This window comes from Pleurodeles waltl, chromosome 1_2, assembly GCF_031143425.1.
Source record: "Pleurodeles waltl isolate 20211129_DDA chromosome 1_2, aPleWal1.hap1.20221129, whole genome shotgun sequence".
NCBI classification, from domain to species: domain Eukaryota; kingdom Metazoa; phylum Chordata; class Amphibia; order Caudata; family Salamandridae; genus Pleurodeles; species Pleurodeles waltl.
This window is the reverse complement of record NC_090437.1, coordinates 663111270-664264702: the sequence shown is the minus strand read 5'-3', so window position 1 is coordinate 664264702 and position 1153433 is coordinate 663111270. Positions and strand designations below refer to the sequence as shown.

Here is a 1153433-nt window from a genome sequence, read left to right as displayed (position 1 = left end):
TATATGCAAATTAAGTGTACCTGTTAGGGTCCACTTTCATGCTTTAGATGGGAAACACCCGGAACAACAACTCTGAAACCACGAAGTCGTGAAAAACAAAAGCGAAACAATGCTTTCGTTTTCCATGACTTCCTGGTTTTGTTACCTTAACCATGCATGTCTGAACCACGTACATGCGTGGTTAAGGTACAGAAAAAGGGAGTCGGAGTCGACGCAGTGAAGGAGGAGGTAAGTTGGGCTGGGACTGGGGCTGTTTGTTTTTAGAGGGTGGGGTGGGGGCACGGGGTGATTAGGGTTTGGGGGATTCAGTGTTTAGGTTTAAGGGGTGGGTTGGGGTGTTTAGGTTTTAGGGGCGGGGTGGGGACTCAGGGTATTTTTAGTTTTTGGGGTGGGGTGGGGGGCTGGGTGTGATTAGGGTTTCAGGGGGGTGGGGGTTCAGGGTTTAGGTTTAAGGGGTAGGTTGAGGGGTTGGGGTGTTTAGGTTTTAGTGAGGGGGTTGGGGTTGTGGTAATTTTGGGGGTGGGGGTTGGGGTAGTTGTGGGGATGGGGGGGGTCGCTGTAATTTTTGGGGGTGGGGGCTAAAGGGGAAGCATGCTGGAACCATGCATGCTGATCACTAATGTCTTTACCAGGAATGCGTTTACAATGGAAAATCGTTGTAAGCGCATTCGTAGTAAAGGCATTAGTGATAAGAACGAGGTCGTTGTTCCGACCTCGTTGTTGAGCCATGGGTGCTTGAAGCACTCGTGGTTCCAACATATTACTGCTTTAGATGGCTCTCCCTCTCTTGGAATTTTTGGGAAACAATGTTGATTACCTGTAATAAAATAACAAGGTTGATCCTCCTAGAGTATTTATAACTATCCCCACTGTGACACTAGATTGATCCCAAGTCACCTCAACTAATGCCTACCTAAATGTTCTTGATGTTCCCTTGATACCTTGCTTGATTAACCTTGTTGAGATTTCCCAAGATGCTGACTCGTTTGATTTAATAGATATTTAAATAGATGACAAATAATGACATCAAATTCTCAGGTAATTAGGGTTTGCAGACATTCATGGGTTAGTTACGGCACTGTACTTAAAATTCAAAGGAACACAGTTTGGTGTTTTTGATCACACTGAAAACATAGGGTTAATATCAAAAGATCAAGGTGCAAAGTTTGCATCTCATTGGCAACATAGGGTTAATATCAAAAGATCACAGTGCAATGTTTGCATCACTCTAGGAACATAGGGTTAATTTCAAAAGATCACAGTGCAATGTTTGCATTGCTCTGGGAACATGGGGTTAATGTTAAAACAAGAGATCAGTTCTATCACTGTTACATTACAGCGTAAGTTGAGCATAGCAATGACAAACTTTCAGGCTGTACACAGAATGCGCCGTATCACCAGCATCAATTTAGAATTATGCAAATGTCATATTAACAAACATATTCACAATACATTGTTTTTATAATAATTGCATGAAACAATTTCCTTTCTGCAATATATAGAAAGTAATAACGATAAGCGTTACTATGCGACAAGCGGCGAGCATCCCAGTGACCTGAAACGCCTATGATGTGCCTTCTTAGGCACACCGTGCTCTGAAACATCCGACAGTCGAATATCAAGTCAGCAAATGTCAGATTTTCATAAGTAAATGCCTTTCAAGCATGCGCAGCGCTACCACCTTTTTAGTAGTTAATTCTCTTCCTCTCCCAAGAAGCGGCATCCAAGATACAGGACTGAACATGAGGATCAAATCTGAAGAAGCAGAGACTCCTTCTCTGCAGCTGGTGACCTTTACAGCAAGCAATTCACTCAGGCTGGGTGTGGTTTAAATACCACTTGAGCTGCTTGAGCAACATGTGTCCTAAACAACCATTGGTCTTAAACAAGCATTGGCCCCAAACAAGCATTGGTTCTAACAAGCATTGGTCTCTGTAAACAATCATTGGTCTCTGTAAAACATTCTTATGGTGTTACAACAAACATGGCTGCCTGCAAAGGCAGATGATTGGCTTAAGAGTTCTACTGGAGCAAATCCAGGTTTGCAGGCCAGACAGTACACCCCTCCTAAGGCCATCCCAATTGGTTTTGGCTTGTTGGGGTATCGATGGTGGAACTGAAGAACCAGTCAGAAAGCATGCACATGTCCTGCTGGCTCCCATGAACGATCCTCCGGCCCATAACCTTTCCAATACAACAAGTAGTAAAGTTTATTACATACTCGTTTGGAGTCTAATATGGCCATGACCTTATACTCCGATTGATTATGCACTCGGATTGGAAGAGGTCTTTTGGGCAGTGCATAGAGTCTGCTACCTTTTTAATAAGAAAACGTGGAACACTTGGTGAATCGGTAGAGAAGTTGAAATTCTAGCTTCACTGCCACCTCGCTGATCTTTTTGATGATGGTAAAAAGACCCACAAACCTTGGATAAAAGTTTAAAATGTAAGGCCCTCATGATGAACACGGCGGGAAAGACCGAACTGCCGGCAGTGGCGCTAACTAGCGCCAACAGGCCGGCGGTCTGGACCGCCAAATAAAGAAGCACATGAAAAACAGGCAGCCTGAAAACCACTCACCGCCAGCAGAGGAGTGCCGACAACGATGGAAGAGGCCGCCCACAGGCAACGGAAAGGCCCTACCCGCCCAACAAATAATGAAGCACAAGACCACCTTCAGTTCCGGGGCGGGAACAACTGCCACGCAAAGCCTGGCGGAAACTAACCAAATAAAAGGAAACACTCACCGGAGGCACACACAACACATCAAAGCAGACATGGAGAGAGAATTGGAAATCATGCCAGTCCTGCTCCTTGCCATATAGCTCCACGACCGTGACTGCTGACGAAGACGACGACGACAGTAAGTACCACAACCTACTAAACAAGGGAAGAAAGGGCACAGTTACATACCCACCCAGCCCGCAACTCACCCCCAACCCCTCACAACATCACAAGCCCTGCACACCTGAGTCAAAGGTACTTACCCAACACAAGGCCAAAACACCCTGCCCAAAGAACACACATGTGCGCAACATCCCCCCACAATGAATTGATGAACCACAAATCCAGAGTGTGCCAACACCAACACCGGGCACACAAACTTTATTAGAGAAGTCATAGCGGATTGTCCAAATGAGGCCAATGGCCAGTCCTACAGAAGAAGGCTGATGGGCCCAATTGGCCCGAACTTGACTCCAGGTGCACATGGTACTCCACCATAAGTGGACATCAATGGGGCAGCCAGTCACCTCAGGGAGCAGGGGCAGGGGTTGGCGGGGTGGGGACTTACGTCTGGGAGGGGGGGCTTGGGCTTACGTTTGGGAGGTGGAGGGAGTTTGGGTTTAGCCTTGGAAGGTGGGGGAGCGGGCTTGGAATGGGGGGTGGCAGATAGACCAGGGCCAGCACCGGGCTTCTTGCTCACTGGGGAAGGGGCACAGGAATGAGAAGGGCAGACAGGGGTGGACTTGGACGTAGAAGGAGTGGACAGGGCAAGGAGGTGGGCACGTTTAGGGACGAGACGGGGTGGGCCAGTGGGTTCGAAAAGGTCAACAAGGGGCAGTCGGGGTGGACATGGAGGAAGGTGTGGGAGTGGAGGTAGAGGGAGTGGTTGTAACAGGTGTAGGTGTGCTTGACGTGGATGCAGGTGCCTGTAAAGTATGCTGAGGTGTGGTGGATGTGTGTTGGGTGGGTGTCTGGGAACGTTTGAGTGTCTTGGGAGGAATGGGGGTGGACACAGTGGGACAAGTCAGACTGCCAGTGTAAATGGATGTTGCCTGGGTGTCTGCAAGTTTGGTGAGTGTGCTGCAAGTGTCACTCACAGTCATTGTGGTGAGTGCAGGTGTGGTGTCTGGGGTGCATGACTGGATGTCTGATGTTGTGGTGACTGCAAGGATGGGGCCAGCAACAGTGACTGAGGGTGCAGTGCATGTGAGTGTGCATGTAGAGGTGACAGACAGGGAGGCGGGAGAGGTGGACACACTGGGGGAAGTGGATGTTGCCGTGTGTGCCTTTGTATGTTGGCTGTGTGTATGCCTGTGGTGCTTGTGTTTCTCTGTATGTTTGTTGTGTGTTGAGGTGTGTGCATGGCTGTCTGAACGTGTGCTTGGGATGGGTGAAGGGAGTGCGGTGCTGGAAGGGGTAGCGGTGGTTGAAGGGGGGACGGAAAGACCAGGGACACTGGCTGCCATCAAAGAGGAGGCCAGAGCCTGAAAAGATCTCTGTAGGCTAGACATGGCACTGTGAATGCCTTCCAGCTATGCATTGCACTGCTGCATCTGGGATGCTAGCCCCTGGATGGCATTCATGATGGTTGTCTGCCCTACAGAGATGGTCCTCAGAGGGTCAATAGCCTCCTCAGTGAGGACAGCAGGGCTGACTGGGGCTGGGGATGAGGTGCCTGGGCCGAAGGAGACTCCCACCCTTCTGGGTGAGCGGGCACAGGCAACTGGGTGGGGAGCAACTGGGAGGGTGGTGATGGTATGGGGGTGGCAGAAGATGTCAAAGATTGGATGGACCCACTAGGAGGAGTTATCAGAGTCACTACCTCCAGTGGTAGTAGCCTGCCTGTAATACTCCCCTCACCCTCCAACCCACTGGTCCCCTTGGCATCGATCTACTCTGCCTCTTGGAACCGTGGGTCGCTGCATCCCCACTTGCAGGTGCTACTGCGCCCTCGCCAGATGCTGCTGATATACACAGACAACGCAAGAGTACAGGGTAGGGGAGACAAAACAGGAGAGAAATATGTTAACACCTGATTGGATGTACATATTTGGTTCATTCATACTCCCACCCAGCTAATATACCAACACGCAGCACCTACACGTATAGTCATGCCTATGCCTCTGACTAGTGGCCACAACCCTAGCATACAACCATCTCCCACATTACAGAAGGACCTGAGGAACTGCAGACCTGCCCCATATCATCTAATTGCCCATGGTGGCCGTATTGCTGTAAGACACCAGTCACTGCCAACAGACAGCATACATACTACAGCACCCTCAGACATCCATCAAGGAGGCATAAAATGGTCTTGGTACTCACCCCCTTGTGTCTGCTGTGCAGCCTTTAAGCGCCCATCCAAGTCTGGATATGCCACCGCCAGAATGTGGTGCATTAGGGGGGTCAGGGCCCAACGGGCACCTCTTCCTTGTTGGGAGGACTTCCCTAGCTGGGCCTCTCAGATCTTCCTGGCCCAGCGCCATAGGTCCTCCCACCGCTTCCTGCAATGGGTGCTCTGCCAGTTGTAGAACCCCAGGGTCCTCAACTCCCTGGCGATGGCCAGCCAGAGTCCCATCTTCTGATGGGCGCTGACCTATAGGGGACACACAGAAAAGTAACACAGAGGTCAGACAATGCCCATTTGATACCGCTAGCTATACGTTCCCTATGGGTCGGACACTTAACAACATCATTCGACAACCTCACTCACGCTGATTGTCAAACATTCAATGCCTGTGCAGATACAAATCGTGCACACATGCATACAGGCATCCACCACCATCACACACATCCATGCACGCCATCCGCCTACTCACCTGCACCTCTGGTCGCCCATATAACTTGGCATACAGGGGTAGGACCCCATCCACCAGCTTCTCATGCTCCTCCTTGGTAAAGGCCAGGCCCTTTCCCCTGTGACTCTTGCCATTTGTGTAACCAGAGCCAGGACACAGCAGCACACTCAGTGGAGTACTTCCCTGCACGGAATCCGGGAGTCAAGTGAACCTGGGGTGGCGAAATGGCGTACGCTCCACGGCGGTGTGCACAGTCACCGCCGGCAGCGATCATGATAGGCCCATATTCCCCATTGACAACCATGTTAACCAATAAATGGGTGCACGGCGGTGAACACCGCATTACAGCATTACAACAACCGCTAGCGGTATGAGGTCACTTCCACTGCTACCTATTTGGATGGCAGGGGGCTATTGACCCCAGCCCTCATTTGCATGCCCAGATGACTATTTACTGCCCACAACAGTCCAGATGTATCAGTTCAAACATGTCACTCCAGTTGTACATCCTACAATGCTTGTGTGTAACCTACATGTTGTACAGCAGTGTTTTATACACAACAGGTTGTGCAAATGAATGTGCGTCCCTCACATGTGTTCTCCACTCCTCCTACGTCCCCATGTGGTGAGGGAGGGCCCCATCTATGTACAGACCTCTTGTTGATTTGGAGACCATGGTGGAACGTCACATCATTATCAACTACAGACTCACTTGTGCTACTATTCAGGAACTTTGTGCATTACTGGATCCTGTACTGAGACCAGCAAATTAGAATCAGCATGCCATCCCTACTGAAGTGCAAATGCTCTCTGTACTCCATTTCCTGGCCAGAGGCTCATTTCAGGTGACAGTCGGCATGGGTGCAGGGTTCTCACAGCCAATGCTTAGCCTTAGCCTGTCCAAATTCCTGGATGCATTTGCACTATACCTGCAGACATATGAGAAGCTTCCCCAAGGGGCGGAACTACCTGCCATCAAGTCAGACATTAATGCCTGTGCCAACATTCCCCATGTGATAGGTGCCATTGATGGCACCCACATAGCTCTCATCCCCCAAGAGTAAGTGAACAGGTGTACAGAAACAGGAAGAACTTCCACTCAATTACAACATACAATTGGTGTGTACTGCAGACCAGTACATTTCACATGTGAATGTCATGTTCCCTGGATCAGTCCATGATTCATTTGTCCTGAGGAACAGCAGTACGCCACACATGATGGAACAACTACAAGGGGACAGAGGATGGCTCATAGGTGAGTGTGTTTGATACTTTTTCTGTACATAGCTGACAGCCAGGCTGTCTGCAACTGATGGTAGTTTGTTACAGTCCTATTTCGACCACTTTTCCAGGTGATTCTGGCTACCCCAACATGCATTGGCTCCAGACACCAGTGAGGAATCCTAGGACAGATGCAGAGAGGAATTACAATGAGGCAGATGAGAGTGATGGTGATGATGAAGAGGGGGAAAATGTTCACTCCAGGAACCAACTGATCCAACTATACTTCCAGTGACTATAAAGTACTGTTCACTGATGATGATGTCTGCACTGCATATTGTCAGTCTGACTTATTCACTATGGGGATGTGGGGTTTGTAGTCATTAACACTGTTACATGAATTTAAGGTGCCATGTGCCATGATTACCAACATGGTGCACATTTCAGTTTACTCCACACAATGTTGTGCGTGCGGTGACATTCCTGCAATAAAGGTCAGATTATTGAATTTAACTGGCAAATGCATTCACACTTACATTTGATTCAACATATTTACAGGGGACATAGGAATTGGTGTACATGTGTGTTATTTGTTGTCAGGATTGCATTGGTGTGCATTACAGTGATAGGGAGTGGGCTGGTGGTGGATGTCTATACTGGGTACACGGGATGGGCGAGTGGTGGCAGTGGGTGTAGGTCCATATGTACCTTGCAAGTTGTTGAGTTGCAATTGGCCGGTGAGGATGGTAGCACAGTGGCACACTTGAGAGACAGTTCATGTCAAAGTCACTTCTTTAAGGATGCCTTGGTCTTGACAGGTGTTCCATTGCCATATCTGGGTCTGAGGGACCGTTTGAGTGTCTGGTGCTGGGCTGTACGGGTAGGGGTGCTGGTCTCCTGTATGTCGTTAGAAGGTGCCACCAATCCAGTTGCTGCTGCTGAGGTGATGGCTGATCTGTGTCCTGGTCAGTGGTAGGGGCATGCTGGTTTGTGGGGGTCTCAGGCTGGGTTGGGTGGTGGTGCTTCAGCACCCCTGCAATAGTGGCCATGGTGGCATTGAGTTGTTTCCACTGCTCTTGATGTTGTTTCCATGGTCTCTTGATGTTGGGCAGCCTTTGAATCTGCTCCAGGGTGGCTAGGATCTGGCCCATCCTGTCTTGGGTATGGTGATATGCTCCCAGGACCTCAGAGATCACCTCCTGGACTGCAGCATCCGTCCTTTGGACTCCCCACTGATATTCTCCTACTGGGCCTAGCCCCCTGTGGCTCTGTCCCCTGCACAGGTCTGGTGGTACCACTTGTACTGGGGCCATTGTCATCCTGCCTGTTGGTAGGTAGAGACTGTGGCCTCTGTACTTGTGTTCCACCAGTCTGTTACCTGGATACACTGGTGTGGGGTCGTTTGGCATGTGTAGATGTTGGTGTCTGGGTGGTAGGGGTGTCAGTGGTGTTCTGGGTGGAGCTGCTGGAGGGTGACAGTCCAGGACTGTGTGACAGGCCAGGGTATTCCTCAGTTTCCACAATTCTCCTCTCCAGTATCGTGAGTGGTGCCTCTATCTCCATGTGGGGCGCTGGCACTCCTTGGCCTTTCCGTCAGGTTGGCATGGGTGATGGTGCCTGTGGGGAAGAATGGACATGTATGTTACATTTACTCATTTGGATGAGGATGGACAGCTCTGCCCTGTTTTATGCAGTTTTTTCCCCTGTTGGGCCATGCAGGTGCCTTTGGTGGGGGTACCATTGCATTTTTCATGGGATGTGGTGGTGCATTGTTGGTGGTGAAGTGCCATTGTGATACCTTGCATGGGTGGGTGGCTGTGCACAGGGGAAGGGATGTGGGCCTTTTGGTGGATTTGTGGGCATGCAAGGTGCCTGGATGTGGTGATTGGGGCCTGGGTGGGGTGTGATGCTGGTGGTAGTTAGAGGTGTGGGGTGGTGCATGCATTACAGGTATGGTGGATATGGGGTAATTGTAGATGACTTACCCAAGTCCATTCCTCCAGTGAGGCCCTCAGGGTGCAGGATGGCCAGTACCTTTTCCTCCCAGTTGGTGTAGTCGGGGTGTAGGTGGGCGTCCTCCCCCAGTCTTCTGGACCACTATGTTGTGCCTCGATGCCATTGACTTCACCTTCCAGCGCAGGTCGTTCCATCTCTTGCGGATGTCGTCCCTCGTGCGTGGATGGTTTCCCACTGCGTTGACCTTGTTCACTATAGTCTGCCATAGCTCCATCGTCCTGGCGATGGGTGTGTGCTGGACCTCTGCCCCGAAGATTTGTGGATCGACCTTGAGTATCTCATCCACCATTGTTCTTAGCTCCCTTTCGGTGAATCGTGGGTGCTTAGGGGGTGCCATGGTGTGTGTTGTGGGTGGTGTGTTGTGTGGATATTGGTGAGGGTGCTGTTGTGTGGTTGGGTGTTTGAGTTGTGTGACGTTGCGTTCAGTGTCTGTGTGTAGTGTTTTCAGTCTTGCTTCTCCTATAGCCAATTCAAAGGACTGTGGGGTGTGTCTGTGCGTGTTTTATAGTGTTGTGGATGTGTATCAGGTGTGTGGGTTTCAAACTTGCCAATGTGTGCTTTTCTTGCAGTTGGGTCCCATTGCTGGCCGTGGCGGTCTGTACCGACAATGGTCGTTTGGCATCCACTAACCGCCACAGTGATTTGTGCATCATTATTTGGAGGACGGGGGTTTGTGTGCTTGGTGGTGGTAGGGTGGAATGTGCAGCCTTTCCGCCAACAAGGCCCTGACGGTGGCTGGTGGTAGCAGAAATTTTGGCAGATTCAGTTTTTGGCATCTTTATATGCTGGGTTTCTGTTCACTGCCACTGGCGGGTTTCTGTTCACCGTTGCCACGGCAGCCGACGGTGTTTACCGCCATGTTCATAATGACCCCCTAAGTGTTTGATTGGTAACCAAACCTTTTGTCCAACTTCATAATTTGGCCCCTGACATCTTTTTTGTCTACTTATATTTTGAATGTCTGTTTTGCTAATTTTACGTTGTCTTGTGCATTTTTTGAATGTCGTTGAATTGTTGTAAAATGTCTTGTACTGCGGGAGTGGTTAACTGAGGTACTACACTCAATTATAACATTCGAGGATGATACCCATAATTACAATAAAAAGGTGAATATTCAGTGGCCACATGGATTACATTGTTATACACAAAATTGGCTGCTCACAAGCCCTCAGCCCAATCCATTTCTGAATTTAGGAAATAACAATGCAAATATTGCTCCATACACTGGTTAACTATTTTGGTTTGCCCATATGATTGTGGGTGGTGACTTGATGGCAAGTGGACATCCATATCCAATTCCTGACAAAGGCATTTCTAAAATATGGACACAAACTGCGTTCCTCAGTCAGACAGGACCACTGAAGGAAGGCCATGTAGATGGACTATTGATTGTAGGAATACATGGGCTAATTGTATAGCTGAGGGTAAAGCTTTTAGAGGAATAAAATGTGCCATTTTGGTCAAATGATCTACCACTACTAGAACAGGGGTGAATCCCACCTGCGATGTTGGTAATTCTATCACAAAGTCTAAAGATACGGTGTGCCAAGGCACAGGTTGTGTAGGCAAAGGCTGTAAAAGACCATCGGGGCTTGATCTGAGCTCTTCCCTTGTGTGCAGATTACACAACTGGCTACAAAGGCCTTTGCATCTTTGAATATTGATGGCCACCAAAAGTGTCATTGAAGGATCTCTATAGTCTGATCCTCCCCAGTGTGACCAGCAAGTTTACCAACATGGCACCACTCACAGGCTTTGTCTTGTAGTGTTTTTGTGGGTAGGTATAACTTTTGTGCTACATACTTCAACCCCACAAGACTAGTAATGTCAGTAGTGCGATATTGTGGAGTTTCTATGGCCATCGTATTTTCTTTCTCTCGTTGTATCTCTTGCAAGAAATCCAAATCAAAGGTAGTGGCCCCAACTATCTTGTCTGATGAAATATTAAAAGGTGATTCTTCCACTTGTTCAGTAATGGTGTGAGCCAACCTAGAAAGGGTGCCCGCTTTTCCATTCTTACAACCTGGTTGGAACTGGATAATGAAGTCATAATCATTAAAGAATTGGGACCACCTCAACTGTTGTGTAGACAAAGTGTGTGAGGATTTTAGGAAATGCAAGTTCTATGATCTGTTAAAATGGTAACAGTATGTAAACCCCCTCGGAGATAATGCCTCAGTTTCTCAAAAGCCCATTTTATTGCTAGTCATTCTCGATCTGCTACTGCATAGTTGGTTTCGGCTGGGTTCAATTTGTGGGAAAAGCAAGCTACTTGATAGAGTTCACATGTTCCTGGATCGAGTTGAGACCAGACACCACCTACCGCTAATTGAGAGGCATCTGCCTCTACCACAAATAGTTGTGTAGGATCCGGGTGTCGTAAAATAGGTGTGGTACTAAACTTGTCTTTCAATTGGTAAAAGGCCTTATCTACCTCTTCCCCCCACTGAAACTTAATTCCCTTTGAGGTAACTTTGCGATGGGACCTATCATGGTGGAAAAGAGATCAATAAGACGTCTATAAAAATTGGCAAAGTTTTGTACTTCTTTGACACTTTCTGGAGCTTTCCACTGAGCAATAGCTTTGACTTTCATAGAGTACAATTGTTCATTTGGAGTTAGGATCTACCAGCGGAGTTTCACTTCTTGAACATGGAAACTGCACTTTTCTAGCTCCGCTAAGAGGTCATGTTGTCATAAGGTTTGTAGAATGGCCTTGACATATGCGACATGTTCTTCATAGGTGTAGGAATAGATCAAAATATTGTCAATATAGACAACAGCACACTGATCAATAAAATCATGTAGTGCCTTGTTGATAAAATATTGGAAATCAGCAGGGGCACTACGTAGTCCAAAAGGCATGACAAGGTACTCATATGAACCAAATTTGGTCAAGACGGCTGTCTCCCCCTCATCACCCTCCCGGACTCTCACAAGATGGTACAGCCCCCGCAAATCCAATTTCGTGTACATGTGTGCATTTTCAACCTGATCTATAATAGTTGAGATCAAAGGTAACGGATCTATTTTTGATTGTAATCTTGTTTAGGGCTCTATAGTCAATGCAAGGCCTAAGTTCCCCTCCTTTCTCAGGATAGAAAAATAGTGGTGATGAAGTTGGGGACCAAGAAGGTCTTATAAATCCCATGGTCAGCGTGTCATCCAAATATTGTCGCAAATGTAAATTCTCCCTTTCTGTTAGAGTGTAAATTCTACTGCAGGGAACTTACGAGCCTGGCTGTAAATCCATCCGACAGTCAAAGGGGCGACGTGGTGGTAACGTAGTGGCCTTCTCCTTGTTGAAGACATCTGCGAAATCTTGGTATACTGGAGGAAACTCAGATTCTTCTTTCTCTGCATTCCCTACAATCAAAGCTATACCTTTCTCTGGTTGGGTCTCCGCCCAACAGTGATCTTTACAGAACTGAGGCTGCAAGGTAACACTTTGAGTAGTCCAGTTTATAGTGGGATTATGCTTTTGTAGCTATGGGATTCCTAATATCCTTTTGAATTGGGGGGCACATATCAGATCTAATTGTATGATTTCGCGATGATTAGAGTATAAGCACACTACTAACTCACAGGCAGTTTTGATGACAGCGCCAGAGCACAAAGGGCTACCATTGATAGTTTTAATTACTTCAGGACTAGATTTAGGCAGAAGCTGTATCCCAAGTTGTTTTGCAAAGGTGATATCCATGAAATTCGTGGATATTGCTACACACACATCAGGGGCTGAAGATGTGGTTCTCCTGCCTCCAGCAGCATTTTCCTGTGCGAACATGGAAGGCAGCACAGCTCTGAGAAGGGCCTTTTGGCTTTTCAGTTCAGCAACAATGTCACAGTGGAAGGCACTCATTATTGTAATATAGGAGTCCTGCTTCCGCTCCATTTATTGAAGGATGTTATGTATAGTCTCCAGCTGGGTGGCAACCTCACTGGTGTCACATTGGCAGGGCGGTTGGTGTTGCCTCTCCCTCATGACACCAGCAATGTCATCCAGTGATTGTTTCCGTCTCTGGAGCAGAGTATAGGTGCCTGTAATTGCATTACAGGTGTCCTTATTGGGATTGAAGCACCTACGGACACCCTTTAGGGTACCCGTAATGTTCTCCATCACCGGCCACACCATATCCAACATCTGTCACTGGACTACTGCCACTTGGCATTGAAATACAACCTGTGGGTCCTCAGAGTTCATAGCCGGCCTGGGACTTGCTGAAGGGGTAGGTTGGGTCATAGGTGGTTCCTTGGAGACCTGATGATGCTGTCAAGCCTTCCCACTCCCGGAGAAGGTAAGACAATGTAATTCAGCATTTGCTGGACGGTCTCCTCTTCTATGGGGGACATAATGTTATTGGCAGCAGGTTGGTCTTTCTGGGCAGGCAGCTGGTCAGAAGGAGTCGTTTCTCCCTCTGCAATAAAATAGATATATGGCAAAGTTTATCAATGCTAGTTGTTGACAGTAAACTGGCTGACATGCAGCATTTACCCTCCTTCACTTTCAACGCAACATAGATGTGTGGTACCTGTGCATTGTTCACATGCCAGTGTGGCAAGGGTGTTTGTTGTGCCATACCACTCATTACACTGCAGTTACACAGCTTGCTGGCCTGCCCTGCCAGTGCAGATATGTTTAGTTAAGGTACACATCCAGCTTAGTGTTTGGCACTTCTTTTCATATTGGCTATGTCTAACATGTTTTCATGTATTCACAGCACTACTGTGCACATTGCATCAATATTGTCCAAAGTCACCAGTGTACCGAGCATTCACTATGGCCACTACCCAGGCCACACCTCCTGTGAAAGTGAACAGTGTTTGTTGAAATATTCAATGTGATCCCACCGTCAGCGTTACACACTCTACATCATGGCAGTCTGCCTTTTTGTCCTGCCTGGCATGCACACTGCACATTCATGTAGCTAAGGTTCCTATTAGTCATGTATCCACACTACTCTACACAGCTAGCAACCTGCTACACTGCTGGAATGTGTAAGTGCATCTACTTACCATGGGTGTGCAATCTGTCTAATCAGTGGCCAGTGTGTGCAAACTCTGAAGGGATATACACATACAAACTAGGTAGACTGCTTGCACTGATGCTCAGCCCATTTCAACATTGCCAGAGTTGATTATCTGCTGAGTATCACACATTGTTAGACTCATTCCCACGCACTTGAAAATGTTCATGACTCCTCTGGCAATCTTCGTCTAGGCTCAGTAACTCCTCTTACTGTCACAATCAGATGGACGTCTTATCATATATTGACTCATATGTGGTGCCAAAGCCTACATTTACATTCAAAACTTCCAACTGCCTAACATGACTGTGTGTATTTGTGAACTATGTATCAGACTGGACACGCACAAACTACTATTTTTGATAATTCATGACATGTACCTACTCTGGTTTGCCACACAACTTCATCCATACTTCACAACCTGAAACCACCACAGATTCATACCCTTAGTTATGGCAACCTAACTCATCCTGTTGCTTCTGAATTTACTGTTTGCTATCCTCTTGCTTTTGACATATGTATTGTGGTATGATTTTTCTTCTTCCATCCCCCTCCTGGCATGTGCTACATCATCCTCTGAGTGCACATCACATGTTGGATGTAGTACACCTATGCCCTCATATGTCAGTCCTTACCAGCTGCAACAGATGTATGACACTATCAAACACAGCAATGTGTGTGTATAGCTCAGGCTACCTTGCATTATGCACACCACTCTTAACCTCCTTGCTAGGCAAAGTGCTTCCAATCAAACACAGTGACAGTTCAATGTGCTCAGCTACATTAAAAAGCACCACCAGAGAACAACCTGTCTCATACACCATCCATCCTTTGTCAAAACACGCAGATCACTGTTTAATGCATAACTTAATTCAGCACCCCCAGAGATTTTTTACATACCGGGATTGACAGAGTTGGCTACCATGGCAGGCTACACCTGTGTGCTTACACCCCATACATCAGTGCATCTGTGTGCAATGTAGCTTAATACTAGGGACCGAGGGGCATATTTACGAGCCTCATGCACTTACATTGCAACTCTTTTGTTGACACACCAGCGGTGCAGATGACACACCCATATGTATGACGCCATGCAAAAGGCTATTTTCCTGCCTTTGGATGGCCTCATAGATGTGTAGCAAGGCAAGGCATTGAAAAATGGCTGCATTTCCTTAGTCAGCATCAGGGGGTCAGTACATGGGGGTTGTGGTGGGTTTTCCGATGCAACCCCCATGCCTTTTGACTCATTCCCAGATTTTCAAAAACGGGAAAACCTGAAAATGCATAAAAAACATATGCCTACACAGGGCATACTTAACAAGGAGAAATAACGTTTCTGCATTCTGATGCACAGTAAATGCCTCCATGTATTGCTATTTTGCAGGAATGTATGCCTTTCTGCACAGACAGTACTGCATGCAATACAGGCACCCTTACAACATGTTGCACTTGTGCCTGCTTTGATGCTAGGCAGCAATGAGGGTGTCTCTGTGTTGCAGGGCAGCACAGCATGGTCACTTGCTGTGCTGTCCTGGGCCAGTATTGTTGTACTTATGCCCTTCAAGACAGGGCTCTGCGCATGGCCCTATGTGGTGGTACTTTACATGCCCAACACCTGACTGTCCTCTCAGGTGAGGAATTCATCCTCTCACAGCCACAGTCCAATCCATTGCTTTGCAATCCAGATCTGGCTGCATGGCTCCAGGAGAAACCCACTAGCCTCATGGTGCAAGGGTGCATGCATTATCCAAGTCAGGGCGGTTAGGACTCCTGTGTCCTGCCATGTTGTGGTGTTCCAGTCCAGATCTGTTGCTTGGTATTGTGGGACTTGTAGTCCTGGACACTGATGTTATACTGTGACAGGTAAGTAAAAATGGATACGTAAGTAGTTAAAATATGTTTAAGGCATTTTATTTTCTTGTTCAATGAATGTCTCTCTTAATCCTTTTCCACTTTGGTTGTACGTCTATGGGATGCATCCTTCCTTTCCTTTTTTCCAGTTCGTCATATATCTTCTGTTTCAGGTTGAGATATCCGAGGGCTCCAGAAGATCATCCACACCATGAGAGGGAGAGAAAAAAAATAAGAAGCCCTATTTAAGAGGTAAGTTTGAATAAAGCCAGGTTTTCTCTTTCTTCTCTTTCAGGCTATTCTTTTCTCTGTTTCTTACAATTTTTCCTTTGATCTTCTCTGTGCCCCTTCGTTATTAGTGATTCAGGGGGTCATTCCGACCCTGGCGGTCCATGACCGCCAGGGCCGGGGACCGCGGAAGCACCGCCAACAGGCTGGCGGTGCTTCCAGGGCCATTCTGACCGCAGCGGTAAAGCCGCGGTCAGAAAAGGGCAACCAGCGGTTTCCCGCCGGTTTACCCCTGGCCCAAGGAATCCGCCATGGCGGCGCTGCTAGCAGCACCGCCATGGGGATTCCGACCCCCTTCCCGCCATCCTGGTCCTGGCGGTAAATACCGCTAGGAACAGGATGGCGGGAACGGGTGTCGTGGGGCCCCTGGGGGCCCCTGCACTGCCCATGCCACTGGCATGGGCAGTGCAGGGGCCCCCTCACAGGGCCCCATAATGATTTTCACGGGTGCCACTGCACCCGTCGCACACCAGCAACTCCGCCGGCTCCATTCGGAGCCGGCTTCATCGTTGCTGGGGCTTTCCCGCTGGGCCGGCGGGCGGCCTTTTGGCAGTCGCCCGCCGGCCCAGCAGGAAAGCCAGAATGGCCGCCGCGCGGTCATTCGGCGGTAACCGCATGGCGGGCGGCTACCGCCACCCGCCGCGGTTGGAATGACCGCCTCAATGCCTTGGTTAATACCTACTTTACTTTCTTTTTACTTTTCTTTTGTTATTCTTGTCACTCTGTTTGTGTCAGCGAGACCGGATCCTCGGGGTTTGCACCTATTCCAAAAATGTCCACCTCTTGGCAGCTCCAAACTCTACTAGCTATCATAGCACAGAGTTAAAGAATGGCCAAGCGGGGGATGGATTTTAGGTTGGGAACAGCGGGGAAGGGGACCTGTGGAAGCAAGAGTTAAGAACACAATAGCACGATTATTCACATTAATATTGATGAACTTTGTTTTAATTCTTTATGGTCTAATAACATGAGAGATAACTCAAATTAGGAATGGAGCACACCTAAACAAGTAAAAGGGATTACAATTTCTAGCTTAATACATGGAATCCATAATACTGTTGAAAAATTTGATAGATGGACATATTGTAATTTAGGAGAAAAGTAGACCTACACTGTAAAGCAATGGTGTATGATGTGTCCAAGACTGTATTGTTACAATATTTTTAATACCAAACATATCAATTAAATGTGCATGTATACAACAAATAATTTGTGAAAAACCACAAAAAAATATATAATGAAGCCAAGTCAAAGGTAAACAAAAAAAGGACCACACATTTGTCCCAAGACCTATGACTTAATCACAGCCTGGTGTTGACTTTTTTGGCAATGTTCAAGACTCATGTTGCAATAAGTTCATCATTAACCGAATAATGTCCAATTCATTGGTTCGTTGCACTGAAAGTTCTTGTCATCCAATATGGAAGATCCACATGTAATTTACTGATCCATTACAGATCGATGTAGAGAATAAATCTGTAGATCAACAATCCAATTCAGCCATAATCCAATTCAGCCGACACGTGTTTCGTCCCAAGCGGGACTTTATCAAGGCTGATAAAACAAATCATATCATTTCTTAATAACATTTTATTTCCATAAATACTTTGACCAATCTACCATCTTGCACCAAAAAGTGAATTTTAAAATCCAATGTGATACCACACACCAACTACGTGTGAACACATCTAGGCACCTAAAAAGTGTAATAAGAAAAGAACCTCTACATCAAAACACCAGTCAACATGCCAATAAAATTCTATGTATTCAAAGTAGTATGAGACTTACACAATATATCTAGAACAGTAGCTTTTGTATTAATAGAAATACCAAAAAGAAAACAATAATTATCAAGTAGAAAGAGGGAAGAGAGAAGTGCATGCGATGTTCATGCAAGTAGATGTTAGTTATTGTCCCAAGTGGATTAGCAACAAGATATCCTGTCACCATGTGTTCAAATAAAGGAAATATCTATTCTGACCATGAATATACGGCTCTAATAGAGAGCTAAGTGGTGTAAAATGTGAAATTAGATATTTATATCAAGTACCTTGCTTTCCTGTATTCTTGGTAAATGAAATGTCCTGTTGCAGATTGGATGAATCAATTTAAGTGCAGCAGCACTGTGGAGCTACAAGAAGACAAGGTCAGTAAACCATGTCAAATGAAGATAGCAAAAAAGGTATCCCGAAGTCAATAAGCCCAAGAGTGTCACTAACCTGTAATTATTTAAGCAATAAGATCCGAATGTGTAGTTCACAGGTATAGGTGATTTGTACACTGCGTAACCTGTAATAAGTTATGCAAACAAAAAACTTAACGGACAACAACAATGATTTTAACATCAACATGACATATGAACACAGTAGAGATCGAATTAATTTTCTTGACTTAGAAATATTTATAGAGAACAACTGTGTACATACTAATTTACATCGCAAATCGACTGCCTGTAATGCATTGCTACATGCCAGGAGTGCTCATCCTATTACACAGATCAAAGCCATTCCTTTTGGGGAAATGGTTCGGGTGAAGAGAAATTGCAGCAATGACAGACTCTGTGAACTAGAACTAAACAGATTAGTCACCAGATTTACTCATAGAGGCTATTCTAGTACTATTTTGAACAGTGCAAGAACCAAACTCAACAAGCTACCTAGATCAGTGCTGTTGAGAAATAGGAGAATAAAGGAAGCCAAATCAGAAAAAACAGTATCGTTCTGTACCTCGTTCAGCCAAAATAGTCAGGACATATATAGAATCCTGCTTAAACATTGGAATGTTCTTCATACCGATAACACCTTAAAATACATTCTATCGAGGAAGCCCCACATGATTCACAAAAAAGGCATTACAATCAGGGATCTGACATGTAAGAGCTTTTTACCACCTTTCAAGGAGAAATCATCAACTTGGCTACCTGAAAAACCTAAAGGATTTTTCAATTGTAGCAGATGTAACATATGTCACCTTGCTCTACACAAGACACATACCTTTAATTTCAATGGCAGTAAATCATACAAGATCCAAGATTTTATTAATTGTAATACAAGATATGTTGTATATGTCTTGGTATGTGAATGCATGAAGATATATGTAGGGAGTACTATTCGACCTCTTAAGGAGAGGATTCAGGAACATGTACGGGCCTTGAGGAATAATGACACAGCCTCTCCAATAGTACGCCATGTGACTAACGAACACTCCCGTATGGAGACTCCTGCTTTTAAGTACATGGGTCAGAATAGATATTTCCTTTATTTGAACACATGGTGGACAGGATATCTTGTTGCTAATCCACTTGGGACAATAACTAACATCTACTTGCATGAACATCGCATGCACTTCTCTCTTCCCTCTTTCTACTTGATAATTATTGTTTTCTTTTTGGTATTTCTATTAATACAAAAGCTACTGTTCTAGATATATTGTGTAAGTCTCATACTACTTTGAATACATAGAATTTTATTGGCATGTTGACTGGTGTTTTGATGTAGAGGTTCTTTTCTTATTACACTTTTTAGGTGCCTAGATGTGTTCACACGTAGTTGGTGTGTGGTATCACATTGGATTTTAAAATTCACTTTTTGGTGCAAGATGGTAGATTGGTCAAAGTATTTATGGAAATAAAATGTTATTAAGAAATGATATGATTTGTTTTATCAGCCTTGATAAAGTCCCGCTTGGGACGAAACACGTGTCAGCTGAATTGGATTATGGCTGAATTGGATTGTTGATCTACAGATTTATTCTCTACATCGATCTGTAATGGATCAGTAAATTACATGTGGATCTTCCATATTGGATGACAAGAACTTTCAGTGCAACGAACCAATGAATTGGACATTATTCGGTTAATGATGAACTTATTGCAACATGAGTCTTGAACATTGCCAAAAAAGTCAACACCAGGCTGTGATTAAGTCATAGGTCTTGGGACAAATGTGTGGTCCTTTTTTTGTTTACCTTTGACTTGGCTTCATTATATATTTTTTTGTGGTTTTTCACAAATTATTTGTTGTATACATGCACATTTAATTGATATGTTTGGTATTAAAAATATTGTAACAATACAGTCTTGGACACATCATACACCATTGCTTTACAGTGTAGGTCTACTTTTCTCCTAAATTACAATATGTCCATCTATCAAATTTTTCAACAGTATTATGGATTCCATGTATTAAGCTAGAAATTGTAATCCCTTTTACTTGTTTAGGTGTGCTCCATTCCTAATTTGAGTTATAAGTTGTTGGGACAAGTTCTCTTGTTCCAGAATACATGTTTGACAACAGGCATGTTCAGAATGTATTGAGCACCACTACTACACTCTACACTAATGGGAATGTGAGGCCATAGAACAAGGTTTTCTGTTGTCATGTTAGCTAATTAATAACATGAGAGATCAAGAACTTTTCAATAACGTGACCATTTTATAATCATACAGGGGGTCATTACAACATTGGCGGTAAAAGCCGCTTACCGCCGTGCAGAAGACCGCCAACACACTGCGGCGGTAGCAGAATTCCACCACAGTCATTATGACCCACTGCTCGGAATCCGCCAAAATTGAGACACCCACACAAGTCCGCCACACCAAAGGTCAGTGATAAACTGGCGAAAACAAAACCTCCACCGTCACGTCAACAGGAATACGCCCACACTATCACGACCCACGAATCCATGCGGCGGTCTTTCAACCGCGGTATTCCATTGGCGGTACACACCGCTGTGCTCAAAATACACACACTCTTACAAAACACAACCACATTCGACAATTCCAAATATACACACCTGATACACATACACACACCACTCCCACACACCCTATAAAATATACAACACACACCCACATCACCCACAAACCCCTACTACCAAAAATTCCAAAAGAAGGCCAGAGAGAGACACCACAATCTTCAAACAAGCATCCACAGGCACTCAACACCATTACTCACACAACATCCACGCACCTCACACAACACACCACTAAATATCACCCCACACATCACAACACACACCACCCCACACATCACCCACACCACCCTATGGCACGGCAAAGACACCCCAGGTTCTCTGAGGAGGAGCTCAGGGTCATGGTGGAGGAAATCATCCGAGTAGAGCCACAGCTATTCGGATCACAGGTGCAGCACACCTCCATAGCTAGGAAGATGGAGCTATGGTGAAGAATCGTGGACAGGGTCAACGCAGTGGGACAACGCCCAAGAAATAGGGATGACATCAGGAAGAGGTGGAACGACCTACGGGGGAAGGTGCGTTCCGTGGTCTCAAGACACCATATTGTGGTTCAGAGGACTGGCGGCGGACCCCTACCTCCTCCCCCACAACTAACAACATGGGAGGAGCAAGTCATGGCTATTCTGCATCCCGAGGGCCTCGCAGGAGTAGCTGGAAGAATGGACTCTGGTAAGTCAAATCTTAACTATTACAGCCCCCACCCTACCTGCATGCTATCACATACCCCCACCCCCACCCTCGCCCTCACCCCCATCACTCCAACTCCTCACAAATGTCCCAATATCACAAACCACACATCCCAACACCACCCTGCATGCAACACCAAAGCATGGACACCCATCACCAAAGCATGGCCACTGCACATACCCATACACCCCCGCAACCATCATCACATAAGGTCCCACACAGGAATGCAAGCTCTGGGTACACGGTCACCCATCCATTGCACACCATGGCACACACAGATGCAATAATCATGCTTTTACACCCCTGCAGGACCCCTACCCAATGTCACCGGAAAGGAGGGTCCAGACTTGTCCACACCACCAACAGAAGAGGCCCACAGTGATGACAGCAGCTCTGTCCAACTGGATCTAGACGACCAGCCCGGCCCATCTGGGACCTCTGGACAGTCGGTTCCCCTCACACAGTCACAGGCCACTACAGAGCTTCCTCCCCTCTGGAAACACCAGCACAGCACCCACCCAGCGGGCCCAAACCTCTGTCCCCAGGACACGTCAATCAGCAGTGTGTCCACCACAACAGGGAACCCAGGCTAACCCACCACCCCAACAACAATAGGGACCTGGGGGCAGGGAAAGTGGGCACACGGTTCAGGGGACAGAGGCAGAGGGAAACAGGGGAAGTGGGAGGCCTGCTGTGCGACAGGGGGAGGACAGGCCCAGGGAACCCACTCTCCATGAGGCCCTCTCCAACATCATGGGAGCCTACCATCATTCCCAGGAGACGATGGCAACGGTTCTGGCCAAGTTTCAGGAGACCCAGCGGCTGCAGGAGGATCAGTATTTGGGCTTCAGGGAGGAACTCAGATCCATCAATTCCACCCTGGGCACCATCGTAGGGGTGCTGAAGGAAGTCCTCAACACCAGGAAGGACACTGTGACACAACAAGGGGCCCCTGACACTAGCCTGGACGATGAACTGCCTACCACCTCTGCCGGCGCTAGTGGACAGGAGGCACCACCACAGGACCACCACACCAGCACCCACCCCCTGCAGATGGAGAACCACCCCGCAAACGGTCACTGAGATCCAGGAAAAAGACAGAGAACGATGCCAAGACCCCCGCCAAGAAGTGAGACCACCCTGATTGTCATCCTTTTGTCCCACCTTGTCACCCTGTCCATCCTCAAACTGCCCCAGCTCCACTTCCTATGCCCCTTTGGACAATGCACCTGTGAGACTAATAGCTTGGACTCTGCCATGGACATTCCTCCACAATCACCCCTCACCATTTAACAACCCCCTCCAATATCGAGCACTTAAATAAACACCCTTAAAGCACAAAACAATCTGGAGTCTGTCTGTGATTTCGAATTACTGTATTAGCAATTACAGTGACAAAATGCTCTTTCAATGTCAATGTCAACATACCTACGACACACAGCTCTACTCCATGAGGAAACAAAGCAGATGTCACACAGTGGGACCCACATCTGTGAAATCGTAAGAGAAAGTGAAAACTCAGTGACCATACACTGGGTGAAAAGGACAGACAGTAGAGAGGTAGTAGTGTTAAAGTACATGTAGTAGGCAGGTTTGTCTTCTTACCTGTGTCTCACTGGAAGTATTGCAGGATCACAGAGTTCCTGTTGTCGATGTCCTCTTCTTCTGCTTCCTCGTCTTCACTGTCCACAGGCTCCACAGCTGCCACAACACCTCCATCTGGACCATCGCCCTGCAGAAAAGGCACCTGTCGTCGCAAAGCCAAGTTGTGAAGCATACAGCAGGCCACGATGATCTGGCACACCTTCTTTGGTGAGTAGAATAGGGAACCACCTGTCATATGGAGGCACCGTAACCTGGCCTTCAGGAGGCCGAAGGTCCGCTCTATAATCCTCCTAGTTCACCCATGGGCCTCATTGTAGCGTTCCTCTGCCCTTGTCCTGGGATTCCTCACTGGGGTCAGTAGCCATGACAGGTTGGGGTAACCAGAGTCACCTGCAAATGGCGAGGGACAACTGTTAGACACACACTAACTGTTAGGGATATCCCCAGACCCAGACAACTATTCCCACTGATTTGGTTCCAGGTGCTCACCTAGTAGCCACACACGGTGCCTCTGTAGTTGCCCCATCACATAAGGGATGCTGCTATTCCGCAGGATGTAAGCGTCATGCACTGAGCCAGGGAATTTGGCATTGACATGGGAGATGTACTGGTCTGCCAAACACACCATCTGCACATTCATCGAATGGTAACTCTTCCGGTTTCTGTACACCTGTTAACTCCTGCGGGGGGACGAAGGCCACATGTGTCCCATCAATGGCACCTATGATGTTGGGGATGTGTCCCAGGGCATAGAAGTCACCTTTCACTGTTGGCAAATCGTCCACCTGAGGGAAAACGATGTAGCTCCGCATATGTTTCAGCAGGGCAGACAACACTCTGGACAACATGTTGGAAAACATAGGCTGGGACATCCCTGATGCTATGGCCACTGTTGTTTGAAAAGACCCACTTGCAAGGAAATGGAGTACTGACAGCACCTGCACTTGAGGGGGGATTCCTGTGGGATGGTGGATAGCTGACATCAGGTCTGACTCCAACTGGGCACACAGTTCCAGGATTGTGGCACGATCAAGCCTGTAGGTGATGATTACATGTCTTTCCTCCATTGTTGACAGGTCCACCAGCGGTCTGTACACCGGAGGATGCCGCCATCTCCTCACACGTCCCAGCGGACGGTGCCTATGGAGGACAACAGCGAGCACAGAGTCAACCAACTTAGAGGTACGTAAACACAGCTTACTCAGAAAACTATTCATAACCAGAAATTTGCCTGTATGAGTGTTGAGCCAAGGCCTAGGTATGTGTGACACAGTTAAAAATAAAGCCATGTGGCCCCCTGAAATGGAGGCTGCCTGACCTGCAAAGTGGGACAATGGGATATGAGGTAACTGCGCTGGCGTTGTACACCGTCGCGGTAGGCGGTCGAAGACCGCGGGGCAATTCTGCATTGGTTAACATTGGACCCTATGGGTCCCAGGAGCCAATGCCGATGTACGCCGGCGGTGACGGTACGCACCGCCGCGGACGTGACCGCCATTTTCTATCAGTTCAATCACTCGATACCTGATCTTCGACAGGAGAGGACCTACATTGCAAGTGCTGCTGTGACCTCAGTCTGGAAGAGACAATGGCTCGTGCGTCTGGGGAAAGGGCCCCTGCCTTCAGCACAGAGGAGTTGGAGAAACTCGTGGATGGGGTCCTCCCCCAGTACACGCTACTCTACGGTCCTCCAGACAAACAGGTAAGTACACTGTGAGCATGCTGTATGGGCAATGCCTATTTGGAGTGGGGTGGATGAAAGATGGGGGGGGGAGAATGAGGCGTGCATGAAACGACGGTGAGTGCATGTGCCACATGGCAAGGGTAGGGATGCGGGCCAATGACTGTGACGGTGCAGTTGGTAATAACTTTTCTTTTTACCCTGTACAATTTGTGTAGGTCAGCGCCTACCAGAAGAAGGATGTTTGGCGTGCCATCGCCAAGGACGTCCGGACCCTGGGGGTCTACCACAGACGGAGCACCCACTGCCATAAAAGATTGGAGGACATTTACCGCTGGAGCAAGAAGTCAGCGGAGGCCCAGCTGGGGATGGCCTCCCAACGTGGGAGGGGTGCCTGTCGCACCATGACCCCCCCTGATGTTCAGGATCCTGGCGGTGGCATATCCAGAGTTGAATGGGCGCTTGAGGGCATCACAGCAGCAACAAGGGGATGAGTACACTCTCATTCTGCTGATTCAGCGTGCAGTGGAGGTGTCTGGGTGGTGGAGGTGGGCTGTGGGTTCCCCTAGGCCAGGGCATGTGTGCTAGTTAAGTCCCCTTTTTCAGGCAGACCCTATGGCACCCCACCCCACCTTGGTACAGTGCCAACAACACCTAGTCAGGCTCCTGTGACATCCATGTGTGCAGACATCGGCCATAGCCTTGTAGGCCATGTCCCAGGGATTGAATAGTGGACCCCAAGTGTGCGGCGTAGTGCAGGGGCCTTCTGTGTCTGTCATGTCCGCCAAAGGTAGCGGTAATGCATGCACTCAACATGTCTTTCTTCTGTCTTCCCCCTCCCTTTTTGTGGTCTCCCTGTACTTGTGTGCATTAGCATCATCAGGCGGAGGAGCAGTGGTACAGGAGCAGGAGGGAGCTGCATCCCACATGGCCCTGGCGGGCGAGACTACGGACTCCGATTTCACCAGTGGGACGGAGGGCGAGGGGAGCTCCACGGCGGGGACAGGAGCGGACACCAGTGATACGGACTCGTCCTCTGATGGGAGCTCCCTTGCGGTGGCGGGCCCATCTGTGCCCCCCACATCTACAGGTACAGCCGCCACCACCCCCTCCAGCACTGCCCTCCCAGCAGCCCCTCAGCCTTTCCCCCGTGCCCACTCACCCAGGAGGGTGGGCATCACCTTCGCCCCAGGCACCTCAGCCCCTGCCCCAGTCACCCCTGCTGCCCTCAGTGAGGAGGCCATTGACCTCCTCAGGTCCCTCACTGTTGGGCAGTCTACCATTTTGAATGCCATCCAGGGTGTAGAGAGGCAGTTGCAACAAACAAATGCATTCCTGGAGGGCATTCATTCTGGTCAGGCGGCCCTTCAGCAAGCTTTTCAGACTCTGGCCTCAGGACTGATGGCAGCCATTGTCCCTGTCTCTAGCCTCCCCCTTCCAACTTCCTCCACCCAGACCCAATCCCCTGTACCTCAGCCTATCCCAAGCACACCTACAGACCAGTATGCACACACCTCAACACACAAGGGAAGCTCAGGCAAACATAAGCACCACTCATCCCACAGGCACTCACGCAAGCATCACACACATGCAGACATACCAACATCCACTGTCTCCACTGTGTCCCCTCCTCCTCGTCTCCCTCATCCCTCCCAGTCTCGTCTCCACTCACACCTGCATGCACTACATCTTCAGCCACTACGTCCATCACCAGCACACCCACCACCACACTCCGCTCACGTGCAGTCACCACCCCCACTACAATTCACACATCCTCTGTATCCTCTCCCAGTGTGTCTGTGAGCCCACCTCCCAAGGTACACAAACGCAGCCACACACCCACCCAACAGCCATCCACCTCACGACAGCCTCCAGCCCATGCACCTTCACCCAAAGTCAGCAAACGTACACCTCCTACGACCACTACCTCTTCCTCCACTCTCAAACCCCCTCCATCTACCCGTCCCAGTGTTCCTAAGAAACTTTTCCTGGCCAGCCTTGACCTCTTTCCCTCACCTCCCCCACCCCTTCAGTCTCCTAGGGCGCGACTCTCCAGGTCCCAACCTAGCACCTCAGCCACAGCATCGGCGGGACCAGTGGTGCCAGTAGTCACCGGATTATGGAGTGCACCAGGCAGCAGGGCAGGCAGTGTTGCAAGGAGCCACAGCACGGACAGTCCCTCACCTGTCAAGCATCAAAAGTTGGCCAGTGCCCGGTGGGAGAGGGGGAAGACACCAGCCACCAAAGCCGCTCCCAGGGGTACAGGTGGGAGTGTGGAGTCAGCTGCGACACCTTCCAAGGTGGGGAAGGGGCATAAGAAAACCGGCAAGTCTGGGAAGATCAGCACGGCGGAGAAGACCGCCGTCAGCCCCGCTGCCAAGGAGCCGACCGCCAGCAGCCCCACTGCCCCAGACAGGACCGCCATCAGCCCCGCTGCCAAGGAGCCGGCCAGCAGCAGCCCCGCTGCCCAAGACAGGACCGCCAGCAGCAGCCCCGCTGCCCAAGACAGGACCGCCAACAGCAGCCCCGCTGCCAAGGAGCAAGCCAGCAGCAACCCCGCTGCCCAAGACAGGAACGCCAGCAGCTGAATCGCTGCGAAAGACACCGCCGCCACAAGCACCGCTGCCAAAGACACCGCCCCCACAAGCACCGCTGCCAAAGACACCATCGCCACAAGCACCGCTGTCAAAGACACCGCCGCCACAAGCACCGCTGCCAAGGACACTGCCACCACAAGCACCGCTGCCAAGGACACCGCCGCAACAAGCACCGCAGGCCCATGAGCGCCAAAAGCTCTGATGCTACTGAGGCCGCCATGAGCAGGATGAAGCACTATGGGCACAAGGCCCCCTCCGGAACCAGTGGAGAAAGACATCCACTACCTCAGTCCTTGGCAGGATGAAGCACTCTGGGCACAAGGCCCCCTCCAGAACCAGTGGAGAGATACATCCAGTACCTCAGTCCTTGGCAGGATGAAGCACTCTGGGCACAAGGCCCCCTCCAGAACCAGTGGAGATTGACATCCACTTGAGAGACTGTGGCTTTGCACTCCCCAGGATTGCACAGTGGGCAAACCACCCACTGTAGAGACTTGAGAGACTGTGGCTTTGCACTCCCCAGGATTGAACAGTGGGCAAACCACCCACTGTAGAGAGTTGAGAGACTGTGGCTTTGCACTCCCCAGGATTGAACAGTGGGCATGGGGCCCCCTCATGGATTTGGCGTCGTGCACTCAACCGGCTGAGGTGCCCACCCTTCCCCTTCCCCCTGAGGTGCCTGTTTTATTTCTATCTGATGCCCCTGCAGTGTTCTCTCCGTCTTGTTCAGGTATCTTGTGTGGGCCTCGCCCATGCATTTTGGGCCAAGTGGTCCACTGACTTTAATGGTGGAATACCTTGGACTAATATTATTGGTGTATATATTTGTAAATAGTGTATGTACATTTTTTTAATACTGAATTGCAATATATTACAATCGTTCACCTCATTTCCTTTTGTCTTTGCATTCTTTCAGGAGGTTTGGGGGTGTAACTGTAATGTATCATGCTGTATTAGTGTGTGTGTTGTCGTGAGTGAGGGTGGGGGTGGGGGTGTTGCGTGTTGCGTGTGTGTGTCACTGTTTTTTACCTCCCCTGTGTCATAGGTGCAGTACTCACCGTGGTCTTCGCCGCCGGCGTTCATGCTCCTGGTAGAGGAGCAAGAAGATAAAGGCTGGAAAAATGTGGAGCTCTGGTTCCATGGCGTCCTGGTTCCTCGTGGGGTATGCAGAGGTGAGCATTTTCCTTTCAAAGTCCTGTTTCTGCAGTGTTTTTGTTCGCAGTGAATCTGCCCCGGAAAAGGTGGCAGATTGGTAGGTTGTAATTCTGTGGGCGGTACATTGTCCTCCGCCTGTCTGTTGGCGGTGACCGCCGCTGTGTTTGTTTGTCCCGCCGTGGCGGTCGGAGTGTTAAAGTGGCTGTCTATGTTGGCGGTTTCTGACACAGTCGTAATTCCATTTTTTTTACCGCCGGCCTGTTGGCGGTCTTACCGCCACTTTAACACCGACCGCCAGGGTTGTAATGACCACCATAATCTGAACATTGAACTCTCTCAAGTTAATCCTTAGAATAGCAATTACATCACAACAAGAGTCAATGAGTATATTCGTTCCCAAAGAAGTAACTGCTATAGGATTCATGAATGATACTGTAGAATAGGCAAACTGACTAAACTTGTTTTGTCTAGAAAGATCACACTCTGTTTGATCTAAGTTTCAAGATTCAATTGCCCAGAAATTATTGCGCACCTTATTGCCAGACTGCGCATTAAGACTCAAGTACCTGGAATGATCGCGCACTCTGCCGATCTGAACTGCAAGGGTTAAATGCCAAGAATGAATCGTGCACACTGTTGCCGATGCAACCATCAAGATTCAAATGCCTTGAAATGATCGCGCACTCTGCAATCTGGACTGCAAGGGTTAATTGCCAAGAGTAAATTGCACACACTGTAAATCACAAAGCCAAAAACTCAAATGTTTCTAGAAAACAGAGTCGAGGCCTGTCCCGAATTCTGCCTTACCGCCCTGCTTGAAGATCAGCAAGATAATGAGGACAGGGCCAGGAAATCTCCAAATAGGCCTCCGGAACAGGAGCCCTGGAAAATGCTGCTGCTCTGCACCGGGACCTCTGAATAGTGAGCATGTGGAGCTGGGCTGGGTTCCTTAAATAGACCCAAGCCCCGCCCGCCTGCCACACCCAGCCAAGCTGAGGAAAGGCTTGAAAATGAACAAGCTTGAAAATAAACAATACATTATAAACATCATTAATGACATTTCAAGATAAATACCTGCAATGCAAAAAGTTAATATGCAATATCAACACACAATGCATGAATTATTACATTGCTTAAGATTTGTCATTTTGCATTATGTTGCCCGTAGAGCGCGCACTGTCCTGGTGTTGACAGTTTGCTCTGTGCTGTTTTAGCTTTTCTCTTTTTTAGTATACTTTCTCTTTTGTTAGTCTGGTCACTGGTTACTTTGTGCACCACCCGGTTTCCCATCACCCAGTGCCTTTTCCTTTCTTTTTGTATAAGGTATACGTTTATTTAAAAAAAAAAACAGTGCTCCCCACTTCCATGACTCCCCCCTCCCTTTCCCCGGCTTTTTGCACGTAACTGGTTGGGCCACGCTCCGCCTGGAACATGGCCGGCTTCTACATGTATCACTCTCCCTCTCAGTCTTCTTGAGGCGGTCTCCTCGTTGGTTTTCCGCGACGTCCATTTTCGGGTCCCGTCTCCCTGGTTTCGACGTCCTGTGTCTCTTCCTCCGCTTGGCTCCTTTGGGTTCCTCCGTCTTCTTCCTGCTCCTTGCGATTCTTCTTCTCACCCATCTGCCTCTCCTCCCGGCGTCTTCCGGTTATTTCAGGCCCGCCTCCTGCATTGTGGAGCCGTCGTGACGTAGGAGTTAGAATTCCACTGTGGCACCCTGAGCAGTGCCCCCGGGGTATGTGATGTCCAGCCTTGATCCCCTTGCCCTGGCACATTCACTCTCCCATGCGGGTGGCTGTGGGAGCCACAAGTTGGTAGGTTATCGAGACAGAAAGTCAACATTGGAGAGCAAGGATCCCGGTGAATGTTTCACCTGAAACAGAACAAGTTGTAACAATAAGAACAACCTGAGCACTCAGGAATTAGTGTGCTTATGTTTAGATAGCCAGGTCAGCAGGGCGTGGTCCGTGAGGAGCGTAAATGACCTCCCTACGCGGTAATATCGAAGTGATTTGATGGCCCATTGTTTTAGCGAGACACTCCTTCTCCACCGTAGGGTAATGCTTTTCTCTAGGTAGAAGCTTTCTACTGATGTACACAATTGGATGGTACTGGGCATCTTCCCCTTCCTGGGACAACACTGCTCCCAATCCCTGATCGGAAGCATCGGTTTGTAACTGAAAAGGTTTTTGAAAATCAGGACAATGTAAGATAGGCGCGGTGGTCAGTAGGGACTTTAGATAGAGAAACCGTTGATATTCTAGTTCAGACAATTGGGATAGATGATGTGGTCATCTCTTCTCCAATAGAGCCGTAAGAGGAGTAGCTATGTCAGAAAAATGTGGAATGAATCGTCTATAATAACCAACTATACCTAGGAAGGCCCTTATATCTTTTTTATTCTTTGAGATGGGTATTTGTGTGATGGCTTCCGCTTTCTCTACCAGTGGTTTGATAGTTCCATTTTCTATCACATCACCCAAATAGTTGATCGAACTCTGAGCTATTTTACATTTCTCCAGATTAGCAGTTAGTCCAGCCTGTTGGGGGGCTTGTAGTATGTCTGACAAGTGTTTTAAATGTTCCTCCCAGGTGGTACTGTATATTACAATATCATCTAGGTATGCTGCTGCATACTCCTAATAAGGGCGCAACACAATATCAATTAATCTCTGAAAGGTTGCAGGTGCCTCATGCAACCCAAAAGACAAAATTGTGAACTGATATAACCCAGAGGGGGTTGCAAAGGCTGTTTTTCCCTATCTGATTCTTGTAGGGGAATCTGCCAATAGCCTTTAGTTAAATCCAATGTAGTGAGGCAGTTTGCATGTCCCAGTCGTTCTATTAGATCATCTATGCGTGGCATGGGATAGGTGTTGAAGTGTAATAAGGAATTAAGTTGTCGAAAGTCTATACAGAACCGAATAGAACCATCGAGTTTGGGAACCAATACTATAGGGGAACACCGGGGGCTGGAGGAAGGTTCAATAATACCTGCTTGTATCATTTCCATGATTTCTTTTTCTACTATTTGCTTTCTAGCCTCCGGTATGCGGTATGGTCTTTGTCAGGATACTCTTCCATCTATGGTGCGTATGCGGTGCTTTATGAGGTGCGTTCTACCAGGTTTTTTCAAAATACCCTATTGTGGTTATGTACTGTCTCCTCTAATTGATGGCGTTGGGATGGTGTGAGGTCAGTACCAAAATATAGCTCTTCTACTTGATCGGATTCCAGAGGGGTAGAGAATACCGGTATATCTGACTCTGGACTTGTAATAATACAGAGATTTAAATCATTGTCATCCTTCTCTGTCACAGCGCCCTTTCCTCGGGATCTGCACGTCGCTGAACAAGGGGCTCACCTCCCGGCAACACCAACTCAGAATGCTGTTATAGCTCTGAGTTTTGGAGGCGCCAGGTGAGGGAAAGGGAAGTTAGGAAGGGGGACTGCATGGAAGGAGTTCTGAAAAAACAAGAAGGTTAAAACAATTCAAACATAACCAAGTTAGAATAGCAATTGTCACACTCCAGGATGAAGTGTCTTAGTATCAGCAAAGATTAGACCTTTTATGTGAGAAGAGACTCCAAAGTCTTGATTCTGAATGGTGCGAGTAAACTTAGGCAAACATGACATCACACTGCCTAAAAAGCGATTGGCAGATGACTTGGAATGCATCAACAACGACTCACTCGATATCACCAGATTATGTCTATTGTGACTCCCAACAAAGAAAGATACCAGGCACAAGATCCTATAAACCTAGGCATACGTCTCACTCATATGTATAGCGTTCTAAATCAAAAGATTATCTCCCAAGAATTATTAAACACGCGCTGTCTCTTTCTCGTAATGTTGAGCGTTCTCACTCATGTGCAACAAAGTTCTAAATGGCAACCGAAATTATCATTGTTACATTGTTCAATGATTTGTAGCGTTAGCCTTTCAACTTCAAATATGCCACAATGTCTGAACTTTCAACTGTATCCACTGCAGTACCATTTGAATACACAAAGAAAAAAGAAACCGGTAATTGACCTTACCACTACGAGTACGATGTATTCATTTACTTTTGTATCTGAAGGCACCCAGAGTGTTCAGAACAAGGACGTTTCGGCTCCTCCTCGGTTGAAGTCCTCAGAATAGTGAGCACGCTTGTTAGGGTATGGCTGGTATTTATAGGCCTGTCACACCCCAAGATGGCCACCCATGAGATGCTGGAATTTGTAGTTTCCTCATGAAACTTTGTTTCTACAGAGTGTATGACAATGATAATTACAGCGTGTCCACCAATGTCCTGACCCCGCAGCCACATGAGCCCTGCCACAAGGGCGATGTCGAGAACGTGCCTTAGAGCATGAGGGAACAATTAAAGGAGGCACCAAAAAGGCACTGCAGACACGCAAAGCAGTGGTGGAAGCAATGGTAGGGGTGGGCCCTAGACCGCGCGATCCCCTACACCTGACATTCTCATTCCACATCTTCAACAAGTTAATGTGGTAAAGTTGACTTTTATTAGACCCTACGGGTATTTTGATCATAAATGTTACCGGAGTTACTTTCTCTAGGACTGTATAGGGTCCCTGCCAGCGGGCCGACAATTTGTTTTCGGTTCTAGATAGGAGCACTAATACTTTTTGGCCTATGGTTAGTTCCTGGTTCTTACTTCCAGTGTCGTAATGAGTCTTCTGTCTCATCTGGGTCTCTTTTAGTTGGGTGTGTACGTCCTCCCACACTGCATGTAATGTTTCTTTTAACTCTCTAGTATATGTGAGAATGTCTTTTATCTCCTCCTCTGTTTTCTCCCACTGTTCAGCCATCATATCTAATATCGTGCTAGGTTGTTTTCTTAAAAGAAGTTCAAAAGGACTATGACCAGTGGAAGGCTGTATATGCGTACGTATGGCATACAGCACCAAAGGCAGCTTTTTATCCCAGTTCCTACCGGTATCGTTTATGGTTTTCTTTAAGGGATTCTTGATGGTTTTGTTGTAACGTTCTACAAGGCCATCTGTTTGTGGATGGTAAACCGACATCCGTATTTGTTGGACTCCCTTATTATGACATATTTCGGACTTTAAACAAGACATGAAAGGCATTCCCTGGTCGGTCAGGAGTTCCTTAGGAAATCCGACATGTGAAAAAAATTCTATCATGTCCTGAGCCACACTTTTTGTCGTCATACTCGACAAAGGTATGACCTCGGGATATCTAGTTGTGTAGTCCACTAGAACTAAGATATATTGGTGACCTTTAGATGATGGCACCAACGGGTCCACCAAGTCCATACCTACCTGCGTGAACGGGGTCTGTATAATAGGTAAAGGAAGGAGGGGAGCCTTGGGATCCAAGGAGGGATTAATCAATTGAAATTTTGGACATTGTTGGCAATGTTTCCGTATGTCCCCATATATACCCGGCCAATAAAACCACCTTGTTATGTACACTTCAGTCTTTTCACTTCCCTCTTTTGAAACTAGCAGTTGTGGTTTTCTGTTCCCTTGCTGGGTGACCACTCGATACAGTAAATCATTTCTAATGTGGAAATAAGGGCCTACCGTAGGATTGCTTTTGGTGAGGGCAGTACGCCAGGCCTGCTTTAAAGTAGGGTCATCTCGTTGAGACGGTCGAAAATCCCCTGCAACCAAAAATATATGCTTCATGGGATTAGGGTTATGTCCGTTATTATCATTATTCTCCCTGTGGTTTGTTTTCTTTTGGTTTCGCTTTTATGTCTTAGACAGTCTCTCCCTTGGTATAGTCTTTTCTATTTCTATTTTTAAAAAGGGTGCTTCGGCCCACCAGGACGCTGTCAGATTAGTAAAGAAAGTAGATACAAGTTATAAAAATTTGTGACTAGGCTGTCTAAGAGCTCTGGAAATGCCACATAATCAGTTCCTATAATGAGTTCTTCCATCAGGTCTGGGATGGCTCCTACAACTGGTTCTTCTTTTTCCCACCACTTCACCTGTATGATAGCCACTGGGTATGTTTTACTATCACAGTGTACACACATGATGACCCATTTAGCCATTGTTCTGCACGTACATATTTGTGGTTTATGACACTTTGACTACACTCCGAGTCTACTAAGGTCCTTCTTATTTCTTGATTTACTTGTAGAGATGTGGTATATTGAGTAGTGGTATTACCCAACCACAATACTCTTCCTTTGGCAATCCATATTTCCATTGGGTCTCCCTGGTTCCATTTTTGTTGACAATATCGTGCAATATGGCCTCTTTCCGCATAGTTATAACACTGGGGGTTCGACATGGGCTCCTTTAGTGGGGCTCGATAAAGAAGGGGTTTTTCCATATTTAGTCCTATTAGAGGCTCTATAGGGAAGGTCTGGGGAGATGGTTTAGGAAGCGGAGAATTTGTTTTTGTAACAGTGCCCCGGAAGTCTGGAGACCTATGATAAGCGCAGGCTAGTTCAACCATAGAGAAGTTGTCCAAGCCGGTATGTTTTCTAATCCAATTCCGAGTGGATGTAGGTAGGGCTTCTAAGTACTGTTCCAGTACTACAGCTTGGAACATTTCTTCGTTGGTAGTGTCTGTACGGGATAGCCATTTACCAGCTTCATGGTGAACCCTATAATAAAGAGTACATGTATTCTCGGTACTCATCCATTTAGTACGTCGAAAGCGTAACCGGTAACTTTCTTGGTCTAATCCCTCTCGTTCTAGGATAGCCTTTTTAGTGTCTTTATAGGGGGTTATTTCACCCAGGTTCACCGCTTGATGGGCAGCCTGTAGCAGTCCAGTAAGTAAAGGAGCAATATACTGGCCCCAGCGCTCTTGTGGCCAGTTATCCAAACTTGCTACTCTTTCAAAGTTTATGAAAAATGCATCTGGGTCATCATTTTCCTGATACTTCTGTAATACTGTGCTAGGGACGTTCGGGTGTACTCTGGTTGTACCTATTGTCTCTGTGAGTTTCCCTAATGCAGTTTAGTGTACAAGTTGATTATTGGCTCTGATCGAAGCTTGGCTTTTCAGGGCAGTCAGTAAAGCATCTCGTTCTGACAATTGGGCTATCATGTCCGCCAGTCTTGGCTTCTACCCCATTTTACTTTTCCTGTCTGGGAGGATGTTTTATCCCACTTCTGACACCACTGTGACAGGTAAGTAAAAAAGGATACGTAAGTAGAGAAAATACGTTTAAGGCTTTTTATTTTCTTATTCAATGAATGTCTCTCTTAATCCTTTTCTACTTTGCATTGTACGTCTACAGGATGTATCCTTCCTTTCCTTTTTTCCAGTTCCTCATATATCTTCTCGTTCTGTTTCAGGTTGAGATGTCCCAGGGCTCCAGAAGATCATCCACACCATGAGAGGGAGAGGAAAAAAATAAGAAGCCCTTTTTAAGAGGTAAGTTTGAATGAAACCAGGTTTTCTCTTTCTTCTCTTTCAGGTTATTCTTTCCTCTGTTTTTTACTATTTTTCCTTTGATCTTCTCTGTGCCCCTCCGTTATTAGTTATTTAGGGCTCCATTTACCAAAGTTTGGTTTTGCGACTCGCAAATTGCGAGTCGCAAAACCTTCTGTTGCATAGTGTCAATGACACTATTTGCGATTCGCAAGGGGGTTGCAAATGCCCACCTCATGAATATTCATGAGGTAGGTCGCAATTTGCGACCCCCTTGGGAATGGCGGTCCTCACAGGGATGGTGGCCTGCTGGAGACAGCAGACCACCATGTCCGTGACCGCTTTTGCAAGATGCATTTCAAAAACAAAAAATGAAACGTTTTTGTTTCATTTTTTCAGAGCAGGCTGCCTGCTCTGAACAATATGTTTTTACTGACATTCACAAAGGGGGAGGGGTCCCGTGGGGACCCCTGGCCTTCTGCGAATGGGTTAGCACCAGTGTGACACTGGTGCTAACTGCAATTGTTTTACAACCGCATTCGCGGTCACAAAACAATCATACATGGGACTGTGAGTAGCAATTAGGAAGGGAACACCCCTTCATAATTGCGACACACAATCCCTTTTTGCGATTCGGTAAATAGTTTACCGAATCGCAAAAATGGGTTGGAATATGTCAAAGTGCATTTTGCACTTCGCAAACGGCCTGATTCGCTGTTTGCGATGTGCAAACTGCTTCGTACATGTAGCCCTTAGTGCCTTGGTTAATACCTAGTTTACCTTCTTTTTACTTTTCTTTTGCTATTCTTGTCACTCTGTTTGCTCTGTGCTCTTTTAGCTTTTCTCCTTTTTAGTATACTTTCTCTTTTGTTAGTCTGGTCACTGTTTACTTTGTGCACCACCTGGTTTCCCGTCACCCAGTGCCTTTAACTTTCTTTTTGTTTCAGTGTTTTTTAAGGTATACGTTTATTTTTAAACAAAACAAAAAAACAACCAGTGCTCCCCGCTTCCGTGATTTCCCCCTCCTTTTCCCCGGCTCGTTGCATGTACCTGGTTGGGCCACACTCTACCTGGAACCTGGCCGGATTCTACATGTGTCGCTCTCCATCTCAGACTTCTTGAGGCGGTGTCCTCATTGGTTTTCCGCGACGTCTGTTATCCGGTCCCTTCTCACTGGTTTTGTCATCCCGTGTCTCTTCCTTTGCTTGGCTCCTTTGGGTTCCTACGTCTTCTTCATGCTCCTCGCGATTCTTCTTCTCACCCATCTGCCTCTCCTCCCAGTGTCTTCCGGGTATTTCAGGCCCCGTCTCCTGCGTCGTGGAGCCGCGGTGACATAGGAGTTGGAATTCCACTGTGGCACCCTGAGCTGTGCCCCCGGGGTATGTGATGTCCGGCCCGATCCTCGTGCCCTGTCACATATACATTGCCCAAATATTCTAAAGACCCAACTGTAAAGCTGGACTGGTGCAGCACAACACACATGGACCAAACACACATGACTAAGCACAGTGCAGTGCAGAAAGGTAGCATGCTGCTCTGCTGAATCTGACATATTTGTTGATTTTGTCCCTTGTTGCCACTTGCCCTGTGTGTCGTATTGGTCCTCATAGGCTGCACTGTCATGTCCTTCCACTACTGCCAACAACCCGGCTGAGATGACTGATGTCACCTGCTCCACCAATGATGTAGCTCCTCCTGAACCTCAGGACATCCTCCTCCTCTGGTGCGCATGGCTGCTTTCAAGTTGCTGGCCAGTTTTTCCTTTGTCCTATGCTTGTAGTCATGCCAGCATATTTTTCAGTCTGTCAATGCAGCCACATCTCTTTGAGCCACACCTCCGAACTCCACTGGACCGACCATCACTGCGTCCACTTCACCTTCAAGAAAAACACCGAACACCACCGCATCCCTCTACCGCCTCACCGCCACTGGGGAAAAGTCACCGAAGACCAACTAACCAGCACACTCGCCAAATACCCACCACCCGAACCCACCGACCCGAGCACCGCCGCCATCAACCTCCATCAATGGATCCTCAACTGCGCCAACACCTTAGCCCCACTCAAGAAACCCACCGCCAACCAAGAAAAGAAAAAACCAGCCTGGTTCACAGACGAACTGACCACCTCCAAACGCACCTGCCAGAAACTCAAGAAGAAATGGATCCTCGAGCGCACACCCGACAACCTTGCTACCCTCAAGGACGCCAACCGTGAACACCAACAACGGATCCGACTCGCCAAGCGCGCCCACTTCACAGAACGCCTCAACAACAACGCCCACGACTGCAAAGAACTCTTCTGCATCGTGAAGGAACTCTCCAACCCTAACGCCAACGTCAACGACCTCCCTCCCTTCCAGAAACTCTGCGACGATCTCTCCACCTTCTTCCACCAGAAAATCGCAGCCATCCACGACAGCTTCAACACCGCACCTCCACCAGACCCCACCCCGACGACTCCTCCCACGCCTGCCGCCTCACCACCTGGACCCAAGTAGACGACGCCGAAACCCTAACAACCATGAATTCCATCCACTCAGGCTCTCCCACGGACCCGTGCCCACATCACGTATTCAACAAAGCCGACGCCACCATCGCCCCCAAACTCCGCAAGATCATCAACCTCTCCTTCAACACCGCCACCTTCCCGGACAGCTGGAAGCACGCAGAAATCCAACCCCTCCTCAAGAAACCCAAGGCTGACCCCAACGATCTCAAAAACTTCCGACCGATCTCTCTCCTCCCTTTTCCAGCGAAAGTCATCGAGAAGATCGTCAACGCACAGCTCGCCCACTTCCTAGAAGACAACTCCATCCTAGACCCCTCACAATCTGGATTCAGACGAAACCACGCACTGAGACCGCACTCCTCGCCGCCACAGATGACATCAGACAACAAATGGACAACGGCGAAACCTCAGCCCTCATCCTCCTCGACCTATCAGCCGCTTTCGACACAGTCTGCCACCGCATCCTGCTAACCCGTCTCCACGAAGCCGGCATCCAAGACAAAGCCCTCAACTGGATCTCATCCTTCCTCTCCGACAGAACCCAGAGAGTCCGACTCTCACCCTTCCGCTCCAAAGCCACCAACCTCATCTGCGGCGTCCCCCAAGGCTCCTCTCTTAGCCCAACGTTGTTCAACGTCTACATGGCCCCCCTCGCACAACTGGCCCGTCAACACAACCTTAGCATCATCTCCTACGCCGACGACACCCAGCTCGTCCTCTCCCTGACCAAAGATCCGCTCACCGCCAAAACCAACCTCCACGAGGGACTAAAATCCATCGCCGAGTGGATGAGCAACAGCCGCCTGAAGCTCAACTCCGACAAGACGGAAGTCCTCATACTCGGACGCACCCCCTCGGCCTGGAACGACTCCTGGTGGCCCACCGCCCTCGTACCCCCACCCACCCCAGCAAGCCACGCACGAAACCTCGGCTTCGTCCTCGACTCTGCTCTCACCATGTCCAAACAGATCAACGCCGTCTCCTCTTCTTGTTTCAACACCCTCCGCATGCTCCGCAGGATCTTCAAGTGGATTCCACCAGGAAGACGGTGACTCAAGCCCTCGTCAGTAGCAGACTTGACTACTACAACGCACTCTACACAGGCATCCCAACGAAAGACATCAAACGACTCCAACGCATCCAGAATGCATCCGCCCGCCTGATCCTCGACATACCCCGCCGATGTCACATCTCCCCCCACCTGAAGGACCTCCACTGGCTCCCTGTGGAAAAAAGGATCACCTTCAAACTCCTCACCCACGCACACAAGGCACTACACAACACCGGACCCACCTACCTGAACACCAGACTCAACTTCTACATCCCCACACGTCAACTCCGCTCTGCCAACCTCGCCCTCGCCATCGTCCCCCGAATCCAGCGCAAGACCTCTGGCGGCAGATCCTTCTCCTTCCTCGCCGCCAAGACCTGGAACTCTCTCCCCACCTCACTACGCCAGACCCAGGACCTCCTCACCTTCAGGAGACTCCTCAAGACATGGCTCTTCGAACACTAGCAGCACCCCCCCCCCCCTCCCCAGCGCCTCGAAACCCTGTCAGGTACATAGCGCGCTTTATAAATTCACTGATTGATTGATTGATTGAATGTCCCTTTTACTTGCCCTACGCTGTTGATTTATCCACTATGGACTTCCATAGGGTCTCTTTCTTCCCTAATGTCAATTTTGAGGTGACAAAGAGTTGATGTTCATGCTTTGCCACCTCTGTTACTAGTATTTGATTCTCCTCCTCAATACAATTCATCATCTTCTTCCTCTTCCCCTGGGACTCCGCATGGACATCCTGGCTGGTGCAGGGGCTGTTGGGGTTGTTACCCTTGCTGCTGCTGTCTGCTCTATATTTTTCTTTCTGTGAATGGGAAAATGTTTTTTTTGGAGATGCAGCACTTTTTGAAGGTTTTCTAATGCAATACGCACTCAAAAGTGATGTAAGGCTGATTTACCTTGCTTTACATGCCACAAAGCAGCCACACATCACTTTTGCAGCACATGGTTCAGTTTTCCTTCTGACATCCCTCTCACGAGGCAGCCTGGGACCTTACCCCATGGTGCGCCATGTTGTAAATACAATGCATCCATGGTGTAAGAAACTGTTGCACCAAAGCGTAAGTTATTTGAATGCATTGCTACCTCAACCCAGTGATGCAACTTTTCTTGTAAACATTCCCCTGTGTGACAAACATAGGGGCATATTTCCAAGCCCCGTTCACGGCCAGTGTTTCACTTTTTGTGACACACCAGCAGTGCAGTGCAGGCTAAAAATCTACAAGGCCACGCAAATCAACTTTGTGTTGCTTGTCATTGTAGGAAAGTACCATCTTGCCTGGCATGTTACCCCCATATTTCACTGTATATATGTTGTTTTAGTCTATGTGTCACTGGGACCCTGCCAGGCAGGGCCACAGTGCTCATAAGTATGTGCCCTGTATGTGTTCCCTGTGTGATGCCTAACTGTCTCACTGAGGCTCTGCTACCCAGAATCTCTCTCTGCTTTCCAAATTTGTCACTAACAGGCTAGTGACTAAATTCACCAATTCACATTGGCATACTGGTACACCCATACAGTTCCCTAGTATATGGTACTGAGGTACCCAGGGTATTGGGGTTCCAGGAGATCCCGATGGGCTGCAGCATTTCTTTTGCCACCCATAGGGAGCTCTGACAATTCTTACACAGGCCTGCCAGTGCAGCCTGACTGAAATAATGTCCACGTTATTTCACAGCCATTTACCACTGCACTTAAGTAACTTATAAGTCACCTACATGTCTAACCTTCACCTGGTGAAAGTTAGGTGCAAAGTTACTTAATGAGTGGGCACCCTGGCACTAGCCAAGGTGCCCCCACATCGTTCAGGGCAAATTCCCCGGACTTTGTGAGTGCGTGGACAGCATTACACGCGTGCACTGCACATAGGTCACTACCTATGTACAGCGTCACATCGGTAACTCCGAGCATGGACATGTAACATGTCTAAGATCATGGAATTGTCACCCCAATGCCAGACAATTCAATGATCCCCCGGGTCTCTAGCACAGAACCTGGGTACTGTCAAACTGCCTTTCCGGGGTCTCCACTGCAGCTGCTCCTGCTGCCAACCCCTCAGACAGGTTTCTGCCCTCCTGGGGTCCAGGCAGCCCTGGCCCAGGAAGGCAGAACAAAGGATTTCCTCTGAGAGAGGGTGTAACACCCTCTCCCTTTGGAAATAGGTGTGAAGGCTGGGGAGGAGTAGCCTCTCCCCTGCCTCTGGAAATGCTTTGATGGGCACATATGGTGCCCATCTCTGCATAAGCCAGTCTACACCGGTTTAGGGATCCCCCAGCCATGCTCTGGTGCGAAACTGGACAAAGGAAAGGGGAGTGACCACTCCCCTGACCTGCACCTCCCAGGGGAGGTGCCCAGAGCTCCTCCAGTGTGTCCCAGACCTCTGCCATCTTGGAAACAGAGGTGTCTGTGGCACACTGGACTGCTCTGAGTGGCCAGTGCCAGCAGGTGACGTCAGAGGCTCCTTCTGATAGGCTCTTACCTCTCTTGGAAGCCAATCCTCCTTCCTAGGTAGCCAAACCTCCTTTTCTGGCTATTTAGGGTCTCTGCTTTGGGGATCTCACCAGATAACAAATGCAAGAGCTCATCAGAGTTCCTCTGCATCTCCCTCTTCACCTTCTACCAAAGGATCGACTGCTGACTGCTCAGGACGCCTTCAAAACCGCAACAAAGTAGCAAGACGACTACTAGCAACCTTGTATTGCTTCATCCTGCCGGTTTTCTCGACTGTTTCCAGGTGGTGCATGCTCTGCGGGTAGCCTGCTTCCTCTCTGCACCAGGAGCTCTGAAGAAATCTCCCGTGGGTCGACGGAATCTTCCCCCTGCAACCGCAGGCACCAAAAGACTGCATCACCGGTCCTCTGGGTCCCCTCTCAGCACAACAAGCGTGGTCCCTGGAACTCAGCAACACTGTCCAAGTGACTCCCACAGTCCAGTGACTCTTCAGTCCAAGTTTGGTGGAGGTAAGTCCTTGCCTCCCCACGCTAGACTGCATTGCTGGGTGCCACGTGATTTGCAGCTGCTCCGGCTCCTGTGCACTCTTCCAGGATTTCCTTCATGCACAGCCAAGCCTGGGTCCCCGACACTCTAACCTGCAGTGCACAACCTTCTGAGTTGTCCTCCGGCATCATGGGACTCCCTTTTGTGACTTTGGGTGGACTCCAGTTCAATTTTCTTCTAAGTGCCTCTTCAGGTACTTCTGCGGATGCTGCCTGCTTCTGTGAGGGCTCCCTGCGTTGCTGGGCGCCCCCTCTGTCTTCTCATCCAAGTGGCGATATCCTGGTCCCTCCTGGGCCACAGCAGCACCCAAAAACCTCTAGTGCAACCCTTGCAGCTAGCAAGGCTTGTTTGCAGTCTTTCTGCATGGGAATACCTATGCAAGATTCATCGCGACGTGGGACATCCATCCTCCAAAGGAGAAGTTCCTAGTCCTCTCCTTTCTTGCAGAACTCCAAGCTTCTTCCAACAGGTGGCAGCTTCCTTGCACCCTCAGCTGGCATTTCCTGGGCTCCTGCCCACTCTTGACACTGTCGCAACTATTGGACTTGGTCCCCTTGTCTTACAGGTACCCAGGTCCGGAAATCCACTATTGTTGCATTGCTGGTGTTTGTTCATCCTGCAGAATCCCCCTATCACGGCTTCTGTGCTCTCTGGGGGTAGTAGGTGCACTTTACACCTGCCTTTCAGGGTCTTGGTGTGGGCTATTTTTCTAACCCTCACTGTTTTCTTACAGTCCCAGCTACCCTCTACAAGCTCACATAGGTTTGGGGTCCATTTGTGGTTCGCATTCCACTTTTGGAGTATATGGTTTGTGTTGCCCCTATACCTATGTGCTCCTATTGCAATCTATTGTAACTTTACACTGCTTGCATTACTTTTCTTGCTATTACCTGCATAATTTTGGTTTGTGTACATATATCTTGTGTATATATCTTATCCTCATACTGAGGGTACTCACTGAGATACTTTTGGCATATTGTCATAAAAATAAAGTACCTTTATTTTTAGAACTTCTGTGTATTGTGTTTTCTTGATGATATTGTGCCTATGACACCAGTGGTATAGTAGGAGCTTTACATGTCTCCTAGTTCAGCCTAAGCTGCTTTGCCATAGCTACCTTCTATCAGCCAAAGCTGCTAGAAACACCTCTTCTACACTAATAAGGGATAACTGGACCTGGCACAAGGTGTAAGTACCTCTGGTACCCACTACAAGCCAGGCCAGCCTCCCACATTGGTTGTGCAGCGGTGGGATAAGTACTTGTAACTACTTACCACTTTGTCATTGTGTACTTTTCATAAGAGAATAATATACAAAACAAGTTCAGTGTATGTACACCTAACCAAAAAGTTTTGCTTTTCTCCTCTTAAACTTTTTACAAAGTTCTGAAAAGTTTTATAAAACTTCAAAAAGTTTTCTAAAGTTAGAAAAAGTTTTTTTCTCTGTTCTTTAAAAAGTTCTGAAACTTTTTGTTCCTTCTCACTGTCTCTAAACCTTTTGCCATCATGACTGTGGTAGACTCTACTCTTAAAATGGTCAATGCTACTTATGACAATTTGAACTACAAGAGCCTAGGGAGTCTCTGCTTAGATAGAGGTTTAGTGATAGGAAAGAACCCTACAAAAGAGTTTCTATATAACATGCTTATTGTGAATGATGAGTCCCAAGTAGGCACTTCATATGAGAGGTTAATAGAAGGCTCCATTCTGACTCAGGGAATCTCTTTGAGGGAGGGGGGGAGGGTTCTGTTCCAAATCTGCCCTCTGGCAGGACATAGTAATGTTGGTAGTAATGGAGTTTCCCATCATAGCAGGGAAGTCTTTATTCCTAAAGGCCAAGTTGCTAGGGTTCAGTCAGTTAGGGACAGATCTCCCTCTGTTGTTTCCAATTTATCTTCTGTGTCCAAGCATTCCCAACCCACCCACCCTGAAAACAATATGTTAGAAAGGGAACTCAAAAAGTTGAGAGTTGAAGAGACCAGGCTGAAGCTTAAACAGCAACAGCTGGCCTTAGATAGGGAATCCTTAGACCTGGAAAAGGAGAGACAGAGATTGGGGTTAGGACCCCATGGTGGCAGCAACAGCAGTATTCCTGATAGTAATCCTGTTAGAGAGCATGATTCCAGGAATCTGCACAAGATAGTCCCCACTTAAAAGGAGGGGGATGACATCAACAAGCGGGTTGCTGCACTTGAAAGGGCCTGTATGGTACAGGGGGTCCCTCAAAGGCAGTGGGCTGCTATATTGTGGCTATCTTTCACTGGAAAAGGTAGGGATAGGCTCCTTACTGTTAGAGAAAGTGATGCTAACAATTTTGCAGTTTTGAAGGATGCACTCTTGGATGGATTTGGCTTAACCACTGAACAATACAGGATTAAGTTCAGAGACACCAGAAGAGTCCTTACAAGACTGGATAGACTTTGTTGACTGTTCAGTGAAGCCGTGGAGGGGTGGTTACATGACAGTAAAGTTTCTGACTATGAAAGCCTGTATAATCTTATTCTGAGAGAGCATATTCTGAATAACTGTGTGTCTGATTTGTTACACCAATATCTAGTGGACTCAGATCTGACCTCTCCCCAAGAATTGGGAAAGAAGGCAGACAAATGGGTCAGAACAAGAGTGAACAGAAACGTTCATACAGGGGGTGACAAGGATGGCAAGAAGAAGGATGGTAAGTCTTCTGACAAGGGTGGGGACAAAAGTAAAACTGAGTCTTCATCAGGCCCACAAAAATCCTCTGGTGGGGGTGGTGGGTCCAAATCCTCTTCCAATAATCAAGTTAAAAAGCCTTGGCGTTATTTGTGTAAAGTCAAAGGCCATTGGACAACTGATGCCAGTTGTCCAAAGAAAAACACCAAACCTCCCACTACCACAACCCCTACTGCAAATTCTAGTGCCCCTAGTAATAGCAGTGGTGGTGGGAGCAAACCTACTAATAGCGAATCCAAGGGAGTAGTTGGGCTCACTTTTGGTAATTTAGTTGGGGTTGGTCTTGTTAGGGAGACCACAGAGTCTGTGTTAGTCTCTGAAGGTGCCATTGATTTGGCCACCTTGGTTGCTTGTCCCCTTAATATGGATAAGTACAAGCAACTTCCCCTAATAAATGGCGTTGAGGTTCAGCCCTACAGGGACACAGGTGCCAGTGTTACCATGGTAATAGAGAAACTGGTACACCCTGAACAACACCTACTTGGTCACCAGTGCCAAGTGACAGACGCTCATAACAACACTCTTAGCCACCCCATGGCTGTTGTGAATCTCAACTGGGGGGGGTGGTTACTGGTCCAAAGAAAGTTGTGGTTGCCTCAGATTTACCTGTAGACTGTCTACTAGGAAATGATTTAGAGACCTCAGCTTGGCCAGAAGTGGAGTTGGAGGCTCATGCAGCAATGCTGGGCATTCCTGGGCATATTATTGCTTTGACAAGGGCTCAGGCCAAAAAGCAAAAAGGACAGGGTAACTTGGGTCCTGGAACAATGGACCAAGTGCTCCCTAAAGATAGGGGTAGGAAGGGTAAATCCCTACCCACTATCCCTCCCTCTACAGATGATTCTCCTTCTGAGGAAGAAGTATTTCCTCCCTGTGCAGAACCTTCACCAGATGAGCTGGCAGCAGACACTGCTGAGCTTTTGGGTGAAGGGGGGCCTGCCAGGGAAGAGCCGAGTGTGGCACAGCAAACCTGTCCCACATTAGAGGGTCTCAGACAGAAAGCTGTCAAACAGCAAAATGGGGATGTCAGTGACTCACATAGAGTTTACTGGGAGGACAACCTCTTGTACACAGAGGCAAGGGACCCAAAACCTGGAGCAGCCAGGAGATTGGTCATTCCCCTGCAGTACAGAGAGTTCCTCCTAACTCTGGCACATGACATTCCTTTGGCTGGGCATTTGGGCCAGATCAAAACATGGGAAAGGCTTGTCCCCCTGTTTCACTGACCTAGGATGTCATAGGACACTAAAAAAAATTGCAAGTCTTGTGTGACCTGCCAAGCCAGTGGCAAGACTGGTGGCACACCAAAGGCTCCCCTTATTCCACTACCTGTGGTTGGGGTCCCCTTTGAAAGGGTAGGGGTTGACATAGTTGCCCCCCTTGCCCCTCCTACTGCTTCAGGCAATAGGTTTATTCTGGTGGTTGTGGACCATGCCTCCAGATATCCTGAAGCAATTCCTCGAAGGACCACTACAGCACCTGCAGTGGCAAAAGCCCTCCTGGGAATCTTTTCCAGGGTGGGTTTCCCAAAAGTGGTTGTATCAGACAGGGGTAGCAACTTTATGTCTGCATAATTGAAGGCTATGTGGAAGGAATGTGGTGTAACATACAAATTCAGCACTCCTTATCATCCACAGACTAATGGACTGGTAGAGAGGTTTAATAAAACTCTCAAAGGAATGATAATGGGACTCCCTGAAACACTCAGGAGGTGATGGGATGTCCTGTTACCTTGCCTCCTTTTTGCTTACAGAGAGGTACTCCAGAAAGGAGTGGGCTTCAGCCCCTTTGAACTCCTCTTTGGACACCCTGTAAGAGGTCCACTAACACTTGTGAGGGAGGGTTGGGAACAACCTTTAAAAGCTCCCAAACAGGACATAGTGGACTATGTACTTGGCCTAAGGTCCAGAATGGCCGAGTTCATGAAAAAGGCCAGTAAAAACCTTCAGGCCAGCCAAGAGCTCCAGAAGCAATGGCATGACCAGAAGGCTGTTCTGATCCAGTACCAACCAGGACAGAAGGTGTGGGTATTGGAGCCTGTGGCCCCAAGAGCACTCCAGGACAAATGGAGTGGACCCCATCTAATTGTTGAGAAAAAGGGTGAGGTTACCTATCTGGTAGACCTGGGCACTGCCAGGAGTCCCCTTAGGGTGATTCATGTCAACCGCCTAAAACCCTACTATGACAGGGCTGATCTCACCCTGCTCATGGCAATAGATGAAGGACAGGAAGAAGAGAGTGACCCTCTCCCTGATCTCTTCTCCTCCACTGAAGAGGATGCTTTAGTGGAGGGAGTAGTTTGGCAGACTGTCTTACTGCAGAACAGAAAGACAACTGCATAAATCTCCTTGGACAATTCTCTGAACTCTTTTCAACTGTGCCAGGCACCACATCTTGGTGTGAACACACAATTGATACTGGAGACAGCTTGCCTGTCAAAAGTAAAATCTATAGGCAGCCTGACCATGTCAGGGACTGCATAAAACAAGAGGTTCAGACAGTGCTTGATCTAGGAGTGGTTGAACCTTCTGAAAGCCCATGGGCGAGTCCTGTGGTGCTTCTACCAAAGCCTCACTCAAAAGATGGAAAAAGGGAGATTAGGTTTTGTGTAGACTACAGAGGTCTCAATCAGGTAACAAAAACTGATGCTCATCCTATACCCTGGGCAGATGAGCTCATAGATACACTGGCATCTGCCAAGTATCTAAGCACCTTTGATTTGACTGCAGGGTATTGGCAGATCAAATTGGCTGAGCTGAGGATGCTAAACCTAAAACTGCATTTTCAAGTATAGGAGGGCACTACCAATTTACAGTGATGCCCTTTGGTTTGAAAAATGCACCTGCCACTTTTCAGAGGTTGGTGAACACAGTCCTGCAAGGGTTGGAGGCTTTTAGTGCAGCATATCTAGATGATATAGCTGTCTTTAGCTCCACCTGGGATGAGCACCTTGTCCACCTTTGGAAAGTTTTAGGGACCCTGCAAAAGGCAGGCCTCACTATCAAGGCCTCAAAGTGCCAGATAGGGCAGGGAAAGGTGGTTTATCTGGGACACCTGGTAGGTGGAGAACAAATTGCACCTCTTCAGGTTTCCCCTACAACACAGACCCAGGTGAGAGCCTTCTTAGGCCTCACTGGGTATTACAGGAGATTCATTAAAAACTATGGCTCCATAGCAGCCCCACTTAATGATCTCACAAGAAAGAAGATGCCTAAAAAGGTATTGTGGACAGCTAGCTGTCAGAAAGCTTTTGAGGAGCTCAAACAGGCTATGTGCTCTGCACCTGTCCTAAAAAGCCCATGTTACTCCAAGAAATGTATTGTTCAAACTGATGCATCTGAATTAGGGGTAGGGGCAGTGTTATCACAACTGAATTCTGAGGGCCAGGATCAACCAGTTGCTTTTATTAGCAGAAGGTTGACCCCTAGAGAAAAGCATTGGTCTGCCATTGAGAGGGAGGCCTTTGCTGTGGTCTGGGCACTGAAAAAGTTGAGGCCATAGCTGTTTGGCACTCACTTTATTGTTCAGACAGACCACACACCTCTACTTTGGCTAAAACAAATGAAAGGTGAAAACCCTAAATTGTTGAGGTGGTCCATATCTCTACAGGGAATGGACTATACAGTGGAACATAGACCTGGGAGTACCCACTCCAATGCAGATGGACTCTCCAGATATTTCCACTTAGACAATGAAGACTCATCAGGTCATGGCTAGTCTTATTCTCCTTCGTTTGGGGGGTGGTTGTGTAGGAAAGTACCATCTTGCCTGGCATGTTACCCCCATATTTCACTGTATATATGTTGGTTTAGTCTATGTGTCACTGGGACCCTGCCAGACAGGGCCCCAGTGCTCATAAGTATGTGCCCTGTATGTGTTCCCTGTGTGATACCTAACTGTCTCACTGAGGCTCTGCTAACCAGAACCTCAGTGGTTATGCTCTCTCTGCTTTCCAGATTTGTCACTAACAGGCTAGTGACTAAATTCACCAATTCACATTGGCATACTGGTACGCCCACATAATTCCCTAATATATGGTACTGAGGTACCCAGGGTATTGGGGTTCCAGGAGATCCCTATGGGCTGCAGCATTTCTTTTGCCACCCATTGGGAGCTCTGACAATGCTTACACAGGCCTGCCAGTGCAGCCTGAGTGAAATAATGTCCACGTTATTTCACAGCCATTTACCACTGCACTTAAGTAACTTATAAGTCACCTATATGTCTAACCTTCACCTGGTGAAGGTTGGGTGCAAAGTTACTTAGTGTGTGGGCACCCTGGCAGTAGCCAAGGTGCCCCCACATCGTTCAGGGCAAATCCCCCGGACTTTGTGAGTGCGGGGACACAATTACACGCCTGCACTGCACATAGGTCACTACCTATGTACAGGGTCACAATGGTAACTCCAAACATGGCCATTTAACATGTCTAAGATCATGGAATTGTCACCCCAATGCCATTCTGGCATTGGGAGGACAATTCCATGATCACCCGGGTCTCTAGCGCAGAACCCGGGTACTGCCAAACTGCCTTTCCGGGGTCTCCACTGCAGCTGCTGCTGCTGCCAACCCCTCAGACAGGTTTCTTCCCTCCTGGGGTCCAGGCAGCCCTGGCCCAGGAAGGCAGAACAAAGGATTTCCTCTGAGAGAGGGTGTAACACCCTCTCCCTTTGGAAAAAGGTGTGAAGGCTGGGGAAGAGTAGCCTCCCCCAACCTCTGGAAATGCTTTGATGGGCACAGATGGTGCCCACCTCTGCATAAGCCAGTCTACACCGGTTCAGGGATCCCTCAGCCCTGCTCTGGCACAAAACTGGACAAAGGGAAGGGGAGTGACCACTCCCCTGACCTGCACCTCCCAGGGTAGGTGCCCAGAGCTCCTCCAGTGTGTCCCAGACCTCTGCCATCTTGGAAACAGAGGTCTCTGTGGCACACTGGACTGCTCTGAGTGGCCAGTGCCAGCAGGTGACGTCAGAGGCTCATTCTGATAGGCTCTTACCTCTCTTGGTAGCCAATCCTCCTTCCTAGGTAGCCAAACCTCCTTTTCTGGCTATTTAGGGTCTCTGCTTTGGGGATCTCACCAGATAACGAATGCAAGAGCTCATCAGAGTTCCTCTGCATCTCCCTCTTCACCTTCTACAAAAGGATCGACCGCTGACTGCTCAGGACGCCTGCAAAACCGCAACAAAGTAGCAAGACGACTACTAGCAACCTTGTATCGCTTCATCCTGCCGGCTTTCTTGACTATTTCCAGGTGGTGAATGCTCTGGGGGTAGCCTGTCTCCTCTCTGCACCAGGAGCTCTGAAGAAATCTCCCTTGGGTTGACGGAATCTTCCCCCTGCAACCGCAGGCACCAAAAGACTGCATCACCGGTCCTCTGGGTCCCCTCTCAGCACGACGAGCGTGGTCCCTGGAACTCAGCAACTCTGTCCAAGTGACTCCAACAGTCCAGTGACTCTTCAGTCCAAGTTTGGTGGAGTTAAGTTATTGCCTCCCCACGCTAGACTGCATTGCTGGGTACCGCGTGATTTGCAGCTGCTCCCGCTCCTGTGCACTCTTCCAGGATTTCCTTCATGCACAGCCAAGCCTGGGTCCCCGACACGCTAACCTGCAGAGCACAACCTTCTGAGTTGTCCTCCGGCGTTGTGGGACTCCCTTTTGTGACTTTGGGTGGACTCTGGTTCACTTTTCTTCTAAGTGCCTGTTCAGGTACTTCTGCGGGTGCTGCCTGCTTCTGTGAGTGCTCCCTACGTTGCTGGGCACCCCCTCTGTCTCCTCATCCAAATGGCGACATCCTGGTCTCTCCTGGGCCACAGCAGCACCCAAAAACCTCTACTGCAATCCTTGCAGCTAGCAAGGCTTGTTTGTAGTCTTTCTGCGTGGGAACACCTCTGCAAGCTTCAACGCGACGTGGAACATCCATCCTCCAAAGGAGAAGTTCCTAGTCCTCTTCTTTCTTGCAGAACTCCAAGCTTCTTTCAACAGGTGGCAGCTTCCTTGCACCCTCAGCTGGCATTTCCTGGGCTCCTGCCCACTCTCGACACTGTCACGACTATTGGACTTGGTCCCCTTGTCTTACAGGTACTCAGGTCCGGAAATCCTCTGTTGTTGCATTGCTGGTGTTTGTTCTTCCTGCAGAATCCCCCTATCACGACTTCTGTGCTCTCTGGGGGTAGTAGGTGCACTTTACACCTACCTTTCAGGGTCTTGGGGTGGGCTATTTTTCTAACCCTCACTGTTTTCTCACAGTCCCAGCAACCCTCTACAAGCTCACATAGGTTTGGGGTCCATTCGTGGTTCACATTCCATTTTTGGGGTATATGGTTTGTGTTGCCCCTATACCTATGTGCTCCTATTGCAATCTATTGTAACTTTACACTGCTTGCATTACTTTTCTTGCTATTACCTGCATAATTTTGGTTTGTGTACATATATCTTGTGTATATATCTTATCCTCATACTGAGGGTACTCACTGAGATACTTTTGGCATATTGTCATAAAAATAAAGTACCTTTATTGTTAGTACTTCTGTGTATTGTGTTTTCTTATGATATTGTGCATATGACACCAGTGGTATAGTAGGAGCTTTACATGTCTCCTAGTTCAGCCTAAGCTGCTTTGCCATAGCTACCTTCTATCAGCCTAAGCTGCTAGAAACACCACTTCTACACTAATAAGGGATAACTGGACCTGGCACAAGGTGTAAGTACCTCTGGTACCCACTACAAGCCAGGCCAGCCTCCTACATTCATTACCTTGTAGAAATGGTGTAAGGCAATGCAGTGCAAGTCACTGTGTTGCCTTAGACTGCTTCACGGAAGCATTCGATGAGCATTGCGGTGGGTCTTCCCACGCAAAACCTATGGGTTGTGATGCATTCCCAAGTTGACAAGAAGCTGTAAACCTGGGAATGCATCAAAACTGTATGCCTCCCCAGGGAGGTGCAACAAGGAGAAACATCTTTATTTCTCCTCTTTGTTTCCTTTTTCTATGAGTGCTGCATCACACATAGAATGAGGAAAATGCTTCCCAGGATTGTTTTGTGCAGGACGGTGTCCCTTCCTGCACAAAAACATTCCTGCTAACAATGCAGACACTCTTGGATCATGGTGCAAGGGTGCCTGCGTTGGTGCTAGGCAGCAATTAGTGCACTAGCACAGGGGGAAAGGACAGAAATGCACTGTATCTTATAGAACCCAGGACACATTAATGTTTTTACATATGCTGTTAAGCAGATGGAGATAAGATATGGAAAGGTTTTAACTAATTTTCCATGAAGCAAAATGAAGGTGAAAGTATAGAGGATTATGGGCCAGATGTACGAGTTTCCGAGTCGCAATATCGGATGCAGAATGGTGTCTCAGACACTGTCTGCGACTCGCTATGGCGTCGCAAAGACCCACCTCATAAATATTAATAGCGAGTCCCTGCACTCACAGGGATGATGGCCTGCTGAAGTCAGCAGACATCCATGTCTGTGACTTCTTTTTAAATAAAGCTGTTTTTTATTTTTATTTTGCAGCCCGTTTTCCTTAAAGGAAAACGAGTTGCAAAATAAAAAAAATAACGAAACCATTTGGTTTCGTTTTTTCAGAGCAGGCAGTGGTCCATTGGACATCAAAAACAAATGGCAACTCATTAGTTGAAATCAATGCACATTCGAATTATGTAAGAAGAAACTTATGGGTGCTCATACACTGAAACACATCGTTGCCCTGATGTGTAAAACCGAGTTTCTAAGTAAACCCGTTCTAATACTACAAAAACAAACCAGTGGTGCACACCAAGCAAAACAATATCTCTACTTAAGAGATAGTCAAATATCTTGAAGAAACCAATTAACATATCATAATAAATTCCCCTAGAATGCTTGTTTGGTCCTCTCTCTTCCTTAAATGAACTAAACATTCATAAATCTGACCAGAACATACTGTAAACAAATATACAACTAACCAAAAGATGAATATGTCCATGCGAATATATTTCTATTCTTTTTGTTTACTCTCCAAGCCCGTCTGCTGATAAATCTCGGCAAAGAAACGTCGAGGGAAGTATGTGCCTCCTGTAAGTCTTCTGTGGGCCCGAAAATCAATATGAGCCCTTCGCCGGCATTAGTGCATGCCGCGTTTTTTCTTCAAAACGCGATCATATATAGCAATGACGGAGGGAATCGTGTGCCCTCCGTTAGTCCTCTGGGTATATTCTTTGCCGAGATTTATCAGCAGACGGGCTTGGAGAGTAAACAAAAAGAATAGAAAGAGGGGTGAATAGTTGACTCACCAATAGACGAAACTAGCAATGTCCAGTATTTAAATTGATTATGAAGAAGGAAAAGATGTGATTGATTGTGGTTTTGAAACAGAGTATGGTAGATGTGATATGAATATAACGGACATAGAAGTGAGCAAAGCCTTGAAGAAGTCCAGTCAGGACGAAACACGTGTCGGCTGATGGCTATTCATTTATTTTCTTCATGTTTTGTATATATATGTATATGTTTATGTATTTAAGAAGATTTTCCCTTTTTGTATTAAAACTTATATTCGCATGGACATATTCATCTTTTGGTTAGTTGTATATTTGTTTACAGTATGTTCTGGTCAGATTTATGAATGTTTAGTTCATTTAAGGAAGAGAGAGGACCAAACAAGCATTCTAGGGGAATTTATTATGATATGTTAATTGGTTTCTTCAAGATATTTGACTATCTCTTAAGTAGAGATATTGTTTTGCTTGGTGTGCACCACTGGTTTGTTTTTGTAGTGGTCCATTGGACCACTGCCTGCTCTGAAAAAACCTTTTGGGCAACATTCACAAAGGGGAAGGGGTCCCATGGGGACCCCTTCCCTTTTGCAAATGAGTTACCACCAGTGTGACACTGGTGGTAACTGTGAATTGCTTTGCGACCGCATTCGCGATCACAAAGCAATTCTGCATTGCGATGCAAGTCGCAAATAGGAAGGGAACACCCCTTCCTATTTGCGAGTCGCATTCACAATTTGCGAGTCGGTACCGACTCGCAAATTGTGAATGAGCATCGCATAAGGCTGTTTGCATGGCGCAAACTGCGATTTTCGCAGTTTGCACCATGCAAACGGCTTCCTACATCTGGCCCTATGTCGCTGATTTCAGATCTCTAGCAAAAATATGTGATTCCAAACATATCAATTATGATACGTTTTTTATGACCAAATTTTCATGTGGACGAACAGTAAGAAATTCCAAGGACCCCTTTGTGTGGATGCTGATTAAACTTTAAGGGTCACATGTACTAACATTTGGAATTGCGATTTCCTAATTGCGATTCTATGTGAATTGCAATAAGGAAATTTCAATTCCAGATGTAAAAAACTCCATTGAGTTTCTTTTGTGATTCCTGGTGGCTGGCAAATACACCTACCTCAATAAAATGAATGAGGTAGGCTGCAATTTTCGACCCACTGGGAATAGCACAATTCACAGGGATGGTGGTCTGCTGGGATTGCTTTTAAATAAAGAAATCTTTTTTTTTTTAAATGCAATTTGTGAAAGTAAAACGGAATGTGTTTAAAAAGAAAACAACAAAACATTACATTTTCATTTTTTATAGGTAGGCAGTGGCCCGATTGCCCACTGCCTGCTCTTAAAATACGTCTTTGCATGCTTTCATAAAGGGGACCCCTTCCCCTTTGTCAATGGGTCAACACATAATTACCGAATCACAATGTCGGCTTTCTACATCCCAAAAAAGCATATTTCTAGTCACAAACATGTGGGCCTAAATGCTGTAATCCATATTGCCCACATTTTGTTCCATAAAATAGAGGTGATGGTGGCACCAATATAAATATTGTCATCTGGAAATATAAAAGTGAAAGTTTTTTTAAAAGGTCAGAAGGCAAAGAGATCAAAGAAATTAGTAGGCAAAAATCTAATGTTCTTTGTTACTGCTGTGGGAAACATGTCGTAAACTTAAAAGGGCGTCCAGCTGAAAATAAATGTTGCTTAAAGTGTAAAAACTTTTTATAATAAGGCCTGTTTCGGCCATGTATGTAAGAGTAGTAAGAATGTAAATCCTGCGTTGGAAGGGGGATAAGGGTCCCATTTGATGAATCCTAATATGGTTCTCGCAATGTCTGACAGAGTGAACAGGAGGGAAGGTTTGACTATGCGGAGTACTAAAATGGGAAGAATGTTTCCCTAATAACAGATTCCTGTACATGGTATACCATCCTAGGGAAGTCTCTGCTGGACGTAGGTATTGGGTATTGTATATGCTAGATGTGCAAAGTTGAGTGTACATTGACCACATAATTTTTCTGTTGGGTTACTTTTGGGGTGAAATAAAATTCCAAGGTGTAGGTACTGGAATAGCATTTTCAAATTAACCAAAATTGGCTGCAAGTAGAAATGTCCATATAAAAAAGAAATTTATTAATCTGTTGACTGCAACTTCTTTTTGTCTCATTATATATCTCAAAGGTCCATCACCTGGAGTCCAGTAACAGTGAGGAAATGTAATATTATTATTTATGAGGTGACTTCCGCGCTTCAGCTGTACCAGAGGTATATTTTGTTGGTCACATCAGGAAGAGATGGGGATAAGATTAGATTTATGGTCTGATCCTCCAGTGATTGTGGTCAAGCTTAGTCTGAATACTAACACCTTGCACTTGAAAGTTCTTGGTGTGTCTGAGGGAATAAGTTATGAATTTTACAAAGTTTTCATGTGTTTTCAGTGACACACGGGGTGAGTATTTGAAATTCAAGTACTGCATCATCCTGAAACAAAATGCTGTCCTTCTCAGACAAAAAGTGCCTATGAATAACAGAGAGAAACTCAAAATGATTTTTAATGATTTGTGTAAAAGGGAGATTTTACACTATGCTTTATGTCATGAGGGCATTCCTTAAGATATTGTATTCAACAATGGTCAACAATTTGCACGTGGAATTATGCATGCACACCTTTCTAAGTGAGGTGTTGGGCACAAGATAATTGTGATAGAGTAACTAAAGCCAACAGTCAGGTTAAAAGATTTTATAAAGTGGTCAATGATTCGAGTTGGCTTGCTGTCAAGGGTGGACTCAAATAGAGGAAGGCCCTCCAAGCAGCAATGTTTTCCTTCAGGACTTCTACAATTGAGGGCACATGTGTTTTGAGTTACTAAGAAGGGGCAAGCTACACTGTAGTCTAGTTCCTTGGTGTTGAATTATCTGTCAGTCTTTGAGGGATAACAGAAGCAGTTAATGCATACAAAAGTAGTCAGGTGTGAATAAAAAAAGAGGGAAAAGTAACACAAAGACTGTGTTGGTGATTTTGGTAGAGTCAAAGTGCCTGTTCAATTGGGAAAAGGGTCATCACAATGGTCTGATCTGGTAAGTTTTACTCCAGTTCATAGAAATGTTGTGAAAATGGAAGGAGCGAAGGTGTGCAATTTGTTTAGAGTGCCAGTTTTCAAAGGTGTGGTTGTCTTACATGCCCAACATCATAATTTCCAAGGTATCTGGTGCCAACAATGTTTCTTTAATGTTGCACTGAAGGAAGTGAAATTTGGTCCTAGTGTGATTTCTCCTCCCTCTGGGAGATCAAATAAGTATGAATCAGGTGTGTCAGGCATTGGTCGCAAACAATGTTGAAGTTGTTTTTGAATCGGTTGCTGGATGACCTTCATTGAGACATGTGAACCACAACAGGCATTTGCCTATATGTTTGCATGATTTTGCTATGCAGTAAATTTAGTAGTCTGGTGTTTTCACATTCTTGACAGTGGGGAGTGGAAAGTGTATATTTGAGTGGTGGAATGTTTGGTGAGGTTATTGTGGGTACAATTAGGCAGAAGTCCACCCTCGGCTTCGGCTTTTACATTTATTGCTTTTCCTATTGCCTTTAAAATTGTTATTTTGCTATAAATGCCTACTCTATTTCCTGGTTTTGTTACACTGTCATTTTTTAAATGTATTTTCTTCAAGAATTATTCTTTCCGCATTCCCAATTCTTAATGGAAGGCAGTTCAATTGCCACTGTTTGAGTCTGTGCTGTCACGCAGAGAAGCAGAGAGTTTAATGAACTTTGGTAGCAACTTTGGTAGCATTACGATCTTGACTAGTGCAGCACATGGTCCATACTGTGTATGAACAATTTTACTCAACCTCTTGCTTAATAGGACAGAGATGCATAATGAAAGATACCTCAGAAAAAGATGTTTTTTTTCTAAAACATGCATGTGGTAAATGCACAATCAATGAGAGGCTGTGTGCAATGCTGTCACAAGAAAAAGCTGTGTCTCTTATTGTACTTGGTGGAACCAGTATACCGAACCCTGAGTAAAGAGGCTTTGTACATCACACCGGCCATTTACATGGCTGTAATTAGACTCAAATGTTTACATAGCACAGGAGATCACTTACAGAGCACCTGCCATGGACAAATTAATTTAATTGTGCTGTCGAATTTTTCTACTTTACATTAATATTCAATGATTAATAATTATTTCATTACTATGCAGCGATCCGCTGATCTCTAATGGTAAAGTATAGGGAAAAATAAAAAAGTTTATTTAACTCAAAAATAAACATTAAAAATAGTTGTATGTTAAATATTAATGTAAAATCTTATACATATATATTAACTTTAAATGTAAAATAAAATCAAAAATACTAAAGCACTATTACACTACTTTTGAATTAGAATGTTAAATATTGGAAAAAATTGAATTAAAATTATTTAAGTTCACACAAAAATATATTCCCACCAAAAGAAAAAAATATTTTTAATGTGCATTTATTTGCATAAATAACTATTATATATAGAATCAATTTAGCTATTTTTCCTGCAAAATATTGTTACATTGTTTTTACAATTCAAAATAGGTTATTTAAATATTTTATATTAAACAATAAATGTTTAATATTTGTATATCTTTTGAACAATAATGTATATTTGTTTATATTTTTAACTATTTTAAATCATTTATGTTGGAAAATGGTCCTCTCTGAATGGTCACCCCAAACTTTTGCCTTCCTCCTCCCATTTTTCTGACCTAATTTTTGTTGGCTTTACGTCTCTGGACACTTTACCACTGCTAACCAGTGCTAAAGTGCATGTGCTCTCTCCCTAAAAACAGGTAACATTGGTTCCTACCCAATTGGCATATTCAATGTACCTGTAAGTCCCTAGTAAGGTGTCCTACATGTGCCCAGGGCCTGTAAATTAAATGCTACTAGTAGGTCTGCAGCACTGATTCTGCCACCCACACAAGTAGCCCTTTAACCATGTCTCATGCCTGTCATGCATGGCCTGTGTGTACATTGTCACTGCCACTTTGACTTGGCATTTAAAACTACTTGCCAGGCCAGGCCTAAACTCCCTTTTTTCTACATGTAAGTCACCCTTAATGTAGGTCCTATGTAACCCGTAGGGAAGGATGCTATGTAAGTAAATGGCAAGACATGTACTTATGTGTTTTAAATGTCCTGGTAGTGAAACACTCACAAATTCGTTTTCCTCTACTGTGAGGCCTGCTCCTCTCATAGACTAGCAGTAGAACTACCGTCATATACTTTTAAGTGGTAGATTCTGACCAATCAATTCAATCAATCAATCAATCAATCAAAAACATGTATAAAGCGCGCTACTCACCCGTGAGGGTCTCAAGGCGCTAGGGGAGGGGGGTTACTGCTGCTCGAAGAGCCAGGTTTTGAGCTGCCTCCGGAATGCGAGGTGGTCCTGGGTGGTCCTGAGGTTGGCGGGGAGGGAGTTCCATGTCTTGGCCGCCAGGTAGGAGAAGGATTTTCCACCTGCCGTAGTGTGGCGAATGCGAGGGGCGGCGGAGACTGCGAGGCTGGCGGAGCGAAGTTGATGAGTGGTTGTGTAGAAACTGAGGCGACGGTTGAGGTATTCGGGTCCTTTGTTGTGGAGGGCTTTGTGTGCGTGGGTGAGGAGCCGGAAGGTGATCCTTTTGTTGACGGGAAGCCGGTGCAGGTGTCTCAGGTGGGCGGAGATGTGGCTGTTGCGGGGTATGTCAAGGATGAGGCGGGCGGAGGCGTTTTGTATTCGCTGAAGACGTTTTTGGAGTTTAGTGGTGGTTCCTGCGTATAGGGTATTTCCGTAGTCCAGGCGGCTTGTGACGAGGGCGTGGGTCACAGTTTTTCTGGTGTCAGCGGGGATCCAGCGGAAGATCTTTCGGAGCATGCGGAAAGTGAGGAAGCAGGAAGATGATACAGCATTGACTTGTTTGGTCATGGTGAGAAGTGGGTCCTGGATGGATCCGAGGTTGCATGCGTGGTCTGAGGGGGTTGGTGCGGAGCCAAGGGCCGTGGGCCACCAAGAGTTGTCCCAGGAGGACGGGGTGTTTCCGAGGATGAGGACTTCCGTTTTGTCTGAGTTCAGTTTCAGACGGCTGAGTTTCATCCATTCTGCGACGTCTTTCATTCCATCTTGCAGGTTGGTCTTGGCGCTGGTGGGGTCCTTGGTGAGGGAAAGTATCAGCTGAGTGTCGTCGGCGTAGGAGGTGATGTTGATGTTGTGTTTGCGTACGATGTCGGCGAGGGGGCTCATGTAGACATTGAAGAGAGTCGGGCTGAGCGAGGAGCCTTGTGGGACGCCGCAGATGATCTCGGTGGGGTCTGAGCGGAATGGAGGGAGGTAGACTCTTTGGGAGCGGTTAGAGAGGAAAGAAGTGATCCAGTCCAGGGCCTGTCCTTGGATACCGGAGGAGCGGAGGCGGGATATTAGGGTTCGGTGGCAGACAGTGTCGAAGGCAGCAGAGAGGTCGAGGAGGATGAGGGCGACTGTTTCTCCGTTGTCCATCAGAGTTCTGATGTCATCTGTGACTGCGATGAGGGCGGTTTCTGTGCTGTGGTTGGCTCGGAATCCGGACTGGGAGGGGTCAAGTAGGTTGTTGTCTTCAAGGAAATTGGTCAGTTGCTTGTTGACGGTCTTCTCGATGACTTTGGCAGGGAAGGGGAGGAGCAAGATGGGGCGGAAGTTCTTCAGGTCGCTGGGGTCCGCCGTAGGTTTCTTCAGGAGGCCGTTGACTTCCGCGTGTTTCCAGCTCTCGGGGAAGGTGGCAGAAGCAAACGAACTGTTGATGATGGTCTGGAGATGAGGGGCGATGATGTCGTCGGCTTTGTTGAAGATGAAGTGGGAGCAGAGGTGCGAGGGGGCACCGGAGTGGATGGTGTTCATGGTAGCTTTGGTCTCCTCCGTGCTGATGTGAGTCCAGGCGTTGAGGGTGATGGCTGGGGTTGTAGGTTCTGTGGTGGTTGGCTGGGTCTGGTGACCGAAGCTGTCGTGTAGCTCGGTGATCTTTCGATGGAAGAAGGTAGCGAGGGAGTTGCAGAGATCTTGTGAGGGCGTGATGGAGTTGGAGTTGGCGTTAGGATTGGAGAGCTCTTTCACGATGTTGAAGAGTTCTTTGCTGTTGTGAGTGTTCTTGTCCAGTCTGTCTGTGAAGGAAGTTCTTTTGGTGGCGCGGATCAGCTGATGGTGTTCGCGGGTGGCGTTTTTGAGGGCAGACATGTTTTCTACGGTGTGGTCTTTGCACCAGGCTTTCTCGAGGGTACGGCAGTTTTTTTTGGATTCCTTGAGGGTGTCTGTGAACCATTTAGGTTTCCTGGTGTTGGTCTGTCTTGGGAGGCGTCTGAGGGGTGCGAGGTTGTCTGCGCAGTTGGTGATCCAATGAGTGAGGCTGAGGGCTGCGTTGTTGGGGTCGGTGGAGAAGGTGGGTTGGTTGTTGCTGAGAGTAGCTGTTCTGTGGGGATTTTGTTCCAATGTCTGCGTGGGATGGGTTGTGTGCGGAGGTGGAGAGTCTTGCGTCTGAAGGTGAAGTGGACACATCTATGGTCGGTCCAGTGTATTACGGATGAGTGGCTGAAGGATACGTGGTTGCTGGCGGAGAAGATGGGGTCAAGCGTGTGTCCGGCGATGTGGGTGGGGGTGTTCACCAGTTGCTTGAGACCGAGGTTGGTGAGGTTGTCGAGCAGGGTGGTGGTGTTGGGGTCGTTGTTCTGTTCCAGGTGGAAGTTGAGGTCTCCGAGGAGGATATAGTCCGGCGAGGCTAGGGCGTGCGGGGAGATGAAGTCAGCAATGGATTCGCTGAAGAGGGTGTGTGGTCCAGGGGGTCTGTAGATGAGAGTTCCTCTGAGGGTAGTCCTGGGGTCGGTGTGGATCTGGAGGTGCATGTGTTCGGCGGCGAGGGGGGTGTCTTCGGTGGAAGTGGTGACGTTGATGGAGTCCTTGAATACGATGCCGATTCCTCCTCCGACTTCGTTGGTGCGGTCTCTCCTGGTGATCTTGTAGCCGTCGGGGATGGCTATGGTGATGTCGGGGGCCGAGGAGGTGTTCATCCAGGTCTCAGTGATGAAGGCGGCGTACGGTGCGGTGGAGTCCAACAGGTCCCATAGTTCAATGGCGTGCTTGTGGACGGAGCGTGCGTTGATGAGGATGCATTTGAGATGGTTATTGGCGCGTGGGCTGGAGGGCGGGGTGCAGTCGCGGTGGAAGGTGTGTTTGCAGGTAAGGCATGCGAAGGGTCCATGAGTGCGTTTCAGGTTGGCTTGGAAGCAGGTTCTGGAGCGTCCCGGGTTGAGTGCATGGAGGGAGGTGGGGTCGTAGTGGTGCTGCGGGGTTTGGGAGTGCTGGGGGCCAGGGGTCGTGGCGATGGGTGCGGTCCAGGCGCAGACGGGCTTGCCTTTGGCACGCCTTCGGCACGTCAGCGGCACGCCCGCTGCACGCGGCCGCGCAGCTGCCGCCATAAGAGGGAGGAGGGGGGAGGAGGGGTCAGCTGGGGGCGGGAGGCGGGACGGGGGGCACCGAATGGGAGCAAGGGGGTGCGGGGCCGAGCGGGTGGTGGCGGCGGGAAAGCAGAGGGCAGGGGGGTCAGATAGAGGGGAAGGGAAAGAAGATAGGGAAGGGAGCAGATGGATTACAGAGGAGGAGAGGAGTCAGAACTAAAGAAGAGAGGAATAGAAGAAGACAAGAGAAGAACCCAGAAGAAGAGGAGAGAAGAGTACAGAAGAAGAAGAGAAGACCACAGAAGAAGAGGAGAGAAGAGTACAGAAGAAGAGAAGACCACAGAAGAAGAGAAGGACACAGAAGAACACAGAAGAAGAGAAGAACACGCAGGATGGGGTGCAGAGGAGGAGAAGAACACAGAAGAACACAGAAGAACACAGAAGAAGAAAAGAACACTCATGATGGGGTGCAGAGGAGGAGAATAACACAGAAGAAGAAAAGAACACGCAGGATGGGGTGCAGAGGAGGAGAAGAACACAGAAGAAGAAAAGAACACGCAGGATGGGGTGCAGAGGAACAGAAGAACACAGAAGAAGAAAGGAACACGTAGGATGGGGTGCAGAGGAGGATAAGGACACAGAGGAAGAGCAGAGCACGAGGAAAATGCGGTGAGGACGAAGAGAAGAGAAGAACACAGAGGAAGAGCAGAGCAGGAAGAAAATGCGGTGATGAAGAAGAGAAAAGAAGAGAAGAACACATAGGAAGAGCAGAGCATGAGGAAAATGCGGTGAGGATGAAGAGAAGAGAAGAGAAGAGAAGAGAAGAGAAGAGAAGAACACAGAGGAAGAGCAGAGCAGGAAGAAAATGCGGTGAGGAAGAGGAGCGGGACACAGGAGAAGAGCAGAACACTCAGCAAGTGGGCTGCAGAAGAGGAGCAGAAAAACGGAGGAAGATGGCTACCAGAGGGAGGAGCAGAAAGTGAAGGGAAATGGACAGAGAGAGGACAGCAGAGGTGCGAAGAAAAGTTGGAGGAGAGAGCAGAAGACAGAAGTTCAGGAAACAGAGGTGAGTAGCGAGGGGCTGGGCGGGGGAGTACTTACGTTTTTTCTGGGAGGTGGCAGGAGCCAGGGCAGGTAGAGTTGCAGCGGCGGGGGAAGCGACCTACCCTAGGGTCAAGGGTCACTGTCTCTGCCTCGCAGCGGCCGCCATAAGAGGGAGGAGGGGTCAGCTGGGGGCGGGAGGCAGGAGGGGGGGCGACGAGTGGGAGCAGGGGGGCGGGGCCGAGCGGGTGGTGGTGGCAGGAAAGCAGAGGGCGGGGGGTCAGATAGAGGGGAAGGGAAAGAAGATAGGGAAGGGAGGAGATGGATTACAGAGGAGGAGAGGAGTCAGAAGAAAAGAAGAGAGGAATAGAAGAAGAGAAGAGAAGAACCCAGAAGAAGAGGAGAGAAGAGTACAAAAGAAGAAGAGAAGACCACAGAAGAAGAGGAGAGAAGAGTACAGAAGAAGAGAAGACCACAGAAGAAGAGAAGGACACAGAAGAACACAGAAGAAGAGAAGAACACGCAGGATGGGGTGCAGAGGAGGAGAAGAACACAGAAGAACACAGAAGAAGAAAAGAACACGCAGGATGGGGTGCAGAGGAGGAGAAGAACACAGAAGAAGAAAAGAACACGCAGGATGGGGTGCAGAGGAGGAGAAGAACACAGAAGAAGAAAAGAACACGCAAGATGGGGTGCAGAGGAACAGAAGAACACAGAAGAAGAAAGGAACACGCAGGATGAGGTGCAGAGGAGGAGAAGAACACAGAGGAAGAGCAGAGCAGGAAGAAAATGCGGTGAGGAAGAAGAGAAGAGAAAAGAAGAACACAGAGGAAGAGCAGAGCACGAGGAAAATGCAGTGAGGACGAAGAGAAGAGAAGAACACAGAGGAAGAGCAGAGCAGGAAGAAAATGCAGTGAGGAAGAGGAGCGGGACACAGAGGAAGAGCAGAACACGAGGAAAGTGCAGTGAGGAGGAAGAGAAGGACACAGGAGAAGAGCAGAACACGCAGCAAGTGGGCTGCAGAAGAGGAGCAGAAAAACGGAGGAAGATGGCTACCAGAGGGAGGAGCAGAAAGCGAAGGGAAATGGACAGAGAGAGGACAGCAGTGATGCGAAGAAAAGTTGGAGGAGAGAGCAGAAGACAGATGTTCAGGAAACAGAGGTGAGTAGCGAGGGGCTGGGCGAGGGGCTGGGCGGGGGGAGTACTTATGGTTTTGCTGGGAGGTGGCAGGAGCCTGGGCAGGTGGAGCTGCAGCGGCGGGAGAAGCGACCTACCCTAGGGTCAAGGGTCGCTGTCTCTGCCAGGCAGCGGGCGCCATAAGAGGGAGGAGGGGTCAGCTGGGGGCGGGAGGTGGGAGGGGGGGGCGACGAATGGGAGCAGGGGGGGGCGGGGCCGAGCGGGTGGTGCCGGCGGGAAAGGAGAGGGTGGGGGGGTCAGATAGAGGGGAAGGGAAAGAAGATAGGGAAGGGAGGAGATGGGTTACAGAGGAGGAGAGGAGTCAGAAGAAAAGAAGAGAGGAATAAAAGAAGAGAAGAGAAGAACCCAGAAGAAGAGGAGAGAAGAGTACAGAAGAAGAAGAGAAGACCACAGAAGAAGAGGAGAGAAGAGTACAGAAGAAGAGGAGAAGACCACAGAAGAAGAGGAGAGAAGAGTACAGAAGAAGAGGAGAAGACCACAGAAGAAGAGGAGAGAAGAGTACAGAAGAAGAAGAGAAGACCACAGAAGAAGAGGAGAGAAGAGTACAGAAGAAGAGAAGACCACAGAAGAAGAGAAGGACACAGAAGAACACAGAAGAAGAGAAGAATACACAGGATGGGGTGCAGAGGAGGAGAAGAACATAGAAGAACACAGAAGAAGAAAAGAACACGCAGGATGGGGTGCAGAGGAGGAGAAGAACACAGAAGAAGAAAAGAACATGCAGGATGGGGTGCAGAGGAGGAGAAGAACACAGAAGAAGAAAAGAACACGCAGGATGGGGTGCAGAGGAACAGAAGAACACAGAAGAAGAAAGGAACACGCAGGATGGGGTGCAGAGGAGGAGAAGAACACAGAGGAAGAGCAGAGCAGGAAGAAAATGCAGTGAGGAAGAAGAGATGAGAAGAACACAGAGGAAGAGCAGAGCATGAGGAAAATGCGGTGAGGACGAAGAGAAGAGAAGAGAAGAACACAGAGGAAGAGCAGAGCAGGAAGAAAATGTGGTGATGAAGAAGAGAAAAGAAGAGAAGAACACAGAGGAAGAGCAGAGCACAAGGAAAATGCGGTGAGGACGAAGAGAAGAGAAGAACACAGAGGAAGAGCAGAGCAGGAAGAAAATGCGGTGAGGAAGAGGAGCGGGAGACAGAGGAAGAGCAGAACACGAGGAAAGTGCGGTGAGGAGGAAGAGAAGGACACAGGAGAAGAGCAGAACATGCAGCAAGTGGGCTGCAGAAGAGGAGCAGAAAAACGGAGGAAGATGGCTACCAAAGGGAGGAGCAGAAAGCGAAGGGAAATAGACAGAGAGAGGACAGCAGAGGTGCGAAGAAAAGTTGGAGGAGAGAGCAGAAGACAGAAGTTCAGGAAACAGAGGTGAGTAGCGAGGGGCTGGGCGAGGGGCTGGGCGGGGGGAGTACTTACGGTTTTGCTGGTTTTGCTGGGAGGTGGCAGGAGCCTGGGCAGGTGGAGCTGCTGCGGCGGGGGAAGCGACCTACCCTAGGTCAATGGTCGCTGTCTCTGCCGCACATAAGAGGGAGGATGGTGGAGGAGGGGTCAGCTGGGGTCGGGAGGCGGGAGGGGGGCGACGAATGGGAGCAAGGGGGGGCGGGGCCGAGCGGGTGGTGGCGGCGGGAAAGCAGAAAAACATAGCCCTGTCATGTTTAGTATTGCCAGAATGGGAATAGAAAATCCTGTTTACTGGTGAAGTTGGACTTAATATTACAATATTAGAAATGCCACTTTTAGAAAGTGGGCATTTCTCTGCACTTACTGCCATCTGTGCCTTACAGTGTGTCTCCAATCCACATGTGGTCTGTGCTGGTTGACAGCTCCCCTTGTGGATTCCACCCAGACAGCCATAAACACAGGACACTCAGTCACATCTGCATTCATCTGCATACGGAATGGGTCTCCGTGGGCAGGAAGGGTGGAGGAGCTCTCTCTTACACTTCAAAGGCCAGTGGCCTGCCCTCACACAAAAGACTGATAACCGCCCACAGGGATACTGGCAGACAGGACTGGGCTGAAAGGGTAACTTCAAAACCAATCTTTGAAGTTTCTCCCACTTCAAAGGCAGTTTGGGGTATGTATACTGGGTCTCTGACCCCACCAAATCAGATACATCTGGATATACACCTGGACTCTGACAGAGGGACTGTCTGGCTGCCCAAAGGACTCATCGGGACTCCTTTTCTGAGAAGGACTGCTACCCTGCTTGTTGCCCTACTGCCTGCTGGCCTCTGGCTCCGCTGGAAGGACTCTGCCTTCCCCACAAGTGCTCTCCATCCAAGGGCTTGGATTGAGCTTGCCTCCTGTTCGGAAGACTCAGGGCCACAAAGGCTTCACCCCAGAGAAGAAAATCCCTGTGCGATGGAAAATTAACACAACACCTATGGAAATCGATGCAGGGCCTGTCTCGCGGCTGAAAATTTGCTGCATCGCCTACCAGATTGATGCAATGCCTGCTCCTTCTTACCAGCACGTCAAGGATTTTCAACACATTGTCCCTGGGCATCAAAGTATCCCAGCATCATAATGAGGAACCAAGGCTGCGCTCCTGGAAACCAATGCATCACCTTGCACCATGGAAAGAAATGACGCATCATCTGTGCGGCACCAGAAAATCTGACGCAGCACCTCACTTTTCAATGCATCTCCACCTCTTTGGCCACCATGCATCATTATTTTTTACGCATCCACGGTACTGTGTGTTACAAGGATATAACCACTGATTCTTAAGGACTGAGACTCATTTAAACCTTTAAAAAGTGATATCTCGAATTGTGCATATTGGATTTTTGGGCGTTTTGTTCTTATTGTATTCAGATAAATATTATCCATTTTTCTAAACTGGTGTGGAGTACTGTTGTAGTGTTTTTACTGAGTTACTATATGGGTTATTGCACAAATACTTTACACATTGCCTTCTAAGTTAAGCTTGCCTACTCTGTGCCAAGCTACCAGAGTGTGAGCACAGATCATTTGGATTGTGTTGTGATCCCTACTTGGACAAGGGTGTATACCGCTGCCAACTAGAGACCAAATTTTAACAGTTTAATTTTATTTACCATTATGTCTCATGGGGTTTTATTTTAAGTCTCTACTTCCATTATTTTCCTTGGGAGGGTATTGTAATACCAGCAGTTGGCCATGTATAGTGCTGGACGTACTACTGTTTTTCTTTTCTTTTGGTAACTTATTCTAGGAGTTTGTGAATCCTGAAAGGTAATGAAACCAACTCAAAAGTGTATGTTATTTTGTGAATCAGGCCCTAAATATTTAAACACATGTATGACGTGCTGCTTACTAATCTCAATCACAAATATGATAGTCTGTCATCAACTCTATTCATATGTAAATGTCAGTATGTTTTTTAGAATCAATTGAAAGTGAATAATGTACTACACCACTGGCTGATTGCTGATAACACAGTCTCTCAGGATCAGGGAGGAAACAAAGATTACTAGATCACACATGTTTGTATAATGTGAAATTATTAGATGGTAGAATGTTTAGAGTAAGGAGGGAGCCAGGCAGAGACCATCAAGGGGCAATTTTTTTAGTGGTATTGGAATGCACCTTAATTATTTTTTATAACAAAAGAGGACCAGATGCTATCGAATGGGGTATCTTGTTCCAGTAGACAATATATGATTTGTTCATTAGATGCAGCAATTGCCATTCCACATACCCAATCATCATAAGAAGGGGGTTTCATTGTTTATCTTGACATAGGATAGGCATTGTTGCCACAGCTAGTGCAGTACTGACCCATCTTTTAGGGTGTTGGGTCATGTCTGGGGTGGTGAGATTATCATGCAAGAAGATGAGTTTGGCTAATGGGAGCAGATTTCAGTCATTAGTAGAGGTCATGTTGGCAATTATCTTGCTCCTTGTTGCAGAGAAGGAAATGATCATATCAAGTACATAATATCTCCATCTGGGTGGCCACATCTCTAACAGTTAGACAAATTGATGAGATTTGCCTATCACAGCTTCAGAGGAGTCCGGTGCTAGTCATTTATAGTTTATAGAAAAGAAACTTCAACCTAGCCGCCATTCTATCCTGCCTCTCCAAGAGCTCTTACCAGTCAAGTAAGAGTGTATTTTTCCCTCTTTATATTGTCATTTTTCCTTCAGAAGTAGTCAGAGTGTTTGGGAATGGTGTTGCTCTAATAAAGCTTTGTACAGACCTGCAATTACTCGTTATTATGAGCTCTAGATTTTTAAGATAGTCAGGGACTGTTGATTTGGAAAGAAAGTTGGGAAGTTGTGAGTGTTTGTTGTAAGCAAAGTTTCTGTTGGAACTATTTCCATTGTTGTTTCTTTTTTCTATCTGGAGTTGGGTTATAGCTCCTCAAAGGTTTTTAGTGCTCCATCTTGTAGCAGTTGTCCTAGAGAAAGAATACCCTTGTCAATCTATTCTTTCCAGGTAAGTGGTTATTTGTTGATTTGGATTGCTTTATTAGACCAAAAAGGAGTGTTCTCATGCAAATAGGGTGGACACTAAGGCCCTCATTGTGATCTTGGTGGTAAATCCCACTTACCGCCATGCTAAGTGCTGCCAACATACCGCCGCCGCAGCGGATTACCGCCACCCATATTATGACCCACACATAACAATCCGTCACTATACAGCCACACACACAATGCCGCCACACCAAAGGTCAGTGATAAACTGGTGGTACCAAAACCCACACCGTTACGCCCACAGCATTGTGACCCACGAATCACAGCGGCGGACATTTAATGGCGCTAAACCATTGGCGGTACATACTGCCATGCTCAAAATACACATACACGCTAACAAAACAACACCACATTGGACAATTCAAACTACACACACCTGACACATATACACACACACACCACACCCACACCCACACACCACTATAAAACACATACCCACATTACCACAACCCTTTACCATTACAAACAAGTGCCACAAGAGAGATAGCAAGACCAAAGACAAGACCACAGACACACACCACCATCACCTATACACCATCCACGCACCCCACATCACACACCCCAACACAGCAACTCACACACCCTCACCCACACCACTCACACTACACCATTGGCACCGCAACAACACCCCAGGTTCTCTGAGGAGGAGCTAAGGGTCATTGTGGAGGAAATCATCCAGATAGAGCCACAGCTATTCAGATGACAGGTGCAGCAGACGTCCATTGCAAGGAAGATGGAGCTATGGCGGAGAATCGTAGACAGGGTCAACATTGTGGGACAGCACCCCAGAACAAGGGATGACATCAGGAAAGGTGGAACGAGCTACGGGGGAAGGTACATTCCACAGCAGCAAGACACCAAATAGCTGTACAGAGGACTGGAAGTGGACCCCCACTTCCCCTATACAACTAACAACATGGGAGGAGCAAGTCTTGGCGATCATGCATCCTGAGGGCCTGGCAGGAGTAGGAGGAGGACTGGACTCTGGTGAGTCAAATTTCTATTACTATCACCCCACTACCTCCATGCCATCACAAACCCCCACCCCTACCCTCACTCCCATCACTTCACCACCTCCCACATACCCCACCATCAAAACCCACTCATCCCAATACCAAGCCCTGCATGTAACACCAGTGCATGGACACCACTCACAGACCTGCATGGACACCCATCACTAAAGCATGTACATTAGAGAGAATCATCTAGCCCACAAAATAACTACTCACACAAGGCAAAGCTGAAAGGGCAATAACAACCATACAGGTCCTCCACACAACGTCACCGGAGAGAAGGTGCCAGCAACTTCCAGTCCACCCCCAGAAGAGGCCCACAGTGATGACAGCAGCTCTGGACGTCTAGATCTGGATGACCAACCTGGCCCATCATGGATCTCTGGACAGTCAGTTACCCAGACACAGTCCCATACCACCACAGAGCCTCCCCCCTCAGGAAACACCAGCACAGTACCCACCCAGGGAAACCATACCTCTGTCCCCAGGACACGTCACTCAGCAGTGTGTCCACCAATGTCAATGGTGGTGGGCACACGCTTCAGGGGGCAAAGGCACAGGATAACAGGGAAGCTGGGAGTACCACTGTGCGACGGGGGGAGGACAGGCCCAGGGAACTGACTCTCCAGGAAGCACTTACCAACATCCTAGGAGCATACCACCATTTCCAGGAGACGATGGGCCACATACTGGACAAGTTGCAGGAGACCCAGCATCTGCAGGAGGGACAGTACCTGGGGATCAGGGAGGACTTGAAGGACATCAACACCACCCTGGTCACCATAGCAGGGGTGCTGGCTGAAATGGCCAACACCAGGAGGGAGGCAGTGGCACACCACCGGGCCCCTGGCACTAGCCAAACTGATGAACAGCTTTCCACCTCCACTGCCGCTAGTAGACAGGAGGCCCCGCAACAGGACCAACATTCCACCAGCACCCCACCCCCTGCAGAAGGAGAACCACTCGCAAACAGTCCCTGCGATCCAGGCAGAAGCCAGAGAACATTGCCAAGACCCCCGCCAGGAAATAGGACTCTCCTGAATGTCACCCTTGTGTCCCACTCTGTCACCCTGTCCGCCTTGAACTGCCATTGCTTCCCTTCCCATGCCCCCTTGGACAATGCACCTGTGATACAAATAGACTGGACTCCATCCTGGACTTTCCTCCATCATCAACCCAGCCCATTGCACATCCCCCTCTAATCATTAGCACTTAAATAAACACCATTTGGAATAAATACATGTATGGAGTCTGTCAAATTATTTAACCATGTATTCGTTTAACAAGCTTTTAACACTGCAATATAACTGTACAGTATTGTATACATAGGAATGACCTGTAGTTGGCTGCAGTCAACACACCAGGAGCGATAGTGGAACACAAACACCTGAAAATAGAGATGCCAAAGGGTACAGTAAGTGGGCATAGAATTTTGAAAATTATCCAGCCAGTGACCATGTCAAATACAAAACTGTTAATGTAAAGTGTAATTAAAGTGTCTTACCTTTGTGTCATTGGACGTACTGTCTTATGATGGCACTTCTGTTGTCCTCATCCTCATCCTCTGCCTCCTCATCTTCACTGTCCACAGGGTCCACTGCTGCCACACACCCATCTCCAGCCTCATCCTCCTGCAGAAAAGGCACCTGGCAATGTAAGGCAAGGTTGTGCAACTTAGACCATGCCACGATGATCTGGCACACCTTCTTGGGTGAGTAGTACAGGGATCCACCTGTTAGATGGAGGCAACGAAACCTGTCCTTCAGGAGGCCGAATGTCCTTTCAATTATTCTTCTTGTTCACCCATGTGCCTCATTGTAAAGTTCATCTGCCCTTGTCCTGGGATTTCTCATAAGACTCAGTAGCCATAAGAGGTTGGGGTAACCAGAGTCACCTGAAAATATCGAGGGATAACTGTTAGACGCACACTAACCCTTAGGGCCCACACCATACCAATACACCAACATGCACTGGGTGGGAACCAGGGCTCACCTATTAGCCACACCTTGTGCCTCTGGAGTTGAGCCATCACATATGGGATGTTGCTATTCCTTAGGATAAAGGCATCATGTACAGACCCAGGATACTTTGCATTGACATAGGAGATGTACTGACTGGTCCGTCAGGTACACTATCTGCACATTCATGGAGTGAAAGCTCTTTCGAATTCTGAACACCTGTTCATTTCTCCGGTGGGGGGACAAATGCAATATGTGTACTATCAACAGCCCAATAATGTTAAGGATATGTCCCATTGCATAGAAATCAGCTTTCACTGTGGCTAAATGCTCCCCCTCGATGTGTGCGCATGTGTTTAATCAGGGCAGACAACACTCTGGTCAGCAGTATTGAGAACATTGGCTGAGACATTCCTGCTGCCAAGCCCACTGTCACTTGAAAGGAGCCACTTTCCAGGAAATGGAGCACAGATAGGACTTGCACAAAAGAGGGGATCCCGGTGGGCTGATGGATAGGTCAGGGTCCAATTGGGCACACAGCTCTGTGATTGTGGCCCTGTCCAGTTTATAGGTGAGTATAATGTGCCTGTCCTCCACTCTTGCCAAGTCCACCAGGGACCTGTACACGGGGGGACGTCTCCATCTCCGATTCATCCGCAGCAGCTGTAATCTAGGGGGCAAACGGTGAGTAGCTGGTCAGTATCCCATATTTCAAAACACTACACTGCATTGCATGTTGTGACTGTAACACAAGATTGTTGTATAGGCCCAAATGGTGTATATGTGTACTGTGACGCAGTTAGGTGCCATGGCCTGCCCTCCCCCTGAAATGGCGTCTGCCTGTCCTGTATGGAGTGACATGTGGAAATGAGGTAATTCCGCTGACGTTGTGCGCCATTGAGGGAGGCAGTCGAAAACTGCTGTGCAACTCCTCATTGGATCCCATTGGGCCCTATGGTGTACAGTGGCCAATGGTGATGTAGCCCGGCGGTGACGGTATGCACCGCCGCGGACGTGACCGCCATTTTCTATCTGTTCACCGACTTGCTACCTGACCTTCAACAGGAGAGGACCTACACTGCAAGCGCTGCTGTGACCTGTGTCTGGAACCGGCCATGGGTCGTGTTACTGGGGAAAGGGCCCCTGTTTTCACTGCTGCTGAGTTGGAGAGACTGGTGGATGGGGTCCTACCTCAGTACAAAATGCTGTATGGGCGTCCAGACCAACAGTTGAGTACACTGTGAGCACGATGCATGGGGAATGAATGCATGGAGTGCTGTGTGTGAGGGCCTCATGTAAGGGGGGTGTTGGTGGAATGGTCCTAGGCAGCGTGCTGCATGTATGGTGGGCAATGTCTATGCGTTAGGGGATGGGAGGGCTATGGTGGGACATGAGTGTAACAGGCTGGACGGTCTGACTTATACCTTTTTTCTATGTGTATTTTTCTGCTGGTCAGCGCCCATCAGAAAAAAGGTATATGGCGTGCCATCACCAAGGACGTGCGGACCCTTGGAGTCTACGGCAGGCGGAGCACCCACTGTCGGAAACAGTGGGAGGACCTGAGACGCTGGGCAAGGAAGACGGCGGAGGCTCAGCTGAGGATGGCCTCCCCAACGAGGAAGGGGTGCCCGTCAAACCCTGACCCCCCGATGGCCTGCATACTGGCGGTGGCCAATCCCGAGCTGGATGGGTGCTTGAGGGCATCACAGCAGTCACAAGGGGGTGAGTACAGTTTCCAAATATACTACTTGCGTGTGATGTGGGCCTGTGGGTGCCCCTACGTCAGGCCGGACATTGCAGGGTAGGTCCCATGTTGGACAGGATATGATGTGAACCACCTCCAACCAAGCTAGTAGGCGTCCACTACTGGGCAGGGGTCTATGGGTCTCTGGTATGCTGTTAGTAGCGTTAGGTATACTGTCCATGGGCTGGTGACTAGCATTGTGACTGGTAGTACATTGCCTAATGCGTAGGGCTGTTCCCTGTGTGTGTGTGTGTGTGTGTCATGTACGCCAACGGTGGTGTTGGGGCAGCTATTGACCCAGTGTATCCTCTGTCTCTTCCTCCCCTTTTTCTTTTGTCACCCTGTCCTTCTGTGCGTTAGCATCATCTGGCAGAGGAGCAGAGGCACCGGCGACGGAGGGAGCTGCATCCCAAGGGGCCCAGGAGGCCGAATCCACTGACGGTGAGGGCACCAGTAGGACAGAGGGCGAAGCGAGCACCACGGCGGAGACAGGAGGGGACAGTTCGGACAGTGATACCTCCTCCGATGGAAGCTCCCTGATGGTGGCAGACACCTCTGTGGCCACCCCAACTACAGGTATAACCGCCACCCCCTGTACCAGCACCGACCTCCAAGCAGCCCCTCAGTGATTTTCCCGTGCCCGCTCACCCAGCAGGGTGGGCATCTCCTTCGCCCCAGGCACCTCAGGCCCTGCCCCAGTTAGCCCTGCTGCCCTGAGTGAGGAGGCTATTGACCTCCTGCGATCCATCTGTGTTGGGCAGTCAACCATTGTGAATGCCATCCAGGGGCTAGCAGGCCATTTGCAACAAACAAATCAATTCCTGGAGGGCATTCACTCTGGCATGGTGGCCCAACAGAGATCAATCCAGGCTCTGGCCTTCTCTCTGATGGCAGCCATTGTCCCTGTTTCTAGCCTCCCCCCTCCAACTTCCTCTACTCAGTCCCATTCCCCTCAACCCCAACTTATCCCAAGTACACAGGCAAACCAGCATGCACCCAGGACAACACACAGGAGTGGTTCAGGCAAACACAAGGACCACACATCATCCCACAAGCACTCACACAAACACCATCCAGATGCAGACATACCAACATCCACTGCCTCCACTGTGTCCCCTCCTCCTCGTCGTCCACTTCCCTCCCAGTCGCGTCTACACTCACACCTGCATGCACTACATCCTCACCCACTACCTCCATCACAATCACACCTATCACTACACAACCTCTCACTGGCAGTCACCACCCCCACATCCATGCACATGTCCCATGTCTCCCAAAGTACACAAACGCAAGCACTCAGACACCGAACAGCCATCCATCTCACAACGGCTTCCAGCCCATGCACCTACACCCAAACACAGCAGACAGACACCTCCTACAACCACTTCCTCTTCCTCCACTCTCAAACCTTCACCCTCTTCCTGCCCCAATGTTCCTAAGAAGCTTTTCCTCTCCACCGTTGACCTCTTTCCTACCCCTCCCCCCCACGACCACAGTAGTGTCAACAGCTACTGCAGGTGGGAGAGGATCCCGGGAACCAGCCAGCAGTACTGGAAGTGTGCATGCACCATGTGCATCAAGGAAGGGCTAGGAGGCACCACCAGCTGCCAAAGTGAAGAGCATGGAGTCACCACCAGCTGCCAAAGGGAAGGGCAAGGAGGCACCACCAGCTGCCAAAGTGAAGGGCAAGGAGGCACCACCATCTGCCAAAGGGAAGGGCAAGGAGGCACCACCAGCTGCAAAAGGGAAGGGCAAGGGGGCAGCACCAGCAGGCAGGAAGTACAGGAGGCCTGGTGCAGGGACTCATTCAGAGCCCCACCACCAACCATGCCTCCCCCCCCACTGTCAGCCCGCCAGCAGCACCACTGCCAGCATTGCCAGCAGCACTGCCTGGAGCACCGCCACCTGCACCGCCACCAGCAGCAGCAGCCCCAGTGGGCAGCCATCCGAGGCTGCAGGGGAAGAGATGGAGCCTCCCCCCACCACTGCCTGCACTGCCACCAGCACCGCCAGCAACAACACTGCCAGCAGCAGCCCCAGTGGGCAGCCGTCTGAGGCTGCAGGGGAAGGGCTGGAGCCCCCCCACCACCACTGCCAGCACCGACACCAGACCCACCACTGCCAGCAGCAGCCCCAGTGGGCAGCAATCCAAGGCTGCAGGGGAAGGGCTGGAGCCTCCCCCCACCACTGCCAGCCCCGACACCAGACCCGCCACTGCCACTACTGAGCAGCCCTCACTGCCGGCGGACAGTGTGTAGTCCTGCCTCCAAAGGCTTTAGTGCATCCTGGACCCTGCAAATCCTGTAGGTGTGACACCCAGATGAGAGACTGTGACCTTGCACTCCCCAAGATCTGCATCACAGGGCACAATGCCCCCTCCAGAACCAGTGGAAGAAACCATCCACTCATCCCATCCTTCCCAGGATGAAGCACACTGGGCACAAGGCCTCCTCCAGAACCAGCGAGAAGCCATCCACTCACCCCATCCTACCTTGGACATCGTGCAGGGCATGTAGCCCCCTCCAGGACCAGTGGCGTTGTACCATCTTCCGGCTGAGGTGCCCCCCATTCCCCGTCCCCGTGAGGTGTCTATGTGTTTTTGACCTGATGCCCCTGCAGTGTTGCTGAAGGAGTGAGGTGGGCCCTTGGCCTATGTGTTGTGGCCCTGTGGCCCACGGACATTGAGGACTGGGCAGTATCCCTCCATTTGTAAATATGAAAATACATTTGTAATTTGATGCACTTGTTCAGGTTATTTTATCGTATTACACTCACTTTCTTCCAATCTTTGTTTCATTGCAATATTACTGAGGGGTAGGGGATGAATATGTAATGTTACTACATCTGGTTGTGTGTATGTTGTTGGGGGGTGGGGGTGTTGCGTGTTGCGTGTTGCATGTGTGAGTCACTCTCTTTTTCCTCCCCCCTCCCTTGTGTGCTCGGCGGCAGTACCCACCATGGTCGTCTTCGCCAGCGTTGCTACTCATAATGCAGGAAGAGGTAGACAAGCATGGGGAAAATGTGTAACTCGAGCTCCATGGCATCGTGGTTGTTCCCTGAGTGTCCAGAGGTGAGTCCTTTGACTTCTGTGTTCTGTTTCTGCCGTGTTTTTGATGTCGTTGGTACTGCCCCGGAAAAGGTGGAGGACAGGCCTGTTGTAATACTGTGGGCTGTACATTGTCTTCCGCCTGGCTGTTGGCGGTTACTGCCATGGTGCTTGTTGCTACTGTTGTGGCGGTCGGAGTGTCAAAGTGGCTGTCTGAGCCGTTTCAGTCGTGGTCATAATTCCATTATTTTTACTGCCGGCTTGTTGGCGGTACTACCGCCGCTTTATCACCGACCGCCAGGGTTGTAATGAGGGCCTAAGCTACTTATGAGTTGAGATCCAAAATTGTAATATTTTTCCAGGATTACTGAGTTGTACTTACATTTTGGTGATGTTTTGGGGTCATATAGAATACAGCAATTAGCCCTCTAACCCACGAGATAGTGCTCTATTGTCAACCAATCATTTTTTTCCAAATCCTTTGAGAAGACATAGGTCATGTGTGTCCAGCAGTGCGCCTTGTAATAGAGTGCCATGTCCACTCTATTTGGTGTCTGCTTGTAGTTTAAGTTTAAGAAAATGTTTTTGTCCATCTCAAACGTAATCCTTGATCAACTTGTTTTGGTTAAAGAGCAAAGAGCTTATTTACAAGGAGTCTGCACAGCCGTTGTGTCTTTTCTATTTACGCATCAGCAGCGCTGTGCTAGCTCCATATTTACAAAGTGGCGCATTTGGCCAAATGTGTCATTTTTTCTGGCCCTGCATCCAAAAAAAAAGAAAAACGGCACGGGATACAGCTGCGTCATGTACATTTTAATATATGCAGAGTGGGCGTTCCATCAGAAAAAGTTTCTTACAACTGATGCAGTGATACTTACAAGGATTTCTTCGATTGACGCTTCTTCAAGATGCGTCACGCATAGCCTGCAATGTTTCAGAATTCCCACGCCACTAAAACCTAGGCGTAAGGGCTGATGTTGTGGCATTAAAATGGGAATCTGGCCATTTGAAGTCAATTCATACCCTTGAAGGGACATGTTTTGCACCTCCACACTGGTTGTAGTAGGTCTACATGTGTGCCTATCATGTTGCAGGACCCCTTGACCAACCTGGGCCCATGGCACCTATGATACCATCACCCAGGGCAGCAAAGCTATGTGACATTGTTTCCTATTTGCAAGGGACAGGCCAGGATTGTCACTTCTCCATAGGGGGAAGAGGTCCCCAAGACCAGGTCTGCATAATCCAAAGGACAACAGGTAAGTACACACGTAAGGTAGGTAATACATGCATTGCCACTTCACCTTCCAGCATATACTTGTATTCACTTACATTACACTGTCACTCATTATGTAACACATACTCAGGTCTCTACATACACATGAGCAGACTACACGCACTGTAATATGACACATAACCAAACTGCACACATTACCTCTTACATCCAGGGCCAATGTAAACCTGTAGAAGGTGATATTCCACAATGTTACAGTCTTTTACATTGGTCCTCACACATTAGGCTCCTCAATCTGAACTGATACATCGCCTCAGAATTTTGATGCATTGTTGAAGTTGCATCAGTTCTGACACCAACTTCAGCAATGCACCAGTTTTTGAGTGGGTGAATTGCGGCATTCTTCTCTCGAATGCATCAGTATTTCTGACACACCCTGGGACCCTACACCATGAAGTGCTGTATTGTAAATACTGCGCATCCATGGAATTGTATACTTATTTACCACAGCACAAGTATTTCTGACGCATCACTGCCACAATGCAATGATGCATCAGTTCTTGTAAATGAGGCCCTCAGTATTTTGGAAAGCTGGTGGGTATCATCCCAAACAAGTAACTGAAACAGAGTGCCATCACCTTTTATTTACCATTTGTTTTCGTCCCAATGGCAAAAGTCACAACGGGGACCATTTAGCAAAATCAAACTTTGTTTTTGCTATCAATTCTTTCGCATTTTTACTTGTGGACGATGTCAGGTTGCTTCCGATATGGATACTCACATATTTTATCGTAGTGGTAGATGATTCTAGTGTGGGCCTTCTATGATAGAGGGAGCTGTCATGTTGTTTAGAGGTAAGGCTTCACTGTCACTCCAATCAACGTTAGAGCCAAAGATGTGCCCGAAATAGTTAACAGTCCAAAGAACTTGAAACAATTAGGTTTCTGCATTAGGGAGCCTCAATAGAATATCCTTCGAACAGAGGAGTAGTTTTATTTCTCCCACGGCAAGGGTATGCTCTTTTGTGTCCTTAAAGATCTGATTTTGTTGCCAAAGGGTCTAAAGCCAACAGGAAGTGAAGCAGTGGCAATGGACAGCCTTATCCAGTTCCCCTTGATATTGGAAACTCTCTGACTGAACACCATTGCAGATCACTGTCACTGCAGGAGCATTGCAAAGCATCTGTGGGAGTTGTGGTATTCAGAATGCTAGTTTGTCAAAGATGGAATGTAGAATGTTTAATCTCTTGCCAGGATTTTAATGAATGACTTCTTTTGGATGTGTTAAAAAGGGAATATATCTCTTCAGCCTTGTTGCCAAGACGTTTGTCAGGATTTTAATGACTGTCTTAATCATTGAAATTGGTCAATAGCTGCCACATTGGCATGGACCCTTCTGGAGCCTTGGTGGAAGTATTATTGAGGCCATATTGAATTCTAGACAGAGTGAATTTGTGTCTCTCATTTCTATGAAGACCTTGTATATAATTGGAGTCAGAAGCTGCATATTCATTTTGTAGTATTAAATGAGGAAGTCATCTTCTCCTGGGGCTTTCCCTGATCAATCAATCAATCAATCAGTGAATTTGTAAAGCACACTACTCACCCGTGAGGGTCTCAAGGCGCTGGGGGGAGGGGCTGCGGAGACGTTGAAGAGGGTTGGGCTGAGGTACGAACCCTGGGGTACGCCACAGATGATTTTGGTGGCTTCAGAGCGGAATGGAGGGAGGTGGGCTCTCTGAGTTCTGCCGGTGAGAAAGGAAGTGATCCAGTCCAGGGCCTGCGTCGCTGAGGCGTGAGTGTAGGGTGTGGTGACAGACGATGTCGAACACGGCTGGGAGGTCCAGGAGGATGAGGGCAGTGGTTTTGCCGCTGTCCAGTATGGTTCTGATGTCATCGGTGGCGGCGATGAGGGCAGTTTTGGTGCTGTGGTTGTTGCGGAATCCGGATTGGGATGGGTCCAGAGTGCTGTTCTCCTTGAGGAAACGGGTCAGTTGTTTGTTGACAATTTTCTCTATGACTTTTGACAGGAAGGGGAGCAGGGAGATGGGCTGGAAGTTCTTGAGGTCCTTTGGGTCTGCCTTAAGTTTCTTGAGGAGGGCGTTGATCTCGGCGTGTTTCAAGCTCTCCAGGAAGGTGGCAGATCAAATAATTAACATTAAGTGTCCAGGGTACGAAGCTCTGGAACAACCTCAACCCTCTGCTCCAGGGTGGCGGCACACCTTTTATGGATTTCTGTATTTCTTCTATTGTAATTTCACCTCCAAGTGCATTTACAGATTCTTCAGTGAGATGGGGGAAATCAAGGCAGTCAACTTGTAGAGCTTCAGCATCCTCACCTGAAGAGTAAAGTTTTCTATACAAAGGACCTTTGTTATCACTGTTGGATTTGTGAACAATCTCATTGATTTTGTATTTCTGGAATGAACACTATGTTTTTGCGAGCTTTAATTGCAGAGTTGTCATTGGTATTGATCTGGTATGTGCTCTCACGTTTACCTTTCTTAATGCATCTCTCTACAGTGCAGGCCAGAATCTTTCATCAGTCTTTCATCAGATGTATGAATGCTTTACATGCTGCCAACAGTTTTTTGCAGACAGTTGACTGATCAATTGTTAATCAACAAGCATGCAGCTTTTTTTAGCATGCATGTGGTCCTTATATTTCCAAACTGGCATTCTCTAGGCTCCGTCTGTGTCTATTCCGTCGGTGTTCAAGTCTATGTCTATGTTCACCAGTATGAGGGGAATGGTCCGATAATCCATTGTCATTGATTTCACAGGATGAGGGATAAAAGATAATGCTCTGAAGACCAGGAAATAATCAATCTGTGTTTCCATGTTCTGTGGGTGAGAGGAGAATGTCTATTGCTTATCCAAGGGATATATGAGGCACCACGGATCAAACAAAGCATGTTCTTTTTGAAGTTGTTGCTGTGCCATCCTGTCTCTGTTCTGGCCCTGTTCTGGTAATCCAGACCGGACTAAAATGGGATCTTGAGAAATATCCCTATCACGTTTTGCCAGGATCTTAATTTTGACCACATTCCAGCAATAGCCTGTTTAGCCTGTAAAAGTAGAAGGTTTTGAATTTGTTTGGTTCATGTTGAAGGACTGTATGTTAAGTTTTGTGAAATGATAGTCTTGTTCCAGGCCTACTTAGGTTATGAAGCAGACTGGCCATATCTCCCTTTCTATATTGTAGACCCTTTGCAAATGACTTTACCCACCCAATATATTTCCAATTTGATTGATTCATCAGCATTCGTGTATGTCTCTAGAGCTACATTTGGATTCTTGGATTGGATGCTAGGTATGTCAATATTTTCTTACACTTTATGTAACTGTTGACCCTCCAGACATTCAAGGGATACAACCCTCAGGCTTTTGGTAGTCATCTTGGGAGATGGGGGAGTGTATGATTCCTCGACAAGCATACATTTAGGATAGAGTGATCTGTGGTTAGTTTTGTTCAGAGATTTAAATTCAAATAAGTTGATCAGTATGTTTTTTGTGGGCATCAAGGTACATTATACTTGACAGATCATGATGAGAATCATTAGTGGTAAGACAGTGAACACTCAGGTAGGTTACCTCCATTACAAGGCAGTACAGGACCACATATTTTACAGGCATCTGGGGCACCCCCTTAAACCGTGGGCACAGCTCTTCCCCCCACCTATGGCACACCATCCCGCTCCCTCGCATACCCATCATCACTATCTGCAGTCTCCACATCTACAATTGGTCTCAAGAATGTACCACACACTGCCACCAATGCCACATCATCCTCTAGTTTCTCACCCTTCTGACTTTGCTTCATATGCACCTCTTCAGCCAGTACCCATTCCCGCACATCCCTATACCACTGGTCAACTACAGGTGCACGCTGCCCCATCTATGAAGTTGATCAATATTAAATAGTGAATCAAAACTTGGTGGAGGCATGGTTTTTCAAAATGTTCAAAAACTAAAACAATGGGGGTGTGGTTTTTGCTGATTCAAGATGGCTACATAGTCAAACCCTCTCCATTATCAGGAGATCACCTGACAATTTGACCCCACATATGGAGGTCAATTCAGCTGTTGAAGGGAATCTCCTTCCCTTCTCAAATGATGCACTAATTGTTTCGCTGTTGTAATTGGTAATGGTTGCATGGAACCCAGGATGGCTTGATAACTGAGGTCAGGCACTCAACATGGCCTCTGGGATTTGAAAGATGTATCTTGTCTCCCAGTTTTATTGCCCTTGGTAAGCTAGAGGCAGTTAATTTACCTTTGGCTTCCCAACATCAAAATCCCCTCTATATTATCTGCAAAAATGAATCAGGATATGGTACGAGGTGTCTTTGTATTTGAGGCTCAGTCAACTACTCTGCAGGCAAGATGTCCAAGGCTCTGTGTTTCACTAATTTCAGGTGCCAAAATCTAATTAGTCCAAGACTACACCAAAGAGACAATCATACGAAGAAAATACTTCATTGCTCTAAGACATCAACTCAGGATCTTACCCACCCCACGCTTTTTTGTGGTTCCATCACAATTTAAGATCATATTCAATAATAAACCCAGATTCTTCAACTATTGTTCAATGATTCAGAGGACCTTCAGCCATTTTTTGCAGATAAAAAAACTGTCCGTATTTCTGCTTCATAAGCTACCTGTACTCCACCTGTGTCTACCTGTGGGGGTGATCTTGCCCTTCTTGTGACTGAAGTGGTGATCCTCCAAGGCACGTTCCCTCCTCTCACATCATCTTATGTTTATTGCTACCCTGAGTTCATATATATCTGTAAATACATTCAAGTACACTGTTCCGTGGTTTCTAATCCTTACTACCAATCAGGAGAAGGAGGAGGTCAGCTAAAGCAATTGTTTAGTAGGAGCAGGTACCTTCACCCACCGATAGGTGGCATGTTCCACCATCAGGCCTGCTCCTCGGTAGGCTCGTGCTGCAACGTCCACTGGGCCCTCAAAGGGGCTCTTTGCTGGAGATCTTTTGGACATGTGCCAAACTGATACTGGAAAAAATCATATCTCAGTATATAGCGAATTGAAAGATTGGAAAAATGATGAACGTTAAAATTGACTATGGGTAATATATTATCATGGTTGCTAGTACCGATGTTAAGATTAAAAACAGGGGGGGGGGGGTGATTCTAGAATTAATGTTCCGAACTTCTCCTTCTCCTCTGGGACGTATGACCGCATTTATCGAATATATGTGCAATACTGCTAGAGCTGCAGTATCTACGATAACCCAGGAGGCCCTGTTCTTACTATAGGAGGGTTACCCCATACAGAAGTACAGACACTAGTGTGAGTTACATTAGTTTATATGAGCTCTTCCCGTGAGAGCACTCTTGCTCTGTCTCAATGAGGATTAAGTTATATATATAGTTATATTTTGGTCCTGATGAAACACCACCAGATCCGTTTGGACTCGGTGTAAAACATGTCAAGCTACATACTGTAGTGTTTATAATTAGGCACATAGGATTACACTAAGGAGACGTTTGGAACATTAATTCCAGTATCTTCTGCCCTTGCTTTTAATCTAAGTTATACTTGCAGTTTCAATAGTAAACTCTCTGCATAGGTTATTTCAGTTCTTCTCAACAGCAGGTACAATTAAGGGATCGGCAGCTAATGCTACGATAGTAGTGATCTCGAAATAAGGGAAAGATCCATTAGATGTAAAGTATTATCAAACTATTTACCTCGTAAACATTCACTATAAAACATACGGCAAGATTTTTGCATCCAGATTTGCTTTCTTAAAGGAAGATTAGCAAGTGATAATATAAGATTACTGTGTCGTGCTACAGAAAAGGCCAGATTACTTGATTATCTGGATGCTGCCATTGCTTTAGACACAGAAAAAGCCTTTGATAAAGCATCGTGGTCTTTTTTGAGAGCCTCCTTACAAAAATCTGTTTTATGACAGAACTTCATTAGAATGGCATTCGCATTATATTCTAATCCAAAGGCAACGGTCAGAGTTAATGGATATATATTACAATCTCTCACTGAAGCAAGGCACAAGACAAGACTGTCCCCTGTCTCCACTCATATTTGTTCTTTTTATTGAACCTCTCCTTCAATTGATTCATCCCAATTATGATTGTACACTATCCCCTTCACTGTTACAACCACTCACCTGAAAACCAGGTTTTCTGCATGGGGGGGTGACGCACTCAGGCCTATATTTATTATTTTTTAGCGCCGCTTTTTTATGCAAAAGCGGCGCAAACTTCCAAAATACAATTGTATTTTGGAAGTTTGCGCCACTTTTGCGTCCAAAAATTACGCAAATGCGGCACTGAAAAAGTATAAATATGGGCTCAATCTCCTGGAACACCTCTCAAAACTCCCACGGGTCAGGAGTCCTGGCAGCTGTCCCAAAAGGGAAGGTCAAATGGGAAGAAAGAAAGACCCTGCACTCCCAGGTCCTAGCGCTCTTCTTGGCATGTGAGAACTGTGGCCCGTATTTATACTTTTTGACACTAAACTGCGCTAACGCAGTTTAGCGTCAAAAAGTTTAGCGCCGGCTAACGCCATTCTGAAGCGCCATGCGGGCGCCGTATTTATTGAATGGCGTTAGCCGGCGCTAGCAGACCGGCGCTGCCTGGTGTGCGTGGAAAAAAACCACGCACACCAGGCAGCGCCGCCGTTGGGGAAAATGGCGTTAGGGCGTCTTAAAATGGGGCAAGTCAGGTTGAGGCAAAAAAATCGCCTCCACCCGATTTGCGCCATTTTTAACGACGCCCAGACGCCATTTACATGACTCCTGTCTTAGTAAGGACAGGAGTCATGCCCCCTTGCCCAATGGCCATGCCCAGGGGACTTCTGTCCCCTGGGCATGGTCATTGGGCATTGTGGCATGTAGGGGGGCACAAATCAGGCCCCCCTATGCCAAAAAAATAAATAAAATAAAAAAAAATTAGACTTACCTGAACTTACCTGAATGTCCCTGGGATGGGTCCCTCCATCCTTGGGTGTTCTCCTGGGGTGGGCAAGGGTGGCAGGGGGGTCCCTGGGGGCATGGGAGGGCAGCTGTGGGCTCATTTTGAGCCCACAGGTCCCTTAACGCCTGCCCTGACCCAGGCGTTAAAAAGAGGCGCAAATGCGGGGTTTTTTGCCCCGCCCACTCCCGGGCGTCATTTTTGCCCAGGAGTATAAATACGACGCATTTGCGTCGCAGTCATTTTTTTAGACGGGAACGCCTACCTTGCATCTCATTAACGCAAGGAAGGCGTTCACGCAAAAAAATGACGCTCATTCCTCATACTTTGGCGCTAGACGCGTCTAACGCCAAAGTATAAATATGGCGTTAGTTTTGCGCCGAATTTGCGTCGAAAAAAACGACGCAAATTCGGCGCAAACGGAGTATAAATATGCCCCTGTATCACTCCTGTGGTTTAACATCCGAGGGAGAGACTCATTCTCTGTGACTGGTTCAGTTATCTGGGAAGAGGAACACAGTTGTGAGCAGATACTTTTCAGACGTTCCTCATTAAATCACATTTGCAACACCGCAAAATCAATCAAGAGGGGCATTCCCCTTGCACATTCGTTCAACTTCAGCTATTGCGGTTTCTTCCCAATCTCTCTGTAGCACAATATTGATATTGGGATTGAGGGGCATATTTATACTCCGTTTGCGCCGGAATTGCGTCGTTTTTTTTGACGCAATTTCGACGCAAAACTAACTCCAGATTTATACTTTGGCGTTAGACGCGTCTAGCGCCAAAGTCCATGGAGTTAGCGTCATTTTTTAGCGTGGACACCTACTTTGCGTTAATTATATGCAAGGTAGGCGTTCCCGTCTAAAAAATCGACTCCGAGACATGTGCGTCGGATTTATACTCCCGGGCAAAAATCACGCCCGGGAGTGGGCGGGTCAAAAAAAATGACGTACGGCCGCTTTTGCGCCGTTTTTTAGCGCCTGCAAAAGGCAGGCGTTAAGGGACCTGTGGGCTCTGAAGGAGCCCAGAGGTGCCCTCCCATGCCCCCAGGGACACCCCCTGTCACCCTTGGCCACCCCAGGAGGACACCCAAGGCTGGAGGGACCCATCCCAGGGACATTAAGGTAAGTTCAGGTAAGTGTTTTTTTTTATTTTTCATTGTGGCATAGGGGGGCCTGATTTGTGCCCCCCTACATGCCACTATGCCCAATGGCCATGCCCAGGGGACATAAGTCCCCTGGGCATGGCCATTGGGCAAGGGGGCATGACTCCTGTCTTTGCTAAGACAGGAGTAATTTCTATGGGGGTTGGGAGTGAAAAAAAATGGCGCAAATCGGGTTGAGGCGAAAAAATTGCCTCAACCTGACTTGCCCCATTTCTTCACGCCCAAGCTCCATTTTCCCCTACGCCGGCGCTGCCTGGTGTACGTCGTTTTTTTTAACGCACACCAGACGGCGCCGGCGGCTAACGCCGGCTAACGTCATTCAATAAATACGGCGCCCGCATGGCGCTTCAGAATGGCGTTAGCCGGCGCTAATTTTTTTGACGCAAAACTGCGTTAGCGCAGTTTTGCGTCAAAAAGTATAAATATGGGCCTGAGTGTTCACAATGCGTTAGTGCATGACGATTGTCCCATATAACTAACTGTTCTCTTCACAGTTCTCTACAATGTCCTAGGGTGACCTTTGAGAATAGCGTTAGTTCTTGGTACTCTCTAGTCTTTGGTAAACTGTTTCGCTTTTTCATTGAAAGTCTGCAATAATCGAAATTAAAAGGACTTTTGAGATCAAACACAAAATTCACTCACTTGAATCCATCACTTGTGTGCTGGGGACGGGCGCGCAGTCTAATGCTTGCCAGGAGTTATGTGTTTTCTAACTTGGGTCAAATCGGGATGCAGGAACAGTTAAGTGGATAACAGCCGAACTAGTGTGAAATAAGAATGCTGAATGAGGGCGTAGGTATGGGGAAATCACCAAGCACGCTGTCGTCTTGGGCGAATGACAAAGCCAAGCACAGGGCGGCGGGTAGGATATGGTTTTTATACCCATCTCAGACGAGACGGCCGCCTAGTCAAATTATTTTCCCAATTCTCGCAACATCTCGCTGACACTGTGCAAGAGTTTGCAAATTAGCATTGAACATGTTGCCTCATAGGAAATGAGAACCGGGTCCCCCAGTCCATGCTCAATAACGAAAGCCTTAACAGGGATGGTAATGAAAAGTGCTTCTATAGTCTAGTGAAAAGAAATGGGGGTTGTGGAGGCCCACAGGAATTGCATGGTTTAGCATAGAACACAGAGACTACAGGGTTCAGCAGAGGGACCCAGGGTAAATGGCAAATTACACATTGTGTGGCGTGATCTCTGATATTCACATTTGGAACACAAAAAGTTGCAGCGTACACGGATGATGTAATGATATTTACTGAAACAGCGGACTGGTCCATTTCAAGCATATTAAAAACAACTGGGGTTTATGCAAACGTTTCAGATTACCTCCTTAACAAAGAAAAAACTGAGGTTGTCCTATTAAATGTACATTGTCTGCCTTCTACTATCAATCAATCAATCGGTATTTGTAAAGCGCGGCTACTCACCCGTGAGGGTCTTAAGGTACTGGGGGGGGAGGAGCCTCATCTGAAGAGCCACGTCTTGAGGTTCTTCCTGAAGATGGAGAGGTTGTCTGAGGTTCTGAGGTGCAGGGGGAGGTTGTTCCAGCTCTTTGTTGCAGTGTAGGTGAAAGATCGTCCTCCAGCGGTGGTTTAGCGGATGTGAGGGACGGTGGCCAGGGCATTCTACTAACTGCAGTATAGGCCTTCAATGGCAAAACACATCTCTAAAATACCTAGACGACTGGCTTGGGAGGGATATAATAGAAACCTTAATGTTGAAAGAAAACAAGATAATCTCTAAAGTTAAGGAACTTCTCACTTATTGGTCCCCAAAATTTAGCACATGGTGGGGCAGCCTAGAAGCAATCAAAATGATGATAACCCCTATAATCACTTTTCCTATGGGTATGCTCCCTTTCCAATCCCAGTATTCACAACAGGAGTCACCCATAAACCTAAAAAGGAGTGGGGTATAACTTATATCAAAATCAATGTCCTAAAGGTATAATTCATAAATCTTATAATATATTAAGTATCCATACTATAAAAGGCATTTTATGTTTCCAGAGATGGGCCAAAAAGGACAGTAGATATATGGCCAAGAACTGTCAGGAAAAAATCACATACATTTAATGACAATTGAAATTGAGCAGCATCAAAGATACATCCCAAATGAGATCTTCCCAAAGTACAATGTGCATGAAAGTGCTCAGAATTGTGCAGGTAATGCAGATTCCTTCATATCCAAAGATGCAAAGTTGCTTTTGGACACAGGGTCAATTCCCCACCAGGCTTCATTTCTCATGACAGGCCACCTCTGAATCTGGTCTCCAACTGCCTCAAGCAGACGCCTTGTTACTATTTCCTGATTGCAAAAACCAATTCACAAACCCCAGTATCGATCGTACAGCAATACATTTTGGGTGTTCCTCTAAAAATGTTGTCCTAATGATGCCTTCTGAATTATAACAGGTCGAAACACCATTGACATTACACCGGCTGAAAAAGATATGGTCTAATATATACTTTTATGAGCAATGGAATAATTTTGAATTATCTACTTTTCCATGCACATTAGTGAAATTGTTACTTCTTTTCTCCATTTTGCCTTTCTTTGTTTAGCAATTTTCGTCACCTGTACACTTCTGAGCACTTTTATGCACATTACACTTTGGGCACTTCTCACTTGTTATCTATCTTTGATGCTGCTCAATAATTATCTTACTAAGCACACAAATAAAAAAATAAACATATAAAATCAAACACAGTACAATAAAATACATACAAAATAACCCAAATTATATTAAATACAACAATATCTCCTAAATCTATTTTTGTACAACAATATTACAAACATAACTTTTTTATATCTATCCAGGCAAAAGATATTACTCTGACAGATTTGCTTACAGCTGATGAGTGCTATAGGTACAAAACCGAATCTCTCTGAATGGAACAGTTCTTCTAAGGTATCTTATTAGACATGGTGGGTATGACTGTATTTTGTTAGAAGGACAGGTCAGTGCTTCCACAAATCACATACTATATCTTCTTGCCGGAAACTATGGGATGCTTTTGATACGTACCTTCTGAAAAACAAACCTCCTTAAACATTCCATATATGCCCACTTCTGCCTATTTAAATTTTTACAAGTACCTACAGACTGCGTACTCTGAAGAAGATTAACTTTCTTATTTTATATACTAACAAGAACGTGCCACCGTTTTTCCTTTCCTTCCCCTCTCTCTTCTTTCATTATTGTCCTTGTATATATACCCTGTGCTATTACATTGCAAATGTGAACAAAACAAGGGTATTAATAGTAAATTGAATGCCCTTCCTATGTGTGCCCAACAGTAAAACAAACTTATTTATGTATTCATACAAGTGGTGCTAAGTGGTCACCTGCCTTACTACCCTAAGGCAAAAATATGTTTTCAATAGGACACATGACATACAAGTACCGAACTCTAACCACAGCAGTCAGTCTTAATCACAATAGATGTAGTTTAAATGTCTTTGAAGTCATAAAAAGTTCAGACCAATCTTTCCTGAACAACAAATTCTTCTTTATTGTAAGCTTGCGATACCAGCAATTTCATTTGTGTTAAAACAGTCTTTCGTATCAATTTGCTCATCGACAACCAGCACGTGTTTTGTCCCTAATGTGACTTTCTCAAGGCATCAAAGCATAGTATGATGCAACCCCTCTATGATATAGTTTGTTCATTCATAGGCAAACTGTGCCTGGTAATCAATGTTAACAAGAATAAGTCCGAAGAAATCCATGATAAGTCCTAAGCCATAAGGAGGATAACAGAGCTGAGTCTCCACGTCGTCATGGTCCCATGAAACGTTACTAATAATTCAGCTACATACTTTTATTAATTTACCTGCCTCCTTGACATTTCTGAAAGGAAGATAGTGCATGGATTTCTTCTGACTTATTCTTGTGTGATGCTATTAATTTTGTTTGACCAATGACTTTGTGTTTCACCACTGTGCATATTAGTTGCTCAATGTTCACCAGTAGCACAATATATGTTTTGTTCAGTTTAGCTGCCTATTGGCTTTGACATGGCATTAGCCATTACATTATGTATTCAGTTTAGCTGCCTATTGGCTTTGACATGGCATTAGCCATTACATTCTGTATTCAGTTTAGCTGCCTATTGGCTTTAACATGGAGTTAGCCATTACATTCTGTATTCAGGTCAGTTGCCTATTGGCTTTGACATGGCATTAGATATTCAGTTTATCTGCCTATTGGCTCTGACATGACATTAGACATTACATTTTATATTTAGGTTAGCTGCCTATTGGCTTTAACGTGGGGTTAGACATTGCAGTTGAGACATTGGAGATGAACTGTGTTTTTCCAAGCTGTGTTTTTCCACAAGATGGACCAAGCTGTTTTCTTCACACCAGACCATAGCTGATAAGAGCACGTAGATTTTGTGTTTACCTCACAATCCAGTCTGAGAGTGAGGGAGCTCGGGAGAATTGGCCACTCTCCAGGGTTCTTTGGTTCTCACACTGAGTTTGCTTTTAAGGCTGACTCTGGGCTACAGCAGGGGTAGATTGAATCTGCTTGACTTCAGACAGGAACGTAGACGTCAGTTGCCTGTCTCCCGTTTGGGTAGAAATTCTCTTACTCGCAGTTGACCGGAGTCATCAACTTGCAGACCCCAGAAAGATGAAGCTGGGCTATAGGCCCTACGGTGATGAATTTTGACTTTTATGCTTTGCTTTGAAGTTATGCTATATTATAATCACGTATTTGCTGTGTACATTGCAACTGAGAAGTACTTTGATACATTTTGCTTTCATTGCTGCGACTACTTTTGAACGTGTGCTTCTGATCTAATAATTCCGTCTCTCAAGAACCTTGCAGTGAAGAAATAATAACAATAAATGCCTTCTTTAAACTCAGAAGTGCATTCCATAGAGGTTCTGTAAGCTCAGTTCTGAGATAAGGGCAGGAAAGCAGAACATCTTGGTAACATTGAGTGCTATGCACAGTTTCCCTATGTTGAAGCAGATATGCTAATTAAGAAAATATTAATGATGTATATGTGTTTACTAATGAGAAATGCGTAGAGAAATTAGTCATAGAGAAAATAATGTGCACGTTTAAAAATGTGCCCTCGGGGTGTGATCACCATGTGTACTAATATAACTGAAACTGCATGAAATAATTAAAATATATGAGAAAAAATGTAATAATATGTCTTAATGAGAGGTATAATCTATGTTCTGCATTAATTTGTAGTGCTAAGTTAGCTGAACCAAAGACCTAGTCGCCTTAGGCCTCTCGCACACAGAGAGCTGAATCATTGAGTGCTTTGCAAAGGACTGGAAGAACGCACTGACCATGACCCTCTCAATGTCAAAGTTACTTAGCTAGAATTTTCTGCAATGTACCGGCGGACAGGAGATGATGAAGACAATTTGATACAATTATGTGTAGAGCAGGCTAAATGTACTTTCCCAGGACTTGAAAAATAGAGGCACTGACTGAAGAGGAACATGCAACAATTTCGATACCTGATGAGGCGGACGATGAGAACATCCACATCTTGTGAACAGACTTATATGAAAATTAGTAGATTCGGTAAACAAATACTATAGGTTAAAGTGATATCTGATGACTGACTGACCAATTAGCAATTAGGGGGATGGACTGGGAGACACTAATAAAAAGTCATGACAAGGGGCTGAAATGAGGAGTTGCGAGAGGAGAATTGATGACGTCAGGAGACACTGTCCGAGGTGCTGATCTTGGGCTCAAAATCTGTGAGCCTGATTCGTAGCTGACTAATTGATGACCTGAAGACGAAGACTGACTTGTTGCTGATCCATCCTGGATAGGAAACTATGAGATTGTGACTGATGATTTTTATGCCTTTTCTTCCAGGTACCAACTGCGCTGATTATAGAAATTCTCATTTAGGTAGATTTTTCCAAATTAATGTTTTTCTCCAAATTGTGTTTCGCATGAAGTCCCACATGCTGATGCTAATCTTGGTTAGGCAGGCTGTTAAGGGTGACGTTGACAGTAACAAATGACTGACAAACTTATTTGCTGAACTTTGCTATTGATGCTGGTATTTTTAGTTTAAGAAATTGCATTGTCGCATATGTTTTCTTCAAGTGATGATGTTCTATTAATAAATTAATAAATCGGGTGGATTGAATAAAGATTGAAATAACAGGATGATTGAGAGTTGTAATCAATAGGGAAATAAAAATTGTTAACCCTTACTGATTTGTGGTTATTCATGAGTAGATGGTTTTAAGGTGTTTTTCTATAAAATGTTTTCTTGGTTATTGATTTGATTATTAGTTCAGTAGTCACTGAACGGCTAGGATACTCCATGCAATTTAAATGATTCATCGACCTATACGCGTCCCCTTGTAAGTTTACTTACTAACGACCAGGCGCGCTTGCACCTATGAATGAACAAACTATATCATAGACGCTTTGCATCACACTACGCTTTGATTGACACTGAGTGCTGAGGTTAGATTTCGGCCACTGCTATTACAATTGTCCTTTTTATTCTCCCATTTTTATTCTGAAATGTTAGCAGAAGGCTCGGTACGCAATTCCATTTACTGTTTTGATCTGTTTAAACTGTCTTGGTGAAGACCAACTATGCTATAATGTTATTGATACACATTTGTAAGTGTGCTTCACTGCCTACAAATACTTTCATCCATTCTCTTTTCTTTTTAAACCCAGGGAATTACGTCATGTATGTAAACTGTTGTATATCTTATAAATTTTAACTTATCACATTTTTTTATTCTGATATCATTGTGTACCAAGACATCTTATTGGTGTTCAAAAATCCCAAAAAATCTTTTAAACTGGAGAACTAAAACTTGGTCGGAGACTTTGGCTCAGACTGAGTTTCTGATTTCAACACTGGATGTGTATTTGATGTAGGTCTCATGACTCTTGCAGCTGTGGTTTAAAGATGACCTTGATTTATGACGTTTTTTCATGTTTTAGGTTTGGTGTTGTTGTTGTTGTTGCCCTTTGTGAGAAATAGGTGTTGCGAGACCTTTGTTAGTCACTGAATTGCTTACTTAGTATGTATGGTCCCACTGCTCTGTAGAAAGGCATGCTTTGGTTCAATGTGAACTGGTGGCTGTGTCCTTGCCTCGGATGTTGTCAGATTCCAGAAATTGTTTCACGATGGTGGCTCTATAAATCCCTTGGTGTGACTGTTGATTGTTATTACCATTGTTGCAGGGTCCACCAGTCCATATCTTATTTCTCTTTCTCTAAGGCTTGGAACAAGGCAAGGAATGTCTTCTTAATAATGGTCGTTTTCAATGAGAGATGAGTCATTATGCTTATTCTGTGGCTGTTATATTGGTAGGGGCATGTTGTCTGAAAAAATGAAGAATAGTTCTCACTTCGGTGTATCAGAGTAAGAAGAACATTATTAGTCTAGGCATTTCCAGCGCTAATTCTCACAGCATGTTGGACCACTAGAATTTCAGTGGTTGGTCAAATTTCGTTTGTAGAATTTGTCATGTCCAAGTAGTCAAAATTATCTGATCTCAGCGCCTTCTTCTTTTCCTGGGAAGTTGTAGTTATTTCTTTTACTAGTACAGAAGGTATTTCTCCTGCTGTCATAGAGAAAGAATGCTTCACATTCATGTGCATTAGAACACTGAATGTTGAACATGTGCTACAGGTTAAACCTGAATTCCAGCTGCCATCAGATAGTCTTTTTTTCTGTATGCTTTAATTCTCATAATCAAAACCACAAATTCACATTTGGAAAGATGTTGGCTGTACAGACACAAATGAAGCACAGAAACCAAGTAGAAGCATGAGTCTTTACTTTCCACCAGAGCACAGAACCCTTTCACAAATTTACACCAGAGTCTTGAACATTAGTAGTGCTGTAGCACTGGGATATGGGTTCACAATTTACAGTTTATGAGAAAGTCTTACCAAACTCATCAAGGTAGCATTCCAGACACTAGGCCTGTGTATCTTTGACGTTAGATAAGATTAACCGAAAGCTGTACTTGTTCTATGATCATCACAGTTTCAACTACATTCTCAGTCAATAATGAAAGTTGGTCTGGGTTTAAAGGCTTTATTAATCAGTCTTTTTGATGCTCATCTTTATTGAGTCATCATCAATATCATCAATATAAATCATCAGTTAGTCGATTAAAATAAACAATCAATGATTCATAGTCAGTGCTAAAAGCGTGTTCCATAAACAAAAAAAATCCCTATTCTAAGAATGAGGATGGTTAAAGAGAATGGGGCAAAAAGATATGGGTGTCAGCCAGAACCCATAAAGAGTTCTAAATTGAGAGAACAAAGCCTAAAGCTTCAAAATAAAATATCAGAACCAATCAAAGCAGAACTTTCCATAAAGAGTAGTTCAAGGAATGCTGTAGAATCTCAGAGAAAGTAAACATTGAGAGTCAGCAATAGGGCAATGGATCTGTAAGGTACTCTAGGAACACATACTATAATAAACAGCATAATCTTAAGCTTTTGCAACATGTTTGTTCTTCATTCTTCAGTCAGCCAAACAGCTTTCGGTGTCTTCATGGTAACGGAATACTCCTTCATCTCCTTTCCGGGACACAATAATGTAAATGGCAACATCTATTGACTGCAGCCATTTCGTATCACTAAGGCCCTCATTATTACATTGGCGGTCAGTCCCACTTACCACCATGCTGACTGCTGCCAAAATACCGCTGGTGCGGCGGTTTACCACTACCCATATTATGACACACACATAGCAATCCATCAACATACAGCCACACATACAAGTCCCCCAGCCCAAAGGTCAGTGATAAACTGGCGGTACCAAAACCCACACCGTTATGCCAACAGAAAACGCCCATAGCATTATGACCAACAAATCACAGCGGCGGACATACAACCGCGGTAAACCATTGGCAGTACATACCGCCACGCTCAAATACACACAAACATACAAAACAGCACCACATTGGACAATTCCAACTACACACACGTGACACACATACACACAGCACACCCACACCACTATAAAACACACACACACACTACCCACAATCCTTTACGACTAAATAAATTGACAACAGAGAGAGAGAGAGAGACACCAAGAGCACCTACAGAACCAGAGCCACAGAATGCCATCACCCATACACCATCCAAGCCCATTTCAGCACACACCCCAACACATCACCCCCACACACCCTCACACACACCACACACACTACACCCATGGCAACACAAAGACACCACAGGTTCTCAGAGGAGGAGCTAAGGGTCATAGTGGAGGAAATCATCCGGGTAGATCCACAACTATTCGGATCACAGGTGCAGCAGACATCCATTGCTAGGAAGATGGAGCTATGGCGGAGAATCGTGGACAGGGTCAACGCCGTGGAACAGCACCCCAGAACAAGGGATGACATCAGGAAAAGGTGGAACGACCGACGGGGGAAGGTGCGTTCCACAGCAGCAAGAAACCAGATAGCAGTACAAAGCACTGGTGGTGGACCCCCACCTCCTCCCCCACAACTAACTACATGGGAGGAGCAACTCTTGGAAATCATGCATCCTAAGGGCCTGGCAGGAGTAGCAGGAGGACTGGACTCTGGTAAGTCAACTCTTTACTACTTTCACCCCCCTACCTGCATGCCATCACATGCCCCCACCCCTACCCTCAGTCCCATCACTCCACCACCTCACATACACCCCACCATCACAACCCACCCGTCCCAATGCCAAGCCCTGCACGTAACACCAATGCATGGACCCCCATCACAGACCTGCATGGACACACATAACTAAAGCATGCACATTAGAGAGAATCACCTAGCCCACAAAATCACTACTCACACAAGGCAAAGCTGACAGGGCAATCACAACCATAGAGGGTAAAACACCCATGTACAAGATGTCAAACACAGAAACAATAACAGTGCATTTACATCCCCACAGGTCCCCCACACAATGTCACAGGAGAGGAAGTGCCAGCAACTTCCAGTCCACCCCCAGAAAAGGCTCACAGTGATGACAGCAGCTCTGGATGCCTGGATCTGGATGACCAACCTGGCCCATCAGAGATCTCCGGACAGTCGGTTACCCAGGCACAGTCCCATACCACCATAGAGCCTTCCCCCTCAGGAAACACCAGCACAGTACCCACCCAGCGGGCCCATACCTCTGTCCCCAGGAAACGTCAATCAGCAGTGTGTCCACCAGTAGAGGGACCCCAGGCCACCCCACAAACACTGGACGATCAGGGACCTGGGGTCAGTGGCAGTGGGCACACGGTTCAGGGGACAGAGGCACAGGACAACAGGGAAGCTGGGAGGACAGCTGTGCAACAGGGGGAGGAAAGGCCCAGGGTACAGACTCTCCAGGAGGCACTCACCAACATCCTGGGAGCATACCACCATTCCCAGGAGACGATGGGCCAGATACTGGACAAGTTGCCGGAGACCCAGCGGCTGCAGAAGGGACAGTACCTGGGGATCATGGAGGACCTGAAGGACATCCACATCACCATGGTCACCACTGCAGGGGTGCTGGCAGACATGGCCAACACCATGAGGGAGGGAGTGGCACACCACCGGGCTCCTGACACTAGCCACACCGATGAACAGCCCACCACCTCTGCTGCCACTAGTGGACAGGAGGCCTCGCCACAGGACCAACAGGCCACCAGCACCCCTCACCCTGCAGAAGGAGCACCACCACGCAAACGGTCCCTGTGATCGAGGCAGAAGACAAAGAACATTGCCAGAACCCCCGCCAGGAAATGGGACTCCCTTGTGTCCCACTTTGTAACCCTGGTCACCTTGAACTGCCATTGCTCCCCTTCCTATGCCCCCTTGGACAATGCACCTATGATACGAATAGACTAGACTCTATCCTGGACTTTCCTCCACCATCAACCTAGCCCATTCTACTACAACGTCTACTTCTTAGCACTAAAATAAACACCAGTGAAAAAATACAAATATGGATTCTGGTAAATGATTGAACTATGTATTCGTTTAACAAGCTTGAAACACTGCAATACAACTGTACATGAATAAATACATAGGAATGACCTGTAGTAGGCTGCAGTCAACACACCAGGTGCCAGAGTGTCTTACCTGTGTGTCACTGGAAGTACTGTTGTATTATTGCTGTTCCGTTGTCCTCATCCTCTGCCTCCTCATCTTCACTGTCCACAGGGTCCACTGCTGCCATATGCCCATCTCCAGCCTCATCAGCCTGCAGAAAAGGCACCTGGCGTCTCAAGGCAAGGTTATGCAACATGCAGCAGGCCACGACTATCTGGCAGACCTTCTTGGTTGAGTAGTACAGGGATCCACCAGTTAGATGGAGGCAGCAAAACCTGGCCTTCAGGAGGCCGAATGTCCTTTCTATTATTATTCTTGTTCGCCCATGTGCCTCATTGTAAAGTTCTTCTGCCCTTGTCCTGGGATTCCTCACAGGGGTCAGTAGCCATGAGAGGTTGGGATACCCAGAGTCACCTGCAAATATCGAGGGACAACTGTTAGACACACACTAACCCTTAGGGCCAACACCATACCCATACACCAACTTCCACTGGGAGGGAGCCAGGGCTCACCTATTAGCCACACCCGGTGCCTCTGGAGTTGAGCCATCACATTTGGGATGCTGCTATTCCTCAGGATAAAAGCATCATGCACAGACCCAGGATACTTTGCATTGACGTGGGAGATGTACTGGTCCACCAGGCATACCATCTGCACATTAATTGAGTGTAAGCTCTTTCGATTTCTGTACACCTGTTCATTTCTCCAGGGGGGGAACAAATGCAATATGTGTTCCATCGATTGCCCCAATGATGTTGGGGATATTGTATAGAAGTCAGCTTTCACTGTGGCCAAATCCTCCAACCAGGGGAAAACGATGTAGCTGCGCATGTGTTTAATCAGGGCAGACAACACTCTGGTCAGAACTATTGAGAACATTGGCTGTGACATTCCTTCCAAGCCCACTGTCACTTGGAAGGAGCCAGTTGCCAAAGAATGGAGCACAGATAGTATTTGCACAAGAGGGGGGATCCCAGTGGGGTGACGGATAGCAGATATCAGGTCAGGCTCCAATTGGGCGCACAGCTCTGTAATTGTGGCCCTGTCCAGTCTATAGGTGAGGATAATGTGCCTGTCCTCCATTGTCGCCAAGTCCACCAGGGGTCTGTACACGGGAGGATGTCTCCATCTCCTATTCATCTGCAGCGATTGTAATCTAGGGGGAAAAACGGTGAGCAGCTGGTCAGTATTCCAAATTTCCTAACACTTCACTGCATTGCATGTTGTGACTGTAGCAGTATATTGTTGGATAGGCCCAAATGGTGCCTGTGTGTACTGTGACACAGTTAGGTGCCATGGCCTGCCCACCCTTGAAATGGCATCCGCCTGTCCTGTGTGGATGGACATGTGGAAATGAGGTAATGCCACTGATGCTGTGCGCTGTTGCGGGAGGCGGTCGAGTACCGCCATGCAACTCCACATTGGTTGTCATTGGGCCCTATGGGTTGCAGTGGCCAATGGTGATGTACACCAGCAGTGACGGTATGCACCGCTGCGGACGTGACCGCCATTTTCTATCTGTTCACTCACTTGCTACCTGACCTTCAACAGGAGAGGACCTACACTGCAAGTGCTGCTGTGACCTGTGTCTGGAACCTACCATGGCTCGTGTCACTGGGGAAAGGGCCCCTGCCTTCACCGCTGTGGAGTTGGAGAGACTGGTGGATGGGGTCCTACCCCAGTACCAAATGCTGTATGGGCCTCCAGACCAACAGGTGAGTACACTGTGAGTACGATGTATGGGGAATGAATGTATGGAGTGCTGTGTGTGAGGGCCTCATGTAGGGGGGTTGGTAGAAGGTTTCTGGGCAGCGTGATGCATGTATGGTGGGCAATGTCTGTGCGTAAGGGAATGGGAGGGCTATTGTGGGACATGAGTGTAACAGGCCAGACGGTCTGACTGATACCTTTTTTAATGTGTATTTTTCTGCAGGTCAGCGCCCATCAGAAAAAGGGTATATGGCGGGCCATCGCCAAGGATGTGCGGACCCTGGGGGTCTATGGCAGGTGGAGCACCCACTGTCGCAAACGTTGGGAGGACCTGAGACGCTGGGCAAGGAAGATGGCAGAGGCCCACCTGGGGATGGGTTTCCAATGAGGAAGGGGTGCCCGTTGAACCCTAACCCCCCTGATGGCCCACATACTGGCAGTGGCTTATCTGGAGCTGGATGGGCACTTGAGGGCATCGCAGCAGCCACAAGGGGGTGAGTACGGTTTCCCAATATACTTTTTGTGCGTGGTGGGGTGGTCTCTGGGTGGGTGATGTGGGCCTGTGGGTGTCCCTAGGCCAGGGCGGACCTTGCAGGGTAGGTTCCATGTTGGGCAGGGGCTGATGAACACCACCTCCTACCAAGCTGGTAGGTATCCACTACTGGGCAGGGGTCTGTGGGTGTCAGGTGTACTGCTATTGGGGGTTAGGTATTCCTGTCCATGGCCTGGTGACTTGCATTGCTACTGTTTGTGAATTGCCTAGTGCGTAGGGCTGTTCCCTGTGTATGTGTGTGTCGTGTACGCCAACGGTGGTGTTGCTGGCGCCGTTTACCAAGTGAATCCTTTGTCTCCCCCCCCTTTTTGTTTTGTCACCCTGTCCTTATGTGCATTAGCATAATCTGGCAGAAGAGCAGAGGCACCGGCGACAGAGGGAGCTGCATCCCACAGGGCCCTGGAGGCCAAATCCAGTGAGGATGAGGGCACCAGTGGGATGGAGGGCGAGTAGAGCACCACGGCGGGGACAGGAAGGGACAGTTCTGACAGTGATACCTCCTCCGATGGAAGCTCCCTGGTGGTGGCGGACACCTCTGTGCCCACCCAAACTACAGGTACAGCCGACAACCCCCATACCAGCACTGCCCTCCTAGCAGCCCCTCAGCGTGTTTCCTGTGCCCGCTCACCCAGGAGGGTGGGCATCTCCTTTGACCCAGGCACCTCAGGCCCTGCCCCAGTTAGCCCTGCTGCCCTGAGTGAGGAGGCTATTGACCTCCTGAGATCCATCTCTGTCAGGCAGTCAGCCATACTGAATGCCATCCAGGGGCTGTCAGCCCATTTGCAACAAACAAATGCAAACCTGGAGGGCATTCACTCTGGCATGGCGGCCCAACAGAGATCAATCCAGGCTCTGGCCTCCTCCCTGATGGCAGCCTTTGTCCATGTTTCTAGCCTCCCCCCTCCAACTTCCTCTACCCGTCCCATTCCCCTCAACCCCAACCTATCCCAAGCACACAGGCAGACCAGCATGCACACAAGAAAACATACATGAATGGCTCAGGCAAACACAAGCACCACACATCATCCCACAGGCACTCACACAAACACCATCCAGATGCAGACATACCAACATCCACTGCCTCCACTGTCTCCCCCTCCTCCTCGTCCTCCACCTCCCTCCCAGTAGCGTCTCCACTCACACTTGCATGCACTACATCCTCATCCATTACCACCATCACACGTATCAGTACACACCCCTCACTGGCAGTCACCACCCCCACATCCATGCACGCGTCCCCTGTGTCCTCTCCCACTGTGTCTGTGCCCCCTCCTTCCAAAGTACACAAACGCAAGCACTCAGACACCCAATAGCCGTCCACCTCACAACAGCACCCAGCCCATGGACCTGCACCCAAAATCAGCAAACAGAAACCTCCTACAACCACTTCCTCTTCCTCCACTCCCAAACCTTCACCCTCTTCCCACCCCAATGTCCCTAAGAAGCTTTTCCTCTCCACCGTTGACTTCTTCCCTACCCCTACCCCCATCCTGCACTTCATGCCAGGGTGGTCTGAACCCAGGCGAGCACCTCAGTCACCCAGTCCACGGCCACAGTAGTGTTGACAGCTACTGCAGGTGGGAGAGGCTCCAGGGAACCAGACAGTTGGTGCCTGCACCAACTGCCAAAGGGAAGGGCAAAGAGACACCACCAGCTGGCAAAGTGAAGGGCAAGGAGGCACCACCAGCTGGCAAAGCAAAGGGTAAGGGGGCACCACCAGCTGGCAAAGGGAAGGGAAAGGAGGCACCACCAGCTGCCAAAGGGAAGGGAAAGGAGGCACTACCAGCTGCCAAAGGGAAGGGCAAGGAGGCACCACCAGCTGCCAAAGGGACGGGCAGGGAGGCACCACCAGCTACCAAAGGGACGTGCAAGGGGCTTGCAGCAGCCGGCAGGAAGGATAGGAGGACTGGTGCTGGGACTGATTCTGAGCCCCTACCACCAACCATGGCGGTTCAGCTGTCCGAGGCTGCAGGGGAAGGGCTTGAGCCTCCCCCCACCACTGCCTGCACCGCCACCAGCATCGCCGCTGGGCTGTAGTGCTTCCTGGACCCTGCAAATCCTGTAGGTGTGACACCCAGGTGAGAGACTGTGACCTTGCACTCCCCAAGATCTGCATCACAGGGCGCAAGGCCCCCTCCAGAACCAGTGGAAGAAGCCATCCACTCACCCTATCCTTGCCAGGATGAAGCATACTGGGCACAAGGCCGCCTCCAGAACCAGTGGAAGAAGCAATCCACTCACCCCTTCCTTGCCAGGATGAAGCACACTGGGGACAAGGCCCCCTCCAGAATAAGTGGAAGAAGCCATCCACTACAGAGACTGTGGCCTTGCACTCCCCAGGACCAAGCAGTGGGCAATCCACCCACTAGAGAGACTGTGGCCTTGCACTCCCCAGGACCAAGCAATGGGCAAACCACCCACCAGAGAGACTGTAGCCTTGCACTCCCCAGGACCAAGCAGTGGGCATGTAGCCCCCTCTAGGACCAATGGCGTTGTACCATCTTCCGGCTGGGGTGCCCCCCCATTCCCCTTCCCCCTGAGGTGCCTGTGTATTTTTGATCTGATGCCCCTGCAGTGTTCTCTCCATGTTGTTGCAGGAGTGAGGTGGGGCCTTGGCCTATGTGTAGTGGTCCTGTGGCCCACGGACATGGAGGACTGGGCAATGTCCCTCCATTTGTAAATAAGTATATACTTTTTGATTTTGAAGCACATATTTATACTATTTTATCTTATTACACTCACTTTAATCAATTCCTTTTGTTCTTGCTTTATTCCTGAGAGGTACGGGGGGATATGTAATGTTGTTGCATGTGGTTGTGTGTATAGTGTTGGGTGTGGGGGTGTTGCGTGTGTGTGTCACTCTCTATTTCCTCCCCCCTCAACTGTGTGCTAGGCGACAGTACTCACATTGGTCGTCTTCGCCTGCGTTGATGTTCGTAATGCAGGAAGAGGTATAGCAGCATGGGGAACATGTGCAACTCAGGCTTCATGGCGTTGCGGTTGTTCCCTGAGTCTCCAGAGGTGAGTCCTTTGCCTTCTGTGTTCTGTTTCCACCGTGCGTTTGTTGTTGTTGGTACCACCCCAGAAAAGGTGGCGGATAGGCCTGTCTTAATACAGTGGGCGGAACATTGTCTTCTGCCTGGCTGTTGGTGGTTACCCGTGTGGTGCTTGTTGCTACCACCGTGGCGGTCGGTGTGTTAAAGTGGCTGTCTGTCTGGGCGGTTTCCGCCATGGTCATAATTCCTTTTTTGTACCACCGGCCTGTTGGCGGTATTTACCGCAGCTTTATCACCGACCACCAGGGTTGTAATGCGGGCCTAAGAGTCCATATTTTTCACTTTGTATGATTCAATCTTTTATTCAGAAAAATAAGTTTTGCCTATGGGAACACTCATGTTTAATCTTCTAAATAACTACTCTTGGGTGTACATTGCAGGTTTGCCGGTCCCAGGACCGCCATGTTTGTGGCGGCGGTAGCACCGCTGACAGTCCGGTGGTGAAGACCGCTAAATTATGACCATGGCAGTGCTCCCAACAGAACAGAGCCGAACAGAGCCGAACTACCGCCAGTACCGCCAGTACCGCCAGTGCAGTCAGGCCACTGCAGACAACATTAGGCACCTTGAGACCAGCGGGGACCATGTTTCCGCCAGACAGATTACTAGGCTGCACACCGCCAAGGTTTTCCCCCACAGTCGCACCGCCACCAAAACCCTGGCGGAAACAAACTCAATAAAAGGAGACACTCACCTTTAGGACCACAGACACGTCCAGAACCGCCATGGGAACCAGAACTCGAAGTCCTCCCACTGCTCCTGTTCACACTACGACTCCGGAACCAGTGATGGCAACGACGAAGACAGCAACTATAAGTACATCCACCTAGCACACACTGGAGGGAAAGCCATTAGAACACACGCACACACAACACACACAGCTGGGATGGCCAGCAACGGCCAAACACACACACGGGGAACCACACACCTATTCCAACACACACACAAACCACACACACGCACACCAAAATTACACATACCACGGCCAACACACATGTGCCAACCACACACCACTCCGCATACACACATCTCCGCCACTGCTAATACATACAAATACAACACCACCAAGTCACACAACAACAACACAACCGCAACTGCACGAATGCATTGGCAAGCCATTGCACTGCACAGCTACTTATGACAACACATACTGACAACAACCCTGAATGACAACTCACAACCAACACCATCACACACCCATACAAGATAACAAATGTCACACCACGCCCACACAACACACAACTCAAATGACATAGCTATCACCACACATTGATGCACATACAACAACCACACAATGGCACACAACACCATCAAAACACATTGCACCACGAACAATGCACAATATAGCTACAGACATGCATGTAGCTACACAATCACAACACAACACCCATCACAGCGGGACTGATGGCAGGGCCTCACACACACATGCAGTCCATGAACAACAGCATGTACAACCAACACACACACATGTCACACACACACAAACTAAGGACCACAAACACAAATCCGACATGGAGAAAGAAAGGTAGGACAAGTAGTGTTCAATGGATGCCAACATCTTGTTGGCCCAGGTGTATTAAATTGTGATTATAAATAATAAATACGAACTATGTACAATACTAGGCCATAGGCCGTTCCAATGTCAGAGGTGTCAAAGGCATATTAGGCACCTCACTGTGCCCCAACTTGACTCCTGGTTGCAAAATTACCTCCACAGGGTAGGGGCATCAAGGGGGCAGGCAGGCACCTCCGTGATGAGGGGGGCTTGGAAGGGGATTTAGGCTTGGGAGGGGGGGTCCTTGGGTTTGGGTTTGGGCTTGGGAGAGGGGTCCTTGGGTTTGGGTTTGGGCGGGGGAACCTTGGGTCTGAGCGTGGGAGGGGGGTCATTGGCCTGGGGAAGCGACTTTTTGGCAGGAGGAGGGGCATGGGCACTAGCAAGGGTGGCAGGGGAGGACTTGGGGGTGGAAGGGCTAGACTTAGGGAGGAACACAGAACGCTCCGGGATCTCATGGGGTGGGATAGGGGTAGGGAACAGGGTATACAGAGGAAACGTTTCATAGGCAAACAGGGGCGGTCATGGGAGAAGGGTTTGGGAGTGGAGGAGACATTTTAAAACAAGATTTTGTAGCATTTCATTATTATGAACAAATGGGAAATGACATGTTTGAACGAAAACCTCACCTATATGCTTAAGCGTGTGATAATGGCTTACAAGTGATGCTAGTCAGAAGGTATTAATGCTAGAAATGTTTTCTGCCAGTGATGTAGTTCACATTCAGTTTATGGCTTGCATTAAGAAATACAGGAGGAGTAAAACAATATTGTATTTTAAACCGTTTTGTCTGTTTTTAATTAACCTGGCATTTTATGATTGTGGAATACACCAGGGAAACCTTTAAATCAGGGTAATATGTAGCATATGTAGTTTGGCTCCTCTGTGTTGTTTTGTGTTTATTTGCGGCACTGTATTCTCCTCTTCCAACAAATGCTTAACTTTTCATGCATTTAAAAAGAGAAATGTAATGTTTCTATTGTATCATCACCTTATTTAAATTGTAGATAGGAAATAAAATGGAAATGTAGCTGTTAGTGAATGTTGTACTATTAAATAATTGTGTGTTTAAGAGGCTCTTAACTTCAACCTCAGGGGCGTCTTTAGGCCAGTAATACTGATGCGGCCCACAGGGCGCTGACCTGGAGCGGGGCATTGACCTCAGGAATAGGGTGACCACCTGGCATAGAGGCAAATTCTGGACAGGACTGTAAAAAATTCAGGAAGGAGGGTCGAAATTCAGGACAAAAATTCAGGACGAAGGATCAAAATTCAGCACAAAAATTCAAGAACAAACATCACTTTTACAGACACACTCAAGAGAGGTCATCCCCCATTACGTCATCAGTGCATTTATTTACTCTTTTTTTAACATAGCATTATTTATTCACTGTCGTCTTTTTGTGATTGCCTCCTGGTATGCTACATTCAGTTGTCAAATTACGTCCTTGTTCAGTAGTAAATGAATGCCCTTCAGCAGTGTATCAAGGCCATCACCCCTACCCAAATCTACCCAATCTTTTTTGGAGAGAAAGCAGCAGCAACATTTTGATTATGTTTCTAAACTTTTTAAAACCTATGGCAACAGTTTGGGAAACATTAAGGTAAGTAACCTTATGTTACTTTAAGCAGGTTGAACAAGAACATCAGGCTCACCTTAACCTCCAATGGACTTTCAACCCAAAAACTTTTTAATGAGACAGAGCAGATGGTGTGTGTGACAGTCTCACACCTAATGTCACGATGTGAGTTACCCACAACTTGTCTGTGGTCTCACAGCACTCAAGTGTACATCCGGGACTCTACGTTTATCCCAGAACTGGGAGCCCGGACTACCAATCAAGCGTAATAAAAGAGGAGGATGAAGTAAAGATCAAATGGGAGATCCATTGCAACTGATTCAAAGGGTTGTTGCTAGGAACTGGATAAATAAGGAATAGAAGAACAAGGTGGGACAATTCCTAAAATCAGACAAGATGTGTTCACAAAGAAGGTATTGCGTACCTGGGGAGTTATCTCTACAGACAGGAGAGAAACAGAAGAAGCACTGTCAAGTAGTTGAACAAGCAGCACCAACCCACCCTGGCAAACTTTTCTGGTTCAATGATCCGCTGTTCCTGCTTGTGAAGGGTGAGCAGGGGCCAGACCCCTGCAAGGTTGTGCAAGGCAATTGCCCGCTTTGTCCATGTCTTAAAATGGTTTTGCAATTAAGCAAAAGTCAAACCAGTGATGTGGGTTATCCCTAAGTGTCAAGTACACATAGAAGCTTCAAAATATGTGAGATATAAATTGCACAAACAGAATGTAAGAACATGAGAAAGATTTTAAAATGTAATTGGTGTTTCTTTAACATATGGTATTGTTTTCCCCCTTATATACAATTAGACCTCAGATTGAACTGGGAACCAGTTACCTTTTGATACCTAGTGATTAATATCTTCCATTTCCCCACTGATTTGCAGGATGGAAATCTCAGCAGACCCTCATGGTCCTTCTGACCTTTTGGTCTTCTCTTCTGCTTTCTGTAGTGGGCCACATGGCACTAGTAAATATGGTGTGCTACCCTAATGATAGTATTATTTTGCAAACCTTCCCCTGCTCGCCCTTCATTCCTTCTTCATATACGCAATACATCTGCTTTGGTCGCTGGGGTGCCTTTGAGTAGCTGTTTCCACTTTAAAGCTATCCATGTCTGCGGTTGGATTAAGTCTTCTGAACGTAGAACACTATTATTTAGCTGCACGTGTCCAATGAGTGGCTCACTAGCTATCTGCCCGCCCCCTGCATGAGATAGGGTTTATCTGTAAAATACTTTTAAGGTGGGCTTACTGCACTGCTCATTGTTTCCTACTGACCATTCTATGGAACACCATCCAGGGTTATCATGCACAGCTTTCTCTTGCCTTGCTAGAACCTGTAAACTCACTGACACTAAGAAAACCTGTGTTCCTGCACTACCTTTACTAGGCCTTCCCACTCCATGGGACGGCTGTGCTCAGAACAACTCCATCAGTGGCATGCTGCAGGTGTCTTAAAATTGGGGGATCTGTTTCTGGATGGCAAGCTACTACATTTCCAAACCCCTGTGGCAGACTACCATCTTAACCCCGGTCAACTCCTTACTTACAACCTCCTTAAGGAATCATTAAATGCCCTATTTCAGTTCTGCCACCTAGCACTAACCCTACATGAGGTGTGCCAGAAGCTCTACACCATAGGGACAGGTGGTAAACTGATAAGATGGGTGTACATACCATTCCTGCAGCATGGAGACCACTCCAGGTCTTCTCGTCATACTACCTAGGTGATTGATGTGGCCAAACCTCTGCAAGATGCAGTCTGGACTAAAATACTGTTCTTTCCCCACAACGTATCCCACAGCTGTCACTTTAAGTACATTCAAGGAGCTTCCCTGGGAATGCATTCCCATTCCACCCGTTGCTTTGCCATTATTGGCTTTGTAACTCACATTTTGTTGCTTTCAATTTGCTGGCTTCATTTGTTTTAGGCTATCTAGCTTGAGTTTGTCCCTTCCCTTGCCCAAACCTTATTTACAGTATCTTTCCGATTGCTCCCTTTCTGTAAACAGGCCTGTAAATCTAGTTCTTAGCTCATCACACCTGCTGTGCTTTCAAAGAACAATCTTCGTTGGGAACTTAGTGTTCACTTTTCTTTCTCTGACTTCAAAGTGAGAGGTTTTAAGCTATAATCTTGCTGGATCCTGGGGTAGGAAAGAGTTTATTTCTATTGCATGACAACATTTAAATAAACTGTGCAAGCATTTCAGAATATCTCAGAATCAGAAGTACAAATGAAGCACTTTTTTGTTAATTCTGAACTGTGCTGGAAACAAATACCTTTATATGATTAAAACAAATCATTACATTGGGTGATGCAATTTCCACACCTCATCGTCTGTGCACTGTATAGTTTTATTTGAAAAACTGTATGTCTGAGCAAATGTAATGGTAATTTCAATCAAAAACGTGTTGTTACCACACCATGCATACTCCACTCTGCTCTACATTGCACCACTCCACTTTACACCACTCCATGCCACTGCGGGACACAGCACTCTTCTCCACTCTTCTCCACTCCACTCTATGCCCCTGCACTCTATGCTACTTCACACTACGTCTCTCTACTGTACTCTGTATCACTCTACTCTATGCCAATGCGCTTTATACCTCTCTAAAACACTGCGCTCTGCACCTCTGCATGCTATACTAGTCTAGGCAACACCAATCTACTCTGCACAACTCCACTCTACTCCACTCTGAAACACTGCACTGCATGCCACTGCACTCCATGCCAATACACTCTATGCTTATGCACTTTACTCTGTACCACTGCACTCTATGCCACTACACTCTACATCAATACACAGTATGTCACTCTCATCTACTCTGCCCCACTGCACTCCATGCCACGGCACTCTACACTACTTTACTCTATGCCATCACACTCTATGCCACTCTACGCAACTCCACTCTACCCTGCACCTCTCCACTCTACGCCACCTCATTCTACTGTGAAACAATCTACTTTACACCACTGCACTCTGTGCAACTGCATTCTATGCCACTGCACTCTACCCTGCACCTCTCCACTATATGCCACTGCACTCTACCCTGAAACAATCTACTCTGCGCCACTGCAATCTATGCCACTCTGCCCCACTGCACTCTCAACCACTGCACTCTACTTCAATGCACTCTACAACAGTATGCTCTAAACACCTGCACTCTACGTCACTGCACTCTACTTTGCACCACTGTACTCTATGCCACTGCTCTATGTGTCTCTACTCCACCATACACCACAGGACTTTATGGCACTCTACTCCGTAACACTGCACTCACCACCACTATACTCTAAAACCACTGTACTCTGTACTACTGCATTCTGCACCAATACACTCTATGTCACTGCACTCTATACCACTCTACTCTGTATAACTCCAATCTATGCCACCGCACTGTACACCACTCTACTCTGCACAGAACTACTCTACACTACTCCACTCTGCACCACTCTACACCGCTGCATTCTATGCCACTCAAGTATACTCTGCACTCTATGCCACTGCACCAATCTGCACTACTACACGCTCTGCCACTCTATTGTACACCACTCTACTCCATGCCACTCTACTCTGCCCCATGTCACTACACTCTAAACCACTACACTCTACACCAATGCACTCTATACAACTGCACTGTACTCCACTGCACTTTAGACTGCACCACTGTTATCTATGCCACTACTCTCTATGCCACTCTACTCCACACCACTGCACTGACACTCAACTCTGCAACATTGCACTCTGAGCCACTGTATTCTACACCACTCTACTCTGTACTACTGCATTTTACTCCAGTACACTCTACATCACTGCACTCTATGCTACTGCACTCTATGCCACTCTACTCTGCATCACTCCACACTACACCACTGCACTCTACAGCACTATACTCTACCCTGTACTACACCACTCTACACTACTCCACTCTGCACCACTCTTCACCACTGCACTCTATGCCGCTCGAATCTACTCTGCACTCTATGCCACTGCACCACTCTATGCTACTGCACTCTCTGCCACTCTATTGTATGCCACTCTACTCCACTGCACTCTATGCCACTCTACTCTGCCCCACGCCACTCCATGCCACTGCACTCTAAACCACTGCACTCTACACCAGTGCACTCTAAACAACTGCATTGTACCCCACTGCACTCTACTTTGAACTACTGTACTCTACACCACTGCTCCTATGCCACTCTACTCCACGCTACACCACTGCACTGACACTCTACTCTGCAACATTGCACTCTCCGCCACTGTACTCTAAACCACTCTACTCTGTATTACTGCATTCTCTGCCAATACACTCTACACCACTGCATTCTATGCCACTTTACTCTGAATCACTCCACTCTACACCACTGCAGTCTACAGCACTCTACTCTACTCTGCAGTGCACCACTCTACGCTATTCTACTGTGCACCACTCTACACCACTGCATTTTATGCCACTCAAGTCTATGCTGCGCTCTAAGTTACTGCACTATACACCTCGCTACACTACTGCACACTCTGCCACTCTATTGTACGCCACTCTACTCTACACTGCTGCACCCTATACCACTCTTCTCTGCACCACTCCACATTGCACCCCTACACTTTACTGTGCACCACTCTAATCTATGCCTCTGCATTCTATGACACTACACTGTGTGCTGCTGAATTCTATGCCACTGCATTCAATGCCACTTCACTCTATACCAATATATTCTGCAACCCTCTACATCAGTCAACTCCACTGCATACCACCCCACTACATGCCACTATACGCGACTCCACAGTGTGCCACTCCTATACACGACACTCTCTGCCACTCCACTCTACAACACTCTACTCCACTCTTTGCCATTCCACTCTGCAACACTTTGCGACACTGTCCCCTATGCCACTAACTTTTAGCCATGCTGAACAGCAGCCACTTTGCTGTTAAAATGGCTAAAACACATTGGCAATGACAATAACTCTTGCCTAGACGATACCTATTGGCTTTGCCAATGTTTGTTAGTACTATGAAGCGCTGAGGTCCCTGAAAGCACTGTGAATGTGTAAGTCCTTATTTTAAACATGCATTACACACATCATAATATAGGCTGCTACAAAATGCGCAAATACATTTAGGTTAAATAAAAAAAGTCCTTTTAAAATACAAATTTCAATAATATACAGATTATACCTAGTGCAAACATTTTTATAACAGTCCATTAAACCACACACTCCACAGCTCAACTTGGAACACCCTAACCGTACCTCTCTAAAAGAAAATCAGAAAGCTTCAAGTGACTCCTTTCATTAAAGTCAATACAGGTTTCCAAGCCCTTTGCATTTGCAGATCTTCCAGTTTCACACATTTGAATTTCTTTAGGAAAGGAGACCCCATGGCAAGAAGGCCAATTTCTTATCTGCCTGCCCCTCCCTCACTCAGAGCACAGGAGACTCCCTGCCTTTCAATCAAGCTAGGGAAACTGATCTGTTCTGATTACATTTAGGGCCTCATTCTGACCCTGGCGGACGGCGGAGGCCGTCCGCCAGGGTACCGCCGCTGAATGACCGCACCGCGGTCAAAAGACCGCGGCGGCCATTCAGACATTTCCTCTGGGCCGGCGGGCGCTCTCCAAAAGAGCGCCCGCCGGACCAGAGGAAATGCCCCTGCAATGGGGACGCCGGCTCAGAATTGAGCCGGCGTAGTTGCAGGGGTGCGACGGGTGCAGTTGCACCCGTCGCGTATTTCAGTGTCTGCTTAGCAGACACTGAAATACTTTTCGGGGCCCTCTTACGGGGCCCCTGCCGTGCCCATGCCATTGGCATGGGCACGGCAGGGGCCCCCAGGGGCCCCGCGGCACCCCCTACCGCCATCCTGTTCCTGGCGGGCGAACCGCCAGGAACAGGATGGCGGTAGGGGGTGTCAGAATCCCCCAAGGCGGCGCAGCAAGCTGCGCCGCCATGGGGGATTCTAAGAGCAGCGGTAAACCGGCGGGAGACCGCCGGTTTGCCTCTTCTGACCGCGGCCGAACCGCCGCGGTCAGAATGCCCTGCGGGGCACCGCCGGCCTGTCGGCGGTGCTCCCGCCGACCCTGGCCCCGGCGGTCTTAGGCCTTTATGCGAAAGGCTTTATGTGAAAGGCTAAAATTACAGAAAAATACTGTCTGTTAAGCCTTTCATCACGGACAACGGACGGTAGAGCTAAATTACGGGCAGTCTGTGAAAATTACGTTACGGGCAGTCTGTGAAAATTACGGAGGGGTGGTCACCATACTCAGGGAGGGCACTATATTTAGCAATAACTTACAATTTATAAGCACCAGCTGTAGGTTCCCTGTGTGCCCATCTTTCAGGAGCAATAGAAATGTCAGGATAACTTTTGTTATTAATGCTCTTGCTAGAGAGAGATTGGATTTTTGTCTTATGGCAGCTTTGACTCACCATAAAGTAGCACAGAGGGTTAATTTGCATGCTGCAAAGAACTTATCTTTATTTTATGTGGATAGTTGCATGTATTAGTAAAGTTAGCCTTTACCATCGCTTTAAAACAAATGAAATGTATTTGAGAGAGGGGCTATGGAGGGATGAGGGGCACTTTTACCAGATGGCAGTGAGGGAATTCGAAGGGGAGATCATCGGAGGGGGCACCAAAAAATTTTGTTCACAGGGCCTCAGTGCTAAAGCCAACCCTGTTAAGCAACGTCAGTTATTGTAATACCAGAATTAAGGTTATATGACATCACTACCTCGGAGGATTCAGTAACAAAGCTCATGTGATATCTCTTCTTGTGATGTTTTTGGGTCGCGGGTGGTTATTGATGCCATGTCTGCTACCCCTAGTAATGTGGTGGGTTGACGGCCATGCCGTAGGACCGCTGGTTGGTGGGAGAATTAAAGCAATGATCAGTTCACTGAGTTCCTTCGGCCTCTGGACTCTGTTCTCCACAAAGCGGGGGATTTTACATTAACATTCAGCCCCAGTCTGGTGTTGCTGTGCACACCCTAATGCTTTTGGAAATAACAACACGCGCTGCTAAGTAGGCTAATCCTTACAACATGATGTAATGTGGATGGATCAAGCTCTTTGCATTCTGAAGTTCATTGTGTACTAATTGAGCATGTTTAAAAGAAGTAATGCTACCCAAACACAGATCACAACTGACAGAACCTCCGCGGCTTGCGATACGGTCTCCCTAGAGCGATCATGATGTAATGGGCGGAAAACCAGAGATTATAATGCACTCTCAGAATATTTAATGTAATATTTGGCATACCAAAAGAAAATAATTGATATTTCTTTGTCCTTAAACAAACGTGTAATACACTTTTTTTCTGATGCTTATCACAATAATATTTTGAATGTATCCTCCAGTGACACAAGAAGCTTCCCTCAGGGGTGTGTCATTTAGAACCATGCCTGTGTTTATTCAGTAGTCTCGTTTCCATCAGCCAGTCCAGCTGTGCTCCACCAAAACCCCACACACTCATCTCGAGGGATGCAGCCGGAAGATGCGGCCCTGCACTTGAAGACTATTAGGAGGCCACGAGTTTCTTCCAAGTCTTGTGCAGTTTTTTTCATTTAAGGAATGGGAGAGCCAAGTGACTCTTCGAACCTTGGGCTTAGACTGAAAACCAATATCATCAGGTCTCTCTTCCCACAGCTGAGAAACGCCGAGGTTGAATCCCATAGGTCGCCGGTCAAACCTGCGCCAAGTGGTGTGAAAGGGCGAGGAAGTCCCCGCTCTAGACTGTGAAGGTCACCTTCAGTAGATCAACACCAGGGAACCCAGGCCTGAGTGTCTGCAGCTGCCGCCGTCTGAGAGGCACATGCAGAAGTAATTACCACTGATAAGCGTGTGAGAGTCTCATGCTCCAGTATAGGCCTATTGACGCACAGCCAAGTAGCTGCTCATGTGGGGTTTGTCACATTCCATATTACAAAAAAAAAAGCAAAATAAAAGTCTTTTTTTCATAAAGCTGCAAACAAACTGTGGTGTTTTGGCTCCTCGAGGCCTGCGATACTTTGTTGAAATGTTGAGATATGAACTGGCCTCAAGGTTCTAAGCGGTCAGTTGGAAGCTGTGGGTGAGGCGTTTCCATGGAATAAATCTGTCTCCTGAAAAGGCTTACTTCCTACTGACGTCTTACCGCCATGGGTCCAGCTTTTCATGCAAAAGGACTATTTTGACAGTAAAAGCATGAATTGCTTGTCACAAACTGACAAGCAATTAACAGAACCTTAATATGTAGTTTTATTCATACTTGATGGTGGGAAACAACCTTTTAATAACATGTGGAAAGCTATAATTTTATGCTCATTGGTAGAAATGCAAAAAGGGCCAATAGAGGGCTTTAGGAAAGGGGATTACCAGCTACGTGAGTGACTAGATTGGAATAGTATTTGCAAAAGTAGGCTGTAGCAGTGCCTAATCTGAGTCAGTGGTTGCAGGTGGGGCCCTTCAGCACTCGTGTTAAGGGACTGGTCAGTGGCCTAACACAAAATGACAGGTCCTCCCTACATAATGTGATGAGTGGCTCGAGTTTCCTGTATCTTGCAGATATTCATTGGGATTTGGATAACCAGAAGGCTCCACTGAAGGGTTGTGGGCCACCTGGAGGGTGGGGTCAGTGACCTGTTTTACGCCCTTGTGACTTATTTTTCCTGATTAGACCCAGAGCAAGAGAGAGAAAAACACACAAGGGGGGAAGAAGCATGGATGTCATTTAGGGGTCATCAGGGTTGTAGCTAAAACCCCTACCTTGCAACACCTGGCATTGCCTTTGCGACCTTTGGCCTCAGGTGTGGTATAATCAGTGCCAGGAACACAGTGACAGCTCATCCTTATGGAGGTAAGTTGTGGCTCCATTCTGTTTTCTGTCAATTTTTTAATTATACTAAAAGTTAATCATATTACATGATTCACCATAAGTGAAATATAACATAGATCACAATTAGCTGGGACATGATTTTCCCTGCCAGTTGAAGTATATAAAAATGCTTTTAAATGCGGATTATGCACATCGTTGCAGGTAAGATTGTGTTTACATGAGAGAGAGTGTCTAATTGTCAGTGTATGTGTATGTGTGCAGTGAAAGTGAAGGACAAAGGATGTGTGAAGCGGCAGCTCCTCCGTGATGGCGGAGGAGCATCACCCCATGCTCAAAGCCAGCAGATGAAAAATAAAATGATAATAAAACAATTTAATTATCATTTTATTTTTCACTGACAGCCGATGCAAGTCTAGGGAGGTGCGGGGCTGGGTCATCCTCTTGTACAGCAGCAGGGAGGAGGAGTGGTGGGCATGTGTTGGTGCCCATGTCACTTTGCCCGGGTGGAAAAAAGGCACAGGCTCCCTGTTCCTAAGTGAGCATCAAACTAGTTTTCTCAGGCCAATCCTGATGCTTTTCTCATGTTCGGTCTGGATTGGGTGGGGACCCTGGAAGCCTGTGCTGTGTGGCTCCTGGACTTTCAGGAGCAGAGACGCACAGAGGAGACTGGCAGGTAAGTCCATTTTTTATTATTAGCCCACCCCATCCTTGCCCCACCACTTTTTATTTGCAGTAACTGCCACTGGGCGTGTGATGTCACTTTGGATACCCCTGGCATTTTGGTGAATTGACGTCCATGGAAAGAAGGATGAAGACAAAGATGGAAAAACTGTGATGAAGGTAGTACAGAGATGAAAAAGAATCTGCAAGAATGAGAAAAAGAGGCAGAGAATGTCTGGTGGTTGATTATAGGGGCGAGACATGGAATAAAGACCACACAGCCTTGGTATTTCACATGCTGAATTTTGGGTACTGGCACTTATTCTTTTACAAAGTAAGGACATCATTTAAAAGAAGCTGACGCATCGTCATTGTTGTGTCAGATTTCCTGCGCCTGCCGCACATCCGCTCATGACGCCATGGATGCGCTGTATTTACAATACAGAGCTCCATGGCTCACGTTTTCACAGATGCATCAGAACTTCTGATGCATCTGTTGCCACTAAACTGAAGAATTACTGGAGTTGCGTGGCTAAACTAATGCAACTGCAGCAGTGCGAGGAGAGTCCCATAGGAAAAAGCCCTGCGTCCATTTTATGCCTGCTCTGAGCAGGTTCTATAATTTTGCCACAGAGAAGTCATAGAATGATGCAGTGAAAATTTGTAAATTTCACTGCGTCAGTTCTACATGTTTTTTTCCAAGTGAACGCCTACCCTGCATACACTATACTTGGCGCAGGTAAAATGTGACACAGGGCTTTACAAAACTGACACACGGAGGCCAATGTGTCAATTTGCAAATGTGGAGCAGTGTAGTGCATTGTGAGCGCCCCCACTGCGTCTAGAGAAATAACATAGCGTGGAGCAAAGGGTTTATAAATGAGGCCCTAAGCACTGAGCTCAAGGACATTCTGAAGAAGGTATTTGTGATTTTCAACTTGGGGAATCATCTAGGTGCTCCACAGCCCACAGCAGTGGATGGGAAATGGTCCAGAATGCCCACAGGGTCACTGCCTGGCTATAAAAAGTGCTTTCCACTAACTCTGATACTATAAGATGAACTGATCTTTTGCGACCCATCACTATCACATTAATGCTAATTATGATTGTAAAAGTTTGATTCAGATACTGTTCCCCTCTCCCACTCGCCAGATCTCACTGCTTTATGCAACTGCCTTGTATTTGTTCTATGTACCACCTTTGCTAACTATTGTGCAGCTTTTTTGAGCCAAGGTGCTCATTTCATTGTGGGTGTTAATCCCATTTTGGATCCAAACTGGTAACTGCGGCCAAATTAGGAATAAAAATTAAGTGCAAATCACAGATAACAAGGTTTTGTGCATGCAAAGTTGTGCCAGCTGAAATCTAGCACAAATCCTCGGCAAATAGCCCAGAATCCCTGTTTCTAGGTCTGCAACTTTGAATGGTGGGCAGATTGTTTCACTTCTAGATAACTATCTTACTCCACATAGTACTGTGTGTCTGAGTTGCACGTAGAACAGTATGAACATTGGCCGTAGACGTGGTGGCAGCTATCAGCATTTTGCAAGTCAAACTTGGGTGTCTGGTATGGTTGGAAAAATTCAGACAGATGTACTGCTGTGCAGCTGTATAGTATACTGTGTACAGCATATACCCATTTGTAAGTAGGACCCTGCCTGGTCAAAGTGTATGGCTGATATCCAGGCCAGGCCCAACTGCATGCCCTCCCACATGTAGGACTAATTCCCTCCACGCGTAAAAACCTGGCACACATATCACAGAGAAATGGAATAAAGGTATGAGAATACAAATCCCTTGATTACAGTGTTCATAGCCATGAAACGTGTCACAAATATTCTGATAGTAATGTGTCACAAAAGTGCAATTGATGTTGATGTCAATGTAAGGAATGTGCATTAATATACAGTTGTACACTATGGCCCTCATTCCGAGCCTGGCGGGCGGCGGAGGCCGCCCGCCAGGCTTCCCCCCTCCGAAATACCGCTCCGCGGTCGTAAGACCGCGGAGGGTATTCCGAGTTTTCCCCTGGGCTGGCGGGCGGTCTTCACAAGACCGCCCGCCAGCCCAGGGGAAAACTCCCTACCCACGATGACGCCGGCTCGTAATAGAGCCGGCGGAGTGGGAAGGTGCGACGGGTGCAGTTGCACCCGTCGCGTATTTCAGTGTCTGCTTTGCAGACACTGAAATACTTTTAGGGGCCCTCTTACGGGGGCCCCTGCCGTGCCCATGCCATAGGCATGGGCACGGCAGGGGCCCCCAGGGGCCCCGCGACTCCCCCTCCCGCCATCCGGTTCCCGGCGGGAGAACCGCCAGGAACTGGATGGCGGGAGGGGGAGTCGGAATCCCCATGCCGGCGCAGCATGCTGCGCCGGCTTGGAGGATTCCTTTGGGGCAGCGGGAAACCGGCGGGAGACCGCCGGTTTCCCTTCTCTGAGCCGCCGCGGTCAGAATGCCCCGCGGGGCACCGCCAGCCTGTCGGCGGTGCCACCGCGTCCCACGGCCCTGGCGGACTTGTTCCGCCAGGGTCGTAATGACCCCCTATGTCTGTGATGTATTATCACTCCACATCGTTAAACGTTCTCTTTGTGGCTAGGTGGAAACACAACCTCTAGATGTTGCCATAACACAGACCACACCCATGCAATGTAGGAATGATGTAAATAGTATGATATTTCTGGATGGAATTACTAATGCACCATCTCATCTAACAAATGATAGCATACATTATGGAAATATTATTTCAATTACAGACACCTCTGCACCACCCAAATATACACTACCAAAACTGAGTCTGTCATGGTTTCACTTGATAATGAAGATACAATTCTACAGTTTGACAAGAAGATCAAAGAGTGCAAGATCCATCTTTTTTATGGAAATTGGCATGAATGGCTGTCAGCAATTCATGCCAATCACCAAGACATCAAAACAAAGGTGCAGCACCTGAGTTCTATGAGAAAGCAGTGAAACCTCATGGGCAGCTTCTTGGTGGGCACACATGACAAGAGGAGGCCATTTTGGATATTCTTCCTGAAGACCATCAGTGCAATATCTGTGATCAATTGGTCAATGATGCTAGGGTAAACTATCCAATAAAGTATAAAAATGCACAAAGGCACAGAGGTGGAAAAATTGCTATCTTAGAAGGGCTAGCCACCAGTTGCAGTTTGGTGCATGCACTGACACAGCCAGGTGGACACTGATTCACAGAAACATTCAGATGTACACTGATGTACACACTGAGACACCCAGGCACAGAGAGATGGATAGAGTGCCACTCACAGACCTAGGAGCACAATGATGTATACACTACACCACACAGGCTCACACCAACGCATATACTGATACCATCAGGCAAATAAATAGATATACTGAGACACTTAGGTGTACAGTGGTATAGAGGTATACCAGTAGGTACACACTAATACATACACTGACACACCTAGGGACATATTGATGCATACACTAAGACAGGTAGCTACACACTAATGGATAGACTGACACACTCAGGTATACAGCTATGCAGATGCCGATATACCCAGTCATATGGTGATGTATACACTGATGCACCCAGACCTGAATATTGACAGACATCTTGAGAGAGAATTATACATACAGTAAGAGATTAGGCGAGGCACATATGCACAGAGTGGCACATGTGGGAGGACATTAATCCATATAGAAAGGCTTTGAAGAAGATAGTGATACATATAGTGAAGTGAACAAGGTAACAGTTATGAATATGGTAACACAGGTAAACACACAGTGTTACATTGACTGGTACATGTAGGAGAAAGTCTTGTGTTCACTGATGCACTAACACACAATCTACAATATTTTCTCACAGATACATGGAAACAGTGATGTAGTGTATGTTTGTAGATTTAGTATGAAGTAAACTTTGTATTAGAAAATGTTGTTAACTTTTTTTTCATATGTGTGAATGTTTTCTTCATTTGGTTTTTAGGTATTGATTTCTACTTAAGTAAGAAGATTGAGAATGCCCGACAAAAGAGAAACAAGGAACAAAATGAAAAAACTGTACTACCTGCTCAAAACAGACAATAAAAAACAAAATAATATGGAAGATATTTAGAAGAAGAAAAGAGATACTGGTATGAGTACTAAGGGTTTCTTTTAAAAAATGTGCCGCAAAATGCAAAACGATAGGAAGACGTTAATTAAAAGTGGAAATTTGGAATGTAGTGATGAACTGCAACAAATGGATGTTATAAGAATTAGGAAATCCAGTAAGAAGCCACAGGCTTTCAGACAGCAACAATTTAAGGAGTTAAGATTAAAAATGTTTTGAAACAGAGTATTTCAAAATTTGTGGAAGAAGATGAAGATGTTTGAGGAGAAGTGCTATTATAAAACAAAAACATCATATTGAGAATGTAATTGACAAAGCATTTGTAGTAAAGCTGAAACTTTTTATTTTATTTTTGAATTGAATGAAGACACTGGATAAAACAGTCATGTCCATGAGGAAGAGAAGTTTAAGAAAGAGAATTATTAACAAAAGTCATTTTTGCCAATTTTTTAAAGGTGAATGGATGCATACATCTAGTACAGAACAGTTTTTTAATGAAGAGAATTACTTCCAGGAGAGTGCATTAGTACATGCAGTTGACACAACTAGTTGTTGTTATAAAGGGAAAGATGGTAATTCTGTAGAAAAAGAAGAGATTGTTGCTAGGAATGTAGAAGAAATGATAGCTGACGAACTCCAAGGAAGACATAAAGAGGCTCCTGTGTATAACTGGAAGTGTAGTAGTATTTGTAGTATCCGTCAGGAGTCAATTAATAAATTGAAAAAAAACTTAAGAGAATTTTCATGGAGCAGTTTACAACAAAAAAATAAAGTGCTTCAAGCATTAGATTCTTGCAAAGTTAGAAAATATACTTGGCATATCTTTCAAAAAAAGTGTGTCAAATACATTTTCATCATTTTAGAATGCTAGCTGTGCATCATTCAAGAATCTGAAATTTGGTAAGGAGACTATGGGGGTTAAAATGACCCTCACTAGACCACCAGGGTTATGGTGGCAGTCGGACTGCTGCAGTCGAGGCGGTCGGAACGCCACATTATGACCGTGGCAGAACCACCACGGTCCAACCGCCAACACCACCAGGCTGACGCTTTATGTTTAGCACGTTTGAATAGAGCTCTCTTACACTGTACTATAGCAGAGGTTGAGAAAGTTGCTGATGAAATTCAGTTCTGTTTCTTTGGCCCTGAAGAAGAGAATAGGGAAAATGACCACCTACTGATTGAAGCTATAGAGGAAATAGACACAGAAATTGATATTGAAAAATTTAGAAAAGAAATAGACAAATTCAATTCAGTGTCTGCTGAGAAACCAGAGCATATTTGTGTCTCTTCTCGACATACTCACTACAAAAACCAAACTCGTTATGTAGATGTATTTTCCAAAACTGAAGAAGACGATAATGATAAGTGGAAAAGATTTGGTGCATATCTATTTGTAGAAGAAAGCTTTGATTTAGCCACAAAGCAAACAATATATAAGTATTGTTATGATGAGTTACAAGAAAATAAAATGCCAGCTAGAGCAATTCATAACAAATTGGAGTTGGTACTTATGCCAGATTAACTTAATTAATTAAACATGTATGAATCAATTTTAATATAAACTGAACATCCATTTCAAGCAATTGTTTGAATGCAGCCAAAAACAGGGAAACACCACAAACAGAACTTCAAAAAGATCTGAAGGGAAGAGTAGTATATTTACCTTTAGATTTAAAATAAAAATGCTGATACTGTGGGTGTTGAAAAAGACTAAAAATTAACCACTGATTATTCTAGTAAATGGAGTTCCCACGAAAAGTCAAAAATCTGGCAAGAATTTGTAGATGTCAATAAAGTGAAAAAAGCTACAATTTATTTGAATGAAAATAAAAAATTTTATACTAATGTTGATATTACTGGAGATGTAACCTGTGTTAAAGATGAAGTAGTACAATCTAGTGAACAGATTGAAAAAATGGAGAAGCAGAAGTCATAAGAAATATATGAACACTATAGTGTTCATCCACTACATTCCAAAGATGTTGTAGGGGATCCTATAGATTTGTTTCAAATGAAACAAGCTGGAGGAGCTCCACTGAGTGTCTGGGAAAAAAAAGTTTAGAGGCTTGTTGCTTTCCACATCTATTTCCTACAGGAATAGGTGGCCATTATGATGGCCTACCTGTACAAATACCAGCAGCTGAATACAGGTCAACAAGACTATATTCAGAGGATCCTAGGTTTCGAGAATGTATTCCTTATATATTCCATCTGTTATGCGAGAGTGATTTGTTTGGAGTCTCATATTCTATTAACCATATTCTTAAAACGGGGGTTAATCTCCAAAATCCTTCTGCAAGATATTTTGCAGATAAGATACAAGGAAAAGATGAAAATCTAGAGGACAACTTAGTCAATTTGATGGCTTGTCAATGGGGCACTAAGAATACTGGCACCGTCATCAAGGAGAAGTTAAATGTATGCTATGCAATCTAGGTCCTCCTACTCGGTTTGTTACACTTGGTTGTGCAGAGTATGCATGGGATGATTTACTAACATTGCTAAGAGTAGCAAAGTCTAACATAAAGGATATCCATTTGAAGACAGCAGGAGAACTTTGCTCTTTGGATCCTGCTAATGTTTGTAGATATTTCAATGACAAGTTTCAAGCTATGCTGGCTTTCAGAAGCAATGAAACAAATCCTCCTCTTGGAGAAGTTACAGATTTTTTGGGAGAAAAGAATACCAAGCAAGAGGAGCCCCTCATATACACATGTTGTTATGGATAAAGGGTGCCCCAAAATTTGGAACTGACTGTCTTTTATACAGCAGTATGTTACATGTGCCATTCCAGATGACAATCAAAACAAACATTTAAGACAGTAAGTTCTATGTTTCCAAACACATAAGCATATCAAATATTTGTTGTCAAAGATATAGATGCACAGGAAAATTTTATACTAGATGTAATTTTGAATTTCCAAGGCCTATCCTCTCTAAGGGAAGAGTAAACAGCTTTCTGTCTGCACTAAGGCACACACTCACCAGACAATCACCAAATAATACATATAATCTGAGAAGAGCAGAGGCTTCCAAATAAACTAATGATTATAATCCTGGCATCCTCAAATTATGGAATACAAATATGGACATACAATTTGTTGCTGGCAATTCTATTGCTTTTGCTTGGCATATCACTTCATACATCACTAAGTCAGAAAAAACAGAGATGGAGGAAACATGGGAGGACATTTCTGCAGAAAAGTCTTTATCAAAGAAATTGTACAGTTTCAGCTTGGAAATGCTGTCACACAGAGAGATATGTTCATATGAGGGTTGCGGCAGGTTGAGTTCAGCTAGCTTGTTCTCAAAGCCTAGAGGAATTGTTTGGGTTAGCATAGGCCTTGTGAACACAGGAAGCAGAGTTTTGAAATATTTTCCAGAAATTCAGTACTTAGCAGAATTTGATCCAGATAGTATAGATATTGTAAAAACAAATATGTTAGACACATACTATCCGAAAAGGAGTGTACACCTTGAAAATATGTGTCTTTATGAAATTCTATAACACTATAGGTATAGAAGTAATGTTTCAGAAAACACTGATGAAAGCAAATTTAGTGTAGCAGGTTGTGGTGGCTGTTTAGTTAGGCATCCAAAGGGTAACTTAATTAACCATAGAAAACTTACTTGTCAAACTGCTGAAAACAGAGAATTTGTCTACTTAGCACGTCTTCAGCTATTCAAAACTTAGTGATCTGAAACAGAGTTACTTGGACAATTTGACTGCTATGAAGACTCTTTCAATGCTATGAAAGACACTATTCAGTGTGCAATATTTCCAAGCTAAATGAAAATGTTAAATGGGGACATTGAACAAGAAGAAACAATAGCTACTGAGATTGCACAGGAAAGTTCACAAAACAGCCAAAGTTCTGCACCTCTTAGTCGAGAACCTCTTGGACAGCCAGTAATAGAAAATGTCTAACAACATATCTACAGAAGACTTTATACTCCATTGTATTGCGTGTAGTAATAGCTCCTACTGGATTAGCTGCACACAATATCAAAGGAATTACCTTGCATCGTCTACTAATGCTCCCGGTAGAACAAAACAATACATTTGAATACCAAAAGTTATCTGGTGAAACTTGCCATGAAGTTTCCAGAGTTTTGAAGAAACTAAAGCTTTTAATTATTGATGAGGTGAGCATGTTTTCAAACTTAATGCTTGCCTTTGCCCATTTGATAACGGAACAGATATTAAAGACTGACTATGATGTGCTTGGGATTGTTTTTGGTGATTTAGTCCACTTATCCCTTTGAAAGAACAACCTATATTTAAGACGCTAGCACATGAAGAAACTCATAGTTCTTTAGAAAGCAATGTAAATGTAAATATTTGGTTACATTTTCAATTCAAGGAACTGATTACAAACATGCGTTAAGCATCCGATAAGCAATATGGAAGTATTTTGAAGGATATTAGAGTTGGAATACCATCAAAAGAAGGAAAACGTTGTCTGGAAACAAGACTTATAAAGAATATATTTCCTTCGAAAAAATGTGCAGCAGAGCTAATGTTTGAATGTATTCAACAAGAAAAGTAAATTCTGTGCTTAATGCCTACCATTGAAGAATGTACAGATTTTAATGAACAATTACTACCCCTACAGAACAAGCAAATATTAGAGTTGATATCAATTGATAAAATGGAACACCTAGAAGTAACAATACTATTGAATGAAACTTACAGTAAAAACTGGATTATTTGGAAAAATCTGTTTCCAAATCTGTGGGATTTGAAAAGTGCGTGTTTGTAAGAACTGCAGAGTAATTTTGCTGCATAATTTAAATGTTGAAGAAGGATTAGTTAATGGAGCTATTAGAAAAATAATAGATTTTATTCTGTATACAAACAGAAATGAAGTTCAGTGTCTAGCAATTAAATTTGATGATCTTGAAGATGTAAAACAGATAACAACATCTGTTGCACGTCTCTTACTTGTGAAAGACCTGTATGTACATTGAAAGTAGTTTCCAATATCTTTAGCATCTGCTGAAACAGTACATAAGTCTCAAGGTTTAGGTGTAAAAGCAGCTTTTATTAATAATGGTAACACTGTATTTAAGGAAGGTTTGTCTTATGTAGCATTATCACACATAAGAGGTTTGTCTGGTTTATATCTAATAGACTTTGATGACAGTAAAGTAAATGCTGATTCCAGTTGTGTATTAGAGTTCAACCATTTGAGAACCCTGTATGCTCCCCATATAAAGCAGTATCCAGTTTACAAAAATCCTACTATCTTACCAAAGCGAAAAAATTTAAAAGATCAAACTGATGATCCAAAGAAAAAGAAGAAAAAAGAAAAGAAAGAAGTATCAGAGAAAAACAAGTGTAAAAGTGATGGTGAAATTGTAGGTTACGAGCTGACCATTTATCTGGGGTCAACTGCTACGCTAATGTAGTTGTTAATGCACTGTTCTCCTTACTTACTCTGGTCCATGAACTCAAAGAGAAAAGGGAAAAACAATTATGCTCTGCACTCTGCATCCTGTATTAGAGATATTACAGATGTCAATCAATCAATCAATCAAAAAATGTATAAAGCGCGCTTCTCACCCGTGAGGGTCTCAAGGCGCTTGGGGGGGGGAGGGCAGGAGGTTCACTGCTCGAACAACCATGTTTTGAGGTTCTTTCTGAAGAGCAGGAGGTCTTTGGTTTTGCGGAAGTTGGTGGGGAGGGAGTTCCAGGTTTTGGGGGCGAGGTAGGAGAAGGACCTGCCTCCTGTGGTGGTGCGTTGGATGCGGGAGACTGTGGCTAGGGTGAGGTTCGCTGATCGGAGGTTGCGGGTGGGAGTGTGAAAGTTCACTCTTTCGTTGAGGTATGTCGGGCCGGTGTTGTGGAGGGATTGGTGTGCGTGGATGAGGATCTTGAATGTGATTCTCTTGTTTATGGGGAGCCAGTGAAGGGTTTTGAGGTGTGGTGAGATTCGTTTGTGGCGGGGGAGGCCAAGGATGAGGCGCGCAGCTGTGTTCTGGATTCTCTGGAGTTTGCGTGTGAGTTTGAGTGTGGTGCCGGCGTAGAGTGCGTTACCGTAGTCTAGTCTGCTGCTGATGAGTGCATGGGTGACTGTCTTCCTGGTCTCTGGGGGAATCCATTTGAAGGATTTTTTTAGAGTGCGGAGTGTGAGGAAGCAGGAGGAGGTAAGAGCGTTGATTTGCTGTGTCATGGAGAGAAAGGGGTCCAGGATGATGCCGAGGTTGCGTGCGTGGTTTGTAGGGGTGGGTGTGGGTCCTAGGGCGGTGGGCCACCAGGAGTCGTCCCATACGGTTTTGTTGGGGCAGAAGATGATGGAGTTAAGCTTGAGGTTGTTAGTTGTCATCCAGTTGGCGGTGTCGAGGAGAGCTGCGTGTAGGTTGATTTTGGCAGTGGTGGGGTTGCGGGTGAGGGAGAGGATGAGTTGGGTGTCATCTGCGTAGGAGAGGATAGGGATTCCATGTGATCGGCGGAGTTTGGCTAGGGGGATCATGTAAATGTTGAAGAGTGTGGGGCTGAGAGAGGACCCTTGGGGGACTCCGCAGATGATCTTGGTGGTGGTGGAGTGGAAAGGTGGGAGGCGGACTCTCTGGGTCCGGTCAGTGAGGAAGGAGGTGAGCCAGTCTAAGGCTTTGTGGCAAATTCCTATGTTGTGGAGGCGTGTGCGGAGTGTGTGGTGGCAAAGGCTGCGGAGAGGTCTAGGAGGATGAGTGCGACAGTCTCGCCTTTGTCGACTTTGGTCCTAATGTCGTCAGTGCATGCGATGAGGGCAGTTTCCGTGCTGTGGTTCTTGCTGAACCCGGATTGTGAGGGGTCAAGAGTGTTGTTTTCTTCGAGGTAGTGGGATAGGCGGGTGTTGACTAGTTTCTCGGCGACCTTGGCGGGGAAGGGGAGGAGGGAGATGGGGCGATAGTTGGAGAGGATCTCTGGGTCGGCTTTGTTTTTTTTTAGGAGAGCAGTGATTTCTACGTGCTTCCAGGGGTCTGGGTAGGTGGCGGAGTCGAAGGAGGAGTTGATTATGTCGCGGAGTATGGAGGCGATGGTTAGGCTGGCTTTGTTGTAGATGCGATGTGGACAGGGGTCGGAGGGGGATCCGGAGCAGATGGAGTTCATGATTTTTTCAGTTTCTTCGTGTGCGGTGGGGGCCCAGGTGGTGAGTGTGGTGGGGGGGATCATGAGTGGGGGTTGAGTTGGGTGAGTGAGGGGTGTGTGTGGTGGGTGTGTGTGGTATGAAGCTGTTGTGGATGTCCAGGATTTTGTGGTGGAAGTGGTTGGAGAGGGCGTCACATAGGGGCTGTGTGTGTGAAGGGTCTATGTTGCTGGCTTTGGCTAGTTCATTAATGATGGTGAAGAGTTCTTTGCTGTTTTGAGAGTTGTTGTCAAGGCGTGTCTTGTAGTGGTCTCTTTTGGCGGTGCGCATGAGTTAGTGATGGGTGCGAATGGTGGCTTTGAGGGTGGAGAAGCTGGTTGTAGAGGGTTCTTTTTGCCATATTTTCTCCGCTTTGCGGCATTTGCGCTTGGAGTCTTGGAGTCTTGGAGTTCGGGGGTGAACCATGGGGCGTTCTTGATGTTGCGGGTGGCGATGTGTTTTCTGAGGGGGGCTAGTGTGTCTGCACAGGTGGTGATCCATTTTGAGAGGTTGTGGGCTCCTGTGTTGGGGTCGTTGGTGTGGGGGGAGTTGTGAGCCAGTTGGGGGTTCAGGCATTCTGTGGAGATCTTGTCCCACATGCGGTAGGGTGTGGTGTGTTGATGGTGGTGTGTGGGGGGTTCGGCGAAGGAGAAGTGGATGCAGTGGTGGTCAGTCCAGAGGAGTTCGGTGGTGTGGGTGTAGGCTATGTGTTGGCTTGAGGTGAAAATTGTGTCGAGCGTGTGTCCTGCTGAGTGGGTGGGTGCGGTGACCAGTTGTTTGAGTCCGAGGTTGGTGAGGTTGTCTATGAGGGATGTAGAGTCGTGATCTTGTAGGTTCTCCAAGTGAAAGTTGAAATCACCGAGAAGGATGTAGTCTGTGGAGGTGAGGGTGTGCGAGCTGATGGTGTCGGCGATGGTGTCGCAGAAGGCGGGGCGTGGTCCTGGTGGTCTGTATATATGTGCACTGGATCTGTACACTTTAGACAAAATACTCAAGAAGATGCACAGGAATTTGTTTATGGAAATACAAACAAATTTAGAATAAGAGATGGTCCCTATTGGTAAACTGTTTGGACTAGGTTACTAATGGCAGCATGACTATGAAAATTGTTCCTTTTTTTCAACAACAGAAATAGATTCAGAACAATGTATCTACCTAAATCTACCAGATTCAAAAGTTTTTTTAAATTGTTTAAAGATGCTTCACAAAATAATGCACGAAGTGCAACTCAGACATCCTTTCAAGTTTGAGCATAATGAAAACTGGGAAATATATAATCTTGATGCTACAGCAATGCAAAGCAAATGGAACTAAATTAGAAACTCAAATCACACATTGTAAAGCAGGACAAATCTCAAATTCTGGTAAAACATATATCTGCACAGCTTTTATTTTCCATGAGGGAGTTAGTGTTACATCTGGTCATTACACTATTTACATAAAGAATACAACTTGATGAACAGATTGTAATGATAATAAGCTTACATTTAAGCTGGGATTACCTTATAAATTTCCAAATTCTTACCTTCTGTTTCTTGAACCAAAGTTCTAAGGAAGAATACTACTGGAGGAATGGAACAATAAATCTATGGGACTTTTAAAAGTGAAATATAAAGCATTGTTTGGCCTATCAAGGGTGATGTCTTTCTAAGAGATTTTAAATGTAGAAATATTATTTGTATTGGATGGAGATTAGACACATACTACTAAACTGAAAATGGACATTATAATCGGTGAACTACAATATACATCTATTGAAGATACAAAAAAACAATGACATACTATAGTCCTCTGTAATGGATGAGTGGACTTTGTGACATCATGTGGTGTGATGTTTTAAGACACTTTAAACTACTAGTGTGATTCATACACATTAATTGCATTAAAAACCTGTAATATTCTTTATATAATTTGACAACTATAGGTGAAAGAGTTTGGTTAATATTGGTAGTGAACACCACACATAATAATGCTAACTTGAAATAACTTGCTATGAACTTAAGTTTTTTTTAAAAGTCTTTATGACTATTTCCTCACCCCACTCCCACTGTTCAAGGATAAATATGAGTACCTATGTCACTTATTGTGTAGTGCGAAAGAATAGAAGCTGAGAACAATGGATAAGGAAATGTAACATGTTATAATACTATTTGTAGAGTTGTATATAGTGGTGAATATTTGTCATGTGTTAAAATTTGCTATATTATTTTCATTACAGATTGAAAACTTCGAATGGATAACTCAATAGAATGAACGTTTAACATATATTTATGTTTTTTTTTTATAGACATAAAAAGATGATTTTACTGCAGTAATGTAGGTAAATACATCTGTCTCTATCCATAAATATACACAACTACAGACAGGTAATCATAGTACTAGAGCAATACACTAATGTACATACAGGTGTTGATGTATCTGTATATACTAACACACTCACAAAACGGTGATGTTTAACCTTGGAAAGTTTGACAAAGATTATCACATAGACTGATATATTGAAGCATACACAGAAATAGACTTTCAAACATCTAGTCACACACTGATGCATTTATTTAGACACACAGGTGCACTGTCATGTATACACTAAGACACCCAGGGACACTATTATGCATAGAATGATACACACAGGTACACAATGATCCTCAGAATGACACACCTGGGTACAGTCTCATGCACATAGTGACACACCCAGGCACACACTTATGCATAAACTAACACAGCTAGGTAGATTGTCACATGTACACTGACAAACCCAGGTTCATACTAATGCATACACTAACACACCCAGCCAGAGAATTATGTATACACTAACACACCCATGTAAACTGCCCAGCACACGTTGACACCCGCAGATACTCTTATACATGCATTTATACACAAAGGCACACATTGATCCATACAGTAACACACCCAGATACACTCTCATACAGATAGACACTTATGCATATACTAATACACTCAGGTACACTCTCATTCATGCACTGACACTTCCAGGTAAACACTGATGCATATACTGAACCCAGCCATACACTTATGTATACAGTGACACATCCAGGTACACTCCGTAGCACACAGTAACACAACCAGGGACACTCTTACACATACACTAATACACAAAGGTACACAATAATCTATAATCTGACACACAGGTACACTGTCATTCACATAATGACCCACTCAGACACACACTTATGCGTATACTAACACAGCTAGTTAGATTGTCATTTGTACATTGACCCACCCAGGTATATACTGATGCATACACTAACACATCTAGCCAGAGATTTATGCATACACTAACACATCCACGTAGATTGCTCAGCACAAATTGACACACTTAGTGACACTCTTATACATACACTAATACACAAAGGCAAACAATGATCCATACACTAACACACCAGGTCCACTCTCGTGCAGATAGAGAGACACCCAGGCAGACACATATGCATATACTAACATGCCCAGGTACACTCTCATTCATACACTGACACTTCCAGGTACACACTGATGCATATACTAACATACCCGGCCACACACGTATGCATACAGTGACACACCCAGGTACACTCTGTAGCGTACAGTAAAACACCCAGAGACACTCTTACACATACACTAATACACAAAGGTACACAATAATATATAAACTGACACATCCAGGTACACTCTCATTCACATAATGACACACTCAGACACACACTTATGCATATACTAACACACACCAGGTACAGTTTCATTCATACAGTGACACACCCAGGCGCACATCATTGCATACACTGCCACACCCACGTGGATACTGATGTATACACAGATATATCCAGACACATATGAATATATACACTGACACACCCAAGCATACACTGACACATCCAGGCAGAAACTCATGCATACACTAAGACACCCAGGTACAAACATATGCATACACTCATACAGCCATACAGATACTACTGCATACACTGATAAACCCAAATGCAAAGTCATGCATGCACTTACACACCCAGGCCCACATGATTGTGTACACTTAAACACTAATGTATAGAATAATAAATCCAAAGACACATTAATACATACACTAACACATCCAGATACATGCTGATCCATACACTGAGAGACCCAGGCAGACACTAATGTATAAAACATTAGTGATATAGTAATGCTTCCGTTCAAACACCCAGGTACACACTATCATAAACACTGGCACACCCAGGATCAGACGTACACATACACTAATACACACAGGGACAAGGTTATGCATAGATTGAGACATCTAGACAGAAACTGATGAATAAACTTCTACATGGAAATGAAAAGTTGTACATGCACTCACACAGGTATGGAAATACTGATGAATAACAAAGACTCAAACACAGCTCCTTGATTGATTCAGTGGTGTTTCTTAGAAGAACCGTTTTTTTGTAGTTTTTTATGGAACAATTTTTTATTTTTTTTATTTTTATTTTTTTCCAGAGAATGTATTGGAAACTTGGGAAAACTGAAATGCAAAACCTTAGCATTATAAAAGCACAACAGTGTGCAATAACAGCTTCTTTGAAGAAAAACATTGTGATTTTTTTTTTAGCAATAGTAGTTTTTCACCTGCAAAAAGAAATCATTGACATCTTTATAACTTTTGCAACCACAAGATTATGGCAGATGCTGCAGGATGTTACCATTCAACCTAATTCGATGCATGTGGCTGGCATACTGATGTTCTGAGCAGTAGCTTGGCTAGATGATGATGTACCAGGTTCAGCATCGAAATGCGTCAGTTCTTTTTCCCTTATCATTCTTCAATATGCGCATTCAAGAATTGTGCACAGCATCTTCCACACGACTTTCCGTGGCTGTATTTCTGTGATGTACCACGATACAGCACTTTTCCACAGAGGTTGCATTTCACAATTCCTGCACTGACTTTTATTTCTCCATTAGTTATGGTAAAAAATTGCCATACATCACTCTCCTTTCTAGATGAAGAAGCCACCTGTTGAGTATCATCTTCTTCAGGAATATCTTGAGACTGTGCAGGTGGTGGTGGAGCACTCTCTTCAGCCACTCTGGAAACTCCTGTAGCGGGAAGATCACAGCTAAGATGCATCTCCCCTCTTTAATGTAATAAAACATCCTCCTACACCAGTAAGCAGCATTTCTCACTACCATTACAACCATACCAAACATGCTTTCTCCACCCCTCATAGATCAGCCAATACCACTGTTGACATATGTTAGGGCATTTCTAATCCAATCCTATGAAAGAGGCAGCATTCACAGTAGTGAGAAACTAGAAAGGTTGTTTGTCACTACCAGGACATGTAGTACATAAAGACATAAGTCCTACCTTTTACATACACAGCACCCTGCCCATAGGGTTGGCTGGGGCCTACCTTAGGGGTGACTTATATGCAGTAAAAGGGGAATTCCTGGCCTGACAAGTAAATTTAGATGCCAGGTTGCTGTGGCATTAGACTGTGCATGCAGGCTCTGTAGTTGCAGGCCTGAGATAGGTTTGAAAGGCTACTTCTGTGGGTGGCGCAAGCGGCGCTGCAGGCCCCCTAAGTAGCATTTTATTTACAAGCCTTGGATATAGGGATACCACTGTACATGGGACTTACAGGTAAATTAAATGTGCCAATCAGGTGTAAGCCAGTCATGCCAAGTTTAGAAGAGAGAGCACATACACTTTAGCACTGATCAGCAGTGGTAAAATGCACAGAGTCCTAACGTCAACAAAAAGGTTCTGAAAAAATAGGAGGAGGAAGGCAAAAGCTTTGAGGAGTAAAGCAGAACGTTAAAGCTAAAATTGTCTCTCACCATTGTGCTCCAGTTGAAGACTTAAGTTTTAGGGATGAAAGCTCAGAAAGAGACACAGTTAGATTTCTTAGCAGCCAAACCTGCTTCAGACTAATGATGGATTCTTTGCCTCCCCACAGCTCAAAGTCCTTCATTTAAACTTACAGGGTTGTTAATTGTTTCGCCGGATCCCAAACCCCTCACCAGTGTAGCGGAGGTTGTAACATCCTGCACCTTATTTACAGGTCTCTGCCTGCCTTCAAAAGAGCTGCCACCATGGTGACACCTCTAAAGCTACTGCAAGTTTGCTGAAGCCTCTCAGCATGCATTTTTTTCTTTCAACAAACAACAATTGTCCTGACACATGGGAGTGTGGAGGTAATTTTTAATTATTTTCTATTCGGGACGGCCAGGCCTTTCCTGGTAGTTTTGAACAAAAAAAAGTATATCAGAACATCCGGCCAAAACAGGGCAGGCGTTCAATTACTTAGGCCAACAGGGGGATCCCCATGGCGTAGTTGGTCTAAGGTTTTGCCAGTGGAAACATGGTCGTTTGTCCAACTAGATATAGAGCAGGCAGGCCATCTGTTTGACATACAGGGTATTCCATCAAGTTTATGGCAGAATACCTTGTCCATCAAACATGAAATAATCCCCTTTGTCATTTTTTTTAGTTCTTGTTTTCCTTCAGTGGGACAAGGCAGGAGGTTGTGGCCCATGAAAGCTAAAAGGAATCAGATGCAATTTGTGGTGGCTTTGAATGCAGCAAGAAAAATCTCTGTGCAGGACAGTTGAGGATTTTTTTGCCAGCTCTGTTACACCTTTCTAGGGAAGCTTTAGTGCTCTGCCCCACACCTCTAGAAGTCATACAACGCCTAAGTCCCAAAAGCTTCTTGATACTGAAAATGTTATTCCTGCTTTCTCTTATATCTGTAGGTCCTCATAGTAAACTTTGAGGCACCAGGTCTCTCTCCAGCCGGAGCTCCTGCAAGATCCACCGCCGTCCATTCACATCTAGGCAGCTGCATCTTTTTGTGTCCCTGTAACAGTGAGCAGTAAGCTAGCCAGATGACCCTTAAAGGACTGAAGCAGTCATGAGTGCCACTTGAGATCAAGCATCCTTTAGTCATCTTTGCCCAGCAGTCAGATGGAATTTTCTATCTTCTTCAAGTGTATTTTCAGGCTCAGAGATTCTGAGGAGGTGTCTTTTTTATTAGCCAGTGACTTAACTATTTCCTACACCCTAGCCTAGCACAAAATACCATAAAAAAAACCTCACTCACCAGCACGTCAATATCTTACTGTAAACTGTTCCGAAGTTCCTCATTAAAAATGCCTGGCCATAATCCCTTGCAGGACCCTCTCAGACCCACCTCTATGAAACTAAGGGAAACCCCCATTCCTGTTCAGGAGCAGACGTTCTTCTTGCTTAGAGCCCTTTGGGGCTGGATAGAGTTCTGTCATTTAATCCCTATTTGGGACTTCCAATTGAAAGAGAAGGCCATTTTGGCACCTGTTTATACTACCGTGGTCCCTTTACCTACTCACATGCTCATCCAAACTAAGTGGTCAGCTGTTGATAATAAATCAGCCTTTCTGCTCTTATAAATGGTTGAATTATATTTTAGGAGACAAACATTGTGGACAAATGGTCTCATAAACCTTGAATCATTTTACACTATGTTCTGGTGCCAGCAAGGCAGATTATGTATAACCTTGCAAGGCAGATGTAGCACAACATATATTATTGAAGTTGGTAGCTTAGAGTACTTTGTACGAATGCGTGTCAGTGAGAGAACCAATCAGTGGATTCAAAAATAGGATCTGTAATTCATATACCAGAAAATCCCCCTTAGACAGGAACGTGTTCTCTTCTTGGTTGGATGCAGGTTCAGGCAGGTTCTGGGTTTTCGAGTTAGCAGACTAAAATCTGTCTACTTAGATCAAATGAATATGGCATTCTTACTTTCTTTGCAAAACCTGAAAGTATGAAACAACATAGATTAGTTTGGATTTACTAACATGAGAGAAAGAGCACATGACTCCAGATTTAATCAACTAAAAGGAATAGCTGATGTTGTATTTCCCCTGTGGCAGACTTCATGGCCTCCTGCGCCACAACGATAAACACCCCTCAGGCCCCATGGTCCCACTACACTTAACCCCTTGGCAGGTCCTTTCCCAGACCATTAGAACATTCTGATACAATTATTCAATTTGTTTTTTGATTTGCACTCTTGTGAGGAATAGACATGGGTTTTTTGTTTATTGGTTCCAACTGCCATGACCTATTGACTCCACCTGTTAATGTTAATTGATATCACCTGCTTCTGTTTTCTGGTTCGAAATTCCATGACCTATTGACTTAACCTGCTAATGTTCATTGATTGCACCTGCTTGCATTAAAGGTCAAAACCAGTCGGCTGACAGGTTTTATCTCCCAGGGCCCATTGGAACTGTCCTGTGTCCCATGTGAGCCACATGCCTTTCAGGAGTCAGCCACACCCATAAAGTATTTAAACTTCACCCAAATCTCGAGTCGGTTCTTGGCCCCATTTCTGTCATGAGCTAGAATCATCCCTGCACTAATCCCTCCTGAGTTGACTGGATTTCTCCAGAGCTTTAGTCATCCTCAGCCCAAGCCTCCCTACAGATCCTGTGATCCTGATGCCGTCAATGCTTCTGTTGTCTTTGCTTCCAGTGTGGTGATTCTTCTTTGGCTCCATGCACTACAGCTACAAAGACTTCTTCCGAATTCAAGTTTTAAGTAGGAGCGACAAGGCAAAGTAATTGACCACAGGTTAGTGCACACTAATCCTTAGATACGTTTGAGGCCCTCATTACAACTTCGGAGGGAAACCGCTGCAGCCAGCAGACTGCCATATTAGGAGTCGTTGGAGGACTTACACCCATTTATGGGCAGAAGTCTGACTCCAAAAAGGTAGGTACATCGGCAATACCGCCATGCCAGCAAGACTCCACCCACCATATTACAAGCTGTAAACCAGCTTGGAGGAGTCTTGCTGGCATGGTGGTGCTGGCAGTGCAAAACCACCAGGACCCATCCCCTCCCAGAGGACCAGCTCGCCGGATAAGGTAAGGTGATCACCTGAAATGGCGGGGTGTTGGGTGCATGTGCGTGCCATGTGCGTGTATGTGTGCGAATGGGGGTGTATAAGTGCATGTTTGTGAGCAAGTGAGTGGGGGTGTCTGTGTGCAAGTCCGTGAGTGAGTGGGGGTGCATGTGTTTGTGTAAGTGGACAGGGAGTGGTGCGTGTTTGTATGAGTGAATGGGGAGAGCGGGTGAGTGTATGTATGCAGTGCAGGGGGTGAGTGTATATATGTGGTGGAGGGGGGAGGGTGGGTGGGGGTGTTTGGATGGATGTGTATGGTTGGGGGGTGTATGGAAGTGTGTGGACGGGTGGGGGTACATGGAGGTGTGGGGACATGTGTGGATGTGTGTGCCGGCGACAGGAATGAGGATTCCTGTTGCTCGGGACAGTACTGCCAGGGTTTTTGTGGCGGGGTCCACAGAAGTAAGACCACCACAGCGAGGCTGGCAGTCTGATGACTCGTAATGAGGGCCTGAGTTTTGAATAGAGAAAGCTTGCATTCCAGAAATCGGACACTACCTTTGTTTCAATAGCTTTAGCGCTCTGAACTCATTTAGAGAGTGGGTGCTTCAGACTTGAATTATATCAGAACTGAAATAAGCCCACAAGTAATTTAACAAATTGTTGTAAGAAGAACGAGAGAGGTCTTATTAGAGCGCAATATATATGTATACAAACTTGTACAGAGAACTGAATGTAAAATGATTTTCGGGGGTGCCAAAAACTCCAGCCTTAAATTTTGGCTTGTACCTGCTCTCATGCAGTACTTGTGATGAAGCCTGAAAGTGTACAATATTGTGAATAACAATGTAATCTTTGTATTCTGACAACTGTTGGTAAACTATTCTTCTTGTTATTTCGAGTGTACTGCATCCACACCAACACAAAAGGTCCAGGTAGTGCAGAAGCTCTAATGCAGTAATGCAAGGCAGCAGAGCAGGACCTGTGTTGCAAGTCTATCTTTTCTTATTTTGTACCAACCCTCCTACCCCTCGAGGGCATGTGTGATTTAAGGGTTTGGGGTTCCTTGACTGTGGGCTGCTCTCCGGGGGGAAAAAGAGGTCCAGCATCACCTCCATGGTCAGAACCAGGTGAATGTGTGACACCATCAATGTCTAGTTCATAGTGGATCATTGGGGGATGTTTATCAATATCTTGTTCAAATATCCAGGGAGTGCACATGATGCCTTCCTCTTCTGCCACAGCTATTGGAATGGCCCACTCATTGCTAAGCAAAGCACAAATATATATCATACTAACTAAGAAGTTGTAATGTATGTCATAATACCGATCTCTTTTTTGTCTATGGAGCTTGTGTCATGTGCATATAGTGGGAATAATTTACATAACCATGTAGACAATGACGTACCATTGTACCATTCCCTCACTAATCCTGCAATGTTAGTATCAAAATAACAACAATGTGAAGTATGTATTGTGCCATCTCACACTGTGTTGGTGGACAGTACCACGTATTCTGCACTGGTTAACAAATAAATACACAAATCATGTGGTACACAAGTAAAGTCAATATGAGTACAAAAGGTACATATTAGCTATGTGTGAGATAAGTTTATGTTCAATGGTATACTTGGTCTGTGTATTAGTTAAAGTTCCACTAAAATAATATTTTTTGAACGCATCTTGTGTTCTTAAGTAAATGTGTCACACATGGGAGTAAACTTGTATGTTGACCAAAGTATCACGAGCACTAATGGAAGAAGTAGTTGTAAATTCCATTTGTGATATGCACTGTAAGTGTAGGCCCAATTCATGTGTAAATATTAATTCCAACTACATATGTGATACCAACAGTATAAAGTACACATATGTCTCAGCCATATTTACAGGCTAGGTCTAAACATATGCATGGTCATCAACCCACATCATTGTATCTGAGTGCATCAATGTAAAACGCACTAAGGCAATCAATATTCTGTCAAACACGCCATACACCAGTAACTAACATAGAATAAAATGCAACCTGGGTAAAGTACCACAGTGTACTCGGGACAGGGGTGGATGCTTTTTAGAGCACCAGGGTGTTGCCCCCCCTGTTTATGTTACTGCCCTATTTATGTTGCCCCCCAGCCCCAGTGTTAAATCTTTGCACATTTATATAATATATTTTTTTTTGCCGCATCTGTGCTTTTTTATTGCCGCAGGACAGGTTCAGGCATGAGTGAGGAGGGCAGAGTATAAGGGCATAAAATGATTGCCAGTACAACAGGGCAGCTCATATATGGGTTGCGACACGCTTCAAAGTGTGCAGGCCAAGATGAATGGCTTCTTTTCAGCGACCAGCCCGACGTGCACACTAAGGGGGTCATTCCGACCCTGGCGGTCCATGACCGCCAGGGCCGGGGACCGCGGAAGCACCGCCAACAAGCTGGCGGTGCTTCCAGGGCCATTCTGACCGCCGCGGTCAGAAAAGGGCAACCGGCGGTTTCCCGCCGGTTTACCCCTGGCCCAAGGAATCCGACCCCCTTCCCGCCATCCTGGTCCTGGCGGTAAATACCGCCAGGAACAGGATGGCAGGAACGGGTGTCGTGGGGGCCCCTGCACTGCCCATGCCACAGGCATGGGCAGTGCAGGGGCCCCCTAACAGGGCCCCATAAAGATTTTCAGTGTCTGCTGTGCAGACACTGAAAATCGCGACGGGTGCCACTGCACCCGTCGCACCCCTTCAAATCCGCCGGCTCCATTAGGAGCCGGCTTCATTGTTGAAGGGGCTTTCCCGCTGGGCCGGCGGCCAGCGGGAAAGTCAGAATGACCGCCACGGTCATTTGACCGCGGTACGGTCTTTTGGCGGTTCCCGCCGGGGTCGGAATGACCCCCTAAATGTGTCTCCCCATCTGCACAATTTGTGAGCCAGTGTCATAAAAGCCGCAGCCTCCTAGGCTCCTAATGAGTGTTCGGTTCAGCTGCCCAGTCCAATCCTGGCACTGCTTTCAAGCTGTATCCAAACAGCAAGAAAGCAGTGTCTGGATAGGCCCAGGACACACCATTAGGCCTCTGCTCCTCCAGTAGTCGGAAACTAATTATGGGCCTGATTCTAACTTTGGAGGACGGTGTTAAACCGTCCCAAAAGTGGCGGATATACCACCTACCGTATTACGAGTTCCATAGGATATAATGGACTCGTAATACGGTAGGTGGTATATCCGCCACTTTTGGGACGGTTTAACACCGTCCTCCAAAGTTAGAATCAGGCCCTATATGTTTTGAAACAGGCGGGCGTCTTTATCTACCAAAAAGAGATTATGACAGTTCTATGACAAGTATGGCACTAGAGGTTTAGAAAAACATGGTTGTGCTGAGATAATGTAAAAAGAGAAATGATTTGTATTCTGGCTTGATGTAGAATTAATAACCATAGCCAAAGCTGCCGACTTTGGAGCTGGGGAATCGGTTTCAAGTCTTGGAGGTGCCTCAACATCCTATGATTCAGGGCAAATCATTTCATCTCCCCGTGCCTACCAATAATGAATGTGTCGTTGTGTAACATATCTGGCGCTCATGTACAGCGATTCAATACTTTGCGTCGAATTCATGCTCTATTAAAAAAAATGGAACTCAGGACATTTGACCATATCTCTTGTCATGAAGCTGACGCACATACCAGATGGGGGCAAGGGCGCCTGATTTGTATTTAATACTGTTAAGAAGAGCATCTGTTTTAAATGTGCAAACTCTGGAAATTTATTAAAATAGTCTGCAGCGTTTTGGATGGATTAAAGCAGTTATTGGCAGGGATGTTTGCAACTCACCAGTGTTAGAAATGGGGTCTCTAGCTGGCAGTCAGTTAGCACCCTGTCCAAGTAGGGACCCTCACTCTAGTCAGGATAAGTTAGAGACCCGATCAGATAACCCCTGCTCACCCCCTTGGTAGCTTGGCACGAGCAGTCAGGCTTATCTCAGAAGCAATGTGTAAAGCATTTGCACGTAACATACAGTAGTAAGTGAAAACACTACAAAAGGTCACCACACTAGTTTTAGAAAAATAGCCAATATTTCCATTCATAATCTGTGTAAAACAAGACCAAAAGGAAAAAAATCTAACATATAGGGGGTCATTACAACCCTGGCGGACGGTGTTAAAGCGGCGGTAAGACCGCCAACAGGCTGGCGGTCTTTTTTTTTGTATTATGACCATGGCGGTTACCGCCATGGTCATCCGCCACTTCACCGTTCCGCCCGCCAGGGCAGAGACGACCGCTGGGCTGGGGAGCTGGGTCTCCAGCCCGGCGGCCGTCACAATACCGCCGCCGGTATTTCAACCCGGCTTACCGCCGTGGTTTTCCAGTGGTAGGAACCGCCATGAAATCCATGGCGGTAAGCCCTATCAGTGCCAGGGAATTCCTTCCCTGGCACTGATAGGGTTCTCCTCCACCCCCCACCCCGACTCCCTCCCCTACACCCCCCCACCACCCCTGCCACCCCCCAAAGGTGGCAGGGCCCCCCTCCCCACCCCGACCCCCAACATCACATAACTCACACACACACGACACGCACGCAGGCACCACCAACACACATACACGCACACACACCAACATACATGTCTACATCCACACACTCAGTCAGACACGCACACCCATATACAGACATACACGCACACATCCATACAGACATACATACAGACATACACGCACTCACACCCCCCCTCTACATACACAGACGCACACCCCCATGCACCCACACAACACCTAACAGGTAACAGACTTACCTTGTCCGTCGATCCTCCGGGAGGGTGTGGTAAATAATTTAAAATACCTCTGAATTTGCCTTGTAAGTTAAATAAATAATAAAAAAAGGAACGAGACGGGGTCCGAGACGTAGAGAATAATCGGGATTTATTCAATAACTCGAGTTAAGGGAGAGCTCCTTCACCAAGCCGGTTAGGGACTAGTCTGTCTTACTTCGCGCAGCATAGAGCTTTTATATATTTTTCTACTACATGCAAACAAATGGCAGAGGTTCAATCATTTTCCACTAGTTAGGTATAAAAACATTTGTATGCCTCAGGGGAGAGGAGTGGGAGATTGCTTACAAACAAAAAAAGTGCAAACAGCTGAAGCGTATAATAGTGTGTAGTAAATGGCAGGTATGACCTTGTTCTAATTGCAGGTTATTCCGTGGAAATTAGTTTTTCTCAAAATTGGCTTAACCGCAGGTATGTGGCCGGTCTGGTATTCGGCCTTAGGCATATTACACGATGTAGCTGCTTTCAAGCTACATCTTTTTCTGCCTATTTCCTCTGCGACGGGGTGTTTAAAACACTCACAAAATGGATGCCATATTCAATATGGTTGTCCTGATATCAAATGAACAGTGGTTGCATGTAGGGTGAGAAACTATTTTCCCACATTCCCTCCTTGCACCAGAGTGCAACCATTGTCCTCTATCTCGATGGCCATAAGATCATCAATATGATCTTGGAGCATAATCTTAACATTTTCTTTTTTCTGGATGTGTGGTTTAGGAATGCACATGGTAGCACACAATCCACAGAGTGGCGGGCCGCACTGGATGCACAGGCAGCATCCCATCAATGTAAACAATGCTATGCCAATAGCAGAAATCAATTTCCAGCCCCATGTGGAGACTAGTTCCCAAAACCATCCTGACCAGGTCCAGTTGCCAGGATCCTGGTGTAAGCTGGACGCAATTTTGTGCAATCTAGAAATAGCCTCATAGACAGAGGGGGCATTATCAGGTATGAAAACACAGCAGCTCGACCCGATAATTTTACACGCTCCGCCCTTCTCTGCTAGTATGACATCAAGAACAAGACGATTTTGAAGCGCTACCATTCTGATAGCGGATTGTTCCTGTGTCAAATTTCCCAGAGCAGCTATAGTCTGATTTACAACTGCTTCTACTGTTCGAGTAAGCCTACGGATAAGCTTACTATTCTGAATCGGTCCAATAAAGAAGAAGAAACCTCTATTGAAGTCTGTATACTGTTCCAGGGTAGTCTCTGTTTGGTCTATCCCCGAAGTATCTATAGATCTCTTATGCCTCTCATTAGGGAGTAGGCGATCCTTATGATACATCGGAGGGGCAAGGAAAACGGGAGGCAATAAGAAAGATATATAGCATCTTCCTCCCCATCCGAGGGGAAGACGTATATAGGCTATCTCTCCACAGACAAAATATGTATGTCTAGACGCTGGAAACGTTGATTGGCCTTTATGCTCGAAACTCACAGTAATATTACATTCACTGTGTCCTACCTGGATTATACCAGTCTTCTGGACACACAGCTGTCCTTTCATTTTGGAAACAGATATGGAGGTTGGTTCGCCTTTCTTTTTAGGCTTGGTATTTACCAATTTGGAAGACCAATACTCCTGTTTATACTCTTCACTTTCGAATATAGTCCCCTTAGCCTGTGGTATTCCATTATCGTCGGGATAACAGACTTGATTAAGGACGGTATTCAGATCTCCCCATGGCTACCCATTCTTACATATCCGAGCATCTCCTTCAGGGCATGCGGAATTGGAGGTAATGTACGCTGTTATTAAGGCAAACCAAGCCTCACAGGTACCATTATATGAAAATGGAAAAGGTACCAGTGGCATCCCTCCGTCATTCTGATGAGGGGGAATCTGTCCGCATATCCAGCAATCGGTAGTATTGGCAACCTGGTGAGTATAGTGCAACATCCGTACAAAGGAGTTATTTTGCATAGCTAATCTGTGGGCCCGTTCATGAGATGTAAGATCATAATAGGTATGTTCTTGTGTACTGTTGGGTGAGAATATAGGGAGTTGACTAGATGGAAAAATTAAATGTAAAACCCAACCTAAACATATTGCTGCTGCCAGAAACAACATTAACACCATTATACAAAAATTTCTTTCCGCACACATTTTCTTTCTGTATTTGTCTCTCAACATCTTTTGCTTCACTGTCTCCGTCATCATTTTTGTCAGGTATACTTCTCAGAGCCCCTGCCGTTTCACCAACAAGTAGAGCTTGTTTGGACTTAATTGACCTGGGCTCGAGTAGATGACCTGAGTTTAGATCTATAAGTCTGCTGGAGACTTTCTTCTGTGGGTAATGTCAATTGTTCTGCGTTCTGTTGTGTCTGAAGTGGCGATGTCTGTCCGCTTTTTTCTTTGGGAAAATGTTTCTTACAGTGACTGGCATGGAGCCATCCTTTACGACCTTCGACTTTTACAGCTGTCGTGGTAACCAGTAGAACGAGCTTCGGTTCCTTCCATCGAGGCTCAAGAGGTGTTGTTCGATCAAAATTGCGAATATAAACCCAATCGCCTGGTTTGATCTGGTGCTCTTTGGGCTCAGTATTATCAGGAAATGCGGCTGCAACCTGTGAACGACAAGATTGAAGTGCAGACATCAAGGAAGCCAGGTAATCAGTCAGTACAGGTATTTCAATATCTGTTATAGACTTAGCTCGAGGTATCCCCCATATGTTAGGTGGTCTTCCAAAAACTATCTCGTATGGAGCTAATCCTATCCTGGAATGGGGAACCATTCTCATATAGAACAGTGCTACAGGTAAAGCAGTTATCCAATCAATTTTCTTATCTGCACATATTTTTGACAATTTGTTTTTTAAAATCTGGTTATGTCGCTCAACCAGGCCTGCTGCCTGTGGATGACGCACACAGTGAAATTTCCACTGGTATCCCAACAGGAGCGATATCTTTTTCATTAATTCAGACGAGAATGGTTGACCATTATCAGAATATATAACTCGGGGCAGACTGAACCTAGGGAAATACTCCTTAATCAATTGTTTAGCTGTGGTGCTGGCAGTATAGTCAGGTACAGGATAAGCTTCGGTTCATCGTGTTAATGTACATACTACTACGAGTACATACTTCTGTCCTCTACATCTTTCCATTTGTATATAGTCCATCTGTATAACTTCAAAAGGGTGTTCAGGAGGATGAAATCCTCCTGCCCCTACTGTTGTGCCTTTTCCAATATTATACTGACAACATATCATACATGTTTGGACTCTTTGTTTGGCTGCTGCCCTAAGATGTTTACTGTCCCATATATGTTGTATTGCGTCTAGCATAGCTTTTTCCCCAAGGTGGGCTGGTCCATGTATTGTATCTATAATAATCTGCACCATGGCATCGGGAAGATACCAGACTGCTTTATGTGGTGTCATCCATCCTTGATCAGTTAGTATCCCTCCTTCCTCTTTCCATTTTTCTTTTTCCTCATTTGTGGCGTGACTCTGTATGTCTTGGATGTCCATAGTTATATCTTGTGTGACCTGCATATGCATAAATTCGGGACCGTGATGCAGCGTACTCTCTACGTCTTTCTGTGTCATGTCTTGAGCTGTTTGATCTGCTAATGCATTTCCTAATATAACATGATCTGTCCCCTTTGTGTGTGCTTTACATTTTATTATAGCTATTTGTTCTGGTAGATGTATATCATCTAACAATTGTGTTATCAAGTCTGCATGTTGTATTTTTGATCCATGCGATGTCATGAATCCTCTTTCTCTCCATAATGTTCCAAAATTGTGTACTACTCTGAAGGCGTACTGTGAATCAGTATAAATATATATTTTTTTTCCTTTACCCAATCGACAGGCCCTGCTCAATGCTATCAACTCGGCCGCTTGTGCTGAGAGAATGGGTATCTGTTTGCTTTCTAAAATTTGAGTATTTGTGGTAACAGCGTAGGCGGCCCTTATCTCCCCCTTTTCTGTTCTTTTACAAGAACCATCCACGTAAATATTTTCTTCTGCATCTGGTAATGGAGTGTCTTTTAAATCTGTTCGTGGTTTTGTCACTTGTTCAATCACTTCCATACAATCATGTACCTCATCTATGTTCTCGTCAATGGGTAAAAGTGTGGCAGGGTTCAGGGTATTGCATCTTAAGATCTGTATGTGAGGTTGAAAAAGTGTCAGTTCATACCCTGACAGTCTTGCTATTGTTAGATGTTGCGTCTGTGTTCTGTTAAGTAATAGTTCTACTGCATGGGGAACTCGTACTATCAAAGGGTGTCCCAATACTATAGCATCGCTTTGTCTAATAGCTTGAGCTGTTGCTGCTACAGCCTTCAGGCATGCGGGAAGAGCTTGTGCTACAGGATCTAAGGTGGATGAAAAATATCCACATGGTCTTTGTTTTCCAGCTTGCTCTTGTGTCAGGACCGATAGAGCGGTCCCATTCTTTTCAGTGACGAATAGTGTCAAATCTTTATGATAATCAGGGGTGGCCAACACCGGGGCCTGACACATCGCCTCTTTCAATGTTTTGAAAGCGAGAGTGTGTTCCTCTGTCCAGGGAAGCTGGGGTGACGTGCTGGCTTCTGATGTCGTCAATTTTACAAGTGGTTTTGATATTAGTGCAAATTGGGGTATCCATTGTCTGCAGTAGGATGTTAGTCCTATGAATTTGCGTACCTGTCTCTGTGTTTTTGGCTGTGGTATATTTTGTATCAATTGTATTCTCTCCTTTGTTAGCTGCCTTCCCTCCTTTGACAGCAAGTGCCCTAAGTAGGTCACTTGCTGTTGACAGAATTGCAATTTCTTTGGCGACACTTTGTGGCCATTTTCAGCCAAGAATGTTAATACCAATAATGAAGCTTCGACACATGACTGCTCAGATCTGGCCGTAAAGAGAATATCATCGACATACTGCAGAAGAGCTGTTTGATCAGGCATTTGTATGGTGTCTAGCTGTCTTTTTAGTGCTTGGCTATAAATGCTCGGGCTGTCAGTAAATCCTTGAGGAGCTCGGGTAAACCGGAAACTCCTTCCGGATAATGAGAACCCAAACAAATATTGACTGTCTTCATGTATTGGTACACTGAAAAACGCGTTTTTGAGATCGATAACGGTAAAATGTGTGGCTTCACAATCAATTGTTGTTAAAAGGGTAGATATGTCTGGTACGACAGGATGTTGTGCCACAACACATTTATTTAATTCCCGTAAGTCTACCACAAGTCTATAGTTGGTATTTTCTCCTTGTTGTACTCTATTTGACACAGGTAATACGGGTGAATTCACGGTATTTGATGGTACTTCGATCACCACCCCACTAGTGATGAGGTCCTCTATAATGGAAGTAAGGTCTTTCTCAGCTTGTGGAGGCATTTTATATTGCCGGAGTCGTGGTAGTATGGCTCCCTCCTTTAAAATGATCTTGTGGGGCGTAATGACCATCCGCCCGACCGATGTGGGACTGGTGGCCCACAACTCGGCTGGGAGGTGGGCCAATCGAGGATCTAAATCTCTGACTGTATAATGGCCCTTGAAGTCTCGAAGGAACAGACGCACATCCTGGGGGGAGCACACTATTATGGCTCCTAATTCTTTCAATTGTTTTATTCCTAATAGATTCTCGGGGCAAGCATCAGTCAAGAGAAGATCTGTTGTAGTGGTAAGGGGGCCAATTTGTAAGGGTAGTGGCTCTGATGTATTACTTGTAATGGGTTGACCAGAGAAACCCAGTGAAATATTTGTATTCCCGGAGAGTGGAGCTTGCGGAAGCTCGTTATGATCTATCGTTGTCTTACTTGCCCCTGTATCCAATAGGAATTTCTTGTCTTGTCCCAGGAGGTGAACGTCTACAGATGGACCAGTTTGATCCACAGGTATAGGGATAAGGGGCAATTTATCCTCAACCCCCCCTGGGCAGCCTCATAAAAAACTGGGAAAATTGGCTTATCCAGTATTTTCATCAGATATGTACATTTGCATTGTGTTTGGTATTCCCTGATTATGTTCTTGGGGCGTTCCTTCTTGAGGTCTGTACTGATCTCGAGGAACATGTATTCTGGGTGTAGTTTTCCCAGTGGCCACATTATGTTTTAGAACTGGGCACGTAACGTTCCCTTGTAAATCTTTAACATAATGTCCTGGTTTTTTACAATAGTTACAAACACCTTTAGAGTTATTACCCTTTCTTTGTACCTGAGGTTGTGGCCCTGATTTGGGCATCACTGTTTGTGCCACCAGTGCTCTTAACTTAGTCTCCTTTACCCTAACCTTTTCGCTTTCTTCTTTCCCCTTATCCTGTTTTGGTGGTATTGTAATATTCGTAGGACTTGGGAAGGACTTTGTGCTTGCCATGAGCTCTCTACCTTCTGAACTCTTTCCCTTAACTTCGGGAGGCTGTTTTCCACCAATTTGGATACAAAAAGATGTGCATATGAATCACTTTCTAATTTAAGACCACTATTGGCAGTGAAACATTTCTCTAATCTCGTATAATAATCCCCTATATCTTCACCTGGCTTTTGTTTACAGGCGGAGATAGCATCCCAATCCTCTTTCCTTGTGGTAAGAAGTTGGGGCAACACTTTAAGAATGAGGGTCGGTGCTAATTTCACATCATCTGGTATGTCGGCTCCAGCTGCCCTGGCGTTGTCATTTGTCTCTAAGGCGGCCCAATTCAAATTAGCGTTATCCACCAACCAGTCTTGTCCCCTTAATTTCTCATAAATACCTGGGGGCAGCAAATTTTTTTGTATAATTGTTAGATCTGTTAAGGTATATATTCCCATAGTAAGGACGTCTGTGAGTTCCTTAAAAAACCCAACAGGATCCTTAGAATGCGGTGGTACCATTTCTTTCATTTTCATTATTTCTAATTTAGTAAGAGGCGTATACACAAAAACTGTTACGACTCGGTCGTCCCATTTCCAGGGGGCGCTGTAAGGGGACTGTCAGAAGCCTGGGAATCACCTTGAACACCTATCTAGAGTCCCTTGCTGACTCCTGTTTGTTTCTCTTTTCTCCATGGTACACTTGTGTAGGACTACTTTTGCTTCTTGAGACTGCAAATCCCATAATGCACAGCTTGGTAGTCAGGAAAACCCGGATTCTGTTTCCCATTGTTTTCAATGGGAGAAGTCCAGTTGCTCCTTTTCACTGGATCCTCTCCTCCAGGACTTGCAAGTGTCCGAAACCACACACACCTGAAACCTCTCCTGTGCAGCCCAGCTTGGAACTGCTTATAAGCAGCCATTTCCTGGTGTTCCAGTTTTGTTCCTGTTCTGTTCCAGCCTGATCCTGTTTCTCTGCCCTGCTCCTGATTGTTCCAGCCAGAGTCTGCTCCCTACTTCTTAGCCTTGTACCTGTTTGTTTCTTCCAAAGCCTGCTCCCTGTTTCTCTGCCCTGCTCCTGCCTTGTTTCAGCCTGAACCTTCTCTCTGATTCCCAGTCCTGTTTACTGCTCATTTCCTACTCCCTGTATTCCAGTCCTGTCCTTGCCTGTTCCAGCCAGAGCCTGTTCTCAGTTTCCCAGTCCTGTCTCTGTCTGTCCCAGCCAGAAGTTTGCGCCCTGTTTTCAAGTCCTAGACCCGCCTTTGCTTCAGCCTGAGCCTGTTCCTAGTTCTTGCCTCTGCCTCTTTGTTTGTTCCCTTCTGTTTCTGTTTCTTCTTGGTTCTTTGTGTCTGGTAAGTGTTCTATCAGTCTTCACCAGTGTATACGTGTCCTCCTGTGTACTGGGGTTGGCTCCTGGTTTCCAGGAGGCAATTCCAGCCCCCATCCTTGTCCAGTGTTATACGTTGTATTTCGTGCCTAACAGTGACAGTGTGCTATTGCTGTTTTCTCAGGAATCGCCACTGTGTTTCGAGCTGGACCCACAAGAGCGTGTCCTGTGTATGTAAGTACTATCTTTGTTTGTGCTCTAGGGTCCAGAGACAGAATCACTTCTGCTGCCTCCTTTCTATGGGGCTGGCAGGGTGACTATCTGTAAGAGCAAACTGCACAGAGGCATTGAGATTCCCTGTCACTGTGGGAGGTTCTGTGCCTTACTCTGTGTACAACCCCAGCGTGTTTGTCCACTGGTAATCCGTTTCCTGTTTGTTCACACAAGGGTTGCTCTGCTTTCACTTTCCTGTTTCCTGTGCCTATCCATAGCGGTCCTTTCCGTGTATGCCTTTAGCTGCTCCTCTGCCCCAGTGTAGTACCTCTTTAGGATATTCAGTGACCTCAAGGGGTGTCCCAACCAAAGTCCTGATCAGACCCGCCCGAAACCGTGACAGAATGCACGAACCAAAAATGTCAAGCTCTCCAGGCAGTAAAGGCACACACAGACCTAAAATGCTTTCCTGTCATGTTAAGACACCCCTTTCTAAACCTAGACATTCTCTGAAGACCTCTAAAAAAGGCCTTAGTTTAAAGGATAGGCTTGTTAAAGAAAATCAGAGATTGCAAATGCAGTACTACATTGCGTGGCTTGCTGATCCATCAATGTTCAACTATTATAATATCTGTGATTATGACCCCCAATCCCTGTCTGTAGAAGAATTACAAAGTAATAATGAGTTTTTGGAGGTTCTATTACCTCAAACAGAGGAAAATGTTCCTAACAGTGAAAGTGCTTTTGCTACTTCTGCACAAGACATTTACTCTCAAGAAAACCTGGTTAATTCCTTGCCTCATGCTAGTGCATCCCAGATTCACTTCCAGCACTCTGCCAAAACAAAGAACCCTGACACTGTTCAAGAAGCCACACTACCGATTCCCTTGTTTTCTGTTGAGTGCTTCAGCCCATCTAGGCCAGTTTCTCAGAATTCAAAGTGCAGTGCTGACTCTTATAAAGACCTATCAGTCCCTCAGAGTTTTCAAGTCAGCAGGCTAGACCCTGTATCTAAGGGATCAGTAAAAACTGTGGGATTCCTTAGTTCAACTCAAATGGCTTGTGCTCCTCCCAAATTGGATGAAAGTACATCAGTCTCAATTCCTAAGTGTTGTGCTGACTCGTGTAAAGATCTACCAGTCCCTCAGTGCTTTCAAGTGAGCAGGATAGAACCTGTATCAAAGGGATCAGTAAAGACTGTGGGATTCCTTAGTTCAATTCAAAAAGCTTGTGCTCTTCCCAAACTGGATGATAATATACCAGTCTCAATCCCTAAAAGCTCTGCTAAACCCTTTTCTATTCTGAGTGGGTTTGATAACAATATGGACATACACACACTAAAAGAGCAGTTTTGGCAGATTAAAAGGCAGATATCAGACTTCTATGATGAATATGTTGTAACGTACACAAGAAATCGTGCACGTGGGCTCTTCTCATCAATGCATATTTCACTGTTGGCAGAACCAGACATTCTGTTTATCTGTAAGGTAGAAGTAACCGAGCAGCTGATGGAAACTACTGCAAGGCAATTTGAAAACCTGAAAAAAGAAAATGATCACCAGCTTTCGCTTAAAGAACAGTATGCTACCTCATGTGCCTCTCCAAAGACTGCTATAAAGCAGATTTTCCCTGCTATGAATGAATGTCAAGAGACTGCTCCAGTTATAAATATATCAGCCTCTTCTTCAGACTCTCTCTCAGCTTGTAGTTTTCCAGAGAATATCCCTGTGCAGTTGACTGAATCTCTGAGAGATTTGACACCTCTTGATTCAAAGGATAGATCAGAGTCTTCAGAAGGAAGTGTCTCAGCCCCTCTATCAGAACAAATAAAGCCAAAGGAAGAAGAGAGTTCTGATGCAGACTCCAATAGCTGCACCTTAAGAAACCAAGATATGACTTTACTGGAGATTAATGGCAAGTTGTGCAACAGTGTTGAAGAATCTGAATCTAGTGATGACAGTGGTTCCTGCCTTGCCGTGAACAAACCTGCAGATTGTGCTGTACAAATGGCGCACACACCAGAATTTTCAGATTGTGGGAATACTCCTGCCCTTTCAAACAATATCATAGAATTTTCAGACAATAAAGAGACAGTTCCTGTTTCAAGTGAACTAATGGATTTTTCTGACCATGAAGAAATACCCGCAATTACTAAGAATGTAATGGACTTCTCAGAAAGTTTAAAAATCTCTTCTGTATCAAAGCAAACCGTGGAGATTTCAGACAAGGAACAAAGCCAGCAATCTGAAATCAAGCAGCCTGTCCTAAGAAATGAGATCCTTCGCCTAGAACTGGACACAGTTGCAGCCTCAACCACTGATCCTGACCTGCTGATCCCTGCCAATGTGTATCCTGTTTCCAGCTCCACGATTAGTGAAGACAAGATCTCTGAGCTACCGGTATCTGATCTTGATGTAAAACCAGCCACACCAATGTCACCTGCTGTGTCCCTGAAATTAAAGACTCCTGAAAACCAGCAATCTGAAACCGAAGCTCAAGTGCTGAAAGATGTAATACTTCCCACTAAAACTAAAGACTTGAATTTGAATGTTGTATTCGAAGATCTGATGATAGGTACTGTTCTTACTGTTTTATTGCAAGAAACCATCATCAATACAAAGGCTAAAGCTGAAGATTTAGATAACAATATAGAGGCGATTTCTGAAGAGACTCCAGTTCTATTTCAATTCAAAGAACAACCTTTCAGTGTTAACAGAGCTTAAGATCAACTACCTGTAGTAGAAACACCTTGCAAAGAAACCATTTCTGATACCACGAATACACCACAGAGCACTTGCAATGAAGAAATCTCAGTCTTGTCAGAAGATCACCCTAAAGAATTAGCTTGTGGAACTTCTACATTTTCAGATGTTAATCCAGTTTCTAAAGACTTAAAAACTCTTGTTGATCCTGTGATTGATACTCCGAAGTCATCCAAAACTAAAGAAAATTCTGAATATTTCATGTTCACCTTGAGAACACCAGTTACCCATGTCTCCCAAGTTTCTATGCTTTGCAAGCCTCAGACCACAATCAATGCAAATACTGCTGCAGAAACAGACATATCCTGCTTGTCAGAAGGAGTTACAGACCTTACTAATACGCCAATTATGTCCTCCAAAGAAGACAGTACTGAACAGGAAACTAAAGTCCTAAAGAATACCGCCCATGATGCAATTCCAGATCTCCTTGCTCCTGAATCCACTTCACCAGAAACCAACTCCATGCACTCCTCCTGTATCACTCGAACAATAAAGAGGAAAGACATCGGAGCCCATATGGGTATTAATACATGCTTTGCTCATTGGATGATTCATCTGTGGCAGGACTGTAAACTTATCAACCAAGGTTGGTGTTGGATTTTCTTGCTTTGGCTTTTCCTCTTCAACTTTTTTCAGCCAAAGGATCGCCTTCTCTTCTTGAGCGGACTGGTGGGAGAGGGTATACTGTTACGACTCGGTCGTCCCATTTCCAGGGGGCGCTGTAAGGGGACTGTCAGAAGCCTGGGAATCACCTTGAACACCTATCTAGAGTCCCTTGCTGACTCCTGTTTGTTTCTCTTTTCTCCATGGTACACTTGTGTAGGACTACTTTTGCTTCTTGGGACTGCAAATCCCATAATGCACAGCTTGGTAGTCAGGAAAACCCGGATTCTGTTTCCCATTGTTTTCAATGGGAGAAGTCCAGTTGCTCCTTTTCACTGGATCCTCTCCTCCAGGACTTGCAAGTGTCCGAAACCACACACACCTGAAACCTCTCCTGTGCAGCCCAGCTTGGAACTGCTTATAAGCAGCCATTTCCTGGTGTTCCAGTTTTGTTCCTGTTCTGTTCCAGCCTGATCCTGTTTCTCTGCCCTGCTCCTGATTGTTCCAGCCAGAGTCTGCTCCCTACTTCTTAGCCTTGTACCTGTTTGTTTCTTCCAAAGCCTGCTCCCTGTTTCTCTGCCCTGCTCCTGCCTTGTTTCAGCCTGAACCTTCTCTCTGATTCCCAGTCCTGTTTACTGCTCATTTCCTACTCCCTGTATTCCAGTCCTGTCCTTGCCTGTTCCAGCCAGAGCCTGTTCTCAGTTTCCCAGTCCTGTCTCTGTCTGTCCCAGCCAGAAGTTTGCGCCCTGTTTTCAAGTCCTAGACCCGCCTTTGCTTCAGCCTGAGCCTGTTCCTAGTTCTTGCCTCTGCCTCTTTGTTTGTTCCCTTCTGTTTCTGTTTCTTCTTGGTTCTTTGTGTCTGGTAAGTGTTCTATCAGTCTTCACCAGTGTATACGTGTCCTCCTGTGTACTGGGGTTGGCTCCTGGTTTCCAGGAGGCAATTCCAGCCCCCATCCTTGTCCAGTGTTATACGTTGTATTTCGTGCCTAACAGTGACAGTGTGCTATTGCTGTTTTCTCAGGAATCGCCACTGTGTTTCGAGCTGGACCCACAAGAGCGTGTCCTGTGTATGTAAGTACTATCTTTGTTTGTGCTCTAGGGTCCAGAGACAGAATCACTTCTGCTGCCTCCTTTCTATGGGGCTGGCAGGGTGACTATCTGTAAGAGCAAACTGCACAGAGGCATTGAGATTCCCTGTCACTGTGGGAGGTTCTGCGCCTTACTCTGTGTACAACCCCAGCGTGTTTGTCCACTGGTAATCCGTTTCCTGTTTGTTCACACAAGGGTTGCTCTGCTTTCACTTTCCTGTTTCCTGTGCCTATCCATAGCGGTCCTTTCCGTGTATGCCTTTAGCTGCTCCTCTGCCCCAGTGTAGTACCTCTTTAGGATATTCAGTGACCTCAAGGGGTGTCCCAACCAAAGTCCTGATCAGACCCACCCGAAACCGTGACAAAAACTTTCTGCAATTCATTTGCGGAGTTTACTCTAGGATGGACCTCTGTGAGAGGGTATTGTCGATACATTTCTTTCTCCCCATAATCAGTATGGCGGGCCCGAAGGAGTGTCCTAGCCACTTCATCATGATATTCCTGTCGTGCATCTAAAAATATGTTAAGGAAGTGTGCAGGATCTTGCAAGAAGGCGAAGGAGGTACATTTGGATAACAAGTCTTCAAGGGCTGATTGATGGGGTCTGAAAACTCTATTCAGTGTCATCAAGTGTTGTGTCATGTACAGACTTGCTAACCTACGCTGGGTGAGGGGTAAACTAGAGTATAACTGGGCTATAATGTCCGAATTATACATTTTCGGTTGTGAAGTCCATAGGGTAGCAGTACGGACCAGTTCTTGTTCCTCGGCTGTCAATGGCGGTTCTTGTTCAAAGAACCAGTCTAGAGCTTCCTCAGTTTCCTCATATAATTCTTTGCTACTGGGAGCTTCTGGGAACGCGAGTAGGGAAGCAAACCTATCCCCTAGGGGTGGTACGCTTCGTAAAGGGTGCTGTTTACTGATTTTCCTCTCAGGAGTTACTGTTCCTTCTTTAAATTTATGTCTATGTTCCCTCATGAGATCTAATAATTTGTTTAATTTGGAATCCACTCCTTCTCCCTTATCCCCCCTTCCCTCTTCCTCCGCCACCTCTTCCATTAAATCTTCTAATTTCGCCGGATTTCTTAATCTCTTAAATTGGAAGTATCGAGCAAATAGATATAACATGAAGGTATATATATACATTTGTTGTTTTCTGTTTCTTCCTTTCAAGACATCTTGGTAGGGAGTAGAGTCGCCCCCTCTTAACATGAATTCTAGCATACCATTGATATTATTTTGTACAGCAGGGATCTTTTCTATTTTTGTCCAAATGGCAACTAGTCTTTTTCCCTCGTCCCCTAAGGCGGGGTATATCGTGGATAAGGGATCGTGCGGGCACTGTCCTTCTGGTTCTCCCCCTCCCGCTTCGTCCTTCTTATCCTCTACTGCTATAGAGAGGAATCTTGCGGCTTCGGAGAGATCCTCGACAGTTTCAGAAGAAACCAATGGTGGTAGATTATGTACGGGTAAGAGTGGTCGTGTATTGGTAGAATATGGGGGTGGCACATCTAATAAGTCTATAAGCGCCGAATCATCAGGGGGCATAGGTGCACTGGGAAGGAGAGGATTCTTTTTTGATTTATCGGGGCAGGAATTTTCACAACTTGGCAGTACGGGGTATAAACCTGTAACATTTCCTTGACTTTCCCTTATCATCCGCTCGAGAACTACCTCTTTTCCTTTCTCTTGTAGTTCCTCCTGTCTATTTTTTCCTGACATTTTCTGGGCTTTCTCAACTTTTCCTTGAGCTTTCTCTTGCCTCCGTTGGGCTTCTTTCCTCCACCATTCTATGGCCTCTAACTGGCCCTGTCTTGCTTTTCTCCTGAACAACTGTTCCTCTACTTTGAGGACATTTTATATATCAAAAGTCCCCGTACTTGGCCATTTGAATCGTTCCGCTAATTGACTAATATATTCTACCCATAGGTCCAAGAATACAATGGCGGGTATACCATGTTTGTTATACATAAACCTGGCTGGAGTGTCCTTGGGTGGGAGTGCAATCGCCCTCTCTAACAATTTTTTCTCTTTTGCCCGCTACTTGAATTTAGTAAATAATGACATTCTTAATGTATATCTGTACCGTTTCTGTTTAAACAGAAAACGTCTTGATACTTTTCAACAGTACTCACCGAGAAGCAAACTCTTTATTCTTCGATCGAATCCAGACGCTGCGCGTTTTGAGGGGTCTCGGACGTCTCGGACTCCTCTTCTCCTCGTTGTCGGACTCGGGTATGGACTTTCCGCGTCTCTCACCGCCTCATGTGTATGCCGGGCGCTGGTCCGCCCCTGGGTCTCCGAGGGAGTTCAGCGGGAAATCCCCACCGAGTGCACCTAAAGTCCGTCGCGAGAGAGAGTAGGGGAAAAACCCGCGACCGGCAAAACCGGCGCGTGTAGAGAAGGGAAAGTCCCTGTTCGGGCGCCAAAATGTGGTAAATAATTTAAAATACCTCTGAATTTGCCTTGTAAGTTAAATAAATAATAAAAAAAGGAAAGAGACGGGGTCCGAGACATAGAGAATAATCGGGATTTATTCAATAACTCGAGTTAAGGGAGAGCTCCTTCACCAAGCGGGTTAGGGAGTAGTCTGTCTTACTTCGCGCAGCATAGAGCTTTTATATATTTTTCTACTACATGCAAACAAATGGCAGAGGTTCAATCATTTTCCACTAGTTAGGTATAAAAACATTTGTATGCCTCAGGGGAGAGGAGTGGGAGATTGCTTACAAACAAAAAAAGTGCAAACAGCTGTGTGTAGTAAATGGCAGGTATGACCTTGTTCCAATTGCAGGTTATTCCATGGAAATTAGTTTTTCTCAAAATTGGCTTAACCGCAGGTATGTGGCCGGTCTGGTATTCGGCCTTAGGCATATTACACGATGTAGCTGCTTTCAAGCTACATCTTTTTCTGCCTATTTCCTCTGCGACGGGGTGTTTAAAACACTCACAAAATGGATGCCATATTCAATATGGTTGTCCTGATATCAAATGAACAGTGGTTGCACGAAGGGTGAGAAACTATTTTTCCACAAGGGGATGGGAGCCATGGGGGCTGCTCCGCCGACACCACACCGCCAACAGAACACCGCCGCGCCGAATCACAGGACGTGATTCGCTGGGCGGTGTTCTGTTGGCGTGGAGGTGGAGCAACCTTCACTTCCCCGCTGCCCGCCAGTATGGCTGTTGGCGGCTCTCCGTCGTAAAAAGGACGGAGAGCAGCCAACAGTCATAATACGCCGAGCGGCAAACCGCCACTACTGGCGGTCTTCCGCACGGCAGTCTCTCGGCGGTCTTGTTAAAAGACCGCCGAGGTTGTAATGACCCCCATAGTGTTAAAGATATGAATTTTCCAAGATTTACTCAAAAATGCAGTTTCTTGAAGTCGATAGCTCCACCTGGGGCTAATATGGTGCCGTGATCAACAAAAGCAACAGTTCAGGCCGGCCGTGGCATTGCGGGCTAGCTACGGTGTCAGGAAGACCCGCAAAACAGTACCTTTGGGATTGTAGGGCGTTGTGATCCTTGCTGTGAGCTCTGGAGAGCGGCGTCACTGGCATTGCGGTGTCGGTTCCAGAGTCGGTGCGGGGGTCATCGGGCCCTTGAAGTCACACGCATGCGGATCAAACTCCGGGCTGATGAAGTCAGGAGCGCTGGCATGGATGCCGTCGGGACTGCGGTGCGAAGTGGGAAGATGCGACATGCGGTGCCCACAGGTCACGGTGCAGGCAGCAGCTCGGTGACGGCATCCAGCGGCATCGGTGAGACCAGGGCTGCGGTGTGAAGCGGGGCGGTGCGACATGCGGTGTCACCAGGACACGGTGCAGGTAGTGGCATTGTCGTTGCTAAAGAGCTGTTGTCGGTAGGCCCAAGCCAGCGGTGCGGGACGGTGCTTTGTGACCCTCACAAGTGGTGTCCACAGTCCACGATGCAGGCAGGGATGTCTGGTGACGACAGTGAAGTCAATGGTGCTGGTGTCGGAGGGCCAGGCTGCAGTGCGGGACGGGACGATGCTTCGTGTATCTCACGAGTGGTGTCCACAGGCCACGGTGCAGGCAGCGGTGCCGGTGTCAGCAGGAGCTGTTTCGTCAGGAATGCCCAGGGTGCAGTGTGAGCAGGTGATGCCGGAGTGCGGGCCCACAGGTCGCGGTGCGAGCAGCGGCTCGGTGAAGTCGTCCAATGACGGCATCGGTGAGACCAGGTTCGCGGTGCAAAGTGGGTCAGTGCTGCTCCGTGCGGCATCAGCAGGTCACGGTGCAAGCCAGCAGTGTCATTGATGGCGTCACAGTGGTTTTTCTCCTTGAACAACACAAAACACACCCAAGGCAGACCCCGAAGACCTCAAGAACTACTGGCCCATCTCCCTCCTCCCCTTCCCAGTGAAGGTCATCGAGAAGATAGTCAACAGCCAACTATCCCACTTCCTGGAGGACAACAGCACGCTAGACATCTCCCAATCCGGCTTCCGCAAGAACCACAGCACCAAGACTGCTCTCATCGCCGCAACCGACGACATCAGGATCATGCTCAACAAAGGTGAAACCGCGGCCCTCATCCTCCTTGATCTCTCTGCAGCCTTCGACACTGTCTGTCACCACATGATGATGGGATCTGCCACAAGGCCCTGGACTGGATCACATCCTTCCTCTCCGGTAGAACTCAGAGAGTCCGACTCCCTCCATTACTGTCGAAGGTCACCAAGACCTTCTGCGTAGTCCCCCAAGGATCCTCTCTCAGCCCAACCCTTTTTAACGTCAACATGGCACCGCTCACCAGCATCGTCCGATCTCACAGCCTCAACATCGTCTCCTACGTGGACGACACCCAACTGATCCTCTCACTCACTAAGGACCCCGCCATCGCTAAGATCAATCTCTACAACAGACTGCATGCCATCACCAACTGGATGGAGATAAGCTGCCTCAAACTGAACTCAGATAAGACTGAGATACTCATCCCTGGCTCCAACCGCTCAGCATGGGACGACTCCTGGTGGCCAGCCACCCTAGGAACTGCACCAGCTCCCACCACCCAGGCACGCAACCTCGGCTTCATACTAGACTCATCGCTCACCATGACCCAGCAAGTCAACACCGTCTCATCCTCATGTTTCAACACTCTCCCCATGCTTCGCAAGACCTTCAGATGGATCCCCATCGAAACCAGAAGAACGGTCACCCACGCCCTCGTCAGCAGCAGACTGGACTACGGCAACGCACTCTACGTGGGAACAACGGCCAAGCTCCAGAGGAAACTTCAACGTATTCAGAACGCCTCCGCACACCTCATCCTCAACATCCCACGACACAAACACATCTCAGCCCACCTCAGAGACCTACACTGGCTCCCCGTCAACAAGAGGATCACCTTCAAACTCCTCATCCACGCTCACAAGGCTCTCCACGACGCAGGCCCTGCCTACTTCAACGAGCGTCTCAGCTTCCATGTACCCACCCAACAGCTCCGCTCCGCCAACCTCTCCCTCACCACCGTCCCCCGCATCCACCGTACCAAAACCGGCGGCAGATCCTTCTCCCACCTCACCAGCAAAACCTGGAACTCCCTCCCCGTCAACCTACGTCGGACAAGTACGTCTTGACCTTCAGGAAACGACTCAAGACCTGGCTATTTGTGCAGTAGCAACCCCCCGTTCCTCCCCCACCCAGCGCCTTGAGAGCCTAACGGGTGAGTAGTGCGCTTAACAAGTGATTGATTGAAAGGGAATCAGCACTTTAAGGATATTTAAAGGCAGCCCCCATGTTAACCTATGAGAGAGATAGGCCTTGCACAGTGAAAAACGAATTTGGCAGTATTTCAGTGTTAGGACATATAAAACACACTAGTATATGTCCTACATACACTGCACCCTGCTCATGGTGCTACGTAGGGCATACCTTAGGGGTGCCTTATATGTAATAAATGGGAAGGTGTAGGCCTGACAAGGGGGTACATTTGTCAAGTCGAATTGGCAGTTTAAAGCTGCACACACAGACACTGCAGGGACAGGTCTGAGCCATGTTTACAGGGCTACCAATGTGGGTGGCACAACCAGTGCTGTAGGCCCACTAGTAGCATTTGATTTACAGACCCTGGGCACGTGTAGTGCACTTCACTAGGGACTTATTAGTAAATCAAATATGCCAATCATGGATAAACCAATCCGCAGTTCAACTTATATGGGGAACACTTGCACTTTACCACTGATTAGTAGTGGTAAAGTGCGCAGAGACAATAAACCAGCAAAAACAGAGTCCAGTACACCATAAAACCAGGAGGTCAGAAGGCAAAAAGACAGGGGAGACACACCAAAAACCTGCCAGGTCTAACAACCAGCACTTTTGAAAACGTTATTGCTGGTGACATTAAGAAAACTGGAAGCTCAGGGCCGGGCACTGTGACCACACCACTGAAGTGGCTCAGTGTGGTATGTCAGGGCCATTGAAATCACTATATGAAAAAAATAAATCATAAAACTAATGCTCTACAAAATTGAATCCTGTGGTGAGTTCCTGTTTTCTCACCACTAATCATCCTGCATTTCTTATAAAAAAAACTTTGCACAACACATTTTTAGAATACGATTCATGCATGAGTTGTGAGACTGATGTTGGTTTATTACATTTGTGATATTGACTATATTTTTTCTTGGAAAGAAACAATTCCCGCTGTGTCCTTTTCTTCAATTGACAGCAGGATGGAATGAGCATTTTGAAAGATTATAACTGCCACTGACACTGTCATGACCCTTGGACAGATGAGCAGATATATGTAGGCTGATGACGTTACAATAGGTGATTACAGGCACACTTTGGAAGGCAACATTTTGACAGCTTAAGAAAGTTTCAAGAAATGCCAAATTTGACTTGTTATATGTAATTTGTTTACATCGAACAATACTAGCCCCCCCCCCTTTACTGCTTCATTTCTAATAGAAAGAAAAGTGGTCCAAACATTTCTTCTAGTCCCTCGTTGGTTCTGCTAAATTCTGTCGTTTCGGAATAGCAAGGTACCCAATTAATTCCATGAAGCCGATTACAAGTGGGGTAAAATGTCCTGAAAATACCAGTAGCACCCTCGAAATTAACAACACAGGGGCTTTTAAGTACTCTCCCATTACATGCTCACAGGGAATATCATGCGAAAATTGGTGTCTCCACACCGATTCCTTTATGCTTTTGCAAAGTATTTCTCATGGAGTTTGGGTGGAAAACTCTACACCCCAGCTGTTTCACCTTAAATTTTAATTCAGGTGGGGCCGGCAACTCCTGTTATCAGTCTTATCGGGATTACCAGGGTATTGAAAATGAGGTCATTTAACCTCTTAGCTGCTGGGCCTTCCCCCCCAACCCTCAGTGCTGAGCCCTTTTTTGGCTATTTGGGGTAGTTTGCCCTTAGGCCTTCATAACTTTTTGTCCACATAAGCTATCCATGCCAAATGTGCGTCCTTTTTTTCCAACATCCTAGGGATTCTAATGGTGCCCAGAGTTTGTGGTTTCCCCTGGAGGAGACCAAGAAATTAGCCAAAATACAGTGAAAATTCAGGTTTTTTTTTTAAAATGGGGAAAAAGTGCTGCCGAAGAAGGCTTGTGTTTTTTTCCCTGAAAATGGCATCAACAAACGGTTTCTGGTGCTAAATTCACCATCTTCCCACCTTTCAGGAACGGGCAGACTTGAATCAGAAAACCACATTTGTCAACACAATTTTGGCATTTTACTGGGACATACCCCATTTTTACTATTTTTGGTGCTTTCAGCCACCTTCCAGTTAGTGACAGGAATGGGTGTGAAACCAATGCTGGATCCTGGAAAGCTGAACATTTCTGAAAAGTAGACAACATTTTGAACTCAGCAAACGTTGTGTAGATCCTACAAGGTTTTCCTACAGAAAATAACAGCTGAAATAAAAAAATATTGAAAGTGAGCTGAAAAAAACAGCCATTTTTCTCCACGTTTTACTCTGTAACTTTTTCCTGCAATGTCAGATTTTTTAAAGCAATATACCATTACGTGTGCTGGACTCTTCCGGTTGCGAGGATATATAGGGCTTGTAGGTTCATCAAGATCCCTAGGTACCCAGAGCCAATAAATGAGGTGCACCTTGCAATGGGTTTTTATTCTATACCGGGTATACAGCAATTCATTTGCTGAAATATAAAGAGTGAAAAATAGGTATCAAGAAAACCTTTGTAGTTCCAAAATGGGCATAAGATAAGGTGTTGAGAAGCAGTGGTTATCTGCACATCTCTGAATTCCGGGATGACCATACTACCATGTGAATTACAGGCCATTTCTCAAAAAGATTTCTTTTTTACACACTGTCTTACATTTGGAAGGAAAAAATGTAGAGAAAGACTGGGGCAATAACACTTGTTTTGCTATTCTGTGTTCCCCCAAGTCTCCTGATAAAAATGGTACCTCACTTGCTTGGGTAGGCCTAATGCTCATGACAGGAAACGCGACATGGACACATCCCATTTTTACATTGAAATCTGACGTGTTTTTTGCAAAGTGCCTAGCTGTAGATTTTGGCCTCTAGCTCAGCCGGCACCCAGGGAAGCCTACCAAACCTGTGCATTCTTGAAAACTAGACACCTAGGGGAATCCAGGATGGGGTGACTTGTGGGGCTCTCACCAGATTCTGTTACCAAGAATCCTTTGCAAACCTCAAAATTTGGCAAAAAAAACACTTTTTCCTCACATTTCGGTCACAGAAAGTTCTGGAATTTGAGAGGAGCCACAAATTTCCTTCCACCCAGCGGTCCCCCAAGTCTCCCGATAAAATTGATACCTCACTTGTGTGGGTAGGCCTAGCGCCCACGACAGGAAATGCCCCAAAACACAACGTGGACACATCCCATTTTTTGACAGAAAACAGAGGTGTTTTTTTACAAAGTGCCTAGCTGTGGATTTTGGCGTCTAGCTCAGCTGGCACCTAGGGGAACCTAGCAAACCCATGCATTTTTGAAAACTAGAGAGAGACCTAGGGGAATCCAAGATGGGGTGACTTGTGGGGCTCCGACCAGGTTCTGTTACCCAGAATCCTTTGCAAACCTCAAAATGTGGCTAAAAAACACTTTTTCCTTGCATTTCGGTGACAGAAAGTTCTGGAATCTGAGAGGAGCCACAAATTTCCTTCCACCCAGCGTTCCCCCAAGTCTCCCGATAAAATTGATACCTCACTTGTGTGGGTAGGCCTAGCGCCCGTGGCAGGAAATGCCCCAAAACACAACGTGGACACATCCCATATTTTGACAGAAAACAGAGGTGTTTTTTGCAAAGTGCCTATCTGTAGATTTTGGCATCTAGCTCAGCCGGCATCTAGGAAAACCTACCAAATCTGTGCATTTTTGAAAACTAGAGACCTAGGGGAATCCAAGATGGGGTGACTTGTGGGGCTCTGACCAGGTTCTGATCCCCAGAATCCTTTGCAAACCTCAAAATGTGGCTAAATAAACACATTTTCTTCACATTTTGGTGACAGAAAGTTCTGGAATCTGAGAGGAGCCACAAATTTCCTTCCACCCAGCGTTCCCCTAAGTCTCCCAATAAAAATGGTACCTCACTTGTGTGGGTAGGCCTGGTGCCCGCGACAGGAATAGATCACACAACGGTCAATGTTGGTCCTTACATGAGGCAGCTGTTGACCCTGGGGTGATCCATTCCTGACGCAGGCACTAGGTATAGGAACTCAAGTGGGGTAGTGTTTTTATCAGGACAGGTGAGGAATCACTGGGTGGTAGGTATTTTTTGGATCCCAGCATATTCCTGTAGTTTGTGTGACAGAAATGCGAGAAAAATGGAGTTTTTATTCAACATTTCAGCTTTGCAGGGTATTCTGGGTGAGAAAACTTTGGGGAATCCACACAAGTCACACCTCTGTGGACTCCCCCGAATGTCTAGTTTCCAGAAATGTTTGGGTTTAGTATGTTTCTCTATATGGCCGCCGAACCCAGGACCAAAAACACAGGTGCCTGCCTTACAAAACCAGTTTGTTTTGTGATAGATAATTTTGATGTCTCCACAATACGATTTGGGCGGTGGAATTTGGGGCTGAACTAAATTGGGGAGCTCCCAAGAGAGCACTCTCTCTCTCTGCTTGCCGCCGCATTCACCTGCTCTCTGGGTTGGGCTAACCCACTATTACCCCGTTGCACAGACTGTGCTTGCGAAGGGACAGCAGGACTGTCCTCATCACCTCCCTCATAATTTACTGGAAGAGGAGTTATCGAATGGGACTCCTCCGACTGAAAAATCACTCCCAGAGTCGGCGCCATTGTCCTATCCCTCAGATGCTGTCTCAGTATCTGATGTCTCAGTCTCTGATCCTATGTCAGAGCTGTCCTCTATAACCCGAGTGACGGCAGCAGTCATCCATCAAGATTCCATCTCTGCTATTGTCTAAACTGTTGCTCTAAAACACTAGCCTACGTAGACAGTCACAAAATCGATGGTGTGTGTGAGATACGTGCAACAGTAGAGGCCACCTTACCTGCGCTTCTTCCCTCAATCAGCACGTTCTTTCAGACACTCAAAAAACACCTTGTCACATACCATTTGTCACAGTCTTTAGCACCTCCTGCGCCCAGTCCAACAATCATTATTGGTGCTCCCACTCCCTCCTCCTCGGATTCCCTCATTACCACCCAGCAAAAGTGCCCTTCATCTCTCCATAGCCACCCCCCACCCCGCACATACATTTCATTTGTATTAAAGCGCAGGTAATGGCTGACTTTACTAATGTACTCAGCTATTAAATACATAAAATACAGATTTGCTCTTTGCAGTAGGCATATAAACCTTCTGCGCTTCTTTATGGCACTAAAACTGCCACTAGACAAAAGTCTGATCCTTTTGTAGCAGAAACATAATCACAATACTTACTTGACTTTTTTATTGCTGCCTAAAAGCTACAGTTGAAATGCGTCAGTTGAAGTATGTGCATTGCTTTGAAGATGCAAGCTGCAACTGCAAGACAACTGGTGGCAAATATATATATATATATATATATGTATAAATATATATATATATAGATCACTTTTATATGTGGGTCTGGTTTTCCTGAGGGCCGATCGCAGCCCCCAGGGAAACCACATATGTATTGACAAAAGTGATCTATATATATATATATATATATATATATATACACATATATATATATATATATATATATATATATATAGATCTATCTCTACATAGATATATCTATCTACATAGATATCTATAGATAGATCTATATATATATATATATATATATATATAGATCTTTCTATAGATATATCCATGTAGATATATCTACATAGATATATTTATATATATAGATCTATATCTATATATAGATCTATATTTTTTTTAGCAGTTGTATGGTTTCCTTGGAGGCCAAAATGGCCCCCAGGGAAACCCTACAACTACTAAAAAAAAATATTGCCCCCACAGGGGGTCGCCCTGCCCACGGGCGACCCCCTGTCCATTTCATTTTTCTTTTTTTATAATTTATTTATTTTTTAAATAAAATTTAGCCCCTTGCGGGGGCGCGATCAAAAGAGATTGCACCCCCCAGGGGGCACCTACCTTCTTTTTAAAAAAAAATATGCCCCCGAGGGGGGGAGGGGCGGCCCGTTTTCCAAGGGGGCCGACCCCCCCAAGTGAAATCCCTGGTGTCTAGTGGTGTTTCCTGGCCCCCGATCGCAGCTGTGCTGCAATCGGAGGCCAGGAAACACTTTCAGGAAGGCCTCGTAAGAAAGGGGAGAGTCTCCCCTTTCTTACGAGGCCTTCCCGAACGTGGGGAAGGCCGTTTGGGGCCGCAAGGCCGCTTCCTGCTCCGATGGGGAAATCAACAAAGTGAGGCACGCTGACGAAAGAGAGGAGTTGAAAATGTGCAGATGATATGTGCAGAGAAAGGGCTTACATATCTAACATAAAGTGCACATAACTGAAGGGCAATACTCCTTCCACACGCCTCAATATGTAATTCACAGGCTCACAATTTCAGGATTGAAACATTTTCAGTGTTAATTATTAATAACAAATCATTGTTGTTACTGATTTATCTTAAACAGCTAACAACCATTGACAAAGCCAATCATACTGACCATTTTTAGGTGTATGTCAGTTGTTGTGTTATGTATCTGGATGCACAAACATCTCAGAGAAAAACCAAAATACCAGTCAGGTGGCACACTATGGGAATCACAGAAATGTATCTTACATGTTCCCCTTTAGAGAGCCCCCACTTTTCTCATCCCTCTTAAAAACCTGTCTGCACACATTTCTGTATGACTGATTGCAGCCAGCAGTTGTGGGTGCTTTCCGAAGACTGGTTTGAACATTTTCTTCCAAAGTTGATGCCCGCTGCAGTGCAAGACACAGGGCAACCACACACTTTAAAGGGTCTGAAGTTGTTGCACTGTACAATTTGCACATTAAAGTGAACTATTGAACATATTAATGCAGTAAGATATAACTGCATATTCCCATTGCTTTCTACACCTTGCTTTCTCACTAATTTAATTTGCTTTCAAATGCACCATGTCAATCTTTTATAAATGTTTTCCTCAGGAGGAGGACCCACCCTGGACCCCACGTTTGTCCTTAGGGTTCTGTGCTTCGCTTGTTACATTAAAGTTATACCCAACTTTTACACCCCACCACTTTCAAATGTGACCAGCCGCCACTGAGTCAGGATCCCAATCTCAACACTTTTTTGCCACATCAATGATGTCATAATCAAGGCATATAAGTACTGACTCACCTACAAGTCAAAATCACATTCACACATGTGAAATCCTAAACAGTTGTGCTAGTGCGCCTGGCCCTTAATGAGTAAACTTACAAGGGGACGCGTATAGGCCGATGAACCTTTTGGATCGCATGGAGTATCCTGATCATATAGTGACCAGTGGCATCAATAGTCAATGTAATCAATCAGCAACCATTAAGACATTAAGAGAATCATTAGTTAATCAACAATTATAACCATTATCTCATGAATAACTACAACTCAATAAGCGTTTAACAATTTTTATTTCTCTATTTATTACAATTCTAACGCATTTGGTTAACTCAAACTTTATTTAATCAGCTTAGAATTAGTTTATTAGCAACCACCAATAACACAATATAATCGAAGCTTGAGGAAGCATATGATTGAATGCTTCTACATAAGCCAATAAAGATGAATATAGCAGCATTAATAGCAGAGTTCAGCAAACCAGTCCATCAATCATTTGTCACTGTCAAGTCACCCAAAGACCCTTAACTAACCCAGATTCGTATTGGCATGTGGGACTTCATGCAAAACAATTTAGAAAACGTGAATTTGGAAACACATCTAGCTAAGAGGAAAAACTATACAACAGAGCAGTTGGTACCTAGAAGAAAAGGCACAAAGCTAGCCAGTTACATTTTCATAGCTACCTATCCACAGAATGGATCAGCAATAAAGTAAGTCTTTGTCTTCAGGTCATCAATAGATCAGCAACGCATCAGGCTCTCAAAAGCGTGAGCCCAATGACAGAATCTCGAACCGCGTCTCCTGACGTCATCAGCATCTCCTGCCTCTCCCCCTAATTCTGAATTCTTAGCCCCTTGTCATGACTTTTTATTAGAGTGTTCCATTCCATCCCCCTAATTTCTAATTGGTCAGTCAATCGGCAGATATGACTCTAACCTATAATATTAATTTTATAAATCTATGAGTTCTAATGTTTCTTCTTTCACAGTACACGGATTGGTCCACTGTACGATGTCTTCATCATTCGGCTCTTCAGGTATCAAAAATGTTGCATGTTCTTCTTCAGTCAGTGCTCCCGTTGTTCAAGCCCTGGGAAAGTACATTTAGCCTACTCTACACATAATTGTATCCAATTGACTTTATCATCTCCTGTCCGTCGGTACATTGCAGAAAATTCTAGCTAAGCAATTTTAACATGGGGTGGTTCAAGGCCGGGTTATGCACCGACTTCTCTGCAGGGCGCTAGAGATTCAGCTTCTTGTGTGAGGCCTAGATAAGACGAGGCCATAGCTTCAGCTAAGTTAATTCTACAAATTAATGCAAACATAGGTTATACATTTCAATATGACATATTACTATATTATTCTTATACAGTACACTTTCATTAGTTCACACAGTTTTTAGTTATTTTAGTACAACTTTCGAATAAGTGGCTGACATGCCCGTGGGCACATTTTCAAACGTGCACATTATTTTCTCCATGATTAATTTCCCTACAAACTTTTCGTTAATCAAAACATAGAAACATTTATTAATAATTTCTAATTAGCATATCTGCGTCAACAGTTGTGTCCAGGTGTGTGTTAGAAAGTTACTAGTATCTACATCAGTTTGTCCCATATAAAAACGTCCCTCACTGCCATACCTATGCGTCTAAGTTCACAATAACACCTTGCCAAACAAAAAGCATTAGCTGTTGTTTGACCACAAATTATATAACAATTCATATCACATGTTGGAAAGTCACTACATGGACTACTACCTGTACTAAGCAAAGAGCCACGCTAAATTAAGTGAACAAATCTAAACCTCTGCTAATGTCTTGTAGGCTACAACATCAAAGGTGTCAAAAGGACAAATATATGTGTGAGTGTCAAACCTGTCAGAACTGTCACAACTTACCTTGGGCTGAATATATGTCACCTAGAGATGTCAAGACCCTTTAACAATACCTATCATAGTAATCCACTGACTAAACCTGAAAGTCGGCGTGTAGAAATGTCCAAAGTATCAGGACATGGTCAACATTTGCAATGACAGATAAAACCTGATGATACATGTGTAAACCAATAGTCAACAGTACCTAACACATTTTGTTCAAAACTGTGAGGAATGTGTATGAGTTTGCAGCATATGTAACACACATGGACAGTATTGTCTCTGTAACAATGCAGCAATGGGTCATGACCCCATTCACCCATCCCCAGATGAAGGCTGAATAACGTTATAACAGGGCATGCAGCAGGACAAGGAATGTTGTGGAGAGGACTTTAGGAGTCATAAAGTCCAGGTTCAGATGCTTGGATTTGTCGGGGGAAGACTGTTATACTCCAGTTTATGGTCTGCAAAATATTCCTCGTCTTTGCTATATTGCACAACATCTGTGTAAAAACAACTGTCCTGTGGGACTATGAAACACTACATATGGAAGAATGGATGAGAAAGAAGACAATGAACTAGACATCCGGCATACATTGGCCAGTCAGAGGAGACTTTGCAAATTGAGTCTAATTTATTTGGCAAAACTGTATCACCTGATGGAAAAATAGAAAGAAATTATGCCAACTTATCAACAAATTAATAAATGTTTCAACTCATTCAATGTCTTGTTTCTATGTGAATGTCAATGTAAAAATCAAGCCACTCACATCTTGTCAACTAGATGTAGGCCTCAACATGTCAAAATCATGTTGTCTGAGCTGTTGATCAACATGGGGCCATAGCTCAAAAAATAATTTTAACAATGCAGCAAGCCAATGTGATCTAGTGTACTGCAAGAAAGGGACAGGGCAGGATTACCACATATCTACATATTAATGGTTCATTCCTGTTCTCACGCAATTAAGCAGTGAAATGCAGCACAGCTAGCAGTCGTGCTGGGTTCTGCAGAAAGAAAGTATGTTTCACATAGTACTCTGTGATTGTTGGAATACAAATCTCTCAAAATGACAGTACCTGAGGCAAAACCTCTCATTGTGATTTGTCTCACCAAAAAACTAGAACCCAGAATGTCAGCACTTTGTAGGAGCAAATGTCGCAGATACCATCACAGATCAAGGGTGACAGTTGTCATTAGTCTAAGGTGTAGATGTTAAAATGTCATATGTAAAGAAGGCATACATGCATGGTTCCAGAGGAATTTGATGTAAATACCACACCTGGCCACAGTTGACAAAATACACATTTACCATGCTTTGCACAGCAATACAAGCAGTATCAAAGGCCTCTAACAGAACACAATAACCAGATGAAGTAGCAATATGTGGCATTAACCAGAGAAATAAGACAAGGGAGATGTTTGCCAAACATCACATCACCTCAAGCATACAGGGATGGTAAACGTGTGAAGCGTCCATGTCAAACTTCAAGCTCAAATGTATGTGTACATACACAGTTTCACTGAATATGGTGCAATGGAGATGTAGGGTCTGAAATGACCCTTGCATGTTAAGAGTACTGTAACCCCTGCCCTGAGGGTATAAGTGCATATTTGTGTAGGTTAACAACTCTGGTATATAACCAAATGGGAACAAGGAATATGCATGTGTGCCATGACATAAGCCTGTGTTAAGGATGCAGTCTGCTTGGACCAGGATGGCTACAAAAACATCTATCCTTATAATAGATGTGTGCTACTGCCTTTGCCAGGATTAAGAAAGTGCTAAAGTGGGGTTGGCAGCATGTTGTGTAGTGAACAGTAGTAGTTCAAATTAGCATTCAAACCTTGTTCACTGCAGTGAGGCCTACTGGATCACATACCTCTTTAAAAGGTCTGTTGCTGTGTTACACTCACCCCTGCACAACAGCAGGTTGTTCAGGAAACGTGAGCATGACAAAAATGTGCAGAATTCATATGCCTGTGCAAGACATACACAACACATATTTTGAAATGTAAAACAGTGTGCACAGGGGTAATGTGTGTCTCCTGGTACTTTGTGTTGTATGTGGCACATTCTACAACAGTTCTACAGTAGTGTCGAACTAAACAGTGGTGTAGAATAATAGGTATTGTCACGCAGTGATGCAAGTCACCTTGTGGTGCTGCACTGCATGACAGGGAAATTGCAGGCATGTAGTGTATTTAAAATAACATTATGCATTCCTTCTTTTTCCCCTATGCTGGTACCATTATGGCTCCTTAGCACCAACTCAGACACCCTTGCACCACGGTGCAAGGGTGCTTGTTTTGCATGCAGGAATGCTTTTTGTGCATGGCGGGCACCGTCAAGCAAAATTTAAAATCCTAATAGGCATATTCCTTAAGCTATGTGTGCGGCTGAATGCAGCACACATTGAAAGAGAAACTAGCAAAGAAATGTACATTCATTACTTCCTGTTATGACTCTCCTGGGAAATAATATTTTTCTTGCGTATTCCCAGGTATACCAGTTCTGGGTAATCTGGGAATGAGTCTAAAACCCTGGGAGTTTCGTGGGAGCACCCACACAACGCCAATGGAACACCTCCCTAGCACAGAGTAAGGCAATGCAGCAATTTGTGCTGCATTGCTTGACCCAAGATTTTCAAGATTGCTTCAAAAATATGACTTAGGGTTTGCATCACTCTTGCACCACTTTGCGTGGTGCAAGAGCGATGTAAACCGGGTCATAAATAAGGACCCTGATTTATGCCTCCACTCAGGGCCACACAAAGTAGCCTTGTGTGCCTTCATAAATCTCTCTTAGTACTTGTGTTGCTATTGCACCACCTTGCATGGTGCAAGACCAACGCTAATCCACTTATAAATATGCCCCTAACTGTCAGGGACATGTAAGACTACAATCCACCCTGCTCCAGCACCTGGACACTGCCATCTGTGATTCTGACCCTCCAAGCAGGCCCAGCCCAGTCCAGGAACTATGGAAGCGGTCCTAAGGTGTATTATCCAGCAGAAGCCATGCTTCTACTGTAGATCCTGTTAGTTCTCCCTGTTGCATGGCTCCGAACCCATGCATCACCCCTATTGCACAACTCTGAACCTGCACATCACCCCTGTTGTACAGCTCCAAAACTAAGCATCACCTATGTTGTGTGGGTCTGAACTCACACATAGCTGCCATTGCATGGAACTAACTGTACTGCAGAAGTGCTACTGTGCAGTGTATCCATCAGGCAATGCCCATTTGTGTAGCAATGCTTCCGAAAAATCGCTGCAATTGTCAGAAGCATGCAGGACACACCCAGAAAATTATGCAATGAGTATGGCAGGCTGCGTACTAGGAAGTGTGCAGTTTAGTTTCAAATTCTCCTACAGTCTGTTAGTTTGTGCTGAGTGTTGGAGGTGTTTTTGAGAGTATCTGGTGGTTTGAATCATTTTTCGGTCTTGTCGGTGTCTGATGTGTCCCTGTCTTGCGTGATTTTTGTACCCTTTGTGTCTTTTTGTATTGTACTGTATAAATATTTGTCTCTGTATTGATGGATAGATGTCTTTTTAGCGGTTTTATAAATTAGGGGTAGGTATAGTTTTGAGTATTCTTTTTTGGAGGTGTTGCATGTCAGGGAGGAATGGGGAGGGGTAAGGATCAAAACCTTTCTGTGGGAGAGTTTGAGGTCCTCCTTTGGTACATTATACATTGACTGCCCAGGATGCTGTCTTCTGGGGGTAGGGCCAGCCATGGGTACCCACCTAAGGACAGGAAGGACAGGTAAGAGCATGTGCGCTCGCATCTAACCAAGTACTTTGGAGTGGATCTCCATCAGCCAAATCAAACATCGTTGGGCTGATGTAGTGGCATGGGAGGCTCATCTTGTGGACCTGCTTTGACTGGATTTTCAGAGACCGGAGACCCAGTAGGTATGTATGTATGAATGTACCATCTGCACGTAGTAATGTAGCTATAGCAGTCATGAAAAAAAAAACATTTAAAGGGCATAATTTGAAATGTTGCAGTTTCACATTGCATCATGTAACGTGCAATATGTGCATTGGAATGAATAATTTGAAAAGTTTGAAGCTACCTAAGGGAAACTGATGTACCTCAGAGTGGGTACATTAAGTCAGTGTAAAGCCATGCAGAGCCAATAGCTGTGTGGCCATGCCCTGGCCCAAGGGGCTGATCAGTGGGTTTTGGGTGGTTGTATACAATGAACATGGGTGGAATAATGACCATTCTCTGATTTAACATATGTAAATGATCAGAAAATGCTCTCAAAATGCCAAAGCTCCACAGTTGATGGCTAAGCAGGAAATATTTGTTCAATCTCCATTTACATAAAACATTCCATGTGTGTGGCATTGTGCAGCCCATGTACACAGATTAATTTGCTCTAAGCAAATGTAAATTTGCAGGAATGTGGGCTTACAGGACAAAACAAACCAAACTTGCTTCCACTGCATGCACCCTTGCACCAAGTTTCAAGGTTGCATCATTGCCGCTAGTTAGCACTCTGTGCACTAGTGCCATGAATACTCTGATATGGCTCTAACAATGTCACATATGGTGTAAACGTGCCCTTTCCTATCACAGCACTACTTCTTTCTGCCTAGGACCAGTGGTGTTACCCATGTGGCATGGTGCAAGGGGGTCTGACATGATGCTGACCAGCAGTACTAAAAACATCACATGCCTGAGGCATGCTTCAGGTATGTGACAATAGATACCTCTGACCTTCAACATCCAGCCAGTTCAGCCCTGCGAGCTGACCAGTGGCACCCTATAATAATGCAACGTACACATATACGTGTCAAGAGTGTTGAATATATCTTAAACACTGGGATGACATAGTATTTAATATGGAATTTTTACTGTGTGTAACTGCACTATTCACAATGCAGTGCCCAAATCTGTCTCCTAGGTGGACATCTCCAATACAACCAGGGTGAGGGCCAGAGCTTCCGGTACCCCAATGCAACCAGTAAGTGTAATAAGTGAAGTAGCTTTTTGACGTGTGTGTGATGTATGTGATTTGCAACATAGTGCTGTGTTTTGGGAGGCATAAATCACCTGCAACCAATTTACAGTTAGTGTGCCAACAGAACTTGGACACAGATTCATTTGGAATGGACAAGGAGGCATATCACTGTGAATATAGGGGCAATGTAAGCAGGCACACAGGATGTAAGCATGTTTGCATCTCTGCCGATGTTTGTATATTCTGTAGTCGTGATGCTTTTGGCACACAAACCATCATCTGGTGCATAATCTGCTGATGTTCAACACTAACAAATTTGGTGGTACCACAAATGGCACAAACATAAGAAATCATGTTTCAGATGTAGCAGCAAAGTTAAATTAATGTTGATAAGCTTGCCTGGGCAGGTTTATGTTGCATATATTCACATTTTTGATTGACACAGGTGCTGATGATGTGTAATGATAATACACACAGTTAACAAATGTGAAGAGGAAGGTATCACATAATCAGAGTAAAACAAAATGTGTGTGTCAATATGTCACATATATTCCTTCATTATGAAGCATACTATGCTCATACATGCTTCATCCATTTGACCTCCCCTGAAACATAATTCCAGCCTGAGTGACCATAGGTGTGGCTAAAGATACCTGGAATGGAACACTGAAAATATTTGTAAATGCATACCTATCGCTGTAGCTGTGTGTCCACTCAAAGCAAAATTGTAACATCATGTAGGACAGTGTCAGCAGGGTAGCTATCACAATCTAACCACTTTGACTATGATATATGCTGTGAATGTTGTTGTGACAGGGAAAAGTTTTTCTTAATCATCGTCTTGACCCATGACAGACAACAAAAAACATAGCAACATGTGTTTCTGAAAGGGTGTTAGTACATAATCCTATGGACTTAAAAAACGTACATTTCTTAACCGAGGTTTGGCTGTTGTAATCCAGCCTCGGGGTACTCTCAGGTCAACACACAGACACACTTTTACCACTAGCACATCTTGCCACCATCAATGGCGAAATCCAACCAGATGATTCCATAGGTTCTACAATGGCTACCTTATTCAATTGTTCAGATTCCAATACCCCTCTCAATGAAATAGTTACATTCTTTACTTTATGTATGCATGATACACCATACTCCTTCATTACGATGCAATGCATAATGCCTTCCATTTCTTATTTTTCCCGAAAATACCCTAGGAAATACTTTTTTGAAACTGTAGTTCCGCCATTTCACCACCTCTTACAAACAATATAGATATGGGGCTATAAGGCTCTAAAAGCATTAAGTGCTCTGAGGTCCATCCACCGAAGCATAGATGGTCCCTTAGTACCTATATATATCTTCCATTCTGCCATTTTATTTTTGAATTGTAATAACAATTTCCTGAACACTTGTAACTCAATTTTCAAGGTTTCTTTGTATTTGTTCCACCCACAACTTCAAAAACTTCTTCATTCACCCATAATACAAAACCATCATCCTTACTATCATCAAAGTCACTCATACTATTCTCCTGTACGCTAACACACTTTTATGCATTTAACTTTCCACTACACTTCACCTTGTCAATTCCAGGTCTACTCCTACACACCCTTACTAAATCACCCATAATACAACACCCCTAACATTTTTTTTAGGGCAGACCACATCTTGCTATGAGCAAAATGATCAAAGCTTCTGCATCTATAACATCAGTTATGTATGTCATTACTGTTGGACTCTGGACTTTCATCCATCTTTCTACTACCACTGGATTAATTATTTATATCCTTTTGTCTCAGAATGTGCTCCTTGCCATCTTAAACTTTCCCAATTATCAACTTCATTTACCACCACTTTTGCATACCTTCCTCTCTGTTCAGCTTTTTGTACTGTTGCAACTACATCTTTCAATGATGAATTGCCATTTACCCACAACTGGGTTTGTGTGCTTCGATTATTAGTATCACAACCTGATCCCTAAGTAAGTTCTCCTGTAGTGTACCAAAGCGGCATGACGGTTTTTTTAGTGATTCAACACAGCCATCAATTCCTTTGTTGTTCCCTTTTTTCCTTTGGTAAACAGAAAGTGGTATATTGTGACCCACACAGTCAGAGAGAAGTATGCATCTAAATCTTCCAAGCGTGTTCAAAAGTTCCCTTGTCCAGCTTGCCCAGTTTGTCTAGTATTTTTCTTCATTCTACTGTAGACCTTTAAGTCTTCAAGACCAAGTCAAGAAACCAAAATTTTCTCTTTCCTCTCAAGTCACTCTCATCAAATGTTGAAATCTTGGGCGAGCCATACAAAGCATTTTTCCAGTCGCAAATGGCCCATTGACCTCGCAGTCAGCAAATCTGCTTTGAGAAATAAAGTTGTAAGGTGCTGTAATCAGTGTTTACTCCATGGAGAGATTTTACTCTGTATCACACTGTTTGCAAGCAATGAAAATGTCAAGAGAAATATCCCACAGAATATTAAAAAAATATCTACTAAGAACAGAGTACATTCTAAGCAACAGTTATCAAAAGAGATACTATTTGCTTAAAATAACCAAGCTCTTAAGATGCCAAAGATTATACTACATGCAGCCTTCATACTGTGGTGAAAACTTTACAGATAGCCCGTCTTCTGAAGCAAAAGAAGCACCTACACATAGGTTAGTACCTGGTACTCACATTCATGTATGTTATGTAGAATGTATCATGCTGTGACGATTCTGTCTAATAACACATGCCTGCTTACAATACTTAGTATGTAGTACATAAACTTGTGTGGAACATGCTGAGGACAAGTCATCAACTGTCACCTGCACATAGAGTTACTCTTCAATGCAAAGATTTATAATGTGTTCAATACCTCTACACACATATTATGCATTAGGAACACATGTGTTTTGTAAACCCACCCATTAGCAGGATACAGTCTATACAAAACTAGATAGAAAAGTAATATGGTAGCTACATGCTACTATGTAAACTATAAATCAAACTAACATACTTATTGGATGATGTCATCATTGATATCATCAGTGACGTCATTAATGATGTCATCTGAGATGTTTTCAGTGCTGCCATAAATGATTTTATGAGTGATGTAATATGTGAGGTCATAAGCAGTGGATAGTAGGGGTGCAACTTATAGTTAGCTGTGCTAACTATAACAGTTGAATTTCTGTTTTTTTTAGTTTGAAACTTTAATATTGTCACTGGCATATTCACCTAACTGTAACGTTGCTTTAACTTTAGTTTTTTAGTGATGATATATATATATAGATATATATATATATATATATATATATATAATCTAGTGGCAGTCGCCACAAGGTAGTTATAGTTAGGACCTAGTTTCTATATAAAAAGTGTTTTTTACTTGCCTATATCTTTGGCAAAGCTTGACGAATCTTTATGAAACTTTCCCAAACAATTTGCCAGTCATGTCAGCTGCTGTCTGGAATGTTTCGGGGTGCTCTGTAAAAAAAAAAAAGTAATATAAAGAAAAGGAGGGAGGATAGAAATACTGTAATATCCTTGTGGCGGCTTCAAGAATATTTGCACATTTTGCTGTGAATTGTTCCTGCACTTGCTTTTAATTATGCCCCTGGATGGGCCAGCTGCCGGGTGCATTGTGGGAAAAATAGGAGTAGGGCGCATGGAGCCCCCTCCTTGGGCTTCTAGAAGCCCCGGGGACCACCACCTCCCCAGGGCCATGTGCTATAAATATGCGGAAAGTCTACGGTTCCCAGTGCCCCAGGGACCACCACCTCCCTGGGACTTTATTAATAATAATATAATGAACCCTAAGCCCTGGAGACTACCACCTCCCCTGGGCTATGCTCATGAGGGATGCGGTTGGGCAGCACGCCAACCCACGCCCCAGGGACCACTAACTCCATGGGGCTTAATTATTAATAATATAATGGTGGGTGTTGCGACCACCTTTCAGGGGCCAGATTGAAACGATGGAGGGGGCTGTGTGGCCCCCCTTGTGGAGCCATATATAGGTGTGTGTGTGTGTGTGTGTGTGTGTATATCTGTACATATAAATATATACATTCACTAAAAAACAAAGGTTAAAGAGACCTTATAGTTAGGTGAAAATGACAGTTAAAGCATATAATTTTAAACAAACAAAACCACTGAAATTAACCAGCTATAGTTGTCTCAAGTAACAACAAGCCGAGGCCTTACTATGCACAGTATTGTTATCAATTATGTCATTTTAGTTGTTGCAGTAATGTTATCAATGTATCAATATCATAAATGTAGTCATTAAACATGCTATGGGCGTTGTAATGTGTGAGGTAATTAGCAGTGCATCTAGAGGGCACAAGGTATATTTACTTTAGCGCACAAGTTATAGTTACTTGAAATAGCCATGACTGGTGAATTTCAGTGGTTTGGGATCCCCAGGGTATTTTAAAGGCTTGGTGATTGGGGTTGCAAGACTTCTCCCCTTTTATAACAATATCAGCCTCAGAGTATGTGATCATCAGGTCTTCTGAAGGCTCAATGAGGGTGGCTTGTATGCCCCTCTCCCCATACAAAGGCACACTCTCCCCATGGGATGGGGTCCTTGCAGCATAAAAATGGCTAGGGTTTGAAGGTTGCCGACCCCCTTCAAAAAACTTGCACCACTCCCCTAGGCCATGACACACCACGGTGAGCTTAGATTAAAAAAAGGCAGGAGCCCACCTTTTTTTTAATCGCTGACTATGGCAGGTAACAATATAAAGGGGGTGTTTTAAGTAAGGCAGACCTACTGGTTTTGTCAAAGGGCGAGAAAACCAAAATATCGAAAGAAGCAGGCCTATTTGCTTTATCGAGGGGTCAGCACATCAACATATAAAAAGCAGACCAGACCTCTTGGCTTGATCAAAAAATCTATAACTATATCCAAATGGGTATTTTCTAATTTCACATTTTGTAATGTGCAATAGCGATTGTCACAAAATATTTTCAATAAAACATGTTAAAAAAATGTTTTACTTCTCTTTGCATCTTTTTTAACCATTCTTTAGGCCACAACGTGCAGCCACAGAACAAGGCACAAGAGCTGAAGAACATAAAGCTGCAGTGCTTCGAAGTTTGAAGTGCTTTAAAAATATGATAACCTTATCTAGTGACATCAATTCAATGACCCAGAAGACTTACTGTGTATTTATTTCAAAAGTTGCTGAGGAGGGCTGCTGTGCTCCCTGCTACCCTCCGCAATGTTAAAACAAGCATTGGCAAAGACAATGGGCCTGATTCTAACTTTGGAGGACGGTGTTAAACCGTCCCAAAAGTGGCGGATATACCACCTACCGTATTACGAGTCCATTATATCCTATGGAACTCGTAATACGGTAGGTGGTATATCCGCCACTTTTGGGACGGTTTAACACCGTCCTCCAAAGTTAGAATCAGGCCCAATATGTTTCGTCTATGCAAGACCAATTGGCGATATCAACGTTTTTTACAGATGCTGTACAGCAGCATGAGCTGTTGTGCTACATGGCTCAGAGTAAACAAAAACAAAGCTCTATGATGCGGCCGGCGCTGACCAGGTCTTAGCAATTTTTTGTTTACTTTAAGTCATGTTGCACAGCAGCCTGCGCTGATCTGCAACATCTTTTTTTTTAAAAAACAGCACTCAAAGTCAAATAGCTCACCGCGAGCTATTTGGCTGTGTTAATGTTTTTTAAAGATGTTGCACAGCAGTGCCGGCTACTGTGCAACATGGCTTAAAGTAAGTAAAACCAAACCCAATGACATGGTCAGCGCCAGCCACGCCATAAAGCTTTGTTATAGGCGAAACTTATTGGTTTGTCAATGCTTGTTTTTAATGTGGAAAAGGCATTGTGTGGTAATACTAAAGGCTGTTTCCCAGACTAAACACGTTGCAGATTAGAAAGTGATGCACATGATTCTCATTTACTGTTCCCCTGAAAACTAATGTTGCTTGTTGCAAATGAATGGTTTTAAATGTTGCTCTTGCTTTCAACTTTGCTTATGATGTCAATAAAATGTTAAAATGTTGGTGTCATATTGTTAGTGCTATTGTATTTTGCTGCTTGAAGGCCAGCCAATCAACATTTGGAATACCTTATCCGGAAAATATTCAGATTCAAACCATTCTCTACTCTAAAAACATGTGTTTCGGAAACATCAATCTGAGCTCTAAAGCAGGTCTGGGGGAGATATATTTGAGATTTTTAAACCCCATATCTTGAAATAGCCCCCAGACTAAGCAAATGGGCCTAGCCCATAGATCATTTATATCTCTGGTTGGCCCCTTTTTACTTTCCAAACCAACGGTTTTGGAGTTTGACCTATTCATTGTTCTGATGCAATTTGAATCCATCACTTAACAGTGCCTTGGGCTTACCGCGAGGCAATTATCATATTGTTCCTTGAGGAAGTTCTCCCATTTAGAATTTTTCCACAGAAGCCTATCAGAATTGGTAGTTCTGCCTCCCTCGATTGTTTAATGTAACCAACACTATTACCTTGGTGCTTGGTCCCAACATCCATCCAGGGACTGTAACTTCAACGAACACCGACAAGTGTCACCTATGAAAATGTGATTTAGTGTCAGGTTGGAACAATTTTGAACCATTTATAAACCCCTTGTTTTTGTACACACACCTGACTGCATTTCCGCTTCACAGTGTGATTACTGGAACACTAACTATCATCTAAAGGTCTTTAATTGATTACATTTTTTCTTTATTTGTACATAAATCTTTCTTCTTGGGAGAGTGTGTTTTGTGTTTTTTTTTTTAATAAGTTTTGGGTCTCATGTCTTGACTTAGTATTTTTTTCAAATAATACGACTTTATTGTATTGTATTGTACTAGTATTTATATAGCGCTTACTATCCCTGACGAGTCGTCGAATCACTTTTCGGTGAGTAGCACGCTACTCTGGAACTCAACAAAAACAAGGGATGGATTAGTATCGGGAAATAATGAGTACAGTTTTAGTGTTATTATGAGTTAATTTGAGCCGCGGATATGAGAGTTTGTTAGTTAGATTGACTGGAGTAATGGAGGGGTGGAGGAGGAAAGAAATCCAGAAGTGTTAATTGGGAGTATATCCTTCATTTACTCAACCCAAAGGCTTGGGATGAGTAAAGGGGGATGGAGGAGGGAAGAGTCTGTGGAAGGGTTAGGGAGAGCATAGTAGTAGGGTGAGATAAATGAGGGAGAATTTAGTAGGGTTGTGTGGGAGGTCATGGTAGTAGAGTGAGGTTTGGTGAGTTAGATGTGGAAGCGGAGGGAAGAGCTTAGGCAGAGTTATTAAAGTAGTAGAAAGGATTTGGGATGAGTCAGATTGGGAATGGAGGATAGTTTGATAGAGACATGACATATGATGATGGGTAGATAAGTGTGATAAGATGAGAGCAGGAATTCATAGATATCTAGTGTAACAACCCACCCAGGAGCCATGCAATGACCCACGAACATGCCAAGCACAGAAACAACATATACACATACATACATATATATATACATACACACATACACACACACATACAAACACACATGAATACACACACATATGCACATACAATACATAATTAGAACCATGGGTAAATATACTTAGTCAAACAGGTTTAAAGAGTGTGTGTGTATTTTATTGTTATGACAAAGTAGCGATACATATTTTCTAAAGAACTATACATAACTAGAAATATACACATAATCAGAAAAAAATATTTATCAACATAGGCATATGCAGTCCATAGTTGTTTGAATATGGTCGTTATGAAGGAAAGAGCCAACTCTTGAGTAGTTTTCTGAAGAGAAGAAAGTTATCTGTGGCTCTTATAGTTGGGGGTAATGAATTCCATAGTTTGGCTGCTTGAACGGAGAAGGATGTACCACCTATAGTCTTTTTCTTGTATGGTGGTGTTCTAAGGCGGGGTGCACTGTTGTGTTGATCTATGTATGGCTCAGGCTTCAAGGACTGCTTTTGTTATGTCTTCAGAGGCAGTAAAAACGTCAACTGACTCACAGATCTAGACATTGGATCATGGAAGCACCGTTCAGTGATGCTATATTTTCTCCTGTGTGTTGTGTTGAGGACTTCTTCTCCTGTTGTCCTTGGATCTGTGATGGGTTTGAACAGCCATAGCTTGAAGGCGTAACCCTGGTAATCAATTTTGGGGAACTGAGCACAGATTACGCATGTCGGATTTGATCTGCCATCTACTGTGAGTTTTCTCATGGCCACCTACATACGTGCAAGGAATGCAGATAGAGCACTTCATGATATGTCACTGACTTTGGCAAATGTGCTGCAGAAGGTACGTGATGCCAGTAAATGTACTCCCAATAGTAGTGTAATATGAGGTGGTAATGAAAGCAGCCTAAATGCAGGTGGCTCAAGAACGGGTGCACTTTGTTGAACAAGTCCCATATATCACCACTGCTTAGTTTATAGCTTTCTCTTTTTCAGGTTTCTCAAACAGTGCCATCCTCACTTTGTAGATTTTTCAACTGTACATCCTTCTGCTGTGGTAATTCATGCCCAATTGCCGCAGTCAGTGTATTACTGTTTCCACTGTGACATCTCTGGTGCTGCATGTACCTTATGTTCTTTAAATATTTCTGCGAAATGTTTGCACCTGTTTTCATTCTGCACTCTTCCCACCCCATAACATCCTTTTGTATGCATTATTCTATATTCCACAAAATGGGGCACAATGCATTTGGCATTGCTCTTGTGCCTACTTTCAGTAAAAAAAGTGTTTTGCACCTGAAAGTTGATCAAAGTCATGTTCTCTGTCGTGCCTGTGCCCATAATACACCACAGTAAATCTCGGCCAGAGTGTTCTGAATTTGACCCTTTACTTGATGGAAGCCATTAAAAAGCCTTCCTAGGAGGAATGACACGCTTAAAATGAGTGATGCATGTCAAATTTGAGGAAGGCTGGACAGTTTTGAGCTCTTTGCATTTGAATGATCTTAACTGAACATTCTGTGGTCCTATTACTACACAGCCACTGTTCAAGCGAAAGAAAGTGGTATGAGCAGATAGGGGTGTGCTCTTCTTAGAATTACGCCTAGGCGGAACTCGCAGAATTTCACTCAGCGGAATTCTGTGGCATTACAAAAAACTCTGCAAGATTCCACGAGTTCGGTGAACAGGTGAAAAAAGAATCTTACTGCTTGCCCTGAGTTTTAGCTCTAGTAGTGTATTCCAGGATGAAAAATCAGCACAAACGGCACCATGCAGTGCACACACTGCATGGGCATTTAGTTTTTTCACTGCTTTGGCCTAGCTTCTCCTGTCTACTATCTTTTTCAACTCAATCCTACCTAGTCCACTCCCATCTGATCACCCAAGTCCCAATCCAGCCTTTTATTTACTTATTTTCATTACTGTCTGTATTTACATTTCTCTGTGTGTTTTTTGTGACTTTTTATACTTTGCTTTTTTGTTTTCCCTTCCTGACCTGTTCTCCTGTTTCCTTTTTCCTTCTCAAGTTCCCATCTCAGTCCGACTCCCTCTCACCCCAACCAGTCCAGTCTACTCCATTTACTTCACAAGTGCCACCCGCACGCAGTGGTACAGCCCCATCCCATTTTCAATTAGGTGGACTAATCCTTTGGGTCCGCACCCCCTCCCCTGCATCTTGGCAGCAGGCAGCAGGGCCAGTAAGGGTTACGCCCTGCTGTAACATCGGCTGCTCTGGGGGTGAGTGCAGCATTGAGTGTGCCACAGCACAGGAATCCAGCACACCTAGCAGCAGCTGATGCACCTCTGGGCCGAAATCATAGACAAGGAACAGGACCTGCTCGGCCTGCTTCATGTCAAGGTTGCGGTGATCAGTGAGTAATACTTTTGGTTTCTAAAAATTCAATTTTTTTTAAGCAGCACGATTACACTCAAAGATAAGTTACGTTTATGTGACAATTTATATATATTTAAATATATGTACACATGTATATAACACACATACAGATATATATATATATATATATATATATATATATATATATATATATCTTTCAAAATGATGACATTCCACTCGTCATACAGCTGCACCATAGCTAAAATCAACAGCTACTGTCATTAACAGGAAAGATAGCTGATGTTCGTATTTGTCAATGATCGTGTCTATTACTGTCAAAGTGTCAAGGCGTTTCAGCTGATGCCTTATACTGGACACGTATATATATTATATATAATTATATATAGCTATATCTTTGCAACAATTACTGTGGGCACATGTGCCCTCTGGTGCAAAAAGGACATTTTATTTATGAGCGTGGTACCATGCTTATGCAAATGGTTGTTTTATGTCAGTGTATGCCACTCAGAAAATAAATGCACTTTTAGCATCTTCTGCAAGACATGGACAAGTGATGTAATACGCCAGGGTTTATCTGCACACTTTGTGTAGTGCATCACGGACTAGAGTTATCAACATTTCACTCAGCGCAGAGCACCAAGACAACTTGCTGTGCTTCATCAAAAGGAGAAGTCAGGGATCAAGATAAGTTGCATTGCTGCTCTCTCCATGCACTGTGAAATTTTGCCACCTAGAACTTCAGTATGATTTAATTCAGCATTGCAGTGTAGGTGGTGAAATGTGCATTTGCTTCAGATAACAGCATGGCATTACAAAGTTTTCAATGCATACAAACCAAACACATGGTCTGTGTCAACTCAGTCACATACTACTAGTATGTCACTTCATCTTTCTTTCCTTCTGTCCCAGCCAACCAAAATGTGAAATTTCCATTCAAGCATGTGCCACATTTTTCTGCCGAAAGTGATACTCTGTGACAAACATGACAAATAAAGTATATCCTGTTTGTTGTACTACAGTGCATCATGGACGTCGATTCACCAAAATGCCACGGATAGCAGAAGTGACATCACCTGCCCTTGGCCCTCCACTTTCACTCACAGACACATACTTACACATGCACACAAATTCACACTTACACACACACTCTCACATAAACACACTCACACCCGCAAGCAATCGTACACCATACATTTAAAAGCATTTTTACTTTCCTGAGCTGCCATGGAAGGGCATATTCAAGCTCATTGCCTCCTTTTTATCACACTTATAGTGAATAATATTTTATTATTCACTATTAGTGTAATAAAAATTGACAGAAAACAAAGAGAGCGAGTCCCACCTGACACCCATAAGGACGAGATGTCACCATGTTCCTGGCACTGAATCTGCCACCTCTGAAGCCAGGGGTCACAAAGGCAGTGCCAGGGATCGCAAAGGGCAAGCCAGGGGTTGCAGCTGTGACCCCTGGCGACCCCTAAAGATGTCCATGCAGTGCATCTTTTATAATCTGTGCACTGTCTACTTACAGTGGGCGGGATATCTGTTGTAGGTCACACGTGTGACAAACTTCATCATTCTTTCCTTCTGTTCCATCCAACAAAAAAATGAAATTCCATCTCAGCATGTGCCACATTTTTCTGCCGGAAGTGATACTCTGTGACAAATGTGCCAAATAAAACATACCCTGTTCTCTGTACAACAGTGCATAGTTAATAATCTGTGCACTATCTAATTATGGTGGGCGGGATATCTCTTATAAATCACATGTGTGACAGACTGTCCAATCTGCCCTAAGTTTACAGTCAGGGCAAAATTTAAGAGGCAGTCAGAGAAAACCAGGGCCATTGGAATAAATTATAATAGGTTAATAAATTATCATGCCATTGAAGGTGCCCCAAAAACATGTTGCAGAGTAGCAGACCCGCCATCATGCCTTCATTAATGTTGCTCATATACTATAGTCGAGGTTACCATTAATTGTTAATGTGGATGTTAAGAAATTTTATAGCGCAAATAATGCCTGAGAGCGTCTTGGCGCTAACAGACTGCAGATGAGAAAGCTTGAAATAAAAGGAAAATTTTAGGAACGACTACAGATTGCGCTGCAATAGCCAAGTCTTAAGTCATTTTCTAAAGGTCAGTAGTTTGATTCATTACTCAGCTGGAAAGGCAATTGGTTCCATAGTTTGCTAGCCGCATAGATGAAGCTTTTGTTATCCCAGGATATTGTTTGAATACTGGGAGTGGCTAGTTTTAGGCTGGCTGATCTAAGACTCCTACCTGGGAGATACCAGGAGAACTTCTTCCTGAGATACTCCGGACCTATTCTACATAAAGCTTTATGAGTTAGCCATGAGCCCTTGAAGGATACTCTCTTTTTTATAGGAAGCCAATGGAGGTCCTCAAGGGCTTTTGAGACCGAATCAACTTCTTTATTTGTTTGATTAACCAGGCTGCTGCATTTTCGACTCCCTGATGCTTTTTTAGAAATATCTGCTGTAAGCCCGATTATCAGGCATTGTAGTAGTCCAGCCTCAATAACACCACAGAGATCACCACAGTTTTCTTAAGACCCATTAAAAGGCAGGCTTTTTTTAGCAACTTTAACTGGAAGAAGCAGCTTGAGATGAGATTATTAGTTTGGTCCACAAAGGAGAGTTTAGAATCAAATATTACTCCAAGTGTTCTCACTTTTGTGACTGGCGTAGGAAGGGCTCCAAGATGCTGCAGCCACCATGAGGCATTCCAAAAGGATTTGTCTTGTGTTTTCCACAGAGCAGCACCTCAGTCTTATTGAAGTTTAATTTATCACAGAGATTCCCCATCCAGGTAACAAGTGCTTGCATACAGTTATGAAACCTGCTAGCTGCTTCCTCAGTGTTACAGCTAACAGATACCATAATTTGTGTGTCATCCACATATGAAATTGTAGCCAACTAAAATGATCTTATGAGCTTCGCAAGGGAAGCAATGTACATATAAAACAACCCTTGTGTGTCCCCGCACTGTAAGGAGAAGGGGTTAGAAGTAAACTCCCCTAGAGCTACCAATTGCTCTCTACCTACTAGGAAGGAACATAAAAGATCATGGGCAGAACCACCCATTGCTATTTCGGCCAGTCGTTCCTTCAAAACTGAATTACCAATGATGTCAAAGGCTGCTGATAAGTCCAATAGGATCACCGCATCCTTGCAACCCCTATCCATGATGTGCCTTATTTCTTCGGCTGTGACTAACCCGGCAGATTCGGTGCTATTGGTTTTCCTAAAACCTAATTGGTTAATGTCCAAAATATCATTCTGATTGTTGTAGTTGGACTCTTGATCCTAGGCGAGACTGCTGGTTTAGGGATGACAGCACTTTTGTTTTTAGGTGACTAAGTCACTCCAACAACAAGTCAGAACAGTTGGCCCAACCCTCCAGGCTCCCAAGCAGTATCTCACCAAAACCCAAACATTAAAAGGTGAAGTCTGGCAGCCTTATGCATGGACTCTAGTTTGCAACATCTCAGGGAAGTTGTGGTGGAACGGAAGTTACCCTTTTCTCACATTAGCACTAAGTCTCAGTCATACACAGGCAATGAAGGAGATGCAGGCGAGTTTTCAATAGGTTTATTGAAAAGACTGCAATCTATGCTAAAATAAATGAGCTGCAATGATTAGGATAATGGACAGTAAAAGAAGCATAATTGTGAAGATGATAGTTATGAATAAAAAAATCCCCACCATCTTACAATAAACATGAGATATAAAATCTCTAGCAAAGAGAACCTAATTGCTACCCTAATGGGAGTTAGGTATGATAAACCTAATCTGCTAGTACCATGTCCTTGAGAAGTACCCCCAAACCTTGTTACCGTGGAATGGCGTCGCTAGGCCAGACTCCGTGGTGACACAAAGGCTGAGTTCTGAAGGTGACGTGCAGTGTAGATGGCATCTGGAAGGAATCCCTCTAATGACCTTGTCTGTGTGAGATGTATTTATATAGAGCATGTAGGACCCCTGAGTCAGGTATGTTCCCAAACAATTGAGACAGACTTGTGGTGATGATTATATAAACAATCCCCAACAAGTGTACATTATGTTCCTGTCACATGTAAATGAGAAAGGGACATGATGTTAATACCTACGTACATCACTGATCATGAGGCTGATAATGACACCTTCACAGAGTGGCACTGATAATGCAAATCAAAACATTTCTATAACTATAAATGATGGCAACCATCTTAAAAGAAATAGTAAAAGAAATGGACTAAAACAGAGCAAACTAAGTAGGTTTAAAGTCACTAGTTGACAAGAGCAGAGGCCTGCAAGCCAAAGGGCTAAGCTAGACACCTGAGTCCCAATAAAAACTAAATTGGATTCACCCCGTCTCCATTGCCGAAACAAGGATGCTAACTCGCTATTGAGGTTGCATGAGTCCAAGCTAAAATTCTCTGAGCTAAAACCATCTAAAATCTAATTAAAAAGTAAGCTAAAGAGATAAAATGTCAATCATGACAAGCACAGCAGGCCAAATGAGAGCCAAATTCATAAACCAATTTGGTGTTAAAACTTTATCCACTGGCTCGACAGAAGAATGTTCAGGAAGTTAATTACCATTTTTCAAGAGAAAGAAAACAGTTACAAAACCAATCCATAACAGAAAGGCAAGCAATTGTCAGAAATATCCACAGATAATACCATGGATAAACCAAATACCTTTTTTTAGGCCATATGTACAGCTTACGTGAGTTTGAAACCGTTTCAGTTGCAGACGAAGTTGAAGAAAAGTCATCAAGGTCGATGAAACAACCAGAAGCAGTCTCTGTGAACACAGGAGCCGGTGCATTGCTGGTGGATGGATACACTTCACGTTGAGATTCATAGTAGATGATGTCGTCAGTTTGAATTGCATTTGAGTAAAAAACAGCCACATCTTGGACAGTTCTTGTTGGTGAAATGGTAACAGGAATAAGCAAAAGCTCATTCTCCGCCCTCCCCAAGCTTGAGGAGGCACATTTAGCAATGTTGCACATGCTGGTATATTCAGAAATGTTGTTTTTTCTTTGAAGAGGTATATCCTGTTAGGTAGTGACAGGGGACCGGGTACTACCCAAGGGACTTCGGGGTTTACTGTGTAGTATCGGCCACATGGTGCAATTTGATGTCAATGGAGACAAATCTGTTCCCTTTGGAACCTGGCAGTGGTGGTAGAATGACAGTTCTGGTGCCTTGGATCCCCAGGACGGGAACCTGCACTGTTTAAGATGGGCCCACTTCCTTTTTTACAGCAATCTTCTCACAAACCAACCAGATCTCTAACTTTATAAATCCAGCCTGTAAAGGTTGTTGGCAGATCCCTTATTCCTTAGGTGGCAGCACTGGTGGATGAGTTATCATGAAATTGCTGAAGCTACAGTACGACAGTGAGATATTCATTTACACCGCACCACTGACTTTTAAATTGTAAATCTGGAGTGCTGGAGCGACTGCTTTACTCTGTGAGACATGATGTCCCCTCAAAATGGGACCTACTATTTGTTTATGCTTTAGGGTTGCTTTATCTACATGTTTTCTCCAGGTCATCACCGCCGTTAGCTTGATTCTTAGGTAGTCAAAGGCTTCAAGTTTGACTCCCATCAAAAACATCTTCCCTTTATACGATTTGTGCTAGTTGATAGCTATATATTTTGTCTTGGCTGCATTTATCCCTAGGCCACATTCATGGCAAAATGTTTCAAAGTGGTTAAGCAGGAATTGCAGCCCTTTTGGTGTTTTTGACACTAATAAGGTGTCATCTACAAAGAAGAGTGTTGATATTTTTGCCTTAGCCAGAGCAGGAGCGTCAGCAGGAACAGAGGAAAGGTAATACACAACTTCATCTGGGTAAAGTGAGAACAACATGGGGGCAAGTAGGCACCCTTGCCGAACACCCTTTTTAACAGGGATTGGGTTTGTGAGCTGGCCCTGATTTGTCCAGCGAATTCTGCCACTACCCTCGTGAAGGCGTACTAGTATTGATAGAAAGTGGAAAGGGATCACCATAGCCTGCAATACTTGCCACAGCTTCTGCTGGGGCACTAGATCAAATGCTGATTTCAAGTTGAAAAGGCCACATATAAGGGGCCCTTGCCGATCAGCATCATTTTTCAGTACAGTAGCAAGAAGCAAAAGACCTAATCTACTGTACTTGTCTTTTTCCTAAACTCTCCTTGGTATGGGGAGAGAATATTTTCTTCTGCAATCCACCCTTGGATATTTCTAGAGCCACTTAACAGAAAACCTTCTGAATGGAGTCTATTAACTTTAGTGGTCTATAATTTGTGGGTAGGTTACGATCTCCCTTTTTATCAACCGTAAACACTTTCACTACTCTCAAGGAACTAGGGAGGGGTGCCCCCTTTGCAATATCCTTAATCAGGATTAAAATATATTTGGCCCAGAATTGCTGTTCAGGAATAAAAATGTGTCCCCTGGTATGCCATCAGGCCGTGGCACTTTCCCATGAACAATGGTTTTTTATTGCATTTTACACCGCACTCAAGGCAGCCTTCAATTCACTTTGTGGTAGGTCATTAGAGGTGAATTGTGCTTCCTGGCCTCGGACACTTATCACTTCTACAATGCCTCAAAGAGTTTCTCACACTCTAGGGGCAAGATGTGACTTAAAGGTTGTGGCACTACTCTATTCTTGCTCCAAATTACCTGGGACCAGAATTTATTTTCTCGGCACAAGATTCTAAGAGATTGTGCCATGTTTTCTCCTCCCATTCCCTTTTAGCCTTCTTCTGTGCTTGTTTATATGTCTTCCTTTAAAGTGCTCACTTGGTCTAGGCCCTTCTTCTTGATAGATGTTGCTAGTTCACTACTTGCCTTTTTGCACTCCTTATTAAAACATGTATTAGTTTTAGTGGTGTTCTTCCATTTGTAAGTAGTTGGTGCTAAAAATTAAAAAGAGATCAAGTGCTCAAAAAAGATGCATGGATATTTATTACTTTTGGCATTCCATTGTTGGTATCCATTGCTGCTTCAAACCTCAGTAGGATGCTAGCTAGATCTGTGCTTATTAGGGGTAAGACATCTTTGTTAGTCGATATATGTTACGATTTTAAATAACACTGATTATTAGCTGTCTGGGCATCTTCTGTTAAACAGCCTGAAGATTTTTCGAAAGGCAGTTTATCCCAGTATGGTAACACATAGAGGCATAAACTGTTGTGATTACTCTCAACCCTCTCCTCAACAGCAATATCCTCTATGTATTTTCATTTCCTAAAGTCAATCAATACATAATCAATCCGGCTCCCATGATTAGGTTTATTGAAAGTATCGGCACCACTGACGTCTGATGAATTGCCATTCACTGCCCTATGCCCATACTCTAGTGTAAGGGCTTTCATCTGAAGGGCAGCTTGAGTTCACTTTTTACTAGGCGTAAATCGTGCTAGGGAATGGCCCATTGCTTATCTCCTTCACTAGTCAAGCTGACATCTTCAAATATCCAAGAGTTCCAACGTGGTATTAAAGTCCTCTGCCAGTATTATGTGTGGTTTTTAGCTCCTCTTTTCCCAATAGTTTTCTCGAATTTGCATGGGTCCTGATGATTTGCCTCCCTGGGCTCCTCTCACATAGATGTTGTATATTTCCACATTGGGATTCCCAAGATAGCTTAGCAGCATCTATATCCAGGGACTCGAAATTTCACAATTAAGAGATGTTCGTATCCATGTTGTCAACCCCTCTGAAGGCCGCCCACAGTGATTTGTTTTTGCTGGGATCTGATAGTTTGTGTAGCCCACCCTGAACACTGGGTCAGTGCACCAAGGAACCTGAAATAGGCCGATATTGCTCTTTCCAACAAAGTTGTTCCAGTCAGGTAGGTGCAACTCTGACTTTAACCCTGCCATATTCCAAGAAATTATGGAGACCTTTTAGCACTTGTTGCTACTTGACTTTCTCTTAACTGTGCTGCATGATTGGGATAGGCGGAAAAGGTGCTTTCCTTAGCTTTTTGCATCCTCTTATTCTCAAGTTCGATTGGTATGTCTTTAGAGCCTGAGGGTACTCAACCATTATTTGGACTAAGATCCATTACAGTAGCTAGCTAAGTACTCTCGTTATCCCTTTCTAATGTATCTGATGTTCCCTGAAATACCACAGGGCAGGGAGCAGTCACCCTGCAGAGTCAGTCGTGTTCCCCCACGATGAAGCTTCTGTCTCTGCATGTCGGCAAGCTTCAGCCCATACACCTATATTTAAATTGTTTATTTAAGCCTCTGGGGGGCTAGTTCGTGCATCTAGCTGCCTGCTATCATACTGCTATTCAGGGTTGTTTTAATGCAGTCATAATTACAGCCAGGTTCATGTTGTCTTTTGGAGCTTCTAATGTCTTCCCTGATACCGATTTGCAATCCCTAGCATGTCGAATCCAATGAATGACCTTTTTTTTAAAGAATTCTCACACTCGTAGCTGGTGGGATGCTGGAGTTTAAGGACAGTTATCATGTACATTTGGGGTGATAGCATGGTGTCGGTCTCAGAATTACATATTACTGTATCCCTGTGCTTATGTATTGGTTCTAATCCCCATCTTCTTAGCCCTCAAAACAGTACAACCCAGCCTAGGAGACTGCTGTTCTGCCATCACACCCAAATGCCTATGATTTCTTTTAGCCACGTGCGGTCGCATAGTCTGAATAGGGCCCCTCGCCAATTTCTCTACTGGTCCCTCATCTGGTACTAAATTTACAGGTTTCATCTGTAGCATTGAGGAGCCCCCAAGTTCACTTTTCTGTTGGTTGCAGTTTCTGTTACTGTTGAATTCTGTTGATGTTGAGATCAATTGCCTCACCATACCAACTAATCATGGTACCACATTCTTAAGGCCTCCCACCTCAACTCTCATTTCTTCAATCAGTTCTACAATATAATCAGGAATGGTTGGGAACTGATTGCTGGCTGCCCTTTGCCTAGCTGGCTTAGCTGTTTATTCTGGGGTCTCAGCTGCAGTTTGGAAGGGTAGAAATTGATTGCTGCAAACCATGGTAGGCTCAATGTGTGGTTCCCTCTTTGTGTCTAGTCGGGATATATTAACTGGGAAATTTGCTAAGGTTTAATCAACTGTGAGTACATCTTTTAGCGTAATCGCTCTTGATTCCTTCTTCTTAACCCCTTCGGTGCCATAGACGTAATGGTTATCTCCTCGGCTGCAGCGCTGCTGTGCTGAGGACGTAACCATTATGTTCTGCACCAGGCCCACGGGAGTGCTAGCACTCCCCCCTTGGGCCAATCACCCTTCTCCCCTGGGCAGGGATGGCAGGGGAAGCAGTTCTCCTGCCACCCGATCCTCCCTGAGCCCCCCAAGGGACGTCTGATGACATCAGTGCGCAATCGTGAGCTGACCTCATCAGAGGTCGCCCCCATCGCACTGGAAGCATGGCTTCCAGCATGACTGAGGAGAAACTGATTAGTTTCTCCTCGGTACGGGGCAGGGGAGGTCAGAGAGGCATGAAAAGGAAAGGCTTTTCCTTTCATTTTTATGTCTCTCTGAGCATTCCTGCAGCACAATCGCATAGCGATCATGCTGCAGGACTGCCACTAGACACCAGGGATTTTGTTGTTGTTGTTGACAAATAAGGGGAGCAGCCCCTTGGGCAAGTGTCGCTCCCCAGGGGGGCAATTATGCTTTAGGCCATTTCTGCCCCCATTGGGGGCAGATCGACCTAGTTTAATTAGGCAGATCTGCCCTAAAGGAGGGCAGAAGCCACTAGACACCAGGGATAATTTTTTTTTTTTTTTTTTACAGGAGGGAAGCGGCCCCTTAGGCAAGGGTCACTCCCTTGGGGACTGTTTGTTTTCGACCATGTCCGCCCCCCTTGGGGGCAAATCAGCCTATTTGTATTAGGCCAAAACCACTAGACACCAGGGAGGTTTTTTTTTAACAGTTTTACATAAGGGGAGCAACCCCTTAGGCAAGGGGCGCTCCCCGGTGGGGGCATATTATAGTAGGCCATTTCTGCCCGCTTGGGGCCAGATCGGCCTACTTGTGTTAGGTTAATCTGCCCCCAAGGAGGGCTGAAACCACTAGACACCAGGGATTTTTTTTTTAAAATTACACAAGAGGAGCAACCCCTTAGGAAAGGGTCGCTCCCCAGGGGGCATATTATATTAGGCCATTTCTGCCCCCTATTTCTATCAGGCCCATCAGCCCCCAAGGGGGCAGAGACCTCTTAGGCACCAGGGATTTTTGTGTGTGTGTGTGTGTTTTGTTTGGGGCCAGCCCCTTGGGCAAGGGTCGCTCCCCATGGGGGCACATTAGTGTTGGCCATTTCCGATCCCCTTGGGGGAAGATCAGCCTATTTTTATTAGGCCCTTCTGCCCCAAGGGGGGGCAGAAAGCTCACAGGACATCAGGGAAGATTTGTTTTAAAAAAAAGAGGTTGGGCGTATGGCCATACCCCCACCCCAAATAAATGGGGGCAAAGTTGTTCTGCCCACCAGTGGGTAGATGGGGCAATTACCCCCGATCCACTCCCCGAGGGGGGCAGAAAGCCTACTAGATGCCAGTGAATTGGAAAACAAATATGGGGGTGGGAGCTACCAACCAGTATGGGCATGGTTATACCCCCCACCCCAACAGAAGCTATTAACAGTCTTTCAGCCCCCACCCCCTGCTAACTAAAGGATCTTATCCCAATGGCAAGCAAGAGGACATTTGATTATTGTGGATTTTGGTTTTACATTTGGGCCAAGGGAGCATGGCTAACTCTGAATATCGTCCCACTTGGAATGGTGAGCAGCTGCACTTTTCAGACTTTGGGACGCCGCCATCTAGAAAAATTGACGAGACCTACGCACATCTGAAAACTAAACATCTGGGTGAGTCCAGGGTGGTGTGCTTCACATGCACCCCATACCATTTTCTTTCCCACAATGCCCTGCAAACCTCCAACTTTGCTTGAAATCATGCATTTTCACTACTTTTTTGTGATGGAACTTTCCGGAATCTGCAGGAATCCACAAAATTCCTACCACCCAGCATTGCCGCATCTATACCGATAAAAATTCTACCCCACTTGTCAGCCTAAACATTTTGTTTTCAAACTGCCCTTTTGAACCCGCTTTGGTTCCCTCTCAATTTTGACATGTTTTTGGCTCTTCCCTGTCACAGGCACTTGGCCCACCTACACAAGTGAGGCATCATTTTTATCGGGAGACTTAGGGGAACGTTGGGTGGTAGGAGATTTGTGGCGGTGCGGTGATCCCACACATAAATGTGAGGAAAATTTGCTTCTTTTTCCTAAATTTGATGTTTTCTGAGGATTCTGGGTAAGAAAACACTGGGGGACCCATCCAAGTCACATCTCCCTTAACTCCCTCAGGTGTCTAGTTTGCAGAAATGTCTGGGTTTGGTAGGTTTCCCTAGATTGCTGCTGAGCACAGGAACAGAAACACAGGTGCCCCCTTGCTAAAACAGGTAGTTTTGTAATAGATAATTTTGACATGTCCATGTTGTGTTTTGGGGCATTTCCTGTCGCGGGCACTAGGCCTACCCACACAAGTGAGGTACCATTTTTATAAAAGAGATTTGGAGGAATGCTGGGTTGAAGGAAATGTGTGGCTCCTCTCAGATTCCAGAACTTTCTATCACCGAAATGTGAGGAAAAAGTGTTTTTTTTTTTACAGGAGGGAAGCGGCCCCTTAGGCAAGGGTCACTCCCTTGGGGACTGTTTGTTTTCGACCATGTCCGCCCCCCTTGGGGGCAAATCAGCCTATTTGTATTAGGCCAAAACCACTAGACACCAGGGAGGTTTTTTTTTAACAGTTTTACATAAGGGGAGCAACCCCTTAGGCAAGGGGCGCTCCCCGGTGGGGGAATAATATATTAGGCCATTTCTGCCCGCTTGGGGCCAGATCGGCCTACTTGTGTTAGGCTAATCTGCCCCCAAGGAGGGCTGAAACCACTAGACACCAGGGATTTTTAAAAAAAAATTACACAAGAGGAGCAACCCCTTAGGAAAGGGTCGCTCCCCAGGGGGCATATTATATTAGGCCATTTCTGCCCCCTATTTCTATCAGGCCCATCAGCCCCCAAGGGGGCAGAGACCTCTTAGGCACCAGGGATTTTTGTGTGTGTGTGTGTGTTTTGTTTGGGGCTAGCCCCTTGGGCAAGGGTCGCTCCCCATGGGGGCACATTAGTGTTGGCCATTTCCGATCCCCTTGGGGGAAGATCAGCCTATTTTTATTAGGCCCTTCTGCCCCAAGGGGGGGCAGAAAGCTCACAGGACATCAGGGAAGATTTGTTTTAAAAAAAAGAGGTTGGGCGTATGGCCATACCCCCACCCCAAATAAATGGGGACAAAGTTGTTCTGCCCACCAGTGGGTAGATGGGGCAATTACCCCCGATCCACTCCCCGAGGGGGGCAGAAAGCCTACTAGATGCCAGTGAATTGGAAAACAAATATGGGGGTGGGAGCTACCAACCAGTATGGGCATGGTTATACCCCCCACCCCAACAGAAGGTATTAACAGTCTTTCAGCCCCCACCCCCTGCTAACTAAAGGATCTTATCCCAATGGCAAGCAAGAGGACATTTGATTATTGTGGATTTTGGTTTTACATTTGGGCCAAGGGAGCATGGCTAACTCTGAATATCGTCCCACTTGGAATGGTGAGCAGCTGCACTTTTCAGACTTTGGGACGCCGCCATCTAGAAAAATTGACGAGACCTACGCACATCTGAAAACTAAACATCTGGGTGAGTCCAGGGTGGTGTGCTTCACATGCACCCCATACCATTTTCTTTCCCACAATGCACTGCAAACCTCCAACTTTGCTTGAAATCATGCATTTTCCCTACTTTTTTGTGATGGAACTTTCCGGAATCTGCAGGAATCCACAAAATTCCTACCACCCAGCATTGCCGCATCTATACCGATAAAAATTCTGCCCCACTTGTCAGCCTAAACATTTTGTTTTCAAACTGCCCTTTTGAACCCGCTTTGGTTCCCTCTCAATTTTGACATGTTTTTGGCTCTTCCCTGTCACAGGCACTTGGCCCACCTACACAAGTGAGGCATCATTTTTATCGGGAGACTTAGGGGAACGTTGGGTGGTAGGAGATTTGTGGCGGTGCGGTGATCCCACACATAAATGTGAGGAAAATTTGCTTCTTTTTGCTAAATTTGATGTTTTCTGAGGATTCTGGGTAAGAAAACACTGGGGGACCCATCCAAGTCACATCTCCCTTAACTCACTCAGGTGTCTAGTTTGCAGTAATGTCTGGGTTTGGTAGGTTTCCCTAGATTGCTGCTGAGCACAGGAACAGAAACACAGGTGCCCCCTTGCTAAAACAGGTAGTTTTGTAATAGATAATTTTGACATGTCCATGTTGTGTTTTGGGGCATTTCCTGTCGCGGGCACTAGGCCTACCCACACAAGTGAGGTACCATTTTTATAAAAGAGATTTGGAGGAATGCTGGGTGGAAGGAAATGTGTGGCTCCTCTCAGATTCCAGAACTTTCTATCACCGAAATGTGAGGAAAAAGTGTTTTTATTTTGCCAAATCTTTCGGTGTGCAAAGGATTCTGAGTAACAGAACCTGGTGAGAGCCCCACAAGTCACCCCATTCTGATTTTCCCAAGGTATCTAGTTTTCAAAGATTTATAGATTTGCTAGGTTTCCCTAGGTGCCTACTGAGAGCTAGAGGCCGAAATCCACAGCTAGGCACTTTCCAAAAAACACGTCAGATTTCAATGTAAAAATGTGATGTGTCCATGTTGCGTTTCCTGTCGCTGGCACTTGGCCTACCACACATGTGAGGTATCATTTTTATTGGTAGACTTGGGAGAACACATAATAAAAGAACAAGTGTTATTGCCCCTTATCTTTCTCTACATTGTTTCCTTCCAAATGTAAGACAGTAAAAAAGAAGTCCATTTGAGAAATGCCCCGTAATTCACATCCTAGTATGGGAACCCCAGAATTCAGAGATGTGCAAATAACCACTGCTTCTCAACACCCTATATTGTGGCCATTTTGGAAATACAAAGGTTTCCTTGATACCTATTTTCACTCTTTATATTTCACCAAATGAATTGCTGTGTACCCGGTATACAATGAAAACCCATTGCAAGGTGCAGCTCATTTATTGGCGCTGGGTACCTAGGGTTCTTGATTAACCTACAAGCCCTATATATCCCCAGATACAGAAGAGTCCAGCAGACGTAACGGTATGTTGCTTTTAAAAATCTGCCACAGCTGGGAAAAGTTACAGAAGAAAACGTGGACAGAAATGGCTGTTTTTTTTCAACTCAATTCTAATATTTTTCTATTTCAGCTGTTATTTTCTGTAGGAAAACCTTGAAGGATCTAAACAAATGACCCCTTGCTGAATTGATAATTTTGTCTTCTTTTCAGAAATGTTTAGTTGTTTGGGATTTACCATTGGTTTCATACCCTTTTCTGTCACTAACTGGAAGGAGGCTGAAAGCGCAAAAAATAGTAAAAATGGGTTATGTCCCAGTAAAATGTCAAAATTGTGTTGAAAAATGTGATTTTCTGATTCAAGTCCGCCTGTTCCTGAAAGCTGGGAAGGTGATTTTAGCACTGCAACCCCTTTGCTGATGCCATTTTCAGGGCAAAAAACACATGCTTTCTAATGCAGTACTTTTCCCCCATTTTTCTGATAAAAAAACAAAATTTTAGCTGTATTTTGGCTAATTTCTTGGTCTCCTTCATGGGTACCCACAAACTCTGAGTACCTTTAGAATCCCTAGGATGTTGGAAAAAGGACGCACATTTGGCCTGGATAGCTTATGTGGACAAAAAAAAGTTATGAGGGCCTAACCGCAAACTACCCCAAATAGCCCAAAAAAGGCTCAGCACAGGAGGGGGAAAAAGTCTGGCAGCGAAGGGGTTAAACATGGTTGGTAGTGTGAGTGGGCCAGGGTAAACATTTTTGTCCACCCCATGCTCATCTTGATTTGTGGGCTTTCATTCCATATAACTGACTCCACTTCTTCTATCAGGAGGTCTATTTCATGTAAGGTACAGCTGTTCACTGTCCTTATTGCCTTGCTCTGTTTAGAAGCTCTCTGGGGGTCCAGTTGCTTTACGTTTTCCCATTATACCACTCTAATACCGTTTGGAAGTGTAGTTTTAAGTCAAAAAGAAAATCAATAGGAATTGAAGAAAATCTTCAACCTGGCTGCAGTCAGTAGAGTCAATGAGATGTAAGTAGAAATCACAAGTTGGATTGCAAGAAGCGGACGAGATGCTTAATGCCCACTTCTCAGGCAAACCCCAAGTATTCTTTATCAATCTGTTGTTTCAGAACCTTTTACCAAATCTAAAAAGTTACAATACCTAAAGGGAGGAAAAAGAGGGGCCCAAGAAGGGTGAAGAAGGGTGGCCCAGCCCTTGTCCGGCCATGGATGGGCGCAGACAGGCCTGCTCTTGCCTCAGTCTTTGCCTTGCAAGGGCCCAGGCATGTCCTGAGCCTTGGGAAGTCCAGGGGCCTTTTGTGCAAGTTGCAGGCCACCCTCAGTCCTCAGGGGACCTGGAGGAATTAGTCCCACCCCAGTGAGAGGCCATAGATTGATGCGGGCAGAAAGTGGGAAGAAAGACATCCTTTGCTACGGGAAGAACAGATGCCATTTGTGTGTAGTCCAGCCCCTCCTCTGACGTCAGGGAATGTGGAGGATTTGGTCCCACCACAGCGGGAGGCCTTAGATTGAGGCAGGCAGAAAGCAGAAAGAAAGTACATTTAGGGTTTAGGCATTGTTTAGGACTTCCTTTTTGCAGCTGTTGGGCTGGTCCCGTGACTGTCCCAAATCGGAGTCCCCTTCCAACCCTAATAAGATAGACCTGTAGTTTTGATGAACATCAAGAACAAATTCATTTGAGCATTTTCTGTATTTTTGTTATCTAAACTGACTGGTTTCTGAAGAATATTAAACAAAAGAAGTTATTGAAAGGACTGAAGTGGGCCATGTAAAAAATATAGTGAAATGTGAAAGCAAGGCAATAATTGAGCCAGAATCATCCCTCAGTCCCCAACCAGTACAAATCAAGTTTACACATTAGTTGCAATATCCCCCCATCACCTTATGAATCATCAGTCACTCATTATATCACTCATTGGTGCATAGCTACATGTTTTAAGTGTGGTGCACTGCAAATTTGTCTATTGTATCTTCTCTTTTCCCATGGAAGCTACAAACAATGGCACTCTTGTTATATTATTAATGATTTTTACTGGCAAGCAGCCCAGCTAGGGAATGAAAAAGAATGATAAGGATACAAGGTGTTGTGTTCATGCCCTTTTAGCAAATGGGGGAGGCTTCTTCTGTGCACAAAAATGCACTCCATACATATGAATAAATGGGGTTGCAAAAGTCAGACACTGCGGGCAACATTAATGGGCTTTGTGGCACAGGGTAGCACAGCAGGTCACCTTGCTGTGCTGCCCTGCATCACAGGGAAAGGGAAGAAATGCGCAGTATTTATTCAGTATGGTGCATTCCTGTCCTTTCCCCCTGCGCTGGCACCCTTTTAGCTTCCTTTCACCAACACAGGCACAATTTCGCCATGGTGCAAGGGTGTCTGCATTCCATGCAGGATTGTTTTTGTGCAGGAAGGGACACCTCCCTGTACAAAACCAATCCTGAGAGGTGGGTTCTTCTTTCTATGTCTGCTGCAGAATGCAGTACACATAGAAAGAGGGACAAATGAGGAGAAATTAACATATTTCTCCTCGCTACACCTCCTAGGAAGGGGAATTGTTTTGGCACATTCTCAGGTTTACAAGTTCTTGTAAACGTGGGAGTGCATCAAAATCCATGGATGTTGCATGGGAACACCCATGCAATACCCATGGAAATGCCTCCCTGTCGCAGAGTAATGTAAAGCAGCGATTTGCGATACGTTACATTAGTCAAGATTTATTAAGCCACACATGGCCACGCAAGGTGGCCTTGCATGGCTTTATAAATTTAAATTAAGGTTTGCATCTCTCTTGCACCATGTAGGGTGGTGCAAGTGCGATGCAAACCAGGTCATAAATATGGCACTAGGGGCCAGATGTAGCAACCGGTTTGTATGTCGCAAACTGCAAAAAACACAGTTTGCGACATGCAAAGCGGCCATCGCGAAGCTCATGCTCAAATTGCGAGTCGGTACCGACTCGCAATTTGAGGATGCGACTCGCAAATAGGAAGGGGTGTTCCCTTCCTATTTGCGACTCGCACCGCAATGCTGAGTTGCATTGTGACCGCGAAAGCGGTCGCAAACCAACTCGCAGTTAACACCCACTTGAAGTGGGTGGTAACTCATTCGCAAACTGGAAGGGGTCCCATGGGACCCCTTCCCCTTTGTGAATGTCGCTGAAAATATCTTTTCAGAGCAGGCAGTGGTCCAATGGACCACTGCTTACTCTGAAAAAATTAAACCAAATAGTTTCATTATTTTTTGGAATTGCAACTCGTTTTCCTTTAAGGAAAACGGGCTGCAATTAAAAAAAAACTGCTTTATTAAAAAAGCAGTCACAGACATGGAGGTCTGCTGTCTTCAGCAGGCCACCATCCCTGTGAATGCATGGACTCGCTATGGGGTCGCAAAATGCGACCCACCTCATTAATATTCATGAGGTGGGTCTTGCGACCCCATAGCGAGTCGCAGAAGGTGTCTGAGACACCTTTCTGCATACAATTTTGCGAGTTGCAAATTGCGAGTCGGTATGACTCGCAATTTGCAACTCGCAAAATTGTTTTTTGCTACATCTGGCCCTAAATGTATAAACGTTCTTCGATATCCCCGCCTTTTTTTTTTTTTTTTTTGCAAAATTGTTCAATGATAATATATCAATGTTCTGTTGTGGACTGCTTAGTCAGGGAAGTAAAATTCATCCTCAAACTCAGGGTGTGCGCCCAAAAGTTTATCAGCTAACACACTTTAGTCTGATCAATTGCCCTTATCCTCCTACTGTGTTGTTTCATGAACAGTGTAATATTGTGGTATGGAGTGTTGGTTCATTTTTATCATGGTCAGTCTCTCCAGGTTTTGAGGTGAGATCCTAGTCCTTCTGACTGTGATAAGTGCAGCAGCTACACTGAGCATGAGCTCAGAGGATACACTCGCTACCGGAGAAGCCACATACTTTATTGCCAGCCTGCTGAGCTCTGGCCATTGTTGCATCTTCCCATACTAATAGTCCAATGGGTTTTGATCCAGGTAGACCTGGGTCATCTAGATAGCCTTGAACCATCCTCTGAATAGTCGTTGGTGCTTTCACTTGTTTAACTTCTGTTGCCTTGAACTCTGTACTTGACCCAAGCCCTGCCACTTGAAACCAAGACATTGTGGAGGTTGCGTCTGATTCTTCTGTTGCTAATTTTGCTGGTGTTGCTGGTGTTGATGGTGATGATGGTGATGGCTGTGAGATCACATCAAAATGAGGTGCAGTGGCTCTCAAAGGGTTTATCTTGTAGCCTCAATTCTGAAGTGTATTCAAAGATCCTAATAAGGTGAGGTGATGGTCTGTCTTGTCACATGAAGGAGAGCCCTTCTTCTGGACGAGAAAGTCTCACTATAACTGGCCCCCCGCCATGCACAGTTTTTTGTAAAAATGTTACTGCAAATATTACACTGATATTATCAATAATGTAATCGAAGATGTCATAAGTGCCATATTTTGTGGGTAATTACCAGTGCATGGTGAGGGCCCGAGTTATAGTTACATTAGGGCGCGAGAGGGTACAGTGTATATATATATATATATATATATATATATATATATATATATATATATATATATATATATATATATATAAACACAAACACACTTGGTTGATAATTGAAAAGAAACACTGTCCAAGTGAGAGGTTCTTATTCACAGGCAGAACATGACCCCCTAATGTTAGTAAGACTCCATCATAATACGACAGTGTGCTGGAAAGAAAAGCATGACATAGAGCCATCGTTGGTGGCAGTGGGCCGCTATGATAAAGAGGCACGTCAAGACCAGTGCTGAGTGATTCTATAGACCATTGATTCCAGAACCAGCACTTAGGGCCTGATTACAATTTGGTGGAGAGGGTTAAACCGTCCCAAATGTGACGGGTATCCCACCCACCATATTACGAGTTCCATAGGATATAATGGACTTGTAATACGGCGGGCAGGATATCCATCACATTTGGGACGGATTAACCCCCTCAGCCAAAGTTGTAATCAGGCCCTTAATCTTTTGTACATGCCCGACAGTCTACGCCTGCAGTAAACTCAAGCCTAAACACAAGTGTTAGCATAAGTGGGGAGAATCGTAATATTCAAACTAACCTGGAAGACACACAGAGCTAAGCACCGCACTGAGTGAAGTCCCCTGAAATGAGAGGATGAGAGGACAGTCTCATTGAGCTCATATTCATACCATATGGCAAAAAAAGATCCATAGTTCAGCCCCGGTCCCCGAAGCAAATGCGGATAATAGTACTGAAACTACACAAGAAACCCACGAAGGCAGGCATCGCATTTCACATTGTCCCCAGCGTAATATGGAAGCCTGAAACACCGTTGTGACCATGCCACATAGTAAGGGAGGAGAGTCTTTCTTTTGCCCCTCATACCCCAAGGAAAAGAGAGAGAAGACTTACTACGTCAAGAGAATGCAGTGACAGTGAACCTACGAGTCTTCAGCCCAGCTCCCAGATAAAATAGGTGAAGGTCTGGGAAGCCAGGTGGAATAGCAGCGGCACCGGCAGTGACGCCCATTGCTTCATACAGACGCAACCTTATTAAAGTTAGAAGAGATACCCATATGCAGTTAGAGGCCAAGATGATGCTTGACGGCAGGTAGTTGCATGGCCTAACCACAGGAACTTCCTTTTAAGGGGATCCCATCCAGGACCTAGGACCCCCCCATGGGATGTCATTGTTCAGGCCGTCTAAATCTGTGTGAAGCCTGTAGATCCATCTTTGTTAAGATGAGAAGGGGCACGGTCATGTCAATCCTCATTGGTGTCAGCTTCTCAAGAACGAACCATTCCATGTTGCCAATACCATGTTGTTTTTCGATAAAGGGTCTTGTAACTTTAGCAGAGTCACGTTTACACCTGATGATACTTCGGTGTTTATTGATCCTTGTCCGTACACTTATGCTTGCCATACTAATGTACAACAATCTGCACGGCCATGTTATCATATATATTACATTGGTAGAGTTACAGTTTGTCAAATTTTTGAGTTGCCATGGATACTATAACACAGATCCACCTCTTTTTTTTCCTGGTTAGCACACGCTACATCTGCCACATGGGGCATGAGCCTTGGAAGGGTGTAAATTCAAGAGAGTGGTTTGATTGGAGGCATCTCCAGATTTTTGGGAACGTGTATGTACGAAAATGTCTTATGTTCTTGGCTCGTCTAAAGGAGTACATGTTTTTTTTAAAAATCTAAACCATCAGATTGTAAATTTCTCCAGTTCTTATTTGTGATCTTCTGACAAGCATTAGAGTGTGTACTGAAAGTCGTGACACATATTAATCTATTGTATCTTTCCTTCACAAAGGTCTGCAGAAGTTGATCCCTATTTTTATTCAAGGTTCTCTTGTTAGCTCTTGCTGCCAGATGTGGAGGGTAGTTTTTTTTGCTCCGTTTTAGTGACAGCTTCCATGCATGTGACTTATAGTCTCTGGTATCAGAGCAATTGCGCCATAGCTGGAAGAATTGGCCCAAGGGTTGGTATTCTCGGAGGGACTGAGGGTGGAAACTTTCGCAGCAAAGTAAGTTGTTATGATCAGTGGGTTTGTAGAATACCTCTGTGCTTCTTCTTTTGTCATGAGATCAAGTAAAGTTAATTCCGAGCCTCCAATCGTCATGGTCAATTTTAAAAAGGGGTTCAGTACATTCAGCCACTCTGAAAAAACAAGGTCTTCTTCCTTGGCACCTGTCCAAATCAATAGGATATCACAGATATAACTTTTCCACAATTTTATTGTGTTTTGAAAGGGATTATGATAGTGTAGCACAAATTATGTCTCGAAAGAATGAACATACAAGCATGCTAAGCATGCCAAGCTTGGAGCAACTGAGCTCCCCATAGGCATCCCATGTACTTGTAAGAAAAACAATTCTTCATACCCAAAGAATTTACAAGTGAGTGCCAAGTTAGAGAGGTCAAGTACATACTCCCTAGGTATTTTGGAGGCTGCACACCTGATTGTCTGCTTTGGCCTATAACTTCCAGCTGTTCTTTTCCCAGGTCTCTCACTTGATCAAAAATACGAATCTTCTAATGTGAAACATCCCCTTCTAAAAAAGAAATAAAAGTGGCCCATATTTTCTGTTCCGTGGTTCAAGTATTGTGAACATATGTACTTTTTGGAGGACACAATATCTCTTTGCAGCATTGTATTAACAGCCAAGCAAAGGATTAAACTCTGAACCAACTCATATGCTTCTCCATTCACGCCAGCGATCTTTTTTGACACCTTTTTCAACTGGTTCTGTAGCAGACACAACAATGCTATTGTTTGGCTCATCGTACTGTCCTCCTTGCTGACTTCCTGCATGCAAACTTCAAAAGTAAGTCGCATTTGTGTCAGTCACTTGACTGGCTCTCATTTGTCCATCTCTATGGTCATGCTTTTCCCAGTTGCATCTCCTCTTCTTTGAAAGATATAGTCGGTAACCAGTCTGTGCTGCTTAAAAAGATATTGTAACATGTGGTAGGTCAAGTTCCAATGTGTTGGCACCGCCTATATGAGGGTTTTAATCCACCCTCTATTAGCATGCTGAATGATCCTCAACTGCTTCCGGGCTTTTCAAAAGAATGACTGAAATGAGTGGAGATTCTTCAGCAGGTGCCAGTATGTTGCTGACTATGGCCCTTTTCCAAAGACCGCCGAAGCAACAGGCGACGAAATAACACCAGTGCTGGCAGTCTTAAGGCCGCCATAATACGAGTGATATCTGACTTCCACCCGAATTCGGGTGGAATTCTGAGAACAGTAGTGCTGGTAGTCGGCAATGCAGAGGTGGTACCGCCATGCCAAAAAGAGACCGAACTACAAACCGTAATACGGTGTGGCGGTGTCCAGCTGGCGAGGAGCTGCCAGCAGTGGAAGCTCCAGGACCCATCCCCTCCTGGACGACCTTCACAACTGACGAGGTAAGTGAATTGTCCGATAGAGGAGGGGCTCTGTGTGTGTTTGTGAGTGCATGTGTGAATGTTGTGAATGCAGGGGTAGTGTTTGTGGGTGCATGTCTGCATGTATGAGTGATTGTGTGTGGACGCAGAGGGGGGAGTGAATGTATGTATGCGAATGGGGAGTGAAAGTATGTATGCGCATGGGGAGGGAATGTGTGCGTGAGTGTGGTGTTTGTGTATGTTTTTCAGTGTGAATGGGTTTGTATGTTGCTTTTGCGTGGGTGAGTGGGGGGGTGTTTGTGTGTAAAAGTGTGTGAGTGCATGTGTGCGGGTATGTGGACATGTGTGCGAGTGTATCCTGGCAACAGGAATGCTTATTCCTGTCGCCAGGGTGCAAGACCACCAGCTTTTTCTGGTGGTGCGACTGCCAGAAAAATGCTTGTGGTCTCCCACCTTGTGATACCACTAGCGGTATCACGCCATCCGCCGTGCTGGAGGTGCTCACCTCCAGCCCAACGGAACGCAGTAATGTGACAGGACAGGTGGAGGCTCGGTGGTTTGGCTTCGGCCGAACCGCCAAACTCCTAATTTGGCAGTATTCACCGCCGGCCCGTCAGCAGTCTTCAGACCGCCATGGTCGTCATGAGGGCCTATGTCTTATTTATTTAGAAAGTCTGCACAATCAGGTTGACGCAATGTGCCAAACACAGGACTCTGAAATATCCACCGTCTGCCCAGGCCTTGACTATATTACTGCCATTGTCCATGGCAACAAATCAAATTCTGAGACCTCTGGGTCTAAGCCATTCAAACACCTTGCTGTTAAACTGTTCCAAGATGTTTGCAGGTGTATGGGATTACTTCATGGCAAATATCGCTATTATGGCATGCTGCCAAATGCCCTTAAAACTTTCTTCAGTGCTGTGACCTGTACATAGCTGTTGCATAACCCCCACAAGGAGATCCACTATACAGTGATGCACAGGTAATCAGTTGCTTGACAACTGGTCCACATGTCTGTCCACAGTTAGATAATGTGAACAGCACTCTGTTGCATAGCTTAGCATATCAATTGCAGAACATCATTAAGGAACTTTCACTTTCAGGCAGATCACCACCACAAATTCTAAAAGTTCCACTCCTTCCACAAAATAAAAAGAGGGAGGTCCAGGGCTAACATTTTAGTGAGCTTCCTGTTGTACAAACATGCCATTGGGGGCTTGCCTTCATGGGGCCCCTCCTGCCTAATCATGCCCGTAATGGACACGTAAACATGGACACGTAACAGTAGCCACTGACACTGGCAACTTCCAGAGAGAACTAGGTGGTGGTAGACACAGTGGGGGTCATTATGACTTCGGCGTTTTTTTGCCAAGACCGCCGAGGGACCGCCGTGCGGAAGACCGCCAGTGGTGGCGGTTTGCCGCTCGGCGTATTATGACCGTTGGCAGCTCTCCGTCCTTTTTCGGACGGAGAGCCGCCAACCGCCATACTGGCGGGCGGCGGGGAAGTGGAGGTTGCTCCACCTCCACCGCCACATCAACAGAACACCGCCCACCGAATCACGTCCTGTGGTTCGGCGTGGCGGTGTTCCGTTGACGGTGTGGTGTCGGCGGAGCAGCCCCCATGGATCCCGTCCCCTCCCGGAGGATCGACGGACCAGGTAAGTCGATCGTCCATTAGGGGAGGGGGGTGGGGGGTTGTTGTGTGTTGTGTGGGTGCATGGGGGTGTGCGTGTGTGTATGTAGTGGGGGTGTGTGAGTGCGTGTATGCTTGCGGTGGTGTTGTGAGGTTGGGAATGAGTGCGTGTATGACTGTAGGTATGTCTATATGGTTGTGTGCGTGTATGTGTGAATGTGGGTGTGCGTGTATGACTATGTCTGTGGATGTTGGCATGTGTGTCGGTGTGTGTGCGTGTATGTGTGTTGGTGGTGCCTGCGTGCGTGTCGTGTGTGTATGAGTGATGTGATGTTGGGGGGTGGGGAGGGGGGTCCTGCCACCTTTGGGGGGTGGCAGAGGTGGTGGGGGTGTAGGGGAGGGGGTCGGGGTGGGGGTGGGGGAGTCCCCTATCAGTGCCAGGGAAGGAGTTCCTTGGCACTGATAGTGCTTACCGGCATGGATTTCATGGCAGTTCCAAACCGCATGAAATCCATGGCGGTCAGCCGGGTCAAAATACTGCCGGCAGTATAGTGACGACCGCTGGGCTGGTGACCCTGGTCTCCAGCCCGGCGGGCGGAACGGAGAATTGGCGGATGACCATGGCGGTAACCGCCATGGTCATAATTCAAAAAAAAAGACCGCCAGCCTGTTGGCGGTCTTACCGCCCCTTCTCCGCCTTCCACCAGGGTCGTAATGACCCCCAATGTGTGTCTTAGGGGTATCACTGTATGTGGTGGAGGTGCCTGCTCTGAGTCTTGTGCCTCTTGGAGGTTGCTGATCAGGTGATGCTGGCACACTACAGGGTACAGGGCTGCTTTGTGTAATACGGTCATCCGCTTCTTCCTCATGACCACCTTCTATCACCGTGCACTCAGCTGCTTCCCCTCTCTCATCACCACCACCCCAGCATCTATCTTTTTTAAGGTGCTCCTCCCACTGGATTGTGTGATGTTTTCTCAGATGGGACGCTTGGCCTCCAGTACCCAAGTACGAACCTGGCTTACCTCGAAGCACACTCGTGTGAAAATTGAAGCATATTGCAATGTTATCTCTTGTTTGTAAATCATGAAGGAGTCTCAAACTGGGGAGCAGAACTTTTTTAGTGTGCCACTGCCAATGCACGAACAAATGGAGATAGGTGGGTGTGTCATTTGCCTCTCTGTAGAGTGTACTTCAACTGTGGTAGTGGTGCATGCAGGTTTTCCTGCGGGTCTCACAAATATGGAAGCCGGTGGTGGTGAAACCATATCCCTCTGAGCAGATTTAATAAGATGGGTCGTACTGGGGTCCTCTGAACCACCCTCCATACTGACAATCACTGACTCATCCTCATCACTCTCACTTTCCTTAATTCTAAGGCTTTCACAAACTTTCCTTTTCCTTTGTCTCTCGGGCGGGTTTCAGACTTGGTCAGGGTCCAATTCAAATCAAGATTATCAGAAGAGGGGGCTTGAAGAAGACGATCGAGTACTGTTTCTTTTTCTTGCTGGAGATTGTGAATCCAAATTATAGAAGAGCAACATATAGTTCAGCAGGAAGCTCAACCTCTTGTTCTGCTCCCAATTCAGGAAGAACTGTTGCTGCCTGTGGCTCCTGTTGCCCACTTTCCTGTGATGATTGGGTACTAGTTTGTGGCTGAGACAAATCCAGTTCAGACTCACTGCTCGTTGCCATGACTACAGTGGCTGCATCGCTGAGAGATATGTGCTTAGGTTTAGCCTGAGGTTGGGGTGGTGCTGCTGATGATGTGGAAGTGCTGTTCCTAGCCTTTTGATGCTCAGATGAGGGTGCAGAAGGTAAAACCCTTTTTTTAGTGTTCTTCTTCTCCTCACTGGCCACTTTGTTGGCAGGAACACCCTTCTTTGGGGGCATCTTCAAGTTCTTTCTTAGCTCTGACAGTTGCCACTTAGCTGCACAAGCAGAGGCAGGGAAGGACTCAGCTGGTGTGCGTTGCTGACAGCATTCTGCCTGGCTGTACTGTGTGTGATGATTTCTCTTGTGCACCTCATAGCAAACAAACAATAATAAAATTCATTGGAATGTGGCATTTGCAGTCTGAATCTACAGACAGTATCATTTTGTGAGGTCACATCACAAATATTTAACCGTAGTGTAACCATTCCAGACCATAATACCATATTTTAATAACATACAGATTGAAAAGTTTAGTTTATACGCCTCTAAGTCCTGTGAGATGTCCATTGCAGGCCGGAGGTTCAGGGCAGGCCAGGGGAAAATGGAATAATGATTCTCAAAACAATTATTGCTGGTGTGTGCCTATTACCTAAGGTAGATGGTGGGTGCAGGCCAGGCAAAGGGAAAATGGAATAATGACCCTAAAAAACATTTGCTGCTGGTGTGCACCTCTGACAGGCAGCGGATCCAGGCCAAAGAAAAAAGGAAAATCCTTAAAAAAATTATTGCTGGTGCATGCCTAAGGCAGGCGGCGGGTGCAGACCAGGCCAGGCAAAAATTGGATAATCCTTAAAGAAATGATTGCTGGCATTAGCCTATGGCAGGCAGGCGGCAGGGAAAAATCTAATAATTGAAAAAATATTGCTGCTGTCGCCTAGAGACCATGAGAAATCCTAGCAAGGAGGCACAGAGGAAAATGGAAAAAAAATTGTAAAAAGAAAAAGCACTGCGCAAACATACTACAATCATCCCCAAGCACATTAATTTCACATCAGGAAAAAAAGAAAAAATGAACTAAAACAAAAAGACAGGCCTCTTCTGTCAATGTCCCTAGAAGATGGCTTTGAAAAGTGGAAGAAAAGGATTTACACAATGGCTACACAAAATTGTTGCTAGCTGCATGTTCAGAACAACAAACAAGAAGGCGTGGACAAAAAAGAACATATGCAGACCTCTAGCAAAAGCAAAGCACACTGACTACAAAATGGTCACCGGCCACATGCCCACCAAGGGCAGAGGAATGAACAAGCAACACATGCAGGCCTATGGCATATGCAGAGCACACTGATTACAACATGACCCCCAAGGAGAAAGGCATGGACAATAAAGAACACATGCAGGCCTATGGCAAAAGCACATTGAGTACACAAAATGTCCACCAGCAATAGGGACACCAAATGTGAAGACATGGACAACAAAGAACACATGCAAGCCTATTGCAAAAGCAAAGCACACTGACTGCACAAAACAAAATGGCCAACCTGCTGCATGGCATGGAGAACAAAAGCTAAATGGTGGCCTACGGCAAACACACATGCACACTGGCCACACAAGAAAATGGCCACTTGGAGTCATGGTAAACAAAGAAGAAAACACTACAACTAATTCAGCAATGCCAAAAACAAAAATAAATTATCTGTCAACTTAAACATTTCATCAACATTAAACATCTCAAGGAGGCATCAAACATTACCCCAGCAAAAACATATACCACACAAACATAAGTATATATATATATATATATATATACAGTATATATATATATATATATATATATCCAATGCCTAGTAATAATAGCTGACTGGCCATGGCCCATGGCATAGGCAGACTAGGCCCCACAGTAAAATGAGCAAAATAATACTGCCAAATTCCCAAACAACACGGAAGAAAATGAAGATTTTTTTTTGCAAATAGCATAAAGGTTTTAAAACTAAAAAGGTAATACAAAATAATGGTGCAGGCTCTCCATCAAAAAACAAACATTCAAAAGTTCTTTAACTAACTTGATTCCTCAAAAAAAATCTTTCAAAATCCAATTGTATATACAGCAGGGCAGGAATGCAGAAAAAGGAGAAAGTTAACTTTTCCCCTCAAAATCCAAATAAAAAGTGACCAAGGGATTGTCAAAGCATTGGGAGGAGCCTTCTGGAGAGGAAAAAGAAGTTGGAGCTTCTAGTGGCATTTCCTTCCTGTTCAACAAAAAAGTGAAGTAAACCAAAATGTGTTTAGTGCTAAAAAACTACCTGAACTGTCCGTTGGAGTAGAATAGTTACCTCCAAAAAACAATTTTGAATCGACTTTGCTGCTTCTCAAGTACAAAATTTCCTCGAGAAGCAGCCCTGTGAAAGCAACTACTTGCAACATTCCATGTTAGAAAATTACACTAGAAGGCTTCCTAGCAACGAGAAATCGCTCTAGGGGAAGCCAAATCTCACTTGTGCTACCCAGCCTGGCGTTGTTCCCCTTGTTATTGCATTCCTTGAATGGGAGCATAATTCCACCACACAGTGATTGGCAGAATGTGGCCAGAACTCCACAGTAAAGAGTAACATGGAGTGACCAAAATTCCACCAATTCCGCGAGTGGAATTACATTTTCCATCCACCCCTACTTAGAATATAATGGATTGCATTTTTAATAGTAGGGTTGGCTTGAATGAATAAGTATTTGTTTGGTGTGTACTCCTAAGTTGTAGACAACATGCATAATGTATGGGGAAAGAAGCTCACTGATGCTGCTACTTTGCAATCTTGTGTTTGAATTTTATGACAAGACCGGAGGCTCCTATTATGCAGTAGTCTTTTCTTTATTTTCAATAGCAGCTCCAGTCAAGATCAACTACAAATCCCATAAGGCAAACGACAAGTAGCCAATGGGAAAACAACAGTAGTTAAGCACTTTAATCAATAAGGAAGGCAACACATGGGGAAAGACTGGACAGTGTGAGATGCCAACTTGGTCGGCGCTCCACTGTTCCATTTGGCCTCACTATAAAATGAAGCCCGGGATGCAGACGCACAGTGCATGAGGGCAGCGGGCTAACCAAAGTGGTGTCAAAGGCAAGCTTGTCTGTGCCTATCTGTGCCCGAAGGGGCAGGGGGCCAGGAACCCTGGTCCAACGCAATCATGTAAGTTAAATGCAATTATTTGCCCATCGTAGTACACGCAAGGACAGCTGCTTGCACTCAGTTGATTTATTTAAAGTGGAAACACAGTGCAAGCATTGTTTTAAGTCCTTCTCTTGGGCTTGTGTCCCAAAGACCACGTCCACAGCCAAATCCTCCTGGTACATGTGTATAATCAATTGTAGATCTGGAGCTGGAACGTTTCTACTTTCTAGAGGAGAACAAACCTGATGTGGTCTTCTTGATGGAAACCTGGCTCCACAAGCAGCCAGGGCCTGATCTTGTCCAGGCCCTATACCCTGATTACCACATTTGCTGGAAGGACTGAGAGAACAAGAATGGTGGGGGGATTGCCATAATTCTGAAGACAGATCTCAGATGCCTCATTGAACCCCTTCTTCAGCTTCGTGAATGAGAAAGCATGACATGTGCCATCTCAATGTCCCCTAAACACACCTTCTCAGGAGCCCTCCTATACCAGCTACTTGGACCAAGCGGGAAGTTCCTGTAGACTCTCCCAGAGGCAATTGCCATTCTGGCCAGTACTAAACCTAAAATCATCACATTGGGAGACTTTAAAATCCACTTGGAAAAGCACTGCATGGCCCAAGCATCCTCGTCTCCTGCTGGACCTTTCGGCCATTCAGCTCGCCCAAATGGTTTCAGGGACCACACATGAAAAAGGGCATTTACTTGATCCCATTTTCTTTAATGATCCATTTTTAAAAGTACAATACTCATTCCAAGTAATCCGGTTGGGTCACTTCATGATCCCACTGGTCCTGGTTCTTCCTTGCACACCACCAACACCCATACCAACTACCTGGAAAGACCACACTTGGGCTAAACTACACTGCGATACATGGAAACAGCTCCTAAATAACGCAAAACCTAAATTGGGCTCAGACCCCACCGTAGCAAATAAGAAGATCTCGCAGTAGATCAAATATTCACTTGACCAAGTGATCCCCATAAAAACTCATACCAGACGTACCAAAGATAAATGTGCCCTCTGGTACACTCCGAAACTCAGTCAAGAATGCAAAAAAGCAGAGAGAATATGGAGGAAAGATTGCAGTCAAATAAGCAAATTAAAATACCTACAAGCTATCAGGCAATACCACTCCGAAATCAAAAAAGCGCACGCATTGTACTACAATGAAATAATTAATCTTGCATCTAATTCAACTAGCGAAATGTATCGAATTGTTAAAAATCTCCTTGAGTCCCCCTTAAACGTCCGACCATCAAACCCTCAATACTCCAGTGCCATGACATCTATCTAGTCTTCCAAAAGCCTGATTTAGACCCCAATCAGCCAATTAGGAATAGACTGGAAAGTGGCAATATGGTACTTACAGCTTTTCCTATCATGACGTTAGACAACCTGTCTGCTACCCTCAGTAAAGTCAAGTCAGGATCACCATTGGACTTGGCTCCACCACACATTTTAGCTAAAGCAGCAGTCCAAATCTTGCCCACTTTACTAGAAATGTTAAACCTTTCCTTGGCCAAAGGACCAGTACCAACGGCATGGAAACACGTCATGGTTAAAGCATCACTCAAAAAGTACAGCCTAGGCACTTTTAACTCAGGAAACTATAGACCAATCTCGCTGCTGCCTTAGCTGAGCAAATTACTGGAGAAACATGTCAATCAGTCCCTTTCAGAATTTCTAGAAGATCACAACATTCTTCACCCCACTCAGTCTCTCTATACTCTGTTCAGACCTAAACGTGGTACAGAGACCGTCCTTCTGGTAGTAGTGGAGGAAGCTAAAATGCTGCTTGACCAAGGAGGCTCAGCAGCCATCATTCATGTTGATCTGAGCACAGCATTTGACACTGTCAAACACAAGATTCTCACTGACAGAATATACAGTGCGGTGGTCTCGGGATGAGCCCTCTCTTGGCTCCACTCCTTCCTGAAGGATACAACCATCCATGTTTTCAAGGTGGCTGTACATTGAATACTTTCCCACTTAAATGTGGAGTATCACAGGGCTCATCATAAAGCCCTACACTATTTAACTTGTACATGCCCCCCCTGGCAGACATCATATCGTCCTTAAATTTGGGATCTCGACAATCTCATTCACGAATGACACACAGTTGGTATCCACTCTCTTTCACAACCAAGACCCCCTTTTTCCCGCCCTAGGCCCTTGCCTAGAGGAAGTAGCCAATGGAAGAAAACAGCTCCGTTCTCAAACTAAATGGGATCAAAACAGAGCTTATGATCCTTAGAAACTTTCCCAGTCTCCTTTCTAGTCTGGATTGCCATTTTTCAAGGGTTCTCCCCACCCCCAGGACTGCTATAAAGAGTCTAGGGGTATGGCTAGACAACTCCTTGACCTTAGATACCCAGACAACAAGGCTAGGGGGAACCTGCCATGGCACCTTCAGGATGCGACAAAAAATTCTATTCCTGCTCCCTTCATCCTCAAAAAGAACAGAGGTCCAGGCACTCATTCTCTCCCACCTGGACTATGGGAAGTCATTGTACCTGGGAGCACCAAAAACGGTAATCAGAAAACTGCAGGTGGTGCAGAACTCCGCAACTTGGATCCTGTACAATATTCCCAGGCACAAGTGACTTGTCAAGTATTGATCTCCCTGCACTGGCTACCAGTAGCCCAGAGAAGCTTAATCAAAGCCCTCTGTATGGCCCATAGGGCACTCCTAGACAAAGGCCACAAGATCTTGTGGCCATTGATCACTCTCCATACTCTGAACAGAACTTTGCAGTCTGCCAGTGATCACTGCGGCGTGATTCCTTCCATTAAAAGAGCCAGAATTGGAGGTCAGTCCTTTAGATACAACGTGGCCAAAATTTAGAACTCACTCCCCTACACTTTGCGGATAGCCATCAAGGAACTCCTCCTATGAAAATGTTTAAAGACATTGGGTTTTTAACAGTAGCCCCCCAACTCCACCCCCCATCATTCTGGTCACTCGGTGTTACTCTGCTCACGCTGGGATGCCTACGAGTAGCTATGGTCCCTAAAAATGCTACATAGATAGATAGTACCACATTAAATATCCCCAAGGGGGGATTTTTAGGGAAAAAAAAGAAACTGCAGCGAACTACAGGTTTTTAATGAAAAAGCAAAAGAATGAATTGACAGTCTGCAATCAAGTGAGGTACAAGCGTGCTTATTTGGAACATGCAGCAAGTGCAGTGATCACAGGAAGCCATACAGACCTAATTACCCACTATAGAACTAAGGGCACCACTATTAGGAATCCCTTCAGATTCATCACTAATTTTCATACATTGCATCACTGAGAGCATCCTAACGATTCCTCAAATGAGATTCAGAAGAGCCCCAAACCTCAAACAACTACTCTGCAGTTCAGAATTTGGAGGCTGAAGAAAAATAAATACCACTTTATTGGGCCGACTCATGACATCCAAGCAGTGGCTAAATTGTAATAGCACATATGAAATTTACATTATTCAATGTCCCTGTAAAATAAATCTACTTTGACAGCACAATCAGACTACTAAAATTAAGAATTTAGGAACACTGTCGAAATATCCACAAAACAGGCACGAGTTGCACCTTTTCAAAGACACCATTAATACAACAGGATCTTCAATCTTATCTTTTTATTTGGCACAGATCCCCCAACACTCTTGTGTCTGTAACAGGGAAAAGAAAGCCAATGAATTCTAAGATTAGAAACTGTATGCAACGTACTCCACCATGAGGCAGAGATGCACCAGTAACTGTACAGAGGAGTCATTCGCGATGATTCAGAATCACCAGAATCCTGCATATAAAAAACACACCTGAATAAGAACTAATAGGGAAATCCAGTCAGCCCTCTCATCTCTTCCCTCTACTCTTTTTAAGCAGGTCATAATCCAGTGACAAGATCTCTGACCCTTATTTTTGGCCTGCTGCCCTCAATACTTAACTATACACAATTGGGACAACACTTAAGACAGTGTTCCCAATACTGTAAGGATTTTAAACAGAATGGTGTGTTATCTAATGGTGCACAAAATGTATCTCAAATACATGGTAAAAGACACAGGTGGTCATTACAACCCTGGCGGTCGGTGTTAAAGCGGTGGTAAGACCGCCAACAGGCCGGTGGTAAAAATTTAGCAATTACGACCATGGCGGAAACCGCCAACAAAGACAGCCACTTTAACACTCCGACCGCCACGGCGGTACAAACAAACAGCGCGGTGGTCACCGCCAACAGACAGGCGGAGGACAAAGCACTGCCCAATATATCACAACCTACCAATCCGCCACCTTTTCCGGGGCGGATTCACCGCGGATAAAAACACGACGGAAACAGGATTCTGAAGGGAAAACGCTCACCTCTAGACACCCCACGAGGAACTAGGACACCATGGATCCGGAACTCCAAATTCTCCCTGCAATAGTCTTCCTGCTCCTCTACCAGGAGCACGAACGCCGGCAGTGAAGACCACGGTGAGTACTGCACCTACGACACAGGGGAGGGGGAGGGAAAAAACAGGGACACGCAACACGCAACACCCCCACCCTCACCCACTACAACACACACACTAATACATAATGATACATCACAGTTACACCTCCCAACCCCCCCGGAAGAATGCAAAGACAAAAGAAAATGAGTGTAACCATTGTAATACATTAAAATCAAGTAGGCAAATATATATATATATATACACCATTAACAAAATATACACCAAGCATAGTAGTCCAGGTAGTGCTCCAATTAAGTCCGTAGAACACTGGGCCCATACGGTATGGGCGAGGCCCACACAAGATCCCCGACCATGACGGAGAGAACACTGCAGGGGCATCAGAGAGCAAGAAAACAGGCACCTCAGGGGGAGGGAAAGGGGGGGCACCTCAGCCGGTTGAGTGCACGACGCCAAATCCACGAGAGGGCCACATGCCCACTGTTACATCCTGGGGAGTGCAAAGCCACAGTCTCTCAAGTCTCTACAGTGGGTGGGTTGCCCACTGTACAATCCTGGGGAGAGCAAAGCCACAGTCTCTCAAATCTCTACAGTGGGTGGGTTGCCCACTGTGCCACCCTGGGGAGTGCTAAGCCACAGTCTCTCAAGTCTCTACAGTGGGTGGGTTGCCCACTGTTCAATCCTGGGGAGTGCAAAGCCACAGTCTTTCAAGTCTCTACAGTGTGTGGGTTGCACACTGTTCCATCCCGGGGAGTGCAAAGCCACAGTCTCTCAAGTCTCTACAGTGGGTGGGTTGCCCACTGTTCAATCCCGGGGAGTGCAAAGCCACAGTCTCTCAAGTCTCTACAGTGGGTGGGTTGTCCACTGTTCCATCCTGGGGAGTGCAAAGCCACAGTCTCTCAAGTCTCTACAGTGGGTGGGTTGCCCACTGTTCAATCCTGGGGAGTGCAAAGCCACAGTCTCTCAAGTGGATAACAGTCTCCACTGGTTCTGGAGGAGGCATGGTGCCCAGAGTGCTTCATCCTGCTAAGGACAGAGGTAGTGGATGGATCTCTCCACTGGTTCTGGAGGGGGCATGGTGCCCAGAGTGCTTCATCCTGCTAAGGACAGAGGTAGTGGATGTAGCTCTCCACTGGTTCTGGAGGGGGCTTTGTGCCCAGAGTGCTTCATCCTGCTAAGGACAGAGGTAGTGGATGTATCTCTCCACTGGTTCTGGAGGGGGCATGGTGCCCAGAGTGCTTCATTCTGCCCGCGACGGACTCAGTAGCGTCAGTGCCCTTGGCGCACATGGGCCAGCGTTGCTTGAGTCGGCAGTGCCCTGTTCAGCGGTGCTTGAGACGGCGATGCCCTGTTCAGCGGTGCTTGAGACGGCGGTGCCCTGTTCAGCGGTGCTTGAGATGGCGGTGCCCTATTCAGCGGTGCTTGGAGCGGCGGGCTCCTTTGCAGTGACTCAGCTGCTGGCGGTCCTTCATGGCCCAGCGGGGCTTGTGCTGGCAGTCCTCTCTGTCCCAGCAGGGCTTGTGCTGGCGGCCTCTCTAGCCCAGCGGGGCTTGTGCTGGTGGTCCTCTCTGTCCTAGCGGGGCTTGTGCTGGCGGTCCTCTCTAGCCCAGCGGGGCTTGTGCTGGCAGTACTCTCTGTCCCAGCGGGGCTTGTGCTGGCGGTCCTTCATGGCCCAGCAGGGCTTGTGCTGGCGGTCCTCTTTGTCCCAGTGGGGATGACCGCTGTGGCCTCCTGGGCAGCGGGGATGATGGCGGTCGCCACCTGGACAGCTGGGCTGGTGCTGAGTGTGGCCTCCTGGGCAGCAGGGCTGGTGCTGATGGTGGCCTCCTGGGCAGTAGGGCTGGTGGCGGTGGCCTCCTGGGCAGCAGGGCTGGTGGCGCTGGCCTGCTGGGCTGGTGTTGGCGGTGGCCTTCTGGGCAGCAGGGCTGTTGGCAGTGGCCTCCTGGGCAGCTGGGCTGGAGCTGGCGGTGGTCTCCTGGGCAGCAGGGCTGGTGGCGGTGGCCTCCTGGGCAGCAGGGCTGGTGGCGGTGGCCTCCTGGGCAGCTGGGCTGGTGCTGGCGGTGGCCTCCTGGGCAGCAGGGCAGGTGGCGGTGGCCTACTGGGCAGCGGGGATGATGGCGGTCTTCTCCGCCGTGCTGCTCTTCCCAGACTTGCTGAGTTTCTTGTGCCCCTTCCCTACCTTGGAAGGTATCGCAGCTGACTCCACACTCCCACCTGTAGCCCTGGGAGCGGCTTTGGTGGCTGGAGTCTTCCCCCTCTCCCGCCGGGCACTGGCCAACTTCTGATGCTTGACAGGTGGGGGACTGTCTGTGCTGTGGCTCCGTGCCACACTGACTGCCCTGGTGGCCGGTGCACTCCAGATTCCGGTGACTACAGGCACCACTGGTCTCGGAGATGTTGTGGCTGAGGTGCTAGTTCAGGACCTAGGAGACGGACGGGGTGGGTGAGGTGTGGGAAAGAGGTCAAGGTTGGACAGGAAAAGTTTTTGGGAGACACTGGGACGGGTAGCTGGAGGGGGTTTGGGAGTGGAGGAAGAGGTTGTGGTTGTAGGAGGTGTTCGTTTGCTGACTTTGGGTGAAAGTGCATGCACTGGAGGCTGTTGTGAGGTGGATGGCTGTTGGATGGGTGTGTGCCTGCGTTTATGTATCTTGGGAGGGGGCGTCACAGACACACTGGGAGAGGACACAGGAGACGTGTGAATGGTAGTGGGGGTGGTGACTGCACGTGAGCGGGGTGTGGTGGTGTGTGTGCTGGTGATGGCAGTAGTGGCTGTAGAGGTAGTGCATGCAGGTGTGAGTGTAGACAAGAATGTGAGGGAGGGGGGAGACGAGGAGGAGGGGGACACAGTGGAGGCAGTGGATGTTGGTGTGTCTGCATGTGTGTGATGCTTGCGTGAGTGCCTGTGGGATGAGTGGTGCTTATGTTTGCCTGAGCTTCCCTAGTGTGTTGACGTGTGTGCATGCTGGTCTAGAGGTGTGCTTGGGAGAGGCTGAGGTACAGGGGATTGGGTCTGGGTGGAGGAAGTTGGAGGGGGAGGCTAGAGACAGGGACAATGGCTGCCATCAGTGCTGAGGTCAGAGTCTGAAAAGCTCGCTGAAGGGCCGCCTGACCAGAATGAATGCCCTCCAGGAATGCATTTGTTTGTTGCAACTGCCTTTCTACACCCTGGATGGCATTCAAAATGGTAGACTGCCCAACAGTGAGGGACCTGAGGAGGTCAATGGCCTCCTCACTGAGGGCAGCAGGGGTGACTGGGGCAGGGCCTGAGGTGCCTGGGGCGAAGGTGATGCCCACCCTCCAGGGTGAGCGGGCACGGGGCAAAGGCTGAGGGGCTGCTGGGAGGGCGGTGCTGGAAGGGGGGGTGGCGGCTGTACCTGTAGATGGGGGGGCACAGATGTTGCCACCACCACAAGGGAGCTCCCATCAGAGGACGAGTCTGTGTCACTGGTCTCAGCTCCTGTCCCCGCCGTGGAGCTCCCCTTGCCCTTCGTCCCACTGGTGAAGTCTGATTCCGTAGTGTGGCTCTCTATGGCCATGTGGGATGCAGCCACCTCGTGCTCCGGTGCCACTGCTCCTCCGCCTGATGATGCTAATGCACATAAGAACAGGGAGACCACAAAAAGGGGGGGGGACGACAGAAGAAAGACATGTTGAGTGCATGCATTACCGCTACCGTTGGCGGACACGACAGACACAGAAGCCCCCTGCACTACGCCGCGCTCTTGGGCTCCACTGTTCAATTCCTGGGAAATGGCCTACTAGGCTATGGACGACATCTGCAAACATGGATGACACAGGGGCATGACTAGGTGTACTTGGCACTACACAGAGGTGCGGTGGGGTGCCACATGGCCTGCCTTACGGAGGGACCTTGCCTACGGAACTCGCCCTGGCCTAGGGAAACCCACAGCCCACCTCCCCCACCCAGACCCCTCCACTGCACGCAAAATCAGCAGATTGAGAGTGTACTCACCCCCTTGTGGCTGCTGTGATGCCCTCAAGCGCCCATCCAACTCCGGGTGCGCCACCGCCATGATCCTGAACATCAGGGGGGTCATGGTGCGACGGGCACCCCTCCCACGTTGGGAGGCCATCCCCAGCTGAGCCTCTGCCGTCTTCTTGCTCCAGCGGCGAATGTCCTCCCATCTTTTCCGGCAGTGGGTGCCCCCAGGGTCCGGACGTCCTTGGCGATGGCACGCCAAATATATTTTTTCTGGTGGGCGCTGACCTACATGATTTGTACAGGGGGAAGAGAAACTTATTACCAACTGCAGTGTCACAGTCATTGGCCCCCATCCCTATCCTTGCCATGAGGCACATGCACTCCCCGTCGTTTCATGCACACCGCATTCTCCCCCTTTCCTTCTTACATCCACCCATCTCTACACAGGCATAGCCCATACAGCATGCTCCCAGCGTACTTACCTGTTTGTCTGGAGGACCGTAAAGTATTGTGTACTGGGGGAGGACCCCATCCACGAGTTTCTCCAACTCCTCCGATGTGAAGGCAGGGGCCCTTTCCCCAGACACTCAAGCCATTGTCTCTTCCAGACCGAGGTCACAGCAGCACTTGCAGTGTAGGTCCTCTCCTGTCGAAGATCAGGTATCGAGTGATTGAACAGATAGAAAATGGCGGTCACGTCCGCAGGGGTGCGTACCGTCACCGCCGGCGTAGATCGTCATTGGCTCCTGGGACCCATAGGGTCCAATGTTAACCAATGCACCATTGCGCCGCGGTCTTCGACCGCCTACCGGGACGGTGTACAACGCCAGCGCAGTTACCTCACATCCAATTGTCCCACTTTAGAGGTCAGGCAGCCGCCATTTCAGGGGCCCACATGGCTTCATTTTCAACTGCGTCACATATACCTAGACCTCGACTCAACACACATAAAGGCCACTTTTTAGATTAGGATTGGTGTTCTGTGTAAACTGTGGGTACGTACCTCTGAGTTGGTTGACTCTGTGCTCGCTGTTGTCCTTCATAGGCACCGTCCGCTGGGACATGTGAGGAGATGGCGGCATCCTCCGATGTACCGACCGTTGGTGGACCTGTCGACAATGGAGGAAAGACATGTGATCATCACATACAGGCTTGACCGTGCCACAATCCAGGAACTGTGTCCCCAGTTGGAGCCAGACCTGATGTCAGCTATCCACCATCCCACATGAATCCCCCCTCAAGTGCAGGTGCTGGCAGTGCTCCATTTCCTTGCAAGTGGGTCATTTCAAACAACAGTGGCCATAGCATCAGGGATGTCCCAGCCTATGTTTTCCAACGTGTTGTCCAGAGTGTTGTCTGCCCTGCTGAAACACATGCGGAGCTACATCGTTTTCCCTCAGGTGGAGGATTTGCCTACAGTGAAAGGTGATTTCTATGCCCTGGGACATATCCCCAACATCATAGGTGCCATTGATGGGACACATGTGGCTTTGGTACCCCCCACAGGAGTGAACAAGTGTACAGAAACCGGAAGAGTTATCATTCGATGAATGTACAGATGGTATGTTTGGCTGACCAGTACATCTCCCATGTGAATGCCAAGTTCCCTGGCTCAGTGCATGACGCCTACATCCTGCAGAATAGCAGCATCCCTTATGTGATGGGTCAACTCCAGAGGCACCGTGTGTGGCTATTAGGTGAGCACCTGGAAGCAAGACAGTGGGAATGGTTGTCTCAGTCTGGGGTTATCCCTACAGGTTAGTGTGTGTCTAACAGTTGTCCCTCGCCATTTGCAGGTGACTCTGGTCACCCCAACCTGTCATGGCTACTGACCCCAGTGAGGAATCCCAGGACAAGGGCAGAGGAAAGCTACAATGAGGCCCATGGGCGAACTAGGAGGGTGATCGAGCGTACCTTCGGCCTCCTGAAGGCCAGGTTCCGGTGCCTCCATATGACAGGTGGATCCCTATTCTACTCACCAAAGAAGGTGTGCCAGATCATCGTGGCCTGCTGTATGCTTCACAACTTGGCTTTGCGACGACAGGTGCCTTTTTGCAGGAGGATGGTCCAGATGGCGGTGTTGTTGCAGCTGTGGAGCCTGTGGACAGTGAAGACGAGGAAGCAGAAGAAGAAGACATGGACAACAGGGACTCAGTGATCCAGCAATATTTCCAGTGAAACACAGGTAAGAATATAAACCTGCCTACTACATGTACTTTAACACTACTACCTCTCTACTGTCTGTCGTTTTCACCCAGTGTATGGTCACTGAGTTGTCACTTTCCCTTACGATTTCACAGATGTGGGTCCTACAGTGTGACATCTGCTTTGTTTCCTCATGGACTAGAGCTGTGTGACATAGGTATGTTGACATTACATTTGAAAGTGCATTTTGACACTGTAATTGCTAATACACTATTTTGAAATCACAGACTGACTCCAGATTGTTTTGTGCTTTAAGGGTGTTAATTTAGCGCTCAAAATTGGAGGGGGTAGCAAAATGGTGAGGGGTGATGGCGGAGGAATGTCCATGGCAGAGTCCAGTCTATTAGTCTCACAGGTGCATTGCCCAAATGGGCATAGGAAGTGAAGCTGGGGCAGTTTATGGATGGAAAGGGTGACAAAGTGGGACAGTAGGATGACAATCAGGGTGGTCTCATTTCTTGGCGGTGGTCTTGGCATCGTTCTCTGTCTTTGTCCTGGATCTCAGGGACCGTTTGCGAGGTGGTTGACCCTCTGCAGGGGGTTGGGTGCTGGTGTGGTGGTCCTGTGGCGGTGCCTCCTGTCCACTAGCGCCGGCGGAGGTGATGGGCAGTTCATCGTCCAGGCTAGTGTCAGGGACCCCTTGTAGTGCCACAGTGTCCCTCCTAGTGTTGAGTTCTTCCTTCAGCACCCCTATGATGGTGCCCAAGGTGGAATTGATGGTTCTTAGTTTCCTCCCTGAAGCGCAAATACTGTTCCTCCTGCAGGTGCTGGGTATCCTGAAACTTGGCCAGTACCGTTGCCATTGTCTCCTGGGAGTGGTGGTATGCTCCCATTATGTTGGAGAGGGCCTCGTGGAGAGTGGGTTCCCTGGGCCTGTCCGCCCCCAGTCGCACAGCAGCCCTCCCAGTTCCCCTGTGTTCCTGAGCCTCCGTCCCCTGGACCGTGTGCCCACTACCACTGCCCCCAGGTCCCTGTTGTTGTTGGGGTGGTGGGTTAGCCTGGGTTCCCTGTAGTGGTGGACACACTGCTGATTGACGTGTCCTGGGGACGGAAGTATGGGCCCGCTGGGTGGGTGCTGTGCTGGTGTTTCCAGAGGGGGGAACCTCTGTGGTGGCCTGTGACTGGGTGAGGGGAACCGACTGTCCCGAGGTCCCTGATGGGCCGGGCTGGTCATCTAGATCCAGTTGGACAGAGGTGCTGTCATCACTGTGGGCCTCTTCTGTTGGTGGTGTGGACATGTGTGGACCCTCCTGTCCGGTGACGTTGGGTAGGGGTCCTGCAGGGGTATAAAAGTATGTTTATTATATCTGTGTGTGCCATGGTGTGCAATGGGTGGGTGACCGTGTACCACAGTGCTTGCATTCCTGTGTGGGACCTTGTGTGATGATGGTTTAGGGGGGTGTATGGGTATGTGCAGTGGCCATGCTTTAGTGATGGGTGTTCATGCTTTGTTGTTGCATGCAGGGATTGGTGTTAGGATGTGTGGTTTGTGATGTTCGGACATTTGTGAGGAGTTAGAGTGATGGGGGTGAGGGTGGGGGTATGTGCTGGCATGCAGGTAGGGTGGGGATGTAATAGTTAAGATTTGACTTACCAGAGTCCATTCCTCCACCTACTCCTGCGAGGCCCTCAGGATGCAGAATCGCCAAGACCTGCTCCGCCCATGTTGTTAGAGTTGTGGGGGAGGAGGTGGGGGTCTGCCGCCAGTCCGCTGAACTGCAAGGGGGTGTCTTGAGACTTTGGTGTGGCGGACTTGTATGGGTGTCTGAATTTTGGCGGATTCCGTGCTGTGAGTCATAATAGCTGTGGCGGTTTTCCGCAGCCGCGGCGGTGTGTTGGCGGTCTTCTGCACGGCGGTATGAGGCTTTTACCACCAATGTTGAAATGACCACCATAATATCATCTTTCTGTTAAAATAAGAGTGTCCCAAATATTACCTATCTTCAAGTGGCAAAATACAATATGGGGGTCATTTTGACCTCGGCGGTCTTTTTTAAAGACCGCAGAGGGACCGCCGTGCGGAAGACCGCCATTGTTGGCAGTTTGCCGCTCGGCCTATTATGACCGTTGGCAGCTCTCCGTCCTTTTACGGACGGAGAGCCGCCAACAGCCATACTGGCGGGAGGCGGGGAAGTGGAGGTTGCTCCACCTCCACTGCCACACCAACAGAACACCGCCCAGCGAATCACGTCCTGTGATTCGCCGTGGCGGTGTTCTGTTGGCGGTGTGGTGTCGGCAGAGCTGCCCCCATGGCTCCCGTCCCCTCCCGGAGGATCGTCGGACCAGGTAAGTCGATCGTCTGTGAGGGGAGGGGGGTGGGGGGGTGTTGTGTGTTGTGTGGGTGCATGGGGGTGTGCGTGTGTGTATGTAGAGGGGTGTGTGAGTGCGTGTATGCCTGCAGGGGTGTTGTGTGCATGGGAATGAGTGCGTGTATGTCTGTGGGTATGTCAGTATGGATGTGTGCATGTATGTTTAAATGTGGGTGTGCGTGTATGACTGTGTGTGTGGATGTAGGCATGTATGTCGGCGTGTGTGCGTGTAAGTATGTAGGTGGTGCCTGCGTGCGTGTTGTATGGGTATGGGTGAAGTGATGTTGGGGGTCGGGGTGGGGAGGGGGGCCCTGCCACCTTTGGGGGGTGGCAGGGGTAATGGGGGGGTAGGGGAGGGAGTCAGGGTGGGGGAGACCCCTATCAGTACCAGGGAAGGAATTCCCTGGCACTGATAGTGCTTACCGCCATGGATTTCATGGCGGTTCACTCCACTGGAAATCCACGGCGGTAAGCCGGGTCCAACTACCGCCGGCGGTATAGTGACGACCGCCGGGCTGGAGACCCAGGTCTCCAGGCCAGCGGTCGTCTCCGCCCTGGCGGGCGGAACGGAGAACCGGCAGATGACCATGGCGGTAACCGCCATTGTCATAATTCCACAAAGTAAGACAGACAGCCTGTTGGCGGTCTTACCGCCGGTTCTCCGCCTTCCGCCAGGGTTGTAATGACCCCCTATATTCTCAACTGTACATTTGAGCAAACTGTGAATATAAAAATTGTGGCAATTGTGCAAATTAATCTCTTAGATAAAGCGTCTGATTATGCCTTTTCCACACACCCAAGATGGCGCAACAATGCAGACATTAATTATCATGTTACCACTTCTCATGCTTTACGTATGTAGAAGAAGCAACATATGATCAGACTATGCAACTTACATTTGTAAAAATTGAAATATTTGATATGTTACCCTTAAAAGGCTGCTTGAAAATCCTCCAGTCAATATAGAATCTACTTCAACTTTCCTTTCTCTCACACCTAAACCACAAGAAAGACTTTCTTCCTGATACATTGGTGTATTTGTTGCAGTACAGAGTAAACTGCCCATCTGACCTCACCAACATGACCGACACATTAGTTGATTTTCCCTACCTGCCTCTAGTACACATTTCAGTTTTCTGCACCATGACATTCCAAGATGTCCCCATGTACCTTAGGACTACAAACTCCCCTCACAACACCCAAGATCTATTTAATCACAACTTTTCTTTTTTTAAGGAGCACTCTGAAATTCCACAGGCTGTCCTGCTACAGATGGTACTAAAGATATCCATAAAAATCTGTCATTTACACAGCTATAAGTTGTAACATCTCTTTAGGTTTTGCCTGCACAGTGCTTGCGCTGGGCTTGTGAAATCTATTGTATTCAATATAAATCTTACTAGGGGCTTACATCTGCCCTTGCTTTTCATCGGTTCCTGTGCTTGCCACTTAATTTTCCTCCGTTTCTATTGGCTGGTGATTACAATTTCCTGTTTTTCCTTGTGTGTTTGCTCTTATCAGTGTCCTGAGGCCCAATTACTGTTTTCATCTGCTTTCGGGGAACTTTTTTTAAATGTTTGCCTGTGCTTCCTTACATAATCTCCCTGTGGCTTCACGCATTTCTTTCCTTGACAGCGCAGTTCCTCAGCGTGCTTGGTTTTTCAAAGAAGAGGCACTAGGTCCGCAACAGCACAATGAGGGATGCGGCTCTGGAACATGGCAGGCCCCTTGTGATTATTGTGGTAAGACAATGCAATTCTTGTCCGTCTTCTATTTCAGTTGCCGTCTGTGGTGTGGGCCATCAGTATGCGTCAGCAGAATCGGAGGCAGAGGCCTCATACTACTCCAAGACCCATCCGGGCGCTATTCTGATGGGCGTCACTTGCAGGATGAGTATTGTTCAGCTTTTTTCCTAACTGTTACTTGTTGAAAACTGTGGCACTGCATAGCTGCTAAGACCAATTGTACCCATCGGAATGCCGATTTCTCCTTAGTTCCAAACGTACGAGATCTGAGACACCAGCTTGGTTCTTATAAGTCTTGTAAGCCCCTTAAGCCCAAAGGCTGAAACAGAACTGTGGCCAAAGCCAGGCTTAAGCCTTCATCATTTCGACCACTCAGAGGCAGCTTTAACATTAAAGCTTTTAGACAATCTGCAAGTTTAACATCTCAATTATGTAAGAAAGAGAGTATAAAACACTTAGGGCCTGATTACAACTTTGGTGGAGGGTGTTCATCCGTCCCAAATGTGACGGATATACTACCCTCCGAATTACGAGTCCATTATATCCTATGGAACTCGTAATACGGTGGGCAGGACATCCGTCACATTTGGGACGGATTAACACCCTCTGCCAAAGTTGTAATCAGGCCCTTAATCGTGTCATTTTGACTCCTTCTTGAATAACCTTTCTTCAGACTGTTTTTCCCTTCTCCCACACGATGCTCAACTTCAAACCTCTTGCGCCATAAGGCCCCTGTCCCATAAATACGTGAATCTCCTCAAAGACATCGACCATGACACTGTCCTTCCTTTACAAAATACTTGACCAATGCTGCCTATTGCAGCTCAACGCACAATGCAGCCTACAACTGTACCTGTACTGCTGAATTTGATTACACTCACTAAATGTTCCTGTTGGGTTTTCCCAGGTTCCACATCTGGGAGGCACAGTTAGAAAAGTGATACATTGTTATGGCCTAGTGTACCTACAAATCCATCACTGGCTATCAACACGTCAGGACCACTTCTGTCGACGCGCTATTAACAGCCGGTGAATGAGGTCTTTTTTTGTTTACATTCTTTGCCTCTCTTCTGTCATGCACATTTCTATGAAGCAGGCTACACCTCTTCTGTATCCCCCAGCCCCCAAATCATCATACTAGCCCTGGCACCGTTCCTTTCTCTCAGGGCACTACTCCTGCCTTTTTATCTTCTCCCTCTAGGAGCTGAAAACGCCACCTCACAGGTATGGTGATCTTCCTCTCCCATCTGCACCCCCATGAATGCTGAACTATCTGCGACATGCACTTTGTTGGGACTCCATCACTCCAGGCGTTATTTCCATTGCTAGGTATTTTTTACTTTTAACTGCACATTTAACTTTTCTGCTTATACTGGCATAAGCTTAGCTATTATCGCTGCCCCACATAGCATTTTGCTTCAGTTATCAGTGTTTATTATGTTCTGGATATAGTGTTCTAACATCATGCCTTTATTTTGTGCTGCGTGCCTACAATCCTGCCCTCTGTCGTCTTTAATGCAGCAATCGGGTTTTGTCCAGTTTTGGTATTTAGTATCCAGGCTAGCAATTTGCATAGTTTGTTCCCTCTGCCGTGTTGCCGGCAGCCTATGCCCTATCTGCCTGTGTGTGCACTTCCTCTTCTCACTGTTTTGTTCACGATTAATCCAGATGTACCTGGCCAGTTTACAATAATTGCGCTGATTCTAGTTCTTGGTCGCCCGCTGGCATGTTATATGCATAAAGTTTGCTGTCTCACAGTTTCTATCCTATTAAACATATTTAACTCCCTTCCTTGAGTGCAACAGGGAACTTGTCGAACCCCCAAACCATAACCTATTTCTTAGTGCAAGTGGACGTCTCTTTGATCGGTTTATAGATTGGGCATGGCTAGAGTCTTACTTGTTGGGCTTGCTAACACTTTACGTTTACCAGGTTTCCAGCATCTTTTTCATGGTTGCTCTAGGATAAACTTTTAGAATGGGTTTAGATTAAGCCATCCGCCATCATAGAGGTTCTGCGATGACTCTTCATCACCATCGTCTGATTTTTCACTTTTCCGGTGCTCAATATGATCTTTGTGTTGTCCTTCAAAGTCAGATGTTTCTGTGAGTTCACTCTTTTTCTTACCTACGCCATGTGCTTATTTCTTCTAACGCCACTTGCTGTTCCGCCCTAGCCTGCTCTATTGTTGGCTTATGAGAGTTAGATGTCTCTTCCCTCACAATTCTTTTATTGTTCTTGGCTCAGACCATTATAATGTTGTCCCTTATTCTCCTACAGTGTCCAACAGATAGTAGGGTATTATTATTTCCATTACATCGATTGGTGAGCATGCACACCTTTTGCATGTCACACCCTTACCTTCGGGTATTCAGGTACCTATGTTCAAATATTTGTTTACCATATCAGTTTTACACCTGCTCACCAAGCTAAAACTTACAACAGAAAAAAATAATAATCGCATAGGCAAAACCTAATGTATTTATCAATGCTTGTTTTTAATTGTGATCACATGCTTCAACGATTTTGAAAAGAAGGTGTGTCGACTAGCCATTGTTATATGGGTGAACGCATTTAAGTGTCTGAAGAATCCTAATTTAATACGTGGGGCGGGGGCTTTACCTACACACAGAAATACAATAATTTAGCAACTACTATAAACTTCACTCTCATTTTTTACATTAAAATAAATTGTCTAGCCACCTCTTCTCTTCACAGCTGTACAGGGACTGGGCAAAGGAGGGTTAGAGAAGTAGAGAGATGACACCCCTTTGAACACACCTGCTATAAAGCCAGTTGAAGCCAATGGGCGTGTGACTCATTGAAGCAATACATGAAGCCCAGTAAATTCCATATATTTATCGATACCATAAGGCTTTTATGTCAGATACATCCATTGTAGTCTTCTTTGCAATAGTTTATGGAGCAAAACCTGTTTAGATAAAATACATGCACACTCTCCTTAGGGGTTTTCGCTACATTATCGCTCCTGCAAAATCGATTTAAACCTGTGTATTAACAATAGATTTGGTTCGATTCACCACATTCTGTTCGACATGTGGTCTTTGGCCTTGTTGACCTAATACTGCAGTCACCTACTTACCTAAGTGCATTTATAGAACGAAAATTGGCAGGACGTTTGTGTTTTTCTGTTTGTGATTCTGTTGGTATAACAGTTCCCTTACTGTACTGTTGCATGAAAGCGAGCTTCTTTCTGGACTTTCCTATGACATTTATTTTCCTATATGCTTTTAGTAGCTAATAGGACTAGCATAAGTTGTCTGACAGTTCTCCAGGAGATCGCAGTGATCTGTGTTTAAGGAAAGGTCAGCGTTCTCTACATCTTGGCACTCTATAGGATACGTGCACAGGAGAAGTGATGCATTCAGCCACAGGCCTCTGCATTAGTAATGACAGTCTGCCAATTTGGCACTGGATGTAAGGAGCACATTTGGTCGCACCCTTTTGATTGAAAAAAAATCATGGACTGGGTGAAAATACAGTAACTTGTGGGCAGCTAGAGTCAGAGTAACACGATAAAACCTATCTATGATTTGTCTTTATTTTATTGGCTTGTGAAGGATTTGAAATGTGACTCGGAGGTCAGGCTTTGAGCAAAACTGTAAAAGAAACAACATTATCAAAGTTAGGAGTTATATATGCTTCTTTAACTATTCAGTTAATCAGGAGTGGATGTATTTAACTAGAACACACACAATATACAAATAGCACACAAGAGTAGACAACTTTGATTTACCATAACATGCTTCCAGAAGCCTGACATAACACAATACTATCCCACTAATGTAAAGTCACCTCAGACATTCCCCACCCCCAGACCTCTGCAATGACCTCAACACCTATTTTCACTGGAAAATTCAGGACATATACGAAGGATTAAAGAACCAAAGCTTGCCCCCATCAGCACCACCACAAACCCCACGCTGCACCAGACCCTGAACCATTGATCCCCTATCTCTACAGAAAAGACCCAGAAACTCATGAACTCCATCCACTCAGGGGCACCCTCAGACCCCTGCCCGCATCACATTTTAAACCTGGCCAGCGCCACCATCACACCGGAGCTCTGCTGGACTATTAATTGTTCCATTCAGACAGCCACCTTCCCTTCCAACTGGAAGCACGCAGAGATCAACCCGCTTTTAAAGAAACCCTCTGCCAACCCAAGGGAGTTGAAGAATTACAGACCCATCTCTCTGCTCCCCTTCCCAGCCAAGGTAATTGAAAAGGCCATTAACATGCAACTCACAGAGTTCTGTGAAACAAACCAAATCCTAGACCCCTACCAGTCCAAATTCAGGAGCAACCACAGCACCAAAATGGCCTCCCTCAGAGTCACCAATGACATCCACGCCATACTGGTCCACAGAGACACGGCTGCCCTCATCCTCCTTGATCTCTCCGCTGTGTTCAACACAGTCTCCCACTCCACCCTCTGCACCAGACTCCATGATGCTGGTATCTGGGGTAAAGCACTGGAATGGATTTCATCATTCCTCACCGGAAGAACCCAGAGTGTCTGACTCCCACCATTCACCTCAACACCAAAAGAAACATGCTGCGGAGTACCACAGGGACCATCACTAAGCCCAACCCTCTTCACATTTACATGGCCCGCTCTCTAAAATCGTTAGACAGCATGGCCTAAACATCATCTCCTATGCCCACGATACCAAACTGATCCTCTCCTTGACCAACGACCTATTAACAGCCAGGAGAAATTTCCACAACAGAATAAAAGCTTTCGCCGCCTGGATGGAAACCAGCTGCCTCAAACTCAACTTGGGCAAGACAGAAATCCTCATACTCAGCTCCACCCCCTCTGCCTGGGACAACTCCTGGTGACCAACCGCCCTAGGAAACGACCCCACCAACCACCAACGCAACCTGGGCATCATCCTGGACTCCACACTTTCCATGAACCATCAAGTCAACCCCGTCTCATCATTATGCTTCCACATCCTGCGCCTCCTTCGGAAGATATTCAAGTGGATCCCCACTGAGACAAGAAGGACGGTCACCCACACGCTTGTCAGCAGTAAACTGGACTACAGCAACACACTCTATGCCAGCATCAAAAACAAGCTTCAAACAAGACTACAGACAATCAAGAACGCACCAGTCAGACTCATCCTGGGCATCCTCTGCCACAGCCACAGCCACATCTCCGCCCACCTCAGAGATCTGCACTGGCTCCTGATCAACAAACGCATCCCTCACAAGCTACTGACACACACCTACAAGGCTCTGTACAACATCCGACCGGCCTACCTCAACCACGCCTGACCTTCTACACCCCCACCAGCAGCTCCGATCCTCCCAACTCGCCCACGCAACCTTCCCCAGAATCAGGCAAAGCACAGCTGTAGGAAGATCCTTCTCTTACCTCGCAGCCCAGACATGGAACAACCTCCCACTCAACCTCAGACATGCCACCTCGCAGAAGGAGTTCAGGAAGGATCTCAAGACAAGGATCTTAGAGTGAGCAGCACGCCCACAACAGCACCTTGAGACCCTACGGGTGGTAAGCCGAGCTTTACAAGTGACTGATTGATTGATTGACACGCGACAAAACATTTTACATACATTAAGGAGCACAGGCCATGTAGGTGGCTATAACGTTGCTTTCAATGCACTGCATCTCAGAGATACCACCTAAACTCATCACACCAAATCAAGATTCACAAACATATCTGTGAAGCACAACATCGCCACATTAACAGCACCTACCGATATGGAGACATTCATTTTATCAAATAAAAAAATTATAAAGAACATCACTCAAACTTATTACAAACACAAGGAAGCATTATTCAAAATAGTTTGCACATGTTCAATGCAGGTCAGACACACCAAATGGAAAGAAGCACAAGGGCCAGACTATCTGCAGCTACCATGTAATGTTAAGAAGTATCTGCCCTCTTCGAACAGTTCAATGCTACCAGTATCAGCAACTTCTGGGAAGGGGTAAAATATGGCACAGAAATCTTCCCAAATCATAATGGAGGATCCTGAACGTGATGTAAACCTTGAAAAGATGAGGAAAGGCACAACCAGATAGCTGGTTGAGCTACGAGGCTAAACCATTGAAAGGCTGTGTGATATAAAATGCTATAAGATGACAAGGGCTGTTGTTTGTACTATTGAGCGAGTGGTCAAAATTATATATTGAGGTGTTGTAGAGTTAAGTGGCATAGAGTGGAGTGTCGTAGAGTGGCATAGAGAATCGTGGAGTGGCATGGCATAGCATGGCGTGGAAAGGCATAAAGTGACCTTCTGTGTTGATGTAGAGTGTCGTGAAGTGGCTTTGAGTGTCCTGGAGCAGTGCAAAGTGACATGAGGTGTCCTGGAGGGAGCATAATGTTGTAGAGTGCAGTAAAGTAGAGTGGAATGGCATGGAGTGGAGTAAAGTGGTGCAAAGTGGTATATAGGGAGCTGTGTACAGTGGAGTAGAGTGGAGTAGCAGAGAGTCGAGTAGATTGTATAGAATGGATTGGAATAGAGTGGAGCAGATTGTAGAAGAGTGTAGTGGCATAGAGTGGGGTAGAGTGCTGTGGAGTGTCGTGGAAGGAGCTGAGTGTCATAGAGTAGAAAAGAGTGGAGTAGAGGGGCGTAGAGTGGCATAGAGTGGAGTGGCATAGACTGGAGTACAGTGGACTGGCATAGAGTGCTGTGGAGTGTCATGGAGTGGAGGGGTGTAGACTGTTGTGGAGTGGAGTGAAGTGGTGTAGAATGGAGTAGTATAAAGTGAAGTGGCATACAATGTAGTGGTGTAGTGTGGAGTGGCATTGAATGGAGTAGAGCACAATGGCATACAGTAGAGTGCTGTTGTGTGAAATGGAGTAGAGTGGAGGGGAGTAGCTCAGAGAGAAGTGTCAGAGTGGAGTGGCATAAAGTGGAGTAGAGGGTCGTAGAGTGGAGTAGGGTGTTGTAAAGTGTTGTGTCTTAGAGTGTTGTGTTATAGTATGGAAGGGCATAGAGTGGTGTGGTGAGTGGCATGTCATAGGCTGGAGGATTGTAAAGTGAAGGATTGTAGAATAGAGAGTTGTAAAGTGGAGTGGCATGGGGTAGAGTGGAGTGGTGTGAAGTAGAGTGGGGAAGAGTGGGTAAAGTGTCATAGGGTGGCATAGAATTGAGGGGAGTGGTGAGGTGTAGCGTGGAGTAGAATGCTGTAGAGTGGAGTGGTGCACTGTGGAGTAAACATTGTGTGGTAGCACACTGCCATTAGACAACACATTTTCATTTGAAAAGACCATTACATTTGCACACGCATGACATTTTACTGATAAACCTAAACAGCACACAAATGATAATGTGGGGAAATGGCATCCTCAAGTGTATTGATTTTCTTTGATTGTATTAAAATATTTGTTTCTGCCACCATTCAGAAATAGAAAAAAATTTGCTTCATTTCTGCCCTCCTAATTTTGATATATTCTGAAATAAATGCAGAGTTTATTTACAGGGCATTTACATTTTGTTGGAAGGGCATAGAGTGGCATGTCATAGAGTGGAGGATTGTAAAGTGGAAGGTTGTTGAGTGGAGTGAGGTACAGTGGAGTGGCGTAGAGTAGAGTGGAGTGGCGTAGAGTGGCATAGGGTGGCGTAGAGTTGAGGGGAGTGGTGAGGTGTAGGGTGGCATATAGCGAAGTAGAGTGTTTTAGAGTGGAGTGGTGTACTGTGGAATATGCAAGGTGTTGTAGCACACTGCAATTAGACCTCACATTTTCATTTGAAAAGGTCAGTACATTTGCACACACATTCCGTTTTACTGATAAAACTAAACAGCACACAAATGATAATGTGTGGAATTGCCATTATCAAGTATATTGATTTGCTTTGATTGTATTAAAATATTTGTTCCTGCCACACTTCAGGATTAGGAAAAAATGTGTTTCATTTCAGCTCTCCTAATTGTGATGAATTCTGTAATAAATGCAGAGTTTATTTACAGACATTCACATTTTGTTAGAAGGGCATAGAGTGCTGTGTAGAGTGGCATATCATAAAGTGTAGGATTGTAGAGTGGAGTGACATACAGTGGAGTGGCGTGGAGTAGAGTGGAGTGGCGCCCGTGAATTAGAATGGGGTAGAGTGGAGAAGAGTGGCATAGGGTGGCATAGAGTTGAGGGGAGTAGTGAGGTGTAAAGTGAAGTAGAGTGAAATAGAGTGTTGTAGGGTGGATTATGCGTGGAATGGTAGCACACTGCCATTAGACAGCACATTTTCATTTGAAAAGATTGTTACATATGCACACACACTCCATTTTAATGATAAAACTAAACAGCGCACAAATAATAATGTGTGGAAATGGCATCACCTACTGTGTTGATTTGCTTTGATTCTATGAAAATATGTCTTTCCATCATACTTCAGAATTTTAAAAAACTTGCTTCATTTGTGCTTTCCTAATTCTGATATATTCTGAAATATATGCAAAGTTTATTTACAGACCTTTAAATTTTTTTGTGTGCTATGAAAACCCCTTTCATTTCACAACCACAGTCAGTAAGATTGTCATATAAATCCTCTCACTTTGAAGTCAGAGAAGAAAAAGAAAGCACCAAGCACTCTTGTGGAACAAAGCCTGACATCTGTCTTCGAATGCACAGCAAATTGGACAATATAAGAACAAAATGTGAGGGTCTTTTAAATGAAAGTGAACACTTGTGGAAGAATACAAGGATCGGTAATAAACAGGCTATGCTCCACAGGAGGGACTAACTCAAGCTGGATAGCCTAAAACAAATATAGCTAGCTAGTTGAAAGCAAGCAACTGTGAGTTACGAAACACAAACTTAATGGTAAGCAATTGGTGAAATGCATTCCCACTGATGCTTTTAAAATGTCCCCATGAAGTCTTTAGCCAACCAGATAGTAGGCTTTGACCTAATAAGGCATGGAGGAGTTGAGGGGAAGCTTTTAGCATGGGCAAGCAGGGCCCATCCCCGGGGCGCCTACAGTTGGATGGGTGAAAGGATAGCTGACCTCCTGAGCTGCCTTGAGTAAATCATTCATACAAGACAACCAGTTAAGTTCATTGCCTTCAAGTTGTGTGAAAATCCTGCTTTCTTAGCCTCCTTCAGTTACCTCTCCACCCCACGTTCCTTCTCCTACAGACCCCTCCCAGGGACTCTCACCTCCAGTTTAGCAACTGAATGGGTGATTGAAGTGAGGGGACAAGGTGTAAATTTGTTTTCACAGGTCACACTTTGCTGTATGGTATTCAGCCAAGAGGTGACCTGTGAGCACAAAAGGGGCCCCCACTAGGATCACTAATAGGAGAGGGTGATTGGGGAAGGAGTAGAGGAGGATGATTAGATTGGGCACCAAATTTCGTTTCTCCCATGGAACTGTCTGAAGAAAGGCTGCCCCTGAAGGCGCTGATTGACTACAAGTACCCCAATAAGAAAATACATTTTAGGGGAGCAGTGTTTGGGCAAAAAAAACAAAAAATGATTTTTCAATAGAATTGTGGAGTATCACTCTTTAGGAATTCACATAAATGAAGGGCATCCTATATGATTTTCATCCCTAAACCTAAGACCGTCAGATAAGGTTAGGAAAAAGGTGCAGCTGAATATTTCTTTCCAACATTTTTCTCTACATGGAAAACTTTTTTCTATGCGAAAAAATCACGCCCTACATTCATACACCAATAAGGTGTTTAGTGGCCCTTTGCCACACCAACAGCAGCACTTATGTCCACTTTGTGGGGTAAAGTGTAGAACTGTGGTTAAGGTAAGACTGTGCAAATGTTTGAGAATACCCAGAAAAGTAAAATGTATTGGTGTTCCTAGCTTGTGCATTGGCCATTCACCTAACAGTCCCACAGGTTCAGGAGTCACATCCAACAATAGAAAATCCTGCCAACAAGTGGATTTTCTCTTGTAGTAAGTGCAGTTTGTGCCTACAATAATCCACACAGTCTGATTCCCTGAATCAGGATTTGCCGTTTATGAACCAGAATATACTTTGGGGCACCTATATTTTGCTAAGGTGCACAGACGTACGAAGAACACTCTACATCTTTGGTCCTGAAGTCTGGGGCTTATTTTAGTTCTCTAACTTCCTAATGCTCAAGAGAACACAAGTCATTCAAAAATAACAATTTTTTGCAGGCATGTGTCTCTTATGTATTAATCTATAGTCAGTACCACTACAATGAATCGATTTTGCAGCTGCTGCATTTTCCGCATAATGAGCAATTTTCCTCATAATCAATCATCTGCTGCATAATCTGCAGCTTTTAACAAAGAAGCATTGGCAAAGCCAATAGGTCTCATCTATGCAAGTTGGCTTTGCCAATGTGTTTCAGCCACATTCTTCACCAGCGTGGCTGATGTTCAGCATGTTTAAAAGTTAGTGGAATGGAGGAGAGTAGAGTGAAGTGCCGTAGAGAGGAACGAGGAAGATTGGAGTCAAGTGTTGTAGAGTGGAGTGGAATACAGTGTCATACACTGGAGTGGCATTAGGTAGAGTGGACTGGTGTAAAGTGCATTGGTGTAGAGTGTTGCAGAGTATAGTAGAATAAAATACAGTGGCATTGAATTCAGCAGTGTGCAATGCAGTGGCATAGAATGCAATGGCGCAGATTAGAGTTTAGCAGTTCGGGCTGGACTGTTCCCATGGGGAACAGGGTCAAGACTGATTTGCATATGGCTGGGTCCAAACTGGAATGGCATGGGCAGCAAAAAAACGATGGATTAAACCCAGATCTGTGACTGGGGGTGAATGTTTGACAATGTTCAGCATTCCGTCCATCACTTGTTGTTTTTGCATTTGTCGCCCTAAGTGGGAAGGGTATGCCCAGACGTGGGTCCCGTGCTTCCCATGCCACTGGATTCAAGCTAGCCTGGCTGATGAGGGGTGAAACCCCGAAACCGGTCCCAGGATGCTTGTTTCCAGTCCAGGGAACACCTGGCCTAGCAGTTCGGGCTGGACTGTTCCCATGGGGAACAGGGTCAAGACTGATTTGCATATGGCTGGGTCCAAACTGGAATGGCATGGGCAGCAAAAAAACGATGGATTAAACCCAGATCTGTGACTGGGGGTGAATGTTTGACAATGTTCAGCATTCCGTCCATCACTTGTTGTTTTTGCATTTGTCGCCCTAAGTGGGAAGGGTATGCCCAGACGTGGGTTCCGTGCTTCCCATGCCACTGGATTCAAGCTAGCCTGGCTGATGAGGGGTGAAACCCCGAAACCGGTCCCAGGATGCTTGATTCCAGTCCAGGGAACACCTGGCCTAGCAGTTCGGGCTGGACTGTTCCCATGGGGAACAGGGTCAAGACTGATTTGCATATGGCTGGGTCCAAACTGGAATGGCATGGGCAGCAAAAAAACGATGGATTAAACCCAGATCTGTGACTGGGGGTGAATGTTTGACAATGTTCAGCATTCCGTCCATCACTTGTTGTTTTTGCATTTGTCGCCCTAAGTGGGAAGGGTATGCCCAGACGTGGGTCCCGTGCTTCCCATGCCACTGGATTCAAGCTAGCCTGGCTGATGAGGGGTGAAACCCCGAAACCGGTCCCAGGATGCTTGTTTCCAGTCCAGGGAACACCTGGCCTAGCAGTTCGGGCTGGACTGTTCCCATGGGGAACAGGGTCAAGACTGATTTGCATATGGCTGGGTCCAAACTGGAATGGCATGGGCAGCAAAAAAACGATGGATTAAACCCAGATCTGTGACTGGGGGTGAATGTTTGACAATGTTCAGCATTCCGTCCATCACTTGTTGTTTTTGCATTTGTCGCCCTAAGTGGGAAGGGTATGCCCAGACGTGGGTCCCGTGCTTCCCATGCCACTGGATTCAAGCTAGCCTGGCTGATGAGGGGTGAAACCCCGAAACCGGTCCCAGGATGCTTGTTTCCAGTCCAGGGAACACCTGGCCTAGCAGTTCGGGCTGGACTGTTCCCATGGGGAACAGGGTCAAGACTGATTTGCATATGGCTGGGTCCAAACTGGAATGGCATGGGCAGCAAAAAAACGATGGATTAAACCCAGATCTGTGACTGGGGGTGAATGTTTGACAATGTTCAGCATTCCGTCCATCACTTGTTGTTTTTGCATTTGTCGCCCTAAGTGGGAAGGGTATGCCCAGACGTGGGTTCCGTGCTTCCCATGCCACTGGATTCAAGCTAGCCTGGCTGATGAGGGGTGAAACCCCGAAACCGGTCCCAGGATGCTTGATTCCAGTCCAGGGAACACCTGGCCTAGCAGTTCGGGCTGGACTGTTCCCATGGGGAACAGGGTCAAGACTGATTTGCATATGGCTGGGTCCAAACTGGAATGGCATGGGCAGCAAAAAAACGATGGATTAAACCCAGATCTGTGACTGGGGGTGAATGTTTGACAATGTTCAGCATTCCGTCCATCACTTGTTGTTTTTGCATTTGTCGCCCTAAGTGGGAAGGGTATGCCCAGACGTGGGTCCCGTGCTTCCCATGCCACTGGATTCAAGCTAGCCTGGCTGATGAGGGGTGAAACCCCGAAACCGGTCCCAGGATGCTTGTTTCCAGTCCAGGGAACACCTGGCCTAGCAGTTCGGGCTGGACTGTTCCCATGGGGAACAGGGTCAAGACTGATTTGCATATGGCTGGGTCCAAACTGGAATGGCATGGGCAGCAAAAAAACAATGGATTAAACCCAGATCTGTGACTGGGGGTGAATGTTTGACAATGTTCAGCATTCCGTCCATCACTTGTTGTTTTTGCATTTGTCGCCCTAAGTGGGAAGGGTATGCCCAGACGTGGGTCCCGTGCTTCCCATGCCACTGGATTCAAGCTAGCCTGGCTGATGAGGGGTGAAACCCCGAAACCGGTCCCAGGATGCTTGTTTCCAGTCCAGGGAACACCTGGCCTAGCAGTTCGGGCTGGACTGTTCCCATGGGGAACAGGGTCAAGACTGATTTGCATATGGCTGGGTCCAAACTGGAATGGCATGGGCAGCAAAAAAACGATGGATTAAACCCAGATCTGTGACTGGGGGTGAATGTTTGACAATGTTCAGCATTCCGTCCATCACTTGTTGTTTTTGCATTTGTCGCCCTAAGTGGGAAGGGTATGCCCAGACGTGGGTCCCGTGCTTCCCATGCCACTGGATTCAAGCTAGCCTGGCTGATGAGGGGTGAAACCCCAAAACCGGTCCCAGGATGCTTGTTTCCAGTCCAGGGAACACCTGGCCTAGCAGTTCGGGCTGGACTGTTCCCATGGGGAACAGGGTCAAGACTGATTTGCATATGGCTGGGTCCAAACTGGAATGGCATGGGCAGCAAAAAAACGATGGATTAAACCCAGATCTGTGACTGGGGGTGAATGTTTGACAATGTTCAGCATTCCGTCCATCACTTGTTGTTTTTGCATTTGTCGCCCTAAGTGGGAAGGGTATGCCCAGACGTGGGTCCCGTGCTTCCCATGCCACTGGATTCAAGCTAGCCTGGCTGATGAGGGGTGAAACCCCGAAACCGGTCCCAGGATGCTTGTTTCCAGTCCAGGGAACACCTGGCCTAGCAGTTCGGGCTGGACTGTTCCCATGGGGAACAGGGTCAAGACTGATTTGCATATGGCTGGGTCCAAACTGGAATGGCATGGGCAGCAAAAAAACGATGGATTAAACCCAGATCTGTGACTGGGGGTGAATGTTTGACAATGTTCAGCATTCCGTCCATCACTTGTTGTTTTTGCATTTGTCGCCCTAAGTGGGAAGGGTATGCCCAGACGTGGGTCCCGTGCTTCCCATGCCACTGGATTCAAGCTAGCCTGGCTGATGAGGGGTGAAACCCCGAAACCGGTCCCAGGATGCTTGTTTCCAGTCCAGGGAACACCTGGCCTAGCAGTTCGGGCTGGACTGTTCCCATGGGGAACAGGGTCAAGACTGATTTGCATATGGCTGGGTCCAAACTGGAATGGCATGGGCAGCAAAAAAACAATGGATTAAACCCAGATCTGTGACTGGGGGTGAATGTTTGACAATGTTCAGCATTCCGTCCATCACTTGTTGTTTTTGCATTTGTCGCCCTAAGTGGGAAGGGTATGCCCAGACGTGGGTCCCGTGCTTCCCATGCCACTGGATTCAAGCTAGCCTGGCTGATGAGGGGTGAAACCCCGAAACCGGTCCCAGGATGCTTGTTTCCAGTCCAGGGAACACCTGGCCTAGCAGTTCGGGCTGGACTGTTCCCATGGGGAACAGGGTCAAGACTGATTTGCATATGGCTGGGTCCAAACTGGAATGGCATGGGCAGCAAAAAAACGATGGATTAAACCCAGATCTGTGACTGGGGGTGAATGTTTGACAATGTTCAGCATTCCGTCCATCACTTGTTGTTTTTGCATTTGTCGCCCTAAGTGGGAAGGGTATGCCCAGACGTGGGTCCCGTGCTTCCCATGCCACTGGATTCAAGCTAGCCTGGCTGATGAGGGGTGAAACCCCGAAACCGGTCCCAGGATGCTTGTTTCCAGTCCAGGGAACACCTGGCCTAGCAGTTCGGGCTGGACTGTTCCCATGGGGAACAGGGTCAAGACTGATTTGCATATGGCTGGGTCCAAACTGGAATGGCATGGGCAGCAAAAAAACGATGGATTAAACCCAGATCTGTGACTGGGGGTGAATGTTTGACAATGTTCAGCATTCCGTCCATCACTTGTTGTTTTTGCAGATTAGAGTGGTGCACAGTAAATTGCAGTAGTGCAGAGTGCAGTGGTGCAGAGTGGAGTGGTACAGAATGGTGTGGTGAAAAGTGGAGTGGCGCAGAGTAGAGTGGCACAAAGTGGAGTGCACAGAGAGTAGTGTAGAGTAGAGAGGCATAGAGTGGAGTGGTGCAGAGAAGAGTAGAGTGGCCTGGAATGCAGTAGAGTAGAGTGGTGCAGAATGGTGCAGAGTGGAGTGGCATAGAGTTGAGTGATGCAGAGGGCAGAAGCACAGAGTAGAGCCGAGTAGCATAGAGTGCAGTGGCATAGTGTGGTGCACAGTAGAGTAGCATAGAATGGTGCTGAGTATGTATTGTGCCACAGAGTACAGTGGTGTAAAGTGGAGTAGTGCAGAGTAGAGTGGCATAAAGATCAGTGGCAGAGTGCACTGTTGAAGAGTAGAATGTCAGACTGCGGTGGTGAAGACTGAAGTACAGAGGCATAGAGTGCTGACATGCAGAGCAGAGTGCAGTGACAGAGTGCAGTTGTGTAGAGTACCTTGGCGTAGAGTGCAGTGGTTAAAAGTAGAGTGCAGTGGCATAGAGTAGATTGTGTAAGAGTAGAGTGAAGTGGCATACAGTGGAGTGGTGCAGTGTAGAGTGCAATTGCGTAGAGTGGCATAGATTGTAATGGCATAAAGTGGTGTGGAGTGCAGTGAGTGCAAAGTGGATTAGAGTGGCGTACAGTGTATTGGTGTTGAGTGCAAGAGCATATAGTTGAGTATTACAGAGTAAAGTGCATTGACGTATAATTTATTGGCATAGAGTGCAGTGGCATAGAATGATGTGTTTCAGAGTGGTGTAGAGTACAGCAGTGTACAGTGGAGCTGTGCATTGTAGATTGGTGTGGCCTAGACTGGAGTGGTGTAGAGTGCTGTGTCAAAAAGTGCACTAGTGTAGAGTAGTGAAGAGTGCATTGGCATAGAGTACAGTGGTACAGGGTAGAGTGGAGATGCACAGCGTGATGTGGCGAGGAGTGCAGTGGCGTAGAGTTGAGTGGTGCAGAGTGCAGTGGCGTGGGCTGGTGTAAAGTGGAGAGGTACAGAGTAGAGTGCAGTGGTGTGGAGTGGTGCAGAGTAGAATGGAGTGGCGTAGAGTGGAGTATTCATGGTGTGGTAGCACACTGCCATTACAGACAACACATTTTCAATTGAAATGACCATTACATTTTCACAAACATACAGTTTTACTAATAAATCTACACAATGCACAGACGAAAATGTGTGGAAATTGCATTACCTATGTTAATGATTTGTTTTGATCACACTAAAGTATTTGCTTATAACACACTTCAGAAATAACAAATTGGGTTACTAATCCTGATAAATTGTGAAATACTTACACAGTTTGGGGCCTATTTATGAGCCCCTTGCACTGCTGTTGCATCACTCATATCTATAAGGCTACACAAAGCCACTTTGCTTTCCTTTGAATGGCCTCATATATATGGAGTAAGGCAAGGCAGCGCAAATCACTGTTGCCTTAATCTGGGGAAAGGTGGCATTCCATGGGCATTGCAGTGGATGTTCTCACTCAATGCCCATGGATTCTGACGCATCCCCATATTTACAAAAGCTTGTAAACCTGGGGATGTGCCAAAACCCTACACCTCGCAAGGGGAGGATTAACAAGGAGAAATATCTTTATTGCTCCTTATTTTACCTCTTTCTATATGTGCGGTACTCTGCACCACACACAGAAAGAGGAAAAAGCCTCTCAGTATTGTTTTTGTAAAGGTAGGTGCCCCTTCCTGAACATAAACAATCCTGCCTATAATGCATGGTGGAAGGGTGCCTGCATTGGCACTAAGCTGCCACTAGGGTGCACTGGGAGAGAACAAGATTGCACTGTATTGCTTAAATACAGCACATTCCCGCCCTTTCCCTTTGGCACAGGGCAGCGCAGCAAGGTGACTTGCTGTGCTGCTCTTAGGAACTGGGTCTCTGGTTGGCAGTCACTTTGCACTCTGTCCAAGCAGGGACCCTCACTGTAGTCAGGGTAGGGAGATACACGCCTAGGATAACCCCTGCTCATCCCCGTAGTAGCTTGGCATAAGCAGTCAGGCTTAGCTCAGAGGCAATGTGTAAAGTATTTGTACCAACACACACTGTAACACAGTGAAAACATAACAAAAGGACTCCACACCAGTTTAAAAAATAGCCAATATTTTTCTAAATCAAACAAGACCAAAATGAAAAAAATCCAACATACACTAGCGAAGGTATGAATTTTTAAAGTAAAAAGAGTCTTAATCCATAGAAATCAATGGATGCGCTGTTTTAGCACAAAGTACCTGGTATGCGTCAAAAATACAGCAGCACGGGCGAGCATGCGTTGATTCCTTACTCAAAAGTGAGGCTGTTCATCGATTCTTTCTCCGCCCGGCAGGTGATGCAGCAATTCTTTCCTTGCATACGTGGAAAATCTGGATGCCCGGTAGTGATGAATCCGCTCTGAGATGGTCTTGCGTCAATTTTACCGGCGATACATTGATTTTTCAGCCTGCTGTACAGGCACTGCGTCAAATTTTTTGCTGCTCAGCTCCGGTGCGTGGATTTTCACCTCGGGGTGGCAGTGTAGAGATTTCAGCAAGAGGTCCCAAGGGCTGGCAGGTGAAGTCTTTGATAGCACTAAGACTTCAGAATGGGGGCAAGCTCAGTCCGAGGCCCTTGGTTAATCTTCACAAGCAGGATTCACAGCAAAGACCAGTCTTTGTCCTCTTTAAGGTAAAAGAGGCAACTAAAGGCCAACCCAGCAAAGCACACACAGCAAAGGGACAGTACTCCTCCTCCAGTTCTTCAGCTCTTCTCCTTGCAGAGGTTCCTCTTGATCCTGAAGTATTCTAAAAGTCTGTGGTTTTGGGTACACTTTTTATACTCATTTCTGCCTTTGAAGTAGGAAAACTTCAAAGGAAAGTCTCTGTTATTCACAGGATCCTGCCTTGCCCAGGCCTGGCCCCAGACACACTCCAGGGGGGTTGGAGACTGCATTGTGTGTGGACAGGCACATCCCTTTCAGGTGTGTCAGCTCCTCCCTCCCCACTCTAGCCCAGAAGACTCATCAGGATATGCAGGACACTCCTGAGCTCGCCTTGTGTCACTGTCTAGAAGGAATTCACAAACAGCCCAACTGTCAGTCTGAATCGGACATGGATTCCACAGGCAGGCAGAGGCACAGAATGGGTAACAAGAAAATGCCCACTTTCTAAAAGTGCCATTTTAAAACTGACAATCCAAAAGCCGACTTTACAAAAAGACGTATTTTTTAATTGTGAGTTCAGAGACTCCAAACTCCACATCTCTATCTACCCCCAATGGGAAACTGCACTTGAAAGATATTTAAAGGCAGTCCACATGTTTACCTATGGGAGGGATTGGCTTTGCAATAGTGAAAACCGAATTTGGCAGCATTTCACTATCAGAACATGTAAAACACACCAGAACATGCTCTACTATTTAAATACAGTGCACCCTGCCCATGGGGCTACGTAGGGCCTAACTAGGGGGTGACTTACATGTAGTAAAAGGGAAGGTTTGGGCCTGGCAAGTGGGTGTACTTGCCAGGTCGAATTGGCAGTGCAAGACTACACACACAGACACTGCAGTGACAGGTCTGACACATATTTACAGGGCTACTCATGTGGGTGGGACAATCAGTGCTGCAGGCCCACTAGTAGCATTTGATTTACAGGCCCTGGGCACCTCTAGTGCACTTTAATAGGGACTTACTAGTAAATCAAATATGCCAATCAGGGATAACCAATCATAATAGCAATTCACTGAGGGAGCACTTCCACTTTAGCACTGGTCAACAGTGGTAAAGTGCTCAGAGTACCAAAACCAGCAAAAACAAAGTCCAGCACACAGTCAAAAACCCAGGAAGCAGAGGCAAAAAGATAGGGGAGCTGATCTATAAGCTCATCAGATCTGGGGGCAGAGTGCGCATCAGTCTTAGTGACAGCGATGAGTCCATGATAGTCCACATAGAACCTAAGTTCTGGGGTGGCACTGGGGGCAGCAGCCTTTGGGACCAAGGACCACTGAGCTAGCCAAAGGACTGCTGGAGAACTCAATTACCACTAACACTAGCATCTTGAAAACCTCATCCTTGGTGCTGGCTCTGACCTTGTCAGTCACCCTGCAAATCTTGTGTTTCGCAGATGGACTGTCCCCAGTGTCCACATCATGGGTACACATATGTGTGACCTCTGGGGCCAAAGAAAACAAGGAGGCAAACTGTCCCAGCAACTGGCGACAGTCCCTCGGTTGTTCGGGGGTCAGTGTTGGGGAGAGGTTCACACCCTCCACAGACCCATCCTTCTCATGGGCAGACAGGAGGTCAGGAAGAGGCTCACTCTCCTCCCCCACCCCATCATCTGTTGCCAAAAGCATAGTCAGTTCAGACCTCTTGAAGTGTGGTTTGAGGCAGTTCACATATAGGACCCTCAAAGGGTTCCTGGGGGTACGCAAGTTCACCAGATAGGTGACATCACTCTTACACTCCACTGCCTCAAAAGTCCCAGTCCATTTGTCCTGGAGAGCGCGAGGCTCCACTGGGGCCATGACCCACACTTTCTGGCCAGGCTGAAACTCAACCAGAGTGGCATTCTGGTCATACAACTGTTTCATGTCCTTCTGGTTGGTTTCTAGTTTCCCCCTGAAGGTAAAAATCCCCATCAGTGCCCATCCCACCACGGGGGCTGTCACTGACCTCAGAGGGATGGCTTCTGGGTATTGGGTGGCATGGTCCACCAAGACTAGGATAAACCTGTTGCCCATGTCTGTCTTGAGGTCCAGAGGCTCCACAATGTCAATTCCCACCCACTCAGAAGGGGTGCTAACAACAGGGAATGGTTGGAAGAGAGCCTTACAATTCCCCCCACTCTTGCTACTTGCCTGGCAAGTCTGGCAAGACCTACAAAAGGTGCCAGAGTGCCTTCACATCTGGGGCCAGTAAAAGTGTGTGACAGTCCTCTCAAAAGTCTTGCACTGCCCCAAATCACCTGCCAAAGGAACATCAGGAGCCAGCCCCGGTAGGAAAGTTCTGTAGCGCTCGGGTACCACCAGCACACGTGCTGCCCCAGGTTCTGCAACCTTAGGCTCACTATACAGGAGGCAATCTTTCCAGGAAATCCAGTGTGATCCAGACTCCATGCCAGTTGCCTCATCTGCAGCCTTTCGCAACAGACCCTCAAGAGAAGGGCATGACTTCTGCACCTTTCAGAACTCCCCCCTGGTGGGACCCCCTTCCTGCTGACAATGGGTCAGCTCAGGCACATCCCCCAGTTCAGTCACTTGTTCCCCTGTAGGCTCCTGGGTGTCCTCCTCAGGTTCAGCCTCCTCCTGGACCTTGGGAACGGATGGGTGGGTTTCCCACACCCCTTGCCCTTAGTCTTCCTGACAGGCACCTGGGACAATCTTTCAGGCTCTAGAGCCTCCTGATCACCCTGACAGGCTGCCGTAGACTGGGTGGTCACGCATGCCCACTCAGGCCGACCCAACATCTCCAAGTGTGACTGGTCTTCCACCTCACTCCAAGGGGAATACTCCAGGTCATTACCTAGCAGACAATCAACAGGCATGGTGGGACTCACAGCTACCCTCAAGGCCCTCAAGGAACAACCTAAGACCCTCCCCCATTCAAAGGGAACCGGCGCTCTGAGATGTCTACAGCAACTACTTGTTGAATTGCTTTAGGGACCACTTGCCCTTCAGACACCAGGTGACACCTGACAGTAGTCACATTGGCTCCAGTGTCTCTCAGAGCCTCCACCTTTGTCCATTGATGGTCACCCACTGCCTGTACTTCTTAGTGTTCTCAGGCACAAGGGTCCTCTGGACCATCTCACTGTCCTCTAGTGAGACAAAGGGTCATCTCAGCTGGCTCCCACCCTTCTCCTGGAAACAACTTCTCCCCAAGCTCTACACTGGCCATAACCTGTGATTGTGCACCAGTGGGACACTTGGGATCCCCCTTATGTGAACCTCCTTATCACATGAATAGCACTTACGGAGACCCCTCTCTGCAGGCTTCCTTGTAGAGATCCATGGCTTCTTCTCGCCTGGGGGCTGGGAATCTTTACCCTGGAAACTTAGTTGGGGCCCTTTAGAGAACTCCTCCTGTTTACCCTTACCACCCCCACTTCTTCTGATGGGAACCCTGCCTACCATTGGCTGAGACTCCCCCATACCTTAATTGGACCCTGGTGCTCTCCACACCGGTCCGCTTCCTGGGCAATCTTCCTAGGGTCAGTCAGTCAGCTGTCAATTAGGCGCTGGAGCAGCTCTGGAAAACAAAGGCTATACAAGTGCTCCCATGCAATCAAATTATAGAGCCACTCATAATCTGTGACCTTACTGCCTGTCACCCAACCATCTAGTGCTCTGCAAAAAGAATCAACACATTCTAGCCACGTTTGAGAATCCCCCATCTTGTAAGACCTGAACTTATCTCAGTACTGCTGTCGAGTGAGACCATACCTAGTGAGCAGGGCATCCTTTATGGTAGAGTAGATGAGCCCCTAAGGATTCCCTAGGGCTGTCAAAGTGTTCTTCCCCTTTGCCTCAAAGTCTTTCCACAGACCCTCCCCCCAGTGTACCTCAGTGACCAGGTTCATGTGAAAAACGGACTCATACCTCTTAAACCACAAGTATATGTCATCCCCCCTCTTGTAATCCTTTACCAGATTTTTAGGAATGTGCAATCTTTTCTTAGGCTGCACTGGGATATTGCTGCCACCATCTGTGCTAGGCCTGCCCTTCAGATCGAGCTCCTTTAAACTCAGTTCATAAGCCAACAACTCTTTTCTCTCCTCCAATGGCCATTGCTATTTTCTTCACTTCTGCTTCTCTGTCCAGTCTAGCTAATTCTGCCTTGAGCTTCTCAAGCTCCAAATGATGCTGCCTCTCTGCCTGTCTATCCCTTGAGCTGGGCCACTGTATAACTCTCCACATTTCTCCAGCTCAAACACCACTTTTGCCACAACTGCTGATGGCTCCCCAGACAGGGACATATTTATAGACATGGTTCAATAAATGTGCAAAGCCTCAAAAGGCAGAGCGATCCCAAAAATTACAAAAAAGAAAAACAAATGAAATCCAAGGAAAAAAAAACAGAATGTGGTTGGGTAATGGTCTGCAATAAAACAGTAGTGTACACCAATCACTGTATGTAAAGTACAAATACAAGTCCTATCCTCACCGCAGGGTTAACCAATCTTAATCCCATTTTACACAGGGAGCACTTGCCCTTTAGCACTGGTCACAAGTGGTAAAGTGCCCAGAGTACCAAAAACCAGCAAAAGCAAAGTCCAGCATTCAGTTAAAAATACAGAAAGCAGAGGCAAAAAGACTAGGGAAACCACACCAAGGATGCCAAGTCTAACAGCTGCCCTGCATCAAAAGCCCAGAAATATGGGCCTTCATTTAAATATTGTTGTGTGCTAGAAAAAAGCCTCTTTCCTAGGGTAAGTATCCAGCGAGATTGTCACATGAATCCTCTTACTTTGAAGTCAGAGAAAGAAAAGTAAGCAAGCGCCCTGGGAAGACAGTGCCTGTCATTTGACCTCAGTCTTTGAATGCACAGAAAATGTAATGAGACAAGAACAAGAGCTATGAGCCTGTTTACAAAAAAGGAGCAGTCGGAAGGATACTGTAAATAAGGTTTTGGCAAGGAAAGGACTGAACTCAGGCTGGACAGCCTGAAACAAATAAAGCCAGCAAACTGAAAGCAAAGAAATGTGAGTTACAAACCACAAAACCAATGGTAAGCAACGGGCAGAATGCATTCCTAGGTGAGCTGTCTGGTAGGCTGTGACCTAAAAAGATTGTTTCTAGCTCAAATGGATACATATGTTACTAGAAGTGCAGCAACATGTGCTCCAACACACTGGAAGGTCCTTTTCAAAGCTTCAGTAGTCACCTTTCTGTTGCTCATTGCTGCATTTGGCTGTCAAACCGGTTGTAATGAGGGAGGTGAAACCTTTACCTAAGGAGTGTTACAAAAAATGAGATAATATCCTCACAAAATGCTATATTATCCTGAATAACCTACTCAATACTGCTGCATAATTTGGTTCTCCCCTGCCGCATATTTCCACTTCTAATGAACATTAATAGGGTGAGGTGACCGCCTCTGGTTCAGGGGATTTGGGGCTTTCAGCACTAAAGGAAATTCAACATGAAAAGAGGTCAGTCTTCTTCAAGTTTTTTTAAATATATTTTCTACTGTTTCTCTAGTCTCCCTTGACAGGCCACTGACAGTAAAACCCCAACACTTTAAATCAGTTATAGTGGAATGTTCTAGAGAGTGCTTAGGTAAGGGTGGGGATAAGTATAAAGGAAGGGCAGAGAAAAGGGATGCAACAATTAACAACCACCTTAGCTCGTTGGCAGCCAGCTTGCGAAAGGTGTGTGAGGTCCTGAGCATCCACAAAGACCATGCTGGGTAGGAAGTTAGGTTCTTTAAAGTTTGAGGTCAAAATAACACTAAAAAGTAGAAACTGCCATGTACGGTCATCTTGTTGAGCTGGACCAGGGTGACGTTTCGTCCCACTGAACCTTCGTAAATCCACAGCGTAGAAGCAGGTTGGTTGTCACAAATGGTGACTGTGTAGGGCGAAGATCAGGTCATCACTGGAGCTTTATGTTGACAATCATGGAGGGCTGTCACTGTTGGGGCAAGGAGCAGGTCCCTGTAGAGCTTTGTGTGGCATCATCATAGGCAGTCATTCATCACAAAGAGGTCACTTCGCAGTCGCAAGTAGCCTAAAACATCCGTATCTTCACCTTGGGTTCAGGAGGATTACACTCTGGTGCCAGTCACAGGTCTAGGACCTAGGGACCACCTCTTGGTCAGGACTTGACCTACTTTTTTAATTAACATTCACCTTGCCCTTTGAGCCTTCAGGGCCTAGCTTACGGTGACGTATAAGTATTAGAAAGGAAGGTTTAGGCCTGGCAAAATAGTTATTTTGCCAATTCGAAATGGTAGTTCAAAACTGCACTACAGACTGCAGTGGCAGGCAAGAGATATGTTTTACAGAGCTACTTTAGTGGGTGGTACAATGAGCGCTGCTGCAAACTAGTAGCACTTAAAGGACCAGAGTACATGTAGTACCATTTATTAGAGAAGTATATGTAAATTAAATGTATCAATCAGGCCAATTTTACTATGTTGCAGAAGGAGAGTGCAAGCACTTTAGCTCTGATTATCAAGTAAAGAGTTATAAAAGCCATCAGCAACGGGTTTATCAAAGGAAGGCAGAGGAAGGCAAACATCTGGGGTGACCCTGCAGAAAGGGCCAGGTCCAATATTCAGTACATATTAAAGACCACAACAAAACTGTCCAGTAGATCCTTTAATACTGCTGGATTGCCCAAGCTTAGTGTCAAAGCAAGAGAAAAAGAAATATATCAAGACATGAGCAGCCATGTAAAGTGCATCCATACACATGGAAAAAGGTATTCATCTTCATGTTCATAACTCAAAGAAGGACAAAATTCATTGTGATGTTTAGGGAAAGAGTTCACCCCCAAAGGTTTCTTAAAAGGTGTGGTGGAAATGTGGGTATTACTGCAGTAGATACCAAACAGGTGCACTAAAAAACACGTTTGGTAAAAGATCTTATTGTTGCCATTTAAGGTGGAAAAAAACATTAGCTGAAATGGCATTAAATGCATGATCAGAAACCTATAAAACGCTGAAATGATTAAACTACTGTTATCTGTGCCACCACGGTGCCTCCGCCCAATGCAATGCTCAGTACCTTACATATGGTCACATCAATTGCATCTCAAAACAGTGGCAGTGCGGGGGGCCTCAAACTCCAGGGGGCTCCCCTCAGCACAGCATCCCGGCCTGAGAGCTCCTGAGTGAGCCAGGTGGGGGATCCCTTCATGTTCTTTGCAGGGGGGCCTCTTTGTTTACCCCACTGTCTCAAAAGACAATATACAAGACATCACTTGTTACTACTTATCTGGAAACCCTCTCCCATTTTGTCCTTCTCTCTATTTGTCATGTACTCTTTCCTGGTTCCAGTATGTAGCACCAACTTTATGATTTGTTGCATTAACCGTTAAATAAAAATAAATAAAATGACAGCAAACACGGCCAGAGACATGATGGCCTCACATAAATTATATAGAAGTAGTGCAGCATTTCCACTAAACTGATGTTAACGGAGACATGCCTTGAAAATTAAAGTCTACGTTATCACTGATATCAATTAGAGGTCCTTGAAAAGATAATGCACATAAAAAGACTTGCTACAATTCTACTTTCAAATAATAGATATATTTAAAGCATTAACAGGCACTTGCATGCCAAAGATGCCACTGTAGGCAAACCAAGGTCTCTGTCGAGATTACATAGAAATTAAAAATAACCTCACACATAATCTGATTTAAGACTCATGTTGATGCAGTGGTGCTTTCTCGAACACAAAATGCTATGCACAGGCCATCTGATTTCGAGAAATATTTTAAGGCGAAAGAAAAATGAATTAATTCTACTAAAACCAAGATAATGGCGTTGATTTCATCACCTCTCCTAAGGAAGAAACCTGAAGTTAATGACCAGAACCTTTAGAGCATATCACCATTTGATTATCTAGGTATATGATTCAGTTATAAATTAATTTGGAATGCTCATATAGAAAAGGCTGCTCTTGTACTAAGGTGAACATCTAATGCGGTACCGCTCCTGAAAGACAAAATTGGTAATTAATCCCTTATATAATAGTACAAGTGTATTGCCAGAAAGCGATAGGATCAACGGTGTATGGAGCTGAATTGTGGGGTTATACCAAGGCTAGGGAATTGCAGATAATTGAAAATAATTTAAAGGTCCTTATGAATGTTAGACCCTGATACCCCTGTTAGTCCTCTTGAATATGGAAATGGGTATTATACCCGTTTCCGATATCATTTCACTAAATCCTGTGTCATACTGGCTCCTCTTTAATAAGAACCGCCATGGAGGAAATATACTTAAAAACATAGTAGAAGTATCCCTGCCCCAGGGCTAGGTCTACAATAATCTGTGGGCAGCACATGTCAAAAATTTCAAATGGATCTAGGGTTTGGCCACTTTTGGAAATATACTGCTATGATTTGTTTGGATGGAGCCAAACACATTAAAGAGGCATATTGGTCATATGAGTATGAGAGAATGGTTGAGTCTTCAGAGACATCATCAATGACTGTGTGTTATTTTTTCATAAAACAATCAAATGGACTTGAGCATTAGCTTGTATGTATTCAACCGGAAATACGTCACACTTTATATGTGAAATTTAGACTTGGGGCCTGATTTACATCTGGGTGGTCGCACTGCAAAGCCGCCTTGGCAGTGAACTCAAGAAGACTGTCAAGTCAACGGTCTTTCGCCTGCAGTATTTAGATGTTACAGACCTGCAGGCGGTGTAATTGCAGTGGTTCGTTGACAGAGGGAGGATATTGCGGGACTCAATGGGCATCATACAACGGCAGTGGCTGTAGAATAAAGGTAAGTCACATACACACACACACACTCTACCTTTGCCACATGTGACCCCCTACATCACACAACACACCGCATACACACGAGTATCCATTGCCATTCCACCCCAACAGAACACGGACATGCAGCAAACACACATTGACGAATATCCAGAACAAAACATACACACAACATTGACACTGCACCCACCCTTGACACAATCACAAGAACCAAGACAACTACACACTCATCTACACAAACACATGCGCACACACAAACGCAAATACACACATTGTGACATCCGCCACACAAAACCACTCCCCTGAATGTTGCATGCAGCAACCGAACATACACAACAACATCAATGCCATATGCAAGTGGCACACATCTTGACACAACCACTTTATCCACCCCAGTTCCATCCACCTATTCCAGCTAATCGCATCACACAAACATGCATGTTCTGACTCACACACACAACCCTAAGCACAACATGACAGGTACAGGTCCCCTGGCAATGTGCACACATGGACACAGTTGATAGGTGTGAATGCATTGTCACTGTGGTGCCAGCATTCATTTGCCAATGAATAGGGGCACCATAATTACAGTTGTTTACATGTGCAATATTTGTCACGTACCAGTGTGTCCCCACCCGTGCCTGACCCACTTGTGTCCCCGACATATGCATGTCAGTAACAGTAACTCAAAAAGTTACGGTGACATGTATATGTCTTCAGTAGTGCCGTGCTTATGTGTCCTCCCCCAACATACACAGACAATGCAGGTTTCCTACCTACGTGTCAAGCGACCGGGGGGTTGTGTTTTCTCCATGGCCCGTGGCAGCAGCGACATCGGGTGTGGCCAGCCACATCCAGTCGAAAACAAGAGTAGAATTGAGAAAAAAGGTGGGTTTTCACCCATTCCCCCACCCCGAACCTGCCAACTCAGACTTGGAGGTCGAACCGCCACTTTTTCCTTGGTGGAAAGGGAGATCCAATTCTGCTCGGCAGTAAGTGTAGCTGAAGACCCTCCATCAGCCACTATTTCCTATGGCAGCGTCAAAGGCATACGGGATTTCTTGGCAGAGTCGGTAGGACTCAGGTGGGCTTTCGCCTATGGGACTGCCAACATCTAACTCTGGCAGGCTGACCACCAAGGGGGGGGGGGAATTTTCACTCAGAAAACCGACAGCAGGACCCTTGCTGCCAAGATGTAAATCCAATCCTAGGTACTCTACCTACTGTAGTTTATGTTTCCAAGGTTTCCCAGAGACTCTGGGCCTGATTTCGATTTTGGCGGATGAGTTACTCCGTCACTATGGTGATAGATATCCCTTCAGCCGAAATCTAAATCCCATTATATCCTATGGGATTTCGATTTCAGCAGACGGGATAACCGCCACCATTGTCACAGAGAAAATCATCCGCCAATATCTAAATCAGGCCCTCTTTGTAATTGCGAATATGGGAGCTGGACACAATTTTATGCTGTTTTGCACAACGATTAGCATCACAAATGTCTAGTTTCTTCCTTCAAGTCATTTTGTATAACATCAAGTACTAATGCACTGGTAAGGATCCGATGACCTAGAAATATTTATGTCTGTCGCAACTTATATTTGGACAGTATGGATTTTTTTTTTTTTAAGCAGTAATGCGATCGCAGGTCGGGGTGCTGAGGTGTTTTTACTGCAGACAGACATTGTCTTAATACCACTGTTTTGCTTTATTATCTACGTTTTTAGAGTTTTTTTAACTGTCAAAATGTTATCAGTGTATGCATTTAAAAAATGATTGGGGTTGTATATTCAATTACCCTTTCTTTGTTATTGTTCATGCTGAAAATAATACACTTGTGTATCGTGCAGCACCGCTATCAGCAACTCATTGTTCCTGCAGAGGTTATTTAGAGAAGAAAGGCTGCCTTAACATACTAAAGTAATGAATATGCTAACATACAATAAATTGAGATGCAAAGCTTCAGTACCGTTGTTGACAAGTACATGTCCTCACAGAGATAATATACTGAAATGGATTCTATGTGTCATGTCAGCAAACAAAGTATAAAAAAAATGCATCTACTACATTGTGCCATTTGTGAAACCATATTTTGTGCCCCTAGAGTTTTAATCTGTGACATAATTAATTCTGTCATATTTATGTCATATATAAGGTCCCCTGCAGTGAACGGGTGGTATTATGGTTGTGAAGTTAACCATATCTGAATTTTCTTTCGCAATTTGCTCAAATGCAATGAGTCAGTAATGATTTAGTAACTCTTTTTAATAGAACATTTGTAGAGGTTTTTATGCTGTGTTTACTGTATGAAAATCAGGTTCAAGATCGGTACCTTACTTGTAGGGAAGTAGTAGTAGACTGTTGTTTGATAGGAAGCGTTTGACGCAGGGTGTACAGGTATATGTTCTTTTGTACAGTGGAGGGCGACATATCTCTGAATAATCTGACCACAACAGGAATTGAGATATTTTAGCTGCCACCCATGAAGCCCCCGGTAAAACTCAATTTACTATCAGATGTGCAATATAAATGTTCAGCCTCTGTGGTTTGAGAGCTGTGTTCGTATTATCCATAGTGAAGCACTGGAATTAATTTATTGAGTTAGCTGATTTGCATTTATTGGACTCGTGAATAAAGGCCACACCTCCCACATTTTTTTTCTGTTAGATTGAGAAGGTGTCAGGATGCATGGCTGAGGACATGGCTTCCTCTTTAAGACGTAGCAAGAGCGGGGAAATCATATTCCAAATCTGCTTGCACTGAGCCTATCGCAGGGAAAGAAAGGATGCTGGTCCTTTCAGAGAATTAGTGTTGTACGGAAACAGGTTTTACAAGCTTGGAGAACACACTATGCAACAGCATCGTAACAATGGATTGGGTAGGTAGAAAGTTTTTGTAGGCAATGACTAGTCTTTCACTGATCTTCTTTTTGAGATACTTTTTGGGTCCGTGGATACAAGTTCCTGTAGGTTGTGGCTTCGTTGATTAACCAGGTTTATGTAACGAAGAGCAGATCAGGGTTCGAATGTCATGGATCCTCATATGTTTCACTATGTCCCTTTTAATTGAACGTGGTTAAATATTATGCTAGCAGGTACCTAGGCCCCAGCTGTCGATTACCTGGACTGGTCCTCCAACCAGGCTAAGGTTCTTTTGGACCTGGTTTTGTGCCTCGTGGTCCCACCTCATTCTTGTGCTCTTTCTCTCTCTCAGTCCTTATGCTCTCAGTCCTCTGCCTACTTCTATGCTGCTCTCACTCTTATTACTGCCTTTCATTTTCCACTCTTTTTTGTGCCTGCCTTCTTTTACTCTTACCCTTTGACTGTTTCCCCTCTACTTTTGATGGGTGCCCATTTTTCTTCAACACTCGCTCTCACCTTTTGACCGTTTTTCTCTGATCTCACTTTTGTCTGTTTTCAGTACCCGTTCTCTGTCTCACTCGCTCTCACCCTTTTGACTGTTTTTTCTTTGCTCTCACTTTTGTGCCTGTTTTGTTCTTGTGGCTGTTCTTCCTCTTGTGCCTGTTTTGCTCGTTCCTCCTTGCTCTGCCCCAGTTCCTCATTGAGCCTTGATCTCCCCGTCTCTCTGGGGACTTGCCCACCTCTACCCCCACACTTTCTTTCCTCCTTCCTGCCCCTACTTCCACACACATGCAAACACCCTCCCTCCCACTTTCACGAACCCTTACCTGTTCTCACATGTCTTCGTCTCATGCCTTCTACTACCTTCTGCTTCCTGCCCCTTCAGAGCCCAGCCTCTGTACTTTTCCTCCTCCTAGGATCTACTTAATGGCAGCTGCCGCGCAGCCACATGGAGCAGGAGCACCAAAGGCAAGTCCGTCTGCACCCATCCGAATACCCAACACGGCTGTTACACATCCATCAACCGGCAAGCACTCAACACCGGATGCTGCCACAACAGATGCCTCTGAGCCACACCTCGTGCTAAACCCACCCACCCCACTTCACATGCATAGCCCTCAACACCAGAGGTCTCTGCAAACATGCCACAGAGGTGGGGAGCTTATTGACACACACTCGTCTGACATTCCTTTTCGCACAGAAACCCAGCTGAATCTGTGATCCATCCCAGCCATCATTATGGCTGGCCCGTCGGGCTACAAGATCTCGTTGGGCTACAACATCACTCGCTAGACGGGCCCCCCAAACCTGGATGAGGCCTTGCCATCATCCACAAGGAGGCAATCACCTGCACCACTCCTCTGACAAACACACGCCCCTTATTGGAGAACATGCACTCCAGTCTACAAGTCAGCTACGCTACCACTACCACCATCAAAAGCCCCCTCTCTTACTGACCCCCCTGGGCCACGCAACACTTTCTGCAAACCTCCTCACCAACTTCTTCACCCATATCGGCGTTAGCTCCAACAACATACTGCTCTGCATCCTCAACTTTCATCTTGATGACCCAATGGACCCCAACTCTGCTGCCCTTCTCGAGAGCCTTTACAACATTGGACTCATTCAGCTCATCCAAGGCCTGAAACACAACTCAGAACAGACTCTATCTTCACACATCATGACAGTCACTTCGATTGATCACTCCCACACCAATGCTCCCGCTCCACAATACCAAGACCAGGCAACACCTTCAGGTGTAGTTGGAACAAGATAATGGAAGTGAACCGCTTCAGCCTCAGATCCAAAAAACCTGACCTTACCAGCGGCTCACAGAACATAAGGATCTTCAGCAACTGAATCACAGGCTCTGCTGACACAATAGCCCCACTGAAGGAGGTCAGAAAAACAAGAACTAACACTCAAGCCTGCTGGTATACAGCAGGCCTGAGAGACTCCAAATGTTACTGGAAACAGCTGGAGGGAAGATGGAGAACCAGCCAACAATCTCACGCAAAGAGCACCTATAAAGCTGTGCTTAGAAGATAGCACAGCCATTTAAAAGAAGCCTGAAAAGCAGCCCTTGCACTGAGAATGGAAACCAGCTCCAACAACGGCAAAGAACTGTTCAACATCATCAGAGAATTCTTCAACACCTCAGCAGTCACCACTACCCCATTACGGGACCCCTGCAACAACTTCTCTGACATTTTTCACAGCAAAATACTCAAAATCCAATGCAAGGAACTCCAATATTAGCCTACCTGTAGGACAGTAAAGTATTATATGGTGTGAGGGTTAGTCCTCACCATGTAATACTCTCACAGTACCCCAGAGATGGTCCTAAATTCACAATAGTAAATGCGTAGCTCAGCCCTGGTAGTGCAGCAAAGAGCAGTCAGGCTTTATTTAGAGGAACATGTGTTAAGCATTTCACAGCACAAACATGGCTGATAAGTAACTGACACTACTTGAAATAAATCCGACACTAATAGAATAGAGCTTATTTTCATATAAAGTTAGACAACAAAACGAACAGAGTAGGAATAGTAGAACTGGAGATATCAATTTTAGAAGTAATAGAAAATCACTATAGGAGTGGCATTTAAATATTGCTTTGAAGTTTATGACAAAAGATCATAGATTGCAAAGCTAAACTTTAAAAGCGAGTTGCATGAAACCCTTGGGGGGGTTCAGCTAGGGCAGTCCCTGGGAACAGATCACGACAGTCTGTGCAGTTTTACCTGACCCGTGGCGTCTAGGTACAGGGTTGTCCTAGCTGTCCATGGTGCTGAATGGGACTTGCTTTGAAGTCAATGGCAGGGATGGCACTGGTAACAAACGACCACTTGAAGGTCGAGTTGCATGGAACTCTTGCAGGGTTACGGTTGTGTGGGCCTTGGGACCAGGCCACAACAGTCAGTTCACTCCTACCAGGTCTGTGGGGTTCAGATGCAGAGTTGTCCTGGCTGTCCAAGGTGCTGAATGGGCTCTATCTGGTGCTGCTTTTACCACTCGCACGACAATGCTGACAGGAGGATGCAAAATCTCAACTGGGGCTGGATTGTAGATGTTGGATGCAGGTTGCATGCTGTGTCCAGCGTTGAGTGTAGGATTCATTCACCGGGCTGGCAACCAAGAAACCTTGGTAGGGTTAAGCACAGCAAGATGCTCTGGAGACGTCTGGAGGTCTGGAGGAGTATGGTAGTGGCCTGTAACTTTGAGGAAGGCCAGAGTACGACTCCCACAATCCACTTCATCAACTGGATCCAGTCGATCCCTGAGCGGGCCTGATGGCAGGCGATTCTTTGGTTCCGGAGTGTCTTTTTACCTGCAGTATGCAGAGGACTGGTGCCACCAGTCCAAGGGAGACTGAGTGAGCTTGTGACTTCCACAGGGGTCCCTCAGGTCGGAAGTGGTGGGTTTCAGCCAAGGACAAGGGTCGTTCAAGCAGTCCCCAATCTGCTGCCTCAGGGTTAGAGTATCCCTCTTTTGCTTTGGTGCAGTGGGCAGAGTCCGGTTGTCAGTGATGCGGAGCTCCTCTGTGTGCCTCTCTGAATTTAGTCCATGAAACCTGCAATTCTGGTTTTGGGTGCCCTTTAAATCCTGGATTTAGGGTAGCCAGGGGTGTGGCGACTTAGTGGCCAATGGGCAACGAGCTCCTACAGCTAATCCGCCCCTGAGGGGACCACATCCAGTGAGACAGGTTAGCCAGAACCCTCTATTCTGCCACTCCTAAGATGACAGAAATCAACATTTAGTTCACAGACTGGGCTGCTCCCCCTAGAGGTTTGGTCAGCCTGCTGGCGGTACGCACGGTCCTGCATTTCTAATTTCACACCTGTCCCAAGCAAAGGTGCCTGGGGGCAGAGTGAGGGCTTCTTCCTCACTGGAGGACTGAACTGATGGCTATCGGGGTGGTGAAGCCTTTGAAGCTCACTGCCCTGATGGCACTATTCACTAGCCCGGACGGGGGAGGGAGGTGTGACCTCCATCTTGCCTCACCCTTTTGTTTCCCACTTATGGGAGTGCCTGGGCTGCCTGGCAGGAGGTCAGAAATCTGTCTTGGCTTCAGCAAGCACGGGTAACTCGGCCAGAGAACAAAGGAGGGTGGCAAACAGGTGGGCAACCTCTAGTGCATCACCTGGGTGCATGCCAGCTGTTCCTCGACATGAGATTCATGTTGAGGGAGAGAGGGCACGGTGTTTGACAACAATCTCCACATATCTAGGCGGTACCATAATGGAGCTAGCAGTCCTGCTCAAACAGGGCTTAAGTCCCAAGTTATCCTATGGACCGGCCTGCATTTATAGTTTACCTTAATGGAAAGGACGCTGTAGGGACATATAAGGTCTTTAAATGTAATGCATCCTGCCTCCTGGGCTGCAGATGCCTTCCTTAGTGGTGTCTGACATATATACGAGGCAGTGCATGGGACTGTGCCACTCATGGTGAGGGCACAGTCAAACTCGAGCAGTTTGCACTGCTTTGGCAGTCTGCAATGGCAGACCTGCCATCAGTGGTTTCCCTGGGTCACCGAGGGTGGCACAAACTCATGCTGCAGCCCTGGGGACCCATTTACCATCAATGCCCTGGTGTAAAGCTTTGCCAATCAGGAATTTACCTTTTTGACATGACAAGTTAGAGAGAGAACACATACACTGGGGGCTGGTCAGCAGGTCTCTCCAGCATCTACGGGGTCAAAATGCGGTATAAAGTGGGGGAGGCATCTGCAAAGAGCCCAGTCCTCTTACACTACCTATATATGGAGATTTATTAACAGAAGAATGTATTGTAGAAGTCAGAATGGCACATTAATCTCAAAATGTATATCATATATTATAATTACATCCTATTGTATTTTTAGGAATGAAAATGAATTAAAAATGTGTACTTATGCACTGAATTACGTGGAAGGGTCAGATTTGTATCACACATGCACTGTGAATATATGTATACAAGAAACCAATAGATTTAAACTTCAGACATTTCTAAGAAAGTTGATTACTAATTGGAATAGATAGGAGATCACCACAAGTAATAAGACTACAAACTTGCTAGGATAAAACAGTTTCAATAATTTAAAACTGGGCTCAACCCCATGTTAGCTATTACACAGAGCAGACAGGCTTAGCGTTTGCAAAGTATTTAGCAGAAACAATACGATTCAAATGTCTTAACACAACACAAAAATCCTACAACCAATTTAGAAAAACAGTGTAATATTTACATAGTAAAATGACACCAAAATAATAAATTAAAGAACTGGAAATATGTATTTGTAAACATGTAAGTAGTCACTCTTTGCAGTTAACCAGGACCTAGTTGTGTTTTCAAGGTGACTGCGATGAAGTGTCGGTCAAATACACCAAGAGGGTTGCTCCCAGTCAAAGATTTTACTTTCTAGCTCAATCTTTGCAACGGAAGATGAAATCCTCCAACAGGGGAAGGCTGTATTCCCCAAACTCCTCTAAAAAGCCAGGTACCCACTGGATGAGGTCCTAATACATCTTTTGGTTTTAGCTGGAAAAGTTCAGAGCATAAAAATTCACATTTTGCAGGAAACTAAAGGCATTCTGAGTGTAGCAGTCCGACGACCGCCACACTCGCAGTGATGGTCGGACAGACATACTCCATGCATTCCGACCGCCACATTACAACACTGGTGGGCAGACCCACCAGCTGACAGCCATCTCCACCAGGAAAATCAGTCCTGATGGGCTGACAGCAGTCTGAGTTGTTCTCAGCCACAGTGGTGCTGAACATGGGGGCCGCCGTGCAGGAATAAAATTCAGTCTTTTCATGGCGGGGACCTTGCCACATTCTGTCCATCATCTCTTCTTTTTGCTTTTGTTGCCCTAAGTGAGAAGGGTATGCCCAGACCTGGGTCCAGTGCTCGCTATGTCACCAGATTCAAGCTAGCCTGGTTGATGAGGGATGATACCCTGAAACCAGCCCCAGGATGCTTGTTTCTGGTCCAAGGAAAAGCTGGCCTGGCAGTTCAGGCTGGACTGTTCCCATGGTAAGCAGGGACAAGACTGATTTGCATATGGCTTGGTCCAACTGGAATGGCATGGTGAGCAAAAAAACTGATGGATTAAACCCAGATCTGTGACTGGGGGTGAATGTTTGATTTGTTCAACATTCTATCCATCATCTGATCTTTTTGCATTTGTTGTCCTAAGTAGGAAGGGTATGCCCGAAGGTGGGGGTCCTGTGCTCGCTATGCCAACAGATTCAAGCTAGTCTTATTGATGAGGGGTGATACTCTGAAACAGGTCCCAGGATGCTTGTTTCTGGTCCATGGAAGACCTGGCCTGGCAGTTCGGGCTGGACTATTCTAATGGGGAGCAGGGTCAACACTGATTTGCATTTGGCTGGGTCCAAACTGGAATGGCATGACGAGCAAAAAAAAGTGATGGATTCAATCCAGATATGTGATTGGGGGTGAATGTTTGATTTGTTCCACATTCCGTCCATCATCTGTTCTTAATACAATTTTAATAGTCAAACCCTGGTGCATGGTTAAAATCAAAATCAAATGTTCTGACCAGTGATCATGGGAGGCCAACATGTTGCATCACTAATGGAAGTTTAAGGTAATTTCATCAGCGCTAGATGACCAGGTGATCACCCATTTTGTGCACCACACTAGAAAAAAGAAGGTGAACAAATAATTATATACAGTGGTCAGAAAATAAAATACATTTTTTAATGTGAAAGAGGCATAGAAAATAAATTATTTCAACAGATCATGTGGGTTCACACTGTCTTTTACCACCTATAAACAGTTGAGGAAGTTTTTTACATTCAGAAGAGCAGATATTCAAAAATACAAAGAGAGAAAGCTCACAGTTACTCAGTCATCAGGCAATAGCCAGATACCAGGATGCACAGATAAAAAAGAATGGTGCTTTATTGGGGGATATGCTCATGCCATACTTCAAATACTAAACATGCCACACAAGAAGTGGAACATGTTTCTGTCCCAGGTCGAAACCCGATAGTGGGCGGGGACAAAACAGAAAACAAGCCCATGAACGACATCCACATCTAGCCCTTACTCCCTACCTACCAGTGGCTCCATTGTGTTAGGGAATCCACCCTGCAGCAACTGTCTCCTTGTAAATATAGATGGTTATTTCCTATGACCAAATCACTTACCGGTCAACTAGACTGCCATCTGCATCAGACGCCATGTTAGAAGTAGTCTTCAAAAAGCCCATAGCTCGGGAAGAAAATGGATGCCATTATGACCAAGTCAGTTATCCCTATCAGGTAGGGAAGACGCTTTAACTATTTGTAGCTCCCTTCAAAGTTGTTCAGTATGTACCTAAACTGGATGTCATAACGGAGTGCCACAATAAAAATCAACACATTATTAAAAAAACACTCAGCGTAGCGTGCCTGAAGACCTAAAAAAGGGAGAATAAGGTCAAATAACTAGACCTGTACAAGTCAGGATGCCATCTTGAGGGTAAAATACCAGTCTGGCTGTGATACCAGCACTCTACCGAACTGGAGGAGTACTTCACAAACATAAAATGAAGCCTCAATAAGCACAATGTTGTTTGTCTATGTATACATTGCACACATGATCAACATACCATCATTTAGATGCAAGGCAAACTTATCTGGACAGAGAAGAGGATAAAGGGAGTCAGTTAAGCCAGGTAATTAGTACACACAATTGATGAAAAAATCATTATGTGGCAACTAAATCCTTCATATAGAAGGTCTACTCTTATGCCACTCAATGAACTCTTTAGGACTATGATGGTCATTATGCTTTTGGCGATCGGTCTGCCATATTAAGACCGCGGCAGTGAACCCACTCAAACACAGCCACATCACTGCCAGTACCACCAGTGAGGTCGGAACGCTGGCCCGACGGCAGCTGTGAGACTGCCGGTGGTATAATGACCTGGCAGACCACCAGGCTTTCCATGGAGGTCGCACCGCCACAAAAACCCTGGCGGTAACGCTCAGGTGACAGGAATCTCCATTCCTGTCACCAGCACCCTCCCCCCCCCACATCCACGCACATGCATGCACCCTCCCTCCCACTTCCACGCACCTTCAAACACCCTCCCCAACTTCTACGCACATGCAAACACCCTCCCCCCACTTCCATGCACATGCAAACACCCCCACACTTCCACGCACATGCACGCACCCTCCCCACCCAACTATACATACACTCCACTCGCACTCACACATACGCACTCCCCCTCTGCAATAATGCGCCCCCCCCCTACATCCATTCATGCACTCCCCCACCGCATCCATTCACGCACTCCCTGTAAGGGGGTAGGTAGGAATAACACAGTCCTACTAAGGTTTTTCACAAGGTATTTGTCTTTATTTTACATGTCTGGGTGGTGAGAAAAGTAACTTTGTATCCTGTGTTCTTCTTGTTCCTCTGTTTAGGTCTGATCCGGCGTCCACAAGCCTTCAAAGGAGTGCTGCAGGGTATGGCACCTCTCTTGGGGTCAGAACCATGACAGATCTCCCTCGGAAGAAAGAACAGGGACTGGCATCAGGTAAGTGTTTCTAACACATACGATGGGGTTGGAGTCACCGGGGAGGTGTGAGTGGAGGTCAGTGCGGTATATATAATAAGGGTGATTCACAACTCAAAATAGTGCTTCTCATGCAAATATGTGCTCGTTTATCAGGCTTCTTCCACCAACAATCAGGTTTATTTCTTTAAGTAAGTGGCACTGCAAGTGAGCCCTAATTCCCCTTTACTGTCACTCTTTTCCCCCCCAACCCTCTCTTAACAAAGGACCTTCCCTCCTTGAAATATCGCCGTACCTTGTGCAGCCACGTCCCTCCGTGAACAGGGCGTGGCTGCCCCACAGTGAGAATATCCCCAGACCTCTCAGTTCCTGAGTCCGGCTTCTGTTTTGCTCCTTGTCTCTCCGTCTCTTGTTGATGTGCTCCTGGCCTCTCCGAGGCGGGCCCCGTGTCTTCTCTGGCTTCAGCAGCGATGGTTTCCCTTCTAGTTGCGGCTTGGTGCGAGTCTCCTCCTGGTCTCCTTCCCGCTTCTCCCGGCTCTGGCGGCCTTTTCGGGTTGTGACCCCAGAAACAATTTTCGTCCTGGGAGAAGTTTCTCCCTAAAGTGCCCCCGGGAACACGTCAGTTGTTTCCTTCCTAGTCGTGCCCCCGGGGAACTTGCCAGTGGTTTCCTCTTCTTTCGGGTCTCAGCACATTGTATCAGTGGTTCCGTTACACTCCCCCTCTCCGCATTCATGTACACACCCAGAAACCGCATCCATTCATGCACTCCCCCTCTCTGCATCCATTCACGCATTCACCCTGTCTGCAGTCATGCACCCACCCAGACTCCTCATCCATTCTCGCACCCAGACACCCCCATTCACACACATACACTCACACACACCCCCATGCACCCAACGCCCCCCCCCCCCCCCTTTTTGGACGATCAACTTACCTTTTCCAGTGAGGAAGTCTTCCGGAAGAAGATCGGTCCTGGCATTTTCCACCACCAGCACCCCACCGCCGACAGGACTCCGCCACACCGTATTACGTATTGTAATACGGCGGCAGAGTCTTGTTGGTGTGGTGCTGCTGGTGGTGGAACCGCCTCTCTTCCTCCGTCGGCCAGGCTAACGGGGCCAGATTTCCACCTGTGAACAGGCAGAAATCCTTACTCAGTCAAAATATGAGTCTTCGGACTGCCAGCACTGGTGATTTTGGAAAAAGACCTCCGAAGTCTTAATGACCACCTATGTTTATTAGTTTCCTCAGAAAAAAAATCCAGCGTGCCTCCCTTTTTGCTAGAGCTGCTTCTCCTCCATTTAGCACCTTATCCATTTTTTCCAGGACCAGCCATTCAAAATTAATTGGTCCATGCCTCATGTTTCAAGTGTCAGATCAGTTTTGTGGTAGGTTTTCCAGCTCTTAGGGTACTGACATGTTCTTGCATTCATAACTTAACCTTTCTGGTAGTCAGACCAATGTAGAAGAGGTCACATTGACACTGCAACCTGTAGATAACAAAACAAGAATTACAGTTTGCCTTCTTATTCTGGAACCATACCCTGCTACCACACAGGGCCATGTCCTTCATATGTTTGGTCAGTTTACAAACACTGCATTCACCACAGGGAAAATATCCTTTTATTGAAGGCAGATGGTTTCCAGCTTCTGTGCTGCTGGTCTGGGCCTGGTACGAACCAACTTGTACTTTGAATTTGCTGATCACTAAAAGGCAAAACATGGGCTGGGTATAGAGCTGGAGCACACGTTCAGTATGTGCCAATGTTGTCTAATGATATTCCATATGTTGGTGGTCAGCAGGTCAGAGGTCATTACTACTGTGATAAATCAGATCTGAGTTTTGGGAATTTCTTTATTAGAGCAGCTTCAAGGTATTCAGAGCTCTCTTCTTTGGCTGATTCACAACCCATCTAGGATAGGTGCTAGAGACCCTCAGCTTGTTTTACAAAATGTGGTCCTCTCTGTACAGTTACGAATATAACAAAATAATTGACCAGCTGGGAGATTATCCCTCTGTGCTTGAGAATGGAAAGAAGTGTAATTCAATAAGGTATTCATATCTGTTGGTTTTTGATGTACTGACATTAATCAGACAGGCATCAAAGGCCTCGATTTCCAGGTTTAGATATGTGATCGAGTGGCGACTATCCACATAAAATGTAAGTGTGAATTCAAATAATTAAACCCGCCCAGAAAAGAATTTAGATAAACTTCAGTTTCACTCCAAATACACAGTACATTGTCGATGTAACATTTCCATAGTCAGCTGTGATCCATATGGGTTTGAATCACTGAATATATAGTGAGACTAGAACATTCCCACATAGATACGGGCCAAAATGAGATCGCAAGTGTTGGACTTGGCCCTTTTTGCAGGGTCATTCCCAGTCTTCTTGCCTCCTTCCTCCTATTTTTTCTGACCTATTCTTGTTGGCTTTAGGACTCTGGGCACTTTACCACTGCTAAAACAGTGCTAAAGTGCATATGCTCTCTGTGTAAATTGTACTATTGATTGGTTTATTCCTGATTAGCATATTTGATTTACTAGTAAGTCCCTAGTAAAGAGCACTAGAGGTGCCTAGGGCCTGTAAATCAAATGCTACTAGTGGGCCTGCAGCACTGGTTGTGCCACCCACATGAGTAGCCCTGTAATCATGTCTCAGACCTGCCACTGCAGTGTCTGTATGTGCTGTTTTAACCTGCCAATTTGACTTGGCAAGTGTACCCACTTGCCAGGCTTAAACCTTCCCTTTTTATACATGTAAGGCACCTCTAAGGTAGGACCTAGGTATCCCCACGGGCAGGGTGCAGTGTATGTTAAATGTGGGACATATACTTATGTGTTTTACATGTCCTGACAGTGAAATACTGCTAAATTCGTTTTTCACTGCTGTTGCAAGACCTATCTCTCTCATAGGTTAACATGGGGGTTGCCTTTAAATGTTAATTAAGTGCACGTTCCCTCTGGCAGCAGATAGAAATATGGAGTTTAGGGTCTCTGAACTCACAATTTAAAAATACATCTTTTAGTAAAGTTTGTTTTTAGATTGTGTGTTTGAAAATGCCACTTTTAGAAAGTAGGCATATTCTTTCTTAAACCATTCTGTGACCCTGCCTGTTTGTGGATTCCCTGTCTTGGTCCGTTTGACAGTTGGGCTATTTGCACCTCTCTCTAGACAGTGACACAAAGGGGATTAGGGTGTAGCCAGCATGTCCTGATGAGCTATCTGTGCTGGAAGGGAGAGGAGGAGTGGTCACTCAGACCTGAGTGGGCTGTGCCTGCCCTCACACAATGCAGTCTCCAACCTCCTGGTGTGTGGCTGGGGCCTGGCCTGGACACGAAAGGCTCTTACAGACACTTGAGACTTTACTTTGAAGTTTGCCTTGATTATCCCTCTGTGCTTGAGAATGGAAAGAAGTGTAATGCAATAAGGTATTCCTATCTGTTGGTTTTTGATGTACTGACATTAATCAGACAGACATCAAAAGCCTCAATTTCCAGGTTTAGATATGTGATCGAGTGGCGACTGTCCACATAAAATGTAAGTGTGAATTCAAGTAATTAAACCCGCCTAGAAAAGAATTTAGATAAACTTCAGTTTCAGTCCAAATACACAGTACATTGTCGATGTAACATTTCCATAGTCAGCTGTGATCCATATGGGTTTGAATCACTGAATATATAGTGAGACAAGAACATTCCCACGTAGATACGGGCCAAAATGAGATCGCAAGTGTTGGACTTGGCCCTTTTTGCAGGGTCATCCCCAGTCTTCTTGCCTCCTTCCTCCTATTTTTCTGACCTATTTATGTTGGCTTTAGGACTCTGGGCACTTTACCACTGCTAAAACAGTGCTAAAGTGCATATGCTCTCTGTGTAAATTGTACTATTGATTGGTTTATTCCTGATTGGCATATTTGATTTACTAGTAAGTCCCTAGTAAAGAGCACTAAAGGTGCCTAGGGCCTGTAAATCAAATGCTACTAGTGGGCCTGCAGCACTGGTTGTGCCACCCACATGAGTAACCCTGTAATCATGTCTCAGACCTGCCACTGCAGTGTCTGTATGTGCTGTTTTAACCTGCCAATTTGACTTGGCAAGTGTACCCACTTGCCAGCCTTAAACCTTCCCTTTTTATACAAGTAAGGCACCTCTAAGGTAGGACCTAGGTATCCCCATGGGCAGGCTGCAGTGTATGTTAAAGGTGGGACATATACTTATGTGTTTTACATGTCCTGACAGTGAAATACTGCCAAATTCATTTTTCACTGTTGCAAGACCTATCTCTCTCATAGGTTAACATGGGGGTTGCCTTTAAATGTTAATTAAGTGCACATTCCCTCTGGCAGCAGATAGAAATATGGAGTTTAGGGTCTCTGAACTCACAATTTAAAAATACATCTTTTAGTAAAGTTTGTTTTTAGATTGTGTGTTTGAAAATGCCACTTTTAGAAAGTAGGCATTTTCTTGCTTAAACCATTCTGTGACTCTGCCTGTTTGTGGATTCCCTGTCTTGGTCCGTTTGACAGTTGGGCTATTTGCATCTCTCTCTAGACAGTGACACAAAGGGGGTTAGGGTGTAGCCAGCATGTCCTGATGAGCCATCTGTGCTGGAAGGGAGAGGAGGAGTGGTCACACACACCTGAGTGGGCTGTGCCTGCCCTCACACAATGCAGTCTCCAACCTCCTGGTGTGTGGCTGGGGCCTGGCCTGGAAACGAAAGGCTCTTACAGACACTTGAGACTTTACTTTGAAGTTTGCCAACTTCAAAGGCAGAAAGGGGTATAAGTATTTGACCCAAAACCCTAGACTTTAGATTACTTCAAGGATTCAAGAGGATCCTCTGCCTGGAGAAGAGCTAAAGAGCTGAGGAGAAGTGCTCCCTGGCCTGTGACTGTGCTGTGTTGGGCTATCCTGCAGTTAAAGCTTCTGCCTGTGCAAGGGGACAGAGACTGGACTTTGTTGTATTCCTGCTTGAGAAGTGACTCCAAGGGCTTGGAGTAGAGCTTGCCTACTGTTTTGAAGCCTCAGGGACAGCAAAGGCTTCACCAAACAGACCTGAGTCTACTTGCTGTGGACTCTAGTTTGCCAGAGGGTGCCATTCCAGTTCCTGGACCCCTGGAAGTGAATTCGTGGAGAAAAACCAGGCTAATGACACCGGACGACGCCCTGTGACTTCGCAAAGGACACCGCTGCCCGGAACCGTGACGCTGCTTGCCCTGAGGCCATGGACCTCGCTGAGTGTGACGAATCCGATGACCCTATGAGCTAACGCCACTACCCTGGAACCGTGCTGATGCCTGCTCTGAGGCCGTGGACCTCGTAGAAGTTCAACGACCCTGTACGCCTCACATCACTGCAGCCGCTGCTCCCGCCCGATTTCACTGACACCGGAGTGTTGTAAGTCCAATGTCCGTGATGATCCGCCGCCATCACAGCGCCTGTGGCCCTGTGACATCATCACGACCCCATGAGGTTGCCCCTGCAGCATCGTGGCTCCTCCGGACTTCGGATCTGCCAGAACCAAGGGACCATCTTTGCATCTGACACAGCTTCACCTCCACTGCCCTGCAGTGAGGTCTCGATGCCACTGCACGACCTCGCTATCCTTCTGACCCATGGCACCGCAACTGATGTCGCATCGGACCCAGAAACACCGCTTTCCCCGACTCCGTGCACCGGCCTTTTTTCTACTTGTTTCTTAAGGTACTGTTCCTGGGGGTTGAACGACTCCGGAAACTGCACCATTGGCATCGCATTGTAGGAAACAACTCCGTCACGACGCCGCATAATACCAACTTGTAGTATTTGTGCCTCAAGGCACTGTTTTCATGTTTTTAAATGCTAAATTCGTATGTTTAACCGTATATTATGGATTTTTATCATATTTGGTCTTGTTTATTTAGATAAAATAATTAGTATTTTTCTAAACCTCTGTTGTGTCATTTTGTAGTGGATCACTGTATTACTGCGTCTGCTTGTAAAAATACTTAACACATTGTCTCTGAGCTAAGCCTGCCTGCTCATGCCAAGCTACCAAGGGGGTGAGCAGGGGTTAACTGAATGTAATTCTCCTTTACCCTGACTAGAGAGAGGGTCCTTGCTTGGACAGGGGGTAACCTGACTGCAAACCAAAGACCCCATTTCTAACAGCAAGTCACCCCACTGAAGTCCCTGAGACCAGGGAAAATAACTGATCCTTGTATTGAAAAACATTCTGTGTCAATTCCGACTCAGTGCCCTGCAAAACAAAGGTCTGGGGCATGTCATAAAACCATTGTTGTGCGCCAAAGCTCTTGCTGCCGCTCCTTGAGTGGCACCATGAGGGATGTTTGCATATAAGGATTCAATGTCTAAGAACTGCTTAGTAGGGTCAAATTTAATCTCCTGCAAATGTTGCAGGACATCCATCGTTTATCCTGGAAACAATTGGTCTCCCTGGTGGATGGTGCTGGGATATATGTATTTTTGGACGGATGTAGAATGCTAGAATATGTGGACCTTCTAAGGCTCCCAGGGCTTCAGGGACAGCACTTAGGGTCCATAACTCACTCAAACATATACCAGTAGCTGGGTCCAGTAGAGTCCAGTTCCAATTGCTACTGGTTAGCTAGGCACTTCAGAAAAATAGTCTCTTTCAACTTGTTGTGTCTCAAAAGTCACACAGGAGGTCATCTAACTTACCCTTGGATTTTGCTTCTTGGTCCTGGGTATTAGTGGGAGCAGGTCCAGCCCTTCAGATTACCATACAATTCTCTAACAGCAGGTTCAGTCTTCATTTGTTCTTTTGCAGGTCAAGAGAGGTTCATTGTGTATGGTTCAGCAGCCAGTGGTTTGGAGTGACTCTTGGACACTTCCAAGGCAATGGGGGCAACCTTACCCACCTTTGAAACATATCCTTTTTGTCTTACTGAAAAGTATCCCAGAGAGCACTTTACTAGTGGAAATCAAAGATGTCACAGGCCATCTTCCCCCGCAGCAAGCCTGTGGGCCTGCCATGGGTGTGCTTAGGGATATGAGCAGTCCCATCCTTCTCAGCTTCACCAAACTGGCTCTGTGACCAACGCCCTGTCCACTGGGCTGGAACCCAACTGGCTACAAAGGACCTAAAGAGTAAAGGCCTTTCCTTCCTCATGTCTCCCCTTACATTTAATTGTGAATTGAGAGGCCTCACCCTGGTCCCTTTCCAGATAAGAAAGCTCCTGGGCCCTCCCCAGATGTCCTTCTTGAGCTGATATCTGTCACTTAACTCACCTTCAGGTTTTCCTGTGAATAGGCCTAAGTATTGTTCCTGCTCCAGGAACAATGATCACATCTCAGTAAGGTCTAACACTACCAGGGGCAGCTGGTGGCAGGCTAATACAAATTATCCTCTAGGAGTTTCAGGTGCCGCAGCATCAGTCTAAAAACATTGGGAGTAACCATGACAAAAAAGAAGCATCTTCTCACAACATTTCAATAGTTTCCATCCATATCATCTACAAAATACTACAATTTAGTGAAATAGTGAGATTGAAGAGAATCATTTCAGACTAGCAATTTCTAGACATAAAATTGGAAATTTAAGAGAAATCTCAGAAACAGGATTGCTAGCGCATCTATTATAGCTCAATATCAGCAAAGCTAAATTCCTCAAGAGAGAGGATTTATGAAAATATAGGAAACCATATGAAGAGACGAGTTTGATCTATATAATGAGGTACTCTGAACAAGTTATTAGATTAAATTAACAATGTAAAATAATTGGAAAATAATTTCAAAAGATGAGGAATTAAATAAATTGTTTCCTTTAAAAAACTACGGTGGCACACGAAGGGGGGGAAAGCATTAAGGCATTGTCAGGACTAAACAAGGTGTGCAGAGAATGTGACTTGCTATCGGAAGAAGAAACAACAGAAGCTGCATTAGAATCCCTGTGACACTGTGGCAAACCTACCTAGGGCATCTGGGATGACAGACCTGCTGGCCTGGTAGGTCAAGGGGGTGGATCTTCCAGGTCATGAGAGGCAGCAGTGCTTTTTAAACTGCTCACATCCCTTGGCAAGGTGGCTGACAACTTCTTGGGTTGTACTGGTGGCTTCACTGTCATTATCGATCGTTCACCATATTAAGCGTCCTTCACTTTTGTTATTTTGCTCCTTCTTTCGGTTCCCTCAGTTTCCTGACTGGAGTTCATCTTTTCTGATACCGGCGTCCTCCACATTGGCTTAGGTTCACTGCAGCCTACCTTTCTGAAACTGATAAGCATGTCAACAAAATTCACCACTCTTATTGCATTGCTTCTGACTGTGAACCTTGGAAAGTGTTTGCTTGGTTCTCACATTTATATGAAAAGCTTGACTTTAGCCTAAAAGAACAGTTCTGTGAGTCCCCTAAACTTTGAGAGACGCAGCCCCTTCCATCAAGAGTTTGGTTCTGCTATCCATGCTTATGCACTTTCTAGCAGTGTATGCCCTGGAGAGCAGAACAGATTTACATTAGACTCTGTCGTTCAAGTCCTGCAAATACTGACAGGCGCTTGCAACGAGATGCAATGCAGACTTTGGACTAACCTATAAAAACCAGTGTTCAGACTGTACATATGTACAAAAAGAAGATAGTGTAGGTCACTGGCAAGTGGGGAAAACAAATCTTGATACAGGATGTTGGCAAAAGTAATGTTATAGATTGTTCATCTCAGAAATGACTGTCATAATAGCCTTTCAAAATAAAAAAAAACAGTTTATAACTTGATACAAGTGCTATTTTAGTCTAGAGTACAGGAAGATATTTTTTAATAGTAACATTATTGTGATACACAAATCTTGAGTTCAGGATAAACAGTCTTGTGTTCAAGTAGCACAAGGTTCAGCCGAAATGATGTGAAGTTCAGCATATCTATCATATATGGAGTTTACACAAGATTCAGATGGTAGATCATTTTTATTCTATATTACCCACTCGGTGATTTATTTAATCTGTAGCATGTTGCTGTTCCTTACCTTGCAGAGCAGCAAACAATTGTCTTCCCGTAATATGGATTCCTGGACATCACAGTCAATGTTTTCATTAATAGTATTTTTATTTTCATTTCTCAGGTGCCAACATGAGGTTCAATGGCTTGTTCTTGCCTACAAACATATCTGCAAGGTCTACGTTTTCCCTTCTAATAGATTTAGTCGTCGTGGGATGGTGCACAAGTCATTAAGCTTGCCTCAGTGGGTCTGCAAAATATCATCACACAACATAGGTGGCCTCTGCTCCCCTTTCTCTATGCTCTCCAGTCCAAACCACTGTATTTAACCACAATGATCTTCTGGGCATCCAATCCGCTTACAAGCTTTAATAACACTCACAACACATGGAGCTGGCAGAGCTTTCCCTCCAGCTCTCTGGACAGCTTGTGTTTGGTGAATGATCCCATGCTGATCCTGGAACAGAAATAGCAGGAAATTATCTGTTATATCCCTGCTCTGCAGATGTAAGTGGATGCCAGAGCACCAGGAGTGTCTGTCTAACCTCAGGACCTGCAAAAACACTTTTGGATAATGTTCACGAGTCTGCGGAGAAGGGAGTTAATTGAAGCCGAACAGAACAATATGAACGTAGAAGTGCACAGTCTTAGCAACGTGCTTGTTAAATAAGCAGGTCTTCAGTGGCACATGTTGAAATCTCATCGCCAAGAAGCCGCTGTCTCCTCTTTAATCAAAAGGAGTGAATGGATAAGACAGCAGGCCTGGCTTGCCATGACTCCACAGTGCAAACCGGGTCTGTGGGACGAGCTCGTTCAGCTGAGCCTTGGACAGTGTCCCAGATGCCTCTACGAGTCAGGTTTGCTATTGTATTGTGAAAGAAGCGTGGATGAACTAATTAGAGTGAGTAATCTTGCATGCCGACGTCCAGGCGTTGGACATTTCCAACTTCTCAAGCCACGTTTACAGAATTTCGTGTTGCAGATTATCAAAAAAATATATAAATCTTCTATAGCCTGGCTTCGAACATCTGGTAAAAAAAAAAATATGGGTGGCTCGTGCAATTTCAGAATGAAAATCCTATTAACCCGAGAGAGTGTCAATTGGACTGAAAGTCTTGAGTGGTGGCTACGTTATTGGCCGTGGTGCAAAAACACCAGCATTCTTCTCACTTAGTGGTCAGGGGCTGAGGAACAATCCAGGTCAATCCGCGCGCACTAGCTTCCCAGTGGCCTCTTAGATGGACAGGTATAGAGAGAGGCACAGGATACCACAACTCGGGGGTCACGGACGGGAGCTTCTGGGGACAAGGCTCTCTAGATATCACAGGTGGTGTCATCCTTGCAGCCTAGTGCACTTCATTCATCCAACTCTGTTATTACCAATATATCACCAGGCCTTAGCTTGATCGACAGTAATGCTCCTACACTTTTTTTCATCCAGGTACCTTACATGGCATGTCCGTTTAGATATAAAAAAATAAAAAAAACCTGGAGAAGACAGTGCTCCGATGCCTGCTAGGGAGAGGGAACGAGAAGTAGCAAGCAAGGCACAAGATACAAGATAGTAAAGGAGGAGAGACGGAGAGAAGAAAGGTAGAAAGAGAGTGGGTGAAGAAGTGAACAAACGGTGAGGTAACTTAAGAGATGAAAGAGCGAGTGAGAGGTGGGAAAAGCGAGTGAGAGGTGGAAAGAGCTAGGGCGAGAGGAGAGGGAGGGAGAGAAATTAGCTGGAGCAGAGTGAGATAGAGAAGGTCGAGAGGCGCCATAGAGAGATGGAGAGAAAGGAGAAAGGTGAGGTAAAGAGAGGTGAGCTTCAGAGCTGTAGAGCAGATGGAGGAAATATACAGAAGTGAGATGGAAATAGAGCACCGGGGTAGAGTGAGCAGAGGGAGAGATAGACAACGAGAGGGCAAGAGAGGTGAGCGTGTAAGAGGCAAAGAGAGAGAAGTAGGATAGACATTTGAGAGGGGGAGGAAGGGGATGGACAAACGGATGAAGAAACAGATAGCTAGAGTGAGAAAAAGAGAGGTTTGGTAGGAGTGGTGAGGCGAGGTAAGGACAAAGACAGAAACATGTTTAATTTGATCGCCACTAGTGCTTTAAATGGGAAGGTACTGGTCGGTACTGAGACCCTGCACTTCTTTAATTTGAAGGGGAGAGTACCTGCACTTCTCAGCACTGTTGCCATACATTACGATGGATGAGTACCAGCACTTCTCAGGATTAAACAGGTGCTCTAAATAGACAATTCCTGGACTTGTATATTTACATCTAAAGCACTGATTGCCACCAATTACGAAAGAGCACAAGGATTACCAGTGACCAAGGCAGGCATGCTCAGCTGTCAAATTGAAAAGGAATCTGTATTTTATGAACACTATTCGCAATTTATCAGGACCTCCTAGAAAGTGGAAGCCCTAAGCGGTTTCCCACTTTTCCATGTCTGGAGTGTGTTCCATAGCTATGGCTAGCTGAAAACAAATGTAACAGAAGTTCTTCCGGCGGTCTCTTACTTGCCATAAAAAAGTATCTCTGGTTACCAGATTCTATGGTACTTTTGGCAGCCTTTAGGACATTGGATTTGGGTGGAGGGGCAGTCCAGAAGGTGGCTAGGATGAGATTTGATCCTTCGTTTTTTTCATGCAATAGAGTCATCAAGTGCCACTAAGAGGATGTAGTGGTGTGGGCATTGTTTGTGCAACAGCAGAGAGATACTAAACAGCCACGAATGAGATGTTCATTAATTAACTCCACACACTGTTGAATGAAGTCTATGAACGAGGTTTGATGAACAACCTTTTTGTAGTTTTTATGGATGTTTTTATTGTACGTTAAAGGGCTGTTGATATTGGTTTGTAGCTACTGGTGACGTTATTCTTTTTTGCATTACCTAGGGTGGCCACAGTGCTTAATTTGAAAATAAAAACGTGCCGGTACCCAAAGCCCTCCTCTTAAACATGCGGCTGCTTCAATTAAATGTGGGAACACGGAATACTGAGGTGGCGTAATCCTAAAGCCATCTCGCGCCTCTTTAATCCATTTACAGCCTCTCCCTGCCCCTTCAGCTCACTCTAGCAGCTTTCTACTTTCTCCCTTTGTGATGCCTTTTCATTTTACCCTTCCTCCATCTTTCGCATAGGTGTCTTTTGTTCGCAACAAATGCTTGAGGCAGAAGAAAAAGCCCCGGCCCTCAAAAATAAGTGCCGGTGCTCAGCACCGGAAACAACAAGCACAAATTAAGCACTGGGTGGCCATGTTCTAAACTTATAAGTTTCATGAAGGGGCATGGTTGCGCTTGTTCATGGGATTTCTTTCCAGACAGATGCCACCAGGAGAAAGATATACAGTCTTGGCACTGAGACAATCATGTGATGTAGTAACAAAGGGCCAGATGTACCAAGGGGTTTTACCCATTCTATATCTATAGAAAAATGCTTTAGTACCTATGGCCCAAAATGAATTATAAAATGAGCAGGTGTAATCTCCTTATAAACCATTAGTTGCACAACAAACCTTAAACCATAAATGCTTTTATGTTTGTCTAAATAATGCAATCTTTGACTTGATCACCTGAAGTACTGGGATTGATGTCACAGTTTGTCACTTTTCATTCTTTATTCACATTTGCATCAGAGAAACAAGTAACACCTGTTTTGATCATAGGACGTTTTCAAGGCTTTAAGGAGATTTGTATGTATGCATACCCAATATTCACTCCTTTCAGCATTGTGTCCTAGAGGTGTAGAATTCGAAGCTTTATTCTTATAAAAGTCTTAGAAAAGAAGTGTAGTTTGCCAGACACACAGATTTTAGTGTAACACAGTATGAAAATGTTCATAGCTTGAAGAAGGAGAATCGCTAGGTTGGGGGATCGATGTACAGTAGGTCCAATGCAAACAAACAGCCAACACGTGTTTCGTCACACAGTGACATTTTCAAGGCTGAGATGCTCCTTATCGCACGGAGAGCGGACTACGCGAGGATCATACATCGGAATGGGACTTATCATGATCCTATGAACATGCACAGTTTTCTCAAATATTTAAAATGTGGATTTACTTACATAGTTAATGATACGGAATTAACTACCATTGGATCACGTCTCTGGCCAGTCACACAGTTTTTAGTGTAACACAGTATAAAATGTTCATAGCTTGAAGAGGAGAATCGCTAGGTTGGGGGACATTTTATGGACTTGGAAAGAATGTGAGAGCATAGAAGGCAGCACAGGAAAGATATGTGATTTGGGGAATATTTTTTTAAACATTTGCAGAAAACAGGACTGGATTTTGTTAGACTGTTTCATAAAATGTTATGCATTTACTTTGCATTCTCTTGTTGTTTGCATGGGATAATGTTCCTACTATCACTGCAATAATTCCTTGCCATTTTTGCTACACTAAAATAGTGAACAGTTTGTTGTGTTCCTTGTCTTCTTATAAACAAATGGGTGGATCCGAGAATGGTATCTATCCTCAATATTCCACAGTCTCTTATGCTAGCTCCGTGAATGTGGGGGTAGAGGGCAAAGGTAGATGTCCTGGGATGGCCAAATCGAGGTGGAATGTGGGGCATCTCCTGCATGGACCTAGGAATTAAACAAAGTGGGAACTATAAGACTGCTTCTGAAATATCTCTAGGCAGTCCAAAAATTGAAGTAGCCCTCTTAGCTACATGACAGAGGTTCACAGCATTATCTTTCACACCACAGGGAAGCAGAGTTGCATTCATTATATCACAAATCTAGATTTCAGTAGGAAGAGACAACTTTGGTCACAACCCTTAGCTAAAAGCAGAAATAGAGGGAACTAGTGGGGAATCTCAAAATGGGAAATTCAGATCTCAGTGGGAAGGAGTGTTGCATCAGACATGCAAACTACGGCACAGTAAAATACTAAAACTACCAAACAGATAGAGGTATTCAGAAGTTTGCAATTCCTGCATTCACAGGATTAGGGGATAGCAGACAGTCAGATAGGGACTTTGATGACAGAAGGAGTGGCCCAACAGAATTCCATATTCTGTAATCATTCTAGTTTAAAAAAAAACTCCACATAAATTACAAATCTGGCAGAGGACCCATTCCTGACTGGTAAAAGAGAGAAAGGGAGTTCTGAAAACAAATAACACTTTGAACAAAAACTGGTAATTAAGAAAAAACTGTGCCAGAAAAAAGGGTTCTCCTGAGAGACGGGTCTTAGGTATTGGTATTGTTTGTCTGTGTAGAAGAAATGAGCATAGACTGTGATGAAGCAGAAAATGAAGGTTTTGATTTATTAACGCATAAACGTAGTGTGAAATAATCATGTGTGACTTTAACCGAACTAATAAAGATTGTACGGGGACAAAATGTGCCCTCAGAGTAGTTTGCCAACATTATACGCGTGCTTTATATATAACGTGGTGTATTAGAATTGCACTAATCTGACATAATCATAAACGTGTGCTTCGATTTGCTTGTTTGAACTACGTTAGCTTAGCATTACTTTAGAGGAGGCTTTGGCCTAGTGGCCTGGTCTTACGATTTAGATGTTCGTATTTTTCCAATGTGCTATTAAACGTGTATTTCTGCTTGAAGCTGTACTTTTCCACAGAAACTGTTCACATGCTTATCTTGAAGTTTCGTGCCAGCCTGGCATATTTTCTCTTTAACTCAAGGTCGACTTGCAGGTGCGGACAATGGAGGCTCTGAAAGTGAGCTAATTGGTAGACAATGTTGCGATTTGCGTACCCATCTCCAAGGATAATGTATGCTTAAGTAAAAGCTTGAGAACTGTCGTTTTTGATTGGACAATTTGAAGCTAACCTATGAACCCTCCAATGGAGACCCTACTGGACTTGAACTGTTGTCTATAAAAACCAGGTGCACGAGAAGAAGGTAGCCATTACTAGCCATTGCGCTATTAGAGGCCATTACCCGGACACTACGCCATTTTGAGAGACTTTGATGCTTTCTCTAGTCGAGAGAAAGAGACTTTAAATGATTCTGGCCCTAGAGACTTTAACTTTGATTTGATCCCTTTGCATGAAGTAGTAGTCTTACCTTGCCGCCGTGAGGCAATTGCCCCGTTCACCCCTGCCCCTTTGCCCCGTCCCATGCTGATCGAAGAACGGTACCTGTGAGACGAAGACTTCCTTGTATGCTGATCGTAATTGGTAAATATGAAAGGAAATTGTAAAATTGCATTGTGTTTCTTTTAGGTAACCAACTGCTGATTTTGATAAGAGCCCTAGCTAGGAGTTTTCTAAATTTATGTTGCTAAACTGTTTTTGCATGAAGTCCCACATGCCGATGCTAATTTGAGGTTAGATGAGGTTTCCATATATCGCACGATGCAATCTGAGATCTTGTTATGCTGACTAAATGTACGCAATTAGCCCATTACAGATTATCGTATTAGTGCTTTGCATTGCCATTATCGAATGCCTTGTGATTCAAATGCTACATAGATTACACTTGTTTCGACGTTATGGACAGCTATTAATGTTCATTTATGTTTATCATTTGGTGTTGAGACACATTTATATTGTGCTAGCTTTGTTAATATAGGGAAATAAATTCACTAACTTTGCAATAAACTGGTGTGGTTATTCCTGGCTGAGGGGTCAGGGTTCGCCGAAATGTATTCTGGATTAATTGTTAAGTGTTATGTTGATCAGGGTATTGCTTATGTACGTTATTGACTATTGATTTGATGCGACTGATCGATTAAGAGTACAGAGAGTTCCCACTTAGTCAAAAGATTCATCGGCCTAAAGAGCGTCCGAACACAGGTAAATTGTTACTATGGTTCGCTCTATCAGTAGATGGTAGCAGAGGACGGTTTCGTCTTTTGGGACCCTGTACTATTAAAATACATGGTGTTGAATTAACGGTTACGCATTTTGAGGCCTCATTCGAGAAGTTGAATTAGATTTTTCTTGGATAAAACTGATTGACAGAATGATGATGGGCTAGGTCCACCGCGACTTTCCCGGGATCTCGGAGCTTGCAAATGGAGAGAACGAAGGTGTGGAAACAGCGTTGGCGGTACTAGTGATGGTATGAGTGATGTTAGGGTTTTGCGCTTGCACAGCTTATTGCCGCAGGGTGTGTGAAAAGGTTGTGAGGGTTTTTTTCTTTTAAAGGATAGCGGAGGTGCGACTCCGAGTGTAGAAGTAGAGAAGTCGTCGAACTTCATAGAGATAGCGGAGGTGCGGCTCCGAGTGTGAGAGTAGGGAAGTCGTCGAACTTCATGTGCGTGTGGCGCTTTGTGCATAAAAAGGTCCACGTGGTTGTTGTTGAGACGGGCCCTGCGAGGTCAAGAGACTCCGGAGTATGTTGATCCATGTTGTGGTCTGGGCGGTTTAGTAGGTTGATCGGGCGTGGTCAACAAGTCGGTACGTGTGTTAGGGAGTGAAAGAAACTTCGACTTCGGGCTCTGACAAGATTCTAAGTGCACTAGAACAGATCATTGACAAGTTGAGAGTAGGTCTGCAGGTCAGATTTGCTTGCGAATGTGGGGACTGAGAAAGACGGAATAGCGGCAGAGGCTAGTGAAAGGTCCCTAAGGTCCTGAAGCGACTGTGTTACCCTTCCTGTAGTAAACCGACAGATCTGTTTTAGTTTTTGGTAGCTCGCGATACATGCAAGAAGTTGTTACGGGAGGAGCTGAGTGAAGGAAGACTAGCCGCGAGGCTTTGTCAGCCGCAGTGTGTGTGAGTGTGACGTCACTAGAAGCCGCGCTGGGATAGGTTGGTTGGAGAGAAGGGTCACGCACGGATTGGACGCAGTCCGTGGGGCTCGATTGCAAGGAGAAAGGCAGGCGAAGAGTATTCCGGGAATTAAAGTCACCTATTGATTACAAATTTTGTGGAATAAAAGTGACCTATTGATTATAAACTTTGTGAAATAAAAGGCGAGAAAATGAAATTCCTTAAAGCATTTAGGAGTGCGATGAAGGGGGAGTCTTACATCAAAGCGAGCGTAGGAGAGGAGACGCCGCCCGAGGGCACACCAGCTTACATTGTAATGGAGGAAAAAGGGGTAGCTCCGTGTCTTTGGCTAAAGCAATGGCACAAACTGACAGAGAAACATGGGAGCGTAGCGTTTCCGATACATGGGACATTCAATATAAGGGTCCTAGAGAATCTTAGATTCACGATGTATGACATGAAGGTGCCTCCAAGGCCAGCACAGTTTGAGGCTCTAGCAATCTGGGAATTAATGGCTAGACAGCAACAGAAGAATAAGTTTGAAACAAGGATGAGGAAGGTAGAAAAGACACTAGCGGATGCTAGGTGGGATAATGCACAGAAGGTGTGGAGGTCAGATGTACTGCAGGGAATAAAATTGTTTCCCGCAATTACTAAGGAAGAAGAGGAGACAGGTAAGAAAGCTACCTGTAAGACAGACAGGAAGTGTTCCAAGGATAGAGAGGACGAGGAAAAGTTGAGAAGAGAAGAGGAGTTAGAGGATGAGGAGTTGATCATGCAATTGCTGAACGACCGTCCACCACCTTATGCGGAGAATGGACAAGGTCCAAGTACCAGTTCTGCCCCTTCGGCATCGGTACAGAACAGTGAAACCCAGAGTTCAGGAGCGCCATCGGGATCTAAGGACCCGAGTTTGCTGTTCACCCCGCAGATACCGCAGGTCAGGAGAATATATCCAGATGTGCCCATAATGAAACCAGCAGAAAATTACCAACCGCAGATGCCAGGGTACTACAGCAGCGACAATAGTGGAGGAATGGTTCTAGAACAAACAGTAAGGGGAGTACAGAATGGTCACAACCCAACAATGACACAGGCTGAATCAACTCAGTTTATGATGCCTCAAAAGCAGATGCAGGGAGGAAACGCACATGCTCAGATGACGGGGAGTCAGATGGGCATGCCGACAATGATGACCCATAGTATGGGGATGAACATGCCTCAGAACATGGGATATGGACAGAACCCAGACGCGATATCACTACCCATTACTGTAGGTCCACCGGTACCTCTGTATAGTCAGCCTAACTTAGGCATGAACAGTCAGGGATCAATGCTGCAGAATGGGACAGAGAGGAGGTGCATAGAGAACACTCCAGGGATAACTCCGATAGCGGCTCAGCCAAGTGGATCTGGATCCTTGATGGAGTTTAGTCCCATATGTGCTCAGTCTACACTGGTGAGGTCGAGCCCCCATTGATAATACCTTTAACATCGAATACTGAAAAGTTGCCGCAACCATCAATGGCAGTCGATGTGAATGCTACACTGATGGGGGTAAATGCGCAACAGCTGACACAGTGGTTCAACAGCTTGAATTCCACACAAAGTTCAGACAGTGGGAAAGGAGAAGATTACTTGAATAGGATGAGGCTGAACATGGAAGCACAAGAATTGGTGGAAGGGAATATGGGTGTGAATAGGTTAGAGTCCTACACGGAAGAGGAGCTGAGGTATCTATGTCCAAAGATCACTAAAGAAGTGAACAAGGTACATAAAAGTTTGCAGGAAGTAGCGGACAGAAACGGGATTGACATAGGCAAGACGAAACACTTGAGCAGGAGCTATAGGTTGGATTTTGGGACCACAGATTTTGAACACATGAGGTCAGCAGGTATGAAGGCACACCTTAGAGAATTGTTGCAGAGTGCCCAAGTGTGGAGGTGCTTAGACAAGTGGGAAAGCAGGTGGGTAAAGAGGAAGGATAAGAGGAGGGACAGTGCTACAGAGCACAACGAGAAAAGACCGCAGAGCAGCGAAACAGTAACCATGTTACCAATGAGGGAGACAGCAGGTGGAAAATTAATACATGTACCATGGCACAGAAGTGACATTCAGTCATTTACGGATGATTTTCCCAAACTGAGAGAGAAGCCGATTGAATGGTATCAACAGACTGATAGGTTTGTGAAGCTTGCAAAATGCCTCTGGGAAGACCTGAACACTCTCTTTGAGATCGTGGTTCCGGCAGATTTGTGGGAGGATTGCAAAAGAGCTGTAGGTTGGCCGACAAGTGAACCAGAGAGAGACAGGGAGACGGGTGCACCATCACCTATGGTGATGAGTTTGTACTATAAGGTGATTGAGCATTTGAAGACGAAGGTGGCCGCGAAAAATGTGGATTGGCAGAAGATTGATCGAACTGCCCAAGAGGCTAAAGAATCGATTCATAGTTACTATGAGAGGTTGTTGAAGGCGTTCAAGAATTACAGTGGCACGGAAACAATCGAGGCGAAAGATATGCTTCATTTTGTGTTCAGATTTGTGGAAGGGCTGAGACCAGAGATAAGTCAGATGATAAAGTCGCATTTGATTTGTTGGCAGTCTAAACCGATTGAATAGGTCTTGACTTATGCGAAATACTGTAGCGACGAAATTGAGGTGAAACAGAAAAAGCTGAAAGAGAAGGTGATGATGATGCAACTTAAAGCAGCTCAGACAGGTCTGCAAGGTTTGCAAGGGATGCAAGGGTTCCAACAGCAGGTACCGCAACTGCAGCCGCAGTTGCAGGGAAACATGGCGTTTCAGCCACCGGCGAGAGGCAGAGGCAGAGGAGGTTTTGTGAATAATGGTCCGGATTTAAACACCGTTGTGACGGGTGTGCAGGCAATGAAGAGGGTGATGCCGTGTCACGTGTGCGGAATTGTAGGTCATTGGAAACGCGAGTGCCCGATGGTGGTGCAGGAAGGTGCAGGTGCAGGTGTAGGTGTTGGTCAGCAAAACAATGATGTCAATGCATTTCAGACAATGAGGGGACCGAAAATGAGAGGTCCAAACCCAAATTTTCAGACCATAAATCAATTGCAGGGATTACAACCTATGCAGCCGCAGCAGATGCAGATGCCTCGTATGCAGATGACGCAAATGCAGCCGATGCAACAGCAGTTACCCATGGTACCTAATCAGCAAATGCAAATACCTTTGGCACCAATGAGTCAGCAGCAAGTGATGGTTCCTCCACAGGTCTCGGGTCAGGTAATGAGTACAAATGGCACCGTACAACAGTTCCCATTACACAGTGAGAGTGGAATAAACAATGTATGGGAGAGTGAAAGCTCAGAAGAGGAAGGAGATTGTGTGCTTGCAGCATCCTTGGAAGTTGATCAAAAGGGTCCGTACGTAGAGGGAAAAGTAATGGGTCATCGTGTTTCATTCTTGGTTGACACAGGAGCCACACGTTCGACTGTTAAGAGTAGTGAAGTACCAAATTTGCCACTCTCAGGGAGGACAGTTCAAGTGGTGGGAGTAGCAAACAGGCACCTGACAAACCCAATAACAGATCCGGTACCAGTCAGCATCGGTAACTATCAAGGGGTGCATCAGTTTGTGATATGTGATTCAAGCCCAATAGCACTGTTAGGGAGAGACCTATTGTGCAAGCTGGGATGTTCGATCATGTGTTCGAACGAAGGAATAACGATACAGACGAGCAGTGATGGGGAAGAAGAGGACAGTGTAGAGGGGGATGAGATGGAAACGGTAGATGAAGAGTATCCTCTGATTTGTCTTTTCCCGATGATAACTGAAGAAGATATTCCAGCCGAATTACGGGAAACAGTCGGAAAGGAAGTGTGGGACATGACAGGGAAAGAGGTGGGATTGATGAAAGGAGTGGAACCAGTGAAAGTGACTGTAAAGCCCAATGCGATCTTTCCCCAGACCCCACAATACCACATGCCACAAGATACCCTCATGAAAGTTGCCCAACTCATTGACGAATTTGTAAAACAGGGGGTACTGAAAGAAGTGTTAAGCAGTCCATGTAATTCACCAATAATGGGACTAATAAAGCCAAGTGGAAAGGTCCGACTTGTGCAAGACTTGAGGAAAATAAATGACATCATAGTCAAATGCTGCCCAGTAGTACCGAATCCAGCTGTGATAATGTTTCAAATTCCTTGCGATGCCGAATGGTTCTCGGTCATCGATTTGTCACAAGCATTCTTTTCTGTGCCTCTTCATGAGGACAGCCAATTTCTCTTTTGTTTCAAATTCCTAGACAGAGTGTACAGTTGGTGTCGAATTCCTCAAGGGTTTTCTGAGTCACCGTCGATATTCAATCAGGTTCTAAAGAAAGACTTGGAAGAGTTAGAGTTGCCATTCGAGTCAACCCTAGTACAGTATATTGACGACTTACTGGTTGCATCAAAGACAGAAAGTGGCTGCACAGCCGATACCATTGCTCTGTTGAACCATTTGGGAAGGAATGGACACAAAGTGTCTCCTTCCAAATTACAGTTCTGTCAGAAGAAAGTGAAATATTTGGGTCACCAAATAGATAAAGGGTCACGGAGAATAATGAAGGAAAGAATTACAAGTGTAATTCAGATGAGTCCGCCCAAGACGAGAAAGGAGGTGAGGAAATTCTTGGGAATGGTGGGCTACTGTCGCCAGTGGATTCCCAACTTCTCGACTCTAGCGAAGCCTTTACTGAAACTGACCCAGAAGGATGCCTTGGATCAAATTGAGCTGAAAGGAGACGAGATGGATGCTTTTGTTGAACTGAAAGAATGCATGTGCAGGGCTCCAGCTTTAGGTATGCCTGACTACACAAAGCCTTTCACATTGTTTTGCCATGAACGTGATGCATGTTCTTTGTCTGTCTTGACTCAAGCCCATGGTGGCGTAAACAGACCAGTAGCGTATTTTTCAGCTACTTTGGATCCGGTCGCAGCAGCACTCCCAGGGTGTTTGCGCGCCGTAGCAGCAGTTGGTATCAGCCTCACTCAGAGTGAAGGAATAGTGATGGGACACCCAGTAACAGTCATGGTCCCTCACTCAGTTGAGATACTTCTGACCCGCTCCCGAACGCAACACATGACTGGAGCTAGACTCACAAGGTATGAAACGATAATTCTGGGCTCACCGAATGTGCAGCTGAAAAGGTGCACTACGTTGAATCCAGCAACCTTGCTTCCTGGAGAAAATGCTGAAATTGAGAACGCTGAAGACGTCGAGCATGACTGCCTTCAGGTGACTGAATTTTGCACAAAACCCCGACCGGACATTAAGGATACTAAACTTGATGAAAATGACCAAATTCTTTTTGTTGATGGTTCATGTCTAAGAGACGGGATGGGGATTTTGAAAGCAGGATACGCTGTATGCACTGTAACAGGGGTCTTGGAAGCGGGATGGCTTCAAGGAGTCTATTCTGCACAAGTAGCAGAACTTGTAGCCCTTACCAGAGCATGTCAACTGTCTGCATTGATGAAAGTCACCATTTACACTGATAGCCAATATGGGTTTGGGATTGTGCATGACTTTGGACAACTATAGTCACAGAGAGGTTTCCTGACTTCTTCAGGATCCCCAGTGAAAAACGGGGAGAGAATAAGGGAATTGTTACATGCCATTCAAGTGCCAGCTGAAGTTGCAGTGGTAAAGTGCAGTGCTCACACGAAAGGACAAGACTATGTTTCTCTGGGAAATGCATATGCAGATCAAGTCGCAAGATTTTGTGCCTTGAACTGTATATTACTGAGAGATGAATGGAACTCAATAAGTGAGCCAGAACTCGAACCAGCTGAAGCATTTGCCTTGAAGGTCGTAGATACAATAGAGGAACTAAAAGCACTACAGAATAATGTCAGGGAGGATGAAAGAGATTCCTGGATTAAATCACAATGTATAAAGAGACAAGACGAGTTATGGGTTTCACATGAGGGAAAATTTGTTTTGCCAAATAGTCTCTTATCACAGCTTGCGCGGTTCTATCATGGGCAAGCTCACCTAGGGAGAGATGCCATGATAAGATTGTTCAAAACTGATTGGTTTAACCCCAGATTTCGTCAAGCTGCAGAAGCAGTTTGCCATCGATGTGTCACTTGCCAGCAGATGAACCCAGGAAAGGGAACGGTTGTGAACGCGAGTCACATTGGTAGGGCAAGCGGTCCTTTTAGTCGAATGCAGATGGACTTCATTGAGATGCCTGTGCATGGAGGTCTGAAATATGTGTTGGTGATTGTGTGCATTTTTAGTCACTGGATTGAGGCATACCCCACACGTAGAAATGACAGCCTTACAGTTGCCAAGCTACTATTGAGAGAGTTGATACCACGTTTCGGATTCCCGATCTCTTTAGAATCAGATAGGGGAAGTCACTTCAACAACGAGGTGATAAAGTTACTTTGCGAAGCACTGAACATTGAACAGAAACTGCATTGTAGCTATCGCCCTGAAGCATCAGGACTGGTGGAGCAGATGAATGGTACACTGAAATCAAGAATGGCGAAAATATGTGCATCGACAAATTTGAAATGGCCTGACGCATTGCCCTTAGTGCTAATGTCAATGAGAAACACTCCTGATAGAAAAACTGGATTGTCCCCGCACGAAATTCTCATGGGCAGGGCTATGAGACTTCCTGCAGTTCCCGCAAACGCGCTTTTGAATATTACAGATGATATGGTGTTAGACTACTGCAAAGGTCTGGCTGACGTGGTTCGCTCTTTCTCTCACCAGGTGGAAGCAACCACCTTGCCACCGATCCAAGGTCCAGGACACGCACTGAAAGCAGGTGACTGGGTCGTGGTAAAGAAGCACGTGAGGAAGTCGTGTCTGGAACCCCGTTGGAAAGGCCCTTTCCAAGTGATCCTGACGACAACTACCGCTGTGAAGTGTGCGGGGGTTCCCAACTGGATTCACGCCAGTCACACAAAGAAGGTGTTGTGTCCCACAGATGAGGAAGTTGAAGCGCTGAAATTGCCAGTGCCTGATAAAACAGTGCCGAGTGCTGAGACAGAACAAAAGCGAACGGAAAGCGAACAAGCAGCAGCAGGAGAAAAAGAGATATTATTGGAGAACGAAGAGTCCGACTCACTTGGGGAAGACCAAGGAGAAAGTTCAGACAGCGACGAAGAAGCTGCAGGTGACAAGGAGCCTGAAGCAGCTGAGGGTAGCAAAAAGCCTGAAGCAGCTGAAGGTGACAAAGAACCTGAAGCAGCTGAAAGTGATGCAGAGCCTGACGAAAGTAACGGTGACGAAGGGCTCGAAAAAGGTGAAAAAGCAGGAGAGCCTGATCAGAAGGGGGCTTTCCCAGAAACAGACGATACAGAAAAAGAAAAAGAGAACGTGATCGATTCCCCTGAAGGAGGGGACAAGGCAGAGCAGAACGAAAAGGTCCAAACCTCTACAGAAAAGGTCGCAGGTCCATCAAATGGACACGGTGCAAAGAGGAGACTAAGTATATTACCAGTAAAACAAAAGTCTGGAGAAGGTTTGAACGACGGAGAAAGGTCAAAAGTAAAAGAGAAAAGGAAAGAAGGGTCTGTCGTGGTACCAACCTCGAGTGAAGAAAAAGACTTGACAAAAGAGGAAAGTACCAGCGAGGCAGAATCGAAAAGAGAGGCAAAATTGAAAAGGAAAAGGATACCGAACAGAAGGTATTCCGGTCCTGAATGGGCATATGCAGTCAATGACGATTGGACTGACGAGTTTGTATCTCTAAGCATCGAGAACGAAGAAGAGGAAGAGATACCAATAGAAAAGAAAAGTTTCATGGACAGTGTTGATTGAAGGGGTGATAAATGATATCGCTTGCTACAATCTAACGTGAAACAAAACAACCAGCTGAGACATTGCTAAACCGGATGAGACATTTGCTAAACCGATAAAGACTGAGTTATTGCCGAATTGAGACAAATGCTGCTAACCGATAAGTGACTGGCCTCTTGAAGAAGACGGTGTGAACATTGCGCTCGCTCAGCTTTGTAACTAAATTGCTAAATAAGTTTGATTTATAAGTGCTTCTAACTCTCTGATTCTATACAGATCATGACGCAAAACAATAGAAAGAAATATTGTAACTATGTGTGTATAGGCTTGGTAGTTACATGTGTACTAATAATAATGGCAATTGTGCTTGGAATGCATGGAAAGGGTGAGAATGAGACTATTGAGGCTTCTACTATTGCTCCTGTTACTGTCACTGAACTAACCGCATTGAAACGGCTAGCACTGGATGAGAGACTCTTGCATGAAAGGAAAGAGCTTTCGTATAATGTTTTCTATCGCTTACTAACAGAATATGTTGAGACAATGGATGCGAAAGATTGTTATGTGTGTACACAGATACCGACATCAGTGAAGGAGGGGGTGACATATCACCACATGCCTCTTACATACGGGATTACATGTAGTATAGTAATGTCTAGGTTTTATGGTCAAACTAACATACAGTATTTTTACTCAAATTATGATGTTACCTTTGCTTATGTTCCTATAATAGCGCAGCTAAGCCAGACTGCAAAAGATTGGGATGCTAAAATTATGAGGGAATTTTTCGAGCCAATGCTACCTTTTGAAACGGCTCACGCTCATAGAGAAAACCTTACCTGCTCACTCTCTGCAGTAGAAATTAGCTTTTTAGATCGCACAGATGATAGAAGGGCTCAAATGAAGGCGAAATTAGAAAAGGAGTTACATAAGAGGACTTCAGTAGATAATTATGATTTTGCTGCAATAAAGACACAGGGGAAAATTGCTTTAGATGCTTGACATGTAGGGAAGTTTTGTATATATCGAGGTGAATCTTATTATGACAACATTTTTGTAGGGGCGAGTGAATGTAAACACACGTTTATCTTTAAGGCCAAATGGACATTCATGATGGACGGACTTGACCCTGTCATTCCAGGTGTATATTACATTTGTGGGTATAATGCCTATTATCGTCTTCCAAAGGGATGGTGGGGAAGATGTTATTTGGGTATAGTGTTCCCAAAGGTTTATCAACTGGATGACCTATCGATGATTCAAAAGACATCTGGATCCCATCATATCCAGAAAAGAGAGACCGCAGCTGCTGTGGTAGGTGATATATTTGGAGCCATGATTCCTTCATTGGGAGTTGTGCTGAATTCCATCAAGATACGAAAGTTGTCTACTATAGTGGATAACATGTTGACAAAGTTTTCAGGTGCTATAATCCTGATAGATGCTGAACTTGCAGCGGAAAGAGCTATGACTCTTCAAAATAGGCTTGCTTTAGATATTCTTTTAGCAAAGGATGGTGGTGTTTGCAAAATGCTTGGTGCAAGACACTGTTGTACCTATATACCTGACAATAGTGTGAAAATTAAAACTATGCTTGCTAATCTAACAAAAGAAAGTGCAGATTTGAAGGAACTGAAAGAACCAGGAGTGTGGGAGAAGGTTGGAAAAGGACTTGCTTCAGTGGGACATTGGATTGGGGGAATTTGGAATGGAATATTGTTAAAAATAATAGAGGGAATTTTAATAGTGATAATTTGTGTATTTGGAATTTGGGGAATAAAGAGGGGAATAATAATGATTATGGAAAGAATAAAAAGAAGAAAGGAGGAGAAAATTATGAAAAGAATGGCAGAAGAATACAAAGCACAAACTAGGGGAACTAAAAGGAAAAGGGAACTGACAGAATTTTAATGGAATAAAATTTGTGGGATAAATTTGTGTGATGACAAGTAGTCATCAGAGGAGGGATTGATGAAGCAGAAAATGAAGGTTTTGATTTATTAACGCATAAACGTAGTGTGAAATAATCATGTGTGACTTTAACCGAACTAATAAAGATTGTACGGGGACAAAATGTGCCCTCAGAGTAGTTTGCCAACATTATACGCGTGCTTTATATATAACGTGGTGTATTAGAATTGCACTAATCTGACATAATCATAAACGTGTGCTTTGATTTGCTTGTTTGAACTACGTTAGCTTAGCATTACTTTAGAGGAGGCTTTGGCCTAGTGGCCTGGTCTTACGATTTAGATGTTCGTATTTTTCCAATGTGCTATTAAACGTGTATTTCTGCTTGAAGCTGTACTTTTCCACAGAAACTGTTCACATGCTTATCTTGAAGTTTCGTGCCAGCCTGGCATATTTTCTCTTTAACTCAAGGTCGACTTGCAGGTGCGGACAATGGAGGCTCTGAAAGTGAGCTAATTGGTAGACAATGTTGCGATTTGCGTACCCATCTCCAAGGATAATGTATGCTTAAGTAAAAGCTTGAGAACTGTCGTTTTTGATTGGACAATTTGAAGCTAACCTATGAACCCTCCAATGGAGACCCTACTGGACTTGAACTGTTGTCTATAAAAACCAGGTGCACGAGAAGAAGGTAGCCATTACTAGCCATTGCGCTATTAGAGGCCATTACCCGGACACTACGCCATTTTGAGAGACTTTGATGCTTTCTCTAGTCGAGAGAAAGAGACTTTAAATGATTCTGGCCCTAAAGACTTTAACTTTGATTTGATCCCTTTGCATGAAGTAGTAGTCTTACCTTGCCGCCGTGAGGCAATTGCCCCGTTCACCCCTGCCCCTTTGCCCCGTCCCATGCTGATCGAAGAACGGTACCTGTGAGACGAAGACTTCCTTGTATGCTGATCGTAATTGGTAAATATGAAAGGAAATTGTAAAATTGCATTGTGTTTCTTTTAGGTAACCAACTGCTGATTTTGATAAGAGCCCTAGCTAGGAGTTTTCTAAATTTATGTTGCTAAACTGTTTTTGCATGAAGTCCCACATGCCGATGCTAATTTGAGGTTAGATGAGGTTTCCATATATCGCACGATGCAATCTGAGATCTTGTTATGCTGACTAAATGTACGCAATTAGCCCATTACAGATTATCGTATTAGTGCTTTGCATTGCCATTATCGAATGCCTTGTGATTCAAATGCTACATAGATTACACTTGTTTCGACGTTATGGACAGCTATTAATGTTCATTTATGTTTATCATTTGGTGTTGAGACACATTTATATTGTGCTAGCTTTGTTAATATAGGGAAATAAATTCACTAACTTTGCAATAAACTGGTGTGGTTATTCCTGGCTGAGGGGTCAGGGTTCGCCAAAATGTATTCTGGATTAATTGTTAAGTGTTATGTTGATCAGGGTATTGCTTATGTACGTTATTGACTATTGATTTGATGCGACTGATCGATTAAGAGTACAGAGAGTTCCCACTTAGTCAAAAGATTCATCGGCCTAAAGAGCGTCCGAACACAGGTAAATTGTTACTACGGTTCGCTCTATCAACTGCAATGTTCTTCTGACACTTCTGATAATGATTCTGAGCACATACATTCAGGTAGAAACCCCAGATGGACATGTAAATCCACCACATTAAATCAACATAACTCAAGTCCAAATATAAGAGCAAAGAGAAAGCGCTATAAACACGGTCTTCTAGTGACATGTATCAAAGGCATATGACATAATGTTAGCTTAGGTAAAATGGCACGCACAGCTCATAATGCGTGTTCCCACAGGTAATGAAGCAATAAATGACGTATTTTCTATCTAACTGTATATAAATTAGAGCGCAAACATTCACCCTCAGGGATGTCTTTCCACTCTATGCTCCTTAGGAATTTTATTCCGGAGTGAAACCCCTAGGATTCTAACGGTTTTACCACTAAAAGATACCTGATTAAAATGTGGGACAATAACTTTAAGAAGCTCATTGGTATATAATGAGTGAAAGGAGAAACAGGACATAGAGGGATGCCAAAGATAAACATGTTATGGGTAATACAGAGTGATTTAAAAGTATTTGGTATCTTTATCGGCAGCGAGTGTACGGCGTGGCTGAGACATGATCTAATGTATGTGAACTGCAGCATTCTGAATGCACTGGAGTTTAATATGATTTTTTTCCTTTAATGCCTAAAAATGACATTACAGTAATCAATCCGAGACTGAATTAAACAATTCTTTACAGAAATTCTAAAAGCCATAGACAGAAAAAGAAAAGTGCTTCGAAGCACACCCAGGGAAATATTTGTTGGTAAGAGTTAAGAGATGTTCTTCCAAAGAGATATTAGAGCTGAGGCGGACCTCAAGATTTTTTACTCTACAAGTTCTGGGGAGATGCTTATGGAAGCATTATCTATACTTTAGGTGCATTGCAAATTAACATAGTTTCCGGTTTGATTTTAATTTGAAGTGCGACTGAATCATCAGATTTCAGACTTTTTGTATTTCTAAAGGCAACAAATCTCTATCATTATATTACCAATAACCAATGTTCACAAAGAGCTGGGTGTTGTCGGCATTAATATGAAATATGAGTAGACAAATCAAAGAGTACGCACAAGAGAGCTAAGGAACAGTTCTGAGGAACTCCCCAGGGCGCACTCCTGGCTGTAGAAGTAAGCCGACCCTGCTGAACCACTTGGGACGTATCAGGCAAGTCAGAAAAAACCCACTTTAAAACAGATCATTAATGGCAAATTCAGCCAAACAATGAGGAGTGTCCGATGATCACCGTTGTTGAAGGCTGCAGATAGATCTAACAGAATCTGGGCTCCAACATTTCCATTATCCCTCAACATTTTATATAATTTCAAGACTGAGATCAGTGCTACCTCATTGCCAAGGCAGGGGCCGAAAACAGCCTGTCAGTGATGCGTTTTGAACAAAGCACAGGAGTTAATTTCCATTCGCAAAATACAGTTTCGTTTTTCAGCTCTACTTAGGTGACTGTATTTAAACTGAGTGATTCAGCTCTGTTGCTATAAGACCCACACCAGACAGTGTCCACCCTCAGTAGTTTAGTGTTAATGCTTCAAGTAGGGGGATAAACCAAAGATGATTTTTATTTCCTTAGGCATTGGTGCATTTACTTATTATTGATGTGCCTGGTTGAATGAACCAACATTTGAGAAGTAGATTAATAGTTACTATGGGTAGCCAGGTCTTGTAGCAATACATTTTACACTGGTCTGGTACTAGCCGTAAAACAATTGTAAGCAGTGATATGCAGCCCCTGCAGCTACAATAGAAAAGGGATTTAAGCAATGGTCAGATCAAGTCACAGGGATAGTATATGTCTGATAGTAAGCTTAATCTCCAAGCGGAAAGGTATATCAATGGTATGGCAAGATGAATGTGAAAGTCCAATTCCCTTCAATGAAATAAAGCATGGTGTAAAAATGTGGGGAGGAAATGTCTTCCGCCCATACATTAAGTTCACATAAAATGACCAGTTTGTCAAATAAGGTGGAGTAATGCATATTTATTTTGTCTATCCATGGCAAAAGGTAACTGAGGAATTAGGAGAACCATATATCAAATACAACCCAACAGCACGTTTAGTAACATTGAGAAAGACAAAAACTAAACCCCAGTAAAACTGGCTTTGTTTAGCAAATCTACAGGCACAGTATACTCATAAATGAACATAGCTCCCTCGCTTTTCCTATCTGTTACTTCTTGTTTAAGTTCAATCAATCAATTTATTATTTGTATAGCTCAGCTTCTCACCTGTGGGGTCTCAAGGAACTGGTGAGGGAGTGCTGATCAATCGAAGAGCCAAGTCTTGAGGTCGTTATTGAACTGATTCAGCGAGGGGGACTGCCTGAGGTGGAGTGGCAGTATGTTCCAGGTCTTCATGGTGAGGTAGGAGAAGGATCTACCGCCTGCTGTGTTCTTCCTGGTTCTAGGATTGGCAGCAAGGGCCAGTTAAGCAGAGGAGAGTTGTCTGGAGGGGGCGTAGAAGGATAGGTGGTGGTTGAGGTAAGCTGGACTGATGTTGAGCAGGGCCTTGTAAGCGTGTCAGAAGTTTGAAGGCGATGCGTTTGTAGATGGGGAGCCAGTGCAGGTTTCTCAGGTGGGCGGAGATGTGGCATGGAGGGAGATGTCCAGGATGAGTCTGGTCACTGTGTTCTGTATTCTCTGGAGCCTTGTTTGAAGTTTCTTTGTGATGCCGACATAGAGTGCGTTGCCATAGCCAACTTTTCTGCTGACGAATGCATGGGTGACCTTACTTCTTGTTTCGATGGAGATCCACTTGAAGATCTTCTGGAGCCAGTGAGGTGTGTGGAAGTACGACAATGAGACAGCGTGTACTTGGCGGGCCATGGACAGCGAAGAGTCGAGAATAATGCCAAGGTTGCGTGCATGGTTGGTGGGGGCAGTGGCGATTTCAGGGGCTGTTAGCCACCAGGAGTCATCCCAGATGGTGGGTGTGGGGCCCAGGATAAGGATCTCTGTCTTGTCTGAGTTGAGCTTGAGGCAGTTGTCCTTCATCCAGTTGGTGACTGCTCTCATTCCATTGTGGAAGTTACTCCTGGGTGTTGATGGTTCATCGGTGAGGGACAGAATTAGCTGTGTGTCGTCAGCGGTGGAGACAATGTTGAGGCCGTGGTGTCTGACGAGCTTAGCGAGCAGAGGCATGTAGATTTTAAAGAGGGTGGGGCTCAGGGAGTAACCCTTGGGGACTCCACAGCTGGGTTCTGTTAGTTCAAAGATGAATGGTGGGAGTCTGACTATCCGAGTCAGCTGAAGAAGGAGCGGATCTACCCCACGCCTTTGCCGCGGATGCCTGCGTCGTGTAGTCAGGTGCATAAGGTGGGTGTGGGAGATGGTGTTGAAGGCGGGGGAGAGGTCGAGGAGGATGAGGGCAGCTGTTTCTCTGTGGTCTAGTAGGGTGCGGATGTCATCTGTGTCTGGGAGGAGAGCAGTTTTGGTGCTATGGTTGATCCTGAATCCGGATTGGGAGGGGTCTAGGATGTGGTTTGTCTGGAGGAACTCAGTGAGCTGGGTGTTGATAGCCTTTTAGATTACCTTGGCCGGGAAGGGAAGCAATGAGATTGGTCTGTAGTTTGTCATATCCCTTTGGTGAGCAGAGGGTTTCTTCAGTAGAGGGTTTGTTGTACAGCTATTTTAGCCATGTTTTAGACACATTGTTTTAACTAATTAGGCTTGCCGCTGTGCACTTTAATCCAGTTACATTTTATTCAGCATTGCTTTATTTTCCTAGCAGCAGCCACATTTGCTGTGCTGTTTTATTTTCTTTATCTTATTGTACTTTCGCCTAGGAAAGCATCATGTTCTTAGTAGGACATTTATTTTGCTTTGTGCTTTCTCCAAGGCTACAGTCAGATAGTGTTGCTGACAAACGTAGTATGTATGATGTGTCTCCAACATTCACAGAAAAACACACACTCATTTGTGGGGACCATTTCTTAGAATGTAACTGAGAGAAAGGGATGGGATCTGATCGACCGCGATACTCCTGAGGAGTCTTTCTTGTCATACGCCCGGTTGACACAATCATCTCGGCCAGAGATGAGGTGCTGCTAGTTAGCCAGAGAACCCGGTTTAGGCCGATAGGCGTCATGTGGTGTGGACTCACACTTAGTACCCACCATCCATGTGATCCTGTCTGCCAAATCCAGTAACCTCATTAGCGTAATGAGAACCTACGCAACATGGCACCCAACATTTGGTCAGGCACTAATATTCGGACCTTCCTCAGCATCCTTGTCTCATTTAAGGCTAAAGACACCTCAATACGGTAGACCGAAACGTCCCTGGTATTGAGGATTTCCTCCTCAGCTAAATAGATAATACCTATCTTGAGCTGTAGCTTGTTCAAGCTTGAACCTTAAAAGGACGATCCCCACTTGGTGTCCTTATCTCTGAATGTACATCCACCATTAAAATGGCGAACCCACAACGGGTAGCAATTGCAGTAAATATGCGACCACCCCTTACTGCACATTTATTGGCTAATGGCCCAGGGGGGTCCAGTCACATTTGTTGTTGAAGCTCATCCAGCCTATAGAAAATAAATTTTTTGCTCTTGGGTCACTTTTCCAGCAGTAGATGGGAACACAAATACATTTCACCACTACACACCTACAAACATACCTTCATAATACAGAGCTTATGCATATTTAGGAATACCTTTATCTTATCAACACCATAATAACATGCGTGATGGCGCCCTACCACATACAATATTACATGTAAGGTTTAGGTCCTCTAAGCAACAATTGTCCAACCTGGGCTTTATTGGCCACATATACACCACACCCTGATGGAGCAACCTTAGCGGTAGCTGAAGTTTGCCACCTATATATAGAGCTCACGACGATATACAGACTATTAGTACAGTTTGTTAAGTAAACATTAAATACTAACCCAGGACGTGCTGCCCCAGTGCAAACAACATGCAGTTACGCCAGGCATTAACCCTGCAACTATACATTCGATCATGGGTAAGGTACCCACAAGCGGGAGGAAATTCCATTTTGGTTAGCTCAAAAAATAAATGCGCGGGGAAGCAGTTTTCCCCATACGGGACCTCAGGATAAACATAGAATTCTCACTATGTGCTTGCCATTCGGGATGGTTCCCACAGTTCCTAACTGCAATACATGGGGCATGGTATTTGCCACGCTCTATACTACCACACACCACACACAGTACACCAGCATTTGCCAATCTTCTGGAGATGTTTAAAAAAAAATCAAGATTAATATGGGGCTGCCCCGGCCCTGGGTTTAGGGATGCAATTAATGGGCAATTTTGCCACAATGTCTTCAATAATATTAAGTAACATTAAAGGGGAAGCAGTTGCACTAGCAGTGCGCATGCAGCTCCACAATTTCAAGGCAGATCTAATAAAGATACTACCAAGCAAGCGCCTGAAGGTTAAAAAAAACACTGGGATAAAAAACAACAAACACCTAAAAAAGAAAGGGGAGAATCTCCGCACGCGGAGACCCCACAAAATAGGTTTAACCTTAGAAATAGGGATAATATAATAACGCCTGACAGATATTAATATACAGATACAAGCCAATCTCATTCCTTTCTGGACACTCCAGAAAAATGCAGAGAGAGAGGTGGGCGGTCAGAGCAGCAAACTGAGTGTGTGAAACTGAGAAAGGACTCACAACGCTTGTCTGAAGTTTCAGTTAAAAAAGAAGAGAAACCTCCCCAATAAAAACCCCGATTGAAAAAGAAAAAAGTGGCAGCAGTTACAACCCGACATGCCACTCAAGAAGAGGACTTTACTGAAGAACAGGAAGTGGGCACTGGTACTGCTTGACAGTGTAGCAGAAGTCACAATAGTTTGCCAGGATCTTCAAGAGCATCTGGAGGTGAAAGCAACTGATAGCCTCTTACAAGTTGAGACTGCGGGCATGAGTGTACAGAGTAACTATTCAGTTAGAAGGAGACATTGAACGTAGGATAGATGCCATCTTTTGGGACTACGTTGTTTCTATTTCTGATATTTTTCTGGCTGAAAATTATTGGCCGCCAGAACTCATCCGCAATCTCCCTTATGGAGAGGATGGATTGAAAAATCCTTCCTGCCCCTTATTCACAGAAAGCTCGTTGAAATGCATGCCATTGATTGGGCAGTGGCACAAGCTTGCATTATATCGCAATCACATAGGATGGGACAAAGATTCCCCCTACCACTTAATACCAGTAAAATCCCAACCCCAACCTCAAAACCCAATAAAATATGATGCAAAAGCACGTGTGAGGGAAATCCTCAACCAATTGGAGTACCAGGGTGTCATTGAACCCTCGGACTCATCCATGAATAATACATTATTTCCTGTCGCTAAACCCGACCACTCATGTGGAATTGTTTTAGACTACAGACATTTGAACAATCACACATTTGACATACAAAATGCACACTGCACCTATGAACAATATAATGCCCAAAAAATACAAGACGACCCTGGATATATTCAACAGGTTTTTCTGCCAAAACATAGTGCCTGAAAGTAGGGACATAACATGTTTTAGCTCCCTTGGCTCTCAGAAAAAATTCTGCTGACTCCCACAGGCGTACAAGAATAGCCCAGGACTGTTCTCAGCTCATGTAACATCTATTCTACACGACACTGGCCCTGAGGCATTGTCATATGTGGATGACATTTATCTCAAAGATGACATCATGCAAAATTTAAGACGGGTAGCCTGCATTGTTGTAGGATTTGCCCAAATCAGTTACAAATTCAACTTAAAAAAAATGAAAATAGCCTTCTTAGTGTCTTGTTTCTGGGATACAAACTGTCAGATGAAGGCAGGAGCCTGGCACCCCAATTTTTATAAACATGAGCTCAACTACAACCTTCGAACACAATAAAAAAGTTCCAGTCAGTGTTGGGCTTTTTAAACTTTGGCAGAACATATATTCCAGATTATGCACAATGCATTAAACCATTGTCTGATTCAATATGTTCTGATTTTACTAGTACATTTTGGACAGTCGAACATACACGCATTCTAAAAGCTTTGCAAAAAGACATGCTTGAAGCAAATCCTTTGCATACAAGGTACAATAAAAAACATTTGGCCATCAGAGTAATTGCTGGTGCCATTGGTTTTACCTATGTGACTTTCAATGAGGGTGAGACCATCCCAATTGCATATAAAAATCACACTTATACTCCACAGCTGAACAACACTTTTCTCCCACTGAGAAAATCCTCACCATTGTCCAGATGGTGGTCCTTAAAGAGAGACCTCTTGCCCAGGGGTAGTTCATAATTGTCATATCCCTGATTCCAGCCTTTGAGGCTGTTACCAAAGGGAGTGTTCCCAACACTAAAGCATTACATGCACGTTGGATCCAATGGGCAACGTCTCTGACAGCCACTGATGTTGATTATGTTTTTGACTCTAAATTACAGATCCAGGAATTCTTACAATATGAACTTGAATACCCAATTCCAGCAAATACATTTCCTGTTGAACAATATCATAAAATCTTGTATACTGATGGTTCAGTCCAACCAGCAATAGGAACAAAATATCAATACTCTGCTGCTTGTGTAGTCGTGAGTGGTTACATGAAGAATGGCAAGTTCTATCCACAAAGTACTTACATGCAGATTCTAGGAGATTTCACTGCACAATTTGCAGAGCTCAAGGCTCTGGTGATGGCACTGGAACATACAGATCCAGAGCAGGTGACATTGATTGTCTGTGATTCGTACTATTGTGTCCAGTCCTTCAATGAATATCTGCATTACTGGCACCAAAATGGCTTCAGAGATTCAAAAGGTAACACCGTTACACCGACTTCTCTGGAGGAAAGTAGCGGAGCTGAAAGAAACGCCACCTAATGTCCATATTGCACATATACCAGGACATCAGCGTGTTGGGATACATGTTGAAGGCAACACACTGGCTGATGAAGCAGCCAAATCAGCAGTAGCCCTGGCTTCTGTTGCTGCAGTAACTCATTCTAAGGTGAAAGTGGATGATGAAACACTGGCAGCTGTGAAAGTTTTGGCTGACAGCATGCCTTTACCTAAAGCGTATCCTGCTAAATATGCCTACCGTATGACAGGCATGTTTGATGCACAAGTAACACTACCAGGTGTGGGAGTTCGAGTAATTCCCAATAAAGACCTAAGACCTGAATTAATAAAAGCAGCACATGAGGGAGTTGCTTCTGCTCATGCCAGTGTGCTGGCTACAATTTCAATGTTACAATCACGTCATTGATGGCAAGGTCTTTACAAACAGACCAAGCAGTATGTCCTTTGTTGTGACATCTGCCAGCAAATAAAAGGGTCCACCGTGAAGCGCCCACCGCAGACACCCCTCCTAATTTCCAACAAACCTTTACAATATTTGTACTTAGACCATTATGGTGCCCTGACCCCAAATAGTGCATACAAATACATTCTAGTCGCTGTTGACTCATGCTCCAGATTTCTGTAGGTTTGTCCACAACACTCGGCTGACGCTTGAACTGTTATTAAAGATTTTCAAGTCTTTATCAGCACATTTGCTGTTGCGGCTTTCCACTCAGAACCGGGCCCTGCTTTTGCCTCAACGGCTTACAAGGACACCATGGCTTTGTTAGTTGTCCAACCGCATTTCTTGTCTCCATTTCATCCCGAGGGAAATAGTGTTGTGGAGCGACAAAACTGAGATTTAAAGCAATCCTTAACAGCTAGAGTATTGAGCATGGGTCATAGTTGGCTTACACATCTATATGGAGTCCAGAGAGCAGTTAACAATCTGCCCAGAAGGTCCTTGGGGGTGCGTACATAATATGAATGCTCCTTTAGAATTCAAATATATGTTCCAGATCTTGATGGCCCTGGCGTGGAGGAGGCAGATACACCCTTTGACATAAATGAACGGGTCACTGTCGGGCAGGACTTACAACTGTCCCTTAATGACAACGCATCTGCCAATGCTGCCTCTTCTGCAATTAGGGATGTACCAGAAACATCTACCGGCCGGATTCCTAAACTTAGGAGATCTAGTGCGTGAAAAGATTGCTCTGAAAAAGGAGTTTGGTCCTCTTATCGTGCACCGGTTCCAGTCCTGGGAATACGTGGTTCCAGAACTGTGATTCTACCACCGCTGCCTATCTCTAAAGAAAATCGCTTTGACTTCATCGACAATGTCAAGTTACACCATGTGGCTGATCCTGCACAGCAGACCTAGAGGACTCCTGGGTAGTGCCCGAATCCCTCCCAGCTTTCATTGGTTCCACTTACAGCTACTTCTACGATTAATAATGAGCAATTTCTTACAAATTCTACACAAACGGATGTCATAATTTACTATGAACCACCAAGGGAGTCTTGAGCAAGTTCTCCTCTTCAAAACACAGCCCCAGATTCTGGTTATTTTGTCGACGTTAATAACACTTTCAGTGACTCATCTGCCTCTACTGCAACAGAACTGTCAAGAGCCAGTAAGTTGACACATTGGCTTAAAATTAACTATTTCATTCATCCATGGATTTATCTATGGCTCTTATTGGCTGCAATTGCCTTCCTCCTTTGAACTGGGTTTGTTATTGTTTTCTTTCTCCTTCTGCATGGTCATTTTCTTCCTGAACACTCTACAGTTGAACTAGCAGAAAGGTCCTAAGACCACATTTTTCACCACATAAAATTCGCAGAGACTTGTCCCTAGTGAACATTACAGCCATACCAATTCCTGATAGGATTATTAGGGATAAAGTATTATTGGATATATATGGGCCTACTGAGGTCATTCAAATAACATATGTATTCAAAATCTCTATGACTGATGTAATCACACCGGAGTGGTTTCTGATGATTAGGATGTGAAAACTGTTGATGCTATGATGTCTGATATGCAGTATTATACAGTATTTGAAAATGAAGATGTGTACAAGTTTAAAAGAAATTATGTGGAGATGTTCTTTTATAATTATTATGGACTTTATTTCATTCACAGAGCAAGTACCAAAGACTATTTTTAAATATACACAATGGGAACACTGCCAGACTCCACCAGTAGGCAGTTCTAAAATGTATACTGAAAAATGTGCATATTTTTCTGGGCACAATGTTAAGAATGCTGAGTCATATTATTTTAAATTAACAGAAATGGAAAGTCAACATGTTTTATTGACAGATACAAAATGTAGTTACTCTGATTCCTTTGTTTTCCGATTGGCTAGAGAAGGCTATCAGTACTGGTTGAAGTTGATTGACTTAAAAAGTGTGTGGGGAACAAAAAAGTGGCAAAAAAAAGGAACAGAAGCTTTATTTAGAGCATGCATGATTCCTGTTCAGATGATATTTGTAAATGAAACAGTACAGCAAACAAGTTGTTTAGGCTTAGCAAACATTAAGGAATTGAAGGCGCCCAGTATTCCAGCCCCTGCTAAATTTTACAAATGGCAAAAGTATATAAATGCGTCTGAACATCAGCTCAATGAATTGGAACATTTAACACATAATTTTGCGTCCTGGTGGGTGGTTACTGAGGCCTGTAGACACCAATGGGTGCCATGCGCGTTTTGTTAACTCCTCGGGGTGTTTTAGAATGAATAGGCTGGACTCTCGCTATGTGTCCTCGGAACACTCTAGTATAGTGACAACATATAGTGTAGGGAAACTATGCCAGCAATGGTGGAAGGGTTCCTCACTGGATGCTGTCATCTTACTCTCCTGTCAAATAACACAGATTTATAGGATTTCCTATTAGGCCCCAGAAGACAACGCAGAAAACGCTTCCTATATGCTGCATATAATGAAATATGGAAGCTTTCCCAACAAGAGGAGGCCACCCACTTAATGCAAATAGATCAGGAAAATTTACATAAAGCATTAGCCTTTGTAGATAATGGGATTAACACCTTGTCCGACCGAATATACACCTTGAAAAACATTGTACCCTCTGCAATAGACATAGTACAGAGTGATGTATCATTTTTGCAACATGAACAAAGTCAGCTAAGATCCATTATGCACTTCGGTTTGGACGCTAGAAACAATGAAGGCAGGTCGTGTTCCCGGGAAACACATGAGTGCAAGGGAGACTTTTTTAAAACATTTAATTTAACATGACAACAACAAATAATGGCTAAGAAAAAAGCAACATATGTCATGCTGAATATTGAAAAGTTAGACAAGTTGCCTTTTACTGTGGCTGAAATACCATCTGCTGAATGGCTAATACATGGGGTTATAAATCTGCCCATTTCAACACTTCAATTTACAACCTGTTTGAAACACATTCCAGTGGGTAGATATGAAAGGCTGGGAAACAGTTACATACACAAGGTGTGGGAGCTTCCTTTCTCGTACAAATGTTTCAATGGCATGAAAGAGGTCTTTCTTAGTGGCAGTGAATGTAAGACTTCTGTGAACCATTCAATGGTTTGTAAACAGCTGTCCTTGCACAGGGCATGTAATGCCTCTGCTGCAAATTTGGCTTCTTATCTGAAGGGAGTCCCAGTCCCCTTGATAGACCTGCTTTCCAGGTGCTCTCAAATAGCAGCTACAGTGAGAGCTGTTGTGAAATGCGAGCGGGAATAGCTTATGTAGTTTAGATCTCCCAAATTGCTACGTGCTGCGGGAATGTCCTTTTTCCCCCTATACAGTTTCAATGAGTAGCAGACATTTGGCCTCAACTTGCTATTTCTGATGTGAATTGTGACAAGTTGAATAGACTAAAGGATTTATTGTTTCAAAAACATGTGGGGCTTACGTCTGCATCGAGAACTAGGCGCCTCAGGTTGCGAGGTCATTGTGGGAGATTCAGTTCCTTCGAACTACAAACTTTCCAAGACACTTTGGTGAACTCATGGGAGGAACATTTAATGTGTCCAGTACTACTGGAATCGCCCACTTTTTTAAGGCTGTTGGTTCTAGTTTTGTTCACACCTTCTCCTCTATATTCGATTTAATACCATCAGCCATACATTCAGTATTTTAAGCGTTTTAGGGGTATTTCCGATTACTTTGGCTATAATAGGTGGCATTTTGCTGGTGCTATTTTTATGCCCAATGGCTGTCCCATCACAGCAAGGAGTACTGAAAGCTCTACCGCCAGCACAACTGTGTAGTGAATGCATGATGCAGTATTTCGGAGCACCACTCCTGGAACAACTGGAGTGTGACTGGTCTTTGTCATTACGACCGGTTTTGGATTGTGTGCAGCCAGTGTTTCAATGCCTCTGGTGACTCTTTGAATGTGCACTGAAAGTCTGTCTTTCTAGACAGCGCTTACTTTCATTGGATGCTGATCTGTTGATGTTCTCGATGAGGGTTTATTATCAGACATGCATGTTGAAGGTGCGTTTGCTACGGGAAGCTGTTTATGAGTTGCCCTTTGTGGATTCCGCAACTCTTAACTCTATGGTGGGCATGGCACGAAATGCTGCTGCCCCAGCTGGAGCTCAGGCTTTGGAACACAAGTGCTCTGTGGTTTTTCTTGGATATGATCTAGATCTTTTACCACTTGCAGAAGTAGGATGTCTCCCAGCTTCAATTGTCCCGGATGTAATTGGTGATTTCCAATGTGACACTGACTATTGAATATGTATTTTTTCTTCACTTGTTCAAATTGTCATTTTTTTAGCCGCTGTGTCTCTCTTTTTTTTTTACTTTGTTTATTGGTATTTTCATTAAATTACAGTTTTCTGCTGGGAGCAGGGTTTCTTGATGTATAGTACATACACATGTGCATACATTGCAGCTGGGTTGCAAACATTAATATACAGTTATCGTGGTACTTCCGGGTATAATATTGGTAATTAATATACATGTAGTATATCTGTTCTCAATTGCATAGTGTTGTAGCCCTTGTCCCACTTCGGTCATTAGGAGTTCGCTATCATCAATGGTAGTACCATTTACTCTGTAAACACAACTAACTAAAAGATGTAACAATGCGCTGGAGGAACATTTCTGTGCTGTGGTGTGATTAGGGTAGTCAAGACTACCCGAGCTGTCTGGTTAGGGATGTCAGTATCTCTGCAGCAATTTCTCCTTTTGCCCTGCTGGGGGGACGGGGTCACACTGGACAATTTCGATCACAGTCCTCTATTAATCAGTGGGGGCAGTGCATATATAGTGGCGTCAGCATTGTGGCCCCAGTCTCCCACTCACAGTAGTGGTAGTATCGGGACCTCTCGCCGTTGCCCAATTTGCACTTCGTAATATCTCCGTTCCCCATCTATTCAGGCAACAGGCTGGCTTGTGCATGGCATATTCTCCCCGATTTCCTGGGTCCCATCTATCTCACGTATCTGCATTTCCGAGGCCTCCATAATGGGGAAATAGTACGTGTACAGACTCCCCGAACCTCTTCCCTACCCAGTGCGTGTAGTTCGGCCCGGGCCCAGGCTGAAACATCCCATCTCCAGTCTACCAGAGCGGGGCCCCTAGGGGACTTTCAGGCCATGGCAATCCGACATCTGAGTAGCACCAGGGCCAGGTCTAGAAACCTGCTGCCAACTTTCTTAGAGGCAGGTCTAGAATGTAGCTCCAGTAGACAGAAGGAGGGGTTTAAGTCCAGATGCATATCCAGGGTTCCCTCCAGGTCTTCTAGCGCACCCCGCCAGTACCTCTGTATCTCAGGACATTCCCACATCATGTGATCTAAGTCCGAGTCTACTGCATTGCACCTGGGGCATGTCCTGGGTTCGCCTCCATATATTACCCTAAGTCTGTGAGGGGTGAGATATGTTCTGTGTACATAATTGTATTGGATGTAACAGAGATGTGTGTTACGCGATACCCTACGGGGGTATGCCAGCACCCTCTGCCACTCTGTGTCCGTCAACTCCTTGCCATGTGCCCCCTCCCATTTTGCTCTTAGTGTCTGCAGGGACTCTAGCGTGTCCTCATTATGGGCCCTTTAGAGTCTGGTAATGAAGTGGGCGTCGTCCACTATAGTCAATAAAAGTTGGAGAATTCTATGCGTCTCTGGCTCCATGTTCAACGCAGGCAGAGTCCCCTTATAGCATGGGTCAGTGACTGGTATAAAAGGAATTGCCCTCACGGGACCCCACCCTCCACCACCAAGTTCGCGAATGGGTGCAGGACCCCATCTCGGAAGTAGTCCCCCAAGGTCGTCACACCAGCCTGGGCCCAGGCCCTCATCTGGTTCCTTGACAGGATGCGGCTCGGAGCTCCCCGGGGCGTTGCCGTCAGTTGCACTGCAGGGGAGTAGGCCACAGTCGCACCCGTATGTCTCAGGCACCTTTTCCAACAGGATAGGGCCACTGTCAGCATGACATTTTGTGCCGGCAAGGTGACCCGAGAGCTAACCATCTGCTCCAGTAGCAAGTCGCCTCTGACTTCACCCCGAGTTGTGGTCAGGTCCAGCCGGTACCCACCCGCGAACCACCTGGCAATCCATTGAAGCTGACATGACAGACAGTAAGATTCAAAATCTGGTATTCCCAGCCCACCTCTATCAGTGGGACAGCACAGAGTAGAGAGAGATGTTCCCTGTCGGCCCCCATCCCAAAGGAGCTCTCGGAGGAGCACATTTAAGTCCCTAAACCAGCTCACCAGTATATTCACTGGAAGGTTGGAGAAGTAGTATAGAAGGTGGGGTAGCATAATCATTTTGGATAAAGACACTGGAGCCATCGTGGAGAGCCGAAGGGAGCGCCAGAGCGCCACACATGATCTTAAGGACCAAAGTGTATTGCCTAGATTGCCATCTTGGAGGTCTCCTAGATCGTGGAACACTTGTATTCCCAGGTATTTGAAAGTGGAGGGGAACCATGTAATGTCAATAGGGCAGGAGGAGGGGCGTTCCTCTCCCACCGTCCATGGGAAGACGTATGTCTTTCTCCTGTTCAGTCTGAGGCCTGATGGATCGCTGAATTCCTCAAGTAAAGTGAGCATCCAGGGAGTCCCTGACATGCCACCCCGTAGGTAGATTAGTATATCATCTGCATAGAGTGATATGATATGCTCCACAGGGCCCCACATCACCCCCCTACCCCATCCCTCCAACAGGAACTGAGCTGCAAGGGGCTCGATGGCAAGAGCAAATAGCAGGGGCGAGAGAGGGCATCCCTGCCTGGTGCCTCGGAATATGGGGTAAGTAGCCGATGTTGTCCTGTCTGTTCGTACCCTCGCCAGTGGGAGATAGTACAGTACTTCGACCCCTTGCGCCCATTTCTCCCCCAGTCCCACTCAACCATTACTGCCCGTAGATAATCCCATTTTACTGAGTCGAACGCCTTCTCAAGATCCACCGAGAGGAGTACGGCACCAGGGCGTCACTCTGCCTGAGGTATGTGTAAAAGTGAGAATAGTCGTCTAAGATTCAGGGAGGTGTTACGCGCTGGTATGAAACCATTCTAGTCCTCATGTATGAGGTGAGGAACATAATAGAGCAGCCGGTTAGCCAGGGCCTTACTTAAGATCTTGAAGTCGCAGTTCAGCATGGACAGAAGTCTAAAATCAATCACTGAGGCCTTGTGTGATTTGGTCTTGTGTAAGGGAACCACCAATGCCCCCCTCAATGTCTCAGGGAGTACGCCCTGCTCGAATGCTTATTCATAAAGCTCAATCAATGTGGGTGCGATGACATCTAAATTTGTCTTATAAAACTCCATAGGGAGTCCGTCCGTGCCTGGTGTTTTACCCGGTGCCAATTGTGTAATGGCGGTCTTTACCTCTTCCAGAGTCATGGGCTCCCCAAGGGATCTCTATCTTCAAGGGGTAAAGTTCTCAATGGGAGAGAATGTAAATGAGGACCCAGTGATCGTGGTAGGTCTACCTCTGGTCTGTAGAGAGATGTATAGTATTATTTCAGACGTCGTGTATACCTGGTCCCCCTCCATCCCGCGGACACTCATGATCGGAGCACTCTCCCCATTGGGCCTCACCAGCCATGCCAGCATCCTGCCAGATCTGCCCTCCTCTGCATGCAAGGATGCCAGGTGTTTCTGGTAACTTTGGCAGCGCAGCCTTTCCAGAGTCTGGTTAACAGACTCTTTTACTCTAAGAAGCCTTTGCCGTGTAATCTGGTCTTCACTATGGTCATTGTCTCCATCATGGATTACCTTTTCCAGTGATTTTAACTCGAGCTCAAGGGTCCGTCTGATCCCTATCAATTGTCCCATACAGTAGCCTTGTGTCGCTACTTTTAGAGTTTCCTATTCTATGTGTTGTGATGTAGGGGAGCCCTTATTAATACTAATGTGTTCAAGAAGGTGAGATCTAAGTGCCTCTATGTAGGGCGGGTCATCTAGTGCCATTGGCTGGAGTCTCTACATCAGAATGGGGGTCTCAGCTCTTGCACAACACCAGGTGATAAGTTATGGGCTGTGGTCCGAGAGGGTGTGGCCAAGGTACTCAAAGTGAGTTATTTCGGGGGTTAGATTTCCAGTGCACAACACCCGGTCTATTCTAGTATGCAGCTGGTGCGGACCTGAGTAGTATGAGTAGTCTCTGTCCCCAGGGTGTTGGATCTGCCAAACGTCTTCCAGTCCCCAGTGCATGCCCACTCAATCAGACCATTCGCCGTCTTGTGCGAGATTGTCCCAGGCAAGGGAGGGAGGGAGCAGTCCATCACAGTGTCAAATACACAGTTAAAGTGCCCCTGATCAGTAACTGCCCTCCCAGAGGTTTAGTCAGGCGACCTGGGAGGGTCCATAAGAAAGGGATCTGCTCCTGATTAGGGGCATACACACAGCTCAGCACAACATGTCTTTCGTGCAATCTGCCCTCCACTATTACAAATCTACCGTCCTGGTCTATGTCTATTGATATGGCCTCAAATGGGACCCCCGCTGTGAGAAAGCAGCCTCTTTCTAGCCTTGTTACCCCCACTTTTGGCCTGTTTGTGAGTGTATGCCAGGGTGTTTTCACTGTCTCACTGGGATCCTGCTAGCCAGGGCCCAGTGCTCATAGTGAAAACCCTATGTTTTCAGTATGTTTGTTATGTGTCACTGGGACCCTGATAGTCAGGACCCCAGTGCTCATAAGTTTGTGGCCTATATGTGTGTGTCCCCTGTGTAGTGCCTAACTGTCTCACTGAGGCTCTGCTAACCAGAACCTCAGTGGTTATGCTCTCTCTTTACAAATTGTCACTAACAGGCTAGTGACCAATTTTACCAATTCACATTGGCTTACTGGAACACCCTTATAATTCCCTAGTATATGGTACTGAGGTACCCAGGGTATTGGGGTTCCAGGAGATCCCTATGGGCTGCAGCATTTCTTTTGCAACCCATAGGGAGCTCTGACAATTCTTACACAGGCCTGCCACTGCAGCCTGAGTGAAATAACGTCCACGTTATTTCACAGCCATTTTACACTGCACTTAGGTAACTTAGAAGTCACCTATATGTCTAACCTTTACCTGGTAAAGGTTAGGTGCAAAGTTACTTAGTGTGAGGGCACCCTGGCACTAGCCAAGGTGCCCCCACATTGTTCAGAGCCAATTCCCTGAACTTTGTGAGTGCGGGGACACCATTACACGCGTGCACTACATATAGGTCACTACCTATATGTAGCTTCACAATGGTAACTCCGAATATGGCCATGTAACATGTCTATGATCATGGAATTGCCCCCTCTATGCCATCCTGGCATAGTTGGCACAATCCCATGATCCCAGTGGTCTGTAGCACAGACCCTGGTACTGCCAAACTGCCCTTCCTGGGGTTTCACTGCAGCTGCTGCCAACCCCTCAGACAGGCATCTGCCCTCCCGGGGTCCAGCCAGGCCTGGCCCAGGATGGCAGAACAAAGAACTTCCTCTGAGAGAGGGTGTGACACCCTCTCCCTTTGGAAAATGGTGTGAAGGCAGGGGAGGAGTAGCCTCCCCCAGCCTCTGGAAATGCTTTGTTGGGCACAGATGTGCCCAATTCTGCATAAGCCAGTCTACACCGGTTCAGGGGACCCCTTAGCCCTGCTCTGGTGCGAAACTGGACAAAGGAAAGGGGAGTGACCACTCCCCTGACCTGCACCTCCCCTGGGAGGTGTCCAGAGCTCCTCCAGTGTGCTCCAGACCTCTGCCATCTTGGAAACAGAGGTGCTGCTGGCACACTGGACTGCTCTGAGTGGCCAGTGCCACCAGGTGACGTCAGAGACTCCTTGTGATAGGCTCCTTCAGGTGTTGCTAGCCTATCCTCTCTCCTAAGTAGCCAAACCCTCTTTTCTGGCTATTTAGGGTCTCTGTCTCTGGGGAAACTTTAGATAACGAATGCAAGAGCTCATCCGAGTTCCTCTGCATCTCTCTCTTCACCTTCTGCCAAGGAATCGACTGCTGACCGCGCTGGAAGCCTGCAAACCTGCAACATAGTAGCAAAGACGACTACTGAAACTCTGTAACGCTGATCCTGCCGCCTTCTCGACTGTTTTCCTGCTTGTGCATGCTGTGGGGGTAGTCTGCCTCCTCTCTGCACCAGAAGCTCTGAAGAAATCTCCCGTGGGTCAACGGAATCTTCCCCCTGCAACCACAGGCACCAAAAAGCTGCATTACCGGTCCCTTGGGTCTCCTCTCAGCACGACGAGCGAGGTCCCTCGAATCCAGCAACTCTGTCCAAGTGGCCCCCACAGTCCAGTGACTCTTCAGTCCAAGTTTGGTGGAGGTAAGTCCTTGCCTCACCTCGCTAGACTGCATTGCTGGGAACCGCGACTTTTGCAGCTACTCTGGCCTCCGTGCACTTCCGGCGGAAATCCTTTGTGCCCAGTCCAGCCTGGGTCCACAGCACTCTAACCTGCATTGCACGACCTCCTAAGTTGTTCTCCGGCGACGTGGGACTTCTTTGTGCGACTTCGGGTGAGCACCGTTTCACGCATCCTCGTAGTGCCTGTTTCTGGCACTTCTCCGGGTGCTACCTGCTGCTGAGAGGGCTCCTTGTCTTGCACGACGTCCCCTCTCTCTCCTGGTCCAATTTGTGACCTCCTGGTCCCGCCAGGGCCACAGCAGCGTCCAAAAACGCTAACCGCACGATTTGCAGCTAGCAAGGCTTGTTGGCGTTCTTTCTGCAGAAAAACACTTCTGCACGACTCTCCATGGCGAGTGGGATCCGTCCACCAAAGGGGAAGTCTCTATCCCTTTTCGTTCCTGCAGAAACTGCAGCTTCTTCTGTCCAGTAGAAGCTTCTTTGCACCCGCAGCTGGCATTTCCTGGGCATCTGCCCATCTCCGACTTGCTTGTGACTTTTGGACTTGGTCCCCTTGTTCCACAGGTACCCTAGATTGGAAATCCACAGTTGTTGCATTGTTGGTTTGTGTCTTTCCTGCATTATTCCTCTAACACGACTTCTTTGTCCTTAGGGGAACTTTAGTGCACTTTGCACTCACTTTTCAGGGTCTTGGGGAGGGTTATTTTTCTAACTCTCACTATTTTCTAATAGTCCCAGCGACCCTCTACAAGGTCACATAGGTTTGGGGTCCATTCGTGGTTCGCATTCCACTTTTGGAGTATATGGTTTGTGTTGCCCCTATCCCTATGTGTCCCCATTGCATCCTATTGTAACTATACATTGTTTGCACTGTTTTCTAAGACTATACTGCATATTTTTGCTATTGTGTATATATATCTTGTATATATTTCCTATCCTCTCACTGAGGGTACACTCTAAGATACTTTGGCATATTGTCATAAAAATAAAGTACCTTTATTTTTAGTATAACTGTGTATTGTGTTTTCTTATGATATTGTGCATATGACACTAAGTGGTACTGTAGTAGCTTCACACGTCTCCTAGTTCAGCCTAAGCTGCTCTGCTAAGCTACCATTATCTATCAGCCTAAGCTGCTAGACACCCTATACACTAATAAGGGATAACTGGGCCTGGTGCAAGGTGCAAGTACCCCTTGGTACTCACTACAAGCCAGTCCAGCCTCCTACACCCGCCCTCACCCATATCAGTGCACCCCGTGCAAATGCTGAGTATGTGGTGGCAACAATCTGTCCTCTCCATCTGCGTGGAAGTTTGTCTACTTCTCGGGAGGTAATGTGTGTTTCTTGGAGCAGTGCTATATGTACCCCCCCTCCTTTTTAAGTAGGTCAGGATCTTGTGGCGCTTGATCATAGTCCCCACCCCTCGGATATTCCAGGTTAACAGTTTGTAGTCCGCCATTGTATGGAGACAGTATCAGAGAGGGACATCAACCCCTCCCAACAGTAGCTACTTCTCATTTCTACCACCCAATCCCTAAGCACCAGAGTCAATCTCGAATCAGGAATACCCAATCTCCTACGCGCAACAAAAACATGGAACTTCAATCCCCAACCCCCAATCCCCAGGGCAACACTACAAATGCCGGTTGCCCAGTATATGTAAAACAAGCATAACAGTAACATTAAGTCATATAGTGTTCTCACCTTTCGTACTATGGCGGCAGAGAAACTGGCCCCATCTTCAATTAAAGACACTCGTCGTGGGGTCAGAACCTCCCGGACTAGATCAACCCAGGTCATCAGCGGTTTGAGGAGTCACTCTTGGAGCCTCATCAGAGTGACAGGAGTCTGAGGGGTTAGTATGGTGGTCAGAGTCCCTTCTACTGGCGTCCTCGGGTGGGTCTGCGTTCCGTAGTGACGCTACTGCCTCCAGGGCTGCCTTTCTGTCCGATTCATTCTGCGCTGGGGTTGGTCCGATGCTAGTACGGAGCCTATTTCGTTGTCTCTTTGCTCTCCTGCGTCCATTCTGTGCCGTCTGTCCCAGTTTGGTGTAAGGGTCCCCCCACCCGCTTTATGCAATTCCAGCCACCCCCACGCTTCCTCTGGAGTTTGAAAAAAAGGTGGTGTGCCCCTCTGTGATCACTCTCAATCTAGCTGGGAATAGGAGCGAGACTGAATACCCTCATCTCGGAGTGCTTGTTTCATCGTTGCATAGGAGGCCCGCCTGCTCTGTACCTCCACCGCGAAATCTGGGAAAAGGGTTACTGTTCCATTTTCTACGCAGATGGGCCCAACTTCTCTGGTGCACTGTAGTAGCACGTCCCTATCCCTGTAGTGCAACAGCTTAGCCACGACCACCCGTGGGGGCCGGCCCGGGGCAAGCAGTCTCGACGGCACTCAATGTGCAAAGAAGGGGGTAAGTTGCTCCGGGGCGACCTCTGATCTCAGTCATTTCTCCAAGAAGGCCACCATGTCATTTCCCTCATGAACCTCTGGAAAGCCAATGATTTGCACATTCCAGTCGTTGGACTCGATCGTTCAACTGGGGGACGGTAGCTTTAATTTTCTGATGTGCCTGTGCAAGATCTGTGAGCACGGTTTCAATGCCTAGGACCCTGTCCGCTAGCTTCTGGTGGTCAGCTCTCAAAAGGCCCAATTCCACTGACACCTGGCCAATTTCCCACTGTAGCGTTGTTTTGGATTCCTCTTTGGCTCCCAGGATCTTGTCCAGCGTGGCCTGTAAGGAGTGCGGGTCGGGGTTCGCCATGTCCATTTGGGCCATGTCACTTGCTCGACACCAGCCCTGTGCCTTAGCCCTGTTCCGGCTTTTGGTGGTCATCTGGTGCGACAGATGTTGTCTTTGGAAGCCGCCTGATGGAGATCCCCGTGTCCTTGTTCAGAGTCACTTATCTTCCCCTCGGGTCGGGGCTGATCAATGGGGGTCCGGTATCACAGCGTGCACTATCGCCGATGGGGCCCTTCTTTGTTATTCCGCTCACTCCCCACTGATATGGCGTACAAGGATGGGGGAGTGTAGGCACGACCTGTTGCCACCGATGACAAAAGGGCTGTCTAATGCCCTGCTCGGGGAGCGCCACAAACCCTTTCAATAAGTTGCGGTGATATCATAGGTCTGTCAGGGGCGAAGTCCAAAAGGTCTCCAGTCGGGCCCTGCCGTAGTCAGGGGGTTTCTATCAAGGGCCGCACCGTACTCATAGTGCCCCCCGGCCGTCCAGCATGCGCTATCACCATGCGCGCAGCTGATCACTGCCCCAGGGGCACCTCCTTCATCACTTTGCCATGGGCCAAGGGTGCCGAGAGCCACAAGCCGGCCCTCCATCCGGCGCGGGTCGCCCCCACCAGGCCCACCGCCATTTTTTGTTTCTGTTGAGGGAGGGGCCACTGCGCCCCCTCCTTGAAGCGTGGCAGGGCCCAGGAGGTTTTAGTGCTTCCCCATTGCGTGGCCCCTGCAGCCCTTCCACTTTCGGGGGGGATGCCCGAAGGCCCTCCATGCCGTGCAGGACCTTTTTTGCATGGACGTCTCCTCTGAGCGCATATCAGCCACCAGCCATTCCACGTCAGCCGCGGCTGGCGCCCCCGGTGGTCTGACCCGCACGCGGCACGTTCACGGCATCTCCAAGCTGCTCCGAGGACCTCTCAGTTGGGCCCCCGTTCCGTCCCCGTGGCCTGTGACAGTCTCCAATCCCCAGCAGGGCAATAAAAAAAGAGGATTTTTACTTGGACAGAGCAGAGCGAAGGTTTCACTCGTCCGCCATCATTGCCAGTTAGGCCACACCCCCACCTCTGTGTCTCTTAACTCGTCACTATTGACATATATGTTTTTTTTTAGCATAAGAGTTTATTACATTTCTTTTACCTTGAGCTTTTAAACCATCTTTGACCGGCAAGGTGAGGGTGTTGTATAGCTATTTTAGCAATGTTTTAGACTAACTAGGCCTGCTGCTGTGCACTTTAATCCAGTTATATTTTATTCAGCATTGCTTTATTTTCCTAGCAATACCCACATTTGCGATGCTGTTTTATTTTCTTTATCTTATTGTACTTTCGCCTAGGAAAGCGTCACGTTCTTAGTAGGACATTTATTTTACTTTGTGCTTTCTCCAAGGCTACAGTCAGATAGGGTTGCCGACAAACGTGGTATGCTGTGTCTACAAGATTCACAGAAAAACACACACTCATACGTGGGAATCATTTCTTGGGATGTCAGTTGTTTTATTATAAAAACACCCCTTTGCCTTAGACATGTTAGAGGGAGATCCCAGCCAGATGACCACGACTGTATGCTGATTGCTTCGCTGAAGCTACTTGATTAGACACCCGGACCCCTGATCCACATGGGGATGGTGTTACACTAGACTACAGGATGTTTCCTCCTGGTATGAGGGATGATGTACCCCCAGGGGGGAAACCCGAAGGGCGGATTAGGCTTATTACACTTTGCACAAACATAGTGTAGGTAGGAAAAAAATATATATATATCACTGCTAGTGACACTATGATAGGACTGTTCTTGTGGTTTACTCTGTTAGTCACCTGCTTGCTTTTATTGTGTTTTATCATCGTAGTTATTGCAATAGATGCCTTTTTTTCTAAGATGCAGTTACCTCAATAAATCTTTATTGAACTATATTCTGCTTCTGTTGTCTTTGCCTATATAAGATTTTGGGTAATTCAGAGAAAGGGATGGGATCTGATCAACCACGATTCCCCTGAAGAGTCTATCTTGTCATGCACCCAGTTGCCACAATCGTCTCGGCCAGAGATTAGGCGCTGCGTAGCCGGAGAATCCGGATTAGGCTGACAGGCATCATGTGGTGTGGAATCAAACTTAGTACCCACCATTCATGTGATCCTGTCTCCCAAATCCAGTCGCCTCATTAGTATAATGAGAACCTATGCAACAGGTTGATCTCCATGTGTTTCTAGTCATCCAGGAAGGTGGCGATCTCGATGGAGCAGTTGGTTTTCCGACACAGTTCGGGGGAGATGGTGGTGCTGGCTCGGTTAAAAAATGTGGTGTGGGCTTGGGTCCGAGGGTGTCCCTGAGTGGATAGAGCTCATGAGTTTTTGAGTGTCTTCTGTGGTGATGAGGGTCAAGTGGGTCAGGGTCGGCTGGGGGTTGGGATTCCTGGAGGTGCTGGTAGGCCGGGGACTTGGCTCTCGAATCCTTCATAAATGTCCTGGATTTTTCTGAGAAAAAAAAGGTGGCGAGCTTGTCGCAGGGGTCATGAGAAGGGGGGGTGTCTGTGGTGTCTGGATTCATGAATTCCTTAACTATGGTGAAGAGTTCCTTGCTGTTGTGTGCGTTGGTGTGCCCCTGAATGGCTGACTTTCTGGAGGATCTAATGCGCTGATGGTGTGAGGTGACTGCATTTTTGTAGGCTTTGCAATCTGTCATGCCCTTGCTGTTTCTCCACTTTTATTCTAGTCGCCTGCAGGTGCGCTTCGATTCTTGGAGATCGGACAATAACCAACGGGGTATCCTGTGTTGCCGGCAGGTTTCCTTAGGGGGTTAGGGTGATGGTGCAGTCAGCAAGCCAGCGGTGGAGGTTGCTGACCAAGGCGTTAGCAGCGTTGGTGTCTAGTGGTGGTGAATGGCTGAGTGCATTGGTGAGCTGGGCTTCGGTAACCTTGCTCCAGTTTCTGTAGGGGGCGGAGGGTGTAGTGGCATATGCTGGTCTTGGTGAATGAGAAATGGACGTGGAGGTGGTTGGTCCAGTGGTGTCTGGGTGTGTGAGAGGGAGATGGTGTTTCCTGCTGAGAAGACAGGGTCGAGGGTATGTCCTGTGGAGTGTGTGCGGAGGTTGACCAGTTGTTTGAGTCCGGGGGTGGCAAGGTTCTCCAAGAGGGATGAGGTGTTTGAGTCTTTGCGGTTGTTGGGGTAAAAGTTAAGGTCACAGAGGAGGATGTAATTTGTTGAGGTGGGGGGCGATGAGGTCGGCAATGGCTTTGCTGAACAGGGGGCGAGGTCCGGGAGGTCAGTAGATGAGGGTGCTGCAGAGGGTGGTGTTCAGATCGGTATGAATTTGGAAGTGTAGGTTTTTCGGTGGCGGAGCCCTGGGCCTGGGCATTCACGCTGGTCATGAGGCAGAGCGTGTTTTTGAAGAGGATGGCGAAAGTAACCAGGTCCTCTACTAGTGAGGCAGAGGCTACAGACCACCGATATTCTGTAATGGCTACCAAATACAGTTTATTGACTACAAAAAGTGACTTTATAGCTGTTCTATTATTTTACTGCAGACCAAGCCCAAGAATTAAGGCATCTGGGATGGTTGTTTGAGAAGGGGACTGATGTTTAGAGGCAAAATGGAAGCAAATCTTGGCATTGCAGCAAGGGAGGAGAAGATTTTCTTCCCTAAATGCCAAAATGATTGATGAGTTAAGAACATAGCTAGGGGACTGGAGTTTTGATGAGCATCATGACTGGCTCCTGGCCGTGACTACTGGCAGGGAGACATAAGTGGCCCTACTTTGAGCATACCTTTCACATGCCCAGGCACACTGAACTGTTTACAAAGTGAGAGCCAGCCCAACTCATAGTGCAACCAAGAAGAGACTAGAGCACAACAAGTGCACCTAAGGGAAAAAATAAGCAAACTGATAGCCAGAGAAAGCGCTGCTACAAGCCACACAATAACCTGGAGCAACAAGTCTGTATAAAGGAGAGTAACATTAATAAAAAAGACAAACAGCTGAGAGTATACAAGAAAATAAGCAGTTACAATGAAGGGAAAAAGAAGCACAACAAGAAACTGCTGGATAAAACACAAATATTAAAACGAGCACAGAGAGTGACAATAACTCTCCCTGAAAAGCCATGCTGGTTCGATCTATTAGGCAGCATGGAACTGGGGATTTATTTGCAAATGAATGAAAACAGGTTCCAACTCTTTATACAAAATTATACATATTGGGATCAAGGGGTAACTCCATGTACTACTCCCATAACAGACGAACCCCCTGGCTTATCCACAATACCAACTAATTTTCAGGCTAAGTGGGATGTAAAGAACATATTAACTGAGGTCCAACATCAAGCAGTGATCACTTTCAGTTACCCCTCCAATGCTCCCTCTTTCCAAGCAAATTGGGTCACATTGAGGTTAGATTACAGAAATCGTAACAGGTTCACTAGATCACATGCAGATCAGAATGGATGCAGCACAGAGCTAATGACTAATCTAGCGTGTTAAAATCCATATCTTTAAAAATGGTAAGTGGGTTCCTCAGCCAGCCTGTAGCCCCAGAAACAAATCAAAATATTTGACTGCTTTCACATTTGCAGGGTCTCAACTCGTACTCACACATTTACCGAAGGGCTATAAGAACAGTCCTGCAAGAAGACTAAGAAGTGGCATGATATATCATTTAGTTATTTGGGTGGCTTCCAGTACTGGAGGCCAGTCTGATTTTTCTACTTTTTTTACAATGAAAGCCAAACAACTCCTATTAATCAAAGTGAAGAGAGATGCAGAAGAAAGCATTGCACCTGTGCAAAAAATGCTGACAGCAGTACAAACAGCCATGATAACAGAGAGGCTATCACTCCATGGAAAAAGGATAATGATTGGGACTACAGTATGCATTTGGAAGTTACCACAATGGCTGCCCTATTTATTTCCAAAGCATGGCATCCACTCAGCAGCAGATCTTCCATTTCTGTATGACACTTCTCGCAGGAATCGAGAGTTAGCATAGTACCAATAAGCAGTAAGTAGTTGCAGCCGCTTGACATATAATGCCCTTAAAATCAGATCAAAGATGTTTTTTTACACTGAAGTGTCGGCTCAGCCAACAACAGGGACAAAACACAAATATTCTGCCGTTTGTGTAGGGAAAATTCAAAGGTGCAAATTATAAGGCACTAGAGACTACACTAACACATTTGGTGACATCACTGCCAAAATAGTGACACCTAGAAACAGACTTTTAGTCGGATTGTTTTCAGTGTATAACGTTCACTTAAAATACAGCAGCAAATCGGCTGAAGGACAGATTAAAGCTAAACCTGTATGATACAATGTAGCTCAACCTCAAATTAGTCTACTGCTAAACTCCACTGTAGCTACTACGTGAACACTGCCTCAGCAAAGATATTTGAGGTCGTTGATGACAAAACGTGTTGCACTGCCATGTTTGTCAGTTAATAAAACTGTCTTCCACTGTGACACCAATGCCTTCCCTTCTCAGGTAGGCTACCCTGACATTCGAGGTGGACTTGTTAGTTCATATATTCCCACTTCACTCTCTTATTGAATGTAAGTACATATTGTTTGCTGTCGGCTCTTGTTCAAGATTTTGATGGGTTTGATTGTAGAGCAATATGATCCTCAAAGCACTGCAAAAGAGTTGCTGCCCTTCATCACAATAGACGATATTCATCCTGTTAAAGCGGCCCTTTATGCAGGGTTATCCCCAAACTTTTTGCTTTCTTCCTCCTATTTTTTCTGATCTGTTTTTGTTGGCTCTAGGACTCTCGGCACACTGCTGGGCAGCGCTGAAGTGCAAGTGCTCTCTGTCTAAATTGTATTGGTAATTAGTTTACCCATGTTTGACATATTTGACTTACTAGTAAGTCCCTAGTATAGTGCACCAGGTGTGTCCATGGCCTGTAAATCAAATGCTACTACTGAGCCTGCAGCACTGATTGTGCCACCCACATGAGTAGCCCTGCAAACATGTCTCAGGCCTGCCACTGCAATGTCTGTGTGTGCAGTTTTGAACTGCCATTTCGACCTGGCAAATGCACCCACTTCCCAAACCCAAATTGAGCTTGCCTCCTGTTAGAAGTCTCAAAGACATCAAAGACTTCCTCTGTCAGTAACTGGGTTCTCTTGCTGTGAACCCTCACTTGCCAAGTGGTGCCAAATCCAGTTCCTGGGCACTTGAGAGTGAGTTCTGGTGTAGCCAAGAAGAAACAAACACATTGACTCCAGAGAGACTTCGGATCTGGCGCTGCTGTCTGACTATGTGCCGCTACCTGCACCAGGAGCTGTGGTCCCTGCTGAGTGCAACAACCACGACCGATGTCGCAGCCCCGACCCTGCCGCAGCACCTCTGAAGTCCTGCCACAGTGTGAGTCCTAAGTGTTGTGTTACCGGCATCCGTGACACCCGACTCCAAGTCCGCCGCAGCACCTGTGGCTCCATGGAGTAATCACGACACCGCAAAGTCAACGCCTCGCATCTTGATCTGCTGGATTCACTGACCATAAGGAACTGATTCCTGGCAACCGACGCAACATCACCTCCCCTGCAACTGTAAGGAATTCACATCTCACCTCCCCTGCTTAGCAGTAAGGAACTGACTCCTCACCCACCCGGTAGCAGAAAGGAACCAATGCTGCACCAGCTCTAGTTACCCCTCACTTCCCTGACTCCGTGCAATGTCTTTGTTTCCTCGTTTTCCAAGGTACTGTACCTGGGGTCCGTGCGACTCCGTGACCAGCCCGCACTCCCTTGTGAATGGCTTTGGACTGTTGGGAATGACTCTGTCAAGACGCCATGATAGCCCCGGTTGGAGCTATTGTGTTTCTAAGCGCTATACTAAGATTTAATCTATGAACATTTGTATCTTTGCTTGTGTATGTTGGATTTTTGTCATTTTAGTCCTGTTTTCTCAGATAAATATTGGCTATTTTTCTAAACTGATGTGGGGTACCTTTGTGGTGTTTTCACAGAGAGAGAGGAGAGGGAGAGCGGGAGGAAGAAGGGGAGAGCGGGAGAGGAGGAGAGGGGGAGAGGGAGAGAAAGAGAGAGAGAGTGTGTGTGTGTCTGTGGGTGTGTGCAAGTGTGTGTTTGTGTGGGTGTGTAAAAAAATACTTTGCACATTGCCTCTGAGATAAGCCTGACTGTTCGTGCCAAGCTACCAAGGGGGTGATAAGGGGTTATTCTAGCTGTGTGACTTCCTTACCCTGACTACATTGACATCCCTACTTGGACAGGGTGCAAACCACTGCCAACTAAAGACCCCCTTTCTAACATTGGTGGTCAGCGGTGAAGATAGGGCTTATACAGTAAGCAGTGTACTCTACTTCCATATCTGACCATTACTTACCAATATATTCATTCTTTTCTCTCAATTGGTAATTTTTCTAAAGTTACTCCTGCTTCATCTTGATCAGCTTGGAGCTCTGTGTGTTTGTTGCACCTGTCAAGCCTTGACACAATGGACTTTACATTCTGGCACCTAAACATGTATACTATAAAGGAGATGAAAGTTTTCTGCAAGGATATGGCGCTGGCTGTGAAGAGGAGATCCACAAGGCGGGATCTTGAGACAGTCCTGTATTGTTATGAGGAAACACGCTGGGTAGATAAAGATGATTCAGGGGAGGACTTTGAGGGGGAAGATCCCTCTTAAAGTGCAAAGGATGTAAGGTATTTCAGCTTCCTGGAGGATCCCAAACAAGAATTCCAAGATGGCAGTGACCCTGGGGAGAAAGGAATGGAGGGGAAAAATGATTTTGCAGAGGCTCCAGAGGAGAGAGGGGAGCCCACAGAAAGGGTCCCCCTTGCTGAATCTACTGCTAGGAGCAGTGTCTCTTCCCTGTCCCCTGAGGAAATCAAGGACAGACAGGCTGAGAGGGACCTGCAGCTGCAGATGACTCAACAAGATGCAAAGGAGAGAGGAGCTGAGGCTGACACAGCCCTAGTGGAGGAGAGGAGGGCTCAGGCGGAAAGAACCTTAGATCAGGAAAAGGAAATGTTTTTAAATCATGAGCTGAAGTTGAGAAAGCTGGAGCTGGAAGGTAGGAAGGCTGGTGAGCACAAAGAGGATGGGAATGATGTTGTGGAGGAGGAACAACGTCTGCACCTGGGATGGCTGGGGGAACCAGCATTGCCAGTGGGGCGGAGGACCAGCCTGTATGATGGAAGAGCTCCCTCCAGAGCTGGCAGCAGTGTTTCCTCTCCAGGTCTATCCCCGGAGGAACTGGAGAATAGAAAGAGAGCCAGGAAGCTCGGGTTGGAGCTGGTAAAGCTCAACTTGAAGCAGGATAGAGAAAAAGCTTTGGAGGAAATCAGACTGGTCCTTGAGGCTCATGACCTCAGTTTGAAGGAGCTGGATCTGAAAGCCAAGGGGGCTGAGTCCAGCTTAGATGGTGGCAGTGAAAGTACCATGTCCAATACTGAAGAAAAGGTCCACATACCAAGAGACTTTGGCGGTCATTCTGACACTGGCGGTCAAAGACCGCCAGGGCGGAGGACCGCGGGAGCACCGCCGACAGGCCGGCGGTGCTCCAATGGGGATTCCGACCGCGGCGGTAAAGCCGCGGTCGGACCGGCAACACTGGCGGGCTCCCGCCAGTGTACCGCCGCCCCATTGAATCCTCCAAGGCGGCGCAGCTTGCTGCGCCGCCGAGGGGATTCCGACCCCCCCTACCGCCATCCAGATCCCGGCGGTCCGACCGCCGGGATCCGGATGGCGGTAGGGGGGGTCGCGGGGCCCCTGGGGGCCCCTGCAGTGCCCATGCCACTGGCATGGGCATTGCAGGGGCCCCCGTAAGAGGGCCCCTAAATGTATATCACTGTCTGCTGCGCAGACAGTGAAATACGCGACGGGTGCAACTGCACCCGTCGCACAGCTTCCACTCCGCCGGCTCGATTCCGAGCCGGCTTCATCGTGGAAGCCTCTTTCCCGCTGGGCTGGCGGGCGGCCTGAAGGCGACCGCCCGCCAGCCCAGCGGGAAAGTCAGAATTACCGCCGCGGTCTTTCGACCGCGGAACGGTAACCTGACGGCGGGACTTTGGCGGGCGGCCTCCGCCGCCCGCCAAGGTCAGAATGAGGGCCTTTGTTTCTAAAGAGGGGGTAACATACACTAGTGGGCTCAGGCATATGAGGGAGCTCCAAGTTGTGCAGGGTCCCTTAGGTAGATTGGTGACTGGCACAAGAGTCAATTTCCTGGTGGTGGGAGGGACACTCTACTGGCTCTAGAAGGGAGTGACAGGGAGAGGTGTACCCCCTGAGAGGAAGCCCTGGTTAGGGAGTATGAAGTCTCCCCAGAGGAGGGTAGGTTGAGTTTGAAGGGCAATCAGATATTGTCTCACTAAATGGGGATGATGTGAGGTAATTTGTCAAGGCACTGGATGGTTTGGTGAGGGGCAGTATGGTTAACACATGAGAGGATCTGTACAATTTGATTGCTGGAGAGGATATGTTCAGTCACAGTTTTCCAGAGCTATGCCAACACCTGGTGGAGTGTGAGTTCTCTGACCCTAGCAAGCTTGCACTGGAGACAGACCTCTGGGTGAGTCCCAGAGTGTCTGGAATGGCTTTGAGGAGTGATCCCAAGGAGGTTGGCTCAGGGTTTCCCAATCAGAGTGAGTGGGAGGGTTGCATTGACCCAAACAAGTCCCAGTTTAGTGTGGGGGGAGTAGGGTGCCACATCCTATGCAGTAGTAGGAGAAGGGGTGGGAGTGGGCAGAGGCACAGGGTGCGCTATATTCAGCCCCAGTGGGGGGGGGGGGGGGGTTGTACTCCCCTGGAAGTCCTGGCCTGCCAGGCACATGCTCAGCCTAAGGGTACAGAACCTGGGTTGGGGGACCAGTTGCAGGATAGCTCTCTTGAACTGGTGGGAGAATTGTGCAGGACGGCTGCCGCAAGCGCCCTGACAGTTCTGGATTCTGGGGGTACTACTGCCAAAAGGAGGGTACAGAGCCCCGAGAAGGGGAGCAGTGGGGAGACAGACTCACCCCTGACTTCTGTCTGGCCTAAGGGTACAGACCCTGGGCTGGAGGAGCATTCTCAGTCCTTGAACAGGTGGGAGGGAGAGTGGACAAAGGGTGCCAGACACCTGGGACTACTGCCCCCCCACTCTTTGAAACTGCAGAGGTTAGAGACCCCGGGAAGGGCTGTGGCCTGGTTCTCAGCATTGACAGCTGTCAGTGGCCACTGTGGGTTGCTGTCTTTGTGGACAGAGTTGCCCTTGGGTGGGGGACAGGAGTCACACCCCGATGGTGGAATGGGCCACCCCACTACGTTGGCCATGGTGTTATTGTCTGCCTACTGGGGTATATCTGTGAGCAAAGTAAAGTTAGGTGCTGCACAGATGGATTCTGCAGGTGAGGAGAAGGATTCCCCATGGGCTACCTTAGTGGGCCCTGAGAAAATGGGCAGAGGAATCCAACTGGGTTCAGAAAGGTGTAGAACTGGAATGCGTCCCTGCTATTGCAGGCCAGGGTCTACATTTTATCGCCCTAAGCAGGGAAGCCCATCAAAGTATTGATTGGTCTACCCTGGCTTTAGGCTAGAAAGGGGTTGTGTTGGACCTGTTTTTGTTGGCGTTAGGAGGACTCCTAACCATTGTTAACAAGTGCTTAAGTGCATATGCTGTCTGTCTAAGATGTATTGGTAATTGGTTTCTCCATGATTGGCATATTTGATTTACTAGTAAGTTCCTAGTATAGTGCACCAGATGTTCCCAGGGCCTGTAAATCAAGTTCTACTAGTGGGCCTACAGCACTGATGTGCCACCCACATGAATAGCTCTGCAAATATTTCAGGCCTGCCACTGCAGTGTCTCTGTGTGCAGTTTTAAACTGCCATTTCGACCTGGCAAGTGCACCCTCTTGCCAGGCCCAAACCTTCCATTTTATTACCTGTAAGTTACCCCAAAGGTAGGCCCAAAGTAGCTCCACGAGCAGGGTACAGGGTATCGACTGTGTCTTTGACGGTTGACACCCCCCTGTGTTTTCTTTCTCCTGCATTGGTGTCTCCTCTTGCGTCCGGCGGCTTTCTCCATGGTCCCTTGCTTGTCTGTAAAAAACTATACTCCTCAAGTGAGGTAAATGGTAATGGGTCTTTACTAGTCATTGTGGACTGTTCATCAAGGTCCGAATAGTTCTCTGAGCCAGATTCAGAGGTCACCAACTCCTGCTGTGTCAGAACTCCCAATTTTTTGTACTGTCTGATCGTGCCATCATATCTCCTGCCAAAGGCTATGATACAAACACTGGCATAGTCCTGCTTGTCCCTTTGGAGCTTCCGTCTTTTGTTTTCCGAGATCTCCTTATTGTACTTGCTCAGCCTTTGTTCCATCTCACGTAGGAATGCCTTAACTTCCTCCTGTGCTGGATGCTCATCAAGAATCTTCTTAATTTTCTTGATCTCCTCGCAAGTCTGCTTCTATTCCAAACTGGCATATTTTGAGAGTAGCTCCAACATACTTTTACACATTTCAGCAATCAATGTTCACCGTATTCCAACAGTTTTGGGTGAGGATTTTGGTGTGATTGAGATATTTATAGGCGGGTGGGAGGAACAGCATGTATGGGTTTAAAAGAATGATGAAATAATTAAACACATAGGGCCTCATTTACATGTTCCGTGGTGCAGGGCAGTGCAGCAAGTGCCTGGCTGCACCGTCCTGCACCACAGGGAAAGGGCAGAAATGCTCTGTATCTACGAGACACAGCACATTTCTGTCCTCTCCCCCTGCGCTGGTGCACAAACTGCTGCCTAGCCACAACACAGACAGCCTTGCACCATAGTGCAAGGGTGTCTGCGTAGTGGGGATGATTGTTTTTGTGCAAAAACAATCAAAAGAGGTGTTTTCCTCTCTATATGTGTGCTGCAGAAATCAGCACACATAGAAAGAGAAAAAAAAGGGAGAGACATAAAGATATTTCTCCCGGTTGCATCACTCTTACGCCACCCTTGAGGTCATATATGAATGTGACGCATTCCCAGACTTGTAAATCTTGGAATGTGTCAGATTCCATTAGGTTCCTTGGGTGCTGTGTGGGAACACCCTAAGCAACACCAATGGAACGCCCCTTTCATGCACTGTTATAGGTAAAAGGGGTCCATATTTACAAGGCCATGAAAAGCCACACAAGGTGGCTTTGCGTGGCCTTGTAAATATGGGCAGGCATACTGCTCCACCAAGAATGAAAAACAATTATGCTCCGGTGGTACAGTGTGCCCCAAGGGTCTCATAAATGAGACCCATACTGTTTTGGACTATATATATTGATGACTTGTTTGTAATCTGGGATGGGTCCAACCGAGATTTGGATCCATTTCTTGGGCAGATTTTGAATAAAGCCCTAAACTTATGTTTCACGTACAAGTCACACCAAACTGAGATGGACTTTTTGAATGTGTGTGTAAGGAGACCAACACTATTCATACTAGTCTACATAGGAAAGAAAGCTTGGGCAATAGCATATTGCATGCTCAGAGTCATCATCCGAAGAAGCTCAAATGGAGCATTCCGTTTGGTGAGTTAGTCAGAGACAAACGTAACTGCAGCACACAACAGGTATTTGGGAAGGAAGAGAGGAAAATTATTGGGAGGTTTACGACCAGAGGATATCCCTCTAATGTACTTAGTACAGCTTGTGTGAAAATGACAGACCTTCCCAGAGAGAAACTATTGGTTCAGAACAAAAGAATGCAAGGTCAGTAAAGGAAGGTGAGGATGATCACAAACTTACAACGGTAAGTCCACTTCTATCCGACGGGCCCTCAACAAGCCCTGGCTCTTGGCAAGGTTGATCCTGTTATAGGAGATAAGGTTACCCCTTGGCCTTTGATGACATACTGTAAATCTAGGTCCGTACAGGGTATGTTGGTGAGAAGTTACATGGGGAAGAAACAGACAGGGTGACTGTGTGAGCAACGAGGAGTCCATAAATGTGGACACGTGCATGCAAATGAAGTAAGAACAGGAAAAATGATCAGCTTCCCACAGGGAAGACGGTTGACATCAAGAAGGTTATCACATGCAGTAGTAATTACTGTGTTTATGTCTTTCAGTGTCCTTGTAGCCTCCAATACCTGGGAAGCATAATCTTCCCAGTGAAGAAATTCTTTTTCAGAGCTATTAGAAATGCTGATTTCACATAATCCATGGCAAAACATTGGGGCAATTTCCTGAGAGAGATGTTGGCACTGTACCTTTTTTTGGCATTGATAGGGTGGCCTTGACCCTATGTAGGGTGACAGGGAGAAGAAGCTGAGGATTCTTGAGTCAGAGTACATCCTTCTCCTAGGCAGCAAATCTCCATATGGTTTAAACGAGGATGAAGAGATGTTTGTACATATTGGATGAGTACCTGTTTTTCTTTGTGTTTTCCTGACGTTGTGTTCTGACTTCTTCCAAATGACCAATTGATTTTGTTTTTTGATTTCTGCTTATTGGCAATTGGTTAGGGATGTTCCCATGCGTCTTTCTGTATTTCCAAAGACATACCTTGTGTAACCTGTATGTACTCCTCTGTTTTTAAACCCTTCCCTTCATGTACACAGTGCCCTGTTTGTTACAATATATCTGATTTGGATATATGTCATCCTTTTTAGTGTGCGGCATTATATTTGTTCTTTCTAAAAGACTACAATTGTTTTGCAAGGGAGAGGCAGGCATGTGTGATTAGGTCATTTGGCCTTGATTTTAAATGATTGAATTAATTTGTTTGAACGTTGGTGATTTAATGATGTGCTGATATGATCTTAGGTCACTTGACCTCAATTCTGTTTTAACCTGAGTCTTTAAAACAATGATGATTAGGCAATAGGGACATTATAAATGCCTGTTTTGTTATATGTTATTGTGACTAATTTTGTGCATCCCAAATCAACAATGTACAAATGTGAGTGCCTCTCCCTTAATGCCTTTGATCGTGAGTCTGTCTACAGGCTACGCTGTCTACGTCTATGGAGGAAATAAAATGCTGTGTCTGCTTTCCATGTTTATTATTTGTTTAAGCATTTATATGGTGAAGTGACACCTGGTGGTTTTAGGCTGTGATAAAGACCATAAGGTTGAAACGCGTTGCCAGCAAGAATAAATCTTTACTTGAGAACATGATCCTGGAGTGTGAATTTTCTTGCATTCCGGATTGGAGGCGCAAAAATTCTTTATACTAGGTAGTTATAGTTAGGACCATGTTTCCATAGAAAAAAATTTTTTTGACTTGCCTATATCTTTGCCACCATTTGATGAATCTTCACAAAATTTTACAAAAAAATAGTGTGGCAGTGATTCTTGTTGCACATGGAAAGTTTTGGGGGCATCCTTCAAGGGGGGCTGAGAAAAAGGGGGCTCAAGAAACATTGCATTTCCCATGTTAATTCCCATAAGATTCTTTAGACTCGACTACAGGCCGAACCACTAGACAGAATTACACCAAATTTGGCAGAAAGCTGGCTGTCGGTACGCAGATTACGCTTTCGCTTATTTGGTGTGAATCTGTTCAGTAGTTTTTGAGACATTAAAGAGAAAAAAAAATTGTATATCTTTGGCTGCAAATATTTCGCAGATAATTCATGAAATTTGTGAATTGTTTGCCAACACTTGCGTGAAAAGAAGCATTGCAATTAGCTGACCGCAACCTGACTACAAAGTTGCGGCTGCCATTTTATTTCATGGGACACGTCTCTGGGGGTGAAAATCCAAATTGAAAGTGGCATAAGGGGTCAGGATGAAGGTATCCTGACCCCAGGTGTGTGATATAGGAGTGCTTTAGGTGCAAATTATGGGTTTAAAATAATTTTGCGTCATCATGCGCAATATTTGTGAAAATTAGTGAATTTTCACAAAACATTCGCAATTATGGAAAATTTTGAAAGAAAAAACAGACTCATTCATACACTAATTCATTCAGTCAGACATGCACTCAGAGACTCATGCGTCCACTGACACACCCACTCAGACACTCATACACCTCCTCACACCCACTAAGACTCACACACCCGCTTTCAGACACACTCAAATGCTCACGCACCCACTCACACATCAACTAACAGAGACAAGCCCTGTGGCCAACCTGTGCTGCCCATAGCTGAAGGGCGTGTGTGGCGTGGGGTTGGGTTGGGTGGTTATAAGGGCTTGGCTACAAGGCCTGGCTGCAGGCAACCAACCCCCGTCGCAAACGGCCAAAGACCGTGTGTGGCGGGGGTTGGAATAACGTATAGTAATTAAAATTGCTTTACATTAAAAAACCATTGCAATTCACTGAAAAAAACAAAGGTTACAGGGAAGTTATACTTAGGTTCTGAATTTATTCATACAAAACCACAGAAATTCAGCTGTTATAGTTAGAGTTATTTTAAGTAACTATAACTCTCGCCCTATGGTAACTATAATTCATGCCTTCGCCGTTGCACATTTTTCTTATCAATAATTTTAATGCAAATGTTGTAGTGATAATATCAAAGATGCCATAAACAATTTCATTAATGATATAATATAAGGAGTAATTAGCTGTGCATGGCAAAGGCGTGAGTTATAGTTACCTTAGGGCACGAGTTGTAGTTACTTAAACTAACTCAAGCTATAACTGCTGAATTTCTATGTTTTTGAACGAGTAAATTCAGAACCTATCTATAACGTCAGTGTAACCGTTGTTTTTTTCAGTGATTATATATATATATATATATATATATATATATATAAACCTACTGGCAATAGCCAGTAGGTACCTATAGTTAGCATCAACATTTTGCTTAGACAGAGGTTTTTGTTTTGCTATATCTTTGGGGCAGTGCAACGAATCTTCATTAAATTTTTAAAACTAGTTTGACAATCATTTTAGTTGCTGTCTCGAAAGTTTCAGGGTGATCTGTCAAGTGGGGGCCAAGAAAAAGTGGGCGGTCCCAACGCGCTTTTCCCCCATTCTGTGTCTATGGGGATTTTGCATTCTTCTTTGGACACGGCTACAGCCTGAACCTCTGAAATGAAGTACACCAAATTTCTCAGGAAACTAGATCTTGGTCCGCAGATCGTGTTTTTGTGATTCGGTGTAAATCTATTAAGTAGTTTAGGAGTTATTAAGGGGAGACAAATATAGATATCTAGTGATGTTGATCCTTCGCAGATCCAACCGCGAAGGATCCGTAGATCCTGGAGAAAAGCAAGTCCATGATTGGCTGACCGCAACATGACAGGAAAGTTGTGGCCACGATTTTGTTTCTTGCAAAGGCGTGGGGGAAGTAAAAATTAAGTACAAAAACATACAAGGGGTCAGGATACAGGAGGAGTCCCTTAGGCACCCTCATGGGCAGAAAATTGCCCAATTTATTTTTTTCTGCTGAGCCGCGGTCTATCCCCGCTGCACACGGCCAAAGGCCATGCATGGCAGTGGTTGTATTAAACACAAATTTACTGATAAAACAAAAGGTTACATGGACGTTATAGTTAGGTTGATGTTTTACCCGTAAAAAACATAGAAATTCAGCAGTTATAGTTATATTTATAGTATTACTTATCTGAAGAAACTGTAACTCATGCCGAAAATTAACTTTTGGCTACAAGTTATAGTTTCTTAACATACGTATAATCATAAGTATAAATATAACTATGTAAAATAAGCGTTAATACATTTCCCTATAATTTTCCATAAGGAGATTTCAGCCTAGTGGTATAGATCTCTACCTATGTGTGCAAAGTTAATAGTACTAGCTTTACATTTCTTTTCGTAGGGGGCTCAACCCCTTGATTTGACGAGGTGGAGGTGTTTAAGTTTGCAGCTAGATGTAAATCTACACTTGATAATGGTGACTAGCAAAAAGTGCAGAGATACACCTAGTCAAAGCAGTAAGTAAACACTTGGAAAAATATACATGTGTATATTAACCTTCCTTAAAAGACCTCTAGGAGTCCATAATCTCCATTTACAGAGACAGCATCTCAGTGTATAAAGACTATGCAATCTTGAGTAGAAGACAACTGGCTCTTTTAAAAAGAAACACGGATATTCTGCTTCTTGGTGATACAACAATTATGGCCAATCACTGATACTGAAAGGCAGTTTATAGAGATCACTGGAGGCAAAGAACAACATTAACAGCACCTAGGGACAAAGAGCAAAAAGAAGGAATAATTTAAGTATTAAAATGTTTTAAATGTTTATTTATTTTATGTCTGTAATGTAACATGAGGTACATATCAGTAATATATACAATTTTCTGTATAGCGCATATAGGAGTAAACTTTCATTCAAATACAACACACCTGCTAATGCGGGGTAGAGAGGAAATCAACAACCATCACTCCACCACATCCATCACCAGGTGAAAATCACTACAGCATCAAATTATCACTGATCTGTGAGGAACTCTCTGGGATGTCCATGGAACCAGTAATTACTAAATAACACTTTTCACTTGATGTGATCCTTGGCATGGTTGCAGACTGGGAGTAGGAAAGGGTCATTTCACCTACGGACCGTTCCGAGGCCATTCCTTCCTGTGTCCAAATACTGGCTGAACTCCACTTCCTTGTCACTAGATCTTCCCAGAGGGTCACTAGGAAGACCAATGGCATCTCACAAACAAGCCTACCTCTGTGTTTGTGAAAAGTACTCAGATGCTTGATCAGACGACAGCACTGATTTATTGCCATGACACAATCACAGGCAGAAAGGCACTATTAGGCAATGGAATGCTAGGCTATTGCCCACTCACCTTAGGTATTAGGTGCCATTGATTTCACCCAAATCCACCCTGCCATTTCTGCAACAGGTACTACTGACATTCCATTACTGTGCATGCTGTTTGCGCTGCCAGGGGCTGCTTTACTGATGTGTAAGCAGCCTTTCCAGTGTGCAGGTGCATAAGCAACTGGTGATTTCATATTTCATCTCAGCTGCTAGCTTGGTTGCTGCATTACTGCGGTTGGTCGGTGTTGGGACAGTGATGAATAGTGAACTATTAGACCATCCGTGTATACCATTCTGAGGCACCACTATCTCACAACCATGACATCACAACTAAACTTGCAATTCTGTATTGAATATCCTTCACTTCTTTAATAGCAAAGTCCATCAGGTAACTAAATACGTCTTTTACTGAGACTCATGTTTTCCACTTACATCACTACACCCAACATGAAATGTACAGACAATGACAAAAAAACACATACATGAGTACCTTCACACATCTCAACATACACATTTGTCTACTATAGCTATTAAAAAAGGAGAATCAATTGTATTCAGCGCTGCCAGAGGGTGTCATTTAAACCTGTACCATGTTTGCCTCTTTACTTTGTTTAATTACCTACTTCTTCCAGCTAAGTGGTTAATTTATCTACCTTAGCTAGGCAGACAGAGGCCAGGAAGTAGGCTAGTCTTGAGCCAGCCAAAGACCACCACACAATACTCCTCCATCTGCTGCTCCTTTGTTAAACAAATCTCCCAAATGGCTGAGGACAAAGAAGAGAGGGCCCCCAAAATCTCAGAGACAGAATTTGAGATCTTTATGGGAAGAGGATCAACCAGACATATCCTAAGCTTTATGGGGAGCATGAACCCAGCTAGCAATGCAGTGCTTGCTGAAATCTGGCAGGACATTGCCATGCACTACAGTACACTCACACCTGTAAGGCCATGGCATCCTACATGAGCTGTGGGGGGGGGGGGGGGTCAATAAGGCACCTCTGAAAGCACAGAATGTGCTGGGGTTATCTTCCCAGCTGTGTACACTGCGCCTCAGACGCTCTGCACATTAAAGTCCCGAGAACATTTTTGCAAGACATCATGCGAGGCCCATGAGCAGCAGTAAGGGCGTAAGCTTTACAATGTAAAAAATATTCCACATGTGTTTTGAAAGTTTTCTAGTGTCATGTTTCATGTTTAATTTGTCTATTTATGGCCATGTTGTCTATACTATATGTTGTTTTTTGTATAACATGTTGGCACACAGGAAATTGTGTTTAAAATATCATCTGTGTTTTGCCTAAAATATTTAGATCACCGTTTTGAGATGGCCTATTAATTAAATGAGTGACTTACTGTAGCTAAATTAATTTAACATATGTAATTTAGGTTAATTCTGTCAAGTCGAAAACATAGCGTGAAACAAGTCTTTTTGACATTTGAACACAAATAAAATGGTCATTATCAAGTCATATGCATGCGATGTACACTTAAAAGTATTTAACACAACATGAACTCTTCTCTGCCCTCAAGATAATGCATCATATCAGAGGCAATTCATGTAAATTCCTTTATTCTCCAAATTTGATTCAACAAGAAGATAACGCAGTACCCGCTAATTAATGACTGCAAAAATATTTTAAACAATATCATTCATTCACAGTTCAACAACAAATTCATTAAACACAAAAATCATTCATAAATCCAAAAGGCTCCCACCAAAATTCTATTATAGTAAAAAGAGAAAGTCCAGAGAACTAAAAACAAGGTCCCTTTGGCATTTGTTTCCCACAACCTATGAGGTTTTGGTGTCACTAAGAAGTAACTGTCATCCCACGTCAATAGTCACACATGCTGGACCAGTCAGTCAGCAAATGTTGACATTTAATTTCGGCGCACATTTCATTTGCCAGTAAGTAAGTTAGTAAAGGCATACAGTATGGTAAGATGACAGTTATGAATGTAAATTATAGAGCAAAAAATAATGTTTAAATGGGAATTAATATGTGCTTCCGATGCAACCTCGTTAATCAGAGTCACCTGCTGTTAAAATGGCAGATGGGAATTGTAACCTAATATGGCAACGTCGAGATGAGTAAATGACAGAGTCACTCTGTCACATTTGATTTTCTAATCATGAGCAATGTATTTTATGTACATGAAGTACTGGATATATGCACTCAAGAGTATTTTCTCAGTTTCCCTTTTAAGCAGGCAGCCAAGGCAAAAGCATGTAAAAGCAGTAACAGGGCCAAAGAGTACTTTGAGCACAGGATGACGATGCCACCATTATGGAGAAAGGAGCTTCTGGCAGCAGGGATGATCACCCAGATAGTCACTAGTACCTTATCAAAGACAGATTGTGGAAACCCTCAAGGGGTAGTAGATGTGGACACCACAGGCCAGCGGGAGTCAGAATATGAGGTTAATCCAGCCTCAGAACAAGCGATAACAGTGGTATCACAGGAGCAAGCCCCTCAGTCTTGAGGGCCTGACGCCACTTTCTCCATCACTCAAGAGGTGTAAGAACAATGGTAGTTCCAGCTGCACACTGTGACCTCTCTTTCTCCTATAAGTGTGTGTCCTCAAGATCTGAAACCAAGCGTAACATTTTCCCCTGAAGCCATTGAGCCCCCACAGTCCAATCCACAAATGCCTGCATCTATGGAGCAGCCTCCTGTGGACCGTGATGTTTGGCCAAGAATGTTTGCCCTCAACCCACAGTAGCTGGTTGGATACACAATCTGAGTTGGAGAAGTACTTTAAATTTCTGTTGGATACTGGACTTTTCCTTTAGGTTAGAACTTTATTTTGATACTTTTGAACTTTGATTTAGACTACACATTTCAGGCGGTCTGTACAATTTGAATTGTCTTTGTATTATCCCCATTGGAGACTTCACGTAGGCTTGTGCCCTAATATTCCTCACATCTTTTTTTCAATTCCCACCTCCTCCAAAACTGACAATTCCTTCCTGGACTCAGGCACTATTTTGTTCTTCCCCTTCTTCCCAATGAAATTTGTTCTTAATATTCTTTTACCTAAAATAAGCATTTTGAATGCTTACCTGGAAGTGCTGTTACTCCTTTCTGAAGAGTAAGTGCAGATAAGTATGTTGCTGTAAGAGAAAAACACACTCTAGACAATACTTTGTATTATTCTCATACACCTGTCTTCATGACAAGTTAACACATATGATAACACATAGTTGAAAGGTAACAGTAAGTGATATTTACTGAAAAAAGTTTCCCAATAACTGTTTGAATATACATCCATAGTTGTAGATAAATGATTGGACAGTCAGTGAGCAGTGGGTATATTTTTCAAGAAAGTATTGGTTGCTGTCCACGCCCACTGGGGCATAGGGCTGCATTTGACTGTGTGCCAGCTATTACATAGTTTAATAGTGGACCAACATTCAAATTAAGTCAAATCAAATCAAGATTTAAATTGCAACTACTCACCAGTAAGGGTCTCAAGACGCTAGAGGGGTTTGTCCTCTGAGCTTCCATTGAAGAGCCAGGTTTTAAGCTCCTTCCTGAATTGAGTCAGCAATGGTGGCTGTCTGTGGTGCAGGGGCAAGGTGTACAGCTCTTCGCCACAAGGTAGGCGAAGGATCTTCCACCAGCCAAGGCCTTCCTATGTGGGGTACGGTGGCTGGTGCTTGTTGAGCGGAGCGGAGAGAGCTGGTGGGGGATTAGAAGGTGATGCAGTGATTGAAGTATGCGGGTCCTAGATCGCGTGGGGCCTTGTAAGTGTGGATGAGGAGCTTGAAGTTAATTATTTTCTCAGTAGGAAGCCAGTGGAGGTCTCTTACTGGGTTGGAGATATGTTCGTAGTGGGGAATGTGCAGGATGAGTTTGGCAGTGGGATTTTGGATGTGCTGTAATTTCTTCAGGTTCTTCTGGGTGGTACTGGCATAGACAACATTGCCATAGTCGAGTCTGCCGGTAACCAAGGCATGGGTTACGGTTTTGCGGCAGTCTTTTGGGATCCATTTGTAGATCTTCCAGAGAAGTTGGAGTGTGCGAAAGCAGGAGGATGAGACTGAGTTGACTTGGCGGGTCTTGGTGAGCGATGAGTCCAGGATGAAGCTGAGGATGTGTACGTGGTTTGTCTGGGCGTGGGGGGGGAGTGATGAGGGTAGATTGCTTTATAAAATTATGGGGATTAATAGTTGGCCCATATCAGGCCAAGGGTTCTTGCCACACTCCTTCCACCACCCTTTGTTCCTGAGGTCAGAGGGCCGAAACACGTACACTTTTCTCTACCTCCCTTCCTCTTTTTTCCCTCTGTACAGTCCCTTTTGATTCTGGAGCTCATTACAAATTGTATTTCACTGAAAGGGGAAGGAGCTGGGTTAGCATTGGAGACCTTCTCTTGAATCCCAGTGAAATCCTGACATGAATATAGACAGTAGTACATATATTGTGGGCACACACTCAATTGATCGACATACGGTAGAAGGCTTAATTCCTGCTTGCAGGATGGCCCGTGATGTTGTCTGATGGGGGTTGAGTGTATTGTGGACACCAGAGACTGTCCTCTGAGAAACCTATGGAGAAACACACACAGAATAAGTAAATATCCCTAAAAATATGGTATAAGAGAATGGTAATGTTGTTGCCACACAATACATAAATACCCACAGAATCCTTCCAGGATCATAGCCACTGAGATAAAGATGTCATTTTTAGGCACACATTGACATCACAAGAGACAGTGTTAATGTGACAGCAGACATGTAACTGAATGAGTGTCTGTAATGGGGGTATCAGTGAATAAAGAGGGTGACAAAAGACATAGGTATACTTACCAATGAACCAGGGCCATGAAAGGATGTGCTTTGTGTTTTGACAGAAGGAGGAGACATTAATCATAAAAGTTAAACCATTAGACATTTTACTGAGAGATGTAGGGACATCTAGACATTAATGCAATGGAATAATAACGAACATCCTGACACTTATATAAAGACAGCTGTGTTTCGACCTTTCACAATTAATGCAACTGTTGACTTACTAGGCTCTGCCTTTCATCTTGCATCTATGGCTAGTCCACATGGTGATTTTGAAAGTAGTATGGCATACCTGTGTGAGTGGTAGGGCTGCCTTTAGAAGCATGGCCTGGTTGTCAGCTGGGCAGACAAGGGGCTATTCTTGCTCCAACTTTTCTACCAATTGGTTTGATAATCAGGCTGTATAACACAAAGGCAGAGAGCATGAAGATTATTATATTGAATTTATACTAGAGAGTGGTGTAAAGCTATGTCTGACTGATATGTGTAAGATGTATGCCTATCGGGGAAAGAAGTGGGGTGTTACAGTGGAAAGACAGAGGCATTTTGGTTCTTAACAAGGTTATCATTTGGATTTCCACGAACAGGCAAGCCAAATACCACGTCAGGGTGCAATGGTGGAAAGTATATATTTAGTAAGGGACGAGATTAATGTGAGCTTTGGGTCTGCCTCTGGTCACCTGTATCCTGGAAAGCCTCTCATTCACTTGTATCCACTACCTTGCCATTTCTTTTTGAGACCCCCTCAGTTTGTGCCTACACTCCAATGCATTGACAGAGTCAACTGAGATAGCAGTCTTCTCTGTTCCACTGAAAGTGTATGGTGCCAGACCATGGGGCTTCCTGAAGTCATCTACAAGAAAGTTAACTACAAGGTCTGTCTCTTCCTCAGTGAATTCCCTCTTCATAAGTGGGGTGGGCTGCATCCTTTAGATTGAGTTGTGGAGTGCTGTCAGCAAAATCATGCAGTCTAAAAATAAGTGGGAGAGCTCAGGGTGTGGGCTCTATTTATCTCTGCATGGCTAATTTTTGTCACGTGTGTGTACTTTTGGCCAGTTGAATGTTGTTTTCCTTTTATTTTCCATTTGAACTTTACCATAGTACAGACAGAGCTCTCCATCTACAGGTGTAAGGCTGAAAAACAGGTGGCAATCATTTAACTCTTGACTGAATATGAAAATGTATGTAAAAACAGGTAAGTAAGGCACAAAATTCTCCCTGACACAAGAAAAAAGAGCCATGTCAGAACATCCAGTAGAAGCCCCAAAGGGAAATCTGGCCTAAAGGGCAAAAATTGCTGCAAGTGGACAATGCATGCAGAGAAAAATAAGGGAACCAGTGTGTTACGAAACATTCATCAGGAATGCCTCCTTTACATTTAATAGACAGGGGAATCCAATATTCAATGTGGGAACTGAGTGTGTGAATGCATGAAGAAGACAGTGTTTCACTTGGAAGCCATTTTAAAATGTGTTTAACATATGTTCAAGTTTCTGTGTTGGAAACTGCAGAGATCCATGCAATAAATGGTCAGAAGACCTGAGTTGTTAAATACTTGTCTATCCTTCTTTTTACTATACAATTAAACTTCAAAACAATGTTTCATACAAACAATGGCAGAGGCGACAAATAAGTGCAAAGGTATTATCGGCACAGCAAAGCAAGCCGTGGAATGTGAGTATATACAGGTTAAGTTGATAATAGGAAGCATTTTTCTAATGATTAACAATATGAATATTCATAGAGTATTGTAATCACAGTCTGTTGGCCTTATGGTGTCAACATTTCAACCCATAGGGGCATATTTAGGGGGACAGACCGCAGTGCAGCACAGCAAGTCCCCTTGTGTCCGATGTCAATCAGGGATGTTTTCAGTGGCCAGACAATGGGTGAAGACATTTTGGAGAAGGCTTGGAGCAGACATGGTTGGAGTTTACATTTTTAAGTGCTATCAGATGGCTCCCCAGTCACTTCACTCTCTACTCCATTTGTATGAAAGGCAGTTCAAAGAACAGAATGCAGCATTTTATTTATCACTGAGCCACACAAGACGGTCCTAGTTATGATGCGCCCACAGTCACAGCCAGATATGTCTTTTAATATTGTGACGCAAAGTCTGAGCCCCCCACCCCCAATGCCGCACATTTTTCCTCTTATCCTGAACACAACCTCCTGAAGGTATGTGCTTGCGTGATCCATGGTGCTGAGAGAGCGTAGTTTATAGAATTTATATTTACATATATGAACAATTGTGTGGTAATGCCATATAGAAGATGTATTAACCTGTTTTTGCTATAACGTGCACTTGAAATGTGACCACGGGGAGTGACCGCCAATGTATACGCGGACTAATAAAAAAATTGACTAATGCATATGAATATCCGAACTAATAAATGATTTGCGCTAATTATCAATGATTACGTTATTAAAGTTATGTTAAATAAATATTGTAGGCCTTAAGTTAGCATGAGCCGAAGCTTAGCTGCCTGGCTCTCATATTAAATGTGTTTCTCTAACGTGCAGTGTGCTGACTCGCAAAAGGACATGACCTCTTATTTTCTTCAAACTAGAAGCTGAATGTAACCATAATGGATTCGTTCTCATGAAATTCATACTGCTTGTAGAAATGTTTAGACGAAATGCAACAGTGTGGACTAATATAATGTACAAGGTCGTTTAAACCGGTGAAGACAATGGAGCTACTGACCAAAAGATGTGCAAAGAATTACAGAAGGATGAAATCATACCGGATGTGCTACCTCTGAAGACGTCAATCATATGGACCAATAAAATGTCTGTAAACTAACATGGGGTGAAAGATTAATGACATAGGGGGTCATTCCGACCCTGGCGGTCCAAGACCGCCAGGGTCGCGAATGACAGAAACACCGCCAACAGGCTGGCGGTGCTTTCAAGCCCATTCTGACCGCGGCGGTAAAGCAGCGGTCAGAAAACCCGGGCCGGCAGTTTCCCGCCGTTTTAGCCCTGGCTGGGCGAATCTGCCATGGCAGCGCTGCAAGCAGCGCTGCCATGGGGATTCTGACCCCCTTAGTGCCAGCCTGTTTCTGGCGGTTTTCACCGCTAGGAAGAGGCTGGCGGTAACGGGTGTCCTGGGGCCCCTGGGGGCCCCTGCACTGGCATGGGCAGTGCAGGGGCCCCCTAACAGGGCCCCATGAAGCTTTTCACTGTCTGCCTAGCAGACAGTGAAAAGCGCGATGGGTGCAACTGCACCCGTCGCACGCCCGCAACACCGCCGGCTCCATTCGGAGCCGGCTTCTGTGTTGCAGGCCTCCTTCCCGCTGGGCCGGCGGGCGCTAACATGGTTAGCGCCCGCCGGCCCAGCGGGAAGGTTGGAATGCCGGCAACGGTCTTTTGACTGCGTAGCGGCCAAATGGCGGTTCCTGCCTGGCGGGCGGCTACTGCCGCCCGCCAGACTTGGAATGACCGCCATAATCTGTTTTCTAATAGGGTAAAGATAGTGGGGTATAATCATGAACCAATGAGATTTTAGGGGAATGTACAATGGAAAAGGGATAAAAACCAATGACACGGGGAGCCTGAGAGAGGTGTTAGGGAATGCTATTGATTTTATCCAGAAACTCTGTCATTCTGTTTGGTGACTGATTGGTTTATAAAACCATCCTTTTCCTTAGATTGCCTATTTACACTTTACCTCCTTATGAGGGAAGTGCCCCCTTTGTCCCGGAGCTGAGTTTTGACTGATGGCGAATTAACTGATGTCCTGAAGACGAAGTCTGAACCTGACCTAAACCTTGGAAGGTAACTATGACAATGAAATTGTGATTTGTCTGTTTGCTTTTCCTTTCTAGGTACCAACTGCTTTCTTTTGACAAAGACCATAGTTAGATGTTTTCCAAATTGGTGTTCTAAATTGTTTTGCATGAAGCCCAACATGCTAATGCTAATCAGCGGTTAGGACAGGGGTTCACTAAACTGACGCAAATAGACCAACAACTGAATCTATGCTTTGTTGAACCGACGCGTTAATAATACTCTGCTAAAGTTGATCTATGTTCACGCCGTGTTATGTTTTGATGTTTGTGATCCTTGCCTTGATGAAATCTTATCAGAGTTGCCATATTGTGACTATGCTACTTTGCTTTTTGGTTTTGAGATTAATGCATTTGCTCTTAGAATTGTAACCAATAGGGAATAAAACTCACAAAAATTCTACTAAACTAGTGTGGTTATTCATGACTGTCAGGTCAGGGTGGTGTCTTGAATTGATTAATGTCTTTGACTAAAGTGAAATGCATTGTTGTGATAAATATTGATGACATTATTGACGTATTGATTGACATATTGATTAGCTATCTCGTCCTAAGGTGTCTCTCAACTGGGTCAAAAGATTCATTGGCCTAAAACGGGTCCTGATGTGTAATAAATTATCATAAAGGGACGCGTTAACAGTGCTCTTTCAGTCATGGCTCCTGCCCTCATCACTAAGGCAGGAATCTGCCCACAGATAGTGCCTCCCTGGACCACGCCTAGCACTTCACCCATCCTGTCTATGCTAGGAGCCAGCACCGATTATTCACCATCTGCTGCAGGTCCTCCACATAGAAGGCTACAGTTACAACACTTCTTCTGGGGTTAACTTGTTCTGCCAGTTCAGGTTACTTCCTACATATCTACTGAAGCTGATTAGAAAGTGACTCTTTAATATGGCTCTGCTCACACAGGAAGGAAGATTTTTTCAGGCGTATTGTGCTTTAAAAATAATTCTCACCTTTAGGTTTGCACTTCCGAATGAATGAAATGTTCAGTGGTTTCATCGTAATCCATATCTATCATCACTTCATGGTCGTCTGTGCTAAGCTCTGAGCCTTTCGGCATAAGAATTACTTGCATGATATATCAGAAGCCTAAGGTCTGGGTTGTCCATTTGTTCCACAGCAAATGTTATACAAGTCTACTTTTAAAATTATTTAGTTCCTCTTGATGGTGGCGAGGAGCTACTGTTATTTCAAATATTAAAATGCACGCACTCGGTTGTTCCGCAGCTGAATCCATTCCAGCTGAATTCCTAGCCCTCATCCTTTTTTAATCTTCCACGGTATGTATCAAATTATGGTTTTTGTTATAGACCACCCAGTCCATTATCTAATTCTGTAGAAATCCTTCCTCACTTTTTAATAAGTTATATAATGGCAGCTGATAAAACCAACCTCCTTTGAGATCACACTGTGTGGTTTGACATCCTAGAGATTCCAAACTCTAACTTTTTACAAATCCACTTGTTTCTTTTGGCTTTGAACGTTTTGTCAATGTTCTCACACACTGTAATGTCATTTTGACTAAGGGTCTTTCTGGCACGCTTTCCCCACTTTAGATTCGGCACTGGTCTGCCTTCTTATTTCTTATCTGATGTCTGAAACTGTTGATTATCTTATAAAACTGATGATCATCTATCATTCGATAATACATGTCGCTATCAATGATAAAGCTTATGGATAAATATTTAGTCGTCTCCACTCAGTATTAAAATGCTATTGTTGAATATATATATATATATATATATATATATATATATATATATATACACATATATATATATATATATATATATATATATATATATATATATATATATATAGATCCATACCATACATACAGCACTAAATGCGATGAATTAATTTCTTCAATGACGCGCTGAAAGAAACATAGAATCTTAATCTGTTTTTTATTAAAGCCCGGGGTAAATTTGAACCCTAACCCCTGCATGATGCACTGTAAACATTAGAGCTAATTACACAATCATAATATTTTATGTTAGATCAAATTATTATAGAAAAGTTTTACAGAGGTTATTTTTATAAGGAAACAGGCCAGTGTAAACATCAGGTTTAGACAAACATAAAACATACCTCCCTCCCTATGCACAATCATACATCTGACAGTATGCGGTTGAGGAGAGCTATGATTTGCATGTGTGAGTGTATAAGAAAAGAAACATATTTTGTTCACGCAGATCAACTATCATGAATATCCTCCTCTAAAACATGTAATGCGATCCTACACAAACGCCCACTGTTGTGAATGTGATTTGCGTGAGCCCATTTCACACATAAACACACAAAGATTCCTCAGATGGGCACATTCAAAACGTGTGCCTGCCTCACAGACAGATACAGACAATTCAAATATACAGAAACACACATAGATCCTGCCCCACACAGCAGATACAACCCCCTCCCACAGCAGAAAGGCACAGAAGAAATGGGCAAAATTCAAACATACAGAGACATACACATATCATGACCCACACACAGGCATATCACAATCCCCACAATAGAAAGGCACAGAAGAGATGTGTACACATTGTTATTAATTCCTGGATATCTGGATCTGTCAGTGCATGTGAGTGGGGGTCATGCACACCTCTATGCACACATACCCCCACATGACCCCCACTCACATGCACTGACAGATCCAGATATCCAGGAATTAATAACAATCAAGTAAAGAAACAAAAATCCACTTCTGTAAAATTACTGATTAGTCCTTCAGGTTATGAATTTCTTCTACATATATACAGATCTGCAAACCCAAAGATCACCCATGGTCAGATACACAAATACAACTCCAATTATCTATACACCACACATCCACATTCCAAACAAATACACACACTCTCACAGGTTCATATGTTCTCAAGTTACTGTAGGTGACTTGAAAAGAGATGATTGATTGGTCAACGTAGGAACACCGACAAAGCAAAAAACATCTCCCATTGTTCTGTATAGATAGATTTCTTTGATGGAAAACTGACTGCTAAGATGGCACCAACCACTTTGAGAGGAAGATCAAAAGCCATCACTTGTTACCGCTCAATCTCCATGCATGGAGGTGCCAGCTGTGCAGGCTCAGATGTAGGACTGGGCTCTGCACCACCTCTGAGTGTAGCCTCTGCTGGGAGATCCTCCTAAAGGGCTAGCTGGATCAGAGGACAAATACTCATGGTCAGAAGTTCCAGGTACCACACTCTCCTCACCCAGTCTGAAGTTACTAGGAAGACTTGGGTCAGGTCTCCCTTGATCTTTCTTGGGACCCTAGGCAGGAGAGGGAGGGTGAGGAAAGGGGCAGAAGGGTTCCATCCCCAAGTCACAAAGGCCTTCAACATCTGGTGAGGGTTTCAATCGGAAAGTGTCTGCGAGGGAAGACTGTTTTGCGTATACCAATACAAAAACATTTTAATGCTGCACATTCTCTGGGGTGGCGAATAGATTGAACCAGGGGTCTGCCAAGTGATGATGCCCTGCACAACTGTAACTGCCATTCATGATCTGAAAGGCAACATCAGGAGATTTAGTCTGCCCTGGCCTTAAAAGATGCTAGAGGTGCAATCTATATATATAGATCCATAACATACATACAGCGCTAAATGCGATGAATGAATTTCTTCACTGGCGCGCTGAAAGAAACATAGAATCTTAATCTGTTTTTTATTAAAGCCCGGGGTCAGGATTCCCTAGCATTCAGTCACTTCCAAAGATGCAAGGCCTCCTGGCACAGAAGCCACATTCTCAAGCTGCCCTGTTTGCTGCAATACCACATGGCAGTTGTGTTGTCTGTGAGAATCTGACTGTGTTCCTCTTTGGTGGTCGGAGGAACACTTTCAATACCAAAAAAATCACCTACAGCTCCAACAAACTGATGTGGAGGCGTGTCTCTGCCGGAGACAAGAGTTCTCTGATATCCACCTCTCCCAGATGACCTCCACAACCAAGAAAATATGCATCCTTCATGACCTTTAGTTCTAGGTGGGATAGATGGAGGGGTCTGCTGCTGCATGTCAGGCGTAGATCAGAGGCTGGAGCGGGCGGTGCTGTGCTCGAGGAAGGGGTAGACCTAGGCTGGAGGTTGAGTAGCTCGGTCAGTGGTGGGCAGGGTTCTGCTGACGGGGTCTATACTAGGAACCACCTCAGACCCTTGGAGCACAGTGGGGCACCAAATATTTTCTCAGCAGCCTCTTTCAACAGACGGAGTTCATCCGCTGTAGTAGACCGCTTGAGGGGAAGTTGGAGTGTTAACACAGCTTGAATCCGTTCAGCGGAACAGCTCTGCTGCCTGGAGGTATCCAGAGCATTGTGTGACTATGAGTGGTGGCGGTATGAGGAGCCAAGTTTCAACTTATTGTGCTTTTTGTGTGATTTCCTCGACTTACCTGAACTATATGACTTCAAAAAGGAATGTGGATTCAAGTATCCAGGTAGTGAGTGGGCATCCATGCACTTGGCCAGGACCAGAACAGCTTCTTCTTTCAGAATTCACTGACGACTAACTTGGCTTTACAGTCATGTATAGCTTTGCGATTCATTTTCAAGGAGCAAGGGCACAACTCTGTCGTGACAGTCATGGCATGGTTTAAACCCTGTCATTTTAGGTTTAAAGGGTACATTACAGTATCCCCACCTACATCCAGCAGCCGGTGAGGTAAAAAATAGAAAGGGCGAAAAACAAACTGGAACTGTGGGAGAACGGGGGAGGAGAGGTGGACAGGGGGGAACTAGGTAAGAGGGATTTTCTTGGAAGGGGAGAGGGTAAGGAAACTCAACAACATCCTTCATTGGAAAATACAAAGACTTCAAGCCCATGGCGTGGTAGCACTGTTTAGTTTGTGGCTTCCACCACACAGTCTGTTTTGGTTTCAAGCCAGGTGAGGCAAAGCACTCTTAGGTAGGTGGGGCTGGAGAGCTCCCGCAAGCCCCAGGCCAAGAAGTGTAGACATGGTCCCCAGGTTTTGTTGAAGTGTAGCAGTATGTGGTCAACCATTGCTGCCAGTTTCTCCATGCTAAGGAGCTCCCAGAATTTCTGCTGCCAGTCCAGTTTTCTGTGTTTTATCCATGCCCCATTTGGACAAGATAACCTGTTTGGTCGCACGTAGGGCAAAGGTAATAGCTCTCCCACTAAAGGAGCATAGAGGATTTGTCAGTGCATTGGGGTTAGACCTGGGTTAGATATAACTGGGAAATCAAGGTAGGTAAGTTTCATATATCTCATCAATATCTGTTAGAAAACCAGTCCAGGAGTGTTACAATTTAGGGCAGTGCCAGAGAATGTTTGTTAGTGTGCTTGGGTGTTTGCAGTGTCTCCAACACCTATCATCTCCATCCTGTTTCTACTTGGCTGACTGTACCGAGGGTATAATATCCAGTAATGGGTAATTTTCAGTAGTGTTTATTTGCCAGAGGCATTACAAGTGGACGTGCATACTCTTAGCAATATGTCAGTCCATTCGTTAGGGGTGAAAGAACGCTCACATTCCAGTTCCCACTGCTGTTGTGCTGATGATTTAGGGTTAGCTGGCAGGGCATTGAGGAATTTATCAATATCAGCTGGAAGACATCTATCTGTGTGTTGGGTGAGGGACCATTTCTCATAGGGTGTCAGGGGCCAACTGGCGTGTGGGTGGACATGTGGCTGGGTAACCCAGTGTTGTATGGAAATGTATTGCCAGTGGGTGTTTGTGCTAATGCCATAGTTAGACTGGACCTGTGCAAATTCCCTAAGGTCATTATGATCAAATAAATCCCCCACCCTTTTGCAATTGGCTGTCTGCCATTACAGGAATTCTGGCAGAAAGTCTGGATTCCCTATAATAGGTGTCTGTGGTGATATGTGAGTGGATAGTCTTTTCGTCAGCTGGACCTTGTCCCACGTTCCTACTGTCACCCTTACAACTGGGGAGATATAGACACTTAGTGGCCGGTGCGATTTGGGGAGCAATTACAGGAATTCTGGCAGAAAGTCTGGATTCCCTATAATAGGTGTCTGTGGTGATATGTGAGTGGATAGTCTTTTCGTCAGCTGGACCTTGTCCCACGTTCCTACTGTCGCCCTTACAACTGGGGAGATATAGACACTTAGTGGCCGGTGCGATTTGGGGAGCAATTGGATAGTCCAAGCCCTGTCATTTTAGGCCCTATATCTACACACTGCAAAGCTGTTTAGGAGAAAAAATATATTTTCCTGAGAAAAACTTCTGCCAAAAGGCAGGACTGCTAACCTCTAGATCTGCACTGGAAGGCACAGAAAAAAAGGAACTGACATCAGTGAGCAGATGATGTATGTATGGAAGCCCCAATGTCATATCCAGAGCAGACGGATCGGAAGTGGAACTACAAAGCGCCACCTGTTGGCACATGAAGGTATTGCTGAAAAGTTTAGAAATCCAGTCTGGCGCCTGGGAAAATTGACAAGGTGAGGAAGCTGTAGTTCAAAGTCTTTATCAGAAATGCTTTTTTTGGTTTCTCTAATATGTGTCTTTCCATTTGCAACTTTCCTCTACGCTGTAACATATTTATTTCTACATCAGCATCTACATTCTGTCCAGGGAATGACGTAGCAGGCTTTGCTTAAGCAGGTGTGACTTTGTCCTTTACAGGCATTGTCTTGATGTACACCTCTAGACAGTTTGCCTCCTTGTCCAAAGGCAAGTTTTAACTTTGTCCATGAACTGCCATAACCACAATAGACTGAGGTATGGAAATCCACAGAGAAAAGTAATGGGGCTCTATTGGGAAATCTTGCAGTTGCTGATTGATGACTCTGAGGCTGCAGTTCATAGAAACGTCTCCGCCAGATCTCCTTTTTTCTGAGACTATTTGAGGACTTGTGAAATTTATACCCGAAACAGTCTTCTAAGATATTTTTGCTGCCATAGGTGCATTGAAGCCTTCAATGTCTGATGAGGGTTTCAAGTCTCATTGGGCACTGCTTCCAAAGCTTTAGCCATGGCTCCATTGTAGTGACTGGTTGGGAGCAGGTGCTCCTGGTCTCCGCCACTAATCTCTGTATCATTGTAGAGTTCTCCAGTACTCTTGGGAGTAAGGAGGTGGTCTGTGAGATGGATCCGCAGGGGTTCATCTATTCCTGAAAGTTAAGCTTAAATGGTTGAGGTTTAAATTGCGACCTACAGAAGAAGTAGAACTGGGGATGCCACTTGAGACAGAGGATCTGTTGCCAGATGCTCATCGTCTTTTCTTGGGATCTCCAATGTGGTTGGAGGAAGTGGGACTGGAGTGGGCATACTTGCAACTACATTGGTGGCCAAGCTATGAGGGCAGACCTCCTAGACTTCAGTACTGCACTCTGTCAGGACCCAACATATCTGCCTAATTTGGCAACATCCTCAGGGGCATTGTTTTAATCATGTTCATGTAGCACTGCTGGGTTGCTTGTAATGTCAATTTACTGTCTGCATTTCAGGATAGATATTGCCAATGTTTGATATGTACTTGATGTTACCAATGCTTGTTCCATTAAATAGTTGTTTTCACCAATGCTAGTTCAACACATGTGACTGTGTCAAGTCCTCCTGCTTCTAAATGTGTCAGGATCACTTGTTTATTGGTTGCCATGCAACTACCAGGCCTCCAAAGTCTCCAGGAAGCAGCTGCTTCTTTTCAAAGACATGAGTCATGCTTGCTATAAATACTCTTGCTGTGCACATGACCCTGCTTGGCTTTCTTCCTGTCTGGCAAGGAAAGCCCTCTGCACTCTGGAATTCCCTCCAGACCCCACCCGCTGCCCTCTTTTCTCAGCTGGCAGAAAAGAACCTCAGCAGAGATCTTCAGGAAAGAACACACTCCTGTTAGCTAAGTGGAGCATGCTGGCTGGAAACTGTTTGTGTAGAATTTTATTATGGTTGGTTTGTTTTTTGGTGAAAGCTGAAAACTGAGACTGATTGCACTCTAGCCTTCTAGAGACTTTGAAAGGCCTATTCTAAGGACACAGACATGATTTATGAGTGGGGCCTTGATGAGGGTTGAATAACAGATTTAGCATGGAGGCCTTGACAACTTTGAGAACTGTGATAGAACTTCACTATCCTCCACTTGTTTAATTTTTAAATAATAGTGATTACGCAATTCAGTGCTAGGATTACTTTATGGGTGAGTTTACTTGCTTTTGGTATTGCAATTCATTTTATGTTAATAGTGATTATGCAATATAGTGCTAGGAATACTCTATATGTGAGTTTTCTTGCGTTTGGTATTGCAACTCGTTTTATGTTTTAGTTTTGCCATAGAAAATCTAATGTGAAAGTGCGGATCCATGAAAGAGACTTGCAGAACTTCCTAATTTGTTTAGAGACATTCAGATTTTGTCACCTTTTGTTTATATTAATCCAGAGAGAGAGGGCCAACTTGCTGATATTACCAGGTGAATGTGCTGTGATAACCAAATTAGATGAATAGAATGAGATCAGTGCATGCCTTTTTGAATGCTGTTTAATGAGACCAGTGCATGCTTTATTGATTTTTGTGAAACAATCTCTTAATAGCACATATCTTCACCAATAACATAATTGATCACAGAAAGGCAACTTCCAGGGGCTCCACTGACAGTCCTCCATAATCAGCAGCACCGAGAGGTGCCTCAAAAGGTCAGGAGAACAGTCATCACCCCTGCAGACAGCCTGGTTTGCAGGTGAGTGCCCTTGCCCCAACACACTCAGTACATTCAAGAAGTCTGAGCCGAGGATCAAAGACAGCATGGAGACAAAACCAGCATACGGGTCTGAAGGAAGTTAGGAGAGGCTCAGCAACTCCAGGTACAGCTGCTCCATGCTTAATGGACAAGTAAATCTGAGCTTTTCTGCCAGGAGCGAAACAGGCAGCACCACTTTTGTTGTGTCCCTTAGCACCCCCCCTACAGCCACCATGTGTGCGCCGTATTTAAAATACAGCACACCATCGCTCAGGCAATAGCGTCAACATTTTTTACGCTATTGATGTACTATTCAGGGCTAGCACCAAAATATTGGCGCTAACCCTGAACAGTACACAGGGACCCATTATAAATAATGCCTCTGCTCTGCCCAGGTGTTAAAAATGCCACAAAGTGCAAAGAAATCTTTTAGATTTTGTTGCGCCATTTTTCAGCCCCCACCCCCAATGGGGGGATGGCTCCCTTGCATACATTATGCCTGGTGCAGGCATAATGTGGTGCAAGAGGTTATAAAGTGGCGTAATGCATGCATTGCACCACATTGTAAGTCTGGTGCAGCAATTTTGGCCGTGTTGAGCCAGCTTAGCTTAAAAAAAATAAAGCTCATGTGGCGCAAGGAGGCGGTAGGCCCTCTTAAATCTGGACCTATGTTGTTTACGTTGCCAGGGTATTCCCCCTTGTACAAGCGGTGGGGAGCGACCATACAGAGGTGCAAGTGCATGATGATCCTTTCGGTGCATGTGTGACAATAAGAGACATTGTCTGAGCCCCAGCGAAGAAGCCTGTATCCCTATTATCTAAGGTGTTTACAACAATTATTTGTCACTCAGGTAGGACTTGAGTGTATTTCCATATATATTTTTTCATAAGATATGTGTTAGTACACCATTTATAAATAGAGATCCGCAGCCCTGAAGAATGCCCCAGATCTAGATAGGCTCCAAGCGAGGGCAGAAACATGTTAGCTTGTCAAAAGACGGTTTGAGCCATTATACTCGTATCTTCCGTCGACACATTTTTGATTATACCCATCAACACCATCAATAAAGATAACATTTACCAGTAGACTGTGAGGATATTTTTAAACTACCGGGGTCCATTTACTATCTGGTAACCTTTATGTAAGAACTCCCTCTAGTACGAGAGTTACCAAAAGGTTGAGTCCGCCCTGGCGGCACTGTCCTACCAGGGTGGGTAGAGGTGGTCTATGATGAAGCATGACACAACTAAGTGTGTGAGATCACCTTTTCAATAAGGAGAAACTCCCTGACAACGTAAACAACATAGTGTTTCCTCAACAATAAACATCATTGATGAATTAGCCCTAAACAAGTAGGTCGACACCTCTTGTTTTAACAACCTTTTCCCCATCACACTATCTGTGTTGACCATCCTGATATTTTTCACATCATTTCAAACTCACATTCTGCATTCACAAGAAGTTTTCAAATACTTGAGACAAAATACATTGTACGCTTAACAAACCAAATGTGAATTCCACTGGACTCAAATAAAGTTTGGGATATGTCTTATACTCCCAGGGTTTTGAAATGGATCAAGACAAGTTCCAAACCAAATTTTGAGCAGTAAGAGATTGGCCTTCACCTCAAAATCTCAAAGTCTGACAGCAATTCTTAAGATTTGCAACTTTTTCTAAGTGTTTCATCACTAATTATTCCTGAATAATTATATTATTGATCACCCTACTACAGCAGGATAAACCCTACCTTTTGACCAACACATTGCCTTTCCAGATCTAAATGAACAATTTAAAGAGGTCCAATTTTAAAACATCATAATCCTAAGGAAGATTACACTGTGGAAATGGATACATATAATAGTGCATTATATGGTGTATTATTCCAAAAAGATCCTCATATCAAACAAAACCGTTCTGTATCCTTATTGCATTGTGACACTACTTAGAAGGAGCAAAACAATCACCGTCCTCAATGATCATAAAAATTTGGGAATCCTGAAAAGTGCTAGGGCCAATAAACAAAGACAAACTAGATGGAGCCATTTCTTTTCCAGGTCTGACTTAGTGGTACCTTATAAATCAGGTTCTGAGAATTACAAGGCTTGTGCCTTATCTCATCTCTATATTGATGAGAAGAAGGAAGTAGTTAAAGGAATACGCTTTTTGCCTATTGACAACATCCTAGTGGTAGTAACGTCTTTCTTTATGGAGTTTGAAAATAACCTGCACCTCTCCTATCAAAATGTGGATTGTACAGATTTCCTGGCTATGCATTCATCCATTTTTCTGACAAAGAAGTCTACTTTCATGGACATCAAATATGTTTACTTGCAGCTGAAAACCAACATATCATGTTACAATGGGTCATGATGAAGTGACATGAGGGCATTTTTGCTCATTGAAAATTCAAATTACTCACACAATATGTATGACTGAAAAACATGAAGAAGGATGTGCAGAATTATGTTACCAGTAGCATTGTATGTGCATTCACATGATTCACACTGCCACAGGAGTATCCTCTGTTTTTGGGTCCTTGCCTATTATCTACACACAGTTCCAATTTTCATCATTCATCTTTAATACCAGACGTACAAGATCTGGTCCAGAAGACTATGTCACTGGAACCCAGAGAAGATGACAGTCAATTTTCTAATTGTTACAGAATCCCTTGTGGTTGTTTCTGGTTCCATTTGGTTATCCATATCCAATCTGAAAGTAATTTGAGAATCTCCTAAACTAAAGAGGAAATACATGGGTCCCTATCAGGCAGAGCAGAGTGTAAATCCACTTGTTGTAACATTAGTACTGTTTAGTCAACTTTGTATCCAACCTGTGTTTCTTGTCTCCTTTGTCGAACCTGTTTTAGATTTCATATTCTATTCCATAGGAGCAAATTACTTACCTTTGGTAACACTTTTTCTGGTGATACTCTAACTGCAAATTCCTCACCCGAGAATACTCCCCAAACAGGATCCAGAAACGTTTTCCAGCAGTACTTCAGTGCACTACTAGATGGTGCCATGCAGCCCTCTGCTGCCCCGAAAGTGATGGAGTGCAATGGCATATGAGCACAACCCCTGAAAGTTGATGTCAGTTTCTTACTTGTCTCTTTCCATACCCTCAGAGGTAGAGTACAAACAGTTGTCAGTACAATTGTGCACGTCTCATTTGAGACCTTTTTAGATGGTTAAAAGAGCCACTCCACAGAACCAGAAAGTTGGTTGGGGCTGTGATTAGAAAGAGTTTGTACCAGACAAAGTATTAGCAAAGGTAAGTAACTTGTTCTTCTTATAGATACTTCTAACTACAGATTACTTGCATTAGAATAGATACCAAAGCAGTGCCTGCCTAGGTAGAGGGTCTGTGGGGTTGATTCAGACCAAAAGGTCTTGTGGGACCAAGTGGGTGAAACATCCTTTCCGCTGAACCTGGCCATCAATGCAGTAGTGCTTCTTAAACATATGCACCATCACCCACTTTGTAACCTGGCAAATGTCAAGGACAGGCACTCCATGTGCCAACAGAGTGCTTCGTGGCCAGTGTGTAGCAGATCTTAATGCAGAGGATTATACATCTTGACAGATTCAACTTCTGCACAGCATTCTCCTTTTTTGCCCCAGAGAACACCACAAACTTTTTTATGTCCATGTGATTTTCCTGGTAGATCAGAATAAAAGCTTAAAACCCTTTTGGAGTCCAGTCGATTAAGCTTTTCTCCTGTTTTGAGGGGTGAGAAGAGGCAAAGACCACAGACAGGGAGATAGATTGCCCAACATGGACATGAGTAATAACATTAGGCAAGAAGGCCACCCGCATTCTCCACACAAGTTTGTATGGGAAAAAGGCAGTTTAGGGTAATTACACCGACCCTGCCTAAAGCTCACTCATGCAATCAGCTGAAGTAATCACAATGAGGAAGGTAATATTCAAAATTAGGGGACAAAGAGAGCAGTTATACATCAGCTCAAAGCCCAACACATAAAAAATGTTAATACCAAATCTCACTGTGGCATCAAAAATTGTTTGAGAGGAAACATGTTAAACCTGTAACAAACCTCATCACAGCAGGTGATTTAAACAAGGACAGATGGTCTGACAGATATAGTGAAATAATCAAATTCCCCAAAGGGAAAAGCAATCCAATCACCCCACACACTCAATCAATCAATCTCTCAAATGATCAATCTAAAAACAAAGGAATCTAAGAATGTTAATTTAATAATGCAAACCCGAATAATTAAAACCCAATATCACAATAATTACAAGACAAGAAACATCAATAAAAAGCTCATATACAAACAATAAAATCCAACCAAAGGGAGACAAAAAAAGACATCTGCAATAGTCTATAGTAGTTTAACTGTCCCAGTTATGGTAGACTTAGGCCAATCAATTTCTGTCACCAATCCTTGTTCAATTCAGGCCTACTCCTATGGGTCCAGTAATGTTATGTAGCGTCAACACATTTTGGTGGACTTTTGAATCCTTTCACCAACTTCTTCAGGACTAACTAATATGCTCCCAACACTTATTTGTGTTTTTTTATTGATGTTTCTTGTCTTGTGATTATTGTGATATTGGGTTTTAATTATTCGGGTTTGTATTATTAAATTAACATTCTTAGATTCCTTCGTTTTCAGTCTGACAGATATAAAAAGCCTGCAAAGGCAAACAAATTACCGTTAATAGTGCCCATGGCTAAGCCTTGGTGGCCTAAAGACAAAACATACCAAAAACATCAGACACCTTGACTGCAAATTGAAGACCAATCTTGCAGCTGGCACACCAGGCCATAAACAGCATGAATGAACTTTTAAGGGCAGCTAGGACGACATCCAGCACTTTAGGAGGTAAATCAAATGCAGTAAACTGCTGCTGCTGCTGCTCAGTCACCATCCATTTGAGTTGTAGATTGTGTAGATTCAGGTGCACAACTGTCCTGCTGCTGGGACAGGAAGTCTTCACAAACTAGCAGTCTGAACAGAGGACAAATAGTCATGCCCAGAAGTTCTGAATACCACACTCTCCTGGCCCAACACTGAGCCACCAGGATGAACAGGTTCCTGTTGTCCCTGACCAGTTTCAGAATTCAGGGAAGGAGAGGCAGGGGCGAGAGGGCATAAAGGAGACCTGTGTTCCATTTTCCAATGCTCTAAATCTTTGACACAGTGAATTATTAACAGTGGTGAACATATCTGGCCAAAGGTGTCCCCATTGTCAGCAGATGCCTGTGTCACCTCAGGATGTATATGCCACTGGTGATCTGCCAGACATTGCCTGCTTAGCTTATTTGCCCTGGCATTGAGGCCCGGTTTGGGTTAGCTTGTATAGCTATGTGCTATACAAGCACATTTGAATTGAACTGAATTGAAGAATCCTGCAGGGTGGTTTGTGATCAGGGAAATGCCCTAATGCTCCAAGCACATACAGAGGGGCAGAGCCTCTTGGCACAGGACTCCACTCTGCCCTGCTTGTTGCAAGGTGGTGGTGTCTGTGAGAGCCTACACCCTTGTTGACAGCAGGAAGGCCTTCAGTCAGAAATATGGCCCTCACATTGATACAGAGACAGGTGTCATTTGGAAATCGGAGTCCTCTAACCTCCACGCCGCACCCTATGTGGCTTCCCCAACCCAGTAGTAATACATCCAGACACCATCATCAGCTCTGTGTACGGAAAGGAGGGGGCCTACCACAACACCAATTGTATTCGAGCAGCCAAAATTACAAATCATGAGCTATCTCTTCCATAATTTGTATGGCATCTGATAGATTTCCTTGGTGTTTGTCTCATTGAAACCTCAGATTCCATTGCAGTGCTCGCATGTGTCACCTTGCATATTTGATCAGGAAGTTGCAGAAAACTAGGAGGCCAAGAAGCCTCAAAGGTGGTCTCACTAAGTTCCAGGACTGAGGCTGAAACATCAGGATCATAGCCCAAATGTCCTCAACTCGCTGTGGTGGAGGGAAGGGCTGGAACTTCACTGTATTCAGCATGGCTCCAATGAATGGCAGCCTCTGTGAAGGAGTTGGTGCAACTTCAGCTTATTGATGGTGAACCCCAATGATGTCAAGAGGTTCGCCATCAATTGGAGGTGGCCTACCAAGGACTGCAGCAAGCCTGCCTTCAACAACCTGTCACCGATTTAGTGGTAAACTGGTATTACTAGCCTCAGAAAATGTGCCATAACCACGATTATCACTTTTGTGAACACCCAAAGGGTGCTGGTGAGGTTGAAAGGGAGCACTATAAACTGAAAATGCTCCTGACAAACCCGTAACCATAGGTAATGTCTTTGGGACTTCAGGACAGGTATGTGGAAATATGCTCCCTGTACTCCAAATATACTATCCAGTCTCCTAAGTCCAGAGCAGTTATGATCAGGGAAAGTGTGAGTATTATGAATTTCTCCGTTCACAGGAAGACATTCAGAGGTCAAAGGTCCAATAAAGGCCGGCGGCCTTCGTTTTTTTAGACACAATAAATAGCGATCCTTCTCCTGCTTTCGAGCCTAGAACCCTCTTGTTAGCACCTTTGGAGATCAACTCTTGCACCGACTGTGACAGAATGGAGAGTCATTTCCATGAGGAGGGTTGGCACAACTATAGAACATCCTGTGGAATGCATTCACATACAGTGGTGCATGCAGCAAAAACACAGGTGTAATACACCTTTCCTAGGCAATCCAGAGAATCAAGGGCATCACAGATCACGTATTAGTCTGTGTCTTGAACAGACTGAATTCTTTGAGCCTGTCGTTTTCTGGGACTGCTGACAAGATATTGGTGTCCATGTCCCAGATGGTATACAAAAAAAGATCCAGCAACCAGAGTACATTGATTGACCTCAATGCCATACTAGCTGAGGAGAGCAATTGTTTTTCAAATGCCTCAATCCTTTTGGACTCCCCATCCGTAGTAGTTGTGGGGAACGAACTGGGGTTCAACCTAGCTGGTTGAAGCCTGAAACAACAGGCACTCTTGGGTAGTTTGTTCAATGAGAAAAGCACGGCTGCTAGACTTCCATCTGTGCTGCCTGGCCACCTGCTTAGCTACCAGTGCGAACGAACTGGGCTTTGAGTAAGAGCATATCAAGGTGTCAGTGAGGACATCATTGAAGGGAAATAATGGCTGAGACATGGGTGCTCCAGGCAGCAATATTTCTGTAAAGGCGTTAATCTTGGTCTTGACTGATGGCAAATGCAATTCCAGGACCTCAGCTGCCTGTTGAACAACTACTGCAAATGATGCACTTCTATTGGTGGCCAAAATGGCGTGGCCAACCCTGTATCTGTAAGTCTGGGCTGTAACTTCCTATGTTCTGTGACATACATCTTCACTTCTCAATCCTGGATCACCTTCGGGTGCCTAAAGGCACACTTATCGCACAACTTAGAGTCATGTCCCAAGCTCAAAAAACAAGAGGCACACCTCATATAGATATGTGATCAATATCTGTTTCCTACAGTCACACCATGGATTGAAACCTATAATTTTATGAGGGAACATCATATACATTTTATATACCTCAGTCAATCTTCTTTGGTCTCTGACAGTTGTGGCTGGCTTCCCTAGCTAGGCCTTCGTCTGTCATGTGCGACCCGAACACCTACAAATTTCTGCATGTTTTTGGTCAACTGACACTCCATGGCTGCACATAAATTGGACATTTATGGACTTTTTGAGAAATTAGTACCTGATGTACTTTTCCTTACCAAAACCTGGTTACATCAAGGCTCTGGTCCTGATGTGGTCCAAACCTTGCCCCCTGGTTACTGCATCAATAGGTTAAACCGGGTGGGCAAAGGAGGTGGTGGGATAGTGATTACAAGGAAACCCTGAAAGGCATGTCTTCCCCTCTTCAGACCCCGAACTGTGAGAGTCTGCTTTTTACTTTGACACTCAGCCCCATCTTTACCTTTTCTGGAATCTTGTTGTATAGACTGCTGGGTTCTCCTGCTAATTTTTTACAGACTTCCTGGTTTGGTTGAGTGTTTACCTATCAACAGGGCCAAATTCACCTTGCTCAGTGATTTCAACATACATACTGATGATACCAATGACGGAGCATCAAATAATCTTTTATAAGACCTTGTGTCGCTACAGCTGCTGCAGTTAGTGGAGGGGCCCCACTCATGAGAAAGGTCACACCATTGACCTGGGATTTAGTAATATGATTTATCTTCAGGTGCAGAGCCCTTTACTCCCTTAATTTGGTCAGAACACGTTCTGTTTCCTATTACTTTATCTGACCCTTCTTCTCCTATGCCCATGACGCTTGCCAGATGGCAGAAACAAAGTTGGTCCAAATTGAACCTTAAGGAATGGTTAGTTGCCATTGAGGCGACAAGACCTAACGAATCTGACCAAGTTACATTGTCCACTTGTAGTTTGTCCATTATTGAGTTTTAATGAGTGGATAACCAACCGGGTCATTCCTACAGGGTGGCATAAGAATACCCAGTGAAGCAAAAAACCTTCTTGGTTTAACGCCTACCTACTTTCCTTGAAAAATAATTGTAAGCATTTGGAGAGAAGCTGTAGAAAGTCCTATGACGAAGCTAGCAAATCTGAGTATAGGAGCACCATTAGTTTCTATCATGCAGAAATAAAGGCCTTTCAAGCAGCCTATTTTTCTTCCAAAATTGAGCTTTCTGACAACGCTCCTAAAGAGATCTTTCAGATTCCAAAAGACATCACAAAGCCAAAGCTCTTTGGCTCCGCTCTAAGCCTCAATAGAGCACAGCAATAATCTTGATTGCTTCTTTTAGAAGATAATAGACATCTACTCTTCCTTCCATGACAGCTTAAACATTGATTATTCCTCTGGTAGCATTCCAGTAAAATCAGAAGAGACTCTTACAGTCTTTACTGACTCTAAGTTGAGTCTTCTCACAGATCTCCTTAATGCAGTAAAGTACGGCTTCAATACGGTAGATCATGCCACACTCATCCATCAGATATCTAAAGTGGGTATTGACAGCCGTGCTTTGAAATGCCTTTCCTCCTTTTTGGAAAACAGAACATTCCAGGTCTCAGATCATTCCTGTTACTCTGACATCCTCCATTTGAGCTGTCGGGTGCCTCAGGGATCCTCCCTGAACCGCACTCTTTTTAATCTGAACATGCTCCCACTATCTAAAATTGTGCATGCCTATGGGTTGGCACTGGTTTCATATACTGATGACACTCAGCTGGTGATTTCAATTTACCCCAACGCCAGCTCTAGTCATCTCAGTCTGGCTCCATGTCTCCAGGAAGTAGCCAGATGGATGACTAACTTTAAAGTGAAGTTCAATGAAGACAAAACTGAGGTTCTGATATTGGGCAATAATCTCAGTAAGAAAATTTCTACCCCTGTCCCGAACTGTCTCAAGAGGCTACCCAGCCCTAAATGCATGATAAAGAGTCTCTGCGTGTGGCAGGATTCCAGCCTCCCAACAGATAACCAGGCCAAGCAGATGGCCGCTAATAGCTTTGATGTCCTGAGACTGTTAGGAAAGGTACTTAATCTCCTTCCTTTTTCAACTAGAAGTTCAATCATCTATGCCCTCATTCTATCATGCTTGGCTCCCCTCAATATGTGATCAAGAGGCTACAGGTTAGTCAGAATGCCACTGCTCAGCTCCTCATTAATCTTCCAAGGCACCAATCGAAAAAAAAGGCGTTGAAAGATTTACATTGGCTTCCTGTGAAGCAGAGAGTGCACTTTTTGGCCCTATGTATTTTGCACAGATCACTTCACAAGAAAGGCCCTCCTTTACCAAGATCACACCCCATACATTTCTGGGAGGTCACTGTGATCCTCTTCAGCTCATTTGCTCCAGGTTCCCAAGAATAAGAAATCTTTTTGGGAAGGTCGCTCACTCTCTCATCTGGCCCCCAAACACTGGAATACTCTCCCACTTGAATTGCACCAGCTGACTAACAAACTTTCTTTTTGTAAGGCCCTGAAAACCTGGCTTTTCAGCAACTAGTTTCCCCCTCAGTAGCATTCTGGATATTATGATGACTGTTCTAGGGCTGGGAGGCTTATGGGTAACCATGTGCTCTACAAGAATCACAGAATAGAATCATAGAATTTCCTAGCACACTGGATTTTATTTCTGGAGTTGTCAGGCGGCAGATGTATTTCGGAGCAAAGCTCAAGATCAGCATCAGAAAGCAAAGAAAGAAAGGAACTGACGTCAGCGAGCAAGGGTGGCACTTCTATGCAGCTCCACTACATCACCTCTGGGGTGCCACCTAGTGGCACAGAGTATTGCTGGAAAAAGTTACCAGATCCAGTCTGGCTCTGGAGGAGTAATATAAAGCGAGTGAATTCTAGATTGACTGGAAGGGATGTAGGCATGAAGACAGTTCATTGGTAAAGGAGAAAAATGTTTATGCTCCAAGATTAGTCCATGCTTATTATGCTTACAATCCCAGAATTCCAAGATCTTCTGCAGGAGGGAAAGGGATATCCTATTGGGGTTCTCACTATGCAGGTTCATTCCAACAATCCGAAAAAGCCACCTGAACCTTATCTTCATAAGCAATAATGAAGGGTAGAATGCTACTGCCATTCCGACAGAGAGGGTGGCGACACAGTCCCCTGACATATAGGACACGCTCTACGCGTACAGGTAGGCAGCTATCCTTTTATCTTCATGCAAACATAGTATAATAGGGTAGCATAAAAGGAACTTGTCTTTGCAACTTCATCAACTGGCCGGGAAACTTTGCCAACCAAGTTTTTTCTAAGACTGCAGACTTCTACTGACTGCTGCGGGACTCAGGTATTTAGTTGGACCTGTATGTTCTTTTTCTGATCGTACTTTCTTATGTAGCCTCGACATTCTAGTGGGGTTAAGCCTGTCTTCACAGTCCTTAATGATGCATGGACTGACTCTGCTAGAGTATCAATCACTTCTCGTAGATCTTGAACCCTTTTCCCTACTGCATCACAGGGAACATTACAAGCCTGATTATTTGATTCCATTGTTGGACGTTGCCACAAGGGAAAGTTAAAGTTGCACCTTTGTCAGATACCCATTAGCTCAATAAAAGAAGTGAGTTTCAGAGAGGTAATACAGGGGACATTTCAAATATCTAGTTCCTGATGGTTCTCATTTCCTTTTTAAATTCCTGGGTGTTGCTGGAGTTTGTTTCCCTACCCATATCAGGGGTCCTGCTGCTATGGACTATGTTTTAGCCACAGCAAGGGTTCCTCTTGTGAGTGAAGAGGTATTTTCTTTATATGTCTCTTGAAAGTCCTGTTCTAATCTACTAAGTACCTAGACCTCTACACAGAAATGTCCCAGGAGGGGAGGGAGAGGTGTTCTGCTATCCCAACAGCAGAAAAGTATTAGATATCACACACTGTGGCTGTGACGGTATACTGACCACCTGACTACTCTTCCTAATGACGAAATCCAACATCTCCTGCAGGATCAGTAAACTTTACTCAGTATGTTAGACAGGGACTCCTTTAAAAAAACATTACTGATGGCAGCAAGCACCATGTTATTGCACCACAAGCTGATACTAGGTGTGTGTAGACACTAGTGCTTTTAGCCTGCTGGCTGACTGGGTTTCGATTCTTGGGTATTTGGTTATATGTAATCTTACAATGTCTGCTGTGACTGGGTTTAGTTTTGGCTCGATCGGTATTCCTTTCACGTAACAGTGGATTACAGTGGGAAGTGTCTTTCAGGCTCCTGGCTGTATATAGACATTTCTGTAAGTTGTCATGCTTCAGGGAAGGGCGTTGATTGCTGTGCTGTGGTACATGTTGGTCATCAAAGAAGTATTCAGATTATGATAATTGCTAGTCTTTGATACATAATGTAGGTTTCGTAATTGGTGGGCATCTGGTACCTTTCTGATGGGAAGTGGTGTATCTTAGCGATGGCCATTCCCTGCATATTGTCATAGATGTGTGAGATGCTGAGGGGAAGGCTGCACACATAGGTGATTGGCTACACAGCTGTGCATGGCCGCTGCCTCGCAGAATTGTTTGTCTATCACAGAGTACATTTGAATTTCCAGGCATTTATTGTGGTGGTGACCATGAGTGGGCCACTTATATCGGATTACCAATGTGTTGTCATGTCAGGGACTAGAGAGTTGCCATATTCACCAGAATCTAACATCTGTCATTTCAGCTACATTTCGGGGTATATTTACTAAGTTTTTAGACAGTGTTTGCATCACAAAAGTTACACAAATCAATGCAAAGTCTTTTTTTACCTATTTACTTGACCAGCGCAAACATGTTTTGCGATGGAAAGTACTCTAAAAGTAATGCAAAGTAACGCAAAGCAGCGCGAAGCACTGCTTTACATTGCTTAGCACCAAGGGGGTATTACGTGGGTGGTACAAGGGCATTCCCATGCAACCGCTCATGCTTTTTGATGCTAAACCCTATCTACTAACATTAGTAGACAAGGTTTAGCACAAAAAATTAATGCCACTGAAAAGCAGGCGTTAAAATGAGAAATGTTTTCATTTCTCCTTTCTTTTCCGACTTTGCATATGTACTGACCTGTGCAACACTCATACAATGTGGGAAAAGTTTTAAAGTGTGTCTACACTCAGGATTTTGTACTGGAAGGGTACCCTTCCACTACAAAACCTATGCTAGACTCACACACATACCCTAGCACTATGGAGCTAAGATGTGTGTGGGACGCTTGGCAGCTAAAATCAGCGCTGGCACTAGGGAAAGGGAAGGTGAGAGACATATTTCTGTAAATATGGTGCTCTCCTGCTGCCTTCTCACGCAGCACATATTTTTTGCTACTGCGCTGTGCTGTGTGGGAATCTGGACCTTGGTTTGTTAATTGTTTTTCCTTTAACAGGGTGTTTACTGGCTGCTTGCCTCTACATTGTCTATATATTTCTTCTATGGTTTTGTTCCATCACACAAACACACAATATCCAGAGGTAGTGTTTTATGATATTTAATTTTAGTTGGGATGAAACACTCAAAGTATAATGTGAGATAGATGGTAGATCTCTTTAAAGTCATATTCCTTTTAACAAGTTCCTTTGGGCAGTAAAAATTATTTAGGTCATATAAATCAGCCTGGGAAGGAGAGGTCAGGGGTGAGGCAGTACGTTAAAATGTACTGAAGAAGTGGTAATTTTCTGCTGCAAGTTGATTTTCTTCTCTTGGACTAATTTTACTGCTAAGTATTTTTAAGACTGACATTCCTTCAGTTTGTTTATGAAAAAATGAAATGAAGGACCTAAACTGATCACCTTTTGAATCTTATTCCAGATTCTTGACATAGCTCCTTAAAAGTTGCAAGCTAAAATAGACTTTTGCTCTTTGGGAGTTACCAATCATATGAAGTTGCTGGAACAGAAGAACAAGTTACTTAACTTCCGTAACAGTGTTTCTCGTGAATGCTCTAATTGCGGTTAGAATACACCAGGCGCCAGACTGGATGTGGAAGATTTAAAACAGCTTTGTTCCTGCACTGTGATATGTGGAGTGTTGTGGATCCGCGTTGACTTCATTCCATTCCGGAAGTCACAGTGCCGCATGTAAGCACCACATTTGCGCAATCACGTCTGTTTCTTTCTTGACTATGTACTCAACGTTAGGTGTGCAGCTCAAATATTTTTTTATACATATTAATTTTAACTTTTATTCATTCACAGTCCCAACAGATGGGGAAAACCATGCCCCTAACAACAAAATTACAGTTGCTGGAGTACAGACGAGATCTACGTGAGGTCTGAGTAACAAATGTACCGTGCATATGTAGAGACACAATAGCAAAGTACATTGTTCATTTTCCAATAAATAGTTTGGGAAGTCCCCTGTCAGGACCCCACTGCAGACAGACACCAGGATAAGTAAGATCTATGACACATGCATAACTGCTCTTGTGGTGGCGAGCTACCCTGCAACATGAACCAGGCACCATTCTGGGTGCTTAAAAGGGAGGGTGGTCCTGACCCTGATGCTCTGATCTTCCCTCGAGGAGACCTTTCATCCAGTGTGGGATCTACCAAACTATGCAACAAATCAGCCCACACTACACAGCCCTCTACCTTTTCAGCAGTTTTACCTTCTCTCATTCTCTGCTTTTTCACCAACGCCCATTCCTCTGTCTTTCAACCATGCGTGCAATGATGGTCCCACATTTACTAGCCTGTGGATGGCAATGTGTAGTTCTGCAAAAAGCAACCCCAAGTGAAAAAAAATGTTTTTGCATCTTATCCTCCCCTGGGGTGGGGACAAGCCCCAAAATACACTGCTTAATTGAGGGCTCCAAGCGGGTCCTTGATATGCCCAACAGACAATCAACAACAATTCAATAGTTCACCACCTCTGGACAGCTCCAGACCATATGCAGAAAACCCACTTGTTCTACCTTGCATCTGGGGCACTCATCAGGTCTAAGGGGATAGATGTGATGCAGTCTGGTAGGTGTGAGATAAGTGTGATGAAGCACATGGAAATGCTCAAGTTTGAATCTGGTGTTCGGGGACACCTCTCTCGCCTGGACACATTCCTTTCCCCATTTACTGTATATTAGTAGTTCTTGTAGATCCTCCTCCCATTTTTGTCTTTTTGACTTTTAGGACCGCTAGGTGCCTGTCCTGTTTCAATGCTTCATAAAGACAGGAGACCTCCCTAACTCTAGAACCCCATTCCCTCCAGCAACACTTCAAGTGTTTGCTATACTGCTGGGGCTGCGGGGAGCCCCATCCATCTCTCTCTTATTGTCTTGGTCAATTTGGCAAACTGCAAAAATGTTCTCACTCGCACTCCAAAGTGCTCCTGTGCCTCTTAACAAGTTGTACAGGTGTCTCACAGAAATAGATCTCTCAATGTGGCACGCCCACCTTCCATTCAGTGCCTAATGGACAAGTCGAGGTCGAGACATATGACAGGCTTCACCCACCGAAGGGGTAGATTCCTTGAAAAAGACTGTGTATGCAACACTCTCTTCGCCACTGCTTCCAATATGCAGACCAAATATGAACAGAGATACCCGTGTGCAGATCTCTAAACTGGGACCTTTTTAGACAAAGAAGACCATTCCACAGAATGGGAAAGTGGGGGGGGGGCAGTGAGGAATCTGTGGTTAGAGTTTCTATAAGAAAGAGCAATAACAAAAGTAACAAACTTGTTGTTCTGATGGATGCTTCTAATTGTAGATTCCTCACCTTTAGAACTGATATCAAAGCAACAACCCCCTCCGGGCCCCCCAAGGTGGTGAGTTTATGGAGTGACTGAGATTGGAAAGTTCTGCAGGACCAAACAGGTAAAGTACCCTTCACTTTGCACCTGCCAAGGCAGTAGTGCTTCATGAACGTATGCACTGATGCCCACCTCCCAGCCAGATGTCAAGAACAGGCCCTCCGTGTGCCAAAGTTATGGTAGCAGCCTTTGTCCTGGCAAAATGGACTCTTAATCGTTCTGGAGGCTGCTTCTTGGCCAATGAGTAGTAGATCTTAATGCAGAGGGCTGCACCTACACAAAGTTGGTTTCTGCACTGCTTTGCCTTACATTGCCACAGAGAACCCCACAAACAGCTGATCATTCATCCAATGGTCTTTGATGCTTTTGATGTAAAAGCTTAAACCTTGTGTGGGGTCCAGCTGATTGAGTCTCTCCCCTTTTGAGAGGAGAGGTGGAGCAAATAACGATGGAAGAGTGCTGGATTGCACAATGTAAAAAGAAGTCACAACTTTTGGCAAAAAGGCTGCCCTGATACTCAACACCACTTTTTTTGGCGGAAAATGTGGTAGGCTGCTGCACCGTAAGCTTGAAGGGTGGGGGGCCAAAGTCATTGCAACCAGAAACAAGGTCTTCACCCTTTAGATGCACTGGACAGCTGTACATTGATTCGAAAAGCACACAAGAGGAGAGGGAAGACAAAATTAAGATCCCACTGTGGCATCACAAAGGGTTTGGGAGGAAACAATTGAGTCAAACCCTTTTAAAATCTCATCCGATATAAGTGGGCACTTCTATTTCTAGGCTTTACCACTGCCAAGAGAAATATAAAGCAAGCATGGAAATAACATAATGCACCCTCCTTGTCCATGTGGAAGAGGGGAATGGACTACTGTATGGGACTTGAATTATCAATGTTCGAGGCGAGGGGCAGCCCACAAAAACACTCTAAGATCTGGCAGTGGTGGGCTGACTACAGGGGCATAACATTGGCACCACCACGCAATGTCACTGCATGCTTGATGATGAAGTCAGAAATTATGGTATCATTTGATTCGGCCATGGTCATATAGTGAGCAATATAGGTCTTGCTGGGTTTGTGGTGGGATGGTGCGGGGGCAGGACGGGGGACAAAAATATGTTAATTCTCAAGTTTCTCTTTGCATTTGTTCTCTTGTATTTGCAGGCCTAAGGGCCAAAGAATGCAAAAATCAACAAAATATGTTATTAAAAAAACCCTCATCACCACAGGTGATGTGAACAAGGATGGGTAATACAGTAAACATGAAAAGACAGAAATGACCAACAAATAACCATTAACAGTGCACACTACAAGTCCTTACTGGGCCAGGGATAAAAGAAATAACAAGACATCAGACAGTTTGGTTGGTAGCAGGTCAGTATCACATGTTGCACACCAGGCCACAAACATATGTCAGCACCCAGCATAGGCAGACTCTGTAAAAGGTCGCTTGGCAGTCAAGATGATGTTGTTAGGATCATTTAGGACCCAGACTGGTCACCCCTGTTTTAGCTTAGTTTTACCGCTTATGTTTTCATTCACATTTTATACACATTTTATTTGTACTAGGAAGACTGCTTTTAGGAAAGGCTTTTACAAGTTTTATCAGTTTGCTTTATTCTATTATTATAGGCGCAGGGCTTCCAAAAGATGCAGTTTTAGGGTCTCTAATGAACTGGGGTCGTCGCAGTTGGGGCTATAATATACTGTGCATGTTACATTAGTTGCCCTCATTAAAAATGTGGATTTTAACCATCTCCCAGTGCTGCCCATAACATACTTTAAAAGTTTAATCCCAGAATCTTTTTAACCACAATGGCCACTCCTCTTGTACTACCGAGCTGCTCTCAACACATCACTTCCTGTACCCAGCCCAGCTTGCTGAAATAATCTGTACATTCTACATGCTCTAAATGAGTATCCCCACAATCTTTCAGATATTCTGCCACCAGGGCTCGTTACCTCCTAGATCTCAACCCATTCACATTCCAAGTTATTATGCTAAACCCCATTCTCTTATTCAACTACTGGATCCTGCCCCCTGCTGGATGGTTCAATTATAGGGCTTGCATCCCCAGCTTCATTTCCAAATAAGTGCCATCAACTTCTGCCAGTGTGTGTGCAGAGGACTTTTTTATGTTTACCCAAATGCTCCCCACCCAATGTGCACCCCAATACCCTGGCTGGGTAAACCCCTCCTCCCCCAATATCACTGGCATGAAATCTGCCCATTAGGGAGCCCCCGTCGGGGACGACCTCTAATATCACACAAGCTATCACATACTATCACACCTCACCCCTCCGCTTAATCTGCCTCTCAACTTTCTTCTTTCATCTCCCCAATCAAAACATCAACCTCATCAGCTTTCCTTAGATTGTACATCGTATTCCTCTACATAATTCTTTACACTGCAGGGAACCTCATATGTACTTTGGCTCCCAGCTTCTGCAACTCATCTATCTTAGCACCTAGCTCACATTGCCGTTGCTTGGTTATCTTACCCATATCAGACCATACTCAATGCGAAAAGTCCCCAAGTGTATGAGACTTCTCCTTAAGCGCACAAGTTAAGATTAATTACTTGACCGACTATGTGTGGAAGTTGACAAGGATTCTCCTTGGGAACTTACGATTTGGTGTGAGCTTGAAAGGTTCCTATCCACTTGCTGCATTTCCTTCTCCAAATAGATCCCTGGTCTATCTTGTAGGAACCCCTCACTTTAGGAGACCTATCACATAGACTTTGAGATTGTTCGCCTCTGAACCCTCTGGTGCCCTCATCAGTCTCAGATTGTTCCACATGGAATGGTTCTCCAGCCATTCAAGATCCTCCATTAACGTCTTATTTTGCAACTTAAGTCCTTGGACCTCCTGAGTGTTCGACTGAACAGCCAGGGTCATTTTTTCCAGGTTCACCTCAAGAGTGGCTGTGTGTACCACCAGATCATCAAATTTTGGTCTCAAATATTCAACATTTCCCCTGAATTTGATTTTTTTCATTATGTCCATCCAAAGACTTGAGAGAATGGCTGCTAGGGGGATATGAGCTCTGTCCAGATTAGCCTGAGCACCTTCTTCTGGCACCACATGATTCACAGCTCCACCCATATCAGCAGTCCTACCCTTTTTACTTAAGCTTACGGGGGGTCTGAGCCATCATTGCAACTCTATACCGTCTCCTCCACTGCAGCACTGAGGAACAGCTCAACCCGATTTCTCAGAGTGATTTCAGCTTCCTCCCCCTGCTCACCAGCAACACTGGGTCAAAGGTGGTTAGCCTCAGCTGGGGGGCATACGCCCAATTCCAGCCAATGTTCAGGTTCTCACACTTTTTCCATAATCTTAAAGTAAGAATTGAGAGAGGGAGTTGATTTCATAAAAAGTTCCCCTGCCTTCTTATCCTAAGGGCTACAAGTGAGGTTTCTCAATTAGTGACAGCTTGCTTAGAAGGTCCCACTTTAAGAGGGGACGTAGCCAGGCCGCGAGTCTCCCTTAAGGGGCTGGTACTAGACCTCTTCACAGACCCTGAGCAAAGAGAATATAGACTCTTGATAGCCTTGCCTGTTTGCCAGTGTAGATCCACTGACCTGCTGCCAATGGAATGGGGATAATTCCTTACCCACTCTGTGGAATACCTACTGGTTGAGGAGCTCTTATAACTACCTTCACATGCCAGCTCCTTTCTGGCCCCTAACTCATCAGGCTCAGTCTGATAATGTTTACCCCCAGCTTCCCTGATGGCTACAGAAGTAGCAGAAAAACTTGAAATTACCTGGTGTGGGGGAGGAGGGTGTTTGCACTGCTGCTCTGTCATTTGTGGGGCACCACACTTCCAAACCCTGCTTGGAGAACTTGGTATTTCACGTCTTCACTCCGCTTTAAAGAGTCTGCCTGTAGCTGCTTTGGTCTGTCCAGACCATCACAAAAGGAAAAACGCACCCTTGCGACCTGAGCGTGTTGCAGGGCAATGCACACCACGCTCCATCACCAGGGGAGCTCTTTAGCTGGTGGCATCTGAGCTCACACACTTTACCAATCAGTGAGTCATGCATGGAGAGAAATGCAAGCCTGTGGAGTCACAAATAAAGAGCAGAGACGCCAGGAGGCTTCCGAGGTTGAGAGAAGCAGGTGTTAACATTTAGCTGCTGCTGCTGCCATTCGCAGATCTACAGGAGTGCAGACATCCCACACGCCAAGATCTTCCAACCAGTGTTTGCATGCCATCATGTCCCCCACCCCCCTGCAATGATTCCAAGGGTTGTCTTGAACCCAGCATTGGCCAGATCATCAAAAGTAAAGTATGCCTATGCTCCTAAAACGCTTAAAAGGCTCAACCAGATAATCAGAGATTTGAACTTACTTGACAATTAGGCAAAAGCGGGAGGGGATGTTCAACAGTTTCACCTTCTCAATAAAAAATATGGGCATCACTCTAGAATTTAATATTTTCTTCTAGACCAGGCACTGTACAATTATGTAAATATGGTGGCTCACCTGCCAGCAATTTTATTCAATCCTTCCCCTGTGTGCTTAAAGTTAAGCATCATAGATCGGCCATAATTGAGGAGCTGGACACTAAACAGGGCTCTGTCTTGAGATGAGGCTTTTGGGATTGAATTGGTAAGGGAGACAAATGTTTTCCTTGAGCTTAATAATGGCACGGTCATCCATTCAATAATCTGGGATATATACAATTCTTATCTGAGAGGAATCATAAGCAAGTTTTTTGATGCCATAAAAGCGCTTGATCGGTTCAACCGGACCAACTGGGCCTGTTTAGAGCAATTCAGAGTTTGTATAAATCTCCAGTGGCGAGGGCATTAGTGAATGGGGAACTATCTGAAAGCTTTGGGATAATGAGAGGTACCAGACAGGGATGCCCCCTCTGATTCCTTTTGTTTAACCTATATGTGGAACCCTTGAGACAACAAATTTGGGGTGACGTTCCCATTAACCTGTTTGGCGTTCCAGGCTCGAGGTCAAGGTGGCCATAAAGGCGGACAACATGTTGTTTTACACTAACAATCCTACCCTTTCAATTCTCAAAGTGTTGCAGTGGGCAGCAGCATTCGGTGAGATATCAGGTTTTAAAATTAATGCAAAGAAAACTGAGATCACGTCCTGGGGAGTGCCTGAGGAAGAATAGCATGATAACAATCAGAAGAGATATTTGGGGATCAAATCGTCCATAAACTAAGTGACATTCCTAAGGTTAACCTAGAGAGTGAATAGGGAAATAGACACTTTATTGAGGAAATGGCATAATTTACCTCTGTCCGTTTATGAAGGGTGAACTTAGACAAAATGATGATTCCTTCTAAGGTTCCTTTCTTATTTGATGCAATACCCCTGACTTTCCTGAAGGAGGATATTTGTAAAATCCAGGGTAGTGTCAGCAGCTTCATATGGGCATATAAGGGCATTAGGCTAGTGTGGAGAAAGCTTAGGGAGAAATTGTTTGTTGGCGGGTTAGCTCTACCTGACTTCGGGCATTACTGTATGGCCTATCGGTATAAGAACTCCAGGATGGTACTGAATGAGCCAGATTTCTGGGTCAGAGGCAACATGTACAAGGCCATGTTAGAGAGTGTGGAAGCTATTATTTCTTGTTCAAGTACGGGCATTTAAATGCTTCTGGAATGTTGGGTTAAAAGTACTTATGGCGGCGCTAAAGACATGGTGGTGTTTTACATGGATACTTAATATTCCATATTATACTGCTCCTGCCCCTATCTGGGATTCAAATGGGACCCCTTAATGTTTTAAGGATGCCCTTAGCCAGCCCGTAAAACAAGCAGGTGTGAATTCCTGGTGAGATTTGAGCAATGAGGCTGGGTTAATGGACTGGGAGGAGCTGGCAGTACTTACCGGTGGTTTGATCTCGAGCTTTAAATATTACCAGTTAAGATCTTGGTGGGCATCGCAGGACTCGGGGGATGTGATGGGGTATGAATGGGCGGACCAGATAGCAAGCAATGAGGCTCTGAAAAAGAAAGTTGCAATTTGGTACTGGTGCCTCCTTGAGGCTGAAGATAAGCATCGCCCTGCGCCTTGTTCAATTTGGAAGGAGGTTCTGACTGAGGACGAAGCGGATCAGATTTGACAAGTATCGTCGAAAATACTGTATTCTGCTGTAAAACGTGCTCAACTTAAAATAAATCAAATTTTTTTTTTTTACTATCCATAGGGCCTACTGGTTTCCAGGTAAGCTGGCTAAGGTGACATGCAAAGCATTCTCATGTCTGAAGTGTTGGGCTCTGCGTGCAGAGCATCCACATATGTTTATGACCTGCCCTTCACTGTCTGCCTATTGGAACGATGCAAGCAAGATCGTTGATGGTATCTCCGGCTGCCAGCTCGAGGTAGGCCCGCAGCTGGTCTTCTTTAGCTGTAACCCTATGTTAAGGTGATCCTTATTTTCTACTTAGTTTTGTTGGCACAGCATGAGATCTGCAGTAAATGGAAGTCGGTCGATCCCCCTACCATCAGCGACCTGTTAAGATATGTTAATTACATCTCCCAAGCTGATGTAGCATGTGACCCTAGCAGTCACGAAAGGGTATGGAAGCGCTATCATGAATCGTCTTTGTCTCTCACTTAGTCCAATGATTTCCCTGGAAGGATACATTGACACAGGGTTGGTGTGCCAGCAAAGGTGCGGCAGTGGTCCTTAGGAGGGAATAACACCCTTGAGAAACCGGGGGTGCAATGAAGACTATTAAAAAAGAAAAGAGAGAAAGAAAAAAAGTTTGCCTTATTTCAGGAAAGCAAGGAACACGCTGCTCATTTAATCAGCCTTTGCACCACATACAATCAGTACTTTCTGTCCAAGGCTATGGCGCGCAGTTCACGATATGCTAACTGGTGTTGCCCACAAGAAGACAGCTTCTATCAACAAGACACAGCATTACATCAGCACTGTAGACCCAATGTAGTATGGGCTATTATATAAACTGCACACTGACCCAAGGAGGGTAGAGGACATTCCAGTCATGACGATCCTGGGACATATGCTATGTGATATGCAGCTCAGCTACAAAGAGGATTGCCATCTACATGACAGGCTGATTCCTAGCACTCTATCCAGGTATAGGGCTGGGGCTAATCCCTTAGATCGGGCTAGGCAGAGAGTTACAACCACTATGCTCTCAGCATAGACATAGGGTTGAGTAGGAATCTCTAGAACCACATACATCATGGTTGGATTATCTATCTTTTTTACCCTGATTGTAATGCTGATTGCGTTACTGGAGTGTGACGTTCAGGTTGCCATAATCACCTTTCACCCTAGTGACTTTGGAGGTTTGGGCAAGGCACTGTAAGCTAGCCAGGGGTTAGGCTGACAGCCACTAAAGTTGTGGATTGCACTCTATCGTGCTCCCGCCCTAAACACACAGTCTTATTACCAAATTAGCAACCACATAACAATGACATCCACCAACTCAGGAGAAAGGTTGAATGCAATCAACAGTTGCCACTCAATCTCCACACACGGAGGCCTCATTGGAGGACAGATGCTAATGCTCAGTATTTTTGGGTCCCAAACTCTCTTTGACCTGTCAAGGGGCCTTTAAGATTATTTAGGACTGGACGTTCAAGATCTTCTTTAGAATTTGAGCCAGGAGAGGCAGCGGCAGAAAAGGAATACAAGAGTCCCATGCTTCACTCTATCTGGAATGCATCTCGGATAGAGAGAGACAGAGGGAACTCCAGGGCACAATAGTTTTGACATTGTGCATTGTTGATGGTGGCAAAAAGATCTAGCGAGGGTTCTCCAAATTGCTGGAAGTTGTCCTGTTCCACCTTGTTGTGTAACTGCCATTCATGATCCACCACGTCCCACAGGCTGAGCTCACCCACGGCTTCTAAAGGTCCCATCTGGTGTTTTACAAAAATGGAAATGCCCTAGAACTCTAGCCAGCTCTAGAGGCAAAGTGCCCCCGGTACAGGACCCAGAACCCCACCCCACCCTTCTTATTGAAATTTCAATGTCTTTTGGAGACGACAGTGGAGATTATCTGGTTGAATTTCCCCCTCCCATTATGATGACAACAATTTGTTCATGGACCTACAAAAACCCAATGGGTTGGATATTTGGTAACCTCTCTAGTCGCCTTGTTCCACTTACAGAAGAGAGTACATCCTTTGCTGTTGTGATAAGGTGTGCAGCTAAATTTCTTGATCTACATCTCCCTCGCATGGAATTCAAAAATAATGTGCTCACAAAGGTACTTGGCATAGTTCCTCTGACCCTCTTTTACCTTTGAATGAAGCCCTCATGGATATGCTACTGGGCACTTGGGCTAAACCATGTTCTTCTCCTCCAGTGAGCAGGCAGGTTGCAAGACACCATAGACCGACGCCAGGAAATCCTGAATTTCTGAGGCAATATCCTACTCCCTAGAGTCTGGTGGCCCAGGTCTCCACCAGCAAAGTGAACCCAAATGCATTTCTGTTGACTCCACCAGAGAGAGAATCAAAGGGGAATAAGTAATTTGGAAAACGTATGTTCTTGAAGACCAGCCTTATCTTGAGGTCGGTCAATGCTAATTGTTGGTTTGGTCATTAGTCAAATGCCTTTTGAGACATGTTCAGCAAGATCTTGTGGCAATCCCTGAAGCCTTACAGACCTTTTTGGCTCAAATTATTCTAAATGGCCAGGATGCGGCCACATATGTTATACAGGCTGGCTTGGACACTACTGAGTGCTTGGACCAAGCAAATGCGACTTGCATTATGCTCCATGACCATGCTCGAATGAAATCTGTGGGCTACTCAGGAGATGTCCAGACACCCCTTACGTATGTGTCACTTGATGGCTCTGGCCTGTTTGACAGGAAAGCAGTTTCCGCTCTTAAGTGATATAAAGAAAGTAAAATCAGAGCACCTTCCTTGGCCTCTGTACGCCCTCATATTACCTTAAACATTTTGACCTATTCTGGGGTTCTCCAGAATCAAGCAGACAATGTTTTGATACCTGGGCAGTGAACTTTGCAGTTACCCACCCATGCACATCAATCTCTAAGCTGATTTAGCTTGCCATTGCTGGCACATTAGCAACCGTTTGGGGGGCAGGATCAGAAATGTCCTCCAAGGGAGGCAAAAAATAACATCCACAAGTGGGTCCTTCAGACTGTTCAACAAGGCTATGCCTTGCCATTTCTTTTTGAGTCACCACAGCTTCCATTCCCATCATAGCATCTTTTAGAGGAGTAGCTTCTTAACTGTTGCAGGCTTTTTGTATTCCAAAGGAGGCATAGAGAGGGTCCCGCCCTAGAAATAGGGACTGGCTGATACTCTTGCTATTTCCTCGTGCTGAAGGAGGACAGATGACTTCATCCTCTTTTAGGTCTTCTCCCTTTGAACACCTTCTTGAGAAAGGACCAATTCAAGATCCTCATGTTGGTCTAGATTCTGTCTGACCTGATCCAGGTGAACGGATGATGGCTTTAGACTTGCATTATGCCTATAGTAAGGTGGGCAGCAGCATTTTCAATTTGCCGTGCTCCCCTTCAGTTTCACAAGTGCCTCTCGGGTGTTTACAAAAGTGATGGTAGTGGTCTCAGCACAGATTCAGAGGTTGGGTATTCTAGTTTTTCTCTACCTCAACAACTCTCTATAGAAGGCGGGCTTGCCACAATAAGTCGTAGACTGCCTCCAAATGATGGTGAACTTCCTGACATTGGTAGGGTTCACTGTCAATGTGCCAAAGTCACATCTGACTCCTTTGCTGTGGTTCCCTTTTATTAGAGCTATCTTGGATATGGTGGAATTTCATGCCTTCCTTCCACCACTAGCTTCCTGATTTTTCATCTTTAGACCTGGGTCTCAGTGAGAGTGTCTCTGAGGCATCTGGACCTCTTCTCATCCTGCATCCTGCTCATCAATTATACCAGATGGCATATGTGGGCTCTGTAACAAAACCTGAAGCTTCAGTGAGCCCAGCACCAGGGAACCTGTTGGATTTCATCTAGGTTCTGGAGAAGACTGCAAAAGACCTGCAGTGGTAGCTCAACCACAGTTGGACTGGTGGCAGACCACTTTCCCTGCTCCACCCAGAGCTGGCGGTGGTAACACATGCATCACTGCTGGGATGGGGAGCTCATCTGGGAGAAGTGGAAACCCTGTTTGGGTGTGAGCCATTCACATGATGCTGAATATCTTCCCACCATCCATCAAAGGAAGGACTGGTTCTAGTTCTCACACACATTAGAAGTTTCACCTCAAGAGGGCTATGATCTGGAAGGGACAGGTCAGAGGCAGATGGGCCTGCAGGGCGTTGCACAGCTGAAGGAAGCGAAATAACTGGGTATTGGCCAGGGCATATTGGTCCCTCAACTGCTGGAAGGATTTCAGGTGGTCACCATCATACACATCCCCCAGTTAGGTAATCCCGATGGTGTCCTAAAGCCCTTCAGCAGGGATACCTGCTGCAACCATGTGCCCTGGCATAAGGGCGTCAGCTTAGTAAAGCTCCAGTCCCACCCCGTTAGTCGTAAGGCCGCCCCCCAGCACAGCACTGCCACCAGCGTGCAGTTGGGGACGGCCTGCGGGATTGGACCATCGTACAGCAAACCCTGCAGGCCCTTGAACACCAGGCGATAGAGGTCCAGACGATAAGCCGGGCCATCCCACCCACCAGTGAACCATTCATTGACAGGTACTAATTAAGCAGCCAGATAATATATGCAGATGTCTGGTATCCCCAGTCCACCCTCGTAGGGAGATTTCCTTTTGGAGCAAAAAGCCACTCGGTGTCGCCCTCCTGCCCATATAAAGGAGGCGAGTATGGAGGTGAGGGACCGGAACCAGGTACGAGGCTCCGAATGTGGGAAGTTTGTCAGGACATACAGATAGCGAGGGAGACAGATCATCTTGAAGAGGGAATTACGGCCTAATGGGTTCAGCAGCAGGCAATGCCAGTGAGCCAGGTCCCCGTCGAGAGCCCGAGATAGGGGCTGAAAGTTTAGCTGCCAAGCCTGATCTTGGAGCAGGGATAAGTGGATTCCCAAGTATTTAAATGTGTTCCGCGTCTTAGAGATATCTGGGCACCAGAACCTGTCCCTGCGTTTCCTCAAACCTCCACTAGTAGTGACTTCCCGAGATTCAATCTCAACCCAGAGGCCTTGCCGTATAGTGCCAGGAGCTCAAAACATTGGGGTCCGGAACTCTGGGGCTCCCCCAAGAACACCAGGATGTCATCAGCATATAGGGACACGCGATACTCATAACCGACCCCCCATCTCCAGCCACTGATGAGCGGGTCACAATGTAGAAGGCAAGCCAGTGGTTCAAAGGCAAATAGCAGAGGGGGAGGGGAATCCCTGACGCATTCCGCATTGAATCAGAAAGGGGTATGACATAACACTATTAACCCACATCTGTGCCGACAGGTCATGATAAAGGAAGTGGATCATTTTCCGAAATGTCGGGCCACAGCCCACTTGCACCAGGGCATGTTCAAGGAAGTTCCAGGCCAAGGTATCAAAAGGCTTGTGGACATCTACCAAAAGGAGTGCCAACTCACCCTCCAGTCTCTCGTTCTGCAAGAGTGCCACCTGGACCCGTCGTATACAATGACATGTACTCCTGCCCGGCATAAACCTGCACTGATCAGGATGGATCAAATGGAGCAACCAGCGGGCCGTTCAGGTCGCCAGAATTTTCGCATATATTTTTTAATCTGCATTTATCAACGAAAGAGGGCGATAGGATGAACATTGAAGAATCTCCTCATAGGCGTTCAACATATGGGGCACCCCGTGTGAGCAAAACTTCTTATAATATTGAATGGGGTACCCATCCGAGCCAGAGGGTTTCCCAGACTGAAGGCCTGAAATGGCACCTTTAACCTCCTCCTTTGTCAAAGGTAGATCCAGCACTTTAGCCAGTGTGGCTGGGACGGAGGGAAGTGGAATATCCCCCAAAATGGGGTTCTCATGTTCCTCTAGGGGTTGAGGGACCGGTGCTTAGAGATTTTTGTAATAGGAGGCTGAAACTATGAGCAATCATCTGCAGCTCCTCCTGTGTAGAACTCTTTGGTCCCTGATGAGGGAACCACCCGGGCCAAGACGTCACAGGTCGCCAACCAGTATAGCAGCTTCCCAGTCTTGTCACCTAGCTCATATACACTCTGTGTCGAGGCCTGTCAACACTGTTTAGCCTCCGCAAGGGACACCTGGTGGAACTCTGCGCGCAAGAGCACCAGCTGTCTTCCAAGTTCTCGCCTGTCTGACCGCAGACCCCTATGCTCCATGTCCGCTATCCTGCTCTCTAACTCAGTTATTAATTGGGCCTGCCGGGCTTCTTGCTGCCTGACATATCCTTTGACAATTTCTCTCAGGGAGGGTTTGCCAGTCACCCTGATGGTCACTGGCGAGGCCACTGATCTGGAGTTTTCCCTGAAGTAGTTCTTTAGCTCCTCGTCTATGAAGTCAACACACTCAGGGTCTTCCAGGTACCATGCGCTAAAGCATCACATCAGGCGCTGGGTTTGTGAGGGGGTGCCCCAGCCCATCAAAATGGGAGCATGGTCAGAGATACCATGGGCAAGAATCTGGACTGAAGTCAAGGCCAGGAGATCCACCACTGGGAGCCATATTAGATCTATCTGTGCCTCTGTGTGGTGGGCCGCAGACTGATGAGGGAACTCTCTTAGTAGCGGGTGCCAAGAACGCCATGCGTCGCATAGGCCCAGAGAGTCTGCCCATGTATCTCGGGTAGGGTCTGAACCCGTGTTAAAGTACCCCCCCTCTGCTCGTAGTACCCTGCGGAAAGGTCAACAGTAAGGTCTGCAGCTCAGTCAAAGTGGGCTGTAGCAACTGTGGAGGGACATAACAGCGTGGGTCTTGGTCACTGACATGGGCAACGACTTATGTAGAATGAGGGCTACCCCCCTCGAGCCTCTGGGGAATCCAGCATGATACATCCAGTCATAGCCAAAAGGACCCAGAAATGTACACTGGGTACCAACCAAGCAGGTCTCCTGCAGGAGAACAACACCAGGGCGATACCTTTTAATATATCGCAGAACTTCTGATCTCTTGAAGCGAAATAGCAGACTGTTAACATTCCAAGAGAGTATTGTGGGTATGGTATTAAAAGGTATATATGTGGTGGGTGCTCCATCATGCGATTGGGGGAGGTCACCCTCAGGTCTTCTTCTCCATCGGTCGCTCCACTCCAATCAGGGGGGCACCAGTAGCTGTCATCCCCTGCTGGCCCCACCGCTCATCAGGCTCCACCAGGCATCAAGCTGCTCAGAAGGAGGGGGGAAGAAAACAGGGGAGCAGCCGACACCCCCTACCAGAATAGAGGGAGGCACGTTACATCACCGCCACAGCCATGCCTGACTGCGCTCTAGGCCTCTTCCAACCACCCCCACCATCACCTCCTTCCCAGCACCGCAATGTTATTTTTCAGATGTCCTGTGGTGGGGCCCAAGCCACCAGAGCAAGGCTCGGGCCCAGGGCCACACAGTCAAAGGCCTCAGGGGAGGGGCCCGCTTCTGCCTGCCTGACTCTTAGTTTGAGGCCCTCCTCCACCCGCAGGCTCTTATCTGCGCCTCATCCCTGGTGGCCTAGTGGCCATTTGCAAGTAAGTATCCTCTGTCGCTCTCTTTAATCCTGCCTTTTACTTCTGCCTTTCTTCTTTTTCACTTTGTTTTTATTTTTCTGTCTCTTTTCCCACTTTCCTGTCCCCCAGCTGACTTGACCCCCTGCCTCCCTCTTCTTCTTATGGCGGCCGCAGCGTGGCCACGCTGCTGGCATCCCAAAGGCAAGCCGATCTGCGCCTAGCCCCACGGACCCTGGTTCTCGCCCTGTCCGCTGGTTCGACACCAGCACTCTACGCGCCTTCAACCCAGGAAGATCATCAGCCTGCCACCAAGCTGACCCCATGTACACCCATGGACCTTTTTCTTGATGCGCCTGCTCCAGCACCCCCCAAGACCCACCCTATGATCCCCAACCAAGCATGGACAGCCACCTCAAGTGCATACTCCTCAACACACGCTCCCTTGTCAAACAGGCGGAAGAAGTCTAGGACTTTCTATGTCGAAATGACATTACTTGCGGTGAAACATCCCGAGATACACCACAGCTTCATCAGCAGATGCTTTTCTGTTCAACTGTCAGATGTTAATCGGTTTGGACTAATTCTGGTCGACCAAGCAATAGAGATAACAGCCTATAAAGACACAGAATCCTGGTGGGAGACAAGGTTCAACCTCAAGGAGGGTGCTTTGAAAAGATATTATATGAGAGCTGAAAACAGAAGCGTCTTTTTGGGTCAGATAAGGGAAAAGGTTTGTAACAACAGATCATATCAGATCTTACTCAAGCAGACATACATAAGTCACAAATTGAAAATGATGACGATACTGTTACAATAGCTGTTAGTCTGATTAAAATCTGGTAAAACCCATTTGTTGGGCCACATGATCTCATTAGTCTCTCCATGGCAAAAAAGCATCTCATTGCTGAAAAGGGTATAATTTCTGATATTTCTCTTTTTCTGTTCACTTCATTACTTGGTTTTACACAAGCAAAAGTGTCACTGTAAAGGACACCCATTTGGCAGCTGAATGTCACCTATAAGTACACCAAAACCATGAACATCTCACACATAAGCAATCTGGAAACTTGGCAGCTAGTAAGAGGACTTAATTTTCCATCATCAAAGGAAATGACAAGAAAGCACCCAGCACTCCTCTCACCTCCCAGGACCTACTTAATGGCAGCTACAACACCGACACGCTCAGCGGGCATGCCATAGGTGATCCCACCTGTGTCTGGACCATGTCCAGCACCAGGAACCCTGGTCTGATCACCACCCAGCGATAGTCTGCAGCATACCTTAGGTCGCTGGACCCCAAATGCCGTTCTCCCCACCTGCGGTTGTGCCAAGCCCCACACCACTGTAAGAGGTTTCACATGCTCCTGCTGCCAGTTCTCCAGCAGTGACCCCCCCATGTAAACACTAACAATACCCTCAACACCACATCCCAACACACACAACACAAGCACCAACAATGCCTCAACCATCTACAGCAACTCGGCACACCAAACCAACCCCAGAGAACTTGTTGCTAACCTACCCACCACCAACCAAGACGGACACCTGACTGAATGGACAACCCTCACCAGAAACAACACAGCTGCACTCATGCAGACCATGCACTCAGGGGCCCTAACAGACCCATGCCCTCACTAGAACTACAACCTGGGAACTTCACCTATTAGCACCACCATGACCCACATCAACATCACCTCCATAATATCTACCACTTTTCCACAAGAACGGAAACTTGTAGAATTAAACGGCCTACTCAAGATGCCCAAAGCCAATCTGAATCAACTGAGAAACTTCCGACCCATCTCCCTGCTCCCCTACCCAGCCAAAGTGATTGAGAAGGCCATCAACAAGCAACTCAAAATCCACCTCAAACTTCACCATCTTCTAGACAACACTCCATCAGGATTCAGAAAGAACCACCTCACCGAAACAGCACTCATCACGGCCACCGACAACATTCAAAACCTCCTGGACCTAGGGGAAACAGTAGCCCTCACCCTGCTTGACCCCTCTGTGGCCTTCAACACTCTCTCCCATAACACCCTCATCAGAAGACTCCATGAGACTGGAATACAAGGATATTCTCTCAAATGGATCTGTTATTTCCTCACAGGAAGAACCCAAAGAGTCAGGTTCCCACCCTTCACATCAGGGACAAAGAGGGTGATATGTGGAGTAACACAGGAATCGCCCCTCAGCCCCACAATTCTCAACATATATATAACACCACTCACCAACATCATCCGATCACAAGACATCACCATCATCTCCTACGCTGATGACGCCAAACTCATCCTCTCCCTGCCTGACAGACATGACAACCACCAACAGGACCAACTTTACCAAATGCATGACCATGGTAGCAGACTGGATGTGAACAAACTGCCTACAGCTCAACTCCAACATGGAACGTACTCACTCAACACATCAGAGCCTCCTCCTCACTTCTTGAGCTCCTTAAGAAGCTGAAGACCTGGCTCTTTTTATACGCACCTTGGGGACCACAAACCTGCCCAACCAATTGGATACTCTTTTGGGAGATTAGTGCGCTACAGATATCACTATACCATAAAATAACCAACGGTAGGTTCCAGGCTCACATTTGGCACAGAGGGTGAATCCACTGGCAGTAACTAGATTGGAAGCATCTCCATATCCTTGGAGCTTGAAGGCATGCCAAAAATAACCAGAAGCATGCCAAAGATGTGCAGCATAGTCTCCCTAGAGGTCTTAATTTCCTATGATATCACTGATGACCCTGGAAATTCGGGTGCATGAAGACTAACTGCAGGATTGGTTCCTTGGGGGAATAGAAGTAAGACAGAGTGGCTCGTGATTTCTCTGGAGATAAAGTGAAGGGATGGGAATGAGTCCTACATCGCTTTATTATGTTTCCTTGACTCACATTTAGTCTTAAATCACGATGAGAACCTGTCACTGCATTGACTTCAATAGTGGGAATTAGTCTGCATTCTCATCTTTGACCAGGAGCTTGACTTGCATAGTTTCTCCAGTGTTTCACTATATATAGCTTTGCTTCACGTTCCTGGACTACCCTGAACCCAAACACCAAAGTGACACCTTGTGCTGGTCTGTCATAAATGTTTGTTTGCAACAGTTCCGGCAAGGTTTAAATCCTTTAGTCTTTGGAGCGGACAGGGTTACTTTGCACACTGACTGTACAATTATTTGTGTGAAAATCTTGCCAACTGATGACAAAAAAGTGGAAGCAGAGCTCCGGAAGACACTGAACCAATTTTATGTAGCTCCATTCATCGATTCAGGTGTGGAACTTAAGTCAGCATGGAGTCTCACAACACTACTTACTGGCACGCCGGAGCATCATTGCCATTTTAAATCTTTCAGATCTAGTCTGGCGCCTGAGGATATTCTAAAGGTGAGGAACCTGCGGTTGGAAGTAGTCATCAGAATTTTCTTTTATGTCTGAAATTTTGAGTTTATTTTGGAGATCTCTGGATGTCTTCCATTTCAAAGCTGACCTGAAGATGCATCACACTTTCAAATGAAGCCATTAAGTTGTGATATCACCATATTTCTAGTGCCAGAGATCATTCAGACTGGTTGTTGTTGGCAGAACTACTCTGATGGGAGTTGCTTGTGAAACAGGAAGGCCTGTTACAATAATTATCCCTTACTCTAGTCGGAAATCATTAAGACTTAGAAAACTTTTTTATAGATAATAGTTAGGGAGGACTGGTTTGATGTGAGTTATTTCAACTGACAATAAGCACTTTTGTAAGTAGCTCTGATGTGTAAGTCTAGGGTTAATTTATTGGTATCGGATTTCAGATTCCTCTGGATCATTCAGCTATTTTGGTAAGCAATCAATGATGTGGGTAATGGATGTTTTTTGGTTTAATCTTAGATAAGTCAGAGTATCATCAGCATATTGGTGGTAAGATACTCAAGGGTTTGGTGTGGAGATATATAGTGAGAAAGTAATTGAGTTTATTCATCTGGTGATGATCATTTATGTAGATATGCATTTAACACAGGATGACACCACTTTAACAGAATTTAGAAGCTGGAGAGTCCAGCAGGATTATTGTGATCCACTGTATTAAATGCAGCAGATAGGCCCAGAAGGATCAGGAGGTATGTCTTACTATTATCAAACATATGATAAGCATCTGTAATAGTAAGCATGGGAATCTTGGTACTCTGTTCAATATGGAAGCTAGCTTGGTAGTTAGCAACAGAGTTGCTAGTATTGGTTCGGTTGCTGAGCAACACACTTCTCTAAAAGTTTGTCTAGAAAAGGTATGCCTGAGATATGGTAATCATTTTTATTCGCCATCTTTTCTACTTTGGGATCTGTTTTATTTATGTGAATGTGGTGGTATGGCGATTTGGATTATGAAACAGTGTTTGACGGGTGCACATCAGCGCTGCTGTGGTGGTTTGTTTGGTCTTATGTTTTCTTTGTAAAGAGAAGTAGTTTTTCGAGTGATCTTTCGTTTTCATCAGTTGCCTCCATTTCAGCTTATCAATTGTGTGAAGTTGCTAGTATTCTCTGTCTGCGACAGTTGCTAAGCGAGCCTGACTGTGAGGCTGAGGTAATGAACAACATATCTCCTTTTGGGTGGTTACTTTGTATACAGTTAATGAGATTGCTACAAACTTATGCTGTTTGCATTAACCAAGTTGGATACTGCCAGTGAGACTGCAGTTGTCAATGCAGGGTGGAACAACCAACTTTAATATTCACATATTTGTCTCTCTATGAAGGAAATCCATTTTTCATGATGAAAAGAAACTCCAATAACACAGACATAAAAGGTTTGCAGAGTAACATGTTCCATCTACTAGGTACTGGTGAGTGCAGGTCTCAGGATGACATAAAGCTGCATATAGGCACCACCCCTGCATGCTAACATGGGTTCATTCGGTGACATTTTCTGCACCCTCAGATGCAGAGCCTGACAAACTGTGAATTAGGACAGTGTGCATGTCCTCAATTGGAACCCTATTGCTTATGAGGTCCGCTATGCAGATCACACAGAAAGGTGAGCAGTGAGGAATCAGTGGTTTCAGTATCTACCAGAAAGACTGTGAGCAAATAAAAGTTATTTGTTATTCTGATGAATACTTTGGACTGCAGATACCTCCCCATATAAATTGATACAAAAGGAGCGCACATCAAGGTTGCAAGAGTGGACAACCTCCTGGACCAAGTGGGCAATATGACACTCTATGCAGATTCAAGACTTGGTAAAGTAGTGCCTGGTAAACTTACTGACAGATGTCCAGTTTGACAGATGTCCAAAATAGGGACACCTATACTCAAGGCTATATCAGTGGCCTTCTTTGTGGTGGAAAGACCCAAAAGGCACTTAAGAGAGTGGTATCGGTGGAGTTTTGAGCCATCTTTCTTTTCTATGCACCACAGAATCCGAGAAAAAGCTGATCATCCACTCGGCACAGCTTAATCCTAAGTGCCCGAGAGATGCGGCTGAGAAAAGAACACAAGGAGCACAATGGAATAACACAAAAGAAAAACTGACACCATATTCGGAACGAAGAATGCATGTCATTCACTGATGCAACACCCTCAAATTATGACTGAAAAACACAGTCTTCAGAGTCAAGAAGCTGAAGGTACAAGTATGCAGCAGTTTAATAGGACCACAGATCAGAAAAGTAACAACCACATTGAAATCCCACAGCAGCTTAATGAAAGGAGCAGGGAGAAACATGTGAAAGGCCTTTTAAACAGTGCATACCAATGTGTTACTTGAATAAAGTGGGCCAATCAGGCAAACACAGAAAGGCCAAAAATGGTTTATGAGCATCATTTAAAAGTGGCCACAGCAAAACACCAGCATGTAAATAACAAAACGAACAGAAGATTATCAGGCAGCTTTGCCTTTATAGGGTCAACTTGCTTCTTCGTGCACCAGGAAACAAATTTAGACCAACAGCCAGAACAGATATATTGTAGAAGGCTACTCACCAGCCTTATGACATTCATCCCCATGACCCAGACAGAAGATGAAAACTTCTCAGTTGGTTCAACTCAATCTCTATGCACGGAGGTGTAGATTGTGGTGTTTCAGATGCAGGACCCTACAGCAGGAAAAACACATAGGGGGTCATTACGACCCTGGCGGTCGGAAACCACCAGGGGTAATGTAGCGTCCGTACCGCCAACAGGCTGGCGGTACGAAGGCCCTTATTATGACCGCGGCGGTAGCGCCGCGGTCGCACCGCCGTGGCCGGCGGTTTCCCGCCGTTTTAGCCCCGGCGGTGATAATCCGCCAGGGCAGCGCTGCAAGCAGCGCTGCCCTGGGGATTATGATACCCCTACCGCCAGCCTGTTTCTGGCGGTTTGCACCGCCAGGAAGAGGCTGGCGGTAAGGGGTGTCCTGGGGCCCCTGGGGGCCCCTGCACTGCCCATGCAACTGGCATGGGCAGTGCAGGGGCCCCCTAACAGGGCCCCGGCCAGCTTTTCACTGTCTGCATAGCAGACAGTGAAAAGCGCGACCGGTGCTACTGCACCCGTCGCACGGCCGCAACACCGCCGGCTCCATTAGGAGCCGGCTCCTATGTTGCGGCCTCATCCCCGCCGGCCCAGCGGGGATGTCGTAATGGGGGCTGTGGGAGTGCGGCCGCAAGGCGGTTACCGCTTGGCGGGCGGCTGGGTCGTAATGACCCCTATAATCTTGAAAAGGTAGTCGAAAGGGAGGACGTGATTAACTTCAGCTCAGATTACCAGAGCCTCTGAGGAGAATCTAAAGAATGAGCTTAGCCTGGTCCCATGTGACCCTTTATCAGGATGTGTGGGATAAGTGGCAGAGGAGGAAATATATGAAGGAGAACCAAACACACTGAAGATGCAGCTCATCTCCAAGGAAGAAACTCCACGGTGCAAAATCTGGTCAATGAGTGTTCTCAGAGGCTGCAAACAGAACAACCATGGTCACGTCCAACCAGACGAAAATGCCCTTTGGCACCTCAAGATTCAGATGCCACTTGGGATCACTAAGATGATGCCTGCTGAGTTTGCTTGCCCTGACACTTAGAGAATCTGACATGAGACTGACTGAGTGCCATCAACATCGTGTGCGGTTCTAACTTCCACCACAGTCTCAAAGCCATTAATGTGCAGGGTCCCACGCCACCTTACTTGCTTAAGTAACACGTGGTGGTGGTGTTGTCCACCAGGACTTGGAAAGACCTGACACTAATGGAAGGTAGAAAAGTCTGCCAAATTGAAACATTGATATGATGGAGCAGTTCCAACAGTGACCAGAGACCCCTGATCTCCATATAGTCCAGATAGCTCCATCATCACGAAGACGTTATGTCCATCAGTACACATCAGATAGCAATCAGTCATCAACAGCCTCATATCCTGGGCCACTTTATTTAGAATGTAGAAGCCATGTGAAAGGCATTCCCAGTGCTGGGCCAATTGAAGGCTGAGGTTCTACTAAAGAATCCATATGTGCCAACAAGCATAAGGCACCTGCAGAATGCACAATGCCAGGAGCCCAGGAAGCCGTAGAACCATCAAAGATGAAACAACTGCTTGCTCCTGAAACATCAGGATTATAGCCTCAATGTCTCAGACCTGTTGCTGGGATGGAAAGATTTTTAATGCCACCATGTCCAGAATAGCCCTTACAAAAGGAATCCTCTGCACATAATCTTTGTAAACACCTGAGAGGCAGAAAACTGAACTCAAAATGTTCTGACCTCCCAAAAAGCAGAGGTGCTTCCTGTATCACTACAGGATTGGTACATGGAAATACGATTCCTGCAAGTACAAGGACAGTATCCAATTTTGTGTGTGTAAGGCCAACATGACCTGGGTCAAGGTCATAATTGTGAACTATTCTTTTCTGAAGAGAGTGTGCAAATGCCTGAAGTCTAAGACTGGCCTCAGTTCCCTTTCCTTCTCAATGACCAGGAAGTATTGGGAGTAGCACCCAAAGAGCCTCTCCGCCTCAGGCACCCCTGTGATTCTGCCATTGCCAAGCAACATCTGATTCTCTCTGGAAGGAATATCTGCATGATCTGATGATGTTTCTCTAGAAAAGGAAGGAGTCTCCAGTCTTAGTGGATCTGTAGGACCCACTGGTTCAAAGTAATTGTGCTCCGAGCTGAAAGAGAATATTGTATCCTGCCTTTCACCTGCTTAAGTGAGTAGCTGGAACAGCATCTAAAGGGGCTCGACCTTGGCTGCAGCAGGCAGAGAAGGATGAGGACTGTTTCACACAATCTTACCTTCTTTCCCTACCTGCAACCTTGCCCTTGGAGCCACAAAGTGATTGGGATGGGTGTTGGACAGGCTGACAGGATGGCCTCTGGTAGGCAAGGTCACTTAGAGTCCTACAGGACTTGGTTGAAGTGATTCATTAATGACTGAGTTCAAGGTTATCTGAAGTTAAATTTCTTGGTCTACCTGTCCGTGGCGCAGTGGGAAATGTGGCTCCGTGGGAAACGTGGTCAAATTAACATTATTTGTACAGACTTGGACTATTAGGCTCCTTGGAGTTGGCTGCTGTGCCAAAAATATTGTAGTACCTAGTGCAGGTCTCTGTTGCTGAACAATAGGGTGACTCACTGGCTAGATCAAGCTACGTCTAGGCCTGGCTGCCATGAGGGACTCAGTCAAGGCTTTGGTAAATAGAATCAAGGGCTCTGAAGTTTAAGACCTAGGCTACAAGGCCTTGTGTTAGAAGTGGGGTTTCTGGTTGGATAGGGTATGCACCTAAGCCAGGCAGAACCCACCACTCTAGTCAGAGCAAGTCAGTTACACACCAAAGATAACATTCTCAACCATCTAGCAGCTTGGGCAGAGCAGCCAGGCTCATCATCAGAGGCAATGTGTAAAGTGATTGGCCAACACACTCACACAGCAACACAATGAATACACCACAAAAGAGACTCCACACACGATTATGTAAAAAATAGATTTCTATATTGTACATCAAACAAGACCAAAACAACATAAATACATTATATGCTTTTCACAAATATGCCTCTTTTAAGAAAGTACTCGTTATTCTGATCAACCCAGATAAAATAACCATGAAGATCACATCAGTACTGTTTAAGTATGCCAGCTCAAAGTATCCCACCAAATGCATGAGAGTAATCACAAGTACGAGGATAACAAATGATTAAGTACTTTACATGCCATGCAGCTGTGAAGTTTTATAACACAAATACATTACTGAACCAGCCCTCCAGCAGTTGCAGGCCAAAAGTACCTGCATGACTATTCAGGGTTTTGCGGTAACCTTGTGAGCTCGTGCTGATAGGATTGCCAAAGGAGCACTTGCACGCCTATTGGACACTTTATAGCAAGTTTTGTGCTTACTGCACTTGCGTTTGTAGAGACATGTTTAAAGGCTCTTTAGGTGTTGTTATGGGACAACATCATGTTTCAAATGCACTCAGAGAGCATTTAGAGCGGGCCCACCTCCCAGGACTGGGCGCTCGAGAAATATGCACCGGCCAGCAGTCAGGAATGCGCGGGCCCTGCCTCGCTCCTCACAGTATCTTGAATCAAGCACAGCCTTGCAGAGGTGTCAATGTCTTGGTTCGGGGCTGGCGTGCGGAAGTAACACAGCTGCAGTGGTACAAAGGAAGCCCCGATAGATGCCAACTTCAGCGTGTAGGGCGGCCTCAGGTGACACACATAGGGGAAGCACTTGGTCACCTAGGCAATGCTGGGGCCACGCTAGAGTCCACTGAATCTTCAGAGACAACGGGTCAAACAGCGCTGAATGAAATTGGTACTCGGAATCTCTGTGCTGGCTGTCATGCTTCCCTTTTCAGGTGAGGGGCAGCGCTAGAGAAATCCCGCATTGGTCCCTACAGTACAGTACAAGAGGCGCTGTGTGAACCACATCTTCCAGCCCAGGAAGACATGGAGATCTACTTCCAATAGACCATTGCTGTAACGAATTTTAATATCCAGGAACTCCACCTGTTGTTGGCTAATAAGGGCAGTGAATTTCATATTTTGATCACAAAGGTTAAGCCATAACAAGAATTCATTCGGATCCTTTAGTTTTCCAACCCAAATAAAAAAGATGTTATCTATGTAACGTGACCACTTGCTCACAGTCTCAAAGTAGGGAGCTATTTCATTATTGATATATTTCTTTTCAAACAGCACCATGTCGATGATAGTTACACTCGGTGATCAGGAAGCACCCATATTGACTTCCTTTGTCTGGTTATACAATTTCCAAATTCAAAGATGTTTTCCTCAAGCACGATTTGGAGACATTCCATGATTAAATCAATAGGAGCCTCTCTAAGATGTTCTTCCATAAACCATTGCACTGCTTCTAAGTCCTCCTTCTGAGGAATATTGCTGTAAAAGCGTTAATGTCTAAAGTGACCAAGGTGATATGATTTGGGCTAAATGGATGCCATTCTGCACATGTAATCATACGCCTAGTGTCCTTTATGTAAGATTCAATAAGGGGTACTTTAGGTCTTAGAAAGGAGTGTAGATATTTAAAGGTTCCGTGACTGAACCTATAGTAATCATTCATCAAGTGGCACCAAAGTTATTAGCAAAACAAAAAACTAATTTTCTATAGAAACTTGGTCCTAACTATAACTACCTAATAGCGACCCCCACTAGGTTTTATATATATATTATATTTTCACAAAGGTTACAAGGATGTTATAGTTAGGAAATAGAATGAAAAAAATAGAAATTCAATGAAAAAAACAAAGGTTACAGGGATGTTATAGTTAAGCTCACATTTCACATGTACAAAACCAGTGAAATTCAACAGTTATAGTTACCTTTTGCTAAGTAAAACTTGCGCCCCCGTAATGCACTGCTTATGACCTCACATATTACATCACTCCTGACATGGCCAGTGACATCACGGAAGACATCTCAGATGACAACACTCCGTCCACCATCCTTTTGTGTTACTAATGTTGCCCTAAGTGGGAAGGGTATGCCCAGACGTGGGTCCCTTGCTCACTGTGCCACTGGAATCAAGCTAGCCTGGCTGAAGAAGGGTGATACCCTGAAACCGGTCCCAGGATGCTTGTTTCCGGTCCAGGGAGGACCTGGCCTGGCAGTTCGGGCTGGACTGTTCCCATGAGGAACAGGGTCAAGACTGATTTGCATATGGCTGGGTCCGAACTGGGGTGGCATGGTAAGCAAAAGAACGATGGATTAAACCCAGATCTGTGACTGGGGGTGAGTGTTTGCATTGTCAGCACTCCGTCCACCATCCTTTTGTGTTGACAACACTGATGACATCATCCAGTGAGTGTAAGTTGTTGTATGGATGTGAGTGTGTGTGCTTGTATGGGTGAGTGATGGAGTGTGTTTGTAGTTTTATCAGTGAGTGAGTGGATGAGTCAAGCAGTGTGTGGGTGAGTGAGTGGATGTATCATTGCGTTTATGAATAAGTGTGTGGATGTGATAGTGACTTTATATGAGAGTGAGTGGATGTGTGAGTAGCTGTATTGGTTAGTCAGTGGGTGTGAATGTCTGCATTGGTGAGTGAGTGGGTGTGTGAGTTGCTGCATGAGTGAATGAATGGATGTGTGCGTGCTAGTACGAATGTGTGAGTGGGTGTGTTAGTGACTATCAGTGAGTGAGGAGGTGAGTAAGTGACTGTGTGGGTGACTGAATGGATGTATGAATGACTATACATATTGACAGGCTGTATGAGTGACGTATGGGAGAGTAAGTGGATGTGTGAGTAGCTGTATCAGTAAGTGAGTTGGTGTGTTAGTGCCTGCATGGGTGAGTGACTGGGTGTGTCTATGACTGTACGGGTAAGTGACTGGGTGTGATAGTTGTTGTACAGGTGAGTTACTTTGTGTGTAATTGTCTGTACTGGGGAGTGAGTGGCTGTGTTTGTGACTAGACAGCTGAATGTGTGGGTGTGTGACTGCTTGTATGGGTGAGTGAGTGGGTATATTAGTGGCTGAGTGGGAATGTTTGTAGGCAGCTGGCTCTCTATATGGTTTACAAAAAAAGATGTGCACTGTGCAGAGAGTCTGAGCAACTCCACCTTGGTTTGCAGAGGTAAAAACTAGACCACCTAATCTTATTATTTTTTGTGGTAGCTTGGTTGAGCAGTTAGGCCAATCTTGGAGAAGTGCTCAGCATTTGTTGTACTCACAGTATCAATAAATGTGGACACACACTCAAAAGAAGAACTCGAGACCACTTTATAAAAATACCTCAGATTTTTTATAACATTTTTAAGACCAAGATCATTAAAATCAGGTAAGTAGTTTTAAGTTATGATTTTTCAAAGTTTAGCAGAAATAGTATTTTTGTGTTTATTTACGTACCATAGGATTCAATGGGAGAAAAAGTAAAAAATGCATATAAAATCAAGCAATGTGTTTACCAATGTCTCCTTCTGTTTTTAGGTTCAGTTCATTGAGGTATCCTGTGGGTCAGTCTGAAAAGTTTTGGTGGTTCCCGTTTCAAGCAGTAGCATCTGCTGAAAGTCTTGGAGCTGGTGCAGGACAGGCGAGGGGGACCACTTGGAAATGGACCACACAGACAGACTTCAAGGTGAGTCCGGTGGGTCCCCCTGGACAGTAGATGTCACAAGGGGGGGGGGGACCCTTAAAGCACAGCTGGTTCTCCGATGCAGGGGCCGTGGAGTCTTGGTGCAAAGCAGATAGGTCAGCCAAGAGCTGAGCGCAAAGGTGCCCCTGGAACCAGGAGGCAGGTCACTTGGAGGGTGGATTGCAGGTCAGCAGGGCCACTCAGGGGTGATTCTCATGTGTCCTGAAGTCCCTCGACTGGTCCTTGCTTTTTTCTTCTGGGTGTCTGATGTTGGGGGTCCAGTACAGCTGACTATTGCATGGTTCAGCCACTGGAGGTCGCAGTGCTACCAAACTTGGTACACTTGCAGGGTTTGCCCTCCAGGTCTGTTGGGTGAAATTTGATCTGGCTGCTGTGTCCGGTTCCTTGGTCAGTGGCCATTCAGCTAACTGTACTTCACTGGTTTCCGCTTCTTGGTTGCAGATTGATGCCTTCACTCTGGCGGGAAGTCCATGGCAATTTTCAGAAGGTTGGAGGTGTTCTGCGGATTTGTAGAGTTCATACGATGTCCAGTTGACCCCTCAGCGGTGACGGTCTAGTCATGGGTGCAGAAGTCAGGGTTTGGCACCTTTTTCTCGGTGCAGCAGGACTTCAGTTATCAAGCCTTGGGTCTTCTTTGTTAATGGCCTTCTTGTGTCCGTCGAATCCGATCTGCATAGGGATGCCCACTAAATAAGGCATTTAGGGGCGGTAACTTGTAGTGGCCAATGGGCTATCTACCTTAGGGTGGCTACACCCAATATGGGACCACTTCCTGTAAGCAGAGGTCACGTCCCTATCCCTGATTGGCTATTTTCCTACCATGCTAGATGGGGGAAAATGAAATGGAGAGGTCAACTTGCCTGCAACACCTTGGGGGTGGTGCAGGTTAGGGGTGGCCACTCCTCCTGGTCTTTGTGCATTTTCCCGCCACTGCTCCGGCCAAAAGTGGGGTTTGCAACAGGGACAGCCATCTGCTGATAGCAGGGGGTCGAGTTTCAAGGGCAGCAAGCCATTTGAAGCTTGCAGGCAGGGCTGTGCACATACGTGGGGGAGGAGGTGTAACACCTATGCCCAGGAAAGGCTTTGTTTTTTGGTCCCAGAGATCCAAAATCTTGTCTGGTGGTGGCAGGCTGGTTAGGACCTGCTAGGAACCAGGCCAGGGTTAGTCAGCTTTTGCAGGGGTCACCTCTAAGGTGACCCCTGGGTACATTTTGCAATAAATTCAGTACTGTTACCAGTTTCAATTTATTGTTCTGAGTTGTTTGATACCAAACAACCCAGGGTTCAGAGTGGCCATCATGTAGCTGTGAAACTCGTACTGACCAGTATCCAGCACATGCATTTAACATGGCTGCTCTGTACACTTACTATGTCCGAGGTATGGCAAGGACACAGAAGGGGCATATTGCTCACGTACCTATGCCTACACATGCAGTATAGGGCACCTGCCTTAGGGCTGGAAGGCTTGCCAGAGAGGTGGTTTATTTATATTGCATGCAGTGTGTAGTGGATAGGTCACACAGGCTGTGTGCCATGTCATGTTTGCATTTTAAGATTGCACTAGGAAACTCAGCCTGCAACGGCAGAGCTGGGTGCAATTGGATGTGTGGTCCCTGAGGGTGGCACAATCTGTGCTGCAGCCCTTAGGGTCCTGCCCTTAGTACCCCATGCCCTGGGTACCTAAGTACCTTTTACGAGGGACTTATATTGGCAGCTTAAGGTGTTGCCAATTGTGGTAATGCATCACAACTGTTCTGGAAAAGAGATCTGTCCCGGGGAACCTGTTTAGCAGAGGCCCAGGGCACTACAACTATGAAACCACATCAAATACCAGGCACAAAGTGAGGGGCTTACCATGTCAAAAGAGGCCCTTTCTCACAATGTTATTTGTTTTTGTAAGTGGTTGTACAAGTGTATGAGTTGGTGTCCAAGTGACTATATGGGTGTGTGTGTAGCAAAATAGTGAGTAGCCGTGTAAGTGTACGAATAGCGGACTTAGTAATGTATGGGTGTGAGAGTTGTGTTAGTGGCTGTGTGAGTGAGTGCGTGTGTCAGTAGTCTTATGGGTCTATGAATCAGTATGTGAGTAGTTGTGTGTGTGGATGTACAATTGTTCGTATGGGGTATGAATGGGTGTTTGAGATTTTTTGTGGATGATGTCATCAGTGGTCATTTGAGATATCATCAGTGATGTCTCTGACCATGCAGGGAGTGAGGTAATATGTGAGGTCATAAGCAGTGCATTACAGGGGCGCAAGTTATAGTTCGCTGATGTAACTATAACTGCTGAATTTCACAGGTTTTGTAAGTGTGAAATGTGAGCCTAACTATAACGTCCCTGTAACCTTTGTTTTTTCAGTGAATTTCTGTTTTTTTTTATTATATTTCCTAAGTATACCTTCATTGCTATCTTTATTTTTATTTATTTTTAAATAAAATTGTATTTAATAAGTATAATGTCCATGAAAATATTTTTGGTGAATTTTAGAGGTATTTTTAGTTTTCCTTTTTAACGCTATCTCAAACATTACTATGAAATGTTTGAGATAGCGTTATGTTGGTAAATGAGTTTGTGTGGGACTGGCTGCATGGGTCTTGTATTTTGTACGGCAGTGGCAGCACGGGTCGGTGACTGCTTGAGTGAGATAGGATAGTGTTAGAATGGCAATACTTTCAACATTTAGGGCCAGATGTACGAAGCTTTTTGCATGGCGAAAACAGCGAAATTCGCTGTTCGCGCCATGCAAAAAGCACATCGCGATGCACATTCCCATTTTGCGAGTCGGGAATGTGACTCGCAAATAGGAAGGGGTGTTCTCTTTCATATTTGCGATTCGCATCACGATGTAGAATTGCGTTGTGACCGCGAACGCAGTCGCAAAGCAATTCGCAGTTAGCACCCATTTCAAATGGGTGCTAACCCATTCGCAAGAGGGAAGGGATCCCCATGGGACCCCTTCCCCTTTGTGAATGGCCCTGAAAACATTTTTTCAGAGCAGCAGTTGCCTGCTCTGAAAAAATTAAACACAAACACTTCATTTTTTCGTTTGTGTTGCAACTCGTTTTCCTTTAAGGAAAACAGGCTGCAATACAAAAAAAAAAAATGCTTTATTGAAAAGCAATCACAGACATGGTGGTCTGCTGTCTCCAGCAGGCCACCATCCCTGTGAGTGCTGCGAATCGGAAGGGGGTTGCAAATTGCGACCCACCTCATTAATATTAATGAGGTGGGTCTTTGCGACCCCCTTGCGATTTGCAGATGGTGTCAGGGACACCATCCTGCATCTGGGTTTGCGACTTGCAAACTGCGAGTCGCTCAGACTCGCAATTTGCAAGTCGCAAACTCGGAATTTCCTACATCTGGCCCATAGTTCGCTTTTTTGTATGGAGTTTACTTTGGCAGTTTCAACATGACAGTGCTTGGTAGTGTACTAAATATAGAGAAGGTGTGTTCAGAAGGTCTACATCAGGGTTGGACTGATCCAGTGTGCTGTTATTTTGGGAGATGAACCATACAGTCTGTGTCTTATGGGGAATTTTCTGTAAATGTTATGTGTTGGTATGTACACACAGACACATATATGTATATATATATAAATATATATATATATATACACACACAAGTAGAAAATCTCATTTTAGTATTTAAGTATGTATCTATTTTTTTCTATTTAGTTTAGTAGATTATTCACTTTATATTTTTTTCCTAATTTTATTTCTGAAATTGTCGCAGAATACAATGGAGTGTAAGTGCGCTTTCACTGCATTTGCGAATATAGCCTATTTAACAAAGTATTAAATACATATGCAAACATTTCATAAAGAATGTGTGTCAGAAATATAATAAATTCAGTTTTAAGTTTAAAATGTGTTCTCATTTATATTACAATGCACTTTTTGACATGACTGCACTTAATCGCGAAGATTTCGGTATTCACGATGATGTTGGCATGCTTACATTGTTCTGCCTTCGCAGATCTCGTGATAATCGTGATTACAGCGTGTTTCTAAAAAACTGTAAAACACATATGTACACATTTTGTATAAAATGTTTGCCAATAGCTGCTTATTAAGACAGTAATTCAACTTTTTATCTGTAACCGTTTTCAATTAAAACACTTTTTAATTGTATTTCGCATTTTCGCGCAATTAAGTTGGTATCCGTGAACGTCATGTGACTATGCAAAGAGTGATTTGATTGGAGAAAATGGTTTTCAGTTATGTTTATAGGAAGTCTCCACCCGTTTTTTGAGTTCCTAAAGGTTGCATTCATTTGTGGACTGTTGAAAGAAGCAGGTGTGTTTTTTGTAACTGATCTACATTATTTGTTTTTTTGCTATTTGTGAAAAGAAAATGACAACAAATTAACGTCAGCAGGACCAGCCTCAACAGCAGCCAGAACACCAGCAGCAACAGTTGGATGAAGAAGGGAATGATGATGAAGAACCTAAACCAAAAAGGAAGGGTATTGCCTGGGATTTTGTTTCAAACACAGCTGCCAGATTGGTCACGTGCAGCCTCTGTGGGAAGACCCTCTCAAGAGGTACTAATAAAAAATACTCATGAGGTACAACCTCAAAGTTGTACCATTTAAAAACGTACCATTCTAACAGCTTAAGAAGAGCAGGAGGCAAACAGAAGAAGAGGGACCTTCATCTTCTGGAAGTACACCATCTGTTCCGGGAGAGAAAGTCCCAAATGGAGTGCAGAAGCGTCACCCCAATTAGCTCCTCAGTTGAGGCGCACTGGGACATATTGCCTAGATTGTAATACTACCCCTTACAGTGGGCGAACAATCATTTGAGGGCATTGTTGACACAGCGGACAAACACAAATGTTGATTTCTTTTTTATTTCTCATATTTTTTTAACCTGTTTTCGTGTTGCTTGTTGCAACGTTTTTTCTCTTTGTTGCCATTTTGTTTGCTTAAAAATACCAAAAGAATAACATTTTACAAAATAAAAAAAATAAAAATAAATGTTCCACAAAAAAGTTTAAAAAATGGTTCTTTTCAGAACTACCTGTTACTGTTAAAAAAAGATAAATAGAATGCTGTGTGTGTGAACGAGTGCTTGAGTGGTGTAAGGGTGAATGAGGGCATGAGTGGTGTATGGATGATTGACTTAGTGCATGAGTGTGTGTATACTGGTGATCAACTGAGTGCATGAGTGTATGAATGTGCGAGTGAGTGAATGCATGAGTGGTGTTTGGGTAAATAAATGAGTGCATGCATGAGTGAGTGACTGAGTGGATGAATACATAGGGAGGCAAATGAGTGACTGCATGAGTGCTCTAGGGGTGGCTCACTGCATGGGTGAAGTTTGTGCGGTTGCATGAGTGCATATATCAGTGACTGAGTGAGTGCATGAATGATGTACGGGTGATTGAGTGACTGTATGAGTGAGTTAGCGCATAAGTGATGTATGGGTGATTTACGGAATGAGTGCATATATAAGTGACAGGGTTAGCGTATGACGACTGTATGTGTGATTGAGTGCATGAGTGGTGTACGGGTGACTGAATGAGTGCATGGCTGGTGTATGGGTGATTGACTGAGTGAATGGATAGGTGAGTGAGTGCAGGAGTGATTTAAGGGTGACTGACCGAGTGCATGTATGGGTGAGTGAGTGCATGAGTGGTGTATGGGTGACTGACTGACTGCGTGAGTGGTGTATGGGTGGTTGAGTGCATAAGTGCATGTATGAGTGAGTGAATGTTTAAGGGGTGTATGGGTGAGTGCTTGAATGTATATATGGGTGAGTGAGTGGGTGCATGAATGGCTCAATAGTGAGTGGGGCATGGGTGACTGGAAGAGTCTTTAGGTGAGTGACTGAGTGCAAGAGTACATGTATGTGTGAGTGTATGAGTGGTCTATGGGTGACTGAGTGCATGTGTGGGTAATTGACTGAGTGCATGTATGTGTAACTGGGTGCATGAGTGGTGTATGGCTGACTGAGTGCATTTGTGGGTGAGTGAATGAGTGCATGAGTGCTGTATGGGTGAGTGTATGAGTGCATGTATGGGTGAGTGATTGAGTGTATGAGTGCATGTATGGGTGAGTGATTGAGTGCATGAGTGCATGTATGGTAAGTGAGTGCATGAGTGCTGTATGGATGATTCAGAGCATTCATAGGTGACAGCATGAGGGCATGTATGGGTGATTGAGTGCATCTATAGGTGAATGACTGAGTGCATGAATAGGTGAGTGACTAACTGCATGAGCGGTGTATGGGTGATTGACTAAGTGTATGTGTGGGTGAGTGAGTGCATGTATGGGTGAGGGAGTGGGTGCATAAAGGGCTCAATAGCTGAGTGAGTGGGTCCATGAGTGGCTGTATGATTCAGTGGATGAGAACGTGAGTTGTGCATGGGTGAGTGAAAGAATGTATGAGTCTGTGTATGAATGAGTGTTTGAGTGCATATATGGGCAAGTGAGTGAGTGCACGAGTGATTTATGAGTGACTGAGTGTATGAGTGCATGTATTGGTGAGTGACTGCATGAGTGCACATATGGGTGAGTGGGTGCGCTATTAGCCTTATGGGTGAGTGGGTGCGCTATTAGCCTTATGGGTGAGTGGGCACATGAGTGGCTGTATGGGTGAGTGAGCGTGTGAATGATACATGGGTGGCTGAAAGACTGTATGAGTGTGTGTATGGGTGAGTTTGTATGTGTGATTGAATGAGTGCATGGGTGCATGTTTTGGTGAGGATGAGTGTAGGTATTAGGGAGTAAGTGAGTGACAAGTAGTGTATGGGTGAGTGAGAGTGCTGTATGGGTGAGAGACTAAGTGCATGTATTGGTAAGGAAGTGAGTGTATGAGTGGTGTATGGTTGAGTGAATATTTGGGTGAGTACATCAATGAGCATGTGCTTGAATGACTAACTTATTACGTGACTACATAAGAATTGGTTGAAAGTTTAATTAGGAAATAAGCAGAATAAACTAATGGAAACGTATAGCAAGAACAATACGTCTGTGCTTCAAGAACTGTTTTGAGACATCTGATGCTGTTCAAATGTAGTCGCTAAAAAAAGATAAAGATATGTTAGTATTTAATCTTCATGGTAACATAAATATAACAATAGTTATGTAAGTCTGTATTACAATGTAGTAAAAATATAATTTTCACTTTTTTTTTTTTTTTTTTAACTGTTCTCAACTTTCATACTTCTTCACCTATAAATGATTGTCTGTATAAAGCATCATCTTCCAACAGTGGTCAAAAACAATGAATCATTACAAATAAGTGATACTATGCACTGCACTCACTAAAACGCATTAATCAGTGGCTCTCTCTATAGTCACTACAGTAATCTAAACAAGCAGATTATAAAATTTTTCTTGAATAATTATACCTGGTACAATATCAGATGTAAATGTGAAGTACTTTTCAATGTTAAAGTTATTTCTGAAAAACATCATCCATGGTGGACCAAATGATGTCTAAAGTGTTCATAATCCATTGGTAGAAAATCCCATACATTAGATGTTTTTCCCTCAATTAGGATGTATATGTTTGGTTGGAGAAGCAAAAGAGTAGTTGTGTTTTTTTTTTAAGCTTTGAAGGAATGTTATTTATTTAACCTTGGGCTGTTGTAATTGAGGTAGTATCTTCTGGTTTCAGACTGTAATTAGAGAGTGTTGTATAGACTTGATCTGTTAACTCAATTATGGAACATTAGAAGGACTCTTGACATTTGAGCAACTTTTTTTAAAGACAATAACCTTAATAGGCTGCATAATGTCAAAAAAACAAACATATGAAGCACGTAAACACTATTATTCCTACGAAATACTGGTTCGGAAAGGGAAGGGGCGCAGGCTTTACTGGCACGCTTCGGACAGTTATCAGGATTGCGGGTCAACTGGCAAAAATCATTTTTATTCCCAATGGCGGCAGGCGCTGCACCACCGGCAGAGTTGGGCGGAGTGATATGGGAACCGCGTTGCATCACGTACTTAGGGGTGAGAATATTTCACTCCCAACCAGATATTCTAGATGACAACATCGCATGGACGATGGGGGCTCTGAGGTTGAGCTTTAGTTTTTGGGGATCGCTCCCGCTGTCGGTGGCCGCACGGGTTTCCCTCCTCAAGATGGTGGCGCTGCCCCGTCTGCTGTGAATTTTTGGGGCATTGCCTTTCTGGGTGCTGCGTGCCTTATTTAGAGAGCTGGACACGGCGATCACTGCGTTCATCTGGGGGGGCAGATCCAGGGTGGCGTTGGCGACACTGAAGAGACCCCGCGCGGGGCGGCCTGGCAGTGCCTGATTTTGAAGCTTACTATCTCGCTGCACAGTTGCAATGGTTAGCGCGATGGATGGGGGACGGCGGAGCTGGAGAAAATGTGGAGGGACTGGTGGTTCCCCTGGCTGCTGAATCTTTTTTAATGCCTCAGGGAGAGGACTGACGAAGACTATCGAACCCTCCGTCATCCGCAGGTGCTGGAGGCGATGCCACCGTAGGGCGGAACTGAACATGCCGTATTCTCCTGATGTACTGTTATCTTGGCTTCGCTGGCTACCTGGGGTGGGGATGAGGAGGGGTCTACTCACATGGATTGGGGCAGGGGTCATGCAGATAGGGGAGCTGTACAGAGGGGGCAACCTTCTACCCTTTGAGGATTCCCGGCAGGAACACGACCTCCCGCGGGGCCATTTCCTTCCACACCGTGCACTCACCCGATCCGTTGGGCGATATTGGGGAACGGGAACTACCGAACCTCCTCCACACGGCCTTAGTAACTATTTGCTGTCTCCAGGGTGCACACATAAAGCGGTCACCAGGCTCTGCCGTTTGATTGAGGAAGTAGAAGGGATTTCCCCGTTAGGACTGAAGCAGAAGTGGGAGCATGATCTGGGGCGCAGATACCTGATACAGACTGGGAACGCATATTAGAAAGAATGCCCAACGTGTCCAGAAACGCTAGGTTTCATCTCATATAGTTTTACATACGCCAAAGAGCTTATCTCACCCCACTTAGAATACAAGATCACTTTGGAATAAGAGATGCGAAATGCCCCCGCTGCGATATGGGGGTGGCAGATTTCCTCCACATGCTTTGGTCCTGCCCCCGGCTAGAAACTTACTGGGACACAGTGGTTACGGAAGTAGCCAACATCACAAAGATTGAAATCACTCGCACACCCGCTAGATGTATACTTCATTGGTTCCCTCATACACCCAGGAATAAGGCCACTAGTAGATTCAAAGACCTGTGTTTATCTTAGCTAAAAGAGAGCTGACGAGGAACTGGAAGTCCCTGGGGGCCCGCGGCTCCAGAACTGGCGAAGAGAGCTTAGGAAATGGGCTGAAAGTGAAGGAACAGCACTATACTCTGAAGTAAGAAGGGGTCTGGGGTCCCCTGAGATGAAGGACGCTTGGGATCAGATTGTACTAGTGTTGCAGAGGGAGCACTTGGACCAGGGCAGGGACGCCCCCCACACAAGCTAATACACTTGCGGACTAATGCCCCCACAGGTGTCAAACCGCACGGCACTCAACACGAATGGAGCTGGTCCCCAGGCGAACCAGTTGGGACACACTGCGTGACCGGCACGGCCAGGGTGGTTCAGGCACGACCAGGCAGGCTATATAGGCACCACAGGACACAGGCTGAGGGGGGCGTGATTAGCTACGTATTGGTTGAGCACTACACACTATCAACGGATACGCTTAGTCTAAGTTATTAGGCGCAGCCCAAATCTACCATTACTTGCACATCAACTTGTCAGTTGAACGCACTAGGCCAACCTGACCCTCATGCTGGTTGAGGAGATACAGACACTAAGGGAACCTACTAAGGTTGACGGACAATGTTATACTTAAACAAAGATGCGAACGCCAGTTTCGTTCTTAACTTCGTAAAGGAGTGAATAATTATTATTTATACTACTATGCATGGTGAGAAATCAAGGTCAATTCTGCTCGTTGATGTCTGTATTCATCATCACAACTTTTCTTTAATAAAATCTGTTTACAAAAAAAGAAATGAAGCACGTAAACACTATGGCGGTCATTCTGACTGCGGCGGTCGGCGGTCGCCGCCCGCCAAGCGGTTCCCGCCGAAAGACCGCACCGCGGTCAAAAGACCGCGGCGGCCATTCCGGCTTTCCCGCTGGGCCGGCGGGCGACCGCCGGAAGACCGCCGGCCGGCCCAGCGGGACAGCCCCTTCTACAATGAAGCCAGCTCGGAATGGAGCCGGCGGAGTTGAAGGGGTGCGACGGGTGCAGTGGCACCCGTCGCGATTTTCACTGTCTGCTAAGCAGACAGTGAAAATCTTTGTGGGGCCCCACGGCACCCGTTCCCGCCATCCTGGTTCCGGCGGTGGACACCGCCAGAAACAGGCTGGCGGTAAGGGGGTCGGAATCCCCATGGCGGTGCTGCAAGCAGCGCCGCCATGGCGGGTTCCCTGGGCCAGCGGGAAACCGGCGGGAAACCGCCGGCTCCCCTTTTCCTACCGCGGCTTTACCGCCGCGGTCAGAATCGCCAAGGAAGCACCGCCAGCCTGTTGGCGGTACTTCCGCCGCACTCCGCCATGGCGGTCATGGACCGCCAAGGTCAGAAAGACCCCCTATATGCCACTTTTGTACCCATAACCTTTCCTTAAAACTTTGGTTGAAGAAACAGAAGAACAAGTTACTAACCTTCGGTAACGATTTTTATGGTGGATACACTAGCTACCTGTGGATTCCTCACCTTATGAATTCTCCCAATGCGCCAGCACTCAACGGAAATTTTCTTCCCAGCTCTGCACGTCGACGAGGACGTCACAATTGCCCGACTCCATGCGACTCCGTCTGACGTCATCGTGGCAATAAGAGACCCTCGCCAGCGGGGAGGCGGGTGGGACTGTGAGGAATCCACAGGTAGCCAGTGTATCCACCAGAAAAATCGTTACCGAAGGTAAGTAACTTGTTCTTCTGATGGGTACAACTACCTGTGGATTCCTCACCTTATGAATAGAGTCCCAAAGCAGTACCGCACTCAGAGGTGGGTGCCTGATTGGTCACACCAAGAAATCCTGCAGCACAGATCGTGCAAAATGGCAATGCCTCCTAACTTCCGAGTCCAAGCAATAATGCTTTGTGACAGTGTGGAGGGAAGCCCAAATTGCGGCTTTACAGATGTCAGCCACTGGAACACTTCTAGCCAAGGCCGAAGTGGCAGACTTAGCCCTGGTGGAATGGGCCCTGATACCAACAGGAGGAAGCATCTTTGCCAATGAATAACAACAAATTTTAATGCAAAGAATGACCCACCTGGACAATGTTCTCTTGTGGACGGCTTTGCCTTTCCTCTTCCCCACATAGCCAATGAAGAGTTGATCGTCCACTCGAAACTCCCTTGTCCTTTCAATAAAAAAGCTTAAAGCCCTCCTTTGATCAAGGCAATGAAGTCTCTCCTCCTCTTTCGAAGGATGGGGAGGAAGGTAAAAGGACGAGAGTGTTATGGATTGCCCCATATGAAACGGAGTGACTACCTTGGGAAGGAAAGCCGCCCTGGTTCTCAGCACCACCTCGTCAGCATATAGGGATTTAAAAGGAGGTTTCACACAAAGAGCCTGAAGCTCACTCACATGCCTAGCAGACGTGATGGCTGTGAGGAAAATTGTTTTCAAAACCAAAAGCCTCAATGGGCAAGAATGCATAGGCTCAAACGGTGAACCCATAAGAAAAGTAAGAACCAAATTCAAATCCCACTGAGGCATTATAAACGGAGTGGGAGGAAACTTATTGGTAAGTCCTTTTAAAAACCTTACAACTATAGGGGACTTAAACAAAGGAGGCTGATCAGGAAGGCAAAGAAAGGCCGACAGTGCTGATAAATAGCCCTTGACAGTCGCAACTGCACAACCGTTCTGTGCCAAGTACAATGCAAACAATAGAACTTCAGAGAAATGGGCTTGCAAGGGATCAATTTGCTTCTCTCCACACCAAACAACAAATTTTGCCCATCTGCAAGCATAGATAGTCTTGGTGGAGTGTCGCCTGGCCGATAAAATAACGTCCACCACTTCTGGCGGGAGAGAAAAAGAACTCAGATTGCCCCGTTCAATCTCCAGGCATGAAAGTGCAGGCTCTGAAGGTGGGGGTGTAGAACCTGCCCCTGCGACTGCAAGAGTAGGTATGCCCTGTGAGGGAGAGGGAGCGGAGGGCACAGTAAGAGTTGGAGAAGGTCGGTGTACCACACTCTTCTCGGCCAATCCAGAGCTATTAAGATAACTTGGGCTCGGTCTTGGCGAATCTTCCTCAGAACCCGAGGAATCAAGGGTATGGAGGGAAACGCGTAAAGCAGCTGGCCGTTCTAGGACATCTGAAACGCGTCCCCCCCAAATGCTCCTTGCACCGGATACTGGAGGCTACAGAACGATGGGCAGTGCGCATTCTCCTGAGTGGCAAAGAGATCTACCTGAGGAAACCCCCACATCCGAAGATGGAAAGGATCAGGTCTGGATGGAGACGCAACTCGTGATCGGCCAAGAAGTGCCGACTGAGACTGTCCGCACGCACGTTTAGAACTCCGGCCAGATAGTTTGCTACTAAGCAAATCTGATGGTCCTGTACCCAGGACCAGAGCCGCAGAGCCTCTCTGCAGAGAAGGTACGACCCTACTCCTCCCTGCTTGTTGATGAACCACATGGCAGTAGTGTTGTCCATCAGGACTTGGACCGACTGACCGCGAAGGGAAGGGAGGAAGGCCTTCAGAGCCAGACGTATCGCCCGCAATTCTAACAGATTGATATGAAACATCTGTTCCACTGTGAAAATGGCCTTCCTTGGTAAAGGTTGTCATCCACAGCCCACCATTATAGATCTGCTGCAGCGTCTCTGGAGATCGTTATCGACTCCTCAAGATCCCCTTTGTTTTGAAACCACTGCCTGCCGAGGCACCACTGAAGAGCCCTCATGTGCCAGCGTGCATGAGTAACCAACAGAATGCAAGAAGCGAACAGACAGAGCAGACGTAGGACCTTGAGGACTGGAACAACCGCTCCATTTCGAAACATTGGAATTAACGCCTGAATGTCTTGAATCCGCTGAGGCAGAGGGATAGGCCTGATTCAATGTTGTATCCAGTACCTATGAACAGGAGGCGTTGAGAGGGCTCCAGATGAGACTCAGGCACATTTACCGAAAAGCCCAGGTCGAACAACAACTGGGTTGTCAACTGTAGGTCATGCAGCACGAGCTCTGGAGACTTGGCTTTGATCAATCAATCGTCCAGGTAAGGGAATACCGATATCCCTTTCTTCCTGAGATTTGCTGCCACCACCTTCATCACCTTCGTGAAGACTCGAGGTGCGGAAGTAAGACCAAAAGGAAGGACTGCAAACTGGTAGTGTTGTGACCCCACCACAAACCGGAGATACTTCCTGTGCGACTTCAGAATAGGGATATGAAAGTAAGCATCCTGTAAGTTGACATACACCATCCAATCCTCTTTGTTCAACGCCATAAGCACCTGTGCTAGAGTCAGCATTTTGAATTTTTCCTGTTTGAGGAACCAATACAAAACCCTCAGGGCCAGGATAGGCCTCAAACGACCATTCTTCTTGGGAATCAGGAAATATCTCAAATAACAACCCTGACCCCTTTCCTGCTCTGGAACCAACTCTACTGCACATTTCGATAAAAGGACTAGAACTTCCTGCTGCAAAAACAGGAGATGGTCTTCTGTGCAAAAGGATAGACGATGAGGGGAGGGGCGGGGAAACTCCCGAAAAGGAAGGGCATAACCTTTTCCCACAATGTTGAGGACCCAGGAGTCGGATGTGACTAACTCCCACTCGCAGAGAAAATGAAATAACCTTCCCCCTACAGGAGAAGCATGAGACACAATGGGTGGAGAACTAAGGCTGCTTTCCTTGCTGCGTCCCCCCTGAGGAAGAGGAGGAGGCAGGGTGCTGCTGGGGGGATCCTCTTGTTCTAACTCTACCACGCCCTCTAACGGACCTATAGGGCAGTCTTGAGGGTTGTTGGACTGCAGACTGGGGTCCTCCACGAAAAGAAGCTCCTCGCCAAAACCCCGTAAACCTTCTAGAAGACCTAAATGGGGTGGTAGTGGAAGCCTGCAGGCCCAAGGACTTAGCAGTAGCCCTACTTTCCTTAAAGCGCTCTAAGGCACAGTCAGCTGTAGCTCCAAATAATTTGTCCCCATCAAAAGGCAGGTCCAACAGGGACGTCTGTACGTCTGTGGAGAACCCAGAAGACCTCAACCACACATGTCTCCTGGCGACAATGGCCCGTCCACAGAGTCTGTAGTATCCAGTCCCGACTGGATGACTTGCCTAGCTGCAGCTTGAGCATCTGACAGGAATCCCTGCAAATCTGGAGGCAGATCAGGTACCACAAATTTAGCCGCGTCCATCAGGGCATAAATGTACCTGCCCAATACACAAGTTGCATTGGCAGATTTGAGGGCCATGCTGCAGGATGAAAGGGTCTTTTTGGCCGACTGCTCCATCCTCTTGGACTCCCTATCCGAAGGTGTAACAGAGAAGGAACCTGGAGCCGAACGTGACGAGCAAGAAGCCTGTACCACCAGACTCTCCAGACAGGAACCCCGGAGCCACTCTGTACCTCCTCGCAACTGATCTGCTGACAGCTGACGAAGTAACAGGCTTCTTCCAGACTTCTAGAATAGGCTCCGTAAGAGCATTGTTAAAAGGAAGTAGTGGTTCTGCAGCATATGAAGCAGGATGCAGGACCTCAGTCAAAATGTTGGTCTTAACCTCTGCAGCAGGTAGTAGGAGGTCCAGGAACTCTGCTGCCTTTCTCACAACAGAATGAAAAGAAGCCGCCTCTTCTGTGAACTCCCCTGGAAAGGCTAGATCCCACTCAAGGGAAGTGTCTAGCCCACTTGCTGAGTCAAAGCCCTGATAGTCCCTCAGGGCCTCAGCTATTTCTCCTTCCTCCAGGAGCTGCCTCTGATACTCCTGCTCCTCTAAGAGCCTCAGTGCTCTACTCCTAGACCTAAACCTGGCCTCTAACCTCAGCGTAGACATGGAACATGCCGGCATCAACGACATCGGCTTCGAGCCCGACTGACGCGGACCAGGAGACACACCCCAATCTCCGGATCCATCCGACGCCGGAACCAAATCCATCGGTGCGCCGTGGACTCTCGGGCCGCTTCACCGGCGTTGATTGAACATGGGGCGACGTCATCGGCCCCACAGGAGTCACTGGCGTCAAAGGTCTACCAGGCAACACCATTGGGATCGGCGCCGGATCAACACCCTCCGCAGGATAAAAGGGCATAAACGGCACCTGTTTCTATGGAGCCGGAGCGCCCAATGTAAAGGCCAAAGAACCTGTGGGACCAGCCGGTGCACTACCCGGTGCCATGAAACTAAAAATATTAAACATGGCATTTAGAAATGCCACCGGATCCGCTCCCGGAGTAGGGAAGGCAGGATACCGCTGTTCCTCCTGCAGTGTCGGTCCCGGATCCGGAACATCCGAGTGCGCTCCAGGTGAGAAGGGAGGACTCTCCTGAGGCCCAACCACCTCGAAGAATGATGGCGCCGGAGAACCCTGAGGCCTCTGAGGCTGTGGAGTCACCGTCGGACTATCCTCCCACGTCGCACAACGCCGGCTGGATGGAGACCTCAAGCGAGACCGACCTCTATCCGAACGATGCCGGGAATGATGCCGACGCCGTTTCTTGTGCGACTTCGAGGATTTGCCCGAAGAAGACCTCCAATGATTCCTGTGCTCCTTCTTCGCCTTGCCATAAATAGTTTGGCCTCCCTCTCCTTAAGCACCTTTGGGTTCATCTTCTGGCAGGAACCACACTCCTCGACATCCTGCTCAGAACTCAAGAACCATAGGCAGTCGTTGTATGGATCAGTCACAGACATTCGACCCCCGCACTCCCGACAAGGCTTATAACCCGGAGTTCCTAGGAGGAGACATTTAAACTACAATCAACACCTTCGACAACAGCATCCCAAGAGCTAGGAGAAAACCGTTATGCTTTGAAGGCATGGTAAAAAAGGGAACTGACGTCAGCATGACGTCAGACGGAGTCGCGTAGAGTCAGGCAATTGTGACATCCTCGTCGACGTGCAGAGCAGGGAAGAAAATGTCAGTTGAATGCTGGTGCATTGGGAGAATTCATAAGGTGAGGAATCCAAAGGTAGTTGTATCACTCAGAAGATATGAGGTTGGTAGTTTGAAAGGAAGTTTTGATTTGTATTTTAGGTTGCTTTCATTGCATTCTGTCCATCCAGTTTTGCATTTTAAATATACAGTGTAGTGTCCAGAACTTGTATTAACCCCTTTGTGAAAGATGATAGCCAAAGTAGTAAAAGTTCTTCCTGAAACTGATATGTGCCCAGGTCTGAAGTTTGTAATTTGAGTTTCCATTTTGGAACCATCTGGTCTGTATTGGTGTAGCATTACGATAAGGTATTTTCTTATTCTTTGTTCAAACAATGTAGAGATAAGGTTAGATCTGCATTTTGGGCAGGTCATATTTTGATTACAGTTTCTGTACAATTTGTCTTCGCAGTCATGGTTCCATTTGTAACTGAGTCCAAATAGATCATCAATGTTTATTTCTTCTTCTTCTGAAACTCCAAGGATGACCATAATAAATTCTTGTGCATCTTGCTGAGTGTTGATAATAAACATTATTGATCACGTACATATATCTAAAAGGTCTTGGATCCCTGAAGCAGAATATATTACAGTTCTGTCACTTATTAAACGTTGCAGCAAATGATATTGTGCAGAACAACTTCTCTTATCTAATTTTTGTTCAATTTGGTTTACGATATGTTGTAAATGGAACAGTACATTAAGAACAACATTTGAATAGCAGTTGACCCCTGATCTGTTTTCCAACTAGTGACCTAGAATTTCACAAACATTTTCCAGTTTTCTCTTCTTAGCTCTCTCTGTGGTATCCTGTTCTCCTTTCTTTTCCTGAGGGTCTAGACTGTTTTGTAATCTTCCGTTCTGGACAGAGTATCAATTTCTCATGAACAGGATACTGGCCTAAATGAAGTGAGTATAAATGTCTTAACCGATTGTACTTTCTTACACAACTTACATCAACACTAACTGTTCTCATCAAAATCAATCAAAAATAAACATGATAATGTTCTAATTTGTGACAATGCTACATATTACATTCCTTCTTTTAATATAGAACTTCCAATATTAACCAAAGCAGCATCTACACTTAAACCATGTGATTTATGGATGGTTATAGCATATGCTGAAGCGAGAGGAAATTGTTGATATCAGAAATATAAATCTTTCACAACAAAAAAAACATACAATACATCACCCAATCTTCTTCACATCATCTTTATGATCAAATTTTATATCCAATATTCTACCTCATCTCTACTGGCAAATAATGAAATAAATAACTTTACCCTTTGCACCATTTACAAAGCCTTCTTCAATATTTAAGCTGCACTGCAAAATAACCTGACATTTTTGCAGATACGCAAGCACTTTTCTAATCCTGCTGTCTTGGATGCTGATTTTTCCAAAGAATCCAATTTTGTGTGTAGTTTATTTGGCAGTATTACTCTAACTTCCTGATGTTCCATTTTATCAATAGCTGTAATTTCCAAAATATCGTCTTTCTCCAGTTGTAGTAACTTTTCATTAACGTTGGAGCACTCTTGAAGTGCTGGCATTAAACAAACTATAGATAGCTCTTTCATGAAACTGATAATTATTTCTGGTGTTGTAATGGCAGATGAGAATAGACTCTTGATATGGCAAGTTTCCAAAACACTTTTCCCCTGTTTTGCCAAGCCTCTCACTCAAATGTTTTTTAGTATATCTCTTTATTACATATAAGATGCTTGGCCCATGTTATTACTAATTCCTTATATTGAAAGTTTGACCAAATGTTCATGTTGCCAATACTTCACAGGGAATTTCTTATTTCTTCATGTAAAAGAGTTTTGAAAACAGGTTGTCCTTTTACAGGAGTAAGTTGGAATAGGTCACCAAAGACAATTAAATGCTTTCCCCCAAAGAGTGCATTATAGTTAGTTCTTAAAATCTGCTGCATCCTTGGGTGCATGAAGGCAAGCAATATGTCTGATACCATGCTTACTTCATCAATGATTATTAGCTTCATTTTTTTCAATAGGTTCACTACTTTATGACAAGCGTCACCAGATAATTTTGGATATTCTAATTTGTTGTCATGTTCAACAGGTAGCATTAGCAGTCCATGTAGATTAAAACTTTTAATATTATGTGTAGCTAATCCTGTTGGTTCTGTGGCTACACATGACAAATTTGAATATGAGCTGGTGAGGACTTTAATTAGGACGTTTTTCCCAGTACCAACTTCTCCACTGATATATAGTACTATTGGTTTATAAGAAGAACATTCACATAGTTTCTTCTCATGGAGAAATCCATACTCTGTTTTACCTTTAACTTCATTATACAATTCTCATTGTTCCTTGTTCAGTTGTTCCACTAACTGTTCAAAATCCAGTTTCCTCTCTCGCCTGTTGCATTGCACTCTCCACCTCATTCATAGCTATTACTGCTTCATTTTGAATGACTGGTTCTCCAAGAGGATCTTGACTTCCTGGTACAGAACTTTGGCTGCTTTGTGAACTCTCCCTGGCTATCTCAGCAGCAATGGTTTCTTTCTGTTCAATCTCATCTTTCAACATCTGCAAGTACGTTGGAAACACAAAACACTGAATACTGTCTTCTACAGTGTTGAATGAGTCTTCATAACAATCATACTGTCCAAGTAAATCTGATTCAGCACACCAAGGATTAAGGGGTTGCAAAAGTGATAAATAGAATGACTCTCTTCTCTCTGCAGTTTGACAAGTAAGCTTTCTGTAGTTAGATTTTCTTTGCTGAGTCTCACCAAACAACCGTCATATCCTATGACTGCAAACCTTCCTTCTTTTATATTTTCACTTGCATTACTTCTATATGCATAATGTTGAAGTACTTTACAGAGACACATGTTTTCAATATGAGGATTCATTCTTGGGCAGTATCCAGCATATATTTTTTTTAAATATCTGTACTTTTGGGATCAAATTCTGCAAGGTACTGTATTCTGGGAAATACTTCAATACTATATTACAACTGCTTGCAAGGCCTAGGCATACCCACATAATTCTTCTAGACTTGGAGAACAAACTTGCTGATTTAAAGGAAAATGCTTCTTTCTCAAATTACAATACAAAATATCTAAACATTCAAAGGTAAAAAAAACTAAAATATCAAAATACAAAAAAATAATATTTTTAAAATTTGTATTATTAATAATATTGAAAAAATAAACAATAATCTATATACACTCAACATCGGACATGGAAAAACAACCAGACTAGGACCACACATACAAGACTCAAGACAAAACACATGTATACAACAGATGAAACAGATTATGACAGACTACTAGTATTTACATCCTATATCACAAATATATCAAACTTACAAACACATTCACAATATATCAAATAAAGACATATAATTTTTCAAATAATCTATCAGATGTAAAACAATCTATGTCTAAATCTTCCTTTTTGTGTAGATATCCACTAAGTTTGTTCTTCACAGTCTTTAAATAGTCCTTCACTTATCAATGTCTTTTATTCCAATGTGCTTCCATACTCTTCAATCAGATATATAACAAAAGGTTTTTTTATCATATCAACTTCAACCTTATTGACCATTAAACATGGATAGGAATCTTCTGCCAGCCATCATATTACTTGCCGATGCGCGTTTCGGTGGATCCCAACAACTGCAGATAATTTAAGCCACCTTCCTCAGGGCTGCACAAAAACGTGCACATATAGGCTGGAATATTGTCTACAAACAAATAAATGTAATCCAATAAACCATATTTTTTAGTTAATTATTATATTTAACTATATCCTACTCATATTTTTAAACACAATTGTGCATGCCACCAAGTGGTCAGAGCTTTTGATGTGCTGGAAAACTATTATAAGCAATTAAATCAGAGTCCTCAAGATAAATTCGATTGGACATCTAAAAAGATTGTTACTTTCTCCGACACGTCAGATTCAGAAGGAGAAGGCAGCTCACACCAATTTGACACCTATGGTAATAGACACAACCAAGGTGATCATTCTTATCCTAATACCCGTTTTTAGGGAACAGGAGGAACAACTACAGCGGGAGACCCCGTTTCAATCGGGGAAACAGATTTGTAAATTCAGAAAAACCTGCTCAATTTCTACAAACCAGAAGAAATCAATACTGGCGGGATTAGAAAATATCCCAATATTTGATTTAAGCACTGAAACTCTAGATATTTCTACTAAAAAAGTTTTGACCAAAGGACTTTCATTTGTCCCTTGTTCGTATGTCAATAAATTTGAATTGTTGACAGACATACATGCTTTTTGCAGAAGATTACGTTTAATTTTTTTTTTATAACACGGCCTTCTCAAACAGATGTGAACATATCAGGCTTACGTTCCGTATCTCAATTTACTCCGGAGATAGTGACATTGGGTCCTGAAGTCAAAATTTTGGAAAAAGCTGTATTAAATAAGTTGACCCAGTTGCTTAGATTTACTCCGAAGCCACAGTATAATGTAGAAAAGGATGAGAAATTGTCCTTAAAAAGATTACAAGAAAACAAAGAGATTACCATCAAACCGTGTGACAAGGGAGGTGGGATTATTATTTTTGATACAGACCAATATATCGAAAAAATGTCTAATATGTTGCAGTGTCAAGAATTCTATACCAAGATATCTTTAAGTCCAGAAAAAAGAATTAAAAAATATGATTATGGAAAGAAATCTGAAAGCATTACAACAAGAGGTGATTTGTAGGAAAGAGTTTGATTTTCTTACCCCGAAAAACACTCGACTCCCAGTAATTTATGGTCTCCCAAAGATCCACAAGGATACCATAAATCCACCTATGAGACCGATTGTTTCTATGATAGGTTCAGCAATTGAACCATTATCTAAATATGTGGACAATTTTCTAAAACCATTAGTTTTGGAACTTCCCTCCTACATTAGAGACACCAGTCACATCATTTTGAAATTGGAAGGCAAGCAATTTAATCCTAACACTGAACATATGGTTACGATGGATTTAGAGGCATTGTATAGTAGCATCCCACAAGAGCAAGCCCTAGAATGTGTGACACATAGCCTACAAAACATGCATTCCAAACCACTTAAACAATTCATTGAAGACTGCCTTGAGACAGTTATGTACAACAATTCTTTTGAGTTTAATTCTACTATTTTCCACCAAATTAAAGGAGTCAGCATGGGAGCGGCATGTGCTCCCAGTATAGCTAACTTATATGTGGGATTGTTTGAAGAGAAATTCATCTACAATGAAGTGGCCCCGTTTTATGAGAACATTACACTTTGGTCACAATACATTGATGACATATTTTTGTCTGGAAGGGAGAGTTAGAAAAACTCGAAGAGTTTTTCACCTGGTTGAATCTATGTGACATTAATCTTAAATTCACTATGAAATATGATTGCAACCAGGTAGAATTCCTAGACATATGTATTGCTCACAAAGAGGGGGGCCTTTCTATGTCACTCTATGTTAAACCTACAGCCAGAAATGCATTATTGCATTTTGAAAGTTATCATCCTGCAAGTCAAAAGCAAAATATTCCATTCAGTCAGTTTCTGCGAGTAAGGAGAAACTGTACTAGTAGGATAGATTTCATAGAGCATTCAAACATTCTAGCTAAAAAATTCTTACTTAGAGGATATCCCCATAAATTAATTAGAGATTCTCTAAAAAGAGCTAAGTACTATGACCGTCAGGCAATGTTTAATTTTTTTTTAAAGAAAGCCAATAATAGACTTGTCTGCTCCATTCGTCACTAACTTCAATGATAAGATTAGAAAAATCATCAATTCGCAGTGGCACATTTTGAATGTGAGAATAGATCAGCAACCACTTGAAAAACCTCTGTTTGCGTTTAAGAGAAACCAAAATTTGAGAAATATTTTGGTTAAATCTGCGATGAAAACGCAAAGCAAATTGCCACAAAAATCCATTTGCGGTTCAGAACCTGTGAAAGGTAACCATAAATATGGGACATGTGGCGCATGTAAGGGACCAATAACATCAAGCACCATTACACATAACAACAAGAATATTAAATTAAGAAACATGACAAACTGTAGAACTAAAAATGTAGTTTACCTCATCACATGCCCGTGTAATTTAGGCTATGTGGGTGAAACATCGAGAGAGTTCAGATTCAGGTATTATGAACATTGTTCAGCATGTAGAACTCAGAAAGTAAATTCCCCCTTGGTCTCACATTGGCAAGAGTGTAAACATAAAGAAGAAGATGTTAAATTGACAATGCTGGAAAAAATTGGATCTAGTGAAACAGAAGACTGTGGAAAAAAAAAGGAAAAAACGAGAAGTGTTCTGGATTTTTTCTCTAGATACATGCAAAAAAGGATTAAATGTGGAAATACCATGGCAGAAGGCTATCAGTTGATGTCCTCATTCATTTGGGGTGGTAATTAGATAGTAGTTTAAACCTATTGACCTTTCTACACAGACTTGTAAATGTGTCTGAGGGTATTCGGGTATTTTCACAAGATGTTGTACAAATGTTAGCCTGACTGGATGTTGGAGTATACATTGTAAGTTTTATTACACTTCTGTGTATTAAGCAATTGTTATGTCCCAGAAGTGTTATGAGTAAGCCACGCAAACTAGACAAGATATAATTTATACATTAAAGTTATTGTTCCTTCTTTGTAAATCTGATGATTTTTTAAGCAATATGCTTGGAGACGGAGAGGTAGAAATTAGTGTGAAGTGCATTTTTTCCCCTCTTGATGCATGTTTTAAGATGGCTGCCATAAACGCGGCAGTCAGGCTCATGATTTGAGCCTAGTCCGTATTTTATTACAATGGACAATGTTAAGGAAATGGAATATAAGCGCTGCGCCGAAAAGTGTTCGGTAAGTCGGCACATCTGACATTTAGAGAAAGCGGCTGTGGACATCGGCGCATTACGTACTTCTTGACAAGATCGACAGTAAGTGTATAATATTTTGGCATAATGGCAGGCCGTTTCAGAGGCCTATGTGGGTTATGTCTTAGGGATTGTGTACATATATGTAGATTGGGTTGAGTTACGTTGTGCGGTTCATCTGTTGGTAGCAAGCCTGTTTGGTAATTCTTTTGGGCACACGTTATGAGCTTGAAATTCAGGCTCCTTTGGTGAATATAGATCGATTATCGACCACGTTGGGAAAAGCACTTTTAATTTGGAATTTTCTGCTTTCAGCCCACGTTGTTCGATATTGAGCATTTTGATTTGGAATTTTCATCAGAATTCAGACAACGATGGAAAGTGATTAAAAGAGAGGTAACATTGTTTTGCCTAAGAGGTTAACGTGTGACACTGGTGAATTTTAAGGTCGAGGAATTATGTTGAGCACTTATATGGTGTTTAGGATGAGGGTGTTTTGAGATGTTTGGTTGTCTATGTTGTTATTTTTTTATGGTGACTGTATTCTATTATTATTTTACCTTTTGAAAGACACCTCCACCACATCAAAAGCTCTGACCACTTGGTGGCATGCACAATTGTGTTTGAAAATATGAGAAGGATATGGTTAAATATAATAATTAAGTAAAATATGGTTTATTGGATTACATTTATTTGTTTGTAGACAATATTCCAGCCTATATGTGCACGTTTGTGTGCAGCCCTGAGGAAGGTGGCTTAAATTATCTGCAGTTGTTGGGATCCACCGAAACGCGCGTCAGCAAGTAATATGATGGCTAGCAGAAGATTCCTATCCATGTAAATGGTCAACCAGGTTGAAGTTGATATGATAAAAAAACTTTTTGGTATATATCTGATTGAAGAGTATGGAAGCACATTGGAATAAAAGACATTGATAAGTGAAGAACTATTTAAAGACTGTGAAGAACAAAATTAGTGGACATCTACGCAAAAAGGAAGATTTAGAAATAGATTGTTTTACATCTGATAGATTATCTGAAAAATTATATGTCTTTATTTGATATATTGTGTATGTGTTTGTAAGTTTGATATATTTGTGATATAGGATGTAAATACTAGTAGTCGGTCGTAATCTGTTTCATCTGTTGTGTACATGTGTTTTGTCTTGAGTCCTGTATGTGTGGTCCTAGTCTGGTTGTTTTTCCATGTCTGATGTTGAGTGTATATAGATTATTGTTTATTTTTTCAATATTATTCATAATAAAAATGTAAAAAATATTTTTTTGTATTTTGATATTTTAGTTTTTTTTTATCTTTGAATGTTTAGATATTTTGTATTGTAATTTGAGGGAGAAGAATTTTCCTTTAAAATAGACTTTATTCCCTGGTTCTCTCTTTATATTAGATATAGGGACCCCTTCATTTAGTTTCCTTGAACAAACTTGCTGAGCTCAACCTATCTTTGCATTCATAAGATCCATTTTCTCAGTGGGATACATTTTCAAACTAAAACTGTACAATTTCTTGGTAAGACTCTTTTCTGCAGAAATATCCTTTCAGATCTCTTTCACCTCTGTCTTTTCTGACTTTGTGATATAAGAAGTCACGTACTGAGCAACAGTAACAGAGTTATCTGCTACAAATTGTACATCCATATTTGCATTCCACATTTTCATATTAACAGGGATGTAGTCATTTATATATTTCAAAGTGTCTGCTCTTTTCAGATTGTAAGTATTTTTTAGTGATTTCCGTGTTAGAGTGTGCCTCACTGCTGACAAAAAGCTGTTCACTCTTCCGTCTGAGATGACAGGTCATGGGAATCTAAAACAACATCTTGTGTAAAATGTTGCTTTAGATCTACATTTTAGATACAGTATCTACCCCACCTGTGATTTTGAAATTGTAGAACTTGTTGTTTCAATCCTTTGTCAGCAGTTTCTGTTGGGATGTCACAGGTTACATGCTGTTCTATGAAAGACAAGACAGACTCATCAATGTCTGTTCCAAACTTTGGGGCACCTTTTACCCATAGTAGCATGTAAATATGTGGCACACCTTCAGCGTGGTAGGCTTTGCACCAAAAGAAATCAGTCACTTCGCCAAGAGCAGGATTAGTATTGTTGCAGATAAAAGCCATCATTGCTTGAAACCTGTAGCTAAAATATCAGCAAACGTTTGCTGGATCTAATGAGTAGAGCTCTCCTGGTGTCTTTAGATTGATGACTTTTATATTTGAAATTGCTTTTCTTAAGAAGTCAAGGCGGTCATCCGATGCATACTCAGCACAACTGAGTGTCAGAAACCAGGCAGGAATTCCTAGGTTTCTCAACATGCATTTAAGCTCTCCATGACGCCGATACCAATACTTGTTGGAACCACGTTGACATGCCATCAAAAATTAAGCTGTATTCCAGATTTTCATCTTTTCCATTAACATTTTTATCAAGCTCTCTTGCTGACAGATTCTGCGTATTCACCCCTGTTTTCAGAATATGATTAACTGCTTAACATACGCCAGACAAGTCACCCTCAAATAGCAAATGAAATATATTGGGAACACACTGGCGAAATCTCAGGTCCTCTGAGTAAAGTCTGGTTGATCTGTACTCTGCTACTGGTATTTGTATAGGCACTCATCATATCTATTACCTACTCCAGTAGAAAAAAGTTGTGGAAAACAGCAAGCTTTTAAGGTTCTCTCTCACACACTTAAGTGAGCACCTTTCGCTTTTTTCATCTGAAAGAGATCAACAGCATCTCTAATAATCTCTTTTGAATGTAGAGGATGAATAGTATACTGTTCATAAATGTTCTCTGACCTTATTCAATCTATCTTTTCAATTTGACCTCTTGATGAAACTGTAGCATCCACCATATGAGTAACATCATGAAGATCATCTACATTTTTGTAGTAAATATTGTTTTGCACCAGATATAATGTTGCTTTCTTTACTTTACTAACATCTACTAACACTTGCCATATCTTTGTACTCTTGGTTTGGACACCATTGACTAGAATTACAAGTCATACTTTCAATTTGTTCTGCACCCCTACAGTTTCAATATTCTGCTTGAAATCTAATGGTAAGTACACAACTCTACCTTTAAGACCTTTCTGGAGCTCAGTTTGAAGTAGGTTTCCTATCTTTGGCTCCATACAGACTATAGCTTGAAACAGATGTACACATTGTATAAGTATAGACTCAAACATTCAAATTTTGAAGCGTCGGTGGAATTGAAACATGTTCTAATTTGTTATACACTGCGCAAGCTGGCATATTATTATCCTCTAACTTATAACAATACTTGCATATAGTTTGATGTGTGAAACAATCAAACCGCTCTTCTACAAATAAATAAGCTGCAAATTCTTGCCACTTATCTCTATTCTCTTCTTCGGTTTTTGAAGACACAATAGCATAACGAGTTTGACTTTTGTAGTGTGTGTCTACAGCATATACAAACACAGACCATTTTTTTCTGAACAGACTGTTTTAAACTTTCTAATCTCTTTAGTAAAGTTATCAACAGTAGAACCGGTTTCTTGTTCTGCTACACCAGCAGATATCAAGTCTTCGTTTTCTCTACACTCCTCTTCAGGACCAAAGAAACAAAATTGTACATCATCACAAACCTTTTTTACCTATGCTACTGTACCATGCGAAAGAGCTCTATTCATTTGTTCTAAACATAGTGCAGGAGTCTTCACCTCGTAAAGCCTCCTAACTAAAGTTTGCATTTGAGGCTGATGTACTGCTAGCATTCTAAAATGATGAAAGGTGCTTTGGCACACTTTCTTTGATAGACATGCTAGTAAGTGTCCCTGCATGTTTGTATATTTCCTTATTTTGCATGAATCTAATCATTGCAAAACTGAAATTTTCTGTTTAACACTTTTGCATGGAAAGATACATAGAAAATTGCTCAGGATAAAAACTGACTGCTGTCGAACACTAAAAATACTACTACAGCTCCACTTATTTACAGGGGCATGCCTACCCCTCCTTCTACCTCTTGAGCTACGACTTCCTCTACATTTCTAGGTACCACTACCTCTTTTTCAATAGGAGGACCATATTTTACCTCATTACATCGTCCAGATTCAACAACAGCATGCATCAATGTGTTCGCTTGTGAGTAGCTCTCTTCATTAAAGAAAGGCTCAGTACTAGAAGTATGACTCCATTCACTACTGAAAACTTTCCAAAAGTTAGTTTTATTGACCAATCTTTTCTTTTGGCTTTTTCTACTCAAACTCAAGACTATTTTATCCAGTGTTTTCATTCTGTCTAGAATCAGAATAAACAGCTTCCTTTTCAGAGTAAAGGCCTTATCAAAGACATCCACAACACTTTCCTTTTAAGTGACAGTTTCTCTCCTTCTTTTATACTTCTTCACGTCTCATTAGGTTCTGAATTACGCTGCTATGAAACATTCTAACACTAATTTCCTTGAAATGCCGCTGCCTTCTAGTTAAAGTCTGTGCTTAATTGTATGATTTTTTCACTTTTCTTATCATTTACTTTTACTGCTTTCTTAGTTGATGTCAAACTTTGTTTCTTATGTACTTCATTTTTCCATCTTTCAAGTTGACCACATATTATTTTAAGAAATGTCTTTGTTCTCTTACCAGCAGTTCTTTCTTCCTTCCATGTTTCTCAGTTGTGAGGGGATAGTATTGCTGTCTTTGTTTCTTTCTTCTCTGACTTTTTAACGCCATTGTAAGTGTGCGCAGTTAGGAAGAAATTAATATCTCCAAAAAAAAAAAAAAAAATGTAGAGATATGTTTTAATTATATACTTTTACTTTAAACATTTTACTTACATAGGTACTAATGTAAACAGGTGTTTTATTATAATATTAATCGCATTGTTCTATTAGTTATAAAGTTTATATTAATGTATTTCTATCTTGACAAAGCAGTTTCAGAGGCCATCTTGAGATAGAAAGTGACAGCACATGCATGTTCTCCACTAGTACGCCTCACCCATCATTAAAGCAGTATTTATGTGTATACATAACAAGATTCTGTCAGTACTTGCCTATATATCTCAATGAATGTAGGGCCAGGAGATGTTTTATTAAATGTGCTGGTATATGACTGTCTGTTTTAGTACCTCTATGCCTCTTTAAATGTGTATATGAGAGGCTGAAGAATACCTTTGTGTCTGTGTTAAAGAATAGAGGGGTATGTATGCAATTGCATTTGATACTGCTGGATACATATTTACTTTTTGAGCATGGAAGTGAATGTAGAACTCTCTCTGTCACTCTGTGACTGGGTAAGACAGAATATTTATACTTTGGAAACATGTATGTCAGTTCCTTTATGACTAGTATACTCTATGTGGTGCTTGGCTTAGGGGTCTTCAAGTGCATGAGTAAGTTCCTAAAACTGAAAAGGAGATTTCTCAATAACTTAAGCACAAAGCACCATGCTTGATGGTAATTCTACAGCATATCTAAAACATGAGTGTAAGACTTGACAAAGGGCTTTTAGAGTCCACGTTCAGAGGGAAGTAAGAGTGTACACACAGGATCTACACCAGCAGGCCTCACACATGATTAAAGCTGTATTTGTCTGGATACATGACAAGATTATGTCACTATTGCACTAGATGTTACACTAAATATGCCAGTATGCGACTCTCTGTTTTAGTACCTCTATGGTTTTCTAAATGGGTGTATAAATGACTGAACAATAACTTAGAGCCTGTGTTAGGTAACAGAGGGGTGTGCAGCTGTGTCTCCTATTGAATTTAATACTGCTGCATACACAAGTACTTTCTGAATATATGAGTGTAGATTGACGTCTGTGTGTTGCTCTATGACTGGGTGAGAGAGAGGCTCTATGCTTTGCAAACATAGTTCCTTTATGAGTGGTATACTCTATGTAGTTCTTGGAGTCTGAAGTGCATGAGTAAGTTTCTAAAACTAAAAGGAATATCTCTTAATCACTGAAGCACAAAGCACAATGCTTGACAGCATATCTCTGAGCTAACTTATTTCTATTAAAACATGGCTTTAATACTTGATAAAGGCTTTTAAAGGCCAACCTGAGTGGGCAGTGAGAGTGCACAGACAACCCCTCAACACGTAGGTCTAATCCATGTTTAAAGGACTATTTCTCTGCATGGATGATGAGGTTGTATCACTACTTGCCTATATATCTGAGTGAATATAGGAGTCCATCTATATTAGTCCCATAAAATCTCTGAGTAAATGTGCCAGTATGGGACTGTTTTTTTTACCTCTATGGTCTCTAAATGTGTACGTAAGTGGATAGACAAATAAGTTACCGCTTGTGTTAGGGAATAGATAGGTATGTGAGTGTATCTTAAGCTGCCTTTGATACCACTACATACATAAGTACTCTCTTAGTATGTGAGGGAAGTGTCTGTGTTACAGAATCTATGCTTTGGAAACAAGTATGTGTGTTTTTTTATGAGTGGTATACTATAGGAGTCTGCAAGTGAATGAGTATGATTCTAAAACTGAAAAGGACATCTCTATTATCTAAGCATAAAGCAACATGCTTGATGGCATACCTACAGCATATCTTAGAGGTGACTTATTTCTACTAAAAATGGGTTTTAGACTTCTCAAAGGGTCTTTAGAGACAAAAGTGAATGGGCAATGAGAGTGCACACACAAGCTCTGTAATAGCAGGCCTCACACATGATTAAAGCTGCAATTCTCTGTATAAATGACAAGATTATCTCAGTACTTCTCATATTTGTAACTGAATGTAGGACAGCCCCTACAGAAGTGCTATGAGATGTTACAGTAAACGTGCCGGTATGTGACTCTCTATTCTGGTGCCTTTATGGCTTTATAAGCGGGTATGTTAGTAGCTGAACAAACAACTCGCTGCCTGTGTGAGTGAAATAGAAGGGTATGTAGCTGTCTCTCCAATTGCATTTGATATTGCTGCACACAAAAGTACATTTGAGTATATTTGTTACTCTATGACTAGGTGAGACCGAGGATCTATCCTTTAGAAACATATATGTCTGCTCCTTAATGAGAGGAATACTCTACATAGTACTTGGTTTAGGAGTTTGCAAAAAATGAGTAAAAATCTAGAATGGAAAAGTACTTTTCTTAATCACTTAACCACAATTCACTATGCTTGATGGTGTACCTACAGCCTATCGCAGTGGTGAGTTATTTGTACTAACATGTGCGTTTGAGACTTGACAAAGGGGTTTTACAGGCCAACTTTAGTTAGGCAGTGAGACAGCACGTACAGGCTCTGCATTACTAGGCCTCAAGCATGATTAAAGCAGTATTTGTCTGAATACATGACAAGATTCCATCAGTACTTGTCTATATATCTCAGTAAATGTAGGTGTACACCTATAGTAGTGCCCTGAGACATTTCAGTACATGTGCTGCTGCGTGTGTGTTTTAATACCTCTATGGGTCTGTAAATTCTACATAAGTGGCTAAACAAATGCTTTAGTGTCTGTGGTAGGAAATACAGGGGTATGTGAGTGTATCTCCAACTACCTTTAATAGTGCTGCATTTATAAGTACTTTCTGAGTATATGAGTGAATGTAGAAGTCTCTGTCGCTCTCTCACTGGCTGAGACACTGGATACATGCTTTTGGTTTTGGAACATGAATGTCAGTGCTATACTCTATGTACTGCTAGGTTGAAAGGTCTCCACCTGCATTAGTAACTTTTTAAAGTACAAACTGAAAAGTACATTTCTTAATAACTTAAGCACTTTGCAGTATGATTGATGGCATAGCTACAGGATATCGCACAAGTAAGCTACTTGCACTAAAATATGACTTTGAGACATGACAAAAAGGTTTTACAGACCAATATGAGTGACAAGTCAGAGGACACACAAGCTCTGCACTAGCAGGGTCACCCATGATTAAAGCAGTATTTGTCTGTATACATGAGAAGATTGCGCCAGTACTTCCCTATATATAAGAGTGGATTTAGCTGTCCACCTATGGTAGTCAAATGAGATGTGTTAGTACATGTGCCAGTATGATACTGCCTGTTTTAGTACCTGTACGGATATGTAAATCTGTATAAGTGGGTGAAGATTTCCCCTTTTAATTTCCAGTCTTGTAATCTTCTTTTAAAATGTAATAAATAGGACTGCAACTCCCAGATTTCAAAGGATAACATTCTTTCTGAGTAGTACATCATATACAGACATGTAAATAAATTCACATTTAGTAATTCATTGTTAAGCATAACTTTAACCCTTAGCGTACTGCTATTTTCTAGTAATTACACCATGGAATAAAGCAGCATATATATATAATATGCAGTTCCATGAACCTCTCACACACCTAGTCTGCACCTCAGAGAACTGCATCTTAGTCACCTATTAATAAATATATAAAACCTGTCACACTACCACTCATAGATCATCTCACCTACTTTGAATAATTTTCCATCCACATATACAGTATATATATATATATATATATATATATATATATTACACACTCTTTTAACAATCTCACATAGACATATGCATTTTTAATCATTTTGTGAATCAGAATTAAATAAAATTCACATACCTGAAGATTGAGTTTGTTAGTGAAATAGTTTTTTTCTCTTATTAGATAGATTCAAAAGTCTAAGGAATCTAAAAACTGAGCATAAGAATGACACACCACTCTCATGCAAAGGAACCATGAATGGCGAGTGTTTCAACTTTGCACTGTCTGATACTGTAGAAGTCAGCAAATAAAAACATACCTTTCATATTTTACTTTTGTAAGCACTCGTGGCTCACTGCACTCTGAAGCGGGAGTGGTGCGTGGGGACAAAAATAATGAATAAAAAAATAAAATAAAAACGTACCTGCTCTGCCGCTGCGCCACTCTTCTTTCCCTCATCACTTCAGGTACAGGCTCCCAGCCTGCCCTGCAGCCAATCCAGACACTGTTCAAAGCAGCGTCTGGATTGGCTGAGAGCTTCCAGCTAGGGCGTCATTGCGGAGGAGCCGCCACTGTTTATAAGTCCAGTTCTGGATGGTTAGTATGTGTTAACCGTGTCATGCACTTTTAGAAAGAAGCCCAATACGGTGGACTTTTTGTCCAAATTATTGTCTTAATCATGATGATTGCGGCAAATTCACAGAAAGAAACGGGTGGTCAAAAGTATATGTAGCTTGATATTTTTAAAACTTTAGGAGTTCAGTCACTAGGAAATTAAACACTTATTAAGCAATAATTAATACAAACACCTTCAAGTTTTATAAAGACAGAACTCTCTCTTTAACACCCTTCCCCCAATACATTCAGCACAGCCTCTATAGCAACCCACTAACACCAGAAGGTCATAAGTTCATAGAACATTCTAGAGGGGGCATACTAGTTACAAAATGAGGTGCAGCAGGTGTGGTTTATTGTGCAAATTGAAAAGCATAGCCAAGACACCATTACAATTTTTTTTATTTTTACCAGATCCAATTATAGACCAACTTAATTATCCTTTCAATTCACAATCTAATTTTATTCGCTAGCACATTCACAGCATCCAAACATATATTTTTTAAACCTGAAGTACACCTCCATTTTAATTGCCTTCCATTTTAAATCATACCTTTATCACCCCAGCCTTATCCTGTCTGCTGCTGCTTCATCACTTTAAAATGGCTAGAGTGTGGATTGTTGGACACAGCTATGTTTTTTTGGCTAGGGAAGCTTCCAGAAAGAGTGGTATTGACAGGGACTTGGGATAGGCTACTGTGGACACTAACTGGATTGGCCAGGGAGGGTTAAAGTGGCATCACTTGCTCCCTTTGGCTAACAGCATTAGAGATTACCAACCCCTGACCTCATGAATGTGCACTGTGGTGGTAATGACCTGGGCACACTGACTGAGGCAGGACTGGAAATCCTAATGAAAGATATCTTTGCACAGTTGATGACACTTATCCCTCACATTATCTTAGTGTATTCCAACATATGTCAAAGACAGAATTGGAAGTGGTCAAATCAATTCTGTCCACAGATTCACAAAGCCAGGAAACATGATAATAAAACGGTTTCTGCTTACCTCAGAGACCATAATATGGACTGTATCTACCACAACAACCTGCGCTTTCACGTGGATGGTAGCTATAGAAGTGACGGTATGCACTTCACAGACGAAGGCAACAGGGTATTTCTTTCCAACCAGAAACTATGCATCCACTCTTACATGTAGCTGTCACATACTCACAATGAACACACAGGCTCTTCTCAGGGCCACCCTACTTCCCAAAATCTTTGTTTATTTTCTTCATTACAATAGTTTTTTTTCAAATTTTTCAAATATTTATGACGACATCGCAATTGCCATGTCTAGGCAAAACAAAAAAAGCAGGCTTTCAATACACACCGGCCCATTCAAAGTGTATAACTGTATAGATATATATATATATATATATATATATAAAATAAAAAAATGCTCGGAATGAGATCTCAATCAGCCCAAAGGGGTGGTGCGAGAACCGGTACGAGCAAACCGGTAATTAATTAAGCAAAGAGAAAAATATAATACTCGCACACTCAGGTTTCAGGAACAAGAAAAATTCAGTTTAACCCACACACAACGCGTTTCGACTGACACAGCAGTCACGTGACCAAGGCTGCTGTGTCAGTCGAAACGCGTTGTGTGTGGATTAAACTGAATTTTTCTTGTTCCTGTAACCTGAGTGTGCGAGTATTATATTTTTCTCTTTGCTTAATATATATATATATATATATATATATATATATACTGTATATACATATCAAATTTTCTACAACACAGTGCATGAGTGTCTCAGTGGGTCTGTGACTGAGTGCATGAGTATCTAAGTGGGTCTGTGAGTGGGTGTATGAGTCTCTGAGTGGGTGTGTTAGTATCTGAGAGGGTCAATGAGTAGCAGAGTAGGCCTGTCAGTGGGTGCGTCAGTGTCTGACTGGATCTGGGAAAAGGTGCGTCAGTGTCTGAGTGGGACTGTGAATGAGTCTCTGAGTGGGTCTGTGAGTGGGTGCATGAGTGTCTGAGTGGGTCTTTGAGTGGGTGCGTAAGCATCTGAGAGGGTCTGCCTGTGGGTGCGTGAGTATGTGAGTGGGTCTGAGAGTGAGTGTGTCAGTGTCTGAGTGGGTCTGTGAGTGGGTGCGTGAATGTCTGAGTGGGTATATGAGTGGGTGCTTGAGTGTCTGAGAGGGTCTGTGAGTGGGTGTGTGTGAGTCTCTGACTGGATCTGTGACTGGGTGCATCAGTGTCTGAATTGGTCTGTGAGTAGATGCATGAGGGTCTGAGTAGTTCTGTGAGTGGGTGCATGAGTGTCCGAGTGGGTCTCTGAGGGTGCATGAGTGTCTGAGTGGATCTCTGAATGGGTGCACAAGTCTCCGAATGGGTCTGTGAGTGAGTGCGTGAGTCTATGAGTTGGTCTGTGAGTGAGTGTGTCAGTGTCTGAGTGGGTCTGTAAATGGGTGCAGGAGTGTCTGTGAGGGTCTGTGGGTGTGTGAGGGTCTAAGTAGGTCTATGACTGGGTGTGTGAGTGAGTGGGTGTGTGAATGGGTCACACACCCACTCTGAGGGAGTCCCTGAGTGGGTGCATGAGACTGAGTGGCTCTATGACTGAATACATGAGTCTCTGAGTGGGTCTGCGAGGCAGTGCATGAGTCTCTGAGTGGGTCTGTGAACAGGTGGATAAGGTATTAGTGGGTCTGTGAGTGAGTGCGTGAGGATGTGCGAGTGAGTGAGGGTCTGAGTGGGTCTCTGAGTGAGTATGTGAGCCTCCCAGTGTTTCTGTTAGTGAGTGTGTGAGTCTCCGAATTGGTCTGTGAGTGGATGCGTTAGTGTGTGAGTGGGAATCTAAGTGGTCGGATGAGGGTCTGACTAGCTCTGTGACTGGGTGCATCAGCTTCTGAGTGGGTCTGTGAGTGAGAATGAGAGTCTCTGAGAGGGTCTGAGTGAGTCTGTGTCTGAGTGGGTGTTTGAGAGTCTGGGTGGATCTGTGAGTGGGTGCGTGAATGTATGAGCAAGTCTGTGAGTGGGTGCATGAACATCTGAGTGCGTCTGCCTCTGGGTGCGCGAGTGTTTGAGTGGGTCTGTTAGTGGGTGTGTGAGTGTCTGAGTGGGCCTGTGACTGAGTGATGAGTCTCTGGGTCTGTCACTGGGTGCATCAGTGTCTGAATAGGTCTGTAAGTGGGTGCGTGAGTGTCTGAGTGGGCCTCTGAGTGGGTGCATGAGTCTCTGAGTAGGTCTGTGAGTGGATGCACGAGTGTCTGAGTGGGTCTCTGAATGCATGAGTGTCTGAGTGGGTCTATAAACTGGTGCATGAGTGTCTGTGAGTGGGTGTGTGAGTGTCTAAGTAATTGTGAGTGGGTGTGTGAGTATCTTAGAGGGTCTGAGAATGGGTGCACGAGTGTCTGACTGACACTATGTGCGAATAGTTTATAAATAACTACATTTTTTTCATGTTGGTGACGATATTCACAAATTTGTCGTGACAATACATAGGGGGTGTGCTGAGAGTCACAACATATTTGCAAATATCACACGCCGTGAAAAAAAGTTTTTAAGGGCATATTTTGACCCTCAAACACCCCTACATCACAGCACTGGGGTCAGAATAACTCCACCCTGACCACTTATGCTACTTATCAAATTTATTTTCAGCACTGGGGACTGTGCCCCTTAACATAAAATGGTGGCCACAACTTTCTGGTCAGGTTGCAGCCAGCTAATCACAGCATTCTTGGAAGCCTGTGCATTCGCCTATTTGCCACAATTGACGCAAAGACGTTAATGGATCCGCAGCCCTAGACATACTAGTTTATTTTTCCTTTAATATCTCAAAAACTACTGAACAGATTTACACTAAATAACCAAAAGCACAATCTACAGAAGAAAATCGAGCTTTCTGCCAGAGTTGGTGTAACTCCGTCCAGCGGTTCGGGCTGTAGTCGTGTTCAAAACTCCTATGGGAATTAACATGGGAAAGACATGTTTTTGACTTCCCCCTTTTTCTCAACCCCTACTTTACGGATCACACCGGAACTTCCCATGTACAACATGAATCAACAGCACACTTTTTGGGGAAAATTTGGTAAAGTCCTGTAAAAAGACGCTAAAGATATAGGCAAGTCAAAAATGTATTTTCTATGGAAACATGGTCTAAACTTTAACTACCTACTGGTAATATATATATATAACCTAGTGGCGATAGTGGGGTCCCAAAACACGTTTTCCCTATTCATTTTTCCACAGGGATTTTGAACAGCAATAGAGCAAAAACTACTGGACGAAATTACACCAAATTTGGCAGGAAGGTAGGCCATGTTCCAGAAAGAGAGATTTTTCGTTTTGGTGGAATTCCATTCGGTAGTTCTAGAGAAATTAAGGAAAATCCAAATTTGGATAGCTAGGGACACGAAGGATTCGCAACCCCTCCCGCTCTTGTGCAGATATCTGATAGGCTGATAACATTTCAACAACAGAAGTTTTGTCAGCCATCTTTGGACTTAGCTGAAGCCGAGACAAAAAAAAAAGTAAAAAAAAAAGTAAAGGGGCCAGGGTACGAACACCCTAACCCTTTAGCTCTGGTGGTGGGGTCCGAAAGGGACCACCCCATGGCTAAAAAGCATTTTTTTTTTTAATGTTACAAGCAGGTTCGTGGTGGATCTGTGACTACACTCATAAAATAAAATCAAAATCAAAATCAAAAAATGAAGCATGGTCTACCGCTCTTCATTAGTCTAATGCCCCCAGGTGGGCCAAGTCCCGGGGGCTTTTGGAAAAAAAAAAGTGTTGGGGGGGGGGGGGGGGGGGCTCCTGGCCCCTTCCCAATGCACCAGGCACCGCCACCTCCCAGAGGCTTTTTTTTTGTATGTGGGGTGGCCTGTGCCCCCCGCTGCCCTTCAGACCACCACCTCTCTAGGGCTTTGTTTTGACATGCAGGGGGGGACTGCTCGGATCCTTCCCCTTGCACCAGTGACCACCACCTCCCCAGGGCATTTATGTAATATAAAGGGAGGGACCTGTACCCCCACCTCCGCTGCCCACCACCCCCTGGGGCAAAATGCATTTTATTTGTGGGGACCACGCAGCCCCCTGCTGCCCCAGGGAGCACCCCTCCGGGGCAACACTGTATTCTCCATGAGGCTAAGTCCTTGTTGGAGGGGGGGCCGCGTGGCCCCCCCTCTTGGAGCCACAAAGGGCCCTGGGAACCACCACCCTCCAGGGCCGGCTCCTGCTATGTCCCGGAGTGCCCACCCCGGGACACTGCAGCCGAGCCACAGCAAACACCCTGCTGTTTGACAGCAGGACCTTTAAAGCAGATCCCGCTGTCCAACAGCAGAGCTTTCATCTCTGTCCCCTGCACAAAAAATAAATAAATAATATATGTAAAAATAAATAAACAGGGACCATGCCTCGCGGTCCCAGAAAGCCCATAAAAACACACAACCCCCTCATAGCTTAGTGTGAAGGTCACAGACCTTCACACTGAAGCTTTGGGGGTTCGAGTCCAGCTGGACTCATTTCCCTTTTTTTAATTTTTTTATAAAACATATTTTTTTTAAATAATAAATAATTCTTTTATTTAAATTGAACACAAATATCTCATTCTAAGTATATGAAATATTAAAGTCTAAAAAACTCTCTCTCTTTCCCTCTCACTTTCAATCAATTTCTCACAGAAACTTGCCCACCCACTCACAGACCTACTCAGGCACTGCACCCACTTACAGACCCACTGACACCCTCATGCACCCACTCACACACCTGCACACACACTGATACACCCAGTAAAACACTAATGTACAACCTCTCTTAATGTAGACGATCTGACAGCCACTCTCACCCCAGATATATACTCCCACACCTCTTCTCACACCCAGAAAAGCTGCAGCCAACTCCCTCTGTGCACGGCCAAAGTGCTGTGCACATCCTGGTTTTGGGTGCTAGAGGGTGTTGGCCTCAGGGTCTGGCTGCAGGCCAGGTCTTGTGCGCAACCTCCCCTGCGCAGGGGTGAAGGCTGTGCCTGGTGCAAGGTTGGGTGTTTAGAGGGGGTTGGCTTCAGGGCCTGGACAACCACCACAGCGCATGGCCGTGCGCAGCGGTGGTTGGATTAACGTTTGGTAATTAAAATGACTATATATTAAAAATAAAAATAAATAAATTCACTGAAAAACCCAAAGGCTACAGGGACGTTGTAGTTAGGAAATAGAATTTAAAAAACATAGAAATTCACTTAAAAAAAACAAAGGTTACAGGGACATTATAGTTAGGCTCACATTTTAACCATACCAAACCATAGAAATGTATCTGTTATAGTCAGAGTTAGCTCTAGTAACTATAACTTATGCCCTAAGGTAACTATAACGCCCGCCCTTGCCATGCACTGCTAATTACCCCACAAATTATGGTAAGCATGCCATCTTTCATAACATCATTGACAATATCAATATAATATTTGCAGTACATTTTTTGACGAAAAAACTCTGCATGGCGGGTTCTTCTGGGACCCTAGCACCAGAGCTAAAGGGTCAGGGTGACTCTACCCCGGTCCCTTGTCTTTTTTTTTTACACTTTTTTTTGTGGGACTTGGCTCAAGTCCCAAGACGGCCTCCAACACTTCCTAGTTTAAAGTGTTGACAGGCAATCAGAGCTGTGCATTTGCCGTGCACGACCTCTTAATCTTCACAAAGTCTTCGCAACCTCAGATATACACATTTGTTTTCCCCTTAATATCTCAAAAACTACTGAACGTATTTACACCAACTAAGCAAAAGCACAATCTGGGTACCGAAAGCTAGCTTTCTGCCAAATCTGGTGTAATTCCGTCCAATGGCCCGGCTTGTAGCCTTGTTTAAAGGTCATATGAGAATTAACATGGGAAATGCAACTTTTTTGACCCCCCCCCTTTTTCTTGGCCCCCGCTTGACAGATCACCACAAAACTTTCCATACGCAACAAGAATCACCGGGGCACTTTTTTGGGGATAATTTTGTGATGATTTGACAAATGGTGCCAAAGATATAGGCAAGTCAAAAAACACTTTTTCTATGGCAACATGGTCCTAACTGTAACTACCTGGCTAACCACCACTAGGTAATATCCATGTTGTTACTAGAGGTGCCCTCTCAAGTCCAAAGTTAAATCATCAAACTTCTATTCTTTCCCAGAGCTGCAGTTGGTCAAGGGGTTACCAGAGACAGATGAAACCCTTTTATGAAGCTGCAGTTTCACTAGTGGCTACTAGATGTCCCTGCAAAGTCAAATGAAAAAGCAAAGAAATTCATACATCAAGCTGCAGTTGTGTCCCTCAAGTCAAATGCAAATGGCGTGATATTCTTTTGTGAAGGTGCACTTCCAGAAGTCATTTCTAGGTGTTCTTCACAAATCAAATGTACAACCATTGAAATTCTTACATCAAGCCGCAGTTCCACTAGTCAACACTAGGTGTCGTCTAAAGTTGAATACAATAGCTGCATTTGCACTAGCCATTACAAGGTGTCTCTATCAAGTTAGATACAAAAGCAATGAAATTCTTATTTGGAGCTGCAGCTCCACTTACTTGGTGTTCCTCACAAGTCAACTGCAAAAGCATTGAAATATTTTCATGAACCTGCTGTTCCACTTGTTGTTAACAGAAGTCCAGCTCAAGTCAGAAGCAACTGCTTCAAATGACCAGTACCAAGCTGAAGGGGATGTGGCATTCGTATAGAAATTGGTATACACACTTTTGCTGTTTTAATAATTTCTGCTTGTTTTCCATAGGGATAATTATAGCTGTTTCATAATAGTGAGTCAAAAGTACAGATTTCAATACATTTAGTGTTTTTTTTAAAAAGTTTGTGATCACACCCTACTAATTATAGGAACTTTAATTTACTGTTAAGCCAAGCTATTTTTTATTTTGGCTGTTTATAAGGGTATAAGTACTCTTTGATTTGAGAGGAGTGTTTTTTTTTTTTTGCATGCTGATAGTGCTTTTACAGCACTTCAATAGGGTAGATGTGGTTTCACAAGTAGTTATTAGAGGGATCTCCTAAGTCAGATGCAAGTGGTTCAAACGCTAATCACAGTACTGTGGGGTTGTGGCTTCAACCTAAAAATCTGCCTATACACACTACCCTAATAACTTGCACTAAATTTAAGTAGGCTAAACATATATAGTAAAGTTGGTTTATAGTGAGTAAAGAACATTATAACTTACAATAAATGTTTTGAGATTTATGAAAATAGGTGATGTAATCATACAACGGCAGCCACTGGGAACTGCAAGTATCTAACAATTTCTATTTTTGGGGAACTGTTTTTAGGTGCATAAGTACATGTACTGGGGCATGCTGCAGTCACTCAAAATGCAGGCATCCAGTGGCTGGAGTGGGCTGGTCTGTTTATTTATAGCTTCTCCCAGGGTGGGAGGCAGTATAATTTGACCTACATGTCAACATGTCAACAGACCAATGGGAAAAATGTTGATTTGGAGCCCCTACATGTGTATGTGCGTTCTGTATGATACGTTTAGAAAACATGAGACTGGCACGACAGCAAAAGCTGTATTTAGAGGAGTTCTAAACAGGAAATGGGATGCCAAGAGCAATCCTTAACCTTCAACTGGAAAGATTGGAACTGATGTAAAATAATTTGTAAAATTGGAGGAGGGGCCCTGGAGCAATCTGTGAGCTTAAGGGTAATTTCTAAAAATGTAACCAACAGCCCCATATTTGCAGGGGCACAGATTTCGGGATGTTCTACACAGCAGGGTTCCCAATGTTTGGAAAATAGAAAAGGAAGGTGCGGTGATGCCAATTCAGAAAAAACAATACAAGAAATAATTAGCTTTACAGCACAAAAGCAAAGGCTGGATCAGAGGTAGTGCTCAACTGACTGTAAAACAATTTTTACTTGAATACCTTAACACCTGGCATTATATATATTGGCTCCTATTACCATTCAGTACGTGTATGAAGCCGACACGTAGTTGGGAGTTTATTTATATTCTACATTTAGCTCATATGAGAAACTGTAACTGAAACGTGTCATTGTGTGCGAGGGTGAGATGTGGTTTGAGATGTTCTTTTGAACATCACAAATGCAATAGTTTCAGAGGAAAATGGTGATGCAGTTTATGCCGGATACAGGCTAAGTGTATCCAACATAAAGCCTTCCCAGTGAAAGTTTTTTTTTAATTAAACTGGCCCAATCGTTTGCTCATGTGATGAGGGTTCGTATCTTTTGTTCAAAAGTGACAAAACATTAACCATGTTAAAATATGAAGCTGAATATCCATTGCGAATTACAAATATGATCAGCTGTTGCTGTGAAATTATAACAGCGTGAAGGGCGATTCTACCATGTCCAATTAATATGACGAGCCTTTCCTGGAGAATGCGTTCACACAGAAGAAGTACGTTATTACCGTAGTTTAAACACGTGCCCCAAAATATGTCGATGAAAAGCAAAGGATATTTCTGAAAAAAATCTGCATTAAAATATTAAAATATTAAAAAAAGATAAAGACATTTGATGTGGTAACATGCTTTGTATTTATTCAATGACACAAACCAAATTTCCATATTAAAACAGGACTATACATAATGCAGTTAGAATTTCAAACAACCTTTTTTTTGCAATACTTCACCTAATAGATCGATACATCATAAAATCAATGGTGGTGCATCTGGGGAATTTGCCAATCGAGCTCTCCTCAACTGGAGTATACACTTTAATTTGTCTCATGTGAGTGTCTCTTCCATTCTGGTGATTGGCCAAAACTGCAATCTGAATCATAAATGTACGTATGGGCTTCTTATTAGAGTCTGTTAAAGGCACATGAATCCACCCACTCGGTTCCACCAGTTCGAGTTGCTGCAAGAAAAAGTTAACATGCATTAAAAAAAATTGTCACAATCATTAAAACATCCAGTCAATCATAAAAATACCCTCCCCTTCATCCAAGGGCTCTAGCTCTAAAATAATGGCAAGAACACAATCGTGGACAAGTCAAGTAACAATTTATGGGCTTGGAAGTGTTTGCTTACAAAAGAATATCCTTTTGCTACTAACTACTTAAGGTAAAGCCTCTCACCTACTGTTACTCATGTTCCACCCATACTAATGAGCCAAGAAGGTTTCTAATAAGAAATTAATTTGTACCACTAGCCATGGCACTCAAGATATCAGTTATGTAAATGATCATACACTTCTTTTAGATTACATTTTCTGTTTCCAGAAGGGGCAGCTTTCGTACAACCATGATGCTATTGTGGCCAACACTGCTTAGATTAAGACACTGAGATTTGTAATCCTAAATAAAAAATGTATATTACCCAATAGGTTTGGGCATTATGGGAGCATGCAGTATTAAAGCAGCATGGGAAATCATTCGGTTTCAATTTACAGTGCTACAATAAACTTTGAGGGTGTTTCTTCAGAATTAACCCTATCTCGCTCAATCACATGCCTCCCGGATCCACACGTCTCACTCACTGGAGCCAATCAACCTATAAGCATTCCTCTAGAAAAATAACACCATGGTCGGATAACTTCACCTGGGGGTAAAACTAAAGTGACTGCCGGAGAGCTTAGACAAGGCCAAGAACTGCCAAGGAGAACAACAGCAAGACAACTGCTTTGCGAGGGACTGTACGTTGTTGCTCCCTACAAAAGAGAAGATCTGCATATACCTATAGCATGCAATATTTGCTCGTTGTGGGAATAATGGTCAGGCCACCTCTGGTGGCAATTCTCTTCAAAAGTCTAAGATGCCAATTTTAAGAACAAAAGCTATGGAAAAGTGTTTGTGTGGAGTAAAAAAATAATCCAGAGATGTAAGGCTTTCTCCATAACTAATGTAGGTGCTATTTTGTAGCATCTTGCAAAACATCCTGAGCTCAGTTTTACCACATCTGCTGCTGAACTACTACCACCCAAACTGTAGCATCTCATATAAGGATGGGTATTGGGGAGGGGGAACCGATTGTTTATGAAAGTACCTGCCTCAGTAAAAAATAAAGGAATTAATTAATGTATTTTAAAAATGACATGACCAAGTAGGTGAGAGGCCACGCTGGCGGGACATTGTGGAGCTGCTGATTATTGTTAGTTGGAGGGGTACAGAAATTACTTCTATCCAACCATCAGACCACGCATATACCAGATTAAACATTAAAGATAAAGGTGAAAATGAGATTATACTAGCCCTAGAGAACTCCAATTCAAACACAGATTTTGACTGGCAATTTAATGTCTAATATCCAGCAGTTCTCACCCCCTTTGGTCCAAACCATTGGTAGTAGAATTTATTTAGTGACTGTCTTAGTGTGGTGAGAGGTCCCATTAGGAACTGCATACATTATTGAAACCTTGATCATGAAAGGCTTAACAGGTCATTTTATTAGTTGAGGGATTTTCCCTGAGTACAGTACAACAAAATGTTATGGAAACCCTGGAAGATGACACCTATGAACATTTAGTTAAAACCCCTTCGAAAAGGCATCAATTGGACTTGGTATTGAACCTGGACCAACCGCTTATATTGAATATTTCTCTCTACTATCCTAGTCCAACTCTTGTTTTAATTCATTAACATTGTCACTATCAACTGATACTGCCACATAACGTCAGTGACTTGGGTCATTAATGTAGTACAGCTTCATTACAGGGAGAGAAACTATGGGACCGACTAAAATTGCAGTAGCACTGATGGACTGAGCAGAGATAGGGCGACACCCAATATCTTTTATAGCTTTAGATGCCACGAAAGCGTCTGACTGGGAGGAGTGGCCATTTCCGTGGTCAGCTATGTAGCACCTTGGCTTTCTAACAAAAGTAAGTGGATACATGAAACACATCAGGCTCTGGGAACAGTTGTTACTGTTTATGGCCACTCTTAAGCTACATTTAAAACTGCCTGTGGTACTTGGAAAGGGTGTCCACATTCTTCCTATATTTATGCTCTGTATATGGAACCCTTTAATGGCACCTCATTTTAGTCAACCAACTAGCCCATGAGTAATATTTCGTATAGCAGAAATCAAGGTCTTACACTGTGCCAAAAATGTTTTGATAATCACTTCTGACCCCGAACGAGTCATGTTACCCACTGAGTTGAAAGCTATCTGGCTCAATTTATGGCTATAAATTAAATAAGGAAAAAGCAAGATTCTGAACTTTAGCCAAATGTTCCCAAATGAAGTACCAAAACTGAAATATCTGGATATTTGGCTAACCACTAAATATGATATTTTGTGATCAGCACATTATACATCTGTACTCAAGGAAACTACGTAGCTACTTAACAACAGGGAACAACTTTGTGTGACTGTTAATATTCAGTAATTTGATAAAGAAAAGTGTGGTTGCTAAAACATTGTTTTGAGCCTTCCCAGTCTACTTACCATTATCCTTTTTTTTCTGAAATTAGATGAATCTAGCTCCTTTTCACAGGGAAATTAAAGACCTAGGCTTGATCTTCAGTCTGCAACTCCCTCTCAATGTTCAATTTTACCACTGGGCGGTATTCTCCACTATTTCCATTTTGTCGGGTGGGAGAGGATTATTTTGTGGCACCCCTTCATTATTCCTATTTTGGATTCTCAACCCCAAAATACACCAGATGATGTGAAAATTACATTTATTTTGGCATTATGCAAATTATAGCATGATGTCTGCATCTGTGTTAGGGCTCTGCCAAAACTATATGGTAATCTACTGTTATGGCATAACTTCCATTTACTAGAGAGGTTTCAGTTCAATAATTCATTTCTGTAGCTTAATGTTAAATCCTCACGCCAGATTAGTCCATGAGACATTACAGCCCATCTCAGAATTAGAGTTTAATACTCTTACAGCGGGTACTGAAATAGTTAGCTTGGCTAGGAGAAGAGATTAGCCAATAAATGTTTACTGATTCTATAGCTATGGGCTATTCAGCAGCATCCATAGCTGAAATGAGTATACAATATTATTGTAACTTATTTGATTTTATATTACTAAAATTGTTACGCGGAGGCCTGATCTAAGAGCCATATGCCCCAGGTGTCAGCTTCCAGAAGCTGATTGTGTACGTTTGCTAGCTGCCCTGCAATAAGGCTTTTTTGTGATTCTCTTTTCTTTAAAATCACTATGCCAGTTGATCACCCTATGAAATATAATTCACTCAACTACCATATGATGGGAACAGCCTGTGAGTTTAAAGAGGTTTTTCAGTTGATACCACTACTACAGCTTGCCTGCTACTAGAAGGACTCTATAACTTTCCAGACATTAATAACTGGGTTTAAGACGTTCTTGAGATATTGCATTTTGAAGACTGGATGTATGCTTCAAGAACTAAGAAATAGAAGTGAGTTTGGGGAAGTTTTATAGAAAGTGGTTTGTTAATAGGAGAAAGGAATAATTTGTTTTACTACTTGGGAAGGATACAAATGAGGGTAATGAGCAGATAATACAATTTTGTGGGATTTAAAGGATAAACGAGCAACTTAAGAAGGGCTATTTTATCTTTTGTATTTTATGCTACGTAATAAAAATAAAATTTAAAAAGGTTCTGAAGAGTCCATGACTATTAGGAAATAGGCTTTGGTTATCCATGAAGGTTTCCATCACATGTTATAGCTTGGAACTTTGCCAGCTTGTCAGAAGCGGAACAGATTTAACTTTTTTATGACTAACAAAGACATATTTGAAAATCTAACTATAGCTATAATACATAAGGACGCCCTACTTCTCAAAAAAGTAATACATGGTTTACAGATGAAGTAAGTTGTGAGAAGGAAATTGGGCAGAGGATGGAGCAGAGTAAATCATGACTGAGGAGGATAAAGCTGGCTGCAGAATAATGCAACATGGATGTGGAAGATAAGTGTTAGTGCAAAGATAAAGTTCCATTACTCACTGATTAAGAATGTAAATAATGGCACTTCTGGCCTCTTTAAATTGATTACAGACATTTCTTCCCAACAGCACATAAAAACCAAATTCCTCGCCTCTAATCAAGTGACTCACTACTTTTTTCATACTAGGATTGAAACAATCGGACCCACATTCTGTGTTATTTCAATGGCCTGAATGTTTTGTTGACCTTCAGTCTTTAAAGCATAACTAGATTTTAGGGTTCAGTGTGAAAACGGTGACATTGCTTCTGGTGACGCTGATGCAGTCTCTCTCTTCCCTAAATACTTAGCTTACAGCTACAAAGAAGGCTTGGCATACACTGTCAAGGGCACTCTCAAGCTTTTTAAGGAAGGAGTAATGCCCACGGACCACAAAGCATACAATGCTCATGTTACTTTAAAAGAATCCTACCTTGTCTTCCACACAGCTACTATGTTTTTAGAAAATCTTTAAGGCCTAGGCAAAGTGGCGACTTTGCCCAGGGACCCCATCTTCCAAGAGGCTCCTGGGAAAGTGAACTTTCTCTCTGTCTCACGTCTGTCTATTTCTGTATGTAAATCTTTCTCCACTCTGCCTACATGCATCTCGATGTCTATGATCATCTTAAGGATTTTTGAGGTCCTGGTCAAGGCATATTTCTTTTTGTTTTTATCAATGAATTTTATCAGTTGTAACTTACTGGCAAGAGAAATAGTTAGCATTTTCATATTTACACAGGCCCAGCAAATTTAAACAGTTTGACCCCATTTCTGCAGGTTTGCTTGGCATCATGTGGGCTTGCATTACCAGAAAATGGGTAATACAATTCAAAGGTGTTCCCAGAAGGGGTCCCCAAAATACATCTTTCCAGGGGCCAAAAACAATTCTTAAGATAACACTGTAGGATCCTAGGTTACATACACCTATTTTCAGCAATGTAATGGAAGTCTGTCAGCAGCTTCTAAAACATAGAAATAACTGACTCAAATCACCTGGGGAATGGTGGAGAAGAGGGAAGCAGATGGTTTGAGACAGAGCAGATAGGTTCTGCTTATTTTTCCTGAATCTGAAGTCATGCTCTTCTTGCACAACGGCAGGTGGCAAATTCCAGAGTCTAGAAGCCAAAAAACGAGATGCTTTGACCAAAAAAATCTCAGATAAGAGAATCTTGAGACATCCAAAATGGTGATGTTTCACAACTTCAGTTTTGTGGTCCAGGGACTGAAAAGCAGCTGCCACGAAAATCTGTGTGTGTGTTGCAGTGCAATCAGAAATCTATCCAGGCCTCCACAGGCAGCCAGTGTGGTTATGCTATTCAATGCTCCACTGCTGTGATTAAGCGGTTTCAAATAAAAAATATCTTGAATTTGTTGGAGCACTAGGCAGACAAACACAAAACGAGTTGGTGAAACAGTAGTGAGACAACGATTGCACTTAAGGACGTTTTGAGATGAAAATACAGGAAAGGTATGGGATTTCCCAGTAGGCAGTGGTAGTTGCAGGATTTAAATATCTAGTTTAAACAGGCCTTCGAGTAGATGTTGCCATGAAGCTAGGCATCAGAAACTGAAGGCTAAATGAGTTAGGCCATAGGAATAGCATATCCATTGGCTGTGGGAGGTCAAAGTGAATTATTCTGTATTTAGTGCATTAAAGTTGAGGACAGACTTATGTTTGCCTGATTTAGTTCCTTTAGGTTCCTGGTGTGTTACTATAAGGTCATACAACCTAAACATCTAGTATTTAAGCTGGAAACACTGCATGATTCCTTTTAGAAGAACATATGGTGATAAACATGAAATATTCTGGCATCAGTCCATGCTCAGGGGTGAAGTTTGCATTGTTCAACATAAAGGATCAACTTTTGTGGGGTAGAGACAGTGAGCTGCCAACTGGTATTTGTACCAGCTGCTTGCATTTGATACTGTAGACTACTCTCTTGCAGCAAGGTAGTAGGAATGTCTAACTACCAAGGCAGGATATGGTCGCTCCTACGGGGCAAAAAACAATTGGTTAAAGTGGGTCAGTGCTTTCATAGGCCTGGGAGGCAAAGGACTACAATATTCCATAGGGATCTGCCCTTTTCCGTGACACTCTGTAATGTGTAAATAAAGCTGCTGAGGAGCCCTTTAAAGGAGCATCATACAGAGTTCTAAACTAATACTGACAATACCAAACTATGTCGCAGATGAGGAGGGGAGAAGGGAAGCCATCCAAGAATGAATAATGCATATTTGTCATGGTGACCATAAAAGGCAGAAAGAAATTCTGTGTTGGGTCAAATACACCAACTCCAACACCACTCCACTGGCTTCCTCTGAGTCCTGTGCACGGACACCTTATTCCACAAAAAAAGCTTCTGTAGTTCGACTATAAATTCTTACTAATATAACAAAGTTGTTGAGGAGCTACTTTTCATCTTTCACTGCGAAATAGCAGCAGTATTTAAAGGTATGACATGTAAAAAAGTAAAGTTAAACAAGTCCTTACAGTGACTAGTACCACTCAAAACATTTTTCACTGTAGCAAGGCTGGCTGTTCCATAGGAAAACACAAGAATGCAATATTAAATACTAGCACTGTATCACAGAAATGGGACTAGCGAGAAAAATAATAAAAAAACTATTTGTAATAGTTATTAAAAATCCAATTAAATGGTGTAGTCAGATTTGTTCTAAATATTACACAAAAGTAATTTTTAGAAAGTTACATTTTGCCCTCCCTGAAGTCCCTGGAAGCCAAATCTGCATTTTACTCTCCCACTTCAACAGGCCAGTAATTAGAATTCAAACAGACATGAACCAATAGGCTGACCTGAATGGGAAGAGATGACCCATCTGAAAAGACTGTGCGGGGTGCTGGTAGCATGCTTTTTGACATTACAATATCAGGTCCTGCTTGAAGGTCACATCCTGCTTGACAGGTTTGCATGTTTTATTTTTACAGGACACTTGGGGCACATTTCTAAGAGTAGTCTCCCGTCACAGACAAATTTTATCTGACACTTAGGCAGGGCTCCTCTTTTGCCACCCTAGCCAGTCAGGTCGCAATCAGAATGGGCCTCTTTTTGACAGTACAGTGCCATAGTGTGTTTGAGAGATCTGCTGGGTTTACATATACCACTTGCGGTGCACTTCAAAGGATGGAATACAATTCTTGCGTATCCAATTTCAGGTAGCTGAAAACTCAGCTTTTTTTCTTCCAGGTATCTTTCTCAGAGGTTGTAAGGGTTCAGGGATAGCCTAAAAGTGGATTTTGGACTAGAGGACACTGGGATTTCTAAAGGACACTCCCCTCACCCAGAGAACCTTTACCCTATTGGTTAAGGCATCCACAGAGGCCATATTCACCACACTAGCTCGTGGCAGGCATAAATGTGGCATCTCTGGGCATCCACTGCAGAACACCCCTGGACTTGTGGAAGATCAGAAAAGGGCTGAGCCTGCTTTCTGAGAAGAGCCTAGAAGTCAGTCCTGGATACAAGCAGAAGAGGGAAGCAAGTTTAAAGAAGTGGACCTCGATGGTCATAAGACAGACCTCCTGTTAAAGCTACAGGTACACAACAAGCTACAAGAAGCCTTTTTCTGCAACTGTCCAGTTGGCGAGTGGCAACTGGACCTGTACTGGATCCTCCCGTTGGCCTCTGCCTCCAACCCTGTGAGTCTCCATGTGCTTACCCTAAGATTCTCTGGAACTTTAGAGTTGTACGGCTTTGGTGGATTGGGACTTAAAGGACTAGATGGTAAAATCTTTGTCCAAGATGATGCTAGTTAGTGTAATTGCGGTCAACCTAAAATTGCACCTAGGCCCTGTTTTACTGCAACCTTTACTATCATTGGCACTATTTTTTACTAAAAGCTTTAAAAATTAATATCTCTGGTTCCCCTTATTGGATATTATGTTTATTTATTTTACTCTAGTTTTGTCATTTGTTTTGGGATTTTATCATTTTGCTTTTAGACTTCATTACTGTTACTGTTTTGTAATGCATAATACACGTTACACATTTCCTCTAAGTTAAGCCTGTCAGATCTGTGCCATAGCTACCAGGGGGGTCAAGTTTAGGATTATTTGGTTCACCATGACAAGAATTGCGGTTATTACCTAATGTGTGTACCTACCACCCCTCAACTAACAGAATTTCCTACAAGTAAGTTATTGCAAAGATTTGAAAAGGAGAGATGACCTATGCCCATCAAAATAGCTTTGCTTGATGAGTGAGCATGGAGTGTAAAAAAATATCACAGCTATTCTCATAGCAGAGAAATATGTGAGGATAACTAAGTGCCATATTCAACTATTCTAAACTAGTGGACTGATGACTCAAAACCTAAGTATGTTCATAAAGCGAATGCTGTTAGCCAAAGAAGTGCACTGAAACTAATAACAGATGTTTTATTGCTGCCTTCCTCAAAAATGCAAATTTTATCAGCCTTGAAAGATTAAACGGATCTGCTAGGATTGGAACCTGTGACCACATTGCTAACCATCCCTGGAGTTGCTGTTATTAGCCCAAGGGCCCCCTGCCCCCCAAAGGGTCAAGCTTCCTTTATAGTAAATCACAAGCATAAAATCATCATCAAATAAGAAATAAAATTGACTTACATTAAAAGTCTACAAATGCATATATAATCGAAAAAAGATTTGGAAAACACATGTTCAGGAGCACTTTATTTCACTAGTTCCTGAACAGGAGAATGTTTTGATATTCACTTTTTAAGCAGACCAGGCATCCTGCTGTATAATCTACCAACATATCCAAATAAGAAGAGGGACAGAAGGGGTAGATGCAGTAACTCAACCATCCACCAATAAGGGGTTTATCCAAATGCAGCAACATCTTACTGATAAATGAAATCCAATAGTGAAGGGTTCAAAAACATCCGAAATGACAACAAACAATAATTCTCTGATGCACATAAGGTTTAACAAAATAGCCTGGCTACCGTACTTAATTTCTTGTTCACTATTTATTCTGGAGAGCAAGTTAAGGACAAACCAAAATGTATTTGTAGCAAAGCATTACACTGCGAGGGACAGAGTTTTAATGAGGTGAGGCTGAGATCCAACAAGGCAAAAACAATTAGGGCCTACAAGTAAATCAGTTTCTGTGAGAATCCCAGCTTCACACAAGCAGTAAGGTACTCCCTCAGAGAAAGCTGCATATGATAACTGAGGGATTACACAAGAAAAAAAGCCTTAAACCAACGGATTTAAATAGAAAACAATTTCACGATTAGAGTAAAACAATGATTAAGCAAATCTAGTGTAGGGACTGAGCGTTAGTTAAAATAAAAAATTGTAATCCTTTGTGCTTTCAAAGTAGTCTTTTGAAGAGATATAATTATCACACTGAACACCTAGCTGTGATTTTCAAATACAGCCAATGGAGGGTAACACTGCTTTCTTTTTTGGCCCTGAACCAAGGCCCCAAATAAACTGCTCAGAATGGGTAATAGAAAAATACTTTCCTTCATAAAACAGAATTAGTTGCATTTATTTGTGACAAATGTTCAAGTTTATAAACAGTAGATGAAAACAAATATAAAAATCTTCAAAACGTATTACAGTTCACTCTGTTCCTTGGACCTTGCACAATCTTCTTCATAGGAAAGTAAATCCACAAGATACCAGCATCTTCTCGAACAGATCCTGGAGGTTGTTAGTCTTTTAAGTAGTAAGAGGGCGGATCCTCTGACAGAGATTTTCAGAGATTCAAAAGGAAGTAGAGTCAAACACCTCAGTGCATATACAGATGGACAGAAATTCTTCCAAGAAGGTGACCTTCAGATCTTGTCACTTCTTCGCTGCACTCTGAATGTAATGTGTGCAGCATTTTATAATGTCTACTCAAGAGTGATTGGTGAAAATCTCTATGGATCCCTGGATTGTTTCTCAGCGCTGATATCTGACCAAACCAATACCATAAATTCAGGTTTCCCAGCTTTGCATGAAGGTGTCGTCTAAGTTTTCCCTCTCATCTATGCCTAGCTCACTCCAAATATAAAATCCTCTCCGCCTTTAGACAGACTCTTTCCAATCTGCAGAGCTGCAATACTTCAAAAGAGGCTAGTTCTGGGGTTTCCTTATTAATTCTGTTGTCAAAATATGTGTGGTGATAGATATAATGCAGTTTGTTGGACCTGAACCTGAAGGGTGTCAAACCTCCCTTCATAGGGTTTGCCAAAATAGAAGGCACTGCAAGCTGGAAGACGTTTGTCTTGGCACATCCTTGCTCAATGGTAGCTGCCTTTGACAGGTGGCTGGACAGGAAGGAAGTTGCAGCATAGGAAGCCTTTTGTTCTGGGAGTCTTTCATCAATGATTGTGAAACACCAATCCCATGCAAGGAAGACTGGTGAGCTGCAGAGAGGCCAGCCAAATGGAGTAGATTGATATCAGTAGACAAACTGTTATTTTCTTAGAAAAGGAGCAAACTTATTAAAGTAATTTCTGAACACACAAAATAACAGCCCATGTTAGATAATGATTTGTATTTTTACCACTTAGTTATATGTTTCATGAACAAATGTCTACTTCTTTCTAACCTAAAGACAAATATAGATAGGCTTCTGAAACTGCACATGTGTACCAAACATGTAAACTGCTACAGCCACACAATGAACACCAATAGCACACTATTACAAGTTGCACTGAAAGGTGACTGTTATGAAGGCCAATTCATTCACTTAAAATCCAAACAAACACTTCACTTTGCATGTCACCACTGAGACTAGTCCTGCAGTACCATATGACTGTTTCATAGCTCATGTGATAATTTGCTCCAGATGCGAGTGACAAAAGCCTGGCTCAAGGTTGACGTGAAATTTGACTTTTAAGCAGGTTGGTGCATACATCGGATTTATAAAAATAGTAAAAGAGGTCAATTATATAGCCAAAGGCTTATCATATGTCTAGGGAAAGCACACACAGTGAGGAGCTATCTGGCAGGTTCTCACCACCCGAGCTCCAACACTTAGCCATCCAGGTACACAAAACATTCACAAAAACATGTCAACAATTCCTGATTTCCTACAATAATGTAAAACTCAAACATAGGGGGGGGCTAGACCCCCCTACTGCAAAACTGAAAAAGGTTTCCAAAAACCTATGCTATTGTTGAATGCAAGAACAACTGGGTAGAATAGAAAATAAGATGGAACAGCTAAAAAATAGTCAGTTTGATCTAAATATTGGTTGTAAAAAGGAGAATAAAAGTTTGCTATGCTTTAGATATGTGCTTTGTTTGCTCTGTTCATATGTACTTTGTTCACAGCAATTGAAAGGATAATTATCGGCCAAGATTCTTACAGGCACTGACAACTACCGTATCACCAGGCTTCCGAATCTAACATAAGCAATGGTTTTAATACTGATGAAGTGCACATTGTGACTGGCGTCACGTTAACTATGCACATAAGTTATAAGAATTTTAAAAATCCTTTGGTCCCTTTTTAAATTTAGGCCCTTTTAAAGAAAAATAGAAGAAGCCTTCTAATCCCTGAGTACAGAGGTTAGGAGGTTTTCTGTTAGTCAAATTTTCTTGTGAATTTTTGTCTCCAGCTTTGAGTGATAGAACTGTTTTTTGTGTGTTTCTAATGTTATGGTGGACAGAAATAGTGCCTGAAGAGGGTCAAAATGTATTGTTGTCTATTGTTCAACAGTTATGTTGTGTCAGTGTTATTGTATTTTTTTCACATTAATGTGTTGTGTACAGGAAGGTCGAGGCGGTGTTAATGTTTGTTGCTTTCATTTGAGAAAAAATTAGCCAATTCTCTGAAGTGGATGACATGTTGCTTTAAGAATATTTTGCCTGGAAGTATGTATGCCATTTAAAAACATTTTAAAATAAATATGTGGTCACACTAATACATGATGTTGCGCTCAATTGCTAAATAGTATCTAATTCAGTCAGTGCATGTATTTCTTTTTTGTACTTACACAGTTGCCTAACCTCACTGATGTAAAATTGGCCCAGTCCCCATTTTTAGACTTACTTTTAGAAAATGGGCATTTTCTTACTTAACCATTCTGTGCCTCTGACTGGCTGTGGAATACACAACTGGGTCAGGACGAAAGTTGGGCTGTTTGTGAATTCACTCTAGACAGTCGCACAAAGGGAGCTGAGGTGAGTCCTGCATATCCTGATGGGTCTTCCTGGGCTAGAGTGGTGGGAAGAGCTAACATTGCACCTGAATAGGGCTGCGCCTCCCCTTACACAAAGCGGTCTCCAAACCCATGGAGTGTGTCTGAGGCCAGGTCAGAAAAGGCAGCGCCTTTGTACACTACAAAGACATTTCTTTTACGTTTGCCTACTTCAATGTAGAAATGGGTATAAGTACTGAACCATTGACCCCACAAAATTAGAACACTTTTGGACTAAAGACATTTTGCCAGGAAGAAAGGCTGGATGCTGTAGGAGGGACTGCCACTCTGCCTGTTGCGTTGTTGTGGAAGCCTGCTTCTGTCCTGGGAGTGAAAGGACTGAACTTTGCTTTCTACATCCTGCCTTCCAAGGATCTCCAAGGGCTTGAACTTAGCTTGCCTCCTGTTAAGAAGTCTCAGGGGCATCAAAGACTTCATCTGCCAGTGCCTAGGCTCTTCTTTTGAGAGTCCTGACTTGCTAAGTGGTGGCAACTCCAGTCCCTGGACCCTTGGAAATGTAAGCTGGTGATCTAAAGGAGAAAATCCACATGCCGATGTGCTGCAGCAGAAAAATCAATGCAGCGCCTGTCCTGCGGCTGGACAACCGATGCAACGCCTGTCTTGTGGCTGCAGAATCGACGTGCCTGTTTCCCCACAGCTCCATTGACACAGCACATCTGGATTTTCCACACATCGTCCCTGGGGGCATCAATTTTTCATTGACCCCACACTGCAGTAAGGAACTGCAGCTGCATCTCCGGAAATCAACGCATCACCTTTCTTGCGAGGCAACAATCAACTCATCACCTCCCCTGCCAGTAAGGAACCATAGCATCGCCTCTTCTGCGTATTAAGGAACCAACACATTCCTTTGCTTTTTGGCACCTCCCCTTCCCTGATATCCGCATTGTCTTTGTTTTTGACGCATCCCGGGTACTTTGTGCTAAAAAGATACAGTCATTGATTCTTATGGATTAAGACTCATTTCAACCTTTAAAAAGTGATATCTTTACTTGTGTATTTTGGATTTTTGTCATTTTGGTCTTCTTCTACTCAGATAAATATTGGCTATTTTTCTAAATTGATATGTAGTACTTCTGTGGTGTTTTCAATCTGTTACTGTGTGGTGTTTTCACTGTGTTTTCAGATAAATATCGGCTATTTTACTAAACTGGTGTGGAGTACTTTTGTGGCCGTTTTCACTGTCTTACTGTGTGGGTGTACAAATACATTACACATTGCCTCTGAGATAAGCCTGACTTCTCGTGCCAAGCTTCCGAGGGGGTGAGCAGAGCTGTGTGGCTCGCTTACCCTGGCTAGAGTGAGGGTCCCTACTTGGTCTGGATACACACCACTACCAACTAGAGATCCCATTTCTAACAGGGTGCAATGGTGCAGCAAAGGAGTAGGCAAAAGAAACTGCTATCCATAGAAAAGGATTCTAGTGCAACAGGAGACCTTAAGAGTGCTTCCCATTCTGTTTGACTTTGTTGGACCTTCAAGAAAGAACATCTCACACAAAGAGAAAACCGTTGTCTCCAGTAGCCTGCAGATTTAGAAACTTTCATCTCAAACATGTCACAAACTAAAACCGATCAATAAATAATAGGAAACTATGACAAACTCACAATCGACTTCAAGATAGTCCCTGGCATTTCTAGGTGTTCATTCCCTAAGAACAATCTGCTTTAAAAGCCCGCAGAGACTTCACATGATATCTTCTATAAGATTGTGAAAATATTTTTTGCAGTGGTTATCAAATATTTATTGATAAATAACACAGGGTGCCAATTTAAGGTCATGGAGTTAGGACTATTCAACCAGTCTTTCACATGTTTATCTTCTATTTCCAATAGAAGATTAGATTGATCGAGAGATGAAATAGGATCCTCCAGCCTCTCATTATTGTCCTAATATAACTTTCTCAGGGAGGAATGCACCTTGGCTTCGTTATAGGCATTAAGTAGTTATGTCTTTGAATAATAAACCACTTGCTCTGCTGTACTAGAAATGTATACAACAGTTAATGATGTCTTGTATATCACTGGAACAAGACACCATGTCATACCAAGCAGAGTTTGTTCATCCAGATCATCATCAGTGTGTACACATATATTTCATATGTTTGTATTATTCTGTCTATGCTTATAGCACCAAAATATTTGATTTAGATCCTTGGAGCCTATCTGATGCCTATAAGTCAACATTTCCAGTGCAGTTATGATACACCCTCAATAGTGAAACAGGCTGTTTTCCAACAGAAATACTTCTACAAACCCAGGGGGTTCTACTGTGCCGAGAGTAAGTTTGACGTTTGTTGGTCGGTTGTGTCCATCTCTAGCACAGGTTAGCCTCCCGTGGTCTCAACTGATCACCTACAGACTTAAAAAATGAGGGGAGGGTTTATGGGGGAGTCATGAAGGGGGGTTTCTATTGGCAGCTAGTGCTATTGGTTCTTTACTCTGCAGACAAATGATAGTCTCTGTATCAGGGTGAGTGTGGGGGTAAATGTGGCTTCTAGACTGCCTCATTTGTGCATCCAATCAGTCTCTCAATCTTTTCTGTTCTTAAACACGTCAAATGATCCCATTAGGGTAATTTTACTGAACATCAAGGGATTTAATCACTCAATTTAAAAAAGAGATTAGTCTACTGTTATAAAATTAGGGATGAAATTATTAAACTACAAGAAACAAGAATTGGTGAAGAGGAAACCTTCAGTATTTGACATAACTGGATTGAAAATTGAAAATGTTCACCAGTGAGCAGGAAGAAAATGAGGTGGTCATACTGAGCTAAAAAACAAATCAGGCATATCCATAATAGCCAGCACATGATATGGAAGGAAGGTATGTCATCACTAAAATACAAAATGACGGCCAGGATCTGTATCTGGTAAGTATCTATGCTCCAAAAGGAGATGTGCCTAATTTCTGGGTAAACCTAAACAAAACCAATTGAGATTCCCTAAAATACAGGGATTATCTTGGAGGGAGACTTCATTCTACAAAGGGATGGAACATTAGAATACCATCATGCAAATACAGAACAGATCCCAAAAGAAACATTTATGTTCCAAGCATAAACTATGTGACATATGGCAAAAACATAGCCTAATGGTAGTAACTTCACCTTTTGCTTACACGCCCTAACACATTCGCAAGGACTTACTATCTGGTGACTAACAATATGCTAATCCTCAATGCTAGACACCCGAAAACTGAATCGATAATTTCAAACCCTGACTGTATCTCCATTGACCTATACATACTTAAGGCAGACTCTGGGACAAAAATTTGGAAAATGAATGTAGAGATAATGACGTCCCAAAAAAATAATTTAAAGAGCAAATTAGCACAACCATACAAAACGTTTTCAAACTAAATGAAGACACAGTTTCGTCAAGTAATATCATTTGGGGCATCATGAAGACAATGCTAGTAGCACATACTAAGGTCTCCACTTTGCTAGATGAATTACAAAACCTTAAATAAGAGTACAGTAAAATCATCAATGAAAGAGCACACATGGGGTGACAAATAAATACAAGAAATTCTGTAAAAGAAACAGGGCCGAAAAAACACCAGCAAACTGAAGCTAAGGAAAGAACACAAAAATTAGAGAAATCAGTGATATAAGAGGATAAATTAAAACACTCACCAATTATATTTTAAACAGCTTTTAGGATTTCTATACGGAACTGTATAACCGCAATGTAAAAGCTGATCTTGAACAGTGTGAAAAGTATTTAGACAATTCACCAATCATCCATCTTGACACTAATCCTAGAGTGAACCTAAACTTTGCTATTGCCGAATATGGGATAAACAAAAGCAATAAACTCACTTAAACTGGCAAAGACCACACGTCTTGTTTTACATCGCTACTTATCCCAACTAAATCATCTGGAAATATTATTGCACCAATTCACAGGCGCTGGCTCTATCAAAGGATGGATATATTACACACCAATAGTACTTATTCACAAGGAGGGCAAAGACACATTTTAAATAAAAAACTACAGACCCAAATCGCTAATAAACATATGCATAAATGTTAGTTTCTAGGCTCGAAAAAGTATGGATAGACTGATTCACCCAACACTAAAAGGGTTTATAAAAGGAAAAATTGTGACAGTATCAGACTTCTTGAACACACAACGGATAAAGCTAAATTACTGGACACCCGATCGACAGCAATGACTTTGGATGCAGGCAAGACCTTCAATAAGGTATCATGGAACTTTCTGAGTTCAGTGCTGTGCATATTTCAACTTGGAGGCGACTTTGAACGTATGGGTATTGTTCTTTAAGCATAACCCATGGCCCAAATGGGAGTAAATGCCAGTTTGTCGGACAACTTCGCACTGACACAAGGTACCAGCCAGGGAAGTCCACTGTAAGCGTTCTTATTCTTGTTAGCAATCAAACTTCTCTTGGTGACTGAAGGATGGCTTTGCCCAATGATCTCCTGTTGATACACATTTTCTTAAGACTCTGAATTAAAAAACTACATACAATCAGAAAAGCACTAATAACCACTCCTTTCATAAATTTTGGGTCTGGCTATGTTTTACAAGATATGCAGTCAACTCCGTATACGTGGTCTAAATTAGACACCTACTTGCAAAAGAACAAGCCTCCATAACACATGACTACCACTTGCCCTACTAAGGCCCACGGGCAGGCCAGATATTACCACATGAACAAATACTATAAATGTAATGAAAAAATAGAAATATCATGGAACGCTCCATTCGTGGAATATACACAAAACCCACTTACCCACTCTACTCTACATACTATTTCACCTCGTTAGTTCCTCCTACATCTCCAATTCTCAGCACATTATGTATTCTACTAAAATAATTCGGAGTTTATACTGAATACACAGGTACAAGCTACTACAGTAACGCTGCATTTAACTGCGATTATTCCAAGTCATAATTTAACATATTTATTCTCATGCATCCAAAGTCAGAAAGTAACTTTTTGTCCTTACAATACACTCTGAGCTTAACTTGAGACTTGGGGCCCACCGGCACTCATTTTTTGGGGACCAGCACTTATTTTTCCTCAACAGAATTTGATTCAGAGCAAGAAGGAGAAAAATACAAAAGGGGTAAAGCAAGAGGACGAGAACGACAGAAAAACAGTCACAAAGTGAGAAAGCAGGGCTGAAAAAGATCAAGCAGCAGTAAAAAAAGAGGCAGCTAGTGTCTGGTAGCAGATTAAAGAGGCATGCGGTGGAATCTACACTATGTAGCCTTGGTGTTTGGCCCCTGACCTTCCATAACGCCAATGTGCAAAACTTTGGGCCCGCACTTATTTATTTATTTACATAACAAGCACTGTTGTATACTGTATTGTTTGTTCTAACTTACATCTAAATAAATTTTGTATACAATATTATATCAAATGTAACTGCATTTTTATGGAACTGCTGTGATACTACTGATGATACTAAATGAATACCAATGTTAATTCTAAATCAGTATGTTATATACAACTCATGTAATTACATACATGCAAAACCTCTTTGTCTATTTCTAAAGTACACTCAATAAAAAGATTTGAAATAAAAAAAGACTGATAACATGGTGTAATTAATACTCTAAAGAATAAGTTACTTACCTTTGGTACACCTTGTCTGCGTTCCACGCTGGCGCGGATGTGAAATGTGCAGTGACTATATAGGCCTCACCCTAGCGCACTGACTTCAGTTTCTATGTAACTCTTTCCACGTCACAAGCATGGTGCCATGCTAAGGTGCTGTGATTATTGTGTCAGAACTATGGGCCGACAAGGACCTTTGTAGGCAGAGAAGTTCACTTCGCAAAACAGGATAAATGGGAGGGTGGGTAAGGAATCTGTGGCTAGATCCAGTCTTTATCAGATAAGGCACTACCAAAGGTAAATAACTTGTTCTCCTAGATGCAGATTCCTTACCTTAGAATAGACACCTAAGCTATCTTTCCCCAGAGGTGGGTCTGCAAAATGACTCAGACCAAAAACCTCTGGTGGGCCGAACATGCAAAGTTCCTGTCATGACGGACCTGACTGTAGTAGGCAGTAGGGTTTAATAAACGCAACAGCCTGGCACGCAATAGCCAGGCAGATGAACAGGACGTTGGCTCCGCAAGCTAACGCAGTGGCTGCAACTCTGGCACAATGGGCCCACAAGCCCCCAAGAGGTTGCTTCTTGGCCAGTGCATAGCAGATCTTAATGCAGAGTACAATTCATCTGGAAACGGACTGCTTTTGTACAGCATTCCCTTTCATTGTACTAGTGAACCCCACAAAGAGCTGATTATCTACCTGATATTCTTTGGTGCAGTCGAGATAAAAAAGACAAGGCTCTTTTCGAGTCAAGATGGTTTAGTCTCTACCTCCTTGGAGGGGTGTGGCGGAGCGAATAATGCGGGCAGTGTGATGCTTTGGCCACCATGCAAGGGTGTCACCATCTTTGGTAAGAAAGAGAAATGGGTGTGGAGAACCAGCTTATCTGGGAAGAAGCTGGTGTGTGGAGGTTGAACAGACAGAGCCTGTAACCCACTGACCCTGCTAGCCAATGCAATAGCCACCAAGAAAACTGTCTTGAGTGTCAAAAGTCAAAGAGGATAATTATGCATGAGCTTTAATGGGGAACATATCAGGCAGGTTAAAACCAATTTAAGGTTACATTGGGGCATTATGAAAGGCTTGGGAGGGAACATATGTTGAAGACCTTTCAGAAAACATGTCACAAAATGTGACTTGAACAAGGGGAGAGTTGATCAAGTAACCACAAGAAAGCTGATATGACTGAAAGATACCCCTTATCTCTGCCCAGAGAAAGGCCTTACTGGGCTAAAGACAAAACAAACAACAGCATTTCAGACAAGGGTGCAGAGAGTGGCTCAATATGTTTGTCAGTGCACCAAGTCACATATTTGTTCCAACGGCAGGTGTATACGGTTTTGTTGATGGCTGCCACGATGACATCACAGACCTCAGAATGTGTCTCGAAGTGAGAGCTCCTATGGAAACTCCAAAGCGTAAAAGTGCTGATGTTGCGAGTTCTCGGCGGTTACAAATAGATATAGTTAAGGTTCTTCCCAGTCCTGAAAGAGACCTTGAGCCACCTCCAGATGCAGTCGCCAATTGCGTTCCGTGAAGCATCGACTCTTATGAAGGAGTTGAGTATGATTTTGGTATGTTGATAATGAACCCCAGTGAATGCAGGCATTCTGCTGTAGTCTGGAGTGGGTGTTGACTGCCTGGGGAAAGCCAGCCCCCCGCAGCCAGGCGTTGCGGGTGGGGGGACTTAAACCCCCTGACCTCTGCAGAATTACTGCAAACACCGCCATCGCCTTGGTGAACACTCGAATGGCACTGGTGAATCCAAAGGCAAGCATAGCTAACTGGAAATGCTCCCAACCCACCATATGTAACGCACATGGGCCTGCAGGAGAGGGATATGTAAATAGGTATCCTGCAGGTCCAGCTTTACCAACCAGTCTCCAGGGTCAAGCGCAGACAGGACCTGAGCAAGCGTGAGCTGACTGAATTTCTCCTTCCTTAGGAAGGCAATGAGAGGTAGCAGGTCAAGGATAGGGAGGTGGCTTCCACCCTTTTTGAGCACCAGAAAGCAGCGGCAATAACAACCTACCTCTGGTGGTGGCAATATCTCGAAGACTCCTTATGCCAAAAGAGCCTGCACTTCCTGGCATAATAAGTAGAGATTGTCCTCAGTCAGCTGATCTGAGGACAATGGCAAGGATGGCGGGGTTTCTGTAAATGAAAGAGTGTAACCCTGCTAGACAATTTGAAGCAACCACTTGTCTGACGTTATGGTGTGTGATTGGGGCAAGTGGTGCCTGATCCTGCTGCCAAAAGGGTGCCCATTTTGGTGTGAGGGCATACAAAAGAGGCTTGGAAGCAGGGACTGTAGGAGGTGGGTGGGGGGGTTGTGGACTAGGCAGATCTCTGCCTTTGAGTCCCACTGGATTTGCGGGAGCCACAACAGTGGCCATAAAAAGGCTGGGAAGCCTGTTGGCTGGGGCAGCTGTGTTAGAAAGGACATGACTGACAGCCCCTACCATAGCTAAAGAAGGAGAGAAAAGAAGAGTGCGTCTGGAATGGGGGCATGGAGAGCCCTAGCGACCAGGTGGTGACCCTATTTTCCTTAAAACGCTCACATGCTGAATCATCCTTGCCGCTAAACATGTGAGTGCCACCGAAGGGCACTGAAGGGCATGTCCGTAAGGGATGCCTGGACATCCCCCAAGAAGCAACCTAATCTCAACCTGCTGTGGCAACGAAGTGTCACTACTGAAGCACATGGCCCTGCCCAGCGAGTCTGTAGTGCTGCGCCCGCATTTGATGGCGAACTTGGCTGCATCCCTGCTGTCGGCAATAGTTTGGGTCAGGATGTCTTCTGCCTCCTCAAGACCATGAGTGGCAATTGAGTCCCACACTGTGTGGCTATAGCGGCCATGGAGGCACGCGGTGTTTGCCGTCCACAGAGCAAGGCTGGTGGAAAAGAAAATACTCTTCCAGAAGGTAATCAGCCTCTGGGATTTCCTAGCTGGTGGAATAGTAGGGAACGCGCAGGGTTAACCTTAGAGGTAGGGGCCTGCCCTACCATGGTCTTAGGGGAGGGGTGCTGGCTGAGTAAAGGTGGGCCCCAAGAGTGTGGCAGCGTGAGTTGTCCTGTACACAGGAGTGGCCATGCAGGGCTGGGCCCAAGCTCTGAGCAGGACATCAGGGAGGCCTACATGAAGAATGGAAGAGGTTCTGTGTGGGGCATCCAAGGCTGAAGACTCTCTGTCAAGAGATTAGTTTTGACTGCCACTGAGGGTAGCGTGAGATTGTGGGTCTCAGCCCCCTTCGGCACCACCATAGCAAAGGAGGCCCTCCCCGTACCCACACTAGGAAGAGAGACCAGGCCAGTGCCTGGTGAAGTGTCCAGACCTGAGCCATCAGTCAGGTCTTCATACAGGTTAACTTTGGCCAAAGATTTCTCCAGAGGGTCGGGTTAGCTGTAAGGAACCTCAGATCCATCTCAGTCATACCTCTCACAGGGCCAGTCAGGAAAACTGTCTCTGACCCGGAAGGTCTTGGTCCATCAGCACCACAGTGGGCATTGGATGCCACCGGCGTAGCTCTGTATCAGAGACAGGAATGACTAAGGGTTCAGCACTACCCAGTATTTGTGTCATTGTACCAAACCCTCCGAAGAGTGTGGATTTGCGACTGGAATCCGTCTGGATCCAGAGGGCTGACTGGTACCAAGAGTGAATCCGCCGGCAGTAACTAAATCGTGGTACCTCTCGAACCAGTGAGGCCCGAGGGTGCTCCAGAGGGGTGCGGCCACTCAAAGGTGAGGTGCATGGCCTCACTGAACTCCTTGAGTTGGGTGGGGCTCGCTCAATTGCAGGAAATTCAAGAAGGTGTGGAGCAGCTTAGGTTTGACGAGGGACATATCTACACTTTTGACACTGTTTCCAAAGCGGTGCTGAGTCATCCGGTGTCAATCGGTCAGGAGCTTCATCGTACACTCCCAGATCACTTTGGGATTTATTGTGCTGCAGTCAGAACAGGCCCAGGAGTCGTGGTCCGGCTCCAGGCACTACAAGCAAACCATGTGAGAGTGTCACAGACATTTGCCTGTGAGAGGCTCCACAGAGTTTAAAAACCACAGTTTTTTTAGCGAGATCCCTAAGGCACATTAGGAGCAAACAGGCTCAAAAAGGTTGACAAAACGTCCAAAATGCAGTAATAAATGACTCAGGTGGCTCTTCAGGATCCGCCTGATGGTGTAGAAAGAAAGGAACTGAGGTCAGTGTGCCTGGGTGGCACCTATATAGGCACAGCACGTCACATCTGGCACAGATGACGCCAATGCAGAGCCATTCGATGCCACCTACCAACGACCAGAGGTACTGCTCAAAAATTTCTGGATCCAGTAAGTCGCCTAAGGAAACATTGGCTAGAAGTCTTTATCAGATGACATATTTAGATTTGGCATACATTTGTTCAGTCCATTCTGTTACTGCAATTTGTACTTGGGCAAAAGCTTTGATCACCACCAAATAGACAACATCCTGTATCCTATCTGAGACGTCCTAACTATGGGTAGAATTCATTTCTACATTATAAAGGGCAAAATTAAAAAGCTGAGGCTGTGGAGTAAAATATGTCTTTTTGGAAATTTTCAAACTGATTTGGTAAACAAAAGTGCTGCAAAAGGACACTTGTGAATATTGCACGGGGAGACATTTCATAATCTATGTTAATCACGCTTTTTATGCTATTATCACAACTAATGCTGTCTGAGGCCATAACAAGTGAAATTGTCAGCTGTCACCTTTGACATCTTCTCAGAATCCCTCACCTATCTGGCAGGACCAAATCATATGACAATCATCCTGAAAGACCACCTCGCGTTGGAAGGCTTCTGTGTATATAATGCTGGCCTTCTAGGAGTAAAACAGGGAGAAAACCAGCCTCACCTGTGTACACTGCAGGCATGTCTCAGATAATTCAGTGTACTTTTTATTTACTCTGCGTGGTGTAAGGTATGTTTTGTCTAATGTACTGTATTTGATCACCTTGTGGGGATTGTAAGTGCCATCCATTTCTTTTCAGTTAAGTCACTTCCTAAATTTCAGGCCTATTTGTCTTTCAGTGGTTTTATCACCTGCATGTCCCATCATATCATTGGGATCTCTCTTCTCGGTCTCCAAAGGGTAAAATGATTATGTACCCAGTTATGTGTTTGTGGTTTCAACAATCTGCACTTGTATGTTTTACCTGACAGCTTTGAATCATGCCTAAAACGTCAAACAGGCCTTGTTTCACAAATCCCTGTCACTGTCCATGATGTTGTTTTAACCATCTTTGCTATCACTTCTAATCTACAGTAACAGCATAAACGCAATCTTAGTAAATATGCAGCCATTGTCTCAGTAAATGCGAGGAGTGTTACCAGCAATATCTTGCAGTATCTATCACCCACTGTCAAGTCCAGGTTGTTTCCTCAACAAAGTCTTCAGCATTCTTTCTCCCCCAAGTCCCTGTAAAAAAACAAGCATTTGCAATGCAAAGGGTCTCGCATTTGCTTGAGTTAGAGCTTTTGCTGTTCTAAATTCATAACTGAACTTTTCTTGCCACGTCAATTGGTCAACCCTGCCTCATAATTTGGTCTTTTCCTGCCACATAATTCCAGTTGCCCTGCAAATAACTAAGGCACTTCCATTTACCCTCTTCCTCTATCTGCAGCCAAAAATTAAAATGCTGCCATTTAGCACTCTAATTTAAATCTGCCATGCTAATTTCAATAGAATACCACTTTCACCACCCCACCATCGAAAATGCTGGCTGGCTGACACAATTCCCAAAAGAAGACAGCCACTGGGAAGTAACAAGATAAATAACCTAGAAGTGTTACATATCAAGAGTGTTCAAACAGTCAGTGTAATAAGGATGTTAAGTTTGCCTGAACCATGATCATAATTGCAATGGGGAGAGATTAATAAAACTTATATAATTAGCATAGAAACCCAATAAAAACCTTTGTCAGAACTAAATGTTTGGTATTGGACTATAACGCTCAGAATAGCCTCTAGAGGACACAGCAATGAAAATAGCATTTGTAAGGAACATGGTCATGTTATCATATAGTTAGCCTCCAGAGAGCATAACCACATGAAAAGAAAATGACTGAGGGTATTGCATTGCAACCATATATTAACCCCCTAGAGGGTATAGTACATTACATATTTTCAGGGCTAGGAGGCCTACCTCAATGACATTACAAACAAGACCCTTTAAACACAAACTACTCTAAGCTGAATAAACAAAAGTTCTAGCCATTAGAGAGGTTACAAAGACACTGAATGGAGAGAGGGATAATTATTTTGGGGTCCCCTCTAACCTAGTTTGGGGACCCAAAGATGATATAGACAAAAGGAGTACGTTGTGGTGAACGTTTTGAAGGTGGTTCCATTGTCTTAGGACCACCAGAGGGCGAGTTATGAGCAAAAATGTTTTGTAAAAGAATGCCCTGCAAAGCATTATGGGATGCAGCAAATATCATAGTATGTTGACTGTAATACTCAAAACAGCCCCTAGAGGTCACCACAATATAAATATCATTTGTAAGAAAAATGGTCATGTATCCATATAATTAGTCTCTGGAGAGCACAACCACGTGAAAATAGAATAGCACAAAGATATGTGGTGCAAACATATATTTAGCCCCTGGAGGGCGTAGTGCCTTACACATTCTCAGGCCTAGCAGGCCTACTGCAATACTAAGGCCCTAAGAACACAAACTACTCAAAGCTGTAAAACAAAAATTCCAGTCAGAATAGGGCTTAAAAAGGGACTTAATGGTTGGTGGCGTTATTATTTTGGGGTCCCCGCTAACCTAGTGTGGGGGCCCAGGGAAGACCTAAAGAGTGTGTCATGCTGAATGTTTTTGTGGGTGTCCCATTGTCCTAGGACCAGCACAGGCTGAGTAATGGGAAAATAAATTCTGGAAAAAAAATGCTTGCAAAGCATTATGGGGTGACTTTTCCCAATTGCAGTGAATATTGTAGCTTTCCCACTGTGCCAGGAGAGCCACATTGCGGATTTCTGTGTTTTTTAGTAAAGCATTTATCAATTATATGTGTTTTTGGGAAAGCTATGGAGTGAAGAGGAGAGTCAAAAGAAATGACTCTGATTAGGTAACAGTGTGAACAATTAAGTTTTGCGCTGTGGGCACTGTAAGCGATGTGAGGGCCATGGCTGCCATGGAGACCGAAGGGGAGGGACAAAAGAAAAAAATTGTTCACCCACGCTGAAGTATATTGGCAATCGTGCAATTATTCATGTAAAAGGGTCAGCCTGCAAGGTGGTAACAAAACCGCCTCAAGGCGGGACAAATGTAAAGCAATTATCAATGGCTTCAAGGGATTTTTGAAAGGTAAGCCCACGAATGAGTGAAAGTGATGGGAATGAGATGGGCGTGGTTAAAAGCCCACAATATTTAAAACAGGTCAAAGCTCTAGCGTGCTCGACCTAAAAAATATCTGCTTTTAAGGAGTGCATTTTAAAACTTTCTTAGGCAACGATAATTCATAGGTCTATGCATGCCTACAGATATAGCTTATCATGCAGAGAAGTGCCTTAAAAACTTGATGGAATCCAAGTTTTAAATAAACTATTTAAACATTAAAATAATTCACTGACCACACATGTTTCCGTGTTTCTGGTAAACTTTTTGGAAATTACTAGATCTGTGCCCCAACATGCGCGTGACACATGAAATGACTAAGCAGATGTCAGCGATAAGGATGTGGCCACAAACAACATCTTCACTCACCAAGACGTTGCAATAGCAAGGATGAAAGTGAGCATCATGTGCAATAACTGGAGCCAAGACTGAGGTCACTGTGCTGAGCAGAGAAGACCCACATCGCACAATATGGGAGATTTTGCCACTGACCACCCACCAAGTGAAGACCTTCAGGGCACTCACAAGACTGTAGCTATTCTCCGCTCCCCACGTCAGTGATCAAACAGATACATCTGAGGATCTATATTTCAGAATAGCCTCTTGCTGCACCTAATTCACAACAGGAACGGTGCTGTTGAAACCCCTCATGGTGACACAATTAGACTACTGTAAGATCATTTAAACTACGCTCCTCAAGAAACTCCTCAGCAGACTACAATGGCCCCCAAACAAGGTGGGACAGAATGTGCTTGAACCTCAGCTGGCATGAACTTGAAAATACTCAAATGTCACCTTGTTGCTGCCAGAATTAACTACATCTTGTACAAAGCCTACTGGGACAAAGGGAGCAGATAGCAGTGGATCAACAATTCCACATGCAGCACTTCATTCTTTGATGGCACACCCGCTGATCCAAGTTTTTAAATGAATGAAGTTTGAGGCACAACCCAGGACCTCATGTGAGGAATGCTTTGAACCCAACCTGTGGGCTGAACCACATGACATGCGCTCAACGAGCAACTTAAAACTGAATTGTTCTGGCTTGTCTACAACCAACTTTTAGGCAAAGAGAGAACATGAATGAAGGATTCAGGACTGTGGCTAAGTCTCCACTAAACCAGCTAACCATCCTTTCACACAAAGTACAGATTCCCAAATAAGTGCATTTCTTGGAAGTGTGTGAGAGGTGATGTGCTGCACTCAACCAAACTAATTGATACATAAACAATTAATACTAAGGAAACGCATGATCCACAATGTGACTGCGTTACCCCCCCCCCCCTTCCACCGGTTTCCATTAGAACTGTTTCAGCGGTTCAGGGTGAAACTGTAAGGGAAGGATTGAGATTCTAAAAACTGATGGTGATGAACAGGTACTAGGAAATATGTTATTCGGGTTTATGTAGCAGCTGTCACAACTGTCACTACATCATTCAGCATTCATTATATGGGCACCTGTTTTGCGCAGATCTGGGAAGGCCAACTTTGGAACTAGAGAGCATGTTTTTGGTGATTTGTTGGATATGGTTGGTAAAGAGTTTGTACGCTCTTTAGGTTTCAAATTGACCGAGTTGGTGAAAAGTAACAAGAGTGTGAAAATAATATTGTGAATGTTTCAGATAATCTTGCCTAGGTGTCAATGGCCTATTGAGCACTAATTGCCAAATAAAAATTAGAAACTGTACAGTGTTGCTTATTTTAATATAAAGTAAGTCACTAGGTCCTAGTAAAGCGTGTGTAAGGAAATGCCTCCTTGGCATGGTTGCCCCCTGACTTTTTGCCTTTGCTGATGCTATGTTTACAATTGAAAGTGTGCTGAGGCCTGCTAACCAGGCCCCAGCACCAGTGTTCTTTCCCTAACCTGTACTTTTGTATCCACAATTGGCAGACCCTGGCATCCAGATAAGTCCCTTGTAACTGGTACTTCTAGTACCAAGGGCCCTGATGCCAAGGAAGGTCTCTAAGGGCTGCAGCATGTCTTATGCCACCCTGGAGACCTCTCACTCAGCACAGACACACTGCTTGCCAGCTTGTGTGTGCTAGTAAGGACAAAACGAGTAAGTCGACATGGCACTCCCCTCAGGGTGCCATGCCAGCCTCTCACTGCCTATGCAGTATAGGTAAGACACCCCTCTAGCAGGCCTTACAGCCCTAAGGCAGGGTGCACTATACCATAGGTGAGGGTACCAGTGCATGAGCATGGTACCCCTACAGTGTCTAAACAAAACCTTAGACATTGTAAGTGCAGGGTAGCCATAAGAGTATATGGTCTGGGAGTCTGTCAAACACGAACTCCACAGCACCATAATGGCTACACTGAAAACTGGGAAGTTTGGTATCAAACTTCTCAGCACAATAAATGCACACTGATGCCAGTGTACATTTTATTGCAAAATACACCCCAGAGGGCACCTTAGAGGTTCCCCCTGAAACTTAACCGACTGTCTGTGTAGGCTGACTAGTTCCAGCAACCTGCCACACCAGAGACATGTTGCTGGCCCCATGGGGAGAGTGCCTTTGTCACTCTGAGGCCAGTAACAAAGCCTGCACTGGGTGGAGATGCTAACACCTCCCCCAGGCAGGAGCTGTGACACCTGGCGGTGAGCCTCAAAGGCTCACCCCTTTGTCACAGCCCAGCAGGGCACTCCAGCTTAGTGGAGTTGCCCGCCCCCTCCGGCCACGGCCCCCACTTTTGGCGGCAAGGCTGGAGGGAACAAAGAAAGCAACAAGGAGGAGTCACTGGCCAGTCAGGACAGCCCCTAAGGTGTCCTGAGCTGAGGTGACTCTGACTTTTAGAAATCCTCCATCTTGCAGATGGAGGATTCCCCCAATAGGGTTAGGATTGTGACCCCCTCCCCTTGGGAGGAGGCACAAAGAGGGTGTACCCACCCTCGGGGCTAGTAGCCATTGGCTACTAACCCCCCAGACCTAAACACGCCCTTAAATTTAGTATTTAAGGGCTACCCTGAACCCTAGAAAATTAGATTCCTGCAAACTACAAGAAGAAGGACTGCCTAGCTGAAAACCCCTGCAGAGGAAGACCAGAAGACGACAACTGCCTTGGCTCCAGAAACTCACCGGCCTGTCTCCTGCCTTCCAAAGATCCTGTTTCAGCGACGCCTTCCAAAGGGACCAGCGACCTCGACATCCTCTGAGGACTGCCCCTGCTTCGAAAAGACAAGAAACTCCCGAGGACAGCGGACCTGCTCCAAGAAAGGCTGCAACTTTGTTTCCAGCAGCCTTGAAAGAACCCTGCAAGCTCCCCGCAAGAAGCGTGAGACTTGCAACACTGCACCCGGCGACCCCGACTCGGCTGGTGGAGATCCAACACCTCAGGAGGGACCCCAGGACTACTCTGATACTGTGAGTACCAAAACCTGTCCCCCCTGAGCCCCCACAGCGCCGCCTGCAGAGGGAATCCAGAGGCTTCCCCTGACCGCGACTCTTTGAATCCAAAGTCCCGACGCCTGGGAGAGACCCTGCACCCGCAGCCCCCAGGACCTGAAGGACCGGACTTTCACTGGAGAAGTGACCCCCAGGAGTCCCTCTCCCTTGCCCAAGTGGAGGTTTCCCCGAGGAACCCCCCCCTTGCCTGCCTGCAGCGCTGAAGAGATCCCGAGATCTCCCATAGACTAACACTACAAACCCGACGCTTGTTTCTACACTGCACCCGGCCGCCCCCGCGCTGCTGAGGGTGAAATTTCTGTGTGGGCTTGTGTCCCCCCCGGTGCCCTACAAAACCCCTCTGGTCTGCCCTCCGAAGACGCGGGTACTTACCTGCAAGCAGACCGGAACCGGGGCACCCCCTTCTCTCCATTCTAGCCTATGCGTTTTGGGCACCACTTTGAACTCTGCACCTGACCGGCCCTGAGCTGCTGGTGTGGTGACTTTGGGGTTGCTCTGAACCCCCAACGGTGGGCTACCTTGGACCAAGAACTGAACCCTGTAAGTGTCTTACTTACCTGGTAAAACTAACAAAAACTTACCTCCCCTAGGAACTGTGAAAATTGCACTGTGTCCACTTTTAAAACAGCTATTTGTCAATAACTTGAAAAGTATACATGCAATTTTTATGATTTAAAGTTCCTAAAGTACTTACCTGCAATACCTTTCGAATGAGATATTACATGTAGAATTTGAACCTGTGGTTCTTAAAATAAACTAAGAAAAGATATTTTTCTATACAAAAACCTATTGGCTGGATTTGTCTCTGAGTGTGTGTACCTCATTTATTGTCTATGTGTATGTACAACAAATGCTTAACACTACTCCTTGGATAAGCCTACTGCTCGACCACACTACCACAAAATAGAGCATTAGTATTATCTATTTTTACCACTATTTTACCTCTAAGGGGAACCCTTGGACTCTGTGCATGCTATTCCTTACTTTGAAATAGCACATACAGAGCCAACTTCCTACATTGGTGGATCAGCGGTGGGGTACAAGACTTTGCATTTTCTGGACTACTCGGCCAATACCTGATCACACGACAAATTCCAAAATTGTCATTAGAAATTGATTTTTGCAATTTGAAAAGTTTTCTAAATTGTTAAAAGACCTGCTAGGGCCTTGTGTTAGATCCTGTTTAGCATTTCTTTTAGAGTTTAAAAGTTTGTAAAAGTTTGAATTAGATTCTAGAACCAGTTGTAGATTCTTAAAAAGTATTCCAACTTTTAGAAGCAAAATGTCTAGCACAGATGTGACTGTGGTGGAACTCGACACCACACCTTACCTCCATCTTAAGATGAGGGAGCTAAGGTCACTCTGTAAAATAAAGAAAATAACAATGGGCCCCAAACCTACCAAAATACAGCTCCAGGAGCTTTTGGCAGAGTTTGAAAAGGCCAACCCCTCTGAGGGTAGCAACTCAGAGGAAGAGGATAGTGACCAGGAGGAAAATTCCCCCCTACCAGTCCTATCTAGGGAGAACAGGGTCCCTCAAACCCTGACTCCAAAAATAATAGTCAGAGATGCTGGTTCCCTCACAGGAGAGACCAACACCTCTGAAATCACTGAGGATAACCCCAGTGAAGAGGACATCCAGTTAGCCAGGATGGCCAAAAGATTGGCTTTGGAAAGACAGATCCTAGCCATAGAGAGGGAAAGACAAGAGATGGGCCTAGGACCCATCAATGGTGGCAGCAACATAAATAGGGTCAGAGATTCTCCTGACATGTTGAAAATCCCTAAAGGGATTGTAACTAAATATGAAGATGGTGATGACATCACCAAATGGTTCACAGCTTTTGAGAGGGCTTGTGTAACCAGAAAAGTGAACAGATCTCACTGGGGTGCTCTCCTTTGGGAAATGTTCACAGGAAAGTGTAGGGATAGACTCCTCACACTCTCTGGACAAGATGCAGAATCTTATGACCTCATGAAGGGTACCCTGATTGAGGGCTTTGGATTCTCCACTGAGGAGTATAGGATTAGATTCAGGGGGGCTCAAAAATCCTCGAGCCAGACCTGGGTTGACTTTGTAGACTACTCAGTGAAAACACTAGATGGTTGGATTCAAGGCAGTGGTGTAAGTAATTATGATGGGCTGTACAATTTATTTGTGAAAGAACACCTGTTAAGTAATTGTTTCAATGATAAACTGCATCAGCATCTGGTAGACCTAGGACCAATTTCTCCCCAAGAATTGGGAAAGAAGGCGGACCATTGGGTCAAGACAAGGGTGTTCAAGACTTCAACAGGGGGTGACCAAAAGAAAGGGGTCACAAAGACTCCCCAGGGGAAGGGTGATGAGACAACCAAAACTAAAAATAGTAAAGAGTCTTCTACAGGCCCCCAAAAACCTGCACAGGAGGGTGGGCCCAGAGCCTCTTCACAAAACAATGGGTACAAGGGTAAAAACTTTGATCCCAAAAAGGCCTGGTGTCATAGCTGTAAACAGCATGGACACCAAACTGGAGACAAGGCCTGTCCCAAGAAAGGTTCCACTCCAAACTCCCATCCAGGTAACACTGGTATGGCTAGTCTCCAAGTGGGATCAACAGTGTGCCCAGAGCAAATCAGGGTCCACACTGAAGCTACTCTAGTTTCTGAGGGTGGGGTGGATTTAGCCACACTAGCTGTCTGGCCGCCTAACATGCAAAAATACAGACAGCAACTCTTAATTAATGGGACTAGAATAGAGGGCCTGAGGGATACAGGTGCCAGTGTCACCATGGTGACAGAGAAACTGGTTTCCCCTGGCCAATACCTGACTGGAAAAACTTACACAGTCACCAACGCTGACAATCAGAGAAAAGTACATCCCATGGCAATGGTTACTTTAGAATGGGGAGGGGTCAATGGCCTGAAACAGGTGGTGGTCTCCTCAAATATCCCAGTGGACTGTCTGCTTGGAAATGACCTGGAGTCCTCAGCATGGGCTGAGGTAGAACTAAAAACCCATGCAGCAATGCTGGGTATCCCTGAACTGGTGTGTGTGAAAACAAGAGCACAGTGCAAGGCACAGGGTGAACAAGTAGAGCTGGAGTCTGGAAGAATGGCCCAGCCTACCAAGAGAACAGGAAAGTCAGTTGGGAAACCAACTGCAACACAGCAAAAGAAAGGGAACCTCTCTTCTCAGGAAGAAGTTCTGCCCTCTGAGGGAACTGAGCCTTTGGAGCTTGAACCTTATCAGGTTGAGCTCTTAGGCCCAGGGGGACCCTCAAGGGAGGAGCTGTGTAAGGGACAAGAAACCTGTCCCTCTCTTGAAGGCCTTAGGCAGCAAGCTGCTGAAGAGTCCAAGGGCAAGAAAAATGGAACCCATAGGGTCTATTGGGAAGATGGACTCCTGTACACTGAGGCCAGAGACCCCAAACCTGGTGCCACTAGGAGAGTGGTAGTGCCTCAGCTGTTCAGAGAGTTCATCCTAACATTGGCCCATGACATTCCCCTTGCTGGACATTTGGGACAAACCAAGACGTGGGAGAGGCTAGTCAACCACTTCTACTGGCCCAATATGTCCAACATGGTTAAGGAGTTTTGCCTCTCCTGCCCCACCTGTCAAGCCAGTGGTAAGACAGGTGGGCACCCAAAGGCCCCCCTCATTCCACTTCCAGTGGTGGGGGTCCCCTTTGAAAGAGTGGGTGTGGACATAGTTGGTCCACTGGAACCTCCCACAGCCTCAGGAAATATGTATATCCTGGTAGTAGTGGATCATGCTACCAGGTATCCTGAAGCTATTCCCCTTAGGTCGACTACTGCCCCTGCAGTAGCCAAGGTCCTCATTGGTATCTTTACCAGAGTGGGTTTCCCTAAGGAGGTGGTGTCTGACAGAGGTACCAACTTCATGTCAGCATACCTAAAACACATGTGGAATGAGTGTGGAGTGACTTACAAATTCACTACACCATACCATCCACAAACTAATGGCTTGGTTGAGAGATTCAACAAGACATTAAAAGGCATGATCATGGGGCTCCCAGAAAAACTCAAAAGGAGATGGGATGTCCTCTTGCCATGTCTGCTTTTCGCTTACAGAGAGGTGCCACAGAAGGGAGTAGGATTCTCACCCTTTGAACTTCTGTTTGGTCATCCTGTAAGGGGACCACTTGCTCTTGTTAAAGAAGGCTGGGAGAGACCTCTCCATGAGCCTAAACAAGACATAGTGGACTATGTACTTGGCCTTCGCTCTAGAATGGCAGAGTACATGGAAAAGGCAACCAAAAACCTTGAGGCCAGCCAACAGCTCCAGAAGTTTTGGTATGACCAAAAGGCTGCACTGGTTGAGTTCCAACCAGGGCAGAAAGTCTGGGTTCTGGAGCCTGTGGCTCCCAGGGCACTCCAGGACAAATGGAGTGGCCCTTACCCAGTGCTAGAAAGGAAGAGTCAGGTCACCTACTTGGTGGACCTGGGCACAAGCAGGAGCCCCAAGAGGGTGATCCATGTGAACCGCCTTAAACTCTTCCATGACAGGGCTGATGTGAATCTGTTGATGGTAACAGATGAGGATCAGGAGGCAGAGAGTGAACCTCTCCCTGATCTTCTGTCATCAAACCCAAAAGAGGGCACAGTAGATGGAGTGATCTACTCAGACACCCTCTCTGGCCAACAGCAAGCTGATTGTAGGAGAGTCCTACAACAGTTTCCTGAACTCTTCTCCTTAACCCCTGGTCAGACACACCTGTGTCCCCATGATGTGGACACAGGAGACAGCATGCCTGTCAAAAACAAAATCTTTAGACAGTCTGACCATGTTAAGGAAAGCATCAAGGTGGAAGTCCACAAGATGCTGGAATTGGGAGTAATTGAGCGCTCTGACAGCCCCTGGGCTAGCCCAGTGGTCTTAGTCCCCAAACCTCACACCAAAGATGGAAAGAAAGAGATGAGGTTTTGTGTGGACTACAGAGGGCTCAATTCTGTCACCAAGACAGATGCTCATCCAATTCCAAGAGCTGATGAGCTCATAGACAAATTAGGTGCTGCCAAATTCTTAAGTACCTTTGACTTGACAGCAGGGTACTGGCAAATAAAAATGGCACCTGGAGCAAAAGAGAAAACAGCATTCTCCACACCTGATGGGCATTATCAGTTTACTGTTATGCCCTTTGGTTTAAAGAATGCCCCTGCCACCTTCCAAAGGTTGGTGAATCAAGTCCTTGCTGGCTTGGAGTCCTTTAGCACAGCTTATCTTTATGATATTGCTGTCTTTAGCTCCACCTGGCAGGATCACCTGGTCCACCTGAAGAAGGTTTTGAAGGCTCTGCAATCTGCAGGCCTCTCTATCAAGGCATCCAAATGCCAGATAGGGCAGGGAACTGTGGTTTACTTGGGCCACCTTGTAGGTGGAGGCCAAGTTCAGCCACTCCAACCCAAGATCCAGACTATTCTGGACTGGGTAGCTCCAAAAACCCAGACTCAAGTCAGGGCATTCCTTGGCTTGACTGGGTATTACAGGAGGTTTGTGAAGGGATATGGATCCATTGTGACAGCCCTCACTGAACTCACCTCCAAGAAAATGCCCAAGAAAGTGAACTGGACTGTGGAATGCCAACAGGCCTTTGACACCCTGAAACAAGCGATGTGCTCAGCACCAGTTCTAAAAGCTCCAGATTATTCTAAGCAGTTCATTGTGCAGACTGATGCCTCTGAACATGGGATAGGGGCAGTTTTGTCCCAAACAAATGATGATGGCCTTGACCAGCCTGTTGCTTTCATTAGCAGGAAGTTACTCCCCAGGGAGCAGCGTTGGAGTGCCATTGAGAGGGAGGCCTTTGCTGTGGTTTGGTCCCTGAAGAAGCTGAGACCATACCTCTTTGGGACTCACTTCCTAGTTCAAACTGACCACAGACCTCTCAAATGGCTGATGCAAATGAAAGGTGAAAATCCTAAACTGTTGAGGTGGTCCATCTCCCTACAGGGAATGGACTTTATAGTGGAACACAGACCTGGGACTGCCCATGCCAATGCAGATGGCCTTTCCAGGTTCTTCCACTTAGAAAATGAATACTCTCTTGGGAAAGGTTAGTCTCATCCTCTTTCGTTTGGGGGGGGGGTTGTGTAAGGAAATGCCTCCTTGGCATGGTTGCCCCCTGACTTTTTGCCTTTGCTGATGCTATGTTTACAATTGAAAGTGTGCTGAGGCCTGCTAACCAGGCCCCAGCACCAGTGTTCTTTCCCTAACCTGTACTTTTGTATCCACAATTGGCAGACCCTGGCATCCAGATAAGTCCCTTGTAACTGGTACTTCTAGTACCAAGGGCCCTGATGCCAAGGAAGGTCTCTAAGGGCTGCAGCATGTCTTATGCCACCCTGGAGACCTCTCACTCAGCACAGACACACTGCTTGCCAGCTTGTGTGTGCTAGTGAGGACAAAACGAGTAAGTCGACATGGCACTCCCCTCAGGGTGCCATGCCAGCCTCTCACTGCCTATGCAGTATAGGTAAGACACCCCTCTAGCAGGCCTTACAGCCCTAAGGCAGGGTGCACTATACCATAGGTGAGGGTACCAGTGCATGAGCATGGTACCCCTACAGTGTCTAAACAAAACCTTAGACATTGTAAGTGCAGGGTAGCCATAAGAGTATATGGTCTGGGAGTCTGTCAAACACGAACTCCACAGCACCATAATGGCTACACTGAAAACTGGGAAGTTTGGTATCAAACTTCTCAGCACAATAAATGCACACTGATGCCAGTGTACATTTTATTGCAAAATACACCCCAGAGGGCACCTTAGAGGTGCCCCCTGAAACTTAACCGACTGTCTGTGTAGGCTGACTAGTTCCAGCAACCTGCCACACCAGAGACATGTTGCTGGCCCCATGGGGAGAGTGCCTTTGTCACTCTGAGGCCAGTAACAAAGCCTGCACTGGGTGGAGATGCTAACACCTCCCCCAGGCAGGAGCTGTGACACCTGGCGGTGAGCCTCAAAGGCTCACCCCTTTGTCACAGCCCAGCAGGGCACTCCAGCTTAGTGGAGTTGCCCGCCCCCTCCGGCCACGGCCCCCACTTTTGGCGGCAAGGCTGGAGGGAACAAAGAAAGCAACAAGGAGGAGTCACTGGCCAGTCAGGACAGCCCCTAAGGTGTCCTGAGCTGAGGTGACTCTGACTTTTAGAAATCCTCCATCTTGCAGATGGAGGATTCCCCCAATAGGGTTAGGATTGTGACCCCCTCCCCTTGGGAGGAGGCACAAAGAGGGTGTACCCACCCTCAGGGCTAGTAGCCATTGGCTACTAACCCCCCAGACCTAAACACGCCCTTAAATTTAGTATTTAAGGGCTACCCTGAACCCTAGAAAATTAGATTCCTGCAAACTACAAGAAGAAGGACTGCCTAGCTGAAAACCCCTGCAGAGGAAGACCAGAAGACGACAACTGCCTTGGCTCCAGAAACTCACCGGCCTGTCTCCTGCCTTCCAAAGATCCTGCTCCAGCGACGCCTTCCAAAGGGACCAGCGACCTCGACATCCTCTGAGGACTGCCCCTGCTTCGAAAAGACAAGAAACTCCCGAGGACAGCGGACCTGCTCCAAGAAAGGCTGCAACTTTGTTTCCAGCAGCCTTGAAAGAACCCTGCAAGCTCCCCGCAAGAAGCGTGAGACTTGCAACACTGCACCCGGCGACCCCGACTCGGCTGGTGGAGATCCAACACCTCAGGAGGGACCCCAGGACTACTCTGATACTGTGAGTACCAAAACCTGTCCCCCCTGAGCCCCCACAGCGCCGCCTGCAGAGGGAATCCCGAGGCTTCCCCTGACCGCGACTCTTTGAATCCAAAGTCCCGACGCCTGGGAGAGACCCTGCACCCGCAGCCCCCAGGACCTGAAGGACCGGACTTTCACTGGAGAAGTGACCCCCAGGAGTCCCTCTCCCTTGCCCAAGTGGAGGTTTCCCCGAGGAACCCCCCCCTTGCCTGCCTGCAGCGCTGAAGAGATCCCGAGATCTCCAATAGACTAACACTACAAACCCGACGCTTGTTTCTACACTGCACCCGGCCGCCCCCGCGCTGCTGAGGGTGAAATTTCTGTGTGGGCTTGTGTCCCCCCCGGTGCCCTACAAAACCCCTCTGGTCTGCCCTCCGAAGACGCGGGTACTTACCTGCAAGCAGACCGGAACCGGGGCACCCCCTTCTCTCCATTCTAGCCTATGCGTTTTGGGCACCACTTTGAACTCTGCACCTGACCGGCCCTGAGTTGCTGGTGTGGTGACTTTGGGGTTGCTCTGAACCCCCAACGGTGGGCTACCTTGGACCAAGAACTGAACCCTGTAAGTGTCTTACTTACCTGGTAAAACTAACAAAAACTTACCTCCCCTAGGAACTGTGAAAATTGCACTGTGTCCACTTTTAAAACAGCTATTTGTCAATAACTTGAAAAGTATACATGCAATTTTTATGATTTAAAGTTCCTAAAGTACTTACCTGCAATACCTTTCGAATGAGATATTACATGTAGAATTTGAACCTGTGGTTCTTAAAATAAACTAAGAAAAGATATTTTTCTATACAAAAACCTATTGGCTGGATTTGTCTCTGAGTGTGTGTACCTCATTTATTGTCTATGTGTATGTACAACAAATGCTTAACACTACTCCTTGGATAAGCCTACTGCTCGACCACACTACCACAAAATAGAGCATTAGTATTATCTATTTTTACCACTATTTTACCTCTAAGGGGAACCCTTGGACTCTGTGCATGCTATTCCTTACTTTGAAATAGCACATACAGAGCCAACTTCCTACAGCGTGTCTTGGCAATTAATCCAATGCTCGAAGGATACAGGCCTGGTTTGTAACAGGGATCCATGCCTTACATAAATAGACAATCTGTAAAGGCAAAGGATAGAATGATCCATCTCCCACCATTCGAGGACTCATGCAGCCTCCTATCCCACTATAAAAATAAATAGTAAGACAACACAGGAATAAACAAAACTGGCAATGTCAACAGATCTGGAGTTGGCCAACAGCCATTTGGCATTTTATCAATGCTTGATTTGTCATGGTTTTTGTAAAATGTTATTGTGGGGGATCTGTGCCTATTGAAAGCCTGCTTGATAAAAGCAAACATGTTTTGATTTGAAAAAAAACACAGTGTCGTAGTAGGTTGTGGCATGGAACGGGACTATGCTGTGCTAGGATGTGCTCCTTGTGAAAGAGCAGACTGTAAAGTTCACATCACCAGTGGCTGAAGTGGGCTGGCCAATTACCCCACGCTGTAATGGGCGTAAGAAATATCTGAATGACCGCAGGAAAGACCAATGGACGAGGAGTGATGGTCCATAAACCCCCCCTTACATGTAAGTAGAATTATATAAATTATTTTGGTGAAATCACCAGGACTTCATCAATGCCTGGCCTAAAACCTAAGCTGTATGACTTCTTAAAATCACATTCAGTTTCCTAAATTGTTTCACTTCGTCAAACAGAAGACGTTTATTGCCCACAAATCCACAGCTGCCGTTAATGCCTCCAACACCTTCTGTCCGCAGCAAAACTTTGAAATATCCACCCAAACCCTTTCAACGTGTTTCCTGAAAGAGAATGTAATGAATGTTCTCAGCTTTTCTTACTTCTGGGAAGTTTTTTATTTATTTGTCATTTTCAATCAGAACACATAACAAATACAGTGCAGTGGAATATCATCCACCAGAGCAGTGTCGCATTTGAACAACAGTTTATCATTTCAAGACATATCTAGTAGCAGTGGTTTCTGTGAGCATTAGTTAGCCATTGGACCTGAAAAAGCTCAGAAGGGACAGAGCATATACAGTAAACAGCATTATACAGGTATCAACATGAATTTGTTTCAGTCAAGGTCAGCGAGGATAGCGGGAAGCGAAAATTGTGGATAAATAGTCCCTCAGTAGCTGCCAGATGTCTCTAGCCCTGCATGTAGCGGGCTGTAGTAAGGCGTACAGCTCACTGGTGGTGTCAGGGTTGAGAGGCCACCCCACAATGACTGATAAGCGATCATGCCCCTCACACCAATAGCAGCTAACATTAGGGCAGGTCCAGGACATGTGTAGAAAATCTGCAATCTGTGCCTGACATTTGGGGCAGGCTGACGAGCAGGCTGGGTCAATACAGGCCATAGCGTTACCCAGGCCATAGCGCTGAAGGTAACGTAGGATCTTCTCAGGAATTTAAAGTGGATGAGCTTGTGACGCTGATTGAGCTATCGTCGCTGGCACCTCTGGAGATATTCTATTTAGTACTGAGAATACAGTGCGCAGATTTATGCTGGTGGAGCGGTGTGGCACAAATCCAGCCTGAGCAGGCTAGATAATCTCATTCAGTAAGAGGTACAGGCGAGTGGTGATCATCTTGGCCAATATGTTATTGTCAAGGTTTAATAGAGAAAGGGGTCGGGATGACCCACAGTATAAGGGGTCTTTACCTGGTTTAGGTAAGAGTGTAATTACCGCTTCTCGCATAGTAGCAGTGAGAACCCCCGATTTTATCGCTTCAGCGTAAACTGATATGAGATGCTGACTAAGTATGTCCATGAACTTCCTGTAGAACTCCCTTGTGAACCCATCCAGCCCCGTAGCGCGCGTTCTCGGAAGAGATTCGAAGGCCTCCTCAACAGAAACGTGTTCAATGAGAAATTGCTGCTGTGGCATAGTCAGCCAGATCATGGTGATTTCATCGAGGTATGCCTGCAAGTACCTCAGAGGTACCAACTGTCATGCTGCCATCTGGCCTTTTAATTTCTAAAATGTGAGACGCACAGTAAGATGGTCCGATCAACCTGGCCAACAGCCTCCCGGGTCTATCCCCTTCACCATATCTACGGGCCTTGGTATATCTGCCCATGTACTGCATTTCCCTGTTCACCAGGGAGTTAAACTCATTAAGCAAGAGTATCTGACTGTGCAATAAAGGGGCGCTCTCAGCGTGTTCTAGATCATGGTCAGTGTCGGAGAGCTGCACCTCCACCGGTGCCAGTTCTCGGCGTATTTCTCTAAGGACACCTACGTGTGTAGAGAAGCAAAAGCCTCCTGCATATGCCTTAAAGGCGTCCCATAGTACCTCCCAAGTGTTCACAGAGCCCTCATTTAACTTGAAAAAGTCCACTATAGCCTTCCTAAGAGCTGCGCAAAACAGGGCGTCTAGTAACGCCATATTCGGAAACCTTCAGAATTTCTGGCGCCGCGGATATCCGGATATAACCATAATAAGTACAGGCGAATGGTCAGACAGTGTGTGTGACAGGTGTTCAATCGCTGTGACTCAGTGTGCAATAGTTCAGATGATCAGCCAGTAGACAATATGCGACCAGGTGCCATGCAGTGCTGAATGAAAAGTATAAGCCAGGCCTCCACCGTCGAGCAAGCGCCATGGGTTGTGAAGTGTCAGAGTGCTGCAAAGGTCCCCAAGCGCCCGCAAAGAGCGAAGTTTAGAGCTCGGAGCATGAGAAGTAGTGTCAGGTGTGGGGTCCCTTGCTAAGTTAAAATCCCCACCCATCAGGACATGCTCTACATCAACGAGCTCTATGTGTGCATGTAGATCTTGATAAAAGTCTGGAGAGTCCTTGTTGGGCGCATAGACGTTTAATAGTAGGAGCTTATGATTATCCAATAGCCCCATTACCATAACGTATCTGCCATCATTATCTGGCCATGTTGATAGTGGCTTAAACGGGACAGTTTTATGCACCAATATGCACACCCGCAGGGAGTAAGTGCTGTAGCTAGCAAAATAGAGATGAGAGCCCCATGTGGGCCCAAATGAGTGTGCAGCGCCATTGGGGTGATGAGTCTCTTTTAAAAAAGCAATCTGCACAGCAGGCCTGCAAAGGGATTGCAGCACCAATTTGCCTTTGCAGGGGTTGTTGAGACCACGTATGTTCCAGGACACGAGTCGGAGTTCTAATATGTTGTTCACCCTTTGTTACCTAGGAACAGTGTATTGCATTATTAGTAACTTTCATTGGAGGGTATACACTGGACCTTTAATCCTCCATATCCCTTGTATTTTTGATGTGTTCACCGATGGGGCATCAGCCCTCATTTGTTGAGTATGCGTGGACATGTACATGGCTGTTAGGAATATTGTTGCACTGCTAAACAAGACAACATAACACCCATCCCATAAGTGTAGAATAACCCTCCCACACCCAGCCTAAAAGTGCCAAGTGAATCCCATATGATCAATCTCGTGAACATTTACAACACAAAACAAATATTATGGTATAAAACCATGGGAGCATGACAACGCACCTGCGGATAGTTCCATGTCAGTAGCAGAAATGTCAAAGTGGAATAGGAGTAGTTGGTCTTTTTATATTATGTTTGAAAGGTTACATAGCAGAGGTGTGACTTAGCTCAGGGGTAACAGCTCGGGGATTCATTTTTAAAGCAATAAAGTAGGGAACTCTGATCAGCCAGCGCGTTTCAGTCAGTGGGGAACAGTTCCAGAAAGGCCCTGCATCTGGGCCGTGACAGTCAGGGGGAGACCCACGAGGCGATCCATTGAGGCCTGGGACCTGCTTGCAAAAGGCCATGGCATCTTTCAGGTTGTCAAAATAGTGCTGTTTACCATTCATTTCAATTCTCAGCTTGGGTGGGTAGAGCATACCGTATCGTACACCTGCGAAGCGACCATGGCGTCTACCTCAGAAAATTCCGTGAGCGCAAAGCACACACACACACAAAAGAAACAGAAGTTTGCTCGCAGTGAAACTTATCTGCAAAAGTGCAATTATCTATGTAACAGGCAAAAGTGTAATTATCCATGTAACTGGCAAAAGTGCAAATATCTATGTAACAGGGTCGATGTCATGCAAAGTGCTCGACTACTGCCTACGAAATAAAAAGAAAAAGTATTCCAGAAACCATTTGGAAAACATCGAGCCTCATATGTTTTCAGTAGTTGGTTGGTGCGCTTGAGGCAGGCTAAACACCAGAAAAGGCATGACTTATGCATGCCTTTCACTAATTAAATTAAGTAAATTTTAAAAGGCAAGCCCATGACCCAACCAAACTGATGGGCGTAAGGTGGGTGTGGTTAAAAGCCCACAGAGAGATTACAGCAGGGACAGAGCGCTTTGCGCTCGACCCTAAAAAGGGCTTTCTGGCTATTCAAGTGGATTATCCATCGTGCCACCGGTACAGGTGTGCCAATAAATAATAATCTTAATCTGAGGCACCTAATCCAACTCATGTCACTGGTAGATGACATTGTTTTAGGGCCACCCTATGGGTATTTGCCCCTCATTTTATTTCTATGTTGAGTAAAGCCAAAATCACCACCTTGACAACGTGAACTTTCGATGGGGTTTCCAATTCATCCTTACCTGTTAAGGATAAAGCTGTCAGAGCCGCCTGCCCAAGTAGCTTTCTTGATCAAAATCCCCATCCTCAACCAAATTACCATATAATTCAGAACTGTATTCAGTCACAACGCCAAGGCTCCTAGCTTGCATTCCAGCTCCAATGGTCTCTGATCACAACTTTAAACAATTCCCATTTCAGCATTCTCCCGAAAACAATTTTGTTTCTCATCATGTATGTTAAAGGACTGATGGGTAACTATTGAGAAAGCAATCATGATCAGCTGTCTTGTGACTTATGGGTAATACATTCCTTTCCATGTAAATCTAGTGGTAAGTCCTCAGGTAGAAGAATAAACCCTGGTGATGTTATGCTTCTATTATTGCAAGATGAAATCTAAAAGTGGTTCAATCGAGATGTTTTTGAGTCTCTTTAAGCAGTTGTTTGCATTAGGAATAGGATTTGCTATTAACATGGCCGCCCTTCTCCACCTTAAGGTTAATGGCTCAACACATATAATGCATAGTATGTATGCAATGTACTTGAATAAAATAGTATCATTGAGAGGACGATTCACAAAGCCATTTTGCAGGTTTGTCTTACATTCATAAATAAATGTGGTTTTTGACTTCTGACTGCAAGGAATTCCCAAAAGGTGACCTTGCAGTCGGAAACCCTTTTTACTGCTGCATAATGACAATGAAAACTGCAGGGGACAGGCAACATAACACCATGGGTGTTGACTGGTTGCTCCAAAGCATGGTTTGCCTTCAGAGTTTGTTAAGGGTAGAAGCAATTTACTTTCCAGGGTGGGATTGGGACAGAAAATGTGGGGGGTGTATGTGAAAAACGTCCTCAGCTGGGAAAATAGTTTACCAGGAGAAGGAAATAGTATCTGTGGCATTGCACAAGGATGCTGGAATTTCACAATGCACAGTTGCACAAGACATTCCAGTGTGTCCAGTTCGAATGGCAGCGGATGGAAATAGAATTCACTAAACGGCCAGTTTTATTGCTGAAAGCTGTGACTAGTGAAAGTTCTGTGACTATCATAAAATCATATTCCAATTTACATGCAAGGATATAGACTTGCAGGTTGAGACTTATGTTTTTGTTGGGCGTCAGCCCCCGAGTGTTTACCAGCCATGTACATATATAACAAATTAACATACCTTGTGAGTGTGGATTGGTGACAGTCACACTTTGACTGGAGATTGCACACCTAAGTTGAAAACTTGAATGTTTTGCCCACAAGAAATTCCAGTGTTTACTCAAATGTGTCGTGCTACCCAAACGTGCAGGACATTTTTCAGTGCATATCGGCTGTGGGGAAGAAGGTGATTCTCATTTTAATACCTGGCCCAGTATGAGGGGGATAGTGCAAAGACAGATGTGTCACAATTCAGAGGAGCTTCACACTTTAAAGTAGTCCTCCTACTGAATGCTTTATATGGCATGTGACTATATGGCATTGCATGGCATTGCGTGCTATATGCATAGAAACACTTTCAGAGGCTGTAGTGCTCAACTGATTAGGGTTCGAAGGCCGACAGGGAAAACCACAAAAAAAAACGCAGATTAGGGTGAATGGGATTTAATGCACACAATATAAGGATAGAAAGGGCAAGTGTGTTTTAATAATTACATTATGTCAGTTTCATAGAGCACGCTCCTCTGTCATTTGGGGACTGTAAGGGGAATGAATACTACATACAAGTGGGAAGGTATGTGAGGTTCAAAGGATTAAATCCGGGCCACGCTTCCTAGAGTGGTAAATGTCACAAAACGGGTGTCAATATCTTTTCAATGGATCTGATAAAGAACAGCTTTATGACTAGAGAAACTGAGCAAAAATTTGTGGGATTTCACTGCCGGTAATTGTTTGATTCTAAACATGCTGTATTGAAATTATATCTTTTCGTAGCAAACTGGAGACACGATTTCACTGATTGAGCCTGTTGGGGATATAAACGTTCTTGCAGTGGATACATCTTTGAAAAAACACATACAAGAAGGCTTTTTGGTTTCCGATGGGTCAGCCCGCAGCCAATCACAACTTAACAGTTCAAAGTAAATATTTCTGCTTACCAGTGGTGCTAGCATTACAAGATACTGAAAAAATAAGAACACCCAAGAAGAAATGAAACAGTCTGCAAGCAATTATTTAATTGTGTATGTTTGACTTTTCTGGCCTGTCACTGTACCACTTTACATTTTTAGCCACATTAGGTTAAAAAAAAGAAATAAGTCTGTAAAGTTGGAAAACAGATCCCCTTTTCTTTTTCTTTTTTAATAGCAGCCAGTCGGTAAGCTTCATGACACAGCCAGTCACACACTATTAGAAAAGTTCTTTATCTGAGATTCCGTTCTAGAAAGCAGCCTAACAAAGAAAAGCAGGCAAGCAAAATGACAAACCAACCCTACTTTTGGAAGTTTAATAAAAGCAGCCATTATTGGGCTACAGTACCCCCCTTAGGCAACAGAGTCCTGGTACCAATGCACCTGCTAGACTACTGGTTGCTACACCCACAGCTCTAGAATCTGAAGCGTTCTCATTTACCTCCTGGAACATCTTGGTCTTAAAGTACGTTTATAAAATGATGCTCTTTTTCCTATATTTATTGCAAAGCGCTTGTTATATTCTAGAACACGTATTACTTAAGTAACAATTTGTAAACGTTTAATTTATTTTTGAATAGTACTAGGCCTTTCACTCTTCTTCGTTTTCTGAGGTCTTTTCCTTACATTGCAATATAATGGGTGGTTGTTCATTGAAGGTTTCGTAGATTTTTCAGAATCACTTGTACTTTTATTACTTCTGGCGGTAAAAGGCTTTATATGTACAGTTTCTCAGCGTGAGACACATCTAAGTATTACTTGGGTGAGCAAAAGGTTTTGGGAATTGAAATAATCATAATGCTCCCATGCCTGTGTATGCAATTACAACTCCCCAACTATCGTCCCAGCTAAGACCTTTTGTAGCCACATCATTCTGCCATTACATGGAACAGTATGAGTGTAGGTCACTGTGGCATTTCTATTGTCGGCAAAGTGAACTCCCTGATAAATATACAGTGTTTGCCAGTTTCTTTTAGTACCTTGTGGAGCGCTGATGATACCCAGAACCAGAGGTATCACCGTAGTATGAAGGACTGAGATGTGAACTCGGAAAAACGTATTTGTAGTAGCACAAGAGGGACGCAGTGGCGACACAGTATACGCTATGGAAAAGGATGTGCCTCGTCCTTGCCACAGTCAGGAGGAAACAAGCACTGGCAAAGCCAGAAGGTCCAGCTTTAACCCTTTAGCTTGTGAGGCTTTCCACCACAGCTTTTCTACATAAAAGGTATCCAGGCCTGCATCGTTTATTTCCATACTGTGGGGATTCTAAAGGTAACAGGTTTAGTGGGTTCCCCTGGAGGGACTCGAACAAACAGTTTAAGTATAGCAACATTTTAGTTTTTTTGGTTAAAAAGTGCTGTGCAAGAAAATGTCTTTTGTTTTTTCTAAACATGGCATTAATATAAGGTTTCCTGTGGTGAGATCACCATCTCCTTAGCTTGTAAGAACAAGCAAAGCTGCAAAACACAATCCCCTCAGTTTTGAATTTCTGTAAATGATAGTTGATTTTTCCTATTTTTGTTGGATTCTACCGACTCGTAATTTGTGGTGGAAAAGGTGTCACATCCATGGGTAAACCCAGAAAGCCATACATTTCCTAATGGTAGATACAAATCCGAATTCAGCAAGGAGTCACTTGTTTAGCTCACTGATGGTTTTCTCGAAGAAACTAATAGTTGAATAAAAATTAAGGAAACTAAGTTGGAAAAAAAGAAAATAGGTAACAATGTTTTCACCTGGAATGTTTTCCCTTGATAGGCGTTTTACAAAAGTAATATACTACTATGTCCATCAGACCATTCTACTTGCAGTGATTTATAGTGTATGTGGGTTGTCCAAAACATGGGATACCCTGAGCCAAGTAAATTGCAACTTATAATGATTTTTTTATTGTGTAAAAATTATACATCAACTCATATGGTGAAATCTAATGAACCAAAAATGCGAATCTAGGCATTTATCAATTGTGCCCTTGATCATGAGTTTAGGAACAGTGGTTATTTGATGAACTCTAAAGTTGGGGTTATCCATACTATTGTGTTTCAGAGAGCATTTTGCAAAATATGTTCTTTTTGCACAATGGCTTACATTTGGACACCAAAAGGGGAGAGAAATGTAAATACTTTAACTAATGTTATATTATACTGTACTCCCACACGCCACCTGATAAAAACAGTACCCCACTTGTGTGGCTGAGTCTATCGCCTGCAGCAGAAAAAGCTCCATAACACAAAGCGGAGAGATCAAGATGTTATCTCAAAAATTGACCCATTTTGGCGATAAGGTATTTGGGCCTGGGAGAGTTTGCCACCGTGGAAAAGAAAATTGGTTACTTACCTGTAACTGTGGTTCTCCAGTATTGGTATCTTTCATAGATTCACATGCTTGAATCATCCCTGTCGTCGAGGTGGGAGCCTCAGGATAACTTCAAATACACATAACAGTAAGTGTAACACACTAGGCCCCAATGGCCCAAACAGGCACTGTTATAGCCTATCCACGTTCTTTTATAAAAAATAAAAAATAAAAAGAACCAAACTTGAGCTACAACCAATCAAGCGTCAGCACCCTCCCAACAGAGCCTGTTTCCCTCAGATTTTCTAGTACGAGTGTGAAGTAGAAAGTTTATGTTTAAGGGGAGCCTCTGCGGGGAGGAGGGTGGGTCGCATGTGAATCCATGAAAGATACCAATACTGGAGAACCACAGTTACAGGTAAGTAACCAATTTTCTTTTCCACAACGGCAAACTCTCCCAGGCCCAAATACCTCAGCTACCTTATCACCAAAATAGGACAATGTAACCAATTTTCTTCACCAGTATTGGATCTTTCATAGATTCACATACTTGAATTAGAGTTGCGAGCAGTAATATTGTTTAAACTAGGCATAACATCCATAATAATAGGAATAATGCTACTCCTGGCTTATATTAAATAGCAATATATTGATGCTTAAAGAAAGATAACAATAATAATAAAAAAACACAATAATTATCATAATAATAATAATAATAACAATAATTATAACAACAATAATAACAATGACCAGATTAGGGAAGCGTAGATCACATATCTTTTCAAGTGGAAGGTGGGATGACCAGAGAGGCTCACCTCAATGGAATAGATGCCTCAGCACTGCTTGCCCAACAGCCGTGTCTGTTTTGTTCATCGCATCGAGACAGTAGTGCTTTTGAATGTATGCTGGCTGGACCATGTCGCTGCACTGCAATGTGTTGCAAGGGCACTCCCCAAAGAGCGCCGCTGAAGTGGCCACTACCCTGGGCTTTAACCTTACTGTGGAGCGATTTCCCTGCTTGGGCATGAAAAAATTGTATTTTTAGACCGATCCACCTGGCAATGGCCTGCTTAGATATCGCGGAGTCCTTTCTTGCATCTCCAAAATCTACGAATAGCTGGTCCGATTTCAGGATGCTCTGTGTTCTTTGAAGATAGAATTTCAAACACCTCTTAACATCAAGCGAATGTAGTGCTTTCTCTGCTACCGTGTGCAGGTTAGGAAAAAAGGTTTTCAAAATCACTGGCTCATTCAAATGGAAGTTTGAAGGTACTTTCTGGATATACTAAGGATTTGTTCGAAGTATAACCCAATTAAGGGTGAACTGAAGAAAAGGCTCTTTGATAGTGAAGGCCTGTATGTCACTCACCCTTTTTGCTGAAGTGACAGCCAGTAAAAGTAATGCCTTCCTGGAGATGAAATTTAACTCTGACCTGTGGATTGGTTCGAAAGGGGGTTTCATGAGTTGTCCCAACACTATGTTTAGGGACCATAACAGTGGAAGTTTACGCACCAGAGGAAAAACTCTGAAAAGACCACTGAGAAATTGTTTCACAATCCTAGTAGAATATAGTGAGGAGGTGTGCTGAAAGTGGCGGTATCTTGAAATTGCTGCCACATGTACTCGAATGGAGGAGTACGAAAGCCCAGATTTTGCCAAGTGCAACAAATAAGGAAGTAATTGTTCCGGGAGCGACAAGATAGGATGGACCCCTTCGGCAGCACACCACAAACCGAAACGCTTCCATTTAAGTTTATAGGTCTTATTGGTGGTGTCCGCTCTGGCCTTGGCTAATATTGGACTACATTCTGATGAGATGTTCAAGGTGGAGTATTCATTGAATTCAGGAGCCAGGCCAATAAGTGCAGAAATGACGGATGCCTGACCTGACCCTGGTGCACGGTCAGCAGGGTTGGCGTCTGTCCGAGTAGAACATGTGGCTGTTCCGAATACATAAGGAGTTCTGTGAACCAAACCTGCCTGGGCCACCTGGGTGCTAATAGCAGGAGGAGACATCCTTCTGTCTTTATCTTGTTGATCACTCTGGGGATGAGCAGAATCGGGGGATTCCTATGGCCCATTTCCAAATGTTCTGAGCTTGTCGTGAAAGCTGCAAGGACTTTGTGCCGCCCTGTTTGTTTAGGTAAAACATACTTGTGGTATTGTCCTTTCTGATGAGAATTTTTGAGTCTCAAATTCTTGGTAAGAAAGCTTTCAGCGCAAGATCTATTGCTTCAAGCTCCAGCTGGTTTATGTGAAGCTGTTTGTCCTTTTGAGTCCAGTTGCCACTTATTCGCAGATCTTGAAGCTGGGCACCCCAACCCTCAAGGGACCCATCTGTTGTTATATATTGAGGCACCTGTTGAAGAAAGGCAAGACCCTTGGATAAGTTAATCTGCTTTGCCTACCAAAAAATGGCAGTTCGCATCACTGGTGTGATGAAAATGTGATCGTTGAAGGAGCCCTGCATTTGGAGCCACTGAGCGTCCAGTGGCTCCTGTAGAGGCCGCATGCGTAGCAGGCAATTGGGGATCAGTGGAATACATGACGAGATCATTTGCATTAATGATTTGTAAGTCCGAACTGAAACTAACTTTTTTGTCGATAGCTTCTGAGCCATGTTGGATAGCTTTCGTTTTTTTCTCTTGAGATGGGAATGCCTTGCTTTGGATAGTATCCAGAATTGCCCCCAAGAAATTCAGCTTTTGCGTGGGATGAACGTGTTACTTGCGATAATTGAAGGTAAGACCTAGAGCCTTGAGCAACCGGAGGCAAGCGGCTGTATGGTCTACCACTTGAGCTCTTGAGGATGCCTTGATGAGCCAGTCGTCTAGATATGGAAAAACTGCTGTACATCACCTGAAGACGGTGCTCCCCCTGCTGCGTCCGTCGTCGACAGTAGTGCCGAGACTGCCGTCGATGAAGCTGTTGTCGATGTGTCCCTCTTCGACAGTCACCCGTTGATGGTTTCTTCATCGATGGTTTTTCCCTCATCGACGGTTCTCTCATCGACGGTACTGTCGTTGACGATTCTCTCGTTGCTCTCGTTGATGGGTGCCTCGTCGACGTCAACGGATGTGGCAGCGGGGCTTCCGATTTATCCCTTGTCGACGATGTCTTGTCAACGGTGTCCTTTTGTATATCTTTGCTGTAATGATCGTCGTCGACGAAAGTGGCGACGATGTAACAATCATAGGGGACACTGCTGTGGTGAATGTTGAAGTCATAGTCGTCGTCATGACAGTCGATGGGGTCTTTGAGAGTGATGTCGTTGACGGACCTTTCCAGGCAGAATCCGAGGAGAAACTTCCCGGCTCTTTCCCCGGTGATAGAGACAAAGAGGCACTTTTTGGGGGTGCATTTTTTCCCAAAGGTGTGGTAGGCTTTGAGTGAGGCAGCACTCTCTTGGCCTTTTTGCTTCTCCAAAGAAAGGTATTTAGATTTTTTAGCAACTTTTCTTGGAGGTTCTGAAGGCAGTTTTTCCTCACCTCTAGTCCATTTTAGGGAGTGAGAAGTGTGCGATGAGGCTTCACTCTCCTCAGAAGAAGGGTACTCCATGGCCTTCTGCTTTTGGAGCCGCAACAAAAGTCTACCCTCTCGGTCTTTCAGGGTTTTATGACAGCAGGTGCGACAAATCTTACAATCCCTCACCTTATGGTCTGGATGTAGGCAGTAAATGCACTTCTTGAGGGGGTCATCGATATGAAGTCTTTTCCTCCCACAACTGCCACAATCTCTGAAAAGTCCTTTTTTAGTGTGCTGGGACATCTTGTCCACTGGAAAGCTGGGTTCTCTGAGAGAAAATATTCCTGTTAGAAGAAAAAACTGAGCAGAGCTCAGGGAGACTCCCTTCATACGACGTGCAGTAGAAAATCTGAGGGAAACAGCCTCTGTTGGGAGTGTTCTAGAGGGTGCGGACGCTTGATTGGTTGTAGCTCAAATTGGTTCTTTTTTTATAAAAGAACATGGATAGGCTATAACAGTGCCTGTTTGGGCCATTGGGGCATAGTGTGTTACACTTACTGCTCTGTGTATTTGAAGTTACCGTGAGGCTCCCACCTCGACGACGGGGATGATACAAGCATGTGAATCTATGAAAGATCCAATACTGGAGAACCTACCAATTCCAGACATTTCTGAAAACTAGACACTTGTGGGTGGAGTGGATTGGGGTCAAGGGGGGGAGAGAGTCAAAGATGGTGTAACATGCGTAGATTCCACCCTGTTTTCTTATCCAGAATGTCTTGCAAACCTCAAACATTGGACAAAATTACACATTTTCATAATTTCTGTGAGGTACGTTTCAGATTCTGCAAGGATCCACACAATTTCTATCTCCTACCGTTTCCACACTTCTCCCGATAAAAACAGTACCCAACTTGTGTGGCTGGGCCCATCGCCCAAAACAGGAACAGAAGAAAACTGACAATATGAAGAACAATGTACTTTTATCGTGGTCTTCACATGGCCCATGTGTTGTTCTGTTCTTTTTCGGGTAATAGGCTCAGGCACACATTCACGATTTCCTTGGTAAATTTTCATTTCTAAGTGGACCATAAGGGTCTCACTCATAAAGCCTGGTACTCTGCAATGCCCTAGTATTGGTTCCTTGATGGGGATCGTTTCTGACCCTGGCTCTAGGCACTCAGAATGTGGCCCTAAGGCCACAAACAAGACTTGATATCAACTACAAGGACTCCCGGCCCTGTACCCTCAGCAGCATACCAGCACTACAATCATTCTAGCTCCTCACTTACTACTTCTGACTCTCAGTTGCTAGGACTATTTGTTACCTTCCATAAAGGCACCCCACAAACTAATAAGCACTTTAAAAAATAATTCTATGTTGTTTTTTTATACTTGAATCACCTCTGCCTCCTTACAGTTACTCTACGTTAAGTAGGAACAAAAACCTACTCAATGGCTCCAGCACAAAGATAGATTCAGTCTACACAATCTTCAATACAACAGATATCAAAACAGCATATCACCATGCCAACCCAAAAGCAACATGTTTGACCTCATTTTCTCAGCCGCAGCCCACTGCATGGCTCTCCTATCACTGGACTAGATGGATCAATTCACCATCTTTAACTCACCCTTCATTAAGGTCAACCAAAAGGGGAAAAAGAAACATTTTGATCTTTCAAGGACCTCCTCATGAATGCCTTCAAAGAACTCATCAACCTGACACACTCCAATCAGCCCACATCTGGTATCAGTGCATTCCTCAATGTCTACAACACAATAGTGAAAAACCAAGTAGCACTTAGTGCTCTGGTGAAAACACAATCCTTCAAACTTTGATCTGTTGCACTGTCGTACACCCATTAACTCTCCAAGAACAAATGTGCAATAAGCAGACAAGAAAAGAAATAAAGCCAGACCCACATCCCAAATAAGAAAACAGCTTCCTTTATTACCATATCTAAAGCTAATAATGGAGTAACTAACTAAAACAAAGCACACTTTATACTGTCGGATATCTCCCAAATCACCCAGTAGCACAACCAATTTACCAATGCAATGCCATTAATCAATTCATCACCTAGATCAACAAAATGATATCTCACAATGACAACATGACACAGTCCTCGACTCCTTCTCTTAATGCCCATCCCTGCGCCTAAAAGAAAAATGCCTTTTATTACCTCTTACACAACACATACATAAAATAATAATCTTAAACTCATTCAAGGTTACCTCCAATCAAGACAGTATTATATTCATAAGTAAGAAGATGCCATCACACTCTTCCCTAATGCCTCTATCTGCCAGGGTCCCATTCCAGACGCCCTCAAGACAGGCCAGATCTACCCGCTGCTAAAGAAATCAAGCATACACCAAGATACTGTGCCAACTATCGCCCCACCATGCACTGACCCTCCACAGAACAAAGCACTGGAAAAAGAGATGTCCCTCCAGCTCCAAACAGCAAACGTAATTTTATAAGAATAACAGTCTGGGTTCAAAATGAAGACAGCATCTCTTGACGATGCCTCCTCCTTCATCAATAACAGAAACAACCCCTTCCTCCTGATCTCGTTTGTTTTCTGTGCAGCCTTTACCTCAGTAGACCTCCAAGCACTGACGTCTTGAAATTATGAATGGATTCTCTGACACAGTCTTGCAATGGTTCACTTCCCACCTCGCAACTGCAACCAACCTGTGCAGCTAAAATCCATAAACTACCAGAATGTCCTGTCACTCTGGTGTACCCCAAGGCTCCATCCTATCCCTCATTATCTACAGCTTCTATATAGATTCCCTTGCATCCATTCTCACTGATTACATCGAGATCCAGCAATACATCAATAGTCATCTCAAAATCTGCTCAACCTTGGCATTCAGCCACTCAAAGATGCCCTCAAATTAATCCAGAAGTGGGTGTCAAGTAGATACCTAATTCTCAGCCGAGCATAGTGAATTCCTCTTGCTCACAAAAAAAAGTAAGCACCGTTTTGGGTCTCTGACACAAACCTCCATGGCTTCACTCATCTTATCTGATAGACAACATAGAATCCCTTAGATTTAATGTTGACATAGACCTCACACTCAAAGAGTACACTGACAACAAAACCAAGAAGGCATGGTGGAGGTCTCTCTCCTGAAGAAAATGGAAACTTCCCTTCCAGATGGTAAAACCACAGTTTTAGCGGTGGTCCTCTCCCACCGGATGAAGACAACTTACATCTGTCTCACAGACACCCCACACCAATCTGGCACTCCTGAAAGGCATTTTTTACAGAAAAGCACAGTCTATTGAGTCCTTGAAAAAATACCACATCACCCCGAACTTCACAGGCCTCCCCTTTGGTCATGTACCATCTTCAAAACCAGCTACATTACATATAAGGCCATCAGACATGATATGTTAACATCCATGGCAAGTTAACTACCTCAGGGGACAGAGTCAGTCCACGAGCTAGGACATTCCCGGACTAGAGACAAAGTCACATGAGAAAGAAAAAATAAAAACTGGCCTTCTTCATACACATACTTAGGATCTGGAAAAACAATGCGAAAAAAAGAAAACATGCCTTCAACAAATATTTGCTCCTTACTAACTGCTCCCCTGCCACAAACATTCACTAGGTCTACTAGCTGCCTGTGCCTCTCTGTAACAAATGTATCTTACTGTGGGGTCTGTTCAGTGATTCATGACACCTCAGTAAGGTTTGCGCTTTACAAATACTCCTGTATACAATGTGAAACAAGGGACATGGAATAAGAGATGAGGATAATACATGAAGAGAGACAGATCAGGAGAGACAGATGCAGTATAAGGAATGAGGAGTTAGAAATAAGGAGTGATGTGTAAGAAATGTGAATCCCCCATAATGGGTGCTGAATACATGAGGTTTATGAAGTACAAAATCATGCACAAAACCAGTTTGACAAGACAGCATTCAGTGTACTGGCTCAGTGCAATTTTGAATTTACTTGGACCACACAGGGTTCAAGACAACAATGCACTGTTTATTGAGATTGCATTTACCAGAAGTTTAGTCTTTTGCTTTATGAAAAAAGTGTATATATACGTCACTAACATCAACTGTTCCAGTGCTAGCCAGAGCTAAGGTACCTGTGACGTCATAATTATAATGTTTGGGTTTCAGAAGTGCAGTGAATGAATGAACGTTGAGAGAGAGAGGTGCATATGCAAGGATTGTGTATGCCAGTGCAGAACGGCATAGGCTAGGAGCTACTTCCTTATTAGGATCCATGAAAATACCTGCAGACAGTTAGCCACATGGGTAGATCTTGATTTTAGATCACCACTCGTGGCCTCTCTTATGCCCATCATGAAAGCGTTTTAATCTTTTAAGCAGATATATTGTAATCCTGTGGTGGAAGATGATACGACTTGTAATGTTTATCTGATATATAAAATCAATTAAAAAATAAATAAAAATGAAAGCGTTTTAAGGTTCCTGATAACAGAGGACGTACAAGTGAGCCAATGTTCTATCTAACTGTAGGAGCTAATGGATGACATACAGAAGCCATGGTTCTGAGGTGAACTGTAACTACTTCACATTTAGCAGCACTGAGGAACAGAGTCCTTATTTTCTCCATGGTGTTAAAATAAGACATGAAGATATAACTGCAAAAAATAGATTGTAAAGAATGACTAGAAAACAAAGCGTTTTTGCAAAGGACCCAGAAGGAGCTTAGTCCTAATCACTAAAAGGATAGGGAAAAGTATTGACTACTCAGATAAACAACTGACACTCAAGGTATATGTGCTGTGTCAGTCACAGCAATATTTTATCTTAATAGGCCTTGAGCCAACCATGTTAACGGTACCACTTGATATATGATTTATTGGCAAGGTTTGGGCCCCTAGAGATGGAAAATATGTGATAGCAAGTCATAAGTCTTTGCCTTTTGTGCGTTACCACTCCACTCCCAAGATAACTTGATGTAAATGTTTTCTCAATTTTTATTATTGTGAATTTTATGATTAGAAATTACAATTACAGTAAATGTGATAATATAAACTGATAATAATTGTAATAGTAATTATGATTATATTAAGAACACCAAGTAAAAGTTATACATTTTTTAATGAATTTTCTTTTTCCAGAGCTGGTAGTGAATGACTGTGCAGCATCACGAAGAAGACCGAAACAAGCACATCTTGTCCCTCTGATCCTCAGTGTATAATTCATTTATGGTCAAATGTCCAACACGGAGTTACTCTGACAAGCCCGCTGGACTACTCATCATGGAAACATTTGTTATAGGCGGCTCAAGTAAGGAATCACATTCCACTGTTAGGCATTGCAAGAAATGTGGAAAGCAGCACTGTTCCCCAAATATTTTACCTAGGAAGTTCAGGAGCCTGTTTACTATGAAGAGAGATTTCAAGACTATTAAGTAAAAAGCTGAAACAAATGCCTGTGATGATGCTGGAACGAGTGAGTGCATGAGTAAACGCTTAAACAGAAGAACATCATTAAAGTCAAACGCGTATGCTGAAGAATGTATATTTTGTGGAAAAATAAAATTCTACAAGGGAACATCAACTTGTGAGAAATTAATCAGGGCCACAGAGCTTAGAGTTGGCAAAAGGCTTCGAGAGTGATCAGGGGTAAAAAAATCTACTCGACCACTCACTATGGCGAGTCCTTTGGTCGAACTATTTTTAGTTCGCCTTCTGGCGAGTTGACAAAGAATAGGTGTTCTGTTCAGTCAGAAAGTGGATGGGCAATAAAAGATGCCTTCAAATCTTGTTCTTATGTCACCTTTGCTCTGTGCTCACAGATAGAGGTCAAAAGTCAGTTTGTCTTACAATTAATTTTCCTTCTGAATGCAGAGTTCGGGACTTTGTGAGGTGAACTGTATGACCTGCTGTTTAGAGTGTAAAATAATAGGATGTAGGGTGGCAGGTTTTCCCTAACACACAACATTTAAATGACTAAGTGAACTGTACAAATATTTCAAAATAGATTTCAGTAGTTGTGAAAACCCATTTTTTTGTATTTCTTTCTGATGAAAAAAATATTTTAATAGGATGAAAACAAATCAGAATACTTTACGTGTTGATGTGCAAAGGATATGTTTTCTGAAACCCAATTTTCACAGATTGTTATTATACTATATAGTTTTATCAGTAAAGCTGCAAGTTAGTGGAAAGATTTTTGGACATTTTTTGGAAATTTACTGTATGTAGATGACAGTATGCTACCACATCATGGTTTAGTAATGAAGTTATTAAAAGTGAGTGTTTAAACAAACTGAGAAACACTCCTGCCCTAAAGCAATACTGTTAGTAAACTAAATGCAAGTCATGGGTCACGTGTTCCCTATATGTGGGCTAGATTCTTGTGATACTTGCAGCAAACTTTAGTCTACTTAATCAAACAAAACTTTTTTGTACTGCAGAAATGCTGAGCTCACATATTTGAAGGTGGAATCATATGTGAGAATGAAGAAAAAGGCAACTCTGTAAACTATTTGCCTAGGATCACACAATTTGAGACCCGTTTACGGGTCAAGTACATTACAGTTAGGTCGAGTAGGTTATTTGAGTTACTCGACCTGCAGGTCTAGTAAATTTTTTATGGTTTTTTCGAGGCCTGGTAATTCAAAGATCTTAGCCGTTTGTAGTAGGGGCATGGTGGTTGTAAAAGCCCATTATCATGCATTTTGTTATAGGAACCATACCTAGGGCTAAAGCAAAGGAAGAAGATCATGCATCTAGCATTCAAACTGATGATCACTACAAAAATGAGAGATGAAGCATATGATTAACTATTTCAGTATATTGGAACTGTGATTATTCCTAACAAAGAGGTAAACCATGTGACAACACTCACTGAGAGGCTTGAAACCCTCATGACATGCAGAGGAATATAGAGACTAGAGGAATCAATCAAGAAGCATATTAGAGGAAAACTGGACTCTGAGTTTGGTGACAGCCTCCATATATTCCCAGACAACCAACAAGCATTTTTGGCCCAGCCTGATAATGTCATGCTACAGGACGTTGTAAGAGCAAACCAGAGTTTGAAAAGAGAATTATCAGTTTTAAAGGTTAAGGCAAAAGACATGAACAAGATAACTGATCAAGCATCATTGCACATAAGAACAATGAATAAAACAAACTTGACATCAACAGCATGGCCATATCATCCATCACATGTTGATAAAGATTAATTTACGTTACCTGATTACCTGAAAAGTTTCCTATAAGAACTTCTGACTGGAGATCAAAGCCGTCCAAAAGGGTCACCTTACTTATGCAATCATTCAGTCAGAACATTATATATGCAGTCACAAATGGCCAGCAGAAATCCCCTCAAGAAACTGTTGCTCACATATGCTGTTAAAACGCTGACAAGCAATGCTGAAATCATTTGCACTCTAAACAGACGTGGCCATGGGATCTCATACTCAGAAATGGAAGAAAATGATACCGCCTTGTGTCTTCAGAAACTTGTTGCTACCTTAAATGAGCAAACTGTTCTCCCAGCCGACATTCAGCCTCATGTCTTCACTAACTTAGCATGGAATAAGATTGATAGGCTGGTAGAGACTCGTACTGGTAAGGGGACAACTCACCAAGTCAACAATATAGCTGTGCAGCTCAGGTTGTTTGGACCACAACCTTTTACAGCTCTTCTCCCAAGCACTGAGAAACAAAAGCAAAGAACATTGACCACCACAAATACTGAAGAATTATTCATATATGTTTTTGGTGAACAAGCTGGGCCTCAGCTATTGATGACAAGTACCAAAGTCATGCCGGAATAAGTTGCCCAATTGAAGTTTCATGACCCACTGAAAATGAACAAACTAAAAACCTTCACTAACATGTGCAAGAAGAAGGTATTGAACAGCAATGGCAGGACAATCACCATGAAAACAGACAAATAACTTTTTGGTTGAATCATTGTGATAACACAGAATCAGAACCTTCACATGGCAGATGTACACTCTCATCCCTTAGAACCTTTACCATGGGCTTCAAAAACTCCAGAAGGCCTGTTGCGAAAGACAAACAAAGCTGTTTTAGCAACATACTTGCAGAAAAACGTTACCCCTGCTGAGGAAATACCTGGAAATTCAGCCACGCTGATTGATGATATGGTTCTTGTTCAGAGAGTAAATGGAGAAGAATCAAACTTAGGTGAGGTGGCTATGTCTGCCTTGTCCATGGCTTTGAGGGAAGGAAATAGAAGTCAAATATTCAATCCTTTGTTTGATATGTACAATGAAACATCTATTATGAACAGTGTCAGACAATCAGAGAAGAAGAACTCGGGGCACCATTATAGAGCACCTCACCTTCCCAGACTGTCAGACAGTGGAGGAAATTCCTAAGCCATGTAAGGATAAAAAAAACTGTCATTGCATTTACTGTTAACGAATGGAGGAAACGAGAGCATTTTGTAAAACTTGAGAATAAAACACTATTCGCGAACTGTGAAGATAAATGCTACAAAATCACATCTGAAAGGAGCCACGAAGTGCCCAATCAACAGCAGACATGAAGAAGCAGATGGTTGTTTGCTGTTGCATGCCGCACACGCTGCTAATGAGGGTTATGTGGCATATTGATAAGATTAGCTGACACTCATATGTTTATTATGTGTTTGGGAATCCATGACAGAATTATGGCAAAATTGTTTCTGAAACGTTGTACTAAAATACGCATGCGAATCCTTGAAATTGGAAAAATAACTTCAACTCTTGGTGAAAATGTTTGTCGAGCTATGATAGGTCTCTATACGTTTACTGGATGTGACATGGTAAGTGCATTTGAGGTAATACAAAAAAAAAAGTACGTGCATTGAAAATCCTGTCTGCCAGCAGACATACACAGGAAACATTTTTGCAACTCTGAGACGAATGGGATCTGTCTGAGGAACTAATGGACAAATTGGAGCAATTCTTGTGCTTGCTGTATGCACCAAAATCTTTGGTTCATAACGTGAATGACTTGAGATATCACCTATTCTGCGCAAAGAAGGGTGAGATTGACAGTCATCAATTTCCACCTTGCATGGACTGTCTGAAGAAACATGCCAAAAGTGCAAATTATAGAGCAGCTATAAGCAAGAGATGTCTTCTGAATAATCCACAGACACCTAGTTCACTTGTGAGAGGCTGGAAGTTGGAAAAACATGAAGGAGCAGAGCAACCAGCAGTGGACTTTATGAAGGGGCGCCAGCACCTCAGACTTAGTTAGATCTACCAGCTTGCAACTGTATTAGGAACGGCACACTGCCAACATGTGTCTGCTATCTAAATGACCTGAAGTGCACTGACATGTGCACCTATTCAGAAGAAGATGATGATGACGAATGTGAATGATTAAATTGTCTTTCTGTTCACTCATAACATACATTGCCTATGCAAGATGTGACAACTATTATTATTTGAAGTTGTAAGTGAAAATTATGCACATAATCTATATCAACATATGAGGAATACAATGACTTTTATTGTTATTACAATTAATGATCATAATTATTTTTACATTATATTAAATTTACCAACTCTGGTGGTATTAGATTTATTTTCCACATATTATGATGAATTTCTATGCTATTTATCAAAAATATGAAAACCATTATTTTTTTCGAATATGGTTGCTAATCTAATAATATCAGACAAAAGGCAAAGAGTGACGGCTTGCTATCACATATTTTCCATCTCTAGGCATCCATACCTTGCAAAAAAATCATGTTAGAATGTACCTGAACCCCTCCCCCCCAAAATGTTACCAATGGCCTATATTTGGGGTCCTGGCTCATGGCCTAATAGGTCTGCGGAGAAAGAACATTTTGGTTAGGAATCCTACCAAATTCACTCAATGTTTAAATAATAAACCCAGGTGTGGCCCCTCCTCATCTCCCTTTTCCAAGCATGACGAGTGACTATCAGCCTAAACAAAGGTGAGGCTAACAGACACTCATTATGTACAGGTCAAGCAGCCAGGCGCTTTAAAAGCGCTAATGCACAGGCATCTGACAGCCTGAGCCAAGCTTTGCCAGGCTAAAGATTTCACGTACCAGAGGGTGTGACCTCATCAGCCTGGCAAAGTCTTGTGAGGGGTAGAATAACTGATAGACTCAGATCTGGCCACTTCAGTTTTAAGCCGTGAACAGAGTAGTGCTGACTGCTCATCAGTGACACCTTGTTAAGAGTGGGGTGGGGTCAGCAACTCACACTGACCCCCACCCTACTTTATAATGAGTTAGGAAAGATCCTCTTTTCATTGGCTGACCCCATGACAAGGTCAGCCAATGAGAGGAGGTGACAGGATCTTCTCTCAGTCCATTCCTTTCCAGAAGCTTCCAGGAACCACCTTTCTGCTTCTTGATTCAGTGTCACTGCCGTAGCCTGGTAAGGGTTTGTTGAATGATAGGTGCGTGGGTATGTATTAATGTATGCGTATTTGCACGTGTTCTTTGAATGGGTGTGTGTATATGTGCTTGTGAATCGTGGGTGTATGCGAGTGTGCTTGTGACTGGATGGTAGTGAGTAACTGTGCAAATAGATGAGTGGATGTGAATAAGTATGTGGACTTGTAATTGGGTGGGTGGAAGTGAGTGTGTGCGTTTGTGCCTGCCCCACTGCTCAGCCTATAACTTTAGTGCATTAACCATGCATTAAATGCAGAAAGCTGCAGTGCAAGATGTTAAGCTCAAATGAAAATATGGGCATTGACTCTAAATGTATGTTAAATGTATGTTAACACCAAACAGAATCATTAACCAAATATGCCATGTAGTTATGGGTTTCCAAAAATTGTAAAAAATGCGATGCTTCACGCTCAAACAGCACAACATGCGTCTCTGACAGATACATTCATGGAAAATGCCACATAAACAGCCTTAGACCTGCTGGAATGTGCCCTTAAATTAGATAGAGATTTGTTTCCATATAGTGTGAAGTAGTGGGCGAGTATGATGGAACTGATCTAGCAATAGCAGCCACTCCGCTGGCATCACTGAACCTAAAACGCAGGTCTAATAACTTCAGATCAAAGGTTAAGTCTCAGTAGAGGGAGGTGGCACGCTGGAGGCCCAGAATGTGCAAAGTCTCCTTCGTCAATGAGCTATGTCAACCTGGAAAGCAAGTAAGGACAGGAATATTTGTGTACAGATGATTGTCTGACACTTCTTTTGGTACTAAAGGGGGGCATGTTTGGAGAACCATACTCTCCAAATGAAACACTGTGAAAGCTTCAGAGGCACAAAGGGCATGCAGCTCATTTATGCGCCTAGCAGGCTACCAAAAACTGCTGCCAGGAAAGAAGTGTAATGTCAATGGAGGTCACGTGTTCAGAAGCTTTATGCATCAACCTGGCCAGAACCAGGTTCAGGTCCCCAAGGTTCAAGGGTTGCCTTATCAGGAAAAGGTGTTTAGGCTTGTCAGATGCTTTTTGACAACATTGGTATATGTCTTTATGCATGCTTCAACAACTCCAATGGCTGCTCGTAGCTCTTTCAGGTGTAAATCCGTGCTCCCATCTCAACCAGGTGAAGCGTTAAAGACCTCACATCATCCCTTGATCATGTGATAATATTATTTACCAGTGTCCAGAGACAGAACCACAACCATTGGGTCTTAGACTGGCAGGTACAGATGTCGACTGGATAGTTACTGTACTGTGCACTAGAGCTAAGCATTGTAAGGCAGGTTGGAACACTGCTCTTCCTTCCATGGGCATGTCGTCTTACTCTAGGAAAGTTGGGGTGGTCTGTCTAAAGCATTTGGAGCAGATCTGAGTTTCTCAAGCCACCAGGATGACTCAGCACCCACGACTGTCCCTGAAGTTTTGTGAGGCCTTGAGCTTTGGAGAAGGTGGCGTGGAGGGGAAGCAAGTCAAGTAAAATGTCCCAGTTTACTCTTGCATCAGACATTCCTCTGGAGATTGGGCTCCCCAGCCAATCCAAGAAAAGAACAGTTCATCGGTTGAGGGATTTGGAGGTGAGGACTGTCTATTCTGGTGTTCAGTCCATGCAATGTTGGAGCATAGCAGGAACATGGCATGTTCAATGGCAACTTCCATAAAGCCAGTGGGCAGAGCTACAGTAATTAGACAATGCCCCAGATCTGACACAAATATAAGAAGGGAAAATAGTTATTTGTAGCACAGTTGACCGATGGGTTACCCTACAAGACATGTACCTGAGAGAGCAGGAGCTGCACTGGGATTTGTGGCTGTAGAGTGGAGGGGGAGGAATTCTCTCTCTAGCCTTCAAATCTGTTCCCAAAGCATTCAGGAAGGAGTCTGATTTGCCAATGAGAACACTAAACAGGTGCAATCTGCTGCTGACTCTTATAATAGCTGAGAGAGATTTTCCAATTCCAGATCCATATGGTCCTAGTACAAAGGCTCAGGTGAATCTGAACTGTCAGCCATGGATTCCACAGTCAGCAGATGCAGCTAAGGAATAATTCACGAGGGATTGAGTCCTGAGAACACAGATCATCACTGTCATTCCAAGCTTCTGAGAGCACTGCAGGTGGGCTGGGGAAACTCATATTGACTCTTGCTTTTCTAGGAAGAGAAGAGTAGAAAAGGAGTGGGGATTAAGCACTTCTTAGTCTGGTGTGCTGTTGCAGTTGGGATGCCCTTCAAACAGGTCTGGAGTGGCTGAGTGCGTAGGGAGTTTACACAGTCCTTTTTAAGCCTCCTGTGTCCTGAAGCGTTCAAGGTGTGCCCAAACACTTGGAGAGAGGCATACCTCTGGCACTCACTGCTTACAAGCTGGGTGCTACTCTGTGTCTCAAATTCCTCCTGTACGGAGCGGGAGCTATCCTGACAGCTGGGACAAAGGAAATGTAAGGAGATATTCTGACCTGCTGGGATATCTGCCTTGATATAATTTCACTAGATGAAAGGGCACTCACAACTGTGTCCGGTGAATGCTGACAACAAAAATAAAATGAGGTTAAGTACCTTTCGCTGTCTTCCAGCGAAAAGTATCACATTCAAATCTTTAACAGTTTTCCACACAGCCATCTACTCTAGCAGACCAATCTTACAAAGGAGCACTTTAATGGAGTACAGTCAAACCACATCTAGCTTACTCTTAAAGGTTCCGGAAGCATGCTCAAAATTCAAGCTGCCCTGTTCTGGAACAGTCTTCCTGCTTAGAACTATAATGTCTCTCTTCACATTCTCTTCTGGACATTAAACTCTAGCATTAAGTGCCAAAGAAGTCTTCAAGTGTCTTCTCTTCATGCTATTGCCCCATGATTCCACTTTTAGTAGAACGCTGTGCTCTAGCCTCTACAAATAACCATAACACAAAAAGAAAGCAGATTGAGGGAAAACAGCATAAAAGGATCCCAAAAGACCCACAGATATCAGGATGAGGACTGGGTAAGAAATTTGGTGAGATTGAGATATTCAAATTCAGATACACACTATGCAGCACAAAGAGAGAACAGGTGAGGGCACGATTATCCGTAAGGAACACAGTGACACATAGCACTATATGGGGCAAGCAACAGCATGTTAAGGACTATAGAACCAGGTTATGAACCTGCCACTGGGTAGCTGGTTAAATTCAAACCCTCTGAACCACATTCTACAGATCTTAAACATCTTTGTTGGTGGGGTGAAATGTATCACCTTCATGTTTTTTCTAACAGAAGAAACAAAAAGCTGCTGTATTAAAATTATCCTTTCAGGGTATTCTTAAAAAAAGCTGTGTCAAAAAATATATTTTCACCACTATTTTATCATTTTTGTAATTGGATACAAAAAAACAAAGTTTCTGGATAGATACTGTTTTTGCTGTTTCTACATGATTGTAATTTGTGAAATAAAAATCGATAAGAAAACCATGGCTAATGCCATAAAAGTAAACATTTCTTAAAACTAGACAATTCGGAATACAACATGGGGCATTTGTGTAGGTTGTTAAAGTTTCCTAATGCAATTTTTTCATTGAATTTACAAGCTAGCCAAAATAAAAGTGAAAGACTGAATTGTTGACAATGATTGCATTGGTGCCAAATGATATATCACGAGATTCCCCAGACTCCTCCGGTCATAAACATACACAACATAACAGGTTTGTCTCAAAACATGGGTTACCTGGTGCCAAAAATCGAACCATGGCTCTGATTTTTTGCTTCTGCACAACCCATGTTTCTCTTGACGTTGCAAAATAAAATGAATTCAGTTGGGTAATACAGAAAAATAAGGCATTTTTAAATTATTCGCAGTTCTGGGAAAGGGGACATTTTTACAACCAAGGAATTTGGAATACCATACCGATATTGTGCACTTGTGAAGTAGTTTTAACACAAAGTTCTTTCTTGTCACTCCATTAAAATAGCACTGTGATAATTCTGAGAGATCAACGGAGCAAATATGATCTTCACATTGGCATTATGTTTAGTCCGTAGAGACTTTAGTATCATCGATTCTTGATAATCAAGAAAAGCAGACAAATTACTGGATTGGTCACTAATTCTATAATGTTGTTATAATGCAGCCTTTGATGTCAGGACCGTATATGAATGCATAAGACATATATGGAGTGATCCCCATTACTGTACGTGTGGGTGTGCTAGTTAATTACCTTTCAATTAAAAACAAGCATTTGCAATGCAATGGGTCTTGTGTTTAATCGAGTTCAAGCTATTTGCGTTGCAAACTCCTAACCGGACTTTTCTTGCCACATAAACTGAAAAGTAAAAGTTTCACATAAGCGAGCCGACGGCTGCCATGAGCACAGAGCAAACACACAAAAGGAAACAGAAGTTAGCTCGCAGTGAAACATATCGGCAAAAGTGCAATTATCCATCTAACCGGCAAAAGTGCAATTATCCATGTAACAGTGCCGATGTCATGCAAAACGCTCTAATACTGCCCAGCAAGATCGTGCTGCCTACGAAATAAAGAGAAAAAAAGTGCAGAAACCATACGGAAAACATGGAGCCTTGTATGTTTTCAGTAGTTGGCCGGTGCGCTCGAGGCGGGCTAAACAATGGAAAAAGCATGACCTATGTATGCCTTTCACTAATTAAATCAAGCTAGTTTTAAAAGGCAAGCCCACAAACCAACCAAATTGATGGGCTTGACATGAGCGTGGTTAAAAGCCCACAGAGAGATTACACCAGGGACAGAGTGCCTTGCGCTTGACCCTAAAAAGTAAGTGATTGCTTCTGAGTGATGACTAATTCGGCTACCGGAAGGGTGCTGATAATGGAAAACAGCCTACTGAATAGGAAAACATAGTTACCATGAAGGTAACTTTATTTGAGCCTTTTACTTTGATTCTTAATCACTTTATCTGTGGGTACATTACAGAAAAATTGAGAAATCGAAAGAAAAGAGGAGAAAGGCAATATTGGGCAGCTCACTCCTAGGCAAAGAGGTTTTGCAGACCTTCTTGGCCAAACGTGTCCCAGTCTGGATCAATTATCAAGGGCACAGTGTTGACAGAATACATGTGCAGGTAGACACATAGCTGCCCAGGACCTCTTTTCAAAAAGCACATGCCTGGAGAAGGGCACAATACTGCCTTTGTACCAAATAGAGGTCAGAGTACCAAATCTTATAAAAACCCACCAGAATCACATAGCACGCTGACATGTTCTCTGATCTTCTGAAGGACCAGTGAAATCATAGGGGTTCAGAGTAAAGCATAAAGAAATGCACCATTAAGCACAAATCAGGCTGTGCCCAATGTACCTAAAATGGAAACTTACAGCAATTCCTGCTCAGATGGCAAACACCAAGCTTTAAAGACAGTGGTGAGAACTTCCTGGAGAATTTCCCACTCACTAAATGATGAAAGACACCTGCTCAAGAGAAGAGACCTGTAATATTGTATGATTGGAATATAGCAGACCTCAGCAACTGTAGGCAATCCTTCAATCCCAATACAGTTTTGTTCAGTGATATATATTAGTACTACTAAGCAGATACAGAGATCCCTTCAGAATGCTGACCTCCACCCACACCGTGTAACAGTAGTGTTCATGAGCTATGGTTGCAGAAATTGCATCCCACCAAGAGCTTAGGAGCAGAAACCCACCATTCCAAGGCTGGTACACAAATGGACTGGTATGAGCTTCAACTGTCTACACTCAAACTGAACAAACATTCCACCACAGGAAGTTGCGAGGAATGCAGGTGGGGCTTGTCACAGGTTACCACCCCCCTACCCAAAGGAGGCCTGAAGTACCAGAAGCCATTGGAGCAACCATGATGCTATCTCCACATTGGTTAAAAAGTTACAATTGCCTGACTTATGTCTATTACCCTCAGAAGCAGGAAGGCCAGCATTTGACCCCTCCTAAATGGAAGCAAGAACAATTCAAGTTAGGTCGTTCAGAACCCAAGCTTGAAGATGATCTTAAATGTAGGGGCTAGGCCAGCCTCTGCTTTCTCTTTTGACCCTATCTTGATACTATCTAGGTACAAATGGCATTTCTTTTTAAGATATTTTATTGTTGCTTTCAACAGATTCGCACAGTCGACAGTTACGATAGTATCATGATCGAAGCAATAACAGCAGGTTTCGCAATGCACCCAGAGGCATTTCTTGTGTGCTAGAAAGAGTTTTCACTGGGGCTAGAATCTCGTTAAAGATCAAATGGGATGCACTGAGATAGAACTATAAAATCTTGTACTGTAAAGTTGCTGTCCCACATCAAACCAAGGACACTTCTAGTGCTCCTTCACAATCTATACATAAATGTGGGTATCCTGGAGGTCAACTGAGCGCATCCAAAAATTTCTCTTGACAGCTGACAAAATCTGAGCCAAAAGAGAGCATCTTGATTTTTGCAAGAAGTGAATGGCTTAGAGCATAAGGGTCTAAGATGAGTTAGAGGTGTTACCCCTTTTTCCTGTTTTTGGCATGTAAATAACAGACAATGAGAGCTAGCTTTGATTAGTCCCTTACTACAGCACGTGCATATGTAGCTAATAAACTGACCGCCGCCAATGACTCCTAATACACCTGCAGCCAAAACATCACCAGACCAGAGACTAAACAATATAAAAAGAACAAAACAAGAGAGTCCTTTTTCATCTATACACCCAGAAACCGTAGCATCCCTGCAACCATTAGAACAACCCAAACCCCCCTGCAGGTCAGGAAAGAAAGGAAAGCACACCTCTTCAAAGTAAACAGTGACTTGATGCGTTCGAACATTCACTATCTTTGTTTTGAGCTCACCAGACGCACCATTGTGTAAAGAACCACGAACTGTACTCTTGGCCTCAAACTTTGTACAACTCACTGCAGTCCCTGGCTAGGTTTACCATAAACAAATACACAGTGCATGCAATCATACATCTTTTCCATTATGTGTTAGCGCACAGTATTACAATTTTCATGTTATTTTTTTATTTGAATAAATGAATACTGATTGTAGCATTCATTCAGCCAAATCTAATGCAGATGCAATAATAAAAAGGGTGTGCTGTACAAATGTTGACTTTGTCATAGCAAAGTGCAGACGTTATGCTTCAGAGATGAAGTTTAGCCATATGATCACAACAATACAGCATCTGATGCAGGGGTCTCAAACGTTTTCTGTAAGAAGAGCTTCTTATGTTCAATCAAAATCATCATGAGCTACTAATAGCATTAGTGTTGTAATACTGATCACACCTGACAAGATTTCATTAATGGCTATCCTATGCACGTTTACCAGCAGTGATTACCTCAGTGCATCAGGCAGGGCATCCAGCAGTAATGCTAAAAACAGTTATTTCGCTTTGGCATGTCTTTGCATAGTTTATAAACCAAAGCAATTATTCTCATAGCACCAAAGTGATTGTGATAATAGAAATGAGTCTCACTAAAATCGCATTTATCACTGAAATATAAGATTTAAAAATATTTTGGAAATTCAACTATTTTTCTCGAAACATCAGGCAATGAGTTCTGACAATATACACATTTTCATCTCAAATACACACTTTCCCATTTTTGTATAAATATATTAATCCAGCCAAGCAAAAGCTTCTAATTTAGTGGGCTGGCTGCACACAGGAGAGCTACTTGCGGGTAGCTGGAGAGATACCAGTAGCTCATAAGCTACTCGTTGGCGAAGTCTGATCTGATGCTTATCAACAATAATAGTAATAGGTAAAACAAAGATAGTCTATCGTGGAATGTACAAAATACAAGTTAATGGGAATTTCCGATAGTCATGAAAAGCAACAAGTCAACTTGTCAATTAAAAAAAAAAGATCAAATCCATATTTTTTTTATTTGATACCCAACCGCCAATGCGTGCAGTTCTGCATGGGCACAGCTGCCAAGTTACGTGAAATATAACAGCTTCAGTCGATTCTGGCTAATTAGTTAGTAGAATGATAAAGGTACATTAATGGTGACCCAGTTACCCTTAATCCGTAGACGTGTTCCCATTATCAACCTGTAAGCATCCATGTCATCTACAGACATGACTGGAAACTGTTTCTACACCAGTAACAATATAGATTTTGTGCACATAAACACACCGTCGTGCCTTTATGTTACTTGTAATGAACTGAGTGTGTGTTTTGACTAATCTGTGGGAGGGTGGTGATGGGAAACAAAGTATTTTATCCTATTATTGCTACATTATTCTTTCCCATTCTGATCATGTGAGTCGATTCCACTGCAACTGAGAACAAAAAAAGGTGAGTAGAGCAAGACAGACCCTGATAGCATGTCAGGTAAAAGGGCTTCTCAAAACTTCACAGCCAAATATTGCATCGTTCTGGAAGAAGGCTTGAGCATAGGGGCATAGAGGTGTGAGAATTCCAGTGGGATAGCTCAAGGTCTCAAAGGTCACAACTAGTTAATCAACAAAACCAGGTCCCTAACTCAGACCAGAGGCACACTTCAAGTTGTACAGAAACTCCTCAGCCCAAGAAATATAGGAAGATGGAAAGCCATTAACATAATATCTCTATTGAGTCAATGCCAACAGCAACTTTGTGAATAACGGGTAAGCACAGAGAACCATCTGCTTCATGTGGAAAATGGGCAAGATCTCGGAGGGCCAAAGGGTCTGGAGCCCACCTCTGCACATAACCTGTGTTATGGCTTCTAAGAAAGGAGTATTCCATGAAAACTAATTTAGACCACAGGATATTAGCTCACATGGATTGTAAATCAGCTTGGCAAGAACCAGAATAAGGTCCCAGAGGGTTGCGGGAAGGATTAAGTGTATCAGACCAGAAAGGGTTCTCTTGACAGCGCTGTGGACCAAGGTAAAGGACCTTCCAGGCTTCTTCTGGTAGGGCCTTGTGGTCATGAGATATGTGCATCACAGTTTCATTAAAATATACTGTCATAAAAGAGTCACAACCATTTGCTTCTATACTAGGTCCTAGTGAAGGTTTGAGTGGCAGCTACCTGACATTTCAAGTTCTTGGAGGACGACCTAGATGTTGAAAGGCCAGTTTCTCAGAAACTGAACACTCAAGCTTTGTCATGGTAGGAAATGGTGTGGCACTCCCTCCAATGAAGCAGTGGGACTAATGAATAAGTTACTTGCCTTCAGTGACACCCTATCTGGTAGAGAGTATTTCTATCTGTACATTCCCCTACCTTAGCATTTCTCCAGGTGTCGGACTGGATCTAGAAGAGTTTTCATAAGCAGTACCCCTGCACACTGGTAGCTGGCATTGCTTGGCTCCATGTGCGCGTCATCAGCGTAATTCGTGCCAGAAATACCATCTGCGGCACCTATATAAGCACCACCCAGGCGCGCTGATGTCAGTTTCTTTTCACAACTTTTCACACCAGAAGCACAGAGCTATGAAGAACACTGACCACTGGTGTGGAAAACTAGGGCCCTGGAGGGGAAACAGCTCTATCCCTAGAAATCCGTCTGCTGAATGGGGAAGATGGGTGGGTCAATATGGAATCTGCAGCTGGATATAGGGCCTGATTTAGATCCTGGCAGTGGGATTACCATCCGCCGTATTACGATTTCCACAGCATATTAATGAATCATAATACAGTGGATGGTATATCCGTCACGTTTGTGATAAAGTATTCCCTGCCACTGAGATCTAAGGCAGGCCCATAGTCTCTACCAGATAAGGCGTTACCGAAGGTAAGCAATTTGTTAATCTGATAGAGACTTCTAGTTATAGGTTCCTTATCTTAGAATAGATACCCAAGCAATACCATCCCTTTGGTGGGTCTGCGGACCAATTTCAAACAAGGAAGTCCTGCAAGACCAACCGGGCAAAATGTCCATCCCTACAGACCTATCTGTCCAAGCTCTGTGAACATGTACTAACACTAAGGGGCCCACGCTGCTACCTGAAAGATATCGGGGACCAGAACTTCACATGCTTGTGACCCGGTCACAGCTTTCGATCTGGTAGAATGAGCTTGCAAGCCCTCAGAAAACTGCTTTTTGGCCAGTGCATAGCAGATTTTAAAGCAGAGTACGACCCACTTTGAAATGGTCCGCTTCTGTAAGACCTGATCTTTCTTTGCTCCAACATACCCCATGAAGAGTTAGTCGTCCATCCAGAACTCTTTTGTTCTATTAATGAAAATGGTGGAGTTGCTCCTCTTCTTTAGAAGGATGCGGAGGAGCCTAAAACGTATGCAAAGAGAAGGATTGGCCAGCATGAAATGGAGTGACCACTTTTGGAAAAAAGGATGCTTTAATGTGAAGTTAGTCAGGACAGAAAGTAAAGTAAGGAGGTTTGGATGAAAAGACCTGAAGCTGACTCACTCTTCGGGCAGATGTAATTGCCATGAGGAAGGCTGTTTTGATAGTAGAGACCTAAGGGGATCATTATGGAGAGGCTCGAAGGAGCACACATCAAGATTGTTAGCACAAGATTATGGTCCCACTGAGACATGATAAGTAGTGAAAGAGATACACAAGACCCTTGAGAAACCTATTTACAATAGGGGTCTTGAAGAAGGATGGCTGATGAGGCAACTGCAAAAAGGAAGACACAGCAGAAAGGTAGCACTTGACCTTGCCCAGTGCAGAGCTTTGCTGGGCAAGAGAAAGTATGAAAAGGAGAACCTGAGAAAGGGGGGGGGGACAGAAAGAGGTTCAACTTCTTTTCAGCACACCATGCCACATTTTTTTCCATTGGCAGACGTATACTATCTTAGTGGAGGGCTGCCTGGCCTCCAAGATGGCATTACAGACTTTGGGAGGCAGGTCAAAAGCTGTCAACTGCCGCCGCTCAATGTCCATGCAAGAAGGCGGAGACTGGATAGGTTCGGGTGGAAAATCCTCCCCTGCTGCTGCGACAGAAGATACTCCCAAAGGGGCAGCATGAGTGGAGGACTGATGGCCACACTCAGTAGCTCAGGATACTATATTCTCCTGCCCAGTCCAGAGTCACAAGAATAACGTGGGTCCAGTCATTCTTGAGCTTCTTGAGAACTGTGGGTAGGAGTGGTATGTGCGGAAAGACATACAGGGGGCCCGAGTTCCACTCAAGATGAAAAGCGTCTCAGAGCAAGAGCTGCCTTGGAAACTCCAACAAGCGTTCTCAGCTGCAGTAAACAGATCTAACCAAGGCTTTCCCCACTGCTGAAAGAGACATTCCACCACCTACGGATGGAGATACCATCTGTGATCTTCTAGGCATCTTGGCGGAGTTCATCCGCCATGGTGTTCATAGAACCTGCCATGTGTTGAACCAATAGCCCTGATGTTGCAGCCATATCCAGAGATGTAAATCCTTTTGATAAAGGGTCCACGACCCCACCCAGCCCTGTTTGTTGCAGTACCACATAGCAGTGGTGTTGTCCATGAACAGCTGCCCTAGCCTTCCCTTGATGGAGAGCAGAAAGGCTTTCAATGCCAGTCGGATCGCTCAGAGCTCCAGCAAACTAATGTGGAGAGTCCCCTGACCTCCACCTCTCAGAGATGGTCGGGCCATCCTAGGAGTGATTCATCTGTCACTGCGGTGATATCCTGTGGGGGAAGGGAGAGGGGCCTGCCGCTGATCGAATCGCAGTTTGTTAGCCACCAATACAGGTCTTTTGCAGTTCCCTCTGAGATCTGGACAGGTCAGAGAGATTCCCCTGATGCTGCTCCCACTGGAACGTCAGGTCCCACTGCAGAGCCAGCATATACCATCATGCATGTGTTAACAGCAGGCTGCGTGAGGCCATGAGTCCTAACAGCCTCAGAGTCTGTCTCACCGAAATCCAGGATACTGGCTGAAATATCAGCATCATAGCCTGAATATTCTGAACTCGCAGTTTGGGATGATAAGCCTGAAACAGCACTGTGCCCAGGACAGCTCCGATGGAAGGGTGCACCTGAGAAGGAGTCAGGTGGGACTTCAGCACATTATAGTGAGCCCCAGCAAATGCAGGAGATCCGACATAGTCTGGAGCGCACCTTCAACAGCCAGTCGTTGAGATAGGGGAAGACTGACACCCGTGATCTCAGTAGATGAACTGCAACCACCACCATCACCTTGGTGAACACTTGAGGTGCGCCGGTGAGGTCAAAACGAAGCACGGCAAACTGAAAGTACTTGTGGCCCACCATGAACCACAGGTAACGCCTGTGAGCAGGCAAAATGAGAGTATGGAAATATGCAAGTCCAATGCTATCATATGGTCTTCTGGATCCAGGGCACACAGGACCTGAACTAACATGAGCATTTTAAACTTCTCATTGAGGATAGCAGGAAGGCCTCCTTCCTTTTTCTGCACCAAAACGTAGCAGGAATATAAACCACAACCTACTTCTGGCATCAGCACCCTCTCTATAGCTCACTTGGCCAAGAGGACCGTAACTTCCTAGTGGAGAATGGAGAGATGATCTTTCCCCAGCCTGTCGGAAGGTAGTGGCATGGGGAAGGGGTGGTCATGAAGGGGATGGAGAAGCCCCTTCGGAGGATTTGCAAAACCCACCTGTCCAATGTTATGGACTGGCAGTGGGGTGGGTGATGACAAATTCTGACACCAACTGGATGCCCATGATGGTATGAGGCTAGATTAGGAGGTTTTGGAGGCTGCGGTTGCCAGGGTAGTGATGGATTGACTCGATTGCTGGCTGCCTAACCTCTGAGATCTGTGGGTACCGCACCTTCAGCCACGCAGAGGCTGTGGAGCGTGTGCGGCATAGTGGCTGGAAGGGTATTGGCTTGGCTGGAAGTCTTTTCCATAGCCATGAAAGGAGCAAAAGGCGGACTGTGGGTGCCGTGGGGCCACTGAAAAGCCCAAGGACCTGTCAGTAGCCCGACTGTCCTTAAAGCGCTCCAGCACCAAATCATCCTTGCCTCCAAAGAGATGGGAGCCACCAAAAGGCATATCCATCAAGGATGATTGGACATCACCCGAAAAACCAGTCGTCTTCAACTGGTCATGGCTCCTCAAAGCCACTGTTGATGAAACCACTCTGCCCAGTGAGTCAGTGGTATCAAATCCACAATGGATGGTGAACTTCACTGCATCCCTCCTATCTGCAACAGCCTGAGAGAGCACAGCTCAGGCCTCCTCCCAGACCGTTGGCAGCATTCACGCAACTATGTCCTACAGAGCATTGGACTAGCAGCCCAAAGACATGCAATGTTCACAGACTGCAAAGCCATGCTGGCACAAGAAAACATCTTCTTCCCCAAAGTCTCCAGCCTCTTGAATTCCCTGTCTAGCAGTGTTTTAGGAAATGTTCCAAGACGTACATGTGACTTAGAGGCCTGGACCACCAAGCTCTCTGGGGTAGGGTGTTGTGTGAGGAAGTTTAAGTCGCCCAGTGTGGGGCGGTGGCGATGGGCAATCGTCCTAATCACAGGAGACCCTGTATTGGGTTTGGACCAGGTCCCCAAAAGGACGTCAGTGAGGGTTTCATTGAATGGGAGTGGCAGTTCTGAGGGCGAACTTTCAGGGTGCGCCACGAGACATTAGTTGTGACTGCCACTAAAGGCAGTTGAAGGTCAAGGACCTCAGCTTCCCTTAGTACCAGCATTGCAAAAGAAGCGCCCTCTTCCATAGCCATGGTAGGATGAGAAAGCAAACCAGTATCTGGAGAAGTATCCAGTCCACTGGCTTCACCCAGTTCCTCACACTAGTCCATATTGTGATCTTCATAGGACTGGTATCCTTCAGGTCCCCGCGTACCCTCCCACTGCTCCCAAAATCCTAGCACATAAGAATAGGACTCAGGCTCCGACCTAGAAGGCATGGCTCCAGACAGCACCAGAAACAGAATTGATCGAAACCCCTCTGGCTCTGTATCGGAGTCGGGGATCAGATTGGGTGGGGGCCTCGTAGCGTCGGCATCAGGACTGGCACTGGGGAAGGTCAAAACAGTACGAACATTGCTGATCCAGATCTAAGAAAGGATCTTTGGGGTCCAACTGGAGTTAGGCCGGAGACACCAGCCTAGAACCAGAAGGGCCCCCTGCTGACTCTTTAGGGCCTGAAAGCGCATTGGAGGAGTCGGCCTGCCTAAAAATGAAGCGCATGGACTCATAAAACTCTTTCAAGTGGGCGGGCGCTCAGGCTCCCAGAAACTTGGGGAGGTGTGGAGTCGGCCGAGGCGCAAACTTAACTGCAGAGCCCGGCCTTGGATGCTGACGCTTCCACGTCAGCCGATGGACAAGGAGAAGTCGAAGACCTCAACAACTTCTTTTTTGTTTTGTGTCGGGACTTACTTGAATGGCCTGACGACTCGGAGAGGGACGACAACCACAGACTCCACAACTGCTCCCAGGGCCTTCCCCTCGACCGGAACCTTGAACGTTGCAGCGTCACACAACGGGTCACCATGAGTTTTAGGGACTGCTCCCTCACGGCCTTCAGATTCATTGCAGACACAATATGACTTCGGATCATGGTCGCGCTCCAGGCACCAAAGGCAAACAAGGTGAGGATCCATCATCAACATCAGACGCTACAGGGTTTGAAGCCAGCCTTCTTGGATGACATCACTGCCACACCAGGATGAAAACCTCCAAAAGAATTCAACAATGCATCGAAAAAAGCTCAGTCAAAAATTGATGGGTAGCTCTTCTCTCCAGATCAGCACACCAGCGTGCCCGGGTGGTGCCTACGTAGGTGCCTTGGAGGTCGTTTCCGGTCTGGAGAATGCTGACAATGCACGTGGAGCCGATCGACGCAACCTACCAGTGCGCAGGGATAGTGATCACAAAAAATCTTCCAGTTTGAGGCCTGAGGAACTTTTGAGGTAAGGAATCTGCAGCTCTATCAGATATCTCTATAAAATATCTCTTCACTCGTCCTGTGGGCTAGCCCACTTTGACCATCCTAAAAGGAGAATCCTCCCTACTACTTACAGAGGTTTATGGGTTGCGTAGCAGCCTGGGTGCTGGAGGCAGTGTCAACTGTGGCACATAGTCACTCTATAACGCTGGCAAGAGTCATGCTTTTTTTTTGTTATTTGCATATAGTATTAGAGGGAAGACATCAAGTGCAACACTGGCTTTAAGGCCAGCTAATCCACTGAAAAGTAATTGGACATTTTGGTGTTGGCAGAGGCTGGAGGTAGGGGCTTATTTTTCTGCTGGGAATAGACTCCTTTTCTCTTGCCTGCTTCATTAGGAATCATTGAAAGATTGGAAGGCCTTTGTCTGCTGAAATATAGGCTATCTACCAGATACCACAAGGATGGCACTCAGTGATACGGACCACGCAAGTCATGTACTGCTGGACAATTTCCTCCATTGTGGGCTCAAAAAAGTTATTTTTAAATGGAGGTTGGAGGCTTTCTCCTGGGCCTTTGGTTTCAGGTGTGAGGTCTTGAATCAAAATTGGTACTGCATGTCCAGACTGATATTTATGGCTCTCATGGCTGTGACAATGGGGCCTATACATCAGCATTTAATGCTAGGTTAAGTATAAAGCAAACATCTTTCTGGATGTAGCCAATAAGAAAGCAGCATAGTAGTCAAACTCATACTGGAGGGGGAGACTGTTGGCATTATGGAAATACCTTGCCACAGGGACACCACAAGACTGGTCCATCTTCCCACTTGTCTCGGCGAACGCAGAATGCTATTGCTTTGCCATTCACAAGGCTGCTATCACTACCAAGATAGAGCTGAGGGATTCCTAGACAAAAAGGCTGAACATTCCTCAAGGGCTTCGACCTTGATGCCCCATGGCTTTAATGTGACATGACCACAGAAAGTTTTTTTTTTTTCCTGCAATGCTATTGTCAGTGCTGTTATTAGTGGAGAATCTGTTGTGGCAACCATGGAACACATAATTATCTGGTGGGTGTTCTCGTTTCATATATCCAGTTACTGATAGGTGGGGTTCTTCATAATCACAGTGATTATCACCCCTTCCAGTGGTTCACAGATGTATGAAATCTACCTTGTCTGCATCATTACCCCATATTGTTTGCCTTTTTCTGGACCCTTTTTAGACTTGTAAGTATGATCTTGTAAGTTAGTGGATGCTTTGTTTTCTTCTTTTGTTTTTTTTGTAGAGAATAAACTTTGTGTTTTGAAAAACCTTTTTAGATGATGTCCAGGGTCTGCCTGCAGACGAGGGTCCTCAAATTAAACCTCTCAAGGGTGTATTTGAGAGGACCGGTATGGCTAAGGCCAATTTGGATGGATGATCAGCCATGGGTAAGGGCACATTTGCAAATGCTTACCATAAACAGGGGTCCACTTGGTATTACTTCCTAGGGATGCGTGTCCACTTGCAAGTATTTACCAATTACTGCGAGTACACCTGCAAGTCTTGCTATACAACACAAGTGTTTACAATAGGGTATAAGGAGGCATATGGAACAGAAGCTGACAAAAAAAAATAGCACTGGTATGTATATCTTCTTTCGATTTTACAATTTTGGAGGAGTTTACAAAAGTAGTAGAATCCATTGTATTCCTTATCACCCTAAAAGGTCATGTAAGAGGAATATATGCACAGCAATCGACTTCTATACATCACGTATGGGCCAGAGATTAACCATAGTATCCAACTGCTTCATTAATCTTAATACAAAAAAATAATAAAAAGTTAAATGAAAAAATATCCATAGAAATTATCAATTTCTTGACATGTTACCAGCAGACAAAACACTTTATGAGATGAAGTAGATAAGGAATGTAATTAAGAGTGAAGTATGAAGCTTACTTTGCTGTATCAATAGGCATTCTCATTTCTTGAAAGTCAGTTTATTATGCACTAGAGCCGTGAAATGTTTCATTTTCAATTTCAAGGCTAATGAACTGACATCCTTCCTCTACAGCTCAAGAAGACACTGAATCTATTTTTAATGTCAATCGACCCCACAGATACATCTATTGCAACAGAGCTGAACCCCAGAAAGCTTTGCCACTACCTGTCAGTGACTGTTAATCTGGCTGCGAGCCATCTCCATGGTTTCTGAAGGAAGGAAAGCTAATTTACACAAATTATGTACCATTTCCAGCAACCTCTATAAAAAGCAAGGTTATTCCAAAATAAACTTCAAAGTGCCCAAGTTAGTTAAAAGGAAGGCCACCACAAGAGTACCTTTAAATAGAATGGAAAAACAACCAAAGAAAAGCAAAAACCCAAAGAGGTGGTTCCTGAAAGTTAGCTCGTCCAGCACATTAAACAGTAATATGTCATTTATACAAACGCTGAAGGAGATGATTACATCTGCGGTCAATTGCGTATAGTAGGCGGTCCAAACTGGCTGCTCTTTGAACTAAAACAAGAGGTAAATGTCTAGATCACTAACTAATTCTTGTTATAGCCCTAGCTAACTTTAGTAACCTTGACAGAACGCTGTTGGTCAATCCACACCAAATGTACTATCTTAGAAGTCGTTGATAGCAAAAGCCATCCCTTAGTAACTTAGTATGTATACACATTGAACATACTTCAGAAGCCATTTGCCAATGAAAAAGTGAGGATGGGAATAAAAGGATGGGTGACCGAAAGCAAGGAGAGCGGGACCGGGGTAATTAGGATTAACAGAGTCGCACAATCTCTTTAGATCTTTGCGCAACCTACTATATAGCAAATATCAATCCACTACTTTTTGGCTAGGTTTGCGCTACAGTAATAGCATATACTGTATATCTACACATGAACACTGTATGAATAGATGTATTAACAGTGTAAAAGAGGCACTGTAAAATGTGGAAAAATATGAACTGATGTTAAAAGAAGACATCTAAAATCTAGAATGAGAAGGTGTACCAGCAGGTTTGGCACAAAATTGGCGGTGGTACCCGAGGAAATGCTCCAGAAGCAGCAGGAGGAACTCAACTCACGCCAGAAAGACCATATATGGCGTCGTGGAGAAGAATGAGGGCTTGTGGAGGAGCAGGTGAAGGGACACTTCTGCCAATTCCACCGGTAAAAAAAAACGCCTCTGCGCTGTGGAGGACTGACAACCCCTCGAGACACGTGGGATAGGAATAATGTGCAACTTAAAGAACATAAACAAATCTATAAATTCAAAGAAAAAAACACAGTTAGAAATTCAGGTTTGGTTGTGGTTCAACACAAAAAACAGTGAAATGCACCAAATACTGTCTGCAAAGCACACAATGAACACCATCACTCACATTGTCGGCCATGCACACAAAAAAAAAAAAAAAAAACATTTGAAAACGGCATTGTCACTCTAGTAAGAGAAAAACCCGACAGGCCATGAAGTTAAGGTGTTCAGTGTGTGCACTGCATACCATAATTGCCTAATTTCAGTGGAGTTGAGCGTTTGAGTCAGAACCCTAACTCACGTCCCTCTGAACTTTTTGAATCCTAAATTAGTGGTTATTAATTATGGAAAATCTAAAATTTGGTTGTAAACTAATTGTATTTCAAAATTATAAACCCACAATTTTGCGGTGCACCGATAGAAACAAGTAACATTGGGAAAGCACTAAACAGCATCTTGTACAGACCTGTGTTTTTTTACACATGTACAAATGAGTATTTTGAGGTATAGCAAGAAAACGTGATTTGCACTGAGGATTAAAATCACCTTTCACTCTTTGATCGTAGGCTCTTCCACTCTTGTAACCTGTGGGTGACTCTACCACTTAGTAAATGGACCAAAACTGCGTCTATTGCCATTCTTAGAGCGTGGGGTGCGCTTCAATCTGTGTTTATGTTTGACCTAGCCAGATCACTTTATTAAAACAAGCATTTTCAAAGCCAATAGATCTGACCTGAAAGGCTGGTGCAGTGGGTAATTATTTTGTTGGGAGCATGGCAGAAAAATACATGAAAAAACAAGCAACCATCTAAATGTGGACACTATAGGAATGCAATGAAAATATTTAAGATTACAAAATATTCCCTAATGTTACTGTGCGTTTTATTTTTAATTGTGATAACCGTATATAACCACTTAACCAAACATCTAAATCGCAAGCAACTATGTTAGAATGTCACTAACACTTTATAACAGCAACTAAATACCCATCTAAATGGGCACCCAAAGATTAGGCAAACTACATGGCTGGCATTAAAGTTAATATAAATAAAGTAAAACACTCTTTGTGCTATGTCTTAGAATAGTAGCAATACACGTCAGAACTGACTTTAGTGTGTAGGGAAAACACAAGTGGAGAGTACCAGCGGCAAAAACTTTCTCTTTTAGGACGAAGGCTCTCACTCACCCATAGGGTGTCATGCTTTATCATCAGGCCCTTCCTGGCACCCTCCTTATGGGTTTTTATGCGCAAGCTACTATCCATTTACTATTATAGGAAGTTTAAGAGGAATATTGTGATGAGCATGTTGCTATGTCACTCATTTTGTCTCTCAAAATATCAGGGCTGTGTGCAGAGACGATTAGAAAAGTGAGCGTTAAAACAACCTACTGGGTGGAATAAATACATTTATTAAGTCCACAGTGGTAGCCCTAAAAAATGAGGAAGGTATAGTTCAACTCACTAGCGAAGGTTGACATGTTTCTGCCATTCGACCCTTTACAGAGGTGTCAGTGGCATTCTTCAGGACTGTGATTGCCCTCTGTGCTAGAAAATAACAATGGAAATGTATAATAATAAATGATCTAACCTGCATCGGATTAAAACTCTGCTATGTCACGTACCCATTTCAGTAATCAGCAAAGTAGACACGAAGGGTGATTCAACTTCACAGCATCCCTGATAAGGGAGTAAGTACTTTGTGACTTTTATGTCTTCAGTGCTTCTATGCAATGACGTCTCCAAGCATTGACGGAAAACCATGTTGCAAATAATGGTCTAGTGAGACAGCTAAAGCGGTCTCAAAGGCTAGGCCTAAACAGATCCATTTGGCAGGATTAGCCTGAGCAATGGTTGAGTGTTCGCCGGTAGGACCTTGGCAATGGGAAAGAGCCCATGAACCAAGAGTAAGGGGTCATCACAAAGGATTTTTTTGCTATTCTTCATTCCAGGCTCTTTTCTATTGTCAACCTTTGGGCAGATTTATTGAGAACAGATAAGAGAGGAGAAGAACTGAGGTAGGAAGCCCTGAGAGTCTAGTGGTGGTAGAACATGTTTTGGCAGCCCAAGTATCAGCCCTTCATATCTCTTGCACAGTCATGCTTAGAAAATGCCACTGCCATATCCCTGACAGAGTGGGCTCTGACCGAACTGGAAGCTATTATCAAGGGTGATGCATGATGTTATCCGTCTGGAAAGGATGGAGAACACACTAGCTTTATCAGGCCTAATTACCTTGAAAGGACCCAAGTTGGTGTTTTTAACAAAGGTCTCATGTTTTGTGTAGATAAAAACACAAAGTGCTTTAGGGCATTGTCAAAAAGGAGGAAAGGCAAGAGAAAAATGGCCTTGTTCAGATGGAACTTTAACTACACTTTCAGAATGGGGAGGGATGAGTTCAGTGGACAAATCAGCCCCTGATGAACATAAAGAATGGCTCCAAGGAGGTGTGGCTGGGACACCCACGATGATAGGTGCAAGTTCCTGAGCTCAATTTAGCCCTGGGGCTCATGGGTAACAATCTGCCAATATAGAGCCATCAGCCAGCCCATCTAGGCCCTTGAGGTTATTAAAGAAGTAGGAGGACTCTTGTAGGGCTGTATCCCCTACGAGACACATTGTTCGGTACTGAAGAAGATATGAAATTAAACCATGGCCTAACATCAAGATTACGGCACCTTGGAAACAGTGATAGAAGATGCTGTGGACAGGAGGTAAATGCTGACCATAACTGCGTGTGGAACAGGAATGGTAAACGGCCAAATTTATTAACCGAAAAGAATAGAGGGAGAGAGTGGACATGCCTCTGAGACCAGATGAGAAGCAGGCCTGCCTCCAAGTGTGGCCCTGTGGTGAAAGGGAGGAAGAAAGCACCTGTAGACAATCAGAAATGGAGGAAGCATACACCCAAAGATAAAGACAAAGAGAACAGACTATGAGCCACAAGAGTGGAATAACTTTACAGGCCACAGCCATCCCTGCACATCGAAAGCATGAGTGCCGGCCAGGAAGTTCCTACTGCTCTCGTCTGAATAGGCACCCTAATAAAGATAAAGTAAACTGGAAGTTGTAAGCATTCCTGCCATAAAACAGTGGAAATCAATAAGGAAAATGACTGTGTAAGAGACATTATTACACTACTTGATGACCTATTACTTAATTAAGACAGTGGGGTTGGGTATAGAAAGGATAAGGAAACAGGCACTGTAGGAGAGGAGAACAAGAAGAAGGGGAACAGCTATATAAAGAGGAAAGCAGTAATCCCAAGTGAGGGAGATACCTCAGTGTAAAGTGCATTATCAAACAGCCAACAAGCAAGAGGTGAACCATGAGTGACTACAAGTAAACAAATTCACTCCCACAGGACAAACCCCAAAACCAAAGGGCAGTAGAGAAAACGCTGAACACCTAATGATCATGCTGCTCCCTCTTAAACTAAAAAAATTGGAAAAGGGGGCAATGTGTATGCTATCAAAGCAACCACAAGCTGTAGCACCGAACAGAGCCGAGAAACAACCTGAGATCTTAGAAAAATGTGTGAATCTGACAGCTATAACCAAAAGAGAGGCAGAGATACTGGACAACCATACTTAGCACAAACCCTGTCAGATGAGATTACTGTACATACTGCTTAGCCCAGAAAGCATGGCCCTTGTTTGCCATTGTTCCTCTGACACCCTCTCACCCAAGGATTAAAGAAAAGACAGTACTGTTAAGAAACCTTTCCCCAGTTCACCACAAACAGGGAAAAAATACAGGGTCAACAAGCTAGCAAACCACAAGCCCTCCAGAAGGACGATGGAGAAAAAGAGGCGGCGCAGCACTCATTTTAAGGCAGGAATTATGAAAACCCTCTACCACAATCTCATTGACCAAACTGAAACTTCGGCAGTGGATATTCGCAAGCATCTTCAAGAAATGAAAACAGACGTAAAGGACCTGGACAAGAAGGTTTTGCAAACTGAAGATGCACTGGATGCCAGAGAAGTGAAGGTCAAACTTCTAGGCTAGGAAATAAGTCACTACAAGAGCAAAACATCTCCTTACAAGAGAAACTTGAAGAATTTAAAAACACTTCTTGTTGCAATAATATTAGTATTAAAAGAGTTCCAAAAGGAGCTGAAGCGTTGGACACTGAATAGTATGGAAGAAAATGTTCACATTACACTAGAAACATTGAACTTGATAGGACCTCCTGAAAAGCGCATGCAAGGGAATATCAGATTTGTCCCACAAGATACTGATGGAGTTCACTGCAGTGTGCCAACAGCACCTGTAGTCTGAAAATGTGGTTGTGAGCACATGCAACAGTTAGGGTAGGTGGAAGGGGCAATTCCACCAAGGTGCTTCACATCCTTTCCCTGGAATATAATAATATGTTCTGGCCAGGACAAGTTATCAGGTATCAGGCTAGATGATCTATCATCTGGGTCATTCTTCACACAAAGGGTTTAGTCGCACCACTTCCATTTGACTTGTAAAGGTGATCTCCACAAGCGAAGGTGGGGGTCTTTGGGAGCTGCCAGGCTGCCTCCCTGGAAGAAAAACTACTATACCTGCTGGCCAAGATCAGTTACTCACCTCCTCATTCTTCTTCTTGATGATGAAATATAGGACCTTTCCAGATCAGTGCATCCTTAATGGGCATTCAAACATGGCAGCTGTAGCCATACCTTGTGGTCAGTGGTAGCATATAGAGCACAAGCATGCACCTTTTGACTATTCTCCAAGCGGGAAGAACAGAGGTAAGGTTTGTCAGGTGTGCAAGCCACCAATGGCATGACACATCTGGCTGAAAGCCGGAGAGCTGCAGCATAAGCTAACTGATCTGAATAAAGAAGGAGATTGAGGGAAAACAAGAAAGGCTAGACTTAAACAAAAATGGACTCAAGAATATGGGGTAGGTGTCCCTAAAGGAATTCACCAACCGCAAGATGCAGGCTCCAATCCACACTGACAGGCAAACAATGGGAACTGATGAGGGTAAAGAAAGGTGCGGAGATGCAGGGTACTATAGCCAAAACCAGTGAGCAAAAGCTCTGTAAATGAGCAGCTTCTGCCATCAGATGGCACAGATTCCCATAGGCTGAGAATGGTAAAGAGCCAGTATGTAAAAGGAAGAGTACATAAATAAAATGGTAGCTTCTAGTCACAAAATGAAACTTCTCAACAGTAGCAACTAACCAAATAAGAATTAAGTTGGATAATTAAAGTTAAAATAACAGGGTATAAAATAAAGGTTCGTTTAAATTCAGAAAGTGAGTGGAGCTGCGATGAAAATGACACTGGGGAAGGGGTAAAGAGTTGAAGAGTTACAAAGGAAGGCAAAGTGTATGACAGAAATAGAAAATAAAGGAAAAATACCTAGACAACTAACACATTTATACAGCGGCGGCTTCTCCGTTTTGGTAGAGGAGCGTCACCCCCCGCCAGCAGCAGCAGCTGCAAACCTTTAAAAAAAAAAAAAACAATAATAAATTATGTTTATTATCGCTTTATTTTTAAAGGGGCGAGCCATGGGGATGACAGGGATGGAGAGAGTGCGCATGTGTGTTTGGCCGGCCGGCTCGGGCCGGCTGAACACACATGCGCACTGAGCTCTCTCCAACCTGGTACTGTGTTGGCTGGTTGGAGACAGCAGTCCCAGGCTCCCAGTCTGCCTGGGAGTTGAAAGCCAGGGCACTCTGGCCAATCCTAACGCTGCTTTCATGCTGCCAGAAGCATGAGAGCAGTGTTAGGATTGGCCACAGTGTTGGCTTGGAGTCTGTGCCTGCAAGTGGAGCCAGAAGAACAGGCGCGGAGGCAGGGAGTCAGGTATTTTTATTTTTTTTAATTTAATGTTTTCCTTTGGTTTGTCCACCCACCCACACCCCCGACGCGCTGCCCCGCCCCTTTACCGCGTCAAGAGCCGCGACTGCAAGAGAAGATTTGCAGAACAAGTATACACACTATGCCATTTCACACTTTTAAAGAAAATTTTGTAAATCGGAATTTATGAGCAACACAAAGTGAGATCCAGTGCTTAATTAGTGTCGATGGCTTCGGGTGCTCAGCGCCACTGCTTATTTTACAGGGCAAGTGATCTAAATGCATTTTTCCGCGCAATCATTTTTCAAAAGAAATGTACCTTGCTGGGTGACTGTTACGTGTTCCAAGTTGTCATCAATCATCTCAATCGTCCCTGCATTTTTCCCCTGCCTGAGCCTCCTATAGGATAACCCTAGCTGGGGCATCGGTCATGGCTGAGCTGGTATGAGGCAGGCTTGTAAAGTGCAGGCCGACCTTTGCCGTGAGAGCACGTGGGGAGCAAATGAAAGTGCTGTCTTTCAGCTTGCCTTGCTTTCTGGCCCTAGTCCAGTGCCCATAAAACTGTCATTGGCGTGCACACGGCCCACTACCACTTGCATGCTCCTCAAACTGGCAGCTCAGCTGTAATCACAAACTGCAGCCTGGGCACAGAGAGGTAAGTAATCGGGTCGAGAATGAAGGGGGAGTGGGGTCCAGTCAGTGAAACATGCATGCCTTCGTGAGTAAAAAAATCAAAAGTTTTGACCTCAGACCTCCTCACTGTTGTTGCCACTGTGACCGGCTGTGGTAAGTGGGGGCGCTACTGTACGCATTTTTAAAATAAATTGAAGAACATGGAATAGATTGACTGGTTTACTATTCAAATTTCCGCATTTTCGCACAGATGCTTTTTACTACGATCCAGCATCTGTCAGGGACAGTATCTTAGCCCTCTGTTGCTGGGAGCTGCTGCTCCTAGAAGCTGGACATGGTCGGGCGCGTCATGTGCTCCCCACACAACTCACAATCGCCTGCATGCGCATATAAATGCAGCTGAAATGTGTCCCATTAAGAAGATATACAATATTTTGACTTTTGCAGGGGCTTTATTATAAATGATCTGACCTGAGTTGGGGGCTTGGCTGGTGCTTAGCCTCTTAGAGCCATGCCGTATTCTTGGCTCAGCTCTCCCTATTCATTTAGTGGCTTGCTCACCTTTAATGAGGAATCAGAATGCAAGGTAAGCGGAGCACCTATCAATACTAGATCAAAAAAGGATGGAGACACACAGAGATAACGGTCCAATCATGTATAAAAATACTCTTCAAAATACTGGATTTCTTTATAATAGGAAGCATGTCAGTTTACAATATAATAGTTTATACCACTTAATGAGTGGCAAATACTGGCAGTGATGGATTATAAACACAAATGTATAATATTCATGCCCCCAACCCACTGCACTGATGCCAATGCCAATTTCTGAACCAAAACAGAGGCAATTAAGTTGTTTTCAGCAACCCACTTGTAGCCTATGTGGCTATTATAGACACAGTAACAGTCTGTTAAACCATGTAACAGAGATCTTTTTGTACAGTCCACTTCCTGACAATGTATTGTAAGGTACTTTCATGTAATGACAAAGAAATAGGAGGTAGAGTGAAAAATGTAATTGCCTAAGATCGTACAACATAGTTAGGATGAAGCCAGGATTGATGCAAGGTTTCCTGGTTTCACGTTGTGCAATTCAGCCAGCAGAGTATGTGGTTACCTCTTTTGTTCTGTGCTGTACACCAAAACACAGTTCTTTGTGTTGAAGTATTAAAGGCACTAAAATGTGTTAAATATATACACATTACATATTAAATCAGGTTGGCACAAGAAACCTTGCTGAGAATAAAATAAGGGACGCTGGGTACACTGTTTTGGTGCCGATATTACTGGCTTCCCATAACTTAGACATGTTCTCATCAGCTCCAGTGTAGTGCAGAGTTTGGCTGAAGACAGACTCGCATGGAGCCTAAACGGAGCATGCTGCCTGCGTTTTTAGGGCCGAGCCTGCAAGTGCATGCACCAGCTCACGCGTCTTGATTGAGAGACACTGTTGTTTACAAAAGGGGCTTGGCTGCAGCATCCCTCTTCTTTGCCGTATTTGCCACTGCTGGCCTAACCTCATTTCTGATCCTTTCTGTGGAGCCGAGATCAAGCACAGATTAATCAAACTTAGTTAGTGCAGGTCCGCTGCTCTCGATGTGATGTTACTATTTCTTCCCCCTTCCCACTCGACCTGCCTTTTGCTCCCTCCATAGCACTTTTTTTTAATGTACGAATAATCTTGATCAACACACCTCCACCTCGTCATAGAATCCAATTTGGTCACTAGGAAACGCAATGCACCAACAAATCAATTGTGAGAAGGACAAGTTCCACTCCACATTCACAGCTTAGTTGAATTTTGCTCTACAATGGGAAAAAAACAGCAGAACAGATAGGAGCTACACTGCTCTGCAGAGGAGGCCAGATAGAAGCTCTGTCGCTACCGTTGTCCCCAATCTAATACTGCTGTATCCCAAACTACCCTACTCCACTGATCTACCCCACTCTACACCATATCACTCTGCCCTACTCGAAGCTTTCCCACTTGGCCATTCTACCCTCCCTCAATCTACCCCTCCACTCTACCTCAATCTATCCCACTCTACTCTACCCCAATCTACCCCATTCCACCACACTCTACCTGATTTCACACCACTCGACCCCAAACTTCCCCACTCTACTCAACCCAACTCTATCCCACTCAACTCTACCCCACTCTACCCACACCAATATACCCCAATATACCTCGCTCTACCCCCCACTTGATTCCATTTTAGGCCAATTTACCCCTCTCCATTCTACCTCCAATCTACTCCACCTGAAAGTATCCCAATCTACCACACTTCACTCAATCTACCCTGCTCCCTCTGTACAGCAATCTATCCCACCCCAATTTATCGTAATCTATCCTACTCCACTCTACCCCACTCCAATACCCCACTCCAATATACCCCAATCTTCGCCAACCCAAGCTACCCCACACCAATCCAATGCAATCTATCCTAATCTACCCCACTGCAACCTACCCCTCTTTACCCCTACTCGACCCCACTCTACCTCACTCAACTCTATCCCAACCTACCCCACTCCACCGTACCCCACTTCAATACAGTCTACATCAATCTACCTCACTCCAATCTACCCCACTCTATCCCACTTCACCCCACTACAGTCTTCATCAATTTAACTCACTCCAATCTACTCCAACCTACCCCACTACCCTCTTGCCCAATCTACCCAAGCCCAAGCTACCCCAATCTACTTCATCCCCATGCTACCCCAATCTACTGTACCTCCCCTAATCTACCCCACCCCAAATTACCCCAATCTACCCCACTCAACCCCACTACAACGCAATCTACCCCACCCTAATCTACCCCACTCCACTCAAGTCCACTCCAATCTACCCCAAATTATCCCACCCCAATTTATCCCAATCTACCCTACTCCACTTTCCTACAATCTATTCCACTGTACCCCATCTCACTCTACCCTACTTCACTCTACCCCACCAGACTCTACTCAACCTTACTCGACTCAATCCCAATCTACCCCACTTCACTCTACCCCACTGTACCGAATCTACCTCACTAAAATCTACACCAATCTACCCCACTCCACCCAAAACTACCCCACTCCAACTCTACTCCAACCGATCTCACTCTACTGCACCCCAATCTACCCCACCCCATTCTACCCAACCTACCACCACCTCACTCTATCCCACTCCAATCTACACCCCTCTAATATAACTCACTCCAGAAAAATCTACCCCACTCTACCCTATTCCACCCCACCCAATTAACGTTTAGTCATGTTGAACATCAGCCACATTGGTGAAAAACATGGCTAAAACACATTGCCAATAGTGTTCGCATAGGCAAGACCTATTGACTTTGACAATGCCATTTTAATATACCCTGTGGTCACGTCAGATATTAACCCTTACTAGAGTGCAGTGAAAGTGCTTAAGGGGTTAGCAATCGTCCGATTTCACAACAAACTGAATATAAGAATTTGCATAACAAGCCATTCCACAGTACCACACTGTTCTTAAACTTCTCTCTCATCTGTAAAGAAATCACAGGGCAGCACTTATGCTGCAAGAAGGGGCATAGGGGCTGGAAGCAGGGGTGCAGGAACCATGCTGGAGTTCAGAAGGTGAATGAGCAATAAAAATCCATTTACATTTTGGGTTTATGGTGTCACTTTTGTTGTCAGCTCAGGGACAGAGGTCACATTTTAGGCTGTATCTTCTGACAAATTGCTGCTTATTTGCAAAATGTTGTTTACTTTTATTTCTCTGACTGCAATGTGAGAGGATTTTGTTAAAGTGACCTAGTTACAATATTGCCTGGGTACAGGAAGTGAAAGGAAAAGCTGTATGTAGGCTGTCAGATTTTTGTAATACACTACAACACAAATACCAGTAAATTAACTATACACTTATTTCAAAATGAATCAGCAATTAGGAAAGAACAAATGACGTCAAGGGTGTAGCTTCAGGGGGTTGTTTGAGGTGTTACACCCCTCTAATAAACGTATTTTTTGATAAATAATTGGGTACAGGTGCTTTCATCAGTCGGGTACTGTGAGATGTCAGTCGGATTTCAGCAGGAACTTTCACAACCAGACAAAAACACACACACTCTCACTCCCTGCTTCGAATGTACTCAAAAAAGTTGGTTGTTTCACAAAATAATGTGTTTTCTCTCTTAGCATTCCTACTAATCCACATTCATCTCCCTTTCCACTGCCCCTCATGTCCCTCTCCTGCACCCTGCTTGTTGTATAATGTATTTAAGCATTACATACCAGTCTGACTGTTGAGAAATCTAAAGCTCAACCACCACGCCCACCCCCAATCTTACCGATCAAGCTACACCCCTGAATGAAGTACATCTTTTTGTAAATATGAAGAATGATGGAATCAAAAAAATTATTACAATAAAACAAATCAAGTCACTCAACTTGGAGATGTACCAATGATAAATATTGACAGGAATCTGATTAGCACACACTGGTGTTTGTGCACTATATAGTTTTACCAATAAAATGGCATGTCTGTTCAAAGTTAATGATCATTGCAAAGGAAACTGGTCTGCCTGTAAAAGACAGTGCGCTAACACACCAGTGCTCCAAATGCACCACTGGCTGCATCCTCACCACTCTCGTGCTGAATGGGCGTGGCACATTTGCTAAAAGTGTTTATTGTGTGATGCATGGATTTTTCACAATCCCTATGACTTCAGTGATATAACATTGATGGCAGCACCCCCACTTAGAAAATAGTTCCAGCACCACTGGGAAGGGGGCTGGGATGGGAGAAGACCCTTAGACAGTGAAGCTTCATTAACAATCAGTTCATTTTGGGTTTAAGGGACCAAGAGGATCTCAAACTGAGCAACAGCCAGGAATCAGAATTGATCCTTCAGTGGCTCTCCCACCTGTATTCCTCATATGCCATCACTCTTATGTTTCTTTAGTTACTTCACTTTCTACTTTTCTATCCTTTACTGCTTTTCCATGACAGGCTAACACTCTTAGGGGGTTATTACAACTTTGGAGGAGGTGTTAATCCGTTCTTAAAAGTGACGCTAAAGTGACGGATATACCACCAGCCGTATTACGAGTCCATTATATCCTATGGAACTCGTAATACGGCTGGTGGTATATCCGTCACTTTACCGTCACTTTTGGGACGGATTAACACCTCCTCCAAAGTTGTAATAACCCCCTTAATGTTTAAGTTATGTGTACACTCAGACTCTCATGTTTTAAGCTGCCTCTCCCGGATGTGGAGCACTATCTAGTTTACAACCTCAGATTGCTTTCTACAGCTTAAATCCTTAGATTCCTTGCTATCCCAGAAAGCCTTCTCCCACTATCCTCCTAAAAGCTGCATGAAAAATTGACCTAGACTTGCTTCTGCTTGACTTCTCCCCTGTCTTGATGCTGCTGTTTTTTTTTTACTGTAGAGTGTGAACTGAGGTCTGCTCACCAGACCTCAGTGCCACTGTTCTCTTTTCAAATTGTATGTTGAATTGGTTATACCCAATTGTCAAGTACTGACTTACTTATAAGTCCCTAGTATTTAGTACTGAAGGTACCAAGGGCATGTAAGGCAAAGTGTCAAACACAGGGTGGCAGAATCAGTGCTCCAGCCCTGGGTGAACAAAGTACAAAAAGGTTCCCAGCTTGCCACTGCAGACTGGAAGGGCAGTGTTTACACTGCAAGTCCAACTTTTCCATCAAACCAATGGCAAAGCCAACCCTTAACACTATGGGCCTGATTACAACTTTGGAGGAGGTGTTAATCCGTCCCAAAAGTGACGGTAAAGTGACGGATATACCACCAGCCGTATTACGAGTTCCATAGGATATAATGGACTCGTAATACGGCTGGTGGTATATCCGTCACTTTACCGTCACTTTTGGGACGGATTAACACCTCCTCCAAAGTTGTAATCAGGCCCATTATGTATGTTTCCCCTAACGAAGGCATATAGGGCCCTATGGCAGGGAACTGTATATTATTAAGTTAAACATATATTTTCCATATGTCTCAACAGCAGTACTTCCCAATTCTTGTTTTTCTATGAAAAATTTAGAATTATATTGACTAGTGCAGTGATACCAGCTGCCACTCCAGACAGGCTAACTCCTGAATGGGACTACCTAGCGACTACCTAATTGGATACTGTAAGGGACCACATTTAGAAAGTTCCAACTCTGTGACCCAGCTGATCTAGCGGCCTCACACAGGCACTGGCCAACAGACATCTTTCTGCTTGCCTGGTGAGTCATGTGAACGACTCCCAGGCTTAGGAACAGTAGTAGCACATGAAAGGGAGAGGTGTTACCTTCCCTTAGCAGGAAGCCACTCAGGGTGTTAGCTCAAAAGGCAAGCTTCAAAGTGGAACCTGTCTTTGGTGGGCAAATGGCGAAAACACTCCGAGAGGGAGAGGCTCCCTTTTGTTCAGGTAGACAGGCTGGAGATAGGGCCAGAAAGGGAAGACCAGTGTCCAAACCGGTTTTCCCAAGGGCGTGTTGCCCCAAGGTAGCCACCTAGGGTGGTTACCAAGCTCTTCAGAGTGGTGTCAAAAATAGTGTACAGTGTAACTGCCACATTCCACACTTTTCCAGAAATTCATTACCCAGAGGACCTGCTGCCCTTTGACCCGCACGAAGAGAGGCTGCCCCATGTGCTGGACTGCACCTGCTGCACTTTGAGCTAGCGGTGTTGGGACTTTGCCTGTGGCCCCTGGTGTGGGAATAAAGTTGTGCCCCAGACCAAAGCAGTGACTCCAAGGATCACTTGGCTAATCCCCTGGAACCAGCTCCAGGGACAAAAGAGCTGAAGATGCCCAAACCGGCAAGTCAGTCGCCACTGTAGAAGATCCGCAGCTACCAGCTGCCCCAAGAGACTGATCCTCAACAACCAAAAGTTGCACCTGAATCAGCCTGACCCGGGAGTGCTGTCAGAGTCCAGATTGGTCACCCAGCCTCCACCCCAATTCACCCCATCCCACTAACATTTAGCCAGCCACCACCAAAAGTTTTTCATTCCATACACTGTGTCCGAAGACCAGTAAGCCAGCAGCAGCTCTCTACTGGCTCGAAGGGGACTTCATGAGACCCCGACCTCTGCGGTCAAAGTCACGCTACCCCCAAGGACAGAGGAATCCCCCAAAAAGGCATCCCCGTGGATCACACAGCAACCAAAGCGTCCTTGAGCATATTTTCATCCTGTAGCATGAGGACCACTCCATTATAGTCTATGGAGGTCGTGCTGTAAAGTTTTGACTTGGACTGGAAACCACTCAGGTGGACAGGTAAGTGTTCCAATCTAGTCCATTGCCCCGCTCCCCCCCCCCACCAAGATCTCCATTTTGACGGATTTGGTCACCTAAGCCAGGCCGGAGTAGCCAAACTGACTTTTACAAACTTTTGAAAAGTTTCCAACCCTTTTGTTGACCAATACTGTTTGCGGTTGGATTAAAACATTATAATATCTTCAAAAATCTGTATCTCTGGAACACTCCAGTGGATTTTTCTCATCAAGGTCTCCAAAATGTAATAAAAATATAATCTATTTGTATACATTTACGCCCTGTTTCTTTCATGTTGTGTGAGTTTATTTAATTGTTTGATACTGTTAAATGCGTTACACTAAGCTCCTTTGTGCAAATCTTACTGCTCAAAAGCCAAAGCTACCTAGGTTTGTGCAAACCTGACTGGACCCAAGATAACTTTTGCGAGTGTATTCCACAGTAAGGCCCCCACAGCCACACCTATAATACATCCAAATCCTCACAGTGGTGGCAGCAGTGGGATCCAGAACTTGTGTTTAGCTGTATCAGACAATAAATAAGATCATACCCATCGAGGGAAATTACCAAGTCAATACTGCACCAAAAATTTGCAAGTTGCCAAACTCTGAAAATCCAAAGGCAACGTTTTCCAGAAGTTTAAAAGTTTAAGAAGTCTGCAAAGTTTCTTCAGGTATGAAGAACAATGGAATTGACTTGGCCACACTGAAGATCAATGACTTAAAGAAGCTGTGCAAGGACAGGAAAATATTTCCAGGAGTCACTGTCAAGAAAAGGGGGCTAGAGAAAGCCCTCAGAGACTGGTAAGAAACAAAGGTAGCTCAGGCTCAATTGGAGAAAGTGATCATCCCTGAGAGTGGGGATGAGGAGGATGGCAGTGACGCTTCTGAATCAGAGGGGGACCCTGAGAGTGTGGTTCCTACAATGTGTTCAAGGAATGACTCCCTATCTGTGAATGAGAGAAGCTCCAAAGTAGTGAGGAGGTCCAACATCTTGGATGCCCAGCTAAGCCTCCTAGAGATCCAGGAGAGGAAGCTGGCCAGTGAGGAAAGAAGATTGGCCCTTGCGGAGAAGAGGGCCATGCTAGGGATGAAACCCCAAGGACATGGCGGCGGCAGAAGAGGTGACTGCAGAGGGTGCCTATGATCCCAGGTTCCCAAAAGGCATTGTTCATAAATATGTAGGGAGAGGTCACATAAATAAATGTCTGTCATCCTGTAAGAGAGCTCTTAGGATGAGAGGTTGGGTCCCTAACACTAGGGATCCTTATTGAGGAAACTCATACCAACAGGAGGGAGAGACAGACTGCTGACACTAGAAGATGAGTTGTCACGATCTTACATTCAGATGAGGGGGGCACTCACTGAGCTATTTGGTCTTACCACAGAGGAATACAGACTTACTTAAGCTAAGAAATACACACAAGGGGGCAACACAGACATGCGTGGACTTTGTAGATGTCTCTGTGAAGTCACGGGAAGGCTGGATTAAAGGTAACAGGGTACATACCTATGAGGGGCTCTATGATTTGGTGATGACAAAGAACATACTTACAAATTGTAATGCGGAGAAGTAACACCAGCATCTGGTATATTTTAAGATATCTAGCCCTAGAGAGCTGGGGAAGATAACCGATGAATGGGTGTGTACTAGCGTACCAAAGAATTCCCAAGGTGGTGAACACAAGAAAGGGGACAGCACCACCCCCCCAGGGGAAAGATGGGGCTAAGTTTAAAAAGACAGAGAAGCTCACAGAGACTCCCAAAGATGCTGAAAGTGGGGAGCCAACAGCCACATTCCATTCAAAGGGGAGGAGATACCTGGGAAAGAATTATGACCCAATAAAGGCTGAGGTGTGCTATAACTGTAAATAGCCAGGGCACAAGAGAGGGGATTGTGCGTGCATCAAAAAGTCACCCAATGGTGGCAATCCCGAGGGTATTGCCAGTGTAGGGATTGGGGTGGGGGTTGTTGGGACATCAGGGGTTACACTGAAGCCACATTAGTCTCCATGGGTGAGGAGGAAATTGAACCCTTTGCTCCTTTGCCTGACAGTATGGTGGTCAGGAACCAATGGGAATGAAGTTCAGGCCTTGAGGGATACAGGTGACAGCATTGCCATGGTCATGGCTAAGCTGGTTTCCTCAGGTCAGATCATCCCTGATGAGGTGCATCAGATAGTCAACTCTGACAATGTAACAAGTCACATCTCATAGTTGTAGTAGACCGAGTGGGGAGGGGTTACTGGCCATAAGAAAGTAGCAGTGTCTCTTGCCATCCCAGTAGAGTGTCAGCTTGGAAACGACCTTGAAACTTCTGCCTGGCAGAGATGGAGAGAAGGGCTTATTCAGCAATGCTGGGTCTCCCTGAGTCTGTGTGTTTCTCCACTAGAGCACAAAACACCTTCAGGTAAAGTCAAAGGATTGTGGCGCCTGAAATGGTGGTCCAACTCCCTAGTATCAAGTGAAAAGGTAGGAAGTATGGCAAGACCACTTTCAAGAGTCCACAGGGCCAGAAGACACCTAACCTTCAGGGGGAGGGCCTGGTCTCTGAACAGGCGGCTGCTTCCTTCAGAGATCTGAGTGACCTGGAAGAACCCCAGGGAGCAGGTGGACTCTCCAGAGAGGACTTGAGCCTGGAACCAAAGACTTGTCCCACTCTTGAGAGCTTGAGACAGTTGGCTGTCAACCAGGAGGAAGATGATGTCACTCGTACCCATAAGTTACACTAGGAGGAGGGAATCCTGTACAGTGAGGCAAGGGACCCCAAAGCAGGGGCAACCAGGAGAGTGGTGGTTCCCCAACAGTTCAGAGAATTCCTCCTTAATCTGGCCCATGACATCCCCTTAGCTGGACATTTGGGGCAGACCAAAACCGGGTCACTTCTGTGTTACCTGGATTGACACTGCTGGTCCTGTAGACCCACCTACTGCTTCTGCCCACTGCCTCTGGCATTAGGTTTATGCTGGTGGTAGTGGACTATGCCACCGGAAGCAATTACCCTTAGAACATTCACTGTCCCAGCAGAGGATAGGGCCCTACTTGGTATCTCTACCAGGTTTGGGATCCTAAAGGAGGTTATCTCAGATGGGGGCACTAACTTCATGTCTGTCTATCTGAGAGCAATGTGGGATGGTTGTGGAGTGACTTAGAAGTTCTCTACCCAGTACCATCCCCAAGGAAATGGCATTTTTGAAAGATTTAACAAGACCATGAAGGGCATTATCCTGGGTTTACCTCAGAAACTTAGAAGGAGATGGGATATTCTCTTCCCATGCCTACTGTTTGCTTACAGGAAGGTCCCATAGAAAGGAGTGGGTTTCAGCCCTGTCAGAGGTCCTTTAAGTTTGGTAAGAGAAGACTGGGCGGGACCTCTCAAACAGCCCAAACAGGACACCCTCAGCTACTTACTAGGCCTTTGCTCCAGAATGGCTGAGTACATGAAGAAAACAGGCAAGAATCTGGAGGCTGGTCAGGAGCTTGTTAAGAAATCAGAGTCAAAGGAAGGTTCAGACATCTTGAAGGTGGCTCGTATAGTGCACCCAGGGATTGCCTAATGCCACACTGCCGGAAAAGTGTTACCAAAAGGGAGGGGACCTTGTAGCCCATTGACAAGGGACTTCGGGCACTTTCCTGGGATAAATATGGCACCCATCACACCCGGAACATCAGATCACACAGGAACTGGAACAAGGACCAAAGAAGTATTGTCCAAGACCTGCACAAATAGAGGCTACACCGTCTGCTGGACCTCACCTGCTGCACTTTGGACTAGCAAAGCTGGGACTCTGCCTGAGGCCCGTGGTGTGCACCAGCCCCAGACCAAAGCAGTGACTCCAAAGATCAGTTGGCTAACCCCTGGAACTAGCTCCACGGACAAAAGAGCTGAAGAAGCCCAAACCCACAAGTTGGCAGCCACAGCACAAGATCCACAGCTGCTGGGTGCCCCCAAGAGACCGATCCTCAATGGCCAAAATTTGCACCCGAGTCAGTCGTACCACAGTCAAAATTGGGCACACAAAAGGGACACCAGCCTCCACCAAAGGTTTTCACTCCAAGCAATGTCTCCGGAGACCAGTAACCCAGCAGCTGGTGTCCTTCTACTGGCTCAACGAGTAATCTGTGGGTCCCCGACCTCTGTGGCCAAAGTCACCCCACATGACCCGTGGACAAACAAATCACCACAATGGAACCCCCGTCGATCGCACAGCACCCACAGCATCTTTTCATCCTGCATCCCCAGCATCAAGACCGCTCCATTATAGTCTATGGCGGTTGTTCTGTTAAGTTTGGACTTGGACTGGATATCTCTCTGGTGGCCAGGTAAGTGTTCAAATCAACTCCATTGTCCTCCCCCCAGTCCTCCATCCTGTCGGATTTGGCTGCCCAACCTGGGCGGGAGTAGCAAAACTAACTTTTACAAACTTTTGATCAATGCTCATTTGCGCTTGGATAAAAAGTGATAATATCTTCAAAAATCTGTATCTCCGGATGTTCCAGTGGATGTTGCTCATGAAGGTCTCTAAAAATTCATAACACTATAATCTATTTTTATAAATTGGTGTACTGGTTCTTTCATGTTGTATGACTTTCTTATTTTGTTGTTTGGTACTGTTAAATGCTTTACACTAAGTTCCTTTGTGCAAGCCTTGGTGCTTGAAAGACATAGCTACCCAAGTTTGAGCTTAAGGTTGTTCAGATGAGCCTAACTGGACCCAAGACAGTTTTTGCAAATATATTCCACAGTAAGGCCCCACAGACACACCATACACTAGAGCCAAATCTTCACAGTAACCCTCTTCTTACCTTCCATCCTCTGCATGCCTTCTATTTTTAAGTATAGCCTACTCTCAGTCTCATGCCTATCTGCCTTAATGTCTCTTATTGTAATTCTGCAAAAGTCTGATACCTCATTTCATAGAACACAAACTCTCCTGCTCTAAAACTCTGTTCCTGCAACCTAACATTACCTAATCTCTGCCAGCCTATCTATCTCACCAACCAATTACCAGAAACCACATAGCCCTATTAAATGATTATACCTAACTGGTATTACTATAATCTATCACAAAGTAACTGGAGTAAATGCATGTATTTTTTTCTTGAAAGCACATAACTAATCGCCATAACCAACATTTAATCTCTGAACTAACCACTAACCTTATGTTCTGAAGTAGCGCGCTACTCGCTGTAAAGTGCTTCAACACCTCGTCAGGGATAGGAGAGCCATATAAATACAATTACAATGTGCATCATCCTGTTCCATTGGGTGAATGAAGCATGCAATACACTTTTCATTATTTTTCTCTGCACGCTTTACACCCTGTTCTATACTTCTCTTCTTATTTCATTGGAAACTCCTTTAATTTTCTTATTTTTTAATCACTGCACAATTTACTTAGCTATTTTTGTCACTTGTCCATTCCACTTCACAGGTGTATCTGAGGTGCCCATGCAGGCATCATTTGTGCGCTCTGCATTTGGCTTGGGAAAGTTCCTTTAAACATGTGGAGAGGGTTTGTGTAAAGGTTTTTCTCTGGTGTGTTTGTGTCAGGGGAGTCAAGTCGTCCTGACTCCTGTCTCCCCTCTTTCCAGTTTCAGTATGCAGCACTAGGTTGGAAAGAAAGTGCGCTATGATGTTTGGATGTATTTTCCCGAAGGGATTTGCAAACAAAAGCATCATCTGCTGCCAAAGCATGACTGGATATCGACGGATGGACAGCAGAACAGAGTCACACTGAACAAACTACGTACGGGTTTCACATTTGCGATTTAGTTTTTAAATACATTTTTTTTGCAGCTTTAGAAGACTCTGTATTTAGAATTCAGTATCCATTTTGACAACTATTTATTGGTTCGTGTTGCATGTTGGGTGACTGCTTCTAGAAAGGCTTACACCCTCCCCTCAAACCCCCCTTGACGAAGGCTCGCTCACTTGGCGCGCTCGCAGACGTTCCACTCATATTACACCGGGCTTGTGTCGACACCAGTAGAGGACGTGGGAAGAGTTAGTGGGTTGGGTAGAACAGGTAGAGAAAGTGGATGGGGCTAGTGGAGAAAACTGGGCACAGCCAGTGGAAGAATAGGGTGACAGAATACTAAGAAAAATCTGACACACCTGCACTTTTTTTAAAACAAATTAAGCACTGTTAAAATCGGTTTAGATATAGACGAAAAGGAAACAAAGACAAGAAAGGGATGTGGAGAGGACGAATATTTCACTGCGCTACTGCAAGGGACAGGTCATGAAATGCACCTAAAAGAGACAAACACTGGTTAAATTATCAACGGGGATCCTAAGGTCTTAAAACGCAGCGATGAACAAACGCCGCTGCAGGCCACAAACACTGGTCCCTTTATCCTGGAGGGAACTGGGGGTAAAAAATGATGTGTGAACAGCAGACGCTGATGTTCACACCACCACACTGCATAGAACCCGGCAGGCGAGATTTCTGTTTTTTTTGGATTTTGCTCTGGAAGTGTTGGCACAATGGGATCTCCATTCCATAATTGCTTATGTTTGTGCATGCCAGCCCCTGAAATAGCCGGAGGGGATATAAAAAGGCTCTTGCTTTAAATTATGCCCATCGCGAAATAAAATGTTTTTAATTCTTCGACCCCAAGGGATGCTATTTATAATCGCGACTTGGGCCGGGGAGAAGTACAAAAGGAGGCAAAATACAGAAATAACGCAGCGTTCCAACGGCTCGTTTTACAAGGACCTCACACACGGTTCTCTTTTTTATGCAACTCTTACTCGAAACAGTATTATTTGCGAAAAAAGCAGTAGCTGCCAAAAGCCATGGTCCATCTAAAGGAAACGTTTAAGATGGAAATAGAGCGTTAATGGAGGCAGAGGGCATGATCGAGCACACAAGCTGCCCTCTTTTTTATTTAAAAACTGTTGAAAGCACTTCATGGCTGCGTTTTCGGTTTCTCTTCTTTTAAAATTTTGACTGAAGCTTTGAATGTTTACAGGTGCAGGGGGTGGGACCGCTCGGAAAATAAATTTTCACTACAACACAAATAAATAACAAAGCAATCACATTTCGAACTTTTTAATTAGACCTTTCTGTTTGGGTAGGTTATTGGGAATTCAACACTACCCGTGGTTCACATGGAAGAACAATGGGAACATTTTCCGAGCGGCTGCACACGAACCCTGACAAGTGCTGAGAGCCAACTACAATACATTATATGGTAGCATAACCTGCCACCCACGTTGCTGAGAGCACAGCTTTCAAACACATGCACTGATCTGCAAAACCACAAATCCCTTATTACACATTGTCTTTCTAATGTTAGGTGAAATACACCATCTTTATTTTTTTCCATTACAAATCTCAGTAAATGTTATCATTTTTAACTCTATTTAAAAATTACAATGTGCCCTTTTCACAACGCTGGAGTGCCACCGAGGCCGCACGTTTCTTTTTGTCGAGGAAAATGTAAAAAAAAAAAAAAGGCAGGATGGCAATGAGGGTTTACACTTGTCAAGTTTCATCTATTATGCTCACTTGCCAGTTGGCTTGTAACTTCCGCTTGCCAAGGCCAGAAAAGCAGACGAATAAACCGCTTGATTTAAAAGCAATGTATACTAGAACATGTAATCACCGTGATACTTTATTTATAGTAGAAAGTTAGCAATTAGTACAGATCTCCTCTGCAGGGTGCAACGCTCTGAAATTTGAGTATATTTCCCTTTTAAGCACCCATGCGTGCTTCAGTTTTGCAACATTTTTACCCGGAAGTCGACGTTCAGAAAGATGAAATGTCACATAAACTTTTTATTCTCGCGGCCAACAAAACAGTTTACTGTGCGCCCCACACATAGTCGTGTCTAGCTATACAGCACTCGGATGCATTCTCGTAATAATGGAACTGAAATGTCCATATGCGGCCAGTGACACCGTTCAGCGGGAGCAGGAGAAGGCAGAAGGTGAAACAATGAAGCCATGAGGCCAATGATGAGCTTCACGGAAATAAAACACACGAGGCGTAAGGACGATAAGTTTTCAAGTTATAAAACCCAGCACAGCTCTGCCTGGTGTTTCTCAAAGGGAACTGCAGTACTGCACGAAAAGATCTGTCCAAACTTGCTCGTATTCCTAATGCATGCACGCATTCATGGTAATGTGCACCATAACAAGTCTTTTATCCACACCCTAAGTGCCCACCACCCACACCGAAAGAGAGAACATCCATTTGCCACTACGTTTTCAACCACAAACAGGAATCTGCAAGCCTTTATGTATACTTGCTATATTCAGAAGAGCAAGTTACCTACCTTCAGTAACGCATTTTCTCGTGGACACTAACTGCAGAATCCTTACAATGTGAATATTCCCCCAGACTGGATTGGGAAGTGTTCCTGCATTGCCAGTAAGTGGCATTGCACGGCTAAGCATTGATATTGTTCCACTCCGGAACAGATTCGCGGGTTGCGTTTAAGTGCCACACCGACATGCCGTTCACGTCAGAACCCAAAGACACATGCTTCGAGTGCCCCAAGGATCTGCACTCAGCCCGACACTAATCAACATCTACATGGCCCTGCGTACCAAGATTATCAAACAACACAGACTAAACATAGTCTCCTACACCAACGTACCCAACTGATCCTTTCCCTGTCTGAGGACTCTGCAAAGGCCAAGAGAAATTTCCACAACAGGATGAGAGCAGTCGCCCCCTGGATGGAAGCCAGCTGCCTCAAACTCAAATAGGACAAGACAGAGATCCTCATAATCAGCTCCACCCCTTCCGCCTGGAATGATTCCTGGTGGCCCACCACACTGTGAAATGCCCCGCCCCCGCAGACCACACACGCAACCTGTGCATCATCCTGGACTCCTCTCTATCCATGACCCGCCAAGTCAACGCCGTCTCCTTGTCATGCTTCCACACCCTCAGGCTCCTGCGGACATTTTTCAAGGGGATTTCCTCTGACTCGAGGAAGACAGTCACCCAAGCACTTGTCACTGGCAAAATTTACTACAGCAACTCACTCTATGCCTGCATCACCAAGAAACTTCAATCAAGACTACAAAGAATCCAGAATGCATCAGCAGGACTCATCTGGGAGCTCACCCAACACAGCCACATCTCCTCCCCCCTCAGAGACCTACACTGGCTCCCAGTCAACAAGCAAATCACATACAAACTCCTGATCCACACCTGCAAGGCACTGCACTACGGAGGACTGGCATACCTCAACCTTTTTAAGTACCCAACAGACATCTCTGTTCTTCCCAGCTCACCCTTGCAGCCTTCCCCAAGATCCAGAAAAGCACAGCAGGAGGAAGATCCTTCTCCTACCTAGTAACCCGGACATGGAACACGCTACCTCTTAAGCTCAGGCAGACCGCATCACTGAAGCAGTTCAAGAAGGACCTCAAAACCTGGCTCTTCAACTGAGCAGCATGCCCACAAACAGGGCCTTGAGACCCTATGGGTGATTAGCTGCGTGTTACAAATCTCTGATTGATTGACTGCTGATGTCAGTTGCTTTTCAAAGCTTGTCTGCAACCTCAGATGCAGAGCCCATTGACAAATTGGCTTGAACAATGTGCAGATCTCTAGTTTGGGAATTTCAGAAAAAAAAAAAAAAGAGTCCATTCCACACAACAAGGAGGTGGTAGGGTGGTGAAAAATCTGTGATTATATAGAGTGTCCACCGAAGATAATTAACTTGTTCTTCTGATGTATACTTCTAACCACAGATTCCTTACCTTGTGATTAGATAGCAAAGCAGTAACTCCCTACATGGTGGATCTATGGGATGGCTCAGATGCAAAAAGTCATGCAAATCCAAACGGGTAAAATGCCAATCTCAACAAACCTGTCCAAGAGATAGTGCTTTGTGAACAGGTGCACTGATATCCACATAGCAGCTTGACAGACATCCAGGACAGGCACTCTGGATGATAGTGTAGTAGTAGCAGCCTTGGCTCGAGTGAAATAAGCCCTTAATCCTTCAGGTGGCTGCTTCCTACCTAGGGGATAAAAGAGTTTAATGCAGAGGACTAGCCACATAGAGATGGTTCTCTACTACACCACATTACCCTTCTTCGCTACCACAAAGCTCACAAAGAGTCAATCATTCACCAGTTGATCCCTGGTACGGTCAATGTACAATCTGAGGGCCCTCTTGGGGTCCAAACAATGGAGTCTCTTCTCCTCTTTCGAGAGGTGAGGAAGGGTAAAAAAATGTCAGAAGGGTGGTAGCCTGCCTGACAGGAAAAGGTGTTACTACTTTCATCAGAAATGAAAGGCATGTTCTCAACACCATTTTCTCTAGAAAAATAGATAGAATAGGGGAATCCAATATGGGGTGACTTGTGGACCTCTCACAAGATTCTGTTACCCAGAATCCTTTGCATACCTCAACATTTGGCAAAAATAAAACACTTTTCCCTCACATTTCGGTGATAGAAAGTTCTGGAATCTTAGAGGAGCCACCAATTTCCTTCCACCCAGCATTTCCCCCAAGTCTCTCGATAAAAATGGTACCTCACTTGTGTGGGTAGGCCTAGTGCCCGCAACAGGAAATGCCCATAAACACAACGTGGACACAACATTTTCACAAAGAAAACTGACCTGTTTTTTGCAAAGTGCCTAGCTGTGGATTGTGGCCTCTAGCTCATCCAGCACCTAGGGAAACCTACCAAACCTATACATTTTTTAAAAGTATACACCTATGGGAATTTAGAAGGGGGTGACTTGTGGGGCTCTCACCAGGTTCTGTTACCCAGAATCTTCTGTAAACCTCAAAATGTGTCAAAAAAACACCTTTTCCTCACATTCGGTGATAGAAAGTGGAATCTGAGAGGAGCCACAAATTTCCTTCCACCCAGCATTATCTCCTGATAAAAATGGTACCTCAATTGTGTGGGTAGGCCTTGTGCCCGTGACAGGAAATGCCCCAAAACTCTACGTGGACATATCAAAATTATCAAATACAAAACTATCTGTTTTTGCGGGGGTGGGGGACACTTGCGTTTTTGGTCCTGGGCTTAGCAGCCATCTAGAGAAACCTACCAAACTGAAACATTTCTGAAAACTAGACACCTGAGGGAGTCCAGGGAGGTGTGACTTGCGTGGATCTCCCAGTGTTTCTTAACCAGAATCCTCAGCAAACCTCAAATTTAGCTAAAAAAAATAAAAATAAAAAAATAAAACAAAATCAAATTTTTCCCATTCCCACGTTCTGTGTGGGATCACCGCACCAGCACAAATTTCCTACCACCCAACGTTCCCCTCAATCTCCTGGTAAAAATGATACCTCACTTGTGTAGGTAGGTCAAGTGCCTGTGACAGGGAAGAGCCAAAAACATGTCGAAAATGAGGGGGAACCAAAGCGGGTCCAAAAGGGCAGTTTGAAAAAAAAATAGTTTTTAGGCTGACAAGTGGGGCAGAATTTTTATCGGTATAGATGTGACAATGCTGGGTGGTAGGAATTTTGTGGATTCCTGCAGATTCTGGAGGGTTCCATCAAAAAAATGTGGGAAAAATGTGTGATTTCAAGCAAAGTTTGAGGTTTGCAGGGCATTGTGGGTAAGTAAATGGTGCAGGATGCATGTGAAGCACACCATCATGGACTCACCCAGATGTTTAGTTTTCAGATGTGCCTAGGTCTCATAGATTTTTCTACATTTTTCTACATGGCAGTAGCTCAAAGTCCAAAAAGTACAGCCCCCACCATTCCAAGTGGGACGATTTTGAGAGTTAGACAAGCTCTCATGTGCCAAATGCAAAACCAAAACCCAAAATAATCAAATGTCCTCTTGCTTGCTGTGGGATAAAGATGTTTTAGTGTGTGGGGGGAGAGCTGAAAGACTGTTACCCCCTTCAGTTGGGGTGGGGGCATAACAATGCCCATACTGGTTGGTAGCCACCACCCCACTATTATTTTTGTTTTTTAATTCCCCGGCATCTAGTAGGCTTTCTACCACCCCAGGAGTGGATCGGGGGTAATTGCCCCATCTGCCCACCGGTGGGCAGAACAACCTTGTCCCCATTTATTTGGGGTGGGGGTATGGTCATAACCCCCCACTTAAAAAAAAAAAAAATCTTTCCTGGTCTCTGGTGGGCTTTCTGCTCCCCTTGGGGTCAGATGGGACTTACAAAAATAGGCCAGAAATGACCAACAGTAATGTGCCCCCATGGGAGCAACCCTTGCCCAAGGAGCTGCCCCACAAACAAAACACACATATACACACACACACACCCCTACGCCAAACCCTGGTGCCTAAGTGGTTTAATAGAAATAGGCCGATCTGCCCCCGAGGGGGGCAGAAATGGCCTAAAATAAATTTGCCCCCCAGGGGAGTGACCCTTGCCTAAGGGGTAGCTCCACATGCGTGAAACTGACGTTACAAAATCCCTCCCTGGTGTCTAGTGGTTTCTGCCCCCCTTGGGGGCAGATTGGCCTAAGAAAAACAGGCCGATCTGCCCCCAAGGTGGGCAGAAATGGCCTAAAATAGAATAGCCCCCCAAGGGAGCGAACTTTGCCTAAGGGGTCGCTCCCCGTCTGTAAAAAAAAAAAAAAAAAAAAAAAAAAAAAAAGAAATCCCAGGTGCCTAGTGGTATCTGCCCTCCTTGGGGGCAGATCAGCCTAATTAAAATAGGCCGACCTGCCCCCAAGGGGGGCAGAAATGCCCTAAAATAAATTTGCCCCCCCAGGGGAACGACCCTTGCCTAAAGGGTCGCGCCCCTTGCATGAAACTGACAAAAAAAAAAATCCCTGGTGTCTAGTGGTTTCCGCCCCCTTGTGTACAGGCTGGCCTAAAATGAAAAAATACGCCGATCTGCCCCCAAGGGGGACAGAAGTGGCCAAAAAACAAGTTGCCCAGAGGGGAGCAACCCTTGCCTAAGGGGTCGCTCCCCTCCGGTAAAAAAAAAAAAAAAAGAAAATGTAAACAATCCCCGCCATCTAGAGGTTTAGATCGGCCCAATTACACTAGGCCCATCTGCCCCCAGTGGAAGCAGAAAATGCCTTTAAAACAATTGCACCCTTGGGAGCTGCCCTTGCCAAAGGGGCAGCTTCCCTTATGCATAAATATAAAAAAAAAAAAAAACTCCCTGGTGTCCAGTGGGCATTACTGCAGCCCGATCGCTTCACAACGGGCTGCAGAAATGCTCAGAGAGACATCAAAGGAAAGGAAAGTCCTTTCCTGTTCTTTGATGCCTCTCCCGCCCCTAGCTGATAACCGGAAGAGAAATGCTTTTGCATTTCTCTGCCGATCCAGCGCCGTAGGAGGCGACTTCTGATGAGGCCGGGTGGAGGACGAGCTGGTCTTGTCCCCGGCACATGGGAACCGTGGCTGAGTACGAAACCAGCTCGTACCGTTCACCCAGGGGGTTAAACAAAGAATGTTGATGTGGCAACCTTACAAAAGATAAAAGAGCAAACAGCCTTTACCAGTGGGAAATGAAAGTCCTTGCTGGACCAATGATGAAACATACAGGAATTCAAAACAGCTTAGCTTGTAGCTTGAGTGCTGCACCGAGCCAGAAAGTTGTCCCAGCACCCTACATCCACCAATTTCGTGGATAGCTGCCAGAATAGCATAAATGACTTCTAGAGGAAGATCGAAGGAAACTAGCCAATGCTGCCTAACTGCCAAACATGGAGGTGCAGATTGCTGCAGCCGGGTGCAGGACTCTGCACTGCAACATTAAATCCTTCCGAAGTGGCAGCTTGACCAGAGGACAGATGATCCTGCCCAGAAGTTTTGGATCTCACACTCTCCTGGCCCAATTCAGAACCACTAGGATGACTTGAGCCTGATCAGTCTTGATTTTCTTGAGAACATGAGCCGGGATAGGTAGAGGGGGGAAGGCATACGGTATTCCCAAGCCCCATTCGAGGCACAACGTGTCTCTGAGAGACGGCGTTCTTAAGAATTCTAGAGTGCAAAAAGCACACATTGCATGTCCTTGGCAGTGGTGAAAAGATCGAGCTAGGGTTCTACTGATTGCTGGAAAATGTCCTGTGCCATTTCCAGATGTAACTGCCTTTCATGATCTATTAGACGCTGGAGACTGAATTTGCCCAACTTGAGTTGTAGAGATCTCACCAGGTTGTTCTCAAGCAGAGAAATGCCTTGACAAGTCAGCCACTTCCAGAGATGCAGAGCCTCCTAGCACAGGACCTAAAAACCCACCCCACTCTGTCCATTGCAGTACCACATGGTGTATGCGTTGTCTGTGAGTACCTGTATCAGCCTCCTTTTGATGGCTTGTAGGAAGGCCTTCAACGCCAAGCATATCACCCGCAACTCCAGCAAACTTATGTGGAGGTGGGTTTCAGCTGAAGGCCAGAGTCCTCTGATCTCCATCCCTCCCAGACAGCCTCCCCAGTCCACTAGTAAAGCCATCACTGCAGAACTACTGCAGCTTTCTCAGGAACTTGGATGAAATCCAACAGGTTCCTCTAGTCCTTTGCCCACTGGGAATTCAGACTCCACTGCAGAGCCTGTATGTTCCATCTGGCGTGCTTGACTAGCATGATGCTGGAGGCCAATAGTCCGAGCAGACTCACCACCATCCTCACTGAGATCCAGGAGAGAGGCTGAAGCATCTGGGTCATATCCTGATTGTCTTGGGCTCCCCGCTCAAGGACTTTGGGTGGCCACCTGTTAAGGCCTTTGGGTGGCCACTGGTCTTTATTCCCCTAAAAAAATTGGGATTCCTGGTTACGACGGCTGGACTTTTGGCCACAGAAACACTACACTGTCATATCTCACAAATCTAGACTATATTCAGGGCCACTGGAATTATGCGATTGTGCGGCTGCAGCATTTTTCCCATAAGTATAGATTTGCTGCATTTTCCACATAATCCACAATTTGCTGCAAAATTTGCAGATTTTAACAAAAAAAAACATTTTCTAGCTCATGCAGTTCAAAAGTTATTAAAAACACAGTGACACGTGTTGCCACGCAAGGGAAGGCCCTTTGTGAAGGTTGACTGGTCACCTTTCTGTTGCTTATTGCTATATTTGGGTGTTAAACAAGTACTAATGAGGTACAGCCAATTCTCAGACTGTGTTATGTAATAACACAAATGACAAAATTATCAACGCTATCCAGAAATATGCCACATTATGCCACAATATTCTCCATTTATTGCCACATAATTTACTAAACCCTGCCACATAATTTGCCCCTCCTTTGTCGCATAATTCCAGTGGCCCCCAACTATACTTTAGAAACACAAACAAGAGCAGTGTTTTAGAAATGACGCCCGTTGCGCGATTTTAGAATGCTTTACCTAGCCAAAGGAAGACATTGCAGATATTTCAAGTTGCCCATAGAGCTCATTTAATCTGGTTTTCTTTGCATTCCTAGACTTGTAGGTTTTCATTTATAAAGAACTGAACAAAACCGAAAGGAAAAAAAGCAAATCATAATAGCAAATCATAATACTAGGACTTGAGAAGAGTAAATATGTGCATCTGAGATATATGAGAAGGTGGCGGCGTAATGCAAAAGGTTCCATAAAACTTTATTTGTTTTCCTAGCATATAGAATTAAAAAACACGTACACGGCTACTTAAAAAAAAAATTATTATTCCTATGGAGGACATCAGGATATTATCACCTTTGGTCAGGTCCTACAAGTCCTCTTCTTCTGCAGGCTACCCGGTCAGAGTGGGAATGATGGTGATTTAGAAAACAAAAGCTGCTGGGTAGACACAGTACCTTTTAGTAGCATCAGAACATGCTCTCAGATTCAGTCTGACCCTCTTGCTACATTTTCCTCGTAGTGCCCTATAGCTTTTTTGCCTTCTGGTTATGATCCAGAGTCACTGGGAAGTCCAGTGGAAGTTCTGAAAGTCACACTTGTTTTGTTGAAAACAATAGCATGGGACAAATTCCAGGCACTATCTCATGTGTCTCATTACACTCACAATACTTTTCCCAGGAACTGGAATTATTACCTAGCGAGGATCTAAATAAATTTGGAGGTGTATCACCATTTGAGATATAGGTGCAGGGGAGGGCTGCAGGTTTTCTCATCTCCACTTGGCGAGTTCGACAATTTGCTGTGATACAAAAGCCGCACCAGCAATCTGGGTGCCAGTGGATTTTCAAATGGACCCCTAATTCTGTATCAGAGGAGGAAGGCATAAAGGCAAAAGGTGCTCATGGAGCTCCGGAAGGTGCCGCCATTCTGGAAACCACCAAGCCACTCCTGCTTAATGTTATAAGCTTATTTGCCTGAGTGCCTTTAATACGGGTGATCACTTGATCATTTTCAACACACTCCCTCCTGGGACAGAGCCTGACTGGTTTGCATCTCATCTCTCCAACCACTCATTTTCACTCTCTTTTAGTGCTCTTTTCAGTCCAGATCCATCCTAATCTGTGGGCTTCCCTCAGGGTTCTGTTCCTGGTCCCTTAGTACATTTTTTCTACAACATGTCTCAAACCATTCATTTTAAGACAAAAACCCTAAATAAAACAAGAGTTACTATTTATTTTACCTATCATATAAGGAAATTTGGGCTGCTCTTGGATTCTTCCTTGCCTGGTTCTAACTAAATGTGTGAGGTGGCATCCACATATAAACAGGAGGGAGACTGACTATTTTCATTCCTTTTTATTTCTTAAGTAAAGCAGGCAGAATCTATGTCAGGAAATGGAATGAATCTGGAAATTAAGCACTAATGGGTCTAGTAAATCCATATCCAGCAAGTTATTGGCCATTCCGGTATAAAAACTTGAACTAGCGGAATGCAGTGGAGGAATTACCAGCTTAAACAGAAGATTCCGGCCCCCAGTATTTCTTAGGTCCCTGGACTGTGCTGTGCTACTCCTGATCTGGGCCAGTGTGTCATTTCACCCCAATCTGTTTGACCTGTTTGCAATATATCTGTGCCAGAACAAGATCTCACAACGTGCCTCTTGTTTGCCATGCACCTTTCACTAAAGAAGAAAACGGCGACTGGCTCGGTATTGCATGTAAAATGTGAAAGCAAGAGATTAAAATGGACTTAGATTGCTGTTGGTGTCTCCCAGTCACAATCATTTCATTCCCTATAACGTTTACTCTGAAAAGACGGGTTCAGAGGATGAAATAGTCTGCAGGAAGAAAGGAGGCTCTAAAAAAGATGTAACATTTCTGGCACTGTAGTAACAAGGCTGGAACGATGGCTGAATTCTGCATCTAAGGATGCTGTAGCCAAAGGGCAGCACAACACTGCATAAATATCACAGTCAGAGTGACTTGAGAAGTAGCTAGGTTCTGTGGACGAGACTGGAATGTTTTTTCTATCTGGGTAGTTATGTTTGTCCAGTGAATGACAACATAGTGGAAGTTCAGGAGGGGGACAATGTTATTCTAATCTTAATTCTCTAGGGCATTTCTTATCCAAAAGGAAACTGAACAAGCTAAAACAAGCCTTGCATTGTTCCTGAGTGGAAGGGTTTAAGTGATGTTCAGACAAGCTAGGTGTACTGTATCCAAGAACACTTAAGCAGTTGTTGGTGGGCGTTTGTACATATGGGGACCTAATGGCTTCAGGCTGATGCCTTTGCAGGGCCACTATGGAGAATGTGTCTATCACAGGTTTTCCAAATTACTTCTACTTTAGCTAAGAGGGAGTTGACTGTGCTTGTCAGACTTGTGTCTAAGGTGATGTGTCTAAAATGTTTACAGTTTGATGATATTCTACTTTGCTCCATTCGAGGTCTGCTAGAATAAGGGTAATGGTGAGTATGGCTTTTTGAAAACTTCCTTTAGTTTATTGGCTTTTTTTGGTCCCACCAGAATTCAGTGGCTTTGGCTAGAATCATCACAATATATTCCATTGGACCAGACCTCTTCTGTCTGCTATCTTACAAATCACATATTTTAAACCAGGGGTGTTCTAGGTTTCTTTCTGGTCATTCCTTGGTATTGACAGCAATAATGGACCAGGCACGGTTTTCTTGCTATCAAAATTTTAGCGCGGTGGTGGGGGTAAATGAGTGGTTATACAAACCATGTAACTGTGAATAGTGACCAAATAGCTGCTAGTAGTAGTGGAGGCACACTGTTGTTACACAAGGCATCAGGGACGAGGGTTTGGAATTCCTATAGCTGGGCACCCAGGACATATTGTTTGGGGCCAAGGGCAACAAGTTTTTATATTTAGTTTTGTCCTTGGGACAAGTAGGCCTAACCTCCTGCAGCACAAGCCCTTTGTCTGCCAGTTCACAGTACCACATTATGGATCAGGTAAGGGCATTGTCTACAGTAAAGATAACATTTGTGTCCATATATTAATGCTGAACGAACTAGTATTTATGGTTCATTAATGCAAAGCGTTTATTTTTAGTGTGAGTAGGCTAAGGAAATGCTTTAAGCTCAGAGAGCCCTACTGATAGCAGTTCCAGTATAAAAACGTGTATACACGTTTGCAAAGTTTAACAATATGAGGCTATGTATAATGCTCCAAGAATGCTCTCTAATTAGATGTCAATATTTGTAGAAGCTTAAAAGAAATATTGAGGATTCTTTGCTTTCAAAATCAAAACGTTCATTAACAAATGCAACTAGGAAAAACATGTTTTTCTAAACTATTGTGAAATTTCAGGTACCATTTCTTTTAAGAATCATTTAGTAAAATGTGTTGGTGTATGCTAGTATTTGCAAAAAATATATCTATTATGGAAAAATCAGTGTAACGAGTTACAACAGGATTATGGGAAAAATGAAAATAAACAAGTAAGAAAGAAGTGAAAAACAAGAAAAAAGCCAGTAGGTTCGACCTTGGTCGTCAGCCTTTAGGTTTTGTCAATGCATGTCTTGTCTTGACATGGTTTTTGTAAAATTTTATTTTTGTGGGAACTGCCGGGCTCTCACTATTATAACAAATACTGGCAAAAAGGAAAAATATTTTTGGTCTCAAAAAGCACACATTGCCACAATAATTCCTGGCATTGAACAAAACTACTTTGTGTGCCAATATGCTCCTTTTGAAACAGCACAATGTGTCACTCATAGTGAAGCCGGCCAATAGACAAACACATCATTTTAATACAAACAAAAGGTCTTGGTTAATGGCAGACCTAATTAGTGGCATAATTCTTAAAGGAAGTCACAAAAATGCACCCAAGGTACATATTCCTGCATTAGTGCAGATTTACAACTCATGAATTACCAAAAATGTACAGAAGTATACCAGGAAATGGTACTTTTAGAAAATATTTGTGAATTGCATTTTAGGTCGAGCAAATATGTATGTGTAGATTTGCTCATGCAAAAATCTGTTGAGCATGTACAAGCTCACTTTCCCTCCAATTACTTTTTTTCCCAACTGTTAGGGATACATTTCCAAGCTTTCTCAGTATGGGAAAAGATTAGAGAAGAGCAGGCAAGTTTGTAGGCTTGCACAGACTCAAAAGGCCGTGCCAACCCTGGAACTATTGCTTACTGCTACCTACAGCCCCAGTATGTATGTCTGTGAAAAGATGACAAAATAAAGGATTTGCTAGTATTCATACCCTACTATAGTATGAGCCCTGGCATAATCAGAGAGGCTACTATCAGAGCCCTTATATCATTGGATCGCTGCCATAACATGTCACTGCACTTTATGGCACCAAAGAGACAAGTGGTCTTTGTTACAGGACAAGTAGATTGATGACCAAATCGGTCCCATGGACAAGTAGATATTTTATTAAATTCCACACCCCTGAGTGGTATAGTTGGTGAGATTAGTGGAAGGTTTTGTGGAGATATTAGGATGCCTGCCTTGCAAATGAGTGAAGTTTACACTGGAACTGGTGGAAAAAAGCCCAGGGTATTGACCAACTTGCCAGTCATTTTGTCTTGTCTGCCCACTTCACTCAAACAAATAAGGAAACTTGAGATAACAGGCAATATGTTGTGCATCAATAGGACAGGAGTTCAATGTTGATAGAGAGAGCTAAGGAAACGAATACTTGCATATATACAATATAAGCACCTATAAACCAGTAATTAAAAGGTATTTTGGGTTATTTATGACTAGGGTGCCCTCTGTATTAAGAGTTGCTAATGTCACTTTTTCAGATTTTAGCTATAATGAACAAGTGACATACGTATCTTTAGTAGTGCTTTATCTGGTAAAGACTCTGTCTAATTGCAGATTCCTCATCTTAGAATATTTCACAGGTGTCAGACTGGATCTGGAAAATCTTGAACAGTACCTCTATGCACCAGTAGGTGGCGTTAAACGTTTCCCCATCTAGAACAAAAGTGATGTGTGCAGGGCCTAAAAAGGCACCTGTGCACTAACATCAGTTTCTTTCGGAACTATACCATGCCAAACACACAGAACCACGAATGAACGAAGTATGACCTGTGTGCAGACTCTAACAAGTGCTCTTGGGTGAAGAGTCCACTTCACAGATTGGGGCAGATGAGAGTTGGTGAGGAATCTGTGGTTAGGAAGTGTCTCTACCAGAATAAGAACTATTAAAAGGTAAGAAACTTGATCTTCAGATACAGACTTCCACCAGTAGATTCCTCACCCTAGAATAGGCACCAAAACAATACCTCCACAGAGGTGGGTCTGTGAACAGGCTCAAACCAGGAAATCTTGGAGGACCAAACAGGCAAAATGCCCATCTTGATGGAACTGACAGTCCAAGCAGTAATGCTTTGTGAGTAGCAGCTTGGGAGATTTTCAGGACAGGCACCTACATGTTAATGCAGTAGTAGTCGCCTTGGTTGTGGTGGAATGGGCTTCAAATGCTTAGAATGTTGCTTTCTGTAGATCTTTGTGCAAAGTAAAATCCATTGAGAGATGGTTCTCTTCTACACAGCTGTCATTTTTTGCTCCTGTGAAGCCGATAAAGAGCTGATTGTCCACCCTTGGGTCTTTGGTATGATCAAAATAAAAAGACAGATCCTTTTGGAGATGATGGAGCCTCTCCTCTTCCTTGGAAGGGTGAGGTGGAGTGAACAATGTCTAAAACGCAATGTTTTGGCTGGCATGGAATGAAGTCATCAACTTCAGTAGGAAGGAGGCGCAAGTCTGAAGAATCAGTATGTCCAGATAGAAGCTGGTGTCCGAAGGGTTAACTGAAAGATCTTTAAGCTCAGTGACTGCCATGTCCCATGTAATGGCCACTACAAAGTCTTAAGAGTCAGAAGTCTCAGAGAATAGATATGTAGGGACTCAGATGGGGAGACCATGAGGAAACGTCAGGACCAAACTAGGGGAAATGAAGGAAGATTGACTGTTTACTTCCCTTTTAATTTCTTATGTAAACCAGGAGGAATCTGTGTGCCATAGCAGGGCAGGAATATGGAAAATTAAGCACCAATGGGCCAAGTAAATCCAGGTCAAGCATGTTTTTGGACATTCCAGTCTAAAACCTTGAACTAGCACAGTGCAGTGAAGAAATTACTAGCCTAAACTGATTACTCTGGCCCCCAGTATTTCGGACGTCTCTGGACTGCGCTGTGCTACTTCTAATCTGACCCCAGTTTGTTTTACCTCCAAAAAAAATAAATTTGATCGTCAGCTATGATAATACTGTGGTTTGCAATGTGTCTATTTCAGATTAAGATCGCACAACGTGCTTCTTGTTTGCCATTCAATGAAAAGGAAACAGGGAAGAAGGCGATTAGCTCAGACTTGCCAGAAAAAGGTGAAAGCAGGAGTTTAGGATTGACTTCAGATAGCTGCTGGTGTCTCCCAGTCACAATCATTTAATTCCTTATAACCTCTGCTCTGAAAAGCCTGGTGTGAGGATGAAAAAGGCTGCATGGAGGATGGGGCTGTTCACTGGAGCCCCCATGCAAGTTTTACCCTAGATCCCCATGAGAACATTGATGAAGGTCTCATTAAATGGGAGTAGAGGCTCCACAGATCTTACCCCCAGCTAAAGTACCTTCATCACAGAGTGCAGAGGGGTCTTGACCTTGACAGAGGATAGCTGTAGCTCAAGGGCCTCCCCTGCCCAGTGCAGAACTGTGGTGAAAGACACTCCTTCCTCTGTGGCAAGGCAAAGAGGAGTAACCTGGTTAGAGACTGGTGAGGTGTCCAGACCACTGGCGTACCCAGCTCTACATCACCCAGCTCCTCATACCAATTCTCCTGGTAGGGATCATCCTCCAGGGGGCCAGAGCCATCTTCATTATCACTCCCCTCTGAAAAGGTGGGGCTGCCCAAGAGTGGCTAGTCTAGGCTTACACAGTCCGGGCGGTACCGGTGTTGACGTTGAGCGGCATTGAGGAGGTGCAGTCTTGGAGTCAGAGAGGACTTTAGGGTCCTCTTCAAGTGGTGTTGGACAGAAACGGCTGTGGTGAACCACAGGGAGTCGGGGGCCCAAAAATGAAGGGCCTGGCATTGTAGAACTGTTTGAGTTGGGCAGGGGTAGCCCTATGGACCTCAATAAAGTGTTGAGTGGCCATCTGCCAGCACAGTGGTTGGAGTGCAGGAGCGGGGCCTGGAAGCATGGTGCTGACTAGGAGAGGCAGAAGAGTGTTTCGACTTTGCTTGTGCTTCTTTGACTTACTCGACTTTGACAACGATGACAAGGAATGGGATGACGATCATCTGAGTGATCAGCTACACCAGGGGGTCAGAGTTCTCACTCGGGATCAGGACAGGCATGTAGCCTTTTCCTCTACCCCGCCTGGAGCTTCATCACCTGCTTGTGAATCGCTTTGTGGTGCATTGACTTGCAGTCAGTACAACATTATGGTCAGAACTGATAAAGATCATCAGAACATGTGCACAAAGTACATGCTATGCAAACACAAGCGGGGTGCATGTCCTGAGGGTAACCACAGCCCTTCGCAAACATTTACTCTTGTAAGAATGATGGTTGCAAGATGCAGGATATTACCTGCACACAATAACAGCATAATCTTACAAGTCTTATCTGCTGGTCCATTTCCAGGGCTGTCTAGAGCAGGACCCGGAAGGTACTGTGTCATCTGCAGCTGGTGGAACAGCACCACCATGAGACCTTGACCCACATGGACCCTGCAGCTTTTAGTTCTTCGAGGACACAGGGAACTAAGTACCATGCTTTTCTTCTTGGGTAGTAATAAGTCTTCAGCCTAGCTGAAGACCTGCTGGTTTGTCCTGCCACTGACCTTTATAAATGGAAGCCCTCAGCTATCCCAAAGAGTCTGGAGCACACATGCCCAGTGGCAAATGAAGGCGAGATGAGATGTGAGCACATTCCCTCACTGCACCACCATTTGTTGTTTTTGTTCACCAGTTGTCCTTGTTGTTGTTGCTGGGTTAGCTTGCTAGCCAGCTAAATAGCAAGAGGTTTGTGTGGCATGAGGGAAGTCCTTTGTGTAGTTGGTCTTCTTATTTTGTGGGTCAGAGTAGTCTGCCCCCCAGTCAGGGATGTTGGTGGACCCCGAGAGAACAATCATTTATCCAGACGCTGTGGGGGCCCCCAAGAAGTGGGAGAGCCCTATTTTGGGTAATTCTATCATCTACCATAAACCCAGAAGGTAGTCTCACATTCTTGAAGCAAATAAGCACACTTTTCAAACCCTGACACACAGTCTATATGTTTTGTAGCTCCAAAGGGAAATATGTTGGGATTTCCTATTGCTTTCACTTTTTACCTGCACTGTTTTTCATCAAGCTTCTCCATCAATTAGCTTGGGAGCTACTGGTAGCTCTGCAGCTTTCTATAAGCAGCTCTCGTCTGTGCAGCCCAATCTACTAAATTGGAAGCTTTTGCTTGGCTGAATAAATATATACACCAAAATTGATATGTTTATTTGAGACGAAAATGTGTGCATTTTTAGAACTCATAAGCTGATGTTTGGAGAAAAATGACTGGAATTCCAAAATATATTTAAAGCTGAAATTTCACTAATAAATCATGAGGCACTGGGGAGAATTATTACTGATATTGTTACATACATGCCAACAATTGGAAAGAGGCAGGGAGTGAAAGAAAACAACTTGGAATTTGTTTTCCCCATTGACTAACATTGAAACAGAGTTTATTGTTATTATCAAATTTTACTGACAGTTCTGTAACTGCATTGTTGTGGCACTGTGGGCTTCGCTGCAGGATTGTTCCATTGTTCAAGATCATTTAGTAACAGTGCACAACATGAATAAATAGTGGCACACACTTTAAGACTATGGGAATGATTATGAGTTCGGCAGACGAAGTAGCCGCCATACTGGCTACTTCCCCGCTGGGTCCATTATGATTTTTCCGCTAGGCTGACCAGCGGAAACCGAGGTTTCTGCCGGTCAGCACAGTGGGAAAGTGGCAGCAGCATTGTCGCTGGCTCATACTGGAGCCGGTGGCAATTCTGCCACCCGCAGGGTGCACCAGCACCCTCCCAAAGCTCACTGTCTGTTTAGCATACAGCGAGCACTGCGAGGGTGGTGGCCCCCTGCACATGTTCTCTGCCAACCTTTTCATGGCGGTAAAACCGCCTTGAAAATGTTGGTGGAGAACCAGGTCGTAACCAGCAGGGCGGCGCTGACTCCGACCTGGACTGCCATCAGCTGAACATTGACGGTGGTCGCTTTGGCGGTCAGGACCGCCACCACGAGGCTGGCGGTCTTAAGACCGCTAGCCTCGTAATGAGGTCCTATATCCTGCAATATCACTATCACTAAATGGGTTGTCAATTTGTATGTTCTTGAGTTATAACTCTGAATGGACATGCATGTTTTCATTGCCCTTGTGATTACTTTGCGTCACCTCTCTTAAGCTAGGCCTTGATGTAGGAAGTTGGCTCTGTATGCACTATTTCAAAGTAAGGAATAGTATGCACAGAGTCCAAGGGTTCCCCTTAGAGGTAGGATAGTGGCAAAAGAGATAATTCTAATGCTCTATTTTGTGGTAGTGTGGTCGAGCAGTAGGCTTATCAGAGGAGTAGTGTTAAGCATTTGTTGTACACACACAGGCAATAAATGAGGAACACACACTCAGAGACAATTCCAGGCCAATAGCTTTTTGTATAGAAAAATATATTTTCTTAGTTTATTTTAAGAACCATAAATGACATATAGCTATTTTAAAACTAGACACAGTGCAATTTTCAACAGTTCCTGGGGGAGGTAAGTGTTTGTTAGTTTTTGCAGGTAAGTAAACCACCTACGGGGTTCCAGTTTGGGTCCAAGGCAGCCCATCGTTGGGGGTTCAGAGCAACCCCAAAGTTACCACACCAGCAGCTCGGGGCCGGTCAGGTGCAGAGGTCAAAGAGGTGCCCAAAACGCATAGGCTTCAATGGAGAAGGGGGTGCCCCGGTTCCAGTCTGCCAGCAGGTAAGTACCCGCGTCTTCGGAGGGCAGACCAGGGGGGTTTTGTAGGGCACCGGGGGGGACACAAGCCCACACAGAAAGTACACCCTCAGCGGCACGGGGGCGGCCGGGTGCAGTGTGTTAACAAGCGTTGGGTTTTCAATAGAAAGCAATGAGAGACCAAGGGGTCTCTTCAGCGATGTAGGCAGGCAAGGGGGGGGGCTCCTCGAGGTAGCCACCACCTGGGCAAGTGAGAGAGCCACCTGGGGGTCGCTCCTGCACTGGAGGTCGGATCCTTCAGGTCCTGGGGGCTGCGGATGCAGTGCCTTTACCAGGTGTCGGGTCTTTGAAGCAGGCAGTCGCGGTCAGGGGGAGCCTCGGGATTCCCTCTGCAGGCGTCGCTGTGGGAGTTCAGGGGGGTCAACTCTGGCTACTCACGGTCTCGCAGTCGCCGGGGAGTCCTCCCTGAAGTGATTGTTCTCCAATAGTCGAGCCGGGGGCGTTGGGTGCAGAGTGCCAAGTCTCACGCTTCCGGCGGGAAACGCATGTTGTTTCAAAGTTGCTTCTTTGTTGCAAAGTTGCAGTCTTTGGTGAACAGAGCCGCTGTCCTCGGGAGTTCTTGGTCCTTCTAGATGCAGGGCAGTCCTCTGAGGCTTCAGAGGTCGCTGGGCCCTGTGGAAAGCGTCGCTGGAGCAGTGTCTTTAGAAGTGGGGAGACAGGCCGGTAGAGCTGGGGCCAAAGCAGTTGGTGTCTCCGTCTTCTCTGCAGGGTTTTTCAGCTTAGCAGTCCTCTTCTTCTTAGGTTGCAGGAATCTGAGTTCCTAGGTTCTGGGGAGCCCCTAAATACTGAATTTAGGGGTGTGTTTAGGTCTGGGGGGTTAGTAGCCAATGGCTACACCCTCTTTGTGCCTCCTCCCTGAGGGGAGGGGGGCACATCCCTAATCCTATTGGGGGAATCCTCCATCTGCGAGATGGAGGATTTCTAAAAGTTAGAGTCACCTCAGCTCAGGACACCTTAGGGGCTGTCCTGACTGGCCAGTGACTACTCCTTGTTTTTCTCATAATCTCCCCCGGCCTTGCCGCCAAAAGTGGGGCCGTGGCCGGAGGGGGCGGGCAACTCCACTAGCTGTAGTGCCCTGTGGTGCTGTAACAAAGGGGGTGAGCCTTTGAGGCTCACCGCCAGGTGTTACAGTTCCTGCAGGAGGAGGTGTGAAGCACCTCCACCCAGTACAGGCTTTGTTACTAGCCACAGAGTGACAAAGGCACTCTCCCCATGTGGCCAGCAATATGTCTGGTGTGTGGCAGGCTGTAAAAACCAGTCAGCCTACACGGGTAGTCGGTTAAGGTTTCAGGGGGCACCTCTAAGGTGCCCTCTGGGGTGTATGTTACAATAAAATGTACACTGGCATCAGTGTGCATTTATTGTGCTGAGAAGTTTGATACCAAACTTCACAGTTTTCAGTGTAGCCATTATGGTGCTGTGGAGTTTGTGCATGACAGACTCCCAGACCATATACTCTTATGGCTACCCTGCACTTATAATGTCTAAGGTTTTGCTTAGACACTGTAGGGGCACAGTGCTCATGCACTGGTGCCCTCACCTATGGTATAGTGCACCCTGCCTTAGGGTTGTAAGGCCTGCTAGAGGGGTGACTTATCTATACCTGTAGGCAGTGTGAGGTTGGCATGGCACCCTGAGGGGAGTGCCATGTCGACTTAGTCGTTTTGTCCTCACTAGCACACACAAGCTGGCAAGCAGTGTGTGCTGAGTGAGGGGTCCCAGGGTGGCATAAGACATGCTGTAGCCCTTAGAGACCTTCCCTGGCATCAGGGCCCTTGGTACCAGGGGTACCAGTTACAAGGAACTTACCTGGATGCCAGGGTGTGCCAATTGTGGAAACAAAAGTACAGGTTAGGGAAAGAACACTGGTGCTGGGGCCTGGTTAGGAGGCCTCAGCACACTTTCAAATCAAAACTTAGCATCAGCAAAGGCAAAAAGTCAGGGGGTAACCATGCCAAGGAGGCATTTCCTTACACTTGACTACTCATCCACACCTACCTTGAGTGTAAAGGAAGTTTAGCAAGGTCAACCTTCCCTCCCAGACCCATTAACCAGAGCCATGGTCAGTAGGAACCCCCATCATAATCCCCTTTGGGGGTTTACCAGGCATGCTGCAACATGTCCCGGAGAAAAGGACTGACAAAACCTAACAACATGTATCCCTGTCTATGTAACAGGCATACTGTAGTAACGTGTGTTTACTTATGTTCTCACTGTATTATTTAACTAAGTGGTGTTCTATTACTATGGGGCTTCACACTTTTGTTAGCAAGACTGTCTTAGGAATGTGGAATGCCTGATGACGTAAGAAGAATCCTATTCTGTTGTCAGTTGGAGTTGGACGTCTTGCTGACAGGATGAGGCTTTGACATGTCCTACTTAACTTTCAATAAACAGACCTTTTCATAACCATTGGCGGTGAATACCTTTCATCATTACCTCACATACCTATCAGCCTACAAGATCAATGAGCAATTGGCAGTGTACTCTGGACATAAATCGAAAGACCAACAATCAGACACAAAAAGTTCACGGAATAAGACAAGTTACCTAACAAAGAATATCTCCAGAACACAATACCATAAACATCACACGCTGACTCAGACTTTGGCCTGCAATTTTAAACATGGCACTATGTGGTAAATCACTTAACAGCCAAAGGAACTACAAGATTGCACCTATGGCAAAATGTGCACTAAACAAATGACAACACATCATGATGCGATAGCCAGAAAATGTCTGCACAACAATCTTTGCTAGGCTGAAGCTCATGTTTAATAATGATATCAACTTCAGGAGCTGATATATCGCTTGGAATAAAATGGGGCATCTGTGGGGATAGAGTAATTTTTCCTTAAAAATTAGATGGGGCTAATATTGATCACTGATAGCGTTGACATTGGCAAACTCTCCTGCTGAGTTAGAGTAAAGAAGAGTATAATTTATGATGACAGTGATGTTTTGGGTAGAAATTTGATCTGCATAATCGATTTGCAAATGCATCATCAGCAATACAAATTCCATTCACATGAGCAAAAGACACACACCGTGAGGAAATGAACAATAGCATGTCTTCTAAAAATAAACAATTCCAGTGATGCTGATCCTCTTACATCCATCCACTTCATTACTAACTGTTTGGGAACCTTGACTGATGAGGAAGGCTGCAAAACCTTTTGCACGCTTTTGGGATGCTCTACCCCTGTGGTTCTTAACCTGTGGTTCGGGTACCTCTTGGGGTATAAGCCCCTTACTCAGGGGGTCTGTGACTTCTTCGAAAATTATATAGTATTAAGAGATTAATAAAGTGTACATAAATAAGAAAAGAAAGTGTAAAATTGAACTTTTTAAAACGTTCTGTAATGTGAAGGAATTTTAAATTCAAGTCTAGAAATTAAATTGGTATCTTCAGGTGGATTCATGAGAGCAGAGCAAGTGCATCAAATAGAATATAATATGGATAATGGATGGATTCAACTGAATTCAGAAAAGCTTTCACATTCCCATGCAAATTAAAATATTAGTTTTTTTTACATATGTTTGTGAATTAAATACAATATTTCATAATTTATGTGTTTGTTTTATGAACGTCTCTCCCCGGATTATTTTTGTATTGTTTTGAAGTTCAAATTACTGTAATTGGCTTGCCCGGGGTCTCTGGATTCCAATAATGACTCATTTGGGGGAATTACCTAATTCCAATAATGAGTCAGAGGGAGTCCCTGGATTCCAGCAATGATTGCGTGGGGTCCACAGAAGTTAGAAGGTTAAGAACTAGTGCTCTACACCACACATTCACTGCCACGCCTGGCCGTCTACCTCTTTTCTAACGAAATGCATGCACAAGAAAAAAGTACCTGATGTAAACTAGAGATGGCCGGAAAGTGTAAGCTATCATACAGAGGCTACAGATGATCTCTTCTTGCCTCCAAATACGTTTGGGCTGTGAGTAAAAGTCAAATGTTGATCGCCACAATAAATAACTCAATTCGAGCCATCATTCAGCCCTGGTCCCCTTACTCCACAATAAATCCAGATGTCTTTCCATTTATGCTGCACAGCAGAGGTCCAATCTGCTTATTCCAGCACCTAAGTCAGTGAGCACATACATCCTGTAGGTCTTGCATGGATTTTAGGACATGTCCATGGATCTCTACAGATGATTTCATAGTCCTGTTGTATGTCAGTTGGCCACGAAATAGAAACACAATGAAGAATGGGCCTGATGAATGATATAACACAAGACACTAGATCCAACTCTGTTATAGATTCCCTAAACATTAGAGATATATGATTTGTACAAGGTAGCCACTATACACTCACACTTTATCCAGAAAGTTGAAGTAAAGGTTAAGTCAGGTTAGCAATTAATCCTGGGGTTGTTAAGAGGATACCTCATGAGTTAAGATCTCTCAAGAATGCCTTTGGATATTTAGCTCATCTTCAAAAATGCATAAGGCATTATATTTGCTGAAATGAACAGCATTGGAAGGGTAACAACATGCCCCTATTGACTTAAATACCTGTAAAGAAAAAATATGATTTTACTACTGTGTCCCAAAATCATAAACTCTTTTAGCTCATCTGAGACTGAAAACACACATGGTGATGATGCTTGAGAAATATGTGGCATGAAATTTAACATTCTGTAGATTTTAGCAAGCTGTGGAAGGTTTCACTGTTGTTTTAGAATGGGCATAATGGCAGCTTGCATGGACAGTAGTTATATTTTATTTTTGATCAAAGGAGCTCATTACTTAAGCAAATATTTTACAGTAGTCTGAGAACTAAGGGACCATTAAAATGATTAAACAAAAACAAAGGAAAATAAATGCTTTCAAGAGAATGATCAAACATTTCGAAGTGATAGCGTAGCTCAAATATATTAGTATGTTTTCGAGTTGCTGGATAGGACTCCATCCAGGGTGAGGGAGAGTCGAGTCATTCTCTGCAATGATGACACAGGTGGTGACTAAAGGAGCTATCTACCTCAAAGACTTGCCAAAAAGATGGTTCTTTAGAGCATGCCTGAAAGCTGGACAGTTCATCTTTGAGGTCAAGGACAGGTAATGTATTTAAAAAGACTAACTTCTGGACAGGCCTAGTCTGGCATTTGAAATTATGTCTAATCGAGGAGTGTGACCCACCGACTGGCTAGTACTGCACAGACACACTCGTCCAAATTCTAAATGTGTTTACATCTAATATTCAGAGAAATTGAAGTGTGTTTTCAATACTGTAATACAGCAGCAGCTCACTAATATTACAGCAAGTAATCTCTGCTATCCTCCCATTGCTCATACTTGAGGTTATGTTTTGATCTAAAAACAGCTTTTTTCATGGATATTGCATGAGACATAAATATAACATTTCTCTGCAAACGTTCTGTGATAGACTCTCATAAGTCACCAAAATTAAAAATAAATTAAAATAAAAATGGTATTTAAAATAATCTGTTTAAAAATGATTAGAGGTCATCAGGACAAGACTCTCTACAGCAGAGCTGGCTCTATCAGGGGCCCACTGAAAAGCTTTCCCAGAGCCTACACTATGGTTCAAAAGTTACAACTTATACAGTAAAATTTGAGGCAGGTCAAGCAGGAGAGAATGCACTCTGATTATACTACCTAAATATGTTTCTGGCTATTGATTAGCATGCCATAATGATTAGGACAACTGAAATAGAATTGGAAATGCAGCATAAACTGCTTGCATGTAATTGCACAGTAGAGATGGAAATCACGTCATTTCGAGGGATGGAGACCATTTTGATTTCGTTAGTATGTAGAGTTTGTCTGAAATGACGGAGTAATGTTTAAAAAATAAAATAAAAAAATAGACTGAGAAATCTCTGGTAACTGTGCATCAGGTGTTAAGCTAGTGTGCTTAATAATGCGAGGGTTGGGTGGATTTGATGGGTAACCTTTAGTTATTTTGATGGAGAAAGCACAAAGGAGCTGCGGATATAAAACACATTACAGAAGCAGAACAACAAAGACAAATAAGTTGGAAAACTAAGCAGATCAAACAAAGACAAATAAGTTGGAAAACTAAGCAAGAACTGACAGAATGGCATATCTAAACTGGTACTTTTCTACAGGTAGACAAGCAAGAAGAACTTTTACCACCAGCAAGAAAGAGTGAGAAATAGGCTATTATATTTCTTCAGGGCATTTTGTTTATTGTACTAAGTTCTAGGTGGAAGAACAATGTGTTGGTGACGACCCTCCCATCATCACTTCCTTCTCTCAAATGCCTTGGTATTACATATAAAGGCACAAAGATGGTCATCATTTTAACAAAGGGAGTACAACTCAATGGTAATGGCCACTCTGGGTGACTTACAAAATGTACCATTGCAAATACTGCAAACAACTGATATCAAACACTTAGTAGATATGCTTGTAGCTTTTCATGTCATTGAGAGGAGAAGTTAGTTATATGTGGACTTAAACGTCCTAAGTTTGAATAAAGATCTCAGTCAAACGACTTCTATCATTTCAACCATCCACCCTTTCTTTCGACCATCCATTCTTCTTCATCCCATCCATTCGCTGACCATTGCATCATCCATCCGTTCTCACGTTCATTTTTCAACATCCGTTCATCCAATGACCATTCCGTTCATGCAATGATTCATTCTTTCTATCTTACACCCATTATTCATTTCACCCATCCATGCTTCTATATGCTCCATCTACCTCAGCATCCTTTCACCCATCTTTCCCTCCATCCTTTCACCCTTCCAGGCAGCCATAATTTCACCTTTAGAGCCATCCAACTTTGCACGCTTTCTTCCCTTGTTCATTTCACTCTTCCTTTCAACTATCCCTCCTTCCATGTTTCCTTTATTCCTTTCACTACCCTTCTTTACAACATTGCTTGCTAACTTCCTCCTTTCTAGTTCCTACCTACCCATAATCCTTTTGTTTTCCCATCTTATTTTTTTCTTCTTTACATTTCTCTCACATCGTTTTTGATGGCCTGTCTGTACCTTTTCCCCATGTTTTCATCTTCTTTGATCCCTACACGAACTTCATTTACTTATCAGCCCCTGGCTTCCACCCGTCACCCTGCCCTCGTATTATCTTAAAGCACTCTCAAGAGCTTTCTGTCTGGAGAAAGAAGAGGTCAGTATAAATCTAGTTAATGTTTTAATGTACGCCCCATAGGTTCTAACGGCGCGATCTCATCAAGCCACTTGTCACATTTAATTGGAGCAGTCCATGCAATTCTAGATGACTGTAATGTGACTAAAATAATTCCCAGTTTGCACTAGATGAGATTTGCCAACTTAACACCGTTTTTGGATTCCGACCCCTAATATTATACATTTATTCCAATTAACTCTCATGCCCCACAAATGGTCTGCAGAGTTTTCTAATACTGTTTAGTAAAACATTTCCACGAAAAATGTCAATGGGTATTACGTGGAAAAACACGATATAATCAGAGCGGTTTAGAGACTACCAGGTGGTGGTACAGTTGAAAATTCTGCAATACTTTCACATTATTAAGAGTCAGTACATGAGTTTGAAGCAGAGACCATCCAAAATAATACTCTACATGCATGCCAGCATTTGAAATACTTATTCCGCAAGAAGATTACAAGAATCATTGACAGAAAGAAATCCGCTGAAACAATTTTTCATCGGTATGAGACATAAGTCGAGTAAGTAACTCGCAAATGCCCGTGATCACATGAGAAGTGGTTGACGCCATGGGAATGCCCTTTTTGGAAACCAATGTGGAAGGGTGACTATAGCACAACAATAAAAAGTGACTTACACACGTGCCTTAAAGAAAACCCAGACCTCGGTCAATGCTAGCAAGCCCCAGCGTTTCTGAAAAAACAACCCTGTGAGCACATGGGGAAGGTCAACTACTTTCTTCTGGCAAGGTTTCTCTTTCCATAACGCCCCCAGAACAGTAACCTAGCATGCAACATTTAGGAACATACATTCACTTCTGGAAAGTGACTCAGGACAGAACTTGGTGATCATGGACCTGAAGGAGATTCAGACTTTCACGGTGAAGGGCAATACTTTCACACCTGACTTTCAATGACACTCTAGCTACGGCTGCATGTGCAGATTTCGGCTTTCCCTCAGACCCAAGTCTCTAGAAAGCAAACTACATTTTGGGAAGAGACAGTAATTTGGTTCCTTTTTAAAAAAAATCTATCATAACATTTCTATTCAAAGACGTTTGCATGCAAGCTTATGGCAAGCAGAAATTGAAATGGATTATCAATAGCCTGTAATTTCCCCTTGAGGATTTGCAGGGTTTTCAATTTATACACTGTTCACCTTAATATTTAAAGTTAGGTTCACAGGTCATCCTATAATCGTACTGAGCTAGGTCTACAGAAGAAAACGTTGTAGGACACCATATGAACACATCAGACATCTCTTTGCCATGTACTTCTCTATCAGATAAGCTAAAGGGGGAGCATGACACGCTTAACAAATGTGGCACATTTTAATAAACTCGTAACTTCCAACAGACAGAAGGAGCCTTATTTCCAATATCACTCAGTTCAAATGTACTCAAAGCAAATGTGTCAAGTATAAGAGAGTTTTTAAAAATGTATTACAGTGTAGCCCTAAAACCTAGTAAATTTGTCATTTCTTGATTTGAAGAAGTACTTATTTGTGTAGCAAAGAAAAGATAGGGTTATTCGGACCTATGGAGGTGCATACCTCTGTGAAGTATCATAGAGGTACATATCTAGCTCCACTACAGAAACTGTTTCTTACATCTTTCGAATCCTCATAACATGGCTTTGGTGAATGAAATATTGAAACTAAACTTACAAAAAGCAAAGTTTTTGTATGATTCTATGATGCAGTGGAAACCCTCTGCCACAGGAAAAATGCTAGAAAGAATAGAGTGCAACAATGCTTACATAATCCAAGACTTTCGAATGGCATTGGCTGAGATTGCTATAGACTCATAGGAAGGGCGAATTTGTATAGCATGAAGGGATGTTTTAAGGTCCTTTAGTCAAAACACTTTTATGGGTGAGCCGTACACTTTATTCTTCTGAAACAAGCCCTGTTTTATGAGAAATGAGAAGTAAAGCTATTATAAGACACAGGGGCAGTGGCTGTATCCCATGCAGACTTCGAAGACAGTATGCCAGTCCTCTTATTTGCTCACCCACCATCCAAATGACAGATAATGCGGCCAGACCTGACAATCCTGGCTCTGTCATCTAGGCAGGGTAGAGGGGATCTTACACACATTTCTGCCCATCACCCTGACAGCCAAGCTCTAAATACCAGGTTGCTCCACCAGTGGCTCAAATGTGGCATTTACTTTACAAAGTATATTGAAACTGGTTAGTTCATTTGTAACTTTGTGGCTGACCTGCATGGTCAGCCAACATATAAACATGCATATAGGAGAGACGCTGATTAATCCAATATAAAAACATCCTCCATGCTCACAAAATTGCATAATTACGTATGTTCTGCGTAATAAATATATAGATAACACCTTTTCCAGCAGAGCAATGGCCTAGACCACCCAAAGGAAAAACGTACATCCTACAGCACGACCACCCAAACACATTGAAAGATTCAACTCAAATTACGTTCACACTAATGCACACAATAACTTCAAACTAAAGAGTGCACACATTCTCTACTACCCTCACAGTCCAAAAGATCTCTGATACAATTGATGGTCTTCTCAGTTCTGCTAGACAGGGTGTCTAGTTACAGAATGTCCTACTGTAAAATGCAAATGGTACCTTGCGCTGTAAAACTGTAGTTAATATAAAATATACACATTTGCCAGGGCTTTAAGAGCTACCACCGGGCAAGGTCTCTTGATAGCACTGCTGCTAAATTCTGCAAAACATCTGAGTCCATGCCACCTGATGCCTGGCCTATTTGTTTCAATCTTTGAGCATGTAGTTTCCCCACACACCTTCCACCACATACTACGGTCTCCCAGTACACACCATACAATTTTTCAATGCAGTCACATCAGGGACAGTCTCGCTAACCACAAACTTTATTGCCTGCCTTTAGTTAAAGCATATTTAATGTTTATAAGAAAAAAGGTGGCTGTGTAAAGGAGAGAGCGCACTTTCCAAATATAAGCTATTGTTTGTTTACAAAGTCCATGATGACGTAGAACGATGGGGGGAGTGCTCGAAGTGGTATGCACCCAGCCACAGAGTGCGGAAACTGTTGCCCCAAAAGAGGGTTGCAGTTATGATATGCAAAGAAGAAAAACCACGGCACATCCCAAGCGGTTATAATGTTCCAGTTTATTCCTCGTGATGTCTTTAGATGAAACAATAATCTGTGGCCCAAGGTAACATCTTGGAGCCAGAGTCAAGAGATGACAACAGAAATCCTTTTCAAATGAACATCAGCCCAAATAGACAACAGCCGACACGTGTTTCGTCTGGGTACACTTTATCAAGGCTGTGGATATACACAAGGAAATAGAGTATCAACTACTGGAAAACAATTTAAATGAGAAAAGAAGTGTTTGTGACCAATGAAGAAAACAATTATTTGAATTAAATTAAAATAAAAATAAAAAAATAAAAAGTAGGGAAGCCCGATTGTTAGCCAAAAAACGTGGCCCGAATAGAGAGATGTCGTTATTGCTCTCCATATTCATTTAGGATGTAAGTCACCAAAAGAGTGTCAGAAAAAGAAATGTGATCTGAAGTAGGTGTATCACAAATAGAGTGCAAAGGGAAAAAAACAAAAAAAAAAACAGAGCTGGGGAATGAGAATTATTGTTTTTGAAGAGTACAGTCAAGTAAAGTTAAAAGGGAAACAAAGACAACACACACACCTACAGTATTCTAGTGATGCCATAAAGTATAAGGAAAACCATGTGTTGAGATAAAAGTGTGTCCTAGATGTTGAACCACGAAAGGGAAGACATGCATCATTGGAAACATTAGTATTATGTGCAGAAAAATGAACAAAAGGTGGATTAACTGATCCGATAATCGAAAAGACATACCTATGATGCAGATAAATAGCTCAATATTCCAAAGTACCAGAGACAAATTGATGTCTTATGTTTTGAGAAGGAGGTCGAGTAAGAAGAGGCTAGAGGACCATGGTAAGCCTGTATAGTGAGAAAGAGGGCAAAGAAACCTGGTAAGGGCGGTCCATGAAATATATATTGACCCTATTATAATGGTTATTCAAAATTAGCATGGACTAGTAGGAGTGTCGTTATTTAGAATGTGTTATTGCGAGAAGAATGACATGGTGATCATAACCCATATGGTGAATGTATAGATCGCCGAAGTAAGAATATATATAAATAGAGAGTGGCGTTTGCGTAAAACCTAATGTATCGTAGATTATATGTAATGTTTAAAACAAATAGCAGGCGATGTATAGCATCCGTGAAACTCCCATGGAGTTTCCGGGCTATATCGTTAATGAAAGTGAATGCTTAAGGCCATCGCCAGTGATGTAAAACATCCACATAAACCCCATACAGGACCTGGACTAGCGCACTGCACTATCAATTAATAAGTGTCCATACCTCAGATGTCTCCAAGCGTTTCTTTCGGCGTGGTATGGACGGCGCTGCAAATAGTAATCGCGCGCCGGTGGCGGACTCCCTCTATTTGAAGCCCAATAGGGAGTGGAAGTGGAAAAGGGACTGTAAAGCTAGAGCTGTAGCCAAGTAGGGATGGAAAACGGGCGCCACATTGAAATGTCAAAGAAGGAGATAAAACAGAGGAAAAGAGAAATATATGTGAGACACCCACTGAATAGTGGAAAAGAAAAAGAAAAAAGAAGAATATGGAGAGTTATTTCTGTAGTATAATGTCGTATAGGATCTGAAATTTGTTGAAAAAATATAATAGTAAAAATATGAAAATGGCCAAGAAATAGCATTGCATGCTAAATTATAAAATCGAGAAGGACGGAAGGGGTAATCCCATATTGTTGCATGTAACAAGTCTATTCAGATTTTCATAGGTGCTATGCATGAAAGAATGATGCAGAAATTGACAGACGCTAGAAAATAATGTAATTGACCAGTGATATAGAATAGTGAAGAAAAATAAAGAGAAACAAAACAACATTCCTGTACATGCACGGATAATACATAGAGAGAAAATATTTGCAAAACATCAGAGATCAATGAACAATATGAAAATCGACAAAAGCACATATGTACACTGCATCATGAAATCAAAGGGGATAAAGGAGATAATCCGATGTCTTTGCATCTAACATATATTTCAGAATATCATAAATACTGTACATGGAAAGGTGATGCAAATAGTGAGGGCAGATTTGGAGATGCCGAAAGTGCTAGAGAAAGACATGTAAGTCTTTGTCCGAGTTTAAACCCATCTCCACTGCTCGCAATCTTATAATCCACCTACTCTCTAATTGCCTTAGTTGAAGGGTTTTATTACCACCCCTAGGGCAGCCGCCCAGGGTGGCGATTCCAAAAGTCTGCACATTTAGCCTCTCTTGTAATGGATGTTTCTTGTTGAAATGAGCTGCAAGGGGGTAGTCAGTGTTGTTGTTTCTGATTGCCCTGATGTGCTCCTGTAATCTTTCCTTAAAGGGTCTGATGGTGCTCCCAACGTATATCTTCTTGCATGTGCAGATGATACAATATACAATGTATTTAGTGTTACAGTTCATGAACTGTTTGATAGTATATGTAACATCCGTGTTGTGCATGAACTGTTTAGTTTTGTCCTGTACATAATCACAGATATTGCAGTGTCCGCATCTATAGAAGCCTAGGGGTGGTGAGGGAAGCCAATTGCTTTTGGTGATCGTGGGCAGGAAGCTGTGACAAAGGTGGTCCCTCAAGGTGCGTCCTCTGCGATAAGTCATGTCCGGTTGTGTCCGTAGACGCTTTTCCAGTGTCGCATCGGATGTAAGAATTTTCCAATGCTTTCTTAAGATTTTAAAGATGTCGGCACTAGCGCAGCTGTAGGTAGTTATGAAAGATGGTGGCTTCCTTGTGCCAGCCTGTCTATGTTGTTTTTTGGAGAGTAATGTAGTTCTATTAGCTTTCATGATTCGATCATGTGTGTGACTAAGCAGTTTATTGGAATATCCACGTTTGGCAAAACGGTGTTCCAAAATTTTCAATTGTGTGCCAAACTCCTGGTCATCCTGGGCAATTAGAGAGTAGGTGGATTATAAGATTGCGAGCAGTGGAGATGGGTTTAAACTCGGACAAAGACTTACATGTCTTTCTCTAGCACTTTCGGCATCTCCAAATCTGCCCTCACTATTTGCATCACCTTTCCATGTACAGTATTTATGATATTCTGAAATATATGTTAGATGCAAAGACATCGGATTATCTCCTTTATCCCCTTTGATTTCATGATGCAGTGTACATATGTGCTTTTGTCGATTTTCATATTGTTCATTGATCTCTGATGTTTTGCAAATATTTTCTCTCTATGTATTATCCGTGCATGTACAGGAATGTTGTTTTGTTTCTCTTTATTTTTCTTCACTATTCTATATCACTGGTCAATTACATTATTTTCTAGCGTCTGTCAATTTCTGCATCATTCTTTCATGCATAGCACCTATGAAAATCTGAATAGACTTGTTACATGCAACAATATGGGATTACCCCTTCCGTCCTTCTCGATTTTATAATTTAGCATGCAATGCTATTTCTTGGCCATTTTCATATTTTTACTATTATATTTTTTCAACAAATTTCAGATCCTATACGACATTATACTTCAGAAATAACTCTCCATATTCTTCTTTTTTCTTTTTCTTTTCCACTATTCAGTGGGTGTCTCACATATATTTCTCTTTTCCTCTGTTTTATCTCCTTCTTTGACATTTCAATGTGGCGCCCGTTTTCCATCCCTACTTGGCTACAGCTCTAGCTTTACAGTCCCTTTTCCACTTCCACTCCCTATTGGGCTTCAAATAGAGGGAGTCCGCCACCGGCGCGCGATTACTATTTGCAGCGCCGTCCATACCACGCCGAAAGAAACGCTTGGAGACATCTGAGGTATGGACACTTATTAATTGATAGTGCAGTGCGCTAGTCCAGGTCCTGTATGGGGTTTATGTGGATGTTTTACATCACTGGCGATGGCCTTAAGCATTCACTTTCATTAACGATATAGCCCGGAAACTCCATGGGAGTTTCACGGATGCTATACATCGCCTGCTATTTGTTTTAAACATTACATATAATCTACGATACATTAGGTTTTACGCAAACGCCACTCTCTATTTATATATATTCTTACTTCGGCGATCTATACATTCACCATATGGGTTATGATCACCATGTCATTCTTCTCGCAATAACACATTCTAAATAACGACACTCCTACTAGTCCATGCTAATTTTGAATAACCATTATAATAGGGTCAATATATATTTCATGGACCGCCCTTACCAGGTTTCTTTGCCCTCTTTCTCACTATACAGGCTTACCATGGTCCTCTAGCCTCTTCTTACTCGACCTCCTTCTCAAAACATAAGACATCAATTTGTCTCTGGTACTTTGGAATATTGAGCTATTTATCTGCATCATAGGTATGTCTTTTCGATTATCGGATCAGTTAATCCACCTTTTGTTCATTTTTCTGCACATAATACTAATGTTTCCAATGATGCATGTCTTCCCTTTCGTGGTTCAACATCTAGGACACACTTTTATCTCAACACATGGTTTTCCTTATACTTTATGGCATCACTAGAATACTGTAGGTGTGTGTGTTGTCTTTGTTTCCCTTTTAACTTTACTTGACTGTACTCTTCAAAAACAATAATTCTCATTCCCCAGCTCTGTTTTTTTTTTTTTTTTTCCCTTTGCACTCTATTTGTGATACACCTACTTCAGATCACATTTCTTTTTCTGACACTCTTTTGGTGACTTACATCCTAAATGAATATGGAGAGCAATAACGACATCTCTCTATTCGGGCCACGTTTTTTGGCTAACAATCGGGCTTCCCTACTTTTTTTTTTTTTTTTTTTATTTTAATTTAATTCAAATAATTGTTTTCTTCATTGGTCACAAACACTTCTTTTCTCATTTAAATTGTTTTCCAGTAGTTGATACTCTATTTCCTTGTGTATATCCACAGCCTTGATAAAGTCTACCCAGACGAAACACGTGTCGGCTGTTGTCTATTTGGGCTGATGTTCATTTGAAAAGGATTTCTGTTGTCATCTCTTGACTCTGGCTCCAAGATGTTACCTTGGGCCACAGATTATTGTTTCATCTAAAGACATCACGAGGAATAAACTGGAACATTATAACCGCTTGGGATGTGCCGTGGTTTTTCTTCTTTGCATATTTAATGTTTGTCTACCCTCTGATGGACTACAGTCTAGAAGACAAAAGCCAACTAAAATAACAAGTAAAAATTGGTTAAATAAGAAGATAAAGACAAGAGTGTGTGGTTTAATGATATACAATTGCTGAGACGAGTAGCATGGATAGGTACTCATAGGACGATTGTGAAGGGGGACTGTGTGGTTGTACATGTACAAAAAAGAACACTCACTATTGAGCAACTTGTTTAACAGATTATTTGGGCTAGAGGTGAGCCTTAACAAATTGAAGTGGTTGGTACCTTTGGGATATTTCTATAGACCAGTGCTATCGATAGCTCCCACCTAGCTGCAAATCGTTCAAGCCATTCACAAGCATAACTAATCTGCCTACTGTCTGCCCTCTTACTAACACTTTTTCTGTGTTGCAATCTCTGAAAGAGAATGACTGACTGGTCAACGTCAATAAATCAGTAACAGCTCATTTACTATCAGAGCATTTGAAGCTGTGAACCACACCACCTGATAATAACAATGTTTAAAGAAAACCCACACAGTGAACTCTTATCAAAGAATGTCACAGGCAATTCCATAAAAGGAAACCTGGGCTACATCTGATTAACATATGGGTGGCTTTTTCCTGCAACGCCAACCCTAGTGTCATGGCCAAAGGACAGTGCTTAATGTGGGGCAACTGTTACTAAAAACCAATGTCCCAAATGTACTTGCCACACTTACATTTCGGAAATCTGTCAAGATTTTTAAAATTGTATCTAGACTACAATCTTGCCAGAAAAGGATGTTGACCTTCCGTTGTATTCGCTGGAGGCCAAGGTAGGCCACAGAGAATTGATTGCTCAAGTAACCGGCAGGCATAATCCCAATCAACCGTTGCCATAACAGTGAAAGCGATTTAAAGGGGGAAGTGTTAAAAACATTTTGAACAGAAATTTGCATAACATGGCATATCTCTATGCTAGAAATAACACAGCTGAGCTTTACCAAATAGTAAATGGCACATTTGCACATTAAGCCGCCCCTCTATAGATTCACACATTAAACCTGACAGATGGGTTAATCATTTAAGAACAATTGATAGATCTGAAGATAGTCAATCAGATGTGATTTACCGCAGGGAAGAGGATGCTTCTATTTCTTCTATTTTCTGTACATTCATTAAAATCAAGAATATGTTATAGTCCCCCAGGAAAGGCACCGACCTGATGAAATTCCTATGGATCTTTTTAAAGTAGAACCAGATTCATGGGCCCTGTTGCTAATAGGTGTACTAAATGTGGAACGTCATAGTGACATGCCAAACTCAAGGTCAAATATGGATGTATATAAAAAAATATAATGAAGGAAAGAAAAATGTGTTGTCCCTGGACATTAGCTATGAGGAGGCAGAAGTGAGGGCTGCCATTATAGAAAGCCCTTCAAATAAAGCACCGGGTCCCGATGGGATACCCATGGACCTGTATAAAGGGGAGGTATCCCTCAGGGCCCTGATCCTTACAAATGTGCTAATTGCAGCTGTCTAGGGTACAATTCCACCCTCATGGAAAGCTGCGGTGATTGTTCCCGTTTTTAAAAGGGGGGGGGGGGAATCGACAAGACCCTAGATGCTATCGCCCCATTTCTTTGCTAAATTTTGTAAAGATACTGGGGCGGGTTATTTTGCAGAGGCTAGAAGAATGGGTAATTGCAAATAACATTCTGAGACCCATCCAGTATGGCTTCAGGTAGGGGGAGGGCACCATGGAACAATGCCTGAATTTGAATCTATTAATTGGCAAATATTTGGTCTACACATGGGGGCAACTGCATCGGTTAGGTATGGAATGGGGGGGTTCAGAGGAATGCACAGACTTGTTTGACCTCCGCGTGGGGTTAGGCAGGGTTGTGTATCGGCCCCCATTGTCTTCCTATTATACATCAATGGTCTTAACCATCACATGATTAGAAATGGTAAGGACTTGCCCAAAGTTAAATCTAACTTTGTTCCTTTCCTGCTTTATGCGGATAATGCTGTTTTAATGGCCCGCACTGCAATGGGGTTCAAAGGGCTGGTAGATTAATTTTTAACCTTCATGGAGGAGCTGGGTCTAGATACAAATATTACAAAAACCCAATACATGGTGTGTGGGAAACTCAATCCCAAAACCAGGCCCATAACTGTCAAGGGTAGGGCATCCTTCTTGTATATGGGGGTCACATTTGACCAAAGTGGTAACTGGCAGCCCTGTATTTTAAATCAATGTGCCCGTTTTAGTCAGGCGTGTGGCGCCTTACTTAAATTTGCCCTTACTGTGGATAGCAAAACCGGTTTTGCTGCTATTGCAGGTGTACAAAATGAAATGCCTATGGGTGCCGACGTATGGCATCGCTGTTTGGGGGGGGGTTAGCAATTGTAGAGCTATCCAAATAGAGGAGAACCGTTTTTGTAGGAAGTTGTTGGGTGTGGGTCCCTTCATGGAGATCTTCATGAGTCATGTAAGAGAAACCAAGGAAAATGAGGCACTTACCAAACCAGGTATCCACCCCCTTCTGCTTTTGAAAACGTCAGCGGGCCCACAGCCATACCTTAGTCGCTGGGAAAGGTCACTTTTAACCAAGTTTCGGCTGGGCACAACCCGCACATGTGTATGCTTTCCCCCGGGACATTATGATTAGAACTTGATTATGGTGTGCCCCCGTGAAGGCTGTTCCCCACAGAACGTACAGCACTTTGGGTTTTTTCTGTAGATAATATGACCTTTTGCAGCACAGGTACCTACTGCCAATTTTGAGGGCCAGAGGCTTTCAAAAGTATGAGCCAGCTCTTTTGTTTTTGCAGCTATTAAAAAAGGAGGCGGTAGTATTTGCAGTGCTTTCCTTCTGGAAGGGCGTGCTGAGTAAGGACATGAATTTTAATGTATGGGGATATTTATGTTTTTATCTCACACTGAATGGATCTCCTTTTTAAGGGGGTTTATTGTATGATGGGCTCTTATTGTGTTTTAATTCTTTTATGATTATTGTTATATAAACGAATAAAGGTTTTTCATTCATTCACGGTCAAATACAACAGTGCCAGTCTTCAAGAAAGAAAATAAGGGGGGCCTGAAATGCTATTGCCAAATCTCATAGATAACATTTTACAGTTAAAATCACGGGCAGAATACTTATGGGTACAATTCAAGTTCGGAGCCGAGGAATCAAAGAGTTTAATTTAGAGGCCAAAGTACGATATCGTGAAGAGAGAGATTAGACAGAGCATGTATCATGGGGCGTTAGAGGGGGTTATGGCTTGACTCCCTTGCACTTTGCAGCCTATATCCACGGAGTGCAGGCAAATACCTTGACAGACAAACACTGGGCAAAACAAGTTGTTTTTATGAAGACGGGCTAGATTGAGAGAGGCTTGGAACTTGATAAGCCTAGTGTTAGATCTCATAATATAATTAAGACATGCTTCGGTATGGAACAGTAATTAGAGTGGCTATCATCCACATTCCAACAATTTCTTGATAAGGTTGAGAATGGAGATCATCTAATACGTTTTTTCATCACTAAAGGATAGTTTTTTTCATATATTCTAGAATGATGCCCTTGGAATGGCATGTCTGTTCAGACAGTCATATATATATATCATATATTTTTGCAACGTTTACAAAACCGCTCGCCTCAAAATTCCTTTGGTCAGTTTTGAGAAGTAATAACTTTAGGCGCTGCAGACTCGATGATCTTCTCCTTTAACAGTTAAATAGTCCACCGGCCTGTTCTCACGTAAAACAGAAAAGAAACATAAGAAAAGCAAATGGCGAATTTTTATTAAATCTTAACGATTGCTTTTTTCAAGGAATTTGTATTTTGAACTTTATACAACTACATATTACAGTTCTATTGGTATTGACTTTGATTGGAATAAACTACTTTTTCATTGATTTATTGATACTACCATCAAAGACCCTTATCAGATGCTTCATTAAATATGAAGACATTCCCACTGACCGCAGTGCTTCCACAACAGTTTTTAAAAAAGAAAGCCCCACTTTTTGGCATATATTGAATCAAATGTTTAATACAGAAATATCGCAATTGTGGGGAAAATGACAATGGATGACCCATCAAAAACACAACACACTATCAAGACTGATAGATGACTAATTGTCGTAGCTGGTCTACAACATCATAACAATCATTAGAAACACGCAGCATCTTGGGGGAAAAGAGGTACTAGCCAGAAAACCAAGTAAAGAGAAAAAGGGGATGGGTTGGAAGAGAGGATTGGGGTGGGAGGAAGAGGATTGGGGTGGGAGGAAGAGGCAGGGAGGATGTCTGATCAGTGCCCTACTGAATACCATCTTGTGTCCGTCCCCAGGGACGCCCAGTGAGCCCAGCTTGCCAGATAGGCGATGTTCCCAACATTCAGGAACTAAGGTCTAGGCCACTTGGGGAGAGGGCAGTGTATGTGCTAATGCCATACATGGAAGAACAAGGTAGGCGATGATGTGGTTGGTCATTGGTGCATCAATGGGGAGGGGCAATGCACAACAGCCTAACCAGGGAGCTCAGGCCCACATCTTAAATCGTCTTAAGTATTAGATTTTAAATATTGTATTCTGAGTGGAGAAAGGTGGCAGCCAATTTAGAACTCTTTTCAAAGTCGAATCACATATACAACTCCATGGTGTGAAAACAGGCAATCAGTAGACCTTCAAATGATAAACAATGAGGCTCAATTTAAGGGGTATTACTCTAAAGCTACACCTAAAAATAGAAAGACTACCGGGCGACTTTGAATTGGGATTTTAAAGTTATACATAAACTTCCCTATGCATAATTCCCACCATGCCTTTGACATTTACTTTAGTTTGACTTTAGATGGCGAGAAGGAGGCTTGAAGTGCACAGAGGGGATTAGAGCGTGAACTGGAATATACAGGTGTGATTATAGACACTAACCAACCTGCATGGTAGGGAAACGATTCAACTACACAAAGGCTTTTCCAGTTCGGATGCCGAGCAAATTGCTTCCTTTACTACTCCAGAGAATATCAGTAGTCCACTGTTTGTCTTCAGGTGGTTAGCTTCAGTAAATGCGTACTTCTTCTTAATGCGGGGGACTACACTGAAGAGTGGCATTGCAACATCATAAATATGAGCCTATCTTCACAGTCAGTCTTATTTGGACACTTTGCAATCTTGACCAACCTTGATGTAAGATTGGCCAAATAAAAGTTACAAATAATGGAATCGAGAACTTACCCTTAACCCCTACAGGGTCCAGCCTACAGGGAGACCCCAAGCACATTCATCTTTTTTTCCATTCGGAATACTTAAAATCAGACTCTGAGTACTTGTATGTCACTTAACTAAATGACTGAGCAGACCATGTTGCATCCAACAAGCTATGACCTTTTTCAGTAGTGTAACCCTACATGCAGGGTTTAAAACTGATACTTCCCTGAAGCAGAGAAAGAAATCATGATTTAGCCTCTGCACTTAATGTTAAATGCACTAGTGTTAGACTGAAATTAACACTCAGGTCCTGAAGAGATCCAGAGTTTTACTTGAACTTTTATCAAGAATGTTAAACAAATGTTGCAAGATTCTCGAAAAGTCCTTTGGAAGAATGGGGCTATCAACTGATGTCAAGGTAAGATGATCATTTTATGTACACATTCTCAAATTATTACCTTACAATGATTTACAATAGTTTACAATGATTCCCAGCCCTCTCTTTTTGTCTTGATAATAGGGTGGTGCATTGTGTGTTTCTGAGACACGATCTCATACCGGACTGTTTAAAAAAAAAAAAAATCTTAACACATGTTTACATAGCTTACTTTTTTTAATACAGTTGTACAAGCAAAGGTTATACTGTAATTCACGATTTCTCAACCCACTTTGTTTGTTCTTAGAAAACCTCTGGATAACAGGATCAAATCACTGTCACTGTTTTAAAAGTTAACCCTCAATGCAAAGGGTAGACTTTGTGGTGTTCATCTCCTCAGGGGCTGTAGACCGTCCATTTTCTTCAATAAAATGCTACAGCTTAAGATATCTGTTTTTGTCGGTGATCACTTTTTCACTGTTTAGAAGGGCTCCCATTTTTATTCCTGATTAACTTATGGTCAATTTGGCACAAACTGCTTTGACTAATGATCTACAGATATAAATCTAGAACTTTGAAATACTTCAGAGGCCTCTTAGCGTGCTTGTACTGTGTGCATGAAAGCCTTGCTTCCATGCTCCATCTCATACAGGACAAGCTCGAAACCCTGTGTATTCTGATGAAAGTAGATCCAACTCTACTTGGTGGATGCAATCATTCCTTTACTTGCCAGAAGGCAGGCCAGGCTTCAGCCATTTTGGTGTGTTGAAAGGATACACGTCACATGGCCTACAGCACCAGGAGGGTTCTCAAAGGTAAGAGGAATAAGTTTGCTTATCATTCAGTGGACCTAGTTCTTCTCCTGTTGTGGACGTGCTGCAGGGACTAAACATTGATAGCTGTGGACACCTTTGATCTGGCAAAAGCCACCTGCTGGTCATTTTGAAGTGGACAATCTGAATGACCTGTAGTTTAGAGCACGTGTGGGCATTTTAAGACGTAACAAATAACGTTTAAGGCTGTTCCTCAGTTTTAGAAACACTATGAGGACTAGGAAAATTTATGGAAAGTATAAATGATGGGCTCTTCTATCCTTGTGGCTTAAATATGAACGTGGCTTGCAGTCTCAATGGGGGATAAGTCAATGAGAATGTAAAATAAATTAATAAGGCCTTTTAATTCTAGAATCTATCTGCTGGCTAATGTTTTTATCTTTAGAAAGAACCCATCTATTTTGTTTTGGGGTAAATCCCTCGACAAAATAACCACAGATTGCCTACCATCTGGTTACTTGTATATCTATTTCTTATATTGTTGTGATTCAGTGTTTTCCTTGCTTATGTGTATCCTACCTTTATAACACAACAGGTCAAGATAAATGGTGAAGCGGATGTGTGCCACTCCTTTAATGCAGGCAACAAGAAACCTCAAATATGAGTTTTTTCCTTGTGTGCACCACAGAAAACCAAGATAGGACTACAATTCACTGTCACAGACAAGAGGTTTGGAGGTGAGTTTTGTCTGTCCCCCAGGCCACTTCATAAACAGGTGGCCGGACCAGAACTACAACATGGCTGGGGATTATAGGACTCTAGCCACTCATACAGTGCAGCAGCTTCCTCCACATAGCATAGGGGGCCTGACTAAAGAACAGTTTCCCAGTGCTCAAAAGCCTCACAACGTTCTCAATGTGAGCTTGCTTATTTCAAACTCAATGATGGACCAGAGGTTATATCTTAGTTGTGAACCTACAAGGTGTCCAGGGAGACTTCCTTCTTGTTCACTCTACTCTAACAAAGAGCTATTTATGACAGTTAAGATACGTGTCCCTCTTCCTGTTTGAGAAATAATAGCAATGGCAATCAAGCTTTCTGTGAAACCGTGGCATGGTTTGTTCATGCTAAAGTTGAAGATGTCTACAACCTGTTAGATTCCAATAAGATTTTGGCTTTAAAATTCCAAGATGAGGTCTCTCCTCTCTCTAACATCGATATGTTGTACTCCTTCTCTCCACTTACCACCCAGCAGGTATGAGGTCTCGTTCACTCCATTAAAGTAGGGTTCCCACTGGACCCTTGCTCACTGAAAATTATCCAGTTGGCCCTGGAGATACTAAGTGGCCACGTTACGGATATCTTTAACACAATGTTCAGTTTGGGCTACTTTCCCAAAGAATGGGAGAGCATCTATTCTTCCGTTATTAAAGAAGCCCAATCTCAAACCTCAAGACCCCAGCAGCTATTATCTCGCCTTCCTTTTCCGGTCAAAATAGTGGAAAAGGCAATTAATCAAGAACTGACCATTTCCCTAAACAAGAACCACTTACTCATAACCTCTCAATTTGGATTCAGGAGTGAGCATAACACAGAATTGACCCTGATTATTGCTCCTGAAGAGCTGAGAGCAACCCTTGACACAGGTGGTAAGGCAGTTCTTATTTTATTCGATTTTGGTTGCTTTTGGCACAGTCAATCCCGGCATGTTGACTGTGAGAAAGTAGCCTCTTTCTAGCTTTGTTACCCCCACTTTTGGCATGTTTGTGAGTGTATGTCAGGGTGTTTTCACTGTCTCACTGGGATCCTGCAAGCCAGGGCCCAGTGCTCATAGTGAAAACCCTATGTTTTCAGTATGTTTGTTATGTGTCACTGGGACCCTGCTAGTCAGGACCCCAGTGCTCATAAGTTTGTGGCCTATATGTATGTGTTCCCTGTATGGTGCCTAACTGTCTCACTGAGGCTCTGCTAACCAGAACCTCAGTGGTTATGCTCTCTCATTTCTTTCAAATTGTCACTAACAGGCTAGTGACCAATTTTACCAATTTACATTGGCTTACTGGAACACCCTTATAATTCCCTAGTATATGGTACTGAGGTACCCAGGGTATTGGGGTTCCAGGAGATCCCTATGGGCTGCAGCATTTCTTTTGCCACCCATAGGGAGCTCTGACAATTCTTACACAGGCCTGCCACTGCAGCCTGAGTGAAATAACGTCCACGTTATTTCACAGCCATTTTACACTGCACTTAAGTAACTTATAAGTCACCTATATGTCTAACCTTTACCTGGTAAAGGTTAGGTGCAAAGTTACTTAGTGTGAGGGCACCCTGGCACTAGCCAAGGTGCCCCCACATTGTTCAGGGCCAATTCCCCGGACTTTGTGAGTGCGGGGACACTATTACACGCGTGCACTACATATAGGTCACTACCTATATGTAGCTTCACAATAGTAACTCCGAATATGGCCATGTAACATGTCTATGATCATGGAATTTCCCCCTCTATGCCATCCTGGCATAGTTGGCACAATCCCATGATCCCAGTGGTCTGTAGCACAGACCCTGGTACTGCCAAACTGCCTTTTCTGGGGTTTCACTGCAGCTGCTGCTGCCAACCCCTCAGACAGGTTTCTGCCCTCCTGGGGTCAAGCCAGGCTTGTCCCAGGATGGCAGAACAAAGGACTTCCTCTGAGAGAGGGTGTTACACCCTCTCCCTTTGGAAAATGGTGTGAAGGCAGGGGAGGAGTAGCCTCCCCCAGCCTCTGGAAATGCTTTCTTGGGCACAGATGTGCCCAATTCTGCATAAGCCAGTCTACACCGGTTCAGGGGACCCCTTAGCCCTGCTCTGGCGCGAAACTGGACAAAGGAAAGGGGAGTGACCACTGGGAGGTGTCCAGAGCTCCTCCAGTGTGCTCCAGACCTCTGCCATCTTGGCACACTGGACTGCTCTGAGTGGCCAGTGCCACCAGGTGACGTCAGAGACTCCTTCTGATAGGCTCCTTCAGGTGTTGCTAGCCTATCCTCTCTCCTAAGTAGCCAACCCCTCTTTTCTGGCTATTTAGGGTCTCTGTCTCTGGGGAAACTTTAGATAACGAATGCAAGAGCTCATCCGAGTTCCTCTGCATCTCTCTCTTCACCTTCTGCCAAGGAATCGACTGCTGACCGCACTGGAAGCCTGCAAAACTGCAACATAGTAGCAAAGACGACTACTGCAACTCTGTAACGCTGATCCTGCCGCCTTCTCGACTGTTTTCCTGGTGGTGCATGCTGTGGGGGTAGTCTGCCTCCTCTCTGCACTAGAAGCTCCGAAGAAATCTCCCGTGGGACGACGGAATCTTCCCCCTGCAACCGCAGGCACCAAAAAGCTGCATTACCGGTCCCTTGGGTCTCCTCTCAGCACGACGAGCGAGGTCCCTCGAATCCAGCAACTCTGTCCAAGTGGCCCCCACAGTCCAGTGACTCTTCAGTCCAAGTTTGGTGGAGGTAAGTCCTTGCCTCACCTCGCTAGACTGCATTGCTGGGAACCACGACTTTTGCAGCTACTCCGGCCTCCGTGCACTTCCGGCGGAAATCCTTTGTGCACAGTCCAGCCTGGGTCCACGGCACTCTAACCTGCATTGCACGACCTCCTAAGTTGTTCTCCAGCGACGTGGGACTTCTTTGTGCAACTTCGGGTGAGCACCGTTTCACGCATCCTCGTAGTGCCTGTTTCTGGCACTTCTCCGGGTGCTACCTGCTGCTGAGAGGGCTCCTTGTCTTGCTCGACGTCCCCTCTCTCTCCTGGTCCAATTTGTGACCTCCTGGTCCCTCCAGGGCCACAGCAGCGTCCAAAAACGCTAACCGCACGATTTGCAGCTAGCAAGGCTTGTTGGCGTTCTTTCGGCGGGAAAACACTTCTGCACGACTCTACAAGGCGAGAGGGATCCGTCCTCCAAAGGGGAAGTCTCTAGCCCTTTGCGTTCCTGCAGAAACCGCAGCTTCTTCTGTCCAGTAGAAGCTTCTTTGCACCCGCAGCTGGCATTTCCTGGGCATCTGCCCATCTCCGACTTGCTTGTGACTTTTGGACTTGGTCCCCTTGTTCTACAGGTACCCCAGATTGGAAATCCAGCGTTGTTGCATTGTTGGTTTGTGTCTTTCCTGCATTATACCTCTAACACGACTTCTTTATCCTTAGGGGAACTTTAGTGCACTTTGCACTCACTTTTCAGGGTCTTGGGGAGGGTTATTTTTCTAACTCTCACTATTTTCTAATAGTCCCAGCGACCCTCTACAAGGTCACATAGGTTTGGGGTCCATTCGTGGTTCGCATTCCACTTTTGGAGTATATGGTTTGTGTTACCCCTATCCCTATGTTCCCCCATTGCATCCTATTGTAACTATACATTGTTTGCACTGTTTTCTAAGACTATACTGCATATTTTTGTTATTGTGTATATATATCTTGTGTATATTTCCTATCCTCTCACTGAGGGTACACTCTAAGATACTTTGGCATATTGTCATAAAAATAAAGTACCTTTATTTTTAGTATAACTGTGTATTGTGTTTTCTTATGATATTGTGCATATGACACTAAGTGGTACTGTAGTAGCTTCACACGTCTCCTAGTTCAGCCTAAGCTGCTCTGCTAAGCTACCATTATCTATCAGCCTAAGCTGCTAGACACCCTATACACTAATAAGGGATAACTGGGCCTGGTGCAAGGTGCAAGTACCCCTTGGTACTCACTACAAGCCAGTCCAGCCTCCTACATTGACTGATTGTCTTTATAACACTGGAGTAAGGGGCACGGCTCTGGCACTCTTGAAATCCTTTCTCACAGAACGAGAACAATTTATTGCCATGAACGAATTTGTCTCCGACTCCTTTTCCCTCCTTTTCGTGTGGGCTACTTCAGGGACCTTCCCAGAGTCCCACCCTGTTTAATCTATATGTTACTCCCCTGGTCAGGCTTATTAAAACATTTTGGGGCCGTATGTATGAACACATTTTCCCATAGACATAGAATTGGTAAAAACCTTTGGTACATGTGGTCCTTGGTTTTTCTGTAATATTATATACTGATGACACTCAAATTGTTGTCTCAGTGCCCAGCAAGCCAGATGACACTGCTGCCAGATTTTGCAGTTATATGCTGCAATTTGCCAGATTTTGCAGTTATATGCTGCAATTAGTAACTGGATGACCAATAAATGCCTGAAATAAACTCAGGAAAAACAGAAGTTCTTCGTTTTGTAAGTCATATCTCCTTTTGGACCCCTGTCTGGTGGCCACAAGAACTCAGCACATTACCGACTCCAATTATCAAAAGAAGAAGTTTAGGAATTATTTTTTACAACAAATTGTATTTTGAGAGTCTAATCAATGTTGTAATCTCGTCAAATTTTCTACAACTTAAAGATCATTAGGAAGGTGCTTCCTTTCATTCGCTGTGTATTACAAAAGACAATGGTCACAGCCCTTATTCATTCAAAAGTGGATTACTACAACACTCTTTATCTCAATATGTAGTAAAAACTTTCTGATAACCTTCAAATCTTGCAGAATGCAGCTGCTCGAATGCTGCTGGGAATTCTTAACACCGATCAGCATCACAGGCCTTAGTCAAACTGCATTGGTTGCCGATAAGGACGCGCACTGAGTTGAAGGCTTTATGTGCAGCCTTTAACGCTCTTCGTGATTCAGGCCCAGCTCACTTTAAGCGCAGGTTTACCTGGTGCACACATTCTAGGACAATGCGCGCCTCTACAGCCAAGAATGTCCTGGTTTCAAAGTTCAAACGGTCTTCCTGGGGCATCAGAAGTTTTATATCATGGACTGCCAAACTATGGAACTCCCCTCTCTAAAAACGTGGGTGATCCGTAATTAATTTCCGACTGTTGTTTACCTCGTTGCAGTGCCAAGACGCTTCCGGGCAATCAAGTGCTTTCTAAAACGATATCTCATTTCATTTCATTCTTGGGTAGTGTCTTCGTTCACCTATTTAGTTGATCTATGTAAATCAAGTGTTGAAGGATTCATCACTTGGTTATTTTGATGTGACACTCACATGCACCCTGTGGGTGCGAATAGCTAAGGAAAGGTCCAGGTCCTGTCAACTTCATTCATGTCAAAGCATCCTGTATCACTAACTGGACCCTACTCTATGCCACATATTCGTGACATCTCCCAACTCAACTCCTTTGTGCTGTGCAGATCTCTACCTTAATCTCAGAAGGACTTGCCATAGAAGTCCAGCTGCTAAAATAAAGTGGCTGTGGATGGATGTACTATAAGCAGAACCGCGACCTTCCAAGCTAGCTTGAGACTTTGAGGTAAAGACTGCCATCAAAAAAATATACTTTCACCAGTAGGGGCTCTCATGCACTCGTGACAAGATGAAAAAACACAGGTTTAAGTTTTGAATAGGACAATTAACAAAACATATAATGAAGCAGAGATTCACAGTATGTATGTTTTTTCAAGTGAATCTGTATTCCCCCAAAAATACACAGTTAAAAAACGAGTTATGGATCTGACTCAAAGGCACAAAATCACTGAAGTTCGCCAGTTATGGTTGGCAATCTGCAGTGCACGTAAGAGACACCAACTCACACCACCTACCATATTTTTCTGGACCATGTCCTGTGCCATTGGCAAAGTGATAACACAGCACAGTGAGCGACATGAGCTACTGCATGTGTTTTGAGAGTTGTAAACCCTATCCAACGTATTTCAGTGATTTTTGCAGTGCTTAATTTGTAAATAAAAAGGTGCTGGTGCCCAAAACCCTCCTCAAACACACAGCTGCTGCAATTAAATGTAAGAACACGGAATACTGAGGCAGCGTAATCCTGAAGCCATCTCGGGCCTCTTCAATCCATATAAAGCCACTCGCTGCCCCCTTCAGCTCACTCTTGCAGCTTTCTACTTTCTCTCTTTGTGACGCCTTCTCGTTTTTCCCTTCATCCGTCTTTCCCATATGGGTCTTTTGCTCGCAGCAAATGCTTGAGGCAGAAGAATAAGCCCCGTCCCTCAAAAATAAGTGCCGGTGCTCAGCACCGGAAACAACAAGCACAAATTAAGCACTAGATTTTTGCATATTTGAGCCAAAACCATAAACCAGTTTTTAGCTGGCTATTAACTGAATTTCTAGGGTTGCTTTCTTTATTTTTTAAATTAACAACTTTGTCAACTTCTCCTGCACACACTGGTAGCAGAGCCTGACAATACAATCAACCTGCAGTGAGGTGCCAACCTAGCAACTTCTTTGATTGTGTGCAGCATTTTTCTTCTTTATTTTTTGGTGGAAAATGTATTTCCCCATAGAGATACTTTGTGATTTTAATGATTTTCACCACAAATGGTGCCTTTTTTTGCTGAGGCCCCAAGATTATGAGTTTAATTAGAATTGCAATTTTATTACAATAAACTCCTTGTCTTTTTTTTGCCATTTTTTCATACCCCTGGGTGTCCACCCAAGACTCCCCTAGAGTCTGGCACCTCTTATAGCCCCTCCTACTCTGGGTATGAAATATCCGAGGCAGCTTGGTGTTTACTTCGATTTTTCTGTCTTCAAATTAAGAAGATTTATGTGACAATGCTGCCGGGTGCAGGGAAGGAAGAGTTTTTTTTTTAAGCATGCAACAAAATGTAAATGTCTGTAAAAGAACTGTACAAACATTTCAGAATATGTCAAAATTTGGAAAGCACAAACGAAGTACGTTTGCACTTTTAAGTAATTCGGGAGTGTGGTGGAAACAAAAATATTTGAATAGATCAAAACACCACACTAGGTAATGCCATTTCCACACATTATCATTTGTGCACTGTATAGTTTAATCAGTAAAACTGTATGTGCAAATGTAATAGTTATTTCAATTGAAATGTATTGTCTGTAATGGGAGTGTACTAACACACCATACATACTCCACTCTAAGCCACTCGCCTCTACGGTACTCTACTCCACTTTACAACACTACTACACTCTGAGACATTCAACTGTATGACACTCTACTCCAGTCCACTACAATCTACTCTGTCACTCCACAACACTCTATGCAACCCTTCGACACTGCCTGCGACGTTACTCCATTGCACGCCTCTCCACTCTGTGACATGTTACATCACTCTACGCTACACTAGTGTACATCATAGCTAAAATGCATTGCCAAAGCTAATAGCTGTTTATAGGCTAGACCTATTTCCTTTGCCAGTGCTTGTTTTTTTTTTGTTTTTTTAAATCACATCACCATGGATTGGGGTGGAGTGGATTGGATTGGTGTGGGGTGAACTGAATTGGGTGGATTGGTAGGGGGTGAGGTTCGGTGGACTTGAGTGGGGAAGATTCAATTGGAGTGGTGTGAACTGAGGTGTACTGCAAGATTATGTGTAAAAGCAGAATTTAAGAAATTACACATAAGAAATAAACAACGTTGCTTTGCAATATTTAGAACAAGATAATAGTCCTCTTTTGAGAATAGCTAGTGCCCTCGAGCAAAAAGAAAACACAAGTGCAAAGATTTGGCAAAATAAAAGAAAAGAGTTAACTATAGAAAATAAAACTTTGCAATGTTGTTTGTCCTGCTGGGCACGTTTTTGCCAGTCACATGTCTTCTGTATGCAGGGCACTAGAAGTTCATAGAAATAACAAAATAGTACCTCTATCACATCAGGAGCAGCGGACAGGCACTGATTAAGTTGAATCAATCAGCACGACTGCTGTTCAGCATGGACAAAAGTTAGTGGCGTAGAGGAGAGTAGCGTGGAGTGTCATAGAATGGAATGGCAAAGAGTGGAATACAGTGTTGTGGAGTGGCAGACAGTGTTGGGCATTGGAGTGGTAGAGTGTTGTTATTGGAGAGGGATAGTGTGAAGTTGAGCACGGTGGCATACACTGGAGTGGCACAGAGTAGAGTGGACTGCTGTAGAGTGTTTTGGCATAGAGTGTTGCAGAATATAGTGCATTGAGTGCAGTGGCACTGAAATGAGGGGCATACTATGAAGCATTGTAGAATACAGTGGCGTAGATCAGTGATGCATAGTGAAGTGGAATGGCGCAGAGTAGTGTGCAGTGGCGTGGAGTGCAGTGGTGTAAAATTGAGTGCTGCAGAGGGCAGTGGCGCAAAGCAAAGTTGAGTGGAATAGAGTGCAGAGTAGAGTTGAGTGGCGTAGAGTGCCGTGGCATAGAGTGGTGTAGACTAGAGTAGCACAGAGTGGTGAAGAGAAGAGCATAGTGTCCTAGAATGTAGTGGCACAGAGTACAGTGGCATAGAATGCTGTGGCATACATTAGAGTAGCATAGAGTGCATTGGTGTAGAGTGCACTGATGTACAGATTAGTGGTTGAGGGTAGAGTAGCATAGAGTGCAGTGGCACAGAGTGCAGTGGCGTGGAGTGGCATGGAGTGCAGTGGTCCAGAGTGGATTGTTTCAGAGAAGAGTGAAGTGGCATAGAGTGTAGTGGTGTAAGGTAGAATGCACTTGTGTAGTGGCACAGACTGTAATGGTGTAGAGTAAAGTGGTGTAGAGTGCAGTTCCATAGAGTCGTGCAGAGTAGAATAGAATGGCGTACAGTGTGTTGGCGTAGAGTGCAGGGGCATCAAGTTGAGGGTTACAGAGTAAAGTGCATTAGTGTAGAGTGTATTGGCATAGAGTGTACTGACGTAGAGTGGTGAAGAGTGCATTGGCCTAGAGTAGAGTGGTGCAGGGTAGAGCAGAGAGGGGCAAAATGCAATGGCACAGAATGGTGCAGAATGCAATGGAGTGGTGCAGAGTGCAGTGGAGTGGCGTAAAGAGGTGTGGTGTCATGGTGTGGAGTGGTGCAGAGTAGAGTGGAGTATTCATGGCGTGGTAGTGCACTGCCATTACAGACAACACATATGCAGTTGAAATGACCATTACATTTGCACAGACATACAGTTTTACTAATAAACCCATACAGTTCCCAGGTGAAAATGTGTGGAAATTTCATCATCTAGTGTAATGATTTGTTTTGATCATATTAAAGTATTTATTTCCAACATACTTTAGAAATAACAGAAAATGTGCTTCATTTGTGTTCATAATTCTGATATGTTCTGAAATACTTACACAGTTCATTTAAATGGTGTTGTGTGCTTGAAAAAACTCACTCCTACACCCAGTATCCAGCAAACTTGTCACATAAATCCTCTCACTTTGAAGTCAGAGAAAGAAAAGGAAACAAGCCCCTGGAAGACAATTCCTGACTTCTGACCTTGGTTTTTGAATGCACAGCAATTGTGATGAGATAAGCACAAGATTTACAGGCCTGCTTACAGAAAGGGAGCACTCGGAAGGATACGGTAAATAAGGTTTTGGCAAGGGAAGGACCGAACTCAAGCTGCACAGCCTAAAACAAATAAGTCCAGCAAATGTAAAGCAAGAATGGCATAGAGTAGAGTGGTACAGGGTAGAGCAGAAAGGCGTATAGTGCAGGTGTGTAGAGTGGAGTGGTGCAGAGTGGTGTAAGGTGGAGTGGCACACAGTAGAGTGCAGTGGTGTGGAGTGGTGCAGAGCAGAGTGGAGTGGCGTAAAGTGGAGTATTCATGGTGTGGTAGCACACTGCCATTATAGACAACACATTTTCAAATGAAATGACCATTACATTTGCACATACAGTTTTACTAATAAAACTATACAGTGCACAGACTAAAATGTGTGGAAGTTGCATCACCTAGTGTAATGATTCGTTTTGATCATATTAAAGTTATTTGCTACCAACTACTTCAGAAATAACACAAAATGTGCTTCATTTGTGTGTTCATAATTCTGATATACTCTGAAATACTTTCCCAGTTCATTTAAACGTTGTTGTGTGCTTGAAAAAAAAAACTCTTTCCTACTCCCCAGTATCCAGCAAGATTGTCACATAAATCCTCACTTTGAAGTCAAAGAAAGAAAAGTAAACAAGCTCCCTTGGAAGACAGCATCTGACATTTCACCTCGGTTCCTTGAATGAGATAAAAACAAGATTTAAAGGACTGTTAACAGAAGGCGAGTTTGTGGAAGGATGCAAAAAACACTGTTTAGCCAACGGGGGGCGAACTGAACCTGGAGAGCCTAAAGCAAATAAAGCCAACTAATGGAAAGCCAAAACACGTCAGTTACAAACCATGAAGCCAATGGTATTCAACAAGCGGAATGTATTCCTAGGTCAACTTTGTGAAAGTCCACAAGATGTCTTGACCTAAAAAGGAGGCCAGGCGTTTCGTTGCGGTCATTAAAAACATCAACTGCTGGTGGCGGTAGCCATTGCGTTTAAATGCCACGTTACAACTTGTTTTCGTGATGCGGTGTGAAATAAACGAAATTAAGCAAAGAAAAAACAGGCATGTGCGGCGCCTTAGAGTACACGAACAAGCAAGACTTTCAACTTGTTCCACCCTTGACTAACAAGGCATAAATAGCATGTACCGTACCCAAAAATTAGACTATTCAACAAAATAATCTTCATATCTATTCGAGTAAATACCAACAAATATTTACATATAAATTCAGAATTTTAACGTCCATATGATTTGTGTCAGTATTTTAAAAAAAAATTAATTTCGATTTAAATGAGTGGCAAGTAAACAATTTCGATGGGTTTGTTTCTGGCTATTCATCGATAAAATAAACGGCGCGAGTCTAACAGCAGTGGCCTGGTTCCCAATAAATACTGTATGAACGTTTCCAACTCAACCTACTAACACAATTCTACTTTACAAGGAACGACACAGCAACGTTCATGATGGCATGAGCTTCTTTGCCTTTCATCATCTCGAGGGGTACTACAAAAGCGAATCCACTGTGAGGTAATCATAACCTAGCACCTAAGGAGCATTGGAGATCTAGGGTTACCTACAAGCCAACATACCAAAGGCCAAATTAGAATTATTTACCATTTGAAAACGGTTCGGCAGAGTCAGAAATGTAACTCTGCAGGGCAACACCGACATCTAGTGGCTATTTCTGAAACTGACGATAAAAAAAGCGAAAAGTTTTGTTAGACAAACACCTGTTTAGCAGTGTCGATTTGTAGACTCAAAATATGCAATAAATGTAACAAACTTTGTTAGAATGAAAGGCCGCGCGGCCTCGCCTGAAATCTATGTGACATGCCTATCCTATCACATCACATCACATCACATCACATCACATCACATCACATCACATCACATCACATCACATGGTAGCAGCGCTTAACTCGGAGTCCTCTTCTGAGATATTTAGTACAACGAACTGTGCCATTTTCCTACCTAGTATGTTTCCGTGTACACATCTTGTAGACGGAATGATCTGTGCACTTCGACACCTTTAGGGAAACCTACCTCGGGTCTAAATGATTGCAAGTTGGTCAGGTACGTCTTTGAAGGGATTGACGAAATAGCCATTGTAATTGGCGCTTCACAGAAACTCACTCTTCTGAATACCAGTCTGAATTTACAGCTTTCTAATGTATGGACACATGGCACACACAGCTGCATTTTACAGTTTGATGTCCTTAGAGAATCAGGAGTAATGTACGCATTTACACATTACTTCTACTTCCATGGGCACTTTTATTTTCTGCCAGCCAACATTTTCATGAATCGGCACCCTCAGTAATAAACTAGGGTAATGTATTATGCTCTATTGGAGGAAAATAACCTAGCTTTACAAGTTGCTTTTTATATCTGTGGTCCAAACAAATGTTCCGTTACGCTAAAAACGTTTTGCAACTTTCTCCAACATGCCAAGAATGAGAGAAAAGCCTCACTGTAGCTTAGAACCTCTGGTTGTGGTTCCCGAGACGTTGGGCATGTGTCGCTTTCCCTCGGAAGTTATTGCCACTTCAGAGTTTGCTTCTCCTGGAACTTCTCCAGCAGTTCCAGATCTCAGTAGCCTGCTACAAAGATGAACAGACGATCCAAGGATCATGTGAGAGAATTGGTACTGTGAAGGAGGTTGAAAACGAACCATATTGATAATGCTAAAGTAATCAGTCAATCAATCCCTGCTTACCTTACATTACTAACTTCCTGCGAAGGTGGAAGGTGGGGACAGACCTAGCTTCAATAAGCTAGTGGTAAACAGGTTGTGAACTTGGCATCAGTTGTGACATGGCTGACACACCATGGTTCCAGAAAAGTGATCTCAGAATGCAGAGGAGGGTTAGGTAGCCGCTCTAGAAATCTACGGACAGCATATGGTCTAGGAATTGCCCAGTGTACTTTGATGCTGTCAGAAAAGTTAGTTCTTGAACGCGACATTAAGAGGTAGAAAGTATTATACAGTTTATTGGTTATAAATGGTCCAAAAAATGGAACAAAAGCACTGGAGCGAGTGAGACTATCCTCAGATACTAAACGTAGAAGCCTAAAGCCCTCTAGAAGCTGAAATTGTTAGGGGTTTGCTGACAAGTGTATGAGACTGCAGAAACAAAAACATAAACTCTCAAGTGAAGGAAAAATTAGTAAATCGGAAGGACAAGTCTAAAGACAACTGGAAAAGAAAGCACGACGCTCATTGATTTCTGATGGACCATTCCCAAGTGGGGAACATAGCTCTTAAAACGCTGAATATTGAAACTGAGACTCCCCAAGCACTGCATGATCAACATTAATATCCCCACTGTAGGCAAAGTGTTGCTAGATATTACAACTGCTCTGTGGTGGTTCTCCATCACAAAGTGTTTGCCACTTACAGATTATTCTGTGAGAATTTGTAGATATGCACAGATGTAGCATCTATCTAGAACACAACCTCCAAGTAAACCGCCTTGTGTCCCTTGTTTAAGAAATACCACTGTAATAGACCTCTGGGCAGCCTTTCCGACAAATGTTTTGGATAAAAGACAGAAGAAACATTTCTTCTTTCTCGAACAGAGTTTGGAGGGGGAAAAAATCACTGCTCGCATATTGATCGAGACCTCCCTCGGGATTTAAGTCCGCATTTAGAATAGATACGTTTTTGTTGTGTTCAGCATTAAATTCCTTACCTGTTATCAGGTGTCCGTCCTTTAGAGATATTCCGCAAGATGTTTTGGATTTCCTAACACTAGATCAGTGCAAATAGGTTGCAAATCCTGTATATTAACACATTAATGTATTCAGTGAAGCAATGTCAGACCAATAAACTTATGTTTCTTTACAAAATATGTATATGCGCCTATGTGGGAGAAACCGAGAAATCACTTTTCAGTTCGTTAACAAAAATGTGAAAAATCACAAATTTGCTCTTCTTATCTCGACCATGGAGCAGATGGGAAAGATGTTTATTGAAAACTTTGGATGTGATGGTTTGATACCAGTATATGCCTTGTAAACCTACTACAGAAGAAATATTAACACGTTTTCATACTCTTCTTGATAAAGATCAAATATCAGGTTTTAGGCACAAACATTGCCTCTGAAAGAAAGGCGAAGAAAAAATCACATTTAGCAGTTTGCAAACATCAAGGGCCTTTGCTCAATCAATGAGATACATTGTAAAAATACAATTATACTTCTACATAAAACAACATTATAAACAAAATCTCAAGATGAAGGAGCACAAAAACGTCACTGAGACAACAGACAGACCAATCTGATAACCCATAAATCAAGATGAAGAATTAGCATATGAAAAGAGGAAGTTATGGAAAGGAAAGAGCACCAATGTTAACACAGTTACAAGAAAGGTAAAGTTACCCCACATGCCAACCTGAAAAATAGTTTTTGTTTTTAGAGGTGTAATGCAAGGTTTTCACAATAACGTAGATGAAAAACGAAATGGAACTCAAAATCACCACAAATTGGTTCAGTGTGCAATACTGTTTTTCAATGTTTCAAACTAAATAGTGTAGGGGCATTTTAATAGAAATCTGAGATGACAGCACAATTATTAGGTCGAGCCTAGGCAGCGCGCATGTACTGTCTCTTGACATGCTGTAATCTAATTCTGTGGGCTTTCACCACGTCCATCACACACCCATCACTTTCATTCATTCCTTGGCCTGCCTTTCAAAATTCATTTGGTTTGTTAGGTTGGTGCTTTAGGTTTGGCCCACCTTGAGGCTGTTTTGTTACCGCCTTGGAGACTGACCCTGTTAAAATGGATTATTGCACAATCGGCCATATACCTTAGTGTCTCTGCTTCGCCACGTGGCGGTATGTTGTTTCTTCCTCTGGCATCTCTCGGTTTCTTTGTGGTGTGTGCACTTGACAAAGGCTGCAAGCTGGAGGGGCATTCTTTTTTATTTATTTATATAGCGTGAACTCCACTGGAAGACTGAAGCACGTTGCATGACCACTGTTAAATTTGCAGCCCCATTCCTGAATTCTTCCCAAGTTTATCAGTTAAAAAATATACAAACGGGTGCCTTTTAAACAGGAAAACCACAAGGGAAACTCTCAATGCAGCTCTCCCCAGCACAGCAGGAGTGCTGATACGACAATTTTCACTGCACCCAGGGAAACTTGCCCCATAATGCTTTGCAGGGCATTCCTTTTACAATACATTTTTGCCCATAACTCAGCATGTGGTGGTCCTAGGATGGTGGGACTACCACTGAAATGTTCAGCACGACATGCTCTTTCTGTCCAGCTCATCTTCTGGGTACCTATGCTAGGTGGGGGGGGGGGGGTAAAATCTTGACCTCTCCCACCATTAAACGTCTTAATAAGCTCTTGCATGGCTGGAGCTTTTGCTTTACAGCTGGGATTAGTTTGTGTTCTAAGGGCCTTCTTTGTAATATTCTAACAGGCCTAACAGGCCTGAAAATGTGTAATGCACAATGCTCTCTACGGGCTGAATATATGGTTACACTGTAATGCTCTTTGTCCTTCTCTTTGTATGTGGTTATGCCCTTTAGGGGCTGACTATATGGTTACATGGCCATATTTCTTCCAAATGCTAATTTTATTGTGGTGCCCTCTAGGGGATGTTCTGACCATTACAGTCTAATGCCAAGTGTAAAAGGGAATGCACAAACACAGTTTATCTCTGATAAAGGTTTAGTATACTACATATCTAAATACTTATAAGGTCCCACAGGCGAGACCCATTGGCGAAGCCAATGCTTGTTTCTCTTGCATTCAGCCATGGCAGGCCTTCTCAATTAGTGCCTAAGTATAGGATGGGCACATCACTCACATCATAGGTGCTTAAAGTGAATACCTGGCCCCTCCAAGCGTACATCAGTGTGCTCTGTGGAGTGCAGACGCCAACGGGATTAGAGGCATGGGTAATGTGGGTGTAGGCCACTGGCTATAGGGACAGGGGTTGACAAAAAACCAGGGGCTGACAAACAACCAGGGGCAACCCTGTTACCTAGAAACAAGGGAAAATTTCAAATATTAAACAACAAATAGGTTCCTCTGCATTCAATGTATCCCAATACTGGTTTACAGGGCCCTAGTTAGGCACTAGGGAAGCCCATCATTTGAATTAATCAACATTCAAAAGTAACTAAAATACAGACATATAATTAGGGCAAGAAAAAAATTGAAAGATAAACCACATTTATTAATAAGTGCTCCTGGTGTAGGTGCCGTGAAAGTGGAACAGCGACAAAGTGATAGTTGAACATAGTACAAATGAAAAGGATTTCAACAGGGAACCAACAACAAAATCAGCCTCAGCGTAAATTGGAAAAAAAGCTTCTGCTGAAGTACTCAAGTCTTATAAATTCTTATCAGTGCGAACCCGGTCCCTTCACTGGGCTATTGATACTAATAAACAAGAGTAACAGGATCTTTGTTACCCAAGATATGAAAGAGAATCACTGAAGTAATGGATGCCTTTCATATGTTGCAAAAATATTTATCCGTTCGTTTTTGTTCCTTACCTTGATTGTTTGTTAACAATATCGTCTGTTGACACTTATAAGCAACACATTGTTGTAAATTGAACAATTACTCAAAAAGCAGGTGGACAGAAATACATTTTGACTTTCCAAAGAGCTCACCCGCAGTTCAATTTTTGTGTGGGAATTTACACCAAATCAAAAACAGAAATACATATTCAATTTAAATTATTAAGAGTGAATGTATTTAATTTACAAATGAGTTAAACAGTACAGGGACTTGCCTGAAATTGAAGAGAGTTTAGCAATGTAAAAAGTTAATTAGTAGCACCTTGAAAATAAAAGGCGACTTATGCCTCATTTAAAAATATTTTAGGATTTGTTTTCCAAATCTACAGAGCACGTTGACTCTGGTCAACGTGAATGCCAGAACCACAAAGGGTGCTAAATTACAAAAATACTGTGGAGCCACGTAAATGGTAGAATGTGCTACACAAATTCACGTAACATTGCAGTAATATAACCAGCTTTAAAAAGCTTGAACAGTTATTTTAGAATTTGAATAACAATATATGTAAGTTGATGGTCGTCATATTGTATTGACATCCACGATCATAATTACTATTTTTGTAAGTTATTTGACTCAAAGAGTTATACAAATGTACCAGTCTTCCATAAAGAAGTTGACATCATCTGCAGACTTATCTGGAAAAAGCTTCAGTTGCAGAAATTGCATTTTACACAAATTATATCCATCTAATTTGCAATCGAAAGAGTTCCCAAGTACTCTAAAGAGTTTAGACACTGAACAGCATAGCATAGAAAAAATCATATTAATATTTAGCCTCTGGCAAATTTTCTAAATAGCGCCAAGCCCTCCCTCCAAAAAAAAACCCTAACAATGTGCGACTTTTTTCTGTAAAAACGTAGATATCATTTTTTATTGCAAAATTAAAGAAACACTGCAGCCTACAGGTGAGACACAGTCAATAAATCTAGAGAGTAATAGTTATTACCTCAGAGCCCTAAAATATTGACAAATTGCTTACTTTAGTCAGATTCAATTCTAAAATAAGCAGGTTTGACTCGTGTGGATCGCTTGAAATATAAATGAAAATGTACATGAACCTGGTCCTAATGCAACTAAGTTGCAAAGAAAAAACAATTATAAACTATATTGATATAAGTTCCCTTCACATTTAATAACAACCCACACTTGTAGACCCAATCTTGTGTAAAACACAATCCTTAAACTATAGTAACAACCGATTCATACTTAAGAGATCTAGTTGCCTCTTTTTGTCGCCAAATTGAAGGAATACGAACGATGCCAGTAGACATTCTGTGAGTGCGAGTCCAAGAGGGCTCGCAACACTAATGACACACAGTGTAAAGCAAAATGCATCTCCTGTGCCCTCTGGACTAATGAAGAACTAAGGCTGATCCAGGTGAACATTAATGTTACTGAAACCCGATTTAAGCAAAGGTGGGGCTGGCAGGTTGCTTCCAGAATGAGGCATAATGTAGCGCAGTTAAATAGCGGTGGGCAATTTTTTTTTTTTTTTTACAAGGTTGAAGTTACCACCTTTCAATATTACTCTGCAGAATGTGCACAGCACTGAAGAAATACATGTATTCTGCAGATTAACAGGCATCAATAGCTTTTAATCCAAGGGCAATCCCAGAGTCGCTCATTTACTCAGGCCTACATCCAAAAGTATCTTCAACAGACACACAACACACATAAAATACCAAGTTACCCACTGTGAACTTTTAGTACATCGTCGGTTAAATATGTGATGACATCATAAACGTGCATCGGCCTGAACCAAAGCAAAACACCATCTGTTGGGGCAATTGCTGGTCAAAGACTCAGTACCTATGTTGTACTAACTATAAGGGGCACACGCCTATCACAGAACTCCTTGTACTTGGACTGAGGCTGCACAAAACACACTAGAGCAAGTGCAATGTTTGGATTACAAATATGACTGGCAGTGCTTAATTTGTGCTTCTTGTTTCCGGTGCAGAGCACCGGCCCTTATTTTTGAGGTATTGCACTTATTGTTCTGCTTCAATCATTTACTGCGAGCAAAAGACACATATGGGAAAGACGGAGGAAGAGAAAAACTAAAAAGAGTTACGAAGAGGAAAAGCAGAAAGCTGCAAGAGAGATCTTAAGGGTCAGGGAATGGCTTTAAATGGATTGAAGAGGCCTGAGATGGGTTCAGGATTACGGTGCCTCAGTATTTCGTGCTCGGACATTTAATTGCAACAGCCAAGTGTTTAAGAAGAGGGCTTTGGGCACCGGCACGTTTTTATTCACAAATTAAGCACTGATAATTGGTACATCTGCACCGAGCTCCCACAATGTATGCTTTAAACATTTTGTAAAGGGAGGGTATGCAAAAAAAAATCTGCGCAAAAAATAACAGTAAATTCAGTAATAATGGTACCATGGAGAGGGACTAATTCATATAATCAGTGAACGGCTTGCGAAGGTTAGAAATGTGGCCTTTCTGGAAGGCAAATCAAGCTTTTCAACTTCACACACCAGACTTGCACATAAAAGTGGAGCTGTGTGGGGAAGGACACAATTGGATGCATAATTTTACTGAAGCAATATGCAGTACATTCATTTACAATCCTAGATGTAATGATCACCTTTTGGGAAGGTCGCATTTCATGCCAGAAAATTTTATCCAATCCTATGATTGGACCCTCCGTGGTGATCTAAGTGTACAGTGCTGACTCGAAGAGAGCAAAAATACTTACAAACCAACTTGTAGCTACTAAAAGAAGACAATAGGCCTCAATCTACTACCGAAGACAGGGGCATCATGGAGCCCGAGCGACAAACAGCTAGCCTGAGACTTCAGAACTGGGACCATTACGTGGAATTCTATAAAATATCTACTTGCAAAGGGGACTAGATGTTTCAGAATTAACTTTTCCCGTAAAAATCCTTTGTTCCATTTGATGTCAAGCAATGAGGAGACAATTATATCAGACCTATGATAATAGCCTCTCTGATATTGCTAGGGCTCGTACAAAGTCAGGGTTCAGATTCTAGCAAAGGTCTGATTATCAACTTTACTAAACAAAAGTTCTAGTTATTTCAAATCTTTGAAGAATCACATGCTCTGCGTTTGCACAACATCTGTTTGTGAATGCGTTGAGTTTATTTTAGCTTTCTGATCACTGTAGGGCTCTGAATATGTTAATACTTGTGTTACGTCCTGATTACAGCAGAGTTCAGGCTACTCCACTGTTCTATTTCTTACTTTAGTTTCTGCGGAAGAATCGGTGAGACTTACTCTAGCGGATTTACTTCTAAGCATTCACATAGCACAGGCTATATCTATGATCGGATATTTTCAATTTAAACTCCTGAATGTCATGTCAAAATGTTATGGGCTCTCTATGTAAACAAGTTTGCTTTACACAAGCAAATTATGATTTTTCACACATAGAAGGATTTACTAGGATGAAGATTTCATTGTGAGCAAAACTACTCACATGTGCTCTAAGTAGACAGTAAGAGGTTGTTGCAAGACTGGAGTGCCATGTAAGTTTGTGCACACTAGCAAACGTATAGGACACTTACATGTTTAAGGGGATTCAACAACGTCTCTCCAACCCCTTCCCTCCTAGGTCAGGAATTTACTTTTGACGAGGGTAGGAGTAAATCTTTATCAAGTGTGAGAAGGAAATGTCTCCACAGAGGGGTGGGGGGTTGGAGAGAGAGAGAGTGTGCGTGCGTGCTTGGGGGTGGGGGGGGGGGGGCTGCGTATGTTTGGGGAAACCACCCCTATGGAAAAATAAATAAAAGTTATAGCAGGTGCATTTGTACCTGCTCAGTAGATTATTGAATAAAAAAATATACGCATGAATATTTGATCCTGTTAAAATGGCATTCTCAGATGTTTGCTACAAGTATGTCTGGAAACGTGCAACATTCGTAGGCCTCTGTAAACTCTTGCAAATTACTAAAAGTAAAAAATCTGAACAAATTCTAGGTCACAGACTATCGTCTGTCTGTCACGTATAAATTTGCAGACGCCAGCGTTGGTCTGGCTGTTATACTGAATGCCCCACCACGCGATAATATGAGTGGTCCGCATACTTGGGGGCCGACATACATCTGTAGCGGTACAGACTGGGGTTATTCTATAACTTAAAGTATACTTACATCAGTCAAGATGATGGGAGGTAATCGTTAATCTGTATTTGCCAATCCCAGTTGGACTGGCGGGGACGCAGTGCACGTCCTGGCACATCCATGGGGTGGAATCAAATAGTCATTTTGTTGTATTATTTCTGTCCGTGGGTATATTGGGCCATTATTGGTATCTGTTGTTTCTTCTGAGTTCTTAGTTTTGCAGCTACAGAGGGGTGGAGCAGTATGGGGGGGGGAGGGGTGGGCACACAAGACCTGACTACCATATGACATGGGGGGTGATTACAAATTTTAACCTGGAATATCCGGAGACTAGGAACATACAAGAAAATGTATAGCGTCTTGTCCTTCCTTAAACATCATAACATTGAAATTGCATGCTTACAAGAAACTCGCCTAGATGACACAGGCACCACAAGATTGGCTAAAAAATGTCAAGGACAGGTGCATCACGCCTCTTTCTCTACATATGCTAGAGGCGTTTTGATATGCATGGCACCAGTCACAGGGGTCTCCAACCTTTTCTGTAGTAAAAGCTACTTATGTTGGTGAAAATCATCCAGAGATATGAATATTGCTAGAATTTTAATACTGACCACATCAGGCAAGTTTAAAATGTTTGAAGTATAAACTTTTCAGTTTTTGTAGGCTGGGCTACACACAGGAGAGCTACTGGTGGCTCACGAGCTACTCATTGGAGACCCCTGCACCAGGCGTTTTATTCGATGGAATGGCTCTCGTACTATTAAACACTTATGCCCCAGCTTTTTAACTCAGTGCAGGACCTGATGACCTAAGAGGCCCACTCACCCCTACTGTGGTTGGGGGATTTTAATAGTATGCTTGACCCACATCTAGAGAGGACTCCGACTAGAACAGGTACGAAGCCTCATATGATGACGGCACTCCCGGCGGTTATGGCTAATATCGGGTTGGTAGACGTATGGCGGATAAAACATCCCACACAGACACTGTACACTTGCTTCTCTGCAAAGCACAACACCAATAGCAGGCTGGACAGGGTGTTAGTGGCTTAGGTTCCCTAAGCTAGAGGACGTACATATAATGCATATGGCGTGCTTTCTGTCTGACCATGCACCCGTTTGTTGCTCAGTGACATGGGGGGCAGCGAGACAGGACTCCATGTATTGGCTGGTGCCCAAAGACATACTAGAAGACCCACTGGGAAGAGAGGCCCTATCTCTCTTACTGATAGGATATTTTGTGACACATTGGAGTTCTTCTGGGAGTAAATCTACAGAATGGGAGGCACCCAAAGCAGTCCTGAGGGGCACATGTATGGGGCTGACTTGTGGAGTCTGCCGACAGCTTTAAGCGGACTTAAAAACAGAGGAACTCACACTACCGATGGTGCAGACAACACATCCACCTACTTCTGCCACAACCAGAGAGGAACGTAGAGTACATGGGCACATAACAGACATTTGGGAACGGCTTGACAAGTACACCTTGAGACAATACCGGCAAAAATTACACCGGGAGGGTGACAAATATGGATGTCTCTTAGTCTGATTTTACTTAGGTAACAGACCAACCCACTCACGATGCACATATCAACTCCGGATAATACTAGAGTTACCTGCAGAGCAAGTATTACGGACCTGTTTTCTAATCATTTGTGACAAGTGTAGATGGCAGACCCGTTGATCGATGTCTGCAGGTACAATCTGTTCTTAGAGGGCCTAGACGTTTCTACTCTAGAGGCAGCAGCTTGGGAGGCATTAGACAAACAAAGCTGAAAGAGCTTAGAGCTGTACTTGGCATAGACCCCCGGCAGTGACAGGTTTCCATCCGCATTTCACCAAGTATTCTCGGCTACGCTGAGACAAGGGCTCCTAGAGGTTTTCCTAGAGTCCTGGGGTGCCAGAGTACTACCACCATCCAAGCGGGAGGGTGAGATCTGCATGCTCCTTAAACCAGGGGGCAGGCAGACAACCCTGCGGCATACAGGCCCCTCACAATGATAAAGTCTGATGTGAAGGTGCTCTGAAAACTACTAGCTAACCAGCTATCGCCCCTCATGTCATGCCTGGTTTATGAGGATCAATGCTGTTTTATATCTGGGAGGAGTACTGGCATGAACCTATGGCGGCTTACAAATGCCCCCCACAAGGTCAAATGTGGAGATGAAGAGATTACCCTGGTGGCGGTCGATCAGGCAAAAGCATTCAACACTGCACTGGGGATACTTGATTCAGGTACTGAGCATTTTGGGTCTTGGACCCCGCTTTTGCATGTGGGTTCGGCTAGTTTATACTGATCCAAGTGCTAGGGTGAGAGTGGGGTGTTACTGCTCAGAGGCATGGGCACTGACCTGTGGAACCCGACAAGGCTGCCTATTGTCACCACTCCTGTTTGCGCTTGCAAAAGAGCCACTAGTCATTTGGGCGCATATGGAGTGTGGGATTGGGGTGTAGTGATTGGAGACACTCGATATATCATTTCGCTATATGCGGATGATGCCTTATTTGATCTCTCCTCATTCCGGGCTGCGTTACCTAAATTATTAGAGTTGCTGGATGTTTTCGGAAATTTGTCTGGCCTCCGCCTTAATCGCAGTAAATCAAAGCTCTTCCCACTGGCTTCCCTTGCAGGAGTACTGGTGGACAGTCTACCTATGGATGGCCTGTGCTGGGACTCACAATAACTATGGCTGAATATAGAAAGGATCTTAGAGGCGATGAGGTCATCCGTGGCCTTTTGGAATACATTGCCACTATCCTTAATAGGAAGAATGGCAACAGCCAAAATGGTCCTACTACCTAGGATGCTGTATGCACTGCAGAAGTCGCTCTGTCCCCTTCCGCCAAACATTTTCAAACAGTTAGACACCATCCTGGTTTCTCTACTTTGGGCTGGTTGTCACTGCAGGGAGGCATTGACAACAATGACCAAACAATACGAGTCCGGACCTGTATTATTATGCGGCACACCTTCAACAGGGTCGCCGGCTTGACCCAGGTGACAATTGGGAGAAACGCCTACCAGCTGGTAGAGCCGAGGCAGAAAGATTGCTGGCACTATTAATGGAGGACACAGGGGTCTAACAGGGCCTTCCCTATATAGTTCGTCAAGCGGCTTTACTATGGCACCGATATGTGCGTTCCGCATTCAAAAGGGAGTCATTACACACAGAGAAGCCGATTTGGACACTGAAGCGGGTCAGACAGATAATGGAGCACGTCATATCAGGTATGGCAGGTGGGATGTACACTTACTTAGGTAACCTACACCCCAGGGAGACATTTATATCTTTTGAGGAGGCATGCCAGGAATTTGCCCTGGGTACTAGTCATTTTCTGCACCATGCAACCCTGATGGAAATGGCCAGAGTGGTTTGGCTGTCCTATCCTGCAGCACCCAGCCCCTCACACACACTGCCTTATAAGATGCAGGTTAAGTCGCCACATGATAACTTAGCTGTACAGAGCTATGCGTGCAGATGCAGTGGGACCTCCGCCCCGTGCGGCTTGGGACCTAGATATGGACAAACCGTTAGATGACCGGTACTGGGGGCGAGTAAATGAGATAACCCACACTGTTTCCTGTAACACCAGATTTAAATTGGTGCACTACAATTTCCTTCACAGGACATATATTACCCCTAGGAACATGCACCAAATAGACCCAACATGCTCTGACAGATGCTCGCGCTGTGGTGCCAATGGGGCAGGGTTTATGCATTTAGCTTGGCAGTGCCACTTAGTGCAGGAATTCTGGAAACTGGTGGCAGTCGACACTACTAGAACAATGAGATTGCTTATGATACTCTCTCTTCAATCCTGCCTACTCGATAACATAAAGCGGCCTAACAGTTGGAAGATACCATAAAATTCCCACAGTTGGCTCTAGGATTAGCAAGGCGGCAGGTCGCTATCCCCTGGATGGGGCAGAGGGCACCTGAGCTTACCCTGTGGCTTAAATATGTCTCAGAATGGTAGTTAGCTGACGTCATACAAATGCAGCCCCATAGACGGGACAACTGGATAAATGAAGACCTAGCTGATTGGAGGGCCCTGATTAAAATACTAATAGATCCCGACATGGCTACAACCACTACAAATAGTGATTGTACAAGTGGGGAGGGGAAGTGACACATTAACAGTGTTGTTAACACTCTGAGCGTCACCGTACCTCCATGGTACACATGTAGGATGATCCGGTTAACAATTGGGGGAAGAGGACTGTACTGTATCACTAGAATTATTTATGGCAACATTGAATTGTATCCCATGACCTATTTTTTTCATGTTGCAAATTTCTGAATGCTGCTTGTTCGTAATGGGCTGTTTTGAAAAACCTAAAATAAAAGTTATTAAAAAAAAAATTGAGGTCCAGGTATATGCTTGCATAGGTCTCTTTCAATAATATTAAGGAGGTCATGGTGCATTTGTTTCTTGGAAGATGAAGGGAATAGAGACAGGAGAAACTATAGGCATACTACCTGTAGATTTGAAAATAAACACACTGTGAAATATTAAGGATAGACTTAAAGCACTGGATGTTTCATAGGACCACATGCTTGAATCATCACCACTATCAAGCTTGGAGTCTCACCATATGTATAGAAGTGGAGTATTATGCAATGATGCTGGTTACCCTTCCCTATGTAATACTCTCACAATACCCCAAAGATGGCACTTTGATTCACAATAATACAATTTTATCTCAGTCCTGGTAGTGTGACAAAGAGCAGTCAGGCTTTGGTAGAGGAACAAGTGTTAAGCATGCCAAAGTATCAACATGGACGATAAGTAATTGGAGCGCCTCGAAAGAAATCCAACACCAATTTATACAAATAAAGCAGATTATTATTATATTAATTTAGACACAAAAACAAAGTAAATCAGATACGTATAACTGGAGTAATGGAATTTCAAGTGAAAAATAATTGAATACAGTTCAACTTCAAAATGTTACTATTGAGGTCAATGGGAAAATACCTACTGACACTCAGCCACTTGGAGGAAAGATCATGCACGTCCCAGGACCAAGCTGCGACAGTCAGACCAATTTTACCTGGCTTGTGGGGCTTGGGTGCAGAGGTGTCCTGGCTGTCCTTGGTGCTGAACCCGGAAGCCACGGGTGCTGATAAATGGGACTTATGACACACTGTCACTTGCAGGTTGTCCTGGGGAAAACGGTAGCCGGCTGTAACTTTGTGGAGAGCTGGACTACACTTCCTACAATGGACTGGACCACCTGCTTTGGGCGATCCCTCGGAGGGAATGATGGGCAGCGCATCCTTGGTTCTGGTAGGTGCTTTTTACCTGAAGTGAGCAGGGGACTAATGGCATTAGTCCAAGGGAGCCTGATCTTGCCTTTGGCTCACAAAGGGCTCCCTCTTGCTGGGGGAATTGGACTTTGGTCCAGGAAAAGTCGCTTTTGAGCAGTTCCAGAAAGGTTGCCACAGGTTCAAGGTATCTCGCCTTTGGTTTGTGCAGGATTCTGTCATCGTCAATGTAGATCTCCTGTCCTTTCTTCGCAAGTTGCTGCCGATCTGAGGTTCTGGTGGCAGGGGTATCCCCTAAATCCTAGATTTAGGGGCGTTAGGATGTGGGTTCAAGTACATGGGCTACTAGCCACAGTGGATAACCCGCCCCTGGGGTGATCACATCCAGGGGTTGTGGCACCTTTTCTATCCAGAACCCTTAATTTTGCCACTTTTAAAGATGGCAGAAGTCATTCTCACAGACCTGGTAACTCACCCTAGAGGTGCGGCTAGCTTTCTGGGGGGTGTACACCTCCTGACTAACTAATGTTCCCACCTGCCTGGGAGCAAATGTGCCTGGGGCAGGGAGATGGCTTTGTCCTCCACTGGGGGACAGCCTGCTTGCATACCATAGGAGGAGTGCCCTGTGGTGGGGTGTGGTTGTGATCTCCTTCCTGTAGGGGGGTCAGAATTCTGTTTTGGAGGCAGAAATTAGTAGCTGGAAGCCAGAGCACAGGAAAACTGAGGAAACTAGGTGGGCATCTTCTAAGGTCGCCACCTAGGTGCATGCCATATCATCCTCAACACAAGATCCATGTCAGGGGTGAAAAAGGCATGTTGTTTGATACCAAACATGACCCATTTGGGGGGGTACCATAATGGAGCTGGAGACCTCGGGGTTGCCCAGGTGCCATTGCATGTTATCCTGTGGACTGCTTTTCACTTCTAGTGGTCTTTAATAGAAAAGGCCTTTAAAGGGACATATAAACTTGCATTTATATGTCAACACCTTTAATATAATGCATTCTGCTTTCTGGGCTCAAGAGGCCGTCCTAAGAGGTGATTGACATACATTTAAGATAATGCTTTGACTGTGCCACACATGGTGTTGTCACAGTCAAGTTCGGGCAGTTTACAAGGCATCGGCAGTCTGCAAAGGCAGGCCTGCTGAAGGTAGTTTACTTGCACCACTCAGGGTGGAAAAAACTGTGCTTCAGGCACTGGTGACACCTTTAACACCCATGCCCTGGGTACAACTGGTACCATATACTAGTGACTTAAAAGGAAGGGGGGGGGGTTAAAGTCCTTGCCAATTCGGAATACCAAATCACTTATATCAATTTAGCGAGAGAGTTCGAGCACTGGGGCCTGATTGGCAGGTTCCAGTGCATTTCAGAGTCATAACCAACATCATCTGGAGCCAAAAGTGTGGGGGTGACCATCCAACTGCACCATACAATTAAAAAAGCAGTGCAATAAAAACATAGAATGGTAAGGCTTCAAATGCTGTCCTTTTTGTAAGCCACTCACTTCACTGAAAAGAAAGGGCGAAACTTACACAAATGAGGGCAGAGTTGAACCTTCACCTCTTGGCCTAGGGGCCACCATACCTCACATTGATATTGCATGTTGTGTGTGATGGGAATCTCGGAGCTCTGTTCAGTTACTTCAGATAAATCTACTTTTGGTAATTTCCGGGAAGGACCCAGAACACTAATTCTCAGGCTCAAAAAAGCTTCCAAAAGGGAGCATTCGAAGCACAGATGTCCAGAAAATGATCATGAGAGGAAAGACCACAAACCTCCAAGTGCCACCAGCCAAAATTCTCACTGTTGGGATGGAAATATCCCTTACATGGTAAACTAGTGTATTCTCCTAACCATAGTGTTCAACTGCAGGTGAATCTGACTAATTTTTGGCTCTAATTTCGCATGAAAAGACGCCTAAGAGTGTCTTTGACAACTCAAGGTCTAGGACCTGTCCTGTGACCTCAGAGGCCACATCAAATATTCCCTACAAGAAGACAATGAACTACTGTCCTTGTTCTGGGTGTCACAAATAAAGCAGTGGTTGCAGCATATCATGTTTTGTGACTCTTTAGTGTGACAATATCTTTTTAACTGTTTCAGTGAGTGTGGCCTACTAACTCTAATGTATAAAGTTCTGCTATTATGTGAAACCTAGAGCCTTGCTACTGTGTCATTGCTGAGCAGATAGCCTGATATACCCAGGGGATGCCCCTCTCAAAGAGTGCTTGAAATATTAATTAAAAAAACGAAAGACCAGCTGAGTCTGTGTCAACATCGACACTGAATACAAGACCTAATATGCAGAATATTGCTGGAAGTAGCTTCTAGGCCACGCTGAACCATATGCAATAAATGAAATAAGGTGAAAAAATAATCCAAAAATACAGTTTTTATTGCCTGAGCCCTCATTTCATGGATAATGCATCTTAAAAATGTGACTGCAGACATCCATCAGAATATTGACACATGAAGTTGTCATCAACATAAATGTAATATAAACGTCATGAAAATACACTTTTAGGATGTAACACAATGTATTCTCCTTCTCTCTGAAGAGGAGGCACTGTACATAAGTCTAGGACATTTGGTGATAAACCGATTTTCAAATACATTTAAACCTCTGGTAGTCATATGAGTAGGGTAAGACATTATTCTCGAAGTTACTGTCTAAGCAACCAATAACTTCCACCAAGAAGCGAAGTTCAAGTGCCTATAGTCAAGTGTACTTCTCAATTGAAAGGCCAATCGAAAAAATCAAAATTCACAATCCAGTAGCCAAATACCAACCTAATAGTCTATTAAAGTTCTACATTTAAGCTAATAGCCAAAACTCCAGTAACCAGAACACTGGAATCTGTATGCATTGTATGCAGAAAATCATTTGGCATTAAGCTTATTTCTATTGCATTTTGGCTGACCGGGAACCTACCATAGTGAGATATTAGGTGATTTGCTCAGGATCACACAATGTGGTCAAGCAGAGACGCAAAGATTGGAACACAAATCTCCACAGTCGACAATTTAGTCATCATAGCATTTCTTGCCCCCAAGGGTATTTCGTTTTTTTTGGTGGTAATGGGTGGCTTTCACTGAGCGCGTGCAGGTATTCTGCATTTTAATATGGACACACGCAGTAATGAGGACCCGTTTCATCAGGAGTGAGGACTTGCTGCAGAATCAGCAGTGCTTCAGAAAGTCTAGTCAGCAGCCCTTCAGAATACACTTCCACTGTCTGGGAAGTTGTCCTCGCCCTCCATCTTGTACCTTATTTGCACACATATTATTGCTATGAACTTGAGATTAGTATTTCTTTTGAATGTAGCCTAAAGCTCTTCATATTTCTTGAAATAAACGCTCAGCCGTTACTTTTTAGCTTTCAGCCATTGAGCTGATCAACTGACCTGGCCGGAGGAGTTGTCTTGCAGGAGTCTAGCAGCGAACAGACTGCTTGCCTGATTATAGTGCCTATCAAAAATATCTAATATAGCACAATTTTAACAAGTAAATAATGTTGTTCTACAGTCTTGTATCCTCAAACTGCATGCTATCACAAAAATATCCTCTATTTTTCTATAATCCGACCTGACAAATGGACCTTCTCATTTACAAGATCACAATTTATCCTCTCTCCTCTGAAAGACATATTCCTGCAAACTAAGAATACCTAATGTCATCTACCTCATCTATTTATCCGACCAACCACGAGCATGACTGTGCATACTGCAACCCCACCCCCCCACTAATGATCACAACAAACTCCTATCAATTTCATCCACCACCAAGAAACAAACAAATGTATGGAAAGATTAATTCCAGTAGCTAACAATAATAATAATAATGGAATTACCATTAATAGTTGATCTGGAACAGCTGCTCTCCCAAATCCAATCCACACCTCATTTGGGGTTTTAAGCTATTTACAGGAGTAATTACAACGAAAAGATTAAATTTTTACAATACGATACAGACAAGTCAAACCTACCCGAATCTCCTGAAGGTTGTGGAAATTATTTCCCACTCTGACAGAAATTTTGCTGGGGGTGTAGCTTTCATCCGATTTATAGTCTGCATAAATACACAATGTCTTCACTGTTGTCTTCCTTCTGAAAATGAAAAATAAGAGTGGCATTCCTAGGAACAGGGATATTGTACAAGGCTCTTTCTGTATGTTGGATATGGCACCCAAATGATCACTTCTGATGTAGACTCTATTTATCAGTTAATGTTATTTGATTACTAAAAACAGATTACTGATTAGCACCAACATGCACCTGTAGCCATCTTAAGAAAGGTTTTTGAAACTAGTGGGTAGCAATCTTTGTGGGGTGATCAGGTTGACTGAAAAACAATTTATTATAAACCACACACTTCTGTAAAAACAACGGAAGAATTTTTTAAAAATGGAAATGATGTTTAAGAGGCAAAACATTTTACAAACCCTTTTAGCAGATGCAATTGTCAAAACAAGGCCATGTTCCTAATTACGGCATCTGAACGGTCCCTAAAGGAGCTAGCATGACATTACTATAGGATCACTCAGTTTCTAAGTCCTGGGGCGGCTGGGAGACTCCATGTTCAATTCCTCCATAAAACATAATGTATCTGCCACATTAAAGACTGAACATTAAGAACGCCTTATAGGGCAGACCAAGGATGGAAGTGAATAAACTCATTAATGAAGAGTAGCAGAGACAAATTCATGTCTACCTCAGCGTGATTATCAGGAATATCCTGGAGCTCATCAAATAAAAATGTAGGGAGTTTTAAATGGTGTGGTTTTAGGCCCGGAGCCCTCTAGTAACTCACCACCTTTCCCCCTCAGCAGCCTGTGAGCGTGTCTGCCCCTCCCCACAGTTTCGAAGGAGTAGGCCTCCCGATTAAGCATCCCAGCCAGTGCTCCCTGGCGCAAACCCTCTTCTTCCTTCTGTACCCACACCCCTGAGCCAATATTCCAAAGATGCGCCCCCAATGGACATGGAGTTGGAAGGAGAGCCCAGTGAGTCCCGGGGGAAGAGGGACCACCTGGCCAGTGAGTGAACCAGAGATCATTGGGAAGGAGGCACCAGAGGGCAGGGGAGATGACCCAAGGAATTAGAACCTCAGAGGTCTTGGGGGAGAAACAAACAAGGCTGGTGCTTACGTAGTCCTGATTGAGGTGAGTGGGGGACTATAGAGTAGGTTTAAGTATACAAAGGGAATACTGGGGACAGGGATCTAGAGTAATGCTTCTTGGTGGGGGTCGGGCCTTGATGGATGGTATGTATTTAAGGATGATGGAGATAGTCATGCAAGGCAGCTGTTAAGGGAGAAAGGTTTCTGAATACAGATTGGTGTGAAAGACTTAAGGGCAACACTAAAGGGGTATGGATTTTGAATTGGGAGGGTAACGATCAGTTGTCATCAGGTGTCATCTGCAGAAGACACAATTTTGACACCCCACCTTTCAATCACCTTTGACAAAGGGCACATTTTGAGATTGAATAACAAAGGACTAAGGGCCGAGCCCTGGGGCATGCCTTGTTTCAGAGGTAAAATCTCAGAGGAACAAGACTGTTGTATTACCTCAAATGTGCGGTTGTGAAAAAAGGAGGCTATCCATCTTAGGGGGATTCACTAATTCTCAAAGACCATAACCTATCTAGCAATATGCCATTAGACACGGTATCAAAAGCAGCGCTTAGATTTACATTTATCAGCACAGCCATATCACCTTCGTCAATAATGTGCCTAAGCGATTCGGATGCTAAGAATAGAGTGGACTCCGTACTGCAGTGAGGATAGAAACCTGACTGGCCCTTGTGTCCGTGGGTCATTCACCTCAATAAACTGTATCAGCTGCTGACTCACTCATTTCTCATTTTGGCAACAAAAGGCAGCAGCAAGATAGGTCTAAGATTTTCTGGTTTACTGGGATGTAGCGAGGGTTTTTCAAGAGTGGAACCACAATAGATGGTTTCCATTCTCAGGGAACCTGACTCGACTTCAGGGATAAGTTCACCAGATCACAGAGTGCCAGGGCGATAGTCTCCAAACCTCATTTCAGAATCCTATTCTGGCCTAAGTGCAAGGTCAAGTGGAGACCCAGATTTGATCTTAGTAATCACCCGGTGTAGGTCAGTCAGTGACACAGTTTCAAACTTGGTGACACCTTCTTGAGGCTCAATACGAGTAAATCATAATTCGTGGCATCTTGCTTCCCTGAATTCCTGGGGAAAGGAGGTGTAAATCTTATTTATCTTTTCAAAGAAGAATTGAGTGATCTTAGTGCAGCTCTCAATTCAGAGCCACAGTAACGCAGGAATATGTTCTAGGGATGATAAGGACTTCACAATAATGAAGATCTCATGTGCCGAGTTCTGAGTCACATCGTTTTCCTGGGCAACAAAAATTGACTATGGCTTGTTCTATTCTTTTTGTGATAGTCCTTCAAGGCTTTTAAGTAGATCACTCTATCCGTGCCGCTGTAGTTCCTCCGCCACTGACGCTCAACGCAATTACAACTTTTTTTCTGAATTCTAACTCTTCATTGAACCAGTCCGTCAAAGGCTTGGAATGAGCAGAGGAGTGTAGCCCTAATGGTACAAGGTCATTCAAGGTTTTACTAATCCAATCAATGAAGCGTGGTGTTAGATAGACTCACACCATCACTGGTGGTGGGATATAAGGCCTGTAATGCCGATGTAAACGAGTCAGCAGTGACTTTAGACCACTTTCGTGCTGAATGTTGATGCCCTTTAGAGGAAGGGGAAGTGGAGGGAATCAGCTTGATGTGGAAAGGGAGTGCATAGTGATCTTACCAAACCACAGGTATTGGGGAGGAGACGCTCACTCAGAGTGAGTTAGTGAAAATGGGACCTAAAATGTGACAAAACGTAAGGGTTGGAGTGTGCACCAATTGAGTCAGATGACATGCTGCTAAATTATCTACTAGGGCCATGGTATTATGGCAAGAGAGATCCTCAAAATGTAGGTTGAGCTCACCCAAGATGACAAAGTTCAAATACTGTATCGCTATAAACAGAGCAGCCGGGCCAGGTGGGCGATAGATAAGCAAGCCTGCCAGAGTGCAGTTACTGGAGAGTGTTAAAGTAAAGAAAGCAGCCTCACTGCCCTCAATCCCTATTTCTGTAAAGACATAGGGCAATGATTGTTTGAAGATCAGAGCGAGCCCTCCCCCATCTTTGAGATCGTCTGTCCAATCTTGCTAGGGCATAACCAGAAGGGATTACATTGAGAATATCAGAGGCAGATGTGTCCGTGAGCCAGGTTTCTGAGAGAAAGAGTATTCCCGAGCCGTGTTGCATTAGGAAGTCCCAAACCTCAGCTTTGTGCTTAGGGAGAGGGTGGCAGTTAAAAGTGAAACACTGCGCAAAGCATCTAAGCGAAAAAGCTTCCTACCTTAGTGGTGATATACTCTGAGCCATCCAGGCTGAAACCACACTCTCCACACGCTGAATTGCCTCTACCGATGTTCAGAGAATGCAGGCTGTTTTGTCCTAGTATTGTGGCTGGAAAAAGTGGTATGCAGCAAGGTATAAAAGGCATCAGAATGGAAATGGCTGGTGTAAAGTCATTGAAATGCAGGCCAATCTTCACATTGTAGAGTTTCATACTAACAGAAGTATTCAACAGAAAGTAGTACAAATTCCAGTCTGGGAAATGTGAGACACAAATAAAGCCCCCATGCTCCCCAATCAGGCGATACCAGTCCTCTAACAGAGACCCTAATAGCTAAAAGGACAGCTGTTTGGGTCTTACTTACTAAAAATGATCACAAGGACTCGGAAGGAAGACACTGTCAGAAATTACTCCATTCTGAGAGAGTGCAAGGAACTTAAGGGAGTCATTTAAATAGCTACTCACAGTGAGGAGATCAAAGAGAACTCAAAAGCCTCAATATGCAAGACCTATAGCCTTATGACACCAATGTCAGAAGGGATGGTGACATCTTAGCTAAAGATCCACCAGAGCTATCAGTTCCTAGGTGGCCAGTGATCTGTCAGGGTAACCAAATGGCTGCTGTTGTGATTTCCAGACTGCACCTTATGAACATTTTGATTTTAAATGACTTATGGCAAAACTTACTTCAGCACAACTCATATGACAACACAAGCACTACAGATGTGGATTGGATTTGCCACTCCAGAGTAAGCATAGATATGTAGGGTGGGCAGTAAATCCACATACGTTTAAAGAAATTCAGAGTAGCCGCTGGGAATAAAATGGCGATAGCATAATAACTCAGAGTGACTCCACCCAGGTTAAAATTGCAGCATGAATTCAGATGCAATGGTCATCTAAACAGGGTGAAAGAATTAAGTGACAGGAAAAATGCTGATTTGATCTGAGGTGGCGAAAATGAGAGTAGCATGACCACAAGCACTGCCTCTATTGCTGGAAGACATTGGTGGAGGAACGCTGCTGTAAACAAACTGACACCTGCTCAGACCCCCAATCACTTAAGAAAGTAGTCTCCCACATAACTAGTAGTTACAAAACGGACTACCAGATTGTAAAAGGAAAATAGCCAAACCCAATTCAGCGAGATGATATCTAGCCAGCCTCTCACTAGAAGTTGATAAGACAGACGAGTTGATATACTGGGATCCAGTGTTCCGTCAAGATGAAGCTTGTGGCCAAATTAAGCTTGTCACAGGAACAAAAGAAAACTGGTTACCCAAAATAAAATTATAAAGCTACAGTAAGGGAGAAAATAGTCAAACGCTTCCCAAAAGGACGACGGGATGCCAACTGGGGAGAGGTGTGGTCAAGTTATTAATGTCATCAATCGCACTATTTTAACTGCACTGTGCAATCTCACACTCAAATCTGGTACAGTTCATCTTTCCTGGAAAATTGCAATCATCACATCACTTTTCCCAAAGTGACTATGGATAGTCTTGTTACTTCCAAATGCTGGAATATCTAGAAGCAACCAGAGCTGGATCCTCACCAGCAGAGGCTCATCCTTCTTTCAATACAGAAACCGCATTGGTAATAGAAGCCAGAGACATTTGTAGTGCACCAGCTACACACTACACCCTTACCACTCTACTGTTGAATATATTTGCTACACTTGTTTTGTGTGGCACACTGATTTTTCACAATCCCTATGACTTCAGTGCTGTAACATCAATGACAGCTCCTGCACTCTAAAAATTGTTCCAGCACCACTGGTGCACGCTATTTGCATTGCGAAATGTCACGTGGTGCATTAGCCTTTGTTTGATACACTTCTGTTCAGCTATCCTGTTTCTACGTAGGTCTTGAAGGAAGCAGTGTAATGTCATTTAAATAGCATCTGTTCAATTATCTGGCACACACTTCTCAGCTTTTACTTCAGCGTTAAGTGTTAACACACACGTGCTCTAAAAGACTAGTCTTCATTAATGAAGCATATATACAGGTTACCCTATTACCATCTGTAATTCACATCTCAAAAAAACATATCATGGATATAATGGATGTTAATGTTTACAGATGAGAGCCTAAAGGAATAAGAAGATTGTGAGGCCCAAGATTCTATTTCATTTCAATTCAGTAATCAAGTTACTTCCTTTGCAAACTTGACTCACTAAAAAAAAAAAGCGACAGCAAGCAGAGGAGCCTTACCCTCATTGTGCAATAAACTGCTACTAACATATGGCATAGTACAGTATTGTTAAATCTGTGTCTCTTTATTAATTTATTTATTTACTCCTACTGTAGAAGAAGAAAAAAAACTTTCATTCTCTTCAACGCATTACTCTATGTCTCACCCTACAACTCTCTCAATATATCCTCTACCTGTACTCATCCCAAACCTCATTTTACTACTAAGATCTCCAAAATAACCCTTTCTAGACTCTTCCCTCCTTGGCTCACCCCAAACCTCATTTTCTTACTATGATCTCCCACACAACCCTTTCTAAATTCTTCTTCATGTAGCCTTCCTTTGACTGATTCCAAATTAAATTTTACTACTATGATCTCCCTAATCCCTTTCTAGAGACTCTTACCTCCTCCATCTCTCCTTTTACTCATCCCAACCCTCCTCTTACTACTATAAATAACACTTTCTAGACTCTCCCCTCTTCTATCCTCCATTATCACATTCAACCCAACTAACAGACTCACTCCACTGCTCAAATGAACTCATATTTCCCTATACTACTCTATCAGTAATCCTTTTTGGGTTCCGGAGTAGCATGCTACTCCCCAAAAAGCGCTTTGATGCCTCTCATCAGAGGTAGCAAGGGCTATATAATGAAAATGTCACTTACCCAGTGTACATCTGTTCGTGGCATCAGTCGCAGTAGATTCGCATGTTCTGCAATAGCTCGCCATCTGGTGTTGGGCCGGAGTGTTACAAGTTATTTTTCTTCGAAGAAGTCTTTCGAGTCACAGGACCGAGTGACTCCTCCTTTTGTCTCCATTGCGCATGGGCGTCGACTCCATCTTCGATTGTTTTTCCCCGCAGAGGGTGAGGTAGGAGTTGAATTGTAGTAATAGTGCCCATGCAATGGAGTGACTAAATATGCACCTATTTAAGGTTGAGATGACACATATATAAATAATTGAAGGTAACTTCCAAACTGCTACAGGCTCCCGGGGAGGCGGGTGGGCACATGCGAATCTACTGCGACTGATGCCACGAACAGATGTACACTGGGTAAGTGACATTTTCAGTTCAATGGCATCTGTCGCTGTAGATACGCATGTTCTGCATAGACTAGTAAGCAGTTATTTCCCCCAAAAGCGGTGGATCAGCCTGTAGGAGTGGAAGTAGTCTGAAATAATGTTCTTAATACAGCTTGACCTACTGTGGCTTGTTGTGCGGATAACACGTCTACACAGTAGTGCTTGGTGAATGTGTGAGGCGTAGACCATGTGGCTGCCTTACATATTTCTTGCATTGGGATGTTTCCTAGAAAGGCCATGGTAGCACCTTTCTTTCTGGTTGAGTGTGCCCTTGGTGTAATGGGCAGCTGTCGTTTAGCTTTAAGGTAGCAGATTTGGATGCATTTAACTATCCATCTGGCTATACCTTGTTTTGAAATTGGGTTTCCTGCATGAGGTTTTTGAAATGCAATAAAGAGTTGTTTAGTCTTTCTGATGTTTTTTGTTCTGTCAATGTAATACATCAATGCTCTTTTGACATCTAATGTATGTAGTGCCCTTTCAGCTACGGTATCTGGCTGTGGAAAGAACACTGGAAGTTCCACTGTTTGATTTAGATGGAACGGTGAAATAACCTTTGGCAAAAATTTAGGATTGGTCCTTAGGACGACTTTATTTTTGTGTAGTTGTATAAAAGGTTCCTGTATTGTAAACGCCTGAATCTCGCTTACTCTTCTTAGGGAAGTAATGGCGATGAGAAATGCCACCTTCCAGGTTAGGAACTGTATGTCGCAGGAGTGCATGGGTTCAAAAGGTGGACCCATAAGTCTAGTTAGGACAACATTTAGGTTCCATGAAGGAACAGGTAGTGTTCTTGGTGGTATAATTCTCCTAAGGCCCTCCATGAATGCTTTAATGACTGGTATCTTATATAGGGAAGTTGAATAGGTAGTCTGCAGGTATGCAGATATTGCTGCAAGGTGTATTTTAATGGAAGAGAAAGCTAGGTTAGATTTTTGTAAGTGAAGCAAGTAACCCACTACATGTTCTGGAGTTGTGTGTAATGGTTGTATTTGATTAATATGACAGTAGCAAACAAACCTCTTCCATTTACTTGCATAACAGTGCCTGGTGGATGGCCTTCTGGCTTGTTTTATGACTTCCATACATTCTTGGGTAAGTTGTAAGTGCCCGAATTCTAGGATTTCAGGAGCCAGATTGCTAGATTCAGCGATGCTGGATCTGGGTGTCTGATCTTTTGGTTGTGCTGTGTCAACAGATCTGGCCTGTTGGGCAATTTGATGCAGGGTACCACTGATAGGTCTAGCAGCGTTGTGTACCAGGGTTGCCTTGCCCAAGTTGGTGCTATCAATATGAGTTTGAGTTTGCTTTGACTGAGTTTGTTTACCAGGTAAGGAAGGAGAGGGAGAGGAGGAAAAGCGTAAGCAAATATCCCTGACCAGTTCATCCATAGGGCATTGCCTTGGGATTGCTTGTGTGGGTATCTGGATGCGAAGTTTTGGCATTTTGCGTTCTCCCTTGTCGCAAACAAGTCTATCTGAGGTGTTCCCCAGAGTTTGAAATAAGTGTTCAGAATTTGGGGGTGAATTTCCCATTCGTGGACTTGTTGATGATCTCGAGAGAGATTGTCTGCGAGTTGATTTTGGATCCCTGGTATAAACTGTGCTATTAGGCGAATTTGGTTGTGAATTGCCCAATGCCAAATTTTTTGTGCTAGCAGGCTTAACTGCGTGGAGTGCGTCCCCCCCTGCTTGTTTAGATAATACATTGTTGTCATGTTGTCTGTTTTGACGAGAATGTATTTGTGAACTATTATTGGTTGGAAGGCTTTTAGTGCTTGAAAAACTGCTAGAAGTTCTAGGTGATTGATATGCAGTTTTGTTTGATGTACGTTCCATTGTCCTTGTATGCTGTGTTGATCGAGGTGTGCTCCCCACCCTGTCATGGAAGCATCTGTTGTTATTACGTATTGTGGCACTGGGTCTTGGAAAGGCCGCCCCTTGTTTAAATTTATGTTGTTCCACCACAGAAGCGAGAGGTAAGTTTGGCGGTCTATTAACACCAGATCTAGAAGGTGACCCTGTGCTTGAGACCACTGTGATGCTAGGCATTGTTGTAAGGGCCTCATGTGCAGTCTTGCGTTTGGGACAATGGCTATGCATGAAGACATCATGCCTAGGAGTTGTAATACCATCTTTGCCTGTATCTTTTGTGTTGGATACATGCGTTGTATGATGGCGTTGAAATTTAGAATTCTTTGTGGACTTGGAGTGGCTACTCCCTTTGATGTGTCTATTATGGCTCCTAGGTATTGTTGTACCTTGCGCGGCAGAATGTTGGATTTTGCAAAGTTGACGGTGAACCCGAGTTTGAAGAGGGTTTGTATGATCTGATTTGTGTGATTTGAGCACTGTATGAACGAATGGGCCTTGATTAGCCAGTCGTCCAAATATGGGAACACATGTATTTGCTGCCTTCTTATGTGTGCAGCGACTACCGCTAGACATTTGGTAAAGACTCTTGGTGCGGTTGTTAATCCGAAAGGCAGTACCTTGAATTGGTAATGTATTCCTTTGAATACAAACCTTAGGTATTTCCTGTGCGATGGGTGTATTGGTATATGGAAATAAGCATCCTTGAGGTCTAAAGTTGCCATGTAGTCGTGTAGTTTTAGCAATGGCAATACTTCTTGTAGTGTGACCATGTGGAAGTGGTCTGATTTGATGAAAGTGTTCACTACTCTGAGGTCTAGGATTGGTCTCAGTGTTTTGTCCTTCTTTGGTATCAGAAAGTACAGTGAGTAAACTCCTGTGTTTATTTGTGTGTTTGGCACTAATTCGATTGCATTCTTTTGCAATAGTGCCTGCACTTCTATCTCCAGGAGATTGGAATGGTGTGTTGTTAAATTTTGTGCTTTTGGTGGTATGTTTGGAGGGAATTGTAGAAATTCTATGCAATAACCATGTTGGATAATTGCTAGAACCCAAGTGTCTGTAGTGATTTTCTCCCATGCTTTGTAATAATGACCTATTCTTCCCCCCACTGGTGTTGTGTGGAGGGGGTGAGTGACATGTGAGTCACTGTTTAGTAGTAGGGGTTTTGGGGCTTTGAAATCTTCCTCTATTTCTAGGGAATTGCCCTCCTCTATATTGTCCCCGAAAACCTCCTCTATACTGTCCCTGGTAACTGGACGGTGTGGCTTGTGAGGTGCTGGCTTGTGTGCTTTGACCCCGAAACCCCCCTCGAAAGGGCGTTTTACGGAATGTGCTGTAATTCCCTCTGCTCTGCGGGGAGTAGAGTGCGCCCATGGCTTTGGCAGTGTCCGTATCTTTTTTGAGTTTCTCAATCGCTGTGTCCACTTCTGGACCGAACAGTTCTTTTTCATTAAAAGGCATATTGAGAACTGCTTGTTGAATCTCTGGTTTAAATCCAGACGTTCGGAGCCATGCATGCCTTCTGATAGTTACAGATGTATTAATTGTCCGTGCAGCTGTATCTGCAGCGTCCATGGAGGAGCGTATCTGGTTGTTGGAGATAGTCTGTCCCTCCTCAACCACTTGTTTTGCCCTATTTTGTAAGTCCTTGGGCAGATGTTCAATGAGATGTTGCATCTCGTCCCAGTGGGCTCTGTCATAGCGCGCAAGTAGTGCCTGGGAGTTCGCGATGCGCCACTGGTTTGCAGCTTGTGCTGCGACTCTTTTACCAGCTGCATCAAACTTGCGGCTTTCTTTATCTGGGGGTGGTGCATCTCCAGATGTGTGAGAATTGGCCCTTTTCCTAGCTGCTCCTACAACGACAGAGTCTGGTGGCAGCTGTGTAGTGATGAAAACCGGGTCCGTAGGAGGCGGCTTATACTTTTTTTCCACCCTTGGTGTGATTGCCCTACTTTTGACCGGCTCCTTAAAGATGTCTTTTGCGTGCCGGAGCATACCAGGGAGCATAGGCAGGCTTTGGTATGAGCTGTGGGTGGAGGAGAGTGTGTTGAATAAGAAATCATCCTCGACCTGTTCTGAGTGGAGGCTTACGTGGTGAAATTGTGCTGCTCTAGCCACCACTTGAGAGTACGCGGTGCTGTCTTCTGGTGGAGATGGCTTTGTAGGGTATGCCTCCGGACTGTTATCTGACACTGGGGCGTCGTATAGGTCCCATGCGTCCTGATCTTGGTCACCCTGGCTCATGGTGGTGTGAGCTGGGGAGTGTGATGGAGTTTGTGCTGGTGAAACGTTAATCACGGGCGGAGGAGAGGGTGGTGGTGTAACTCTTTTCACCACTTTTGGTTGTGGTGTTTGTTCCGTCTGGAACTCCAACCTTCTCTTTCTCCTAATGGGGGGAAGGGTGCTTATTTTTCCTGTCCCCTGCTGAATGAAGATACGCTTTTGCGTATGGTCCACATCAGTTGCTTGTAGCTCTTCCTCAAACCTATGCTTCTGCATTTGGGAGGTTAGCGAGTGCTCTTCTGTATAAGAGCCTGAAGCTGGGTCGCTTGCAGTTTGTTTCGGCATCGAAACTTTGTCTGCGTGTTTTTTTCGGCTCCGAGGTGACTTTTTTCCTTTTCGGGGCCGAAACCTCTCGGCGTCGATCTGTTTCGGTGCCGCTGTCTCGGCGTCGAGCCGTGTCCACACCGGCATCTCGGTGTCGAGGCTTGTCTCCAGCACTTTCTCGGTCCCGAGAAGGCTGCGTGCCGGTGTCTCGACCGGAGTCGGACGATCTCGGCACTGTTTGGGCCTTTTTCGGTGCCGACGGTCGGTCACCGAATTTATGGGTGGAGCCATGGCCGGATGGCAGTGGCGTCCCCTGGGCCTTGTAAATGTGTCTCTGTGTGGTTTTCGACGTCTTACTCACGGTTTGTGTATCGTCGAATCCTTCGGAGTCTGAGTCTTGGATCGAGAAGGTACCTTCCTCTTCCTGTTCCTCGAACTCCCGTTGGGCTGTCGGTGCGGACGCCATCTGAAGTCTTCTGGCTCGACGGTCTCGGAGTGTTTTTCGGGACCGGAACGCACGACAGGCCTCGCAGGTGTCTTCGCTGTGCTCAGGTGACAGGCACAGGTTGCAGACCAAGTGTTGGTCTGTGTAGGGGTATTTATTGTGGCATTTGGGGCAGAAACGGAACGGGGTCCGTTCCATCGGCGTTCTTCAGCACGCGGTCGGGCCGACCAGGCCCCGACGGAGGATCGAAAAACTACCCCGAAGGGCACCGGAGCTCTTCGATCTTCGATGCGGTGTGGAATCTAAGTACGCCGATCCCGAACGCAACAATACAGACGAAAATCTTCCGAAATTAGCTAATTTTCCGTTCCGAAACTCGGAGCGACAGGAACACGTCCGAACCCGATGGCGGAAAAAAAACAATCGAAGATGGAGTCGACGCCCATGCGCAATGGAGACAAAAGGAGGAGTCACTCGGTCCCGTGACTCGAAAGACTTCTTCGAAGAAAAACAACTTGTAACACTCCGGCCCAACACCAGATGGCGAGCTATTGCAGAACATGCGTATCTACAGCGACAGATGCCATCGAACATACAATTACTACAGGGATCAGATGGTAGCCCAATACCTTTTAATACCAAGATCGCCATTTTAGCCTCCAATTCAAATTAAATCTATGTAGACACCATCAAGCACACTGAATTATCAAACCACAGGCATCAGTGTAATCTATGGCAAACACTAACAAAAAAAGAGAAATACCCTCAATTAATTAGGATCTGGTGAAATCATAGCCAGATGCATCCAACAATGTGGCAGTGGTGAAGTCGAGTATAGAGCAGATGGAATTCATATGCCTAGAGCATTATCATTATCTGGCAGTGTTATGCGGTTCCTACTTTGGTAATAGGGCTGCATGTTTAGGACAGTGTAGGAGACTGAGTACAACCCACACCGTTAGTAGCAGTCAGCCTAACTCCTGGCTAGCTCACAGTGCCTCAACCAAACCTCCAGACCCACCAACCTACGCTAGGCACTCCGTCTCCCAGGGAAGTCATGGAATCAGACAGTACCCCTTTCGCTCTGTTACTCATGCATGCCAAAGCGAAGCACAAGATGCAAAATAAGTTTTCAATACATTTATTGAAGTAATCGCAATCTAGTATTGCTGCAATAATTAGGAAAATGAAACAAAGCAAGATATTCAACATTAGAATCAGGGTAAAGAAGATGTACAACCCCACCATGATGTATGTGGTTCTAGATGTTCTCGGAAATTCTAGAGATTCCTACCTAACCCTATGTCTATATCTGAAAGCATAGTGGCTGTAATTATCTGCCTGGCCCGATCTAAGGGATTGGACCCAGCCCCATTCCTAAACATAGCGTCAGGAATCAGTCTGTCTTGTAGATGGCAACCCTTTCAGTGAGCAGGAAGATCAGTGCCAGTTAAACTCCATGTCACACAGTGCTCATCCCAGGATGGTCGTACCCGGAAGCCCTCTACCCTCCTTGGGTCAGTCTGTAGGTTATATAATAACCCCTTACCCATTGGGACCATAGTTGTAAAGTTGGGTCTTGGTGATATAAGCTGCCTCCTTACAGGCTATACAAGTTAGCATATCATGTACCACGCTCCATAGCCTTGGACAAAGAGTACTGACTGTATGTAGTGCAAACGCTGATTAAATGAGCAGTGTGTTCCTTGCTTTCCAACAATAAAAGCAAACTGATATAATGTGTAAAAAAGCTATCACTGACATGAATAAATTGTGTATAAAATGTGAAAAAAACAAAAACTGTAAAATGAAGTTAAAATTAGGGGTGGCCAACCCGGGTACCAAAAAGGTCCTTAGGACACCTTTACCATGCCAGTAATGGAGTACAGATTCTAAACACGTCTAAAAGGAATAATAAGAAACACTAAAAATGTCTAAACATGTCCACGCCGACAAACAGAGCATGCCGAACACAGGCGCCTAATTTAAGTTCATGATTTTAAGTCATTGGAGTTTGGCATTAGGTCATCAAAATCAGCAGCCAAAATGGAATCCAAGAGGGATCACACTTCCACAGACGATATTATCATCAAAGCCTCATCCAAAAGGTTGAAGGAGCAAACATGATCCATGGCCTCTGAGGAGGCAGCGTTCGGTGCCATGCCCATAGAAAGGACCCCTGGAGCCATAGCATCCATGTCCAAGTAAGGTAGCTCCTAGAAGGTGTCACAAAGCAACCGTATTCTATTGAACATAGCAATGTGAGATCAAAATGTGCTACTTTAATCTCATGCGCGGGTGGAAGTAACATATTTCCACAGTAGGTATTGAAAATTTGAAAGTAACTGAAACACTGGGCGAATCAAAGGGACAGGAATACCCTCCAAGTAGCAGGCTAAGTTAGCCGCCAGCGCACTACATACACTGTGCAATGCCTGTTTACAAATCATTGAAAACCTGCCTATTGGATAATATTTCAAACACGAAGCAAATTGAAAGGTCGATATCTGCAGGGATATCACTACATGTACTAACCACACTGATGATTGTGTCTCCACCACTGTAAAAGGCAACTTTTCGAGCTTCTCTATATTAAGCATGGTATATGTGGCATTTTTCTCCGCCATTATCTGTTATTTGCGTGTTGGTTTAAATGCTGCAATTAACTCTTTCGGGTTGATGTGCTTCCATGGCATGCACCTTAATGTTAGAACCTGCAAAGCCCAACTCAACTGCGCAATGGACCTAAGTTGACTCTGTCCATGTTGTAAAAGTGACTTTACGTTTTGTATAATGTGTATAGTAGATGATACAATGTTGTTTAATGTGTAAATGTGAGTGAACAATGTTTTCATACCATTATCAAGAACAGCTAATGCCTTCTCTAGGTTTGGCTGCTCTATTTGCCAAAAATGAGCAGCAGCTTCCATCTAAGAAAGTTCCAATATTTTGTTTTATATTGCATACAAGTAACTTTTTGAGTCTGATTTCCTAGGACCTAGAAATACATTTTGCAAATCAATGTCCTCGGAGAGGTGAGAGAGGTGTTCTTTAACAGCTGTCAAAGTGGAGTGCTGCAACCATTGCTGACAATTTCCCCACGCTATGTGTGAAGACTATACCTGCATGTTGTGTATTGACATAACGAGGGACCGGTCTGCTTGCTTCAAAATCCTTTGTAGAGTTAATAAAACATGCATGACATCCATTTGTGTCCACAGGCCACAATAACCACGCTTTGGGACCTGAAAGTGTAGAATTAAATGTACGTTCTTAACCATACTATTGAGCTGTTCTTCTGTAAAATTCACAACATTTTGCCAATTTTCAAACTTTGCAATTGAGAGAATGTGGGGCACATTCATATCTTTGACCTTAGCAACACCAAGACAAATTGTTTGTTGAACTGTAGCGTTCAGCAAAATTATTTACAATGGCATTACATATACTTTAAGTAAGGCATCTATATCTTGTACCAGCCAATCTTTCATTCCCCAGACTGATTTTAAATCAATTGTTTTCTTCCAATATTCACAGTGTTTTACAGCCAATTGGGAAACAAATGAATTTGAATACATTAATTTAGTTTCAGTCAGCAAAGTGTTCCTTGCTTTTGTGTAGGAAGCTGGTTTCTGGTTGAAGTACCCCCGCTCCTACTTTATGCCTGGTTTTTGATGCACCTTTGACTGAAGTGCACAGGGTTCCTGCTAACCAGGTCCCCAGTGCCAGTGCTCCTTCCCCAAAATAAGACACCTCTTCACTTGATTCCCCAAGTGGTCAGCCAGGCCCTTTAGCACCTCTGTAAGTACCTGGTAAGTAGTACCTCACGAACCTAGGGCCTAGGTATTAAAGATGGTCCCTAAGAGATGCAGCATAACTTGTGACACTCTAAGGGATCCAGCAGCAGCCTCCTGCAGACTGCAATTGCAGGCTGCGTGACAAGCTGCTCCCAAAAGTGAAAACACAACATGGCACACAGCCTATGTGGCATGTTCCATAAAACACTGCATGTAATCACTCTTACAGCAGGCCTTACAGCCCTAAAGCAGGGTGCATTATATTACATGTGTAGGCATATCTACAAAAGCAGATATGCCTCTCCTGTGTCTTTGTCGATTCTTAGACATAGTAAGTGTGTAGGGAAGCCATATTAAATACATGTGTTAGACACTGGTCAATACGAGCTCCCCAGCTACATGATACCTTCACTGAAACTAGGGATGTTTGGTATCAAGCATCTTGTATTAATAAACCCTCACTGATTCCAGTGCTGCCTATGACCTTGCTCCATACTTTCCTTAACTCCAGAAGATGGGTCTTGCAAGTTGCTGCTAAATTCCGGTATGCAGTATGTGTGTTTCCTCTATAGGATAACATTACTGTTCCACAAATTGCACTGTCAACTTTTGAAAACTGTAAAAATTCATAACTCGAAAAGTACTCACTCAATTCCGATGATCTTGGTATCAAAAGTTATATAAAAGTATGTGTTATTTTTATAAATTGATGTCAGATTTCTGTATTGTGTCTCTCACTTACTGCCTTTGTGTGTACAATACATGCTTAGCACTACCCTCTGATATGTCCAACTGGGCGCCCACATTACCAAAAAAGAGGGCATCTGGGGTGTCATTTGTGCCTCTGTAATTCCTCTGAAGCTGCTTGGTCTCTTTGCAAAGTGTACCTCTTTTTTTAGTCTACTATTGTAAGGAAATGCCTCCTTGGCATGGTTACCCCCTGACTTTTTGCCTTTGCTGATGCTAAGTTTTTATTTGAAAGTGTGCTGAGGCCTGCTAACCAGGCCCCAGCACCAGTGTTCTTTCCTTAACCTGTACTTTTGTTTTCACAATTGGCACACCCTGGCATCCACGTAAGTCCCTTGTAACTGGTACCCCTGGTACCAAGGGCCCTGATGCCAGGGAAGGTCTCTAAGGGCTGCAGCATATCTTATGCCACCCTGGGGACCCCTCACTCAGCACATGCACACTGCTTGCCAGCTTGTTTGTGCTGGTGGGGAGAAAATTACTAAGTCGACATGGCACTCCCCTCAGGGTGCCATGCCAACCTCACACTGCCCATGGCATAGATACGTCACCCCTCTAGCAGGCATTACAGCCCTAAGGCAGGGTGCACTATACCACAGGTGAGGGCATAGGTGCATGAGCTTGTGTGTGCTGGTGAGGGCAAAACGAGTAAGTCGACATGGCTCTCCCCTCAGGGTGCCATGCCAACCTCACACTGCCTATGCAGTATAGATAAGTCACCCCTCTAGCAGGCCTTACAGCCCTAAGGCAGGGTGCACTATACCATAGGTGAGGGCACCAGTGCATGAGCACTGTGCCCCTACAGTGTCTAAGCAAAACCTTAGACATTGTAAGTGCAGGGTAGCCATAAAAGTATATGGTCTGGGAGTCTGTCAAACACAAACTCCACAGACCCATAATGGCTACACTGAAAACTGTGAAGTTTGGTATCAAACTTCTCAGCACAATAAATGCACACTGATGCCAGTGTACATTTTATTGTAACATACACCCAGAGGGCACCTTAGAGGTGTCTCCTGAAACCTTAACCAACTACCCGTGTAGGCTGACTGGTTTTAGAGGCCTGCCACACTGGAGACATGTTGCTGGCCACATGGGGAGAGTGCCTTTGTCACTCTGTGGCTAGTAACAAAGCCTGTACTGGGGGAGATGCTTATCACCCCCCCTTGCAGGAACTGTAACACCTGGCGCTGAGCCTCAAAGGCTCACCACTCTTGTTACAGCACCCCAGGGAATTCCAGCTTAGTGGAGTTGCCCGCCCCCTCCTGCCACGGCCCCACTTTTGGCGGCAAGGCCGGAGGAGATAATGAGAAAAACAAGGAGGAGTCACTGGCCAGTCAGGACAGCCCCTAAGGCAACCTGAGCTGAGGTGACTCTGACTTTTAGAAATCCTCCATCTTGCAGATGGAGGATTCCCCCAATAGGGATAGGAATGTGACCCCCTCCTCTTGGGAGGAGGCACAAAGAGGGTGTAGCCACCCTCAGGGCTAGTAGCCATTGGCTACTGCCCTCCCAGATCTAAACACACCCCTAAATTCTGTATTTAGGGGCTCCCCAGAACCTAGGAACTCAGATTCCTGCAACCTAAGAAGAAGAGGACTGCTAAGCTGAAAAACCCTGCAGAGAAGACGGAGGCACCAACTGCTTTGGCCCCAGCTCTACCGGCCTGTCTCCCCCCTTCTAAAGACACTGCTCCAGCAACGCTCTCCCCAGGGACCAGCGACCTCTGAATCCTCAGAGGACTGCCCCGCTCTAGAAGGACCAAGAAACTCCTGAGGACAGCGGCTCTGTTCATCCAAGACTGCAACTTTGTTTCAAAGGAGCAACTTTAAAACGACTTGCGTTTCCCACCGGAAGCGTGAGACTTGCTACTCTGCACCCGACGCCCCCGGCTCGACTTGTGGAGAAACAACACTTCTGGGAGGACTCCCCGGTGACTGCGAGACCGTGAGTAGCCAGAGTTGCCCCCCCTCAGCCCCCACAGCGACACCTGCAGAGGGAATCCCGAGGCTCCCCCTGACCGCGACTGCCTGCTTCCCAGATCCCGACGCCTGGTAAAGACTCTGCACCCGCAGCCCCCAGGACCTGAAAGATCGGAACTCCAGTGCAGGAGTGACCCCCAGGAGGCCCTCTCCCTTGCCCAGGTGGTGGCTACCCCGAGGAGCCCCCCCCCTTGCCTGCCTGCATCGCTGAAGAGACCCCTTGGTCTCCCATTGATTTCTATTGGAAACTGCACCCGGCCGCCCCCGTGCTGCTGAGGGTGTACTTTCTGTGCTGACTTGTGTCCCCCCCGGTGCCCTACAAAACCCCCCTGGTCTGCCCTCCGAAGACGCGGGTACTTACCTGCTGGCAGACTGGAACCGGAGCACCCCCTTCTCCATTGAAGCCTATGCGTTTTGGGCACCACTTTGACCTCTGCACCTGACCGGCCCTGAGCTGCTGGTGTGGTACTTTGGACCCAAACTTGAACCCCGTAGATGGTTTACTTACCTACAAAAACTAACAAACTCTTACTCCCCCTAGGAACTGTGAAAATTGCAGTGTGTCTAGTTTTAAAATAGCTATATGTGATTTATTTGAAAAGTGTATATGCTATTTTGATTATTCACAGTCCCTAAAGTACCTACCTGCAATACCTTTCATATGAAGTATTACATGTAAAATTTGAACCTGTGGTTCTTAAAATAAACTAAGAAAATATATTTTTCTGTACAAAAACCTATTGGCCTGGAATTGTCTTTGAGTGTGTGTTCCTCATTTATTGCTTGTGTATGTACAAAAAATGCTTAACACTACTCCTTTGATAAGCCTACTGCTCAACCACACTACCACAAAATAGAGCATTAGTATTATCTCTTTTTGCCACTATCTTACCTCTAAGGGGAACCCTTGGACTCTGTGCATACTATTCCTTACTTTGAAATAGTGCATACAGAGCCAACTTCCTACAACTATAAAAAGTGCCAGCTTCCTACATTTTGTTGTTGTTCAATTGAAATAATATGACTCAGGATCAGTAACATCATTCCCAGCAAAATACATGAAATTGTGTACATATGTTTTGGAACCCTCCACTGGTGGAGTTCGAAAATGTTCCCATTGCGTGTAATTAAATACTGCACATGGGTTACTAGCTCTATGTAGGTAATGGTGTCCATAATAATGGTAAGAGAACATTTTACCATAGTTTGCAGAGTTCATGTACATATCTTCACTTTCAAATACAGTACAATGTTCGACCTCAGAGAGCACTGAATCAACTGCCTTTATATCTCAGTCATCAGACACAATACAGGTCTTATGATATAACTCATAGACACAAAATTTGAATACTTTCAGAAGGGCCAAATATTTCATATGTAACTTTATCCCAAACAGTGCTATCAGGAACTGGGACAGAGGAAATGTTCACAAGCAACAAGTCTCTTCAGGCTTTGTGGGAAGACAAATAACGTTTTAAAACCTCAACTACCAGTTAACAGCAAGCGTTCAGGAACATAACCGCCATGTACAAGGAAAAAGAAGACAATGACAAATCCAATCTACAGGAAGGCGACAAGCAATGCTAGTGTAATCCACAGGACTGATTAAATAAGTGTGTTTAAGCCAGATGAAAAGGTTACATGGAAGTGGTAAAAGTGGTAGTTCAAGTTGAAGAAAATTCATCTATGTCGACAAAGTATACTGAAGTTGTCTGTGCAAAAACAGGAGCTGGTGCAGGTGAAAGAGAAAGAGAACTGGCAGACGCCTTTAACAGTGGCTCATCATAAACAACTCTGTTGGCTTGCGATGTAGTAGAGGACTGCAGATTTATTTCTGGTACATCTGTTGTGCGTGTAGTGGTAATTGGAATCAACAATAGTTAATTCTTCGCCCTCCCCAACCTAGAGGCAATGATTTCATTGTTGTTTAATGCTTGAAGAAGTATCTCCTGTATGGTAGCGAGAGGAGACCGGGGACTACCCAGTAATCCTCAAGGCTTCTGTGCATGATCGGCCACATAATGCAACTTTATTTGATCAATAGAGAAAAAAATATTTGTCTTTGGAACCAGCAAGTAGTTGTAGATACACTGTATCCCAAGAAACAGGCAGCAGTGCTGGGTATGATTGGCCAAACCCCTTTTTCATAGCAATCTTTTCACGAACCAGATCCCCAACTTTTGGAATCCAATCTGTAGATGTTGTTGAGTCCCTCACCAGTACCAGTTTGATCCAGTCTCTTCTTGGACATTCGTTTTGACACCAATATGGCCCCGCTGGTGCCCCCCTTCAGTACCGTGCCTTCCCTCTACACCATCCCTTTCTGTTAATTTGCCATGTTCCCACATGGCCACCACAATTTCTCTTCTAGCTCCCCTCACTTGGCTTGTCCCTCCTTCCATTTTTACAGCTTTTTAAGCTCTACGGTTCTACTCCCTCACCAGTACCAGTTTGATCCAGTCTCTTCTTGGACATTCGTTTTGACACCAATATGGCCCCGCTGGTGCCCCCCTTCAGTACCGTGCCTTCCCTCTACACCATCCCTTTCTGTTAATTTGCCATGTTCCCACATGGCCGCCACAATTTCTCTTCTAGCTCCCCTCACTTGGCTTGTCCCTCCTTCCATTTTTACAGCTTTTTAAGCTCTACGGTTTTACCTTCCGGCTTGTAGGTCGGACTCCATTTCCTGAATAGATGTCGTCGACATAGAACACGTAAGCTACCCCATACTACCTAATGTTATGTTTGTGCCCTGTTTCACTTTGTGACACTGCTATGTGGTGGACTACCTCTACGAGGTGGCTCTTACTAACTTACACACGTTAATCAGGCTAGATTGCCTTGTTTCAAAGCCACACTGTGCAGATTTGCAAGGGCATGTTAACACCCGTCCTTCACTTTAGTATGGACGCATGCCTCATTAAGTGAGTTCACACGTGCAACCTCTATGCTATCATCCTCTATTTTGATATATTGGATTGGGCAACCACATCTCTATGTATATTTTGCAGCCTTGAAAAAGTCACCTGTTGTGCAGAAACACGTGTTGGCTGTGTTTATGGAACTATGCTCAACTACTTGGCTGTATTTATGGATCAATGCTCAACCTATCTCTTTGATGCCCTTGTCTACTAATTAAAGGAATCCACTACAACCAACTCAACTGGAGGACATCTTTATTATGAACATTGTTTTGAGTGCTGCGGCTTCTGTGCTAAATTTCATGTTTGGTGTTTCTTTGAAGCACTACCTTATGCTCTTGGGTAGTGGGGCATCTTACCACATAGCACCATAATCCACCCCATGTTTGCATGATTTTAGACAAACTACTAATGATTAGACTTGCCCAACGTGTGGGAAGTGCACCCCTTTCTACCACCACTACCCACCCCCTTTTTTGTTTACTGCTTTGCATAGATCATGCCACCAGTAGCATTTTTGTAATAGTGAAATGCACTAGTTTGATTAATTCCAGCCAATGGTCTTCGTTGGGGATAACATGATCACCCTCTCCTAGTACTGTTACTTAAGCAATGTTTTGGGTTCTTAAGTGTTAGGAATATTTTGCTGGATATGGTTTTGGTAAAGGGGTGCCGTCAGCCGAAGCATTCATGGCAGCCAATAATTCATCATCCACCCTCGTATGAGAACAAGCTATCACTGCCACTGCTGCAGTAACAACTGCAGATTTGGCTACTTCATCAACCAATGAATTCTCTACAATGTGTATTGCAACACGTTTGTGGACCAATGTGTGTATTATATGAGACCATGGCAGTCTGTCTTTGAGCTCTGCCACCTTTCCCCAAAGCATTTTATGCTTGATGGTGTTTCTTTTGGCATCTCTGAATCCACTAATGCACCACTAATGCAAATTTTCATTGAAAGACTGAACACACTAGTACGAATCACACACTATAAGTGAGTTAAATTCAGGATTAATTTATTCCAGGGCTAAAATCAAAGCTTTTAGTTCAGCAAGTTGTGCAGTGCAATCCCCAAGCAATTGTGTAAACATTTGTTGAGGGTGGAATTAACCATCCCTCTTTACTCCATAAATGGCTGCACAAGCTGCAGAGTATTGATGTTTGGTAACTACAGCAGGTTGAGCTGAACCATCAGTGTAAATAATATATTCATACTGATCTAGAGGCATGACTTTAGTAGTCTTGGGGTACTCAAGTCCGTATTGAAGAAATTCTCGAGTCTGCAATTTGGGGTCAAACACATCATCTACATCAGTGGCAGTTAAGGAAGTGGCCCACTGTATCCCAGGGCACGAAAAATCATAAAAATGTTACTAGGCCTGCAGGTCGAGTAACTTAAATGATCTACTCGACCTAACTGTTATGTACTTGACCTGTAAATGGGTCTCAAATTGTGTGATCCTAGGCAAATAGTTTACAGAGTACCTTTTTCTTAATTCTCACATGATTGCACCTTCAAATATGTGAGCTCAGCATGTCTGCAGTACAAAAAAACTTGTTTGTTTAAGTAGACTAGAGTTTGCTGCATGCATCACAAGAATCTAGCCCACATACCCATGAGGTCTAGCCCACATAACCTAGGGCTTCTTTTAGTTTACTCACACCATTGCCATCAGGGCAGGAGCGTTTCCCAGTTTGTTTAAACACTCAATTTTAAACCATGATGTGGTAAAATATTGTCATCTACACACAGTAACTTTCCAAGAAATGTCCAAAGACCTCTCCACTAACTAGCAGCTTTATTGATGAAACTATGTAGTGTATTAGCAATCTGTGAAAATTGGGTTTCAGAAAACATGTCCTTTGGACATCAACAGGTAAAGTATTCTGATTTGTTTTCATCCTATTAAAATATTTTTTCATCACATAGAAATAAAAAAAGGGCTTACACAAATACTGAAATATATTTTGAAATGTTTGCACAGTTGGCTTGGTCCTTTAAATGTTGTGTGTTAGGAAAAACCAGACACACTATATCCTTCAAGTAAGTATTAAAAATAGCTCAACCTAATCAAATAAGACTCGCCAATGCGAGTGGTCGAGTGGATTTTTTTAGCCCTGTATCCACTGTGGATGTAAGGCTTTTGCATTTGGAACGCTAGCCTTTGTAATAGCCTCTAGGGCTGGGACTTGGGTAACAACAATGATGTGCTTGGCCAGTGGACTCTCCTTAATGACAGCAGTCAGTATTTTGTCAGTGAATGCAAAACGCATTTCAGAATTTTAATATAAATGCAATTTATATGCAATCTGCACTATGTCACCTTTGTTGAACGTGACATAGGTAAAGCCAATGGACCCTAGGATGATCAGAATGACCAAATTTGTTTTGTTTTCAAATGTGTGGAAGTGTTTTTGCTTCAAGCATGTCAGTCTGTAATGACCTGAGTATTTGTGTGTGCTATGGTGTCCTATATTTGCTTGAACTATTTGGACGCTTTAAATCATAAAGTGTTTTTATGCCTTGTGCATAATCAGATATGTATGTTCTGCCAAAATTAAAGAATTTTAACGAGGATTGCAGTTTTTTTTAATGGTATTTGATGGTTGTAGCTGTGCACACTTCTCAACGAAGTGTGCTGCCAGTCTCTTCCCCCCCATGTGAAAGCTAATTTCCCAAAAACAGGACACTGAGAAATGCAATTTTTGGTTTCTTAAAATTGAGTTTGCAGCCATGTTAGGCAAATCCCAATTCAATTATATCTACCCTGGCCAAATGTGTGTTTAATAATTGTCTGTCAGATAAATGTCATCTACATAGGACAATGCCTCAGCACCAATATCATGTAATATTGTTGTTACACGGGCAGCAAACAGTCCCAGACTACTCTTATACCCTTGGGGGAGTTGACAAAATCAGTACTGAGAACCAAACTCAAAAGAAGGTTAGATCCCTGCTTCCAGGCGCTGTGTTTTGGCAGAAGAAACCATTGGAAATGTCTAACGATGTTTTGTATTTTTGCAGTCTATGTTATTTATTACTGCTGTACCGTGTGATTTTTGAATTGCAAATGTGTGGTATGACCGCTTAGGTGTCTGTAATCTTAGGCTATTCAATAGCAATCGAAAGTGTGCATATACATGTGGGAGTGCGCCTTGAAACCTAGTGTGCGGTTCTTGGTGTGATAACAGAATTTCTAAATAATTGTCTGCTCTGTAATGTGCTGGTGGATTAGCCATTGTATGTGTATGAAATGTATTTGTATTGGAATTGAATGCAGGAAAGTTGATCCATGAATAAAATGTTTCAGTTTTGTATGCAAAGTGTGCCTCAACCACAAATGTAACATCTCCAACCCCATTAGGTAGCCCATTTAAAAGTAAATGTTATGAGACAACATGTCTACAATTTACTGGATTAACTACGGGATTCACATTTTTAATTCAGATATTGTAACACTAAGCAGGGTATTGTTTTAAGAGGTCAACCTTGAACAACCTTCAGCTAAATATAGGTGCTACATATATAGCTGAGGAGGATATTTCCCTAACACAACGGACATCTCCGTATAAAAGGTTACTAAGGCACCTTCAAGCATACAAGAGAGAACTACTCAGGAGATCCTTTAAATAAGTACCTGACCTTGATACGTTGGTGGTGGCATGTTATGCTGTTTCTACTTTGGTAACAGAACTATGTGTTTAGGGTGACAGCACTGCCAAATGTACGAACATAAGTACAACCCACAACGTTAGTAGCTGTCGGCCTAACTCCTGGCTATGTCACAGTGCCTCACCCAAACCTCAAGACCCACCGAGATAAAAGGTGATTATGGCAACCTAAATATGACACTCCGACTACCAGGAAAGTCGAAGAAACAGATTGTATATCCCTTTCACTCAGTTACACATGACAAGGCAAGATACAAGATGCAAAATAAGTTTTCAATACATTTATTGAAACAATCCCAATCTAGTATAATGAGCAAATGATGCAATAATTTGGCAGATGAAACAAAGCAAGATAATCAACTTTACAATCAGGGTAAAGAAGATGAACAACTCAACCATGATGTATGTAGTTCTAATAGTTCTAGAAATTCTAGAGATTCCTACCTAACCCTATGTCTATTTCAGAGAGCATAGTGGCTGTTACACTTTGCCTGGTCGGTCTAAGGGATTGACCCCAGCCCATTACCTGGGCAGAGTATCAGGAAACAGCCTATCATGCAGATGGCAATCCTCTCAGGGAGCTGGAAGATCAGCGCCAGCCAAACTGCATGTCACGCAGTGCGCATCCCAGGATGCTCGTGACTGGAATGCCTTCTGCCCTCCTTGGGTCAGTATGTGGAATATATATCATAACCCCTTACCCATTGGGACCGCACTTGTGATGTAATGCTATGTCTTGGTGATAGCAGCTGGCTCCTTACGGAAAATACAAGTTAGCATATTGTATACCACGTTCCACAGCCTTGGACAAAGAGTACTGATTGTATGTAGTGCAGAGGCTGACTAAATGACCAAGGTGTTCCTTGCTTTCCTAGAATAAAAGCAAACTGATAAAATGTGTAAAAAAGCCATTGCTAAAAGGCAGCATTGCTGACATGAATAAAATGTGTATAAAATGTGAATAAAACACAAACTATAAAATTAAGATAAAACAGGGGTGCCCAACTCTGGTAACATAATGTGTCCTCACAACAGCAGAAATTATCTAGCAAAAATGCTGATAAATGTCCCAAGCCTAAATTGCCCCATTGTTATCCAGCAGATGAGGTGTAATAAAGAACAGATCCAGGGCAAACATCTGCAGAAGGGGCACTTCATTAAAAGTTCTTGAGAAAGAACTTGTAAGCCATATTGAAGGTTTTATTTCAAACACATTCTACTAGACTCTAAGGATCCCAAAATAACACTGGGCAAAAAAAAGTTTGCCTTCTCTGCATTGCCAAACACTCTGGTAACACTACTTTTTCCCAAGACATAATAACTTCATTAAGGCAAAGTAAAGAAAGAGAACAGCTGCCCGGACAAATGGGATGAGACTTTGGCAGGGTAGAGAGAAAATAAGATGAGGAAGTAGGAGATACCATACTGGTGGGACCTTCCATTCAAAGCAGTTTCAGATTCTACAAAAAAAAAATAATAATACCAACTAAGGCCATGGAGTGCACTGTAGAGTAACGAAGAGTAACAAAGGTACCAGCAATTACAAGGCAGCACCAGAACAAGTGCTTATTATAATACAGCACTTACTATGCAGATGAATATTCCTGTGGCAGTGCAGCAAGGCCACTTTCACCGTAGCAGCCTGCACAATATGGCATAAGAGCTAACCGAGGAAAAGCTTAAGAAAAGCCATGGATCACCATGGAGGACAGGTACCTTAAAATATGTATATAAAAAACAGATGTGCATTTTTTAAATATATTATATGACCTATTACCTTAAATGCCCGTCACACAGCAGGATAACAAGATATGGTTTACAATCACTAATTTATCATGGTACAACACTTATGTTAGTGTTGTGAAAGTTTGTAACAGTTCATGTTTTTGAAATGCTTGCATAATTTACATTTATATGCAAGTTAATATTGCTAACGTGCATCATTACGCATTTGTCTTCACAGATCTGTATTCTACATAGTAAAGTGAAGCATTTGCACACTATGTTCTCATTACTTCATACACACCTTGTGATCAACTTCAGAAGTCAAACATACTTTCTCCCATGCGTTAGCTTTTATAGACACAAATCAATCAATTCTATGGGATACTGACAGACTGAACAATGCCCCTGCCTGCATACTTAGGCTGTTGTCTTCATGAAGGGAGATCTCACTTCAGCTTGCCAGAAGAAAGGCATCATATATCTAGTTGGAATATAACTCTAGAATTTGCAGAAAATAACACATAGACTTCCTTTAACATATTTGTTAGGGGTTTTCTTTCAGTTTATATTTCCACTATTTGCATATGCTAATCTGTTATTGATGCTCCCCATAATTACTCTGTAGGAGTTTATGCCCTGTCTGGAGCAGTCTTAATACTTACCAATTACTTGTGATATAGTTGATGTATTGTCACGGAACCCCTGTTAAGTAGCTCTACAGGTGTCCACACAGGTCACAGAGAGACACATAAAAGATTCAAGTGTACACAAAGAGAGAACGGGATGGAAGAATAGCAGTGTTCTACATGATCATATGAAAAGAATGGGCCTACCATGAACTACTCAGGAGTCAGTAGAAGCTCTAAGAAACCAGGAAAGGAGTCAGCACCTCTAAACTCTGGCAAGTAAAACAGCACTTAATACAGGACTTTCTTCGACAGTATCACACAGAGTAGTGAGATGAGGCATGGGCCGAAGGCACAGCACACTAATTTATGGATGTACACAAAATCGGGTTGGAAAAAAATACCTCTTTCAGCATATGTGTGTCAAAAGATATGCTTTGCATATATTAAAACACTCATCATCTTAAGAAGTATCTTACAATCTTACAAATTTTGCAAAGAACAATGCTAAGTGGGAGGGAAGCAAGAAATCTAAAGTCTATACAATCATTTTTCAAGTTTTCCCAAATACCACTGGTCAGATGTTGCATTGTATTCAGACAGTGGACAAAGAAAATAGTCTTGTCCCATTGTTGCATCAAAATTTACAACTACAAGGTCGCTTGTGTTCTAGTTCTGCGATTTATGGGAAATTGAGATACTAGGGAGGCAGTAGAGAATAAGCTAAAGTGAAGAAAAAACATAATTCTCATCTGGGAGACAGAAATTTAGAACCTGTTTTAAGTGCCCTGGTCATGGAAGGGATTCCATTCTGAGTAACTTAACTGTGTGGCATAAACTGGACAGTAATAAATGAGCAGTCAATATTTGGATAGCTTAACACTAGATAAATAGTATTCAAATTGGCAATGGTTTAGAGGTAATCCACAAAACATTTTACATAACTGCTTACCCTTCAATTGTTAGGAGAGTGGGTGGATGGGAGTGAAAGTAGATGGCTGATCTGAGTTTGCTGATCTCAAAATGATTATGTTGAGAAACACTTATTTTTTTCCCAGTGACAGAATTCAAACAGTCACACGTTTGAAAATATTATTGCCCAATATCTAATCAACCTTAAGGAGATTAAAAAGCACAGTAAAGTTATGAGTTTAAATAATTATTACAGCTTTGCAGCAGCCACATTTTTATTTAATAATGTATACTTTTCCTACACATCAACTACCTTGTACCTGATAGCGTTACATTTTATTGGACAGCCAAATTGTGGTCACAGCATACAGTTAAACAATTATTTTCAATAGTAAAAATTATTCATTAGATTTGCAGTAAATAAGAGTGGAGATCGTTTAATCTGAATTCAGGAGTTTATATAGTTGTATAAAAAATACCTAAAAATAGATTTTGCTGCATGTTGAAGTGCACTAATTAATGTTCAGAACACTTTCTCAAAAGATCCACTAATATCTAGTCACGGTACAGCATTCCAAATGCCATGTCACATTTTAGGTGAAAGCAAGGATGACCGTCTCTGCCATGCTTGACCAGTGAACACAAAACAGTTATTGTAGCTCATTAGGAAGGTGTGGAATGAATGGAGCAGAGAATTTAAAAAAAACAACCATTAAGAGTTTACCGAATTTGTAAAAGGTTGGTTAAATTTAAAAAAAAAAAAAAACATTTTTGACAGCTGTTTAATACTTCCTCAGCTCATATTGTCAGACCTGGTAATGCCTCATACTTTACATTTTACTTATGCCCTAAGTAGTACGTTTGTCTTTGAATAAGGTTAGAACATACACCAACAAATGCATATTTTCTTGAGTCAAGGCTAACAAATTTGAAAAACAACTAGGACCATCGGAGAAAAATGCAGTGTTTACAGAAATGTTCTTGAAAACGTTCAACTAAGTAAAAATAGCAATAAATACCTGAATTGAATGTTCACTAGATGTGGTTGAGACCCATCCGACTGCCAGTAGGTTTCCAGATTATCATCTCTCAGTTGGTCCACACCAAACCCTATTGAAAGAAAGGTTTGAGAAATTGAAGAATTCACATCCAACAGTACCTAAATATTGAACAAAGTTCTTATTTACTTTCCATGTTCTAGAGCTCGGTTTAATTGCAAAGCACATTAGGTTTAGAAACACATTTAAGTAATCTAATTTACAACACTAATGCTGTGATGGTGTTATATCCTAGAAACATGTAGCACAGTGGAAATTATGGTTATAAATCACTTATCATTACGTTAGCAACACATTCAGATTTTGAGACATAGATAAATATGAAAAGTTTATGAAGATCTGTAACAATGTGAGAATTCTAGATGATGCACGTACTTATTTAAAGCCTAAGCCCCAACAGGAAATCACTGATGTGAAGCCAAATGATTAAAAGAACAAGCATTGGCAAGGTCTACTGGCTTTGCCACAGCGTAAGCAAAAAAACAAATGCTTTTTGCATATGCTGTGCAGCATCATGGAAAAAAAAGTAGAGGATAGATAAAAGCTCAATAACGCAGCTGCTGTTATATATCCCCGGACTCCAGATTGGATGAATAAACTTTTCATAACTCTCCTACACTGGCCTGATCCCAGTATTGGAAACAGCACAAGAGGGATATCACCATTTAGCGCCCACCACAGCACAGTGATATCAGTTTCTTGCATTTGTTTTCCATGTCCTTAGAAGCAGTGAGGAGGAAGCCAAAGTTCAATAGTGACAGTGTAACATCTAAGTTGAAACCCTTTAAATTGGTATCTGTGACTATCCTTCAGAACGTGGCAGAGGGCAAATTTGGTGAGAAATGTGCAGGAAGAAAAGAATATCCACCAGAAACCTACCTGAAGATTGCTCACTTTAAATCCTGGAGCACAGAACAAGTGTAAGTTTCCTTCAAGAACTTGATCACGATCAGGGATGTGAATAAAGATGGCTGGTTCAGAAGGCAGATAATTACTGACAAAACAGCAATTTATCTCTTGGCGATGGCCACTGCATGACATTCGTGGGCTAGTGGCAAGGCGAAAAGAAGAACCACTGCCAAATGTAATTAAGCTATTTCACTTTCCAAAGTACACAGAATTCGTGGAGGGGAGACTAGCTGACAAAACGACATAGAACACCTCTGGCGGCAGCTGAAACGAATACCAGTGAGCCTGTTGGATCTCCAGGCATGAAAATGGAGGCTCCGGAGGTTGGGATACAGAGCATGACTCTCTGACTGGGAGAAGAGGGCCACACCAAGAGGTAGGTGGGGGTAGCGGTGGACCTGGAGAGATAGGGTGGGGGCAGGAGATCAGTGGTTGTGGAATGGGGGTGTCTCTTGAAGGAGATTGGATGTGAATCATGGGGTCTGCATCCTACACCCTTCTCAGCCAATCCTGAGTGAGTAAAACGGCTGGGTGGTGGTCGTCTTGGATAATCTTTCTCGACACGTGAGAATTCAAAGGTATGAGAGGAAATAGTCAATGAAGTGGAAAAATCCACCTCAACTGAAACACATACCCCAAGGCTCCATGCAAAAGGTACAGGAGGGCTGAAAATAGCTTGCAATGAGAGTTCTCGCAAGTAGCAAAAAGATCCACAGGGGGATGCCCCAAAGGACGAAGATGCTCTGAATGAACTCCAGGTCGAGACAGTACTCATGGGCAGCAAGATGAGCTGATTGAGCCTGTCAGCCCTGGTGTTCAGAAGGCCAGACAGGCAGTTGGTGTATAGCCAAATTCGATGTTGGTAAGCCCAAGCCTAGAGTCTCGGTGCTTCCCGACAGAAAAGGTAAGACCACACACTTTCCTGCATGGTGACATACCACAACGTGGTCATATTGTTCATCACGCTCTGGACAGACCGATGCAGAGGGAAGAGAGTAAGGCCTTCAGGGCTAGGCAAATTGCCCACAGTTCGAGCAGGATGATGTGAGCTACCTGCTCTTGTGGAGACCAAAGGCCTCAGATCTCCAGCTCTTTCAGATGTGCTTCTAGTTCAGGCGTCTCTGTGCCTACTGTTGGCAGATTATGAAGTACATCCCCTGATATGTGCAACTTTATAGACTATCAGACCATATTCTTTGCAGTATTCCATGAGATTCTGATGGAATCAGAGATATCTCCCCATGCAGGAACCACTGCCCACAAAGGCCTCGCTGAAGCGCCCCTCATGTGCCAGCATACACACGTCCAGTAGGATGTAGCAAGCCAACAGAAACAGCAGGCGAAGAGAGAACCCTCCCGAAACATTATCATACCCGATGTTTCAGCAGAGAACTCTAAGGGATGTTGTGACCAGAATTGCCTCTGAACAGGAACTTCTGCGAGAGCTATAGGTGAGACTGGGTACGTTGATGGAAAGGCCCAAATAAAACATCAAAGCTGCTGTTGCCTGAAGGTGGTCCAACACCAGTTGCAGTGAACTGGCCTTGAGCTGCCAGTAGCCTAGGTACAGGAGTACTAAGATCCCAGACTTTCTCAGATGCTCCACTGGCATCAACCTGGTGAAGACCCGAAGTGATGATGTTAGTCCGAACAGGAGAACTGCAAACTGGTAGTGAATTAACCCTATCATGATATACAGATTCCTTCCATGTAACTGCAGGATTGGTATGTGGTACTACGCACACTGTAAGTCTAGAGACACCATTCAAGCTTCTGCTTGATTTGTCAAAAAACTTGTGCTAGGGACAGCATCTTTAACTTTTTCTTGAGCTGGGAGAAAAATAAATCTAAATCCTGAGCTTGACCCTCAAACAAAGACCGCAGTCATCCTTGGGACCCCGGAATATCGAGAGTAGCTCCCCTGCTCAATTTTCTGCTCTGGGACCAACTCCACAACTCCTTTCTGCAGCACGCAAACGTTTATCCGGCTACTGTGGTCGCTGTGCTTAACGGTCGGTGAGCCGAGACGCTCGGTGGTCGAAAAGAATCGCCATTTGGTATCTGACGGCACTTGAATGCCGGGAGGACATGCAAAGCAGGAGATGACACAGTAAGCGCTGAGAGCGAGAAAGGATAGCTATTTCTGCCTTTTTCGTCTGCCCTTTTCATCTGCTTGGTGACTGCCCGGTTATCAAGCAGTGAGTAGTTCTGCAGGCTGAGGACTGGCTGAGGGATATGATCATCGGGCTTAGCTAGGCACGGCAGGAGCACAAACACTGTACATATTGGCCAGAAGTTTTATGCACCTTTCATGGGACACCCACTGCACAATGATTACTTCTTGGCTATATGGAGTTCTCCAGGAGGTCTAAATTCATTTAAAAGATATTCAAAGGTGGATTCTGAACTGCCTTGCACTGTTTTGTACAGTCTTGCACAATTTCTGGCTACTGCAGGCTAACCAGGTTATTTAACAATTGATTGACCTGTAGGAATTGCGTGCTCCATTGCCCCTAGTCAAGCACCAGTCAGGGGGTGACAGTATCAGGTTGTGAGACGATTAGTCAGCATGAGTACTAACCACTAAACTTTACATCTAACCTCTAATTTATGTCTTTTAAAGCAGATTGGAGTGTTTAACACCTGTCATTATCTTTGTGTCGATTATTTCAAGGGCATTCGAGGCGACTCAGTAAGGGAATGGTTGGCATTAGGCTACCTATAAGTAGGTTGAGCCCTGTTACTGCGGAAGCGGCCAGGCTAGGTCCTGGTGAGGCTTGTGGTCAGGCGTGCTCCCCCCCTTCTTGATCCTAATGCCCTTGGTCTAAAAGACTCTTCAGCTGGCAGTGTGAAATTCAAATATGAAACACAAGAAGTAAAACAAAATACGTAACAGGTGGGTGATTCATAAACTCTAAAAAGACATTGCAGAAGATACGAGTGGTGATTAAGGAAAATGAGATCTGGAAAAATCACAGCAGCCGATGCCAAATAAAGTGCACAAGAAGCCACCTTTGAAGTACTTAACAGCTAGTAAGCAAGTAAAATCCAACAACAGCAGCTTGGTGGAGCTTCCTACACCGAGGATCAATCCCTTGTGTTCTGGAAAGTCAACCCTTTCCTTCTTGAAAGACCAATGGCTGTAATATATGCAATATTGGATGATGCCTCTGGCCATCCTTGCCCCATCACTCATCTTAAAAAGGACAGCATAGTGGCTGCAAGGGGTACAAATCATACAGCCCAGCCAGTTCTGACACTTAGAAATCCACCTGTAGCAAAACCGGAGCTTACATCACCCTGTTGCTGGTACCTTAGCGCAAAGTGGCAACAACTAACCTATAAAAAAAAAAAATTTACGTTTCCAGGTCATCCTCAACACTGAACAAAGATACTGGTGGCTCGCTTCCAGTCCTTGGTTCTGCTTCTGACTCTACAATTATTCACCACCTCCCTGCATCTACAGCGAGGCATGAATCTCACATCAATGCATCATGGTCTTGCTCAGTCTGGATCTCAAGTAATGATTTGGTTTAAGCCTTGGAAGTTAAAACAATATTGAGGGTTCTCAATCACCCAAATCCACCACACAACTAAGAGGTTTGGTTTAGGTGATATGACTCAATTACCAGTATCACAGAGTCACAGTGCAGAGGCGACACAGTACATATCACCAGAGAATGAGAATTAAAATGATGTTCCAGCCAAGTTTACTTTAGGGACAGTGCAGAACCCTCCCTTAAGAGAAGCTCTTTCTGCATCCTCTCCAATACTGCCGCCAGTAAGGCTGGGTTCTGAAGATGTGCGGCAAAAAAATCTTGTGCATACCTCCTCCCCACTACAGTATAGCGAAACAACCAATGTAAAGGCTCCCAATCTAGGATTCAATCAAATATCCAGTGCACCACATTGGTGGGACAGTTTAATTACAATGCTACAATCATCTACTGACGCTCTGAACTTCCAGTCGGACAAGCTGGAAGCTCAGATAGACATCATGAATATAATGGCTGAACATATTGCATGTATTAATTTTTTAAAAATGGAGACATTAACCTCATTAATTGTAAGAGCCTTCCTGTGGCCCCATCATTGATAAATTATCCGACTTTCCAGATCTTCTGACAAATATTTTAAAATTCACAATGCCTGTCAAGCAAAAACAAACTCATTGTTAGGTCAAGAGCCGACAGCTCCTGTCATAAGTCAGGGAAGTGAGACACAATCTGAGCAGTTGTGTGCCTCACGAACTTCTACGGACCAGATCAATCCAGTTTTCATGCAAAAAGCTAAGGAATCTCTATCTGAAACATCGAACTTAGCGAGTAATACGTCATCTCCTCAGAAATTAACAAAGAGGAAGGCCAGAAAGAGGCAGACAGAATGCAAAGGGAAAGTAGGAAAAAACATCTACAATATTTACTAAGTTAGCTGATAAGTATGATGCTAAGAACATTGAAAAGGATGCTGGTGTACAAGAGCCCTGTAGTGCTTTGGACCTGACAGAAATATCTTTTGCTGCTTCAATATCGGATGTACTCTTACAACCTGATTCTCACGTAACAGTACAACAACAGTCCCAGAAGATCAGGCAGAATATAAATCATCAGCCGACCATGAGTGAATTAAATCCTCAAAAGAATCAAAAGTCATTAAACACTCAGACCCAAATACGAGCTTCTCAGCTGGTGTCACAAAGAGTAAATTCAACTAAACAACATAGGAGCAGTAATTAAGATCACCGTACTCATAAAAAAAAACAAAGATGAGCATAGCTACATCCTTGGCCCCAGTGGCAGAAATAGCTCGAGATCCTTCAACTCAGAATGGTCCCAGTCAAAAATCATCGCATAAGGAGAATGTCCCAAATCCTATGGAGCGGCAATTCCAGCGCCTAGGACATGAAGGCTCCCTTTCTAAATTATTACTTCAACCACAATACATCTCGCAGGGGAGTCACGATGTCCTCAATAGAGGCAACATTTTGAGATTATTAAAACAAATGATTTCAGCCGAATTAATAGTGGTAGAGTTCCTACCAGCTACAGACAGTAACCAATCAGAAACCATTTTGAATACTTGGGAATCAGCAGACATAGTAGATTTAATTCTGTCTTTCTCCGTATTCTTTGAGGATTAGGGCATAGCTATAAGAAGGCCTAAGCCGTTCAGGTACCCACTTCCAAGTCATTTTTCATCCCCATCATTTGTCAAGCAGACCAAATTGGTCTTAAGGGATGCACAAAGCACCTCCCAGGAAACCAAACTGCCAATCAACTGCAAAAAGTACCTGCTGACTCTCAATAGGACTGGCTTCCTCATGCCTTGAACAGCCCACATATATGAGTAGAATCCTCATACAAGGTTTGTCCAAAACAGAGATACCTAAGGCTCTTATCCTGAATACTGCAGGCGCAAAATCATTTCTGGAAAACGGTCTCCCACCGAAAGCCTGCCAACAAATGGACATAATTGCCCTCATATATTCATCCTAGTTCTCTTCGTAAGAGGGCCACAATAAAAATTACTGTCCACTCCACCCAGATTTGGATATAATTCTGACTGGTGATTTTAACTCAAATCTAATTAAGGCGCAAATACTTATTACTGATAATTCATGTTGGAATGTCCCTACACAGATGACATTGAAAGTCAAATCGTGTGACCAGCAGAGGGAGCAGTTAATAATGTCTGGAATATTTAAGACTGCTGACCCTAAATGGAAGATTTTCAGATGTCTTGCCTCAAAGATATACATACCACGGCCCTAAATCCTGGTCCATTATTGATTACACCCTAGTTACCCTACCTAGATCCTGCTGGTACGGCAATTTGAAATAAAATATAGCACATGCAGTGATCATTCATGTTAAATATTAACCTTAGCGTCCTCCCCAACTGTTCACTTTCAAGCTCCCACACAGGTGGGTGTTATAGAACCAACAAACCTAAAGCGACTACGGTGGTCATCAGAAACAATAGCAGCTTTAGTATCATCTGCTAGACTGATCATGCTGGAAAAGCCAAACATCAAAGTCCATGTGCTGAAAGCCTGGGGAGACTTTAGACAGAAACTGTTAGATCTTTATTCCAGACCAATATCATCTCACCCATTCAATCATTTTAGCCAAACTGCCCGGCTCGTCATTCGAAACAAAGTAATTTTCTTAAAAAGGTCCACAAGAGGTCTGCAAGGCATCTGAAGGCATGCCTAGGCAATCTACATCTTCGGGAACAACTGAAGAGTTCCAAAAAATATTACAAAAGGCAAAAATGGGTGGAAAGAGCTGAAACAAAGAGACTTTTCTGGCAAAAGATAATATATGCCACTAAAGAGAAAACCCCAGGATATTTTGGGAAATCATCAATCACTTGAACATCAGAGGAAACCCGATTAAAAACTCAAATATTGCAGAGAACGACTGGGTGAATTACCTCAAGGCAACTTTTTCAACAAATTACCAAGCCAGTGAAATCAGAAGTCCATCAGAAGCTCTGGAAAAAAAATACTCAAACCCTGGTGAAAAATGAAGAGGCAAGTGGCCCTAGCTTGACTCCAGTCAGCATACATAAATTTCTCCGCAAGGCCTGTCGAGAAGGGGCTCCCGGGCCAAATGGCTTACCACAAGCCATTTTTAAGGAGGAAACAGTCTTTTGATCTGAGGTGCTAAGTTCTCTGTATCAGAAAGTCAGGGACAGGAGCAATTCCTGAGAGTTGGCGAGGTTCCATAATAAACCATATACAAGGGTGGGGACAGGGCTAACCCAGCCAGGTTAATCTTCCCTTCTTGATTCAGAGGCAAAATGCTATGCTTCCTTGTTTCTCGCAGAACTAATAGCTTGGTCTAAGAAGCATAATGTCATTGGCCCGAATCAAACAGGTTTCAGGAAAGGTGTGGGCACCACGACAAACATATTAGTGACTGCCTTTCTCTCAGAACAAAGCAGGCGACAAAATAGAAGGTTATACCTTGGTTACATCAATTTTAAGGCCGTCTTCAACCAGGTGAACAGACAGCTCCTTTGGAGTAAATTGAAGGATTGGGGTCTGTCAGATCCACTTTTGATTTCAATAATCTCATTATACTCCGACACGTGGGTGCGAATAAAAATTAGAGATAGCACAAGGCTCTCGAGGAAAATTTCTACATTTTCTGGTTTGAAACAAGGCTGTGTGCTTTCCCAGCATTTATTTAATCTATTTATGGCAGAACTCTCCCCGGCCTTGGACGCTACAAATGTTCATCCTTCCCGCTTGGGAGTGCTTCCGCTAACACATCTTCTATACTAAGACGACCTGGTCTTGTTCAGCCATACGAAGGTGGGCTTCCAATGATCTTTAAATATATTGGCCAATTATGTAAACTCCAACCAAGAAGAAATCAATGTGATAAAATCTAAAATAATGTTGATAGGTCATCAGCAGCCGCCCCCTGTTACAATGGCCTTAAACAATGTTTTGCTGAGTTCGGAGCCACACTATCAACATCTAGGAGTACATCTAGATGCTGAGGCACCTTCATTCAACAGAAACAATATGTTGAGAAAAAAGCCACAGCTTTAATTTATGCTTTCTCCCTTTTTGGCAAAGCAGTTAGATGAACCTCGTTTCATCCCATGTTAACAGTAATGTCCTCCAGGCTGCTCCCTTCAATCACCTATGCCATGTGTGGCATGGAAGCAACACTTATAGACAAAATCCAGCTTAACGTCTATAGACGAGTGTTCAAATTACCACTATCAGCCTCTCCAGTGCAGCTCTGCCTGGAATTTGGGTTATTTCGGCAAGATCTGGCAGCAAAAGCTGAGGCGGTAAAGACGTGGTATAAAATCAGTCAGTCAGATGACAAACTAAATATGCCCTCTGGGTACCCTTGCAAACAGAGCGACAGTCTTTCTCCATTAGTCAACTGCATCTGCTGGAGCTGTGGGAAGTGGCACCCCTATACAATTCATTCAAAAGAGGTGCTAACAAGGCCATCACATTTTTGTCTTTAATTCAAGATAAAATAAATTCAGCTGCCTCTCCCATAAATGGATGGTCATAAGGCATTATGTCAAACTAGCGCCGGCTGCATATCTTTCCATACCATACTTACTACGAATGAAACGGCAGCTAATGACAATGCTTCTGAGCAATTTCCCAAATACGCCAACATTCCAGTATGGAGGGACCCAACCTCGGTGCAATGTAGGCACTGTAAATACTACAAGGAAGATCTCATCCAAATAATCTGTGTCTGCCCATGTCTGTATGACCTCCGGCAGAGACCTCTAAAAGGAACATTTGACAAAGGAGTTCGGACTTGTAGAGCAGCCGTAGTAGCCTGCTTTAATCCACATGAGTCACAGCTAAACTGCAAACTTTAGTTACCTCCTTTTTATTTTTTAAAGATGTTTACTTGAGATATATTTATGGGGGTACCTTTTAATTTTAGTGAAATGTATTTAATGAATGTGAAAGCTGTATAATTGTTATGGTTTTAACTAACTTAAACAATAAACTACCTGATTTCCCTGAACTGATCATTTCCTTTCTGCAGCAGGCATGCCACTTCCCGCTGCAGAATCTGAAGCTGGTCCTCTGACTGAAGAGACTGGAGAAGACTAGGAGAGAGCCTTTTGTAACGGTATGACATAGTCCCTCTTCCCATTACCCGTAAGACCCACTGATCTGAAGTTATAACCCTCCTGCCTGAAAAAAGGAAGGATACGCACACTCCATTCATCCACATCTGTTCCTTTAATGGGAAGTTGAAGCGGTTTTCTAGGTGGTGCAGGGAAATAGGAGAGGTGGGGGTTGCAGCAAGGCATAATGACCTTTTCATTTGCCTCTGTAGTGGTGTAGCAGGTAGTTTGGCTAATTGACCAGACAGAGGGCTGGTGATGCCGAAAAGAGAAGCCTCTTAAAAATTCCAGCAACTTCCAGATATTTTAGAGTCTAGGGTCAGGGACTCGAGACCATAGGAATGGGTGGTGGTTTGCCCTGCCTTGGACATCTGCAAGGGAGTCAGCTTTGTCTCTGTACAGGTGAGCCCCATGGATTCTTTTATCCATGAGGCTCACTTGTACATCACCTGCACATCTTGGTAGATCAAATTAAGGCATGCCTGTGTCCAGGCCCGCTCTGATAATTTGACAGGGCAAATTGGCCGCCCCACACCAGTTCAGCAAAGTGGTTCTTAAGGTGGTCCAGCAGACTAAGGACCACCTGAAGCTCCATCAGCCATATTGGAGAGCAGGCAACTCACATTCATCAATCTTAGAGCCAGGCTGCGCCGAAGAAATATTTCTTCAGGCCAACCGCCAACTTTTTAGACTCCCTGTTAGGTGGTGAAATCGGTAACATATCCAGATTCTTTTCTGTACAAGGTGAATCATGCACCACCAGATTCTCTGGAGAGGGGTGGTTTGACAGAAGGCAGGGTCACCTGAGACAAGTCTGAATTGCCTGACAAAAAGCCAGTTCATAGCTGGGATTGAGGTGGGTTTGTATCATGCTGCTCTGATGGGCTCAAAAAGGGCATCAATGAAAGGAAGATGTTCATACTACACAGATGCACGCTGAAAAACCTTCATCAATATATTTGGCATGGCATGTACTTCTAAGACCTCTGCTGCCACTCCTAGCACTGTATTCAGGGTCATCACTTCTGGCGGGGCAGGACCTGCAGGACATTCCATCTCGGTTTTAAGAGATGTATCCAGCCACCTAACATTCTGGACAACTAAGTAGTAGGTTGTGTCCGAAGATGGCAAGGGCAGAACATTTGCCATTTTGCTTTAGTCCTAGGATGTTCCTGTGGAGGAACTATCACCAGGGGAGGCGTTGACATCAGCTCCAAGGCAGGAGTCAGGAATGGCGCTGGTAGAAGTACCACTGATGTACGGCATGGATTTGAAATGGATCCAGTTGGCACCAGAGGCATTCCCTGAGGAGAAGCCTAGCGGTTGAATGCCACAGAGTGCAGACCTGCCAGCAGAAACCCATCTGAAGCCCCATACAGACCAATGGGGCCAAAAGGCATATCGAAGTAGACCACTACCCACATAAACAGTGCCATCATGGCACTGAGGAATTGAGCCAGGTTGGCTCCCGGCACCAGGAACACAGGGTAAGGTGTCATTGGCAAGGAAGGCACATACAGAAATGTTGGCAGAGGGCCCAGAACTGCACCCTCTAGGTAGCACCAGAGCTGGCGTTGCTGTCTTAGGTGGCTCATAGCTGGATTGATGTTTACAAGCTCTGGGTTGGAGGAGGACATCCTCGGAAGAGGAAAAGCGTTAAGGCACCCTACCTCTCGACTTTGATCGGCATGGAGAGAAGTCGACATTGTGCTCCTCTTCTTGTGGTGATTTAGACTAGGGAGTGGAGCATGACTGATGACGGGTATTGTGCCTAATGGTCCTCATTGGCAATAAAAAAAGTCACATTCTCAGATGGCTTTAAGTTGCATATGCCGCATTTGCTGCACAATTTAGAGAGATGCTTTGATCCTAAGCACCTGAGGAAGACCTAGAGTGCGACTGAAATTGACATTTGCTCATTGCAAGTGCAATAGCATTTGAAGTCTGCATTTTTGGGCACTGACATCCTTCCACACTACATAGAAGAGATTTGGCAAAAGCTGAAGAAAACGCTGAACAGGGGAAAATTCAAAGACAGCGACTCTGGGTCCACGGCAAATAAAGCTGTAAAGAAAATTCTCATAGCCGAATGTAAAGAAAATGAAAAAATGGGTGTAAATAATTGGATTATTATTTGGGGTGGGTGATTACCAACGTCAAGGACGTCACAAACCTTGTAATGGCGAACCCTCAAAGTTACTAAATTAACCTGAGCTCAACCCCCTAAGTAACTATGGCACAAAGCACACAGGCAATATGTCAAGTGTTCTGCAGTACCAAAACAGTACAAAGTCCAAATGCAAAACAATAAAAAAAAATATATCAAAACCAAGTTAGAAACAGAGTGAAATGTAATTAAAAAAATGACAAAAATCTAAAAAGGGAAACTGGAGAGATGAATTTTTAAAGTTTGAAATAGACATAGCATCAAAAAACACAAACCCTCAATGATAGCCACTTTGAATCAGACTGCAAAGGAGCACATTCGGATACACCAACCAGGGTCAACCTGGTCAAAGGTTTTATCTTCTGCCTTACTCCTTTATTTCCCAATCCATCACAGGAGTACATTTCTAATCACCCCCAAAAACCCAGAGGAGGCATTTAGGGACTTATAGGGTGTTAGGTATAGGCCAACAGCAGGGTCCAATCCAGGTCCAGCTGCCTCTGGTCAGCTGGGTAGTTTCAGAGAAAAGCCTCTTGCAGCTTCTTGTCTCCCTGTAGCCACACAGGAGATAAGCCAAAAGACCGTTGGAGTCCACTTCTTTGTCCTGGGCACAAGCAGGAGAAGGTTCAGTGCTCCAATGCTCCTCCCAGGTCACAGACCGCACATACAGTTCTCTTCTGCTCTTCCACAGGTCCAGAAAGTGTTCTGAAATGTATGCCTAGTGGTGCCACATTTATGCATGGCACTAGTCAGTGGGTAAGAATGACCGCTGGGCACACTCTAACCAATGGCGTGAAAGTTCCCTGGTCCAAGCCTACCTACTTTGGGCATTTGCAAGATGGTGAAAGTTGTTGGCCACAATAAACCTGGGCTTTGAAGGGGGGATGAGTTATTATGCTTATTGTAGAATCCTCCCACATCTAACAAGAAACACCAGTTTGAGGCAGCCACTGTACCCACAACAAGCCCAGAGACAGGAGTATGGTAGGACAAAAATTAAATCTATCAGCAACCAGGCAGTGGAACCACAAGAATTGTCCTGGAATACTGTACGATTTCAAGTGTGCCCCAAGTGTTACATATGTGAAAGCAGCAGAAAGCTGTGGAATTTAGAGAAGTAATTTCTATTCATTCAGGGCACCATATTATGTGCTCTTAGGAGGCATTTTACACCAATTCAAACCTATTCAAGACTAATTACTGGCTAAGGGCAGAAGGAGAGCCAATGCAAATCAACCTCCAAGAACATCAGACCAGTAAATACTACCTTTCTAACTGTTACTTTTCCTAAATATTTATTATAAATCCAAGTTTACAACTGAATTGGATTTTTGACCAGTTCTATGCGTGGGACAACCAGGAGCTGTCCGGCACCATGGTGCCAGTGTGCATCAGATGACTTCTAGCCATCCAACACACACTGCACTGAAAATCCATCTGGTGCTGGCACCAGAGGGATTTCCATGACAAAGAAACAGCCTTGGGAGCCGGGGGAAAGCTTCCCCATCTCCTGATGCTGTTTCATTGTTTTCAGGGAAATGACATCAGCACGTGCCGTGCGCTGGTGTCATTTCCCTAAAAACGAAAGTGAAATGAGCCGATCAGCTAATTTCACTTTTTCCTCATCGGTGCTCGTGGGGCTATCTTAGCCCCAGAGCACTGATCCAGATGGGAGAGGTATCATTGGAAAGGAGGGCAAGCCCCAAGCAGGGATCCACTCCACTAGACACCAGGGAGAAGGAACGGCCCCTTGGGCACAGGATTTTGCTCTCCCCCTATTTTTTTGGTAAAGTTCAGTTTTTCTGCCCCCTCCCACTAGAACAGCAGGGAATATTTTATTCAATTAGTATGGGATGGGAGCTACCCAAAAACTCTCTGCCCACCACCCCTTGGGAGGCGAAGCAGATGGAGGCCATAGCCCCCGATCTGTCCCCCCATAGCAAGCCCAGTAGAACACCAGGGAATATTTTATTAAATTTGTGTAGGGGTGGGAGCCCCATGATGGGCCAGTCCATGCTCTCGCCCCAAAAATAAATGGGCACAGTCTTTCTGTCCCCCCCTGGGGGCAGTGGGAGATTATTACCCCGATCTCCACCCCCCTCCCCCACACTCCCAGGGTGAGCAGAAGGCCCACTGGACACCAAGGAAGCATTTTTTGTTTTAACTGCAGGGTGGGGGCTGCCCTCCACCCCAAGTGAAGGGAACAACAGTCATTCTGCCCCCTCCCCACCCCCCAAGACTAAAGCATCTCATTCCAGTGGCAAGCAAGAGGATATTTTACTTTTTTAGGTTTCAATTTTACATATAAACCAAGAGAGCTTGGCTAGCTCCCAGTATCATTCCACTTGCAATGGTGAGTGGCTGCACTTTTGGACTTGGGTACGCTGCCAACTGGAAAAACCTACCAGACCCAGACACTCATCTACAGACCTCCCGGACCCCGCCCACAGTTCAGTGACACCATCGCTGACCTCATCAGCACCCACGCCCTCGCTTCCACGGACTACATCCTCCTCGGGGACCTGAACTTCCACCTCGAGAACAACAACGATGCCAACTCCACCGCCCTGATCGACAACCTCGCCAACCTCGGACTCAAACAGCTAGTAACGACACCCACTCACGCCGCTGGACACACGCTTGACCCCATCTTCTCCGCAAGCCCCCACGTCTCCTTCAACCACACCACCGAACCACACTGGACCGACCACAGATGCGTCCACTTCACCTTCAGAAAACCCACCACACACCACCGCACCCAACAGCTACCATGCCACTGCTGGGGCAAGGTCACCGGGGACCAACTGACTAGCGCCCTCGCCCACCAACCCCACCGACCCAGACACTGCCGCGACCAACCTCACACAGTGGATCAACGACTGCGCCAACACCCTCGCCCCTCTCAAGACCTTTACAACCAACCACACCAACAAGAAAGCCGCCTGGTTCACCGAGGACCTCCGTATCTCCAAGCACACCTGTCGGAAGCTGGAGAAGAAATGGCTCCACGACCGAACACCAGACAACCACACAGCCCTCAAGAGTGCCACCCGCAGACATCACCAACTCATCAGGACCGCCAAGAAGACCGCCTTCAAGGACCGCCTAGACAACAACGCACACAACACCAAAGAGCTCTTCAGCATCGTGAAAGAACTCTCCAACCCCAGCTCCATCACCAACGACATCCCGCCATCTCAAGACCTGTGCGACTCCCTGGCCACCTTCTTCCACCGCAAGATCACCGACATCCACGACAGCTTCAACCCCGACCCCCCCTCACCCACCACCGAGTCCACCACCCCTGCGACTACCACTCGCACCAGTCGCCTGACCGCCTGGTCCAGCGTCAGCGACGAAGACACCATCAAAACCATGAACTCCATCCACTCCGGATCCCCATCGGACCCCTGCCCTCACCACGTCTTCAACAAAGCCAGCGCAGCCATCGCGCCCCACCTCCGGAAAACAATCAACTGTTCCTTCGAGACAGCAACCTTCCCAGAAAGCTGGAAGCACGCCGAGATCAACGCCCTTCTGAAGAAGCCCAAGGCGGACCCCAAGGACCTCAAGAACTTCCGTCCCATCTCCCTGCTCCCTTTCCCGGCAAAAGTGACAGAGAAGATTGTCAACAAACAGCTGACCCGCTACCTCGAAGTCAACAACATCCTGGACCCGTCCCAATCTGGTTTTCGCAGTAACCACAGAACCGAGACCGCCCTCATCGCCGCCACTGACGACATCCGGACACTGATGGACAAAGGAGAAACAGCTGCCCTCATCCTCCTGGACCTATCAGCAGCCTTTGACACGGTCTGCCACCGCACCCTATCAGCACGCCTCCATGACGCCGGTATCCAAGAGAAGGCCCTGGCCTGGACCACATCCTTCCTCTCCGGCAGAACCCAGAGCGTCCGCCTCCCACCCTTCCGCTCCAAAACCACTGAGATCATCTGCGGCGTCCCACAGGGATCCTCCCTCAGCCCGACACTGTTCAATATCTACATGGACCCCCTCACCCACGTCGCACGACAACACAACCTCAACATCATCTCCTACGCCGACGACACCCAGCTGATCATATCCCTCACCGGCTGATCATATCCCTCACCGAAGATCCCGACACCGCCAAAGCTAACCTCCACCGAGGAATGAAGGCCATAGCCGACTGGATGAAGGACAGCAGACTGAAGCTGAACTCAGACAAGACGGAGGTCCTCATTCTCGGACCCACCCCATCAGCCTGGGACGACTCTTGGTGGCCCACGTCACTAGGCACAGCCCCGGAACCCACGGACCACGCACGCAACCTGGGGGTCATCCTCGACTCCACTCTCTCCATGACCAGGCAAGTCAACGCCATCTCCGCGTCCTGCTTCAACACCCTCTGTATGCTCCGCAGGATCTTCAAATGGATCCCCCTTGACACGAGAAAAACCATTACCCAGGCCCTCATCACCAACAGACTCGACTACGGGAACGCCCTCTACTCAGGAACTACAAACAAGCTCCTGAGACGACTCTAACGCATCCAGAACGCCTCGGCCCGACTCATCCTCGATGTCCCCCGCCGCAGCCACATCACACTCCACCTAAGAGGCCTGCACTGGCTCCCCATCAACAAAAGGATCACCTTCAAGCTCCTGATCCACACACACAAAGCACTGCACAACACCGGACCCACCTACCTCAACAACCGACTCAGCTTCCACACCCCCACCCGAAGCCTCCGCTCAGCCAACCTCGCCCTCGCCACAGTCCCCTGCATCCGAAAAACCACAGCCGGCGGCAGATCCTTCTCCTACCTCGCCGCCAAGACCTGAAACACTCTCCCCACCATCCTACGACAGACCCAGGACCTGCTGGCCTTCAGAAGACTCCTCAAGACCTGGCTCTTCGACCAGTAGCACCCCCCCTCCCCAGCGCCTGGAGACCCTTGCGGGTATGTAGCGCGCTTTACAAATGCAGTGATTGATTGATTGACTTCTGAAAGTTAAATATGTGGGGGAGTTCAGGAGGGTGTTCCTCACATGCACCCCACACCATTTTCTTAGCCACAATGCCCTGCAAACCTCCAACTAGGCCTGAAATCACACATTTTCCCTACATTTCTGTGATGGAAACTTCTGAAATCCACAGGAATACACAAAATTCCTACCACCCAGCAATGCCCCATCTGTACTGATAAAAACTCTGCCCCACCACTTGTGTGGGTGCTCAAAGCAGAGTCAGCATAAAAACAAATGGAAAAAACTGTCCTTTTGGACCCGCTTGGTTCCCCCCTCAATCTCTACACATTTGCGGTAGCATTTTCATTGGGAGACCTGGGGAAATGCTGGGAGGCAGGAAATTTGTGGTTCCCTTCAGATTCCAGAATTTTCCATCACAGAAATGTGAGGTAAATGTGTATTTTTAGACACATTTTGAGATTTGCATGACGTTCTGGGTAACAGAACCTGGTGAGAGCCACACAAGTCACCCCTCCATGGATTTCCCTAGATGTCCAATTTAAAAAACAATATATGGGCTTGCTAGGTTTCCCTAGGTGCTGGCTAATGTAGGGCCCAAAAACCACAGCTACCCACTTTGCAAAAAATAGGTCAGTTTTGTGTGGAAACATTTGATGTATCCATATTGTGTTTTGGGCAGTTGCCTGTTGCGGGCACTAAGTCCACCCACACCAGCAAGGAACCATTTTCATCAGAAGACCTAGGAGAATGCTGGGAGGTAGGAGGTTTGTGGCTTTGTGCAGAGTCTACAACTTTCATCACAGAAATGAATGAGAGGAGAATTTGTTTTTTTAGTTAAAGTTAGACGTTTGCAAGGGACTCTGGTAAAACAACCTGGTGAGAGCCACACAAGTCAGCCCATCCTCTACACCCCTAGGTGTCTAGATTCACAAATGTACAGGTTTGATAGATTTGAATGGGTGCCAGATGAGCTAGCGCCCAAAAATCACAGCTACCCACTTTACAAAAAAACAGGTCTGTTTTGCATGGAACAATGTAAAGTATCCATGTTGCATTTTGTGACGTTTCCTGTCGTGGGCACTAAGCCTACCCACACATGTGAGGTACCAATTTCATCAGAAGACTTAGGAGAATGCTGGGTGGAAGGAAGTTTGTGGCTCTGTGCAGATTCCAACACAGAATTGTGAAGAAAATGTGTTTGAAAAGGATTCCGGGTTGCAGAACATGGTGAGAGCCCCACAAGTCACCCCATCATAGATTCCCCTAGGCGTCTAGTTTTAAAAAATTACAGGTTTTCTAGGTTTCCCTAGGTGCCGGATGAGCTAGCGCCCAAAATCCACAGCTTTGCACCTTTCAGTGGAAAAATGTGATGGGTCCATTTAGCGTTTTAGGTCATTTCCTGTTGGAGGAATGCTACCTGGAAGTAAGTTTGCGGCTCCCCTCAGATTCCAGAACTTTGCATCACAGAAATGTGAAGAAAATTGTCTTTTTAAAGACAAATTTTGAAGTTTGCAAAGGATTATGGAGGAGAGAACCTGGTGAGAGCCCGACAAGTCACCCCATCCTGGATTCCCCTATGTTTCTAGGTTTAAAAAATTTACAGGTTTGCTAGGTCTCCCTAGGTGCCGGCTGAGGTAGTGCCCAAACTCTAAAGCTAGGCACATTGCAAAAAACGAATCCATCAATTCTTTTGCTCACCCCGCCACCCCAGTTTGGACCCAGCCATTTGCAAATAATGATGACATTTGAGGTTTTTCTGGTATGACTCCTCTGGTACAGTAACTACTTGCATTTATGGGTTGCACTTCCTTATAGCAAACATACACAAATAATAGACGGAATGCGGAACCAATCAAACATTCACCCCCACCTCCTCGCAAGAACCACCTTGCATCAAGGCAAGCACATTTTCAAGGAGCTGATCTTATTTAACTGTGAAAAAAACCCATGTGTTGGTTTATGCCTGCCAGCATGGAATGCCCTGCTGCAAAATCAGATGTGTCCTCCCATGTGAGTATTACAAAAGAATGCAGGGATGTGGAATTCATATCACCCCAGGACATATTGTTTGGGGGCAAGGGCAACAAGTTTTCGTGTTTATGTTGTCCTTGGGACAAGTAGGCCCAACCCCCTGCAGCACAAACCCTTTGGCTGCCAGTTTACAAAGAAGGGAACTGTCTGCAGTTGAGGTAATGTGTGTGTCTGTATGTTAATGGAGTTTGAACCTGTATTTATGGTTCATTAATTAAAAGCCTTCATTACTAGGGTGAGCACTGTAAAGAAACGTTTTAACGTCACACTGCACTATCGACAGTGGTTCAAGTTTAAAAAAAAAAAAGTACACACGTTTGAAAGGTTTAACAATATGAGGCTAAGCATAATGCTCCCAGAATGCTCTCCGATTAGATGCAAATGTTTGCAGAATCTTGTAAGCAAGAGTGATGATTCTTTGCTTTCAAAATAAAATGTTTAGAAAAAAATGGAAGTAGGAAAAAAACGTTTCGCTACTATGAAATTGTAGGGAGCTATTTCTTTGAAGCGTCATTTAGCAAAATGTGTTGATGCATGCTAGTATTTCCAAAAAATATAGAAAATCAGTGTAACCATTTTCAACAAGATTATGGGAAGCAAGAAAATAAACAAGCACTGGCAAAGCCAACTGAGCCAACAATTTTTGGGAGCCTTTTGGTTTCGCCAATGCGTGTCTTGTTTTGAAATGGCTTCTGTAACACTTTATTGCTGTGGTAGTTGCCAGGCCCTCACCATTGTAAGAAACACTGGCAAAAAGAAAATGTGTTTGGTCTTAAAAAGCACACATTGCCAACAGTGGTGTAACAAAGGCCCTGCACCCCCTTCCCCAGGGCTTCCCCTCAACACAGCAACTGCCCTGAGTGAGTCTGGAGGGGGGGTCTCCGTGTTCTTTGCAGGGGGTGCTCCCTCCAGTTTTGTTACGACACTGATTGCCACAGTGGTTTCTGGCACTGAACAAAACTACTTTGTGTGCCAATATGCTCCTTGTGGAAGAGCAAAATGTGATCACTCACAGTAAACCCAGTCGATAGATAGAGAAATAGAAGTTTAATAGAAGCAAAATGTATTTTGCCAACACCAGACCTAATTAGGGACCCAATTCTTAAAGAAAGTCACAAAAGTGCACCCATGGTATATGTCTTTGAATTAGTGGCTTTCATTAATTCACAAGAACTTACAGAAGTAGACCAGGAAATCATACTCCCAGAAAATATTTGTGAACTGTATTTTAGCACTAGCAAATATGCACATGTAGATTTGCTCATGTGAAAATCTATTGAGCGTTTACAAGTTCACTCTCCCTCCAACCACTTGTTTCCCAACCCTGGAAGAACTTCTACTTCTGACCTTGTCAGGAGTACATTCCAAGCTTTCTCATTATGGGAAAAGATTAGAGAAGAGCTGGTGAAAATCCTTAAAACAAGTAAATAAGTTTGCAAACTCCAAGGCATTCCAGCCCTGAAACTATTGCTTACTGCTTCCTCCAGGCCCAGTATGTAGATCTGTGAAAAGGTGGCAAAATAAGGAAATTGCTATACTAGGGATTGAAATTGCAAGTAGTTAAGCCCTACTATAGTGGTAGTCCTGGCATAATCAGAGAGGCTGTTATCAGAGCCCTTACATAATGAGATTGCTGCCATACTTTGTCACTGCTCCACAGGGCACCAAAGGGCCAAGTAGATTTTTTTACCGGACAAGTAGATTTAAGAAGCAACCCGCCCTGTGGCAAGTAGATATTTTATTAAATTCCACACACCTGAGAATGTGTTGACTGACGTATGATGTTTTTCTCTGGTACAACTCCTCTGGCACAGTACTGCTTACAATTATGGGTTGCACTGCCTTACAGCAAACAAACAAATAATGGACTGAATGCGGAACCAATCAAGCATTCACCCCCAGTCGCAGATCTGGGTTTAATACATCAATTATTTTGCTCACCACGCCACCCCAGATTGGACCCAGCCATATGCAAATCAGTCTTGATCCTGTTCCCCAAGGGAACAGTCCAGCCCGAACTACCAGTCCAGTCCACATTCCGTCCACCATTGGTGTTTGTTTGCATGTGTTTGACAAGCATTACTAAAAGATCTTTAAACCTTATACAAGTGTTTTCAAAAAGCTGATGACAGTTCAGAATTGCTTAGAACAATGGAATGTATGGTCCATAACAACAGGCAGAAGGCACATATAGTTGAAACCATGGAAACCTGATGCTACACAAAAAGCTCTTTTATCCCATCTTCCCTTTTTAAGTACCAAATGTGTTGGAGCTCAACTAAATTAGCTCATTAAACAATCAGCACATGAAAAGAAATGGTTGCAACGATTTAAAACACATCAACAGGAACCTAGGCCTTTTCTTTATCTGCAAGGCCAGCAACAGCAAAGGAAATACTTCAGAGGACAGAACCAAGTACAGGTTGGGGAGCTGTTTTAACAAAACAATAAGTTCTATGCAGGTGGTCTTCAGCAGATTAAATTCAATCATCCAAATGAAGACACGTCAAAGTGATTTTCCTACCTCTGAGAGCCTTTGCTGAATGATTAGGGAGCAAAGGCATGTGTCAATCTCTGAGGGGGAGGGTTGATTTTGGAGGGATTCAGGGGCAAAACCTCTAGGCCTAGCTTGGATAACGTATTCAATGGGAGTTTGGGCAGAGGAAAATCTAGCTTCCCACATGGCAATCCAGGAGAAATGAACAGAATAGCAGACCAATTGAGCAGATTTTCACCCCGCCACAAAAAAATTTGGGTTGCTGGTACAGCTAGTGGGGTGCGCTTGGTTTGTTTTTTTGCATTTTTTAAAACATTCAAGACAAATGCACAACTTCCAGTTTCCAGCTATAAAGTCTAGATGCTGGAAGCCTGGGCAGTAGATGCTTCCCCTCCTCTCAAGGGCACTGAAGAAGATTCAGAGGGACAAAGTGCAACTATTTCTGACAGCCCTTTTCTGAACCAGAAGAGACTGTCAGTATATCACCAGTACACTTGCAAAAAAATCAACAAAGCTCTGCTCTTTCTAAACCTGTCATAACAAATGCTACAAAGATTAAGGCTGACAGCTTGAAATTTGAAAGGACAGCTCATAAAAATGGGGTGTTTCGATCCCGGTATTTTACATACAAGAGAGTAAATGTACTATTACAAGAACTTCTTATACTAGATACTGGGAGAACTTTCTAAATGGTGACTAAAGGAAAACATGAATCCAGTACTATATGACACTTTTTAGATATTGGAATTCTACAGGAATGATTTCATCAAAACTTGTTACTGCCACATTAAGAACTTAATGGGGAGCCAGTTAGGGAATGTGGCGATTCCCTAAAAGCAGTTGAAGATCTAGTTAACCAACTGCTAAAGTTGTTCCTTAAAACATCCAACAGTACACCCTATATTGCCATCCAAGCACCTGCCAATAATCTTAAATACACTTCCAACACTTCCTTTTGAGCTACTGGATGAAATGCTTTTCTAACATTCTAACATTTTTACAATAACATCTGCTACATGCCTGGGAGATATAACGCATAAGTGATAGATGATCATGACTTAAAATTGCTCCCTGATAAAGTCATTACAAAAACAAGTTCTGGATTTATTCCTAAATTCAAGTATTCAATCAAGAACGGGAAATTATACAGCCAAAATATTTTTGCAAAATCCATTTTATAAAGAGAACCTATGTTTACAAACGTTAGATGTAGGGAGAGTTCTAAACTCCTACTCACTAGTAGTCACTTTTGGGTGTTAATAAAAGGAAGTAAATCAAGTTTGCTATAATTTCTACTGTCCAAAGTTGGGTGGGGCGAGACAGGCTCATTAGAATAAATATAGTAGAAAGTCAACAAAGTTTATCAAATGTAAATATATTGGAGAAGCTTTTGCAGCACAGGAGCGCTCTCAGGAGGGAGGCATTCAACAAGTAAGGACAGTGATGATGAAGACTAGGATTGAGGGTAATGAAGATTACCAGTGAATATTCCACTGGTTAACACCAGAGAAGCTGTACCGCCTGAAAACATTTTTAAACCTCACCAATCAGCCATACAGTGCTACACTCAGAAAACAAAGTTGATCATGCTGGTCCCAGCAACGGAGTTTTCCTTCAATAGCCTAGCCTTGGAATATTTCACAAGAACCACCTTGCATCAAGGCAAGCACATTTTCAAGGAGCAGATTTATTTTTTTAAACTGTTAAAAAAAAAACATGTGTTGGTTTATGCCTGCCAGCATGTAATGTCCTCCTACAAAATCAAATTCGTCCTCCTATGTGAGTATTTCAGAAGAATGTGTTGACTGGTGTATGGTGGTTCTCTGGTACAACTCCTCTGGTAAATAACTGCTTACAAATATGGGATGCACTGCCTTATAGCGTAAGCCAAAATTAAATTCAAACTTTCTTTTTTAAGTTTAATTTTTTTGGTCAATGTTAGAGAGCAGTGCATAAATTCAGGAATCTCACTGTGCTCCAACAAAGAAAAAAAAGCCTGCCCACTCATCCACAAATGCGCAATTACCTAGGAAGGCACTGAAAACACAAATGTTATGCTAATTATGTAACTAACGTTCATGACGCTGAATCTGCAATGAGTAAAGGTGATTTACAGACAAGGATTACATTTATTCTCTGCACCCAACCCTGAAATCTTCACTACTAATAATCTTAAACTCACATCTCTGGCATAAACTATGGCAAATTGTCTGCTGAAAAACAACTGTAAGCCATCACTTAGCTAAATTATACTATATATAGCGTACTTTAAAAAAAAAAAATGTATATATAAATTCCCCTTTAACATAGCTAACACATTCAGCACTTAGCAAGACAAGACATGCATGATGACTGGATGAGATAGTATGGCACAGTACAAAGAGATCACAAAAAAAGGTAGCAATGACATGGTGCAGGTCCAGCAGACATCCCTGGAATAAACAAATGTCTCAACATACCACAGTACAGCCATATAAAGCTGAATAGAACAGAAGTGGCAGTCTAATATACCTTACAGAAGCTGGTAAAGTAACAGCAATTCAGGAGTGATACGGACATTACCAAAGACAAGAGATCCAGCTTTACCAAATAGGAACTTAGAGGGTCCCAAAAGTCTCATGGTCCAGTAGCCGGTGGTAAAGTTGTACCCTAGGTCCCAGACCAGTCCTCGCACAAGGACATGTCCTTTAGCCAGTCCTGAAACTTCGAAGCGTGTCTGCTTCCCCACATCATGGCCATCCTACGTTTATCAAAAAGCAGTCCTGTGGCAATGAAGTTGCCAAAAATTTTAGGCATCTCTTTGACATAACCCAGCAGAACCATAGAGGGAGTGAGTTGAAAAGCATGACCTGTCATGTCAAGCAGTGCTGCATGTGTCTAATTTCAAAACTTGGTCACTGCCAGACAGGACTATGTCAGATGGAGGTAATACACTCCCCCAAAACCCCACATTGCTTGCATTTGGTGTCATTGTTATTATAATAGTGGGCGAGGCCTACAGAGGTAAGGTATGCCCTATGCAAGTATTTATAAAGAATCAACCAATATCTATCATTAGGGGACACCTCCTTGGTTTGTCGACAACAGAATTTCCATTGTTCATCATTTATTGCATGAATCAGATCACCCTCCCATGCCAAGTGAGCCCCGGAAGACTCCATAAACATGCAGTCTATCACTGCATGGTATAATCCTGTGATGAGTTTAAATAGTTGTGGGTTAGAGAGCAAGATTGTCAATACCTGCAATTCAGGGGGCTCCTCTGGAAACATGACGAAGAGGCGATGAACCTCATGGGAGAGCTTACCATAAGCAAGAATATCTAGCATAGTGGCAAGGGTGTCGCCCAGGTATTCTCAGTACGTTTTGAATTTATGTGCGGTGAATAAATAACCCAGTGTATTAATGTGCTTCTTCTCAAGAGACATCAGCAGTTCAGGGGCACAGTTGAGCTGTGGCATATGGTCATATTTAATGGGTATTTGCAAAGTGTATGGTACTGAGACATTACATAAGTAGGTCAATCTATTCCAGGTCCAAATAGTGCACCAAACTGGATTTCCTGAGATAGTCTTGGAAGAGGAACGTATAGGGCCACAGGAAGAGGGACGGGGAATATCAGACCTCGCTTGATAACAACATGAGGGTCCTGTCTACTATTGTGGAACCAGTGATGAATGAATTGCACCTGAGCCATCAAATAATATAGTCCGTGGTTGTCGACCTGCCCATGCCAGCTTAATATTAAGGGAGCGCAGCTGAGCAAAAAAGGCCTTATTTAAGGAATGGAAATATATTTAAACAAATAAAACAACTTGGGCAAAACAACCATTTTGATCAGGGCCATCTTGCCCACCAGCGATAGCTGCAGGGGGATCCATTGGTCAACTTGGGATTGCAGTGGCTCCATATAGCGCCCATAATTTTCACAGATAATGGTAGGGATGATGGTATAAAATAGCTAGATATCTAATTGGTTCAGTCTGCAATTGCAATTGAAAGAATGTGTCTGGTCGGGTGGCAACTTTTGTCAGGAGGACCATGACAGATTTAGACCAATTAATCCTGAGGCCAGACCAATAGGTATAGCGCAGTTTACCCCCCAATATAACCAATTCCTGTTTTTCACTTCTTGTATGGGAGGTGATCCAAAGTGGCTAAATGGAAGCATGTTGTTGCTGCACAAACAACTAGATAAATAATTTTCCATCAGGCAGAGACACCAGCTCCAGGTTTGTCACAGTCAGACTCTGACCTTGAGTCTAGATGTGTGTGCAAACAATTGTTACATTAGGCTTTAGAGGTAAAGATAATAGGCAAAGGAAACCAATTCTCATCTCTGGTAGGATGTACTGTCACTCATTAGTAATCAAGAACCATAGTGTTACAAGAAATACCAGGAAGATATGATGCATTACCCAAGGTTAAGAACTGCCGACCTAGACCTTTCATCATAATGAAGGCGCATACCCCCAAAAACAATCACTCCAGCTGGTGCCCTTACTTGCCTCATTTTTCTGATGCTGTATAGTGTGTAGAGAGAGAATGAGGATCTTTTAACAACAACCATCAGAGTTCCAAAAATCTTACCCTTTTTTAAAGCTTCTACTGTGTTCTTTGAGTTTCATAATAGGTCCCTACTTGCTCCAGGCAGTACAGTACCCAGGGATTCCATATTGATGGTGCCTATTGGAGTATCATCAATAGCACTATATTTCTCAAGGGTGTTCTTGCCAGCAGCTTAAAGTACTGTACTATTTTGACGATGCTGTTATCAATAGTTTCACAAGGAAAAAAAACAACAACTGCCTCACAGAGCCTGTGAAAAAACACCCTGTGTATTGTACAAGAGTAGCTAAACTTTGCCCGGAGGTTCTTCGCAGGGCTGTGTACTGGAATTGGGAAGGGGAATGGTGCCAGTTTTGTCACATTGTATTTTATTCGTACTCAGGTTTTCTGTTTAATTCCATATAACTGTATGCTATGCAGGTAGGAGAAAGATCAGACATCACCACCTCTTAAATTTGATTGCAAGTTACCTGGTTTGCAGGATGATAGGGACCAAACAGCCTGTGACCCTATTTCCCGAACAGTACCAGTTCTTTCCAACTGCTTGGGGTCAGCACCAGGTGGAGTTTTACTAGGTGTTGTCATGTCTCACTAGAAAAGAAAGGTAAAGCACAATCTGATGCCAGTACTTTTGCTATTTTCCATATTTAGTTAAAGGTTTTCAAACATGATACAGAGTTAGCAGCATTTCAGCACTGCAACACCCATTACACAAGTACACAACAAAATCATCACTTCTGCATACACTTCGATTTAAGACCAAAAATTGCAGATTGTTATATAGCAAGTAGTAACTTTTTGAATTCTCACACATTGGTCCCATGATACAGCTCTGTACAACTTTATGGGTGAACATTCTGTATAATAGGATCGTCTCCATCCCAAGATGACATGGAAGGGCTGGGCCGACACAATCTGGACCTATGTAGAGTCACTGACATATGCCCTGGACCGCCTCTCTTCTTCACCTCTTGTGGTTTTAATTAAAATACGGAAGGGAACCAAACTTTTTTCAACTGTATGCATATTATTCCTAATTAATGCAGTGAGTTTTTTTATGGTATGTATTTTCTATACCTCCGACCACAACATGCTTAGGGGTGAAGAGTTTGACGTGTGCTATCGTAAGACAAGCTGTTAGCAGAAAATGGTTGAGCAGTCTGCCTGAGTGGGAAGTCGAAGTACCCTAAGAGAAGCCTTAGAAGGGTCATGGGCAAGCTCAGGGGTGTAATTAATTTGATCTGTCCAATAACCTCTTCCAAAATACTTATATTTTATTAAATTGCCAAACTGTTTGTTCCATTGTACAACTTCCTCTACAGCCCCTCTAACATAAAACCAAGAAGCCATACATAACCTGCAGTCTGAAGGGAATAAGATACTAACAAATTAGAATCTTTTTGCTATTCTCCTAATGTTTATGCACTCAAATCTTTGCTGCCCGCAACCACATTTGAGCTAAGACTCTTCTGAGTGTCGTCCTAGGTCGGGTTCTCAAGTGGCCATATAAGGGGGAACCACCACTCGTCATCTGGAAAGAAGTATTTTATACCAACTCGTGATACACCTTTTAGATAAGACCCTTTTGATATAAGATTCTAATGGGAAATATTCTTGGCCAAGCCAGACGGCCAATAACATGCTGTAAGCTGGAGCTCCCAGCACCTCATCAGAACCTTACACAATTGTGGACGAAGTTCAGGTGACAAATGTATGCACTGGCTATCCCTGACCCATGACACATGGAAAAATAGATTTAACCTGTCCTGATGACGCTGACGGCTTAGAGAGATGGTAGGGCTGTGAGTACAGTACGGATCAACCTTGCAGGAAAATGTTGCTGTGGCCTTGACGCCTGAACAATGCAGTGAAATACAGCATAACCAGGGCTCAGCTGAGCTGCTGACTGAGGGTGTCAGCTGCGGGCGCGTGGGCGGATGCCTGGCCCCGTGGAGACTGTGAGTTGCCTCCAACAGAATGCTAGAGTCTGAAGTGGTGAGGAGGGAGGTGCCACCAGTCGCATCCGGTGGAGAGCTGGCATTGCCTAGTCCTCATGGGTATTTCGCCTTGTGGAGCACTTAGGACACCTGTTAATCTGACTGCAGGTGCGGGTGGTGCGACAACTCACCATGTGACAAGAAAGTGAGCTGCTGTGTTACACAGATTGAGCAAGGGAACTTGATGGTGGGGGTCACTCCCTTCCGCTCAGCTTTCCTTTTCTATTGCCACTGTATGCCATTCTCAGTACAGGCTTGAGAGAGATATAAAAGTGCCTTAATAAATTGTGTGGGACCCCTGGGGTACCTGACCCACATGGAGATTGAGAGAAAAGAAAGTGAACATGTTGGAGACAGAGCTGACAGACATGAAACAAGCATTGGCATAGCCAATAGGTCTTGCCTTTAGAACCTTGTAAGTGTTTAGCCTTGCAGCACATTATCCTGGGTGCTGTGCTACAAATACGACACACTGGACCATGCAGTCTGATTCAGAAATACATGCTTGCTTGACACACAGAATGGAAAGTCTATCAATCAAAGTGCACAGTTTAAAACATTTTGCGAAGGGTGACCTGCTGCTCACGAACCTTGCAACGAGGTGGGCCCAGGGAAGAGGCAGCAAGACCAGGGAGGGTGGCAGGGACGGTGCTAAAAGCAAGCCACAAGGCAGTTCTAAAACAAGCCTCTCTCTGCCCTTTTCTAGGAAATCAGCCTCCACCGAGCTCAGTAATTAAACAGCAAAAGCAGTGATTTCTGAAATTAATACAAGCAATTTCTTCCTCTTGTGATAAAATGTCACTCAAAGTGGAAAAATAAAAAAATGCTACACACATGCCATGTGAGAACTTGGCAGCTCTGAATCAGGCAAGGGATTAAGACTTTAGAATGATTCAATACATCCCCTTCAGCTTTAGGAGTGGCTTTGGCATCGTACAAATGGCTTTAAAGACATAAATAACAGTGGTCATCACTCAATGGTGCAGGATTGTTTTGCTTTTCACTGATGACCAAGCTGACAAAAATCTCTAGAATGCACTTCTTAGTTCAAAGAAGACATTTATTATTTCACCACAAGTTTCCTAAAAGGAGATCAGCATGTTGAAAGCACACGTTTGAAAATAGTCACAGCAATGAAAGAAAAATTTACCAAAATGATTCTCCACTGCAACCTACAAAGCAAATATATGTAATGCAAAGCGAATAATGATTTAAAAATGCATCACCGTAGGGCCTGCCAGGTCCTTGATCTTTCTCAAGCCAGCAAGACGATGATCCCGTTCGACTGCGAAAGAGATCTCTGCCCTCATGGGAAAGATATCCAACGTCTAGAATCCTGATTGAGGCCACTGACCCTCTCACTGTCGCACTGGGTCTTTTTATATCTTAAAAAAACAAAAGGAGCTTTCTGGAAAAAAAACCTCATTTCGCAATTCAAACGTGCTGGCTAGTTAAGATATGCTTTAAAAATAACACATTGGTGTTTGGCCACAATCCCAAGGTGTCAACTCAAAACAAGACCGTTCCCTGCAGTCTGAGTACATCCTTATCAGCAAAAGCCCTTGGTGAGAAAAAGCACAAACACAAGACAGAATGCACAGTTTACAATGTGGAAAATCACGGTCAGCCTTTAACATGGCAGGGTCTAATGCTACGATAAAGTCAATAGGCAGAATGAATCTAAGGCTTAACTGAATACAAAATGTAGTCTGTAACTGGTGAACACTGGACAGCTAATCTAGGTGCAAAGTGGTGCAACGCAAATTAAGTGGTCAAATCATACATTTCACTACAATGATAAAACACTTTCTTGAGGAAACTGTTGTGCCTTCTGGTGGGAAGAGTTCTAACTGTACATTCCCATTAAGCCCATAATTGGTAAAGCAATTTCCATTTCAAAGCATTCCTCAGACAATCTAAAACCCACATGAAAGTTTGCTATGAAATTGTCTGGAGCTCATTTGACCTTAAGGATGTTAATAGATCTATACCGCTAGAGTGACCAACCCATGCCATTACAGTGAACCAGGCTTAGACAATGTGCTGGGACTATAGGAGAGTGTGCACTGTACAAAATATTTGTGTATAGTTTGTTAACATCAGGGTACTTTGACTGCAGTCAACCTATGGATCAGGAAACAGATGTGATATGAGCCACCAACGCAAAGTACTATAAACTGTATCGCAGTAAAAGCTGCTTGCCATGGACACCATCGCTGAGTGAGGGAAAAGGAATAAAGAGTGGGCCAAAAGGTCTGTTATAAAAATAAAACGCTGTAAAAATGGCTCCCATTTGTCCTAATTTAACTCCCTTTTGCCACTCTATTTAGCCCCAAATGACTGACCCACAGGCTTACTATACAACACATTATACAGCATTGATTAATTATTTCCCTACATGCATAGAGGTTAGGGTATGTGTAATAAGCAGTGGCAAGCATTCAAGCATACTGGCAAGCAAAGCCTACCTCTGCAGTGTGTGCACTCCATGGCTGACAATTGAAATGCTAGCATGGAAGGAGAGCAAACAACATTTGTCGCTCACAGGCACAGCACCTCCAGATCATCCAGCATGGACAACAGCCTCTCTTTCTGCTGCCCTTCAAACAAGCCATGGACGTTTTGTGTTTGTACAGCTCCCTCTCACACTGCCATTAAGGAAGTAAAATAACTACACAAAGAAGACAGAGGGTTGAGCTGAAGATCTAACAGGAAATAGCCCTTACGTGGTGCCGCAATATTGGAGTGAATTATTTTTCCAAGACTGAGAATGGCTTGATACTGTATATATACACGTGGTGTTTGATTACAATTTTCAGTTGGGGTCATTAGGACACTCTACAACATGTTTTGAAAGTACTTTCTTCTTTTATATACTTTTTAAATTATGTTGTGATTATGGTTTTAGGTGATTTTTAAGCACTTTAGTGCAGACCAGGCCATTAAAATAGTGGTCATACCAGTAAACAAACAGGCACCGTGCAGAAGAAAAGAAAGGTGTGCGGCTGCCATGCTGAACGATAACGCATGGCAGTCGTAAAACGTGAGCCCCACATTAGGGAAACCGAAAACATGACAAATCATAGAAATCTGTGCAGATGTTGGCAGCTGAGGGCACAACAAGGTTAAAGAAAAGTTTAACTCTGAATATGCATCCAGTCACAAGTACTCAAAATGGCCAAGTACACCAAAAAATAACTGTCCGAAGCTTCCACTACAAACCCACTTCCCAACAGGAAGTAAAGAAAAAAAGTAGTCCCAGACAAAGAGCGATATGCACCAAAGTGGAAAGATAGGAGTAGTTAGGCACCGCTCTCTGGGCGTTAAAAAATGATGAAATTGAGGGACAAAGAAGAAAGATTACCCACTAGAAAGCAAACATTTTTGAAGGACAGTCCAAGTTACCAATAAAAAGCCAGTAGGTAGGATGTAAGCCCACCAAGTGAATACAGCATGTCTCGAGAGAGAGTGCATGCACTGCCTAGGCTTGACCTAAAAAGTAACCAGCACGCTGTGGGAATTGACTTGCTCCTAGGAAAATAGATGAAGATTTAGAGGAGAGATTTTGCTGCAATAATTTAGATTTATAGTCTTCCACAAGTTGGTTGAGGGAATGCACCAGAGGCATTCATTGAAAAATGGACCAGGGACACCTTACACCCTAGCAGACTCTCAATGGTATTTGTGGTTGAAAGGGATAATAGGGCATTGAAACCGATGTCACACCCTAGAGCATAGCCAAGAGCACTAATTGTGAGGATCTTAAGCTACAAAGACAGATATGTTGCTGTTCAACGTGTCAGACACCAAGGAGACTTGATGTTCAAAGACTGACAAACCTCATCTTCCTAAATTATATGCAAAGGCTTAAAAAAATGAGGAAGTCCTTTTTTTAGGTAAAACAAAAGCTTGGAGCAATGATTCTGAAATAAATTCTACTTTTCCTTGCCATGGAACGACTGATCTACAATGGAAAGTTGTATTTGTTAACGGAGACCCAGGAGTTCAGGGATTGGCTGTATTTATAAACATGGAAGGGGACTGGGACAACCCCTGCATCAATCAATAACTGGAAGTTTGAGAACATCCTATAGAACAGATTTCTAGTGAACAGCCCAGAGTGCAGAGCTCTTAATGCAATGGCAAAAGAATCTTGTTTCAGGACGATAGAACACAGGGAATGGAAGGCCATCATAGTTTAACAGTGGACGACTTGAATGTAGAACAAACACGTCATGAGTGCAGTAGCATGGTGTGTACCGAGGGACAAGCCTAGAGAGAGACAACGGACGTAGTGAGCACTGATAAGCCCTGTACCTGAAAATTCAATGAGAACTTTACTTAATTGAATTGCACGATATTTTTTTGGGGGGTTGGGGAAGGTGAGATCTGATGCCACTTGAGGAGGAATATTTGAATGCTGCATTGTGAATAATTGTGCCAGAGTGAGTAACAGATATTATAACTGAGGTCATACGAGATGGGGTGGCTGAGAGTGATACTTGTATCAAGGCGTTGGATGTTAACACTGACAAACACCCTTCTTTATCCTCAGTGCTTCTAAGTTGGAGAATACTTGATTTCAAGATCTGTTTAGGTTAGTGTGGGTGGAAATCTAGTTTGGTTGTAAATACACCATCCCTCCACAACTGAGGGCAATATATCTGACAACAGTCTGCTACAACACATGCTCCTTGCAGTCAGCAACATCTCTCGGGCACAGAAAGACTATAGACTTTTAGAATAAATTATGTAACCTTTGCAGATTTGATGCATTTCCCAATGAGGGATTCAGTGTGTTGGAGATGGCCCTTCTTAGAGGATTTCACTGAACATTTTTGCTTTTTACTCCCGGTCCTTTTCTGACTCTCTTTGCGTGGCCTTAGGACTCTGGGCACTTTCCCACTGTACTGCAGTGCACTGAATGTGTCACCCACTAGAATAGCCTGTAAAGCATGTAGCAGACCAGCCAATGCAGGCCTGTGGAGGCGCAGGTGGGCTTGGGCTTAGGTTGGCACTACTAACGTCATAGCCAATCCTGAGGTGACCCTCCGCTACCCCTAGAAAACGCCGGGCGGGGCAGGTGGCAGATAGGAGACTGGGCACGTACACATGGGTGTTCCCATGCCCGGTAGGAAAAAAAAAAAACATGTGGGGTCTTCCTACCTAATGGGTCAGCTTTCCCCATCAACAGCTATGGCTGGGAGGGGGTCATGTTGGAGAAGGCCCTTCTTAGGGGATTTCCCTGAAATGTTTTGCGTTTTCTTCCCAGTCCTTTGCTGACTCTCTTTGCGTGGCCTTAGGACTCTGGACAGTTTCCTACTGTACTGCAGCGGGAAAGTGTGTGTACCCTGCCTACGCATGCTAGGAGAGGGTGCTTACGTGACTGGTTCAGGTGCTATACCATGGATGTCATTTAGGGGTTGCAGCTGCGACTCCCAGCTTGCGCTTTGTGACCCCTACCACTGCCTCTACGACCCCCTGGCCTCACAGGTGGCAAAATCAGTGCCAGGAACACAGGGGAAGCTCGTCCTTATGGACTTTGCTTAGGGCTCCACTTTCTAGCTTTCAATCAGTTTTTTTTATTATTATGCTAATAGTGGATGACACATTATTCGCTAGTAGTGTAAAAAAATGGAGTACAGTTAGCTGGTATATTGACCCTTCTTGGTAGCTTAGGTGAGTAAAAACCACTTTTAAATGTATGTTGTGTGCTTGCTTGTGGGTGAGAGTGTGCTTATGCAAAAGTGTGTGTGTGTGTGAGTGAGTGAGTGAATGTGTGTTTGTGTAAGTGTGTGTGAGTAAAAGTAGATATAAAATGGCTTGTGATGTCACTTCCGCTACCCCTGGCATTTTGGTGAACTGACGTCCATGTGCTGTACCCTGGAGTGCCCTGCAAAAAGGTACTCCATATACCCGGGGAGGGTACAGTCCTGGCTACTTGTGGGAAGTTGCTCTGAGTGTGCCACCCATTACAATAGGCTGTGAAACATGTAGCAGAACTGCCAATGCAGGCCTGTGGAGGCGCACTTGCATTTGGACTGATGTTGGCACTACTGATGACATCGTCAATCCTGAGGGGACCCTCTGCCATACCCTAGAGCATCCCCTAAAGGGCATGGCAGGTGGTAGATGGGAGACTGGCAGGTACACATTGGTTTCCCATGCCCGGTAGGGAAGAAACCCCCCCTTAGGTTCTCCCTACCTAGAGGGGTCAGCTCTTCCCATAGGTTTTTGCTGATTCCCTACCTGGTGGCTTTAGGGCCCTGGGCCCTTTCCCTCTGTCAATGCACATTCCTACATATATGAAGAAGGGGGCACTGGCCAGTGTGGGTGCATGTGCCACCGGCATGCCAAACATGCTGGGCCTGTCGTAGCAGGCAAGGGTGCGCACTGGCCGCTATGGCAGGGTTAAATATGTATCCAGCCAGTTATAAGAGACCTAGGTGTGACCACTAGCAACTATGGTGCTTTAAACAAGTAACTAGCCTGATTTATCAGGCCTGTGTGCGCACTTGCACCTTTGGTGCTTTTAAACATATGTCCAGCCTGCCAATGCAGGGTTGCATGTGCACAAGGGCATGTATGCCCAGGGAGTGAACGATACCCATGTGTGTTTTCACTGCATAGGGGAGCTGCTCTGCCCTCAGGTTAACATGGGAAAAGTGCTACAATTACTCTGAGCTGCAACAGTGGCTTGTAGCCGAGCAGCCTCATGTTGTTTACCATCATTAGATTCTTCTTGACAAGCCCCTTTCTATGGTAAAGGTGTTTTTGTCAATAATAATGGAAAAATGCCACTTCTAGAAAGTGGATTTTTCTCAGCCCTAGAATGCTTTGTGTGCTTTTTAATTCAACTGAGTCTGCACTTGGGGATGGAGGAGCACATTTGTGCATTCCCTAGCAAGAGCTATAAAACTTGGGCACACAACTGGAACGAATACCTCTGACATTTGTGGGCCTGGCTAGATAGATTGGAGGGAGAGGTTCTGACACTTGGCCTCTCCATTTGTGGGCCTGGCTGGATAGATTGGAGGGAGAGGTTCTGACATTTGGCCTCTCAGAGCCAGATCATGGCCCACATAAAGATAAAGATCTGCATTCCACAGTCCCATGGCAGACAGGACTGAAATTCAGGAGAGATATCTGTGGTTTTAAGGGGAACCCACTGAACCTCCCCCAACTTCAAAGACACTACAGTATAGCTGCTGGTGCCCCACTGAAGCAAAGTAAAGATACAATTGTAAGAATGTGGTGCACACTGCAAGAAGAAGTTGTTGTGCACAAGGAGTAATTACTGCTCTAGGAAGGGACCGTACACTCTTCCTGCATCACGGCTGGCCTGGGCAAACTGGTTGCGGCTTTGTGGCACTCTGAAGTGTACTCTTCAAGGGCTTGCTGCTTTGCCCCCTGTGCTCGGTGGAGGTCTCAGGGACATCAGAGACCTCCCATGAGGGACCTACACTTTCTACATGTGTCATCTGGAGAGGGGTGTCCTCTTAAGTGCCTACATCGTATGCTGGACGTCACCTGGTAGCAGCACTGCAGGCGTGGAACCAAGTATTGCGGCTGGAGACCATATTTGTCTGGTACGGAGCCATCAAAGTACTGGCCGCATTCAAGGAGTGTGGCCTTTCATCGTGGCGCTACGGCACGCACTACCATCTGGTTGTTAGTGAGCGAAATCACTGGTTGTGGGACCCTGTGTGGCCTGCCTTTATTAAGCGTGCCGCATTTCTCTTGTGTGACACTCAACTGCAAGCTCATTGCATGCTATGTCCGATTCACTGGTTGAGACCTTCGGAGTTGGGGGCATTCCCGCAGCAGTATTGCATTCTACCTCCTGTGGCACCACTGAACTTGCGCATATGTGAGTGACCATTTTTGTCCGGTGCAACTCACGACATCGCGCACCAAACGTTGTGACTCAATCCAGGGAGGTACGGCATTGGTAACTTTCCATGTGTGATCGGCTCTGACTGGTACGATCCCAATCCAGGGAACTTTTTGTGTGTGTCTGGATCTATCTGGTGCAACTCAAGTCATCCCACACCAGATGTTCTGCCTCATTTCAGCGAGGTGCAGATTTGGAAACTCTTCCTGTGCAACTGGGACAGTCTGGGGTGACTCACGTCATGGCATCCCATTGTGCCTCCTACAAGAAAGGTGCAGATTTGGTAACTATCTGTATATTGTAGCGCTTGGCTGGGCCGGTGCCACTGTAAACGGTGTGTATTCCACAGTGACCCTCCCCCCGTGCTTGGCAGATCTGGGGCCCGCGCTGGAAGACACTGTGTGGAGACCCCCCGAGTGAACTTCCCGAGTGTTGGCCAGATCTCCATTTGTCGATTATTGCCTGATCAACCCCTATCTTTTTGCCTCCCCCTCATCTTTGCCCCGGGTCCTGAATAAGTGTGAATCCGGCCGTGAGTCACCTAGTCCCCTGGAGAAAGGGTGCTATCATCTCCACCTCGTGTGGGGGCAGGGGGTAGCGGGAACTGGTTGGTGAGTGAAGGAATGTTTGGATCCAAGGGGGAGGGTCTGTGAGTGCAGTGACTACTAGCCTGTCAGATATCAGTGCACCGCATTAGGGTGCTTGGAGCGAGTGTGTGTTATACTAGCCTGCCTTATATCCATTCCACCGCGTAATGATGCAGAGCGAGTGAGTGACCGCCTGTGATTGACCACAGAACACAGTCATACACGTTGTTTCTTAGTCTGAGGAATATCACAGTTAACATTGGGTTTTACCTATGCGGCCTAGGCCACGGAACTATCTAAAGGTGCTGCTGTTACCTGTATGTACACATTGCTGCTAATGTTACGAACTGGGATGCATCCTAGAATTGGGTGACATTGCATTAGGGGAAATCCCTAGGGCGGGTCTCATGCTGACAGTGAGTTGCCACTGAATGAGAGTGCTTGGAGGGAAAGTGCTATTTTTCTCACATGTAGATACCAATTATGTCTTTTTAACACAGTTGGGCCAAGTACTGCTAGTGATATTTCTAAATGTAATTTATATCCAGATTTACATAATGTTCATGTTGTGTTAACTAATGTGTGTGTTGAATACAAACTTTATTTACATACACCTTGTGTGAAGTCTGTTTTTTGATGCTCAATGTATTTGTTGTGTGGTAGTGCTGTGTCAATGCTTTACACATTGCCCCTGTGATAAGAAGGACTGCTCTGTGCCACGCTACCCAAGGGTAAGCACAGATTATACAGCAAGAGTAATCACCCACCCCTGACATCAGTGGTAGGTTCTGCCTGGCTAGGCCCCACCTCAGCAAACCAGAACGTGCAGCCTCCAACAGAGTGTCTGAACCACATTGCCTGAAAATAGAGACAGTCTTATTAGAAGGTCGGGGAGAGGTAACTGGTGTCCATCACACATATATAAAGCTGTTGTTTGAGCACACAGAGAGAACACTTGCATTCTGTAGCAGTGATGCTTTCATTGAAACCTCCAAGTGTTTGTCTTCATTCGGGAAGCAGAGTCTACTGTGCTTGACATTATTGTAAGGCACCGACTTAAAGGCCAGTGAGATCTTTGCCAGCAGCCAACCTATGCTGAAGATTAACCTGCTGAATTTTGATTTTCAGCAACCCTACATGGGGAATCCAGATAAAGTCTGATGAAAAACCAGAATTGATATGGTGACAAGCAGCCAACCTTTCCTCAGAAGCTTGTGGAACACCCAGGCTTGTTGATTTTGAGTAATTGATCAGGAGCCATGAAACTGTACAAAATTTCTGAATTTAATTAATTAAATTTGGTATGGATTGTTCAGAGAGAGTTGCCAAGCACAGAATGTTATCTGTGAAGAGAACCAATTTATATGTACAAGAACCAACTGTTACTCCATGAATAAGAGCACTGTTGTTATTTTTTAGACCAGGGGCTCCATGTGCAGGACCAATAACGATGGTGACAAGGGGCAACCTTTTCTCATTCCTCTTGTAAGCACTATGGGAGGAGTCTTCACTTTGTTAACCTTAAGCTTAGTACTTGGGCTTTGAAACTTTGTTAAATTGTTAGCAGTTATGGTGTGTGTTTTTATTTTTTATTTTATTAAATACATGTAGCATTAGAAATAATTGCATACAAAAGGAACTTTAAAAGATGCTAAAGTTCATGTAAAAACAGCTCATGGGACCCAATGAGTTATCAAAAGAATATGTTAAAAGTGAGACTGTACACGATAAAAGGTTTTTAGGTGAAAAGTACCAGCAAAGGTATTTGGGTAATAATACATGTGGGGGCGAAGCCTATGCGACTACTTTTACAGTGGTGAGTTTGTAAAGTCTAGCCGCTGGGAATACAGTGCTGGGCAATGACACGTGGGACGGAGAGTCAAAGTCCAGGCTTCAATGGCAGTGGTCTTCCAGTCAAGCTTTCCGGGAGAAATCTTGAACTCTACAGTTTAGTTTTTTAGCCTTTTTTCTGCACAAGCCAAGAAATTAGCAAAGTGCACGGTGAGTCTGAGATCGATGGCTAGCAGGGCCTCAATTGCTGCTTTTCTGCATGTTCTGATTCCTCTCAATAGGAAAATTAATTTGAGCCAGTATTTGTGCTCTGTCAGGAGGGCAGGATAAGCACATAGTATGTGTTTGAAGGGGAAGTTGCATAGACGGTATTTGGTCCTGCCGTTTGGATTCTGCCATCTAAGGGCCAGGTCTAGGGTTGGTAGGTCTCAAAGTCAATGTCTGATGATCTGCTATTTTACTGTTGCAAAGAGGTCAGCTGCCAGCTACGATCGAAAATGCAGGTTTTGTAGCTATTTATCACCAAGTAAGCGTGTGATCACTTTGCCAGCGTGCTTTTGTCTGCCATGAAGGAGAGGTGACGTAAGGCTTTCTTAACTATGATTTTGAAGGCCAGGGATGTGGTTGCCTCACATTATACTACACCCAGTTTTAGATTTACAATTGTCTGATCAAGGTATGCTTAGGTGCAAAAAACGCTCATTGGGCCTCCATTTCTTTCCAGAGGGGTTGATTTAATGTGTCCGGATGTGCGCTCAGAAATCTGTCAGAATTTTACAAATGATCCCTGAAGCATTACTTTTTGGCTAGTATAACCAAACTTCAGGTGTATTTGGACTGTGGTGGCCCAAGAAGGTAGTGAGAAAATCTTCTGATATGTTCTTAGGACCATGGTGTCAAGGAGATGTGCATCCCTGCTATACAGGGCTTCCAAGCCATATGCTATCGTTGATATCAACTTTGCCCTGATGAGCTTCAAAAGGGGCTTTGAGGTGACCCAGGAAGATACTTTGCAAGTTTTTTGAAGGCATGTATGAGGGATCCTACCATATTATGAATATACTTATTGTGCAGTAGGAAGGATCCTCTGCTATCAATTTGGATGCCCAGGTACAAGTTGGTGTCAGCTTTGAGGATCTTACTACTGTTGAGGAACCACTCGCCGTATTTTTTATTATGTCTCTATTACCATTATTTTTGTCTTTGGTAAATTCAACCCCCCGGTGGTTCTTTGTGAAGTAGTGGTGTAAAACATTTAACAGTCTCTGTAGGCCTGCTTTGGTGTGGCTCATCTGGAGTGCAATGTCTGTATAAAAAATCTCCCCATATGCTTTCTGCCTAGTTTGGGAGGATGGGCTGAGAGGCCAGTCTGGACAATTGCCAGATTTGCCAGGAAGATGTTGAAGAGGAGCAGGGTGAGGACACATTCTTGTTTCAAGCCGACTGTAGTTGGGATTTTTCCTGAGACGGTGCTCCCGTCTCCTACCTTTACGCGCACCGACGTGTTAGCGTGGAGCTCTTGTATTGCACTCAGGGCGGTCAGTTTTGCTCACAGAATAACTCTTGGGATTGAATCGAAGGCTGCCTTGAAGACTACGAAACCAATGTAGAAAAAGGAGGAGCTTAGTTTTATTTTATCGATCATGAGTGTGATGGCTATTAGGTTGGTGGTGGTGCCCGTCCCTTTTATAAACCTAGTTTAACTGCATGTTGTTATTATCAGATATCCAAGACTCAAGTTCCTTTAGAAGGAGGCCCCTGTAGTATTTCGCATCACTGTCCAGCAAGGAGATTTGCCGGTAATTTCATGGGATAGAGGGTTAGCTGCCTTTGAAGATTGGATGTACAATGGCCCTTCACTAGGAGTCTGGGATCTAACAGCTCAAGAGAGCTTGATTATAAAGTAGGAATACGATTTTGGCTCATGTTGATGATTTGGCTTTTATCAGCGCATGTGGAAGGCCGTTGGGACCTGGAGTTCCATCTGCCTTACTTTTGTTGATGAGGCGCTCTATTTTTGATTATGTGCATGGAATGGATGAGATGACGCAAGAGGGTTGGTGGGTGGGCTTGAGTCCTGTGGTCCCTCGACTGCCCAGAGGATCGGAGATGTGAGACCCAGGCAACTTCCGAGATCCTGCCATTATTGGCAGCTACCTTTTATTTTTCAAGATTGTTTATAAACCCCCAGAATTGTTTTGGAGCTGGGACTTTTGCAGGCTGCAAGCAATTTGGCCCAGAAGATGTTGGCATGGTTGTTTCTATGTTCCCAGATTTGGCACTTTTATTTTCTTTGTAATGCCCTGACCTTTGTTTTATTGTTTTAATTGAAGCTTTTACAAGCTAGCAGATTTAACTCCCTGTTTAGTTCCCTTTTTAGGGATCTTACAGCCAGCGGCAAACTGCGGGGTCTTGCCAGGCTAAAGGTCAGTTGATGGGCCTTGCCTTTTGCTGGTTTTTGGCATGCAAGTATGGTTGTCAATAAAGTTCCCATATGGTGATGTAATTTTAGCTGGCAGTGGAGCTAAGAAGGCTTCAAGCACCTACTCAAATGATTCTGCAATGGTGCCCTTCCAGACTAGCCTCTTCATATTCACTGTGTGAGGAGCAGATCCCAGGATCTGGACTGCTTTATGAGCTTGCATATAAAGGTTGAGTTCGATATGTTGTGGAAAGTTGTCACTTTCGGTATGCTGGTCTATTTTGAACACTTCAACAAGAGGGAACAGTGGTCCGTTCACAAGGAGTGTAGTCAAAGATTGTCTCCAAGCATGCCGTGCAACGTGTAGGACATGGAGGATGGTCATTCTTTGTTCGGCCGTTAAGGACTCAAATTGTTAAAGGCACAGTGATTTATGAAACATTTCCCCTACTGGAGCAGCATCTCCTTGGCTTGCTGGAACCTTGGCTAAAGGTTGTCCACCTTTCCTACACTGTTTTCTTTTCTTTTTCTTCTGGGGCCTACTTGCAGTAACTGTAAGGGCAGCACCTCCAGAATCCTTGGGAGGGGACTGGCACTGGACCAGTTCCTCTCTTGGGCTCTGACTAACCTCTGGGTAGTCATTTCCAAGGAGACAATCAAGAGGGAGGTCTGTACCGACTACCACCCTTCTCCAGCTAAAAGTCCCACCCACTTCTATGGGCACAAAAGCCACAGGCCTATCAGTGACCCTGTCTGAGCTAACTCTTACTCTGGCAGTCTCACCTGGTATGTACTGGTTTGAGAACACCAGCCTGTCATGCACAATAGTGTGAATGGCATAAGTGTCTCTCAGGGCAGTGGCTGGGATTCTATTCACCAGCAGGTGGTGTAAGTGTCTACTTCCCTCTGGAATCTCCTACTCACCTGTGGGGCCCTTTTTACAGTTGAAGGCTGTGAAGACCTCCTCATCTTAGGATGGCTACACTGGTCACCCCTGGGATTTTGCTAGGGGGTTTGTTTTTGGGACAAGAAATGTCCTTGGTGTGGTGCCCTGTCTGTCTACAGTTTTGGCACCATGCCTTAGTGGCATCCCAGTTCTTACCCTGATACCCACCTTTATTTTGGATTGTGTCTTGGGGCCCACCCATCTGGTCTGGTTTTTGGGGGCCTACAGAGGACTATCTTTCTTTGTTTCTAGTGTCACACACTTTCTCCTGGGGATGCTTTGCAACCCCTTTCTTTTGGTCACCCCCAGTGGAAGTTTTGGTTACCCTAGTCTTGACCCAGTGGTCTGCCTCCTTTCCCAATTCTTGGGGAGAAATTGGACCTAGTTCTACCAGATACTGATGCAACTTGTCATTGAAGCAGTTACTTAAAATGTGTTCTAACAAATTATAAAGCCCAACATAGTCATGCACTTCATTTCCAGTTACCCAACCATCCAGTGTTTTCACTGAGTAGTCTACAAAATCAACCCAGGTCTGGCTTGAGGTTTTCTGAGCCCCCTGAACCTAATCCTGTACTCCTCAGTGGAGAATCCAAAGCCCTCAATCAGGGTAGCCTTCATGAGGTCATAGGATTCTACATATTTACCAGAGAGTGTGAGGAGTCTATCCCTACATGCTCCAGTGAACATTTCCCAAAGGAGAGTACCCCAGTGAGATTTGTTTACATTTCTGGTTGCACAAGCCCTCTCAAAAGCTGTGAACCACTTGGTGATACCATCACCCTCTTCATATTTTGTTACAATCCCTTTGGGGATTTTTAGCATGTCAGTATTCTCTCTGACCCTATTTATGCTTCTGCCACCATTGATGGGAGCTAAACCCATCTTTTGTCTTTCCCTCTGTATGGCTAGGAGCTGTCTCTACAAAGCCAATCTTTTGCCCATTCTGGCTAACAGGAGGTCATCTTCATTGAGGCTGCCCTCAATGCTTCCAGAGTTACCGGTCTCCCCTGTGGAAGAACTAGTATCTCTGACTATCACTTGTGGAGTCAGGGTTTGAGGGACCCTGGGCTCCCTATTTAGGACAGGAGGGAGGAAATCATTTCTTCCTCTGTACGGTTATCCTCAGAGGGGTGGTCCTTTGCAAACTCTGCCAAAAATTCCTGGAGCTTTACTTTGGTAGGGTTGGACCCAGTCTTTTTTAGCTTACAGAGAGTCCTTTACTCTGACATCCCTAGATACAGGTAAGGGGTAAGGTTGAGTTCCACCACGATCTCATCTGTGCTAGACATTACCACTCTAAAAGTTGGGATTACTTTTTCAGAATCAAAAACTACTTCTAGAACTAAAATCCAAAAACTTTTACAAACTTTTAAACTCTAAAAGAAATGCTAACAGGGACTTACACAAGGCCCTAGAAGGACTTTTTTAAAATCTTTTTAAATAGCTCAAATATGAAAAATCAGTTTCTAATGACAATGTTTGGAATTTAGTCATGTGATCAGGTACTGGCTGAGTAGTCCAGCAAATGCAAAGTCTTAGACCCCACCGCTGATCCACCAATGTAGGAAGTTGGCTCTGTATATACTATCTCCCTTAGAGGTAAGATAGTGGCAAAATTAGATAATTGTAATGCTCTATTTTGTGGTAGTGTGGTCGAGCAGTAGGCTTATCAGAGGGTAGTGTTAAGTATTTTTTGTACACACATAGGCAATAAATGAGGAACACACACTCAAAGACTTAACTCCAGGCCAATAGTTTTTATATAGAAAAATATATTTTCTTAATTTATTTTTAGAACCACAAGTTCAAGATTTGAAGTAAATACATAAAATGCAAGGTACTCCACACAGGTAAGTTAGGAACTTTGAATTAGAGCAATACCATCTACATTTTTTGTTAAAATGGCAATAACCCATTTTAAAAGTAGACACAGTGCAAAAATCAACAGTTCCTGGGGGAGGTAAGTAATGGCTAGTTTGTCAGGAAAGTAAAGCACTTACAAGTCTCAGTTCCTGGGCATAGGCAGTCCACCATTGGGGTTCAAGGCAACCCCAGCAGCTCAGGGCCAGTCAGGTGCAGAGGTCAAAGAGGTGCCCAAAACACATAGGCGCCTATGGAGAACAGGGGAGCTCCGGTTCCAGTCTACCAGCAGGCAAGTACCCGCATCCTCGGGGGGCAGACCAGAGGGGTTTTGTAGAGCACTGGGGGGACACAAGTAGGAACACAAAATACACCCTCAGCGGCACAGGGGCGCCGGGTGCAGTGCGCAAATCAGGCGTCGGGTTTTGTATTGGTTTCAATAGAGAGACCCGGGGGTCACTCTAGCGGTGCAGGCAGGGCACAGCTGGGCTTCTCGGGCCAGGCACCACCTGGGCTAGGCAGAGGGTCGCCCGGGGGGTCACTCCTGCACTGAAGTTCGGTTCCTTCTGGTCCTGGGGGCTGAGGGTGCAGTGCTTGGTCCAGGTGTCGGGTCCCTTGTCACAGGCAGTCGCGGTCAGGGGGAGCCTCTGGATTCTCTCTGCAGGCGTCGCTGTGAGGGTCCAGGGGGGGTCGTCTTGGGCTACTTTTGGGGTCGCAGTCGCCGGGGAGTCCTCCCTGTGGTGCTGGTTCTCTGGATCTCGAGCCGGGGTTGTCAGGTGCAGATTGTGAAGTCTCACGCTTCCGGCGGGAAGAGTGAAGTTCTTTAAAGTTGTAAGAAAGTTGCAAAGTTGTTGCTGAAGTTGAGCAGAGCCGCTGCTCACGGGAGTTTCTTGGTCCTTAGGTTCAGGGCAGTCCTCTGAGGCTTCAGAGATCACTGGTCCCTGTCGGATGCGTCGCTGGTTGCAGGTTTTCGAGTCAGGAGACAGGCCAGTAGGGCTGGGGCCAAAGCAGTTGTCGTCTCCCGTCTTCTCTGCTGGGCTTCTAGATCAGCAGTTCTTCTCCTTTGTTAAGGTTGCAGGAATCTGATTTCCTGGGTTCTTGGGTGCCCCTAAATATTAAATTTAAGGGTGTGTTTAGGTCTGGGAGGGCAGTAGCCAATGGCTACTGTCCTAGAGGGTGGCTACACCCTCTTTGTGCCTCCTCCCTCAGGGGAGGGCGGCACATCCCTAATCCTATTGGGGGAATCGTCCAAAACTAAGATGGAGGATTTCTAAAGGCGAGCGTCACCTCAGCTCAGGGCACCTTAGGGGCTGTCCTGACTGGAGGGAGACTCCTCCTTGTTTTTCTCATTATCTCCCTCTGGACTTGCCGCCACAATTGGGGCAGTGTCCAGGGGGCGGGCATCTCCATTAGCTGGAGTGCCCTGGGGCACTGTTACACGAAGCCTGAACCTTTGAGGCTCACTGCTAGGTGTTACAGTTCCTGCAGGGGGGAGGTGTTAAGCACCTCCACCCAGTGCAGGCTTTGTTTCTGTCCTCAGAGAGCACAAAGGCTCTCACCCCAGGGGGGGAAGAAACTCATCTCAGTGGCAGGCTGGCACTGACCAGTCAGTCCTGCACTGAAGGATTGGGTAAATTACAGGAGGCATCTTCTAAGATGCCCTCTGTGTGCATGTGGTAATAAATCCAACACTGGCATCACTGTGGGTTTATTATTCTGAGACGTTTGATACCAAACTTCCCAGTATTCATTGTAGCCATGATGGAACTGTGGAGTTCGTTTTGAAAACTCCCAGACCATATACTTAAAATGGCCACCCTGTACTTACAATGTCTAACAACAGACTTAGACACTGTAGGGGCATACTGCTCATGCAGCTATGCCCTCACCTGTGGTATAGTGCACCCTCCCTTAGGGCTGTAAGGCCTACTAGAGGGGTGACTTTCCTATGCCACAGGCAGTATTTTGTGGGCATGGCATCCTGAGGGGGATGCCATGACGACTTTGCCTTTTCTCTCTGGCAGTGTGCATGTGTTAGGTGTGGGGTCCCTTAGGGTGGCACAACACATGCTGCAGACCTTAGGGACCTTCCCTGGTCACAGGGCCCTGGGTACCACTGGTACCTTTTACAAGGGACTTATCTGTGTGCCAGGGGTGTGCCAATTGAGGAAACAATGGTACATTTTTAGTGAGCGAACACTGGTGCTGGGGCCTGGTTAGCAGGGTCCTAGCACACTTCTCAGTCAAGTCAGCATCAATATCAGGCAAAAAGTGGGGGGTAACTGCAACAGGGAGCCATTTTCCTACACCTGTGAACTCAGAGTAGATGCATTTTTTCAGTGCACTAGCCAGGACACATACCCCCATATAATAGATTTGAGCAAGGATCCACACACTAGACACCTGAGAGCATATCTGATCGGAAGCTTCAACAGGGGATGTCATCAGTATTTGGGCCATGGGGCAACAGGAACACAGGGAAATCTACTAACCCACATATTTTTAAAAAGGTGAGACCTAGGGGAATGAAGAGTGATTTGACTTGGATGATTCCTGTCTGGCCTGTTTGATTGCCCATAATTTATGGTTTGTAAATTTAAAAAAAAAAAAAAAGAAATCCTACATTTTTCTGTGACAGCAAACTCCAGAACTTCTGGCAAATGGCAGATGTCAACCATTCAAGGATCCTATATATCTTGACAAAAACAGAATACTATGCAGCAGACAGCAATAGGGAACAACTTCGACTGCGTGAAGACTACCTTGACGGTACATTGTCTGTACATGGCCAGTTTCAATGTGTCCCTGACCATTACATTAGGCCCACTCACATGAAGTACTCTTTTTAATCCCACTCACATGAAGTACTCTTTTTTAATCGGTACATGTGGGTGAAGATTGAGGGGTGGAACATTTGCTGTTCACCACAAATGTCAGAACTTCCTGTCACACAAATATGAGCCAATTCTGTTTTTGCACCAAAGATATTGAAGTTTACAGGGCATTCTGAGTAAGAAGTGGGGGAATCCAAACATCTCACACCACCTATGCCTTCCTCAGCATTATAGTTTTCAGAAATGCCTGGTGTCCAACCCTGGGCTCAAATACCTCAAGTACCCACATTCCAGAAATCAACCTAATTCTTAGCCTATTTCTTGAGTTTTTCATGGTCATGTTCTTAAGTTTTATCTAATATATTTATTGTAGGTGTTAGTACTGTTATTATAATTGTTTTTAATGTATACTTCATAATTGTAAGTGGTATGATTTATTTGTAAATGTAATTAGTTATTTATATTGTGGTAGTGGGTTGCTGAGTTTGTAGGGGAATAGGGTGGTAGGTTAATTAAAATAGAGACAAATTATATTTAATGTTGATTAGCTTTTAAATGTAAAATAATTGATTTTTAATTAGGTTTTTTTAAATTTTATTTTAATTTGTTAATTAACATTTTTATTTACATTTAGTTTTTAGTAATAATGAGTTATATTTTAGTAGCAGGCTGTTGGGACTGTAAGGGAGTAGTGTGCGCCGTTAATTAAAATATGAATAATTTATATGTAATGATTATTCATTTGTATTGTAAGTTCATTATTTGACAGATTTTTAATTATGTTACATTGTTTTTTATTTTACTTTGTTAATTTTAATGTACATGTGAATTGTAATAGTAAGTTATATTTAAGTATAGTTGTATTTTAGTAGCAGTTTGTTGGGTTGTAGGGAACTAGGATTGTTAATCAGTTAAAATGAAATTATATTTTATTTAAAATAACTAGAAATAAAAATAACAATTGAATATTATGTAAATTACAATTTCATGTCTGAATTGAGGTGCATATTAATGGTTATATGTTTATTATGAATACTTTTTTCTACTTTTTTAAGTTATAATATTCTGTTCATTAATTTCTTTTTATGTAATGGGATAATTGGTTATGTAATTTTACTGTTGCAATTCAGTTATTTTGTTGTTTAAGAAGGAACTGAACTGTAAGTGTTAAAATTTTGTTTGTACGAATATGTTTTTTAAAATATGTTTTTAGTATTTTAGTATTAATTTAAATTAAACTACTTGGTATTTATTTTTAGGTCGAGTGTTAGCGTTCGGCCTGCTGTATACTAAAGTATACAATAGAGTGAGTTTCAGTGTTTTGATTCGTTAGTTGCAGTGTCCTTCAAAATTCCTTGCTTGCTAGTGGTCAGTTCTTTCCTTTGGCCTGCCTTTTTTCACTTTGGGAGCAGCACAAAGTACTGTGTAATTGCGCAATGTCCTGTTTATCTCTTCTGTAAGGGACTTTTTTTTGGCATTTGTCTGTTTCACTTCAACAGTGTAGGTGCTTGTTCAGTCACTCCTCCGCACCAGCTCCCTCTGTAAACATAAACCAACAGCAGAGGGGGGCTTTTCCAGGGCCAGCTCGCCCTCGCTCTCTTTATTTTCAGGCTGTGTGGAAAGAAAAGTAGACTCAGTAATTTACAACGTTAGGAGCTCTAACTCGAGCAAAACACGAGAGCATCGCATTCCAAATGTTTTTTTTTATTGTTTCCTGCTCATTCGGTGCCCGTCACTGATCTCAGCCACACAAATGAAAAAAAAACGCAGCAGCAATTGCGCTATGTAAACCCCACAGCGATCGCGCTGCATTTTTTTTCTTTTTATTAGTGTGGGAAGAAAAGTCCAGTTAGGAGTTTACAACGGTAAGAGCTCTAACTCGAGCAAATGCGCGATCCTTTGCATTGAAAATGCTTGTTTTTTAATGGAGCTGGGCATACGATGCGACACGTTATGCAGTCACGTACAAAACGGGCTCTGTGCTGTAACTGTGAGTAAACAGGGCGGATAGACGTCGTGACCGGCCTTGACACGGTGCGCTTTCTGCTGTGTTTTATCTTATATCCTTCATCTGATGCACGTACATCCGCACACGTGTGTGTTTTTAACCCCTCTATCTGTCCGTCCACAATTTCTTCTCTTCCCTAGTTTTATTTTGTCTCTCCCTGTGTACCTGACCATATTTCTACTACGGACAATGAAAAGTTCTTTCATGTATACTATTCTATGATCGCCATTTGGAAAATAAATATCTTAATTAGCCCAATTAGAATATTTGCAAATGAATCCACCCTGAGGGGTATTTCTAAAGGTTGAAAATCAAGCAAACAATGGCGTCTGTGTCATTTCTCAGCACTTCCGGTGCAGCGGGCAGCAGCAGCACAGACACGGCGCCGTTTCCCCGGGATCACTGCATTTTGGTCTGGGGCAGAATCACCTCCAGAACTCCCCTCCCACGCCTCCATCCGCCAGTGGCTGACAGGGGTTTTCCCCTGAGCGCCAGTGCAGGAAAGGGCAACGTGCCCCTTGCCTTCTGGCTGCATAGTAAAGGACAGCTGTAATTTGGGTATAGAGGGACCCTCACATCCTTGGGCCCGGGTGCCACTGCTCCTGCTGCACCAATGCTAGAAGAGTCCCTGACAGTCGCAGTTTTACTACAAGACACGTCTCCTAAAACTCGACAGACCAGGAAACGAAGACTTGGCTTTACAATGCATCACTTTCCGATTTATCATCACTCACAAGAATATATAACTTGAGCGTAGGGTGCTGATGTTATGTTTGCAGACTTCCGAGAAATGCAGGCTATTTCCAGCGTGACTGTAAACATGACTTGAGCTTCTGAGTACCACAGTTGCATAGTTGGTGTACATCAGAGGGGCGATGGATGTTCCCTAGGCAATGTTTCTGCTTTTTTTGTCAAACAATAATCCGCAGTTCTAGCGATTATGGAATGTTGGTGCAATCTTCGGTGCCACATGAGAACAGATGTTTATTGGCTTTTGACTTTGTCCCTAGTAAAACAATCGACACAACAACCGTTCTCTCAAAATGATTGGTCCCCACAACTGATCCCGCCCCTCCCCTTTCGCATCTGTCTTCCTAATTCCGGTGACCCCAAAGGAGCAGGTTGCTGAAGGGGCAAGGAGTGCATGGGGGTAGTGGGAAAGATAGCCCTTCCTGAGCATGGCTGGGCCTGCTCCCCTGGGAGTGCCACCAAGGAATCCAGTAAGGGAACTTTCTGCAGAGGGTGAGTTTCAGGGCATCCTTGGGACCTACTTCTCTCTCTATAGCCCCAGGACAGATGAAATTATCACTTCTGGTCTGAGAATATTCCATGGGCTTTACTTTTTGTTATAGGACAGTGGCTGTCACCAAGCATGTTATCTTCCAGCAGTTACTAATTCACCCTGGATCCCTTGTTTCTTGTCACTAAGACTCGTGCAGACCTCGGGGCATTTATTCCTTTATGCAGATCCCTTTCTTGCTGCTTCAGCATCCCCTTGAACCAGTTTTTAAATTGGAAAAAACAAGTGCAGGTGCGTATAACTCGATCGGTGGCCTTGTGTTGGGCTAAGTGGGAGGGTTACTGTGTGCACATTTAATGGGATCGAGATTTTCTTGATGTGAAAGTGTGCATGATGACAGAGTCCTTTCTTGTACTTCTAGAGTATTCTTTTTGCTCTTGCATGTATAGAATAGTACATTTATTATTGTCTTCACATTATAAATGTGTAGACATAGCTGACAAGATTTCACATTGGTATGTGTGACATTTTCCTAATTTCAGTGTAATTATCAGTGACATTTCAACCATTACAAGCGACACTTTCTCGCTAGCCACATCCAGCAATGAAGAAAACTGAAACACATACATATTAGATATTGCACCCATTTGAGCAATGCGAAATTCTAAGAAGATCATGAAATTGCTGCAAAGCACTAGAAATGGAAGGGCACTAACCTAGTGCCCTTGTAACCTGATCGTACTGTAAAAACAAATGTGTTATTTATTCATTTATTTATTCAAAGCATCCTCCCACCCCTCAGCTAGGCACCAAGAGCCACGCCAGAAGTTCCACAAGTAACATGAGGATTTGTGTGACAAAAGCAGTAACACACAGCTATACTTGATCAATTCCATTCTGTGAATAAGCTTGGTTCATGTTCTTTGCAGCATGCTCATTAACCCTCTGTGCTACTTTATGATGAGTGAAAACTGCCAGTAAACTAAACGCTGATCTCACTCCACGAGAATATTATTCACCAAGGTGATCTTAACATTTTTGTTGTTGCCTGAAACCTCCTGGACACACAAGGAATTCAGACTCATGCCATGACCAGACACAACCCTTGGGAACCCCACAGCACGTGTTGACGTCAGGAGGTCGGACGTTGACTTAAATGCTGGGTCACAGGAATCATATGGCAGGAAAAGACAAAGTTATGAGGCAGGGTTGACCAATTTATGTGGCAAGAAAAGTCCAGTTATGAATTTACAATGACAACAGCTCTAACTCAACAAAATGCGAGACCTGTTGCATTGCAAATGCTTGTTTTATCTTTGCTATAGTTCGGTCAGTGAATGTTATTGTTAGTTTTTTTATTTTAGGTTTTACATATTTTTCATACTTTATTGCATAATTCATGTACGAAGCTGGCCCTTTATGTGGTATCTGAATACCTTGTAAAGGGGCAAGGGTCCAGTGAGTAGACAGGGTTTGCTATGCAATCCCAAAGTGCTCTATTTAGGGATACTGTGGTTGAGCAGCCTTAGGCTTAACATATAGGAGTGCAAGACATCTACAAATATACACGCTAGTCAATAAATGAGACGCATGACTCAAGAAGGAGATTCAAACCAATTTATGAAAATAGCAGGTATCAAAATCATTGAGGTAAGTGTGTTTTTTATAATAGGAGTTATTTTCACTTTAAAAAGTGGACACAGTGCAATTTCAAAATTCTACAATGTTATCCTAAGGGAGCAAAAATAAGTTCTGCAATCAGGTATTGTATGATGACTTACAGCATCAAACTCCGATACTTAAGGTGGGTATTGGGCAAGGGTCAGGAACACACCAACAAGTCATTCGGGCAGCAATGGGGTGGGGGGGGCAGAGGTGTAGTATCTGCAGGCTCTGGATAGGAGGCCAGTTGAGGACAACCAACAGGTAGATTAGGTGCTCGGGACGAAGGTGCACCTTTGCTCCTCTTCTCCATGGGGCCAAAGATGACAGGTGCAGAGGTGTCCTTTGGTGTCAGTTTCTGTGTTTGGGAGAACTCGCGGTTGCAGGTTCCTGTGGTCTGCGGCTGCATGCGTCATCAGGGAGTCCAGAAGGGGTGAAACCACAGTGGACTCGAGCTCAGGAGAGCTGGGAGACTTTGTTGACACCAAGGACCCACTTCAACCTGTGCTGGAGGCGATGGGTGCAGTGGCTGTTGTAGGTGTTGGATTTCTCTCACTACAGAGGCCATGGGCAGGGGCTGCAGGCGACCTTGGGGAGTCCAGGAGGGGTGAAACCAAGATGTATTTGCACTCTTGGGAACCTTGTTGCACCGTTGGATTCCCACCAACTCAGAGACAGCGGGTGCAGTGGGGACTTTAGGCGTCAGGTCTTTGTGGTTCCGGATGCTTCAGAGTCCCTTCTTTCGAGTTTGTTGGGGAACAGCTCTGCTGTTCACTGCAGGTCTTGAGTCTCTTTCAAAGATAGACAGTCCTTCAGGGTTTCTGAAGTCACAGCTGCAGGATGAGTAAACTTTGGTGTGGATTTTTAAGAGGAATGCAGAGAGGCCGGCGGGATTGGTAACAGGTCAGCTGCTTGTTTTCTCTTCTTCTGCTGTTACGGCTCTTCGTGTCCTTGGTCTTCTTCAGTCGTCAGGATCTGCTTCTCTGGTGCCAGGGGATTTCCTAAATACTGAATTTAGGGGTGTGCATGGTAGAAGTCAATCAGCTATTGATCCTTGGGGTCACTATGTCCCCTATATGACCACTTTCTGTGGGAATTAAGCATAACCCTGTCGCAGAATTCTTAAGTATGCCATCACTACGATTATGTCCACCTTGCAGTAGCCCACCTTAGGGGTAGTAATAGCCTGGAGGTGGCACACCTACCTGACTAGCTAATTTTCCCACCTGTCCAGGTGCCAAATGGACTCTGGACAGGAGGGGTGGCTTCTTTTCCGGTGAGGGAAGCAAGATTCCCATTTTATAGGCGGCAGCCCTTTGAGGCCTGCCGCCTTAGGATGGCTAATCAGCAGGTCACCCTGTGGGAAGGGGTGTTATACCCTCTTCCCCGTCAGGCTTTTGTTCTGGACCTCCTGAGAGTAGAAGGCCCTCACCCTAGGAGTCCAGAACGGTGTCTTAGGTGGCAGGCTGGCAGAAACTGGTTAGCGAGCACACAAGATGCTGGTAGGATTTCAGGGTGCACCCCCTAAGATGCCCTTTGGGCGTATGCATTGGTAAATCCAACACTGACGACAGTGTGGGTTTACCAATACAAGATGTTGGATAACAACCATCCCTATCTTCAGTGAAGTCATCATGTAGCTGGGGAACTTGTACTGACCAGTGTCCAGCACCTGCACTTAAAATGACATTTTTGGCCACTCACTATGTCTGAGAATCTACAAGGACATAGCAGGGGCATATTTGTTCGTGCAGATATGCCCTCACATGTAATATACTGCGCCATGCCTTAGGGCTGCAAGGCGTGCCCTAAGGGGGTGACTTACGTATATTATATGCTGTGTTACGGGGCATGGCACACAGGCTGTGTGCCATGCTGTGTTTTCACTTTTGTCTGCACCAAGACATGCAGCCTGCAATGGCAGCCTGTCACATGCTTGGTGAGGCATCCCTAAGGGTCGCACAATTTGTGCTGCAGCCCTTTTAGGGACCTGCTTTAGTGCCCAAGCACCTAGGTGCCAGGGGTACCATATACTAGGGACTTACAGAGGGTGCTAAAGGTTATGCCAATTGGGGAAACAACTGTGCAGTGTTGGGAAAGAGATCAGACACTGGGGACCCGGTTAGCCGGAAGCTAGTGCAGCTTCAGTCGAAATCACATCAGATACCTGGCAAAAAATGGAGGGTACCCATGTCAAAAAGAGGCACTTTCATAATACAATATTTATTTTTATACATCCAATGTTATGTTTATTACTTAGTAAGATATGTTTAGCTAATTATTAGGACTTGCTTTATTATTTGTAACCCTTCTAAGTCTTCTGAAGTCCAATTTATAACCATATTTGTAACCCTTCTGAAGTCCAATACTTTCCATTATGTTGCTTAGACTGGAGTGGGAATAGTAATTATAACCCACCCATTCCCAATGCTTTCCCTACCGTTGCTTAGACTAGAGTGGGAATACTAAATGTTATCCCTCCAAAATCCAACACGTTCCTACTGTTGCTTAGAGAGAATTTTGAATAATTGTTAATATTTTTTTTTTAAGCTTAGAAATGTTTACATTTTTAGAGTACATTTTTATATATGTACTACATTAGTTTAATTAATAAATTGTGTATATGGTTTTCAGTAAATCTTTTGCTTCTCATTATTTTTGAGCATTTCTAAATTACATAAAATATTAATATATGTTAAAAAGGTGTCTATACATTTAGTTTATAATATACATAAATGTAAACTACAGTTAATACGTTGATTTTAATATTATAATTATTAGTTTAAATATTGTTGTTGCTCAGATGTATGGTTATTATATGTTGTTAATATTTGAACTTGAAGTATTTTAAAAAATATTTATTGTTGAGAATTTTTAAAATAATATTACATATGTATAATTTATATATTTACATGCATATATATATATATATATATATACACACACACACACACACACACTTTAAAAATCTACCTATATATTTTTTTAATGCAATAAATGTATGAAATAACCAATATGCTACTTTTTAAAAATATATATTTTTATTATTATGCAGTTATAACAACATATCCAATGTGTCACATCTGAGAGGCCAGCATTAATATCACATGAAATGACTAAAGCATACTTAGCAACAAAAACATACAACCTTCTTACAGTATCTCCATAACAGGATTCAGGCTTCACTGAATATGATATAATGCTGTCAAAATCTGAACACGCCCGATGAGCACATTGAGAAACGTGAGAACTATACAACAACAGGTAGGCTCAACTCAGGGAGCTGAGAAGTGAGAAGGAAAGGGAGATAAGGAGGGGGTATAGATAGAAGCGAAGGGGGAAAAGATCAGGTCAATCATGCAGCCGACATTACGTCAATATTCCTGCAGGCCTTGTGGGATAACACGGAAGGAAGTAAACCTTTTAACACTATCTAAAGGAAGCGCCAAGCCATCAGACGCTGCCAAAATCCTGATTCTCCAAAAAAGCACGCAGTGGGCCCCATATGTCTTTCGGTCGGGAGCCCTCAGGCATAAGCTCCCAGTATATCATCAGCTGCTCTTGACAGAACGAAGCATACTGCAGCCACTCACCACAAAGGGGAGTTCGGCCACATCCCCAGCACATCGCAACCCTGCACTTGGCTAGCAACAACAGCAGCCCTATCAGTCTTCTGTGAGCAGCGGGGGCCCCCTCCACATAGCCTAAAAGGGCAAACTTAGGAGTGTGCAGCAGCTCGGTATCAGTCATCTCCTCAATGATGCGCAACAACCCTGTCCAGTATTCACGCAACTCTACACAGCTCCAAGCGAGGTGCAGGAAGTCCGCGTCAGGGGCTCCACATCTCTCCCAATGCGCGTCAGCACACAAACCCATGCTTCGCAAGCCGCATGATACAACCGATGTAAGAACTTAAAATGAATAAGGCGCAGCCTATAATTAGGGGACAACTCTCTCATATGCATGCAGCATCTACGCCACGCATCATCAGAAATGGCTTCACCGATGTCCGCCTCCCAGCGCACTCTAGCCCTCATCAGTCTCAGGCGGCTCGCTCTGCATACAGGCATAAAGCTTGGTGATAAGACTGCGCGGGGACAGCGTCTGATGCAAGAGCTCCAGCACACAGCACACCGGCGGCATCATAGGGAAACAGGAATAGTGCGAGTGGAGCATAGCACCTATTCTAAGCACATATAGTCGGTTCATCGCACTGTCACGCCCATCACCGAGCGGCACCTCAGCGGAGAGGACCAGCAAATCAGAAAACAAAGAGCCCAAGGTGGTTAAGCTAGACTCATGGAGAAACTCATGCACACGGGCATCTCCCAACAACTGCCTGTCAGCAACATTCAAAACTGGCATTGCAGGGGCAAACGGCTCACGCACCTTAACACGTCACAACATTGCAGTCCAAGCCCTCGCAGTGCAAGCCACATTATCAACGCTACGCGGTCTGGGCCTAAACAGGCACCCCAGCACACGCAGTAGTCTAACAGGCCATACAGCGTCACTTTCAGGTGCCAAGTGTGGCAGATATCATGTGAGGTACAGCCAGAAATGCGCAAAATGTGCCTGTGCACAGTAATAATAAAGCTCTAAATCCGGGGCAGCCAAACCGCCCTTCTCGAACGGCAGTGTCAGTCTCTCCAACGAAATTCTGGGCTGTCTACCCGCCCAGACCAACTTCACCTGCGCAGACCTAACCGATTACAAAAACCTCACAGTGAGAACAAGGGGTAAGTTGATAAAGAGATATAAAAATGTTGGCAAAATAACCATCTTCGCTATCGCGATGCGACTCGTCAGCAACAGTGGCAACAAGAGCCACAGCTACACCTTGTCCAACCATGCAAGAGCTCTGCCGTAATTCGCTGACCAAAGCGTATTGACGTCCCTGCTCAGCCAGACACCTAAATACCGCACCAGGCCATCAGCCCAGCCAATGGGATATTCAGAAGGGAACTGTGTCGTAGCCACAGAAAGAGGCAACACAACGGACGTGGACCAGTTGATGGTAATACCGGAGAACCGTCCAAAATTCACGATTTCATCTAGCGGGCGTCAAGATATCGCTGCGGATCGCGGACATACAGGGCAATACCATCCGCATACATAGAAATTAGTATTGGCCGCTGCTGAAATGCCAGTCCTCTATGATTGTGGTGTTGCCTCAAACGAGCAGTCAGCGGCTCCATCGCTATTGCAAAAAGCAACGGAGATAGTGGGCAGCCCTGGCGATTGCCTCTAGCTATCAGAAAGGGGTCATAAATGGTCCCATTCACTCTCAACCGGGCAGAAGGTCTTGAATACAGCAAGCGAATCAGTTGGAGAAACCCGGAACTCAGTCCCACCCGAGCCAGCAAAGCAAACATGTATGACCACGCAAGGGAGTCAAAAGCCTTGGTGGCACCTAAGAGCTCCGCGGCCGCAGGGTCATCAGGGTCGATCGTGCCATATATTGCAAAGTAGGTATAGAGATTGGGCAAGGTAGAGCGATCCGGCACAAAGCCAGATTGGTCCGGAGGCACCAGGGATTAGAGTAAAGGATGTAATCAAGCAGCAATTAGCTTTGCCAGAATGTTATTATCTATGTTGATTGATGAAAGGGTGCGGTAGGAGTCACAGCTGCATGGATCTTTCCCGGGCTTTCAAATAGTCACAATGAGAGCCTCTCGCAGTGAGGCAGGAAGAACACCAACAACTAGAGCTTCCGCAAAAACCTCCAGGAGGTGCGGCGCAAGGATATCAGCATATTCCTTATAAAAGGACGATGTTAAGCTGTCCAGACCAATTGCCTTATCACCCAGCAAACTGCAGATCACCTGAACCACATCGTCCACCGAAAAGAGGGCATCTAGATATGACCGATGTGAATTCTCAAGCCACAACTAACTGATATTTGCAAAGTAATCATTGGCCTCCGCCGAGTCCAACCCAGGAGGTTCCGCATACAGATCTGCATAGAAGTTAGTGAGAACGCATCTAATCTCATCAGTGCCTGTGTGACGCACACCGGCTGAATCCAACAACTCTACAATATAATTACTTGCCCACGGCTAAGAGAGCATGCCTGCTAGTGTATGACCAGCTCTATCTCCCTATCTCCTTGCCGCAGTGTGCCTCCCCAGGAAGCAAACCTTGCGCCGCGCCACCTCCTCGTAGTGTGTCATTTTACTTCTCAGGGTGGCCAAAGTGTCACCCAACCAGTCCGCCACTAAGCGTTTTTCCACATCAACAAGCTGGGCCTCCAGCTCCGCCAGCTCCCTCCTCAGCACTTTCAGCACTCCATGCTGCTTAGAGAGGCAAACACCACGAATCACCACCTTAAAAGCCTCCCACACGGTCCCAGCAGAAGCCACCGACACCCAAATCTCAGCAAAATAATGCAGGATGGCGTCACGGATCTCATTCCTAAATACCTGATCTCTAAGAGCACCGTGAGAAAGTCTCCACGTGAAAGCCCGCGCGGGGCCTCCTGGTGTAGCCAACTCCAGCAGATCTGGAGAATGGTTCAACTGAGTATGTGCCATTTGCTCAACCGACCGCATCCAGAGCTCAACATCCCTGGTACCAAGCGATCTGTCAATACGGGACCAACGGTTATGAGAACAATTGACACAGGTGCCCTCCCTATCAGTTCCATGCTTTACCCTCCATATGTCTACTAGAGCACCATCAGACATCACATGCGAAAGAGCCCTAGCAGCCACAACATGCTGCGGCCGAGCCAGACTCTCACGATCTGCCACAGGATCCAATATCACATTAAAATCCCCTCCCCACAGCAAGGTACCAGATCCCAGTGAGTCAATCAACTGCCCCACCTCCCAGAAAAAGTCACAGTCATCAGTATTAGGACCGTAAATCGATACCAATCTACAAGGTCTATCCAGCAGCGTGCCGCACAGCATGGCGTAACGACCAACAGGATCCACTAGTGTCTTTTCGGTGTGCCACTTTAACCGTTTCCGAATCAGAATCGCCAAATCTCTAGCATAGCGCGAATACATCGCAGCGTGACACTCTCCAATCCAGCCTTTATCCTATTTTTGGTGGCCGCAACCAGGTGGGTCTCCTGCAACATGCAAATGTCCATTGCATGACGCTGCATTTAGGTAGACAGCAGTCTCATCTTACGCCCGTCATTCAGCCCACGCACATTCCAAGTTAGGCAGCGCACAGGCGTCACGCTATTTCTCGCCAATCCAAGCAGCTATCTAAACACATATCCTTCCACACCATCAAAATCAAGGCTTTGTCAGCATGCAGAAAGGGGTGCAAAGACAAAGGAAGAAAGACAGAGGAAGTAGTCCAAAAGCAGAACAACCCAAACCCCCACCCACGCTGACCCCCCAAATGGGTCTGTGCTACGATCCCTCCCATCCCCAAATATACATCCCAAACAGTAGTGTTAAACAGTATCGAAGGACTAATACAGGGGGGCGTGAAACAGGCCATCCGAAACACCATCCCAAACGGGATGGGGGACAGGGGAGCTCACAATGCAAAAAGTACAATAGAGCAGCCATCTTGCAGATTGGAAACAATAACCAGTGTACCAGTGATAAGGCAGCCAGCAGGGCTACCATGGCCCCGGAACAGCAGAAACCATTTAGTCATTGTCACCTCCCTCTACGCCAGAATCCCTTGAAGCCTCAGACGGTGCCTTTTTAGGAACCGATTTTGCGAACCTGACGGACAATTTCGGATCAGTAAACAAATGCAACTTGCCCTTATACTGCACTCGGAGTTTAGCTGGATAAATGAGGGAGTATTTGGCATCCGTCTGACTTACAGTGCGCTTGACCGGCAGGAAAGCCCTTTGGGCAGCCTGCACCCCAGGGGTATAGTTAGGGAAAAAGTTAAGCTCATTGTTATTATAAATCACAGGTCTCCGCTCTATGGCCAGTCTGAGTATGGTGTCTCTGTCACGATAGTTCAGCAAACAAACAACTATAGGGTGCGGCAGAGTTCCCGGTGGCGGCCGAGGACCCAGGGACCTGTGGGCCCTCTCCACCACCAGTTCCTACGACAGTTCACCAGGAAATATCTCAGACAACATAGTCTCAACATGGTCCTCCATACGACCCATAGCTGTCAACTCAGGTAGGCCAAGAATGTGAATGTTATTGCGGCAGGACCGGGCCTCCAGATCCTCGTTCTTGTTGCGGATCACCTCCAGCACACGTTCCATGTGCATCAGTTATTCTCCGTCTCCGCGGCGCCAATCCTCCAAGTCCGAGATTCCAGCTGCTCAAAACGAGCGTCATGACCATCCACCCGTTCCTTTAAACGATCCATCTGCTCGGTCAAATGGTCAAGCTTAGCATCGATGCCAGCCAGGCTATTCTTGAGATCTAAAAACATAGCATTTACAGAGGAAGCAGAGGCCCCCTCCTTGGGTGGCGAATCATCCGCCGAATGGCCGGTAACGCCGCTCTTCTTTTTACCTCCCTCAAAGGTGAGTTTAGGCTGCTTATAGTCGGCCTTCCCCATCCTCAACGCCGTTCCCCAGGTTAGCGTCAATCAAGTGCACCGTAGCGCACCAGTACCAGCCACCCGCATGGCAAGGCCACCCAGGACAACACCACCACACAGGTACGTACTCCAATTCTCCGGTCTCGTCCTCTCCAAGCCTGAAGTAGGGAACCAAGTGTCGGGCCCCCAAGCTGATCCTACATCCAGTACCACAAGACCAGTCACAGCCGCAGGAGCCAACAGCTGCAGCCCAGGGCGACAATTCAACTGCACCTCAGGGCCACGCGGCTCGAGGCGCGCTGCGACCAGGCCCTGCCAGTCATCAGCAGCTGGGCCCCAATACAGGCCAAGGCACCGGGCCACAGCTCTCCAAGCAGCCACCAACTCACCACAAGGGGAGGGGGTGGGGGAAGAGCCACACCCCCACAACCCCAAGGCAGCAGCAGCCTCCAAAAATTGCCCAGGCACGAGAGATGCAAGCCAGAGAGGCAGGCCCTAAGCACTACCAGGGGCCCACACCCCCGCAGTCACCTGCGGCCCGCCCCGGCTGCCAAGCGGGCCCCGCAGGGGAAAAGAATCAGGCCGCCATGTGTGTAAGCCAGGGGGGGTCACCTCCCAAGCCCCCACCCCCAATTGCAGGAGCGCAAGTAGGGCAAGAAAATCAAGGGGCCCCTCCCCCCGAGCGACCTAAGAGAACGCCGCGGCCAGGACCGCCATCCCAGCCGAGGCCCGTGCTCACTTTGAGCCCGGCTGGGCCCGCCCGAAGACCCCGGCAGGCCGGCACACTTTCCGCCGTCCAAACAGCCCTCTGCCGCCACTCGCAGCCCCCCAGAGCCTCCCTGCGTCGCTCCCGATGCGCACCGGGATCGGGCGGCTGCTCACCTGATAAAACGGGAGGATTTATTTCCCCGCCGAGCAGAGCCTAGCGGTGTGGCGGACAACTTGCTGGTCGGCCACGCCACATCCCCCAACCAATATGCTACTTTAAAGTAATAAACTACTTTAAATACATTGTATTAAAGTTGATATTTATTCATAAAAAACTATATTTTGTGTTGATATTCTTAACACTAGTTTCAACACAATATTTTTGAATTTCACATTAGAAGTATAGGACAACTATATTTTTGCTAACTATTTATGACACAATATTTTTGACTCTTGAGATTAATGTTCACAATATTATGTCAGTGACCTGTTGTTTGGCTTCTCTGTCCCAGATGATAGATGCATCCACACTCTTGCAGCACTGATTCAAATAAGAAGGATGGAAGGACATTTGCTATTATCTGTTGAACTTATAACTTTATAATATATATATATATATATATATATATATATATATATATATATATATATATATATATATACACACATACACACACACATATATATATATATATATATATATATATATATATATATAAAATCTGTATTGCTTCCTTTTCTAGGTCGTAGTCCGCAAAAACTCCTTTAAAAAAATATATATATATCTATATGTATATATTTTCTCTGGCATCATGGGTAATCCAGAAACCAGGGGAGTACAAATGACACCTGTAAGGAAATGCCTCCTTGGTATGGTTACCCCCTGACTTTTTGCTTTGCTGATGCCAAGTTATGATTTCAAAGTGTGCTAAGGCCTGCTAATCAGGCCCCAGCACCAGTGCTCTTCCCCTAAACTGTACCTTTGTCTCCACAATTGGCACACCCTGGCATCCAGGTAAGTCCCTTGTAACTGGTACCCCTGGTACCAAGGGCCCTGATGCCAGGGAACGTCTCTAAGGGCTGCAGCATGTCTTATGCCACCCTGGGGACCCCTCACTCAGCACATGCACACTGCTTGCCAGCTTGTGTGTGCTGGTGGAGAGAAAATGACTAACACCAGACATGTTGCTGGCCACATGGGGAGAGTGCCTTTGTCACTCTGTGACCAGTAACAAAGCCTGTACTGGATGGAGGTGCTTCACACCTCCCCCTGCAGGAACTGTAACACCTGGCGGTGAGCCTCAAAGGCTCACCCCCTTTGTTACAGCACCAGAGGGCATCCCAGCTAGTGGAGATGCCCGCCCCTCCGGCCACTGCCCCCACTTTTGGCGGCAAGGCTGGAGGAGATAATGAGAAAAACAAGGAGTCGTCACTGGCCAGTCAGGACAACCCTTAAGGTGTCCTGAGCTGAGGTGACTGACTTTTAGAAATCCTCCATTTTGCAGATGGAGGATTCCCCCAATAGGATTAGGGATGTGACCCCCTCCCCACAGGGAGGAGGCACAAAGAGGGTGTAGCCACCCTCAGGGCTAGTAGCCATTGGCTACTAACCTCCCAGACCTAAACACCCCCCTAAATTGAGTATTTAGGGGCCCCCAGAACCTAGGAACATAGATTCCTGAAACCTGAAGACGAAGAAGGACTGCTGACCTGAAGCCCTGCAGAGAGGACGGAGACACCAACTGCTTTGGCCCCAGCCCTACCGGCCTGTCTCCCCACAACAAGAAAAACTGCAACAGCGACGCGTCCCCCAGGGTCCAGCGACCTCTGAAGCCTCAGAGGACTACCCTGCATCTAAAAGGACCAAGAAACTCCTGAGGACAGTGGCCCTGCTCCACAGAAACTGCAACTTTGCAACAAAGAAGCAACTTTTAAAGACCACATGTTTCCTGCCGAAAGCGTGAGACTTTCCACTCTGCTCCCGATGCCCCTGGCTCGACCTGCAGAAAACTAACTCTACAGGGAGGATTCCCCGGCGGCTGCGAGCCCGTGAGTAGCCAGAGTTGACCCCCCTGAGCTCCCACAGTGATGCCTGCAGAGGGAATCCAGAGGCTCCCCCTGACCGCAACTGCTTGCTTAAAGGAACCCGACGCCTGGTAAACACACTGCACCCGCAGCCCCCAGGACCTGAAGGAACCGAACTCCAGTGCAGGAGCGACCCCCAGGCGGCCGTCTTCCTAGCCCAGGTGGTGGCTACCCAGGGAAGCCCCCATCTTGCCTGCATCGCTCAAGAGACCCCCGGATCTCCCATTGAATCCTATTGCGAACCCGACGCCTGTTTGCACTCTGCACCCGGCCGCCCCTGTGCCGCTGAGGGTGTACTTTTTGTGCCTGCTTGTGTCCCCCCCGGTGCCCTACAAAACCCCCCTGGTCTGCCCTCAGAAGTTGCGAGTACTTACCTGCTGGCAGACTGGAACCGGGACACCCCTATTTCCATTGAAGCCTATGTGTTTTGGGCACCACTTTGACCTCTGCACCTGACCGGCCCTGAGCTGCTGGTGTGGTAACTTTGGGGTTGCCTTGAGCCCCCAACAGTGGGCTACCATGGACCCAACTGTGAACCCTGTAAGTGCTTTACTTACCTGTGAACCTAACAAATACTTACCTCCCCCAGGAACTGTTGATTTTTGCAGTGTCCATTTTTAAAATAGCTTATTGACATTTTTATCAAAACTGTACATGCTATTGTGATGATTCAAAGTTCCTAAGATACCGGAGTGAAATACCTTTCATTTAAATTATTGTTTGTAAATCTTGAACCTGTGGTTCTTAAAATAAACTAAGAAAATATATTTTTCTATATAAAAACCTATTGGCCTGGAATTGTCTTTGAGTGTGTGTTCCTCATTTATTGCCTGTGTGTGTACAACAAATGCTTAACACTACCCTCTGATAAGCCTAATGCTCGACCACACTACCACAAAAATAGAGCATTAAAATTATCTCTTTTTGCCACTATCTTACCTCTAAGGGGAACCCCTGGACTCTGTGCATGCTATTTATTACTTTGGAATAGTACATACAGAGCCAACTTCCTACATTGGTGGATCAGGGGTGGGGTACAAGACTTTGCATTTGTTGGACTACTCAGCCAATACCTGATCACATGACTAAATTCCAAAAATTGTCATTAGAAACTGATTTTTGAAATTTAAGCTATTTTTCTAATTTTTTTTAAAAAGTCCTGCTAGGGCCTTGTGTTAGTCCCTGTTAGAATTTCTTTTAGAGTTTAAAAGTTTTGTAAAAGTTTGGATTAAGTTCTAGAGATAGTTTTAGATTCTTAAAAAGTATCCCAACTTTTAGAGAAATAATGTCTACTGCAGAGGAGATGGTGGTGGAGCTCAACCTCACCCCTTACCTGCATCTTAGGATGTCATTGTTAAGGTCTCTCTGCAAAATCAAAAAGATAAAAACTGGTTCAAACCCTACCAAAGTACAGCTCCAGGAGCTCTTGGCAGAGTTTGCTAGAAGCAACCCCTCTGATGATGTCCTCACAGAGGGGGAAGCTAGTGATGAGGAGGAAAATCTCCCACCTCCTCTCCTAGTTAGGGAGAACAGGGTTCATCCAACCCTGACTCCACAAGTGATAGTAAGGGATGCTGTTTCTCCCACAGGGGAGTCCAACAACTCTGGAAGCATTGAGGGCAGCCTCAATGAAGATGACCTACTGTTAGCCAGGATGGCCAAAAGATTGGCTTTGGAGAGACAGCTCCTAGCCATAGAAAGGGAAAGACAAAAGATGGGCTTAGCTCCCATCAATGGTGGCAGCAATTTAAATAGGGTCAGAGATACTCCTGACAAGCTAAAGATCCCCAAAGGGATTGTAACTAAATATGAAGATGGTGATGACATCACCAAATGGTTCACAGCTTTAGAGAGGGGTTGTGCAACCTGAAAAGTAAACAAGTCTCACTGGGGTGCTCTCCTTTTGGAAATGTTCACTGGAAAGTGTAGGGGTAGACTCCTCACACTCTCTGTAAATGATGCAGAATCCTATGACCTCATGAAGGCTACCCTGATTGAGGGCTTTGGATTCTCAACTTAGGAGTACAGGATTAGGTTCAGGGGGGCTAAAAAATCCTTGAGCCAGACCTGGGTTGATTTTGTTGACTACTTAGTCAAAACACTGGATGGTTGGATTAATGGCAGTGGTGTAAATGATTATGATGGGCTGTACAATCTGTTTATGAAAGAACACTGTTAAAGTAATTGTTTCAATGATAAACTGCATCAGCATCTGGTAGACATAGGTCCAATTTCTCCCCAAGAACTGGGAAAGAAGGCAGACCATTGGGTCAAGACTAGGGTGACCAAGACTTCCACAGGGGGTGACCAAAAGGAGGGGTCACAAAGACTCCCCAGGGGAAGAGTGTTGAGACATCCAAGGGAAAAAGTAAAGAGTCTTCTACAGGGCCCCAAAAACCTGCTCAGGAGGGAGGGTCCAAAGCCTCTTCACAATCCAATTTTGGGTACAAGGGTAAAAACGTTGATCCCAAAAAGGCCTGGTGTTGTAGCTTTAATCAGCAGGGACACCAAACTGGAGAAAAGGCCTGTCCCAAGAAAGGTTCCACTTCAAACTCTACTCCAGTTAGCACTGGAATAGCCAGTCTCCAGGTGGGATCAACAGTGTGCCCAGAGCAAATCAGGGTTCACACTGAAGCTACATTAGTTTCTTAGGGTTGGGTGGACTTAGCCACACTGGCTGCCTGGCCACCTAATATGCAAAAATACAGGCAGCAACTCTTGATTAATGGGACTAGTGTAGAAGGCCTGAGGGATACAGGTGTCAGTGTCACAATGGTGACAGACAAACTGGTTTCCCCAGGACAATACCTGACTGGACAAACTTATCCTGTCACCAACACTGACAATCAGACTAAAGTACATCCCATGGCTATGGTAACTTTAGAGTGGGGAGGGATCACTGGCCTGAAACAGGTGGTAGTCTCCTCAAATATCCTTGTAGACTGTTTGCTTGGAAATGACCTGGAGTCCTCGGCATGGGCTGAGGTAGAACTCAAACCCATTCAGCCTTGCTGGGTATCCCTGAACTGGTGTGTGTCAAGACAAGGGCACAGTGCAGAGTTCAGGGTGAAAAAGAGGTGTTGGAGCCTGGAATAAAAGCCCAACCCCCCAAGAGAAAAGGAAAGAAGACTGGGGAACCAGCTTCAACACAACAAAAGAAAAAGAACCTCTCTTCCCAGGAAGAAGTTCTGCCCTCTGGGGGAACTGAGCCCATGGAGTTGGAACCTTATCAGGTTGAACTCTTCGGCCAAGGGGGACCCACAAGGGAACAACTGTGCAAGGGGCAAGAAACCTGTCCCTCTCTTGAAGGCCTCAGGCAGCAAGCTGCTGAGGAAACAAAAGGCAAAGTCACTGGAACACATAGGGTCTATTGGGAAGATGGACTCCTCTACGCTGAGGCAAGAGATCCCAAACCTGGTGCCACTAGGAGAGTGGTAGTGCCTCAGGAGTTTAGGAAGTTCATTCTGACCTTAGCCCATGATATTCCACTTGCTGGGCATTTGGGACAAACCAAGACTTGGGAGAGGTTAGTCAACCATTTCTATTGGCCCAACATGTCCCAGAAGTAAAGGGGTTTTGTGTCTCCTGTGCCACCTGTCAAGCCAGTGGTAAGACAGGTGGCCATTCAAAGGCCACCCTCATTCCACTTCCAGTGGTGGGGTCCCCTTTGAAAGAGTGGGTGTGGACACAGTGGGTCCACTTGAACCTCCCACAGCCTCAGGGAACCAGTATATCCTAGTGGTAGTGGATCATGCCACTAGGCACCCTGAAGCAATTCCCCTTAGGTCCACTACTGCCCCTGCAGTAGCTAAAGCACTCTTTGGTATCTTTACCAGAGTGGGATTTCCTAAGGAGGTGGTGTCTGACAGGGGTACCATCTTCATGTCAGCTGACCTGAAACACATGTGGAATGAGTGTGGGGTGACTTACAAATTCACCACACCATACCATCCACAAACCAATGGTCTTGTAGAAAGATTTAACAAGACATTGAAGGGCATGATCATGGGGCTCCCTGTAAAGCTCAAAAGCAGATGGGATGTCCTCTTGCCATGTCTGCTTTTCGCCTACAGAGAGGTGCCTCAGAAGGGAGTAGGGTTTTCCCCCTTTGAACTTCTGTTTGGCCATACTGTAAGGGGACTACTAGCTCTTGTAAAAGAAGGCTGGGAGAGACCTCTTCATGAGCCTAAACAAGATATAGTGGACTATGTACTAGGCCTACGTTCCAGGATGGCAGAGTACATGGAAAAGGCAAGTAAAAACCTTGAGGCCAGCCAACAACTCCAGAAGATGTGGTATGACCAAAAGGCTGCTATGGCTGAGTTTCAGCCAGGGCAGAAAGTCTGGGTTGTGGAGCCTGTGGCTCCCAGGGCACTCCAGGACAGATGGAGTGGCCCTTACCAGTGTTAGAGAGAAAGAGTCAGGTCACCTACCTGGTAGACCTAGGCACTAGCTGGACCCCCAAAAGGGTGATCCATGTGAACTGCCTCAAACTCTTTCATGACAGGGCAGATGTGAACCTGTTGATGGTTACAGATGAGGACCAGGAAGCTGAGAGTGAACCTCTCCCTGATCTCCTCTCCACTGACCCTGAAGATGGCTCAGTAGATGGAGTGATCTATTCAGACACCCTCTCTGGCCAACAGCAAGCTGACTGTAGGAAAGTCTTACAACAGTTTGCTGAGCTCTTTTCCCTAATCCCTGGTCAGACACACCTGTGTACCCATGATGTGTACACAGGAGACAGCATGCCTGTCAAAAACAAAATTTTCAGACAGTCTGACCAAGTTAAGGAAATCATCAAAGTGGAAGTCCACAAGATGCTGGAATTGGGAGTCACTGAACACTCCGACAGCCCCTGGGCTAGCCCAGTAGTCTTAGTCCCCAAATCTCATACAAAAGATGGTAAGAGAGAGATGAGGTTTTGTGTGGACTACAGAGGACTTAATTCTGTCACCAAGACAGATGCCCATCCCATTCCAAGGGCAGATGAGTTAATTGACAAACTAGGTGCTGTCAGATACTTGAGTACCTTTGACTTGACAGCAGGGTACTGGCAAATAAGAATGGCACCAGGAGCAAAGAAAAAGACAGCATTCTCCACACCTGATGGGCATTATCAGTTCACTGTAATGCCCTTTGGCTTAAAGAATGCCCCTGCCACCTTGCAAAGGTCGGTGAATCAAGTCCTTGCTGGCTTGGAGTCCTTTAGTGCAGCTTATCTTGACGATATTGCTGTCTTCAGCTCCAGCTGGCAGGATCACCTGGTCCACCTGAAGAAGGTTTTGCAGGCCCTGCAAGCAGCAGGCCTCTCTATCAAGGCATCCAAATGTCAGATAGGGCAGGGAATTGTGGTTTACTTGGGACACCTTGTAGGTGGAGGCCAAGTTCAGCCACTCCAACCCAAGATCCAGACCATTCTGGACTGGGTAGCTCCAAAAACCCAGACTCAAGTGAGGGCATTCCTTGGCTTGACTGGCTACTACAGGAGGTTTGTGAAGGGATATGGATCAATAGTGACACCCCTCACAGAACTTACCTCCAAGAAAATGCCTAAGAAGGTAAACTGGACTATAGAATGCCAACAGGCCTTTGACACCCTGAAACAAGCTATGTGCACAGCACCAGTTCTAAAAGCTCCAGATTACTCCAAGCAGTTGATTGTGCAGACTGATGCCTCTGAACATGGGATAGGGGCAGTTTTGTCCCAAACAAATGATGATGGCCTTGACCAGCCTGTTGCTTTCATTAGCAGGAGGTTACTCCCCAGGGAGCAGCGTTGGAGTGCCATTGAGAGGGAGGCCTTTGCTGTGGTTTGGTCCCTGTAGAAGCTGAGACCATACCTCTTTCGTACTCACTTTGTAGTTCAAACTGACCACAGACCTCTCAGATGGCTGATGCAAATGAAAGGTGAAAATCCAAAACTGTTGAGGTGGTCCATCTCCCTACAGGGAATGGACTTTATGGTGGAACACAGACCTGGGACTGCCCATGCCAATGCAGATGGCCTTTCCAGGTTCTTCCACTTAGAAAATGAAGACTCTCTTGGGAAAGGTTAGTCTCATCCTCATTCGTTTGGGGGGGGAGTTGTGTAAGGAAATGCCTCCTTGGCATGGTTACCCCCTGACTTTTTGCCTTTGCTGATGCCAAGTTATGATTTGAAAGTGTGCTGAGGCCTGCTAACCAGGCCCCAGCACCAGTGTTCTTCCCCTAAACTGTACCTTTGTCTCCACAATTGGCACACCCTAGCATCAGGTAAGTCCCTTATAACTGGTACCCCTGGTAACAAGGGCCCTGATGCCAGGGAAGGTCTCTAAGGGCTGCAGCATGTCTTATGCCACCCTGGGGACCCCTCACTCAGCACATGCACACTGCTTGCCAGCTTGTTTGTGCTGGTGGGGAGAAAATTACTAAGTCGACATGGCACTCCCCTCAGGGTGCCATGCCAACCTAACACTGCCTATGGCATAGATACGTCAACCCTCTAGCAGGCATTACAGCCCTAAGGCAGGGTGCACTATACCACAGGTGAGGGCATAGGTGCATGAGCACCATGCCCCTACAGTGTCTAAGGAAAACCTTAGACATTGTAAGTGCAGGGTAGCCATAAGAGTATATGTTCTCGGAGTCTGTCATACACGAACTCAACAGCACCATAATGGCTACACTGAAAACTGGGAAGTTTGGTATCAAACTTCTCAGCACAATAAATGCACACAAATGCCAGTGTACATTTTATTGTGAAATACACCCAGAGGGCATCTTAGAGATGCCCCCTGAAAACATACCCGACTTCCAGTGTGGGCTGACTAGTTTTTGCCAGCCTGCCATACAACAGACATGTTGCTGGCCACATGGGGAGAGTGCCTTTGTCACTCTGTGACCAGTAACAAAGCCTGTACTGGGTGAAGGTGCTTCACACCTCCCCCTGCAGGAACTGTAACACCTGGCGGTGAGCCTCAAAGGCTCACCCCCTTTGTTACAGCGCCACAGGGCATCCCAGCTAGTGGAGATGCCCGCCCCTCCGGCCACTGCCCCCACTTTTGGCAGCAAGGCTGGAGGAGATAATGTGAAAAACAAGGAGGAGTCACTGGCCAGTCAGGACAACCCCTAAGGTGTCCTGAGCTGAGGTGACTCTGACTTTTAGAAATCCTCCATCTTGCAGATGGAGGATTCCTCCAATAGGATAAGGGATGTGACCCCCTCCCCACCGGGAGGAGGCACAAAGAGAGTGTAGCCACCCTCAGGGCTAATAGTCATTGGCTACTAACCTCCCAGACCTAAACACCCCCCTAAATTGAGTATTTAGGGGCCCCCAGAACCTAGGAAGATAGATTCCTGCAACCTGAAGACGAAGAAGGACTGCTGACCTGAAGCCCTGCAGAGAAGACGGAGACACCAACTGCTTTGGCTCCAGCCCTACTGGCCCGTCTCCCCACTTCAAGAAAAACTGCAACAGCGACGCGTCCCCCAGGGTCCAGCGACCTCTGAAGCCTCAGAGGACTACCCTGCATCTAAAAGGACCAAGAAACTCCAGAGGACAGCGGCCCTGCTCCACAGAAACTGCAACTTTGCAACAAAGAAGCAACTTTTAAAGACCACACGTTTCCCGATGGAAGCGTGAGACTTTCCACTCTGCACCCGACGCCCCTGGCTCGACCCGTGGAAAAACTAACTCTACAGGGAGGACTCCCCGGCGACTGCGAGCCCGTGAGTAGCCAGAGTTGACCCCCTGAGCCCTCACAGCGACGCCTGCAGAGGGAATCCAGAGGCTCCCCCTGACCGCGACTGCCTGCTTCATGGAACTCGACGCCTGGTAAACACACTGCACCCGCAGCCCCCAGGACCTGAAGGAACCGAACTCCAGTGCAGGAGCGACTCCCAGGTGGCCCTCTTCCTAGCCCAGATGGTCGCTACCCAGAGGAGCCCCCCCCCTTGCCTGCCTGCATCGCTCAAGAGAACCCCGGGTCTCCCATTAAGTCCTATTGCGAACCCAACGCCTGTTTGCACTCTGCACCCGGCCGCCCCTGTGCCGCTGAGGGTATACTTTTTGTGCCTGCTTGTCCCCCCCCCGGTGCCCTACAAAACCCCCCTGGTCTACCCTCCAAAGTCGCGGGTACTTACCTGCTAGCAGACTGGAACCGTGGCATCCCTATATCCATTGAAGCCTATGTGTTTTGGGCACCAATTTGACCTCTGCACCTGACCGGCCCTGAGCTGCTGGTGTGGTAACTTTGGGGTTGCCTTGAAACCCCAACTGTGGGCTACCTTGGACCCAACTTTGAACCCTGTAAGTGCTTTACTTACCTGTGAACCGAACAAATACTTACCTCCCCCAGGAACTGTTGATTTTTGCACTGTGTCCATTTTTAAAATAGCTTATTGCCATTTTTATCAAAACTGTACATGCTATTGTGATGATTCAAAGTTCCTAAGATAACCGAGTGAAATACCTTTCATTTAAAGTAGCGTTTGTAAATCTTAAACCTGTGGTTCTTAAAATAAACTAAGAAAATACATTTTTCTATATAAAAACCTATTGGCCTGGAATTGTCTGAGTATGTGTTCCTTATTTATTGCCTGTGTGTGTACAACAAATGTTTAACACTACCCTCTGATAAGCCTACTGCTCGACCACACTACCACAAAAACAGAGCATTAGAATTATCTCTTTTTGTCACAATCTTACCTCTAAGGGGAACCCTTGGACTCTGTGCATGCTATTTCTTACTTTGGAATAGTACATACAGAGACAACTTCCTACAACACCCATCCCAAAATTCAAATTGCTGAGGATTTATTTAAAAATTGCACGGATATTATTCACCTATAATTGCATTCATTAGAGCTTTCAATATCAAAAGGCGCATGGTAAGTACACAACAAACAAACATTTTAATCATAGCTTGGTTGTTGGCTCTGGGTATCATAGGCTTTTAAATAAACTACAAACATGATACATGCCTACCACCGGAACAATCTAACAAGCACAATGGTAGTTTTGCTGCAGCTCAGGCACCTGTGGAAAAGGTTACAGGTGAAAACTTAAAACCTATTTTCCCACTACTATTTTTTTTTTAGGCAAAGAAAAAGTATAAAGTCTGGTTCCTTTCTGGGGCACAATCTTGGGTTTTTTACCCTTAGCCTAAGAACAAATCCAAACAGCCTGTGGCTCCTTGGTGGTGCGCTGACTTGTCAAAATCCAAACCGCATTTAGCTCTGAAAAGCTAAAAGAAAACAACTACTGAAAACTGACTTCTAGATGTGTAAGCCATGGCCACCATGGATAAAATTACATACAAACTAATAAACAAAAAAACACTTTCCATTCCATCACTTTTCTTCGACTGATAATGGGATATCTGTGATAAACGTCACCACTTTTACTTTGTGTTATTCTGCTGGTTCCTCTGGTGCATAGTTTTCCCTACAAACAATCTTTTAAATTTATGTATCCTACCTAACTTCTATCACACCAAAAAACACTTGTGTTTGGCAATTTATGTTCATTAGAAAATAAAAATCTATTACAAAAAAGAAGTACAATATCAGCATTGTTACAAGGAGTTTAAGATGAATTAATAACCATGTTTGCTGGCTGAGGCCAAGGTTCCCTCTATATAAGAGGGGAAATAAAACAGCCTTCTCACAAGGGATACAAGACACACCAGAGGAACGAAATGTTATATTTTCTATAAATGGCAGTAACAAACTCCTTACCTTCAAACAGAAGTGGCGGTGATAACATAAATGTTTCACAACTATGCCACCACATATGCAGCATAAGGACAATTACTCATATTTTTCTTTACTTAGTTTCTGAAATGAATAAGAAAGCAAGGGAGAATAAAATGATAAACATTTTATAAACAAGAAATCAAAATTCCGAAATCAGGATCCAAAATGTAATTGCAATAATTCACACAGAATAAAAAGAGTAATACCTTGAAAGAAGTGTACATTGTTCACAATTATTAATTTATTCACTCAATTCAATATTTATTAGCCAAGCATTACAGGCGTTTGTCATACCATTAGCACCACAACACTTGAGATGGAGAATATGCGCAAGGGGACTACTGGAGTCTCTTCAGCCTAAACCTTAGTTGTTGGAATGTGAGCATTTATTAAGGGTTGATATTTTACAATCCTTCATGGAATGTACAGATTGCCCCCGAAATCAAAATGCCTGCAGCAACTACTTTTGTTTGCCTGTATTCTAGGTTCAGTGGCAGGGACATGAAGCAGACAGTGGATATATTCATTTGCCAGTAGTTGCTGATATTGTTGAGTACTAAAAGCTGTACCTTTCTTTTGCCCAATAAGTGCCCTTCGGTTGTGACTCATAATTTCCAGGCAAATAGAATGCACCGAATAATGCTCTAAGAAGAGTACAATAATGATTATTGATACAAAACATATATTGTTAACAGATGTAATGGTCCATGTACCAAAGAAGCTCTACTCTCACAAAAGTATCTCTTTTCGAATCTGGTGAGGTTTTAGAAGCACTTTTAATGTGTTACAGGGCAGACTATAGTCTCAGTGATGACCCACCTTTACTGCCATGTAACCAGCTTCAAAATTCAACAGATCATGGGACACAGTGGCACACAATGGGACAGTACAAGCACCAAATTACGTGCAAGGTGCTTGTATACCCTTTCTTAACTTGAAATACCACTGTCCAATACTTTGTTTTTTGGGGAATTTGTGGTGTTTAAGCGTGTTTGTCAGAAGGTCCCTGCAACCTCACAGATATTTTACTATAACATTCTTAAATTAACTCTATTCAGTGGGACTCTACCATGTGAGAAGTGTTGCGGTTTCTCCATTGGAGCTCCCAGTCATCTCACATGTAAAAGTAGCAAGCATTCCAGCAGCTAGCACATCCAGCTAGTAACACCTGCATCGAACTCACAACACCCATTTATGCTATACCAGTAGACGGCTAAGTCCTTTTTCCTTCAAGGTGCAAATCAAGTCGCTTTAATGGACTCAATACTCATTCCATCGTAGCCCTTTCCCTGGGACACAGGGCTCATCATTCGCTCACAGTTGCATTCTCCTAATGCAGTACTGGGCTCATTATTTCGATTTCACATGTTCTAGTGATGGTGCTCAAATTGTGTAACTTTTAGCAAAGACACATTGCCCCAATCTCTCGCTGTAGCAGTCCCATATGTGAAATAACTAGACACTTGGCACATCCTCTCAGTCAGATTCTACTGTTGGGTACATCACTGAGCTCAGCACATTGTCCAGGGTACTGGGCTCACCATCTCACTTTCACAGTCTCGGGGAGAAATGTGCTTAGCCTTTTTTTGTTGCATTCTAACCAGTGCATTTGGTTAACACTTGCAATGTCCAAGGGGGCACTTGGCTCACTGTCACCTTGTCATACTCACCATGGGCCAGTGACCTACTGGTTCCAATGCCATACTTTTGTAGGCGTTGCTGGGCTCACAGTTTACCAGGCCCTAGAGGGTGGAGGCAAGCTAGGCTCACTAAATTTGACAATCTCCCTTGCGGGACGGCAACCACTCTCTCACTGTCACACTCTTCTGGGGACAGTGTGTGTACCCTTTACCTGACACACTGACCTCTGTCACATTAATTGATGTTATTTGTGTGGTTCAGTGAGTGAGCAAGCAAAAGAGCAAGGCAAATGAAGGATGAAAGAAAAGGAGAGTGACTGGATGCACAACTGACTCACTCTTACATTAACCCTATGCACCTCATCTTTGTCTCAGTCACTACTTTTGAGGTGCCTTCCACCTCTGGACAAAAGAAAGAGCAGAAAGCGAAAGCGCAATTTCGTCCACCTACGTGGGCGCTATACAACTACAGCCTTCCCCTTATACTAGCACTTTTAATCTCCTGTCTCATGGCTGTTAAAAGACAGAAAGGTAGGACCTCTGCAGGGCTCCCAAAGCCACACCTGGGATGTTCTCTATGCTGAGCACAGGGAGGAGAGAGCATATGACCAATGGGAGAGTAGTATGGATTCCGTTTTGGTCACCATCAATTCTCCCCACTCTGGCATTTTGTGAGGACAGCAGAGAGTTAAGTAGAGGTCACTTACATAGGCTTGAAGGTAACCAGGACAATAGGAGCAGCAGTGGCAGACTGAGATAAGTGCTGTCTACGATATATGAAGGGAGTGTTGGTGAGCAGCTCCCGCTCCTTTGCAAACTTTTGGTTTCTCTCCTTAACCAGTGTGTGTCATCATGGGTATTTAAACGGTGAACACTGGCTATATGAGTATACTGTATAGAACCTCAGTGCTTTATAGGCAGTGATTTATGAAACAATAGTGAAATCACATGGAGGATTCCTCTTTTTCCTGCTCCCCATCACTGCCTAAGAAAATGAGGCAAAAAGATTACTGTAAGGAGAGTTTTGAAGACAGAATAAGGAAGAGTGCTTTAGAAACTATGTATTTCATTCAGACTCCAGTGCCCATAATTGCCGATTAGGAGGATAGGCTGTTTTCTTTCTCAGATGTCCAGAGGAAGATGTGGAATGCCAGTGATGGATTTATTAATACATGCACCCAGAGGGCACTTTAGAGGTGCCCCTTGACAATCTACCAACTACCAGTGTGCGGGGTGACTAGTTTTAGCCAACGTGCCACCGCCAGGCATGATTCTGACCCCCAAAAGGGAGAGTAATTGCTCTCGGGAAGCCAGAAACACAGCCTGCTCTGAGAGAGGTGTTTACACAGCCAACAGGATGACCTGCAAATCTGCATTCCTAGGCAGGGGGCTTCAAAAAAGTCCACTGGTCGTGGGATGCAGATCTGGCTTCACTCAAAGGACAGGTGCTGACACCCCTGCCCCAGGGACCCTTCTGCACCTGGACAGGCAGGAAATGTAGTATTCAGGGAGGTGTGTCCACCCATCAGGTCAGTCCCATCCCTAAGGTGCGCACCCTGATGTGGACACAACATTTAGAAATCTGCCATCTGGGTGTTGAGACATTTAGAACTCTGGGACAGGGTTATGTCACTTCCCACGGGAAATGGTCATATAGGGTGGTGTAGTGACCCCAGGGGTAAGCATCCCATTGGCTACTATCATACACTCCCTGAAACGCCCCTAAATCCAGTATTTAGGGAAGACCCTGGCACCAGGAAATCAGATTCCTGCTGACCTACAAAGAAGGACACTCAAGAGCTGCAAACGTAAAGCCCAAGGAAGAAGCACCTGACTTGGCCCCAGCCTTGCCAGCCTGTCTGCTGTTCCCGCTGATCTGTGCCAAAGTCACCTCGTCATGCAAGCTGCTGTGCCTCTAAAAGCCTGGGAAGACTGCCTGTCTTCAACAAAGATCCAGGAACTCCTGTGGAGTAGCTGAGCTGCGTCCCTCCATCTTGCAGGCACCCCAAGAGACCTGAGAGGACTCCGGACTGCAAACACCCAACACCGGAAAGTACCACTGTATCTGTGCCACCTAGCCAGAGTTGAAGAGGGCCAACGTGCCAATGTGGCCCCCCAGAGAAAAAGCCCACCTTGGACTTGCCCGACGTGGACTCACAAATGCTGCCTGCAGGCTTTGCCCCCAGGCCCCGTCACCCGCAAGTGCTCCTGGTGAAGAAAACTCAATGCCTCAGGACACCTCTGCACCTGTTGCCACTGGCCCGTGGAGAAGAGGACCAAAGGTGTCCCTGAGCATCTCAAGACTTGAACCTACCTGTTGGTTCTCCTCGACTGGACTCCCTGCCCAAACCAGCAGCCTCTTTTCAACCGGACCGATCCCCATTGACTAACATAGGGCACCCGACGCTGTCCTACACCTCTGCATCTGGCTGGCCCATGTGACATGTTGGTCTGGTCCTGATCCTTGCCCAATACTTATTTAAGTGCAGGAGATTGTTCCCGTAAATCACTGTACTATACCTAAATGCAGTACTTGTTTTCCTCTTCATGGGATTCCATTGCTGCTTCTGAAAATGCACTGTTGACTTTTTAAACCTGAAAGTATTTCTCTTGCAAAACGTACTTACCTGATTGTAGTGTCTCAATAAATATAAAGATACTTGTTATTGCTGTAAATTGGCGTGGATCTCCTTATTGAGACGTGCCTCACTTATTGACTGTGTGTGTATATTTGCAGATGTCTAACACTCCTCTCTGATAAGCCTAGGCTTCTCGACTACACTACCCTATAAAAGAGCACCTTGGGATTACTGAGTAAGCCCCGCCCACCGGTAAAGGAACACCTGGACTCTTTGCACAATATATTTAATTTTGATATATCATATAAAGAGCAAGCTTCCTACAGCCCTCTTTTGCAAACAGATCCAGATAAGGTTTTCTGAAATGTTTGCATATCCTTTGAAAGGTCAATCTGGGTACCTGCATTGAGTAGTGTTATAAAGTACATTAAATACACGAGAGGGTCTATGTAGAGATGAGAAACACCAGTAGAGGGTGGTGTTAAGGGAACCTGTGGCGAAGTTGGTCTTTTGGGGGTTGGGAGGTGGCGCCAACAAAGATTTATTGCTTGTGGCAGATGGCATGGCAAATTGGCCTTGTCAGGGAAGAATCTAGAGATGGGCAAGCCGATGGGGGGGGGGGGGGAGAGGGGGGAGGTGGATTTCGAAAACTATCCCTTATGTTAGCTGTCAAATTCTGCTTGGTGTATACATTTTTGCTATTTTTTTCATCTTTCAATATGTCTAGTTATGTGTGAATGCTTGATCAATACTCCAAACAGCAATATAAACTAAAGGACATAAACGTATTTCAGCTTGTATTGCTGCCTGCTGTCTATTTTATAACTCTGCAACGTTCTCAGATATGTCCGTAAAAATGGCCTTTTGTCCTGAATTTTGACCCTTCGTCCTGAATTTTTACTGTCCCTGTCCAGAACGTCCCTTCTTGCCAGGTGGTCACCCTAGTGACAGAAAACTGTAGGACGCGCATTTTAATGTCTCGGATTTTTTTTCAAAAGGTCAAGAGAATAGGTAAGCAAGGAAATGAGAGTGCAAAGCCAACCAATGGTAATCTACGTGCGGGCTGCACAGTAAACTCACAATAGGTCTACATAAGCATACTGAAACCTTGAAACTAGAAGCAGCACAAGCTCCCGAATGCAGACTCACCTGTGGTCTGAGTTTATAAGGCATAAATAATCATTCATGTTATCCATTGGATAACTTTTCTCACCTGTAGGTTATTCCTGGCACTAGCAGGCGTATCTTTACATCCGGGAAATTGGCAAAACTGCAGCCATTCTAAAGCATCATCCAAATCTCGCGGGCAGGGTCACTCGCAAGTGGGCCGTGCTTCGCAGAACGCTACAGCTGATCGACCTGCGAAACAAACGAAGGACATCGCAGAGAGACAGCCACAGAAAAAAGAGGTCACTGTGAATGAATAAAGATGAGAAACGCCTGCAAGTGGGTCATTGCTATAAAAAATCAACACATATTCAACGTATCATTGTTTTATCATAGATGCTTCAGAAGAACGATGAACAAAGCAGTTTTTATTCCGAATTTGAAGCCATGAAAAATGAAGTGGTTGTGCTTTCGTTATAAAATGTACTTATATTTTCCTTGAATTAGAATGTTCTTTTTTCATTTCCAATTAAAATTGAAAGTTTGCTTCAAAATATAACCTTTTCAATATGGTCGTTCCGCTATTAGGATACCCTGCAGTCTTTTTTTTAAGTCTATGGAAGAGTTTCAGACGTCACACCTGCCGCTTCGTCCACCCATTGCACGCATGCGCAGGTCTCTATGGCGTGCTGCTGGGTTGTGGTAAGGCCGAATTGGCCGGTACGGCGCGAGTAAAGCTGTAAAGAGGGTGGATTTTTACCGCAAAGTGGGAAACATCGGGTCTCGTGTGCCCCAAGCAAACCGGAGGCCGCACACACCTAGGTAAGTGCAAATTAAAAGAGAGACAGTACCTGTTTGCTGGATGCTAATGAAACCTATTATTAGTAGTACTAATTAGCGTAGTTTTCCCTATCGGCCACCGCATGTGATAAAACGCCCATGAAACAATAAAGGGGGCCTATATCCAAGTCTGTAGTGCTTTCGCGCCTCTTCTTTTCAACACCCTGTACCCCATGTGATGTCAGCAGCTTGAGAGTTCCCTTCCGTCACTTCTGAGTTTGCATTCTTCTCCTTCTCTGACTTCAAATGATCTACAGCAAATGATTCAACTAAAAGATAATTTGGACTTGCGCGTCGCTGGCCTAGTATCCTCGTTGATAATGACAGAGCTATGTTATCTTTGATGGTCTGTCAAGCGCCGGCCTCTGGCACAGAGTGAACAGCTGTGGCACTAGGTACTTGCACAGACTGCGTGAAGTTTGCTTCCCCATCACACTGCTTCTTCACCGGCTTGTTTCTAGTAGTTTGAGTTTTCATTGAGGTACGATGGTATCCTGTTGCTCTATTCCACTTTGTTTCAGAGAGAGGCTATTTGAATGAATTCATTTACAGTAACTGCACTGAAAACTTGGAATAAACAATTCTGGTAATTTAATTTCGAGGGAACTGAAAAGCCAATAATTGTTGCAAAAGATGACAGCAAACTTTCTAGTGAAGCATTTTCACCTGGGTTCCATAAAAAAATGATAGGCAGAGCAAAATGTAACATTCATTTAGGTGGTTTTCCATTTCATTTCTTGTAACTGTGCCAAGAGGAAGAATTTTGAATTCTTCCTTCGATGGGACAATACAGTTCTACTAGCCCAATTGTGCTCAGGATCATAAGCGTGATGCAAAGCTGCAGTTTAGAGCATGCCCAGAAATCCGGATTATCCAGTGGGCGTCTCTTTCCAAAATATGCGAACAGTTAGTCCAACTGTATTTTTTGGGTTTGGGTAAAGTTGTAGGTCTCATTGTCAGTTTAATGCAAGTTTAATAAACACCACTTGAAAAAGTGTCACAGCAGTGTCTCTCCATATGTAGTGTATCATGGGTTCTTAATCCAGTGATGCTGCTTGTGGGTCAGACTTGTATTGCAGCAATAGAAAACTCAAGATTTTGAAGGACATAGAAGAGAATACAGATATTTAGGGCCCGATGTATCAAAGGGTTTTACCCATTCTGTGTCTATGGGAAAATGTGTTCTTACATATGGCCCTTAGTCATTTAGCACGAGAGACCATGGTGGTTAGTGAATTTTCGTGGGTTAATTGTACCAGGTTCAGCGAACAGCCATGCAGAAAGAAGCCAACAAATGTTTCATCCGAGGGACTTGTAAAGGCTCCGTCTATATCAGTAATTTGAAGTATAAAGTTGATTGAATTAAAAGGGATGACAATGGCGCCATTTGGATTATGGCCGTGCGTATGTTGCCTAATTAGATTTCTACACTAGTTTCAGAGGGATCTCGTGTATAAGGATTATTAGTAGAAGTATGTGAGGATGTCTTTACTTACAGTAAAGTGACAAGGACATTATAGAGCCTTATAACGTCAATGTATGTGCAGTAGTATTTGCCTACTGCTATCATTGTAATAGTGACTTTTATTGCAGGGATGTCGGTATACAGGATATACTCCACTAAGCAGTCATCAATAATCGGAATGCATACATTTTAACCTTGAATTTCTTCTAGTGTTGCAGAGAAAGCATATCAAAGTATTTGGCTCAGTCTGAAGTTAACTTATTTTTCACATTCTTTCAAAGTAGGGTTGGGTCTACGACAAGGCAATGCTGGATGAGTAACCAGTGAACTACTTAAGAATTTGGTGAAGCTTGTCAGCAGCAGTGTTAATTACTACGTCACTTTGTATTGACCTTAAGACCTTTGCTATTGTCCAGTCATGTTTATTCTAGCACACAGAACGCTCCTCATCTCGGCGTTGTACAGTTGCATAAACACATGTTCATGGTTTGTTCAGAAAATAAAACATTAATAGCAAAAATGCTTCAGTCCATCCCATTTACACTTCAGTAATTTTCAACAAAAGCCAGCTCCATTGGTTTTGACAAAAATAGTTTTGTCCAATACAGTTAACTCTCTTATTTGAACAGGGGCCTCATAAAGCACCCATTTACCGCACTGACTTTCTAAAGTAGTCTTGGAAAAGTGGAAAATATTTTGCACTAAGGCATAGCAGTATTTATACTGTTTGACGAGACATTAAACATATTGCTGATTGCTAATAAAGTATTTCATGATTGTCCCTTATGCAACTAAATATACAGCTTGAGCCTTGGAAATACAAATTTGTTTCTCATAATTATCCAGGAGTCTGATTTTTATGAATAAGGAGCATGAGGGAGTTCTTGAAGGAGAAGAAGGTAACATTCTTCTTTTCTGCTGTCATTCGTATGGTTGTTGGCAAGTATGAATATGTATGGGGCAAAAAGATGATCAGTCCAGGAGTATAGGGGCCATATGGTGAATGTTGGGGGTGGGGGGGATGCAGATGGGTAAGGTCCAGCTAGTTGGCTTGGTGATGTTGTTTCCTTTCTAGGGTGTTAAGTGGTGAGTTGAGCGCTTACCTAGTGGCTTTGTTGCTCAAGCCAAAAAAGGTAGGGTGGGAGTGTTGTTTGGATGCAGTGGTGATGTGTTATTTCTACTGGTAATTTCTTGTTGGTTGTGGGTTATCCGTAGATAAGGTATTAGGAGGCTGCTTTGGAGGCAGCGGGGAAAGTGACGGGCGAGGAGCTCAGAAGACATGGGTGTAGCCAAGTTGAAGATGGTGCAGGGCCACTTTGACTTGTGTATGACTGCAGTCCCTCTTCTGTTTTGCATGTGCGCTCTGTTGGATGCTGTACCCAGAGTGGAGGAGGACTTCAGGAATATGTGCCCGATGATATCTGTGCTAGAAAGTGTCTTCAACTTGTGAAATCAACTTTACACCACCAAACTCTTGCAAGGGTTCCTCCACCCTATTCTGGCACAAAGGATTGTGCTAATCCTCTCCGTAATAATGTCCCTGCTTATTGCTCTGAGGTAATATAGATCAGGGGCTTTGCAAGAACTTTGAACGTAGTAGAGCATGCCCAGAGTTGAGTGACCCTCGTCATATTTGAGTTGTACACTGTTGATGCAGGATTCTCATTAAATTCAGTTTTTCAATTCACTTTTATTTGTACGATTTAATAAAAAAGTACGAACATTCGTGAAGTTATACAATAAAATAATTCTGTGATGCAATTACTAACATATCAGTTAAAATGCAAGATCTGCTTGTCCTGGTATTGAGCCAGTTCCACGGGGTTCATGCAATACACACATAAAATACACAAAGGCTGAAATCATCATGACATAGTATTGAGCCATTTCCACACAGTTCAGTAAATACACATTTAAAATAGACGGAAATGCTTGCAGCTCATAGATCTAAAATAAAACTGATCTAAGTCTGTTTAAAACATGCATATCATGCTAAGCTGCTAAAAGAACATATTGATACCCCAGAAGCGCATTGTGTGTAAAGTGCTATTAAAATGACTGCAAATCAATACCTCTGTTACACTTGGAATACATGGATCTAAAATAAAACTGATCTCAATCCTTTTTGCCACACGTATATTGAAGCGCAAAACTCGTAAAGAAAAAAAAGTTGGTAGGTAGGTTTTCCTTGGTGGCCGCTGGATCTGGGCCCAAAAACGCAGCTACTCCTTTTGTTGATGCCACATAGTGTCTTGGACCCTGCATTTTTGCAGACGTTAGGCCAAGCCACACAGGTGAGGTAACATTTTTATTGAGAGATTTGTACGAACTCTGGGTGGTAGGAAATTTGAGGCTCCCAGTAGATTCCAGTACTTTTAGTGATCCGTATGAGCCACCTTGGAGTTCCCCCGTGTCTGGTTTATGAAAATATCTAGAGTTGGTAGATTTTTCTGAAGAGACCATGTACACCCTAGCAGAGAAAGACAGATAAGACGAGTATTGCTGCACAATCATCTATTACACACACATACTGGTTGGATTTGGCACCAGGTTGAGGAAAGGTTAAAAACTTAAATTTTAAGTGATTTCACAAAAATGAAATACACTGTTAATAAGTGAAAATTAAAAAAAAAACTGAATCGGTGACTCTCAGCTCATGTGCTGTGAAGCTACAACAAGGCTTTACAGGCCATTCACACCTTTTATGTGACACACACACACAAAAACATTCACTCAGCCAGCCAGCGGCGGGCACAGCACTTACAACACTCATAGCAACAGACTGCTATTCAAGGGCCCATCACTTCTATACACTCACAGGACTTATGCAAGAATCACACGACATAACAGGTGTATGGACTGGTGGTTGGCTGGCAGTGTGTGTAGTGACCTGTAGCAAGTCACTACTCGCACCCCCCAGCCAGATGCAGCTCACACATACCGCCAGAGAAATACCATTCTACACACACCACCAATCAATTTTTTTTTAACAAAAAAAATGACATAAATCTGTTTAAAGGAGATGAAAAACCAACTCACTACAAACACAACATGTCTAAACCGATCAAACTGTTGCCACCCGAGAAACTGAGCAAAAATATAAAACAATGCAGGCATGTCAGTTCACTTTTACCTCCTAATATTTATTTTGCTTGTGGTACAATTTAAAGCACGTTGGCCCACATAGCCCAAGATTCGGAGGAGACTCAGAGCAGGACTGTTGGACCTGGCTTTTTAACGGGGTCATCCCCAAACTTTTTGCCTCCTGTGTAAATTGTACTGTTGATTGGGTTATCCATGATTGGCTATTTGATTTACTTGTAAAACCCTAGTAGAAGGCACTATATGTGCCTAGGGCCTGTAGATTAAATGCTACTAGTGGGGCTGCAGCACTGGTTGTGCCACCCACTTCAGTAGCCCCTTAACCTTGTCTCAGGCCTGCCATTACAAGGCCTGTGTGTGCAGTTTCACTGCCACTTCGACTCGGCATTTAAAAGTACTTGCCAAGCGTAAAACTCCGCTTTTTCTACATATGTCACCCCTAATGTGTGCCCTAGGTAACCCCTAGAGCAGGGTGCTGTGTGGGTAAAAGGCAGTACATGTACCTGTGTAGTTTATATGTCCTGGTAGTGTAGAACTCCTAAATTCGTTTTTACACTACTGTGAGGCCTGCTCCCTTCATAGGCTAACATTGGGGCTGCCTTCATACATTTTTGAAGTGGCAGCTGCTGATCTGAAAGGATCAAGAAGGTCATATTTAGTATGGCCAGAATGGTAATACAAAATCCTGCTGACTGGTGAAGTCGGATTTAATATTACTATTCTAGAAATGCCACTTTTAGAAAGTGAGCATTTCTTTGCACTTAAATCTTTCTGTGCCTTACAATCCACATCTGGCTAGGTTTAGTTGACAGCTCCTTGTGCCTTCACTCAGACACACCCCAAACACAGGGTACTCAGCCTCACTTGCATACATCTGCATTTTGAATGGGTCTTCCTGGGCTGGGAGGCTGCGGGACCTGCCCTCACACAAAGGACTGCCACGCCCCCTACTGAGACCCTGTCAGACAGGATTGAACTGAAAGGGGACCTGGTGCATTTCTTAGCCACTCTTTGAAGTCACCCCCATTTCAAAGGCCCAATTTAGTATAAAACAGGGCCTTTGCCCTACCTCATCAGACGCTTGCTGGAGAAGAAACCTGAACCAGAAACTACATCCTGCCAAGAAGAACTGCCTGGCTGCTCAAAGGACTCACCTGTCTGCTTTCTGCAAAGGACTGCTGCCTTGTTGTTCGCCTGCTGCCTTGCTGAACTCTTGTCTGACTGTAAAAGTGCTCTCCAAGGGCTTGGATAGAGCTTGCCTCCTGTTCCCTGAAGTCTCAGGACCAAAAAGACTTCTCTTTTGGACTCTTCGTGCGCCGAATATTTCGACGCACAGCTTACTCCGTGGCGAGAAAATAGCTGCACACCGACGCAACGCCTTCGGGGTGACCGGAACTTCGACGCACGGCCTCGCAAGGACAACGCCGCCTGACTTCCAGAGGGGAAATTGACGCGACGCCTGCCGTGAGAACAAAACTTTGACGCAGAGCCTCCCAGAACGACATGCAGCCAGAAAACAAGCCGAAGAATCCATGCACAGACCCCGGGACATCTGGTAATCCCGTGAACCACAGAAAGAGACTGTCCGCAAGCCGGGAAACGACGCACGACTTCCCCGCGTGAAAAATAACGACACAAGTCCGTGTGTGCAGGGGAGAAATCGACACGCACACCATTTTTCCACGTATCTCTTCTTCTGCGGCCCTTTGCAGAGATTTTCCACTTTAAACCAGGTACTTTGTGCTTGAAAGAGACTTTGTTTGCTTTTTAAAGACTTCAGACACTTTATATCACTTTTTAGTGATATATTTACAAATTCATATTGCATCTTTGATCATTTTTGACCTGCAAATATCCAGATAAATATTATATATTTTTCTAAACACTGTGTGGTGTATTTTTGTGGTGCATATTATGTTATTGTATGATTTATTGCACACATGCTTTACACATTGCCTTCTAAGTTAAGCCTGACTGAGGATGGGCACAGGATAATTTTGGAGTGTGTGTGTGACTTACCCTGACTAGAGTGATGGTTCTTGCTTGGACAGAGGGTAACCTGACTGCCAACCAAAAACCCCATTTCTAACAAGGACATACAACTCTCTTCCACCTGTTTCTTCGGACAGAGATTCTACATTTCCTACAGGGGAAAGTTTTGAGGTGTGGGAGAATATAATGAGAAAAGTGGTGATCTCTCCATCTACCCACATCCCGACCGCTCAACTTGAACACTTGCCTGCTCCACTACAACAAGGCTACCTATCACAGATGCTCAAACTGAACAAAAGTCATCCTTGAACCTGGAAAACAATCCTCGAATACAACAAAAGCATTGAAGGTTGCTAAATGAAACAAAAGAACAGCCAACTTCGTATATCAAATGTATGACTTACGAACAGAAAGGTAAAGCTCCAACATCCTGATGTACTGTCTGCACCACCCATGTGCTTATTGTAGTCTAAAATGCACACAGATTTGTACACTTCAGCAATCTGACCCCAAACCACCACTGGTTAAGTACTTTAATCATGAATGGTTGTCAGGATGTGGCCATCTCTCCTGTCTGAAAATTTCACCTCTAGATGTTCATCACTACTCAAAGCACTGCACTGTCTCCTCTGAAGCTTTATACATACAAGCTCTTTTGGGTAACCTTTACAGTTAGATCAGATTGTGCCACAAGCAACAGTGTCCACTTTGAATAATCGCACACCAGTGTAGAAGTTATCCATGTCTAAATGGTGACCTTTGTTAAAAAAATCCTCTTCCAAGTTCCCACACAATTTTCTCACGGACTCCAAAAGTGGACAGGAAACTGGGGAGAGGGGACTGAGGGTAGTGGGGGAGGTGGAGTGTTAATCGAACAATCCCTACAAGTGTGCATACACCTATACACCTTGAAATTACAGACATATCCAGTACTACTTTGACAGCACATCACATACATCTTAATTCTATAACGTGCCGTTTTCCAAGGAATGGTCTGCCTAAAAACCAAACAGCCGTTGAACAGGACCAAAGACTCATCCACAGCTATTTCTTTCCCTGGAGCATAGATCACTGAAAAGGGACCTACAAAATGAGCAAGGACTGTTGGAATCTTAAAGAAATGGTCACAGTCCCTGTGATCCGTGGCAATTCTGAAGCATTATCAACAAAATGCAACATCCAGAGCAAGAGCAAAAGCAAACACTGATAATGACTTATGGTTGCAGGTATTCTAGTCATTGCCATCAAGGGGCTAATAGGCGACTGCTTCCTGAACAAGCACTTCAAAAAAGTTAAACCCAAGAACTTCTTCAGCTCATCCAGATATGTCAGTTCACCTGCTAGTTCTAGAGTGGGGGTTAAGTCTGGCACTCAAATACTGTTTAGCATTCAAATGAGTCTGGTTAACAGTCTCATTCAAAAATACATTGTACATAAACAACTGAAAGACATTTATAGCCAGAACATTTTCAGTATTGACTATACACCCTTGGGCACCACTAAAGTCAGGCAACACAGGCTGTACCATGTTTGAGGCAACCCAGAATTCAGCATTTCCAATGGGAAGCCTTTCAGGCCTAGGCTGCAGTCCAGCCTGCTCTAGCTGCATTAGCGGCATATTACTGCCCTCCTCTAAAAGAGGCACTTCATCAGCACTAATAATGGATTCATCATCAGATGATTACTCTTGGACAGAAAATTCACTGTCAGAATTTTGGACTTCCTCCTTTGACTCCGATGCAGTCAGTCTCAGGACCACGGTCCGAGGAATTTTTGAAAAGGAAACAAACAACGTGCTGAGCGGTAATGTGGATAACGATAATCCTTACTGATAAAAGTAACACAACAATTAAGTCAACTATAACCAACTGTAAGGAAATGCCTCGTTGGCATGGTTACCCCCTGACTTTTTGCCTTTGCTGATGCTAAGTTATGACTTGAAAGTGTGCTGGGACCCTGGTAACCAGGCCCCAGCGCCAGTGTTCTTTCCCTAAACTGTACCTTTGTCTCCACAATTGGCACAACACTGGCACTCCGGCAAGTCCCTTGTAACTGGTACGCCTGGTACCAAGGGCCCTGATGCCAGGGAAGGTCTCTAAGGGCTGCAGCATGTCTTATGCCACCCAGGGCACCCCTCACTCAGCACATGCACACTGCTTCACAGCTTGTGTGTGCTGGTGGGGACATGGCACTCCCCTCAGACTGCCATGCCAACCTCACACTGCCTGTGGCATAGGTAAGTCACCCCTCTAGCAGGCCTTACAGCCCTAAGGCAGGATGCACTATACCACAGGTCAGGGCATAGGTGCATGAGCACTATGCCCCTACAGTGTCTAAGCAAAACCTTAGACATTGTAAGTGCAGGGTAGCCATAAGAGTACATGGTCTGGGAGTTTGTCAAACACGAACTCCACAGTACCATAATGGCTACACTGAAAACTGGGAATTTTGGTATCAAACTTCTCAGCACAATAAATGCACAATGATGTCACTGTGCAATTTATTGTAAAACACGCCCAGAGGGCATCTTAGAGATGCCCCCTGAAAACATACCCGACTTCCAGCGTAGGCTGACTAGTTTCTGCCAGCCTGCCACACACCAGACATGTTGCTGGCCACATGAGGAGAGTACCTTTGTCCCTCTGTGGCCAGGAACGAAGCCTGTACTGGGTGGAGGTGCTTCTCACCTCCCCCTGCAGGAACTGTAACACCTGGCGGTGAGCCTTAAACGCTCACCCCTTTTGTTACAGCGCCACAGGGCATCCCAGCTAGTGGAGATGCCCGCCCCTCTGGCCACTGCCCCAATTTTTGGCGGCCAGGCTGGAGGAGATAATTAGATAAAAAAGGAGTCACTCACCAGTCAGGACAGCCCCTAAGGTGACCCTTACTTTTAGAAATCCCCCATCTTGTGGATAGAGGATTCCCCCAATAGGATTAGGGATGTGCCCCCATCCCCACAGGGAGGAGGCACACAGAGGGTGTAGCCACCCTCAAGGACAGTAGCCATTGGCTACTGCCCTCCCAGAACTAAACACACCCCTAAATTCAGTATTTAGGGGGTCCCCAGATCCCAGGAAACTAGATTCCTGCAACCTTAACAAGAAGGACTGCTGACCTGAAGCCCTGCAGTGAAGATGGAGACGACAACTGCTTTGGCCCCAGCCCTACCGGCCTGTCTCCCAACTTAGAAGAAAACTACAACAGCGATGCATCCAACAAGGACAAGCGACCTCTGAAGCCTCAGAGGACTGCCCTGCAACCAAGAAAAAACTCTAGTGAACAGCGGCCCTTTTCAACAACCTGCAACTTTCTTGCAACAAAGAAACAACTTTAAAGATTTCACGTTTCCCGCCGGAAGCGTGAGACTTTCCATTCTGCACCCGATACCCCCAGCTCGACCTGCGGAAAACCAACACTACAGAAAGGACTCCCCGGTAACTGCGAGCCTGTGAGTAGCCAGGCGACCCCCTCCTGAACCCCCACAGCGACGCCTGCAGAGGAAATACAGAGGCTCCCCCTGAACGCGACTGCCTGTAATATGGGACCCGACGCCTGGAACCAACAATGCACCCCCAGGACCTGAAGGAACCAAACTCCAGTGCAGGAGCGACCCCCAGGTGACCCTCTGCCTTGCCCAGGTGGTGGCTACCCCGAGTAGCCCCCGTCCCTGCCTGCATCATTGAAGTGACCCCCCGGGTCCCTCCATTACATCCTATTTAAAACCAGACGCCCGTTTGCACACTGCACCCGGCTGCCCCTGTGCCGCTGAGGGTGTACTTTTTGTGCCTGCTAATGTTCTCCCCCCACCCCCGTGGCCCTACAAACCCCCCCCCCCCCCCTGTTATGCCCCCGAGGACACGGGTACTTACCTGCTGGCAGACTGGAACCGGGGCACCCCTGTTCTCCGTTGAAGCTTATGTGTTTTGGGAACCTCTTTGACCTCTGCACCTGACCGGCCCTGAGCTGCTGGTGTGGTAACTTTGGGGTTGGCTTGAACCCCCAACAGTGGGCTACCTTGGACCCAACTTTGAGACTTGTAAGTGTTTTACTTACAGGCAAACTTAACCTTTACTTACCTCCCCCAGGAACTGTTGATTTTTGCACTGTCTACTTTTAAAATAGCTTATTGCCATTTTTACAAAGACTGTACATGCTATTGTGATTATTCAAAGTTCCTTGAGTACATTTGTAAATCTTGAACCTGTGGTTCTTAAAATAAACTAAGAAAATATATTTTTCTATATAAAAACCTATTGGCCTGAAATTGTCTTTGAGTGTGTGTTCCTCATTTATTGCCTGTCTGTGTACAACAAATGCTTAACACTACCCTCTGATAAGCCTACTGCTTGACCACACTACCACAAAATAGAGCATTAGAATTAGCTATTTTTTGCCACTATCTTACCTCTAAGGGGAACCCTTGGACTCTGTGCACACTATTTCTTACTTTGAAATAGTATATACCGAGCCAACTTCCTACACCAACACTGTTGCAAAATAAGTAATAAACAAACTGTGGCTTTATGAAACAAAAAGTAAGACTACTGCCATATAGTAATCTGGAAGGAAAAGTCAATCAATAGAAAGTCCTATATTCTGAAAAAGGATACCGCTCACTTGCCAGAGACCGCTAAGACCGAGGATCAAGTGCGCCTACTCTGCACAGACACAGCATACACCAAAGAAGTCCCACTGGAACAGGATAGAACGTGTGCAAATCAGTATGTTGCTTTGAAAAACAATCATATAAAAAAGCAAAAGATTCGAACATTAGTACAGAATTCATAAAAATTATACAGACATGCCAAGGATACCTATTAGAGGAAAGGATTACACAATGAAGTGCTTAACCACAATTTCACAAACTAAAGACCTGTCAAAGCTGCACCTGGAAACAGGAGTCACCAACAGGATGGATAAAACCATTGGCTCTACAATTAAAAAGGAAAATTAAAACACAAAAAAATAACAATATCAATCACAATACACTAATAGTCCCCCAAAACAAGTCATGACCAAGGCAAAACAAGCATTTGCAATGAAACAGGTCTTGCATTTGCTTGAGTTAGAGCTATTGGCGTTGTTAAGTAATAACTGGACTTTTCTTGCCACATAAATTGGTCAACCCTGCCTCATAATTTCATATTTTGCTGCCACACAATTCCAGTGGCCCTGCATATAACTAAAGTACTTCCATTTACCTTCTTCCTCTGTCTGCATCCAAAAATGAAAATGTTGCCATTTAGCATCCTAATTTTAAATCTGCCATGCTATTTCCAATAGAACACCACTTTCACCACCCAACCATCAGAGTTGCTGGCTGGCTAATACAATTCCCAAAACAAGACACCCATGGAGGAGTAACGAGAGAAATAAACTAGAAGGGTCACCCAAAGATATCAAGAGTGTTCAGACAGTCATAGTGTAGTAAGGATGTTAAGTTGGGATGAATCATGGTCATAATTGCAATAAGGAGAGATTAATAAAACATCGACAATTATCAAATACACCCAATAAAAACCTTTATCAGAAATAAACCTTTGACATTAGACTGTAATGCTGAGAACAGCCCATAGAGGACACCACAATAAAAATAGCATTTGAAAGAAACATGGTCATGTTTCCATATAAATCTAGCTAGAAAATGGGGGATTGACCCATAACTCATGAACCTGGGTATACACAATATCAGTTACAAATGGTCCCCACGGGGGAAGCTTAGCACTTAACTTCCATGGCACTTTGTTATATATATACAGCAAGTGCTTGAGAAGGGAATAGTCATGAAAGTTATATGCTTTTATTTGAGTATGAAGAAAGTCAATTATGACAAATTGTATAAGGTGCTCCAGTGTGTTTACGGCGCAGTGCAAAGTCACAAGGTGAATAAGGTGTGCTGGTGCTATATGCATATGTGACTAGAATTAATTATAGTGTTGTCCTGGGATATGTCTTTTTAGATATCCACATTTTACCCTATTGTCGGGTTAATTAATGCAGGCTCATCATCTAGAGACACCTTGAACAAGACAGATATCAGGTTGTTGTAAAAGTCCTTCCAATAAACACTACATAAATACTGAAAAAACGGATATCTACCAGGAATGGGCGTGGTTTGTCACCCTTCGTGGTCCACAAGAGGTCCAGGGGAAAGGGCGTTGCTGATAAATAATGACATCAAAGGTGGCGCTTATGACATCCAATAATACAAAAGGTAAAGACTGAAAGTTAGAAGTACGTGTATATGGTGCCCGCATGAGACTCCCATATATATATATATATATATATATATATATATATAGACGCAAATTGTGCCTGACACAAGCACAAAAATCATGCGAGTGCAAGCCCGGAAGTGGAGAGACGTAAGTTACGTCCTATACGGACTGAGTATGTTTACATGCTCCTAAATGGGACCCTTCTTTCACGAGACCTTATGTTGGTAACCATATATAACCAAAAACAAGAATAAAATGCCCCTTTCTGTGTGAGCAGGCATTAGTATGCAAAACAAATGGATTGGGTCTGTATCATAAACATACCCCCAGCATGCTCATATTGGAGGCTTCAATTCACAGAAGCCATGTGTTAGTGAGCCTGCGTAGAAAAGTGTCCAAAGGACAACTTAATATTACACCCGCTGTTACAGCAAGGGAGTGGGTTTTTCAAAACTTTAAAAAGGAAGTCAGGGAATCAGACAATTAGGCTCGGATTAAAGGAAGCTGTGTGTTAGTGACCCACCATAAAAAAGTGTCCATGGAACAATTTAATACTCACCCGCTGTTAGAACAAGCGAGCAGGCTTTCTAAAACAAAAGGAAAAGTAAGTAAGCCAGGCAATCGGGCGGTCAGACCCCTCAAAATGTTCCAGGAGCGTGCCAATGTTCACGCTGTTATAATGATAAAATGAATAGCGATGTCTTTTCAATTTCTTTGCCGGAACAAAAGCAGAAGCTAGCAATGAATAGGCGCTTACGTACGAGGGCCATGGGGTCTCAAAACTGCCGGGATTAGAACAGCCAAGTCGTGAACTGTGTACGAAGTCTGCGTTGCGCAGCAGCCCCTCTAGTTACGTTGTCATCAAGGCTTACGTCAGACGTGGCATCGGTGTAAGGGCTTAACCCTTAAGGATCCAGTCCTTCGCTGCAGTGCATAGGTGTACGGAGCCTCAGTGAGGAATTTACAGACGGAGGGTATGTACTTTGACACATCCACTGATATGCTAGTCACAATGGATATACAATCCCTGTATACCAGTATTCCCCAAACTGATGCCCTCCACGTAATCTCTGAATGACTAGAAACACGGGAACAACTAGTGAAGGTACCGACATGGTTCCTTATAGACCTGTTAAAGATAGCTATGACCAATAATTTTTCCTGTCTGATTATATATTTACCCCCTTAAAGGTGTAGTGCCTTAGGTTTTTTTTTTTAGGCCTATCAGGCCTACTTCAATACTAAGGCCCTTGGAACACACACCATTACAAGCTGTAAAACAAAAGTATCAGGCATAAGTGAGCTTAAAAAGGGACTGAATGGTGGGAGGGGTAATAGTATGGTAACTCTTGGATGACCTAAAGGTTGGTGGTAGTCACATTTCTCTGGGACCTCCACAGGCTGAGTTATGGGCAAAAATGTTTTGAGAAAAAATGCTTGCCAAGTATTAAGGGGCGACTTTACCCTAGTGAAGTAAATATTGTGGTGTTGGCTCACCCGCTGTGCTAGGAGAGCTGAGTTGCAGATTTTTATGTGTTTTTAGTAAAGCATTTATCAGTTATAAGTGTTTTGGGAAAGCTATGGAGTGTTAAGGGGAGAACCAAAGAAATTACTCTAATTAGGTAAAAATGTGACCAGCACTCCAATATTGCAGATGGAGTTAGCGTTGTTGGCGCTCTGAGCGTTGAGGGCCATGGCTGCCATGGAGCAGGAAGAGGAGAGACCAAAGAAAAAAAAGTAGTTCACCCACACCGAAGTATATTGGTAATCGTGCAATTATCCATGTAATAGGGTTAGTCTGCAAGGTGGTAACAAAATGATGTTTGAAGCGCCACTTTGGAAGTTATTCTTTTAAAACTTGCAAAAGTAATGGGAGTTTCCCACAGCACACCTGCCTGCAAATTTTGTAATGATTGATCCAAATAGTCCCGGGCTGCACATTAGCTATCAAATTTATATATTTCTAGCCATATTTGGTTTTCTAGTGGGTCAGCTCTTGAGGCATCTTCTCGTTCCAGAGTTTGATGAAAGACCAAACTCTAACCAAATTTGTCTTACTAAAATTAGAACATATTTTGCATCTGGTCAGTTGCTGTTTCAGTACTGATTTTGAATAAGGATTATTAAAGTTGGCCGGAAACCCCAGATGGCATTTCAAATTTTTCTTCAGTAGCTGATTTGTTAGTCTCTGTATTCCATCTTTACACATAAATATAAATGGAAAATAGACTGAAAATACTTTTATATTTTTTATTTTATTTTTTTCCCTGCATGCTTCCTTATTTTTAAAAGTGAAAACATATAGAAATATATATTTCTTGAGTAGCTTTCCATTCTAAGTCATGACTGCCAGGCCAATAACTGTGATAACTGACCATATTGAGGCAAGCATCCAAGACTGTGTGTAAGTGAAGCAGTTAAATATTGGAAAAACGTTAATTGGGACGTAGTGTTTTTTTCACAGAACACAAAATTAGTATGGTTATATACCGATAAAGTTAACAACACATACATATGTGTAAATAAACATAATCTGGTTAAAGCAGGAAGCGTATAATTAACTTCTTTATGGGGAGCTATTCTTTGTCAGTGGTGCCGTGCAAGGGATTGATGCTGTACCCGGAGAACAAGCAACAGAATGGAAAGCCATAGGGGTAATAGGTGGTGTGTGCTAGCAGCTGTTCCAATAGTCTGTTGGAATCATAGGGAAATCCAAAAAAGGTGAACTATATTTGCATGAAACTTAGAAAGCTTGAAGTCTCCAGCACGTGATGCTATGTCCTATTCTCGAGTGCAGTATATCAGTGAATAAAACATTGTGCTGCAAATCTTGACCATCATGCTAGTATTTCAGACCTACTCTAGAAAATTCTCACTTTATGTAGTAAGACAGTCAATTTTGACTATTTATGCCATTTGTACCTAATTGCTAGTATAGCATCATTAATATAGTACACCATAGCTCAAGCCATTTCTAGCACTACGGAATGAAGACAAACTACTATGCTGGTCAAGAAGAGGAGAGCAGTTCTGAACCCTCATCATTCAGTCTGTTCAATTTCTGGCCTGTGTAAAACAAGTACTTCTTTACTAGTGTTTTTTTTTTTCTTTCTTTAATTTGTTTACCAGGGAATGCAAATGGGGCTTCTACTGCCTTATGGGGTGTTAAAGGTAACTGTGTGAGGTAGGTAATTTGTAATTGTTTCCTATATTTAAGTTTTCAATAGCTTATACGAGGCCCAAGCTTATCGCAACCCTTTACATAGAGCAGCTACATTTCTCAAGTTAAATATAGTAGTTATATGGAAACAAAATACTTTTTTACCTAGTACTTGCAAAGCCCTTCATATTTTTGGTTTAACTAGGCAAAGCATACAATTTGTATATGAAAAACATATTGAAGTTAAGTATGCCGGTGGAATCTCTTCCGGGTGGAGCCCTGGTCTGGCTTGTTCAGTATTCCACGGAACCTAACTTCTATAGATAAAAATGTAAAGAAAATAATCTGTAAGATATCCCAATGTTTATTTTTATATTGATGTTGAAACTATTCACCAAAGGACTCGGGGAGGATAGAGTTAAATTCAGTTATTGTAAACTATTCCATGATTGGCATCTGAATTGAATGAGCCTGATGAAAATGGCTGGATATGGAAAGATTATTTACAATTTAAGCAATAAGTTAATCATAAGAATATTTTATGAAACTAACCTAAAACTTTGAGTTACTAGCCTCCTTTTGGCCTCTTAACCTAGTTCAGGCAGCTTGAGTGTAATGCTAGTTAAATAAATACTCCAACTAGTTACGTAGACTAGTGGTATCCATCCTTCTCCTTGTACTTGAGCCCTACACAGGTCTGTCCGCCACCCTGCTGACTTCTGCAGAGGAGTTATCCCAGTGCTTTTCTATCTTGTACATGATGACATAGAACCCTTCTTAATGCTGAGACCTTGCCCCAACTTCGAACTCTGCTTCCTCCTGGGGGTTTCGCTAGTAACTATTCTGGACTGGATATATACTGTGACACAGACTCACCCTGCTAAGTACAGTGCTTTATCCTAATGTTCGGAGGTAATTTATCGTGTCACTTTCTTATGAAAATGCTCAATGAAGATCCTTTCTTTCTTTTTTTTTTTTTTTTTTTTTTTAAACATTAATAGAGCTCAGGAAAAAAGGGTTATAATAATGAGGTGGGGAAACGTGATGCAAATGGGGTGGGATGAAACATTCCAAAATGAAAGTGCGTAGTCACTAAAATAATAGCTTCTGTGTGTCTGTTTTGTATTTTTTATTGTTCTTTTTTCAATTAATGACGAAGGTTCGTGAAGCATTCAATTTGTATAGTCTGCGAGAACACCCATGAAATCTTTGTTTTCATAACCTAGTAATAAGGCTGATCAAAGTGAACGGGTTTGTTAACACACTAGTTTGATATGCCCTCGTTGAGGGGAATGAGTATAAGAGGATTATGCTTGTACCTGAAACTTGAGCAAATAAATCCAGCTGTGACATGAAGTGCACCTACAGTATCTTACACCAGATCATGTTAAGCTTAGCTTTACTAGGGAAGTACTGGAAATGCTCTGACTCACTGCTTGTGGTGGGAGGTTGAGCATTGTGAATGTTATGTGCCAACCGAAATATTTTAATTACATTGATTTTGTTTTCAGGAAATGAAATCTTGGTTTGATGTTCACGAATTACCGTACTTAACAACAGATACTCTAGAGGAGTTTGTGAGAAATTCTAGAAAACCGTTGAGTTGTCAGGTTGAAGCAGCACTTGTATGTGTAGGTAAGAAAAGGGCAAAGGCTGGCATCACAAGACCTCACTAGCTGCATTTTTAAATGCAAAACCTCCAAGTGCAGCTGAAGCACTGCAGGCTTGTACCAGCTGCTTGTGGAGGAAATTGCTGCATAAGCAAAACCTACAAAAGGATGATCTTTATATTGTATATCAAGTGCACCTCTAGGAGGAACAACCACAGTCTCTCTCTGCCTTGATATATTCTTTTTCGTAGCAAAAAATGAGATGCTGGGATTTTGTCTTTTACTGTATGAGGCAGTAGCTTCAGTCTCTGCTCAATGATGATGTTGGGTATGTGTTTTTTTTGTTTTCCTCCTGTCTGACTGATGCATGCAGGCTGATCGTGATTAATTGAGATATATACATTCATACACACGCAGACAAGACCAGTTAAGGTTGTAATGCATCATGCCCTTTGTCTGAATGATGTTCAATTTAATGCAGAAGCTATGCAAGCTCCAGTGTGGCTCACTTTCTTTCAGTCCTGTGTGAGGAAGGCTACTTTTCATGTTAAAGCTATGTTTGAAACACCTGCAATGCAGAGCCCCAACTAACAATCGTGGAATTCTTGAGTCTCAAGTTGGTCCGATGTACTGTATATAAATAAAACTATGCCCTTTCTGGCTTGGAGTGCTGCATACATTATGCAAAACCGAAAGTGGGGAACTATGGGTAGTTTTAGGTGGAGAGCAGCTCATTCATATGGAGCACTCTGTTGCACCAGCGTAGAAAAGAGACAGTTATTTCCTATTTTTACAGCAGTCTTTAGACATAGGATTAGCTGGTGCTATCCATGTCTAGCTGAAAAATGACAAAAGCTTTTTACCAATCCAGACCCAGTATTACAACTTTGAATTGCTAAAATACCATCCAGGCTAACCTTGAATGAATAAAAGCAACCCTTGACAAATTTTGTTTCACTCTTATTAGAGCTCGTCAGGGAGGCATATCGTAGTCCAGGCACCAGGGAGCACCCAGAATATACAGCTCGTGTGGATGACTACATGTGGCTGGGGGTTGACCACAGGACCCGGCTTAATGCACAGGGTTGGTACAGGACATATCTTCTGGTGCTGGGGGCGGGAGAGTGTTTGTTACACCCCACATATTGTATTTTATAGTAAATAGCTGGGTACAGGTGCTTTCAGTTTTGTATGGTTAGGTGACTGTCGGATTTCAACCTAGGATTTTTCAGTGGACACACAGACAGAGACACACACATCTCGTCTCTGTTTTGAACTTCTTAAGCCCGTTGATTATATTACGACATTCTCTTAACTTACCCTAACAATCTGCTCTGCTATCCCTTCCCACTGTCCCTTAAGCCCCCTCATATTCTGCTTCTCACATAATGTATTTTACCATGATATGCCATCGTGATTGTTGGAAAAGTTGATTTCATCCCCCCCCCCTTACCTACCAATCTATGTTCCTTCCCGCACCACACACCTCCTCGAGTGAACACCCTTAATGCCCCCCCCCCCCCCCCCCCCAACTTCCAGTGTGCCTTCGATTAAGGGTCTAGGCCCAAGCCCCACGAGCATCCAATACTCCATTTCTGTCTACCCACTCCATCCCAATGGTAGGTTAACACCTCTCCCTCCTCCGGACTCCCACCTCACATTTCCTATTTACATTTTCTTTTTGTCGTACTCCCACCGTATATGTGCCCCTTCCAAGGTACCACGACACAGTGCGAACATCACCTTTTTAGGGGTTTTCATCTAGCTCTTTTGATCAATTGGTTTCTTCTGCCATTCACACTTTTTTCTTCCGCCCACATCATTGGGCTGTGGATCAGCCCACTTCAGCTGTTGGCTCACTTCATTGTGAATGACGGCTTTGTGCTTTTTCACAAAGGGTACATTCACACACATTCGGTACCAAGGAATAACTTGGCAATATGTGCTCCTTATTTTTATTTTATTTTTTAACCAAAGAAGTATTTTGCATTTAGCAGATGTTTATTTTTTATATATGTGTGCTGGCCTGTCTGCTCCTCAAAAATAGTTTTACAAAAACCGTAACAAAACAAGCATTGACAAAGCCAAAAGGTTGGCAGCCAGCTCCATGTCCTACTGCTTTGCCAATGCTTGCTTTAGCTTTGGCATTAGCCAAGGCCTTTTGATTTAAATAGATTTTATTATGTGTAATCCACTTGTGGGGGCTTTCAGCCAGTCTTTTTCCACCACAGGTTTGTTATTGTTTCTCACATTCTTCTTGTATCCACTGCGGCATACAGGGTGGGGCGGTGTTTCAGCCCTCTTCAGCCATTGACTGCATTCTGTGTTTTCTCAGTGAGTACATGCACACACTAAGTAGTTCCCAATAGTGCCCGGGACTAGTATGGCAATGCACCTTTTTAAGATCAAAACCATTTTTTTGTGGGGGATGTGAATAAGCAGCTCCTGGGTGCTATTCTATTCCTACTACAGAGCAAGCATTCTTTATTTTGTACTCTGTTAAGAGATGACGACTTTTAGTGAGTGCAGAATAGCAGTGTCTGCTGGTACCTATGTTCACACTGTGGAGGCTGGTATTGGGGACCGACAGTCTACTGCTTAACGCGAGCGATGGTGTTCTTGTGCCACAATAGCATGTGGAGAAATTGGTAAACTTTCTTCCACCAAGTACCTCACAGCTACAGAAAGCATCCAAAAGCCACAGCTTCCCGAACATCCTTTCTTTAAAAAAGGCCAATTTGTCCAGCATTTCGTGGACCTTTCATTTATAGTGACGTGTAAATGTCTTGTTGCTAATATCATCATTGAGGCATCTTAGCCATTGTCTTTTTCTATGAATAAAGGAAAGAAATTGGTTGGATCTGACCTGTTTGTCAAATGTACTTTTGTATTAATTGGGCCTTGCATTCAATAATTTGTAGTTCCTAAGTAGCTTAACCTGATCAGAGTACCAGCTACCAACTTTCAATATGTCTTCTGGTTAAATGGAATATTTTCCGTAGGTACACACACACACACAAGGTAGTTAATGCCTTGCATGTACTGATTCTCAGCCTCTTGAATGGCGTTTGTATTCAAATATGCTTATATCGCAAACACATGCAGACAACAAGTATTTAATTTGTCAAGACTCCACCGTATAGTTGACTCTCTGACAGTGCTCGAATTTGAGATGCTTCTTTTAGCTTTAGTTAGCGTTATGTCCATTGTTTTACTGTTAAGTACCGTAAATAGGAGTTGGAAAGCAAGATATGAGGTCTGCCTGACCTGAAAGAAATCATATGATTGGATGGAGAGGAGATTATGCAAACTACTTACAAATGGTCACGGGCTCAATAAGACAAAGGAAGGTGGTGGTTGTCCATGTCTGTCTTTTTTTTTTTTTTTTTTTTTCTTCAGGTTTTTATTTTTTATTTTAACTCTTTATTTTGCTCCATACTGTTTCAAGAAGGGTAAGGCAGACATGCAGGATTGGAGTTTGGATATTAATAATTATTTTTTTAGTGATGTGACAGTTTTAAACCTGCCAGGCTTTAAACTTTGTCTTGGTGACTGCAGTTTAAAACATTTTTTGCCTGGAGGTCGAGCTGTATACAACTGATTACATTTCAGTTTTATAGATTGTTTAAAACATGCCATTAGACTGCTAGTCCCTAATTGTAGTTCTGACTTGAAAGCTCAGCTGTCTGCAGAGCATATTACAATTTGTTTGAATACATAATGGGCTTTGGCTTCGCCTACTCTCACATCATGTTATTGGCCAATAGGTTTATTATTCCTTCTCTAAAGAAGTGCTCCCATTTGAATGCAAGGGACTGTTTTTTCTTCTGGAAAATAAACTCTAGCACTTTGCTCTTCTATATGCATTCTATACAGAAGACAGTGTTTCTTGATTCTTGCTTTCCAGCATTGGTAAAGTTAGTAGTGCTGGCTTCTAAGTAAATGCCTCTGTTTGCGTGTATTGGCACTTTAAAGCCATGCCTGTTGGCTTTGAAAACGCTATATAGATATAGCGTGTTAGCATTGAAATGTTGCACAGTGAGCCTCACTTTCCTGTCATGAGCATTTTGTGATAGTCACTGGTCTGTGAATCATGGTAAGATAATAACTTGTTTAAAATGGAACCACAGACTGTTACAAAATCCAATTTCTCAGTCAAACACTTAAAATATGCAGTACCACTGTCAGCCATGGAAGTAACCACTTAGGCTCAAATTTAGGCTCCTACGTGGCAAAAGATGGGCCTTCTTGCATGCATTGGGCATGGTCCTTTTGTAAATTGCTTTTTTTTTCACAAGAACATATGCCTGTTTTCTTTCTAACCCACAGCTTTATTAAAACCTTCCTGTGCTGTACGCAAGTACTACTTTAGCAGGATGGCAGAAAAGCTCACAAGAATTGCCATCGTCAGCCATGACAAGTGCAAGCCAAAGAAATGTCGTCAGGAATGCAAAAAGAGCTGTCCTGTTGTTCGAATGGGTGAGCTAAAGTGTTCAACTAGATATGTTGCAGTGTCCTTTCTATTAATTCATTTATCAATGCTTAGGACCTTTATTGTCCACATTTAGTTTGGCCCTTTGACTTCACTTTCTTATTATATGGAGGGGGGAATTTTGTTATGAATGGTGTTTGAAAATAATATGAAAGCCCATAAACAGACTTATGATTTAAGCTGGTGTCTCAGGTGCCAGAAGTGTGCAGTATTTTATAGTTATACTATGAAGGGAGGCTGATAATTCTATGGCAGGAGCGGAGGAGAGGGTTATGCAGTCACTTTCATGCGTTATTTTAAGAGCTACCAATCATATTACATTAACAATAAAAACTACAACCTCCATAGTCAGACTACAAAAACCCTTGTCAGTTTTGTGGGTGCAGGAAACCCTTAAAATCTTTCACCCTAAAATATTACCTTACCAGCACACCCACGGTGAGATGAATTGGAGACTACGTTAAACCTCAGTTTCATGGCGCAATGTGCCCTCTAGATAGGGCAGTTTGCAACACATTAAAAATTCAGTCAAGTAAGGCAGACTCGGCTGAATTCTAGGGCAGGAATAGAATTTTAAAGTATTTATTTCAAAAAGTCAAAAGAAGTGGCACAGAATCCCAAATGTTAATGCTTGAAGTCATTGCCATGAGGTATCAGTAGATAAGACATACAGAATAAAGTGCAAAATGAGAATAGTGCCAAGGGAGGAGAAAAATCAATTCGAAAATGGGCAGCATCCCTAGTTAGCACCAAGAAAGCTTAGGAAATCTCTGGCTCACTGTAGGAAGTTGGCTCTGTATATACTCTTTCAAAGTAAGAAATAGCGTGCACAGCCAAAGGGTTCCCCTTAGAGGTAAGATAGTGGCAAAATTCGATAATTCTAATGCTCGTTTTTGTAAGTGTGGTCGAGCAGTAGGCTTATCAGAGGGTAGTGTTCAGCATTTGTTGTACACACATAGGCAAAAAGTGAGGAACACACACTCGGACTTACTCCAGGCCAATAGGTTTTTATATTGAAAAATATATTTTCTTAGTTTATTTTTAAGAACCACAGGTTCAAGATTTACAGTTAATACTTTAAATGTAAGGTACTTCACTTAGATACTTTAGGAACTTTGAATGAAAGCAATATCACATACAGTCTTTGTAAAAATGGCAGTAAGCTATTTTTAAAGTAGACACAGTGCAAAAATCAACAATTACTGGGGGAGGTAAGTAAAGGTTAGTTTTGGAGGTAAGTAAAACACTTACAAGTCGCAAGTTGGGGCATCGGCAGCCCACTGTTGGGGGTTCAAGGCAATCCCAAAGTTACCACACCAGCAGCTCAGGGCCGGTCAGGTGCAGAGGTCAAAGAGTTTCCGCAAAACACATAGGCGCCTATGAGGAACAGGGCTGCTCCGGTTCCAGTCTGCCAGCAGGTAAGTACCTGCGTCCTCAGAGGGCAGACCAGTGGGTTTTTGTAGAGCACCGGGGGGGGGCACGAGAAGGCACACAAAGTACACCCTCAGCGGCACAGGGGCGGCCGGGTGCCGTGAGCAAAGCAGGTTTCTGGTTTCAGGTAGGAATCAATGGAGGGACCCGGGGGGTCACTCTAGCGATGCAGGCATGCACGGGGGGGCTTCTCGGGACAGCCACCAACTGGGCTAGGCAGAGTCGCCTGGGGGTCACTCCTGCGTTGAAGTAAGGTTCCTTCAGGTCCTGGGGGCTGTAGGGGCAGTGTTGGTTCCAGGCGTCAGGTCCCTTGTTACAGGAAGTCGCGGTCAGGGGGACCCTCTGGATTCTCTCTGCAGGCGTCGCTGTGGGGTCTCAGGGGGGTCGTCTCTGGTTACTCACGGGCTCGCAGTCGCTGGGGAGTCCTCCCTGAGGTGTTTGTTTTCTGCAGGTCATGCCAGGGGCGTCGGGTGCAGAGTGCGAAGTCTCCCGTTTCCGGCGGGAAACGTGCAGTCTTTGAAAGTTGCTTCTTTGTTGCAAAGAAGTTGCAGGTTTTGAACAGGGCTGCTGTTCACAGGTGTTTCTTGGTCCTGTAGTCCAGGGCAGTCCTCTGAGGCTTCAGAGGTCGCTAGTCCCTGTCGGATGCGTCGCTGGAGCAGGTTTTCGAAGTTGGAGACAGGCCAGTAGGACTGGGGCCAAATCAGTTGTCGTCTTCCTCCTTCTCTGCAGGCTTGCAGGTCAGCAGTCCTCCTTCTTTCACGTCGCAGGAATCGATCTTCCTCGGTTCTGTGAGCCCCTAAATACTCAATTTAGGGGTGTGTTTAGGTCTGGGAGGGCAGTAGCCAATGGCTACTGGCCCTGAGGGTGGCTACACCCTCTTTGTGCCTCCTCCCTGTGGGGAGGGGGGCACATCCCTAATCCTATTGGGGGAATCCTCCATCTGCAAGATGGAGGATTTCTAAAAGTAAGAGTCAACTCAGCTCAGGACACCTTAGGGGCTGTCCTGACTGGGGAGTGACTCCTTGTTTTCCTCATTATCGCCTCCAGCCTTGCCGCCAAAAGTGGGGTCAGTGGCCGGAGGGGCGGGCATCTCCACTAGCTGGGTATGCCCTGTGGCGCTGTAACAAGGAGGGGTGAGCCTTTGAGGCTCACCGCCAGGTGTTACAGTTCCTGCAGTGGGAGGTGAGAAGAATCTCCACCCAGTACAGGCTTTGTTCCTGGCCACAGAGTGACCAAGGCACTCTCCCCGTGTGGCCAGCAACATGTCTGGTGTGTGGCAGGCTGGCAAAAACTAGTCAGCCCACAATGGAAGTCGGGTATGTTGTGAGGGGGCATCTCTAAAATGCCCTCTGGGTGTACAATTGATACCAAACTTCCCAGTTTTCAGTGTAGCCATTATGGAGCTGTGGAGTTCTTTTTAAACAGACTCCCAGACCATATACTCTTATGGCTACCCTGCACTTACAATGTCTAAGGTTTTGCTTAGACACTGTAGGGGCATAGTGCTCATGCACCTATGCCCTCACCTGTGGTATAGTGCACCCTGCCTTAGGGCTGTAAGGCCTTCTAGAGGGGTGACTTAACTATGCCACAGGCAGTGTGAGGTTGGCATGGCACCCTGAGGGGAGTGCCATGTCGACTTAGTCATTTTCTCCCCACCAGCACACACAAGCTGGAAAGAACTGTGTCTATGCCGAGTGCCTAGGGTGGCATAAGACATGCTGCCGCCCTTAGAGACCTTCCCTGGCATCAGGGCCCTTGGTACCAGGGGTACCAGTTACAAGGGACTTACCTGGGTGCCAGGGTTGTGCCAATTGTGGAGACAATGGTACATTTTAGGTGAAAGAACACTGGTGCTGGGGCCGGGTTAGCAGGGTCCCAGCACACTTCTCAGTCAAGTCAGCATTAGTATCAGGCAACAAGTGGGGGGTAATTGCAACAGGGAGCCATTTCCTTACAACACTCACCACCAAAATCTGGGGTGAATGTACAGTTTTCTTGCATAGAAAATAGCCTGTTTCTGTAAAATCATCATAGTGCCAGCAAAACAATTAAACTCTCAGCAAATTGAAGCCCAGGTCGATTAGATGCCCTATTGCCTTAACACATAAGCACTATCCCACTACATCAATATTGATTCTGCCCACTCTATACTAATGTCGTCTGAGATGGCAGGACCGACTAGTTAAAAGAACCACATTTTGATACTATGAATGAATGGAGTATAGTAAGGTAGCGAAGGCCCTTGTGAAAAGCAGCATTACTATAGATACGTTTCTTCACAAACAAGAGCAACTTCAAAGGAAATAAACAAACATGACTTGCTTGATGTCAGTGTACTGCAGAAATGATGAACAGTGAATGTGCAGGGGGAGACCTCCATTTTGAACAAGATGATCACTAGGCTTAAATTGAGGTCCAGTTAGAACAACCCAGAAAAACACACTTTTATAAGGCATAGCAGGTTTGCTTGAAATACTGTAAGGTTATGTCAGTGTGTACATGTAAATTCAACAGTAAATCCACATTCTGCATGTTTTTAATAATTCACAAAAATATAGAATGCTCAGAAACTTTAACACTTTATAACCAATCACAATTCACAACGTCTTGTATTTGTGCTGAGCTACTACTGGTGTCTTCTTTCTTGCTCCTCGGCTGCCTAAGATAGGAATCTGTTTCACTCATGCTGTTAAAGTGATAGCAGTAGCTAGTTATGTTCGCTTGGACTCTCCCGGCAGCAACAATGCCATTAATTTGTCCTCCTCCCAACTCAGTACTTTGAGCCTGAGAGCTTCAAGACGTCCCACCCTCTGCTGGGTGATGTTGAAATGTCTATCAGCCTCTGGGTTATTGCAGGTTCCTCAAATCATTTTCTTTACCTCACTGTGGCCTAGATAACTTGCCTGATTCTGACAATCTGGCTGTAATAATCATAGAATTGGCAATAGCCATGGGAATCCTACAGCAGGGCTCGCCTGAGGGCACCTCGCATTGCCCCCGTGCTATTGGGACAAGGCAGTAGGCAATGTACCGTAGCACATTTAGGACGTCTTCCTCTTAAGGAACTTGAGTTGAGAATGCCTGTGTTTTGTCATCTTCCTGGCCCTCATGTTTTATGATCCTCCTGAATCAGGTGCCCACATTTACCTTGCAGTAGTTGATGCTGTTTCCTGTATCCAGGCCAAGACAAATGGGCTTTAGACCAAGTCCAAGTGACACAGACCTATGTGCAGAAATGTTTATTTTGTCTTTTTGTGGCCCCTGGGCCACCAACTTCAATCTTTTATTAGCCACTGTTTCTTCCCCTGCACATGAAACCTCACAAGGGTCTGCATTACAACTCAGGAAGGAACATCACTAGGTCCACAACCCATTACCTCAGAGGAAACGACCTTCCCTAAGGTAGACGGCTTGGGGCCTTAATGCACCTTACCTAAAATGTCTCTTGAGCATACCCCAACTGGGAAGTGTTGATGATCAATCGGAGAACTGTGACACATTTTTAGGTGACCTGTTGGATGATGTATATTTAGATGATTCTGATCACTGATTTGGGTCGGTCCTGGCACCCCCTTTCCTAAGAGGAAGAGAAGGCTAAGTGAAGGAAAGAGATGAGCGCCCTTCCAATTATTTCGATTTCCATGCCACTGCCCTCTCCAATGGCACTTTCAATCCAGAGGATACTCGGCCGACTGTAGTGGCTTAGACACTATCTGCAAAGTTGTTGACCTCTATCTAGTTGAGGCTCAATAAACCCTTTCCAAAGGGCATTGGGAGTCATTTGAAGGCGGAATACCTCAGGCTGCCTTAAAAGGTTCAGCCACTGAGACTCCCAGTGTTGATCTGAAAGTGGTAACCCTTTTTAGGGAAGTTTGTGCTGACCATAAAATGGTATTCAACCAATCCAGGAGAGACTATTAGAATAAGCTCTTGGACCCGTCTGATCCTTTAACAAAAACTTAGAGCTGCCCTTGAAGGCTGTGGACCTGGAAATTTTAGTGAGTTGGTCGTTGCGGGGAATTGGCCTCTTGAGAATTGCACCACCTCCGTAGAGAGGTAACGTTCCATTCTCTTGTGCATTGACCCAAAGCTATGTGAGATTTCCACCAGTGAGGTGGCGCAACTGCTGGAGGCCGCTTTTTTTTTTTTTTTTTTGTCAACCCCTTTGTAAAAGAAGTTGCTCAATGTGTGAGTATGCTTACTTCACACAACAAAGGGCAAGCAGAACTCAGGAAGGTTTTTAGCCAAGGTGATTTTGGCAGGGCCAGCTAAGCTGTAGTTCATCAGTTGGCAGTTCCCTCAGTCAGACACCGTTTCAACGCTGGTCTTGCAGGTGTGGATGCGGGAGCAAACAGAAGATCCAACACCACCTTTCCCTCTCACTCACGAGGCAGTGCAGAGGCAGCATCTGCGGCAGGAGCTCCAGTTCTTCCTTTCTAGGTGATTGTCCAGTCTTCTTCCCTTGTGGGTCTAGGTTGCGGGATAAGAACCTTTTATCACAGCTGGTGTCCTCTCACATAGGATTCCTGGGCTTTGGAGAGAGTTTTGGGGTTTCAAATACAATTTTACACAAGCTCCAGTCAAACGTTCTCCCAGGACAAGATTGTGCTTGTGTGTGCATGTAGGAAGCTGGCTCTGTATATACTATATCAAAATGAGATATAGTGTGCACAGAGTCCAGGGGTTCCCCAGAGGCTTAACTGGGGCTAAAGTAGATAATACTAATGCTCTCTTTTGTGGTAGTGTGGTCGAGCAGTTAGGCTTATTAGAGGGTAGTGGAAAGCATTTGTTGTACACAGACAATAAAGGAGAAACACACTTTTTATGGAGCAAAAATATATTTTGTTACTTTATTTCTAGAACCACAAGATTCAGTTTGCAGGTAAGTACATTTATAAGTAAGCATCCAACATTGTTATCAATACCACTTTGTTTCAAATTGGCAAGATACACAGTTTTCGAAAAAATAGCAATAATCTGTTTCAAAAGTTGACAGTACAATTTCCAAACACAGTTCGGTGGTGTGGGGGGGGGGGGGGGGGGGTTAGCACGGTTTCAAGGTAAGTAAAAGACTTACAGTTCCAGTCTCCAGGGGTTAGGATGGCCCCAGTTTTGGGTTCAAGTTAACCCAAACACCCACCACCAGCAACACGGAGCCAGCCAGGTGCAGAGGTCAAAGTTGAGGTTGATTTAACATGGGCTCCTATGGAGGCTGGGGACAGTCTGAATCAGGCCTGCTGCCAGGTAAGTATCAGCATCTTCGGAGGGCAGACCTGGGGGGGTTTAGAGGAGCACGGGGCCACAGTTCAGTACCAAACACACACCCTCAGTGGTGCTGGGGCCACTGGGTGTGGGGTGCAAACACAGCGTCGGGCTCCAAATGCTTTCCTATACAGGGACCCCACGGTGGGGAGGAAATGGATTACAAAAGATGCTTCAGGCTAAGTCCAGGGGGTCGGTTCCCATAAACCCAAGGCTGGACAAGGAGGAGGGCCACCTGCTGGACGTTGCTGCGCCGAAGGTTGGATTCCCCAAGGCCATGGGGCTGTGGGTGCAGGGGTACCTTTTGGCGCCTGGAATCTTCGTCTTGTTCCGTCGTGGTCAGGAGGGTCCTCTGGATTTAGGCTACAGGCAATGTCGTGTTGGACAGGAGGGGGTCAACCCATGGTAGATACTAGGTCGGGATCGCCTGGGGACCAGCTCTAGTCAGTTGTGCTACCTGGACTCGGGCTGTTGGCATCAGGTGCAGTGAGGGCAGGACACGCGGATCCAGGGCGGTTCTAGAGTCCTTTGTCAGTGTTCCTTCTTGGACAGGGCCGCTATCCATGGGGTTCTTGGTCCCCTGGGGTGCAGGTAGTCCTCCTTGAGGCTTTTAAGAGGTCGGTGGTCTTGCAGGATGAGTCGCAAAGAAGAGTTCCTTTTACTTGTATTGCCCTCCAAGGGGTTCACAACATCCAGACTGCTATTAGGGAATAGTGGATGTCCCTGCTATGCCTCTTTCCTTGATAAGAGTTGTAAACTAGATAAACTGGTGTGATCTTTTTCAAATTTAAAGGCCAGAACCCACTAGTGATTAAAAAAAAAAAGTGTTTATATAGAAATATTACTGCCCAGACTTTGAGCATGCTTCACCATTATATTTCCATCCATGTGTAGTCTTTAGGGCCAATGCAGGATTCCTCCGATTCAAGACACCCACCTGTATGTTATGGCTTCAGGGCATACAAATATGTATACAAACCAGCTATTGCGTTGTTATAGAATCTTAATCTGTAACATATTTTCAAGTGCTGAATGAGTGTTAAAGATAGTCACTTGTAGTTAACATGGTTCTGCTCTTATTTACAGGAAAATTGTGCATAGAGGTCACTCCCCAGAGCAAGATTGTATGGATTTCTGAAACACTTTGCATTGGTTGTGGTATTTGCATTAAGGTAACACATGTTTTCTCTTTATTAGGTTGGCTGTTCCATCTATATAATGCTTCAAGTTTAGACATTTTGTTTCTATTAGAATTCGAGTGATTGCTTATAACCTATTTATTAAGTACATTTTTCCCTTAAGTGTATTAGAAACTTGAAGTAATATTTTCTAATTGTGTTACTAAGAACCAATCATTTGGTCTAATAATTAAAATAGATTGCATTGTTAAAAATAGAAAGCTTTTTTCAAGCTAACTAAATGAAAAAAGCAGTGTGCTTTTTAATAAATTTTTTAGATTCTGTTAAAATGTTGAGCCGCTTTTAAATGTACTCTAAGCAACACTGTTAAATTCCAGCTATAGTACAGGTATTTATTTTAAAACTTGGCAACTTCACTATTTCTGTCCCTCTGTTGTTTGACTTTGGGCCATTGTGGTCTGCCAACTGTGAAACATGGCTATGCCTATCTCTGCACTTTCATTAGGGCTGTCCTAGTGCCAATCAAGGTGAAGGCCTTCACACCTCTGCAACAAGTGCTGAACATTCAGGCTTTGACACCTATTTGTAAGGCAAGAACAGTTTTTCCAGCCTTGGTGGATTTTAGGCTGTTAGGCCTGACTGCCCCCTGCATTTTACTAGTACTCTTCTATTGTGTGGCAGAAGCAGCCCCCATAATAACACCTAGAGCCCACTAAGTGAATTGCTGAAAACTTTCTAGGAGCAGTCAGGCACATTTGGATGAGTAATCTGTCAGAATATGGAGCCTTATCAAAGTAGCATATTCATCAGGCACCACTTCAAGGAGGATGTATATAGCAGAACCACTTACCACAGTCTTCACTTCATAAACCTATATGAAGGGTGTCGCAGGAGTTGCCTGAGAGTATAGCGCATTCACCTTCCTGTCCCTGTAGGACCGGATTGGGTTGGACTCTTCATTTGGCATTTTGGTACTCTGTTGGTTTAGAATGAAAATGTTGCAAAAATTGTTTAATCTAGTAAAGCATTTAGATTTCTTAAATGTCCAAATCCGCATTTGCTTTGAGAGTGTAGTGGACTCCTTGAAATCCTATTATTTTAAACATCCGTGAGTTGCTGTTATAGAAGATCATGTGATGTTAGACTTGCAAGCAAAAACTTTAAATGACTCACAGCATTTGTGCACCGTCATCTGTGCCTTAAATGTACATACTCTGATCTGAACACTCTTTGGGACCTAATTTGACTTGCTGGAAAAGGCTCATTGCATCAGATATCACAAAGATATTGTGACCACTGGCAAGTCCCTGATCAGACCCATTTGTTTTGAAGGCTGTTTGCTGTTTCTTATGTATAAACTTTTACCTATAAGGATCCTGTTCACCTGAAAGTGGCCCTCTTTAATATAAAGTAAGTATCCTTTATGTATTTGTTTAGCATGCTCAGTTTATCCTTAAACATTTTAACTGAAAACTACTATTGCATAGGTAGGTTTTTGAAACAAGATTTATTTTAGCATCTGCAAATAGAAATCTTACTCATTTTGTAATTTTTGGTAATAATTGTAACCTTTTGTTTCAGAAATGTCCATTTGGCGCCTTGTCTATTGTAAACCTGCCCAGCAACTTGGCAAAAGAAACCACTCACAGATATTGTGCCAATGCCTTTAAACTTCACAGGTATGTATTTTTTTTATTCGACCTCTTTGACTCAATGACATCTAGCTGACTTTGTGTTGAAAATTATAACTTTTGCTTTAAGAATAGTGACATAGCCCTCTTGCCTTCCGTAGGCCTCCTGGATTAGAGCTACTCACTTGTAAGTGTTTATCATTCTGAAAAGGAGAAGGATTTCAGTAATTTAAATCACCTGCTTTTGAGGTTTCCTTGTAAAACCTATTTGCAGTATGAGCAAGAATGCACACAAGTTGAAAATAGGCACTGAAGTTTTCTTTACAGGATCATTATGCACAATGCTTCAAGGTGGCGGATGGTATTGTATTAAAATTGCATTTTTGCAGCACTTCAAACCCCTGAAGAAACACTAACGTGTATTGATAGATTCCCTCTTGAGCAATTGCTTGGTTGAAATAGTGCTGAATTGCAGGATAGCCTGTGTGATGAGTGTTGGTGCTGTGTCTGGGTGGCTCATTGTTCTCTAATTCTCTTATGCCTCAGCGCCTCAGCATGTGATGGCAGGAAGAGCACAAGAGACACAACACATGCAAATCACATTAGTTTGTTGTGCCTGATTTAAAAGGGTCCCTAAGGAATCCATTCACAAGGTAAAGAGGAGGAAGTAGTCATTGGCATGCAGTGTATAAAGGCAGTCACAGTAGATGCTCTATATATTCCCCAAGAGTGACAGGCAAGGAATTCAAGCTATGCACTCAATACGGCTTGCCTTTTTAAGTGATCTCAGTCCATCGTTGAGCAACAAAGAGTAATCTTCAAGACATATACTCGGGGAGAAATTCAGACGTAGTAATGCTCTTTAGGTGCTTCGCAGGAGTGACAGTGGCCTTGCAGAGTGCAATGATTACAGACAGGCTAGGATAACCTTTCTACAGGGTCTGTTCAGGATTGACAGAGGAGTAGCCCCTGATTGACACTTGTTTTAGGCATAGATTAAGAACTAAGACCTTGGACATCTATTTAACAGCAGGCATTATGCTTGTGAATATATGAGAACACCCCTTATTGCTCTGGCTTTTATTGTGATCTGAAAGTAACTATGTAAGTGCCTTCTCTCTGCCTGTGATATAGATAATGTAAGCAAGAAAATCATTTTTTTTTTAAAGGGGGACATATAAGGTAAGAACCACTAGAGAGGACTTGTTTGACTTGAAGAGTCTTATCATTGATGTTTCTTTTGTTGTGCATACAAGGTCAGAATGCTGTTCCTACCTCTGGCTTTTATTGTTTTCCCTTCCTGACCAGGTTTTGGTGGTGTACTGCCATATCATAGCAGAACTGAAGGAGGTCAGGCACTTCAGGGTATTGTCTGTGTTGTCCCACCAGAGGTTTTGGGGGGGGGCACAACTTGATGATTATCGCATTAACCTCAGTAGGTGGTCTTTGATGTCCACCTTGAAGCTGTGAAAGTGCATCCAAAGGAATTCAGACACAAGTAGAGGGCCTGTGGAGTACCACAAAAAAGGAATGAAGGTGCAACAAAGAGGATTTGGACAACTCGGAAGATGATCTGTGTACTACCTAGAACTCTCAACTAAGTCATTCAGGTACCTCCGTGTAGTACCTGAAAGTGGTGAAGGTGCAACCATCTGCTGTGTTGAGATGAGGGAAAACTATGGCATACATGTATTTTTATAAGTGAGAGAGGGATGGAGCTGAGAAATACTCCTAGAAGGAGTGGGCAAAAAGGGCAGGATTGTAATTTCTGCGCTAAACAGGAGAAACTTAATAAAAACAAGCCTTTAGTCTTCCACCCTTTGTTTGGTGTCTTTGGAGGAGAGGGTAGAAGTTTGAGGAAGTGGAGGGTGAATAGTAAAGATGGGACAGTTTGCTGTCCCCATAACGACTAATGGTTAAGTCACAAGGTGGAGAGACACCAACTTGCAAGAAAGGCCTTGTCACACAGGAAGGAAAAAACACACTCCATCAGAATAGAAATTAATCAGGAGAAGGTAATGGTAGAGAGATTGAGACTAAAGGGAAGGAGGGGATGTGTTTTGAAGCATTATTTAAGGAGCGGGTATTACATAAAATATTTGTTTTAGGATTTCTTGGGGCATTAATGAAGCCAGTGGCATTAGTAATCACTGCCATTACACAACATAACGTTTCCCCTTGCAAGCCCCGTTGCTTGAACCTTTGTTGCACTGAGATAACGCTCTAGCTAATCCCTTTGTTCTGCCAAGACTGGTATGAGTATTTTGCTTTAAAATTGTTTACAGCTTTTAAGTAAATCTGCTACTGACTTTTCTGGCTGATATTATGTGTCTGCCCTCTAATCCGGGGCAGGAGTTTGCATCCATGAAAGCTTAAATTAATTTATCAATTTTGCAAAGATGGGAGACGAAGTACCGCTAAATTGGGTAACAGCTGTTGTTGGCCTGTTTGGAAGTGGCAATACTGAAGCTTAAAGTACTAGATAAAAACTGGCTTTGTGTGAATCTGAACACTTAAACTCTGGAGAGAAGAGTGATGCAGTAGTTAAGACCCATCTACTGGTTTATTAAATATTGTTATGGTACTTTACTCTTCATTGGGAAGTACTGTTTATAAAACATTTGCTGCCTCTCAAATATTTTTTTATTTTTCAAACCCATTCCCTCCATGGAAGACAATGTACATTCTGTTTCTGTCTGTAAGTGAGCTGCATGTTTGGTCTTTCTCGAGTGAAACAGGTAATTTGACTACTTCAATCAAAACATAAAACGGAATCATTTTGACAAAGCAAAACCTAAAGAGTGCAGCAAAAAACATAAGGAAATAAAGGCTGTATGATGTCTGGTTTCATTTGACCAGTCGGGTCCTTCCTTACTAGAAGGCCTGAATTTTCTTAACTAAAAAGCAGGCCAGACCTTTGGTTGAAGTCTTCCATTAGCTTCACCATCTCTTGACTTCAATATTAATCATAGCCATTGTATAGAAAGAAAGGGTTTTGACTGTATTGTAAACCTGTTTTGATGGGTTTTATCCAGGTTGCCTATCCCCCGTCCTGGTGAAGTGTTGGGTTTGGTTGGCACCAACGGTATTGGTAAATCAACCGCTTTGAAAATTTTAGCTGGAAAGCAGAAGCCAAACCTTGGAAAGTATGATGTAAGTTGAAAAAAAACGCACTGCATGTATGTGTAATTGTCTTTTTTTGTTAGTACCATTTAAATGTTTTTTGAATTTAGTGTTTTAAAACCATAATTTGAGCTGCACCTACCTACATTTGTATATTGCATATCCACCTTCTGCCTATATTCTCCATGCACAAACCTATTTGTGTGCCATGTCCTTGCATCAACCTGACTACATCGGTGTACTTGGTAATCTGTACGTAAATATTTTTTCGTATTGAACCACACTTAATTCTCCAGCTGTGTTCTTCAGATATAAAGGTCTTGTATTTTAAAGTATTTTGAAAATGTTTTTAATTGAGATATCTAAAGTCCCACCATTCACATGTTTTTAAGAGATGCAGTTTAAATGTGTTTATACTATTTGAAAGACATGCAGAATGCTACTACTGAAACCTACGCTTTCTACCATCCCGTAGGATCCACCAGATTGGCAGGAAATTTTGACTTATTTTAGAGGATCGGAGTTGCAGAATTATTTCACTAAAATCCTGGAGGACGACTTGAAAGCAATTATAAAGCCACAGTACGTGGACAGGATCCCAAAGGCTGCAAAGGTTTTGTGCAGATGAGAATTCGTTGAACAAATGCTTCTGTTAAGCGTAGAGTTCTGTTATCAGTGGTTAGGTGTTTTGTCTTTGATGTTTTAAGGTGTTGGTAGCTGAAAGTCCTCTTCAATTCTTACAACGCCCATGTTTTACTGATTAGCCCTATTTTTTTTTTTTTCTCCCAATGAACATGTAAGTCTACTGTCAGTTCCCTCATCTTTTCTACTGTCATTAGAGCTGTACCTTGATGGAGGGTAAATTTAAGGTATAACCCCCATTTCTGAGTGCAGCAGACTTCTGTCCCTTGTCTCTGGTTATGTGTTGACTGGAGGAGGTGTTAGCAAATCCTAGTCCATGGGTTTGTCTTTTTTGCCACTGTCCCAGTTGGGAGAATGTGTATATACTTCCCAGTTAGGTTTAGGTTAGGTTCTGTTCTACCTCACCCTCCAACCCACCACCCCACCCCCTCTCTCTGTGCCTCATGTTCATGCTGCATGAGATGGTGGCTCCTGTTTTTTGTTTTGTTTTGTTTTTCCGTTTTTTTTTTTTTTTTTTTTTTTTTCCTTTCTTCAATTTTGACATTGTCTGGTGACATGTCAGCCTATGCATACTTATGCTTTGAGCTCCTTTTGGAATCCTAACCAGCCAAGTGGGACAGGATGAAACTGCTGGCCTTTCGTTTGTTTAGTGTAGCTTTTTTTCTGCTATTGAAACCCACCTATACCTCATTTCCTGTGTTGCTCACCAAGGAAACAGTAGCCTGTACTGGTGGCCTAACATTGAGCCTACAAAATCGCCTTGGCCAGTTACATTAGGACTGACATGTAACTCTCTGGTTTAGTAGTCTGGAAAACCGTGGGCAGCAAAGAGAATATGTGCTTCCCACCACAGCCACCAAAAGTGGAATAAATGCATTTTCCCTTTAGTAATGTAATGCTTTTTGGAGGATCTGCCACCATTGTAGAGGAAATGTGTTGCCAAGAAATTATTTCCGTGCTTTGCTCTACTCCCTCAAGACTGAGCCTAAGGTAGGTTTCCAGGGCAGAAGCTTGATTGCATCTGCCAGAGGAAGTTCCCTGATCCCATAAAGACCTGCACAAGGTCCAGCTGCCTGGAAAATGCCTCTGAGTGCCAAGACATCAGAGTCCAACTGGCAAGAGCGGAAAAAAAGGACCAGCATTTTACAAGCATGCAGCAAACTTGAGGGATGGCTTTCATTCTAGGAGGAAAACCTATTTGAAATGCAGCTCAAGGAGTTAATTGTGTTCTTCAATATCCATAATAGACTTTGTCAGCCTTGCACATGGACACCAGTACTTACAAGTCTAGTTGTATATGGAAACAAACATCACGTATGTTACAAGCATACATATTCATGTCCGAGACATGAGTGAGAGACCCAAGTTATGGGGATTGGACAGACTAGGCCATGAGCCAGGACACCAGATGTAGGCCATTGGTACCACTCAGATGGAAGGGGAGAGGGGTGTCTAACATTTGTAAGATATTATTGAATTAGTAACCATAGCTGAAAAAAATGTTTTTCATATTTTTGATAAATAGCATACAAATTCATCACAATATGTGAAAAAATTAATCTAATTCCACCAGATTGGTTAAATTCGATACCATTTTAAAAATAATTGTGATAATTAATTGTAATAATAACATTATAGTTCTTAATATAATAAAACTCAATTGTGTTCCTCATATATTGATATAGATAATTGCATTATTTTCAATGTTTACCTATTTCGTGCTCCTTCTTTGTCGGATACTATGTTGTGCCTTTTTTTGTTGTGGAGAAACTCATGAGATTGTCGCCCAACAAATGGGTTTATCCTTCTTTAAAACAGACTAACAGCTCTCGTAACAGTATCTTCAGCTTTTTCAATTAATGTCTTATCAGATCTTACTCATGCAGACCTACATATGTTGTTACGAACCATTTCTCTTATCTGACCCAAATAGGTGCTTCCGTGTTCAGCCGTAATAAACTATCTTTTCACAGCTCTTGCCTTGAGGTTGAACCTTGTCGTACCACCCAGTGTCTGTGTGTCCTTGTTGACTGTTACCTCTATTGCTTGATCGACCAGAATTTGTCCAAACGGATTAACATCTGACAGTTGAACTGAAAAGCGTCCGTTGATGAAGTTGTGGTGTATCTTTAGATGTTTCACTGCAAGTGTAAAGAAATGGCTCCCTGTTGCAGTTACCCCCCACCTTTTGCCTGATACTGATGCTGACTTGACTGAGAAGTGTGCTGGGACCCTGCTAACCAGGCCCCAGCACCAGTGTTCTTTCACCTAAAATGTACCATTGTCTCCACAATTGGCACAACCCTGGCACCCAGGTAAGTCCCTTGTAACCGGTACCCCTGGTACCAAGGGCCCTGAGGCCAGGGAAGGTCTCTAAGGGCTGCAGCATGTCTTATGCCACCCTGGGGACCCCTCACTCAGCACAGACACACTGCTTGCCAGCTTGTGTGTGCTGGTGGGGAGAAAATGACTAAGTCGACATGGCTCTCCCCTCAGGGTGCCATGCCAGCCTCACACTGCCTGTGGCATAGGTAAGTCACCCCTCTTGCAGGCCTTACAGCCCTAAGGCAGGGTGCACTATACCACAGGTGAGGGCATAGGTGCATGAGCACTATGCCCCTACAGTGTCTAAGCAAAACCTTAGACATTGTAAGTGCAGGGTAGCCATAAGAGTATATGGTCTGGGAGTCTGTGAAAAACGAACTCCACAGCTCCTTAATGGCTACACTGAATACTGGGAAGTTTGGTACCAAACCTCTCAGAATAATAAACCCACACTGATGCCAGTGTTGGATTTATTAATAAATGCACACAGAGGGCACTTAGAGATGCCCCCTGTATTTTACCCAATTGTTCAGTGCAGGACTGACTGGTCTGTGCCAGCCTGCTGCTGAGAGACGAGTTTCTGACCCCATGCGGTGAGAGCCTTTGTGCTCTCTGAGGACAGAAACAAAGCCTGCTCTGGGTGGAGGTGCTTCACACCTCCCCCCTGCAGGAACTGTAACACGTAGCAGTGAGCTTCAAAGGCTCAAGCTTCGTGTTACAATGCCCCAGGGCACTCCAGCTAGTGGAGATGCCCGCCCCCTGGACCCAGCCCCCACGTTTGGTGGCTATTCCAGGAGAGATAATGAGAAAAACAAGGAGTCGTCACTGGCCAGTCAGGACAGCCCCTAAGGTGTCCTGAGCTGAGATGACTGACTTTTAGAAATCCTCCATCTTGTAGAAAGAGGATTCCCCCAATAGGAAAAGGGATGTGCCCCCCTACCCTCAGGGGGGAGGCACAAAGAGAGTGTACCCACCCTCAAGGACAGTAGCCATTGGCTACTGCCCTCCCAGACCTAAACACACCCCTAAATTCAGTATTTAGGGGCTCCCCAGGACCTAGGAACTCAGATTCCTGCAACCTAAGAAGAGGACTGCTGAGCTGAAAAACCCTGCAGAGAAGACTGAGACACCAACTGCCTTTTTTTTTTTTTGTTGTTTCTTTTTTTAGAGAAACCTCTAGGCGCCAGGGGAATTTTTTTTTTTTTTTTTTAGAGATGGGGAGCGACCCATCAGGCAAAAGTCGCTCCCCTGGGGGACAAATTGTATTTAGGCCATTTCTGCCCCCCTTGGGGGCAGATTGGCTGAGTTTAGGTCAACCTGCCCCCAAGGGGGCAGAAACCACTAGGCACCGGGGATTTGTTTTTTGGCGCCAATGTCACGCAGGGGGAGCGACCCCGTAGGCAAGGGTCGCTCCCGGGGGGGGGGTGTGGGTGTTGGGGGGGCAAATTTATTTTAGGCCATTTCTGCCCCCCCGGGGGGGCAGATCGGCCTATTATTAGGCCGATCTGCCCCCGGGGGGGGGGGGGGGGGGGGGCAGAAACCTCTAGGCGCCAGGGGAATTTTTCTTTTTTTTTCTTTTTTTTTTTTTTCTTTGTTTTTTTTTTTTTTTAGAGATGGGGAGCGACCCATCAGGCAAAAGTCGCTCCCCTGGGGGACAAATTGTATTTAGGCCATTTCTGCCCCCCTTGGGGGCAGATTGGCTGAGTTTAGGTCAACCTGCCCCCAAGGGGGCAGAAACCACTAGGCACCGGGGATTTGTTTTTTGGTGCCAATGTCACGCAGGGGGAGCGACCCCGTAGGCAAGGGTCGCTCCCGGCGGGGGAGGGTGGGGGTTGGGGGGGCAAATTTATTTTAGGGCATTTCTGCCCCCCCCCCCCCCCCCCCCCCCCCCCCCCTGGGGCCGGCTGAGCTACAGGCCAAACACCACAGGTAGGCACCTTGCAAAAAACACCTCTGTTTTCTGTGAAAAAATATGTTGTGTCCACGTTGTGTTTTGGGCCATTTCCTTTTGTGGGCGCTAGGCCTACCCACAGAAGTGATGTACCATTTTTATCGAGAGACTTAGGGGAACGCTGGGTGGAAGGAAATTTGTGGCTCCTCTCAGATTCCAGAACTTTCTGTCACCGAAATGAGAGGAAAAAGTGTTTTTTGGGCCAAATTTTGATGTTTGCAAAGGATTCTGGGTAACATAACCTGGTCAGAGCCCCGCAAGTCACCCCATCCTGGATTCCCCTGGGTTTCTAGTTTTCAAAAATGCACTGGTTTGCTAGGTTTCCTCAGGTGTCGGCTGAGCTACAGGCCAAAATCCACAGGTAGGCACTGCTTTTTATAAAAAAATGTGATGTGTCCACGTTGTGTTTTGGGCCCTTTCCTTTCGTGGGCGCTAGTCCTACCCACACAAGTGAGGTATCATTTTTATCGGGAGACTTGGGGGAACGCTGGGTAGAAGGAAATTTGTGGTTCCTCTCAGATTCCAGAACTTTCTGCCACAGAAATGTGAGTAACATGTGTATTTTTAGCCAAATTTTGAGGTTTGCAAAGGATTCTGGGTAACAGAACCTGGTCCGAGCCCCGCAAGTCACCCCTCCTTGGATTCCCCTAGGTCTCTAGTTTTCAGAAATGCACAGGTTTGGTAGGTTTCCCTAGGTGCCGGCTGAGCTAGAGGCCAAAATCTACAGGTAGGCACTTCGCAAAAAACACCTCTGTTTTTTTCCAAAATTTAGGATGTGTCCACGTTGCGCTTTGGGGTGTTTCCTGTCGCCGGCGCTAGGCCTACCCACGCAAGTGAGGTATCATTTTTATCGGGAGACTTGGGGGAACGCTGGGTGGAAGGAAATTTGTAGCTCCTCTCAGATTCCAGAACTTTCTGCCACAGAAATGTGAGGGACATGTGTTTTTTTTAGCCAAATTTTGAGGTTTGCAAAGGATTCTGGGTAACAGAACCTGGTCCGAGCCACACAAGTCACCCCTCCTTGGATTCCCCTAGGTCTCTAGTTTTCAGAAATGTACAGGTTTGGTAGGTTTCCCTAGGTGGCGGCTGAGCTAGAGGCCAAAATCTCCAGGTAGTCACTTTGCTAAAAACAGCTCTGTTTTCTGTGATGTGTCCACGTTGTGTTTTGGGGCATATCCTGTCGCGGGCGCTAGGCCTACCCACACAAGTGAGGTATCATTTTTATCGGGAGACGTGGGGGAACGCTGGGTGGAAGGAAATTTGTGGCTCCTCTCAGATTCCAGAACTTTCTGCCACAGAAATGTGAGGAACATGTGTTTTTTTAGCCAAATTTTGAGGTTTGCAAAGGATTCTGGGTAACAGAACCTGGTCCGAGCCACACAAGTCACCCCTCCTTGGATTCCCCTAGGTCTCTAGTTTTCAGAAATGCACAGGTTTGGTAGGTTTCCCTAGGTGGCGGCTGAGCTAGAGGCCAAAATCTACAGGTAGTCACTTTGCTAAAAACAGCTCTGTTTTCTGTGATGTGTCCACGTTGTGTTTTGGGGCATATCCTGTCGCGGGTGCTAGGCCTACCCACACAAGTGAGGTACCATTTTTATCGGGAGACTTGGGGGAACATAGATTAGCAAAACAAGTACTATTGCCCCTTGTCTTTCTCTACATTTTTTCCTTCCAAATATAGGAGTGTGTGTAAAAAATACATCTATTTGAGAAATTCCCTGTAATTCACGTGCTACTATGGTCACCCCGGAATTCAGAGATGTGCAAATAACCACTGCTCCTCAACACCTTATCTTGTGCCCTTTTTGGAAATGCAAAGGTTTTCTTGATAGCAATTTTTTACTCCTTATATTTCAGCAAATGAATTGCTGTATACCCGGTATAGAATGAAAACGCACTGCAGGGTGCAGCTCATTTATTGGCTCTGGGTTCCTCGGGTTCTTGATGAACCTACAAACCCTATATATCCCCGCAACCAGAGGAGTCCAGCAGACGTAACGGTATATTGCTTTCGATAATCTGACATTGCAGGGAAAAGTTACAGAGTAAAACGTAGAGAAAAATTGATGGTTTTTTCACCTCAATTTCAATATTTTTCTTTTTCAGCTGTTATTTTCTGTAGGAAACCCTTGTAGGATCTACACAAATGACCCCTTGCTGAATTCAGAATTTTGTCTACTTTTCAGAAATGTTTAGGTTTCTGGGATCCAGCATTGGTTTCATGACCATTCCTGTCACTGACTGGAAGGAGGCTGAAAGCACAAAAAATTGCACAAATGGGGTATGCCCCAGTAAAATGCCAAAATTGTGTTGAAAAATTGGGTTTTCTGATTCAAGTCTGCCTGTTCCTGAAAGCTGGGAAGCTGCTGAGTTTAGCACCGCAAACCCTTTGTTGATGCCATTTTCAGGGGAAAAACCACAAGCCTTCTTCTGCAGCCACTTTTTCCAATTTTTTTGAAAAAAACGAAATTTTCACTGTATTTTGGCCAATTTCTTGGCCTCCTTCAAGGGAACCCACAAAGTCTGGGTACCTCTAGAATCCCTAGGATGTTGGAAAAAAAGGACGCAAATTTGGCTTGGTTAGCTTATGTGGACAAAAAGTTATGAGGGCCTAAGTGCGAACTGCCCCAAATAGGCAAAAAAAGGCCCGGCACAGGAGGGGGAAAAGGCCTGGCAGCGAAGGGGTTAAAAGGTTTTGGTCCAAACAGTTTGGGCTGCACAGCTATACCGTTGATTCGATGCGTTGTTGTAAGGAAATGCCTCCTTGGCATGGTTGCCCCCTGACTTTTTGCCTTTGCTGATGCTATGTTTACAATTGAAAGTGTGCTGAGGCCTGCTAACCAGGCCCCAGCACCAGTGTTCTTTCCCTAACCTGTACTTTTGTATCCACAATTGGCAGACCCTGGCATCCAGATAAGTCCCTTGTAACTGGTACTTCTAGTACCAAGGGCCCTGATGCCAAGGAAGGTCTCTGAGGGCTGCAGCATGTCTTATGCCACCCTGGAGACCTCTCACTCAGCACAGACACACTGCTTGCCAGCTTGTGTGTGCTAGTGAGGACAAAACGAGTAAGTTGACATGGCACTCCCCTCAGGGTGCCATGCCAACCTCTCACTGCCTATGCAGTATAGGTAAGACACCCCTCTAGCAGGCCTTACAGCCCTAAGGCAGGGTGCACTATACCATAGGTGAGGGTACCAGTGCATGAGCATGGTACCCCTACAGTGTCTAAACAAAACCTTAGACATTGTAAGTGCAGGGTAGCCATAAGAGTATATGGTCTGGGAGTCTGTCAAACACGAACTCCACAGCACCATAATGGCTACACTGAAAACTGGGAAGTTTGGTATCAAACTTCTCAGCACAATAAATGCACACTGATGCCAGTGTACATTTTATTGTAAAATACACCACAGAGGGCACCTTAGAGGTGCCCCCTGAAACTTAACCGACTGTCTGTGTAGGCTGACTAGTTCCAGCAGCCTGCCACACCAGAGACATGTTGCTGGCCCCATGGGGAGAGTGCCTTTGTCACTCTGAGGCCAGTAACAAAGCCTGCACTGGGCGGAGATGCGAACACCTCCCCCAGGCAGGAGCTGTGACACCTGGCGGTGAGCCTCAAAGGCTCACCCCTTTGTCACAGCCCAGCAGGGCACTCCGGCTTAGTGGAGTTGCCCGCCCCCTCCGGCCACGGCCCCCACTTTTGGCGGCAAGGCTGGAGGGAACAAAGAAAGCAACAAGGAGGAGTCACTGGCCAGTCAGGACAGCCCCTAAGGTGTCCTGAGCTGAGGTGACTGACTTTTAGAAATCCTCCATCTTGCAGATGGAGGATTCCCCCAATAGGGTTAGGATTGTGACCCCCTCCCCTTGGGAGGAGGCACAAAGAGGGTGTACCCACCCTCAGGGCTAGTAGCCATTGGCTACTAACCCCCCAGACCTAAACACGCCCTTAAATTTAGTATTTAAGGGCTACCCTGAACCCTAGAAAATTAGATTCCTGCAACTACAAGAAGAAGGACTGCCTAGCTGAAAACCCCTGCAGAGGAAGACCAGAAGACGACAACTGCCTTGGCTCCAGAAACTCACCGGCCTGTCTCCTGCCTTCCAAAGATCCTGCTCCAGCGACGCCTTCCAAAGGGACCAGCGACCTCGACATCCTCTGAGGACTGCCCCTGCTTCGAAAAGACAAGAAACTCCCGAGGACAGCGGACCTGCTCCAAGAAAAGCTGCAACTTTGTTTCCAGCAGCTTTAAAGAACCCTGCAAGCTCCCCGCAAGAAGCGTGAGACTTGCAACACTGCACCCGGCGACCCCGACTCGGCTGGTGGCGATCCAACACCTCAGGAGGGACCCCAGGACTACTCTAAGACTGTGAGTACCAAGACCTGTCCCCCCTGAGCCCACACAGCGCCGCCTGCAGAGGGAATCCCGAGGCTTCCCCTGACCGCGACTCTTTGAATCCTAAGTCCCGACGCCTGGGAGAGACCCTGCACCCGCAGCCCCCAGGTCCTGAAGGACCGGACTTTCACTGGAGAAGTGACCCCCAGGAGTCCCTCTCCCTTGACCAAGTGGAGGTTTCCCCGAGGAACCCCCCCCTTGCCTGCCTGCAGCGCTGAAGAGATCCCGAGATCTCTCATAGACTAACATTACAAACCCGACGCTTGTTTCTACACTGCACCCGGCCGCCCCGCGCTGCTGAGGGTGGAATTTCTGTGTGGGCTTGTATCCCCCCCGGTGCCCTACAAAACCCCCCTGGTCTGCCCTCCGAAGACGCGGGTACTTACCTGCAAGCAGACCGGAACCGGGGCACCCCCTTCTCTCCATTCTAGCCTATGCGTTTTGGGCACCACTTTGAACTCTGCACCTGACCGGCCCTGAGCTGCTGGTGTGGTGACTTTGGGGTTGCTCTGAACCCCCAACGGTGGGCTACCTTGGACCAAGAACTAAGCCCTGTAAGTGTCTTACTTACCTGGTTAACCTAACAAATACTTACCTCCCCTAGGAACTGTGAAAATTGCACTGTGTCCACTTTTAAAACAGCTATTTGTGAATAACTTGAAAAGTATACATGCAATTTTGATGATTTGAAGTTCCTAAAGTACTTACCTGCAATACCTTTCGAATGAGATATTGCATGTAGAATTTGAACCTGTGGTTCTTAAAATAAACTAAGAAAATATATTTTTCTATAACAAAACCTATTGGCTGGATTTGTCTCTGAGTGTGTGTACCTCATTTATTGTCTATGTGTATGTACAACAAATGCTTAACACTACTCCTTGGATAAGCCTACTGCTCGACCACACTACCACAAAATAGAGCATTAGTATTATCTCTTTTTGCCACTATCTTACCTCTAAGGGGAACCCTTGGACTCTGTGCATGCTATTCCTTACTTTGAAATAGCACATACAGAGCCAACTTCCTACATTGGTGGATCAGTGGTGGGGTACAAGACTTTGCATTTGCTGGACTACTCAGCCAATACCTGATCACACGACAAATTCCAAAATTGTCATTAGAAATTCATTTTTGCAATTTGAAATTTTTCTAAATTCTTAAAAGTCCTGCTAGGGCCTTGTGTGTTAAGTCCCTGTTTAGCATTGTCTTTTAGAGTTTAAAAGTTTGTTAAAAGTTTGAAATTAGATTCTAGAAACAGTTTTAGATTCTTTAAAAAGTCATCCAACTTTTAGCAGAATAATGTCTGATACAGAGATGAATGTGGTGGAACTCGACACCACACCTTACCTCCATCTTAAGATGAGGGAGCTAAGGTCTCTCTGTAATATCAAAAAAATAACCATTGGCTCCAGACCTACCAAAATCCAGCTCCAGGAGCTGTTGGCAGAGTTTGAAAAAGCCAACCCCTCTGATGATGACATCACAGAGGAAGAAATTAGTGACTTGGAGGCCAATGTCCCTCCTCCAGTCCTAAATAGGGGGAACAGGACCCCTCAAGTCCTGTCTCCAACTGTGTTAGTCAGAAATAGTGAGTCCCTCACAGGAGGGTCCCACATTTCTGAAATCACTGAGGATGCTCTCAGTGAAGATGACCTCCTGTTAGCCAGGATGGCCAAAAGATTGGCTTTAGAGAGACAGCTCCTAGCCATAGAAAGGGAAAGACAAGAGATGGGCCTAGGACCCATCAATGGTGGCAGCAATATAAATAGGGTCAGAGATTCTCCTGACATGTTAAAAATCCCCAAAGGGATTGTGACAAAATATGAAGATGGTGATGACATCACCAAGTGGTTCACAGCTTTTGAGAGGGCTTGTGTAACCAGAAAAGTGAACAGATCTCACTGGGGTGCTCTCCTTTGGGAAATGTTCACTGGAAAGTGTAGGGATAGACTCCTCACACTCTCTGGAAAAGATGCAGAATCTTATGACCTCATGAAGGGTACCCTGATTGAGGGCTTTGGATTCTCCACTGAGGAGTACAGGATTAGGTTCAGGGGAGCTCAAAAATCCTCGAGCCAGACCTGGGTTGACTTTGTAGACTACTCAGTGAAAACACTAGATGGTTGGATTCAAGGCAGTGGTGTAAGTAATTATGATGGGCTGTACAATTTATTTGTGAAAGAACACCTGTTAAGTAATTGTTTCAATGATAAACTGCATCAGCATCTGGTAGACCTAGGACCAATTTCTCCCCAAGAATTGGGAAAGAAGGCGGACCGTTGGGTCAAGACAAGGGTGTCCAAGACTTCAACAGGGGGTGACCAAAAGAAAGGGGTCACAAAGACTCCCCAGGGGAAGGGTGATGAGACAACCAAAACTAAAAATAGTAAAGAGTCTTCTACAGGCCCCCAAAAACCTGCACAGGAGGGTGGGCCCAGAGCCTCTTCACAAAACAATGGGTACAAGGGTAAAAACTTTGATCCCAAAAAGGCCTGGTGTCATAGCTGTAAACAGCATGGACACCAAACTGGAGACAAGGCCTGTCCCAAGAAAGGTTCCACTCCAAACTCCCATCCAGGTAACACTGGTATGGCTAGTCTCCAAGTGGGATCAACAGTGTGCCCAGAGCAAATCAGGGTCCACACTGAAACTACTCTAGTTTCTGAGGGTGGGGTGGATTTAGCCACACTAGCTGTCTGGCCGCCTAACATGCAAAAATACAGACAGCAACTCTTAATTAATGGGACAAGAATAGAGGGCCTGAGGGATACAGGTGCCAGTGTCACCATGGTGACAGAGAAACTGGTTTCCCCTGGCCAATACCTGACTGGAAAAACTTACACAGTCACCAACGCTGACAATCAGAGAAAAGTACATCCCATGGCAATGGTTACTTTAGAATGGGGAGGGGTCAAAGGCCTGAAACAGGTGGTGGTCTCCTCAAATATCCCAGTGGACTGTCTGCTTGGAAATGACCTGGAGTCCTCAGCATGGGCTGGGGTAGAACTAAAAACCCATGCAGCAATGCTGGGTATCCCTGAACTGGTGTGTGTGAAAACAAGAGCACAATGCAAGGCACAGGGTGAACAAGTAGAGCTGGAGTCTGGAAGAATGGCCCAGCCTACCAAGAGGAAAGGAAAGTCAGTTGGGAAACCAACTGCAACACAGCAAAAGAAAGGGAACCTCTCTTCTCAGGAAGAAGTTCTGCCCTCTGAGGGAACTGAGCCTTTGGAGCTTGAACCTTATCAGGTTGAGCTCTTAGGCCCAGGGGGACCCTCAAGGGAGGAGCTGTGTAAGGGACAAGAAACCTGTCCCTCTCTTGAAGGCCTTAGGCAGCAAGCTGCTGAAGAGTCCAAAGGCCAGAAAAATGGAACGCATAGGGTCTATTGGGAAGATGGACTCCTGTACACTGAGGCCAGAGACCCCAAACCTGGTGCCACTAGGAGAGTGGTAGTGCCTCAGCTGTTCAGAGGGTTCATCCTAACATTGGCCCATGACATTCCCCTTGCTGGACATTTGGGACAAACCAAGACGTGGGAGAGGTTAGTCAACCACTTCTACTGGCCCAATATGTCCAACATGGTTAAGGAGTTTTGCCTCTCCTGCCCCACCTGTCAAGCCAGTGGTAAGACAGGTGGGCATCCAAAGGCCCCCCTCATTCCACTTCCAGTGGTGGGGGTTCCCTTTGAAAGAGTGGGTGTGGACATAGTTGGTCCACTAGAACCTCCCACAGCCTCAGGAAACCTGTATATCCTGGTAGTAGTGGATCATGCTACCAGGTATCCTGAAGCTATTCCCCTTAGGTCGACTACTGCCCCTGCAGTAGCCAAGGCCCTCATTGGTATTTTTACCAGAGTGGGTTTCCCTAAGGAGGTGGTGTCTGACAGAGGTACCAACTTCATGTCAGCATACCTAAAGCACATGTGGAATGAGTGTGGAGTGACTTATAAATTCACTACACCTTACCATCCACAAACTAATGGCTTAGTTGAGAGATTCAACAAGACATTAAAGGGCATGATCATGGGGCTCCCAGAAAAACTCAAAAGGAGATGGGATGTCCTCTTGCCATGTCTGCTTTTCGCTTACAGAGAGGTGCCACAGAAGGGAGTAGGATTCTCACCCTTTGAACTTCTGTTTGGTCATCCTGTAAGGGGACCACTTGCCCTTGTTAAAGAAGGCTGGGAGAGACCTCTCCATGAGCCTAAACAGGACATAGTGGACTATGTACTTGGCCTTCGCTCTAGAATGGCAGAGTACATGGAAAAGGCAACCAAAAACCTTGAGGCCAGCCAACAACTCCAGAAGTTTTGGTATGACCAAAAGGCTGCACTGGTTGAGTTCCAACCAGGGCAGAAAGTCTGGGTTCTGGAGCCTGTGGCTCCCAGGGCACTCCAGGACAAATGGAGTGGCCCTTACCCAGTGCTAGAGAGGAAGAGTCAGGTCACCTACCTGGTGGACCTGGGCACAAGCAGGAGCCCCAAGAGGGTGATCCATGTGAACCGCCTTAAGCTCTTCCATGACAGGGCTGATGTAAATCTGTTGATGGTAACAGATGAGGATCAGGAGGCAGAGAGTGAACCTCTCCCTGATCTTCTGTCATCAGACCCAAAAGATGGCACAGTAGATGGAGTGATCTACTCAGACACCCTCTCTGGCCAACAGCAGGCTGATTGTAGGAGAGTCCTACAACAGTTTCCTGAGCTTTTCTCCCTAACCCCTGGTCAGACACACCTGTGTACCCATGATGTGGACACAGGAGACAGCATGCCTGTCAAGAACAAAATCTTCAGACAGTCTGACCATGTTAAGGAAAGCATCAAGGTGGAAGTCCACAAGATGCTGGAATTGGGAGTGATTGAGCGCTCTGACTGCCCCTGGGCTAGCCCAGTGGTCTTAGTCCCCAAACCTCACACCAAAGATGGGAAGAAAGAAATGAGGTTTTGTGTGGACTACAGAGGGCTCAACTCTGTCACCAAGACAGATGCCCATCCAATTCCAAGAGCTGATGAGCTCATTGATAAATTAGGTGCTGCCAAATTCCTAAGTACCTTTGACTTGACAGCAGGGTACTGGCAAATAAAAATGGCACCTGGAGCAAAAGAAAAGACAGCATTCTCCACACCTGATGGGCATTATCAGTTTACTGTTATGCCCTTTGGTTTAAAGAATGCCCCTGCCACCTTCCAAAGGTTGGTGAATCAAGTCCTTGCTGGCTTGGAGTCCTTTAGCACAGCTTATCTTGATGATATTGCTGTCTTTAGCTCCACCTGGCAGGATCACCTGGTCCACCTGAAGAAGGTTTTGAAGGCTCTGCAATCTGCATGCCTCTCTATCAAGGCATCCAAATGCCAGATAGGGCAGGGAACTGTGGTTTACTTGGGACACCTTGTAGGTGGAGGCCAAGTTCAGCCACTCCAACCCAAGATCCAGACTATTCTGGACTGGGTAGCTCCAAAAACCCAGACTCAAGTCAGGGCATTCCTTGGCTTTACTGGGTACTACAGGAGGTTTGTGAAGGGATATGGATCCATAGTGACAGCCCTCACTGAACTCACCTCCAAGAAAATGCCCAAGAAAGTGAACTGGACTGTGGAATGCCAACAGGCCTTTGACACCCTGAAACAAGCAATGTGCTCAGCACCAGTTCTAAAAGCTCCAGATTATTCTAAGCAGTTCATTGTGCAGACTGATGCCTCTGAACATGGGATAGGGGCAGTTTTGTCCCAAACAAATGATGATGGCCTTGACCAGCCTGTTGCTTTCATTAGCAGGAGGTTACTCCCCAGGGAGCAGCGTTGGAGTGCCATTGAGAGGGAGGCCTTTGCTGTGGTTTGGTCCCTGAAGAAGCTGAGACCATACCTCTTTGGGACTCACTTCCTAGTTCAAACTGACCACAGACCTCTCAAATGGCTGATGCAAATGAAAGGTGAAAATCCTAAACTGTTGAGGTGGTCCATCTCCCTACAGGGAATGGACTTTATAGTGGAACACAGACCTGGGACTGCCCATGCCAATGCAGATGGCCTTTCCAGGTTCTTCCACTTAGAAAATGAAGACTCTCTTGGGAAAGGTTAGTCTCATCCTCTTTCGTTTGGGGGGGGGTTGTGTAAGGAAATGCCTCCTTGGCATGGTTGCCCCCTGACTTTTTGCCTTTGCTGATGCTATGTTTACAATTGAAAGTGTGCTGAGGCCTGCTAACCAGGCCCCAGCACCAGTGTTCTTTCCCTAACCTGTACTTTTGTGTCCACAATTGGCAGACCCTGGCCTCCAGATAAGTCCCTTGTAACCGGTACTTCTAGTACCAAGGGCCCTGATGCCAAGGAAGGTCTCTAAGGGCTGCAGCATGTCTTATGCCACCCTGGAGACCCCTCACTCAGCACAGACACACTGCTTGCCAGCTTGTGTGTGCTAGTGAGAACAAAACGAGTAAGTCGACATGGCACTCCCCTCAGGGTGCCATGCCAGCCTCTCACTGCCTATGCAGTATAGGTAAGACACCCCTCTAGCAGGCCTTACAGCCCTAAGGCAGGGTGCACTATACCATAGGTGAGGGTACCAATGCATGAGCATGGTACCCCTACAGTGTCTAAACAAAACCTTAGACATTGTAAGTGCAGGGTAGCCATAAGAGTATATGGTCTGGGAGTCTGTCAAACACGAACTCCACAGCACCATAATGGCTACACTGAAAACTGGGAAGTTTGGTATCAAACTTCTCAGCACAATAAATGCACACTGATGCCAGTGTACATTTTATTGTAAAACACACCACAGAGGGCACCTTAGAGGTGCCCCCTGAAACTTAACCGACTGTCTGTGTAGGCTGACTAGTTCCAGCAGCCTGCCACACCAGAGACATGTTGCTGGCCCCATGGGGAGAGTGCCTTTGTCACTCTGAGGCCAGTAACAAAGCCTGCACTGGGTGGAGATGCTAACACCTCCCCCAGGCAGGAGCTGTGACACCTGGCGGTGAGCCTCAAAGGCTCACCCCTTTGTCACAGCCCAGCAGGGCACTCCGGCTTAGTGGAGTTGCCCGCCCCCTCCGGCCACGGCCCCCACTTTTGGCGGCAAGGCTGGAGGTAACAAAGAAAGCAACAAGGAGGAGTCACTGGCCAGTCAGGACAGCCCCTAAGGTGTCCTGAGCTGAGGTGACTCTGACTTTTAGAAATCCTCCATCTTGCAGATGGAGGATTCCCCCAATAGGGTTAGGATTGTGACCCCCTCCCCTTGGGAGGAGGCACAAAGAGGGTGTACCCACCCTCAGGGCTAGTAGCCATTGGCTACTAACCCCCCAGACCTAAACACGCCCTTAAATTTAGTATTTAAGGGCTACCCTGAACCCTAGAAAATTAGATTCCTGCAACTACAAGAAGAAGGACTGCCTAGCTGAAAACCCCTGCAGAGGAAGACCAGAAGACGACAACTGCCTTGGCTCCAGAAACTCACCGGCCTGTCTCCTGCCTTCCAAAGATCCTGCTCCAGCGACGCCTTCCAAAGGGACCAGCGACCTCGACATCCTCTGAGGACTGCCCCTGCTTCGAAAAGACAAGAAACTCCCGAGGACAGCGGACCTGCTCCAAGAAAAGCTGCAACTTTGTTTCCAGCAGCTTTAAAGAACCCTGCAAGCTCCCCGCAAGAAGCGTGAGACTTGCAACACTGCACCCGGCGACCCCGACTCGGCTGGTGGCGATCCAACACCTCAGGAGGGACCCCAGGACTACTCTAAGACTGTGAGTACCAAGACCTGTCCCCCCTGAGCCCCCACAGCGCCGCCTGCAGAGGGAATCCCGAGGCTTCCCCTGACCGCGACTCTTTGAATCCTAAGTCCCGACACCTGGGAGAGACCCTGCACCCGCAGCCCCCAGGTCCTGAAGGACCGGACTTTCACTGGAGAAGTGACCCCCAGGAGTCCCTCTCCCTTGACCAAGTGGAGGTTTCCCCGAGGAACCCCCCCCTTGCCTGCCTGCAGCGCTGAAGAGATCCCGAGATCTCTCATAGACTAACATTACAAACCCGACGCTTGTTTCTACACTGCACCCGGCCGCCCCCGCGCTGCTGAGGGTGGAATTTCTGTGTGGGCTTGTGTCCCCCCCGGTGCCCTACAAAACCCCCCTGGTCTGCACTCCGAAGACGCGAGTACTTACCTGCAAGCAGACCGGAACCGGGGCACCCCCTTCTCTCCATTCTAGCCTATGCGTTTTGGGCACCACTTTGAACTCTGCACCTGACCGGCCCTGAGCTGCTGGTGTGGTGACTTTGGGGTTGCTCTGAACCCCCAACGGTGGGCTACCTTGGACCAAGAACTAAGCCCTGTAAGTGTCTTACTTACCTGGTTAACCTAACAAATACTTACCTCCCCTAGGAACTGTGAAAATTGCACTAAGTGTCCACTTTTAAAACAGCTATTTGTGAATAACTTGAAAAGTATACATGCAATTTTGATGATTTGAAGTTCCTAAAGTACTTACCTGCAATACCTTTCGAATGAGATATTACATGTAGAATTTGAACCTGTGGTTCTTAAAATAAACTAAGAAAAGATATTTTTCTATAACAAAACCTATTGGCTGGATTTGTCTCTGAGTGTGTGTACCTCATTTATTGTCTATGTGTATGTACAACAAATGCTTAACACTACTCCTTGGATAAGCCTACTGCTCGACCACACTACCACAAAATAGAGCATTAGTATTATCTCTTTTTGCCACTATCTTACCTCTAAGGGGAACCCTTGGACTCTGTGCATGCTATTCCTTACTTTGAAATAGCACATACAGAGCCAACTTCCTACAGCTTGTGTCCCCCCCGGTGCCCTACAAAACCCCTCTGGTCTGCCCTCCGAAGACGCGGGTACTTACCTGCAAGCAGACCGGAACCGGGGCACCCCCTTCTCTCCATTCTAGCCTATGTGTTTTGGGCACCACTTTGAACTCTGCACCTGACCGGCCCTGAGCTGCTGGTGTGGTGACTTTGGGGTTGCTCTGAACCCCCAACGGTGGGCTACCTTGGACCAAGAACTGAACCCTGTAAGTGTCTTACTTACCTGGTAAACCTAACAAAAACTTACCTCCCCTAGGAACTGTGAAAATTGCACTAAGTGTCCACTTTTAAAACAGCTATTTGTCAATAACTTGAAAAGTATACATGCAATTTTTATGATTTGAAGTTCCTAATGTACTTACCTGCAATACCTTTCAAACAAGATATTACATGTTAAATTTGAACCTGTGGTTCTTAAAATAAACTAAGAAAATATATTTTTCTATAACAAAAACCTATTGGCTGGATTTGTCTCTGAGTGTGTGTACCTCATTTATTGTCTATGTGTATGTGCAACAAATGCTTAACACTACTCCTTGGATAAGCCTACTGCTCGACCACACTACCACAAAATAGAGCATTAGTATTATCTATTTTTACCACTATTTTACCTCTAAGGGGAACCCTTGGACTCTGTGCATGCTATTCCTTACTTTGAAATAGCACATACAGAGCCAACTTCCTACAGTTGTCCTCTTTCCAGTTAAGAGTCCCTTCCAGCCTGCCAGTGTTAATCCATGCTAAGTTAGTGAATACATAAGGCTGAGTGTCAGCTGGAAGAACAGTTTGCTCATTTAAAGTAGCAGCAAATTCTGAAGACACAAGGTGGTATCATTTTCTTCCAGTTGTGAGTATGAAATCCCAGGACCAAGTCTGTTTGGAGTGCGAATGATTTCAACATTGTCAGAGTTTTTACAGCGCATGGTAGCAACAATTGCTTGGGGGTGGGGGTAGTTTCTGCTGGCCATTTGTGACTGCATATATAAATTTCTTGACTGAATGATTGCATAATTAAGGTGACCCTTTTGGATGGTTTTGTGTTTTCTGGATTGCCAGTCAGAAGTCCAAATAGGAACTGTTTAAGGTAATCCGACGCTGTAAATGAATCTTTACCAACGTCTGTCATTGTTCTTATGTGCGATGATGCTTGATCAATGATCTTGTTCATGTTTGTTGCCTTAACTTTTAAAACTGATAATTCTCTTTTCAAACTGTGGTTTTCTCTTAAAACGTCCTGTCATCACACGTATTACCTCTTTGTTAGGAATAATCGCAGTTCTAATGTATTAAAATAGTTCATATGCTTCACCTCTCATATTTTTGTGGTGATCATTGGTTTGAGTGCTAGATGCATGATATTCATCCTTTGCTTTAACCCTTGTATAGTTCCTATAACAAGATGCATGATAATGGGCTTCTGCAGTCACTAGGTCCCTACTGCTAAGAACTTTGAATCACAATTAATGGTTTCACACTCTTGAAGCCTTTTGTCAGCTCCACAGCCTTGATTAATTTCTCACGCTGTGATGTTCCCTAGTAGCATTTTCTTTCCACAAAATATACATTCTTCAGCTTAGACGTTTGACTTAACGATGTTCTTCTGTTTAAGCGTTTACTCGTTCACTCAGTTGTTCCAGTAACATTAATGACACTTGTTTCAGCTTTCACTTAATAGTCTGTAAATCTTTCTTCATAGTAAACAGTCTTCTGCACTTCCTGTGGTAAAATACTTGGGGAACCGTGTTGCTTTCCATATTTCTTGCAATGTCAAACTGTGGAATGTGATTCCTTTACTTGAGCTACCCCTAACAAAGTTTTCCATGATGAGTACTCCTGCGGGCTTGTCAGCATAACTCCATGTTGGACATTTGACCATAAATGAATTATACACTAGGGATCAGATGGACAGGATGTGCTTATTTCAGTCTTCATGATGCTGCAGGGTCATTCACCGCCAACTCTGGAAAAAGAAGTTAATTAAAAAAATGTATACATTTTACTTGGTGTACTTAATATCATAATTACTATTACAATTATTAATTTATACAATCACTATTATGGGAATTGTAATTTTTTATAATATTCACACTAATAATAATAATAATGATGAAACCATTCCCATTTACATAGAGGTATCTTGGGAGTGGAGTGGTAACTCACAAAAGGCAAAGTTATGATTTGCTATCACATTTTCCTCTGTAAATATCCATACCCTGCCAATAAATCATATTAGAACCCCCCTTCTCCCCCGCCCAAATGGTACCGATAACATGGTTGGCTTGAGGCATAGGTCTTTTCCATTAGAGAGCTGGTAGGTAGTCTTCCCACAGTAATACAGGTAAATATCACTCAATTTTTACACTGCCCGTGACAGAACCCATGCTCTGTCAGGCAGTAGCCTGCTCACTTAGGGCTCTCTGCTGTCAAAAAAAAAAAGTAAATGGGAGAACGTCCAGTGAGCTTACTTGATTGTTGAGGTCACTGCAGGAAAACACACAAGGCTGTATAGATCAGGAAACTTGACACAGCTTCACAGAGCCATGCAGAGCACTTTAATTCCTGTAGTTGTGGAGTTCCACTTCAGTCAACAAGTATCGCTCCTGGGGATCATTTCAACATGCAAGAGTTAAAAACCGTAACATTTACATTTCAGTCTATAATGCCACTAATGGATTCCTTGGAAATTGTAGCTGAAACTGTATTAACTCTTCTATTTAATTTGAAGCATACTAGTTTGATGTTTGCTAGCAATATCTTGGGAACATTCAGAAAGCTTCCCTGGAAATGCATTCTGCCCATAGCTTACCACTGGCTTTGTGGTTTGTAACTCACATTTACTTGCTTTCTGTTTGCTGGGTCTATTTGCTTTAGGCTGCCCAGCTGGAGTTTGTCCCCTCTGTTGCTCCAAACCCTGTTTGTTGTATTCTTCTACCAGTACTGGATTTCTGTAAACAGGCCTTTAAATCTTGTTCTTGTCGCGTTTGCTGTGCGTTCAAAGACAGAGGTCAAATGTCAGGCTTTGTCTTCAAGGGAGCTTGGTGTTTTCTTTGTCTGACTTCAAAGTGAGAGGATTTATGCGACAGTCATGCTGGCTACTTCGGGTGTGCCTGAGGAAGGCTGTACAGTGTTATTTTTCAGCACACCAACATTTAAATGTCTGTAAATTCAGAACTTCAGAATTTGAAAAGCTGAAATTAAGCACGTTTTTGGTTATTCTGAAGTGTGGTGGAAACATATTTTAATACAATCAAAACAAATCAATACACTAGGTGATGACATTTCCATATCTGTTCTGTAATGGCAGGGCGCTACCATACCATGCTTATTCCCCTTTTCCCACTCCACTATGCACCACTTCACACTACGCCTCTCCACTACATCACTACACTCTACTTTCCACCAATCTATTCTATGCCACTTCAGTCTACGCCTCTCTACCCCACTCTGTGCCAGTGCACTCTACCCCACACTTCTCCACCCCACTGCACTCTGCTCTGTACACTCCAAACTGCCAGTGCACTCTACACCACTCTAATCTACTCTGCACTATACACCACTGTACTCTACCCTGTACCACTCCACTGTACTCTGAAACAATCTACTCTGTCACAGCACTCTACTCTGCCCACTGCACTCTACCCCAGTCTACTCAAAATCGATGCTCTGTGCCACTCTGCTCTCTGTGCCACTCCACTCCACGCTAGTGCATTATTTAAGAGTCCACTCTGCAACACTGCACCCTCGGCCACTGAACGCTGCAGCACTGCACTTCACTCTGCATCACTTCATTCTTTGCCACTCTACAACACTGCACACTCAGCCATTCCATTGAACTCTTCGCCACTCTTCTCTTCTCTGCTCTCCAAACTACCGCGCTCTACTCTGTGCCAGTGCACTCTATGCTCTACACTGTCACTCTGCATCACTCTCCTGAGCCAGTCCACTCTGAGCCACCGCCACTGCACTCTGCACTCTACACTAAAACAATCTACTTTACCCCACTGCACTGTACTCTGAAACAATCTACTCTACGCGACTCTATGCTACTCTATACCACTCTGTGCCACTCAACTCTATGCTACTGCACTGTACTCTGTGCCACCACACTTTACTCCAGGGCAATGTATTCTACAATACTGCATTGCACTCTACTCTGTACCACTCTACACCAATGCATTGTACACCACCTAAACCATATTCTACTCTACTCTGCATCGCTCCGCTCTACACCACTGCACTCTTTGCCAGTCCACTCTAAGCCACTCTAATGTACTATGCACCACTACACTCTACGCCACAACAATCTATTCTGCGCCACTGCTCCCTACTCGCGTCTCCCGACGCCACCTTACTCCGAACCAACTTTCACGACGCCACTGAAATCTACACCACAAAACTGCACTCAAAATCAATACACACTATGCCACTGACCTCTGCGCCACTACTCTGTACCACGTTATTCTGCTCCACTGCACTCTACACCATTGCTGCACCCTATGCCACTACACTCTATGCCACTCTAATCTACTATGCACCACTGCACTCTGACAGTGCAGTTAACACCACTTCATTCCTCACCTCTCTACTCTGCACCACTCTACACTATGGCAGTGTACTCTTCCCCACTCTACTATGCACCACTGTACTCTTAGGTACACCACTCTACTATACTCTATGCCACTCTACTCTGCAACACTGCCTTCTATGCCACCGCACTCTACCCTGCACCACTCCATGTCATTCTACTCTGAAACAATCTACTGTACGCTACTTCACTCTGCCCCACAGTACTCCACTCTCTGCCACTCTGCTTTGTGTCAGTGCTCTCTACGCCACAACTTTGTGCCATGGAACTGTACCCTGCAACACTTAACCTCACCCTTCATCTTACTCTGTGCCATTTCACTCTACTCTATGCTGTGCCGCACTGCCACTCTACTCTGTGCTATTCTGCTCTACGCCACTGCCCTCTGCACCACACTACGCCACTTTACTCTAAACCAGTGCACACTGTGCCTCTGCAATGTACGGCAACTACTCTACACCTCTGCACTCTACTCTATGCCAGTCTACTCAATACTGCACTCTCTGCCACGGAACTCCACAGCGCTTTACTCTGCACCACTGCACGCTACACCATTGCGCTCTCACTGCACAACATGCCACTCTGTTTTACTCTGCCCCACTGTGCTCTACTTCCCCCCCCCCCCCACAACGCTCTTCGCCACGCAGCTCTCCATTACCCCACCAACGTTTAGCCATGCTGAACAGCAGTCAAGCTGGTGTACAGAATGTGTTAAACATATTGGCTTTGCCATAATCAAAAGGAAGAATGGAGCACACTATTATTGATTTACTTCCAATAATAATTGAAACCCTGAGTCCTTTGGTTCTATTTAAACTTCAATAGACAACCATGGTACAGTTCAAATACATAATAAGTTCTACATATTGGCTACACTATTTGAAATTCACATTTAATACAAATAGAAACACACCTATACAAATAAAACTAATAATTCAAAATAACAACAGAAAATTAAAGAAATAAATATCACAAATTTGACACAACTAGTCTAGAAAGTCCATATCATTGAACTCCAGAGACTTAAAAGTCAAAAGACACCCAAGTCCAAAAAGTCCGTGACAAGGGTGTATGTTGTCCCATATGTTGACTTGAAGCAATGCAGTTTCTTAGTATCCAATGCGAAACAATTCGCTGCAGAATCCGAACCAAATTCAGCCGACACGTGTTTCGTCCCTAAAGGGACTTTCTCAAGGCTCGTCCCTTCGCATTTGGTATGAACTTTTCAAAATCTGTTTGTCCAGTAGGGTACAGGGGTGCTACACATCTGTACTAATTTCATTTCCAGTGGAGAGATTCCCGATGAAACGTAATTTTCTAACCTTACTGCAGGCAATCCCGTCGGGGAAAAGCATCTTCTCGTGCCGAAACCGCATCTTCTCGTGCGGTTTCGGCACGAGAAGATGCTTTTCCCCGACGGGATTGCCTGCAGTAAGGTTAGAAAATTACGTTTCATCGGGAATCTCTCCACTGGAAATGAAATTAGTACAGATGTGTAGCACCCCTGTACCCTACTGGACAAACAGATTTTGAAAAGTTCATACCAAATGCGAAGGGACGAGCCTTGAGAAAGTCCCTTTAGGGACGAAACACGTGTCGGCTGAATTTGGTTCGGATTCTGCAGCGAATTGTTTCGCATTGGATACTAAGAAACTGCATTGCTTCAAGTCAACATATGGGACAACATACACCCTTGTCACGGACTTTTTGGACTTGGGTGTCTTTTGACTTTTAAGTCTCTGGAGTTCAATGATATGGACTTTCTAGACGAGTTGTGTCAAATTTGTGATATTTATTTCTTTAATTTTCTGTTATTTTGAATTATTAGTTTTATTTGTATAGGTGTGTTTCTATTTGTATTAAATGTGAATTTCAAATAGTGTAGCCAATATGTAGAACTTATTATGTATTTGAACTGTACCATGGTTGTCTATTGAAGTTTAAATAGAACCAAAGGACTCAGGGTTTCAATTATTATTGGAAGTAAATCAATAATAGTGTGCTCCATTCTTCCTTTTGATTATAGTTTGTTGGTGCAAGTTTCTTGCCCCTTAATACATGTTGGACAACGGACATGTTTAGGATGTACTGAGCACCTGTGTTTACACTCTATATCAAAGGAAAGTGCGGCCTTTCTGTAGGGTTTTCTGTTGTCAATTGTTTTGGTCTAATGATATTGGCTTTGCCAGTGCTTGTTTCGGTTAAAGCCGTGTCACTTCTGAAAAACAGCTTTCATCCATTATGTAGTCCTAAGTTCTGTCAATATAGTAACTAATCTTTTTTTGGGTTTCCCCGGCAGGGAAGTGTGGGCAGTATCCTAGATAGAAAAGATGAGACAAAGACCCAGACTGTGGTGTGCAGCCAGCTCGGTGAGTATTTTCAAAACATATTGTTCGATGGCATCTGGGGGTCCTTCATTCTGTTTTGCAGCATCCTATTCACACAGTACTCAGCAGGCTGTATGTTCTCATCTGTTTAATTTAACTGTGAAGACCTATGTAACAAATATGAGGAGATGAAAGTCCTTATGTCTATTTCTCTACATTCAGTAAACTTAACCCTACATGGACTGCAGAATTACCCTCCTTTACCCAGGCCTGTTTTTCTCCGGGACCTCCTTAAATGAATTACTGCTTTTGTCTCCACCACTGCTTCACTTCTGGCAGGTGTTACAGCTCCTGCCTGGGGGAGGTGATGGCATCTCCACCCAGTGCAGGCTTTGTTAATAGCCACAGAGTGACAAAGGCACTCTCCCCATGTGGCCAGCAACATGTCTCGAGTGTGGCAGGCTGCTAAAACCAGTCAGCCTACACGGGTAGTTGGTTAAGGTTTCAGGGGGCACCTCTAAGGTGCCCTCTGGGGTGTATTTTACAATAAAATGTACACTGGCATCAGTGTGGTAATCTTTGGGCATGCTGTTACTCTGTTTCTTCTAAATTGCAGGATACTGGCGAAGACGGATCACTCTTCCTTGATCCTCGCAGGCTGTGTATCCTCGACAATAGTGCAATTTACAGAGCATGTTGCATGTTCTACATTATAGCTTAAGCTCATTCTAGGCTTCCGGCCACACACAGCAGCGTCTTACTTTGCAACGATATTTGGTCCAAGCCTGACCACTTAGTGCCTGACTACATAGAATTTGACCTCTTGGACTTTTCACCCATTAGAAGAAATATTTTGCTCTAGTGGAACACACACCAGCCACAAAGATCTACAGTGCCAGTAAAACATTTCTAGATGTGTTGTGAAAACTGGGGCATCCACCTGGTCTCCACGTAGCCTGACCAAATCCTTCCATACCTACTGCATCGGGCCTAGGGTGACCCAAGTACTGCTCAGTAAGAGCCGTTTTTCAGATTTGACTTAGAAAGGTCATCCTTTGAAATAACCTGATGTTCATGCTGAGTACCTCTGAATTTTCATCTGGATAAGCCTGTTATTCTAGACTTGCTTTTTTCCTAATCCTCCAACATCAGCAGAAAAACCTCTGCACTCTGACACATACACGAGCATCAGATATCACCAGCTGTTTGTGTCCTTTGGCCATCCAAACAGTGATTAGCATGCCAGCCTGCTTCACCTTCTGCCCCACAAGGTCAGACGTATTGTATCAGAAGCATGGCAACAACAGCTGCACTTCACACCAAGTGCCTTTGCAAGATATCTTTTGTGTAGCCACATGAAAGAGCAGGCAGACTCACACATAGCAGAACTGTCTGGGTGTCTATGCAGAGGTAATCTCAGCAGGGTGACAGGCAGTCCTCCACAACCTTTTTCAGTAAAGCCTGCTTCCCCTTTTATTATAAAGTTGTGTACTGTTTGCTATTGTGAAAAAAGCATGTGAAAAAACTAAAGATCAGTGCTGGAGAAGAAATTAGTTCCTTACTGGAATTGCAGTTTCCACCGTTGGTAGGAGGTAGATAGGGAGGGTGGAGAGGGTGTGCAATGACAGGAACAGTGTACAATAATGGAAGAAGGGGGTCACTCTCCAGAAAGGAGGGAAGTGATGAAAGAGGAGCACTGACAAGAGAGGTCCACAGTTAACTATGGGGTGATCAATGACAGGAGAGGCTGATACTGATTAAATAGTGGTGCAGTAACTGGAGAGAAAGGACACTCATGAAAGAGGAACAAGTGCTGCAGTAGGCAGACAGGAATGGGAGGTCTGGACAGTGATGAGGAATGTTTATACTTATGTATGGAGTGGATATTTAAGGTAGAAGGAAAGTGATGGGGCTGTGAGGAATATCTGGGCAGGGATAGGAAATTTAAGCTAGGAATCATGAGGTGGCTCTGACTGGAGAATGCGCCTATGAGTGCCATACACAAGAAAGCAAATTCACAATGCAAAGGGAAAGGACAAATAATGTAAGGGCAAATTCCTCTATCCATAGCGTCCCAGTAAATCTCAACCTGGCCAGAAGTCTGCTAGATTTGGCAGGAAACCAGACCCATTCTATGCAGAAAGGGGTGGGGGTCTCTGCCCAGGCCCTAAAACGTTTGATAGATATTTCTAAACACAGATTCTTCACCTTAGGATAATCTCTAGGCTGTATCTGGAAACTTTCCAGCAGTGCTCCCATGTGCTGCTAGGTGGTTCCATGCAGCTTCACATCGTCTCTTTACTGACCTGGAAGTAATAGAGCAGAGGTGCATAAACGCCACTCCTCCGCGCTGATGTAATTTCCTTATTTCTGCATGTTAGAAATCCAACAAAAAGCTCTGCGCCCAGTCTTGTTTGTCAGTTCTCCGATGGCTTTTAAAACAATTTTAGTGTGCTGAGGAATAGTGTCCCCAAACTATGCCACGAATGCAGGAAACATGTTAGTCACGGACCTGCATGCACTGGCTCTCTGGTGTCTGGGTTCGGACTAGACTCAAATTCCTGCGTTTATGTCCTCTTGAAGGTGATCTGGGGCTGGGAGATGAAGCCATATGTCAGCGAACACAAGAATGAATTGCAGCCAAATCAGGATCCTGCTCCTGCTTCAATGCATGAGTGCAGATTCTGTCCTGCTTCCACAATTGGTTAACTTTGTGCTCAAAGTCCTCTGATAACTCCAAGAGCAATTCTCAAAAAAGCAAAGCTGGATTCAACCCCAGGCCAACATTCTGAACCTAAAGAAAAGTGATTATGGCATTAGAATGTCAGTAGGTCTCCAGTCACAGAGCCGATTCCTCAAGAGATTCAAGTGCACCCAGAGTTTCCTGGGCCATGGGTGACATCGCAGCATATTGAGGCATTCAAGGAGGCCATGCTGCAGATGTTTGGTGTGCTTCTGGTTCCCTTTGGTGTGCCTTCAGGTCCCAAGGAACCACAGGTGCCCCCTGACTGGTTGTCACCAGCATTGGGGAGGGTTGTTACACTTGCTGTTTTTCCAAAGGAAGATGAGGGGCTCAAATCAATTTTAGACCTTCACCCTCTGAATGCCTTCTTGCAGAAGGACAAATTCAAAGTTCTCACCCTGACCCAGATCCTAACTGCCCTGAAACTGGTCAGCTGTATTGGAGTCTTTAGACCTGCAGTATGTGCATACAGCCGTCCTGCAGCCCCAGAGATGGTCTCTGTGGGTCAAGGTAGACCCGGAGCATTTTCAGTTTGCTGTTCTCTGCTTCAGACTCAACCGCACCTTTTGGGTGTTCACGAAAGTGATGGTGGTAGTCACAACTCACCTTCGGAGGTCAGGGTACCATCTTCTCCTACATTGACAAATGGCTGGTTGAAGGCATACTTGACACAGACCGTTGTAGACCACCTTTAGATTACAGCAAGCAAACTTCCTGATATTGCTGGAGTTCACTATCAGTGAAACAATGTCGCACCTGACTTATTCACAGCGGCTCCCATTCATTGAAGCTGTTTTGGACACACTGCTGTTCCGGGACTTACCTCCACTGCAAACAGTCCAGGACACTGGGGCTGTGATCCTAATGTTTCCTCAGTCCTGGATCACTGTAAGAACAGCTGTGAGGCTTCTTGGCTGCCTAGCCCGTCTGCATTCTACTTATAAGCTTTGCCAAATGGCATATGCAAATTCAGCAATAGGATCTAAAGTTTCTGTGAAAATGACTAAAATTGGTCCAGCAGCAGGCCCTTCTCCCTTCTCACCTAGAGCTTCTGTACTGAATGATGCGTCCTGGCTGGGCTTGGCTGAGGAGGTTGAATTCAGCGGACTGTTCTCAGTCAGAAACCCAGCTCCACGTCAGTCTGTTGGAACTGCAGGCCATGCACCTGGCTCAGAAGGCCTTTCTGCAATCCATCAAGGGGAGCCTCATGCAGGTTCTCATAGACAAGACTACCACTTTATGGGATTACAACTAAAAGGGTGCAATGGGATCCGGGGTAGTGTGCCAGGAGTCTGTGCGTCTCTGGGATTGATTGGTGCACAAGCTAATTTCCCTGAACATCAAGCACGTATTGGGGTCCTGACAGGGAAGACGAGATGAGCAGGTGGCGTCAGTCAGACCCTCTGTTGTGTCTGTCCCGAGGTGGCGCAGGATCACCTTCCAGCAGTGGGGAGAATTGACTAGATTTTTTTCATACATCTTTTGACAATATCCAACCTGCAGTGTTGAAAGTTTTGAGTTTTGGAGTTTCTACATTAACATTCATTAGGAGATGCATATCGGCTGGAATGGAACATTGGACTCGTGTATCCCTTCCTGTCCCCCCTGCTTGGAGTTCTGAAAAAGATCAAGACAATTAGTTGCAGCATATCGAGGCAGGAGAGTGTGGTACCCGGACCTCTGGGCACTGTCCTCTGATCTAGCCACTTTCTGAAAATCTTCTGTTGTAGCAGCAGGACGGGGCCCTCCTCTCAAATGAGCACAGTCAGCACCTACATATATGGAGATTGGTCGAACAGCAACTGTCTGCATTTGTTTTGCTGCCTGAAGTGGTAGAAGTCTTCCTTGCCCCCAGACGCCCTTCCACAAAATCTAATTATGCCGGGCACAGATTTAGACAGATTTATGGCCTGGTATGGCATACATAAGGCTTATCCTTTGCAGCAAAGCTGTTGGACGTTCTTTTGTTTTATCTTTGGCCCAGCAAGGTTTTGCAGTGTGCACTATGAAGGGTTGGTCATTAATTGGTCCTTTCTATGGTTACTGGAACAACCTTCCTTGGTTAAAAAACCACGTAAACAATAAGGTTTTTGAGGAGTCCTCCAGGATCAAAATAACGGGAGGCTGTGCTGAAGAGTTCTTTGTCAAGGTGGATAGTCGCCTGCGTCAAGGTAAGCTACACATTAGCCAACAAGCAGCCCCCGGAAAGGTCTGAGAGCTCATTCTGCCACAGCTTTGACTGCTACTGCTGCATTTGTTTGTGGGGGTCCTGTATTTGACATCTACCATGCTGCAATGTAGAAGTAACTGTATATATTCATGAAGCACTACTGCCTTCACAGCTAGGTCCTGCAGAATGTTTTGGTTGGATTCCCTTCGATGGGACCTCCATCTGGGGAAATACTGCTTTGGGATCTTTTTAGGGCAAGGAGTCTAACCGCATACTCCTCACTGCCTTCCACATTTTGAGGAGTGCCCTCTTTTTACAATTTAAAATGGTCCGAATTTAGTGTTTGGCACAATGGTCCCGACATTTGTTCATGATCTGCAGCTGAGGGTGAAGAAAGTGAGAAAATAAGAAACTGACATTCGCTTACAGGGTTAGTGCAAATACAGTTCTACTCTGTCACTTCTGGAGTGCTACGGAGCCAATGCGGAGCAGCATGGCTCACTATAGCACTGCTGAAAAAGTTTGTTTCCAGCCTGGCACCTGGGGAATGTAATGAGGTAGGAATCTGCTGTTAAATAGAGGATCCATCAGAAATATCATTACCAAAAGTAAATCATTTGTTCTTCAACGCATATTATTCATGACATTTTATTTTTTATTTTTATGATTGCAGATTTGACCCATCTTAGAGACCGAAATGTGGAGGACCTCTCTGGAGGAGAGCTTCAACGATTTGCCTGTGCCGTTGTATGCATCCAGAAAGCAGATATGTACGACAAACAACTCCGTTTTGCTACGTTGTTACTCCTGTATTGAAACTTCATTAGTCTTTTTCAATGTCCAGACTTTTATAGTGAATACATATTTACGGGCTGACTGTATTTCTTCTCTGGCATGTGGAATGTTAATTACGGTAGATTAGCTGTGGGATGAGCTTGACCGTTTTGTAGCCTATTTTCAGTCATCCATGAGGTGGTTGTCATTTGAGCTTAATGTTTGCCTTTTAAGCCGGATGCCCGGTGAATCGGGAGGCACCGCTTCTAGCCTGTGAGGTGTGTGGGCACCTTCCTTGAGATTTTCTTTGTCTGTTAATTAGGATTCTAAAGCGGAGGTGCATACATCACGTCTGCTCCGATGTTTCTCTTAGAGAAGTAGAAGTTTTAGTTTGCCTCTTACACTTCCACCTATACTCTGCTCCACCATTGATAATTTCTACCTTGGATGGAAATGTCTGGCAGCATGTTTACCTCTAGATCACATGTTCTGCACAGGTGTGCAAGCCTTCCAGCCGCCTACCATTCTGTGCAGGATATTTAGGTTCACACTACCGCTGCAACTCAAACCACTTTGGCGTTGCAGGGTGGGAAATGCATCACGTCTTTGCTAATGTAACCAAAAAAATTAGGAAACTGGCAGAGTGGAACACTAAAGAGAAAACAAATTAGGTGGGAAACTCGCCATTCAGCAGAGATGGGGAAGCGATGCGTGTGGAGCTTTGGAGCATCCTACAATCCTTTACCTGCTCCTGCCATTTATGTGGGGTTCGGACATTTCCAATTTATTTTTCTTCAAACAAGTGCTTTCGAGGTGATTTAACTCCTGATTCCTCACCTGAAACAAACAATGTTGGTATTTTGTTATGTAAAAAAAAAAACGGCATTCTAGTAAATTTCGGATCTTGTTTCCTTTAGTTTCATGTTTGATGAACCATCAAGTTACCTGGATGTGAAGCAGCGTCTAAAGGCTGCCATCACTATTCGATCTCTCATTGACCCCGATAGGTAAGGAGTGTGGTCAGTTAAGTGTTGATATTTGTGTTATATTTGTGGATATTGATTTTATTTATAGCTCTATTTTTCTGTATGACCTCATCTTGTTCCTCTTCCGGGGTTAATTGCAACCCCTCAGAAGCCATGCCCTCTTGAATAGGTGTTGATGTATACTTCTTTGATCAGAGCTTTTTTTTCTTATGAATCTGGCACTTTGCTACATGTGAGGTGTACCTTTCTGTACTTCTCACGTGTATATGTAACAGATTGGATGTGTCAAGGGTCTGAATTGTTCTGGTATATCGCTCCAAAATGTAATATCCTGTGCTAAATTCCAGCCTGCTAGCTTAGACTGCATGTTCCCATAATAATAGCAATAACACTTCACTTCTGCCAAGTCTTAATTGCCCTTCTATTTATTTTGATCAGGACTCCACTGATGGGTTTTCATGGTGAATTGGCGAATGATGTTCAGCCGTCTTTCACAGTTTCCTCTTACTGCCAAGCTTTTCAAAATCATAGGTTCCGTCTCAACCAGTTCCTGTTAAGCTGCCGTCCATTTTTCTTTTATGAGATCCAAAAGTGTAGGGTTAACATGTCAACTGTGACACATGATTTACAGATGTAAAGTTTAATGTTTAGTAGTGTTTGCTTTCTTTAAAACGTTAGAAGAGCACAGAAAAATCCTTGAAAAGGGTTTGCAATGCATTATAGGGTCAAAATATGTGTTTTTACATCTGAGTGCCCGTAGGAACTTTTGGTCACCATTGCAGTAAAAAAACATTGACTCATGCAAGCATTGGCATGAGTGTTGAGCTTCACTTTGTTGTTTTCACTCCAGTGCTTTTTTGAGAGATTAACTTTTGAGAAAGGTGCTGGGTGGGCGTAAAAGGGTTAGCCACCAGTGGGACATGCCTTCACTAGACCTCTCTTTGCCGCAAGCTGAAGTTTCTGCCTCAAGGGTGACCGTTCAGGGTGTGTCAAATGAAAATGCAAAATGCCCAAGCTTTGCCTCCAGGGTCAAACACCCTCATTCCATGGACAATGCACTATGGATGAATTTGGTCAGGGATATTTTCTGCCTCTCACTCCTCTCATTCTTGGCTCAAAAGATGAGGCAGAGATCCCTCACTCTCATCCTAATAGCATGAACCTGGGCACTATATCCCTGGTTTACCACCCTGCTCAAACTCTCTTGTCCCTCATGAGAATCTCTCCAATACACCAGACCTTATTTCTCAAAACCAAGGCACTCTCGGGCATCCCAACCCACAACAGCTCAATCTTGTGATTTGGCTCCTGAGATCTTAGAATTTGGCTACCTTAACCTACCCACAAATTGCATGACCATTCTGAAAGAAGCACACAGGCCCACAACTTGAGCCTAGGAGACTGGGCTTTTATTGCAGTAGTTCCCCAACTTTTTACTTGGTATTTGATGCAACTTTGACTAACGTGCACTGGGTTCCTGCTAACCAGGTCGCCCAGTGCCAGTGTTCTTCCCCAGAACTATACAGTTGGTCCCCAATTGGCAATTCCTTTAGCACCCCTGTAAGGGGTACTCCATGCATATAGGGCCTGGGTACCAAAGAGGGCCTCTAAGAGCTGCAGCATGTATTGTGCCACCCTCGGGGACCCCTCACCTAGCTCACGGAGACTGCCATTGCAGGCTGCATGTCTTGGTGCAGCTAAAAGTGAAATTTGACATGGCAAACACAGCTTGTGTGCCATGCCCACTAGTACTGCATGCAGTATATGGAAGTTACCCCTACAGCAGGCCTTTCAGCCCTAAGGCAGGATAGATTATATATACTATATGTGAGGACATTTCTGCTAGAGGAAATATGCCCCTGCTATGTCTTTGTCTATTCTTAGGCCTACTAAGTGATCAGGGAAATCATTTTTGGTATTTGTGCTGGACACTGGTCAATACTAGTTCCCCAGCTACATGATGGCTTCACTGAAGCTAGGAATGTTTGGTATCAAACATCTTTTATTAATAAACCGTCACTGATTCCAGTGATTGAGTTATTACTACATGCATCCAGAGGGAACCTTAGAAGTGGCAACTGAAAAACCTACCAACAACTAGTGTGCTGGCTGACTGGTCTTAACCAGCCTGCCACCAACAGACAAGTTTCTGACCCGCAGGGGTGAGAGCCTCTGCTCTCAGGCGGTCTTGAACAAAGCCTACTTTTGCAGGTGTGTTACACACCTCTTCCAACAATATGATCTGTTGTAGGCAGTTGGCTCTGTATGCACTATTTCAAAGTAAGGAATAGTATGCACAGAGTCCAAGGGTTCCCCTTAGAGGTAAGATAGTGGCAAAAATAGATAATTCTAATGCTCTATTTTGTGGTAGTGTGGTCGAGGAGTAGGCTTATCAGAGGGTAGTGTTAAGCATTTGTTGTACACACACAGGCAATAAATGAGGAACACACACTCCGAGACAATTCCAGGCCAATAGGTTTTTGTGTAGAAAAATATATTTTCTTAGTTTATTTTAAGAACCACAGGTTCAAGACTTACAAGTAACACTTCAAATGAAAGGTATTTCATGTAGGAACATTAGGAACTTTGAATTAGCAAAATAGCATATACAGTTTTCACATAAATGACACACAGCTATTTTAAAACTAGACAGTTAGTGCAATTTTCAACAGTTCCTGGGGGAGGTAAGTGTTTGTTAGTTTTTGCAGGTAAGTAAACCACCTACGGGGTTCAAGTTTGGGTCCAAGGTAGCCCACCGTTGGGGGGGTTCAGAGCAACCCCAAAGTTACCACACCAGCAGCTCAGGGCCGGTCAGGTGCAGAGGTCAAAGAGGTGCCCAAAACCCATAGGCTTCAATGGAGAAGGGGGTGCCCCGGTTCCAGTCTGCCAGCACGTAAGTACCCGCGTCTTCGGAGGGCAGACCAGGGGGGTTTTGTAGGGCACCGGGGGGGACACAAGTCAGCACAGAAAGTACACCCTCAGCGGCACGGGGGCGGCCGGGTGCAGTGTGCAAACAGGCGTCGGGTTCGCAATAGGAATCAATGGGAGACCAAGGGGTCTCTTCAGCGATGCAGGCAAGGGGGGTGCTCCTCGGGGTAGCCACCACCTGGGCAAGGGAGAGGGCCACCTGGGGGTCGCTCCTGCACTGGAAGTCGGATCCTTCAGGTCCTGGGGGCTGCGGGTGCAGTGTCTTTACCAGGCGTCGGGTCTTTGAAGCAGGCAGTCGCGGTCAGGGGAGCCTCGGGACTCCCTCTGCAGGCGTCGCTGTGGGGCTCAGGGGGGTCAACTCTGGCTACTCACGGTCTCGTAGTCGACGGGGAGTCTCCACAAGTCGAGCCGGGGGCGTCGGGTGCAGAGTGCAAAGTCTCACGCTTCCGGCGGGAAACATGTTTGGTTTCAAAGTTGCAGTCTTTGGGGAACAGAGCCGCTGTCCTCTGGAGTTCTTGGTCCTTCTAGATGCAGGGTAGTCTTCTGAGGCTTCAGAGGTTGCTGGACCCTGGGAACGCGTCGCTGGAGCAGTGTCTTTAGAAGGGGGGAGACAGGCCGGTAGAGCTGGGGCCAAAGCAGTTGGTGTCTCCGTCTTCTCTGCAGGTTTTTCAGTTCAGCAGTCCTCTCCTTCTTCGTCTTAGGTTGCAGGAATCTATCTTGCTGTGTTCTGGGAGCCCCTAAATACTCGATTTAGGGGTGTGTTTAGGTCTGGGGGGTTAGTAGCTAATGGCTACTAGCCCTGAGGGTGGCTACACCCTCTTTGTGCCTCCTCCCTGAGGGGAGGGGGGCACATCCCTAATCCTATTGGGGGAATCCTCCATCTGCAAGATGGAGGATTTCTAAAAGTCAGTCACCTCCGCTCAGGACACCTTTAGGGGCTGTCCTGACTGCCCAGTGACTCCTCCTTGTTTTTCTCATTATCTCTCCTGGACTTGCCGCCAAAAGTGGGGGCTGTGTCCAGGGGGCGGGCATCTCCACTAGCTGGAGTGCCCTGGGGCATTGTAACACGAAGCCTGAGCCTTTGAGGCTCACTGCTAGGTGTTACAGTTCCTGCAGGGGGGGAGGTGTGAAGCACCTCCACCCAGAGCAGGCTTTTGTTTCTGTCCTCAGAGAGCACAAAGGCCCTCACCACATGGGGTCAGAAACTCGTCTCTCAGCAGCAGGCTGGCACAGACCAGTCAGTCCTGCACTGAACAATTCGGTAAAATACAGGGGGCATCTCTAAGATGCCCTCTTTTGATACCAAACTTCCCAGTATTCAGTGTAGCCATTATGGAGCTGTGGAGTTCGTTTTTGACAGACTCCCAGACCATATACTCTTATGGCTACCCCGCACTTACAATGTCTAAGGTTTTGTTTAGACACTGTAGGGGCATAGTGCTCATGCACTTATGCCCTCACCTATGGTATAGTGCACCCTGCCTTAGGGCTGTAAGGCCTGCTAGAGGGGTGACTTACCTATGCCACAGGCAGTGTGAGGTTGGCATGGCACCCTGAGGGGAGTGCCATGTCGACTTAGTCATTTTCTCCCCACCAGCACACACAAGCTGGCAAGCAGTGTGTCTGTGCTGAGTGAGGGGTCCCTAGGGTGGCTGCAGCCCTTAGAGACCTTCCCTGGCATCAGGGCCCTTGGTACCAGGGGTACCAGTTACAAGGGACTTACCTGGGTGCCAGGGTTGTGCCAATTGTGGAGACAACGGTACATTTTAGGTGAAAGAACACTGGTGCTGGGGCCTAGTTAGCAGGGTCCCAGCACACTGCTCAGTCAAGTCAGTATCAGGCAAAAAGTGGGGGGTAACTGCAACAGGGAGCCATTTCTTTACATCTGTGAATTAGGACTCCAAGGTAGGGGACATCAGAGAGCCCACTGCATTTGGTATGCAAGTCTAACTTCCCTCAATTGTGAGGAGATGTCGACGCCCCCAAGCCCAGGGCCTATTTGGCACCTGGACAGGCAGGAAAATTAGTAGTCGGAGAGTTGTCAACCTTCAGGCCAATTCTGTCCCTAAGGTGAGCTGCCTGACGTGGAAACAAAATTTGAAAGCCTGCCATCTTGGTGATGCTAGAGCTAGAAACTTTAGGGCAGGGATTTGCCCACAGGAAGTGATCATATAGGGGACGTAGTGACACCAGGGGTAAGTAGCCCATTGGCTACTGCCCTACACTCCCCTAGCACCCCTAAGCTCACTATTTAGGGGAGCCACTAGCACCAGAATATCCGATTCTGCTGACCTGAAAGAAGATGGATGCTGAAGAGTCACAAAAGCAAGAACAGAAGACCAGCAGCTGACTTGGCCCCTGCCCCAGTAGCCTGCCTGCTGTCCTTGACAATTGCGCCAAAGTCTACTTGTCCTGCAACTGTCCGTGTCTCCAAAAGCCTCAGAGGACCATCAACCTTCAATGAAGACCCAGGAACTCCTGTGGAATACCAGGGCTGCTTCCCTGCATCCTGCTGGCACACCAGAAGAACTCCCAGGACTCAGTAACGCCAAAACCTGATACCGGAAAGCTTCACTGCACCCGTGCCCCCTAGCCCCAGTTGAAGTGGGCCAGCTGTGCCAGCATGTTCCCAGACCTCCTAGAGATGAAGCCTAGCTTGGGTCTTTCCGCTGTCAACTTCACAACAACATCTGCAGCCTCTTTGTCCAGGCCTCCCTCTATCACAAGTGACCATGTGACAAAAACCTGATGCCTCAGGACACCTCTGTACCCGGCCACCCCAGCCCGAGAAGAAGAGTACCAAAGGTGTCACTAGGTCTCTGAGCATCGTGAGACCTGAGCCCCCTTGTTGTTTTAGCCAGACTGGTCCCTCAGTCCAAGCTTGCAGCATCTTTCTGAGCGTACCGTACTCCATAGGATAGCATTAGGGCACCCAACGCTGAAAAGTGCCTCCCAAAGTGACCTTATGGTTCTGCTGTGGACCTTGCCCTATACTTACCTTAATTCCAGATGAACAGTCCTATAAGTCATTGCTAAGTGCCCAATGCAGTATATGTTCCTTTTCCCATTGGATAACATTAGGGCACCCAATGCAGAAAAGCACCACTACAACTGGATGCCCCAGTGCCTCCCAAGGTGACCTGTTGGTGTGGATCGAACCCTGCCTCAAACTCACCTTAAGTCCAGAAGATTGGTCCTGAAAGTTGCTGTAAAGTACTGGTATGCAGTACATGCCTTTCTGCCATAGGATAACATTACCTCTTCAAAAATTGCACTAAGTGTTGACTTTTCAAACCTGTAAAAATCCATAGCTCAAAACCTACTTACCTGATCGTGGTGCCTAAAATTATAAAAAGATAAGTGTTATTTTCATAAATTGGCATGGCTCTCCTTATGGAGTTGTGTGTATCATTTGTTGACTCTGATAAGCCTAAGCCTGATCAGCCACACTACCCCCTAACAGAGCACCTTGGGATTTGCTAGAGAAAGCCCCTTTCCACTTATAACGGAACCCCTGGACTTTTTGCATGGTATACCTCATTTTGGTATACCAGCTTCCTACACCTGCTGTGCGACCAAGTGGAAATGGTACGAATACTACGGTCTCACTAACCGTATTGACTCCCTCTCTGCCTTTGTGTAAGACATCTCTGTTACCTTCTTCACCTACAGCAGTTGGGACTTGCTCTTACTTCTCAGACTCCATTTAGCTTTAGTGGCCGGCTACTTATAAAATGGACAACACACTTTAATTTTCAGAATCCCAGTCATTATCTGTCATGGAAGGCTTCAAAAAAGTTTTTCCACCACAGGCGTCTCCTGCTCCTGTGTGTTACCCCAACATGGTACTCATTAGACTAATTGGGCCCTCCTTTTTAAACACTTCACTCCTCCTCATTACAGTTCCTTTCCTGAAAGGTGGCTTTCATAGTAGCCATACCTTCCCTCAGATGAGTCAGTCAGATACATGTTGTTACATTGGAAGAGTCTTTCTTCCAGTTGCATCGTGACAGGGTGGTCCTAAAAATCAATGACAAATTCCTGCCAAAGGTGGTCTCTAGCTTTCACCTCAACCAAACAAAAGAACTCCCAGTTTTTCCCCACATCCAGAATCAGTAACCGAACGCACACTGGATGTCAAAAGACTGCTCATGTATTCCATTGACAGTACAAAACCCTTCTTTAAGACATAACAGCTGTTTGTATCTTTCTCCAAACCACACAAGGAGAATGCTTTTTCTAAAGCAGGTGTTGCATGCTGGCTTGTTGGATGCATACAGACCAGTTAGGCTAAAGTCAAAAGACCTCTCCTTGTCACTCCTAGACCTCACTCCGACCCTGAGAAAGGTGCCTCAGTGGCTTTTCTGGGTAAATGTCCTTTAGCTGATATCTACAAAGCCTCTACTTGGTCTTCCGCTCACACATTTACCAAACATTACTCTGTGGATGTCCTGGCCTACCAGCAAAGTAATGTTGGCCTGGCTGTCCCGTATACACTTTTCCAATCTTCTGCAACATCCTCAAGCTAAACCACAACTTTCGGGAGGGCTGCTTTTCAGTCTATGCACAGCATGGGTATCTACACCAATGCATGCCACCAACTGAAAATGTTACTTACCCTGTAAGCATCTATCTGTGGTATGTAGTGCTATAGATTCATATGTCCTCCCCCTCCAGTTGCCTGTGATTTGTCCCTTCTTTATCTTGTGCTCTGTCTACTTCTGCACCCTCCATGCAGAAAAAACAACCTGACAATGGTTCTCATGTCCAACATGCATTACAAGAGATAGGTGGAATCACTATACCTTGTGACTCATCTTCAAACAAAATCAAGTGGTACAGCGCCTGAGCTCAGTACTAGATGGCTAGAGTATGCACAGCATGTGAGTCTACAGCACAACATGCCGCAAACAGATGCCTACAGGGGAAGTAGCATCTGACCTTTTCTTTCTTCAGGGTTTATTGGTAAAATATTGTTCAACTGTATTAACATACTGCAGTGTAATTACTCACCTGTGCTGTCCTGTGAAGAAAGCAGTGTGTTCTATTTTTAGGTACATCATTGTCGTGGAGCACGATCTAAGTGTTTTGGACTATCTCTCTGACTTCATCTGCTGCCTTTATGGTGTACCAAGTGCCTACGGAGTTGTTACGATGCCTTTTAGCGTACGAGAAGGTAAGCTTCTGCATTCAGACCCAGACCTTAAGTGATGCATTCCCTGGTGACATATAATTGTAGGGGTATCTTGACAGCAAAGTCAACAGGTTTTACATTCCAAAGCAGACTGTCCTAGCTATGCTTCTGTTGAAAATGGTCTGCTGTGAGTTTGTTTCTTCTGCCAGTTTCAGTAACCAACATATACTCCTTCAGGCATCAACGTTTTCTTGGATGGCTATGTTCCAACTGAAAACCTGAGGTTTCGAGAAACTTCGCTGGTTTTTAAAGTGGCAGAGACAGCTAATGAAGAAGAAATCAAGAAGATGTGCATGTATAAATACCCTGCTATGAAAAAAAAGCTTGGAGATTTTGAGTTGGAGATCATTCGTGGAGAATTCACAGATTCCGAAATCATGGTTATGTTAGGAGAAAATGGTGAGACTCTTTCCATGTATAAAGATCTATGTTGATAGCACATCAAAGGGGAAAAAAAACACATCCACTTACCTTGAACAACCTGCCCACCTCTTCACCCAAATTAGTTCAAAAAAATTTATCAACCCGTCTTTTCATCATGGTTCCTCAACTGAGATGTTACTGAGTAAGCTGAACTCTTCATTTATATCTGGACAGAATCCTTGATCTTCATTGCTCTGACCAACCTTTCAATGCTTATGAGGGTGACACTAAGTGGTGGTGAGGTCCTTGTACTCATCTGTATAACCCCGGGGGGTGCCCGGGTGCAGAGATGTGTTACAGCTACGGTGTCTTGTTCACTTCAATGGAGATCGGTCCGGTTAGAAAAAGGCTGCAAGCCTGGGCCTCGGAGGCATGTCTGGCGGAACCCACAGGGGGGCTTGACCCTTAAGTTCCTCGGGCACGTAGAGACACTGTTGGCCCACTTCTCCTCGGACTGTGGGGCTCGGTGCACTGGTGTCTTTTGGCGTCTGGTTCCAGTGCAGGGGATACTTGAGTGGAGAAGGCCTGCAGAAAAAGGCTGCAGGTGGTGTCTGGAAAACTCAGGGTGGGCTTTGGCTCAGTCCCATTTTAGGCTGTTTTGACCTGGTTAAGGTCCGCATGTATTCTGGGTTCAAACTGGTGCGGGGGGAGGCACATTGCTAAGCAGCAGCCATTAACATATTAAAGAGTTTTAGTGAGCACATGAACCTACTTTTTTGTGAAAGTGTGAAAGGAGTGAGGGAAAACCCCTGCTGAACCTTGGAAACCTTGGGTGGGATCTGATCATAAGGTGATGCAGTTCAGATTGTCTCAAGTATGGGGTCGATAAGGCTCTGCTACACATGCTTGGATCATCTGTCCTTTGCCAAAACGTGTATTTTAGAATACTAAACCTCAAACCTTGGGATCCAGGATCTCTAGGTTCCTCAAATGCTTTCCAGTGCAGCTCTCATGTTAATGCTAACCTAACAGGGCGTGGACTGGACCGTCCATTTGACATGCATACTGTTATGCCCATTTCTCTTTCATCCAGACTTCTCTGATATCCTGGCTGTGGTCATAGGACCTTCCATGCCTCTTTTGAATGGTAGCCCTCTCACGCTGCCAGTTGCATGCTCAGTCCCTTTTATATGCACATTGTCTCCACACATCAGTCTTTCTTCAGATTCAGGTCACCTTTCGTTGCTCACACGACATACATAATCCTTTGTCCCTAATTATTTTTCTGTTCTCTTTGCATGTGTCCAGCCCTTTTCACCCAAGTACACTTGACCCTAACTTTCTAAATCTGGAAATGTTCCTTTTAATTAATAAACATATGTTCACCTTTCGTTATATATATATATATATATATATATATATATATATATATATATATATATATATATATATATATATATATAATTGCTTTTGTAACATTTATTGAACTGCAAAATGTTGTTTCTTTAGGTACTGGCAAGACCACGTTCATCCGAATGCTTGCTGGGAGACTGAAGCCTGATGAAGGAGGTAATGATTGAATTTAATTCTGGGTTTGTATAGAAATCTTTCATCACTCACCTGAAGAAGTCTGCTACACGTATAAAGCTTTTGTATCGCACCATTTTAATTAATCTTATTTTACCTAGTAAGTTATTGCACAGCTTCTTTATTACCTTTGATCTCAGTGTTCCCCGCTGTCTCTTTTGTTTTATAGGTGATGTGCCAGTTCTTAATGTTAGCTACAAACCACAGAAGATCAGTCCCAAGTCTACAGTAGGTTTTGTATATTTACATTACTGTGTACTTAAAGCAGAGGCTGTGTGTTCAGACTTCCAGAAACATGATTGTGTGGTATGTAGTGTGTTGAGTTGGATGTTAACTACTCTGGCATTTTATTTCATGATCTCCCTCAGGCAGTGAGCTTGTTTAAACTTGCTAATTGGTACTATGTGTATCATGTTTCTTCTTGAGGTCATTCTTTTCTTCAGTACAAATTATTCTCTAGATTTACACAGAAATTTCCTGTCCTCTTTAGATGCTCACCTGTCGCAACAATTGCTGTGCCTTGGCCAAGTAATGTAGGCACAGTCTAACCTACTTTGAGCTGAATTTCATTGTGAATCTGCTTCATAAATGTGCTCTCCTGCATTTTTTTGCATACACTGGTGATTTGTAAATCAGCTAGGAAATCAGATCAACACCTTTATGGAGTAGAACAAGAGCTGCATTGTATGCTGATTAGTGCTGAAATATATATAAAAAAAAAAGCCTACATGCTCAACAAAAGTAGCTAGCTTGATTTAATTCATAAGCTTTCATTCATGGAATACCTTTCCCTCTAGCAGTGTATCTTTCATGGAGTCACTGCTTGTTTATGCCTTACTGTTAGCCCTGCAATCCTTGGTACATAAATCAGTCTTCATGGTTTCAAGGTGACTGAACTGGATTCACTTAGTTACCACTGTTATCCTTGATGGTGCATGAAAGTGGTTTAAATGTGAACTTAAGGGGCGTGGCCAAGATGGTGGAGTGAACAGGCGCGTTTCTTGGAGCTCCGCTGCCCGGGCCCAGAAACAGCATGGCAGCGGGACCCCAGCCCTCCTCAGTGGGCCAGCTCGTGTGGCAGCGGACGAGAGCAGTGCCTGGGGGCCGCGTAGGGTGCCCTGAGATTTGGAGGGTGAGCCCTCGGGCAGGGCTTGCCGAGGGGCGGCGACGCCAGCATGGCCGCGTCCTTGGACCGGCAGATGTTGTTGGTGGCCTGCCAGGGCCCTGGTTTGCATGCCCCGGCGGTGGCAGTGAGTGGGGCCCACGACAACTGTGGAGCTGCAAGGGCGCGCGCAGTGGATCGCGGCCTGGGCCTGCGGCCTATAGCGGGCGGAGACAGCAGGCTGCACCGCCAGATGAAGCCTTGAGGAGCGGTAGGTGCTGTGGGGTTGCTTGGCCTCCCTGCGATGTGGTGAGCGGGGGAGGCCTCGCGGGCATGCTGCGCTAGCCCCACAAGGGATCGGCAGGACTGCTCGGCCCGCGGGGTGACACAGCGCAGTTTGGCATGGCAAGGCGAGACAGAGTGCGGTGCGGATACTGAGACCTGCGGAGCTGTATGATTGCGGCTGGCTGGGCCTGGAGGTGGCCACTGGAAACGTGCAGCGACGAAGGCTCCCTTAGCTGTGAAATAGTAGCTTGGAGGGGCCTGGTGGTGTTGCGGATGGTGTTGGAGACTTGGCGGGGCGGCCCGCGGCGAGGGGACGGAGAGTTGGTGGAAAGGACGTATTTGGGGGGCATAATCAGTGGCCTTGTGTAAGGAAATGCCTCCTTGGCATGGTTGCCCCCTGACTTTTTGCCTTTGCTGATGCTATGTTTACAATTGAAAGTGTGCTGAGGCCTGCTAACCAGGCCCCAGCACCAGTGTTCTTTCCCTAACCTGTACTTTTGTATCCACAATTGGCAGACCCTGGCATCCAGATAAGTCCCTTGTAACTGGTACTTCTAGTACCAAGGGCCCTGATGCCAAGGAAGGTCTCTAAGGGCTGCAGCATGTCTTATGCCACCCTGGAGACCTCTCACTCAGCACAGACACACTGCTTACCAGCTTGTGTGTGCTAGTGAGGACAAAACGAGTAAGTCGACATGGCACTCCCCTCAGGGTGCCATGCCAGCCTCTCACTGCCTATGCAGTATAGGTAAGACACCCCTCTAGCAGGCCTTACAGCCCTAAGGCAGGGTGCACTATACCATAGGTGAGGGTACCAGTGCATGAGCATGGTACCCCTACAGTGTCTAAACAAAACCTTAGACATTGTAAGTGCAGGGTAGCCATAAGAGTATATGGTCTGGGAGTCTGTCAAACACGAACTCCACAGCACCATAATGGCTACACTGAAAACTGGGAAGTTTGGTATCAAACTTCTCAGCACAATAAATGCACACTGATGCCAGTGTACATTTTATTGTAAAATACACCACAGAGGGCACCTTAGAGGTGCCCCCTGAAACTTAACCGACTATCTGTGTAGGCTGACTAGTTTTAGCAGCCTGCCACAAACCGAGACATGTTGCTGGCCCCATGGGGAGAGTGCCTTTGTCACTCTGAGGCCAGTAACAAAGCCTGCACTGGGTGGAGATGCTAACACCTCTCCCAGGCAGGAATTGTCACACCTGGCGGTGAGCCTCAAAGGCTCACCTCCTTTGTGACAACCCAGCAGGACACTCCAGCTAGTGGAGTTGCCCGCCCCCTCCGGCCAGGCCCCACCTTTTGGCGGCAAGGCCGGAGAAAATAATGAGAATAACAAGGAGGAGTCACTGGCCAGTCAGGACAGCCCCTAAGGTGTCCTGAGCTGAGGTGACTCTAACTTTTAGAAATCCTCCATCTTGCAGATGGAGGATTCCCCCAATAGGGTTAGGATTGTGACCCCCTCCCCTTGGGAGGAGGCACAAAGAGGGTGTACCCACCCTCAGGGCTAGTAGCCATTGGCTACTAACCCCCCAGACCTAAACACGCCCTTAAATTTAGTATTTAAGGGCTACCCTGAACCCTAGAAAATTAGATTCCTGCAACAAGAAGAAGGACTGCCCAGCTGAAAACCCCTGCAGCGGAAGACCAGAAGACGACAACTGCCTTGGCTCCAGAAACTCACCGGCCTGTCTCCTGCCTTCCAAAGACCCTGCTCCAGCGACGCCTTCCGAAGGGACCAGCGACCTCGACATCCTCTGAGGACTGCCCCTGCTTCGAAAAGACAAGAAACTCCCGAGGACAGCGGACCTGCTCCAAGAAAAGCTGCAACTTTGTTTCCAGCAGCTTTAAAGAACCCTGCAAGCTCCCCGCAAGAAGCGTGAGACTTGCAACACTGCACCCGGCGACCCCGACTCGGCTGGTGGCGAGCCAACACCTCAGGAGGGACCCCAGGACTACTCTGATACTGTGAGTACCAAAACCTGTCCCCCCTGAGCCCCCACAGCGCCGCCTGCAGAGGGAATCCCGAGGCTTCCCCTGACCGCGACTCTTGGAATCCCAAGTCCCGACGCCTGGGAGAGACCCTGCACCCGCAGCCCCCAGGACCTGAAGGACCGGACTTTCACTGGAGAAGTGACCCCCAGGAGTCCCTCTCCCTTGCCCAAGTGGAGGTTTCCCCGAGGAATCCCCCCCTTGCCTGCCTGCAGCGCTGAAGAGATCCCGAGATCTCTCATAGACTAACATTGAAAACCCGACGCTTGTTTCTACACTGCACCCGGCCGCCCCCGCGCCACTGAGGGTGAAATTTCTGTGTGGACTTGTGTCCCCCCCGGTGCCCTACAAAACCCCCCTGGTCTGCCCTCCGAAGACGCGGGTACTTACCTGCAAGCAGACCGGAACCGGGGCACCCCCTTCTCTCCATTCTAGCCTATGTGTTTTGGGCACCACTTTGAACTCTGCACCTGACCGGCCCTGAACTGCTGGTGTGGTGACTTTGGGGTTGCTCTGAACCCCCAACGGTGGGCTACCTTGGACCAAGAACTAAGCCCTGTAAGTGTCTTACTTACCTGGTTAACCTAACAAATACTTACCTCCCCTAGGAACTGTGAAAATTGCACTAAGTGTCCACTTTTAAAACAGCTATTTGTGAATAACTTGAAAAGTATACATGCAATTTTGATGATTTGAAGTTCCTAAAGTACTTACCTGCAATACCTTTCGAATGAGATATTACATGTAGAATTTGAACCTGTGGTTCTTAAAATAAACTAAGAAAAGATATTTTTCTATATAAAAACCTATTGGCTGGATTTGTCTCTGAGTGTGTGTACCTCATTTATTGTCTATGTGTATGTACAACAAATGCTTAACACTACTCCTTGGATAAGCCTACTGCTCGACCACACTACCACAAAATAGAGCATTAGTATTATCTCTTTTTACCACTATTTTACCTCTAAGGGGAACCCTTGGACTCTGTGCATGCTATTCCTTACTTTGAAATAGCACATACAGAGCCAACTTCCTACATTGGTGGATCAGCGGTGGGGTACAAGACTTTGCATTTGCTGGACTACTCAGCCAATACCTGATCACACGACAAATTCCAAAATTGTCATTAGAAATTGATTTTTGCAATTTGAAAAGTTTTCTAAATTCTTAAAAGACCTGCTAGGGCCTTGTGTTAGATCCTGTTTAGCATTTCTTTTAGAGTTTAAAAGTTTGTTAAAAGTTTGAATTAGATTCTAGAACCAGTTTTAGTTTCTTAAAAAGTATTCCAACTTTTAGAAGCATAATGTCTAGCACAGATGTGAATGTGGTGGAACTCGACACCACACCTTACCTCCATCTACAGATGAGAGAGCTAAGGTCACTCTGTAAACTAAAGAAAATAGCAATGGGCCCCAAACCTACCAAAGTACAGCTCCAGGAGCTTTTGGCAGAGTTTGAAAAGGCCAACCCCTCTGAGGATGGCAACTCAGAGGATGAAGATAGTGACTTGGAGGGAAATTCCCCCCCTCCAGTCCTACTTAGGGAGAGCAGGGCTTCTCAAGCCCTGACTCCACAAATAATAGTCAGAGATGCTGGTTCCCTCACAGGAGGGACCAACAACTCTGAAATCACTGAGGATAACTCCAGTGAAGAGGACATCCAGTTAGCCAGGATGGCCAAAAGATTGGCTTTGGAAAGACAGATCCTAGCCATAGAGAGGGAAAGACAAGAGATGGGCCTAGGACCCATCAATGGTGGCAGCAACATAAATAGGGTCAGAGATTCTCCTGACATGTTGAAAATCCCCAAAGGGATTGTAACTAAATATGAAGATGGTGATGACATCACCAAATGGTTCACAGCTTTTGAGAGGGCTTGTGTAACCAGAAAAGTGAACAGATCTCACTGGGGTGCTCTCCTTTGGGAAATGTTCACAGGAAAGTGTAGGGATAGACTCCTCACACTCTCTGGACAAGATGCAGAATCTTATGACCTCATGAAGGGTACCCTGATTGAGGGCTTTGGATTCTCCACTGAGGAGTACAGGATTAGGTTCAGGGGGGCTCAAAAATCCTCGAGCCAGACCTGGGTTGACTTTGTAGACTACTCAGTGAAAACACTAGATGGTTGGATTCAAGGCAGTGGTGTAAGTAATTATGATGGGCTGTACAATTTATTTGTGAAAGAACACCTGTTAAGTAATTGTTTCAATGATAAACTGCATCAGCATCTGGTAGACCTAGGACCAATTTCTCCCCAAGAATTGGGAAAGAAGGCGGACCATTGGGTCAAGACAAGGGTGTCCAAGACTTCAACAGGGGGTGACCAAAAGAAAGGGGTCACAAAGACTCCCCAGCAGAAGGGTGATGAGACAACCAAAACTAAAAATAGTAAAGAGTCTTCTACAGGCCCCCAAAAACCTGCACAGGAGGGTGGGCCCAGAGCCTCTTCACAAAACAATGGGTACAAGGGTAAAAACTTTGATCCCAAAAAGGCCTGGTGTCATAGCTGTAAACAGCATGGACACCAAACTGGAGACAAGGCCTGTCCCAAGAAAGGTTCCACTCCAAACTCCCATCCAGGTAACACTGGTATGGCTAGTCTCCAAGTGGGATCAACAGTGTGCCCAGAGCAAATCAGGGTTCACACTGAAGCTACTCTAGTTTCTGAGGGTGGGGTGGATTTAGCCACACTAGCTGTCTGGCCGCCTAACATGCAAAAATACAGACAGCAACTCTTAATTAATGGGACTAGAATAGAGGGCCTGAGGGATACAGGTGCCAGTGTCACCATGGTGACAGAGAAACTGGTTTCCCCTGGCCAATACCTGACTGGAAAAACTTACACAGTCACCAACGCTGACAATCAGAGAAAAGTACATCCCATGGCAATGGTTACTTTAGAATGGGGAGGGGTCAATGGCCTGAAACAGGTGGTGGTCTCCTCAAATATCCCAGTGGACTGTCTGCTTGGAAATGACCTGGAGTCCTCAGCATGGGCTGAGGTAGAGCTAAAAACCCATGCAGCAATGCTGGGTATCCCTGAACTGGTGTGTGTGAAAACAAGAGCACAGTGCAAGGCACAGGGTGAAAAAGTAGAGCTGGAGTCTGGAAAAATGGCCCAGCCTACCAAGAGAACAGGAAAGTCAGTTGGGAAACCAACTGCAACACAGCAAAAGAAAGGGAACCTCTCTTCTCAGGAAGAAGTTCTGCCCTCTGAGGGAACTGAGCCTTTGGGGCTTGAACCTTATCAGGTTGAGCTCTTAGGCCCAGGGGGACCCTCAAGGGAGGAGCTGTGTAAGGGACAAGAAACCTGTCCCTCTCTTGAAGGCCTTAGGCAGCAAGCTGCTGAAGAGTCCAAGGGCAAGAAAAATGGAACACATAGGGTCTATTGGGAAGATGGACTCCTGTACACTGAGGCCAGAGACCCCAAACCTGGTGCCACTAGGAGAGTGGTAGTGCCTCAGCTGTTCAGAGAATTCATCCTAACATTGGCCCATGACATTCCCCTTGCTGGACATTTGGGACAAACCAAGACGTGGGAGAGGTTAGTCAACCACTTCTACTGGCCCAATATGTCCAACATGGTTAAGGAGTTTTGCCTCTCCTGCCCCACCTGTCAAGCCAGTGGTAAGACAGGTGGGCATCCAAAGGCCCCCCTCATTCCACTTCCAGTGGTGGGGGTTCCCTTTGAAAGAGTGGGTGTGGACATAGTTGGTCCACTGGAACCTCCCACAGCCTCAGGAAATATGTATATCCTGGTAGTAGTGGATCATGCTACCAGGTATCCTGAAGCTATTCCCCTTAGGTCAACTACTGCCCCTGCAGTAGCCAAGGCCCTCATTGGTATCTTTACCAGAGTGGGTTTCCCTAAGGAGGTGGTGTCTGACAGAGGTACCAACTTCATGTCAGCATACCTAAAGCACATGTGGAATGAGTGTGGAGTGACTTATAAATTCACTACACCTTACCATCCACAAACTAATGGCTTAGTTGAGAGATTCAACAAGACATTAAAAGGCATGATCATGGGGCTCCCAGAAAAACTCAAAAGGAGATGGGATGTCCTCCTGCCATGTCTGCTTTTCGCTTACAGGGAGGTACCACAGAAGGGAGTAGGGTTCTCACCCTTTGAACTTCTGTTTGGTCATCCTGTAAGGGGACCACTTGCCCTTGTTAAAGAAGGCTGGGAGAGACCTCTCCATGAGCCTAAACAGGACATAGTGGACTATGTACTTGGCCTTCGCTCTAGAATGGCAGAGTACATGGAAAAGGCAACCAAAAACCTTGAGGCCAGCCAACAGCTCCAGAAGTTTTGGTATGACCAAAAGGCTGCACTGGTTGAGTTCCAACCAGGGCAGAAAGTCTGGGTTCTGGAGCCTGTGGCTCCCAGGGCACTCCAGGACAAATGGAGTGGCCCTTACCCAGTACTAGAGAGGAAGAGTCAGGTCACCTACTTGGTGGACCTGGGCACAAGCAGGAGCCCCAAAAGGGTGATCCATGTAAACCGCCTTAAGCTCTTCCACGACAGGGCTGATGTCAATCTGTTGATGGTAACAGATGAGGATCAGGAGGCAGAGAGTGAACCTCTCCCTGATCTTCTGTCATCAGACCCAAAAGATGGTACAGTAGATGGAGTGATCTACTCAGACACCCTCTCTGGCCAACAGCAAGCTGATTGTAGGAGAGTCCTACAACAGTTTCCTGAACCCTTCTCCTTAACCCCTGGTCAGACACACCTGTGTACCCATGATGTGGACACAGGAGACAGCATGCCTGTCAAGAACAAAATCTTTAGACAGTCTGACCATGTTAAGGAAAGCATCAAGGTGGAAGTCCACAAGATGCTGGAATTGGGAGTCATTGAGCGCTCTGACAGCCCCTGGGCTAGCCCAGTGGTCTTAGTCCCCAAACCTCACACCACAGATGGAAAGAAAGAGATGAGGTTTTGTGTGGACTACAGAGGGCTCAATTCTGTCACCAAGACAGATGCTCATCCAATTCCAAGAGCTGATGAGCTCATTGATAAATTAGGTGCTGCCAAATTTCTAAGTACCTTTGACTTGACAGCAGGGTACTGGCAAATAAAAATGGCACCTGGAGCAAAAGAAAAGACAGCATTCTCCACACCTGATGGGCATTATCAGTTTACTGTTATGCCCTTTGGTTTAAAGAATGCCCCTGCCACCTTCCAAAGGTTGGTGAATCAAGTCCTTGCTGGCTTGGAGTCCTTTAGCACAGCTTATCTTGATGATATTGCTGTCTTTAGCTCCACCTGGCAGGATCACCTGGTCCACCTGAGGAAGGTTTTGAAGGCTCTGCAATCTGCAGGCCTCTCTATCAAGGCATCCAAATGCCAGATAGGGCAGGGAACTGTGGTTTACTTGGGACACCTTGTAGGTGGAGGCCAAGTTCAGCCACTCCAACCCAAGATCCAGACTATTCTGGACTGGGTAGCTCCAAAAACCCAGACTCAAGTCAGGGCATTCCTTGGCTTGACTGGGTATTACAGGAGGTTTGTGAAGGGATATGGATCCATTGTGACAGCCCTCACTGAACTCACCTCCAAGAAAATGCCCAAGAAAGTAAACTGGACTGTGGACTGCCAACAGGCCTTTGACACCCTGAAACAGGCAATGTGCTCAGCACCAGTTCTCAAAGCTCCAGATTATTCTAAGCAGTTCATTGTGCAGACTGATGCCTCTGAACATGGGATAGGGGCAGTTTTGTCCCAAACAAATGATGATGGCCTTGACCAGCCTGTTGCTTTCATTAGCAGGAGGTTACTCCCCAGGGAGCAGCGTTGGAGTGCCATTGAGAGGGAGGCCTTTGCTGTGGTCTGGTCCCTGAAGAAGCTGAGACCATACCTCTTTGGGACTCACTTCCTAGTTCAAACTGACCACAGACCTCTCAAATGGCTGATGCAAATGAAAGGTGAAAATCCTAAACTGTTGAGGTGGTCCATCTCCCTACAGGGAATGGACTTTATAGTGGAACACAGACCTGGGACTGCCCATGCCAATGCAGATGGCCTTTCCAGGTTCTTCCACTTAGAAAATGAAGACTCTCTTGGGAAAGGTTAGTCTCATCCTCTTTCGTTTGGGGGGGGGTTGTGTAAGGAAATGCCTCCTTGGCATGGTTGCCCCCTGACTTTTTGCCTTTGCTGATGCTATGTTTACAATTGAAAGTGTGCTGAGGCCTGCTAACCAGGCCCCAGCACCAGTGTTCTTTCCCTAACCTGTACTTTTGTATCCACAATTGGCAGACCCTGGCATCCAGATAAGTCCCTTGTAACTGGTACTTCTAGTACCAAGGGCCCTGATGCCAAGGAAGGTCTCTAAGGGCTGCAGCATGTCTTATGCCACCCTGGAGACCTCTCACTCAGCACAGACACACTGCTTACCAGCTTGTGTGTGCTAGTGAGGACAAAACGAGTAAGTCGACATGGCACTCCCCTCAGGGTGCCATGCCAGCCTCTCACTGCCTATGCAGTATAGGTAAGACACCCCTCTAGCAGGCCTTACAGCCCTAAGGCAGGGTGCACTATACCATAGGTGAGGGTACCAGTGCATGAGCATGGTACCCCTACAGTGTCTAAACAAAACCTTAGACATTGTAAGTGCAGGGTAGCCATAAGAGTATATGGTCTGGGAGTCTGTCAAACACGAACTCCACAGCACCATAATGGCTACACTGAAAACTGGGAAGTTTGGTATCAAACTTCTCAGCACAATAAATGCACACTGATGCCAGTGTACATTTTATTGTAAAATACACCACAGAGGGCACCTTAGAGGTGCCCCCTGAAACTTAACCGACTATCTGTGTAGGCTGACTAGTTTTAGCAGCCTGCCACAAACCGAGACATGTTGCTGGCCCCATGGGGAGAGTGCCTTTGTCACTCTGAGGCCAGTAACAAAGCCTGCACTGGGTGGAGATGCTAACACCTCTCCCAGGCAGGAATTGTCACACCTGGCGGTGAGCCTCAAAGGCTCACCTCCTTTGTGACAACCCAGCAGGACACTCCAGCTAGTGGAGTTGCCCGCCCCCTCCGGCCAGGCCCCACCTTTTGGCGGCAAGGCCGGAGAAAATAATGAGAATAACAAGGAGGAGTCACTGGCCAGTCAGGACAGCCCCTAAGGTGTCCTGAGCTGAGGTGACTCTAACTTTTAGAAATCCTCCATCTTGCAGATGGAGGATTCCCCCAATAGGGTTAGGATTGTGACCCCCTCCCCTTGGGAGGAGGCACAAAGAGGGTGTACCCACCCTCAGGGCTAGTAGCCATTGGCTACTAACCCCCCAGACCTAAACACGCCCTTAAATTTAGTATTTAAGGGCTACCCTGAACCCTAGAAAATTAGATTCCTGCAACAAGAAGAAGGACTGCCCAGCTGAAAACCCCTGCAGCGGAAGACCAGAAGACGACAACTGCCTTGGCTCCAGAAACTCACCGGCCTGTCTCCTGCCTTCCAAAGACCCTGCTCCAGCGACGCCTTCCGAAGGGACCAGCGACCTCGACATCCTCTGAGGACTGCCCCTGCTTCGAAAAGACAAGAAACTCCCGAGGACAGCGGACCTGCTCCAAGAAAAGCTGCAACTTTGTTTCCAGCAGCTTTAAAGAACCCTGCAAGCTCCCCGCAAGAAGCGTGAGACTTGCAACACTGCACCCGGCGACCCCGACTCGGCTGGTGGCGAGCCAACACCTCAGGAGGGACCCCAGGACTACTCTGATACTGTGAGTACCAAAACCTGTCCCCCCTGAGCCCCCACAGCGCCGCCTGCAGAGGGAATCCCGAGGCTTCCCCTGACCGCGACTCTTGGAATCCCAAGTCCCGACGCCTGGGAGAGACCCTGCACCCGCAGCCCCCAGGACCTGAAGGACCGGACTTTCACTGGAGAAGTGACCCCCAGGAGTCCCTCTCCCTTGCCCAAGTGGAGGTTTCCCCGAGGAATCCCCCCCTTGCCTGCCTGCAGCGCTGAAGAGATCCCGAGATCTCTCATAGACTAACATTGAAAACCCGACGCTTGTTTCTACACTGCACCCGGCCGCCCCCGCGCCGCTGAGGGTGAAATTTCTGTGTGGACTTGTGTCCCCCCCGGTGCCCTACAAAACCCCCCTGGTCTGCCCTCCGAAGACGCGGGTACTTACCTGCAAGCAGACCGGAACCGGGGCACCCCCTTCTCTCCATTCTAGCCTATGTGTTTTGGGCACCACTTTGAACTCTGCACCTGACCGGCCCTGAACTGCTGGTGTGGTGACTTTGGGGTTGCTCTGAACCCCCAACGGTGGGCTACCTTGGACCAAGAACTAAGCCCTGTAAGTGTCTTACTTACCTGGTTAACCTAACAAATACTTACCTCCCCTAGGAACTGTGAAAATTGCACTAAGTGTCCACTTTTAAAACAGCTATTTGTGAATAACTTGAAAAGTATACATGCAATTTTGATGATTTGAAGTTCCTAAAGTACTTACCTGCAATACCTTTCGAATGAGATATTACATGTAGAATTTGAACCTGTGGTTCTTAAAATAAACTAAGAAAAGATATTTTTCTATATAAAAACCTATTGGCTGGATTTGTCTCTGAGTGTGTGTACCTCATTTATTGTCTATGTGTATGTACAACAAATGCTTAACACTACTCCTTGGATAAGCCTACTGCTCGACCACACTACCACAAAATAGAGCATTAGTATTATCTCTTTTTACCACTATTTTACCTCTAAGGGGAACCCTTGGACTCTGTGCATGCTATTCCTTACTTTGAAATAGCACATACAGAGCCAACTTCCTACACCTTGTGAAACGGAGGAGGTGGCGATGACATCTTCCAAACCCAAAAGGGACCAGTCGGTCCAAGAGATGCTAACTAAATCGCACGCGGTACAGAACCGCCAGGCAGAGGCTGCAGCTTCGACACGGGGAGCTGACCAGCTGGGTGACATGGAGGCAGAGGGTGAGGCCCCTGTTACAAAGAGCTTCCTTACACCTCTGTTTGACTTGCTGCGGGTAGACCTGCAGGAACTTCGCAGAGCTATCTCCCAGGAAGTGCGAGAATTGAGATCTCACATTACTACTTTGGGTGAAAGAGTGTCCAACATTGAGGATAATGAGGTCTCCAGAGGGGAAGAGGTTGAGCAACTTCAGCAGGAGGTACTCCGTCTACGTGAACAGCAGGAACAGTTGCAGCTACTGGCTGAAGACTTAGAAAACTGCTCCCGGCGCCACAATATTCGCATCAGGGGGGCCCCACAGGGGGCCGAGTGAGACAATATCTGAGAGTTTGTTACAGCTTTGTTTATCTCCCTCTTGTCGCCTGAGGGTTCGTCTGAGATCCTTTTGGATCGGGTCCACAGAGTGAGTCGCGGAGGGGAGAGTGGCAGGGTGCGCCCTCCCGATATTCTGGCATGCGTCCATAACTTTCAGGTCAAGGAAGCAATACTTCAAAAGGCGTGGAATCTGACGCAGATTCAGTTTCGGGGGCATACCCTGCAGCTTTATCAAGATCTCTCTGTGTTAATGTTGCAGAGGCGCAGAGAGTTCAAGACTATCACGGACCATCTCCGGGCGACTTCCACGTCCTATACCTGGGGCCACCCCTTCCGTCTGGTGTTCTGCTGGGGCGATCAGCTGAGACCGGTGAGAACGTTCCAGGAGGCCTGTCGGCTGCTGGGGATGGATGAGGCGGAGAAGAGCGATGGGTCCCCCGACAGGGGCCCTGTAGGGAGTCGACTCGAATGGCGCCGCAAGGAGAAGAGGCGGAGGCCGTCGCGACCGTCATCCAGAGAACGAGCGCAGGAGAGGCAAGCGGTTTTGAACAGTGTAGCCGCCGGTGCTGGCCCATAACCCTTGATGGTCAGTGCTGGTGCAGGGACGTGCTGGTGGGCCGTCCAGCAGTAGTGAAGTGGACTGGACTGGACTGGGGCAGGGTCTGGGTGGTGGGGCTCCGGGAGTTCGACGCGTGCTCGATGGTGTGTCCCCGATTTTGGTTGGAACCCTTCCTTGCTGTTGATGTATCACAGAGGACTTGGACACTGGTTGATTTGCACCTGTTGTGCCTTTTTGTCTGGTTGTATGTACCCCTCTACAGGTCATTTGCTTATTACTGGGGATCATGGTGGGATTCCCTGTTTGCCTTGTTCCGGGCCGCCTCAGCGCCAGGCTTTATGGTAATGGCCTGGTAACTGCTGTTCCTGGCCCCTCCTCATGGATTTCAACTTTGAATGTTTGAGCCTTAATGTACGTGGCCTCAATAATCCTTCGAAGAGGCTGGCGATTCTGTCCTTCTTAGAGCGCTCTGGGAGTCAGATCGGTCTGCTGCAGGAAACTCATTTACTAGCTGCAGACACGCACTGTATGCACTCTAGGTGGTTTCCGCGGCAGTATTGGTCCTCAGCGTCCACGAAGCGGGGTGGTGTAGCGAGTTTTGTTTTCAAAGTCCTTTCGTGGCGAGGTAATAGCTAAGATTCAGGTCAGGGGTAGATATCTGGCTCTGAAACTCCGCATAGGCTCTTTCCACTTCACAGTAGCTAATATCTATGCACCTAACACACAGCAAGAAAGCTTCATAGAGCAGGTGCTCTCGTCGACGTTTACGACCTCTGACAGGGCTTTATTAGTTGGCGGGGACTTTAACATTGTTCTGGACAATGATTTAGATCGGTCGGGGCATAGGTACGGGCAGACGGGGGCTTTAACTCCGGCGGGGCTCCAGTGGCTCGCTAATTGTGATCTGGAGGATATCTGGCGGGTGGCCCATCCAGGTCTGCGAGACTATTAGTTCTACTCGGCAGCGTCCAGAGCATATGCGCTCATTGACTATTTCTTGGCCTCCTCGGCGTTCCGCTCACGAGTTCAGGAGACTGCGATTGAGCCACGCGCCTTGCCCCAATCACAGTGATGGTCTGCGCGGAGGCTGACTCTGTGCGGGGTCTGGGGTGGCGCTTCTGACATACGATGTTGCAGTCTGGGGAGGTGTGGACTCCTTGCACCGTTCGATTAGGCATTATCTTTAACAGAATGACGATGGACAGACTAGCATAGGAACATTGTGGGAGGCGCTTAAGCTGGTCGTGCGGGGGGAGGTGATCTCTCGTGGTAAAAGAAAACAAGGCCAGGAGGGATAAGAGAGGCCCTGGAGCAGCGAGTGGCAGCTCCGGAGTGTTCCCATAAATCTACGGGAGCTCCTAGAGTATGGAGGGAGCTGGAGCAGATGCAATTGCAGTTGAAGAGATTGGACTGGGATAGGGTGGAGTTTGCATTAGCGCGCCTTAAGCATAAGTATTATGTTGAGGGCAACAGAAGTGGGAGGCTTTTAGCCCAGAAGTTGAGGGCTCAGCGACATGCTTCAGCAGTGCGGATGGTGCGCTCTTCCTCATGAGGAGAGGCTGTAAGGAAATGCCTCCTTGGCATGGTTACCCCCTGACTTTTTGCCTTTGCTGATGCTATGTTTTGAATTGAAAGTGTGCTGAGGCCTGCTAACCAGGCCCCAGCACCAGTGTTCTTTCCCTAACCTGTACGTTCGATGGCATATGTTGCTGCAGATACACATGTTTGGCACAGTCCGCTGCCTGGTGTTGGGCTCGGAGTATTACAAGTTGTTTTTCTTCGAAGAAGTCTTTTTGGTCACGGGACCGAAGGACTCCTCCCTCCTCGGCTCCATTGCGCATGGGCGTCGACTCCATCTTAGATTGTTTTTTTTCCGCTGTCGGGTTCGGACGTATTCCTTTTCGCTCCGTGTTTCGGTTCGGAAAGTTAGTCAGAATCTCGGAAGAAAGCGTCGGTATTGTTCCGTTCGGTATCGGGATAGTTAGGTACATCGACACCGATCATCGGAAGACTTTGGGGTAGTTTCGATCCCCCATCGGGGCCTGGTCGGCCCGACCGCGTGCGACATCGAAGCCGATGGAACGGACCCCGTTTCGTTTCTGCCCAAAATGTCACAGTAAGTATCCTTATACAGATCAGCACTTGGTCTGTAACTTGTGCTTGTCCCCCGAGCACAAGGAGGATACCTGTGAAGCCTGTCGAGCCTTCCGGTCCAGAAAAACACTCCGGGACCAAAGAGCCAGGCGTCAACAAATGGCGTCCACGTCGACAAAACAACGTTTCGACGAGGAAGAGGAAACATTCTCGGTTCCGGAATCAGAATCCGGAGACTTCGACGTCGAACAACAGCAACAAACTGTGAGTAAGACGTCGAAAAGTAAATCCATCGACAAACCGAAAGCCCAGGGGACGCCACTGCCAACAGGCCATGGCTCGACCCATAAAACAGGCGACCCGTCGAAGGTGCCGAAAAAGGGCACGCCCATAGCGAAGACACCCGACTCCGGTCGAGGGACCGCCATGGAGCAACCTCGGAGCCGAGAAAGCGGCTCCGAGAGACAAAAACAAGATACCGGCACCGAAAAACATCGGCACCGAGAATCCATGCCGAAAGGAACAAAAATTCTGTCGGTGCCGAAACCGAAAAAAGATTCTCTCTCGGCGCCGAAAAATACCACACCTTCATCCTACTCAGAGGAACAAGGAATAAGTGGCCAAATGCACAGATTTGGACAAGAGCTCCAAAGTGTAGAATCGGACTACACACAAAAGAGACTGTACATCCAGCAAGACACAGGGAAGATATCAACCCTTCCCCCAATCATGAGGAAAAGAAGGATCGGACTTCCAAAGGATGACGCACAACCACAAGCCAAAGTGGTTAAAAAAGTCACGCCTCCGCCCTCTCCACCACAGGCATCGCCGGCACAAACACCGCCACAAATGCACTCACCAGCGCAAACTACCATAAGTCATGACGATCAGGATCAAGACGCTTGGGACCTGTATGACACCCCAGTGCCGGACAATGATCCCGAGTCATACCCCACAAAGCCGTCACCGCCAGAGGACAGTACCTCATACTCGCAGCTGGTGGCTAGGGCAGCAGAATTCCACAATGTCCAACTGCATTCCGATCCTATAGAGGATGATTTTTTATTTAACACCCTCTCGGCTACACACAGCCAATATCAATGTCTCCCAATGCTACCAGGGATGTTACGACACGCAAAACAAATTTTTGAAGAGCCCGTAAAATCAAGAGCCATCACCCCAAGGGTGGATAAAAAATACAAACCACCACCCACAGACCCAGTGTTTATTACTTCGCAGTTACCACCTGACTCCGTGGTAGTAGGGGCAGCTCGCAAGAGAGCAAATTCACATACATCTGGCGACACCCCACCTCCGGACAAAGAAAGCCGAAAATTTGATGCGGCAGGAAAAAGAGTAGCATCACAGGCAGCCAACCAGTGGCGCATCGCAAATTCACAAGCGCTGCTGGCCAGATATGACCGCGCACACTGGGACGAGATGCAACTTCTCGTAGACCATCTTCCCCAGGAATACCAAAAAAGGGCGCAGCAAATAGTTGAAGAGGGACAAACGATCTCAAACAATCAAATCCGCTCTTCACTAGACGCAGCCGACACTGCAGCAAGAACAGTCAACACTGCTGTCACCATAAGGAGACACGCTTGGCTACGCACTTCAGGCTTCAAACCTGAAATCCAGCAGGCTGTCCTTAATATGCCCTTCATCGAGAAACAACTTTTTGGCTCTGAAGTGGATACAGCCATTGAAAAACTTAAAAAGGACACAGACACGGCCAAGGCCATGGGCGCACTCTACTCCCCGCAGAGCAGAGGCTCTTTCAGAAAAACTCCATTTAGAGGGGGGTTTCGTGGCCAACCCACAGACACCACCAGCCAACAAACAAGAACCACACCATATCAGGGTTCCTTCCAAAGGGGAGGTTTCAGGGGATATCGGGGGGGTCAATTCCCAAGGAGTAGGGGAAGATTCCAGACTCCAAAACCACCTCCACCTAAACAGTGACTTTCAAGTCACGCAACCCCTTCACTCAACACCAGTGGGGGGAAGACTAAGCCAATTCTACCAATCTTGGCAACAGATTACAACAAACAATTGGGTATTAGCAATAATCCAACATGGCTATTGCATAGAATTCCACAACTTCCCACCAAACATCCCCCCAAAACACGCAAAATGTCACCACAACATTTAGAACTTTTAGGACTAGAAGTTCAAGCACTACTGCAAAAGGATGCAATAGAGTTAGTACCAGTACAACAAAAAAACACAGGAGTTTACTCCCTGTACTTTCTAATTCCAAAAAAAGACAAAACATTAAGACCAATATTAGATCTCAGGACACTAAATACCTACATCATATCGGACCATTTTCACATGGTCACACTACAAGACATCATTCCACTGCTCAAACTGCAAGATTACATGACCACATTAGACCTAAAGGATGCGTACTTTCATATACCAATACACCCTTCTCACAGAAAGTACCTACGGTTCGTATTCAAAGGAATACATTACCAATTCAAGGTGTTGCCATTCGGAATAACAACTGCACCAAGAGTGTTCACAAAATGTCTAGCAGTAGTAGCAGCACACATCAGAAGACAACAGATACATGTGTTCCCTTACCTAGACGATTGGCTAATCAAGACCAACACAGTAAAAAAATGCGCAAACGACACCACATTTGTCATACAAACCCTTCACAAACTGGGGTTTTCCATCAACTATACAAAATCACACCTAGAACCGTGTCAAACACAACAATATCTAGGAGCAACCATCAACACATCAAAAGGAATTGCCACTCCAAGTCCACAAAGAGTGCAGGCATTCCACAAGGTAATAAGTGCTATGTTTCCAAACCAAAAGATACAAGCAAAATTTGTGCTAAAACTTCTAGGCATGATGTCATCATGCATAGCCATTGTCCCAAACGCAAGACTACACATGCGACCCTTACAACAGTGTCTAGCATCACAATGGTCACAGGCACAGGGTCAACTTCAAAATCTGGTGTTGGTAGACCGCCAAACATACCTCTCGCTTCTATGGTGGAACAGCAAAAATTTAAACAAAGGGCGGACATTTCAGGACCCAGTGCCTCAATACGTTATAACAACAGATGCTTCCATGACAGGGTGGGGAACACACCTCAATCACCACAGCATTCAAGAACAATGGGATATACACGAAACAAAATTTCATATCAATTACCTAGAACTGTTAGCAGTATTTCTAGCGTTAAAAGCCTTCCAACCCATAATAACACACAAATACATTCTTGTCAAAACAGACAACATGACAACAATGTATTATTTAAACAAACAAGGAGGAACACACTCAACACAATTGTGCCTCCTAACACAAAAAATTTGGCAGTGGGCGATTCACAACAACATTCGCCTAATAGCACAATTTATTCCAGGAATACAAAACCAACTAGCAGACAACCTTTCGCGAGACCACCAACAAGTCCACGAATGGGAAATTCACCCCCAAGTTCTGAACAAGTACTTTCAAATTTGGGGAACACCCCACATAGATTTGGCAACAAAAGAAAACTCAAAATGCCAAAACTTCGCATCCAGGTACCCACACCGCGAATCACAAGGCAATGCTCTATGGATGAGTTGGTCAGGGATATTTGCGTACGCTTTTCCCCCTCTCCCTCTCCTTCCATATCTAGTAAACAAGTTGAGTCAAAACCAACTCAAACTCATACTGATAGCACCCACATGGGCAAGACAACCTTGGTATACAACTCTACTAGACCTTTCACTAGTACCGCATGTCAAACTACCCAACAGGCCAGATCTGTTAACACAACACAAACAACAGATCAGGCATCCAAACCCAGCATCATTGAATCTGGCAATTTGGCTCCTGAAATCCTAGAATTCGGACACTTAGACCTCACACAAGAATGCATGGAGGTCATAAAACAAGCTAGAAAACCTTCCACTAGACACTGCTATGCATCTAAGTGGAAAAGATTTGTTTACTACTGCCATGCCAATCAAATACAACCATTACATGCCTCTACTAAAGACATAGTAGGATACTTACTACATTTGCAAAAAGCAAATCTCGCTTTTTCATCTATAAAAATACACCTCGCAGCAATATCTGCTTACCTACAAACTACTCATTCATCGTCTCTATTTAGAATACCAGTTATTAAAGCATTCATGGAAGGGCTAAAAAGAATTATACCACCAAGAACACCACCAGTTCCTTCATGGAATCTTAACATCGTCTTAACAAGACTCATGGGTCCACCTTTCGAACTCATGCATTCCTGTGAAATGCAATATCTAACCTGGAAGGTCGCATTTCTCATTGCAATCACATCCCTCAGAAGAGTAAGTGAAATACAGGCATTTACCATACAAGAACCATTTATTCAAATACACAACAATAAAATAGTTCTAAGAACAAATCCAAAATTTCTGCCAAAAGTAATCTCACCATTCCATTTAAATCAAACAGTAGAATTGCCAGTGTTCTTCCCAAAACCAAATTCTGTGGCTGAAAGGGCACTTCATACATTAGACATCAAAAGAGCACTAATGTATTACATTGACAGAACAAAGCTAATCAGGAAAACAAAACAACTGTTCATAGCTTTTCAAAAACCACACATAGGAAATCCAATCTCTAAACAAGGCATTGCTAGATGGATAGTCAGATGCATTAAAACATGCTATCTTAAAGCCAAAAGAGAATTGCCTATTACACCAAAGGCACACTCAACCAGAAAGAAAGGTGCTACAATGGCCTTTCTAGGAAACATTCCTATGAGCGAAATATGTAAGGCTGCAACCTGGTCTACGCCTCATACGTTTACTAAACACTACTGTGTAGACGTACTAAATGCACAACAAGCTACAGTGGGCCAAGCTGTACTAAGAACATTATTCCAAACTACTTCAACTCCTACAGGCTAAACCACCGCTTTTAGGGGAGGTAACTGCTTTATAGTCTATGCCAAACATGTGTATCTGCAGCAACATATGCCATCGAACTGAAAATGTCACTTACCCAGTGTACATCTGTTCGTGGCATTAGTCGCTGCAGATTCACATGTACCCTCCCACCTCCCCGGGAAGCCTGTAGCCGTTTAGAAGTAGATCATAAATCTTAAACATCTGAACATTTGTAAATAATTATTAGAAACTCTTAACGTACATACATATTCACTCCATTGCATGGGCACTATTTATACCAAACAACTCCATCCTCACCCTCTGCGGGGAAAACAATCTAAGATGGAGTCGACGCCCATGCGCAATGGAGCCGAGGAGGGAGGAGTCCTTCGGTCCCGTGACCAAAAAGACTTCTTCGAAGAAAAACAACTTGTAATACTCCGAGCCCAACACCAGGCAGCGGACTGTGCCAAACATGTGAATCTGCAGCGACTAATGCCACGAACAGATGTACACTGGGTAAGTGACATTTTCATTTTGATTCCACAATTGGCACACCCTGGCATCCAGATAAGTCCCTTGTAACTGGTACCTCTGGTACCAAGGGCCCTGATGCCAGAGAAGGTCTCTAAGGGCTGCAGCATGTATTATGCCACCCTGGAGACCCCTCACTCAGCACAGACACACTGCTTACCAGCTTGTGTGTGCTAGTGAGAACAAAATGAGTAAGTCGACATGGCACTCCCCTCAGGGTGCCATGCCAGCCTCTCACTGCCTATGCAGTATAGGTAAGACACCCCTCTAGCAGGCCTTACAGCCCTAAGGCAGGGTGCACTATACCATAGGTGAGGGTACCAGTGCATGAGCACTGTGCCCCTACAGTGTCTAAACAAAACCTTAGACATTGTAAGTGCAGGGTAGCCATAAGAGTATATGGTCTGGGAGTCTGTTTTACACGAACTCCACAGCACCATAATGGCTACACTGAAAACTGGGAAGTTTGGTATCAAACTTCGCAGCACAATAAATGCACACTGATGCCAGTGTACATTTTATTGTAAAATACACCACAGAGGGCACCTTAGAGGTGCCCCCTGAAACTTAACCGACTATCTGTGTAGGCTGACTGGTTCCAGCAGCCTGCCACACTAGAGACATGTTGCTGGCCCCATGGGGAGAGTGCCTTTGTCACTCTGAGGCCAGTAACAAAGCCTGCACTGGGTGGAGATGCTAACACCTCCCCCAGGCAGGAGCTGTAACACCTGGCTGTGAGCCTCAAAGGCTCACCCCTTTGTCACAGCACAGCAGGGCACTCCAGCTTAGTGGAGTTGCCCGCCCCCTCTGGCCACGGCCCCCACTTTTGGCGGCAAGGCTGGAGGAAACAAAGAAAGCAACAAGGAGGAGTCACTGGCCAGTCAGGACAGCCCCTAAGGTGTCCTGAGCTGAAGTGACTCTCTTTTAGAAATCCTCCATCTTGCAGATGGAGGATTCCCCCAATAGGATTAGGGATGTGACCCCCTCCCCTTGGGAGGAGGCACAAAGAGGGTGTACCCACCCTCAGGGCTAGTAGCCATTGGCTACTAACCCCCCAGACCTAAACACGCCCTTAAATTTAGTATTTAAGGGCTTCCCTGAACCTAAAGTTTTAGATTCCTGCAACTACAAGAAGGACTGCTGAGCTGAAAGACCCCTGCAGAGGAAGACCAGAAGACACCAACTACCTTGGCCCCAGACTTACCGGCCTGTCTCCTGCCTTCCAAAGAACCCTGCTCCAGCGACGCTTTCCAAGGGACCAGCGACCTCTGAATCCTCCGAGGACTGCCCTGCTTCGAAAAAGACAAGAAACTCCTGAGGACAGCGGCACTGCTCCAAAAGAACTGCAACTTTGTTACAAGGAGCAGATTTAAAGACCCCTGCAACTCCCCGCAAGAAGCGTGAGACTTGCAACACTGCACCCGGCGACCCAGACTCGACTGGTGGAGAACAACCAACTCAGGGAGGACCCTCCGGCGACTCTACGACTGTGAGTAACCAAAGTTGTCCCCCCTGAGCCCCCACAGCGACGCCTGCAGAGGGAATCCCCAGGCTCCCCCTGACCGCGACTGTCTGAACTCCATTTCCCGACGGCTGGAAAAGACCCTGCACCCCCAGCCCCCAAAGAAACGGAACTTCTGTGCAGGAGTGACCCCCAGGAGGCCCTCTCCCCTTGCCCAGGTGGTGGCTACCCCGAGGAGCCCCCCACTTGCCTGCCTGCGACGCTGAAGAGATCCCTTGATCTCTCATTGACTTCCATTGAAAACCCGACGCGTGTTTGCACACTGCACCCGGCCGCCCCCGCGCTGCTGAGGGTGTACTTTCTGTGCTACCTTGTGTCCCCCCCCGGTGCCCTACAAAACCCCCCTGGTCTGCCCTCCGAAGACGCGGGTACTTACCAGCTGGCAGACTGGAACCGGGGCACCCCCTTCTCTCCATTATAGCCTATGTGTTTTGGGCACCTCTTTGACCTTTTCACCTGACCGGCCCTGAGCTGCTGGTGTGATAACTTTGGGGTTGCTCTGAACCCCCAACGGTGGGCTACCTTGAACCAAAAACTGAAAACTGTAAGTGACTTACTTACCTGTGAAAACTAACAATAACTTACCTCCCCCAGGAACTGTGAAAATTGCACTGTGTCCACTTTTAAAACCGCTTATTGTGTTTTATGTGAAAAGTATACATGCTAAAGTAATGATTCAAAGTTCCTAGAGTACTTACCTGTAATACCTTTCGAATGAGCTTTTACATGTAAAATTTGAACCTGTGGTTCTTAAAATAAACTAAGAAAATATATTTTTCTATAACAAAACCTATTGGCTGGATTTGTCTGAGTGTGTGTACCTCATTTATTGTCTATGTATATGTACAACAAATGCTTAACACTACTCCGTGGATAAGCCTACTGCTCGACCACACTACCACAAAATAGAGCATTAGTATTATCTCTTTTTACCACTATTTTACCTCTAAGGGGAACCCTTGTACTCTGTGCATGCTATTCCTTACTTTGAAATAGCACATACAGAGCCAACTTCCTACAGAGGCTCACACGGATGGTCAGATTGCGGAGGCCTTTGCTGATTTCTATCAGGAACTCTATGCAGCAGGCGCGGCTATTGTGCGCGATCCTTCCCCTTATCTTTCTGACTGCGCCGTAACGCCGCTTCGGGAGCAGGATGCGGCTTCTCTCGACGAGCCCTATTCGCCTGGAAGAGGTGATATCAGCGGTTTCCTGCCTGAAGGCTGGTAAGTCACCTAGCCTGAATGGTTTTACTCCACTCTTTTATAAAACTTTGTTTGGAGCTGGCCCCGGTGCTTACTCGATTATTCAACTCTTTTACAGAGACACATGCGCTTGTTCCTAGCATGATTGCTGCTATCATCAGTTATACCTCAGCCCGGGAAGAGCCCAGAGGATTGTGGCTCTTAACGACCCATCTCACTTCTTAATACTGTTGCTAAGCTCTTTACGGGTATACTGTTGCAGCGCTTAAACCCCTATATGCCTGGGCTTATTGACCCGGATCAGGCGGCCATTATCCCTCACCGACAGTGTGAGGTTAACACTAAGCGGATCCTACATCTGATTGACAAGACACATCGGTCTTGTAAAGAGGCCCTACTATTGGTGCCGAAAAGGCATTTGATAGAGTGCACTGGCCGTATCTCTTACGAGTTTGCGCTCTATATGGAACCCCTGGCACAGAGGCTTTGTGCTGCCCCTTATATTACGGGTATTAAGTTCGGGGGGCATCACCACCTTATTAGTCTGTACGCAGATGATGTGATCCTCACCCTCTTGGAGGCCATGGTTTCGATTCCGGCGCTTGTGGAGGCCTTGGATGCGGTTGGTGCGATCTCCGGGTTCAAGGTGAATATGCAGAAGTCGCAGATCCTGAATCTTTCGGTATCCTCGGTCCACGTAGCGGAGTTGCGCTCTAAATTTCCCTTTGTGTGGGCCGTGTCGCATATTCCATATCTGGGGATAGTTCTGCAGAAGACCGTGGCAACAACGGCACGTTTGAACTATATGGCCCTTTCCAGAGAGATACACAGGGATCTAGAGGCATGGAGGAAGTTTAAATTATCGTGGTTCGGTAGAATAGCAGCCATTAAAATAACGATCCTGCCGCACGTTCTCTATTTGTTTCAGACACTTCCTCTTCCTCGACCACCTTGTACTTTGGCGACGCTTCAGGTGGCGCTCATGAGGTTCGTTTGGGACTGGAGGCCTGTGTGGATTTCCCCTAACACATTGTTCCGCCCTAAAGCAGAGGGGGGGATTGGCGGTGCCCTGCCTGTTAAAATACTATCAGGTGGTTCAGCTACGTTTCCTGGTCGAGTGGAGCTGGCCGTTGACCGAAAAGCATTGGTGTTTCATGGATCAGGCAGTGGCTGGTTCTCTTGTTTGGAGAGAGCCTTGGTTGCGGCGCCGCCATAGAGCGGCGGGTCTCTACTCCTCCCCTATCACGGGAGCGACTCATGGGGTGTGGGATGTGGTGGCGGTCCGTTGCGGGTTGATGACCTTCCCTTCCCCTATGACTACGATTTGTGCGAATCCGGAGTTCACGCCCGGCTTGAGTTCTGAGGGCCTTCAGCGTTTGCATGCAAAGGGATGCAGGAGGGTGGGGTGCCTCTTTGACGAGGATGGGATTATTCCCTTTGACCAGCTCTGGGAGACCTATGGCTTAACAGAAGTGGATAGACTGTCTTACTATCAGGTTCGGCATTGGGTGCTGCAACCAGCGATCAAGCCCTTAGTCGCTAGAGCGCTTATGCCAATTGAGAAATGGCTGGTCAGGAAGAGCGACGATAAGCGGTTGGTGTCGGAGCTATACGCGTTCCTTCTCGGGGCGGTGCCCGTTGCCAAGACGAAGGGGCAGCTGCACCTTGAGAGGGAATTGGGGAGAGAGCTTTCGTCGGAGGAGTGGGAGGACAATTATTTTAGAGTGCACCACGTGGCGCACCATGTCCCGGGGGTTGAGACGGCTTACAAGCCTGCTACTTCCTGGTACTATACCCCTGCGAGGATCCATGAATGGGACTCTATGAAGTCTGAGCTTTGCTGGGGGGGGGGGGGGGTTGTGGGAATCCGGGCTCGCTCATCCACTTGTTGTGGCATTGCCCGAAACTGACGAGATACTGGAATAGCATTCTGGAGGAGCTTGACAGTGTGTTCTCCACAGATTCCCAGACTCCCGGCATACACTATTTTGGGTCTATCCAACTCTCTCACCTTTCCCCTTCGTTCTCTGCGGGGTCGGCAGATTGCCCTTGCCCTCAATGCTGCGCATCAGGTGATCCTTGGCCTGTGGGGCACGGATGGGGTCCCGAGCTATACCTCCTGGCTTTATAAGCTTTGGTACATTTTGGCCATGGAGAAATTAACTTTAGTGGCTGTAGGAAGTTGGCTCTGTATGTACTATTTCAATGTAAGAAATAGCATGCACAGAGTCCAAGGGTTCCCCTTAGAGATAAGCTAGTGGCAAAAAGAGATAATTCTAATGCTCTATTTTGTGGTAGTGTGGTCGAGTAGTAGGCTTATCAGAGGGTAGTGTTAAGCATTTGTTGTACACACACAGGCAATAAATGAGGAACACACACTTAAAGACTGATTCCAGGCCAATAGGTTTTTGTATAGAAAAACATATTTTCTTTATTTTAAGAACCACAGGTTCAAGATTTACAAGTAATATTTCAAATGAAAGGTGTAAAGAAATGGCTCCCTGTTGCAGTTACCCCCCACTTTTTGCCTGATACTGATGCTGACTTGACTGAGAAGTGTGCTGGGACCCTGCTAACCAGGCCCCAGCACCAGTGTTCTTTCACCTAAAATGTACAGTTGATTCCACAATTGGCACACCCTGGCACCCAGATAAGTCCCTTGTAACTGGTACCTCTGGTACCAAGGGCCCTGATGCCAGGGAAGGGCTCTAAGGGCTGCAGCATGTATTATGCCACCCTAAGAGACCCCTCACTCAGCACAGACACACTGCTTGCCAGCTTGTGTGTGCTGGTGAGGACAAAACGACTAAGTCGACATGGCACTCCCCTCAGGGTGCCATCCCAACCTCACACTGCCTGTGGTATAGGTAAGTCACCCCTCTAGCAGGCATTACAGCCCTAAGGCAGGGTGCACTATACCACAGGTGAGGGCATAGGTGCATGAGCACTATGCCCCTACAGTGTCTAAGCAAAACCTTAGACATTGTAAGTGCAGGGTAGCCATAAGAATATATGGTCTGGGAGTCTGTCAAAAACGAACTCCACAGCTCCATAATGGCTACACTGAATACTGGGAAGTTTAGTATCAAACTTCTCAGAATAATAAACCCACACTGAAGCCAGTGTTTGATTTATTAAAAAAATGCACACAGAGGGCATCTTAGAGATGCCCCCTGTATTTTACCCAATTGTTCAGTGTAGGGTGACTGGTTCCAGCAGCCTGCCACAACCGAGACATGTTGCTGGCCCCATGGGGAGAGTGCCTTTGTCACTCTGAGGCCAGTAACAAAGCCTGCACTGGGTGGAGATGCTAACACCTCCCCCAGGCAGGAGCTGTCACACCTGGCGGTGAGCCTCAAAGGCTCACCCCTTTGTGCCAGCACCGCAGGACACTCCAGCTAGTGGAGTTGCCCGCCCCCTCCGGCCACGGCCCACACTTTTGGCGGCAAGGCCGGAGAAAATAATGAGAATAACAAGGAGGAGTCACTGGCCAGTCAGGACAGCCCCTAAGGTGTCCTGAGCTGAAGTGACTCTAACTTTTAGAAATCCTCCATCTTGCAGATGGAGGATTCCCCAATAGAATTAGGGATGTGACCCCCCTCCCCTTGGGAGGAGGCACAAAGAGGGTGTACCCACCCTCAGGGCTAGTAGCCATTGGCTACTAACCCCCCAGACCTAAACACGCCCTTAAATTTAGTATTTAAGGGCTCCCCTGAACCTAAGAATTTAGATTCCTGCAACTTACCGAAGAAGAAGACTGCTGAGCTGAAAACCCCTGCAGAAGAAGAAAGAAGACACCAACTGCTTTGGCCCCAGTCCTACCGGCCTGTCTCCTACCTTCTAAAGAACCCTGCTCCAGCGACGCTTTCTCCAGGACCAGCGACCTCTGAGTCCTCAGAGGACTGCCCTGCTTCCAAGAGACCAAGAAACTCCCGAGGACAGCGGCACTGCTCCAAAAGAACTGCAACTTTGTTTCAAGGAGCAGATTTAAAGACCCCTGCAACTCCCCGCAAGAAGCGTGAGACTTGCAACACTGCACCCGGCGACCCCGACTCGACTGGTGGAGAACCACCACCTCAGGGAGGACCCTCCGGCGACTCCAAGACTGAGTAACCAAAGTTGTCCCCCCTGAGCCCCCACAGCAACGCCTGCAGAGGGAATCCCGAGGCTCCCCCTGACCGCGACTGCCTGAACTCCATTTCCCGACGGCTGGAAAAGACCCTGCACCCGCAGCCCCCAGCACCTAAAGGAACGGAACTCCTGTGCAGGAGTGACCCCCAGGAAGCCCTCTCCCTTGCCCAGGTGGTGGCTACCCCGAGGAGCCCCCCCCTTGCCTACCTGCACCGCTGAAGAGACCCCTTGGTCTCCCATTGAAATCTACAGAGAACCCGACGCTTGTTTGCACACTGAAGACGCGGGTACTTACCTGCTGGCAGACCGGAACCGGGGCACCCCCTTCTCTCCATTGAAGCCTATGCGTTTTGGGCACCTCTTTGACCTCTGCACCTGACCGGCCCTGAGCTGCTGGTGTGGTAACTTTGGGGTTGCTCTGAACCCCCAACGGTGGGCTACCTTGGACCCAAACCTGAGACTTGTAAGTGATTTACTTACCTGACAAAACTAACAAAAACTTACCTCCCCCAGGAACTGTGAAAATTGCACTAAGTGTCCACTTTTAAAACAGCTTATTGTGTTTTATGTAAAAAGTATACATGCTAATGTAATGATTCAAAGTTCCTAAAGTACTTACCTGCAATACCTTTCAAATGAGATATTACATGTAGAATTTGAACCTGTGGTTCTTAAAATACACTAAGAAAATATATTTTTCTATAACAAAACCTATTGGCCTGGAATTGTCTCTGAGTGTGTTCTCCTCATTTATTGCCTGTGTGTATGTACAACAAATGCTTAACACTACTCCTTGGATAAGCCTACTGCTCAACCACACTACCACAAAATAGAGCATTAGTATAATCTCTTTTTGCCACTAGCTTACCTCTAAGGGGAACCCTTGGACTCTGTGCATACTATTCCTTACTTGAAATAGTGCATACAGAGCCAACTTCCTACAAAAGGTATTTGTAGGAAGTTGGCTCTGTATGTGCTATTTCAAAGTACATTAGGAACTTTGAATCATTTCAATTGCATGTATACTTTTCAAGTTATTCACAGATAGCTATTTTAAAAGTGGACACTTAATGCAATTTTCACAGTTCCTGGGGGAGGTAAGTTTTTGTTAGTTTTACCAGGTAAGTAAGACACTTACAGGGTTCAGTTCTTGGTCCAAGGTAGCCCACCGTTGGGGGTTCAGAGCAACCCCAAAGTTACCACACCAGCAGCTCAGGGCCGGTCAGGTGCAGAGTTCAAAGTGGTGCCCAAAACGCGTCTTCGGAGGGCAGACCAGGGGGGTTTTGTAGGGCACCGGGGGGGACACAAGCCCACACAGAAATTTCACCCTCAGCGGCGCGGGGGTGGCTGGGTGCAGTGTTAGAACAAGCGTCGGGTTCGCAATGGAAGTCAATGAGAGATCAAGGGATCTCTTCAGCGCTGCAGGCAGGCAAGGGGGGGGCTTCCTCGGGGAAACCTCCACTTGGGCAAGGGAGAGGGACTCCTGGGGGTCACTTCTGCAGTGAAAGTCCGGTCCTTCAGGTCCTGGGGGCTGCGGATGCAGGGTCTTTTCCAGGCGTCGGGACTTAGGTTTCAGAGAGTCGCGGTCAGGGGAAGCCTCGGGATTCCCTCTGCAGGCGGCGCTGTGGGGGCTCAGGGGGGACAGGTTTTGGTACTCACAGTCGTAGAGTAGTCCGGGGGTCCTCCCTGAGGTGTTGGTCCTCCACCAGCCGAGTCGGAGTCGCCGGGTGCAGTGTTGCAAGTCTCACGCTTCTTGCGGGGAGATTGCAGGGTTCTTTAAAGCTGCTCCTTTGGATAAAGTTGCAGTCTTTTTGGAGCAGGTCCGCTGTCCTCGGGAGTTTCTTGTCATCGAAGCAGGGCAGTCCTCAGAGGATTCAGAGGTCGCTGGTCCCTTTGGAAGGCGTCGCTGGAGCAGAGTTCTTTGGAAGGCAGGAGACAGGCCGGTGAGTTTCTGGAGCCAAGGCAGTTGTTGTCTTCTGGTCTTCCTCTGCAGGGGTTTTCAGCTAGGCAGTCCTTCTTATTGTTGTTGCAGGAATCTAATCTCTAGGTTCAGGGAGAGCCCTTAAATACTAAATTTAAGGGCGTGTTTAGGTCTGGGGGGTTAGTAGCCAATGGCTACTAGCCCTGAGGGTGAGTACACCCTCTTTGTGCCTCCTCCCAAGGGGAGGGGGTCACATCCCTAATCCTATTGGGGGAATCCTCCATCTGCAAGATGGAGGATTTCTACAAGTTAGTCACCTCAGCTCAGGACACCTTAGGGGCTGTCCTGACTGGCCAGTGACTCCTCCTTGTTATTCTCATTATTTTCTCCGGCCTTGCCGCCAAAAGTGGGGGCCGGGGCCGGAGGGGGCGGGCAACTCCACTAGCTGGAGTGTCCTGCGGTGCTGTGACAAAGGGGTGAGACTTTGAGGCTCACCGCCAGGTGTTACAGCTCCTGCCTGGGGGAGGTGTTAGCATCTCCACCCAGTGCAGGCTTTGTTACTGGCCTCAGAGTGACAAAGGCACTCTCCCCATGGGGCCAGCAACATGTCTCTAGTGTGGCAGGCTGCTGGAACCAGTCAGCCTACACAGATAGTCGGTTAAGTTTCAGGGGGCACCTCTAAGGTGCCCTCTGTGGTGTATTTTACAATAAAATGTACACTGGCATCAGTGTGCATTTATTGTGCTGAGAAGTTTGATACCAAACTTCCCAGTTTTCAGTGTAGCCATTATGGTGCTGTGGAGTTCGTGTAAAACAGACTCCCAGACTATATACTCTTATGGCTACCCTGCACTTACAATGTCTAAGGTTTTGCTTAGACACTGTAGGGGCACAGTGCTCATGCACTGGTACCCTCACCTATGGTATAGTGCACCCTGCCTTAGGGCTGTAAGGCCTGCTAGAGGGGTGTCTTACCTATACTGCATAGGCAGTGAGAGGCTGGCATGGCACCCAGAGGGGAGTGCAATGTCGACTTACTGATTTTGTTCTCACTAGCACACACAAGCTGGTAAGCAGTGTGTCTGTGCTGAGTGAGGGGTCTCTTAGGGTGGCATAATACATGCTGCAGCCCTTAGAGCCCTTCCCTGGCATCAGGGACCTTGGTACCAGAGGTACCAGTTACAAGGGACTTATCTGGGTGCCAGGGTGTGCCAATTGTGGAATCAAAAGTACAGGTTAGGGAAAGAACACTGGTGCTGGGGCCTGGTTAGCAGGCCTCAGCACACTTTCAATTCAAAACATAGCATCAGCAAAGGCAAAAATTCAGGGGGTAACCATGCCAAGGAGGCATTTCCTTACACAGCCCCCACCCCCCCCCCCCAAACGAAAGAGGATGAGACTAACCTTTCCCAAGAGAGTCTTCATTTTCTAAGTGGAAGAACCTGGAAAGGCCATCTGCATTGGCATGGGCAGTCCCAGGTCTGTGTTCCACTATAAAGTCCATTCCCTGTAGGGAGATGGACCACCTCAACAGTTTTGGATTTTCACCTTTCATTTGCATCAGCCATCTGAGAGGTCTGTGGTCAGTCTGAACTAGGAAGTGAGTACCAAAGAGGTATGGCCTCAGCTTCTTCAGGGACCAAACCACAGCAAAGGCCTCCCTCTCAATGGCACTCCAACGCTGCTCCCTGGGGAGTAACCTCCTGCTAATGAAAGCAACAGGCTGGTCAAGGCCATCATCATTTGTTTGGGACAAAACTGCCCCTATCCCATGTTCAGAGGCATCTGTTTGCACAATGAACTGCTTGGAGTAATCTGGAGCTTTTAGAACTGGTGCTGTGCACATAGCTTGTTTCAGGGTGTCAAAGGCCTGTTGGCATTCTACAGTCCAGTTTACTTTCTTGGGCATTTTCTTGGAGGTGAGTTCTGTGAGGGCTGTCGCAATGGATCCATATCCCTTCACAAACCTCCTGTAGTACCCAGTCAAGCCAAGGAATGCCCTGACTTGAGTCTGGGTTTTTGGAGCTTCCCAGTCCAGAATAGTCTGGATCTTAGGCTGGAGTGGCTGAACTTGGCCTCCACCTACAAGGTGTCCCAAGTAAACCACAGTTCCCTGCCCTATCTGGCATTTGGATGCCTTGATAGAGAGGCCTGCAGATTGCAGAGCCTTCAAAACCTTCTTCAGGTGGACCAGGTGATCCTGCCAGGTGGAGCTGAAGACAGCAATATCATCAAGATAAGCTGCACTACAGGATTCCAGCCCAGCAAGGACTTGATTCACCAACCTTTGGAAGGTGGCAGGGGCATTCTTTAAACCAAAGGGCATAACAGTGAACTGATAATGCCCATCAGGTGTGGAGAATGCTGTCTTCTCTTTTGCTCCAGGGGCCATTTTGATTTGCCAGTACCCTGCTGTTAAGTCAAAGGTACTTAAGAATTTGGCAGCCCCTAATTTGTCTATTAGCTCATCAGCTCTAGGAATGGGATGAGCATCTGTCTTTGTGACAGAGTTGAGACCTCTGTAGTCCACACAAAACCTCATCTCTCTCTTTCCTTCTTTGGTGTGAGGTTTGGGGACTAAGACCACTGGGCTAGCCCAGGGGCTGTCAGAGTACTCAATTACTCCCAATTCCAGCATCTTGTGGACTTCCACCTTGATGCTTTCCTCAACTTGGTCAGACTGTCTAAATATTTTGTTTTTGACAGGCATGCTGTCTCCTGTGTCCACATCATGGGTACACAGGTGTGTCTGACCAGGGGTTAGGGAAAAGAGTTCAGCAAACTGCTGCAGGACCTTCCTGCAGTCAGACTGCTGTTGGCTAGAGAGGGTGTCTGAGTAGATCACTCCATCTACTGAGCCATCTTTAGGGTCTGATGAGAGGAGATCAGGGAGAGGTTCACTCTCAGCTTCCTGGTCCTCATCTGTTACCATCAACAGATTTACATCAGCCCTGTCATGGAAGAGCTTAAGGCGGTTCACATGGATCACCCTCTTGGGGCTCCTGCTTGTGCCCAGGTCCACCAGGTAGGTGACCTGACTCTTCCTCTCTAGTACTGGGTAAGGGCCACTCCATTTGTCCTGAAGTGCCCTGGGAGCCACAGGCTCCAGAACCCAGACTTTCTGCCCTGGTTGAAATTCAACCAGTGCAGCCTTTTGGTCATACCACAACTTCTGGAGTTGTTGGCTGGCCTCAAGGTTTTTACTTGCCTTTTCCATGTACTCTGCCATCCTTGAGCGAAGGCCAAGTACATAGTCCACTATGTCTTGTTTAGGCTCATGAAGAGGTCTCTCCCAGCCTTCTTTAACAAGAGCAAGTGGTCCCCTTACAGGGTGGCCAAACAGAAGTTCAAAGGGTGAGAATCCTACTCCCTTCTGAGGCACCTCTCTGTAAGCGAAAAGCAGACATGGCAGGAGGACATCTGTAAGGAAATGCCTCCTTGGCATGGTTGCCCCCTGACTTTTTGCCTTTGCTGATGCTATGTTTACAATTGAAAGTGTGCTGAGGCCTGCTAACCAGGCCCCAGCACCAGTGTTCTTTCCCTAACCTGTACTTTTGTATCCACAATTGGCAGACCCTGGCATCCAGATAAGTCCCTTGTAACTGGTACTTCTAGTACCAAGGGCCCTGATGCCAAGGAAGGTCTCTAAGGGCTGCAGCATGTCTTATGCCACCCTGGAGACCTCTCACTCAGCACAGACACACTGCTTGCCAGCTTGTGGGTGCTAGTGAGGACAAAACGAGTAAGTCGACATGGCACTCCCCTCAGGGTGCCATGCCAGCCTCTCACTGCCTATGCAGTATAGGTAAGACACCCCTCTAGCAGGCCTTACAGCCCTAAGGCAGGGTGCACTATACCATAGGTGAGGGTACCAGTGCATGAGCATGGTACCCCTACAGTGTCTAAACAAAACCTTAGACATTGTAAGTGCAGGGTAGCCATAAGAGTATATGGTCTGGGAGTCTGTCAAACACGAACTCCACAGCACCATAATGGCTACACTGAAAACTGGGAAGTTTGGTATCAAACTTCTCAGCACAATAAATGCACACTGATGCCAGTGTACATTTTATTGTAAAATACACCACAGAGGGCACCTTAGAGGTGCCCCCTGAAACTTAACCGACTGTCTGTGTAGGCTGACTAGTTCTAGCAGCCCGCCACAAACGGAGACATGTTGCTGGCCCCATGGGGAGAGTGCCTTTGTCACTCTGAGGCCAGTAACAAAGCCTGCACTGGGTGGAGATGCTAACACCTCCCCCAGGCAGGAATTGTCACACCTGGCGGTGAGCCTCAAAGGCTCCCCCCCTTTGTGCCAACCCAGCAGGACACTCCAGCTAGTGGAGTTGCCCGCCCCCTCCGGCCAGGCCCCCACTTTTGGCGGCAAGGCCGGAGAAGATAATGAGAAAAACAAGGAGGAGTCACTGGCCAGTCAGGACAGCCCCTAAGGTGTCCTGAGCTGAGGTGACTAACTTGTAGAAATCCTCCATCTTGCAGATGGAGGATTCCCCCAATAGGGTTAGGATTGTGACCCCCTCCCCTTGGGAGGAGGCACAAAGAGGGTGTACCCACCCTCAGGGCTAGTAGCCATTGGCTACTAACCCCCCAGACCTAAACACGCCCTTAAATTTAGTATTTAAGGGCTACCCTGAACCCTAGAAAATTAGATTCCTGCAACTACAAGAAGGACTGCCTAGCTGAAAACCCCTGCAGAGGAAGACCAGAAGACGACAACTGCCTTGGCTCCAGAAACTCACCGGCCTGTCTCCTGCCTTCCAAAGATCCTGCTCCAGCGACGCCTTCCAAAGGGACCAGCGACCTCGACATCCTCTGAGGACTGCCCCTGCTTCGAAAAGACAAGAAACTCCCGAGGACAGCGGACCTGCTCCAAGAAAAGCTGCAACTTTGGTTCCAGCAGCTTTAAAGAACCCTGCAAGCTCCCCGCAAGAAGCGTGAGACTTGCAACACTGCACCCGGCGACCCCGACTCGGCTGGTGGCGATCCAACACCTCAGGAGGGACCCCAGGACTACTCTAAGACTGTGAGTACCAAGACCTGTCCCCCCTGAGCCCCCACAGCGCCGCCTGCAGAGGGAATCCCGAGGCTTCCCCTGACCGCGACTCTTTGAATCCTAAGTCCCGACGCCTGGGAGAGACCCTGCAGCCCCCAGGACCTGAAGGACCGGACTTTCACTGGAGAAGTGACCCCCAGGAGTCCCTCTCCCTTGCCCAAGTGGAGGTTTCCCCGAGGAACCCCCCCCTTGCCTGCCTGCAGCGCTGAAGAGATCCCTAGATCTCCCATTGACTTCCATTACAAACCCGACGCTTGTTTCTACACTGCACCCGGCCGCCCCCGCGCTGCTGAGGGTGAAATTTCTGTGTGGGCTTGTGTCCCCCCCGGTGCCCTACAAAACCCCCCTGGTCTGCCCTCCGAAGACGCGGGTACTTACCTGCAAGCAGACCGGAACCGGGGCACCCCCCTTCTCTCCATTCTAGCCTATGTGTTTTGGGCACCACTTTGAACTCTGCACCTGACCGGCCCTGAGCTGCTGGTGTGGTGACTTTGGGGTTGCTCTGAACCCCCAACGGTGGGCTACCTTGGACCAAGAACTAAGCCCTGTAAGTGTCTTGCTTACCTGATTAACCTAACAAATACTTACCTCCCCTAGGAACTGTGAAAATTGCACTGTGTCCACTTTTAAAACAGCTATTTGTGAATAACTTGAAAAGTATACATGCAATTTTGATGATTTGAAGTTCCTAAAGTACTTACCTGCAATACCTTTCGAATGAGATATTACATGTAGAATTTGAACCTGTGGTTCTTAAAATAAACTAAGAAAAGATATTTTTCTATATAAAAACCTATTGGCTGGATTTGTCTCTGAGTGTGTGTACCTCATTTATTGTCTATGTGTATGTACAACAAATGCTTAACACTACTCCTTGGATAAGCCTACTGCTCGACCACACTACCACAAAATAGAGCATTAGTATTATCTATTTTTACCACTATTTTACCTCTAAGGGGAACCCTTGGACTCTGTGCATGCTATTCCTTACTTTGAAATAGCACATACAGAGCCAACTTCCTACATTGGTGGATCAGCGGTGGGGTACAAGACTTTGCATTTGCTGGACTACTCAGCCAATACCTGATCACACGACAAATTCCAAAATTGTCATTAGAAATTGATTTTTTGCAATTTGAAAAGTTTTCTAAATTCTTAAAAGACCTGCTAGGGCCTTGTGTTAGATCCTGTTTAGCATTTCTTTTAGAGTTTAAAAGTTTGTAAAAGTTTGAATTAGATTCTAGAACCAGTTGTAGATTCTTAAAAAGTATTCCAACTTTTAGAAGCAAAATGTCTAGCACAGATGTGACTGTGGTGGAACTCGACACCACACCTTACCTCCATCTTAAGATGAGGGAGCTAAGGTCACTCTGTAAGATAAAGAAAATAACAATGGGCCCCAAACCTACCAAAATACAGCTCCAGGAGCTTTTGGCAGAGTTTGAAAAGGCCAACCCCTCTGAGGGTGGCAACTCAGAGGAAGAGGATAGTGACTTGGAGGACAATTCCCCCCTACCAATCCTATCTAGGGAGAACAGGGTCCCTCAAACCCTGACTCCAAAAATAATAGTCAGAGATGCTGGTTCCCTCACAGGAGAGACCAACACCTCTGAAATCACTGAGGATAACCCCAGTGAAGAGGACATCCAGTTAGCCAGGATGGCCAAAAGATTGGCTTTGGAAAGACAGATCCTAGCCATAGAGAGGGAAAGACAAGAGATGGGCCTAGGACCCATCAATGGGTGGCAGCAACATAAATAGGGTCAGAGATTCTCCTGACATGTTGAAAATCCCTAAAGGGATTGTAACTAAATATGAAGATGGTGATGACATCACCAAATGGTTCACAGCTTTTGAGAGGGCTTGTGTAACCAGAAAAGTGAACAGATCTCACTGGGGTGCTCTCCTTTGGGAAATGTTCACAGGAAAGTGTAGGGATAGAGTCCTCACACTCTCTGGACAAGATGCAGAATCTTATGACCTCATGAAGGGTACCCTGATTGAGGGCTTTGGATTCTCCACTGAGGAGTATAGGATTAGATTCAGGGGGGCTCAAAAATCCTCGAGCCAGACCTGGGTTGACTTTGTAGACTACTCAGTGAAAACACTAGATGGTTGGATTCAAGGCAGTGGTGTAAGTAATTATGATGGACTGTACAATTTATTTGTGAAAGAACACCTGTTAAGTAATTGTTTCAATGATAAACTGCATCAGCATCTGGTAGACCTAGGACCAATTTCTCCCCAAGAATTGGGAAAGAAGGCGGACCATTGGGTCAAGACAAGGGTGTCCAAGACTTCAACAGGGGGTGACCAAAAGAAAGGGGTCACAAAGACTCCCCAGGGGAAGGGTGATGAGACAACCAAAACTAAAAATAGTAAAGAGTCTTCTACAGGCCCCCAAAAACCTGCACAGGAGGGTGGGCCCAGAGCCTCTTCACAAAACAATGGGTACAAGGGTAAAAACTTTGATCCCAAAAAGGCCTGGTGTCATAGCTGTAAACAGCATGGACACCAAACTGGAGACAAGGCCTGTCCCAAGAAAGGTTCCACTCCAAACTCCCATCCAGGTAACACTGGTATGGCTAGTCTCCAAGTGGGATCAACAGTGTGCCCAGAGCAAATCAGGGTCCACACTGAAGCTACTCTAGTTTCTGAGGGTGGGGTGGATTTAGCCACACTAGCTGTCTGGCCGCCTAACATGCAAAAATACAGACAGCAACTCTTGATTAATGGGACTAGAATAGAGGGCCTGAGGGATACAGGTGCCAGTGTCACCATGGTGACAGAGAAACTGGTTTCCCCTGGCCAATACCTGACTGGAAAAACTTACACAGTCACCAACGCTGACAATCAGAGAAAAGTACATCCCATGGCAATGGTTACTTTAGAATGGGGAGGGGTCAATGGCCTGAAACAGGTGGTGGTCTCCTCAAATATCCCAGTGGACTGTCTGCTTGGAAATGACCTGGAGTCCTCAGCATGGGCTGAGGTAGAACTAAAAACCCATGCAGCAATGCTGGGTATCCCTGAACTGGTGTGTGTGAAAACCAGAGCACAGTGCAAGGCACAGGGTGAACAAGTAGAGCTGGAGTCTGGAAGAATGGCCCAGCCTACCAAGAGGAAAGGAAAGTCAGTTGGGAAACCAACTGCAACACAGCAAAAGAAAGGGAACCTCTCTTCTCAGGAAGAAGTTCTGCCCTCTGAGGGAACTGAGCCTTTGGAGCTTGAACCTTATCAGGTTGAGCTCTTAGGCCCAGGGGGACCCTCAAGGGAGGAGCTGTGTAAGGGACAAGAAACCTGTCCCTCTCTTGAAGGCCTTAGGCAGCAAGCTGCTGAAGAGTCCAAAGGCAAGAAAAATGGAACGCATAGGGTCTATTGGGAAGATGGACTCCTGTACACTGAGGCCAGAGACCCCAAACCTGGTGCCACTAGGAGAGTGGTAGTGCCTCAGCTGTTCAGAGAGTTCATCCTAACATTGGCCCATGACATTCCCCTTGCTGGACATTTGGGACAAACCAAGACGTGGGAGAGGTTAGTCAACCACTTCTACTGGCCCAATATGTCCAACATGGTTAAGGAGTTTTGCCTCTCCTGCCCCACCTGTCAAGCCAGTGGTAAGACAGGTGGGCATCCAAAGGCCCCCCTCATTCCACTTCCAGTGGTGGGGGTTCCCTTTGAAAGAGTGGGTGTGGACATAGTTGGTCCACTGGAACCTCCCACAGCCTCAGGAAATATGTATATCCTGGTAGTAGTGGATCATGCTACCAGGTATCCTGAAGCTATTCCCCTTAGGTCGACTACTGCCCCTGCAGTAGCCAAGGCCCTCATTGGTATCTTTACCAGAGTGGGTTTCCCTAAGGAGGTGGTGTCTGACAGAGGTACCAACTTCATGTCAGCATACCTAAAGCACATGTGGAATGAGTGTGGAGTGACTTATAAATTCACTACACCATACCATCCACAAACTAATGGCTTGGTTGAGAGATTCAACAAGACATTAAAAGGCATGATCATGGGGCTCCCAGAAAAGCTCAAAAGGAGATGGGATGTCCTCTTGCCATGTCTGCTTTTCGCTTACAGAGAGGTGCCACAGAAGGGAGTAGGATTCTCACCCTTTGAACTTCTGTTTGGTCATCCTGTAAGGGGACCACTTGCCCTTGTTAAAGAAGGCTGGGAGAGACCTCTCCATGAGCCTAAACAGGACATAGTGGACTATGTACTTGGCCTTCGCTCTAGAATGGCAGAGTACATGGAAAAGGCAACCAAAAACCTTGAGGCCAGCCAACAGCTCCAGAAGTTTTGGTATGACCAAAAAGCTGCACTGGTTGAGTTCCAACCAGGGCAGAAAGTCTGGGTTCTGGAGCCTGTGGCTCCCAGGGCACTCCAGGACAAATGGAGTGGCCCTTACCCAGTACTAGAAAGGAAGAGTCAGGTCACCTACCTGGTGGACCTGGGCACAAGCAGGAGCCCCAAGAGGGTGATCCATGTAAACCGCCTTAAGCTCTTCCACGACAGGGCTGATGTCAATCTGTTGATGGTAACAGATGAGGATCAGGAGGCAGAGAGTGAACCTCTCCCTGATCTTCTGTCATCAGACCCAAAAGATGGCACAGTAGATGGAGTGATCTACTCAGACACCCTCTCTGGCCAACAGCAGGCTGATTGTAGGAGAGTCCTACAACAGTTTCCTGAGCTTTTCTCCCTAACCCCTGGTCAGACACACCTGTGTACCCATGATGTGGACACAGGAGACAGCATGCCTGTCAAGAACAAAATCTTCAGACAGTCTGACCATGTTAAGGAAAGCATCAAGGTGGAAGTCCACAAGATGCTGGAATTGGGAGTGATTGAGCGCTCTGACAGCCCCTGGGCTAGCCCAGTGGTCTTAGTCCCCAAACCTCACACCAAAGATGGAAAGAAAGAGATGAGGTTTTGTGTGGACTACAGAGGGCTCAATTCTGTCACCAAGACAGATGCCCATCCAATTCCAAGAGCTGATGAGCTCATTGATAAATTAGGTGCTGCCAAATTTCTAAGTACCTTTGACTTGACAGCAGGGTACTGGCAAATAAAAATGGCACCTGGAGCAAAAGAAAAGACAGCATTCTCCACACCTGATGGGCATAATCAGTTTACTGTTATGCCCTTTGGTTTAAAGAATGCCCCTGCCACCTTCCAAAGGTTGGTGAATCAAGTCCTTGCTGGCTTGGAGTCCTTTAGCACAGCTTATCTTGATGATATTGCTGTCTTTAGCTCCACCTGGCAGGATCACCTGGTCCACCTGAGGAAGGTTTTGAAGGCTCTGCAATCTGCAGGCCTCTCTATCAAGGCATCCAAATGCCAGATAGGGCAGGGAACTGTGGTTTACTTGGGCCACCTTGTAGGTGGAGGCCAAGTTCAGCCACTCCAACCCAAGATCCAGACTATTCTGGACTGGGTAGCTCCAAAAACCCAGACTCAAGTCAGGGCATTCCTTGGCTTGACTGGGTACTACAGGAGGTTTGTGAAGGGATATGGATCCATTGTGACAGCCCTCACTGAACTCACCTCCAAGAAAATGCCCAAGAAAGTGAACTGGACTGTGGAATGCCAACAGGCCTTTGACACCCTGAAACAAGCAATGTGCTCAGCACCAGTTCTAAAAGCTCCAGATTATTCTAAGCAGTTCATTGTGCAGACAGATGCCTCTGAACATGGGATAGGGGCAGTTTTGTCCCAAACAAATGATGATGGCCTTGACCAGCCTGTTGCTTTCATTAGCAGGAGGTTACTCCCCAGGGAGCAGCGTTGGAGTGCCATTGAGAGGGAGGCCTTTGCTGTGGTTTGGTCCCTGAAGAAGCTGAGACCATACCTCTTTGGGACTCACTTCCTAGTTCAAACTGACCACAGACCTCTCAAATGGCTGATGCAAATGAAAGGTGAAAATCCTAAACTGTTGAGGTGGTCCATCTCCCTACAGGGAATGGACTTTATAGTGGAACACAGACCTGGGACTGCCCATGCCAATGCAGGTGGCCTTTCCAGGTTCTTCCACTTAGAAAATGAAGACTCTCTTGGGAAAGGTTAGTCTCATCCTCTTTCGTTTGGGGGGGGGTTGTGTAAGGAAATGCCTCCTTGGCATGGTTGCCCCCTGACTTTTTGCCTTTGCTGATGCTATGTTTACAATTGAAAGTGTGCTGAGGCCTGCTAACCAGGCCCCAGCACCAGTGTTCTTTCCCTAACCTGTACTTTTGTATCCACAATTGGCAGACCCTGGCATCCAGATAAGTCCCTTGTAACTGGTACTTCTAGTACCAAGGGCCCTGATGCCAAGGAAGGTCTCTAAGGGCTGCAGCATGTCTTATGCCACCCTGGAGACCTCTCACTCAGCACAGACACACTGCTTGCCAGCTTGTGGGTGCTAGTGAGGACAAAACGAGTAAGTCGACATGGCACTCCCCTCAGGGTGCCATGCCAGCCTCTCACTGCCTATGCAGTATAGGTAAGACACCCCTCTAGCAGGCCTTACAGCCCTAAGGCAGGGTGCACTATACCATAGGTGAGGGTACCAGTGCATGAGCATGGTACCCCTACAGTGTCTAAACAAAACCTTAGACATTGTAAGTGCAGGGTAGCCATAAGAGTATATGGTCTGGGAGTTTGTCAAACACGAACTCCACAGCACCATAATGGCTACACTGAAAACTGGGAAGTTTGGTATCAAACTTCTCAGCACAATAAATGCACACTGATGCCAGTGTACATTTTATTGTAAAATACACCACAGAGGGCACCTTAGAGGTGCCCCCTGAAACTTAACCGACTGTCTGTGTAGGCTGACTAGTTCTAGCAGCCTGCCACAAACCGAGACATGTTGCTGGCCCCATGGGGAGAGTGCCTTTGTCACTCTGAGGCCAGTAACAAAGCCTGCACTGGGTGGAGATGCCAACACCTCCCCCAGGCAGGAATTGTCACACCTGGCGGTGAGCCTCAAAGGCTCCCCCCCTTTGTGCCAACCCAGCAGGACACTCCAGCTAGTGGAGTTGCCCGCCCCCTCCGGCCAGGCCCCCACTTTTGGCGGCAAGGCCGGAGAAGATAATGAGAAAAACAAGGAGGAGTCACTGGCCAGTCAGGACAGCCCCTAAGGTGTCCTGAGCTGAGGTGACTCTAACTTTTAGAAATCCTCCATCTTGCAGATGGAGGATTCCCCCAATAGGGTTAGGATTGTGACCCCCTCCCCTTGGGAGGAGGCACAAAGAGGGTGTACCCACCCTCAGGGCTAGTAGCCATTGGCTACTAACCCCCCAGACCTAAACACGCCCTTAAATTTAGTATTTAAGGGCTACCCTGAACCCTAGAAAATTAGATTCCTGCAACTACAAGAAGAAGGACTGCCTAGCTGAAAACCCCTGCAGAGGAAGACCAGAAGACGACAACTGCCTTGGCTCCAGAAACTCACCGGCCTGTCTCCTGCCTTCCAAAGATCCTGCTCCAGCGACGCCTTCCAAAGGGACCAGCGACCTCGACATCCTCTGAGGACTGCCCCTGCTTCGAAAAGACAAGAAACTCCCGATGACAGCGGACCTGCTCCAAGAAAAGCTGCAACTTTGTTTCCAGCAGCTTTAAAGAACCCTGCAAGCTCCCCGCAAGAAGCGTGAGACTTGCAACACTGCACCCGGCGACCCCGACTCGGCTGGTGGCGATCCAACACCTCAGGAGGGACCCCAGGACTACTCTAAGACTGTGAGTACCAAGACCTGTCCCCCCTGAGCCCCCACAGCGCCGCCTGCAGAGGGAATCCCGAGGCTTCCCCTGACCGCGACTCTTTGAATCCTAAGTCCCGACGCCTGGGAGAGACCCTGCACCCGCAGCCCCCAGGACCTGAAGGACCGGACTTTCACTGGAGAAGTGACCCCCAGGAGTCCCTCTCCCTTGCCCAAGTGGAGGTTTCCCCGAGGAACCCCCCCCTTGCCTGCCTGCAGCGCTGAAGAGATCCCTAGATCTCCCATTGACTTCCATTACAAACCCGACGCTTGTTTCTACACTGCACCCGGCCGCCCCCGCGCTGCTGAGGGTGAAATTTCTGTGTGGGCTTGTGTCCCCCCCGGTGCCCTACAAAACCCCCCTGGTCTGCCCTCCGAAGACGCGGGTACTTACCTGCAAGCAGACCGGAACCGGGGCACCCCCCTTCTCTCCATTCTAGCCTATGTGTTTTGGGCACCACTTTGAACTCTGCACCTGACCGGCCCTGAGCTGCTGGTGTGGTGACTTTGGGGTTGCTCTGAACCCCCAACGGTGGGCTACCTTGGACCAAGAACTAAGCCCTGTAAGTGTCTTGCTTACCTGATTAACCTAACAAATACTTACCTCCCCTAGGAACTGTGAAAATTGCACTAAGTGTCCACTTTTAAAACAGCTATTTGTGAATAACTTGAAAAGTATACATGCAATTTTGATGATTTGAAGTTCCTAAAGTACTTACCTGCAATACCTTTCGAATGAGATATTACATGTAGAATTTGAACCTGTGGTTCTTAAAATAAACTAAGAAAAGATATTTTTCTATATAAAAACCTATTGGCTGGATTTGTCTCTGAGTGTGTGTACCTCATTTATTGTCTATGTGTATGTACAACAAATGCTTAACACTACTCCTTGGATAAGCCTACTGCTCGACCACACTACCACAAAATAGAGCATTAGTATTATCTATTTTTACCACTATTTTACCTCTAAGGGGAACCCTTGGACTCTGTGCATGCTATTCCTTACTTTGAAATAGCACATACAGAGCCAACTTCCTACAACATCCCATCTCCTTTTGAGTTTTTCTGGGAGCCCCATGATCATGCCCTTTAATGTCTTGTTGAATCTCTCAACAAGGCCATTAGTTTGTGGATGATATGGTGTAGTGAATTTGTAAGTCACTCCACACTCATTCCACATGTGTTTTAGGTATGCTGACATGAAGTTGGTACCTCTGTCAGACACCACCTCCTTAGGGAAACCCACTCTGGTAAAGATACCAATGAGGGCCTTGGCTACTGCAGGGGCAGTAGTCGACCTAAGGGGAATAGCTTCAGGACACCTAGTAGCATGATCCACTACTACTAGGATGTACATATTTCCTGAGGCTGTGGGAGGTTCTAGTGGACCAACTATGTCCACACCCACTCTTTCAAAGGGGACCCCCACCACTGGAAGTGGAATGAGGGGGGCCTTTGGATGCCCACCTGTCTTACCACTGGCTTGACAGGTGGGGCAGGAGAGGCAAAACTCCTTAACCTTCTGGGACATATTGGGCCAGTAGAAGTGGTTGACTAACCTCTCCCACGTCTTGGTTTGTCCCAAATGCCCAGCAAGGGGAATATCATGGGCTAAGGTCAGAATAAACTCTCTGAAACCCTGAGGCACTACCACTCTCCTAGTGGCACCAGGTTTGGGATCTCTTGCCTCAGTGTACAGGAGTCCATCTTCCCAATAGACCCTATGTGTTCCATTTTTCTTGCCTTTGGACTCTTCAGCAGCTTGCTGCCTAAGGCCTTCAAGAGAGGGACAGGTTTCTTGTCCCTTACACAACTCTTCCCTTGAGGGTCCCCCTGGGCCCAAGAGCTCAACCTGATAAGGTTCCAGCTCCATAGGCTCAGTTCCCTCAGAGGGCAGAACTTCTTCCTGAGAAGAGAGGTTCTCTTTTTGGTGTTGTGTTGCAGCTGGTTTCCCAGCTGACTTTCCTTTTCTCTTGGTAGGCTGGGCCATTTTTCCAGACTCCAGCTCTACTTTTTCACCCTGTGCCTTGCACTGTGCCCTAGTCTTGACACACACCAGTTCAGGGATACCCAGCATGGCTGCATGGGTTTTCAGTTCTACCTCAGCCCATGCTGAGGACTCCAGGTCATTTCCAAGCAAACAGTCTACTGGGATATTTGAGGAGACCACCACCTGTTTCAGGCCATTGACCCCTCCCCACTCTAAAGTTACCATTGCCATGGGATGTACTTTAGTCTGATTGTCAGCATTGGTGACTGGATAGGTTTGTCCAGTCAGGTATTGGCCAGGGGAAACCAGTTTCTCTGTCACCATGGTGACACTGGCACCTGTATCCCTCAGGCCCTCTACACTTGTCCCATTAATTAAGAGCTGCTGCCTGTATTTTTGCATGTTAGGGGGCCAGGCAGCCAGTGTGGCTAAATCCACCCCACCCTCAGAGACTAATGTAGCTTCAGTGTGACACCTGATTTGCTCTGGGCACACTGTTGATCCCACTTGGAGACTGGCCATTCCAGTTTTAGCTGGATGGGAGTTAGAAGTGGTATCTTTCTTGGGACAGGCCTTGTCTCCAGTTTGGTGTCCAGACTGACTACAGTTTCGACACCAGGCCTTTTTGGGATCAAAGTTTTTACCCTTGTACCCAGGATTGTTTTGTGAAGAGGCTCTGGGCCCACCCTCCTGTGCAGGTTTTTGGGGGCCTGTAGAAGACTCTTTACTATTTTTATTTTTGGCTGTCTCACCACCCTTCCCCTGGGGAGGTTTTGTGACCCCTTTCTTTTGGTCACCCCCTGTGGAAGTTTTGGACACCCTAGTCTTGACCCAATGGTCCGCCTTCTTTCCCAATTCTTGGGGAGAAATTGGTCCTAGGTCCACCAGATGCTGATGCAGTTTATCATTGAAACAATTACTTAATAGGTGTTCTTTCACAAATAAATTGTACAGCCCATCATAATCATTTACACCATTTCCTTGAATCCAACCATCTAGTGTTTTTACTGAGTAGTCTACAAAGTCAACCCAGGTCTGGCTCGAGGATTTTTGAGCCCCCCTGAATCTAATCCTATACTCCTCAGTGGAGAATCCAAAGCCCTCAATCAGGGTACCCTTCATGAGGTCATAAGATTCTGCATCTTTTTTAGAGAGTGTGAGGAGTCTATCCCTACACTTTCCAGTGAACATTTCCCAAAGGAGAGCACCCCAGTGAGATTTGTTCACTTTTCTGGTTTCACAAGCCCTCTCAAAAGCTGTGAACCATTTGGTGATGTCATCACCATCTTCATATTTAGTTACAATCCCTTTAGGGATTTTCAACATGTCAGGAGAATCTCTGACCCTAGTTATGTTGCTGCCACCATTGATGGGTCCTAGGCCCATCTCTTGTCTTTCCCTTTCTATGGCTAGGATCTGTCTTTCCAAAGCCAATCTTTTGGCCATCCTGGCTAACTGGATGTCCTCTTCACTGGAGTTATCCTCAGTGATTTCAGAGTTGTTGGTCCCTCCTGTGAGGGAACCAGCACCTCTGACTATTATTTGTGGAGTCCGGGCTTGAGAAGCCCTGTTCTCCCTAGATAGGACTGGTGGGGGGGAATCACCCTCCAAGTCACTATCTTCATCCTCTGTGTTGCCATCCTCAGAGGGGTTGGCCTTTTCAAACTCTGCCAACAGCTCGTGGAGCTGTAGTTTGGAAGGTCTGGGGCCCATGGTTATTTTCTTTATTTTACAGAGTGACCTTAGCTCCCTCATCTTAAGATGGAGGTAAGGTGTGGTGTCGAGTTCCACCACATTCACATCTGTACTAGACATTGTGCTTCTAAAAGTTGGAATACTTTTTAAGAAACTAAAACTGGTTCTAGAATCTAATTCAAACTTTTACAAACTTTTAAACTCTAAAAGAAATGCTAACAGGGACTAACACAAGGCCCTAGCAGGACTTTAAAGAATTTAGAAAACTTTTCAAATTGCAAAAATCAATTTCTAATGACAATTTTGGAATTTGTCGTGTGATCAGGTATTGGCTGAGTAGTCCATCAAATGCAAAGTCTTGTACCCCACCGCTGATCCACCAATGTAGGAAGTTGGCTCTGTATGTGCTATTTCAAAGTAAGGAATAGCATGCACAGAGTCCAAGGGTTTCCCTTAGAGGTAAAATAGTGGTAAAAAGAGATAATACTAATGCTCTATTTTGTGGTAGTGTGGTCGAGCAGTAGGTTTATCCAAGGAGTAGTGTTAAGCATTTGTTGCACATACACATAGACAATAAATGAGGTACACACACTCCGAGACAAATCCAGCCAATAGGTTTTGTATAGAAAAATATCTTTTCTTAGTTTATTTTAAGAACCACAGGTTCAAATTTAACATGTAATATCTTGTTTGAAAGGTATTGCAGGTAAGTATATTAGGAACTTTGAATCATTTCAATTGCATGTATACTTTTCAAGTTATTCACAGATAGCTGTTTTAAAAGTGGACACAGTGCAATTTTCACAGTTCCTGGGGGAGGTAAGTTTTTGTTAGTTTTACCAGGTAAGTAAGACACTTACAGGGTTCAGTTCTTGGTCCAAGGTAGCCCACCGTTGGGGGTTCAGAGCAACCCCAAAGTTACCACACCAGCAGCTCAGGGCCGGTCAGGTGCAGAGTTCAAAGTGGTGCCCAAAACGAATAGGCTTCAATGGAGAGAAGGGGGTGCCCCGGTTCCAGTCTGCCAGCAGGTAAGTACCCGCGTCTTCGGAGGGCAGACCAGGGGGGTTTTGTAGGGCACCGGGGGGGACACAAGCCCACACAGAAATTTCACCCTCAGCGGCGCGGGGGCGGCCGGGTGCAGTGTTAGAACAAGCGTTGGGTTCGCAATGGAAGTCAATGAGAGATCAAGGGATCTCTTTAGCGCTGCAGGCAGGCAAGGGGGGGCTTCCTCGGGGAAACCTCCACTTGGGTAAGGGAGAGGGACTCCTGGGGGTCACTTCTCCAGTGAAAGTCCGGTCCTTCAGGTCCTGGGGGCTGCGGGTGCAGGGTCTTTTCCAGGCGTCGGGACTTAGGTTTCAGAGAGTCGCGGTCAGGGGAAGCCTCGGGATTCCCTCTGCAGGCGGCGCTGTGGGGGCTCAGGGGGGACAGGTTTTGGTACTCACAGTCGTAGAGTAGTCCGGGGTCCTCCCTGAGGTGTTGGTCCTCCACCAGCCGAGTCGGGGTCGCCGGGTGCAGTGTTGCAAGTCTCACGCTTCTTGCGGGGAGATTGCAGGGTTCTTTAAAGCTGCTCCTTTGGATAAAGTTGCAGTCTTTTTGGAGCAGGTCCGCTGTCCTCGGGAGTTTCTTGTCGTCGTCGAAGCAGGGCAGTCCTCAGAGGATTCAGAGGTCGCTGGTCCCTTTGGAAGGCGTCGCTGGAGCAGAGTTCTTTGGAAGGCAGGAGACAGGCCGGTGAGTTTCTGGAGCCAAGGCAGTTGTTGTCTTCTGGTCTTCCTCTGCAGGGGTTTTCAGCTAGGCAGTCCTTCTTATTGTTGTTGCAGGAATCTAATCTCTAGGTTCAGGGGAGCCCTTAAATACTAAATTTAAGGGCGTGTTTAGGTCTGGGGGGTTAGTAGCCAATGGCTACTAGCCCTGAGGGTGGGTACACCCTCTTTGTGCCTCCTCCCAAGGGGAGGGGGTCACATTCCTATCCCTATTGGGGGAATCCTCCTTCTGCAAGATGGAGGATTTCTAAAAGTCAGTCACCTCAGCTCAGGACACCTTAGGGGTTGTCCTGACTGGCCAGTGACTCCTCCTTGTTTTTCTCATTATCTCTCCTGGACTTGCCGCCAAAAGTGGGGGCTGGGTCCAGGGGGCGGGCATCTCCACTAGCTGGAGTGCCCTGGGGCATTGTAACACGAAGCTTGAGCCTTTGAAGCTCACTGCTAGGTGTTACAGTTCCTGCAAGGGAGAGGTGCGAAGCACCTCCACCCAGAGCAGGCTTTGTTTCTGTCCTCAGAGAGCACAAAGGCTCTCACCGCATGGGGTCAGAAACTCGTCTCTCAGCAGCAGGCTGGCAGAGACCAGTCAGTCCTGCACTGAACAATTGGGTAAAATACAGGGGGCATCTCTAAGATGCCCTCTGTGTGCATGTTTTAATAAATCCAACACTGGCATCAGTGTGGGTTTATTATTCTGAGAAGTTTGATACTAAACTTCCCAGTATTCAGTGTAGCCATTATGGAGCTGTGGAGTTCGTTTTTGACAGACTCCCAGACCATATATTCTTATGGCTACCCTGCACTTACAATGTCTAAGGTTTTGCTTAGACACTGTAGGGGCATAGTGCTCATGCACCTATGCCCTCACCTGTGGTATAGTGCACCCTGCCTTAGGGCTGTAAGGCCTGCTAGAGGGGTGACTTACCTATGCCGCAGGCAGTGTGTGGTTGGCATGGCACCCTGAGGGGAGTGCCATGTCGACTTAGTTATTTTCTCCCCACCAGCACACACAAGCTGGCAAGCAGTGTCTGTGCTGAGTGAAGGATCCCTAGGGTGGCATAAGACATGCTTCAGCCCTTAGAAACCTTCCCTGGCATCAGGGCCCTTGGTACCAGTGGTACCAGTTACAAGGGACTTACCTGGGTGCCAGGGTTGTGCCAATTGTGGAGACAATGGTACCTTTTAGGTGAAAGAACACTGGTGCTGGGGACTGGTTAGCAGGGTCCCAGCACACTTCTCAGTCAAGTCAGCATCAGTATCAGGCAAAAAGTGGGGGGTAACTGCAACAGGGAGCCATTTCTTTACACCAAACTTCCCAGTTTTCAGTGTAGCCATTATGGTACTGTGGAGTTCGTGTATGACAGACTCCCAGACCATATACTCTTATGGCTACCCTGCACTTACAATGTCTAAGGTTTTGCTTAGGCACTGTAGGGGCATAGTGCTCATGCACCTATGCCCTCACCTATGGTATAGTGCACCCTGCTTTAGGGCTGTAAGGCCTGCTAGAGGGGTGACTTACCTATGCCATAGGCAGTGTGAGGTTGGCATGGCACCCTGAGGGGAGTGCCATGTCGACTTAGTCATTTTCTCCCCACCAGCACACACAAGCTGACAAGCAGTGTGTCTGTGCTGAGTGAGGGGTCCCTAGGGTGGCATAAGACATGCTGCAGCCCTTAGAAACCTTCCCTGGCATCAGCGCCCTTGGTACCAGTTACAAGGGACTTACCTGGATGCCAGGGTGTGCCAATTGTGGAAACAAAGGTACAGGTTAGGGAAAGAACACTGGTGCTGGGGCCTGGTTAGCAGGCCTCAGCACACTTTCAAATCATAACTTGGCATCAGCAAAGGCAAAAAGGCAGGGGGTAACCATGCCAAGGAGGCATTTCCTTACAGTGGCTGACCAGCGAGCGCGTGTATTAGCTGAGCTATGGAAACCTTTCATTCAGATTCTGTCTGCTGAATTTAACGAGCTCACATGCCCTGTCTATCTGAGGGTATTGAGGTTACTGGGAGACGACTAGAGGGGAGCTGGAAGGAGGGCCCGGAAGGTGCTGGACAGGTGAGGCCTGGGCTGGGGGGGGTGGGCTCGGGCACGGGGTGAAACATCGCTGTGAGGGGTTCGTGATGTCTTTTGTTATGATTGTTTGTGCCATTTTTTGTTTCTTTACTTCCAGATGGGGCTTCAGCACTAGCTGGGTCCTGTGCAAGTTTGGGCTCGTTGGGTGGGAGGGAAGAGCTTACCTTAGCTCAGGCTGTATAGCCCTTTAATTGGAGCCTCTGCCTGGGGCTTGTTGATATCGGATGTGAAACGCCGCTGGCCCGAGTGGTTGTAGGCGCATCGCTGTGTAAGATGTTATTTGTATCCAAAACTACCAATAAATAGATTTGATCCATAAATGTGAACTTAATGGAGGCTCTCATTGATCCCAGTAGGTGCAAATGTTTTTTCACTGGCTAGTACTAATGGAATAACTGTCCTCTCTCATTCCATATGAGAGCAGTCTCAGGCTTGGCTTATAATTTTCCTGAGTGAATGTTTTACAGAACAGCTTACAACTCATAGGGAATATCCTTTTCATAACGTCTCTTCACTGAGTGTGTTTAGAGGTCTCAAAAAAGTGTATCAGTGAGATGACCATTTCGTACTTAAATTACGTACTTTACAAATTGGTGAAACCTCCATTAGAAACAATGTAAAATACTCCAGGATTTCTCCTAGTGTTTTCTATTTTTAAAGCACAAGTTAAGTAGAAAAGTTGCATATTAAGACAAATTGTATTACAATTGTCTGATTGCAAATGTGCAAAATAGTTTTGGAAAAATTACTTACTTTGAATACAAATCCAGTCTGTTTTTTTAATTTAATGAAGATATGGATGATGCAGGACTGATAATACAAGTAGATAACCTTTCACTTCGTGGAATTTAACCATAAAAGTTGGACTCAAAGGATACCTCTGATAATAAAGTAGCATTTTTGCAAATGTTAACATTAAAGTTGCAGGTTTAACTGTCAGTGGTATCCATTGCTTTTGTTTCTGAGAGTAACGAAAGGTGACAGTAAAATGTTCCCATTGGTGTTGTATATGTGTGCATTTATTACTTGGTTTAAAAAGTAACTGCATCTGCATTCTACTTTTAACAGGGAAGTGTACGTCAGCTACTACATGAGAAGATCCGAGATGCTTACACCCATCCACAATTTGTAACTGATGTCATGAAACCTATGCAGATAGAGAACATCATTGACCAAGAGGTAAACAATCTGCTTTACCAAGATTACATTTGTGCTCTTATTCTAATTGTGTAGATTCACATGATGTGCATACTCTGGTCATCTAATGGTAGGATCGGATGTTGTCATCTATTTTTCAAAGAAATGTTTTGAGTCACAGGATTCCTTGTGACTTGTAGTAAGTCCTCACAACGATCAAATTACTTAATTCCTTCTTTATTTGTACAGGATATATATACAGAGCTGTAACTGCCTTTATGCACCTCTAGAAAAATGAATCCTAACATTCTCCTCCACCCTTCTCATCCCCCACATCACTACATCCTAGTTTCCACATTGCTACTACATTCCATTAGATGCTATTCACTACACATCCCCTTTTCTACCATTAAAAAAAACAATATAATCTATATAAACAATTCTAACAATACACTCTATTACAATTACTTCAACAACCCCACTTCCTCCCATCGTAACAACTAAGAAAAAAAAATTTAACATAAACGCATTAACCTATCATTCACATAGAACGTTTTCCAGCCTTTTTGTTTTTTTCAACATTCTTCCAAATTTGCTCCTTTTGTCACCCATCGTTTTTACATTGTCATTCTTCTTATTACTGCTTGCATCACAACTATCACCAAAATTAACAGACCTTTCTTCCACATTGTAAGGAAATGCCTCCTTGGCATGGTTGCCCCCTGACTTTTTGCCTTTGCTGATGCTATGTTTACAATTGAAAGTGTGCTGAGGCCTGCTAACCAGGCCCCAGCACCAGTGTTCTTTCCCTAACCTGTACTTTTGTATCCACAATTGGCAGACCCTGGCATCCAGATAAGTCCCTTGTAACTGGTACTTCTAGTACCAAGGGCCCTGATGCCAAGGAAGGTCTCTAAGGGCTGCAGCATGTCTTATGCCACCCTGGAGACCTCTCACTCAGCACAGACACTCTGCTTGCCAGCTTGTGTGTGCTAGTGAGGACAAAACGAGTAAGTCGACATGGCACTCCCCTCAGGGTGCCATGCCAGCCTCTCACTGCCTATGCAGTATAGGTAAGACACCCCTCTAGCAGGCCTTACAGCCCTAAGGCAGGGTGCACTATACCATAGGTGAGGGTACCAGTGCATGAGCATGGTACCCCTACAGTGTCTAAACAAAACCTTAGACATTGTAAGTGCAGGGTAGCCATAAGAGTATATGGTCTGGGAGTCTGTCAAACACGAACTCCACAGCACCATAATGGCTACACTGAAAACTGGGAAGTTTGGTATCAAACTTCTCAGCACAATAAATGCACACTGATGCCAGTGTACATTTTATTGTAAAATACACCCCAGAGGGCACCTTAGAGGTGCCCCCTGAAACTTAACCGACTATCTGTGTAGGCTGACTAGTTTTAGCAGCCTGCCACAAACCGAGACATGTTGCTGGCCCCTTGGGAGAGTGCCTTTGTCACTCTGAGGCCAGTAACAAAGCCTGCACTGGGTGGAGATGCTAACGCCTCCCCCAGGCAGGAATTGTCACACCTGGCGGTGAGCCTCAAAGGCTCACCTCCTTTGTGCCAACCCAGCAGGACACTCCAGCTAGTGGAGTTGCCCGCCCCCTCCGGCCAGGCCCCACTTTTGGCGGCAAGGCCGGAGAAGATAATGAGAAAAACAAGGAGGAGTCACTGACCAGTCAGGACAGCCCCTAAGGTGTCCTGAGCTGAGGTGACTCTAACTTTTAGAAATCCTCCATCTTGCAGATGGAGGATTCCCCCAATAGGGTTAGGAATGTGACCCCCTCCCCTTGGGAGGGGGCACAAAGAGGGTGTACCCACCCTCAGGGCTAGTAGCCATTGGCTACTAACCCCCCAGACCTAAACACGCCCTTAAATTTAGTATTTAAGGGCTACCCTGAACCCTAGAAAATTAGATTCCTGCAACTACAAGAAGAAGGACTGCCTAGCTGAAAACCCCTGCAGCGGAAGACCAGAAGACGACAACTGCCTTGGCTCCAGAAACTCACCGGCCTGTCTCCTGCCTTCCAAAGATCCTGCTCCAGCGACGCCTTCCAAAGGGACCAGCGACCTCGACATCCTCTGAGGACTGCCCCTGCTTCGAAAAGACAAGAAACTCCCGAGGACAGCGGACCTGCTCCAAGAAAAGCTGCAACTTTGTTTCCAGCAGCTTTAAAGATCCCTGCAAGCTCCCCGCAAGAAGCGTGAGACTTGCAACACTGCACCCGGCGACCCCGACTCGGCTGGTGGCGATCCAACACCTCAGGAGGGACCCCAGGACTACTCTAAGACTGTGAGTACAAAAACCTGTCCCCCCTGAGCCCCCATCGCCGCCTGCAGAGGGAATCCCGAGGCTTCATCTGACCGCGACTCTTTGAATCCAAAGTCCCGACACCTGGGAGAGACCCTGCACCCGCAGCCCCCAGGACCTGAAGGACCGGACTTTCACTGGAGGAGTGACCCCCAGGAGTCCCTCTCCCTTGATCAAGTGGAGGTTTCCCCGAGGAACCCCCCCCTTGCCTGCCTGCAGCGCTGAAGAGATCCCGAGATCTCTCATAGACTAACATTGCGAACCCGACGCTTGTTTCTACACTGCACCCGGCCGCCCCCGCGCCGCTGAGGGTGAAATTTCTGTGTGGGCTTGTGTCCCCCCCCCCGGTGCCCTACAAAACCCCCCTGGTCTGCCCTCCGAAGACGCGGGTACTTACCTGCAAGCAGACCGGAACCGGGGCACCCCCTTCTCTCCATTCTAGCCTATGTGTTTTGGGCACCACTTTGAACTCTGCACCTGACCGGCCCTGAGCTGCTGGTGTGGTAACTTTGGGGTTGCTCTGAACCCCCACCGGTGGGCTACCTTGGACCAAGAACTGAACCCTGTAAGTGTCTTACTTACCTGGTAAAACTAACAAATACTTACCTCCCCTAGGAACTGTGAAAATTGCACTGTGTCCACTTTTAAAACAGCTATTTGTCAATAACTTGTAAAGTATACATGCAATTTTTATGCTTTAAAGTTCCTAAAGTACTTACCTGCAATACCTTTCGAATGAGATATTACATGTAGAATTTTAACCTGTGGTTCTTAAAATAAACTAAGAAAAGATATTTTTCTATACAAAAACCTATTGGCTGGATTTGTCTCTGAGTGTGTGTACCTCATTTATTGTCTATGTGTATGTACAACAAATGCTTAACACTACTCCTTGGATAAGCCTACTGCTCGACCACACTACCACAAAATAGAGCATTAGTATTATCTATTTTTACCACTATTTTACCTCTAAGGGAAACCCTTGGACTCTGTGCATGCTATTCCTTACTTTGAAATAGCACATACAGAGCCAACTTCCTACACACATTTTGTGACACAACTTCTACTACATCTGTTCTATAGTTCTCTTCATTTTCCGGATCCAAATTAATCCAATATGTGTCATATTTGAATCTTTGTGTATAATTTCTTTCTACATTATTCTCCATACTCTCAATATTTTCACATGCCCTCCTAGCCAATGCAATACGACTCATGTGACTTAAATTCCCATCTTCCAATTCTGCTGTATTTTTCCTGTCTGCTTTAATCCTTTTAAGTTCACTGAATTTGCTCTCACCCTTAGCCACTTTCCTGACAGATTTTACTCACCCATTGTCTAGCCTTTAGATGCACCTCTTTAACACCCTGTGTGATGTCATAATAGACCTTATGCTTTTCCTGAGACTTCCAAATATTTTTCCTTACACCCACTGTCTTCCAAATCAATTGCTTGCTCCTACACATCCATCCTGGATTTAATTTGGAAAAAGGGACCCAACCCCTCATTAAACCAAAAGGACTCCCCCCAACAGACTGAGGTGTTGAGCTAGTAAGGAAATGCCTCCTTGGCATGGTTACCCCCTGACTTTTTGCCTTTGCTGATGCCAAGTTATGATTTGAAAGTGTGCTGAGGCATGCTGTAGGAAGTTGGCTCTGTATGCACTATTTCAAAGTAAGGAATAGTATGCACAGAGTCCGAGGGTTCCCCTTAGAGGTAAGATAGTGGCAAAAAGAGATAATACTAATGCTCTATTTTGTGGTAGTGTGGTCGAGCAGTAGGCTTATCAAAGGAGTAGTGTTGAGCATTTGTTGTACATACACACAGGCAATAAATGAGGAACACACACTCAGAGACAAATCCAGGCCAATAGGTTTTGTTATAGAAAAATATATTTTCTTAGTTTATTTTAAGAACCACAGGTTCAAATTCTACATGTAATATCACATTTGAAAGGTATTGTAGGTAAGTACTTTAGGAACTTTGAATCATTACATTAGCATGTATACTTTTTACATAAAACACAATAAGCGGTTTTAAAAGTGGACACAGTGCAATTTTCACAGTTCCTGGGGGAGGTAAGTTTTTGTTAGTTTTGTCAGGTAAGTAAATCACTTACAAGTCTCAGGTTTGGGTCCAAGGTAGCCCACCGTTGGGGGTTCAGAGCAACCCCAAAGTTACCACACCAGCAGCTCAGGGCCGGTCAGGTGCAGAGGTCAAAGAGGTGCCCAAAACGCATAGGCTGCAATGGAGAGAAGGGGGTGCCCCGGTTCCGGTCTGCCAGCAGGTAAGTACCCGCGTCTTCGGAGGGCAGACCAGGGGGGTTTTGTAGGGCACCGGGGGGGGGGACACAAGTTCACACAAAAAGTACACCCTCAGCGGCACTGGGGCGGCCGGGTGCAGTGTAGAAACAAGCGTCGGGTTTTCAATGTAAACCAATGAGAGATCAAGGGATCTCTTCAGCGTTGCAGGCAGGCAAGGGGGGGCTCCTCGGGGTAGCCACCACCTGGGCAAGGGAGAGGGCCTCCTGGGGGTCACTCCTGCACAGGAGTTCCGTTCCTTTCGGTGCTGGGGGCTGCGGGTGCAGAGTCTTTTCCAGCCGTCGGGAAATAGAGTTCAGGCAGTCACGGTCAAGGGGAAGCCTCGGGATTCCCTCTGCAGGCGTCGCTGTGGGGGCTCAGGGGGGACAACTTTGGTTACTCACGGTCTCGGAGTCGCCGGAGGGTCCTCCCTGAGGTGTTGGTTCTCCACCAGTCGAGTCGGGGTCGCCGGGTGCAGTGTTGCAAGTCTCACACTTCTTGCGGGGAGTTGCAAGGGTCTTTAAGTCTGCTCCTTGAAACAAAGTTGCAGTTCTTTTGGAGCAGTGCCGCTGTCCTCTGGAGTTTCTTGTCTTTCTTGAAGCAGGGCAGTCCTCAGAGGATTCAGAGGTCGCTGGTCCCTTGGAAAGCGTCGCTGGAGCAGGGTTCTTTGGAAGGCAGGAGACAGGCCGGTAGGACTGGGGCCAAAGCAGTTGGTGTCTTCTGTTCTTCCTCTGCAGGGGTTTTTTCAGCTCGGCAGTCTTCTTCTTCTTGTAGTTTCAGGAATCTAAATTCTTAGGTTCAGGGGAGCCCTTAAATACTAAATTTAAGGGCGTGTTTAGGTCTGGGGGGTTAGTAGCCAATGGCTACTAGCCCTGAGGGTGGGTACACCCTCTTTGTGCCTCCTCCCAAGGGGAGGGGGTCACATTCCTATCCCTATTGGGGGAATCCTCCTTCTACAAGATGGAGGATTTCTAAAAGTCAGTCACCTCAGCTCAGGACACCTTAGGGGCTGTCCTGACTGGCCAGTGACTCCTCCTTGTTTTTCTCATTATCTCTCCTGGACTTGCCGCCAAAAGTGGGGGCTGGGTCCAGGAGGCGGGCATCTCCACTAGCTGGAGTGCCCTGGGGCATTGTAACACGAAGCTTGAGCCTTTGAAGCTCACTGCTAGGTGTTACAGTTACTGCAGGGGGGAGGTGTGAAGCACCTCCACCCAAAGCAGGCTTTGTTTCTGTCCTCAAACAGCACAAAGGCTTTCACCGCATGGGGTCAGAAACTCGTCTCTCAGCAGCTTGCTGGCACAGACCAGTCAGTCCTGCACTGAACAATTGGGTAAAATACAGGGGGCATCTCTAAGATGCCCTCTGTGTGCATTTTTTAATAAATCCAACACTGGCATCAGTGTGGGTTTATTATTCTGAGAAGTTTGATACTAAACTTCCCAGTATTCAGTGTAGCCATTATGGAGCTGTGGAGTTCGTTTTTGACAGACTCCCAGCCCATATACTCTTATGGCTACCCTGCACTTACAATGTCTAAGGGTTTGCTTAGACACTGTAGGGGCATAGTGCTCATGCACATATGCCCTCACCTGTGGTATAGTGCACCCTGCCTTAGGGCTGTAAGGCCTACTAGAGGGGTGACTTACCTATGCCACAGGCAGTGGGAGGTTGGCATGGCACCCTGAGGGGAGTGCCATGTCGACTTAGTCATTTTGTCCCCACCAGCACACACAAGCTGGCAAGCAGTGTGTCTGTGCTGAGTGAGGGGTCCCTAGGGTGGCACAAGACGTGCTGCAGCCCTTAGAGACCTTCCCTGGCATCAGGGCCCTTGGTACCCGGGGTACCAGTTACAAGGGACTTACCTAGGTGCCAGGGTTGTGCCAATTGTGGAAACAATGGTACATTTTAGGTGAAAGAACACTGGTGCTGGGGCCTGGTTAGCAGGGTCCCAGGACACTTCCCAGTCAAGTCAGCATCAGTATCAGGCAAAAAGTGGGGGGTAACTGCAACAGGGAGCCATTTCTTTACACAAGCCCCCCCCCCAGCCCACAGGCCAGGAGACTCAGCCAAAGCTGGGAGAGTCTTCCTAGTCTGTCAGGCGAGAAGAGTAGAGGAAATAGGCTGGTTTGTGGCAGGGCCTACTCTGCCTTACATCCTCCTGTTCAGGTCATTCCCTCTGGGGAACTGACCCACTTCCACAGTGATAGGACCTAGTCTGAATTGCCTCTTGTCTGTACTTTTAATGTCTCCACCCATTCTCTCTATTTTGGGGTTAGAGGTATCCACCTCTGCTAATCTTATCTTAGCCAGGGTCACCCCTAGCTTACCCAAAGAGGTTACCCAGAGCTGGAGTAACCCCACCATGACCAACAGGGTCAGGGGGCCTAACTTGCTATTTGGCATGGGGTCAGACCACCATGCCAAGGATAGTGCAGCCATAAAGGCTAACACCCAGCAGAGGCCACTGACAGCTGTCCGTGCCCAGAACCACACCTTTAGCTCTTCACCTACAAGGGAAGGGGCTAAGTTACAGGCTTCTTTGGGTTCAGGGTGCCTGTCTGCTGTATTAGAGTGGGGGGTTACCACATCTTGTAGTAAACACCCTTCTTCCACTCTTTCTTCTGTTAACTGAAGAGCCACCCACTCAGGCTTAAGTGGCCTGACTAGCCAGGCCTTCTTGTGGGTCAGGTTGGACTTTAACAGTGCCATTTTTGGAGTTCTCCCCTACTGGAGCAGAATCTCCCTGGCTTGCTGGAACCTTGGCTAAAGGTTGTCCACTTTTCCTACTCTGTTTTCCTTTCTTTTTCTTCTGGGGCCTACTTGCAGTTACTGCAGGGGCAGGACCTCCAGAATCCTTGGGAGAGCACTGGCACTGGACCAGTTCCTCTCTTGGGCTCTGACTAACCTCTGGGTAGTCATTTCCAAGGAGACAATCAAGGAGGAGGTCTGTACTGACTACCACACTTCTCCAGCTAAAAGTCCCACCCACTTCTATGGGCACAAAAGCCACAGGCCTAACAGTGACCGTGTCTGGGCTAACTCTTACTCTGGCAGTCTCACCTGGGATGTACTGGTTTGAGAACACCAGCCTGTCATGCACAATAGTGTGACTGGCACAAGTGTCTCTCAGGGCAGTGGCTGGGATTCCATTCACCAGTAGGTGGTGGAAGTGTCTACTTCCCTCTGGAATCTCCAACTCACCTGTTGGGCCCTTTTTCCAGTTGAAGGCTATGAAGACCTCCTCATCTGAGGAGTCCTCCCCAATGGCTACACTGGTCACCCCTGGGATTTTGCTAGGGGGTTTGTTTTTGGGACAAGAAGTGTCCTTGGTATGGTGCCCTGTCTGTCTACAGTTATGGCACCATGCCTTAGTGGCATCCCAGTTCTTACCCTGGTACCCACCTTTGTTTTGGGTTCTGTCTCGGGCCCCACCCAACTGGTCTGGTTTTTGGGGGCCTACAGAGGACTCTTTTTCTTTATTTCTAGTGTCACCCACTTTCTCCTGGGGAGTCTTTGTAACACCTTTCTTTTGGTCACCCCCAGTGGAAGTTTTGGTTACCCTAGTCTTGACCCAGTGGTCTTCCTTCTTTCCCAATTCTTAGGGAGAAATTGGACCTAGGTCTACCAGATACTGATGCAACTTTTCATTGAAGCAGTTACTTAAAATGTGTTCTTTCATAAACAAATTATAAAGCCCAACATAGTCATGCACTTCATTTCCAGTTACCCAACCATCCAGTGTTTTCACTGAGTAGTCTACAAAATCAACCCAGGTCTGTCTCGAGGATTTTTGAGCCCCCCTGAATCTAATCCTATACTCCTCAGTGGAGAATCCAAAGCCCTCAATCAGGGTTCCCTTCATGAGGTCATAAGATTCTGCATCTTTTCCAGAGAGTGTGAGGAGTCTATCCCTACACTTTCCAGTGAACATTTCCCAAAGGAGAGCACCCCAGTGAGATTTGTTCACTTTTCTGGTTACACAAGCCCTCTCAAAAGCTATGAACCATTTGGTGATGTCATCACCATCTTCATATTTAGTTACAATCCCTTTAGGGATTTTCAACATGTCAGGAGAATCTCTGACCCTAGTTATGTTGCTGCCACCATTGATGGGTCCTAGGCCCATCTCTTGTATTTCCCTTTCTATGGCTAGGATCTGTTTTTCCAAAGCCAATCTTTTGGCCATCCTGGCTAACTGGATGTCCTCTTCACTGGAGTTATCCTCAGTGATTTCAGAGTTGTTGGTCTCTCCTGTGAGGGAAACAGCATCTCTGACTATTATATTTGGAGTCGGGGCTTGAGCAGCCCTGTTCTCCCTAAGTAGGACTGGAGGGGGGGAATTTCCCTCCAAGTCACTATCTTCATCCTCTGTGTTGCCATCCTCAGAGGGGTTGGCTCTTTCAAACTCTCCCAAAAGCTCCTGGAGCTGTTGTTTGGAAGGTCTGGGGCCCATTGTAATTTTCTTTATTTTACAGAGTGACCTTAGCTCCCTCATCTTAAAATGGAGGTAAGGGGTGATGTCGAGTTCCATCACATTCACATCTGTACTAGACATTATGCTTCTAAAAGTTGTAATACTTTTTAAGAATCTAAAACTAGTTCTAGGTTCTAATTAAAACTTTTAAACTCTAAAAGAAATGCTAAACAGGATCTAACACAAGGCCCTAGCAGGTCTTTTAAGAATTTAGAAAAATAGCTCAAATTGCAAAAATCAATTTCTAATTACAATTTTTGGAATTTGTCGTGTGATCAGGTATTGGCTGAGTAATTCAGCAAATGCAAAGTCTTGTACCCCACCGCTGATCCACCAATGTAGGAAGTTGGCTCTGTATGCACTATTTCAAAGTAAGGAATAGTATGCACAGAGTCCAAGGGTTCCCCTTAGAGGTAAGATAGTGGCAAAAAGAGATAATACTTGTAAAGAAATGGCTCCCTGTTGCAGTTACCCCCCACTTTTTGCCTGATACTGATGCCGACTTGACTGAGAAGTGTGCTGGGACCCTGCTAACCAGGCCCCAGCACCAGTGTTCTTTCACCTAAAATGTACCATTGATCCCACAATTGGCACACCCTGGCATCCAGATAAGTCCCTTGTAACTGGTACCTCTGGTACCAAGGGCCCTGATGCCAGGGAAGGTCTCTAAGGGCTGCAGCATGTATTATGCCACCCTAGAGACCCCTCACTCAGCACAGACACACTGCTTACAAGCCTGTGTGTGCTGGTGAGAACAAAATGAGTAAGTCGACATGGCACTCCCCTCAGGGTGCCACGCCAGCCTCTCACTGCCTATGCAGTATAGGTAAGACACCCCTCTAGCAGGCCTTACAGCCCTAAGGCAGGGTGCACTATACCATAGGTGAGGGTACCAGTGCATGAGCACTGTGCCCCTACAGTGTCTAAGCAAAACCTTAGACATTGTAAGTGCAGGGTAGCCATAAGAGTATATAGTCTGGGAGTCTGTTTTACACGAACTCCACAGCACCATAATGGCTACACTGAAAACTGGGAAGTTTGGTATCAAACTTCTCAGCACAATAAATGCACACTGATGGCAGTGTACATTTTATTGTAAAATACACCACAGAGGGCACCTTAGAGGTGCCCCCTGAAACTTAACCAACTATCTGTGTAGGCTGACTGGTTCCAGCAGCCTGCCACACTAGAGACATGTTGCTGGCCCCATGGGGAGAGTGCCTTTGTCACTCTGAGGCCAGTAACAAAGCCTGCACTGGGTGGAGATGCTAACACCTCCCCCAGGCAGGAGCTGTAACACCTGGCGGTGAGCCTCAAAGGCTCACCCCTTTGTCACAGCCCAGCAGGGCACTCCAGCTTAGTGGAGTTGCCCGCCCCCTCCAGCCACGGCCCCCACTTTTGGCGGCAAGGCTGGAGGGAACAAAGAAAGCAACAAGGAGGAGTCACTGGCCAGTCAGGACAGCCCCTAAGGTGTCCTGAGCTGAAGTGACTCTAACTTTTAGAAATCCTCCATCTTGCAGATGGAGGATTCCCCCAATAGGGTTAGGATTGTGACCCCCTCCCCTTGGGAGGAGGCACAAAGAGGGTGTACCCACCCTAAGGGCTAGTAGCCATTGGCTACTAACCCCCCAGACCTAAACGCCCTTAAATTTAGTATTTAAGGGCTCCCCTGAACCTAAGAAATTAGATTCCTGCAAACTACAAGAAGAAGGACTGCCTAGCTGAAAACCCCTGCAGAGGAAGACCAGAAGACGACAACTGCCTTGGCTCCAGAAACTCACCGGCCTGTCTCCTGCCTTCCAAAGAACTCTGCTCCAGCGACGCCTTCCAAGGGACCAGCGACCTCTGAATCCTCTGAGGACTGCCCTGCTTCGAAAAAGACAAGAAACTCCCGAGGACAGCGGACCTGCTCCAAAAAGACTGCAACTTTGTTTCAAGGAGCAGCTTTAAAGACCCTGCAATCTCCCCGCAAGAAGCGTGAGACTTGCAACACTGCACCCGGCGACCCCGACTCGGCTGGTGGAGAACCAACACCTCAGGGAGGACCCCCGGACTACTCTCCGACTGTGAGTACCAAAACCTGTCCCCCCTGAGCCACCACAGCGCCGCCTGCAGAGGGAATCCCGAGGCTTCCCCTGACCGCGACTCTCTGAAACCTAAGTCCCGACGCCTGGAAAAGACCCTGCACCCGCAGCCCCCAGGACCTGAAGGACCGGACTTTCACTGGAGAAGTGACCCCCAGGAGTCCCTCTCCCTTACCCAAGTGGAGGTTTCCCCGAGGAAGCCCCCCCCCTTGCCTGCCTGCAGCGCTCAAGAAATCCGTTGATCTCTCATAGACTAACATTGCAAACCCGACGCTTGTTTCTACATTGCACCCGGCCGCCCCCGCGCTGCTGAGGGTGAAATTTCTGTGTGGGCTTGTGTCCCCCCCGGTGCCCTACAAAACCCCCCTGGTCTGCCCTCCGAAGACGCGGGTACTTACCTGCAAGCAGACCGGAACCGGGGCACCCCCTTCTCTCCATTCTAGCCTATGCGTTTTGGGCACCACTTTGAACTCTGCACCTGACCGGCCCTGAGCTGCTGGTGTGGTGACTTTGGGGTTGCTCTGAACCCCCAACGGTGGGCTACCTTGGACCAAGAACTGAACCCTGTAAGTGTCTTACTTACCTGGTAAAACTAACAAAAACTTACCTCCCCCAGGAACTGTGAAAATTGCACTAAGTGTCCACTTTTAAAGTAGCTATTTGTGAATAACTTGAAAAGTATACATGCAATTGAAATGATTCAAAGTTCCTAATGTACTTACCTGCAATACCTTTCAAACAAGATATTACATGTTAAATTTGAACCTGTGGTTCTTAAAATAAACTAAGAAAAGATATTTTTCTATAACAAAACCTTTTGGCTGGATTTGTCTCTGAGTGTGTGTACCTCATTTATTGTCTATGTGTATGTACAACAAATGCTTAACACTACTCCTTGGATAAGCCTACTGCTCGACCACACTACCACAAAATAGAGCATTAGTATTATCTATTTTTACCACTATTTTACCTCTAAGGGGAACCCTTGGACTCTGTGCATGCTATTCCTTACTTTGAAATAGCACATACAGAGCCAACTTCCTACATTGGTGGATCAGCGGTGGGGTACAAGACTTTGCATTTGCTGGACTACTCAGCCAATACCTGATCACACGACAAATTCCAAAATTGTCATTAGAAATTGATTTTTGCAATTTGAAAAGTTTTCTAAATTCTTAAAAGACCTGCTAGGGCCTTGTGTTAGATCCTGTTTAGCATTTCTTTTAGAGTTTAAAAGTTTGTAAAAGTTTGAATTAGATTCTAGAACCAGTTGTAGATTCTTAAAAAGTATTCCAACTTTTAGAAGCAAAATGTCTAACACAGATGTGACTGTGGTGGAACTCGACACCACACCTTACCTCCATCTTAAGATGAGGGAGCTAAGGTCACTCTGTAAAATAAAGAAAATAACAATGGGCCCCAAACCTACCAAAATACAGCTCCAGGAGCTTTTGGCAGAGTTTGAAAAGGCCAACCCCTCTGAGGGTGGCAACTCAGAGGAAGAGGATAGTGACTTGGAGGAAAATTCCCCCCTACCAGTCCTATCTAGGGAGAACAGGGTCTCTCAAACCCTGACTCCAAAAATAATAGTCAGAGATGCTGGTTCCCTCACAGGAGAGACCAACACCTCTGAAATCACTGAGGATAACTCCAGTGAAGACGACATCCAGTTAGCCAGGATGGCCAAAAGATTGGCTTTGGAAAGACAGATCCTAGCCATAGAGAGGGAAAGACAAGAGATGGGCCTAGGACCCATCAATGGTGGCAGCAACATAAATAGGGTCAGAGATTCTCCTGATATGTTGAAAATCCCCAAAGGCATTGTAACAAAATATGAAGATGGTGATGACATCACCAAATGGTTCACAGCTTTTGAGAGGGCTTGTGTAACCAGAAAAGTGAACAAATCTCACTGGGGTGCTCTCCTTTGGGAAATGTTCACAGGAAAGTGTAGGGATAGACTCCTCACACTCTCTGGAAAAGATGCAGAATCTTATGACCTCATGAAGGGTACCCTGATTGAGGGCTTTGGATTCTCCACTGAGGAGTATAGAATTAGATTCAGGGGGGCTCAAAAATCCTCGAGCCAGACCTGGGTTGATTATGTTGACTACTCAGTGAAAACACTGGATGGTTGGGTAACTGGAAATGAAGTGTATGACTATGTTGGGCTTTATAATTTGTTTATGAAAGAACACATTTTAAGTAACTGCTTCAATGAAAAGTTGCATCAGTATCTAGTAGACCTAGGTCCAATTTCTCCCCAAGAATTGGGAAAGAAGGCAGACCACTGGGTCAAGACTAGGGTAACCAAAACTTCCACTGGGGGTGACCAAAAGAAAGGGGTTACAAAGCCTCCCCAGGAGAAAGTGGGTGACACTAGAAACAAAGAAAAAGAGTCCCCTGTAGGCCCCCAAAAACCAGACCAGGTGGGTGGGCCCAGAGACACAACCCAAAACAAAGGTGGGTACCAGGGTAAGAGCTGGGATGCCACTAAGGCATGGTGCCATAACTGTAAACAGACAGGGCACCACACCAAGGACACTTCTTGTCCCAAAAACAAACCCCCTAGCAAAATTCAAGGGTTAACCAGTGTAGCCATTGGAGATGACTCCTCAGATGAGGAGGTCTTCATAGCCTTCAACTGGAAAAAGGGCCCAACAGGTGAGTTGGAGATTCCAGAGGGAAGTAGACACTTCCACCACCTACAGGTGAATGGAATCCCAGCCACTGCCCTGAGAGACACTTGTGCCAGTCACACTATTGTGCATGACAGGCTGGTGTCCTCAAACCAGTACATCCCAGGTGAGATGGCCAGAGTAAGAGTTAGCCCAGACAGGGTCACTAATAGGCCTGTGGCTCTTGTGCCCATAGAAGTGGGTGGAACTTTTAGCTGGAGAAGGGTGGTAGTCAGTACAGACCTCCCCCTTGATTGTCTCCTTGGAAATGACTACCCAGAGGTTAGTCAGGGCCTAAGAGAAGAACTGGTCCAGGGCCAGTCCTCTCCCAAGGATTCTGGAGTGCCTGCCACTGCAGTAAATGCAAGTAAGCCCCAGAAGAAAAAGAAAAGGAAACAGAGTAGGAAAGGTGGACAACCTTTAGCCAAGGTTCCAGCAAGCCAAGGAGATTCTGCTCCAGTAGGGGAGAACTCCAAAAATGGCTCTGAGAAAGTCCAACCTGACCCACAAGAAGTCCTGGCTAGTCAGGCAACTGTTAAGCCTGAGTGGGTGGCTCCTCAGCTAACAGAAGAAAGAGTGGAAGAAGGGTGTTTACTACAAGATGTGGTAACCCCCCACTCTAATACAGCAGACAGGCACCCTGAACCCAAAGAAGCCTGTAACTTAGCCCCTTCCCTTGTAGGTGAAGAGCTAAAGGTGTGGTTCTGGGCACTGACAGCTGTCAGTGGCCTCTGCTGGGTGTTAGCCTTTATGGCTGCACTATCCTTGGCATGGTGGTCTGACCCCATGCCAAATAACAAGTTAGGCCCCCTGACCCTGTTGGTCATGGTGGGGTTACTCCAGCTCTGGGTAACCTCTTTGGGTAAGCTAGGGGTGACCCTGGCTAAGATAAGATTAGCAGAGGTGGATACCTCTGACCTCAAAATAGAGAGAATGGGTAAAGACATAAAAATCACAGACAAGAGGCAGTTCAGACTAGGTCCTATCACTGTGGAAGTGGGTCAGTTCCCCAGAGGGAATGACCTGAACAGGAGGATGTAAGGCAGAGTAGGCCCTGCAACAAACCAGCCATTTCCTCTACTCTTCCTCGCCTGACAGACTAGGAAGACTCTTCCAGCGTTGGCTGAGTCTCCTGGCCTGTGGGCTGGGGGGGGCTTGTGTAAAGAAATGGCTCCCTGTTGCAGTTACCCCCCACTTTTTGCCTGATACTGATGCTGACTTGACTGAGAAGTGTGCTGGGACCCTGCTAACCAGGCCCCAGCACCAGTGTTCTTTCACCTAAAATGTACCATTGATCCCACAATTGGCACAACCCTGGCACCTAGGTAAGTCCCTTGTAACTGGTACCCCGGGTACCAAGGGCCCTGATGCCAGGGAAGGTCTCTAAGGGCTGCAGCATGTATTATGCCACCCTAGAGACCCCTCACTCAGCACAGACACACTGCTTACAAGCCTGTGTGTGCTGGTGAGAACAAAATGAGTAAGTCGACATGGCACTCCCCTCAGGGTGCCACGCCAGCCTCTCACTGACTATGCAGTATAGGTAAGACACCCCTCTAGCAGGCCTTACAGCCCTAAGGCAGGGTGCACTATACCATAGGTGAGGGTACCAGTGCATGAGCACTGTGCCCCTACAGTGTCTAAGCAAAACCTTAGACATTGTAAGTGCAGGGTAGCCATAAGAGTATATAGTCTGGGAGTCTGTTTTACACGAACTCCACAGCACCATAATGGCTACACTGAAAACTGGGAAGTTTGGTATCAAACTTCTCAGCACAATAAATGCACACTGATGGCAGTGTACATTTTATTGTAAAATACACCACAGAGGGCACCTTAGAGGTGCCCCCTGAAACTTAACCAACTATCTGTGTAGGCTGACTGGTTCCAGCAGCCTGCCACACTAGAGACATGTTGCTGGCCCCATGGGGAGAGTGCCTTTGTCACTCTGAGGCCAGTAACAAAGCCTGCACTGGGTGGAGATGCTAACACCTCCCCCAGGCAGGAGCTGTAACACCTGGCGGTGAGCCTCAAAGGCTCACCCCTTTGTCACAGCCCAGCAGGGCACTCCAGCTTAGTGGAGTTGCCCGCCCCCTCCAGCCACGGCCCCCACTTTTGGCGGCAAGGCTGGAGGGAACAAAGAAAGCAACAAGGAGGAGTCACTGGCCAGTCAGGACAGCCCCTAAGGTGTCCTGAGCTGAAGTGACTCTAACTTTTAGAAATCCTCCATCTTGCAGATGGAGGATTCCCCCAATAGGGTTAGGATTGTGACCCCCTCCCCTTGGGAGGAGGCACAAAGAGGGTGTACCCACCCTAAGGGCTAGTAGCCATTGGCTACTAACCCCCCAGACCTAAACACGCCCTTAAATTTAGTATTTAAGGGCTCCCCTGAACCTAAGAAATTAGATTCCTGCAAACTACAAGAAGAAGGACTGCCTAGCTGAAAACCCCTGCAGAGGAAGACCAGAAGACGACAACTGCCTTGGCTCCAGAAACTCACCGGCCTGTCTCCTGCCTTCCAAAGAACTCTGCTCCAGCGACGCCTTCCAAGGGACCAGCGACCTCTGAATCCTCTGAGGACTGCCCTGCTTCGAAAAAGACAAGAAACTCCCGAGGACAGCGGACCTGCTCCAAAAAGACTGCAACTTTGTTTCAAGGAGCAGCTTTAAAGACCCTGCAATCTCCCCGCAAGAAGCGTGAGACTTGCAACACTGCACCCGGCGACCCCGACTCGGCTGGTGGAGAACCAACACCTCAGGGAGGACCCCCGGACTACTCTCCGACTGCGAGTACCAAAACCTGTCCCCCCTGAGCCCCCACAGCGCCGCCTGCAGAGGGAATCCCGAGGCTTCCCCTGACCGCGACTCTCTGAAACCTAAGTCCCGACGCCTGGAAAAGACCCTGCACCCGCAGCCCCCAGGACCTGAAGGACCGGACTTTCACTGGAGAAGTGACCCCCAGGAGTCCCTCTCCCTTACCCAAGTGGAGGTTTCCCCGAGGAAGCCCCCCCCCTTGCCTGCCTGCAGCGCTGAAGAGATCCGTTGATCTCTCATAGACTAACATTGCAAACCCGACGCTTGTTTCTACACTGCACCCGGCCGCCCCCGCGCTGCTGAGGGTGAAATTTCTGTGTGGGCTTGTGTCCCCCCCGGTGCCCTACAAAACCCCCCTGGTCTGCCCTCCGAAGACGCGGGTACTTACCTGCAAGCAGACCGGAACCGGGGCACCCCCTTCTCTCCATTCTAGCCTATGCGTTTTGGGCACCACTTTGAACTCTGCACCTGACCGGCCCTGAGCTGCTGGTGTGGTGACTTTGGGGTTGCTCTGAACCCCCAACGGTGGGCTACCTTGGACCAAGAACTGAACCCTGTAAGTGTCTTACTTAGCTGGTAAAACTAACAAAAACTTACCTCCCCCAGGAACTGTGAAAATTGCACTAAGTGTCCACTTTTAAAGTAGCTATTTGTGAATAACTTGAAAAGTATACATGCAATTGAAATGATTCAAAGTTCCTAATGTACTTACCTGCAATACCTTTCAAACAAGATATTACATGTTAAATTTGAACCTGTGGTTCTTAAAATAAACTAAGAAAAGATATTTTTCTATAACAAAACCTATTGGCTGGATTTGTCTCTGAGTGTGTGTACCTCATTTATTGTCTATGTGTATGTACAACAAATGCCTAACACTACTCCTTGGATAAGCCTACTGCTCGACCACACTACCACAAAATAGAGCATTAGTATTATCTATTTTTACCACTATTTTACCTCTAAGGGGAACCCTTGGACTCTGTGCATGCTATTCCTTACTTTGAAATAGCACATACAGAGCCAACTTCCTACAATACTAATGCTCTATTTTGTGGTAGTGTGGTCGAGCAGTAGGCTTATCAGAGGGTAGTGTTAAGCATTTGTTGTACACACACAGGCAATAAATGAGGAACACACACTCAGACAATTCCAGGCCAATAGGTTTTTATATAGAAAAATATATTTTCATTATTTTAAGAACCACAGGTTCAAGATTTACAAACAATACTTTAAATGAAAGGTATTTCACTTAGGAACTTTGAATTAGCAAAATAGCATATACAGTTTTCACACACATGGCAATAAGCTATTTTAAAACTGGACACTTAGTGCAATTTTCAACAGTTCCTGGGGGAGGTAAGTGTTTGTTAGTTTTGCAGGTAAGTAAACCACCTACAGGGTTCAAAGTTGGGTCCAAGGTAGCCCACCGTTGGGGGTTCAGAGCAACCCCAAAGTCACCACACCAGCAGCTCAGGGCCGGTCAGGTGCAGAGGTCAAAGTGGTGCCCAAAACACGTAGGCTTCAATGGAGAAGGGGGTGCCCCGGTTCCAGTCTGCCAGCAGGTAAGTACCCACGTCTTCGGAGGGCAGACCAGGGGGTTTTTGTAGGGCACAGGGGGGGGGGAGACACAAGTCAGCACAAAAAGTACACCCTCAGCGGCACGGGGGCGGCCGGGTGCAGTGTGCAAACAGGCGTCTGGTTTGCAATAAGATTCAATGGGAGACCCAGGGGTCTCTTCAACGAAGCAGGCAAGTGGGGGGGGGGGGGGGGGGCTCCTCGGGGAAGCCACCACCTGGGCAAGGGAGAGGGCCACCTGGGGGTCGCTTCTGCACTGGAGGTCGGATCCTTCAGTTCCTGGGGGCTGCGGGTGCAGAGTCTTTACCAGGCGTCGGGTTCTTTGAAGCAGGCAGTCGCGGTCAGGGGAGCCTCTGGATTCCCTCTGCAGGTGTCGCTGTGGGGCCTCAGGGGGGCGGGGTCAACTCTGGCTACTCACGGGCTCGCAGTCGCCGGGGAGTCCTCCTTGTAGTGTTGGTTCTCCACAAGTCGAGCCGGGGGCGTTGGGTGCAGAGTGCAAAGTCTCACGCTTCCGGCGGGAAACGTGTGTTCTTTTAAAGTTGCTTTTTTGTTGCAAAGATGTTTCTTCTTTGGAGCAGAGCCGCTGTCCCCGGGAGTTCTTGGTCCTTTTAGATGCAGGGTAATCCTCTGAGGCTTCAGAGGTCGCTGGACCCTGTTGAACGCGTCGCTGTAGCAGTTCTCTTGAAGTGGGGAGACAGGCCGGTAGAGCTGGGGCCAAAGCAGTTGGTATCTTTATCTTCTCTGCAGGTTTTTCAGCTCAGCAGTCCTTCTTCGTCTTAGGTTGCAGGAATCTAGTTACCTAGGTTCTGTGAGCCCCTAGATACTCGATTTAGGGGTGTGTTTAGGTCTGGGGGTTAGTAGCCAATGGCTACTAGCCCTGAGGGTGGCTACACCCTCTTTGTGCCTCCTCCCTGAGGGGAGGGGGGCACATCCCTAATCCTACTGGGGGAATCCTCAATCTGCAAGATGGATGATTTCTAAAAGTCAGAGTCACCTCAGCTCAGGACACCTTAGGGGCTGTCCTGACTGGCCAGTGACTCCTCCTTGTTTTTCTCAATATCTCCTCTGGCCTTGCCGCCAAAAGTGGGGCCGTGGCCGGTGGGGGCGGGCAACTCCACTAGCTGGAGTGCCCTGGGGTGCTGTAACAAAGGGGGTGAGCCTTTGAGGCTCATCGCCAGGTGTTACAGTTCCTGCAGGGGGAGGTGAGAAGCACCTCGACCCAGTACATGCTTTGTTACTAGCCACAGAGTGACAAAGGCACTCTCTCCCCATGTGGCCAGCAACATGTCTGGTGTGTGGCAGGCTGCTAAAACTAGTCAGCCAACACTGGAAGTCGGGTATGGTTTCACGGGGCATCTCTAAGATGCCCTCTGGGGTGTATTTCACAATAAAATGTACACTGGCAGCAGTGTGCATTTATTGTGCTGAGAAGTTTGATACCAAACTTCCCAGTTTTCAGTGTAGCCATTATGGTGCTGTGGAGTTTGTGCATGACTGACTCCCAGACCATATACTCTTATGGCTACCCTGCACCTACAATGTCTAAGGTTTTGCTTAGACACTGTAGGGGCATAGTGCTCATGCACTTATGCCCTCACCTATGGTATAGTGCACCCTTCCTTAGGGCTGTAAGGCCTGCTAGAGGGGTGACTTATCTATGCCTATAGGCAGTGTGAGGTTGGCATGGCACCCTGAGGGGAGTGCCATGTCGACTGTCATTTTCTCCCCACCAGCACACACAAGCTGGCAAGCAGTGTGTCTGTGCTGAGTGAGGGGTCTCCAGGGTGGCGTAAGACATGCTGCAGCCCTTAGAGACCTTCCCTGGCATCAGGGCCCGGGGTACCAGTTACAAGGGACTTACCTGAATGCCAGGGTGTGCCAATTGTGGAAACAAAGGTACAGGTTAGGGAAAGAACACTGGTGCCGAGGCCTGGTTAGCAGGCCTCAGCACACTTTCAAATCATAACTTGGCATCAGCAAAGGCAAAAAGTCAGGGGGTAACCATGCCAAGGAGGCATTTCCTTACAACACCCGAATCCAGCATCTCTCAATCTAGCAATCTGGCTCCTGAAGTCTTAGAATTTGGGCACTTAGACCTTACACAAGAATGTATGGAGGTCATTAAACAAGCTAGAAAACCTACTACAAGACATTGTTATGCAAACAAATGGAAAAGATTTGTTCATTATTGCCACAGTAATCAAATTCAACCACTACATGCTTCCGCAAAGGACAGTGTAAGCTACTTATTACACTTACAAAAGTCCAAGCTAGCATTCTCTTCAATTAAAATACATCTCACAGCAATATCTGCCTATCTGCAGATTACACATTCAACATCACTTTTTAGCATCCCAGTCATTAAAGCATTTATGGAGGGATTAAAATGAATCCTACCCCTGAGAACACCACCAGTACCTTCGTGGAACCTTAATATTGTATTAACACGACTCATGGGACCACCATTTGAACCCATGCACTCTTGTGAAATGCAATACTTAACTTGGAAAGTAGCCTTTCTAATAGCTATCACATCACTTAGAGTAAGTGAGATACAAGCATTTACTATACAAGAACCCTTTATACAAATACATAAACATAAAGTGGTTCTCCGTACAAATCCCAAATTCCTACCAAAGGTTATATCACCATTCCACCTAAACCAAACCGTGGAACTCCCAGTCTTCTTTCCACAACCAAACTTAGTAGCCGAAAGAGCCTTACATAAATTAGACATAAAAAGAGCACTAATGTATTACATTGACAGAACAAAACAATTTCGTAAAACAAAACAATTGTTTGTAGCCTTCCAAAAACCTCATGCAGGTAATCCTATATCCAAACAAGGCATTGCCAGACGGATAGTTAAATGTATTCAAACTTGCTATATTAAAGCAAAAAGAGATTTACCTATTGCACCAAGAGCACATTCCACTAGGAAAAAAGGCACCACAATGGCTTTTCTGGGAAATATACCTATGACAGAAATTTGTAAGGCAGCCACCTGGTCTACGCCTCAGACATTCACGAAGCATTACTGTGTAGATGTGCTAACAACACAACAAGCCACAGTAGGACAGGCTGTATTAAGAACATTATTTCAAACAACTTCATCTCCTACAGGCTAAGCCACCGCTTTTGGGGAGATTACTGCTTATTAGTCTATGCACAGCATGTGTATCTGCAGCTACACATGCCATTGAACGGAAAATGTCACTTACCCATTGTACATCTGTTTGTGGCATGAGATGCTGCAGATTCACATGCGACCTCCCCGGGAGCCTGTAGCCGTTAGAAGTTGGATAAAAACTGTAAATTTGTAAATAAACTGCCCCAAATAGCCAAAAAAAGGCCTTACACCTGTGGGGAAAAGGCCTGGCAACGAAGTGGTTAATTAGATGTTATCGGGCATCTGAGGTTTTGTGCTCCTATTCTCTTTTTCTCTTTTAATTCAGAAAATGTTGCTTAGATTTTATACTGTTTATTTTGGTAGGGCATGCCAGCAGGATCCCTTTATTTTCTGAGTCCTTAGTTTAATCTGTGTTCCTTCCATGTTGGGTTATGTTACTTCCCTGTTACAGAACCTACAATGTGAGTAAATGGATATTGAGATGGCACTGGCTCGTAATTTGATTCCTGTGACCACCATCTTTTAGATGGCATTAAGTAGAAGCACGTGCATTTCACCATTAGTTTTAAATGTGTGCTTTATAGTTTGGATTCCGATGCTGTTGATTCTGTGGGATCAAATGGTCCTAAAACAGCCATCAATTTAATTTTTTCTGGTTTTCTCTCTCTTGGTATTGGAATAATCCAGGGTGGTTGAAGGCAAGGAGTGTGTGGTACTCTGTCTAATTTAAGATCAATGTAAGGTATTCACACCTTACGGACCATGGTGTTGTGCATACATGCGCTTCCTTCAAGTCTCTGTAAATATGGTTGCTGTTCATGGGTTCAATGCTTTCATTCTCCTACAGGTGCAGACATTGTCTGGTGGTGAGCTACAGCGTGTGGCATTGGCTCTTTGTCTGGGTAAACCTGCTGATGTTTACTTAATTGATGAACCATCGGCCTATTTGGACTCTGAACAGCGTCTTATGGCTGCAAGAGTCATCAAACGGTAACTTAACTTTTATGCTTTCTAATAAGTAACGTTCAGCTTTAAATTTTGCTTTCCAGTATAAATACTTTATTTTAATATACATATCTTTTATTTAGTTTCATTCTTCATGCAAAAAAGACAGCCTTTGTTGTAGAACATGACTTCATCATGGCCACATATCTAGCAGATCGTGTAATCGTTTTTGATGGTAATCCATCCAAGGACACTCGTGCAAACAGGTAAGACTTGAATTGAAATTCCAGAATTAAAGTTGTAATTGAAGATACATTACTGTGTTCTACCTTAACACTTTTCTTACTCCATTTGGGGTGTAGAATTAAGTACTATCCTTTAAACGCAAAGTGTAAACAAACTAATTGTAGATGCTTGCTGGGTGCAGACAATGCCCTAAGTCAGCTTCCGAATGAATGTCTGCATTTTAATTGTGCATTGAATGTAGGAAGGCCATTAGCTCCATCCAGCTTTCCCTTTCTAACCACTGAGGCCGCATTACACAAAGGGCTGTGGGATGGATTGGGGGGCAGGATACAATGAGTGTGTTTACCAGTGGTGTGCTTGGTATTACAAAAGGGGCTGCTGACACATGTGCAGCTTTTTCTGTAGTATGGTTTACATCAGTGCAAAATGTACATCAGAGTTATCACAAGGATGTGTTCCTACAGTTATATAGTGGCATGAGGCAGTCGAGGGAAACCTTTGTCATTGTGCCCAGATCATATTACAAATGTGGGAGCAATGCAGTTGAGTTTTCAGGAGGTGCACTGATTTGGTGCCACATAGAAAGTGGTGCTCAGTGAGTGCACCTTTTGAGAATGCCACTGTGAAGAGGGGAAACAGGTCCCAGGGCAGGCTTTGAAAAATCTACTTGCCCACTCAATATACCTAGTCAGAATATATCAAGGTGAGCTATTTGTAGGGCCTACTATTTTGGTGAGAGACACCAACTGGCAAAGAACATGTGTTCTGCTCATTCTGAAAATGGATGAGCAACAAAGAGGCCTTTAAATCTTGTTTTTTTTTTATCTGGTCACTTTCGCTGTGCGATAAAAGACAAATGTCAGTGTATTCCTTGTGACAAATCGCTGTTTATTTTATCTTGGAAACTGGTGTTTGATTTTCTTTCTCTGTCTGCAGAGTAAGAGGGTTTTGCAAAGTGAACTGTCTGCCAGTCATCCTGCAGTACAGAAAGTTTGGAAGGAAAGGCTGTTCGATGTCCGTTTTCTTTTCCTCAGACACAACATTTAAATAGTTTGGAGATGAACAGTACAGTTATTTCAAACTATACGACCAGTTAGTAAAGCACAGTTTTTGTAATTCAGAAGTGTGATGGAAACAAAGATTTTAATAGGATCAAAACAAATCATAACACTATTTGCTGAATTTCCAAACATTATTCTTTGCGCACTATATAGGTTTGTCAGTAAAACTGTGTGTCAGTGGGAAATTGTGTGGCCATTTTAATTGAAAATATGCTAACTGGAAGCATGCTACCACATCATACTTTAGTAAATTTATTATAAGTGAGTATTGAAGACAGGGAAAATCATTTTCTTTACATTCTTCTTTAAACCATTGCCTATCGGCACAACGCATGGATTATTTTGTGGCTTCCATACTTTTGAGACTTGCATCATTTTTTTGGTGTCCTTTCTTTTTTTCTTTTTTTGAGGGCATATTTTTCTCTGTTTTTTGATTGGATCAATAAAAGCAGAAGTTCTGCTTTGCATGCCTTGAGATAGTTTTCGAGCAAATACATTTGGTGTGGAGGATAGTTCTCTGCAGCTGTCTTGTAGAGAGCTTGTATTTTATACCCATTAGTTCAGTTTGTGGCTTTTGCACTGGATTTAGGTCAAGGTTGCTATGTATGTCTGTGACAAAAGAGGCAACTATTAACTAGTAATGGGATGCTTTCAAACCTTGTTGAGCGGGATTTGGGGAATGAGTGCCGACAGGGCCTATTTTATACTGGTAAGTAGTCTTCCAAATTCCTAGACCCATACCACCCATTCAAGAGGAGCTGGCTCCAGGCTATGTACCTTAAAGTACCATTAGGAGAGAAAATGCCATGTCACAAATTTTGTTGGTGTTGCCATATAGGATTGCTATCCCCACCCCCGTCTTGATAAATATCATCACAAAGCAATACATGCATGTCTTTGATAACATAATCTTTTAGCAAATGGGTTCCAGGCATCTTTTGGTTTGTTCCTCCCCTATGTAACATGATTAGAAACACAAAAACAGGTACAAGTTGTAGGAAGTTGGCTCTGTCTGTGCATACTATTCCTTACTTTGAAATAGTGCAGAGTCCAAGGGTTCCCCTTAGAGGTAAGATAGTGGCAAAAAGAGATAATACTAATGCTCTATTTTGTGGTAGTGTGGTCGAGCAGTAGGCTTATCAAAGGAGTAGTGTTAAGCATTTGTTGTACATACACACAGGCAATAAATGAGGAACACACACTCAGAAACAATTCCAGGCCAATAGGTTTTTGTTATAGAAAAATATATTTTCTTAGTTTATTTTAAGAACCAAAGGTTCAAATTCTACATGTAATATCTCATTTGAAAGGTATTGCAGGTAAGTACTTTAGGAACTTTGAATAATCACAATAGCATATATACTTTTTACATAAAACACATATAGCTATTTTAAAAGTGGACACAGTGCAATTTTCACAGTTCCTGGGGGAGGTAAAGTAATGTTAGTTCTTGCAGGTAAGTAAACCACCTACGGGGTTCAAATTGGGGTCCAAGGTAGCCCACCGTTGGGGGTTCAGAGCAACCCCAAAGTCACCACACCAGCAGCTCAGGGCCGGTCAGGTGCAGAGTTCAAAGTGGTGCCCAAAACACATAGGCTTCAATGGAGAAGGGGGTGCCCCGGTTCCATTCTGCCAGCAGGTCAGTACCCGCGTCTTCGGAGGGCAGACCAGGGGGGTTTGTAGGGCACCGGGGGGGACACAAGCTCACACAAAAGTACACCCTAAGCAGCACGGGGGCGGCCGGGTGCAGTGTGCAAACACGTGTCAGGTTTTCAATAGGTTTCAATGAGAGACCAAGGGGTCTCTTCAGCGGTGCAGGCAGGCAAGGGGTGGGCTCCTCGGGGTAGCCACCACCTGGGCAAGGGAGAGGGCCTCCTGGGGGTCACTCCTGCACTGGAGTTCCGATCCTTTAGGTCCTGGGGGCTGCGGGTGCAGGGTCTTTTCCAGGCGTCGGGATTTCAGAGTCAGGCAGTCACGGTCGGGGGGAGCCTCGGGATTCCCTCTGCAGGCGTCGCTGTGGGGGCTCAGGGGGGACAACTTTGGTTACTCACAGTCTCTGAGTCGCCGGAGGGTCCTCCCTGAGGTGTTGTTTCTCCACCAGTCGAGTCTGGGTCGCCGGGTGCAGTGTTGCAAGTCTCACGCTTCTTGCGGGGATTGCAGGGGTCTTTAAATCTGCTCCACTGGATACAAAGTTGCAGTCTTTGTTGAACAGGGCCGCTGTTCTCAAGAGTTTCTTGGTCTTTTGGAAGCAGGGCAGTCCTCTGAGGATTCAGAGGTCGCTGGTCCCTGGGAAAGCGTCGCTGGAGCAGTTTTCTTCTGAAGGAGGGAGACAGGCCGGTAGGGCTGGGGCCAAAGCAGTTGGTGTCTTCTTCTTCTCTGCAGGGTTTTTCAGCTCAGCAGTCCTCTTCTTTAAGTTGCAGGAATCTACATTCTTAGGTTCAGGGGAGCCCTTAAATACTAAGTTTAAGGGCGTGTTTAGGTCTGGGGGGTTAGTAGCCAATGGCTATTAGCCCTGAGGGAGGGTACACCCTCTTTGTGCCTCCTCCCAAGGGGAGTGGGTCACATTCCTATCCCTATTAGGGGAATCCTCCATCTGCAAGATGGAGGATTTCTAAAAGTTAGTCACTTCAGCTCAGGGCACCTTAGGGGCTGTCCTGACTGGCCAGTGACTCCTCCTTGTTTTTCTCATTAATTCCTCCGGCCTTGCCGCCAAAAGTGGGGCCGTGGCCGGAGGGGGCGGGCAACTCCACTAGCTGGAGTGCCCTGTGGTGCTAGAACAAAGGGGGTGAGCCTTTGAGGCTCACCGCCAGGTGTTACAGCTCCTGCCTGGGGGAGGTGATAGCATCTCCACCCAGTGCAGGCTTTGTTACTGGCCACAGAGTGACAAAGGCACTCTCCCCATGTGGCCAGCAACATGTCTGGTGTGTGGCAGGCTGCTAAAACCAGTCAGCCTACACGGGTAGTTGGTTAAGGTTTCAGGGGGCACCTCTAAGGTGCCCTCTGGGGTGTATTTCACAATAAAATGTACACTGGCATCAGTGTGCATTTATTGTGCTGAGAAGTTTGATACCAAACTTCCCAGTTTTCAGTGTAGCCATTATGGTGCTGTGGAGTTCGTGTTTGACAGACTCCCAGACCATATACTCTTATGGCTACCCTGCACTTACAATGTCTAAGGTTTTGCTTAGACACTGTAGGGGCACAGTGCTCATGCACTGGTGCCCTCACCTATGGTATAGTGCACCCTGCCTTAGGGCTGTAAGGCCTGCTAGAGGGGTGACTTATCTATACTGCATAGGCAGTGTGAGGTTGGCATGGCACCCTGAGGGGAGTGCCATGTCGACTTACTCGTTTTGTCCTCACCAGCACACACAAGCTAGCAAGCAGTGGGTCTGTGCTGAGTGAGGGGTCCCCAGGGTGGCATAAGATATGCTGCAGCCCTTCGAGACCTTCCCTGGCATCAGGGCCCTTGGTACCAGGGGTACCAGTTACAAGGGACTTACCTGGATGGCAGGGTGTGCCAATTGTGTAAAACAAAAGTACAGGTTAGGGAAAGAACGCTGGGGCCTGGTTAGCAGGCCTCAGCACACTTTCAATTCAAAACATAGCATCAGCAAAGGCAAAAAGTCAGGGGGTAACCATGCCAAGGAGGCATTTCCTTACACAAGTCTTTTCATTTATCTGAACCAATACGTTTTTTGATGCATCTTTGCTGAGGATTCCACAGTCTCTTACCTGTTCAGCCTGAATCAACATTTCTCATTATTGATTTTAACCAGTCTGATAACTTCGTATTTCTTCTCAGGAATTCGCTAGTTTTGTAATACATACAAGAGGATCAGAGTCCTTCGCTTCTTACCTAACCTATCGAAATAACACACTGGTAGCATTAAATGTTAATCACAAGATGCCTGTTCCTTTTGCTCTAATGCCTGTGTCACTAGTAGCATTTCTTCCTACGAGAGACTTCTAATTGGCCCTTACCTGCTGGCAGAGAAGGTCCAGTGTCTGGTCCCTTTAGATGCTGACTAAAGCAAGAAAGATAGATGCAATGATAAATTATATTGTGCTAGAGCAGTTTGTGAATTATGTGAAGTATTTTTTAAAACCTATTTAGCCTCTTCATCTTGAATCACCAGGAAAAGAAAATAGTTTTGAAAACCTCCATGAAGGTAAAAAGGGCTAGTAGAGAGAACTGTTAATGCACCACCACAGCCCTCATAAAAGATTTTTTTTAAAGTTGATGGAGAAAACAGTCTGAGGGGCAGGTGGATCTTTGTCGTAATCTGGAGAAATTGCTTTTTAGGCTAGAACACGTATAAAAGCCTGGGTTCTAACATGTATAAAAGCCTTACACTTCTTAACCTCCTTTAGGTTACTTACCAGAATGACTGTTTTATTGTAGGAAAAATTACATTATGCCTGGAATAGATTCCATTCACTCAGCGAATACAAACATTACTTGATAAATTAAGCTATACATGTATAGGTTCCTGCAGCTCATTTATGGGATCCACTTCCCTCTTCCAGATCCGCCACCACCCTCCCCCAGTTTCACAAGGAAACAGTGGATACAAACATAGCTTACTCATTTTTGTACTTTCACTGTAGCTCCATGACTACAGCACAACCTGCCAGTATCAAGGACTTTACCAAGGTTTCCTTCCCCATAGTGATCTGCTTTTTCCTCACACACAGTCTTAGATCTCAATTTGAACTCCACTATTTCACAATGAGATTGCATGTCAATAGAAAATGTATTAATGGTTTCCAGCAATAGTGCTTTTACCTACCAAACGTGTGTTCAATGGCATGTGTAGTTGCAGATACACATGCTATGCATATATACCGCCATCTAGTGATGGGCCCGGAGTGTTACAAGTTGTTTTTCTTCTAAGAAGTCTTTTTTTGAGTCACGGGATCGAGTGACTCCTCCTTTCGGTAATAGTACGCATGGTCATTGACTCCTTTGCTAGATTGTTTTCCCACAGAAGGGTATAGGAAGGAGTGATAGAGTGAAAGAATTTAAATGTACAACTAAATGTAATAAGCAAATAAGATGCCTATGTAAATGTATACACATATTGTAAGGAAATGCCTCCTTGGCATGGTTGCCCCCTGACTTTTTGCCTTTGCTGATGCTATGTTTACAATTGAAAGTGTGCTGAGGCCTGCTAACCAGGCCCCAGCACCAGTGTTCTTTCCCTAACCTGTACTTTTGTATCCACAATTGGCAGACCCTGGCATCCAGATAAGTCCCTTGTAACTGGTACTTCTAGTACCAAGGGCCCTGATGCCAAGGAAGGTCTCTAAGGGCTGCAGCCTGTCTTATGCCACCCTGGAGACCTCTCACTCAGCACAGACACACTGCTTGCCAGCTTGTGTGTGCTAGTGAGGACAAAACGAGTAAGTCGACATGGCACTCCCCTCAGGGTGCCATGCCAGCCTCTCACTGCCTATGCAGTATAGGTAAGACACCCCTCTAGCAGGCCTTACAGCCCTAAGGCAGGGTGCACTATACCATAGGTGAGGGTACCAGTGCATGAGCATGGTACCCCTACAGTGTCTAAACAAAACCTTAGACATTGTAAGTGCAGGGTAGCCATAAGAGTATATGGTCTGGGAGTCTGTCAAACACGAACTCCACAGCACCATAATGGCTACACTGAAAACTGGGAAGTTTGGTATCAAACTTCTCAGCACAATAAATGCACACTGATGCCAGTGTACATTTTATTGTAAAATACACCACAGAGGGCACCTTAGAGGTGCCCCCTGAAACTTAACCGACTGTCTGTGTAGGCTGACTAGTTCCAGCAGCCTGCCACACCAGAGACATGTTGCTGGCCCCATGGGGAGAGTGCCTTTGTCACTCTGAGGCCAGTTACAAAGCCTGCACTGGGTGGAGATGCTAACACCTCCCCCAGGCAGGAGCTGTAACACCTGGCGGTGAGCCTCAAAGGCTCACCCCTTTGTCACAGCCCAGCAGGGCACTCCAGCTTAGTGGAGTTGCCCGCCCCCTCCGGCCACGGCCCCCACTTTTGGCGGCAAGGCTGGAGGGAACAAAGAAAGCAACAAGGAGGAGTCACTGGCCAGTCAGGACAGCCCCTAAGGTGTCCTGAGCTGAAGTGACTCTAACTTTTAGAAATCCTCCATCTTGCAGATGGAGGATTCCCCCAATAGGGTTAGGATTGTGACCCCCTCCCCTTGGGAGGAGGCACAAAAAGGGTGTACCCACCCTCAGGGCTAGTAGCCATTGGCTACTAACCCCCCAGACCTAAACACGCCCTTAAACTTAGTATTTAAGGGCTACCCTGAACCCTAGAAAATTAGATTCCTGCAACTACAAGAAGAAGGACTGCCTAGCTGAAAACCCCTGCAGAGGAAGACCAGAAGACGACAACTGCCTTGGCTCCAGAAACTCACCGGCCTGTCTCCTGCCTTCCAAAGATCCTGCTCCAGCGACGCCTTCCAAAGGGACCAGCGACCTCGACATCCTCTGAGGACTGCCCCTGCTTCGAAAAGACAAGAAACTCCCGAGGACAGCGGACCTGCTCCAAGAAAGGCTGCAACTTTGTTTCCAGCAGCCTTGAAAGAACCCTGCAAGCTCCCCGCAAGAAGCGTGAGACTTGCAACACTGCACCCGGCGACCCCGACTCGGCTGGTGGAGATCCAACACCTCAGGAGGGACCCCAGGACTACTCTGATACTGTGAGTACCAAAACCTGTCCCCCCTGAGCCCCCACAGCGCCGCCTGCAGAGGGAATCCCGAGGCTTCCCCTGACCGCGACTCTTTGAATCCTAAGTCCCGACGCCTGGGAGAGACCCTGCACCCGCAGCCCCCAGGACCTGAAGGACCGGACTTTCACTGGAGCAGTGACCCCCAGGAGTCCCTCTCCCTTGCCCAAGTGGAGGTTTCCCCGAGGAACCCCCCCCTTGCCTGCCTGCAGCGCTGAAGAGATCCCGAGATCTCTCATAGACTAACATTGCGAACCCGACGCTTGTTTCTACACTGCACCCGGCCGCCCCCGCGCTGCTGAGGGTGAAATTTCTGTGTGGGCTTGTGTCCCCCCCGGTGCCCTACAAAACCCCCCTGGTCTGCCCTCCGAAGACGTGGGTACTTACCTGCAAGCAGACCGGAACCGGGGCACCCCCTTCTCTCCATGCTAGCCTATGTGTTTTGGGCACCACTTTGAACTCTGCACCTGACCGGCCCTGAGCTGCTGGTGTGGTAACTTTGGGGTTGCTCTGAACCCCCAACGGTGGGCTACCTTGGACCAAGAACTGAACCCTGTAAGTGTCTTACTTACCTGGTAAAACTAACAAAAACTTACCTCCCCTAGGAACTGTGAAAATTGCACTAAGTGTCCACTTTTAAAACAGCTATTTGTCAATAACTTGAAAAGTATACATGCAATTTTTATGATTTAAAGTTCCTAAAGTACTTACCTGCAATACCTTTCGAATGAGATATTACATGTAGAATTTGAACCTGTGGTTCTTAAAATAAACTAAGAAAAGATATTTTTCTATACAAAAACCTATTGGCTGGATTTGTCTCTGAGTGTGTGTACCTCATTTATTGTCTATGTGTATGTACAACAAATGCTTAACACTACTCCTTGGATAAGCCTACTGCTCGACCACACTACCACAAAATAGAGCATTAGTATTATCTATTTTTACCACTATTTTACCTCTAAGGGGAACCCTTGGTCTCTGTGCATGCTATTCCTTACTTTGAAATAGCACATACAGAGCCAACTTCCTACACATATGCACAAATAAGAACTGCAACAACTACAGGCTTCCGGTGGGGAGGGAGGGTGCATGTGAATCTGCAGCACTACATGCCACGAACAGATGTACACTGGGCGAGTGACATTTTCCGTTCAATGGCATGTGTTGCTGCAGATACACATGCTATGCATAGACTAAAAAGCAGTCCTTCTCTCCAAAAAGCGGTGGCTTGCCTGTAGGAGTTGAAGTAGTTTAAAATAATGTTTTAAGTACAGCTTGACCAACATTGGCCTGTTGCTTTGAAAATACATCCACACAGTAATACTTTGTAAATGTATGTGGTGTGGACCATGTGGAAGCCTTACATATGTCTGCCATTAGTATGTTTCCTAAAAATGCCATAGAAGCACCCTTTTCCTTAGTGGAATGTGCTTTAGGATTTATAAAAAGTTGTCTTTTTGCTTTAATGTATAACATGTTTGAATACATTTTGCAATCCATCTAGCTAATCCTTGTTTAGATATAGGATTTCCTTTATGTGGCTGTTGAAAAGCTGCAAAAAGCTGTTTAATTTTCCTAAACGCCTTTGTTCTATCAACATAGTACATTAAAGCTCTTTTAAGGTCAAGAATATGAACTCTTTCAGCAGTTGAGTCTGGCTGTGGGAAGACGACTGGCAATTCCACAGATTGATTAATGTGAAAAGGAGAAACTACTTTCGGCAAAGATTTTGGATTTGTCCTAAGTACAGCTGCATTTGTGTACCTGAGCACATCAAGTCTACAACCTACCTCCTTGTTGTCCACGACTGGCTTCCTAGCCAGAGCTTGCAGCCTGTCTTAATGAGGACCAAACTCCCATTGGAAACCATTGGGCACCAGGCGCCTTACTGTACCCGGCTGTGCCAGTGCTGCCCAGAGTGACCTGCTGGTGTGGTTCTGATCAGTGCCCAGTACTTAACTCTTGATTGGCCTTGTGAGTCGTTGTTAACCCTGTGATGGCTGAACATTGTTTTCCTCCATAGATTAACATTCAAGAACTATGAGAATTGCATTGTTTTGATTTTTGAATCTGAAAAGTGTTTATGCTTGAACATATACTTAACTGATTACCAAGTTCTTAGTTTTGAAGCATATATAAAAAAAAAAAAAATTCTAATTTGGTCTACAATTTATTTGAGTGCTTTTTCTCATGTATTGCCTTTGTGAGTAGAAAAAAAGAGCTTAGCATTGCCCTCTGATGAGCCTACCACCAAATAAAGCATTCATCCTGTCTACTTTTGCCTCTGCAAACCCATTGGGGATTTATTGGATTCTGTGCACGGTGTACTTCTTTTTAGGGCACCATATAGAGAACCAGATTTATCAATACATGCACTCAGGGTGTACCTTAGAGGTGCCCCCATAAACTACCAGTGTGCGGACTGACTAGTTTTATCCAGCCTGTCCCAACCAGACATGATTCTTAACCCCCATGAATAAGAGCCTTTGTTCTTGGGCGGTGACAACACCACTTAACAGAAAAAACTGCAAATCTGCATTCCAGGGCAGGGGGCTTCAAAGATTTGACTTCACTCAAAGGAGAGATGCCAGCTGTAAAATGCTGACCATCTGTGTGGTGGATATCTATGGTGTTACACCTTATACTAGGTCCAAGCAAACCCCTTATTAGTGAGTGTTACAGTGTCTAGACATGTAGGGCTCTGTGTGGTAGCTGTGGTGAGCAACCAAGTCTTATCTAGAAGGCATGTGAAGCACTAGCAGTACCACAGTAGTCACATGGTCACTTAACACACATGAAAGGAACCACACAATGTTGCAAAAATAAAGGTACTTTATTATAGGCACACCAAACCAGACTACCATTGGTATACTTCCCTCTGGAAGTATGAACACAACAAATATACACAGGTAAGTAATTAGGAATAGCATAAATTAGCAAGGGCTGCAGGGGCAAACCATATACTAAGAAAATGGAATGTGAATGGGTGTCCCCCACCAGACTGCATGGTGTAGTTAAACAATTGCTGGGAGAGAGTGAAACCCCAAAAGGCAAGTATATAGAAGATCCCCAGCGCCTGGGTACAGAGAGGTAAGTTACCTGGTTTTCCCATAGACTGCATGGGGACATTGCAGTCTGAAATTACAGAAGCAGGATGGGACCAGTGGAACCCAAGGACGGATTCTGGGTGAAGAGGACCTGCAGAAGAAGGGGGCAGAGTCCAGTCCAGTCCACTCAGGAGTGTCCAGGTGAGGCAATAACCAATGCCCACACTTATGTAGCTGAAGATTAGAGATGACGGTAATGGGTGAAGTCCAGCTTGCGGGGTCTAGGATCTGGAGAGTACTCCCTGAAGTCCCCTACAAGCTGTCCCTTGACGGATGTCTGATCGCAAACCGGTCAAGATGGCCACCAACAAACACACGCAAATGCAGGAGGAGCTGTTGGAAGTTTTGCAGAGCTGTGGAGGACCAGCAAGGTCCTGGGCACTCGACCCTTGGAGGGGAGTCCAGGCTGATGCTCAGAAGACAGGAGAGCCAGCAGAACCAGTCTGAGCCCCCACAAGCAACCCACTTACAGCAGGCACAGTAAGTCTCAGTGAGGCCCAGTCAGCAAATCTGAAGAGGAGTCCCACATTGCTAGAGCAGCAGAGAGGAGACTGTCCTTGTAGAGGTAGAATACTGGGGGCTGGGGCTACTTGGAGCAGGAATCAACAAGCCTTGGTTGCTGCAACAGTTGCTGTGCACAGGGATTCTGTCTTGATGGAAGAGGCAATGGCTCAGTCTCCCACATTGGACAGAAGGTAGGAAGGACACCGGGGATCCCTCAGAACCACCACCTGTGTTGGAGAATCTTTGCAGATCCGGAGGACAGAAAATCCCACCATCCAGACTTGGTTGCCTCAAGTGGCTTCGGATGCAGGGGAGAGACTTTCACTCCAAGGGAGATTCCTTCTTGCTTCTTGGTGCCGTTGAAGTCTTGCTGACCCCAGATGGTGCACAGCCGTGGAAATGTTGTAGATTGTTGACAGGAGCAGTGGAAACAATGTTGCAAGAAGTCGTCGTCTCAGGGATTGCAGTCTTGTCCGTTTCCTGTGTTGCCCAGCAGTGGTTCCGGAGGCCAGAAGGTCTTTGCAGAGGAGTCTTGATGGAATCTTGCAAAACGATTCTAGGGACCCACACTCAAGGGAGTACCTAAATAACCCAAACAAATGGGGTTTGGTCACACTCTGGAATGACCACCTACCCAGGAGGGGTCTCTGACGTCCGGTACCTGGCCTATCCAGTTAGATGCTCCCAGAGACCTCTGCACATCTTCTTTCCAAGATGACAAAACCAAGTGGCCACCTGAAGGAGCTCTGGGCACCACCCACAGAGTGGTGCTTGACAGGGGAGTGGACACTCCCCTTTCCTTTGTGTTTTGTGGCAGAGCACGGGCCATTGATTCCTGGACTGGTGCAAACTGGATTATGCAAGGAGGGCACCAAATGTGCCCTTTAAAGCAAACTGGTGGTGTTACACCTTGTAACACCTATTTCCAAGGGAGAGGAGGTTGCACCCCTCTCCTACTGGAAATCCAATGTTCTGCCTTAGTGACCTGGTGTGTTGACCTGTAGTGAAAGGGTTCATGCACCTTTTCACGCAGGCTGTAATTGGCATGCGTGCAGACAGTTTGCATGGGCTCCCATAGGTGGCATAATATATGCTGCAGTCCATGGGGGACCCCTGGTATATCAGTGCCCTGGGTACCTAATTACCATATACAAGGGACTTACAGGGGTACACCAGTATGCCAGTTGTGGGTTGTAAGAAGTACCAGAGCAACAAAGTTTAGGAGAGAGGGTACAATCACTGGAATCCTGGTTAGCAGGACCCCAGTGAAAACAGTGTAAGGAAATGCCTCCTTGGCATGGTTACTCCCTGACTTTTTGCCTTTGCTGATGCCAAGTTTTGAGTTGAAAGTGTGCTGAGGCCTGCTAACCAGGCCCCAGGACCAGTGTTCTTTCACCTAAAATGTACCATTGTTTCCACAATTGGCACAACCCTGGCACCCAGGTAAGTCCCTTGTAACTGGTACCCCTGGTACCAAGGGCCCTGATGCCAGGGAAGGTCTCTAAAGGCTGCAGCATGTCTTATGCCACCCTAGGGACCCCTCACTCAGCACAGACACACTGCTTGCCAGCTTGTGTGTGCTAGTGAGGACAAAACGACTAAGTCGACATGACACTCCCCTCAGGGTGGCATGCCAACCTCACACTGCCTATGAAGTATAGATAAGCCACCCCTCTAGCAGGCCTTACAGCCCTAAGGCAGGGTGCACTATACCACAGGTGAGGGCATAGGTGCATGAGCACTATGCCCCTACAGTGTCTAAGCAAAACCTTAGACATTGTAAGTGCAGGGTAGCCATAAGAGTATATGGTCTGGGAGTCTGTCAAAAACGAACTCCACAGCTCCATTATGGCTACACTGAATACTTGGAAGTTTAGTATCAAACTTCTCAGAGTAATAAACCCACACTGATGCCAGTGTTGGATTTATTAAAAAATGCACACAGAGGGCATCTTAGAGATACCCCCTGTATTTTACCCAATTGTTCAGTGCAGGACTGACTGGTCTGTGCCAAGCCTGCTGCTGAGAGACTAGTTTCTGACCCCATGTGGTGAGGGCCTTTGTGCTCTCTGAGGACAGAAACAAAAGCCTGCTCTGGGTGGAGGTGCTTAACACCTCCCCCCTGCAGGAACTGTAACACCTAGCAGTGAGCCTCAAAGGCTCAGGCTTCGTGTTACAATGCCCCAGGGCACTCCAGCTAGTGGAGATGCCCGCCCCCTGGACACAGCCCCACTTTTGGCGGCAAGTCCAGGAGAGATAATGAGAAAAACAAGGAGTCGTCACTGGCCAGTCAGGACAGCCCCTAAGGTGTCCTGAGCTGAGGTGACTGACTTTTAGAAATCCTCCATCTTGCAGATGGAGGATTCCCCCAATAGTGATAGGGATGTGCCCCCCTCCCCTCAGGGAGGAGGCACAAAGAGGGTGTAGCCGCCCTCAGGGATAGTAGCCATTGGCTACTAACCCCCAGACCTAAATACCCCCCTAAATCGAGTATTTAGGGGCTCCCAGAACCAAGCAAGATAGATTCCTGCAACCTAAGAAGAAGAGGACTGCTGAACTGAAAAACCTGCAGAGAAGACAGACACACCAACTGCTTTGGCCCCAGCTCTACCGGCCTGTCTCCCCCCTTCTAAAGACACTGCTCCAGCGACGCGTTCCCAGGGTCCAGCAACCTCTGAAGCCTCAGAGGAGTACCCTGCATCTAGAAGGACCAAGAACTCCCGAGAACAGCGGCTCTGTTCACCAAAGACTGCAACTTTGCAACAAAGAAGCAACTTTGAAACCACACACGTTTCCCGCCGGAAGCGTGAGACTTTGCACTCTACACCCGATGCCCCCGGCTCGACTTGTGGAGAATAAACACCACAGGGAGGACTCCCCGGCGACTACGAGACCGTGAGTAGCCAGAGTTGAACCCCCTGAGCCCTCACAGCGACGCCTGCAGAGGGAATCCCAAGGCTCCCCCTGACCGCGACTGCCTGCTTCAAAGACCCGACGCCTGGTAAAGACCATGCACCCGCAGCCCCCAGGACCTGAAGGATCCGACCTCCAGTACAGGAGCGACTCCCAGGGGGCCCTCTTCCTTGCCTAGGTGGTGGCTACCCCGAGGAGCGCCCCCACCCACCCCTGAGACCCCTTGGTCTCCCATTGAGACACACTGCACCCGGCCGCCCGTGCTGCTGAGGGTGTACTTTCTGTGTGGACTTGTGTCCCCCCCCGGTGCCATACAAAACCCCCCCTGGTCTGCCCTCCGAAGATGCGGGTACTTACCTGCTGGCAGGCTGGAACCGGGTGTAGGAAGTTGGCTCTGTATGTGCTATTTCAAAGTAAGGAATAGCATGCACAGAGTCCAAGGGTTCCCCTTAGAGGTAAAATAGTGGTAAAAATAGATAATACTAATGCTCTATTTTGTGGTAGTGTGGTCGAGCAGTAGGCTTATCCAAGGAGTAGTGTTAAGCATTTGTTGTACATACACATAGACAATAAATGAGGTACACACACTCAGAGACAAATCCAGCCAATAGGTTTTTGTATAGAAAAATATCTTTTCTTAGTTTATTTTAGGAACCACAGGTTCAAATTCTACATGTAATATCTCATTCGAAAGGTATTGCAGGTAAGTACTTTAGGAACTTCAAATCATCAAAATTGCATGTATACTTTTCAAGTTATTCACAAATAGCTGTTTTAAAAGTGGACACAGTGCAATTTTCACAGTTCCTAGGGGAGGTAAGTATTTGTTAGGTTAACCAGGTAAGTAAGACACTTACAGGGCTTAGTTCTTGGTCCAAGGTAGCCCACCGTTGGGGGTTCAGAGCAACCCCAAAGTTACCACACCAGCAGCTCAGGGCCGGTCAGGTGCAGAGGTCAAAGTGGTGCCCAAAACACATAGGCTAGAATGGAGAGAAGGGGGTGCCCCGGTTCCGGTCTGCTTGCAGGTAAGTACCCGCGTCTTCGGAGGGCAGACCAGGGGGGTTTTGTAGGGCACCGGGGGGGACACAAGCCCACACAGAAATTTCACCCTCAGCAGCGCGGGGGCGGCCGGGTGCAGTGTAGAAACAAGCGTCGGGTTTGTAATGGAAGTCAATGGGAGATCTAGGGATCTCTTCAGTGCTGCAGGCAGGCAAGGGGGGGGTTCCTCGGGGAAACCTCCACTTGGTCAAGGGAGAGGGACTCCTGGGGGTCACTCCTCCAGTGAAAGTCCGGTCCTTCAGGTCCTGGGGGCTGCGGGTGCAGGGTCTCTCCCAGGTGTCGGGACTTAGGATTCAAAGAGTCGCGGTCAGGGGAAGCCTCGGGATTCCCTCTGCAGGCGGCGCTGTGGGGGCTCAGGGGGGACAGGTTTTTGTACTCACAGTCTTAGAGTAGTCCTGGGGTCCCTCCTGAGGTGTTGGATCGCCACCAGCCGAGTCGGGGTCGCCGGGTGCAGTGTTGCAAGTCTCACGCTTCTTGCGGGGAGCTTGCAGGGTTCTTTAAAGCTGCTGGAAACAAAGTTGCAGCTTTTCTTGGAGCAGGTCCGCTGTCCTCGGGAGTTTCTTGTCTTTTCGAAGCAGGGGCAGTCCTCAGAGGATGTCGAGGTCGCTGGTCCCTTTGGAAGGCGTCGCTGGAGCAGGATCTTTGGAAGGCAGGAGACAGGCCGGTGAGTTTCTGGAGCCAGGGCAGTTGTCGTCTTCTGGTCTTCCTCTGCAGGGGTTTTTCAGCTAGGCAGTCCTTCTTCTTGTAGTTGCAGGAATCTAATTTTCTAGGGTTCAGGGTAGCCCTTAAATACTAAATTTAAGGGCGTGTTTAGGTCTGGGGGGTTAGTAGCCAATGGCTACTAGCCCTGAGGGTGGGTACACCCTCTTTGTGCCTCCTCCCAAGGGGAGGGGGTCACAATCCTAACCCTATTGGGGGGATCCTCCATCTGCAAGATGGAGGATTTCTAAAAGTCAGAGTCGCCTCAGCTCAGGACACCTTAGGGGCTGTCCTGACTGGCCAGTGACTCCTCCTTGTTTTTCTCATTATTTTCTCCGGCCTTGCCGCCAAAAGTGGGGCCTGGCCGGAGGGGGCGGGCAACTCCACTAGCTGGAGTGTCCTGCTGGGTTGGCACAAAGGAGGTGAGCCTTTGAGGCTCACCGCCAGGTGTTACAGCTCCTGCCTGGGGGAGGTGATAGCATCTCCACCCAGTGCAGGCTTTGTTACAGGCCACAGAGTGACAAAGGCACTCTCCCCATGGGGCCAGCAACATGTCTCGGTTTGTGGCAGGCTGCTAAAACTAGTCAGCCTACACAGATAGTTGGTTAAGTTTCAGGGGGCACCTCTAAGGTGCCCTCTGGGGTGTATTTTACAATAAAATGTACACTGGCATCAGTGTGCATTTATTGTGCTGAGAAGTTTGATACCAAACTTCCCAGTTTTCAGTGTAGCCATTATGGTGCTGTGGAGTTCGTGTTTGACAGACTCCCAGACCATATACTCTTATGGCTATCCTGCACTTACAATGTCTAAGGTTTTGTTTAGACACTGTAGGGGTACCATGCTCATGCACTGGTACCCTCACCTATGGTATAGTGCACCCTGCCTTAGGGCTGTAAGGCCTGCTAGAGGGGTGGCTTACCTATACTGCATAGGCAGTGAGAGGCTGGCATGGCACCCTGAGGGGAGTGCCATGTCGACTTACTCGTTTTGTCCTCACTAGCACACACAAGCTGGCAAGCAGTGTGTCTGTGCTGAGTGAGAGGTCTCCAGGGTGGCATAAGACATGCTGCAGCCCTTAGAGACCTTCCTTGGCATCAGGGCCCTTGGTACTAGGAGTACCAGGTACAAGGGACTTATCTGGATGCCAGGGTCTGCCAATTGTGGATACAAAAGTACAGGTTAGGGAAAGAACACTGGTGCTGGGGCCTGGTTAGCAGGCCTCAGCACACTTTCAATTGTAAACATAGCATCAGCAAAGGCAAAAAGTCAGGGGGCAACCATGCCAAGGAGGCATTTCCTTACACAACCCCCCCCCCCCAAACGAAAGAGGATGAGACTAACCTTTCCCAAGAGAGTCTTCATTTTCTAAGTGGAAGAACCTGGAAAGGCCATCTGCATTGGCATGGGCAGTCCCAGGTCTGTGTTCCACTATAAAGTCCATTCCCTGTAGGGAGATGGACCACCTCAACAGTTTAGGATTTTCACCTTTCATTTGCATCAGCCATTTGAGAGGTCTGTGGTCAGTTTGAACTAGGAAGTGAGTCCCAAAGAGGTATGGTCTCAGCTTCTTCAGGGACCAAACCACAGCAAAGGCCTCCCTCTCAATGGCACTCCAACGCTGCTCCCTGGGGAGTAACCTCCTGCTAATGAAAGCAACAGGCTGGTCAAGGCCATCATCATTTGTTTGGGACAAAACTGCCCCTATCCCATGTTCAGAGGCATCAGTCTGCACAATGAACTGCTTAGAATAATCTGGAGCTTTGAGAACTGGTGCTGAGCACATTGCTTGTTTCAGGGTGTCAAAGGCCTGTTGGCATTCCACAGTCCAGTTCACTTTCTTGGGCATTTTCTTGGAGGTGAGTTCAGTGAGGGCTGTCACAATGGATCCATATCCCTTCACAAACCTCCTGTAGTACCCAGTCAAGCCAAGGAATGCCCTGACTTGAGTCTGGGTTTTTGGAGCTACCCAGTCCAGAATAGTCTGGATCTTGGGTTGGAGTGGCTGAACTTGGCCTCCACCTACAAGGTGTCCCAAGTAAACCACAGTTCCCTGCCCTATCTGGCATTTGGATGCCTTGATAGAGAGGCCTGCAGATTGCAGAGCCTTCAAAACCTTCTTCAGGTGGACCAGGTGATCCTGCCAGGTGGAGCTAAAGACAGCAATATCATCAAGATAAGCTGTGCTAAAGGACTCCAAGCCAGCAAGGACTTGATTCACCAACCTTTGGAAGGTGGCAGGGGCATTCTTTAAACCAAAGGGCATAACAGTAAACTGATAATGCCCATCAGGTGTGGAGAATGCTGTTTTCTCTTTTGCTCCAGGTGCCATTTTTATTTGCCAGTACCCTGCTGTCAAGTCAAAGGTACTTAAGAATTTGGCAGCACCTAATTTGTCAATGAGCTCATCAGCTCTTGGAATTGGATGGGCATCTGTCTTGGTGACAGAATTGAGCCCTCTGTAGTCCACACAAAACCTCATCTCTTTCTTTCCATCTTTGGTGTGAGGTTTTGGGACTAAGACCACTGGGCTAGCCCAGGGGCTGTCAGAGCGCTCAATCACTCCCAATTCCAGCATCTTGTGGACTTCCACCTTGATGCTTTCCTTAACATGGTCAGACTGTCTGAAGATTTTGTTCTTGACAGGCATGCTGTCTCCTGTGTCCACATCATGGGTACACAGGTGTGTCTGACCAGGGGTTAGGGAGAAAAGCTCAGGAAACTGTTGTAGGACTCTCCTACAATCAGCCTGCTGTTGGCCAGAGAGGGTGTCTGAGTAGATCACTCATCTACTGTGCCATCTTTTGGGTCTGATGACAGAAGATCAGGGAGAGGTTCACTCTCTGCCTCCTGATCCTCATCTGTTACCATCAACAGATTGACATCAGCCCTGTCGTGGAAGAGCTTAAGGCGGTTTACATGGATCACCCTCTTGGGGCTCCTGCTTGTGCCCAGGTCCACCAGGTAGGTGACCTGACTCTTCCTTTCTAGTACTGGGTAAGGGCCACTCCATTTGTCCTGGAGTGCCCTGGGAGCCACAGGCTCCAGAACCCAGACTTTCTGCCCTGGTTGGAACTCAACCAGTGCAGCCTTTTGGTCATACCAAAACTTCTGGAGCTGTTGGCTGGCCTCAAGGTTTTTGGTTGCCTTTTCCATGTACTCTGCCATTCTAGAGCGAAGGCCAAGTACATAGTCCACTATGTCCTGTTTAGGCTCATGGAGAGGTCTCTCCCAGCCTTCTTTAACAAGGGCAAGTGGTCCCCTTACAGGATGACCAAACAGAAGTTCAAAGGGTGAGAACCCTACTCCCTTCTGTGGTACCTCCCTGTAAGCGAAAAGCAGACATGGCAGGAGGACATCCCATCTCCTTTTGAGTTTTTCTGGGAGCCCCATGATCATGCCCTTTAATGTCTTGTTGAATCTCTCAACTAAGCCATTAGTTTGTGGATGGTAAGGTGTAGTGAATTTATAAGTCACTCCACACTCATTCCACATGTGCTTTAGGTATGCTGACATGAAGTTGGTACCTCTGTCAGACACCACCTCCTGAGGGAAACCCACTCTGGTAAAGATACCAATGAGGGCCTTGGCTACTGCAGGGGCAGTAGTCGACCTAAGGGGAATAGCTTCAGGGTACCTGGTAGCATGATCCACTACTACCAGGATATACATATTTCCTGAGGCTGTGGGAGGTTCTAGTGGACCAACTATGTCCACACCCACTCTTTCAAAGGGCACCCCCACCACTGGAAGTGGAATGAGGGGGGCCTTTGGATGCCCACCTGTCTTACCACTGGCTTGACAGGTGGGGCAGGAGAGGCAAAACTCCTTAACCATGTTGGACATATTGGGCCAGTAGAAGTGGTTGACTAACCTCTCCCACGTCTTGGTTTGTCCCAAATGTCCAGCAAGGGGAATGTCATGGGCCAATGTTAGGATGAACTTCCTGAACAGCTGAGGCACTACCACTCTCCTAGTGGCACCAGGTTTGGGGTCTCTGGCCTCAGTGTACAGGAGTCCATCTTCCCAATAGACCCTATGTGTTCCATTTTTCTTGCCTTTGGACTCTTCAGCAGCTTGCTGCCTAAGGCCTTCAAGAGAAGGACAGGTTTCTTGTCCCTTACACAGCTCCTCCCTTGAGGGTCCCCCTGGGCCTAAGAGCTCAACCTGGTAAGGTTCAAGCTCCAAAGGCTCAGTTCCCTCAGAGGGCAGAACTTCTTCCTGAGAAGAGAGGTTCCCTTTCTTTTGCTGTGTTGCAGTTGGTTTCCCAACTGACTTTCCTGTTCTCTTGGTAGGCTGGGCCATTTTTCCAGACTCCAGCTCTACTTTTTCACCCTGTGCCTTGCATTGTGCTCTTGTTTTCACACACACCAGTTCAGGGATACCCAGCATTGCTGCATGGGTTTTTAGTTCTACCTCAGCCCATGCTGAGGACTCCAGGTCATTTCCAAGCAGACAGTCCACTGGGATATTTGAGGAGACCACCACCTGTTTCAGGCCATTGACCCCTCCCCATTCTAAAGTAACCATTGCCATGGGATGTACTTTTCTCTGATTGTCAGCGTTGGTGACTGTGTAAGTTTTTCCAGTCAGGTATTGGCCAGGGGAAACCAGTTTCTCTGTCACCATGGTGACACTGGCACCTGTATCCCTCAGACCCTCTATTCTAGTCCCATTAATCAAGAGTTGCTGTCTGTATTTTTGCATGTTAGGCGGCCAGACAGCTAGTGTGGCTAAATCCACCCCACCCTCAGAAACTAGAGTAGCTTCAGTGTGGACCCTGATTTGCTCTGGGCACACTGTTGATCCCACTTGGAGACTAGCCATACCAGTGTTACCTGGATGGGAGTTTGGAGTGGAACCTTTCTTGGGACAGGCCTTGTCTCCAGTTTGGTGTCCATGCTGTTTACAGCTATGACACCAGGCCTTTTTGGGATCAAAGTTTTTACCCTTGTACCCATTGTTTTGTGAAGAGGCTCTGGGCCCACCCTCCTGTGCAGGTTTTTGGGGGCCTGTAGAAGACTCTTTACTATTTTTAGTTTTGGTTGTCTCATCACCCTTCCCCTGGGGAGTCTTTGTGACCCCTTTCTTTTGGTCACCCCCTGTTGAAGTCTTGGACACCCTTGTCTTGACCCAATGGTCCGCCTTCTTTCCCAATTCTTGGGGAGAAATTGGTCCTAGGTCTACCAGATGCTGATGCAGTTTATCATTGAAACAATTACTTAACAGGTGTTCTTTCACAAATAAATTGTACAGCCCATCATAATTACTTACACCACTGCCTTGAATCCAACCATCTAGTGTTTTCACTGAGTAGTCTACAAAGTCAACCCAGGTCTGGCTCGAGGATTTTTGAGCCCCCCTGAATCTAATCCTATACTCCTCAGTGGAGAATCCAAAGCCCTCAATCAGGGTACCCTTCATGAGGTCATAAGATTCTGCATCTTGTCCAGAGAGTGTGAGGAGTCTATCCCTACACTTTCCTGTGAACATTTCCCAAAGGAGAGCACCCCAGTGAGATCTGTTCACTTTTCTGGTTACACAAGCCCTCTCAAAAGCTGTGAACCATTTGGTGATGTCATCACCATCTTCATATTTAGTTACAATCCCTTTAGGGATTTTTAACATGTCAGGAGAATCTCTGACCCTATTTATGTTGCTGCCACCATTGATGGGTCCTAGGCCCATCTCTTGTCTTTCCCTCTCTATGGCTAGGATCTGTCTTTCCAAAGCCAATCTTTTGGCCATCCTGGCTAACTGGATGTCCTCTTCACTGGGGCTATCCTCAGTGATTTCAGAGGTGTTGGTCTCTCCTGTGAGGGAACCAGCATCTCTGACTATTATTTTTGGAGTCAGGGTTTGAGGGACCCTGTTCTCCCTAGATAGGACTGGTAGGGGGGAATTGTCCTCCAAGTCACTATCCTCTTCCTCTGAGTTGCCACCCTCAGAGGGGTTGGCCTTTTCAAACTCTGCCAAAAGCTCCTGGAGCTGTATTTTGGTAGGTTTGGGGCCCATTGTTATTTTCTTTATTTTACAGAGTGACCTTAGCTCCCTCATCTTAAGATGGAGGTAAGGTGTGGTGTCGAGTTCCACCACAGTCACATCTGTGCTAGACATTTTGCTTCTAAAAGTTGGAATACTTTTTAAGAATCTACAACTAGTTCTAGGTTCTAATTCAAACTTTTACAAACTTTTAAACTCTAAAAGAAATGCTAAACAGGATCCAACACAAGGCCCTAGCAGGTCTTTTAAGAATTTAGAAAACTTTTCAAATTGCAAAAATCAATTTCTAATGACAATTTTGGAATTTGTCGTGTGACCAGGTATTGGCTGAGTAGTCCAGCAAATGCAAAGTCTTGTACCCCACCGCTGATCCACCAATGTAGGAAGTTGGCTCTGTATGTGCTATTTCAAAGTAAGGAATAGCATGCACAGAGTCCAAGGGTTCCCCTTAGAGGTAAAATAGTGGTAAAAATAGATAATACTAATGCTCTATTTTGTGGTAGTGTGGTCGAGCAGTAGGCTTATCCAAGGAGTAGTGTTAAGCATTTGTTGTACATACACATAGACAATAAATGAGGTACACACACTCAGAGACAAATCCAGCCAATAGGTTTTTGTATAGAAAAATATCTTTTCTTAGTTTATTTTAGGAACCACAGGTTCAAATTCTACATGTAATATCTCATTCGAAAGGTATTGCAGGTAAGTACTTTAGGAACTTCAAATCATCAAAATTGCATGTATACTTTTCAAGTTATTCACAAATAGCTGTTTTAAAAGTGGACACTTAGTGCAATTTTCACAGTTCCTAGGGGAGGTAAGTATTTGTTAGGTTAACCAGGTAAGTAAGACACTTACAGGGCTTAGTTCTTGGTCCAAGGTAGCCCACCGTTGGGGGTTCAGAGCAACCCCAAAGTTACCACACCAGCAGCTCAGGGCCGGTCAGGTGCAGAGGTCAAAGTGGTGCCCAAAACACATAGGCTAGAATGGAGAGAAGGGGGTGCCCCGGTCCCGGTCTGCTTGCAGGTAAGTACCCGCGTCTTCGGAGGGCAGACCAGGGGGGTTTTGTAGGGCACCGGGGGGGACACAAGCCCACACAGAAATTTCACCCTCAGCAGCGCGGGGGCGGCCGGGTGCAGTGTAGAAACAAGCGTCAGGTTTGTAATGGAAGTCAATGGGAGATCTAGGGATCTCTTCAGTGCTGCAGGCAGGCAAGGGGGGGGTTCCTCGGGGAAACCTCCACTTGGTCAAGGGAGAGGGACTCCTGGGGGTCACTCCTCCAGTGAAAGTCCGGTCCTTCAGGTCCTGGGGGCTGCGGGTGCAGGGTCTCTCCCAGGTGTCGGGACTTAGGATTCAAAGAGTCGCGGTCAGGGGAAGCCTCGGGATTCCCTCTGCAGGCGGCGCTGTGGGGGCTCAGGGGGGACAGGTTTTTGTACTCACAGTCTTAGAGTAGTCCTGGGGTCCCTCCTGAGGTGTTGGATCGCCACCAGCCGAGTCGGGGTCGCCGGGTGCAGTGTTGCAAGTCTCACGCTTCTTGCGGGGAGCTTGCAGGGTTCTTTAAAGCTGCTGGAAACAAAGTTGCAGCTTTTCTTGGAGCAGGTCCGCTGTCCTCGGGAGTTTCTTGTCTTTTCGAAGCAGGGGCAGTCCTCAGAGGATGTCGAGGTCGCTGGTCCCTTTGGAAGGCGTCGCTGGAGCAGGATCTTTGGAAGGCAGGAGACAGGCCGGTGAGTTTCTGGAGCCAGGGCAGTTGTCGTCTTCTGGTCTTCCTCTGCAGGGGTTTTTCAGCTAGGCAGTCCTTCTTCTTGTAGTTGCAGGAATCTAATTTTCTAGGGTTCAGGGTAGCCCTTAAATACTAAATTTAAGGGCGTGTTTAGGTCTGGGGGGTTAGTAGCCAATGGCTACTAGCCCTGAGGGTGGGTACACCCTCTTTGTGCCTCCTCCCAAGGGGAGGGGGTCACAATCCTAACCCTATTGGGGGGGATCCTCCATCTGCAAGATGGAGGATTTCTAAAAGTCAGAGTCGCCTCAGCTCAGGACACCTTAGGGGCTGTCCTGACTGGCCAGTGACTCCTCCTTGTTTTTCTCATTATTTTCTCCGGCCTTGCCGCCAAAAGTGGGGCCTGGCCGGAGGGGGCGGGCAACTCCACTAGCTGGAGTGTCCTGCTGGGTTGGCACAAAGGAGGTGAGCCTTTGAGGCTCACCGCCAGGTGTGACAATTCCTGCCTGGGGGAGGTGTTAGCATCTCCACCCAGTGCAGGCTTTGTTACTGGCCTCAGAGTGACAAAGGCACTCTCCCCATGGGGCCAGCAACATGTCTCGGTTTGTGGCAGGCTGCTAAAACTAGTCAGCCTACACAGATAGTCGGTTAAGTTTCAGGGGGCACCTCTAAGGTGCCCTCTGGGGTGTATTTTACAATAAAATGTACACTGGCATCAGTGTGCATTTATTGTGCTGAGAAGTTTGATACCAAACTTCCCAGTTTTCAGTGTAGCCATTATGGTGCTGTGGAGTTCGTGTTTGACAGACTCCCAGACCATATACTCTTATGGCTATCCTGCACTTACAATGTCTAAGGTTTTGTTTAGACACTGTAGGGGTACCATGCTCATGCACTGGTACCCTCACCTATGGTATAGTGCACCCTGCCTTAGGGCTGTAAGGCCTGCTAGAGGGGTGGCTTACCTATACTGCATAGGCAGTGAGAGGCTGGCATGGCACCCTGAGGGGAGTGCCATGTCGACTTACTCGTTTTGTCCTCACTAGCACACACAAGCTGGCAAGCAGTGTGTCTGTGCTGAGTGAGAGGTCTCCAGGGTGGCATAAGACATGCTGCAGCCCTTAGAGACCTTCCTTGGCATCAGGGCCCTTGGTACTAGGAGTACCAGGTACAAGGGACTTATCTGGATGCCAGGGTCTGCCAATTGTGGATACAAAAGTACAGGTTAGGGAAAGAACACTGGTGCTGGGGCCTGGTTAGCAGGCCTCAGCACACTTTCAATTGTAAACATAGCATCAGCAAAGGCAAAAAGTCAGGGGGCAACCATGCCAAGGAGGCATTTCCTTACACCGGGGCACCCCCTTCTCCATTGAAGCCTATGCGTTTTGGGCACCACTTTGACCTCTGCACCTGACCGGCCCTGAGCTGCTGGTGTGGTGACTTTGGGTTTGCTCTGAACCCCCCAACGGTGGGCTACCTTGGACCCCAATTTGAACCCCGTAGGTGGTTTACTTACCTACAAAAACTAACATTAACTTACCTCCCCCAGGAACTCTGAAAATTGCACAGTGTCCACTTTTAAAATAGCTATATGTGTTTTATGTAAAAAGTATATATGCTATTGTGATTATTCAAAGTTCCTAAAGTACTTACTTGCAATACCTTTCAAATGAGATATTACATGTAGAATCTGAACCTGTGGTTCTTAAAATAAACTAAGAAAAGAGATTTTTCTATATAAAAACCTATTGGCCTGGAATTGTCTCCGAGTGTGTGTTCCTCATTTATTGCCTGTGTGTGTACAACAAATGCTTAACACTACCCTCTGATAAGCCTACTGCACAACCACACTACCACAAAATAGAGCATTAGATTATCTCTTTTTGCCACTATCTTACCTCTAAGGGGAACCCTTGGACTCTGTGCATGCTATTTCTTACTTTGAAACAGTGCATACAGAGCCAACTTCCTACACATATGCAAAAGGATACTGGCAAGATTCAGACTTTACCTCCACTCAAATCTAAAAGAAAACTTGCATTTCAAGAAACAGAAATGCAACCAAAGTCCAAAGTGGTTAGAGGCAAGTCATCAACACCACAGGTCTCACCACAACCATCCCCACTGCACTCGCCACAATTGTCACCAGTGGGAACACCAATAATGCAGTCACCCATACATACCGGTATGACCCAGGATGATGCTGATGCATGGTATTTTTATAATCGACCAATATCGGATAACAGCCCAGAGTGTTATCCAACCAAGCCGTCACCACCAGAAGACAGTACAGCATATATGCAGGTACTAGCCAGGGCAGCTACATTCCACAACGTAGCGATACACACTGAACCAGTGGAGGATGACTTCCTTTTTAACACTCTGGCATCCACCCACGCATCCTATCAAAGCCTGCCAATGCTACCTGGCATGCTCAAGCACGCACAACAGGTCTTCCAAGAGCCTGTAAAGGGAAGAGCTATCACGCCTAGGGTTGAAAAGAAATACAAAACAGACCCAGTGTTTATAACGCAACAGCTCACACCGGACTCAGTGGTTGTAGGGGCAGCAAGGAAAAGAGCGAAATCTCAATCGTTGGGGGATGCTCCACCACCTGACAAAACGTCAAATTCGATGCAGCAGGCAAGCGAGTGGCATCACAAGCAGCCAATCAATGGCGAATTGCAAATTCGCAAGCCCTACTTGCACGCTATGACAGGGCACACTGGGACGAGATGCAAGACATCATACAGCACTTGCCCAAGGAACACCAAAAACATGCCCAGCAAGTAGTTGAAGAGGGACAGGCCATATTGAATAATCGGGTAAGGTCCGCATTAGACTCTGCAGATGCAGCAGCACGGACTGTCAACACGGCTGTAACCATTCGCAGGCATGCATGGCTGCGGAGTTCTGAATTCACACCAGAAATTCAACAGGCATATATTAAATATGCCGTTTAACGAACAACAGTTATTTGGGCCAGAAGTCGATACTGCCATCGAAAAAATGAAAAAAGATACGGACACGGTCAAAGCCATGGGCGTGCTCTATTCCCCACAATTCAGAGGCACTTTTAGGAAACCACAATTTTGAGGGGGGTTTCGGCAACAAACTTCTGAACCTTCCACTTCCCAAACAAAACCCATCTATCAATCACAATACCAGAGGGGGGGGGGGGTTTCGTGGCTCCAATAGATGGCAATTCCCAAGAGGAAGGGAAAAATTCCAGCCCACCAAGCCCTAGCAAGCAGTGACTTCAATGTCACAACACCCCAACACTTGTCACCAGTGGGGGAGGCTAACCAAATACTACCACAATTGTACACATATCATCACCACAGACACATGCGTCCTATCAGTTATCAACATGGTTATTGCATAGAATTCACAACATTCCCTCCAGGTGTGCCACCAAAAACACACAGACTGTCTCAACAACACTTAGACCTATTACATATAGAGGTCCAAGCACTGTTACAAAAACAAGCAATAGAGCTCGTACCCAATCACCAAAAAGGAACAGGCGTTTACTCACTATATTTCCTCATTCCAAAAAAGGACAAAACGTTAAGGCCTATCTTAGATCTCAGAACACTGAGTCTCTTCATCAAATCAGATAATTTCCACTTGGTAACGCTTCAAGATGTAGTTCCCTTACTAAAAAAAGGGGGAATACATGACAACACTGGATCTCAAGGATGCGTATTTCCACAAACCCATCCATCCTTATCACAGGAAATACCTAAGGTTTGTAATTCAAGGCAAACATTATCAATTCAAACTGCTACCGTTCGGGATCACAACAGCCCCCAGAGTATTTACAAAATGCCTAGCAGTAGTAGCAGCTCACATAAGGAGACAGCACATGCACGTATTCCCATATTTGGACAACTGGCTAATAAAAGCCAACACTCAACAACAATGTCAATTTCACACGCAATACGTCATAGAAACTCTACTCAAACTATGGTTTTCTATAAATTACCAAAAATCACATCTGCAACCATCCCAAAAACAATAATACTTGGGAGCAACACTCAACACACAAAGAGCAATTGCCACTCCAAGTCCACAAAGAGTCCAATCGGTCCAAAATGTAAGATCAAGCATACAACCAAACCAACACATACACTGTAAGGTTTGTAATGAAACTACTAGGCATGATGTCCTCATGCATAGCCATTGTCTCAAACGAAAGACTACACATGCGGCCCTTCCAACAGTGCCTAGCAAAACAATGGATGAAAGCACAGGGTCAACTACAAGATCTAGTGTTGATAGACTGCCAAACACACACTTCGCTTCAATGGTGGAACCCTATAAATTTAAATAAAGGGCGGCCATTTCAAGACCCAGTGCCTCACGCTATTATCACAACAGATGCTTCCATGGTTGGGTGGGGAGCACACCTCAACAATCACAGCATACAAGGTCAATGGGACAATCAACAAAAACTACTTCACATAAATCACTTGGAACTGCTAGCGGTATTTCTAGCATTAAAAGCGTTTCAACCACTAACAGCCCATAAACACGTTCTTGTCAAGACAGACAATATGACAACAATATATTATCTCAACAAACGGGGGGGACACACTCGTCACAACTGTGTATCTTAGCACAAAGGATTTGGCATTAGGCAATTCACAACAACATTCGCCTAATAGCACAATACATACCAGGCATTCAGAATCAGTTAGCCGACAATCTCAGTCGAGATCAACAGCAAACTCACGAATGGGAAATGCATCCCCAGATCCTACAGGATCACTTCCGCCGCTGGGGAACACCAAACATAGACCTATTTGCAACAAAAGAAAACACAAAATGCCAAAACTTTGCGTCCAGGTACCCACACCCTCAGTCCAAAGGCAATGCTCTATGGATCAGCTGGTCAGGGATATTTGCTTACGCTTTTCCCCCTCTCCTGCTCATTCCTTATCTGGTCAACAAACTGAGTCAAAACAAACTCAAACTAATACTCATAGCACCAACCTGGGCTCGCCAACCGTGGTACACAACACTGTTGGACTTATCAGTAGTACCCCACATCAAACTACCAAACAGACCAGATCTGTTAACACAACACAAACAGATCAGACACCTGAATCCAGCATCGCTTAATCTAGCAATCTGGCTCCTGAAGTCTTAGAATTCGGACATTTAAACCTTTCACAAGGGTGTATGGAGGTCATTAAACAAGCGAGAAAACCTACAACAAGACATTGTTACGCAAACAAATGGAAAAGATTTGTTTGCTACTGTCACACTAATCATATTATGCCACTAAATGCCTCCACACAAGACATTGTAAGTTATTTATTACGCTTACAAAAGTCTAATCTATCTTTCTCTTCCATTAAAATCCATCTCACTGCAATATCTGCCTATCTGCAGATTACACATACACCATTGCTTTTTAGAATCCCAGTTATTAAAGCATTTATGGAAGGACTAAAAAGAATCATACCCCCAAGGACACCACCAGTACCTTCGTGAAACCTTAATATTGTATTAACACGACTCATGGGCCCACCGTTCGAACCCGTGCATTTGTGTCAAATCCAATTTCTGACTTAGAAAGTGGCCTTTCTGATAGCCATCACATCACTTAGAAGAGTGAGTGAAATACAAGCACTTACTATTCAAGAACCCTTTATACAAATAAATAAACATAAAGTGGTTCTCCGTACAAATCCAAAATTCTTACCAAGGGTCATATCGCCATTCCATCTAAACCAAACTGTGGAACTCCCAGTCTTCTTTCCACAACCAGACTCAGTAGCTGAAAGGGCCTTGCATACATTAGACATAAAAAGAGCACTAATGTATTACATTGACAGAACGAAACAATTTCGTAAAACAAAACAATTGTTCGTAGCTTTCCAAAAACCTCACGCAGGTAACCCTATATCCAAACAAGGCATTGCCAGAGGGATAGCTAAATGCATTCAAACCTGTTACCTTAAAGCAAAAAGAGAATTACCCATTGCACCAAGGGCACATTCTACTAGAAAGAAAGGCGCCACAATGGCTTTTCTTGGAAATATACCAATGACAGAGATTTGTAAGGCAGCCACCTGGTCTACGCCTCATACATTTACTAAGCATTACTGTGTAGACATGTTGGCAACACAACAAGCCACAGTAGGACAGGCTGTATTAAGAACATTATTTCAGACAACTTCAACTCCTACAGGCTAACCACCGCTTTTGGGGAGATTACTGCTTTATAGTCTATGCACAGCATGTGTATCTGCAGCTACACATGCCATTGAACGGAAAATGTCACTTACCACATCTGTTCGTGGCATGAGATGCTGCAGATTCACATGCGCCCTCCCTCCTGCCCGGGAGCCTGTAGCCGTTTTTAGTTACATGAAAATTGTAAATATGTAAATAAATAATATTTTAATACACACTATGTACATACATTACTACTCCATTGTATGGGCATCTCTAGTATACTCACAACTCCTACCTCACCCTTTGCGGGGAAAACAATCTAAGATGGAGTCGACGCCCATGCGCAATGGAGCCGAAAGGGAGGAGTCACTCGGTCCTGTGACTCGAAAAGACTTCTTCGAAGAAAAACAACTTGTAACACTCCGAGCCCAACACTAGATGGCAGGAACAGTGCACGCATGTGAATCTGCAGCGTCTCATGCCACAAACAGATGTACACTGGGTAAGTGACATTTTCCATATATATCAACGGCTAATGAGGGGAAGAGGAAGAAACCGAAATCGAGGCTTTGTAAGAAAGCTAGATCAAATGGAAAACAGAAGAGAAAAACCAGAAGAGCCAAAAGAAACAGGAAAGAGACAATATCCCCTCAGGAGCCAGAAGAAACAACAATAGATATGCCAAACTTGGTGATAAATCTTTCAGATTATGAGTTAACCTCATCTGAACTTCAATTACTAAATAAGGGTCTATCATTTTGCCCTGAGAAATATTTTGACAAGGTAAGTACACGGATTGATATTTATAAATTCACTGGAAAGTTGAAATTGGCCAATTATTATTCTATGCATTCCAAAAACATAGAATTGGATCAAGAAGAAGTAATAATTGACAGCTTTAAGACCATAGATTTGCATATTGATCAGATCGCAGACTTGAAAACTTTGTTTGATTTATATTATGATTTACCGGATGAGGAGTATACTGAATTAGAAGTCCTCCGAGAGCTGGAAGTAGACACTAATAAACATCAATTGAGTAATTTCAAAGAAAAATAAAAGTTTTGTCTGGTACTATCACCTGGAAATAAGATTGATATATTTTCAGAATTAATATTGGAGGACTTGGAAAGGATGCAAAATATTAGACATCATGGACAACTGGAACATTTAACCAAAGATGAACGATCAGCTTTAAAGAAACTGATAAATAACAGGGGTGTGGCATTTATTAAAATATCTACTTGTCCAGGGGACAGGTTGCTTCTCAAATCTACTTGTCCTGTAAAAAGATCTACTTGTCCCTTTGGTGCCATGTAGTGTGGCGACAAATTATGGCAGCAATTAATAGCCTCTCTGATTATGCCAGGGCTACTACCATAGTAGGGCTTGAATACTTGGAGTTTCAATCCCTACTGTAGCAATTTGATTATTTTGCCACCTTTCTGCAGATCTGCATACTGGGGCTGGAGGAAGCAGTAAGCAATAGTTCCAGGGCTGGAATGCCTTTGAGTCTGCAAACCTACTAACCTGCATGTTTTAAAGATTTTTACCAGCTTCTCTCTAATATTTTCCCATAATAAGAAAGGTTGGACATTTACTCCTGACAATGGCCGAATTAGAACTTCTTCCAGGGTTGAGAAGAAAGTGGCTGGAGGGAAAATGAACTTGCAAATGCTCAATAGATTTTCACATGAGCAAATCTACACATTGTATTTACCCATGCTAAAATACAGTTCACAAATATTTTATAGGGGTACGACATATACCATGGGTGCACTTTTGTGACTTTCTTTAAGAATTTGGGGGCCACATGTAGGTAGGTTCAGATTTGTGACCTGCAAATTGCGAGTCACAAATCCGAATGTAGGATGGTGTCCTTGACACCATCTGTGATTCGCAAGGGCTTCGCAAATGCCCACCTCATGAATAATCATGAGGTGGGTCGCAATTTGCGACCCCCTCGCGAATGGTGGCCTGCTGGAGACAGCAGACCACCATGTCTGTGACTGCTTTTCAATAAAGCAGTTTTTTTGTTTATTTTTGTAATGCAGCCCGTTTTCCTTAAAGGAAAACGAGATGCATAACAAAAACGAAAAATGAAACGTTTTCGTTTCATTTTTTCAGAGCAGGCAGTGGTCCGCAGAACCACTGCCTGCTCTGAAAAATTGTTTACAGTGACATTCACAATGGGGAAGGGGTCCCATGGGGATCCCTTCCCTTTTGCGAAAGTGTTAGCACCCATTTGAAATGGGTGCAAACTGCGATTGGTTTGCGCCCGCGGTCACAAAATAATCCTACATTGCACTGCGAGTTTCAATTAGGAAGGGAACACCCCTTACTAATTGCGAGTCGCAAACCCGTTTTGTGATTCGGTTACCAGGTTACTGACTCGCAAAACTGGGTTTGTGCATCGCAATGTGCTTTTTGCATGTCGCAAACAGCGACAGTCGCTGTTTGCAACATGCAAAAAGCTACCTACATGTGGGTCTTGGTCCCTAATTAGGTCTGTGGTTAACAAAGACATTTTGTTTTTATTAAACTTCTATTTCTCTCTCTTTCGGCTGGCTTTACTGTGAGTGATCGCATTCTGCTCTTCCACAAGGAGCATATTGCCACACAAAGTAGTTTTGTTCAGTGTCAGGAACTACAGTGGCAATCAGTGACGTAACGAAACTGGAGGGTGCCCCTTTGCAAAGAACATGGAGGAGCCCCCTCTCCAGACTCACTCAGGGCAGGTGCTGTGCTGAAGGGGCCCCCTTGGGGGCGGCTGCGGGGCCTTTGTTATGCCACTGGTGGCAGTGTGTGCTTTAAGAGTTCAAAAACTTTTTGGGGTGGTTTTGCCAATGTTTGTTACAATGTTGAGGTCCTGGTAGCTCCCACAACAATAAAGTGTTACAAAAGCCATGTCAAAACAAGACACGCATTGATGAAACTAAAAGACTTATAAAAATATGTCAGATCAGTTGGCTTTGTCAGTGTTTGTTTATTTTCATGCTTCCCATAATCGTGTTGAAAATGGTTACACTGATTTTCCATTAGAAATATTTTTGGGAAATACTAGCATGCATCAACACATTTTACTAAATGACACTTCATTTGCATATAATCAGAGAGCATTCTGGGAGCATTATACTTAGCCTCTTAGCCTAAACTTTTCAAACATGTGTGTACACGTTTTTTTTTTGTACAGGAACCAACATCAGTAGTGAAGTGTGACCTTAAAACATTTATTTACAGCACTCACCCTAATAATGAAGGTTTTCAAATAATGAACCATAAATACAAGTTCGAACAGCATTATCTTTAGGAAACACATTACCTCAACTGCAGAGAATTTCACTCTCTGTAAACAGGCAGCCAAAGGGTTTGTGCTGCAGGGGGTTGGGCCTACTTGTCCCAAGGACAAAGTAAACATAAAAACTTGTTGCCCTTGACCCCAAAAAGATGTCCCGGGCGTCGGGCGATAGGAATTCCACATCCCTGAATAATATCATCAAACCCGCTGATAAAGGTGAAAATATTTTGGTTTTTAACACACAGTTATATGGCTGAGGCATATAGGCAGTTAAATGATGAATCTAACTATAAAAAACTAAATCATAATCCAGTTAGTCGAATGATTCATCAATTACATTCAAGGCTAGATGATTGGCACCAACAATCACTTTTGAACAAGGATGATATCAATTCTTGAAAAAGGAAAATCCAACTATACCCACAATTTACTTCTTACCTAAAATACATAAATCATTAACAGCACCACTAGGGAGGCCAATAGTGTCTCAGTATGTGACTCACTATATGAGAGAATTTCGGATTATGTGGATTATTTGGCACCCATTGTGATGACCTTAAGTTCATATATTAAGGATTCAGGAGATCTGTTGCGGATTTTATCTGATATGAATTGGTCTGATGAATATTTATTGGTCACAGTTGGTGTCGTGTCATTATATACATCTATTAATCATGAAATTGGACTGAGAGCATGTGAATATTTTTTAAGGCAGAGAAGTATTGTGGAGTTTGAACATTCAAAGATGTTACTATCTATGATAGAATTATGTCTCAAAAATAACATCTTTATCTTTAATCATAAAATTTACCAGCAAATGTGTGGGACAGCAATGGGTATTTCCCTCTCTCCGAATTATGCCAACTTTACAATGGGTTGGTGGGAGAGGGAAATAGCTTGAAGTAAGGATAATGACTTATTTATGGACAAAATTGCACTTTGGGTACGATTTATTGATTATTTTTTCATAATTTGGCAGGGATCACAGGAGGATTTTCAGTTATATTTTAATAAATTGAATAGGAATGACATAGGCTTGAAATTCACATGTGAAATGAGTAAATCATCAATTAATTTCTTAGACATTAACATCTATGTGGAGGATAATAAATTAGAAACTACAGTTTATCGTAAAAAAAACTTCAACGGACAGCATTTTGCATGGCAAAAAGTTTTCATCCCAAACCTCTTTTCAAGAGCATACCATGCGGGGAATTAATAAGAATGCGTAGAAACTGCTGTAATGATCAGGAAGTACAGTTGAAGTATAAGGAGACTATACAAAGATTTAAACAAAGAGGGTGTAATCATAGAATTTTGCAAAAACTTTTAGAAAGAGTACAAATAATCCCTCAGGATGAGACAATAGTTCCCAAACAGTTGAGGAAAATACAGGAAAAATCAGATGAAAACAAAGTTAAAATGGTAATGGAATATTCTAAAGAAAGTGGTCTAATTAGAAAAAATGTATGCAAACATTGGCATGTCATACGGAAAGATCCAGACTTGGGTCCTAAAATTGGCTCAGTTCCACTGATTACGTATAGCAAAGCACCATAATTAAAAGATTATATTGTAAGAAGTCACTTCACCATAAAAAACCAACAAAATTGGCTGACAGAACAACAATGTGGCTTTATAAAGTGCAATAATTGCAAAGCCTGTAAAACTGGTAAATCAACTAAAGTAGTGAGATTATGGAATGAAATGGAAATGAATATTAAACATCGAATAACTTGTAACACAAAATTTACAGTCTATGTAATTGAGTGCCATTGTGGTTTGAGGTACATAGGTAGTACAATTTGTATGCTAAAGAAAAGAATTTTAGAACACATTAGAGCGGTTTTGCATAAGGACCTTATGTATGCCATAGCCCAAAATTTCCAACAACATGAAGTGAACAGTTGGAAAATGTTACGATATTATGGAATAGACCACATTCCTGAACATGAAAGAGGTGGAGATAGAGTAAAAAAACTAAGACAACTTGAATAAAAATATATTATTCTCATGAGGGCAAAGAACCCTTTGGGATTTAATAATGATGAGGAGCTTTATGTTCATCTTTAAGTATTGAATAGATGTATTTAGAATTTCATTTGTTATTATGAAATTTAAAAGTAGAATTTAAGATAAATTAAAATGGCAAATCGATATGTTCTTGTACATAATGTAGGTTAAATATATATTCTTTTGTTATAATAAATGTGGTGAATCCTCAGAATTAATTATATTATAATCAGCATGCGCACTGTTTGCTAACTTTCCAAATGAAAACGCTGATGGTTATAAATTCAAGTTTTGTTCTTTTTGCATTGAATAAATCTGCTAAACTTCTCGTAGCTGAACGGAGTGCGCGGAAATTATTTTTTGTTAAAAAAAAAATATATATATATATATATATATATATATATATACTATGCATACCGTCTGCCATCTAGTGTTCGTCTCGGAGTGTTACAAGTTGTTTTTCTTCGAAGAAGTGTTTTCGAGTCACAGGATCGAGTGACTTCTCCTCTTCGGCTCCATTGCGCATGGGTATCGACTCCATGTTAGATTGTTTTCTTTCAGCCATTGGGTTCGGACGTGTTTCCTTTCGCTCCGATAGTTTGAGTCAGAAAAGTTTAAAAACTCTAATTCTTGTCTGTATTGTTTAGATTGCGTTCCATCTTCTATCGACACTTCGGTACCGTTGGGTCAAACATCTTCATTCGCCCTTCGGGGCGCCCACACCCAACTCGGTCCTTGTCGGGCCGACCCCATGGAAGCCTCATAGACCGGACCCCATTCTGCGTTTGTCCTCGGTGCCACGCTAAATTTCCCTACACAGACCAACATCTCGTCTGTAATCTCTGCCTTTCCCCAGACCATCGGGAAGAGAATTGAGAGGCCTGCAGATCATTCCGCTCCAAGAAAGCGCTCCGAGACAGAAGAGCACGGAGACTTGAGATGGCATCCAAGAGCACCGAACGTCTCTACGTCGAAGAGGAGGAGATCATGCAGATGGCTGTCTCTGTTCGAGGATCCGACTCCGAGCAGGAGTCTGAGAAGGACAGACTGGTCACGGCAGGACAGCACGTGAGTACGACTGTCCTAGCCAAGCCCAAACAGAAGGCCTTGAGAACGCCACTGCCGGAAGGCCATGGCTCGCTTCGGCACCAAAAAAGGCCACGCCACCCAAGCCATCGGACTCGAGCCGATGCTCTGTCTCCAAGCCCACCAATCATCGATCCTTCGAGTCGAAACCTCGAAACTCTCTTTCGGAGCAGAGACCATCATCGACCCCGACTTTTTCGATACCGAAAAAAACAGCTTCGGAGCCAAAAAAGCCAATATACTCGGAGGAACATGGACTTTCACAAGCACTCAAAGAAAGCCATAAACTTACTGAGGAACACTCACAAATGGAGGCAATGGATGAAAGGCAAGCCAGGATTCACATCCATAAAGAGACTGGCAGAATTATACAGCACCTCCTCTGAAGCCAAAGAGGAAATTAGCCTTTCAGGAAGAATTGGACACTGCTCAGCCTCCAGCTAAGGTGCCAAGAACCAAAGTGAAACCTCCACCTCCTCAGTTTTTTCCTCCTCAGTCTCCTCCTCACTCTCCTCATTTACTTATTTCTCCCTCTACTAGTCCTATGCAGTCACCAGCACACTCATTCGATTCGCAGCAGGACAATGTGGATCCATGAGATCTTTATGATCCAGACCCCATTCCAGATAACAATCCAGATTGCTATCCCTCTAAGCCATCACCACCAGAGGATAGTACAGGCTTCACTCAGGTCATAGCTAGGGCGGCATCCTATCACAATGTCACCATGCATACTGAGCCGTTAGAGGGTGACTTCCTTTTTAATACACTTTCCTCTACACATGCAACTTATCTATCCCTTCTCATGCTCCCCGGCATGTTAATGCATGTTGACCAAATATTCAGGGAGCTAGTTAAAACTAGAATAATTACTCCTAGGGTGGAGAAAAAATATAAGCTACCTCCCTCTGATCCTGTCTTTATCACACAACAGTTGCATCCAGACTCCGTAGTGGTAAGCGCAGCCAGAAAAAGAGCAAACTCGCAGTCATCGAGGGATGCACCCCCACCAGACAAGGAGAGTAGAAAGTTTGCTGTGGGGAAATGGGTAGCATCTCAAGCAGCGGAGGATAGCCAACTCTCATGCATTGTTAGCTAGATATGACAGGGCCCTCTGGGATGAGATGAAAGACATAATACAACATCTCCCCAAGGAACAGCAAAAGAGGGCACAACAAATAGTAGAGGAAGGGCAAGCCATCACCAATAACCAGATCAGGTCAGCCCTACACTCTGCAGATACAGCAGCTAGAACCATCAACACTGCTGTAACAATAAGACGACACGCATGGCTTAGGTCTTCAGGATTTAAGCCTGAAATACAACAGGCTGTCCTCAATATGCCGTTTAACCAAAAACAGCTTTTTGGCCCAGAGGTGGACACGGCGATTGAAAAAAAGAAAAAAAAATACTGACACAGCAAAAGCCATGGGTGCTTTGTACACTACGCAATACAGGGGATCCTTTCGTAAGCCCGAGTACAGAGGTGGATTTAGAACCCAAACAGCCACGGCATCCACCTCACAAACACAGCCGGCCTACCAACCTCAATATCAACGAGGTGGTTTCAAAAGTACTTACAGAGGCCAGTACCCCAGAGGCAGGGGAAAATATAAAACAGCAAAACAAACCTCACAACAAGCAAAGCAGTGACTTGAGCCATCCCTTCCCAATTCACACCTCACCTGTGGGGGAAAGACTGCAAAGGTTCCACAACAATTGGCTACCCATTACCACAGCTAGCTGGGTATTATCAATTATCCGCAATGGCTATTGCATAGATTTGGCACAAACTCCACCAAATATTCCACTAAAACCACACAACCTCTCCACACAACATATCACCCTGTTGCAAGAGGAAGTAAAATCTCGATTACTCAAACAAGCAATAGAGGCAGTGCCACAAAATCAAATAGGAACAGGAGTTTACTCACTGTATTTCCTCATTCCCAAAAAAGATGGAACCTTAAGGCCAATATTAGATCTAAGAACCCTCAATCTTTACATCCTGTTAGAACATGTTCACATGGTAATACTACTGGATGTTGTCCCACTACTTCAACAACACGATTTCATGGCAATATTAGACCTCAAAGATGTGTATTTTCACATACCCATCCATCCAACGCACAGAAAATATCTCAGGTTTATCGTTCAAGGAAAGCATTATCAGTTCAAAGTGTTACCCTTTGGAATAACAACAGCTCCCATAGTATTCACAAAATGCCTGGCGGTAGCTGCAGCCTACCTAAGAAGGCAACACATTCATGTCTTTCCATATCTAGACAATTGGCTAATAAAATCCAACAGTCATACAGTGTCAACCATACGCAATATGTAATACAAACCCTACACACCCTGGGGTTCTCCATAAACTACCAAAAATCACACCTACAACCTGCGCAAATTCAACAGTATTTAGGAGCAACACTAAATACTCAAACAGTGCTCGCGAGCCCATGTCCACAAAGAATACAAGCATTTCGCAATATATTGCCACAAATACTGCCAGCCCAACAGTACACTGTCAAATTCGTCATGAAACTATTGGGCATGATGGCATTCTGTTTTGCCATTGTCTCACATGCAAGACTAAAAATGCGGCCTTTGCAACAATGCCGTGCACAGCAATGGTCACAGGCACAGAGTCAACTTCAAGATCTAGTGTTGATAGACCGCCAAACAAACATGTCCCTTCAGTGGTGGAATTCCACAAACCTAAACAAAGGGCGGCCATTTCAAAACCCCGTGCCTCAGACCATACTTACAGCAGATGCATCAATGATTGGCTGGGGTGCTCACCTCAACAATCACAACATCCAAGGACAATGGGACGCCAAACACACAGTTACACATAAATCACTTACAGTTGCTAGCTGTATTGCTAGCACTCAAAGCTTTTCAGCCTCTTCTCACTCACAAGAATATCCTTATCAAAACAGACAACATGACAACAATGTATTACCTAAACAAACAAGGAGGGACTCATTCATCCCAACTCTCCCTCATAGCACAAAAAATTTGGCAATGGGCAATCCACAACAAAATTCACCTGGTAGCACAATACATTCCAGGGATACACAACCAATTGACAGATGTTCTCAGCAGAGATCATCAACAAACACACAAGTGGGAGATTCACCCTCATGTGCTTCAACTATACTTTCAACAATGGGGAACACCACACATAGATCTGTTCGCCACCAGCGGAAACGCAAAATGCCAAAACTTCGCATCCAGCTACCCATATCACCTGTCCAAGGGCAATGCTCTATGGATGAATTGGTCGGGGATATTTGCTTACGCTTTTCCCCCTCTCCCTTCTCATTCCATTTCTAGTCAACAAACTGCGTCAAAACACGCTCAAACTGATACTCTTAGCGCCAACGTGTGCACGTCAGCCCTGGTACACAACACTATTAGACCTGTCTGTAGTACCACATATCAAACTCCCAAACAGACCAGATCTTTTAACACGAAACAAACAGCAGATCAGGCATCCAAATCCCAACATACTCAATCTAGCGATTTAGTTCCTGAGGTCCTAGAATTTGGGTATCTACAACTACCAACTGAATGTATGGAATAATTAAACAAGCAAGAAAACCCATTACCAGGCAATGCTGTGCCAACAAATGGAAACGATTTGTGCATTACTGTCAATCTAATCAAATTACCCCACTTCCAGCATCAATACAACACATTGCAAAGCAAACCTAGCTTTTTCATCCATAAAATACATCTCACTGCAATTGCCGCGTACTTGCAGAATATACAGCGCACCTCTTTCTTTAGAGTTCCTGTTATCAAAGCCTTCATGAAAGGGTTAAAACGCATTATCCCACCTAGAACGCCTCCAGTGCCTTCGTGGAATTTAAACATAGTGCTCACACGACTTATGGGCCCACCATTTGAACCTATGCACTCATGTCAGATTCAATACCTAACATGGAAAGTTGCCTTCCTAGTCGCAATTACTTCATTGGGAAGAGTTAGTAAAATTCAAGCTTTCACAATTCAAGAACCGTTCAGTACACAAACATAAAGTCGTACTACGAACTAACCCTAAATTTCTTCCAAAAGTTGTATCCCCTTTTCATATCAAACAGTGGAACTACCTGTCTTCTTCCCACAGCCAGATTCTGTGGCAGAAAGAGCCCTGCATACATTAGATATTAAAAGAGCCCTAATGTATTACATAGATAGAACAAAATCATTTAGAAAGACTAAACAGTTATTTATGGCTTTCCAGAAACCGCATACTGGTAACCCCATTTCAAAACAAGGTCTAGCAAGGTGGATAGTAAAATGCATCCAAACAAGTTACCTTAAAGCTAAAAGGCAACTCTTAGTTGCACCTAAAGCACATTCCACAAGGAAAAAAGGGGCTACAATGGCTTTCTTAGGAAATATACCAGTGGCTGAAATTTGTAAAGCAGCTACTTGGTCAACACCACATACATTTACCAAGTATTACTGTGTAGATGTTAGTAACGCAGCAAGCCACAGTAGGCCAAGCTGTACTAAGAACATTATTTCAAACAACTTCAACTCCTACAGGCTAACCACCGCTTTTATGGGAGGGAAAAAACTGCTTTGTAGTCTATGCATAGCATGTGTATCTGCAGCCACACATGCCATCGAACAGAAAATGTCACTTACCCAGTGTACATCTGTTCGTGGCATGTTCTGCTGCAGATTCACATGCACCCTGTGACCTCCCTGGGAGCCTGTAGCCATTTAAGTTGAACATTTACTTGTACATATGTATGTATGTGTATATATATGTTCGATGGCATGTGTAGCTGCAGATACACATGCTGTGCACATCCCGCCATCTAGTGTTGGGCTCGGAGTGTTACAAGTTGTTTTTCTTCGAAGAAGTCTTTTTGAGTCACGAGATCGAGGGACTCCTCCCATTTCGGCTCCATTGCGCATGGGCGTCGACTCCATCTTAGGTTATTTTTTTTCCGCCATCTGGTTCGGACGTGTTCCTTTTCGCTCCGGGTTTCGGGTCGGAAAGTTAGTTAGAATCTCGGAAAAATCGTTGGTATTGTTTGCGTTTGGTATCGGGTTAGTTATAACAGATCGACACCGACTTTTGAAGAGCTCCGGAGGCCCTTCGGGGTTTTTTCGATCCCCCGTCGGGGCCTGGTCGGCCCGGCCACGTGTCTCTTCAAGGCTGATGGAACGGACCCCATTCCGCTTCTGCCCAAAATGCCATAACAAGTATCCATATACAGATCAGCATCTGGTCTGTAACTCGTGTTTGTCGTCTGAACACAAGGAAGATACTTGTGAAGCCTGTCGAGCGTTTCGGTCCAGGAAGACACTAAGAGACCGAAGAGCAAGAAGACTGCAGATGGCGTCAGCGCCGACAGGACAAGGGCGTTTCGAGGAGGAAGAAGAAACCTTCTCCATCCAGGAATCGGACTCAGACGAGCTTGATCCCGAAGAAACGCCGAAAACCACGAGTAAGACATCGAAACATAAAACTCACGAGAAGGCCACAAAAGCCCAGGGGACGCCACCGCCAACAGGCCATGGCTTAACCCGAAAAATAGGTGACAGAACATCGGCACCTAAAAAGGGCACGCTGGTGTCGAAGTCATCCGACTCCGGTCGAGATACCGCCACACAGCAATCTCTGGCCCGAGATAGCAGCTCCGAACAAGTTCGGCACCGAGACAGCGGCACCGAAATGAGTCAGCACCGAGAGACAACGACGCCGAAAATAAAAAAAAGGTTTCGTCGGAACCGAAAAAAGTAGCCGAAAAAGTTTCGATACCGAAACATCCGGCCTCGGAACCGAAATCAGGTTCCTACACAGAGGAACAAGGACTGTCTTCACAAATGAAAATACATAGATTTGGACAGGAATTGGAGACAATGGAGCCAGACTACACCCAAAGAAGGCTCCACATCCAAAAAGAAACGGGGAAGATCAGCACTCTCCCTCCTATTAGAATGAAACGCAAACTTGCCTTCCAGGAGAAAGACAAGCAGCCACAGGCAAAGGTGGCTAAACAAGTAAGCCCGCCACCGTCTCCACAACGCTCGCCGCAACCATCACCGGTAGCCACTCCACCTATGATGCAATCCCGGACTCATACAGGGATGAGTCAAGATGACCCAGACGTGTGGGATCTTTATGATGCGCCAGTGTCAGATAATAGTCCTGACTGTTATCCAGCTAGGCCGTCGCCACCAGAAGATAGTACAGTCTACGCACAGGTGGCGTTGAGGGCAGCAGCATTCCATAATGTCAGCCTGCATGCAGAGCCCATTGAAGACGACTTTCTATTTAATACACTGTCGTTCACACACAGCCAGTACCAGAGTCTCCCCATGCTACCTGGAATGCTAAAACACTCCAAACAAGTGTTTGAGGAGCCTGTAAAAGGAAGGGCCATTACTCCAAGAGTGGAGAAAAAATATAAACCGCCACCAACAGACCCGTGTACATCACACAACAGCTAACACCGGACTCAGTTGTAGTAGGGGCAGCTCTCAAGAAAGCGAACTCACATACTTCAGGAGATGCACCACCTCCAGATAAAGAAAGTCGAAAATTCGACGCAGCAGGGAAAAGGGTGGCGGCACAGGCAGCAAACCAGTGGCGTATTGCAAACTCACAAGCTTTGTTGGCCAGATACGATAGGGCTCATTGGGACGAAAAACAACATTTTGTAGAACATTTGCCCAAGGAGTTCCAGAAGAGAGCACAGCAAGTAGTAGAAGGACAGAGTATCTCCAACAATCAGATACGGTCAGCAATGGATGCAGCAGACACAGCTGCTAGAACTGTCAACACAGCAGTGACAATAAGAAGACATACATGGCTGCGTACATCAGGATTTAAACCAGAAATACAGCAAGCTGTGCTGAATATGCCATTTAACGGACAGCAGTTGTTTGGGCCGGAGGTGGACACTGCTATCAAAAAACTTAAGAAAGACACTGATACAGCCAAAGCCATGGGCGCACTCTACTCCCCACAGAGCAGAGGCACATTTCGAAAAACACAGTTTCGAGGGGGGTTTCGAGGGCAAAGCACAGAACCCACAACCTCACAAACAAGACCCACTTATCAGAGCCAATATCAGCGGGGAAGTTTTCGGGGACAATATAGAGGGGGACAGTTCCAAAAAAGTAGATGAAAGTTCCAAAGTCCAAAAACTCCACAAAACAAACAGTGACTTACACGTCACAAATCCCCAACACGTAACACCTGTGGGGGGGAGACTAACCAAGTTCTACAAACAATGGGAGGAAATAACAACAGATACTTGGGTATTAGCAGTTATCCAGCATGGTTATTGCATAGGATTTCTCAATTTCCCTCCAAATGTCCCACCGAAAACACACTGTCAAAACAACACAAAGACCTTCTACAACTGGAAGTACAAGCGTTGTTACAAAAAGAAGCAATAGAATCAGTACCAGTTCATCAGAAAGGAACAGGAGTTTACTCTCTCATACCCAAAAAGGACAAAACCCTAAGACCTATATTAGATCTCAGAACGTTAAACACCTACATCAAATCAGATCACTTTCATATGGTGGCATTACAGGACGTAATCCCATTGCTCAAACAGCAAGACTACATGACAACACTAGACCTAAAGGATGCATACTTCCATATACTGATACATCCTTCACACACAAAGTACCTAATGTTTGTATTCCAAGGGGTACATTACCAATTCAAGGTGTTACAATTTGGGATAACAACTGCGCCAAGAGTTTTTACAAAATGCCTGGCAGTGGTAGCTGCGCATATCAGAAGACAGCAAATACATGTGTTCCCATACCTAGACGATTGGCTAATCAAAACCAACACGCAAAAAAGGTGTTCACAACACACAAAGTATGTTATCGAGACACTCCACAAACTAGGTTTCTCAATCAACTACACAAAGTCGCACATTCAGCTGTGCCAAACACAGCAATATTTAGGGGCGACAATCGACACAACAAAAGGGGTTGCCACTCCAAGTCCACAAAGGGTACAAGCTTTTCACAAGGTAATACAGATCATGTATCCAGAACAAAGAATACAGGTCAAGATGGTAATGAAACTACTAGGCATGATGTCCTCATGCATAGCCATTGTCCCAAACGCCAGATTGTACATGCGGCTCTTACAACAGTGCCTAGCATCACAATGGTCACAGGCACAGGGTCAATTTATAGATCTAGTGTTGATAGACCGCCAAACATACAACTCGCTTCTATGGTGGAGCAACATAAACTTAAACAAAGGGCGGCCTTTCCAAGACCCAGTGCCTCAATACGTAATAACTACGGGTGCCTCCATGATAGGATGGGGAGCTCATCTCAATCAACACAGCATCCAGGGACAATGGGACACTCAGCAAAGACAACTTCACATAAATCACTTAAACATGACAACGATGTATTATCTCAACAAACAAGGAGGAACACACTCAACTCAGTTGTGTCTTCTGGCACAAAAAATATGCTGTTGGGCGATTCACAACCACATTCGCCTAATAGCACAGTTTATTCCAGGGATTCAGAATCAGTTAGCAGACAATCTTTCTCGGGATCATCAACAGATCCACGAATGGGAGATTCACCCCGAAATACTAAACACTTAGTTCCAAAGATGGGGAACACCACAAATAGACCTATTTGCAACAAAAGAAAACGCAAAATACCAAAACTTCGCATCCAGATACCCACAGGATCAGTCTCAGGGCAATGTGTTATGGATGAGTTGGTCAGGGATATTTGCATACGCTTTTCCCCCTCTCCCACTTCTTCCATATCTAGTAAACAAATTGAGTCAAAACAAACTCAAACTCATACTAATAGCACCAACTTGGGCAAGACAACCTTGGTACACAACACTACTAGACCTCTCGGTAGTGCCTCATGTCAAACTACCAAACAAACCAGATCTGTTAACTCAACACAAACAGATCAGACACCCAAATCCAGCATCGCTGAATCTAGCAATTTGGCTCCTGAAATCTTAGAATTCGGACACTTAGACCTTACACAGGAATGTATGGAGGTCATAAAACAAGCTAGGAAACCAACCACTAGACATTGCTATGCAAATAAGTGGAAAAGATTTGTTAATTATTGCCACAATAATCAAATCCAGCCATTACACGCATCTGCTAAAGACATTGTAAGCTACTTACTACATTTGCAAAAGTCAAAGCTAGCTTTTTCATCCATTAAAATACATCTTACCGCAATTTCAGCTTATCTGCAAATTACACACTCAGCTTCATTATTTAGGATACCAGTCATTAAAGCATTTATGGCAGGCCTAAAGACAATTATACCACCAAGAACACCACCAGTTCCTTCGTGGAACCTCAACATTGTCTTAACTCGCCTCATGGGTCCACCCTTCGAACCTATGCACTCATGTGAAATGCAATACTTAACATGGAAGGTTGCATTCCTAATTGCTATCACATCTCTAAGAAGAGTAAGTGAGATACAAGCATTTACCATACAAGAACCATTTATTCAGATACACAGGCATAAAGTAGTCTTACGAACAAATCCTAAATTCTTACCAAAAGTCATATCACCGTTCCACTTGAACCAAACAGTAGAACTACCAGTGTTCTTTACAGTGATTCTGTAGCTGAAAGAGCACTACATACATTAGACATCAAAAGAGCGTTAATGTACTACATTGACAGAACAAAACTAAGTCGAAAAACAAAACAATTATTTATTGCTTTCCAAAAACCTCATACAGGAAATCCAATTTCTAAACAAGGCATTGCTAGATGGATAGTTAAGTGCATTCAAACCTGTTATCTTAAAGCAAAAAGAGAACTGCCTATTACACCAAAGGCACACTCAACTAGAAAGAAAGGTGCTACCATGGCCTTTCTAGGAAATATTCCAATGACAGAAATATGTAAGGCAGCTACATGGTCTACGCCTCATACATTTACCAAACACTACTGTGTGGATGTGTTAACGGCACAACAAGCTACAGTAGGTCAAGCTGTACTACGAACATTGTTTCAAACAACTTCAACTCCTACAGGCTGAACCACCGCTTTTGGGGAGATAACTGCTTACTAGTCTATGCACAGCATGTGTATCTGCAGCTACACATGCCATCGAACGGAAAATGTCACTTACCCAGTGTACATCTGTTCGTGGCATTAGTCGCTGTAGATTCACATGCGCCCACCCGCCTCCCCGGGAGCCTGTAGCCGTTTAGAAGTTGATCTTGAACATTTGTAAATTTGTAAATATATAACTTTAAACTACATTATGTACATACGTATTCACTCCATTGCATGGGTACTATTACTATAATACACAACTCCTACCTCACCCTCTGCGGGGAAAACAATCTAAGATGGAGTCGACGCCCATGCGCAATGGAGCTGAAATGGGAGGAGTCCCTCGATCTCGTGACTCGAAAAGACTTCTTCGAAGAAAAACAACTTGTAACACTCCGAGCCCAACACTAGATGGCGGGATGTGCACAGCATGTGAATCTGCAGCGACTAATGGCACGAACAGATGTACACTGGGTAAGTGACATTTTCCATATATATATATATATATGTATGTATTATATATATATATATTCCATTTGCATGGACATCTCTTTTCTTTATTTTCTTTATACTCTATCACTCCTACCTTACCCTCTGCGGGAAAACAATCTAACAATGGAGTTTATGCCCATGCGCAATGGAGCAAAAGAGGAGTCGTCACTCGATCCTGTGACTCAAACACTTCTTCGAAGGAAAACAACTTGTAACACTCCGAGCCCAACACTAGATGGTAGACGGTATGCATAGCATGTGAATCTGCAGCGGAACATGCCACGAACAGATGTACACTGGGTAAGTGACATTTTCCATATTTGGTTATTTCTGTAAATTGGTGAGGATCTCCATCTTCAGTCGTGTGTTATTTATTGACTTTGTCTATTTGCAATTGTCTAACACTCCTCTCTTATAAGCCTATGGCTGCTCGACCACACTACCCCCTAAAAGAGCACTTTGGGATTGCTAGAGCTAGCCCCTGGACTCTTTGCACGATGTATCTCATTTTTATATATCCTACAAAGAACCAGCTTCCTACAGGGAACCCACCCGCTTAGTCATTACTGGAAGGCAGGGACCCCGCCTAAACATTGTTGATTATTTGAATTGCAAAACAATGCACATAAAGTACTGGAACAAGTAGTCATCAAACATATCTACAAATGATAACACATTTTGTTTAATGTTCAAACAAAAAATACATTTCAATAGGAAGGTTGGAGCTTTTCTAAATTCAATTGAAGCCACACTTCGTCCATACTATATTCTGTGTGATGCACCTGCACTGCTCCCACTAATCAATCTGAGGATACTAATTTAATTCTTAGCCTTCATTTTCAAATTCTTTGACATTTTCAGAATGTTTTAAGATTTTTCCATTTTCCATTTGGCAAATTTAGTTATAAACACTTTATTAATCAGTTTGTTTTATTTAATTTTCTAAGCAGTCGCAGACCTCCGAGAAGGCTTCACAGACCCCCAGGGGTCCCTGGTCCACAGGTTGGGAACCACTTCCCCATAGGCAAGGGCGGTGATAATGTATGAGATCAGCAGCACCAATCGTACTCCTAGAACCACTGTCGCACCACTTTGATTTTGCAGCATGAATCCTTTCTGGGTTCACATGCTGTGCATTGTTCTGTCCTCCAGTGACTGGAACTGGAGGGTTTCTTTTTTTTTCTGGTAGTCATAAAGGACCAATTGGTAATCTGTCCTTTCTCCGTGATGCACAACATATGCTGTGGAAGTCTGTATGCTTGGTCACCATTACCATCTTCAAATTATTTTTTTCTTTTGGTATGGAAGTAAGACTGAGGAGCTCCAACAGTTGAAGTACTTCAACTAATTGGCAACGGAAGGTTTGGCACAGTAACAAAATGCTATCAGAACACTTAGAAATATCAAAGAGAATATTGGCATGGCAATTTTTCACTGAAACATGGCATGGAAGATTCAACCCCAAAGTCTGAGAATGTGAATCCAGGTACCTGGGAAAATGGAGAACACTCCTTTTAGTTTTTATTTTTTATTTTTTTTTGCCAGAGGTGCCCTCGCAAGTTTACACACAAAGATAATCGCAAAGTTTGCAGCTTGTGTCTACCGAAACCCCCAAGGTGGTGAAGCCTGTGCTGATTTTCAACCTAAAATGCTGAAAGTTAGAGAGAAACAGTGGGCACACTATGTAATCATGCGGTCCTAGCAGGAACAGACTTCAGAGAAGACCAGGCATAGGTCTAAGCCACCAAAGCAAGTCATTGACCTCAAGAGGAAGTCCTAAATAAAATGCAAAACCAATTAATTTCACCAGGTAATGTTACACTTCCACCACGACTGAGCTTACAAAAAGAGACTCAAATTCTCTGAAGAACCTCCTGACGTTGAAACACTTGGCAATCGAAGGGTGGCAAAAGTGTATTCCTGGTACAAGATCAAGAACAATGCCAGCAGAAAAATCTCAAAAGAGGTAATTGAGAGAGACAAAGTGAAAAGGGAATTAGGAAAAGGAAACTCTGATGCCAGAAAGTTAATGCAGACACTTGACGCCTACCAATGAGAGGTCGAGCAAAAGAAACGTCATCTCCAGGCCATAACAATACATTTCTTGCAAAAAAAGAGGTAGATTTAAATGAGTCATTGAAGGCCGAATACCAGCAAGACCATTGAAGCCCAAAGCTGCTGCACTCATATTACTACACCGAAACCTCCTAATGAGGACCAGGAGGAGTTCCTCTATGAACAAGAGTGGAATACCAAGGACATTGACTTCAAGGAAGGGAGTACGGAAGGGGAGGAGTGTTGGCAAGACCTAGATGGTGACTCTACTGAGGAAGGAAGGGCTCTAAATCTTTAAGGCTGGCACCAACATGCAGCAGGCATCTGCAGAGTGCAGCTTGAAGAACAGGCAAAGTCTTGCTTTCGTGTACAAACCCTTATGCTAGGCTGGAAGAGGAACTTGTATCTCCTAAAGCTCCCTAGCATTCTTGACTAAAAAAGTATGCCTTTCTAGAGCCTGTGTCTTCCAAGAAAGTGACTCTAAGTCGAGAAGAAATATTAAGACTTGTCTCGAGACTCACTTTACATCAGGTGCAACGCAGTGGCTGACTCTATATTATTTCATACAGCCACAAAGAGAAGCAACAGTCCTATGTCCATGAGGCCACCCCAAATACAGAAAGATAGGTTAGAAATGGTTGACTGAGAAGTGGAGAGGGCTGTTGTGTTGCAGTGGAGGAATTCAAACTCCAGTGCACTCCTCAAACACTACGGACACCAATTATGAGAAGAGATTAAAGACATAATGAGCACCTCCCAGGACAATATTAAAAAATTAAATGGACTTAGTTTGTCATCAAGGAAGCTAAGATGATATACAACACGTCTCAAATCAGCCTTAAGCTTTGCAGACACTACTTATAGGCAGATGTGTACTGGGACAACACTAAGGAAACACGCCTTGCTCAGTCTCTGGGTTAAAGCTAGTGTAGGAAGCTGGCCTGGTGTGTGGTGGGTACTTACACCTTATACCAGGTCTAGGTATATCCCCTCTTAGTGAAGTGTAGGCTGTGTCTAGAAGCCAGGCTGTCTAGAGGTAGCTGTGGATGTGCAGCCAAGGCTTATCTAGGAGGCATGCAAAACTCATGCAGTACAACTGTAGTCACACAGCACTTAAACACATGAAAGAAAACACTAAGTTGTACAAAAATAAAGGTACTTTAATTTTGGAACATAATACCACAAAATACTAGAAGGGCAACCCTCCAATAGGAGGCAAGTAATACACTAAATATGTATACTAGTCATTAGAAACAGGCATAGAAAAGGTTACAAAACAGTGCAAATAGCAATAACCAATAGGGACCCTAGGGGGAACCCAAACCATATACAAAAAAAATGGAATGCAAACACAGGATCCCCACCTAGGCAAGTATAATGTGTAGAGGGGATCTGGTGTCCCCTAGACTAACACAGGACCATCGCAGTTGGATTTAATGGATTCAGGACCCTTCCCAGTGGACCTTGAGGAAACCAGTTGGCACATTGAAGGTTGGAGAGTGCCCTCACCCGTGGATACCCAGACGTCCGGAGTACCTACATCAGGGAGCCCAGGTGCATAGGGGTGAAGTGGTGTTAAAAGCCCTTATTAGAGTCAATGAAAGCCTTGATTGTCCAGCTGCTATTGCGACCCATGGACCAGATCACTGGAACCAGAAGGTGGATTCCAGACGAGAAGAACCAGAAAAAGAAGGGTGACAGTGTCTAGACCACTCAGGTATGCCCACCCGGTGAAGGTATGCAATGCTTGTAGGAAAGTGCCATCTTTCTATTATAGTTACCCCCACATTGTCTGGTGGCTCTCAGAGGCCACCCCACCCCAGCCCATAAACACCTAATTCAAAGGGGGAGGTGGTCACACCTCTCCCTTGAAGGAAATCCTTTGTTCTGTCTTCTGCTGCTTGAGTCCGACAAAACAGTGTCTGGGGTCGGCAGCAGCGTGGGCTGGCAGCCAGACCCCGTAAGGCTGCACAGGTAGAACCGGAGAATCCTCTTAGGAACCCCCAGAGTACCAGGGATCATGCAACTGGCACTTGAATCGGTGTAGTTGTATGATTCTAACATGTTTAATACCAAACATGCCTAGGTTCGGAGAAGCCGTTATGTAGTTGGACCACTTGTGTTGACCAGTGTCCACTACAAATCTTAAGATGGCTTCCCCGCACTTACAAAGCCTAGAGAATGGAGTCTGGGGTTTGTAGGAGTACCCTACTCATGCAAGGGTACCCTCACCCTTAGAGGCATGCACCATGTGTAGGAAGTTGGCTCTGTATGCACTATTTCAAAGTAAGGAATAGTATGCACAGAGTCCAAGGGTTCCCCTTAGAGGTAAGATAGTGGCAAAAAGAGATAATACTAATGCCCTATTTTGTGGTAATGTGGTCGAGCAGTAGGCTTATCAAAGGAGTAGTGTTAAGCATTTGTTGTACATACACACAGGCAATAAATGAGGAACACACACTCGGAGACAATTCCAGGCCAATAGGTTTTTGTATAGAAAAATATCTTTTCTTAGTTTATTTTAAGCACCACAGGTTCAAATTCTACATGTAATATCTCATTTGAAAGGTATTGCAGGTAAGTACTTTAGGAACTTTGAATAATTACAGTAGCATATATACTTTTCACATAAAACACAAATAGCTGTTTTAAAAGTGGACACAGTGCAATTTTCACAGTTCCTGGGGGAGGTAAAGTATTGTTAGGTTTTGCAGGTAAGTAAACCACCTACGGGGTTAAGATTGGGGTCCAAGGTAGCCCACCGTTGGGGGTTCAGAGCAACCCCAAAGTTACCACACCAGCAGCTCAGGGCCGGTCAGGTGCAGAGTTCAAAGCGGTGCCCAAAACGCATAGACTTCAATGGAGAGAAGGGGGTGCCCCGGTTCCAGTCTGCCAGCAGGTAAGTACCCGCGTCTTCGGAGGGCAGACCAGGGGGGTTTTGTAGGGCACCGGGGGGGACACAAGCTCACACAAAAAGTACACCCTCAGCGGCACTGGGGCGGCCGGGTGCAGTGCAGAAACAAGCGTCGGGTTTCCAATGTAAATCAATGGGAGACCAAGGGGTCTCTTCAGCGGTGCAGGCAGGAAAGGGGGGGGCTCCTCTGGGTAGCCACAACCTGGGCAAGGGAGAGGGCCTCCTGGGGGTCACTCCTGCACTGAAGTTCCGATCCTTCAGGTGCTGGGGGCTGCGGGTGCAGGGTCTTTTCCAGCCGTCGGGATTTTAGAGTCAGGCAGTCGCGGTCAGGGGGAGCCTCGGGATTCCCTCTGCAGGCGTCGCTGTGGGGGCTCAGGGGGGACAACTTTGGTTGCTCACAGTCTCGGAGTCGCCGGAGGGTCCTCCCTGAGGTGTTGTTTCTCCACCAGTCGAGTCGGGGTCGCCGGGTGCTGTGTTGCAAGTCTCACGCTTCTTGCGGGGATTGCAGGGGTCTTTAAATCTGCTCCTCTGGATACAAAGTTGCAGTCTTTGTTGAACAGGGCCACTGTTCTCTGGAGTTTCTTGGTCTCTTGGAAGCAGGGCAGTCCTCTGAGGATTCAGAGGTCGCTGGTCCTGGAGAAAGCATCGCTGGAGCAGGTTTCTTTAGAAGGCAGGCGACGGGCCGGTAGCACTGGGGCCAAAGCAGTTGGTGTCTTCTTTTCTTCTTCTGCAGGGGTTTTCAGCTCAGCAGTCTTCTTCTTCGGTAAGTTGCAGGAATCTAAATTCTTAGGTTCAGGGAAGCCCTTAAATACTAAATTTAAGGGCGTGTTTAGGTCTGGGGGGTTAGTAGCCAATGGCTACTAGCCCTGAGGGTGGGTACACCCTCTTTGTGCCTCCTCCCAAGGGGAGGGGGGTCACATTCCTATCCCTATTGGGGGAATCCTCCATCTGCAAGATGGAGGATTTCTAAAAGTTAGTCACTTCAGCTCAGGAAACCTTAGGGGCTGTCCTGACTGGCCAGTGACTCCTCCTGGTTATTCTCATTATCTCCTCCGGCCTTGCCGCCAAAAGTGGGGCCGTGGCCGGAGGGGGCGGGCAACTCCACTAGCTGGAGTGCCCTGCGGCGCTGGAACAAAGGGGGTAAGCCTTTGAGGCTCACCGCCAGGTGTTACAGCTCCTGCCTGGGGGAGGTGATAGCATCTCCACCCAGTGCAGGCTTTGTTACAGGCCACAGAGTGACAAAGGCACTCTCCCCATGTGGCCAGCAACATGTCTCGAGTGTGGCAGTCTGCTAGAACCAGTCAGCCTACAGGGGTAGTTGGATTAAGTTTCAGGGGGCACCTCTAAGGTGCCCTCTGGGGTGTATTTTACAATAAAATGTACACTGGCATCAGTGTGCATTTATTGTGCTGAGAAGTTTGATACCAAACTTCCCAGTTTTCAGTGTAGCCATTATGGTGCTGTGGAGTCCGTGTTTGACAGACTCCCAGACCATATACTCTTATGGCTACCCTGCACTTACAATGTCTAAGGTTTGGCTTAGACACTGTAGGGGCATAGTGCTCATGCACTGGTGCCCTCACCTATGGTATAGTGCACCCTGCCTTAGGGCTGTAAGGCCTACTAGAGGGGTGACTTATCTATACTGCATAGGCAGTGTGAGGTTGGCATGGCACCCTGAGGGGAGTGCCATGTCGACTTACTCGTTTTGTTCTCACCAGCACACACAAGCTGGCAAGCAGTGTGTCTGTGCTGAGTGAGGGGTCCCTAGGGTGGCATAAGATATGCTGCAGCCCTTAGAGACCTTCCCTGGCATCAGGGCCCTTGGTACCAGTTACAAGGGACTTATCTGGATGCCAGGGTGTGCCAATTGTGGAATCAAAAGTACAGGTTAGGGAAAGAACACTGGTGCTGGGGCCTGGTTAGCAGGCCTCAGCACACTTTCAATTCAAAACATAGCATCAGCAAAGGCAAAAACTCAGGGGGTAACCATGCCATGGAGGCATTTCCTTACACCATGCCCTTGGGCTGAAGGGCCCCTACCATAGGGGTGACTTATAGCGTCTAAGTGCAGTGACCAGGATATAAGGTAATCCTTAAATCAGTGGTGAAAGGGTGCATGCACCATTTAATGCAGACTGCAATGGCAGGCCTGCAGACACAGTTTGCATGGGCTCCCATGAGTGGCACAATATGTGCTGCAGCCCATGGGAAAGACCCCTGGTGTACCAATGCCCTGGGTACCCAAGTACAGTATACTAGGGACTTACACGGGTTCACCAGAATGCCAATTATGGGTGTTAAAAGTTTACCAGTAACTAAATTTAGGGGAAAGAGCACAGACACTGGGGTCCTGATTAGCAGGATCCCAGTGCACTACAGTCAAAATACACTGACACCAGGCAAAAAGTGGGCGGCAACTATGTTGCTACTTTCCTTCAGCAGCCACATACAGGGGCATCTGCAGTGTACATTTTATTTTTGGTATGAACCTCACGTTTATTTCTTTCACTGACGATTGATAGCGAAAACATATTCTTTGGTTTAAGCACACTCCTTTTAAATAATGTGTGCCTTTCAAGAGTCGCAAGGTGAGGAATCTGTCGTTAAATTATCTAGCAGAGCGAGCATTACAGAAGGCAAGTAATAATTCTTTTGGGCTCAGCAATTGTTTGAGAACACAAATCACTTAATGAACTTATTCTATTGTAGCACTTACTGCAGTTAAAACGTTTAATGAATTATAGGCTGTTTCCACCTGTAAGCTCTTCAGAAGGACTTCACCAGGTTTGCACTACAGATAGGACAAAGGCTAGGTAGGTTTAAGCAGCGTCCGTCACTAAAAAGTGTATAAATACTTCACAGGCCTATATTGCATCACCAATCTTAATTCCATTGTAAAAGTCTAATTCCTGTGTTTTATGGTAGCCTTTAATCTGGCTCAGCATATCTTGTACATTTTGGCTGTTAATGTTTATTAATGTCTTGGTCAGTTGCTTCCTTTTCTAGCCTTGTTACCTTGACCTCTATGTAAGATGGGTCATCAGAGTTGTCCATTTGTTCTTTTAATGATAGTTCCTGAGTTTGATGTATACCCCTTGTGCTTCACTGAAAATGCTGCTACACCTTAGTGTTATATATACTGTATGAAATTATCTTTATGGAGTGCTGTGCTCTGCTTCTCAATGCATATAAATTATGAGTTCATTTTAACTAAAAAAAAAAATGTAGTGTTTTTTACATGTTTAAATAGGAATGTGATGTCTTAAGATTGGCTATTTGTAATCAGTGTTAATAATACTGCTGGAATGATTTACTCTTATAATAGCTGCTTGCGTTATAAGTGCAATGTTTACATGGAATCTCACCTATATTTACTTCACTCCTAGTCCACAAACCCTCCTAGCTGGAATGAATAAATTTTTGTCACAGCTTGAAATCACCTTTAGAAGAGATCCAAACAACTACAGACCCCGAATAAACAAGCTCCATTCAATGAAGGTAAGCAAAATGTAGCAGTTTAATTATTGCCTAACCTCAATTGAGAATGATTGGAGTACTAGTAACACTTGTGTTTTAAAGAACTTAGAAATGGAAGATGTGTGGTAGGGAGAATTAGGAAAAAACTGCATATATTACCCGGAATTCTCCTTTCCCTCCATTTGGAGTTGGGAACATGTAAACAGAGTATTGCTGATTCCAAGTTTTAAGAAATCACAAGAGGCACCACTTAAAAATCAAACATACTTCATCAGTACTAGATTATTTTTCCTTTTTTGTTCAGTCAATAGTCACATTTCCTATGAGACTTAAAAATCTTACAAAATAACGTCCTTAAAAGATGTGATATGGTTAGCGTGAAGGCATTAGCTACTGTTTTCTAAACCAGAGAGAAGGAGATGAGCTGTATAAGGTGCAATATGATAATGACTGTACACTGGCTCAGGCAGAATTACTTTAGTCTTTTAATGCTTTGTTGGCCAGAGCAGCCTAATCTTTTCCCCTAGACTGACTGGTCCATTAGGTAAAAATCCTTAGGAGAAAGTTGAAGTGTTTTGTGAAATACCAAAGGAATACAAGTATATACTACCTCAAGAATAGATAGATGCACAAATCAGGAGTTTCAACCTAACACTGATCTGCAGATAGTGAACAAAAGGATCAAGAATTAAGAATTTGGGAGGATGGTGCTACATCAGATTTTTCCTCATCTACATCAAGAATGTGTGAGACTCAGTAAGTCCTTTTTGCGATTTACCAGAGGGACGCTTTCTGAGATTCTGCGATGAAAGACCTTTGTTTTTCAAGATCACCCCACGTTTTGCTAGATTTAGTGCTGATGTGCTGACTTTGAACACTGGGTCACTGATATAGAGTGTATGTGCTCTGACCCCTAAAGTATATGTGTAATTGGCTAATAGCTGATTGGCATATTTAACTTACCTTTAAGGCCCTTGTATATTGTACTCTGTGTACCCTGTGCCTGTAAGTTAAATGTGACAAGTAGACTGCAGCACTGATTGTGACACCACTACAGTGACCTGACTCTAGGCCTGTTGCTGCAGCCTAGCCTATCAAAAAAGAAGTGATGGATGGGATGCTTGATTTAATCTCAGCCACTGATAATCACTCAGGGCAGCATCCCAGTCAATTGATTTTTCACCCACCATGCCACCTCCATTTGGACCCTGTCATATGCAAATCAGTCTTGACCTTGCTTCAGTGGGAGCAGTCCAGGCTGAACTATCAAGCCAGGTACTCCCTGAACGGGAACACAAGCAACACAGGACCTCTTTTGCCACACTATACCCAACCTATGAGCCGCAGGGAGGGCAAAACCATTATTGGGTTGCTTGTGTTCTGGTAGGACCTGGCCTGGCAGTTCAGGCTGGGCTGTTCCCATTGGAGCAGGGTCAAGCCTAATTTGCTTATACCCTTGTCCAAACTGAGGTGGCATGGTGTGCTGACAATGGACTGGGTTGCGGTCTGAATAATTACCAGTAGATGAATTTAATCCATCCATCACTTTGTTAGGTTTTGCCCGCACAGCACTGCAAAATCTCTTGTATTTAAATAAAAAGAAAAATGAGAAAAAAAAATCTTAATAGGTGCTTAGAACCCACCCACTACTCAACTTTACTTACCATTCGTTGGAGTCATTATTGCTCTAATTTCCATGCTTCTTATTGATCAGCACGTCGTCTGCTTTCACTTTGCAAATTTTCCTGCTTTGCATCGCCACGGTACAGCTCCAGTCACTGGCTAGTAGCCAGTGTCCTTCCACTGCATACACACTTCGAAAGGTGCCTTTGATGTAGTGTGTAGCAGCGTGCAAACAGTGCTTTTCCACGTGTTATCTGTGGGCTTTAACCACACCCACCTCATGCCCATCACTTTCATTCGTTCCTGAGCTTGCCTTTCAAAATCCCTTGATTTTGTTGGTAAATGCCTTCCGTTTGTCCCACCTTGAGGCTGGTTTGCAATCACCTTGGAGACTGACCCCGTTACATGGGTTATTGCATGATCACCCGTACACTTTAGTGTGAGCAAACTACTTTTCTTTTTAGTCTCTCCTCCTCGCTTCGAGCAACCATGTTGTTGTACCCCACTCGTTTCAAACAATGTTTTTCCGAGAACGAATTCTTTATTACTGGGGCGAACTGACTATTAAACATTTTGTTGACCTGCTCAGACGATGATAGCATGCCTTTAAAGCATATTTCACACGTGTTTTTTTTTTTTTTTTCTTTCGCCTACGATTGATTTCAACAAATTCTTTGGTTTCAGCACACTTCTTTTAAATGTTTGCCTGCTGAAGCCGGACGAGATTTAATATATTTCAAAGTGCCCACATACACCATAATGAAAAAAACTATTTGCCTAAGATCGCATCGTTTCAGCAGGGGAGCCGAGATTTATTTAGGTTTTCTGGTGTCACTTTGTACAAATCATCCAATTATTGCACGCATTTAAAGCGTATTTCACACGTTTATTTCTTTCACTGACGATTGATAGCGAAAACATATTCTTTGGTTTAAGCACACTCCTTTTAAATAATGTGTACCTGCTGAAGACGACCGTAATTTTGTATATTTCAAAGTGCCCGCATACACGATAATGAAGAAAAAAAAACACTTGCCTAAAATGACATCGTTTTAGCGGGAGAGCCGAGATTTATCCAGGTTTTCTGATCTCACTTTATACAAAACAGCGAGTAAATAGGGATGAATGTCTTTTTTTGCTTTCTTCTCAGGAAATTAATTTGTAAATATAGCATAAACTCAACCGGAAGGTATTGTAGCGCTATACAGGAGCACCAGTTAGAGTACGCGTGCATTGTTTACAGCAAAGGGAGCTTTCAGTGGGGAGCTTGCCCACTTTTAGAAGAGACAGAGGAGGGACCGGGCTGATCACCAAATGGAGCAGATTGATATAGTGATTAAAGCAGGCAGCATCTGCTCGACGGAAGCCAATTTTCTTTTGAAGCAGAGTGCTTAGAAATAACGTTTGCAGAGTTGCATGTTCTTATGTTTAAGCACAGAAACTACCAAAAACATTGTTTAGTTTTTTTACAGCCGTATAATTGTAATATTTTTGGCGCACACGTGCTTGCTTGGAACACATATTTTTTTGCTTCGTATTCATTACTTTTAGTGAAACTTTTTCTTATCTCATTCATAACAAACAGTACGTCTGCTCTGCGTATTTAACACAAACTTTTCTTAAAATACATACTTCCTTCCCTTACAAGTTTCAGGCAGTAAATTACTGTTGGCGCCACTTTATCATATGCTCATTTCACACACTTTACAAGCTGGTCACTGTGGATGCGTTGTTAAAGTTCACAAAACATAACATCTCTTCACAGGGCAGACACAATTAACACACAGGCAAACAGTTTTCTCTTTCCAGAACGACTGCTTGCCTGAAAGAAGTGTAAATGTGCACGACAGGTTAATTTGCAAATATAAACGGAGCTAGGAAACTTGTATTGTGTTGAAATAGTAGAGTATCTTGTAACTTCCCGATAAAACATTTTCTTTCCAGTTGCTTTACAAAGGAGTTACCAGCTAAGCTATCAAGTGTGTGTGTTTTTAAAGGGATGTTGCACAGTCCCTTATGCCAACGGGGTTTCAGGTGTCTGTGTTACGCTTCCAAATAGTCCCTACTGCTTTAATCAGGATTTAACTCCTGGCTCTTTGGTTACAGACACAGACCTTTACATTGCTTTAACAGACGTTTTATGAAGTACCATGCTGCATTTCCAACGTAGTAACTTAACTCTTGCTCTACCCTCTTCCCAAAAGTCTCCTACTGCAGCGGTACCAAACGTTGTGCAAAGGTACTAAACGTCATTCCAGAGTTAATAATGTAAGGCATCTCTTTTGATTCTAGCATATTTTGTGTCTTTCTAGTGTGGGACAGAAACTAAACCTGGGCACTTTTGGAAAAGGTCTTCAGACCCTGTCAGATATTCTGTCAAAAAGGCTTCAATAGACACACAAGGGTCAACTTCAACTTAAATTAAATTTCACATCCAGACACTTTCACCCTACACCCTTTCTTCTAGGGGCTGTTCTGAGCATTAAAGTTAACATACTGTAATATTCGCGGCACAAAAACGTGCCCCATAATGCTTTGGAGGGCATTACTTTTACAAAACATTTTTGCTCATAACTCAGCCGGTATTGGTCCTAGGGCAATGGCACCACCTTCAAAACGTTCACCACTATGTGCTCTTTCTGTCTGGATACTCTTGGCGTCCCCATTCTAGGTTAGTGGGGACCCCAAAATAATAACCCCTCACAACATTCCTTGTCTTTTTAAGCTCTTATGGCTGGAAATGTTGTTTTACAGTTGGGAGTAGTTGTGTTTAAAATAATATTCCAGGAGGCCTTCTAGTCCTTTAGTTATGTGAAGGGCCACTGGAACTATGTGGCAAGAAAAGTCAAGTTATGCGTTTACCATGGCAATAATTCTAACTCAAACAAATGCGTGACCAATTACATTGTAATTGTTTTGAGTTTGCTATCTAGCTCCCAATGCAAGTTAATCTGCAGGCTTTCTCCTCTTCTCCCCGGGCTCTTACCACATCGTTCCTAGTATCCTCCCCTATTGGCTATTGTGCCCTCATTATCTCTTCTTCCCTCCCTCCTTATTGTTTTCCTGTCTCCACCCCATCCTCTCTTGCTGCTTTAACCCGGCTTCCCACTCATTTCTCCCTTTGCTGCTTGAACATGGAAGAAAATAACATACCCAGGCAGTATTAAGCGCTAAGATAAGTGCTCCATTTCCACCCCTTATGCCTTGCTGCTAAACCTGGTCTCCCCACTCATTTCTTCCTTCGCTGCTTGTACATGAAAAATATAACATACGCAGGCAGTAGAGTTTGTGTAAGTGTTCCATTTCTGGCAACAAGGTTGTAGATTACCGTTTTAAGGCTACATACATGCAAACCATCCCTCTCCTGCCCCTCCCCACCCACATCACTGGCTGGGTTGAGTGAAGAAGCTTCTGCCAGTGTGTCTTGGGAATTTATTGCACTTCATGTGCGTCTCTTTACCCCCAATAACTCTATAGTGCTCTGTCCCTTCCTCCATGTTTCATGCTACAAGTACCTGTCCCCTGATCTACACGATTAAGCTCTCTTCCTGCATAGCTCATGTTAGAAAACAGGCACAGTGCAAGAGAAAATTATAAGTCTCCATTTGTAAAGTCTGAAGTAACAGCATGTTTTGGCCTATTGTTAATAGTAATAACTTATCAACTAGCAATGAGTGTAGCATTTGTATGATTACAAATTTGGGCCAATGGGTGGACCACTTTCAAAAAAATATATAACTCGGCAAATAGCGCTATTATGGCAACTGATGCCCCACCTCTTTTTAGCCAATTGACATACCCTTATTAACTTCATGCAAATAAAAGGCTGTCTCAACTAGTCCCACCAATAAGGCCCCTGGGCCGAATGGGTTCCGCATGGATTTCTAGTAGCCCATCCTAGAACTTGTGGTCACCTTTACTCACTATATTTGATATATACTTCTGGCTGCAGAGTTCTTACCTTTGAATTCTCTCCAGGTGTCAGACTTGATGAAGATGATTTTCATGAGCAGTACCTCTGCTCACCGGTCGGTGGTGTTGATCGGCTCTGCGCCCTTCATCTACCCCAGATATGACATTGCAGGTCCTATGTGGGTGCCACCCAGAGTCGTGGGTACATTTCAACTTCCTGCCTGAGCACAGTATTGGCTTAGCTTTGTCATGCGGCCTCGGCCCTTTTTTTAAGATAATGTGCTCTGTTTTCACTTATTTGATTTTTATTCATTGGAGCACAGTTTGTTTTAGCAATAATGTTTTTATTTTCATAATAGGTCGCCATTCTGCGAGAGCGTCACTGTCAGTGTTGTGGGTGACATATTTTTCTTTGTGTTCCTTTACTCCGTGTTAGCAGGAACAGAATGCAAGGCACACAAGATATTTTTTTATTGTCACAATACAGTATAAAATGTCCAGTGCTTGTGTACATTCCTGCGTCAGGCTTCTGTGCAAGAACAAAACATATCCCCGATATAAACATCTTGTGGGACAAAGGACATTAGAGGGTGTTCCAACTAGGATTTTTCATCCATACTTCATGCCTGTTTGTGTCTGCCTTTGTGCTTCTACGAAGCCTGATCTTGGGACTGGAGGCTTGGCCTTGCACCAAGGTAATGGGGGTGAGGTGTGCTTCTCATGGACAGTGCACAGACAGATTTTGTCTTACACCACCATGCTCTTGCTGGTGCTAGATGTTAGTTTCAAAGTAGGAATTATATATTCATGTTAATACAAAATGTTGGGCTTGTTCATATTTACATCTGATTTCCCCAATCCTGATTTTGTTATTCCTTGTTATCCTAATCATTGCAGCTCATGTATTTTATTGTAGATTGCAGTCTTTTCAATCAATGTATTTGTAGGAAGTTGGCTCTGTATGTGCTATTTCAAAGTAAGGAATAGCATGCACAGAGTCCAAGGGTTCCCCTTAGAGGTAAAATAGTGGTAAAAAGAGATAATACTAATGCTCTATTTTGTGGTAGTGTGGTCGAGCAGTAGGCTTATCCAAGGAGTAGTGTTAAGCATTTGTTGTACATACACATAGACAATAAATGAGGTACACACACTCGGAGACAAATCCAGCCAATAGGTTTTGTTATAGAAAAATATATTTTCTTAGTTTATTTTAAGAACCACAGGTTCAAATTTAACATGTAATATCTTGTTTGAAAGGTATTGCAGGTAAGTACATTAGGAACTTTGAATCATTTCAATTGCATGTATACTTTTCAAGTTATTCACAAATAGCTATTTTAAAAGTGGACACTTAGTGCAATTTTCACAGTTCCTGGGGGAGGTAAGTTTTTGTTAGTTTTACCAGGTAAGTAAGACACTTACAGGGTTCAGTTCTTGGTCCAAGGTAGCCCACCGTTGGGGGTTCAGAGCAACCCCAAAGTTACCACACCAGCAGCTCAGGGCCGGTCAGGTGCAGAGGTCAAAGTGGTGCCCAAAACGCATAGGCTTCAATGGAGAGAAGGGGGTGCCCCGGTTCCAGTCTGCCAGCAGGTAAGTACCCGCGTCTTCGGAGGGCAGACCAGGGGGGTTTTGTAGGGCACCGGGGGGGACACAAGCCCACACAGAAATTTTACCCTCAGCGGCGCAGGGGCGGCCGGGTGCAGTGTTAGAACAAGCGTCGGGTTCGCAATGGAAGTCAATGAGAGATCAAGGGATCTCTTCAGCGCTGCAGGCAGGCAAGGGGGGGCTTCCTCGGGGAAACCTCCACTTGGACAAGGGAGAGGGACTCCTGGGGGTCACTTCTGCAGTGAAAGTCCGGTCCTTCAGGTCCTGGGGGCTGCGGGTGCAGGGTCTTTTCCAGGCGTCGGGACTTAGGTTTCAGAGAGTCGCGGTCAGGGGAAGCCTCGGGATTCCCTCTGCAGGCGGCGCTGTGGGGGCTCAGGGGGGACAGGTTTTGGTACTCACAGTCGTAGAGTAGTCCGGGGGTCCTCCCTGAGGTGTTGGTTCTCCACCAGCCGAGTCGGGGTCGCCGGGTGCAGTGTTGCAAGTCTCACGCTTCTTGCGGGGAGATTGCAGGGTTCTTTAAAGCTGCTCCTTTGGATAAAGTTGCAGTCTTTTTGGAGCAGGTCCGCTGTCCTCGGGAGTTTCTTGTCGTCGTCGAAGCAGGGCAGTCCTCAGAGGATTCAGAGGTCGCTGGTCCCTTTGGAAGGCGTCGCTGGAGCAGAGTTCTTTGGAAGGCAGGAGACAGGCCGGTGAGTTTCTGGAGCCAAGGCAGTTGTTGTCTTCTGGTCCTCCTCTGCAGGGGTTTTCAGCTGGGCAGTCCTTCTTCTTGTTGTTGCAGGAATCTAGTTTCTAGGTTCAGGGAGAGCCCTTAAATACTAAATTTAAGGGCGTGTTTAGGTCTGGGGGGTTAGTAGCCAATGGCTACTAGCCCTGAGGGTGAGTACACCCTCTTTGTGCCTCCTCCCAAGGGGAGGGGGTCACATCCCTAATCCTATTGGGGGAATCCTCCATCTGCAAGATGGAGGATTTCTAAAAGTTAGTCACCTCAGCTCAGGACACCTTAGGGGCTGTCCTGACTGGCCAGTGACTCCTCCTTGTTGTTCTCATTATTTTCTCCGGCCTTGCCGCCAAAAGTGGGGGCCGGGGCCGGAGGGGGCGGGCAACTCCACTAGCTGGAGTGTCCTGCGGTGCTGTGACAAAGGGGTGAGCCTTTGAGGCTCACCGCCAGGTGTTACAGCTCCTGCCTGGGGGAGGTGTTAGCATCTCCACCCAGTGCAGGCTTTGTTACTGGCCTCAGAGTGACAAAGGCACTCTCCCCATGGGGCCAGCAACATGTCTCTAGTGTGGCAGGCTGCTGGAACCAGTCAGCCTACACAGATAGTCGGTTAAGTTTCAGGGGGCACCTCTAAGGTGCCCTCTGTGGTGTATTTTACAATAAAATGTACACTGGCATCAGTGTGCATTTATTGTGCTGAGAAGTTTGATACCAAACTTCCCAGTTTTCAGTGTAGCCATTATGGTGCTGTGGAGTTCGTGCAAAACAGACTCCCAGACCATATACTCTTATGGCTACCCTGCACTTACAATGTCTAAGGTTTTGCTTAGACACTGTAGGGGCACAGTGCTCATGCACTGGTACCCTCACCTATGGTATAGTGCACCCTGCCTTAGGGCTGTAAGGCCTGCTAGAGGGGTGTCTTACCTATACTGCATAGGCAGTGAGAGGCTGGCATGGCACCCTGAGGGGAGTGCCATGTTGACTTACTCATTTTGTTCTCACTAGCACACACAAGCTGGTAAGCAGTGTGTCTGTGCTGGGTGAGGGGTCTCTAGGGTGGCATAATACATGCTGCAGCCCTTAGAGACCTTCCCTGGCATCAGGGCCCTTGGTACCAGAGGTACCAGTTACAAGGGACTTATCTGGGTGCCAGGGTGTGCCAATTGTGGAATCAAAAGTACAGGTTAGGGAAAGAACACTGGTGCTGGGGCCTGGTTAGCAGGCCTCAGCACACTTTCAATTCAAAACATAGCGTCAGCAAAGGCAAAAAGTCAGGGGGTAACCATGCCAAGGAGGCATTTCCTTACAGTATTGAAAACTATTCTGCATCTTTTTGTGTGTATTTCCCTGCAGGGTTTTCAGAGTTCCATGCGCTAGGCTGCCACAAATCACCTTTACTGTTTGGGTGAGGTGCTGCTATAGAGATGGGTGGATTAGGCAGACAGTTGCCAACTAATGTAGGAGTGACTAAGTCTCCTACAAGCACATGTGTTGCTGCCCCAAATCCAGGAGTCTGATTATTATTCTGGAGTCCTTACAACACCAGGCGCCTCGATGTCCGTTCTTTTCGCGTCTGCAAACCTCTGATCCAAAGAGAGTTAAACTTCAAAAAGTCAGTTTTTCACTGGCTTTTTAAAACTTTTTGTTGAGTCTTTTTCGAGTTTAACTCCTGGTGTGTGTCTTCTAGGAGGACAGGGTTCAACCCCTGCAAATCCTGTCATCTGGCAAAGTCCATGACTGATCCACACCTTGTGTGTCCTTGGTGTCTGGAGCGGGACCACAACCCGAAGTCGTGCTCTGAGTGCTCGGCCATGCATCGGAAGTCTTTGAGGGAGCATCCCTAAAGCTTATGTGGCAGTTGAGTGGAAGGTCCTGGGACCTGTTGCAGAGTCCGAAGTTATCCCACTCCAAGTCCTTGGGGCAGTCGGGTAAGTCGAGGCATAAGCAAAAGTCCAAGAAGTCAAAACACTCTTCAACTTCTCGTCTGTCTGCCGACAAGATGAGGGATTGCCAACACTATAGGCCTCGTTCTAGGGAGCCTGTTCCTAAGCCGACTCTGCTTCTTCCTCAGTTTCTGAGAGCCACAGAGACCCTTGCACAACTCCCAAGAGTTTTGAGGCCATCTGCCACATTTTTGGGCAGATTAACCCTGCTGGATCGCCTTCGTGTCCTGCAGGGTTGGAGGGGCCCCCCTTCCATTTCCACGCCGGTGGCTCCAGTGCTGAATGGCTCCCAGAGATCCAGTCCTAAATCCGGACCAGTGCCAGGACATGCAACGGGGAGTCAGACGTGGTATGACTGACACTGCCGAAACATATGTGGTACAGCTAGAACAGGAAAAAGGAGACTCATGTTTCCTGTTGGAAACTCGACTGCCTGCCAACAAGAGAAATTTGTACATGCCAAAGCTGGCCAGCTTTTTAGTTCAGTGCAGGAGGCCTTCAGAGAACCAGCAACTACTTAAAGTGGTAACTGCAGGAGTTAAAAAGGAAGTAAAAGCCCTTGGCACAGGACCCAAAATCCATTCAAGGTAATGTGGCAGCAGACCATCATTGTGCCTAAAGCCAGAAGGCGCAATATTGCTCATACCTCCACAGGACCACCTCCTGGGAAAGGAAGCAAGAGGTTGGATTTGGTGAGTAGAAAAATGGAGAGAGAAGCAGCAACACATTGGCGGATTGACAACCAACGTTCTCTTGAACAGATATGGACATCAACAATGGGATGAGATGGAATCCTTCATACAGCACGTCCCTGAGGAATACATGAAAAGTGCAGACAGTTATGCAAGGAGGGCGAAATGTGGCCAACACTTACCTAAAGTCAGTCTTAGATGTGGCAGACACTGCCAGCATGCAGATGTGCACTGGAGAAACCCTCAGGGAGGCATGCCTGGTTAAGAATATCTGGTTTTAAACCAGAGGTCCAGACATCTATCATCAACGAACCCTTCAAACGATATGCCCTATTCAGGAAGGAGGTTGTCGAGTCCTTACAGCAAATTAAGACTGACGAGACAGCTAGGGCTATGGGTGCCCTGCAATACAGAGGATCTTTCCAGTGAGGAGGAAACATATCCCTCAGACTCCTGGGTAGAATATACTCATCGGGCCAATAGCCACATCAGCACAGAGCAGCTCACAACAAACTTCACAACAGTCTACTTACCAGCAGTGGCAACACCAGGAAAGACAGCCCTTTCATGCATGAGGAAGTGGCAGAGAACACCACCTCCCCTGAGGAGAAGGAGCCACCAGCAAGTGACTTACTCACAGGTGTAGAACCCCATAAAACCCCGGTGGGAGGAAGGATAGGAAACCATCCGCAGGAGTGGGAAAAGTCACCACTGACAATTAGATTTTAAATGTGATAAATTATGGATACTGCATAGAACTGGTAAAAAAAAAAAAACACCCAAAATGCCTCCAAAACCAAAGAAATTTCGAGGGCACAAAATAACTCAGAAAAGAGGTCAAGGAATTCCTTCTGGAGAGAGCCATAGAAAGGGTACCTGTAAAAGAGAGAAACCAGGGAAACTATTCACCATATCTCCTAGTACCAAAAGAAGACCTCACCGTAAGACCAATCTTGCACCTCATTTTTATAAGCAAGTTATCCGCACACAACTGTTTGAAATGACAACTCAGCAGGAAGTTATACCACTCCTAAAAAGGGAGACTTCATGGCCACCTTAGACCTAAACTGGGGAAGCATCAGTTATCAGTGTGCAAGTCAGCCATAATGGCATCCCAGCTCCTGGCTATTGGGTGTCTGCGAAGCCCCAAGGTGTCTTCCCTGTGTAAAGCAACACTTTCAGCCTGCACCCAGTTAGTGTACGACTGCATCCAAGATGCAAGGTGTGGAAGGTTGGGTAATTTCCATTTGCGAGTGATCAGCCTTTTGGCTAATAATCCCAAATCAATAACTTTGTGTTTCTTGCTCCTACAATGTAGTCCTAGCACACATACCTCACATATGTTGGAGAGAACTCTGTTCGTTCAGTGTATTAGGCAACTCATTACTCCTCACCAGTAGCCCTGTAAGGGAGGGCAAGCCCAAAGCATATGTATGATATCTGCATTTGCCAACCCCCAGCAAAGGCAGGCAGCATCTGTGCAGTGAAAATATCTATTTATGTTGGTAGGAGTGAGGTAGGCCCTGTGCACAATATACAGCTGAATCGAATGAAAACGGGCATTGCAGGGTATGTGAACAGGATCCTGTAGCGGGGCGGACCATTCCCTGTCTGTGCAGGGGCGGTCGAGGTCTCCCTCCCACCACTGCAGAGTTGTGAGTGTTGGCTCTGTGTGTGAATGAAAAGATATCCAGCCAGCGCACCAAATGTCTACCCTGACCTAAAATATGGAGGTACTGTACAGTTGGTTGCATAGGGGGTTCGCAGGTCATATCCCCCCATGATGCATACCACTAATAACGCATACAAGATTACACATGCGATCCCTCGAAGAATGACTGCAACAAATGGTCACAAGCCACTGGGAGGATGTAATGGTTGTCACAGTTAAGGTACAAAAGAACATAAACTGGTGGCAATCGAAAAACGTTACATTATGGAAGATCATTCAAAACACCAACTCCAACCGTGACTATCACAACAGATGCATCCCACAAGGAACAAATTATAAGTGTGGGAACAATGGAACAATACAGATGCGCAGAAGCACAAACTTTCTGGAGTTGAAGACCGTGTCCCTAGCCCTGAAAGCTTTCCAGGGATCCTTTGCAGGTCAGACAGTCTTAATACAACAGACAATACAACAATCATGTCCTACTTGAACAAGGAGAAACAAAATCCTTCACACTGAGCAGACGAGCCCAAGAAATGTGTCATTGGGCAATGCAAAGAGACATAACACTACATACTGTCCACCTACAAGGAGAGAAAAACAGAGAGAGACTAAGCAGACAAAGGGGAACTAAAACAACAAACACCAGAGAGAGTGTTCAGTGCATGGGGGAGACAACAATAAAACCGGTGTGCAATACCAAAGAACGCAAAATGCCAACACTTCATGTCCTTGTTTCATCACCCCCTATCAGATGGGAATGCACCGTCAAACTGGTCAGGGAAACTTGCCTATGCCTTTCCACCAATTCCCCTTATCTCAAGAGCACTAGAGAAAACCAGACAACCTGGGACAAAACGCATCCTCATAACCCCACGGTGGGCCAGATGACCTGGTACTCAGACATTTTGGAGATGTCCGAGGGTTAAATGATTGTGATCACAACATAACATGATCTGCTGACATTCAGGGGAAAGTTTACCACCAAGAGCCTGCAAGCTTGAACCTAGAGGCATGGCTGCTCAATATCTAGACTTCAGGCTTTTCAATCTACTGCCAAGGACAATTGAGATCATAAAGGAGGCAAGGGAAGCTACCACCAAGAAGTGCTATGCTGCTAAACGGAAAAGATGTGTACACTGCTGCAGATTATATGGAATCAAGAATAAAACAAAGGGCTGTTTTAACATACCTAACTCACCTGCTAGCTAATGGGCTACATCATTCCACTTCAAAGGTACACTTGGTAGCTTTTCTGATCACAATCGTGTTACTATGCAGGGTGACTAAAATGCAAGCTCTAACAATACAGGAACCATATCTACAAATACACGAGGACAAAGTAGGCCTAAGAACTAACCCTACCTACCTAGTATAATCACCAACTTTTGTGTCAATTAGAACAATCAGTTGCCTACCTTCTTCAAAGAACTAAAGTCTGAGTCAAAGAGCCCTGCACACTTTAGATGTAAGAAGGGCTTTGATGTACTACTTACAAGAAACAAAGGGATTCTGCCAAGGAAACCAGTTGTCTTGTTTGCAAAAGAAACCAAAGGGAAACCAGTTGCCAAGGGTATAATCTCTGGATGAATTGCAGAAACAGTACAGACTTGCTATTCTACTGTGGGACTAGCATTACCCACACAACCAAAAGCCCATTACAAGGAAAAAGGGTGCTGCACTATCATTCCTCGCAAACGACCCCATGGATGCCATATCCACTGCAGCAACATAGGTATCACCACACACATTTGAAAAACATTACTGTGTGGCCAGCCAAATGAGCAAAGAAGCAAAGGTGGGACAGAGTGTTACAACACCGGTTTGCCAAACTTCCTCATTTCATCCTACCCAGCCTCCAGGAGGGGATACAACTACATGATCTAATGCACAGCATGTGAGTCCAGAAAACGGTTCATTCTGCAAAACGAAATGGTTACTTACCAGTAGGAGTAGTTTTACAGCTTTAAGAGTTTTCTTGATTCACATGCGACCCACCCGCCTCCCCAGAAGTGGGAGATATCACAAACAGTGGAGAAGAAACTGCGAAACTAAGGAAGACTACTACCACAAATGAAAAAGAATCCAAAGATGGCAACTGTGCACAGGAATGCTGTCTGATCACACAGGGAATGAACATACGACCAAATGGTGGTCGACAACGCCCAACAGTTTAAAAAAAAAAAAAGAAAGAAAGGAAACAATAAGCCAATTCTGGACCCAACCACTAGATGGCGGAATAATTCACAGCATGTGAATCCAGAAAACTCTTCAAGCTTCAAAACTAATCCTATTGGTAAGTTACCATTCTGTTACATTAAGTGGTGTTACGTTTTCAGGTAAATCACAAAACCAACTAGCAAAATCATCAAGATATTATAAATCATGACATAGTGCACACACACAGTGAAGTTCTGAAATCTGTGGTTTAGCAATGTATGTATAACAGGACAACTAAACCATCATAAGTGGTCAAATAACACAGCAAATCCTAAGTAGTCATTTAAGACACCAAGCCACGCCAACTTTTCATTACCAAAGATAGAACATTTACATGTATAATTCCTTACGCCCCAATTGGTGCTACATATCAACACTTCACCATTGGTCAGGCTCAGACAGTGTCTTGGCATAGTTAAGTCTACAAAGGTCACTATATATCTAGGTCTTGTTTTAATGGCTTTCAAGGGCCTCATGATTAAAACAGTTTGGTACTTATGGCACAGGCCCCTCGACCATGCCTGTGCAATGCTAGATTTTGCTGACAACCTTCTGTTTGAATGCAGGGTATTGTTCACGTGTCCAGGAAACATTACCAGTTAGAAATCAAGGGGTGTTAGTTATTTTAGCTCTTGCGTCCACAAACTGCTCTACAAAAAGGCCCTGGTATTATGGCATGCCCATGCTAAGTGACATGTGGATGGGTGCCTCTTCTGCAATATGAGTGTATTGCAGAATCTAATTTATGGAGTAGTAGTGGGGATTAATAGATCCCTTTTGCAAACTTAAAATGTATATGTATTTGTCTGCTGTGGACGAACACAAATCTCGTCTGTTTGCAGCTTTTCTTATTAATTTCCCTCCCATATCTTTCTTCAGTACTTTCTAAGTAGGGTGCAATATGCTTTCAGTAGCTTCCTCAGGTATACATTATAACTTGGCAACTTATCCTCTAGCACCACATGTACGCATCTATGTATGTGAGACAAATTGGAGAGTTTCTGTAGGGTTTGCGGTAAGGCTTGCACTTGACGTAGTGTGCAAACATCCAATTCAGTTATGTCTTGATCTCTTAACATAATCTAATGTGAGAAAGTCAGATTTGTAAATAAATGTTCCATTCTCTATGTAACTGAGCATAGCTTTTTGAAATCCTCAAACGGAGTCCAGTACTCAGCTAGGAATCAAACTAAAAGACAAAAAAAGCTCCAGTGGAAGGAGCCAAGACATAGATCATCTGCAGAAGAAAACCTACATAGACCAATTGCATTTTGAAACAAAGGCACACTTTATAAAAGCACTGTGAAATAAAAAACTACACGCATTGGTCTCCCATCTTAAGGTGTTAATGCTTGGGTATTTGAGGACAAGACCAAGTTTGTGTCTTTTTAGAGACTCCTACATTTTGAATGTTTTATGCATTATATAAAAAATGCTGAGGCCTGCTTGGTAACTTTTGAGACTGCATGTATAATTGAGCAAATAGGGAATGATTCAAGCATGTGAATCTATGAAAGATACCAACAGTGGAGAACTTCATAAGTAATGTGTTTTCTGACCCATCTTTCTGACTTGCAGTACTTGTACCTATGCCAATCTGCTTTCATCCACTAGTACATCTGTTTCTCCACCCAGCCTCCTGCCAGTTGCTGATTACATATGACTAATTCTAACTCAAACTTCGGTAATATTGTAAGTCCTCTATTAGGTCATCCTGTAGTATTCTCTCTGTTGTTTTGCTGAATACATATAGCAGATGGTATTCATCCCTGAACTTATTGCATTATTTTTTTCTTGTAGGATGTAGATCAAAAGAAGAGTGGAAACTACTTTTTCCTGGATGATTGAACAAAATCAGAGCAAAACTACAACAATTGTACAATTAACTTAAGCAAAGATTTCTGTTGTATCAAATTTTATCAGGTGATTAGCAATCCCCTTCTAGTTTAAAAATGTAATGTAATTTCCCTGCGAAGAAACTGCGTTGTTCATTGTGGTACAATCACAAGGGACTTCTTGTTTTTCTTGCGCCTTCAACCAGAAAACCTCTTTCATGCAACGTTCCAAAACTATATACTTTAAGCTAATAAGTCATTTTTGTAAATGGACCGGAACTCTTCCAATGTTTTCAACTTTTAGACACTTTGGAAACCATTTTCTATGCAAGATGGTTTACAAAAAATGCTGCTTGAAGAATCTCCTGCCTATTTTAAAGCAGACTCATGCCTCCTTAGGGGTGCGATGAGTAAATATCCAATAAACATCCATCTGAAACATATTTGGCCTTTGTTCTTTTTTTTATTTTTATTTTTAACGTTTCAGCTTTCCACACATGACAAAGTGCAACATGCAGAAAGTGTGCAAGGGTGAACTCAGTAACTTGAATTAAAAAGTTGACAATTAGAAAAATAAGATATTGCATGCGGGGATACCAATCGAGAACTCTTAAAAACTATTTGACTTTAAATAGAAAATGTAAAAGCCTTTTATCCCATTATATGCAGTTCCACTTGTTTGCCGCTTTGAGGTCTAGAACTGGTCTGAATTCATTGTTTGCCCCTTTTGTCTTCACTAGAAAGTAACAGGAAAAAAAGCCATGTTCCTTTGTAAGGAGTAGGGACCTTCTCCACAGCCTAATTTCACAAGAGGATGGATAGTTGCTGTAGAAGTAGTACCCGATGCAAAGGGGATTTTTTTTTTTTTTGGCTTGATTGCAGAGGGTATTTAAATCTGAGACAGTATCCAATTTCCTACTTGTCATGGTATAGGGATTTCCACATTTCCAGTAGAGATAATGCTTCCCCCAGCACAGTGGGTAGTGGAAGAATGGGAAGTGGGAATTGATTACTTGCCAGTGGTATGTTCAGTGACAGGGTAGATTGCTGTTAACCCTTTTGCTGTCAGGCCTTTTCCCACCTCAGGTGCCAGGCCTTTTTTTTTTTTTTTTGGCTATTTGAGACAGTTTGCGCTTAGGCCCTCATATCGTTTTGCCCACATAAGCTGCCCAAGCCAAATTTGCATCTTTTGTTTCCAACATCCTAGAGATTCTAGAGGTACCTAGAGTTTGTGGGTTCCCCTGGAGGAGACCAAGAAATTTTCCAAAATACAGCGAAAAGTTCAAAAAAGGAATGGGGAAAAGGGCTGCAGAAGAAGGCTTCTGGTTTTTTTCCCTGAAAAAGGAATCAACAATGGGTTTGCGGTGCTAAAATCACCATCTTCACAGCTTTCAGGAACAGGCAGACTTGAATGAGAAAAACACAATTTTGGCATTTTACTGAGACATACCCCATTTTTACTATTTCTTGTGCTTTTAGCCTCCTTCCAGTTAGTGACAGAAATGGGTGTGAAACCAATGCTGGATCCCAGACAGCTAAACATTTCTCAAATGTAGACAACATTCTGAATTCAGCAAGGGGTCATTTGTGAAGATCCTACAAGGATTTCCTACAGAAAATAACAGCTGAAATAAAACAATATTGAAATTGAGGTAAAAAAACACATCAATTTCTCTCTACTTTTTACTCTAACTTTTTCCTCCCATGTCAGATTCTCAAAAGCAATATACCATTACGTCTGCTGGACTCTTCCTATTGTGGGGATATATAGGGCTTGTAGGTTCATCAAGATCCCTAGGTACCCAGAGTCAATAAATGAGCTGCACTTTGCAATGGGTTTTCATTTTATTCCGGGTATACAGCATTTCATTTGCTGAAATATAAAGAGTGACAAATAGGAATCAAGGAAACCTTTGTATTTCCAGAATGGGCACAAGAGAAGGTGTTGAAGCAGTGGTTATTTGCACATCTCTGAATTCCGGGGTCCCCATACCAGCATGTGAATTACAGGGCATTTCTCAAACAGATGTCTTTTTTTAACACCCTGTCTTAAATTTGGAAGGAAAAAATTTAGAGAAACACAAGGTGCAATAACACTTGTTCTTCTATTCTGAGTTCCCCCAAGTCTCCAGATAAAAATGATACCTCACTTGCGTGGGTAGGCCTAATACCCGCAACAGGAAACGCAACATGGACACATCAAATTTTTACATTGAAATCTGACGTGCTTTTTGGAACGTGCCTAGCTGTGGATTTTGGCCTCTAGCTAAGCTGGCATCTAGGGAAACCTACCAAACCTGTGCATTTGTCAAAACCATACACCTAGGGGAATCCAGGATGGGGTGACTTGTGGGGCTCTCACCAGGTTTTCCTAACCACAATCCTTTGCAATCCTCACAATTTGGCAAAAAAAACACTTTTTCCTCACATTTCAGTGATGGAAAGTTCTGGCATCTGACAGGACCCACAAACTTCCTTCTACCCAGCGTTCGTTCCCCCAGGTCTCTGGATAAAAATGGTACCTCACTTGTGTGAGTAGGCCTAATGCCCATTTTCCACACTTTTCTTTGTAGGATCTCTGTGCTGGTACAAAGTTCCTACCACCCAATGTTCCCCTTGGTCTGCCGATAAAAAAAGATACCTGACTTGTGTGGGGGGCCAAGGTGCCTGCAACAGGAAAAGGCCAACAATGTGTAGAGATTGAGGGGATAGCACAGCAAGTTGATATGCACAATTATTTATTTTATAAATTTTTAGGCTGACTCTGCTTTGAGGACCCACACAAGCGAGGTATCGTTTTACTTGGGAGACTGAGGGGAATGCTGGGTGGTAGGAAATTTGTGCCAGTGCTGTGATCTTACAAAAAGTGAGAAATTGTTTTTAAGCAAATTTTGAGGTTTGCAGAGGAGTCTGGGTAATAATGTTGGGGGATCCATGCAAGCCACATCTCCCTGGACTCCTCTGGGTGTCTAGTTTTCAAAAATGTCTGGGTTTGGTAGGTTTCCCTAAATGAAGGCCGTACCCAGGACTAAAAACGCAGATGGCCCCCTCTGGAAAAAGAGGTAGTTTTGTAATAGATCATTTTGATGTAGCCACATCCTTCCGTAATGTTCCAAACACTAAAATTGAGAAAAGAAATAAACTTAGGTTATTTTAAAAAGACCCCCTCCCCCACCAACCAAGTTGGTGGCATGCTACATCATGGGGTCCCACCCGAGACACCTAGCATGTCAGGGGTATGCTGCGACGCCTGATTACAGCAGAGCAGGTTTTCTCATTTTTACCACACTTATTGGTTGGATTTAGCACGAGGGTGAGTGATGGTTCGGTAGATCAAGTTTTATTAACAAGATTTCACAAAAGAGAAATGCACTGTTAATAACTGAAAGGCCAAAAACGGACGCATCAAGGCACCAACCTCTTTACAGTCAAGTCACACACCTTTCATACATGACCTGCACAAGACCATTCACGCCGCCAGCCATGGGCCCAGCACATTACAACACTCGCATCAACAGACAGCGCCATTCAAGAGCCCATCACTTTCATACGCCCACATGCCTGATACAGCAATCACACCAGCTGATGAGTGGGTGGACAAGCGCCACTCCACGCACACTGCCAGGCAAGCACCACTCCATGCACACTGCCATCACTTTTTTTTTTTTTTTTATTTTTTTTTTTTTTAAACACCAAAGAAACCACTAACTAATTCGAAATAAGTACAAAACTACAAACACAAAAGCTCTAACTAAATACATGGCAGAAATGCCAACAGTGAAACTGAACATATGAAAATATGTAACGGACAGTTTACGCTCACTGTAGTTCCCAGTAATTCTTCTGGGTGTGGTAACTCCTGAAACAGCCAGCCGCACACAGCCCAGGCTTTGAAGGACAGTTTCGGCAGTACATCCAGCTCTCCCTCCGGATACCTCTTTGGGCACAGACTCTACATTTCTTACTGGGCAAGTCTTTTTTGAGATTTGGAGGAATGTGATCAGGAAAGTGGCGATCTTTCAATCTAGCCGCATCCTCCACCACTGCTACTCTAGGAACACTTGCCTGTTCCACCTCAATAAGGCTCTCTATCACTGACTTCTGAAATTTAACAAATTTCAACCTGGACTCGGGGGAACAATCCTTGAACACAATAAAAGCATTAAAAGTTGCCAAATGAAACAAATGTTTGGCCAACTTTTTTTTTTTTTTACCACACGTAAGACTTACGAAGAGCAGTGTGAGGTTTCAATCTCTGATCTTCTTCATCAATACCACCCATGTGCTTATTGTAGTCTAAAATGCACGCAAGTTTGCGCACTTCCGCAACCTGACCCCAAAGAGTCACAGGGGAAGTAAGCAGCTCATTATTACGCAAGGCACTGCACTGTCCCCTCAAGTATTTTGTTTTTGTTCAGACAAGCTCCCTTGGATAGCCTTTCCGGTTAGAACGGATTGTGCACAAGCAACAGTGTCCACTCTGAACAATTCCTTGAACAACTGTACTCCAGTGTAGAAGTTATATACATACAAATGGTGACCTTTGTTAAACAGTCTACCAAGATCCCACACAATATTCTCCCTAACTCCAAAAGTGGGCGGACAACCAGGGGGGTCAATACTGGAATCCCTACCAGTGTAGACCCGGAAATTATACACATATCCTGTACTACTTTCAGACAGCATATACATCTTAATTCCATACCGTGCCCTCTTGCTAGAAATTTACTGCTTAAAAAACAAACACCCCTTGAACTAGACCAAAGACTTGTACACACTTATTTCTTTGCCTGGAACATACACCTCTGAAAACAGATCTACAAAATGATCTAGGACAGGCCTAATCTTCAAAAGACTGTCACAATCAGGGTGATCTCGTGGCAAGGCTAAAGCATTGTCAACAAAATGCAGCATCCAAAGAAGAAGCAAATACCGATTACGAGCCTTGGTTGCAGGAAATATAGCCATTGCCATCAAGGGACTAGTAGACCAATAAGAAGACGGTGACGGCTTCATGATTAACCCCAACAAAAAAGTCAAACCCAGGAACTTTTTCAACTCTTCCAGATCTGTGGGAATCCACGGGGCAGCTTTAGACGGGCTTAAGTCTGGCAGCGTTGTCCCTCAAATACTGCTCCGCATACAAATTAATCTGCTCAACAATCCCTTGCAAAAATACATTGTCCATAAACCACTCAAAGAAATTGACAGGCAAAACGTTTTCTGTGTTCACTCTACACCCTAGGAGACCATTAAAAGCAGGCAACTGTGGCTGCTCCATGTTTGTGGTAACCCAGGTGTCAGGTCTTCCAGTGGGAAACCTTTCAGCCCCAGGCACATCTGTGTCCTCCTCTAAAACAGGCCCTTCATCTGCACTGAGTGGCTTCCTCATCAGACGATTCCTCTCAAACAGAAAACTTACCGCCATAATCTCTGCTTCCTCCTCTGCCTCAGATGCAGAGTCAGTCTCATAATCATGGTCAGAAGACGACTCAAAAAGCATGCCAACAACCTGCTGAGCGGTCAGACTGCGGCTAGCCATGATCCTTTCTAAGAAGTGTAACTTGACAAATGCGCCAACAACAACCAGCACTGTCTAAAATAAGTAATAAAGTGTGGCTTTATTGCAAAGAGTTATGTACTCAAAAACTATACCACTCACTTGCCTGAAAAAGTTACTCACCAGCAACTACTCTGCGCATACACACAGCAATCACCAATGATATCCCATTAAATAGAAAAGCAAGGCGGGGGAGGGTGAGGGGGAGTACTGCCGAAACTGTCCTTCAAAGCCTGGGCTGTGTGCGGCTGGCTGTTTCAGGAGTTACCACACCCAGAAGAATTACTGGGAACTACAGTGAGCGTAAACTGCCTGTTATTACAAAGGAAACAAAATTTAAAAAATCCTGGCGTCTTGGTGGCTTCTGCCCCACTTTGGGACAGATGGGCCTAAAAGAAAATAGGCAGATCTGCCCCCCAGCAGGGCAGAAATGTCATAAAATACATTGCCCCCTTTGGGGGGGGGGGGCGACCCTCGCCCGTGAACCATCTGGTGCTAATATTGACAGTCATATGGTCTCTAAGAATGTTTTCCAAATTCTTTTCTTTTTTCTAAACCGTTTGCTGGCAGTGTCTAATTCCTCTTTCATGTGTGATATCTTATTATTCCTATGTGAGCTGTATGTGTTCCCTGATAATGGGAGGTTTAAAATCCTGCACTGTGCTACAGGTTGGAGTACTGAGAGTCTAAGCCGAGCAGAATGACGGAGAGCCAGGCCATGAGAGTACTCATAGGCTGCAAGAACAGATGTATCAATCGCAGCACTGATGATCTGGGTCAAGACCTTCCTTCCTTTGTTGAAGTCAGTCTCTTGGAGAGTTGTCCATGAACACTTGTGAGTTCTAGAGCTACCTGTTATCCCTTCCTAGGAGTGCGTAAGTGCTCACTGTCTTCATAGCGGTGGCAGATATGCCACACACTTTCTTTGCTACCGAATGCAGTTCTTCACTCTTTGTCTGGCGGTACTGTAGAGGGACAGGCCATGGTGTGAGGTTTGTGAGCATCAGAGACAATGACTGAATCAGAAGGAGGGTCTATGTGGAGAACAGTGAATCCTGGTCTGGAGACTTGCACTTCATTTGAAGACAGGCCTGGTTCAATGAGACCTGGAACCAATAATGGTAGAGATCTGGAGTCAAAGCGTTGCTGTAAGGTCTGCTTGCCCCCTCTTACAAGGATTTCTTGAAAGGTAATATTGTCAGTTAAAGGTGAGACCCTTAACTGGAGGAGAGTCTGTGACCGTAGGGAAGTATATTTTCCTGTAGATCTAGATATGTGGTAAGACTTTGATGACCATAATTGAAATGAGGAATCCTGTCTACATTGTGAAACTGTGGGTGTTTTTTGTACCTTTTTAAAGCTCTCTGTTCAGTCCAGATAGAGACAACCATGTCAGTAATTAAGATCAGACATCATGCACAGCAGACTTCTCCCATCCCCCCCATCTACCGTCCTACTATCATATATCCCTGCTCACTCGGTCCTTTAGCCACGCAGCCCAACTCACTGGACTAATCCCCATTTCTTCCCCCCCCGCCAATTGTATCAAACCAACTTTCCCCTCCAAATCATCCACCACCAACCCTATCTGGAGAACTGTTCAATTAAATGATGCATTCAGGGTAACACACTCCTTGTTAACAGTCTCAGCCACAGGAGCCCCACAGTTTTGCAAGTTTCTGTGGGTACCCCCCCTTGCTGTATACACAGTTTCCTCTCTCATCAACAGCAGTCCATATTTTTATAACACTGTACCAGGGATGGGATCACCCCAGATCTTCAGAGTTATACCCAATGATGTCTACCCACAGAATATCTTGGTAGAGTAAACTCCTGCCACATGCCTCATTGTGAGATCAACTCAAACCTTGGCAAAAGCACTAGTTTCTTTGTGCTTTCCACAGTGTAGGAAGGAGTGTACTTGCCTTAACACTCCCTTATCATTATCTATTTTTCTCAGCAATCTTCTTGTGTAATATACACTGTGTAACATTTTTAACTGTACCAGAAAAAACCTAGCCCTAATTGCAACCTCCCGGGGATATATTCATGCTCCTGCCCAGTTAGTCATTTATCTCTCCTAAATCACTTTTCCTACTTCTTCCTGAACCCTTTAAGAGGTTCAAGGCTATTGTTAATGAGCATACAGTATACCTGTGACACTGCTTGTCTACCTGGATCTTAAAAAAATCTCTTTACATTTTGATAAGATGCTTTACCTGTGGGTATTTGTTGGAACCTTGCCCTTTATGTGGTATGTGAATAATGTGTAAAGGGTCCAGGGGTTCCCTATTGAATGGACAGGGCTTGCTATGCCATCCTGTAGGAAGTTGGCTCTGTATGTGCTATTTCAAAGTAAGGAATAGCATGCACAGAGTCCAAGGGTTCCCCTTAGAGGTAAAATAGTGGTAAAAATAGATAATACTAATGCTCTATTTTGTGGTAGTGTGGTCGAGCAGTAGGCTTATCCAAGGAGTAGTGTTAAGCATTTGTTGTACATACACATAGACAATAAATGAGGTACACACACTCAGAGACAAATCCCGCCAATAGGTTTTTATATAGAAAAATATCTTTTCTTAGTTTATTTTAAGAACCACAGGTTCAAATTCTACATGTAATATCTCATTCGAAAGGTATTGCAGGTAAGTACTTTAGGAACTTCAAATCATAAAAATTGCATGTATACTTTTCAAGTTATTGACAAATAGCTGTTTTAAAAGTGGACACTTAGTGCAATTTTCACAGTTCCTAGGGGAGGTAAGTATTTGTTAGGTTAACCAGGTAAGTAAGACACTTACAGGGCTTAGTTCTTGGTCCAAGGTAGCCCACCGTTGGGGGTTCAGAGCAACCCCAAAGTCACCACACCAGCAGCTCAGGGCCGGTCAGGTGCAGAGTTCAAAGTGGTGCCCAAAACGCATAGGCTAGAATGGAGAGAAGGGGGTGCCCCGGTTCCGGTCTGCTTGCAGGTAAGTACCTGCGTCTTCGGAGGGCAGACCAGGGGGGTTTTGTAGGGCACCGGGGGGGACACAAGTCCACACAGAAATTTCACCCTCAGCGGCGTGGGGGCGGCCGGGTGCAGTGTAGAAACAAGCGTCGGGTTCACAATGTTAGTCTATGAGAGATCTCGGGATCTCTTCAGCGCTGCAGGCAGGCAAGGGGGGGGTTCCTCGGGGAAACCTCCACTTGGGCAAGGGAGAGGGACTCCTGGGGGTCACTTCTCCAGTGAAAGTCCGGTCCTTCAGGTCCTGGGGGCTGCGGGTGCAGGGTCTCTCCCAGGCGTCGGGACTTTAGGTTCAAAGAGTCGCGGTCAGGGGAAGCCTCGGGATTCCCTCTGCAGGCGGCGCTGTGGGGGTTCAGGGGGGACAGGTTTTGGTACTCACAGTATCAGAGTAGTCCTGGGGTCCCTCCTGAGGTGTTGGATCGCCACCAGCCGAGTCGGGGTCGCCGGGTGCAGTATTGCAAGTCTCACGCTTCTTGCGGGGAGCTTGCAGGGTTCTTTAAAGCTGCTGGAAACAAAGTTGCAGCTTTTCTTGGAGCAGGTCCGCTGTCCTCGGGAGTTTCTTGTCTTTTCGAAGCAGGGGCAGTCCTCAGAGGATGTCGAGGTCGCTGGTCCCTTTGGAAGGCGTCGCTGGAGCAGGATCTTTGGAAGGCAGGAGACAGGCCGGTGAGTTTCTGGAGCCAAGGCAGTTGTCGTCTTCTGGTCTTCCTCTGCAGGGGTTTTTCAGCTAGGCAGTCCTTCTTCTTGTAGTTGCAGGAATCTAATTTTCTAGGGTTCAGGGTAGCCCTTAAATACTAAATTTAAGGGCGTGTTTTAGGTCTGGGGGGTTAGTAGCCAATGGCTACTAGCCCTGAGGGTGGGTACACCCTCTTTGTGCCTCCTCCCAAGGGGAGGGGGTCACAATCCTAACCCTATTGGGGGAATCCTCCATCTGCAAGATGGAGGATTTCTAAAAGTCAGAGTCACCTCAGCTCAGGACACCTTAGGGGCTGTCCTGACTGGCCAGTGACTCCTCCTTGTTTTTCTCATTATTTTCTCCGGCCTTGCCGCCAAAAGTGGGGCCTGGCCGGAGGGGGCGGGCAACTCCACTAGCTGGAGTGTCCTGCTGGGTTGGCACAAAGGAGGTGAGCCTTTGAGGCTCACCGCCAGGTGTGACAATTCCTGCCTGGGGGAGGTGTTAGCATCTCCACCCAGTGCAGGCTTTGTTACTGGCCTCAGAGTGACAAAGGCACTCTCCCCATGGGGCCAGCAACATGTCTCGGTTTGTGGCAGGCTGCTAAAACTAGTCCGCCTACACAGATAGTCGGTTAAGTTTCAGGGGGCACCTCTAAGGTGCCCTCTGGGGTGTATTTTACAATAAAATGTACACTGGCATCAGTGTGCATTTATTGTGCTGAGAAGTTTGATACCAAACTTCCCAGTTTTCAGTGTAGCCATTATGGTGCTGTGGAGTTCGTGTTTGACAGGCTCCCAGACCATATACTCTTATGGCTACCCTGCACTTACAATGTCTAAGGTTTTGTTTAGACACTGGAGGGGTACCATGCTCATGCACTGGTACCCTCACCTATGGTATAGTGCACCCTGCCTTAGGGCTGTAAGGCCTGCTAGAGGGGTGTCTTACCTATACTGCATAGGCAGTGAGAGGCTGGCATGGCACCCTGAGGGGAGTGCCATGTCGACTTACTCATTTTGTTCTCACTAGCACCCACAGGCTTGTAAGCAGTGTGTCTGTGCTGAGTGAGGGGTCTCTAGGGTGGCATGAGACATGCTGCAGCCTTAGAGACCTTCCTTGGCATCAGGGCCCTTGGTACTAGAAGTACCAGTTACAAGGGACTTATCTGAATGCCAGGGTGTGCCAATTGTGGATACAATGGTACATTTTAGGTGAAGGAACACTGGTGCTGGGGCCTGGTTAGCAGGGTCCCAGCACTCTTCTCAGTCAAGTCAGCATCAGTATCAGGCAAAAAGTGGGGGGTAACTGCAACAGGGAGCCATTTCTTTACACAAGCCCCCCCCAGCCCACAGGCCAGGAGACTCAGCCCAAGCTGGGAGAGTCTTCCTAGTCTGTCAGGCGAGGAAGAGTAGGAGAAATAGGCTGGTTAGTTGCAGGGCCTACTCTGCCTTACATCCTTCTGTTCAGGTCATTCCCTTTGGGGAACTGACCTACTTCCACAGTGATAGGACCTAGTCTGAATTGCCTCTTGTCTGCCTCTTCAATGTCTCCACCCATTCTTTCTATCTTGGTCTTAGAGGTATCCACCTCTGCTAACCTTATCTTGGCCAGGGTTACCCCTAGCTTACCCAGAGAGGTTACCCAGAGCTGGAGTAACCCCACCATGACCAATAGGGTCAGGGGGCCTAACTTGCTATTTGGCATGGGGTCAGACCACCATGCTAAGGATAGTGCAGCCATAAAGGCTAACACCCAGCAGAGGCCACTGACAGCTGTCAGTGCCCAGAACCACACCTTTAGCTCTTCACCTAAAAGGGAAGGGGCTAAGTTACAGGCTTCTTTGGGTTCAGGTTGCCTGTCTGCTGTATTGGAGTGGGGGGTTACCACATCTTGTAGTAAACACCCTTCTTCCACTCTTTCTTCTGTTAGCTGAGGAGCCACCCACTCAGGTTTAACAGTTGCCTGACTAGCCAGGACTTCTTGTGGGTCAGGTTGGACTTTATCAGGGCCATTTTTGGAGTTCTCCCCTACTGGAGCAGAATCTCCTTGGCTTGCTGTAACCTTGGCTAAAGGTTGTCCACCCTTCCTACTCTGTTTTCTTTTCTTCTTTTTCTGGGGCCTGCTTGCATTTACTGCAGAGGCAGGACTTCCAGAATCCTTGGGAGAGGACTGGCACTGGACCAGTTCCTCTCTTGAGCTCTGACTAACCTCTGGGTAGTCATTTCCAAGGAGACAATCAAGGGGGAGGTCTGTACTGACTACTACCCTTCTCCAGCTAAGAGTGCCACCCACTTCTATGGGCACTAAAGCCACAGGCCTCTTAGTGACCCTGTCTAGGCTAACTCTTACCCTGGCAGTCTCACCTGGGATGTACTGGTTTGAGAGCACCAGCCTGTCATGCACAATAGTGTGACTGGCACAAGTGTCTCTCAGGGCAGTGGTTGGGATTCCATTCACCAGTAGGTGGTGGAAGTGTCTACTTCCCTCTGGAATCTCCAACTCACCTGTTGGGCCCTGTTTCCAGTTGAAGGCTAGGAAGACCTCCTCATCTGAGGAGTCATCTCCCATGGCTACACTGGTTACCCCTGGAATTTTGTTCTGGGGTTTGTTTTTGGGACAAGAAGTGTCCTTGGTGTGGTGCCCAGACTGTTTACAGTTGTGGCACCATGCCTTAGTGGCATCCCAGTTCTTACCCTGGTACCCACCTGGGTTTTGGGTTGTGTCTTGGGGCCCACCCACCTGTTCTGGTTTTTGGGGGCCTACAGAGGACTCTTTTTCTTTGTTTCTAGTGTCACCCACTTTCTCCTGGGGAGTTTTTGTAACCCCTTTCTTTTGGTCACCCCAGTGGAAGTTTTGGTTACTCTAGTCTTGACCCAGTGGTCTGCCTTCTTTCCCAATTCTTGGGGAGAAATTGGACCTAGGTCTACCAGATACTGATGCAACTTTTCATTGAAGCAGTTACTTAAAATGTGTTCTTTCATAAACAAATTATAAAGCCCAACATAGTTACACACTTCATTTCCAGTTAACCAACCATCCAGTGTTTTGACTGAGTAGTCTACAAAATCAACCCAGGTCTGGCTCGAGGATTTTTGAGCCCCCCTGAATCTAATTCTATACTCCTCAGTGGAGAATCCAAAGCCCTCAATCAGGGTACCCTTCATGAGGTCATAAGATTCTGCATCTTTTCCAGAGAGTGTGAGGAGTCTATCCCTACACTTTCCAGTGAACATTTCCCAAAGGAGAGCACCCCAGTGAGATCTGTTTACTTTTCTGGTTACACAAGCCCTCTCAAAAGCTGTGAACCATTTGGTGATGTCATCACCATCTTCATATTTTGTTACAATCCCTTTGGGGATTTTTAGGATGTCAGGAGAATCTCTGACCCTATTTAAGTTGCTGCCACCATCGATGGGACCTAGGCCCATCTCTTTTCTTTCCCTTTCTATGGCTAGGAGCTGCTTTTCCAAAGCCAATCTTTTGACCATCCTGGCTAACAGGGGGTCATCTTCACTGGAGTTATCCTCAGTGATTTCAGAGGTGTTGGTCTCTCCTGTGAGGGAACCAGCATCTCTGACTATTATTTTTGGAGTCAGGGTTTGAGGGACCCTGTTCTCCCTAGATAGGACTGGTAGGGGGGAATTTTCCTCCTGGTCACTATCCTCTTCCTCTGAGTTGCCACCCTCAGAGGGGTTGGCCTTTTCAAACTCTGCCAAAAGCTCCTGGAGCTGTATTTTGGTAGGTTTGGGGCCCATTGTTATTTTCTTTATTTTACAGAGTGACCTTAGCTCCCTCATCTTAAGATGGAGGTAAGGTGTGGTGTCGAGTTCCACCACAGTCACATCTGTGCTAGACATTTTGCTTCTAAAAGTTGGAATACTTTTTAAGAATCTACAACTGGTTCTAGAATCTAATTCAAACTTTTACAAACTTTTAAACTCTAAAAGAAATGCTAAACAGGATCTAACACAAGGCCCTAGCAGGTCTTTTAAGAATTTAGAAAACTTTTCAAATTGCAAAAATCAATTTCTAATGACAATTTTGGAATTTGTCGTGTGATCAGGTATTGGCTGAGTAGTCCAGCAAATGCAAAGTCTTGTACCCCACCGCTGATCCACCAATGTAGGAAGTTGGCTCTGTATGTGCTATTTCAAAGTAAGGAATAGCATGCACAGAGTCCAAGGGTTCCCCTTAGAGGTAAAATAGTGGTAAAAATAGATAATACTAATGCTCTATTTTGTGGTAGTGTGGTCGAGCAGTAGGCTTATCCAAGGAGTAGTGTTAAGCATTTGTTGTACATACACATAGACAATAAATGAGGTACACACACTCAGAGACAAATCCCGCCAATAGGTTTTTATATAGAAAAATATCTTTTCTTAGTTTATTTTAAGAACCACAGGTTCAAATTCTACATGTAATATCTCATTCGAAAGGTATTGCAGGTAAGTACTTTAGGAACTTCAAATCATAAAAATTGCATGTATACTTTTCAAGTTATTGACAAATAGCTGTTTTAAAAGTGGACACTTAGTGCAATTTTCACAGTTCCTAGGGGAGGTAAGTATTTGTTAGGTTAACCAGGTAAGTAAGACACTTACAGGGCTTAGTTCTTGGTCCAAGGTAGCCCACCGTTGGGGGTTCAGAGCAACCCCAAAGTCACCACACCAGCAGCTCAGGGCCGGTCAGGTGCAGAGTTCAAAGTGGTGCCCAAAACGCATAGGCTAGAATGGAGAGAAGGGGGTGCCCCGGTTCCGGTCTGCTTGCAGGTAAGTACCCGCGTCTTCGGAGGGCAGACCAGGGGGGTTTTGTAGGGCACCGGGGGGGACACAAGTCCACACAGAAATTTCACCCTCAGCGGCGCGGGGGCGGCCGGGTGCAGTGTAGAAACAAGCGTCGGGTTCGCAATGTTAGTCTATGAGAGATCTCGGGATCTCTTCAGCGCTGCAGGCAGGCAAGGGGGGGGTTCCTCGGGGAAACCTCCACTTGGGCAAGGGAGAGGGACTCCTGGGGGTCACTTCTCCAGTGAAAGTCCGGTCCTTCAGGTCCTGGGGGCTGCGGGTGCAGGGTCTCTCCCAGGCGTCGGGACTTTAGGTTCAAAGAGTCGCGGTCAGGGGAAGCCTCGGGATTCCCTCTGCAGGCGGCGCTGTGGGGGTTCAGGGGGGACAGGTTTTGGTACTCACAGTATCAGAGTAGTCCTGGGGTCCCTCATGAGGTGTTGGATCGCCACCAGCCGAGTCGGGGTCGCCGGGTGCAGTATTGCAAGTCTCATGCTTCTTTTGGGGAGCTTGCAGGGTTCCTTAAAGCTGCTGGAAACAAAGTTGCAGCTTTTCTTGGAGCAGGTCCGCTGTCCTCGGGAGTTTCTTGTCTTTTCGAAGCAGGGGCAGTCCTCAGAGGATGTCGAGGTCGCTGGTCCCTTTGGAAGGCGTCGCTGGAGCAGGATCTTTGGAAGGCAGGAGACAGGCCGGTGAGTTTCTGGAGCCAAGGCAGTTGTCGTCTTCTGGTCTTCCTCTGCAGGGGTTTTTCAGCTAGGCAGTCCTTCTTCTTGTAGTTGCAGGAATCTAATTTTCTAGGGTTCAGGGTAGCCCTTAAATACTAAATTTAAGGGCGTGTTTTAGGTCTGGGGGGTTAGTAGCCAATGGCTACTAGCCCTGAGGGTGGGTACACCCTCTTTGTGCCTCCTCCCAAGGGGAGGGGGTCACAATCCTAACCCTATTGGGGGAATCCTCCATCTGCAAGATGGAGGATTTCTAAAAGTCAGAGTCACCTCAGCTCAGGACACCTTAGGGGCTGTCCTGACTGGCCAGTGACTCCTCCTTGTTTTTCTCATTATTTTCTCCGGCCTTGCCGCCAAAAGTGGGGCCTGGCCGGAGGGGGCGGGCAACTCCACTAGCTGGAGTGTCCTGCTGGGTTGGCACAAAGGAGGTGAGCCTTTGAGGCTCACCGCCAGGTGTGACAATTCCTGCCTGGGGGAGGTGTTAGCATCTCCACCCAGTGCAGGCTTTGTTACTGGCCTCAGAGTGACAAAGGCACTCTCCCCATGGGGCCAGCAACATGTCTCGGTTTGTGGCAGGCTGCTAAAACTAGTCAGCCTACACAGATAGTCGGTTAAGTTTCAGGGGGCACCTCTAAGGTGCCCTCTGGGGTGTATTTTACAATAAAATGTACACTGGCATCAGTGTGCATTTATTGTGCTGAGAAGTTTGATACCAAACTTCCCAGTTTTCAGTGTAGCCATTATGGTGCTGTGGAGTTCGTGTTTGACAGGCTCCCAGACCATATACTCTTATGGCTACCCTGCACTTACAATGTCTAAGGTTTTGTTTAGACACTGGAGGGGTACCATGCTCATGCACTGGTACCCTCACCTATGGTATAGTGCACCCTGCCTTAGGGCTGTAAGGCCTGCTAGAGGGGTGTCTTACCTATACTGCATAGGCAGTGAGAGGCTGGCATGGCACCCTGAGGGGAGTGCCATGTCGACTTACTCATTTTGTTCTCACTAGCACCCACAGGCTTGTAAGCAGTGTGTCTGTGCTGAGTGAGGGGTCTCTAGGGTGGCATGAGACATGCTGCAGCCTTAGAGACCTTCCTTGGCATCAGGGCCCTTGGTACTAGAAGTACCAGTTACAAGGGACTTATCTGAATGCCAGGGTGTGCCAATTGTGGATACAATGGTACATTTTAGGTGAAGGAACACTGGTGCTGGGGCCTGGTTAGCAGGGTCCCAGCACTCTTCTCAGTCAAGTCAGCATCAGTATCAGGCAAAAAGTGGGGGGTAACTGCAACAGGGAGCCATTTCTTTACACATCCCATCCCAAAGTGTTCTATTTAGGGGTAGTGTGGTTGAGCTGCTTTAGGCTTAACACAGAAGTGCAAGATATCTACAAATGCACACAGTCAATAAATGAGACACATGACTCGAAAGGACAGCCACTCCAATTTATAAAAAATAGCAAGTATATTTATGTTTGATGCCATGTATAGCTGCAGATACACATGCTGTGCATATTCTGCCATCTAGTGTTGGGCTCGGAGTGTTACAGGCTATTTTTCTTCAAAGAAGCTTTTTTGAGACACAAGATTGAGTGACTCCTCCTCTTGTTGATAGTTTGCATGGGCATCGAGTCCTTTTGTTCGATTGTTTTCTTTCCGCCATCAGGTTCGGACATGTTCCTGCTCACTCCAGTAGATCTCGGTTCGGTACTATCTGAACTTCTCTATCTTTTTCTTCAACGTAGGTATCGTTTTTCGAACGCGTTTCTAACTACACTCGATCTGATTGTAGCGTTGGGCTCGATTAAATGCCCTTTCGGGTGCCTGCGCCCTTCTTGGGCCTACTGCGTCTCAGGGATCGGACTCCATTTCGATTCTGCCCTCAGTGCCACGCCAAGTTGTCCTATACCAACCAGCACTCTGTGTGTAACCTCTGCCTCTCTCCGGACCACAAAGAAGAGACCTGCGTGTCGTGCCGATCCTTCTGATTCAAGAAGACCTTACGGCATCGAAGAGCAAGACGGCTAGAGATGGCATTGAAGTCGACGGAACAAAGACCCAACATCTTCAGTGAGGAACAGGCACAGACTGCAGTCTCCATCCCAGACTCCAACTCCGAACATGACTCAGATGGGGTACGCTCAAATTATTCCTGCGGCGCAGTACGTGAGTACAGCAGCCCCTTCCCATCAAAAACAAATTAAAAAGTCCCAAAAGGCCTTGGGTGTCCTCCACTGACTGCGGCCATGGTCCGATCCAAAAACTACATATCATCGACCAACCCTCTGGTTTGGTGCCAAAAAAGACCAAGACTCACTCCTCCAAACAGACTACCACGCCTGTTTCGGTATTGAGTCGAAAGATGGAGGCTTCCACTTCAGAACAGAGATGGCTTCATACCACATTGTAGCCGACATATCCAAGCTCCTCTTCAGAGCTGAAAAATGTTTCAGCTACTGCAGAAAGCACATTTTACGCTTGTTTAAAGCATTCGATCACCAAGCTTTCGGAGCTTTCATTGGTGGGAAGCAAACAGGTTCCATCTCCAGAGAAGGAAACACACGGAACAGACTTTAGACCAATTCTTGAGGTAATGGACCATAAACAAAAGAGAATACAGATCCAAAAGGATACAGGGAAGATTATTGCCTCTCCTTGTCCTATGACAAAGAGGAAACCAACATTCCAACAAAGTTTGGAAACTGGCCCTCCACCGGCAAAAATATTTAAGCGCAGGGAGAAGCCAACGACAGTGCATCAACCTTCTCCACCGCATTCGCCTTTTCTTCCCTCTTCTCCACCACCACCTTCACCCACACAGTTTTCCACACAATCTCCTGTCTCCTCACATGGGGATTACATGGGTGACAATACTTATAACATAAACCCATGGGATATGTACGATTCTGATCCAATTCCATCTAATGACCCTTATCTGTATCCCACAAAGCCGTCTCCACCTGAAGACACCATGGCCTATAATCAGGTCATTTACAGGGCAGCCACATATCACAATGTACAGATGCACTCTGAGCCCATAGAGGAGGATTTCTTATTCAACACTCTTTCCCCTACACAAACAATACCGATGTTTGCCAGTGTTACCAAATATGTTAAAACATGCTGATGATATTTTTAAAGAGGCAGCAAAGGCTAGGACATTAACACATAGGGTGGACAAAAAAAATATAAAGCTGCACCATCTGATCCAGTCTTCATATCACAACAATTGCCACCTGATTCCATCATGGTCAGTGCAGCTAGAAAAAGGGCAGTCAGTCAGCCCACAGAGGATGCTCCTCCCCCTGATAAGGCAAGCTGCAAATACGATGCAGCAGACAAGAGTGGCAACTCAACCTACAAATCAATGGAGAATTGCCAACTCCCAAGCTCTTTTGATAGGGCACATTGAGACGAGATGCAGGAGTTCTTTCAATACCTCCCTAGGGAATTCCCCAAAAAGAGCACAGCAGGTTGTGCCAGGCCAAGCTATTGCCAACAATCAGATTAGATCTGTACTAGACGCAGCTGACATGATATGAAGGCACGCTTGGTTGCAGTCCTCAGAAGTTAAACCTGAAATACAAAAAGTGGTCCTTAATATGCCATTTAATAAACAGCAACTAGTTCGACCTGAGGTAGATACCACCATTGGGAAACTAAAAACGGACCCCGATACAGCAAAGGCCCTGGGTGCCCTTTACACAAAACCTTTTCAGGGCACTTTTCGTAAGCCTCAGTTCAGAGGAGGTTTTAAACCCCAAACATCAGAGGCCTCTACATCCCAACAAAAACAGGGACAACAATATTATTCAAGGGGATCTTTCAGGGGCTCCTATAGAGAACCCAATTTCACAATTAGGGTTAAATCCACTGCTACAAGAGGTGCCTCCACCTCATCAAAGCAGTGACTTCCTCTGCATCCCCCCCACAGCACACATCTCCTGTGGGAGAAAGACTGCAATATTTCCAATGGCAACAGATTACATCAGATCAATGGATATTGTCAATTATCCACAATGCTATTGCCTAGAACTCCTCTCCACAGAACATTTCCCCTCGTTCACATAGGCATTCTCCAGAACACATTGTTCTGTTAAAACAAGAGGTAGAATCTCTTCTACTCAAAGGTGCAATAGAGTTAGTTCCCATCGACCAACGAGGGACAGGAGTATATTCTCTATACTTCCTCATACTAAAAATGGATGGCACACTCGGACCAGTACTCAATGTCAGACCTCTCAATCAGTACATTCTCTCAGAGCATTTTCACATGGTCACTCTACAGGATGTCATTCCCTTGTTACAGAAACAAGACTACATGCCAGCATTAGATCTAAAAGATGTGTGCTTCCACATTCGTATCCATCCAGCACACCACAAGTACCTAAGGTTTGTGATAGCAGGCAAGCACTATCAATTCAATCAATTTAATTTTTATTATCATGATTTGGAACTCCAAAGAGATCCACATGACTAACGATACATAACCATATAAATACAGTTCGTTCCTACATACTTCACACATTACAAAATAATACAAATATAAGGCAGTATTTAATCTAAAATAACATATTTACCCTCCCACTACTGACACAAATTCTTAGATTCAAAGAGTCCTTACCCAATGGAAATTAGGGACAATATCCCTCCCATCCTTCTTCCTTAAAGTTTCTCATTAGATCGTGAAGATCCCTAAGGTCCCTGCGGTATTTATTTGATTTCTACGCCAGGGCCCGACGGCAATCTAATCACAGAGGATCAATATATCTGCAGGAAGGTTTGAAAAAATTTGAAACTCCTTCAACAAAACTTTTCATTAGGAGGAGTGTAACATAAATCTAGGGCCTCTCTATAAGATCTAATATTTAGCTGCAAATAGAGGGGTTTCAGCCAAAAGTTCCTCTGTGCGGCTAAAGCTGGACAGACAAAAAAAAAGGTGTTTGATATTCTGTACCCCACCTTGACACAAGTGGCAGGAATTAGGAGTGCAATCCCATTTGGAGGTTAGATCCCTCAGAGATATTCTATCAAGTCTGATCAGTTCACATCATGTGGAAGATGTCAGGTAAGGTTGCACCACTGTCATAGATCCAGACTTGATTTACTTCTCAAGACCTCTTCTATGGCGGCAATCATCAAGATCCATTGAAAACCTCTGGACCATGTCACTTCCTTCAAGATTTTTTTTTTTAGACTTATGAAAGGTATTGAAGGAGTGAGGTCCGGGTCTAGCTCTAAGAGCTGAATAGCATGGATGTCAGTTCTGCAAAACCTGGATTTTTCTCTCAAATTATTACAAATTTAATTGAAAGCCTGGTTTCTCAGAGTAAACCCCTCGCTATGGATAAGGCAATGTGCCCTTCTAATCACGGCCTCCAGGCCTTGCACAAAGATATTCTTAATGCCAAATTCAAGTCTTAGCGCTGCCCCTGAAGCTGAGTGATTACAAGAAGCCATGCGTCTTAGGATCCCGCCTTCTCTCTTGTAATGGAAATCCCATTTATTTATGTTAAAACATTCTATCGCATATAGAAGAGTAGCTGGTATCTTAACCTGATAGGCAGACAATAAATGTGAAAAGTGGCGTTTACTGTTTGCATTGTAAAAAGCCGACAATCCTTGAGCGTGTGAAATAGCCTTACTAATATTATGACGAATATGCTCTTGCTCATTTATTGAGGCAGAAAAGATCTTACCCAAAAACTGAAAAGTATCTATCCGCTCCAACTTATGTTGACCAAGAACCCAGGGGGAACACATTTTCCTTCTGGTTTTTTTCCCCGGTGAAGCATACACCCTGAGACTTTGATGTATTAATTCTTAAGTAGTGCTTCTCAGAGTAAAGATTTAGAGCAGCCAGACTTGGATTTAGGGCTTTTGGGGTGAGATCAAACACAACTATCCGTGTATAGTAAGCAGACAATTGGTTGTTGTAAGGAAATGCCTCCTTGGCATGGTTACCCCCTGACTTTTTGCCTTTGCTGATGCTATGTTTTGAATTGAAAGTGTGCTGAGGCCTGCTAACCAGGCCCCAGCACCAGTGTTCTTTCCCTAACCTGTACTTTTGATTCCACAATTGGCACACCCTGGCATCCAGATAAGTCCCTTGTAACTGGTACCCCTGGTACCAAGGTCCCTGATGCCAGGGAAGGTCTCTAAGGGCTGCAGCATATCTTATGCCACCCTAGGGACCCCTCACTCAGCACAGACACACTGCTTGCCAGCTTGTGTGTGCTGGTGAGAACAAAACGAGTAAGTCTACATGGCACTCCCCTCAGGGTGCCATGCCAACCTCACACTGCCTATGCAGTATAGATAAGTCACCCCTCTAGTAGGCCTTACAGCCCTAAAGCAGGGTGCACTATACCATAGGTGAGGGCACCAGTGCATGAGCACTGTGCCCCTACAGTGTCTAAGCCAAACCTTAGACATTGTAAGTGCAGGGTAGCCATAAGAGTATATGGTCTGGGAGTCTGTCAAACACGGACTCCACAGCACCATAATGGCTACACTGAAAACTGGGAAGTTTGGTATCAAACTTCTCAGCACAATAAATGCGCACTGATGCCAGTGTACATTTTACTGTAAAATACACCCCAGAGGGCACCTTAGAGGTGCCCCCTGAAACCTAATCCAACTACCCGTGTAGGCTGACTGGTTCTAGCAGCCTGCCACACTCGAGACATGTTGCTGGCCACATGGGGAGAGTGCCTTTGTCACTCTGTGGACTGTAACAAAGCCTGCACTGGGTGGAGATGCTATCACCTCCCCCAGGCAGGAGCTGTAACACCTGGCGGTGAGCCTCAAAGGCTTACCCCCTTTGTTCCAGCACCGCAGGGCACTCCAGCTAGTGGAGTTGCCCGCCCCCTCCGGCCACGTCCCCACTTTTGGCGGCAAGGCCGGGGGAGATAATGAGAATAACAAGGAGGAGTCACTGGCCAGTCAGGACAGCCCCTAAGGTGTCCTGAGCTGAGGTGACTCTAACTTTTAGAAATCCTCCATCTTGCAGATGGAGGATTCCCCCAATAGGGATAGGAATGTGACCCCCTCCCCTTGGGAGGAGGCACAAAGAGGGTGTACCCACCCTCAGGGCTAGTAGCCATTGGCTACTAACCCCCCAGACCTAAACACGCCCTTAAATTTTGTATTTAAGGGCTCCCCTGAACCTAAGAATTTAGATTCCTGAAACTACAAGAAGAAGAGGACTACTGAGCTGAAAGACCCCTGCAGAAGAAGAAAAGAAGACACCAACTGCTTTGGCCCCAGTCCTACCGGCCTGTCTCCTGCCTTCTAAAGAAACCTGCTCCAGCGACGCTTTCCCAAGGACCAGCGACCTCTGAATCCTCAGAGGACTGCCCTGCTTCAAGAAAGACAAGAAACTCCCGAGGACAGCGGCCCTGCTACAAAATGACTGCAACTTTGTTACAGAGGAGCAGATTAAAAAAACCTGCAAATCCCCACAAGAAGCGTGAGACTTGCAACACTGCACCCGGCGACCCCAACTCGACTGGTGGAGAACCAACACCTCAGGGAGGACCCTCCGGCGACTCCGAGACTGTGAGTAACCAAAGTTGTCCCCCCTGAGCCCCCACAGCGACGCCTGCAGAGGGAATCCCCAGGCTCCCCCTGACCGCGACTGCCTGACTCTAAAATCCCGACGGCTGGAAAAGACCCTGCACCCGCAGCCCCCAGCACCTGAAGGATCGGAACTTCAGTGCAGGAGTGACCCCCAGGAGGCCCTCTCCCTTGCCCAGGTGGTGGCTACCCCGAGGAGCCCCCCCCCTTGCCTGCCTGCATCGCTGAAGAGACCCCTTGGTCTCCCATTGATTTACATTGGAAACCCGACGCTTGTTTCTACACTGCACCCGGCCGCCCCAGTGCCGCTGAGGGTGTACTTTTTGTGTGAGCTTGTGTCCCCCCCCCGGTGCCCTACAAAATCCCCCTGGTCTGCCCTCTGAAGACGCGGGTACTTACCTGCTGGCAGACTGGAACCGGGGCACCCCCTTCTCTCCATTGGAGCCTATGCGTTTTGGGCACCGCTTTGAACTCTGCACCTGACCGGCCCTGAGCTGCTGGTGTGGTAACTTTGGGGTTGCTCTGAACCCCCTACGGTGGGCTACCTTGGACCCCAATCTTAACCCCGTAGGTGGTTTACTTACCTGCAAAACCTAACAATACTTTACCTCCCCCAGGAACTGTGAAAATTGCACTGTGTCCACTTTTAAAACAGCTATTTGTGTTTTATGTGAAAAGTATATATGCTACTGTAATTATTCAAAGTTCCTAAAGTACTTACCTGCAATACCTTTCAAATGAGATATTACATGTAGAATTTGAACCTGTGGTTCTTAAAATAAACTAAGAAAATATATTTTTCTATAACAAAACCTATTGGCTGGATTTGTCTCTGAGTGTGTGTTCCTTATTTATTGCCTGTGTGTATGTACAACAAATGCTTAACACTACTCCTTTGATAAGCCTACTGCTCGACCACACTACCACAAAATAGAGCATTAGTATTATCTCTTTTTGCCACTATCTTACCTCTAAGGGGAACCCTTGGACTCTGTGCATACTATTCCTTACTTTGAAATAGTGCATACAGAGCCAACTTCCTACAGTCGTCCGCCCACCGCAGGGCATAGCCGATAGTACTCCTAAAGGATTTTGAGGAGGTCATGGATGTAAAGGGAAAAAAGCAGTGGGCCAATAAACAGCCCTGATTTAGGCCATTTTTGGATGAAAATTTTGAGGACAATCCCTGCTCTCCACCTATGAGGATTTTACGCCAAGTCGAAGAGTGCAGGGCAATCACCAATCGTAGGAGGCAAGGCGGAACCCCCAATTCCTGAAGTTTCCTCCACAGGATTTTCCTGTCCACTCTTTCAAATGCTGTGTAGTAATCAGTAAATGCAGCATACAATATTCCCCCCCTAGTCTGGACATATTTGTCAATTATGGTTTGCAATATTAGAATATTATCTTAAGTATTGTGGGCCTTTCTGAAACCTGCCTGTTCTAAAGGAAGAATACCATTTTCCTCAACCCAATCAGTTAGTTGCACTAAGATGCTTTTCGCAAAAATCTTTCCTGTTGCATCTAATAAAGCAATTTGTCTATAATTTAACGGTGCTGTACTACCTCCCTTTTTACATAAGGGAAGTATTATACTACCCGTCCATGATTCCGGGGTATTGCCTTGAGCATAGCAGGCGCAAAATACTGGGTGAAGAAGTTTTGCCCAAAGCGAAGGCTCCCTTTTAATTAGAGTCATCGGAACCTCGTCGGGGCCCATGGCACCCAATGAGCGCATTGAAATTATGATCCCCTCTAATTCTCAGCCATGGTAGGTGCACCCGTATTGTCCATATCTTCCCCTCCGTTTAATACTATCACCTCTCTCCCAGGGTCGATGACCCGGTTTTCAGCGTAAAGGACCTGGATGTACAGCTTCCAGTCTTCCTCTGCTATCGGGGGGGCGAAGAGGGTTTTACGGTTTCCACACCCTTCTGAGATGATAGCCCAAAATTTACTAGGGTTTCTCTTTGCAGCTGCTTCCCTCAGTGCGATCCATTTGTGATCTGCTTCTTTCCTTCGGTTAGCCAGTTTCAGCCACGATCTTCTTTTAAGTAGTGATATTCTCTAATTCATGTCCATAGTCTTATGCTCCAGCTGTCACCTGACTTGTTAATTTCTCTATTCAGATTCATAATGGGCAGCTGAGCTTTTTAGATTCTAGTTATACTACACTCAGTCTGCTTACACGTAATAATGTCACTCGTTAAATTGGGAAAATGTTACGGCATCCTTTCCTCAAACCTCCATGTTTCCCACAATATTTTCCAACAATGGCTTTATCAATGTTATTTTAGCTGTCGACCAGAACATTCTCCTATTTTTCCCATTAATTCTAAGATTTTCGCCTTTTATAGACCAAGGATCTACAGCCCCCAGCTGCAGTTTTAAGGTAAGTTTTAGAATCATATGGTCACTATGCAGGATATCTATTATTCCCATATCCTCGACTCTTTGAGCGATATTGTACGAAGTACAAATATAGTCTATAATAGAATGGACTTATGAGTGTAAGCTGCGGGTGAGTCCGAACAGAAAAGCCCATTCAGTATAATATTGCTACAGGACCTCCGACCTTTCAGTACGATTAGTCCTCTTTTGTCTGTCCTAATTCTGGGAGGAAATAGGATGGCTGGTATATTCAGCGCATTTTCCCTATCTGGGTCACAAAAGATGTGAAGCGAGGAATTTGAGATTTTGCTATTTAAATCCCCCATTATAATTAAGTTGCTAACATTTCCTATAGCAAAAACTTGATTAAACAACTGTTGAATAGTGTTGCATTCCTTTTCAGGGAGTATATATGCATTTACAATAATCAAGGGGAATTTCCCACCTTTCTCCCCACTAACATGTACTCCGACTATTTGGAAAAAGTTTGTAGTCCCAGGGAGGCTATCAAATTCCCAGTTATATCTATCGCTTAAAAGCATAGCTATAACCCCTTTAGCGTGCCTTTTTTTGAGGGGAGTGCCTTTTTACTTAAAACTGTGTAACCCGGGCATGAAAAGTCATTTAAACACCAGGTCTCTTGAATACATATCAGGTCGAATTTCAATGAACAAATTACATTTAATTTTCCTAGATGTTTCCCTAGTCCTGCAGCATTCCAAGAGACCAATGAAAGGTCAGTGTTAGTAACTTGACTGTATCAGCTTGCCCTTCGACTGAGACCCTGTTCAGGGCCCCTGCTAACCAATTCCAGTTTTCATGATTAGGACTGGGGCCCTGATATTTGGGGCATTCCAAGACATTCACTACCCTTGCACCCTGGAATAAAGAAACTTGCACAATTTCACCAGAGGATAAAGAATGTTTTGCCCCCCCCCCGGTTCACAATACTATTTGTGGAGTCTAGACCATGAATAGGATACTGCCCACCAAGGTACATTAACTTATCTGAACTGGGGTAACGTCTATACCCCTGGGTTGGAGTTGGGCACAGTTGACCAAAATTTATTTCAAAACAGTTGTACAGGTAAACCATACCTTTGCCTTACATCCCCCTATACTGTGGTCAAGAAAGACCCTCGCAATATCACTAGTCCAATAAATTTGAGTTCTTCTATTTCCAAAAAGCATGACAGTAGAAAGGAACAATTTAGACATATGTTACAGTCAAATATAGTTAAAAACTCCAAGCTGTCCGGTAACTCCATATGCCTAACAAGGGCATTATCCCTTCTGAATTTTTCTCCCACATTCAGAGTAACTAATCTAGGGCAGCTGTCCATAGCTCCTAATGGGGCAGTATCAGGCGGGATTACATTGATGGAATCAAATGTGGCACTAGGGATCACCGGAAAATCTGTCTGTTCGTGATCTCATGGTGAGCCTGTAACTGGCCTATGCAGTAAAACATGAGATGCCTCCTCAATCCTGTTCTGGAAGTTTTCCAATGAGGGGGACCTGTTCCAACGCGTCCGTAGATTTCACCTGCTCTCTTTCCTCAAGCTTAACCTTCCTTGCCTTCTTTTTAGAGAATCACCAGTTCCTTTTTTTCCCCGTCTTTTTCCCTGTTGTTTTAGTTACTTTACTGGCCTTTTCCATTTCGATTTCATTTCGTTCCATGGACTTTAGGGAAAAATGATCTTTGAGAAGAAAGATTGGGAATGGAGCTGCGCAAGGATTTAGAGCGCATTCCTTTTTCTGAACATCATGGACCAATGGTGGAATATTGCACGCTGAACTCAAGCTGGAAAAGAGGTTGTTCAGAGAATATACCTCATTCTCTTGGGAGGCCAGATTCGCTGGTGTAGAGACTGCTTTGTCCAGATGTGGTTTTCCTGCTTGGGTTCGTTTATTGGAGTGGGTGGTCACCTATGTTCGTCAAATCTCCAGCAATTGAGGACTGCAAACAGGTACCATTTGTATTTAGACCCAAACCTTGGCATATCTCCTTTATGGATGTCTTGGCCAACTCACCAGCAGGGTGGCTCACATTTTGTATTACTAGTAAAAAATTTAGAATTGACACAATAATATGTTGAGTGTTATCAGAATTTTTTATGGATTTTTCGAGAAGTTCCAAAATAGACGAAAGGATTCTTTCAAGGCACTTAAAGGATTCAGAAAGGACTATGTGTTGATCTGGAGGACAGTTGGTAAAGTTCCCCCCACACACCAAATCCGGGGTTTCTGAAGATCTTATATCCGAAAGGAAGTGGTCCGAGGGAGTACTACTAAAATGTTTTAGCATAGGGGAACCAGTATTAGATTGCGCTACTACATGCGTTATTGGGATGGATAGAGGGACAATTCTACAGCCGGAGACCTCATCTGGATCAATATCGGGAAGGGTGAATTCCATAATTTCGGCTTGATTGACCCTACTCAGGAGGGGGGAGTTGGAGACAACAGCTAAACGCCCCTGACAGTAGTGCCCTCATCCGTCATATAATTTAAGTCATTACCCTGGATGGAACCTTGAGAGGTATTATTGTTGATACCGGATGAATTTCCCTCCTTGGCTGCCACTTTCTCACATGGGTCCCTTTGGAGAAATGGGAGGATAGAGTTCAAACATTTTACATTTAGGTGTTGAACACCCTTATTTCTTAAGGGGTTCGATTTAGTTTTATTTACAGGCCAGACTAAGGAATGACCTACTCCTGCTCATGCGTTTAGAAGTCATTTTTATTTATTCCGGTCCTTTTACTCCTTTTCTACTTTAATCCTGAATCGACTCTCCCAGCAGGCCAATTTTTCTGTAAAGAAAATTGTTTAGCGATCCACCAGGACCTAGTATGAAACTACATACGATTTTTCCTGCTACGCCCTTCTGATTCACTCTAAAATAAGGGTACCCTCTGGGTCTTGAAGAGTCTCGATCTACAAGCAGTCCACAGACCTCAGGCACCCATTCTGTAACAATTGCGGACAGGTTGTCGCTCAACAAAACAGGACAGAGCAGAGCGAAGAAAAACAAAGCCGGGCCAGAGGAAAAGGAGTAATGAGTGGAGCCTGCAACAAGCCACAGTACCTTAATGTCAGAAAACAGGCTCCCCTCAATTCCCGACTCAACCAGCTCTCAACCGCCAGCTGTTTTTCACGACCTGCTGACCTGTCTCCTGGATGCTTCCTCGATTCTGTTCAGGCACTTTCTTTAACTATTCAGAGGGGGTCTCTTTTCTTATTTCCCCTCTCATGCAGTATTTCTCGCTGCTAAAACTCCCAAATTCTCCCTAGACCAGGAGTAGGAGAGGGAGAAAAGGACAAGCGTCCTTCCTGTGGCAATTCGCGGCATTTTTACGTGGCGCTGCCACTAATGGCGCATTGTTTTCCTGGAGCAGAAGAAGGGGGCGACCGACCTTCCCTGCGGCGTCCCGCTGCGTCTTTTTCATGGCACTGCCCTACACCACATCCAATTAATCTATGACAGTTCAGTTACATGCAAGCCTTAATGTTTCAGTTATCAGAAGTTGCCTCAATCTCTGTAAATTGGGTCAGATCCCAGATTAGGGTTGAGGCTGTTTCACATTCTAGGCCTCTGAATTCCTCCGGCTCTGCCCCCAAGTTTTCTCCTTGAAGGATTGTCGGTTGAGCAAAAGGATGGCCGACGGGCAGAGGTTTCTGGTAGGTGCTGCTGCTACAGCGATTGGCGTCTTTTCTGCTGCACTGCTGCTTTACTTTACACTCCTGGGAGCGGGAAAAAGAGCGGGCAGCGTGCGGCATCGCGACTCGTGGCTTTTCCACGTCTTTTCACTTCCTGGGGGTGGGAGCAGGAACAAGGAGTAAGCGGCTCCCCGTGACTTGTGCTATCCCATCGCTTCTCGGCCGCACCGCTTTCCTCCGTACCACTTTCCTCCTTATGGAGCCTGCCTGCTCTGCCGCCGCCTGCTCCGCCGCTGTGCTCTGCCTCCTCGCGTCCTCAATGACCGATGCACGTACTCCGGCTCGTCACCGCACGTACAGCTCGACACTATTGCTAGGGGTCATGATTTTGATACTAGAGGTCTTTCCAGCGTGGTTGATCGCCAAAAGTCCTCACTGTACTGCAAGATACAGAGGACGGTGTATATTCTTTACACGCTCTCTGTGGCACAAAATATTTTGACATGTGGATCCCTACGTTGTCATTCAAACATGTCACCCATGAACACACTATAATTTCAAAGTACTACTCTTTGGAGTAACAACAGCACTATGGGTATTCACAAAATGCCTAGCAGTGGTGGCAGCGTACCTCAGAAGACAGTACATACATGTCTTCCCCTATCAGGATGACTGGCTCATAATAGCCAGCACCATTCAAACCTGTCAACACACACAATACGCAATAGATACCCTACACAAGCTAGGGTTCACAATCAATTACCAGAAATCTCACCTTCAGCCAGCACAAATTCAACCATATCTAGGAGCAGTTCTGAAAAATCTGCATTATCCTACCCATATCCACAATTAATTCAAGCGTTCCACACACTTGTATCCTAATTACAATTCAGTCAAACTTACACAGTAAGGTTTATCATGAAGCCGTTGGGAATGATGGCATCATGCATAGCAATAGTGCCCAATGCATGTCTAAACATGAGACCGCTCCAACAGTGTCTCTCACAACAGTGGTCTCAGACACAGGGTCAACTTCACGATCTAGTGTAGTTGGATCGCCAGACTTACAACTCTCTGCAATGGTCAAATCACACCAACTTATCAAAGGGGCGGCCATTTCAGGACCCAGTGCCTCAGGCCATAATCACCACGGATGCATCAATGACAGGTTGGGGAGCCCATCTCAACAATCTTACGAATCAGGTAGAATGGGACTCAATCCTGCAGACTTACCACATAAATCACTTGAAATTGCTGGCAGTGTTCTTAGCAATCAAAGCATTTCAACTACAAATCACACACAAAAGTGTTAATAAGGACAGACAACATGACAATAATGTATTTGCAGAAACAGGGGGGCACACATTCATTTCAATTGTCCCTTCTAGCACAAACAGTTTGGAAATTGGTGATTAAAAATTGCATTCAGCTATTAACAGAGTATATCCCAGGGATACACAACCAACTAGAGAACCTCTTAAGCAGGACGCAGCAACAAATACATGAATGGGAGATTCACCCACAAGTAAATCAACAGTACTTTCACATGTGGGGAACAACAAACATAGACCTCTTCGCAACAAGCAAAAATGCAAAATGCCCAAACTTGGCATCCAGGTACCCACACCCTCGATCCAAGGGCAATGCTCTGTTTCAATTGGTCAGGGATATTTGCTTTTGCTTTCCCCCCCTCTCCCACTAATTTCATTTCTGGTCAACAAGATCCATCGCACCTCCCTTACTAAGATATTCATAGCTCCCACGTGGGCATGTCAACGCTGGTATACAACACTGTTCGATCTGCCTGTAGTACCAAATTGCAAGTTTCCAAACAGACCAGACTTATTGACTCAGAACAAAGGTCAAATCAGGCATCCCAATCTCAGTGTGCTCTAACTGGCGATTTGATTCCTGAAGTCATAGAATTTGAATATCTACAGCTTCCATCAGAGTGTATGGACATTCTAAAAGAAGCATGTAAGCCTACAACTAGACAGTGATGTGCAGCTAAATGGAAACGTTTAGTATACTACTGTCAACCTTAAAACATTGATCCACTTAGAGCATCAGTGCAGGATATTGGTTATTTGCTTCACTTACAAAAAGCAAATCTAGCATATTCATCTATTAAAATTCATTTAACAGCAATATCATCTTACCTCCAAAACAGACAGCAAACGTCTGTTTAGAGTACGTCATAAAAGCTTTTATGGAAGACTTTAAACGAGTTATTCCACCTAGTGCTCCACCTGCTCCTGCCTCAAATCTCAACATTGTGCTCACAAGACATATGGGTCCACCATTTAAACCTATGCATTCTTGTGCTCTTCAGTTTCTCTCATGAAAGTTGCTTTCCTAGTAGCAATTACTTCCTTAAGGAGAGTAAGTGAAATTCAAGCATTCACTTTAGAAGAACCTTTCTTCCAAATTCACAAACACAAAATAATACTTAGAACAAATCCAAAATTTCTACCAAAAGTTGTTTCACCATTTCACATCAGTCAGTGGAATTGCCAGTCTTCTTTCCACAGCCAGATTCAGATCCTGAAAGAGCTCTCCACACTCGAGCTCAAAAGCGCTCTCATGTATTAAATAGACAGAGCAAAAGATTTGAGAAAATCTAAACAACTTTTTGTGGTTTTTCAACAGCCTCATAAAGAGAATCCTATTTCCAAACAAGGATTGGCCAGATGGATAGTAAAGTGTATTCAAACTTGCAATCTTAAAGCTAAAAGGCAACTATTAGTAACTCCTAAAGCACATTCTACTAGAAAGAAAGGAGCATCAATGGCATTTTTGAGAAATATACCAATGACAGACATATGTAAAGCAGCCACGTGGTCCACACCACACACATTTACGAAACACTACTGTTCTATCTCACCAACAAGCAAATGTTGGTCAAGCAATGCTCAAAACACTATTTCAAACTACTTCAACTCCTACGGGCTAGCCACCGCTTATTTAGGAGGGGACTGCTTTTCAGTCTATGCACAACATGTGTATCTGCAGATACACATGCCATTGAACGGAAAATGTCACTTACCCAGTGTACATCTGTTCGTGGCATGTAGTGCTGCAGATTCACATGTGCCCTCCCTCCCGGAAGCCTGTAGCCATTGTTGTACTTTCCTATGTAAATATGTGTTCGATGGCATGTGTAGCTGCAGATATTCATGCTGTGCACATCCCGCCATCTGGTGTTGGGCTCGGAGTGTTACAAGTTGTTTTTCTTCGAAGAAGTCTTTTCGAGTCACGAGACCGAGGGACTCCTCCCATTTCGGCTCCATTGCGCATGGGCGTCGACTCCAACTTAGATTGTTTTTTTTCCGCCATCGGGTTCGGACGTGTTCCTTTTCGCTCCGTGTTTCGGGTTGGAAAGTTAGTTAGAATCTCGGAAAAATAGTCGGTATTGTTTGCGTTCGGTATCGGGTTAGTTACAACAGATCGACACCGACTTTTGAAGAGCTCCGGTGGCCCTTCGGGGTTTTTTCGATTCCCCCGTCGGGGCCTGGTCGGCCCGGCCACGTGTCTCTTCAAGGCTGATGGAACGGACCCCATTCCGCTTCTGCCCAAAATGCCATAACAAGTATCCATATACAGATCAGCATCTGGTCTGTAACTTGTGTTTGTCGCCGGAACACAAGGAAGATACTTGTGAAGCCTGTCGAGCGTTTCGGTCCAGGAAGACACTAAGAGACCGAAGAGCAAGGAGACTGCAAATGGCGTCGGCGCCGACAGGACAAGAGCGTTTCGCGGAGGAGGAAGAAACATTCTCCATCCAGGAATCGGACTCGGATGAGATCGATCCCGAAGAAACGCCGAAAACCGTGAGTAAGACGTTGAAACACAAAACTCACGAAAAAACCACTAAAGCCCAGGGGACGCCACAGCCAACAGGCCATGGCTTAACCCGAAAAATAGGTGACCGATCATCGGCACCGAAAAAGGGCACGCTGGTGGCGAAGTCATCCAACTCCGGTCGAGATACCGCCACACAGCAATCTCGGGCCCGAGATAGTGTCTCCGAGATAGCGGCACCGAAATGGGTCGGCACCGAGAGACCACGATGCCGAAAGTAAAGAAGGTTTCGTCGGAACCGAAAAAAGCAGCCGAAAAGGTTTCGATACCGAAACATCCGGCCTCGGAACCGAAAACAAGTTCCTACACTGAGGAACAAGGACAGTCCACACAAATGAAGACACATAGATTTGGACAGGAATTGGAAACAATAGAGCCAGACTATACACAAAGAAGGCTCCATATCCAAAAAGAAACAGGGAAGATCAGTACTCTTCCTCCGATTAAAATGAAACGCAAACTTGCCTTCCAAGAAAAAGACAAGCAGCCACAGGCAAAGGTGGCTAAACAAGTAACCCCGCCACCATCTCCACAATGCTCTCCGCAATCATCACCGGTAGCCACTCCACCAATGATGCAATCCCCAACTCATACAGGAATGAGTCAAGATGACCCTGGCGCATGGGACCTTTATGACGCACCAGTGTCCGATAATAGTCCTGAATGTTATCCAGCTAGACCGTCGCCACCAGAGGATAGTACAGCCTACGCACAGGTGGTGTCGAGAGCAGCGGCATTTCATAATGTCAGCCTGCATGCTGAGCCCATTGAAGACCACTTTCTTTTTAACACACTGTCGTCCACACACAGCCAGTATCAAAGTCTTCCTATGCTACCCGGAATGCTAAAACACTCCAAACAAGTGTTTGAAGAGCCTGTAAAAGGAAGGGCCATTACTCCAAGAGTGGAGAAAAAATATAAACCGCCACCAACAGACCCCGTGTACATCACACAACAGCTAACACCGGACTCAGTTGTAGTAGGGGCAGCGCGCAAAAGAGCGAACTCACATACTTCAGGAGATGCACCACCTCCAGATAAAGAAAGTCGAAAATTCAACGCAGCAGGCAAGAGGGTGGCGGCACAGGCAGCAAACCAGTGGCATATTGCCAATTCACAGGCTTTGTTGGCCAGATACGATAGGGCCCATTGGGACGAAATGCAACACTTTATAGAACATTTGCCCAAGGAGTTCCAAAAGAGAGCGCAGCAGGTAGTAGAAGGACAGAGTATCTCCAACAATCAGATACCGTCAGCAATGGATGCTGTAGACACAGCTGCTAGAACTGTCAACACAGCAGTAACAATAAGGAGACATGCATGGCTGCGTACATCAGGATTTAAACCAGAAATACAGCAAGCTGTGCTGAATATGCCATTTAACGGACAGCAGTTGTTTGGGCCGGAGGTGGACACTGCGATCGAAAAACTTAAGAAAGACACTGACGGCCAAAGCCATGGGCGCACTCTACTCCCCACAGAGCAGAGGCACATTTCGAAAAACACAGTTTAGAGGGGGGTTTCGAGGACAAAGCACAGAACCCACAACCTCACAAACAAGACCCACTTACCAGAGCCAGTATCAGCGGGAAAGTTTTCGGGGACAATATAAAGGGGGACAATTCCAAAAGAATAGAGGGAAGTTCCAAAGTCCCAAAACTCCTCAAAACAAGCAGTGACTTCCAAGTCACACATCCCCAACACATAACATCTGTGGGGGGAGACTAACCAAGTTTTACAAACATTGGGAGGAAATAACAACAGACACTTGGGTCCTAGCAATTATCCAGCATGGTTATTGCTTAGAATTTCTCAAATTCCCTCGAAACGTCCCACCGAAAACACGCAATATGTCAAAACAACATATAGATCTTCTAGGACTAGAAGTTCGGGCATTGCTACAAAAAGAAGCAATAGAATTAGTACCAAACCAACAGAAAGGGACAGGAGTTTACTCTCTGTACTTTCTCATACCCAAAAAAGACAAGAGTCTGAGACCTATACTAGATCTCAGAACATTAAATACATACATCACATCAGATCACTTTCACATGGTGACATTACAGGACGTAATCCCACTGCTCAAAAAACAAGACTACATGACAACACTAGACCTAAAGGATGCATATTTCCATATACCGATACATCCTTCACACAGAAAGTACCTAAGGTTTGTATTCCAAGGGGTACATTACCAGTTCAAGGTGTTGCCATTCGGAATAACAACTGCGCCAAGAGTTTTTACAAAATGCCTAGCAGTAGTAGCTGCACATATCAGAAGGCAGCAAATACATGTGTTCCCGTACCTAGACGATTGGTTAATCAAAACCAACACGCTAAAACGGTGTTCACAACACACGAAGTACGTCATAGAAATCCTCCACAATCTAGGTTTCTCAATCAACTACACAAAGTCACACCTTCTGCCGTGTCAAACACAGCAATACTTAGGGGCGACAATCCACACAGCAAAAGGGATTGCCACTCCAAGCCCACAAACGGTTCAATCATTTCACAATGTAATAAAAACCATGTATCCAAAACAAAAGATACAAGTCAAAATGGTGATGAAACTACTAGGCATGATGTCCTCATGCATAGCCATTGTCCCGAACGCAAGGTTGCACATGCGGCCCTTACAACAGTGCCTAGCATCACAATGGTCACAAGCACAGGGTCAACTTCTAGATCTGGTGTTGATAGACCGCCAAACATACACCTCGCTTCAATGGTGGAACAGTATAAATTTAAACCAAGGGCGGCCTTTCCAAGACCCAGTGCCACAATATGTAATAACAACAGATGCCTCCATGATAGGGTGGGGAGCACACCTCAATCAACACAGCATCCAAGGACAATGGGACACTCAGCAAAAACAGTTTCACATAAATCACTTAGAACTATTGGCAGTATTTCTAGCGCTAAAAGCATTTCAAACCATAATAAGCCACAAACACATTCTTGTCAAAACAGACAACATGACAACAATGTATTACCTAAACAAACAGGGAGGGACACACTCAACACAGTTGTGTCTCCTGGCACAAAAAATATGGCATTGGGTGATTCACAACCACATTCGCCTAATAGCACAATTTATTCCAGGAATTCAGAACCAGTTAGCAGACAATCTCTCTCGGGATCACCAACAGATCCACGAATGGGAGATTCACCCCCAAATACTAAACAAATACTTCCAGAATTGGGGAACACCACAAATAGATCTATTTGCAACAAAGGAAAACGCAAAATGCCGAAACTTCGCATCCAGGTACCCACAAGATCAGTCTCAGGGCAATGCGTTATGGATGAGCTGGTCAGGGATATTTGCTTACGCTTTTCCCCCTCTCCTTCCATATCTGGTAAACAATTTTAGTCAAAACAAACTCAAACTCATACTGATAGCGCCAACATGGGCAAGACAACCTTGGTACACAACACTACTAGACCTCTCTGTAGTGCCTCATGTCAAACTACCAAACAGACCAGATCTGTTAACACAACACAAACAACAGATCAGACATCCAAATCCAGCATCACTGAATCTAGCAATTTGGCTCCTGAAGTCCTAGAATTCAGACACTTAGACCTTACACAGGAATGTATGGAGGTCATAAAACAAGCTAGAAAACCTACCACTAGACATTGCTATGCAAATAAGTGGAAAAGATTTGTTTATTACTGCCATAATAATCAAATTCAACCCTTACACGCATCTGCCAAAGACATCGTAAGTTACTTACTACATTTGCAAAAGTCAAAGCTAGCTTTCTCTTCCATAAAGATACATCTTACCGCAATTTCAGCTTACCTGCAAATTACGCACTCAACCTCACTATTTAGGATACCAGTCATAAAAGCATTTATGGAAGGACTAAAGAGAATTATACCACCAAGAACACCACCAGTTCCTTCATGGAACCTCAACATTGTATTAACACGACTCATGGGTTCACCTTTTGTGCCCATGCACTCTTGTGAAATGCAATACTTAACATGGAAAGTTGCATTTTTAATTGCCATCACATCTCTAAGAAGAGTGAGTGAAATTCAAGCATTTACCATACAAGAACCATTTATTCAAACACACAAGCATAAAGTAGTTCTACAGACAAATCCAAAATTTTTACCAAAAGTTATATCCCCGTTCCACTTGAATCAAACAGTAGAATTACCAGTGTTCTTCCCACAGCCAGACTCTGTAGCTGAAAGAGCACTACATACATTAGACATCAAAAGAGCATTAATGTACTACATTGACAGAACAAAACTAATTCGAAAAACAAAACAATTATTTGTTGCTTTCCAAAAACCTCATACAGGTAATCCAATTTCTAAACAAGGCATTGCTAGATGGATAGTTAAGTGTATTCAAACCTGCTATCTTAAAGCAAAGAGAGAACTGCCTATTACACCAAAGGCACACTCAACCAGAAAGAAAGGTGCTACCATGGCCTTTCTAGGAAACATTCCAATGACCGAAATATGTAAGGCAGCTACATGGTCTACGCCTCATACATTTACCAAACACTACTGTGTAGATGTGTTAACGGCACAACAAGCCACAGTAGGTCAAGCAGTACTACGAACATTGTTTCAAACAACTTCAACTCCTACAGGCTGAACCACCGCTTTTGGGGAGATAACTGCTTACTAGTCTATGCACAGCATGCGTATCTGCAGCTACACATGCCATCGAATGGAAAATGTCACTTACCCAGTGTACATCTGTTCGTGGCATTAGTCGCTGCAGATTCACATGCGCCCACCTGCCTCCCCGGAAGCCTGTAGCCGTTAAGAAGTTGATCTTGAACATTTGTAAATTTGAAAATATATTACTTTAAACTACATTATGTACATTACTCCATTGCATGGGCACTATTACTAGCATACACAACTCCTACCTCACCCTCTGCGGGGGAAAACAATCTAAGATGGAGTCGACGCCCATGCGCAATGGAGCCGAAATGGGAGGAGTCCCTCGGTCTCGTGACTCGAAAAGACTTCTTCGAAGAAAAACAACTTGTAACACTCCGAGCCCAACACCAGATGGCAGGATGTGCACAGCATGTGAATCTGCAGCGACTAATGCCACAAACAGATGTACACTGGGTAAGTGACATTTTCCATATACGTTGCATGAACATCTTCTTTAGTTACTAAATATGTGTACATATACCATTCTTCACTCCTTACTTTACCCTCCTGCGGGAAAACAATCTAACAAAGGACTCTATGCCCATGCGCACTATTTCCAAGAGGAGGAGTCACTGGATCTCGTGACTCGAAAAAGCTTCTTAGAAGAAAAACAACTTGTAACACTCCGAGCCCAACACTAGATGGCGGAATATGCACTGCATGAGAATCTGCAGCAGTATATGCCACAAACAGATGTACACTGAGTAAGTGACATTCTCAATACGTTTAGGTATCGGAGAAAAATCGTTCAGGTAAGTATGTTTTTAAATAGGACCTCTCTTCACTTTAAAAAATGGACACTGCGATTTCTGAGTTCTTCAATCAGCCAATCAATTATAGGATTTGTAAAGCACAGCTTGTCACCCTGGGGGGTATCCAGGCACTCAGGGTTGTCCGCAAAGAGCCATGTCTTGAGCTTTTTTCTGAAGTTGAGGAGGGTGTGCAGGGTGTGGAAGTGGAGGAGGGGGGGTTGTTCCAGGTCTTGGCAGCAAGGTAGGAGAAGGGGGCCCCCCTCTGCATCTTACTTTCATTACATGCACAAGGGCTTGAGTTGTTGAAAGCAGCTCCCTGGTTGGCTGATGGAATGAGTCTGCGGTTGATTAGCTTAGGTCTGATGTTGTGGAGGGCTTTGTATGCGATGGTGAGAGCCTTGAATTTGCACCTATTGTACACAGGCAGCCAGTGTACATCTCTGAGGTGGGGGATGATGTGCGTCCTTCTGGGGCGGTCTAGGGCGAGTTTTGCTGCTGCGTTCTGGATGATCTGGAAGTGGTGGAGGAGCTAGGCAGGGAGTCTGACGTAGAGGTCATTTCCCTAGTCTAGTCTGCTGGTGATGATGGCTTGGATGACAGTCTTTCTGGTTTCGATGGGGATCCATTTGAAGATCTTCTGTAGCATGCAAAAGGTTGTGGAGGCTGGAGGAGACCACTGTGTTTATCTGCTGTTTGAAGGTGCACAGTTATCTTATGGGAGGAAAACAAGTTTTGCAAACAAGTAGAGTATATAGGGACTTACAAGCCCATCTAGTGGGCAAGGTCCAAGGCATCGTCCTCAGCGGCATGGGGGTGGCCAGGTGCAGAGTGCAAATCAGCATTGGGAGCCCAATGAGTTCTTATGGAGGTCAGTCACTCTGAAAAGAGGCTGCAGGCTAGGACTGGGTGTCCTGTTTTGGTGAGCCACCAAGTGGGCTCATGTCTTGCGACACTCTAGAACATAGGGACACCAGTGTTCCTCTTCTCGTTGTGGGATGTCTGGGTGCAGAGGGTTCTTGGACCATTGGGTGCCTGTCACTGGTAGCAGTCACAGTGTAGGGGGGGGACTCCCAGAACAAGCTACAAGCATGGACTGAGGACTCAGTCTGGGTGTACCAACAAGTGGGCTCGAACCTCATGAGCCTGGGGGATGCAGACAACATTGGTCCTCTTCTCCTCGGTCCAGGTGCAGAGATGCAGTGGACTGTTGGGGCTGCTGTCACCAGAGGCGGTCGCGGGGGGCCTGCACAAAGAGGCTGCAGGCGTCTGTGTCAAAAGTCACAGCGTGGATACCCACAATGGACTTTCTTTCTGCAGAGGCTGGGGACCAAGTTGGCACCTTTAGCCCACTTCGACACAGGCTTGGGGCTCAGGTGCAGTGGTGCTGTTTGGTGGCAGTTTTGGTTGTCCAGAGTCCTGTTCAGCGGTTCTTGGGTGCCTGCAAGGATGCAGGGGAAGAGCTCCACTACTCAACGAGAGTTCCTTGTGCTGGTGTGAAGGCTGGCAGTTTTCTGAGGCTTTTGGAAATTTCAGCAACTGGAGGACGAGGCGTCTTTCTCACAGTTGTGGAAGTCCACAGGCAGGCTGGTAGGGTTGGCGCAGAGCCTGTCATTGAATCTTCAGTTATTGTCTTTTGTGTCTCTGGCGTGTCCACCTTCAGGTCAGCAGTGATCTGCTTCTCAGGTGCCAGAGGCTTCCCTAAATAGTGAATTTAGGGATGTTAGGGATGTGTAGGGTAGTAGCCAATGGGCTGCTGACCCTTGAGGTCACTATTCTTTGTCCTCTATCTGACCACTTCCTGTGGGAAGTGGGCATAATTCTGTCCCAGAGTTCCTAAATTTGCCATCACCAAGATGGCTACTTCTGAAAAATTGTGTCCACCTCGCACTAGCCCACCTTAGGGGTGGCACTAGCCTGGAGTTGGCAGGCCTACCTGAATAGCAAATTTTCCTGCTTGTACACATGCCAAATGGGCTCTGGGTTGAGGGGAGTGGATGGCTTTCTCTCCTGTGATGGGAGCCAGATTTGCATTTCAAAGGCAGCAGCCCTTTGAGACTTGCTGCCTTAGGAAGGATAATCATCAGGTCATCCTGTAGGAGGGGTGTTGCACCTTCTTTCTGGACAGGCTTTTGTTCTGGACCTCTCGAAAGCAAGGGGCTCTCACCCTAGGGGTCCAAAATGGTGTCTCGGGTGGCAGGCTGGCAGAAACTGGTGAGCTAGCACACCAGAGGCTGGTAGGGTTTCAGGGGGCACCTCTAAGGTGCACTCTGGATGTATGTATTGGTAAATCCAACGCTGGCATGTATGGGGTCTCCAGTGTGTGTGCTTAACCCTCCATCCAATGTCCTGAAGCACTTGCTCCCATGTTCTGACAGCTAACTTAGTGGATGTTTGGCTACCCTCTAGACTCCATAGCTCATCTGCATCCTTCGACTGGTATATCCTGTTGTGTTTACCACGTTTAAATGAGAGGCCCAATAATACTTAACACCAGTCTGATAGGGCAGTGCCCCCATGGTAGGGACTTCAACGTCGGCAACACAATCCTTGGTGTTTTCCCATCCCATATTAGTGTCCTAAGCACGCTATACACTTTTGAGAAAAATGTTACCGTATTTGGAGAACAGGGAGTAGATATGGCCATTTTCTGCATCGAACGCCAGCCAGAGTGCTGGCTCCGAAACTATGTGTATCCTTGGCAAGCGTACAGTCACCTGAGGTTGTGGCTAGTGCAATCAAATGGCCTAAGACCCGATTAGTCCACATGGATTAGTTTATCAATCACTGGTTAGCCAGCAGTTTGGCCAAAATTGTAATCTCAAAGTTCAACAAGTAGATGGGCGTGTAGGAGCCAAAGTACTCTGGTTTGCAGTCTTTATTGATCAAGACGATATCTGCTGACCTCAAATCCAGCGAGAATTTCTCTTCTTGTCTGCTGCCATAAGATAGTCATCTAATGGCCTCCACCAATATGCTTCCCCAATCTTTTAAAAGACTTTGGTGGCAAACCATTCGGTCTTGGGGTCCTTCCACCCTTCAGTTGTTTAATCACCTTCCCAATTGCAGTTAGATTAACCTTGCATTCTAGCATGTTTCTATCGTCCTGTGAATTCCCCCACAATGTCCGCTGCAGACTCCACGTCTGGGCATGTTTGAAAATTATAGTGAGAGCTCTACTTTGACCTAGACCTATGACAAGGTCTGGAATGTCAGGCTGGAGACCACAGGAGCAAATGCTGGTTAAGAGCCTTGTGGATCCCTTGGAGGCATGGGTGGAGAAATGTCAACAGGCGTTAGTGTTTTGGAGGACAACCGGTAGGTGGCTTGGAGGTAGAGAAGGAGAAGGCTGCATTTGTGTTGGCGGAGAAGGTGAATCTGGTATGATGACTGGAGAAGATGGTCTAGAAGGTGAATGAACCCAGGAGTACTCTGATTCTGGTTCAAAAGGAAGGTTGCAGCCACTCCATCTTCTGTACCGCAGTGTAGGAATGTCTTAAAATTGAATGATAGCTCAACGTCTATGAACCTTTTGACATTTATTATTTCCTCCTTGACATTGTATGTGCCCTTGATGTTGATCCAGCCCGCTACCCCAAGAATTTAATATCTGTACCTCTTCTCGAAGTGAAACGGAGATGTTGTTTTTCCTCTTTGGCTTCTCTTTTTGGAACTGCCTCTGCAAGAGGTCTCAGAGACTGAGACAGAGGCACAGGTAATGGTGTCTTGTAAAGACAATTCCTGCCCTTTTCCTCTTTCTTATGCATGGAGATGGATTTTCTCATGCTTTGTCAGGGTACGCCTGGAAAGGGAGCTGTATTAACTGCACCTTCTGGGATCAAAAAAGTATAGTAGACACAGATCCGGTGGGGTTCTGTTCTAGCCATTTTGCTGCCACATTTTGCAAAAAGATTACCTGAAAAAGATCACACTTTGTGAAAAAGAAAATTAGTTCCAGCCAGGAAAACACAAAAAATGCCTTAAGGATGTCAAGTGAACTAATTTTTAAAAGATTCTTAAGCTTTTCTATGAGTCGAAAAAAGCCCTAAAGCCAGAAAATAGAACTGCCACCTACAGTGCATGATTGGTCAATGGAGGTCTGGTTGCCCTAAAAGGTGCAGTATTCCATTCTCATGCTTACATAACTGTAGCCTGTACAGCAACTGCATTGCCCTGACCTCCATTTCATTCAACTAAAAATAAATTAAAAAGGATTGATGAAAATGTCACATTTCTATCTTTTAGTTACTTTTGAAGGTCCTCTTTCGAAGTAAGTTAATTGAATTGGCAATATAGGCTGTTTGTAGGCTAAGTTATACATTTGGGTCACATGTTATTCCTGCCCCTTCCATAGTAAGGTAAAGATACTACACAGTGTGAACTTAAAAAGAGTGTGATCCACATGCGTGGCCCAGACTATTCAGTAGGATTTCAGTTGAGATTCCCCTGAAGGAGAACCAGGATTACAGGTAAGAAACCATTCCTTGTGGCACCCCCCTCTGACAATGAATCGGGGTATTCACTTAAATGCATTTGCCACAAGTGCAACCAATTGTACAGAATGGGTTGTTTTCTTTTTTATTTGTCAACACTACAGTTAGTCCTTCTTTTGGTCCTGTTTCAGCTGAATGTTAGAATTATTAAAAGGTTACTTAAAGGATACTTCAGATTTCCTCTGAACCCCAGAGTAGCGTTCCTTTCCTCACCAGCTTGTTGTGTTTTAACAGGAATTAATTTCTATATCTCTTAAGCTTGAAAACAGTATTTGTTTTCATTTTCTCGGCTAAGATCATTGAGAGAGGAGCAAGCATGTTCCTTGAACTAGCCCTAAACATTCTTTCTTGACAGTCATTTTGAAAGTTAATTACCAACTCTGGCGTGCCTCTATAATCACTTCAAATGTTTTGGGAGTTAGCAGGGAAGAACCTATGAAAGGCATCGTAAACCATCCTGCTAGATGTGATGCACCAAACTCACTTATTTTAAAAGAAGTCTGTTGCCGAGATTTCGTTACACGTTTGGTGTTAACTTTATAAACTCACCAAATTGTCTGGATTCCACACAGTGAAGTTCAATTTAGCAGAGCAGTTTTGTATCTCATTTTGACATAAATATGAAAAGCATGTCTATCTTAGGTCCCTCCTTTTTTCCAAATACTGCTATCAATGCTTTCCATGATGAGGAAACTGCTGGAAGAAGTATCAATTAACAGGTTTTGCAGCACAAATCTTTTCTGGATTCACATGCTGTACATTATTCCGCCATCAAGTAGTTGGGTCTGGAAGCTCCCACCTTTGGTTGCCATCTTCAGATTCTTTTTTTTCCGCCATTGGGTCTGGATGCTTGCAGAAGGATCTCCAATCCAAAGGTAAGTTATGAAGTTTTGGAAGAAGTTCGTCGAGGAACATCACAGCCAAAGGAGCTACCAGAGAAGAAATCAGAAAACGTTGAGTTATTTTTTCCCCTCTCTCAACAGTTTTCAAGAATATCTGTTTGTGGGACTTCCTGTTCAGCCTAATGGAGTAGTCACAGTTTCAGTTCTGCAAGAACTGTCATCACAGGTTCTCTCACAAGGACACTCAGTCTGCAACCTCTGTCTTCCAGTTGAGCACCGAAACAAAGACCCTAACTCCGCCTTTACGTCGAAACATTTGAGGTGACAGGGAAATGGAGGGAGGCTCATCACACCCTCTGGAGCCAACAGACAACCCCATCCATGAGGGACCTCGGCCTCTCAAATGAGGAGGATGTCATTGAGGATGCAGCGGGTGAGTCATCTGACGAGATCTGCGAATCGTTGAGAAGCAGGTGACGAAAAAGAGCTGAGGTAAGAGCTCCATCAGCCTAAAAAAAATCATCTGCGTCATCAAGATCTGAATTGAGGAGCCTAAGCGTCAAAACTCTTGCCGACTGCAGGCACTCCATGAGACAAGGAGCCCCACTGATCCATCAAGGGGGACTCTAGTGGAGGAAAAACTCCTGAGAAGTATTCAAAGGATGCTTCGTAGATGGGAAAGATAGGTTAAGAGCTGAACATCGAAGCTCGACGAACAATAGGTTGTCAAAAGAATCTTTGACGCCGAGAAGAAAGACTCTGCACCTCAACCCCCAACGAACGGGTCACTGATATTGAGAGAAAGAGGCCAAAATGTCTGCACTTACTCCAGAAGAAGGATTTTGACGAGAGTCTGAGGAGATTAAGAATCTCACAGAAAAGTTTGATGTCAAAGGAAACAACGGAGACGGACGTCGAGGAATTCCAGTATCTGCTCACACTTGAGCCTCAAGAATAGGAGGAAGAGATCTTCTATTAAGAACAGGAAGAACAAGCAAGGATGGATCAGGGTTCAGAGGACTCCAAATACATTGTGCCACAATGGCAAGACCTCGAAACAGACTCACCTGAGGAAGGAGGTGAAAGTTATCAGTTAACGCCTTCACCTCCAGATGATATCGTAATATTCAACCAAGTGATCAAGTATGCAACTGAAATATTTGGTATACAGTTAGAAGACGGCAAACCACAATTATGTTTGCTTTAAACACTGATGTCCAGTCAGAAAAGGAGCCACTTCTTACCTATGCTCTCAAGCATTCTCAACCTGGGTGGGGAAGCCTTCAAAGAGCCAGCCAGTTATAGAGCAGTGACTGCAAGGGCTGAGAAAAAAAACACGTATTCCTCCAAGGACCCAGAGTAAATTAAGGGTGCCGTCCCTGTGGATTCTATAGTCACATTTACAGCCATAAAAAGGGCTCCAACCTCTAGCCCAACTCCAGATAAGGAGACCTATAGAATGGAACTCATGGGATGCATATCTGAGTGCCGCCAGCCAGTGGAGAATAGCAAATTCAAATGCATTACTGAACAGACACACACCTCAGCACTTGGAGGAGATGGGGGAACTCATGAAACTCCTACCTGAGCAGTATCGAAAGAGGGCAGCACTTCTAGCAGAAAGTAGCAAAAACATTGCCAACACCTTTTTTGGGTCGAACTCAAAGTGCTCTGTCCCTGGTGTAATCTCTGTGGGGGCTTTTAACCACACCCATCAGTTTGGTTGGTTTGTGGGCTTGCCTTTTACAATTCGCTTCATTTCATTAGGGAAAGGCATGCGCACATCATGCCTTTTCTGGTGTTTAGCCTTCCTCTTACACACCAACCAACCTCTGAAAACAAACGAGGCTCCATGTTTTCCGTATGGTTTCTGGACCACTTTTTTCTTTATTTCGCAGGCAGTGGGATCTTGCTGGTTCTCTTTATTTTGCGGGCAGCGCAATCTCGCTTGGGCATTAGTGCGCTTTGCATGACATCAACCCTGTTACATGGCTGATTGCACTTTTTTTTTTATTTTATTTTTTATTTTATTGTCCTCATCTCACTAATCTGTGCCAATAAGAAAGGATCCATTACTCTTTGCCCCAAGTATCTAGCCCCCTAATATCAACGGGCCATTCCACCTGGAGTTCTTTTCCATGGATCCCCCTATAACCTTGGCAAATCCTTCCCATCTCCGCCCAGTATCCTAGATGGACAATAGGACTAGATGCACAGAAGGGGGGATCAGATATAATCATCGGACTTCATAACCAAACTAAACACCAATCAAGTAAGAATTTGACAAATATTTTCCCATCCCACCCAAAAAACATCTCTTTTACTAATAGGCCTGGCTCTGTCCAATTTATATAATCGATCTATCGAGTTCTGCCACTCTTGCACTGTAGGAGATTGTGAGCATACCCAATTATGACAGATTTGCCGCCGGGCGATAAGCATCAAAACAAACAAAAGACGTTGCTGTTATTGGTCTCTCAGATCACAAACTCCAAATAACACTAAAGCAGAATTCAGGCTAATTGCACTTTTGCTGGTTACATGGCTGATTGCACTTTTGCTGGGTACATGGATAATTGCACTTTTGCTGATACGTTTCACTACAAGCGAACTTCTGCTTCCTTTTGTTTATCTCCGTCACGCTTTATTTGGGCCGTGGGCACGCTTATGTGAAACTGTTTTACTTTTTATTAGTTTATGTGGCAAGAAAAGTCCAGATAGGAGTTTAAAATGGGAATAGCTCTAACTCGAGGAAACGCGAGACCCATTGCATTGCAAATGCTTGTTAACATCTGCATTGGACGTGTCAGACATATCAAGCCTCCAGATGATGATCATCAAACTGAGACGCCATTGCTGGTTAAGAATTTCAGGGTTGAAGCAAGAGGTCTAAGTTAACCTCTTAAACACGCCATTCAAATTAGAAGTTATTTCAGAGCTCAGTGGATAAAAGCCTCAACCAGTGGAAAAAAGACAATGAAACGGCAAAGCCTATAGACGTACTACAGTTTCTGGGTGGAATGAGAAGTGGCACTTCTGCATCACAAATACCTGCCTTCAGAGGGAGCTTCCAGGCTGGAAGGCACTTCACAGGAGCAACCAGTCTGCCACATCACAACAAAGCTGGCAGTATCAGCAACAGGGATGCCACACCTTTAGATGTAGACCCAAAGGAAAAGGGCAGCCACAGAGAAGAGTCTCATCCCCCCACAAATAAGCTACTCCTCAACAAGAATTACTCTTTCACAAACACCATCAGTGAAAGTCACCGCACACCAGGAGGTGGAAATTAAAAAAACTATCTCCGGCAGTGGAGAAAGATAAATTCAGACAAATGGGTACTAACATAAAAGAAGTTGGATATTTCATAGAACTAAGCACATTTCCACCAGCAAAAGGACAAATAACAAAGTTCTATGCAAAAGAAATAAAAACAACTTGTCTCCTCAAGGAGGTAGAAGAATTACTGGACAAACAGGCAATCGAAAATGTCCTGAAACGGGAAATCAGCAAGGGGAATTACTCAACATGTTTCCTAATCCCAAAGGTAGATGGATCACTGCATCCAATCCTAGATCTAAGGTTCATCAACAAATTCATAAAAACTCAAAAAGTCAAAATGGCAACCTTGCAGGAGATGATATCACAGTTGCGGCTAAGAGATTACATGGAGACAATAGACTTACAAGATGCCTACTTGCATATTCCAATTAACACAGGGCACAGAAAATACCTAAGGTTTGTGGAGAACAAAAGGCATTACCAGTTCACAGTACTTGGAATATAATCTGCACAGAGGGTGTTTACAAAGTGTCTGAGGCAGTAGCAGCACACTTAAGAAGGGAGGGGAATACATAAATACCTCGACAATTGGTTGATTAGAGCAAATTCCTACAAGTGCAAACAGGACATTCAGCAAGTAATGCAGACCCTTTACAAACTAATGTGCTCCTTAAATATAGAGAGGTCCTTTCAATAACCAGAACAAGGCAAAGTCCTTTTGGGAGCAAGATTCAACTCAGTTCAGGGGACAGCGTTCCCCAACAAGAAGAGGGCACAATCTCTACTAGCAGAGATTGTGCTACTGCCAGGGGCAAGTTCTGACACTGAGGTCAGTGGGGAAACTTTTAGGGAGAAATAGCATCATACATCCCTTTAATCCCATATGTGAGAGGGATTGAGGAATGGTTTCAAAACCAATGGTCACAAGCTACTGGGAGTTAGGAAGATCTAGTGGTTGTCACGCAAAAGGTAGAAGAGGCGGTTGAGTGGTGGAACAGAGTACACATTACTCATGGGAGAACATTTGCACAGCCAACTTCAACAGTGACAATAACAATAGACTTCTCTCACATGCAATGGTGAGGTAACATGGGCTCACTCAAATGTTGAGTATTTTGGAAAGAACAGGATGCAGTACAACACATCAACATGTTGTAGCTGACGAAAGTCTTTTTAGCCCTAAAAGCATTCCAAGAACTACTTTTGGGGAAAACAATATTGATTAAAACAGAAAATACAACAACAATGCTTTACATAAAGAGGAAAGGACTCAATTGCCACCCTTATCGAAGCTAGCACAAGATGTATGGAAATGGGCACTACAGAGAGATGGAAATCCAGGCAAAGCCTCTTTCGGGAAAGGACAGTGTTGAAGCAGACAAGCCTCATGCTCCCACAAATGGCAACTGAACCAGAAGATAATACAAGGGATCTTTCAGAAATGGGGAACGCTAACAATAGGTTTGCAGCTCCACAGAACACAAAATGCCAAAGCTTCGCCGAGAGACACCCACACCCCCTGTCCATGGGAAATGCACTGTTGAAAAATTGGTCAGAGACATTTGTGTATGCCTTTTCCCCGCTCCCACTGCTGGGCAGTGATCAACAAATGTAAAATGAGCCGAATTACACTAATTTTGATTGCCCCACAGTGGGCAAGACAAACATGGTTCTCAAAACTAATAGACCTAGCATAAGGAATCCATCAAAAGTTACCAACACAACATGATCTGTTGTCAATGGGAGGGGGAATGGTAATACTCCCAGAACAAGAATCTAACTTCGGGACTTTCTACTGTGATCTTAGTTCGCAGACCAACCTCCAGAGATGGTATTGCTTGGGTATCTATTCTAAGGTAAGGAATCTGCAACTAGATGTCTCTGTCAGATGGACAAGTTACTAACCTTTGGTAAAGCCTTCTCTGGTAGAGACAATATCTAGTTGCTGATTCCTTACCAGCCCACCGATCCCCCCCCGCTCTATGAACTTATTTCTAGGGTGCAAGGACTCCCTTCCAGGGCCATAGTTGTAATGCACCATTGGTCAGTGTTCTTCATGGCTCTGTGGGTCTGGCGTGGAAAGTTGTGGAAAGAAACTCTCAGCGTGCCGGGGTGGCACCTATAGAGGAGCCACAATGTCCTATCTGGCGCAGACAGCGCCAACGATGGACACAAAGCTCGCCACCCCGTAATGGCACCCGGTGATACTGCTCAAGAAAAGTCTCTGGATCCAGACTGATATACTGTATCGATATGCAAATGAACAAAGAAGCTCAATTAGTATAAAGGGTTTTACACCGGTTTACAAATTAATGCCTACCTTCAACCCTGCCACTACAAGGTTGGCAACTGCTACAAAATCAATGCACAGCACAAAAGATTCACACTGCAAAATGTAGTTTTTTACCCACAGATGTAGTTTTGCAGTTTGAAGAATTTTCAGTATTCACAAAAGACCCGCCCACCTTCCCCAGGAAGATGGAAGAAAGAAGCAACATGTATATATATAAAAAAATAAAAAAAGAATCTGAAGAGGGCAACCACAGGTGGGTGCTTCCGGGGGAAGCAGGACAACATCACAGGAGATGCCAAATGGAAATGTGGTCGACACCCAGCAGCAAACAAAAAATCTAAAAGAGCAGAAGGACCTCGAGATAGTGGAGAATTCTGGCCCAACCACTAGATGGTGGACTAATGCATATCATGTGAATCCAGATTATTATTCAAGCTGCAGAACTACACCTACAGGTAAGAAACTATAGATTACTTACCTTTTGGTAGCAGTACTTTCTATGGATACTGCATTTTATAACAGATTCCTCTTCATCTTCTTGTCCATCCTAATCTTTGGAGGACAAGTTCTTAGATAATGCATTTTATGTTTATTTCCTTATGTAGCAACTGTCTCTTATTTTATTTTTCTTATTTTTTTTTACTGGCCTCTTTGTAAAGTCAGTGATTAGGCAGAACTGATGCCTGAGGAGGAAGTCAACCGAATGTATATCCAGTGTCACCTACACCAAAGGGAGTGAATCGCTAAAACAAATTGGTATTATCCTGCTACCTGGAGACACTTGAAGATGAGGAATCTATAGGAAAAGGGGAAACTAACTGAACAAGTGTTTCCCAAAATAGTTTTCTTGCTTCCCAATGTATAGAGAATTGAATTGTAGATCTTTGGATGAGAGAGAGACTAAAGTCTTGGTGGGAGCTGTAACTGAACATCCACAAGGCCAAATATATCAGGCCTGCAAAGGCAAACTGGTTTCTTAGAGGAATTGGTCTTCTCACCTTGTTAGATGTGAGAAACACCTTCCTCAGTTAAAATGCATGCCAAGCAAGTAGTCAAATCAAATAATTAAGAGAACCTGAAGAGCCAAAACTGAATTGAAAAATCAAATGTAGGACGTAAAATGCTACAAAAATGAGCTGCTCAAGCAACAGGAGGGCAGAAACTTGTATGAGAGGTGGCAGCAGCTGGGGCTGCCTGGAAAACATCAGAAGGCTGGAATGGCAATATTGGGGGTCCTCTAAGGAGCCCCCAGTGTGCATGGAATCATACAACCAATGCTTGCAAAAGCATTGGGGTATGATTCCAACATGTTTGATACCAAACATGCCTATGTTCGGGGTTACCAATATGTAGCTGGACATATGTAGTGTCCTATGTCCAGTACATGCGTACAATGGCGTCCCTGCACTCACGAAGTCCGGGAAAATGCTTCTGGAGGTCGTGGGGGCACCTCTGCTAGTGCAGGGGTGCCATCACACACAGATACTCTGCACCCTGCCCTCAGGGCTGGAGGGCCTGCTATGGGGGTGACTTATAAGTGACGTGGTGCAGTGTAAAACGCAGTGAAAGGGTGCATGCACCTTTTCACACAGGCTGCAATGGCAGTCCTGAAGAAGCCTTTGCATGAGCTCCCTATGGGTGGCAAAAGATATGCTGTAGCCCATAGGGCTCCCCTGGAACCCCAATGCCCTGGGTACCATATACTAGGGATTTATAAGGGGACACCAGCATGCCAATTGTGGGTGAAATACTGGGTTACCAGTATGCAAAGACCATAATTTAAGGGAGAGAGCATAACTACTGGGGTCCTGATTAGCAGGATCCCAGTAGACACAGTAGAATACACTGACAAACAGGCCAAAAGTGGGGGTAACCAAATTAGAAAGAGGCTACTTTCCTACACAACCCCCTCTAAACGAAGGACAATAAGGCTAACCTTGGCCAGTTGAGACTTTATTGTTTAAGTGGTGATAAGTGGAGAGTAGCTCTGCAATAGAGTGGTTACTCCCTTTATCATCTTCTGTGTTGTCCCTTCCCTGTTGGGAGGTGAACCACCCTGTTTGGTTACTTTTAGCTAAAGAACAGTGAAACTGTGGACCCTAATATGTCCTATTTTTAAGGTTATGAAAAAGTTTTAAAGTGGGGCAGGATGACTGTCCCTGGGACCCTATATTAGGACAGGGTTACTGTCCTAAGGATTGTAATGCCACACCGGGATGATGTCTTAGCAAGACTAAAGCAGGGCACAAGGTTTGTCCCTATGGCTCCAAAAGAGGACAGGGCTGCTTTACCAAGGCCTCTACTTAAGGACAGGGTTGCTGTCCTATGGTTTTAGAGGTAGTGGAGGGGTGCTGCACTAAAGTTTTTCTTGGAGGGCTGGAGGGTTGCTCCAAGTTTTCTAAGGCAGGACAGGGACGCTTTTCTGCCTTAGGTTTCTCACATAGAGGTACATTTACCTCTGAGAGTCCAGCTGTGGTAACTTATGACTCCTTTGATACAGGCTCCACCCTAGGAGGGGTGTCTCCCACCACCGGAATGATAACTTTAGTGGGAAGGAATACTTTGATACCCTTTTTACCTGTGCTGTGAGAAGGATCCTGAGGCGTCAGGGCTCCTTCTCTTCTTTGCTTTTTAATCTTACTTGAGATTAAAGGAAGCAATTCCTTGGGTATACCCAGCATGGATGCATGGGTCATAAACTCTACTTCAACCCAACCTGAGGCCTCTAGGTCATTTCCTGGGAGACAGTCTACAGGTAAGCTAGGTGACACCACCATCTGCTTGGGGCCAGGAACTCCACCCCAACTAAGTTGCACTACAGCTAAGGGGAGAGACTGAGTGGAGTTATTGACATCAGTAACTTGGTATTTCTGTCCAAGGAGGTGTTGTGCCAGTGACACTAGGTTTTCAGACACTAAAGTGATACTGGCACCTGTGTCTCTGTAGGCCTGAATTGGCTGCTTGTACTTATCCATGTTAAGGGGACAAGCAGCCAAGGTGGCAACGTCAATGCCACCAGGTGAGACAGAAACTGTCTTGGGGGTTTCTACACCTACCCCAGTTTCTATTATGGACCCAAACATGAATTCAACTACACCCTTGCTTTGACTATTGCCAGTAGTCCCACCACTAGTACTACTACCACTACTAGGGGCATTAGAAGTAGATGTGGAGTTAGTAGTGGTGGTAGGCGTAGGAGCTTTACCTGGACAGGATTTGTCCCCTGGCATATGACCTTTACCTCCGCACACATAGCACCAAGGCTTCTTAGTATGTGAAGAAGAAGATGAAGAGGAAAAGGTTTAATTCCCACCCCAGAGTGGGACCTAAGGAGGAGTCTTTACTTTTGTGTTTGCCCCACCCTTGTCCTGAGACTTTTCACCTTCTTTCTTCTTGTCCTTGTCACCCCTTTTATGAGCGTTTCTCCTCACTCTTGTTCTGACCCATTTGTCTGCCTTATTTCCCAATTCTTGGGGAGAGGTCAGATCTGAGTCTACCAAGAGCTGCTGCAACAAGTCAGTCAAACAGTTATTCAAAATATGCTCTCTCATCAGAAGATTATATATGCCCTCATAGATAGACACTTTTCTGCCATGTAACCAGCCTTCTAAAGTTTTAACAGAACAGTCCACAAAGTCAACCCAATCCTGTGAGGCCTCTTTTCTGGTCTCCTTGAACTTGGTTCTGTATCGTTCAGTGGTCAGACCAAAACCATCTAAGAGCGCAGTCTTAAGAACACTGTAGTTGTCTGAGTCTTTGTAAGGAAATGGCTCCCTGTTGCAGTTACCCCCCACTTTTTGCCTGATACTGATGCTAACTTGACTGAGAAGTGTGCTGGGACCCTGCTAACCAGGCCCCAGCACCAGGGTTCTTTCACCTAAAATGTACCATTGTTTCTACAATTGGCACACCCCTGGCACACAGATAAGTCCCTTGTAAAAGGTACCAGTGGTACCAAGGGCTCTGTGACCAGGGAAGGTCCCTAAGGGCTGCAGCATATGTTGTGCCACCCTAAGGGACCGTTCGCCTAACACATGCACACTGCCATTGCAGATTGTGTGTGTTGGTGGTGAGAAAAAGGCAAAGTCGACATGGCATCCCCCTCAGGATGCCATGCACCCAAAATGCTGCCTGTGGCATAGGTAAGTCACCCCTCTAGCAGGCCTTACAGCCCTAAGGCAGGGTGCACTATACCACAGGTGAGGGCATAGCTGCATGAGCAATATGCCCCTACAGTGTCAAAATCTATACTTAGACATTGTAAGTACAGTGTGGCCATTTTAAGTATATGTTCTGGGAGTTTGTCAAAAACTAACTCCACAGCTCCATAATGGACACACTGAATACTGGGAAGTTTGGTATCAAACGTCTCAGAATAATAAACCCACACTGATGCCAGACTTGGATTTATTAAAAAATGCACACAGAGGGCACATTAGAGATGCCCCCTTTATTTTACCCAATTGTTCAGTGCAGGACTGACTGGTCTGTGCCAGCCTGCTGCTGAGAGACGAGTTTCTGACCCCATGTGGTGAGGGCCTTGTGCTCTGAGGACAGAAACAAAACCCTGCTGTGGGTGGAGGTGCTTCACACCTCCCCCCTGCAGGAACTGTAACACCTAGCAGTGAGCCTCAAAGGCTCAGGCTTCGTGTTACAATGCCCCAGGACACTCCAGCTAGTGGAGATGCCCGCCCCCTGGACACAGCCCCCACTTTTGGCGGCAAGTCCAGGGGAGATAATGAGTAAAACAAGGAGGAGTCACCCACCAGTCAGGACAGCCCCTACGGTGTCCTGAGCTGACCCCTGCCTTTAGAAATTCTTCATCTTGATTTTGGAGGATTCCCCCAATAGGAATAGGGATGTGCCCCCCTCCCCTCAGGGAGGAGGCACAAAGAGGGTGTAGCCACCCTCAGGGACAGTAGCCATTGGCTACTGCCCTCCCAGACCTAAGCACACCCCTAAATTCAGTATTTAGGGGCTCCCCAGAACCTAGGAAACTAGATTCCTGCAACCTAAGATTAAAAAGGACTGCTGACCTGAAGCCCTGCAGAGAAGACAGAGACACCAACTGCTTTGGCCCCAGCCCTACCGGCCTGTCTCTGCAACTTCAAGAAAAACTGCAACAGCGATGCGTTCCCTAGGGTCCAGCGACCTCTGAAGCCTCAGAGAACTACCCTACATCTAAAAGGACCAAGAACTCCTGAGGACAGCGGCCCTGCTCCAAAGAAACCAAAACTTGCAACAAAGAAACAACTTTAAAAGGACTCCACGTTTCCCGCCGGGAGCGTGAGACTTTCCACTCTGCACCCGACACCCCCGGCTCGACCTGCGGAGAAACAACACTACAGGGAGGACTCCCCGGCGACTGCGACCCTGTGAGTAGCCAGAGTTGACCCCCCTGAGCCACCACAGTGACGCCTGCAGAGGGAATCCAGAGGCTCCCCCTGACCGCGACTGCCTGCTTCCAAGAACCCGACGCCTGGTAAAGACACTGCACCCGCAGCCCCCAGGACCTGAAGGATCCGACCCCCAGTGAGGGAGCGACCCCCAGATGGCCCTCTCCCTTGCCCAGGTGGTGGCTACCCCGAGGAGCCCCCCCCCTTGCCTGCCTGCTTCACTGAAGAGACCCCTGGGTCTCCCATTGAAACCTATTGCAAACCTGACGCCTGTTTGCACTCTGCACCCGGCCGCCCCCGTGCCGCTGAGGGTGTACTTTTTGTGCTGACTTGTGTCCCCCTGCCCCCCCCCCCCTTGTTGCCCCCCCCCTCCCAGTGCCCTACAAAACCCCCCTGGTCTGCCCTCCGAAGACGCGGGTACTTACCTGCTGGCAGACTGGAACCGGGGCACCCCCTTATCCATTGAAGCCTATGCGTTTTGGGCACCACATTGACCTCTGCACCTGACCGGCCCTGAGCTGCTGGTGTGATAACTTTGGTGTTGCCCTGAACCCCCAACGGTCGGCTACTTTGGACCCAACTTTAAACCCTGTAGGTGGTTTACTTACCTGCAAAACTAACACATTCTTACCTCCCCAGGAACTGTTGAAATTTGCACTGTCTAGTTTTAAAATAGCTTATTACCATTTTTGCCAAAACTGTACATGCTATTTTGCTGATTCTAAGTTTCTATGATACCTAAGTGAAGTACCTTTCATTTGAAGTATTGATTGTAAATCTTGAACCTGTGGTTCTTAAAATAAACTAAGAAAATACATTTTTCTATATAAAAACCTATTGGCCTGGAGTAAGTCTTTTAGTGTGTGTTCCTCATTTATTGCCTGTGTGTATGTACAACAAATGCTTAACACTACCCTCTGATAAGCCTACTGCTCGACCACACTACCACAAAATAGAGCATTAGAATTATCTCTTTTTGCCACTATCTTACCTCTAAGGGGAACCCTTGGACTCTGTGCATGCTATTTCTTACTTTGAAATAGTACATACAGAGCCAACTTCCTACAGTCTTCTTCTCTGACAGTGAGAAGTCTATCCCTCCCCTTGTCAGAAAAGGACAACCTCAGAATTAGCAGCCTACTGCCTTTGAGGAACCCTCTGAACTTTGCAGGTCCTCTCAAGTGCAGCAAACCACTTGTAGGTGTCACCCCCCCACCTTCTATGGGGTAACACTTTTATGCAAGTTTCTGGAATCAGTGGTGTCTTCCCTGGCCCTATAACTCCTGAAACTGCTGCTGCTGCCACCAAGGGGCACTAACCCCAACACCTGCCTTTCCTTTTCCACAGCCAAGGCCTCCCTATCTAGGGCTAGCTGTTGCTGCTGCAGCCTCTGCCTGACCTCCTCCAGTCTCAATTTCCTGAGCTCCCTATCTATGGAGTAATCTCCTGGAGTTTTACCATGGGATCCTTCAGACTCTGAGGGACGATATGGGAATGTGCAGAGGTAGATCTTTCCATAACTTTTGTGACCCTAGTGACTTGACCTCTGGGTGTGATGGGAGCCCAACCTGAGTGACTACCCCTCCTACTATCAGCTACACTAGTAGGTCGGCTAGGTGTAAGATCTTGAGAAGAGCCCTCTCCTGAACGTAAATGATAATTATCAGATTCTAAGGTGTCACAATCTCCCTCTAACTCCTCCTGACTACCAGCATGCTCCTGGTCCTCCTGGAGAAGGAGGTTCAACAGAAAATTATTGTTGGAGTTCTTCCCCACATCTAGTTTTCTATCTGTGCAAAGCCCCTTCAATTCCTTGAAGGTCATGCCCTCATAGGGAGTACCCATGACCTCAGAGCTAGGCCCAGCAGTAGACATGTGTGTTAGTGTGTATGTGTGTGTATATATATATATATATATATATATATATATATATATATATATATATATATATATTCGGTGGCATGTGTAGCTGCAGATACACATGCCGTGCACTGTTCCTGCCATCTAGTGTTGGGCTCGGACTGTTACAAGTTGTTTATCTTCGAAGAAGTCTTTTTGAGTCAGGGGACCGAGTGACTCCTCCCTTTCGGCTCCATTGCGCATGGGCATCGACTCCATCTTCGATTGTTTTCTTTCCGCGATCGGGTTCGGACGTGTTCCTCTTCGCTTTGGTTATTCGATTTGAAAAAATTACCGAAAATCGTCTGTATTGTTTTCGATCGTAAACCACGTTGCATCAACACCTCGGCACCGATGAAACACACCTTTGGTTGCCCTTCGGGCACCCGTGCCCATCCTGGGCCTGGTCGGCCCAACCGCAGGAAGCGTCGAAGCCTCATGGACCAGACCCCGTTCCGGTTCTGCCCTCAGTGCCACGCAAAGTATCCATACACGAATCAACATCGGGTCTGTAATCTTTGTTTGGCACCAGATCACAGAGAGGATACTTGTGAGGTCTGCAGGTCCTTCCGTTCCAAGAAGACCTTGAGGGATCGAAGGGCAAGATGACTACAAATGGCGTAGAAGAGTACCGAACACCTCAATGCCGAAGAAGAGGAGATGGCCATCTCCATTCAAGGATCCGATTTGGACGAATAAGACGCGGACCGACCACCGACAGCAGGCCAACACGTGAGTACGCCTGCCCCAACCCAAACCCATAGTCAGTCCAAGACCAAACAAAAGGCCTCAGGGACGCCACTGCCGGAAGGCTATGGCTCTACCCGGAAGAAATCAAGCGGTGACCGAGCAACACCATCGGCACCAAAAAAGGCCACATCCGCACGAAGTCTTTGGACTCGAGTCGGGACACAGTCTCCGAAAAAGTTCGACATCGGATCGAAACCCCGAAAGACTCTTTCGGAACCGAGGCCTACTATCACCATGGGCATTTCGGTACCGAAAAAAACGGCTTCGGAGCCGAAAAAAGCCTCATATACGGAGGAACATGGACTTTCTAAACAGATGAAAGAAAGCCACTGATTTGAGGAAGAACTTCAACAAATGGAGGAATTTGATGACAGACAAGCCAGGATGCAGGTCCACAAGGATACTGGCAAGATCCTCACAGCACCTCCCCTCAAATTTAAAAGGAAGATGGCTTTCCAAGGACATTTGGACACTGATCAGCCAAGGGCTAAGGTGCCAAGAGTGCAATCTCCGCCACGCCAGTTTTCCCCAGCACATTCTCCTCCTCAATCTCCTCAAAGAACTGTTTCTCCTCTTTCTACACCCACTGCACCGTCACCCACACACACTGTGCAGTCACATCAAGACACAGACCCGTGGGATCTTTATGATGACCCTGTGTCAGACAATAGCCCGGAGTGCTATCCGTCTAAACCCTCTCCACCTGAAGATAGCACCTCCTACACACAGGTTTTGGCTAGGGCTGCAGCTTTCCACAATGTAAGCATGCACACCGAACCACTAGAGGACGACTTTCTTTTTAATATGTTGTCCTCAACACATACCTCTTACCAAAGTCTACCCATGCTCCGAGGTATGCTTAAACATGCCCAACAGATTTTTCAGGAGCCGGTTAAAGGAAGGGCCATAACACCAAGGGTAGAAAAGAAATATAAACACCACCTTCTGACCCAGTATTTATCATGCAACAGCTGCCCCCAGATTCAGTAGTGGTCAGTGCGGTGAGGAAGAGGGCCAACTCGCAGTCATCTGGAGATGCACCCCCTCCAGATAAAGAGAGTAAAAAGTTTGATGCAGCAGGAAAGAGGGTAGCGTCACAAGCAGCCAATCAGTGGCGCATAGCGAACTCTCGGGCCCTCCTCGCAAGATATGACAGAGCTCATTGGGAGGAGATGAGCAACATAATTCAACATCTCCCCAAAGAATACCAAAAAAGAGCTCAGCAGGTAGTAGAGGAGGGTCAGGCAATAACGAATAACCAGGTAAGGTCTGCATTAGATTCAGCTGACACTGCCGCAAGAACAATTAACACTGCAGTTACAATTAGATGCCATGCATGGCTTATATCATCAGGTTTTAAACCAGAGATTCAGCAGGCGGCCCTCAACATGCCATTCAACCAGCAACAGCTATTTGGCACACAAGTGGACACAGTCATAGAAAAAATGAAAAAGGATACGGATACAGCCAAAGCGATGGGAGCGCTTTACTCATCCCAATATAGAGGGACATTTAGGAAGCCGCAGTATGGGGGGGGTTCAGGCCACAGCCATCAGAACCATCCCCCTCACAGACAAAGCCCTCATACCAATCACAGTTTCAAAGAGGGGGGTTTTGAGGGTCCTTCAGAGGGCAATTTCCCAAATCCAGGGGAACATTCCAATTTACAAAGCAAATCACTAACAACAAGCAGTGACTTTGCCATCACCTTCCACCAACACACATCCCCTGTAGGAGGAAGACTGGAAAGGTTCCACAATCAATGGTCAAACATAACAACAGACACATGGGTACTATCAATTATCCAACATGGTTACTGCATAGAATTTACACATTTTCCTCCAGATATTCCCCCAAAAGCGCACAAACTATTGTTGCAACATCTAACAATGTTACAAACAGAGGTGCAAGCGCTATTAACAAAACAAGCCATAGAACTAGTACCTCATCGACAAAAAGGAACAGGGGTCTATTCCCTGTACTTCCTTATTCCCAAAAAGGACAAAACACTAATGCCAATATTAGATCTCAGGACTCTCAACCTATACATTCAATCAGAACACTTTTACATTGTGACACTACAAGATGTAGTCCCATTACTGAAACAGGGAGAATACATGTCGACACTGGATTTAAAAGATGCGTATTTTCACATACCCATCCATCCATCTCACAGAAAATACCTCAGGTTTGTTATACAAGGAAAACATTACCAATTCAAGGTATTTACCCTTCGGGATAACAACAGCCCCCAGAGTATTTACATAATGCCTTGCTGTAGTAGCAGCATACATAAGGAGACAACACATGCATGTATTCCCATATCTCGACGATTGGCTAATAAAGGCCAACACTCAAAAACAGTGTCAACATCACACACATTATGTAATAAATACCCTACACACACTAGGGTTTTCGATAAATTATCAAAAAACACACTTGCAACCATCCCAAATTCTGCAGTACTTGGGAGCTACACTCAACACTCAAAAAGCGATTGCTAGTCCAAGCCCACAAAGGGGTGCAATCATTCCACACCATGGTGCCAAAAATACAACCAAATCAGCATTGCACAGTCAGATTTGTGATGAAACTCCTAGGCATGATGGCATCATGCATCGCAATTGTCCCAAACGCACGGTTACACATGCGCCCCTTACAGCAGTGCCTTGCAAAACAATGGTCGTAGGCACAGGGTCAAGATCTAGTGTTGATAGACCGCCAAACACACACTATTCACTTCAGTGGTGGAATCCCACAAATTTAAACAAAGGGCGGCCTTTTCAAGACCCTGTGCCTCACGCCATTCTCACAACAGGTGCATCAATGATTGGATGGGGAGCACACCTCAACAATCACAGTATACAAGGACAGTGGGACAGCGAGCAAAAACAGCTACACATAAATCACTTAGAGCTGCTAGCAGTCTTTCTAGCACTAAAAGCTTTTCAACCTCTTCTGGCTCACAAACACATTCTTGTCAAAACAGACAATATGACAACGATGTAATACTTAAAGAAACAGGGGAGAACACACTCATCGCAACTTTGCCTCCTAGCACAAAAAAATTGGCAATGGGCAATTCACAACAAGATTTGCCTAATAGCTCAATACATCCCAGGGATTCACAATCAATCAGCAGACAATCTCAGTCGGGATCACCAGCAAACTCACGAGTGGGAAATACATCCCCAGGTACTACAAAGACACTTTCGTCAGTGGGGGACACCAGACATAGATCTGTTCGCCACAAACCAAACCCTTTGGGGATTTTTCGGTCATAAATATTTCTCCTTCCCTGTTTGTATTGTTGCTGCCACCATTCATGGGTGCTAGACCCATCTAAGCCCTTTCATGGTCTATGGCCAGGATTTTGGGCTCAATGGCTGCTCTTTTGACTAGCCTCTCCAGCTCTAGATCTGGATTTCCTAGTCCTCCTCCGCACCTGGAGGGGCCTGGCCTACCTCCAGGGATAGTTTTAGGGTAGAGGTTTCTACTGTTCTCCTCACCCTCTGGGTTATTGGAAGGAACGCTGTCTCCATGACTACTGATTAGTCTCATCATCACTGACTATGTCATTTTCATGACTGTCACCATGTTCTTTACTTGTCTGGGCCCCATCAAACTAAGTCAACAACTCCTTGTGCCTTGGTTGGTTTGGGTCTACTTTTAAATTTACAAGCTCTGCAGAGGTATTTAAGCTATGTCAAGCTAGGTTGCAGATAAGGAGTCAGGTTCAGCTTCTGGATTATCTCCTCTGAGGCTGGCATCTTTAGTAAAATTGGAACCCTTAAGGAAATGTGTAAAAGACATTCAATAAATAAAATAAAAAATACACTATTGTAAGGCCCAATTTACTAATGTGATGTTTAAATCTCTAATACCACAGGATTGAGGGACTTAACACAAGGTCCTACAGTTCAGATTAGAAATCTCTTAAAAACAGAAATATTTAAAAAAAAATGTATTTGACTAATGTCAACTGAGTGTTCATTTGTGAAACTGCCTATTGACCAAGTGGCATCAGCAAACGCAAAGATCTGTATCTCACCACTGATCCACCAATGTAGGAAGCTGGCTATCTATGTAGTGCCAATGTAGAGGCCCACTATGCCGCTAGTACAGATGACCCTTGTTTGTATATTGTAGGGAACTAGGTTCTGGCTCCAGTCGCCACCCCTCACGTTTCCTGGTTTTTAGATGCAACTTCAACTTCTGACACTCTGAGGGACCCAGCACCAACCTTATGCTGACTACTATTGCAGGCTGTGTGACAAGAGGCTCCCAAAATTGAAAACACAACATGGCACATTTCCCCTTAAAACATTGCTTGTAATATCTATAATTCACCCCTACAGCAGGCCTTCAGCCCAAGGCATGGTGCATTATATTACAAGTGTGGTTATATATGCATAAGCAAATATGCCCCTACTATGTCTTTGTCGGTTCTTAGACATAGTAAGTGTACAGGGAAGCCATTTTAAATACATGTGCTACGAGTTTCCCAGCTACAAGACAGCTTCTCTGAACCTAGAGATGTTTGGTACCAAACATCTTGTATTATTAAACCCTCACTAATTACAGTGGTAGATTTATTAATACTTGCACCCATAGGGCACCTTAGAGGTGCACCCTGAAAAACTACCAACTGCTGGTGATCTCACTGACCAGTTCTGGCCAGCCTGCCACCAGCAGACAAGAATCTGACCTCCCAGGGGAGAAACACCACTCTTGAGAGATCAGAAACAAAAGCTTGTCCGGGCTGGGATGTTTTACACCACTCTCCACAGGATAACCTGCATTCCAAGGCAGGAGCTTCAAAGAAGTCCCTTTCCTTTGATATGCAGAATTGGCCTTCTTCAGAGGAAGATACTACCCCCTGCCTCAGGGCCCTTCTGGCACCTGGACAGGTAGGAAAATTAGCTATGCAGGAGGCATGTCACGCTTCCGGATTGGGAACACCCCTAGGGTGGCCAGTCTGAAGTGGACACAACTTAGGAAATTCTGCCTTCTTGTGTGTGTACAGAGTTTAGGAACTCTGGACAGGATGATGCCCACTCCCCACAGGAAGTGGTTGTCTAGGGGATGTAATGACCTAATGGTAAGTAGTCTATTGTTTACTATCCTTCACTCCCCTTAGCGCCCCCTAAATTGGATATCTAAGGGACCCCTGATACCAGATCCTCAGATCTTCACTGGACACAAAAGGAGAAGTGGACAAGAAGCCTGTAGAAGCCAAGAACCGAGGAACACAATGGACTTGGCACCAACCCTGCCAGCCTGCATGCTGCACCCAACCCTCGAGGAGCAACTGACCTGTCTTACTGCTGCAGCCTCCAAGGAACAGAGAGAGATGCCAGTGCTCCACAAGTTGCAGAGAAGAACATCCTTGGAGTGGAGGAGCTGCTCCTCTGCATCTGCAGGCCCCCAAGAAAAGACAGCAAGGATCGGGACTGCCAAAAACCAGATGCCAGACATCACCACTGCACCCAAGCTGCCTAGCCAGGAGTGGAGGAGCTGCTCCCCTGCATCTGCAGGCCCCCAAGAAAAGACAGCAAGGATCGGGACTGCCAAAAACCAGATGCCAGACATCACCACTGCACCCAAGCTGCCTAGCCAAGCTGAAGTGGGCCAACAGTGTCAGCTTGGTCCCCAGGCCCTCCAGAGACAAAGCCCACCCTAGCTTGCTCTCTGTGGACTCCCTGACGACGTCTGCAGCCTGATTCTGCAGACCCCCCTTTCACATACACTGCCTCTTTTGATAGTTAACATGAGAGTCCATGCCACCTCTGCATGTGGATGCCCCAGACTGAGGAGAAAAGTCCCACTGGTGTCTGTACTACCCCAAAGCTCATGAAACCCAATCCTACCTATTGGCTCACCCGGACTGGATGCCCAGTCCCCACCTGCAGCCTGTTTCTGAGGGCCATCCTGTACTGTGGCTGCCTCCAGTTACCATACAGCCATCTGTCCAAACCACCTCTGCACCCAGACGTCCTGGACTGAGGAGAACAGGACCAATGGTGTCCCTGTGCCCCAGAGCATCTCAAGAACTGAACTCCTTTGGTGGTTCACCCGGACTGGACTCCTAGAGCCACATGTAGTAAAGTTCGATTTTGCGAATTGGAATTTGCGAGTCGGTGCGACTCGTAATTTCTGATTTGCAAAATCGGATGCAGTACGGTGTCTCAGACACAGACTGCGCGTCGCTATGGGGTCGCAAAGACCCACCTCATTAATATTAATGAGGTGGGTCGCATGGTCCATTGGACCACTGCCTGCTCTGAAAAAACCTTGTGGGCAACATTCACAAAGGGGAAGGGGTCCCATGGGGACCCCTTCCCTTTTGCGAATGAGTTACCACCAGTGTGACACTGGTGGCAACTGCAAATTGCTTTGCGACCGCATTCGCGGTCACAAAGCAATTCTGCATTGCGATGCGAGTCGCAAATAGGAAGGGAACACCCCTTCCTATTTGTGAGTCGTATTCACAATTTGCGAGTCGGTACCGACTTGCAAATTGTGAATGTGCATCGCAGAAGGCTGTTTGCAGGGGCAAACTGCGATTTTCGCAGTTTGCACCATGCAAACGGCTTACTACATCTGGCCCCTAGTCCACCCCTGCAGTAACTTTGTGACCGGCCTGATCCCCATAGACTTACAAGGGGCACTCAACACTGAACTGCACCCGGGTGCCTCTGTGCCGCCTGAGGACCTGTTGGTGTGGCCCTGGACCTTGCCACATACTTGACCATAAGTCCATAGGGTTGGTACTGCAAGTCGCTGTACTGTACTGGTATGCAGTGCTTGATCTTCCTCCATAGGATATCATTGCTGCATCTAAAAAATACACTGTGGAACTTTTGAAAACTATAAAAATTCTTAACTCAAAAAGTACTCAACCTGATTCAGATGATTTTGGTATCTAAATTTATATAAAAGTATGTGTTCATTTTGTAAATTGGTGTCAGATTTCCTTATTGAGTTTGTCTCAAAGCATGTGTGTGCCTTACATGCTTAGCACTATCCTCTGTGCCTAACTGCTTGACCACACTACCGAACAAGAGAGCATTTAGGATGTTATTTGTACCTCTGTGATACGTCTGGGGATTGCTTGGACTCTTTGCACTGTGTATGTCATTTTGGTCCACTTTATAAAGAGCCAGCTTCCTACATAAATAGAGGCTTAAACTCATAACCCCAAATGCTCTTTTGTGGCAGTGTGCACGAGCAATCTGACAGAGACTTCTATTTGCAGATTCATTACCTTAGAACTTCCCCCAGGCGTTAGACTGGATCTGGAGATTTTTCTTCGAGCAATTCCCTTGCTCACCGCCAGGTGGTGTTGGTGGACTCCGCCTCCGTTGTTGGCATTGTGGTTGCTGTGATGACAGTGGTTGTATATAGGCGCCACCCGGGCATGCTAATGACAGTTCTTTTCCTTCCGCGCAAGCCTACGCACAGATCCTGAGAGAGCTACTTTCAGTCTTTGTTTGACTAACTTCGACCATTTTGTTGAAATTTTTGTCCTTCTTGATGCATTGAGGATGTCACAGAAGACAGATTTAAACTGTGTGACTCCTGTCACCGAATGATGTTGGTGATGTATCCACACATAGTATGTTTGTGGTGTGTGGACCGTAACCACAACCACAACCTGAACTCAGTGCTCAGAGTGCTGGGCCATGAACCCGAAGGCTTTAACGGCCTCTGATGCTTAATGCTGCCTGGCACTCAACTCTGCATCGCTCCTGATCTCGTTAGAGAGGAAGGTCACGAGACCACTCGTGGAGTCACCACCACTCTTCTTCACTCAAAGTCCTCCAGACATCCTGGTCACAAGGAGAATAAGTCGAAGAAGGCCAAACTTTCTTCAACTTCGCCCTGTTGCTCACACGACCCAAAATGGGAAGAGCGTAGATGCTCTAGGCCTCTATCTGTGGAGCCTACTTCTGGGTCAGCTCCGCCCCTCCCCTAGTTTCTGGGAGACAGAGCCACGCATGCCCAGGTAATAGAATTTCATGAGGCCATGCGCCTCATTTTTAGGCAGCCCGACCCCCCGCAGAGCCTTCAGGCCCTGTGGGGTCAATCAATCAAGGATTTATAGAGCGCACTAATCACCCGTTAGGGTCTCAAGGCGCTGGGGGGGAGCTACTGGTCGTAGAGCCATGTCTTGGGGCGTTTCTGGAATGTCAAGAGGTCTTTGGTCTGGCGAAGGTGGAGTGGCAGGAAGTTCCAGGTCATGGCGGCTAGGTGAGAGAAGGATCTTCCTCCGGCGGTGGTGCGGCGGATGCGGGGGATGGAGGCGAGGCTGGCGGAGTGAAGATTGCGGGTGGGGGTGAGTCTGTCGTTGAGGTAGGCTGGGTCTGTGTCGTGGAGGGCCTTGTGTGCGTGGATGAGGAGTTTGAAGGTGATCCTCTTTGATACTGGTAGCCTGTGAAGGTCTCTGAGGTGGGGGGAAATGTGGTCGCGGCGTGGGATGTCCAGAATGAGGCGGGCGGATGCGTTCTGGATTCTTTGCAGCTTTGTTAGGAGTTTGGTTGTTATTCCTGCATATAGGGCGTTTCCGTAGTCCAATCGGCTGCTGACCAGGGAGTGGGTGACAGTTTTCCTGGTTTCGACGGGAATCCATTTGAAGATTTTGCAGAGAGTGTTGTAGCAGGAAGAGGAGATGGCATTGACCTGCTGAGTCATGCTGAGTGTGGAGTCCAAGATGAAGCCTAGGTTGCATGCATGGGTGGTGGGTGAGGGCGCGGTTCCTGGTGAGGTGGGCCACCAGGAGTCATTCCAAGTTGAGGGGTTGGTGCCAAAGATGAGGATTTCTGTCTTGTCTGTGTTTAACTTGAGGTGGCTTGATTCCATCTAGCTGGCGATGGCGTGAAGTCCGTTGTGGAGGTTGTTCTTTGCAGTTGTAGGGTCTTTCGTGAGGGAGAGGATGAGCTGAGTGTCGCCTGCGTAGGAAACTATGTTGATGTGGTGGGTTTGTGCGATGTTGGCGAGGGGGGCCATGTAAACGTTGAAGAGCGTGGGGTTGAGCGAAGATTCTTGGGAAACGCCACAGATGATTCTGGAGGCTTCTGACAGGAATGTCGGGAGGCGGACTCTCTGGGTTCTGCCTGAGAGAAAATGACGAGATCCAGTTGAGTGCCTTGTTGCGGATTCCAGCGTTGTGGAGGCGTGTGCGGAGAGTGTAATGACATACCGTGTCGAAAGCTGCGGAGAGGTCCAGGAGGATGAGTGCTGCTGTTTCTCCTTCGTCGAGCTTGGTCCTAATGTCGTCTGTGGCAGCAATGAGTGCAGTCTCGGTGGTGTGGTTTCTGCGGAATCCGGATTGGGAGGTGTCGAGTACCTTGGCTGTTTACAATTTTTTTGATGACCTTGGCTGGGAAGGGGAGGAGGGAGATCGGCCGGTAGTTCTTGGAGTTATCTGGGTCTGCCTTTGGTTTCTTCAGCAGGGCGTTGATTTCTGCGTGCTTCCATCTTTCTGGGAAGGTGGCTGACTTGAAGGAGCTGTTGATGGTTTTGCAGAGGTGGGGGGCGATGATGATGTTTACCTTATTGAAGATATGGTGTGGGCAGGGGTCCGATGGTGATCCGGAGTGGATGGAGGCCATGGTGATGGCGTTGTCCTCTATGTTGACAGGGGTCCAGGTGTGGAGGAGGTGGGTGTTGCTTGGAGCGTTGGGTTCTTGGGTGTTTGTAGTCAGCTGGTGGGACTGGGGTTTGAAGCTATTGTGGATTTCTTCTATCTTTCGACGGAAGTGGGTTGCCAGTGAGTTGCAGAACTCCTGTGATGGCGGGGGTTCGTTGGAGCAGGTCCTGGGGGTGGAGAGCTCATTGATGATGCCGAAGAGCTCTTTACTGTTGTGAGCGTTGGCGTCAATGCGGTTTTTGAAGTGGGTCCTTTTGGTGGTGCGGATCAGTTGGTGATGTTTGCGCAGGGCAACCTTGAAAGCGCTGTGGTTGGAGTTGGTAGGGTCAAAGTGCCAGGTTTTTTCCATTCTGCGACATAGCCATTTGGATTCCTGTAGTTCTGGGGTGAACCAGCTGGCTTTGATTCTGTGGGAGGTGTTTTTTTTTTTTTTGAGCGGTGTGAGGGTGTTGGTGCAATCTTCTATCCAGCGATGCAGGTTGGTGGTGGCTGTGTTGGGGTCCGTGGTCCCAGGGGGTGGGTCAGAAGGGGTCACTCACTTTCCGTGCCGGTGGGCGGCCCTGGCTCTAGAGGGCCCCACCCGGTCCGCTATTGGATCTGTTCCAATTCCAGTCGTGCCAACATGACCTTCCCCAGCAAAGACGTTGACGCTCCCAACGTCGGTTGGGGCCAGAATCAACAGCGACTCAATACTTATCCCCGACAACCCAGAGCCGGAATGGCATTGTTCAACACAGGGTCCATCTTTGATTGGGTCTACTCATCCCAGGTTTGAACCTGACCCTTTTTCTTATGGGTAGGGGATAGTTTGGAGAGGTCGCTGGACCCTCTAGAATACCAGCTAGAGTATCCTGAAATGGACTGGGCACAGGAATTGGGCAGGGCTAGTAGTCTGGATACTTCTCCAGATGCTGACATGCTTTGTCCCCCTACCGTGGCTATGGAGGAGAGTGTGCCATTTTCCATGGTGGTCAGAAGGTGGCCGAGGTCCTTGCCTTGAGCTCTCTTCTGTGGCAGTCAGGACTCACAACCTGACTGAGGTGCTTCAGCCTGAGACTTCCACTTCAGAACTTCTGATACCTTTTAATGAAGCCCTCATAGACGTCCTACAGGGTACCTGGTCCAGACCCAGCACAGGGGCTCCTGTGAATAGGACAATTGCCCACCGCCATCAGCCTGCACCGAATTACCCTAAATTCCTGACCCAACACCTTACGCCTGAAAGCCTTGTCATCCAGATTTCTTCATCTGGTGCATTCCCATCCGCACCTCTGGATCTGGAGTCAAAGAGACTGGATCAGCTTGGGAAGATGTTTTCTTCCTCCAGTCTGGCACTGCGGTCCATGAACACCGCATGCCTTTTGGGCCGCTACTCTCATACCTTATGGTATACGGTTGCGCAGGTGCTGCACCAGATCCTGGAGTAGGCCGGGATCATCCTTTCCCAAGCCATTGCTGATAGGAGGGATGCAGGCAAGTTCACAATATGTTGTGGGCTGGACACAAGCGACTCACTGGGCAGATAGTTGCGTTGACAGTGGCCTTACGGCACCACACCTGGTTGAAGATGTCTGACTTTTCAGGGGATGTCCAACAGTCTCTCATGGACATGCCTTTCGATGTCACCCGTCTGTCTGGAGACAAAGTGAATTCAGCGCTCAAGCGTTTTAAGGAGTCCCAAGTTACTTCTCAGTCCCTTGGCCTCGCAACCACCCCTTGGCCAACACAGTCCACTTTTCGCCCCTTTCGTGGCTATGGAAAGGGCTCCCTACTGTGTCCTTTACCTGCCATCCACTGAGCCAGGCATGCTGCACAGCCCCTGCCTGACCGTGGATGCAGAATCCCAGGGGTTTGTAGGTCAGGGAGCCAAAGGTCAGCCCAGTCCATCCCTGACCCCACTGCAGCCTCCAAACCCTCCTAGTCCGTTCCACCATTCCGGACCAGGATTCGCCATCACCTGCCCCACTGGAAATCCATCACAACAGACGGGTGGGTTTTGCAAATAGTCCCAAGGGGCTACTCACTCCCCTTCAAAACTACGCCTTTGACCATGCCACGTCTTACGACCGTTTATTGGAGGTTCATTTGTCACCAGGCAGGTCGCTCCCCCCATCTGCCACGCAGCCCCCTGTGGGTTGAACCGCTTTTGCCGCCTGACTACTCGCTCCCTTTTTTTCTGTACCCCTGCGCTTGGCTTCTGTGCCACTTCGTTTTTTCATTCTGTGCCCCTGTGTTTTGCTTTCTGTACCCCTGTGCTCTGTTGTCCCTCTCCCGCCGTCTTTTCCCGCCGTTTTTTCCCCGGGTTTCCCCCGGGTTTTTTCCCTCGCCGCTGAGCCCCTGCTGCCCCGCCCCTTCACTCCCATTGTCCGCCCCGCTCCCACCTTCCAGCTGCTCCTCCCTCCCTCTGCCATCATATGGAGGCCGCGAAGCGGGCGCGCAGCGGACGCGTGCAGAAAGCCAGTCTGCGCCCGTCCGCGCCTGGACCGCACCCAGCACCAGAACCCCTGGAACCCGCACCCCCACAATGCCAGACTGCACTACGACGCAAGCACCCTCCACGCACTCAACACCAGACGAGACCACCCCTGCTACCGGGCCACCCCGAAACGCACCCAGGGGCCTTTCACCTGCCAGAACTGCAGATTCACCAGCATCCAACCCTCCACACCACCAGCCAGAGAACCCAACCACCTCCGCTGCATCCTCCTCAACACCCGCTCCGCTCGCAAGCACGCCATCGAACTTTGGGACCTCCTAGACTCCACCGCCCTGACGTCACCTTCCTGACGGAGACCTGGCTGAACGCCACCTCAGCACCAGACATCGCCATAGCCATCCCACAGGCCTACAAGATCTCCTGCAGAGACCGCACCAACGGAGTGGGAGGAGGAATCGCCATCATCCACAAAGACTCCATCTAAATCTCAACGAACACTGATGACACCCTCACCACCGCCGAGCACATGCACTTCCAGATCCACACCGACCCCAACACCACCCTCAGAGGAACTCTCATATACAGACCTCCCGGACCCCGCCCACAGTTGAGTGACACCATCGCGACCTCATCAGCACCCACGCCCTTGCTTCCACGGACTACATCCTCCTCGGGGACCTGAACTTCCACCTTGAGAACAACAACAACGCCAACTCCACTGCCCTGATCGACAACCTCGGACTCAAACAGCTCGTAATGACACCTACTCACGCCGCTGGACACACGCTCGACCCCATCTTCTCCGCAAGCCCCCACGTCTCCTTCAACCACACCACCGAACCACACTGGACCGACCACAGATGCGTCCACTTCACCTTCAGAAAACCCACCACACACCACCGCACCCAACAGCTACCCAACAGCCGCTGCTGGGGCAAGGTCACCGAGGACCAACTGACTACCGCCCTCGCCCTGAGACCACCCACCGACCCAGACACCGCCGCGACCAACTTCACACAGTGGATCAATGACTGCGCCAACACCCTCGCCCCTCTCAAGACCTCTACAACCAACCACACCAACAAGAAAGCCGCCTGGTTCACCGAGAACCTCCAGATCTCCAAGCACACCTGTCGGAAGTTGGAGAAGAAATGGCTCCACGACCGAACACCAGACAACCACACAGCCCTCAAGAGCGCCACCCGCAGACACCACCAACTCATCAGGACCGCCAAGAAGACCGCCTTCAAGGACCGCCTAGACAACAATGAACACAACACCAAAGAGCTTTTCAGCATTGTGAAAGAACTCTCCAACCCCAGCTCCATCATCAATGACATCCCGCCATCTCAAGACCTGTGCGACTCCCTGGCCACCTTCTTCCACCGCAAGATCACCGACATCCATGACAGCTTCAACCCCGACCCCCCCGCACCCACCACTGAGTCCACCACCCCTGCGACCACCCCTGCGACCACCCCTGCGACTACCACTCGCACCAGTCGCCTGACCGTCTGGTCCAGCGTCAGCGACGAAGACACCATCAAAACCATGAACTCCATCCACTCCGGATCCCCATCGGACCCCTGCCCTCACCACGTCTTCAACAAAGCCAGCACAGCCATTGCGCCCCACTTCCAGAAAACAATCAACTGTTCCTTCGAGACAGCAACCTTTCCAGAAAGCTGGAAGCACGCCCAGATCAACGCCCTTCTGAAGGAGCCCAAGGCGGACCCCAAGAACTTCCGACCCATCTCCCTGCTCTCTTTCCCGGCAAAAGTGACCGAGAAGATTGTCAACAAACAGCTGACCCGCTACCTCCAAGTTAACAACATCCTGGACCCTTCCCAATCCGGTTTTCGCAGTAACCACAGCACCGAGACAGCCCTCATTGCCGCCACTGACGACATCCGGACCCTGATGGACAAAGGAGAAACAGCTGCCCTCATCCTCCTGGACCTATCAGCAGTCTTTGATACGGTCTGCCACCACACCCTATCAGCATGCCTCCATGACGCCGGTATCCAAGAGAAGGCCCAGGCCTGGACCACATCCTTCCTCTCCGGCAGAACCCAGAGCGTCCGCCTCCCACCCTTCCGCTCCAAAACCACTGAGATCATCTGCAGCGTCCCACAGGGATCCTCCCTCAGCCCGACGCTGTTCAATATCTACATGGCCCCCCTTGCCCACGTCGCACGACAACACAACCTCAACATCATCTCCTACGCCGACGACACCCAGCTGATCATATCCCTCACCGAAGATCCCCACACCGCCAAAGCTAACCTCCACCGAGGAATGAAGGCCGTAGCCGACTGGATGAAGGACAGCAGACTGAAGCTGAACTCAGACAAGACGGAGGTCCTCATTCTCGGACCCACCCCATCAGCCTGGGACGACTCTTGGTGGCCCACGTCACTAGGCACAGCCCTGGAACCCACGGACCACGCATGCAACCTGGGGGTCATCCTCGACTCCACTCTCTCCATGACCAGGCAAGTCAACGCCGTCTCCGCGTCCTGCTTCAACACCCTCCGTATGCTCCACAGGATCTTCAAATGGATCCCCCTCGACACGAGAAAAACCGTTACCCAGGCCCTCATCACCAACAGACTCGACTACGGGAACGCCCTCTACACAGGAACTACAAACAAGCTCCTGAGACGACTCCAACGCATCCTGAACGCCTCGGCCCGACTCATCCTTGATGTCCCCCGCCGCAGCCACATCACACTCCACCTGAGAGGCCTGCACTGGCTCCCCGTCAACAAAAGGATCACCTTCAAGCTCCTGATCCACGCACACAAAGCACTGCACAACACCGGACCCACCTATCTCAACAACGACTCAGCTTCCACACCCCCACCTGAAGCCTCCGCTCAGCCAACCTCGCCCTCGCCACAGTTCCCGCATCCAAAAAACCACCGGTGGCGGCAGATCCTTCTCCTACCTTGTCGCCAAGACCTGAAACACTCTTCCATCCATCCTACGACAGACCCAGGACCTGCTGGCCTTCAGAAGACTCCTCAAGACCTGGCTCTTCGACCAGTAGCACCCCCCCCCTCCCCAGCGCCTTGAGTCCCTCGTGGGTATGTAGCACGCTTTACAAATGCAGTGATTGATTGATTGATTGATTGATTTGGTGCTTCTCAGCAAGGAGGTCGCAGTTCTCTTGGCCAAGGAAGCCATAGACTTATAGAGGGGGTCCCTGTACCAGAAGTAGGTCATGGTTGTTATTCCCACTACTTTCTGGTGCCCAAGAAGGACAATGGCCTTCACCCTATCCTAGACCTCTAGGCCCTCAATCTCTTCCTCAGGAAGGAGAAGTTCAAAATGCTCACCCTTGCTCAGGTCCAGTCTGCCTTGGACTCTGGAGACTGGATGGTAGTGTTGGACTTGCAGAACGCCTACTTCCACTTCCCCTCGAATTATAACGAAAGTGATGGTGGTGGTCGCAGCTCATCTGCACAGCTTAGGGGTTTCATTCTTCCCCTAACTCGAGGACTGGCTGTTGAAGGCGAGCACACCCCAGACTGTCATCTCCCACCTTCAGACTACAGGGAGCCTCGTGCATTCGCTGGAGTTCACTATAAATGTGCCAAAGTCACATCTGATGCCCTCTCAGATGCTTTCTTTCATCAGAGATGTTCTGGACAATCAATCAATCAATCATTAGATTTATAAAGCGCGATATGTACCCGTCAGGGTTTTGAGGCGCTGGGGGGGGGGAGGACGCTGCTATCGTTCGAAGAGCCATGTCTTGAGGAGTCTCCTGAAGGTGAGGAGGTCCTGGGTCTGGCGTAGCGAGGTCGGGAGTGAGTTCCAGGTCTTGGCGGCGAGGTAGGAGAAGGATCTGCCGCCATAGGTCTTGCGCTGGATTCGGTGGACGATGGCGAGGTTGGCAGAGCGTAGTTGGCGTGAGGGAACGTAGAAGTTGAGTCTGGTGTTCAGGTAGGTGGGTCCGGTGTTGTGTAGTGCCTTGTGTGCGTGGGTGAGGAGTTTAAAGGTGATCCTCTTGTCTACGGGGAGCCAGTGGAGGTCCTTCAGGTGGTGGGAGATGTGACATCGGCGGGGTATATCGAGGATCAGGCGGGCGGATGCGTTCTGGATGCGTTGGAGTCGTTGGATGTCTTTAGTTGGGATGCCTGTGTAGAGTGCGTGGCCGTAGTCGAGTCTGCTACTGACGAGGGCTTGGGTCACCGTCTTTCTGGTTCCCGTTGGAATCCACTTGAAGATTCTGCAGAGCATGCAGAGGGTGTTGAAGCAGGAGGAGGAGACTGCGTTGACCTGTTTGGACATGGTGAGAGCTGAGTCGAGGATGACGCCGAGGTGCAGACACAGTGCAGTTTCGGGCTTATCCTCTCGACAAGTGAGTCCAGTATATTTAGTCTATGATACCAATGTTTCAGCCTCTATCTTGGATTTTGGTGAGAATGACTCTGAGGCTGCTGGGCCTCATGGCCTCCTGCATCCTGCTGGTCACATATGCCAGATGGAATATGCGGGTTCTGCAGTGGGACCTGAGGTTCTGGGTGCAGCATCAGGGGTACCTCTCCAACATGCAAGATCTGCAGTGTTGGCTTTCAAATCGAGATTGGGTCAATGACAGATCCCTCTCCCTTCCCCAACCAGATCGTCAATGCATAGTCGATCATGAATGGCATCTCCATCGGGAGGCGGTGCAAGGTCTCTTTTGGCAGTGGGGGGAGCCTTGGTTAGAGCTGTTTGCCGCTCCTTAGAATGTGCAATGTCAGCCGTTTTGCACACTGGATTTTCCAAGGTGGTGCTCTCTTAACGACGCTTTTCATTTCAAGTGGAACTCAGGCCTCCTTTATGCCTTCCCACTAATACCAATTCTGCCCAGAGTTCTGAAGAGCAAGAGCAAGAGCGACCGGGACCAAATAATCCTTGTGGCTCCGGACTGGCCACAAATGGTATCCTGAGCATGGCCACGGATCCTCGAATCAGACTTCCCTTTCAGGAGAATCTTTTGTCGCAGCAGCAGGGGACAGTTCTCTACCTGAACCTGTCCAGTCTCCGCCTTCTTGCATGGAGATTGAGCGGCGGCAATTGACAGCTTTCACCTTCCGCCAGAAGTCTGCAGTGTTATCTTGGCAGGCAGGTATATGCCTCTCATTGGCACAAATTTGTGGCATGGTGCACCAGCAAGTCTGTTGAGTCCCTTTCTGCACCTCTGTCTGAAGTTCTAATGATCGTCTTCTCTCCTGCCCAGCAGGGCTCGGCTGTGAGCACCCTTAAAGGCTACCTATCTTCCATCTCAGCCTTTCTCAGACTGCCAGATCAACCTTCCTAGTGCATTGTTGAGAGGTTCCTGAAGGGACTCACCCATTTGTTCCCACCTCCACCATTCATAATGCCCCAATGGGATTTGAACCTGGTCCTTACATATCTTGTGTGCCCCTTTTGAGCCACTACATAATTGTCCTTTGCGGCTTCTCACACTAGAAAGTGGTTTCCTTATTGCCATCACCTCTGCACGCAGATGAAGTGAGCTTTAAGCTCTTTCTTCAAAGCCACCATTTTTATCTGTCCATCCTGACAAAGTGGTACTTTGTACAAGGGCCTCCTTCCTTCCTAAGATCGTCACGCCCTTTCATGTAGGTCAATCCATCACTTTGCCTACTTTTTACGCACATTCACATGCTTCTCATGAAGAGCAGAGACTCCACCATCTGGATCACAAGAGCATTGGCGTTTACCTCAATCATACCAAAGGTTTCAGGGTGGACAATCAACTCTTTGTAGGATATGCAGGTGTGAAGAAACGATGGGTGGTGCAGGAGCTGATGCTACCAGGACAGTAAGGTCTACAGAGATGGCTACTTTGGCCGTTTGGTCCTGCAGGACTTTCTAGTATGAATTTGGTTTGCAGCCCACCGCCAAGGATGGTATTGCTTGGGTATTTATTGTAAGGAATCTGCAACAAGAACTAGATGAAAAAGTTACTTACCTTCTGTAACTAATTATATGGTAGAGGCATATTCTAGTTGCAGATTCCTTACCAACCCGCCCTTCCTCCCTGCACTGCAAACTGATTTCTAGGGACAGGGATTCCCCTTTCAGGGCCCTAGTTCTGACGCACCATTTTCAGTGTTCTTTATGACTCCACTCTACTTGCGAGGAAATGTTGTGAATGGAAACTGACGTCACCGCGCAGGGGTGGCGCCTATATATGAAGGTGACGTCAACACGGCGACCACGACACCAATGACGGACACGGAGTCAACCGACGCAACCTGACAGTGCGCAAGGGTACTGCTCGAAAACAAAATCTCTGGATCCAATCTGACACCTGAAGGAAACTCTAAGGTAAGTAATCTGCAACTAGAAAATGTCTCTACCAGATAATTTGTTACCAAAGGTAAGTAACTTGTTTGTTTAGGCTTATCAGATGGAAGTGTTAAGCACAAAGTCAGTAAATGGGGCACACAGTGAAGAAGGAACACAAGACCAATTTAGAAAAATAATGGTTATTTTTATGTATTTTTTAACTCTAAGAACTTTTGCCTAAGGTAAATAATTTTCAAGTTAGTGATTTTACAGGAAATAGAAAATGCACTGTGTTTGTAGAGTAACGCTGCCATGAAATCCTATGGAGAAAAGCATGTACTACCTATGGTCACTTGTCAACAAATCACAGGATTTTCCTCCTGGACTTAAGGTGAGTGAGAGTCAAAGTCCAAGGGTCCGCCAACAGGTCACCTCGGTAGGCTCTGGGGCGTCCAGGTGCAGAGGTGCTTTTCGGCATTGGATACCCCTTTCAAGTCAATGGGGAAAAGTCCTGATAAAGAGAGACTGCAAGCAGGGACTGTGGGACCAGTACGGTTGAACCCACAAGGGGGGCTCAGGTCTCGAGGGTCTCTGACATTCAGGCACACCATTGATTCACTGATACGCGGACTGGGGGGCTCATGTGCAGTGGTACTTTGTCTGATGGGGTCGCAATGCGTTAGGTCCTCACAGGTCTTTTTTTCCTGCTGAAAGAGGCTGCAGGCAGAGATTGGGGGGCCTATCCAGCTAAACCCAAGGAGGTCGGGGGAGGGGAGGCTCAGCTCAAGAGGGTCTCTGGACCCCATGGCCACTGTTGGTTCACTGGAACTCGGGCTGTGGGCCCGGGTGCATTGGTGCATTTTGGTGACTGCCCAGCCCGGTCAGAGGCTTACTCTTTGTATTGGGGACCTGGTAAAGAGGGGAAAACAAGGCAGCAGGGCCACTCTCAGTTTTGGGCTTGTGGATTCTGATGTCCCTCTATGGTAGGTCTGTTTTTGTGCTGTTGGAGCCTGGATTGGGCCACCAATTGAGCAAGGGGTCCAATACCCCAGTGTTAGGAATTGGGTCTCTACTTGGCAGTGGTATATACTCTGTTCAAGTAGGAACTACAGTCCTAGTCAGGGTAAGTCAAATACACAACCTAAATTAACCTGTGCTCACCCTCTGATAGCTTGGCGCATAGCAGGCAGGCTTAACTTAGAAGGCAATGTGTAAAGTATTTGTGCAACACACATGCAGCATTCACAGTGCAGACTCCACACGGTTATAAGAAAAATAAATATTATTTATCTGTATAAATCATCACCAAAAGTGTCAAATATACAATCAACAAGTTATGAGGGATTCACTTTTTAAAGTTATTAAACAAGTGCTTTTAGTGAATTGTGTGGCTCAACGTGATGTGAAGAACACTGCAATGTCAATGCGCTTATTTTAGAGAAAGTATGGTAACAGGTTCTCACTTGCTGTTCGTTCCGTGGGTTCAGACGTGAGCTGTATGAAGGAAATGCCTTCCAGCTCGTACTACTGTTGGAGGGTTTGGTGAGTGTCCAGTAGTGCTGGAGTTCACAAGCACGACTGGGAAAAAAGGCTGCCCCGGTCACATAGATCCAATCACTGCTAACACACAGCATGCTCTTATCCGAGTAACCGAATTCCCCAGACTTCTCTGTGCCTGCGGGAGGGTGCCTTGGCAGCAGCCGTGTAGCGCTTATCTGTGGATGGGGAGCAGGGGCTGTTCCTTCTAAGGAGTGGAGGAGCATTGCCCCACTTGCTGGGTGCGCAGTAGGCAAACAAAAATAAAATAGCAAAATAATGCCATTTCATTTTGCCCTCATGCTTACAAATATGGTGATTTTGGCACCATGGCGCTCCACCATATTTTAAACCTGCAGGCCACTACTGGTGAGGGTGAGTTCTCCTCCTCTCTGGTCGGTACACAGCCTGGGGGTACGCCTTGCAGGTTGTAAGAAAGTGTGTGTGGCAGTCCAGCACACTCCAGTGAAGAGACACTTGTTACTCCGGCTGAGTCTGTGCACCATGGCTGTCGGGTAAGATGCATAGGTAAGGTATTTGATGTCCCTGGAACCGTGCAAGAACAGGGGACAAGCCAGCAAGCCCTTGGAGTCATTTTGGGGATGATTGTTGATTCTTGGGTTGCTGGGCAAAGATCAGCAGGGCAGCATAACAAGACAGAGCAGCAGCTCCTGGGAGCAGTCAATCCTGGCAGGGTGGTGATACTGGCACACAGCAGTCTTTACTCCAGCAGAGTTTCATTGAGTCCAACAGTGTCCTGACTTGAGTGGGTCAGAGACCCACTACTTATACCAGAAAGTGGCTTTGATGTAGGGGATGACTTCAAAGGATTTCTGTGAAGTGGACAGTCCCCTCTTTCAGCTCAGCCATGGCAATCAGCCCCTTTGTGTGGACTCTGGCCACTACTCTTTCAAGAGTAAGTGTGAACCCTTTCCAACCTCCTCCCCAACCTCCTCCCCAGGAAGACCCATCGGTATGCAGTGGAATGCAGATGCAGTTGAGTATCTTGTGTTGTGAGTGTCTGGAGGGAATGCGCAAGTGTAGCTATCACCTAGACTGGGGCAGATGTGTTTTGGAGATAGACTGTAGGCACACAGGGCAGTGAGGGCAGAAAAATGCCCTCTTTCTAAAAGTGGCATTTCAAGAATGTTAATAATAAATGTAACTTTACAAGTAAAGAGGATTTGTCATGACCATTCCAATGATACTAAACATATTGTAGCTACACCTCTCAGATCAGGAATTATAGTTTACGAGTATTTTAAGGAATTCTAAATGCTGGCCTACGAGAGGTCCAGGCCTCACAGTAATGAAAAATGACTTGGGAATTTTTCATTACAGGACATGAAAAACTTAAGAATACATTTCTTGCCTTTGGCTTACATGGCACCCTGTCCTATGGGGGTACCTAGGCTCTACCTTAGGGGTGCCTTATATGTAAAAACAAAAGGGGAGTTCAGGTCTTGGCAAGAGGTTTTCAATGCTAAGTCGGGTGGATGTTAGATTGCACATACAGGCTTTGCAGTGGCAGGCCTGAGAAATGTTTGCTAAGCTACTTAAGAAGGTGGCACAATCAGTGCTGAAGGCCCACTAGTAGCATTTATTTTACAGGCCCTGGGTATGGAATACCACTTTACAAGGGACTTACAAGTAAATTAAATATGCCATTTGGGGATACACCAGTGTTACCAGGTTCAGGGGAGAAGCAGTAGCAGGCCTGAAACAAGTTTGAAAGGCTACCTCTGTGGATGGTGCAATCTGCAGTGCAGGCCCACTAATAGCATTTAATTTACAGGCCTTGGGTATGATATACCACTTTACAGGTAACTAAACTAAGCAAATAGATGTAAGCCAATTATACCACGTTTTAGGGGAGAGACTGGTTAGCACTGGTTAGCAGTGATAAAGTGCTCAGTCCTAAGACCAACAAAAAGATACAGCAATAAAGCAGGAAGTAAAGGGCAAAAAGTCTGGGGTAAGACCACAAAAAGTCTGGGGTAAGACCACCCTAAGGATGCCAGGTCTAACATGTGCCCCCTCAGCTGAAAATGGGGAGAGCTACCCAACCTCTTGGGGAGTTCTCATCACTAAGGCAGAAGAACCTGGATAGACCTTGGGCATTGGTGTCGCCTAAGCTAGGTCTGTGTTCCACACTGAAGTCCATACTCAAGATTTTTCTTGAAGCAGTACACCAGAGCGCTATTAAGGGGCGTCGATCAGTTTAGTGTCTGTCGTTGGAGCTGGGTATGACATTACAGGTCCTATATAGGCACCACCCCGACTCGCTAACACCAGTTCTTTCTTTCCATGCCAGCCATGCGCTGATCCAAAAAAAGAGCTATACATCATTCATTTTGACTGGTCTTTTTCAACTTTTTGTCAAACATTTTTGAGTAAATCTACTCCAGGGATGTCTCCGCCGAAGACCAGGTTCAAGCCCTGCGGGTCTTGTCATCGGGCGATGTCCATGACAGATCAGCACCTTGTGTGCCTTTGGTGTCTGGAGCGCGACCATGACCCAAAGTTGTGCTCTGAGTGCTGGGCCATGAATCCACAGGCATTGAGGGTGCAGTCCCTAAAGGTAGTGGTAGCTGGCGCAGGACTCCACGTTCTGGATCAAGAGATAGGTTTCTGGTTTGGACACGGAGTGCCCCCCTCTGTCATCCCACTCAGAGTCCTAGTTATGATCGAGTAAGTTGAGGCATAAAAAGTTGAAGAAAGCAAAACAGTCTTCAACTTCACCTGTCGGCTGACAGGATGAGGCAGCAGTAGCATTGTTGATCTACGCCACCCTCTGCAGACCCTGTGATCGGGCTGACTCCTCGCCTCCCCAATTTTACTGGAGCCAAAGCATACCCAACTTAAAGAGTTTTATGAGGCTATGCACCGCCTGTTTCCCCCTGACAGGGCCATCCCTATCCTCATTGCCAACTCCGACACAGAGCCAGTTAGGCATCGTACAACGCTGACTCCGGCGGCAACACGAGCCGTGCCTCCTATGTCTGATCCTGAGCCCCTTTCCTATGGGCTAGGTTACAGTGAGGAATGGGAAGGGTCACTGGACCCTCTGAATACCAGCTTTAAGACCCTATGTGCTGGTGTATGGTCTTGGGTGAAGCTAGGGGCCTAGATACCACCCCAGATACTGGTATGCTTTCTACCCCTACTGTGGCTACAGAGGAGGGAGCTTCCTATTCCATGGTGGTGTAAAGAGTAGCTGAGATCCTCGACCTTGAGCTGCCTTCTGTTGCAGTCAGGACTAACCTCCTGACAGAGGCGCTTCAGCTTGGGGCTTCATCCTGTGAACCCCTAGTGCTCTTTGATAAAGCCCTTACTGTTATCCTGCTGGGTGTACCTGGTCCAAACCCAGCACAGGGGCTCCTGTGAACAGGACTAATGCCCACCGTCATCGCCCTACTCCAAATGACCCAGTGTTCCTGACGCAACACCCCACCTGTGAGAGTCTGGTTATTCAAGCTTCTTCAGCCCAAGGTGTGTTTCCTTCTGCACCCCTGGATAGGGAATCGAACAGACTGGACCGAATTGGGAAGAAGTTTTCGTTCCACCAGCCTGGAATTGCAGTCCATGAACACCACTTGCCTTGTGGGTCGTTACTTCCACACACTATAGGATTCCGTTGCGCAAGTGCTACCACAGGTCCTGTAAGAGGCCCTGGCAGTACTCTCTCAAGTTGTTGCTGATGGGAGGGACGCAGCAAAGTTCATGATCCGATGTGGACTGGACACAACCTACCTACTGGGCACAATGGTTGCATTGATAGTGGCACTGAGGTACCACAACTGGTTGAAGACATCTGGCTTTTCGGGGGATGTCCAATCCAAACTTATGGACATGCCCTTTGATGGCACACGTCTCTTCAGAGAGAAAGCAGACTCTGCACTCTAGCGCTTCAAGGATTCTCATGCTACGGCCAGGTCCTTGGGACTCGCAGTGGCCCCTTGTCCCACTCAGTCTGCTTTTCGCCCCTTCCATGGCTACAGAAGGGCCACCTAGCTACATCCGTTCCCATCCAGTCACCGCACTGTGCATGCTGTCCAGCCTCTGTGTGGCCGGGAATATGGGATCCACCCCCCTAATGGATCAGGGAGCCAGCAGTCTGGCCAGTCCACAGCACACACAACACTCTGCAGCTGCCTCCAGACCATCTTAGTCTGATGATTCCCCACCAAGGACCAGTCTGAGGCAGAATCCGCCATCACCTGCTCCGCTGGCAATCCATCATGTCAGACAGGAGGGCTTTCAGATAGTCCAAAGGGGCTACTCCCTCCCCTTCGAGACTACCCCTCCATCCACGCCACTATCATACGATCGAATGATGGAGGATCACTTGGCACTTCTCCTCAAGGCAGTTACGGCTCTCTTGGCCAAGGGAGCCATAGAGAGAGTCTATGTATCAGAAGTAGGTCATGGTTGCTATTCCCGCTACTTTCTGGTACCCAAAAAGAACAAGGGCCTCAGCCCTATCCTAGACCTTTGGACCCTCAATCTCTTCTTCATAAAAGAGAAGTTGAAAAGGCTTACTCTGGCTCACGTTTTGTGTGCCCTTGACCCAGGAGACTGGATGGTAGCGTTGGACTTGCAGGACATGTATTTCCATAAAACCTCATTCACGGTAGGCGATGAGCACTTTGAGTTAACTGTGCTCCCCTTTGGCCTTACCAGCACCCCTTGGGTGTTCACCAAGATGAGGGCAGTGGCCCAGCTCATCTGTGCAGATCAGGTGTTTCTGTCTTGCCTTATCTCGTTGACTGGCTGTTGAAGGGGGACTCGCCCCAGGCTGTCGTCCCCCCATCTCCAGACTACAGTGGACCTGCATTTGCTGGGGTTCACTATCAATGTGCGGAAGTCATACCTGACTCCCACTCAGATGCTCCCTTTCATCACAGCTGTTCTGGACCCAGTGCAGTTTCAGGCTTATCCTCCTGAGCGGCGAGTCCAGGATATTCAGCCTATGATACAGATGTTTCAGACTCTAGCCTGGATTTTGGTGAGAATGATTATGAGGCTGCTGAGTCTCATGACCTCCTGCATCCTGCTGGTGACACATGCCAGATGGGCTCAGCATCAGGGTAATCTCTCTGACATGGTCCAGATCTTCGAGGGAACTGTACAAGATCTGCAGTGGTGGTTAACGAACTGCGATTGGCCCAGAGACAGATACCTCTCCCTTCCCCAACCAGATCTGACAGTAGTGATGATGCGTCACTCCTGGGATGAGAGTGCCATCTGAGAGAGGCAGATATCAGGGCATCTGGTCTCCTGAGGGGTCTGGACTCTAATTCAACTTTTTGGAGCTCTGGGCGATCAGACTTGCATTGAAAGCATTGCTTCCCTCCCTCAAAGGGAAGGTAGTGCAGGTGTTCACAGACAAAACTACTACCATGTGGTACTGCAACAAGCAGGGCAGAGTGGGGTTATGGACCCTTTGTCAAGAGGATCTGCACTTCTGGCCGTAGCTGGAACAACAGGGCATTTCCCTGGTGGTTCAACATCTGGCGGGCTCTCGGAGCATTGGAGCAGATAAACTCAGCCATCTTGCTTAGTCAATCATGAATGAAGTTTCCATCCGGAGGTGGCGCAAGGTATCTTTCAGCAGTGGGAACCGCTTTGGTTAGATCTGTTCGCCTCTGCAGAGAACGTGCAATTTCAGCAGTATTGCATGTTGAAGTTTCCAAGGCAGGAATCGCTCAGCGACGCTTTTCGGCTATAATAAAAATCAAGCCTCCTGTATACCTTTCACCCCATACCACTTCTGCCCAGAGTTCCCAAGAAGATCATGAACGACTGTATCCAAGTAATCCTTGTGGCTCTGAACTGGGCATGAAGAGTCTGGTATCCTGAGCTATTGAGCATGGCCATCGATCCTTTGCTCAGACTGTCCCTTCGGGAGGATCTTCTGTCACAGCAGCAGGGGAGGGTTCGCCACCCAAACTTGTTCAGTCTCTCCCTTCTTGCATGGAGATTGAGTGGTGACAGTTGACAGCTTTCATCCTTCCACCCAAGTATGTAATGTAATCTTGGCAGCCAGGCGTCTCCCCACCAAAACGTTATACGCCTGCTGTTGGAAGAAATTTGTGGCATGGTGCACTGACAAGTCTGTTGACCTCCCTGCTGCCCCTCTCTCTCTGAGGTTCTCATACTTTTGGCTCATCAGGGCTCTGCTATGGGCACTCTCAAAAGTTATTTGTTATGTGTCTGCATATGTTTCCTCTTTCCCCATCATTATGCACAATGGGAGGTGAATTTGGTTTTGACTTTTCTGATGTATGCTAATTTCAAGCCTCTCCACAATGATCCTGTAAGGCTCCTCACTTTGAAAACAGCTTTACTTGTGGTCATCACATCTGCCTGCATCTGTCCGCTGGGTGAGTGAACTGCAGGCATTGTCATCTAAGCCTCCCTACCTTTCTATCTATCCTGACAAAGTGGTGCTTCACACTTGGGCCTCCTTTCTGCTGAAAGTGGTTGTGCCCTTCCATGAAGGCCAATTGTTGGAAATGGCCCTTTCTGCAGGGTTATCCACAAACATTTTTGCCTTTCTCCTCCTATTTTTCTGACCCTCTTTTTGTTGGCTTTAGGACTCTCGGCACTCTACCACTGCTTCTACTATCCAGTGCAAAAGTGCATGTGCTCTCTCCCTTAAAACGTGGTATAATTGGCTTACACCTATTTGCTTAGTTTAGTTACCTGTAAAGTGGTATATCATACCCAGGGCCTGTAAATTAAATGCTATTAGTGGGCCTGCACTGCAGATTGCACCACCCACAGAGGTAGCCTTTCAAACTTGTTTCAGGCCTGCTACTGCAGGACCTGGAGTGCAGTTTACTGCCACACTGACTTGGCAAGTCAAACTTCTTGCCAAGGCCTAAAATCCCTTTTTAGTCCACCTAAGCCACCCTAAGGCAGGCCCTAGATAGCACTAAGTGCTGTGTATATAGAAGGTAGGACATATATTCTTATGTGTTTTATGTCCTAATAGTGACAAACAGCCTAATTAATTTTTTACTACTGAGTGCTGCTTCTCTCATAGGTTTGCTTTGTGAATTCCCTTTTATATGTCGAAGTGGTAATTTCTGATCATTGAAGTGTAGTGTGGGCATGTTTGGAATGGTAGTGAGAAATCCTGCTTACTGATATAGGTGAATTTTACATTACTGTTTTAGAAATGCTACTTTTTTAAATGGGCATTTCTCTGCACTTATTACTCTGCTTTGCTACCTGAATCCAATCCAAGTCTAGGGCAGAGTGACAGCTCCACTTTGTGCATACTGTCCAGACAGCCATCCATCAGGGAGGGTTAGGGGTGACAGTGTTACATCTTTATTCACCTACATACTGATGTCTTCCTGGGCTGGGAGAGAGGGAGGCGGGGCGCACTTTACACTTGAATAGTGTGTGTCCTGAGAAAGGGCTGGCTTGAAAGGGTTCTTTTGAAGTTACCCCCTAGACAAAGGCATTTTTGGAGTATAGGTACAGTGGCTCCTGCCCCATGACTTTAGAGCACTTTTAGGAACTGGGACTGAACCTCAATCAGAAGGACTGCTGAGATACAAAAGGACTCATCTGGACTGCTCTTCTGTTTGTTGCCCTCCTGTGTGGTATCTGTTGGGTGGCACAAAGGACTTATCTGGATTGCTTTTCCACGTGTTACCCTGCTGCCAGCTGTACCCCATTGGACTCCCAAGGTTCTGTGGGCTGCTGAGAAGAACCGCCATTTTGGGAAACTTGCTTTGTTGTGCTGACCTGCTGATGGCTGCATTGCTGGAGGAACTGTTTCTCTGACAAATGGCTATGTGCTGGCCTGCCGACAGCTCCTTGTGCCCTAAGTGTTCTCCAGGGAGGGCTGCTTTATGCTCCCTGTCTGTGCCCGAGCACATGGCGGTGAGCACCTTAGATCTGGACTTCCTGCTCTCACATACCAGTGCAAGTGAAGCACTTCACTTTCCCCCAAAGCCTGCCAGTTTAGGAGAGGCGTCTCCCTTCTGTGCATGGTCAGTGCTGGCATTTATGTGACACCAGGACATGTGCCTCGCCAGGGACAGGCACTGCTCTAGCTCAACGGAAGGCCTTTTCAGCCCACAAGACCTTAGACCGCATAGGGCCGGCCTCGGGGGGCTCCTGGTGGTGACCTGCATTGCACCTATTGTGCCTAGGCCAACGGGAGAACCACTTCATCCCTCATGGTGGGGTCGAGCATACTAGGAGGTCCAAAGACCCCAGTTTTCCGATGACGGCTGCCCCGTGCGAACCCCCCTCAGAGGTGCACTGCCAGCCAGACCGGCATGCCGTGCTTCGTTCTGCCTGACCCTTCTTCCAGGGCACAGGGAGACGGGGTTTTTACAGGCCCAGCGTGGTGTGACCCGCCGGGAGCCCAGGCTCCGTACCTGAGGCTCCCCGGTCTTCCTCACGCCTCCCGGGGACTGCGGGCACCCTTGAGGAGGTACTGTTACTGATGGTAGCCGCCCAGCATGAATGAAGGGACCCGGGCATTGGCCCCTTTTTCTTGTTTTGAGCTCCCCCCTGCTGCAGACCTGGGGGGTATTGTCTATTGAGGCAGACTGTATCGCTAGTGGCCCCTAGAGAGGGGGGCACTCATCCGCCCCACCCTATCTTCAGCCACACTTTATCTTTAGTGTGTAATTACCTTGCCCTCACTAGAGTCGTGGGTTCTGCCTGGCTGAGGTGCATACCATATCCAACCAGAAACCGCATTTCTAACACCAATCCATCACCTTGCCTACTACTTACGCACCCCTGCATCCTTCTAAGAAAGAAGAAAGACTCCACGGCCTAGACCCAAAAAGAGAGTCAGCATTCTACCTTGATCATACCAAAGAGATCTGGTTGGATGATCAACTCTTAGTTGGTTATGTGGGTGTGAAGAAACGTCAGGCAGCGCAGAAGAGAACTATCTCCAGATGTGTTGTTCTCTGCATTAAAAGGTGCTATTCACTGGCTAAGAGGCAACCCCCAGAGTGTGTGCTTATTCTGCCAGAGCTAAAGCTGCAACCACTGCGTTAGCACACAGAGTTGCCGTCCTGGACATCTGTCAGGCGGCAACGTTTATGAAATACTACTGCGTGGACAGTCAGGTCCATAGTCACTTTGGCCGTTGAGTCCTGTAGGACTTTCTGGTGTGATCTTAGTTTGCAGACCCACCTCCTTGGATAGTATTGCTTTGGTATCTATTCTAAGATAAGGAAACTGCAACTAGATGTCTCTAGCAGTTGGACAAGTTTCTTACCTTCAGTAATGTCTTATCTAGTAGAGACAATATCTAATTGCAGAATCCTTACGGATCCACCCATCCTCCTCACTCTGCGAACTGATTTCTAGGGACAGGGACTCCCCTTTCAGGGCCCTATTTTTGACACACCAGTGGTCAGTGTTCTTCATGGCTCTGTGCTTCTGGCATGGAAAGTTGTGAAAAGAAACTGACGTCAGCACACTGGGGTGATGCCTATATAGGGCCCACAATGTCGTTTTTGGCGCCGATGACAGACGCAGAGCCTTAACAACACCACCTAACGATACATAGAGGTACTGCTTGAGAAAAATCTCCGGATCCAGACTGATGCCTGGGAAAATTCTATGGTGAGGAATCTGCAACTAGATATTGTCTCTACCAGATAAGGCATTACTGAAGGTAAGTAACTTGTCCTACAGGTTGATGATTGACAATACTGCCCCTATGCCATGCTCCTAGGTATCAGTTTGTACAATGAACTCAACGGAAAAGTCAGGGGCCTTGAGCACAGGAGCTGTGCCCTTGGCTTGCTTCAGGGAGTCAAATGCTTTTTGGTATGCCAAATCACATTCCTTTGCTGCTTCTCAGAAGTCAGCTCAGTCAAGGGGGCAGCAATGGTGCCATATCCCTTGACAAACCTATAGTATCTAGTGAGGCCCAAGAATGCTCTGATTTCAGTCTGGGTTTTGGAGGGCTTCCAGGCCATGATAGCAGTACCTTACCCCAGACCACCAGGTAACCCAAGTACATCACTGACTTCTGCCTCATATGGCACTTACTGGCCTTGATAGTCAGGCCTGTCTGTTGCAGGGCCTGAAGCACTTCCCTGAGGTAGTCCTCCCACCTGCTACCGAAGACAGCTATGTCATCCAAGTAAGCATCAGAGAAAGCCTCCAGCCCAGCGAGTTCCTGGTTCAACATCCTCTAGAAGGTGACAGGGGCATTTTTTTAAAGCCAAAGGGCATCACCTTCCATTGGTAGTGCCCCCCCTAGGGTGGAAAAGGCTGACCTCTACTTGGCTTCATCAGTTTGGGCATTTGCCGGTACCCTGAGATGAGATCAAAGGTTCTTAAGTACTTGGCAGGCCCTAAACTGTTGATCAGCTCATCAGCCTGTGGGATCATTTTTGGTTACAGAATTAGCCCTCTATAATCCACACACAACTGCAGTTTAGGTGTGATGCCTGTGGGACGATTTTCGGTACCCGAACCACAGGACTGGACCAGGGACTACTGGAGGGTTCTATCACCCCCAAATCAGCATCTTAACAACCTCGCTCTTGATGCTGGCCCTCACCTTTTCAGAGAACCTGTAAGACTTGGTCTTGACAGGGAGGTTGTCCCCTGTGTCCACATCATGGGTACACAGGTGGGAGAATCCCCATGCATAAGGGAGGAAAGAGAGGAGAACTGTTTTAATACTTGGCAATTAATATTATTTGCTTGGACTTCAGCCTATCGCCTCATGCTCACGATGGTTGGACATTCCCCTTGTGCATACAGAACTCCTCCTTGGCAGGTCTTCCTCTTACATGCCAGTCAGCAGGTGTAGACAGGTCACCAAGGGAAGCAGTGACCTCCTGAGTGAACTCTGGGTGGCCACCACAATCTCACTAGGGATGCGCTCAGGGGCTAGCTTACCACACCCTCTGCCTTTCTCCTTTTTGTCACCTGGCTGGGCCATTGTTCCAGGCTGTAGTCCTTCTTGACTTCCCTCCCTGGGGGCCATGGATCTTGTGGTAGCACACATCCAGTCAGGTAGTCCCAACATCTCCACATGAGCCTTGAGCTCCACCTCCTTCCAGGCAGAAAACTCTAGGTCACTACGTAACAAACAGTCCACAGGCATGGAAGGGCTCACAACAACATTCAGGTAGAAGAATCTAGGTCATACCTAATAAACAGTCCACAGGCATGGCAGGGCTCACAACAACATTAAAAAGTCCTGAAACCACTCCTCACTCAAATGAAATGGGCCTCTATGTAGTGACCATCCCTAATGTCAGCCACCACAACTTGGTGTAATGCATTGGGAATCACCTGCTCTGGGGACACCAGTTGACACCTTATCAAAGTCACACTGGCACCTGCGTCCCTCAACACTTTCTTCATTGATGGTGACCCATTGCCTAGGATTGGTTGTATTTGGTGGCACATGGCTCTTAGGAACCATCTGACTGTCATCCAGGGACACTAGAGTAACCCCATGCGCCCCACTAAACTCCTCCATCCCCCATTAACTGGTACAAACTCCTTTCTCACCACCATGCACTTCTCCGCCATGCTCCATGCTAGCCACCCGGGGCTCTTACCGGCAGTGGGAAGGTGTGCTCTTTTTGGACACTTGGGGTCTCCCTTGTAGTGTCCGTACTCACAGCACTCCTAGTCCCTGGGTGTTTTGGGCTGCTGACTTTTGATAGGGTAGTTTTGTTTCTAGTGGCCAGATAAGATATGTTAACCAGACCCTTTCCCTTGTGATTTGTTTTAGGGGCCTTTAGCGAATGCCGTCTTTTTATCTCCCCCCTGTTTTTATCTCCCCCCTCTTTCTTCTGGTGGGAACCCTGACCACCCTTTTGGGAGCCCCCACCCTGATACCTTTGTGGACACTCTGATGCTGACCCAAATGTCCACCTCCTCAGCAAGCCTTCTGGGGTCAGTAGCTTGCTATCCACCAGGTGTTGGTGCACCTCTGTAAAATAAATATCAAGCATGTGCTCCATCGAAAACAAGTTGTACAGCCCATCAAAATTATTCACATTGCTGTCCTTCACCCAACCCTTCAGTGCCTTACCAGCATAGTCTAGAAAATCTGCCCATGTTGGTGTGCTGAGTTTGCGACTGGCCCTGAACTTTTGCCTAGATTTTTCAGGTGTCAGACCAAACTTCTTGACTAAGATGGCTTTCTTAGCAGGGTAGTCGGTGTGGTCCTTCACCTTGAAAGTAAGAAGGGTGTCCCGCCCCACCGGGGACATGTACCACCAAAGACTGCCTCCCCAGAACTCCTCGGGACACTGTGCACTCCTAAAGCCACTTCATAGGCTGCCAACCCCTTAGCCACATCACTCTCCACAAAACTGGACACTACACCTTTTGGGATGTGGATTTTAGACTCACTTGATGACCCTGCATGTATGCTGCCACCATTTTCAATGCTGAGCCCACTTCCAGGGCTCTTATGTCTAGCTCTCTCAAACTGAGCTCATGGGCCAACTTACTTCCTCGAGAGCCAGTTTTCTTTCCTCGTGGGCCTGTTCCAATCTAGTAGGCACCAATCTGAGTTTCCTCTCCTCCCTCTTGTCTGCTAGCTCTTCTGCACAGGTGGTTCCACTTCCTTATGAGAATCCAGAATTAGGTCATCCTCCTCTACCTCCTCTAGAATTTCCTGCTCCTCCTCTGGGACATCTTCCCCTGCAACCTGGGCCTCTGCCTAGGCCCTCAAAGCCTTCTGTAGGTCCACCTTCCTAATGAAACCCTTTGTAGACACTTAAGTCCTTTCAGAAGTCCTTCAGCTGTTTCACAGTGTAAGACTTCGACCTGGTCAGCTCAAACTCAATTACTGCAGGTGCAGCTTCTCCAGAGTGAGACTTAATGTAGCAGACAAATTCAAAAAGGCCAAATAGGGAGAGTTGAAAAATCACAAATGCCAATTAGTACAGGACAGGAAAATTTTAAACATTCAGGAGGAGTAGGTTCAAATTGGTCTAGGTATAGAGTTGTAGTGCACACTTAATCACAGCAAGTATTACACAAACAGAAGTCCTATCCTCACTGCTGATCACCAATGTTAGAAATGGGGTCTCTAGTTGGCAGCGGTATGCACCCTGTAAAAGTAAGGACCACAGTTCTATTCAGGGTAAGTCAAATACATGACCTAAATAAGCCTGTGCTCACCCTATGGTAGCCTGGCGCAAAGCAGGCAGGTTTAACTTTGAAGGCAATGTGTAAAGTATTTGTACAACACATATGCAGCAATCACAATGCAGACACGACAAAAGACTCCAAACGGTTATAGGAAAAATAAAGCTTATCTGTCTGCATAAATCATGACCAAATGTGACAAACATCCTATCAATAAGTTATGAGGGATTCATTTTTTAAAGTTAATAAAGCAGTACTTTTAGCGAATTGCGTGACTCTTGGCGATGCAAAGAACCTTGCAATGTGAATTTGGTAATTTTAGAGAAAGTACAGTAACAGGTTCTTATTTGCTCTTTGTTCCAGAGAGCAGTCAAGTAATGCGGGTTCCGACTTCAGCGACACAGAGGAAATGCTATCCAGCTTCCGGCTGGCACTGTCAGAGGGTTTGGTGAGTGCCCGGTAGTGCTGGAGTTCCACAAGCACGACAGGGGGAAAAAAGGCTGCCCCAGTCGCAGAGATACAATCACTGCTACATGTTTTTATCCCATCAGGGGAATCCAACTTCCCTGGACTTTTCTGGGCCTGCGAGAGGGCACCTTGGCAGCAGCTGTGTAGTGCTCTGTTGATGAGCAGGAAGTTCTCCCTCTCTGCTCAGGACATGGCCTTGTGGGTATGGTGTGCAGGTTGCAAGAAAGTGTGTAGGGCAGTCCAGCACACTCCAGTAAGGAGACTCTTGTTACTCCAGCTGAGTCTGTGCACCACGGCTGTCGGGAGAGGTACACGGAGCAAGGTCTTTGATGTCCCTGGTGTAGAAGCTGGCTGTGTATATACTATACCAAAGTAAGGTTGAGTGTGCACAGAGTCCAGTGGATCCCCAGAGGCCTTAGAGAGGCTAAAGTAGATAATACTAATGCTGTCTTTTGTGGTAATGTGGTTGAGCAGTTAGGCGTATCTGAGGGTAGTGCTAAGCATTTATTGTACACATACTGTCAAGAAATAAGGCACACACTCAATGACTAACCCCAGGCCAATGTTTTATGTATCAAAAATTATAGTTTGTTACTTTATTTCTAGAACCAAAAGGATCTTCGTTGCAGATAAGTACAGTTTCAAAAATGTATCACTTTCAAGTATCAAATGCAATTTGTTTACAATTCACAGGTAAAGCAGTTTACAGGCACGTCATACTTTTCATTTTCAATAGTGGACAGTACAATTTTTCATAGAAAGCAGTGCAATCCTAGGGGAGGAAAAGTAACACAATTTGCAGGTAAGTACTCTACTTATGATTCTAGTCTGTGTAGGTTCAGGTGTCCATTGTGCAAAGTTTAGAAAGATGCCAAAAGTGCACCACCAGCAAAACGGGGCTGGCTGGGTGCAGAGGTCAAAGTTAGTGTTGGGCGCCTAATGGAATCCTGTAGCGACAGAGGGCACTTAGAAGAAAACAGCTTGCAGGTAAGTACCCGCAACTTTAGGGCACAGACCTGGGTGGGGTTTTACATCAGCACCGGGGTGGCGGGAGAGGCCACAGGTCAGCACCAAACACACACCCTCAGCCACACAGGGGCAGCCGTGTGCAGGGTGTAAACACAGCGTTGGGTGCCCAATGCTTTTAATGCAGGAACCCTGGGGGTCACAAAGATGCTGCAGAAGTGGTCCATGAAGTCGACTGAAGAAAACCAACTGCTGGACAGGTAAGTAGAGAGCCCATTAGACGTTGCTGGAACATTGGTTGTGTTCCACATAGCCAGGGGGCTGCTGGTGCAGTGGTAAATTTAGGCTTCGGCAAATCTTCACTGGAGCCGGTCGTGGTCAGGGGGTTCTCTGGATTTAGGCTTCAGGTGTTGTTGTGTTGGTCAGGAGGGGTCAACCCAGGGTGGGCTCGAGGTTGGAATCACCTCGGGACCTTCTCTGGACCGGTGGGCCACCTGAACACAGTGCAGAGTGGGCAGGACTCATGGGTCCGGGGTGGTTCTGGAGTCCTTCTTGGAGGTTTCTTTGTGGACAGGGCCACTGTTCTCAGGAAATCTTGATCCTTGGGTAAGCAGTCAGTCCTCTGGGCGGTTTGGAGAGGTTGCTGGTCCTGCAGGATGAGTCGTCTTTTTGTAGCAGAAATCCTGAAGCTGCAGACAGGCGGGTAGGGCTGGGGCCAGCTCAGTTGTTGTCTGGAGTCTTTTCTGCTGGTGTGGCTCTTTAGTACTCCTCCTTCTTTTCAGTTCACCAGGAATCTGAAGAGCAAGGTTCAGGGCTGCCCCTAATTTAAGGGCATTGCAGGGGTCAGTAGGCAGTAGCCAGTGGCTGCTGTCCCTGAAGGTGGCTACACCCTTCCTGTGCCCAATCCCTTTGGGGAAGGGGGCACATTCCTAACCCTATTGACCAATATCCTCCAAAGCAAGATGAAGAAGTATGCAAGGAGGGGTTCACCTCAGCTCTGGGCACCCTAAGGGTGGTCCCAGCTGGGGTTTGACATTCCTTCTGGTATTTACCGAATTTCCCACTGACCTGCTGCCAAAAGTGGGGCCTGATCTGGGAGCTGGGCATCTCCACTAGCTGGAGTGCCCTGGGGCAGTGTAACAACAGGCAGGAGCCTTTGAGGCTCACCACCAAGTGTTGAAGTTTCTACAGGGGGAGGTGTGAAGCACCTCCACCCAGAGCAGGCATTGTCCCTGACCCGAGAAAGCACAAAGGCTTTGACCCCATAGGGTCAGAAACTTGTCTGTTGGTGGCAGGCTGGTTAAGACCAATCAGCCCTACACTAGAGGGTTGGGTGAAATACAGGGGCCATTTCTAGGATACCCTCTGTGTGCATTATTCAATAAATCCAACACTGGCATCATTGTGGGTTTATTGAGCTAAGACATTTGATACCCGACTTCCCAGTCTTCAGTGAAGCCATAATGGAGTGCTGGAGTTTGTAAAAACAAACTCCTAGCCCATGCACTCAGTATGGCTACACTGCACTTACAATGTCTAAAAATGGACATAGACACTGTAGGGACATGATGGTCATGCAACTATGCTCCCACCTGTGGTGTAGTGCACCCTGACTTATGGCTGTTAGGCCTGCTCGAGGGGTGACTTACCTATGCCACAGGCAGTGGGTTGTGGGCATGGCACCCAAAGAGAGATGCCATGTTGACTTGACCTTTTCTTCCACACCAACACACCAAATCTGCAAAGGCAGCATGCATGTGTTTTATGAGGGGTCCCTTAGGGTGGCACAATACATGCTGCAGCCTTAAGAGACCATCCCCGGCCACAGGGCCCTTGGTACCTTTAACAAGGGACATAGTGATGTGCCAGGTATATGCCAGTTGTGGAAGCAATGGTACAGTTTAAGGAAAGAACACAGGTGCTGGGGCCTGGTTAGCAGGATCCCAACACACACTCAGTCAAGTTAGCATCAGATATCAGGTGGAGTAACCGTTCCAAAAGGGGCCTTTTTCTACACCTGGGACCTTGCAAGAGCAGAGGGCAAGCCCCATGAGTCACTCTGAGGAGGTGGGGTATGTTGGTTCTTGGTTTGCAGGGCAAAGATCCACAGGCAATAGGGCAACACAACAAGACAGAGCAGCAGTTCCTAGGAACAGTCAGGCCTGGCAGGTGGTGATCCTGGCACACACAAGTCTTTATTCCAGCAGATTGTCCTTGAGTCCAGAAGTGTCCTGACTTGAGTGGGATTAAAATTGCTTAACCGTCTACAATAAAACTCTAGAAAAACATTGCCTCCATGAGGATGGAGACAAACGCTAGCGGTCCCTTATTTAGAAGGTATGAGTACACTGCAATGGAGGCATCGTTGTTCTAGAGTTTATGTTGTAGATGGTTAAGCAATTTTAATATTTTAATCTTTGTGGATTTGTTTACTTGGGATTGTAGAGTGAAGTCTCCTTGTGTGGTGCTACAGAGTCTATTTTTGCAACCTGTTGTAAGTAGCAGAATGTAGCTATTCTGGTTGGGAGCTTGACACAGTGTAGTTTATGGTGCAGTTAGCTATGTTTTTAAAGTATTTTTTTAACTTTCTCTCTCATGTAGGTAATGGCTTATACTAGTATCCACACCTGTGTTTGTAGTGTTTTCCTCGGTTCAACAGGCGGTACACATTGTGTGATTTGGTAGATTGCAGATTGTTTTATAATAAATTTTCCTTATGTTTAGGTGTTATTTTATAACAATGAGTCCTGATGATGGTCTGTCGGACCTCTGACTGCCACGACAGACTGAAACGTCGACATTACCTTCTCATTTGACAAGCTGAATTGAAAGTCCATGATATTGCTTGAACTGGGACTGAAAACCAGGCAATTATTGTGCAGGACTGTGTCATGAGGAGGGTTATGACCCCTTCCTTGATGTTCTGTTGGGATTAAATTTTGTCATCTAGGGGTGTTATATACAGTGTTGTTGTTTATGAGATGGACATTTGTTGGATTTGTTATACATTTTTTTGAACTTCCTGAATCCTATTGAGTAATATATTGGATTTTAACAGTACGGAGTTTTCTTATTCATTAATTGAAGTCTGGATCATATGCACACAAACTATATCTAAACAATTCCTCTAGGAGCATTTTTAAGTGAGACATTGTCTGTACTCAGTTCCTAGGGGAATACTGGATTGTCCCTTAGTGTGTTCTCTTTCTAAAAGTGACATTTCTAGAATGGTAATAATCGGACTTTACAATAAACAGGATTTATCATGACTATTGCAATGATACTAAACATGATGTACCTACTAATTTCTTATCAAGAATTACATCTTACAAGTATTTTAAGGAATTCCCAATGCTGGCCTATGAGAGGAGCAGGCCTCACAGTAATGAAAAACGACTTTGGGAGTTTTTCATTACCAAGACACAAAAAACTTAAGAGTCCATGTCCTGCCTTTGGCTTACATGGTGCCCCACCCTGTGGGCTAACTAGGGGCCTACTTTGGGGTGACTTATATATAAGAAAAGGCAGGTTCAGAGCTTAGCAAGAGGTTTTAAATTCCAGGTTGGGGTGGTAGTGAGACTGAACACAGGCTTCGCAGTGGCAGGCCAGAGACATGTTTGCAGAGCTACTTAAGTGGGTGGCACAATTATTGCGGAAGGCCCACTAGTAGCATTTAATTTACAGGCCCCGGGTTTATGGTATACCACTTTACAAGGGACTTACAAGTAAATTAAATGTGCCAATTGGGGATACAGTAATGTTACCAGATCCAGGGTAGAAGCACATGAACCTTAGCGCTGGGTAGCAGTGGTAAAGTGCTCAGAGTCCTAAGGATTACAAAAAGATACAGCAACAGAACATGAGGTAAAAGGCAAATAACCTGGGGTGAGGACAGGTCTCACACAAGTATAGGTGCAGCGTGGTTCGAGGAGGGGTTAGCATCCTGGGACATCGGCGAAGTGGTGGGGCTGAGCTCCATACAATCTTCTTCTGGCTCTTTATTCCTTCTGTGGGCCCGATGGCCAACGGGACAGAGCTCCGAACTTTGAAATCGGTGCCTGCAGATGCAGGAAAGCAGCTCATCTGCTCCAAGGGAGATCTTTCCTGGTTGTTGAGGTTTTTGGCAGTCCTTAAAGGCTTTGGGAGGTTGTCCAGCTCTTTGCGAAGTTGCTCCTAGCAATTGTGGAAGTTCATTCAGTCTGGCAGGGTCTGATGCGAGTCTTTGGTGCAGTTCTTCAGTTCTCGCTCTCTTGGTCCTTTTTTCTTCCTCTGTTCCCAGTAGTCAGAATCTTAACTTGATCTGTTTTCCTGGTGTCTGGGGGCCACATAAATACTAATTTTAGGAGGCATTATGGGAGTGTAAGGTAGTAGCCAATGAACTACTTACCTCTGTGGTCACTACATCTCTCTATATGACCACTTCCTGCAAGGAGTGGGCATTACGCTTTCCCAGAGTTCCTAATTCTCCCTCACACAGGATGCTGGAATTCTCCTTTTTGTGTTCACATCAGGTAGCCCAGCCTGGGGGCTGTGACTAGCCTGACAGTGTCATATGCCTCCTGACTATCTAATTTCCCACCTGACTGGTACCAAATGGGCCTCAGGGCAGATGGTGGCATTCTCCAGGTCTGGAGGAAGCCGGGGTTGTTGATCAAAGAAAGCAGAGGCATGAAGCCTCTGGCTTTGATCTGCTGATTTACTAGCCTGCCTGCTGGAGGTGAGGATAACACCTCCTGCCAGAGCAGGCATTGTTTCTGACTTCTGAGAGCTCATCTGTGGTGACAGGCTGGTGGATACCAGGCAGCCTGCACACCAGAGGACTAGTAGGGTTTCAGCCATAGGTTTCAGTGAAGCCATTATGTAGCTGGGTAACTTGTCTTGACCGGTGCTCTGTACATACGTTAAGATAGCTTCACTGCTCACTTGTAATATCTAGCAATGGCACTAGACAGTACAGGGGCATATCTGCTCATGCAGACATGTTCTCATGTGCTAAAATGCACCCTACCTTAGATCTCTAATGGCATGCTGTAGGAGTGACTTACATATACAGCCCATGTAGTGTCTTTGGCATAGCACACAGGCATGTGTAATGTCATGTTTTCAAACATGGTTTGCACCATGTCACGCTGCCTGGTAAGGCAGTCTGTATGTGTTGAAAATGACCCTTTCTGCAGGGTTATCCCCAACCTTTTAGCTCTTTTCCTTCTATTTTTCTGACTGTTTTTGTTGGTTTTATGACACTGGGCACTTTACCACTGCTAATCGGTGCTAAAGTGCATTTGTTCTATTCCCTGAAACTTGGTATAATTGGCTTACACCTGTGTGGCATATTTAATTTACTTGTAAGTACCTTGTAAAGTGGTATACCGTATACGTAGGGTCTGTAATTTAAATGCTACTAGTGGGCCTGCAGCACTGATTGTGCCACCCACAGAAGAAGCCTTTCAAATTTATCTCAGGCCTGCCACTGCAATGCCTGCATGTGCAGTTTACTGCCACATTGACTTGACAATTCAAACTATTTGCCAAGGCCTAATTTCCCACTCCTGAGGTTGGCCCCTAGACAGCCCTATGGGCAGGGTGCTGTGAATGTAGAAGGTAGGACATGTACTGCTGTTTTACATGTCCTAAAAGTGACAAACAGCTTATTTTGTTTTTTCACTACTCTGCGGGCTGCTCCTCTCATAGGTTAGCATTGGGAATTCCGTTATACATGTCTAAGTGGTAATATCTGATCTGTGAGGAGTAACCTGGGCATGCTTCATATGTTTGAAATGGTAGTGAGAAATCCTGCTTACTGGTGTAGTTGGATGTTACATTACTATTTTAGAAATGCCACTTGTAGAAAGTAGACATTTCTCTGTGCTTATAACTCTAGTGTTATGCAGCCTGACTCCAATCCACGTTTAGGGCAGAGTGCCAGCTCCACTTAGTGCATACTTTCCAGACAGCTACAACACAGGAATGGCTGAGTGTGACAGAAGAGGCATCTGCATTCTGACAGTCATCCTTTCCTATGGAGAAGGAGGGTAGTTCACACCTTACATGTCAATAGGCTGTGTCCTGCCTTTACACAATAGGCTGATTGCCTCCTACGTATGTCTGGAGCCAGAGCTGAGTTGAAAGGGGGTTGTGTTTCACTTGAAAAGGTTCCTTTGAAGTCACCCACTGAACAAAGACATTTAGTATAAGTACAGGAGCTCTGACCCCTTGATTTGGAGAGCACTTTTGAAACTGGGACTTAACCTTGAGCAGAAGGACTGCGGAGCTGCATTAGGCCTCACCTGGACTGCTCTTCTGTTGTTGCCTTGCTACCTACTATTTTCTGGGTGGTCTAAAGGCCTCACTGGGTTGCTTTTCTGCTTGTTTCTTTGTTTCCACCTGCTCCCTGACTGTGGGTCTCCAGGCACTATTGGACTGACAGGAGGAACTGCCATTGTTTGCCCTAATGTGCTGTCTTGTCTGACCCTGGGTTGCCCCCAGGTGTTCTCCTGGGATTGGTCTGTCTAGAGATAGCTGTGGAACTGTGAGCCTGGCCCAACCAAACCATCTTCTTTCCTTATTTTACTCACATGTGGTGAGTTCTTCAGCATGTGGAAAGCTCTTAGCCTCTCCAGCTGGCTACAAGCAGTTGAAGTAGCACATGGCGAGCGCTGTTTTATTAACCTATGAGCGTGAGCCTTCCTTCACCAGAGGAGCAGCCCCTTCTCTTGCCGTGTGTTGAAGAAGAAGAGGGAGTGCAGTGCTCAGATCCTGCCTTTCCTGTCTAGAGGACTGCTCCCTGCTGCCCACACGTGGGGCGGTCCGCATTCACCCCCCCCCCCCCAGTCCTGCAGGGAGTACCAAGGATCAGTATGCTGGAGTTACCAGCACTTGGGGGAACAGCACTGCAAGAGGCTCAAATAAGCGTGCATGCTCAGCCCTGCCTTCTTTTCTGAGCTGGACGTAGCTCACCTCACCTTCCAGCAGTTGCATGGGGGCACAGAGTCCGTGCTGTCCTTCCCCAGCGCTTACCTTTATTTGACTCACGCCGCAGAGCCTTGAGAGTGCTTGAGACCACTGGCACAGCAGCCATTCTGTGCGGACCAAAGGAGGTCTTCTGCCCCACCATCCCAAGTAGGAGTGCCCCCTCTGTAGTGGCATGCCTTTGGGGGGCCTCCACAACTGCTGCATGACAGGAGAAACCTCAACAGAGGTCCCGATCACAATCCCCAGCCCTTGCCACATACAGGAAGGTGCAGTGGGGGAGTCACCCAAGAAAGTACTGTAACATCCAGAATAGGCACATACTAGAGTTCCTGTGGCTTATGATTCCTGTCTGCCGGGCTCCCCTGAAAACTCCTGCTCCCAGAGGTACCTTCGGGGACTTTGGTAGCCGTCCTTGGGCAAATCTGCATGCAGGGGGGACCAAGGGAGGTCTCCCCCCTTTGCCCCACAGATAGTATCTACTGTTATCTCTGGGCTCATCGTGGACTGCAAATACCATATAACAGGTGATAGAAGCACAGGTGTGCTATATCTGTGTGTTTCATGCAATAGTAGGCAATTCACCCTAGGTGTTTGACATGATTTAGTGACAACACCTGGTGATTTATGTGGTTTGCCTCTAATTCAGTTACGGCTGTGTATACCCTGAAAGCCATCCTGTATTACATTGTTGATCCCTAGACTGTCAGGACAGCAGTAACCATGTTTCATGTGTTTATGGTGACACGTATTGATGTATGTGCTTTTCTGTACCAATTCATGCCCTGTTAGTATGTTATTTATCGTTTTGCCACTGGCATTACCTGAGTAACAAGTACTATTTCAGCAATTGCACAATATACACACTCCCTATGATTTATGTCGCTTTTTGGTCAAAGATGCTTATATAATACAGAAACATATTTTTATATAATTCTTGTGGAGTCTCTTTAGTGGTGTATTTATTGTGTCACTGGTATGAGTGTGTTGCGTAAATGCTTTAAACATGACCTCTAGAGATAAGCCTGACTGCTCTGTGCCAAGCTACCACGGGGTGAGAGCAGGTTATCTTTGGTGTGTTACTTACTTGCTGTGACTAGAGTGTTGGGGTCTGCCTGCCATATCTTAACCAACCAGAAATCCCATTTCTCACAGTGTGTGATTTGTGTGTGGGTCCCTTAGGGTGACATAAGACATGATCCAGCCCTTAGCAACCCTCTTTAGTATCCATGCCGTAGGGACCAGGGATGCCATTTACTAGGGACTTATAAGGGTGCTAAAGTCCATGCCATTTGGGTTACAATTAGACAGTACCTTGTTTTAGGGAAAGAGCACTGGCACTGACGTCTGGTTAGCAGGCCTCAGTGCTCTGTCAGAGTTGAAAAGCAAGTATCTAATAGTTCTAAAGGGGGCAAAAAGTGGAGGGACATCTGCAAAGAAGTCCAGTCTCCTACACACATCACAAATGATGGTGAAAAAAAAGTTATTTTACATCAGCAGTGGAAGAATACATTCAAACAATCGAAAACAACTTTGAAACCTAACTGGTCCAGCAGCCTGACAAGCACAAACTTGAGGAATAAAGCCATTGAATCAAGAGCAGCAAAGATAAATTCAAAGCGCCACGATCGTCATGAGCTTGAAGGAGAGAGACAAAGGAAAAAAACATTTGCTCGTAGACAAACTTATTGACAAAAGTGCAATTATCCATGTAACAGGGTCGATTGCCAAGGCGGTAACAAAACTGCCCCAATGAGGGACAAACATAAAGCATTTACCAATGATAGCAAAGGATTTTTGAAAGGCACGCCAATGAAGGAGTGATAGTGATGGGCATGTGGTGGGGGTGGTTAAAAGCCCACAAATAGTTTACAATAGAGCGCTAGCGGGCTCGACCTAAAAATACAAGCCATCTAATCACAGAGAACATAACACCCACTCTAAAAAGTATAGGTTACAAACAACACTGTGCATCAGACCACTAAAACGATTGTAATAAGACCACACAAAAGGTTATTATCTTCACAGGAGTACTAGAAGTGTTCTTGTAGTTCTACCCGAGGGCTTATTTTCCCTTCCCATTCTGGCCTAAGCGTGATATTTATTCTAACAGATTTTGGACTAGGCTGAACAAGGGATACAAGTCAAGTGACTGGTCTGACCAAAAATGTTTATTGCTGTTGGAACCACTAAATCAAAGCTCAGGAGGCTTATATCTCATAAATACTAAAGGCGTATTAGGTGCAGTGAATTGTTTCATTAATAATCTGTTCGGAACACTTATGCTTTAATTTTTGTTTTGATAGTGGTTATAGTTCAAAACTTAGAAATATATTGTAACTTTAATTAGGAATTAAAGGTTCCTGCAGCAGTGCTGGCGGAAAAACATGCAATTGTAAAATGGCTGGTTTTATTTTAACGTCACGTTAATTTAATCAGATAATATTGAATTTTCTAGCACATCTAGCACACCTTGATGTGCAAGTATAAAACACCATGGGGGTTACTACAACTTTGGAGGAGGTGTTAATCCGTCCCAAATGTGACAGATATACCACCAGCTGTATTACAAGTTCCATAGGATATAATGGACTCGTAATACGGCTGGTGGTATATCCGTCACTTTACCGTCACTTTTGGGACGGATTAACACCTCCTCCAAAGTTGTAATAACCCCCCATATGTCCAGAGAGAAAAAGGTGAGGTAACCAGCTCAATGTGTTTTCTTATTTTGGGAGTCTTTCAAAACATAAGGAATATGTGGCAGGAAACTATCCAGTAGAAGATTATGGTAATTACCTTTTTAAATATGTTTTCTGATGGATCTTTTAAACAAGCCTTGTGACAGAGCTTGTGGTGAGAGTTGTAAGTACTTTTATTTGTACGATTAGTACGCACCCACGACAGCCTTGTTAGCAGTGCTTCAAAGGAGCACATTAAACACCGTCTTACAATGTTGTGTCTTCACAATTTTTTCCATGAACCAAATTGAGACTTACTCTTATGCATAGTTTGGGTGGGTGTAAAGGAAGGCATGGATCAATAGCTAAGCAGTATTGTTAATGTTGTTAAAAGAATAAAGAAAGCACTATCCAATGCAAATGCGTAAACCGTAAAGGAATACTAGTGGTCAACATATACAGTTAAAGGAAAATCGAAGAAGAAAGTTGGTGGACAGTACCACTGCCATCCTTCAAACCTGCATACGTAGGGCAGGGGGCTCCTTGAAGTTGTGAAGGGAATCAATACTGCTGTCAGGTCGTCAGACTCAGTTGCCTAGAAAAGGACTCAACAATATCAAATATGGAGAAGACAGAGAACAAGGCAGAAACTAAAAACATGCAGGACAAGTACTTCCAGGACACAGTGTATTAGTTAAGCCACAGCAGCACTCAAGGGTTGGCCATGACAGGTGCCCTTCAAGGTTGATAGAAGCAGAGTAGTATAAAGAGCTATCACGTGCATATGCTGACATCTGGCAATAGCATTTTTTATGACTTCCTCAATTAGGCTTCAGTTCGCACCCAGCCTTTCACGCAAGCACCTTGTTTTCTCCCTCTTTGGTTCAGTGGTCCCTCACCCTCCTGAACTTTGTTACTTGTTTATACTGCTATACTTCCTCATACCAATGCTGCAATGTCCTCTTATTTACCTTTGGTTCTGGGACAGGATTCCAGGTTTGCTTGGCGAGTTAGTCATAGTTCACCTATACTGCGCAAAGGGGAAGTCGCAGTCCTGCAACTACATTTCAAGACGCTGTGCCTCAACCAATGGGCTTGTGGTTCTAGTCCATGTCTTCCAACCAACCACATGCTGCAATAAGTTTCTCTCCCCACCCATTTTGACTCTTGCACATGGGTCATCTTCACAGACATACAGTCTAGTATAGAAGGTGAGCAGGCAGCAGGGGGAAGGAAGATTGATGTTGGCATTTCTTCCCATTGCTTGTACTAAATTTGAGACATGCTTTGTCATTGCATTGAGTAATTCCCCAGGAGCAACAAGTTCAGGCTATTGACTTGCAGGGAAAAGCAATGTCCAAGCTTCAGACGTCTTTATGTTTTAGGAGTCGTCTTTCAGTTGTAGTCAAAACATTTAGGGGGTTATTCTAACTTTGGAGGAGTGTTAATCCGTCCCAAAAGTGACGGTAAAGTGACGGATATACCACCAGCCGTATTACGAGTTCCATAGGATATAATGGACTCGTAATACGGCTGGTGGTAAATCTGTCACTTTTCCGTCACTTTTGGGACGGATTAACACCTCCTCCAAAGTTAGAATAACCCCCTTAATGACGTAAACTATCCATTCGTGGACGACAGTGGAATTCATCACAACACAAAAAACCTATTGTGTTGCTCTCTGTTCCGTTTCGAAGGCGGGGTCCTCTGGGAGATATAGTGCTGGTCCCCTGGAATTGTCATCTGGTTTATATTTACGTTTTTCTAATTATTAAAATGGACTTGAACAGATTCAGGAAGTTTTAGACCACAACGATCCTGGTGGCCTCACACTGACCCTGAATGATTTGGCACCGAGATTTCTATTGCACCTTGATTCTTTGGGAGATTACGTTTGTTGGATGTTACTTTTTGATGAGTCACTCTGTGTTCCAGTGGACACATGCTAAGAGCAAAATACTTCTGTTGTGGCGATGGTGGTTGTGGAGTTGTAAATGGTGTACTCAAGTATCTAGGTACACCATCATTGTCTAAAGGACTGAATTATAGTTTTCAGCTAGCCAAAGAATGTTTTGGTTATCATCTGTTTGTGTACTTCTGACGGCTACTTCTAACTACACATTTCTCACCTTTAGAATATACCCAGGCACCCGAATGGATCAGGAAAATTTTTCAACATAGCCCATGCATGCTAGTATTTGGAGTTGCACATCTTTGTGTCCACTCTGCCCCTAGGCTGACATCAGTTCCTTTCTTTCTGCATCTTCTTATGTGGATCTGGAGGCAGCTCCTAACTTCTTCTCATCGGTTGTAGTTTGATTATATAGTAATTTCTACCCCTGACGAGGAGCTGAAGCATTTTGCATAACGCAGCAAGCTACTCTGGAATTTCAGGTTAGTAGTTAATGTAATGGTTATGGTTGGTTGTTTTGATCAGTCCTGTGTCCTCAAGAAAGAATTGTATGCAATGCACTCAGTTACTTTGTGATATATTAATACCAGGTAATTATGATAATTAATGGGAGTCTATGTGGTTTCAAGTGAATGGTTGGTGAGATAGGCTGGTGGGGATAAGGTAATGTTAGATTACAGGGATAGGGATTTAAAGAGAAGAGGTTGTGATCTATGAAATGAGGTATCAGCCAGTTACTGAATTACAGTAAGAAGGATTGAGGGAAGCAGGCAGGCATGAGACTAAAATGAGGCTGTTCTCAGAAACAGAAGGTATGCAGAGAATAGAATGTAAGACTAAGTCAAGGTCAGTTTTTCATGCAGGGTTTTAGGCGAAGGCTTTGAGATACCAAGCAATCAGAGTATAGTGAATCCTATCTTGTTTTAATGGGAAGCAGGAGTTAGCTCAGCCCTCTGGCTTGTAGACTCGTGCCCCATCTCTCAGTGACTTTTACCCTACTTAGCTTGCTCTGTTTTAGCGCAATTATTTAATTATATCTTTCCGAGATGGCTGCATTGTTATAGTTAGGCCAATCTTTTAGTTTCATGTTATCAGTGCCACTGTGCTAAGACATCACTATCAAGGTACAAAGATCAACAAACTGTAGGTATTCACATTAGGTACTTTCCCTCTTTGCGCCTTCGAGGGAATTGTTTATGTAATTGCTGCCCCAAGCATGTCTTGTTATCTATTGTTTGGGGACAGACCTACATCAGGGGTCCGATCAGATCTGTGTGAATATATCTCACACAGACAAATAGTCAGAGGGATTCCGACCAGATGCCATTGCTGCTATCGATGCTGCACGTCGCCTTGACGCTGACCCAGTATTTGTGTCCCCACGGAGTCTGAGCTAGAGACCTCATTCCAAGGTAACGAGGGTTGGGGGGGCTCTTCTCATGGACACCAAATTGGCAGATTACGTTTGTCACACCTAGCTCTCTTTAGGTTAGGGGTTAGGTTTATCATGCTAGGGCAGTGGTCTTCAAACTTTTTAATGCCGCGCCCCCCCAGTTGAAAAATGAAAATCATCGGGCCCCCCTCAGAATTTTTCACAATTATTTTTGAAAGATGGCAATGTTTAAATAGGTCTAAACATATTTAAATATTGCAGTTAAGTACTGTGACTTTTTAAAACTGCAATAACATGCTTCTGCTTGAAACAAAGGCATGTTATCTGTATAATATTTCTTTTGGCCAGAGTTTGGCGCCCCCCCTGGGATCACTTGAGGCCCCCCAAGGGGGGCCCGCCCCCCAGTTTGAAGACCTCTGTGTTAGGGTATTAGGTCATATTTTCATCTCTCATATCATTTCATGTTTTTGCAAGTTGATGGGGGTCTTCGTACTAATGACTTTCGTTTTCACAATTCTGTTTCTTGCTTTGTCCATTATCCTCATCACTGTGGTGGCCCATGCAATTTATCATAGATTGCAGTTTTGTTCATAAAAACATATTAAGACTTTTACTGCATCGCTCTTCATTGCCTGTGTTTGATTGAGACATGTTGTTAATGTGAGAAAGGGGTAACCGCCATTTAACCACAACACTCCATGAGATGTCGCACTCTTGAGTCCAATGGTTAAAGGCTGCCACAAATCACCTTTTAGTATTTGGGTTTTTGGTGAGGTACTGTGTGTGAGCCAGGAGGGTTGGGATGACAGTTGCAACTTGTTGTAGGACTGGCATAGTCACCTACAAACATAAGTGCTGTCCTCCTTAAACCAGAAGTCTTGCCTAGAGCAAGAGTCAAACTACGACATGGCGCCACCGACTATGGTGTTTAGCCACTAATTTATGGATACCCTGATTATGACTGTCTCACACACAACAGGTACCATTATACGGAGATGCCCGTGGTTTTAGGGAAGATTCTCCTCGGCTGAACAGGGAGCACGTAACTAGGCTGTAGGTTGTTCGAGCTCGAACTCTTAAAAATACTTTTTTCCCCACTTGGTGTTCCATTTCTTGTACCCATTACACAATATGGTTAACACCATAGACATTCCAGAGAATGTTAGGCACTCATTGACATTACACTTTATAGTGCATGGCTTGTCAGATGAGGGCGGGGATGTTACATTCATAGTAGAAGCTAATGAAGCTTATCAAACAGAAACATTCTATTCCTGGGTTACCTTCCCTGAGGAAGACAACACTACATTCACATTCCACACATATAGAATAGCTAATGAACCACTACGGTACCAAGCATACCAATATCTTGAAATATCGATCACTTATCAAGAACATCAGAACTGGTTTAATGGCTCCCTACCACACGTAATACAACCCGTGAGACTAGGTCCCTTAGGTATTGATAGACTTTTTTGGCCTATGTTTGCCACATACACACCTCACCCAGCTACACAAAATATGCAGGTAGCTGATCTGTGCAATTTATACATTGAGCTAGTAACCCTCTATAGACGACTTGTTCAGTTCGTAATGTGAACCTTGAACACAATGCCAGTGCATCCAGCACTACCAGCACCTGCTGGATACCAATTGGCTACTACTGGGATTAATCCACAAACAGTACATTCTATAATGGGTAAAATACCCACAGAGTGGGAGAAAATCTTGTTCTGGAAAGCCCAGAAAACAAATCAGCTGGAAACTGTGTTTCCCCATACGGGACCAAAGGAAAAATATAGAATTCTCACTATGTGCTTGCCTTTCTGGAAGGTTCCCTCAGTGGATGACTCTGACACATGGGGTACAGTCTTCGCTGCAATATACACTACCACACATGGTACCCCAAAACTTGCCAATTTACCAGAAGTGTTTAAACAAATACAGAATGAGCACAAGTTGCTCCAGCCCTAGCTTTTGGGATGAAATGAATGCTTAATTTTGACACAGTTTCCTCAATCATACTAACTAACATTAAAGGGGAAGCGGTAGCACTGGCTGTACGCCAGCACCTTCGAGAGGTTCCACATTTGGACCAGGGGAAACAGCTACCGAAAATTATTTCCGATACCTACATCAGTATAGGAAGGGATAGTTTAGGAGCCAAACCAAAAAAGCCTGAAATACAAAGTACCACCACTAAGGAAGGTGCTAAACAGTCACAAGAGGGTTCTAAAAAGCTCTGGGATAAACAAAAACAATTTAAAGACAGACAAAGTCAAAGAGCAGATTCTCCACACCCGGAGAACTCTGACAGTAGGTCTAGGGCCCCATTATGAGTTTGGCGGGTGGTGGAGGCCGCCCACCAAACTCTTACCACCATCAAGCCACCTGTGCGGCTTCAACACCCCCCCCGGTCCAGCAGCGAACAGGGCCTTAACATTGCAGCCAGCTCCTAATGGAGCTGGCTGCAATGTGGCAGTGCGGTGGGTGCAGCAGCACCCGTCGCGCATTTCACTGCCCGTAATTCGGGCAGTTGAATGCACAACGGGGCTGTGGATGGGGGCCCCTGCACTGCCCATGCCAAGTGCAGGGACCCCCAAGTCCCTCATTCCGCCAGCCTTTCCATGGCTCTGTAAATCACCATAGATAGGCTGTCGGATTACAACCGCCAGGACCGCTAAGTTGCAGGCTGGCGGCAGCCTGGCGCTGTTGGCGGTTGGACAGTGGCAGCTCCGCCACTGTCATAATGTCGCGGTCGCACCGCCACTTTGTTGGTGGTCTGACCGTGACCCTGAATCTCAGAAATAGAAATAGAGAAAATATAAAAACTCCTGACATATACTGATTCACGTCCCTCTTGTTCCTTTAGGATGCACCAGATAGACGTAGCGAGAGAGGGTGCAGTCCTGATCAATGTCCTTAATACGTGAAACAGAAGAAAGACTCACCACAGTCTTCAGACAAAAAAGAAGATAAGTTCCCACAACAAAAGCCACAGTTTAAAAAGAAAAAGGTTGCAACACTGTCAATTAAAAATGCCAGTACACTTGAAAACATTGCTGAAGAACAAGACGTGGGCAGTGACACTGTTAGCGCTTAAGGTCACAACATGTCACCAAAGTCTGAAAGATCATCTGGATGAGACAGCTACTAGCGACTTTATTGCAGTTGAGGCTACGGATTGGCGCGCCCTCCCACCCAACAGGGTTTATGACTTAAATATCCAAATTGAGGGATACTTAGAGCGCACCATTGGTGTGACATTCTGAGATGAACTTAGTTGTGATATCCTACAGGCCAAAAAGGACTGGCCTCCTGAGCATGTCCGTAAGCTTCCACGTGGGAATGTGTCATTTTGCCTTCATTCTCTGATCTTGTTCCAGATGCGGTAAAACAAGCCTACGCTGTCAACTGGGCTTTAACACAGGCATCTGTGTTATACTGCAACCATGTAGGTTGGGACAAGGATTCTCCTTGCCATGTAATACCTATCAGGTCTACACCCCAGCCTTAGCCACAATATCCTGTTAAACACGAAGCAAAAGCCCCAGTGAGGGAGATTCTCACTCAGCTCGAGTACCAGGGTGTAACTTAGCCCTGTGTCTCTGCAATAAATAACCTATTATTCCCCATTGCAAAACCTGACCATTCATACAGAATAGTCTTAGTTTACAGACATTTAAACAGTCATACAAGTATATATGCTATACATAATTCACATAGCACAGCACCAATAAACAGCATAGTGTGTACAAAATACAAAACAACCTTGGATATCTCCAACATTTTTTTCTGCCAAAACTTGGCACACGAAAGTCGGTACCTAAGTGCATTCTCATTTGGCTTACAAACACGTTTCTGCCATTTGCCCCAAGGCTATAAGAACAGCCCAAGGATGTTCTCAGCCCGCGTAACATCAATATTACATTATTATTGATCCCGAGACATTGTCTTACGTGGATGACATCTATCTCACAGGTGACGACCTCAACATTCATCTTGCCAGGATCGATCGGATCGTTCTAGGATTCGCAGCCCTTGGCTACAAATTTAATTTTAGGAAAACTAAAATACTGTTTCTCAGCGTACTGTTCCTGGGATTCGAGCTATCAAACGAGGGCAAGAGCCTGGCCCCGCACTTTCTAGAAAAATGTGCTCAGTTGCAGCCACCAAAGACAATTAAGAAACTACAGACTTTACTTGGTTTCTTCAACTTTGGCAGAACATACATTCCTGATTATGCACAATGTATCAAGCCACATTAGGACTTAATATGCCCTGATTTTTCTAGCAGGCAGTGGACAGTTGAACACACACACATCCTTAGGAAATTGCAACAGGACATGCTAGAAGCAAAACACTTACACTCTTGTGACAACAAAACAAATTTGATCATCAGAATAATTGCTGGTGCCATTGGGTTCACCTATGTCATCTTTAACGAAGTCGACACAGTGCCTTAGCATATAAATCACATTTATACTCTAAGGCAGAACAACGTTTTGCACCCACAGAAAAAATTCGAGTTCCAGTTCAGATGGCTGTCATTAAGGAGAGGCCTCTTGCCCAAGGGAAACTCATTATTGTCATTACCCTGGTGCCAATCTTCGAGGCTGTCACCAAAGCAAGCATTTCAAATGCCTAAAGCATTACATACACGTTGGATTCAGTGGGCAACCTCCCTGACTGCCACCGATGTAGATTACATCTTTGATCCAAAACGTCCGACACAAGAATTTCTCCACTACTAACAGGAGTATCCTGCACCTCTAGACATTTTGCCACTTCACCAATACGATGCTGTCATTTACACTGATGGTTCAGCACAACCAGCCGTAGGTACTAAACATCAGAATTCAGCTGCTTGTGCAGCCGTGAGCAGAGTGATGAAGGATGGTGTATTCCACCCTCATAATACCTACATGCAGACTCTAGGGGACTGCGCAGCCCAGCTGGCTGAACTCAGAGCCCTTATGCTAGCTCTAGAACACACAGAGCCAGGGCTACTCGCTCTGATTGCCTGTGATTCATACTACTGTGTGAAATTATACAATGATTATCTTAATCATTGGAAGTTGAACAGCATTAGAGATTCCAAAGGGAACACCATAAAACACTGAACTCTGTGGGGGAGGGTGGCTGATCTCAAGGATAAGCTACCTTGTGTACACGTGGTACATACATTGGGCCACCAATGTGTAGGAGTACACGTTATCGGCAATAATTTGGCTGTTGAAGCAGCCAAATCTGCAGTAGCTACGGCCTCTGTGGCAGCAGTGACTCATTCTCAGATGAGATTGGATAATGAAATTCTGACTGCCGTGAAAGCTTTGGCTGAAGGCAAGCCTCTCCCAGAACCATACCCTACTAAATACTCTTTCCACGTCAGTGCACAGAATGTTGCTTATGCAACACTTCCTGGGGTTGGAGATCGAGTGCTCCCCAATCAAGACCAGAGATGAGATCTCATCAAAGCAGCACATGAGGGTGTCGCATCTGCTAATGCTGCTATTTCGGCCACAGTAACACTCTTACAGAAATACTTCTGGTGGCCAGGTCTATACAAACAGACAAAACAATATGGGCCTCATTCTGAGGCTGGCGGGCGGCGGTAGCCGCCCGCCTGGCGGGAACCGCCATATGGCTGCTCCGCGGTCGAAAGACCGCAGAGGCCATTCTGGCTTTCCCGCTGGGCTGGCGGGCGACCGCCAGAAGGCCGCCCGCCAGCCCAGCGGGAAACCCCTTCCCACGAGGAAGCCGGCTCCGAATGGAGCCGGCGGAGTGGGAAGGTGCGACGGGTGCAGTTGCACCCGTCGCGAATTTCAGTGTCTGCTAAGCAGACACTGAAATTCTTTGTGGGGCCCTCTTACGGGGGCCCCTGCAGTGCCCATGCCATTGGCATGGGCACTGCAGGGGCCCCACGACACCCATACCGCCATCCTGTTCCTGGCGGGCGAACCGCCAGGAACAGGATGGCGGTATGGGGTGTCGGAATCCCCATGGCGGCGCAGGAGGATTCCTGAGGGCAGCGGAAAACCGGCGGGAGACCGCCGGTTTTCCTGTTCTGACCGCAGCCAAACCGCCGCGGTCAGAATGCCCTGCGGGGCACCGCCAGCCTGTTGGCGGTGCTCCCGCCGACCCCGGCCCCGGCGGTCCTTGACCGCCGGGGTCGGAATGACCCCCTATGTCTTTTGTCGTGACATTTGTCAGCAAATTAAGGGCTCCAACATCAAACGCCCACCTCAGATGTTCCTCTTAGTGTCCAACAGGCCACTACAAGGTGTGTACCTGGATCATTGTGGTCCCCTTCAACCTGATGGTGCATATAAATAGATCTTAGTCGCTGTAGATTCTTGTTCTAGTTTCCTGTGGGTATGGCCTCAGTGGTCAGCTGTCGCTCAAACTGTTATAAAAGACTTGGGGGGTCATTACAACATTGGCGGTAAAAGCCACTTACCGCCGTGCTGAAGGCCGCCAACACACCACCGCGGCCGTGGAAATCCGCCACAGCTATTATGACCCACATCCCGAAATCCGACAAAATTCCGACACCCACACAAGTCCGCCACACTAAAGGTCAGTGATAAACTGGCGAAAACAAAACCTCCACCGTCATGCCAACAGAAATACACCCATGCTATCACGACACACGAATCCACGCGGTGGTCTTTCAACCGCGGTATTCCATTGGTGGTGCACACCGCTGCGCTCAAAATACACACACCCTTACAAAACACAGCCACATTGGACAATTCGAAATACACACACCTGATACACATACACACACCACTCCCACACACCCAATACTATATAAAACACACACCCACAAACCCCTACGACCAAAAATTCGGAAAGAAGGCCAGAGAGAGACACCACCATCCACAAACTAGCAGCCGCAGCCACAGGCACTCAACACCATCACCCACACTACTTCCACGCACAAAACACCACACACCACGACATATCACCACACTTATCACCACATACACCACCACACACATCACCTACACCACCCCATGGCACGGCAAAGACACCCCAGGTTCTTGGAGGAGGAGCTCAGGGTCATGGTGGAGGAAATCGTATGGGTAGAGCCACAGCTATTTGGATCACAGGTGCAGCACACCTCCATAGCTAGGAAGATGGAGCTATGGCGAAGAATAGTCGACAGGGTCAACTCAGTGGGCCACACCCAAGAAATTGGGACGACATCAGGAAGAGGTGGAATGACCTACGGGGGAAGGTGCGTTCCGTGGTCTCCAGACACAACATCGCGGTACAGCGGACTGGCGGTGGACCCCCACCTCCTCCCCCACAACTAACAACATGGGAGGAGCAGGACTTCACTATTCTGCATCCTGAGGGCCTTGCAGGAGTCGGTGGAGGAATGGACTCTGTTAAGACAAATCTTAACTATCATATCCCTCACCCTACCTGAATGCTATCACAGACCCCCACCCCCTCCCCTATCACTCCAACTCCTCACAAATGTACTAATAACACAAACCTCCCATCCCAACCCCAAGCCCTGCATGACACAACAAAGCATGGACACCCATCACTAAAGCATGCCCACTGCACATACCCATAACACCCCCTCAACCATAATCACACAAGCCCCCACACAGGAGTGCTAGCACTGGGGTACACGCTCACCCACCCATTGCACACCATGACACACATCGATGCAATAATCATGCTTTTACACCCCTGCAGGACCACTACCCAACGTCACCAGACAGGAGGGTCCAGACATCTCCACCCCACCCACAGAAGAGGCCCACAGTGATGACAGCAGCTCTGTCCAACTGGATCCAGATGACCAGCCCGGACCATCTTGGGCCTCGGGACAATCGGTTCCTTACACCCAGACACAGCCCACCACAGACCTTCCACCCTCTGGTAACACCAGCACAGCACCTACCCAGCGGGCCCATACCTCCGTACCCAGGACACGTCAATCAGCTGTGTGTCCACCACTACTGGGAACCCAGGATAACCCACCACCCCAACAACAACAGGGACCTGGGGGCAGTGGTAGTGGGCACACGGTCCAGGGGACGGAGGCCCAGGAACACAGGGGAACTGGGAGGGCTGCTGTGCGACAGGGGGCGGACAGGCCAAGGGAACCCACTCTCCACGAGGCCCTCTCCTCCATCATGGGAGCATACCACCACTCCCAGGAGATGATGGCAACGGTCCTGGCCAAGTTTCAGGAGACCCAGCGCATGCAGGAGGAACAGTATTTGGGGTTCAGGGAGGAACTCAGAACCATCAGCTCCGCCCTGGGCACCATCGTAGGGGTGCTGAAGGAAATACTTAAAACCAGGAGGTTACACTGTGGCACTACAAGGGGCCCCTGACACTAGCATGGACGATGAACTGCCCACCACCTCAGCCGGCGCTAGTGGACAGGAGGCACCGCCACAGGACCACCACACCAGCACCCCACCCCCTGCAGACGGAGAACCACCCTGCAAATGGTCCCTGAGATCCAGGAACAAGACAGAGCACGATGCCAAGACCCCCGCCAAGAAATGAGACCACCCTGATTGTCATCCTACTGTCCCACTGTGTAACCCTGTCCATATTGGAACTGCCCCAGCTCCACTTCCTATGCCCATATGGGCAATGCACCTGTGAGACTAATAGACTGGACTCTGCCATGGACATTCCTCCACCATCACCCCTCACCATTTTACAACCCCCCTCCAATATTGAGCACTGCAATAAACACCCTTGAAGCACGAAACAATCTGGAGTCAGTCTGTGATTTCGAAAATGTGTATTAGCAATGACAGTGAAAAAATGCGTTCTCAAATGTAATGTCAACATACCTATGTCACACATCTCAAGTCCATGAGGAATCTAAGCAGATGACACACGTTGAAAAGCACACCTGTGAAACCGTAATGGAAATGTACAACTCAGTTACCATATACTGGTTGAAATCGACAGACAGGATAGAGGTAGAAGTGTTAAAGTACTTGTAGTAGGCAGGAATGTGTTCTCACCTGTGTGTCACTGGAAATATTGCTGGATAACTGAGTCCCTGTTGTCAATGTCTTCTTCCTCTGCTTCCTCTGCTTCCTCCTCATCACTGTCCACAGGCTCCACAGCTGCCACAACACCGTCATCTGGACCATCCTCCTGCAGAAAAGGCACCTGTCGTCGCAAAGCCAAGTTGTGAAGCATACAGCAGGCCACAATGATCTGGCCCACCTTCCTTGGTGAGTAGAATAGGGAACCACCTGTCATATGGAGGCACCTGAACTTGGCCTTCAGGAGGCCAAAGGTGCGTTAGATCACCCTCCTAGTCCGCCCATGGGCCTCATTGTAGTGTTCCTCTGCCCTGGTCCTGGGATTCCTCACTGGGGTCAGTAGCCATGACAGGTTGGGGTAACCAGAGTCCCCTATAAGCCACACCCGGTGCCTCTGGAGTTGACCCATCACATAAGGGATGCTGCTATTCCGCAGGATGTAGGCGTCATGCCAGAGTCAGGGAACATAGCATTTACCTGCCGAACATACCATCTGTACATTCATAGAATGATAACTCATCCGGTTCCTGTACACATGTTCACTCCTGTGGGGGGGGACCAGAGCCACATGTGTCCCATCAATGGCACCTATGATGTTGGGGATATGTCCAAGGGCATAGAAGTCACCTTTAACTGTAGGCAAATCCTCCACCTGAGGGAAAACGATGTAGCTCCTCATGTGTTTCAGCAGGGCAGACAACACTCTGGACAACACGTTGGAAAACACAGGCTGGGACATCCCTGATGCCATGGCCACTGTTGTTTGAAAGGACCCACTTGCAAGGAAATGTAGCACTGATAGCACATGCACTTGAGGGGGGATCCCAGTGGGATGGCGGATTGCTGACATCAGGTCTGGCTCCAACTTGGCACACAGTTCTTGGATTGTGGCACGGTCAAACCTGTAGGTGATGATCAAATGTCGCTCCTCCATTGTCGACAGGTCCACCAGCGGTCGGTACACCGGAGGATTCCGCCATCTCCTCACATGTCCCAGCGGACAACAGCGACCACAGAGTCAAACAACTCAGAGGTATGTACCCACAGTCTACACAGAACACCATTCATACACAGAATCTGGCCTGTATTTGTGTTGTGCGACAAGGCCTAGGTCTGAGTGACGCAGTTGTGAATTAGGCCATGTGGGCCCCTGAAATGGCGGCTGCCTGACCTGTAAAGTGGGACAATGGGATGTGAGGTAACTGCGCTGGCGTTGTACACCGTCGTGGTAGGCGGTCGAAGACCGCGGCGCAATGCTGCATTGGTTAACATTGGACCCTATGGGTCCCAGGAGCCAATGACGATGTACACCGGGCGGTGATGGTACGCACCGCCGCGGACGTGACCGCCATTTTCTATCTGTTCAATCACTCGATACCTGATCTTCGACAGGAGAGGACCTACACTGCAAGTGCTGCTGTGACCTCGGTCTGGAAGAGACAATGGCTCGTACGACTGGGGAAAGGGCCCCTACCTTCACTTCAGAGGAGTTGGAGAAGCTCGTGGACGGGGTCCTCCCCAGTACACGCTACTCTATGGTCCTCCAGACCAACAGGTAAGTACACAGGGAGCACGTTGTTTGGGCTATGCCTGTGTGGAGAGGGCTGGTTGTAAGAAGGAAGGGGGCAGAGTTCTGCATGCATGAAGGACTGTGAATGCATGTGCCACATGGCAAGGGTAGGGATGTGGGCCACTCACTTAGACGGTGCAGTTGGTAATGACTTCTCTTCTTCCCCTGTACATGTCATGTAGGTCAGCGCCCACCAGAAGAAGGATATTTGGCGTGCCATTGCCAAGGACGTCCGGACCCTGGGGATCCACCACAGACGGAGCACCCACTGCCGTAAAAGATGGGAGGACATTCGCCGCTGGAGCAAGAAGACGGCGGAGGCTCAGCTGGGGATGGCCTCCCAACGTGGGAGGGTTGCCCATCGCACCATGACCCCCCTGATGTTCCGGATCCTGGCAGTGGCCTACCCTGATTTGGATGGGCGCTTGAGGGCATCACAGCAGACACACGGGGTGAGTACACTCTCATTCAGCGGACTTTGCGCGCAGTGAAGGTGTCTGGGTGGGGGAGGAGGGCTGTGGGTTTCCCTATGCCAGGGCGAGTTCCGTAGGCTAGGCCCCTCCCGTAATGCAGGCCATGTGGCACCCCACCCCACCTCTGTAGAGTGCCAAGTACAGGTATACATGCCGCTTTGTCAGCTATGTGTGCAGATGTCGACCATAGCCATGTAGGCCATATCCCAGGAATTGCATCTGTAGAGCCCAACAGCGCGACGTAGTGCAGGGGGCTGCTGTGTCTTTATTGTCCGCCAACGGTAGCGGTAAGCCATGCACTCAACCTGTCTTTCTTCTGTCCTCCCCCCCTTTTTGTGGTCTCCCTGTTCTTGTGTGCATCAGCATCATCAAGCGGAGCTACAGTGGCACTGGAGCACGAGGGAGCTGCATCCCACATGGCCATGGAGGGCCACACCACGGAGTCGGAATACACCAGTGGGACAGAGGGCGAGGGGAGCTTCACGGCGGTCACAAGATCTGCAACCAGCGACACGGACTCGTCCTCGGATGGGAGCTCCCTTGTGGTGGCGGCAACATCTGTGCCCCCCACTTCTACAGGTACAGCCGCCACCCCCCCTACCAGCAACGCCCTCCCAGCAACCCCTCTGCCTTCGCCCCGTGCCCGCTCACCCAGGAGGGTGGGCATCACCTTCGCCCCAGGCACCTCAGCCCCTGCCACCTCTGCTGCCCTCAGTGAGGAGGGCATTGACCTCCTCAGGTCCCGCACTGTTGGGCAGTCTACCATTTTGAATGCCATCCAGGGTGTAGAAAGGGAATTGCAACACACAAATGCATTCCTGGAGGGCATTCATTCTGGTCAGGCTGCCCTTCATCGAACCCTGCAAACTCTGGCCTCAGCACTGATGGCAGCCATTGTCCCTGTCTCTAGTTTCTCCCCTCCAACTTCCTCCTCCCAGACCCAATCCCCTGTACCCCAGCCTATCCCAAGTACACCATCAGACCAGCCTGCACACACCTCACCACACAAGGGAAGCTCAGGCAAACATAAGCACCACACATCCCACAGGCACTCACGCAAGCATCACACACATACAGACACACCAACATTCACTGCCTCCACTGTGTCCCCCTCCTCGTCGTCTCCCTCCTCCCTCCAAGTCTCGTCTACTCTCTCACCTGCATGCACTACCACTACAACCACTACGTCCCTCTCTAGCACACCCACCACCACAGCCCACTCACGTGCAGTCACCACCCCCACTCCCATTTACACGTCCCCTGTGTCCTTTCCCAGTGTGTCTGTGACGCCCCCTCCCAAGATACACAAATGCAGGCACACACCCACCCAACAGCCATCCACCTCACGACAGCCTCCAGGGCATGCACCTTCACCCAAAGTCACCAAACGTACACCTCCTACAACCACTACCTCTTCCTCCACTCCCAAACCCCCTCCAGCTACCCGTCCCAGTGTTCCTAAGAAACTTTTACTGGCCAAGCTTGACCTCTTTCCCACACCCCCCTCCAACTCATAGGTCCCGTACTAGCACCTCAGCCAAAAAATCTCTGGGACCAGTGGTGCCTGTTGTTACAGGTATGTGGAGTGCACCGGCCACAAGGCCGCCAGTGTAGCACGGAGCCACAGCACAGCCAGCACCCCCGTGAAGCACCAGAAGTTGGACAGTGCCCCGCGGGAGAGGGAGAAGACTCCAGCCACCAAAGCTGCTCAAAAGGGTCCCGGGGGGAGTGTTGACTCAGCTGTGACTCCTCCCAAGGTGGGGAAGGGGCAGAAGAAATCTCCCAAGTCTGGGAGGAGCAGCACGGCGGAGAAGACCGCTATCATCCCCGCTGCCCAGGAGGCCACCGCCAGCCCCATCGTCACTGGCCAGGAGGCCACCACCAGAGTCACTGCCCAGGAGGCCAGCCCCATCGTCACTGGCCAGGAGGCCACCGCCTGAGTCACTGCCCAGGAGGCCAGCCCAATCGTCACTGGCCAGGAGGCCACCGCCAGAGTCACTGCCCAGGAGACCAGCCCCATCGTCACTGGCCAGGAAGCCACCGCCAGAGTCACTGCCCAGGAGGGCAGCCCCATTGTCACTGGCCAGGAGGCCACCGCCAGAGTCACTGCCCAGGAGGCCAGCCCAATCGTCACTGGCCAGGAGGCCACCGCCAGAGTCACTGCCCAGGAGGCCAGCCCAATCGTCACTGGCCAGGAGGCCACCGCCAGCCACAGCCCAGCTGGCCATGAGGGCCCGCAAGCCACAGCCCCGCTGACCCATGAAGGACCGCCAACCACAGGCCTGCTGGGCAATGAAGGACCGCCTTGGCAAGCACCGCTGGACAGGCCAGGGACCGCTGAACAGGGCAAGCACCGCTGAACAGGGCAAGCACCGCTGAACAGGTCAGAAACTGCAAACTCCAGCACTGCTGAACAGGGCAAAGACCGCCAAGGCGAGCACCGCTAGCCCATTAGCGGCAGGGGCAGTGACGCAACTGGGACCGTCACGGGGTGAGTGCTGCACTCTGGGCACCAGTCCCCCTCCAGAACCAGTGGAGACATGCATCCACTCCGTCTGTCCTGCACAGGATGAAGCACTCTGGGCACCAGTTCCCCTCCAGAACCAGTGGAGACATGCATCCACTCCGTCTGTCCTACACAGGATGAAGCACTCTGGGCACCAGTCCCCCTCCAAAACCAGTGGAGACTGTTATCCACTTGAGAGACTGTGGCTTTGCACTCCCCAGGATGGTACAGTGGGCAAACCACCCACTGTAGAGACTTGAGAGACTGTGGCTTTGCACTCCCCAGGATGGTACAGTGGGCAAGCCACCCACTGTAGAGACTTGAGAGACTGTGGCTTTGCACTCCCCAGGATAGTACAGTGGGCAACCCACCCACTGTAGAGACTTGAGAGACTGTGGCTTTGCACTCCCCAGGATGGTACAGTGGGCAACCCACCCACTGTAGAGACAGGATACATCAATGGGCATGGAGGCCCCTCGTGGATCTGGCGTGGTGCACTCATCCAGCTGAGGTGCCCCCCCTTCCCCCTGAGGTGCCTGTTGTATTTCTATCTGATGCCCCTGCAGTGTTTCTCTGTTTTGATCAGGTATCTAGTGTGGGCCTCGCCCAAGCATTTTGGGCCCAGTGGTCCACGGACAATGAATGGTGCATTACCTGCACTACTAATCGTCGTGTATATTTTGTTTAATGTGTATATATATATGTTCGATGGCATGTGTAGCTGCAGATAGACATGCTGTGCACAGTCCGCCGTCTGGTGTTGGGCTTGGAGTGTTACAAGTTGTTTTTCTTCGAAGAAGTGTTTTCGAGTCACGAGACCGAGGGACTCCTCCTACTTCGGTTCCATTGCGCATGGGCATCGACTCCATCTTAGATTGTTTTTTTTCCGCCATCGGGTTCGGATGTGTTCCTTTTCGCTCCGTGTTTCGGGTCGGAAAGTTAGTTAGAATCTCGGAAAAAAACGTCGGTATTGTTTGCGTTCGGTATCGGGTTAGTTAGAACAAATCGACACCGAATTTTGAAGAGCTCCGGTGGCCCTTCGGGGTTTTTTCGATCCCCCGTCGGGGCCTGGTCGGCCCGGCCACGTGTGACTTCAAGGCTCATGGAACGGACCCCATTCCGTTTCTGCCCAAAATGCCATCACAAGTATCCGTATACGGATCACCATCTGGTCTGTAACTTGTGCATGTCCCCCGAGCACAAGGAGGATACTTGTGAAGCCTGTCGAGCGTTTCGGTCGAGGAAGACACTGAGAGACCGAAGAGCCAGGAGACTACAAATGGCGTCCACGCCGACAGGTCAAGATCATTTCGAGGAGGAAGAAGAAGCTTTCTCCATCCGCGAGTCGGATTCGGAAGAACTCGACGCCGAAGAAACAACCAAAACCGTGAGTAAGACGTCGAAAATCAAGACTCACAAGAAGTCTACAAAAGCACAGGGGACGCCACCGCCAACCGGCCATGGCTTAACCAGAAAAATAGGTGACCCATCCAAGGCACCGAAAAAGGGCATGCTGGTGTCGAAGTCACACAGCAACCTCGGAGCCGAGACGGCGGCTCCGAGAAAATTCGGCACAGAGACAGCGGCACCGAAGAATTTCGGCACCGAGACACGCCGAGAACAAAGAAGGTTTCTTCGGAGCCTAAAAAGACTTCCGAAAAGGTTTCGGTTCCGAAACAGCCAGCCTCGGAGCCAAAAACTAGTTCCTATACAGAGGAACAAGGATTAACCTCCCAATTACATCGATTTGGAGAGGAGCTTCAATCTGCAGCCTGACTACACACAAAGAAGGCTTCATATTCATGAGGACACAGGGAAGATAACTACTCTTCCCCCAATCAAAACAAAAAGGAAACTTGCCTTTCAACAAAAGGACAAGCAACCACAGGCAAAGGTGGCAAAGAAAACAACCCCACCACCGTCTCCACCACCATCAATACATGCATCACCGGCAACAACTCCACCACTGATGCACTCACCAGCTCATACCACGATGAGTCAGGATGATCCCGATGCATGGGACCTCTACGATGCTCCAGTGTCTGACAATAGCCCAGACTCTTATCCTACAAAACCGTCACCACCTGAGGACAGTACATCCTATACACAGGTGGTCGCAAGGGCAGCCGAGTTCCACAATGTGTCCTTACATTCAGAACCAATTGAGGATGACTTTCTCTTTAACACCCTATCCTCCACCCATAGCCAATATCAAAACCTTCCCATGCTCCCAGGAATGCTAAGACATTCAAAACAAATATTTCAGGATCCAGTTAAAGGCAGAGCCGTAACTCCAAGGGTGGAGAAAAAATATAAGCCACCGCCCACTGATCCAATATATATTACAACACAACTAACGCCAGACTCAGTAGTTGTGGGGGCAGCTCGTAAGAGAGCCAACTCTCATACCTCAGGCGACGCACCACCTCCAGACAAGGAGAGCCGCAAATTTGATGCAGCGGGAAAAAGGGTTGCGGCACAAGCAGCAAATCAGTGGCGTATCGCCAATTCACAAGCACTTTTGGCAAGATACGACAGGGCTCATTGGGATGAAATGCAACATTTAATCGAACACTTACCCAAAGAGTTCCAAAAAAGAGCGCAACAGGTGGTGGAAGAGGGACAAAGTATCTCAAATAATCAGATACGGTCTCCCATGGATGCAGCAGATACAGCTGCAAGAACAATAAACACTGCAGTCACAATACGGAGGCACGCATGGCTGCGCACTTCTGGGTTCAAACCGGAGATCCAGCAGGCTGTGCTCAATATGCCGTTTAATGAACAGCAATTGTTTGGGCCGGAGGTAGACACTGCCATCGAAAAACTCAAGGACACCGATACAGCCAAAGCCATGGGCGCACTCTACTCCCCGCAGAGCAGAGGCACATTTCGGAAAACACCTTTTAGGGGAGGGTTTCGAGGTCAACCCACAGAAACCACAACCTCACAAACAAGACCTACCTACCAGGGCCAATATCAGAGGGGAGGTTTTCGGGGGCAATTTAGAGGGGGCCAATTCCCAAAAAATCAAGAAAAATTCCAAGGCCCCAAAACCCCTCAAAATAAGCAGTGATTCACAAGTCACACACCCCCATCACATAACACCTGTGGGGGGAAGACTAAGCCAATTTTACAAACTTTGGGAGGAAATAACAACAGACACTTGGGTCTTAGCAATTATCCAGCATGGTTATTGCATAGAATTTCGCCAATTCCCTCCAAACGTCCCACCGAAAACACACAAGATGTCAAAACAACATATAGATCTTCTAGGACTAGAAGTTCAAGCGTTGCTACAAAAGGACGCAATAGAATTAGTACCAACTCAACAGAAAAACACAGGAGTTTACTCACTGTACTTTCTAATACCCAAAAAGGACAAAACTCTGAGACCAATACTAGATCTCAGAACACTAAATACCTACATAAAATCAGATCACTTTCACATGGTCACGTTACAAGACGTAATACCACTGCTCAAACAGCAAGACTACATGACAACATTAGATCTAAAAGATGCGTATTTCCATATACCAATACATCCTTCACACAGGAAATACCTAAGGTTCGTATTCCAAGGAATACATTACCAATTCAAAGTGTTGCCGTTCGGAATAACAACTGCGCCAAGAGTCTTTACAAAATGCCTGGCAGTAGTAGCTGCACATATCAGAAGGCAGCAAATACATGTGTTCCCGTACTTAGACGACTGGCTAATCAAAACCAATACGCTGGAACAGTGTTCACAGCACACAAAATATGTCATACAAACCCTTCACAAGCTAGGTTTCTCCATCAACTACGCGAAGTCACACCTTCTGCCGTGTCAAACGCAGCAATACTTAGGAGTGACAATCAACACAGCAAAAGGGATTGCCACTCCAAGTCCACAACGGGTTCAAACATTTCACAAAGTAATACAGGCCATGTATCCAACACAAAAGATACAAGTCAGAATGATAATGAAACTACTAGGCATGATGTCTTCATGCATAGCCATTGTCCCAAACGCAAGATTGCACATGCGGCCCTTACAACAGTGCCTAGCATCACAATGGTCACAAGCACAGGGTCAACTTCTGGATCTGGTGTTGATAGACCGCCAAACATACCTCTCGCTTCTATGGTGGAACAGTACAAATTTAAACCGAGGGCGGCCTTTCCAAGACCCAGTGCCACAATACGTCATAACAACAGATGCTTCAATGACAGGGTGGGGAGCACACCTCAATCAACACAGCATCCAAGGACAATGGGACATACATCAGAGACAGTTTCACATAAATCACTTGGAAATGTTAACAGTATTTCTAGCGCTGAAAGCATTTCAACCCATAATATCCCAAAAATACATTCTTGTCAAAACAGACAACATGACAACAATGTATTATCTAAACAAACAAAGAGGGACACACTCGACACAATTGTGCTTCCTAACACAGAAAATATGGCATTGGGCGATTCACAACCACATTCGCCTAATAGCACAATTTATTCCAGGGATTCAGAACCAGTTGGCAGACAATCTCTCTCGAGATCACCAACAAACCCACGAATGGGAAATTCACCCCCAAATACTAAACAATTACTTTCAAATTTGGGGAACACCTCAAATAGATCTATTTGCAACAAAGGAAAACTCAAAATGCCAAAACTTCGCATCCAGATACCCACAAGAGCAATCCCAAGGCAATGCTCTATGGATGAACTGGTCAGGGATCTTTGCATACGCTTTTCCCCCTCTCCCTCTCCTTCTATATGTAGTAAACAGGTTGAGTCAAAACAAACTCAAACTCATACTAATAGCACCAACATGGGCAAGACAACCTTGGTACACGACACTACTAGACCTGTCAGTAGTACCTCATGTCAAACTACCCAACAAACCAGATCTGTTAACACAACACAAACAACAGATCAGACATCCAAATCCAGCATCTTTGAATCTAGCAATTTGGCTCCTGAAATCCTAGAATTCGGACACTTGCACCTCACACAAGAATGTATGGAGGTCATAAAACAAGCTAGGAAACCTACCACTAGACACTGCTATGCAAACAAGTGGAAAAGATTCGTGTATTACTGCCAGAATAATCAAATTCAGCCATTAACCGCATCTCCAAAAGATATAGGGGGTGATTCTGACCCCGGCGGTCCTTGACCGCCGGGGCCAGGGTCGGCGGGAGCACCGCCAACAGGCTGGCGGTGCCCCGCAGGGCATTCTGACCGCGGCGGTTTGGCCGCGGTCAGATGCGGAAAACCGGCGGTCTCCCGCCGGTTTTCCGCTGCCCTGGGAATCCCCCCGTGGCAAGCTGCACCGCCACGGGGGATTCTGACAGCCCATACCGCCATCCTGTTCCTGGCGGTTCTCCCGCCAGGAACAGGATGGCGGTATGGGTTGTCGTGGGGCCCCGTAAGAGGGCCCCACTTTGTATTTCAGTGTCTGCATTGCATTGCAGACACAGAAATACGCGACGGGTGCCACTGCACCCGTCGCACCTTCCCACTCCGCCGGCTCAATTCTGAGCCGGCGTCCTCGTGGGAAGGGGGTTTTACACTGGGCTGGCGGGCGGCCTTTTGGCGGTCGCCCGCCAGCCCAGTGTAAAACTAAGAATAGCCGCAGCGGTCTAACGACCGCGGTGCGGTATTATGGAGGGAGGAAGTCTGGCGGGCGGCCTCCGCCGCCCGCCAGACTTAGAATGAGGGCCATAGTTGGATATTTACTACATTTGCAAAAATCAAATCTAGCTTTCTCTTCCATAAAAATACATCTCACCGCAATATCAGCTTACCTACAAATTACTCATTCAACTTCACTATTTAGAATACCAGTCATTAAAGCGTTTATGGAAGGCTTAAAAAGATTCATACCACCAAGGACACCACCTGTTCCTTCATGGAACCTCAACATTGTCTTAACAAGACTCATGGGTCCACCTTTCGAGCCCATGCATTCTTGTGAAATGCAATACTTAACGTGGAAAGTTGCATTTTTGATTGCCATCACATCTCTAAGAAGAGTGAGCGAGATTCAAGCATTTACCATACAAGAACCATTTATTCAGATACATAAAAATAAAGTAGTTCTAAGAACAAATCCAAAATGTTTACCAAAGGTTATCTCACCGTTCCACTTAAATCAAACAGTAGAATTACCAGTGTTCTTCCCACAACCAGATTCTGTAGCTGAAAGAGCACTACATACATTAGACATCAAAAGAGCACTAATGTACTACATTGACAGAACAAAACTAATTAGAAAAACAAAACAACTATTTATTGCCTTTCAAAAACCTCATACAGGAAATCCAATTTCAAAACAAGGCATTGCTAGGTGGATAGTTAAGTGTATTCAAACCTGCTGTCTTAAAGCAAAAAGAGAGCTGCCTATTACACCAAAGGCACACTCAACCAGAAAGAAAGGAGCTACCATGGCCTTTCTAGGGAATATTCCAATGAACGAAATATGTAAGGCAGCAACCTGGTCTACGCCTCATACATTTACCAAACACTACTGTGTAGATGTGTTAACTGCACAACAAGCCACAGTAGGTCAGGCTGTACTAAGAACATTATTTCAAACTACTTCAACTCTTACAGGCTGAACCACCGCTTTTGGGGAGATAACTGCTTACTAGTCAGTGCACAGCATGTGTATCTGCAGCTACACATGCCATCGAACGGAAAATGTCACTTACCCAGTGTACATCTGTTCATGGCATGAGTCGCTGCAGATTCACATGCGCCCACCCGCCTCCCCGGGAGCCTGTAGCCGTTTAGAAGTAGATCTTGAACATTTGTACATTTGTAAATATATTACTTTAACCTTTATTATGTACATACCTATTCATTCCATTGCATGGGCGCACTATTACTAATATACACAACTCCTACCTCACCCTCTGCAGGGAAAACAATCTAAGATGGAGTCGACGCCCATGTGCAATGGAACCGAAGTAGGAGGAGTCCCTCGGTCTCGTGACTCGAAAACACTTCTTGGAAGAAAAACAACTTGTAACACTCCGAGCCCAACACCAGACGGTGGACTGTGCACAGCATGTGAATCTGCAGCGACTCATGCCACGAACAGATGTACACTGGGTAAGTGACATTTTCCATATATATATATATGTATATATTTGGTTACTGTATTTTGATATATTACAATGGTTCAACTCATTTCCTTTGGTCTTTGCATTCTTCCGGGGGGGTTGGGGGTTGTTACTGTAATGTTTGGATATGCATTGGTGTGTGTGTTGTAGTGGGTGAGGGTCGGGGTGGGGGTTGGGATGTTGGTTGTGTGTCCCTGTGTTTTTCCCTCCCCCTCCCCTATGTCGTAGGTGCAGTACTCACCGTTGTCTCCGCCGCCGGCATTGATGTTCCTCGTAGATGAGCAGGAAGACTATTGCAGGGAGTATATGGAGTTCCGGCTCCATGGTGCCCTCCTTCCTCGAGGAGTGTGTAGAGGTGAGCGTTTTCCCTTTGAAATGGCTGTTTCCGCCATGTTTTTATCCGCGGTGAATCCGCCCCGGAAAAGGTGGCGGATTGGTAGGTTGTGATACTGTGGGCGGTACATTGTCCTCCGCCTGTCTGTTGGCGGTGACCGCCGCGCTGTTTGTCTGTACCGCCGCGGCGATCGGAGTGTTAAAGTGGCTGTCTTTGTTGGCGGTTTCCGCCACGGTCATAATTCCAATTTTTTTACCGCCGGCCTGTTGGTGGTTTTACCGCCGCTTTAACACCGACCGCCAGGGTTGTAATGACCACCTTGATCTTTATTGGTACATATGCGGTTGCAGCATTCCATTCAGACCAGGGCCTTGCCTTTGCCGCTGAGGCATTCAGGGACAACATGGGGATGATGGGTGTTGAACTCCATTACTGCTCACCATACCATCCGGAGGGAAATTCGGTCGTGGAGAGGAAGAATAGAGATCTAAAGCAGTCCTTAACAGTGACAGTATTAGGTTCAGGCCGTAACTGGCTTCATCACCTAGATGAGGTCCAGAGAGCCCTGAATAATCTGCCAAGACGGTCCTTCGGGGGACGTACTCCCATTGAGGTCCTCTTTAGGATATCTATGTATGTCCCAGATCTTTATGGCCCTGGTATGGTGGCAGCAGATGCACCATTTGACATAAATGAACGTCTCACTGTCTTACAGGAGCTTCAGCAATTTGATAATTCATCCGCCAGTGCTGCCACCTTAGGAATAAGGGATTTACCAACAACTTCTACAGGCTGGATTCCTAAAGTTGGGGATCTGGTTCATGAGAAGATTGCAGTGAAGAAGTAGTTCGGCCAGTCCTACAGAGCACCGGTCTCAGTCCTGGGAATACAAGGTACCAGAACTGTCATCTTACCACCTCTGCCAGAATCCAAAGCTAAAAGATGTATTTCCATTGAGACATCAAACTTCACCATGTGGCTGATCCTGCACTGCAGACCTAGAGGTCACTTGGGTAATTCCCACTCCACTCTCACTACCCAGCAGGCATACCTCTTCAAAGAACAAACAACACTTCTGACTAAACAAGCATGCCCAACAATGCTACAAATACCTCCTCGACCATTGGGAGGACGGGAAATGAGCTCTTGCTGATTCCTGTTAACACTACAATTACATCACCTGTCCAAGATGTGGCTGTGTTCTATTCCAACGCAACACAACCTGACGTCATCGTCTACTAGGAGCCTCCACGTGAAGTGGATCTATCCACCAGTAATGCACCTGCTCTTGCGTTTGCAGACTTCTTCTGGTTACTTCATTGACATTGATGACTTTTCTTCAACTTCATCCACTCCTGCAATTGAAACCATTTCAAATACATGTAAGCTGTACATATGGCTTAGAAACAACTAACTAATACACCTACGGAACTGTCTATGGTTATGCTTGACAATATTTGCATTATTTTTATAGATTGGTTTTGTGACTGTTTTCTCTCTTCTCATAAATGGTCATTACCTTCCTGAACGCTCCTGTGGATGAAGTCTTAACTCCATATCATTCATCACATAAGGTCTGCCGAGACTTGTCCCTAATGAACATTTCAGCTGTACCAATTCCTGATGGGATTATGTGGGATAAAGTTCAGTTCGATATGTACGGTCCTACTGAGTTCATTCAAATTCCTTATGTTTTCAAAATATCTATGACAGATGTAATTACACCTGGTGTTGTATCTGATGATTGGGATGTTCAGACAGTTGATTTATTGCTAACTGAAATGAAAGACTTTGCAGTATTTGAAAGTGATGATATGTACTCCAACACAAATAATTATGGGGAAATGTTCTGCTATAACAACTGGGAACATTAGTACCTGCACTGTGCCACTAGACATAGCCCAGTATTTAATTACACACGGTCGGAACACTGTTCAACTCCACCTGTGGGAGCCCAAAATATTATGCAGATAAATTGACTTTTCTTTTCGGCATGACACAAAAAATGCAGAGTCATATTACTTCAAATTACCACCTTCAAAAATTAGGAACATTTTGCTAACTAATACTAAGTTAATTTATTCAGATTTCTTTGTTTCCTGTCTTGCAGTTGAAGGGTACGAATACTGGAAGAACATTATTGATGGAAAGAGTGTATGGGGAATACAAGATTGGCAAATACAGTGTAGGGAAGCTTTATTGAGAGCGTGCCTTATTCCTGTGCAAATGATCTTTTTAAATGAGACCATTCAACAAACATCCTGTCTGGGGTTAGCAAAAATGAAAGAAATGAGTGCACCGAATATCCCCACACCAGCAACATTGAATAACTGGCAATTCTTTCTGAATATCACAGAGGCAGAACTAGATACAAAGGTTCAGGCTGCTACCTATAACTTTTCACTTTCCAGTCCCAGTGGGTGGTTAATATGGCCAATAGACACAAATGGGTGTCAGGCACGTTTTGTGAATTCTTCAGGGGGTTTCAAAATTAGCCGGCCAGACCCTCGCTTTGTCTCGGGCCAACACACCAGTATAGTTACAACATACACTGTGGGTAAACTGTGCTAACAGTGGGTACAGACTAACATTTTAGCCGCAGTTAAAGAACATCTTAACACTCTTTCTGAAGGTAAAGACTTACAGGACTTCTTGTTAGGTCCGAGAAAGCCACGCTCTAAAAGATTAATCCATGCCATATATAATGAGATCTGGAAGTTTTCTCAGATAGATGCTGCTGCACGTTTAAAGCAGAAAGACAAGGAAAACTTAGAAAAAGCTTTAGCTGTTGTTGACAACGGCATGAACACTCTTTCCAACAGGCTTTATTCCCTAATGAACACAGTGTCGTCTGTGATTGATATAATTCAAACAGACTTGTTCCTTTTATACCATGGACAAAGTCAGCTGCGTTCCATCATGCAGTTAGGTTGGACAGTACAGACTCAGAAAAACAGATGTGTTCCATGGAAGTATATTAGCGGTAGTGACTTGTTTGCTGCTTTTAATTTAGCCAAGGAACAACAGACAGTGGCTAAAAGGGAAGCGAGTTATACCATGCTTCACATAGAAAAGTTGGAGATGTTGCCTTTTACTGTTGCAGAAAGTCCATCAACTGTACGGCTCCTACATGGCATTATAAATCTGCCCATTTCCACTTTTTGTTTTTCAAAATGCCTGAAACACCTTGCCTTGGGCAGATATGGGTGGCTAGGCAATAGCTATATTAAAGAAGAGTGGGAGGTGCCATTTGAATATAAATATTTGAGCGGCAAAACAGAGGTCTTTCTCAGCAAAAGCGAATGTGAGACTACTGTTAGTTATTCAATGATCTGCAAACAGGTGTCCCTTCACAGCCTTTGCAATGCGGAAGTCACAAACTTGGCCTGTTTTCTCAAGGGTACTCCTGTCCCTTTGATTCGACCAGCATTTCATGTACTTTCAAATAAAAGTTACGTGGTACTGAGCGACCAAAGCTGTTGCGGTATGCAACCAGGAATTGCCTACGCAATTTCAGACTCTAAGGTTGTTACGTGTTGTGGACATGTTTTATTCCCCCCCACACAAGAGATAAGAGCAGCAGAAATATGGCCACACATTGATACTGCTAATGTAAATCATGACAAGCTGTGCAGTCTAAAGTCACTTCTGTTTCAAAAACAAGTGGCGCTGACTTTAGCTAGAGAGACGTATGCTCTCCAGATAGCAAAATCATCAGCCGAGATACAATCCCTATTGAGGACCAACTTCCCCAAGCACTTTGGAGAACTGGTATTCAGAATATTCCACGCCTCGAGCACTATGGGGATTGTCCATTTCTTTAAGGCTGTCTGGTCTGGATTTGTGTCTATCTTCCATACGGTCTTCGGAATCATTCCTTCAGCCATCCATTCACTCTTTACAAGTGTGTTTGTGGGCTTTCCTATAACTTTGGCGTTAATCGGCGGAATACTTTTGCCATTGGTTCTGACTTGCAGTGGTTGTGCTTTTTCAGCTAAGCAGAGTGATTGAGCCACTGCCACCAGCTCAGCTGTGCCGTGAACGCATGGTTCAGTTCTTTAATGCTATGTTGCTGGGAGAGTTGGAGTGCAATTGGTCATTGTCATTCAGACCAGTCATATGGTGCGTGCAGGCAGTCTTTCGCTACGTGTTGCGCCTCTTCGAACATCTGCCTACAGTGTGCCTTGCTGTTACGCCAGGTCCTCCTTTGGACCAAGCACTGTTGTTGTCCCCGATGAGTGTTCATTCACTGTTGTGCCCCTTCAGACTAAGGCTGATTCGTGAGTCCACTTATGAGCCACCCTTGGTGAATGATCTGGCTCTTTTTGGCGCTATGGAGAGTACCGCCCCCGCAAGAGACTGACAGACACTACTGCTCTGTGGATCCAACTGCCTATTCTGTCATCGATCTAACATCTGATGATGTAGTCTCCTTTCTGAGGGACTTTCCATTTAATGACTTTGAAGACTCTCTTCAAGATCATGACTTCTGTTAAATAAAGTTGATGATTCGCTTCTTATACTAAATTCAAAGATTGCCTTTTAAATTTGGCCTGCTGTGCTTGTCATGGTCGACATTACATCTCTTTGTGTGTTTTTAGTTATTGTTTTTTAATATGTTTTAATACGATTTTTTAAAGCTAGTTTTTAATGATTTTAGTTTGTTTTAGTCCAGAGCATTTTTTAGCTTGGATTCGTTCACCTTCGGTGGCGTCTTTCTATGGTGTCATACTTGTTACGGCAATGGGGAGGGTGTAGTGAATCATATCTTGTTTTAATGGGAAGCAGGAGTTAGCTTAGCCTTCTGGCTTGTAGACTCGTGCCCCCATCACTCAGTGACTTTTAACTTACTTAGCTTGCTCTGTTTTAGCACAATTATTTAATTATATCTTTCCAAGATGGCTGCATTGTTTTTAGTTCAGCCATTGTTTTAGTTAACTGTTATCAGTGCCACTGTGCTAAGGCGTCTCTATCAAGTGACAAAGATAAACAAACTGTAGGTATTCACATTAAGTACTTTCCCTCTTTGCATCTTTGAGGGAATTGTTTATGTAATTGCCGCCCCAAGCATGTTATTTATTGTTTGGGAACAGACCTACGTCAGGAGTCCGATCAGATCTGTATAAATACATCTCACACAGACAGCCAGAGGGATTCCGACCAGATGCCATCGCTGCTATCAATGCTGCATGTCGCCTTGATGCTGACCCAGTCATCGTGTCCCCACAGAGTCTGCGTTAGAGACCTCATTCCATGTTAACAAGGGTTGGGAGGCTCTTCTCATGGACACTGCATTGGCAGATTAGGTTTATTACACCTAGCTCTCTTGAGGTTAGGGGGTTAGGTTTATCATGTTAGGGTATTAGGACATATTTTCATCTCTCATGTCATTTAATGTTATTGCAACATGGTGGGGGTCTTCATTCTAATGACTCTTGTTTTCACAATTCTGTTTCTTGCACTGTTCATTATCCTAATCATTGCAGCCCATGCAATTTATCGTAGATTGCAGTATTGTTAATGAAAACCTATTAAGACTTGAGACATGTTGTTAATGTGAGAAAGGGGTAATCTCTGTTTAACCACAACACTCCCTGAGATGTCGCACTTTTGAGTCCATGTGTTAGTATTGCCACAAATCACTTTTTACTATTTGGGTTTTTGGTGAGGTACTGCTTGTGAGCGGGGAGGGTTGAGACGACAGTTGCGACTTGTTGTAGGACTGGCATAGTCACCTACAAACATAAGTGCTGTCCTCTTTAAACCAGCAGTATTGCCGAGAGCAAAAGTCAAACTACGACAAGAGAATGTCAACTGTAGAAAGAAACATTATTGTTAGAAATGGGGTCTTTGGTTGGCAGTCAGGTTACCCCCTGTCCAAGCAAGGACCCTCACTCTAGTCAGGGTAAAGGAGAATCACCCTCAGCTAACCCCCGCACACCCTCTTGGTAGCTTCGCACAAGCAAGCACGCTTAACTTCAGAGATCTAGGTATAAAGTATTTGTACCAACACACACAGTAACTCAATGAAAACACTACAAAATGACACAGCACAGGTTTAGAAAAATAGAAAGTATTTATCTAAACAAAACAAGACCAAAACGACAAAAATCCAACATACACAAGTCAAGTTATTAATTTATTTAAAAAAGCAAAAGAGTCTTAAATCCTTTAGTAACCAGTAAAAACACTGTTAGCGTTGAAAAGTACCTGGGTAGCGTCAAAATAACACCCACGGGCAAGTGTGCATTGAAAAAGGTTAGCGATGCGTCAATTTCTCACAACAAGCGAGACGTGTGTCTTTTCTCCTTCTCCGGTCGGGTTGGTGTATGTCGTTTTTCCTCTCCGCAGGGGAGCGATGCGTCGATCCAGGCAGCACTCGGGTCGGGGCAGGCGTTGCGTAATTTTTTCATGCCCATTAAGGTTTGAGTCGAAAATCCTGGCGCACTGTATCAGCAAAACTGCGCAATGTGGATTGGAACGTTATCAGCTCCGTCAGCGGGTTGTGCACGTCGTTCTTCCAGCTACGTGTGTCGATTTTCCAGCCTTAATGCCGGTGGTGCGTTAATTTCTGCCTGAAGCTGGCGGGGCATAGTTTTTCAGCCGCATCTCAGAAGGTGCGTCAATATTTTCCCTGCACGGCGGTCTGTGTGTGGAGTTTCAGTCTTGGTCTGCCAGCTTCACCTTCCAAGGCCCCAGGAACTGGATAGGGCACCACTTGGCAGGGCAGGAGTCTCAGCAGAGAGTCCAGGTGCTGGCAGGAGAAGTCTTTGATGGCCCTGAGACTTCAACAATAGGAGGCAAGCTCAGGACAAGCCCTTGGAGATTTCTTCACAAGCAGGAAGCCACACAAAGTCCAGTTTTTGTCCCCTAGCACAGGCAGAAGCAGCAACTGCAGGATAGCTCCACAAAGCACAGTCTCAGGCAGGGCAGCACTTCTCCTCAGCTCTTCAGCTCTTCTCCAGACCAAGGTTCCTCTTGATGTCCAGAAGTAATCTAAAGTCTGTGGTTTTGGGTGCCCTTCTTACACCCATTTTGGCCTTTGAAGTAGGCTTACTTCACAGGAAAGTCTCTCTTGTTTGTGAAATTCTCCCTTGCCCAGGCCAGGCCCCAGACACACACCAGGGGGTTGGAGACTGCATTGTGTGAGGGCAAGCACAGCCGTTTCAGGTATAAGTGACCACTCCTCCCCTCCCTCCTAGCACAGATGGCTCATCAGGATATGCAGGCTACACCCCAGCTCCCTTTGTGTCACTGTCTAGAGAGAGATGCAACATCCCAACTGTCAAACTGACCCATCCACAAACAGGCAGAGTCACAGAATGGTTTAAGCAAGGAAATGTCCACTTTTTAAAAGTGGCATTTTCAAACCCACAATCTCAAAACCAACTTTACTAAAAGATGTATTTTTAAATTGTGATCTCAGAGACCCCAAACTCCATATGTCTATCTGCTCCCAAAGGGAATCTACGCTTTAATCATTTTTAAAGGCAGCCCCATGTTAACCTATGAGAGAGATGGGCCTTGCAACCGTGAAAACCGAATTTGGCAGTATTTCACTATCAGGACATATAAAACACATTAGTACATGTCCTACCTTAAACATACACTGCACCCTGCCCATGGGGTACCTAGAGCCTACTTTAGGGGTGTCTTACAAGTAAGAAAAGGGAAGGCTTAGGCCAGGCAAGTGGGTACACTTGCCTAGACGAAATGGCAGTTACAACTGCACACACAGACACTGCAGTGGCAGGTCTGAGCCATGTTTACAGAGCTACTATTGTGAGTGGCAAAACCAGTGCTGCAAGCCCACCAGTAGCATTTGATTTACAGGCCCAGGGCACCCCTAGTGCACTGTATTAGGGACTTACCAGTAACTCAAATATGCCAATCATGGAAAGCCAATTACATACACATTTTCTACAGGAGCACTTGCACTTTAGCACTGGATAGCAGTGGTAAAGTGCCCAGAGTAACAAAACAGCAACAACACAGTCCAGGACACATCAACAACCTAGGAAACAGGCAAAAAGTTAGGGGAGACCATGCCAAGGATGAAAAGTCTAACAATTATACATAGTGGTCCATATCCATGCCAGAGAGCTTAAACATATAATTCTAGCCTGTTATGTCCCAAGCCTAGGACAACTCTTTTAAACATTGTCTGGAGAACCAAACTTTGGTACTGGGTCTGTACGCTGCATAAGAGGAGTTGGTGCAGAAATAAAAAACTGTAATTTAAAGATGTTCTCTCACTATTTTGTAAATTAAAAGTTATTCTCTTCCTCACTAAAAAACAATAATTATTTGCCACTGGCTGAGAGCGTCGTGCCAATACACAATCAGATTTCAACCTTGTTTAGTCCCATCTAAGTGTATGTTGTGTGTTTGTATGTATGACTATTGTAGTATATGCATTATATGTAAAAGCAAAGCCGAGTGATGGAGACCTGTGGGTTCCTTTTTGGACATCCCAGGCCTGTTCCTGTGCACAAGTTGAGGGTGAAGTTGTTTTCCCAGACAGTGGAAGTGTATCAGGATGCAGGACGTAGGAGATCTAGACAGTGAAGTGAGGAAAAAGGAGACAAGGCTCTTATATAAATTCAGTTAGGTCCTTCCTGTAGCACTGCTACTTGCTAGATGGTGGGGATCTAGTCTGTTCAGTGAGAAATATCTTTTATGTAAAACCAGCCTTTTGTCTCATTCCTGATTACTGTCTTTGTGGCTGTTCGTTGCCACATGCACATAATTCACACCTCTTTGTGTCTCTGTTGTGGGTGCCCCAAGATAGAGATTACTTTGCTTTGACGGGGCATCTTCACACACAAATAATGTGTATGCAGAACTGCATAGAGAGGTACTTAAAAAGAAAGCCACCCCAAACCTGTCCTCCTGCCTGCTCCTCTTTGTCTTGATCTCTGTCTCCATTACACCACAGAATAAAAAAAATATACCTCATCTCTGCCCTCCCAACCCCCGAATGTGCACAGCTCATCCACCTGTGGTGTCCCACAAAGAGACAAGACTCCAAAGCCTCCCTCTCTACTAGTGTGTCAACAATTCGATGAGAACAGGGATAAAGCAGGCTGTGCGTGGCTTCTAGGAAGGCTGCCGTGGAGGGTCAGAGCTCACCATCATCCAGAACAAACACACTCTCATGCACAAACATGGTCACAAAACACACAACTCACAAAGCAAGAAACAACTCACTACAGCCATAGTAAACCACCAGAATTACCGGAGCGGTAGCAATGCGATCAAAAGCCTGGCGGACACACATCACAGAAAACGAAAGACTCACCATCAGGGACACAGAGGACTCCACAGCCACCATGGAACCAGAACTCCAAGTCTTCCCGATGCTCTACCACGCCATGGCTGTCCTGGAGCACCAACACCGATGAAGATGACGACGGTGAGTACAACCGCCTAGCACACAAGGGAGGGAGGTAGGAAAAGGAGAGTGACACACACACATACATAACCAGTTGCAGAGTAAATAAACTGTAATATGACCCACAAGTATGAACACTGTAATTTGCAGCCAAAAGCCACCATAATGAATTATGAAATCAAAATGCAGACGCCAATGTACAAATTGGGCCAATTGCCAGTCCAAAGTACCAAAGGGTCACATGGTCACAGGGCATAGTCCAAGCCCCAACTTGGCTCCTGACATCATCTGGACTCCTCTGTTTAGGGGCATCATGTTGGAAATGGGCCGGCACCACAGGGGGAAGGTGAGCTGGGGGGCACCTCAGCTAGAGTGGATATCATGCCCACTGGTTTTGGAGGGAGCTCCTTTCCCAATAGTCTCTGGAGGGGAGTGTTAGGCCACAGTCTCTGGAGTGGGTATCAATCACAATGGTTCTGGAGGGGGCTTCTTGCCCAATAGTCTCTGGAGGGGAGTTAAAGACCACAGTCTCTGGAGGGTGGGCTACATGCCCTCAGGTGGTGGAGGGGGTTCCTTGCCCTCAGGTGGTGGAGGAGGCTCCTTTCCCTCAGTTGGTGGAGGGGGCTCCTTGCTTTCAGGTGGTGGAGGGTGTTCCTTTCCCTCAGGTGGTGGAGGGGGCTCCTTTCCCTCAGTTGGTGGAGGGGGCTCCTTTCCCTCAGTTGGTGGAGGAGGGGCTCCTTTCCCGCAGATGGTGGGTGGGGCTCCTTGCCCTCAGGTGGTGGAGAGAACTCCTTGCTTTCAGGTGGTGGAGGGTGCTCCTTGCTTTCAGGTGGTGGAGGGGGATCCTTGCTTTCAGGTGGTGGAGGGGGATCCTTGGGTTCTTTCTTGTGACGGACCCCCTTGGCCTTTGTCATGTGACTTGCGTCCTTGCCTCCAGGTCTAAGAGGTGCTTCCACTGATCCCATCCCCTGTCCCTTAGGTTTCACCACTCTAGACTTCAGTTTCTGAGGCAGAGGTGTGGACTTACTGGGAGTGGCTGCTGTCCCACTCAGAGGCCCCTTAGTGCCAGCAGCTGATTTCTTGGTGGGGGCAGTGGCATACTGTTTGGCTGAGGTGCTGGGCTGGGTCGTTGGGACACTGCACTTATGGGCAGGACGGGGGAGGAGGAGGGAAGCGGTCAGATGGGCAAGGAAAAGCTTCTTAGGGACGTTTGGGCGGGATGTGGAAGGAGGGATGGGAGTGGCGGTAGAGGTAGTGGTTGTAGGAGGTGTATGTTTGCTGGACTTGGGTGCAGGTGCATGGACAGTGTGCATGTGTGAGGTGGATGGGTGTCTGAGTGCGAGTGTTTGTGTTTCTTAGGAGGGGGAACAGAAAGGGTGGGAGAGGACAAAGAGGACGTGTAGATAGATGTTGTGGAGGTGTCTGCAAGTTAGGTGGGTGTGCTGCAGGATGTGGTGATGGTGGTGGTGGCTGTTGATGCAGTGCATGCAGGTGTGAGTGCGGATGTGACTGTGAGGGATGAGGAGGGGGAGACAGTGGATGTTGTTGTGTGTGCAACTGTCTGTTGTTTGTGTGAGTGCTTGGAGCTTGAAGTTTGCTGCCTGTGTTTCTCTGTGCCACTCTTGGGTGATGTTTTGTGTGCATGCTTGTCTGTATGTGTGCATGGGATGTGTTGGGGTTGAGGAGAGTGGGACTGGGAAGTGGTAGTTGGAGGGGGGACGGTAGGACCAGGGACACTGGCTGCCATCAGAGAGGAGACCACAGCTTGAAACGATCTCTGTAGGGCTGCCAAGCCACCGTGAATGCCCTCCAGGTAGGCATTGCATTGCATTGCTGCATCTGGGATGCCAGCCCCTGGATGACATTCACTATGGTTGACTGCTCTACAGAGATGGATCTCAGGGGGTCAATAGCCTCCTCACTGAGGGCAGCAAGGCTGACTGGGACAGGGCCTGAGGTGCCTGGGGCGAAGGAGATGCCCACCCTCCTGGGTGAGGGGGCACGGGCAACTCGGTGGGGGGCTACTGGGAGGGCAGTGCTGGTATGGGGGAGGTGGCTGTGCCTATAGCTGGGATGGTTCTAGAAGTGTCCGCCACCACCAGGGAGCTCTTATCGTAGTAGGAGTCAGAGTCAGTGTTGTCACCTCCTGTCCCCGCCGTGGTGCTCCCCTTGCCCTCGGTCCCACTGGTCCCCTTGGCATCGGTGGACTCTGCCTCCTGGTTCCCGTGGGCTGCAGCTCCCTCAATCGCTGGTGCCCCTGCTCCTCTGCCAGTTGATGCTAATGCACACATGGACAGGATGACAGAAGAAGACAGGGGGTGAGAAAGAAAGGGAGCACTGGGTCAAATACAGCACTAACACCACAGATGGCATACACATCACCATCACACACAGGGACCAAGATTGAGCAGTATGCACCGTACCGGCATTCCATTGGCTAGGCACCACAGAAGGATGAGAGCCAACCCATGCCATCTGCACCCCTCCTGAGACCTACTAAGCCCTGTCTGACATGGAATGCCACCTAGCTAGCTATCCATATGTTGCTGTTCACCCATTTACCCTGAGATGGACCACGCAGCAATGTATGAGCTGGCATTAAGGGGCACCCACTGACTTAAACCCACCACCAGGATCCTATGCCAGGCAACAAAGATGGTTGTTACACACACTGTACTCATCTCCATCTGGCTGCTGTGATGCCCTTAAGCGCCCATCCAGCTCTGGGTAGGCCACCCCCAGGATGAGGGCCATCACGGGGGTCAGGTTCCGACAGGTACACCTCCCTCGTTGGGAGGCCATCCCCAGCTGGGTGTCTGCGGTCTTCCGGGCCCAGTGTCTCAGGTCCTCTCACCGTTTCCTGCAGTGGGTGCTCTACCTGCTATAGACTCCCAGCATCCGCATGTCCTTGGCGTTGGCACTCACAATCCCTTCTTCTGATGGGCGCTGACCTGCAGAGGAAACACAGATAGGAGGACATCATGAACCATACAATCCAGCCTGTCACACATATGGCCCACAAAAAGCATTTCCCATCATCAGATCAGGCACCCACATCACCTGGAGCCCTGTATGTATACTACCACTAGCCATATCCCCCCACCCAAATTACACACACACACACATCGCATGCATCGTCCCCATGGTGTACTCACCTGTTGGTCTGGAGGCCCAGACAGGGGTAGGACCCCATCCACCAGGTGCTCCAACTTCTCTGAAGTGAAGGCAGAGGCCCTTTCCCCTGTCACACGGGCCATGGCAGGTTCCAGACACAGGTCACTGCAGCACACACAGTGGAGGTGTTGTCCTGTGGAAAGTCAGGGATCAAGTGAGGTTATAGTCAGAAAATGGAGATCACATCTGCGGCGGTGCACACCATCACTGCCGCCAGCGATCCTCATTGGAAACTTTACTCTATAGAGCCCCATTTTAGCCAAAGAGGAATAGCACGGCGGTGCCTTCCGCCATGACGCCCAACACTGGCGGAGTTACATCACTTCCACCTGTCCCTACATACAGGACAAACGGTTGCCATTTTATGGTGCTGGTACACAATCTTAAATTGAAAACTGTGTCAATGCTGTCAATTGTACATACATTACCATTTACATAGTCCAGTAACATACAAGGTCAATATACACTGAAGTGGTGGTTCCATTGTTCAGTTTGTCACTCCCTTCTCACTCTTGTGTCCCTTAGGTACCTACCACTGCGGAGGAATAGGAGGAGGAGGCAAGCCCCCATGTACAGACCCCTTGTGGACTTGGCTACACTGGAGGACAGGCACATAATACTAACCTATAGACTGGACAGGGCCACAATCACAGAGCTGTGCTCACAATTGGAGCCTGATATGGTATCTGATATCCGTCAACCCACTGGGATTCGCCCTCTTGTGCAGATCCTATCAGTGCTCCATTTCCTGGCAACTGACACTTTCCAGGTGACAGTGGGCTTGGCTGCAGGAATGTCACAGCCATTGTTCTCAATAGTGTTGGCAAGGGTTTTTTCTGCCTTGCTCAAACACATGTGCAGCTACACACTTTCCCCCAAGTGGAAGATTTGTCAACTGTGAAGGCTGGTTTCTATGCAGTGGGACATATTCCAAATGTTATTGGGGCCATTGATGGATAACATATACCATTTGCCGCCCCCAGGCCAATGAACAGGTGTTCCGGATTTTGAAGAGTTTCCACTCACTCAATGTCCAAATGGTGTGCCTGTACATCTCCCACGTCACTGCCAAGTATCCTAGGTTGGTGCATGACACCTTCATCTTGAGGAATAGCAGCATCCCCCATGTGATGGCACAACTACAGAGGCACAGGGTGTGGCTTATAGGTGAGCCTGAGTCCCCACCCAATGCATGTCAGTGTGTGCCTTCAGGAGTCATCCCCCAGGCCATTGTTCAAGGCTAATGTTTGTCCCTCACTTCTTGCAGGTGACTCGGGCTACCCAAACCTGTCCTGGCTCTTGACCCTGGTAAGGAATCCGAGGACAGGGGCTGAGAATCGAAATAATGATGCTCATCGGCGAACCAGGAGAATTATTGAAAGGACCTTCGGCCTTCTGAAGGCCAGGTTCGGATGCCTCCATCTGACAGGTGGATCCCTCTGCTACTCCCCTGAGAAGGTCTGCCAGATAGCCATTGTATGCTGTACAACGTGGCCATCAGACAACATGTGCCCTATCTGCAGGAGGAGGAGGGTGAAAATACTCCTGTGGCAGCAGTGGACCCTGAGGACAGTGAGGATGAGGAGGAAGAGGATGAAGATGTGGACAACAGGACATTGGTTGTACGGCAGAACTTCCAATGACACTCAGGTAAGACAGTAGAACTGACCATTCCTCTCATAAATTATTTTTCTGTGTGGCTGAAGCATGATGGCAGTCACCTATGCCTTCCCATTTCGCAGATATTGGTGTGGTTACAACTGTGTACTGATGTGATGACTACCAACTGTTACAGGGCATTTTTTGGATGGAATCACAAAGTTCAGGACAATTGCACAAGATGATACAGTTCAAACCATTGCACATTTCTGTCAGATAAAGCACTATTCCTCAAGTTGTGTTCGAGGGTGTTTACTGAAGTGAAAATTATGAAGGAATATTGCAATGGAATGGGGTGATGGTAGAGGAAAGTCCAGGATATTGTTCCAGTCTGTTTGTAGCATAGGTCCAGTGTCCAAGGGGCCATAGGAAGGGGAGCAATGGCAGTTCAAAGTGGACAAGGTGACAGAGGGTAAAACAAGGGGGACATTCAGGAGGGTCTCATTTCCTGGCAGTCGTCTTGGCCTTGGCAAGTGTCTCTGGTGTCTGTCTGGGTCACAGGGAATGTTTGCAGGGTGGTTCGCCTTCTGCAGGGAGAGGGGTGCTGGTGGCCTGTGGGTCCTGTGGCAGGGCCTCCTGTCAGCTTGCTGCAGCGGATGTGGAGGGCTGTTCCGTTGACTGGGTAGTGGAAGGGGCCTGCTGGTGTGCTGTGTAGTCCCTCATGATGTTGGCCATATCACCCAGCACCCCTGCTATGGAGACCATGGTGGTGTTGAAGGCATGCAATTCTTTCCAGATCTCCTGGTGGTGTTCCTCCTGGTGCCGCTGGTTCTCCTGCATGATGTCTATAACCTGACCCATATTGTCCTGGGATTGTTGGTAAGCCCCCAGGACATTAGTGAGTGCCTTCTGGACAGTGGGTTCTCTGGGCCTGTCCTCCCTGTGGAACATAGCTGTCCTACCTGTGGCACACAGCTGTCCTCCGTGTGCCCCTGGCCCCTTGTGCCTATGTCCCCTGAACGGTGTGCCCACTGCCACTGACCCCAGGACTCTGATTGTCTTGCCTATGAGGTGTGGACTAGGGTTCCTGTACAGGTGGGCACACTGCTGATTGACGTGTCCTGGGGACAGAGGTGTGGGGATGTTGGGTAGCTGCTGTGGTGTTGGATACTGATGGGGGAGGCTCTGTGGTGGACTGGGTGTGGGCTGGGGTATCCGACTGACCAGTGGTCCCTGATGGGCCAGGGAGGTCATACAGATCCAGAGCTCCAGAATTGCTGTCATCAATGGGGGCATCTTCTGGTGGGGGACTGGCTTGCAGTGGCACCTCCTTGCCGCTGAGATTGGCTGAGGCACCTGTGGGGATGTAAGTGGTGTATTATGCTACATGTCTGTGACATTATCTGCATCCCTAGCTTCCCATATACTGTTGCTGTTGCCCTGCCACCTTTGTTTGTGTATGGTGATGTATTGTGGAATTGTTAGTTCTCCATTCTGTGTATGCAGTGGTTGTGGGTGTACATGCATGGCTGGGGGAGATGTGCATGCAGTGGGAATGGCATGCAGGGCTTGGCATTCAGGTTAGTTAATTGTGGTGGTGCACTGTGTGGGATGGAGTGGAGTAATGCGTGTCAGGGTTAGGGGTGGTGGTGGCATGCAGGTATGGGAGTGATAGGTAGTAAATATTGATTCACCAGTGTCCAGTCCTCCGGCAACTCCAGTGAGTCCCTCAGGATGCAGTATTGCCAAGACTTGCTCCTTCCATGCTGTCAGCTGTGGGGGAGGAGGCAGGGGTCCACTGCCAGTCCTCTGGATAGCGAGCTGGTGTCCTGCTGCTATGGAATGTACCTTCCCCCGTAGGTCATTCCACCTCTTCCTGATGTCCATTGTTCCTGGATGCTGTCCGTTGGCGTTCACCCGGTCCACGATTCTCTGCCATAGCTCCATCTTCGTTGCAATGGAGATTTATTGTACCTGTGACCCAAACAGCTGTGGCTTTACCCTGACTATTTCCTCCACCATGACCCGCAACGCCTCATCAGTGAAACAGGGGTGCCTCAGAGGGGAAATGGGTGTTGTGTGGTGTGTGTTGTGCATGAATGGGTGTTTGTGGTGTGTGTGTAGTTGTGTCTATGATTTGTTTGGCTATCTCTTGGTTATTCTTTGTGTTAGGGAAGGGTTGTGGGTAATGTGGGTGTGTTTTTTATAGTGCTGTGGGTGTGTGTGTGTTTGTGTGTGTGGTGTGTGTTTCAGTGTCAGGTGTGTGTTTTGTATTTGGGTGCCCATTCTGACCGCGCCGGTGTATACTGTGAATGGCTTACCGCCATTGAATGTCTGCTGTGGTGATTTGTGGGTCATAATGTTGTTTTGTTGGCGTAACGGTATGGATGTTCGTACCGACAGTTTAACACTTACCTTTGGTCAGGCGGATATGTGTTTGTGGTAGTATTCTGTCGGTTTAGTGTGTGTTTGTCATAATATGGCGAACGGATGTTTGCCTCCGCGAAGGTATTTCGGTGGCCGTCACCGCGGCAGTAAGTGGGATTTACCGCCAGTCATAATGAGGGCCATAATGTCTTTGCTCATCAAATGGCAATGACATTTTAAAGTTCAGCTCTAGGGCAATTTCAAGTTCCAAAATATTCAGTTGAATCCTAATTTTCAACACAAAAGGCAATCAATTCCTATTCCCTTTCATTAGCAGCAAAGTAAGTCCATTCAGGTGCTGAGTACAAATGACTTGGATTACTGCACAATTTTCACTGTCACTTTGATCTGATTCTTCAGTTACTTCAGCAATTGTTAGAAGCACATCTGGTATTGGGTTAAGACTTTTTTGCAGGCCGCTGGTCTCCAATCACAGTTCTTGTTTCAGGCACAACTGGATTTTCTACATTCACTGAGCTAGCAGGAGTCAATTGATTCTGACTTGACCCTCCTGCTCCTTCGATTGCTTTTGACATGCTCAGATTTTCATTAGGCAGTGCATGTTCTGTGACAGCCACTTGTCTAGTCCTCACAGTTTGGCTATCCTGGATCCCTTTACTCACTGATTTCGACACTAGAGGAAAAGGCAGTGTATCTTCAAGAGGACTTGGAACATTGTGTGTGTTGCTCGCATGACCTCAATTCAGAAGACCAGAACACCTCAAAGCCAGGGTCCCCTGGAATGGCCTCTTCCAGCATGGCTCTAAGCAAGACTTCTTACATGTTTCTTCACCAGAACCCAATTTCCTGGACTCAAATCAGGAGACTGTTCTTATGCTGGCTGAACAGTTTCTTCTTCAACCTGGCAGGAGAAAGAGCGAACCACATCGCTCGTCCTTTGCAATAATCTAGCACTAAATCATCTGAAATGTTCACAAGTGTATTTGCAGACACAGCTGGTAACCTCATAGCACGTCCCATAAGAATTTCATGTGGGGACAGTCCTGTCTTTCTGTCGGGTGTGCTACGCATGCTCTTCAGAACAAGTGGCAATGCATCCTGCCATTTTAGCATTGTGGATGCACACACCTTAGCCAGTCAAGATTTTAAAGGTCCATTCATCTTCTTGACCAATCCGGAGGCCTCTGGTCTGTAACTGTAATGCAATCTTTGCTCAATTTGTAGTGGCGCACACAACAATTTTATGATCTCATTATTAAAATTAAATCCTCTGTCTGATTCGAAGAGGTCATAAAAACTCTCTGGGACCATAACTGTCCAAAATCATGAACGACACCAAAACCATATTGACTGTCAGTGAAAATTGTCACTTTAGTCTGTTCAGAAGCACAACATGCTCTAGTAAGAGCCACCAATTCGGCCGCTTGGGCAGAAAAGACTCCTTGAAGTTATGAAGCTTCTATCACTCCTGAGATTGTGCAAACTACATAACCAGCTCCCAGAATTCCATTAGTGTATCTTAAACACGAGACATCAACAACCATGACATAGTCATTTTCGCCTAAAGGAGTACCTTGAATATAAGGTCTTAGTTTGGTGCACAGTTCAGTGACATGAGACAGTCATGCTACTCTTCTGCATCATTAACATTTTCAATATTATTGGGGATAAGGGTTGCTGGATTCAGCACAGTGCAACATCAGATGTTAACGTTTGACAAACCTAGAATCAACTGCTCATAGCGGGTCTAACGGGCATTGGTTAAATGCTATGTTTTTGTTCATGTCAAAAGGACTTCAGCAGAATGGGGCATAAAAACGTTCAGGGGTCACCCATAACAATGCTTTTGTACTGGCCAATGTTGACACCAGTGGCTGCGCATGACTTCAAACAGCTGGGTACAGCAGCAACTACAGGGTCCAGTGTGGCAGAAAAAAAGCCACTGATTTGTTAACCCCCCTCTGTGTAACTGCATCAAAATAGAAAGCGCACAACCATCTCTTTTTATAACAAAACATTTGTTATAATCTGACATTCCCAGAGCTGGAGCTTGGCACAGGCTTTCTCTCAGCTCAGATAAGGCTTTCATGTATGTGTCATCAAATGGCACTGGAACAGACACCTCCCTGTGTGTCAATTTCAAAAAAGGTTTGGATAACAGTAAACAATTCAAGATCTGCTGGAGGCAGCAGCTGACCACTCCCAAGAACATTCTGTCATCTCTTTACATTACAGATGGATTCATTTGCATGATTGGTGAAATTCTCTCTAGGGACACCTTTCCTGCACCTTTCTCTATATGGTGACCTAAATACTTCACTTTTCTTTGACAGTACTGCAATTTTGCTAGGGACACTTTATGGCTATTCTCTCTAAGGTGGTTTAGCAGGGCAACTGTATCTCTCCTACAGGCTTCAGGGGAATCTGATGCAACCATCATCTCACAAATATACTGAACTAGTAATGAATGAAATGGCATTTTAAGGGACTCTAAATTCCTTTCCATGATGTGATTAAAAATGGTTGATAATCCATACACCCTTGAGGTTTACGACACCATGAATATACACAGCTTCCAAATTTAAAAACGAAAAGGTACTAGCTATCTTCATTAAGTGGAATGGAAAAGAATGCCTGACACAGGTAAATGACAGAGAACCACTCCGCCTCGCAAGGAATCTGGAACAAAATCACTGCAGGATTCGGTACCACTGGGCAACATGGAACAATAATCTTGTACACCTTTCTCAAACCTTTACTATGCAGTATTTTCCATTGGGCTTCTGCAGTCCCGAAATAGGGGAATTACAGGGACTCCCCATGATTTCTTTCAGGGCACGTTATTCCACAAATTTTCAATTACAGGGGTAATTCCAGCAATTACTTCTGGAGCCATATTATAAGGCAGTATCCTTGGAAACACTACATTTGGCTTACTGTGATTTTAACAGGCTCAACTCCTCTAATGACTCTAATCTCTTTCCCTGAAAAATCCCAAACTTTTGCTATAACTGTGTCTTGCAACTCTTCAGGCAAATCCCTAACTGTCATCATTGGGAACAATGAAATGAGAGGGTACATTTCATCAATTGTGCTGGACGTTTCACCATCACTATTCATTTGAATTGCTATTCCTTCATGGGTGCAGCTAATGGAACAATTTATTTTACACAATAGGTCACACCCTAACAAGCTTACAGGACTTGAATCACAAACCACAAATTGGTGTTGGTCCTCAAATGACCCTATTCTGACTGCAATATGTTCTGTAATTGGGTTGGTTAACTTCTGATTCGCTACTCCTAGTACTTGAACTCTTCTTCCTGACAGAGGCACATTTGGTACTTCTGCCATTCTGACAGTGGAACGCATTGCTCCAGTGTCAACCAGAAATGAAACATCATGTCCCATAACATTGGCATTGATCCACTTCTAAGGATGTAGGTAACATGCATTCTTCTTCATCGGAACTGTCACTGTTATATGTTTCTGAAACGTCCTCATCATTAAAATCAATTAATGGGTATAGTGTTACCAGCTGATTTGCGTTTGCTCTCTGATTTGTGTTTTGCTGAGGAACCACCACTTGCTGCTGCTGCATTGGGGCTTGAGGAATCTGCATTTGCTGAGGTACTTGAATCTGTTGTAGGACTTGCATCAGTTGTAGTCATGTAGGAACAGTAACATTTTAATTTGGGGTCTTTGGATTCTCTGAATGTGAACTTGGCTCCTGTCCACAACACCACCATTCTGCACCAAATTGTTCACATTACTGTACTGACACTCACGCTTCCAGTGCCCGAAACATCCACATGCCTGACAATTTCTTCATTGACTGAGCATCAACCACACTACCACTCTGATCTATCCAAAAACTACATCCTCTACCTTTAAACTGAGGCACTCTGTTAACCTGCTGTTGCACACCTTGCATCCCACTGGTGTTCACCATCATTTGCGGACTGAGTATTCCTGTCTGGGCAGATTTAATTTTCATCACCATCAACTTCTTTTTAAACTTTTTCTGTTTTGATCCAATTTCATAATTGCAATATTTCATCAATTGGCTTATTCTACCAACAAATCAAATGCTGCTGAATTATGTTGCCAATTTCAGGTTTCAATCCTTGCACTAATCTAAATACAAAATGACTCATGCTTCGGCTCAATAACTTTAAACCTACTTTGCTATTTGAATGCTTGCAGCAATCTCTAATAATAAGCATAAATCGACTCCTTAGTTTCCTGTGCTGGTCTGTCAGTCTTTTGGCAATCAACATCCTTTGGGGAAACTTTGTTTTTCAGAGACTCAATCACTTTGTAATACCCTTTCATCATCTCCTCAGATGGCACACCTGTTACGGATCTCTCAGTGGCTCACAAGTTTGCCAATCAACACTCCGCTTGCAGTCAACCCCTAAATCGACTACAACCATAATGTAATATAATGTTTTCAAATCTTCCCACAGACATTTTGAAAATTTCACAAATCTCTCTGTTTGCTTATACCATTCTACTGGTTTCTCCCTCAATCTTGGGTAATCATTTGTGATTGACAATATGTCACTTCTTCTCCACAGGACATGCACATAACCTCCACCTGAAATCTCCCTGTTTTTTGTATTTTTACACTCATCAGCTTAATTGCCTCTAGTCAGAGACAAATTCTGCTTTGCTTTCTTTTGGTCTCTTTTCTTTGCCCAGCTTCCTTCCCATTTATCATATCCTCCCCATGTTCGAATGTTCATAAATAATTCTTTAATGTGCATTCTGATGATGTCTGATCTCATGTTTGCAATATCTTTGGAACTAAATTCTTATCTGTAACTCCTTCATAAAGGCTTTGATTTTTCTAAATCCAGCTCATTGTTTCGGCCAATTCTACTAATTTTTCATGTGTCAGTCTTGCACATTGAGTGACATTTTTGCACCTGAAGTGCAATTCTTCTTCATTGTATATATTTAATTATTCCAGCTCAAGTGTTCCCTCAATTAACTCATTTAATTCCATTTTTAATCTGGGCGTATTCACTGTTCTGTTTCTTTCTGGGGAATATTGCAATGCATACCAGCAATCTGGTGTGGGCCTGTATGGAATTGGAGTTCCATGTGGACATCTCACATTTACTATTGGTCTTGTTTGATTTAACATCTGGTTAGAGTTTTCAATTGATATTGAAATTAAAGTTAGAACAAACAAAGCTAATCATTCCAATTCCGAATAAGCTGATTATACTGAGATCTGCACATCACTTGGTGATATCCCTGCAGATATGGGATTTGGAGTCTGAAGGTTACTTCCAGAATTACCTGAAGCATACAATGGAATAACTGGACCTACGGCTACAGCGACTGTCAGTGTGTTTCAGGTCCTGTCAGATTTTTCTGACTCTGAGTAATTGACATCCCAGTGCTTTGACCTGTTAATATTGTACTGAAAGTCTGTCTTTATTGATTCGGAGTAATATTCAGGGTTGTCTATACATGGGCATAGTTGGATTCTGATTCAAATTTTACACGTTTGACACGGGTGCTGTCACATTAGGTGTAGATTATATTTGAAACGTTTTCCTACTTGGCACTATCTGAGTCACAACTTGGCCTTAACATGATGTGCTGTACTAACAACAGGAAATGGTGGAGAAATTGTAGGCACTTGTGTCATTGAACTGACAGGTGTACTTGGGTTTGCCTGAATTGGGCTTTGTGAAACTGGAGCTGTTGGCACACTTGGGGTTACATTCTGCACTGCTTCGGCAACAGAATGATATGGCAGGGGACCATTCATCAAAAGCTGATTTATAAACTATTTTTCAGAGTCACTTTCATGTGTAGCTGTCCTTTCACCATCATCTGCTGTCTGCTCTGTCTTTTGTGTCTGCTTCTTTTTCATCTTAATTTTTGTACTCCCGTCTCTTTTTCTGTGATTGCTGGAAACATTCCCACTTCATATAATTTTTCTGTTCTCCACCTTTTCTGTTGTTCATCCCATCTAGCTTCAGCTAATGTCTTTTCTGCTCTCCTCATTCTATTCTCAAATGTTGCTGTTTATTTTTGTCTAGCAACAAGCTCCAAAATAGCAAGAGCTTCGAACTGTGTGGGTCTTGGAGGAGGCTTTAATTCACACAATATTCTCCTCATATTTTCTAAAATCCTCAAATCAAAGGTTCTGTAATGTAGAAAAGTCAATGAATTAGCTTTTTTGGTGATCTTACACCACTGTTTAACCCAAATGCATATTGAAACTCCTTCTGCCTCTGCCACTTCATATCCTGGTGTTCCTTCGGGTGCTGCTTGTTCACTCTCCCTAACTGGAATAATCAAATCTCCTCTCAGCGCACTTCTTAAAGCTTTGAAACATGTCATTTTTGCATTAAATTTCAATCAACAGTATGTATTTCAACGAAAGCAGGAAGCAAATTCAATCCCAACATTATTTTCGCAGGCTGTTCTCAACCAATGGCAACGCAATATTGTCCACCAAGACGTTTGCAGCTTTCTCACTAACTGACCTATCCCAGCACGGAATAAAAGACATAACACTCACTTCACTCAGGAGCTGCAATCGCTTCACAACTGTCTCACGCACCCCTATGCGCACATACACTAAATGGAAAATATTGTGAGCATTAAGGAAAAAACAAAAATCTGTCTGCTCACTGCGGGTAGGAACTCAAACGCTTTTGAACCTGTATGGGCTACACTTCCGACTTTGGCTTCCATAATTACATGAATGAAACTTGATAGCAAATCCCACCCTGGTTGATGGGGATCGTCCAGATGCACTTAGGATTCACTTAATACCAACCAACAACTCACACTCACTCAATGAAAACTACAGGATCTGTCAATGGCGCCTCATGACCAATACCTCACTGCAGACAATAAATTAAGCAAGTACCTGTATATATTTGTGTGTTACTCTGGAATCTTAGGTCGCAACGGACCCATCAACTGCAACCATGGGCATTTTTTAGCAGAAAGCGCCACAATCACTTCAAGTACGATGACTCCACAAATATCTCACAACATCACACTTCATTGCAATTTATAGCAAAAAGCATTGCAAGTTCAAATACCTACTTGAACATACACAGGACACTTGTAACACAATGCTGGAATTTGTTCAACCTCTCAATTCTCCATAGAGCAACTCTACTACCAAATTTGTCACCCTTGACATTAATCAACGCATGTGGTTCCCCTCCTCATGGGACAAACCCCGTCACTCTGTCACCAGATCCGTCACTCTTACCATTCCACAATTATGTGGTTCCTCTCCTCATGAGACAAAACCGTCACTCTGCTACCAGATTCTGTGAACACATTTTATTCGCCCTGCGCAGGTTTCAAAATGTTTTCCTGAGGTTGCTGGGAACTTTAGACTCAGAGAAGAGTGTGGTAACCACACACAATCAATTCAAACCCAAACAATAAATTGAAACACCACGACCCATGTGGCCAGGGAAGAAAACTCCAATCAATAAAAGTTTCATAGCTTTATTTTATAACCACAAAGCTAAAGTCACATAGTGTGCAAAATCAAATTTTAAATGTAAATAAACACCATAGGTGGACCAAATCGACGAAACAGGTTTAATCTACTCAACATCAACACCATTAGACATTCACGAAGAATGATGCATATTGATAAAGGAACAATTTGCACCACAGAAACATTCTTTAAATCAGACTGTGAACAACAAATGCGGGGAAAAGTCAAAAAGAAATACAAGAATAATTTGGAAAATCATCTATCTCGGGCCAGCCTAAACTTACTAAGAAAAATAAGAGAGGCAGGTGTCAGCATGCTAACCTCTACTAAAGAAAAGCAGGTCAGAGGAAAATAATATTTGCATTAGAATATACCTCTCCTAGGGTCAGCACTCAATTTAGTTTAATCAGCAAAGCATGTAGATCATCAGCAAAGCCCATTAGAAGCATCATCAGGGGAAAGTGCAGAACATAGGCTGCACAAGAAAATCAGGAAAACATCCAAAGGGCAAGTGAACAGAACAAAATTCTAAAGGGGACTGCTCTAACTTACTAAGTCCATCCCTTACTTAAAAATACTCCAAACAGTTTATTGGTCAGTTCAATGAGACCACATTACGCAAAAGGGGCAATATCCAATCAGTCTTTGAGCACAAATTAAATTTGCAACATCATATTAAGTTCCTATGTTTGGTGAGAAGTCTCTCTTTTTCATGTGAATCCACTAGTTTAACATTTTTGTACATCACTTGTTGCAATCTATATTCTTTTCTATGGTGTAGGACAATTTCAACAGTTCACACGAGAAAAGTTCCATTAAACAATAGCAATAGCTTCAGCTTTCAGTCTTCAGGTCTCAGTGTACCAAAATCAGGGTCACTGGGAAACAAATCTTATACAGCAAACAATAGGACTCTTTACTATTCATAAGAAATAACCCAGTGGGAAAATCCATGTTAGGAGAAAGTAATGATTCAACACTTTTACTACTAATCGTTACTCTAATGATAAAATATACTTCAACCTAATTTTAATCTTGTTCGCACATTGTTAATTCTGGTAGGCATTATGAACCCCATAATAATAAAATGTGAACACTTTTAAAATATGTACCAATGCAGCTTTTTCAATATGTTAGGCTTTAAATGTGAATATAAATGTCACCCAATGCTGATGTCTGGGTCACTAAAATCATTACTAAAATGTATGCTCCAACACTAGCCATCACTGAGAGAATGGTCATCTTCTTAGACAAAACCACCCGCGGAGTGATATCAATAATCCAGAGAACACTCACAGTGGAAGACAATGACATCACAAGCAGTGTCCCCATGCCATCCCACAGCAATGTCTGGGAATGTCATGCATGAAAGTGCTTTGCATGCCACATCCTGATTTTGGTATAATCCATTATCTGTCCACAGTTTATAAGATAGCTGCCGGTCAGTCAGTGTGTGTGTGTGAGGTCATAGAATATTTATGTATGCCTGGAGAGACCAGTTGGAGAAAGTGGGCTGAGCAGCAGGATGCTGCTCCCGGTGAGGCATTAATATGGCATTTATCTAACATTGAGATGACACCTCTAAGACTTTATTCTTCAAACACAATTGAAGATAATACCCACGTTACCTGCCTACTGAGGATCTATCCTTGATTGCAACACTGTGCTACAACTTACACAATGAAGGAATAGTGTGGACCTAGACTTGATTTACAATAACAAATAAAAATTGCAAACTGGACTGTGTACTAATTGTAGTGACATAATAAACGTTATTATGGTCAACATTTGTAAATTATCAAGAATTAATGAGTACATGTACGCAGAGGTTAGACAGCCTGATTAAGCAGCTCATGGCAAAATGCTTCTGAGGAAACGTGTTCTGTATTCATGATTGATTTTAGAAGTTTATATAGAGCCACACTTTGACAAATGGTCACCCCATTAGTGCTGTAAGTCACAGTTGGTTAAGACACTAAGATCACGTGTCTCCAACTGGATGTGAGGGGTATGCATCTATCCAGTATTCGATTACAGTGATCTCTGTTGTTATAGGAATTCAGGCTGCATCAATAGCTCAATCTTCAGGAGGATCCGGAAGCAAATGTGCCTGGCCCTTGCCTGCGGACTACGGTGCTTAGTGCACCTCAGCCTGTGACCCTTGACTGCAAAGGATCTCCCTCTATGTTTCTGTCACCTTAAGGTTCTTTGGTGAATTAAATGAGAAGGAAGCCCTAGTCAAACGCATCTTGTTTGGTTTAGTGGCCTCCTGCCCTGGACAACTATTTCCATTGTTACACAATAACCCTTTCACTATTACTCACATGGACTATTAGTGACCATAAACTTGCATGACGTATCTGGGGCAGAATAATGTTGACTGGCTCGTCAATTTTGTTATGGTTGCCAACAACACTGACTTCAATTCAATGTTCACAGTTTTTGTCAGTGGTATTCTGTGTTACTCACTTTATGTATTAATTATTGGCATGATAATCCCGAATTTCAGATAGTTCCATTCCAAAATACATACTGTACCAATTTTCTCAATGAATGTGTTACTTTATGCCTCAGAGCCAGGGCAATTCAGGATCAAATCCTTTGATTCACATGTTTGCATCCACAGGCGTTCCATACAGCAATCGGTTTCTTCGTAGCTAGCTCTCCACTACAAAGCACACACATCCATCCATGTGTAGAGTTGTCTTTCTGTGCATTACCTGTTTTTATCCACTTGTCGCACATCCCATTTTGCATGCACATTTACACATCACCAACTATGTGAATCAGGTGCACTTTGCACATTTGACACATTCATGCATGTTTTCCGTCGCACATTGAGTAGGTGTAAACAGCCTTTAATGAAGCAATCTCTACACCTCTCTAGGCTATTAATTTTAATTCAATAATTGGTTGAAAGAGTATATCGAGTTACTGATGAGACATGTAGCTTCAGAGCATAAACCTGTTCTAGCTATTAAACTTCAAGTCCAAAGACAAAAGATGTAGCATCTAGGAGTACTTGAACCTGGTGACGTTTTTATATTTAATGTTATTGGTTTACCTTGCCATTACAGCATAATCACGTTAAGTGCTATTTGTTGAGAGAAATTGTTTTTATTCATGTTCAGTTATTATAGCTGATGTAGGCCTGAATTTCAAAATGAGGAACGTTGGTTGCCATCTTTGCTTTGTGGCACGTGAACTTTTGATTTCTAGGTAAGCTGGAGATCTAATAATTATTGAGTGCAACGTTCTTTTTCCTTCTTTCCCATGTGAGGACACCTTTTCTTTCTGATTATCATGAAATGTTGTTTTAATGAACAACACATTCAAAATGACATCTGCAATGTCCAGACTAGTCCATGTGTCTTATTTGTTACAGATGCCATGAGTTTGAAGGACACAGAGAAAAGCTGGTATTGTGAAAAGCCTTGAGAAGCTATTGAGCATGTAATTGTATCACTTTGCTTTAACCCAATGGCCAGTCTTATGAGAACTGAGTGTAGTTGGGTGAAATATTAGCGTTGTATGCCTTTATAGCAGATGAGATGAGAATAGAGCAGAGCAGAACAAACAATTTTTAGAGTGAGGTCTCAGAGAGAGAGCTGACTTTTCCTTTTTGCTTTCTTTTGAGGTGTCCCCATGCTGGTTCATCCTCTGCCTCATAAGATTTGATCTAATTTGGTTGGGTATTAATTGATGCATGAACATTATGATCATAAACTGCTTCTAACCTGATTTTTGCCTTCTGTAAACCATTAACGTTTAATAAACTTTCATGGTTTTATACTAAAATATTCTCTGTCCCTTTTGTGCTTCATATAATATTGAATTGTTGACCCAGCTCAGTTGTCGGGCACCAAAATATTAAGGGAATCAACACCACTCCCAATACATCGAGAGAAGCACTTTATGGTTCTCGAAGTTGCATGATGAAAAGCTAAACACTACTGCTAGTGTCAACGCCTTTCTTTAACAGTGGGAATCTACACTTTAAGACCGGTTTCTAACACCGGATTGCCTTATTTTCTGTGCTCATTAAAGCAGTCTAATATTGTGCAAACCCTTATGGAGCAAGACACACTCAGTATTGTTCATTAACATGCAAGAACATGAATGCTAGTTTTTTCCTCCAAAAATTTCGTTGAATAGAACCCCTTCTTGGACAGAGTGTGTCTACCACAACAGAATCATGCAGTGCTTGCAGTGGTTATGCAACTCTTATGCATTTCAAATGTAAAGGACATAGGGCCTGATTAATAAAGACATTTGCATGTTTAATTGGTGGAGATTTAAAGGAATAGGGTTACCCAATGGGGTTAAAAAAATTGACTTGGAGATCAAAATGGCTCACTCATGTAAAGGCATTTCTGCATGCACAATTTACCCTATGGACCTTGTTCACAAAGGTACATTTGGTTATAGATATATTTTTATGACTGAACACCTCTTATTCACACCAACCAGGAATTTACAGTGGGAGTCTTTGCAGGTGTCTGCCCATTTATGTAGGCAGACATCTCTGCCATGAGCACAGAGTTCTATGCACCCATAAATCCCACTCAAGGAATGAGAAACTGGGCGAGCCAAAGAGTAGTTAGTCTTGAAAGTTTGTGAATGACCAGGGTGAGACGTGTACTGGTGGGTCTAGGTTAATAAGTTTGACCATGGAGAAACATATTTTCCATGTGGAGAGACATCCCCTGCCCCCAATGTGCATGTATGTGCACATAGGATCTTATATCGTTTGTGTGGAGTTCTCTGCTGGGAATGTCATAACATACCTGGGAATACTGATGGAAACCTGTGCCTCGCACAGCTTTTCATGCTTATTCCAGCCAATGTTTGTGAATTCCAGAAAGTAGTAAAACTAAACTTGTATGCAGGTGGTGATCTGTGAGTGCGGATTCACTACTTTTTTGGGAGTCGGCCCACAGTACTTTTAGGTTTCGACATAAAAAGGAATTCACAAAACATTTGCAGACACATTCTCTGAAAAAATCGTAACCCCCCAGTGTGCAGAGTTAAAAAAAAATGAGAATTGAGAAACAATGGTCTACATATCTTTTCATGTCAACCTCTCCTGCTTTGCACCTGTGCTTTCCAGATCTCGGGGGCAGTGACCATCTGGTTCGATGCTAAACATAAGATTAATTTCAGTGACATAGTTGTTTCTCATGGCTCCTAATGTCCAGAGGCGTAGGGGACACTAGATTTCTGGGGGGGTGGAGTGGGGTGAGGAGACAGGGATAGCTTTGAAAGTCTCCTTGACCATGTTTAAATTGCCCGTGGTCTGCGAGCAGTAGGCTCCAGTAACCGTATAAAATTGCATAGTTCTGAGTTGAAAAGGTGTAGCAATTATAAAGGTGACAGGTACAGTTTGTCAGTATGCTTTATTGGGCTTTGCATTTTGCAAAGTAATTAGTAAATTTGTGAAGATACATTAACCTTTTATCTTCATTCACCAAGCAAGCAAGGGTTGAAGGGTAACAAAGGAATAATAAATAAAATGTTCCAGGTGACCGTCCCTAAATCTCAAAATGCACATAGACTATTCAGAAACAATTTATTTAGAACTAGCACCAAAAAGCTCAAAGCACAAATGATAGTCAATGGTTGCAGTAGATCGAGACCTATGTTTAATTTGAAGCTGAACACAATGGACCGTGGGTCCGATACATCAAAAAGATCTGTTCAAAGGTAAAGATTTTTTTCAATGTTTTCAAAATCCAGAAACTAGATTTAGTGATGGAGTTCACTTGGAGCTTAAGAGAAAGACAATTGTCAAAAATGACTCCCAAGTTTCTGGAGGCGGTAATAGGGGGAGGAAGCTCACCACACTCCGAAGGCCACCAGCATGAATTCCACAACTCCTTGCTGGAGCCGAAAAACAAAATCTCAGTTTTGTCACCATTCAGTTTTGGCCAATTCAGGCCCATCCAACTGTTGACCTCTCGCATACAATTATAAAAACGATTTGCCACTTCCTTCCAATTTTTAGTAACTGGAATGATCAGTTGAGTATCATCAGCATAGGAGGTGGGCATAAAGCCAAACAAACAAATCGGTCTGGCTAAAGGAGCAACATACCGATTGAATAAGGTGGGGATGAGTGAGGAGCCTTGTGGGACACCACATGACAGATGATACGCCGGTGCCCTAAAATCTCCTCAACTCACTATAATAGGTCTTTCTCCCAGAAAGGATTCCAAAATCTTCAATGCTGTATCTCTAATCCCTGCTTGATAGAGACGAGATACTATAATCTGAGGCGAGATATTGTCAAAAGCAGCAGATAGGACTAGTATGGCTCCTTTCCCCTTATCCACCAATCTACGAATAGTGTCTGAAGTGGTAATGAGGGCCGATTCGGTACTATGGGCCTTCCTAAAACCATGTTGAGAGTTCTTTAACTCCCAATCAACCACAGGAGTAGATTTCTAAAGGCCCCTGTAGGAAATGGCACTCCTTGGGGAATTTTCCTAAAACGTTTTGCTTTTTAATCCCAGTCTTTGTTGGCTCCCTGTGAGTGGCCTTAGGACTCAAGGTACTTCTCCACTGTATGGCAATGGGAAAGTGTGCACGCCCTTTCTACCTATGTTAGGAAGGGTCAGGTATGGGCATGGTTGAGGTGCTGTACACAGGAGGACCCTGTAAAAAAATTACCCCACATACCCAGGTCGGGTATGACTCTGGCAACTAGGGAGACTTTCAGCTGTGTATGCCACTCCTAGAAGACCCTGTCAACCATGTCTCAGGCCCATTGGATGGGTCGGCGGTGCACTAGTGTGCCCGTGTGCAGGGTGGCAGGCACTATGCAGGGGCCAACACTGAGCCAACCTTATGCCTCCTTGGGAGGACCTTGAAGACGAGGCAGGTGGTACGCCTAGAGCAGAGCAGGTATATGAAGGGTACTCTGCTCTGATAGGGAAGACCTCCACATGGATGTCGGCCATGGTAATGGGATGGGCCGGTCCTCTAATAGTGGCTGTTGGGCCCTGGGCACTGTCCCCATGTAGGTGCAGGGTGGAAGAGCACACCCCTGTCCCCTACTCGTAAAGAGGTGGTGCAGATCAATGAGGTACTGGCCCTGGGGTGTGCACTTGCGCAAGAAGATCTTTGGAGGTTCAGAGCCCGGCACAATAGGCCGGGGTCTGCCTCCCTACACACAGGAGCCCCTGCATGTACATTGAGTCTGGTATAGCTGGCCTCAAGGTGCCTACCTGCACCAGGGCACCTTACCTATAGTGAGTCTAGCTCCAGCCCGTGTGCGCATACAGGCACACGGTTGGTTCTGCATATAGATATTAGTTCTGGCATCACATGCCACAGTGTGCACATGGGTATTCCACATTAGGGGCTAAGCCTGTTAATGCAGGTCAGCATAGGCACACTTGCCCCATTGTGGTGGCTGCAACCTAAGTGTCCAGCCTGCCTCTGCAGGCTTGTATGTGCGCGAGGGCACATGTGCCTAGTGGGTGCGGAACACCCATGCGTGTTTGCACTGACCATTAGAGCTGCACTGCCCATATGGTAACATGGGAGAAAAGAGTCTTATTAGGTCTCGCTGCAATAGTGGATTACAGAGGAGCAGCCTAATGATGTTTGGTATGATTGGATTCAGAGGGACAAGCCCCATCCAATGGTACCGGTGGTTTTATTATTAATGCACTAGAAATGCCACTTCTGAGAAGTGGACATTTTTAAATTCTAAAATGCTTCATGTGTCCTGCAAATTCAGCTTCATGCCTCTATTTGCAGGAGAAAAGCACAACTGTGCATTCCCCAAACGACAGCTATAATGCTTGAGCATCCAGAATGACAGAACCTGCCATTCAGGGCCTGGAATAGATGATTGGAGGGAGAGGTTTTTGACACTTGGCCTCTTGGAGCCAGAGCATGGCTCTACTAAAGATAACGATCTACATTCCTTGTCCTCAGAGCAGATGGGGAGGATATTTAGGGGAGACATCTGTGGTTCAAAGGAGTACCTGCACTAAAGGTGAGTGGCCCTCCATCATGGGGACCACTGCACGCCTTGACATCTTGTGGTGTAAGCGGGATCACCCTTTGAGGGACCGCGCATGGCCTGCTGTTGTAGAGTGAGTCCCATTCATCTTGTGTGACCCTCAGCTGCATGAGCATTGCATGCTGTGCCCTGTTCATAGGTTGCAACACTGGGAAGTGGTGGTGCAACCTAAAGTTGTGCTATATACTGCCTCTTACGGTACAGCTGAACTTGCGTCGAAGTGTGTGACCGGGGAGTTTGGTGCGACTAAAGTCATTGCACCGGACGTTGTGCCTCATTCCAAGGAGGTACGGAAACAAAGCCCCTTGTGTAACCGGAGGATCCAGACAGGCTCAAGTCGTTGAGCGCTAGACGTTGTGCCTCGTACCAGAGAGGTGCAGCATTTACATTCTTTATTGGAGCGTCTGGGTGTGTCTGGTGCAGTTCAAGTCATCACGCACCAGACTAGTGCCTCCTCCTGAGGAGGTACCCCATAGGGAATTGTCTTTGTAGTGATAGTATATTCATGCAGTTTCAGGTCAACGGGCCCCTGAGGTTATGCCTCATTTTTGTGGAGATACAGCACTGGGCACTTTTCACGTGGGAGCGTAACTGTATGGTGCAACTCAAGTCTTTGTGCACCAGACGCGGCACCTCGTTGCATGAACTAGTAACTCGTTGTGTACAACTAGAATTGTCAAGGATGACTCAAGTCAGCATGCCCCAACGGTGCACCTCCATTCCGGAGGTGCCAAAATTGGCAACTATTTTGTAACACTAACTGTCTGGTGGGGATGGGCGCCACAGTGGCTAACTGGTGGCCCCACTGACTCTCCCCTGGTGTGTTGCAGACCTGTGAGTGAACCTCCTATTAGGAGCGCAACCAACTCCTTGCTAATTGTTGCTGAATCAGCTGTTGTCGTTCCTTCCCCCCCTTCCTGAGTAGTGTGACTAGGGCTGCGAGTGGCCTAGTATCCAGGGGGTACTATGGTTTGTGGTGGGGCAGGATAGCTGAAGCTGGTAGGTAGGTGGAGGGCAGTTTGGGACCTATGGTGCTTGCAAACACAGTGGCATTCACTAATCGAATATCAGGGTACCACATTAGGGTGACAGGAGTGTGTGTGTATGAGTGTGGTTGTGCACGAGCTAATTGATATCTATGGCATCGCCGGCGGTACAGAGTGGATGTGGGAGTGAGTGCGGGTAAATGTGAGGGCAGCACCGTGTTACTGCTTGTCACATTCTTCCACAAGGGGATTCCTGAGGTTGGCATTATGATTTACTAGTAAGGCCTAGGCCGCAGTGCTGTGCGAGTGTTACAACTCTTGTATGTACTTATTGCTGCTAGTGTTGGGAATCAGGGTGCACCCTGAATTTAAGTGTTACTTCAAAGTAGGTAAACTACAGTGGGCTTTGTGTTGACAACTTTTGGTATTGCATGAGGGTGCGGGAGGGAACGTATCATTTTCTCACTTGTTAATATTGTTGCTGTTACACACAGTTTTGCTGAATATTGTGAACTCTATTGCTAAACGTGATTTATGCCCAGATTTCCATGATACCCATACTGTGTTGACAATGTGTATGTTGAATACAATTTTTGTATACTTACACAGTGTGTAAAGTCTCATTTGTGCTGCTCAGTATGGTTGTAGTATGGAAGTGTTGTGCTCCTGTTTTACACATTGCCTCTGTGGTAAGCCTGACTGCTCTGTACCAAACTACCCAAGGGTGAGTGCAGGTTATACAGCAAGTGTAATCACCCACCCCTGTTGGGAGTGGCATGATTCTGCCTGACTGAGGCCTTGCCGCAGCCAACGAGAACATGCTGCCTCCAACAGCCCACATGGCCTCTGGGAAAGCACTTAGAGACTCATAGGTTGTCAGGCAAAGGCACACAGCAGGGTCCAGTCCAGGTCCAGTTGCCACTGGACAGTTGCAGGAAAGGCCTCTTGTAGTTTGTTGTATCCCTGTAGCTTGAACAGGAGGTCACTTGTATGGCCCTTGAAGTCTACTTCCTTGTTCTGGGTTCAAGAGGGCACTAGTCCAGGTCACAGATAGCAGGTCCAGTCCACTTCTGGTCCTCCTTAGGTCCACAAGCGCTCTGAAGAGGATGACTGGAGGTGCCATAGTTATGCCTAGCACAAACTAGTGTGTGGGAATGACTGCTGGCATGTTGTAAACAACTGGGTAAAAGTTCCAGTGACTAACCCTACCCAATCTGGTATTTTAAAGATGGCAAAAGTCTTTGCCACACTAAACTTGAGAGCTGGGGCTGTGTGGGCAGGATACTATGGTAATCCTAGTGTTATCCCACATCTAAAATCCAGTTTCAGGCAGCCACTGTACCTCCAATAAATCCAGGGACAGATATCTGGTAGGACAAAAGCAGGGAGTCCCAGCAACCAGGCAGTGGATACACAAGAATTGTCTAGACATCCTGTTTTCATCCACTGAAGTGCTCCCCAAGTGTTATGCATAAAACCCAGAGACAGAATTCCGGTAAGACAAAAGCAGGGTTTTCTAGTAATCAGTCAGCGAATACACAAGAATTGGCTGAGCATCCTGTTGTTGGCCTTTGAAGGGCACTCCAAGTGGTGCATGTAAAACCCAGAAGACCTGTCAAGCAGGATTTCATACTCAAGCTGTATTTGACAATCTAATGTCAAAAATGATACTCACAGCCCATTCCCTGCATAATTTATGCGATTCACTAGAATTATCTCTGCTCATTCAGACCAACCATGTTAGTCACAATTGACCTATTGTGTAGCTCCTGGAGGAATTTCAGACCTTATAAAATGCTAATCACAAGTGGTACAGGCTAGTGAGTGCAGGTGAGGCTTGGTTATTCAGCATGTCTAATGGCTTCTTTAGAGCCAGAAAACGTTTTAATTCTTTGAATCATTTAAAGCATTCTGGGGTCAATTTTTTTTTTTTTTAAAGGTGTCCTAAGGGAGTTACCGGTTCTGGAAAGGTTTGCACAATGTACTGCCTGAATGTGTATTACTAAAAAGAGAAAAAACATTAAAAGCGCTATAAATACTTAAACACTGAGGGGCAAATTTCTACCTTTTCATTCACCACAGCACAGCAGTAGGAAAGAGTAGAACAGCACCATATGTATTAAGATATGGTGCGTACATTTTTATCTCCCTATGTTGGTGCACATTTAGCTACCTTGCTTCAATGCACACACCCTTGCACTATAGTGCAAGGGTGTGTATCATGTCAAGCACAGATTATGTAATGGAAGGGTGACCTTCCACTGCAAAAAACTATGGGGCTCATTATGACCCTGGTGGTCCTGCTCCGCCACACTAGCGGTGGCGGCCAGACCACCGACAGTGTGGCAGTACAAGACCGCCAAATTATGACAATGGAAGTAAATTGGCTGTATTGCAGCCAGTTCACCACCTGTACCGCCAGGGGGGTAGGACCACCTGGCCAAAGGTTGACCATCTTCAACCCAGCAGTCCACCTAACACCACCCGTGGTATTTTGAGCATCCTCACCACCAGGGATTCCGTGGCAGCAGCCCTGCCATGGAATCCCTGGTGGTAACGATACTGGCAACAGGAATGCTCATTCCTGTCGCCACTGCAGGACTTGCTAAGCCCCCCTCCATGTAGGACCCGACCCCCACAGAAGCCCCCCAAACCCCCAAGCAGTCACACCCCCTCCCCTGATCCCCACTCTGAACCTCCCGATCCCCATTCTGAACCCCCATCCCCATTCCGAACCCCCCCCGTACATCCACGCAGGCACACATCACACATACATTCATACACGCACACATACATGCACACTCATTCAAACACACATGCTCACATGGCCACAACACCCTTCCACCCCCGCATACACGCATTCACACACGCACACATACACTTGCATACACACTCACACAAACACACACGACACCACCCACCTCCCTCCACACAAATACACCCCCCCATTAATGTGCACAACACTTGACACCCCCCCTCCCACCCTGTCGGTCGATCACCTTACCTGGTGGTCACGGTGGTCGTCCGGGAGGGAACGGGGTCCATGGTGCTTGCTCTGCCACCAGCGCCCCGGCAACACAACACCACCACGCCTATTACTAAGTTGTAAGAGGCGTGGAAGTGTTGTGTTGATGTGGTGGTGCCAGCGGAGCAACCTCCACTGCACCGCCAACCACCAGTATGGCTGCTGGCAGCTCTCCGCCCAATTTATGGTGGAGAGCCGCCAGCAGTCATAATATGGCGGTCTGATGACCGCCATCACTGGCGGTCTTGTGGCTGGCGGGACTTCGGCGGTTTATGTTGTAGACCGCTGAAGTCATAATAAGGGCCTATGTGTTTACATAGTGTAACACTGAACACTATATGCATGTTGTAAAGTGCAGTACCCTTTTCTCATACTTCATTCCTGCCTTGAGAAGACGTGGTGTAAAGTAATGTCTACCTTTTTTTGTAGATTAGTGCTTTCTTTCCCAGACACACAAATGAGTAGTACCCGGTGCACCAAACAGTTGCACACACAGATATCTGAAATGGTCATAATAATCAATAGGCAAAATTGTGTGCCAATAAAAAGCTAATTATGCAGCATATTTTGTGATAGTGTTACCTGATTATTCAGATTTTTTTTTTTGAAATGTTACCATTTGTTGTCTGGGTAGAGGTTTCACCTAATTTGTACCAGTTTAATACTGAAATACAAATGGACAGTCAACCTTTGCGAAGGGAATTTTACTGCGTGATGATTCATATTGCTGAGTTTTTAGTAACTTTTTATCTGTTTGATCTTGAAACAATATTTTTAGTTAAACTGTAGATTATGCAGCAGATGACGGATTACGTGACAAATGTGGCAAATACATAATAATGTTGAAAATGCGTCAGCAACAGAATCACATTATTCCAGTGTCCCTGCTCACACTGTACTGTTCGACAAAGCTGGCCCACGCACATACGTGGAGAATATAAGCACCTCACCGTACAATAGCACTTGTCAAGACTGGCTATGGTCAGTTTTATGTGAAATGTAGTTACCATCATGAATTCCAAAAACAGCAGATGAAATTTCTAAACATGTAAGAAAAAAAAAACAGTTGTTAAAGGTTAAGAAAATGGTAATGCTTCATGACAAAAGCCCTGAAGTCCTACCACATTACATTCAAGTGTCAAGAAGTGAGTTTACCCACACACTCAACTCCACCTCTGCCTGTGTAGTCTTTGTATATGAGTGAGTTGCACAGACATCAAAGATATTGCTTAGGAGTCTCTCATGGCCACTTTGTGAATAGAGCCATGCTGAACTTAAGTAAACAATGAACATAGTTCATTGAAGGATTTTAAATGCTTTTTGGACATGGGCTCCTCATTTTTTAAATAAGAATATGTTTATTAAATATTTTTTAAAACAAAAAATAACTTTGAATTTGGTGTAAAAAGGACCACTGGATCTATAAATAAATCTATATTTCTAACGTATCTGTAAGTGAAAGGTCAGCAAAATGATTACATGATATTTTGGTATTTTTATCCTCGTCTCTACCCCGCCCCCATTGTAGTCACAATCTGGGACCATGGGGGGAGTCTCATTGTCCCCCCCCATGGTCCTGCCTCCTGCCTAAGCTGGCATTGCTTTAACAAGCAAGGATCCGCTTTTAATGGCAGCTCCCTGTTTGCTAGAGCAATGTTTTCATCTGTCTTCCCTGCATGAATATCTGCGTGCAGGAAAGACAGATGAAAACTCCGCTTTCTGACAGCAGGACCTGTTTGACAGGTTTGGGGCTGTGGGGGAGGCCGTCGGGCCACCCCCACACATAAAAAGCATCTTGCTCTGGGGAGGTGATGGTCCTTGGGGCTGTGGGGGAGGCAAGGAGACCACCCACACATTCAAAATTATAAATGCACCCAGGACCTGGCCCACCCGGAGGCTTTGAAAAAAAACAAGCGCAGGAGTCCACACTTGTTTTAAAAAAAAAAAAAACAATTGCTGTGAATTTGTGAATATTGCAAATTTGCGGCAAGAAATTAAATGTAAAAATGCTTTTTGCACTGGCGGGGTCCCTCTGGGAACCCACCACCAGAGCTTGAGGGGTCAGGGTGTCCCTAACCTGGCCCCTTTTCTTTTTTATTGTGTTTTTTACTGGGACTCGGCTGAAGCCAAGTCCCAAGATGGCTGCCAACACTGCTTGGTTTGAAGTGTTGACAGCCAATCAAAGCTGTGCATATCCCTGCAAGAGCTCGTCATTATTCGTGAACTCATTGCGGCCAGAGATATTTAAATTTGTTTTCCCTTTAATATCTCCAAAATTACTGAGCAAATGTACACCAAATAAGTGAAAGCACAATCTGCGTACCGAAAGCTAGCTTTCTGCCAAATTTAGTGTAAATATGTCCAGCGGTTCGGGCTGTAGATGTGCCTAAAGGTCCTATGGAAATTGACATCGGAAACTCAACATTTTTTACCCCCCCTTTTTCTCGGCTCCCGCTTGACGGATCGCCCTAAAACTTTCCGTGCACAACAAGAGTCACCGGGACACTTTTTTTGGAATTTTTTTTGAATATCCATCAAACGATGCCAAAGGTATAGGTAAGTCATAAATCACTTTTTCTATGAAAACATTGTCCTAACTATAGCTACCTAGTGGCGACCGCCACTAGGTTATATATGTGTACTGGGCATTTGGATGAGACCAGGAGATTAAGGTGGTAGTAGACAGGGCAGCTTGGAAAGCTCCTTGAATGATAGGGTGCACATCACATTACTTTCTTTCTATTGGAGCATCAGGACAACGATGCAGGCTGCTTCCTACTTTATACTTTACTGAGTTAGGTTGCACTCATGTGTGCTTGGGTCTAGGATAATAGCCTAATAAGTCTCAGTGTTAGTGGCAGATTACTGTAAACACAATATTTGCTTAATCTAACATTAATATTAACACCAGTGTTTTAGACGCTCACAGGTGGGTTGTTGCAAAGGCGCTTTGTGGCTGTGCCAACCAAAATGACTGGTGTATCTTCCAGAGCTCTGTGTTTTTCATGGCTCAGTGGAAGTGCCCGGGCCTGTGGTGGCCTCCTCTGCTAGGCTGCTTCCAGGAACAGGTAAGGCCAGAGAAACAACAGTATTTCACCCAATTTAGTTCCATAACTTAAGTACCTCACCCATGCAATATCATTTACTGACATACTCCTACTGCTGACATCAGACAAAAGAGGCCACATTGGGCTGAAAAAGCTGCTGACCGAGTGTGAAGCTCACAGATAAACAGTCTCCAGTATGTTAATTTGGGAGCAACTGGAGACTACTGCTGAGGTGAGAGCTGTACGAGTAGACAGGTAGATGGGAGTGACTCTATCCTGAAGAAGCTGGAGAAAGTGCCTTCCTATTTCCATCAGCCTGCAGAAACTCAACACTCCCCCCTCAATTACCTTGTGGGAAGTGAGGAACCTGGGGGTGAGCAGAGAGACTAATTGTCTGTTGCTCTGCAAGTAAATCAAGTGTCTCACAGCGCCTTTCAGACCGGGCAAACTGCATGTCTGATCTTACTAATTCTAGGATTCACTCACATGATTCAGACCAACATCATCTTGGAACTGTCATACTTAGGTTATGCTGGTTGACTGCCACTTGGTGCCCTGCTCTATGTATTGCTAAGGCGCCAGAGAATTCTGAATGTGGCCACCTGACAGCTCCTACATCCATGCAAGCATAACTACATCTCTCCAGCCTTGAAAGCCTCTCCATTGGGTGTGTATGATCAAGATGCTACTCATTCAAGGCTCACTCCTTTGTTCACCTGACCATCCACAAGCTGACACCCACCTATCTCCAAGTACAATTATGACCAATTCCACACAAGAAATCCAATTCTGACATTCTCTCCTTTCAGAAAAGTATATACTGTTTGTACTTTTTTCTTTGGATAGACAATCCTGGGCTGGGGCTTACTTGCAGCAAGATTCAAGAGTATGTATGATGATATTGTATTCAGGAGGTCGGTAAAAGCCTTGCTGTTCCCAAACAGATGGCTTGATCAAGTATAGGCAGGATCAGAGGATGACTGTATACATCCTTAAGACAAATCCTCCTAATTGTTTTTGCACTGATGGATGATTTTTTTGCACTTGCAGGAAAGTGCATTATCATGTTGTGTGGTTGTGTGACCTCACCATGTAATAATGTCACAGCCTCTAGCAGGCCCAGTTAGGTTTGTTTAACAAAGCCTTTAGCTCAGTCCTGGGTAGCTATGACAGAGAGCAGTCAGGGTTAGTGTAAAGCATTTAGAAGTAACAAAACACCAGGTGAGTAATAAACACAATGCAATAAAAATCCAACACCAATTTTAAAAAAAAGATTATATTTGATCTTAAATTAGATACTAAAATGTCAAAAATATATCAAGGGGAACTGGAGATGTGATTTTTAAAGGGTAAGTAAATTATTTTATTCACATTCATATTCTCTTTATTTGGTGAATCTTCGCCATCAAAGATCATAAATATACATTCATATGAAATGAAAATAAGATTATAAAAGCAATAAAATAGCAGTGATTATTAAGAACACATAAAAAACAATTAAAACAAATTAACTAGCGAGCAATATGCATCCACCTTTTAGAGCACGCTTAGCCTGATCTTCCTCAACAACAATGGGAACTGTGAGACTGGGAAGACCACAAATTACCTATTTTCGGATTTAATAATCCTAAAGCCTTCCCTGAAGTCTCTGACGCCAACATTTTGGCAGAGTGATGCAATCCATGTATTTCTTATACCACAGTAACCAGGACAGAAGAACAAAACATGTTAAACTGTTTCAGGCCAAGATACACAGAATGGGCAGCAATGGGTTTTTCATTTGTCCCAGACTAGCTGTAAAGGACGCAAGCGGTAAGGACCCATACCTAAATTGCAGATAGAGCTTCCTGGCAATAGGGTGCTCTATTTCATCCATGAACCGCTCTTTCTGAAAATGATCTTTTAACACTAGGAAGGCTGATGTCAAAGGACCCATGTTAGATTGGCATTGCAGTAAGCCTATTTGGCGCTGCCAAAAGGCCTTCTTTATCTGCCCTTTACATGTCATACTTGCCTCTTCTGTGGCAATCCAAAAATGATCAAGCCTAATTTCCACTAATGTTGTTCTCATATGCTTGATCCATGGAAAGTCACTTGCTCCTAGAAGGGACAACATTTTAACCATCCCCTGCTGGTAGGGGCTCAGTTCTGGAGTTGCCCACAGCCTCCACCTGAACAAGAGGGGTCGTAGCCTAGCTACCTGTGTTATACTTTTTAACCCCATATCTAGTTGCAGGGGATTCAATGGTGTACTGGTCGGGAGACCAGTCAATTGCCTGATGAAACGATTGTCAACAACATCTAATGCTGCAGCTTCCTTATGGCCCCAGTGAGCCTCACAGTACAGTGCAGACAAGTGATTGACAGTTATAGACCTGCACTGCCATTGAGATGTGGTGAAATTGAAAAGCTTTAGATATCTTTAATAGTCCCACAGTAGTCAGCTCTAGTCCCCAGGTGATGTAGGGTTGCCAGTTAAAGAGTTCATTCAGAACCATGCCCAGCTATTCAAAAGTCTGAACTCGCTCCAGGAGGTGCCTCTCAGCGTGGGATTAGGTCTAGAGGAGCGAAAGGGGTTAAACACTATATACTTGTTTTTTCCTAGATTAATATCTAGGCCCCTTACCTCACAAAAGCCGTCAAACCTATCCAAGATTTTTTGCAGTCCCAGAGGAGACTTAGATAGGAGCAGTGTCTCATCGGCAAACATCAGGGCAGGAACCCTGAGGTTTGCCAAGCAGGGTGCTTCCGACCCAACATGGTCCACATATGCTACCAAATCGTTCATGAAAAGCTAAAACAGGGTGGGAGACCAGACAAACCCCTGCCTAACTCCTTTGCTGATCGTGAAATGATCAGTCAGTTCCCTCAACTGGCCACACCTTACTTGGGCATAGTTGTGGTCATGAAGACTTGTTATCAAATTCAGCAACTAAAGCAGAGCTCCCATGCCAGCTAAAACTTGCCATAACTTAGATCAAGGAACGAGATCGAAGGCTGCTCTTAGATCAACAGATACCACATACAATCGGCCACAACTTAACTTAATGAACTTCCAGTACATTCTTTAAAGTTCCAATAAATATTTGTAATCGGTGTTGTAGTTTCTGAGTCAATGGGCTAACAGGACTACCAATCTGCTCTTGGGCTGGCCACAACAGGTCACAATCACAGGAACTGCTTTGGTCCAGGGAGATAGTTACCTGTCAGTTCCAGCTGTCTTAGAGTCCTCACAGAAGATTGTGCCACAACTGTGGTTCCAGCCAAGAAGTGGTCCTTATGAAGGGGAAGCAAGATGCTGAGAAGCAGCTAAGGTTGATGAACAAACTGGAGCTGTGGAAGAGATGGGATGGGTGTTCCTGGGGCCACCCTAGGGTTCAAGATTCAGGGGGTGTAAGGAAATGCCTCCTTGGCATGGTTGCCCCCTGACTTTTTGCCTTTGCTGATGCTATGTTTACAATTGAAAGTGTGCTGAGGCCTGCTAACCAGGCCCCAGCACCAGTGTTCTTTCCCTAACCTGTACTTTTGTATCCACAATTGGCAGACCCTGGCATCCAGATAAGTCCCTTGTAACTGGTACTTCTAGTACCAAGGGCCCTGATGCCAAGGAAGGTCTCTAAGGGCTGCAGCATGTCTTATGCCACCCTGGAGACCTCTCACTCAGCACAGACACCCTGCTTGCCAGCTTGTGTGTGCTAGTGAGGACAAAACGAGTAAGTCGACATGGCACTCCCCTCAGGGTGCCATGCCAGCCTCTCACTGCCTATGCAGTATAGGTAAGACACCCCTCTAGCAGGCCTTACAGCCCTAAGGCAGGGTGCACTATACCATAGGTGAGGGTACCAGTGCATGAGCATGGTACCCCTACAGTGTCTAAACAAAACCTTAGACATTGTAAGTGCAGGGTAGCCATAAGAGTATATGGTCTGGGAGTTTGTCAAACACGAACTCCACAGCACCATAATGGCTACACTGAAAACTGGGAAGTTTGGTATCAAACTTCTCAGCACAATAAATGCACACTGATGCCAGTGTACATTTTATTGTAAAATACACCCCAGAGGGCACCTTGGAGGTGCCCCCTGAAACTTAACCGACTATCTGTGTAGGCTGACTAGTTTTAGCAGCCTGCCACAAACCGAGACATGTTGCTGGCCCCATGGGGAGAGTGCCTTTGTCACTCTGAGGCCAGTAACAAAGCCTGCACTGGGTGGAGATGCTAACACCTCCCCCAGGCAGGAATTGTCACACCTGGCGGTGAGCCTCAAAGGCTCACCTCCTTTGTGCCAACCCAGCAGGACACTCCAGCTAGTGGAGTTGCCCGCCCCCTCCGGCCAGGCCCCACTTTTGGCGGCAAGGCCGGAGAAAATAATGAGAAAAACAAGGAGGAGTCACTGGCCAGTCAGGACAGCCCCTAAGGTGTCCTGAGCTGAAGTGACTCTAACTTTTAGAAATCCTCCATCTTGCAGATGGAGGATTCCCCCAATAGGGTTAGGATTGTGACCCCCTCCCCTTGGGAGGAGGCACAAAGAGGGTGTACCCACCCTCAGGGCTAGTAGCCATTGGCTACTAACCCCCCAGACCTAAACACGCCCTTAAATTTAGTATTTAAGGGCTACCCTGAACCCTAGAAAATTAGATTCCTGCAACTACAAGAAGAAGGACTGCCCAGCTGAAAACCCCTGCAGCGGAAGACCAGAAGACGACAACTGCCTTGGCTCCAGAAACTCACCGGCCTGTCTCCTGCCTTCCAAAGATCCTGCTCCAGCGACGCCTTCCAAAGGGACCAGCGACCTCGACATCCTCTGAGGACTGCCCCTGCTTCGAAAAGACAAGAAACTCCCGAGGACAGCGGACCTGCTCCAAGAAAAGCTGCAACTTTGTTTCCAGCAGCTTTAAAGAACCCTGCAAGCTCCCCGCAAGAAGCGTGAGACTTGCAACACTGCACCCGGCGACCCCGACTCGGCTGGTGGAGATCCGACACCTCAGGCGGGACCCCAGGACTACTCTGATACTGTGAGTACCAAAACCTGTCCCCCCTGAGCCCCCACAGCGCCGCCTGCAGAGGTAATCCCGAGGCTTCCCCTGACCGCGACTCTTTGAACCTAAAGTCCCAACGCCTGGGAGAGACCCTGCACCCGCAGCCCCCAGGACCTGAAGGACCGGACTTTCACTGGAGAAGTGACCCCCAGGAGTCCCTCTCCCTTGTCCAAGTGGAGGTTTCCCCGAGGAATCCCCCCCTTGCTTGCCTGCAGCGCTGAAGAGATCCCGAGATCTCTCATAAACTAACATTGCGAACCCGACGCTTGTTTCTACACTGCACCCGGCCGCCCCCGCGCCGCTGAGGGTGAAATTTCTGTGTGGACTTGTGTCCCCCCCGGTGCCCTACAAAACCCCCCTGGTCTGCCCTCCGAAGACGCGGGTACTTACCTGCAAGCAGACCGGAACCGGGGCACCCCCTTCTCTCCATTCTAGCCTATGCGTTTTGGGCACCACTTTGAACTCTGCACCTGACCGGCCCTGGGCTGCTGGTGTGGTGACTTTGGGGTTGCTCTGAACCCCCAACGGTGGGCTACCTTGGACCAAGAACTAAGCCCTGTAAGTGTCTTACTTACCTGGTTAACCTAACAAATACTTACCTCCCCTAGGAACTGTGAAAATTGCACTGTGTCCACTTTTAAATCAGCTACTTGTGAATAACTTGAAAAGTATACATGCAATTTTGATGATTTGAAGTTCCTAAAGTACTTACCTGCAATACCTTTCGAATGAGATATTACATGTAGAATTTGAACCTGTGGTTCTTAAAATAAACTAAGAAAAGATATTTTTCTATAACAAAACCTATTGGCTGGATTTGTCTCTGAGTGTGTGTACCTCATTTATTGTCTATGTGTATGTACAACAGATGCTTAACACTACTCCTTGGATAAGCCTACTGCTCGACCACACTACCACAAAATAGAGCATTAGTATTATCTCTTTTTGCCACTATCTTACCTCTAAGGGGAACCCTTGGACTCTGTGCATGCTATTCCTTACTTTGAAATAGCACATACAGAGCCAACTTCCTACATTGGTGGATCAGCGGTGGGGTACAAGACTTTGCATTTGCTGGACTACTCAGCCAATACCTGATCACACGACAAATTCCAAAATTGTCATTAGAAATTCATTTTTGCAATTTAAAATTTTTCTAAATTCTTAAAAGTCCTGCTAGGGCCTTGTGTGTTAAGTCCCTGTTTAGCATTGTCTTTTAGAGTTTAAAAGTTTGTTAAAGGTTTGAAATTAGATTCTAGAAACAGTTTTAGATTCTTTAAAAAGTCTTCCAACTTTTAGCAAAATAATGTCTGATACAGAGATGAATGTGGTGGAACTCGACACCACACCTTACCTCCATCTTAAGATGAGGGAGCTAAGGTCTCTCTGTAATATCAAAAAAATAACCATTGGCTCCAGACCTACCAAAATTCAGCTCCAGGAGCTGTTGGCAGAGTTTGAAAAAGCCAACCTCTCTGATGATGACATCACAGAGGAAGAAATTAGTGACTTGGAGGCCAATGTCCCTCCTCCAGTCCTAAATAGGGAGAACAGGACCCCTCAAGTCCTGTCTCCAACTGTGTTAGTCAGAAATAGTGAGTCCCTCACAGGAGGGTCCCACATTTCTGAAATCACTGAGGATGCTCTCAGTGAAGATGACCTCCTGTTAGCCAGGATGGCCAAAAGATTGGCTTTAGAGAGACAGCTCCTAGCCATAGAAAGGGAAAGACAAGAGATGGGCCTAGGACCCATCAATGGTGGCAGCAATATAAATAGGGTCAGAGATTCTCCTGACATGTTAAAAATCCCCAAAGGGATTGTGACAAAATTTGAAGATGGTGATGACATCACCAAGTGGTTCACAGCTTTTGAGAGGGCTTGTGTAACCAGAAAAGTGAACAGATCTCACTGGGGTGCTCTCCTTTGGGAAATGTTCACTGGAAAGTGTAGGGATAGACTCCTCACACTCTCTGGAAAAGATGCAGAATCTTATGACCTCATGAAGGGTACCCTGATTGAGGGCTTTGGATTCTCCACTGAGGAGTACAGGATTAGATTCAGGGGGGCTCAAAAATCCTCGAGCCAGACCTGGGTTGACTTTGTTGACTACTCAGTGAAAACACTAGATGGTTGGATTCAAGGCAGTGGTGTAAGTAATTATGATGGGCTGTACAATTTATTTGTGAAAGAACACCTGTTAAGTAATTGTTTCAATGATAAACTGCATCAGCATCTGGTAGACCTAGGACCAATTTCTCCCCAAGAATTGGGAAAGAAGGCGGACCATTGGGTCAAGACAAGGGTGTCCAAGACTTCAACAGGGGGTGACCAAAAGAAAGGGGTCACAAAGACTCCCCAGGGGAAGGGTGATGAGACAGCCAAAACTAAAAATAGTAAAGAGTCTTCTACAGGCCCCCAAAAACCTGCACAGGAGGGTGGGCCCAGAGCCTCTTCACAAAACAATGGGTACAAGGGTAAAAACTTTGATCCCAAAAAGGCCTGGTGTCATAGCTGTAAACAGCATGGACACCAAACTGGAGACAAGGCCTGTCCCAAGAAAGGTTCCACTCCAAACTCCCATCCAGGTAACACTGGTATGGCTAGTCTCCAAGTGGGATCAACAGTGTGCCCAGAGCAAATCAGGGTCCACACTGAAGCTATTCTAGTTTCTGAGGGTGGGGTGGATTTAGCCACACTGGCTGTCTGGCCGCCTAACATGCAAAAATACAGACAGCAACTCTTAATTAATGGGACTAGAATAGAGGGCCTGAGGGATACAGGTGCCAGTGTCACCATGGTGACAGAGAAACTGGTTTCCCCTGGCCAATACCTGACTGGAAAAACTTTCACAGTCACCAACGCTGACAATCAGAGAAAAGTACATCCCATGGCAATGGTTACTTTAGAATGGGGAGGGGTCAATGGCCTGAAACAGGTGGTGGTCTCCTCAAATATCCCAGTGGACTGTCTGCTTGGAAATGACCTGGAGTCCTCAGCATGGGCTGAGGTAGAACTAAAAACCCATGCAGCAATGCTGGGTATCCCTGAACTGGTGTGTGTGAAAACAAGAGCACAATGCAAGGCACAGGGTGAACAAGTAGAGCTGGAGTCTGGAAGAATGGCCCAGCCTACCAAGAGAACAGGAAAGTCAGTTGGGAAACCAACTACAACACAGCAAAAGAAAGGGAACCTCTCTTCTCAGGAAGAAGTTCTGCCCTCTGAGGGAACTGAGCCTTTGGAGCTTGAACCTTATCAGGTTGAGCTCTTAGGCCCAGGGGGACCCTCAAGGGAGGAGCTGTGTAAGGGACAAGAAACCTGTCCCTCTCTTGAAGGCCTTAGGCAGCAAGCTGCTGAAGAGTCCAAAGGCAAGAAAAATGGAACGCATAGGGTCTATTGGGAAGATGGACTCCTGTACACTGAGGCCAGAGACCCCAAACCTGGTGCCACTAGGAGAGTGGTAGTGCCTCAGCGGTTCAGGAAGTTCATCCTAACATTGGCCCATGACATTCCCCTTGCTGGGCATTTGGGACAAACCAAGACGTGGGAGAGGTTAGTCAACCACTTCTACTGGCCCAATATGTCCAACATGGTTAAGGAGTTTTGCCTCTCCTGCCCCACCTGTCAAGCCAGTGGTAAGACAGGTGGACATCCAAAGGCCCCCCTCATTCCACTTCCAGTGGTGGGGGTTCCCTTTGAAAGAGTGGGTGTGGACATAGTTGGTCCACTGGAACCTCCCACAGCCTCAGGAAATATGTATATCCTGGTAGTAGTGGATCATGCTACCAGGTATCCTGAAGCTATTCCCCTTAGGTCGACTACTGCCCCTGCAGTAGCCAAGGCCCTCATTGGTATCTTTACCAGAGTGGGTTTCCCTAAGGAGGTGGTGTCTGACAGAGGTACCAACTTCATGTCAGCATACCTAAAGCACATGTGGAATGAGTGTGGGGTGACTTATAAATTCACTACACCATACCATCCACAAACTAATGGCTTAGTTGAGAGATTCAACAAGACATTAAAGGGCATGATCATGGGGCTCCCAGAAAAACTCAAAAGGAGATGGGATGTCCTCTTGCCATGCCTGCTTTTCGCTTACAGAGAGGTGCCACAGAAGGGAGTAGGATTCTCACCCTTTGAACTTCTGTTTGGTCATCCTGTAAGGGGACCACTTGCCCTTGTTAAAGAAGGCTGGGAGAGACCTCTCCATGAGCCTAAACAGGACATAGTGGACTATGTACTTGGCCTTCGCTCTAGAATGGCAGAGTACATGGAAAAAGCAACCAAAAACCTTGAGGCCAGCCAACAGCTCCAGAAGTTTTGGTATGACCAAAAGGCTGCACTGGTTGAGTTCCAACCAGGGCAGAAAGTCTGGGTTCTGGAGCCCGTGGCTCCCAGGGCACTCCAGGACAAATGGAGTGGCCCTTACCCAGTACTAGAAAGGAAGAGTCAGGTCACCTACCTGGTGGACCTGGGCACAAGCAGGAGCCCCAAGAGGGTGATCCATGTGAACCGCCTTAAGCTCTTCCATGACCGGGCTGATGTCAATCTGTTGATGGTAACAGATGAGGATCAGGAGGCAGAGAGTGAACCTCTCCCTGATCTTCTGTCGTCAGACCCAAAAGATGGCACAGTAGATGGAGTGATCTACTCAGACACCCTCTCTGGCCAACAGCAAGCTGATTGTAGGAGAGTCCTACAACAGTTTCCTGAACTCTTCTCCTTAACCCCTGGTCAGACACACCTGTGTACCCATGATGTGGACACAGGAGACAGCATGCCTGTCAAGAACAAAATCTTTAGACAATCTGACCATGTTAAAGAAAGCATCAAGGTGGAAGTCCACAAGATGCTGGAATTGGGAGTAATTGAGCGCTCTGACAGCCCCTGGGCTAGCCCAGTGGTCTTAGTCCCCAAACCTCACACCAAAGATGGAAAGAAAGAGATGAGGTTTTGTGTGGACTACAGAGGGCTCAATTCTGTCACCAAGACAGATGCTCATCCAATTCCAAGAGCTGATGAGCTCATAGACAAATTAGGTGCTGCCAAATTCTTAAGTACCTTTGACTTGACAGCAGGGTACTGGCAAATAAAAATGGCACCTGGAGCAAAAGAGAAAACAGCATTCTCCACACCTGATGGGCATTATCAGTTTACTGTTATGCCCTTTGGTTTAAAGAATGCCCCTGCCACCTTCCAAAGGTTGGTGAATCAAGTCCTTGCTGGCTTGGAGTCCTTTAGCACAGCTTATCTTGATGATATTGCTGTCTTTAGCTCCACCTGGCAGGATCACCTGGTCCACCTGAAGAAGGTTTTGAAGGCTCTGCAATCTGCAGGCCTCTCTATCAAGGCATCCAAATGCCAGATAGGGCAGGGAACTGTGGTTTACTTGGGACACCTTGTAGGTGGAGGCCAAGTTCAGCCACTCCAACCCAAGATCCAGACTATTCTGGACTGGGTAGCTCCAAAAACCCAGACTCAAGTCAGGGCATTCCTTGGCTTGACTGGGTATTACAGGAGGTTTGTGAAGGGATATGGATCCATTGTGACAGCCCTCACTGAACTCACCTCCAAGAAAATGCCCAAGAAAGTGAACTGGACTGTGGAATGCCAACAGGCCTTTGACACCCTGAAACAAGCAATGTGCTCAGCACCAGTTCTAAAAGCTCCAGATTATTCTAAGCAGTTCATTGTGCAGACTGATGCCTCTGAACATGGGATAGGGGCAGTTTTGTCCCAAACAAATGATGATGGCCTTGACCAGCCTGTTGCTTTCATTAGCAGGAGGTTACTCCCCAGGGAGCAGCGTTGGAGTGCCATTGAGAGGGAGGCCTTTGCTGTGGTTTGGTCCCTGAAGAAGCTGAGACCATACCTCTTTGGGACTCACTTCCTAGTTCAAACTGACCACAGACCTCTCAAATGGCTGATGCAAATGAAAGGTGAAAATCCTAAACTGTTGAGGTGGTCCATCTCCCTACAGGGAATGGACTTTATAGTGGAACACAGACCTGGGACTGCCCATGCCAATGCAGATGGCCTTTCCAGGTTCTTCCACTTAGAAAATGAAGACTCTCTTGGGAAAGGTTAGTCTCATCCTCTTTCGTTTGGGGGGGGGGTTGTGTAAGGAAATGCCTCCTTGGCATGGTTGCCCCCTGACTTTTTGCCTTTGCTGATGCTATGTTTACAATTGAAAGTGTGCTGAGGCCTGCTAACCAGGCCCCAGCACCAGTGTTCTTTCCCTAACCTGTACTTTTGTATCCACAATTGGCAGACCCTGGCATCCAGATAAGTCCCTTGTAACTGGTACTTCTAGTACCAAGGGCCCTGATGCCAAGGAAGGTCTCTAAGGGCTGCAGCATGTCTTATGCCACCCTGGAGACCTCTCACTCAGCACAGACACCCTGCTTGCCAGCTTGTGTGTGCTAGTGAGGACAAAACGAGTAAGTCGACATGGCACTCCCCTCAGGGTGCCATGCCAGCCTCTCACTGCCTATGCAGTATAGGTAAGACACCCCTCTAGCAGGCCTTACAGCCCTAAGGCAGGGTGCACTATACCATAGGTGAGGGTACCAGTGCATGAGCATGGTACCCCTACAGTGTCTAAACAAAACCTTAGACATTGTAAGTGCAGGGTAGCCATAAGAGTATATGGTCTGGGAGTTTGTCAAACACGAACTCCACAGCACCATAATGGCTACACTGAAAACTGGGAAGTTTGGTATCAAACTTCTCAGCACAATAAATGCACACTGATGCCAGTGTACATTTTATTGTAAAATACACCCCAGAGGGCACCTTGGAGGTGCCCCCTGAAACTTAACCGACTATCTGTGTAGGCTGACTAGTTTTAGCAGCCTGCCACAAACCGAGACATGTTGCTGGCCCCATGGGGAGAGTGCCTTTGTCACTCTGAGGCCAGTAACAAAGCCTGCACTGGGTGGAGATGCTAACACCTCCCCCAGGCAGGAATTGTCACACCTGGCGGTGAGCCTCAAAGGCTCACCTCCTTTGTGCCAACCCAGCAGGACACTCCAGCTAGTGGAGTTGCCCGCCCCCTCCGGCCAGGCCCCACTTTTGGCGGCAAGGCCGGAGAAAATAATGAGAAAAACAAGGAGGAGTCACTGGCCAGTCAGGACAGCCCCTAAGGTGTCCTGAGCTGAAGTGACTCTAACTTTTAGAAATCCTCCATCTTGCAGATGGAGGATTCCCCCAATAGGGTTAGGATTGTGACCCCCTCCCCTTGGGAGGAGGCACAAAGAGGGTGTACCCACCCTCAGGGCTAGTAGCCATTGGCTACTAACCCCCCAGACCTAAACACGCCCTTAAATTTAGTATTTAAGGGCTACCCTGAACCCTAGAAAATTAGATTCCTGCAACTACAAGAAGAAGGACTGCCCAGCTGAAAACCCCTGCAGCGGAAGACCAGAAGACGACAACTGCCTTGGCTCCAGAAACTCACCGGCCTGTCTCCTGCCTTCCAAAGATCCTGCTCCAGCGACGCCTTCCAAAGGGACCAGCGACCTCGACATCCTCTGAGGACTGCCCCTGCTTCGAAAAGACAAGAAACTCCCGAGGACAGCGGACCTGCTCCAAGAAAAGCTGCAACTTTGTTTCCAGCAGCTTTAAAGAACCCTGCAAGCTCCCCGCAAGAAGCGTGAGACTTGCAACACTGCACCCGGCGACCCCGACTCGGCTGGTGGAGATCCGACACCTCAGGCGGGACCCCAGGACTACTCTGATACTGTGAGTACCAAAACCTGTCCCCCCTGAGCCCCCACAGCGCCGCCTGCAGAGGTAATCCCGAGGCTTCCCCTGACCGCGACTCTTTGAACCTAAAGTCCCGACGCCTGGGAGAGACCCTGCACCCGCAGCCCCCAGGACCTGAAGGACCGGACTTTCACTGGAGAAGTGACCCCCAGGAGTCCCTCTCCCTTGTCCAAGTGGAGGTTTCCCCGAGGAATCCCCCCCCTTGCTTGCCTGCAGCGCTGAAGAGATCCCGAGATCTCTCATAAACTAACATTGCGAACCCGACGCTTGTTTCTACACTGCACCCGGCCGCCCCCGCGCCGCTGAGGGTGAAATTTCTGTGTGGACTTGTGTCCCCCCCGGTGCCCTACAAAACCCCCCTGGTCTGCCCTCCGAAGACGCGGGTACTTACCTGCAAGCAGACCGGAACCGGGGCACCCCCTTCTCTCCATTCTAGCCTATGCGTTTTGGGCACCACTTTGAACTCTGCACCTGACCGGCCCTGGGCTGCTGGTGTGGTGACTTTGGGGTTGCTCTGAACCCCCAACGGTGGGCTACCTTGGACCAAGAACTAAGCCCTGTAAGTGTCTTACTTACCTGGTTAACCTAACAAATACTTACCTCCCCTAGGAACTGTGAAAATTGCACTGTGTCCACTTTTAAATCAGCTACTTGTGAATAACTTGAAAAGTATACATGCAATTTTGATGATTTGAAGTTCCTAAAGTACTTACCTGCAATACCTTTCGAATGAGATATTACATGTAGAATTTGAACCTGTGGTTCTTAAAATAAACTAAGAAAAGATATTTTTCTATAACAAAACCTATTGGCTGGATTTGTCTCTGAGTGTGTGTACCTCATTTATTGTCTATGTGTATGTACAACAGATGCTTAACACTACTCCTTGGATAAGCCTACTGCTCGACCACACTACCACAAAATAGAGCATTAGTATTATCTCTTTTTGCCACTATCTTACCTCTAAGGGGAACCCTTGGACTCTGTGCATGCTATTCCTTACTTTGAAATAGCACATACAGAGCCAACTTCCTACATTGGTGGATCAGCGGTGGGGTACAAGACTTTGCATTTGCTGGACTACTCAGCCAATACCTGATCACACGACAAATTCCAAAATTGTCATTAGAAATTCATTTTTGCAATTTAAAAATTTTCTAAATTCTTAAAAGTCCTGCTAGGGCCTTGTGTGTTAAGTCCCTGTTTAGCATTGTCTTTTAGAGTTTAAAAGTTTGTTAAAGGTTTGAAATTAGATTCTAGAAACAGTTTTAGATTCTTTAAAAAGTCTTCCAACTTTTAGCAAAATAATGTCTGATACAGAGATGAATGTGGTGGAACTCGACACCACACCTTACCTCCATCTTAAGATGAGGGAGCTAAGGTCTCTCTGTAATATCAAAAAAATAACCATTGGCTCCAGACCTACCAAAATTCAGCTCCAGGAGCTGTTGGCAGAGTTTGAAAAAGCCAACCCCTCTGATGATGACATCACAGAGGAAGAAATTAGTGACTTGGAGGCCAATGTCCCTCCTCCAGTCCTAAATAGGGAGAACAGGACCCCTCAAGTCCTGTCTCCAACTGTGTTAGTCAGAAATAGTGAGTCCCTCACAGGAGGGTCCCACATTTCTGAAATCACTGAGGATGCTCTCAGTGAAGATGACCTCCTGTTAGCCAGGATGGCCAAAAGATTGGCTTTAGAGAGACAGCTCCTAGCCATAGAAAGGGAAAGACAAGAGATGGGCCTAGGACCCATCAATGGTGGCAGCAATATAAATAGGGTCAGAGATTCTCCTGACATGTTAAAAATCCCCAAAGGGATTGTGACAAAATTTGAAGATGGTGATGACATCACCAAGTGGTTCACAGCTTTTGAGAGGGCTTGTGTAACCAGAAAAGTGAACAGATCTCACTGGGGTGCTCTCCTTTGGGAAATGTTCACTGGAAAGTGTAGGGATAGACTCCTCACACTCTCTGGAAAAGATGCAGAATCTTATGACCTCATGAAGGGTACCCTGATTGAGGGCTTTGGATTCTCCACTGAGGAGTACAGGATTAGATTCAGGGGGGCTCAAAAATCCTCGAGCCAGACCTGGGTTGACTTTGTTGACTACTCAGTGAAAACACTAGATGGTTGGATTCAAGGCAGTGGTGTAAGTAATTATGATGGGCTGTACAATTTATTTGTGAAAGAACACCTGTTAAGTAATTGTTTCAATGATAAACTGCATCAGCATCTGGTAGACCTAGGACCAATTTCTCCCCAAGAATTGGGAAAGAAGGCGGACCATTGGGTCAAGACAAGGGTGTCCAAGACTTCAACAGGGGGTGACCAAAAGAAAGGGGTCACAAAGACTCCCCAGGGGAAGGGTGATGAGACAGACAAAACTAAAAATAGTAAAGAGTCTTCTACAGGCCCCCAAAAACCTGCACAGGAGGGTGGGCCCAGAGCCTCTTCACAAAACAATGGGTACAAGGGTAAAAACTTTGATCCCAAAAAGGCCTGGTGTCATAGCTGTAAACAGCATGGACACCAAACTGGAGACAAGGCCTGTCCCAAGAAAGGTTCCACTCCAAACTCCCATCCAGGTAACACTGGTATGGCTAGTCTCCAAGTGGGATCAACAGTGTGCCCAGAGCAAATCAGGGTCCACACTGAAGCTATTCTAGTTTCTGAGGGTGGGGTGGATTTAGCCACACTGGCTGTCTGGCCGCCTAACATGCAAAAATACAGACAGCAACTCTTAATTAATGGGACTAGAATAGAGGGCCTGAGGGATACAGGTGCCAGTGTCACCATGGTGACAGAGAAACTGGTTTCCCCTGGCCAATACCTGACTGGAAAAACTTTCACAGTCACCAACGCTGACAATCAGAGAAAAGTACATCCCATGGCAATGGTTACTTTAGAATGGGGAGGGGTCAATGGCCTGAAACAGGTGGTGGTCTCCTCAAATATCCCAGTGGACTGTCTGCTTGGAAATGACCTGGAGTCCTCAGCATGGGCTGAGGTAGAACTAAAAACCCATGCAGCAATGCTGGGTATCCCTGAACTGGTGTGTGTGAAAACAAGAGCACAATGCAAGGCACAGGGTGAACAAGTAGAGCTGGAGTCTGGAAGAATGGCCCAGCCTACCAAGAGAACAGGAAAGTCAGTTGGGAAACCAACTACAACACAGCAAAAGAAAGGGAACCTCTCTTCTCAGGAAGAAGTTCTGCCCTCTGAGGGAACTGAGCCTTTGGAGCTTGAACCTTATCAGGTTGAGCTCTTAGGCCCAGGGGGACCCTCAAGGGAGGAGCTGTGTAAGGGACAAGAAACCTGTCCCTCTCTTGAAGGCCTTAGGCAGCAAGCTGCTGAAGAGTCCAAAGGCAAGAAAAATGGAACGCATAGGGTCTATTGGGAAGATGGACTCCTGTACACTGAGGCCAGAGACCCCAAACCTGGTGCCACTAGGAGAGTGGTAGTGCCTCAGCGGTTCAGGAAGTTCATCCTAACATTGGCCCATGACATTCCCCTTGCTGGGCATTTGGGACAAACCAAGACGTGGGAGAGGTTAGTCAACCACTTCTACTGGCCCAATATGTCCAACATGGTTAAGGAGTTTTGCCTCTCCTGCCCCACCTGTCAAGCCAGTGGTAAGACAGGTGGACATCCAAAGGCCCCCCTCATTCCACTTCCAGTGGTGGGGGTTCCCTTTGAAAGAGTGGGTGTGGACATAGTTGGTCCACTGGAACCTCCCACAGCCTCAGGAAATATGTATATCCTGGTAGTAGTGGATCATGCTACCAGGTATCCTGAAGCTATTCCCCTTAGGTCGACTACTGCCCCTGCAGTAGCCAAGGCCCTCATTGGTATCTTTACCAGAGTGGGTTTCCCTAAGGAGGTGGTGTCTGACAGAGGTACCAACTTCATGTCAGCATACCTAAAGCACATGTGGAATGAGTGTGGGGTGACTTATAAATTCACTACACCATACCATCCACAAACTAATGGCTTAGTTGAGAGATTCAACAAGACATTAAAGGGCATGATCATGGGGCTCCCAGAAAAACTCAAAAGGAGATGGGATGTCCTCTTGCCATGCCTGCTTTTCGCTTACAGAGAGGTGCCACAGAAGGGAGTAGGATTCTCACCCTTTGAACTTCTGTTTGGTCATCCTGTAAGGGGACCACTTGCCCTTGTTAAAGAAGGCTGGGAGAGACCTCTCCATGAGCCTAAACAGGACATAGTGGACTATGTACTTGGCCTTCGCTCTAGAATGGCAGAGTACATGGAAAAAGCAACCAAAAACCTTGAGGCCAGCCAACAGCTCCAGAAGTTTTGGTATGACCAAAAGGCTGCACTGGTTGAGTTCCAACCAGGGCAGAAAGTCTGGGTTCTGGAGCCCGTGGCTCCCAGGGCACTCCAGGACAAATGGAGTGGCCCTTACCCAGTACTAGAAAGGAAGAGTCAGGTCACCTACCTGGTGGACCTGGGCACAAGCAGGAGCCCCAAGAGGGTGATCCATGTGAACCGCCTTAAGCTCTTCCATGACCGGGCTGATGTCAATCTGTTGATGGTAACAGATGAGGATCAGGAGGCAGAGAGTGAACCTCTCCCTGATCTTCTGTCGTCAGACCCAAAAGATGGCACAGTAGATGGAGTGATCTACTCAGACACCCTCTCTGGCCAACAGCAAGCTGATTGTAGGAGAGTCCTACAACAGTTTCCTGAACTCTTCTCCTTAACCCCTGGTCAGACACACCTGTGTACCCATGATGTGGACACAGGAGACAGCATGCCTGTCAAGAACAAAATCTTTAGACAATCTGACCATGTTAAAGAAAGCATCAAGGTGGAAGTCCACAAGATGCTGGAATTGGGAGTAATTGAGCGCTCTGACAGCCCCTGGGCTAGCCCAGTGGTCTTAGTCCCCAAACCTCACACCAAAGATGGAAAGAAAGAGATGAGGTTTTGTGTGGACTACAGAGGGCTCAATTCTGTCACCAAGACAGATGCTCATCCAATTCCAAGAGCTGATGAGCTCATAGACAAATTAGGTGCTGCCAAATTCTTAAGTACCTTTGACTTGACAGCAGGGTACTGGCAAATAAAAATGGCACCTGGAGCAAAAGAGAAAACAGCATTCTCCACACCTGATGGGCATTATCAGTTTACTGTTATGCCCTTTGGTTTAAAGAATGCCCCTGCCACCTTCCAAAGGTTGGTGAATCAAGTCCTTGCTGGCTTGGAGTCCTTTAGCACAGCTTATCTTGATGATATTGCTGTCTTTAGCTCCACCTGGCAGGATCACCTGGTCCACCTGAAGAAGGTTTTGAAGGCTCTGCAATCTGCAGGCCTCTCTATCAAGGCATCCAAATGCCAGATAGGGCAGGGAACTGTGGTTTACTTGGGACACCTTGTAGGTGGAGGCCAAGTTCAGCCACTCCAACCCAAGATCCAGACTATTCTGGACTGGGTAGCTCCAAAAACCCAGACTCAAGTCAGGGCATTCCTTGGCTTGACTGGGTATTACAGGAGGTTTGTGAAGGGATATGGATCCATTGTGACAGCCCTCACTGAACTCACCTCCAAGAAAATGCCCAAGAAAGTGAACTGGACTGTGGAATGCCAACAGGCCTTTGACACCCTGAAACAAGCAATGTGCTCAGCACCAGTTCTAAAAGCTCCAGATTATTCTAAGCAGTTCATTGTGCAGACTGATGCCTCTGAACATGGGATAGGGGCAGTTTTGTCCCAAACAAATGATGATGGCCTTGACCAGCCTGTTGCTTTCATTAGCAGGAGGTTACTCCCCAGGGAGCAGCGTTGGAGTGCCATTGAGAGGGAGGCCTTTGCTGTGGTTTGGTCCCTGAAGAAGCTGAGACCATACCTCTTTGGGACTCACTTCCTAGTTCAAACTGACCACAGACCTCTCAAATGGCTGATGCAAATGAAAGGTGAAAATCCTAAACTGTTGAGGTGGTCCATCTCCCTACAGGGAATGGACTTTATAGTGGAACACAGACCTGGGACTGCCCATGCCAATGCAGATGGCCTTTCCAGGTTCTTCCACTTAGAAAATGAAGACTCTCTTGGGAAAGGTTAGTCTCATCCTCTTTCGTTTGGGGGGGGGGTTGTGTAAGGAAATGCCTCCTTGGCATGGTTGCCCCCTGACTTTTTGCCTTTGCTGATGCTATGTTTACAATTGAAAGTGTGCTGAGGCCTGCTAACCAGGCCCCAGCACCAGTGTTCTTTCCCTAACCTGTACTTTTGTATCCACAATTGGCAGACCCTGGCATCCAGATAAGTCCCTTGTAACTGGTACTTCTAGTACCAAGGGCCCTGATGCCAAGGAAGGTCTCTAAGGGCTGCAGCATGTCTTATGCCACCCTGGAGACCTCTCACTCAGCACAGACACCCTGCTTGCCAGCTTGTGTGTGCTAGTGAGGACAAAACGAGTAAGTCGACATGGCACTCCCCTCAGGGTGCCATGCCAGCCTCTCACTGCCTATGCAGTATAGGTAAGACACCCCTCTAGCAGGCCTTACAGCCCTAAGGCAGGGTGCACTATACCATAGGTGAGGGTACCAGTGCATGAGCATGGTACCCCTACAGTGTCTAAACAAAACCTTAGACATTGTAAGTGCAGGGTAGCCATAAGAGTATATGGTCTGGGAGTTTGTCAAACACGAACTCCACAGCACCATAATGGCTACACTGAAAACTGGGAAGTTTGGTATCAAACTTCTCAGCACAATAAATGCACACTGATGCCAGTGTACATTTTATTGTAAAATACACCCCAGAGGGCACCTTGGAGGTGCCCCCTGAAACTTAACCGACTATCTGTGTAGGCTGACTAGTTTTAGCAGCCTGCCACAAACCGAGACATGTTGCTGGCCCCATGGGGAGAGTGCCTTTGTCACTCTGAGGCCAGTAACAAAGCCTGCACTGGGTGGAGATGCTAACACCTCCCCCAGGCAGGAATTGTCACACCTGGCGGTGAGCCTCAAAGGCTCACCTCCTTTGTGCCAACCCAGTAGGACACTCCAGCTAGTGGAGTTGCCCGCCCCCTCCGGCCAGGCCCCACTTTTGGCGGCAAGGCCGGAGAAAATAATGAGAAAAACAAGGAGGAGTCACTGGCCAGTCAGGACAGCCCCTAAGGTGTCCTGAGCTGAAGTGACTCTAACTTTTAGAAATCCTCCATCTTGCAGATGGAGGATTCCCCCAATAGGGTTAGGATTGTGACCCCCTCCCCTTGGGAGGAGGCACAAAGAGGGTGTACCCACCCTCAGGGCTAGTAGCCATTGGCTACTAACCCCCCAGACCTAAACACGCCCTTAAATTTAGTATTTAAGGGCTACCCTGAACCCTAGAAAATTAGATTCCTGCAACTACAAGAAGAAGGACTGCCCAGCTGAAAACCCCTGCAGCGGAAGACCAGAAGACGACAACTGCCTTGGCTCCAGAAACTCACCGGCCTGTCTCCTGCCTTCCAAAGATCCTGCTCCAGCGACGCCTTCCAAAGGGACCAGCGACCTCGACATCCTCTGAGGACTGCCCCTGCTTCGAAAAGACAAGAAACTCCCGAGGACAGCGGACCTGCTCCAAGAAAAGCTGCAACTTTGTTTCCAGCAGCTTTAAAGAACCCTGCAAGCTCCCCGCAAGAAGCTTGAGACTTGCAACACTGCACCCGGCGACCCCGACTCGGCTGGTGGAGATCCGACACCTCAGGCGGGACCCCAGGACTACTCTGATACTGTGAGTACCAAAACCTGTCCCCCCTGAGCCCCCACAGCGCCGCCTGCAGAGGTAATCCCGAGGCTTCCCCTGACCGCGACTCTTTGAACCTAAAGTCCCGACGCCTGGGAGAGACCCTGCACCCGCAGCCCCCAGGACCTGAAGGACCGGACTTTCACTGGAGAAGTGACCCCCAGGAGTCCCTCTCCCTTGTCCAAGTAGAGGTTTCCCCGAGGAATCCCCCCCTTGCTTGCCTGCAGCGCTGAAGAGATCCCGAGATCTCTCATAAACTAACATTGCGAACCCGACGCTTGTTTCTACACTGCACCCGGCCGCCCCCGCGCCGCTGAGGGTGAAATTTCTGTGTGGACTTGTGTCCCCCCCGGTGCCCTACAAAACCCCCCTGGTCTGCCCTCCGAAGACGCGGGTACTTACCTGCAAGCAGACCGGAACCGGGGCACCCCCTTCTCTCCATTCTAGCCTATTCGTTTTGGGCACCACTTTGAACTCTGCACCTGACCGGCCCTGGGCTGCTGGTGTGGTGACTTTGGGGTTGCTCTGAACCCCCAACGGTGGGCTACCTTGGACCAAGAACTAAGCCCTGTAAGTGTCTTACTTACCTGGTTAACCTAACAAATACTTACCTCCCCTAGGAACTGTGAAAATTGCACTGTGTCCACTTTTAAATCAGCTACTTGTGAATAACTTGAAAAGTATACATGCAATTTTGATGATTTGAAGTTCCTAAAGTACTTACCTGCAATACCTTTCGAATGAGATATTACATGTAGAATTTGAACCTGTGGTTCTTAAAATAAACTAAGAAAAGATATTTTTCTATAACAAAACCTATTGGCTGGATTTGTCTCTGAGTGTGTGTACCTCATTTATTGTCTATGTGTATGTACAACAGATGCTTAACACTACTCCTTGGATAAGCCTACTGCTCGACCACACTACCACAAAATAGAGCATTAGTATTATCTCTTTTTGCCACTATCTTACCTCTAAGGGGAACCCTTGGACTCTGTGCATGCTATTCCTTACTTTGAAATAGCACATACAGAGCCAACTTCCTACATTGGTGGATCAGCGGTGGGGTACAAGACTTTGCATTTGCTGGACTACTCAGCCAATACCTGATCACACGACAAATTCCAAAATTGTCATTAGAAATTCATTTTTGCAATTTAAAATTTTTCTAAATTCTTAAAAGTCCTGCTAGGGCCTTGTGTGTTAAGTCCCTGTTTAGCATTGTCTTTTAGAGTTTAAAAGTTTGTTAAAGGTTTGAAATTAGATTCTAGAAACAGTTTTAGATTCTTTAAAAAGTCTTCCAACTTTTAGCAAAATAATGTCTGATACAGAGATGAATGTGGTGGAACTCGACACCACACCTTACCTCCATCTTAAGATGAGGGAGCTAAGGTCTCTCTGTAATATCAAAAAAATAACCATTGGCTCCAGACCTACCAAAATTCAGCTCCAGGAGCTGTTGGCAGAGTTTGAAAAAGCCAACCCCTCTGATGATGACATCACAGAGGAAGAAATTAGTGACTTGGAGGCCAATGTCCCTCCTCCAGTCCTAAATAGGGAGAACAGGACCCCTCAAGTCCTGTCTCCAACTGTGTTAGTCAGAAATAGTGAGTCCCTCACAGGAGGGTCCCACATTTCTGAAATCACTGAGGATGCTCTCAGTGAAGATGACCTCCTGTTAGCCAGGATGGCCAAAAGATTGGCTTTAGAGAGACAGCTCCTAGCCATAGAAAGGGAAAGACAAGAGATGGGCCTAGGACCCATCAATGGTGGCAGCAATATAAATAGGGTCAGAGATTCTCCTGACATGTTAAAAATCCCCAAAGGGATTGTGACAAAATTTGAAGATGGTGATGACATCACCAAGTGGTTCACAGCTTTTGAGAGGGCTTGTGTAACCAGAAAAGTGAACAGATCTCACTGGGGTGCTCTCCTTTGGGAAATGTTCACTGGAAAGTGTAGGGATAGACTCCTCACACTCTCTGGAAAAGATGCAGAATCTTATGACCTCATGAAGGGTACCCTGATTGAGGGCTTTGGATTCTCCACTGAGGAGTACAGGATTAGATTCAGGGGGGCTCAAAAATCCTCGAGCCAGACCTGGGTTGACTTTGTTGACTACTCAGTGAAAACACTAGATGGTTGGATTCAAGGCAGTGGTGTAAGTAATTATGATGGGCTGTACAATTTATTTGTGAAAGAACACCTGTTAAGTAATTGTTTCAATGATAAACTGCATCAGCATCTGGTAGACCTAGGACCAATTTCTCCCCAAGAATTGGGAAAGAAGGCGGACCATTGGGTCAAGACAAGGGTGTCCAAGACTTCAACAGGGGGTGACCAAAAGAAAGGGGTCACAAAGACTCCCCAGGGGAAGGGTGATGAGACAGCCAAAACTAAAAATAGTAAAGAGTCTTCTACAGGCCCCCAAAAACCTGCACAGGAGGGTGGGCCCAGAGCCTCTTCACAAAACAATGGGTACAAGGGTAAAAACTTTGATCCCAAAAAGGCCTGGTGTCATAGCTGTAAACAGCATGGACACCAAACTGGAGACAAGGCCTGTCCCAAGAAAGGTTCCACTCCAAACTCCCATCCAGGTAACACTGGTATGGCTAGTCTCCAAGTGGGATCAACAGTGTGCCCAGAGCAAATCAGGGTCCACACTGAAGCTATTCTAGTTTCTGAGGGTGGGGTGGATTTAGCCACACTGGCTGTCTGGCCGCCTAACATGCAAAAATACAGACAGCAACTCTTAATTAATGGGACTAGAATAGAGGGCCTGAGGGATACAGGTGCCAGTGTCACCATGGTGACAGAGAAACTGGTTTCCCCTGGCCAATACCTGACTGGAAAAACTTTCACAGTCACCAACGCTGACAATCAGAGAAAAGTACATCCCATGGCAATGGTTACTTTAGAATGGGGAGGGGTCAATGGCCTGAAACAGGTGGTGGTCTCCTCAAATATCCCAGTGGACTGTCTGCTTGGAAATGACCTGGAGTCCTCAGCATGGGCTGAGGTAGAACTAAAAACCCATGCAGCAATGCTGGGTATCCCTGAACTGGTGTGTGTGAAAACAAGAGCACAATGCAAGGCACAGGGTGAACAAGTAGAGCTGGAGTCTGGAAGAATGGCCCAGCCTACCAAGAGAACAGGAAAGTCAGTTGGGAAACCAACTACAACACAGCAAAAGAAAGGGAACCTCTCTTCTCAGGAAGAAGTTCTGCCCTCTGAGGGAACTGAGCCTTTGGAGCTTGAACCTTATCAGGTTGAGCTCTTAGGCCCAGGGGGACCCTCAAGGGAGGAGCTGTGTAAGGGACAAGAAACCTGTCCCTCTCTTGAAGGCCTTAGGCAGCAAGCTGCTGAAGAGTCCAAAGGCAAGAAAAATGGAACGCATAGGGTCTATTGGGAAGATGGACTCCTGTACACTGAGGCCAGAGACCCCAAACCTGGTGCCACTAGGAGAGTGGTAGTGCCTCAGCGGTTCAGGAAGTTCATCCTAACATTGGCCCATGACATTCCCCTTGCTGGGCATTTGGGACAAACCAAGACGTGGGAGAGGTTAGTCAACCACTTCTACTGGCCCAATATGTCCAACATGGTTAAGGAGTTTTGCCTCTCCTGCCCCACCTGTCAAGCCAGTGGTAAGACAGGTGGACATCCAAAGGCCCCCCTCATTCCACTTCCAGTGGTGGGGGTTCCCTTTGAAAGAGTGGGTGTGGACATAGTTGGTCCACTGGAACCTCCCACAGCCTCAGGAAATATGTATATCCTGGTAGTAGTGGATCATGCTACCAGGTATCCTGAAGCTATTCCCCTTAGGTCGACTACTGCCCCTGCAGTAGCCAAGGCCCTCATTGGTATCTTTACCAGAGTGGGTTTCCCTAAGGAGGTGGTGTCTGACAGAGGTACCAACTTCATGTCAGCATACCTAAAGCACATGTGGAATGAGTGTGGGGTGACTTATAAATTCACTACACCATACCATCCACAAACTAATGGCTTAGTTGAGAGATTCAACAAGACATTAAAGGGCATGATCATGGGGCTCCCAGAAAAACTCAAAAGGAGATGGGATGTCCTCTTGCCATGCCTGCTTTTCGCTTACAGAGAGGTGCCACAGAAGGGAGTAGGATTCTCACCCTTTGAACTTCTGTTTGGTCATCCTGTAAGGGGACCACTTGCCCTTGTTAAAGAAGGCTGGGAGAGACCTCTCCATGAGCCTAAACAGGACATAGTGGACTATGTACTTGGCCTTCGCTCTAGAATGGCAGAGTACATGGAAAAAGCAACCAATAACCTTGAGCCCAGCCAACAGCTCCTGAAGTTTTGGTATGACCAAAAGGCTGCACTGGTTGAGTTCCAACCAGGGCAGAAAGTCTGGGTTCTGGAGCCCGTGGCTCCCAGGGCACTCCAGGACAAATGGAGTGGCCCTTACCCAGTACTAGAAAGGAAGAGTCAGGTCACCTACCTGGTGGACCTGGGCACAAGCAGGAGCCCCAAGAGGGTGATCCATGTGAACCGCCTTAAGCTCTTCCATGACCGGGCTGATGTCAATCTGTTGATGGTAACAGATGAGGATCAGGAGGCAGAGAGTGAACCTCTCCCTGATCTTCTGTCGTCAGACCCAAAAGATGGCACAGTAGATGGAGTGATCTACTCAGACACCCTCTCTGGCCAACAGCAAGCTGATTGTAGGAGAGTCCTACAACAGTTTCCTGAACTCTTCTCCTTAACCCCTGGTCAGACACACCTGTGTACCCATGATGTGGACACAGGAGACAGCATGCCTGTCAAGAACAAAATCTTTAGACAATCTGACCATGTTAAAGAAAGCATCAAGGTGGAAGTCCACAAGATGCTGGAATTGGGAGTAATTGAGCGCTCTGACAGCCCCTGGGCTAGCCCAGTGGTCTTAGTCCCCAAACCTCACACCAAAGATGGAAAGAAAGAGATGAGGTTTTGTGTGGACTACAGAGGGCTCAATTCTGTCACCAAGACAGATGCTCATCCAATTCCAAGAGCTGATGAGCTCATAGACAAATTAGGTGCTGCCAAATTCTTAAGTACCTTTGACTTGACAGCAGGGTACTGGCAAATAAAAATGGCACCTGGAGCAAAAGAGAAAACAGCATTCTCCACACCTGATGGGCATTATCAGTTTACTGTTATGCCCTTTGGTTTAAAGAATGCCCCTGCCACCTTCCAAAGGTTGGTGAATCAAGTCCTTGCTGGCTTGGAGTCCTTTAGCACAGCTTATCTTGATGATATTTCTGTCTTTAGCTCCACCTGGCAGGATCACCTGGTCCACCTGAAGAAGGTTTTGAAGGCTCTGCAATCTGCAGGCCTCTCTATCAAGGCATCCAAATGCCAGATAGGGCAGGGAACTGTGGTTTACTTGGGACACCTTGTAGGTGGAGGCCAAGTTCAGCCACTCCAACCCAAGATCCAGACTATTCTGGACTGGGTAGCTCCAAAAACCCAGACTCAAGTCAGGGCATTCCTTGGCTTGACTGGGTATTACAGGAGGTTTGTGAAGGGATATGGATCCATTGTGACAGCCCTCACTGAACTCACCTCCAAGACAATGCCCAAGAAAGTGAACTGGACTGTGGAATGCCAACAGGCCTTTGACACCCTGAAACAAGCAATGTGCTCAGCACCAGTTCTAAAAGCTCCAGATTATTCTAAGCAGTTCATTGTGCAGACTGATGCCTCTGAACATGGGATAGGGGCAGTTTTGTCCCAAACAAATGATGATGGCCTTGACCAGCCTGTTGCTTTCATTAGCAGGAGGTTACTCCCCAGGGAGCAGCGTTGGAGTGCCATTGAGAGGGAGGCCTTTGCTGTGGTTTGGTCCCTGAAGAAGCTGAGACCATACCTCTTTGGGACTCACTTCCTAGTTCAAACTGACCACAGACCTCTCAAATGGCTGATGCAAATGAAAGGTGAAAATCCTAAACTGTTGAGGTGGTCCATCTCCCTACAGGGAATGGACTTTATAGTGGAACACAGACCTGGGACTGCCCATGCCAATGCAGATGGCCTTTCCAGGTTCTTCCACTTAGAAAATGAAGACTCTCTTGGGAAAGGTTAGTCTCATCCTCTTTCGTTTGGGGGGGGGGTTGTGTAAGGAAATGCCTCCTTGGCATGGTTGCCCCCTGACTTTTTGCCTTTGCTGATGCTATGTTTACAATTGAAAGTGTGCTGAGGCCTGCTAACCAGGCCCCAGCACCAGTGTTCTTTCCCTAACCTGTACTTTTGTATCCACAATTGGCAGACCCTGGCATCCAGATAAGTCCCTTGTAACTGGTACTTCTAGTACCAAGGGCCCTGATGCCAAGGAAGGTCTCTAAGGGCTGCAGCATGTCTTATGCCACCCTGGAGACCTCTCACTCAGCACAGACACCCTGCTTGCCAGCTTGTGTGTGCTAGTGAGGACAAAACGAGTAAGTCGACATGGCACTCCCCTCAGGGTGCCATGCCAGCCTCTCACTGCCTATGCAGTATAGGTAAGACACCCCTCTAGCAGGCCTTACAGCCCTAAGGCAGGGTGCACTATACCATAGGTGAGGGTACCAGTGCATGAGCATGGTACCCCTACAGTGTCTAAACAAAACCTTAGACATTGTAAGTGCAGGGTAGCCATAAGAGTATATGGTCTGGGAGTTTGTCAAACACGAACTCCACAGCACCATAATGGCTACACTGAAAACTGGGAAGTTTGGTATCAAACTTCTCAGCACAATAAATGCACACTGATGCCAGTGTACATTTTATTGTAAAATACACCCCAGAGGGCACCTTGGAGGTGCCCCCTGAAACTTAACCGACTATCTGTGTAGGCTGACTAGTTTTAGCAGCCTGCCACAAACCGAGACATGTTGCTGGCCCCATGGGGAGAGTGCCTTTGTCACTCTGAGGCCAGTAACAAAGCCTGCACTGGGTGGAGATGCTAACACCTCCCCCAGGCAGGAATTGTCACACCTGGCGGTGAGCCTCAAAGGCTCACCTCCTTTGTGCCAACCCAGCAGGACACTCCAGCTAGTGGAGTTGCCCGCCCCCTCCGGCCAGGCCCCACTTTTGGCGGCAAGGCCGGAGAAAATAATGAGAAAAACAAGGAGGAGTCACTGGCCAGTCAGGACAGCCTCTAAGGTGTCCTGAGCTGAAGTGACTCTAACTTTTAGAAATCCTCCATCTTGCAGATGGAGGATTCCCCCAATAGGGTTAGGATTGTGACCCCCTCCCCTTGGGAGGAGGCACAAAGAGGGTGTACCCACCCTCAGGGCTAGTAGCCATTGGCTACTAACCCCCCAGACCTAAACACGCCCTTAAATTTAGTATTTAAGGGCTACCCTGAACCCTAGAAAATTAGATTCCTGCAACTACAAGAAGAAGGACTGCCCAGCTGAAAACCCCTGCAGCGGAAGACCAGAAGACGACAACTGCCTTGGCTCCAGAAACTCACCGGCCTGTCTCCTGCCTTCCAAAGATCCTGCTCCAGCGACGCCTTCCAAAGGGACCAGCGACCTCGACATCCTCTGAGGACTGCCCCTGCTTCGAAAAGACAAGAAACTCCCGAGGACAGCGGACCTGCTCCAAGAAAAGCTGCAACTTTGTTTCCAGCAGCTTTAAAGAACCCTGCAAGCTCCCCGCAAGAAGCGTGAGACTTGCAACACTGCACCCGGCGACCCCGACTCGGCTGGTGGAGATCCGACACCTCAGGCGGGACCCCAGGACTACTCTGATACTGTGAGTACCAAAACCTGTCCCCCCTGAGCCCCCACAGCGCCGCCTGCAGAGGTAATCCCGAGGCTTCCCCTGACCGCGACTCTTTGAACCTAAAGTCCCGACGCCTGGGAGAGACCCTGCACCCGCAGCCCCCAGGACCTGAAGGACCGGACTTTCACTGGAGAAGTGACCCCCAGGAGTCCCTCTCCCTTGTCCAAGTGGAGGTTTCCCCGAGGAATCCCCCCCTTGCTTGCCTGCAGCGCTGAAGAGATCCCGAGATCTCTCATAAACTAACATTGCGAACCCGACGCTTGTTTCTACACTGCACCCGGCCGCCCCCGCGCCGCTGAGGGTGAAATTTCTGTGTGGACTTGTTTCCCCCCTGGTGCCCTACAAAACCCCCCTGGTCTGCCCTCCGAAGACGCGGGTACTTACCTGCAAGCAGACCGGAACCGGGGCACCCCCTTCTCTCCATTCTAGCCTATGCGTTTTGGGCACCACTTTGAACTCTGCACCTGACCGGCCCTGGGCTGCTGGTGTGGTGACTTTGGGGTTGCTCTGAACCCCCAACGGTGGGCTACCTTGGACCAAGAACTAAGCCCTGTAAGTGTCTTACTTACCTGGTTAACCTAACAAATACTTACCTCCCCTAGGAACTGTGAAAATTGCACTGTGTCCACTTTTAAATCAGCTACTTGTGAATAACTTGAAAAGTATACATGCAATTTTGATGATTTGAAGTTCCTAAAGTACTTACCTGCAATACCTTTCGAATGAGATATTACATGTAGAATTTGAACCTGTGGTTCTTAAAATAAACTAAGAAAAGATATTTTTCTATAACAAAACCTATTGGCTGGATTTGTCTCTGAGTGTGTGTACCTCATTTATTGTCTATGTGTATGTACAACAGATGCTTAACACTACTCCTTGGATAAGCCTACTGCTCGACCACACTACCACAAAATAGAGCATTAGTATTATCTCTTTTTGCCACTATCTTACCTCTAAGGGGAACCCTTGGACTCTGTGCATGCTATTCCTTACTTTGAAATAGCACATACAGAGCCAACTTCCTACAGGGGGTCATTCCGACCCTGGCGGTCCATGACCGCCAGGGCCGGGGACCGCGGAAGCACCGCCAACAGGCTGGCGCGGTGCTTCCTGGGCCATTCTGACCGCGGCGGTAAAGCCCTGGCCCAAGGAATCCGCCATGGCTGCGCTGCTTGCAGCACCGCCATGGGGATTCCGACCCCCTTCCCGCCATCCTGGTCCTGGCGGTAAATACCGCTAGGAACAGGATGGCGGGAACGGGTGTCGTGGTGCCCCTGGGGGCCCCTCCACAGCCCATGCCACTGGCATGGGCAGTGCAGAGGCCCCCTCACAGGGCCCCATAATGATTTTCAGTGTCTGCAAAGCAGACACTGAAAATCGCGACGGGTGCCACTGCACCCGTCGCACACCAGCAACTCCGCCGGCTCCATTCGGAGCCGGCTTCATCGTTGCTGGGCCTTTCCCGCTGGGCCGGCGGGCGGCCTTTTGGCGGTCGCCCGCCGGCCCAGCGGGAAAGCCAGAATGGCCGCCGCGGTCATTCGGCGGTAACCCCATGGTGGGAGGCTACTGCCGCCCGCCGCGGTTGGAATGACCGCCTCAGTCACCCACAATGCCCCAGTGAAGTACAGTTCAGGTCCAGTTGTGCCTGGTATCCGGATTCATCGGTCTCCAGTGGTTATTCACAAGTGAGTGTCTTTTCTTTGAAGAAGGACAAGGGCTGACATTGACGATGGCCATGGCTCCCATGGACTGGGGATACCTCAGTCAGGTTATGACTCAGTCTCCCATCATATTCTTTGGCGTCCAGCTGCAGGAAGGTGGTCCTGGGCAGACGGGCTTTCACAAGTGCAGGCTTCCTTCAACTTTTGTGGCATTGTAGCTGCAACAAGGAGTCAGTCAACTGACTCTTGGAGTCACTCTTCTGTCTTGGCACACAGGGGCAACTTTTCCATGAGTGTACATCACAGGCTCAGTCCTCTCTGTGTAGGCCTCACTTCAGCAGGTGCAGTCCGGTCTTTGGTACAGACTTGTTTTGCTGGCAGTCCTTCATCCATCTTTTTCCCAGCGCATTAGTGATCTGAGGACTGTGGGTCTGGGGTGCCACTTTTATGTCATCTTCTCGTTTGTGAGAGAAATGACTCACTAGCCAATGGGGCAAGGAGGCTACCCAACTTTTTTTCATCACATTCTGGACGTTTGGCGCCCAAACAATCCCAGGATACCCCTCCCTCCCTACTCTAAACTAAGATGGCACAAACCTTCTTCCCCTGTGAGAATCCTTGGGCAAATCCCTGAGCTATATCCAGCATAATGAGCCACTCCTCCTAGAAATCCAGTTCTTCAACAGCCCCTCATCCCTTAAAGTATATGCTAGCCTGTCTGCCTATGCAAGGAGCAGCAGGCGAAGGTGTGATCATCATTTGCATCACTGAGGCGCTAACCTCTTTGAAACGGGCCATCTGTGACCACTGCTCTCGGTAGGCATATCATTGGAGGAGGTCGCACCACCTCCCTTCACCAATTCTCTTTGTCTCTGTTATTGGGAGCACTTCATACTTCCTGTGAGGGGGGTAGCATGTTCAGGTGACAACGGCTGCAGACAAACAAGAAAGTCTACTGAAGGTTTGCGCAACAAAGTGGTGGCTTTATAAAGTCACTTTTCTTTCAAAAGTTACTTTAAATCTGATCTGGGTTTGATGTAATGCTTAATTTGATGGCCTGGTGTGATATCTTTGGTGGACCCAAATAGAAGTTAGCACTTAGCATGGTGGCGAATGCAACTCCAGGTTAGCATACTAGACTACTGACTTTGCTACTGTGAAATTGCAATTTCGTGTTTTCACTGTCAAGGTATGTGAAATACTAAAGGATCATGCCCTTCCTTTTAATATTACGCACCCTGCCTGGTGGGCTACCCATCCTTTCCCTAGGGATGACTTACTGATATTAAAAAAGAATGTTTTGACCCAGCAAAAAGAGTTTATTTTGTCAAGTCCAGTGGGCATGTTTAAGTTGCCTGACGAGGCTGCACTAGCAAATTGTACACATACTTTAGGAGTCAGAGCACATGCACTGGGGTCTGGACAGCAGGGCCCAGTGCGCTACAGTCGAAAAACTAACAGCATCAGTCCAAAAGCTTGAGGAGATGATCATACAACAAGAGGTCCTTTCCTACAACACTCCATGCATAAGCACAGCCACAAAATCATAGTGATATGACTGGGAGTGCACCTCTGACTCTCACACACAACATCCAATGCATATGACAAAATCCAGGCTACAAAGCCACCACTTGAAGATGTAAATGAATTACTGTAATTGAAAGTTTTGTAGAATTTATTATTTTGGTTCCCTTTTTTTTAAACAAACGTTTTTTCTTGGTGGGTACTCTCAATTCATATTTACTTCTTATTTCAACCATTATATATTCAGTCCTATTCTCTGGTCTCCCCAACCCTCTCGTTTTGATGAGTTCAAATGCTTTCTTAGCAAACTATTTATTTCCCAGAATAAATCACTTATTTTTCACTCTTCTGCTGGAATGGTAGTAGGGCCCCATCTTCACTTCAGTTTCGTATGCAAGAGGCAGCTGTTGGTCTGCTGCTGTTCATTCTGACCTCCACTTCCACTGTGGCTAATGCCGTGCCTAGACCTTAAATGACATGACATTGTTGGTTATCCCAAATGTGTCTCTTCCAGCTTTCCCCAGCAGACTTCATTCTCACTGATGTTGCATATTCTTTCTATTTTTTTTTTTTATGGTTGAAAGGGTGAAGTGCATCCATACCAAGGACTCCTTCATCACCTGAGTCATCAATGGATATTGCAGCACCAGATGACATAGCAGTTGCTAATGGAACTAAACACAACAATAGCCTCAGGGTTGTTCTGGCTATGATACCTAATCCCCATTTTCCCATCCAAAGAAAACCATGGTCCTGCATAAGTGGGATGCTGCAGTCACTCCTCGAGAAAACAGGATGGAATTTTTGTTCTAAAACTGGACCTTCTTTCTTTTTTCTTTCCCCCACAGACACTTGTTCATGTGGTGGACATATATATAAAGCTTCTGTGAATGAAATCCTGGAATTTTCTTTAACGTGCCAAAGGTGTGCAACTTTAATACTACCCATTCCTAGTCCACGGTGTAAAGTCGGAGTCCTTATATTTGGTATGGAATATTTATTAAGTATTAACAAGTAATAAGGCTTGCCGAATCCACTGCGTGTCTCCGTGTCTCCTCTTCAACCACTTTTCCGATCTCTTTCCAACTCCTCCAAATCCATTCTCGAATCCGAACGGAGTCACACGATGCAGACACGCACACAATACAACAACATATTTCAAATAACAACTCAGTATTTCAAATAATTACATACATAACAACACAACACACGGGCTCAGATTTGAGTCTGCAAAATAGGCACATTTTTAAAAAGTGTCAGTTCACTTGGGAGGCACTCTCTAAAACACATTCTGATCCCAGTCCACTCCTAAACCGACAATTTTAGGAGGGAATTATGTATTTTTTATTTTGGAAACAGCATCCAAATGTGTAATTTGCAGAGCTTTAATCGTGTCCACAGACCCACAACATGCCCAAATGGCGAGTGTTGTCCTTGAAATCCGTGCAGAGCCCCCTAACTATGGGTGGAGACTCAACGTGGGTCCACAAATTTCCAAGTTTGCTAACCTGGTACATAGACTACAAACTACGGCTGGGGATCCCAAAAGAGGTCCACGAGTTTCATAGTTTGCTAACCCTGTACCGAGTCCACAAACTACTGCAGTAGAAGAAACATAGGTCTACGAGATTCATAGATCATGGTCACTGAATTGGGTTTACAAACTTTGGAACATGGTTGTCACCATCTGTCCCTTTTAGGGTTAGAGAAGTCTGTGTGAGTTTGTGAAACCCCTGCAAAAAACAAAAATAGTTTTTTTTCATTTCTAACCTTCTGGAGTACCTTTCGGGGACCTCCACCTACACTTGAGCATCAGAGTGCACCCACCCTGCCTCTTTATACGTTTTTTACATTTATTTTTCATGAGTCAGAGACTATGCCCATTGTCCTATAATGACGGTAGCAAAAGAAAATTTTATTTTGTTGCCAGACAATTAGAAAGTTCAACAGCAGAAAAAAGTTCTCTCTTCAAGTAGGGGGGGGGGTTATTTTTTTTAATTTGGGCCATTGAAAACTCTTCAAACCCGGGAACTAATGATCCAGATAGCTTTACAGTGTAACCCTTTTAAGCCCATTGACACACCCATTTATGATGCCCTTTTTGCGAAAACCACTGAACGGATTTACACTGAACATAAGTACGTATGGTTCAGTTTGGTTTACTTATAACTAAGCACCGTTTGTCTAATCTGACTGAAATTTTATTCAACTGTCAGACAGATCCGTGAATCAAAAAAGAAAGTTAAAAGGGCTGGCTTTAAAAAAGATGCATTTCCCAGTTTAGCTCCTATTGAAAACTGTAGTCTCCTACAACAATAAAAGCTGAAAGAATTTCATCACAGTTGCCATGCGAGCTGGAAACTCACGGGTTCTCCCAATCACATTTGAATTTTTCATGAAATGTGATTTGCTGATGAAGGGCTGATATATTATTATTATTATTATTATTATTATTATTATTATTATTATTATTATTATTATTATTATTATGCTCGAGTTCACTTATTTGCCAAACTCGCACGTTTTGTTCTGAGCAAAGAAATTTACAGAGGAAATGGAAAATACGAGGCCCAGTTCTAGGCTGCTTAATGGGGCTAAATAGGAACCCGGAGGAATGGGAAAAATGTTCGAGTGGAGAAGAAAGCATTCATAAGATGGCAAACTGACGATTTCCAAAAAATCAAGAGCCACATTGCTTCCATTTGCTTGAGCGCTTTTGTTTCAGTGATTTTGATTTTCCCCATTTACCATAAATGACTGCACATATAAGGAGCCACTGTAAGCAAAATTAAAGGATAGAAAGAGCGAGGGTGGATGAAGAAAGGCACAGACCAGTCAACACGGTACAATGAAAACACTTCACCGCACAAGCTCACAAATAAATAGAAATTTGAGAACTTGGAATGGAGACCTTCATGGATTAAAAAACAGGAAAGAAATCACCAGGCCTGTAGTTGGGTGCAGGCCGTCTTTAGATGCACTTTCGCATGTTTGGGGGATTTACTGGTATTTGCATCTCTGTGATTAGCATGATACTAGTAGGAGCTTAATTATCTTTCAGCTTGGGCGGGGCCAGGTTATGTAATAAAATGCATTATGTTTACTTTCAACCTCTTTAATTTGAAGAGGAAAAAGAAGCATTTTACTGCGGTAACACCTCAGACAGGTGTAATGTATTGGCCCACATCGTGATTGCCTGTATGATCTTTGCAGACTAATGTTGTAAATAAAGGTGTGTCAGCAGGAATCCTGATTATTTCTGTGTTCAAAGAGGAAGTAGTGTATTTTCCATCACATTTTGGCATGCTCAGTTGTGTTGATGTGGTTGCTAGCACTCTGACCTGGAGCTTCACTCGAGGGCCTTGATGTTGTTTGCCTATAGAGCACTAATGGAATCCGACTCCATTCAGGAACCTCTTTCTATAGCCAACTCCCTGGAGACTACCCCATGCTATACATGTGATAAATAGGCTGTTAGAAATGGGGTTCATGGTTGGCTAGGGTAGGCACCTCAGCCAGGCAGGGACCACCACTCTAGACAGGGCAAGAGGGCTACATACCCAAGATAACCCCTGTTCACCCCAGGCTTATCCCAGAGGCAATGTGTAAAGCGTTTGCACAACACACACAACACTAGTGACACAATAAATACAGCACAAAGAAAACTCAACAACAGGTTATATAAAAACAAACTGTATTGCACAAAACATAATTAGACCAAAAACAACATGTATCAGTAATATCCTGCTACACAAGCAATTGTCAGATGATCACATGGGTTACCAGTGCTCTGCAAACCAGCAGTAGTCAGATCAGCACATAGTTGCTAGTAATCTGCAAAGATAAGCAGTTGTCAGATCATCATTACCAAAGTAAATGCATGTATCATGAAACATCTCCATACGACATATGTCCTAAAACACACCCTGCAATGCATGGTCTGAAAATATACACATGCGCCCAACACGGCAAGCATGACATGTAATATGAATCAGGTCATGAGAATAATGCAGCAGAAACAAGGAAGGCAAGAACGACACACAGGTACGTATTGCCGGGCGCAGGTTAATCCCACCAACAAGGTTGTCTCCCCTGAGGGCGATCACACTCCTGCACTCCTTTCAAAATTACAGTGTAAACAGGGACACACTTGTCCCAATCCAGGATCTCCTGCGCTCCTCTTAGGGGTAATGCAGTACTAAGATGGCCCAACAGGAATGGGACCTCCATTGATGGTTCCCTTCCTATCCTGTTAACCTCAGTACTGCTGCCCCCAGAAGTATGGCACCGAAAGGGGAAGAAGAGGGGCTCGCCCTCAACAACCCCCCCACCTCATGCAGCCTCTGATACTTCTGTTGCGGGGGAAAAGAGACAAAGGCAAAGAAAGCAGCACACCACTCTATATGCCGCTTGGAGACCTCTCCTGGCCTTTCCCTGTAGATGATGTGCCGGTGCAGCCACCTGCGACCACACGGTGCGGGTACACTGGTGGTCAACTGTACTCCACGAGTCCTCAGGGAGCGTGTCCAGAGCCCTCCAGGGCCTGCCTACAAGACTCCCTGTTCCTCGGGGGCTTCTCTGATATCAGTACACCACAGGCCAGCTCCTTCTTTGTTCTTTGGCCAGGGTGCGGCGCTAAACACACCAAAGCTGGGACCTGCTTGTGCCCTGGGAGCACTACAAGAAGTGTGCTCACCCACGCTTTGAGACAAATGGGCTCCTCGCGACCTCTCCTGCCCAGAGAGAGCAGCTCACCACTCTATATGCCACTTGGAGACCTCTCCTGGCCTCTCCCTGTAGATGACGTACCGGTGCAGCCACCCGCGACCACACGGTGCTGGTACACTGGTGGTCAACTGTCCTCCATGAGTCCTCGGGGACCATGCCCAGAGCCATCCAGGGCCTGCCTACAGGACTCCCTGTTCCTTGGGGGCTTCTCTGATGTCGGTACACCAAAGATCAGCTCCTCCATTGGTCTTCGGCCAGGCTGCGGCGCTGAACACACCAAAACTGGGGCCTGCTTGTGCCCTGGGGGCACTACAAGAAGCACGCTTACCCATGCTTTGTGAAAAATGGGCTCCTTGTGACCTCTCCTGCCCAGAGAGAGCACACATTCACAGTGAGACTGGGTGCTTCCTGAGGCACACCGGTAATGCAGAAAGCAAAGTAGAAGTGCTCTTCACACACCAGGATAAATGAAGTGAGCACTCTTGGTGCCACAAAAGCACTCTTCATCCACTTGGATGAAAGAATGAAGTGCTCTCTATCCGTTTCACAAGGGCAGAGGACACGCCACTCGTGCCCAGCTGCAGGAAGCAGCACTGCAGCCACAGAAAGGCGGGGAACAGGGGGGCCCTGGAGAAAGCTGTGGTGCACAAAGCTGAAGGGGCCCAGGTAGGCAAGCCAGCACAAGGGTCTAGAAGAAGCAGTGGCAGTCCCTCTAGTGCCCTAGCAAGTCACAAGTCAGTCCAACAGTAGAGCAGTCCCAAGGCGGTTCCCAGGTAGTCTCTCCAGCAGCATCTAGTGTCCATCAGTGTCTCTTCCTTTGTTCTCATAGGGAACAACCCCTATATGTACACTGAGTTTGCTCAGCTTCTAGAAGTGGGGATAAGGTTCCAACCAGCTCTAACCAGTTCCAGGAATGTCCCTTCTCCTCCACACTGTCTCCAGGCATCATTAGGAGGTAAACAAGCCTTTTGTGTCAGGGCAGGACACAGCCTTTACAAATGTAATTGTGCCCTGCCTCTACCTCTCCCAGCCCAGGAAGATCTTTCAGTGTGTAGATGTACTCCTATTACACATCCACCCTCCCTGTATGATGGCTGCTTGGAAAGTATGCACAAAGACCAGCTGTCACTCTACCCAGACGTGGAGTGGAGTCAAGCTGCAAAAGCACCAGAGTTATAAGCACAGAGAAATGCCCACTTTCTAAAAGTGTCATTTCTACAATGGTATAAAAAATACACAACGTCAGTAAGCACCATTTCTCACTACCATTCCAGCCATATCAAACATGCCTACGCCACCCCTCATAGATCAGGAAATACCACTTCGCCACATGAAAGGGTATTCCCAATGCACTCCTATGAGGTAGTCAGCAGTCACAGCAGTGGGAAACCATATAGGCTGTTTATCACTACTAGGACAGGCCACACAACAGGACACACGTCCTACCTCCTACTTACACATCACCCTGCCCAGAGGTCTAGCTAGGGCCTACCTTAGGGGTGACTTATATGTAGTATAAGGGGAGTTCCTGGCAAGTAAATTTAGATGCTAGGTCCATGTGGCAGTAAACTGGACACACAGCCCCTGTGGTGGCAGGCCTGATACAGGTTTGCAAGGCTACTTCTGTGGGTGGTGCAAGCTGCGCTGCAGGCCTACTATTAGCGTTTAATTTACAGGCCCTCAGTATAAGGGATACCACTGTACAAGGGACTTACACGTAAATTAAAAAAGCCAGTCAGGTGTATGCTAATCATACCAAGTTTAGAAGGGAGAGCACATGCACTTTAGCACTGATCAACAGTGATAAAGTGCCCAGAGTCCTAGAGCCTACCAAAAGAGGTCAGAAAAATAGGAGGAGGAAGGCAAAAGGTTTGGCGATGACCCTGCAAAAAGGGCCTGATCCAACTTAGGTGATCACATTTTTCCAAGTATTCTAGAAAAGTTTCTTACAAGGTTCCAGCTTTCCTTTTTTGGGAGAATGCAATATTGCGCATCAAACATTTTTGGGAATGTAAAATAATGTATAAAGGCTGGTGCATAGTCAGACTCCCCTGCTGTAGGGATCTACAGATTTCTGCATATGAATTGTTAATTTGAAATACTGTTAGTTTGTGAAAATGTTTGGAGTGAAATGTGCAATCACTTTAGTTGGTGAGTAGCAATCTCCATGCATCTGTCAAATTGTGTATCCACACCAGCTGCAGCAAGAAGGCCATGCCAGAGTAAGCACATTGGTAGATGCCTCAAAAATGTCAATTGTCAAGCAAATCTCCCTATTAGATGAGTTTATAATTCAGAAGTGGGAAATCAGCAAGTCACTAATGTGTGGGGAAAATGGAATAGTGTTTAGAAGTGGAACCGTTAGGTGGGGACATGTAACGGTTTTCCAACTTGAATGAAGGTCTGTTTTGGTGTTACTAGTCCTACAAACCTTCATGGCCTGCTTCGCCTTTGGAACATTCTTGTTTCTTGATGATGGCCAGTTGTTGTTGTCTCTCTTTCTCATAAGGTTTAGATAGCAACTCATTGAAGCAGTTTATTTGGTCGATAGGTATTGCACTATCTTTTGGTAGTTTTGGAAGCCCAATTCCATGCAGATTTTTCAAAGAATGTTCTTCCACAGTGTCTCGTACCATTTGCAGATGCTAAGAGCTTGGTGAAGATTCCCTGCTCGCCCATTAATACATCCACAACGATTTGAGTCACTTTAGTCCAAGCGACATCAACATCCTTGGAGATCTAGAATGCTAATTCTTGCCATGCAGAAAAGTTGTCCTTCTTCCTTGTTTGTGATTGATGTATGTGTGGTTGTTCATGGTTAGAGTAAATGAAGATGTCTTCTCAGGGTAGGTGTTTTGCATTTTCATTTTGGCTTTCAATGTGTATTCTTCTTTCCTCCAATAGATTTGTTTGAGATGTTTTTGCAGCATGCTTTCTCCATTGCACAAACTCATAGGAAGAATTATTCCTCGAAGGATATTTCTGCGCATTTCTTCCGGACCTTTCTGTGCATTTCTTCAGTATCCTTATTAGGTCTGGCATTAGCCAAGATCTTTTGGTTTTACTAAAATAATATGCATCATATACTTACTAAAAGAGGCTTTCATCCACCTCTCTTCACTCATTGGTCTGCTGTTGTGTCATTTGCACACACAGCATGGGGTAATAGATTAGCCTACTTAAGCCTCTGGTAACATACCTTTAAGTGACTGCATTATGCACTTTCACAAGGTGTACATCCGCACACAAAGAGTTCCCTTTAGTGCCAGTGCTGCCTAATGTGATAGTAGGATGCATTTGAAGTGAGCACAGGGCACATTTCAGCTTAATTAGTTCCTATCCGCTTACCATGCTGTTGTATAAATCTTTTGAAGGGGACTGCTGCTATTTCACAGCATACTATATTGTGTTCATAGACTCAGTTTTACCATTGGTGATACGTTTTGCACAAAAGAAAGCTGAACTTTATGGAGTTTAATTTGCAGCACACTTGTAACAGTTTTATTTAAAAATAAGTGGCGTGTAATTTGAGTTTTAGTATCCAATACTTTATAATGTGAACCTTCTTTCTTTGCTTTCTTTCTTTTTTTCTTCTTCCCTTTTTTCTTTCTTCTTCCCTCTTTTTGTTTCCTTTCCTCTTCTCTTCTTTCTTTCGTTACTTCTTCCTTTCTTTTTAGCCTTTCCTCCTTCTTTCTTTGTTGCCTTCTTTCCTTTATTTGTTCCTATTTTACTTCTTTCTTTTTGCCTCTCCTTTTTAGCCTTCTCCCCATTTTCCTCCCTTTTACCTTGTTTCCTTCATTCATTCTTTCTATTTTTCTTTTTCTTCCCTTTTTGCCTTCTTTCCCTTTTCTTTCCTTCTTTCTTCCTTTTTGCCCTCTTACCTTCGTTCTTTAATTTTGCATTCTTTAATTTTTTTTCTGTCCTTGGTTTTTTATTTCCTTCTTTCATTTTTTATTTTTTATTTCTTTCTTTCTTTGTTTCTTTGTTTGTTTGTTTCTTTCCTTCCTTCCTTTTTCTCCCTTCTTTACTTTTTCTTTCCTTCTTTCTCACCCTATTTCAATTTTTCCTTCTTTCTTCCTTTATTTTGCCTTCTTTCCCTCTTACCTCCTTCCTTCCATTTTGCCTTCCTTTCTTACCTTTGGGCCTCCCTCACTTCCTGTTTTGCCCTTTTCCATCTTTTTTTGTCTGCTTTCCTTCCTTTTTTATCTGTCTTCCTTCATTTTTCCTTCCATCCTTTCTCCCCTTCTTTTTCAAATGCGAGGCTAGCAGCCAGTGCCAGACCAATAGCTTTTGTATGGTATGTATTATCCAAGACCTTTTGATTTTACAAAAAGTATGTGTAGCATAGTTACTCAGATGGTTTTTCAATCAGACTTCATCCATTATTCTGTGATTGTGTCATTCACAATTTTCTTCCACTTACTTCAGCATGCATCAAGAGGCCATGTTAGCCCAGTATAGTTATTGCCTGTCTAAGCTATGAGTTACAGCATGCGGCTCTTTCACAAGGAATACATCCACACACAAGTTAGTTCCCTTCAGTGCTGGTTGTACTATGGTAATGGCTACGTTTTTGAGACCAGAAAAACACTTTTGCCTTTAACCATTGTTTTTTTTTTAACCTTTAATGAGGGCCAGGTAACTTCCTGAACCCTAAAGTTTTGCGAAACCCATGACAAAACAAGAATTGACAAAAGGCTGGCAGCCAATGCCAATCTATTAGCTTTGCCAATTTTTGTTTTGTGAATGGGGTGTAGTCTGAGGTTAGTTCTTTCCAGCATTAAACAACTAAGTGGTTTGTTGTAGTTGCATTCCATTTGACCATATAGAGCATCACTATTAATTTGCTTTTTAGATCTAGAGGCATTATTCAGCAATCGGCTCCCAAATGGATGTCTGATAGAGACATCTAGTTGCAGATTCTTTACCTTTTGAATAACCCCAGGCCTCAGTCTGGATCTGGAGATTTTTCTTGAGCATTACCCCGGTGTGCCGTTAGGTGGCATAGATCGGCCCTGTGTCCGTCGTCGGTGTCGTCCACACTGGATATGACGTTGCGGGTCCTATGTAGGGGTTACCCCAGCATACTGATGTCAGTTCCTTTCTTTCCACACCAACCAGCGCAGATCTGAGGTGGGCTACCCCATTGTATATTCTTGACTGGCCTTTTTGACATTTTGTCAACGTTTTTTGGAGTTGTATGACTTCTGGTGCGTCAAGGATGTTCTCTAGGAAGACCGGGTTGAAGCCCGGTGGGTCTTGTCATTGGGAGCTGTCAATGGTGGTTCAGCACCTTGTGTGCCTTTGGTGTCCAGAGCGCGACCATGACCCGAAGTTGTACTCCTATAACGGGGCCATGAAACCGAAGGCTTTGAGGAAGCGATCCCTAAAGCTGAGGGCGGCCCGGTGCTCGACTTCACATAAGTCCCGTTCTTGATTGAGAGGAAGTTCTCGGGATCAGTCGCGTACCCTCCCCCCATTATCTTCGTCCTCAGGATGTTCAGGTAAGTCAAGGCATAAGAAAAAGTCAAAGAAGGCAAAATGTTCTTCGACTTCATCTCGTATGTCGGCCGACAAGTTGAGTGAGAGGGAGCGCTGTCGCTCAAGTTATCCATCTGTGGAGCCTATGCCTAGGCAGACTTTGTGCTTCCCGAGTTTCTGAAAGCCAGAGCCAACCCTGCCCGGCTAAAATAATTTTATGAGGCCATGCGCCTCATCTTTGGGCAATCTGGCTGCCGCTGGTGTGCCTTTGGGCCCCACAGAGTCGGAAGGGGCCGCCTTTGGGTACGACACCAGCAGCGTTGGCATGGCTGTTAGGGGCACCCATGGATCCATTCCTGGATCCGAACTGGCGTCAGTTTTACCACTTCAACCTTCCCCAGTGTCAGTTCCGATGTTGATGCTCCTGGCACCACCCGTGCCCCTGGGTAGTACCGCCTTCATCCTCACTGCCAACTCTGACACAGAGCCATTCTGGCAGGAGCCTTGTTTCCTATTTTGGCTTCTGAGCCTTATTAATATAGGCTGTGTTACAGTGAGGAAGAAGAGGGTTGGAGAAAGGATGGGTGAAATATAATGTGAGTGAAAGGATGTGTGGGTGAAAGGGTGCATAATAATCATAGAGGTGGGTGATGATGATAGGATACATTGGTGGGTGAAGGAGGGATGAAAGAGTATATGGGTGAAAGGATGCCTGCCCAGGTGGGTGAAAGGGTATAGGCAAAAGGATGCCTGCCTGGATGGCTGAACGGATCCCTGGGGTGGGTTGGATCTCTTGGATGGGTGAATGAGTGAAAAGATGCATGGGTGGGTATTGGGTAAGTGGATGTTGGTGAAAGGTTTGTTGAGAGCCATGTCTGGAAGTTGGATGGTTTTAAATGCCAAAGGACTGGATGACAGAATGTAAACCTTAAATGTTGTGAATCAAATCTAAGAGTGAAGAATAAGAGTGCTAGAAGAACAAATTTGCAATGATAAATAGATAAATGGTTGGAATGAAGAAACAAGGAAGCTCTTTTGGATAGGGGCATTCTTCTCACCTACTTTAATTTCTTGAAATGTTTTTTATTGAAGGTTTGATTCAAAGGGCTGGGTGGTATTTCTGACTATTCCCTTGACTCACTGTATTTTTCAAGCGAGGCAGATAATATGTATCCCAGCATCCATTAACCATCACCTCCCTCCCTCTCTATGGCTTTTCACCAGTGCCACCCATGATGACCTAACAGCAACTTGGTTCAATTCTGCAGAATTGGCACTGCAATGTTGGCTGTGCAATGTGTGTCTGCTTAAGTTAAGTTAATATGTCAAACAGTTTTCAATGCATGGCAATGCAAAAACAAGGTGTGTTTCCCTTCCCTCCCAGTGCCCACTCCCTCAGTCACTTCCTAGTACTTCACTCCTTCAATCTTTCTTACGTTCTGTCCCAGCATTCCAAATAATTTGAAAAATCCATTCTTTGCCTGCGCACATTTTTTTCTAGCCATGTAATATAAATATAATTTATTATGGCTTCATTAACGGAGTTACTTCTCATCGAAATTTTCACTTTCAACATTTGCCAACCACAGTGACAACTACTAGCCAAACCTTAGGCACATGATGATGATGATGATGATGAATTGATCCGTAAAGTGTGTACTCTATCTACCCAGCCTATTTCCCTCTACGTTACCCTGCAGTCGAGTAAATTAAGATAACTTTCCTTACTGCAAAGGAAATGTATGTTTTTGGAAAAAAGTCATTATTACAAAGTGTGGTAGAGGAGGGTGATAAGGACAGTGAGTAAAGTGGAACTAAGTAAGTGCCTTGACTTTCGTGGATAGGTAGTCTGTGATGAATGTGCCAAATACCATCTATGTATATATATCCCATTCCTTAATCCTTTCCCTGTACTGCAGTACATCGCTTTTCCCACCGTCTACTTATGACAGACAGGCTGTCTGCATGATTGATGCATGATTGATTTTATTATAGTATGTGGCGTGTATCATTCTTAGTATTCATCTGTCTTGTAGTCCGGGTACAATTGAGAGGCATGTATTTAGGAGAAGAGCACGGCCATTGGAATAAGATAATTTTCTAGTACAGCTGCCCCAGCTGCAGACAGTAACAAGTACGACTAGGGTGCCAGCTGACCTAGCATGCCTCCATTAATTTAGCACAACAGCAGAGAGAAGAATATTTGCACTCCATAGTGCATAATGGCTGTGACTCAGATCACCTCAACATCGAATGGCTTGAGGTGACCAGCGTATATACTGCTACTGTGCCACTACATGATTTTAAGCAAGTGTTTTTCTCAGAGCATTGTTTATAATTTTTCTTTTTTCTTTCTTGAGATATCTATTTCCGCTGGTCCACCATCAGGGCAGGAAATAGCAGCCCAGCTGCAGCAGCAGAAGCTGCAGGCCATCGGGCAGAATATAGCTGGTGGTCCTCGAGAAGGAGGAGGCGGCAGTAGCAGCAGCTGCCAATGCTTAGGGCCCCAGCCAGTCCCCTGTTCCTCTAGCCCATGTTCAACACCAGTGCTGCAGTTCCAGGGCAGTGGTCCACCACCATACCATCACTGCTGCCCCCCCACCCTCGGACAGCACTTTCCAGTGCCGCATCCTTAGTAGGCTGGTGCAAATAGAAGCCAGGCAGGCATGCATGAAGGGGCTCCTCAAACATCTCCTGGCCCACCGTTAGTGCCCCCTTCTTCCCCTTTTTAAACCTTTTGTTTTGGTGGGTGGGACTTGTGTGTGGAGAGGGGGGAGATGGGTTTCTTGACTTGAACTTTTGCACTTTGTTTTTCTTTTATTCATGGACAATTGGACTTACATTGTTTTAAGGCCATTGTTTGGGGAAAATGAGATCTCTTTGGGGATAGGGGTGGGCCAGTTGTGGGCGGAAGGGGTGGGCTTCTGTTCTTGTTTTTAGGGATGGGGTTAATAAATATTTATTTATTGTTATTTGTGCCTAAAATCTTTTTTGGGATGTTTTACTTCACACTGCTGCCTTTTAGTGCAGTGTGTTTCTAAAATCTACTGATTGTGTATTCCTTTTAGCGCTGCATGTTTTAAAATCTGTTGATAGTGTATAACAATTAATTATGCGGCTAGGTAACCTTGTCCTACTACTCTCCTAGTCTCTGCACTGCATTCTGAAACTATATTTGACCCATAAGGAGTGGGGGGGCAGATTTGCCATTGCCTATTATATTGCCTAAACTAAAAGTACAACAATGCTCCATAGTTCTCTTACCTGAATAGATGAAGCAAGGGTTGCATGGTTTCTCAATGTGCCATGATGGTGTAGTAGTAGCATGCTAGTATACTAACAGGGAAGGCATCGGGAGCAAGGCCCCACTCCACCAAGGTGAACTCAAATGAAGATCCTGCACACTGAGTTGGTGTTGTTTCCACCACATGCACCCCACCAAGTGTGTGATTAATCAATGGTGTAAATTATTAAGTAACACCTCAATAAATCACCCAGCCCAGGGCAAGAGGAATAGGGATTTAATGAATGGAATGGAAAGGGATTTAGGGAAAGGTGTGACTAAAAGACAAACACTACACAATCACAATCACAATATTCATTTGGGCAATGCTCAGCAGCCTGTTGTGGGAGGAATAAATGAGTATGTATGACACAGTTAACTTTACATTCCGTCAGCCGCAGAAAACCCAAAGTTCTTATATATATAAAAATGTTCTATCAGCTACATTTGCAAAATAGTAAACATAAATAATGTTGGGGTGAAGCTAACACACACTGTTCTAAAAAAAAGAATTTTGAAAGAAAAATGATACTAGTCTGTATTGCTAAATTGGGTGGTGCATCTGCATTGTTCTTGGATTGCCCCATCAATCTTCTTGCGTGCCTGTCTGAAGTGGTCTGATAAGGTAAGCATGAGTGCCATGGTGCAGGAGAAAGAAGGCCTACAGATTGTAAAATTGAAATGATTATCATGATATTGTAGAATCAAGAAGAATATAATGGAAGGTAAGCTTCATTTGCAATCATTCATTTGTTGACTGATGTGCGATCAATTAAGTGAGAGCAATTACAACAGCCAACAATCACAAACATGTGGCTGCATGTATCGGGATGATCAAACTCTCAACTGTTATGATCATCATAACATTTAGCCTAGAGCACATGCATAATGTGACATTATCCATCACTCGTCTGCCTTACATGTCTGCCGCCTCCAGTTACCTACAACAACAGCCCCCCCACCCAACCACATAGTTTCAAATTTGAGCCAGCCAGCACACACACGCAGCAGCATTCCATTTCCCAAATCAAGTAATCGAAATGTCTCTCACCACCAGTACAGAGATTGGAATAGGCCTCTTAGACTCATCATCATCCATGTTGATTTCCATGAAGTTGATAACTTCCTTCTTCTGGCACTTGTTTAAGTTGTCAATTCATGCTCTGAGTCCTTCCATCATCCTCCAGACTCTGATTTAAAGATTATTTCCAACTCCATATTAACTGCTCCACAGTCTCCCGACCCAATTGAGATAGAGCGACCTGTAACGCATAGCAGTGTTTAGCAACAAGAGAAACATTGAGTAATTTTTTTGTGTAGAGTACAGTTATGTTTGTTAGCTAAATGGTCTGGTCGGGTCTTTGACAAATATGAACCAGAAAACAAAGAACCAGAAAACAAAGCAGTGTGAAACCGCCGGCAACCAAATCTCACTAAGTGTGAAAGGGGAAGAAAAAAAAATCACCTTCTGGAAAACAATTAATACCCATTATTTATTAGTCCACCAACTTTGTAAATCAATCACGACACAAACACAATCAAACATAATATCTATACTTAAACAATAAACACCCACTCTCACTATCTGCCACCACTAAAAATGAGTCACATGAACAAGACTCCCTCATATCCATCATTGGGGCATATAGCATTGCTTACCTGTTCCAATCAAGCATGGTGGTAGATTGCTGATCCTCTTTGATTTCCGAAATGAAACACACATTGGCCAGTAAATTGTAAATCAAATATCTGGGGCAGTCCTGGATAGGGGATAAAAGGAAGGCTAGGCAAAGGATGGAGGCATACATTGTCTCTCAAATCTTGTTGAAGTGATTTTGGGGGTGGGGGCTTATTCACTGCACACTGGTCCAACTCCAATCCGGCCATACATATGCCTACAACGGTTGTGGTTGATTAGTCATTGAGACAGAAACAAACAATATAAAATAATAATGTTCCCCCAGCTATCTTTATCCTTTCTTTTTTCTCAAAGCAGTTCGTCAATAGAAGAAAGAAGAAAGTTCTTTGGTGGCCCAGGTCTACCCAGTAGCCAGGGAAGTAGAGTTCATCCTCAAACTCAGGTGGTTCACCCAGAAGTTGGTCAGCTAACTCACTACCGTGACCTGAGTCTCACCAATCACCCTCATCCACCTCCTGTTGTGGTTCAGGTATGCTGTAATGCAGGGTATAAAGTGCTGATTCATTTTGATCATGGTCAGTCTCTCAACGTTTTGGGATGAGAGACTGTGACAACAGCACCAGCTGCACTGAACACATGCTCAGCTGTTACACTCGCTACAGGGCAAGCCAGATACTTTATTGCCAGCCAACGGAGCACTGGCCATTGGCGCCTCTTCCCATACCAATACACCAATGGGTTTTGATCCAGATGGACCTCTGTTGGGTCACCCAGATATACTTGGACCACCCTCTTAATAGTAATTGGTGCTCAACTTTGCTTAACTTCTTTTGCCTTCACCTCTGCAGTGAGCTTAAACCCTGCCTTTAGAAACAAATCAAATGCAGATTTTGGGGGCTGCTGCTCCTGTTCCTGTTGTTGTTTCTGGTGTTGTTTTTGGCTACTGTGAGCCAAAAGCGCTGTCTGCAGACTCTATGGAAGTCGTAGGCTGCACCCCAGAACTTCTGCCCCTCAGTGGGCTTCTAATACTGAGCTGCTCTTTTTCTAGGTTGCTGGCTTGCTCAGCAATCCACGTCTTCTAGGTTGAAACATCCCCATCTGAAAAAGAAATGAAAGAAGCCAGTAATTATTTGCACTGTGGGTCAAGAATTGTGGCACAGATGTAATTTTTGGATGACAAAATGTCTCTTTGCAGCCTTGTACTAACAGATAAGTGAAGGATTAAGCTCTCCACCAACTCCTGCGCATCTGTTTTTTCATCTGCACCTGGATACATTTCAGACACCTCCTTTAGTTGTTTCTGTAGCAAATGCACCAATGTGATGGCTTGGCCCGTGATACAGTCCTCCTTGCTGACTTCCTGTGTGAAAATTTCAAAAGGAAGCAGCATCTGTGAGGCATCTGTGAGGCATTTGACCAGGCCCCATTGGTCCATCCCAATGATCATGCCTTTCACAGTTGCATCCCCTCTTTGCATGACCTATTCATTGATCAGTCTGTACTGCTCAAACAGACATTGCAACATGGGATACATTAAATTCCAGCCTGTGGGCACCTCCTGTATGAGGGCTTTATTTGTCATTCTAGTATCACAGAGGATAATCCTCAACAGTTTGTGGGCTTTACAAGAATGGCTAAAACGAATGCAGATTCTTCTGCAAGTTGACAGTAAGTTGCTGACTTGGGGTTCTTTTTTTTAGAAAGTCCCGTACAATGATTTTTATGCAGTGCGCTAAACACAGGACTCTGAAATAGCTACTATCTGACATGCCTTAACTATACAAATCCAATGTTAAATCCTCTTGGGAGCAGCCATTCAAAGGCCTTGTTGTTAAAGTCAACCCAAGATGTTTGCAGCTGTATGGGATTTCTCCATGGCAAACATAGTTACCATTGCATGCTTCAGGGCACCATTAAAAATTTCAGCAGTGTCAACACCTGCATATATCATTTCTCTAACCCCCACAAAAGAGATCCAGGGTGCAGTAGTGCACATGTAATCAGTGGCTTAGCAACTGGTCCACATGTCATGTCAGATGGATTGTGTGGACAGCACTCTGCTGCAAAGCTTGTCCAACCAATTTAAGCACATTGTGATGTAGCGCTGAAACATCAACTCTGAAGAAATATGTCCGGCTTGGAACCTTCCATTTTGGGCAGATGGTCGCCACAAAACCCACTCCTTCCACAAAAGAAAAAGGGAGGAGGTCCAGGTCTAGCATTTTAACCAGTTTCCCATTGTACAAATGTGCCGTTGGGTGGTTGCGTTCATACTGCCCCTCCTATCTAAACAAGCCAGTAGTAATAGCCTGGATTTCTTTCTTTACTGGTGCACCTGATGCAGGCGACTTCTTGAGAGCAGAAGGTGGTGGTAGGCTCAATGTACATCTTACCAGGGCAGCCACTGTATGTTCTTGCCTTGGTGTCTTGACCTGACTCATAGTCTTCTTGTGCCATTGCAATGTTGCTGATGTGGGCGACGCTGACGATACTACTGCACTGCTGGGGACAGGGCTGGTTCGTGTAACGAAAATGTCACCCTCTTCCTCACCTTCACCTTCCACCATAATCAGATTCCCTGCTTTCACTACCTTCACCAACACCACTTGCAGGATTTTGGCTGCTAAAGTGTGCCTCCCAGCGGATTGCATAGTTTTTTCTCAAATGGGTTGTTTGGCCTCTGGCACCATAGTTTGTACCAAGCTTACCCCGACTAACATTCGCTAGGCAAATGGAGCATATGGCAATGTTCGGCTCCTTTTCACTAACCGTAAAGAAGTCCCAAACTGGGGGGGGGGGTCCATTTTTTAACACTATTGCCACTGCCAATGTCGTAAGGAGTTGCAGTGGGCGGGTGTTGTTTTGATGGCGTTTGCCTCTCTGCAGTGCCTACTTCTACTGATGTGGCTGTGGATGTAGTCGCAGCCGGGCCTTGTAAATATGGAAGCTGGTGGAGCTGGTGGTGGTGGTGGTATCTGTGCCACATCCCTCAGAGCAGGTTGAGAAGATGGGGTAATGTCGGACTCCACTGGGGCTGTGCTAATACCCATGATGACTGGCTCATTGTCAGACTTGTCATCCTCCTCTTCTTCATCCATGACTCTAAGGCTTTCGGGAACCTTCCTTTTCACTCCTTGCCTCTCCTGGTGTGTCTCAGACTGAGGTGGCATCCAAGTGGAGTCTTGATCATCAGAAGGGGTGCGTGAAGAGAAGATGGTGGAGATCTGGAAGACAGTGGATCTTGTGATAGAGGGGCTTTTTCAACTTCCTCATCTCACAATCCTGATGTGCTCCTACTTTGAGAGGAATTGCTATTGCTGGCTGCGGCTGTTGTCCACTGGGCTAAGTTTCCAGCAACAATTGGGTACTACTTTGAGAAAGAGATAAGTCCAATTTAACATCACTACTCGTTGTCATTGCTGTGATTAGAGAGGCTGCCTTTGTGCAAGACATGGGTTTGGGCCTAGTTTGAGTGGGGCCGCTGATGCGGGAGTGCTGCTCCCAACTTGCTCCACAGAGGCCAGTTTGGCAGGCACACGTTTTTGCCTGAAAAAGGTCTGGGGCGACATACCAGTGGTGGGAAGCTCCTTCTTATCACTGGCCGCTTTCTTGGTAGCACCATTCTTTGGGGCCATCTTGAAGCTGTCAGTTGGCAGTAGCACTTAGCTTCACAAGCTGAAGAGATGTCTGCATGGTCGTGAGTGTGGTCACGCTCACGTCGTGCACAGGCCTTCTGTCTGGCAGTATTGTGGCTGATGTCTCTTTCTCTTTGTGCACCTAAAAGCAAAAAATGCAAGAAGGATATCAGTGAAACATGGCATTGTTGTAGTTGCATTATTAGTAGAAACAATAAAATGTAGTGGTTTCTTAAATTATAAATAATTGTGAAATAATAATTAGTAAAACTACACCAACATTAACTTTCATCATTATGTACACTCAGGAAGGATAAGAAAGAGCAAAAACTACAACATATAGAACGTAACTGTTAGCTTTATGTGCACCATGTTGGCATGTGGCACTTAGGGAGGTGTTCGTGAGTGGTGACAAATGGAATAATCCTTGAATAATGTTATGTTGTGCAGCTGTACACCTATTGCAGAAATGGGGCTAATGGTAGGGTGACCAGACATCCCGGATTTGCCGGGACAGTCCCGGTTTTTCACCAGCTGTCCCGGCAGATTTTGGGAAATTTAGCTCATGTCCTGGTTTTTTTAGAGGGTCGACTCAAAACGGTGAGAGGTGCCTTTTTGTGTTTTCAAAAGCAGGGATAGTTAGCAGCTGTTATAAGAAATAAAAGTAATTAAAAGTCATAATACTGGATTCAAAAATTGAATTTTATTTATGTTCTTAGTGTCTCTTCTGGAATTCTGTGCTGACGAGCGCTGGCATTCTGTGCGCTCAGTTGAAGTAAAATTGTAGTCCTTCTTCTACTTTTATGTGAAATGTCCCAGTTTTTGGCTTTAAAATTCTGGTCACACTAGCTAATGGGGAAAAATGGAATAATAATAACAATAATAATATTTTTTTAATTCTAAAATCAAGAAAATATTATGATTATTAACTATTATTACTATTACTATTATTATTATTATTTTTATTAATAATAATGATAATAATGATGATAACAAAAAATGTAATAAAATAAAGTTTGTGAAGCAAATTATTTAAAAAAGAATAAAAATTAAAACAACACAATTGCTGATGTACTAGGGGAAGGGGACTACCATGAAAAACTACAGGGATTTGGGAGGCAGGGAGTGGTGCAGGTGAACAATACAAAAAAGTATATAATAAAATATAAAACACTGTTCATACAGTACATTTAGTAATAAGCATTGACCTACTAGGCCTCAAACATAACACACAAAATGACCGCCAGCGACATGGTCAAACAACAACCAGCAAGAGGCACGGCCACCACCACAAAGAAGAACACATGGAGGCCTAAAAGCACACTGGCGTCCTACACAAAATAGCCGCCAGCCATATGGTCAAACAACAACCAGCAGGGAGGCATGGCCACCACAACAAAGAAGAACACATGCAGACCTAAAAGCACACTGGCTGCCTACACAAAATGGTAACCAGCCACATGCTCAAACAACAACCAGCAAGGAGGCAAGGCCACCACAACAAAAAGAACACACATGCAGGCCTAAAAGAACACTGGCTGCCTTCACAAAATGGCCACCAGCCACCTGGTCAAACAACAACCAGCAATGAGACATGGCCACCACAACAAAGAAGAACACATGCAGGCCTACTGACTGCCTACCCAATATGGCCACCGTCTACATGGTCAAACAACAAGCAAGGGGAATAGAAAACAAAAAACACATATAGGTATAGGACTAGAATTGACTATACAAAAAGGGCCCCTGGCCACATGGCATGGGGAACACATACAAATGGTGGCCTATGACAAACACTCTCACGCACTGGCTAGACAAAGAGGCATTGGTACATGAGAACAAAACAGCATTAATTCAGTAGTTCCAAAAATGAAAATTAAAGGGGCTAAATATTTTACAACAACAACACACATCATACAAAGCATCAAATATATAATATTACCCCACCATACACTGTTTGCAGAAAAAAATGTGAAATGCCGTCAAACAACATTTTGTTATATTTAATCCAATGCCATCCATGATGTTGCAGTTCAACAGACACCACAAACAGTTGTTTCATCATGCACCGATGACTAGTACTGGGCCTACAGCTGGAAGACGTATTCCATTAGCAGACTAGGCCACTTAACATTAACATAGTGAACTAAATTAATATTGCAAATTTACAAAACTAAACATGGAGAAAATGTAGTGAACTGTAAAACATTTTTCCTTTATAGAGGAAAAATTACAAGTAAAACTATAACTAGGCCCCAAAAGCAGGCCACTCACCACAATAAATTTAAAAAATTTAATAGAAAGTACAGATAAATCCTGATGCATGCCCTCTATCAAACAAATAAGTTGTACAACACCCTTATACAAGTGTTTTTGAACTTACTTAAGAAATCTCAAATACAAAAAGTCCTTAAATCCATTGATACATCCAGGAGACAAAAAAGTGATCTTTCCAGCTCGAAATCCTAGTGAAAAGTGACCAGGAGATGGACAAAGCACTGGGAGTAGCCTACTGGACAGGAACATGAAGTTGGAGTCTCTGGGGCACTTCCTGTTATTGAAAAAAAAGTAAATTAAAAAAGTATTCCTCGCACAAAAAATTCAATGCTTAACGGTTCATGAGAGAAATTTTTTAATTCCAAGTTGTCTTTTGAGGAGATTTCAGCTGCGCTTGATCTTCGCCAGGTTGCAGATGCAGTCGATCATGCTCACTCACACTAACCTACGTCACAAAAGAGGCACTGCAAGTCGCTGGTGTGTCGCTAAGCCTGGCCGGGGGGGGGTACAAAATCTCGTTTGTGCTCGCGAGTGACCGGAAGTTTCTTGTCTTGCTTCCTGCATGTGCAAAATGACATCAAGCGCGTGCCAATAGGGGACAACTTCGCTCTGCTGCGGAGAGCAGAGTCTATCAGTAACTCGCCATTCTCCGCAGAACGCAGATTTGCCGAATTCCACAAACTCCGCCAGCGGAGCGGAGTTTTTCACCCCGGCCTAATTGTTTCTCTGGATCCTGCAAGAATTCTGCAATATCCATGGCTGGCAATCCTCTAGGGTCAAAAGGACTCTGTTTGCACAAGGAAGCACGAAGGAAGTCACTCCCCTGCAACTACAGGCACCTCTAGGCATCGTTGACTGGTTGGTGGGGTCTGCTGTCCATGGACATCCACAATTCCTGCTTCACAGGTGGTAAGTCTGTGGCATCCTCTGGGTCCTGTGTGTCTTCTATCTATGTTGGGAGACTGTAGACCCTTGCTCCTACCGCTGGACCGGGACCCCTGTGCACCGCAACTATTGCACTTGCAAAGGCCTGTTGACTCTTCTTCCAGGGGCTCCAAGAAGCCCCGGTAACCAGCACTCTGCATCATGAAGATCAGTCCTTGATCTGCAACTCCTACGACTTAGGACTTCTGTTTTGTTGTGCTGATAAGGCCTCCTTGTGACTCCCTGTGTTCGGTGCCTGTGGGTCATTCATGGGGGCTCCATTGACTTCTGTTGGCCTTCCTGTGTGCTGAGGGCCAGCTCTGACTCCCTCCTGGGTAGAGTCTCCAGCACCCTGCTGGTGCCCAAAACTTTGCAAACTCCTCTTCTGCTCCTATTTGCACTTACCAGGTGACTCCTACAGCTGGAATTCTTCTTCTACTGACTTGCAGGAACTTCATCTTCAGGAGAGGTGGCATTGCCACCTGCACCACCTGGGCATCTCCTTGGGTGCTGGACTCTGTCCCCTTCATTTGCAGGTCTTCCACATCTGGAACCCGTCCCTGGGTTCCACTGGCCTAGTCCACAGGTCGTGATAGCAGCTTGGACAATCCAAGGCATCCACAGTCTTCAGAGAGCGTCCCTTCTCCCCTCTGCATCTGGGGCCCTGGTGCAGGTACGCCTGTCGTCCGGGTATTCTGGGATAGGGGGACTCTCCATCCATCCTCTTGCCTGCTGGTTTCCTCTGAGTCCGCTGGGAAGGGTCTTGTATTCTACAAACTCCAACCACTATCCTCTGTGTTAGCCTAGGGGGCAACTGGGTGAGTAACTGACTTACTCCTGGTTGCTGGGGTCACCTACTGTACTTACCTCTGGTGTTCCTAACTGGCCCCACTCCCTAGCTAACCACCACACTTATCTTGGCTGGAGTGTCACTTTCACATTCCACTTTTTTAGTATATGGTTTGGCCCTCCCCAACGGGCCCTGTATATTTTCATGACATTTTTGCTAGTTATTTTATGCGTATATTGTATGTAATATCTCCAAAGGGAAATATACCAATGTCAGTTTAGTAGTAGTGCTGTAATAAAGAATCATTTATTTCTGCAACACCTGTGTGGTTCTTTCTTGTGACTAAGTTATTGTCTGACTGCTGTGGTATTGCAAGTGCTTTACATTCGTCCTCGATAAGCTTTAGCTGCTCGCCTCAGCTACCCCAAGAGAGCTTCTGCTATCTGGACACCTATTCACTATCACTAGGGTTGCCTGGACTCAGTATAGGGTGCCACACCATAGGTGTAAACCATAAACTGAGCCAGCCTCTTACAGATGTCCTTCTGAGTACCTAGTCCAAACCCAGCACAGGGGCACCTGTGAACAGGACCAATGCACTGCCATCGTCCTGCACCGGGTGACCCAGGTTTCTCACCACAACAACCCACCCCTGAGAACTTGGTTATCCAAGCCTCAACTTCCCAGAGCGCGTTCCCTACCGCACAACCGGGTAGGGAATCCAAGAGGCTTGGCACACTTGGGAAGAAGATGGTTCCTTCCACCAGTTTGCCGTTGCAGTCCATGAACACTGCATGCCTTTTGGGACATTATACCCACATGCTGTGGGATACGGTTGTGCAAGTGCTGCCATAGGTCCCAGAGGAGGCCCGGGCTGTACTTTCCCAAGCAGTTGTTGATGGGAGAGATGCAGCCAAGTTCACGATCTGATATGGACTGGACACAAATGACTCGCTGGGCAGAGGGGGTGCATTGACAGTGGCCCTTAGGCTCCATGCCTGGTTGACAATGTCTGGCTTTTTGGGGGATATTCTTGCTAATCTTATGGACATGCCCTTTGATGGCACCCACCTCTTCAGAGAGAGGGCAGACTCGGTGCTCGAGCGATTCAAGGATTCTTGTGTTACAGCCACATCCTTGGGCCTCGCTGTGGCCCTTCATCCTCCTCAGTCTGTTTTTGCCCCTTTTGTGGCTATGGAAGGGGCACCCAACCACATCCATTTCCCTCCAGCCACCATGCCATGCATGCTGCCCAGCCCCTGCATGGCCTGGGACATGGGATCCACTGTCGTCGTGAATCAGGTAGCCACCAGTTGGGCCAGTTCACTGCCCCTCCCTCGACAGCTGCCTCCAAACCTTCCTAGTCTAACACTTCCCCGCTGGCAGTCCATGAAGTCAGACAGGTGGGTTTTGCAGATAGTCTAAAGGGGCTACTCACTCCCCTTCAAGACTACTCCTCCATCCATGCCACCATCCTACAGTCATTCGGCACTTCTCCCAGAGGAAGTTACAGCTCTCTTGACCAAGGAAGCCATAGCGAGAGTCCCTGTGCTAGAAGTAGGTTGTGGTAGTTATCCCCACCACTTTCTGGTGCCCAAAAAGGACAAAGCCTATGTCCTGTCCTATACCTTCAGTCCCTCAATCTCTTTCTCAGGTACAAGAAGTTCAAAATACTCACTCTGGCTCAGGTTTTATCTGCTTGGACCCAGGAGAGTGAATGGTAGCGTTGGACTTGCAGGACACTTATTTTCATATCCCTGTCATGCCTGCCCACAGACGTTACTTGCAGTTCATGGCAGGCCACAAGCACTTTCAGTTCACCTTGATCTCTTTTGGTCTTACCAGCACTCCTCAGGTGTTCACCAAGGTGATGGAGGTGGTTGCACCACATCTGTGCACGTCAGGGATTTCAGTCTTTCCCTACCTCGAAGATTGGCTGTTGAAGGCGTACTCCCCCCAGGCTGTCGTCTCCCACCTCCAGAATATGGTGGACCCCCTGCATTCACTGGGGTTCACTTTAAATATGCCACGGTCACACCTGACTCCCTCTCAGACACTCCAGATCAACTGAGCTGTTTTGGGCTAATTCTGCCGAGCATCAAGTCGAAGATATTCAGGCTATGATACCGATGTTTCAGCCTCTATCCTGGATTTCGGTGAGAATGACTCTAAGGTTGCTGGGCCTCAGGACCTCCTGCATCCTTCTAGTGACTCATGCCATATGGCATACGCAGTTTCTGCAGTGGCACCTGAAGTTCCAGTGGGTGCAGCATCAGGAAATTCTCTCTGACATGGTCCAGATCTCAGAGAAAACTGCATGAGATCTGCATTGGTGGCTACTGAACCACGATTGGGCCAGAGGCAGATCCTTCTCCCTTCCCAAACCAGATCTGGCAGTAATGACAGATGCATCGATCCTGGGATGGGGCGGCCACCTGGAGAGAGGTGGAGATCAGTGGCGTCTGGTTTCCGGCAGAGTGCAGACTCCACATCCACCTGTTGGAGCTCCAGGCGATCAGACTGGCATTGAAAGCATTTCTTCCCTCTCTCAAAGGGAAGGTAGGGCAGGTGCTCACGGACAACACAACCGCCATGTGGTATTGCAACAAGAAAGGCAGAGAGGGGTCATGGACCCTATGTCAAGAGGCTCTGCACCTCTGGATGTGGCTGAAACATCAGGGCATTTCCCTGATGGTTCAACATCTGACAGGCTCTCTGAACATCAGAGAGGACAAACTCAGCTGACAATGCTTAGCCGATAACGAATGCCGTCTCTATCCGGAGGTGGCGTAAGGTCTCTTTCAGCAATGGAGAGAGCCTTAGTTAGATCTGTTCACCTCTGCAGAGAATGCGCAAAGTCAGCAGTATTGTGTGCTGGCGTTTCCAAGGCAGGAATTGCTCGGCTGCACTTTTCATGTTGAGTGGAACTCAGGCCTCCTGTATGCCTCTCCACCCATACCAATTCTGCCCAGAGAATTCTCAAAAAGATCAAGAACGACTGGGCCCAAATAATCCTTGTGGTGCCGGACTGGGCACAAAGATCCTACTATCCAGAGCTATTGAGCATGGACACCTATCCTCTGATCAGACTGCCTCTCAGAAGGATCTTCTGTCACAGCCGGGGATGATTCTCCACCCAAACCTGTCCAGTCTTTTTTGCCAAAAGTGGTCACACCCTTTCATTTAGGCCAATCCATCACCTTGCCTACTTTTTACGCATCCCCACATCCTTCTAAGAAAGAGGAGAGATTCCACCACCTGGACCCAAAAAGAGTGTTGGCGGTCTACCTTGACTGTACAAAAGTGTGGCAGGTGTATTATCAACTCTTTGTCGGTTATGTGGGTGCAAAGAAAGGTCTGACAGCGCAAAAGCAGACCATCTCCTGATGGAGTCGTACTCTGTGTTAAAATCTGCTACACACTGGCCAAGAAGCAACCACCTGAAGGTTTGCTGCTCATTCTGCTGGAGCAACAGCTGTGACCACTGCGTTAGCACTCGGAGTTCCAGTTCTTGATATCTGTCAGCCGGCAATGTGGGCATCCTTGTACACGTTCACCAAACACTACTGCCTGGACAGTCAGGTCCGTAGGGATGGGTACTTTGCCTGTTTGGTCCTGCAGGACTTTCCAGTTTGTTCTTGGTTTGCAGACCCACCTCCAGGGACAGTATTGCTTGGGTATCTAGTGACAAAGTAAGGAAGCTGCAACTAGAAGTCTCTATCAGATAAACAAATTACTCACCTTTAGTGTTGCCTTATCTGGTAGAGACATATTCTAGTTGCAGATTCCTTACTGACCCACCCATCCTCCCTGCTCTGCAAACTGATTTCTAGAGAGAGGGCCTCCCTTTCAATGTCTTAGTTTTGATGCACCAGTGGTCAGTGTCCTTTATGGTTCTGCACTTCTGGTGTGGAAAATTGTGAAAAGAAACTGACATCAGTGCTCTGGTATGGTGCCTATATAGGACCCGCAACAACATATCTAGCATGGATGACGCCGACGATGGCCATGGAGCTGATTGACACCACTCAACGGTGTGCAGGAGTATTGCTTAAGAAAAATCTCCAGGTTCAGACTGAATCCTGGGGAATTCAAAAAGTAAGAAATCTGCAGCTAGAATATGTCACTACCAGATAAGGTGTTACTGAAGGCAAGTAACTTGTTTTTTGTCTTGTTTGTGGGACTCAGAGTCAAGGTTCAAAAAAGTTTTATTGGCACTCTGCCAAGTTGATGGCTTGAGTGGTGCAGGCCCCATACTTCAGATCAGTAAAGTACTGTTTTTTCTATTTTGGATTTAACAGTCTCTTGGTTAGATGTCAGTCAACCACTGCCATATAGTTTGGCAAATCTGGCTACACTATTTGCAGGCCTGTGAGCTCTCTTTGCTGTGCATCGGATACTGATGTTCCAACTGAAGAGTGCTGCTAGCGCTAATCCAAGATAGGTGAAACAACTCACTTTTTTCAATGACCTTTCCCACCATAGTGATATTCCTTCTCTTTGATTTGCCTGATAGGTGTCTTCAATCCATCATATTTATTTTGTTGCTGTGTTTATTGCAGAATACTTCTGTTACTTTGACTTGGTTTTTGGTGTTTTTGACCAGAAGGATTGTGTCATCTGTGCATTGTAGAAGTGGAACTTTTCTAATGCTTATCATTGGGACGTTTGATGGTGGCTGCAATGGGTTTTTCTGCCATCCTGTTGATGCAAAGTATGAAGGTAAGGGACACCAAAAACTAATCTAGTTGTGTAGGAGGATGGCCTGGTTTGTAGTGGGTACCAAAGCTTCTTACCCCTTATACCAGGTCCAGTTATTACTTATTAGTAACATGTAGTCAGTGTCTAGAACCCAGGCTCTCTAGGGGTGGTGTGGATGAGCAGACAAGGCCTAACTAGGAAACAGGCAAAGCTCATGCAATACCACTGTAGTCACACAGTACTCACACACGAAAGAAAATACTTAGGCCCATATTTATACCTTTTTAGCGCTGCATTTGCGCCGCTTTTTAACGCAAAAGCGGCGCAAACTTCCAAAATAAAATTGTATTTTGGAAGTTTGCGCCGCTTTTGCGTCAAAAAATGACGCAAATGCGGTGCACAAAAAGTATAAATATGGGCCTTAGTGTTTAAAAAATAAAGGTACTTTATTTTGGTGACATAAATGCCAAAAATACCTTAGAGACTATACTCCCTTAGGAGGTAAGTAATATATACAGTATATACACTAGAATGCAGTAATAGCTGTAAAAACAATGAGAAAACAGTGCAAATAGTGAAAATCACAATAGTTAAAAATGGGCCTGGGGGAACAAAAGCCATAAACTAAAATAGTGGAATGCGAAAGTCGGTTTCCCACCTAGGCAAGTGTAGTGTGTAGAGGGGAGCTGGGAGTGTAAGAAAACACCAAAGGTAAGTAATAGAACCCACCCCAGAGCCCAGGAAAACAGGAGAAAATCACAGTAAGGTTCCTAGAACACACAAGAACACGTGATAGAAGATTATGCAAGAACCAGAAGAGACTGCAAGACACTAACGATGGATTCCTGGACTTTAAGACCTGTGGAAGAGGGGGACCAAGTCCAAGAAGCACTGAAGAGTCCAGGGAGAACAGGAGCCCCTGCTAACCTGGATGAAGGTGCAAAAGAAGAACCACTGGTAAAGAAGAACAGTCAGTACTGCACCCAAGAAGATGGATGTGGGTTCCTGGTTGGTGCAGATGATGTCCCATGCTGGATGGATGATTGCAGTCTGGTTTGCACTGCTGGATTCTGCCAACAAGCCTTGGTACACGCAAAGCTCACGGTTAGCGGAAAATGGTGCTGCCCAGGACCAGACGGAACCTGTGGCTTCTACCCAGGAGGGGGAGACAAAGGGGGCTCTCAGCAACTCAGAGAGCCCTCAGAAGACCAGACAGCATGCACCAGAGTCCCACAACATGGGGACAAAGAAGGTGCAAAAGGAAGCCCATACAGCCCTACACAAAGGGATCCCACACTACCGGAGAACCACTGATGAAGCTGTGCGTCACAGGATAGAGTGCTGGGGTGCCGGAGCTGCATGGTGCACAAAGAACTTTGTGGAGGGATGCCAACAAGCCTTGGCAACTGCAAAACACGAGGTGCACAGGGGTACTGTCTTGCGTGGGGAGGCAAGCTCTTACCTCCATCAAAGTTGGACAGTAGGATGTCAGGACCATCAGGGCCACTTCAGTCTACCACCCGTGATGCTGGATCCAGGCACTTCATCAGGAGAGGGGCCCCAAGCCACTGGTCATTGCTGCCGAGGGGTGCCTGCTGAAGCAGGGAAGTTACTCCTTCACTTCAAGGGAGATTCCTTTGTTCTTCTAGTGCAGGCTGAAGACAGGCAGAACTCGGAGGATGCACGACCTGGAAACAGTTGCAGTTGCGACGTCTTTGCTTCTTTGCTGCAGTTTGTAGAGTTCCTGGAGGGTCCAGATGCACTTTCGTCGATAGAAGGTGAAGTAAAGGATGCAGAGTATTCCTGCTGGAGTCTTGCAATCCGAATCTGAGGAAACAACCAGAGGGGAGACCCTAAATAGCCCCAAAAGGGGGGATTGGGCAGCTACACAGGTAACCACCTATCAGGGGAGGGCTCTGACATCACCTGTTGGCACTGGTCACTCAGATGCTCCCAGAGTGCCCCACCACCTTGGAATCCAAGATGGCAAAACCCAGGGACACTCTGGAGGAGCTCTGGGCACCACCACTGGGGTGGTGATAGACAGGGGAGTGGCCACTCCTCTTTCCTTTGTCCAGTTTCATGCCAGAGCAGGGACTGAGGGTCCCTGAACTGGTGTAGACTGGATTATGCAAGGAGGGCACCATCTGTGCCCTTCAAAGCATTTCCAGAGGCTCTAGGAGGCTACCCCTCCCATGCCTGTAACACCTATTTCCAAAGGCAGAGAGCATAACACCCCTCTCCCAAAGGAAATGCTTTGTTCTGCCATCCTGGGCTCGAGCTGCTTGAGCAACAGGAGGGCAGAAACCTGCCTATGAGGTGGGGCTTCCTGGAAAACCTCAGAAGGCTGGTATGCAGTACTGGGGGTCCACTGTGGAGCCCCCAGAGTGCATGGAATTATACAACCAATGTTAGAATCAGCATTGGGATGTAATTCCAAGATGTTAGACACCTTACATGGCCATATTCGGAGTTACCATCGTGAAGCTGCACATAGGTATTGACCTATGTCTAGTGTACGCGTAAAATGGAATCCCGCACTCATGAAGTCCAGGAAAATGGTCCTGGATGACGTGGGGGCACCTCTGCTAGTGCAGGGGTGCCCTCACACACAGGTACTCTGCACCCAGCCTTCAGGCTTGGTAGGCCTGGTATATGGGTGACTTATAATTGACCTGGTGCAGTGTAAATGGCTGTAAAAGGGTGCGTTTACCATTTCGCACAGGCTGCAATGGCAGTCCTGTAGAAGCCTTTGCATGGGTTCCCTATGGGTGGCAAAAGTAATTCCCTGGAACCTCAATGCCCTGAGTACCTAGATACCATATACTAGGGACTCATAAGGGGGCACCATTAGGTCAATTATGAGTGGAATACTGTGTTAATAGTATCCAACAACCAAATTTAAAGGAGAGAGAGAAGCACTGGGGTCCTGGTTAGCAGGATCCCAGTGACACAGTCAAACACACTGACAAACAGGCCAAAAATGGGGGTAATCATGCTAGAAAGAAGCTAATTTCTCACAAGTTGCACCCAGATGTTGTTGTGAATT

General features: G+C 45.5%; 2 protein-coding genes across 5 annotated transcripts; one reads left to right on the top strand and one right to left on the bottom strand.

Annotated features, from left to right (window-relative positions):
• Positions 1-429036: 429036 nt before the first annotated feature.
• ANAPC10 (anaphase promoting complex subunit 10) lies at positions 429037-704950 on the bottom strand. 4 transcript variants are annotated; one of them, XM_069242602.1, is made up of 7 exons: positions 704801-704950; positions 699351-699449; positions 653583-653703; positions 627303-627393; positions 598332-598452; positions 493402-493556; positions 429239-429375 (listed from the first exon to the last, which is right to left on the bottom strand). In XM_069242602.1, exons 3-6 carry the CDS (start codon positions 653695-653697, stop codon positions 493449-493451), a joined length of 435 nt encoding a protein of 144 aa, XP_069098703.1. In that variant the 5' UTR covers positions 653698-653703; positions 699351-699449; positions 704801-704950; the 3' UTR covers positions 429239-429375; positions 493402-493448. The 4 variants fall into 4 exon arrangements, with proteins under 4 accessions (XP_069098700.1, XP_069098701.1, XP_069098702.1 ...); XM_069242599.1 differs by lacking the exon at positions 493402-493556 and having other exon boundaries at positions 429037-429375; XM_069242600.1 differs by lacking the exons at positions 493402-493556; positions 699351-699449 and having other exon boundaries at positions 429037-429375; positions 704801-704929.
• Positions 704951-705367: 417 nt separating this feature from the next.
• ABCE1 (ATP binding cassette subfamily E member 1) lies at positions 705368-927605 on the top strand. Its single transcript, XM_069242598.1, has 18 exons — positions 705368-705516; positions 727411-727560; positions 735356-735441; positions 736990-737087; positions 740075-740192; positions 740638-740775; positions 765188-765257; positions 770802-770898; positions 771820-771909; positions 779871-779992; positions 780188-780409; positions 781883-781942; positions 782130-782188; positions 832894-833004; positions 855198-855340; positions 855439-855561; positions 910855-910966; positions 927128-927605. Exons 2-18 carry the CDS (start codon positions 727458-727460, stop codon positions 927173-927175), a joined length of 1800 nt encoding a protein of 599 aa, XP_069098699.1. The 5' UTR covers positions 705368-705516; positions 727411-727457; the 3' UTR covers positions 927176-927605.
• The last annotated feature ends 225828 nt before the right edge of the window (positions 927606-1153433 follow it).

Bases quoted from the DNA above. Each gene is read 5' to 3' on its own strand.
- ANAPC10 (XM_069242599.1), bottom strand. From the start codon at position 653,697: ATGACAACACCTAGTAAAACTCCACCTGGTGCTGACCCCAAGCAGTTG. The intron at 627,394-653,582 runs GTAACTTGCAAT...TTCTTTCAATAG, and splicing joins CCTATCATCCTGCAAACCAG to GGTTTGGTGTGGACCAACTG. The intron at 429,376-598,331 runs GTAGGTTTGACT...TTTTTCTTGCAG, and splicing joins ACAACCTTCAGGAGATTCGG to CAACTCGAACTGGTGGAACC.
- ABCE1 (XM_069242598.1), top strand. From the start codon at position 727,458: ATGGCAGAAAAGCTCACAAGAATTGCCATCGTCAGCCATGACAAGTGC. The intron at 740,193-740,637 runs GTAAGTTGAAAA...ACCATCCCGTAG, and splicing joins CAAACCTTGGAAAGTATGAT to GATCCACCAGATTGGCAGGA. The intron at 779,993-780,187 runs GTAAGCTTCTGC...ATACTCCTTCAG, and splicing joins GCCTTTTAGCGTACGAGAAG to GCATCAACGTTTTCTTGGAT.